Source organism: Natator depressus, chromosome 6 (genome assembly GCF_965152275.1).
Source record: "Natator depressus isolate rNatDep1 chromosome 6, rNatDep2.hap1, whole genome shotgun sequence".
Lineage (NCBI taxonomy): Eukaryota > Metazoa > Chordata > Testudines > Cheloniidae > Natator > Natator depressus.
Genome location: NC_134239.1, coordinates 61,349,450 through 62,421,618, shown reverse-complemented (window position 1 = coordinate 62,421,618; position 1,072,169 = coordinate 61,349,450). Strand labels below are relative to the sequence as shown.

At 42.9% G+C, this 1,072,169-nt stretch overlaps 9 protein-coding genes across 24 annotated transcripts; 2 read left to right on the top strand and 7 right to left on the bottom strand.

Moving 5' to 3' along the window:
* The first annotated feature begins 3,514 nt into the window (after positions 1-3,514).
* LOC141989139 (galectin-related protein A-like) lies at positions 3,515-10,838 on the top strand. Of its 2 annotated transcripts, XM_074955507.1 has the most exons (4): positions 3,515-3,834; positions 7,118-7,206; positions 9,411-9,585; positions 10,005-10,838. In XM_074955507.1, the coding sequence occupies exons 1-4, from the start codon at positions 3,676-3,678 to the stop codon at positions 10,146-10,148; spliced, it is 567 nt and encodes a 188-aa protein (XP_074811608.1). In that variant the 5' UTR covers positions 3,515-3,675; the 3' UTR covers positions 10,149-10,838. The 2 variants fall into 2 exon arrangements, with proteins under 2 accessions (XP_074811608.1, XP_074811609.1); XM_074955508.1 differs by lacking the exon at positions 7,118-7,206 and having other exon boundaries at positions 3,740-3,834.
* Positions 10,839-12,419: 1,581 nt separating this feature from the next.
* On the bottom strand, positions 12,420-24,604 carry PLEK2 (pleckstrin 2). Its single transcript, XM_074957033.1, has 9 exons — positions 24,474-24,604; positions 20,208-20,372; positions 19,046-19,227; positions 18,660-18,751; positions 18,093-18,280; positions 17,409-17,510; positions 15,976-16,059; positions 14,766-14,844; positions 12,420-13,258 (listed from the first exon to the last, which is right to left on the bottom strand). The coding sequence occupies exons 1-9, from the start codon at positions 24,519-24,521 to the stop codon at positions 13,131-13,133; spliced, it is 1,068 nt and encodes a 355-aa protein (XP_074813134.1). The 5' UTR covers positions 24,522-24,604; the 3' UTR covers positions 12,420-13,130.
* A 15,447-nt stretch (positions 24,605-40,051) lies between these two features.
* Positions 40,052-53,991, bottom strand: EIF2S1 (eukaryotic translation initiation factor 2 subunit alpha). The gene is made up of 8 exons (XM_074955501.1): positions 53,860-53,991; positions 51,713-51,954; positions 49,367-49,446; positions 48,605-48,756; positions 44,331-44,437; positions 42,290-42,387; positions 41,328-41,471; positions 40,052-40,751 (listed from the first exon to the last, which is right to left on the bottom strand). Exons 2-8 carry the CDS (start codon positions 51,951-51,953, stop codon positions 40,626-40,628), a joined length of 948 nt encoding a protein of 315 aa, XP_074811602.1. The 5' UTR covers position 51,954; positions 53,860-53,991; the 3' UTR covers positions 40,052-40,625.
* A 455-nt stretch (positions 53,992-54,446) lies between these two features.
* Positions 54,447-74,988, top strand: ATP6V1D (ATPase H+ transporting V1 subunit D). The gene is made up of 9 exons (XM_074955502.1): positions 54,447-54,603; positions 61,121-61,238; positions 62,467-62,546; positions 63,633-63,700; positions 66,014-66,058; positions 66,528-66,631; positions 67,283-67,349; positions 71,401-71,479; positions 73,441-74,988. The coding sequence occupies exons 1-9, from the start codon at positions 54,563-54,565 to the stop codon at positions 73,580-73,582; spliced, it is 744 nt and encodes a 247-aa protein (XP_074811603.1). The 5' UTR covers positions 54,447-54,562; the 3' UTR covers positions 73,583-74,988.
* PALS1 (protein associated with LIN7 1, MAGUK p55 family member) lies at positions 74,871-217,585 on the bottom strand. 3 transcript variants are annotated; one of them, XM_074955497.1, is made up of 14 exons: positions 217,452-217,585; positions 139,303-139,815; positions 127,522-127,730; positions 116,761-116,838; positions 113,797-113,943; positions 112,820-112,981; positions 108,815-108,892; positions 103,516-103,699; positions 100,995-101,066; positions 91,071-91,142; positions 89,058-89,225; positions 87,013-87,215; positions 83,600-83,710; positions 74,871-77,875 (listed from the first exon to the last, which is right to left on the bottom strand). In XM_074955497.1, the coding sequence occupies exons 2-14, from the start codon at positions 139,667-139,669 to the stop codon at positions 77,699-77,701; spliced, it is 2,028 nt and encodes a 675-aa protein (XP_074811598.1). In that variant the 5' UTR covers positions 139,670-139,815; positions 217,452-217,585; the 3' UTR covers positions 74,871-77,698. The 3 variants fall into 3 exon arrangements, with proteins under 3 accessions (XP_074811598.1, XP_074811599.1, XP_074811600.1); XM_074955498.1 differs by lacking the exon at positions 217,452-217,585 and adding an exon at positions 217,337-217,418; XM_074955499.1 differs by lacking the exon at positions 217,452-217,585 and adding an exon at positions 208,120-208,140.
* Positions 217,586-235,761: 18,176 nt separating this feature from the next.
* Positions 235,762-237,812, bottom strand: LOC141989754 (uncharacterized). Its single transcript, XM_074956677.1, has 2 exons — positions 237,257-237,812; positions 235,762-236,675 (listed from the first exon to the last, which is right to left on the bottom strand). The coding sequence occupies exons 1-2, from the start codon at positions 237,810-237,812 to the stop codon at positions 236,524-236,526; spliced, it is 708 nt and encodes a 235-aa protein (XP_074812778.1). The 3' UTR covers positions 235,762-236,523.
* Positions 237,813-248,333: 10,521 nt separating this feature from the next.
* Positions 248,334-268,285, bottom strand: GARIN2 (golgi associated RAB2 interactor family member 2). Its single transcript, XM_074955496.1, has 6 exons — positions 268,202-268,285; positions 266,275-266,477; positions 258,560-258,830; positions 255,797-256,071; positions 251,627-251,673; positions 248,334-248,380 (listed from the first exon to the last, which is right to left on the bottom strand). The coding sequence occupies exons 1-6, from the start codon at positions 268,283-268,285 to the stop codon at positions 248,334-248,336; spliced, it is 927 nt and encodes a 308-aa protein (XP_074811597.1).
* A 21,525-nt stretch (positions 268,286-289,810) lies between these two features.
* On the bottom strand, positions 289,811-869,424 carry GPHN (gephyrin). 13 transcript variants are annotated; one of them, XM_074955482.1, is made up of 27 exons: positions 869,327-869,424; positions 713,927-714,005; positions 622,293-622,350; positions 576,388-576,480; positions 520,630-520,724; positions 507,669-507,735; positions 499,883-500,155; positions 498,391-498,498; positions 483,258-483,392; positions 453,316-453,372; positions 451,163-451,234; positions 444,249-444,290; positions 417,633-417,675; positions 401,588-401,725; positions 380,226-380,318; positions 370,752-370,807; positions 360,765-360,884; positions 345,753-345,811; positions 345,377-345,530; positions 343,070-343,191; positions 329,798-329,869; positions 307,971-308,058; positions 301,038-301,111; positions 297,919-297,983; positions 294,876-294,979; positions 292,471-292,567; positions 289,811-290,660 (listed from the first exon to the last, which is right to left on the bottom strand). In XM_074955482.1, the coding sequence occupies exons 1-27, from the start codon at positions 869,388-869,390 to the stop codon at positions 290,527-290,529; spliced, it is 2,562 nt and encodes an 853-aa protein (XP_074811583.1). In that variant the 5' UTR covers positions 869,391-869,424; the 3' UTR covers positions 289,811-290,526. The 13 variants fall into 13 exon arrangements, with proteins under 13 accessions (XP_074811583.1, XP_074811584.1, XP_074811585.1 ...); XM_074955483.1 differs by lacking the exon at positions 329,798-329,869; XM_074955484.1 differs by lacking the exon at positions 451,163-451,234.
* An 81,370-nt stretch (positions 869,425-950,794) lies between these two features.
* LOC141990071 (uncharacterized) lies at positions 950,795-952,369 on the bottom strand. Its single transcript, XM_074957032.1, has 2 exons — positions 951,814-952,369; positions 950,795-951,225 (listed from the first exon to the last, which is right to left on the bottom strand). The coding sequence occupies exons 1-2, from the start codon at positions 952,367-952,369 to the stop codon at positions 950,795-950,797; spliced, it is 987 nt and encodes a 328-aa protein (XP_074813133.1).
* Positions 952,370-1,072,169: the final 119,800 nt, after the last annotated feature.

Below are 1,072,169 nucleotides of genomic sequence, written 5' to 3'. Positions count from 1 at the left end.
AATCTCTCTCTAAGTGTTATCAGTACTAGATGGAACAGAACACCACACCCAGGTGGTGTGTGGGTTACATAGGAAGGCTAAAAAAGAATTTGAAAAGCAACTACCCAAAGACTCAAAAACTAATAGGCACCCCCCAAAAAAGTACATCAGAAGCAGTAAGCCTGCCAAACAATCAGTGGGGTCACTGGACAATCAAGGAGCTAAAGAAGCACTTGAGGATAAGGCTATTGTGAGAAACTAAATGAATTCTTTGCATTGCTCTTCACTGCAGAAGATGTAAGGGATATTCCCACACCTAAGCCATTCTTTTTAGGTGACAAATCTGAGGAACTGGCTCATATTGAAGTGTCAATAAAGGAGGTTTTGGAACAAATTGATAAACAGTTATAAGTCGCCAGGACCAGATGGTATTCACCCAAAGAGTTTTGAAGGAACTCAAATACGAAATTGCAGAACTATTACCTGTGGTATGTGTTGTCAGTAGCTACCGGTGTGGTGCTCTGCTCTTGTTCGATGATAACAGTCGGCTGCATGCATGTTCCCTCTGTGTGCTGTCCCAGCTCTGCACAGATAGCTAACACAGCAGACCCTGAGAGAACCCCCAATGACCACAAACTCTAGTAAGGTACGAAGGCATGTTGGCGAGGTTTATTGTCGAAGAGAAACACAATCTCTAGCCCCCCAGTTCATATAACTTATATAACGTATATACGGTTTGTTGCTAATCCCTATGTGCTCCCTGGCAATGGACTCAGCTCAGTCAGTGGCGGGACTTTCCACTGCCCCCTAGGCTGGAAAAAGACATCCACTCAGGGATGCATTCCTAAACACAGGTACAAACAAGTTACATAACACTCTTGACGTATTGAGGTGCAACCCTTTTATGTAACAATGCACCACCCTTCTACGCAGTAAGGTGCCGCCTTTCACCTTGTACATGTTGGTTCGAACAAAACAACTCTATCCATCATACTGGCCTTTTGCCCCTGTCCTTGTTATCTATGTGGATGGTATAAGAATGTTCTTGTACCATTTGTGTATGGCTCTGGTATCTAATACACTTTAGATATATGTTTATGCAACAGCATATCTTTATGCAACATCAGCCCTTTCCTTGCCAGCTTCTGTGAGCAGGGCGTGCCTCTGGCTCGCAGCTTAACTTTGCTTTATGTTAGCAAAGTCTTGACCATTACTTTAGCTCAGGCCTTAGGTCTCATACCAGGCCTCTGATACCAAAACGTTTATGTTTCAGGGCCTCATCTTACTACAGTATGTAAGCTATCACTTAAATCAGCTTCTGTACCAGATGACTAGACGAGGATAGCTAACGTGACCGATTTTTAAAAAAGGCTCCAGAGGCAATCTTGGCAATTACAGGCTGGTAAACCTGACTTCAACACCAGGGAAATTGGCTGAAACTATAGTAAAGAACAGAATTATCAGACACATAGATGAAAACGATTTGTTGGGGAAGAGTCAACACGGCTTTTGTAAAGGCAAATCATGCCTCATCAAACAGAATTCTTGGAGGGGGCAGGGGTCAACGAAGGACCAGGATGATCCAGTGGATATAATGTACTTGGACTTTCAGAAAGCCTTTGAAAAGGTCCCTCACCAAAGGCTCTTAACCAAAGTAAGCAATCATGGGATAAGAGTGAAGGTCGCCTCATGGATCAGTAACTGGTTAAAAGACAGGAAACAAAGGGTAGGAATAAATGGTCAGTTTTCAGAATGGAGAGAGGTAAATAGTGGTGTCTCCCAGGGGTCTGTACAGGGACCAGTGCTGTTCACCATATTCATAAATGATCTGAAAAAAGGGTTAAGCAGTGAGGGGGCAAAATTTGCAGATGATACAAAATTATTTGAAATAGTTGAGTCCAAAGCAAAATCCAAAGAGTTACAAAGGGATCTCACAAAACTGGGTGACTGGGCAACAAAATGGCAGATGAAATTCAATATTGATAAATGCAAAGCAATGCACATTGGAAAACATAATCCTAACTATACATACAAAATGATGGGGTCTAAATTAGTTGTTACCATACTAGAAAGAGAACTTGGAGTCATTGTGGATAGTTCTCTGAAAACATCCACTGAATGAGCAGCAGCAGCCAAAAAAGCTAACAGAATGTCAGGAACCATTAGGAAAGGGATGGATAAGACAGAAAAGATCATAATGCTATGATATAAATCCATGGTATGCCCACACGTTGAATACCGCATGCAGTTTTGGTCACCTGATCTCAAAAAAGATATAGTAGAATTGGAAAAAGTACATAGAAGGGCAACAAAAATGATTAAGGGTATGGAACAGATTCCGTATGAGGAAAGATTAAAAAGACTGGGACTTTCCAGCTTCGAAAGAGACGACTGAGAGAGGGTATATGATAGAGATCTATAGAATTGTGAATGGTGTTGAGAAAGTGAATAAAGAAGTGTTATTTACTGCTTCACATAATACAAACACCAGGGTCACCCAATGAAATTAATAGACAGCAGGTTTAAAACAAACAAAAGCAAGTATTTCTTTGCACAACACACAGTCAACCTGTGGAACTCATTGCCAGTGGATGTTGTGAAGGCCAAAACTATAGCAGGGTTACAAAAAAATGAGATAAATTCAAGGAGGGTAGGTCCATCAATGGTCATTAGCCACGATAGTCTGGGATGCAACCCCATTAGGGTGACCAGATGTTCTAATTTCATAGGGACAGTCCCAATATTTGGGGCTTTTTTTTATATGGGCTCCTATTACCCCCCACCCCCGTCCCGATTTTTCACACTTATCTGGTCACCCTAAATCCTTTGCTTTGGGTGTCCCTAGCCTCTGATTGCCAGAAGCTGGGAGTGGACGATGAGATGGTTCACTCTGTGATTGCCTGTTCTGTTCATTCCCTCTGAAGCACCTGGCATTGGCCACTGCAGCAAGACAGGATGTTGGGCTAGATGGACCATTAGTTTGACCCAATATAGCTGGTCTTACAGTTTTTAAAAATATGTTAATTCAGTGCTTTGTCAGAGGCATTATATTGAAAGCCCTGGGGAATTAAATCTTTTGCATATCCACTGAAAAGGTACAGCATGGGCAGTGACAGTTCATGCTGCCCCTCAACTTTGCTCTGTAGGGACCACTTAGCATACAAGAGTGAGAGGTGTAGGCCAAGTTCCACAAAGGTATTTAGGCTCCATTGCCTTAGTGTCCACAGGCATCTGGTCTTGTTTCTTCTACAACAAGGAGTCCAGCTAGGGCCATCTTTGATGGTATTTTTGTGATATGGACGCTTGTCCAAAGAGGAACTGGACTGGGACCACCAATACCTTTCCCTTAGGCTAGCTAGCCGCCATTAGATAATGATTTTCAGTCACTGCCAGTTTAGGGTTGATTCTGCACTGGGTTCTGCATGGGTAGACTCTTGTGCCTGCATGGAACCCCACCAAAGTCAATGGGGTCCACATGAGTGCCAGGGTTCACTTGCCTGGAGTTAATTGCATTATCATGACCTAGACTAGTACTAGAACGATTACTAGTTCCCAGCTGTTTTTATACCTATGAGCTATCAAGTTCCTCACTGTTTCTCTATCGCCTTTTGCCACTGTGTGATGGAAGATGAAGAGTAGGCTCTTGTGACTCAGCTATTTGAGAGGGTGGTGTCTAACCAGTGTTTGACTGAGATAATGCTCCCCCTTACATCCTCCCTTTATTCTGGGGTTTTTGTATATTTTTTCTACACACACACACACACACACACACACAAAGAAAAGAAAAGAAAAGAAAAGAAAACTTTGCTGCGAGGCTGCTACAGAGAGATGACAGAAAATGACAGGGGCACAAATGTAAGTGAATAAATCCACTGGTAGGGTTTTTTTTTTAATAGAAAATATGTTTTTATATACATAAATGTATTAAAAAGATACAACTGCTAGAGGTGCATGGGTCTTCCTGTAACCAAATTAAGACCCATTCAGGATCTCTTCCTGCTACCTCATGCTGGATCCCTGAGTAGGTTTCAGGCATACCATGTGTTCCGTCTCAGCTAGGGAATCACCTGTGAATGATCAGACCTCAGCCTGTATTCAGGGTACCATGGAAGAATTTGTAAGTGCAAAAACCGCATGGAAGCCAGGGGTACACTTACATTTATTCGTTATGTAGTATCATACATACATATAATAGTATTTACGGTATGGGGCTTTCCAAAATTAAGTAGTTAATCTTCACAGCCCACCTTTCAGATTGTAAAGTGTTATTATTTCATTTTATTGTCTCTCACTTAAGAAAGCAATGAGTGTTGGTGGGGAGGAGGAGACATATTCTCCACTAGTTTGTCTAGTCTAATTTTAAATATCTCAAGGGAGTCTGCCACTTCCCTTGGGGTACTCCACAGTCTAATACATCTCACCCTTTGACACTTTTCTTCTGATGAGTATCCTAAATTTTCCTGCCTGGGGTTCTGTTCCGTTCCCCCAAGGAATAATTGTACATTTTCTAAAAGTGTTAGATTCTCTAGTTGTTTCTCTCTATTTTTTAAAATTATTAAAAAAATAAGCAGGGTTCTATAACTGTCTGTGGGATTAGAAAGTATTTGGTTGTAAATGCCACTCTCAGGGGGGATCTAACTAGTTGTTATATTGAAACTGAAAGAAGGACAGGAAATTACATACATTGAAATGAAGAAGGAAAATTTAGGCAGACTATTAGGAGAAATTTTCTAACCATGATATCTATTAGCATCTGGAATAGTCTTCGGATGGGACTCATAGGGAATGGTCCACATGCTGTCGTTTGGGACATTTTAAACCAAAGTAACCTAGAAAAAGCGTTGGAGTAATAGTAAACAATTTTTTTTGTACTTATAGTAACCCCGCCCCAACACCATAGTGCCTCACAATCTTTAATGTATTTAGGCTTACCACCACCTTGTGAGGTAGGGAAGTACTGTTATTCCTATTTTTACACATGGACAAATGAGGTACAGAAAAACTAAGCAACTTGCCCAAGGACACATAAGAAGCCTGTGGCATAGCAGAGCGTTGAACCCAGCTCTTTCCCATTCTAAGCCAGCATCCTAATCATTGAGCCATCCTTCCTCTGAACAGTCCTCCACTAGCCCCACAGGAATGTGCTAGAGTAGTGATACTCAGACCTCAGCATTGCCCAAAAGAACCACAGTAGTGTGAATTCATTGTTTCATTTACTATATTATTTTCACAGCAAAATGAGTGACCAAGTATTATTATTATTATATCAACTACAGTAGGTTAATAACATAGTAAAAGCATCCTGATTGGTTAACAACTTAGATTAATAATTAAATCACACAGTGTTTTGATATCATGTCCTACAAAGAACTGCAGGATACACATTAAAGAGCCACTTGTGGCTCACAATCCTCAGTCTGAGTATCACTATGTGAGAGAAATCTGTTATCTCTAGTTTGTATGCTCATGAAAATCAGCAACCATTTGATGAATTGCAGATTTGCTCTTTTTTTAAGGTTTAATCATCCAACAGATCTAATTTTTCAGATCAACCAGATCTATTAAAAAAAAACCATCCAAACAGATCTATTTAAAAAATCATGTGATATACAGTAGAATCTCAGAGTTATGAACACCAGAGTTTCAAATTGACCAATCAACATACACCTCATTTGGAAACTGAAGTTCACAATCAGGCACCAGCAGAGACAAAAAAAAAAAAAAAAAGGAAATACAGTACACTACTGTGTTAAACATAAACTAAAAAAAATAAAGGGAAAGCAGCATTTTTCTTCTGCACAGTAAAGTTTCAAAGCTGTATTAAGTCAATGTTCAGTTATAAACTTTTGAAAGAACAACCATAATGTTGTGTTCAGAGTTACGAACATTTCAGAGTTACAAACAACCTCCGTTCCTGAGGTGTTCATAACTCTGAAGTTCAACTGTAGCAAATTACATTTGAATGGAAGCTGCTTCATTATGAACAAAAGATCATGCAAACTGCCACAAAGGTCTGATTTTTATTAAGCTTAATCCTATGTCAGTAGAGATACCAAGTCAGTAATATTAGAACCTGTAGAACTCATTGCCAGGGGATGTTGTGAAGGCCAAAGGAATAACTGGGTTCAAAAAAGAATTTGATAAATTCATGAAAGATAGGTCCATCAATTACTACTAACCCGGATGATCAAGGATTGACACAATCCCATGCTCTGGGTGTCCCTAAATCTCTGACTGCCAGAAGCTGGGACTGGACAACAGGGGATGAATCACTTGTTAATTGCCCTGTTCTGTTCATTCCCTCTGAAGCATCTGGCACTGACCACTGTCAGAAGACAGGATACTGGGCTAGAACATTGGTCTGACCCAGTATGGCAGTTCTTAGGTTCTTATATTTTATTATCAACTCTCTTAGCTCTTTTCAGCCCTCTCTCCTTGGACTAAAGCCTGCTAAATCCTAAATGCTTATTTGTACAGAGCTCCTGGTGACTTTAATTGCAGTTTTGACTGATAAGGCTTGCAAGATTTAGTCCTTTGACTCTGTCGTTAGTTTTACCTGTGCACTGAGCTTGAAAAATAAAGCAAATGATGAAAATTGCTAATAACATAACACTTAGCTCTTTTATCGCATCTTCTATCTGAGGTTTCTCAAAAATTTTTACACAGGTAAATGAGTACAACTATATACTACTTATGTATTTATAGCACTTTATATTTTCAAAATATTTTATAACCATTAACTCGCAAAACATCCCTGTGAGATAGAGAAGTACTATCCCAATTCTAATCCTCTGCATTAGTCACTTATTCTATTAAAATTGTCACTAACCCCTAAAACAGATCAGGGAGCTGTTTGGGGTTAGTAAAGGTAGAATTGTTTTGCAGCTAATTCATTTTCAAGTATATTTGTAGACAGGATAAAGAAAGAATTTTTATAGTTATTTTTAAAAAATGGCAGTGGTTTAAAGGTACTTAGTGGCTTGCATTGTTAGAATAAGTCCCAGGGGAAATTGATTGGTGAACAGAAGGCCGGTGAGATGACAGAAGTGTGTAATAAATGCAGTTTATCACATGGTTCTGCAGTTTACCATGCAGGCTGCAAATCTAGAGATCAATAACAGTTATTTTTTCCCACTAGGTGGAGCAATATATTGGTGAAATTAAAGGAGGACTGAAACCAGCCATGAAAATCACTATTATTGGGGTCATATGTTCCAACCCCAAGAGGTAGGGTGGGGAGCTGTTGTTCAGTTGCTTATTTCACGTATAGGAGTATCTGCCATCTAGGCTGGCCATAAGCACAAGAGGTTCCTTGAGGGCCTGCATTCTTTTGAGTTTGGAAGGGAAGCTGTACAGACTCATAATCATGGGCCACAACCTAATCTCTTTCTTTTTGCAGTGAGATTGAAGTGGGGGAGACAACTGATAGCCCAGTCTCTCTAAAAATGTGGTAAAGTGATTGTGCAAGCAACAAACCTTCTTCTGCTTGTTTCTGTGATATAAACTACCTGGTGTGTATGTGCAGTCTTTCCCTCTGTTGGACAGCATCAGACCCAATCCAGGATCTGGGATTATAATGCCCACTAGTGGTTGGAGGCCTACAAAGACAGCATCATCATCTAATTTTGCACAAGTGGTAGAATCCAGTAGTTTCAAGCATAAAAAGCTCTGGTCTGTAGCTGTGTGCAGTTTAGATGGCAGCTATAGTCATTTACAGCTATGGATCCTGATATAGCCCAGGGACTGCCCAAATAGTGGCCAGTGCAGCTGGCCCCGGGGACTGCCCAAGCAGTAGCGGTCCCGGGGGCCACCGGAGCAGCGGGCCACCAGGGGCAGTCAAACTCCAATGCTGAAGCAGGGCCCCCCCAAAGCTGCGGGGCTCAGGAGATTAAATATAGTAATGGGTATTTATAGTAAAAGTCATGGGCCGTGAATTTTTGTTTATTGCCATGACTTGTCCTTGACTTTTACTAAAAATACCCATGACTAAATCTTAGCTTTATCCATGGGGTATGTCCTTGAACAGAGTTAGCAGTAGATGTCTGCTCAGCCACAGCCACCAGCTGAGGGGAAATATTCAGCAAAATCCTGAGGGCTGCTAGGACGCAGCTGGGAACAGGGCAAGGGGAAGTATGAAACAACTTGCTCCCTCTCCCTCCTCCTGGAGCCACAGCCCTGTTCCCCCGCTGCTCCAGATTCATAGATTTTTCAGGTTTCAGAGTGGTAGCCATGTTAGTCTGTATCAGCAAAAAGAACGAGGAGTACTTGTGGCACCTTAGAGACTAGGTTTTGTTAGAGACTAACAAAACCGCTGGGGAGGTTTGTATATTCTGAATCAAACTGGGTTTTCCTGAGGCCAACAGACAAAGAAAGGGCTTTTGATATGAAAAGGCTGGGTTTAAACTGACTCTAGGCCAGTAAATGGACACGTCCTTCTGTCTAAGAGGGGGGTCCAAACATTGTGGAAGGGTTAGAAAGACTTTAGCCTACTAGGGCCCCCTTAGACTAATGGGTGAATGTGTGTAGAAACTTTTCTTTAAATGTTTTCTCTGTAATACTTAAGAATAAATGTGCTTGAGCTGTGTGGGAACTTGCAACCACTGGTAATGTTCATAGCCCTGGGCGAGAAAGCATTGCACAGGAGCTAGCCATTGGATGGACTTACTGGGGATTTCACAGTGTGTGAGAGGGAGCTGTGCAGCTTTAAAACCGCAGGCAGGAGGGAGAGGGATGGGGGTATCCCAAGAGAGATAATAGATGGAAGCCTGAAACCTTAAGTTGGTGCCCTCCAGGAAGCACCTAGGGGGAATACAGGTGCAGTTAACTCTGAAACTGTGACAAACTACCTAGTATACACACTCCAGTTATTCCTTTTGTTGTTATATGATTTGCAATCCATGTAAAGGAAAGGGATCCTGATACCAATCTGACACTAAAGAGCTCACTCCTTTCTTCCCTTCTCAAATCAAAATAAAACAGAAAAACAATCTCCATTGATCACATAGTAGAAGTATTTATAGGGTGCCATTACATTGGACATAACTGCAGTACCACTGTCACATCCTAAGACAAGTCACTAGTTAATACCTTACGACTCAGTGTTAAGGTAAACAACTACAGTAACCAGCATTGCTGAATGTGTCTAGATTGGTTTGAGGTCTGCATAAAACTGGCTAAGCACTCCCAAAATGAAAAACCTGAAATGGATTCTTTCAGGGCGGGTCTGCTTTAGTTATTCCAAAGAACTGCTCATGAATATGGGGGACATCATTTCAGGATATTACAACCACCAGACCATTAAAACATGGCCATATGCCACACTAAGTGGTTTGGGATGGATGCTCTATGTCCTTATGTGCATCTGTCACTCCAACCATGTTCTGGTAGTTTGCTGAAAGTCCTGTTCATGATCACTGACTTGGTCCTTACAGCTTTGCAGTGACTCTGCTCTGTGACCCCATGGATGCAAGCAAGGATATTGGGCTGTTACTTACAGTCAACTTCAGTGAGAAATCCATCACCCGGAATGCACAGATTGCTGGGAAATGGGGAAGAGAGGAGAAGAACATTCCCTACTTCCCATTCACAGCAGGGGACACGTTTAAGGTATTCTTGTTAGTTATCATGGGTGTAGGGGGGAGACAGTAGAGCAAGGGACCAGCTGAGTACAACACAGTGAATTTTATACAGTTGAAAGATGCCAGATTGACAGTCCTGAAGAGTTAAGTCTTATTTTGCCATCAAACTAGTACAGCATGGGGAGCGGCCGTGCAAGCTTCCCCCAACACCTCCTGAGGTGGAGGAACCATCTCTATGTGCAAATTCTTTTTCCCTTTCACTGAGGATAATTTGCTGTAAGAGCTTTTCAGCAGAGATAAGATGTTACTTACAGGAGACGTAGAGAATCTAGACAGACCTTACACTCCACTTCATAGAGCACTTGGGGTTCCAAAGTCCAGGCTAGTGAAATAGACAGCCCCTGGTGCTGGCCTCTAATTCCCCCCTTTGCCCTTGCTCCTTTGCAGATGGAGCTCTTCTGTGAGCACCAGCAGATCCGTGTCCTGCTCGATGGACGGCAGCTCTGTTATTTCACTCACCGTGTTCAGCCTCTGCACTTGGTAACAGCTTTACAAATCTCAGGGGACATCAGACTTACCAAGGTGGCTTGAAAAATGGACCCCACATCACCAATGAACTAAGACAAATGTACTTTCCCATGTACATAGAAGTGTTTTCTTTTTCCTTCTTGGTACTTCTTGAGATTTTAAATGTGGACTTTGATTGGGTTTGTTTGCTAACAAGTTTGAAATGTCTGCTTTTTCTCACAGAGCCTGAAGAGCTGCAATGACAGGGTTGGTTCAAGCACATGAGGCTCTTTGCAAAGCCATTCTGTTGGGCCTTCCAGACTGCAAACCTGTGATTCAGACAGTGTGCAGCCTTCTCTACCCTCATTGGCTCTAAATTGTTCTGCCATGCCACCTGGAGGGGCTCAGTCACCTGAGGATGGGTGGGGTTATTAGGTCACATATCTAGAAGTAGAGAGTGGGATTTAGCATGTAGTGGAAGGCAATCTGTTAAATAGGTGAGGAAACCTGTGGTGTACCCCAGCAAGGTCCATGTTAGAGGACGAGACACCCTATTACCCCAAGCTATGATCACAATGCTCAGCAGTCAGCACAAAGCACTTCGTGCCTCACACCGTGGAGCAGTGAATGGCCCACTAGCATTTCCAACTGTCTCTAGTGGGTGGAGCCCTCATGAACTGGGAGCTCTGTAGAGCTGCAGGTTTGGCAGTCTTGTCTTAACTGGCCCTGTGCAACAACATCTGTACCTAAATCTGCATCATCTGTTCCTATATCCAGCCATATCTGCCCATTTACCGGCAAACCTCTTTACCTGCTTTAAGAAATAAACATTTGATCCATCTTAATGTTGTGCTAATCATTTGCCCTGGTAGGTTTAGAGAAGCGGTTGTTATTATTAAACATATATACACTATACTGTGTACTTGATGTTTTGCAAACAGTGAAAAAAATACATTCCTTTCCAATGAGTTTCAATCTACATGTCTCAGGCTTCCGTCCTTTTCCTGTGAAACTCTCCCTTAAAGACAATGGGTCAGATTCTGATCTGAATTACCGTGGTATGAATCTGGAGTAACTCCTAAAGCTAGTGGCCCGAAGACACAAGTAGCAGGACACAAGACACCTCAGCACACGATTGGTGGTGATGGTGCTGACACTGCTCCTGCCTTGGGTCTTCTTCCCTGGCTCCTGTTCCCATTCCATCCACACATCCTCATGCACATTACCAACCAAAGGCCTTTGCCTCTCTGCGGGCCCTGTTGTGTACTGCAGTCCCAAAATGTGCATCTAGATAAAGTTCAGATAATTTATGAATGGCTGTAATCGGGGCTGGTTCTAGGTGTGGGTGAGCAAGGCAGTTGCCCTGGGCCCCAACTTTCAGGGATTGCAAACTGCTGTGCTGCTCGGTTTTTGTTTGTTTTCTCCCCTCTCTCTCTGCCCCTGATTGGCCAGCTTTCCACACACTTGGGCACATGGGGTTAGAGGTGGCGGGGGGGGGACAAAAACCATTTTTCTCCCAGCAAAATGGCTAGGGCCACTAATGGTTGTAACAGAGGAAAAAGGGGAAATCCTCTCTGAAGAGAGCATTTTTTCAGTATATAGCTTGGTGGACAGAAAACTTCAACTCAAGGAGGGATGGGCCTGTGGGTAAAGTACTGCAATGAAACTTAAGAGACATGGGCTCCATTTCTGGCTCTGCCATCACACTTCCTCTGAGAGTTAGTGGAAGGCATGTACTACAGTATTTTCAAAGGGCTTCTTTTGGGCACTGCAGAAAATATGGCTGTCAGCTACTGGTGTTCAGAAAACAAGGAGAATTTTCTAAAATAATGTGAGCAGTCTATGTTATTTGAAAATACGCTTCAAGTATTAAGCATGCTCCTAAATTTGGGGTTCTCAGCACCTGGGTGATGGGGTGGTCCCAGTAGGGAAAATGAGGTGCTGGTATGCCCTGAGGGGGAAATGTTCAGAAGGCACAAAATGGCTGTTAGGCACTTGTCATTAGGACTCAGGAGCCTATTTTCTATTCGTGCCTTTGAAAACCTCCCTGTAAATCAACAAGCCAGCTTTTTTACTTTAACTGAATCTTTCCATGTGAAGGCTTTTGTGAATTAGGTTGGGAAAATTATTCCATAACAATGCTATTCTGGCACAGTGGGAGATGTTTAGGATTGTGGGTGAAATTTGGGTAAAATTTTTATTTGTTCCTTGGGTGAAGTACCATTATTTCCTCACCTCTCGATCTGACCTCTGGGAAAGATCATGTGAAAAGGGTAAAGCTGTTTCAAGTACCCCATTACTAGATTTAATATGATTAGGGGGTCAAGTTTACTAGAAAAGTGCAAAATTTATTGGTTTGAAGTAGAAACAACAGTAACTAGGATTAAATGATTAGTTATCAGTCCTTTGGTGCAACTCAAACTGAGGTCCAGCTGGGTTCACGGAGAAAAGCTCCCCCTTACCATGTATTGTTACACAGCTGCCCAGGTGGATTGTGGGGTTCTCTTCTTCTTCTGATATATACAGCATTGGCCACTGTCAGAGATCAGATACTGGAGTAGATGGGCCATGGGTATGATCAGGTATGACAAATCCTGTGTTCCTACAGCACCATGGGTTTTTCCAGCATAGAAGGAGGCTGGATCCTGGAGTAGGTGGATGGACAGACCGCTGTTTTGTCTCAGTGTGGTATTCCCTGAGGCAATCAGAGTGCAACTAAGCAAAAGACTCTGTGGTGTTATGTCAAGGGAGGTGGCCTCAGAAACCCGTGCTTATGCTGGCCCAACCCACAGTCCTTGGTTCAGTCACTGTGACTGCAGTAGACATGGGCTACTGGAATGTACGAGTCTCATAGCAAAGGGGGACCAGTAAGGCTTTTCTGCTAAAGGGTGAAGCATGATATGGATCTGTCAGAAGTAGATTGGACACCTGGATGTACAGACTTGCTCTTCCATCTCATGATCAGCCATCCCAGAGTCAATACTCCCAGCAAAGACAGCAGCAAGCTTGCTCATGAATGTCAGTTATTCACCCTGATCCCTGATTTGGGTACAGAGTCCATTTTGCTCATGTCAGCCGCTTGATGGCCTCAATCCACTGTGCTCGCTCTGCCTTGGAGCTGGCCTGGATGTAGTAATGAATGTCGTTTTTAGTGATGATTTTGAAGAGGTTGCCTTGTACATTCCCCTTCACCCCTGCAGAGGAAGAGTGCAATAGGTTAGTGGAGCATGTAGAGAACTGGTTTGTGGGAGATGTATGTCTCAATGAGGGTGGAATTTGAGTTTAGCATAACTAAAGTTAGTAGTAGATCTTGCTGTGTGATTCTGGACAAGTCCTTTAATTCTTCTGTGCCTCAGTTTCTCTTGGGAATAATAATACAAATCTACCTCACAGGGGTGTTTTGTGGAATAACCAGGCAATGTTACACACTGTGAAGACAAAAAGCACTATCTAAATAGTGAATATTATTATTATTGGTTTTAGATACTATGGTGGTGGGTTTCTTAGAAAACCCTACAATAAATTAGATTTAATCTCCTGTCTGCTCCTGGCCATCATCAAGCTTCCTTTACATGGGGTTATATTCCCCATTCCCACCCTCATGGTTTTCTTTTAAAGGCTTTCTCATTGCATCACTTATTATTAAGGCCGCGTGTCTGCCATTAAGGTTGCTGAAGTCATGGATTCCATGACCTTCTGCAACCTCTGTGACTTCTGCAGCGGCCAGTGTGGTTGATCCCAGGGCTGCCCAAGCAGCTGGCCCCGGAGACTGCCTGAGCAGTGGCTGGTGCGGTTGGCTTTGGGGAGCCCCCCACAGCAGCGGCTGGCCCCAGGGGGGGCGGGGGGAGCTAAGATTTAGTCAGGGGGTATTTATAGTAAAGGTCTTGGACAGGTCACGGCCATGAATTTTTGTTTATTGCCCGTGACCTGTCCATGACTTTTACTAAAAATACCCATGACTAAAACTTAGTCCTACTTATTATTCAGGATGGGGAAAGGAGGGAGGGAAGGAACCTCTCAAGTATGTCTCATCAGGAAGGGTCTCCCCATTTGAGACCCACATTTGCTGTCCCACACTAATCTTGTGCTCATTTGCTTTCATACTATAAATTATTTTGACAGCAGGAACATTGAATCACAAAGCTGAGATTCCAGGCAATGTTGTTTAAGCTAAACAAATTCACCCTTCAGTTACAGCTTCTTCCACTGTTATATTTAGTGTCCACTAGATTTGGACCATGGCAGGTACAGAGGAAAAAGATGGTGTCAGTAGGGAGCATGGAAAAGAGGGGATGAGGGATGCCTCTGAATAAAGAGCTTCCATATCCCAGCAAAAAGGAATTGCCCCCTTTACTATTAATTTTCCGGAGTATCAGCCAATGCCCTATTCCCTTCCCGTGATTCATGTGGAGACCTGACTGACAAGCCCAAGCAAAAAGCAAAAGGGGAAAGAGGCAACTCTTGGTGTATCCAAAAGTAGATCTAAACAGTCCCCCTGACCCAGCTCAATGGTATTGGGACAGGTATGTCATCTTCAGTCCCCTACCCCTTTTCTCACAGGAGACTCAGGACTGGTCTACCCACAGATTTGCACCACAATAACAAAGGCGTGAATTAAACTGATTCAATTATTTCAGGGCAAATTTGGGAGTAAACCAGCCCTCAGTAACCAAAGCAGGCAGCCTAAAGTTTCATGCTTACCAGTTGGGACTCCATTATCCTCCAGAGCTGAGACAAGGCAGCCACGGAGAGAAAACCCACCAACTGGTCTGTTTTCTTCCTGCAGTGAGAAAGGAAAATGGGGCCCAGTTGGAAGAGGTAAGAATTAGAACCCTTCCCTGAGGCAGACATACTGGATAGCGGTGAAGACACAAGATCACACTGAACATTTGGATCTAAAACAAGTGCGTCCATGTCTCGGGAAAGCCCTCCCAGCACATTGATTCAATTGCTTTCTCAGCCAGAGCTGTTTTCCATAGTAAGTTGTGGGAGGTTAGTTATTTAAAGGGACAGCGCTAGGATAACAATCATATTTAAAACCTATTCTCTGTTTTACCAACAACATCCGACAACTTTTAAAAATCCATTTAACTTTCCCCTGTTGATGCTATTTGTTCACTTTATACTCTTCACTCAGCCAGGACAGTGAGACTTGATCAGTTTTGCTTCCATTCTCTCTCCGTTTGCTCTCTTGTGTTATCCCAGGGCTGTGCAGTTTGGGTTTACAGCACTTGTGGGGAAGATTTCAGTAAAATAAAGTTCATTGTCTGGTCTCTTTAAATATCACTAAAACATTTCTAGCCACATGCCATTTTGTATTGTACTGGGCTTCACTGCATCGTAACTCAGTGGCAGCATTGTATATCCATATACATAAGCTCTGCTATTCATTATACACATTTAGAACTGAGTAGCAGAAATTCCCATTAGCACTCTGTGATCAGGCCCCATTCAAGGTTACAATAAGGAGGACAAGAGAGCAGAAAAATCACAGAGGTGATGCAGCCTCAGGATGGGAAAGAGTCAGCCCAGAGAGGACACAGCCCCAGAGCAAAAAGAATCCCAGAAGAGGCATAGCACCAGAGTGGGGTGTGTGAGAGAGAGGAATCCCAGAGGGGAGATGGCTCTAGGGGCAGACAGAGGAATCCCAAAAGAGCTAAGGCATGAGGGAGAATGTGGGAGTAAAAAAAAAAACAAAAAACCACACAAGGGATGTGGCCCCAGGAAATCCCCGAGGGGTCCCAAGGGGAAAGAGTGGAGGAATTCAGGGGGCACATGGCCCTGGAGAAGAAGTGGAGAGGGCAGTCCTAGAGCCCAATTTCCTGTGTAGTTGACTGTATTACTATTACAGTTTGTAAGAGATATGTACATAGATGTAGTGTCTGAGGTCAGCAGTTCACTGCTCACTCACCTTTGTTGGGTCGTAGTAGTGCAGGAAAGCAGGGTCAGCCCTCAGAACAAAGCGCCTCACCTTCCAGTTTTTCCTCTTGTGTCCCTGAGAAGTGAGAGAGACGAACAATCAACCCTCTCATTGTCAGTGTGGTTGCCCTGTATTGGAGGCACCTCCCCGTGTAACTATGACACTTCCCATGAAGAGCCTAAGCTGTGGCTTTCAAGTACAGTCAAAGACAATGGTGGTAACAGACCTAGGATAGAGGTCTTCCCTGAAATCTTGCCTCTCTGTTGAACCACAGTATGAACTTCCTTCCCCGGGGCAGTACACACGGCACACATCCACCTGTATTTAGCAATTTTACACCTATAGGGATATGCACAGATTTCTTTTTCTGTCAGGGTCGACACTACTACAGAATAATTTTAAAGGAAAAGAAGGGAAGAATCTAGGTGAAATTACTTGACTCCTCTCCCTTATCTTGGAGCCCTCAAACAAATCTATTCACTCTGAGTGCTCTGAGAATTCACGGGATCCCAGGCCCTTTTGGATTGCTTCACCCCGTCTTTTACAGTGTCAGTAAAAACACTTCAACCCTGGAGAAAGGAAGGTGCATCTAGTACCCCATCACCCACACTGGCCAACGCTTCACATACAACTCCAGAAAGACATCTAAGAGGAACACATGTAGTGGGATTCCCTGCACCCAACCCAATGAGTGATCAGTTTATGCCATCAAACCTGAGGATTAACAGCAAACTTGTTCCTAGCAAGTATCATAAACTATGTTTTACAAACTAAGGACATGAGCCTGCAAACAGTTATTCATTCACACATAATTACTCACATTTGAAGTCAATGGGAGCAACTATATGGACATGAATAACTGCTTGCACGAGTAGGTTCTACTCATACATGAGTTAGATGCATTTCAATGCTGAGTAAAGTATCTCAGTGAGGGGACACAACCGCTCCTTAACAGCACCACATGACAGGTTAGGGTAGGTAATGAGGAAGAACAGTGCATCCCCTTGAAAGTGAATGTAGTTACTCAGGATAGAATTTGGATTTTGGGCAGGACCCCTGTGCTCTTCTGGAAATTATTTTATAATCCTCAGTAACATCCCTCAGCAGTGAGTTCTACCGCTCACTTATTTATATCAACAAATAGACTCTCTTCTCATTTCCAAATTTAATTTCTCACTTATTTATATCAACAAATAGACTCTCTTGCTGTTTACTCTGCAGTATTGCTAACATGAAAGCTAATTCTGCTGGCCACCTGACAGGTTAGGACAGGTAATGAGGAAGAATAGTGTCTCCCTGAAAGTGAATGTAATTATCCAGCCTTGCTCTTGGCATTCAGCTTTACCCTCCATACAGCCCAGAGAACAACTAGAGTTGGTTTTCTCAATTCTTAATGAGAGGAGATGTTCAAATGTCATATTTACCTGTTTTACTAAATATCCTTGTTTTACAATTGTTCCACTTAATTCAAGGATGTGGAGGTGCAGTTCTTCCCTGGAGCTGAGTTTCCTCTTGTAGCTTTCAGCCTGCAGATGGAAAAAAATGGTAACTGGAAAAGTTTTGGTTAATCTGATGAACGCTAATTAAACAATATACAGAATAGCTTTGTACTGACCTCATAGTCTTCCACAAACCTGTCATTAACACATTATTTTTTCCCAAAGATATATATCCAATTCCATATGCCTATTGCATATCTCCTCAGTTGTCAGAGTGCAATGGACAAATGAATAACCACAAAAAACACACACTTACAATAGCCCTGATTTTTAGCAGAGCTTCAGCCTGGCCACCACTAATGTAAACAGAGCTAGCTCTAGGGACTACAGCTGTAACCAGTTAGATGCGTAACTCTCCTATTTGTAGGTGCCTCCATAACCAAAATTTAGTCATTCACTTCTGAGGGAAGTAAAAACCTTGGAAAGTATTAAAAAGCCCAAAGCTTCTCATTTTTAATTTGTCCTTCATATTTTTTTAACCTTTTATATATTTTGCCATTTGGTACATGCAGTGTGTCCCCCTCACCTCCACAACCTCTTTACCAGCTAAAAGCAAATCTGAGTCAGGAGGGATGGGGAGATCCTACTGCTAGAAGCCACATTACTTACAAACATGTACAGTGCTGTTGAGTCATCTAGGAACTGCTCAGCCAGATCACCATTGCGCATGGCTTCAGTGCTCCGGACTCCAACAGGCTTGGTGAAGTTTTCTTCCATCAGCATGGAGGCCAATGTCACAGCCTCAAATCGAGAGGCAACAAAATTACTGGAGATCAGCCAGTCCACCAGTGCAGAACCTACAAAGAGAAAGGCAGCTCTCAGACAGAGAGACACAACACGCTTGCTCATCACAGAGACACACAGACAGACAATCCCTGCCAGCTGGCCCATCCCGGCTTTATCATAATGGCAACGACATATTAATGTCAAGCATAGGCAAGATTCGCCAAAGGCACTGGGTTCTACATTTGCTTCTATATTTCTAAAGAAAGGGGGATAAATTTATAATTGAGGAACTTTTTGAGGCAGGGCATAAATGGGCCAGTACATTCTGTTTGCCACAATCTCTTCTTGTATAAAAATAATCTGTTCTTGTATAAAAACTCCACAGTGGCTCCCTTTTCTCTGCAGCAAAGTATCAGGCATTGGGAGGCTGGTTATCCAGAGCTTATGTACCTGTAAAGCTTTCTTTGTATGTATTGCCTTGTTCCGTGTTGTGAATCAGTTTAATTCCATTACTGTTATCATGCATTTTGTCCACTATGTGGCTGTAAAAGAGCAAAAGAGAGCAGTGTTATATGGATGGACAGACAGACAAGCAGGGAATGTTATATGACCTAAAGCCACAATTGATCAGAGCTGTTTTAAGGATAAGTAAATGAGTTGTGCCACAATGCAGGGCAACAGACACCTACTGAAATTTCCTTCTAAACAGTGTGTAGGGGAAATGGACTAATCATCCCACCTGAGGTCCCATGATGCAGAGCAATAGACTAGATGTGTCACTGAATACCTTCCATTTCAAAGTATCCTAGGACTGGGTGGGAAATGTTTATACTTACTTGAGGCTGATGTTTGAGGGCAGTTTGAAGGAATTTTTCATTCTGTGAAGCTGCTGAACCTGCACTGGGTGGCCAGCATGAATGGCTCCAGTAATGTCCAAAGCCCAAGAGTCCCGCTCTTCTCTGGAGCAAGATTCAAGGAAATATTCTGTGTTGGTTTTTGTCTTCAGCTTAATGACCAGCTATGGACAGAAAAGTACAAAAGCAATAAGAGCATTTATCTAACACGCATGGAATGCTCCCCTGATGCCCTGTCTCACGCAACAGAAGCTCCGTCAACCACTGCAGGGAATCCTGATCAGTTCATTGCCAGAAGGACACCAGTCACAGCTCAAGTCTGGGGGTCAATTAGCTCCAAGTAATAGCTGTATGCCCAGAGCCCAGTATACTCAAGAAAGCGGATTGGCCGGAGATTATCCGGATAACACAGGGATCTACAACTTGGAAATGGAGCTTTCACATCTACATTAATGGTTCAAATCTGCCCTACATTGGTAACAGCTGAAAGACATTGCTATACTCATTCTAACAACAGATTTGCTGAAATACAGACTCAGCAATATATAGTTACACGGATTCGTACCAGTCAGGGGAAGGTTGCATTGCTGCCGCTCACCTGTGGCTAGACATAGAGAGGACTTCACACTCCAGAAACTTTCAACAGCAGCAAATTCTCCCTGAGCTGGCTGCTAGCCCAGATGCACAGTTTAGGGAAGGCAAAGAATACAACTCGAGCATAGGTGCACCATTGGGGAAGGTGAGGAAAACATATTCCTTCCTCTTTCTCACCCTCCCTATTTACTATGCTGTTCATGTCCTTCTCAGTGTGACTGCAGGGCAGATGAATTTTCATCTATATCCAATTCTCCCCTCCACAGCCTTTTTTTTTTTTAGTATATGATTGCATCTCTGAGCTGGAGTGTTCAGAGAAAAACAACCAGAGTGGAAATCCTCAGAGACAGGATAAGGAAATCCAGGAGTAACACCTTGACCTGGCCTTCTCTGCTGAAAGGCTGATCAGCATCAACTGCTCCCAGTTCTAGAGAGGCATGCAGGGGCAATAGAGGAAGAAATTGAGGAAGTCAAGGGAATGAAGGGGAGAAAACAGAGAATAAAAAAGTCATTGCAAAGAAAAGAATGGTGATAATGTTTCAAGACATACCGGTCTGTTCTCATAGTCCAGGCACGGACAAGTGATAGTGCAACCATCCAAAATGATCCTGCCCTTAGGAGAAGGCTCCTTCCTGCCTCCGTCAAGTTTATAATACAGCAGCTTGTCCTGCAGCAGAACAAACCATCTTGCTTTCCAGTTATGGACAATATGTCCCTATGCCAAAAGAAATTTCCTTGGTTACTTTAAAGACAAGCTTAGAGGAGTATTTCTCTTTCCACCTACCTTTCTTTTGGGTAGGTGACATGGTAACACTCTTATTATCCTTATATGCAGACCTATTTTTAGAAGTCTCATTGGAATGGTTGTTATGTATATTGTGATAATACAACCAACAAATCTGGAGAGAGACTGCAATGGACTTCCTTCATGTGGACCATTACCCTGGAATTTTGATAAATGCCCAAAATTATTTAACCAAAGTCATGCTAAGGAGACCTTGATGCATGCTGGAACTTTGATTTCTAAACTGACTCTTGCTGATATCTTCTGAGAACGTGCAAGGTCATATTTCTTATGAGTTAGATTGTTTCGATTAAAAGACAAGTCTGGAAAGGACTGCTAGTGGCAGCTGGGGTAGTTTCCCCGTGGACTAAGAAAGTATAAATCCCAAAGTGATCTCAAAACAAGAGGGCTCCCCCCATCCCTTTTTGTCAGATTCATTGTTTGCCTTGTGTGCAGCTCTTTCTCCCACCAAGAGGAAAGAAACTGCAAATTTATCAATTTACCACCACTGGAAACTCACAAGTTGAGCTTTAACATGGCAAGTTTCCTCTGTCAATATCTCTCCTCTGTCTTTATAAAATCATTGGACAAAGAAGATGCAATTTTTATTCTTTCCCAAACATGGCCCTCATCTCTGATGGCAAGAATTTTTCTGGCAAAAGCTCAAAGCAGATGAGTGACTCAGAGGAATGACCAATCTGCAACATTGGGAACAGGGAGCTGGGTTTTGGGCAGGATTTACTGTATTGTAACTCTGAGTTGGAGTCAGTGGGAGTTCAGAGTGCTCAGCACCTCCAAGGATCCAGCCTGCTGTCAGCAGTAGCATGGCTGCTGTTTGATGAATAAATTTCATCAAACAGCAGCCATGTTTAATTCTCTATCAGTTTTGCATGTTGGTAGGTTCCATGGTTCCAGGCAGCCTTGAAAACTCTTGACTGAGCAGCTAGGTTTTTTCTTACATTCCCCTAATGCGAATTGCTGCTTAGTCATATCAGACCTGCTGCCCATCTCCTGTGACTAAACTGTTTCACTATGCTGCCATTTCCTGTGCGTTCCTTTCATCCCAACCAAGTGAAGGCTGCTAAACCGCCAAATGCCTCTTGTGCTATAGCGCTGGAATACAAGCAAAAACCTCTGTGATCCAGTAGTGTGATTAACTGGAGCTCTAAGGCTGGTTTTAAAGAAGAGCTTGCCCAGGGGAGTGGCACAGACATGCCTGGTCCTGTCTTTTGGCGGCAGTTCTGGCTTTATGGTGCAGTCGAGCTGACTTTACATATTTCACAGGAGATGGAGCTTTACAGTCAGTCAGTAAGGCACCAAGGTAGTGGAGGCTTCATCATGTTAAAAAAGGTGGGTAAGGCAGAGACTGGGGAACGTGCAAGGTCCAGTCACTGCAGGAATCGTGGATCATTAATGTGTTTGGGATTGGGAGGGAACATTAACGATTTCTGTGAAAACTGGTGTAATGTGGATCTCTCAAACCTGACTAAGTCTGAAGACATCTTGCCCTTGCTAAGCAAAAGTTAACTGGCTGGATCAGCCTTTGGTTTTGTTCCTTCTCTTCCTTCACTCCATTTTTTCTTTCCTTCTCTCTGTCTTTTTCCAGTGCCTGTGAATCCCCTCAGCTACTTTTCTTCCAGTTAACATTGTCTGTTTTAGCTGTTTTCTTCTTTCCCCATTTAGTGAGTCAGTCTCTCTCCTTCACTTATTTTTCCCCATCTTTTACATGGCCTTGCCTTGTGTTTATTTGTAGTCCTTCACTCTGGTTTTCCTCTCTTCACCTTAATGAACCTCTACCTCTTCTTTCCACTCCATTTCTCTCACTCAATTCCCCAATCTCTTCTCTCCGTTCCTCTCTCTCCTACTCTGTATTCCTTCCTCCTTTTCACCCCTTCCCGCCACCTCTCCAGCTGGTGCCCTTAGATCTTCCTGCCCCCCTCACTTCCACTGCTACAGTTGGACCAAGAGGTTCTCCATCCACTCTCCTGATAAGACCAAAATCACTGCTGCACCCATCCAGGCAGTGCTTAATTTACAATGAAAGAGGTGCTGGTGCTCAAGCAATAAGGTGCCGGGGCTCAAGTAATTTTTTTACACTCATAACTGATGTAGCAAGCCCAGAGATGCCAGGGCTATGAACTGCCAAGCCTAGGGGTGCTGGGGCTCGGCCCTGGCAAGCCCCGGCACAAATTAAGCACTGCGACCAGGGCAACCCCACAGCTGCTCTGGTGCATTTATGCCTCCTGGGTAGAGCTGAGTGAGAATTGGAATTTCCATTCAAGGGGAAATTCTGCTATTTCAATGTTTTTGTCCCACATAGGACAAAAAGGTGAAATATCAAGTTTTTTTGCAGAATGAAAAGTTCAAAAAAAAAATGTGATTAGGAAACAAAACATTTCACTTCAGCCTTTTCAATTGAAAGAAAACTTTTCAACAGTCCCAAAATCAAAGTGTTTAGCTTCAGTTTCTTGAACTGACCAGTTCAGCTTTCAAATGTATTTCCCTATCATGGCACATTGGGAGTTGTTGTTCAGTTCACCTGAGACCCCCATCCTCCCCTCTGGGCAAGGCTCCCTGGCTGGACAAACCCCATTATGCACCAGCAGTCACATCACTCCCATGAAACACCATACGGTTCAGAGGGAAGACTTCAGTGCCTGAGGCGAGAGGTAGACTGGCCAGGGACCCCAACTCATAGGAGAGAATGGGGGCCTGAAGTACAACTCCTATCAGGCAATGCACCATACTCAGGAAATTCATTTTTATGTTGAAATGACTCAAAACAAAAGGTTTTGGGGCCATTTTACAAACCAAAATATTCCAGTTCAGGCCAAACCCACCCTAAATGAAATATTTAATTTAAAATTTTCCAACAGAAAGGGAAGGAAAAAAGCAGCAAAAGCTCTGCTCCTGGGTGTTCTCAGTGAGGAGCAGCAGTCATCATCTTCCCTGGATGAGAATGGCTGGCTGGCAGACAATGGGGAGCTCTTACTACCTGAGCTGCCTTGGGAGCCCTGCTTGGTACACACCCTTCACATTAGCACCAGTGATGCTGCTGTGTAGTGCACAGAAGCATTTCCCAAGGTGGCTTAAACCTCACAAGCCCCTGGTCAGCATTGCCCTTTCTGTATTAAAATAAAGGCGATTAACAACAAGTAAGACAGACCCATAATAACAACAAGCTTCTGCTGCTGCTGCCCAGAAATAAGTTCCCCTCTCCGCTTCTGGTTGTGATCCAGCCCTGCAAGTGGGAGGGAAGACCTGCAACACAGATCTTCTTTCAGTTGCTTTCACCGTGGTTTTAGCTGAATGCATCTTACGTGCAGCTACGAGAGTGTGTCCTGTTTCATAATGGGCCTGTATTCATGCTCATGTTCTGATCTCCCATAAAGCTGATACTTCCTCTTTCTTTCTGAATTCTGCTTGCACAGGCTGTGGAACGCAATATGCCAATCTAGTTAGCCCCAGAGAGAAGGGGCTCTAAGCCTCTTCCAAGAGCAGAGACTGAAAGCTTCACTCCTCACCTCTATCCCGCTTCTACCACCAGCCTTCTGCTAGGTTCCTCTACCTGCAATTTGCTGAGGAATGTTCTGGTGAGTGTATAATGTTGCTTTTTTGATAACCAATGGCTCTTTCATCCTCTATGAAAACACTGGTGCAGGGAACCAGAGCCAGGGAGGTTAACTCTATAAATACATGCACCTTAGACAGAAGTTCTGTGGTTGCACTTAAAATGCATCCACCAATTTGAAAGATTTTACATATTTGAGAGGTTTCAGAGTAGTAGCCATGTTATTATAAATTTGTTAGTCTCTAAGGTGCCACAAGTACTCCTGTTCTTTTTACATATTTGAGAGAAATTCTCTTTGAAGAATGGGGAATAGCAGTAGAACCCATAACTACTTTCAAACACTTGCACTAGGCCTGGCTCCAGCAGACCCTCACTTCAGATGCAACAGTCAGTTATAAGAGTTAAGGCAGTCTAAATATGTCAGTTACAAAAGAAAGCCAATTCCTGTCTTGAGCTCTTACCCTTTTAACGAGGAATCCCTCCTTCAATATTCCACTCACATCCTGCATCCTGGCTGCCAAGTAAAGAAGGTTGAGCGTGTACTGCAAAGCGTTGAAGCAGTTGCCAACTGTCCCTCCGCGCAAGGTTTTTAAAGAGGACTGATTTCTCCAGGACCTTCCTCCTCTGTGACGTCTCTTTCCTGCCCTGCCTTTCCCTTCCCTTATCCTGCTTGTGAGACAGTAGTTAAACATTGAGCTGGCGCAACACCTGCCCTCAGGGAAATGCAGAGCAGTGAAAGTTCAACAGGATTGCAGTGCTGATTCCATAAAATTCAGTACGGTAGAAAAACACCCATCTGGTGACTCAGGACAAGCAGCTGCAAAATTATATGAATCAGGGAAGAGACAGGCATTCTGTAGGTGGAAAGTGGAGGAGGTGAGGAGTAGAGGCTCTAATATTCAGTCCATCAAGATTTCAGAGAGTTCAGTATGTGCTATGAAGTTTCTCTTCACAAATAAGTACAGGGATATGAGAGAGACAAGGTGAGGGAGGTAGTATCTTTTACTGGACTGACTTTAATAAAAGATATTTCCTCACGCACCTTGTCTCTCTCATATCCTGGGATCAATGCTGCAAATAATTGTAGGGATACTGAACTGCTGGACACCTTAAAGGACAAGATATTCTTGCCCATGAATTATTGTAAAGGTCTTGAAATAATTTATGTTGGGCTTTATAAGAGTTGTGTTTTTTTTTAAACAAAAAATCCATATTTTGGGCTTAGAGTGCCCTCTAAAGATGTGGGCCAAAATTATCCAAAGTGGCTGCCTAAAGTTAGGCTTCTAAATCTAATTTAGGCAACTAAATTAATGACCTGATAGTTAGAGATGCTGTGAATGAGCCCCCCCATCCTCTGCCCAAAAAGCATGACATCTACTGAAGCTTCAAGGTGCTCATCACTTCTGAAATTTAGGTCCTATATTTTGGTGCCTGAATATAGACTTAGACTAACTTTAGGCACTAATTTTAAATTTTTTTGGCCATGATACAGCCACTTATTTAGGCTTTGATCAAACAAACAAATATCAGCTAATAGAATTTGAATCAGAGAGGACAGCTGGTTTTTTTAAGTACTATCCTTTTCTGTATAGAAAAACTTGCCTTTTTCTAGATGACTGAGGAAATTAAAATCAGTCTTTGTACACTGACAATATAAAAAACAACCAAAGGAGTAGCAATGCCTTAGCTTTCCTGCTGCTGTCCCAGACAACAATCCAAGTGTGAGTCACAAGATGGGAAGTCTTAATCACTAACTGCTGTACATTTGTACAGATCAAATGGTCATGCTCACACACACACGCGGAGGAAAAGGAACAAGCAGGTAATTCTTTTATCTTTACAACATTGTTTTACTCTATCTGGCAAAGAAGGTAAAGACACTTCAAAGGTATTTGAACCTGACAAAGCAGCAGGAACTTTACTCAGGGAACAATCCTGCACTGACCACTGGGGAGAGTAGATGGGAAGTAATGGATTCCCCCCCTCCCGCCCCCCACAATGTAATTTTTGTTCTTCAAAGATAGAAAAATCAGTTACTATAAGTGTTAAAATATATAGGCAGGAATTTTGAAAGAAGCCTAAAGGAAACTTATGTGGAAATTCAATGGAAGTTGGGCACCTAACTCCCTTGAACTCAGCTGATTGTGAAGTTTGATTTTTGATCAAGAGATACCAAATGCAATAAATACTAACACATACATCTAAAGGCATGGAATGGGGAGAAAACTGATGGCTGCAAATGGAAAATACTGAAGTAGATAATGAGGCAAGAGAGATGTGTTTTCAGGTTTCTAAATGTCTTACACAATATAGTTGTAATCACATTTCTAAACTTCAAGATGGCATACAATTCCTTCCTAAGCTGGCCCACCACCATTAAGTTTTAGTGCAGAATTAACGTTTACAGACAATTTATAAGCCACTCACAAAAACAGGCTCACAAGGACACTGAATAAAGAAAAGCAGTGGGTGTAAGTTAACAGAATGTGTTATCTCATTACTGTTAGTTAACACAAGTCCAGACATGCACCCTTTAGATAAACAGCAGTTGGAGTCTAATATTCCACTGTAGGGCATTAAGGCTTGAGGCCTGAATTCCAGCATTGTTCAACTTGTTACCGCACACAGCTCGCAAACTGGTGGGTAACAACTTCATGCTAGGGAAGACAGGTAGAAGCCTGCATGGGTGTCTCTTACTCATACAGTGATCTCAAAATTACTCAAGAACTGATCTTTGTTGAAGACCTAAACAGTGAGCTGGTTCCTTTCTCTTCTGCACACAGACCACCCAGGGGAGTGAGCAGACACCCAGGGGCCACATTTTCTGTGAGAAAGTACCTGCAGCCCAGAAGAATTTTATTGTTAATCATGGTGAACCAAAATTTTCCCATGGTGGACAACAGATGGCTGTATATAATATTTCTCTCTGAAATATGATTAGCTGATGAAATGTGTGAACTAGTTTATAAAATGTAATCAACACAAAACAGTCTCAGGGGTACACATACAATTCGTACACAACACACTGTATTGAACAATCAGGACTAATAATAGACTGTCCACAAAGACTATTCCACAGAATGAACTCAATACTAACATCACTCAGGCAAAAGCATGAGATATGGGCCTTACGCCATAACCCGAAGGTCAATGGGGGGAGTGAGTTCTGGAGCGGAGGACCCTCCACCGGGGAAGTTCTACCTGCAGTCTCGAACCATACAAGTCTAGGGAGCACTAGCAAAAGCTATCAGGTCTCCAAGTGTTACACTAAAGTCTGTCCTCCTTCTAGCTACCCTACTTCAGAAGGAAAATAACTCTGCAGAACATCTTATTTCTTTTGTGGGAACAAGATGACGCTGAAATAGAGACTGAGAAAGAAGCTTTCCCCAAGACCATTTGTAAAGAGCATTTTAGTTTCCATAAGTCAGTATTGGGTTTTAATAACAGGACAGGGGTGCCTTACATTTTTATTACCAACTCTCACCCCAAAGGATCCCAAAGCACTTTATACACTGGAATTTACATAAAACATTACTGAAATGCAACTGTCTCTGAGATGAAAGGGGCATTGGAGGCTCCTCAGGGTAAGCAGTAGGTAGACATTACTCACCATTACAAAATGGTAGGATACAGATACAGTAGGATTTTTGGCTGCTGCTGTAACCTGACCCAGAGAACATCTTTACATCTCAGTTTAGCCCACTTGATTTCAGAAGTCACCAACAGCCACAGAGCACACGCTTCACTGCACGAGTCAGCGGAAAAGCAAATTTGAGCCAAAGTCACCAAAGAGGAACAAGGGATCTTTAGTGTCCACCAAGACCAGATGACATTTCCCCCTTTTTTAGGATTTGTCACTGTAGTGACTGCATGATCTGTTTGCCTACCTCAGAAAGATGAATGGCTGAGTGCACATTGCCAGCATGCAAACCTAGGGTTTCTGGGAACCTACATATTTGAAAGCTTTGAAAACTAGGCCTTCACCCTCCACTGTAGTACACCATTATACATTTAGCTCTAAAGCTAGTGATTATGAGGTGAGATACCTAAGATGGAAACAAACTACCAAAATAATAATTCAAAAGAATGTGATGAAAAACATCTAGATAATAGGACAAAAGTTGGTAAAAACCTTATCAACAGCAGCCATTTCAAAGCATTAAAAAAACTAAGTGCAGGTTGATAGGTTAGTGCTTCTTAGGAACAGTGTAGCTATCCAGATTCAGGGCTGGGTTTAGCATTCTATTATTGTGTAAAAATCTATGAGAAACAAAATTTCCCTGTCTCCTCAATGTGAAGATTCTGCTCCAAAGTCTATCTCTCTAGCCTTACTGCTATCCACAGTTCTTGTGTCTCAGAAACACCACAGCAAATCAGGCTAGAAAGGGTTAAACATCCTGCAAAATAATTAACCCACAGAAGACATGTGAGGAGGGTGGACAATGTAATCAACAGTCCCTGTCTATGCTGTATTCTGATAATTCAGAGGTCAAAAGAACATCCTATCATGTAAATGAATTGTAAACACGGGATATCTCAGTATTCATCTCTCTTTGGAGGAACAAGAAAATGGCCTTATGTTAATTTGTCTAGCTAAGTACCAGTGATGGATCTCCTTCAAAGTCATCCTAATTACCTTTTGTTCCCTGAGGAATTCCAACTTGTCAAAAGACATGAAATTGTATAAAAGATCCTTGGGTCCCGATTCTGTCATCTCAGATATGCTAAGGCTTCATCAGGGGAAGTTTGAGTCGCAAGACTAAGGTCCCAGTTGTGCTGGTATGCCCCGAATATGAGATTTGGACATTGGACTATAACCTATGAACTATTTCTAAAAGAACTCCTTGCAATTACAAAGTTTACCAGCTCTGCTATGAATCTTCACCTCAATGAATTGAACTCATGTCTGTATGTATATTGATCTTTTAACCATACTCTCTCTCTTTTGTTTTTTAATAAATTTTAGTTTAGTTAATAAGAACTGGCTGTAGCATGTATTTGGGTAAGATCTGAAACATTCATTAACCTGGGAGGTAATGCATCCGATCCTTTGGGATTGGTAGAACCTTTTCTTTTATATGATGGAATAAGATTTACAGAAATTTTCATCTTATTTGACTTGGGTACCTGGATGGAGGCCTGAGGCTGGATCACTTTAATGGAACTGTGTTGTTTGGACTTCTGAGTAGCCAGTAAGGTAATAAAGAAGCTGTTTTATGCTGGTTTAGTGAATCTAAGAATTGGAATATCCATCAGCTTTTTGGGGTTTGGCTGCCCCATTCTTTGCAGTTCACCCTAATTGAGTGACCTACCTGGCTCCCCACTAGGACCCCAGTCACAGTAGTATAGTTGGCAGGATACACATTACCACAGGTTAATTGGGTTTTTGGATCAGAACCACATGCTTGTCAAAAAATTAATTTTGATATTGGAGAGTTTAAGGGTTATAAATCAGCTACGATGAGTGTGCAACAATCATATGAAGAACTTGATAGAAAAAGCCTTGATGATTTGTGCTTACAGAGAGGGTTGTCTTTTAAGGAAAAAACCCAGATCAAGAACTGAAAAATCTGCTAATGGCAAATGATCAGGAAGCAGACCCAGTGAGAATGCTTGCAATAAGAAACAAACAAACAACTTGAATTTGAACAGAAGCATACGGATCTTTGTTTACTGGAGAAGCAAAAGATAGCTGATATGGAAAAGGAGGCTAAAGAAAGGATTGATAAGATGGCAAAAGAGGCTCACTTAAGGCATATAGAATGGCTAGCTGCTGAGGAGAAGGCTCACCAGATGCAACAGGAATCTGCCAGACTTCAGCTCCAAGTGTTAGAAGAGCAGAAAAAGCTGCCACAACCTGCAAATCCATCCGCTCTGGACAACAAAAATTGGGAAAGAACTTGCCCCATTTACAAAGATAATGAGGACACAGAGGAATTTCTTTCTATCTTTGAACGTCTATGTGAAATTCACCATATCCCAGATGCTCAACGTATGCCTGTCTTGCTGACCAGATTAACTGGGAAAGCCAGGGAAGTGTTCAATGAAATGGGTATGGATGAAGCCTTGAATTATGTAAAATATAAATATACTGTATTAAAACGTTTTAAGATTACCTCTGAAACTTACAGGTTGAAATTTAGAAATTTTAAAATGTCTAATGGTTTTTCTTATGTGGAATGTGCTCATAAACTGTTTATCAGTAAGTGAATTACTGGTGAGAAAGCTTGGGGTAATTTTGAACAGTTAATGCAATTAATTACACTTGAACAAATGTTAAATTTGGTGCCAGACAAGGTCCGGGATGCTATATGCGATGGAAAGCCCAATTGTGTTTTGCAGGCTGCTGAAATTGCACTGAAATTGTCATGAAAGAAGTAAGCCCCTGGGAAAGAATAATCACTATTCACCCCAGTTCAAAAGAAAGGAAGGGTCTAGGAGTAAACCTAACCCCAGCGTGGATAAAAAAGCTCATGGGAGCCTAGTGTTCAAAACCTCTTACCCTAAAGGGAGGCCGGTTACCTGTTACCAATGTGGAATGCCTGGGCACATAAAGCCAAACTGTCCAGAATTCCAAACCACCCCACCATCTTATACCCCTGTGAGTGCCAATGCCATAACTATGAGTGCAGATGCTAACCCTGTAAATGTTAATGTTATCTCCCTAGCCCCAAAGGAGAACGTAAGGGAAGGACAGGGTCTCGTGAATTATGTCAGAACTGAGTCTTGGAGGGGTAGTGATGAATTTATTAGAAATTCAAAGGTGAATGGTGTGGATTGTCATGGTTGGCATGACACAGCATCAGACATTACTTTGGTTAAGTGTTATGTCCGAGAGGAGGACGAACTGGCAGGCAAGAACATAACTGTTCTGGCTTTAGCCAGGTTTCCTGTAACTGTTCCTTTAACTAAGATCCACCTGGAGTGGGGCGGATTTTAGTGGTGAACTGATGGTAGGCATTCGAGATAAACTTCCGGCAGACGCTCTGATAGGGAATGACATTATGACTGAGTTTAATACCGTTCATGTCATAACAAGGTCTCAAGGGAAGTACGGTGCTGATGCCTTTAGCTTGACTGATGGCAGTGAAAAGAGCTGCGAAGGGGAGGAGATGGCCTCCAGCCCTTCAGCTATAGAGTCTGGCAGCCCCCAAGTGAAAAAATCTTCCTGATGTGTCAGAGATGGTTCTGAATTTAAGTGAAACCAAGAAGGAATTTATTGCGGCCCCGTAGAGCAATATTTCATTGGAACCGGCCAGGGTCAGTGCTCAGAGTAATGCCCCAACTGAGGAAGGAAGGGCTACAGTCTTGGTAATTGATGGATTGTTGGCAAGATTAGTGCAACATGAGTATCCCTATACGTTACCAGTTACCAGTGTGGAGAATTGTGACCGTGAAGGAAATGTTCCTGTGTCTGTTAGGGGTAATGACTTGCTACCCCAGTCTCCAAGCAGTTGTCTGTGAATAGCCATGTGTGCTGGGACAAAGGAAAGGATATCCCAAGCTGTCTGTCTGTTAAAGGGGAATGTTTCTCCTGCTCTTTTCTGTTTGTAGAGCAGACAGAAAAAGCCTGTCAGCCTATGATCGTTGAAAATTTAATCAGTAGACCCAGAGTTGATTCTGGATACAACTAAAGCCCAGGAAGGAAGTGGTCCTAAATTTGTGTCTGCTAGGGATGATGAGATTGCACTCGGTTGCATCCAGTTAATGTCATAAATAGCTCCCGGAGACCAAGCGATTAGGGTGCTTCTATTTTGCCTGTTGCTAGTGTGTTGATGGGTAAAGATATGACAACTTTGTCTGATCAGGGTGATATCATAGCCAGGGCACAAGAAAAGCATGAAGGTGATTTGACTATATTACCCACTGACCAGGGGTGGCTCTACCAATTTTGCCGCTCCAAGCAGTTGCTGCCGAATTGCCTCTGTGCCTGGAAGAGCGGCGGAGCTGCCACCCAAAAGCCACAGTGGCGGGAAATGCGGCGGAGCTGCCGCTGAATTGCTGCTGTGGAACACTGACTGCCGCCCCATTCTGAATACTGCCGCAAGCACCTGCTTGGAAAGCTGGTGCCTGGAGCCAGCCCTGCCACTGACAGTGAGGAAACTTGTAACAAGGAAGAGAATACTTTTCATCTTGTGATTATGAAGTCTAGCAGTTTACCTGAAAGGGGGTTTTGTAAAAATCCTCCTGATGGGACAGAGGTGATTGTGGATTTAAGTGAAACCCTGAAAGAGTCTGTTGTTGCTCAGGAAAATGTTTCTTTAGCGCCAGCTCTAGGTGAAAAGGGTAAGGGCAGAATTTCTGTGAAACATGGGTTGTTGCTTAGAAAGATTCCTGAAGAGAAAAATCTTAAGGGTAATTTTTGCAAGCAGTTTGCTGCAACTGATGGGTGTGGAAGTGATTTGAGTTAACTCAGGGTGAATCACTGTATAGAGAAAGCAACAGTTTGTTTGGGAGACTTGTTCCAATTCCTAACTGCCAGAGTCTTTCTGAGGTGTACAGATCCACTGACTTTGCTTTAGAAAGACCCAGTGTGGATAGCTTTGAAAAGGTTTCAAATGAAATAAAAATTGTTAGGGAATTTAAACAGCCCTACTAGCTTAACCAGCTTGTTGGGGAGACAATGTTGTTGGAACATGAATGTCTCCATGTTGATTCTTTAAGTAAACTCTGTGACTCAGGTAGTGAGGAAAGATTGGGTTATTGGGTTACAAGAATGCAGGGGAGAACAGGCAAACTCTCATCTCTAGATATTTTGGATATGACTTGTAGTCTCTTAGTGGACTTGACATCTGATTCCATGTGGAAAGCAGAGGTTGGTAATGGAAGGACAAAGGAACCTGGAGTCTAACATGCTAGTGAAAATGGATGGTATCTCTTTAAGACAGAGTCCAGCCTTGGAGTTGGTAAAGCTTGAGGATTTGAAAACTAGTAAACAAGCTAGTGTCTGTATTGATGCAAATTACCTGACTGACTGGGGGGAGAAAGACTTGCCCAAAGCCATTAGCAAAGAGGACACACCCAGCCACCAATGGATTCTGTTACACAAAAGAGTTCAGATTTTGACCCTACTGGACAGGGAGGAAGGGAAGGATTAAACCTTGCAAATAAAAGCCACAGGTTAACCCTAAAATACCAAAACACCAAGGAAGTGGTTAACTGAAAGCCTATGTTAAGGAAGACCCTGAGGTCAAGAAAAAGCTAAAAAGATTCAAAAGGGATATTGAACGAGATGACCTAAAGAATGATTTGTCTAAACCAAAAGGCTTGGCATGACAAAAATGATTGTAAATGTACACTTATGATAAAACTGATGTTATTGCTAATGATTGTAACTAACTTGTTGCTGATACCAAGAACTGTACAAATGTACAATGTGCATGTTTTTTTTTTTGAAAAACCCTTGAACATGTTGGGGGTGATACATCAGAATTCATTATGTTGTAAAAGCCTTCATGGTTATACTGTTTCATTACAAGACAACACATACTATGTTAAAACGCCTGGTGATACTGATATTTCAGAGTTAGTGCCTGTATCTAATCTTGAAACTGTACACAGCAGAAAAACCATTACAAGCTTGAACTGCTGTTCACAAATGAAACTGAGGTAAAACATCTCACAGCCTTTATGGCTGAATGCCAGAGTAAGTGCTCTCTAATGAACATTAATGGCTATGTTAAGTTACCACACAGACCAAACCCTGGAATCACTAAAGTGTTTCACAAAGTATGGGCTAAGTTTTTGGCTGGGCCAAAGCATGCATCAATAATTTGGCCTTACAAAGAATTTAATGTAAACACAGCTCATATCAATGTTGGAAGGTACGTAAGGAGTATCCAGGAGGGGTTCCTCCCAGGGACCCTGGGGAGCTGAGAGAGCATAGGCCTATGAATCTGTGACCACTTGGGAACAGCATGAAGATGGCCTATAACCTTTCCCTTAAGAAGGACATTGTAGAGCTGTGCAGAGAGAGAGAGGGTTGCGCATTGGAAAGCTCACTAAGGCACAACTGATTGCTTAGTTGGAAGAGAAGGATCGCTCTAAGGAGCCGGTTCCTGACCCAGCTGGGGGCACAAGAGAGGCTGGGAGCAGCAAGGCAGCCCCAAGGCCTGCACTGGTTCCTGACCCAGCTAGGGCTGTGAGAGAGGCTGGGAGCAGCCAGGTGTCCTGGAGACCTGTTTCCCCAACCAGCAGGGGGTCTCCACCGTGTTTCCCCTCTGCGGATCTGAGATGGATGGAATTGGAGCTGAGATTGAAGGAGTCAGAGGACCATGAGAGACAGGGAAGGCATGAAGTAGAACAGCAGGAGAGACAGCTCAGCCATTGCCAGTTCATGCTGCTGCTGAGAGGCAGAAGGACCCATCCAGGGGATCCAGACCCTGCTCCTGTAACAGCCAAGGATTTGAATTTGAATCCAGGGAACCAATTGGCAGAGACTGAAGCAGTCAGGGAAAATGCAAATGACCTGGCTGGCAAGGGGGAGGAGCTGCCTGTATGTAACCAAAGCCCTGGAGCTGAGTGGGACAGAGATATTTCCTGCCCTCCTGCACACAGGGGTGGTGGCTCATGCTGGCTCTGATTCTGTGAGCAATGCAGTGGGCTCGCTGTCTGCCCTCACTGGGACAGCAGGGGCAAAGCTGAGCCCAGGGGAATTGGAGCCCCCTGCTGAGTGTGAAGAACCACTGCCAGGGAGGGACAGCTGCCAACCAGGGCTGGCTTGTCTAGAGGTACAAAAGGAGCCTTGAGACACCTGCCTGTCATAGAGAAGCCTTTTCAGAAGGTGGCCCTGGACTTGGTGAGGGATGAATGGGAGGGAAAGGCCTCCCCCCATGGAGAATCAGTGGTGGTGTATGTACTGACTTTCCAGGAAAAGCTCACTGAGCTCATGGGTCCAGCCAGGGAGAACCTAGCCAGGGCCTAAGGGAGGCAGAAGGTCTGGTATGACCACTTAGCCTATGGCACCGGGGACCAGGTGAGGGTTCTCATCCTGGTGAGGAAGAATAAGCAGCAAGCTGCCTGGGACAGGCCCTTCAAGGTCATCAAGCAGGTGAATGAGGAAAACGATGTAATGGAACTGCCCAACCGGGCTCACAGGCACTGAGGGTACCAGGTCAACATGATGGAGCTGTACTGTGACAGGGAGAGGCTGGTACTGGCTGCATGTGGCCAGGGGGAGAAGGAGGAAGATCCTCTGGTTGATCTCTTCCCTGAGACAAGAGCCAGCCCCTTGCTGGAATCAATTCCCCTCTCTGACCAGCTACCCCTTGTCCAACAGGCAGAGATCGGAGAGGTGCTGCATTCATACCAACAGCTGCTTTCCAACTGGCCTGGGCTCACTAACCAAGCTGTCCACTGTGGGGAGCCAGGAGCCAGCACTCCCATCAGGTGTTCCCCATTCAGAGTAACTGGGAACACAGCCCAGGCCCTGGAGGGAGAGGTAAGAGGACCATGCTAGCTTTAGGGGTGATCCAGCCATCCACAAGCCCCAGGGCCTCTCCCGTGGTGCTGGTCCCCAGGAAAGGTGGGTCGATCCGATTCTATGTGGCTTATCAGAAACTCAATGCCATCACCATGTCTAGTGCCCGCCCTATGCCTGATGAGATCCTAGACAAGTTGGGGGAGAACCAGTTCCCCCACGACCAGGGATCTCACTAAAGGCTACTGGCAGGTGCCTTTGGCTCCAGATGCCAGGTTGAAACTTGCTTTTGTCACCCCTTTGGGGCTGTACAAATCCCTGGTCCTACCTTTCAGCCTCAAGGAGGCACCGGTCACCTGCCAGCACCAGGGGGATCAGTTACTTTGAGAGGCATGGAGAATTTTACCCTAACGGACATTGATGATATTTGTGTCATTAGCCAGACCTGGTAGGACCATGTGTCCCAGGTGAAGAGTGGGCTGGGTCACCTCCAGGATGCAGGGCTGACTGTAAAAGCTGGCACGTGCAAGGTGTGGATGGCAGAGGTGTTGTACCTGAGCCACAAGGTGGGGAGAGGTTGCCTAAAGCCAGAGCTGGCCAAGGTGGAGGCAATCAGAAACTGGTCTGCTCCCCAGACTAAGAAACAGGCCCAGGCCTTTATTGGGATGGCAGGGCACTACTGGATGTTTGTGCCCCACTTTAGCTCTGTGTCAGCTCCCATCACTGAGCTGTGCAATAAGTGTAAGCCAGACAAGCTGGCCTGGATCAGGCAGTGCCAGAGGGCTCTCTGCATGCTGAAGGAGGATCTGGTCAAGGGCCTGGTGCTGGGAAACCCAGACTTTGACAAGCCCTTTATGGTGTTCACCGATGCCTCACACACAGAGCTAGGTGTGGTGCCAATGCACATTGATGCAAAGGGGAAGAAACACCCCATCATGTACCCGAGCAGGAAGCTACTGTCCTGGGAGCAGAGCTATGCAGCCATAGAGAAGGAATGCCTGGCCATGGGGTGAGCTCTTAAAAGGCTGCAGCCAGATCTATTTGGGTGCCACCTCACTGTGTGCACTGACCACTCGCCTGGCTGTGGCTGCACCGGAGACAAGGGGCCAATGTCAAGCTCCTGAGGTGGACTCTGTCCCTACTGGAGTATGAGATAGAGGTGGTCCATGTTAAGGGGAGTGCAAATGTTATAGCTGAGGCTTTGTCCGGGAGACGGGGCCTGAACTTCCCCAGGCCACTGGCTAAAGTGACCCCCGTCAGTTTGGTCTCAAAGGGGGGGAGAGATGTGACAAAGCAGGGATTTTCCGTTATATTGAGCCTATGTGAGTTTTACTGTTTTGCATGAATACTGTGTGCCTCAGTTTCCCTGTGTGCTGCACCAATACCTCGGTGGTGGGAATAGGGGTGTGAGACTTTGGCTGAGACCTCTGGGGCAGGTGAAGCTGCTTCAGCTGCCTGCACATATGCTATGACCGGTGCCTTTCGTAACCTGAGACCCAAGAGGGGGATGCAACCAACCAGGCGAGCGCCTGGGAAGCGAGACAAAGAGGAGGAGGAGCAATGGGGATGTCTGAGGTTGGGTCAATGGAAGCTGGCAGTCTGCTTAGGGGGACTGGAAGGAGGAGTAGTCTAGGCCACCTGGCCCAGAACACCGAAAGATGGACTTGGCTGAAAGTCACTGATTTCTGTGCTAACAAGATCTTTTCTATGCTGTGATCCTGCTGACTAATAAACCTTCCGTTTTTTCGCTGGCCAAGAGTCACATCTGACTGCAGAGTTGGGGTGCAGGGTCTTCTGGCTTCCCCAGGAGTCCTTCCCGGGCAGACTCGCTACAGGAAGCTCAGAGTGTGGAAGGCGATGCTGAATGCTCTGAGGTCAGACCCAGGAAGGTTGAAGCTGTGTAAGCGTCTTGCCCTGGAGCTACTATGCTCAGAGACAGGAGGCATGCTCCCCCGGCGTCCTGGCTGGCTTCATTCAGAGTAGTTCCAGATCATCGCCCCAGTGACTCTGTGACACAGCCATTGACATAATGAAAACCAGTGTAACCAAGGCCAGCAGTGTACTGCATGCTGCAAAAATCCCATACCATGAGACACGACTAGCTGACAAACCTCTAAACATAATCAATACCTTGCTCTAGCTAGTGCCTTCACTACAAATGAAAAAGAGCTCCGTTTTTTTTCTTGTATTCAAAATTCTTAGCTAGGATTTGTTCAAGCAACAACAGCAGAGCTTTACTCCATCTGTCGGGGCTGTGGGGGGGAGGGGTAAGTGGTTGAAATGCAATCATCGTAGGTTGCTCTGATATTGGCCTCATCAGCTCAGGAAGGTGCCAGTCATTGAATCTCAGCTCTCTCTAAAGGAGCAGCAGATAATATCAAAGAATTAGGTACATGAGTATACTGAGCCTCTCTGTTTAGAGAATGATCTGAAATTACTCAAGATTTAGGTAGCTTTAGACTGGACTATAAGAGATGGAAACAAAGCTTACATCATTAACCTATCTACACAGCCCTTTGAGCGAATACAGATTGTAGCCTTTTGGCAGACAGAAATAGCTCTAACACTTCCTTAAGTCTCATTTAAGCTAGAATTACAGTAGCCAGCTTGCTTGCTCCCGAGTGCCTCAGTTTAGTATATTAATTTGATTCACAGATCAGGACAGAAGGAAAATACTTTAAACAATGTATACAATTCTTTTGTCGGTATACAGATATATTCCAAGCTCAGGAAGTCAATTCACTATTTTTGGGTGTGGTTTTCTTTTAAACCACCCTCTGTGGGGCAGGCTTGGAACAGAGTTCTAATGACCTGATAATCTAAATACCCTTTTTATCAGAGAGGGGGAGCCTGTTACACATACACAGGACTTCATGTCTTGACGTGACTGTCACTAACTTTCTAGAAGACAACCCAAGTGACTTACAGGTATAGAAGAAGAAACTACCTGCAAATTCACTTTGTTGTACATTTTAATGAAGGTATGCACCCTTCTAACTTTTTTTAAATTAACACTTCTGCAAAGCTTGATCATTGGACTTGATATTTTTCCAAAAAAAACCAGGAATCAGGGTTGTGTGCGCCAACTTCCCCTATCGGTACTCAAGCGTGGACTGCAACACACCTGTTCACCATATGAATCCCTTCTGCATTCTTTTCCCTCCCATGTTGCAATGGCACTTATTTGTAGTTTGGATTGTCACAAGAGTAGCAGCAGTAGAAGCAGAGAAGCTAGGTCTAAAGATATCACATGAAAAAGAAAGTAAATGGTGACATTTAAGTCTGTTGAAAAGGCAAAAGATATTTCCACCCTAATCTGAGGTGGCATTGGAGTGCATTGAGCACTTCACATATCTGAGTAGTATGACGATCAGGGTCACTAAACATCTTTTAGAGATCGGACATAGAACTGGACTTGCAATTGCTGCTCTAGCGACATTCACCCGATTTGAAGGAGGAAAGGTATTAATGAAGTTAAAATGAAACTGCTGCAGTCACTTATCTTCAGCATCTTGCTCAATGCATGCAAGACATGGATGCTAAAAAACAAGGACATGAAGAGGTTTTCTGCCTTTAAACTGAAAGGCTATAGGTGATTGCTGTACATTAGCTACACCTCCCAATGAGTAATGAGGAGGTAATTTCCCAAGTTAAAAGCATAACTGGAGTGATACCAGATATCAAGACAATCAGACAAAGAAAACTTGAGTTTGCAGGTCATGTGGGTTGGAGAGCATGTTTTGTAGGGTCTGGTGCCAGGTGCACGGCCCCATGGCAAGTGTGGTTAGATGATGAGCCTTTCAGGATGGGATACGGAATGGCACACTTCTCAAGGCGGTGAGAAGACTGTGAAACATGGAGGAAGATTGCTGGCCAAGTCCTGTGTCTTGTGTTCACTGTGCTCTATGGTGATTTACACTAAGAGAGAATGTTTGTAAATAGTACCTATAAGGCCCAATCAAGAATCATGGCCCCATTCTGCTAGGCACTGTACATGCACATAATGAGCGAGGACAGTCTGTTTCAAACAGCTTGTAAGACAAAAAATAATAGGCGAATACAACAGACAAGGGGTGCATAAGGTATAACAGACAGTGGTCACAGCACACTAGCCACCTAAACATTGTTAAGCATTTTGTAGGCATCACGGCCAAAGTGGGTTCTATAGAGAGATTTAAAAGGAAGATAACATAGCCATCTTGCAGATTGCTTGGCGTGAGAATCTTGTTTCTCCATCATCCACCTCCAAGAATCTAAAATGGTCACTTCTAGTGTTCACCAGATTTGGGGCTCACATTTCAGTAATCACTGCAAAGTCCCTCTCAGCTCAAGGTTTTTATGTGGCAGCGTCCACTCAGGGACAACCAAGTAAATCTTAGTTTTAAAGTATGAGCAAAGGAAGATGCCAGCAGCTATGTGTTGTGTCATTCTAGTATGCACACCTCTAGGAGCAAAGTGCAACTATGTATCTTTTCTTCATTAACTGTATTTATTGAAATGGTAACAAGCTCTGTTCAAAGTGTCCCTTCTGTAAAACAACCCATACAGACAAAAGCAAAGGAAACATCATCCATTGAGTCAAGTTTGCATTTATAAAATGTATTAAGAAAAATATTTGGATTTCTTTTAAACTAAGGAGATTATACTTCATATATATAACAAACTGCTTCCATTCCAAAAGAAAACTGAAGTCTCACTGCATCCTTCAACGCCACATTCATAATACTATAGAACATGTGACAAGAAAAAAGAAGCCTGGAGTTAAATATCCCAGAAATTTATTGAATATTTGCTTGAATACATTCTGTGTAGAAATGTTAGGCTTGCTCGGTTTTGGTGCTCCCAGGAAACCTCACTGACAGAGGCACTGACCTGAAACAGTTGCCAATCTGGAGTTGTTAGATATGAAAATGTTAAGCAAAGGTCTATGGTCCCTCCCTGGCCCACTGGATTTGAGTCTACAGTGAAAGTAGGTACCTTCCTTTTGAAGAACTCAATTTGCGCAAGCTGCTATATAAGAGCAAATGATGTTTAAGAGAGGGTTCCACATCTTGGTCTGTTTAAAACATTCAAATACTTTAAGAAAGTATCTGCTTTTGGAGTTTTTGATACTGGAAACTTTCAGTCCAGGGTGTTTGTATCTGGGTGTCTAATTTATCATATATTCTCCTTAACTGTACTCATCCCAGGAAATTTAGTCTTCAGCTTTAGCTTCCATTTCCTCAGCATCATCATCTCCATCCACTTCAGCGTTTTCCCTCTCCAGCCTTTCCAGTTGCCTTGCAAGCTCAGTCTCATCTGTGTCAGTAACCACCTTGGGCTGAAAGGCAGGACACATACATACCATTAACATTTGGTTTTCTTTAACCTCTTTTATATTTTGTGTAAAATATCACCGATAGGAAAGAAAATAAACCAAATTATTCTGCTGGTACTCATCCTAAATGTACAGCAAGAGATCAAACTGATTCAAATTTACACTATGAAAAACAAAAATACTGCTACTTAATATGATTTTGTGACTTTTTATGGTTTCAATATTCTCTGCAGTACTGGAAACAAACACTAGCGTGTTAGTGCCAAAAAAAAAAAAAAAAAAAAAAAAAAAACCCTGGCAGAGAATCTGACTGGAAATGCAAAAAAATTAAACAAACCACTTCTACCTAGCATTTAAAAATCTGAGTTTTTATAAACAAAGTTTATCAGGAACACAGGGAAGTATTTTTGGTAAATAAACTTTGTTACTGACAGTTTTGTTTAATCAGGAACAATATTTGTTCAATACAAAGCAGGTACCACTTATTTTTTGGTAACGGTAGTTTTCCACTGAGATTTTGTCTTCTGCTCTAAAATAATTAGGAAAAAAGGAGCATTTTAATACAGAAACAGTTCTCACCTCCATCTGCACATTGAAGACTCCTCTCTTCTCCTCAATCTTTTCTTTAATGACAGCCATGGCTTGGTTGAGAACAGAGAGGCCTTCAGTTCTCTCCAACGTTGTGGTGGTCATCACATAACGAGGAGGAGCTATCAGATTAATCTATAAAAATTGAAGAAAAAAGGCAGATTCAATCATAAAGAAACAGACCACAACAAAAATGGAAGCGACCAATACTGCCCTTTTAAAAATGGATTTGACATATACCACAGTGCAAAGAACATGTACCCATTATTTCTCAAGCAGCATGAACCACTTATGATAAAACAATTAAGCTTTTGGTTTTAGACGCTTACAGGAGAATGTACAATTTACTTCTCTATATTCATCATTAGTAATTCTTATATAGTGCCTCCAGTGGGAGCTATGATCCACTGAACCTGCGGACGCAGCAGGTAAACAAACCGCCCCAGCCCACCAGGGGGCTTACCCTGGTAGGCTGTGTGCCAAAGGTTGCCAATCCCTGTTCTAGCTGCTCCCAGAAGATAAAAGGTGATTCAGGGTCTTTGGAAAATGATTATCCATTAATGTACCCAGTATACTAAAACTGTTTGGACAGAAGACTATGTGATTGACTGGGTGCAGTGACCCCTCTGAAATTCAGCATGAGAACCCAAACCCACTGGGGCTAAAAGATCCCCTCATTTCCCAAGCTGGTCCTTAGAAATAAATACTGCAGGAATATATCCAGGAACAACAGGTGTTAAGAAACAGGGTTTATCTACAACATGGCCTGCCTTGGTTATCCCTGTCAGCTAATTTAACAGAATGGACTCTGTGAGATCCCTTCAGAGACAAAGGAATGACTTGCCCACCTAGCTGGGAAGAGGGTGAGAAATGCACATGATAAATAGGCACCCTGATAAGACACTAAACTACTTCCTGGCACCAGTCACCTGACACAGGTCAGAGTCACTTACTTTAATTGGCATGTTCTCCGTGGAACAGTTCAAACCAGCTCTCAGAGCTTCTTTCACTGCATCAATGCCCTCATAACCATAACAAGCAACTTCAATGTCTAAGACAAAGACAACCCAATTAATGCAAAGAATAATACAATATTCAAAAATCCAATTATAGAACACTGTACAATTATTTCAAGGAAAATTATTTTTAAAAAAATTAATCACTACCAGTCAGCTCTCAGGACCGCTTCGGTACCCTTTGAAAATGGGATGCCCAGGAATGTTGCAGTTTCCCTATCTATAAAACGATGAAAATACTTACATAATTCAGAAGAGTTCTCTGATGATTAACAGTCTTATAGAGTGCTTTGAAATTGTAAGATACTGAATAATTAATAAAAGAATCGACCGAATTAAGTCAGTGACCATGTAATTTCATTTCATAAAGTGGAAAGAGACTTAGATGCAACTTCAAAATATAAAATATAAAAATATAGAAAAGTGATAACAGAAGACTGCAAAATGAAAGCACTGTCAAAAAAGCTCAAATTAAAGGAAATGCCACCTAAAACCCAAGAAATTCTACCAACATTAAAGTTTGAGGCCTGCATCACTGGGAATTTTCATACTATCGTATTAGTTTACAGTAGAAATGATTACCATGTTTTGTTTTGTTTTTTGTCTGTTTGAGGAGGACTCAGAACCATGAAGCTTGCATTTGTTAATTATTACCTGATTAGTCACCAGACGAAGGTTTTTGTATGTCTATATCCATATATAATTGCTGCACAAAGCAGTCATTTGTTGACTACTCTCCCACACAGGTGATTCACAACACCCCACCATTTTTAGTGGTTGCAATTAAATGTGGATAACTAAGTAAACATCTTAGTCAGACTCAGACTGATATCTAAAAGCCCACAGGAAAATTCCTTATTTTCTTACAAGACAGAGTTCAAATCCAACTTAGCCTGTCAAAATAACACAACAGTCTATCGAAACTAAATGAGGGAACATTTATTCTAAGTAATTTTATGAGACTCCAGTCAAAGAGCTCTTGTTCTGGGGATTTAATTCAGTATATAAACAGGATTTGGAAATCAAAATCTATGCATCTATGTAAAATCTTAATTTTAATTCATATGGTGCAATGAAGTAACAGCCTTAGGTATTAGCACAAACAGTTTCACTCCCCTGCACTTTGAGCCACCTCCTTCACTTCCCTAAACCCAGATATGGCTTATTCTCGCCACCCCAACCAAAACAATAAAAACATAATACTGATTGCCCTAAAATGCTTTACTAGAGGCATTTTCTACCCCTTTGTGACAGCCTGACATTTGTAACTATCCATTATATTTCGTTGGTAACTGTGCTTGTGGCTTGTTCAATTATTTGGCTGAACAGCCAGATTAATGCTTTTAGCAAAGCACACTGGGCTCAATCATCCTGTCAGGGAAGACATAACAAGCAGCAGTGAGCTTAACACGCAGACAGAGAAACTAACATTTTGAGTAATAGGAGAAGCTGTCAAGGGAGGTTGTAAATCATCATCACTAGACAGGTTCAAAGGTGTAATCAACAACAACTGATGAATATTTTAATCAGTCTTTGTGCCAGTTCAAGGGGACGGACTGGATTACTCATCAAGAAGCTGCTTTCAGAGAAGAGGATTCTGTGATTAGCCATACAAACATCAGAAAGAAGCCTATGGAATACTTAAGGAAGGACAGCAATGTTTCTTTGACTGCGCTAGTAGGTCCACTGTTACAGTGTCATTTCAGCATGCCTTAGCCACAGTCTCTCTCCTCCAAAAAAATATACAAAAGTACCATGGGATTTAGAGGTAGGAGGACATGGACAGTAATCTGAAAGGCATTTTATTCAAGGATAGCCAATTCTGAAACAGCAATTTCATTCAAATATTGTCACTGAGAGGTAGTAATTGTTTTAATTGGGTTTATAATTTTACATTGTGCTTAGTAACTTGATTTCAGTGACTGTGTGTTGTGTATAGGGACTCTGGTCTTAAACTTATTGTCCATTTAGGACTCACCAGCTCGGATTTTGACCGCCTGTGGTGTCAGACGTCTATTTATGTTGTCAATCAGCACACGTCTCTCATCTTCTGTCAAATCTAGTCCATCCAGAATTGCAGGGTCTCTGAGTCAAACAAAGCAATGTTAAACATGTTAGTGATCTATAAACAAGATGAGACACAAGCAGCAATATTAACATGTAGTACTACTCCTATAGTGTTATGTATGACAAAGTGATATGCTGTGCAAAGAGAAAGGGGAAGCTTTGTTAAGAAAACTTTTAAACAATGGAGAGAAATAAAGGCATCCACTTAAAAATACCTTTGCTGTGGACATATTTCTCGATAAGGGAGGAGCACAGTTGCCTCAGCCTTTCATTCAAGTTACGTGGAGGAAATAAAACTGCATGACAAACTGATTTTAATCAAAAGGAGGGAATAACTTCTGTTTGGCATCAACTCTACATTATATTTGCAGTGAAAAATGCAGCCAGGTATATGGAGCTTATACTCCATCCCTTATGCAGAGGAGGCTATGCTATGTGAAAGAGAAACCCTGACACAGAGATTTAAAGTAATGGCTTATTCAAATACCTTAATGTTTTGGTCAGGGGCAAATACTACCCTATAAATGAAAGAGAAAATAAGACTACATAGCCCACACCCACTCAGTATGGCGCTTTGACTCCCTCTTGTGGTAGATGTACCACACGTGGCTAACAGACATACGTCTTTCTAGCTCAGACAGCAGAGGTTGATGCTTTAAGATCCAGAGCTCCGGGGTACAATTGCTGCTGCTGCTGACCTAGTCAGGGGTGAGGTGTAACAAGTGGTAGCATTTCCTTTTAGTGCTGCTTTGCTCCATTCAGCAAACTACTAAAACAAACAAGCATAGCCCACTTAGATTGTAACCTCCTTGGGGCAGCAATAGTCTTTTTGTACAGCACCTAGCACAATAGGGGCCTGCTCCATGACTAAGGCAATAATAAAAATACATAATCATGTAACTAGTAACAATGGATAAGCTCCTCACAAACAAGTTTTCCCCATTAGACCTCCCCTTGTTATTTCACTGCTGCATAAGAGCAATCTGCTGAGCAAGTCATCCTCTATTGCCTAGGGAGCCTACATCCTGATAGTTCCATTTGCAAGCCCTGATTAGTCACACCAAAAACAAATCGAAGTTCTCTGAAATGCAACACAAGCCCCACCTGTAACACCACTAGCTAGAACGTATTAACTAGAATGCTTTGCACAACAGACTTAATTTTGGACATCATGCTCTGCTATCTTATGATTATCTTTATTGATTTTACATGTAGAAATATAGCATAAGGGCATACATGGTCAAACTATAACCAACAGATTTTATGTCATACTGTTTATATCCTGAAAAATATGAATTTATAAAGGGTGAATATGGTGCCCTTGTTAAGTCTGAATATCCAGTCTCCTAATTTACAGCCTGATCCTGCATGTACTCCAATTAAGACTTCCACAAAATTCAACAGGCCCTTAATGAGCAGACACTTGGGGGAAGATTTAAGTTATTTTGATGTTTAAAGATACAGATAGGCACCTACTGGGATTTTCAAAAGCACCTAGGCACCAATCCGCATCTTTAGGTGCCTAAATACCTTTAAAAATCTGGCCCTGGGTATGCTATTATGTAAACGGTATATTTGTTTTGAGGGTTAATTTGTCCTTGTACACACCAAGAAACACATGGTGCCACAACCAATCACTTTTCAGTAATCAGAATCACATCGATTATATGTTCAGCCCTTGAAAATGTAAACCAAAATTTGAGTTTATACATGCGAACAGTGCAAAGGTTAAGATTTAAGACTACAGTTGATGAGAATGCTTTCTGTACCTAGTGCATAGCGATGCCAATAACTGTTGTTCCTTCTTTTGTTTTTTTTAAATGTAGTTTGTTTGGAATATATATTCAATTATGCATTTTGGTTGCACAGTTAAACTCTCAAAAAATCACAAAGCGTCAAGTTTGCCTGTGGAATCTTAACTCTGGCCTTTCCACATATGTATTAAGATAAATTACATGATTACATACTGACTTCTTAGATACATTTTTTTCTTGTAACTCTTTAAAAAGTAGGGTTGGGGAACCCACCCCACAAATTCTGAAAATTAGATTTGAGTAATGAGTTTTCCAGGTTTAATCCTCAAAACAGCCCTAGTTATATAAAGGACTCCAGGTCAATACCACAGTGTTTGTCTCACAGTATGACAGTGAGCTTTGGGGTCCCTTTTGGAGCAATGTGCCCTGATGTGCCATTAATCAGTGAGCATCCCTTCATTAAACTAAAACTCTTTCTCCATGAGAGACATATGTTAAATACCACCCAAAAGCCTTGTTAACTTCAAGTATTGTCAGTTGGATTATCTCAAAACACAATATACAGATACAATTTAAGGAGCATTAAAAACCAGTAATAAAAGCCTTGAATCTCCAGGTGGATATAAGAAAACATGCACAGATTGAAATAACCAGTCACAGACACCTAGAGGCAGACTGAAGTTACACTTTTCTAGATTTTGTATTTTAGAATGGGAAGAAAGAAGAGGGGGAAGAATTTTCTGAGAAATCCAATTTTGGTTTGCCAATTGAGCCTTTTATGAAGGCACCATTAAGAGGAACTGTATGTCTTAACAGATCAGTCTTTAAGTGAATGGTCTGTATCTCAATACAAACTATTTCAACTGATGCACAGTTTCTGCTTCCAGTCCCTTAGATCAGTGTTTCTCAACAACCGGCCCATGGACGAGTGCCGGTCCTGGAGATATCCCTGATACAGTTTAGGAAGGCAGAAAGCTGGTCCCTGGTATCAAAAAAGGCTGAGAAACACTGCCTTAGAGGAATGACAAGCCAACCTCATTGATACATTTGAAAAGAAGGTCTAATCTAACAAACCTCTGGGATTACAGGTAATCTATCTACTTCAAACAGATTAGTCTCAATACATTTGTATTTCTGTATTACAGGCATATACTTGGGAACATATAATTGGGAGACAAGTGAAATGAGATCCAGTTGATGCATTAGGGAACCATCTGGCATATATAGTTCCTGAAAGTCATTAATACAAAAAAAAAAAAAAAAAAGATTTGCAAGGACTATAGGGCCCTACCAAATTCACATTGCATTTTGGTCAATTTCACTGTCATACGATTTTAAAAATTGTAAATTCATGATTTCAGCTATCTATATCTGAAATTTCACATTGCTGTAATTGTAGGGGTCCCGACACAAAAAGTAGTTGGGGGTGGGAGGGAGTGTGTCACAAGGTTATTGGATAGGGGGGTTTGCGGTACTGCTACCCTTATTTCTGCACTGCTGCTGGTGGTGGCGCTGCCTTCAGAGTGGAGCAGCTGGAGCGGCGGCTGCTGGCTGAGAGCCCAGCTCTGAAGGCAGAGCCGCCATCACCGGTAGTGCAGAAGTAAGGATGGCATGGTATGGTATTGCCACCCTTACTTCTCCACTGCTGCCTGCAGAGCTGGTCGCCCGGCCAATAGCCACTGGGTGCTCTGGCCACCCAGCTCTGAAGGCAGCGCAGAAGTAAGGGTAGCAGTACTGTGAACTCCCCACATAGCAACTCCCTTTTGGGTCAGGACCCCCAATTTGAGAAACGTTGGTCTCCCCTGTGAAATCTGTATAGAATATGATAAAAGCACCCAAGACCAGATTTCACAGTCTGATGCATTTTTCATGGCTGTGAATTTGGTAGGGCCCTAGCAATGACCACAGAAGAAAACAAGTTAAGGAGGAGCTCAATTTAAGTGAGCTGGAAATTGACAGACACAAAGGCTAAACCCTTTACTTTTTTTTTTTTTTCAAAAAGTATTGTAAGGCTCCTTAATGATGCCATGTTTCCTCCAGACTGGCAGCACTTATAAACCCATTCTTCTGTGTTCAAACACCTTACTCAGAGTTCCTCAATAATTCTCCATACCAAAGCAAATTACTTTTAAAAACAGGCCTGTGCAAAGTGACATGCTTGTGGGAGAATACGGCAGAATCCTTGGAATCTAGTTCCCAGTGTTAAAGAGCTCCAATGAGAGCACCACATTGGTGCTGCCCGAAACAGATGTTATCTAAAACAAGTGTTGGGCAGACAAAAATTGGGAATAGTGAGACTTATTTGACCAGTGTGTGACAAACGCTGCCCGTTGTCCAATGGGCTACGAGGAAAATTTTGATGGCTCTATTCCGAGAAACACTGGTCTACAGCTATGGAACTAAAACAATAAGAGTAAAAAGGTGCCCTTACGAGACTGCATGCTTGAATGCATCATAAGCACCATATCCTGGTCTTTTGTACTTGTCATCAAATACCCAGGCAGTTCTCTGGAACAGACTCTCCAGCTGCTCATCCTTGGTGTATTCCAACACCTCAGCAACATGGCGAAGGATACTGTAAACCTAGGACAAACAACAAACAACAACAACAACAAAAAAAAGGAGGGGATGAAGGACCTCAGTGAAGATTATTATTTAAATTGTAATCCCCCCCACTATGTGTTTGTACAGTGCACAATAGAGCTTGCTCTTTGTTGGAGCCTTCAGGTGCTACTGTAATACAAATAGTAAGAGTAAAGAATATTCATATAAGAGGCAGCAATTATAAAGGAGTTATAAACTGAAAGCTTTAGGGTGCTGACACCGTATGATTTTCCCTACCTGGCATTGCATAGGGCAATTATATGCTATACCCTATACAATTATTCAGTATCTTAAAGTGCTTTATCAACATTAACCTATATTGCACGTGCGTGAGGATGATATTATTTATACCCATTTGAGGAGTGTTATACTGAACAACATGAGTCAGTGAGAGGTGGAAACAGAACCCAGGAGTCCCAGCTCCCAGTCTAAACCCCAGCCATATATTTCAAAGTATGTTAATGGAACTAGAACGGCATTTCATTTTCACAACAGTTCAGCTCTCTGTGGTTTTCTTGGCATGGAGCTAGTTGGAAATGTACGTGGTTGGAAGGCAGCAAAGTAATGTAAAGCACAGACACGAACTTACAGTTTTTGATTTGGTGAATTTGTCTTCACATTTGATTGCCTCCTCTGGGGAAACTCTTCTTTTTGACAAGTCAATGTAACCTAACAGGAAGCAAAACATTTTGAAAGATTCAGTTTCAGTGTACAGAGTACAAACACTTCGCTTACATTAGTGACAAATGCTCCGAGCCTTACACATCAGGCACTGAGATCAGTTACAAGCTAAGCAGAACTTCCAGAATAATTTAATCAGAGATGAATAACAAAGACTGAACCTGTTTTAGCAGATTAAAATTTGTTCTTTGGACTGTAAATCAACTTAAAACAGCTACCTTTCACGTCACCAACATTTTTTAAATACTGCTTCCATTTAAGAGCATTTGCCCCAAAATTCAGTACAATTTTCTCCTTATGCTCTACTTCAGCGATTAACTAGCCACTACTATTCCAAGAACTGTGCACATTCTTAGCGACAATGACGCCGGCACACAGAAAAGTAAATAAAAGGGATATTTTTGGTAGCATTTCACAAGAAACCATTTCAAGTTGGCATTCTTGGTAGTTTAGATGGGTATGACTCTACAGCAGTGGTTCTTAACCGGGGGTGCAAGATGGCCTTTCTGGGGGTGCGAAACATGCTGATTTTTTTTAGAAGATAAGTCATCGAAATCACAAATTAAGTACAGGCATGTAAGTACAACTACTTTGTTTCATCAAACCTAAGTATTAACTAACATTATACATTTAACGATTACTATAATATACAAACAGGTTTAAAGAACTGACCTACTTCAACGATTTTTGGTAATGGGTGCAAGAACATATTTTGAGAACCAAAGGGGTGCAGGCTGCAGTAAACGTTAAGAATCACTGTCTACAGTGTCATAGCCAAGATCTGGGCTCAATTTCTGCTGCAGTTCCTTGATCACATCTATGTAAGAAATGAGAGCACAGCATGCTCAGATACTACAGGTAGGCAGGTCTTCCAATGCTTAATCCTGTCTGATTAAGCAGCAGCACTGATGGGTTCCAAATGGCATCCCAACTAGTCCATCTCAGGAGTTCCTCTCAGGGTTCAATAAGAGAGGCAGATGACCCCAAGAGAGCTTTTTTAAAAGGAGGATGAAATCTGTAAAGGTAAAAAGTATCCTTCAGTGCAGCTTCTTTCATCTGGAACAGACTTTCTGCATCTCTCCAACTCATTTCAAATCTCATCTGAAAATGTTTCCTCTCCCTTATTAACCCTCTCAATTTCTCTCTCTGCTGTTATCTGTGATTCAATTCTGATAAATATTTTAGGAATACATTTTATATGTAAGACTATACTGGGGTGGCCAAACTATGCCTCACGAGCCACATGCAGCTCTTTTACAGTTCAAGTGCGGCTTGTGAAGCCCCCCCGCCCCTTCTCCACCTACCAGACTTGGGGGCGGGGGAAATGGAGGAGAGTGGGGAGAAGAGAACATGGGACCTCTGCTTTACAGTGAGGTGGTGGGGTAGGGACTGAAGCCCCAAGCCTTGGCAAGTGTGCCCCAACTCTCAAACTTCTGAAGATTGTCCTATATGGTTCAGAGCGTCAGTAAGTTTGGCCACCCTTGGACTATACAAATGAAACAACTGTATTTTCCGGTTTCTAAAAGAGGATGCTTGTGTGTTTCATTAACTACTGAGACAGGTCAGAACACAGATGTGGCACTGTTATCTGCGAATACCGAGGGGACTGCTTGTATGCTGTATCCTATACCAAATGCATTAAAAGAACTTTCAACTTGTAATGCTAATTATTCAAAAGTCAGGAAATACCAAAGTTAAGGGTGCCTATGCAACCTTACCTCTACCCATGTGTGTATGCATTATATGATGCAGGACAGTTACATGATCATATAATATTGTGTACACATTGCCTCTGCCTTATTTGGTGCACAGGATGGACTGTGTGGTGTGAATGAGGAAACTGTTCATTATTTATGTTTATTCTCACTGCACCAGTAGTATCGATGGTCACCGTTTTCCTCACTCAATATCAACAAGCAGAAGCACTACTGAACTTTCAAAAGAAAATGCCACTTCACTATGGTTTATTGACCAAGCATAAACTTTAGAAGTCTTAAGGCCTGATCCTGCAGATCCTCCTTGATATGACTTCTCCTCTCTCCTACAAGCAGTCCCTCTGAAGCCAACAGGACTACTTGCCTGAGTAAGGATAACACACAATGACAGCAGCTTGCAGCATCAGGCCTTACTTTGTGCCACTATATATTTAAAAAACCAATTACAAATTCAAAGAGTAGCTAGGGTCCCAGGTTTTACAGCATTGCTTTTTACAGTTACAATCGGAAGTGTCATTCCACCTACTTTCCCAACATACCTTTCTCTTTGTCGACCCTGATGACCACAACACACTCATTCCTGCCTATGCGGATGAGTTTGTTTATGGAGCGGATACGTCTCCTGGATAGTTCACTAAGAAGAATCATGCCTTCAATGTTGTTGTATTCCAGTAGGCTGACATAAGCTCCCATTTCAGCAATGGATCGAACATTGACCATCACTACATCTTCCACCTCTGGAAATTTATGCTGGTAGAATCTACAGCTTAGTCCAGGCATACTGTGATTTGAGTAAAAAAAGCAGAGATTATTATTCATCTCACTGCACTGGCCACCACTAATCCACTATTGTGGCAAATACTGAGATTTCAACTGCAGGTGGAGGACGAAGAAAAATGTTTCCCTGTTTGTCCACAATTTGAAATTGTGCACCAACTAGCTCATGATTTCATAAACTTTGGCATGTAGAACTTACCCTTAAGTACTACTAACACTCATTAAGCCTTACAAATTAACAACAACTTTATTATTAAACTGTATCAAGCCCTTTACCTATCTGGTCACCAATTGCCAAGAAATGTCCAACCAAAAGGGTTTTGGCCATTCCATTAAAAATTGATACCTATGTTAGGAGAATAATATGAAAAACAAAACCATTAAATACCAGTTAAGGTTGCTTCAGGGCACAACCTGTCCAATCACCCAAAACCTTGAAAGTAAGGAAATACCATGTTGAAGAGAGACGTCTGCTCTGAGCTTGTCATTCAGGCATCACATTATCTATGAAACACAATACCTCACCACAGATAAGGAACTTCAAAAAGGATAGAGATACAAACTACTCTCTCTGCATTCACCTGACTCTCAGAGTAACACAAAAATCATAACTCAGACTTTAACAACATTAGCATATATGCAGGAAAACATCTGGAGTCCAGCTTACTGGGCAACACATAAAATGGTGTAGAGAAAGTAAGAGGCTGGAATTTAGGTTTTGGATTACAAGTCAAGGAGGAGGATACTGGACAATGTAATGCATCTCTGGATCCCACAGGGGAACATTCCAGGCTCAGTGCAGAGTCCTTGGAAAGACCCTCTAAAAACACCTCAAAATGGGCACTTTTTGGGGGTCAGAGCACAAGGATCCAAAGGAGATGTCAATGCAGAGGATGACACTAACTGGCCAAGATCTGATGATGCCCTAGAGAAAGAACAGCTGGTGCAAAGAAAGCCTAAGTAAGGCACGGTGATGCTGATTGGAGAGGGAAATACCAAGAACCAGCTGGGACTCTTTCATCTTCTTCCCTTGAAGGCAATCAGCAGCAAGACAGCACCAAGACCCCATTAGAATCCTCACTAAAACAAAATGATCGGCATCACTGGAAAAGAAAATGCTTTCTACTACCTCTAGCTTGCTAGGAAACTTTGCTTCTTCTTCCTGTATGAAGAGCCACACGTTTGTCACCTCTAAGCTTAATTACTATAACTCAGTGTATAGGCCTGAATATTTAATGCCATGCAGAATGCAGCGGGCCAAGCCTCTGTGAGGACACCAGGCCTGGGTTTGTAGCCACTAGCTCTCATTCTGTTTCAATTGTCAGTTCAAAGCTTTGGTCCTGACCCTGAAAGCTATCCATGGGTCAGGACCCAGCTCTATCAGGCTTCCACTCACGACCTCCCTTGAGGAAGGCGGCAACACGAGAACAGGAACAAGCCAGCAGAGGGTCAACGGGCAAGACGACCCAGCGACAGGAGAAAGGCAGAAAGGCTAAAGCTGGCGAGACATTGTCATTCGGCAAAACACTTAGTCTCAACGCACTCGTGAGCCTCGCTAGCCTGTGCGGAGACAGCGCCAACGCTTCCCGCAGCAGCGGCGCACAGAAACCGAGGGCCGGACTCCCGGCGCTGCCGGATGTCCCGCACCGGTGGGCCCTGGTGACCCGCCGCCAGCCCCTACACCGGCCTACCGAGGAGCCAGCGCCGCCCGCAGGCTCGGGACAGAGGCCGGCCGCAGCGGGCTCCCGGCAGCCGCTTCCCCCGTCACTGCGCCCCGCACGCAGCCTCTGGCGCGGCCGCCCCCGGCCTGCTCGTCTCGGACGACGCAGTGTCGCCGCCAGCCCCACGGGCCGGGCCCGGGCACCGGGGATACGCTCCGAGGAGAGGGGGACTCCGGCGACCGCGTTACCTGCTCGGTAGCCGGGTCCCGCTCTCTGCTCCGGGGGTCTCGCTTTAGTTCCTCCCTATCCGCCGCAGCGTGCACCCAGCCTCCACCTCACTGCGCAGCCGCGAACCCGCCCCTTCCCACCTCACACAGCGCGTGGGAGCTGCAGTGCTCGCGCGAGATTTCATACTCCTCATCATAGAGTCTCCGCGACCGCCGGGCGAGATAGAGGGACCCTGGAGGACCCATCATAGAGTGCGAGGTCTTCGGGAAGCACAGACCGGCTCAGGAACTTCCAAACCCGGTGGAGGGTGGGGGTTCTGAAAGGGACGCACGCGCGCAAGAACTTGCAGAAACCATAGAGTCGAGGACCTCCTGGCGGTACAAACCGGCCTAGGAACAAGTCATGCATTTTCCTTTCTGTCACACGGTGGCGCTGCAGCGAGTGAAGGGCACGTGACTACCACTGCCTGACAGCCGCGCGTTGTTTTGCGTCAATGCGCGACATATGCAAAGGAGGCGGAAAGGCCCAACATCCGGGTCTTAGTTCCGTCATGTTCTTTGCGCCTGGCGTCTCTGCGCTGGGGGTGGAGCCAGCGGCGGGAAGCGGAAGGGGAAGGAAGCGGAGTCGGTCCTCCCTTGATTACCGGTCGTGCTGTCACACGTGACTGAGCCGGGTGGCAGCGGAGGCAGCAGCGGGTCGCGAGCGCCCTTCGCCGCGGTCAGGATGTCGGGCAAGGACCGGATCGAGATTTTCCCCTCGCGGATGTGAGTGACTCGCCCGGGCGGCGGCATCTGCCGGGGACCCTCCCTTGCCGGAGCCGGGCTCCCCTCCTGGGCCCGGGGGCTCTGGCGCGGCGGCCCGGGCAGAGGCGGCTCCGGGGCTAGCGCAGTGACCGGGGAGCGGGCGGGCGGCGTCACGGTGGTAGCTAGGGGCCAGTCAGGGAGCAGCAGGCCGCCCTGCTCGGAGCCGCGCAGCAGACAGGAGCCGGGGGGAGCCCGCCCGCTTCGCCCAGTGGCCCTGCCCGTCGCTGCTTTGCCGATGGGATTCCGGGGTGTGGGAGCCACGTCGGCCCCAGCGAGTCGCTGTTCCCGGACCCCTACCCCAGCCCGCCCATCACGCTCCCCCGGGGAACGGCCCAGGCTCTGAAACGGCCCAGGCTCAGGGTTGGGGATTCTACAAATTTCGGGTTTTGCTGTTTAGGTGCAAGGTCTGCAACGCGCTGCGTGTGACTCGTCCCAGCTTTTTCACTGTCCGGTTCCAAGGTCGGAAGAGACCGTTGTGATCATCTGCCCTGACCTCCTGTGTAATCCGGGCCTAGGACTTCCCTGTGTCAATTCCTGTTTGAACTAGAGCGTGTCTTTTAGAAAAACATCTAGTCTTGATTACATCTGACTTGGGTCGTACAGGGCAGCTGGAAGCTGGGGTCGCTGTGTATATTAGGAAAAGTGTACAGCGAGGAAGGGGTTTGACAACCATGATAGCTTGTAACATTTGACTTGGTTGGTGAGCCACTTACTCCATACTGAGTAAAACCTCAGCCTTGCTGAGGTATGTCTGAACAGCTGTAAGGGATTGATTTCCTGCAGAAATTGCAACTCACAAATACCTGTGCTAAGGGTTTTTAACTGAAATCCTGCCTACTCCTGTGGATGTCAAATTCTGCTAGTTTGTGCCAGAACCTCCAGGCGTCTAACACATTGCTGTAGTTCTCAGTCCAATACTGAAACCTCTCATTCTTAGCAGTTCTATCAATATAAATTTCTATTAAGTCTGCTCCATGTCAGTAGCACTCCCTCCAAGTATCTTCAATGCGTTTGCAATGTTTTTAATGAATCCATTCAACTGAGTATCACTAAGGAATTTACAAGCGAATTGGACTCTGTCTTGTACTGCTACATTAGTCTCCTACAAAACTCCATCATTAAGGCCAATATTATAACTGGGTTAAAAAATGGTCCAGCGTGCAACCCCAATACATGGGTTGTCCTTGAGCCTCTGGGTGCCAGAAGCTAGGACTGGATGCAGGATGGATCACTTGATAATTGCCCAGTTCTGTTCATTCTTTCTGAAGCATCTGGCGCTAGTCACTATCAGCATCCAGGATACTGGACTAGATGGACCATGGGTCTGACCCAGTGTGGTGATTCTTATGATTTAAAAATTGCCAGTGATGGAGAATCTTATATTCTCTTTATGAAAACTTTTTCCAGAGATGATCATATGGCCAGTGCAGATGACTGTAGTTCCCTTGCTCTTGCAGAGGCGGTTTGCAATGTCATAATTCACTTAACTTCCCTTTGTCTCCTTATAACCAGAGATCCAAGTAGCTTACTTTTTTGTAGTGTTTTTATTGAGCAGTACAAATTCCACTGAATACTACAAACGTAAATAAAGGGGATCCTCAGAACCAGCAGTTTTCTGGGTGTGTAAAGCTTGGGCCACCTTAAGATATTTTCCATTGTATTCCCTTTTTTTATGGCAATCGCTTTTAAAATATAAACAAAATCTTTAAATTTAAAGAAAAACATAATATACTGGGTTGCTCTGCACACACTTTTCTGTTAAACACACAACAAAAAATACAGACTTCATAAACAGAGGTCACATTTTAAGCTTCCTGATTTTGCCCATGCTCTATTTGTATTTGTGGACACTGGGGAGAATGAGCATGAAGACTGAGCTGTGAAACTAGATCAGTTCTTCCTGGAGAAACCATTTCAGGATTGAGACTGGTAATGAGGCAATCAAGACACCTCAGAAATTCAGTGACTATATAACTGCAGATTGAGGCCAGGTCTATGCTAGGAGTGCTTTGCCTGGCATAGGCAAAATAAGCTATTCCGGACAAAAGCATAGTTTTTCCAGTATAACTGTATTTACACTAAGGACTCTTGCCTGCAGAGCTATGTGTGTCACAAATCACAGCTTATCAGAGACTGTAGTGTAGAGCCGGCTTAAGCTTTTATACATAAAACTGATAAAGAATGGGACGTGGGACAGGAGAAGAATGTATTGGTTTTTGCTTTTACTTGAAAGAGAATAGCTTTATGTAAGCTGGAAAATGAGACCTGTGTTGGGAGGCAAACTCTATGCTTGGTGTTAAGGAAAACCATATATGAAGGCAGAACTTGACATTTACAGTCTTTGATGTATAGCTGAGAATGGGGACATTCACTGAAATGCGCTTTTCCTTTAATTTCAGATAGAAATTATTAACTTCCCAGATATTGTAACTACTGCAAGTGGGATATGTAGGGTTCATAGCTAATTGTGTTGACAAAGGAAGTCAACTAAATGGAGTATAATCCGTATTCTCCGTAATTTTCCAGGTGCTGATTTGTCATGTAGTCAGATGTCTTTGACAAAGCATGGAATATGGCCATCATTACAGCAGAACACAAGACACTTGAAAGTTTGAGTTATGAAACTGCAGTCTTGTAATGTTTCTACTCAAAAACTGTTCAGATTTCCAGGGTAGGAGCAACCAAACTTGACCATGAGCAGGAGAGGGTCATTCTTAGTCTTGTATAAAATTGTGCTGATGGCTGCTGCTGTCAGCTTTAATACGTAGTTGGGTCCCGGCACGTTATACCTCCGCTTGATCTAAGTGGTCAGTTTGCAGTCTCTGCCTACAGCTCCTTGTTGAGAATAGCTGTGTGGTATATGTGGTCCTGAAACGTTCATTGACTGTTTGACTAGATAGCTCCATTTTCTATCGCTTGTCACTCCTGAAGCACAGATCACTAAACATTCTGCAAATGTGGATTCAGGGACTCCTCAAGTTTAGAATTGGTGTGTATCTTCAACATATTTCCAGAAGAATACGACCAATTCTGAACGAGGGATATTTTGATAAAATTTGTTTTTTCTTTTGAAATTCCATTATGCAAAGTAAAACATGACTAATCCCTAGGGGCCAGAGAGCAGAACGCAAGATCTTTCCATGTAGTGTTCTGAGTACAAATCGCTCTGGGAAGAAGGGTTAATGCTATGGGAAGGCATTTGAGAGTCTAAAGTTCTGGATTCCCTTCTTGACTCTGCTGCGTGAACGTAACTTCTCTGATTCAGTTTACCCTTATGTAAAACAGGGATAACATTTATCTTCCTCACAGTAGAATTGCCTTTTAAAAAGCACTTCTGAGATCCTTATTCAAATTAATGTGCAATGTTAATGTACGGCAACCGAGGCATAACTGACCTTTTAAAATTTTGAATAATAGCTGTTGTATTCCAGATCTTCTTCTCATCTTAAGATTAAAAAATGCATCCCATGTAGAAAGATTATTAAACTTACAAAGCAGAGCTTGAATTCATAGCTTCATTCGTTCAAGCTTCATTCATAGAAATGCAGAATCATAGATGCTGGACACAAAGATAATCTATTAGCTTATCTGCCTTGTCTGGTTACTGCTACTGAATTGTCCTCTTCACTTTGTTCACTACTGCTCTTGTTCAGTTAAATTTTAAATGTCTCAAGTGATGGATCTTCCATGACTTTTGCAGGGAGCCTGTTATGTAGGTGTATTTCTTTTTTTTCACTGTTGTGAGCATTTTTGTAGTCTTCACAGTTGTCTAGAATATTTCATCCTGAGAATTATGCCTTAGTTTGAGAGCACTCTTTCTCTAAAAACGATGACAGGTGACTTGACTTAGGGTCTCAGCAGAGAAGTAAACTCATAGCAAGTTCTGTTAATAATCTGTCTGTCTTCTCCTCAATTGAACAGAATTTCTTACTCCATCTTGTTGTTAGTAAAGTTTCTTATTGGCATAAATCTTTTCTACTTCAAAGATGCTTGGTGAAGTCTTTTGTTCTAGCTGTTCTGGCTTGATGGTAAACAGGACTGTGTTTAATGCACACATGGAGTCTGTTAAATCTTGCTTGGACTAGAAAATGAGCCAGCCATTGATAGTTATATCTTGGAAAAAGCCAGCTGGTGCATGGCTGTGAAATCGCTGAACCTGTTTGAAATTCCAGGCATTGATTTCTTCTAAAAAGCAGGCTTCATTTTTATTCCCTGAAAGACAATCTACTGTGAACATTCAGAAGTTTCAGTGCGAATTGAGTTCTTGTCTGTTTAGGAATTTATATGGCCTGTGTTGCTGTGGTATGTCAGTGTTTCAGTGACATGAATGAATTTATTGCCTCAACATGCCTGTGAGGTAGACAAGTGTTGTTTCTTACTTTATAGATGTAGAACTGAGGTAAATGGAAATTAAGGCCATGTCTACACTACCACTATTGTCGGCAAAACTTGTGTCGCTCGGGGGTGTGAAAAAACACCCTCTGAGCAACATAAGTTTTGCTGGTATAAGGGGTAGTGGACACAGCGCTATGTTGGCGGGAGAACTACTCCCACCAACATAGCTACTGCTGCTTGTTGGGGTTGGTTTAATTATGTCGACGGGTGAGTTCTCTCCCGTCAGCACAGAGCCACTACACAAGCGATCTTACAGCAGTGGAACTGTAAGGTCTCTAGTGTAGACATGGCCTAAGTGTTTTTCCAAGGTCACACAGGAAGTCTCTGGCCTTGCCTTCACTGCAAACCTAACTCAAGTGTTAACTCTAGCATGTATGCTATGCTCTCTCTCTCTGTATCTAGACTAGATCAGAGGTTCTCAGGACAAATTTTTGGTGGCCTCAGAGTGTGGCCACCAACTCTTGCTGGTGGCCACTCATGCTTTTTTCTAAAATGCTTAATTGGCTTTAGGAAAAACAAATAAATATGCACATATACAGGTCCGAATCATTGTAATTTATTTATTGCTAGCTAGTAAGTCTGCTGTGAACAGTGATACTTGCAGGTTTGTTAATATCACTGTTCACAGCAGACTTACTAGTTAGCAGTAAACAAACCTGCAAATATCACTGTTCACAGCAGACTTACCCAGACCCAGCAAGCCTGGGGACAAATTAAACCCTGGATGCGGGGTCAGGGTAGGCAGTAGGGGCCTGGGGTGATGGAATTGGGGCAGGGGGAGAAGCTCTGTAGCTGGGGACAGAGCCCGAAGCTGCATGGCCTGGGGCCCACTGCCCTGCAGCCAGAGCCTGATGCCCTGCCACCCCAGGGTTGAAGGCCAAAGCCTGAGCCCCACCGCTTCTGGGAAGGTGGGGAACTCACCATTTGCCTGCTCCTCCAGCGTTGTGTCCAGCTGTCCCCTGCCCCTGCTTGCAGCCCCAGCCCCTGCCCCTGCTTGCAGCCCCAGCAGCCAACATCAAGGTGGTGCATCCAGGAACAACGGGGAAGGGAAGGGGCTGCTGCTTTGTTTCCTCCCTCCCGCAAAAGCCCCTGGTGGCCGCATTTGAGAAATGCTGGGCTACGCTATAACCAAAGTTAGCAGAACTCATCAACTGCTAACGCAACCGTTCTGAGCAACTCAAGCGTTTCACAGTGCGGCCTCTCTTGCTTCAGCAAGGCTAACTCAAGAGGTGCAAACTCTCCAGTGAAGAGACAGCTTATGGCAGTGATGGAAACAGAACCTGTGACCTTGGTTTCAGTTCTCAAATCTTCCTCAGGACTGAGTTTAATACTCAGTCCGGACCATTCAGAGGGTAGTACTTGCAAATTAGGATCACTTCCACTTGTCTCCACTGACTTGGAAATCTCCCACAGGATTTCTGAGGGTAGGGAATAACCCCACTTTCTGGACAGTGTTTGCTCTTTTCCAAGGGAGAGTGTGAGCTGTTGCTGAAAGTTTGGCTGCTGTTTTGTCTTGCCTGTTGCTGTTTGTTTTTTTTTTTTTTTTTTTAAGACTTGACTCTTTAGAAAAGCCAATTCTTGTTGGTTTCAATAGACAGACTAAAGTCTCATGAAGAATTGGTTGCCTTTATGGTATTTGAGAAGTGTAAAAAACAAGAATATTAGAAAGTAGAACAAATGTCCTCAGGATGACAATGGGCTAGTTTTGGTTCCTATTGAATGGCTCTAGAGAAGTTGCATTCCAAAGAATTTTGATTGTGTATTGTGTGGCTTTCTATAATGGAATGGCTGAGCAATGATTTGAAATACAGTGCCCGTATGTAGCACTTGTCAGCCTGTTGAGATCTTCAGCTTTACAAACACTAACCCACCTTTTGAGATGGGTAAGTAGAATTCCCATTTTTACAAATGAGAAAATGAGCCACACCAAGTGGTTGCTCGTGGTCAAGGAGACCAAGACGACTAACATGTTTTCAAATGCTTCCTAATGTCTGTCATTTTCCATGTCAGAAATTATTTTGCTTTCTTCTGATCCTTCTGAGTGATAGAAAAAAACATCTCTCTCTCTTTCCCTGCTTAATAGGGCTCAGACCATCATGAAGGCTCGTTTGAAAGGGGCCCAGACAGGTCGCAACCTCTTAAAGAAAAAATCTGATGCTCTGACTCTTCGATTCCGACAGATACTAAAGAAAATCATTGAGGTAGGTGAATTCAGTTTCTACCATGTCTGCCTTGCTCTGTTAGGAAATTGTCTGTCTGTGTTCTGTAAACCATGCATTTCCATAGTGCTTCCATTGATATCACTTTCACATAGGTTAGAATTTGGTGCAATTTTGCAGGTAACCTGCAGTCTGGTAAATAATACTGAAGTGATTTTAGTTTTTCTATCTCAAGAAGCTGTGCAAGAGGCCTAAGACTCTGTTTAGGAATTTAAACCCCTCTTCTTCCTTCTCCAATCAGCCATAAACCCTGCTTCCTTCTGTACCCAGAGCTGCCTACAGGCTTTCCTGAATTTTAGAAAACTGGCCAGTCCTGGTGGTGTTAAGCATCATGAGAGTGACTTTAACCTGCTTCCTTCACTCTCTGGCTTGGGGAGGATGCTGTGGACCATCAGTGTCAGCTGCATGATTAAACAAACTAAGTAGAGACAGCAAACTCTATCCAGCTCGATCTTATCCCTTTTTCTGTAAAGGTACAGTGTTAATATGGGTTTGTGTGCACTCTGCGGCAGTAGCAGCAAACCCAAGATTTAACCATGGTCAGGTGAAATGATGCTGAACATGAATTAGGTTTGTCTACTCTTATAACTGAACTGTGTTTAGCATTGCATTAGCTACAATTGCTGCTGACATCCATGGTTAGCAATGTTTCCATTTCATGGTGTAGATAAGGCCTCAGAAGTGTTGTATCTGGTTTCCTGCAGACTCAGTAAGGCAGCAGTGCACTGGCTTATACTCAAATTTTTGGCTTCAATATTTTTTTTAACTGTATGGGCTAGAAATGCTTAAATCTTATCTGTGCTGAGAAGACTTGGAAAAAACAGATTTCCCAGTAGTTCAGCTGAATCACTGTAAGAAGCTGTTGGAGCCCTCTTGTGCTGTGCCCGTTTTTACTACCATGTTAAATCCTGGGATTCTCAATTCACAATAATATGGTGGCCTTACAGGGGCATGCCATAAGCAGTCTTACATTGTGTATCCATCCTAAAGATATAAAAAGTCACCTTTATATTTTAGTTTTTTGTGCTGCCTCCTTGGTGGGTGTGACCCACTGTTGGGGAAACCTCAGGACACAGGATTCTTTTGTCTTTGACTAGGTACAGCAAACAGCTGTCAACGATTAATGTCGCATCCTGAGGTGACTGCTTTTCAGCTCTAGGTCGAGTTATTTTTGTTAAGTTTTAAAATTGCTTCTCTGTTCTCTTTATAGACTAAGATGTTAATGGGTGAGGTGATGAGAGAAGCTGCATTCTCACTTGCTGAGGCAAAATTCACGGCTGGAGACTTCAGGTGAGGATCACTGATTTGTACTGTACTGCTACCTGGGGAATCCCCAGCTTTCCTTTCCCAGGAAGAGAGGACAACCAGCAGGCTGTTGGTTCCACTCTTAGGAGAAAAGTGGAAGAAAGGAAAGTTCTGTAGTAGATGCTGGGAAAGGGAAAGGCAGCCTCATGATAAATTGGGTACCATCAGTCAAGGGTGGGAGTAGAAGGTGGGTAAAGGAGAGAAAGTTTGTGTTGAGGAAATATTCATCACTTTGGAAGTCAAACAAGCACATCAGCTGGTAGAAGCAGCTTTCAACTAAGTGTAAATGTAAACCCCTCAGGTGAGCCAGTGGTTGCTTCTGCAGCTTGGAATTTAAAGTGTAGGGAAATGGGAAAGTAACAGAAGGCTGGTCTAGTTTTCCCTTTTACTCTGTATTGCTGAGTTGTCCGTCACCCCCCAACTGTCAGGGTGGTTAAGCACTGGAATTAATTGCCTAGGGAGGTTGTGGAATCGATCACTGGAGATTTTTAAGATCAGGTTAGACAAACACCTCTCAGGAATGGTCTAGATAATACTTGTCCTGCCATGAGTGCAGGGGACTGGACTAGATGACCTCTCAAAGTCCCGTCCAGTCCTATGATTCTATGCACAGTCACACAAAATCCAACTTAATGCTGGAACCTTGGCCCAGATTTCAGGTTTTCTGGGTTCTTGTGTAAATTAGAGCCATAATATTACTAAAATATTCTTGTGTGGTTTTCTGCCAGATAAATAACTCCTTTTCAGGCATTGATTTGAGGTTGGAAGGAGCCTTGACGGGCCAGGTGTGCAATGTGCATTCTAGATACTCAGCCTCTTTACATTTACTAACAGATGCAGTCTCTTCACTTAGTTTCATAGCTCTTTTGTGTTAGCTTTTGATTTCTATGTAAAAGCTTTCTTCATTGAACTGCTAGTGTGGGTGAGCTAATCTTCAGAAAACTCAGTGCCAGAGCTGGAGACTTGTTCCATGAATCCTCGAAGCAGTTTGACTGCTGCTTAACCATTGCACACAACTGATGAATTCATGACTTGATTTTACCCATTTAAGGTGCATTTTCTTCTCTTCAGTACCACTGTGATCCAGAATGTGAACAAAGCTCAAGTCAAGATCAGAGCTAAGAAAGACAACGTAGCAGGTGACTATCTCCCCACCTTTGCGAAGTACAAATATGTCAGAGGCCCATTTATGTTTCCTGGAAAATACACAGATGGTTTGTAAACAGAATGTATGTCTCCTCTTCTGCATTTCTCTTCTCCACTCCTCCTTTTATTACTAGGGACACTTGCATATGAAAATAAGAACTTTGTGGACTAGATTCATTTGGTCTCCATAATTGTTACAATAAGAAATTTTGCAGTCAGGGAAACAGGGGAGGATGGCCTCGGATTAAGTCATTTAGTCCACTTTTGCAGGTGCCAGGTATGGTTTTCCACTGCAGCCTATTCTTCAGAGCTTTGTCGAGTCCAGTTTGTGTCCCGAGCAGTGGGGCTTCCACTGCTTCCCTCAGGCCAGCTACACCATGTTCTAGTAGATATCTCCTGTGTGGAAGTTTTTTAGTATATGCAGCTCTAACTTTTGTTTGATTTCATCCCGTTATTCCTAGTTGTACAACCTAGATCACATTGAACAGTTCCTTTCAAATACTTGTGCAAATATATTCCCCTCAGACGTCACGTAACCCAGCTACACATATTACGTAGGATCTTTTGATGTTTCCTCAGATCATTTTCTCAAACCACTTAATTTTTGTTCCTCTTCTCTATGCTTCCTTTAACTTATGAACATATTTTTAGTATCTCATCAGCTGTATGAAGGACTTATCACCAGCTTGTTTTGTAACATGCTTCTGTACACAACCTTAAAATGTCATTGGCTGTTTTTGCTGCTGTATTCCTTTACGAACATAAGAATGGCCATACTGGGTCAGACCAATGGTCCACGTCGCCCAATATCCTGGGTTTTGACAGGGGCTAGTACAGATGGGGAATGAACAAACCAGGGTAATTTCGAGTGATCCGTTCCTTGTCATCCAATCCCAACTTCTGGCATTTGGAGGTTGAGGGACGCCCAGAGGATGGGGTTGTGTCCCTTACTATCTTAGCCATTGGTGGACCTATTAGCCATCTTCCATGAACTTATCTAATTCTTTTTGAACCAGAATATTAGTTTTGGCCTTCACATCATCCCATGCAATGAGTTCCATGGGTTAACTGTGCACTATGTGAAGAAATACTTTGTTTATTTAAACCTGCTCCCTGTTAATTTCATTGGGGGACCCCGGTTCTTGTGTTAGGCGAAGGAGTAAACAACACTTTCCTATTCACAAACTTGTATTTTATCCCTCCTAAATCTCTTTAAGCATCATTGCTTCCATGTGTCTCGGAACATCTTCAGTTATGCTGTGTGTGCATGTGCACCACTTCACAACAACCAGCTGCACCCCAAATGCAGGATTCTGCCTTCAGAAAGGAAAGAAGGATCTATAAATCCAGTCCCTCATCTTGCCTAAATGAAGTGAGAGTACATACATTGCTATCTGGTCAATTTTTGACAATCAGACAATGCATAACTATTGAGGTGGGGTGTGTGTATGTCCTGGACTCTAAAGATACATGGTTATGCCAGAAAATTCCATGCAAAGTGCTAACACAATACATTATTTAACTGAAAAATTGCCAGTCAGAGTCAGGAAACATTATAAAGTTGAATGCTCAGCGCATACCTTAAAACATGGCTCACTTGTTATCAACAAAATAACCAAATACTATCAAACTGAGTCTCCATACCTGAATTTCTAATGCAATTTCTGGGACTTGTGTTTAAGACACATTCTACAGTGATGTGCTATGGACACTGCTTATAATCTCAGTGTTGTGTTCACCCATTGTTTAATTTGTACTTCTTGTCAGCTCTTTAGGTCAGAAATCATTTTATGTTTGTGTGGTGCCTAGCACAATGGATTGTCTGGGACCTCTGGAGGCTACTGTAAGACAAATAAAGCATATTACAACCCCAAATTCTTAAATGTAAATGCTTGCCTTTAGAACTACTAGATTGATTTTCTTTAAACATAGCTATATGTTTGGGTCTCAATGAGATCTAAAAAACAGGTTTGCAATTTCTGTTTTCGGTTATTTGAGTTCTCTTTGCTTACAATTTCTGACTGGAAGATAAAGAAGAAAATAATGGTTTTGAATATGCAAGTGTCTAAGCCAAGTTGGTTCAAACTTTAAAAAAAAAAAATTGACTTCTAGCTGAGGGAGCATGGAGACCTTCAGCTCCCAAAGAATTTAATGTTAGGAGCAATTATGGGAGAAGGAAGAGACTAGAATTGAAGTTGAACTAACATTAGCTACAGCGTGTTCTGCCTTTGTAAAAAATACTGTAGTCTGAGTACCAAATAAAACATTCAGTGATTCTTACATACACTCTTGTGTGTCTTTAACAGGTGTAACCTTACCAGTGTTTGAGCATTACCAAGAAGGAGGGGACAGTAAGTACAAAATGAATGTTTTTTGTCTTCAGGTGCTTGCGAAAAATACTTGGGTGTCCTGGAAACCCTTTATCATTGAAACCCTGACAACACAGGAACTGGTAATGCAAGCTTTCTCCATGTTGCTCTGCCAACGCTGACCGGCAGGGGGTTGCCCTTGGGGCCAGAGGGGAGAGTAGCTTTGGTCTGTATGCTGAAATTGCTAATAAGAGGTCACTCCCGAGGTGCAGACACCTGTCTGCGAGCGACTAAGTGGGATTAGCAGACTTCATAGACCACTGAACAGTCATCCAACAGTAGTGATGGTCAGTAACTACTAATGTTTTCAATATTAGAACTGCTCACTGAGAGGTGAAGGATTCAGCATTCCATTAGCAGTCCCATAAGCGTCCCTGTACTTGTGCTCTGGCAGTTTTGTTGAGAGGCTTCATTCTTGCTAATGCCACTACTGTTTGATGTGTTATTTCAGGTTATGAGTTGACTGGCTTAGCTAGAGGTGGAGAGCAGCTGGCAAAATTGAAGAGGAATTATGCCAAAGCAGTGGAGCTGCTTGTAGAACTGGCCTCGCTCCAGGTAGGTGGGAGCAGAAGATGAGCTAAAGGGGTTCCGGTTTTTCTGTTGTTCGATGGACAATCTTGGTGGCTAAGGATATAGTAACCCCTTGATCTCTGAGCGTTGTGTGTGGAGATCGAAGGGCTGCAGTGTTCCCACAATACTGCAGTTCTTTTTCAGTTTGTCTTCTCTCATCAGAGTCTTGAGCTTCTTTCCTTTTTCTACCCTACCTCTCCCACACCTGCAACTGTTGCTGGCAGGCATAGACACTGCATGTTAATTACTCCTCTGGATCCTCTTGGTCCTCTGCAGCCTCTCCTCCTGAAAATGTGTGAGAGACTGAATGGCTGCTTTAGTTACTCACAAGTATAGCTCTGCAGGGCCTTTCGTGGCCAGTTTTCTTACTGTTATTTTGAACTCTTAAGATGCCTGGCTAGTAAACGCCCCCCTTTGGGTTACTGGCATATGTAACAGTAGGTTAGTTACAGCAAGTATTTAGTCACAGCATACAAACCTGATGTCCATGAGAATGTACCTGTTTGCACAAGGGCAGGGCAGAATTTAGCCTTTAAAGCAAGCATGCTTGGCTCCCTGAAGCCATCTACGCTTGTTGGATGGTAAAAATACTGTGTCTCATTTGGTTTTGTATTATTTAATCTCACTTTGTCATAGACTTCGTTTGTTACACTGGATGAAGCCATTAAGATAACAAACCGGCGTGTGAATGCTATTGAACATGGTGAGTGAGTTGGAGCCTTTCCCCTTTAAGACACTTAACTGACTTTTGAGCTTCCTTAGGAGATGAAGAGCAGCATAGTGTCCTGGCAACTGTCACTCTTCATTGGTCTGCTTTGCTGTTAAGGGGATTTCTGCCCTGATCAGGAGTTGCTATGACAATATTACGTAGGTGGAGAATAAACCAGGAACTATATTGTAAATAAAAATGCCAATGTGCATTAGACACAGGTTGCAAATCTTGCAAGGACTAGATGAAAGAGAGCTGTACTGTGGTCCATAGAGCATTTGCTGATGCTCCATGGATACCTGTCTAGCCACACGATGCCAACTCTGCCCTTTGTTTTCAGACATTATCTTGCATTGACATCTACTAATATTACCTTTGTCATTTTTCCATGTAAGTGATTGCTTTTGTTGTCATAGGGATGTTAAGAGATTTTGAATGGGGTGGGGATGGGAGGTGGTCAGTTGTAGATCCTAGTGAGATCCCTTTTGTAGCCCCCACTGAGACTTCAGTGAGCGGAATCCAAGCATCTGGACCCTGAATGGATCCTGGGGTCCCTGGGTGCATATCTTCTGTTTAGCATCACCCTTCTGAGTGTTGGAATCTGCTCTCTGGCCACCTTGCCCTGCTGGGCACAGCTCTGACCCTTCAGACTCCCAGTACGCAAACCCCCTCCAGAACTCCACTCAACAGGTGCAAAGCTTCTGGTTTACAATATAACTCTCTCCAGGGTACACCATAGTTGTGAAGCAGTCAACACACACTCACTCTTTGTTCAGTCTGTCAACTTTATGCTCTTTATATTTAATCCATGTAAAGCACGGGAGAGTACAGATTACATAAAACAATAAAATCTCCTTAATGTCCTCACTTGCTCACCCTTCCCTTGGGAGATTATCTGTGTTCTATCTGTCAGCAGGCAGGGTCTTTCACCCCCTTGCCTACCCTGTGCCCCTGTAGCCCCTTAAGTAACTCTGGTGCAAAATGGCTCTCTCCCCCATTCCCCTCTGATATATCCTTCAGACTCCTGCTGGGATCACCTGTTTCCTTTGTTCTGCCTATTAGTGATTTTCTATTACTGCCAACTTCTTTTCAAACAAGAAGGGTCCTTGCCTGGTCCTCATTGTTGAGATACCGTGCTCTGCATAGCTCAAGTAGTTAATTTTTCACCAGCTGTTCAGAATTCATTTCCCCCTGTCTCTCTTCACTATTCCTTTCCTGAAAAATCTGAGGCTTTTCCCTTTACTGTTGTGGCACTTATAGCAACTCTCACTATCCTAGATAGGTCACAATCAGCACAATTGTCCCATGGAAGTTTTCCCTCCCATTACCAATTACTTTCTTAATTGGGCCTGCAGAACCCTGCCTTGTTGAGCCAGACATGCTAGTCTGCTCCAACACAGACTCAGGGTCTGAACCATGTGCCCCAAAGCTGCAGACTTAACTGAAAACAGCTTAAGAAGTGCTCCTGTTTCTAGCGCCCAGCTCCCAATGGGATCCAAACCCCATTTTACTCTGTAAAAAGCTTATACAGAGTAAACTCAAATTGTCCACCCTCTATAACACAGAGAGAGATATGCACAGTTGTTTGCTCCCCCAGGTATTAATTACTTACTCTGGGTAAATTAATAAGCAAAAGTGATTTTATTAAATATAAAAAGGATTTAAGTGGTTCAAAGTAATAACAGACAGAACAAAGTAAGTTACCAAGTAAAATAAAACAAAACACACAAGTCTAAGCTTAATACATTTAAGAAACTAAGTACAGGTAAATCTCACGCTCAGAGATGTTCCAATATGCTTCTTTCAGGGACTAGACTCCTTTCTAGTCTGGGTCCAGTCCTTTCCCCAGTACAGTCCTTGTTCCAGCTCAGGTGGTAGCTAGGGGATTTCTTAGGACTGAAGCCCCCTTTGTTCTGTTCCACTCCCTTTTATAGCTTTGGCACAAGGCAGGAATCTTTTGTCTGTCTGGGTCCCCACCCCTCCTTCTACATGGAAAAGCACCAAATTTAAGATGGATTCTAATACCAGGTGACATGGTCACGTGTCCTATGAGATCCCAAGCCTTCATTCTTCCTGGCCTGACTCACAGGAAGGCTTAAGAGTAAACAGAGCCATTGTCATAGTTGGTGGGAGCCATCAAGATTCCAAACCACCATTAATGGCCCACACTTTGCATAATTACAATAGGACCTCAGAGTTCTATTTCATATGTCTAGTTTCAGATACAAGAATGATACATTCATACAAATAGGATGACCACACTCAGTAGATTATAAGATTTGTAATACCACCTTACAAAAGACCTTTTGGATGAAGCATATTCCACTTATATTCAACACGTTAGCATATTTTCATAAAATTATATGGAGTGCAACATCACACAGGGTAATGAGGGCTCTAGAAACGCTTATGGTAGATTGTGCTTCTCCTAGGAAAGCATGTCTTCAAACACAATTTCATATCCTCCATGCCAATGCGTAACTCCTATCTCTCATTTGCCTTTGGTGTCATCTCTGGGCCTGAACTCCTTGTCCCTCCTGTTCCTGATGGTGGAATCTGTCTTTTGCCACTCTGCTGTGTTGCTTGTGTACAACCCTGCTGCAGGTCCCTCTACTAAGCCATCCAGTTTTAATCTCCTGCCACTTAGATTATTTCAATGGCCTCCTCAAGACCCAGCTCTCCAGACTTCTTTTTGCCTTTTCAGATATACAAAGAAGCATGACATTGAACTCTATCTTCAACTCCTTTACACTGCTTACTTCAGGATTCAAGTCTAAATTGTCCCCCTTGTTAAGCAATGCAGCTTTCCATGGACTTGCTCCATCAAACTTACAGGTCTTGTCTTTTCTTCCCCTCACTGCTCACACACTTCACTCATTTAGCAGTGACCTCCACCCTGGTCTTCCAAACAAGCTTGACACTGTTTGTGAGAGAGCCTTCTCCTTCGCAGATCCTATTGTTGGCAGTAGTCTTTCACAATTGACTAGCTCTCATGTCAAAGCTGTGCTGAAAATGTCATCTCCTGCTCTTGTCCTTATGACTGAATTTAATTTGCCATACTGACATGCCATACATACCATGCTGCTGCACCACATGCTGTCTGACGACATTGTCTCCATTGGCATACAATTTGTATGACAGATATTGCACAACACTTAAATTTATAGCACCCTTCATCCAGAAAGAGCCCAAAGCATTTTATAAATTAGGGATCTTATCATGCACAACTTAAACATGGCACTGCAAAGTTTAACTTTGCACAGCAGTGCTGTGCAACCATTCAGGATAGGAAGTAGTGGGTAAAAAAGTCACACCCAAACTGCTGAAAGAACCAGTGGTAGAAGAACATAGGCAGAAGAATGCAGTTTCTGAAATAGAAATTTGGCCAATACACTGTGGTTAAGACCTTCATTGTTATGGAAATGGCCTGGGACCTTGACCTTCAAGAGTTCAGGATGTTAGTGGTCAAAGATCTTGTTACACCTTATCCAAGAGAGAGCACCTATTTCAGCACAGTACTCCACTCTCTGGGATATTGGTTCTGTACCTACAGAATTGGGTTTGCCTTGCAGGCCTCCCATGTCAGGCCTGGCCCTTTTCAGCCTCATCTGAGGAGATCACTGTGTAAGCTTATATGGATGCAGAAAGAAAGCAAATCATTGAGTCTCATTATTGTAGGACAAGGACCTGAAGCTGTGGAATGAAAAGTTTTAAGTTGGACATGGGGGGAAAAAAATGTCCACAGAAAAATAAATTACTGATTTCACTACTTAGTTCTCCCCATTCAACCTCCATTGGAAGCCAGTGCAAGCTGGCTCCATTGATTATTGGCGCAGGTTATGAAATGCTGAGCCCTGTTAAAGAAAAGTGTGGTGTTGGTTACTCACTCTTAATGAAACACTGCAGTTCTTTGTCAGAATAAGGGAGGCATTTACACTCCGTCAGACAAGCAGATCACTGGGCTGACTTTGAATGTATGCAATCTCTCCTCACTGTACATTGTGTTTGCATGAATAATATGGTAGTGATTCTTCCTATGTCTTAGTGATTATTCCCAGGATTGAGCGCACACTGTCCTATATCATCACGGAGCTGGATGAGAGAGAGCGAGAGGAGTTCTACAGGTAAGTGATGTGAATGGAGGGGGTCGTGCTGGCCCCTCTTTCTTCTCACAAATTCTTTTGAGAGAGAGAGAGAGAGAGAGAAATGGTAGTGATGGGGTAGAGAAGGAGAACTGTGCAGTAGGCTTGACTATTGACATCCTGCTTTTAGAAACTACCCAGTGCTTATTGCACGTGCAGGTCACCAGTACTGCCTAAGCACCAGTTCACAGCCACTTCCCTCCTAGATGGGAGTAAACCTCTGCTGCTATGCTGTGTGGTCCTTGACACCCTGTGCCGAGGCCTTGGGAGGGAATGGTGGAGCACTGCAGTGCATACTGAATGTCCTGCTTTAAGGACCTATTCTGTAGATCTAGTTGCCCTCTCCTCTCAGATTCCATGGGAGTTTGCTCTGGGCCACCTTCCCTAGCTGGTGTGGCTGCTCCTGTGTATGCTGTTTCCAGAGCCTTGAGAAGAGAAGTGATGGAGCCACTAAAACCAAACCTTAAGCAAAATGGGGCTTTCCTTGCTTCCAGCTGACAGAAACAGAGCAGGTGGGGGTGTGATTCTTTCAAAAAGACAGTCTAGTGAAGACTTCAGAAAACACTTCCTAACATTTGCCCTTGAGAGTAATTGCTGTAGGTGCCACAAGGATGTGATGTAATCACAATGGGGGCTGGGGGGGGAGAAATGGTCTGTGCAATTGTGAATGGGGAGGTGGAGGTTGATCCGCACTCCGCTCTCATGCTATTACGATGTGTTCACCACTCAAAAGTTTGAAAACCCTCTTGTTTAAGGGATCAAGAGGCAAACTAGAAAAATACCGGTCCAGAGTGTTTTTGATGGATAAATCTGCAAACTTTCAAGGGCTGTGATGAGAGAATCTTGGGAAGGTCAAGCTTAATGTGATAGGACTAGGGGAAAGACGTTAGTACCAGGTTAAAGGAGGCAGGGCTAAACATCTTTCTGTCCTATGTGAAATTCATATTGAAGGAAGCTGGCTCATCCATCTGTTGTACCCCTTTCTATTTACTTACATTGTTTAGCATTAAGCTTTCTCAATTAATGAACTTCTAAAAAGGCTCCCTACCTGTCTTTGTTCCTTTGCACCTTTATTCTTTCCTTGTGCTGATTCATTCTCCCATGAATCCTACCAGGTGTCTTGGATAGATTTTCTTCAGTCACTGTGGGAGGCTTCAGAGGTTCTCCTACCATTCCTACAAGCTGGAGAGGACTAAGTTAGGAGACAGGGTGTGGCATTGATTGGCCAGCTCACCAGGGTGAACAGCTCATTGCACAGAGAGGGCCACTCAGTCTTAATCTAGTTTCAAATCAAGCAGAGGGAGTTAAACACTAATCAGCCACTCAGCCTACCCTTTTGGTGGCAGAGGGATGGCCTACTCTTTGTGGGTGTAGTCCTGGGCTTTGTGCCACTGAAAGGAAATTATTGCCCATTAGAGGCAGGCAACCTGGTGCCAAGAAGCTGAAGTTTGAGGAAAGGTTAAAAGAAACTGGCCTTTTTCTTGCTGGGGGGGAACCATTAAGAGGTTTTAAGGTTGTAATTGTGGCTAAAAAAATTGGAGGGTAGCTGAAGCCAGTTGCTCAGTTCAGATCTAAGGTTCAAGCTAAGAATAGGAAAGCGAGGAGTAAACTGCATGCAGGTCAAACTAGGTCACTCCACAGTAACATGCCTATAGAATGCCAAGTGTATACAGGTTAGGTGCCTCTCTTGCTGGAGTAGGAATTGAGGGATCTTCAGACAAGATAGATTTAGTATGTTTTACAGGTCAGCATATTGGGGCCCGGAGAGCATCTTGCTGTACCTACCTGTAAGCTATCATGTCAAATGTATTGCATCAGCTGTCTTTCCTGGGGCTCCCCAGAGGACTGATGGAAAAGCTGAACTGTTGGAGCACATCTTAATTTCTTAGGAAGAGGCACCATCAATGCAGGCATTAATTATCACCCCAATTCTCTCACTACAGGTTAAAGAAGATTCAGGAGAAGAAAAAAATATTGAAAGAGAAGAATGAGAGAGAGCGGGCGTTACGGAAAGCTGCTGGGGGGGAACATGAACCTGCCAATCTCCTAGCAGAAGAGAAGGATGAAGACCTCCTCTTTGAGTAGCTCTGTTGGATGGGGAGACCCAGACAGCAGGGTGTTAACTGATGTAATTATGGACATGCTTTCTGGATATTTATGTGGCTCTTCATTTGGTGTATTAGCCTGTGAGCTCCATTGATTGTGGTTTTTCCCCAAGATGAGAACTCTGGGAGCTTTTTTTTAGTGGGGTGTAGAAGCAGAAAAGACTAGCAGGAGTCTGGTCTCTGGCAGTAGCAAGAACCTCTCCCTTACACTAATCTACCACCACCTGTTTTGCTTCTTAATGGCTACTGAATCTTGACTGCTGTTGATTAAGGATGTATTTATAGCAATCATACCCTCCTTTCTCTCCTTCCTACCTTTAAAACATAAGGAGTGTTTTCCACTAAGGGAGGGGAAAAAACCCTGTGTGCATGTTAACAGGTGAAAGTAGGTGTTGCTACAATTAACTTGCAAAGTATTAATGATAGAAAAGCTAGATTGTTCAGGCCAGCCTTGTTGCTGGAAGACATCTTCCATTTTGTGTAACTGTAGGAGAAAATTCACGTGTCTAGTAAAATAATTTTAAATGTTACTGTCTGGTGTCCACCCTAAGTAGGAGACAAAGTTGCTACTTTCATGACCCTGGAAACTGTGGCATAGCAGGCTCAGTAACAGTGCAAGCTTTTCCCTTGCTTTGTAGCAACTGTACCTTAATCTTGAACCAGAGGGGCCCACTTCCAGTGCTGTCTCCATGCCCACTGGACCCTTTGTGTCTCTCCTGAAGTGATGATGAAGGGGGATAAGTGCTATGGATCACATTCTAGTGTAACCTTGACTGAAATGGCAAAGCCATTTTCTGTAGGCCACTGAGCAGCTTTATATAGGACTCTAAAATCCCTGTTGATAAACAAGGCCCTTCTTCTTCTGCTGAGGGGTTAAACACAGCAGTACAATACATGCACAGAGGCATTATTTATGGCATGTCTTACGTTTGGAATGCATGAGTTTGAAGGCTGAGTACATTCCTGCTAGAGCTGTGGTGGGGGTGGTGCTGGGCTTCAGTTCCCACTTGACTATGAGCTCAGCCCTAATTTGTAGTCTTCCCTATCAACTACATGCATGCCCCTGAGCTGTGTCCACACTGTTAAGATACTTATGGTATTTATTTTGAGCTTAAGGGGCACTTAGTGCTTTTTAAAAAAAATTACAGAAGAATGGAACTCTTCAATTGAAATACTTAAGCACTTATGTTCAACCAAGCCCAAAGCAGCCTTTGAGTGATGGCAGAAAAAGACTTCAAAAGTAGCTACATCAGGTAAAAATTGTAGTTTATTTTGTCTAGAAATATTTTACATTTTTTACATAGTGTGCAGTTCATGAGGTCTCAAAATACAGAGTGCAGATACATTGGGGCTAACCACAGGTCAGTGAAATTATTAGTTGTCAAGTCCACATCTTATACAATTATTCATAATCCTTCAATGTTTAATTCAGATGATGAAACAGTTTTTTTCAATAAATCTGGATTGGTAAAAATGAAGATACCTTCCCCTTTCAGCTGGCTATTAAACAGGTGACCATGCCTAGTGTTTTCTTCCAGCAATCAAGTGTTTTCCCCCCCCCCCCCCCCCAAAGGGACTGAAAAAACACTCTTCCTTCATGACAAAATGGTAGAAAATGCTTTCCTACTTACTCCAAGTTCAGGCAATTTGGGATCAAACTCTGAAACTGGTGCCAGATACTGATATCCCTGTGAGTTCAGTGAGCCTGGTCTGTTCCTCAATACTGCTCCAGCATGCTCACATAATTAGATACAAAGCCAACACTGCCTCCTATAGTCTTGATCATTTCACTTCCATAAATGGATCTCTGTGAAATATCACAACACCCCCCCCCCCATACTTCAAAAACAAACAGGGTACAGCTGAACATCTCTCAACCTACTGCATTCAAAGTCTTAAGGATAGGAGAGAAAAGGGGATGAGATTTACCAGCATTCACAGCATTATTTAATAACAATGTAACATTGAATCTGTCAGGGTTCAGTAAGAGTGAAATTTTGATAATTCACCTGTGACATCTTTAAAGATGCCTCTCTAAAGATTGCACTTCAACTTTTCACTTTCTCAACTGACTGTAAAAAAAAGTTGCTAATCTAAGAGATGTAAACTTTGAAGGGCAGAATTGATGGATAATGCTGTTGCCCCCCAGCACCTGAATTTTGTAGTGTCTCACACCAGACTAAAGAGTTAGTGGCTTGCTGCCTCACACTGCAGGTGCATTTACTTTGAATACTTGACTTGGAGCTAATTTAGTAACATGCTAGCTGTTGACCCAAACATGATATGCAGTTAATTTGTGTCATTTAAGGCTTCCAACACCTGCCTCGCTGTAGGTATGTTAGTGAATGGACCTTATGATTCTTCTCTCAGCCATAGCATGTTCACCAAGATAATATGTACCATGGTTCTCAAACCCAAGTGAACAGCTTATAACTTCTCTCCATAGGCAACCAACTTGCTGGGCCTCGTCTAGGTTTACTGCAGACAGAGATTGTACTATCTTTCACCCTGCAATACTGGAACGTCACTTTACTAAAAGTGATTTAAAACAACCTTTTCACACTATACTCATTCTCTGTGTAGCCTAGAGCTCTTCATTCAGCTATAGACACACAGAAGGCAAGAGGTTTGCCTGGATTTGTTCTTTGAAGAAAGTATATACACAAAACAAGACTGTGAAAAACAAACTCACTCTTCATTTCTCACTGTTACACTGAATCAACTACACATTGACATAACTCCAGTGTTTAAATGTGGGAACAAGGAAAGACTGTGGCTAAACAAGGAGAATCAACATTCACATTCAAGATTGTTCATGCTACCCCCAGAACAAAGAAAAGCTAAAGGTAACATTTCATTTCAATGCTTGGAATAGCCCTGCTGCAGATTTGACAGCTGCACAACTTTCACAGCTCAGGCTAGTCTGTAGGGACATGCTGAACTTAGACAGCAGAACATGCTAGGATACAGACCGTGCAATACATGTGTTTCCATATCTGAGGTTCTTTCCTTAAGGTGACTGGTTTACTTACAGTAGTTACATTCAGCGGTTTTAATTCCAGTTAATTACCTGTAGGACCATTAGCCACAATATACACCAGGGCCAAAATAAAAAAAGACACTCATTACAACTGCCCATTCAGTCAGTATCCTTTATGTTATAAACATAAGAACTGTTTACATTATCAGGAAGAATATTTTTTAAAATCCGCATGTTTTATAAGAATGTCTTTTTTTTTTTTTTAATAAAAATATAACCTCTGCCTTCTAAACATCTCTACAAATCTGTGGGGAGCAATGGCTCCCAAATCAACCGATAAGCTTTAAAGAAAAACACAATTCCATAAAAATATCACATCTAAAAGATCAGTACATATTCCTCTCTCATTGGACCTAAGGTTAATGTGCAGTCAAATCTGATTTATAAAGTCTGACTAAAAAGACACAAAGGGTTGAAATATTTACATTATACACATTTTGCAAATTACAGTGCTCTCAGAAAGTGGAATGTAAATAATTAAAAAAATAAATTCAAGCCTAACCAGGCAGCTCCAGACCAAAGCACACCTTATTCTGTGTATTTTTAAAAGGGGAGAATTTCTCATAAACCTTAGTGTCTCATGTAGATTATTTCTCTGCCCGATGTTTTCGTAAAAGGTATATTCACAAACTACTGTCATGTCCCACAAGGTCATTAAGTTAACAGTGTTAAATAATATTTATAACTATGTGACAACATGGACTGTATATATACATACATTTAAAATCTTTAGTTTTTAAAGAAAGGTGATTCTAGATAGAAAAGGTAAAGCAGCTGTTAGAAAGGCTATTTAAACTATTAAAAATTGTACTGGCTTGTTCAGAGCTTCCATTTCTAGTCCAAAGATGAGAAGAAAACCCAGACAATCTTTAATCAGTATATCATTCTGTTCATGAACTGCCTAATAGATTTTCTTCACTAATACACCAACTATCAAGGGGTGCACCCACAGAGGTCTAGAGCTCACACTGCCACCTAATATTTAAGTTTGATGTGCAATCTCCCTTTGACAGACTGCTGGATACAAGTCTGCTTGTCCCTTAGAACTGTTCTTTTTCACCGTAACCAGGTGGATGGCACCCACTGAGGTTCTGTGTCAAGTTTGTTTATTAAACGAAGTAGCTCCTGATATGCCTTATCAAGATCAGAATTCACAATTGCTGTGTCAAAGTAGTGGCCATTGTTTTGTTCCATCTCTCTGGTCTTCTCTATGATTTCTCTTAGCTCTTCTGGCTGTAATGAAAACATAGGAGGAATTAATTTATATCGTATAATTATATGAACATTCTGAATGTTCATTTTGAAAAAATGAACAAAACTACTCATCAGGGGATTGTAAGGTCTTGTACAAAATTTTCATGGCACAGGCAAGTTTGGCTTGGAAACTGCTACAGTGGGCTAGAAAAATGTAATTCCACACACAATGGCTGAAAATGTATGAAGCTGTACAACTACAACAAATATTTTTACAGCAGGTATGTATTTTAATAAGGGCAGGACATGAGACATTTCTATGCATTTTAATAACTATCCAAAATGTGGTAGTTTTGTTTTGTGTGTTCTAAAAGACTTAAGTCTTTAGCAGTAGTTGGTCAGGAAATTCCACTGATCGTGCCCAGTCTTATTCCATCACTAGATGATGATGCAGTATTGAGTGAAAAAACTTTTAAAGACACGAAAGGAAAATGATAGAATGATTATTGCAATTAACTGCCCAGCAAATAAGTGCCCTCGAAGGAACCAAATAAGAGAAAAAAAGAAAATGATTAAAAAAAAAAAGGCTAAGAGTTTCAAAAGTGCCAAAGTGATGTATGAGTCAAATTCTCATTAATTTAAACAAAAAAACCCAAACCAGTGATGTGAAAGAAACAGTGCTGAGATACTTTATTTAGATTAAAATTTAGATTGCGTTACAGAAATAGGAACCATGACTTTGAACATGTAACAACACAATTACAAGAATCAAAACAAAGTTTAGGAAAACGTATTTAAAATATGCTCATTTTTTAAAAAAAAAAAACCTACAGGAAAAGGGACAAAGATAAGAGTTACCATAAAAAACTACACCAGGATAATGAGGAAATGTTAAGAACCACACAATGCAAGTTGCTGAAACCAGTTCACCATTCAGTGAATGTTGCAGAAGAGGAGTTTCAGGGGAGTGAAAGGGCAAGTGGCAGAAAAGCAGGAAAATTGCAGATGGGCTGGAAATGAATGTCCAGATAAGAGAGGCAGAGGGAGAACTGGGAAAGAAGTTAGCAGTGGAATGGGATCATTCTACTTCAGGATTTTTATCAGTGTAAACAGATTACAGAAGCATGTCAGATTTCTCAAAGCTTCCTGTGCTTATTCCACTGCAGCATTAACTAAGGCAAAAAATATTGTTTCCCTATGATACATGAGATAAGAAGTAAGGTAGGTATTTTCAAACGGACGTAAAAGATTTTAGGATTAAACCTGATTTTTGTTAGGTTTTAATTTAAAAAAAATCCCAAACAAGATATTTTTGGGGAAAGGATAGAATAGAATAGAAGCTTCCACAAAGGAGTGGGTTACTCACCCTGTGCAGTAACTGAGATTCTTCAAAATGTGACCCCCTATGGGTGCTCCACTGTAGGTGTGGCAGCACCCTGTGCGCCTGGGATCAGAGATCTTCATCAGCAGTGCCCGTCAGATTGCACATACACACCTCCCTTCTCGCGCCATGAGTGGGATGTATATATAGTGCTGTGCAGTTTGACTGCCCCCAGTTCCTTCTCTGCGGCAGAGCTAATGTTTCAGCTTTGACACAGAGGGGAGGAGAGCAGATAATGAAGCACCCACAGGGACACATCTCGAAGAACGTCAGTTATTGCATAGGGTGAGTAACCTGCTCTTCTTCCTCAATTGATGTCCCTCTGGGTGCTCCACTGTAAGTGATTAGAAAGCAGGGCCCCTAATTGGAAGGCTCTGGCTTGGGAGTGGTATTTGCTGCAGATGATAGGACAATCTGCTGAGGCATCCTGAGTAATGGTATAGTGATGGGCAAAAGTGTCTGATGATGGCCATGTGGCCGCTTTGCAAATGTCAATAATCAGGACATTACTGAGGAAAACAATAGAGATGAAGAGTGACCAGGTTGAATGTGCTCTAGTTCCAGGAGGAGGCTGTCGATTATGTAGTTGGGTAGGACTGATGTATATACTGAGAGATCTATTTTGAAAGGTCTTGCTTAGAGATGGCTGCACCTTTGGATCTTTTGGCCATTGAGAGGAAGTAGCATGATGATTTTTGGAAGGGTTTAGTGTCCAAGTAGAAAGCTAATGCTCATGTGACATGGAGGGTATGCAATCATGTTGGTTACTGTGAGGCTTTGGGAAGAAGTAAGGAAGGTGGATAGGTTGATTGAGATGGAAAGAGGATGGTATCTTGGGTAAAAATTTAGGATGTAGACACAGCGTAACCTTGTCTTTGTGAAAAATTGTGTACAGGGGGTATATACCCCCTGTACACATGGAACCATAAGGGCTCCAATTTCACTGACCCATTGGGCAGAAGTGATTGTGACAAGAAATGCCCTTTTCACAGATAAGTGAACGTAGGAACACATTGCTATTGGTTTGAATGGAGGTCTTGTAAGAGAGCGCAGAATGAGGCAGGCATCCCAAGCAAGGGTTGGATCTTGTATATGAGGGTAAAGATTTTGGAGGCCCTTTAGGAAACACCGCTCTAGGTCTGCCTGGTTAGGATCTTTAGACTGTTGTTTAATTCATGTACTTGGAAGGGCCCTGGAGCTATGTCCCCTGTCTGAGAACGTTGAGTCGGCTGACCTCGCAGGGGATGATTTTCTCGTAGGTGATGTCTCAGGGACTGATGAGGGATCCCATTTCTTTCGTCAAAGTGAGAGAAAGACTACTTTCTCTTAGAAAGGGATGTGGGAGATGAGGATCAGCAGATGAATTTGCAGAGCGGGGAAAGCTGCACAGGGGGAGAGTCCAGGCCCAGATCTGATTCTTGACCCAGTGCTTTCTCCATGAGAAGAAGTCGTAACCACATGTCCCAGTCTTTTCTGGTTCTGGCAGTCAAATTGTGGCAGTGGGAACACTTTTGTGGGATGCGTCCCTGCACTGTGGGGGCCATCTATTATCGGGAAGTTGACCCAGCAAGACACTCACCTCTTGAACCCAGGAGATCCAGGCATAAGGGTGAGGGAAAAAGCTTCCTGGTCAGAAAGCAGAGAAATGAAAACCTAAGCTATGAAGTAATGAGTAGGGTAAAGTGAAAAGTGGGGGGGGGATACAGAGGAAAGAAGAAATTACTAAACTAAACTAAACCTAACCTAACAGGTAAGGCACTATCTAAAGGTCAAAAAGGAGAAGCAGACTCTGCTGCAGATTCCATCCCAGACCAAAGGCGGTAGTGAAGGAATTGGGGGGCGGTGGGACCACACCACGCTGTATATACACGTCCCGCTCACAGCACGAGATGGGGAGGTGTGCAGATACAGTCCAACGGGCACTGCTGATGAAGATCTCCGATCCCTGGCATAGGGGGAGCTGCTGCACCTACAGTGGAGCACTCATTCTTCAGTGGAGCACCCAGAGGAACACTTGAAGAAGAACTAAAATATTCTGTCCTGTAACTCCAGTGAGAATAAGCAGAAAGAAAACAGAGATGGTTTGCAAGAAGAAAATATTTTTATTTATTTTTCCTATCACCAACAGCCAGAGTGGATAAAAACTGATACTGATTTTTAAAAAAAAAAAGTTTTTAATTTAAATTATAAGCTTTTCTTTTTAAAAATAAACCTGTTTAAAATTAACTCTGAATTTAAAACTAAATATCATTCTTATAGCTCTTTCTGTACCCGTTCCAAATTTTTAACATCTTGTTTGAGGCGTGGACACCAAGACCTGAACATAGAACTCCAATAAGGGTCTCACAAATGAGGTCTGAAGAGATAATACCATCTCCCTATTCATATTTGATATTCCACTACTTATGTATCCCACAGTCATGTTTGCCATCTTAACTACAGCAAAGCACAGCCAGCTCACTGTCAGCTGGTCATCGACCATGACCACAAAGTCCTTTTTAGTATTGCTGCATTCCAGGATATAGTTGCCCACATTGTGCAACCTTTGGCTTTATTTCTAGATGTGCAACCTTGCATTTGGCTCATTAAAATACTTGTTCAAATGAGTCCACCTGTGAACTGAAATCCTGTACCCTGAAAATGTACAGCAAATGGAGAGTCCAACCAGAAGACAAGCCATCTTGGATAACTATTTGAACTAGTCGTAGAATTCTTCCCAATCCACTTCAAATGTTTAACACAGATAGTGTCTGAAATCCCACACATACAGAATACTCTTAATTGAAATCAGTTTATTATTTTTATTTTTTGTACAACTAAAACAGATATTAACATGAATTAATGGGGCTTGGAGCTTTGGGTTTCTCCCATAATCTTAATTTTACCGAGCTTCCAAAACAATAAACTGCCAATAAAACACTTAGTTTGTGCTCTAATTTTAATTCAGGAATGTCATGCAATTGGTTTGCCACACACTGATCCCTTTGTTCAGTGGCATGTGCTGGGTGTTTTCTATTGCAGCTTGGATTCTGAATTAATACATTAAGATCTCTCTCAGTGACTGGTATATTATAGTAGTAAAATTACTGAACAGTCTTTGCTTAAAGACTCAAAAGTATTTTTGTCTTAACACAAACTACAAATGCTTTAAAATGTGTTTATATTCTAAAAAATAGCATCCAGTCTGCATATCTGTTCAGCAAACTACTTCTGCAGTTCAGATATGATTTGACATTTGAGCTATGTTTGAATATGTGCGGCCAGAAAATTAAAAAAAACAAAACCAAAAACCAAAAAACACCTTAGGAAGCTAAGATTAGGTTTGTAATAAAAAAGGATTTCAAACTCAAAACATCTAAGGCATTTTTAACCAATAGGATTGAGGCACACAAATCACACAAGTTAATTGCACTTTAAGACTGGTCAAATTACTTTCAATGTCATGAGTCCATCACTGTAGTGTTCAACTCCATGCTAGTTGCTCTTGGGAAATGTCTGGTTCCAGTAATGTTTACTCATGACCCTGGTCTACACTGACCAAAATACTGTCTTTAAAACTGTATTAGATAAAACAACTGCTTGAGGTTGTCTTCTAACACAAGCTGGTTTTCTAGGGAAGACAAACCCACAGAGAAAAGCGGCAGGCGAAGAGCGAACAGTGGCATGAAAAAAGGAGAAGGGTATAGAGGTGGATAGAATTGAAGCACCGATGTACACTTGTCCTGTATTAGTCATTGTCATATTTTAAATCTTTGCTTGTTTTTGCACACTTTTGCTAGTTTTTTATTCTTTAAATTTTAAGTATTAACTTGAAGCCTGGTTGCTGGCCCCATTCAAGTATTTTTAACTGGTGGCTCACCCATAGCTCTGGAGTTAAGCACTTCAAAGCTTGACCCATGACTCTTTGGCATGCATGGAGTAAAAGCACTAAAGCAGCAACTGATCCCAGGTTACAAAGCAGATCTTCAAGCCCAAAAGAACGTCACTGTCAGTTGCTCAAAGCCACCAACCGTTGCAGGCTGGGCAGTATGCAGTAAATGAGACATGTTGTAACAATTAAAAAAAACACTAATAAATGTCTTGTTTTGATTTAGATTTTTGTTTTTAAAGGAAAATGACAGGAAAGAGAAATATACTATAGAACTTCTTGCTAGACCAGCACTAGAATGCTCTCTTCCCACATAATGCACACTCAATGAGGCATGGCTTCATAAAGTTAAATATTTAAATATAATTGTCTGGGTCTAACATTTTTCATATTACATATTTTCACTTGCATTAATAATGCTTAATATTTTTATGCCAAATTCTTCGGAGTTGTCTTTGTCAATGGAGCTCCAGACTTGTAAACAAAACCCACTTATTAAGAAATGTTAAATTACCTTTGGATTTTTACCCTCTTTGGCCAATAAAGCACGTAGCCGCTCTTGCGAAGGTGGTGCAATGAAGATAATATATGGTTTCAAGTCTGAATTGCGTAGGGTCTTCAATGACTGAAGAAAAAAATGTTCCATTTATTATTTCAATCTCATTAATGTTTGTAAAGGACAAGTATAGATGCACTGTTCACATAATGTTCTCAAATGCTAAGGTAACTCAGTATAAATTTCAAGAGTTTATTAAAAGTTGTGACATTCCTTAATAGCAGCATGATTGTCTGGCTACGTGACATTGTTAATCATCATTAACTCTGGTGCCATTCACCTTTTCCTGTGCAATTGGTATTACCACCTTTTTTTTCTTGCTTATGGAACCTCAACATTTGCTCTTGCTCAAGAGTTCTTCATAGAAAAGTAGGTCAACTGTTCCCCAAACTTGGCTTGGCAGAAACTAAATATATGAACTCAGACTAATTGCACTTCTTTCAGTGTTTGAAAGTACAAATAGCCTTAAACTACATTTTCAATTTCTCCATATACAACTGAGAACCAGTATATAATGTGTTTTGTTACACACTGTCAAAAATTCCATACACAGCATTAACCTTAAAATTAGAAAAACAAACCAGTTATCCCCTCACAGTTTATCTTACCAAGAGACACCAAGTGCATTAATGATGTGCAAAGCATCCATTTTGCATAGTTTTGTGGTAAGATCACAGGATAGGGAGTCAGGAGAACTAGATTCCATTTCTGGCCCTTCAAGAACTTCCTTCTTTGTGACCTTGGACAAGTCATCACCTCTCTGTGACTCAGCTTCCTCATTTTCAAAATAAGATTACTTACCAGTCTCACAGTGTGTGTTAAGAAATTTAATTAACTATTTTTTGTTATGTGCTTTGAGAGTCTCTCATGGACCATTCTAGAGAAACGTGAAGTATTATACTACACAGATTGGAATGCACGGTCAGTGTAAATGTGACTCTTTAAACTTCTGAAATAGGGTTAAAGTTCTCCAAATGTATATATTTAAAAACAAACAATGGAAATCATTTAAATAATTCTTTTGTAACTACACCAATGTGATTTTTCACTGTTTGTATTTGATTATCTCATTGCTATTTTACACCACAGGCTTAACAAATACAGGGCAATTATACGTGATACTGTAGCTGGCATAACAAGACTATAAAAATGCACTGGCAAATCCTTTTGGTTTTACTAAAAGTTAAATTCTAATGTGCAGTTTTACCTGTTATTAAATAAGTACGTGCTCTGGTTACTGTACATAGAGCTGACCAAAAATGGGATTTCTGATTTGCGGGAAGTTTTGCTTTTTCTAAATTTGGTTTTGTTCCACATTGGAATGAATTCAAGTTGTTTCAAGGTTTCCAGTGAATTAGAAATCCCCAAAATATTTCATGAATCAGAAAGACCAATATATGGTGTTCTCTAAATGAAATCTGCTCCCCAGTACCCTGACAGTGGTTGAGTGAAACCAACAAGAATGTCAATTTCACTTAGCAGCTGTTAGGGTAGTGGGGTCTGTGCTTCTGGGGCAGCCCTGCCATGTGGACCTTCCCAACCTGGGGCAGCCCGCATGGTGGGGCAGCCCCAGAGCTGCACATCCTGGGAGCGCATCCCAGGTCTTTCAGGTTCTGCAACAGGGAGATTGGAAGGCCTGAGAGCCCCAGCGTTAATAGGTGTTCTAAGGTCTTCCAGGCTTCCTGCAGTAGAGCTGGGAGTCAAGCCCTGGTTAGAGCTGGAGCTCCTATGGGTTTCAGGCTCCCAGCTTCAACGAAGTGAGCATGGAAGTTCTGGCATGTCTGCCTGCACCAGAGCCATGGAACCTGCAAGACCAGGTCCTCAAGCTCATGGCAGCCCACAGGCTGGAGCTGTCCCAGAGCCACTGGACTTGTAATACTCTGGCTCCCTAGCAGACCGGCAAGCCAGCAGGTTTCCCATGGCTCCATCAGAACCCTGCCTTTGATTTGCCAACAACTTACTGAACCTGAGAGGTTTTCACAAAATATTTTGGGGTTGACAAATTGGCATTTTACAATGAAACTGTTTCACTGGAAAATTTCCAACCAGTTCTTATTTTATACCACCTTAAATATCCCTTGGTAGAGTCTTGAAAAATAAATGTTATTTCTTCAAGTAGCTAATTACTAGACAAGTGAAGTAAGTACTTTGCTAATCAGAACCCCTCCATTATTGCAAGTTAATTTCCCCCTGAAGCAAACCAGCACAAAATATTTAGTCACATTACAGATTATTCTACTCTATATAAGTTCTTATACTGTACTCATCACCGTAGCGAGCACCTACCCATGTTTGTTTCTCTGAAATAAATCCCACCAGCATATGAGTTTGAGTGAAAAAAATTCTGAATTTCAAAACCACTAGATTTTTGTTTTAAAGTTTTTCTTTTAAAGTTATTTTCATTTAATTGGAGGAAACCCCACCCCCACTTTTCCAAGCATTTGATGAAAGTTTCCCCTCTAAACTGCATGCTGAGTTTCAACTTGAGCTGAAGTTTAACCATATGTTTCAAAATATGTTTAGAATGAAAAAAGGTTGATCCCGCAAAGTTCAGAACACCCTTCCTTCAACTTCCACTTAAGTCAAGGGTCTCTCAACTACACAGATTAATTACATATGTAATTAAAGCACTAGCACTGGCCCATGTTTAGATGGTATGTTATTGAGCATTCACGCTATTAATCCTATTTCACCTATATTTATCCCTGTGTCAACACACACATACAGTGAAGTGGTGCAAACTCACTGCCCTCTGTGGAACAGTGGCAGTAGGGCTCATTATAACATGTTTTACAGCCTTTGCTGTAATTTACAAGGTAGCAAAGGCTAAAAAGAGGTCATATCAGTAACTGGAGTTGTTTAAAAGTATTGGTGTATATTCCACCTGCTAGAGCTGTTCCTTTTGGGGACTGCATAAGCGCTCCCTTGAAAATCAGTGCCTTAGGTTGAAGAGAGAGGTACCTTCCCCAAACTATTCCACCCTCTACAAGATTTCAGAGTCCAGACAGTAAGAGAATTCCAAGGCAGTGGGGGAAGGTGGGCATTATCAACACTCCTAAAAAAAGTTAAAAGTACATAGGGCTTCAGTTTCCAGAGCATTTTTCACAAGTACTATTTATCTAGAGAACAGATATGGATCAGGCTGTAGATATACCTATTCCTTTTCCTTGTCTGCCAGGATGCCTGAACAATATATAAAAGGGGCTGCCCTAGGGACTGAATAGGCTGCATACAGATCGACTAGCAGAAAATGGATTGTTACCAGGTGTTCGTTTCACACAGGTCACCAGTGTCGTTTTACTAATACCAGATATTGTTTCTTCAGTAACATGTTCAGTTTTCATAACAACTGCTGCAATGAAATGTAATACCTGTGTATGGAGATTTAAAAGGCATATCTTGCCAGAGTTGATTACTTGCCGCACAGAGTCTATGCTGGTACCATACAGATTCTTCTCAAACTCGCCATGCTCAATAAATTTCCCTGCAGATATGTCAGTCTCAAATGTCTGCCGTGAGATGAAATGGTAATCTCTGCCAGCTACTTCATTCTCTCGCCTACTCCGAGTTGTATCTGAAATTAATAACCACCAAACAGAAGTTGAGAAAAAATGATGTACTTCTCAAATTCCAAGTGTTTCAGGAGTAATACACCTTTTTAGGCTATAGTACTATGCAATATCCAATTAGACAAAACGGCAGCTATTCTCTTTTCAAAAATAAATATCTCTAAACAGATTAGTCTGTGTCAATTGTATCGTACTGATCTTGCATTTAGTGTTTTTCACGCAGAATGATCTGGAAACTCTTTACCAACTAGAAAAGAAATCCCTTCACTATACAGCCACTTTGGATGGAAAGCTCCAGCTGTTTAATAACACACAGCAACATAATTCAGGACACACAGTGGAGAATATCATATTCAATGGAAACTGCAGGGGGAATTTAGGAAAGCACAGCATAATCATCCCAAATTTGAATTTACCAGGACTCCCATGTTAAAATCACTTACTATTGTGAAGAGTTCAATGGAATTTTTAACTAGTGTAAGTGTCCCAATTTTATATCCCATCTGGGAGAAGAAAAAAAAAAAACACTTCCAGCAGCACCCAACACCATGCTAGGGCACTGTTCCAGTACTGACTTATCAAAGCCACTTTCTGCACACAAAGGTTATCTTTACTGATCCTCCTACCCAGAACTGATCTTACCCTGCTTAGCTTGCAATATTCACGAAGATCATAGCCTGAGGTGATCTGGTTGCAGGTTATAGTTAGGATAGTGGTTATACTGTCTGACAGAACACACCCCTGTATTCACACCCTACAAACTACTGTAATAATCTTTGTACAAGGTATGCCATGTAAGGCATCTTTTGAAAACTCAATTCACTGGTCAGTAGTGTCCTGATAAAATATATATAGCAACACTGTATGTGAAGCTTTAAGACTTTTCTGTATGATATTATTAACGTATGTTCCAAATCACACAGCTCTGCCCAAGCACAAGTTGGCAACCAGGTCCGTCCTAAATGAAGGAATGTGTGCTTGCCTTTATTTGCATTTTAGCAGTAAACAGAGTCATCAAGCAGGAGGGGAAAACAAAGGAAGTTCAAACAGGAAAGAAAAAAAAAAAAACCCAGCAGGGAATATTCTTCCATACAGACACTGTCTCCTAGTTCTCAGCTGGAAATAGGTTTCAATAGGGGGACTGGAACTATGAAAAGCAGGGACAAACACCCCAAGGGACCCCTCTCCCTGCACATCTCTTTCTTTGCACCTGAGAAGACAAAAGGAAACAGCTGTTGGACTTTGGGGAGGGATCCTGACCTGAAAATATGGTCAGTAATCTATTGGAGCATGTGGTGAGAAAGTTTGCTTTGCGACCAAGATAGCTTCTTACTAGTAAGCATTTTCATCTTTATTTTTCTTGTAACCATTTCTGACTTTTATGCATTATTACTTATACTCACTTAAAATCTCTCTTTGTAGTTAGTAAACTTGTTTTATTATTTTATCTAATACAGTGTATTTAAACTGAAGTGTCTGGGTAACTATTTAAGGTAATAAAATGGCATATTATTCCCTTAAAGGAATAATGGACTTAATGTATTTGTACTGTCCAGGAGAAGGCCAGGCAGTACAGGACGTACATTTCTGGGGAAAATCCATGACTGGAAGTGTGTTGGGGTCAGTATAACAGAGACTGCTGAGAGCCAGGGTGTAACTGGAAGACTGCAGTTCCACACTGACACTCAGGGTGTGGCTTGCATGCTTGAGGGCTGTTTATGAGGAGCCCAGGTGGGAACCACTTCAGCAATGCATTGTAAGACATCCAAGGTTGCAGGGCAGGGGTGACAGCCCCCCCACTAGTCTGAATTGTACCCTGGTGTGTCACATCCTCCCCTTAAACTTACGAGGAACTGCAGCTGCAAAGCGATCTACTTCATTATTCATTAGCCTCTGACGTAGTTCATTCTGGCCACAGTTCTGTGGGCCAATCAGGACAATAGGCCTTTTCCTATTTGCTGGCTGGTGATACAGTGACATTTCCTCATAGGTTAAAATTTCTTCATTGTCATAATCTTCAGAGATAAAACAAAAACAAAAAAACCCCTGAAAAATATTATTTAAAACAAAGACGACAACCAGATATAAAACATGACTGATGTTATTACTACATGAGAAAGACAAGGTGGGTGAGATACTATCTTTTATTGAACCAACTCTCACAGACCCCTTCTTCAGGTGTGGAAAAGGTAACCAGAGTGTCAGAGCTAAATACAAGATGGGACAGACTGTTAAGCATAAGGGGTTAACTCATTTTAAGTGGTCTCCTGCAATGTAACAAGAAACCCATGGATCACCACACTTATCTCCACAGATCCAATAACCATCACAGATACTAGGAGGAATCTTATCTACAGCCAGGCACAGATACTACAGAATATGCTCAAGAGAACCTCCTTCAGTACAGGAAAACAAACAACCCACCCCCCCGCACCTCTACTCCATATGGGGTACCATCAAAAAATTACAACTCATACTGGATGGAGACCACTCCTGAAATAAATCTTTCCTGAATCTCTTCTGGCCTTCAAACAACCCCCCAGCCTTCCCAAGCTCATCATCAGAAGAAAGCTTTCCACAGACCAGGATACACTAACTCAAAGCAGCACCAGACCCTCCCAGACCAACAGATGCAAAACCTGCAGACCTATTTCTATGGTTACAATGATTAATACCCTCCACAACACACCACTCAAGATCTATGGGTCCTAATATGCCGATCACAACATGCGGTGTACCTCATCGGTGCATCAAATGCCCCAGCAACAACTATGTGCGTGAAACCAGACAATCTCTATTCTCTCAAATAAACTCTCACAGAAATATGATAAAAAGACAAACATTCTATTACCTGCGGGTGAAAACTTTTCACAAAGCAACCACTCTATCACTGATCTCTCAGTCCTCATCCTTCAAGGAAATCTACATAACCCCTTCAAAAAAGAGGAGGTTGGGAATTTGAATTCACAACTCTGCTAGACACTAAAAATCATGGACTCAATGGAGACACTGGTTTTATGGCTCACTACAACAATTTGTAACCTAACAACCCTCGTTTGTCCTATGACTGCAGAGATGTTAATTGCCCACTTCATTTTAAGTGGTCTCTGTAGCATTTAAAAGCTTCTCTTTTCCACCAACACAAGTTGGTCCAATAAAAGATATTACCTCACCCATCTTGTCTCTCTCATATCCTGGGACCAACATGGGTATAACAACACTATTACTATATGGCAGTATTAACTGCAATGTGAGCCTGATACATAATGTAAGGAGCTTAGGGAAACCCTTATCTCTTCCTTTCTCACTGTGCACCTCTCACTCGAGTCCCTCTGATGGGTATATCAGCCTTTCGGCTGAGAATTGGAGAGATCTCATTGTCTCTGTTTATTTCTCCAGGATTGCGCTATTCAGCAATGAAATACATTCCTCTTCCTGTCAGAAGAAAGTGTGCTGCCAGGCCCTATTGGCACTGATTTGGGGAATAAATTTGCTGATATGTTTATAAATTAGGTTTCTAATAAAGAAACAGTAATTCAGCAATTATTTCTTGGTATTTATATTTATAACCAAAATTCAATTTTTTTTAGATTTTGTCATACAATTTGCATTTACCATAAATCCCAAAGGTACTTTTGTATATAGAACTCTACTGGAAGGAACCTTCTGGGGACACAGTTTCAGTCTCATATCGAATATGCATACAACATTCAATAAGAAATAGCAGGGACAAGCTTTATTTAGCACATAAGAAGAAATGGATTTGTCATTGTTATAGCAAGGTAAAGAACGTTCAGGACATTTTAACTAGATAATTCTAAAACTGACATACAGTTCACATCAGGGTTATTACTACTTACCATCGTTTTTATTGGCATTGTACAAAACTTTTTTCCGTTTCTTTTTATTTTTCTTTGCACACCAAAGTTTTCCTGGAAGTCAAATTAAAAATCACTAGAATCAGAAATGCTTGGACACAAAAACAAAGCTTCTTTTTCCTGGCTGTGTACTTAAAGATGGTAGGATACAGTTTGTCTTTCTAAATATTTTACATGTATTTAAGTAAATTAAGAAATATAAATTTCTATAGATTATAGCTATGTAGTATTAGATTAATATAACTCCTACAACACAATACCCACTGCCTCCTGCATTGCTCAGACTCATAATGTGAGGTCATCTAACTCTTCTTGTTCTCTTACCTAATACATCCAGTAGAGTTCAAATACTCCCACTTTTCTTCCACATTTCCAAGGGCCATCCTTTCTGTTAGGTCTTTACTGCTAAAAACTCTTGACCATACACTCTTATTTTGTGTCTTGACTATTATAAACTCTTATTCTCTGACTGCCTTAATATCCCTTATCTCCCTGCCAATTCACACAAGACACTTCCTAAGAACCTCCTCTTTGTTGCTTTGACCAGACTTTGAGACCACCTTAACTAGACAAGGGTGGATAGAGTACACAGATCTTTAGAAGTTTTCTTCTAACCCACCTCTGTCACTATAGTAACAAGTGAGGGGTGGTGGATGAAATTCCTCTCAGAGAGAATGTGAGGCTCATCTCCTTGAATTACTCCAATGAGATTTGCATGTGCTATGAGAACATCATTTGAGTACTAACAAGCTCCTACACAAACTTCTTGCCTACACTAAGAATTTCAGAGAATTATCCCATCCGGGCTAGATCTACAGGTGGGAGAATTCCCTAAAATTCTGTATGTAGACAAGGCTCCAGAGACACTGACAATCAGAGTCCAGACACTCCAAGGAAAGAACGGAAGGTTTAAACCCCAAAAATGAGCAGTTGAACCAACTGACTGCATACTGTATTATGGTACTGTAAAAGTGTATCGAGTAAGGTCTTTTATGAAACCCTGAACTTAATGGTCATTAGGACATATCTACAAACTGTGGTTATGAATCTACATATTTATGTACATAGAAAACTGTATTCATGACCTTACTACAACTTCAACTACACCCAGGGCAGGCCTTAGGGAAAATGGCACCCTGGGTAAACTTGTATTTTGACGCCTCGCACCCATCATCCCTGGCTCCCACAGGCTCCCTGGGCTTCCCCCCTTCCATCATTTCTGGACCCTGCTGCCTCCCCCAGTGTTTAATTTGTACTGAAAGAGACGACAGAGTTCAGCCCTGGCCCAATTTAAACACTGGGAGGGCAGCCTGATACTGGTGGGTGTTGGCTGCGTGCCCAGCTCTGATAGCAATGCCACAGTCAGCAGCAAAGTAGAATTAAGGGTGGCATCTTGCCAGAGCCCACAACCCTCCTGCAGCCCTCTGGCCACTCCTGGCTCATCAGGGCACCATTTCAGATTTTGGGGGGTGGGAGGAAACTTTAACCATGACTCCAGCGACTACTTAGGCATCTGAAAACTCTAGGTTTGTTTTTGGTTTTTTTGTTTGTTTTGCAGATAACTTAGGAGTTAGCTGACAGGAGCATTATATGTAATTGCTATATAAAGAAATAAAAAATAAATATGGCTTTAATTGGAGTTTGTATATAAAAGTTTATATGTAAATTTAGAACAATCAGGAGATAATACAGCAAAATATTCCCAATCCCAAACCCTGAGGTATCAGTTCTGGAGCTTTCACACATATCAGAAACACATGGTTGATACTTCGTACACTATCTCTACTAAAATAAAAATAAATAAAATCTGCTTACTTTCTCTAACAGACACTCCGTGTTACTGCCATTATCTACTCTATTTTAGTCAACTGTTTTTCATTCCACTAAAAACATAATTTTAACATACGTGATTAAGGTTTTCCCCCCTCTTTTATTAAGGAAGGGAATATGTTTTTCTAATGATTTTGGCATTTATGTTTACTGATCATAACAACATGTGACTCACTAACACTTGAATCCATCATTGCTAATTGGTATGATAGTTGGAACTGCATTTATTTTCATGCACATTTGAAGTTATTTTACAGATACAACTAAAAATACAATTAGAAAATAAGCAATCTTCAACTGCCCAGTCTTTAAAGTTATGTGTTTAGCTAATGTTTTTTAAACTGGCACTGCTAAGGTTAGTACAAGCTAAAGTTACATTCTAGAAGGATATGATTATTTGATTGTACCATTTCAAATAATGAATGACAAAGCACAATATGATAATAAAAATAATGATAATTACTCCAGCCAGGACAGGTTAGGCATTTTAGAACTCACTACTCAAAGAACTAAATGTAAACATGAGAGAAATAAAATTATGAAATGCATAGACCTGTCAAAAAACTGAAAGAATAGCACTCTAATCCTTAGCAACTCCGAAAGAATAAAATTACAGAGACTCTACGTCCATTGCAGGAAGTACCAAGAAGTAATAAGAACAATAATACAAGTATGTGTTAGGGGGTGGGTGAGTGTGTGAGAGAGAGACACTGTGTGTGTGTGAGACACACAAACACAGTGTGGGTGTACTGGGGGAAGTGTATGAGAGACACCATGCTGTCCCTTTAAGCAGAGCGGCACTCACCAGTCTGAAGGCTTGTTCAGACAGCAGCACCTCCAGCAGCGCCATCTCACTCCTAAGCCCTGTCCCCCCCCTCCTCCACTCTGAGGATATGGGGTACATGGGCAGGGGTGGGAGGGACATCCTGACATCAGCATTTTCCCTTCCCCCGCAGACAGGAAAGCTCCCGGGAGCAGCTGGCCAGGGCTGGCTCTAAGGCAGGGAGCAGGAGCAGCATGACAGCGGGGGGGGGGGGGGGGGGGTGGATATCCCTGCTCCAGAGGCACCCTGCTTATAACGGCACCCAAGGTTTTCACTCCATTCGCCCGCAGGGTCGGCCTTTGACCAGGGCAATGGTACTGCAGGGAGCGCCTTTGATACCTCCCACCTCACCTGACCTGCTGACCAAGAGCCACCTGGGCTTATGGCAGCAGCCAGCCAGCCAGCGAGAGAGAGACACACACATCGCTGGAGAGGGCAGCCCCAAGCTGCAGTTTGACTCAGCACTCAGTCAGGTAACTCCTCCAGTGGGAGCAGCAGAGGTGGGTGCCCAGGGCTCCTCACTCTCCCCAGACAGAGTGCTCCCTGCGTTAGAAGCTCTGGGGAGTGGGGCTGGGCTTGAAGAGGCTCCTGATGGGATCTCTGGGATGGGTGGCTGAGGTTGATGGGAGGGGGAGGAAGAGGGATGTGTATGCCAGCAGCTTGCCTCTGTGCACCAGCTGGAGGCTTGTATCAGCCTCTCTGCTATCTAGGTTGTGGTGGGGGTGTGCCTGCTGTAATAATGTCCCCTGAGAGCCTGCCCCTCTTGTCCAAGAAAGGGCTTGCTCTTTCCACCAGCACTGTCAGCAGGAGCGCACACTTCACTCCATACAGGTGAGCACCAGGCTAACCAGGGGCGTTGCAGCCTGCTCCCATCCCAGCCCATCACTTCCCTGCAGAGTGGGGCATGCAGGGCCACATCTCCCCCCCCCTCCATTTTCTGCCAGGGTTTGCCTGCTGAGCCCTCCCCCACCTTCACTGAGGAGCGGCAAACAAATAGCGGGGAGCTGTAGGGAGGGGCTGCTGCTTCAGCTCTGTAAGGAGAGGTAGTGGAGGAACAACTGCTTTCCCACAGGGGAACTGAGGGTAAGGGGGAGGAGTCACTCAAGCTGTTGTGGGGGGGGGGGGGGACCTTTAAATTGTGCCCCCTCCCCCCGTCAGCAGGTAAGAGTCCTCCCTGCTCCCCTGGCTCAGAAGCTTCACTTGTTTGGTTCCAGGGGCTGCCTCTCAAAAGTCAGGCAGGAGGGTGCACAGGAGATAAATGGGTGAGAGATCAGCTCCCCCATGTGCCTCCCCCTGATCTGAACAGAAGGGGGAATTGGGGCAACAGAGGATAGGGGAGTAGCATGCAAACTCACTGCGCGCTCTGCCCTGTCCTAGAGATGTTCCCAACGCAGTGGTATTGTAGTTTTAATGGCAGATTAACCATTAAGTAGGCATTGCCTGCCTGCCTGCTGTGACCTCCTTGAAATCCATCTCCCTTTCTTTCAATTCCTGATAGTCTGAGGGTGGGGATAGGTTTTGTGTTTGTAACTGTTTCTGTTTTCACTAGTTTACTCCTGAGGGCATTCTGCACAAAAAATAAAAATTCTGCACACAATATTGCAAAATTCTGCAAGTTTTATTTGTCAAACAAATGTGGAGGCTCCAGCATGGCAGTGAGGAGGACAAGCCACTGGCTGCACAGAAGTGGGAGATCACTGTGCAGCTCCTCCCCCCATCCCCCCACGTGAAACCAATTCAGCAATGAGGCTGCACCCAGCCCTGACAGCACAAGGACTGAGCCTGCCCCCCGAAACCCTGCGGCCCTACCTCTCTGTGTGGGCAGGCAGGCTCAGCAAGGCAGGATCCAAGTGTGGAGGGGCTTAGCGTGGAGGAATCCAAGTGTGGGGCAATCTGGGTGCAGGCAGCTCAGTAGGGGAGCTGGGTGCGGGGGGGACCTGGATTCACAGGGGCTTGTTGGGGGATTCTGGGTCCAGTGGTAATGGGACTCTGAAGGGGGTCCAAGTGAAGGTGGTTGGGGCTCAGTGGGGGGGATAGAGCTTGGCAGGGGCGTCCGGGTATGGGGGGCTCAGTTAGGGGTCCAGATGCTGGCAGGGTGGGGCTCAGTGGGGTGGGGATCCAGGTGCAGGATGCTCACTGGGGTGGTCCAGGTGCAGGGAAAGTGGGGCTCATCGAGGGGGGGGGAGTTTCAGAGTGCTGGGGGGGTGAGGCTCAGGGGAAGGGTCTGGATATGAGGGGGTCTGGATGCATGGGGGTTGGGCAAATGGGGGTGTAGCTCCTGTACAGGGATCCCTCTCTGTGCAGCTGAGGAGCGATGGATGCAGGAAGTGGGGAGAGGGAATTTGCAGAGCTTCCTGCAGCCAGGGGAGAAATCTGGGGGTGAGTCTGACCTAGCTCCAGATGCTGTGCGGGGAAGAGGAAGTCCCATCCTCCCCAGCCCAGCTGGGACTAGCAGCTGAGCCCGACGCAGGATAGGAGCCACCAGCCGAGTCTTCCCCTGTCCCGCCTCCTGCTCCATAATGATTTACCTCTCTGCCAGCTGCCCTGGGGGCCCAAAACATACTGCTGAGGAGAGTCGCATGACCGTTCTTGTGGCTTCCCTTTGCTTCCCTTCAGAAAGTCATTTTTTTGGAGGAAAGCAAAGAAATCTGAGGGGGACATAAATTCTGCACACGCACAGTGGCGAAGAATTCCCTCAGGAGTAACTAATTGTACTTAACAGTATACTGAAATTCCCTGGGGTGGGGCCTTGTCTAAGCTGTTGGGCAAAGTGCTCTACACATTTCTATACTGCAAGAAGAATAAACAAACTCCTTTCTTTACTCCTATCTTTGACTTAATCCCATATCCTGCAAAGCTTGGAAGTCAATGGGGTTCTTGCTGTTAGTGTGAGGACAATGTGAGACTAATTTACAGTTTCAGGCCCTTAAACTGGGACAAACTAGTGGGGATAGGATCTGCGCTCTCACCACCCCCCCGCTTCATCCCTGCTGCTCTGGTCGCTTATAAATAGGCTTGGTAGAATGCAATTTTTATTACTTTGATGCGTAATATCAATTGTTTATTTTTAAGCTTTTTTGTATTTTTATAATTTTTAATTTTCACAGTTGTGGGAAATTATGGGGGGAGGTCAGATAATTTTTTAATATCAGTAGAAGTTGAGGTTCAAAGAGTTCAAGCTTTAAAAGCTGTTAAAACACAAATGGAGAGACAAGATGGGTGAGGTAATATCTTTGTATGGGCCAATTTTGGTTGGTGAAAGAAGTTTTTAGCTCCAGAAACCTGGAGAAGAGCTCTGTGGGGTTTGAAAGCTTGTCTCTTTCACCAACCAAAGTTGGTCCAATTATGGATATTACCTCACCCACCTTGTGGCTCTCATATTCTGGTACCAACATGACTACAACAATACTGCAAAAACCACTAAGTGTCAATATCACATGTCAAGATATACAAAATAAATATCCTAAAACCAGAAATGATTTGTTGATTTAACTATTCGTTCAGTAGTCCATTTGTAACGATCCTAATCCAGAAGTTTATATCACTGAATTTTGACTAACAAATTCTCAAGCAGCATTTTTCTTGCTTTCCCTATCAGTAAATTTCAATTATTACTGATGAAAATATGTTCGTGGATGTGTGTGTGTATGGTGAAATCAACAGCTAATTTCTAAGTTATCTGAAGAAAGAAAAAAAAACAACCCCTAGAGTTTTCAGGTGCTTAAGTATCCCCTGGTATGCCTCTCTTCTCCCCCTCCCCCGCCAGGAGTTGCCAGAGGGCTGCAGGAGGGCCATGGGTTCTGGCAAGAAGCAGTCCCCGTGTGACAGCACAAAGCCCGTCTTGAGCCACATGCTGAGCACCAGGCACCACAAGCCACAGCAGAAGCGTAGAAGTAAGGGTGTCAATACACCATATACCATGCCACCCTTACTTCTGTGCTGCTGCTGGCGGTGACATTGCCTTCAGAGCTGGGCACCTGGCCAGCACCCACCTGTATCAGGCCAACCTGCCAGTGCTTAATTGTTCCAGGGCTGAGCTCTGGCATCTCTTTCAATACAAATTAAACACTGAGGGAGGCAGTGGGGCCCACTGGTAATGGGATGGGGGGAGGGGCCCAAAATACAAGTTCCAGGGTGCCATTTTCCTTAAATTGGGCCCTATTTGCCCGTATCAAAGGCCAGCCCCAACCATACCTCATAGCAGGGAGGGGCACACCTCCTAAGCCATGTATTTACACAAAACTGGCTCCAAGTAACCATCTATTTTCCAGCCCAGGAAAAGAGAAAATACTAGACCATCAGAGTTAATGGGAAGATATTGAAACATCCCTGTTATCACTGCAGGAGTTGCACCTCAATATCAGCAAATTGAGGAACTCAATATCAGTGAATTCCAAACACTTGCTAAACAGATTCTAATGGATTTAAAAGTGAGGGAGCAAAGTACAAGATTATGGTTTATTGTTTTCTTTTGTTTATTTCAGGTTAAGAGAAATACAACAAGGAAAGGAGAAAATGAGCCAGTTAGAGTCACTGGAAAAAATGGATAAAAACAGCTTGCGAGTTTGTGTGCACAATATAGTTTAACTCACAAGGGGAAATCAGCAGAGGATCTGAGAACCTGACTATTATAAGCAGAAGGAGGATGGTACAAGTGGAGATGACCCAGGCTTGGGACACCAGCCAGACCTCAATTCCTTGTAGGAGGTGGCTGCTCAGGCAGAGCTGACCAAACTGCAGCTCTGCAGAGACCAAGAGGCACATGACCACCAGGTACCGATGGCAGAGCTGAGAAGGCAGCCAATGAGGCAGCAGGGGAGTGAGACCACCAGTGATGAATGGAGGTAATGGAAGCAGAGGGGAGAGCAGGTAAGTGGCAAATGGAGATACATGAAATGCAGGAAGGAGTACTGGAGCAGCAGAAAGGCATTCCCCAGCCTGTGGGGAATCCCCCCTAGAACTCAACCAGCTGTGACAGACTGCATAGAAGAATATTTAACAGCTTTTGAAAGAATATGCCAGGCCTATGGCAACCCTAACCAAAAAGTCTGTACTGGTCCCCAAAATGTCAGATAAACCTTTCTGAGCTGCCATATGAGAGAAGTCTCCTGAAGCAGTACAGGTGGCCACTCAGGCTGCTGATTTGCATGTGCAGGCCAGAATGGATATTGAGAAAAAAGCCCCAAACAAATAGGCAGAGATCTGGTCCCAGATTTGTTCACAAGAGGATGGAGGTGAGGCCAAATTTACCCTAAACAGGTATCCTCCAAGTAGCTCCAATTACAAACCCCTCACCCATGATGAGGGCACAAGAAAATGTTTTGTGTGTGACTCTGAGCACATAAAGAGGTACTGCCTCAAGTTCAAGCCCCATCCTGTCCAGGTTAACACAGAGGTTCCCTGATGGGGTATTAGTAAACTTTGTATGGTCTGAACCCATCCAGGTAGACAAGATATTCATCGAAGATGCCAAAGTAAATGGTAAAAAGAATCTGACATGCTCCCTGGGGAAAATGTAAAGCTCTTTGCTTCATGAACTTTTGAAATCACAGCACCCATAGCCCACATACAGCTGGAGTGGGAGGATGAAATATAATTTAAGAGTGGGAACTTGGGATGGTATTCCAGCGGACATTTTGGTTGGAAGTGATATAATATCTGTGTCTAAAGTTCTTACTGTGGTAACTGGCAGTGGGAAAGCGTGCACCCCAGAAACCTTTGCTTAACTTAGGTGAGGGACAGAGGAAACAGGGAAAGACACTGTGCCTGCACTGCAGGGTGGAGATACATTCCAGGGAGTGGGTGTCAGTATAGGAGCTGACTTATTTTTCCCTGTGAGTGCTCCACCCCTGCTCTGTCCCAAGACCCTGTCCCTCCCCTCAAGCCCCCTGCCTGCCCGCTACTCTCCGCCCTCCCACAAGCACCTCCCTCCAACTGCTGAACAGCTGTGGCTGGTGGGTGCTGAGCACTCACTATTTTTTTTTTCCAATGGGTGCTTGAGCCTCTAAGCACCCACGCAGTCAGTGCCTATGGGTGTCAGCTCCTCTCACTGAGGCAGCCTCCAAATCAGCCAGAGGCAAGCAGCCTTTGTTAAAGATCAGGACACAGACCCTTCCCCAGAGCACTAGGGAAGCAGTTTATAGCAATGCCCCTACAGAGGAGAATAGGAGGGAAAAATCTTTTTTTTTTTTTTTTTAAAATGAAAAAAGGAAGAGGGTAGGATATAAAGGAAAGCCCCACTGGGAACAAACAAGGGCCATGGGGAACCCCACAAGCAGCTCCTAGTGCCAAATAAGCACAGGGCAGTGTTGTTATGTTTACCCCATGACTGTCAATGTGCTGGATGTCTAGGAGCAGAGAGGACATTTGAAAAACTTCAGAGAAGTTTTTATTGGCCTGGTATAAACCTAGCAGTAAAGGAATACTAATACTGTAAGTCCTGTGACTTGTGCAAAAGTGGAAAGAGACTACAGGTCTCTGCAAAGCCACAATGCAACCATTACTGGTAAAGGGAGAAGCAATCCATAGGGTTGCCACGAACATTACTGGTCCATTCCCTAAGCTGTCCAAAAATGGGAAGAAATATATATTGATGGTAGCTGACTTTGCTACCCCAGATACTCAGAGGCAGTGGCCCTATCTAAGGCAGAAAAAGTGGCAACTGCACTCATTTTCACAGTTGTTAGAGTGGGTTTTTCCAAAAGAAATATCGTCAGTTTGTGGGTCAAATTTCACATCCCACATTCTCTCACTGTGTAAAAGATGTGGGCTAAAACAATTAAAGTCTACCCCATAACACTCAAAAGAAACAAATGGGTTAGCTGAAAGATTTAATGGGACACTCAAATTCATGCTAACAGTGTATACACATAGAAAGGCAAGGGACTGGGACATGCTATTGCATTATCTATTGTTTGCTTACAGAGAAGTACCTCAAGAATTGACAGGGTTTGCCCCTTCAATTTCCTATACAGAAAAAAGGTCAGAGGGCCCACTAGATCTGGTCAGATTCGTGGGAAGGGAACAATGACTCAGAAGGGCAACCTGTAACTGAACTGGTATCTAATTTCAGGGCAAAGTTAAAATCCATTATGGAGCTGGTAGAGCGTAACCTTGAAAGAAGCCATGTTGTACAAAAAAGCATGCATGTGAAAAAGCATGTGAAAGAGCCTTTGATACCAAAACTTCAGACACCACTTGAATTAACATTGGTATGACAACTGCAGAAATTTTCTTTAGAATATATATCCAACCTGATTTCTCTGGCTCCTTGTCTTCTTCTATGGTTTGCTTCATTGCTTCTCTTTGCTGTTGAAAGCTCTTTCCTTAACGTATAAAAAAGGTACATAAAAGCAGTTAGCACTGGGAAACAATTCTTATTTCCTTTTACAAGCAAGATGCCAGTTTTCTTTAACTAATTTCTCAGAATTACACAACTACACTATTATCATACCTCTCAACCTGCTACGGCCCAAGTGGTACACACTGTGTGACAAAGATCCAAAACGAGGGACAATGTGTTATACATGAAACTTAAATTTCATGGAATTCATTCTTTTAGGGTAAATAACTTTCTATAATCTCAGTTTCATGACTACAGTTAATGTATATAATTTTAAACAACGAAAGTAAGGAGATGGTGAATTTGTGTGGAATGTAGGTAACTGACTAAAGTGTAATCCTTCAAAATAAGGGATATTTGGAGGTACAACTAATTTATATTTCTGCATTTGAAAAACAGAGGGTTCTATTTGCAGTTTGGTTGTAGTGACCTAATTAAGCAAATGGACATTTATGGTTAACTTTTCACAACGGTGCATGGGACCAAGCTGTATGACTTTTGCAAGCAACTTTTAAAAAACATACATTCCTTTTAAAATCTAGTTTTGTGCTCAAATATACCAGTATTGTCACATCCGTGGAAACATCAGTAAGTGCACCTATGCATACATACTTAGGGCAAGTGGTGGTGTAATACAGTAACTCCCCACTTAACATCCTCTCGCTTAACGTTGTTTCGATGTTATGTCCCTGCTCCATTACAGAACAGGCTCGTTTAAAGTTGTGCAATGCTCCCCTATAACGTCGTTTGGCTGCCTGCTTTGTCCACGGCTGGCAGCCCCCCCCCCCCCCCCCCAGTACCTCCCGCCTGCCAAGGGACCCTGCGGATTAGTGCCTTCCCTCTGTTCCCCCTGCCTCCTGCTCGCAGCAATCAGCGATCTTGCAGCGTTCAGGAGGCTGCGGGGAGGAGCGAGGACACGGCGCACAGCCTCCACGCTCCCTCCCCTGCCTCCTGAACTCTGCAAACCAGCTGACTGCCGTGGGCAGGAGCCAGGGGGGAGGCTGCATGCCACATCCTCGCTCCTCCCCCCAGCCTCCTGAACATCGCAAGTCAGCTGATTGCCACCGGCAGGAGGAGTGGGGGAAGGCACTGATCCGCGGGGTCCGCTGGTGGACGGGAGGCACTGGAGGGGGGGATGGGGGGGCGGCGTGTAGAGGAGCTGCCAACCTGTTTAATACCTGTATTAAATTGCTTGTTTATAATGCCTTTTGTCTGGCAAAAAAAATTTCCCTGGAACCTAACCCCCCACATTTACATTAATTCTTATGGAGAAATTGGATTGGCTTAACATTGTTTCGCTTAAAGTCACATTTTTCAGGAACATAACTACAACATTAAGTGAGGAGTTACTGTATAGGGAACAATCCAGTATTGTTAAGGACAGGGACTGGATGATCCAATAAGATATTTCCATCTTTAACGTCTATGATTCTTAAATGGAAGGATTCAGCTCTTTGAGAAATACCATGCAAACACTTATAAAAGGAGAAAGTTATTTAGAAAACTGTAGTTCACTGCAGCATTCCCAACATACACCTCTCAAGGAAGAGGAGTGTATCCTTAGTATTACTCTGAGCAATTCTGCTTTGAAGAGTGATTATAAAAGAATGGCATTGTTTCGCAATGATTTTCATATTAAATATGCTCAGTTTGCAAGTAAAAAATGTGGATGTTGTGTGTTTTTTTCTGCTATAAATTCCAGCCCTGCAAAATCAGCCTGGATTTACAGAATCAAACTGGGCTCCTTTTCATCTCATCCAAACATCACAAGTAATGAAGTCACACTTGTGAAACACCTGTCTTCAAATTATTTCTTGTTCACCATATTGCTGCCAATGGATTTGCATTGCATGGGTGTAACAGATAAGATCTTAATAAATAACTCTCTTGCTGATGCTCCACAATAGAAGGTAAACACTGGTTCCAATGACTGAAAATCCAATTAATCTGAAGCTCCCAGCAGTTTGAAAGAGCAATTTCTCTACCTACTGCTCTCTGTACTTACTGAGCCTAAATTTGCTTTCTCAGAGGGCGGTAGAGTAAATTGGGGTTAAAGTGCAGTGTTGCTGCAGCAAGCAGCAGAGGAAATGTGAACTCAAAGGGAAAAAAGCAGAAACTAGTGGAATGATCAGGTCTAATCTGTGATTGGCAGACATACCAGTGGATGCCTGTGTATGAGAAAATTAACACCTGCTTGCTAAGAAATAGGTAACTATTTTTGAACATGTAAATTAATTTCTATATCACAAAACCATCATAGTGGTTCTTTTTGCTCAAAAGAGGTTCAAGCAAGAGATGGACATTTAACGAGCCAAACTCCAGGATATAAAAGTCTCTTTCAAGACTTTTCACTTGCTGTAGTAGCTTGTATTCCAAACAATGGCACCTCAAAATTTCTGCACATCTGTGTTTTTGGTTACATTGCACTGTACCTGGGATAAGGCCTGCCAAAGGCTGATTGTCTTCATCTCCATCTCGGTAGGCTTGCCACCAGTTTGGATCATCTTGGCTGATCACATGGAGTATATCTCCCTTTTGAAAAGACAGACCTAATTCTCGGCAAGGTACATAAGGATCATCAGAAGGATCATAGTCAAAATGTGCTTTCACGTGTATCTAGGAAACAAGAGATATAAAAATAAAAGGGAAAATATATTTAGTAATTCCAAGGATTCATATCCCCTAAAACATTCTCTCCCTTTGGCTGTGAAACAAAATCTGTGACAAGTTGCAATTTCAATATTTGAGTCAGTCTCTTGTATGCAGGTATGGACGGCACTACTAACATATGTAAAATGGTGGGGAAAATATAGCTGTACCAATTTGGGGGAAGGTTAGAAACTGAAGATGAAGGCATGAAAATCCTTTCATACAAATGACTATGCGCCAAAAACACTGAGGTGAAATAGTTCAATCCAGTTAATGAAGTTAATGGAGACACACATAGGGGTTTTGGTGGTACTTTTAAATGCAAATTCCTAGTTTTGCTACTTAATTTTGGCTAAAAGGGATGACTACTTATCTGTAGTTCTGCTTCTCTGAAGACATCATTACACTGGACTCTGATTCTTGTGTTAGCACTCTTTATCACAAAGCCTATACAACTCCCTTAGCTCAGATTTTTTTCTCTGACCAGATACTGATTTAATTCCTTGAGATCCTGGAAGGGTCAGGGTCCTCCTGGCTTTTTTGCTCATCAGGAAGTACCTAGCATAAAATCCATTTCCTTTTTCACGAAGTGGCACAAACTGATGACTGTCTTTGCCAGGAGGGACTGGATTTCCTGCAGCATTTTTTCCTGACACTGAGAAGAGAGAGAGAATTCTTGGGCACTGACAATCTGGAAGTATTTCTGAAATCCTGATTTAGTTGCTTCACCGAACTGAGTTTGCACCATGTGTCCAAGGTGGCCAGGGCTGACTAGGTGTAAAAAGCTTTTAAGTTTGCTCCAAGCAGGGATATCCTGGCAGGATACTGAAAGTAGCACATATGGTACACATTCTGGAACCCTACAGCTTTTGCTGCTTGTACGAACTGGGCTTAGAACCAGTCAGCTTCTGCAGCTGATGAGACTGACCACCCTGGAGCTGGGATCCTTTGAAATCAGTTGTAGATGGCTTATAAGAAGAAAAACTTTTCTTTTGCATCTTTTAAATTAGGGCCATGAAACAGGTCCAAGACACTAGTATGCATGTTATTTTTCCCCTCTGTAAAGAGGCTTGCATCTGCTTCCCAAACAGGTTCCCTTTGGCATATAGCAGGTCCTTGAATTTCTTCTGCTGGAAATTAGATGTCTGCAGCCAAGCTGAAGGAATCCACTCAAAGTAGCAGCCTTTGCAGCCATATCCTGCATTACAGGATGCTCACACCTGACATAAGGCAAACTCTACACCATAATGGATAATTTCTCTGAGTTCCTGGTAATTCTCTTTGGAGGAAAATCAACCAGGGCAAAGGCCTTCTACAGCTGCCACTGGCCACACAGGCCTGGTTGAGCCAGGTGCATCAGTAACATAAGGAATATGTGATAAGGCAAAGTAGGCTAAAGCATGGATGAGTAAAATCCAGGATACGCAAGGTGGTAGAGAACTGAAATTAAGTGTGCTGAAAAGGTGTGCCAAGAATAAATGCACCAAATCACTAATATTACAGCAACCGAACACCAAGGCCCCCTAAGCAGACAGCCCGAAGCACTGGAAAATGTACTGCAGTACAGAGCTAGGTGTCACAGAGCACAAAACCCAAATTAATAAGGAATTTGGGTAACAAGTATAAAAGATATGCCTGATCCTCTAATAGCCACACAAGACTAATCACAGCAGGAAGTTTCTTCTCTAGGTGTGCTCAAGAAGGAACTGGCACAGGCAGAGGTATATGTAGTCCGTCATGGGTAGTGCTATTCCTCTCTAGTGCCAAAACCTACTGTGCTATGGGAATTCTGTTAGATTTGTGCTAAGGAGCACTAAACTTGTGAAAAGCCTAGATCCTGCCTACAGATAAGGCAAAACTCCCCACCAAGAGAGCTGAAGATGGATACGAGAGGCACACATTTCTGATTCCCCACCATGCTGCATTCTATATAGGTAAACGGGGGTTCCAACTGCTATAGTATCTTTGGGAAGGAAGGAATCTATTCCCTTTGCCAAAAAGAGGTAATTCTGGAATACAATTTGAGAATTTGTAGCCAAATTAGTTCCTTAAACAGGAAAAAAGTCTTTTTAAAAAAAGGTCTGAAAACAGGGAGGCCTGGAACCATGCACCCGCTTCTGTGAAGGCAAAAATTAAACTAGCTGGCTTGTCAGAGGTGGGGCATAGTCACTGGCAGGAAGGTTGACGGGTCTGACCTTGTCTCCAAGCTGCAACAGTTTGAAAGTTCACTGTGATAGACTATGGACTTTAGAAAATACTAACTCTATCTAAACTCTATCTAATTAAGGGAGTTTACCAAAGTGCTATTAGTCACAGGTATGTGGCAAAACAAAAAAATCTCACTTCACACTGCAGAAGCCATCTTCCATTATACAACTGTTTTTCACTACGTAATAATTTAAATAGGAATTATAGTCACAGAACACACACAGTAGTTCCATACATGCTGAAAAGGTTGGTGAGGAGAACTGAGAACACACACTCCTTTTAAAGAATGTGAAAATGCAGTCAATTGCCTATTTTTATGATGGTAAAGAAAATCCTTAGAGGCAGTATTGTATGTGCAGTGGAATTTGCTTATAGTCAAATAATGTTTCTGGGGAAGAGATCACTTCATTAGTACCAGAGTTTTATTACTGTCTGAATTACAGTTTTCAACACAATGGTGGCTATATGTAAGAAACAAATTGACAGATTATAAATTATAAAGCCAGAAGGGACCACTGTGATCATCTAGTTTCCTGCATACCACAGGACATAGGACTTCTGTGAATTAATTCCTTTTTGAAAAACATCCAACTTGATTTAAAAATTGCCAGTGATGGAGAATCCACCACAATCCTTGGTAAATTGTGCCAATGGTTGATAAGTGTTAATTTTTTTTTTTTACCTTGTTTCCTGTCTGAATTTATCTAGCCTCAACTTCTAGCCATTGTGTCTTCTTATACTTTTTTCTGCTAGATTGAACAGCCCACTATCCAATTTTTGTTCCCCCTCCTGGTACTTATATGATTAAGTCACCCCTTAACCTTCTCTTTGTAAAGCTAAATAGACTGAGCTCACTGAGTCTCTCACTGTCAGTTTATAGCATGTTTTCTAATCTTTTAGTAATTCTTGTGGCTCTTGTCTGAACCCTCTCCAGTTTATCGACATCCTTCTTGATTTGTGGACACAGTAGTCCAGTAGTGGTCACATCAGTGCCAAATTTACAGATTAATAATCATTTATTTATGATTTCACAAGCTCTCTCTGATCTTTTAAAAAAAACACCACCACCTTTTTATTCTTTGTCATTTTTCTGCTCAGCCCCCAGAAAATATTTTTATTCTATATATTCTAATATTTTGGAAATTTAAACTGGATTAAGGAGATAATTACAGGTCTCAGGTTACTTTTACTGACCTTCAATGACAGCAAAAAACCTACAGGCACATAAAAAGTAGTGAATGCAGTATTAACTATTCTGATTGGTCAGCGTCAGATGACCAAAATTCCTTGTATCTAGATCTGTGTTTCATTATAAAAGTAGTACAACTCCATAGGAATGCATTAAAGGTAACAGAGATTTCATTTTTACTGAAAGAAAAGGAGTACTTGTGGCACCTTAGAGACTAACAAATTTATTTGAGCATAAGCTTTCGTGAGCTACAGCTCACTGCATCTGATGAAGTGAGCTATAGCTCACGAAAGCTTATGCTCAAATAAATTTGTTAGTCTCTAAGGTGCCACAAGTAATCCTTTTCTTTTTGCGGCTACAGACTAACACGGCTGCTACTCTGAAACCCATTTTTACTGAATTATAGATGAGGTTTCATTATAAGTGATGCTTGCTTATCAGTCTCCCACCATGTTACTGTAATTTAAAGGTTTTGTTCATCTTTGAATAAATGTTGCATAACGCTTTACGTAAACTGCTATAATCCAAGTTAAAGATAACTCAAGACACTGTTAGCTAGAAACAAACATTTTAGAAAGATCTTCAATTTACTGCTTTTTTTTCCCAGATAAGTTTTGCAAGTTAAGGCACAACCCACCACTTTTTAATTCCACCCCCTATCTGTAATGGAGAAATGGATATTCTCAAAAGAAAAAAAAAATAGAACTTCAGAACATTTCAGAAGTGCAAGCAGCTCTAGATTTAGCATTTCTTACTTGTACATGTTTAGTGACTGACAGTAAGCAATGCTATATAGGGTAGGTCAACATTTGCAGCAGCAGCATGTAGAGTACAGACACTGGATGCCCAGCTAGCACACGTATAAACAGCAGTGTAGATGGTGAGACACTGCTTATGTGAGTAAAGCACAGACATGCCAGAACTCTAGTGAATATAGCCTGCATAGCTCTCTACATGCCCAAGCAGGGCCTCCCATGTCTACACTGTTTTTAGCAGTGAAGGGTCCTGCTGCCTCCCTGTTGCAGTAAAAGACTCCAGCAACAGAGAGCTGCTGGAGCCTTTTGCTGCCTCAATGAAAGACTCCACTGACTCCCCCACACTAAAGTCTTTCACTGTGGCGTGTAGTCACATGTACTCTACACATTGCTGCAAGCACAGACAAGGCCATAAACTGAGCACAAATGATCACATTTTGGTGGAATTGCCAAGGCCAATGGTTCTCAACCTTTCCAGACAACTTTTCAGGAGTCTGATTTGTCTTGCGTACCCCCAAGTTTCACCTCACTCAAAAACTACTTGCTTACAAAATCAGACATAAAAATACAAAAGTGTCACAGCGCACTTATTTACTGAAAAATTACTTACTTTCTCATTTTGTCTATATGAAATTTTAGTTTGTACTGACTTTGCTAGTGCTTTTTATGTAGCCTGTTATAAAACTAGGCAAATATCCAGATGAGTTGATGTACTCCCTGGAAGATCTCTGTGTACCTGCAGGGGTACAAGGACCCCTGCTTGAGAACCACTGCTCCAGGCAGTCACCTGTGATTATTTTCAGCAGTTACTCAAATCTTTGAGGTCTAAATCAATTTCTTTTGTTTCGTCCTGTAAAATGACCCACAAAAGACCTTTGTAAGCACTGGGTGAAAAACAACGGTTGTAAGATTAACATAAATTTCACTTACAACTGTCTCCTTGGCAGGAGGCGGCTTGCTCTGTTGACTGGGTATCAGCACAAATGTCAGAGTGCCATGCATGTCAGCCTGTAACAAAAAACAAGATTCCAGTAATCTACAGCATAAATACTTGACTATTTGAATTAGGGATTTCAATAAACAACATTTACTGTTTTCAAAATGCAATACAAATTCCAAGAAAATCCAGACCCTATAATCAAATGCATCGTTATATCACTATGTGGGTTAAGATTTATAATAATCCCAATATACATACATTCCTAGAGAAAAGTGACACAGTAGGAAAGACTAAAGAGCTTGATGCTGATCTCCAGATGATGGAAGCCTAGAAAGCTTGGTTGTACAAATTATTTTCTCTATACAACTTTACTGAGAAAAGATGGGGAAATTAGAGAACTACAAGGATTACAATTCTGCCACTCTCTTCTGAGTTGTTAATAAGTCAGTCAATACTGGAAAAGAAATATAGGAGCTAAAACAAAGATGAAAATGTTCATTGTGAACTCAAATTTCTTTCAGTTATAAAACAGTGTTTCTAATTACAAGTGTAAAGAGAGTGCTTGCTTATACTGAAACATTGCCAAAATGTACATAAACAAATTTACAGTATTTTCCTCACGTCAAGGCACAAAATCATCATCCATAGAAATTACATCACTAACAGCTAAAATATTTAATTGTTAACCACAGATATTGTGCTCAGTCCTATAAAGAAAGTCAGCGAAGTCCTTGCCCTAAAGAGCTCACATACTTAAAATCCCAATCCTGTAAAGACTTACACATACACTTCAATTTACACACCCCATGTAGTTCTCCTGACTGACAAGTCAACTCACAGTGCTTAAAATAAAGTGTGTGTGTAAATGATTGCACAATGGGGTTCTTAGAACCTGATTTATATGGTGCAGCAAGCACTACACAATTATGTTTGCACAATCAGGTCTTATGAAAGCAGTGCATGGAGTGTGTACAGCTCATTTATACAGAAAGAGGTCAGCTGACCCTTCCATGGGACTTAGAACCAGGAATTCCTGAATTCTATCCTAAATTACATTGATTTGTTGTATGGCCTTTTGTAAAACAAGGATAACAAATTTATCTTCTGTTGCATGGATTAGCTGCTGAATGATTGTAAAGCATTTTAGAGTTAAAAACACCAGAAAATTATTATACATAAGATTATGTTAAAAGGATGCGAAGTCAAGCACTCAAAAATTAAGAAATCCTAGCATTAAGGTTGCCCATATAACCCTAACTTGAGCCGTGTGTGTGTGTGTGTGTGTGTGTGTGTAATACTATATAGTCTTTAGTTACACAATACTACATTCCATCTTCCATTATATGATTCTACCTGGTAGGAGCTATGTCAGTATGGAGTAAGTCAGGGGTGGGCAAACTATGGCCAGTGGGCTGGATCCTGCCCATCAGGGCTTTGGATCCGGCATGCAGGATTGCCGCCCCACGCTGCTGCTGTAAGAAGCTGGCACCAAGTCCCTGCGGCCCCTGGGGGAGGGGTGGCAGAGGGCTCCGTGCACTGCCCTCGCCAGCAGGCATCGCCTCCCCCGCAGCTCCCATTGGCCAGGAACAGGGAACCGCGGCCAATGGGAGCTTTGGGGGGGAGGTACCCGCAGGCAAGGGCAGTGCATGGAGCCCTCTGCCTCCTCCTCCAGGGGTTGCAGGGATGTGGTGCCAGCCATCTCCAGGAGCAGCGCGGGGCCAGGGCAGGCAGGGAGCCTGTCTTAGCCCTGCTGCGTGCCGCTGCCACCTCGGAGCCGCTCCAGGTAAGTGGCGCTGGGCCGAGCCCACACCCCGCACCCCAGCCCCCTCCCGCACCCCGACCCCCTGCCATATCCTGCACCCCAAACCCCTGCCCTGAGCCCCCTTGTACACCCCGCACCCCTCCTGCGCCCCAATCCCTTGCCCTGAGCCCCTTCCTGCACCCCGCACTCCCTCCCCCAGGCCTACATTCATGGCCCTGCACGGAATTTCCCCACCCAGATGTGGCCCTCGGGCCAGAAAGTTTGCCCACTCCTGGAGTAAGTTCTTCGCAGACAATCTTCAGAACACAATACTGCCAAAGTCTTATAAACCTCTATTAAGCACATACAAACTGATTTTTCAGAGGCTCATAACTTGGCTAAATGTGGACAGATTTTGCAGGGAGGGCAAATTACATCCCTAGCTTGAGCCCCACCCCCAACAAATTTCAAGTCCCTGCTACAAAAGTATGGATGTTTAAGATATTTTGAATCAAATGGTTGTAAGATTTTTTTTAAACTTGGACAAATTCCCTAAATTCTCTCTCAAAGAGCTGAACAGTTTTAGCTGAAACTTTCGGAAAAAAAAGATTCAGGTAGAGGCAGACAAGGTTCAGGCTGAAAGTTACAGCCTAAACAGTTATAACAGGGACTTAAGATTGCCTAACAGTGTCCATTGTAACTATAGACATAGTTACCAGCTCCATCTATAACTGAAGCAGTCTTCTCTTGTAGGGGAAGCTAGAATCCTTCACTCCGATACTGGCAGGTGTGATGATTTTGGAGTTTTGTCTATACATCTCACGAAATGATATTATGAAATGTATCATTAAATTGCTGTCTCCAGGAAAACCTCTGTATGTGTATCACCATGAACTGGCAAGATTGTACCATGTCTTCCCCAGACCAGGGACAATGGGGAATATTTAATGTTAATGATGTTGCTTTGAAATACACAGGAAGTTGGAGCAGGAGGAAGAAAAAGAACAGTTGGACCAAGGTCAGAGGAGGTGAGATTAGGAAGTAAGTACCCATGTTTCAGGAACCCAAGGAATGCCCTGCAGCAGATGGATTTGATAGTTCTGAACCCTGCTCAAATGATGCCCTGGGATGGTAAGGAAACTGCACCTACCGCAGGGCCCCTGACAGAGTAAACAGTAACCCAACTCAGAAGGCTCAAAATCTTTGGTGGGATTCTGGGAGAGGGTGTGTTTAAGTTTCAGGAGAATCTGATGGGCCATTATTTGTTCAGGGGGATAGGCAGCTAGACAATAGGTTCCAGCTCTCAGGAGGGGGTACCAGACCGAAGGTCTGTGCTCTGGAATGTGCCTGAGGACCCCACACACTGGGGCATGGCTCGGATTCATTCAGGCTCCACAGGCTTAAAGCACCTAGGGCCATGGTTTTGGGTCCCTTCACAGCAGCCTAGTGAATGGCTGAGAGGGGCACATTTGATCGGCTTCTGTGCCAGTATGCAAATAAATTCTAAGTGGACTTTTAATTTATCCCAAGTTACTAATGTGATTATCCTCCAGTTTCAAAAATCTTTTCAGCTGCCATATTAATAAAAGTGATATTGAACATTTTTACCACCTTGAATGAAGTTAAGAGGATACCAATCAGCTTCAAAATCACACTTCCATCTAATTGATCTATTGAATTTTCTCATATCATTACAAGACACTTCTGAGATTGCTGTGACAAAGAAATTAGAAATATCATTGCTGACAAAAACTGAAACAAAATGATCCTTGAAGGAAGGAAGGACACAAAAGACTGGTCTTAATCAGGTCTAGTATGGCATGCTATCACACCCCTTCAAATTTGCTGCTTAGAGGCAGAACCATTTGAGGCTGAAGTGGGTAATGCTGAAGAGAAAGACCACAGACTCCTCTTATGTAGGTGAGCCTGGTTTACTGAGCGCTTGGACTTCTGAGAATAGAAACCTAATGAAGATGACCATCAAGATCTGGAGAATTTGAAGGACTACTTTCTTCAGACAACTATTTTCATACCTCTTAAAACACTGCTTTGTCAGACTTGCCAAAAGACCAGATGTGAAAAAATTCTCTAGGTCTAACAACATTATCAAAAACAAAATACATTTCTTAAAGTTAACTAATTAAAATTATAATTATGATGTTTGGATCCAACTCGTTTAAAAAAAGAGTGGCAACTTGAAAAGCTCGGACAGCAAATATTCCTGGGGAGGGCGGGGAAAGAAGGAACCACTTACCAGCAAATCAAAAACTTCATTAACATCTTTTCCACGAATCTCAATGCCATTAATTTCCAGAACTTCATCCCCTTCATGTAATAACCCACTCTTCTCTGCAGCACCCCCTTTCACTATTCGACTAATGATGACAGAATCCATTTCATTGCGCACTGTAGCACCCTATACAATTGCAAATAGATAATCTGAATGCAAAACAAATATGAAACTCAGGGATATATACTGCATATATTTTAAACCAGTGGATAAAATTTCATATACTACAAATGAAAAACAAACTTAGATGAACACATCCAAAGCTTTGACTTAAAAATAGATATTCAGTTCTTAAAGCAGAAACAGGAACTTCTAATCTGCTCAACAGTGATTAAATTTGAGTTGTACATTATGACAGAAATGTTTTAAACAACTTTTTTCCAAATATGTTTATGTAGAACGTGAAAAACAGAATATAAGAGAGGTAAAAAATGCAGTTGTTGGCACAGTAAGGATTAAAACTCAGTTTCAGCAAGCCCTGAGATACTGCCTTCTTTAGGAAGGCCTTCTTTCAAACCCATTGACTTTTCAACAGATGTACTACTGACTTTGCTCTAAATGGCAGCAACTTAGGTTTCAGTATTAGAATAAATTAATATAGCCTCAGTATAAGAAATATGCATCAGCCATAAACATTTTTTATTTCATGAACCAAAATTACTATTAGCTCTCAAAGTTTAAACTGCATACCGATGATAAAATTCCAAAACAAAATAACGACCTGCAAAAGGAAAAAAAAAATTGTGTCCCCTACTTCACCTATAAAGAGAACACCTCTCTCTCAATAATTAAAAAAAAAAAAAAAGGGGGGGGGGTTTTGAACACTACTATTAGGACAACTTCCCCCACCAGGGAGTCTGGAAGAATAAAAGTAAATTGGACAGTTCAAGCCTCATTTTCTTCCAGAGCAAGGGATCTGCTGTCAGAGTAACAATACTTACCAATGGAATATCTCGAGCCTTCTCAATGCGAACTATTTTAACTGTCTCCCCTCCATACAGGCCAAAGTTCTCATAAACCTTTTCATTTGTCACTGGCTCTGGCTGCATTTCTTGCTCTGCAACCTTATCATGAGCTAATAGAAGTGCCTGGTGTTAAACAAAACAGACAATACAGTTTAAGGAAATCATGCCTTTCATACCTACATGAAGCACAACAGAAATTCACTAATTTGTACTAACTAGGATAGCCATTGCAAGTTAGAGAATTGTGCAAATTATCTAGTAAACAAATTAAAAAATCCTAAAGATCTCTATCACAATAGCATGGTTAAGTTTTAATTATACTAATTCATAGTGAGAGCCAGATATATTCCACAGCTGCAGAATTCACCCTTGCTGCGAAAGTGTGCTTCAGAATCTTAGTTTTTAAAAAGCTAATATTCTAGTCTTTATGATTAAGAACATAAGAAGGGCCATACTGGGTCAGACCAATGGTCCATCTAGCCCAGTATCCTGTCTTCTGACAGTGGCCAATGCCAGGTGCTTCAGAGGGAATGAACAGAACAGTGATTCATGTCCTGTTGCCCATTCCCAACTTCTGGAAGACATAAGCTATGGACACGTAAGAGCATGGTTTTGCATCCCAGCCCATCCTGGCTAATAGCCATTGATGGACCTATCCTCCATGAACTTATCTAGCTCTTTTTTCAAGCCTTTTACAATCTTGGCCTTCACACACCTTTGGGCAAAGAGTTCCACAGGTTGACTGTGCACTGTGTGAAGAAATACTTCCTTTTTTGTTTGTTTTAAACCTGCTGACTATTACTTTTATTTTTAGTTCTTGTGTTATGAGGTGTAAATAACACTTCCTTATTTACTTTCTCTACACCAGCCATGGTTTTATAGACCTCTATCATATCCCCCCAGTTGTCTCTTTTCCAAGCTGTAAAGTCCCAGTTTTATTAATCTCTCCTCAGATGGAACCTGTTCCATACCCCTAATAATTTTTGTTGCCCTTTTCTGAACCTTTTCCAATATATCTTTTTTTGAGATGGTGCGACCACATCTGCACGCAGTATTCAAGATGTGGGCATACCATGGATTTATATAGAGGCAATATGGTATTTTCTGTCTTCTTATTGATTCCCTTTCCTAATAATTCTCAACATTCTGTTAGCTTTTTTAACTGCCACCACACACTAAGTGGATGTTTTCAGAGAACTATCCATGACGACTCCAAGATCTCTTTCTTGCGTGGTAACAGCTAATTTATATGTATAGTTGGGATTATGTTTTCCAGCGTGCATTACTTTGCATTTATCTACATTGAATTTCATCTGCCATTTTGTTGCCCAGTCACCCAGTTTTGAGAGACGATTGCAACGATAACCTGGAAAACATGAAGTGAATGTAAACTAATCTAGTGTTGTCCTCCTGAGTTTGCTGACAGTCTGAATCAATGGCTCTGAGGGGTCTCAATACCCCATTTTACTTCACGTTAACTCTGAAACCTAAAGATGACAACCTTGTCAATCTGTAGCTTACTGAACATACACGGATAAAATCTAATGACAAAATCAGTTTAACAAACACAGGGGCCACTGTACTGCTTATATTCATTTTCATATATAATTAAATACAAAACCTCCAGTTTTAATATTTGAAGCTGTCACTGTATTTTGATTATTTCCATTAAAGCACTGCAGAAATTAGTGGACTCTGCCACAAAATTTAAGTGCAGCTTGTCAGAGTAAACAGGGCCTTGTTCAGAGTATATTATTAAATATATATTTTTTTAAATGTAATGAAGTTTTAGTAAAAAGAGACCTCACCGTAGCACTCAGCTATTATATCTTTGCCAAGAAATGTAGTAGAAGCTATTCTACTTATAAGTTGCAAGCAATGCATATTAATCACATTCTTCTGTAACCGACAACTGTAAATTTCACTAGCTGTCAATTCTTGTTTGTACAGTAGTGATATATGCTGGAATTTATACCTATGGTTTCAGACTCCTCCACACTCCCAGAACACTTTTTTTTAGGGGGAGGGAGGGAAGAGTTGGGAAGGAAAAAGAATACTTTCCCAATAAAAAGACCCCACTCCAGAGCCTCCAAGCTCCAGCAGTCAGCCCAAAGGAACAGCAAATATCCCCCCAAAACAGCCAGAAGCGGCAGGGCACGATTACACTCAGCCAGGGCCCCCCATCCAGTTAATACTTCCACAGCACCTCAACGCCACCAATAGCAGCAAACCACCCGCCCCCCCCCCCCCTTTTTTAAATCCATCTGAACTCTGGTCATTATCAGGCATTTGATGAATGCCTGTTTGCCCATAACTTATCTTAGCTATTTCCCATCACAGGTCCTCTGTCAGTCTCACTCCCCCTCCCCCATAAGCCTTTATCTCCCTGTTCACTTTGTATGCCACACCTTTTTTCCCTTCCCTTGTTTGGATAGCAAGCTGTATGGGGCAAAAGTCTGTCTTCCTATGTGTTTATACAGTGCCTAGCACCATGGAGCCCCAATTCTGATTGAGTTTTCGGGCAACAATGTAGAGGAAAATACTGTATTATATACCCATGCACCCAGTGCAGCTTCACTCTTCCAATGGTTATGTTTAAAGTCAATCTTCTGCCTTTTGCATAAACATTGAAGGTTGGCTTATTAGGTATGCAACTAAGTACACCTGAAGACTGGTGGCTGGCACTGAACCCCAAGTGCGCATTTCAATAGTAAATGTCATTAGTAGCAGGAAGTTACAATTTTGTCACCCGTGAAACACATTAAGTTTTCATTTTTCAATCACGTGGAGATTTTCCATATATTCGAGGAACACTCAGTTCCTCAAGAAACAAGTTTCAAACCGGTGTTTTTACGGTGTTTGCAAGAAATAAAATACATAAAAACATTTTAAAAATCTACATAGTATAGATTGCACAGTACCAGCTTTGTCTAGTTTTACCTGAATGTGAGGGGCATTCAGCAAAGCGCTAAGCTCCTGCCCATCTTTCTGGTGACTGGGTTTCAAAACACACTGTACCTAAAAGACACCAAACAGTGAAAATCTGCTTTTTACAGTTGGCTAATTTAGCTCTGACTAAAGGTATCTTGAAGAAAGAAAACTAAATGTAATTAGCTATTTTACTGAGAGAAACAAAGCAAATCTGTATATTTATTACTCTGCCTCAATATATTTATAAAAAACTCTTAAGAAATAAGACATTTATGCAATGAGAATACATGAACTATTCTAATATGTCAAATCAGAACTGTGCTTCTCTATCTAGGCTGTTATCCAGTACATTAGAGTGACATGAGCGGAGACTACTGATGGACTAGGCTACTATAGGGAATGAATAAAAGATAAAGATCTGTAAAAAGAGGGCAGTCATTAAAAAACTATAAATGAACACATCCCCACAAAAGGTAGCCTATTTACCAAACAACAGCATACCATTACAGACATTTCTAAAATGTCATCTGGGTGACTCATAAGTTACAGATAATTCCAGATTATTAATGTATTAAACTGCTTAGACTTCTTTTTCCTAGGAGTGGAAGATGGTCTCACTTTTTTCAAATTGCTGTTTCCACCGGGAGCAGAAAGACAGTGATTCTGATGCAGGGTTTCAACAGACCATGTCAAAACCTTCCCTCAGACCCTGATAGAGTCATCAGACTTCCTTGTCTGGCTCTGAAAAATCCCTCTTGACAGGGAGGGGTGCCCTTTTCTTCTGCAACTCAGGATGTCAAAAAGCTTACAGGATTTACTTGGGAAAGCTGTCAAAAGAAGATGTAAATCTCATGCCATCCTGACTACCAGGTCCTGACCTGCCATTGCTCAAAGGGAAAGACAAAGCAGAAAGGACGCCCTTATCTGGGGAGGAGGCTGAAGGGGGTTCCATCCATGGCTCTTATTCCTAGTCTCATCCTCCTCTGAGAAAATAAAAATATATGGGTTCAGAAGCACTGATGACCTTGAAAAGTCAAGCGAAAGTGACTGAAATGTCATTACAAGAGCCTTCCCCCTTTTTAGGATCAAAAGACTGCTCTCTTTCAACTTTTGGGATATTCTTTCATCCTCCACTCTTGCTGATGACTTATCAGAAGGTGGTGGTAGAGGGTCTGATATCCAGAAGTGCTAAGAAAAGGGAAAAGAGAGAGATGATTGGTCCAGCAAAACAACTGAAGGTCCCAGGAAGTTCTAGTGCAATATTTGATTATGAAGAGCACCTGCAGCAGTGCTAGGAGCTCCTCTCTCATATCTGGTCCCATGGTAAGGGCCACATGGCTGCGCCCTTGGAGCTTTGATCAGCCTCACTGTTTAAAGTCTCCAAGTAGTTAATTCTCCATGGTAGTGAGAGGCAGAGCTGAGCTAAGCAGGGTACTTGGTATAAAAAGTAATTTGTTAGGTGTACATGAGAGCTGCTAACAGAATTACTTAAGAGGAGAGTTTCAGAGAGAGTTTAGACAGGGCATGAAAGAGGCTTTCCTTCCTGGTTCAGCTCTGTGCGATTTCAAGATGGCCAGCGATGGAACAGTAGTGGTGACCTGCAATGGATGTGCCATGTTTTCTTTCCTGCCTGAAGCCAGAACAGATTTCCTGTGCATGAAGTGCAAGTTGGTCACCATGCTGGAGGAAAAGATTACTGATTGGAGAGGCAAGTAAAGACACTACTGAGAATCAGAGAAGGTGAGGAGTTCCTAGATAGCAAGGTTCAGGGAACATCTGTGCCCCAGCTTCAAGGAAGAAAGGAAGAGGAAGTCGGAGAGGCCTTGCTGTTCTTAATCACCAGAGACAAGAGGTCAGGGTGGCATTCCAACATCTAGAGACAGGCGAGAGTGGGCACAGCGTGGCCACCAGAAAAATGCGGAGGTATGACTCACATGACTGGAATGTTAAAAAAATGGTTATAACCTATTCAGGAAGGATCAAGTAGACAAAAGAGAAGAGGGAGTGACATGATGTCAAAAATGGCATTACCTGTTTCCCAGTCACTGATAACTCGGAAGAAAATGATCCTGAATGCTTATGGATCAATGTCCTAACAAAAACACCAGATGGGGTATTGGTTGGTATCTGCTACAGAGCACCAAATCACACTTTGGAACAGGATGACTGGCTCCTTATTTACCTATCTTTAATGTGTGTGTCGGGGCGAAATGCTGTGTGATCATGGGGGACTTCAATTTGAGTGATGTGCTGGAGGTCTGATGTTGCCAATGCTAAAACATCCTGGGAATGTCTAAATATTACTGAGGACAATTTCCTAACTCCAAGTGTTGCAGTCAACATGGGGGAATTCTATATTAGACATCTTGTCAGAAAGAGGAACTGATCACAGAACTAAAAATTAATGGTAGCTTACATACAAGACCTGATCCCATTTATAACGTGCAAACAGAATAAAGTACAGATCAGTAATTTTATTTATATATAGAGAGAAAGAGACTCTACTTTGAAAGGGATAATTTCACAAAACTGATTAAGATTATGAGCCAAATCAGCTGGGAGGAAGAATTTAATCAGAAAAATGTAAATGATCATTTGGAATGGTTTATAAACACTTTCCTAGATCTCCAAAAAGCCATAAGCCTACAAATCAAGGAAGAAAGCCATCTTGGTTAAAAAACTGACCTAGTTTAGAAGGAAAGTGAAGGCAGCTATAAAGAAACAATAAAATAGTATATAACAAAAGGAAGAAATTGATAGTAATGAATATAAATCAGAAGCCTGGAATTGCAAAAAATTGGTAAGGGAAGCCAAGGGCCACAAGGAGAACTCTATGGTCATCAGGGTTAAGGACAATAAGGAGGAGTTTTTTCAAGAATAGGCTCAAAAAGAATCCCTACAATGATATTGGTTCATTACTACATGGAAATGGCAGAATTGCAGAAATGTTCAATTAATATTTCTGTTCTGTATTTGAGGGGAAAAATAGATGATGTAGTAATATCATATGATAACACTTTCCATTCTACTAGTATATCAGAAGAATATTGAACAGCATCTACTGAAGTTAGAAATTTTAAAATCAGCAGGTCCAAATAGCTTCCATCCAAGTTTTAAAAGAGCTGGCTGAGGAGTTCGCTGAACAGTGAATGTTGATTTCCAGTGAGTCTTGGAACACCGGAAGTTATTGGTGCGTCAATATTTTAAAAGGGTAAACAGGATGACCTGAGTAATTACAGGCCTGTCAGTCATCATTCCAGGGCAAGGTAATACAGCAGCTGATATGGGACTTGAATAACAAAGAATTAAAGGAGTAGAATATAATTAATGCTAATCAACATAGATTTATGGAAAATAGATCCTTATTTTATGAGATTACAAGTTTGTTTGATAAAGGTTACAGTGTTGATTGGAAATATTATTGGAATAATTTACCTATGATCATGATGGCGTTTCCATTACTGGCAATTTTTAAATCCAGATTGGATGTTTTCTAAAATATATGCTCTAGGAATTATTTTGGGGAAGTTCTATGGCCTGTTATACAGAAGGTCAAACTAGATGATCACAACGGTCCCTACTGACTTTGGAATCTATGAAGCTGACATCCCCATAGTAGAATAAAAAAATGCATTAGCACCAAAGCAGAAGCCCCTAGACAGAGATTCCCACAGCTCCTAGCTGCCAAGGAGACACTGAGTCCAAAAGGAAGTAATCGCAGTTTGGTACTGAGAACACTGGTGAACCCTCACAGCATCTCCACTGAGGTGTTTTGGGGAGATCAAGCCAAGGGGATCTAACAAAGATCTCAAGAAGGATGGAAATGACCCAGCTAAGAGCTGAATATATATTTTTTTTCTTCTTTGCAGCGCCCTGAGGTTTGAGGTAGCTCAGCTGCACCATGGCCTGGTGACATCCATCAGTTGATGTACTATGATACTCCTTCCTGTCAGTGCCATACGATTTCTTAGAGCTGCCAGAAACCAGAAGAACTTCTGCCAGCTTTGTCTGATGAGCTTGAATCTTCAAAAGTCTGTTGCCATGAGGAACCTTCTTTACAGGATGTATTCTCCAGAGAGCAACCCTTCTCCATCCGTTTTGACTCGACAGATTTTTGCACCCAAACAACTTCACAGAACCCGTACTTGTTTGAGATCTCCATTTCTTCCTTGCCTGATGAAGGTTTTTGCATTAAGAAATTCTGCAGCCTCATCTGTCAATCCTTTTGGACCCCTTTGGAGAAGGACGAGCACACAAATCAATTCCTTGCCTCAGCAGTGCCTGACAACATTCTGAATGCTTGTCAGAGGCTGGAGATTTAGTGAGGCAAAAGGTGCACCTCTTGAAACCATGTTTCTTTGTCATCAAATCCATTGTAAGAGTTGGATCCGACATCTCCTCTAAATCTAAGGAATTTATAAAAAAACAAAAAATACCTAATACAAAGAACTACCTACAATTATATACTTTTTTGTTTGGTTTATTTAAGAATGAGACTTCTTCCTAAGCTACTGCATGATGCATAAATGGAATGGACAGGTTTCTATACTGCTACATCTGGCAGAAATCAGAAATGGGGACCATTAGTTGGGGCAAGCTATTTATTCTGTTGCCCCATATGAAGACCCACAGACATTACTGCTTCAAAAAGGATTTATGGCCATGATTCCTACACAGTGGTTTTATGGAAGCAATGTCAGAAATTAAATTTCTTCCTCCCGCCCCCCTTTTTCTTTTTTGAAGTATCCATGCCTGCCAACCTGGCCCATTGAGACATTTTTCGTGCATTGTGTTTTTCTTCATTCAAATTGGATTGCTATTTGGAATAGTTTCATAGTTCTTTAAATGCTTTCATTATATGTATTCAGGTGAAATACTACATTTCTCCTCTCTATATATTTAGTACCTTTATTACATCTGTGGGAAGATTTAATTCTGGCAGATATAATAGCATGTAGAACATGTGTATCTTACAGTGTGTCAGATTACTATGCTATGGTCTGTAATAACTTCTGCAGATGTGAACAACTGTTCACAAATGGGGTAACTGTGATTCAGCATCAGAGTTGACTTGCCAAAAATGAGAGACCAAGTCAATGGCAGAGCTAGAATTAAAACAAAAGGCACTAGTCTGCACTGCCTCTTATTTTTAAATTGGTAAAGCCACAGGAGTCTCCACCAGTTCTGAAGTAATCTTTTCTGTGTATAGCTTTATTCTCTATCTTGTTTAGTGATCTATTGTGCGCACATGGCAACAGTAACTTTACACTGGCCTCTTTGTTGCAGTGGGTTAGTTTTGTAGTTAATAAATCCACACCATCTGCTACATTATTCTTCTACCCCGTAAATGCTTTGCAAAAAGTCTGCCATATTAAAAAAAATTCTACCAAATTCTACCAAAAAGATTAAGTTTTGTTTATAAGATATTAATTTGAAAATGTAAAATACCAAAACATCTAATTTTAGCTCAAATAGTTGCATCAGAGCCATGAATGTGCATGCCAAATTACATACCACAATTTGAGAGTCATCTGAAGAACAGTTTATAACGGACAGTGAAATCTGGTCTTTTGTGTGCTTCCACCCTATACTACACAAATTTTACAGGGGAGACCAGTGTTTCTCAAATTGCAGGTCCTGACCCAAAAAGGAGTTGCAGGGGGATTGCAAGGTCATATTAAGGGGTCACAAGATTGCCACCCTTACTTCTGCTCTTCCTTCAGAGCTGGGCAGCCGGGGCTGTTGGCTGGATGCCCAGCTCTGAAGGCAGCACTTCTGCACTGCTGCTAGTAGGGTAAGAGTGGCAATACAACACCATGCCACCCTTACTTCTCCACTGCTGCCTTAAGAACTGGGCGGCCAGAGAGTGGTGACTGCTGACCTAGGGCCCAGCTCTGAAGGCAGCAACGCAGAAGTAAAGGTGGCAATAACATACCATGCCATCCTTACTTCTGCGCTGCTGCTGGCAGCAGCTCTGTCTTCAGAGCTGGACTCCTGGCCAGGAGCAGCCACTCTGCGGCCACCCAGCTCTGATGGCAGCTCCGTCGCCAGTAGCAGCGCAAAGGACAGCAGTACCGCAACCCCACCTACAAGAACCTTGCAAACCATGCCGGCCCAACTCCTTTTTGGGTCAGGACCCCTACAATTACAACACTGAAATTTCAGATTTAAACAGCTGAAATGAAATTTTTAAAATCCTATGATTGTGAAATTGACCAAAACAGACCATGAATTTGATAGGGCCCTATTTATAACAGAACCAGCAACTCAGTTTTAATATTAACTTCTATATTAATGTAATCTTATTTAATATAGGATGTGTGCATTTTTATATTACTTAAGTAAGGCTATGATTTAGTTACCAGTATTTTTAGTAAAAGTCATGGACAGGTCATGGGCAATAAACAAAAATTCACAGCCCATGACCTGTCCAGGACATAATATAAATATGCTTAACTAAATCTTAATGGGGTCACTGCCCGGGCACCACCACCACCAGGGGCCACCCGGGGAAGTGGCTACTCCGGGCACCCGGAAACCACTGCTGGGGGCCAATGGCAGCGGACACACCAGCCACCCTGGGACAACTGCTCAGATGATTCCCAGGGCCAGCTGCCTGGGGCCGCCCCAGCAGCGGCCAGTGTGGCTGTCCCTGGGGCCACCTGAACAGGTGGTCCCAGACACAGCTGCTTGGGCGGCCCTGGAGTCAGCCACACTCGCCCCCGCAGAAGTCACAAAGATAGCGGAAAGTCATAGAATCTGACTTCTGCGACCTCCATGACAAACAAGGAGCCCTATACATAAGTACAGTAGTAAGTGTTCAGTTAAGCCCATTAAAAATGGTCTAATTTCATTATTTACATACATCTGGTCTTGCAAAAAAAATTAAAACTTTTCAGTCTGAAGCATTTAGAATTCATTCCGTGTAAGCAGGATCAAATTAAGTTTAACTAGTCCAGGTTTAGAGAGACAGTTCTTGCTAATGTGCTTTTAGATGCTCTTCTATGCCAAAAATTATAAACTGTATTGAATGCTGTATCAAACGCTGTTACAGCATCAACATTTAGATCATGTTCCTCTAATCCTGGCCCCCATTTTTGTCAAGTTTAACTGACTTTTAAACCAATGTAATGACATTTGATGTTTAACACTATTTTTATTCAAGAGTCAGAGTGCACCAAATTAGTTTAGGGAGTTAATCTCCAGATAAATTCCTTAAGCCTGTATGCTTTACTCAGCCTTTTAATTAAATTAAAGTGCCTAAAAAAAATAGATAAATCACAAGTTTTTGCTGACTGCTTATCAGTTACACATTTTCTCCCACAAACACTCCAGCTGAATTGCTAAACTAGCATAGTACAGTTATGTAAAAAATTCTAAAATGTTTTAAAAGATAAAGCCAATAATTCATTAGAACTCTTTAAGGATTGCAAATTTAAAATACAGATGAAGAAGCACGAACAAAGTTCGTACAGCAATTTTAGTTCACCCATATTGTCTATACTGTATGTTAAAATATACATTCAACTGCTTGAAGAGTAATCCAAAATATGTACAACGTGGCAGATGAAATCGGAGTGCCAGAGCAATTTCTTGATTTTTTTCCATTTAAAATTTCTAACTTTAACAATGAATTAATAAGTTTTGTTTTTTTACTTGCCTGTGCATGTTTTTTTTAATAAAAAAATGCACATTCACACACAGCTGCTACAATTCGAAGTTGTGCAGCTAGAACTCTATAAATTGCAACCTCCTTCTGTTATACAAAAACCTAACCCTCCAGAACAATGGAGTTGCACATTTATGTTCTTCTCCCACTCCAAAAAGAATCAGAACTGGCTCTGCCCAGTTTTTTTTGGTCCTGAAAGGTTTCAAGTTGGATTTAAAACAGGGAAGGAGGGAAGTGGGAGAATGGCATTTGAAGGGTGAGCCTACACAAGTTTTCCTGCATTAAGAGGGCTCTGTGACTTTCTTATTAAGGATGTGGAAGAAGGTTTTGGCTTGCAGGACAGTAAAACAAGAACTGGAAAGGAGGTTTTCTTCCCAGAAACTGCACTAAGGGCTGAATAAAGAATATCTACAAACAGTCTGGATTCCTTGAAAGGAAGAACAGGAAACTCAATTTGAGGACAGGTTTCTTGCCTATGGACAAATCCACAGGCTGTTGCATATCACCACAAATACTGGCTTCTATGTGGCTGCTTAGTTGGAATTGCAGGCATATTTGTCCTGCAATTAATATTTGGAAGAGATCCCCAAAGTCAGGCACCTTCTCCACTTTCTTCTGGAAAATGGTTTTCCACTCATCTTCTAGCACTGTCTCCCACAGCTTATGATGCTTAGGCCTATTTGGTGGTGCTTATGGATAAGGATATTTAGCTTTCCCTCAACAACCCAGGCTCTTACAGAGAAAGGGGGGGACCTGGATGCTAAAGCTGCTTGTACCCAGTTATCAGGCAGTGAAGACACAGACATTAAAGGAGGGAGATCAAACCAGCATCCATGCTGTAAAGCTAAGTCAAAGGGTGGGGAAGAGAAAGAAAATTACTAAACAGCTCCTAAAAGACTAGCCATATCTTTATGACTAAAATGGTTTAAAGTTTGTGTTCAAATTATGTGTGAACAAAAAAATATGAATGTCCTATATTCTTCCTCATACTCTCAAAAAATGCAAGTAATTCACCTGCGGCCAAGAGGGAAAGATTCACACCCAAAAGTTGTAGTTAATTGCATTAACGGGGGGGGAAGAAGAGAAGGAATGAAAATCTGCATTTTTCCAGTCTGCTGGGTCTATCTGACCTTTAACAAATCCTGCTAGCAGGGGACTGAACTAGATGACCTCTCAAGGTCCCTTCCAGTCCTACAATTCTATGATTATATGATTTCTAAAACTAGAAAACGTCTAAAAAAAATTACACTAGACTCCTGTTCAAGTGCAGTTTGAGAGTCACTTTAAAAAAATCCCAAAGAAATATATCAGGTGCTCACTTGTTCCTAAATGGCATGACTCAGTGAAAATGGCTCTCAAAATTTAAATTACTTTAGTGTGATTTGAATTGGAAGTTTCTTGCACTCAATTGCAGTATTCATTTATTGGCTAAATATGCATTTTTCCAGTCTGTTGGTTCTGACCTTTAACAAATCCTGCTAGCAAAAATCATTTCTGCTCAATGAGGCCCCTTAATGACAGCCAAAAATATTTCATTAAATGCAAGGACTTCTAACAAATGAATGTAATATATTCTATTCTCTCAAAGCACAATAAATTCAATCTTACTTATTTTGTACAATATTTCTTTTGTCCTTTGCCCAGAACAGGAGGTCGCAGAATTGGCAAAGACCCTGGCACGGAGTCTTTTGGGACACCTGGGGGGTATTCCAGGAATGGGAAGGGATATGACCAGTAAAGTTTTATGTCTTGACTATTCCCTGATCACTACAGGATCAGAAGGTGAGGGAGGGGAACAACCTGCTCTAACCAGCGCTTGGGGCTGAACTGGTCCCTGGCAACCCCAAGATCTAAAGGAGAAGTGGGGAACAAGTATACATACCATCCCTTTTAAATTTATGTACTGGGCTTTTAGCATAGGGATAATTCAACTCTCTCCTACATTCTTAAACTAGATTAGGAGTCTAAGCAGTTTTCAACTGAGTTTTCAGGAAGCCTCTCTTTCTGACCATGCCTTGAAATGAAAGCTATTTGGTGACTGATAGCCATAGGAACTCTGCAAATCCATTTCTCCTGTGTCACCTGGGATCCATTAGGATAAAATAATCGGTCTGATCTTAAGCGACACTTTTAAATCAGTAGTTAAGGTAGGCATAGACCAGTGGTTCCCAAACTTGTTCTGCTGCTTGTGCAGGGAAAGCCCCTGGCGGGCCGGGACGGTTTGTTTACCTGCCGCGCCTGCAGGTTCAGCCGATCGCGACTCCCAGTGGCTGCGGTTTGCTGCTCCAGGCCAAAGGGAGCTGCTGGAAGTGGTGCGGGCCAAGGGACATACTGGCTGCCGCTTCCAGCAGCTCCCATTGGCCTGGAACAGCAAACTTCAGCCACTGGGAGCTGCGATTGGCCAAACCTGCGGACATGGTAGGTAAACAAACCGGCCCAGCCCGCCAGGGGCTTTCCCTGCATAAGCGGCAGAACACGTTTGGGAACCACTGGCATAGACGATATCACCAATCCAGATGGCCAAGCAACACTGAACTACTGAGTTATATACAACAGAATCTTTAGTCCCAAGATGCAAAGACCTAAAGATTCAAACAGTTGAAGAACTTTAAATATGGTTAAGTTTACTTCCTTCATGGATTTCATTTCGATTCATTTTCAGGGGTATCCCTGAAGTACTGTTCAAAACTCAGAAGAATGCCAAATCCATTGCAAGTGAACAATATCTACAGATACTGGATATGAAGAGCTATGAAAAATGTTCCCATTATTACTGTAGCACCCTTTCTTTCATTGCACTTAAATGGTGTAATATTTTGCACTTAAGTACTGTACTTTTTTTTGCTGTTAAATTTCTTACTACGAAAAACTGAGCTATTAACCCAAAATTGAAAGTTATTTCATTCCTGGATATAATGCTTAATTCTGGAAAAAGTGGATGCAGTAATCAGTGACTATTCATATAGTAAGATCCATTTTAATTCAACTTTGATTATTAATAACTCAGACAAGCTTGATATACACAGATAAAACTGAATATATTTCTAATTATACAAATTACAAGTTACAAAATATAGCATTGAGATGTATACTATACATACCTCTTGTGCTAGCTCCTGTGCATTGGAGATAAGAGGATATGGAGGGCTGGCTTTGTTCATGTGCACTGTGACAGCATTGTGTATCTTAAATGCATTCTGAAAATCAGTATTTTGGACAAGTTGTAAAATGAGTGAGATATCCTCTTGGCTCTGGGGGTCTACCAAAGTGTGTTGGATATACCTAAGAGAAGCTAACAGCTCCTCCACTTCTGGACGGGGGAGGGGGGGGAAAAAAAAAAGATGAGAGTTAGGTTAAGCTTATTTTGTTATGCACATTCTAAACTTTTAAGATTTGTACAAAAGATAGCAGTTCAACCTTGACTGAATGAGCAATGATGCATGCACAACTGTTCATTATTTAGTCCACTAATAATAAACCTCACACTGAAGAGCAGATCATAACTAAAGAAAAGGAAAAAAATCAATGTAATTAGGAGCAATAAAAAAGCTGATTAAAATCTTTGCAGATAAGTTCCAGATCGCAGCAGCAATTCATTCCTCACATTCTTTAGCTTCTCCAAAATAATGGGTTGCTATGAAAGGGTTTGATAATCAAAACCCATTAATAACAGATTGTAAAATATTCCCTCTTTTATGATATGAAAAAGTTAGCAGCTTTGCTAAAGTAATCTAGATGCTTTATTGAATATTTATAAATAGAGAACCCTATTTCAAATACAATCTTCTTCACACATTTACAATATTTGCATTAAAAGCTTTATTTTTGTATTAGGTACATTTGTGCCATTTCCTCTTTACAGAGTGTTTCTGACAGGAGCAAAATTAAAAATTATATGGAGCAATTCTGAACTTAAAGGTTTGAAGACAAGGGGAAGAGGAAGCAGCACAAAATAATCCTCTTACCATACTGAATTCTGTACGTTTTTAGTGTGTCAGAATAGGAAAATTCAGACTACAAATTGCTTTACCTATTAGGTTGTGAATTCTACTTGGGACATACATTTTAATAGGGTCTAATAAATTTTAGCATTGCATTTTTATACTTTACTAAATTTGCTTTTTGGGGAGAGTTTAAAAGGCTTAGATTTCTTAGCAGAAAGTAGAATTTTAGGACTGTTGCAAGAGTGTGGTATTTCAATATACAGTATTTAAAACTAATCTTAATGTTTTCATTTTGAGTGACTATAAGAAGTTAATTAGCTGTGTTACAAAAGAAAATGGAACCAATCCAGTAGAACAACTTTCTCTAGCAGGCAGCTGAGGACTGAAGCTGGAAGAAGGATAAATAAGAAGGTGACAATGCAGTATTCTATATTGAACACAAATTAAACTACGGGTGATCTGAACAGCATTTGAACCACATGAAGGCAGATTAAGACTATAAAAGCCTCTGTGGGAGAAGCCTTCCCTCTTTTCAGATTGAGGATCAGGGAATTTCTGACTATTCCCCATTGGTCATCTTCTGCCTCATGCATTTCTTCATTCTTGGGGTTTTCTAACTTCACATCTCTTGGTGCTCCTGGTAAATCTTTGAAGGGCAGATCCCAGTCTGGTAAGTAGGGTCTTGGGCATCAATGTGTGCATGCATATATATTTTTTTGCTTGTAAGATGTGCCCATTGCTCAATCATCTTTCTAAAGCGGTAGTTTCTGCTCTCTCTAAATGCTTTAAAGGCCCCTTTCATCATAAATTCTGATGAGGATTCTGGGTTCAAGTCTCTCTTGTAGGCTATAGAAAGCATCTGGCACTGTGTGCTGCTTAGAGTGTTTATCCATCACAGAACCAGAGTGGACCTGTTGGGCTTCCTGGGAAAGCTGGGTTTAGAAACAAGGTAAGACATTTTTGGGAGAGACGGGGTGAGTTATTCTAGCATTAGAGGAAGACAGAACAGGGAAATGCCTTGCATAAGGGTTGGAATTAAGTTTGTGGCTTTTCTAAAGCTCTTCTGAAGTCTTGTAGAGCTGCAATGATATTTTGTTTAGCCAGACCACTGAGGAAGGAGATGGAGTGACACTGAGTATGGAATGGAGACAGTAGACCTGGATGAAGGTGTTTTGGGGGAGATGTAGGCAACTGTCCTCTGTGTGAAACTGAGGCACGCTTTTGTACCTTTGGACCTTGAGGAGCAGTGTCTAGGATTAGGCAAAGGCAGATCCCTGGAGGAAGGGGCACTTCTTTTTGCAAAGCACAGATCGAAGACTCCCTGATTGTACAGTCACCATTTTATCCCTTTTCACGACCTTAGTGTCCCCTTTACCATCAGGGAAATGGGGGAAAGGGTATGCTGCAGCAGCTGCACTGGAGTCCAGCACCAGCTGTCCAGTCTCATCCCGTGAGACATACCATGGAGTATAGTCAGGTTACAGTAATACTGGGTATTTCATACACAAGGCCAAATGTATATTGGAATAAGGTATCCTAAGGTAATCAGTGTCTCAGCAGAAAGCTATAGATGCAGCTATGTAAAAAACCATGCTCCTGATCCCCATTCCCACAGTGGTATCTAAAGTTTGTTCTTTACTTTTCCATCCAGATCAGCTGGCAAGAATATTCACTAACAGAGCACTATCAGATGGCAAACCCCTTGTAAAACAAGTGATGTAGATCACCAAAATGATGACTGGTTCTGATGAACTAAAACATTTGGACTCTCACAGAAAAGTGAAAAATTCAGGTGCTCCAGCATGCAATTTTTTAGAAATACCTGTCCAATTAACCTGGTTACACACCTAATTACATTCAGCAATCTGACTCACATTCTGCCAGTGGGATACTAACCAGAAAAACACAATAAATGTAACTAAACACTGTATAGTTTTCTCTTTCAAGTTTACTTCGTTCCACCACTCTCCATTCACTCTCTTTGTCTATTATGTACTTTTCCTCCCACTTCTATTTATTCTCTCTAAATGTTCCTTTTCTCTTTACAAACCTAAAAATTCTCCCTCTATACAGAGCACAGCTGTACCCCCATCTGCCCACTTCCTGGCTACTTCTACATTCCCCCACCCAATCCACCAACAGTTGACTGTTTCCATCTCCCGTTTTCTTCCTAACCCCCTACAAAGTCTTGCACCCCATGTGTCCATCACACTGTCCTCCTTCGGCAGTTATTTTGCCCTGATCGTGCATATGTGTTAAAGGCCAGAGTTCTATACTGTCTATGAGACACTTGAAAGTAACAGGGAACAATCAAGGAAATGGGGAGAGACTTCATTAAGATAAAAGAGGAATGGGAGTGGAATTAGGTATTCCTACAGGGCAGGGACTTTTAAAAGATAGATGCCTGTACATCCCAATTTACCCAATTAATAAGTATTTCAGTCATATACATAAAAATCTATAATGAGCTCACTGGAAACTAATATTTTCCCAGACTCATATTTCTGAATCCTAGATTAAGGGATACATCTGTGTACAGTATACCTAATAAGCTCCAGTTCATTACCCCACCTTTCGCCAATGAGAGATCAGTCTATTACATCCACTCCCACCTTTGAACATTTTTCAATTATAAATATTTTCTTAAGACAAAAAAAAGTTAAGAAATACTACTTAAAGAAAGGTAAACCATCTCTACTCACAGAGAAAGTGAGGCTTCTTTTGGATACTGCAGGTCCATTATATATCAAAGACTATTTCTGAACCCAAATACTCCTTGTTTTATTCCCCGTTTATGAGAAAAGTTGCAGCCTTTCCTGCTAGTTTAAGAAATGGCAGGGAAGAGGTCTGAGCACTATGTAACATGTGTATTAATCAAAAATCTGGCAGGAGAAAAGAAATATGCAACTGCAGGGGAGGATTCCTGTTGCAGTTTGACATGTTAGCAGATTAGAAAAGGAGGGAAAGGAAATAATAGCGGTCATTTGTTATATTAAATACAGGTTACATACTGCATATACCTCAAAAGTGCAATATGGATAGGAGCGACAATATTAACTGAGACATGTATTGCTAATCTATGCAAATCATCTATGTCAATAGATTAATTTATTTCGTATTATTTTGGGACCTCAAGTTCTCATTAATCCTCTGCAGTACCTAGACATCTGGGTTAAGAAATAGCTATGGAGCTTTCTAATCAGAGTGTTAAAATCCAAATATATTCCTTTGCTTAAATCTCTGTATGTCACCTGGCACTTAAAAGGCATTAGAGTATAAAACAAATTATTTTCAACAATGGAAAATGAGGACAGTTTATATTAATTGGGCCAGCATTGCTATTTGTGCCTAGCACTTGTTCAGAGTTTCATTAGGGTTTTTAAAAAGCCTGTAAAATACTGATCCACTGTTCCTGTAGATTTTTAGTCACTGAGTGATAACAGTTTAATATTTTCTTCTATATTAACCCTGATGAAAAACAGCCATAATGATCATTTAAGGATTTTGGTAATACTTCTTTAAGAATTACATGATAGTGACCGGTTTCAGAGTAACAGCCATGTTAGTCTGTATTCGCAAAAAGAAAAGGAGTACTTGTGGCACCTTAGAGACTAGCCAATTTATTTGAGCATGAGCTTTCGTGAGCTACAGCTCACTTCATCGGATGTGAAGTGAAGTGAGCTGTAGCTCAAAAGCTCATGCTCAAATAAATTGGTTAGTCTCTAAGGTGCCACAAGTACTCCTTTTCTTTTTATGATAGTGACCCACTCCTGGACAACAAGGGTTGAGACAGGAAGAAGCCAAGCAGCATAACGTAGCATTCTTAGCAGATTACCAGATATGAAGTAATACTGTCGTTCAGCGTTTCTCAAACTGGGATCTGCAGACCCCTGATCAACTCCTTCCCCTCCCTCTCAGTGCCTTTTGCATGCGGGGGAGCAGCTGTTCAGCAGCATGCAGGAGGCAATGGGAAGGAGGGGGAGCAGCGGGGACAGGGTGCGCTTGAGGGAGGGAAGAGGTGGGGCAGGGGTGGAGCGGGGCGAGGGGGAAAGAGTGAAGTGGGTGTGGGGCCTGGGGGTGAGTGGGCAGCTTGGGGGGCCGTGAAAAAATTTAAATAAAAATGGGGGTCCTCAGGTTGCTCAAAGTTTGAGAACTGTTGCTGTAGTTTTAAACACATCTAATTCCTTTTTTAAAAAATCATTGATTATGAACCTCATGGCAACTGAAGCTGTTTATTATTAAAATTAGCATGATGGCCTCTGAAAGGAAGGCATTCAATATGTTTTCAACAAAAGAGCTGAACTGCTCATAATGGACTCCCACACTCCCCCATCATATTTGATTTTTTTTTTAAATGTATTCTTAAACTAGCTTTTTCTTCACTCACTAAGCTAAACAGGGGAGACAGCTTTCAGAATGACACAGTCTTATTTTGAAGTTCAGCAAAACTGTCAGTTCTTAGATGAATCCAGAATGTGGGGGAAAAGGACATGCATACAAGTTAAAGCCCTAGGAAAGGACAGCATAATTGTTGTAGAGCCTTTTTGTGGGTTACTTTCTTGTCTTCTCCATTATATTACAACTTGGAGATTCTAGCTGTATTAGTGGTTCCTCTGACTATTACAGAGTTAAAGGTCACACAATTTAATCTGAAATGCAGTTTTCCTTAGATTTGCAGTACATAAAAACATAAGAATGGCCATACTGGGTCAGACCAAAGGTCCATCCAACCCAGTATCCTGTCTACCAACAGTAGCCAATGCCAGGTGCCCCAGAGGGAGTGAATCTAACAGGTAATGATCAAGTGATCTCTCTCCTGCCATCCATCTCCACCCTCTGACAAACAGAGGCTAGGGACACCATTCCTACCCAGCCTGGCTGATAGCCATTCATGGACTTAACCTCCATGAATTTATCCAGTTCTCTTTTAAACCCTGTTATAGTCCTAGTCTTCACAACCTTCTCAGGCAAGGAGTTCCACAGGTTTACTGTGCACTGAGTGAAGAAGAACTTCCTTTTTACTTGTTTTAAACTTGCTGCCCATTAATTTCATTTGGTAGCCCCTAGTTCTTATATTATGGGAACAAGTAAATAACTTTTCCTTATTCACTTTCTCCACACCATTCATGATTTTATATACCTCTATCATATCCCCCCCCTTAGTCGCCTCTTTTCCAAGCTGAAAAGTCCTAGCCTCTTTAATCTCTCCTCATATGAGACCCGTTCCAAACCCCTAATCATTTTAGTTGCCCTTTTCTGAAACCTTTTTCAATGCCAGTGTATCTTTTTTTGAGATGAGGGGACCACATCTGTACGCAGTATTCAAGATGTGGGCGTACCATGTATTTATATAAGGGCAATAAGATATTCTCCATCTTATTCTCTATCCCTTTTTTAATGATTCCTAACATCCCATTTGCTTTTTTGACTGCCGCTGCACACTAAGTGGATGTCTTCAGAGAACTATCCACGATGACTCCAAGATCTTTCTCCTGATTAGTTGTAGCTAAATTAGCCCCCATCATATTGTATGTATAGTTGAGGTTATTTTTTCCAATGTGCATTACTTTACATTTATCCACATTAAATTTCATTTGCCATTTTGTTGCCCAATCACTTAGCTTTGTGAGATCTTTTTGAAGTTCTTCACAGTCTGCTTTGGTCCTAACTATTCTGAGCAGTTTAGTATCCTCTGCAAACTTTGCCACCTCACTGTTTACCCCTTTCTCCAGATCATTTATGAATAAGTTGAATCGGATTTGTCCTAGGACTGAGCCTTGGGGAACACCACTAGTTACCCCTCTCCATTCTGAAAATTTACCATTTATTCCGACCCTTTGTTCCCGTAGAAGAACAGTAGTAATAGCAGTAGTAGTAGTTCCACTAGCACCTCAGATTTGACCCGTGACCTCAATGTCATCCTACACTGGGTATTAACCATATGCAGCTACTAACATGTTGTCATTCCTTCAGATCAGGATGAAACAGTTGCCTGTGCAACCTTGATTCAGCCCCTTTGTATGTGTGCACTCTGATAGTCTTTAATGATATGATCACACTATTTTCCACAAGACCCCACCTCTTTCAGTGCACAAGATTGTGCTCAATTAATGAGCAACTAATCAATATTTTCTTTTATTCTGTTCAATGTCTGGTCCTAGGCCTTATTTACTGAACACTATTCAAACCCTGCTTTTCTAGAGCACTTATCACTATGATATCCTAGTGCTCTAGTGAGTATCTCAACCTTTTTGATACCAGGGACTGGCTTGCTGCCTCCGCTGGTCCATGGACTGGTCTTTGAGAAACACTGCTCCAGTGGACAAGCGCTAGAATGAGATGAGACACTTAACCAGAGGATTTCACAAACATTTGATGACAGCAGAAGAAAGTGAGACTTAGGATACTTGGGCTCCATTCCAGCCACTGGAAGCAAGTGTGCTCTTGTGGGCACAAACTCTTCTGCCTGTTTCCTCCAACCCTGACCCCTCTGCTCCATTTCCTCTAATGGGTCCTAGTTCTCTCTCTTTTCCTCCCCAGATCCTTGTCCCAGTCCCAATCGCCACTCCTCCACAGGTTCATCATAGTCCCAGTACCCCTAGCCCAGACAGACAGTTTATTCCCCCTCCAGCCTAGCTGTCGAAGTCCAAATTCCCCTGGCTCCCAGTCCCCTCCCTCCCACTCCAACTTCTTGTCCCCCCCGTCTCCTTGCCCCCAGATTCCTCCTCCTAGAGCCTCATCTGATCTCTCCCCCCCTCCCCCCACTGGTTGGTTTCCAGTCCCTCTCCCTTCACTGGGCTCCTCATCCAATCTCAGTCCTTCACGCCTTCCTGTCCCAGTCTCTCTGCCCACTGAATACCAGTTCTATCCCAACTCTTCATCCAATCTTAGTATGACCCTTCCCATTTCTCTCACCAGCTACCAGCCTATTGCTCAACCTCAGTCCGAGCTTCCCCTTTCCCCCAAGCTCCCAGTTCTAGTCTCCTAGCCCAATGAGTTGCAATCTGCCTTCAACTACCACCCAGCTCTCAGTCTCCTTCCTAGCCAGTCCCAGTCTCTCCCTTGCAACTCAGTTACTGTATCTCTTCTCCTCCCTGTCCCCCCAATTCCAGTTGCAGTCTACTTTTCCTTTCCTTTCCTGCTGGTCCTGCTCTTGTCCCCGCTGCATTATAATCAGAGAGTCTTCCTCCTCCACGATACAGCTGTGCTAGCTGGGGTGGGGAGGAGGGCGGGGGAAGGCTGCATGCCGAGTCCTCGCTCCTCCCCACTCCTTCCTGCCCCTGAACATCGCAAGCCAGCTGACTGCCGTGGGCAGGAGCAAGGACGCAGCATGCCCACCCCTCCCGCCCCCGCCTCCTGCCCACAGCAATCAGCTGGCTTGTGGTGTTCAGGAGGCAGGGGGAGCCTGCCGGCCATGTCCTTGCTCCTCCCCCCTCCGTCCTGAACGCCGCAAGCCAGCTGATTGCTGCGGGTAGGAGGCGGGGGGGGGGGGAAAGAGGAGTGAGGACGTGGCGTGTGGAGTAAAGGGGGAGGAGGGGAGGAAGAAGAAGGGGGTTAAAGGTGGGGGCTTGGGGGAAGGAGTGGAGTGGGCGGGCCGAGGGTTGAGCCCCCCATCCCTGGTGCTTGCAGAGTAGGGGAAGCTGCTGCTGTGCAACGTGCTTCTCCTAGCCTGAAGCACCTTCAGCCTCCTTGCCTGCCTCATTGTCTCCAGTGCCAGTGGGCTGTGCCTGTGTGGGGTAAGGCGGGGTACTTCCCAACTACAGTACTGTAGTAAAGTGTATGGCAAAATTTTTTTTCCCTGGAACCTAACACCCCCCCCCCCCGCCCCATTTACATTCATTCTTATGGGGAAGCTGGATTCGCTTAACATAGTTTCACTTAGTGTCGCATTTTTCAGGAACACAACTACAACGATAAGTGAGGAGTTACTGTACTACGTGGGACTGTCACTTTCCTAACAGAAACTATAGGCCTCTTCCTATTATATGTGGTTACTGACTGGCAGATATTCAAATTGCCATTGTATTGCAATAAAGAAATGCTTCCAAATCCATAGCACATTACATAAGGGATAACTTCCAATGGATGTGCATTTCTGACAAAAACATCCAAATAGCTTAAAGCTAATTTCCCTTTCTCCAAGCAGAAACTGCAAATTGCTACACCAGTCTAAAATCACTACAATTAAATCCTGTCTGCATCTCAAAGAAATAGCAATTTCTGCTCTTGATATCCAATTGAATGAACAATTGATCTTCTGTCTCCTTATACTGTTCAATAGCAACCTCTGCATCTAATTAAGAATAAACTTGTTCTGAAAGGAATCTCTTGACCAGAATGATGGCTGCAGTGCAGAGTTTGGAAGATGTGAATGAGTTAGACTGGTATCCTATGGATCCCCCACTTTACAGTTCATAAGGGATTATAAAATTGCCAGAGATGGACATATCCTGAATATCTAGCCAGACTACTCTGAGGACCTAACCAGAGATCCAGGTAGCACTTGATATGCAAGGCGGCAACATCCCTTTTGGCTTTGCTGTTTGAGTTGGTGGGAAATAGCTCAGTTGTAGATGTTCAGGATTATTTTCTTTTCTCTGTTCATAAATATGAGCAAAGAGGGAAAGAGTGGTACTGTACACCATGTAAGAGAATCTCTGCACCTGATTTAAAGGGACAAGAGTCTATTATATTGGTCCCAGAAGCATTTTTTCTTTAAACACAAGGTTAATCTTTACCAACTAGATTGCCACAAACTCCTAATTACCTTTCTGGCTGGGAAAACGCCTACAACTAATAGAACTAGCGGACAAACCCTTTAATGCAAACAAAAACTTTCTGCCCAACAGAAGAAAGACAGGGAATAGTTATATAAAAAAGTTTAACTGTTTAGTTCTGGAATTAAATTTATTTTTACTTATCACTTGTTAACTATGTTTGCACTGTTTAGTTTAAAAGCTAATAAAATATTTCAGCAATCTACAAAAAGTAACTTTTTTCATCCACTAATTTAAAAAGACAACTTTCATTAGAAAGTTACACAGACAAGAGTTAAAAAATTTACTTATGCAGAGCCTACGAAAGCTCAGCACATCAGCATTTGAACCAGAGGTATCTGGCTGCACATAAGTGACCACATGTCGTGGGCTAGAAAGGGTTCAGTAAGAACGCAGGACGCTTGGGAGTGGTGATGACGAGAGAAAAACAAAAGGATACCAGTTTTTGCTAACCTTATTGGGAGACAGGGGGAGGGCCTCTAACAACCAAGATATGGTCACTTTAATCAAAGTCAGCTTTTTGGGGGTGTAGTGTTTTCTCTGAATACAATAAAGAGTTAAGGAGCTGTTGCGGTAAAGAATCAATTCGACTAATAATTTTGCATTGTCAATGAGCAGATACTACTTCCTTTTCCACATTCATCTTATTTTATGTTCACCGTGGCTCTCCTTTTGAAAATGAAAGATTCTGAACAATCTGAAAGAAATTTATAACTGAAACAACTGAAAGTGAGCATTAGCTGCACAGTTATATTAATTCAGCATACTATTTACACGTCTTCCTGTCCAGTTGTAACAGTGTGACTCTCAAACTATAGAATTATGTGAATTAAGAATACAGATTACCAACAGGATTATGCTTGAAATGTTAAAATAAAATGATTTACTGTCATGAAATATGACCCTGTCTGCATTAACAACATACTTTGATGTGTCTAAAATGGAATTTGTGTGTTTGACTTCTAAGGCTATATGCTAGACTAACAAAGGAGGCTGAAGGAATCTCATATAGTTTTCAACACTGTCACCACAGGGGAGAGTGTTATAAATTCAATGATTACAACCCAATGAGTCTCCATGAGTCCAACTGCCCAAACAATGGGGCAGCTATCAAAGATGTATTCTCCTGGATAGGCATTGTAGATGCCCAGGTTGACTGGAAAAAACCAGTCTGAGGCACCAGGAAACATATTGGATGGACCCTGAACACAGACACTATTGAGCAGTATGGTATTTGGGCTCAAACACCTACATGGAAAGTGAGATCTTCCCTAAAACACAGTTTGTGTGAGAGAGAGGGGACATACAGAAAGAAAAGGGGAAGATCAAGAACAGCAGGGCATGCTGTTAGCTGTGACTTCTTGGCCTTCAAGGAGAATGAGAGTTGGGTCACTTCTGTTACTGTCATTTAAGAGGGTAACAATTTTTTTTTGTAATGAAACATAACTGATAAGACTAAATATGCATGTAGACTGTTGCTTTAAAACATTTGTTTTCTAATGCTTTGATCCAACTGCTAAATAAAACTTAAGAAGGCTGTTGGGTCAATATAATTGGTCACAGATTGCTGAAGTGAACAAACACAGGGGCCTAAAACCCATTCAGGCCTGCAGGGTGACAAGCGATCATGGGGTAGTATACCTGAGCCCAACAGAAGAGTGAAAGAATCACGAGATTCCACTCTGAGAAAGAGGAGGCGGTCCTGTAACTGGAATACTACCCAGACATTAAAAATTGGTTTGGAATGTGTGTCTAATTAATGGTCATGAATGTATACTCCAGCAATCAATTGTTTACTACAACTCCATTAGGAGCTGTAACTTAAATATACATTTGAAGGTAGTCAGACACGGACAAATCCAAAATATTTTCCAGCAGGCCTTAAATGAGGAGGACAAAAAAAAAGTAAAATTAAAATGTATAATTTATACTATCGATTAAATTTCCATCACTAACAGAATTTTGTTGGATCTGTACTATCTTCAACTTTTACTGGAAACTGCAGGCTGGAATTTAAGTGTTTCTTTCCACCAACAGAGGTTGAAAACTGTGTCTTATTGCTGTAACTCTCTCATAAGCCTAACCAGCTAATGTTTTCTGGCCTAAAACAGCATTTGCAGATAAACAAGTATTTTTCCTCTAGCTTATACTTTTTACCTACCTAGTATTTTCACAGCATAATGAGGACTCTCCAGAATGACTCCTTCTTCTGTGTCAAACATAGGATTATCTATTCCAGTTTTGGGAGGAATCTGTGCTAGTTTCTTAAGCCTCATTGAAGCAGTAAGGTCTAGTTCTTGTTTCTTTCCTTCTTCTTCTCGCCTGCGCCTCATGTCCTCCTGTTGCTGGCGAATCCGCTCAAGTTGAGCACTTCGTCGTACTGGCATCATCCTGGAGCCCAAATCCCCAGGGCAATCAACAGCCATCTCTCTGTGCTTCTGAGGTTCCTCAGGAGATGCAAGCTCCACATTTTTTGTTTCATTGTCAGAATCTTCTGTAACATGTCCATTCATATGAGAAGTTGTCATGGCTATTTATAGTAATCTGTACCACCGCTCACATACAAATTCTGTTACAAAGCCAGTTTTCTTCATGCTCCCACTTAAAAGCCATTATAATTTCAAAGGATATTGCATCAGAAGACCAAGGTTGAAGAAATAGCCAGCAAAGAAATCTAGTGAAAAAATGAATAATTGAGTTACTAAACAAGAAAAACAGTAAGACTTTTATAACTTCCTGACCCTGACATTTTTCTCTATGTTTATATAGCGCACTTTTCCCCAACTCAAGCATTGTTTAATGTAGCAGCCACACAATTAACAGTTTAGTAGCCTTCGCACACTGTTTATAAAAATTAGAAGACTGTTCTGTTAAACAAAGTTCATAATATTTCCAGATGAAATTTCCAGTAAAGATTTTGCACTTAATGTACAAGATTACAAACTGGCAGTTTTCTGAAACTTGCCTTTCACAGTTCTTACATTTTTCCTTTCATTCTGAAGGACTGCAAGACATTTCTCAAGCTATTCCACCAATCCTACAAATACTTATATATGAATGTGGTCACAGAGTTTAATGAGGCTATGCACATGTGTAAAGATATTCACATGTGTAAGTGTTCCCAGGACTGGGGCGTTTCCATACAAGAATTACTTCACCTACCACTAAAGGCAACGTAGAAGACAGCTGCTGTTTGAAAGGGAACAGCATAAACTTCACAACAGTTTTGAACACATAGTAAAAGATACTGTATCCAGCTGAAATGGAAAGGGGAATTAAGTGGACTGAATGAAATTCACTAGGACTGGCGTTTGACCATTACTGATAATCCTGTTTTCATCAAAAGTGTCTTGAGGATGTTGTCAGGACCCATTTTCACACTTCATGTAAAATTTTATGTCTATCCTATAAAGGTTTTTATACCACACTCAGCACTGTGACATCTGAATCCCTCACACTAGTGTATTAAGTGATACTATTAACATCTGTCATGTGTGGATTGTTTTCTCTGTCATCTCCCTACAGGGAGAATTATCTGTTCAGTGTAGTGATTTGGTATGACTTGTTGTCTCTTATATTTCATTTAGTTTTTCCTTTGTTATGTCTATTGGAGAAGGCAGGTCAAAGTGCACATATCAGTTGGAACAAAAGTTATTAGGGCTGGGTGAATAAATGAATATTTTGGTTCTCTGGCAATTACAGAAAGTTTCTGAACCAAAACCAAAACTTTTTGGTGAATCAAAAAGTCAGAAATATTTGGGTCGGGTTGAAACAAAGTTTCATTTTGACCTAACTCAATTTTTCATTTTGGTAGTGGGCATTTTAACAAAAGCAAAGGAAAACTGGATTCACAAAACTGCTGGAAGAGGAAAAAGAGGTGTATGATGCTCTCCTTTAACTTTTAACTGGGTGGCTAGGGCACTCAGAGGGGATGTGGGAAACCCAAATTCAACTCCCCCTTCTGATGATGTGAATTTGGGTCTCCAACATTGAAGGAGAGTGGGCTGTCATGGGATATTCTGTTATGCAGCTTTCTCCATTTCACCTGTTGAAGTCATTCCACTTTGTATAAATAAATAGTCATTAATGCAGAGACTTGAACTTGGGTCTTCTATATACTTGTTGAGTGAGCTAACCACCAGACTGCAGAATCATTTTTACTCTTTCCTTGATCCAGTGATGAACAGTGAACTCGCCAAGGATGTAGGAGACCCAAGATAAAAACCTGCTCCAATGATTACTTATTTATACGAAGTGTAATTGCTTCACCAGGCAAAATGGAGAAAACTCCATTACAGAATATCCCATCATAGCCCAGGAGACAGGGCACTCTCCTGCAACATGGGAGACCCAAGCTCAAATTCTCTCTCACAAAGAAGGGAATTGAATCTGGGTCTCCCACACTCCAGGTGAGTGCCCTAACCACTGGGCTAAAAGGCATAAGGAGGACACCTCTTCCAGATATTTTGTGAAATTTAGTCCTCGTTTGCTTTTGTTAAAAATGCCTGAAATCCAAATGAAAAGTTTTGAGTTGTGTCAAACTGAAGTGTTTGGTTTGGACATTTCCAAAACATTTTGATTTTTTTGGTTTGGTTGAAACTATTCAGCAAGCTTGACAAAAATTTGCAGTTTCAGGTTGACTGAAACTGCATTTTTCAGATACTTCTAGCTGTGATAGTCCTGAGTTTTAAGAACGTAAGAACAGCCATACTGTGTCAGACCAAAGGTCCATCAAGCCCAGTATACTGTCCTCTGACAGCGGCCAATGGCAGGTGCCCCAAAGGGAATGAACAGACGGGTTATCATCAAGTGATCCATGCCTTGTCACCCAATCCCAGCTTATGGCTAACAGAGGCTAGGGACACCAATGGCTAATAGCCACTGATGGACCTATCTTCCATGAATCTATCTAGCTCCCTTTTGAACGCTGTTATAGTATTGGCCTTCACAACACCCTCTGGCAAGGAGTTCCACAGGTTGACAGTGCGTTGCATGAAAAAATACTTTCTTGTGTTTGTTTTAAACCTGCTACCTATTAATTTCATGCTGTGGCCCCTTGTTCTTGTATTATGAGTAAATAACACTTCCTTATTTACTTTCTCTATACCACTCATGATTTTATAGACCTCTATCATATTCTCCCTTAGTCATCTCTTTAAATATTAGTTTGTTCCACAGTCCCAGACTAGTTCCCAAGAAAGCTGTCATGTTTTACCTCATGGTAGGAAGTTCCAATCCCTGAGGAATGGAGTTGTCGGCAACGGTCCTACTGCTAGAGCTTTAAGTCATTTTTAGACATCCTGACCTAAACACCTAGAAGATAAGGACTGACAATTCGAATTTCATTGTGCTGCTGGATCAGTGATATGATTAATACATTTCATCATATATATTGGTTGGTTGCAAAGTAAAATCATGTTGACTATGACTGGCTAAGTACTACTAATGAGAAGCGAGATGGAGACAATTCTTCCTCTGAAGCCAAGGCTACTTTCTCTGAAGTGCACAAAAGCAGCCAACAATCTTCCATTTTCCCTCACTTACACTGTATGAGCAGTCACTATGGTGCAAGTCCTGGTTCTATTGAGCTCCATAGTCCAGCCTGTCTCTGTGATCTACAAGTGTAACAAAGTTCTTAAGGGGAACTTCCCAGGGAAGGTGGCTGAGGTAGGGGCAGCACACTGACAAGTGGACACGTGAAACAGGGACAGCTGGGAGGTAATGACAACAGTAAGCTTTCAGAGATATAGCTTCCACATAGTGGTTCTGTGCACTGCTTTCAACAGAGACTCTCACTGTTAATTCTTTCCTCACGAGCACCTGGTCTCTTTTACATAATCCCTCTCATTCTCCACAAGGAATTTTATCTCGCCCTACCTCCAGGCTGGGGAGAGGAGGATGGAGCCCAAGATTCTCTCCCCCATCTCCTCCAGCTGGTGTGGGCTCATCTGGGCTTCCTGAGAGGCTGACGGGAGGGCTTTTCTTTCTGGAGCCCTGGAGAGAGGGACCTAGAAGGTCAACTGGCTGCCATGCAACTAGACATGCAAAACTCTACAGTGCACTTCCTGCATATCTCCAACCAGCCCTGAGCTGGGAGGGAGAAGGAAGGACAGCAAGACCCCAAAAAGCCAGTGTGACAAAGTTCCTGCTCCACCTTGGTGGGTCTTGCGCTTATTGGCGGATTTGCTTGCCTTGGAGATTCACGGCAGCCCTCAGCTTGGCCGTGTTTCTGAATTCACAGTCCAGGTCGACTCCTCCTATGTCTGACCAGGAGTTGGGAGGATTTGGGGGGAATCCAGGCCCGCCCTCTACTCCAGGTTCCAGCCCAGGGCCCTGTGGAATGCAGCTGTCTACAGTGCCTCCTGGAACAGCTGTGCGACAGCTACAACTCCCTGGGCTACTTCCCTATGGCCTCCTCCCAACACCTTCTTTATTCTCACCATAGGACCTTCCTCCTGGTGTCTGATAATGCTTGTACACCTCAGTCCTCCAACAATCCGCGTTCTCACTCTCAGCTCCTAGTGCCTCTTGCTCCCAGTTCCTCACACGCACACCACAAACTGAAGTGAGCTCCTTTTTAAAACCCAGGTGCCCTGATTAACCTGTCTTAATTGATTCTAGCAGCTTCTTGATTGGCTGCAGGTGTTCTAATCAGCCTGTCTTAATTGTTTCCAGAAGGTTCCTGATTGTTCTGAAACCTTCCCTGTTACCTTACCCAGGGAAAAGGGACCTACTTAGCCTGGGGCTAATATATCTGCCTTCTATTACTCTCCTATAGCCATCTGGCCGACCCTGTCACACCAGACACGTACATTGAGAAGCCAGGTTGGAAGAGAAGCTATGTACATCCTGCTACTGCTCCTGTCATTTTACCGAAGCATCTTAAAAACTGACCAGGAAGCTCAGCAGCAATCCTATGCCAGTTCCAAGCCCAGGCCTCATCCAACATTCCCATCTGTACCATTTCTATGTGTTCAGAGAGTTGCAACTTTAACCTAACATATAACAGCTACACAAAATATCATGTGTTTAATGGCCAATGTTTATCATAGGTGGAGCTAGTACCACCATCACCACCACCTCAGGTTGCCCAATAACTTCCCATTATACAGCCCTGTTTTCAGTTGCTCATAATCTCTGCCAAACTATCTGGGCTGAAATTTTCCATGCCAGGCTGAGGTGTATTTTTTGTTTTGTTTTGATTTGGTTTTGAATGAAATGATTCAGCCAAAACATCTGACTGTTTCTGAGAATGAGGTTAGGGGAAAATGCATTTTGTCCAGTTAAAAAATATTCTTAGGAAGGTTTAAGCAGCTTTAATCCCTGAACATTTTGGAACAGGGACTTGAAATTTGGCAAGGAGTGGGCTTTAGTGCCATGGACGTGCCTTTTGCTGTTCCAGCAAAAATCTGTCACATTTGGCCAAGTTACAACCTTTGATAAATCTTAAGTAGCATGTGGTCATTAGAGTTAGCAACTAAAATCTCCATATGCTTTGAACATACTCCATTCCCATACTGCTCCTACAAGTGACCAAACTGTGTATATGCCATCCCCACAGATGGAATGAGCCTGTTCCAACCCAGGGCAATAGGGGCTCACTATCACTAGGACATTCCCTGAAACTTCTGGTCACTGTGGGCTAGGGCCAGGTGAGGCACCAAAACTGAAAACAGTAGAACTGTCTCTTCTGTGCTCTGGATGACCCTCCCACCCTCCCCTTGCTGGTGCCAAGGAAACATGGAAGAGGGAGCTGCCTGACAACTGCAAAGTGGTCAAGAGGGCTAAGCAGAAGGACACTGACTGGAACACGGAAGGAGGGAGAGTGAAACTGGTAATGGCTGGACAAGGAGACAGTTCCAGCCTTGCTCTCCCCACTTCCCAGTTTCCTTGCCCAACTAATTCTCAGTGTTCCCTCCCAATCCCAGCTTCTGCTCTAATTCTTTTCCTGGTCTCCCTACCCTACCCATCTAGAACATGGGGGGGAGACTGGTACAAACATCCAGAGTAGGAAGACTGGGAAAGGAGAGTGGGAAATAAGCTGGGGATGGGAGGGAACACAGAGTGGCTGCGTAAAGAGACTGGGATGACAAGCGGCGATTGGGACTGGCTAGGTGAGAATAGGAATGGAATGTGGAATCACAGAAGAGGTGAGGACGAAGCAGGACAGTTTGGAGGGGACAGCAGAAGGGAAGGATCAACCTTGAGGGGGCGGGGGGAAGGGCAGAAGAGCCTGTGCATACCAGAGAGCACTTCCCTAGAAAGACTGGAATGTAACTCAAGACTCTAGAGTCTCCCCCTCCTTCTGCAGTCAGGAAGTGAATTTAAAACCCACTTGCAAAACATGATTCCCCTCTATTTCAGGTCCACAGAAGATGACAACTTTTTACTGCTATCAGTAACTTCATTAGTTCAAGTGGCAGATACATAGTAGATCTAAAAGGTTCAAACCCTGATGATCAGCTATGCAGGTGTCTCAATATTATGTTACAGAGATGGAATTTCACGTTTTCCAGTTTGCTTTTTTAAAACCGAGAAAATTATACATAAAAATCTACATTAAAAGAACACTGAGGTTGCAAAGTCAAGCATCCAAAAGTTAGGAAATGCCAGAATTAAGAGTTCCTGTGCTATCTAGGCTTTAATTACTTGATCACAAGATGTAAGCATATGGCTACCAAATTAAGACAACCTTATTTCTGACATTTCTTAACCTTCAAGTGCTTGACTTTGCAACCTCAGTGTTCTATTAATGTAGTTTTTGTGTGTGGTTGATTAAATGTCATATCAATAAGATTTACTTTTCTGAACATTTAGTTAGTTATTAGTAAACTTCTCAATCCAACTTGACAAATGCTATCTACTTTTGCTAATGTAATTTGCATGCTAAAATTACTTGATAAATTCCTGCTGCTGAAACAATACTTTATATTCAACTTTTCATGTTTATGCAGAGTAAAATGCCCTTTTTTTAAAAAAAAATAAAGAGGTCTGATGGAACAAAAGGAGTTAATTTATGTGAGGAAAAATGACTGTCTCAGAACTCCATATTACAGACAGACAATGATAGCTATTTCTCAAAGCCAATACACCACATTTATGAAGCATAGCAATGAAATATCTGCATGAAACAGTAACAAAGTGTTTGAGAAAAAGGTGGATATAACATGAACTTACTCTGTGCACACTGAAGGTCTGAGGACACGGTGCCAGCACAATTCCCTGTCATTTGTGGCACTTTCTTAGCTCAAGACCACAGCTCTACCTGAGCTTCCTTTTATTGATTTATGGGCATATGGAAACCAATGAATTCCACAAAATGTATGAGCAAAGGATACGATGGCACACTGGAGAAGTTTCCTTGTGTTTCCATCCACCCCATCCAGAGAGAGGCAGAGCATTTGTGCAATTAAGAGCAGAGACACCAAATGCACTGCAACTCCAGAAAGAGCCACGTTGCCAAACTAGGACAACCACAACCACAGGGCTGAAACTTGGTTGGACTGATAAGATTCAGATGCCACAAATTGTCACTTTCAAGTGAGGGCTGCATTTACAGAAACCCATAAGGTGTAACTAGATTTTCCTGGGCCTATTCCCTCCGCACAGTTTTACTAGGAAGTGAACAACACAGTCCCATAGGTACCATTGTACCATTTGGGAAGGCTCTTGCAGATGTCCTGGTGAGCTCAACAAATTGCAATTCTTTAGCAATGAGAAAAGGCAGCCTAACCTATTTCTTTCAGCTGCCAACATCTGTTGTTCTGCATTCTGATTAAGTCAGGAAAAGTATTTTTTGAGTTCTGATCTTCCTAAAAGGACAACTTGATGAACAGCCACCCCAGTGAAGAACTCAAATTTCTCACTTTCTTTAAAAAATGTTTTAAGGAAATTTGCAGCAATTATACTTTATACAGATAAAAATTAAAAATATATGTTGAGTAATAAAAGTTAAAAACTGTTTTATGAGTAATTGTTTCAGTATCTGCATAACGGAACATTTAGTAACGTTTTCCTGATACTTCCCTAGTAGAAGGTCCAGCTGCTTATGGAAAGTAGGACACTGGAAAGTCAGAATACCTTTAAAAAATTCTATTTGCAGTTAAAAGTCAATTTTAAGACTTGATGACAACTCTGAAAATCCTTTATGGCCCACACATTCAAATAGAAGACATTCTCCCTCGTCAAGTCCCATTCTATATCAGACTGTCAGGGTGGCAGCTTCTTATTTGAATTAATTTATTCAGATTTTGAATTCCTAAAGAATTAACAACGTATCATACTTACAATATTAGTGATTCATTCTTTTCTGTCATTAAATGTAGTAATTAAAAACATCTTTGATATCACACTGCAGTTTTCTTCAACTTCCTTTATTGCTAGGCTAATGGGCCAGATACAACATTACTAACAAATCTGAGGAGGGAAAAAAAAATAGTAGAAAAGTGACCACGGCAATGCCAATTAAGCTTTTTTCCCTTCTTTTTTAAATTTTAAAAACCCTCTGGTTTTTAAAGTCAATTCCCTTTGTTCTTAAATAGTTAAATATCAGTAATTGAATCTCAGTGTGTTTTTTTTAAATATAGTATGTGTTCAGACTAAAACCCTAGCTTGTTTTTTGTTTTTAGGGAATGTTATGAATTTGGAGGAGGCTACTTATGTTCTAAATAATGCTGAAAACTAAATGTAAGTGGTACAATAATGGAGCAGTGGCAGTAAAGCCTACACAAGTTTCTGGCAGCTTTCACTTGCAAATCTGAAGTGCTGCGTTTCATTTTAATGAAAAGCAATGTACAAACACTCCTGGAAAAATTCATCTCTTTAGCTTTTGTTGTCAGAGTAGTTACTAAAACCACTCAAGTAGTAAATATTTTGGCACTTGAATAGCAATGAAGATTCATTATTTCCCTTCAATATTGGGCAACTCTCTTTCAATAAGTACCAGTGCTGTCGATTAACTGCAGTTAACTCACACGATTAACTCAAAAAAATTAACTGCAATTAAAAAATGAATTGTGATTAATCGCACTGTTAAACAATAGAATACCAACTGAAATTTCTGAAATAGTTTTGGATGTTTTTCTACATTTTCAAATATATTGATTTCTATTACAACACAGAATACAAAGTATACAGTATTCACTTTATATTATTTTTATTACAAATATTTGCACTGTAAAAAACAAAAGAAATAGTATATTTCAATTCACCTCATACAAGTACTGTAGTGCAATCTCTTTATCGTGAAAGTGTAACTTACAAATGTAGATTTTTTTGTTGTTACATAACTGCACTCAAACAAAGCCATGTAAAATTTTAGCGCCTACAAGTCCACTCAGTCCTACTTCTTGTTTAGTAAATTGCTAAGACAAACAAGTTTGTAGCCGGCATTTTTGTAGCCGGCATTGCAAGGTATTTACGTGCCAGATATGCAAAACATTCATATGCCCCTTCGTGCTTCAGCCACCATTCCAGAGAACATGCTTCCATGCTGATGATGTTTGTGTCATAAATATAAAGGGAAGGGTAACCACCTTTCTGCATACAGTGCTATAAAATCCCTCCTGGCTAAAGGCAATATCTTGTTACCTGTAAAGGATTAAGAAGCTTATTAACCTGGCAGGCACCTGACCCAAAGGACCAATAAGGGAACAACATACTTTCAAATCTGGGGGGGGGGGGGTTCTCTCTTGGGACTGAGAGAGGCCAGACAGAAATCCATAGTCTCCAACCCATCCTAATCCAAGTCTCCAATATTGCAACCAGTATAGGTAAGCCAGGCGAGACAGATTAGTTCATCTTTTGTTTTATGTGAATTTTCCCTGTGTTAAGAGGGAGGGTTTATTCCTGTTTTCTGTAAGTTTAAGGTTTTGCCCAGAAGGGGATCCTCTGTGTTTTGAATCTGAATATCCTGTAAAGTATTTTCCGTCCTGGTTTTACAGAGATGATTACCTTTTTTTTTTTTTTTAAATAAAATCCTTCTTTTAAGAACCTGACTGATTTTTCCATTGTTCCAAGATCCAGGGGTTTGGGTCTTTGATGATTTTGTAACAAATTGGTTAGGACATTATTCTCAAGCCTCCCTAGGAAAGGGGGTGTGTACGGCTTGGGGGGATATTTTGGGGGAAGACGTCTCCAAGTGGTCTCTTTCCCTATTCTTTCTTTAAAACACTTGGTGGTGGCAGCATACTGTTTAAGGACAAGGCAAAATTTGTATCTTGGGGAAGTTTTTAACCTAAGCTGGTAAGAATAAGCTTAGGGGGTCTTTCATGCGGTCCCCACATCTGTACCCTAGAGTTCAGAGTGGGGAAGAAACACCCTGACAGTTCGTTAAAAAAATAATGTGTTAATTACATTTGTGACTGAACTCCCTGGGGGAAAATTGTATGTCTTCTGTTCTGTTTTACCCGCATTCTGCCATATATTTCATGTTACAGCAGTCTCAGATGATGACCCAGTACATGTTCATTTTAAGAACACTTTCACAGCAGATTTGACAAAAAGCAAAGAAGGTACAAATGTGAGATTTCTAAGCATAGATATAGCACTCGACCCAAGGTTTAAGAATCTGAAGTGCCTTCCAAAATCTGAGAGGGACAACGTGTGGAAAATGCTTTCAGATGTCTTAAAAGAGCAACACTTCAATGTGGAAACTACAGAACTCAAACCACCAAAAAATAAAAATCAACCTTCTGCTGGTGGCATCTGACTCAGATGATGAAAATGAACATGCGTCAGTCTGCTCTGGATCGTTATTAAGCAGAACCAGTCATCAGCATGGACGCATTTATTCTGGAATGGTAGTTGAAGCATGATGGGACATATGAATCTTTAGCACATCTGGCACATAAATATCTTGTGAGGCCGGCTACAACAGTGCCATGTGAACGCCTGTTCTCACTTTCAGGTGACACTGTAAACAAGACATGGGCAGCATTATTTCCTGCAAATTGTAACCCAACTTGTTTGTCTGAGCGATTGGCTGAAGTAGGACTGAGTGGACTTGAAGGTTTAAAGTTTTACGTTGTTTTTATTTTTTAATGTAGAATTATGAACAAAAAATAACTGCATTTGTTAGTTCAACTTTCATTATAAAGAGACTGCACTACAGTACTTGTATTAGGTGAATTGAAATATACTATTTCTTTTGTTTTTTAAAGTGCAAATATTAGTAATAAAATATAAGTGAGCACTGTACACTTTGTAGTCTGTGTTGTAACTGAAATGAATATATTTGAAAATGTAGAAAACATCCAAAAATATTTAAATAAATGGTATTCTATTATTGTTTAAACGCGCGGTAAATTTTTTTAAGCACTTGACAGCCCTAATAAGTACTGAATTTAAAAGATGTGGGGATTTTGAGCCCAAGACAAAAATAGTAAGGAAGAGGGCACAGACTTAGCCACTACTCTAGGTACTTTTCTTTCAGTGCCTGAGTCATCAGGAAGAATAAAACTAATAGGAATAAATAATAAGAATAAAACTAATGACCTACAAAGAAGCCAATGCCTCAGAAAGGAATACTAAAGACAAAATCAACAAAGGCTTTCTTCAGAATTAGCGGAAGACCTTCAAAGAAGTAGAATTACACAGTAAATTTCCCCCTTGTCTAAAGGCATAATTTGCACAGGACTGCCATGCCAAAAGAGGAAGTAGCACAAGAACCGTATCAAAGTAGTAAAAACTGCAAAAGGCAGCAAGAACAAAGACACTGACAATGTGATTAAGAAGGGAAAATTACTTTGAAATTCTACAATTTTGAAGATATCACACAGGACTTTTAATCTTGATCTCAAACATCTAGTGCAAACTAGCCAGAATTCTCATCATTAAATGTTTCGGAGGGCTACACTCATCTACTCCCACCTCACCTACCATTCCCCACAAACTGGTGAAATAATTCATATCCTACAGCCTGAACGGTCCGATCCACTGGTGCTCTCAATAGGCATGCAGCAATTCTCCAAAAAGGGACATACTTTTGGAGTTTAATGTACCCATCCTACACACCCACATCATTTGAAAGCTTATTTTATGTACATTTATATGAGGTATGCTATGGAGTTGTCAAGTAGTGCTGTAAGCTTGTAGACAAGATGAAACAGCAGCATCCAAAATGAGAAAGTGTCAGTTTTTGCACAATTTCCAGAAACACGGCAACATGACTATTACTACAAGTTTTACTGTTAAAATTAACGTAAACACTTTAATGTGGTGTTCATTTGTATTAAGAGATTTTTATTGTTTTTTTCCCAGAAATGAAGCTGTTTAGCACGTGACAAATGTGGCAAATAACATTTTGCAATATACTAACATGAAATGTTTTCACATCACATATTCTTAATTGTAAAAGCACCTCACAAGTGATAAGTTTCCTATATTTTCAATTTAAATTTGCTGACCAGATCAGTCACACTGAAGGTTTTGCACAAAAAGCAGTAGATTGCATGCCGATTGTTTTTAATGCATAGTGAGTAGACATGAATCCTTAATGTAATGCTTCTCCACTTGTAAGCTTTTGCGCATACAAATTAAAACCTTCTACTAGGCAGGCTAATTGTAATTGCCTACATATGTAGAACTAGCCTTTAAAATATTTTCGAAACTAGCTTTTTAGTTCAGTGGCACTAATGCACAGGTCAGAAATAGTATTAGAGATGACAATACACTGCTTCATATTGGGTTTCAATCAGAAGTGCTCACTAAGCAAAAATGGCAATGTTGTTATGAATATATAGATCTAATTTATATCTAATTTAGCACAAGTCTATTAATGGGACAAAATGAAAAGTGGTGGCAATGCTAACAATATACTTTGCAAATTTTACTTCTACAGGAAAGTAACAGTATATGAAGATATGGAGGATACAAGCCTCTTAAAGCTTACACTACTCTCTACAAAAACTTTGAAAAGTGTTATTTGTCAAGAAAATCAAAAGAATGCAAAACTGCCAAAAGCCACTAGTGTTGGAGAGAATTCTGTGATGCTGGAAGCAGCAGCCAGGAGAGATGAATTGTATTGGAGACTACTGGATGAGTTTTCTAGTTTAGACAATGTTCCACCAATACCCCATCACAGGGACTGATTTCAGAAATACACAACCAAATTGAATTTGGCACATGTTGGAGTTGTATTGAACCCAGCAAAGAAAACAGACAATTTGATCAGAGAGTAACATGTTCCCTGCTTCTACAGCCACTAGAACTAACAGTCCTCCAGCGATCGGTCCTGTTGCATTGTTCGCTTGAGAAAAATACACAAGACAGACAAGAAACGTCATAAATAGAAACAGCTGAGAGAGCAACCAATCTAAGGAAGGCAGCACTTCAAAAAGGAGATTACACGTTGTGAAGAAAACACAGTTACCTTTTCCGTAACTGGTGTTCTTCGAGATGCTCATGTCCATTCCATATTAGGTGTGTGTGTGCTCGTCACATGCATCGGTGCCGGAAGTTTTTCCCTCAGCAGTATCCATAGGGGACTGGTTTTGGCGCCCTCTGGAGCGGCACCCACATGGCATGGTATAAGGGGTGCCGCCGGTTCCCTGCACCCTCAGTACCTTCTTGCCAGAAACTCCAAAAGAGGGGAAGGAGGGCGGGTTGTCGAATGGACATGAGCAACACCAGTTACGGAAAAAGTAACTGTCTTTTCTTCTTCGAGTGCTTGCTCATGTCCATTCCATATTAGGTGACTCAAAAGCAGTACCCCTGAAGATGGGTAGGAGTTCACGGACGTGTAGATTGCAACACAGCTCTGCCAAACCCAGCATCGTCCCTGGCCTGCTGAGTGATGGCATAATGAGCCGTAAACATGTGGACAGAGGACCACATTGCAGCTCTACAAACGTCCTGAATAGGGATGTGCGCCAGGAAGACCGCTGAAGACACTTCTGCTCTCATCGAGTGGGCTCTGACAATCGGCTGTGGAACCCCCACCAGGCTGTAACAGGTCCTTACGCATGAGGTAATCCAATTGGAAATAGTCTGCAAGGACACCAGAAGATCCTTCGTCCTATCTGCTGTAGTGATGAAGAGCTGAGTTGATTTACAGAAAGGCGTGGTACATTCTAAGTAAAAAACCAAGGCCCTTCGGACATCCAGGGCGTGAAGACGCCTCTCTTCACTGGTCTTGTGCGGTTTGGGACAGAACACCAGGAGGAAGATGTCCTGGTTCATATGGAAGGTGGATACCACCTTCGGCAGGAAGTCCGGGTGGGGCTATAGCTGAATCTTGTCTTTGTAGAAGACGGTATACCACGGTTCTGAGGTCAAGGCTTTAATTTCAGAGACCCATCTCGCAAAGTCACCACCACCAGAAACCTTCCAGGTCAGGTGGGAAAAGGAGCAGGAACCAGCGGCTCAAAGGGCGGGCCAGTGAGCCTAGAGAGGACCAACTTAAGATCTCACCGTGGGACAGGAGCCTGTACCTGCAGAAAGAGTCTCTCGAGCCCTCTCAAGCATCTAACCATCATGTCATGGGAAAACACCGTCTGTCCTTGGACCAGCGGGTGAAAAGCGGAGATGGCTGTGAGATGCACTCAAATGTAAGCGTGTGCCAGGCTCTGGTTCCTCAGATGGAGCACGTAGTCCAAGGACAGCCTGTATGGAAGAACGCAAGGGAGAGATGCCATGTTCAGGTGCTCAGCGGGAAAATCTCACCCCTAGACTTGGCCAGGTAAGTCAGTCTAGTTGAGGGCTTCCTACTCCCCAGGAGGACCTGTTGGACTCCTTCTGAACAGGTCCGTTCCTCCAGGTTCAGCCACACAGCAGCCATGCCAAGAGGTGGAAGGATTCAAGGCTGTGATGTAAGAGCCAACTGTCGTCCTGTGACAGCAGGTCCGGTTGGTTGGACAGGGGCCAGGGAGGGGAAGCTGACACGTTCATGAGCATGCCGAACCAACGCTGGTGAGGCCACGCTGGGGCAATCATGACAATCTGTGCCTTGCCTCTCTTGATCTTTGCCAGGACCCTGCTGATGAGTGGAATCGGAGGGAACACGTACATCAGGCTCCCTGACCATAACAGGAGGAAGGCATTAGAGAGGGAGCCCTTGCTCAGACCTTGCCGAGAAGAAAACTGGTGGCATATCCTGTTCCGTTTGGTAGCGAACAGGTCCACTTGGGGAATTCCCCACCTTTAGAAGATCATGCTGGCTATCTCTGGATGGAGTGACCACTCATTGCGAGCAAAGAAGTCCCTGCTGAGCTGGTCCACCAACATATTCTTGATGCCGGGAAGGTGACAAGCTTCCAGGTGGGATTTCATGGCAGATGCAGAAGTCCCATAGATGGGAGTGCCTCCTGACAAGGAGGCAATGAGCACGCTCCCCCTTGCCTGTTGATGTAGAATAGAGAGGCTGTGTTGTCCGTCAGGTCTCGTACCACCTGCCCTGACAAGTGGGGCAGCAAGACTCTGCACGCCAGCCAGGCTGCTCGGAGCTCTGTGACGTTTATGTGCAACTTTGCCTCCTCCAGGGACCACATGCCCTGTGTCTGGAGGTCGCCAAGATGCGCACCCCAGCCGAGGCATCCAACACCAACTCGATGGAGTGAGGTGGGGTTGTCAAACTGAACCCCCTCCAGGACTGTCCTGCAGTCGACCCACCGTCGCAGCAAGGTAAGTATCACCTGGGGAATGGTAACAATCTTTTCCAGGGGGTCTCTGGACTGGGAATAGACCGTCCCCAGCCACTGTTGCAGGGGCCGGAACTCCTTCTTGGAAGCCTCAGGGAGCAACCCTTCGAACTTGGCCATAGCTTGCCACATATTAAGGTCATATTGGCCAAGGAGGACTTGGTGGTTGGCCACGTTTAGCTGAAGGCTGGAAGACTAATAAATCTTACGTCCAAAGAGATCCAGCCTCCTCGAGTCTTTATTTTTTGGGGTGGCCTTGGATTGTCCTCGCCTCTCTTTGTGGTTAACCGCGTCTACCACAAGGGAGTTGGGGGCAGAGTGGGAGTATAAGTACTCATGCCCCTTGGTTGGCACAAAGTACTTGCATTTGGCCATTTTAGAGATAGCCAGGGAAGAGGGGGTCTGCCACAGGGCATTAGTGATTTTGGAAATGCCTTCATGAAGGGGTAGGGCTACGCTGGCAGGAGCAGAGGACGTCAAACAGAGTCTGAGGGCTCTTCCAGTTCCTCTGCCTGAAGTCCCAGGTTGGAAGCGACCCTCTTTAAAAGTTCCTGGTGCAGTTTGGCGTCATCCTGAGAAACTGGGTGAGGGGACCCTGTGATAACATTTTCTGGCAATGAGGACGACGATGCCAGTGCTGTGGCAACCTCCACTTCCATTGGTGATCCAGCAGCTTGCTCCCCTGGGTCTTCCTGGACCTGTGGGGTCTTACCCCCTGAAGCCTAAAGCACTGGAGATGGATGGGATACCAAGGCTGCTGGCCTCTCCGAAGCTCCCAGTGCCAACTGGGCAGCCTGGGAAGGTTGGGTGAACCCCCAAGGGTTCCACGGGTACTATGGGTCAGGTGGTGGTGATGGTGATAGTATAGACGACACTGCAGGTACCAGGGCTTGTCCCGCAGTCAGGGAACCTCGCTCCATGCTGGAGGTATAAACGGAGCGGTCAGTACCGGGCGACCAGGATCGGGCGGAGAGGTGGCTCTTGTCTGACAGGTGCTGGTGACTGCATCCTGAAGCCAATCTGTCAGAGTGAGACGGGCGTCTTGGTCAGGATCTCGGGGACAGACAGCACTCAGCAGATCTGCATTGGACACCAGGCGATCCACGCTTCTCTCTACTTGAACAGTACCAGGATGCTGAACGGGACCAGAAGCTAATATGGGCCGGTTGCTGGGAGGATCTTCCTGAGTAGGGCGAACTACTGCTTGCAGACGAGTGATGATGGTCCGGCAATCTGCGATCCTTGATCGGTCCCGGGCCCTTGGAGACGGTCGGGCCCAGTCCAGGAGTTCTTGCCTGGTGGTGCATGCCTCAGAGGGTCTATGCCAATCTACCGGTGAGGTACGCCTCAACTCCCTCGATCGGTGGTCCATGTGGAGACCAAAGAGGGCTCCCTTGAGCCTGCCTCTCTAATCCTGAGACGTGATGGCTTCGAGTGGGCAAGCGATGGCGGGACGTCCCTCTCGATGGGGAATGATGCTGCTGTGGTGGAGATACATGCATAGATCCCAAGGTGGGTATTCCCCAAGACGGGGGTACCGCTGGAGCCGGTGTGGGCTGCACCAGGAGCATCAGGATCTCCTGAGCTGCTTGTAGGACTTTGGGTGTTGATGGCACCAGAAGCTGGCCAGGGCCTGCACTGCTATCCGGAGTCGCAGGCGAAGCATGTGATGGGCTGCACCACTCAACTTGAGCTGGGGCCAGACTTCCCGAAAGGGTCGTTGAGCTGCCCAGCATGGGTTGTGGCTCACCCCCAGCCCTCTCCTTTCCCTTACGGGAGGTAGGAGATCTTCCTTGCACAGTCTTTCTTGGCTTCTTGACCAGAGCCGTGGAGGGGGACTGGTGCTGGCTCATGATGGCGCTGGTGAAGCACTGCACACGGAGGCCACGATGCTCAGTGTGGAGTCGGACTGCTGCTCCGGTGCAGGAGTGAGTGCCAACTCCATCAGGAGTGCTTTCAGACGGATATTGCGCTCCTTCTTCGTCCTAGGTTTAAAGGACTTGCATATACGGCACTTGTCACTTATGTGCCCTTCGCCTAAGCACCTTAGGCAGCTGGTATGTGGATTACTGATGGGCATAGGCCATTTGCAGCGATCTCAGGGCTTAAAGCCTGGGGACCGGGGCATGCCCCACCCCCTGGCTGAGCCCCGTTCGGGACTAAAAGTTTGAGAACTACTACTAAGGGGAATTAAAACTACTGACTATATACAACTATATTACAGGTTTTCAAAATTCGCAAGAACAAAGAATGAAACAATGCTAGCTGAAGCAGCAGACATTCCAGCACCATCACTGGCAGCAAGAAGGAACTGAGGGAGGAGGAAGCCGGTGGCACGCCTTATACCGTGCCATGCGGGCGCCACTCAGACAGCGCCAGAGCTGGTCCCCTAGGGATACTGCTGAGGGAAAAGCTTCCGGCACCGGTGCATATGGCAAACACACACACCTAATATGGAATGGACATGAGCAAGCCCTCAAAGAAGAATATCTGTTTCCGGAAGAATTGATTGCTAAGGAGACAGTTCTTCACTCAACAGGTCTTTCTTCCTACTTGAGTAAAATGAATCTTAAAGCAACACCATCTAGTTATTCACCCTCTGTGGTAACTAGTTTTTCCAACGTGTCCCCCCATGGGTGCTCCATTTCAGATGTGGAAGCGCTCCATGCGTCTTTGCTTGGAGATTTTAGGGAGCAGTGCTCATTCAACCCTTGCATGTACTCTACTTTGACTTGTGCTCTACATTGTGGCTATATAGAGATGTGTGGGTGAACCACCCTCAGTTCCTTATCTACTGCAGTGATCCAAAGCATAGAACTACAAATCAGACGGGAAGGAGGACAGGTAGTAGAGCACCCATAAGGACCCACATCTCAAAGAACTACAGTTACTGCACAGGAGCAGTAAACTCTCCTCCTTCTTTGAATTGTGTCCCTATGGGTATTCCACTTTTGGTGACTACTGAGCAGTACCCTCTATGGAGGGGATATGTGGCTTCAGAGTTGAGTCCAAGATTGAAGACAGCACAGTAGAGCCAAAAACAGCGTCAGAAGCTGAGTAATGAATTACTGCATAACATTCAGAAAAGGTGTGTATGGAAGTCCAAGTTGTGGCTCTACACATCTCAGCAATGGGAACATTCTTAAGAAAGGAAATAGAAAGTTCGTGCTGAATGGATTAGTACTTTAAAAGGAGGTTGGAGATCATTAGCCTAATAACAAAAGGTAATACAGTCAGCTATCCATCTAGAGAGTCTGCTTGGAAACTGGAGATCCCTTAGATCAGTCTGCAGCAGACACAGACAACTCAGAAGATTTTCTAAATGGTTTAGTTCTGTCCAAGTAAAAGGCTAATGCCCTCCAGACATCAAGTTTATGTAATACCACATCCTCCTTATTCAGGTTTGGTTTAGGAAACAAACACTGAAAGATGAATTGACTGGTTAGTGTGGAAGTCAGATAAGGCCTTTGGTAAGAATTTGGGATGTGACTACAATGTGACCTAGTCCTTGAAGAATACTGTGAAGGGGGGATTTGCCACCAGAACCTGTCTCTTCCCAACTTTCTGAGCAAAAGTAATGGCTATCAGGAAGGCTGTCTTCACAAAAAAGTCAAGAGAACGGGCCACCATTGGCTCAAAGGGAGGTCTCCTAAGGCATCTAAGCACCTACTTGAAGTCCCAAACAGGGGCAGAACATTTGACTCATGGAAAGATTCCCCAAACCACTGAGAAACCTCACTGTCATCGGATGTGCAAACACTGAAAAGCCCTCCACAAGGAAATGGAAGGTCATAATGGCTGCCAAATGTACCTTAATGGAATTCAAAGACAAACCTGTCTTCTTCAGTTTTAGGATGTAATCTATTATATCCGACAGTGAAGAGGATAAAGGTGAAATGCATCTTAGGTCACACCAGTGACTGAATCTTGTCCACTTTTGTTGGTTGTTACAGCTAGATTGCTTCCTACTAAATAACAATACTCTTCTCACTTCCGTGGAACAGGCTGTTTCTAACCTCATGAACCATAGATCAGCCATGCTTTGAAGCAAAGAACCCTGAGGTTGGGGTGAAGAATTTGACTGGCATCCTGAGATAGAAGATGAGAGATGGTCTAGAGCAGAGGTGGGGAACCTTTTTCTACCAGGAGCCACTGACCCATAGAAAAAAAAAAAAATCAGTTGCGGGCCACACACAGCCCCGCAGGTGCAGGGCGGAGGGCATGGAGGCTTAGGGCTTCCCACTGCAGCAGGGCAAGCTGGCACTCTCAGCTCCAGCCCTGCAGGGGGAGTGTAGAGGCTCCCCATAGACGCCAGGGTGGGGCCAGAAATGAGGGGTTCAGGATGCAGGAGGGGGCTCCAGCCTGGGGCCGGGGGTTGAGGACTCTGGCTGGGGGTTCGAGCTCTAGAGTGGGGATGAGGGATTTGGGGTGCAGGAGGGGGCTTCGAGCTGGAGCATGGCAGGAGGTTTGAGGTGTGGGCTCCAGGAGGGAGTTTGGGTACAGGAGGGGGTTCCGACCTGGGTCATGGGGTTGGGGTGCAGGTGGGGGTGCATGAGTGTGTTCCGACTTGGGGCTGGGGGTTTGGGGCAGCAGCTCCGGCCGGCCAGCACCTACCTCAGACAGTTCCTGGTGGGCGATGCAGCAGGACTAAGGCAGGCTCCCTTCCTATCCTGGCTTCCCAGAAGCAGCTGCCATGTCCTGCCCATAGGCGGAGGAGTCAGGGGGCGCTGCACAGTGCGCACTGCCTGTGCTGCCCCCGCAGCTCCCATTAGCTGCAGAGCTGGTGCTTGGGCAGCATGCAGAGCGCTTCCCTGATCGCTCCTGCTTCTAGGGGCCGCAGGGACATGCTAGTCGCTTCCGGGAGCTGCTCAGAGCCGACCGGACTTTTAACGTCCAGGCAACCCCAGCTTCCCCACACAGCGGGGCGAGCCAGTGCTCATGGTTCCAGCCCTAGGGGGTGGGGCAAGGCTCGGGGCTTCTGGCCTGCGGTGCGGAGACTTGCCAAGGGCCGGATTAAATGAAGCAGCAAGCTGGGTCCAGCCCACAGGTTCCCCACCCTGGTCTAGATGGTGATTGGTTAACAAACAGCCAACTGGATAAAGTAAGGAAACCATGTCTGTCTTGGCCATGTCAGAACCACTAGAATAACTCTGTTCTCTTCTCCACTGCCCGGAGCCCTAACATACCCTACCCTACCCAACCCCTCCATGGCTGTAGCCCTGGGGCTCAGTGCTAAAGCCCCTAAGAAGTACAGTATTTGCTGTTGGTTTTGGGGTCTTTCCTGCTGCCTCATTGATTACTTCTGGTTGCACAAAGTGTCTGGTTGACTGGTAAGTCCGTAACTCTGGTGTTCGTATCTTTGAGGTTCTACTGTACTATACATTGCATCACATGGATTGGGTTGATTGCATTGCAAGAACCAATCCCTGTGCAGCATGCTATGTCCATACTCAACCTACTCTACCTCCTCATCTCTACATTCCTTACTTATCTTGTCCATAGTTATTTTATTCAAAGTAAATGGTTCCTTGGGTGTTCTACCTCTTATCTCAGCCGGTGCAGACATTCTATTTTTTTAGCCTACTGATCTATTTACTTATCTTATTTAGCACAAACATTCTGTTTTCAGCCTAATGATCTGTTTACCTCCCTAATTCTACCCTCCAAGAAGTGATGCTTCCCTCCATGTGTTAATTGCTCATGTCACTTCAGGCCTCAGCTACACCAAGGAGTGGCAGTCCAGTCCCCGACTCAGGCACAAGTAGAAGACTTCCTGTTTCTGGTCATGGTGAACAGGTCTATTTGTGGGAAACCCCAATAATGAAATATGCAATGGAGTACAATGGGCTCTATCCCCCATTCATGATCCTGAGAGAAGCATCTGCTGAGGGTATCTACAGCGATGTTTCAGAAACCCAGAAGGTAAGCTCCTGAGATGCTGATCTAAGTTCCCTCTAAGGTGTATGGCCGGGCGGCCACCCAGCAAGCTATCAAGTGCCGCTCACTTCAGGTGTCTCTCTGCCCACTGCTCCTGCCCTCTGCCTTGGAGCTGCTCCCGGGAGCCTCCTGCTTACTATGCAGAGCTGAGAGGAAGGGGGGCGCTGATGTCAGGCTGTTCCCTTCCCCCCAGCCCTGTACCCCATCTGTACAGATTGCAGGGGGAAGGGGACAGGATGCAACAAGGTTCAGGTGTGGGATGAAGGGAGCTTGCTGGTGGCTGCTCCTGCGTCTTATTTAAGTGCCGATATACTTAAAAGGGCAATGTACAGCAGCAAATCATAGGACTGAAAAGCAATAGTAGCTCTCAGGATTTTAGTGAGGCTCCACCATTTGGAGTGATAGTGAGCAGGGGAGCCCTGAACAAAAATTTGAGGAACGAGAAATCAGCATCACCACCATTTTCAACATCACTTTGTAAAAGTGGAGCAGTGGTAGAAAAAGGTGGCGACTCTACAGGTATCAGGTGAATGTCTGCCTAAAGGTCCTTGGTACCAAGGATGGATTATTACTGAACAAGGGGGAGTCAGGCATCTGGCAGCATGAGGTCTTGTAAATCCTGAACTCTTGCAGTACCAACATGGTGGTCGGTACCGAGGTAGCAGCCTCAGCAGAGGTGATTGTGGCAGAGGGAGTAGATGATACCATAGGCTTTATGTGCTCTGAGAACGGTCTGCTAGATGATAGTCTAGTCTTCTCCTGTACTGAAATGGTAGGTACTGAGAGCCTGGCTGATTCTATCAATACTGACTTAACAAGGGGTTGCCTTCTCCTTGTTGCCTTGATCCCCTGATGGTACTGATGATCTTCTGGAGCTGGAACCCTTAGATTATTTGGGTATAGTGGTGCTCAGAGTACCTGAGGAACCTGCAGACTTATGGGTACTGAGTCGAGAACCAGTGGGTGCCGAGGTAGTTGTCTCAATCGGTGACTGGGGTTTCTTTGAATTAGATACCTTAGCTGGGGAACTCAAAACTCTGTTTCCTACATTCTTTGAGAGAATTCTTGAGTTTTCCTCTTAGGGTATGTCTACACTGGCAAGTTTCTGCCCAACAAGTTACACCACTTTTATTAAAGGGCTGGAATTAAACAGCTGTTGCATGTCCACACTGCTCCTTGTAACGGTGGAGACTATCCACAGTAGGAGCTCTTGCAACGGCAAAGAGAGGAGTGCATTGTGGTAGCTATCCCACTGTGAAACTGACTGCAGGGTGCTTTGGAAAGGGTTTGCAATGCCTCATGGGCTAGGCGTCACATAATGCAGGTTTCCCAAACCCATTGTTCCATGGACATCCTACTATATTTGCCAGCTGCTTTTCAACTGAAAGGGGTGGGGCAGAATGTAAAGGGGGGGGGGGGAGGGAGGAGAGACCATGTGTTTTGGGGGACAAAAAGCGTGTCAGCATGCTGTCTTGTAAGTTCAGACAGCAGAAAGCAACCAGTCCTGAGGCAGGAGGAGGGGGAAACCCCAACATCAGTCCCTGCCCTCCCCACAGCAGTCTCTCTCTCTCTCACACACACAATCTCTGTGTTCAATAGCATGAGCATTCCACAATAATGGTTTGCTGTGTGTCCTGGAGCAGATCAGCACAGCATGAAAGGGCTGTCAGAAACAGCTTTGAAAGGGGAGGGGTGCATGTCTTCAGTGCACCCAGCCGAGTTCAAAACAATGAGCAGAACTGCCACTTGAGGAATTATGGGACACTTACAGAGGCCAACTGATTGCTTTCTGTGCTGCAATGTGTTTATACTGCAAATACACAGCTGGATGCTCTGCGCTGTAAGGCTTATGACTCTTGTCGAGGTGTTTTTTTTTGCAATGCTGCAACTGAGGAGTTTCTGCGCACTAAGTGGCTTGGCAGTGTACACACCTTGGAAGTTACACAGCAGAAAGCTACTTTACTATGCAGAAACTTGCCAGTGTACTCAAGGCCTTAGAAACTCTAGGGGAATGTTGTGCTGAAACAGTTGAGGCACTCGATTTGCTCGGTGACTGGTATACAGGGAGGGTCTCTTGGCCTGGGACAGAAGCCAGACATCAGGAGCTCTTCATCATGATGAGGTACAATTTCATCTTCCGGTTCTTTATGGCTCTCAATTTTAATGCCAGGCAAAAATTACACTTTTGGGGGATGTGTGACGCCCCAAGGCAATGGACGCACCGGGAACGCCTGTCACTCACCGAGATAGCCTCCTAGCACAATAGGCAACACTGAAAGCCCTGACAGCCAGGCATACTCTCCAGCAATCTAAAGTTCTGAACAAGACAGAAAGGACAACAGTCCTTACTATTACTCACTAATAGCACTACTGTATCTAAGGTAAGTGAAACTGCATTTGAAGTAATCTCAACTCAGACACTGCTGAGGCTCTGTCTCGAAACAAGGCAGTTGAGAAGGAAATGAGGGCAGTTCACCCATGCAGATTTATATGGTGCAGAGCACGAGGCAGAGTACAGTGCATGTACAGGCCAAATGGGCACTTCAGTTGGAGATTTTAGGTCGAAGGTGCATACATACCTGGAATGGAGCACCCATAGGGACATTACTCGATAAGAAGGATGCTTCTGCATGCTGTACATGCCAATATGGCTCTTGGGTCTCCTGGTGTCAAAGGAACCTTAGTAATTAGGTCATCTGATACAGAGGTTTAGGTCCTTGCTATTCACTACTTTATAAAAATGGAACACGTGGATTCAAACAAGCACAACTACAAACTATCCTGATGCAAAGCAAAGACAGGAAGAACAGTAGGCGGCCAATATGGCTCCATCAGGAGCTCTTTAATGACCTGAAAATTAAAAAGAAATCCTACAAAAAGTGGACAAATTGCTAAGGAGGAGTACAGAAGAACATTACAAGCATGTAGGAACAAAATCAGAACAGTTAAGGCACAAAATGAGTTACACATAGCAAGGGACATAAAAACCAATACAAAAAGAGATTCTTTAAATACATTAGGAACAAGAGAAAGATGAAGGAAAATGTAGGTCCTCTACTTAGCAGGGCTAACAATGACATCATGGAGTCTGAGGTGTTTAATGTCTATTTTGCTTCAATCTTCACTAAAGGGGATAATGGTGACCAGATGCTCACCAATTCATATTAATAAAGGGAGAACGAATTAAAGCCAAAATAGGGAGAACAGGTTAAAGGCTATTTAGAAATGACAGATATGTTCACGTCAGCAGGGCCTGATGAACTTCCTCCTAGGGTACTTAAGGAACTAGCTGAAGCAATCTTGGAACCATGAGCAATTATCTTTGAGAATTCTTGGAAGAAGAAAAAACCACAGTACCTATCTTTAAAAAGGAGAACAAAGAGGAACCAGGGAATTATAGACTAGTTAGCCTAACTTCAATCCCTGGAAAGATACTGGAACAAATGATTAAACAACCAATTTGTAAGCACCTGGAGGATATTAGGGTTATAAGGAATAGCTAGTACAGATGTGTCAAGAACAAATGATGCCAAACCAACCTAATTTCCTTCTTTGACAGAGATATTGGCCTAGTGGATAGGGAGGAGGCTGTAGATGTGCTTACCTTTATTTTAGTAAGGCTTTTTACATAGTCCCACATGACATTCTCAAGCAAACTAGGGAAATACGGTCTAAATGAAATAACTAAAAGGTGGCTGCACAGCAAGTAGAAAGACTGTACTCAAAGAGCTATCAATGGTCTGCTGTCAGGCTGGGAGAGCACATATACCGAGGTCTCACAAGGGTCAGCCCTGGGTCCAGAACTATTCAATATTTTCATTAATGATTTGGATAATGGACTGTGGAGTATGGTTATAAAATGTACAGATGATACCTACAGCTGGTAGGAGTTACAAGCACTTTAGAGGACCGGATTAGAATTCAAAACAACCTTGATAAATTGGAGAATTGGTCTGAATTCAACAAGATTCAATTTAATAAATCTGAATGTGAAGTACCTTATGCAGGAAGGAAAAATCAAATGCACAGCTACAAAACGGGGAATGCATACAAAATCACAGGATCTTAAATTAGCTGTTACCACTCAAGAAAGATCTTGGATTCATTGTGGATAGTTCTCTGAAAACATCCACTCAATGTGCAGCAGCAATCAAAAAAAGCTAACAATGTTAAGAACCATTAGGAAAGAGATAGATAATAAAACAGAAAATATTATAATGCCTCTATATAAATCTATGGTGTGCCCACATCTTAAATACTGGGTGCCAATCTGGTGGCCCCAGCTCAAAGACACATTAGAATTGGAAAAGGGCAACAATAACGATTAGAGGTATGGAACAGCTTCTGTATGAGGAGAGATTAAAAAGACTGACTTTTCAGCTTGGAAAAGAGATGACTAAGGGGGGAAACGACAGAGGTCTAGAAAATCATGACTGGTGTGAAGAAAGTAAATAAGGAAGTGTTATTTACTCCTCATAAAACAAGAACTAGGGGACATGCAATGAAATTAATAGGCAGCAGGTTTAAAACAAACATAGTGCCAATCTATAAAAAGGGAAATAAGGACAACCTGGGGAATTACAGATCAGTCAGCTTAACTTCTTTACCTGGAGAGACAATGGAGTAAATAATTAAGCAATCAATTTGAAAACATTTAGAAGATAATAAGGTGATAAGTTAATTAAAGTTAATTAATGATCTGGATGATGGGATGGATTGCACCCTCAGCAAGTTCCCGGAGGACACTAAACTGCGGGGAGAGGTAAATACTCTGTAGGGATAGAGTCCAGAGTGACCTAGACAAATTGGAGGATTGGGCCAAAAGAAATCTGATGAGGTTCAACAAGGACAAGTGCAGAGTCCTGCACTTAGGACAGAAGAATCCCATGCACTGCTGCAGGCTGGGGACTGAATGGCTAAGCAGCAGTTCTGCAGAAAAGGACCTGGAGATCACAGTGGATGAGAAACTGGATCTGAGTCAACAGAGTACCCTTGTTGCCAAGAGGGCTAATGGCATATTGGGCTACATTAGTAGGAGCATTGCCAGCAGATCAAGGGAAGTGATTATTCCCCTCTATTCTACACTGGTGAAGCCACATCTGGAGTATTGTGTCCAGTTTTGGGCCGCCCACTACAGAAAGGATGTAGACAAATTGGAGAGAGTCTAGTGGAGGGCAATGAAAATTCGTAGGGGACTGGGTCACATGATTTACAAGGAGAGGCTGAGGGAACTGGGGTTATTTAGTCTGCAGAAGAGAAGAGTGAGGGAGGATTTGATAGCAGCCTTCAACTACCTAAAGGGGGGTGGTTCCAAAAAGGATGGAGCTAGGCTGTTCTCAGTGGTGGCAGATGACAGAACAAGTCTCAAGTTGCAGTGGGGGAGGTCTAGGTTGGATGTTAGGAAAAAGTATTTCACTAGGAGGGTGGTGAAGCACTGGAATGGGTTACCTAGGGTCCTAGTGGAATCTCCATCCTTAGAGGTTTTTAAGGCCCGGCTTGACAAAGCCCTGGCTGGGATGATTTAGTTCAGTTTGGTCCTGCTTCGAGCAGGGGGTTAGACTAGATGACCTCCTGAGGTCTCTTCCAACCCTAAGCTTCGATGATTCTAAATAGCGGTCAGCATGGATTTGTCAAGAACAAATCGTGTCAAACCAACCTGATAGCTTTCTTTGACAGGGTAACAAGCCTTGTCAGGCATAACGAGTGGGGTGCTGCAGGGATCAGTTCTGGGTCTGGTTCTGTTGAATATCTTCATCAGTGATTTACGTAATGGCATAGAGAGTATACTTATAAAGTTTCCGGACCATATCAAGCTGGGAGGGGTTGCAAGTGCTTTGGAGGATAGCATTATAATTCAAAATGATCTGGACAAACTGGAGAAATGGTCTGAAGTAAACAGGATGAAATTCAATAAGGACAAATACAAGGTCTCCACTTAGGAAGGAACAATCGGTTGCATGCATACAAAATGGGAAATGACTGCCTAAGAAGGAGTACTGCGGGAAGGGATCTGGGGGTCATAGTGGACCACAAGCTAAATATGAATCAACAGTGTAACACTGTTGCAAAAACAAAAAACCGAACATCATTCTGGGATGTATTAGCAGGAGTGTTGTAAGGAAGACACAAGTAGTAGTTGTTCCGCTCTACTTCACGTTGATTAGGCCTCAGCTGGAGTAGCGTGTCTAGTTCTGGGTGCCACATTTCAGGAAAGATGTGGACAAACTGGAGAAAGTCCAGAAGAAGAGCAACAAAAATGATTAAAAGTCTAGAAAACATGACCTATGAAGGTTTCAGAGTAACAGCCGTGTTAGTCTGTATTCGCAAAAAGAAAAGGAGTACTTGTGGCACCTTAGAGACTAACCAATTTATTTGAGCATGAGCTTTCGTGAGCTACAGCTCACTTCATCGGATGCAACATCGGATCCGATGAAGTGAGCTGTAGCTCACGAAAGCTCATGCTCAAATAAATTGGTTAGTCTCTAAGGTGCCACAAGTACTCCTTTTCTTTTTATGACCTATGAAGGAAGTTTGAAAAAAACTGGGACAGGAAAATGGGATTAAATTGCAGCAAGGGAAGTTTAGGCTGGACATTAGGAAAAACTTCCTGTGAGGGTGGCTTAACACTGGAATAAATTGCCTAGGGAGATTGTGGAATCTCCATCACTGGAGATTTTTAAGAGCAGGTTAGACAAACACCTGTCAGGAATGGTCTAGATAATACTAAGTCCTGCCATGAGTGCAGGGGACTGGGCTAGATGACCTCTTCAGGTCCCTTCCAGTCCTATGATTCTATATTAACTAAAGGTAGGGCAAGAAGTAATCAGATTAATCTGCAGCAAGGGAGATTGAAGTTAGATACTGAGAAAAAAAATTCTAAATGTAAGGGAAGTTAAGTTTTTGAATAGGCTTCCAAGGTTTACTAGGTCCTGCCACAGCGCAGAGGGTTGGACTTGACTTCTCGGGACCCCTTCCAATCCTATGTTTCTATAATTTTACGGTTCTGTAAGGCTGGAATTTTTAAAGAGTACTAAAGGAGGTAGGCACCCAAAACCCCACTGAATTTCAACAGGATTTAGGCCCCTTTGCATTCTTTTGAAAATCCCATTCTACATCAGTACTTACATAAGCATAAGTAGAAACTTATTTACATCAGATGAAATAGCATAAAGGATTCTACCATGAAATAAGAGCAATGTATTCAAATCTATGAATAGATAAACAATGCAGTAGGTATTTGTAAGTATTGATAAAACTATTAGGAAAGGAAGATTAGGTCTTGAGTTGCTGAAATGATTTAAAAATTATTAAAAAGATCACCTACAAAATTAACACTGCCTTCCTTTCATTTCTTGATATCTTAATTATTGGAAAAACACGGTATAGAAGGGATGTCCCACAAGGGGTTTTCAGAAGCCCTACTAGTACACCCCTCACTCCCATGTAAAAGTGGTTCAGCATGTACTAGCTTTTCTGGCATTTGTCCGTTTGTATTTCTAAACAAGAGATGCTTATATCCTGCCCTCTGGACACCTCTTATGTATTTAATCATCAATCAGGGTACAATACACAAAACAGCAACCCTAAAAGTTGTGATTAAACATCCAAGCAGTACAAAAAATTAATTCCCAACTTTGACTATACAGATCACCTCTCAAACAGTATTCATTTTCTCAACAGCAGAAATTAGCATTAAGGTCAATAAATTTGGGCACCCACAATTACATTAGACAGGACAAAGTGGAAGGGATATAAATTCTCATTCATCAAGTGCATGAAACTAACTCTAATCCAAAGGGGTTAAGAAGAAACTTCTAGTATGACTTTGGTTATTCCAGAAATGTCCACATGGAGTTTCTTGAACCTTCCTCTGAAGCATCTGGTACAGACTGCTGTCAGAGAATGAATACTGGGAGTAGATGGACCATGGCTGTCCCTATGTCTCTGTTAGAACTTTCAATACAAAAACAGTCCTTTCAACCTACCCACATTATATCCAAATTTAAGTTGGCAGCTTTCAGTTTGATTTTTTAATTATCTTTGTATCAATTATTTGTTTTAGAGCCCTGCCGTGGGACTGGGATCCTGCAGGTCCTACTGCCATAATAGCAGAACGGGTAAAATGTACTTTGTTGCGGGTGGGACTGGGTGAGCAAAAATTAAAAACAGACTGCAGTAATTTGCAAGAAAATAAAATGCAAGTTTAGGAACATCTGCTGTTTAAGTTAACTTTACTATCCACTTACTTTAAGCCTCTTAAAAATTTATTTATATCAAAAACCTAGTGCTGTGAGCAGCTTTTCTATTAAATGCTTTTTAAAAAGCAGTAATACTTCTGAGATATAAATAACTTGAATGGTATGTTTAAAAGTTCTACAAATGGTGCTTAAGAGGTTTAAAAAATTCCATTTTTAAAAAAAAATTTACTTTTTATCATTAAGAAAATCTGCACCTTTTAAGGCAAAATTATGGTGCAATTTATTAACATTCTGTGTAATATATAAAAGACAGCAGTTTTTTATTAATAGAATTTCAGCAACGTAAAGCAGGTTTTAATACTTAAATTTACAAGAGGGATAGAAAGATTTGAGGTCTATTATAACAGGAGTTAAAGTATTTTTTTTACATGGTTTAAGCAAGATTTGTTTTATTCTTTTTGTGGTAAAAATGGTGTCTGAATTCCATTTTTATATATAAACAGATTTTTTGTGTGTGCACTTTTTTTTAGTAACATGAATGAATCTGCCTCTCTTGCAGGATTTGCGGGATGTAAGGTTTTTGCGGATGGGAGAGGAATAAAAATGCAAGAAACAATGCAGGAGCAGGTGGGAATGGGTATTGCAGGTTGGGACAGGACCAAAAAAAAAAAAGTCCCGAGCATGACTAATTTGTTCCTTGTAATTAGAATATCTTTGATATTGAACTGAATTTTTTTTCTTGAATATCCAGTTGACTCAGTTTAAATGAGTAAATATCTCACGGAACTTTTAGACATACCAAAAGGTTTTAACATTCTGCAGATCTTGCAAATTTTACTGAGAATGGACCTAAATTAAAACAAAGAAGGGTTAACTTGTAAGGAAAGGAAGAAAGGAATTATGAGTGCTGCTGCGTTCCAAGAAATATCTGTATAAAGAGAAATCGAAGAATTGTAACAAACAGTGTAACAAATTTCACTAGTCTCCATGCAAACTGGAGACATTTTAAATCTTTGCAATGACTATGGCTAGACTGGATATTAGCTCGGTGCAAAAACTGAGGCCAACTGTGCAAGATGTATAGCAACAGGCACTCCCAGGATCACAGATCAGAATAGAATCCAGATTCCTCTGGAATGTTAGAGTTTAGTGGAAATCACTAAGCTGTCAAGGTTTAAGAATCATGAACTACTTGATGTAAACAAGCCAAACAAAACTCCAAATGCTTATCTGGAGGTTCAGTGATAGTAGCTAAAAAAGTGCAGGCAAAATGTTGTCAAGTCTTCACTGTCAATCTGAAAAGACCCAAAGAGCTACAGTTTACTTCCCTAGTGGAAAAAACTGTAACCAAGACATTTAATATGGGAAGGATGGCCCCATTAAGACCTATCAAGCCATGGCCAGGTCATTTGGACGAATATGAAGCAATTTGTGGTTGTGACCTGTCTCCATGGGCTGTCTCTGTAGTGAGGATGGACAGAGGACACCTTTTAGTTACAGGCTAAATTTGGCTCGTGGCCAACATTTTGTGGATCCAGATCTATTTTATTGTAGATCTGGAAGCATAAGAAGTTGCCTTATGAAACAGTTTTAATTAAAAGTTAATTTTATTTTGATCAAGTAATTTTCACTTTAATACCACACTATGCATCCATTTTGGTAATTAGTGTAACTTAACATAACTTACTTTTTATTAAATGAATTTTTTAAATAGAGGGCATTGTCAAAGGCTGATAAGATGGCATGCCGTTTTTTCTTAACCTTAGTTCCCCAACATGACAAAGACAATAGTTTGGCTAAGACATTTTCAGTGCCTTGAAGTAGTGATGGAAGATTTCCAATTACTATTAACATCTGTAACAATAGGATCTCATTTCCAGTTATGTATTTGTCAAGTATCCAAAATTATGACACTAGCACAGATCAGACACACTCATCTAGAACACTGGGATGTTATTTCCTCTTCTTGTTACTCCCTCTTACAACTGCCTTTGGACAGCAGCTGCAACTCCTCATATCAGATTAGCATTCCATTTCCATTCTCTGGAGCTGGACTATTTGTTTCTATAGCAACAGCTTTGTCAGCTAGCATGAAATTCATGCAAAGAGTTGAGGAAAGAACTTGCATCATACAATCAGAAATGTCTTTCCTCAGTCTGCTCACTCAGCTGCCCCTGTTTTTTAGACAATACTGGTTAGTCTTCTAAACTTGTTACACAGAAAATTAGACCATTACTCAAATGCAGAGCCATAAAACTCCTTTCTGCTACCTATCAAGCTCAGTTGGCAGATGGCTAAAGACTCCCAGTAAGCAGCAGTAATTATACAATACCAATAAAACCTCTAAAGAGCAAAAAGAAAGGGAGTACTTGTGGCACCTTAGAGACTAACAAATTTATTTGAACATAAGCTTTCATGAGCTACAGCTCACGTCATCGGATGCATTCAGTGGAAGTAGGCTGTAGCTCACGAAAGCCTATGCTCAAATAAATTTGTTAGCCTCTAAGGTGCCACAAGTACTCCTTTTCTTTTTGCGAATACAGACCAACACGGCTGCTACTCTGAAACCTCTAAAGAGCAGCGCTTAAACTATCTGCTCTACTTATGTCAATCATTTGAGACCACTTAAAGCCTGAATGATTCAAGTGAGTGAAATCAGTTTAAGAGATATGTAAGATACACAACAGTAGATTACTTTTAAGAATACACTTCAATTCCATTAAATTCAGCAATCCTTATTAGCATTTTTGAAAACCTGAAAAAACTGGATACTTTGGGGTTCCCCTCATAAAATAGAATAAAATTACAGCTCATTCACACAATAAGGCAAGACCACCACTAAGCTCTATATTCACTTTATATATAATCAGTCCTTACCATGGTTTTTGTAAAGGATGGGGCAAGCAATGGTATGCATTAAACTAGGAAATTGAACCTTCTCTGACAATTGTCAGCAATGGGTCCCCTTGAACTGATGTGGAGCAGGGTGGATAAAAATAAACGTTTTTTTAGAAAAATCAGTTTTTTTATTTAAATCCGATTTTTTTGATAAAATGCTTTTTGAGCAAAACCTATCTAATTTGACTTAAGATACATTATAGCTCAAAGATATCTCATCATGGAATAGGGATTATAAATTCTAATTCTATAGTATGAGACAATATAGTCATGTAATGTTTAAGAAAAGTTTTGTAAATAAATTCCAGTAGTTCATGGATTAGGGACCCAATCTTGTGGGGCTCCAGGGGCTTCTGTATAGATTATTTAGGTTAATCTTTCTATCTACCCAATGGGACTCAGTGCTCAATCTAGAAGACACCATCAGAGATGCTTAGTTTTGCAGTTCTCAAACTGTGGATTTGTGTCTCCAAAGATAACATGCTTGTTAACAGCAAAAATGTTTTAAAATAAATAATATAGAGAGGTGAGCAATAACAGACCTCAACCCTATTGTCCCTCTGCAAATTTGTGTACACAGATTACCTTACTTCTCTCTAAAAGTGTGACGTTTCAAAAAGTCCAATGAATAGAAAGATGGTTGGGGGCGGAACAGATCTGGACAAGGAAAAGAAGTCTGGAGATAAATATGAGAAGGGAGCGATAGGCAGTAGAAACAAAAGTGAAACTGTTTGAGCAGCATATTCCAGAAGTCTTGAGGTCTTTCTGAGTGTAGCCCTCCCTGATTTGATATCTACCATACCATTCTCTCACTAGAAGGGAAAACCCAGTATGGGAATATTTTAATGAAGTTCCTCTACCTGTGAAGAATATGTATTAATGTTATACCAACCAACAAGAACGCACTTTTATGTAGAAATCCATGATTAAATCGAGTCTTCCTGACTAGTAATTTAAATCGAATCCATCCTGATGTGGAGGTTAGTTTAAATGGTATACAGATAAGACAAGACTGCTGTACACGATTACAGGAAGCACGAGCCTTAGCAACTAAACTGTTTTCAAACCAGGTTCAGGGGGAATAGCTGCTGATCATGTCAGCAAAGAACTCCCTCTCTAAATATTTTAAAAATAGATCTTAAAATCCTTAGACAAAATAAAAAAGGTGAGAGAGAAAGAATATCCTGACAACAGAATTTCAGTAGAGCTGCCTACCATTATAGCTTTAAAAGAAAGCTCTGCAATTTCTCAATAGTTATTGACAATATTCTTGAACTTTAGCTTTTAAAATTCACCATTTTGATATTGAAAATAAAGACTTGTGTTCATGTAATTAAGGCAAATTAGGAATTTAACATTGTGCCTTTTGACCTCTGTTTGCATTTTATCATCCTCTGTTTCCACCAACAAAGTTCGTCCCTAGCTTAACCCCTTTAGTGTGGCTTCCACACCTTACTAACGATAATGCAGCTAGTGCTCATAAGAGCTAATCTCTGTATTAAGTGAACAAACAGTACAGCAGAGGGCAGTCTCCACAGTAATTAAAAGAAAGGGACTGGAAAGGACAAGAGATGGAGATGAACATGAAGGGCAAAGAAAAGTCTGTTCAGAGCAAAAGTTTTTATATTAACTAAAAGGAGCCCATATAAATGAACAATTATAAAGCTTATTAAGTGTCAGAAACACCCCCCCCCCCCCCGCCATGTAGTTCATATATATTCATTACCTTGGGCTGCTTTGCTAGCTTGCACCATGGTACAGTAACAGGATGAAAATGTGTGCACATACAACTAAACATCTAGTTTCACCATTGAACTCTCTGCCATACCAGCCCCTTGCTCTACCATCAATATATTGTAGATTGCAGTGGAGAACAAGTGCCATTCTAACAATCCAAATTAAAAGAAAAATGCTCAACTGAATTTTCGCTTTTCCTTCATTCTTATTAGCACATATCCCAATTTGGAAAGCCTCAGAGCAGAAGGGCACTATATAAACAGTAAAGAAATTCTTAGAATTCCCACTGGATGTTAACAGATCTCAGAGGAAAACTAGCAGCTTGAAAACAGTCAAGTTATTTTCTTATCACTTTACACAGATAGTTAAGACTTCAAATTTCATTGACTGAAAAGTAAACATGTCTGTTCCAGTTTCAAACTGTGGTTGCATTCTCTCAGAAAGATTAAAATTAAATAGTGTTGCTGTTCTGGTTATCTAAAGGTATTTCTCTGCATTCTGCTTGTCCTGTTCTGGACTATTTTGCCAGGGTCTTATTTTTATTCCCTTGTTTTTAATGTCTGACTCTCACTTATCTTATGTAAAGTTTTGTCCATTCATACAATTTAAAATGTTGTCGGTACACCAAAGAGATTGTGAGTTGGAACTAAGACTATGCACATTTATTATAAGTTCAAATCAAAATATAATATGAATATCTAATTTGAAATCTAGAACTAATACAGAAGGGCACTAGTCTAGTCCTTGACTAGTATTGTTTACTGTTGAGTGCTGTGATACTGTGCACAAACAGGTTATGTTCCTTCAAACTGGTAGATGAATCTGGTAAAACAGCTATATTTGGGCCATTTACTCATATCTACATCAAGTCTTGGGAATGTGCTTTGCTGAATGTGTGTGCATGGGCTTATTTTAAAGTTTGTCATGGAAATCCACACTTCTACAAGACAGTAAGAACAACATTTCCACTGAAAGCAATACAGTATATCCTGAATGAGAAGAGGTTTGGTGTTTTGTTAAACATATTAATCATCATTTGTTGTGGATATGACGCAATTTAAGTGTAATATTAGAGATTACCACTGACATACAACACTCTTCTCATTCAATGCCTGTGTAAAACTGACTAGAAGATTGAGGGACGTCAAGGCACTGAAAACCTGTAAATGGTGGTTGCTGTTATCTGGTGAGTCTGGCATCCATATCTTTAAGGGCAGCTTCAGGCATATAAATCCGATTTTCCTGCAGCTTTGCCTCCAAAGACCCTGACGTGTTTACTACTTCAAATCTGCCAGCCCACATGAGGAAGAGACAAAAAGAGCTAATGTTTTATTTAACTGCTGCAAGTTTCAGCAGCTTTTAACAATAATCCTCGAAAGACATTTGACTCATAATGAAAAGGAGTACTTGTGGCACCTTAGACTAACAAATTTATTTGAGCATAAGCTTTCGTGAGCTACAGCTCACTTCATCGGATGCATGTAGCTCACGAAAGCTTATGCTCAAATAAATTTGTTAGTCTCTAAGGTGCCACAAGTACTCCTTTTCTTTTTGTGGATACAGACTAATGCGGCTGCTACTCTGAAACTTGACTCACAATGGTTATTAGGTAAATCATGAAACACTATCATGCCCTGATCAAACTGAAAATGCCCCTATCTTGGAATACATCTCCCGACTTAGTTTCTGCAATATGTTCTAAAGGTGTGACAGCCAAGTGATCCACGTTTTTTATCCTTATTTTCAGTGCTCTGGCCTAGCTAATAATTACACCTGTCTCCATATAACTCAGTTTTCCTCAAAAGTCATGAGCAAAGCTTTCAAATGGCCACTGTCTTTTGGGACTTAAATAATAAAATTTGAAGATACCTTTCAGAATAGATTAAAACTCTTTAAAGCCATAAATCTTTGAAATCCAAAACAGAAAACTCAAGGTTGCATGATTTACCCCTGGGGGAATTCTGTGCCACTGCATGCACTAAGAAAACATGTCATGTCTCCCCTGCCCAAGATTTCTCTGCAGAAAGTGACAGGGAAGCAAAGGGAAGCCATGCAGTTGGGGGGGGGGGTAGGGGGGGGACACGACCCAGACTGGAGATGCCCATGGGGATAGTTGGGGGGGGGGGCACTGACCTCCCAAACAGAGGCAAGGTGGGGGGTACAGAGGGTCACGTGCCACTGCCCCCCCTCCCCATTTCTGCAAGCACAGAGCTGCCCAGATGAAGGAGGATGCCGCTTGGCTCTGCCGTTGCTGATTCTGCAACTGGACACCGCCTACTGGGTCCTAGTGCCAGTTGTGCTCCCCTTCTGTGTGCTGGGAGCCATCCTGTTTTCTGTGTAACAGTGACTGCCCATGGTGGGGTAGGGCATGTGGGGAGGGGGGATGGCGAGGAGGAGGAAATGGGAGAAGGAGCGTGGGGTGGGAGGAAGAGGCAGTGGGGAAGGGAAGGGAGATGGGGTAGGGAAGGGAGTAAGGGAATCGGGGGGAGAGTGGGAGCTTGGCTGCAGCTGGGACTCCCCTGTTAAACCGTCCCATCAAGCACCCACCCCAACGAGCCCCACCTCCCCTGCACCTGGACCACCCCAATGAGCCCCCTCGCATCCAGAACCCTGAGACCCTGTGCATCCAGATCTCTCACTTAGCTGTCCACACCCAGATTGCCCCACACAGAACCCTGTAACCCCACTCCTGATCCTCCCACACTAAGCTCCTCTACACTTGGATCCTACTGGGTTAAGCCTGCCTGCCCACACCTGGTGCTCCTGGCGCAGAGGGGCGGGGGTGGGGGTGGGGGCTGCAGGGTGATCTCCCACCTCCATGCAACCAGTGGCCTGTGCTCCCACTGCCATGCTGGTGCCTCTACATTTATTTATTAATAAAATTTGCAGAATTTTAAAATATGTGCAGAATTTTTATTTTTTGGCACAGAATTCCCTTAGGAGTAATGATTGGTATAGTACACAAAATGTGAGTATCTTGTCTAAACATGGCCTTTTAAATACTTTATACAGACCATATTCACTTCTGCACCATCTACATTCTGACCAGAACTTTATTTAAGCTCTTTTGTTTTGATGCCCACAACTATTATTTCCTGTAAAATACCATCAATTCCAAGTCTACTATGTCACAGATATAAGTTTTCCCTCCTGCACAAATCTGATGTAAACTGAGAACTTGTCTACACTAACAACACTGCACTGGTGCAGCTGTGCTGCTGTACAGCTTAGTGAAGATGCTACCTACTGTGATGGGAGAGCTTCTTCCATCAGCATAGGTACTCCACCTTTCCAACGGGTGGTAGCTATGTTGATGGGAGAAGCCCCCTTGTTGACACAGCGCCATCTACATAGAGGATTAGGTTGGTGTAATTATGTTGCTATGGGGTGTAGATTTTCCACACTCCTGAGCGACAGTTATACTGACATAAGTTGGTAGTATATTCCAAGCCTGACTTTTGCTCTAGTACAGATCTGCAAGTGGATGCATCAACAAGTAAAAAAAATCACAAATCTAACTTTAAAGTCATTCATTTCATGGATATAAATAGATTCTGATCCACAATTAATGCTATCTTGTAAATTCCAGAGTATATTAGAATTTTTATAAGTGAAATGTTTAGCTACTGCACAAATAGCACTAACGTGGCAAACATTTGGATCTCCCCAGATCCCATTTTGTGGAACAATCGAGTGCTAGAAGCTTCTTTTAAGTGAAAGAGGGAGATTCTGTGCTGCATCTTACATCCAAGAGTTCTGAAGGCCCTTAGAATAAGGTTGTTGAGTAGCGATCAGAAATGTGCACTCATGAAAATCCAGGTGGATTGACTTAAATCAAAATTATTTACATTACCAATTTTAAGCATGATTTATAATCAGCAAGCAGGAAACTATGATTGAAATAATTAATCTTGTTTTGCATTTCTACTTTTTATTTTCCAAAAGATTTATTTTCTCACTGATTGGGATAACCATTAAAACAAGCTGATTTGCAAATAAATGTAGCCTCTACACTAAATTTGGTACTTTTCCTAACCAGGAGGATACACTCTATCTATAAAAATTTATTTAAGCTATTTGCACAAAATCATCATTTTGAAGTCTTTTTTTGTTAGATAAGTAAAAACCATCTTAAATGTATTGGATACGCAAGAAGAAAAGTAAGTTTATCAAAACAGGTTTTGAATTTAAAAACTGATTTATCAAATAAAGGAAGTACATTAACTGTAGTTAGCAAATTGACAAATTGTTTCTGGTCACCATTGGATGATTTTCAAAGAATTTAGTTGCTGAAAGATGTAGACAGATCCCACCTAGAGGGATTTTTAAAAGTACCTAAAGATGCAGATAGGTGCCTTCTTGAGTGCCTGAAACACCTTTAAAAAACTGGCTCATGTCCTTCATGTTTTTTCAACTAATAGCTCTCTCCCTCATCTACTTTTTATTGATTAAAAAAAAAGGAAAACAAGGTTTCTTGCTTTTTCAACTTCCAGTTTCACAACTTTGAATGATCTAATCCAAGCGAAGAAAATATTTTCTCTGCATCTGATACACTGAAACCAAAAGTAATAAAGGCAAAAACTTTTCTGGGCAACAGAAATGGAAAGTACACATTTGGACAAATGTAAAATACCAGCACTTGCTCTACTGTAATGACTGAAAATAAACACTTAAGTAAGCTTGAGATAACCTCTAAAGTTAAAGTATTCCCCAATTCCACATATCCAATTAAAAAGCATCACAAACACATCCAAATTTGAGGAGTGCTCATTAATGCTGCTTTTTTAAAAATTTAAATGATTAAGATATTATAATAAATTTAGTCCTCAACACAGCTTGTCATGATTTCAAATTTAGTTTTAAAACTTTTTAAAAAAAGAAAAATGTATATAATTTAAATACAAAAATCAAACTTAAAAACACACTGATTTTTTTTAAAGCAATTTTTATTCACCCTGATTAAAATAAACTAATATACAGGAGGTTATCAAGTGCTGTACCTACAATTCTGGGAAGGCACTGGGGCAACCAGAGAATTACAGATTAATAAACTTTCATTCTGTACCTATTAAATTTATTGAAACAATAATTAGAATACCAAAGATCTAGAAGATCATGATATGACAGGGTCTGACTAACATAGCTAATCTCTAGGAAAATATTAGCATATGAGAATGCCTCTAGATAACCATGACAGCAAGGAACAGAGTCAAAATACCTACAATTAATATTGTGACTTCTGAAGAAAAAGATACATATTATTATACAACCAATGTTTTACATCATCAGACATATGGACAAAAACTAGAAAATCAAATGTTTATTAACTATACACCCCCATATCCTCCTTTAGTGCATCCTCATGCTTTTGTCCAATAGGTTTAGGCCAAGAGAAAATATTCTACTAGATGGTTTATCATCATTTAGTATAGAGGGAATTTTATAGGTTTAGACACAAGCTAAACCAGGACTGGCAACATTCCCATTATATTTGTATTTCCAGCTTCATAACTAAGCTAAGCTATATGGTTAAAAAAGCAGACAGAAACTCAACTTACAAAGATATTATCCTTCCAAATATCCAAACAGGAAGACATTATGGGACACATTTTACATCCAATTTTGAACAATGCTCTATACTAGGGATAGTGAACAGGTGGACTGCATGCCAAATCCGGACCACTAGACTCTTTTGAATGGACCCCAAAATCTTTTATTTACTTATCATCATCAACATTTTCTCTGGCGTCTGGACATTGACTATACCTTGACGAAGAAATTTGAATCTTTACAAAAAATAATCGATTACCCCAGCTCTATACAAGGATTAGCTGCTTCTGATGTCAAGACAGAAGAACGGTCAGAGGCTTGTGTCTATACTAGTGCTCGTTCTATGACATTATATAATACTATATATGGATATCTTATTCCAGTCAGTTGGATATCTAAAACTGAGCTCAACTGATAAGTACTGGAGAAACTGGGCAAGTAGAACCTCTAGAACATATTGAATGGCATTTCCCAAAAATAATGGGATAAAATTAAGGTGGTTCAATAGCTCACCAATATGAAGGTTATACTGCAACCTGAAGAAATTTTGGAACTATGTAACCAAAAATTAGAAGGGCAAAAAAAAGGTATTTATTTTTAACCACAAAGTATATAACTAAACGTATGGAAGAGCCCAATGACTCATCTTATAATCAACTGCTGGAGATGGAAGAAGAGTAACTTATGCTTTTAAAGACGACAAAATATTTTTAAGTACAGATGTATTTTTTTTTGACTACCTGTCCAAACATTCTTACCAGAAAGTTGCACAGAAGAGACATCCAGAACAAGAGAAGAAGTCTGATGAATAGCTATTTATACTTCATCAGGTTTCTTGGAACACTTTTAATGGTTCTGAACTAGCGTACATTGATTCTACTGACCTACTGAACATTGTAAAAAATTAAGGAGTACGGTGACTGCCTCAGAACTCAACATGTGCTACTACTGCTGCTTTGGAGGTGGTGGGGGCACAGTCTAAGACTATTCAGTTATTTTGGCATGCTGCCAAATTTTTCCTGAGAAATGCAAGTAACAGAAGGGAAATGGTGATTGTCGAAAGCTTCTCTCAGCAAAAACCAAACAGCATTTCATGGAACAAAGAAAGGGCATGTCTGCATCCTGAGGGCTTTCATCCCAAGTTTAAAAGTCCTGCTGCAAACAATGGAGATGTTAGAGTTTCTCCCACCCTCCCTTCCCAGCAAAAAAAAAAAAAAGTCTGCATGACTTTTATAATGCAAAACATTAGGCAATCTAAGCATAGGGGTTTAATTACTTCCCTATAACAGAAATTGGTCCAATAAAAAGTATTCTCACCCACCTTATCTTCCCTATAATAAAGGAGGCCTGAAAGTCACCACATAATCCATTCAAACCAATTTTTTTTTCCTCCCTGGGAAATGAATGACCAATTACATCTTTAGCCTACAGACACTCATTAACATACAAATAAAAAACAAAACAAGGAAAATATCTACCTGCTTCATAGACTCAAAAAACCCTTTAACACAATCTGGCCCTGAGAATTGGACCTTAAAAATTTGCTGCAAAACAGAAGTGGTGGAAAACAGGGTTGGCAATTTCTTGGGAAAAACTAGTTTAGGACAGGGCATTGGTAAATACTGGATTAAACTGGGAAAAAATAATTGCATCAGGGTCCAGCAAGTTCAGCAAGCATAGAACAAATCTTTACAAAAAAAAAAAAACTTTGGAAGCCGCCATTCAAAACTCAGGAATAGGCTTGGTCTATCCACTACACTAAAGATGGTTTTCTGCTACAAACTGCTGCATGGCCAATCGAACCTGGATTGGTAGTCTGCAACCCCACATGCTTCTGACTGCTTAATGCTCCAAGCCCACAACTCAGGCATTATTGTCGTTTTCACATAATCAAATGCTTTCAACTTTTGTTTATATAATATTGAAAACTGAAATGTATCATGACATGTATAACTTTCTTGGAGAAAATACTGCAGACAGACACTCTGATGTTCACTATTACAATTACATATATTGATATTACGCCCACTGCAGTTTTACTTCTTATTTGTACAGTGCTAAAAAAATTCTACTGCCTTATGTAACTATGTAACTAAAATTAAGTGTAATGTAGTGTGCATTAATGAAGCAGTTTTTAAAATAAAAAATGCCTAAAACTGGGACTAATTAGTTTTTCCTGGGATAGTTAAAACCATTATTTTTTTACCTCGTAAAAACTACCTCTGGTAAATACCATGCCATCACTGATGGAAAACCAGCTCCATTAAACTCCTGCACAGATCCATCAAATGCAGGATTAAAAAAAAAAAGCACACCATAGACCTTCAAGCAAGACAGGGAGCAAACCAGGGATGTAACCTTAGCCCAAACTTCAACATTTACATCAATTACCTACCTATCGTACAGGAATAATTCCCAAACCAATGACTCCCCAAAAATGACAAAAATAATGTGTGCCGTCTACTGATTTAGTCATACTATCACCTATATAAGATCACCAAAGAAATATACACCTTCTAGAAACTTACTCTCCGAGTAAAACAGTTTAATTCTACTTACTCTACTACATGGGAGTAAAGTCTGGGGCCTAACTTCAACTAATTACACTGACAAGAATAAAACCCTGATAGAAACCCTATATATTCCGGTCTGCAAACAAAACACCCCATGTGCAGAAGGAACTCCAACAACGACTGCTGAGCAGAAGACCTGGGCTAATTCCCTTTGCTAATCAACATACAGCAAGAAACATTAAACTTCTAGTGTCATCTCCTCCAAAGCAGCAAATATTATTTCCACTGCAAAGCACTAGAAGATCAAAAACAAACCAAATGAGATCATCCACTTTTATATCATTGTTCATCAGCCATAAATTTTTTTACCTGCAGTTCAGTGGAACATACAACCCCGCTCAAAGCCAAAAAATGGTCAAGATGCTAGACCCAGCACCAAAAACATCAATACAGAAGTCACTGGGAAGAGCAAGTTTAAAAAAAAAAAAAAAAGCAATAAGCTAGACTGCTGCAGATCCTTACACAGGACTCAATACAATGAGATATACAAATTAGGCAGACTCTCACCAAATACAGAATCAGTGAACAGAAGCTAGAAGTTGAGAGGCCACAAAAGCAGCAGTCTACACAAAGGCTATGTCTATACTTACCCTGCTACAGTGGCAGCGCTGCACCTGCACCACTGCAGACACTCACTAGAGCAAATGGAAGGGTTCTCCCGTCACTGTAGTTAATCCACCTCCGTAAGAAGCAGTAACTAGGGCAGTGGTCACCAACCGGTCAATCCCAGTCGATCGCGATGTCCAGCAGTGCAGCATGGCTGCCACTAAGGCAGACCCCTGCCTACCCCGACTCCATGACGCCCCCAGAAGCGGCCAGAGCAGCCCTACGACCAGGGGTCTCCCTCTGCATGCTGTTCCTGCCTGCAAGCACTGTCCCTGCAGCTCCCATTGGCTGGGAGAGCTGCGGGGGTGATGCTTGCAGAGAGGGGCAGCATGAAGGGCTGCAGGGGTGCATTGGCCCCTTTCGGGACCAGCGTTGGGCCAGGGTAGGCAGGGAGCCTGCCTTAGCCTCACTGCACCCGCCGCCAACTGGGAGCTGCCGTAGGTATGTGCTGCCGAACGAGAGGCTGCACCCCAACCCCCATCCTTAAACTCCCTCCCTGAGCCAGCACCCCATACACCCTCCTACACCCCAAACCTCCTCCTGCATCCCAAATCCCTAGCCCTGAGCCCCCTCACAGAGCCAGCACCCCATAGCCCTCCTGCACCTGGAAACCCCTCCTGCACCCCAATCTCCAGCCCTGACCCCCTTCCCAGAGCCAGCATCCCCAACACTCTGCCCCAGCCTGGAGCCCTCTCCCAGAGCCCACACCCTGCACCCCAACACACTGTCCCAGGTCAGAGCCTCCTCCAGGACCCAAACTCCCTCCTAGAGCTTGCACTCCTCACCACCTCCTGCACCCCAACCCCCTGCCCCAGGCTCAGCCCAGAGCCGCCTCTCACACTGCAAACCCCTCGGCCCCAGCCCATAGCCCACCCCCCACCCCCTTGCCCCAGCCCGGTGAAAGTGACTGAGGGTGGGGGAGAGTGAACAATGGAGAGGGGGAGCAATGGAGTGAGTGGAGTAGAGCTTTGGGGAAGGGGCAGGGCAGATCCTGGGTTTCCCTAAGATTCAAAAAGTCATCTTGGGCGTAAAATGTTTGGAGGCCACTGTGCTAGGGTGATGGAAAAATTCTTCTGTCAACCTAGCACTGGCTTCATTGGGGGTTAGGCTAGCTTAACCACTTTTCCTTGGGCGTGGTTTTTTTCATACCCCTGAGCAACATAGCTGGGTTGACCTAAATTTTTAGTGTAGACCTGGCCAAGAGAGGACTCTCTGATCAGCCAGTATAACAGAGAGACTTCCTACTCCAGTTTCCAAAAAAAGGAGGAAGAGGAATATTTCCTCAAATTATCAGGAATCACAGAAGATAACTCCTTAGACAGTGATAATAGAAAAAATATGATTTAACCAAGTCTTTTCCCTACACTTTAGCAAGGCTCTTGTAGCTTATATACTAATTAAATCTTAGTGATTTAAAGTTGGAAGTTTTAAATATTGCTTGATTTTTGTTATAAAAATTTAAGTCCTTTTCTCACAGATCCTATGATGGCTGGAGAACCAGTGAAATGAACATCACTATAAAGAGCAAAAGGGATTTTTAGCCAGACTGCTTAAAACTTGTTAACAATATTTAATTTCAATGAATAATTGGGCAAAAAGTAGCATTTGTTAATGACTCACCACCACCAAACCTTAAATTAATGAATGAAAACTAATATACAATTTCTGGAACTCTTGACATGTTCTGCAGAAAGATCAAAATATTCCCCAATAGGTCTAAAAACAAGAAAAAAATCCCTTTTCCACGAATAAGTAATGGAAACGCAAAAGACCTGCTTGTGGGGATACTGAAACTCTGATCCTTGTACCTTCTGCCTCATGTAAGAATGGTAGAGGTCTTATATGTTCCCCAACAGATTTTCAAGTAGGAACTCTATTCACCCATCTAAAACATGCAACAGTCCAACTGGCACTAAAGAAATTTTATTCCAGCAACTTTATAAGCCGCAACATAGCTTCCAACTCATTCCTCTCATCAAGCTGATTGAAAACCTAGCTAAAAATAGTCTTCAATGCCACCTCTCTGGTGGATTCCCGAGACAGCATTGGTCACTCTGATGGATGACTTCTTTTTCGTAGAAGAAAATGTCCATACTTATCTGGCTGAACCCCACTGTTGCTCTTAATGCTATTGGCCAAACTCTGTCCCACCTCCTGGAGGCAGCAGAGGTGAATGGAAATGCCTGCAAACAGTGAGATCTTTCTTCCTAGACCAAACCTAAATGGGTTTATTAGAAGTAACTGCAACTATGGATTTTTAGCCTCTATTCTTGGCTACTGCAACTGTCTATATCTAGGAATGAAATCACATACACCTCTATCCTGATATAATGCGGTTCACGGGAGCCAAAAAATCTTACCGTGTTATAGGTGAAACCGCATTATATCAAACTTGCTTTGTCCTCGGGAATTTCCATTATTAATACAGTATTTGACATAAGTTTTCTTCTTGGTATTGTTTTAGAAAGGGCGCATCTGATGTTGTCCTTCACATCAAGCCCGGGGTCGGGGCTCGCAGCCCAGCGCACCGGGGTCGGGGCTCGCAGCCACGTGTCCCCGTTGGGGCTCTCAGCCCAGAGCAGGGGTCGGGGTCAGGGCTCACAGCTGCACGCTGGGGCTCAGGCTCGTAGTCCCGCAACTCCACACAGGGGTCGGGGCTCGCAGCCATGCGTCGCAGTCGGGTCTCACAGCCCGGTGCAGGGGTTGGGACTTGCAACTTGCAGCCATACGCTGGGGTCGGGGCTCGCGACCCCCACAGAACAAGGTCGCAACCCCCCCCAGTTTGAAAACCAATGTTGTAGACGAGACAGAAAACCATTTTTGCTTTACTGCGTTATATCTGAATGCGTGTTATATCAGGGTAGAGGTGTATCTTGAGAACGCTCCAGTTGGTTCAGAATGCAGCACTCCTCCTGCTCAACACAGGTTACTCAAATACCCCAACTCTTTGGACTCACTCCTCAGTGAGCGCAGAGTCCAGTTTAAGGTTGTTGTTCCAATTGTCAAAGCCTTGTATGGTCCTAACCATCAGAGACTCTTTTCACAACCGTACCTGCTACCTACTTTCCACTACAACGTCAACCAATAGTGGGGAAACTTGTGACTGCAAGAGAAAGAATCAGGAGTACAGAACTCACTGACAGGGAAAATAAAAACGACTGACTAACCAACCCTTATCAATTTCTGTAAAAGTGCACAACTCACTTCTTCAGTCAAGTTTTCTCCTCAAGAGTACCCCTATTCCAACATATCTAATTAAAAAAAACGTCAACAAATCTGCCTTTTGCCAGAAGGGAAGGAAGAAATTGATAAGAAAGGTACGAGGTACTCAGAAGCCAGTCCTGCTTCTTGAGAGAAAGCTGGTATCGTTGATCAAATTCAATGAAGTTGGAACTGAAAGAATGGGAGATAACTATGGCTATGTCTATATTACAGCCAATGTCTACATAACTTACGTTGCTCAGGGGTGTGAATAAACCACCCCCTTGAGTGACATAAGTTACCCTGACATAAGTGCTCATGTGCACAGCTTCTGCCATTTGCAGAGGTGATTTTATTATGCCAACGGGAGAGTTCTTTCCCATCAGCATAGTGTGTCTTCACCAGACGTGCTGAAGCAGCAGCCCTGTACGTGTAGACATGTCCTATGTCACCTAATTATACCATAGAGGCCTATCCTGCCCCTCCAGTAACAGCATGCGATAGATTTGAACTGCTCTTTTTTGTATTTTTTCATTACATATAATGAGACAGGGAAAAATTTCTTGAATTGGTGAATGTAGGATAAATTTGCATTTTAATAGCTCAGTGAAGTAAACAGGATAGATATTTATACCAAGCAGAGGTAATCATAACAATTCCAAAAACTGTTTTACTGAGCAACACTTCAAACAAGACTCGTGTATATATACACACACACACTTCAAAAAGAAATACCTAACGTAGGAATAAGTTTGTACAAGTCCCACATGACAGGGATACTAGATGTAAACAAGTTTATTTTCATTAAACAAATGTTTAAATCTCAATGTTTCCTTAAACAGAACAGTTTCTTTCTTTCTTTCTTTCTACAACTTCCACCAATACTTTAAACTCAATCCCACATATTTCAGAGTTGGGAAGGGGGAATTCCAAAAATAAACCTTATGACATAAACCTAAAACAATGTCACCATAAGGCAACACCCACTTGAGGTAGGAGTACCTTCATTAATCATCTTTTTAGTTTCATGCCGAAAGAATCAACATAGTACTGTAGAAGTTTAAGCCTCATAAGAACAATGATGCCATCCATTTGAAGATAAACAGCTATTAAATTCAAAAACCTTAGAGCCAGAATTCCTTCAATTACGCTAATCTAATAATATAAGCTGGATATTTGGCAGTTGTATGTTGGGTTACTGAGTAATGCCTTCAGTAAATGGGACTTTAACAAGTTTTACTACATTAATCCTTTGAATGAAAAGGGCCAAAGAACTCTGGACATGTCTCCTTTAAAAAAAGTTAATTTTATGTGTGTCTACAGCTCTGGATAGATGTATTTTATATACCAAAGCCAAAAAAAAAAAAAAGGGGGGGGGAGGATTATTTACTTACCTTGTAATCCTGCTTCTTTGAAGGCATCATTTTACTAGATTCTCCCTTCTTGGGTCTCACATCTCCAGCATTAATCATGCAGACTGATGTGCTTTGCACTAGAATTGAGGCCCAAGAGTGGAAATGTTATGACTGTTCAGTGTTGTCATTTTATATTAGTTGTCCTGCATTATGTTATGGATAGTACTAAAATATTCTATTAAACTGTAGCATGCTGTCCCCTGGAAGCTTGATTAGAACATTTACATCCCATGAAGCTATTTCAATGAATGGAAATTTGTAATATTAACCAAATATCCTGTGGCTCTACACATTTGTAATCCTGGTAAATATTGCTGTGGACACAGCAAAGGGTCCAATTTTAATGAAAAGAAAGCCACATGAGCGCCAAGCCAGTTATCGCCTATTTGTATTTGTGCATTTGGTTTTTCTTCCCTAAGACTAACACCTTATATTTGTCTTTGTTGAATTTCACTGTTGTCATCTATAGTCCAGTTCTCCAGTTTATCAAGATCCCTCTGAACTTTAGCTCTATCCTTCAAAGTGCTGGCAGGCCTCTCGCCCCAGGTTTGTGTCATCTGCAAATTTGATGAGTGCGCTCTATTCCTACATCCAGGTCATTAAAGATGTTAATACCTGACCAAGAACAGATTCCTGTGGAACCTCGCTTGAGACCGCCCCTCCAATCAGACATCATTTCATTAATAATTACTCTTTGTTTGTGGTTGTTTAACCAATTATGTATCCACTTAATGACAGTTCTGTTGAGTCTGCATTTCTCCAGGTTACTCATCAAAATGTCATGTGGGACTGTGTCAAAAGCCTTGCTGAAGTCCAGGTATATTATGTCCACCACATTCTTCTTATCCACCAAACCAGATCCCTGTCAAAGAAGGAAATCAAGCTGGTTCGACATGGATTTGTTTTTGGTAAACCCATGCTGGCTGCTAGTGATTATCCCTTCACGTTCCAGGTATTTGCAAATTGAATGTTTTATACATTGCTCTAGTACAGAGGTGGGCAAACTACAGCCAGCGGGACCCTCCTGCCCGGCCCCCGAGCTCCTGGCCTGCAAGACTAGGCCCTGGCCCCTCCCCCGCAGCCTCAGCTCACTGAGCCACTGGCGCAATGTTCTGGGCAGCGGGGCTGGGTGCTCCTGGGACAGCGCAGCTGCAGAGCCCAGCCTGAGCCAGTGCTCTGTGCTGTGCGGTGGCACGGCTGTAGTGCCGCCAGCCACCTGTTCACCAGGCAGCACAGTGAGGGGGCAGGGGGGGTTGGACAGAGGGCAGGGAAGTTCGGGGGGGGGAGTGGTGGTCGGGGCAGGAGTGTGGATAGGGGTCGGTATGGTAAGAGGGCAGGGAACTGGGGGGTTGAATGGGGGCAGGGGTCCTGTGGTGGGGCAGTCAGGAAGAAGGGGGGGGTTGGATGGGGTGGTGAGGGGCAGGGGTTCCAGGGGCGGTCAGGGAGAAGGGGTGGTTGATGGGGCAGGGGTCGGGGGGGGGGGAGTCAGGAATGAGAGGAGGGGTTAGATGGGGCGGTGGAGGATCCTGGGTGGTCAGGGGACAGGGAGAAGGGGGTGGAAAGCAGGGGGGGTCAGATAGGGGTCGGGAGCTGGGCCACACCTGGCCTAACTGGCCCTCCATACAATTTTGGAAACCTGATGTGGCCCTCAGGCCAAAAAGTTTGCCTGCCCCTGCTCGAGTAGTTTCCCCAAGTAACGAAGTCAGGCTGACTGGTCTATAGTTCCCCAGTTCCTCCTTCCCCCCCTTTTAAAGGTGGGCACTATGTTAGTCCTTCTCCAGTCTTCCGGCCATCCATTAAATTTGCAAATATTCTTTCCAGTGGCTCCGAGATTTTTTTCAGTTAATTCCTTCAGTAATCTCGGGTAAACAGCATGAGACCCCACTGTTTTGAATTCAAATTGGTCAGAAGATCTCTGACATTTTCTTTAGTTATCCCGAGCTGCATCCCTTCCCCTTTATTGTCTATGGTAACTTGGCTAGTTGTCCCATCACATGTTATTTTTTAAGAGAAAACTGAAGCAAAGTAGGCATTGATCAGTGGACCCTCATTGTCCTCAATCTTCCTTTTTTTTTGTCTGACCTATTTGAAGACCCCTTCTTGTCGTCTCTAATATTCCTTGCCAGCTGAAACTCATTCTTTGCCTTGGCTTTCCTGATTTTGTCCCTACATGCTCACGCTTTTCCCATGTATACATCATTGGTCACATGCCCCTCCTTCCATTTCCTGTATGTATCCCTTTTGGTTTTTAGATACCTAAAAAGCTCCTTATGCAGCCACACTGGCCTCCTGTGGCTCTTCTTATCTTTCCTCTGCAATGGAATATCTTTACGTTGAGCCTCTAGTATTACATCTTTTAGAAAATGCCAGCCCCTTTAAACTCCTTTTCTTCCTAATTGGTCTTTCCATGGGACTTTGCCTACTATTTCTCTGAGTTAGTTGAAATCTTCCTTTCTGAAGTCCAGTGTCCTTGTTTTGGTAGTCTCATGGTCTTCCTTTCCATAGGATCTTGAATTCTATCAGATTATGATCACTTTCTCCCAAGTTCTGACCACCTTCACATTTGCCACTAATTCACCCCTGTTGGTCAAAACCAGATCCAAAATTGGTGACCCCATAGTTGTTTCCTCAACTTTTTAAATCAGAAAGTTGTCCCCTACACATGCTAAGAATTTGCAGGACATATGTTTTGCTGTAAGAGTCTTCCAACAGATATCAGGGAAGTTAAAATCCCCCAATAGTACTAGCTCATGTGTGTTAGCTAATCTTGTTACCTGCTTGCAGAATGATTAATTCACTTCCTCTTCCTCATTCGTTGGTCTATAATAGACCCACACCAAAACATCGCTACTGCTCCCTTTTTATCTTCACCCAGACTCTCACAGTAGGTCTGTCGCTCACTTCCTCTTGGTCCGCAGAGCAAGTGTATACATTCTTGATGTACAGCGCTACACCACCTCCCTTTTCCCCCATATCTTTTTTGGAACAAGCTATGTCCCTCAACACTGGTACTCCAATCATGGGAGTTGTCCCACCAACTTTCTGTAATCTCAGTTAAGTCATAATTTTCTTCATATACAATGACTTCCTGATTGTTCCCCATACTCATTGTATTTGTATACAGGCATTGAAGATATTTTGCACACTGCCTGCCCTGCTGCTTTTCTTCTTGCCTTTCTAATACAGGTGTGATTTCTAGTTCCTTCTCCAGAAATTATCCCCTTCTCCTCGTCTTCAAGCCTAGATGTGCATTGGCCAGATTTGTCTCACCATCCCCCATAGGACCTAGTTTACAGCTCTCCTTATCAGGTTAGCTGGATGATGTCCAAAGATGCTCTTCCCAGTATTTGATAGATGGAGCCCATCCCAGCACAATAATCCTCTTTCCTGGAACATTAGCTTGTCGTCAAAAAAGCAAAAGCCCTCTCGTTGACACCACCTGCATAGCCACGCATTTACTTCAATGATTCAATGGTCCCTGTCAGGGCCTTTTCCTTCAACAGGGAGGATGGACGAGACCACCACTTGCGCCCCAAACTTTACCCTCCTTCCCAGAGCCACGTAGTCTGTAGTGAGCTCCTTGAAGTCAGTCAGTCGTTACAGTAACTGTAGTTGAGATGTCTGCACATGTGGATCCCACTCAGAGTGTGTGCAGCAGTTCAAATGTTTTCACCAGCAGTTTCCAGTAGGGGTCACATGTGCTCCTCATGTCCTCATTCTCTCCTCCCTCCACCCCAATGGCATACAGAGCACAACGATCCCAACAGCCACTAAGTTCCTTCAACTGTTAGAACCTCATATATAGAAATCCAAGCTGTGGGGAGGAAGGCAGGTCCTAGGATCCACACACGCAGACATCTTTAAGGTCTAGTTACTGTAAAATAAATAACTGTTCTTTCTGCTTCGAGTGCTGCGCATGTGGACCCCATTCTTGTAGTCATCTTCAACAGAGGTGGAAGCTAGGAGTTTTTTGAAAAGAGACTGTAGAACTGCTCTCCAAAATGGATGTCTTAACACTGAACAGTCACTAGAGAAAAATGTTTTGTAAACAGGAAGACCATAAATTGCCACCCTACCCAAACATGCTATCAATGTCATCAATTGTTTAGACACAGGTAAACATGTGGCCCCTGTCTGCACAGATAAGTCATTACTACTGATAGATCATTACCCTCGACCTACAGGGTGATTTCTAAATACAGAATCTAGAGCGGGAATAATTGAAGCAAGAGCTACCATACAAATTTTGGTGCATCAAGTGTATCTGTTTAAATTCCTGAGCTCTAGGATCTGATGTCGATCCCCCTTCTTCAGTATAAGAAAGTAAGGGGAACAGAAACTCTTTCCTATAAATTCTTGAGCAAATCAGTTCTCTTGCTCCTAGATCAACAAGATAGTCTATCTCTTGACACACTGCATTCTCATGAGAGTGGTCCCTGAAGAGAGACTGGGACTGGAAATGGGTGGGAAGCAAAGTTTGAAATTGAATGACATAACCATCCTCAATAACTTGAAGGACTGACTGATCTGTGGTGGCTGCCATCCAAGCTTCCTGGGGTGGGCAGGGGGGAAAAGAGTTCAGAACAAAGGAAAGAAGGAAAATGGTATAGATCCTTGTAGATTAGTCCCAAGATGCTTGACTGTCACATCAAATCTGATGCCTCTGTGTCTGTCCCAGTGCAAGGTTACTGAAGAGGATGATGGGCCTAATCTCCTCTTTTGATATCCCAATCTCTCTATTGATAAAAATGGGGAAGGAGTAGTGTTCTTATATGTAGGAGATTTACAACAAGACTGCTTCCTCTTGAAAGCAGAAGTGCGTAAGCCTTTCTTGGATCCTTTAAAGAATGAAGAAATAAATTTAGTCTATTGAACTGCAAATCTTCAATGGTTGTCTGTACTTCCCTTGGCAACCCTCATGCACACAACCATGACGCACATCTCATAACACTAGCTGTAGCCATCAAACGGACAACCATATCAGGTGCATCTAGTGCAGTGTGAAACAAAGTTTTAGCAATTTAGCAGATCTTCCTTAAAGATTCATTTAAACTCATCTCTAAATTCTAAAGGTAACTTGTTTTTAAACTCAGATGATTTATTCCACTGATGGTAATCATATTTAGATAGCATGGCTCAATAGTTAGCTATACTCACACAAAGACGCAGGAAAAATTATTCCTCAGCCTAAGAGTTCTAATCTCTTTGGAAGTTGACTTTCCTATTTGTTTTGATTTTTCATCTGCAGCAGTAAAAAGTAACGATTATGGAGTTGGAGGAGTATAAAAATACTCAAAGCCTTTTGACAGTACCTGATATCCATGATCCACACATTTTGAAGTCGATGAAATCAAAGCCGGAATAGCCCAGAGATCCTTTGACGGATCTAAAATTCCCACATTAATAGGTAGAGCAATTCTACTTTGAGAAGCTGACTGAAGAACATCAAACAGCTATTCACTTTCCCCTATACAACTGCTAAAGATGCTTCCAAAATCTGCTCCGTGTGTTTCAATAATGTCTGAAGGATTTAAAATCATCCATTGACGCAGGCATAGGAGATGACATCCTCAATAGGAGAGGAAGGAGAACAAGGTGGTACTCAGGCCATGGAGTCAATAGCACGAAGCTTGCAACCCGAAGAGATAAGATGTATTTATTCAATTTGGCAGAAACCAAGGAGATTAGTTTCCTTAAAGTTCTCTTTTGTATTTTCTTTCCTTTTTGTTGACTTGTTCGCCTCTTAGATGTAGAGCTCCTGACAGAGTCTGATGAAAAGCCAGTCAGAAAAGGAAAACCCCTATGTAGATCATGAAATCGCTGGTAATTTTTAAACTTAAGAGCTTTTATTCCCACCCCATCTGATCGTCCTCAGATTCTTCCCCCTCTCCCTCCCCCCCAGCATTCATCGAAGAGGGTGGGATTTCTCACAAGACAGGTTTGCTTATACTCCCTCCTTGATAGGTGGACCACACGGTACCTTCACTGTGTTGTGAAGCCTGATTAGAACACTGTGGAAGGGTGAAGTCCTTATGAAGTGGGAGAGACAAACTGCCCTTAGTTCCAAGATGCTGGCATGAAGTTTGCATTCCCACTGTGATCAGTGCCCCGAACTAATTCCATAGTAGAATGGGGCTCCCTCCTGAGCAGGCTGGCATTTGTGGCCACCTGAATCCTAGGACAAACTTGAAAAGGGGAACCTTATTAGACAGTTGGTGTTTTCCAACCACAAATGCAGTGATTCTTGATCTTTTGGGGAAGCAAACAGCCATTCAGCTCCCTCCATAGAGTGGAGAGATATTCTTGGGTACTATTGAAGGCCCTGGATATGAAACTGCACCCACAGGACCAAATCCTGGAAGGACAGCAGGAGCCCCCAGGAAGAGCATGCTGTCAATACAGACATACAACTTGACGTGAAACTGCCCAAAGATTCCAGTTTCAGGATCCTGCTGGGAAAAGGGAAATCTCCATTCTGTGTTGCTAACAGTTCCATCAAGGAGGGAGACTGATTTTTATGCAAGTTCACTACCAGGCTCAAGTCCCTGATCAGTTGCAGAAATTCCATCAACCACTGTAGATACCATCTGGCTAGTGTTGACTTAGACCAGCCAGTTACTAAGAGCTAGTCTACAATGGCAGCGCTTTAACGTGCCTTGTGAGGTCGCAGCGCAGCACTGGGAGAGAGCTCTCCCAGTGCTCTAAAAAACCACCTCAACGAGTGGCGTAGCTCCCAGTGCTGGAGCACTGTTTACACTGGTGCTTCGCAGTGCTGCAACTTGCTGCGCTCAGGGGTTGTTTTTTCACACCCCTGAGTGAGAAAGTTGCAGCGCTGTTAATTGCCAGTGTAGACAAGCCCTAAGGGACTACAGAGACCTTCTTTTCTAAAGCTGCTATGATGATTACATATTGATGACTGTCCAAGGAACCAACACCACACAGGGAACTGACCTGGAAGTGTCTGAAAATCTCAGGAATCATATGTATGTGGTAGAAGTGGTTGTCAAGGTAAGCATTCTTATATCAACTCACAAAGGGACCGTGACCTCCTTGCAGATTGAGTCCCACCTGGATCAATCTTTGCCTAGGTCTTTAAGGTGGTCTGGCTGAATATTTAGTTTCTGTCCGTCACTGGCAATCTTATGCCACTGAAGCTCTTGGCACCCATGCGATTGCTGGCTATGTAGTGACATTCCTTGGTACACACTTTGGAATTTGTTGGGCTGCCATTCTAATGTCCATATCTAGAAAGATGCTGAAACCGAATTAGTGCTGATACAGGTGGTTGCTGGGATTGGCTTCAAATATCCTGAACAATGCAGTAGGCAGACCCAAGTCCAACCAATCGTATCAGACTCCCTAGAGCCCTCCCAAGACATGGCCTTTGTTCATGGTGCAGTGTGGGAAAACTTGACTATCCAGAGAACAAAGAAAACCGGTCTATGGGAGAGAGACTTTTGGCGGACTCCCAGAACATGAGTCCAGTAGGACTGCATCTACAGTACAAAGCAATAGGGCTTGACCCCTGGGTACCAGCTTGACACAGGCTCAGCCCCTTCACATCTCCCCTGGGGTCCTGGGACCAAGCCAGTTGTGTGTAGATGGAGGGGAGGGAGAGGGTTACACTTGAGCCTGAGTTCAAACCCTGGGCTTACCCCATGCAGTGTTTTAAGATACAAGTTCAAAAAACTCCAAAATTACATTGTCACAAGTAAAATATTTTCAAATTGTATCTTCCTTCAAATTGTTAAAATACTTAATTTTCTTAACCCTGAAGTGTTTTCTTCAAGTTTCAATCCAAATGAATTTCCACAGTACAATATAAAACCCTTAATAGTAGTTAAGGGAGTATACTCAAGAGCATAATTACTTTTGCTACGTACTTTACTTGGCTGACGTATTGTAATTAACTTATTAATTCTTTCTATGGAATATGTTCATATAGAAATATAATTCCAAGTATTTTTGGTCAATATTATAGCATTATATCAATAAAGCTTACTAGGCTATTCTTGGAGACAGATGAGCTAGATTAATACCAATTAAAAAAATACAGTAATTACAAAAAATGGTAGCAGAATAGGGAATTTACAGGACAAGTGCTAGAAATTGTATGCTTATAGCCTTACTAAGAGTCCTGTCAACCTTTTCCAAATATCGAGTTCACACACAAACCAAAAAGAGTAGAATCACTGGAGTTACCAAGAGTCACACTAAATCCTGCCATTTCCCACCAGCTAGCCAAAGTGACTAATACCAATTTTAACCACCATACAAGCAAGTTCTATTTCGTAGTTTAAATATCCAGTAAAGGTTGGGATTACCAATACCATTTTAACCAATTCTGAGTAATTTTCTTTTTTAGCTGAAGATATAATGAATGTGTAAAGATCGATAATGATAATAAAATAATAATAAAGAAAAATTTCTTTGGTGGCTACTCATTTCACAAACATTGTTGATGGAATCTTGAGAGATTTTTCTGTACAACAGAACGCTAAGTTTTAAGAAAAACGTATTAACATTTTTACTTTTACAATACTTGGTCAAAAACATTTTTAATTGCACACAAAAGTCAGTTACTATACAGGCCTGCCGGTTCAACCCAGAGAGCTTCAAGGAAAACAAATCATTAACAGGGCTGTAGAGTCTGTTTTAGCATGGACATGTCAAATAAAAACTTGAGGCATCAACTTTTGAAGTTCTTAGTAAGCATAGGTGATAGAACAATATATCCACAAAAATTCTAAATACCATTAGCTGAAAGGGACTACATTATCAAAGTAAATCAGAGACAACACCCTTCATATCACCCAAATCAAGAGCAAGTCTTGTATTCACAAAGCATCAAGAGATAAACTCTTAATCACTTACAAGCGAAACAAGTTGAGTGTACTGCAACAAATATAGCACAACCCTAACTGATTAAGGGTATTGAACAGCTTCCATATGATGAGAGATTAAAAAGACTGGGACTTTTCAGCTTGGAAAAGAGATGACAGACGTCTAGAAGACCATGAATGGTATGGAGAAAGTGAATAGAGAAGTGGTATTTGCCCCTTCATATAACACAAGAACTAGGGGTCACCCAATGAAACTAACAGGTACAAGGTTCATAGAACAAAAAATTGCAGAACTGTAATAAAAAATTAAGGTCATGGTCAAGAAAGGTAAAGGTAACCCACAAAGGTAAAAAAATTAGTTTCATTTTTTTCTTTTAAATGATGCATAAAGTTGGCCTGAACATTTCCTTGGGGAAGGCATTCCACTCTTTTCCTACCTTACATATATTAAGAATTTCAAATCTGGTCTTCACTCTTGATGCTGAAGACATCTTCAGAAGATATGAAAATGAAGCAGCAGCTTTTTCAGCTCTTACCTGAGGGCCAGGGTATTGAATTTTAAAATATTTGGGACAGAAGGTCTTTGTTGGCAAAGTATTTGACTTAGACAGGTGTTAGTGTTAACAGACTGAATAAGACTACTTAGCCTCCCAGGGTATGTTTACACGGTAGCTGGGAGCGTGTCTCTCAGTCCAGTTAGAGAGACTTACACTAACTGTGCTCAAATTACTGCAATAAAAATAGAAGTGTGGACTTTGTGGCATGGGCAGCAGTATGGGCTAACCACTCACGTATAAGCCTACCTGACTCCCCAGGTCCATGATCAGGGGATTAGCTCAGGCCACCATCTGTGTGCTGCAATGTCCTCACTGCTATTTTTAGTGCACTTCATCAAGTTGAGCTAGCATGTGTGTCTACCTGGGCTGGGAGGCACACTCCCAGCTACAGTGTAGACATACCCTCAACCAGATTTTATTTTGTTGTGTGATAATTCCTACTAGTTCCGCAGATGTCCACCGATCTTCCAGGAAAAACAGGGTATAACAAGACCTTAAATTTCTAATGTAAAGAAATTAAAAAAAAAAAAAAATCCTTTCAGGCCAATTTTATAAATCATCAGCAAAAGAAGTCTTTTTTAGGTTGTTTTTATAAGCAGATTAATTTCCCAGTATCCTTTGGTCACCACACATTTAGTTTTGCAAGAGAACATACTCCTCACAAGCCAGATAAATTTATCAAAAAGGTCAAGCATTTGAAGACAACATCCCGTATTAATTGAACTCCCTTAAGATTAAAATTTGAACTTAAAAAGCTACTTAGGACCTTGTTTAATGTGAGCTTAAAAACAGAATTACAGTAACTCCTCATTTAACGTTGTAGTTATGTTCCTGAAAAATGCAACTTTAAGTGAAACGATGTTAAACTAATCCAATTTTCCCATAAGAATGAATGTAAATGGGGGTGGGTGGGGTGGTTAGGTTCCAGGGAAATTTTTTTGCCATACAGTACAGTACTATAGTTGGGAGGTACCCCTGCCTTACCCCACAAAGGCACAGCCCATGGGCACTGGAGACAATGAGGCAGGCAAGGAGGCTGAAGGTGCTGTAGGCTAGGAGAAACATGTTGCGCAGCAGCAGCTTCCCCTACTCTGCAAGCACCAGGGGCGGGGGGCTCAACCCTCGGCCCACCCACTCCACCCAAACCCCCACCCTTAACCTGCCTCTTCTTTCCCCCCTTCCTCCCCCTTTACTCCACATCCTCACTCCTCCCCTCTCCCTCCCCTACCTCCTGCCAGTGGCAATCAGCTGGCTTGCGGCATTCAGGAGGGAGAGGGGAGGAGTGAGGACATGGTGCGCGGGCTCCCCCTCCCTCCTGAACACAAGCCAGCTGATTGCCGTGGGCAGGAGGCAGGGGAGGGAGGGGCGGGAGGCATAGGGGAGTTGATAAGGGGGGCTGCCAGCTGTAGACAAAGCAGGCAGCCAAACAACATTATAGCGAAGCACTGCACAACTTTAAATGGAGCATGTTCTGTAACTGAGCAGGGACGTAAGATCGAAACAACGTTAAGCGAGAGGATGTTAAGTGGGGAGTTACTGTACCACCATCTTGAAAAAAAGAATAAAACTGACCTTTATACCTGAAATAAGGACTGTCTATAATATTTTACCAGCCATTCAGAATGAGAATTGACACCACTTATGGTGCAAGCTTCTAAATGTAAACCTGATGGAGAGAAGAACTTGCACAGCAATATGTTCATGAACTAGATTCAAAATAAAAATTAGGAACCACCACTAGAAGATACAAAAAGAAAAGGAGTACTAGTGGCACCTTAGAGACTAACCAATTTATTTGAGCATAAGCTTTCGTGAGCTACAGCTCACTTCATCGGATGCATTCAGTGGAAAATACAGTGAGGAAATCTGTAGCTCACGAAAGCTTATGCTCAAATAAACTGGTTAGTCTCTAAGGTGCCACTAGTACTCCTTTTCTTTTTGCGAATACAGACTAACACGGCTGCTACTCTGAAACCTGTCACTAGAAGATATGTTTTCTATGTTTTTACTTTGGTGAACAAAGAAAAATACCTATTACGTGCAATCGTAATGCTTGCGAACACTTTGACATTAAAGCTTGCTTCTCAAATTGTTATGCGAATCTTCATAAATCAACTTATTAGTAGACAAATGAAGACTCCCTGTCCTACACTAAATCCTACACCTTTTGTAGGAATCTACAAAAATAGCTACTGTACTGTTATTCTGAGGGTTGTGTGAAACTTCACTGAAGCTGCTGGGCATAATAGCTGCTCTTCATTCAGGATAAATGCAAGAAGCAGTTAAGCCTCTTTTGGAGTAAGCTAGCCAACATAATAGAAGCTACCGCCCAAAATACAGGCCACGAACTAGGCCAGACAGCACTGAATCATGTGGGCAGAGGTATTGTTTGATAAAGCTGTGTGTGAGAGAAGCAGCCAGAAACATAACAGAAGCAGACAGAAAAGACACCAGAAAGCCAAGGATAGCTAGAAAAAAAGCACTTATTAATATGAACCTGAGAAAAAGCTAAAAGGTTTTTGGGTAGACTACTGGCTGGTTTAGAATGGGAGCAAAAAAAAAAACCTGCCTCCTGTTTGATTCCTACTACGTTGAAGGACTTTATGTACATTCTTTGTAAATAAACAGGACTGCATCAAAGAAACACCTGACTCCATTGTCAATTTCTCCTACTGGAAATGGAAACAATCTGCAAGTAGTGTTCCCTCTAATTTTTCCCACCCATGTGCGGAATGAAATGTTGTTATGTGCACCAATATGGAGGTGATGTGTCACATATCACCTCCATATTGGTGCACATAAAATTCATGTGGTGAGGTGGGGCTGAGGAGTTCAGAGTGTGGGAGGGGGCTCAGGGCTGGGGCAGAGGGTTGGGGGACAGGGGAAGGTGAGGGCTTTGGCTGGGGATGCGGGGTGCAGTGGGGCTCCCCAGGACTATGGTGGGGAGAGAGGACTCCCCCCCCAGCCCACTCTTCCTGTAGCAGCACTTGGGGGGGGGGGGGCGGCGGCAAAGGAGGGAGAAGTGCCTGTCCCCCAGCCACAGCAGGTTCAGGGCTGGGGAAGGGGCGCTGCAGCAGGTCCAGGACTTGGGGAGAGGCATCTCTCCCCACCCCAGCCCTGAGCACAACAGGCAGCTGCATGGCTGTGCAGCTTAGAGAGAACTTAGCCTGCAAGACCTCAGATACTGGCTAACCACTCAAGTGAAAAACGGTAACTGTATGAAATATGATTAATTGCATCAGTGATGGCGTAATCTATACAGAGAAGTGTATTTATAAGCACCAGTTGCATGATAAGTACAGTATAATTAATAGTTCATTTGTGCAATATGATTCTATATTAGTACTGACACTTTTCAACTATTAAAAGGTAGCATAAAATGACTTCTGCAAATTCTAACAAAATCATTGTTATAAAAGCAGATGGACCTACACTTTTAATATAAATCACACGACCTTGAGGCAATCAGGCCCACTATTTTTGGAGCTACTTATAGTAGTAAGCTTATTTGTCTTGCCTCCACGAAGATGGGTCAGGGAACAGTCATGTCATCTTGTTAACCAGATCCTCTCTGGATCTTGTTCCAGAATACCATCTGCTACTCAAAGACAGACTGAAGCTCTTCTAATAAATACTAATTAAGAACAGGAATAATATTTTAGAGACTCTACCTTATTTTGTATTATGTAATAATTGAGAAAAGTCAATTCTGCTCTAATTTAAGAACATTTACTGGTCTCTAAAAAGTTTGACCATACCTTTGTTAGCAGCTTACAAAACTCAAGCCACAGGAAGAAAAGGAGACAGGGCTACCTAAAAATGTAAACTCCTCTATTGTAAATAGTTCATTTAAAAAAAAAAAAGAACAAAAAAACCACAAACTACACACGAACCTAGAAGACAAAGCACCAACTTTCAGTAAATACCAGACTTTTCTTGGTTCATGTGAGAATTCAGAGAAGAGTAAGGATTCCCAAGATCTTATTATTTCTAATACACAAAGATTTTTGTATCTTTTCAATTAGACTCTGAAAGTGAATTTCAGACTGAATCAGATATTTACCTAATGGACAGTTTCCCCTTCTGGACTCAGACTATTTTGTCCTTTTCTTTTACCATCTCTGGATTCTTGGAGAGAGCGGGTGGGGAGCTGGCCAAGGTGGCACAAAATTTAGATGTTGGATAGGCATCTTCCCTTCTGAACCTGATAGTAGTCTGTCATAACAAGAGTCATATTGGGTCAAACCAATGCTTCATCTAGCCCAGTCCATCGGTCTTCCAAGAATGGCCAGTGCCAGATACTTCAGAGGAAATGAACAGAACAGGGCAATTATCAAGTGATCCATCCTGTCATCCAATCCCAGTTTCTGGGAGTCAGAGGTTTAGGGAAACCCATAGCATGGGTTGATAGACCTATCCTCCATGAAGCTAATTCCTTTTTTTAATCCAGTTATACTTTTGGCCTTCACAACATCCACTGGCAATGAGTTACACAGGTTAACTGTGCACTGTGTGAAGTATTTCCTTATGTTTCTTTTAAACCTGCTGCCTACTAATTTCACTGGGTGACCCCTGGTTCTTGTGTTATGCAAGGGGTACATAATACTTCCTTATTTACTTTCTCCACACCATTCATGATTTTGTAGAACTCTATCATATCCACTCTTAGTCATCTCTTTTCTAAGATGAACAGTCCCAGTTCTTTCAATTTTTCCTGACTGGGAAGCTGTTCCATACCCCTAATCATTTATGTTGTCCTTCCCTGTACTTTTCCCAATTCTAATGTATCATTTTTGAGATGGGGTGACCAGAACTGCATTCAGTATTCAAAGTGGTTCTAGATTGATGAGATTGGGTGAAGAGGCTGGGCCCTAAGGAAAGATAAAAGTCCTTTCTGCATGGGTCTTCAATACAAGAGCTGGCTGAGAACTAAGTCTGAGTAGGACAGTGGCCTGTATACCTAGGGATAAATAGACTCAGTTCAAGACCATTCTGGAGCGTAACAGGAGTTACTAAAATATGCCATTGTATCAGTCAGTGACACATTCTCTCCTGGAATACAAAATAAAATTCTGCTCATCCTGTCTCAAGAGAGATAAGATAAGGGATCCAGAAACTTACAATGAAAATCATTAGAGATATGGTAAGACTCCCAAGTGAAAAGATTGGAAATATTGGGACTGTTAATTTAAAAAGAGGAGACAAAGAAAAGGTTACATAAGTATATAAAACAACAAGGGGTATGGAGAAGTTAAATCAGGCAATTCTAAATACAAAAGCAAAGGACATTCAATTAAACTGAAAGGCAACAAAGCGCTTTGTATATTATTGAGGCCAGTAGCTCAGACAGATTCAAAAATACATATATAGATAATGGGTACAATCACGTTTAATTTAAAATAGAAAAACATACGGATATAAACCCTCATGCTTCAGGAGATAAGTTAACACCCAGCTAATAGGTTTAGGAAGAAATATCCCCTAGAAACAGATTTCATAATTCTTTCACTTTTCTCTGAAAGATCTTATACTGACTAATGTTAACCAAGACAATAAGGGCACCTCTTCACTAGCAACATTAAAGCACGGCTCCCAGCACTGGTGCACTGACTACCTTGGGACTTTACAGCGCTGAAACTTGCAGCGCTCAGGGGGGTGTTTTTTCACACCCCTGAGCGAGACAGTTGCAGTGCTGTAAAGTGCCAGTATAGACAAGTCCTAACCTAGATGGTCTGTTCAGGAGAGAAAACTACAGAAAAGCAGAAATACAATGAAAGTAATTTTCTCTTTTCCAACAATATCACCTATACTGGATTCTCACTCCTGGAGAGTAACAGATGTCCCAAGGGAAAATACCAGCAACTGTTACTAAAGTTTGGCATAAGATGAAGTCAAACCGGCAAAGACCTGGGAAGAGTTTCTACATTTGACCAACTGAAATGAGATATTGTGAACCCCTCACCCTCTCCTGCCCAAAAAAACAAAGTTCTCCAGGGAAGGCAAAGTTTTGGCGCTATGCCTCTGATGCAAACTCAAAGCTGCGAGAACAAGACTGAAACATAGCCAGGAAATGTAATACAAGCAGTAGAGATTAAAGAATACATTGGACATGGCCATGTAGTCAGTCAGTCTCTATGTACGTATGTAAAGATGCATGGTATGCCACTGCCATCCTGCTATAGGGGTTGCCAACCCTCCAGGATTGGCCTGGAGTCTCCTGGAATCGGCATCAATCTCCTAGTGACTATTGAAAGCAATCCAGGAGATTTTAATAGGATATTTTAAGAAAATGACACTACGTCATGTTGGGGAGAAAAAAAAATCTCCCAGAATAGCTTCAGTCAGAGTTGGCAACCCGATCCTGCTGGCTGGCAGTACTGGTCACCTCCCCTGGCACCATACAAATCTTGACATGATCCTCTACTTTTAGACTAGCATAGCCAAAGTAGACAGAGCAGATGTAAGAATTAGACTCCAAAAGTGAAGACATACAATCCAGGTGTGGGATAATTCCCAACCACTGAACCCTTCCAAAAATAAAATAAATAAATAAATAAATTCCAGTTAGCTCATCTACTCATATATACCATGCATAGTTGCTGGAACTAGGGGTGCTGCCACACCCCCGGGCTTGAAGTGGTTGCCACTGTATACAGGGTTTACAGTTTGGTTCAATGGCTCTCAGCACCTCCACTATAAAAACTGTTCCAGCATCCAATATCATGCTTATGGAGCTCCACCCCCATCAAGAACTGATATGCCAGGGAAAAGAACCTTGTGTTCTTGAGTTTATACTGATCAACAATCCAAACTGAGGTCTTCACCTGACAGAAAATACCCTCACTGGCCATCTAGAGGAGACGAGACAAAACTTTCCTTACAAGGCCAGCATGGATTCATTAAAATACCAGAACTTTTGTCCAAGTTCTGCCAGAAGAACTTGCTACCAAAAAGGCTGGTAAGCTGGTATACTGGAGTGTCTACCGTGAATGAGGAAAGAATGTCTCACTAATCAGGTCAATACTCCCAGACAGAGAGATTACTTTTTAAAAGAAGCTTTCAGTCTGTGTGATGAGCAAATATCTGGCAAGGAATTCACAGGTTCCAAGGCCAAAAGAGGCCACTGTGATCATCTAGTCTGAACTCCTGTATAATACAGGCCATAGAACTTCTCCAAAATTTTTCTTAGCACATATCTTTTAGAAAAAACATCCAATCTTGATCTAAAAACCTGTCAGTGATGTAGAATCCACCACAACTCTTGGTAAGCTGTTCCAAACATTAATTCCTCTGTTAAAAAATTTAGTCTTATTTACAGTCTGAATTTGTTTATTTTCAACTTCCAACCTTTGGATTTTGTTATACCATTCTCTGCTATACTGAAGACCCCATTATTAAATATTTGTTCCTCATGTAGGTACTTACAGACTATAATCAAGTTACCCCTTAACCTTCTCTTTGTTAATCTAAGTAGACTGAGCTCCTTGAGTCTATCAGGCATGTTTTCTAATCCTTTATTATTTCTTCTGGTTCTTCTTTGAATCTTCTCCAATTTATCAACATTCCTCCTGAATTGTGGACACCAGAACAGGACACAGTATTCCAGCAGCAGTCACACCAGTGCCAAATAGGGAGGTAAAATAACCTCTCTACTCCCCCTATTGGAGATTCCCCTGTTTATTCATCCCAGGATCGTATTAGCTCTTCTGGCAACAGCATCACACTTGGAGCTCTCACACAGCTAGTTATCTGACATGACCCCCATATCATTTTCCTGCCCCCAAGGACACAGGTGCTGCTTCCCCACCCCTCCCCATTCTGTAAGTATGACATATATTCTTTGTTTTTAGGAGGATACATTTAGCCATATCAAAATGAATACTGTTTGTTTATGCCAAGTTTACCAAGTAATCCAGATCACTATCTGTGACCCATTCGCTTTATTATTTACCATTCCACCCATCTGTATGTGATCTGCAAATTTTATTAGAATGATTTTATGTTTTCTTCCAGGTCATTTATAAAAACGTTAAGTAGCATAAGGCCAAGCACTGATCCCTGTGGAACCCTTCTTGAAACACACCCATTCAATGATTTTTCCCTCTTACAATTACATTTTGAGAGCTATCAGAGCCACCTTTTAACCCAGGTAATGTGTGCATTTTAGTTTTAGATCTTTTTCATTTTGGGGTTTTTTTTTTAGAATCAAAATATCATATGGTACCAAATCAAATTCCTTCCAGAAGTCTAAGTATATTAGATCAAAACTATTACTTTTGTCAACTAAACATGTAAGGTCATTAAAAAAAAAGGATCCCAAGTTAGCTTGACAGGATCTATTTTCCCTAAACCTGTGTTGATTGGCATTAGTGATATTACCCTCCTTTAATTCTGTGTTAACTGAGTCCCATATCATCCACTCTATTTTCTTGTCTGAGATCTATATCAGACTGACAGACATGTAATTCCAAGTCCTTCTGAAGTTTTAACCCACTCTACAGTTTTTTAGTTGACTGACCTTGCAAAGGCCTTACACTGAACTTGATGGCATTTCTGGGTTAGTTTGTCTGTATATAATGTGATAATCTTTAAATGCCAGGTCTGATCATTTTCAAAATTTCCAGAAATATGCTAGACATCAATGGCAAAAACCCTACTGATTTTTGGGGGAAAAAAATCAAAAAAACAAAAGGGGAAAATAGGGGACACACGGAGCCCTGCCACAGCTTTAAGAACCTCTGCAATTGTCTTTAGATCAAACTGGTTGATGGCACCGATTAATGCCTTCCAGCCTAACAATCAATACCTCTGTCATCCTCCCAGTAGAGTTTAACATGTTGACAACCCGAATGACTTATCTCCCAGACAAATAATGGGAGAAAAGGAGAATGGTAGTGCATATAGAGCCTGTGGAGGGGGAGGGGGAAGGAATGGGTGAACACAAAGAACCCCTGGTCAGAGGAGACTGGGGGTAGAGCACCTGGCATGGGGGGGGGGAGGGTATAAGGGTGCAAATGAAGCCCCTGGCATTTGGGCAATAACAGGAGGCACACAGAACTCATGGCAGGAGGGGAACAGGGGAGCTGCAGGGAGTCCCTGAAATAGATCAAGATGAAGAGATGCACATAGGAAGCTTGTGAGGTGGAACGGAGTAATACAGGGAGCCTCTAATGTGTACAATAAACTTAGCCTTCAGAAGCTATCAAGTGCGAGACCCCCTTTCATGCAACATTTATTTTAGAATGTTATTGCCTCAATAATATTTTCCACGATGCTGTTCCTAAATTTTTATTGTATAGGAGAGTTCTTACTCTAGAAGTGGGCATTGAAGTTGTTTAAAGTGAAATTAGTTTTGTATTATATTTTAAAGACAAAAAAAATCAGGAAATTCCAGATTGAAACCAACAGGTCACTTGTAACAAACCTTTTGAGTTAGGGAGACAGTGTCAGCACTGGCTTTACATTACTATAAAATGACAAAACCTAGGAAAATATTTAAGGTACAGGCCCAAAGTATAACTTATTCCAAAAGCATACCAAATAATGTTTCAGCTGTTAAATATACACTCAATCATGAAAAATATGAGTCTCCTAAACAAGAACTACAACATTGTTCACATGCCAATTACTCTGAGCAATCAGCTGACAACCCAGGTCACTGAGTTTGATTGCCAAGTATCAGCCAACTTCACATATGAGGCAAATCAAAGATGGTAAACCTAACTTTCAGCCTTGATATTTCTAAAGTTTAGCACCATTTCTTACCATCTATACCTCACCAGCAGGTTGCAACAGTTTTTTGGTTTTTTTCGGATGCAGGCCTTCCTATTGTGTATGATTGCTGCTTTTGTCACCTCCAGAATGAATTACTGCGAACACATTCTATCTACATGGGGTTACACCTTAAAACAATCTGGAAATTTAAGATAGAAGCATCGTTTAAGGGCTGCTGTGCATTAAGTGGCAGCAAATGACAATCAGTAGGTATTTAATTTTCTATACTGTTTGCTGTTTTCCAGAATGAATTTGTTTTAAGGGTATGTCTTCACTGCAGACGTAGCCTGGGTATTGCTCCAGCCCCCTTCTATCTACACAGAAAAAAAACTCTAACTTGTGGGATTAAGGGTGCTTTAAACCAGAGCTAGCAGACATGGCTGAGGGCATGGGCTGGAGCTCAGATTTCAATAACAACCCACTTATTTTGCAGTGAGAATGCAGACTAATCAACCACAGATGCAGTCAGCCCCCCAATCCTATCCCAAAATTTTTTATCTGGGCTGTACTTTGTCTCAGTCCTCTTTTTCTACACCGTGCTTTAGCTCTGCATTTGCCTTTTCCATGTTTGTTTCACTTCCATAGCATTCAAACAGAGATGCCACCCAAGAAATCCTTCTCACATGTTGCTAGCTGGCTAGTAGCTGACACCAGCCTTATAGTAGAGCAGAGAAATAATCATCAGAAAGACCCACAAGAGCACTTTCACAAAAGAAACTAAAGAAGGACAACTAAGTTTAAAGCACCACTAAAAACTTTGGATATGCTGCTAGAGATCCATTCCAGCACATGAGCTAGTACAGCACCATTGTGGACACAGTCACACAGGTCTGGCAAGGGTAGGGTTCTGCGTGGGAACACCCCACCCATTCTGAGTTAAGTCAAACTAACACTGCAGTGAAGACATACCCTAAGCCAAATATCCTCAAACTGTGGGACACTCCCAGCCAGGGAGGCATGGCAGGGCATGGGCCAGCCCCCAAGGGGGGGGGGGAGGGAGCACCACCCAGTCTCTGGCTCCTGTCTCCATCCCCAGCCTCGGCACAGCTCGACTCCAAGGCCCATGCCAGCCCCTAGCCTCAGCCCTGTTCCTGGCTGGGGTAGAGGCTGGAGACGAGGCTGGGAGCAGAGCCGCATCTGGCCACAGGCCCGGCTGCCAGCCCCCACCGCAGCCCAGCTCAGCTCTGCTCCAGCCCCCACTCCCAGACTCTTGGCCCCTTTACCCCTGTCCACATCCTGTTTCCTCCCTGCCGCCCCTGGAGCCATGGCCCCGCTCCCAGCCGTGGCTCCGGGGGGGGGGGCGGGCAGACACAGGTCATGGGGGGGCATGACCCTCAGAAGTTTGGGGACCACTGCCCTAAGGTTATGCCTACACTGCAGCTGGGAGCATGCTTCCCAGTGCAGATAGACGGACACATGATAGCTCTATCTGACCTAGTGGATTAAGAACAGCAGAGTGGCCACAGAGTACCATAAACTGATTAAAGGCTTTTTCCCCCACCCTTCAGTTTAAACATATATGTTTCAGAACCAAAAGTCCACCACAATCCCACTTACTCAACAAGTTTTAAAGTCATGAAAATGGAATTTGTGATGTGAAGTCAGTTAATGAGATTTTTGTAGATCACATTTCATTTTCTAAAAGTATTGTCCCAGGTACATCAGTAGTTCCTGAAGTAGAACAAGCGTACTCTCCATGGACTGTCAAAACCAAGTCTAAAACTTGGAATGTGTCAAAAAGCATCATAAGTGATGGGGGTTACTTTTTGTAAATTGAAACCATGAACCTCTGAAGTATGTTCCCTGGTCAACAACAGTGTAAACAGCTGAGTAATAGTTCCATGGTTCAACATCCTGGGGAACTGTCATTTTCCTTAAAGAATCCTTAAGAGTAGAGAGGCTCTCTAGTCCCCGATCATTTCGGTAGCCCTTCTCTGCACCTGTTCCAGTTTGAATTATTCTTTCAAGAACACAGGTGAACAGAACTCTACACAGAATATCAGATGAGTTTTTACCAGTGCCTTGTACAATAGCATTAATATTTTCCCCTCACCTCTAGATTTGTCTTTTCCATGGCTACACCACGCTGGTGGCTCATAGTCGATCATGGGATGACTAATACACCCAGGTCTTCCTCCTCTTCCTGTTGCTTCCATCTGATGAACTCCCAGTTTATAGTAGAAACTCTTGTTATTAGTCCCTGAATGCATAACATTGCACTCTGTATTATTAAATTTCATCCCATTTCTATTACTCCAGCCTCCAGGTCATCCAATTCTTCCTGTATAATATTCTGATCCTCCTCTGTATTGACAATGCCTCCCAACTTTATGTCATCAACAAATTTCATTAGCACACCTACCTTTTGTGCCAAGGTCATTAATGAAAATATTAAATAAAATCAGTTCCAAGACTGATCCTTGAAGAACTCCAATAATAACTTCTTTCTAGCCCAACAGTTCTCCTTTCAGCTCAACACACTATTGTCTTCCCATTAACCAATTCCTTACCCATCTTTCAATTCCTGTACCAATCACCCATTTCTCCAGTTTGATGAATAATTTCCCATGTGGTCCTGCAGCCAATGCTTTACTGAAGTACCGATAGATTAGATCTAAGGCATTGCCTTTGTCTTAAAAAAAATTAGTTATCTTATAAAAGATTGATATTTATTAGTCTGGCACGATCTACCTTCAATAAACCCCCACTGTATTTTATTCATTTTGCCTTTATCTCGGTCTTCAGTAATTCTTTCCTTCCAAATTTGTTATAAAGACTTCCATACTACTGAGGTCAGATCAATGGGTTTGTAGTTGCCCAGATCACTTCCCCCATCCCACCCTTTCTTAAATATAGGTAGTACGTTTACTTTTCTCCAGCTACATGGCACTGCACTAGGTCTGATAGATTTATTAAAAATCCTTGCTATCAGACTTGCAAGTTCATGTACCAGTTCAATCAGTATTCTGGGATGGAGACTATCCAGTCCATGAGACTTCAGCTCTTGAAGTTTTGCTTCCACAATGGATGCGGTAATTACCATTTCTGTACACTCATTCCCATTACCCATCCTACTTTGCCCCCCTGTTCCATTAGCATCCTTACTGAAAACTGAGGAAAAGAATTCATTTAGTTTTGGGATCATACCTAGATTATCCTTAATATCTACCCTGTCCTTTTACCACACTTTCCTTATTTTTCTTGTTCTCTTTATTTATAAGGTTTAAACTAAGGTCCCTGTAAGCTGCGCTGCTGTGCAGCAGCCTATTTAGCACCGCACAGGCACTCAGGGAACCCGCCTTGTGGGGACATACCACGACCGGTGGAGGGGTGACCCCCCCCAACTGAGCCCGGACCTGCCAAGGCCAGGGGAAGGACGCCTATCCCGTGACCCCAGCCCCAGAGCTGCCGCAACGGAGAGAGGTACCTCCCACCCCCAGCCAGTGTGCTGCTGTGGGGAGAGAGAGCTGGGGGGAGTCCTCTCTCCCCGCTGTAGCCCCAGAGCACCCTCCTGCACCCCAACCCCCTCATCTCTGGCCCTACCCCAGAGCCCTCACCCCCTGCATCCCAACCCTCTGCCCCAGCCCTGAGCCCCTCATCCCTGACCCCACCCCAGAGCGTGCACCCCCAGCCGGAGTCCTCACTTCCCACACACACCCCAACTCTGACCCCCTCATCCCCAGCCCCACCCCAGCTGGAGCCCTCACACCTGCACCCCAACTCTCTGCCCCAGCCCTGAGCCCCCTCCCACACTCCGGACCCCTCAGCCTCACCACATGAATTTTGTTATGTGCACCAACATGGAGGTGATGTGTGACACATCACCTCCATGTTGGTGCACATAAAATTAATTCTGGTCATGTGTGGGAAAAATTAGAGGGAACACTGGGCTTAGAACCTTACTATTTGTTTTAAAATTTCCTTTGCAAGATCTAACAGCTTGACTTTTTTGACAATTCTCACTTTATGACCTCCAAGATGTAGCTTTCTCTACTGATCAATCCCCCTCTTTCCATTCCTTGTATGCTCTCTGCTTACTTCCAATATTCTTTTTGAGATGATTATTCATCCAATTTTATCTGGAGCCCTCTCTTACAAGATTTTCCCTGCTGGCTTAGGGTACAAATTCCAGATAAATCCAAGGGATGAAAGCTAAAGAAATTTCAAGCCTCCTCTGCATTTCCCTGAGCTCTTCAGTCCAGTCAACTTCACTACCTAGTTCCTTTAATTTTTCAAAATCTACCCTTCTGAAATTAAAAATCTTAAATTTATTCAAGTGTTTTATTATTCCATTCAATTTAAACAGTATCAATTCATGATCACTCAATCCAAGATTATTTTCTACAACCTCTTCACTACTTACCAAAAGCAAGTCTAAAATAGCATCACCTCGTGGTGGTGAAGTGACTAACTGGTGAAGAAAGCTATTGTTATATCCAGGAATAACTCAGCTTTACAATTATCTGTAGCATTTATTCTCCAATTATATCTGGTAAATTAATGTCTTCCATAATGACTATTTCCAGTATTCTTTATCTTTCTAATAATATTGGAGAGATCTCTCTCCATATCCAAAACCAAATCTGGAGGCCCACAGGAAACACCTAACACTCCCTAACAGAACCTCTTATAATTCTTACCCAAAGTGATTTTGACCTAGACTGTTTTAGCCAATCGCTGCTTATTTCTTTACAGCTTACCACATTATTGATATGCAAATGTTACCCCACCATTTTTACCTTTATTTCTTTCTCTCCTAGAAAGCTCATACCCTTCAATATCTGTATTCCAGTCATCACTGCTATCCACCATGCTGCTGTTAATCCTTATAAATACCCAGTTTCACATCCTGCATCAGTAGTTCTAAAGTTACTCACATTATAACTTTTAGCACTTTATCTGGCTCATTCAATAGATTTCTTGACATACCTGAGCATCAATTTCAAAATTAACATTTTTAGGTGTTTGCATATCTATTCCACCACAAAACACTTAACTTTAGTTACGGCTGCTAGATTCTATATCCCACCACTGCAGTTTGTAAAAGTTTGTTAATGACTTCATTGGTTATTTCCTTGTCTATCTTCACTTTCCTTCCATCTCCCAGAATCCTCCCTTTCCTGAAGATTTCAATTATTTCTACATGAAGATTATCAAATTTATAAGTCACTAGTAGAGATCACTCATTCATATAATTTTTCCTGAACACTGCAGAAAGACATTTCACATCTAACATACCTTACTTACACACACAGGCCAGTACAAAACCACATACAGAACTACAGATAATGAAATTTATGAAAGACAGGCGGTCCGTAAATCAATGAATCAACAAAAGCATGGTCAGAGTCATGGCTGAATGTTGGTTGGTGTATTTTCCTGTGCTCTCTCACTCTAAGAATGTACTTTTAGTTATGGCTTAAAAGAAGTGTTCCTAAGCCAGTGATTCCCAAACTTTAACACTGAAATCTTGTGAACCCCCTCCTAAAAATGAGTATTTCCAGGGATTTAAGTTTAAATTTCCTCGCACTCTGCGGGGCTCCTGCTGCTGGACCCCGTTGACCGCCTCGGTCAACTGAACTCGGGCTGCAGGTCCAGCTGACCGCCGGGGCTCGGGCTGCCAGCCCCAACTGCCCGACCCACTCTCTCTGGGGCTTGGGGTACCAGCCCCGTCTGGAGTGCTGGGGTTCGGGCTGCCAGCCCCCCCGCTCACGGGGGGCAGGGCTCGGGCTGCCAGCCCCAAGTGCCCTGCCCCGCCCTCCCTAGGGCTTGGGCTGTCTGCCCTGCAACTGGGTCCCACCTGCTGCCTCTAATGCTTGTGGCCCGCTGGCCACCATCAGTGAAATTTTTCTGGCGAACCCACTGTAACGTTCTGCAAACCCCAGTTTGGGAACCACTGTCCTAAGCATTCAATTTCCATTGCAGAATTACAATCTTACCATTTCAAGAACCACAAAAACTGGACATTTTTAAAGAAGTTTGTAATTTGTATTACAGTAAATATACAGAGGAAGAGTTTAACATCAAGCTTCACTTCTTGTACTTCAGTGGAAATCAAACCTGAAGCTCCAGGAGACCATCTATGGTTCCAAATAGGAAAGTCTGCATATTTAGAAATTTAGTTGGTCTAGTTTGTAACAAGATGTTAATAAATTGTAACTGGAATTTAGCCTGTTAGACTGCAGGCTCTCCACAGCAAGACTATTTTCCTATGTGTGGATACCACCCATCACTTTGCGGGTGCTGCCAGAACACAAATACAAGTCTTCTTTAGATAGACAACATGAAGATTAAAGAATCTGATCCAAATCCTAATGCAGTTAATGGGGAGCTTCTCCACCAACTCCAACTGAAGTTGAATTGGCTCTAAGGAGTCAATACAGAGTTGTTAATACCTGCATATGGAAATAAATACCCACATATTGAATATATCACTATCTAGAAGAAAGGGATATTAAAAGGCACATACCACCATGATATCTAAGCACACCTGCTAGAGAAGAAAGATCCTGAAGAAATTAATGTCAAAGAACATTAGAGGTATAACTATGGACACTTTAATAGTCATTTGTATACCGTATATACTCGATCATAAGCCGAATATTTTTGGAAAAAAAGTGACGCATCAAAGAGTGGGGGTCAGCTTATAAACGGGTCTACACAAAAAATTTGATGATTTTAAACTCTATGAAATCATTGAATTGAATATCTAATACATTGTTGTGTTTACCTGGAGAGTCTGCAGGTGTGCAGCCCCTCAGTTCCCTGTGGCCGCGGTTTGCCATTCCCAGCCAATGGGAGCTGCGGGAAGTACTGCCACTTCCCACAGCTCCCATTTGCTGGGAATGGCAAACCAGGGCCACTGGGAGCTGAGGGGCTCTGTGCCTGCGAACGCTTCAGGTAAACAAAATGTCCCGACCTGCCAGTGGCTTACCCTGACGGGCCGGGAGCCAAAGTTTGCCAACCCCTGAAATACAGGGTCAGCTTATGAAAGGGTCACACAGTTTTTACCATTTTTACTTATCCATCTTGGTGCGGTCAGCTTATAAACGAACCAGCTTATGATCAAGTATATACATACTTGACTAATTTACAGTGATCAAAAGCTACACATACTAAAGAGTAGATTTTCAGAAAGAAAAACATTTCATATTTTGAGAATCACAGTAGTAACGTGAGCAGTAGCAGTGATGTCCATACAGGAATAAACATCATCAGGAAAGAACATGTGTATTGGTTCAAGAGGAGACTGGATATTAGGATTCTGTTTTTGTTTATAACTCTGCTTCAGAATTTAGGCCTGGTCTACGCATAAAAGTAGCGCCAACATAGCTACATCACACAACTCAACATAAAATTGACTTTTATTGAACAAAACCTTAAATATTTTGAATACATAATTTTTTCTTATCAAAAGATGTTTCATGTTTACAGCTAAAGTATTTATTAAACAGAGGGATTAACTATAGTTAATTAATTAAACTGATTATTTCATGTAAGCCTGGGAAAATTTTCAAATATGCCTTAGTGAAAGTTACCAGAACTTAAGTTCCTATTGCAGAGGTGGGCGCACTTTGGCCCGCGGGACCGTCCTGCCCAGCCCCTGAGCTCCTGGCCGGGGAGGCTAGCCCCTGGCCCCTCCCCTTCTGTCGCCCCTCCCCCGCAGCCTCAGCGCGCTACACCGCCAGCACTCTGGCCTGCTGCTCCTGCTGTGCAACAGGCCTGCGAGCTCCTGCTGCTCTGAGCAGCATGGTAAGGGGGAGGGGAGAGGGCGGTTGGATAAGGGGCAGGGGGTCCTGGGGGCAGTCAGGGAGCGGTTGGATATGTGTGGGAGTCCCGGGGGGGGAGGGGGGCTGTCAGTGGGTGGGGATGTGGATAGGGGTCGGGGCAGTCAGGGGACAAGGAGCAGGGGAGGTTGGATGGGGCGGAGGTTTGGGGGAGGGGTCAGGGGACGGGGAACAGGGGGGGTTGAATAGCTATGGGAGTCCCAGGGGGCCTGTCTGGGGGCGGGGGTGTGGACAGGGAGCAGGGGGGGTTGGATAGGGGGTGGAGTCCCAGGAGGTGGTTAGGGGCGGGGGTCCCAAGAAGGGGCGGTCAGGGGACAAGGAGCGGGGGGGTTGGATGGGTCAGGGGCCAGGTTGTTTGGGGAGGCACATCCGTCCCTACCTGGCCCTTCATACAGTTTTGCAACGCTGATGTGACCCTTGGGCCAAAAAGTTTACCCACCCCGTCCTATTGACGATGACAATGCGACAGTCTCCTAAGTTACTTTGGCTGAGCTGCTGTGCCATATTTATGAAGCCTGACCTCAAAAGTTAAAATAAGGGGAAAAACATCTTTTTTTATACAGAAAATCAGCCTTTAACTCAAAGTTTTTGATACAGGCTCATGGATTTAACACATTTTTATCTAAATGTTTTAAGAGATTATAATAAAGTTAGGCCTTTATGTATTTTGCATTAAATTCAGATTTCATTTTAAAACAGATTTTAAAAAAGAAAAATTATAATTTAAACAATCAAAATATCCAATTTAAATTAAAAAACATTTTTTAAAATCAATTATATTTATCCACCTTGATTTCAGGTGTGCAGCATGATACACCTGAAAGAGATCTGATTTTTAGAAAGGGTGGCGGACTCACCCTCTGAAAAAATCAGACCCCTATAAGGTGTCTGAAGTTGCATACACTACAATTGAGGCACTGAAAAATTACTAGCCACTTTTGAAAACCCTGGTTGATGTTGCCAATGCAGGAGTAACCAAGATGTAATTAGCATCATCACTGGAAACTCATCTATCAAATACTAGAACTGTACGTAAGTTAACTATGAAGGATTGTAGTTATCACATTGAAAACATTTTCATTTCTCAACATAAAAAGACTCCCATGTCCAAGTCTCTACGTAATCCTTCTCAAGAAGCAGGCCAATAAGAACGGTGTTCCGGGAAGATATTATTTTACTATTTTGAAAAAAAAAATTTCCAATTGGATCATCTATGTGTGAGATACATCCAATTATCAGAGTTCAGAACAAATTCACACCAAAGAAGTTACAGTACGTAACAAAGGCCAAAAATTAGACTCACCTAGCTACTTTGCTCAGGACTGTGAAAAATTTCAAGCCCTGTGCAATGTAGTGAGCTAGACCTAACCACCAGCGTAGACGCTGCTAGGTCCACAAAAGAAAGAATTCTTCCATCAACCTAGCTACAATCAACAGACCATGGTCATCAGCAGCAGAGATGCAGCACTGTAGCTGTGCCATTGTAGTACAGACATACCCTAATCAAGACCACTAAGAACACGCAGTTGCAATGCATTTATGAAGACCTTTGACTACCACCCAGACTCTTATCATTCCAGAAGTGCTTTACAAGACTCTAAACAAAAGATTGCCTACGACAACATTACATAACAAGGCAATAAACACGGAAGTATGCTTTTATTTCAGAGTTCAAATTAAAAGATAAATAGACTCAAAACATGTTGCTTTTAACAGCAAGATCCTCAAGATTTTGATTAAATATCTTCAGTGGCCCTACAACAAACTGATTTTTAAATTTACAATAAAAATATATTACATTTCTAAACTACAGATTCTTTTATTTCTTGTACATTTAGTAGAACTTAAGGGTTTACCTATAATCTTTGTTTAATTCTATGCCTCTGCAACAACTTGAAAAATTCATATAAACATGCACAAAACATTGTCAGTGGGACCTGGTTCAGCGATCAGAAAATATATTTAGAGACACACTGCTCATCACTGGGACAGTATTTTTAAACAGAACATTATAGAAGTCCCCCTATTTCAAGGGCACCATTAGATATGAAATCCAACATTTGCTTCTATCACAGAATTCAAAACTACTTTAACTCACACTTTGAAACAGACATTTTAATGTCCTATTTTAAAATTAAATTGGATTTTACAATTCCTCTCACATCACTATCATCTTCTGTTTTTATAACCAGACTGTCCTATTTTTGAAAATTGTTACTCTTGTTTGAGTGAAAACCCACACAGAGAAAACTAGACAAAAAATACAAAATGCCACAAATAAAACTGAATAGTGTCATCCCTCACTCCAATCTCTTTCAGCTACAGTAATTTTAATAATTTCGTAAAAAAAAAACAAAAAAAATCTATATACCCAACACAGTAAGGACACTTTGTAAGAGATTGTTTTGGGTAGATCTTTTACTTACAGTCAGCTTTCTAATGCTCAAATAAATTGGTTAGTCTCTAAGATGCCACAAGTACTCCTTTTCTTTCTAATAAAGTCAGCAAGATATATCTTATCACTCTTTCTAAAGTAAGCTCTCTGGGATAAAAAGGAGTACTTGTGGCACCTTAGAGACTAACAAATTTATTTGAGCATAAGTTTTCGAAAGCTTAAGCTCAAATAAATTTGTTAGTCTCTAAGATGCCACAAGTGCTCCTTTTCTTTTTGCGAATACAGCCTAACACGGCTGCTACTCTGAAACCTCTCTGGGATAGACACTGTCTTTCTTGTTGCTTGTGTATACAGTGCCTACCCAATTCCTCGATTAGAGTTCCTAAACATTACCATAACACTCATCTGTGTATTTTATTGAATATTTAATCAATAGCCTGACCAATACCTATTACCTATTGTCGAACACTGAGTGTGCTGGTTTCCAAGCCACTTTAACTTAATCCTGCAAAGCCCCATAAATCACTACAGGGCAATCTCTTTATAGGAACACCATTTCCAAACGCTGGCTTGCCAATAGATGGTTAAGAAGAGTAGGATTAAGTGCAGTCCATTATTAAAATAAATATATTCAAAAAGTAAAAGACAACACTCAACAGGAGTCCTTACTAATACAACTTTAAGGCCCAAACTTGCAACATTTGCACCAGAGACTAAGCCCCAGGTAGGGTCATGTAGGCAAAGGCTGCAGGATCAGGGATCCCTAGTTCGGACAGGGAGGGGACGGATATACAACCTGCAAGGCCACCACCCCACAAAATCACACACACGCCCCCGACAGCACAGACACGGGCGGGGAGCGGGTCACCCCGCGGGGCCCCTGCCAGACAAAGTTCACGCCGAAGGGGCAGTGGGAAAGCAAAGCCCGCACCGCGCCTGCGTCCCTCCCGCAGGAAGCCAGAGGCACAGCAGCAGCAACAGGAGCTGGAGCCAGAGCGCCCCGGGGAACTCGCCGCACCCCGCCCCGCCCCGCCCCGCCCCAGCCTCCCTCCCCCGATCACACGGGGGGGGGGAAGGGGCGGACTCACCTTCCTACTGCTACCACCCCCCTTCCTCCTCGGCACGGACGCGCCCAGCAGCTCCTTCTTCTAAGCCCCTCGCGCACGGCCCGGAGACACCGGAGACCCCCGCCGGCTCACTCACCCCCCGGAGCTGCGCAGCCACCACGGGCACAGACCAGGAGACAAACACCTCACACCGCTGCGCCCGCTCCGCCTCCCAGCGGCGGCCCTGCCCCCAACGGCCGCACGCACGCACGCGCTCCACCCGCCTTCCACAGCCGCACGCCCTCATTGGCTGGAGGGCGGTAGTTTGGGATGCGCACGCCCCGCTCGCTGCCTGCGGGGGGGGGGGGGGGTGCTCGCTGCGCAGGGAGAAAGTGGGGGGGCATGTGGAGCGTGAGTGTGGGGAATGAGGAGGTCGAAGGGGCTCGGGGAATGAGGGGCTCCCTTGCTGTCCCCCACCCACAGTAATGGCCCCTGTGGCCCGTCGCATCTCTCATGACCAGCCAAGGCTCCCACTCACCGAAACGGCAGCTCTCTCAAAACGCCCTTGTCTTGGCTAAGCTCCGCTCCCGCCCTGCTCTCGTAGCGTCTGAGCCCTTCTCTTCCACCACCAACTCCTTCAGGCTGGACTGGTCACCGGTTAGAGCCTCCTCCGCGCCGCCCCTCACTCCTGGTGCATCTACCTCCGTTACGCCTCGGCTGCTCTCAGCCCCGCTGCTGCCTGTAGCCTCATCAGTGGAACTGGAGTCAGAGGGCCAGAGTAACCCCAAGATAGTTTTCACAGCTGATTCTGAGACTGTTGCACAAGGCTATTTTCGGGCTCAGAACTCTTGTTAGCATTTTTGACAGAGAGGCATACCCCATCATGGTTGTAAAACAGTCCAGCCCAAGCAGTGATGGGACAAAAGATCAAAGCACTGATACCAGTTAGGAGTGACCTTTGGCAGCCAGAAGGATGGGGATACTCCCAAGAGGAGATGGTCATCAGAGAAAGCAGGCATTAGATTATAGGCCAGCCAAGGACCTACCAGCTTTGCAGATAGGCACTACTTTGAGGATCCAGCTATTAGACCCCAAAAGGAAGGGACTAAGAGTTGTGAAGGATACAGTGGTACCCAGGTCATACAAGTCATTATGCAAGAGGGAGAAGTGATTCATAAAAATTCATGACACTTATGAGCCAGTAGACATAACACCCAGATCATCACAGAACAGAAAGAGAACCATCCAGAGGTCATAGGGAGGAAGGAGACTCCACTAAGAGAGAGTTTGCTACAGTCAGAGACAAGTGACAAGGAGACAGAGATAGGTCACTCTTGGTATGGTCACCTGTTGAGACCAGATTATCTCAAAGACTGCATAACCAGTAAAGACAAGGCTTCAACTTGGCTATGTGCAGCAATCTCTGGCCAAAAGGGCACAGGGTGAGTGTCTGGGCATCAATTATTTGTTTTTAATGTTTATATTAAAATATTTGCAAAATAGGAAAGATGTATCATGATCAATAGAACTGGAGTAAGAGGGCCCATGTTCTCTGGAGAGACTGTTCTTTGTAGACACAGTACCAGGGACCCAGGTAGCAAATGAGCCACACAGACAAAGCAGTCCACAGGGTTAAATCCATGTGTTCAGTTTAACATGCATTCAGCTTCACTCTTTGCTCATGAAACACTCCTCTTTTCTCCTCCACTAACTATTGGACAGTTTAACTCGTCCACTTTCAACGAAGGGATCAGTATGTAAACAAGATTTGGGACTCCAGGGTGACATCTTATAGTCTTCATATTTTGAAGGGCAGGATAGTGATTAGGTAGGAGGTGCTGGAGTAGAGGGTGACTAAGGGCACAATGTCAGCAAGTGTTTCTTGGACCACCAAAAAGTCAGCAAACAGCTGCCTCTTTAAATCTTTTCCCCTCTGGTACAGGTTCACCAAATGCTTCATGTAGTTTGTCATATAGGTGTCCAGCCACTTTTTATCCTCTTGCCTATACTTAACCTGTCTGCCCATATTTATCTTGTATCTCTTTTTTCTGAAACCTATATACTCCAATGCTCTTTCAAATTCAAACAGATCCTCTTTGGTTTTTCTTTTCTTGGCATGTAAACTGGCCAGCTAATCCTCCATTACTGTGGACCATGCCAAGCTGTGTGCTTGCCTTTCCACAGAAGCATTAAAAAGCTCCAGTTTCTAGCCTTTTTACATTGTAGATGTTGTGTGCCTTTTAAGGCTTCCTTCCCCATTTGTATTCCATTTTTTGTGCAACCATGTGTTATAGCTGCATGCCAAACCAAGCATTTCCACTCTGATTAGTAACAGGGGTCCATGTTTCAAATGAATGGGATGGGAAAGACACTTGGGGAATAATGGAATCCAAATTCAGGCAGATTGCAGAACTATCATGCCTTCTGTAGAGGCACAGAGAGGGGGAGTGGCAGAGTGAGGGTGGTCAGTTATGGCAGAATAGGAAGAGAGGTGGACACTTCTGCTGGCCTTATGTGACCTAGATCCATGTTTTTATGAGCACTAATGGCAGCGATCGTAAGAATCCACAAATGACTTCCTCAAACCCTGGTGGTTGCATGAAAGTGGCACAATGGCTAACTGGATGCTTTTAGCAATAAAATGCTGCTTAGTGGATGTAGAAACTCCATCCTCCCTTGAGTCGTCCTCATCCAGCTTGATCACCAGCTCTGTATCCAAGATTTACCCAGAGAGGTCCTATGAGCACACAAGCTTTCAGTTCAGGCTTCTGTGTGTGTAGTTCTCCTAGATGGCAGGGACCTTCCTCTCCTTCATGGGGAATCTTGGTGCCTGGGGTTTGCTTGCTGTCCAAGAGCAGGTTCAGCTGAGTGGAGGAACTTTTTCAGTATCTTGTACAACTTTTCATTGAGAAGACAAATGTAGACACCAGCCTTCGACTTTGTTTCTGTCTGTTGCCTTCTTTAAATTATATTTGATGGTTTTGATCTTCTGCCAGTACAGGTTGGCAGACCAGGTTCATGCTGAGATCTCTAAGTCTCCAGAATATCTAGTTGAAGACCTGTTTGTTTCTTTGGTAACCATCCAGCTTCTTTTGGATCTCATCCTTGCTCCATAACGCTAAGAAAGCATTAATGTTGGCCTTTAGCCAGCTAGCAGCACATTAATAAGATGCTTGGCTGAGACATACTTTTTAGTTAAATGATGAAAAGATGAAAAAGTTTTAGCAGAAGAAGGTGTTCCCTACATAAATGCCTCACAGCAGAGCACATTGTTAGCAACATTATTTGTATAGGTAGGTGGGTCATAGGCAAGTCAGCCCCTAGGTATTGTACTGCAAAAAGATGACCAGAGAGGCTACTGCTGCAATGAGCTACTTCTGCAGGATATATCTAGGCAGCAGTGAGAGGACTATTTGCACTTACTGTATTAGCATGATAGGAAACTTGACCACACTGGCATTAAAAAAAGATACGGGATGTAGACCTGAGGTTGAAAAGGATCCTAAAGGGAGCAGGAAAGAATCCCCTAATTATCCTTCATGTGGGAACAAATGATACGGCTAGATTCTTGCTGGAAAGTATTAAGGGAGACTATGCTAGGCTGGGGAAGACACTTAAGGAAATCGAGGCTCAGGTAGTCTTTAGTGGAATTCTGCCTGTTCCTAGAGAAGGGCAACAAAGGTGTGACAAGATTATGACTATCAACAGATGGCTTAGGCAGTGGTGCTATAAGGAGGGCTTTGGGATGTATGGCCACTGGGAGGCATTCATGGACAGAGGACAGTTCTCTCAGGATGGACTTCATCTGAGTAGGGAAGGAAATAGACTTCTAGGATGGAGGCTGGCACAACTGATTAAGAGAGCTTTAAACTAGGAATTTGCGGGAGATGGTTGGGAGATGTCCAGGTAATCTCCACTCCAGATTTTAGCATTGAGAGGGAAGAAAACGAAGTAAGAAAGGATACAGCCGTGGGTAGGAGAATGTATATAAGGAGGAAGGGCAGTGTGGATACCAGTCTAATAGGTTATACTGGCTGTAGAATGACCGTGCCTAATAGGGTACAGAATGTGAGTGAGGCCAAACAGCAAACATTAAGATGTTTGTACACTAATGTGAGGAGCCTAGGTTACAAAATGGAGGAACTAGAGCTACTGGTGCAGGAAGTGAAACCAGATATTATAGGGATAACAGAAACATGGTGGAATAGTAGTCATGACTGGACTATAGGTATTGAAGGGTATGTGCTGTTTAGGAAAGACCGAAATAAAGGTAAAGGTGGTGATGTAGCATTGTATATCAATGATGAGGTAGAATGTAAAGAAATAAGAAGCGATGGAATAGATAAGACAGAGTCCGTCTGGGAAAAAATTACATTGGGGAAGAAAACTATTAGAGCCTCCTCTGGGATAGTGCTTGGGGTGTGCTATAGACCGCCGTGATCTAATTTGGATATGGATAGAGCCCTTTTTAATGTTTTTAATAAAGTAAATACTAATGGAAACTGTGTGATCATGGGAGACTTTTACTTCCCAGATATAGACTGGAGGACGAGTGCTAATAATAGGGCTCAGATTTTCCTCGATGCAATAGCTGATGGATTCCTTCATCAAGTAGTTGCTGAACCGACTAGAGGGGATGCCATTTTAGATTTGGTTTTGGTGAGCAGTGAGGACCTCATAGAAGAAATGGTTGTAGGGGATAATCTTGGTTCAAGTGATCATGAGCTAATTCAGTTCAAACTGAACGGAAGGATTAACAAAAATAAATCTGCAACTAGGGTTTTTTATTTCAAAAGGTTTCAGAGTAGCAGCCATGTTAGTCTGTATTTGCAAAAAGAAAAGGAGTACTTTTGGCACCTTAGAGACTAACCAATTTATTTGAGCGTAAGCTTTCGTGAGCTACAGCTCACTTCATCGGATGCATAAAGTGGAAAGTACAGTGAGGAGATTTTACGTACACACAGACCATCCTTTTCATGCTTATGCTCAAATAATTGGTTAGTCTCTAAGGTGCCACAAGTACTCCTTTTGATTTCAAAAGGGCTGACTTTCAAAAATTAAGGAAATTAGTTAGGGAAGTGGATTGGACTGAAGAATTTATGGATCTAAAGGTAGAGGAGGCCTGGGATTATTTTAAATCAAAGCTGCTGAAGCTATCGGAAGCCTGCATCCCAAGAAAGGGGAAAAAATTCATAGGCAGGAGTTGTAGACCAAGCTGGACGAGCAAGCATCTCAGAGAGGTGATTAAGAAAAAGCAGAAAGCATACAGGGAGTGGAAGATGGGAGGGATCAGCAAGGAAAGCTACCTTATTGAGGTCAGAACATGGAGGGATAAAGTGAGACAGGCTAAAAGTCAAGTAGAGTTGGACCTTGCAAAGGGAATTAAAACCAATAGTAAAAGGTTCTATAGCCATATAAATAAGAAGAAAACCAAAGAAAGAAGAAGTGGGACAGTTAAACACTGAGGATGGAGTGGAGGTCAAGGATAATCTAGGCATGGCCCAATATCTAAACAAATACTTTGCCTCAGTCTTTAATAAGGCTAAAGAGGATCTTAGGGATAATGGTAGCATGACAAATGGGAATGAGGATATGGAGGTAGATATTACCATATCTGAGGTAGAAGCAAAACTCAAACAGCTTAATGGGACTAAATTGGGGGGGCCCGGATAATCTTCACCCAAGAATATTAAAGGAATTGGCACATGAAATTGCAAGCCCATTAGCAAGAATTTTTAATGACTCTGTAAACTCAGGGGTTGTACCGTATGATGGGAGAATTGCTAACATAGTTCCTATTTTTAAGAAAGGGGAAAAAAGTGATCCGGGTAACTATAGGCCTGTTAGTTTGACATCTGTAGTATGCAAGATCTTGGAAAAAAATTTGAAGGAGAAGGTAGTTAAGGACATTGAAGTCAATGGTAAATGGGACAAAATACAACATGGTTTTACAAAAGGTAGATAGTGCCAAACCAACCTGATCTCCTTCTTTGAGAAAGTAACAGATTTTTAGACAAAGGAAACGCAGTGGATCTAATTTACCTAGATTTCAGTAAGGCGTTTGATACCGTGCCACATGGGGAATTATTAGTTAAATTGGAAAAGATGGGGATCAATATGAAAATTGAAAGGTGGATAAGGAATTGGTTAAAGGGGAGACTACAACGGGTCCTACTGAAAGGTGAACTGTCAGGCTGGAGGGAGATTACCAGTGGAGTTCCTCAAGGATCGGTTTTGGGACCAATCTTATTTAATCTTTTTATTACTGACCTCGGCACAAAAAGTGGGAGTGTGCTAATAAAGTCTGCAGATGATACAAAGCTGGGAGGTATTGCCAATTTAAAGAAGGACAGGGATATCATACAGGAGGATCTGGATGACCTTGTAAACTGGAGTAATAGTAATAGGATGAAATTTAATAGTGAAAAGTGTAAGGTCATGCATTTAGGGATTAATACCAAGAATTTTAGTTATAAGCTGAGGACGCATCAATTAGAAGTAACGGAGGAGGAGAAGGACCTTGGAGTATTGGTTGATCATAGGATGACTATGAGCTGCCAATGTGATATGGCTGTGAAAAAAGCTAATGCGGTCTTGGGATGCATCAGGAGAGGTTTTAGTACCGTTATACAAGGCACTGGTGAGACCTCACTTGGAATACTGTGTGCAGTTCTGGTCTCCCATGTTTAAGAAGGATGAATTCAAACTGGAACAGGTACAGAGAAGGGCTGCTAGGATGATCCGAGGAATGGAAAACTTGTCTTATGAAAGGAGACTCAAGGAGCTTGGCTTGTTTAGCCTAACTAAAAGAAGGTTGAGGGGAGATATGATTGCTCTCTATAAATATATCAGAGGGATAAATACCGGAGAGGGAGAGGACTTATTTAAGCTCAGTACCAATGTGGACACAAGAACAAATGGATAAAAACTGGTCATTGGGAAGTTTAGACTTGAAATTAGACGAAGGTTTCTAACCATCAGAGAAGTGAAGTTTTGGAATAGCCTTCCAAGGGAAGCAGTGGGGGCAAAAGATCTATCTGGCTTTAAGATTAAACTCAATAAGTTTATGGAGGAGATGGTATGATGGGATAACATGGTTTTGGTAATTAAATATTGATGGTAAATAGGCCCAATGGCCTGTGATGGGATATTAGATGGGGTGGGATCTGAGTTACCCAGGAAAGAATTTTCTGTAGTATCTGGCTGGTGAACCTTGCCCACATGCTCAGGGTTTAGCTGATCACCATATTTGGGGTCGGGAAGGAATTTTCCTCCAGGGCAGATTGGAAGAGGCCCTGGAGGTTTTTCGCCTTCCTCTGTAGCATGGGGCACAGGTCACTTGCTGGAGGATTCTCTGCTCCTTGAAGTCTTTAAACCACAATTTGAGGACTTCAATAGCTCAGACATAGGTGAGAGGTTTTTCGCAGGAGTGGATGGGTGAAATTCTGTGGCCTGCGTTGTGCAGGAGGTCAGACTAGATGATCATAATGGTCCCTTCTGACCTTAGTATCTATGAATCTATAAAAGAACTGAGGCAGGAATGACTGGGACTCAGTTGTGCTTTAGTTCCCACAAAAACAGTAGTCTGAAACATTTAACTCCATTAATAATTGATCAGGGTTTTTTTGTGTAAGAATTCAAGATGTATATCAGCCTATATAGGAAGAAAAAATGTTACCTTAACTATTGTAAACACATCCATAGACATCCAGGAGGCAATGCAGCTACAATATTTGAATCAAGTCTGCCTGTGGACACAGGACAGAATTGCTCCTGAAACAGGATGGCTGGTGATGGCACTGCACCACTGGAGTGTGTGCCAATGCAATTATACAAGTTTAATTAGCATTGGTATAATTCTATTGTGTCAACAAGGCTCTTGGAATCTGTTGGAAAAGAATTGACTGCCTAGCATTTCATAGACATATATTGTGATACATACATGATTTAGCATGATCCCATCAACTCCTGTTATGATATGTAGTCATAGGACATTTCTCTTCTGATCTATAAGGGACAAATACAAGGAAGTAAAATCCTGTATTGTTTTACAAACACTACATTGTAGCTATTAGTTTAAAAATATCTTCCTATTTGAAATTAGAGAAATTTTAAAAAGGTAATTTTTTTTTTCTTCCTGGTACCACAATACATATTGTCTAGTGATTAGAATACATTCTCCATAATAAATTGTTAAAAATTTCCAGTTATATTTTCTTTTGTTCCCTTCAAATTGGTAAACATATTAACCCTCTTTGTAGCACTTTTTCAAGCCCTTATCTTGATTACTGCAGCCTTTTGCTGGCCTTGTTTAGTGAAGCCTTGGACTGTGCAGGTCAATTCAAATTGCTACTGTTACAATAATCTTCCCAGCCTGTGGTTCTGACCAGCCACCTGTTTGGGTCCCTTCATTGGCTCTCCCTTCTCCACATCAAATACAATCTTCTCATTCTTATGGTTGTGGCCCTATCTGCTTTATTATTGTCACTTGTCACCTCCAACACTCTGCCAGCAATACCAGACTTTACCATCCATTTATCTGCTTCTCCGAGCGAGTACCTATGTGCATCCATCCATGCTGCCCCTTATATATACAAAATGCCCTCCCTGTAAAATCTGTTACCTTAATCATTACCTTACCTTTCTCCTTCACATCCTTTCTTAAAACAGATTTCTATTCTGGTGCCTAGTAAACACTGCCAACTGCTAATGACTAAGGAAGTGTCAAACTGAGATTTCTGCTACTGATCTGCTTATTTGTCTCCATTAATAAACCAAAAATATATACCTACAAACAGGGTGGATAAAAATTAATGATTTAAAAAAAAATTTAAAAAGCGGATTTTTTTTATTTAAATCAGCTTTTTTTTGAAAAAATGCTTTTTGAGGAAAAAACCTATCTAAAGATCGTTTTAATTAAGATACATTATAGCTCAAAGATATCACATAATGGAATAGGGATTATACATTCTAATTCTATAGTATGAGACAATATATTCATGTAATGTTCAAGAAAAGTTTTGTAAATGAGTTTTAAAAGTTCATGGATTAGGGAACCAATCTTATGAGGTTCTAGGGGCTTCTGTATAGGTTATTTAGGTTAATCTTTCTATCTACCCAATGGGACTCAGTGCTCAGTCTAGAAGATACCATCAGAGATGCTTAGTTTTGCAGTTCTCAAACTGTGGGTTTGTGTCTTCAGAGATAACATGCTTGTTAACAGCAAAAATGTTTTAAAATAAATAAATAATATATAGAGGTGAGAAATAACAGACCTCAACCCTATTGTCCTTCTGCAAACTTGTGTACACGGAGTCAATCGCTTACCTCTCTCTAAGCCCTGGTCTACACTATGAGGTTAGGTCGAATTTAGTCGCGTTAGGTCGATTTTATAAGCAGTGCAGCTACACAACCAACCCCATTCCATCAACCTAAAGGGCTCTTAAAATTGACTGATGTACTCCTCCCCGATGAGGGGAGTAGCGCTAAAATCTACCTTCTTGGGTCAAATTTGGGGTAGTGCAGACGCACCATTGTGCAATTTGACGGTATTGGCTTCCAGGAGCTATCCCAAGTGCTCCAATGTGACCACTCTGGACAGCACTTTTAACTCCAATGCACTAGCCAGGTACACAGGAAAAGCCCTGGGAACTTCTGAAGTTCATTTCCTGTTCGGTCAGCATGGCGAGCTCAGCAGCACAGGTGATCATGCAGTCCCAGAATTACAAACGAGCTCCAGCATGGACTGAACGGGAGACACTGGATCTCATTGCTGTATGGGGAGAAGAATCTGTGCAGGCAGAACTCCGATCAAAAGAAGAAATGCTAATATGTATGCCAAAATCGCACAGCGCATGGTGGAGAGAGGCTACACCAGGGACACACAGCAGTGCCGCCTGAAAGTTAAGGAGCTCAGGCAAGCCTACTACAAAACAAAGGAGGCAAACATTCGCTTCGGGTCAGAGCCCCATACATGCCGCTTCTATGATCAGCTGCATGCCGTTCTAGGGGAGGACCCTACCAGTACCCCACCACTGTCCATGGACACCTGCAAGGAGGGATTCTCAAGCAACAGGGAGGAGGATTTTGTGGATAAGGAAGATGTGGAGGAGGAGGAGAATGTGCAGCAGGCAAGCAGAGAATCCATTCTCCCCGGCAGCTAGGACCTTCCCATCACCCTGGAGCCAATACCCTCCCAAGGCAGGTTCCCAGACCCTGAAGGCAGAGAAGGCACCTCTGGTGAGTGCACATTTGTAACTACAGTACAGGCAGCCGCATAGTCAGGTGGAGGGAGCAGGGGGAGTGATCCAAAAAAAAGGCACCATCCGCTGCAGCACTTTTACTCACCCGGCAGCGCTCCGGTGGTGGGCCCTCATTCGCTCCGTGTGTCTTCGGTGGCACTGAAGGTCCTGCCTCTGAGGTGCCGCCGAAGACCCAGAGTGAGTGAAGGTCCTGCCGCCGAGGTGCCGCCGAAGACCCGGAGCACCTTTTTTTTGGATCGCTCCCCCTGTTCCCTCAACAGGGGAAAATTTAAAAGGCGCCAAGACATTGACAAGGCACCACTTGTGCTCAGTGGGGGAGCGGCCACTGCTCCGCTCCCCCCACCCTGCTACACCACTGACTGCAGGGGTTAAAAGCAATTGTGTTTAATGTTTGATTTGCCCTGAAGAATTGGCATTCGCGGCCAGTACAGCTACTGGAAAAGTCTGTTCACATGTCTGGGGATGGAGCAGGAATCCTCCAGGGACATCTCCATGAAGCTCTCCTGGAGGTACTCTGAAAGCCTTTGCAGAAGGCTTCTGGGGAGGGCTGCCATATTTCGTCCTCCACGGTGGGACACTTGACCACGCCAAGCCAGTAGTCTGGAATCATTGTATCACAAAGCATGGCAGCGAGTGGTCCTGGGTTTTGGTTGCATTCATGCAACATTTGGTCTTTATCTTTCTGTGTCAGCCTCAGGAGAGTGGTGATATCATTCATGGTCACCTGTTTGAAATAGGGGAATTTTTGTAAGGGAACAGTAAAAGGACCCTGTTCATGCTGGGTTGTTTGCGCTTGGCTAAAAGGGATCATCCCGGAGAATAGCCACGCGGTGTGGGGAGCGGTGTGCTGCACATCCAACCCAAAACCGCAGCCCCTCCTTTTAAACAGCAAACCCAACCGGCATTGCTTGCTATGGGAAAGGAGGGCACTGCAGTTTGAAACCATTCCCACATGTTATGAGGGCGGAAGAAGCCAACTCCACATACCCTTTGGCTTACCATGGCTGCCTGGAAACTGAATTCTGTTGCCCACCTGTGTGTGATGTGTCACCATACTGGCAGGCGCTCAATATATAAGGCAAAATGCGACCTTGTAGCTAAAGCACATGTGCTGTCTACTGTGAATTGCTTGATTCACTGTGAAAGAGTCTCCCTTTTGTTCTCAGAAATGTATCTTCTTAAATTTTACTCTCCCTTTTTATCCCCCCTGCAGGTGCAAATGTTTCTATGCTCCCCCGATCAGCTCTGTCCCTGAGGTTATGGCAGATTAGAAAGCAAAAAAACCGCACTCGCGATGACATGTTTTCCGAGTTCATGCAGTCCTTCTGCACTGATAGGGCACAGCTGAATGCATGGAGGCATTCGGTGGCAGCGGCCAGGAAAGCATTCAGTGAGCATGATCAGAACACGCAGGAGGAGATGCTGAGGCTAATGGGGGAGCAAACGGACATGATCAGGCATCTGGTGGAGCTGCAGGAAAGGCAACAAGAGCACAGACTGCTGCTGCATCCATTGTATAACCTCCTGCCCTCCTCACCAAGTTCCATATCCTCCTCACCCAGATGCCCAAGAACGCGAGGGGCGGGGGGAGGCTCCGGGCACCCAGCCACTCCACTCCAGAGAAAGCCCAAGCAACAGAAGGCTGTCATTCAAACAGCTTTGATTTGTAGTGTGCCTAAAATAAGCAATGTGGCCTTGTCCTTCCCTCCTCCCCCACCCCACCCAGGCTACCTTGTCAGTGATCTCCCTTTTTTTTTAATAAATAAAGATTGCATGGATTCAAAACAATAAGGACTTTATTTCCTTTGCCAGCTGTGGTCAAAGGGGGGAGGCGGATTGGCTTACAGGGAAGTAAAGTCAACAAAGGGGGCAGTTTTTTCTCAAGGAGAAACACACAACTGTCACACCGAAGCCTGGCCAGTCATGAAACTGTTTTTCAAAGCCTCTCTGATGTGCAGCGCACCTAGCTGTGCTCTTCTAATCGCCCTGGTGTCTGGCTGTTCAAAACTGGCCACCAGGCGATTTGCCTCAACCTCCCACCCCGACATAAATGTCTCCCCCTTACTCTCACAGATATTATGGAGCACACAGCAAGCAGCAATAACAATGGGAATATTGGTTGCGCTGAGGTCTAACCTAGTCAACAAACAGTGCCAGCGAGCTTTTAAACGTCCAAAGGCACATTCTACCACCATTCTGCATGTGCTCAGCCTATAGTTGAACTGCTTCTTACTACTGTCCAGGCTGCCTGTGTACGGCTTCATGAGCCATGGGAGCAAGGGGTAGGCTGGGTCCCTAAGGATAACTATTGGCATTTCAACATCCGCAGTGGTAATTTTCTGGTCTGGGAAGTAGTCCCATCTTGCAACTGTTTGAGCAGCCCGAAGTTCCTAAAGATGCGAGCGTCATGCACCTTTCCCAGCCATTCCACATTGATGTTGGTGAAACGTCCCTTGTGATCCACCAGTGCTTGCAGCACCATTGAGAAGTACCCCTTGTGGTTTATGTACTTGTTGGCAAGGTGGTCCGGTGCCAAGATAGGGATATGCGTTCCGTCTATCGTCCCACCACAGTTAGGGAACTCCATTGCAGCAAAGCCATCCACTATGACCTGCACATTTCCCAGAGTCGCTACCCTTGTTAGCAGAAGATCACTGATTGCCTTGGCTACTTGGATCACAGCAACCCCCACAGTAGATTTGCCCATTCCGAATTTATTCTCGACTGACTGGTAGCAGTCAGGCATTGCAAGCTTCCACAGGGCTATCGCCACTTGCTTCTCAACTGTCAGGGCAGGTCTCATCTTGGTATTCCTGCGCTTCAGGGCGGGGGAAAGCAACTCACAAAGTTCCATGAAAGTGGCCTTACGCATGCGAAAGTTTTGCAGCCACTGGGAATCATCCCATACCTGCAACACTGTGCGGTCCCACCAGTCTGTGCTCGTTTGCCGGGCCCAGAATCGGCGTTCCACTGTATCAACTTGCCCCACTGCCGCCATGATGTCCCAATTGCCATATCCCATGCTTTTAGGAATGTCTGTGTCCATGTCCTTCTCACAATCGTCCTCATGCTGGTATCTCCTAGCCAGGTTCTGCACATACTGCAGGATAATGCGCGAGGTGTTTACAATGTTCACAACAGCAGCACTGAGCTGAGCAGGCTCTATACGTGCCGTGCTATGGCATCTGCATGGGTAACCCGGGAAAAAAGACGCAAAACGATTGTTTGCCGTTGCTTTCAAGGAGGGAGGGATGAAGGGAGGGGAGATTGTACTCAAAACCACCCGCGACGATGTTTTTGCCCCATCAGGCATTGGGAGCTTAACCCAGAATTCCAATGGGCAGCAGGGACTGTGGGATAGCTACCCACAGTGCACCACTCCGTGAGTCGATGCTAGCCACAGTATTGAGGACGCACTCTGCTGACCTACTGTGTTTTGTGGGGACATATAAAATCACTTTCTAAAGAATATGTATTAGGTTATAACAACCAAGAAGAATGCACTTTTATGTAGAAATCCATGATTAAATCGAGTCTTCCTGACTAGTGATTTAAATCATGATTTAAATCAATTTGATTTAAATCAAATCCACCCTGCCTACAAATTGTGCATATAGCTAATCTGTGCAAAAACATATATTTATATTACTGTTACCCCATCTCCATTTTCTGTGCCTCTATTTTTTTTTTTTTTTGTTTCAGCCACCCATCTGTGAACACCCATCTTAAACTAAGGCAGGAATGCTGAGTTACACTAAGACCCCTTTAAACCTTTCTAGCAGTGTAAAGTGGCCTAAAAGTCAATGTAAATTACACATTGTATATTTACACGTTTTAAGTATTCTTTACCCTGTCAGACCCGTGTAAGAATAAAGCTCTCAGATTGTAAAGTCATTGGGGCAGGGACTGTCTTTTATTAAATGTCTGTACAAAGTCTAACACAAGGGGGCATCAACCAGAATAGGATCTGTAGGTCAGAGGTGGGCAACCTGCGGCCCATCAGGGTAATTTGATTGCGGGCCACGAGACATTTTGCTGACGTTGACCATCCACAGGCACAGCCCCCCCACAGCTTCCAGTGGCCACAGTTCACCATTCCCGGCCAATGGGAGATGCGGGCTGCAGGGACATGCTGGCTGCCGCTTCCCACAGCTCCCATTGGCCGGGAACGGTGACCCGCAGCCACTGGGAGCTGCGGGGGGCTGTTCCTGCAGACGGTCCATGTCAGCAAAATGTCTCATGGCCCGCAATCAGATAACCCTGATGGGCCACATACGGGCCGCAGAGTGTCCACCACTGCTCTAGGCATTATTGTCACACAAATTGTCACAGTTCAGGGCAACTTCACCTGTATTTCCCCTCACTGGTTCAGCAAGGGCACCCACTCTCAGATTCCAGCTCCCCAGCCATCGTCTTTCTAGGTGGAGATCTGTAGCTCTCTCCCTTCTGACTGGGGTATTCCCAGGCTTCATAGTTCCCTGCCTTCACTGTGTATTTCCCATCACAGAAAGGTTGCCCAAGGACACCTGTTTGCTTTCTTTTCAGAGACTAATAACAGAGGGATTGTCAACAGCTGTAAGTTACCACACAGCACTTCCTGTGCAAGCCTAATTTATTCTTAAAGTGTGGTGTGACATTGTTCCCCAATAGGTCAGTTGCTTCAATTCTGGATAGAGGTTCCCCACCTTCCTCCTATTACAAGCAGCCATTCTTCAGACAAAAGGGAGAAATATGTCAGGGCTGCTTCCCTGTGCAGTGGCTCTCCACCATGCATGCTTTTAACAGAATAAGAGAATTTCTGTCTCTGTCTCACCTCCCCTGAGGTCAGGACCTGGGGACTCCAGTGGCCGCACCTCTGCTACTTTGGGCGTGGGGGAAGGAGTATTGATCCCCCACCCCACTGGTGTAGCCTTTTGTTCCCCACATACTGAGTTAAGGTGAGCAGAATTTCCTTTCCCACCTGGCTCAGGATCCTGTGAGTGTCATCTCTCAAGTAGCTGTCCCTCTATTTGGGCATTTCTCACTCAGGGGTCCGGGGGGGGGGGGGGTGCTATAGATATGACAGAGCACCACAGCTGCTTCAATGGCCCTACTTCTGGCTGCAGACACTGCCAACACCATGCTTTTTTCTGCTTTGGTTTCCCCTTTAAGGGTTGGCAGATAGCTTACTTCCCTGATCTGGGCTTTAGGACCCAGCAAATTTTCTGTCAAGTCAGTAGGTCCTGTCCTTTCTCCAGAAAAGTAGCCTATCTGACCCCTCTCTTGCCTCAGGTATTTATCTGCATATACTGTGGATGTAACCTGATTGGATGTAACTCCTCTTGGAGTCTGACCAGGGAATGTGACCTATTCTATTTGCATTTTGATTGACACCATTCCTTGCCAGTTTGAAGCCACCTGATGATGGCTGATCCAGCCCTTCTATATTCAATTCCCATAAATTTTTCCATAAGCAAAGAATGTGAACTATAATCTGACAACACACCTAAAACCAGCACCCAGTCCTTCCTGGGTCTGTGTATATATCTGTGCTGTATGTAGATCAAAGGCTTTTACACCAGGAACCTTAATTGTCATTTCACACATTAGGAACATTTGTTGGGGTTTCATGACATGTGGCTTAACTATGGTCTTAGCATATGGTCAAAGCTTTCCAGCCAGTAAATGTCTCCCCATTAAACACCAATCTTCTGCTTCCACTGGCAATGGGATAGATCTTTACCCAGGAGGGTGCAGCATGACATGTACACAGTGGTATGAGGTGTGAATTGTACAGCATGCATATTATGTGCCATTGGCAAACTGATTGTGTGACTCTCTGCCTCCTGACTGTTGAGTCACAGAGTTAACTTTATGAGTTTGGAGTGCAACTGGTCTTTCCAGCACTGCACTAGGACTCAGTGGGCATCAGGCAAAGTGACCCCACTGGCTACATATGGCTCACCTCTTCTCCCAACTCATCCGAGGGCTCCTGAGAGGTGGTTCCCTCCCCACTTGGTGTGGGTCTCGGCTTGGGCCCTATCCCTGTCCTCTGATCCCAAACCCTTCTTATTAGATTTCCTATCCAACTCAGGCTGACTATCTGCATATTGGTCGGCCCACTTCCCAGCTATGGTTACATTTCTGGGTTTTTTTTCTATTACCCATGGTTTGAGGTAAGGGTGGCAGAGTTCATAGAATTGTTCTATATCCATTAACTCATAGGCCGCTTCGATCATGGTAACCCCCCCAACCAGTTCCCCAGTTCCTTACAGAATCCCTGAGTTGAGACCTCAGCATAGGCCATGACTCCTTTTTTTCTGAACTCCCCGAAATCTTCTGTTATACACTTCAGGGATTAGCTTAAATGTTTGTGTAAGTGGGGAACTTTCCTGGCTTATACGCTACTCCAGTGAAATAGGCTAGTGAAATGATCTGAGTCCTTGCTCCCACTTCCTTTACCCGTAGGCCTGCCTGACCTCGAGGGCTCCCCTTCTACTCTTCTGTGTGGCAGAGTCCTTATTACCCCAACAAGGCTGGGCCCAGGATTCCCCAATCTTGTGGTCAGTTAAGGCAAGGGCTATGGTGTCCCCACTCTGGGGTGCTCTCTCCGCAGTGGACGCTGCCCTGACCCACTGATCATTACATACAGTTCAAAGCAAATACAATTTATTAAACAGCAATCAGTTTTAAAAAGAGGAGAAAAAAAAGAGAAAGGTTAAAGGAAAACACATAACCCTGCTCTGTGGCATGGAAACATCACAAACAGCCGTCTCTGGGATGTAGGGGGGAGTTCAAAGTCTGTTCCTCACACGTCCCAGGCCTCCTTCTCTTGGACACTTGCTCTGGTGGTGGCCACACGCCTTCAGGCTCTAGGCGGCAGGACCCTTCTTACCAGTGTCAGCCCCCCCGCCCCTGGCCCTGTCAGGGTTACGATCCCATTCCAAGTCTAGCCTGCAAGGTCTTTTGGCTGGGGTCGTTTCCGTGCACTGAGCCCTCCCTCGCTCTCTCCAGCTGCTCACCGCACCTGGCTCTGGCCTGCTCCAGCTCCACTCTGCCTCAGCGCTGCTGCTATGTCTACAGCCCCCTGGGCTGCTTTTACTGGCTCCTCTAGCTCTGGTTGCTGCAGTTCTCCTCCCAGCACAGGTCTGCTCTCTGGGGTGCTTCTGTGGCTTTTGTTGCTGCAGCTCTGCCCGCAGCACGGATCTGCTCCCTGCTTCTCGGGTTCTCTCTGGCTGGCACAGCTCTACTCCCCAGCTCAGCTCAGGCCCCTGGCTCTCTCCTTAGCTCGGCCGCACTCTGTCTGACCCAGGCGACGGGACCCCCCAGCCTCCTGACTCCCTCATTAGCCTGCCTGCCCTGTCAAACAGGCTGACCTGGAGCACTGGCCTCTCCCCATTGCCCCTGGGGACTATCAATCTCAGGGTCCTGATTTTGCATCGACCCTTCCCCTTTCTTTTGGTACTGGGAGCTAGCCAACCAAAAAACCCCCGCTGAGTTTTAGTAAGGGGCCAACAGTCCCCTTAAATTTGCAACAAAACTTGTTTACAACCATCATAATCTTTATAGTCTTCACTTTCCATAAGGGTAAAATGTCCAAGGCCTTTATCCCAGACAGTAGTGGAGTCAGGTACCTTATCACATCCCCTTTTCCCACTTTATTAAAATCACATCCCATTTCAGAAGCATGTAGGAACACATCCATGTATGTCTACACCAGTGGTTCTCAGCCAGGGGTCCAGGGCCCCCTGGGATGCCATGAGCAGGTTTCAGGGGGTCCACCAGGCATGGCCAGCATAAAACTCACTCGGGCCTAGGGCAGAAAGCCGAAGCCCTGCTGTGCAGGTCTGCAGCCTGGGGCCCCAAATCCCAACACCTGCGGCTGAAGCTGAAGCCTGAGCAACTTAGTTTCGTGGTGCCCCCTGTGGTGTGGTACCCCAGCCAACTGCCCTGCTTGCTACACCTTAACGCCGGCCCTGGCTTTTATATGGAGAAAAACAGTTGTTGTGGCACAGGTGAGCTGTGGAGTTTTTATAGCACGTTGGGTGGGCCTCCAAAAGAAAAAGGATGAGAACCCCTGGTCTACACCAACAACTGGGACAGATAGCTGGGGACTAGCTCCACCTCCCGGACTATGGTTCTGCTGGTGCGGTCTATTCGTCACGAGCTGATATTGATGCTCGGTGTCGTCTCGATCCCCCTGCCCTCCCACACCCTAGTGCTGCCACTGGTTTTCCTTCTCTTCTCTCTTGTACTGATGCTGCCTTTCCTGAGCTGCTCTCTGGGGGATTTCCAGATGCATTCTGTCCCTCTCCAGCTGCAGCTTTTCCTTCTCCAACTGTTGAACGGTTCACCACTCCTGTTGCATTAGCGTGCTTGGTCTGGACAGAACATAGTTACTGCCCCTGTCAGCCTCATCCCTTCAGGGCATTGGCTTCAAGAGCGTTGCTGAACCCTTTGCCAGCAGGCTGGAGGTTGTCTGATCCTGAACCATCACTCCACTACTGGTCATTAGACTATAGTAAATTTACTACCTGTGATTTTGTTCTATCCTCTGGGCTGATCTGCCTTTCTCTGCATAGTTCACCCAACTGATGTTTCTTCAGCTGTTCATAAATAATTTTCCTGTTCTCTCTTTTCACATTCCATTTCCCAAAAAGGCTATTGAGACTTTTTTTTTTCTTTTTTGAGCATTTAAATGAGTGGATCCCAAGGAAATGCCATTAGTGTTCTGGTGAATACAGTTCACTGGTATACTGAAGAACACAGAACTGTCAATCAGGTAGATACCAATACTTTGATAAATACATTTGTATGGAAATCAGTAAGGGATCCTTTGGCTCCTAGTAAATTGCCAGTATAGTCTTTAATGTCTCTAAGGGTATGTCTACACTACGAAATCAGGTCGAATTTATAGAAGTCGCCACTTACTCTCTTCAGCCCGCCACCTCTCCTCCCAGTCATTTTGTGCTTTCCTGCACTCTGACATTATTTGCCTCCACGCATTCGTCTGTGCTCTGTCAGTGTGGGAGGACAGCATGAGCTCAGAGAACATTTCATCACGAGTGCGTTTTTTTTCTTTCTAATCTTCACTAGCCTCTGGGAAGGAGAAGATCCTGTGATCATTGAAACACATGCAGCTGGTGGAGAAAAAAAAAGGGACAGCGGTATTTAAAAAGACACATTTTATAAAACAGTGGCTACAGTCTTTCAGAGTAAACCTTGCTGTTAACATTACATACATAGCACTTGTGCTTTCGTTACAAGGTCTCATTTTGCCTCCCCCTACCGCGTGGCTACCCCCTCAACCCTCCCCGTGGCTAACAGCGGGGAACATTTCTGTTCAGCCACAGGTAAACAGCCCCGCAGGAATGGGCTCCTCTGAGTGTCCCCTGAAGAAAAGCACCCTATTTCAACCAGGTGACCATGAGTGATATCTCACTCTCCTGAGGATAACACAGAGAGATAAAGAATGGATGTTGTTTGAACACCAGCAAACATACACTGCAATGCTTTGTTGTACAATGATTCCCGAGTACATGTTACTGGCCTGGAGTGGTAAAGTGTCCTACCATGAAGGACGCAATAAGGCTGCCCTCCCCAGAAACCTTTTGCAAAGGCTTTGGGAGTACATCCAGGAGAGCCGCGAATGCCAGGGCAAAGTAATCCTTTCACATGCTTGCTTTTAAACCATGTATAGTATTTTAAAAGGTACACTCACCGGAGGTCCTTTCTCCGCCTGCCGGGTCCAGGAAGCAGCCTTGGGTGGGTTTGGGGGGTACTGGCTCCAGGTCCAGGGTGAGAAACAGTTCCTGGCTGTCGGGAAAACCAGTTTCTCCACTTGCTTGCTGTGAGCTATCTACAACCTCATCATCATCATCATCTTCTTCGTCCCCAAAACCTGCTTCCGTGTTGCCTCCATCTCCATTGAAGGAGTCAAACAACACGACTGGGGTACTGGTGGCTGAACCCCCTAAAATGGCATGCAGCTCATCATAGAAGCGGCATGTTTGGGGCTCTGACCTGGAGCGGCTGTTCGCCTCTCCGGTTTTCTGGTAGGCTTGCCTCAGCTCCTTAAGTTTCACGCGGCACTGCTTCGGGTCTCTGTTATGGCCTCTGTCCTTCATGCCCTGGGAGATTTTGACAAAGGTTTTGGCATTTCGAAAACTGGAACGGAGTTCTGATAGCACGGATTCCTCTCCCCATACAGCGATCAGATCCCGTACCTCCCGTTCAGTCCATGCTGGAGCTCTTTTGCGATTCTGGGACTCCATCATGGTCACCTCTGCTGATGAGCTCTGCATGGTCACCTGCAGCTTGCCACGCTGGCCAAACAGGAAATGAGATTCAAAAGTTTGCGATTCTTTTCCTGTCTACCTGGCCAGTGCATCTGAGTTGAGAATGCTGTCCAGAGCGGTCACAATGGAGCACTCTGGGATAGCTCCCGGAGGCCAATACCGTCGAATTGTGTCCACAGTACCCCAAATTCGACCCAGCAAGGCCAATTTAAGCGCTAATCCACTTGTCAGGGGTGGAGTAAGGAAATCGATTTTAAGAGCCCTTTAAGTCGAAATAAAGGGCTTCATCGTGTGGACGGGTGCAGGTTTACATCGATTTAACGCTGCTAAATTCGACCTAAAGTCCTAGTGTAGACCAGGGCTTAATCCAGTTGACCCTAATCTCCACAAAAGGGAAACGGTGTCTGCAAAACCCATTCTGTGACAAGATCAAGAATTTTCTGTGAAACTGCTGCCCTCTAGAGAGGAAATTAAAAATTACAAAATGATTAAAGTAAAATGAATTTATATCTTTCATGTATGATTCCTTTAAAATGGTTATAGCAAGGGTTCATCCCAGGACACAGTTTGATCTGTAGAGGCCCTTATGATGGAGGAGAGACAGGACCCAAGTCTTCTAAATGCCACTATTCTGTATCTGTTGAGAGTGTAGCAGAATTGTCATTTTCTAGACATGTGCAATTTGGGAATTGGCTCATGACACATGGTAGAACGGGTATACTGGGACACCCAGAATCACAATGGAGATGCTGGGAATGTCAATATTGTTTGGTAGGGGATTAATTCCCATCTGTCTGCCCCATTAGCCTCTTCACCTTTATCTCTAAACTCACTGAATCATTCAATCTGCAACAAGAAAAGGAGTACTTGTGGCACCTTACAGACTAACAAATTTATTTGAGAATAAGCTTTCGTGAGCTACAGCTCACTTCATTGTTTCGTGTTCTCTGTGTATATAATCTCCCCACTGTATTTTCCACTGCATGCATCCGATGAAGTGAGCTGTAGCTCACGAAAGCTTATGCTCAAATAAATTTGTTAGTCTCTAAGGTGCCACAAGTCCTCCTTTTCTTTTTGCGAATATAGACTAACACGGCTGCTACTCTGAAACCTGTCAATCTGCAACAGATGCACTTTCTCCTCCAACTTCATCTTTGATCCCTTCCAATCTGGCTTCAGCCCTCTCATCTGCTGACATTTGTCATAAATATAAAGGGAAGGGTAAACCCCTTTAAAATCCCTCCTGGCCAGAGGAAAAATCCTCTCACCTGTAAAGGGTTAAGAAGCTAAAGCTAACCTCGCTGGCACCTGACCAAAATGACCAATGAGGAGACAAGATACTTTCAAAAGCTGGGAGGAGGGAGAGAAACAAAGGGTCTGTGTCTGTCGGTACGCTGCTTTTGCCGGGGATAGAACAGGAATGGAGTCTTAGAACTTTTAGTAAGTAATCTAGCTAGGTATGCGTTAGATTATGATTTCTTTAAATGGCTGAGAAAAGAACTGTGTTGAATAGAATGACTATTTCTGTCTGTGTGTCTTTTTTGTAACTTTAGGTTTTGCCTAGAGGGATTCTCTATGTTTTGAATCTAATTACCCTGTAAGGTACCTACCATCCTGATTTTACAGGGGTGATTCCTTTACTTCTATTTACTTCTATTTCTATTAAAAGTCTTCTTGTAAGAAAACTGAATGCTTTTTCATTGTTCTCAGATCCAAGGGTTTGGGTCTGTGGTCACCTATGCAAATTGGTGAGGATTTTTACCAAACCTTTCCCAGGATGTGGGGTGCAAGGGTTGGGAGGATTTTGGGGGGAAAGACGTGTCCAAACTACGTTTCCCAGTAAACCCAGTTAGAGTTTGGTGGTGGCAGTGGATATTCCAAGGACAAAGGATAAAATTAATTTGTACCTTGGGGAAGTTTTAACCTAAGCTGGTAAAAGTAAGCTTAGGAGGTTTTCATGCAGGTCCCCACATCTGTACCCTAGAGTTCAGAGTGGGGGAGGAACCTTGACAACATTGCTTTCACTAAGGTTTCTAATTACTTCCTTTTCACCATATCACAATGTCTCTATTCCACCTGCCCCCTCCTCAACCTTTCTGCTGCTTCTGACAATGTCCATCATCATCTTCTTGTTCTCATTTTGACTTGGTTTTTGAGATTGTTCTCTCCTTGTCTTTCTTTTACCTCTGACCACTCAGTTAGCATCTTTGTAGGTGGGTCCTTCTCCCACTGTCCTTGGGGCTTCCCTGGGGCTCTGTTCTTGGCCCTTTGATATTGGCCATTTGCACCCCATCTTTGGGCAATCTCACCTAATTGTTATCTTAAACTAAGTGTGAACAATAGTGAACTTCTGATCTTCTATCCAACTTTTCTCTACATCCGCCTTTCTCTGTCACTGGTGACAACACCAGCTGCAACCCCTTAACTCTCAGATTAAGAGCCTCAGCTATTTTTTTTTACTCCTGCTTTTCCTTTGCGTCCCCTCCCCGCCCCCCATCTCCAAGCCATGTTCAAATTCTGTAATTTTTTTCTTACTCAACAGCAAATGATAGGATTGGAGTATGGTCTGGAGATGTGTGAGGCAAAGGAGAGAAAGGAGTCCAAAATAATTCCCAAATTAAGGGGCATCTCTGACTTCCCTTGCTCTCCTGGACCCAGCCACACTTGTCAGAGGTACACTTTCTGGTTGCCCATACAGGCCTGTAAACCAACACTGTCTTTGAACCACTCATGGTGAAAAGTTCTTCCCATTATCCTTGGATAGGTTGTGCAATGCACAGCACACCCCTCTAACATGAATGGCATTGGGCATACTGGCATCCTAAGAGGTTTGTGGCAGCATCGTCTTGCCTTCGTTTGGCCAAATGCTCATACCACCACTGTCCTCCTTTTTTTAGGTGCTCTGAAATCCGGTTATGGCTTCATGAGACAGGGTCAATGAGAATCAACTTAAGTCCCCTTTGATATCCATATTACTGGGAGAGAGTCCTTCCTTGTCGAAATAGGTAAACACCAGGTTTCTGGAGTACCCTGGCATCATGCACCCTATCAGCACAGGCCACATTGATGTTCATGAACTTCCTGCAATTATCAGCCCAGGCTTGTATAATGAGCAAGTAGCATTTTTCTGGTTGACATATTCATATGCATCTTGTAAGGAGCAGACAGTGAGCATGTATCTGTCATCCATAGCCCCAGCACTGTTCAGGAACCCCTTTCTCTCAAAACCAGCTACTATTTCAGGAACATTAGCAATTTTCAACACCTGTGGGCAAACCACATCAATAATTGCCTCACAAATCCCCATCACCACATCACCAACTGTTGACTTGCTAACACCACACTGGCTAGACTGTGACCTCCTCGGGGCACCTATCCCTTCTTGAATGCCTGGAAAGTCCAAATGAACTAAAAAATAAAGTCTCATCTGCTCAGACTCCAGCTGGACTCATCCTCTTCTCCCTGGGGGACTCTCTCTTTCTGCTCACTGAGCAGTTGGAGGAGATGCAAGGCCTACCAGGCCTTCTTTGCTGTCTCGCTTCTCTTTCCTCCAGTCTCTGGCTCCCACTCACGTGCCTCACTCTCGTCTCTCCTTGAGCCAGGGTCCCCAGCCCTCCATTTTCAGAGCTTGGGTCAGTCCAGTCTCTCCCATTAAATCAGGGGCTCCTAGTCTTCCTTCCCAGAGCTGGATTATAATGAAAATGACCCTTCTACTTACCCCACAATCCAATCTCGCTCCCCATAGCTGCCTGCAGTTTCCTAATCTTCTGGCATTCCTAGAACTGTCAAGGCTCCTAATTGGAATATTAGCCTCCCATTCAAGCTTCTCCAATCCCAGGGACTACTCCAGGTGCCTGTCCCATCCGCCTTTACCTCTCCAGGCCTAGCCTGAGTTAATCACATGACTTCACTACCTCATTTATTATTACCCACTTGAGGAGGTGAGCTGATCTTGTCACAGATGGGCCTGAGGCTTCATTTCCCCTTAAAGGGGCCAACCAACTTGTCACAGGCCAGCACCAGATGCTTCAGAGAAAGGTTCAAGTAATCCTATTATTGAAGAAACAAGATTAAGGAATAGCCTGATCATAGGAAAAGTTTCTGCTTTAACCCCATCAGTCAGAGCTGTAGTTGTGGTAGACCCCAAAGTGATGCTCCATCCGATGAGCACATCTTCAAGTGCTACATAGAGCCCTTTAATCCATTTATAAAGAAATAATGGTTTTACACCACTTAATGAGAATATAAATGTTTTTATGTTTTTTTTAAAGTTGAAAGTTGTTGCAATTAAACAGTTGCCTGCAGAGTTGTGAATTGTGCTGATGCATGAGTACTAGGAAATTATACTATTCAGTCTAATTTTACTTTCTAAGCTGAGTGAAATGCAAACATGAAACAAGCAGTGCCAAGGGTATAAAGTAAATTTGAGTTTAAAAATTCTTCCAATTTTAAAGAACAGAGGTATTATTTTATGAGTTTTATGCTGACAACAGCCCATTCAGTGTTATAGCTTTCAGATGAGATTTAAAGAGATGGAGAACTGTTGAGATGGAGATATACAAGAAGGCTGTTTCAAATGGTAGGTGCTGCAGGGAAGGCTCTTGCACCGAGTGAGATTGTAGGATGTGTGAGAGAGCTTGTGGCTGCTAGACAAACATAGGAAGGAGGATGGGAAGTAGAGAATGAAGGACCATGAGGTAAGGTGGAGCAGGTCCATTGTGGGTTTTAAAAACAGGGCAAAATCCATTAGATTCTCAAATGAGTGGAGAGATTGTAGCATGAACATCACTCATATCTTGAAGTATAAGTCTGTTCCGGGTATGTCTACACTATGAAATTAGGTCGAATTTATAGAAGTCGGTTTTTTAGAAATCGGTTTTATATATTCGAGTGTGTGTGTCCCCACAGAAAATGCTTTAAGTGCATTAAGTGAATTAACTCGGCGGAGCGCTTCCACAGTACCGAGGCTAGAGTCGACTTCCGGAGTGTTGCACTGTGGGTAGCTATCCCACAGTTCCCGCAGTCTCCGCTGCCCATTGGAATTCTGGGTTGAGATCCCAATGCCTGATGGGGCTAAAACATTGCCGCGGGTGGTTCTGGGTACATATCGTCAGGCCCCCGTTCCCTCCCTCCCTCCGTGAAAGCAAGGGCAGACAATCATTTCGCGCCTTTTTTCCTGAGTTACCTGTGCAGACGCCATACAACGGCAAGCATGGAGCCCGCTCAGGTAACCGTCACCGTATGTCTCCTGGGTGCTGGCAGACACGGTACTGCATTGCTACACAGTAGCAGCAACCCATTGCCTTGTGGCAGCAGACGGTGCAATAGGACTGGTAGCCGTCATCGTCATGTCCGAGGTGCTCCTGGCCACGTCGGCCGGGAGCGCCTGGACAGACATGGGCGCAGGGACTAAATTTGGAGTGACTTGATCAAGTCATTCTCTTTAGTCCTGCAGTCAGTCCTATTGAACCATCTTATGGTGAGCAGGCAGGCGATATGGATTGCTAGCAGTCGTATTGTACCATCTTCTGCCGAGCAGCCCTGAGATGTGGATGGTATGCAGTCCTTCTGCACCGTCTGCTGCCAGCCAAAGATGTAAAAGATAGATGGAGTGTACCAAAACAAGAAATAGACCAGATTTGTTTTGTACTCATTTGCTTCCCCCACCTCCCCCGTCTAGGGGACTCATTGCTCTAGGTCACACTGCAGTCACTCACAGGGAAGGTGCAGCGAAGTAAATCTAGCCACGTATCAATCAGAGGCCAGACTAACCTCCTTGTTCCAATAAGAACAATAACTTGGGTGCACCATTTCTTATTGGAACCCTCTGTGAAATCCTGCCTTAAATACTCCTTGATGTAAAGCCACCCCCTTTGTTGATTTTAGCTCCCTGAAGCCAACCCTGTAAGCCGTGTCGTCAGTCGCCCCTCCCTCCATCAGAGCAAAGGCAGACAATCGTTCCGTGCCTTTTTTCTGAGCGGACGCTGTACCACGGCAAGCATGGAGCCTGCTCAGATCACTTTGGCAATTAGGAGCACATTAAACACCACACACATTATCCAGCAGTATATGCAGCACCAGAACCTGGCAGAGCGATACCGGGCGAGTAGGCGACGTCAGCGCAGTCGCGTGAGTGATCAGGACATGGACACAGATTTCTCTGAAAGCGTGGGCCCTGCCAATGCATGCATCATGGTGCTAATGGGGCAGGTTCATGCTGTGGAACGCCGATTCTGGGCTCGGGAAACAAGCACAGACTGGTGGGACCGCATAGTGTTGCAGGTCTGGGACGATTCTCAGTGGCTGCAAAACTTTCGCATGCGTAAGGGCACTTTCATGGAACTTTGTGACTTGCTTTCCCCTGCCCTGAAGCGTATGAATACCAAGATGAGATCAGCCCTCACAATTGAGAAGCGAGTGGCGATAGCCCTATGGAAGCTTGCAACGCCAGACAGCTACCGGTCAGTTGGGAATCAATTTGGAGTGGGCAAATCTACTGTGGGGGCTGCTGTGATGCAAGTAGCCCACGCAATCAAAGATCTGCTGATATCAAGGGTAGTGACCCTGGGAAATGTGCAGGTCATAGTGGATGGCTTTGCTGCAATGGGATTCCCTAACTGTGGTGGGGCCATAGACGGAACCCATATCCCTATCTTGGCACCGGAGCACCAAGCCGGCGAGTACATAAACCTCAATACTTTTGAGGTTTTCAATAGTGGGTACTTTTCAATAGTGCTGCAAGCTCTGGTGGATCACAAGGGACGTTTCACCAACATCAACGTGGGATGGCCGGGAAAGGTACATGACGCTCGCATCTTCAGGAACTCTGGTCTGTTTCAAAAGCTGCAGGAAGGGACTTTATTCCCAGACCAGAAAATAACTGTTGGGGATGTTGAAATGCCTATAGTTATCCTTGGGGACCTAGCCTTCCCCTTAATGCCATGGCTCATGAAGCCGTACACAGGCAGCCTGGACAGTAGTCAGGAGCTGTTCAACTACAGGCTGAGCAAGTGCAGAATGGTGGTAGAATGTGCATTTGGACGTTTAAAGGCGCGCTGGCGCAGTTTACTGACTCGCTTAGACCTCAGCGCAACCAATATTCCCATTGTTATTACTGCTTGCTGTGTGCTCCACAATATCTGTGAGAGTAAGGGGGAGACATTTATGGTGGGGTGGGAGGCTGAGGCAAATCGCCTGGCTGCTGGTTACGCGCAGCCAGACACCAGGGCGGTTAGAAGAGCACAGGAGGGCGCGGTACGCATCAGAGAAGCTTTGAAAACCAGTTTCATGACTGGCCAGGCTACGGTGTGAAAGTTCTCTTTGTTTCTCCTTGATGAAACCCCCCGCCCCTTGGTTCACTCTACTTCCCTGTAAGCTAACCACCCTCCCCTCTTCCCTTTGATCACCGCTTGCAGAGGCAATAAAGTCATTGTTGCTTCACATTCATGCATTCTTTATTCATTCATTACACAAATAGGGGGATGACTACCAAGGTAGCCCAGGAGGGGTGGTGGAGGAGGGAAGGAAAATGCCACACAGCACTTTAAGCACAGCACTTTAAAAGTTTACAACTTTAAAATTTATTGAATGCCAGCCTTCTTTTTTGGGGGCAATCCTCTGTGGTGGAGTGGCTGGTTGGCCAGTGGCCCCCCCACCGCGTTCTTGGGTGTCTGGGTGTGGAGGTTATGGAACTTGGGGAGGAGGGCGGTTGGTTACACAGGGGCTGTAGTGGCAGTCTGTGCTCCAGCTGCCTTTGCTGCAGCTCAACCATACACTGGAGCATACTGGTTTGATCCTCCAGCAGCCTCAGCATTGAATCCTGCCTCCTCTCATCACGCTGCCGCCACATTTGAGCTTCAGCCCTGTCTTCAGCCCGCCACTTACGCTCTTCAGCCCGCCACCTCTCCTCCCGGTCATTCTGTGCTTTCCTGCACTCTGACATTATTTGCCTTCACGCATTCGTCTGTGCTCTGTCAGTGTGGGAGGACAGCATGAGCTCAGAGAACATTTCATCACGAGGGCGTTTTTTTTCTTTCTAATCTTCACTAGCCTCTGGGAAGGAGAAGATCCTGTGATCATTGAAACACATGCAGCTGGTGGAGAAAAAAAAAGGGACAGCGGTATTTTAAGACACATTTTATAAAACAGTGGCTACAGTCTTTCAGGGTAAACCTTGCTGTTAACATTACATACATAGCACATGTGCTTTCGTTACAAGGTCGCATTTTGCCTCCCCCCACCGCGTGGCTACCCCCTCAACCCTCCCCTCTCCCCGTGGCTAACAGCGGGGAACATTTCTGTTCAGCCGCAGGCAAACAGCCCAGCAGGAACGGGCTCCTCTGAGTGTCCCCTGAAGAAAAGCACTCTTTTTCAACCAGGTGACCATGAATGATATCTCACTCTCCTGAGGATAACACAGAGAGATAAAGAACGGATGTTGTTTGAACACCAGCAAACATACACTGCAATGCTTTGTTGTACAATGATTCCCGAGTACGTGTTACTGGCCTGGAGTGGTAAAGTGTCCTACCATGAAGGACGCAATAAGGCTGCCCTCCCCAGAAACCTTTTGCAAAGGCTTTGGGAGTACATCCAGGAGAGCCGCGAATGCCAGGGCAAAGTAATCCTTTCACATGCTTGCTTTTAAACCATGTATAGTATTTTAAAAGGTACATTCACCGGAGGTCCCTTCTCCACCTGCCAGGTCCAGGAAGCAGCCTTGGGTGGGTTTGGGGGGTACTGGCTCCAGGTCCAGGGTGAGAAACAGTTCCTGGCTGTCGGGAAAACCGGTTTCTCCGCTTGCTTGCTGTGAGCTATCTACAACATCATCATCATCATCATCTTCTTCTTCTTCTTCGTCCCCAAAACCTGCTTCCGTGTTGCCTCCATCTCCATTGAAGGAGTCAAACAACACGACTGGTACTGGTGGCTGAACCCCCTAAAATGGCATGCAGCTCATCATAGAAGCGGCATGTTTGGGGCTCTGACCCGGAGCAGCCGTTCGCCTCTCTGGTTTTCTGGTAGGCTTGCCTCAGCTCCTTAAGTTTCATGCGGACTGCTTTGGATCCCTGTTATGGCCTCTGTCCTTCATGCCCTGGGAGATTTTGACAAAGGTTTTGGCATTTCGAAAACTGGAACGGAGTTCTGATAGCACGGATTCCTCTCCCCATACAGCGATCAGATCCCGTACCTCCCGTTCAGTCCATGCTGGAGCTCTTTTGCGATTCTGGGACTCCATCATGGTCACCTCTGCTGATGAGCTCTGCATGGTCACCTGCAGCTTGCCACGCTGGCCAAACAGGAAATGAGATTCAAAAGTTCGTGGTTCTTTTCCTGTCTACCTGGCCAGTGCATCTGAGTTGAGAGTGCTGTCCAGAGCGGTCACAATGGAGCACTCTGGGATAGCTCCCGGAGGCCAATACCATCGAATTGTGTCCACAGTACCCCAAATTCGACCTGGCAAGGCCGATTTAAGCGCTAATCCACTTGTCAGGGGTGGAGTACGGAAATCGATTTTAAGAGCCCTTTAAGTCGAAATAAAGGGCTTCATCGTGTGGACGGGTGCAGGTTTACATCGATTTAACGCTGCTAAATTCGACCTAAAGTCCTAGTGTAGACCAGGGCTTAGATAGCATATGCTTAGTGGTTCTTGGCCTGTTTATTACATTAATGGGACATATCCTGGTAACCATTAGGTGCTGTAAGAAATGGTGTTTTTGATGCAGTCAATGGCACTCTTCTCCTTGAGTCAATATTGAATTAAAGCCCTGACCTAGAGAGAATGATCACCGTGTTGCTGGAGGGGTCCATTCACTACTACTGCTCTTTGCCATCCTGCTAACAATGGAATATTGGTACTGTTACGAGCTGGATGAAAACATGTTATAGGTTGGGTTAAAATCCCTTTGAGGTTGGTAGGTGTGAACTCACCCTTCACAGAACACAGCTGTAAACATAAGCCCTATCTAACACAAAAAGTGTGTGTGAGAGAGTCCTAGCGCTTTTGGGCTAAATAGTGTTTTGGGTAGGTGTATGTGTGTGTGAGAGAGGGAGAACACTCAGAAACTGAGGACACAGACAAGAACAGAGAGAGAGGCAGAGGAAAAAAACAAGAAAGCACAGGAGTAGCCACGGAGCACAGTATGACCCTGGAAAAAGCTAGAGAGAGCAAGTGTGACATATATTTTGGCATAAGTACTTAAAATTAAAACGGCCATTTCACTGAAAAATGATCTCTTATATCTCACTGGGAATCTAGAGCCCACTGTCAGGGACCAAAACTAATATCTCTTTGGTTGTTCATATTGGATTAGAAAAATAAAGAGGTAGTGTTAGTGTTTCAACAATGTTTAATTTCATAATATTAAAAAGTAGGAGACAGTTTTGATGTTTTTAGAGTAATTTTTCTTCTATCTCTTTCCTGCTCCAATTGTATCTCATCTTCAGACTGCTTTGCCTTGTTTTTTTAATTCTTTCCTGTTGATCAGCCCCTTTGAAATACTACTTGCAACAGATTACTCCAGATTTACTGCCACTCTTTTCATTTCCTGTAAAGAAACAGCATGAGCATGAGGAAAATAAAGCCCAGGAAAGCAGGGAATCAAAAGAGAGAGAGAGAGAGAACACACATAAAGATATATATACACACACACACAATTCAGGGCTATGACATTTCTCTTTTCGTCACCACCTCTTAAGAGGTCACAGCATTGAGTTTACCAGAATCACTGCTTTGTGTTCCATAGTAGGGTGTCCCTACAGCTATTACCCCTCACTTGCGCCCACAAGCCACTTCTCAGCTGTTAACCTTACACCAGAAGTAAGTGAGGTTCATTCTCTATGGAACAGCTGAGAGATGTAAAAAGTCTGTGCATACCTGACACCAGCTGACACCCCCTGCAGGGTGCTGTCACATTTTTCAGCTGTTAGGCAGGGTTTGAAGATCATTTCTGTTCCTGCTAAAAGCTGACCAGTAATAGAGAGATGTGCACAGTCTGCAGGCCACAGCTGGCCCAGGATGAGGAGATACTTCCTCTGCCTGAGAGTGGCCTTAGGAAGGAGAGATGGAAGAATCACAGAACAAATGAAATGAGAGAGGAACAAGGAAGGAAGAAAAGAAAAATGGAAGAGGGGGCAACATAGAGAAGGAAAAAAACGTTTGGAGGAGGAAACATGGAGGGGGATTGAAAGAATATGGAAGGGAAGAGAGAGACTATGAAAGGATAAAAGATTTAGAGAGGTGAAGGGGGGAACAAAATGTTAATTAGAGAAAAAGCTGAAAAACTGTAAATTACTGAGGAAAAGAAGCAATTAGACACAGGAGGAAAAACAATGATGTGAAAGAAGAGAAAGGGAAGAACCAGGGGAGATAAAGTCAGTCATTCTTTATTGTTTATAAAAAGGTTATGCAAAACACACTACCACAAAATATATATAATGATTGGTTTTATATATCAGGAAATGGAGACATGACTGTCGAGGAGGGATGCTCAGGAAATCTGGTAGTGAAGAGGCAGGTGGACCATTGTTTCAAAATAAAATCTGCTTTGGTTTTACATGGCTTTTTGCAACATTGATGCTTTTGTGTGTGCAATATTGATACTGTTTTCTGAATGCTTTAATGTTGGTTGGTTGTGTGTGTGTGTGTGTGTGTGTGATGGGGAGATATGCAAAGGTATTTTGGTTCTGGTGGCTTTGATACATGTTTGTTAGGTATGGTTAAGGCTACGATTTTGACCTGGAGGTCATGGAATCCGTGACTTCCACCATGATGGCTGGGAGCTGCAGGGTCCCGCCGCCTCCCACAGCATCAGGGAGCAGTGAGGTACCCCCACTGCCTGAGGCAGCAGGCCCCCAAGCTCCCAGCCGCCATGGGCAGGGTGGGTACCCTGCGGCTCCCGGATGCTGCAGGGAACAGGGGGATCCCCACAGCTCCCCGCCAGCTGTGGTGGCAGGGGGGACCTCTGTAGTTACCCAGCCACTGTTATGGGGCAGGGGGATCCTGGCAGCTCCCTGCCATCACCATGGGGCAAGGGGACCACCGCAGCTCCCTGGCCACTGCCGCAGGGCAGGGGGACCCCTGCAGCTCCCCACCATGGTGGTGGCAGGGGGATCCCCAAAGCTCCCCACCGCGGTGGTGGGACAGGGGGAGCCCCACAGCTCCTCTCCACTGCAGGGGGGCAGGCAGACCCCCACAGCCTCCGGCCACCATGGGGGACAGGGGGATTCCTGCAGCTCCCTGCCGCTGGGGAGGGAGACCCTGAAGCTCCCCTCTGCCGCAGGGGGCAGGGGGACCCTGGAGCTCTGAGCCTCCATGGATTCAGCTGCCCAGCCCTTCCCATTTTATCATGGATATTTTTAGTAAAAGTCAGGGACAGGTCACAGGCTTCCATGAATTTTTCTTTATTGCCCGTGACCTGTCTGTGACTTTTACTGAAAATATCCATGACAAAATCTTAGCCTTAGGTATGGTATCTTACCAGAATATAGTTTACTATAGACACAGTATTCAAGGATTGAATTCTAGTTGCTGCACAATGTATGTCAAAGTTAACATTTTCTGCACAATTTATGTGTGATTGTCTTAAAATCTTCTAAAATGTGGGGAATTGCACTGAAATTAAACAATTTCTAAGAAAGGGTAATCCCAGACCCCTTTCAATTTAATACTTTTCACATAAATGTTAATGTTGGAGAAATGTAAATGTTGTACATGTATATATGGTGGAAGGATTGAGATAGTGTGCTGAATTTGTGCTAATTCACATCTGCCCATAGTCCTTGCCCCAAGTGGGCTTTAATGGCTATTGTGGGAGAAGGAGGAAAGAGAATCATAGGTGAGACAGTCACAAAGATTCATATACTGTACATAACCACAAGCAAACCGAGACATGCAGCAAGACTCTTAGCCAGCCAGATTAATGGACAGGAACTAACACATTAAATGAGTTAAGGAAAAAGAGATTTGTGCAGGTAGACAATGTTTTGAGATTATTATAATTTTAAAAAAATTAAATGTGGGTGCATAATAAAACACAATAGGATCCTGAGAGCCATCCACGCCAGGTCAGCCATTGCAAGGTCACCACATAGCAGGTAGGAAAAGGAGTGGCCCATAACCAAAAAGCCAAGTAGAAAGAGGTGGAGAAAGTAACAGCATAAAATATGCAGAGTGACTTCCACTCATTCCAATTTCTGTGGCTTGGCTGGAGGAGGAGGTTCATGGGGGAGGATCGCAAAAACTCTGGTTCAAGTCTCTGCTTTACTAGTATGCAGGATGCGCACACAGCAAATTCAGCCGTGGGGTGAGGGAGTTCAATAATGTATTAAATCCACTCTCAGTGTCTTGCTATCATTTGGCAGGCAAAGACAGCACCACTTATCCACTGAAAATATAGGAGAAAATATTAACATAGGGAGTTGTACAGGACTAAAGACTATGAGACAGCTTATTGTCCAGTTGCCAGCTTCTTCCAGAAGGAGGCATTGTTGGGAAGGTTGTAGAAGTACAGGTGGTCAGGAAGTTCCCAGTGACTAGATATCCAACTTCACTCTGCACGAGACACTGTATGGCATGGGCTAAGAATCCTGACTATGGGGAACTCCTAGGTGCTCTAGTCCTAGCTTCTCCCAGCAGTAATCACTATAGGCCGTGGTGTAGAAATCCTGGCTGTAGGGACTCCCAGGTACTCAAGTTTCAGCCTCTCCTGTGCACAGTCATTGTAGGAAACAGTGTAGGAACACTGTCTGTGGGGCTGAAGAAGGGAATAAATATTAAAACATTTAATTCATACCTGAAGCCTGCAAATTGTTTTCTGTTTTATACTCTGCTACATTTTCCCTGGAAATAGAAAGTTAAGATAAAATCTTGCTCAGTTCTGTCACAAACACTCACAAGAGGATTACATAATATGTTCTGTTATTTTAAACTCTCTCTGCCAGCAGCTGAAACATGCCTTGCTAACTCTGTGTAACAGAGCTGCCCTTGAAATGGAGGTGTGATAGAATATACAGGAAATTTAGATGCTATGGACTGCACTTACATAAAATGCATCTGAACTATTTAATGCTATTAATGTGTGGTTATGGCTTGAAATACATAAAAATCTCCTTGTCACTCCATATATAGGACTAGATTGTCTTTGGCCCTTGCATGGGTGCCTAGGTGAATGTCACAGTAAGTTTTCACTTCTCTTCCACTTGCCTCCATGCATTCAGGAGTGCAAAGAATCTGCTCCTTCCCTATATCCCTATGGGTGCAATAGCCCTGAAGAGGGTAGGAAGGTGGTGGGGCTCCTACACCAGATCACAGAGCTGGCCAAGCAGAGAGAGGATGCAGGCTACACCTACGTAGGATGGTGCATCTTGTATGATTCCGTTGTGTACTTGGAAGGTACAATCCCTCTTAGTACTGACACCATACTGCCTGCCCTCAACACAGGCTTGAGTCTTAAAGCACAGTAGGGCCCATAGTATCTGCTCCCTGGGTAACTTTGACTTAGATCTGCTAGCTTTACTGACACAAACAAGTTTTCACTTCTGTTAGTCCCGCAGAATGAATATAGCTACAGCAGCTTAAACTTGATTCTCTGTGTATCATAAATTCATAGAATATACATTTAGAAAACACCTGTTAGGTCATGCAGGTCATCTTCCTGCCACTGCCAAATTATTCTCTGTATTACATTTATTTATTATTTTTTCCCAGTTTTGTTTTAAAACTCCCAAATAACAAGGCATGTGCAACTCTCCTCCGGAGTCTGTTCCAGAGCCTAACAGATCTCACTGAATATCTTACAGATCTTAAATATTCCCTTTCTTAATTTCATCGAATTACTCATACTTCTGTATACCACTCTAAATAACTATTCTTTGTTCTTGGGACTAAGGCCTGGTTTTTATGGCTAGGGCCCTACCAAATTCACGGTCCATTTTGGTCAATTTCTTGGTTATTAGGATTTTAAAAACCATAAATTTAATGATTTCAATTATTTAAATCTGAAAATTCACAGTGTTGTAAATGTAGGAGTCCTGACCCAAAAAGGATTTGTGTGTGGGGGTTGCAAGGTTATGGTGTGTGTGTGTGGTGGGAGGAGGGTTTGTGGTACTGCTACCCTTACTTCTGTGGTGCCTTTAGAGCTGGGCAGCTGGAGAGTAGCGGCTGCTGGCCAGGAGCCCAGCTCCGAAGGTGGAGCCGCTGTCAACAGCAGCGCAAAAGTAAGGATGGCATGGTATGGTATTGCCACCCTTACTTCTGCACTGCTTCTTGCAGAGCTGGGCCCTCAGTCAGCAGCCGCCACGTTCCAGCCACCCAGATCTGAAGGCAGCAGCACAGAAGTAAGGGTGGCATGGCATGGTATTGCCATCCTTACTTCTGCACTACTACTGGCAGGGCACTTCTTTCAGAGCTGGGTGCCCAGCCAACAGCTGCCACTCTCCAGCCACCCAGCGCTGAAGGCAGCACAGAAGTAAGGGTGGCAATACCGTAATCCCCCTAAAATAACCTTGCGACCCCACCCCCTTACCTCCCTTTTGAGTTAGGACCACCAATTTGAGAACTGCTGGTCTCCCCTGTGAAATCTGTGTAGTATAGGGTAAAAGACCAGCTTTCACAATGGGGAGACAAGAGTTCACAGTCTGTGATGTGTTTTTCATTGCTGTGAATTTGGTAGGGCCTTAGTTATGGTCTACACCTAAAACTTAGGTCAACCTACCTATGTTGCTTAGGGCTGTGAAAAATTCACACTCCTTTAGTTAAGTTGACCTAAGCCCTTGTATAGACACTGTTAGGTGGATGGAAGAATTCTTCCATCAACTTAGCTACTGCCTCTTGAGGGGGTGGATTTACTACAGCAACAGAAAAACCCCTTCCATCACTGTAGCAAGTGTGTACATTAAGCACTACAGTGGCATAACTGCGGTGCTTCAGCTGTGCTGCTGTAGTCCTTGTAAAGTGTAGACATAGCCTAAATCTGAAGAGGTATTCAGCACTTGCAACTCCCATTGAAGTTATGAGAATCTGGCCTTTGGAATGTGCACCTTTTATGTATATTAGTGCTTCTCAGACCTGAATGCAACATTGCAGGTGCAGGTATACTGGGGCAGTATAGAAAGGGTGGTTACTTTCCTGGTCCATGTTGTTGCACATCACCAACCCAGCCATCAGCTTAGCTTTGCTTAAAGAATTATTATTACCATTGTTGTTGGAGACAAAATGACAGATAGATATTAAGATAATACATTGGGTTTGTGATTCTGTCAGTTAGAAAGATGTCTTTTTACCCATAAACTGAGCATGCGTGATGTGGAGTAATTGAAAGACAAACATGGAACCCCACAATGCCACGTTTACAAAGTTACTTTTTTTGCTTGTAATCACACCATGAAGAGTAAGGTGTGGGCTAAGCCCAATTGGCAGAAATGCCAGTGGGACCCTACCCTTGCCTTATATGCTATATAAATGTGCTAATGAGCTGGAAACCATTGTATATAAAATTAAAAACTATCCATTACAATAATATTGTTAAAATATTTATATTTGATTATTAAAGTGTGTATTTGTGTCTGAATTTAGTGTTAGTGAAAAGTGCCAGACTGACATTCTCAGAAACTGAAGTCTTCTGTTCATCCACAGGTGCAGCATGAACAGTAGCAATGCAATCTTCTCCCCCACTGCCGTGACATTTCATCTAATTCCTGACCTAGAGAGATCATCTCTTGGGGTAAGAGGGAAAGTTAATTTCCCTAACTTTATAAATCCTTGGTCTCTGCACTGAAACTACACTCTTGGGAGCTAATCATGGTGGTGGTTTTATGATCTGAACACCTCGCTGCCAGAAATTGGACAAAGACCCAACTCATTTTCGAGAACCAGACTAAATGTGAGGTTTGCAGCATGCTCTTTTGAACATATACATTCAGATAGAGTGATGTGCGCAAAGCCCTCCACCCCTACCCCAGGTGATGAGTTCTGAATGTTCTGAAAATATGGTGCATGTGCTCATGGCTTTCCATGTACAATTAGATAGTGCTTCATTCTCTACAAATAGAGTCTGCTACAGCACCAAGATCTCCTCCCTTCTTTATGTGCATTGTATCTGTGTTTGGATAATTGTATAGCTAATAATGGGTGGAAATTTCAAGGGCACAAATGTAAAGTCAGTGGGAGCTGGATACCTAATTATTTTTTGTGTGCCTTTGTAAACCTCTCCCAACACTTGTAACTGTCAACACTTAGGTAAAGATAAAGGTAATCAGATTTCACACTTCTGGATGTAAAGCCACCTGCGGGGTATAGGCTGGGGATGGGAAGAGGATGGAATTTCCCCAATCCCTTCTTGCAATATGGCACAATTAGGTGCAGTATGGGTGCATGGGGGTTTGTCTTGCTCTGAACCATAAGTCAGTGGGCACTGCTAGAGGCAGGAAATTAGTTAGACCTGCTCCAGCACAGAAGGAGGCAGGATACTGAACTCCATAGGCCAGTATGTAGTTCAGGACACAAGATACTGGACCAACTGGACCTCTGGTTTGATCTAGTATGGCAAATAGTATGGTCAAAAATTTCAAACATGGGTCTCTAAAGTTAGGCACCTAAATCGAAGTAGCCTGATTTTCTGATATGCTGAGCATTTGCAGCTCTTTCTGCAGTCAGGGTAAGCAGTGGGTGCTCAGAATCTTTGACAATCAGGTCACTTTCATTTAGGTCCTAATTACGGATTTATGGATGGGATTTCCAAAAGTGCCTGTATGACTGAGGAGCCCACGTCTAGGTGCTTTTGAAAATCCCTCTCTATATTCCTAAGCAGCTCAACCTAATACAGCAGCAGAAATATCACAGTAATTCTAAAGTGTTGCTGAAAGAATAACCTCCCTAATGACAGGAACATGCCACTTTTCATTCTCTAAAGTTCAGCTGTGGAGACCCTCTGTCTTAGCATCAATATATCCCCAACCACACATACCTGGATTTCTTCTTCTCTGTGCTTTTGCTCTTCTTTACCTCCAGGTGATCTTTTCTTTGTTGTTTCTCTGACTGCATGCTGGGATCTCTTTTTATCTCTTTTATTATGGAGCTGCGTGAGGCAACTGCCAGCCCTCTCTTGCTGCTGCCACACTCTTCGATAGGACCCACTATGCCAGAGATGGTGACTCGCTTGGAGGATGCTCGCTTAGCAACTTCCTCCTTCTCTGATTCTGGGATATCAATAGAATTCAGAGTCTCTAGATGGGTGTCTCTCTGTAGGTAATAAGGAAGACACCCAACAAATAAGACAATAGGAATGGGCACAAAGTAAAGGCTCAGGGTGGAGCTGATCAGCACCACTGGGGCTTTGAGTGGCGATCAGAAAATAATGTCATATTTATCAATTCTTTATTTATATTGAATTTTCTGTTGGTTAGGAGTGTCAGACTGACAGTCCTGAGAAATGGGACTACTTACCCATAGGACCAATACAGCAGGGACCATGGCAGTGAAAACTTCCCCATCCTGGCTATCACGTACAGCCCCCAGCTAAAACCTCTCCAGCACATCATCAACCTATCCTGGAAAACGATCCCTCACTCTCACAGACCTTGGGAGGCAAGCCAGTCCTCACTTACAGACAGCCCTCAAACCTGAAGCAAATACTCACCAGCAACCACACACCACACCACAGAAACTCTAACCCAGGAACCAATCCCTGTAACAAACCCCGTTGCCTACTCTGTCCCCATATCTATGCAAGGGACACCATCAGAGGACCCAACCACACAAGCCACATCATCAGGGGCTCATTCACCTGCACATTTACTAATGTGATATATGCCATCATGTGCCAGCAATGCCCCTTTGCCATGTACATAGGCCAAACCGGACAGTCTTATGTAAAAGAATAAATGGACACAAATCAGACATCAGGAATGGTAACATACAAAAGCCAGTAGGAGAACACTTCAATCTCCCTGGACATTCTATAACAGATTTAAAAGTAGCCATACTTCAACAAAAAAACTTCAAAAACAGACTTCAAAGAGAAACTGCAGAGCTAAAATTCATTTGCAAATTTAACATAATTAATTTGGGCTTGGATAGGGATTGGGAGCGGCTGGCTCACTACAAAAGCAATGTTCCTTCTCTTGGTATTGACACCTCCTCATCAATTATTGCGAGTGGACCACATCCACCCTGATTGAATTGGCCCTGTCAACACTGGTTCTCCACTTGTAAGGTAATTCCCTTCTCTTCATGTGTCAGTATATTTATGTCTGCATCTGTAATTTTCACTCCATGCACCTGAAGAAGTGAGTTTTTTTACCCACAAAAGCTTATGCCCAAATAAATCTGTTAGTCTTTAAGGTGCCACTGGACTCCTCGTTGTTTTTGTGTATACAGACTAACAAGGCTACCCCTCTGATACTTCCCCACCCTGTCCCTTTGCCACTGACTATTGACCTATTGACCAATATGGCAGGCCTGGTCCAATACCCTGCCACTTGGTAGGGTCACACTCTGAAAAAGTTATTAAAATAGAAATAGATAAAGATAACGCATGTCGACAATTGCTTTTAGCTTCACCTGGAAGTTTCCTTTTCTTTGACTTGTCAGGTTGGCATATCTACTCTCCTCAGTGCCATTTTCCCTCATCCGGACAAGTACCAGCAACCATCAGACCCACACCTCTCCAGCGCCTCTTAAATGCAATCAAGTGGTTCTACCCTTGTGCACGAGGTTTTGCTGGATTGCTGCACCAGAGTCTGGACTATGGGGGTGTGATTTGTAGAAAGCACCAGTTGCTCCAACTCCCCTATGTGGACCCTACTGGTGTGCCCTAACTGTTCCTTAGTGCACATTAATGTAGTCCTGTTTGAAAGAAGACTGCATTAATGCACACTAGCAGAGTCTACATGGTGAATTAGAGTGCAGCACACTGGAACACGGTATAAATCACCCCCCCAAAGTGTGGACTGACTTTGGGGTCATGAAGACAAGCCTGAAGATTCATGGGAAATCCACAGAGCAGATCCAGCCCATGGGTCATACATTTGACACCCCTGAAACCTCTTCTGGACACAAGTGAGGAGTTCATTCTCCATGGGATCATGGAAGTCAGTGCTGACCAAAATTAACCTCTGAGCACTGTTTAATAACCTACATTGCAAGTTTTCTTTTCCCTTTCTTCATCCCATCCATATCCAACAATCCTTACCCTGGGTTTTCCTCTGTCTTTGCTCTGATCTGGGAGCAGAGACCTGGTTTTGTGCTGCCTGATGGCTAAGGTTTAAGGGCTCTGGTTACTTCTCAAGGAGATGATATAAAAGTCACAACTGCAAACTATCCCAATGCAAAGAAAGTATAGGAAAATCAGCTATGTTATGCCTCTTCTGCTCTGCCCTTTGCCCCTACATCAGAGGGGAAATTCAGAAGGGAAGTGCCATTAAAGGCCACAGCAACCCATCCCCCAAAATATCAGGAAAATGAAATCCAGAACAATGGTGTCAGTTACCCACTTCTTGACATCCAAATAACCAAGCAGGGCTGCACTACTGGCTGCCACCTGGCTGCCACCACCCTCAGATTCTGTAGGGAGCTTCTGGCAGGCCAGTTATTTTTATATAAACTCCTTATAAACAGAACTGTAACTCCTTTGAATTCTTATCTATTGCACAAGCTCTGACTTGTGCAATAATAAGGAATGGTGGAACAAGCATGTGAATTTTTTTACGAACCAGTGCCAAAGACTCACTTTGTCTGACTGGTTCCTTGTGCCTTGCGTTCTCTCAGCTTGCTGCCCATTAAAATTCTCATACACTATATTGACTTGAGTATTGTTGTAGTCATCTCGGGGAAGTTTCAAGAGAGAAATGAGCTGCAACCATTGACAGAAGAGCAGGCACTGCTTGTCTGGTGGGGCACAGAGCTCCAGGTAGAAGGAGCGGCCACTTGCCAGCTTCAGCTTGAGGCGACGCTTCTCAGCATTGTGAACGGTGATCTCCACAAACTTCAAGGGGAAGAACCTACAAGAAAACTCAGGTGTGAGACCAGCTAGAGTCTCTGCTTACAGGAGGCACTATATCCATTGCAACAGGTTTCAGAGTAGCAGCCATGTTACTCTGTATCCGCAAAAAGAAAAGGAGTACTTGTGGCACCTTAGAGACTAACAAATTTATTTGAGCATAAACTTTCGTGAGCTACAGCTCACTTCATCGGATGCATGCAGTAGAAAATACAGTGGGGAGATTTTATATACACAGAGAACATGAAACAATGGGTGTTACCATACACACTGTAACGAGAGTGATCAGGTAAGGTGAGCTATTACCAGCAAGGGGGGGAAATAACCTTTTGTAGAGATAATCAAGGTGGGCCATTTCCAGCAGTTGACAAGAACGTGTGAGGAACAGTGAAGGGCGGCCGGGGGGGAGGGTGGAATAAACACGGGGAAATAGTTTTACTTTGTGTAATGACACATCCACTCCCAGTTTTTATTCAAGCCTAAGTTAGTGGTGTCCAGTTTGCAAATTAATTCCAATTCAGCAGTCTCTCGTTGGAGTCTGTTTTTGAAGTTTTTTTGTTGAAGAATTGCCACTTTTAGGTCTGTAATCGAGTGACCAAAGAGATTGAAGTGTCCGACTGGTTTTTGAATGTTGTAACTCTTGACGTCTGATTTGTGTCCATTTATTCTTTTACGTAGAGACTGTCTGGTTTGGCCAATGTACATGGCAGAGGGGCATTGCTGGCACATGATGGCATATATCACATTGGTAGATGTGCAGGTGAACAAGCCTCCGATAGTGTGGCTGATGTGATTAGGCCCTGTGATGGTATCCCCTGAATAGATATGTGGGCACAGTTGGCAACGGGCTTTGTTGCAAGGATAGGTTCCTGGGTTAGTGTTTTTGTTGTGTGGTGTGTGGTTGCTGTGAGTATTTGCTTCAGGTTGGGGGGCTGTCTATAAGCAAGGACTGGCCTGTCTCCCAAGATCTGTTTTACTTTGTGTAATGACCGGAAACCTACTGACCGCTATGCAGACCTACATGCCTCCAGCTTTCATCCAGACCATACCACATGATCCAACGTCTACAGCCAAGCTCTGCGATACAACCGCATTTGCGCCAGCCCCTCAGACAGAGACAAACACTTACAAGATCTCTGTCAAGCGTTCTTATAACTACAATACCCACCTGCTGAAGTGAAGAAACAGATTGACAGAGCCAGAAGAATACCCAGAAGTTACTTACTACAAGATAGGCCCAACAAAGAAAATAACAGAATTTCACTAGCCATCACCTTCAGCCCCCAACTAAAACCTCTCCAACGCATCATCAAGGATCTACAACCTATCCTGAAGGACGACCCATCACTCTCACAGATCTTGGGAGACAGGCCAGTCCTTGCTTACAGACAGCCCCCCCAACCTGAAGCAAATACTCACCAGCAACCACATACCACACAACAAAAACACTAACCCAGGAACCTATCCTTGCAACAAAGCCTGTTGCCAACTGTGTCCACATATCTATTCAGGGGACACCATCATAGGACCTAATCACATCAGCCACACTATCAGAGGCTCGTTCACCTACACATCTACCAATTGTGATAGATGCCATCGTGTGCCAGCAATGCCCCTCTGCCATGTACATTGGCCAAACCGGACAGTCTCTACGTAAAAGAATAAATGGACACATATCAGACATCAAGAATTATAACATTCAAAAACCAGTCAGAGAACACTTCAGTCTCTTTGGTCACTCGATTACAGACCTAAAAGTGGCAATTCTTCAACAAAAAAACTTCAAAAACAGACTCCAACGAGAGACTGCTGAATTGGAATTAATTTGCAAACTGGACACAATTAACTTAGGGTTGAATAAAGACTGGGATTGGATGTGTCATTACACAAAGTAAAACTATTTCCCCATGTTTATTCCACCCCCCCGGCCGCCCCCCACTGTTCCTCACACGTTCTTGTCAACTGCTGGAAATGGCCCATCTTGATTATCACTAAAAAAGGTTATTCCCCCCCCCCCACTTGCTGATAATAGCTCATCTTACCTGATCACTCTCGTTACAGTGTGTATGGTAACAACCATTGTTTCATGTTCTCTGTGTACATAAAATCTCCCCACTGTATTTTCTACTGCATGCATCCAATGAAGTGAGCTGTAGCTCACGAAAGCTTATGCTCAAATAAATTTGTTAGTCTCTAAGGTGCCACAAGTACTCCTTTTCTATATCCATTGCGTGATTCAGGAAATGGGATGCAGGGGGAGTAGTCTGAAGGGAAATGCATGCAGACTCTTCTCAAAGAAGGCATTGTGTCTGTCTTCTCTGGGGGCACATCCTGACTGCAGGGGAGAAGTTTGTTGGGAAAAGCATGGTGAGTGTACCCGGAGACTCTCTTTTCAGATGCCACTATGCCCTTTGTGGGAGAGGTGCTCTGCAATAGCTCACAGCACCTGTGACATTAAAGCCTGATTTTTGAGAAAGGGCACAGTAGATTGACTAGGACACTACAATTAACCCCTCTTCTTTCTGAAAAGTGCCCTTGAGCCTTTAATTTCCAGGTATGACAATTCCTATGTTCCTATGATCAACCAGTTGTCTATCTATTCACTATTATATCCTATCCCATCCTTTCTGTGTACTAACATTTTGTTTGACTTCTTGATTGCTACTTCACATTGAACAGAGGTTTTATTGTGCTGCACACAATGATGTCCAGACAGTACCGGATTTACCCAATAGCTCCATAGCGCCGGACCCGAGCTCAGAAGGAGCTGTATAACACTCACTTCCTCCCCTCTCACAGCGCTGCAGAAGCAGAGGCCCTGAGAGCAGCCTCGGAGAGGCAGGGATACAGCATGGGAGCTGAGAACCTAAGGGGCCCTGGGAGCTGTAGTTCCTTGGCCAGCTCCCTGCCTATGGAGCCGGCCCTGGAGCAGGGAAGGAACTGTTTCCCAGCATTCCCTTGGCAGCTATCAACAGGAAAGGGAGTGGGAGGGAGTAGGGAAGCTGAGACCCCATGCGTTACAGTTTCCTGTGAATGGAGAGCTGGCTGCTAGAAGGGGATGTGAATGGGGAACAAGTATGCCCCAGGAGTAGAAGGCTTTGGCCCAGATATCACCCTCAGATGACTTCCCCAGACTGGATTAGGGATGCTGGTGTGACCTCGCCTGGCAGCCCCCAAAGAAGGAATTGGGTGGACTAAATGGACAGTGCACCTCTTTATCTGAAGCCTAGCAAGGGAGGTATGTAGATCCCACCAGAAGTTAAAATGATAAGTAAGGGAGGGAAGGCTCTATTAGTGGACCTGGGCAGCTTTAGATACAGTACCAGGCACATAGGAGGATTTCCACATCTGAGCCATGGAAGCAGAAATTGGCTTTTCCTTTCCAGATTTATCTAATATTCAGAAAGGGAATTTAGCCCCTGCCTTCCAGATCTGAACACTCTCAAAATTCAGGAGTGCTCAAGCTCAATTTAGGCTGCTGTTACTTCATTTCTCCCAAATCAGATATGCTGATCCACTGTAACTTGCTGTAGAAAAAGTAGGATAAAATTGAGCAACAAATGCTGGCATGTCCCCAGTGCTAACTAGGACTGGAATTGCTATTTTCAACAGCCATTACCATTTTTTTCAGTTTTGTTTGTTTAAAAGGAAGACAGTAATATTGCATTGGCAAATTCCCCATAGAAACGAAGAGTGGAACAAAAGAATAACAAAGGCACCTCAACTTTTCCTCATTTATGTAGGACAGTTTAATAATATGGATCCAGATATCGTCCAATCACACAACCTGAAAATTGTTCCACTTTACTGCAGTTCTGTAATCATGCGGGAACCAGACCTGTCTGTGTTCTGTGCACATCCAAAATTTCTACTGAATTCAGAAGTGCCTTGCTTTTGTGACCATACTACCTGATATTTTCAGCCCTTGTAAGCAAAGCAGGTTTACATTTAGTAATTGGGTGGGAAGCCTCTCAGAAAAAGTTAGATGCTGTAGGAGGTGTTGCTTATTCACTAAGTCAGTGTTTCCCAAACTTGGGATGCTGCTTGTTCAGGGAAAGCCCCTGGAGGGCTGGGCCGGTTTGTTTGCCTGCTGCGTCTGCAGGTTTGGCCAATCGCGGCTCCCACTGGCTGTGGTTTGCCGCTGCAGGCCAATGGGGGCTGCAGGAAGCGGCGGACGGTATGTCCCTCAGCCCGCGCTGCTGCCTGCAGCGGCAAACCACGGCCAGGGGGAGCCGCGATCAGCCGAACCTGCGGACGCGGCAGGTAAAGAAACTGTTTGTTTGTTTCCCTGAACAAGCAGCGTCCCAAGTTTGGGAAACACTGCACTAAGTAATGTGAGACCTTCCTGTCACAATAGTAAACCAGTGCAGCATAGAATGCGCTTTGCTTCTAGAGTCTAGAATTGGGTCCTTTGCTTCTATACACAGCCCATTAAAGATCATGAAAAGACTCCCATTCACTTCAACAGGCATTGGACAGAAGTGGTTATACACAGGGTAACTACGTGGTCTTCACAGGCTCCTGGTCCCATAGCGGAGGGGGGCCATGTGAGCTTGTTGCAGAGCTGCTGCTCAGGGATGGGAACCTCCTGGCATCCCAGCCTCCAAAATCATTGAGGCTGCACTTTCTTCACGACTATGTACTAGCTGAGGGGTGCGTGGGAACTTGTGGCCACTGCTGCAAGTGATGGGCATCTCAGGTACTTAAAGCCATGGCCTAGAGGAGGGAAGCATTTAGGGCCAGCGCTGAGGATTTAGAGTCCCTAGTGCTGCTGTTGCAAGGTTCAAACATGCTCAGCCTTGGAATTGCCACCCCTCCCTTGACTAGTAGCTACAGCTATCTAAGGCTGGCCTCTGGCAATTGGCCCCGTAGCTATAGCCAGAGAAGCTGCAGGTGGCTCTGTGACTACTGGGGGCCATTAAGCTAGAGCAGATAAAGAAACTGGAATTAACCTCAAGGAACAGAGGTCACCAGTAGGAAAGGAATGTCAAGGGAAGCAGGGAAAGAGGAAGCAGGTCAGGCTTGCAGCGGGAGAATAGCCCCAGCTGGTTGGGGAGCATGTCCAAAGTAGAAAGGAAACAAGCACGGGGAGAGGTGGTGGTGATCAAGTAGTAGACTAGCATGTAGATGGGAGCAGAGGGAGAAAGGCTGGTGTCTTCAGATTCCCAAGGGCTAAGTCCTCACTTTGGGGAAACGGTGTTTGCAAGTGGCTTGCTCAAATGGCAGGATGGGTGCTGAGGGAGGGATTTGTCAGAACTGATCAGGTATCTGCTGGCTTTGGAACTTTGAGCTGAGACTAGGACCACATACCGTGACTGGTGATATAGGGTGGTACTGGAGACATGGCTATAGAAGGTCTGAATGAGGAAGGAGATAAATCTGTGGGAAGTTTCCCTGATCGCTATGAAAGTTCTACTCACTGTGGACATTGGTAAACTCACATGAGTGTACAGCTCAATGAGAAAAACTGAGGGCTGAGGGAGCTGTGTATGGCAATGCATGTGGTCATGTAGAGGTGTGTGATCAAAATGAAAAATGTCTCTGAAATTCAGTACCGGGTGTACTATGGCACTGCCACACCAGGCCCACACTCAGAGCCCACAATGACTACATAGGGGCCCACAAAAGGTTAATCCTTCCCTGTGTCCAGATCATTTTTCTAAGTGGTTACAATTAATATATAACCTAGCAATTTGTTTCAGAGTGAGTAGTTCAAATTATTCCTTCCAACAATGAATTTCATCTCTCATCAGATTGCCCGTTTATCTCCTTTTGTTAGGTTCCTGTGGAGTTTCTCACAGTCTTCTCTGGTTTTAAGTAACCCAAATTATTTTGTGTCATCTGCAAATTTTGCCACTTTATTGTTCACTCTTTTACAGATAATCAATCAATATATTAAACAACACTAGTCCGAGTATGAAAACTTAGAGCACCCCAATGTTAGCCTTTGGCCATGTTGAAAATTAACTAATTTATTCCTACTTTGTTTTTTGTATTTCAGCCTGTTTCAAAAGCAAGATAATAGTTCACCTCCTGCTCCATAACTATTTAGCTTCTTGTGAGAAAATTTGGTAGAGGCTTTTTGAAATCTAAATGAATTCTATCAACCAGTTTTCCTTTATCCACAATTTTGCTGACATGCTCAAAAAATTTGAACAATTTAAAGAAGCATGATCATGTGTTTAGTAATTCTATTTTTCATTATTGTTTCAACCAGTTTTCCTAGTACTAAAGTTACAATATCTCTTAATTACCATCCATAAGGCCTTTACTGAACAGATAGTAACAACATTTGTTACCCTCTGGTCTTTCGGTATGGTTACGGATTTTAAAGAGATTGTATATTTTGTTATCAGCTCAACCACTTAATTCTTACAGAGTCCACAGAAACTACCATTGTGATCATCTAGTCTTACCTCCTATATAACACAGGCCATAGAACTTCTCCAAAAATAATTCCTAGAACATTTCTTTTAGAAAAACATCCAGTCTTGATTTAAGAATTGCCAGTGATGGAGAATCCACATGACCCTTGGTAAATTGTTCCAGTGGTTAATTACTGCCACTGATAAAAATTTATACCTAATTTCCAGTATCAATTTGTCTAGCTTCAACTTCCAATCCTTGCATTGTGTTATACCTGTCTCTGCTTGATTGAAGAACCCATTATTAAATATTTGTTCCCCATGTAGATACTTATAGATAGCAATTAAATCACCCCTTAATCTTCTGTTTGTTAAAATAAACAGATTGAGCTCTTTGAGTCTTTCACTATACAGCATGTTTTCTAATCCTTTAATCATTCTTGTGGCTCTTCTCTGAACCCTCTCCAATTTACCAGAACTCTTGGATGTATGCCATCCATTCCTGGTGACCTGTTGCTCTTTATCATTTTGTCCCAACACCTCGTCTGCTGACATTTCATTTTTATTACCTGAAAAAAGTATATTTTGAGTAGGTGTCTCCCCAGCATCCTTTACAGTAAAAACTCATGCAAACAACATTAGCTTCTCTGATATGCCCTATTCCCCTTGATTGCTCCCTGGTGACCCAGCAAGTCCACCAATTCTCTTACAGGCTGTCTTGCTTTTAATATTATTCATTATTATTTGTATTCTGGCTGCACCTAGGAGCCTAGACATGGACCAGGAGGCCATTGTGTTAGGCACTGTACAACCACAGAGCAATCTGCGTATGAGAGACAATTTCTTTGATATATTTATAGATTTATTTAAGTGTTTTTTATGCATTTGGCTTGGAATGGCCACTGGAGATTGGCCAAAGGATGCATGTTTTAGCTAATGTTTCATCCAAAGGACAGCATTACTAAATGGACACTAGTGGAGAGACACCTGGTTACAAACCTGTCCAAGATATGACCAAGATCCACAAAAAGCCTTTGTGGAAAGCATGCTCTGTGAACTGACTTAACCCCTTCTTAGTACCTGCTGAGTACTAGCTGCTCCATGGAGGATGGCTGCTTTGAGGCCTTCCAGGGCTTTGACACAGCTTCCTGGGAAGATGTAGGCACTGTGTGTGCTAGCAGCATCACATTGGGCAGTGATAGGCTGGGGCTGGATGCACAGATGCCTACAGTCACACAGTTGGGGCGATTATGAGCATAAATTGGTTCACCTCTCCTATTAACCTGCATACAAAAACAAAGTCACTGCAGTATGTCATGGAGCCATCACAATGATAATACACTACACAGACCTATTGTGGTACCACTTGCCTGGGACTCTCACAACTCAGGTCGTGAGAAGATAAGGGAATGTAAAAGTATGAGAGGGGTGTGTGTATGAAGAAAGGGAAAGGGAGGAGAAGGAAGTGAGTAAGAATGAAGAGAGGTTGGAAAGCTGGCATGATCAGCTAGATGGAGATATATTCAGCTATTAGTTCTTATGTTGTGCCCATCATTGTGGTATCTGAGTACCTAATATCCTTGGATGGCACAGAGCCATCTCTGCATTACCACTTCTCATGGCCCCTGGTGAAAGGGGCATGGCAAGAGAGCTGCAATGCTCTGGTGATCCATTATTATTATTAATAATTATTATTTATTCGTTGATTTGTATTACTGTAGCACCTAAGCGCTCTAGTCATGCATCAAGACCTCACTGTTCTAGGTGCTTTACAAACAAAACAAAAAGACGGTCTCTGCCCCAATGAATTACAATCTAAGTATACAGACAAGAGACAACAAATAGAGACAGATGGACCGGCTAGGTAGTAAAAGGAATATATGACACAATATTGGTCAGCATGATAGGCAATGGTTTCAGCATTCTTGATATTTGTGGGGAACACCTCGCAAAGATAAATGGGCAGCATGGGAGAAAACACTAAGATGTTTGTTTGAAAATGTAACCAGAGGGTGATAGAGGCTGGTATCATGGGCTGATTGGGGGCAGAAGTCAACATCTTGATAGCAAATAAGCGATGCAAGATAGGGAGGGGATCGATTGTGAAGACAAGCAGCTTATGTTTGATGTGGGAAAGGGAAGGAAGTGGAGGGATGTAAAGAGATGGGTGACTTGGTTAAAATGATGGGCTAGGAAAATGGTCTTTGCAACAGCATTCTGAATTAATACGAGCAGAGCAAGATTGCATTTGTCGAAGCCAAAGAAAAGGTTGATGCAGTTACTGAGATGCGAGATAAGGCGAGCCTGGGTAGGAGTTTCAGCAGTGCTGATGGATAGGAACGGCTGTATTTTAGGGGGTCTTTTGGAGAAAGAATTGGCAAGATTTAGACAGCCTGGATGCGAGGACCACAGAAAGAGGGCAGAGTTGAAGATGACACTCAGGTTATGGATCTGAGTGACAGGTAGGATGGTGATGTTGGCCACAGTGATTGAGAAAGGAGGGCGTGGGGAAGGTTTTTGGTTGGGGAAGTTTAGGAGGTCTGTTTTTCCCATGTTGATCTTGAGCTGATGGTTAGATATTTATGAGGAGATATCAGGGACACAGGCCAAGATTTGCTAGAATGACCACTTAGGAGCTGTTGCAATTGGGTGCAACCTTAAGGCTGCTCTAAGTTGCACAGGAGGTTGAATCAGCACCCAGTTATTCCCAGAATAAGGGTGTGGAAGAGAGGAAAGGGCTCACAAAGCCACCTTTGCTCTCCCCTCCAGATGAGCTGCGTGCAGCAGTAGCATAGCTGGGTATCTGGCCCAATGTATGTGAGGGGAGAGTAGGATAAGTGTGTATGAGAAGGGAAATATACACGTGTTAGAGTGAGACAGAGAATGAGAATAGTAGAAATGAACAAAGGAGTGGGCAGCAACCACACTGGGGAATAAAAATGGAAATTCTCTATGTAAGGTATGTCAAACCATCAGTGCCAAACAATTTCATATAAATGCTGTTTACCTGGACAAAGTTGCTTTCAAACATAGGAGCGGATGTGAAGGGGGCATATTCTCCTTTGCTGAGAACTCTCTGAAGATCTCCCATAATGGAGATCTGGCTTCTGGAGGCTGCACACACACTGAAGCTCCTAAAAGAGAAGTAGCTTCTAATGTTGCCTACGCACAAAACAGGAAAAAATTAGCAAGTCAAGAGGGGCTGTTCCAGAAAAACACAAATAATCAACGGATGGGGAAATAGCAGAAGATAGAAAAGCCTGTGTCTGTTCCATTTCCTATCACAGGCTGCATCAGGTTATTCAAGAGCAAAAACCCACACAAATATAGAATCATAGAAGAATCATAGAATCATAGAAGATTAGGGTTGGAAGAGACCTCAAGAGGTCATCTAGTCCAATCCCCTGCTCAAAGCAGGACCAACAGCAACTAAATCATCCCAGCCAGGGCTTTGTCAAGCTGGGCCTCAAAAACCTCTACGGATGGAGATTCCACCACCTCCCTAGGCAACCCATGGCAGTTCCACTGCTTCCCCAGTCTCCTAGTGAAATAGTGTTTCCTAATATCCAACCTAGACCTCCTCCACTGCAACTTGAGACTATTGCTTCTTGTTCTATCATCTGCCACCACAGAGAACAGCTGAGCTCCATCCTCTTTGGAACTCCCCTTCAGGTAGTTGAAGGCTGCTATCAAATCCTCCCTCACTCTTCTCTTCTGCAGACTAAATAACCCCAGTTCCCTCAGCCTCTTCTCGTAAGTCATGTGCCCCAGCTCCCTAATTATTTTTGTTGCCCTCCGCTAGACTCTCTCCAATTTGTCCGCATCCCTTCTGTAGTGGGGGGACCAAAACTGGACACAATACTCCAGGTGTGGCCTCACCAGTGCCGAATAGAGGGGAATAATCACTTCCCTCTATTTGCTGGCAATGCTCCTAATAATATAGCCCAATATGCCGTTGGCCTTCTTGGCAACGAGGGCACACTGCTGACTCATACCCAGCTTCTCGTCCACTGTAATCCCCGGGTCCTTTTCTGCAGAACTGCTGCTTAGCCAGTCGGTCCCCAATCTGTAGCAGTGCATGGGATTCTTCCTTCCTAAGTGGAGGACTCTGCACTTATCCTTGTTGAACCTCATCAGATTTCTTTTGGCCCAGTCCTCCAATTTGTCGAGGTCACTCTGGACCCTATCCCTACCCTGCAGCATATCTACCTCTCCCCCCAGCTTAGTGTCATCTGCGAACTTGCTGAGGGTGCAATTAATCCCATCATCCAGATCATTGATAAAGATATTGAACAAAACGGGCCCCAGGACCGACCCCTGGGGCACTCCATTTGATACCGGCTGCCAACTAGACATCGAGCCGTTGATCACTACCTGTTGAGCCCGACAATCTAGCCAGCTTTCTTTCCACCTTATAGTCCATTCATCCAATCCATACTTTTTTAACTTGCTAGCAAGAATACTGTGGGAGACTGTATCGAAAGCTTTGCTAAAGTCAAGATATATCACATCCACCGCTTTCCCCATATCCACAGAGCCAGTTATCTCATCATGGAAGGCAATCAGGTTGGTCAGGCATGCCCTTGGTGAATCCATGTTGACTGTTCCTGATCACCTTCCTCTCCTCCAAGTTCTTCAAAATGGATTCCTTGAGGACCTGCTCCATGATTTTGCCAGGGACTGAAGTGATGCTGACCGGTCTGTAGTTCCCTGGGTTCTCTTTCTTTCCTTTTAAAAATATGGGCACTATATTTGCCTTTTTCCAATCATCCAGGACCTCCCCCGATCGCCACGAATTTTCAGAGATAATGGCCAATGGCTCTGCAATCACATCAGCCAACTCCCTCAGCACCCTTGGATGCATTAGATCTGGACCCATGGACTTGTGCACATCCAGCTTTTCTAAATAGTCCTTAACCTCTTCTTTCACCACTGAGGGCTGCTCACCTCCTTCCCATACTGTGTTGCCCAGTGCAGCAGTCTGGGAGCTGACCTTGTCTGTGAAGACTGAGGCAAAAAAAGCATTGAGTACTTCAGCTTTTTCCACATCATCTGTCACTGTGTTGCCTCCCCCATTCAGTAAGGGTCCCACACTTTCCCTGACCTTCTTCTTGTTGCTAACATACCTGTAGAAATCCTTCTTGTTACCCTTCACATCCCTTACTAGCTGCAACTCCACTTGTGCCTTGGCCTTCCTGATTACACTCCTGCATGCTCTAGCAATACTTTTATACTCCCCCCTAGTCATCTGTCCAAATTTCCACTTCTTGTATGCTTCCTTTTTGAGTTTAAGCTCACCGAAGATTTCACTGTTAAGCCAAACAGGTCACCTGCCATATTTGCTATTCTTTCTGCACTTTGGGATGGTTTGTTCCTGTGCACTCAATAAGACTTCTTTAAAAAAACATGCACATGCCTTCAAGGTATGAACTTTCAAAGGCACTTCAGAAGCTGGACAGGATTTGATGATCGAGAGGGGATCAGCTTGGGGAGCTGATCAGACTTAGGGGAGGGCATATAGGCCAGAAAAAAGGAACTATTTTTACAAAGTAACATCTTGCCAAAACCCACCTTGAGTGCCTTTGTTATTCTGTTTCTCTTACACAACCTACTCTATTGGCTTCATGCTTTCCTCCTCTTCATCATCAAATCTCACATAGCATAATTCTACGAATAAATATAGATAGTTCACAAATGAAACTTGCACAAATATAGTTGAAACACAAACTAGTTCACATGTGCTATGCTGTATTTCAGATTGTTCCTCTTGCTTATAATTAAGTGAAGACTCTTAATATAATGGTAGGGTTGATCAAAGTACTGTTTGCCATTTTTAGGGTGATGAGGATACCAACAACATTTTACCCTTTCATGTGAGCATACCAATGTATCTTTCAAATAATGGGTTAGATCCTCGGATCTGCTCAGCACAGCTCAAGAGGGACGGGGGCAAGATGACTTGCACAATCTTAGTGCCCCCTTTTCATGTTGCTCCCAGGTGCTGGTCTCGTCTTGAGATGCAATTTAGAGCAGCCGTAGTACTGCTCTAAATTGAGTCAGTTGTCTAAAACTCAAAAGGGATATTCCAGCAGTCAGGAATCCTTGGGGCAAAGGAACACCCCAACCATGTCTATTAACCTGTGGACATGCCTCCTGTGCTTGGAGTGGGAAGAGGGTGTCCTCTACCAGCTGGCTAAATTGACTTTAAGGCACAAACAGAAGATGGAGCAACATAAAGTGGTCACGCTTCAGGAGAGGATCAGGGCTAATAATTAATTGAACTTCATAAACACAGTGCCCCCCCATGTTTGGTAGGTAAACATCATTATTCCCATTTATGCTTGTGAATACAGAAGTTAAATGACTTTTCCAAGGCCAAGTAGTAAGTCAGTGGCAAGGCCATGAAGAGAATCAAGATGTCTTGTCTTGCCTTTTTTAAATACTGTGTACACTCCCTAAGTAGACTCCTATTTCTAGGAATTCATGCCTCATTTTACTGAAACAAGCGCATTTCTTACGTGGAGGAGTCTACCAAAGTAAGAAAAAGATACAAATGCTCTAGCTTTTTCTGAAGAGCTCTCTAGAAGTCTGCTGCACTAGGAACCCATGACTGGCATATTCAAGTAGATTTTTGAATAGAAGTTCCCCCTCTTGAATTTCCTTAAACAGTGGTGATATGTCAATGCCTATAGGTGAGGCAGCAAGTCATGTCATAATAGGAAGGCAGAGTTGGGCAGGGGCTGCTTGGATCATAATCCACTGGTATGGCCTGTGTGCTCCCAGAGGATACAGAGACCAATTAAATTGCTTGACTAAATCAGGGAAGAGTGTGGGTGATATGAATTTACGCAGTCCAGACATGTTGCATGTATACAGGCTACTCTATATTAAGGATTTTTGCAGAAACCAAAACCACATTTTGAAACCTCTACATTTCTTGGAAATCAGAATTGTTGTCTTCTAGCCTGCCCTAGTCATCAGCCCTTAGGAAACTCTAACTAGCATGAACACAGCAGTGCATTTTCTCAGCAATACAAGCTGCCATGAGCATATCAAACCTGTCCTTCACTCTCTACTCTGGCTCCCTATAAAATATTGAGTCAAATCAATTGAACTTGGCCAGTGAGCACAAGTTTCAAAGGGGCCATTATGGAGAACACTCTGCCAGCTCCCCGCTTTCTCTTAGGTGACCTGAGGTGCCACTGCACATACACAGAGGGTCTGTCTGATAAGTAGGTCACAACCAACGTCTTAAATTTTACCAATAGCTAACAGCTAGCCAGTGGAGACCCAAAAGCACTGGTATCATGTGCACCAGAAATGCACCCTATAACAAACAAGCTGCCAAATTCTTCAATTTGCTCTACTATAATTGAGTACCACTGTGCTTATCCTCTTGGGATGCACCAATTTTTCACCTACCAGACGGCTATTAAATGCTGTATTTCCAAGGGGTTCCCACCAGCCCTTACCATGAAACTGCCCGAGCCAGGAGCTCATCCACAAACATGGAATGTACAGAAAAAGATAAGCCTGAACTTTTTCTTCCGTGTTTTTCCATGTGCGCATTTTGCCTAGGCTACCACCTTACTGGACTGCTGGCAGTTCAGAGTAATGCAACAGCAGCTCATATCATTAGGCTGCCAGTGGACAATCCAAATGTATGTAACACTGCAATAAGAAGTTGGTATTAAGAGAATACCAATAATATCAATGTAGCATAGCTGTAAAGAGGGCCTTTCTGCACAGGGCAGGACAGATCCTCAGCTGATGTAAATCATTGTTGTTCCACTGACTGAAAAGTTGGCGTAATGCATTTCAGAGTAAGAGAAGGTTCCCAAATACCAGGGGTCTTGCCAAGCTTTGATAGTCTACCATGATTTCAATCTCCACTTCAGCAGATGACATTCCTGTGTTCCTTCAGGGTAGTTATAGTCTGGGTCAGCAGTCAGTAGCTGCCAGTGTGGCAAAGATTTCAACTCCACTCCAGCAATGCCTTCTGAGTGGTGAGGTAATAATACCTCAGTAGAATGCTGGAGTTAACAAGGATGTGGGGAATGATTTACCATTTTTCTGGCATCCTCTTCTATCCTTGGGGCAGGACAAGTAGGAATTTTGCACAGATTTCTCATGTCTCCCACAAGAGAAGTCAGAAATTTTCTTCTAAGGGAAACATCCAGGCCAAGAGGCCTGCTTCAGGGTAACTGTGGAGAAAAATAGGTAACCCTAAGGAGAAGGAAACTGTTAAATGTATTTCTGAATGATCCATTATTTTCATAATCATCCTTCAAAAGACAGTACAGGTACACATTAATATTTGGAATGAAGTCGTTTAAGATCATGGACATTTTCCTTTGCCGTCAAAAGTGATCCTTCCCTTTTAGCCCAGACCACCAAAAGTTTCTGGGTTCTTTTAGCAACACAGGGTACCTCTAAATCCACTTACACTGGCAATTAAGATGGGTTTATGGCTGTTTTGGGTCATCAGAGTAACGTGAAGCAGCTAGAGCATACCAGTGAGTCTGGCCCTTTAATTCTATACATGAAGCAGGTGTCTCCAATATTTTTTAGAAATATAATTAGATTGAGATTTTCAAAGGAGATTTAGGGTATGTCTGCACTACGAAATTAGGTCGAATTTATAGAAGTCGATTTTTTAGAAAGCGATTTTATATAATCGATTGTGTGTGTCCCCACTTAAGACCATTAAGTCGGCGGAGTGCGTCCACAGTACCGAGGCTAGTGTCGACTTCCGGAGTGTTGCACTGTGGGTAGCTATCCCACAGTTCCTGCAGTCTCCGCCGCCCATTGGAATTCTGGGTTGAGATCCCAATGCCTGATGGGGCAAAAAACATTGTCGCAGGTGGTTCTGGGTACATGTCGTCAGGCCTCCTCCCACCCCCCATGAAAGCAATGGCAGACAATCGTTTCGCACCTTTCTTCCTGGGTTACCTGTGCAGATGCCATACCCCGGCAAGCATGGAGCCTGCTCAGCTCACCGTCACCGTACGTCTCCTGGGTGCTGGCAGACGTGGGACACAGCAGCAGCTCATTGCCTTGTGGCAGCAGATGGTGCATTATGACTGCTGTCCTCGTCGTCTCCTCGGTGCTCCTGGCAGATCTCGGTGAGGTCTGCCAGGGGCGCCTGGACATAAATGGGAGTGACTCAGGTCATTCCCTCCCTCCGTGAAAGCAATGGCCGACAATCGTTTCGCGCCTTTTTCCATGCGGGCACCATATTGCTGTCAGCATTGTCATCCACCCGCCGCTGCCACTCTGCTCTCCTGCTCACGCCATACCACGGCAAGCATGGAGCCCGCTCCGATAACCGCAGCAGTTGTGACCGCTCTAAACACCACGCACATTATCCAGCAGTATATGCAGAACCAGAACCTGCAAAAGCAGGCGAATAGGCGACGGCAGCGCGGTGAGGAAAGTGATGAGGACATGGACACAGACTTCTCTCAAAGTACGGGCCCCAGCAGTTTGGCCATCCTGGTGGCAATGGGGCAGGCTCATGCCGTGGAACGCCAATTCTGGGCCCAGGAAACAAGCACAGACTGGTGGAACCGCATAGTGTTGCAGGTCTGGGACAATTCCCAGTGGCTGCGAAACTTTCGCATGCGTAAGGTCACTTTCATAGAACTTTGTGACTTGCTTTCCCCTGTCCTGAAGCGCAAGAATACCAAGATGAGAGCAGCCCTCACAGTTCACAAATGAGTGGCGATAGCCCTGTGGAAGCTTGCAACGCCAGACAGCTACCGGTCAGTCGGGAATCAATTTGGAGTGGGCAAATCTACTGTGGGGGCTGCTGCGATCCAAGTAGCCAACGCGATCACTGACCTGCTGCTATCAAGGGTAGTGACTCTGGGAAATGTGCAGAGCATAGTGGATGGCTTTGCTGCAATGGGATTCCCTAACTGTGGTGGGGCAATAGATGGAACGCATATCCCTATCTTGGGACCAGACCACCAAGGCAGCCTGTACATAAACCGCAAGGGGTACTTTTCAATGGTGCTGCAAGCACTGGTGGATCACAAGGGATGTTTCACCAACATCAACATGGGATGGCCGGGAAAGGTACATGACGCTCGCATCTTTAGAAACTCTTGTCTGTGGGAACGGCTGCAGCAAGGGACTTACTTTCCAGACCAGAAAATCACCGTTGGGGATTGTCATAAATATAAAGGGAAGGGTAAACACCTTTAAAATCCCTCCTGGCCAGAGGAAAAACCCTTTCACCTGTAAAGGGTTAAGAAGCTAGGATAACCTCGCTGGCACCTGACCAAAATGACCAATGAGGAGACAAGAAACTTTCAAAGCTGGAGGGGGAGGAGAAACAAAGGCTCTCTCTGTCTGTGTCTCTGGGACTGGATCCACTACTGCTGTTGCAGACACTGGCCTGGGGTCCAGGTCCATCACCTCTGACCGGGTCCTGGTAGAAGTTTCTGGAACAGAGCTAGGCGTGATGGCTTGTTTAGCCTGGCTGCGGGTGACCATTCCCACCCTCTTGGCTAGCTTCACATGATTGGCCAAGTCTTCCCCCAACAGCATGGGGATGGGATAATCATCATAGACTGCAAAAGTCCACATTCCTGACCAGCCCTTGTACTGGACAGGCAACTTGGCTGTAGGCAAATTGAAAGAGTTTGACCTGAAGGGTTGAATCGTCACTTGGATCTCTGGGTTGATTAAATTGGGGTCCACTAAGGAAGCATGGACTATCCATTAAGGAAGCATGGACTAAACAAGCTGTCACGCCTAGCTCTGTTCCAGAAACTTCTACCAGGACCCGGTCAGAGGTGATGGATCCGGACCCCAGGCCAATGTCTGCAACAGCAGTAGTAGATCCAGTCCCAGAGACACAGACAGAGAGAGCCTTTGTTTCTCCCCCCTTCCAGCTTTGAAAGTATCTTGTCTCCTCATTGGTCATTTTGGTCAGGTGCCAGCGAGGTTATCCTAGCTTCTTAACCCTTTACAGGTGAGAGGAGATTTCCTCTGGCCAGGAGGGATTTTAAAGGTGTTTACCCTTCCCTTTATATTTATGACAGGGATGTTGAAATGCCTTGGCGACCCAGCCTACCCCTTAATGCTATGGCTCATGAAGCCATACACAGGCACCCTGGACAGTAGTAAGGAGCTGTTCAACTGTAGGCTGAGCAAGTGCAGAATGGTGGTAGAATGTGCATTTGGACGTTTAAAAGCACACTGGTGCAGTTTACTGACACGGTTAGACCTCAGCGAAACCAATATTCCCATCGTTATTACTGCTTGCTGTGTGCTCCACAATATCTGTGAGAGTAAGGGGGAGACGTTTATGGCACGGGTGGGAGGTTGAGGCAAATTGCCTGGCTGCTGACTATGCACAGCCAGACACCAGGGTGGTTAGAATAGCACAGCAGGGCGCGCTGTGCACCAGAGAAGCTTTGAAAACCAGTTTCATGACCAAGCTACGGTGTGACAGTTCTGTTTGTTTCTCCTTGATGAAAACCCGCCCCCTTGGTTCACTCTAATTCCCTGTAAGCCAACCGCCCTCCCCCTTTCGATCATTGCTTGCAGAGGCAATAAAGTCATTGTTGTTTGAAAATCATGCATTCTTTATTAGTTCATCACACAAATAGGGGGATAACTGCCAAGGTAGCCCAGGAGGGGTGGTGGATGAGGGAAGGACAAGGCCACACTGCACTTCAAAACTTATTGAATGCCAGCTTTCTGTTGCTTGGGCAGTCCTCTGGGGTGGAGTGGTTGGGTGCCCGGAGGACCCCCCACCGCGTTCTTGGGCATCTGGGTGAGGAGGCTATGGAACGTGGGGAGGAGGGCAGGCGGTTACACAGGGGCTGCAGCGGTGGTCTGTGCTCTTTCCCGCACCTCAACCATATGCCGGAGCATATCGGTTTGATCCTCCAGTAGCCTCAGCATTGCATCCTGCCTCCTCTCATCATGCTGATGCCATCTCTCCTCTCGCTCGTCCCTCCTGTCCTCGCGTTCACTTTGTGCTTTCCTGGACTCTGACATTGTCACCCTCCACGCATTGTGCTGGGCTTTTTCACCGTGGGAGGCCTGCATGAGCTCAGAGAACATTTCATCGCGAGTGCGTTTTTTTCGGCTTCTAATCTTTGATAGCCTCTGGGATGGAGATGATACGTGGAGCGATAAAACATTTGCAGCTGCAGGAGGGAAAAAAGGGAGATTAGTCTTTAAAAAGAGACATTTTAGAGAACAATGGGTAGACTCTTTCAGAGTGAACCAAGCTGTTAACATTACATAGCATGTGTGCTTTCTTTACAAGGTTACATTTTGCCTCTTACATCGAGGGCCTGCCGGTATGGTGTGAGAGATCACACATGCAGGGCCGGCAGGCAACAGAATTCGGCTTGCAGGCAGACATGGTAAGCCACAGTCTTTTGGCTTTAACCTTCCTAACATGTGGGAATGGTTTCAAACAGAGGCGCCCCCATTGCACATAGCAAGCACCCGTTGGGTTGGCCCTTTAAAATGGGTTGGCCATTTAAAAGGAGGGCCTGCGGTTTTCGGGGTAACATGCAGCACAAACCCAACTAACCCCCCCACACACACACCGCCAAACACACACAAAATTATCTGGAATGATTGCTTCACCCCTCCCCCAACCATGTGGCTAACAGCGGGGATGATTTCTGTTCAGCCACAGGCAAACAGCCCAGCAGGAACGGCCACCTCTGAATGTCCCCTTAACAAAATTCCCCTGTTTCAACCAGGTGACCATGAATGATATTACTTTCCTGAGGATACCACAGAGAGATAAAGAACGGATGTTGCTTGAATGCCAGCAAACACCAGGACCATACGCTGCCATGCTTTGTTATTCAATGATACCAGACTACGTGCTGCTGGCTTGCTGTGGTAAAGTGTCCTACCATGGAGGATGGAATAAGGCTGCCCCCCCCCAGAAACCTTTTGCAAAGGCTTTGGGAGTACATCCAGGAGAGCTTCATGGAGATGTCCCTGGAGGATGTCCGCTCCATCCCCATACACTTTAACAGACTTTTCCAGTAGCTGTACTGGCCACGAATGCATCCCAAGTCTTCAGGGAAAATTAATCATTAAACATGCTTGCTTTTAAACCGTGAATTATATTTACAAAGGTACACTCACCAGAGGTCCCTTCTCTGCCTTCTAGGTCCAGGAGCCCGCCTTTGGTGGGTTGGGACGGTACTAGATCCAGGGTGAAAAACAGTTCCTGGCTGTTGGGAAAAATGGTTTCTCCACTTGCTTGCTGTGCTTCAACCTCCTCCTCGTCCCCAAAATCTGCATCCATGTTGTGTGAGAGTCCATTGATGGAGTCCATGCACAGGGCTGGGGTAGTTGTAGGGGCACGCCCTAGAATGACATTCAGCTCTTCATAGAAGTGGCATGTCTGGGGCTCTGACCCGGAGCAGCCGTTTGCCTCTCTGGTTCTTTGGTAGGCTTGCCTGAGCTCTTTAAGTTTCACGTGGCACTGCTGTGGGTTCCTGTTATAGCCTCTGTCCTTCATGCCCTTGGAGATTTTTTCAAATATTTTGGCATTTCGTCTTTCGAACGGAGTTCTGATAGCATGGATTCGTCTCCCCACACAGCGATCAGATCCAGTACCTCCTGTTCAGTCCATGCTGGAGTTCTTTTGTGATTCTGGGGCTGCATGGTCACCTCTGCTGATCAGCTCGCCACGCTGGCCAAACAGGAAATGAAATTCAAAAGTTCGCAGGGCTTTTCCTGTCTACCTGGCCAGTGCATCTGAGTTGAGAGTGCTGTCCAGAGCGGTCACAATGGAGCACTCTGGGATAGCTCCTGGAAGCCAATACTGTCGAATTGCATCCACAGTATCCCAAATTGGATCCAGCAAGGTCGATTTCAGCACTAATCCACTCGTCGGGGAGGAGTACAGAAACCAGTTTTAAGAGCCCTTAAAGTCAGTTAAAACGGCTTCGTAGTGTGGACGGGTGCAGGGCTAAACTGATCTAATGCTGCTAAATCCGACCTAATCTCGTAGTGTAGACCAAGGCTTAGTGTTAGGCACTCTTATTGATTAACTCTTTTAGGCTCTGTAGAAAAATCCCAGCCTTGATAAATAATATTTTAAATACGTATTAACTCCTTAAGTAAAGGAGAAGTTTTGGTTTCAGGGGCAATTGACTACAGGTGGGCATTTCCGTTTTAAACTCTGTATTGTGTAATGCTGCTTAGAGCAGGCTACACACAGTGCTTAAAACACTGGTAGCTGATGGTACCTTGTCTACACTAGCATTCTCACTTTTGGTACCATCAGTGGAACAAGTGGTAGCAATGATGGGCAATTTTAGTGGTGTAAATTTAATGTAGACAAGGTCTTAGAAGGGCCAGGATCAGTGTGAATGGACTTTGAAGCCTTCAATAGTACTCCATCTATCCAGAAGAATTGAAAGCTCATTCTGTTTTGTGATAGTTATTTCATCTCCTTGTATGTATTAAAATTTGTAAAGCTGCAATATGCAGTTTACTTCACACCTTTATGACGTATTACTTGCTCAACTCTGGAGCTAGATCAGATGTGCCAGTTTGGGTGGGGGCAGTATTTCAATCTCTCTTCAGGGACCAGCTCTGCTCTCATTTACATAGGTATAAATCCAAAGTAGTTTCATAGATTTCAGTAGAATTACTCCAGAATTACACAGGTGCCAGTGAGAAGAGAATTTGGTCTTTAAAATTTCTCACGCACCCTCTTAGAATGGCATCACCTTCTTAACTTTCTACTATGGAGATCTGTGCTGTAGGATTAAGTGCCCATGTGCCAAACTACTCAGCCTTCTTCAGCCTTTGCCTACCCCATCTCGACACTGGTCCTTGGTATCCTCAGACTTCATCGTAAAGCTACCCTACTCCCACGGTTGCACTGTCATCCTTGTTGCCGTCAATCTCCTCACTAAGGTGGCATACTTTATTTACGTTCACTCCCTCCCAACTGTCCAGGAAAACGGTCCACCTTTTTCTAGATCATATTTTTCGGCTCCATGAACTGCCAACCAGAGTAGTCTCAGATCAAGGTTCACAATTCACTTCCCATTATTGGCACAAACTCTGCAAGCTCTTAGAAATGAAATTTCTTACCTCCTCAGCCTATCACCCACAGACCAAAAGGTAGACAAAACAAGTGAACCAGGTCCTTGAGCAACACCTCTGTTGCTTTCTTATTGTCAAGGCAACTGGGTTGTCCTCCTGCCATATGCAGAGTTTGCATATAATAGCTGCACTCATGCATCCACCCAACATAGGTTTTTCTATACAAACTACGGTTTCCACCCTAAACTTAATTTGGCTGCACTTCCAGATTCCCAAGTCCCTTCCACAGCAGATCTAGTTGCCCGCCTTCACTGGGTCCAACGAGAGCTTAGTGAACACCTTGAAGTCTCCAAGGAGACACATAAACATCATGCTGACCAAAAACACCAAGCCACACTGACTCTGTCTGTTGGAGACAAGGTCTGGTTGTCTTTCAAACATCTAAAATCCACCTGTCCCTCTGCCAAATTGGATCATCAGTACCTGGGCCCATTTAAGATAGCAGGACCAATTAACCCTGTAGCATTTAAGCTTCAGTTGCTAGATGGTCCACCCAGTTTTCCATGTGTCTCTTCTGAAATCCTATATGGAGAATTCCTTTCCTGTTCACTCCAATCCACCACCACCTCTAGTAGATATCCAAGGCCAACAGGAGTGTGAGGTCCAGGAAATTCTAGAGTCCAAGTGGTAAACACTAATATCTGATGGACTGGGTGTGCTATGGATCAGAAGCACAATCATGGGAGCTGATAGAAAATGTCCATGCTCTAGAACTCATACATGCGTTCCTTCAGAAATACCTCCTGAAGTTAGGTCCTGTGGCGCACTAGCAGGCACCCACGAAGGGGAATTATTTTTAGTGTCAGTACTCAACCATGGCCACCAGAAATTCTACAGCCTTGAGTCTGGGCTGTCTCTCTGGGGTATAAAAGCACCTTTTGCCATACAACAGACCATCCTTCAAGTGAAATCTTGGGTGGGGCAGAATGTTAGGACCATCTAGAGCAGAGGTAGGCAAACTACGGCCTGTAGGCCACATCCGGCCTGCGGGACCCTCCTGCCCGGCCCTTGAGCTCCCGGCTGGGGAGGCTAGCTCCCGGCCCCTCCCCTGCTGTCCCCCCTCCCCCTCAGCCTCAGCTTGCCATGCCACCAGCGCTCTGCTGGGCAGCATGGCTGCAAGAGCCGCCGGCCTGCCCATGTGCTCTAGACTGCATGGCGGCGTGGCTGGCTCCGGCCAAGCGGCGCGGCTGCCAGTCCTGGTGCTCTGAGTGGCATGGTAAGGGGGCAGGGAGTGAGGGGGTTGGATAAGGGGCAGGGGACAGGGAGCAGTGGGTGGTTGGATAGGTGTGGGAGTCCCAGGGGGGTTGTCAGGGGGCAGGGTTGTGGATGGGGGCGGGGCAGTCAGGAGACAGGGAGCAGGGGGGTTGGATAGGGGGTGGGGTCCCAGGGGGACGGTTAGGGGCGGGGGGTCCTGGGAGGGGGTGGGGAGGTGACTAGGAGCGGGGGGGGTGGATGGGTCAGGGGTTCTGAGGGGGGCAGTCAGGGGGCAGGAAGTGGGAGGGGGCGGATGGGGGCAGGGGCCAGGCTATTTGGGGAGGCACAGCCTTCCCTACCCAGCCCTCCATACAGTTTCAGAACCCTGATGTGGCCCTCAGGCCAAAAAGTTGCCCACCCCTGATCTAGAGTCTGATAGTTCTTAGTAGCATGGAGGTCTTGGGGAAGCAGGGACCAGAAGAGGGGTATCAGGTTCCTGTTTGCTGTCCCTTGGAGAAAACTGGATGGGTGTAAAATGGTACCCAAGGGAGCTATGTCTGACTCAGCATATATGTGGTCAGTAAGGATCTGGACCAGGAACAAAGCTCCTTCTGGAAGGTGTCACCAATTCTTCAAAATCTGCCTTTATGGCAAGTAACTCTTTGCCCTAGATATCATAACTCTTCTGAGCAGGGATTGGAGGCACAGGGATGGAATTAGTTATGTGAGCCAGTACATTGTCAGAATGGCTCAGATGGCAAAGTTAAAAGGATTTGCCTCAATGGTGAAGGGCTGGGCAGGATCCAGGTACACAAGAATGGGAGCTGAGGTAAAAGATCTTTTTAGCTGATCAAATGTGAAGTGTGCTTCTGGTAACCAGATGAAATGAACTCCCTTTCAAAGAAACACAGTTACTGAGGCAACTAGGTGAGAGAATCCTTTGACAAAATGCTTATAGAAATTGGCAAACCAAAGAAACTACTGAATGCCTCTTATGTCCTTTAGGGTATTCCATCCAGAGATGGCAAATACTTTCCATTGATCCATTGTTAGCCCTTCGGGGAAAACAGTATACCCGAGGAACTTGACTGTGTCTCTGTCAAACTCATATTTCTCCAGTTTGGAGTACAGATGGTTTTGGTGGAGTCTGTTAAGCGTGTGGAGCACATGTTGATCATGCAGTACCTGGTTTTCAGAAAAAGCAAGAATGTCATCCAAATAAATAACCACAAACTGGTCCAATATGTCACAAAAGATATTATTGATGAAATGTTGAAACGTTGCCGGAGTGCTACACAACCTAAAAGGCACAACTAACTCTTCAAAATGTCCATATTGGGTGTGGAACAGTCTTCCATTCATCACCTTCTCTAATTCAGACCAGGTTGTAGACCCCATGTAGGTCTGACTTAGTAAAAAATCTTGGCTGAGTAGAGCCTCTCAAAGAGTTCATTAATAAATGGCAAGGGGAGCAGTTTCAGACTATCACCTTGTTCAGAGCTCGATAGTCAACACAAGGGTATAAGGAGCCATCCTTCTTTGCCACAAAGAAGATTGGAGCCCCCACTTGAGATGTGTGTGTGTGCGGGCAAATGAATCCCCTTCTCTAAGGTGTCACGGAGGTACTCCCAGAGCATCTGGAGTTCAGATTCTGAGAGGGACTGTATGCGGCCAACAGGAATCTTGGCTCTGGGTTGCAGGTCAATTGGACAATCATAATTATGATGGGGTGGCAAAGCATCTGCCCTCTTTTCATGGAGTTGCAGGGATGGCGGCAGTCCCCTTCAGTGTACCTCCTTTGGTCTCTGAATTCTCAGGTAGCTGGCAAAGATTGCAGGGGGCTTCTCGTCCAGCACACGTTTTTGGGACGCAAAATTGATGGTGGAGTCTTGATGTGAAGTGTGCTGTGCCTGGCCCCCAGCGGATGCATAGATTATGGGTGATGAGCCAAGGAATGCAGAAGATGATGGAGGAGTGAGGTGCATGGATCAGAATGAATGATAGAATATCCCAGTGACGCTGGAGCATTGTAACCATCAAGGGTGCTGTTTGATGAGTAACCAGGCCAGAGGAGAGGAGGGATCTGTCAATAGACTCCATCAAATTGGGGATGGTTTCCTGCAGAGTTGTAACGTTGTGAACCTGGGTGAAATTGTTGGAAGCCCCTGGGCCTGTGCATGCCCTCAGCTTGAGCTCTGTTATGGTAGGATGTTGTAGCCAAAGGCAGAGTTGGAGGGTACTGGCATGGAATCCATCCATAGTCAGGATGCTGATAGACAAGGAGCAATTCAAGGTCCTGTTGTGAGGGAGAGAACACAGGCTCAGCCCAGACCTCTCTTTATTGGAGCTGAGGCCAGGAGTCTTTCTGGTGAAAACATGGCTTGATTCTTAGTGGGGCATGCAACAGTATAGCATCCAAATTCCCCACAATACAGGCATAAGCCCAAAGCATGATGCCAGCCCTTCTCTGCATTAGAGAGGCAAGGCTAGACCCAGCTGATCTTACTGGGCCCTTGTGATGAGAACAGGAAGGGGAGCAATGCCTCGACTCTCTCTCCAGCCGGTGTTTGGTCAGGCGGTCATCAATACTGATACACAACTTGACCAAGGCATCCAGGTTGGGTGGCAGCTCCACCTGTGCCAGCTCATTCTTTATTTCCTTGCTTAGGGCACATTGGATATGGTAGCAGTTTGTCACCTTGTTCCATTTAGTGTCTGCTGCCAGGTGCTGGGACTCTGTGGCAAACTTAGTGACTGATCTGTTTCCCTGTCACTGCCTCTGAAGTGCATTCTTGGTAGATCGTGTGCGATTCGGATCACCAAACACAATTGCCATAGTTTGGATGAACTCTTTGAACTGCTTCAGCAGAGGGCTAAAAGTCTCCAGGAGGGGAGATGGCCAGGCCAAGGCATCCTCAGTTAGCAGTCTAGTAATAAGTCCTACTCGGGTCTGGTCAGTGGAGAATGACTGGGGCCAAAGCATGAACAGGACCCAGCAATGGTTCCTGAAACTGCAGACGTTGTTATGGTCCCCATCAAACTTCTCTCTCATTGGAATCCCTGGCTCCCTAGAAGCCAGGGCAGCAGCTATGGGCAGGATGGTTTGAGCATGTAGGGCTGCAGTTTGTACCTGCAAGGCCATAACCTGGGCCTATAAGGTCTGCAGAATTGCCATGATGTCCAACAGAGACACAACTGCCTCTGCAGAATCCATCTGAAGGGCAGTCCAGCCGTTACCCGCACTTGTTCAATCTTTTGAGTTGCTCAAACTATAAGTGACTTAGCTGTGAGTGGTCTGGCTTAGTGTCTGGAGCAAGAGTCTGGCCTACCAGTTAGAGCTGAATCCCAATGTGGCAGGTCCAGGAGTCATAACCAAGAGTCAAAGATCAAAGCCTAAGATGAAGGAATCGTAATCAGAAGGTGGAGCTGAAGATCTGAGCCGAAGATCTGAGCCGGAAGTCAGAGATCAGGAAGGAACTGGGGGCTGGAGCAGGAGCAGGTACAGGCTGTGGCTAGAGCAGGAGCAGGGCTAGAAACAGTGGAGGCAGAGACAGGACCAACCACAGTTGCAGGGGAGAATGTGAGGAGGGGGGCCTTTAGATGAGGGCAGGCCCATTCTTTCCCATCCCCAGTGCTTCAGTAAGTGCAGGCTAGAATGTGTTGAATAGCCATTGGACTGGTACTGCTACTGAGCATAAGTGTCAGCCTGTAGCCAATCAGGTGGCGAGGTTAATTAGATAGCTTCTATCAGGACCAGGTTTCATTGGGTTGCCAGGAGACTGTCTCTGCTGCTGGCTGGCCGCAGACACCAAGTGCTTGAAGATATTCCAGGCAGTGCTGCAGCTCACAGACCAGCATGGAGCGGCGGCTGTAACTTAGATAGGCTCTTAGGGTTGGCAAAGGTATGCTGGGGGCCTCTCTAGCCTCTGGAACAGCCAAGGATCAGGAGGGAGCAAAGGTAACTTAAAGCTCCCTTAGCCCTCTCTCTCCCTGGGTTGAGAGTTCCCAGGGTTCATTCTTATGTTCTAAGGCATAGTATCTCAAAACTCACATCATCATATAAATCTTTCATTCTATGAACTTAAGAGGAAAGGAGAATTATAAATTAAAAAAAAAACAAACAAACAACAAACCCCTCCCCTCCCCAAAAACAGTTTTCTTAAATGATGGTCACATTAACTTCTTTATTCACAACGCACAAAAATCAGTCTCCCCAAAGACAAACAAGTACAAAAAGAAGCGCAAAAAAGGAGGGGGACAGGGAAAAAATGCTCTTTTACAGTCAGATGTGGGTTGAAGCTAGTATCTCCTTATTCTTGTCTCAGTTCCTGGTTCATCTGAGATCAGGATGGAAGACTGATGTAAAGATGAGGTCTGGCTGTTCCACTAAGTTTCTTCCTCTTTCCTGTGGCCAAAAGCCAGCTGAGCCAGTGTCAGATGAGCAGGCTGATACTAATCCAGGACTGGCTAGGGTTAACATTCTTAAAAGGAACAGTTTTGACCTGATGTTCAATAAGCTTCATACCACATTCTTAAAACACAAGGAACAGTTTTGATCTGATGTACAGTAAGCTTCATACCGTAAATAAGGATAGGAAAGAAAAAAAAGATATTGAAATGCCAATAGACCAAAGTTGGCAAAAATGCTCCCTTAACTTCAGAGTCCTTTAGCTTTTTATAACTGTATAGTCCTTGGAAAGCTTCTCAGTCCTTGAAAAACTCTGGAAAGAATTTCTGTAATCAGTCTTTTAACCCAAATAATTGTAACCCAGAAATATATCAACAACAGTCCCATTCTCAAAAAAAAAAAAAAAAAAAAGGCTCAAAACAAAGGTCCCAGTATGTATTAGGTTCTTCTTAGCATGACTTTTGTTAGGTGGTGCATAGTCCAAAGACCTTAAATCTATTACAGCATCTCTCTTGGAGATAGGCCTTGTCAGTTGGCCTCATTGTCACATCAGGTTATGAGGAGGATTGGGCACTACATGGCAGATTCAGAAGGGCATTGTGTGTGTGAGATGTGGAAGACAGCATAGGAGAAGTGAACCAGTGAGTAGTCAAGGTGGGCACTATTGGGGGAGTGGAAGAAACTGGGGTGGAGAAAGAAATTGAAATTGCTGGTGATGGTTAGAGAGGGAAAATGTGGTTACACAAAGAGGAATTTGGTCAGGACATGGGGGCTATGATCCCAACTCATGATAAAGGACATGGAAATATTTAGTAATCGTAAGTGTTGAGAACCTTGGTTTGAACCCCCACCTCCCAAAACCAACCGACCCAAACCTACTATCTGCAACAGCTTGGCATCATACTGGATTCAGTACTGACTCAGAGTGAAAAGCTCACCTACTCACCAAAATCTCATTGTTTTCTGGCAGAAAGGTTCAGTCCCATCTATCCTCCAGGCATCTCTTCCTTCCATCTCTGCCTTTATTGTCTAAATACCATGCATCCTAGCCTCCAACTACACATAAAGTAACAAGTCCCCCTCTGGACTCTAACTCATCACTGAAATTCAGTCACTCCTTGGCCAATCACTGTGGAGGGAAAACGGACAGTTTCGGGTCCTGGGCTGTGCTGAAGCAAATATGAAAATAACAGGAAAGAAATATCATGGAAGGGAAAGTAAATGCAGGGATACTGTAACTGCTGGGATACTACAATTTTTAAAAGTTACTGTATGGCTAGTGAAAGAAGCTAAGCTGACATCTCTGATTTATCTGTGCAAGAACTACATCATAGACAGCAGCAGTACAAGCTTCTTCACACCACTGCATGTAGTGGCTCCATCTCTCCCCATAAAAGAAGAGTTAAGTCCTTGGCTTGTATGCTCATCCTGTCAGTAATGCAGTCAATTAAACTGTTGTTTCTGTGTTGCTGAAATCTGCCCTTTGGGAACTGAGAAGACCCTTCCTCCAATACAGTTCATATAGACCACCTAGGAGCCTTCAGATGATAACTTTCAGTTACAAACACTTCAGGCCAGATTTGAACTAGTCACAGAAAGGTTAAAGATTAATTTTCCACTAACAGTCCTCTGAGTCATCCACTTCCCTAAAGGCAGTTGATCTCCTCCATGTAACATGAGAGTTGATGTAGTTGAATATCACTCTACAGTATAGAATGAAGGTTGCAATTGTACTTAGAATCTTAGAGATTAGTACTGGAAAAGCTCTATTAGGTCATCTTATCCTTCCAGTTGTCCAATTCAGTGCAGCAAATTTCTATACGTGATATTACCCATAGTCCCAGTAAAGGTTCTGGTATCAGGATGCCAGTAAGCACATAAGTCACTGTAGGATTAGCCCAATTGGATGAATATGACTTAGAAAGACTCTTGCATAAGCTTCTACTCCTGTGCATTGCCTTGTATACAGTGCTGAAGAAATCTCCAGACTACAAGACAAGTGGGGAACGAAGTCAAAAGAGAAAAACAGAAAAGCCAAAATACAAGCCCTACCTTCTGTCACTTTTTATATTTTCTAGTATTATATTGAGTTATGATGAACGTTACCCTGTTGATAGTTCTGGGTCTGAAATACTCTGATTATCCGCCGGAGAGGTAAAATTAGTGCAAGTACCCCTCAAATTGACCTACCACTTTCTCATTCCTGAGCCTGTGTGAGAGGATTGAGACCCATCATTCCTTGACTTCTTTTTCGAAGCTGCCAACAAGACTGTAAATTATTATGTGAACATCTGTCTACTAGGAACTGTTCTGAGTTTATCAATCTATTTTACACAGGCCAAGAAATATTGTTCAGATAGTAATGCTGTTCGGTCACTAACAATCTAGGCTTGGTAGAAAGTGATTTAAAAGGCTCCACAGCCTATTACCAACTTCCTGAGCCACCTACACAACACACCCTGTTGCCCTGGATACTAATCCACATGTGAGGGGATTCTCAGAAACTTTGACAGAATAGGGTCTGGCCAAACATGAATAATGTGCCAAACCAGTTACTGTAGCTGCGACATGACTGTTCCCTGGCATTTTTACCTTTAAATGTTTTAGTTATACACAATGATGGTTAGCTGGTTGTTGAGATGAGTTGGCTTGTTCTACACTGACTGATACATAATGTTCAACATTGTGTTAGTTAACATGCTTGTTCACAGCCATATTCAGACAGAGTGAAATTTTGTAACAAAGACCAGGCCTAAGATGGCTACTTGTACATTTTCTTGAGTCTTGCTACCTTTCTCTAACAAAACATTCCAACACTATGAACAACCTGCCATCAGATTGTTCTTAGTAATGTGGTTAATAAATCATATTTTTATTTTCTATGCTGTCTGATATTTGCCTTGTAACTGATGTAATAATAATTTGTCTGCATCATATTTAAGAGTCTCACCTTCCAGCGCATTTTGCAAAGGCTTGTTACTTTAGATCTCTCTCACTAGGTATTTCTATGGTCCCCATCATTGCAGAACCAGTATCTGAGCATCTCATAAATGTTAAAGTATTTATCCTAGCACCCCTGTGCAGATAAATATTATCTCCATTTACAGAGGGGGAACTGTGGCACAGAGCAATTAAGTGTGCCCAAAGTCACACAGTGGCAGAGTCTGTGGCAGTCAGGAACTGAAACCAGATCTTCTGAGTTCCCCTCCAGCACCTTAACTACAAAACTACTACAGCCAGAATTGGTCTGACTTCATTAATGGAGCAGGCATGATAGCAGAGACTCCACAGTGTAGGATCATTCTAAAGGGATGTAATTTATGGACTCTGCAGCTATACATGGAACACCAGAGCACACAATTTGGGCAAGATGTGAATGGACAAGGTATTAATCAAAGATTCATGAAAAGGAGAGAAAGAACCTATAGTACTCGGTCATGCCACCTCTAGTACATCTCAGGGATTAGTGCAGAATTGTCATGAAATTCAACAAAAGCACAGCACATTCTTCAGTGCCTTTTCTAGTTTAGTTTTAAATTACCCAGTCATAGGTTCTTCCACCTCTTCAACTGGGAGACTATTCCACAGATCTTACACTTAGAACATTCTAAATGTCCTTTTGGTCTAATTTCAGTTCACTCATTATATCACCCTAGACAATTCCTTTTATCCCAGCCATTCCCCCCAAAATTGAAAGAAACATTATTCCCTATTTTCAAACAACAAGGCTAAAATGGTGAAATTTTAAATAATGATCAAGGAATTTTTTTTATTCATTTAAGTTTCAATATCATTACAGAAAATGTTATGGTACAGAGTTGTTTAACATTAGTTTTATTTCTTTGCTCATTTGATTTCCACATGAATGCTGGTAACATTAATATCTGTACAAGATCAGTCTTTGATTTTTTTTTTTTAGTTTTTAGTTCTGTACATTTTAAATGTATTGGTTAAAAAGGCTGTCAGCACTTAAGGAAGCAATTTTTTTTGTTTGTTCAAATAAAAGGTATCCAGTTACTGCCCAAGAGTACTGAGCTGGGTGGCTGCTGGGCCGAGAGATATCCTGAACGCGCAGCGAGGGGGGAAACCTCGGGGCTTGATCGGGTTCCCAGTGCAGCCACTCTGCTTTTGGCACTGTGCACATCAACACGAGATACACGATAAAGAACAAGCAGAAGCTCTCTGTGAAGCAGTTATGAAGCATACTAATAAGGGAAATCCAAGTGTTGTCTACGCTAGTATAAATAAGCAGACAGCCTTGTTTTAAGAGCATTAGTTGTATCTTAAAGATGAGAAAAAACACAAGTTCTGCAGGCACCTACTGCTGTCTACTAAAAGCTACTGCTATCAGAACTAGCATTGAACACACAAAGCAATTGCAAGAAAGGAAAAAGTTGCTTTGATATAATCAGAATAAATTTCTTTGTTAAGATTTGTTTTTTTAAAGTTTTTTTTAAAAGGTATTTATTTAAATTCCATTTGAAATATAGTTCAAGATGTTGACTATACTGATCAACTTTTATCCAAATCAGAAAAACTAGCTGTGCCGTTGCATATTACAGGATACAGTCAATGATATGTGGACATGCATCAAAGCTTCACTCTTGCTGGTGACATCATAGCCTTCCAATGACCATAACGTCCACCACCTCGCCCTTGTGAAGCTCCACGTACTGCTCTGTCTTTGGAGGTAGCATCAACAGTCCATTGGCACTACGCATACTCATCAGACGACTGCTCATCTGATTCCCTAGAGCAGAATGAGAGAAATACTGTGGTTAACATTACTACTCCCACAATATATGAAGATGGAAAAAAGGGCTATTCTTAGGAGGAGAATCATGGAGCTAATTTAGTCATGGAGCATGGGGTCTGGATACTCAATGGACACATGGCAAATACCTACAGAATACCCAGGAGAGAGAATTTCTCAGCCTACTTTTTCCAGGTTCTCCAAACTTCCATTCACTCACTTGTCCTCCTTGCCATCCAAGCTCCCACATTTCTCCCCCTTACTACCCCACATAGAATCATAGAATCTCAGGGTTGGAAGGGACCTCAGGAGGTCATCTAGTCCAACCCCCTGCTCAAAGCAGGACCGATCCCCAACTAAATCATCCCAGCCAGGGCTTTGTCAAGCCTGACCTTAACAACTTCTAAGGAAGGAGATTCCACCACCTCCCTAGGTAACCCATCCCAGTGCTTCACCACCCTCCTAGTGAAAAAGTTTTTCCTAATATCCAACCTAAACCTCCCCCACCTTTCCATCTGTGTTCTCAAATCTTCCCATTTTCAGATTGCCTTCCCACCAGTTTCCACTGACACCATAGTTATCTTACAATTTGTAAGAGTATCTAATCCATTTCATACAATAACTAAAAACCTAGCACAATCTATATAATTCATCCGCTCAAAAGAACTCAGAACTCCCACTCCCATTTGAAAGGCCCAGCCTTGCAATATGTTGTGAAAGTGAACAATTTCAGCTCTGCTGGACCAATTGTGAAGCAAAATACAGAGGCAAAAGTCCCAACAGAGAATACCCTGCCTTTGGCTTCTTGGTGTTCAAACCTAGGGACTGACAGTGAGAGCATTCCAGTTGGTATCAACTGTCTGCCTGGAAGATGAGAAAAGAGGTAGTGCATAAAATAATGAGGAACTAAAGCATGTAAAGCTTTACAGATAAAAATCAACATCTTGAATTGCACCTGTAAAAGTGCCTGTTCAGTCTTTGGAATCAATGGTGTAGAGCTCCGTGTGTGAAATCTACCTATGTAAGCAGTGAGACACAATCAATACTAACAAGTCTCCAGGTAGTTTCCAAGGAAAACTTCATGTAGGATGTATTGTTTTAAACCAATCTGGAGGTGACAAAAGCATGGGTAACTGCAGCATGATCTACATCCATCTGAGAGATAGGCCAGGTCAACCTACTAGCCACATGCCGATGGAAAAACTACTCAAGTACTTCTTCTACCTAGAAATCTAGGAGCAGAGCAGCTGAGGATCGAACAGCATTCCCAGATTGCAAATCTTGTGTAAAAAGTGGCATATCTTCTTGATTGAGAGAATAGATACCACCCTCAGCTATCTCGACTAGATGTTTCTTCCATTCAGCTAGCAATATCTCTGTTTATTTGGAATGAAATTCAATCAGCCAGCTCCCATCAATGCCCCTACTTGTATTTAGTCAATGTATGAGTGTGGAAGTGAGCATGTGAGGAAGTGCATGTCTGTGAGCGAGCATAAACAAGTGTGAGTGAATGTTTTTGCAAAAGAACATGTGTAAATGGGCAGGCTGTGTGTATGCAAATGAATGTGTGTCAGGGAGCATGAAGGCAAGCGATCGTGTAAAAAATTGGAGTAGGCTAGCAAGCGTGTGTTCTACAGCACCAGTGAACTTGCATGTAAGTATGTGCAGGTATATGTGTGTGCATGTGTCTGTTGGCAAATGTGCAGTTACAGGCATAAGTGTGTAATATGTGTATGTGTTTGATTGTTTGTATGGTGGGTGTTTGGGAGCCTGTATGTGGTTGTGTCAGCCTACATAAATGGCTAACCTGTACTCTGTGCCCAAGGCAGTGGTTCTTGGTGATGCCAAGTCAGTATGCACCGATGGTATTCTGGGCGAGGATCCAATTTTACATCACATGATAACTGCAGGAGAAGCAAAGAGAGGAAGAAGAAACAGACTGTCATTCACATTTCATTAGACAAGCTAGACTTTATTCTGCCTCAGTCATCAGCAACAGGATTGTCAGCTCAGTTCTGACTGGAGAATATTTACTACTGGTGAAGGTTGGGTAAACTCACACTCACACAGCTAGTACATTTTATTCCAAGTACCTATCCACCTCTGGAGTGGAACATAACAGATTTTTTAATTGCAGAGCAGCATTATATAACTGTTTAGGACTAGGAGTGTAGAGTAAGTTATGCAATTGAAATAGTAGGGAAAATTAAGATTAGCAGGAAGTAATTATCTCAACCAGAGTCTGTCTAAAACCCAAGAGCTAATATTCCCTACTACTGTCAAAAATTCCATGGACAAGTCAAGTGGTCAGGACCTCAGGCTTATATCTTATTCGAAAGATGGTGCTTCGAACAGTGCAGCTCCCACTAATGACAGTCTGTGGTATCAGTTGGGTATTGACTTCGAGGGAAGAGTGACATCTATTTAATCACCATCAGCACTTCCTACAGCCCAATCCTTGTGAAATCTGATAGGATCACTGGACAGAGTGGCATGACTGGTTGAGAGACAGAAAGAATAGAGCTTGTTGTTGAGATTGCAGGTAGAGTTTGCAGCACTGACAGTTTACAAGTCCATAGAGTTTTTCTAAACTGAGCAAATTTAAAACAGACATCATTAAGAGGAGAGAAACATGGACACAACAGTGATTTTATAGACACTATCTCAGAACCTTCCTATTTTCATTCAACATTCTGATGTGAACAGAGAGCATTCTGATAGGTTAAGTAAGTTGGGTTGACTATATGTTTCCTGCATCTCTAGGTAATCCTTCTATACAAACTTAACAGCTGAGAAAAGCTTAACAGAAATCTCCTTTGCTTTCCCTCTTTTTCTTTTCATAATTTCAGTCCACGTGCTTAAACTCACAACATCCTGTGCCCTCCCACAGGCAGCCCTTCCTGCAATTGTCTGAGCTACTCTTTCAGGCACTGCGTTTCTTATGCTCTTATACTATGTCTCTGACCTTCCTAGATCCTACGTGCTCAAAATTCTGGTAAAAAAAAGCCCCTGCCCCGTCATAGTTCTGGGCTTTGGACAGTCAGTTCTTTTAAATGTAACAGCAATATGGCTCAGCATAACATTTCTTGATATCAGTGACCTTTAAACATTTTAGTACATTATGTCAGCTGCAAGCTTACGAGTGTCAGCTTGGAACACCACCACTTCTTGCTGAACTGCTAGGATTGCTTTTCTTATCCTTCTTGGATTAGACATCAATGCAGTACTTTTTGACTTGCTTCATTATTGCTTAGTGGACCATGTACATCTTTAGTGGTACCCTATGCACAGCTGGTACATCCAATGAAATGGCAGCACTTCATAGAAACATTGCCATGTTCTACAATGGCACAGTACCTACAGAAAATTCCAGCCCGGAAAAGTTTAGCCCCCTCCCAAATCCAGAAAATGGCTGGAGGAATGAGCTAGCGGGAAACCCAGCTGCTTATGAAATGCATAAGTGTTAAATGGCCTCCATTGCTCGGTGAATTGCAACCTGCACTGGCAGAAACATGCATGAATGAGATTGATATTACCCATCATTCAAAGTAAAAGGTCTGGGAAAAATGGAACAGAGATGCAGCAATGTGTAAGTGAAAAACATGGATCCATCTTGTAGTGATTTCAGGAGCTAAAATGATCATTAAATGAAGCTAGGAATTATGTTAAATGAGCAAATTTGCAAGTTTGTGGATGGGCTGGTTTGATAGGCCTAACAGGACTCTCTGGACTGTTATGCAGGAAACTGGGATTTGCTTGATTCCTTGATCCAGTCTCCCCTTTCCCTGGGCTGACAGTAGCTTGGAAGAGGCATGGTGGAAATTTTACACTCAGCCCTGGGGTTGGGAAGGAGAATGGAGAAAGGGCCTCCAATAGCAACCTCTAAGCCAACCCTAAACTATTCCTGTCCCTTCTCAGTGTAAACACCCATTACATCTTTTCATGCAATTGTCTTATGACCGTTAGTTGTTGTTTAACCAAATTCAATGTATATTTAGCTTTTTAAAATCTTTCCAAATCATTCTCCTTTAGTCATCTGATCTATTCTCTGCTGTGAATTCCCTTCAATTTATCGTCATATCTCTAGTGCTGAGATATCCAAAGTTAGATAGAGTATTGGGGGGGGCTCACTGCGCCTGTCAGACAGCAGGATCTCAACATGATATAAGAAGCTATATATTTTAAATATAGCCTATATTTGAAAGTCCTTACCCTGGCTTTGATAATGGTGGGCCGAGGATCCAGGATGCCTTGCATTTTCCTCAGTGCTGGGACAACAAAGAGATTGCAGGTGACAACAGCTGATACAGGATTTCCTAGAGAGCAAAATACAACAGTAGTTCACATGTGAGTAATTTTGAGTTAAAATGTGAAATGATGAAATAATCTCACATTTCCATAGCAGCTTTCATCCTGAAAGATTCCAAAGAGTTTTTTACACTATGTACACAGGAAAAACTTCACTTAAATCTGGAGTGGCATATGGCAGTTGTTAAGCAGTACACAGCTATACTACTAAGGAGTTTAGGACAAGAAGTGAAGCAGAGTACTGTATCCAACTGAAATTGAAAGGGAAATTTAGGGCCGCAGAATATAATTTATCAGATTATAATACAGACTAGACATTGGGCTAATACCTGTTCTCTTGCAAAAAGTTTCCTGGGATCTTTAATGACTGCACATGCTCAGATTCTTTATTTATTCATTGGGAAGTTGGTCTCTGGCAATATAATGCCCCCTAACATCATGCCAGCAAATTGTTTTAGCACTAATACAGAGGGACTAGCACCAGCTACTGAGATTTAGTATTGACAGAGAGAAGAGTGCCACCTACTTTTTGCCAGTCACACTTCTTGCCAACACCTGGGCTGGCCTTGGTGACAACTCTAGTAATCTACATTATACAATCAAGTAAATGTTCCACTCATCTCCCTCCTGAAAACAATCAATACAGTAGAGAAAGAAACCCTAAGCACATATCTAAAAAAATAAAATAAAAAATCATGATCTCATGAAGAAGTGCAGTTCTTCTGTGGTCACAAACGCATGCAAGGTAAACGGAGTAAAGCAAGTTCTTCCTAGCTTCAGAATATGCAGCTTCCTGTCCACACTGCTAATGCAACACTGAGGGTAGGTCTACACTACCGCTTAAGTCGATGTAACTTACATCTCTCAGGGGGTATGAAAAAGACACACCACAGCGATGCAGGATATATCAACCTGAGCACTGTCCACACCGGCACTATGGCAGCGCATGCAGCTGCACCGATGTAGTGCTTCTAGTGTAGACCAGCCCTCATTCTGTGCATATTGGTTTTCAAAGAGATACAGCAAAGTGAGGCAATACTGCCCTCTTTTGGTTCATACAGCTTGAGCATGCAGTGTTGTTGTAGCCGTGTTGGTCCCAGAATATTTACTCCTGGAGGAATTCTGTGCCACTGCGCATGTGCAGAATTTATGTCCCCCACAGATTTCTTTGCTTCCCCGCAGAAAAATGACTTTCTGATGGGAAAGCAAAGGGAAGCCACAAGAGCGGTCATGCGACCTTCCCCAGCAGTGTGTTTTGGGTGCCCACAGCAGCTGGCAGAGAGGTAAATCACTGTGGGGCAAGGGTTGGGACTGGAGAAGACCTGGATGGTGCTCCTACTGTGCGCTGGGCTCAGCTGCCAGTATCTGGGCTGGGGAGGACGGGACCTCCTCTTCCCCTGCATGGCATCCGGGGCCATGTCAGACCCATCCCCAGATTTCTCCCCTGGCTGTAGGAAGCTCTGCAAACTCCTCCCCCCATGCTTCCTGCATCCATCACTTCTCAGCTGCAGGGGGCGGGACACTGTACAGGGAGCTGCTCCCCCATCCACCCAACCCCTGTGCATCCAGACCCCCTGACGAGCCCCACTCCCCCTGCACCTGGATCACCCCAACGAGCTACTCGCGTCTGGATCCCCACCCTACCGAGCCCCAACCAGCTGTACCTGGATCCCCATCCCACTGAGCCCCACTCTCCCACCATCTGGACCCTCACACACCCACACCCCCCTGTCGAGTTCTATCCCCAGATCTAGACCCCCCACCCCCGCTGAGCACCAACCACCTTCACCTGGACCCCCTGCAGAGTCCCATTACCGTTGCACCCAGAACCCCCCCCAACAAGCCCCTGTGCATCCAGATCCCCCCGCACCCAGATCCCCCACTGAGCCCCCACACCCAGACTGCCCCACACAGAACCCTCTCAACCCACACCTGGATCACCCACACTAAGCCCCTTCACACTTGGATCCTGCCTTGCTGAGGCTGCCCACCTGCACCTGGCACAGAGGGGCAGGGCCCTGGGGTGCTTACGGGGCAGGCTCGGTCCTTGCGCTATGTCTGGGTTGGGTGCAGCCTCACGGCTGAGTCTGTGTCTCAGGAGGGAGCTGCATAATGATCTCTCACCTCTGTGCTGCCAGTGGCCTGTGCTCCCCAATGCTATGCTGGAGCTTCCAAATTTATTTGACAAATAAAATTTGCAGAATTTTGAAGTATTGTGCGTAGAATTTTTATTTTTTTGGTCCAGAATGCCTTCAGGAGTAGATATTAGAGAGACAAGGTGGGTCCAATAAAAGACATTACCTCACGCACCTTGTCACAGCTTGAGGATGACAAATAAGACTACAGTTCTGTGACATATTCTGGGAATGTCTAGTTTTTGTCTATATTAGTGGTACGTCAGATTCTGTGATTTAACTAACACAGATATTCCTGCAGAGAATATCTATTGGGAGGGTGGGGAAATAGGAGGAAAGGACAACTGCACAATATTCTTTAAAAAGACAAAGGAAGTCTCTGGATAGAAGAACTGTAGGTCCTGTGCGCCATCACATGTTAGACAGAGGTAAGAACTCTCTAGCATACCCTCAAATAAACCCTTTCCTGAATAAAAATTGGTGGTTTCAGAGTAGCAGCCGTGTTAGTCTGTATCCGTAAAAAGAACAGGAATACTTGTGGCACCTCAGACACTAACAAATTTATTAGCGCATAAGCTTTCGTCCGATGAAGTGAGCTGTAGCTCACGAAAGCTTATGCTCTAATAAATTTGTTAGTCTCTAAGGTGCCACAAGTCCTCCTTTTCTTTTTAAAAACTGGTGGGAAAATCTCAAGTGTTTTGTGCTTAGGAGAGCAAGTGCCAGGCCTCTGACCTTCATGAGGCATCCTGGTTTTATTTTATGGATCTCTGTACCTGTGGAGAGCAAGAAAAATAATTACAAAAATATCTTACCTGGCAGTGCAAAGATTATTTTTCGTACACCATCAATATCCAAAGTTGCAAATGTTGTTGGCAGGCTAGGGAAAAAGAAAGTTGTTTAATAAATACATTGAGCTCATATCTAACGTGGCTGTGCTATTATAATGTATAGATTACCTTCCATTCCTTTCATAATCTGAAATTTTCCTTCTCTTCTTTATTGTCACTGCCTTTTTAACCCTTAGAGCACTGTGAGCATAATCATCCTAATTAAATTGTGTTGAAGAACTTAAGCTGATTAAATTCATCTCCTTGTCCTCATCCTTCGCTCTCTCCCAGCAATCACCTTAACCTGCTCATCAAATGCTGATCATTCTCCCTAGTAACCAAATCTCCTCCCAGCTTCCTGACCACATGCTAATACCCTTTCCTCCTAAATTGCTCTAGTATTATTAATACTTATTCATATTGTAGTAGCCCATAGAATCCCAATAAAGGACTGATTACTCTAACCATACAACTCCCACTCTCATGGATCTCTCTCTTCTTGCTGACTCTTGTCTCAATTCCTTGAGCCTTTGGGCAGCCACTCTCAAATAACCCAGTCCCTTGAGTACTAACTCAAACACAATTTCACTCCCATACTATTAAAACACCGAGTTTCCAGGTGTCATCCACCTGGAACCTGCTTAGTGTTCCAAGGGTTAAGGACTTGCCAAATACCGTCATTCTATTTAAAAAGAGTCCTGCTGCTACAACAGGTATTTTCTGTTTTTCATACCTGTTCTTTAGTATTAAGAACATTTGCCCAAAAAAAAAAAAAAACAACCCTACCCAGGATCTCTTTCTTTCTTAGCAGTTCATTAGTGGCTGCTGTTTATTCCCACCTGGAACCACAGTCTCTGTCTGTGATGACAGAATAATTTTTCAGTGGCATCCAGCTATTAAGTCACAGGCAGAACATTCTTCTTCAGGTAAGGAAGCATCAACAAGAGAAGATAAACTTCTAATCAACAGAAATCCAGATTCTGTCTTCATGCAAATAGCCCAAGAAACCAAGAATGAGAGTGGAAGTGCACAGATTCTACAGTATAGAGCTAGAATTGTTTTTAAATATAAGGCTTTCCAAAGATTTCTATAGTGCATCAGTGTCTCCTTAGAGTCCCTTTCCTCCTGTGATTACAGCGGTAGTGACTCAGACAAGCAGAACTGTAGTCAGTTGGGACTGAGGTCTGTTAAGTAAAGAGCACCCTTTCCTCTTTTCCTCAGCTACTCCAGAATGTTCCTTCATTACTCAGGTTTCAGACAGTTATCACAAATAATCAGCGCAATGGAGTAATGGGAGATAGTTCAAGCAATCTGACTGGCTAACTTAAGAGGCACTGATTCTCTAGGAATGTGCTCTTTGTACCAGTTGAAATAGTATCACCCATTCAAAAGACATCTATTCCGTACAACTATGTTTATTCATTTTATAAAATACCAGTGCAGGGCATTTTCATGGGAATAACGAATAAGGTCCCTCAGCTGCATTTTGGGCTATCAGTTCCCAGCCAGTCATTAATATCCAAGAAATGACCCACAATTTGAAATTAATTCATTGTCAGATTACAGATTAATTCATTGTCAACGAAGACTCATGAACAGATGCACCTCACAAGGAAAGGCTGGTACTTAAAATTTTCCTTCTTTCCTATCTAATCCCACGGGAGCCACGTCTACCCCAAATTACACAGTCTAAAGTATCTTACCTTCCATACACACAGCAGCTGTAACAGCTTTAAATGCTAATATACAGATGGTCACCAGAAAGCTTCTAATAGTGTGACATGTATTATTCTGTAAATAACATTCTGGTTGAGGCTTTCCAGTATTATTCCTCTCATACTGTTCCCTGATGGCACCCACCTATGTTAGTCCAGCAGCATCAGAGGCCAAATGGGGAATATTTTACTCCAGGAGTCGCACTATATTATCCTGAAACCTCAAAATATAACCCAAGGTCTAGTCTTTTCTGGCTCTGTTTGTCTAGGTCCAGGGGATTTTTCCAAATCTAGGTCAGCATAGAATAGTGGTAATTCAATCTTAATGTCTTCGCAGATAGAACTGATGAAATATAAGGCTGTACATTTGATCTTTTACCAGGGTCAGTGAAGATGTGTGACTGTTTAAAAGTCTCAGGAGTCTGAGAGGCCCATGTGCTTTGCTAATGATAGTGAGTCTCTTTCTATGGCCTAAAATGAAAATGGGAGAATTGGCAAAAACAATGGATTTCCTAACACCTTTTTGGTAATATATATTAGATATGTATTATATGAGGCTACAGAGGCTTTATTACAAACAAACTAACCAACCAACCAGCCCGGCACAAGCTTTAACCACAATCAGAATTTAGAATTCTGAACTACCTAGTTTGTAAACAAACCACACTCAATAGTTATTGAGACAAGGAGCTGAGAAAAGACTCCATAGTCTTGGATTCGCAGAAAAGAATTCTCTGCTCCCAGAAGACCCACATTTTTCAGTGTCTCCACAGAGCACAGTACCAGCACTACAGTGAAGTAGTGGTGAGGCAGAAGCAGTACAGTCTGTGTGTTTATATATAAAACAAGCATATAAAACATCCTGCATCACTTCAGAATTCCTATATGCAACATTTAGACAACAAGGAGCATTACAACCTAGATCCTACTCCACCCTTCTCTTATTTAAAAGCTCCTTGTTGTACCAATATGGGTCACATATGGGTCACGTGAATTCTGAAGTGAAGTGAAATGCTTAATGAGCATATCAACAGCCAGAATGTCTGTCCATTTCCCAGCTGCTTCATAGCAAAGCTGGTGTCTGAGCTCTGGCAACATATTTAGGGCTCTGCACGTTTTTGAATGCATTGATTTTTTTCCTGTGATTTCCAGCATAGAAATATCTGTTGCTAATCAGCAGTAAGCTTTCAATTCTGGTTAAATTCAGTAGCAATGGTAAGCACTGATTTAATTAGGGTTGATACTACTTCTTTTCCCATATCCAACTATTCAATGGTTTATATTAGGTTTTAAAATAGCATCTCTACCAAAACAGAACAAAAACCACGTGTAGCATATTTGGCACAAGGTAAATTCCATCAGGGCCACAAAATTTAAAATATTTCTTACCCTGGTTTCATAAAAACTCTGCCAAAGTGAATCTGTGCATGAAGGTCAATGTCCAGCACCTGTTTAAGATAGTCCTGTTTACATTAAAAAAAGAAAAAAATATTAAATTAAAATCAAAGTTGTTTACAGTATCAAAGATGTCATGTACATGGAGGGCCTGTTTAAAGTGTTATAAACCAGTAGGGAATTTCCAGTACTAGAAAGGAGCAACTTGCAGAAAGATGGGTGAGGAAGGGGGAGCTATAATTCTTTTAGACTCTGAACATGCAATTGACTCAGGGTATGTCTACACTATGAAATTAGGTCGATTTTAATAGAAGTTGATTTTTAGAAACCGATTTTATACAGTCGATTGCGTATGTCCACACTAAGTGCATTAAGTCGGTGGAGTGCGTCCTTACTACCGTGGCTAGCATCGATTTACAGAGCAGTGCACTGTAGGTAGCTATCCCACAGTTCCCGCAGTCTCCGCTGACCACTGGAATTCTGGGTTAAGCTCCCAATACTTGATGGGGCAAAAACATTGTCGCGGGTGGTTTTGGGTACATGTCGTCATGCCCTCCTCCCTCCCTCCGTGAAAGCAATGGCAGACAATTGTTTCGTGCCTTTTTTCCTGGGTTACCCATGCAGACGCCATACCACGGCAAGCATGGAGCCTGGTCAGCTCACCGTCACCGTACGTCTCCTGGGTGCTGCTGGCAGACATGGTACTGCATTGCTACACAGCAGCAGCTCCTTGCCTTCACGGCAGACGGTGCAGTAGGACTGATAGCCGTCATACATCTCCTGGGTGCTCCTGGCAGACCTCGGTGAGGTCGATCAGGGGCGCCTGGACAGACATGGCTATCCTCCTCTTAGAGCACCGAATGGGAGCCAGAGACTCCAGGTCGTTCTCTTCTTTAAGTTTCGTCTCATGGAAATTCAGTCCTGCCTGGAATATCATGCGAGCTGGAGGCTTCTGCCTCAGGCTGCTCTCCCAGCTGGCAGCACCGCGTGGTCACACCTACCCCAGCCCACCCCTTGCTCCCACGGCTCATGAAGCCTGGACAGTAGTAAGGAGCGGTACAACTATAGGCTGAGCAAGTGCAGAATGGTGGTAGAATGTGCCTTTGGACGTTTAAAAGCTCACTGGTGCTGTTTGCTGACGAGGTCAGACCTCAGCGCAATCAACATTCCCATTGTTATTGCTGCTTGCTGTGTGCTCCATAATATCTGTGAGAGTAAAGGGAAGATGTTTATGGGGGGGTGGGAGGTTGAGGCAAATCACCTGGGGGCCAATTTTGAGCAGCCAGACACCAGGGCGATTAGAAGAGCACAGCAAGGCGCGCTGCGCATCAGAGAGGCTTTGCAAACCAGTTTCATGACTGGCCAGGCTTCGGTGTGACAGTTGTGTGTGTTTCTCCTTGATGCAAACCTGCCCCCTTTGTTGATTTTAATTCCCTGTAAGCCAACCACCCTCCCCCCTTTGAAATAAAGTAACTATTGTTTTGAAACCATGCATTCTTTCTTTATTAATTAAAACAAAAAATTAGATAATGGACAAGGTAACCCGGGTGGGATGGGGGAGGAGGGAAGGACAAGGCCACATTGCTTATTGTAGCCACACTAAAAATCAAACTGTTTGAATGATAGCCTTCTGTTGCTTGGACCATCCTCTGGAGTGCAGTGACTGGGTGCCTGGAGCATCCCCCACCGTGTTCTTGGGTGTCTGGGTGAGGAGGCTATGGAACATGGGAAGGAGGGTAGGCAGTAATACAGTGGATGCAGCGGGGGTCTGTGCTCTTGTTGGCTTTCCTGCAGCTCCAACAGACGCTTCATCATGTCCGTTTGCTCCCCCAACAGATGCTTCATCATGTCCGTTTGCTCCCCCATTAGCCTCAGCATTACATCCTTCCTCCGCTCTTCACGCTCACTTAATTCTTTCCTGGCCTCTGCCACTGAATGCCTGCATGCATTAAGCTGTGCCCTTTCAGTGCGGGAGGACTGCATGAGCTCGGAAAACATGTCATCGCAAGTGCGTTTTTTTCGCCTTCTAATCTGCAATAACCTCAGGGACGGAGATGATAGGGGGAGCGTAGAAACATTCTGTGCTCTACTGTTCTCAGGGGACTGCATGGTCACCTGTGCTGCTGAGTGTTGCTGAGTTCACCATGCTGACCAAACAGGAAATGAAATTCAAAAGTTCCCGGGGCTTTTCCTGTGTACCTGGCTAGTGCATCAGAGTTCAAAGTGCTGTCCAGAGCAGTCACAATGCACTCTGGGATAGCTCCCGGAGGCCAATACTGCCGATTGGTGTCCGCACTACCCCAAATTCGATTTTAGCGCTACTCCCCTTGTCAGCGAGGAGTACAGAAGTCGATTTTAAGAGCCCTTTAGGTCGACGGAATGGGGTTGGTTGTGTGGACGCAGTCATTTTTATATCGACCTAATGTGGCTAAATTCAACCTAACTCCGTAGTGTAGACCAGGCCTCAGTGTGGATACAGGAATCCTTGCACAGTCAACTGCAGTACTGGCATCTTTAAAGTGTCCAAAGATATTCACTACAGGAAATTTTTAATGCCAGCTTGTGAAATCTTGTGCATACGTTCCAAAGACAAAAACATTTTTCTTTATAAGTCAGGGCTAAGACTCAAACCCAATAAAACTACTTTTCTTTGGAGACTGGAAATTAGCTACTAGTGGAATTCAGTGATCAGCAGTACCTTTCAGAACTAGGATGCATTGTAGACCTCAAAGTCTCTCAAAAAGTCACTGTAGTTCTTTGCAGTGTTATTGTAGCCATGTTGGTCCCAGGATATCAGAGAGAAAAAGTGGGTGAGGTAGTATCTTTTATTGGACCAACTTCTGCTGGTGAGAGAGACAAGCTTTCAAGCTTAAAGCTTGTCTCTCTCACCAACAGAAGTTGGTCCAATAAAAGATATTACCTCACGCACCTTGTTACTATAGTTTTTGTAATTTCTTGGGGACATATAATTCACAGCTATAGGTTATTTAACTAAAGTTTCTCTAGAGGGAAATTAGTGAGCCTCCACTTCTTGTGTGTTGGTTCAAGTTAAATTATTTTGGATCAACACAATCAATCCATTAGTTCAAGAAGTCCAGAATTCCTTATGCTGTCTCTCTGTTGATAATAGCTGTGCTCACAGATGTGTAGATGATCTTGTAGTGAGATGTCAAATGCTCATCCTAGAAGAACTTACACTGCTATCAAAAAAAGCCCACATGAGAAAATTGAGTATCATAATTGAAAATAACAAGCCTATATAAGTTTGTTTCTACTAGACTCCATGCATCTTAAATTAGGTTATCACCTGCTAGAATTGTCAGTAAAGAGAGGCTTTAGAAGCAATGAACCTGAAGTCCCTACACAGATTTCTGACTTTTTCTTAAATCTATTTTGTCCAAAGCTGCGACCCTTTTTCTACCATGACACAAATTCTTGATTGTTGACTCCATTCATAGATTCATAGATATTAAGGTCAGAAGGGACCATTATGATCATCTAGTCCGACCTTCTGCACAACGCAGGCCACAGAATCTCACCCACCCACTCCTGCGAAAAACCTCTCACCTATGTCTGAGCTACTGAAGTCCTCAAATCATGGTTTAAAGACTTCAAGGAGCAGAGAATCCTCCAGCAAGTGACCCGTGCCCCATGCTACAGAGGAAGGCGAAAAACCTCCAGGGCCTCTTCCAATCTGCCCTGGAGGAAAATTCCTTCCTGACCCCAAATATGGCGATCAGCTAACCCTGAGCATGTGGGCAAGATTCACCAACCAGATACCCAGGAAAGAATTTTCTGTAGTAACTCAGATCCCACTCCATCTAACATCCCATTACAGGCCATTGGGCCTATTTACCATGAATATTTAAAGATCAGTTAATTGCCAAAATCATGTTATCCCATCATACCATCTCCTCCATAAACTTATCGAGTCTAGTCTTAAAGCCAGATAGGTCTTTTGTCCCCACTGCTTCCCTTGGAAGGCTATTCCAAAACTTCACTCCTCTGATGGTTAGAAACCTTCGTCTAATTTCAAGTCTAAACTTCCCAATGACCAGTTTATATCCATTTGTTCTTGTGTCCACATTGGTACTGAGCTTAAATAAGTCCTCTCCCTCTCCGGTATTTATCCTTCTGATATATTTATAGAGAGCAATCATATCTCCCCTCAACCTTCTTTTAGTTAGGCTAAACAAACCAAGCTCCTTGTCTTCTTTCATAAGACAGGTTTTCCATTCCTCGGATCATCTTAGTAGCCCTTCTCTGTACCTGTTCCAGTTTGAATTCATCCTTCTTAAACATGGGAGACCAGAACTGCACACAGTATTCCAGGTGAGATCTCACCAGTGCCTTGTATAACAGTACTAAAACCTCCTTATCTCTACTGGAAATACCTCGCCTGATGCATCCCAAGACTGCATTAGCTTTTTTTCACGGCCATATCACACTGGCGGCTCATAGTCATCCTATGATCAACCAATACTCCAAGGTCCTTCTCTTCCTCCGTTATTCTAATTGATGCGTCCCCAGCTTATAACTAAAATTCTTGTTATTAATCCCTAAATGCATAACCTTACACTTCTCACTATTAAATTTCATCCTATTACTATTACTCCAGTTTACAAGGTCATCCAAATCTTCCTGTATGATATCCCGGTCTCTCTCTAAATTGGCAATACCTCCCAGCTTTGTATCATCCGCAAACTTTATTAGCACACTCCCACTTTTTGTGCCGAGGTCAGTAATAAAAAGATTAAATAAGATTGGTCCCAAAACTGATCCCCAAGGAACTCCACTGGTATCCTCCCTCCAGCCTGACAGTTCACCTTTCAATATTAGTTGCTGTAGTCTCCCTGTGAACCAATTCCTTATCCACCTTTCAATTTTCATATTGATCCCCATCTTTTCCAATTTAACTAATAATTCCCCATGTGGCACGGTATCAAATGCCTTACTGAAATCTAGGTAGATTAGATCCACTGCGTTTCCTTTGTCCAAAAAATCTGTTACTTTCTCAAAGAAGGAGATCAGGTTGGTTTGGCACAATCTACCTTTTGTAAAACCATGTTGTATTTTGTCCCATTTACCATTGACCTCAATGTCCTTAACTACTTTCTCCTTCAAAATTTTTTCCAAGACCTTGCATACTACAGATGTCAAAGTAACAGGCCTGTAGTTACCCGGATTGCTTTTTTTACCTTTCTTAAAAATAGGAACAATGTTAGCAATTTTCCAATCAAACGGTACAACCCCTGAGTTTACAGATTCATTAAAAATTTTTGCTAATGGACTTTCAGTTTCATATGCCAATTCCTTTAATATTATTGGATGAAGATTATCTGGGTCCCCCAATTTAGTCCCATTAAGCTGACTGAGATTCGCTTCTACCTCAGATATGGTAATATCTACCTCCATATTCTCATTCCCATTTGTCATGCTACCATTATCCCTAAGATCCTCTTTAGCCTTATTAAAGACTGAGGCAAAATATTTGTTTAGCTATTGGGCCATGCCTAGATTATCCTTGACCTCCACTCCATCCTCAGTGTTTAGCGGTCCCACTTCTTCTTTCTTTTTTTTCTGCTTATTTATATGGCTATAGAACCTTTTACTATTGCTTTTAATTCCCTTTGCAAGGTCCAACTCTACTTGACTTTTAGGTACATTAAGTCCTTGTCTTTAATTTTCCATCTAAATTCTCCTTAAGATGTCCTCAGATATTTCATGTACACTACCAAGAGTCCAATAAAAAAGGATGGGATGCCTCAAGGAACTGGTAATGAGATACGGAACCTTTCAGCTTTAGATTGCTGTCTCAAATCCAGTCTCGATGAGGAGTGACCAGAAATTGCTGGCATCCAAAGGCTGTTCAGATGCCTTTGTGAAAAGAGGTGGTGGTCTCAATTCAGTTCTTCGTGGCCATGTGTCTGCATGACACCACTGTTCTAAAAATTTATGGATCGATCAACACTTTTCTTTCTGATCACTGTTCCAGGGCCAGTGACTGTGGACTTTAAAGGGCCTGAAAGTAATTTTTATTGGTCCAACAAAATGCTTCTAGTTCTCCCTTTATGCAAGATACTAGACCTTTGAAGTGAGGATCTGCTCAGAAAACTGACTCTAAAAATGGAACCATTGAGCTTACTGTTTATCATCTGTCAGTGACTCCATATAAAATCTGCTCTGTTACACCTCGATAAATGTTTATTTTAACTGCCATTCCTGCAAAAACAACCTGGGATAAAAAAGTCATTTTGAGTTTTTTTCCTTCTCCTATGTCACCAGAAGTTTTAAAGGTTCTGCAGGCCCATTTATGCCCTTTGTGACACCTGTCTTCACTGATTTTGCACAGGTACTACCAACTGCAACTTAGCAAACAATTCTGTTGATGATTCTCAAGCAGACAAAGAATCTAGTTCACTGTCTTTTATGTGTGCTGTCTCTGCAGAGGTAAGAGGAATAAAACACAACAAAAACTATTTTAAGGTCAGCAGATATAGGAGCCAGTTTTACACATTCACTTGCAGAGTAGCTTTCACTGCTGCTACCCACGTTTTACCTACTCTACGGATAAAAAGAAGTCTTCAGTCTTCAGATGCTGTCAATTCAGCACCTTTCACCAGCACTAAATTTATACGATCACTCCTTAAATGAAAACTAGATACAACAAGATTTTGGAAAGTGCTGATTCCAACAACACTTAGAATCTTCCCAGAAATATCATACACCCAATATAGTATTGAAACAAAAGCATAAAAAAAAGGACAGTATTAAAAAATATTTTTTTAATTAATCTAGCAGCGCTGGGTCTAGGGACCTGGGATGTCCTGGAAATAATCATGAATACATTTGCAGTTGCCATCAGGAACTCCTGACCGCATGCCTGGTATTCTTATTGCAATGTAGCAACCATGCTTCAGCTTATACCTTTTCACCCATGGACACGCCTCCTGATGTGATGATAACATCCGCACGGCTGATACCCTCATTCAGTGCATTCAGTAAATCATCTGGGCTGCAAGAAAATCAAAGCAAAGAGATTAATGGCCAGAGAAATATTTTTAGGTACTGCATAAAATAAAACATAAATAGATCTTTGCACACATAAAATATGAGGTAATCATAAAATCGTAGGACTGGAAGGGACCTGAAATGGTCATCTAGTCCAGCAGTTCTCAACCTTTCCAGACTACTGTACTCCTTTCAGGAGTCCGATTTGTCTTGCATACACCAAGTTTCACCTCACTTAAAAACCACTTGCTTACAAAATCAGACATAAAAATACAAAACTGTCACAGCGCACTATTACTGAAAAATTGCTTACTTTCTCATTTTGTCTGTATGAAATTTTAGTTTCTACTGAAGTTCCTAGTGCTTTTTATGTAGCCTGTTGTAAAACTAGGCAAATACCTAGATGAGTTGATGTATCCCCTGGAAGACCTCTGCATACCCCCAGGGGTACGCGTAACCCTGGTTAAGAACCACTGATATAGTCCAGTTCCCTGCATTCATGGCTGGACTAAGTATTATCAGACTAGGGGTGGGCAAACTTTCTGGGCCACATCGGGGTGCAAAACTGTATGGAGGGCTGGGTAGGAAAGGCTGTGCCTCCCCAAACAGCCTGGCCCCTGCCCCCTATCCGACACCTCCCACTTCCTGCCCCCTGACTGCCCCCCTCAGAATCCCCAACCCATCCAACCCCGCCTGCTCCTTGTCCCCTGACCGCCCCCTCCCGAGAACCCCTGCCCCTAACCACGCCCCGGGACCCCACCCCCTATCTAACCACCCCCCATTCCCCATCTCCTGCCCCCTCCCCTCCCCAAACCTCTGCCCTATCCAACCGCCCCCTGTTCCCCATAGTAGTTTGTTCTCCTCTGATCTACACCATCTCTGATAGGTGTTTGTCTAACCTGCTCTTAAAAATCTCCAATGACGGAGATTCCACAATCTCCCTAGGCAATTTATTCCAATGCTTAATCACCCTGACAGTTAGGAAGTTTTTCCTAATGTGAAACCTAAATCGCCATTGCTGTAATTTAAGACCATTGCTTCTTGTCCTATATTGAGGTTAAGGAGAACAATTTTTGTCATGCCTCCTTGTAACAACCTTTTATGTTTTTGAAGACTATTGTCATGCCCCTCTCAGTCTTCTCTTCTCCAGACTAAACAAATCCAGTTTTTTCAATCTTCCCTCATAGGTCATGTTTTCTAGACCTTTAATCATTTCTGGTACTCTTCTCTGGACTTTCTACAATTTGTCCACATCATTCCTGAAATGTGGCACTCAGAAGTGGACACAATACTACAATTGAGGCCTAATCAGCGCAGAGTAGAGCAGAACAATTACTTCTTGTGTCTTGCTTACAATATTCCTGCTAATACATCCCAAAATTATGTTTGCTTTTTTTTGCAGTAGAGTTACACCATTCTCTGTTTTCTTTCATAAGACTGCACACCCTTCTTAAGTAGATTAGCCACTTTTACTCATGAGCAAGTGATCTAATCAAACACCACGTAATTTGATACAGTTCTGGCCAAGAGGTCTATTGATACAGTTCTGGCCAAGAGGTCTATAGGATCATTGGTAGAGGTATATAAATGTGCAGGACTAGAGCAATAGGGGGCACTACAGGTTAGGACTGAGGTGTACTGGCAGAGCAGCATAAGGGGATCTAGCACTGGAAAAGCAAAATTACCTTCAGGTTAGGATTTAGGTGCATTGGAACAGTTGTTTGTGGGAAGTTTGCAAAGTGCCTGACTACACTTTGCCAGGCTCTAGTCCATGCTATTAGTCTCCCATTGTCATGAGCAATAAATCCATTAATAAAGATAAAAAAAGGTGAGAGTGATCCCTTTGCTTGGTCCTCAGCACATTGTCTAAAGTCAATCCCAATTTCCAAGCTTTTTTGCTAGTTTTATTCCACAGTCAACCAAGGGAAAGTCGGGCTGTCTCCCAACATAACATACACTAGAATAGACACAGATTCACACACCGAGCCCTTCAAACAGATAAATACTTTGCATCCTATGTCGAAGTAGAGATCCAAACTGATGCAGAATCAGGAATACACTGTATTTAATGGTGAAAATACTGTAAATGGGGCTAAGTAATGGAAGGCCCCTTAATAACATATCTAACCAATCCGTTCTTCACTATCATGCTGACATCTTATTTTTTGAAAAATAAACATTTATTGTTAAGTTTCAGAGTAGCAGCCGTGTTAGTTTGTATCCGCAAAAAGAAAAGGAGTACTTGTGGCACCTTAGAGACTAACAAATTTATTTGAGCATAAGCTTTCATGAGCTACAGCTCACTTGATGAAGCTTATGCTCAAATAAATTTGTTAGTCTCTAAGGTGCCACAAATACTCCTATTTATTGTTAAGTATCCAAACTTTCATCTTCAAATCTGAGTGACATGGATTAAAATAACTTTCAAGTTCCAAACCATCTATACTTTCTTCTGTTTATATAGTTGTACATCAGAGATGCTAGGATGCTGTTGCAAACTGCCGGAGAGCCACAATGACCTACTACCCACCAGTCATTACATACAACTAAAGGGTAGACCCATACACTGACTAGGAAAGTTCACAGGCAATACTGTTTGGTGTGGGTGGAGGTTGGGTGTGCAGGAAAATGGTTAGGGGCTGATAAATAACAGACATTGGTAATAAAGAGTTGTACTTTGCCAATATAGGGGGAACATTAACTGAAATAACCAGCCCTTCCAGTATATGGCTGACTCCGATTATGAGCAAATTAGTGTATCTTCCAGTACATGGTATTACGTCAATTGCCCCTTATAGTACATAGTAGATAAAACACAGTGGCACTGACCAACCCCCCCCTACAAAGTTTACATAAAATAAACACTAGAATAATTTTTCTCCAATATATTACATTCAAACTCTTTCCCCTTAAACTTCTGCAGACAGATGATACTACCCACTCCATTTTTCTGGTGTTTTGTTTATGTAGGATTTCCATTCAACACTCCATAACAAACTGTAGTGTTTAGCAATCTTCAGCATCAGATTTTTCATCTGTTCTGTCCTCATGTTCAAAAGCATAAATTTAGAGCAGGTGTTCCCAAACAGTTTCTGTTTCTGACCCCCCAAAACTACCCACATTTTCCTCCCAAGGCCATGTTTCCCAGAATTCATTGAATGTTACACAGAAAAGACCAGAAATGCAGTTCTCTTGCTCTTCTGTACCCACAACTTTGGCTGCTTTCCCCTTTCAACAAAGGTCTCTGTTGCTGCTCACCTTCGCATTCCTCCCAAAGTCATGAGGGGCTGCTGATCTCTTACTGCCCCAAATGTCTTTGGGGCTAATGATGGAGCTCACAGTAGACCTTCAGCCTCAGACCTCCTCCTTCTCCCTGCAAACCATGGCTGGAGCAGCTCCCCAGTTTTAGTGCTTACAGTGTGGACACTTACTGAGCCTGCTCACTGCACAGACCTCATAGGTGGACACATGGGATATGACTATACTACAGCTGGGAGGTATAGGAATTTAAGGTGCTTTGCTCAAGGAAAGACAAACCAGCTGGGATGAAAAAACCCCACAAAAAGACAAAATCTCTTTCTTTTAGTTAAATAGAATCTGTACGATTTAAGAATTGTGAGTGGAGGATTTTGATCTCCGTATAAACCCCTCTTACTATTTCAATTTCACATGGTGGCCAAGATTTCAAAAAATAGGAGCCTAAAGTTAGTCTCCAAAATCCATATTTAAGTGCCTAAATAAGAGGCCTGAATTGCAAAAGTGTTCAGCTTCCAGCAGCACTCGTTGAGATTAATGGAAGTTGCTGAGTTGTCAGAACTTTTGAAAGTCAGGTCACATATTTAAGTACTTTAATATGGAACTGGGAGTCTAAATTAAAGTTCCTATTTTTGAAAATCTTGGTCAGAATGTCTATACTGCTCTCTAATGGATATTGTGCTTTGTCTTGACTTATGAATTGAAATATTAATTGTGAAATCACACCAAGATTATTTAGCCTGAGTTATCTGCAAACCAGCTAATGAAATTTGTCTATCACAGTTATGAAGTCTTTATCTGTGTAGAATCCAGCCCGGGGTGGGGGCAAACTTTTTGGCCCAAGGGCCACATCGGGGTTGCAAAAGTGTATGGAGGGCTGGGTATGGAAGACTGTGCCTCCCCAAACAGCCTGGCCCCTGCCCCCATCCGACCCTTCCCACTTCCCACCCCCTCGCTGCCCCGCTCAGAACTCCTGACTCATCAACTCCTTGTCCCCTGACCAGCCCCACCCGAGACCCCCCCTGACGCTAACCACTCCCCCGGGACCCCACCCCCTATCCACCCCCCCCGCTCCCTGTCCCCTGACTGCCCCGACCCCATCTACACCCCCATCCCCTGACACGCCTATCCAACTGCCCCTGTTCCCCATCCCCTACCTGCCCCCCATAACCTTCACCTCATCCAACTGCCCCCGTCCCCTGCCCGCCCCCCGGGACCCCCTGCCCCTTATCCAACACCTTGGGCCCAGCCCCCTTACCATGCCGCTCAGAGCAGCACGTCTAGCTGCTGCGCCACTCGGCCGGAGTCAGACACACTGCCGTGCTGCCCTGCAGAAGCGCGCAGCCCCGCCACCCATAGTGCTGCCTGTGCAGCGGCATAGTTGCGGGGGGGAGGGAGGGAGGGCTAGCCTCCCTGGCCGGGAGCTCAAGGGCCAGGCACGACGGTCCCGTGGGCCAGATGTGGCCCGCGGGCCATAGTTTGCCCACATCTGATCTAGCCTCTGAATTCAGAATTCCTATTAACATCAATTTTAGGCCATAACAGACCCTGCTCTTGCCATCTTTCTGAGTTAAACCTCTGAATCTTTCCCTCCTTTCTTTGCCCTGCACTCCCCACCCCCAGCAATATATTATCATTGTAAGAAGGCTTCTGCAAAAAAGGCAGGTTTTTAAGTAAGCTTAAAAGTGGTCATCCCTGAGCTCATTCTGATTTCCTCTGGTAATGAGTTTCACATATGAAAATCTGCTAAAAATGCCCTACCTTTTACTTAGAATCATAGCCCTGGTCTACACTAGGACTTTAGGTCGAATTTAGCAGCGTTAAATCGATGTAAACCTGCACCCGTCCACATGATGAAGCCCTTTATTTCGACTTAAAGGGCTCTTAAAATCGATTTCCTTACTCCACCCCTAACAAGTGGATTAGCGCTTAAATCGGCCTTGCCGGGTCAAATTTGGGGTACTGTGGACACAATTCGACGGTATTGGCCTCCGGGAGCTATCCCAGAGTGCTCCATTGTGACTGCTCTGGACAGCACTCTCAACTCAGATGCACGATTGTCTGCCGTTGCTCTGACGCAGGGAGGGGCGACTGACGACATGGCTTACGGGGTTGGCTTACAGGGAGTTAAAATCAACAAAGGGGGTGGCTTTACATCAAGGAGTATTTCAGGCAGGACTTCACAGAGGGTTCCAATAAGAAATGGTGCACCTAAGTTACTGTTCTTATTGGAACAAGCAGGTTGGTCTGGCCTCTGATTGATACATGGCTAGATTTACCTCGCTGCACCTTCTCTGTGAGTGACTGCAGAGTGACCTAGAGGAATGAGTCCCCTAGACGGGGGTGGGGGGGGTTTGCAAATGAGTACAAAACAAATCTGGTCTATTTCTTGTTTTGATACACTCCATCTATCTTTTACATCTTTGGCTGGCAGCAGACGGTGCAGAAGGACTGCATGCCATCCACATCTCATGGCTGCTCGGCAGAAGATGGTACAATAGGACTGCTAGCAATCCGTATCGCCTGCCTGCTCACCATAAGATGGTTCAATAGGACTGACTGCAGGACTAAAGAGAATGACCTGATCAAGTCACTCCAAATTTAGTCCCTGCGCCCATGTCTGCCCAGGCGCTCCTGATCGACCTCACAGAGGCGACCAGGAGCACCTTGGACATGACGATGACGGCTACCAGTCCTACTGTACCGTCTGCTGCCATAAGGCAATGGGTTGCTGCTGCTGTGTAGCAATGCAGTACCACGTCTGCCAGCACCCAGGAGACATACGGTGAGCTGAGCGGGCTCCATGCTTGCCGTGGTATGGCGTCTGCACGGGTAACCTAGGAAAAAAGGCGCAAAACGATTGTCTGCCCTTTCTTTCACGGAGGGAGGGAGGGAAGGGGGGCCTGACGACATGTACCCAGAACCACCTGCGACAATGTTTTAGCCCCATCAGGCATTGGGATCTCAACCCAGAATTTCAATGGGCAGCGGAGACTGCGGGAACTGTGGGATAGCTACCCACAGTGCAACACTCCGGAAGTCGACGCTTGCCTTGGTACTGTGGAAGCACTCCGCCGAGTTAATGCACTTAGAGCATTTTCTGTGGGGACACACACACTCGAATATATAAAACCGATTTCTAAAAAAACGACTTCTATAAATTCGACCTAATTTCGTAGTGTAGACATACCCATAGAATCATAGAATATTAGGGTTGGAAGGGACCTCAGGAGGTCATCTAGTCCAACCCCCTGCTCAAAGCAGGACCAATCCCCAACTAAATCATCTCAGCCAGGACTTTGTCAAGCCTGACCTTAAAAACTTCAAAAGGAGTTTCAGCCTGGACACTGATAAAACTGATAACGGAACAAAATCCCATCTGCAAATACTCATTTCCAGGAGCCTGTGAAGAATAATGGGCCATTATGGTGGAACTAAGGAATTGCCATACTTCATTATACACATGGTCCATCTAGGTTAGTAGCCTGTCTCTAACAGTGACCACTACCAGAAGCTTGAGAAAAAAGTATCAAAACCTTGCAGGAGGCAGATGTGAGAAAATATGCCCCCACATTGCATCTCATTCTGATTTCTAATAGTCAGAGATTGTCTTAAGCCCTGAAACATGAGATTTAATATCCCTTCCAAAATATTTATCATCATGAAGGAGAGGTTACTTTCCTTGTACAGTAACTGGAGTTCTCTGACATGTTTTGTCCCTATGAGTGGTCCACTTCAAGATTTGCGTGCATCCATGCTCTCCTGATTGGAGATTTTGTCGCCAGCGTCCATGAGTCTGTGCCTGAGCCCTACATATCCTCATGCCCTTGTAAGAGGATATATAGGGATAGGTGAACCTGCTGCCGCTCCAGTTCCTTTTCAACCATGAAGTCCACAAAAAATGACTCAAAAGTAGAGGGGAAGGCAGGCAGGTAGTGGAGCATCTGTAGGGATAAACATCTCAAAGAACGCCAGTTTCTGAACAAGTTAAGTAACCTCTTTTCTTTTTATTTGAGTAATTGTTCCTATAAGTGTGCCACATCAGGAGATTCCCAAGTAGTACCTCAATTATGAAGAAGGATGCTGAAGAGACAGATTCAGTACAGATTGTAGAATAACCTCACCAAAGGCCATGGCAGCTCTAGAAGCATGCACAATTGTATAGTGCTCGGAAAATGTGTGCACTGAAGACTAGGTGGTGGATTTTGAAAATGTCCAAGATGGATCTGGTCTTCAATAAGGCCACAGAGGTAGACTGAGCCGTGGTGGAACAGGCAGTCACCCTAAATGAAGGATGTGTATCTGCGGCATTGTGACAGGTCAAGATGCATCTCGAAGCACATTTTCACAATCTTAGGGTTGACATTGGGTGTCCTTTCACTCTTTCCATGATGGAAGTAAAGAGTCTGGGAAAAGCCCTGAAAGGCTTAGTCCTATCAAGGTAAAAGGTGAGAGCTCTTCTTACATCCAGCGTGTAGAGACTGGTTTCTCTCTCTGGTGGAGTGAGGTTTGGGTCAAAACACTGGTAGATGAATGTCCTAATTAACGTGAAATTATGATGAAACTTTTGATAGAAAGGGAGGGTAGGGATGTATTGTCACCTTGTTGCCATAAAACACCCTGTACAGTGGGTCAACCAAAAGAGTCCTACCCAACTCTTCTGGCGATGGGGATGGCTATGAGGATTTAAAAGAAAAATGAAGGAGAGAACAACTCCCCATAGGTTCAAATGGCAGTTTTCTCTTTGAGGTCACATTGTGGAGGAGGTTTTTTGATGGGAGGAAAAGGTTAAATAGACCCTTAATGAATCTCACAGTGGTCGTCTGAGCAAAGACTGAAAACGCCTTGATGGGGGGAGGTGAAAGGCTGCAGTGGCAGCCAGGTGAACCTTAACTGAGCTCAGAAGTAAACCCATGGTTTTTAAATTTTGCAGGAAATCTAGAATGTGTGTGAGGAAACACTTGAGAGAAGATATGGATCATTGGGCACACCACACTTGAAAACATTTCAATTTCTGAAGGTAAGTTGTCCTTGTGGCGGGTTTTCTACTATTCAGCAGAACTATCTGAACCTCTGCAGAGCAAGCCTGTTCTATGCCAGAGAGCATACGGAGCCAGGCTTTGAGGTGCAATGATGGGAGGTTGGGGTGGGTCATGGTGCTGAACTCTTGAGTCAGAAGGTTCACTGTCAGAGGAAGACAAACAGGTAGCTTCAGGGATAGGTGAAGTAGATCTGGGAACCAAACAAGTGTTGGCCATTATGGTGCTATAAGAATGGACATCAATCTCTCTTGTTTCAGTTTCTGCAGGAATTTGAGGAGCAATGGCATTGCGGGGTAAGCATAAAATAGGACACACGGCCTCAGGAGAAGGAGGGCATCTCCGAGCAAGTTGCGACCATGTTGCCTCCTTGAGCAGAAGTGCTGGCACTTCACATTAAATGGTGTTACAAAGAGATGGAAATGGCTGCTCAGGCAGTCTGCTATGGCATTCTGTAGCCCTGATAGATCATAGAATCATAGAATATCAGGGTTGAAAGAGACCTCAGGAGGTCATCTAGTCCAGCCTCCTGCTCAAAGCAGGACCAATCCCCAACTAAATCATCCCAGCCAGGACTTTGTCAAGCCTGACCGTAAAAACCTCAAAGGAAGGAGATTCCACCACCTCCCTAGGTAACGCATTCCAGTGCTTCACCACCCTCCTAGTGAAAAAGTTTTTCCTAATATCCAACCTAAACCTCCCCCACTGCAACTTGAGACCATAACTCCTTGTCCTGTCATCTGCTACCACTGAGAACAGTCTAGATCCATCCTCTTTGGAACTCCCTTTCAGGTATTTGAAAGCAGCTATCAAATCCCCCCTCATTCTTCTCTTCCGCAGACTAAACAATCCCAGTTACCTCAGCCTCTCCTCATAAGTCATGTGCTCCAGTCCCCTAATCATTTTTGTTGCCCTCTGCTGGACTCTTTCCAATTTTTCCACATCCTTCTTGTAGTGTGGGGCCCAAAACTGGACACAGTACTGCAGATGAGGCCTCACCAATGTCGAATAGAGCGGAACGATCATGTCCCTTGATCTGCTGGCAGTGCCCCTACTTATACAGCCCAAAATGCCATTAGCCTTCTTGGCAACAAGGGCACACTGTTGACTCATATCCAGCTTCTCGTCCACTGTAACCCCTAGGTCCTTTTCTGCAGAACCGCTGCCTAGCCATTCGGTCCCTAGTCTGTAGCAATGCATTGGCTTCTTCCGTCCTAAGTGCAGGACTCTGCACTTGTCCTTGTTGAACCTCATCAGATTTCTTTTGGCCCAATCCTCTAATTTGTCTAGATCCCTCTGTATCCTATCCCTCCCCTCCAGCGTATCTACCACTCCTCCCAGTTTAGTGTCATTTGCAAACTTGCTGAGGGTGCAGTCCACGCCATCCTCCAGATCATTAATAATCATCATTAATCTCTGAGATCTCTATGCAGTAGGATATGCAGCAATTCCGTAATTTTATGGACTCTGCATATAAAGCCTGGGATCTTGCACCTCCTTGGTGATTTATATAATACATTGCAACCCTGTTGTCTAGCATTACTCTGAGTGGCTCCTGATGCTGGTTAGGAAGTTGCTGCAAGCATAAAGGACTGCTTTGAGTCTGAGAATGCTGATATGGAAAGACATTTTTTGGGGGGTCCATTTGCCTTGGGCTGTGAAATCCTGGAATGAGCATCTCACCCTAGAAGGGAGGCAGTGCTTTTGATGATCTTTGTGGTGGAAGTATGTACGAATGGAATTCCCACACAAACCTTCAGGGGATCCTTCCACTAGCTGAGGCAGTCAAGGACCCTCACAGGTATTGACACCTGCTTGGACACGTTGTGCTTGTTGTGGGTGTAGGCAGACCTGAGCTAGGTGTGGAGACATCACAAGTGTAGTCTTGCCAGGGGTGATACAAACGTACATGCTGCCACCTGGCCCAGGCATTGAAGACAAATAAGACAGAAGAGTAACAAGCTGGGTCAGCTAGTAAGCTGACACTGACTTTCCATCTCAAGACACAGGTGATGGAGAAGGAACTGGAGTGGTGGTGCAGGTCCACCCCTCCCTGTATATCCTTGCGTCAGAGTATGAGGGTGTTGGGCACAGGCTGGACCTGTGGACACGACTGACAAAATCTCAGATTAGGAGTGCACAGGCGCATGCACAGCCTGACATGGAGCACCCGTAGGGACAATAACTTGAAGAAGAATTACGTGTCTGGATATTCTTGAGATCCATATGAATATACAATCACGTTAGAATCTTGCTAAATTCTTGTGGCAATGAATTCCAGAGTCTAGTTATGCATTATTGAAAAAGTATTTCCTCTGATCAGTTGTGGATTTGCCACCTTTTAATTTCACTGAAAGTCTTCTTGCTCTTCTCTGTACAAGACAGGGAGAATAGACGTTCCTGGTCTACCTTCTCTCTACCATTCATTATATACTTTTAGCATGTCCCCTCTTATTTGTCTCCATGCTGGTGGGAATATTCTCTCTGGGAGACTGGATGGCTCCAATGGAGGGTAATAGGCTACGGTCACTCATTTTTATTCAATTTAGGTTAGTAATAATCAAAAGTCACCAGTATCTGACGGCTAGTCCAGGCTATAGAAAATTAGCTATGTTAGTTTTGTGCCTCATGGATAGATAGCCACATCACAATACCCACTACATTAGGCACTAATTGGCCACCTTGCTGGCGGTCTCAGCAGACAGACCAAAGAAATCAGATGACAGGCTTCATAATTAGTGATTCACTTACTGTGTTTATGATCTTTAGTATTTTTTTAAACATGACATTTCTTTAATTTCAGTATTATTTTCCAGAGACTCACTGTAGTAGGAAGGACCTCTGTGGTTCACAAAGAAAACCCATTGATTAAAATATTACATATTATAATCCTGTTCATCACCAGTCCAATTTATTCAATATGTACAACAATGGAACCAAAACACGACATAAATAGGCATAAAAAAACCTTCAACTTTATATTGTCTGAAACTTGCTTCTCATCTCCACTACAGGACTCTGATAAAAGCCATTCACATATCTGCATTCTCTAGAACATACACACTTTTTCACATTCTGCTATACACATTACAAGCCTCTCTGTACTTTTCATGGGAAACAGTGTGGTGGTGGGAAAACATGTTGGTATAAAGACTCTCCATATTTGAGGAGTCTGATGTGATGCAACTAAAAGACAGATACTGAAAAATAAAAACAAACTCAATTCCTAATTCTGTCTCTAATACACCAGCAATGTTTTTCTTATACACACATTGCAGTTTTCATTTTTGAAATGTTGATCAACTATCTGAGGATAATGACTAACATTAGTACTGATGCTACTATGTGAATTGGGAGCGTGGAGGGGTGAAGCTTCCGACTAATACAGACTAAACACAGCAGAGCAGAAGGAACCATACAGAACTTCCAAAATATTGAAGTTAGCTAATTTATAATCAGTTTACATTTACAGCATTTACATGTGAGTTCCTTTAACATAAACTAGTGCCCCCACCCCTTGACACACATACACAGTGTATGGAACAATCCTGAACCAACGGAAGATTGATTAATTTCTGTGATTGTGTGCTTGGCTTCTCTGCCACAATACTTCTTATTCAGTATGCTACTAACCGCAAAGTAACTGCTGGTTTTTGGGTTGGGATTGGATATAGGGGATTTGGAAATTCATGTCATGGACCAACCACTACTTCGATTCAATATGAGGAATACCTCCTCATCTGGATGAGGGGCCTGTTCCAAGAGTCTGCCTTCAGAAACTACTGAAACCTGAATATTTCCGGAAGGCTTGGGAGAAAAAAGTTCCTCCGATAGACCATTCTCTATCAGTGGCCCTCATTTTCACCCTCTCCCCTGGCTTTGACCTTAAAGGTCACCTTGGTTTATAGATGGTTTGTAACAAAGTGAAGCAGGAGGAAAGACAGAGAGTGCTGATGGTGCCATGGAGGCCACAGTCAATCGACTGCAATAAAAATTTTTTTTAAGGTGGCTGCATGGGCGGCGGTGAACCACCCGTTGGGGGAGGCTAGCCCCTGGCCCCTCCCCTTCTGCCCAAGGCCTCCCTCCTCCCCCACTCTTTCTGCCCCCTCTCCCCTGCTGGAGCCCAGAGCACTCCCACCATGGCCACCGGCACCCCCGCCCCAGGCCACCCGAGCGTCCCCAGCCCGCCTGAGTGTCCCCAGCCCTAGAGACCCGGGTGACGCAAGCACCGGCCCCACCTGCTCCGAGTCCTGGCAGCAGGCCAGCCCGCTCCAGCCCCAGCCTGGGCCACAGGGGAAGAGTGGGAACTGGGAGCTGCCAGGAGAGGGCCTGGGGAGAAGCATGGGTGGGGCCATGCCGGGCTGTTTGGGGAGGCTCAGCCTCCCCTGGCCTGTGATACACACTGCCCTGGGGTGGCTATGTGCGAGGCACGTGACTCCATGACAGCATCTGCAAAACATTGATAAGCAGGTTTGTTTTTAATACTGGGCTGCTTGATTAATTCAAGCTGCCTACACTTGGTGGCTAATTTAAGTTCCACTTGTGAGGAAATTTATTTTTAATTTGCATTTAAAATTGCTGAGATTCAAGCAAAACTGTTTCCCTCTGTGTGAAAGTGTGTGTTCTTGAGAAGACAAATGAAAAGGCTTCTCTGATGGGAGTTTTGGCCAGTGTCACCCTCTAGAGTCTAAGGTACTAGGATCACTTTATTCAACAACCTGTGCTTGAGACTCAGGTCTTTCCTGGTTTCTGGAGGCCAATGGGGAAGAACTGTTGATGGAAAATATCAGTGAATCCTTGAAGATGAGTTGAATGCCAGCTTCCCGTGAAAAAGCACATGTGCAGCTGCTGTTCATAAAACAATCGCTTGATTTTGGTGATGTGGCCAATTATCACTCTATATCTAATCTTCCAATTTTGATTAAGATAACTCTCCCAATATCTAGTTGTCCCAGTTCTCCTTGACCCTTGTCCGCTTGGGTACATACTGAGATACAGATACAGCATGGAGGCTGTGTGGGTTGCATTGTTGGATGGATCTCCTCCTGGCAACAGATAACTGTCAGGTGTCCCTGCTGATATTTTCCAGTTTAGGAGTTGCCTTCACCTACAGACCCAAGTGAGAGTATATGGGACTATTTTGGGTGGCTTTATTCTTATCTTGCTTAATTTCTCAAAGGCTGGTAGTGGACAATTACTCCTGCTGTTGAGGGTATTCTAATTTGGGGTTCTGTAGAATTTTATTTTGTCACCCCATTTGTTTAATGTGGCTATATGGCTGTTGGAAGAGTTAATGAGAAGACATGGATCGCTGGGCCTTCTATGTGCTGATGATACCTAGCTCTGAAAACCAGTCATATCAGACCCAACCAGAGAAGTGAATCGCCTTACCCAAGGTCTGGATGATAGAGGAATGGGAGAGGTCTAGCTGGCTGAAACTAGGTCTGGGTAAGACTGGGTTGTTGGTTGAGGTGACCAGAAGATATGGTAAAGCTAGTATCTGCCCCATAGTTTGAGGGTTCATGTCCTGTTTTTGTTGTTTATGTCCATGATCTAAGGATTGGGCTAGATTACCAGCTGCTACTAGGTGGTCAGGTAGTAGCAACAGCAAGGACAGCTTTTTTTATTTATATATGGCCAGGATATTGTGAAGGTTTCTTTTTTATATCCACGTCTCTCCCTATGCTATACCATTGCAGCTGTGGTCAACAGAGGCTTGAGCTAGAGCCCTCTTTTTATAAAAGAGAGTGAGTTTCTAGCAGGGTATTCTCATCACGGGCTCATTCATTTGGAACCCACTTTCACCCTCAGTCTAAAACAGCCCAAATCTATTCTTAAGGGAATGCTGCAAAGCCCATCTATTCTGACTGGCTTTTGGGAAGGGGTAAGGAATTGTAAGCATAGCAAGGAGTGTGGGTTAATAGGAATTCGGTATTTATCAGTTATTGTTGGACGGAGTTGTAAAAAATGTGTAAATGCATATTTAGTTGTTGTCAAAGTCACTTAGAGCAATAGAACAGGAACTCTTTTAGCTATTTTTATGTATAAATCAAAATAAATACGTAAAATAACAATGATGAAGGAAGATGAAAAATAACCCCCATTGACAGTTCAATTCACCACTCTTACTTCAGTTTTATGATGGCATAATGCCACTAATTTCAATGGCATTATGCCATCTTAAAACTAGAGTAATTCAGGGGTAAATTAAACTTTTCTGAAAATTTGGACGTTTTTCTTTAACATGAGTCATATAAAAAGTCCTTGATTGTTTGATTTGTGTAAGGGTTTTATTACAATTCTTTTGGGATGACCTGCATAACTCACCCTTGGCTTCACCAGTTGAGTAATATAGGGCATCCACAGCTCATACCTTATAAAATCTTTAAAACCACACCATTCCACATTCCTTTTAGCTATGTTTACAAAATACTTTACAATCCTTGAGGATGAAAAACACTACATAACTATTATATTATATTAATTTATTATTATTTATTATTATTATAAACTGAAGGAGTTTGCTGGCTGAGTTGTCATTATGAAGGCAAAGTTTTAACATTTGAATGGCATTTAAAAAATATTTAAATCACAGCCAGACAACAGCTGTTAATTTTGTCTCTTGCTTCATCTGCTGTACAAACAATGAACAGCTTCATACTGGATAGATGGGGAAAGAAAAAGTATTTGGAAAGTACTTGAATTCTAAAATAAAAGGCAAAATAACATTTTTAAGTGGACATGTTAAGAACAGGGTCAACAACATTCTTCAGGGCATAATACAGTTTATGAGAAGTGTGGGATAAAAACCCTGTTTACACCACTGCTTAATTGGGCAGGTACAGATTGGAGATTTTGGGCTTACTCTGAAAACACCAACTATTGCTAGAGTCAGGATACTGGATTTGATGGACTAATGATCTGATCTGGCATGGCAAATCATTTCATATGTTTGGTTGAAAATGCCATTCCTGGACATTTCCTTCACTGAGAAATTATGACACGTACTAAGATATTATGGTGAAGAAGAGCAGATAAGTAACTTACACCTAAATGAGTTTTCCATGGGAAAGACTCACACGAGAAAATAATCCAGCTTTTTTGACACAAAAGAACACTACATTGGTAATACAGATTCACAAATCATAATCTTTGTATCTTATTGCTACTTACAACTTTGTATGTACTGGAGATAGAGCTGATGAGAATATTTTCTCTGTAAGGAAAATATGAAATTTATGAAGCTGTGCATGTAGCTAATTAAGCAGAGATCCAAACTTCCCTGGATAATTAGAAATCGCCACTTTCAGCAGATTACTTCTGCACTAAGAAGCAGGGATGTGCTTTGTTTACATATTTTGGAAACTGCAGACACTGCGCTTTGCTTAAAGAGTCAGTGTGCTGTTAAGTCGATTTTAATATTCTCTGCTAACTGTGCCAATTTAACAAGCACATCACCAGTTTTGCTGTGTGTTTTATTGCCCCTCCTCTCTCTCTTCTGTAGAGCAGACTGCACAATACATTCTGGTATGGAGGCTGAGATTAGGCTTTGTAAATTGGCAGCAGCAGCATGCAATACAAATCTAACAAGCTGATGTAGAAGTGCAACTTGATTTAATCAGATTGGAAAAGGCTCGGACGATGGCATTTTTCCAGAAGGGGAATCCTTTCTACAATCATGGAAATCTTCCAGCCCTCCAGGCCAGTATGTAGAAAGCATATATCAATGACTACTGAGCTGTCTTTAAGCTGACCTAGAAAAGTACAAAGGAACTCAATAGCTTGAACCAGCAGCCTGACTGGAAAGCGATGCAAACATCAGCAAAACATACACCAACTTGCAAAAGGTTTTATTTTATCTTGATGAATAAAACTGCTCCAAAGAATCCTTCAATAAACAATTCAGTGTCTAAAAGCACCACTTTAAAGTATCCCCAAATTTATAGTACAGTTTTGTTTGACCTTCAAATAGAGACCAATGTCTGCTAGACAGCTCATTTTTGCTGATCCTGTTGTTGATTTTTAATGAGATTTTACTGTAACTTGTTTTTTAAAGCAGGTAACCCCTTCTGTGACACAACCCATTTATCAGCAGTTTGAAACTCATGCAGTTAGATCATTCAGTTATGCTACTTAATCTGGAAAACAAGTAACAACACAGACAGCATGCAGCATCACCTACCATTCTGCAACACGATCAGCAGAGTTTGCAAAACTGAACTGGAGCATTTAGCAGGGACTGAATTATCAAGGTGCTGTCATGCTACAACTTCCAGAGCTCATTACCGATTTCCTGGACCATCTCCACAGAGTTCTCTTTTGTACTGGTCTCATTCACTCAAATGAAGCTTTCAATATCTGTTGGTCATTTACCACTTTGAATTTATTGTGATGGGTGCTTTGCAAATTCATGAGAGAGAGTGAGAGACAGAAGGAGATTTGCATGCAACATAGGTACTGTAGATGTATGCCTGTGTAGACGAAGGCAGAATTGGGTCATCTTTCTTGGCCTCCAGCTATCGTACTTAAAAACGAGAAAGTTACAGGTTTAAAGAATTAAACTTTTTTTCATAAGATCATAGAAGGTAGAGCTCTAGGGATGGGTACAACCTGGGGGCCGTGAGGGAGCTGGTTGCAGTGATGCTGGAGCTGGTTCTATATCAACTTCACCATAGATCAGAGTAGCCGGAGGGCTATTCTAAACTTCACCAGCTGGCTATGAGCCCCAATTTGGGGATAGCCGGAGTGTTGTATACTCCAGCCACAACCCTTTTGCACCCCTCCTCACCTCCTGTACTGAGGATTGCAGGGGGTTGGAGAAGTTAAGAATTGGCTATGTGAGTCTACACTTCCTGGAGACTTCCCCATGCTAAGGGAATTCCCAATATGGGAGATGGCTTGTAAAAAGCTGTTAAGTCCTGTTAGGAATTCCCTCAGTCACCTTAAGACTTCCTTCCCTTTGTATAATCACAGCAAACTCCCAGTTTTGACTGAGATAAATTAAGGAACATCTCCTTTCCATAAAGATAAGGATGGAAGTGTGTGCTGGAGGAAAACTTCAGTTAGGGAAAGGTTATTAATTTCATGGGGCCAAGTTCTGAAGAACTTATTTTTTACTCAGACAAAACTCTCATTGAGATCAATTAAATTTTTTTCTGAGGAAGGGCTGAAAAAGGACTTGGCCCATGGTGATTAACATTTATTTGTCTTCTCATGTTCATTCAGTAGAGGTGGCAGATTGCAAAATCATGGATGCAGCTGGGCATAAAGGCAAGATATGTCACCCATTTTAGGACTATGCTGTCATGGGTCAGAAGAATGTTTTGCATATCAGTAATCTTCCAGATGTAGAATAATGACCAGATACCATATCTAGTTCGGCCAAAGAAAGAGCTACTCCCCTTGCAGAGTGTACTTTTGAATGTAAAGGGGTTTGTTTTGGCTCATATGTTTTCCTCAGACAACCGTATCCATTTTGGTGGTGGATATAGAAGCATATGGAGGCCTTAAAAATAATTTCAGCAGATTAACTGAGTTTCAGAATTCTCCAGTGTGCTCTATAATGTTCTGACAGCATTCCATTCCTCTCACCTTCTTTGTTATTTCCTTTTTGCCTGTGTTCAAAATTGTGCTTTTTGTCTCGGTCACTTTCAGGGTAAAGCTGGAATAATGATACTAACTTAGGCTACTTAGATAAAAAGGGGTTCTGTATAAATTCCATCCTTTGTCAGATATCAGCTAAAAGGCTCAGGCATTAACTTCTACTACCCTCCTAACTGATGTTACTGCTAATAGGAATAGTATTTCCTAGAGAAAAATTTTCCTTCATGCTTCCATCCGTGGGCTAAAGATGTCAGAGCTCTCAGAATGACATGAATGTATCTGTGAGATCTTCCGAATTCCTTTAAAACATTTCTCTACATTTGAATAGTAATTTATTTTATTCCAGTGTATTTATGAACTGTTTTGGCAGCTACCCATTAGACTGACACAGAATGACAGAGAGACAATGAAGGGGGAGACAAAGGAGGTGGTGATGGTAGAGGTTTCTTTACTGTGGTGGCATCATCCTGTAGGAAGTCATCATACTGTTGATACCTGGATTCAGATCTGGTTGCGTGTCATCAGCATTTTAGTCTTCTGCTTGTGTACTTCCATCCACTGGAGTTTACCTGTGAACTATTGTGATCTTCTTGGTGACCTGGGAAACTCAGGGCCAAGGCTTTGACAGTAGTGATTGTCAGGTAGTGACATACCAACTTGTGATTCTTAGCTTTGTAGCTGAGTGGCTTGCTCTCCCAGGGCAAGTTGAAAGTGTAAAGGGTTCAAGAATTATTGAGGGCAAACCAGCTTTGATTTTCCCTGGCAGGATGGATGCAAGGATCTGACCTTTGCCTGGATGGGGATAGTGGATAGTGGTCTGACCAGGGAGGTTGGGTGTTTGTGGTGTCTCCAAAGGCCCATCCTAGGCAGCAGGTCAGGTCCAGTGTGAGAATCCAGAGACAGCCGGACAAAATCTCATGGTTTCGATATGAACCAGGAGATTAAATACTAAATTATTCCTGGCCTGTGAACTGAAGCTGAGATCAGCGACCCTTGAGGATTCCAACATAATACTTACCAGCAGGTCCCTTAATTCTTCCAAAAAGTTAGGAGGGTTTTCACCTATGAGTCTGGAGACCATTAAGACTGTTAAGTTCTTTTTTGTCCTTTTCCTCACAGATAATATGGATGCACTCAAATGTTTTCATTTCTGAGGTGGAACATTTTCAGCTGTGGTTGGAAGGGAATGTTACTGATGATTGTTACTACACAAAGTAATAATACCAAAAAGGTTGCTGGCACTAAGAAAGATGACAGTGCACAGGTGGGTCTAAGACTAGACATGGTGCCAAAGTTGATATTTTTCCAGAGCCCTCATGCAAGATGGGATAGATGCCATACATTGAGAGATGGCTGCAGGACAAAAATGGGGCTCATAATTTAACCAGTGCCAAGTTCTTCAAAACAACAGAGAATGGCACAGAGATCTCCTCATAGTCTAATACATGGCAACCGGACATAGTTTCTTATAACTATTTCTTACTTTATAATCATTTTTGTAAGGATTAAGATTTGAGTATGAATACAAAGATAGAGGGCCAAATTCATCCCTGGTGTGAGTGGGTACAATTCCCATTGAAGTACATGGAAGATATATCTGGTTATGCCAGCAATGAATTTGGTCCTTAGAGACTGTCAGATCACAGAAGCTGGAATGACGAATTTGAGACCATTTACACTGGACCCAAAGCCTCAGTGTTAAGGGTTTCTCCTGTAAGAGAACATCAAAACACCTCTCTTGATTAACTTGAGTTCAGGGTGTTTAAAACAAAGAAAAAAACATACACACAAGACTACACACTCCTCTTCAAGGCAAAACTGATATGAACAGTGTTGCTCAGATACAGACATTTTGTATGTACAAACATGATACTTTTGAAACCTCTCCTTGTCAGCAGCCATGTCTTAAACAGATGTTTACATATGAAGAGAAGTCATAGGAAAAGTTACAGGGTTTTTTTTGTACATAACATAATATGACATTATACAAGTAAGCTTAATAATTACAGTTTACTAAAAATAAGTAGGGAAAAGGGGGCGAAAGAGAAACTAGATTTTGCCTGAGGCCACCTGTTCAGAGTTTCACTGACAGGCATCAAATCAACACAGGGAGCTGGAGATGCTTTATAATTTCTAGGCCACATTCTCTTGTGTGCCAAGATCTGCTTAAAGAAGAGTGCGTGTGTAGTGGGGGAGAAATGAGGAGGCTTTTCTCATGGCTCTCCTTAGAAGCTAACTGTTTATAAGGGTTCTGTAGGCTGGTGAACCTGATCAAATAATCGGCCACACCCAGTTCAGTTTATATTTCTTACCTCGGGGCTCTGTTTATTCTTTAACTTGGGAAAACTGAACAATAAGAAAAAGCAACAGTCCTGTTCTTAACTGAGATGGTGAGGCCGTCTGGCCTGTGATAGCTTAATGGGCCGGACCTTCCCCATAGTGGGTGTTTAGGGCTTGTCTGCCTTCGTGCAGCCTTCTGCTGCAGCCACAAGAGAGTGCACACCCAGCCCTCTCCTGGTTCCAGGCAACCTCATGTAGCTGAGGCCTTTCTTTATATCCCCTATCTGGGAATCATCAAATCTAATCACTAGATGTTGTCCAGCTCCATCAAATGAATACCAGCAACTGCTTGTTGGGCTCCTCTATAGAACAGGATTGACTGCTCCCTGGGCCCCTGACCCTTAAAGGGGAAGACCATGCTGCTACAGTTCAGAGATATGCACAACATAGTGAGAGATTCTGATACGGTTTATCTGTTCTGGTAATTTTATGAGGAGAACCCAGAGCTATGATAATCTTGCCTTAGCAACTGCAGATACAAGAACAGTGGGTTGCTGAATTCATCCACATCATCTAAGGGCTAAGGATATTATTCTTGAGTCAATGATGGATGCAGAGAAGATGTGTCTTTTCTGTGAGATTTTTCATATGTTGTGCAGATACCTTGTAATCAGAAGGAATGGCTACTAGCGAATTAAGCCCCTCGCCCTGCAGCTGGGCCCTTAAAAGTAGTCCCCTTATAAAAGTAGTCCCCTTAACTTTCATGAGGATACTCACAATTAATGGTTTCAGGCTGGAGTTTTAGTGCTTTTCATGAGTTTTCTAATTATTTCTGGTTTGTTGGCTCTATAAGTAGAATTTAAAATTATGCTAAAGGTTCTCGTTTGTTAACAGAAGCTATGATAGGTTGCTCTTGCCCTCTTTTATCACTATCTATTGTAAACCCTGTATATGACAAGAATATAATCATCGTTCACCTTACATTATTTCCTAATCCAGACTCCAAATAAGATCCAATATATGACGGTATATGTATTTCAGGGCAGAAACCACCCTAGATAGTTCCATGGACTCCATGAGATCTAAAGTTGACCTACTGGAGTAATTATCAGCATGGGCATGATAATGAGTGGCATGATATGGATGTGATTATGACTAAAGAGTTGTAATAATGACTTCAGTGAAGTAGCACCTCTCTGGAATGCCTCTATAACACAATTTATTCCTAACTTGCGCTATCTTTAAGAGGCAAACTCCTGAAGGATAAAGTTGTTTCCTGGTATGGGTGAATAATATCAGCATTCTCAGTACTAGCAGAATGTGAAACAGTTGCAGTACCATTAACTTTATCAAAGTCTCGGGTGCCATATGGGCCAGTGCACTGGTGCAAAAACATTCAATTTGGTGCTAGCAGTCCTCAACCAGCGAGGATAAAGTGTTATTTAGTATAACAATAACTGGTATTTTCCATGATCAAAGCTTTGCACAAATAGCCTCTAGTTTTCCCTGCCTGTGCTGGCATGCATGTGCCTGAATGTTTCAAGTGTTTTTAAAAATGGTGCTCACCAATCTGGAAGGCCTGTCTCCGCTGTGTTCTGGAAGCTCTGTGTCCCTTCTTCTTTAAAAGCATCTGGCTTCCTGAGGGTAAAGGAAGCAGAAGGGAAGTAAAGAGCCTGGGAAGAGGAGAGGCTCCTGGGGAGAAAGGAATGGTCTACGCCCAGCCACATTCCCCTGAGTGGCCCAGAATGTTCAAAGGGTTGCTCACATGGATGAAATGTGAAGAAGTCGTGGAAGCATTTGAGGACATTGAGCATGCCCATCTGCTAGCAACAGTGCTGCTGAGCATAGTGAGCATGTTTTGTTTTCTTCCAGAGTCTAGGAAGAAACTTCTTCACTCTTGACTTCAAGAGAAATCAAAATGAAGGGTGCTAAGCACACAGATTTTTGTGAAGGACTTCAGAAAATGGACAATCTTTGGAGAAGGCCTCCAACTAAATATTTAACTCTCACATGCCTAGTGGAGGCATACAAAGGTAAAGTAAGAGGAAGGGGAAAGCAAACTTTGGGTCAGACCTAAAGTTTTGTGGTTCGTGCATTGAACTGCCATGCAGGAAACCTAACTTGTTCCTCAGGAAATGGGTTCAAAGGCATGTTAAATGTCATGTTCTTGATTGCAAGGAAGAAAGGTGCAGTATCCATCCTGCTTCTCTACCTTACTGATTGATTACAGCACCACTTCATTCTCATAGGAGTCTGTCTGATCCCCTCTACTCAACTATAGGATACAACTGCTGTTATGAGGGAGAAGGACTAATAGAGACAAAAGTATTCAGAATGAAAGGTAGCTGGTTTTAGGACCCAACTTGTACCAGCTGATGTCTTACTTTAAATTACTACCTTATGGAGGTGGTGTTCCTATTAGCATGTACTCTGGTCAAGTCAATTTGGCTGGGGAGACCCTGTTTTCAGATGCTTGGGGCCCTCTGTGCTACAAATATAAAACAAACCAAAGTCCATTTTTTACTCTGTGGTATCAGATGACAGATGAGTACATTTCATTTCCCTCACAAAGAAAAGTACTTTTAATCTCTCTCTCTCCTCCCCCTCTTCTTTTTTAAGACAATTAACTTGCTATGAAATCTTTAGAATGCATCTTTTGGAATATTAAAATAAGATGTTTGAAACCAAAATGGACACAGCAACCGTGAGAAATTGCTTTGCAACTCTTGAACAACAAGAAGTTTAATACTTTTCAGGGGCCAAGGGATGCCGCAGAAGAATATGGCAGATATAATCCATCTTCTTAAAGATTTTTTCAGGTATATTGACTTAATAATATGTAGCTTGTCCTCATTAGCCATTCCAGCAAAAATTTCCATTATATATGATCAGATACTTGCTAAACAATGTCAGCATGCATGAAAAAAAATCCTGAAACTAAGCTGTTCTGAAAAATTAGTAGTTTATACATCTAGACTTCAGTTTCTCTTCGATGGGCTTCCTTGGACAGCCATCCTTGAAGAAGGCTTTAGTCTTAGTGTTTTATTTCTTATTCCATTGCTTTTGTCTGTACCTTCATTTCTAGATATAGTCTCAATGCAGCTCAGGAGGTGGGGAAGAAATGCTGTAATAAGCCACCTTCAAAGTTCCCACCTGATCCTGGTCACTGCTCCAGTCTCCAGCATTAAAGAGAGCAGCGTCAAGAACCAAATTTATTTTTTTCAGTGGGGTTGCTAAATTGTCTATAGAATATTCTGTTTGCAGCGTTGTTGTAGCTGTGTTGGTCCCAGGATATGTTGTAGCTGTCTTGTTCTCAAAGCAACCATTCTATGCCTGATCTTTCAATACTTGTCCTTAAGGGAAACCTGCACAACACCTTCAAAAGGTGAACCTGGGAACTTAAATTCGTAACTGTGCTAAACACCAAAAATCATGGACTTAACAGGGACACTGGTTTTATGGCTCATTACAATTTGTAGCACACCACACTGCCTGCTAACCTTAATTGCCCACTTCAAACCCTTTATGCATAACAATCTAACCCCCAACTGCTCACATCATTTCAAATGACTGTCCCTTCCGCTTAACAAGCTGCCCCAACTTGTATTTAGCTTAGACAGCCTGATTCCTTCTCCAGACATGAAGAAGAGCTCTTTGTAGCGCAAAAACTTGTACCTTCCACCAACAGAAGTTGGTCTAATAAAAGATAGTACCCCAACTACCTTGTCTCTCATAGAATATTCTGTCACCCAGTATTTTCTGCTACAAGAAGACTGTATGGGACTATGGACATGTCTAAATCATACAAGGGGTCCTCAAACTGTGGGTTGTGACCCTTAGAGGGTCAAGCGGTTATTACATAAGAGGAGCGCGAGCTGTCAGCCTCCACCCCCAAGCCCTGTTTCACCTCCAGCATTTATAATAGTGTTCAATATATATAAAAAGCATTTTTAATTTATAAGGTGGGGTCACACTCAGAGCCTTGCTATGTGAAAGGCGTCACCAGTACAAAAGTTTGAGAACCACAAAATTGGTTATAAGGGAATCCAAAGCATCTTTTCATAGGCCAAGAAGTTCTAAATTCATTTGAAACAGAGCATGTCAAAAGAACCAAAGTCTAATTTCCAGTATTCTATCCTTCTAAATCATTGCCATATTATTCATCAACTGTTAACCCTCTCAGTGCTGGTCTTCTGTACCTGGTGTACTACTACCTATTATCCATTAACATATAATTGAAATCAATGGAATGTTAGTACATATAGGTACTATATTCCATAATGCAGCAGAAGCATTCTGCCTGGTAGATACAGAAGCAGTCAAATGGTTAAAGAAGGACGTTATTTGCTGTTAAAATATCCTGGAGTGATCATTTTAAAAAAATTAAACTTACATTCAAAGCAATGTTGCAGTAACATTTTTCAATGAGAAGCAATTAAAGGGCTTTGAATTATGCTACACAATTTAAATACGTCAAGATTAGAAAAGCTTGACAGAAGTTTCTGGAAACTGATCATTACAGTCTCAGGAAAGAGCGAGAGAGAGAGAAAAAAAGAGGAATTTTACTCTGCGTTTAGCCCTATCATCTTTCACCTCATAATCTAAATATAACTGCTTTTTTAATGCAATAGCTGACCCTTGCATAATAGCTAGTAGAAGAAAAGAATGTTATTGATTCTCAGATCCTGGAATGAATTTGCAGGACTGACAGTTAGAAAAACAGCTTTATATGTAAACAGAACAAATCTGATCTGGTGTCATTGAAAGGGAAAAAACACTGATCCTCACCATACCATTTGGGCAGTCACTTTTTGTCAAGGACAAGGCTGTGGGCAGGGAGGCTAGCCTAGTGGTTGGAGCAGAAGTCACCAAGCTTAGTGGTCAGCACCTGAATCAGGAGCCAAGTTATCAAGCGCAGGGAATGAGCTATGGCTGAGAGCCAGGAATCAGGAACCAAGTGTCAGAGCTGAGGTCAGAAGCCAAATACCAAGTCCAGGGAGAAAGCCAGAGGCAAGAACCAGGAATCAGGAGCCAAAGCTTAGAGCCAGACTATCATCCAGAACAGGGACAGGAGTAGAAACCAGGAGCCAGGGGAAGAAACCAGGACTGCGAGCCAGGAACAAGGAGCATGGGACAGGAGCAAGGAAGGCACTGACAGGAGGATCAGAAACACAGCTGAAGGCATGGAATACTGTTGAACAGCCAGAGACCCAGACGTGCTGCAGTATTTGAGAATGTGCCTGCTAGAGTTTTCTGCCAATTAGAAGACCAGATTCGTTAGCTCAATCAGCTAAGGACCACAAGCTGGGTCTGGGTTCAGCTGTGGGTCCCTGACACTTTTCATGGGAGAACTTCACTTTCAGTTTTTTAAAGATGTGAGACAGCATGCTCTGGAGTATAGGAGTGGAAATCAAGAAGTCTTCAAAGTTCTAGTTGTGAGATGTCACTGACTTTGTTGAGTGAGGAAGAGAGGTAAAGTGGCTTGTTTAATTCAAATTTCTACATCTGTGAAATAGGGATAATATTTAGCTACCTCACAGGTTTTAGTCAATATCAATACAGGGCTTTGAAGATGTAAGAGCAATAGATAAATTAAGCAATTTTTATTATTTTATAGGGGAATTGTAACCATTGAAAAGCAGAGATCTTGGATTTCTCCAGAACTCCCTGACACATAAACTTTAAGTTATATGAGTGTTATTCTTTTCCTTTTATTTAGTAACTGCTGCAGAATCCTTTTCCCCTCCTGCCACTGGGAATTCATCTAATATGATTTTATTAGCTCAGGAGAAAGCAGAGAATGCACCACAGTCAGATAGATCCTTAGATTATTTCTGCCAGAGAGGGAGTGGGTGTTATTTTGTTTTACGTGGTAAATTCACAATCTTGGACATTAGAAATACTACACTAAAACTGGAAAACCTTGTTATGCTAATTAATTAATTTGTTTTGTTTTTTACTTGAACCATCAGCATACGTTTTTAACATTTCAGTGTAGGCTAATCGAGCTTTTGGTAATTTCTCAGCAGGCTGCTTTTTCATATTTCTTCTCTGCTCCTTTTTGCCTGGTTTTTCAAATTAACCTTTTCTTCTCTGCAAGAAGGAAACGATAATCTCAAGTAATCTTTTCTACTTCAGATGGTTTTGCACCTTCATTCTTGTGAGAAAACCTTTTAACTGCCCCATCAAATTCCTACTTAACTACTTTGTTCCATCTAATGGACACTATACATAAACATTTTAAAAGTGCCTAAATTATTTAGGAGTTTGTCTCATTTTCAAAAGTGAAAGCCAATGGAACATAGGCTTCTAAGTCCCTAAGTCACTTTTGAAAATGGGAATTAGGCTCCTAAGTAATTTGGTGGCTTATGAAAATTTTACCCCATGCCTCAGAAGCAGATTGGAGTTGTGGTTTTTTTCCCACCGTGGAGGTGTAACAGCTAAAATTATAAAGATTCATGGTACCATCAAATATAGCAAGAGTGGTACCTTCCTCACTATTCACTTGCTTTTTGATGCTGTGCTGTGCTCCTCAGAAACAGTTTTCCGGAAATGCTAATTCAAGGAGAAATTCATGCCTGCGTGAGGACCATCAAAATGACTGGTCCACTTTAGAAATGAAAATTTCACCCTCAGGTTGTGCCACATTGGATAGTTTGTTACCTGCTATAGAAGATAACCTGTTGCACAGTTTTAGAAGCTCTTTTATTTCTCACCTTTAGATGTTGCTCTGTGCTTTCAGGTTCAAGTACACACATTAAAACAAGATGGGTTGTCACATAAACAGAGAGGAAGGGATGACATCAGAGTGACATTTGCAATAAAGTTTGGTCTAATGATCATGAAAAAGTTGTGTTGTCTACAAAACATTTACACTTGGAAAGGAGAATGTTCTGGTTGACGGGGCTTAATGGAAGAGGGAGCCTCCATGTCTCATAGAATCATAAAATGTAGAGTTGGAAGGTACCTCAAGAGGTCATCTAGTCCAGCCCTTGCACTGAGGCAGGACCAAGTATACCTAGACCACCCTTACAGGTGTTCCTCTAACGTATTGTTAAAAACCTCCAATGACAAGGATTTCACAAACTCCCTTAGAAGCCTGTTCCAGCACTTAACTATTCTTATAGTTAGAAAGATTTTCCTGATATCCAATCTAAATCTCCCTTGCTGCAGATTAAACTGATTATTTCTTGTCCTATCTTCAGCAGATATGGAGAACAACTGATCATCATCCTCTTTGTAACAGCCTTTGTAAACAGCCTTGAACCCTCAAATTTTTTCAAACCATTACTGGGTTTGGGTATCCCTGGATGCTTTAACTTATGATTGAAATCTATAAAAACAATGTTGTTTGCACGAGGAGTACTTGTGGCACCTTAGAGACTAACAAATATATTTGGGCATAAGCTTTCGTGGGATAAAACCCATTTCATCAGATGCATGGAGTGGAAAATACAGCAGGAAGATATTATATATATATATACACACACAGAGAACATGAAAAGATGGGGGTTGTCATACCAACTGTAATGAGACAAATCAATTAAGATGAGCTATCATCAGCAGGAGAAAAAAAAACTTTTGTAGTGATAATCAGAATGGCCCATTTCAAACAGTTGACAAGAAGGTGTGAGTAAGAGTAGGGAGAAAATTAGCATGGGGAAATAGTTTTTAGTTTGTGTAATGACCCATCCACTCCCAGTCTTTATTCAAGCTTAATTTAATGGTGTCCAGTTTGCAAATTAATTCCAGTTCTGCAGTTTCTCGTTGCAGACTGTTTTTGAAGGTTTTTTGTTGAAGAATTGCCACTTTTAGGTCAGTAATTGAGTGTCCAGGGAGGTTGAAGTGTTCTCCAACTGGTTTTTGAATGTTATCATTCTTGACGTCTGATTTGTGTCCATTTACTCTTTTGCATAGAGACTGTCCGGTTTGGCCAATGCACATGGCAAAGGGGCATTGCTGGCACATGATGGCATATATCACATTGGTAGATGTGTAGGTGAACGAGCCCCTGATGGGGTGGCTGATGTGATTAGGTCCTGTGATGGTGTCCCTTGAATAGATATGTGGACAGAGTTGGCAACGGGCTTTGTTGCAAGGGTAGGTTCCTGGGTTAGTGTTTTTGTTGTGTGGTGTGTGGTTACTGGTGAGTATTTGCTTCAGGCTGGAACAACGCTTCCTCAGCTCTCATCTCCTAACGCCCCTACTCGCACTACACTGATGACATCTTCATCATCTGGACCCATGGAAAAGAAGCCCTTGAGGAATTCCACCAGGATTTCAACAATTTCCATCCCACCATCAACCTCAGCCTGGACCAGTCCACACAAGAGATCCACTTCCTGGACACTACGGTGCTAATAAGCAATGGTCACATAAACACCACCCTATACCAGAAACCTACTGACCGCTATACTTACCTACATGCCTCCAGCTTTCATCCAGACCACATCACACAATCCATTGTCTACAGCCAAGCTCTAAGATACAACCGCATTTGCTCCAATCCCTCAGACAAACACCTACAGGATTTCTATCCAGCATTCTTAAAACTACAATACCCACCTGCTGAAGTGAAGAAACAGATTGACAAAGCCAGAAGAGTACCCAGAAGTCACCTACTAAAGGACAGGCCCAACAAAGAAAGTAACAGAACGCCACTAGCCGTCACCTTCAGCCCCCAACTAAAACCTCTCCAGTGCATCATCAAGGATCTACAACCTATCCTGAAGGACGATCCCTCTCTCTCAGAGACCTTCGGAGACAGGCCAGCCCTCGCTTACAGACAGCCCCCCAACCTGTCAGCTGTTTGAAATGGGCCACTTTCATTACAACTGCAAAAGTGATTTTTCCTCCCTTGGTATCCTACTGTTAATTGAATTGTCTCGTTAGACTGACCTCACACTTGGTAAGGCAACTTCCATCTTTTCATGTGCTGTGTGTGTATTTATACCTACTACTGTATTTTCCACTCCATGCATCTGATGAAGTGGGTTCTAGCCCATGAAAGCTTGTGCCCAAATAAATTTGTTAGTCTGTAAGGTGCCACAAGAACTCCTCCTTGTTTTTGCTGATACAGACTAACACAGCTACCACTCTGAAACCTGCATGTTGCTTGAGCAGATCTAGAAGTGAAGACACTTCTGTAGAAACTAACAACTCAGCACTTGAATTCCTGCCTCCCCACTAAGTCTAACAGATGGTAGTAGCCCTTGTTTAATCATACTCATAAATATCATACTAGTTGGAATACCTATTTAATTTTGTCTTATGTGGACATCAGACTAATATTTAGTGCAGACAAGATCCTACAGTTCTGCTGCCACATTCTGTATGTATGCTTAACCCCAGCGGGATATATATTCCAAAGTGACAGGTGCCTTAAAATATCCCACACACCCCTGAGTGATCTTCACGGTCTGTGAATTAAAATTTGGTAATTATATGCATCAGACACAGCTACAAAAGGTTTAGACCTCCTGGATGGCAAGCGTAACATTCAAGTATTCTAAAATCCTAATATGAGTCAGGCCTTGGTATCCTTTTTAAAACACAGAAGGAGGTTTTTCAAAGCTTTTGTTCTGGCAATATCATAAAGTGATGCTGTCATAATAGCAAGGATGATTTTTAAGATTTAGATGTCCCTTGGGAGCTTTATGTCAAACGATGTGTCACTATAGAACTATATCATCAGTCTGGAAATAATTACTTCTGACACAAAAAAAACTATATGCTGATTCTTCACACAAAGTAAAAGAAAGACAGGCTGCCTGTGAATTTATGACTATTCTGATAAGAAATATGTGCAATACTTTTTAGCAACTCAACAAGGCGCATTTAATGTAAAGTTTATGAAGTGTCTGGTCAAATTCTGTAGCAATTCCCTCTCTCTCCATTATGAACCTTCATGATTGCAGGATAAAATACAGATGAAAGCAATTAACATTACACAGCTGCTACAGTGTAAAACGATCAGGGGAAACAACAGAGTTTGGAAAAGAACCCATAGAGGGGGCAAATTTACTCATGTAAACAAGAGAGGTAAACAACAGGAAAGGAAATTAAAACTCACCAGGCACAGAGGCTAAGATTCAGAGGTCCATCAGTAAACTATTTTAAAGGGGCTCCCCCAGAAGAACTTCCAAAAATGGAGCGTGGTTATGTTAAAAAACCCCTTTGCAACACTGACCTAATTTATTGCACATTTCCCCAGAGCTAAGCCATACAACTTTTACAGAAAGTAAATACAAGGAAGGCCTATGAACAAAACTTTTAAAAACAGCAAACACACACAAAAATTCCATGATAAATAATTAATGGAGATCAGCTACTCAAAACAAAGATGCACATATTTTTAATAATAGTTTCCCACAGAATCAGATTACAATTTCATAGATTATGAGCAAATGAAATGCAACTATAAGCCTGTTTTGACCCTGTTCATGCAGAAGAAAATAGTCAAAAATAACATTTGTGTATCACCTTCAGCATGAAGGTCACCCTTAGACTATGTTAGCAAGAAGTGGATCTGGGAAACCAGAGGACTGGAGATGTAGGAAACCAGGTCAAGAACTAAACATAAAGAATTCGAGGCTTCTGGGCTTTGTTGCTGTGTGGGTCTGTGTTTGGGTTTGTCTTGCAGGAATTTCTTTCCATTCTGCCTCACCTCTCAGAATAACTTTTGAAATGTCTGCTCCTCAAACAGTATGGTTTCATGTATTGGGAGGGAGGCTTAGCTTTTAACCTAGGTTCAGCCCCACTTCATTCTCCAGGCTGGTCCTTCTTCTCTTGTATTCCAGACTTCCTGGACTTTCACTGTAGGTAGACATGTTTTGTGAACTGATATTTTGAATTTTTGCATACCGAGCCTTATATGTAGGCCAAGAGAATGGACACAAGCAATGGAGAGAAGCTCAGAAATTGTTTTAACAATAACATTGAAATAAATAATGAAATAATGAAAATAAATAAAATGTAGGTATAGATTTAAAGTCAAAAGATAGAGTAAGTGGCAAAGTACTCTGTGTGGCTTTACGTCCAATTCTGAGTGGACCACTGAAAACTGCACATGTGATAAGAATGATTTTAAAGTGCTCCTAAGTGCTCTACAGTGACTATCATGATGTTCAAGTGTCTCCTGATCCTTTCAAATATTTGACTGGAATGTGCATATGTGCACCATACAGTATTGGGCTATGAAGTAGCTGCCACCAGGAATATCCTTAACCTGGATGAGCTATTTTGTTAAATTAACACCTGTGAATGGTTCAGAGAATTGAGATGAAAGAGAAAAATACTTACCCGTAAAACTGTTTCTCTGCAGATATCATTCTAAAAGGATTCTCACACTTGATTTTTAGCTCCTTAGTATGAGGTTGGTAGAACTTCTACAGCCCTTAAAGAATTCTGATTTTGGAGAGCACCATTAACGAGTTACATTAGGATCTATGCCCCCTACTGCATGTTATATGCCACACCCTGCAGTACATAAATGTTGCCCTCTAAACCTTCCAATCAGTTCCTTCAGTTGCATAGGAAGTGAAGCTCCCATGATGATAAGATAATTCAAAAATTATTCAAGTTAAAAAAGTTTGCCCCAGAAAAAGAAAAAAAAATAGTAATTAGGTGTAAGCAGGGAAACACTAAAAGAATATAATTACCAAAACATGAAGGGAGAATTGTGTCACAATAATCTCTTCAAAGAAGCAGATGGAATTTCCCCTCTCTAAAGATATCTCCCAGGATTTTATTATGTGATATACATATAAACCCTTGTACTTTAGATATGAGGGAACCTAGGCTTTAACTAGACCAACTAAATACATTAGAGGCATATTTGCCTTGTCTACATTAGGCTATTAACATGTGTTAGCTAACACATCAAAATCCTGCTCTAAACAAGGCCTCTGAAACAGACAGTAGTGACAATCTTGCCTGGGACCAAATGTGCCTTGACATGGCCTTCCAGGGTTAAGTCAGACCATGTCATTACAAAAGGAAACACACTCAAATACCCATGTAGACACGGTCTTCTTGGTAACAGCACTGCATTATGAATTAGCATAAAATGTTTAAAAAAAAACAGTTGAGTCAATTGTTTGACCCCAGTAGAACCCCAAGGACATTTTGACAAATATACAGAAAAAGCCTCCCCAAGGATGGGCATTTGGTGTGGAAATAATGTTATAAGGACGATAGGCTCATTTAAGTGGAATTCTAACATTACCTGGTGAGGACTCTCAGATGAGTCCACAGCAACAAATAATAAAAATAAGTTCAGTAGTCACACTCTAGATCTGGAAGCTCATTAATTCTTTAGGCTGTACAAACTGCCTCCAGGGCTGATCAGAGTGGAGAAAAGGGGGAACAATTGTACTGGGGTCCTGCACTCAGGGGCCCACTCAAAATGCCTGTAAGTAGGTTGAAGTGGGAGGAGGTGGGGGGGACACAGCAAACATGATGTACTGGGGCCCCAAATTTCTCTTGATGGGCCTGACTGCCTCCAGAAAAATGACTGTCCAAGTATCAAACTCAGTGGTTGAAACAGATCTTCATCAGCTTAGTCAGGATCATATTATTATCCCAAGATGCAAGGGGCTTTTTAATGGGGAGAATTCAAATGTGTCAAGCCTTTCATGAACTTGAGAGTAACGGGCTGCAGAGACACTTGTTTACCTTTGACTGAGAGGCCTAAATAGCTGTGAGACATACCTGGATAGAGTTTACTTTGTTTTAACCTAGGTTCTGACAAACAACTTTTGTGCTTGAAAAGTAAAGAGGTTCCCCAGGGCCAAATTATATCACATTGCAAATTTTTTTTCTATTTGGAATCATAGGTCCTTGCAAAAGGTTTCCATGATGGCAGCAGGACATGAATCACCTGCTCAGACACACTGTGCATATGAAGCTCTATCCTGACAGGACAAGGGCTTCCTGATTGGGACTGAGTGAGGCGCAATGATTTTGCATGATGATCTGAGGTCAGAATCTCAGTTTGATGGAATCTCCTTTAGCCAATGGGAAAAGATTTTAGAATCATACCTGTCTGGGACAGTATGGGGCTAAAAGAAAAATTAAGCGACACCTGGGTTTTAAAGTGGAGACTTTCCGTTTCCTCCCTTGAACAAGGGACCGAAAGGAGAAGACACAGGTCCAAGAGAACCCAATACAGCCATTGTTTTCTTTGTCTTCTGCAGTGAGGTTCCATTTGATCCCCAAAACAAATTCTCTCTAGTGTATGATAGATCCTTGGGCTCTCTCTGGAACTCTTGCTGGCATTCAGACGTCTGCGGCAAAGCAAACTTGTGGGCATCCACCTCTAGGCAGTAGTCTCTGAAATCATATCACTCACATCAAAAGCTGCCCAAGCTAAATCTTCACCTTTCTGGATTAGACTGCAGGAAGGATGAAGAAAACTGACCAGAGTAAAGTCTTTCTTTGATAATTTCATCTGACTGTTGACTATGAAGTCTTGGCAGTACGTGATCTGAAGGGTTGTAATTACAGACCGGTAAACATTTATTTTGAATGAATCCAAAGGCACAGCATTGGATTCTGGGGCGCAGTACTGTAATTAAACTAAAAATCATCCATCTTGGATTTATGTCGGAAAAACTCGGGAAAGGTGGTATTATCCCATGAAGAGTTACCTTCTTGGTGCTCCTCCATACAGAATATGTATTTGGCATCAGATGAATCCTCCCATGCATTTGATTTCAGACAGCTTTTTACTGAAATCTCCAGATTCTCTCACTCCCCCTCCCACATACATATTCATGTCCAGAGACAGGGCTGATGATTCCAGAGACTTAGTATATACTCAGCCACCATGATCAGTCATAATCTTCTATGAGGCTGCCACAAAGTACTGTGTACCAGCTGAGCATTCCTCTTGTCCTGTATCAGTGGTCCTCTTGGCACAGCTGGACCACTTTTTGTACTGAGGCACAAGCTTGCATCCTGAGAATTGGTGCTCCTGACAAGGAAGCTCTGGATTTCACATTGGCACATCGAGCACCTTTTGCACCAAAGGCTGCAAACATTTCTGCTAGAGCTCTCAAAAGCAGAACTCATTTTCACTCCTAGTTAGAACCAAGGAGAAATTATTGTCAGATGAATAAAATGACTTGATCACAGAAGTATAACAAGAGTCAAAACAGAGAGGACAACTTGAGGACAACACTGAAAAACTCTGTGCATCCTCGAATGCATTTCTGGAATTCTGTTTTAGCAATACCCCACAGTCAAGAGTGGGGCCTTGTCCAAAAGATAGTGATTCAAGAAAATCTGACAAACAGTTAACCTCTAAATTAATCTTAATATGGAAAATAAACTGTGTGACAGACACCTTCTTAAAGATCAGGAACTGGCATTTCTGTAGAATATATTCCCCAGATGCAGGTTCTTGCCTTATTAAATACAGTGAGTTTCAATCCAGGATGAGGCTGCATGAATAGATACCAAAACACTTCACCATTCAAGTGCTGGTGTTATTATCCTGTCCCAATTTATACTCAGCCCATACTGCAGGGAGTAGAGGCAATGCTAGAATTGTACAACAGGAGGAAAACTAAACAAGACAAACATCTCTCATTAAAAACATCCTTATCTGACTATTCCTCTTACTACTAGGATGTGGCTTACTAAACTCTATACTGGGAAGAAAAATAACAGAATACTCCTCTTCCAAAATGAGCACCCTCACAATGCTGTGGCACTTGAAGTGAGCTAGCGAATGCAGCTTCTGCAATGTTTTCTTTCCCCACTGCTATGTTAAACTGCACCACATGAACATGAAGTGACAACAGATGGCAATCTTTATTAACATGTGCTACTTACTTATCTCCCACAATTCCCAAGTTGATTGTTGGGTAGCCGTGTTCTTGAATTGTAGCTAGGAGAGTTGAACGGTTACTATCTCGGATCTTTCCTGGTAAGAGGTCATCCTCAGGATTCAACAACTATAAAACAGAGCCACATTACCAATCAGTCTCCTCAGAGTGTTATGTGCCTTTGCTCATGGGAAACTTCTTGCTTTTGAAATTGGATATGGTTCCTGCTGACAGACACCTATGACAAGTCAGTCAGTGTGTGTCTGTAAATAGGTTCTGTGAATTCAGACTATGCAGCAATTTAAGCCAAAAAGACATGTGGCTGAGACACTGGTAGAGCAAAATAATTTTTTTTTCTAGGATTCTCTCTCTTAAATTGTTTCAATGCATCCATGCCTGCAAACCCTCTTTTCATGGGGTACCAGGCTTCCAACCTCATACAGTATAAATCAAATCACAAACTCTAAATTTGTAACTATTTCCAGGTTGATGGATAGATCTGCTTGTTCTGATCTTACTGAAACTTTAAGGATCTGTGTTGATGCGGCAGCGACCAAGAATAATAAAGTCTAGTGTCTACTCACTTTGAAAGATACATTTTAAATGTGGAAACATACAGTAGCCTAACAGATGAAAACTTAAGCACAGCTTCAAATGCCGACCATGTAATTCATAACATAACATCCATTTTAGATGAAAAATGGTGTTATTTTTAAGGGGTAGAAAACTGGCAATGATGATAATGATGATCTTACATTTACATAGCATCTTTCATCTTGAAGGATGCCAAAGTATCTAACAAACATACAGACACATTTTACAACAGGAATCCTTTCATCCAGGTCTGAAACACCTTGGCCTTTGGGATGGACCGTAGTGCTGATTAACAGCATGCAGCAACACAGCTGCTGAGGACAGGAGATGAAGGAAATGGCAGTGAGGATGTTAGGTAGTAAGAATATAATAACTCAGGTTGGAACTTGGCTAGGTCACAAGACTGTGACTAGCACCCGTTCTTGTGAAAAGTTTCACAGGAAGTTTAATGAACACAAGTGGGCAGGATCTAGGTTTAAAATGTTATATAAAAGATGCTCACAGGGAAGAGTCTCACTTATTAACTCATCACCACCACTCCTTGGGGCACCCTGGGCTTTCTCTGGAGGTATCTACTGTCCAGCTTACTCCTGTCTATCTTAGGATAGCTGTTCAGATTGCAGGCTAAGGTGGGTTGGCATTCTGAAGTCACAGAATAACTTTCATTGGGGTTGTGTAAGCATTAAGTATTTCAACAGGGTGCATCAATCAGAAATGGTTTGGACAAATGTGAACAGAGCTTTATTTTTATGGCTCTATTTTACACATCAAAGATTTAAAACTTAAACACATCAAAGGCTTCCAATAGGATGAGAATACTGCCAGGGGGTTATATTAGTGTTTAGACTTCAAAAGGTTTGCCTCAGAAGAGCACAGTCAAGATGTTAGGTCAAAATGCACGTTTGAGGTAACTGGATTTTTTAAATACAGCACAGTTGCTACAATAATAAAAGTGATTTTCTAGTTGGTAAAGATGAGGACTTTTAATTCAATTAAAGATATAAGTTGTCTTTTATAGAAATTGGTCCAAATGCCTCATCTTCCACACAGGGCTATTGCCCACAAGTACCTAAACCAGCTGTTTAAAAATTCCCCTGGTATTAGTGTAAATCCTTTGAATGCTGTGTTGTTGTAGCCATGTTGGTCCCAGGATATTAGAGAGACAAGATGGGTGAGGTAATATCTTTTATTGAACCAACTAAGATATTACCTTACCCACCTTGTCTTTCATAAATCCTTTAACATTCATGTTTCTAATTTTGAAAATTTTGCAAAGAATATTAGAAATAAGAGAACAATTACAGGCCAGTTGGGTGCTGTTTATATTTCTGTGAACATACTAGAAGAAATAACATCTAGTTTTACTGAGGATTTGGGTTTTATAGTGCATTTGAAGCCTCTGCAAAGAAAACGTGTAGGACTACAGTTTTGCATCATATGCTAAAGAAGATATTCTGGCAGAGACCAGTCTCATGCACAGCTCCTTCCTACAATATATACCTGCTAAGAGTAGGCATCATCTCTTTTGGGACCTGTGTGTAGAGGGTTAAGGAGCTTTTATGCATAGACATGTGAACTGCTTCCCTGATCCTTAGGTGCTCAGCACCACTTAAACAGGCCCAACTGGAATTAGGATGGGAATTACCATCCAAAGTACTATTCCTGTGCCTGCAGAAGAAAGAAATTTAAAAAGTCTTGAGTTTAAAGATATTTTTCTTACCTCATTCCCTGTTGACATGACTGCAACGACTGGAAACTTGTTAACTTCTACTTCCGTTACCCCAACAGTTGCTAAGAGACCAATTTCCGATGGACCCATGTGGGTTCCCTTAGCCAGCACACATTCACCTCTTTTAATGTCGTGTCCTATAGGTCTGAAAACCATATCATAAAAAAAGAAAAAAGAAAAATAGAATAAAATTCAAAATGACTCTTGTTACCTGGTCAAGCTCCAAGTGAGGAGTGTGCATCTGTGCCCTGGTCATAAATTCAAAATTTCAGTGCTGTTTATGGTAAAACAATGACTATAAAATGCACTATCCATTATATTCTCTAAAGAGATATTAGAGTATTTTAAAACTAGGTTATTTACAGACCTGATATCTTGGCCTGGTCGAGCCTGCACCAGAATTCGTACTTCTAGCTCTTCAGTGCCCTGTTTTTTAAAAACAAACAACAAAAAAAAACAAACCAAAAAAACCAAAAAAAGTCACACAATTCCAGATGTGTTAACCAAACAAAATTAATCAGCTTTTATTTCTCACCAGTATGCACTGTTTCTTAATGGTTCACAAAATGGCCATGCTATAGTCTGATCTCATCACAGCAGCGATTACTCTGTCATATTATGGTTCAAGCATCCTCTCGTTTCTCTTGATCTGCTGATCATGAGTGCATTACAATGTGTGCTCTAATTTAAAGAGTTTATAATAATTACTTTCCAGCTGAGCTTACTAAGAAGGGACCTGCACTGAATACATAGTTTTGCCTTGCTTTTTTTTGACTGCTTTGTTTATGTGTCTTCCCCATACAATATCCTTGGGGTGTGTGTTGATCTTATTTACCACAGGGATTCTTTCCCCTTTTCTCAGTCAACTTGCTGTGTTCGCGCAATATTTCAGAAGTAGCCTCTCCAGGGAGAAAATCAAGCAGCATCGTAAAGCATATGGCACTACGCCAACAGATAAGTAATAAGAAAAAACCCACCCTAGCAACCACTCGTGTGCCCAAATTTCGGTGGGGTTATTTAGAATTTCTGTAGTGCAAGAACCTTTACTCCTCTTCAGAACATCAGCGAGCGATTAATATGTCATGTTTATGTACTGTGAATAAGACAGTGGTAGGAAAGCCTGAGCTCTGCTTTCTGATAGAATTTTTATGTTCACATACACAGGATTTCAATGCTCTGGTGATTTGCTTGATGCCAATAAATCCACTGGGGCAGTTTAATTTATAGACTACACGATATGTATAAATATTTAATTTTATAAGCTTTTCAAGTGGGCGGATGATAAAAATGCTCAGCTGTGAGAAAGTGGTAGGTTGTCAGCATTGAATTTGTACTGTGCTGAGAATGGAGAAGAATTTTATTTTTGTATTAGCACCTTTTGTACTTGAGGCACCCCAATGCCATGAGTTAGACACTTGTTTTACAATGCAGGCAAACATGGCAAGCCATTATGTGTTCAGAAATACCTACCTTGCCATGTGGAACATTAGAACCTGTTTTGTAGAGTAAGGCAATGTTGGACAGCACACTGTGATTACCCTTTACTTTTCTAAAAAAGTGCCAGAAAATTGGGCATTTTCATCAGGACAGACATCAAAGAGAAGCAGAAAGGATTTTGGTTTAAATTAAACACCCAAAAACACTGTTGCAGAGTTAAGGTTTCCCTGTGATGTCCTGTACTCTTCCAAAATATGGAGATTGGCTATATGTAAACTTCTGAGAACCAATAAATTAAGAGTTATGATAATGCAATCTTAATCTGCTGCCAATGGATAATTACTTACCTCATAGTAACTGTGGTTCTTCAAGATGTATTGTCCACATGGATTGCACTTCTGGTGTGCATGTGCCCCATGTTTGTGAGATTGGGTTCTTTTGTCTAGCAGTATTCATTGGGATCATGCTTGCATCCTGGGTGCCCTCAAGTTCCCCCCCAACCTGAAGGCATGAAGGGTGGAGTGAGCTACACTGTCCCTCCATTCTTTTGACAACACAGAATGCCAGCTGGGATAAGACTCCATAGTAGTTGGAAAAGATAACAGATCATGGAAATCCAAATGGACAACATATCTCGAAGAACCAGTGATTGTAAAATAAGTAGTTGTTCTTTCTTCGAGTGATTGTTCATATATATTTCACTTCAGGTGACTTGCACACAGTGACTCATAAACAGGACACGGGTGCTAAGAGTCCTATTTAAACATTGATTGCAGGACACCTCTGCCAAAGTGAGCATCTGCTCTTAAGTCCTCAAATAATGAATAATACTAGGTGAAAGACTGACCCCATGTTGCTTCCTTGCAAATTTATGAAACTGCTATGCTTCTCAGAGGAGCTGTTGAAGCTTCCTAGCCCTGATGGAGTGAGCTGTAACCTGCATGGGTGGATCTACTCTAGCTAACTCATAACGTGATCTAATATAATTAGATAGACATTTCAGCAGTTACTTTGTCTTTACAGAACATTGTTTAAGGTGGATTAGCCATGACAGCCTGAATCTCCCCTACCCTTAGAGCTGATGGTATAGCTACTACAAAGGCTATTTTCATAGATAGATGGTATAGATAGAACATGAGAATGGCCATAATGGGTCAGACCAATGGTCCATGTAGGCCAGTATCCTGTCTTCCGACAGTGGCTGGTGCCAGATGCTTCAGAGGGTGTGAACAGAACAGGGCAATTTATCCATCCCCTGTTGTCCAGTCCCAGCAATCAAAGGTTCAGGAACACCCAGAACATGGGGCTGCATCCCTGACTGTCTTGGCTAACAGCTATTGATGGACCTATCCTCCATGAATTTATCTAATTCTTTTTTTCATTCAGTTATACTTTTGGCCTTCACAACATCTCCCGGCAATGAATTCAACAAGTTTATTGTGTGTTCTGTGAAGAAGTACTTACTTATGTTTGTTTTAAACCTGCTGCCTATTAAATTTCATTGGGTGACCCCTGGTTCTTGAGAAGGGGTAAATAACATTTTCTCCACACCATTCATGATTTTATAGACCTCTACCATATCCCCCCTTAGTCGTCTCTTTTCCAAGCTGAACAGTCCCAGTCTTTTTAATCTTTCCTCATATGAAAGCTGTTCCATACCCCAATCATTTTTGTTCCCCTTCTCTGTACTTTTTCCAATTCTAATATATCTTTTTTGAGATGGGGAAACCAGAACTGCAGAATACACACAGTATTCAAGGTGTGGGCACACCATGGATTTATATGATATTTACTGTTTTATTATAAATCCTTTTCCTAATGGTTCCTAACATTCTCGGTAGGCAGAGTAGGAGAAAACAGCACTCCTTTGCATACCTGGAGACAGTCCTTCTATCAATATAGCAATTAGAGGACTTCTTGGGGCGATCTGCATTCTCATGTCCACATGCTACCTTGCATGGAGCATAGGTGAAGTCAGTCCTTCTGTATTACATAAGTGCATGAGGTCCTATGACCCAGAAGGAGAGGTTACTCATCCTGTGCTGTAACTGTAGTTCTTCAAGATGTTGTCCCCATGGGTGCCCCCACACCCCATGTGCCTTTGATAAGAGATGTCAGGTAGCAGTGCCCGTTCAGGCCACGGATATTCTCTATTCCACTTCGTGTTCTGCACCATGGCTATATAGAGCTGCACAGATGAACTGCCCTAAGTTCCTTCACTACCTCAAAGCTCCACAGCAGAGAACTCCAAGGCAGAGGGGAAGGAGGGAAGGTAGTGAAGTACCCATAGGGGGGCACATGTCGAAAAACTACAGTTACTGCACAGGGTCAGTAAGCTCTCTTCCTTCTTTGAGTAGTGTCCCTATGGGTGCTCAAGCAGGTTCAAGCAGAACCCTCTAAGTGGGGGGCACTTTGGAGTCAAGTCCAAGATCAAAGACAGCACAGCATCAGAAGCTGAGTCACGAATTACTGCATAATATTCAGAAAAGGTGTGTATGGAGGTCCAAGTTGCGGCTCTACATACCTCAGCAATGGGAAATTCATAAGAAAGGCTACTGAAGTAGCAAAAGAGTTGAATGGGTTAGTACTCTAGAACAGCGGCAGCCAGAGGACCCCGGGCATTGGAGGCTGCAGGTGGGACCCAGTTGCAGGGCAGACAGCCCGAGCCCCAGGGAGAGTAGGGCAGGGCAATTGGGGCTGGCAGCCTGAGCCCTGCCCCCGTTAGCGGGGGAGCCGGCCGCCCAAATCCCAGCGCTCTGCACGGGGCTGGCAGCCTGAGCCCCAGGAAGAGTGGGACTGGGCAGTTGGGGCTGACAGCCCAAGTCCCAGCGGTCAGTGGGACCTGCAGCCTGAGCTCAGTGGAGCTCAGTTGACCGGGGCGGTCAATGGGATCCAGCAGCAGGAGCCTCACGGAGTGTGAAGGAAATTTAAGCTTAAATCCCTGGAAATATTCATTTTTAGGATGGGGTTCACGAGATTTCACAATTTAGTGAAAGGGGTTCGCGGGCTGTTAAAGTTTGGGAACCACTGCTCTAGAAGGAGGTTGGAGATCATTAGATTGATAACAAAAAGTAATATAGCCAGATATCTATCTAAAGAGTCTTTGCTTGGAAACTGGAGATCTGTCCACCATAGACACAAAGAATCAGGGAGATTTTCTAAACGACTTAGTCCTGTCCAAGTAAAAGGCTAATACACTTCTGACATTGAGTGTATGTAATATCACATCCTCCTTGTTCAGGTGTGGTTTAGGAAAGAACACTGGAAGATGAATAGACTGGTTAATGTGGAAGTTAGGTGACACCTTCAGTAAAAATTTGGGATGTGGTCATGATGTGATCTTGTCCTTGAAGAATACTCTGAAGGGGGGATATGCCATCACAGCCCCTATCTCCCCAACTCTTTGTGCAGAAGTAATGGCTACCACGAAGGCCGTTTTCATAGATCAGTTGATAGGTTGCCACTGGATCAAAGGGAGGCCTCATAAAGCATATAATCACCATGTTAAGGTCCCAAACCCAGGCAGGATGTTTCTCTCTTGGAAAGAGATTCCCCAACCCCTTGAGAAATCTCATCATCATCAGATGTCTGAACACTGAAAAGCCCTCCACTGGGAAATGGAAGGCTGTAATAGCTGCCAAATGTATCCTAATTGAACTCAAAGACAAAACTGGCTTCTTTAGTTCTAGGATGTAATCTAGTATATCTGACAGTGAAGCGGATGCAGGTAGAAGGTTTCTTAGGTCAAATCAGTGGCTGAGTCTCATCCACTTTTGTAGCTATGACAGATAGACTGCTTCCTATTATGTAACAATACTCTTCTCACTTCCTCCCGCGAACCACTAATCAGCCATGCCCTGAGGTGAAGAATCTTGAGGTTGGGTGAAGAATTTGACTGGCATCCTAAGAGAGAAGATGGGGGATGATCGGAAGGTGATCAGTTGATAAGCAGCCAACTGGATGAGGTAAGAAAACCATGCTTGTCTTGGCCATGTTGGAAACACCAGAAAAACTCTGGCTTTGTCTTTCCTCATCTTGATCAGCAGCTTGGATATTAGAGGATTGGAGGAAACACACACAAGAGACTCAACATCCAGTGAAGGAGAAATGCAGCTCCCAAGGAGTGGCGACTCAGTCCCCCTCTCAAGCAGAACTGGAAGCGCTTCCTGTTTATGATCATGGTGAACAGGTCTATCTGTAGGATGCCCCAACACTGAAATACGTGGTGGGGCATAAAGGGATCTATCTCCCACTTATGATCCTGAGAGAAGCATCTGCTAAGGGTATCTGTGGTGATGTTTCAAACACCCAGTAGGTAAGCTGCTGAGATGCTGAGGTGATTTCATATGCACCAATTCCAGAGTCTCATTGCTTCAGTGCAGAGGGAGGGTGAACTAGCTCCCCCTTGACAACAGATATAAACCATGCATGACTCTTTGTCTGTCATGATCTTAACAAATTTGCCCCTGATCAATGGCATAAAATGGAGACAGGTATTCCTGACTGCCCTGAGTTCCACCAACTTGATGTGTAGAGTGAGTTTGTAAGATGACCATCCGCTCTGAGAAGTATGTGTTGAGATGTGCTCCTCCCATCCCAAGAAATGGTTACTCACCTTCTTGTAACTGTTGTTCTTCGAGATGTATTGCTCATATCCGTTCCAATTAGGTGTGTGCATGCCACATGCACAGTTTACCGGAAGGTTTTTCCCCTAGCAGCATCCGTCGGGTCGGCTCTGGAGCCCCCTGGAGTCGCACCTTCATGGTACCGCATATAGGGCCCTGCCGACCCACCACCTCCCCAGTTCCTTCTTGCCAGATACTCCAAAAGAGGGGAAGGCGGGTGGGTTTAGAATGGATATGAACAACACATCTCAAAGAACAACAGTTACAGGAAGGTGAGTAACCGTTTCTTCTTCTTCGAGTGCTTGCTCATATCGATTCCAATTACGTGACTCCCAAGCCTTACCTAGGAGGTGGGGTCAGGGTTCATGGAATCACTGATTGAAGCATAGTCCTGCCGAATACTGCATTGTAAGGGGCCCCTTACTGAATGAGGGAGGCAACCTAGTGACAGAGGATGTGGAAAAAGCTAATGTATTCAATGCTTTTTTTGCCTCTGTCTTCACGCCAGACTACTGCACTGGGCAGCACAGCATGGGGAGGAGGTGACCAGCCCTCTGTGGAGAATGAAGTGGTTCAGGACTATTTAGAAAAGCTGGATGAGCACAAGACCATGGGTCTGGATGAGCTGCATCTGAGGGTGCTAAAGGAGTTGGCGGATGTGATTGCAGAGCCATTGGCCATTATCTTTGAAAACTCATGGCGATCAGGGGAGGTCCCGGATGACTGGAAAAAGGCTAATGCAGTGCCCATCTTTAAAAGGGAAGGAGGAGGATCCGGGGAACTACAGGCCTCACCTCAGTCCCTGGAAAAATCATGGAGCAAGTCCTCAAGGAATCAATTTTGAAGCACTTAGAGGAGAGGAAAGTGATCAGGAACAGTAAGCATGGATTCACCAAGGGCAAGTCATGCCTGACTAATCTAATTGCCTTCTATGATGAGATAACTGGCTCTGTGGATGAGGGGAAAGCAGTGGACGTGTTGTTCCTGGACTTTAGCAAAGCTTTTGACACTGTCTCCCACAGTATTCTTGCCAGCAAGTTAAAGAAGTATGGGCTGGATGAATGGACTATAAGGTGGATAGAAAGCTGGCTAGATCGTCGGGCTCAACGGGTAGCGATCAATGGCTCCATGTCTAGTTAGCAGCCGGTATCAGGCGGAGTGCCCCAAGGTTCAGTCCTAGGGCCGGTTTTCTTCAACATCTTCATTAATGATCTGGAGGATGGTGTGGACTGCACCCTCAGCAAGTTTGCAAATGACACTAAACTGGGAGGAGTGGTAGATACGCTGGAGGGGAGGGACAGGATACAGAGGGATCTAGACAAATTAGAGGATTGGGCCAAAAAAAATCTGATGAGGTTCAACAAGGACAAATGCAGAGTCCTTCACTTAGGAAGGAAGAATCCCATGCACTGCTACAGACTAGGGACCAAGTGGCTAGGCAGCAGTTGTGCAGAAAAGGACCTAGGGGTTACAGTGGACGAGAAGCTGGATATGAGTCAACAGTGTGCCCTTGTTGCCAAGAAGGCTAATGGCATTTTGGGCTGTATAAGTAGGGGCATTGCCAGCAGATCGAGGGACATGATAGTTCCCCTCTATTCGACATTGGTGAGGCCTCATCTGGAGTACTGTGTCCAGTTTTGGGCCCCACACTACAAGAAGAATGTGGAAAAATTGGAAAGCATCCAGCAGAGGGCAACAAAAATGATTAGGGGACTGGAACACATGACTTATGAGGAGAGGCTGAGGGAACTGGGATTGTTTAGTCTGCAGAAGGGAAGAATGAGGGGGGATTTGATAGCTGCTTTCAACTACCTGAAAGTAGTTCCAAAGAGGATGGATCTAGACTGTTCTCAGTGGTAGCAGATGACAGGACAAGGAGTAATGGTCTCAAGTTGCAGTTGAGGAGGTTTAGGTTGGATATTAGGAAAAACTTTTTCACTAGGAGGGTGGTGAAGCATTGGAATGCGTTACCTAGGGAGGTGGTGGAATCTCCTTCCTTTGAGGTTTTAAGGTTAGGCTTGACAAAGCCCTGGTTGGGATGATTTAGTTGGGGATTGGTCCTGCTTTGAGCAGGGGGTTGGACTAGATGACTTCCTGAGGTCCCTTCCAACCCTGATATTCTATGATTGTCCCTGGTGTGCTGGGCGATGGCGTAATGTGAAGGGAAGGTGTGGACCGAAGACCATGTTGCCGCTCTACATATCTCCTGGATCAGTATCTAGGCCAGGAAGGCCACCGAGGATGCCTGGGCTCTGGTGGAGTACACAGTCAGAGCGGGGGAAGGGACCTTTGCCAGGTCGTAACAAGTCCGCATACAGGATGTGATCCACGATGATATCCTTTGCGTGGACACTGGGAGGCCTTTCATCCTGTCTGCTACCGCAACAAACAGCTGGTTCGACTTGCAGAACGGCTTAGTTCATTTAATGTAAAATGCCAGTGCATGCCGCACTTCCAGGGAGTGGAGCCTCTGCTTGCAGCTATTGGCATGAGGTTTCGGGAAAAAGACCTTGTGAATCAGCGGTATAGGAGGGAATGGGTAGAAAAGGCATTCCTTCCATGGAAGCAGAAAAGCATTTGCCAATGAACCTGGGCTGTGGTTCAGGAAGGGGCAGAATTGTAGGCACTTCCTGTTGGTCCTTGTGGCAAACAGATCGATCTGGGGAACTCCCCACAGTTGGAAGATATTGCTTATTACATCCAAGTGGATAGACCACTCGTGATTGTGAAAAGACCTGCTGAGTTAGTCTGCTAGTTCATTCTGCGACTATGGAAGATAGGACGCTTCCAAAAATATGGAGTCTGCTATGCAGAACTCCCAGAGCTTGAGGGCTTCCTGACACAGGGGAGAGGCACATGCTCCCCCGTCTGTTGATATAAAACATCACTGTTTTATTGTCTGTCAGGACCGATATGCACTTGCCCTCCAGGAGAGGCCAAAATGCCTGACATGCCAGCTGGACTGCCTTGAGCTCCCTCACATTTGATATAAAGCATCAGTTCCTTCGGAGACCAGAGACCCTGAGTTCTGTGCTCTCCAAAGTGCGCCTTCCACCCCATGGCCGAGGAGTCTGTGGTCAGGAACAGGGTTTGGAGAATGCAAACCCTGCACACACCAAGTGTGGGTCAAGCCACCAGTAAACAGACCTGAGAACACCCAGTGGAAGGGTAACCACCTTGTCTAAGCTGTGCCTTCTCAGTTGATACACCGATGCTAGCCAAGCTTGGAGAGGTCTGAGTCTGAGCCTCACATGTTGCACTACATACGTGCAAGATGCCATGTGACCTAGGAGTTTTAAGCAACTTCTTACTGTGGTTATAGGGAATCGTTTGAGGTCCTGTATGATGTCATGAATGGTCTGGAAGCGGGATTGAGGTAGGAACGCTCTGGCCTGTCTTTAGTCTAGCACTGCCCCTATGAACTCTATTCTCTGAATAGGGATGAGCGTTGACTTTTGAGTGTTTAGGACGAGGCCTCATGCGCTGAAAGTGGATCTTATGAGGCAGACACATTGATCCACAGTCTGTTGGACTGGCCCTTGACTAGCCAGTCGTCTAGGAAAGGAAATACCTGAACCCGCCTCTTCCGCAGAAAAGCGGCATGACCGATATACATTTGGCGAACACCCGAGGTGCTGATGATAGGCTGAATGGTAGTACTGTGAATTGGTAGTGGGAACTCCCGACTACAAACCTTAAGAAGCACCTGTGTGGCGGGATTATGGAAATGTGGAAGTATGCATCCTTCAACTAAAGGACAGCATACCAATCTGCAGGATCCAGGGACAGGAAGATAGTGGCCAAAGACACCATAAGAAACTTTAGTTTCTTCATTAACTTGTTGAGATTGCGCAGGTCCAAGATGGGTCTGAGGCCCCCTTTGTTTTGGTATTAGGAAATAACGGGAGTAAAACCTTTTCTGCTGAGCTCCAGCGGAACCTCCTCCACAGCCCCCGCTGATAGGAGGATTCGTACCTCCTGGATGAGTGAAGGGGGGTGAGGGGGGAGAGAGAAAAATTGGAGAGAATATCCCATTTCTACCGTGTGGAGGACCCAACGGTCTGAGGTGATTTGGGACCACACTCGGTAGAAATGGCACAGATGTGCCAAAAACAGGAAACAAGGATCCAGTTGGGAGGTTGATATAATGTCCTCAAGCGCATCCTCAAAAGGTCTGCCTAGGGCCTGGTGGTTGCCTGTTCGACCCAGAGCCCCTGTTGTTTGGGGGCTGGGGTTGGCGACAGCGATTCAGATTTCTAGGTCGCCTACGGTTCTGGTCCTGCTTAGACTGCCCCTGGTATAGTCATGTCATGGGATGAGGCCTAAATTGTCTATGCTGGGTGGCAGGAGTCCCAGCGATCTCAGAGTGGCTCGGGAGTCTTTCAAACTGTGGAGTCTCAAGTCCGTTTTCTCTGAAAATAATGTGGCCCCCTCAAACAGGAGATCCTGAATTGCCTGTTGGACCTCCCTGGGGAGGCCTCAGGCCTGCAGCCATGAGCAATGGCACATTGCGATGCCCAAGGACATCGCTTGCATTGTAGAGACTGCCGAGTCTAATGCCACTTGCAGCGACATCCAGGTGACTGTCTTGCCCTCATCCATGAGAGCCAAGGATTCTCGCTTAGAGTCTGGTGGGACAAGGTCTGAAAATTTTGACATTGTGTCCCATCATTAAAGTTAAAATGGCTAAGGATCGATGGCTGGTTTGCAATTTGAAGCTAGAGCCCACTGGTGGAGTTTATCTTCCTCCCGAAGAGGTCCAGCTTCTTTGCAACCTTAGCTTGAGGAGTAGGCCCTTGTTGCCTTTGACTCTCCCTCTCATTGACAGCCGCCACCACCAATGAGTCTGGTGGGGGGTGGACCTTGGAGGGCACAAAGTACTTTCTCTCGACTCCTTTAGCTGTAGGAGCCAGAGAGGATGGTGTTTGCCAGAGAGTTTTTATGTTCTTCTGAATGGTTTTAATCAGGGAAAGGGCCACCCTGATGATAAAATGCCAGGGATAAAACGTCCACCATTAGGTCTGACACCTCAGTGACCTCTTCCATCTGTATCCCAAGGTTTTGAACGACCCACCTGAGAAGTTCAAGGTGGGCTCTGCTGTTGGGAAGGCAAAGCCCCAAGGATGTTCCTGCCACTGCCTCATCTGGAGACAATAATCAGGAGCCCCAAACAAGGGAGGGCCCCTCCTGCCCGTCTGGCTCCTCAAAACACTGTGATTCCACCCCCAAATCGGAGTCCGCCTTGGTGCCAGCCATAGCACCGGTCGCGGCACCAGCTGTGGTACCTTCCGTGGAACTGATCATAGCTGCGGTGCCGGATACGGTGCTGCCGGGTGCGGTGCTGGCTCTGTTGTCCATGTCAGTGCTGGTCCTGCTGTCAGTGCCGGCACCGGTTCTGCGGTCGGTGATGGGTGCAGTACCAATTGTGGTGCTAGTAGTGGCTAATGCTTGGGAGAGCTCCCTGGCCCTAGACACAGTCCTTCTCTTGGAAGTGACCAAAAAGGAGCATGCCGAGGCGGACCCCTGGGACTGGTAGTAAGCCTATGGTGTCCAGAAGGGCCACTAAGTTGGCATCTGAGCTGGTACTTGCCATTGTGTTGGCCACAGTACGGGGGGAAGGTTTGAGTCATCCCTGCTGTCTGGGAGTGCCGGTGGCTATAGTGCCAGCTTCTCTGGGACACACATGAGTCCGTGTCTGATTCGGACTCCAATGAGTCCGTGCGCAGAGACCATGGTGGCACCGTGCACCAGGATGATGGAGACTGTTGCTGAGTCATAGCCGGCTTGCCCCTGGACTGCACTGGTGTCATTTGGGGCCTCAGGGCTGGTGCAGTGGCACCGTGGTCAGGAGAGTGCGGACCCATCAGAGTTATCAGATCCCGCACTGCCTCATAAGTTTCAGGTGTGGAAGGAAGGTCCAAATCTTCCACCTGGGTCTCCTCCACTGGCACTGGATTCAATGGTCCCTCCCATAGGCCTGGAGTCGACGGTGCTGGCTGTTGAGTTGGAGGGGAGGTGCGGTCTTGCACCATTTGCCCTCCCTTGGGTGGTTCCCGTTCCCTTGCATGGGAAGGGGAGCGCCCTCTATCAGTCTTCCTGTGCTTCTTCTTTGGGACAGGAGACTGTGAGCGGTGCCGAGATTGATCCTGTGCCATGCTTGGTAACGGGGAGTGCTGATCCCAGAGTCCTTCCTTGGCATCTCCCGGACTGAAGCTGGCACACTGCGCACCGATGCTGAAAAGCCCGGTGTCATGTCCATGGGGCTCAACTCAGACTGAGGGCACAGAGCTGCTTCCATTAGCAGTAACTTTAATCTGTGGTCCCTCTCTTTCTTCATGTGGGGGCAAAAACTCTGACAAATCTTACACCTGTCCATTCGATGGGACTCCCCCAAGCACTTTAGACAAGCCAAGTGTGGGTTGCCCTTGGGCATAGACTTCTGGCAAACCTCAAACGGCTTAAACCCCTGGGTCCAAGGAATGCCATGGGCCCGGGAGAGGGAAACGGGGGAGGGAAAACACACCCCAGTACCCCGATTCCAAATATCTAACTAACTACAAACAATTTTTTAAAAATGGTCTTTATTTACAGAAATAGTACGCTAGAGAATTCCTTGTTGAACACGAGAGACGAAATGCTCCAATGACTGTCACTGGCGGTAAGAAGGGCCTCATATATGGTGCCATGAAGACGCGACTCCAGGGGGCTCTAGAGCCGACCCAATGGATGCTGCTAGGAAGAAAACCTTCCAGAGACTGTGCACGTGGTGCACACACACCTAATTGGAATCGATACGAACAAGCACTCAAAGAAGAACAGGAATGCATCTGTTGTTGTTATGACCACTGGAGACAGCTGAGCAAAGGGGGCTCCTGTGAAAGCATTGTGAGGGTCTTTCCACCAGTCGAGGAACTTCTTCACAACTATAGGCACTGAGAGTAGTTTCTTCAAGCTGTGTTTGCGTGGTGAATAAACAGTTCTGAGCCAACGGTGGAGGCAACACATGTGCAACCTCACTGGCTTATCACAAAAGTACAAGCTGCCATATGCCCCAACAACCGGATCCATTTTTTTGACTGATGTCTAGGGACTGATGTCTATAGTGACTAAATTTGCTATGGTTGTAAACCTGCGAATTGGGAGGTAGTCTTCGGCTGCTCCCACATCGAGTTATGAATTCCAATCTTTGCACCAGGGTCAAGGTGAACTTCTGAATATTTAACTGCTGTCCCAGGCTGAGAAATAGTGTTAATTGCGACTGAGATCTTGCTGCAGAAGCACTTCTTTAGCATCCAATCATCAAAATATGCGAATAATAGGATTCCTTTTTCTGCAAACATAAGCTGCTACGACTGACAGAACCTTCAAAACCACTCTGGGAGCAGAAGGGAGACTGAATGGAAGCACTTTATTGAAAGTGGTCTTGAGCTAGAGTGGAACACAGGAACCTTCTGTGGGAAGGGTGAATCACTATATAGAAATATGCATCTTGTAGGTTGAGGGCCAAGAACCAATCTCTTAGGTCCACTGATGGTATTATTGCTGTAAGTGTTATTTTGAATTTCTATATCTTCATGAACCTGTTGAGAAGCCTTAGATCTAGAATGGGTCTCCACCCGCCGTTCTTTTTTGGAACCAGGAAGTACCTGGAATAAAACCTCTTCCCTCTATCTTTTACAGGGACTGTTTCTATAGCACCTAAGTTCAGGAGGAAGTCTATTTCCTGTTCTAGAAGATGCTCACAAGAGGGGTCCTTGAAGAGGGAGAGAGAAGGGGTATAGGGAGGAAAGTAAAGTGGAGTACCCTGCTGATATGATCTCCAAAACTCACCTGTATATAGTGATATGCTTCCAAGCTTGTCGGAAGTGAGAAAGGTCGTCCCTGAAGCAAGGAAGGCATGTGAACCATTGCAGTTAGTAAGGGGAAGGTAACTCAGAACCTTGACCACCCCATCAAAATGGTTTTTTTGATGAGGAGGGTTGTGAGGTCAATGCCTGTGCAGCAGACGGCCTGTTTTTCTGGAACCTCTGCCTCTTTCATTGGGGTTCACAAGGTCTCTGGAAGCTGGAGAATTGAACAGGATGAGATCTCTGCACTGTCTGGGATTTACTAAATTTCCTTTCATGCACAGTTGTGTAAATTAAGCTGTCAAAGGCAAGGTCCTTTACTGTGTTCCAGACCTTCCTCAGAAATCCTGAGTGCTGAAGCCAGGAGGCCCTTCTCATGACTACCACTGTAGAAACAGAGAAAGCAGCTATGTCAGTGGCATCCAAAGAGGCCTGCAGGGATGTTCTGGCAAGAAGATGACCCTCTGTAATGATTGGTTGAAACTGGTCCCTCTGTTCTGGTGGTAAATGCTCAATAAATAAATTGAACTTTGAGTAGTTGGTGTGATTATATTTTGCCATCAAGTGTCTGATAGTTTATGATTCTAAACTGCAGAATTGCAAACGAATATGATTTGTGACCAAACAAATTGAGATGCTTCTGATCTTTGACGTATGGTGTTGAGTTAGTGGTGGTGTTGCCTTCCACGTTCATTTAAAGCTTCAACAACCAGGGAGTTGGGAGAGGGATGAGAAACCAGAAACTCCTGATCTTTAGATGGAACATAATATTTATCAGCCCTTTTACAGGTGGGCAGTATTGTTGCTGGAGTATGCTAGTTTACTTTTGCAGGATGTAGCAGAGCCTGATTACTAGGTAGCACAATTTGGGGAGATGATGCAGATTCTAACTGAGAGATGCTAACCTGAGATTTCCTTCTGATGAACATGTTACACCTCCTCTGAGGATGTGCTAACAGGTGGGATATTTGGATCAGTATTATCTTCCTTGTGCAAAGAATACTGAGGCAGGCCCTCAGTACCAAACCTGTTATTACCTGCCGCTAATAGAAATGTATATCAATGCAATAAGTGATTGAGGCTTCCAGTGGGCATGCAACTAATATAGATTCTCAAGTTCTCAGTGCATAAAGAGTTTGCAGCATCTCAAAGCCCAAATCAAGATACTAGAAGAGACTAAATAAGCCTTCAACAGGACTGCATGGACTAGGATACTACGTGAAGCAGGAATATTGAGAGGTTTATGAGATTCCAGGAAGAGGAGTCAGGTATAGTGTATTTGACTCCTTCTGGATTTGGTACTCTAATCTTAATAAACAGGGCAAAAAACCCCAAAAACGAATGGCATGGACGCTAGGACACAATGTCCCCTTGGAGGCTACTGGATTGCACAATGAATCTTTGCAATCCCTGGTGCCATGCTACTGCACACAGAATTACTAGCATGATGAATTTTTAATTATGACTCACATCATCTGATTCCCTGATGAGTTCTGTGTCTTCTACTTGCACCACAGCATCAGCACCACAAGGGATTGGAGCACCTGTTGTAACCCGCATTACCTGACCAGGCATCACAGTCTGAGTTGGCTGAAAAAAATAAACAAACAAGCAAATGATGACAACTAATTTACTTTTAACAAGGGAATGGGAAAACCTGAAAACATTTGAACACTGCAGAAATAAACTGGAGAGTAATAAATCCTTTTCATAGTATGGCTTATTTTTTTCTTGATATGTGTTAGTGGAATTAATATGGGTAAATCCCTTAGGTAATTAAAGAATAACACAGGTTCAAATCTGACTCAGCTCATTAGTAATTGAGAGCCGTTATTATCTGATGGCAGTATGAAATAAACTGGTAGTTATTTTTTGTGATGTGGACACCTATCTTCTGGGAAAATGACTGAAACTATCACAACGGGTAATATATTGGTGCCCTTGCTGGTAAAGAAGCCAAAGAATGATTAGATCAGGAGAATTAACTCCCTGTCACAAAAAGAGGTGGTCATTCTGAGTTGGGGATGAAGCACACAGGCAAAGAGCCACTGTGCTATATGGTCTTTGGAAAGAGGACTGTGGTCTCCAGGGCTACAGACTTTTACTAGCACTAAAATGCATTTTTGAAAATGAAAGAACTAACAAAGCTGGTTAGGAAAAACTCTTCCTGAAAAAACATGTCCCAGTGCTTTACTTCTGAGCAGGTTTCTCCATTACTGTGAAGTAGATCAACTCCAAACATTGAGGTTTGCATGGGGCATCGCTCTCGTGCAGATCTATTTGCTGAGGCCTAAAATTTGTAAATTTGAAGTTGCTCTATAGTAATCTCACAAAACCGTGGTACAAAACAAAGTCCTAGCAGAAACAATCTAACTTCATAAGAAGCATGCATTATGTATTACAGAAAAAATAACCAGTAGCAACATGAAAAAATAAACAATGTGAAACAAAAGTGTGTTTTTTTAGTTTGTCACTAAGACATTTTTTATAATATACATTTTCCAAAATCCATAGTAAAATCATCATTTGACCCGAATCATTTGAGAAAAGAATAAATAAAGAAAAAAACCTCGCTAATAAAAATCAACTGGAAGCTAATGGGGATGGATGTGCAAGTTTCCTTGTTTTGTGCAGAGCTCCTCATTTGCTCTGTCCATCCTTCTGCTGTAGTCTCTTGTGGTGATATTCCCTAAAGTGCCAACAGAAAATTGGAATATCAGTAAGACAAAAGTTGATGTACCTTGTTCATTGGGGCAGTACTGAGGGAGGAGGTGAGATTGACCTGATTTATCAGGCAGCATCAAAGTGATTAAAGTATCAACCAAGATAAAATTGAGAGTTGAGGCTGTATTTAATTTTGCCTATTCTAAGGACAAAGGAGATCAAATGTCTTTCAACAGGACATAAATAAAATGGTAACGAGAACTAAAAATGGCACAGTTATCATGTACCATATCTGGAATTCCACTAACCACAGAATCATAGAAATGTAGGGCTGAACAGTCATTTAGTCCAGTGATTCTCAGCCTTTTTCCATTTGCGGACCCCTAAAAAATTTCAAATGAAGGTGTGAATCCCTTTGGAAATATTAGACGTAGTCTGCGGACTCTTATGGGTCCACGGACCACATGTTGAAAACCACTGTTCTATGGTAACAACAACCTTTTGCTGACCCCTTAGACATAGTCTGCGGACCCCCAGGGTTGAGAACCACTGATCTAGTCCATCTCTCCCTGCCGAGACAGGATCAAATAAACCTAGACCATCCCTGACCTAAGGGGCAGAACTGGAGTCAGAAGCCAGTAATTGGAGCCAATTGTCAAAGCAGGGTTCAGAAGCTCAGCAAGGGAGCAGAGCTGGGAAAGACTGGAGCAGAACTGGAACAGGGCAGGAGCAGACTGGAACAGGACAGGAACAAGTCAGGTACAGGAGCAATTGTAGCTGCTGGTGTCAGCATTGAGCAGCTAGTGACCCCGCTAGTGAGCTTAAATGCAGACCTGTTGGCTCCTTTCAGCCACTCAGGTGGGCTGGCCAATCAGGCAAGTCTGCTGCAGCCACTGGGTTCATTAACCAGCCTAAAAGCTGAACTGGCTAGCTGCAGGCTTAGCTGAGGGTACTCAACCCCCTGGTTTCTGACACTCTGTATTGAATTTCATCGTGCTAGTTTCAGACCAATTCTCCAATTTATCAAGGTCCTTTTGAATTCTAATCCTGTCTTCCATAGTGCTTGCAATTCCTCCCAGTTTGTTAACATCTGCAAATTTTATAAGCATACTCTCCACTCCATTATCCAAATCATTAACAAAAAGATAGAGTAGTACTAGACCCAGGAAAGGCCCCTTCAGGACCCCACTAGATATACCTTCCCAGTTTGATAGCGAACCATTAATAACTACTCTTTGAGTTTGTTTTTTCAACCAGTTGTGCATCCACTTTATAGTAATTTCATCTAGACCACATTCCTAAAATCAAGCTATATCAAGTCTGCAGCTTTCCCTTACTCAGGAGCCATCAGATTCAATCAGTATAGTAATCTTAAGGTTTTAAGTTATTCAAGATTTGAATCCAGATCATTGCTATGCATCTTACAAATTTAGCAAATTCACAGGTGGCTCAGATTAAGACATTTTATAGGTCCCTCATAAAACTCTTCAGTTTTAAGAGACCTTCAGGGAAATAAACTGACCCAGGAACATAGGAATTGCCACATATGCTTTATTTGTTAGTAAATTTTATCTGAGAGTCTTTTAAATCCTTAAAAAAGGATTTGCCTTCTCCAAGCAGACAAATGGTCCATCTAATCTAGTAGCCCAGAGGTTCTCAAACTGTGGTCCGCGGACCACCAGTGGTCCACGAACTCCATTCAGGTGGTCTGCAGATAGTTCCCTCTAAGGTGTGCACCTGGGCGGCCGCACACGAGAGAAGGGCCATCCACCTAATTAGTGGAGTTGCGCAGGCGTGGCTCCACTAATTAGGTGCCTGGACCCTGGAGAAGACGCACATGTAAGGTGAGGTGGTTGCCTTGGGGGGAATAGGGGGTACGTGGGAGAGGGTAATGGGGCGAGAAGAGGGAATGGGGGGAATTTGGGATGTGCAGGGCTGTGGCGGCCAGAGAAAGAGGTGACTTTCCCCAACGCCTGGGCGGTGGCTGCCATGGAGAGACGGCCCTCCTTCCTAGCTTCAGCTCTGTGGCTGCTGTGGTGGGGGAGATACTCCCCTCCTTTGCAGCCACAGCTCAGGGGCTGCTGCGGTGGGGGGAGAGGGAGAGACCCCCCCTCCTTTCCAGTCCCAGCTCAGAGGCTGCCATGGCAGGGGAGAGAGGGAGAGACCCCCTCTTTCCCAGCCCAGCTCGGTGGCTGCCGTGGCGGGGGAGACCCCCCTCCTTCCCAGCCCCAGCTTGGGGGCTGCCACGGTGGGGGAGAGAGGGCACATCCATCGCATTAGAAAGGTAAGACTACTGATATTAAAATATGAGTTGTGTGCTTTTATTTGTAGAATAAAAAACCAAGTATTATTACGTTTTTTTTTATATAGCACTTTTATCCAAAGTGCTTTACAATAGTTAGCTAATGATACAAACAACATTTGGAAAGATCATTAAATGGTCTGCTGAGATCCTCAACAATTTTCAAGTGGTCCACAAAAAAAAAAGTTTGAGAACCACTGTAGTAGCCTTTTTCTGTTTTTCACTCAGAACAGATGCTTCAGAACGCTAAACCATTATTTTATGTCTGGAATCATTACACCCTGTATAATTTTTGTCCTAGCTATAGTGTAAAAGTATACACTATTTTTGTTCATATAAATGTCTAATAGTGTTTTAAACTTATTAAGCTATTTGTCTCCTATAGCAGCGACTTACACAGGTTAATTGTATATTGCATAAAACAGAATTTAAATTTCCTCCCATTTTAAACTTATTGCCTTTTGGCCTCATAAGGAACATGGTCAATTGTTGTAAAATGTGCTCCATTTTCAGCTGATTGCCCAGTGAATTAGCATAATTACTCTTTTCTGATTTATAAACTTCCAATGATTTAAAACATCCAAACACACCTGTGAATGTGACTGGGTGTTTTTTTTTTACAGTAAGCACTGTTGCCTGTATATTTATTACCTTCCCTTTCTTTCCTTTTTAAAATTGAACATATTCATTTGTTTTTACGTATTTGTATTTGTATTTGTATTTGAGAGAGTGGTATTCTATTATGTTTTATTACATTAGTTTGCTGTTATTCTTTTCTACACCACCCCAAGTGCACTGGCACTGTAAAACAGAATGAATAAAGCTATTGGTGCTACACAACATATTATTAATATTATTTATTATATTTTTGTTTTAATGTTGTCTTCACCCTCAGGTAATAGCCCAGATTCTGCAATCATCAATATGAAATATACAACTAAGAAAATGGCAATTAAGATGAAAGACGTTGCTTTGATACAGTGAAGTTGTAAAATACATAGTAATAATAATAGTTGCACTTCTATAATGCCTTTCATTTTAGAACCTCAAAATGGTTTACAAACATCAAATCCCATTTTACAGATGTAGAGAAACTGAGGCACATAGAGGCTGTGTCTTACCTATGTCACAAAGTGATTCTGTGGCAGAGATGAAAACAAAACCCAGGAGTCCTGACCATGTATTCCCTGCTCTTGCCATTAGAGAACATAAACTATTAATAATTATTCTAATTAAAATCCTCAGTTGTCTTAGACCAGGGGTCTCAAACTCAAATGACCACGAGGGCCACATGAGGACTAGTACATTGGCCCGAGGGCCGTACCCTGACCCCTCCCCCCTGCTGCCCTGGCCCTACTCCTGCCCACCCCTTCCCTGCCCCCATTCCAACCCCTTCTCTGAAATCCCCACCCCAACTCCGCCCCCTCCCTGCCCCCAGGGGATGCAGGAGGAGTGCAGGGTGCGGCAGGAGGCTCAGGGCAGGGGGTTGAGGTGCAGGAGGGGTGCGGGGTGCAGCGGGGCTCAGGGCAGGGGGTTGGGGTGCAGGAGGTGTGCGGGGAGTGGCAGGGGGCTCAGGGCAGGGGGTCGGGGTGCGGGGTGCAGCAGGGGGCTCAGGGAAGGGGGTCGGGTGCAGGAGGTGTGCAGGGTGTGGGGTGCAGCAGGAGGCTCAGGGCAGGGGGTTTGGCTGCAGGAGGGGTTTGGGGAAGCGGCCAGGAGCATCGGGGGAGGGGGCACAGGGGTCTGTGTGTTGCCCTGGCCGCTCCTCCAGGTACCTCCCCCAAAGCTCCCATTGGCTGGGAAATGGGGAACCGTGGCCAAGGGAGCTTTGGGGGCGGTGCCTGGAGGTGCGGCCAGGGCAACACACAGACCCCTGTGCCCCCCCTCCCCGAGGTCCTGGCCGCTTCCCGGAGTGACGCTGGGGGCAGGGAGGGAGACTGCGCTGCCCCCGGTGCAAGCCAGGCTGGACTGCTCTAGGTAAATGTTGGGGGCAGGGGGGGCCGCGGGGAGCTGGCGGGCCGCAGAAAATAACCCCATGGGCCACATGTTTGAGACCCCTGTCTTAGACTATTACAGTAATCAGATCAAGCTAATGTTGAGCTTAGAATGTACCCCACTTGCATTGGATCCTGGGGCATTCTCAAAGGCCTTTTAAAATATCATAAGGACCACACCCTTTATTCCCTCCAACCAAACTTCCAATTGTGATAAATGTACTTCCACTCAAAGGGAAACAGATACAAATCCTTTCATAACTTAGCTGTTTTTCTCCTGAACCAAACAAAGGGAGTCAGTACAGAATGATATGATGTACTCTTGCTCCTCACTCAGACTATATGTGCTATTTCCTTAGCAGCCCTTTGTTTGTCTAGCAGCAAGGGATCTAACCAAGTTTTGAAAATAGACACATATTTCTGCTCCTGCCAGAACTAGGGTAGCTTGCACCACATGCTGTCTTTCACAACCTGTCTGAGTCTGTGGACGGACACCAGTATGTTATGAGTGGACCCAATCACTGGATCCCACATGCTCCTAAGACAGCAGGGTCTGGATAGAGCCAGGTCACTATTCCTAGCTTTGGGTCTCTAAGACATACACCCAGGTGCAGACCTCGTACCTGCCACCCTTCTTTGAGACATGAGATTCTGCAGCCCCACTGTCTTAGATTCCAAAACCACTGCCTCAGCCCACCAGAGCCCCCAGTGGCTTATGCACCTTCCCTCAAAGTTCCACTTCACTGTGGATGCTCTGAGCTTCTTGATTAACCCCTTCAGGAACAACATGGCAGGCAAACAAGGAACACAGGCTTAGTCAAGGAACCTCTTACCCACAGTCATTTTACCCTCAAGAAAGCACTAGAGAGTTACAAATCTTTGCAATATAACAAATGGTCCTAAGATGCTGTGATGTGATATGATTGAAATATGGCCATGTATATCAATAATTTTGCCACCGTTAAGACAATTGCAACAAATCGTATACCAAGTATATCATGTAAGGTGTCAATGGAAAAGTTATAATTTGCTAAATAAGATTATCCTGTTTAAATCCATGTATCACCACTGTATCTGAAATTATGAATATTGGCTACATAACTGTGTCTCAAATGTGTCTGTTCCTGGGGTAACACTCACAAAGTAGTTTACATCCAGTCTAGCCAGCACATTGTGACTGGACTATCAAGTTTGATGGCCCATTAAGGACACTTCACTCTAACAGCGGGTCATAGAAGAAATTCATTCTGCCCAGATGGATCTTCCTGTGGATGCCTCAGCACAGATATGGGCAATGGCTGCCTCTGAGAGTCATCAAAGCATGTGAGGACATGTGATTTGCTCATGTGACCCTGGACTCAGAGCAGTAACTTTCCACAAACTAGGCTGTGAGCTTTGTTTGGAACAGAACATTTCCAGACACATGGCAAAGGATATAAAAGACCCCCGGGATTACTCCATTTTGCCTCTTTCCTGCCCTGATTCTCTGGACTGTGGATTTACAACTAAAAGGAACATACTGAACTATGGAGTGAGGACCTTCCAATCTTTTGGAAGTTACCAGAGAGACTTTACAAATCAGAAGTCTATAATATCACTGCTATAAACCTGATATAAGGACATTGCAATTATTGTAGGTATATGATCTATTAACCATTTTAACTCTCTTCTTCTTTTCTTTTATTAATAAACCTTTAGATTTTAGTTACTAAAGGATTGGCAGCAGTATGATTATTGGGTAAGAGCCGAGTTATATATTGACCTGGCTAAATGGCTGGTCTCTTGAGATTAGAAGGATCCTATATGTGTTGAAATTGGTTTCAGTAACCACTCATCATTGAGTCCAGTGTTTGGGGGGTCAGATAAGGGCTGGAATGCCTAAGGAGATCGCATTTTTGACTTCTTGTTAACCAATGTGGGGAGACAGAAGTTTACTTTTGTTACTGGCTTGGTGGTATATCTAATGATAGAATAACCACCAGTTTGGGGTGAGTCTGATCTATTTCTCAGCAGTTTGTCCTGAATCTGGTGAATAGTCTCAGCTGGGCCCCACTGAGGCACCGTGACAGAAGCACCCCTTTAGTCTGATTTCACTCCCCACCCCCATGTGAGTCTGAGGCTTGGTCTACACTAGGAACTTATGTCAGTATAACTATGTTGCTCAGGGGCCTGGAAAATCCACACCTCCATACCAACCTAATCCCCAGTGTAGACAGCACTGTTTTGAACGGAAGGCTTTGCCCATTGACATAGCTACTGCCTCTCAGGGAGGTGGAGTACCTACACCGATGGGAGAAGCTCTCCCGTCAGGTAGATAGTGTCTTCACTAAGCGCCATAGCTCAAGCGCTGTAAGTGTAGAAAAGCCCTGAAGTCTGGTCAGCATTTTAGGCTATGTGTAGAGTCCTTCCTGTCTTCTCTTTCTTTCCAGCCAGGGGACAGCACCCCTCCTTAATACCATCTCTGACTCTATTTTGCCATGTCCCAAGGCTGGGAAATTCTAACCCCCAGCCACGCGAATCCCATATGCAGAAAACCATTGTCTCCTGAGGTGAACCAGTTGTTGAGAGTCATACAAAGTTGCATTCCAAAATAAAACAATGTAAAACTTTAGACCCTACAAGTCCAATCAGTCCTACATCTTGTTCAGCCAATCGCTCAGACAAACAAGTTTGTTTACATTTACGGGAGAAACTGCTGATTCATATGTCTCTTCATGCTTCAGCCATCGTTCCAGAGGACATGTTTCCATGCTGATGATGCTTGTTAAAAAAATAATGTGTTAATTAAATTTATGAGTGAACTCCTTGGGGAAGAATTGTATGTCTCCTGTTCTGTTTTATCTGCATTCTGCCATATATTTCATGTTATAGCAGTCTCGGATGATGACCCAGCACATGTTGTTCATTTTAAGAACACTTTCACTGCAAATTTAACAAAATGCAAAGAAGATACCAATGTGAAATTTCTAAAGATAGCTACAGCACTCGACCAATGATTTAAGAATCTGAAGTGCCTTCCAAAATCTGAGAGGGATGAGGTGTGGAGCATGCTTTCAGAAGTCTTAAAAGAGCAACACTCCAATGCAGAAACTACAGAACCCAAACTACCAAAAAAGAAAATCAACCTTCTGCAAGTGGCATCTGACTCAGATGATGAAAATGAACATGCGTCAGTCCGCACTGCTTTGGATCATTATTGAGCAGAACCTGTCATCAGTATGGATGCATTTCCTCTGGAATGGTGGTTGAAGCATCAAGGGACATATGAATCTTTATCGCATCTGCCATGTAAATCTCTTGCAACGCTGGCCACCATAGTGCCATGCAAACGCCTGTTCTCACTTTCAGGTGACATTATAAACAAGACGTGGGCAGCATTATCTCCTGCAAATGTAAACAAACTTGTTTGTCTGAGCAATTGGCTGAACAAGAAGTAGGACTGATTGGACTTGTAGGTTCTAAAGTTTTACATTGTTTTATTTTTGAATGCAGTTTTTTTGTACATAATTCTACATTTGTAAGTTCAACTTTCATGATAAAGAGATTGCACTACAGTACTTGTATGAGGTGAACTGAAAAATACTATTTCTTTTGTTTCTTACAGTGCAAATATTTGTAATAAAAAATAATATAAAGTGAGCACTGTACACTTTGTATTCTGTGTTGTAATTGAAATCAATATATTTGAAAAAGTAGAAAACATCCAAAAATATTTAAATAAATGGTATTCTATTATTGTTTAACAGCATGATTAATCACGATAAATTTTTTTAATCGCTTGACTGCCCTAGTAAAGAGTCATCTACTTCAGGCAGTCAGAAGAAGGGAAAATCACTTACATGTAATTCTGCATATTTTAAGATTTCTTAGACAATTTTCATTTCTTGGTTTCAGAGTAACAGCCGTGTTAGTCTGTATTCGCAAAAAGAAAAGGAGTACTTGTGGCAGCTTAGAGCCTAACCAATTTATTTGAGCATAAGCTTTCTTGGTTGTGCATGTACAAATAGATGCTGGTTAGAGGTCCCTTTGAAAATTTCTTAAGGACAAGTGGTTAGGACTTTGGTTTTCTATCTTTTCTGTAAAATTACACCATCAACAGCACAGCATCTCCTAACGCCATCCTAAGGCACTGGATTATTGCTTATTCATACATAAGACCACCATCTACTAAATCACCAACACTACCCCCTAAGGTCTTCTGGGGTTTCCCTCTGAGTCTCTTATGCAAGTACTGACCTGATCTTACACTACTTAGCATTTGAAATCATGTCCCAAGTTGTATGGCTGCAGGCTAGACAGTGCACACAACTTCGTAATTATTTAGTGTCAACTTCAATAACAAATACAATCTTTGGAGCACTTGTGAGGATTCCAGAGCACAAATGCAAGGCATACGTTTAAAAGAAAAAAAAAAGAAGTCAGATCCTTAGTTTTACAAGAGAAGAAAAACAACTTACATAAAAAGAGAAAAAAGAAGAGGAGAAAAGAAATTGCACTCACCTGCTCACCAGCTTGGGATTCCCCAATGATGAATCGATCCCCAGGGCCATCAGCAGCTGTAAGACAATACAGAAGAAAGAAGATGATAAAAATATTGAACCATTGCAAATGGGAAAATTAGAAACCAAGAATGGGAGAATCTTAGAATAATCCAAGATTTAGTTTAGAGTTGCTTCTTTAGAACCTGTATGAAAGGATATGAATATTTTACAAAACATTTTGAACTTTTAGGTCTATTTTAAGATGTATTTATGAATTTGCTAATCACAAGTTATATAATAATATTTCTATCACAAAATTTCTCAGATATACTCATTGTTCCTAGTTCTTCCAAGGGTATGCAGAAGTCTGGGAGAACGTAAAAGGAAACCATTGGATATTATCTTAATATCAAAGATTTCCAGTTGTACATAATATTCTTAAGATAAAAGCCTCAACTTCATGAGGCAGAGGTAACAGCAAGAGTTGGTTATCCTCTCTGTGAAACTGCCACCAGACAGGGGGCCGTGATATATATATTTTGCCAGCATGTTACATAACTGTTTGGAAGACAACAGCAGAATTTTGGATATCTAGATTTCTGGGTTCCCTTCCTAGCTCTGGGAGGAATGTGATTTAATTATTAGTGCAGTGGTTACAGACAATACAGACAAGCGTGTACATCTGACGCATTTGCTCTGAAAGACAGTGGGCTAAGTAGATGTGACTCGTACATGCCATGTTAGAGACTTGGGTTCTGTTCCTAGCTGTCAGTATCAGAGGTGATATTTGAACTCATCATTTCCTCAGTCCCAGCCCAGTGCACCTTCATTTAGACAAAAGGGAATTTTGATGGGGGAGAGCAGGTGGGCAAAGGTTTATGAGTGCTGCAGTTTTACTGTGTATGTCCAAATGGCAATTTCCCAGGGCTGCTCATTTGTCCTTATCTGGACAGATTTTCAAGGGGACAGCAAAGATAATTCTGCTGACAAATGCTGAGTTTCTGCTTTGGAGGCACTAGAAAGGTTCGAAGAAACAACTGAGAATAACGACCATATTTTCCCTACTCTTATTCTCAGAAACACTTAAACTGTTTTTGCTGAAACTGAATATATAATTCTGAGGCAGAGACCAAACACAGAAATTATCAGTGTAAACAGCTGAAGTTTGAAGCAACTGAAATCCTGGGAAGTATTAAGTGTTAGGAGGTGTATAGGTGTCGCTATGTGTTCTGCCTGTAAGAACTGTATTTATGCTTTTATAGCACCTTTCATTTGAGGATCTCTAAGTGCTTAACAATTGCTAATTAATTAAACCTCCCAACAACCTTCTGAGGTAGGTGTTATCAATATTTTACAGAAGAAGAATGTGAGGTACAGGAAGAGTAAGTGACTTGCTCAAGGTCTCATAGCTAGAGTCAGGAACAGAATCTAGGAGTGCTGACACTTAGTTACCTGCTCTAACCATTTGATCATGCCACACCCAAAAGTGACTCCTCTATATATAGAGGCAATGTTGTCCTAGGGGAAGAGTACAGGATTGGAAGTCAGGAGACTTGGGATCTAATCTTCCACCCTCAACGCTGGCTTCTCACAGAATATCAAGTCATGTTCAAGGTTTATTTCTCCTTATTTTCAAGGCACTCAGTGCTTTGGGGCTTGGGCCCAACATAGCTAGAAGATTGCCTAAAGCTCTGATGTGAAGACCAGGGTCAATAACACCACTCCTCAGGCACAATGAAGCTTTCTACCATTAAGGTAAAGTTCATCTGTGCAGGAGATAGAATTTTCTTGGGGACTGGTCTGAGACTTGTGGAATGAACTCCCACAGGAACTAAGAATTGTCACAAACCTTACCACCTTCCACTCCAAGTGCCAGGGGCATTTCTTTGACCTGCTGCAATGGGGCAGATAGGCCCCCCACTGTCAGGGAGGGGATTAATAAGAGCCTGTGGACACGACTGGCCCAGCCCCACTACTCTTGCAGCAGTTCTTGGGAATCGAGAAGGGTCCTAAAGGAAGAGGCTCAGCTTAGTTAGGGAACAGACCAGGAAGAACAGAGAGCAGCACTGTGAGTCTTCCTTGATGAGGAAGCCTGGTTCTAGACAAGATCCTGAGACAGTTTGCTGCCTGGATGAGACTCCCAGTGGATGGGATGACTGGACCCAGGAAGACGGATAAAAGAGACTGGCCACATGGAGACAAGCCCTGAGTAGAAGGGCAGGGTCTTGCTGACAAATCCTTGGACGACCTTGCGTTTGAGTTGTTTTCCCTTTATTCTGGACTCTAATGCCCTGGAAGGGGTGTGACTCAAGTGTGCCATGGCCAGAGGGCTAAGACACCAAGGCACTGGATCCATGAAGTGTGACACCCGACTGTCAGGGAAACACAGCTGATTGAGTTGTGCCTTGATGGGCCACAAAGGGGTGTCTTGATGTAGACAACCTGGTTGCACCTGCCTTCTCTATTCAAAACAAAACAAAAAACCTAGCCCAAACAGAAAACTTACCAAAACAAAACAGTACGCTGCATGCAAAAATTCTCCCCCTAGGGAGAGGATAAGAGAGAGAACAAACCACTGTGACAGATGTTAGTCATGTCACTAAATGCACTACTGGAAGGGGCTCCGAAACTACAGTGATGGGGGCAGCATAAGAACCTATCTAGACTAGACTAGAAATCCTGCTCTCACTGAAATCAGAATTTTATCATTGACGTTAATTGGAACAAAATCGAGTCCTTGGGTTCTAATTTGAGCTCTCAATGACTTAATCTCTCTTACTCTCAGAGACGCCATCTGGAAAATGGAAGTATTTACCATACCTATGTCCCCAAGGTGTTGTGATGTTTACTCAACTGTGGTCAATGTCTCTCTCTCTCTCACTGAGTAGTATCTTACTTCACAAGTAGCCTCACTGATTTCACTGAAATTTCACATGGAGTAAAGTACTACTCATCACAAGTAAGGGCCGCAGAATCAAGTCTTTCACAATGCCACCAACTCACGAGAATCTATCACGAGTCTCACAATGTTTAGTATTCGTCTTAAAATCCTATTGGGTTAAGAAATTTGCTTTAACCCTTAAAAGCTATTGGAATCAAGAGATTACATGAAAATCTCAGCTCTCATTAAAGAAAAAAAGTAAGTTTCTAGCCCTCCTGATGTTAGAAAAGCTTGAAAATGTGAAATAAGTGCATCCTAAGACTCAGAAATCAGGAAGCAAATAAAAAGAATCTCAGATTTATAGTTTTTTAAAAAATCTCATGATTTTTGAATATTTGAGGCTGGCAAATATTTTTTTTTTTGAGATCCTTAGATGAGTTTTTGAGATCCTTAGATGGAAAGTACTAAGTATTATTATTATTATTACTACTGTAAGTACCTATTGACCCCAATAAGGAGTGTTGGAAGTGCTTTCTGCCAAATCTATAGTCTGTTGCAGTGGTGAGTTAATTTCACGAGTCTAGCTGTATCTGCTATTTCAGACAAACCTCTTGGGCCTGCATTACATAACAACACTGCACAGTAAAAACTTCATTTAATTTTAAATGAGTTGTGTTGGCTATTTTCTTAGCCAAATAAAATCATATTAAAAATGTAATCTCAAAATCAAACCATGTTTTTCGTTAACTGACTCCTTTCCTTAAAGAGCAGTACTCAGCTGTTAAATAAATAGCTTTGCCTACCTCTCAGATCTTCTGTATATATATTGTCTTGTTCTCCAGGAAAACAGACAGTTTGTTTCATAGTTGTTCATCTGCTTCTACTGCTCATTACCTACCTAATACCACAAGTGGTTGCTTTGGGACGGACTGATTATGATGTATCTAATGAAGGGTTATAACATAAGATGAGCTGAGGAAAAGATAACAGGAGCAGATGAACTACTAAGAAATAAAAATCTTGTTTTCATGCCAATGTTGCTAGCAGGGAAACATGAGGTGGGGAAAGAAAGGCCGACAATATATGATATAAGTAGATCTGTTTCTAAATAAATTATGTTTCAGAGTTTTCCATGTGCCACCAATTGCTATTCAGAAGTCAAGTAATGGATGAGCTCAAAAGTGCACTAGGGTAGGGCCGGATTTCCAAGTAAGCACAGAAGGCATGTCTAGAGGCACTGGCACTAGTTGCCAAACGTGTGATTTTCTAGCCCAATTGGGCTATTTTTAGCTGTCAGTTGGCAGGGTTTTTTAGCTGCTGCAAGTTGGGTTATTTTGCTGCCCTGCTGCTGCTGGCCACACTGCTCAGGAGTTCTCGAGAGGGAGGGAGCTTCCTGATTTGTCCCACTCCCTGCTGAGATGCCCCACACACCACTTGGCTCACATCATGCCCCCTCCCCTTAGGTGACATTTGCAGCATGCGCAGAATTCTTGTCCAAGGGAGGCAGAATTTTTTTTCCCTTGAAGAAAATATTCTGCAGTTCTGCCTTTTGCCCACCAGAGGCCACTGTGGCACCAGAACAGCCTGAGCTGGCTGAGGCTGACTGGTCTGGCGGGTGGCAACAAACAGCTAGCAGGTGGGTGGTGGGTGCATTTTTCCCTCAAGTAAAAAGTCACAGCAGCCTTCTTCAAGCCAGGTTAGGAAACAGAGTGGGCCACACAGGGCTGCTGTGTGTGTGTGTGTGTGTGTGTGTGTGTGTCAGGGCCACATGAGAACGCAGGAGGGGGCTCCAGGCAGGGCCACATGGGGAGTGCGGGGCTCATAAGGTGTAAATCCGGCTCTGCACAAGGGTTTATTGATGAACTGAGAACCATGAGGTGCATTTCATTACTTTGCTGCCAATATGCTAGTAAATGATTTCAAGTTAGCTTGAATCAAGATGCCGTGCACTTCAAAAGTAGATTTAACTTTTATTCAAACTGAGTGAGTAGCCTTGGTTGATGTGAAACACACTGTGCTGCTGAAGTGCATTTCTTCATTATCTCCTCAACAACACAGGGTTCATAGGCACATAGAGATTGCCACATTGAAACAGACTATCTATATACAGTAGTCTGGAAATCCATCTTTGACAAGCAGTCAATGCTAGATATTTCAGAAAAAATGCAAAGAAACCATAATGCATCAAATTCTACAGTACTATATACCATAAAAGGAAATTTCATTGGACCCCAATGGATAGTTCACGCTCTGGAGCATAAAAATTTATAATCTTTGTAATTAGTTAGACATGATTCTTATCTGTATAAATATCTAATCTTTAGGGAAAACTTTATGAGCTGTTTACTTCCAGAGTTTCCTGTGGAAGTGAGCTGCATAGTTTAATTATACATTGCATTGAAAATATGTCCTTTTATCCGTTTTAAATCTGTTCAGTTTCAAAATATTCCTGGTAGTGAAGACCAATCAATGATGACCTTATCCAGTAACCTTTGTTTCATTTCAATACCCCAAACAGTCCTCTAGAAAGAGACATCTAGATTCCCTTACCACTCTGAGAAGAATTGCTTTCAGGAAGAATGGCTACTTTGCATGGTTGGCTACATTTGTAATGGTTTATTGAGTTCACATTCTGAAACCAGTCTACAAATCTGCAGATGGAAGCCTACCCAATTTACTAATTTTTGAAGGAAAGATTAATTTCACTTGAAAAAAAAGTCCAACTAAGTCCCTTAACCCTTGAGTTCAAACTCTCAAATAGCAAAGGGTGAAAATAACTCACAAAGTTGAGCCAAAACTTTCCCCACCTTTATGCCTAAGAACAGTAACTGATGGCAAGTGGTCCTGGGGCTAAGATATGCAGCTCTGAACAGGTGTTCTCATGTTTTACAGAATATTATATAACTGTACATGTTTCCTTAAACTTTCAATATTAGATTTTATTTTATTTTTTGGAAATAGTTTTCATTTTCTGAAATAATTAAAAAAAAAGTTAAACTACAACATATGGAATGTGACACTTGGTCTCATACATAAGCCTATTTTTAAACAGTCTTACAATAGTGAGGACACATTAGTGAGGCCCATATGTGCTCATCATATGGGTTAGATTGGTACTAGTAGCTAGCAGCCACACAGGCAGAGAGAGGGTGTCAGTTTGATCAACGTGTACTGCACACTGAAAGCAGATTTAACTTTTAAGGAGCTTTATCACCCATGTAAATGCTGTCCAGAATTGCATTCCCCATGTTTTGGGACTGCAAGAGCAGCTACTGAATTGCTCTCCCTCTCTCTGGAAGAAACTTACTGGAAAGGGGTCAGAGAGTGCTGGAGAATAGCAAGAGCCATGGTTCTGTTAACTAGCCATCTGTGCAGGAGGGAATTAGTTGCCATGTTTAATGAACTAGTTCTCTGCCCCATGTTACCGTAGAGCTAACCAAAGACATTGTGCCTCCCTGAGGCAGGATGCCTATTGATGCCCCCCTGCAGCTTTTCACAATACCAACTACAGGGCTATGCCTAAATGCCAAAATTTAACTCTTTTTATCTGGGAACAAGAAAAAGCTCAATGCATTGCACCTCCAGTTTAAATAGCTGCTGTCTCATGGGAAACTCTATCCTGTTCCTTTACCTTGAACTCTCGTCTCAGGACTGAGATCTGCAAATCAACCTACCATTTTATCACCTCTGCAACAATGCCTTTAAGTTTCACTGCCTGGAATCTACCTCTGATGAAATCTTCATCCATTCCTTTATCTCCTCTTGTCTCCACTACTGCAACTCTCTTCACTATAGCTTCCTAAATTTTCAACTCTCCAGAGTTGAGCATGCACAGAATGCTATTGCCCACCTTCTTTTACATGTAAAACAGTGCAAACATATCACTCCCATTCTCAAATATCGCCATCTTTTTCTGAAATGGAATGTGAAAAACATTTTACAAATATTAATAATAATACCAATATCTGTATGGCTTTTAACCTGAACAGTTCACCAACATTCTGTGTCTTGCAGGTTTGTATCTGTTAGGAGGAAAAACTGAAGAAGAAGTCAGGTATTATTTTGATGCAATCCTGTTTATTTACAAATAATGTACACAATAGTACTGTTTTCTTGGACAAAATAGGAACCAAGCAGCAAGAGATAGTTTTTGTTCACAAATCAAAGCCTCTTTTGTGCCAGCACTCTATCAAAAAGCTCCCTCTTTTAATTTTTTTTCAGGGTCACACTACAAGTGTTTTTCTGGCTGCATCTGGGGCTTTCCTGCTGCCTTCTCTGTGTGCTTCTGTCCAGTGGAAGGAACATCCAGTGCTCTATATTAACTGCAAACTATTTCCCTGGGAATTGGCCTATTCTGTTATTGAAAAAAAAGGCCTGACTGTAAAATGGGGAGTGGATGCATTTCATTATTACCTCCTCGGGAACCCAGTCATCCTGGTTATGGATCATGTTCCCTAAAATGGCTGAATGAGACGAAAGACCCAAAAAGCTGATTGATGAGTTGATACCTGTCCCTTCAGTCATATGCCTCCAGGTTCAGCAATGAGCAGGGAAGGGACACCTGAATGCCAACTTCTTCTCTTGGGAAGGGACGTGGGAGTTGGAATCTACATCCAGTCCCCTAAGATCTGACTTGAGGGGGAGGGTATGTGTTGGAGTATACTAACGCCGCACTAAGTCAGCAAGGGATAATGTGCTGCTATAAGCCCACTCAACAAGGACTGTTGCTTGAGAATTGGACTTTTTAGTCACTTGCAATGCTGCAGCAGGATACAATAACTGAACTGCTTTGGCACCTACACCATTGCCTTTTGAGATAGATCGCTGCCATTCAATACATAAAGACGACTGTGCTGCCTGGGACAGGCCTGTGGGTCCTAATGAGACTGTTCCATGGAACCCCTGCCCAGGGGACATTTGGGGAACTGTCTCAGTCAACTCAGTGGATTTTTGCCCTTTACTGAAGTCTGCCCTATAGTTTGTCTTGGATCATAAAGAGCGCAGTCACAATGTTGGAAATTAGCCTCCCAGAAAGCATCAGCATTACCATACTTGTGCCCAGGCCTGCATGCAACTATGAAATCATAGCTCTGCACCTGGGAACTAGCCCCTCAGGATTCCTGAATCTAAACAGCCATTGCAGGGACGCATGGTCTGTCCTGGCCACAAATTTCCTCCCATATAAAGAGTGATGAAAATGTACTATAGATTTAACCACTGCTCGGGGTTCCTTTAGGGTGATGGAATAATTTCTTTCAGGAGAACTTAGATATTTGTTGTAATACCCTCCAACATAAAAGGGGTTTTAAAATAATGGGTAGGCTAAGACAAAAGCAGTCTCAAGAGCCTTTTTCAACTCCAAAAATGCTACATCACACTCTGCTGACCTCTGAAATGGTTTCCCTTTCTCACCAAGCCTATGCAATTGTTTTGCATATTGGCAAATTCACAAATAAACCTTCTGTAATAGGAGCAAAGCCCTGCAAAACTCTGCACATCTGTGAGTGTCTGGGAAGTTGGCCAGTTCTGCGCAGCCTCAGTTTTCTCTTTTTGAAACAACTCAAAATTTCTTTGGGTTTACTTTCAGATTAGCAGACTTAAGTTTATCACAGACCATTTTTAAATATATCATTTCCTGTTCAAATGTTTTAGCATGCACTAAGATATCATTATCCCCATTTTACAGATGGGAAAACAGAGGCACAGAGGTGAAGTGACTTGCCCAAGGCCACTCAGTAGGCCAATGGCACAGCCAGATCTTCTAAGTCCCAGATCAGTGCTCTGTTCTCTAGGTTATACTCCCTAAGGAGTCTTTACAGGAAAGGTTCCTAGGAAAACTTTCAGTGTAATAAAAAAAATATTTTAATCGCTACATCTAATTACTCAGAATTGTGCATTCCCATACACAATTTTGAAAATTATCAACTGTAACAATAAAGAATAATTAATAAACATACAGTAAAATGGAATTGTAACAGTCTGATAAAATATTTGATGCATAGGAAACACTCTGAATAATAAAAATTATATATATATAAAAAAAGTAAACCTTTGAAATTCTCATGTCTGTCTCATACAAGAACTCCATTTCCTGGGTCTCAACTATATCATGAGGCCAGACTTCCTGCTGGGAAGTGGCAGCAAAATGGCAACTTTCATTGAAAGGTTTACCAGACCCAAGCACAGATATAGAGAGTAAAACATTGAAAGATTTTACTAAACATGGCTCTGTAAATATGCATTTTCACTCCCCCTCACCCTGCGCCTCTCATTTAAAGAATTAGAACTAATCACTGCAGTCTTCCTTTAAAGTGGCTGAATTTTACACAGTCATGATTTCAGTAATGATCTAGATATCTACAAATAAAATGTATAACCAGGGCTTTGGAGCAGTGCTCCGGTTCCGCTCCAGCTCCAGGCAAAAACCTGCAGATTCACTGTTCTGGAGCTGCTCAGTGCTCCAGCTCTGGGCTCCGCTGCAAAGCCCTGTGTATAACAATAGTTATATCCAAGAAAGAAGTGCTTTGGACTGTGATGGAACAAGCAGGTGCGATAACAATCTGGGGTAATGCTGCAAAAGATGCACTGCATGCCTAGAGTTAAAGCATTTACCTCTGACAGCGTATCCATCTTTTACTGATGCTGGGAAGGGGGGTAGGTTGTCTTTTGCATAAACATCTTGAGCAAGAACTCGGCCCATTCCATCTAAAAGGGAAGAAAGAAAAAAAAAGACCATGTTCCATGTCAGTGAACGTATTCAAAGGGAATAGAAGGTGACAGCAGTGTGCTCCCATGGATGAAATTCATGGGTATGTGACACATCTCGTAATCAGGTCTGTCAAGCTTTTGATTTCTCTCCAAACCAATAGGGAAATAAATGGAGAGATGCAGCCTGGAAGCAGGGATGAAAGATGTGGTTCAGTGAACCTGCATTTCTGGTTAGGACAAGCTTGTTGGCATTGGATTTGGATGTACAGTATCCAGAACCAGAGCAGTCAGCTGAGATACAGGCTATGGCCTGTTCTACACCACAAAGTTAGGTTGACATAAGCTGCCTTGCATCGACCTAGCTGTGCATATGTCTACACTTAAATTTGTCTCCCACTGACGTAAGTGCCCCATTACAGCAGTAACACCAACCTTCCGAAGTGGCAGTGAGCCACATTGATGTACTGAGATCACTGCAGCATGAATGTAGATACTATGTTACTTATGTCGACTCCATGAGTCCTCCATCCACTGCCCCACGATGCCCAACACTGACTGCTCTGCCTGGGGATCATGGAGACGAGAAGACCCCCTACCCCTTTAAAGCCCCATACATTTTTGAAATGCCTTTTGCTGATTGTCCAGCTTGGCGAGCATACCTAGCTGCTTCGCCCCTTGGCCCTGACTGCCCCTAGTGGGATCCTGATGCAATGTAATAATCATAAATGTAAAGCAAGCAACACAATATTGATAGGCGCATCGATAATGTTATTCACAGATGTACAGCAAACACCACACAATTCCTAGCAGACCCCAAATCAGCAGGACCAGGTACAGTGCAGTATACCACAATGCATTACTGTGACTCACTGTTAAAGTGATCTTTCAAAGCCTCCCTGAGCCATATAGCTGTGCACTCAGCTCTTCTAAGAGTCCTTGTGTCTGGCTGTTCAAACTCAGAAGACAGCTGTTCCACCTCTGTGGAAACTTTTCCCCCTTTGCTTCACAGATATTTTGCAGGACACAGCAGGCAGCTGTAACCATCGGGTATATTTTTTCCACTGATATCCAATTTTGTGAGTAAATAACACTAGTGTCCCTTCAATCTACCAAAAGTGAATTCAACTGTCATTCTGCACCTGCTGAGCCAGTAGTTGAATCTTTCCGTAGGCTGCTGAGGTGGCTAGTGTACACTTTCATGAGCCAGAGGAGCCAGGAGTAGCCTAGGTCCCCCAGGATCACTACAGGCATTTCAACATTGCCAGTGATAATAGAGGTTGGGAATAGAGTAGTTGCCTGTAGCTTTCTGAACAGTCCTATGTTCTTAAAGATGTGAGCGTCATGCACCTTCCCTGACCAGTCAACACTGATGTCGATGAAGCACCTCTGGTGCGCCAATAGCGCTTGCGTAACCATAGGAAATTAGTTCTTTCTGTTGATGTACACTGTGGCCATGTGCCAAAATAGGGTCTGGGGTCATCTACCACTCCACTTCAGTTGAGGAACTTCATTGCTGCAAATCCAACCATTATGTCCTGCACATTGCTGAGAGTCAGTCCTGCGTAGCAGGAGACAATTAATGGCTCTGCACACTTGCATAACAATGGCCCCCGGCAGTGGATTTTCCAACTCCAAAATCATTTCCAACTGACTACTAGCATTTTGGCATTGTAAGTTTCCATCAGTGCAATTGTCACAATTCTCCACTGTCATTGCAGCTCTCATTTTGGTGTTCCTGCACTGGCGGGCTAGGGTAAGCTCAGCTCACAGATCTACGAATGTGGCTTTGGGCATCCAACAGTTCTGCAACCACTGCTCATCATCCCAAGCCTCCACTATGATGCAATCCCACCAGTCAGTGCTTGTTTCTTGAGCCCAGAAGTGGCACTCCACCATCTGCAGCTGCTCTGTGAACACCACCAACAAACTTGAATTTGTTCTTGCTATGTCCCACAGCAATCTGTCCTCCAAGAAATCATCATGTTCCTCCCAATTTGATTCTTTTTACAACTCTACAAATACCGGAGGATCGTGTATCCTGTACTTGCAATGTTTATCACACTAATGTAGAGCTGTGCAGGCTCCTTGCTTCTGTCAGCGATGGCAGACAGTGAGGACGGCTGCTTAGATTTGTGGGATTTTTTTAAAAGGTGTGAAAATTCTGGGATATAAATGACATTATGGGATGGAGACAATTGCATGCTGGGAAGTTGACTCCTTGCTCCCAGTCACCCCTGTGTGGCTCATTTCTGTCCCACCATGCATTGCCAGAACTTCCCAAAAGATAGTGCACTGGATGGTGGCAGGCTGCACACTGGGATACCTTCCCATGGTGTACCATGCTGTGCATCAACACAAGCATTCCTGGTGCGTATGCACAGCGCTGATGCAAGGAGCCATGTATGCAGGTGCACAAGTGATACACTAACTGCGGCAGCTTTATGCCAGTATAACTTGCATCAACCAAAGTTAGACATGGCCCATGAAACTAAAACAAATGTTTGCATACATTGAGACTTCCTAAAGAAACATTTACAATCTTTTTTGTATTTGTAAAGGAAAAATCTTTAACCTTTTTTAAATAGCATTTTTTAAAGAGAATTCTGCATTGGCGAAAGGTGCTGGATTGAGCCCTGAAGACAAACATGACACATTTCTGAACATATTTTTATGAATTAGTGTAAAAGTCATGCTATAAAGTAGCTTTACCTCCAATAATATTTGTCTTATTAGAGGTAGATGGAATTGTTTTGCTCAGTAAGAAAATATGGTTGTTTGGATGTCCGTATACTATGTTCATGGGCATTTTAAGAAACTCTAGCTGAATGGAGGGACAGACAGATTTTTCAGGTACTCTTGAATTGCTAATTGAATTTTGTTACAAGGACACAGTTAAAATTGCTTAGGTGCTAGTTTTGTGTGTGTGTGTGAGATAGAGAAGATTGGTGTCAGGGTTGTTTATGTAAACTTAGCTTGTGATCTTGACATAATTTTTAATATTTTTTTTAATGGATGTGTTCGGCAGCACATCTTTTCTTCAACTGGACTTCGCAAACATAACCAACCTATTGTTGTTTTTGAATATATTAGGTAAGGTTACTGATATGTACTTCCAAATTCAGAAAATATTTATAAAGATAACAATTACATTAAAACAGAGTTAAAAGAGTATGCATCAGTAATTTAGGGGTAGAAAATAATTACAGGAATGTTCTGATTATACAAAAATCAAACATTACAAACTCAGGAAATTCAGAGTTAGGCTTACACTTAAAAGAAATCCAAACACGTTAAGGTATGGAAATGCATAATTAAGGCACTCAAAACAATTTTAACTCTGGCCCTAGTGAGACCATGGAATAATCATACAGTTACGATTAGTGCATTTTAGCGTTTGTGATTCCAGTTTAGAATAAACTAATTTTTAAAGATGGATTAGGGTTGTTTTCATATTTTTCCCTCCCCATGTTGGCAGTAGAGGTGATAGTATTGTTTCATCCTTTCTTTGTGATCTCCCTTCTGTTGTATCCAGTCTTAAACTTAGATTGTAAACTCTTCAGGGCAGGGAATACCTCTGCTCCAGTTAGCTATGTGAAAAGGGCAGAAGACCCTGCCACCTCTCTTGAGGAGGGGATCCTTTGAGAGGAGGTGACCCAGAAGGAGGAAGGAGTGAGGAGGACCCAAGTGCTCTCCATTTGGTGCTTTGGAAACAAGGATGACGGGAACCACAGACACTGCCATACTTCTTAGCAGCCAGGGGAACAGAAGCCCCAGTTTCTACCACCTTAAATGGGGAGGGAGGCACAGCCATAATGTAGAGGGATGGGGCCAGAGTACAGGAAGTCCCCCATGTGGGATATGCTTAAGACCCTGAATAGCCTTAATTCAGCCTGACGTGTCCCCCAGCCTAAACTAGTTAGCCCCCAACCCTGGCTCATGTTCTGTGTCTGCTTTTGCAAAAGCAGCAGAGGAGAAAGAAGCTCTAGCTTCTGAAAAGCTTATTCTTCTGCTGCTGGAGGCAATGTGGACAATTGGGGAGGCTGCTTAGAGCTACTCCACAGTCAGGTAACTCTGAAAAAAGAGTGGGAGAGGGAGAGACAGGAAGGAGGTTCAACGTATGTGAGAGTGGGGGGAGTATGCGGTGAGGAGTTACCGAGAGGGTGGGGGATTGGGTGCTAGTAGTCTGAGTTGGGGAGGGGAAGACTCATCTAAGGATGGAGGCCGTGTGTGTTTGTGTGTGTGTTAAATTGCAGAGGGTGCTGTCCTGTACGCGAGGGGGAATCTTAGCATGTGTGTGATTTTGTTGGGAAAAACTTTGGCAATGTGGGTAGTTGTAGATGTGTGAATTTAGTGGGGGAACCAAGTGAGAGCCACGGAGAAGACTGTGTGTATGTATGTGTATTTCTTTTTAAGGAAGACAGGAGTATGCGTGTGATTTTGGGTTAAGAGGAGAAAGAGAAAGAGAGATACTGTGTGTGAGATATTTGAAGGGGAAATGGGAAAGTGCATGTGAAGTTAGTTTTGCACAGCAACAGGCCAAGCTTTTCAAACTTATAAGTTAACTAAACCTTGATGTGTGTGAATACTGGTGAACTGGACTTCAGTTAAATGGAGTTGTATTGTAAATATATATAACTTATGTATTTGCTCCCATAGTGATACCCAACACATCAATTTTCAGCCTGGAGTGAATATTTATGGTGCATTTTAGAACTTCTGCTTTTATAGTAGGAATTAGCATGTAAATGCTGACATATTCTTCACTATAGCAGCTAGAAAGGCACCGTTGATACCCATTAATAGTCTCCACATTGTCTTATGTGGAAGTAACTTCTTTTTATTAGAAAGCTTACTCACAAGCTTGAGTAATTGCAGTGCAGGGGAGAATACAACACACAACATTTTAATTATAGCTGAGAAATCAGCTTTCAGAGAAATAGTGAATGCCCCCTCTCTTCATACACGCACAAATCCAATGCAAATGTAATGCTTCTAATTTTAGCAGGTAAGCTGTCTTCATTTTATTTCTTGCCTGCATGCAAAAATCACACCAATTAGAGAGAGATGGTGGACAGTATGTTCCTGGCATCCTGCCATGTGCTATTTGGGGTGAACAAATGGACATCCAGCAGCTAGAAAGAATTTCATTAAGGAAAGAGAAACAGTCAGTGTTTGGTGAAGCTTTGGGTATTGGATTCAAAAAAATAAGGACACTCTCAAATACAATTTTTTACTTTCTTTTGTTTGCACTTTCATCTTGGAAGTCTAAAAATCTTTTTCACCCTATTGTTTATGACTAATTTTGATTTTTAAAAACAAAAGTTCTGAAATGTCTTGTGCGTCTTCAGGCTCCCCTTCCTTATGATAACAGCTTTTTGGTGTTAACAGAAAAGGCCTGTAAATTTTGTTTCTTTGAAAATATCACTGTAATAGGAGTCTTAGTTTTGTGTCTTATTTTAGCCCTGGTCTACACTAGGACTTTAGGTCGAATTTAGCAGCATTAAATCGATGTAAACCTGCACCCGTCCACACGATGAAGCCCTTTATTTCGACTTAAAGGGCTCTTAAAATCGATTTCCTTACTCCACCCCTGACAAGTGGATTAGCGCTTAAATCGGCCTTGCCGGGTCGAATTTGGGGTACTGTGGACACAATTCGACGGTATTGGCCTCCGGGAGCTATCCCAGAGTGCTCCATTTTGACCGCTCTGGACAGCACTCTCAACTCAGATGCACTGGCCAGGTAGACAGGAAAAGAACCGCGAACTTTTGAATCTCATTTCCTGTTTGGCCAGCGTGGCAAGCTGCAGGTGACCATGCAGAGCTCATCAGCAGAGGTGACCATGATGGAGTCTCAGAATCGCAAAAGAGCTCCAGCATGGACCGAACGGGAGGTACGGGATCTGATCACTGTATGGGGAGAGGAATCCGTGCTATCAGAACTCCGTTCCAGTTTTCGAAATGCCAAAACCTTTGTCAAAATCTCCCAGGGCATGAAGGACAGAGGCCATAACAGGGACCCGAAGCAGTGCCGCGTGAAACTGAAGGAGCTGAGGCAAGCCTACCAGAAAACCAGAGAGGCGAACGGCCGCTCCGGGTCAGAGCCCCAAACATGCCGCTTCTATGATGAGCTGCATGCCTTTTAGGGGGTTCAGCCACCACTACCCCAGCCGTGTTGTTTGACTCCTTCAATGGAGATGGAGGCAATACGGAAGCAGGTTTTGGGGACGAAGAAGATGATGATGATGACGAGGTTGTAGATAGCTCACAGCAAGGAAGCGGAGAAACCGGTTTTCCTGACAGCCAGGAACTATTTCTCACCCTGGACCTGGAGCCAGTACCCCCTGAACCCACCCAAGGCTGCCTCCTGGACCCAGCAGGCGGAGAAGGGACCTCCGGTGAGTGTACCTTTTAAAATACTATACATGGTTTAAAAGCAAGCTTGTGAAAGGAGTACTTTGCCCTGGCATTCGCGGCTCTCCTGGATATACTCCCAAAGCCTTTGCAAAAGGTTTCTGGGGAGGGCAGACTTATTGCGTCCTTCATGGTAGGACACTTTACCACTCCAGGCCAGTAACACGTACTCGGGAATCATTGTACAACAAAGCATTGCAGTGTATGTTTGCTGGCATTCAAGCAACATCCGTTCTTTATCTCTCTGTGTTATCCTCAGGAGAGTGAGATATAATCCATGGTCACCTGGTTGAAATAGGGTGCTTTTCTTCAGGGGACACTCAGAGGAGCCCATTCCTGCTGGGCTGTTTGCCTGCGGCTGAACAGAAATGTTCCCCGCTGTTAGCCACAGGGAGGGGGGAGGGTTGAGGGGGTAGCCACGCGGTGGGGGGAGGCAAAATGCGACCTTGTAACGAAAGCACATGTGCTATGTATGTAATGTTAACAGCAAGGTTTACCCTGAAAGAGTGTAGCCAGTGTTTTATAAAATATGTCTTTTTAAATACCGCTGTCCCTTTTTTTTTTCTCCACCAGCTGCATGTGTTTCAATGATCACAGGATCTTCTCCTTCCCAGAGGCTAGTGAAGATTAGAAAGAAAAAAAAACGCACTCGAGATGAAATGTTCTCCGAGCTCATGCTGTCCTCCCACACTGACAGAGCACAGACGAATGCGTGGAGGCAAATAATGTCAGACTGCAGGAAAGCACAAAATGACCAGGAGGAGAGGTGGCGGGCTGAAGAGAGTAAATGGCGGGCTGAAGAGAGGGCTGAAGCTCGAATGTGGCGGCAGCGTGATGAGAGGAGGCAGGATTCAATGCTGAGGCTGCTGGAGGACCAAACCAGTATGCTCCAGTGTATGGTTGAGCTGCAGCAAAGGCAGCTGGAGCACAGACTGCCACTACAGCCCCTGTGTAACCAACCGCCCTCCTCCCCAAGTTCCATAGCCTCCACACCCAGACGCCCAAGAACGCGGTGGGGGGGCCTCCGGCCAACCAGCCACTCCAACACAGAGGATTGCCCCAAAAAAAGAAGGCTGTCATTCAATAAATTTTAAAGTTGTAAACTTTTAAAGTGCTGTGTGGCATTTTCCTTCCCTCCTCCACCACCCCTCCTGGGCTACCTTGGTAGTCATCCCCCTATTTGTGTGATGAATGAATAAAGAATGCATGAATGTGAAGCAACAATGACTTTATTGCCTCTGCAAGCGGTGATCAAAGGGAGGAGGGGAGGGTGGTTAGCTTACAGGGAAGTAGAGTGAACCAAGCGGCGGGGGGTTTCATCAAGGAGGAACAAACAGAACTTTCACACCGTAGCCTGGCCAGTCATGAAACTGGTTTTCAAAGCGTCTCTGATGCGTACCGCGCCCTCCTGTGCTCTTCTAACCGCCCTGGTGTCTGGCTGCGCGTAACCAGCAGCCAGGCGATTTGCCTCAGCCTCCCACCCCACCATAAACGTCTCCCCCTTACTCTCACAGATATTGTGGAGCACACAGCAAGCAGTAATAACAATGGGAATATTGGTTGCGCTGAGGTCTAAGCGAGTCAGTAAACTGCGCCAGCGCGCCTTTAAACGTCCAAATGCACATTCTACCACCATTCTGCACTTGCTCAGCCTGTAGTTGAACAGCTCCTGACTACTGTCCAGGCTGCCTGTGTACGGCTTCATGAGCCATGGCATTAAGGGGAAGGCTAGGTCCCCAAGGATAACTATAGGCATTTCAACATCCCCAACAGTTATTTTCTGGTCTGGGAATAAAGTCCCTTCCTGCAGCTTTTGAAACAGACCAGAGTTCCTGAAGATGCGAGCGTCATGTACCTTTCCCGGCCATCCCACGTTGATGTTGGTGAAACGTCCCTTGTGATCCACCAGAGCTTGCAGCACTATTGAAAAGTACCCACTATTGAAAACCTCAAAAGTATTGAGGTTTATGTACTCGCCGGCTTGGTGCTCCGGTGCCAAGATAGGGATATGGGTTCCGTCTATGGCCCCACCACAGTTAGGGAATCCCATTGCAGCAAAGCCATCCACTATGACCTGCACATTTCCCAGGGTCACTACCCTTGATATCAGCAGATCTTTGATTGCGTGGGCTACTTGCACCACAGCAGCCCCCACAGTAGATTTGCCCACTCCAAATTGATTCCCAACTGACCGGTAGCTGTCTGGCGTTGCAAGCTTCCACAGGGCTATCGCCACTCGCTTCTCAATTGTGAGGGCTGCTCTCATCTTGGTATTCATGCGCTTCAGGGCAGGGGAAAGCAAGTCACAAAGTTCCATGAATGTGCCCTTACGCATGCGAAAGTTTTGCAGCCACTGGGAATCGTCCCAGACCTGCAACACTATGCGGTCCCACCAGTCTGTGCTTGTTTCCCGAGCCCAGAATCGGCGTTCCACAGCATGAACCTGCCCCATTAGCACCATGATGCATGCATTGGCAGGGCCCATGCTTTCAGAGAAATCTGTGTCCATGTCCTGATCACTCACGTGACCGCGCTGACGTCGCCTCCTCGCCCGGTAGCGCTTTGCCAGGTTCTGGTGCTGCATATACTGCTGGATAATGCGTGTGGTGTTTAATGTGCTCCTAATTGCCAAAGTGAGCTGAGCGGCCTCCATGCTTGCCTTGGTATGGCGTCCGCACAGAAAAAAGGCGCGGAACGATTGTCTGCCGTTGCTCTGACGGAGGGAGGGGCGACTGACGACACGGCTTACAGGGTTGGCTTCAGGGGGCTAAAATCCACAAAGGGGGTGGCTTTACATCAAGGAGTCGTTCAGGCAGGACTTCACGGAGGGTTCCAATAAGAAATGGTGCACCTAAGTTATTGTTCTTATTGGAACAAGGAGGTTAGCCTGGCCTCTGATTGATACATGGCTAGATCTACCTCGCTGCACCTTCTTTGTGAGTGACTACAGTGTGACCTAGAGGAATGAGTCCCCTAGACAGGGGAGAAGGCAAATGAGTACAAAACAAATCTGGTCTATTTCTTGTTTTGATCCACTCCATCTATCTTTTACATCTTTGGCTGGCAGCAGACGGTGCAGAAGGACTGCAAGCCATCCACATCTCATGGCTGCTCGGCAGATGATGGTACAGTACGACTGCTAGCCATCCTCATCTCTTGCCTGCCCGGCAGAAGATGGTACAGTACGATTGCTAGCCATCCTCATCTCTTGCCTGCCCGGCAGAAGATGGTACAATACGATTGCTAGCCATCGTCATCTCTTGCCTGCCCGGCAGAAGATGGTACAATACGACTGCTAGCAATCCGTATTGCCTGCCTGCTCACCATTAGACGGTTCAATACAACTGACTGCAGGACTAAAGAGAATGACCTGGTCAAGTCACCAAAAATTTAGTCCCTGCGCCCATGTCTGCCCAGGCGCTCCCAGCCGACGTGGCCAGGAGCACCTTGGACATGACGAGGACAGCTATCAGTCATACTGCACCGTCTGCTGCCAGAAGGCAATGGGTTGCTGCTACTGTGTAGCAATGCCGTACCGCGTCTGCCAGCACCCAGGAGACATACGGTGACGGTTACCTGAGCGGGCTCCATGCTTGCGGTGGTATGGCGTCCGCACAGGTAACTCAGGAAAAAAGGCGCGAAACGATTGTCTGCCCTTGCCTTCACGGACGGAGGGAGGGAACGGGGGCCGGACAATATGTACCCAGAACCACCCGCGACAATGTTTTAGCCCAATCAGAGTGCTCCATTGTGACTGCTCTGGACAGCACTCTCAACTCAGATGCACGATTGTTTGCCGTTGCTCTGACGCAGGGAGGGGCGACTGAGGACACGGCTTACAGGGTTGACTTCACGGAGGGTTCCAATAAGAAATGGTGCACCTAAGTCCTGGGGCCGATTTTGTTCAATATCTTCATAAATGATCTGGAGGATGGTGTGGATTGCACTCTTAGCAAATTTGCGGATGATACTAAACTGGGAGGAGTGGTAGATACGTTGGAGGGCAGAGATAGGATACAGAGGGACCTGGACAAATTGGAGGATTGGGCCAAAAGAAACCTGATGAGGTTCAATAAGGATAAATGCAGGGTCCTGCACTTAGGACGGAAGAACCCAATGCACAGCTACAGACTAGGGACCGAATGGCTAGGCAGCAGTTCTGCGGAAAAGGACCTAGGGGTTACAGTGGACGAGAAGCTGGATATGAGTCAGCAGTGTGCCCTTGTTGCCAAGAAGGCCAATGGCATTTTGGGATGTATAAGTAGGGGCATAGCGAGCAGATCGAGGGACGTGATCGTTCCCCTCTATTCGACATTGGTGAGGCCTCATCTGGAGTACTGTGTCCAGTTTTGGGCCCCACACTACAAGAAGGATGTGGATAAATTGGAGAGAGTCCAGCGAAGGGCAACAAAAATGATTAGGGGTCTGGAACACATGACTTATGAGGAGAGGCTGAGGGAACTGGGATTGTTTAGTCTGCAGAAGAGAAGAATGAGGGGGGATTTGAGAGCTGCTTTCAACTACCTGAGAGGTGGTTCCAAAGAGGATGGTTCTAGACTATTCTCAGTGGTAGAAGATGACAGGACAAGGAGTAATGGTCTCAAGTTGCAGTGGGGGAGGTTTAGGTTGGATATTAGGAAAAACTTTTTCACTAGGAGGGTGGTGAAACACTGGAATGCGTTACCTAGGGAGGTGGTGGAATCTCCTTCCTTAGAAGTTTTTAAGGTCAGGCTTGACAAAGCCCTGGCTGGGATGATTTAATTGGGGATTGGACCTGCTTTGAGCAGGGGGTTGGACTAGATGACCTCCTGAGGTCCCTTCCAACCCTGATATTCTATGATTCTAAGTTATTGTTCTTATTGGAACAAGGAGGTTAGCCTGGCCTCTGATTGATACATGGCTAGATTTACCTCGCTGCACCTTCTCTGTGAGTGACTGCAGTGTGACCTAGAGGAATGAGTCCCCTAGACAGGGGAGGAGGCAAATGAGTAGAAAACAAATCTGGTCTATTTCTTGTTTTGATCCACTCCATCCATCTTTTACATCTTTGGCTGGCAGCAGACAGTGCAGAAGGACATATTGCCTACCTGCTCACCATAAGACGGTTCAATAGGACTGACTGCCGGACTTAAGAGAATGACCTGGTCAAGTCACTAAAAATTTAGTCCCTGCGCCCATGTCTGCCCAGGCGCTCCTGATCGACCTCACACAGGCGACCAGGAGTACCTCGGACATGACGAGGACGGCTACCAGTCGTATTGTACCGTCTGCTGCCACAAGGCAATGGGTTGCTGCTACTGTGTAGCAATGCCGTACCGCGTCTGCCAGCACCCAGGAGACATACGGTGACGGTTACCTGAGCGGGCTCCATGCTTGCGGTGGTATGGCGTCCGCACAGGTAACTCAGGAAAAAAGGCGTGAAACGATTGTCTGCCCTTGCTTTCACGGAGGGAGGGAGGGAGGGAAGGGGGGACTGACGATATGTACCCAGAACCACCCGCGACAATGTTTCAGCCCCATCAGGCATTGGGATCTCAACCCAGAATTCCAATGGGCAGCGGAGACTGCGGGAACTGTGGGATAGCTACCCACAGTGCAACGCTCTGGAAGTCGACTCTAGCCTCGGTACTGTGGAAGCACTCCGCCGAGTTAATGCACTTAATGCACTTCTGTGGGGACACACACACTCGAATATAAAACCGATTTCTAAAAAACCGACTTCTATAAATTCGACCTTATTCCGTAGTGTAGACATACCCTTATTTTCTTAGTGCAAGTGAAACTTGCACAGGTGTTAAGAATTTTGATGCCCCAGGGCAGTGTTAGTGGGATAAAGTTGTGAGCCAGGTCCCCTAATGGACAGCATGCACTATCCCTTCCGATGGTTATAAACAGTTTCCCTCCTCAACAGTTCAGTGTTTTTCTGCAGTTATGCAGAAGGTAAAGCTAAAATAAGCTAATTAAAAATGATTAAAACATTAGAAAATATGCCTGAGTAATAAATAAATTAGGTGTGAACAAACACTAAAAATATATAATTCTCCAACCGTGAAGGTAGGTGGCTGGGTTAGTGAACACTATAGCAATGATCTTCTTCAAAGAAGCAGAATTACAGTTAATTTCCCCATCTCTAAGCAAACTGTCTGTCAGGATTCCAACTCATGTGGAATAAAAAGTTTGAGGGAAGTCCCCAAAGCAAAAACAGTTAAAGCTGCAATGAGCATCAACAGCAAGGTCATTGCCAACAGTGAGAAGAAAAAGGGAGACTAAGAAGGGAGAAGAAGACTAAGATACCTCCTAAATGTCCAAGCAGACCAAAATGCTCATGCTTGCAAAAGGAAGCAGAGATGTTGGGGGAAAATTTTTTTCACACGAAAACAGGCCAACTTAAAATAAAGGGACAATCTGAAATAAGACTTCATTGAGGTGGGAATGTTTGGCTTTCTTTACCTTGAAAACAACTTCTGGATAATGAAGAGTCTGAAACGGATTTTCCTGTCAATAATGCTTAGTGTGGAGAGAAAAGGCCCAGGTCACTGTTTTACAGATGTCTGCTATGGACACATCTCTGGAATAAGCAGCAGAGATAGCTTTTTTTCCCACTGACTGAGCCTTAACATGGCTTTCTAGCTACTGGTCAGCCAGATCATCACAAAAAGAAATCCACTTGAATATCCATTTAGACACAATCCTCTTGGTAATAGTATAGCTCAGAGATCTAGTTCCAACAGAAACAAAGAGTTGGATGGATTTTCAAAGGGTTTCAGTCTACTCCACTTCAGAGAAACCCCTAAGAACTTTTTGTTGAGAAGGGTGTGATGTGGACATGAGATAAAGGTTTGTCTTATTTATATGGAACCACAATGTTGTCCTGGGGAGAGAACTTGGTTGAATCCACAGCACTGCCTTATTTTCATGAAGCTTGGTATAGGGTCGATCAGTCACTGTGGCCTGAAGCTCTCACATATTGAGTTAAAGTAATTGACAAAAGGAAAATAAACTTCCATGTATGAAATTTCAGATCCCAGGAACTAAGTGGTTCAAAATGAGATTTCTTCAGCTTTGTCAGAATGAAATCTATATCCCACACCACAGGGGGTATTTTAATATTATTGTTTTTTGAAATCACAACATGGACCTAACTGACAAGGGACTGCATACAGAGTAGTTCACCTTCACTTAGTTTGTGATAGGCTAGAATAGCTGAAAAATGTAGTCTTTATGTAAATTTAGGTGGTTGAAGAAAATAGTCAAGGAGTTTTGGAGGGGATCAAGTGAAGGGGTCACTCTGGGCTTGACTGAACCAATTTGCAACCCTTTTCCATTTTTGGTCTGTCTGGGATGTCAAGATAAAAGAACACAAGACACCGGCTCAGACAGAAGTTACAGGGCTCCTGTACTGGATGGAGCAAAGGGCCCTGGTTCTGAGGTTGAAGCCATCCTCTCAACTTGGGTGGACTGGCTTTGGCCATCCACTACCGAGTTGTGAACCAAATCTATCTGAGTGAGTCTGAGGATATTAGGATCATCAAACCTTTGTTTCTCCTTAGCATTGACAGGACCTTTGCTACCTGGCTTCCTGAAAACCTGATCTTATATCCCCATTGAACAATGCTCAGGAACTACGTATCCAAGGTATCAGAGGCCATTGGGGTAAAAGGCTGCCAATTGGCCTCTACCATGAAGAACCATGCAAAATATTGGTAGCGACAGGCTATCCTATATGCTAAGGATCTACATTCCCTCTAAGCTGTGCAGGCATTCAGCAGGCTATCAAGGTGCCTCTCCCCCGGCCCCAGCCCTGGAGCAGCAGCAGCCAGGGAAAGGTGCCTCTCCCCCATGGCCCCAGAGCTGCCCTGGCAGGGAGAGGTGCTCTCCCCCGGCCCCGGGCTGCTGTGGCGAGTCCTCTCTCCCTGCCGCAGCCCCATGGCAACCTGTACTCCAAACCCCTCATCCCTGGCCCCACCCTGTAGCCTGCACCCCCAGCTGGAGCCCTCACCCCCCCGCACCCTAACCCTCTGCCCCAGCCCTGAGCCCCCTCCTGCACCCTGAACCCTTCATCCCCGGCTCCACCCCAGAGTCCTCACCCCCAGCTGGAGCCCTCACCCCCTGCACCCTAACCCTCTCCCTAGCCCTAAGCTCCCTCATGCAGCCCAAACCCCTCATTCCTGGCCCCACCCCAGAGCCCTCACCCCCCCACAATCCAACCCTCTGCCCCAGCTCTGAGCCCTCTCCCACACTCCGAACCCCTCAGCCCCACCCCCGCGACACATCACCTCCATATTGGTGCACATAAAATTCATTCCACACATGGATGTAAAAAATTAGAGGGAACATTGCTAAAGATCTCTTTGTTTTCTGGTTGGTGAAAGAGGGCTTAGGATCATTTCGGTTTTGATGTTGTTGAGGCCAAGTGACCTGTGCAGGAAGGTACTGAGTAATCTTGAAATCACTCATCAATTTGAAAGCCATCTTTTGAAGTAGAGATTTATCCTTCCCTCCCTTGAAGGAGAGGCCCATGGTATGCGGTCTGAGAGAATATAGCATGGACTTTTTCCCCATTTCCTTTCTGTAAAAAGGCATTTACTTGCTCCCCAAACGAGTGCTCTCTACTGTAAAACAGATTCTTGATCTCTAACTAGACCTCTTGGTTGCACCTGGATGCCTGCAACCAGGCTGACCTGCGGCAATGCAACCCTAAGGCAGCAGTCCTTGTCACTGAATCTGCACATAACAGGACCTGAGCTTGATGCTGAACTGTGTCTACCCAATTGTGGATTATCTTTTTGAAGCTTTCTGCATTTCTCTTGGAGAAGAGAATTGACCAGATTGGAGGGTTTCTTCCATTTCTTCCTGACACTTGGTCATGAAGACTCAGTAGTCCACAATGCAAAGGGCTGCAGCCATGGACTAGTTAGGCCTTTCCAGAATTAATCCTAATATGGCAGCTCAGGATTCTGGGACACAGTACATGAGTATCGCCCCATCATAGGGGAGCCAATGTTTTGGTTTCAAACTATCCTCATTTCAGCTTTTCAGGGCTTTGCACTATACATGGCTGAGTCAGCTCAAGCTGGAACCACTCAGTAATACATCGCATGAACAGTTTTACTTCAGCTTCAACTCAGACATCATGATATTCCATAAATTCAGTTATAGATGTCCAGTTTCTTTCTAAGCCATGTTCTTTTTTTGGTCTCTATCTTGGATGAACGCTTCATAGCTGAAATCTGTGTACAATGATCATTACTGAGCAAAGGGAAACAATTTAGTCAAGAATAAAGTTAGGGTTGAAATGCTTGAAAAGGGGAACACAATGGAGAGATATGTGGATTTCAAGCTGGTCTTCAGAATAAGGGCAAGAGCCCGACTGATGCCAAATGTCTGTATGTAGCAACACACTTAGCACCATTACTGTGTATACTGAGATATATTTAGGAATGCAAATCAATTAGATTTGTTTTCTCCTCTTTTGCTTTGATGTTTGTACGAGTGTATGCACTTTATTTATAAAATCAACTATAGTCCTTGAACTTTAAAAATTCCACTTGTCTGACTTGCAAGGTGAATTCCAAGAGCTCAGTAGTATTACATTTTAAAAGAGACACTCCCTTACTGCGGAACAGGTCAGAATTCAAAGCTCTAGGACTACAGTTGAACTCCCGTCCTGAAGAACGGGTATATCAGCCTAAATAAATGAAGATTTAAATATTAATTAATGTAAACAGAAAGCATTCTTATAAATTAATCTAATTCTAGCAAATATACAGGAAAATTATATGTATGTTTGATTTTGTAGTCTTGTTATGGAAATCATTAAACACTTGTGACATAGAGGTCACACCGAGAGATCAAAGTCTAAGATCTTGTTGCATATCTTGGGGAAATAATATTGCCAGTGAGACTAACATCAACTCCCATTATGTACAGAAGAACTCTAGTACAATAATGAGAATCTTCAAATGATGTACTGTATATGATAAGAAAATAGTGATCAAGAAGCAACCAGATAAAGGAAATCAAGGACCAGTATTAACATGAATCCTGGGCAATGTACATCAAATGTGAAAACTGAAAGGTAATTAAAATCTTGAAAAGGCTGTACTCTAAAATGATTTGTTAGATTCTTTCTAACGTTTTCAAGCAGGCCACCATTATTCTACTATGCCATAAAGCATCCATGGCCAGTTCTAGGGACAGCCAAGCAGGGCAGGCCGCTGTAGGTTTGGGGTTTTTTTGCTCCAGTCTCATTGTCAGCTTTGCTAATTGGCTGGCCTTTTTTCCTTCTGCCTTGGTCAGCAAAATGGCTAGGGCTGCTCCTGACAGTGGTCCAGTTGGTTACAAGGCAATAGCTCAAAAGAGCTTATGGGCGCCAAAATGTGTTCCTGGGATGTTATAATGAATGTATGTTCCCAAAGTACAAGGAAGATAGCAGACTTTCCATTCTACAGCAGTAAAGAAGTGGTGTGAGCAGCAGCTCCATAACATAAAACTGAGAAATACATTATTTACCACACTAGTAATTTTTTAACAGAAAAATCAGGAAGGTGAAGCAGAAAGGAGTGAGGCTGATGAGAGGACCTCAAACCACACTGCACAGGCCTACAACCTTGGAGGAAAGGGTCTGAAGCCCTAATCTGCACTCAGAAACAGTAGAGGTATTCTCTAAGGTGTCAGTAGGAACTTGGGAGCCTTTACCAGTGAAAAAGCAGCACATCTGAAGTCTTCATGGTTAGAGAAAGATAGACAACTGAGTCCTGTTCAGTTCAAATATCAAATAGATGATAGGAATGAGAACTCGTATGTGGGTATACAATCATGTAACAAGTGGAATAAGCTCACTGATGTATAGATAAGTAAACAGGATAGAAAGTTTCCATCTAGTGAGAAAGTCCATGAAGATTTTCAACAGCAGTCACTACCTGGTAGGTGAATGTGCCAACAAAAAAGCAATGAATTCCAATACTTTACCAGGCTGGTACCTTTGAAGGAAAAAGGATAGTTTTTACACACAGCTGATCTACTTTATTTGTAAGTAGACAACCATTACAATTAGGGCTGACGATTAATCACAGTTAACTCACACGATTAACTAAAAAAAAATTAATCGTGATTAAAAAATTAATCATGATTAATCACAGTTTTAATCACACTGTTAAACAGAATACCAATTAAAATTTATTAAATATTTTGGATATTTTTCTACATTTTCATATATATTGTATTCTGTGTTGTATTTGAAATCAAAGTGTATATATTTTTTACAAATATTTGCACTGTAAATATGATAAACAAAAGAAATAATATTTTTCAGTTCACCTCAGACAAGTACTGTAATGCAATCTTTGTCGTGAAAGTGCAACGTACAAATGTAGATTTTTTTGTTACATAACTGCAGTCAAAAACAAAACAACGTAAAGCCTCAGAGCCTACAAGTCCACTCAATCCTACTTCTTGTTCAGCCAATCGCTAAGACAAGTTTGTTTACATTCACAGGAGATAATGCTTCCCTCTTCTTGTTTACAATGTCACCAGAAAGTGAAAACAGACATTTGCATGGCACTTTTGTAGCCAGCATTGTAAGGTATTTATGTGCCAGATATGCTAAACATTTGTATGCCCCTTCATGCTTTGGCCACCATTCTATAGGACATGCTTCCATGCTGATGACGCTTGTTAATAATGCATTAATTAAATTTGTGACTGAACTCCTTGGGGGGAGAATTGTATGTCCCCTGCTCTGTTTTACCTGTATTCTGCCATATATTTCATGTTATAGCAGTCTCAGATGATGACCCAGCACATGTTGTTTATTTTAAGAACACTTTCACTGCAGATTTTGACAAAATGCAAAGAAGATATAAATGTGAGATTTCTAAAGATAGCTACAGCACTCGACCCAAGGTTTAAGAATCTGAAGTGCCTTCCAAAATCTGAGAGGGATAAGGTGTGGAGCATGCTTTCAGAAGTCTTAAAAGAGCAACACTCCAATGCAGAAATTACAGAACCCAAACCACCAAAAAAGAAAATCAACCTTCTGCTGGTGGCATCTGAGTCAGATGATGATAATGAACATGCATCGGTCCGCACTGGTTTGGATTGTTGTCAAGCAGAACCCATCATCAGCATGGGTGCATGTCCCCTGGAATGATGTTTGAAGCATGAAGGGACATATGAATCTTTAGTGCATCTGGCATGTAAATAGCTTGCAATGCCAGCTACAACAGTGCCATGAGAACACCTGTTCTCACTTTCAGGTGACATTGTAAACAAGAAGTAGGACTGAGTGGAGTTGCAGGCTCTAAAATTTTACGTTGTTTTATTTTTGAATGCAAACTTTTTTTAACATAATTCTACATTTGTAAGCTCAACTTTCATGATAAAGAGATTTCACTACAGTACTTGTATTAGGTGAATTGAAAAATACTATTTCTTTTGGGGGGTTTTCAGTGCAAATAACTGTAATCAAAATTAAATATAAAGTAAGCACTGTACACTTTGTATTCTGTGTTGTAACTGAAATCAATATATTTGAAAAGGTAGAAAGCATCCAAAAGTATTTGAATAAATCATATACTATTATTAACAGTGTGATTAATCATGCAATTAATTGCAATTAATTTTTTAATTGCTTGACAGTCCTAATTATAATACTGTAAGAAAGGAGACAATGTAGTTTCTCAAAACAAGACAGTTGTGATCACTGAAAAGTCTTTAGATTTATTCAGTTAATGCTCCAACGATATAAAAGATGAATGATTTACTATCACATGAAAATGTGGGAAAGTTTATCTATGAATTATGATGAGCTAGTACCTGTTTTAAAAGGCAGGTTGAGCAAAACATGATAATGAAGTCTAGGTATTGCTATCTCAGAGTAGGCCAGGATGACACTTTGCAATACAAAGGTGTGCAACACCAAGAAATCAGCTATGCACAGTCAGAGCTTAAGGATGAAAGGCTTCACTAATCTATGACTCCGTTCCTGATTTGTTTGGTGGACAAGAATCCAGGACTATGTACTCACCCTGGCAGAAGCCTGGTGCCTTGGACTTTTAGTAACAATGAGAGGCTTTTAGTGAATGCCATGTATTTGAGACCAATTGAAGATCTGTGTTGATATAACTCAGTATGAGACTGTCCTTCACTGATCAAGTCACAGTTTTTGACAAACTACACCTTTCAATGTGTGCTTAAATTTCTTGGCTCAACACCTACAAGTCTAGGTTGGAAATGTTTTCTGTGATCTCTCCATGAACAACGTGCACTGGTTAATACTTCATTCAAACTTGACTTATTGGTTCACTGCTATTGTGCTACAAGGGGTAGCTCTGTGTCCAGACCACATACTTGAAGCATGTCAATCCACTGAAGCTGTTTACCTTATATGAAGGAGTAACAAGATGACTCCCCTAAGCCAGAATTTCTCAAACATTTCTAAGCTGATCGGCCCTTCTAGAAAATAAAACCAATCAAACTCGCCTCCATCCCCACCTTATTACAAGGGCAGCTTAGGGGAAATCTACACAGTCACTGTTCCATGGCTCTGGCTAGTCCTTTAAAACCTCAAAGTGATCATGCCCATATCCAGGGAACTGCTGCCCTAAGCTATGGAGCATTGATTTGACCATGAAACACCAAAGGGTAATCCATGGTTGACACTCCTTGGTTCAAATTCTTCCAAATACCAATAGCCTTATTTGGGTAAGTGCAATTGTTCCCATATGGGAACAAAACATTGACTCGACTTGCAACTGCTATTTGAGGTGGCATGTATCAAAGGGGAAATGACTACCTAGGAAGGAGTACTGCTGAAAGGGATCTGGGGGTCATGGCGGACCACAAGCTAAATATGAGTCAACAGCGTAAAGCTGTTGCAAAAAAAGTGAACAGGAGCCAAACAGGAGCTGGAGAGGTAGGCTGAGAGGAGGAGCTGGAGACATGGGTGTAGAAAAGAGCAGGTTAGAACAAATAATTGCAGTGACTGAACCTCTGCAACCCCTTGAGCTTTTAGATTGGAAAAGGTTTTATGAGTCCCACAAGGTGAGAGCAGAGGCCAAAATGATTTAACAGAGAGAAGGTCCAGTTGCCCCCTGTTAAATCCACCCCTGCTCCCTTAGACAACTGACATTTTAAAAATTTTCCTGTTGCTCTTTCCAACAGAAGATTTATTTTTTTACTTCACTGGAATTGTTCAGATAAGACCTAGAAGCTGTAATCTATTCTCAGCAATTTTTTTTATACTGTGTCTAGGACTATCTGTCACTTTTCACAAGTACTGATTTCATTTTAAGAAAAATTTCTATGAGAAAAAAATAAAGCCCTGAATTCAAGTAGGTAAAATGTGGACAACCAGCTCTTATGAAGGGAACAGCATCAATTGTGTTGAACGCTCTTCAGTAGTTGAACCCATCTCTGTGAATTAAATGTTTAGGTCCTGACATCAATTCTAGTTCAAACCTGCAACAGAAATGTTCCTATTATCCTTCGCAGATGGGGTATATTATTCTTTTCTTTCATGGACAGAAACAGAATTCAATCATTTTAAACAGGTGTTCTGAAACTAGGACTCTTTGTTATCAATGGATTCCAGTCATAGGAAGATCATAGTTCCTTCAGGAAGAAGCACTGAGCCCAATGCACACCCTTCCAATTTGGTAAAGAGAGGCCTGATCTTCGCACTTCACTTTCTAAAACTAACTCCACTGGAGGAGGATAGAGTGTTGTCCCTGTCCCAAGCACCTCCCAAAAATTACTAGAAGTCCCTTTATTTTAATCAATTTAAGCAAATGGGAAGTAATATTCTCTAGTCCTAATTTAAAAGAAAAAAGAGTCCAACTAAATGTAAAGTACCTCGGTAATTGATGATTTCTGTTCCGAGCACTGGGGTCATCTCCAGAACTGTGATGAAGGCTTTGTCCATAGATGTCAATGGGAATGGTGACATGCGATGTCTTCTGGCCACCTTGGTAATGTCGACGGCACTGTGACCTGCAGAGAGGGAGAGCATCCAGTTTAGAAAATATTCCATGGCACTGCCTTGGAATGCTGACAGGATGACTTACATATATTCAACAACTTTCATTCAGAAGAATAACATAGTGTTTTACAAACTACATAGAGGAATAGCTTCAAGTTCACAGCATTTATGGCTAAGAAGTGAAAGCTGTATTCATAAAGTCACAGAGTTAAGGCCAGCAGGGACCACCAGATCATCTAGTTGGACCTCCTGTATATCACAGCCACCAATACACTATCCAGCATCCAATATCCAGCTGTGGCCATCTCTAATGCTTCAGAGAAAGGAGACTAAAAAACCCTCCAGAGTACACTGAGGGACAAACAAAAATCCCTTCAGATATCCAGTGGAAGTCTTGAAGCATAAGCTCTGAAATTAACTAAAATTGCAGGGGAAATTTAGGGAAACAAAATATAATTTTCAAAACTGAAAATGATTACAATGGTTAATATCCCTGCTCTTATGAAAAATGCTTTGGGAGATGTAATGATGACAAGAGAACAGTACATCGCTATTACGTATCTTCAAAAGATGGTGCTATATTTGACACCATGGATCATGATGTGAGGCTGATTCACCTCTGGGAGCAAGGTAGGGGCAGTGGCAACCCCCTCAGATGGTTCTATTTCTCCTGAACAGACTTCCCCCAGAATGTTGTGATGGGTAACTGCTCTTCGGGAGTCAGGGCCTTCATCTGTGGAGGAGTTCTACATGTTTCTTTTCCTTCCTCCTCTCTCATTCTATATGTTAAAATCCTTGGAGAGATTGTCATAAACTATAGCTTTAAATGCCAATATGCAGATGATACTGAAGTATACATCTACTTGATCTTAAATTCAAATCACACCTCTTTCCAAGTGATCCTAATGCTTAAATGAGATCAGTGGCTGAATGAGGAACAGCTGGCTAAATTAAATCCAGGGATGACACAGGTGATGCTAATGGGTAGAGGGAGATACTCTGAAGCACCAGTCAATACTGTTCCCTCATCCTCAAAAGAAGGTGTCTGTCCCACCATCATTAAAATGGTATGCAACCAAGAAGTCCTCCTGGACTCTTTTTAATTCTAGACAGCAAGTAACAACAGCAGCAAAAACACTTTCTTCCACCTTTGGCTTGCCAGATGATTACTTCTCATCCTGTCAGACACAGACCAGGCCACAGTGATCCACACATTTGTGACTTCCAGGTTTAATTACTGTAATACAAAGTGTGACGGGTCCCCCAAAGAACTTATGAATGAATCCATAGTCACTAAAGAGAGAGACTCCTCTTCACAGTAGGAATTAGAGGCAGCAATGGCTGCAGGAGTGGGGCAGTGGTGTATGGCCCCGTTAGGGCTCCTCTGCTGCCTCCAGGCTTGGACCTAAATGTGGAGAAAACTGGAGGCATCCTCTGCTACAGGGGCACCAGAGCTCAAGTGCAACCTTCCTCTTCAGGCGGAAGGGAAAAATAGGAGGAAAAAAAGAAGGCACACTCTGAAGACTCGCCTGGGAGTACTGTTGGCAGCACAGTGGTAGGGAGAGAGGCCCACCTGGGGCTCTCATGCCCCCCCCTCCCAAACTCCTACTTGCCGATGATGAGTGATCTTACCAGACTCTGTTTTTTTCCACTCAGAACTGTCTTACTTTTTGCCGGGTGGCCATTTGCTCCATCTCCCTGTTGCCCCAGTCCCTCAGTCACTCTGTTGTCAGCTTCAATCTCCTTGCCCTCTATGCTCCTCTCCATCCTTTCCTCCCTCCTTCCTCTCCCATCTCACTTTCCCTCCTCAATGTCTCCCATCCACTCCCTTCCTCCTATTAACTCGCTCCCACTTGCCTTCTCTTCATTCCATACTTCCTAAAATAGGTTTAAAAACCAAAAGCTGTAGCAAAGATACTGAAAAGTAAATTTGATTTTTAAAACAATTTCCCTTGCAATAATGTGTTATCAGTAACACAGATTAGGTATTTTTAAAAATGCCTTATTTTATCTCTGGTGTCTCTCTGGCTACCAAGCTCCCTATTTGTTGCTTTACGTATCTTCAGTTCTTTTAAAAAGGTTATTTTAAACAAGAGAGGATGTTTCCATTGTGGTCTGCTGTAAAAATACTTTATAAGCACACTGCCAAAAACTGCTGTTGCTCTAAGGAGGATGACGCTGAGTCAGTACAGTAATGACTGAGTGCACAAAACTTCCTTCAATGTCAACACATCCTCACTCACATGAGTTATGTAGGTCATTATTTATGAACTAATTTCTATCGCTGATGATTACCTAGTGGCATAGCAGCCTCTCAAAAGCTACACAGAAGCAATCAAATCTTATTACTAAACCAAAATCAATGTCATTTTTTATAAACAGGCAAAAGCCCGCAATTCCTTCTGACTCCTTATGTGCTTGGCTCAGAATAGCATAGGAATCTACATTTTCCAATTTACCTTTTGTCTTCTTTTCAAAGGGATATCTATTATTTACCACCCCCAAGAGGCTGACAACTCTGAAAGGGAAGGAGTTTAAAGAGAGAAAGACTACTTCAGATTCAGAAAATCCTTTAGTGTGTAATTGCCATTAAAAGAAACATTGGTTAAAAGGATGACAGAGCTCCTGCAGCCCTGGGGGATGCCATACTGCACATGCTAACAGGTTTAAGTGGACTGTATAAGACTGCACTCTTTTGCAAAGGAAAACTGAGAAATGTGACTGGGAACACTAAGAAAGAACTGTCCTGGCAGTGACATCAAAAGGGAAATGCAATGCAGCAGTTTCCCTCTATTCCACTACCATTAGGCTGCTGGAACACCAGCTGCTACTGCATCACTAAATAGAAATTCATTAAAAGAGAACATCAACTGGCTAGTCAAAAGTTGCTCCAAGACATGCATATAAATCTTTATGAGGACATTGCCTGGAACTACTCAACCTTTTTACTGTGGTTCACACCAATATGCCCAGGATTAAAAACAACAACAACAACCAGGAGCAGTAAAATATTTTCACAGCTACTTTAATTTTTTAAAAATTATTTTAAATGAATACAGGTCTCCTGTTGATGATGTCAGGCTGTGACTATCAGGAACTTTCAGTATACTTTTGACTTTTCAACTTGCTGCTCCAGCGTTACTCATAAACTTTTTGGAATGTCTGGGAGTAGCTTGTGCTTAAGCTGTTTTTCCTAGAAAATCCAGCATTTGATAGCTCACCCATACAAAATAAATTTTATAAGCAGAATGACTTTGCAATCTTGTGTAAAGAGTTTCCAGATCTAGTTGCATATATGTCTTTGGACTTCATGTCTCCTAGTATACCTACCACTGGGGACACACTGGCTTTTCATTGTGTGTGTGTTTTTTAAGGGGTCATGATTTCAATGTTTCTATTTACATATTGCACATATGATAACAGAACAGAAATGTCATATGATTAAACATTTCAAACAAGATGTAGCATGATGACATTATGTACCGTATCATAGTGAAATCTCTATCCCAGTCATGTGTGTACAGTCGGAAGAATATAAGAATGCCCATACTGGATCAGACCAATGATGCTTGTAGCCTGACAGGGGCCGGTGCCAGATGCTTCAGAGGGAATGAACAGAACAGGGCAGCTACTGAGTGATCCATCCTCTGTTGTCCAGTCCCAGCTTCTGGCAGTCAGAGGCTTAGGGACACCTAGGGCATGGGGTTGCATCCCTGACAATCTTGGCTATTAGCCTTTGATAGACCGATCCTCCATGAACATACCTAATTCTTTTTTGAACACAGTTACACCTTTGGCCTTAACAACATCCCTTAGTAATGAGTTCCACAGATTGACTTTGCATTGTGTGAAGAGTACTTCCTTTTGTTTGTTTTAAACCTGCTGCGTATTAATTTCACTGGGTAATCCCTAGTTTCTGCATTATGTGAAGGAGTAAATAACACTTCCTTATTCACTTTCTCCACACCAGTCATGATTTTATAGACTTCGATCATATCCCCCTCTTATTCATCTCTTTTCCAAGCTGAACAGTCCCACTCTTTTTAATTCCTCCTCACATGGAAGCTGTTCCATATCCCTAATCATTTTTGTTGCCCTTCTCTGTACCTTTTCCAGTTCTAATATATCTTTTTTGACATGGAGTGACCAGAACTGCAGGCAGTTTTTAAGGTGTGGGCATACCAGGGATTGGTACAGTGACATGATGATATTTTCTGTCTTACTATCTATCCCCTTCTTAATTGTTCCTAATATTGTTAGCTTTTTGACTGCTGATGCACATTGAGCAGATGTTTTCAGAGAACTATCTACAATGACTCTAAGATCTTTTTCTTGAATGGTAACAGCTAATTTAGACCCCATCATTTTGTATGTTGTGCTGGGATTATGTTTTCCAATGTACATCACTTTGTATTTATCTACATTGAATTTCATCTGCCATTTTCTTGCCTAGTCAGCCAGTTTTGTGAGATCCCTTTGTAACTCTTTGCTGTCTTCTTTGTAATTAACTATCCTGAGTAATTTTATATTGTCTGCAATCTTTTCCACCTCACTGTTTACCCCTTTTTCCAGATCATTTATGAATTTGTTGAACAGCACTGGTCTCAGTACAGATCCTTGGGGGACCCAGCTATCCACCACTCTCCATTCTGAAAACTGAACATTTATTCATCCCCTTTGTTTCCTGTCTTTTAACCAATTACTGATAGAGAGGATCTTTTCTCTTATTCCATGACAGCTTACTTTGCTTAAGAGCCTTTGATGAGGGACCTTGTCAAAGGCCTTCTGAAAATCCAAGTACGCTATATCCACTGGATCACCCTTGTCCACATGTTTTTTGACAACCCCCCCCAAAGAATTTTAACAAGTTGGTGAGGCATGATTTCCCTTTCTTAAAGCAGTGTTGGCTCTCTCCCCAAAAAATTGTGTTCATTTATGTGTCTGATAAGTCCTTTTTTCACTATAGATTCAACTAAATTACCTAGTACTGAAGTTAGGCTTATTGGCCTGTAACTGCCAGAATCATCTCTGCAACCTTTTAAAAAAATTGGCATTACATTAGCTATCCTCAAGTCATCTGGTATAGAGGATAATTTAAGTGACAGTTTACATACCAGTGTTAGTAGTTCTGCAATTTCTTATTTGAGTTCCTTCAGAACATCTTGTTCTGGTGACTTATTACTATTTAATGTACTGATTTGTTCAAAAACCTCCTATGTTAATACCTCAATCTGGGACAGTTCCTCAGATGTGTCACCTAAAAAGACTGGATTTGGTGTGGGATTCTCCCTCACATCCTCTGCAGTGAAGACTGACGCAAAGAATTAATTTAGCTTCTCTGCAACGGCCTTGTCTTCCTTGAGTGCTCCTTTACCACCTCGACCATCAGTGGCCCCACTGATAGTTTGGCTGGCTTCCCGCTTCAGATGTACTTAAAAAAATGTTGCTATTTTGTATATCTTTTGCGAGTTGCTCTTAAAATTCTTTTTTGACCTGCTTAAATCTATTATTACTCTTGACTTGCCAGAGTTCATGTTCCTGTCCATTTTCCTCAGTAAGATTTGACTTCCAATTTTTAAAAGATGCCTTTTTGCCTTTAATCGCCTCTCTTACTCTGTTCACCTATTGTGGCATATTTTTTGGCCCTCTTAATGTTTTTTTATTTGGAGTTGTGACAGGTTTCAATCGGTCCACCGAGCCTCTAGGGGGCGATGGAGAGCTACTGTCCCACTGGCAGGCCTTAGTCACCCCTTTCGGTCACTGGGGAATTAGCGGAGAAAGTGTGCCGGCCAGAGTCCGTAGCGCGCCCCTGAGGCAGGGGAGCGCTGGCACGAGTCAGTGGCATTCGGGATTTTGCTACCCAAGGCGGGTTGGCCGGGGTAGGGGAACGCAGGCCCACCCAACTCCACTGCGTTCCAACCCAGGGCCCTGACAGTGGCGGGACGAGAGGGTCCCGCTGCTGGGTCAGCGGGGAACCATCTGCGCCACGCTGACCAAATACACCCACCATACTGTGCAGTTCTGCCCCTGGGCTACTTCCTACCCGGTCTCTCAAGCGGGCCTCTCCGGTCCCTCCAGCTCGTCCGGGTATTCAGCTGCTGGCAGCTCCAGCTCCCGCTCTGTGTCAGGCTCACGCTGGCCTGGGTTACAGCCTGGCCCCTCCAGGTCCTCCGGGTACTCGGCAGCTGGCAGTCCTGGTCGCCTCAGTCCTTCCTCCAGGTCAGCTTTCTCCTGGCCCAGGGCCTCCCCTGGGTCGGCAGCAGGGTCTGGAGGGAACAGCCAGCAGCCTGTGTCTGTCTCCCTCTCTGGTGCTGCCCTCACTGGGCAAAGGGGCCTGCCCTTTGCACTTCTTGTTCTACCCCTCCCCTTCTGGGGATTCGAGTACGCTTGGTCTGGCCCCGCCTACTCAGGCTGAGAGGGTGGCTCTTTACCCTATCGTTCAGAGGGAAGTCACCCTGGCTCCCTACATACCCCATCCCTCAAATCCAGCTCCCGACCATCGGAGCTGGCGTCCTCACCCTCTCCGAGGCGGGATAGAAAGTCCGCATTGGCGTTTTCCCTTCCTGCCCGATGGTGAATCGTGAAGGCATAGGGCTGCAGAGCTAGATACCACCGCATCAGTCTGGCATTACTGTCCTCCTTATTAAGCCACTTCAGGGGTGCATGGTCTGTAACCAGTGTAAAGGGGGCTCCGAGGACGTAGTAGCGGAGGGCATCGACTGCCCACTTAACCGCTAGGGCCTCTTTCTCCATGATGGAGTAGTTCCGTTCTCTGGGGAACAGCTTCCGACTGAGGTAAAGAATAGGGTCTTCCTCCCTGTCCGCCTTCTGTGAGAGGACTGCCCCGAGCCCTACTCCTGAGGCATCAGTCTGAACGATGAAGTCACGATGAAAGTCAGGGCTGAAGAGTACTGGATCGCTACACAGCCGTTTTTTGATAGTTCGAAAGGCCATCTCACATTCGTTGGATCAATGCACCCGGCGGGGGCTGTCCTTGGTCAAGAGCTCCATCAGTGGGGCAGTAATGCTTGCGAAGTGAGGTACAAACCACCGGTAATAACCAGCTAAGCCCAAGAATTGACGCACCTGCCTCTTCGTGGTCGGCGCCGGATATTCCTGGAGTGCTTGGACTTTCCCGATGAGGGGGCGTACCTGTCCCCGGCCCAAGGTGTACCCCAGGTAAGTGATTTCCTCCCGCCCGATTCGGCATTTTTTTGGATTGGCCGTAAGCCCGGCTGTGCGGAGGTCCCGGAAGACAGCTCCTACTTGGTTAAGATGTTCCTCCCAGTTATTGCCATAGATGACCACATCGTCCAAGTAGGCCGCAGCGTATTTTGTGTATGGTTGCAAAATCCGATCCATCAAACGCTGAAAGGTTGCCGGGGCCCCATGGAGGCCGAAAGGTATCTGGGTGAAATGGTACAACCCTGAAGGGGTGGCAAACGCTGTCTTCTTGGACCTGGGATCCAAGGGGATCTGCCAGTACCCCTTTGTGAGATCAAAAGTGGTGATATAACAGGCCTCCCCGAGCCGGTCGAGGAGCTCATCGATGCGGGGCATCGGATAGGCATCAAATTTTGAAATGGCGTTTACCCTCCGGAAGTCAATGCAAAACCTCCGGCTCCCATCCGGCTTTGGTATGAGGACGACGGGGCTCCGCCACTCGCTCTGGGAGCGCTCAATAACACCCAGATACAACATGGCCTGGACTTCCACCTCTATGGCCTCCCGCATTCACCTAGGCAATGGCCGGATTGTCTCTCGGACCACCACCCCGGGTTCAATCTGGATCACATGGTAGGCGAGCATAGTCCGCCCGGGTTTCGTGGTGAATGTCTTGGGGAATGCCCTTACTAAGCAGAAGGCCTGTTCTTGCTGCTCGACTGTGAGTGTCTCTGCTAGCTGGGGCTCACCATTATCTGACTCCTCTGGCGGTTGGGGCCCCAGGTCCGGTTCGGGGAGGTACGGGGCAACTAGTAGTCCTTCCCGTTCCTGCCAGGGTTTTAAGAGGTTTACATGGTAAATCTGTTTTTCCTTACCGCGACCAGGTTGCTGGATTTCGTAGGTGACAGGCCCTACCCGGCGGAGGACCTCATATGGACCCTGCCAGCGGGCAAAAAGCTTTGATTCCGCCGAGGGGAGCAGGAGGAGTACTTGGTTCCCTGGCCCAAATGATCGAGCCCCGGCGCCCCGATTGTAGTGCTGCTCCTGGGCTCTTTGGGCTGTGTTTAAGTTCTCCTTCGCGAGGTCGCCCACCCGCCCACACCAGCCGCCCCTGCAGCTGTAAGACATATTGTAAGAGACCCTGCGTTGCAGATGGGTTGTGTTCCCAAGTCTCCCTCAAGAGGTCCAACACCCCGCGGGGTCGCCACCCATAGAGGAGCTCAAACGGGGAGAACTTCATGGACGCCTGTGGGACTTCTCGAATTGCCATTAGTAAAGGAGGGAGCAGTTGGTCCCACTGGCGGAGGTCCTGGGTGGGGAAACGCCGCAACATTCCCTTCAGGGTCTGGTTAAAACGTTTGACCAATCTGTCAGTCTGGGGATGGTAGACCGAGGTCTGCAGTTTCTTAATCCCTAATAGGGCACATACCTGACGGAACAGCTTAGAAGTGAAGTTGGTCCCTTGATCAGTGAGTATCTCCCGTGGGAGGCCCACCCTTGCGAAGATCTTCACGAGCTCCGCAGCAATAGTGCAGGCGGTGATACTTCTTAAGGGGACGGCCTTGGGGAAGCGGGTGGCGTAGTCCAATAGGACAAGGATGTATTGATGGCCCGCCTTACTTTTTGGAAAAGGCCCCACCAGGTCCATCACTACCCGCTCAAATGGTACACCTACGACTGGTAAAGGGACCGGGGGGGCCTTCCGTACCCCTGCCGGGGCTGCATGTTGGCAGGCCGGGCACGACACACAGTAATCTTTCACCTCATGGTGGACGCTGGGCCAGAAGAACCTGGCCAGGACCCTAGCCACTGTTTTTTCCTGGCCTAAATGGCCTGCAGCCGGGATGTCATGTGCAAGCTTCAGGACAGCCCGACGATGAATGCGGGGAACCACGAGTTGGGTCCGGACCTCTTGGGTCTGGGGGTCTCGATCAATGTGGTAGAGCTGCTCATGACTGAGTTCAAACCTAGGCCTCCACGACCTCACCATCCACCCGGGCCAGCTACACATAGGCAAACCGGAGCGTAGGGTCCTCCCTTTGATCTCGGCTAAAGTCCACCAGGTCAGGAGGGGGGCCAGCTGTTTCCAGGCCGTCCTGCCCGGGTGTGGGAACTGGGGCAACTCCGGGATCGGACCTCGAGTCGGGGCCTGTCTTCATCTCAGGCGGAGCTCCCTCGAACGCCTCTTCGGTCGGTAGGGATCGAAGCACCTCGATGAAGTCTGGCCAGTCGTGGCCCAGAATAACTGGATAGGCGAGGGATGACGCCACTGCCACGCTCATTAACTGAGTTGCTCCGTTCACCATGGTGGGGACCTGAACCGTGGGGTACGATTTCACGTCTCCGTGTATGCACTGAATCCGTACTTCCCCAATGGGCCGCTTGGTGTCCGGGAAGAGCGCCTGGCGGACAAGGGTCTGCCCACAGCCCAAATCAACTAGACCAACAACGTGGGTCCCGGCGACTTCCATGGGGGCTGTCAGTTTGGCCAAGGAGGGTGGACGGGCCCGTTGCTCCCCAGTGCACACCAGGCCAAAGTTGCAGTCCATTGCAGGACAGCCCCGTTACAGATGCCCGTACTCGCCACACCGAAAGCAAGGTCCTACCTCTGGGCGCCCCAGCCACGTGGGTGCACTGGTGGGGCTGCAGGGTTGGCTGGGACCCGGTGCTCGGGTTAAGCATCCAGAGGTGGAGCGCGGTGTGGACTCGGGGCGTCGGGGAAAATCGGTCCTGCCGCCATCTAGTCGTAGGATACGGTGTGGTGCGTCGGCTTGGGAGGTGGACCTCCTTTCAAGTTTCTGTGCACTGGGTCCAGAGTTTGGGGGGCGGGCTGCCAGTCCTATCGGGGCCTCTGCCTCTAGAAAGTCCTCCATAAGCACGATGACCGTGCTCAGACTTTGTGGCCGGTACCGCAACACCCATACCCTCCCCTGGGTCGGGAGGATGTGCACGAATTGTTTGAGGACGACCTGTTCAGTCACCTCAGCCGCTGTTCAATGCTCGGGTTGTAGCCGTCGGCCACCTGCGTCCTTTAATTCCTGGGCCACAGCCCGGGGTCTGGCGCCCAGTGGGTAGACCTTTTCCCGAAACCGTCGCCGAAATGTCTCCGGCGTAATGTCGAAGGCATCCAAGATAGCCATTTTCACTTGAGCGTAAATGCGGGCCTCATCATCTGGGAGTCCATGGTAAGCCTTCTGGGCAGGCCCCGTCAGATATGGGGCGAGGAGGGTCACCCATTGGTCAGATGCCCAACTGGCCACTGAGGCAACCCGCTCGAAGGTCACCAAATAGGCCTCCGGATCATCCTCAGGCCCCATCTTGGCCAGATGGATCGGTGGGGCAGGAGGGGTCGGCGTGGCCGCCCTCTCTGGTTGAGCCCCGCTGTGGCTCGGCGACAGGGTTGCAAGCTGCTGGAACACTGGGTTTGTTGTTCGTGGTGCGGGGCCCCCAAGGTTTGAAGCAACTGCTGCTGGTGGGCACCCAGCTGCTGTACGAGTTGGTGCTGCTGCTATTGCTGGCTCTCAGCAAGGAACTGGATAAGCCTTTCCATCTCCATCTTTCAATTAGGGGAGCTTCAGAGGCCTCCTCGCTCTAGTCCCTTCCTGCAGGGATAGGCATTGGTGCCTGCATTCTCCAACACTCGTGACAGGTTTCAATCAGTCCAGCGAGCCTCTAGGGGGCGATGGACAGCTACTGTCCCACTGGCAGGCCTTAGTCACCCCTTTCGGTCACTGGGGAATTAGCAGAGAAGGTGTGCTGGCCAGAGTCTGCGGCGCACCCCTCAGGCAGGGGAGCGCCAGCACAAGTCTGCAGCGCGCCCCTGAGGCAGGGGAGCACTGGCCAGAGTCTGTAGCGCGCCCCTCAGGCAGGGGAGTGCTGGCACGAGTCTGCGGCGTGCCCCCTGAGGCAGGGGAGCGCTGGCACGAGTCAGTGGCGTTCGGGATTCTGCTACCCAAGGCAGGTTGGCCAGGGTCAGGGAACGCAGGCCCACCCAACTCCACTGCGTTCCAGCCCAGGGCCCTGACAGTGGCGGGGCGAGAGGGTCCCGCCGCTGGGTCACCGGGGAACCATCCGCGCCACGCTGACCAAATACACCCACCACACTGTGTAGTTCTGCCCCTGGGCTACTTCCAACCCAGTCTCTCAAGCGGGCCTCTCCGGTCCCTCCAGCTTATCCGGGTATTCAGCTGCTGGCAGCTCCAGCTCCCCCTCTGTGTCAGGCTCACGCTGGCCTGGGTTACAGCCTGGCCCCTCCAGGTCCTCCGGGTACTCGGCAGCTGGCAGTCCTGGTTGCCTCAGTCCTTCCTCCAGGTCAGGTTTCTCCTGGCCCAGGGCCTCCCCTAGGTCGGCAGCAGGGTCTGGAGGGAACAGCCAGCAGCCTGTGTCTGTCTCCCTCCCTGATGCTGCCCTCACTTGGCAAAGGGCCCCGCCCTTTGTACTTCCTGTTCCACCCCTCCCCTTCCGGGGATTGGGGTAAACTTGGTCTGGCCCCGCCCACTCAGGCTGAGAGGGTGGCTCTTTACCCTCTGGTTCGGAGGGAAGCCACCCTGGCTCCCTACAAGAGTATACATTTAATTTGAGCCTCTATTATGGTGTTTTTAAGAAGTTTCCATGCAGCTTGTAGGCATTTCAGTTCTGTGACTGTTCCTTTTAATTTCTGTTTAAGTAGCTTCCTCATTTTTGTGTCATTCTCCCTTTTGAAGTTAAATGCTACGGTGGTGGGCTTCTTTGGTATTTCTCATCCTCCAAATGAATGTTAAATTTAATTACATTGTGGTCGCTATTACCGAGCAGTTCAGCTATATTCACCTTAGGTTAGGGTTAGGTTTCCTGACCCTTCCCCTCACGCTCATCTACTTGCTGATCTTTACAATTAAATGCAAGCTGCAGGCATGTGATCGGTCCCAAGAGGAAAAGGTAACATGTTGTCCACTGATTGGATCCAATTCCTGTATCTGCCGGATTCCAACACACCGAGAACACCAGATATCTGGCAAATAGTGCATGGTTTTAATGCAATGTACAGTGTGCTTCACTTTCATGTTACATATTCCACAAAAATAAAATATATGATTTTTTAAAGTGTGTTTATATTCTGAAATACAACTGTATATATATTCTAATATACTCTCTCGTAGTGATTTTAGATCAAATATGTTTAACGTGAAAGTCAAAAAATGATTTTTCTAACTATCTGCACCACAAACTACTCCTGGGATCTGAGAATCCAGCTGGGCTCTTTCCACCTCTGAAACCATCACTAGGAATAAAGATTAGTAATTCTGCAAGCTGAATTTAGCTGACAGTTTTTTGATGGTGTGCAAAGCAAAATAGAATCCAGCTTGCTCTTCTATAGCTGTATTAACTGCAGGGTTAACAGGAGTAAAACATTTTTCCTCATGGTGATGGGGCAGATAGGTCCCACTGACAGGGTTAATGAGAGCCTGTGGACCTAGTTAGCACTGCCCTGCATTTCACCCGCAGCAATGTTAGGCATGGAGAGGGGAAGTTAAAAGGAGGAGATCTACTCCATTTCAGCCCTGCCCAGGCTCCCAATGTGAGAGAAGCCTGTCTGCAGCTTGGAGACTGCTCGGAGGAGCTCCTGTTAGAAGGGATGAACAGCTCCTGTGAGATCATGGGAACCATGGACTATTTGAAGGCAAATCCTGAAAAGAAGGGGTGGGTCCCATCGAACCTTCATTGGATGACTGTGTTTTGAGTTGTGATTTTCTGTTCCTTTTTTCTTTTAAACTATAAAATAAGGGTAAGATTAAAATGTGCCTCTAAACAAGGATAACTACTTAACAGAGAGAGACAATACAAGCACACCATGTATTTTCTAGTCATTCTAGTAAACATGTTTTCAGGGTTTCTGAGGTTTTCTGTTTTATAAAAGTTATTGATAAATACTTTAGATGCCACAATTTCACTTCCTAGAACCCCTGGAGTGCCACACTTAATGTAGGTTTCAGAGTAACAGCCGTGTTAGTTTGTATTCGCAAAAAGAAAAGGAGTACTTGTGGCACCTTAGAGACTAACCAATTTATTTGAGCATAAGCTTTCGTGAGCTACAGCTCACTTCATCGGATGCATACTGTGGAAACTGCAGAAGACATTATATACACAGAGACCATGAAACAATACCTCCTCCCACCCCATTCTCCTGCTGGTAATAGCTTATCTAAAGTGATCACTCTCCTTACAATGTGTATGCTAATCAAGTTGGGCCATCTCCAGCACAAATCCAGGTTTTCTCACCCTCCACCCCCCCACACACAAACTCACTCTCCTGCTGGTAATAGCCCATCCAAAGTGACCACTCTCTTTACAATGTGTATGATAATCAAGTTGGGCCATTTCCAGCACAAATCCAGGTTTTCTCACCCTCCGCCCCCCCCCCCCCACAAACTCACTCTCCTGCTGGTAATAGCCCATCCAAAGTGACCACTCTCTTTACAATGTGTATGATAATCAAGTTGGGCCATTTCCAGCACAAATCCAGGTTTTCTCACCCCCCCACCCTCATACACACACATGGGGGTGGGGGGATGAGAAAACCTGGATTTGTGCTGGAAATGGCCCACCTTGATTATCATGCACATTGTAGGGAGAGTGGTCACTTTGGATAAGCTATTACCAGCAGGAGAGTGAGTTTGTGTGTGTGTGTTTTGGGGGGGTGTGAGAAAACCTGGATTTGTGCTGGAAAGGGCCCACCTTGATTTTCATACACATTGTAAGGAGAGTGGTCACTTTGGATAAGCTATTACCAGCAGGAGAGTGAGTTTGTGTGTGTGGTTTTTGGAAAAAAGGGGGGGGGTGAGAAAACCTGGATTTGTGCTGGAAATGGCCCAACTTGATTATCATACACATTGTAAAGAGAGTGGTCACTTTGGATGGGCTATTACCAGCAGGAGAGTGAGTTTGTGTGTGGGGGGGGGGTGGAGGGTGAGAAAACCTGGATTTGTGCTGGAAATGGCCCAACTTGATTATCATACACATTGTAAGGAGAGTGATCACTTTAGATAAGCTATTACCAGCAGGAGAGTGGGGTGGGAGGAGGTATTGTTTCATGGTCTCTGTGTATATAATGTCTTCTGCAGTTTCCACAGTATGCATCCGATGAAGTGAGCTGTAGCTCACGAAAGCTTATGCTCAAATAAATTGGTTAGTCTCTAAGGTGCCACAAGTACTCCTTTTCTTTTTACACTTAATGTATACTCAGTGTCCAAATTTTTGAATGGCACCCACATAACTGTGAGAATTCTCTGGAATTGAAGATATACATAATTCTATGGAATTCAAACCATGGTGTCAGATAGCTGTCAATTTGCTTTTTTATGTCAAATGTCCAAAATGATCTGTTAAAAATCTAGAGGGGAAATGTCTCTAAATTACAAATATTCTTTTTTTTTAAAGCGGGAGGGAGGAAATCCACCCATCTTGCAAATTTTTAAACATCACAGATGAAACAGCAGTCCCTAATTTTGCAACCCCCCCCCCCCAAAGACACAAACCAAAACAAAAAATTACCTCTTCTGGGTCTACAGTAACCTTTCATAATGCTAAGGCATAAAAGAGGAAGGAAACATACAGAGCTATCATTTTTTAATCCGTATTTCTTCCTAGCACTGATTTTTCTTTTTCTTTCAGATATGTCAGATATTTAAAAGCAGAAATCTTAAATTCCCGTTATGTCCATGGACAAGACCAACTTATAAAGATTTTGTTTTTTAATTCTCAGGTATGGAATAGTAGATTTCTTTTTTTTACAAAACCTAGATGATGATAACAAATAAAAAAATAACAAGCTTCAGCCTTCACAATCATCTTCCATTTTGAGTATCTCAAAGTGCTTTTAAAGACAGCTATTTACATCCCACAACATCCTACATGATAAAATAATGCTGTACTCATTCCAGAAATGAATACTTTGAGTAAGAGAAGTCAAGTGATTTGCCTAAGGCCACTCAGCTAATCAGGTGGAGAGCTGGCAACAGAACTCAGGAGACCTGACTACCCATCTCCTGTTTTGACCACTAAACCAACTTCCTATGCAGAGTGTAATACGTTTAAGGTAGGTTAAATTTTCGGGGCACATGAAGAGAGAGGTCTTTAACCTGGAAGGTTACAAACTCTAATTGTAGAAAGAGTTCATTTGTGTAAATCCTCTTTTTTGAATCTGACACCTAATTTTTTCCCCTCATCTAGCTCAGCATTTCTTAAAATACTTCAAGCTCAAAAGTGAAAATCATGGATATTTACCTTCCCATTATCTTTGTGTGTTGATTCTTTGCTCCTGTGAAATGCATACCTGCACCATTAAATGCACGTACATCCCCCAAGGTGCAGTGATCAACAGGTGGGCTGGTGACTCCAAAGAAAGGGGATAAAAGCCCAGGCAGGAACTGCACTATGATGGGGTGTATATCATTTATCACACTATACATAGCTTAGACTCTAATGTCACTAAGAGAAATATCCGGGGGGAAAGAATTAAGAGGAAAATACCTATTAACACAGACTCTAACTGCTATTTTAGAAAGGTGAAAGCTGCTAATGTTTTCTCTTTTTTTTTTCTTTTCGGATTGAATTTCATTGTCCTATTTTTTTCTATTCCTGCTGTAAAGTCATATGAACCCTCCCTTGTTCTTCACTTTCCACACCACCAAAATATTATTCTAACTTGTTCTCCCACTTCCGAACTAAAATGGGAGTCATGGTTCAAGAGTACATCAAGGAGGCAGCAATACTTACTGGCTCTGAGGATGTTCTCCTTGCTGCTGCACCTGGACTGGACCTGCAAAGAGAGCACAGACTCTATGAGCTACCGTAGTTAACAGGCACAGCAAGATGTGGCGATTTAATGGGCAAGCTCCTGGGATCTAGAGTCAGAGGCTCTACATATTTGACACCTTAACAATTTTATATAATGTATATATAGGATACATATATTCAAGCAGAAACTTACTGGTTGACAGTCTGAATCTGATATAAGCAATTAAAAAACGCAAACAAGCCAGCCTAAAGGACAGATTTGTAGGTTAAGAAATGAATATACAGCTTTCAAAGATACATATTAAACTTCAATTTTACATTAAATTCCAAGTTCATTGTATATAATTGTGACCACAGTGATCCTGAACCTAAGTCCTTGTGTTTTACGTGCAGATCAGAACAACAATATGCCTGTATTAATATAATCTGCTTGAAGACTTGATTATTGCTGCTGTCAGTGGAGCTGCTGAGGTTTCGTAGAGAGAAATTCAAAATGCTAACAAGTTAGAATGTGGTGATTGCGAAAACATTTAGCAATTCTGCTTCACAGCTGCACAAACATCTTCTGGCTGGAGACAGATGAATTTGTTCAGCTGTTTAAGTCTAGTTTAGAAAAGTACTATGCCTAATATGCTTTAGGGTTTAGCTGATCGCCATATTTGGGGTTGGGAAGGAATTTTCCTCCAGCGCAGATTGGAAGAGGCCCTGGAGGTTTTTCGCCTTCCTCTGTAGCATGGGGCACGGGTCACTTGCTGGAGGATTCTCTGCTCCTTGAAGTCTTTAAACCACGATTTGAGGACTTCAACAGCTCAGACAGAGGTGAGAGGTTTTTCGCAGGCGTGGGTGGGTGAAATTCTGTGGCCTGCGTTGTGCAGGAGGTCAGACTAGATGATCATAATGGTCCCTTCTGACTTTAGTATCTATGAACCTATGAATATGCTTTTTAGTGTAGATCTACTTTGGAAAGTGATTGTGTAAAAACAGCATCTTCTTACTCAAGAGATCTACTCCTTGTGTACCTGATTCCCACTGTGTTACTCCAGTTTTATCCTGGTGTGACTCCAGTAAAGTCAATAGACTCAAACTGGTGTAATATTGAAGTAACAGTGGTGAATCATGTCTGAGTAGAGTCATATCTGCTTACTATGGAGACTAACAGAAAGTTTTGGTTTTCAACTATTGTTAGCCCTGCAAAGCCAATGCAATATAGGATATATCTTCACTGCAGAGTTAACTTGAGCGTAGATAACTTGAGTTAACTTTTCTCAGTCTTGCTTGAGTCAGAGAGTCACACTGTGAAATGACACTTGAGCTGCACAGAGTAATTGGATTAGTAGTTGATGAGTTGTCTTAACTCGAGCTGTGGCCTATACCCCCAGGCCAGCCAGCTGTTAAAAGTTAAAAAGCACCATCAAACTTTAGTTCAAGGTTTTTGTGTGTGGATGGGACTCAAGTTAGAGACAATACTAGTTATAACTCAAATTAACTTTGAAGGGAAGACAAGCCCTATGAAAGTGTGAGAAGTGTGAGTTGGATCCTTTTCCTTCATGTGCTTCTTCAACAGAATTGTTCACTAAGACTTCAAGTACAAGCCAATAAATTACACCCATGCAAACCTATTTACAGCAATAGGGTTGCATAGGTGTCATTGAGGGCATCATAATCCTTGTAAAACCTTTTTTAGTGTTGAAGAAGGAAGGATAGGAAGGAAAGAGACCAGCTTAACTTTCAGATCTGAGGTTGAGTTTGTGGGGGTGGGAACTAGACAAATATCTGCCTGCAAACTGAGCACACATGATCTGGAAATTATTTATGAGTGATAAATGTGGAACCCCAAAGTGCCATTTTTCAGTCTCTTTTCAGACTAGAGCCATCTTTTAAGTCTGAAACTAATCCTTCCTTGTTTTCTAAACCTCTTTCTTTCATTCCACAGCAGCTTGCCCCAAACGCACATTCACACAACAAGTTGGATTCTACAGCATAACACAGTCTACTCATTGTAATGAAAAAACTTATGACGGTAATGTTGCAACTTAGAGTGGATTATGGTTGTTCTTCCCTGAAAAAAACTGTTATGTTTAAAAATTAAAACCACCCTCCTTCCCGTCAAAAATACTACACAGGTAAACTCCAAAATGTCAGTGATGCCCTGATTTGGTCCAAAGTTGTTCTTCCATTTTTCAGGTACATGATAAAGTAAAATCTCATTGGAAGAGGAAAATGTTTCTCTTCGAAGAGCAATTCTGGACCAAAAAGGAAGGTATAATGGTATATATGAGAGCAAGAGAGGGAGGGCTGGATGGGTGAGTGGGTCACAGTTGGGGAAAATGCAAAATGTACTATGCAAAAGGAGAGATGGGCCTATCTGCATAGGATATTATTTAAAATTGAAGAGGCTATGCTATTTCTCATTGAAAACCATATGCAAAGAGAGAACAAAGAATGGGCCTGTTGCAAAATAATCAAGAAATTCAGCAAACTTTGGAATGAAACCTAGTGAAACAACAACACAGTCCTACAGAAAAAAACAAACAAAAAAACCCACACAAACACTATAGAAACAATCTAATAAAACAAACTAAGTAAAAATATGACTCAAAGGACACAGATAAAAGCTACTAGAGAGGAAAAATGTTAGTGGACAAGTCAAGAGATAGTCTTCAACAAAGTGTGGGAACAGAAGGAGCCGAAACCCATAGCGCAAAGCAATGTTTGCGAATGGAAAGCAACTCCTTTGAGCAATAATAGTTACTCTCGAGTCGTAGCCTCTATTCCTCCTGAGTTCATCTTTAAGCCCTTCCAATCTATAGTGGAGCTAGTGTATGAACAAAAACAAGAAATTTATAATGCAAAGAGCAGCTGAGACTTGCAGATCTAATATAAAAAATGTGCTGACAGAATACCACTCTTACAACATCCAGATGACAATGGCAACAAAAGACAGCTGGCTTCAAACATAGCTCTTGGAGGTATTTTTTTTATTCTATGAGCACAGAGGACTTCAAATGACAAAGCTAAACTGTGCTTTGCAGTGTCTCATGGTGATCTAATGTTTATCCTTTATCACTCACCTGATTAGCAAAATATGCACTGTGGGAAATAATTTGTTTTCCACAAATTTTAAAAGCAGATGTAGAAGAGGAATCCATAACTGTGAAAAAAACACTCAACTAGACTTGATCATTTCCAATCCTAGGCTCACAGCTGCTGAATACAAACTGTGCTTCAACACAGCTGAAGGATTAATCAGATAGCCAATTCTTCAATATACTGTATATTGCACATTCATAGGCTGTTTTATTTTTTGAATATTGTTCTATTAAAAATTATTTTACTTGTCAAAAAAGTGTTTGATAGCCCAAACCTACTTTAGAGCTTTGTGTAAATTGTCTTTTTCATATTTTATCATTTGTATATGTTTTGTACCTGTGATATTTTTTAAATCTGTATGTAAATCAGGGTTACATGATTTTTAAAATCATATAACCCTGAAGTAAATATTCTAGTGTACCATCATACACCATATCATGACTTGCTGGGACAGATGGTTTTGGGACAACTGTAATTCTTCCCTCACTCACAGGCTGCTCCAGAGATAGTAACCTGTGCCTGTCTCCCATATCACAGGAATTCTGATTTTTCTTCTGTCTACATTCCCCTAGCTGCCAATATATTTTGGCAGAGAAGCTCTGAATAAATTGGGATCTCATCCAATATCATTCCCCAGGGTGGCTCAGGAGGAAACAATCAGAAAGCAGAGCATCCACATTCCACTGCCCTGACCTTTACGTCCACAGGATTTTATTATATTTAAATTATAATTGTATTGCCTTGTAATGCAGAGTAAGCCTTGTTCCCATGGGCATAAGCACCAAACGCTATGTGAAACAAAGCATTTTAAATTAAAATAAACAGAGAAAATGGTAAAAACAAGAAACCTGCTGACAATCTCTATCTATCAATCATGACTGGTCTGAGACATGAAATCACTTGTTGCAAATCTTAGCATCTATAAGGGTAAAATAGAAAATGAAATGAAGAAAAGCTCATGCTACAAATGAAGTAAAAGTAAAATAAATAAAAGAGGAAAGAGAAGCCTTTACTACATGACCACAATCTTTAGGAATGGTTAGAGAAATTACTTACCTTTTATACGTCATAACAAGATTTAGCACAGAGTATTAAATCAGCTCTTCATTATGGGAGGTACAGTTAAAAGCCATAGATTATCGTAAAACGAATGGCTACACAAACATGAAGAGTTTCCAGCCAAATATGAAAAGCTAAGTCTTATGGGGAAACATTTCAACTGAGGTTTATTGCAACATGAAGAATTCGTAACATCAAAACACATGATTTTACCACCAGCACTAGAAAGAACCGATTTCTCAAGAAATCAGAGGAGCATAGGAGGCTAACCGATAATCTAGTTACGGGAAAGCATATTCCACTATTAAGACAGCATGCAGAATGTGGAACCACCAGCAGAAACCCAACAGGGAAGGGAATGGGTTAGCCAAGTTGCAATGAAGGAAGCAGGACATGTGAAGCACAGCAGCAGTTATGAATTTGAGAACTGTCTTCCTTTAACTGCCCTATAAATGTCAGACTCATTTAAGAAGTAAGGAAAAGATTATTTTCAGTGTGTTCTACAAGTACTACGAGTCATGGCTATAGGTTAGTGTGGAACTCTTATCACCTTTCCCTGAGACTTCAACAGTTGTGTAGAAACCAGCTGTACTCTGTGAGAGATCTGGTGCAGTATACTGTTGCTGCCTTTTTCCATCTGTTTCATGAAATAGGCAGAGTGGATAAATTGCGTATAATCCACTCTTGGAATACAAAACCTCCAATACATTCAAATCGCTTTTCAGTATCAGACTGTCAGCAGCACATGAGTGGCAAGAAGAACCTTAGCACCACTCAAGCTTTAGTACATACTACTGCTTGGCTGTTCAAATTCTGCTAACTTTCAAATTTTTCTCCTCATACTTACCTACAATTAGTAATTATATGATTGCAGTTCCACACAATTTACTGTGTGGATATTTTGGATGATCCCTCCAATATTGAAAACCTGTCTACTTTGCATTGGTATTAAAGATATCATTATCCTATTTTTAGGAGCTCTGAAGTATACTCTGGTATCCCTTCGCAAAAAATTTCTCCTTGCCCCACAATGTATACATATTTATAATTAAACATCATAAAATCACAGCATTTTATAACAAATATCACAGCACTATGTTATAACTTTGTAAACCATAATGGTTTTGGACTATTATTGTAGGATATTATGCATAAGGTCACGGAACATAAAATCAAATAAAGAAAGTATCAGAGTAATATACTAGGATTTGACGGTTTTAGAAAATATTTTGTTTTTTATTTTAAACCTATTCAAAATAACAGAGAAAACGAAAATTGTTTTGCTTGAATTAAAATAAAATATAAAAGAATTTTGTCTAAATAGGTTACCCATACACACAGCAAATATATATATAAAATGGTAACATTTTGGTAACATGGTAACATTACATAATGTGGATAAGAGATGCAAAGGCCTTGATATTTAGGAAAGCATCCCCATTCAGGACAGCACTTAATTGGAGCCAAAGTCAGTACAAAACTAAAGAAAATCCTTTATCTGTATAATGGAAATACATTTAAAAGAGACAAAAGAAAAGTGACTTCAAGGAAATAAGGTTGGGGCAAATCTATTATTCTCTAACAAACCTTAAAAAGAGGAATATGCTCTTTCCCAAACACTGTACATTTCTAATAATAGATCAAATTACAATTATTGATTATAGATTTATTATCCTCAAAGGAGATTTAAATGACAAAAAAGTTACAATCAGCTTGGTATATCCCAAAAGCAAAAAGATTTTAAAAAGAAATTCTTTAGGCTTCTAGATTCCTTCCAAGAAGGAGAAATAATTTTAGGATATTATTTTAACATTGAATGCTAGATTAGAAAGAGCAGACACTAAACAAAAGAGAGATACAAATCTAGATCTTTATAAACAGATGATAGTTTTATATGTTCTCATTTTATTCTCATCCACATAAACTTTATATGATGATAGACTGAATTTTGATCACTAACATTGTCTTCCAACAAACTATAAACATAGAATTACATGGTCAGCTCTTGTTCCAACCAAACTAACATTTAATTTGAAGGGTAGGGAAGAAATCATTCTCCAAACAGATTGGCAGACTGAATTGTTTCCTGTTTCAAGATCCAGACAGAGCAGTCATTTAAAAAAACTTCTCATATTTTGAACATAACAACAAAGATTACATACTAAGGGGGCTTTCTTTGCAAATAAAGCAGTTATGAGAGGTCATTTTATTAATAGTTTCTCCATTGAAAAAGTGAGACTACAAGATAGATTGCAACTGGTACACGAGATGCAAAACCAAAAATCATATCATTAAAAAAATAGTTCAAACAAAATCCTACAAAAATGCATCAACTTAAGTTGCAAGCTAAACACCTTGCTAAACGATAAAACAGAAAAAGCTCTTCAGATATACAAAACAATTATTCTGTGAAAAGAGGGACAAAAGGGAATAAAGGGGATAAACTGTTAGGCAGAAAGCTAAAAGAAAAGCAAACTACCAACATAATCCTCCACGCATGGTTAGGAATGAAGAGAGGTAAAAAAATGGGAGATGTTTTTTCATATTATAAAAATATTTACAAGAGTTATTTTTGTATTAGAAAAATAAAAATTATGAGCTAGATTGTGCCTTGAGGTAAAGTCCGGAGTATGGGACAGCGAATAGATGTGCTGCCCCAAGAGGAGCACTGGGAAGGCATAGTTCTCAGAGACACTTGTTAGGGACCGGAGAGGGAGTACTGGGCAAGCAATCCTTGTGCTTCCCCTGTATGTTCTGTGCTCTCAGTCACAAACTGTAAGATCCATATGGTTGCTTGGGGTTACTGGGAGGGGATTGGGCAGCCTTATTACTTCTTGTACTCCCATATAGCCACAAAGGATGACAGATTTTAGTGCTAAACAATGTGAACCTCCTCATATTTCATTTAGACATAGTTCTGCTTGAATAATTCATCAGAGAGGAAAAAAATTAGTATTTATAAATAATATGAAAAATGGTAAAGTCCTAGATCGAGATGGGTTACCAATAAAAATATTATAAACATTTATAGGGAAATTGGTAAGTCCTCTTCCAACTACAACAGCTGTTATTCCCAAACCTGGAAAGAACCTTACATCATATAATCCAATTTCTTTATTGAACTGAGATGTAAGATTCTCACCAACATATTGGTGAACAAACTACCTCTTAGAGATAATATTAAGTTATCAGAGACCAAACAGGTTTTATAAACAATACAGATAATCTTATATGGGTACTAGGAACATTACGCTCACCAAGATAAAAAAAACTCCTCTACTACTCTTTTAGTTAACTGCTGAAAAGGTCTTTGATAGGGTTGAATGAAGTTACTTTTATAAAACTGAATGCCTTGGGAATAAGTTCCCAGTTTAAGAAATGGATAATATAAATGGAAGCAGATCTAATATCTTTTCTTTCCAAAGAGACACAGGAAAAAGATGTACCATTGTTATTCACCATTAGCAATGGATCTATTTGCCTAATATATATGCAATAATACAAGGATAAAAGGTGTTGCTGAAGGACAAGAAGAAGTTAATCACCTTGTGCAGTAATGATGATTCTTCAAGATGTGTGTCCCTATGGGTACTCCACTCTAGGGGTATCTGCATCCCTGCCCTGCTGATCGGAGAACTTTAGTAGTAGTATCCATTCAGCCCATGCATTTGCTGCCCCGTCATCCTCTGCCCCGAGGCTACCCAGCGCTGCACGGGCGAACCCTCCTCAATTCCTTTTCTAGCGCAGAGTCACTGACAAGAACTCAGTGGTCGAGGGGAGGAGGGTGGGTCATGAAGCACCCATAAAAACACACATCTCGAAGGCTGGGGATTCAGAGTCGAGTCTGTTATGGATGATACTACTGGGGCACCGAATATGGTGTCTAAAGCAGAGTCCACCAAGATGGCATAGTGCTTTGCAAAGGTATGTGCAGATGCCCAGGGAGCTGCTCTGCAGATTTCTGATATAGGGATACCCTTGGAGAAGGCGACAGACGAGGGGCTGATCTTATACAGTGTGTGCGTATTGAAGATGGGGGTGTTACACTGCAAATCTGGTAACAGAGTTTGATACAGTTCAAGACCCATTGGAGAGCTTTGAGCAGCAATTGCTGTGCCTTTTGACCTATCAGCAAGGAAGAGGAAGAGTCTCAGAGATTTTCTAAAAACTCTTGTCCTGTCCAAATAGAAGGCCAAGGCTCTCCTCATATTGAACATATGGAGGATGGCTTCCTGATTATCCTGATGAAGTTTGGAAGGTGGAAGGTGAATGAGTTGGTTCATGTGAAATCCAGAAGTCACCTTGGGAGTGAACTTAGGATGTGGTCTAAGCGTGACTTTGTCAGGGAAGAACACTGTGCAGGGGGAATGCGCCCTCAGAGCCACTATCTCTCCTATCCTTCTTGCTGAGGTGATGGCGATCAGGAATGCTGTCTTCATGGAGAGGTGAGTTAAAGGACAAGTGGCCATAGGTTCAAATGGTGGTGTCCTTTTCGTACTAGATTAAGATCCCATTGTTAGAGCCATGCATGGATACAAAATTTATATCTGCAGATGTGGATATCTGTGGAGTTGCATGGCTCTAGCGACAACGAGTGAGATCAGCCGGGGCACGACCAGCGACCGGGAACCACAGTGGCAAAAGCACCCAGCTGTCCCTTCCACACAGCAATGTGCATCTCCTGTCTGGGAGAGTGTGAGCCGCTTGCACAAACTAGGGTGACCAGGGACAGTTACTTGTGAGCCTGGGGCCTGCTCCAGTAGGAAGGGCTGTGAGTGGTACAGCCATGCTGGAGGAGCTGCCCAGGCTGGACGCTGGCTCCTGCGAGCAATGGCCCAACATGCTGATGCTTTTGCCACTGCGGTTCTTGATCCGGTAGCTGGCCATGGCCCTGCTGATCTCGCTTGTTGTCACTAGAGCCCGGCAATATCCACTTTATATCCAGGGATATCTACATCCATGGATATAAATTTTGTATCCGTACGGGGCTCTACTCACTGTGGGGTAGGAAGTCTGGATTGAGGAAAGAGGAAACCTATTTGTAGTTAGGTGGGAGAAAACGGAGTACCCTTCTACCTGCTGGTGGAAGCTTGCAATTGCTGCCAAGTGGACTTTTAGCAAGTGTGACGGGGCAAGGCCAGATGGCTGTAGTAAAGTAATGGGAGACAGATATATTAGCCACAGGCTAAACAAATCCCTGTTACTAGAATAAGCAAATGGCAGCTGCTCCAGGTCAATTAAGACACCTGGGGCCAATTAAGATCTTTCCAGAAGGCAGGGAGAACAGCTAGGTTGATTGGGACACCTGAAGCCAATCAGGGGCTGGCTGAAACTAGTTAACAGCCTCCCAGCCAGTGAGGTGGGCACACATGTCACGAGCTGCAGGAGGAAGTTGCGCTGTTGGAGAGACTGAACGGTACACATCATATCAGGCATAAGGAAGAAGGCCCTGAGGTAAGGGTGAAGTGGAACTTGAGGAAGTGGGGGCTGCTATGGGGAAGCAGCTCAGGGAATTGTACGCATCCTGTTTCTAAAAAGTCATCCACTATAGCTGGTACTATTAGGGTCCCTGGGCTGGAGCCTGGAGTAGAGGGTGGGCCTGGGCTCCCTCCTTTGCCCCCTGATGAATCACTGAGACTGGGAGACGAGAGAGACTGTGCAAGGGAGGATAGCTTCTCCTCACCTCCCTCGCTGGCTTATGATGAAAATGGCTCAGAAGGCTGTGACCCTTGCCTCTAGAGAGAGAAGGGCTATGTGGAGGGTCACAGTGAATCTCTGAGGCTAGCGAAATCCGCCAGGAAATGTGGGACCCACAGAGATAAGGACAAAGCTTTGTCACACAAGCTAATACAGAATCCCGATTTCTTGAGAGTGAACAGATAGTCCAGGATTACAGGTAGAGTGGCTTTATCCGGGGTGATGCCTTTGGGCTGGCACCAGATCTGAAATCTAGTCTACATTTGTAGGTAGGTATGACAGGCAGTCTGTAAACCGAACCGAACTGAATGCTTGGGGGCATCTCATGCACAGTTTGGCATGAGCTATAACCTATGTGTCTGTAGTCATAAGCCCCAGAAGCTGGAGGCAGTGTCTGGCTGAAATTTGGGGGCTGGATTGCACTGTCTCATGAAGCATGGAGAGGTTTAGGAATCTGTGATGTGGGAGGAGCACCCTCGCCCAGATGGAGTTGATGTCAGCTCCTGTGAATTCTAACCTCTATACCGGCATCAATGTCACATTTTTGTGCATTGATTTATAGGCCCAGACTCTGGAATAGATTCAGTGTGGTATGGGTGATTTGTTCGGCTTCAATGAAGGAATGTGTCCCGAAGAGAGAATTGTCCATTAAGGATAAATCATGATGCCCTGGGAGGGTAAGTGGGCCGCCACTACTGAGAGGACCTTGGAGAATACTCTGGGGGCCGATGAGAGGCCAAAAGAGAGTACTCTGTACTGGTAGTGGTCTTGGTCTAAGGTAAACCTGAAGCATCATCTGTGACTCGGTATGATTGAGACGTGGAAATATGGATCTTGAAGGTCGAGGGCCGAGAACCAGTCTCCTTCTACTAATGCTGGAATAATTGTTATGAACGTGACCATCTTGAACTTCTGAGCCTTGACAAATTTTTTGATCACTCTGAGGTCTAGTATGGGTCTCCATCCTCCCTCTTCTTTGGTATTAGGAAGTAGTGAGAATAGAAGCCTTTGCCTTTTAGATGTGTGAGCACTGGCTCTATGACTCTTATGCTGTGGAAATGGTTTATCTCCTGTTGTAGCAGGCTCTCGTGAGAAGAGTCAACTGATAATTATAGTGCATTTGTTGTATGGTGTTCATTAGATAAAGGAAGTCTAATATGCTCCCTTAATTATCTCATACAGAAAGCCTGGGGTGGGGACAAGGGAGTTCTGCATCCTGTGTAACCAGTATGCTACCACACAGTCTTATTTTCACACTACCTTACTCCCTGGCAAGTAGACTGATGAATCACTTGGTTTAAGGACTGTCTTGTTTGTTGTCCTGTCTGACCACTATTAAGACATTTCCAAATCCTTTGCCTGTTCTAGTTCAATTGCTTTTTAACTTGGTGTCTGTCAGGAAAGCTGAAACTCCAATAGTGATGTAAATGAACTCTTATCTTTTGACACAGAATGAATTGCTCTCTGACCTTAGCACATATTAACAGGATTAACATTTTTAATAGTGCTCCAGTCATCTTACTTTCCTACTCCTTTGTTTTAAATGAGGCTTTCCACTAGAATCAAGGAATATCAGGGTTGGAAAGGACTTCAGGAGGTCATCTAGTCCAACCCCCTGCTCAAAGCAGGACCAATCCCCAACTAAATCATCACTACTTTCACAGTTCTCTGCCTTGTCCACAGTAATAGCCAAAGCAATTGTAATACCACAACAACCCAATTCAGACAATATTGCTAGAAATGGAAACTATTTCCTCACCTGTTTTAAAGGGATGACAGTGAAGTATATGTTTTAAAAGGGTTTATCAAATTTAATATAAATTCCCTTCAAGAATATATAAAAGAAACATTATTAAGGTTGCAAAGTCAAGCACTCAAAAGTTAGGCAATACCAGAATTCAAGTTATCTGTGCAATCCTATTTTTTCCCCATAATGTGTGTATGGATTATGGTAAATAAATTATATGATAACATACAATTTTTCCCACAGGAGAGCTGCCAGACATGGATGATGATAAATGTAGGGCTGGCCAAAAGGCAAGAATTCTGTTTTGTGAAAAATTCTGAGATTTGAGAATTTTGTTTCATTTTGCATTGGAACAAAACTGAAATCTGATTTTTTTCAGTTTTGTTCCAATGCAAAACTGTACCCATCAGAGGTATCAAGAGTACCCATTAATTAGCTTGAGACACCTAGGGCTGGATTTAATTTCAAGATATTGAGCACCCCCAGAGCTTCCCTTGACTTCAGTTGTTTTTGTGAATGCTCCGCTCGTGAAAATCAACCACTATGTGTCTTAGGAAAGACACCCAGAAAACGTTGGTTAAGTGACTTGCTTGGCATCACATAGGAAATCTGTACCATAGTGGACACAGGGATAGAACCCAGTACTCCTTGGAACCAATCCAGTGTCTTAAACTACATTATCATCTTTTCTCTTGCTGAAGCCCATTACGCATTTGAACCTTCTAACTTCTGCAATGAAGTCCTCTGACAACAGCGTCATTCCCCATCCATCTTGTGTGCTACCTGCCAATTTTGCAATCTCAATCTAAGATTTTGCCCTGTAACAAATTAATAAAAATTGCAGAAAAATCTGCTTTTTGTTTAGTTAACACTTATTTGTTGTCAATGTCTGAATAAACAGTTGACAGGGAATGGGAGAGATCTCTTTATTAAAAAAACATTGTTCCAACCACTTCTATTGGGGTCTGATAAAAGGCCTATAGAAGTCAATAGGAATCTATCTTTTCATTGACTTTAGTGGGTTTGAATCTGATCCCTCATGTCTGAGAAAGCTCACAACCCGCATCTTACATCTCCAACTAGTCCTGTAGTAAAGTTAGCAGAGACTAGATGTGACATTCCTGACACTTCTGAGGTAAGAGGGGAAAAAACCTTTAAACCTGAACAACGAACCTTGCAGGCCTTTGTTTTATAAGAAAACAATAAAAGATGCACAACCCTTCTTTTTTTTCTTTGCAGGTCACCTTTAAGGGCAAATTCCAACTTCCATTCTAAGCCTTCTTTTCAGAATGCTTTCTCGAACAATTTTGGAAAGAAATTTTGTGTGCTTGGTGACAGTCCAAATGGGATTTGGAGAGCTTTAGGAAAACTAGTTGGACTATTTTTGAGTTATTTGAGAATGAAAAAACACACCTTCTCCATATATTCCAATCAGAAATTTTGAACTCAGATAACTTTAAAATAGTTGAAACTACAAGTCTTGAATTTATCTTGTTTTTGCACCTTTCCAAGAGACTTTAAAAACAGCAAAAGAGCTAAGGAATGCTGATATTTGAAATCCTTAATTAATGCTAGACTTTACTGTTTTTCAAAATATCTTTGTCATACATTTATACATATCTGTGGCAGTATATAAACACACGTACATAAATGTGCATGCATACAGAGGGAGACCCAGTTGGCCCTTATGTCATTCCCAATGGGAAAAGGGTAGCAGGAACTGTTTAAAAGTAGCTCTTCTGTACCATCCCACTGCAACCATGACTTCCTGGCACTTCTGCCGTCTGCTGCACAGTTCAGTACAATACACGGGTACACACTACCTGTAGAGTCCCCCTCCATCCAGTGTCCCTTATGCAATAGAGCAGGGTCAATTCTGCAGCCTTAGGGGACCTCTATGGCCATGGAAGAGGAGGTTAAAGTTGGCCCTTATGAAGTTTATAAGCTCTGCAAGAGTAGAGTTTGTAATCTGTTAAATTTATAATCACAGAGCTGGGACAAAGCATCATTTATAGGCTGCACAAATTCAACAAAGAAAGACCTGAACATCTTTCCTCTATTGAAATCTAATTTCTCTCCTGCCATCTGAATCTTTAAAAATATTTCTGTATCAAAAACTCTGTGTTGAAGTTTTTCTGTACTGAATTCTTAATGAATTATATTATCACTGCATTGCACCTGTGATGCATATATGCCCATCATATCTTTTCCCAGGGGAATATTTCTAAATAGACATTAATTACAACGGAATCTTAGTGATAGGAAATTTCCTACAACCTATGCACGAAACTCAGTTTCCAATCACTTATAACTTCACTATTAAAAAAGAAAGTAGCCTGGAGATCAGTCTTTAGTGAGAACAGGACATAAAAAAAAGTTTTTAAACATTCACCTGTTCTGAGTTATAAGTCATCAAAAAAGCATTAACCAAGATATTTGCAATGCAAAAAAGCACATTTTTCAACCTTCTGTAACTTATTGGATGAATGGATTTTGCTTAGACTTTCTCAACAATATTCTCATTTGGGCTGGGAGGTCTAAGTGTGGGAAATTTCAGGCTAAAAAGAAAAAAAATTGAGAAAGTTATGAGTGAGTAAAAATAGGATATGAAAATCCCAACTTAATTATAACTATAGTGGTCATGACAATGATTGATATATGTAGTACTCTTAAGAGACAAACACACAGTACATGTACACTGTTAAATATAAGGATGAATAAAACTCCTTTCACAGGGGGTAAATAGATTAAACAGAGTAAAGTATATGAATCATCAAGAACTGTAGAGAAAGTAAAAATACATTATGTGAATCTGCTTGGTGGCCAGTCTAAAGTATAGTGAATTTTGCTTTATGAAGAGGCAATTATTCATAGAGAGTACAACAATGCCCGTATTACCTTGGGGGATGCTTAAAGAGAAATCAGGATCATCATGGCTGAATAGCTGGTTTATTTCATAGAGTTTATAACAGGTACAGGAGGAACAGAGGCTGAAATGGAGCAAATGCTGCTCTAAGAACTATATTGTCAAGTGTAAGTTACAATAGCTTTCTAAAAACAATCATTAATAACAATTGCAGGTAACAGGATTTACATTAGAAATCTGCCAAAACAAAAGACCCATAGGCAATTTGCCAGGAACTAGAAATCTGAAGGCTTTGCATAACATTGATCAGATTCCTCCATGACCATCTTGAATATAGCAGTACAGCCTGCAAAAATCACAAGGCCCAGCATAGATTGTTACAACTTGAGCCAACAGGTGTTCAAACCTGTAGCTAAAGTTAAAGGTGATGGCAACCATAAACTGCACTGAAAAAATCAGTGGGCTGACTGGTAGACTAAACTGAGAACAGAATATACACTTGGCTGGGTTTCAGGAAACACTAAATCCTAGAACTGATTACAGAAAAAGACATATGAAAGACAGGAGTTAACATGCCAGGATTAAGCACATTCCTTTTTTCTTTACATGCATTTTTCATGAAATCACACATATACAGACAGAGAGGCTTGGGGAAAAATCTTTTTTCCATGTCAGAAAAAAAGTTTACTTTTTTAAACTGCAAAACTGGATGTTAGTGTAAACACTGATGAGGATAGACTGACTTCTGAATTATAAATTACTGACATGGATAAAGTTGTACAATATTGAAGCTGACAATATGATTTATTAGAAATACTTTCTATCTGCTACAGACATGAGTAAATTAGGTCACATTTGATGTCATTTTAAATTGGATGATTATGTCAAGAAATCTTACAGCAATACAATTAAAGTTGGTTTTAATTTGGTTTAATTATTTGTATTTCAGAGATGGAGCCAACTTTTCAAGGATGCTGCTCTTGAGGCTGACAAGAGTTGCAGTTTAATATATCTTTTTCCTGGATTCATTATGGTTTTGGTGTCTGGCCCCTCACTTTTCCTCCTCCATTATCCCCAGAACATGTGTCCAATGTCAGGTGAAGACACCCGGAGCTATAGGTACAGACGCAGGGGCTTAAGAATACTGGTCACAGATCCAGCAACATCTGTTTGCTTGAAGTGCCAAGGTCATTATGATTTCCTTCTCCTCCCATTCTCAGGGGAAATCCCTTTGCTTTGCCAAGCTCTGAGAGAGATCTGGAAGTTCATGGCTGATTACTGCAGCTGCAAACCTAAATCTAACTAGTTAAATTGCTGTAGGGAACTGAACATTCATTACAGCTGCATAAACCATTGTTCCTGGACAACTGTGCAGAAGCTGGAGCCATGCTTTTCAAACAGAACATATAAGTAGAGCAGCCCAAACAAAATCACTGGCAACTGTTGTATGCTGGACAGTAGCAAGGTGCTCAATAAAGAGAAGTTAGTGGCTGGCTAGACTAGAAACCCAGTATACCTGCTTGACAAGGATTGTTCTGCCCTGCGTGGTGCAAGGTAGGGTAAAGCATAGGGAAATCCTATGAAAATATATCATTTAACTGGATGCAATTATGAGCAAATGGAAATTATTTCAATTATTTCTAATATAGAAACTAGTTGTGCAATCTCCATCATTGGAGATTTTTAAGAGCAGGTTAGACAAACACCTGTCAGGTATGGTCTAGATCAGGGGTCGGCAACCTTTCAGAACTGGTGTGCCGAGTCTTCATTTATTCATGCTAATTTAAGGTTTCGTGTGCCAGTAATACATTTTAATGTTTTTAGAAGGTCTCTTTCAATAAGTCTTTAATATATAACTAAACTATTGTTGAATGTAAAGTAAAAAAGGTTTTTAAAATGTTTAAGAAGCTTCATTTAAAATTAAATTAAAATGCAGAGCCCCCTGGATGGTTGGCCAGGACCCGGGCAGTGTGAGTGCCACTGAAAATCAGCTCATGTGCCACCTTTGGCACACATGACATAGGTTGCTACCCCTGGCCTAATAATACTTAGTCCTGCCATGAGTGCAGGGGACTGGATTAGATAACCTCTCGAGGTCCCTTCCAGTCTTATGATTCTATGACTAGGAAATGTGTAGCTAAATCACACCTGGGTCTAAACCATATCCACTGAATCAAAAGAAAAGACAAAAAGGTCATTTTAGATCTTCTAGTTCACCTCTCAGGCAAAGTCAGTTCCCTATGGGGATTACTAAGAGACACTAGTCTCAACCACAGTTAAGGATGAAATGTCTTCCTGCTCCAAGGAAGGAGAAAAGAGGGAGAAATGTACGGATGGACAATTTTAGTTTAATGATTTGAAAACAACAGAGAACCTGAGAGTGCCAAGTGTCCATTGAGTAGAGAGGAGAATTCTTCCTCAGTTAAATTATTTTTTGATAATGTAGAATATCAATATTAAGTATTATGGTATGATATGATATATATTTGTCATTATATCATGTAATTTTTTAGTATTGGTGCTTTCTTATTGAATATTCTGAGTTTTTATTTCAGCTCTGTTTGATAAATACAGAGCTGGGGCATTATGACAAAAATTATAATTATATTATCACTTTGATTTGTGTAAAATGAAAAGATATGACTTCAACAAAAATCTAGATTATGAAGATAGACTTCCTTTATAAAGCCAGTTTTTACTATCTCCCTAAATCTAAAATTGATCCATACGAATTATCATAGACATTTTATACAAGGATAGAATTTATTACTCAAGTCAGAGGCAAAATGAACAAGGCATCTGTAAGATGGGGTAATTGAAAAAAAAATTGGTGTTTTCATTTTTGGGAATTTTCCTAACTTTCTGGAGCATCCACCCAGGAAAACAGTCTAGTCCAGAGAGATTTGTTTTAATTGGTTGTACCTGGCTAGTACCGCTTCCTTAGACAGAAGTCACAGTAGCTCTCTGAGCAGAGCAGCAGTAGGATTAGGCCCATATTTTCTTTCTGTCTTGAATGTGAGTTATGCCAATGGGTCGAATTAGGGCTAAAGCAGTGGGCACACTGAAGGGACCTGTCATAAATATAAAGGGAAGGGTAAACCCCTTTAAAATCCCTCCTGGCCAGAGGAAAAATCCTCTCACCTGTAAAGGGTTAAGAAGCTAAAGGTAACCTCGCTGGCACCTGACCAAAATGACCAATGAGGAGACAAGATACTTTCAAAAGCTGGGAGGAGGGAGAGAAACAAAGGGTGTGTGTCAGTCTATACGCTGCTTTTGCTGGGGATAGAACAGGAATGGAGTCTTAGAACTTTTAGTAAGTAATCTAGCTAGGTATGTGTTAGATTATGATTTCTTTAAATGGCTGAGAAAAGAACTGTGCTGAATAGAATGACTATTCCTGTCTGTGTGTCTTTTTTGTAACTTAAGGTTTTGCCTAGAGGGATTCTCTATGTTTTGAATCTAATTACCCTGTAAGGTATCTACCATCCTGATTTTACAGAGGTGATTCCTTTACTTCTATTTCTATTAAAAGTCTTCTTGTAAGAAAACTGAATGCTTTTTCATTGTTCTCAGATCCAAGGGTTTGGGTCTGTGGTCACCTATGCAAATTGGTGAGGATTTTTACCAAACCTTTCCCAGGAAGTGGGGTGCAAGGGTTGGGAGGATTTGGGGGGGAAAGATGTGTCCAAACTACGTTTCCCAGTAAACCCAGTTAGAGTTTGGTGGTGGCAGTGGATATTCCAAGGACAAAGGATAAAATTAATTTGTACCTTGGGGAAGTTTTAACCTAAGCTGGTAAAAGTAAGCTTAGGAGGTTTTCAAGCAGGTCCCCACATCTGTACCCTAGAGTTCAGAGTGGGGGAGGAACCTTGACAGGACCATATTAAGTTGAAAAGATATACAAGTACAAACATAAATGCAGGTGTTTTTTAAAATGAATTTTATGGTCCATATCAAATAGATTGCACAAAAATCTGTAATGTCAGTAATAATACAATCATTTTCTCTTTCAATTTAACATAGGAGAATTTAGATAAATCTCCATGCATGAGATGAAGTCAATGCCCTATTTTGCAATATAACTAGTTCTTATATCAAGAAAGGCTCTCTATTTGGGTATGCTGAAGTGAATTCCACATGTAGGATTTTCCCTGAGACTATTAATCCTAACATGAAAGTGAAGGTGATAATGTTAAGATGTTCTAGTCATTATTCTAGTCTGTACATTCTCCTGGGTAGGCTGACTGGATCCTAGGTGTCATAAACTTTTGTATTTTAGCATGCCATGAAGGGAAATACAAACTTGTCTACAGGTTACAACTTTGATTTACTTTTTCTCTTAAGCTTCCAAAATAAAACACGTAATTTCAAGAGCAAAATAAAACATACCAAAAGAAAACAAACCAAAGGAAAAAAAATCAAGGAAAATATAATATAAATCACTATAAAGTGAAACTGTCAAGTAGCTGAGACCCAAACTTGACTTACTGTTTGAAATGGAAAGAGAAATTCTTATGAATTCTAATTTTACTTAAAAATACTGTATTCTATCAAAAGGTATTTAAAAAACAAACCAACGAAACAAGAGCAGCGAGCATTCACATAATTTCAGGCATAACATGTAGTCTCCTTTGGAACTCTCACCCCTCATTGCTGAGTCACTGAGGTAACAGGTGTATAAAAACAGGTGTGATTCTTATTTGCCCTTTTACAAGTTGAAGATGTTGTCAAAGGACAAAATTAGCATGTACATTATATTACACTGAGCTCAAAAACAAAGGAAAAAAAAAGCAATATTCAGCCAAATGAAAAAAGCACTAGCTTGGAGAAAATAAATGTTATTTTCAAGCTTTGAAGAGCATTTTTACAAAGAGTAAGTATTCACAGGGCACTCTGGGTAGGCAATGCTGATTTAATGTACCATGTCCAATGATGGATTAGTAGTTCTGTGATGGGGCTTAAACCCCATCACCTGTAAGGCAACAGAAAGAACCTGATTAGTTATGCTCTACACCTGGGAGATGATTGATTAATTTTCTCTTGGCTAGAAGAGGTGGAGCTAGGCTGAATAAGAAGCTGAGGGAACTCAGATAAGGGGAGATCTAGAAGAGAGGAGCTAGGGGAAGTACCCTATCCCATGGAAGGTCCTGGAGGCAGGTCTGCTGGTTTGGGCCTGGCTCTGGCCAGGATGCAGCACTACAGGAGTAGGTTTATCTCCTGTGGGGCATTCTAAAGTGGAGATGAGCCCCAAGCTAGGATCTGTGAGGACTAGAGAATGAGGTAGGAGGCTGTGAAGGGTGGAAAGCCAGTTTAAGTGGTACTTGGGTTCCCAGCAGGAAAACCCTGGGATGTCAGTATCCTGACAAGGGGAGTATGCTAGAGGCAAGGATGTACATCTACAAGCTCTAGTCATGTTCATAGAATCATAGGGTTAGAAGGGACTGCAAAGGTCATGTAATCTAACCCCTTGCCAAGATGTAGGATTATGGGTGGCACTTATAAGAGGTTGGGGGAGGCTAAGCATTCCCGAAAAAGGCTGGCCATGCAGGAGGGCAAATGTCGTGGATGTGGCATCGGTCACCTCCCTTTGGAAGTGTGCCAGCCTGCCGCTTTGCAGCGCTGGAAGCCAAGCTCACTAGAAGTGTGTGTGGGGCTACTGGGGCCTGGATTGTAGCTCTGCCTGTGCTCCATCCCAAGGCTCTACCCCTGTTTGGCCTCTTCTCCCCCCAAGGCCCTGCCCTCACTCTGCCTCTTCCCTATAGGCCCCCTTGCTGCCTGCTTGCTCCTTTCCACCATGGGGGAAGAGGCAGAGAGGAGCAGGGAGGGGGCGGAGTGGGGACAGGAAGAGGCAGAGTTGGAGTGGGGCCTTGGGAGAAAGAGGTGGAGTGGGAGGAGGGGCCATGGTTCAGGCACCAGTGGCCCCCCCACTTCTAGGGAGCTTCAGGCGCTTGCGTGTAAGCCTCCCCCAAACAGAAGACTCATGTGCAGGGTGTTAAACATTTAGGACTAGATTCTCCACCCCAGCTGAGCTCTGCTTGGGTGCAGCAGAGAAGAGGAACTTCAAAGGAGCTTTTGTCTCACTGATCCTGGGCCACTTAGCACAGGCCTATGATAGAGCTTCTGAAGAGCACTGGACTGGTGTATGGTCCCTCAGTGCTCTTAAGCAACAGAGGATCAGGTGTAGCTCTGCTCTGTCATGCCACTGAAACACTCCTTCCCTTCCCCAGTGCCAACACGGCAGGGGGCAGTTGGCAAAGGAGGTGGCTACACTACCAGCTTTCTGCCAGAGAAGAGCTCATCTAGGCACAGGGAATCCTCTGCTGGCTATAAAGACTGAAAAGTTAAAAGCAAATAAATGAATAAAGAAAAACTGCTAAAACAAATTACTTCCCTTTTACGTGTGACTAATTTTTTGTTTGCACTTTTCCTTTCGTCACAGTCAAAATAATTTCTGTTTGCTTAAAGATTTATTATGTGCCAATCACCATGACAAGTTGGCATGTTACATCATTTAAAAACAATGCATTAATCAACACAGTCTGCAACAGAGTGCAAAAATTGCCATTCTTTGATTAAAATCCCACCCAAAATAGAAACATATAATTTCTTCATTACACATGAAAGCAAAAGACTATGCACATTTTACATTACAGACCCAGTGGAATACTGGGAATGAAGTCCTGTTTTCCCATTAGATAGTTTGCTGGTTTTGAAATAGAGCACTAAAAACATATCTACAGTAACATGCAATTCAACTTTTAGATTTTATTTTTTTAATGGCTATTAATTTAGTCTTTGCCTTTACACTTAAAAATATTTTCATGATTTAAAAAACTAATGACTTCATCGATCATACATTTCCTGACAACTAATAACTGGCTGAGGCCTCATCTCCTCCAGTCACCCATTAATTGCCCTAACAATTATCCATTGCTTCTAATATCTGGCAAACATTCATTGAAAAGTTCTACATAATTATAATATCAAAAGGAACCACCACCAACATTAATTAGCCTCCTTGTTGGCAGTATCCTCAAAGAGGGCAAGGACTAAATGAGCTATGACGATGAACTCTGCCTTAACTTCTAGATATGGGTCCTTTAGGTCATACCGAAAGCATATTGACATGTAGGGACAAGATACATGAAGCTTGCACTATACTGCTCATGCTGTATCGTCTTCTGTTGATAAACAAAGGACATTAATGCGGTAGTAGTATCCAGGACCGTTAATCTGGCACCTTTCATTGATGTTAAAAATTCACATGAAAGCCACTTCGCCTAGGAGAAACAGCAAATACCATCGAGTATAGGAATTCCATAGGGGAATGTAGGGGCAAATTTTCACAGGGCAGAGGCCCAACCTTCTTTTTCTGTGCAGACTACCGGACCTGTAATCAGAGGTGCAAGTACAATCACTTGTGACCACAATTCAACAAAAGGTGGAGAATGTGGGTACAAATTTTACCACCACAGATTGTGCCTGCAAAAACTGAGGTCACCCTTTTAATAATTTGGCCCATAGTTATATGAGCAGTTCCTTATTAACCTGTCAATCTTTTGTCTTCAGGCATTTCTCCTCTGGGAAGAGGACATGCTCACTCCATTCAGAAGCAAATTTGCTAACTGTGTAGTCTATAGTGACATGCAGAGACTAGCACAATCACTTTATTAATGACAGAATCAATGCCTCTCTCCCACCATAAATTAAAAACATTTATGATAAATTATGGGGTTCAAAGATCAAAAATATATCTCCTGCTCTATAGATATTTCATTTGTCCACTCATAGAGCAAGATTAGCAGAGTCTGTTTACCATGTCTGGATACAGCTTCCCACATTTTCAGTCACAAGAACATGTTACTTTATGGCAGCAGAACGAACACTGGTTCATCAATTTCAATATCCTGCTTTAGAAACTGGCCAATATCTGATACTTCAGAGGAAAGGGGAAAAACATAATGTGCCTAGCCAGCTGTACAATGCTACATTTGTAGGAGAAACATTCACTTCTACCCCAGCTTAGTTCTAAAGCATGAGATTCAATTATTTACAACTTGGCACATAGAACTATAAATGTAATTAAGGGCTATAACTTTATCCAGCCCTTTTAAAAAACCACACACTGTATTTGACTGAATGACCTTCTGACACAGGAATTCCATAGATTGATTGCATATTCTATGAAATAGTTATTTTTCATTCTGCTAATCTTACTGGCTCTTAATTCCATCAAATAGTGCCTTTGTTCTTGTTTTGTTAGAAAAGGATAACCTATAGTATATTACTATAAAGGGTAAGCAGACAACCAAATCTAATTTGTTAGTTCCACAATCAATATATATTCCGTAACTAGCCTTGTCTTGGGGAGAGGAAGAGCTATACATACCCTTACTGCAGAATTCCCATAACACAGATAGTCTTGTCTCTCATCTATGGGACATACCTAACAATACAGAGGACACCTGAGAGCAACGGTGCACACTTTAGTTCCTCCCTCTTTGTAACTAGTTTTTCATGCGCCACAGTTTTTGGAAACTGGGGGATGACATTATGATGAGTATTTGGTTGCTGCCACACTTTCAACAAACATATTGAAAGACTTCCTTCATTACTTTCAGCACACATAGCACATGCAGAAGCCAGAGCGAGAGCGAGAGCAAGAGAGAATGACAGTGATAGTAAAATGGCTGAGATACAAAGAAAGATAAAATAATGGGGCCATTGAAAAACTAAGCGTTGTTTTATAAATTTAGCAGGCTTAGTTTTATACTTTGGGTACAGTATTTTTAAGGCACAAAACTAAAGGCCAAGTACTTTTAAACATGGAAGTGCAGCCAATCTTGTCTAATTCTTGAAGTGAAAAATTATTACAATTTTAAAAAATAAAATGTTGCTTGTTACATTTTGTAATGACTGTCTAATGAGTCAATGACAGGCAAAGTTATACTGGATAACTGCTCAGTCAGTACCACTGCTAGCTAATATAATTCCATCTTTCATACATAACCATCAAAAAACCCCAGTTAACATTAATAAGAGCTAAAGGCATGAAGCTTGAGGATTTTCACCAATGGGAAAAAACTTTAACAGCAACAAATAAAACACACATTAACATAGTTTGTCATAATATAGACTTAGGGCATTAAAACTCCACTTCTCCTAAAACAAAGAAATCTCTTTTTTCAAGGAACTAGAAAACAGAAAAGCCCCACTAGCTTATGTGTATGTGTACCATTGCCCTACAATGTCTAGAGACTAACAGACTCTAAAAACCTAGATATGGCTAAGAGTAAACAGACATTCTGATGAACTGTTCTTTCTATCGTATGCAACAGATTCTTAGGTTGGCCATGCTTATAGACACTCATAGAGGCAAGTCACTGGCGAATAGTTTTTGACACTGAGGAACTGGGTCATATGTTCAGTTTTCCACCTGCATCTGGCAGAAGCAGCTTGCTGAGCTGTCTTCACTTGGGAATGGCCACAGACTCTGAGATTTGCAGTTTCTCACTTGTCTTTTTTTCTCTCTCCCTCCCTCGTGTGACACCCTCAACTGACACACCTTAGAGGGCGAGTGGTAAGAACAGGCAAATGCAACTAGTCCTCTATCCACCTCTATACGTCTCCTCCAGCTGTGAGGGATTGGCTTTGCCCTTGACAACCAAGAGGGACAGACCTATCCTGGCCCCTCTTAGGAAGCAGTGTGGTGCATTTTAGGAGATAAAGGAACAAACACCTTCAACATGGTCTCTGGGGAGAAAGCTGTTTCAGACAGCTCTTTGTATCTTCTACTGGGTGGAGAAGCAAAGCCTAACAGTCTCAGTCTCCTGAATACAGGGAAAACTTAACATTCAGGACACGTGGCTGAATCACAAGGGTTTTTTTTCCAGCAGAGTGGGAATTGAACAATACTGTATTTCAGTGAGTCTCCTACAGTGGCAGATTCTGTATATTGACTTATTTGTAACGGACATCAACAAAAAGTTGGTTTCCCTCTGCTCCAGATATTGGGAGATAAGTATATGTATTCAAATTCAGCTGATCACACCTTCAGACCTTTTCCTGTCTTAAATTGGGTGGTCAGGAAAATCAAATTAGACAAGGCATATTCCTAATATCCTTATATTGGCCTTGCAAGCCCTGCTTCTCCCATCTGTGGGAAAATCAATTGTCCCTGTCTCTCAATTATTTCTCATCAAAGATCTTGTAACGTATGTAAAATTCATTCTGTTGTCAAGACACAGACAAGATCAAACTGGTGGTCTGTAACTTGAAAGGATGGACCAATGAGATTTGGGTTACTCTGATCAATTAGAAGATATCTTGCTTCAGTCCACTAACAATGCCACTTCTGTCATATTTTAACATTAAGGTGTCCTTGATCATGATCTCACCTTTAAGTCCACATCATTATAAACTGATCTTTCTGTTACATGGATTCAGTAAAGGATCCATGTGGCTAAGTTGGGAGTCATTGGGTATCCTCTCGTATCGCACCATGATATTTAATTAAAGCAATGGCAAATTTTATCCTTTTAATCAAAACACCTGTCTCCAGATATAAGCTGAATTTGATGAGACAATTGATAGAGCAAAAACTAGGCTACTACTTCATTGTTTTCCTGCTGAATAGACAGTGACTTTACCTCTGCAAGAAGGAACAGTAAACTGAAAGCCTTGGCAATCAAGAAATCTTTTGTGCAGTGTTTTCTTTGAGTGGACCTACAAACTACATTCTGATTTTACACCCACATATGCTTCTTCTTAACTCAGATTATTATTCATGTTCATTCTGCCCCAACCCTTCTCACCCTTAGGAAGCTGGGTGTCTATTTGGCTATAAAATTTTATTTAACAAATCAGATTTTCATCACACAAGAGGAGTGATGGTTTGTCCAGAGGTTAGGTTGTTAGCCTGGGACATGTGAAATACAGGTTCATTTCCCTGTTCCATCACACACTTCCTGTGTTATCTTGGGAAAAACTAAGCTAGTGACTAAGGCTTTCGTACTGTAATGAGCTTTATGTGGGCACAATGGCCCACTCATGTGGAGCTCACAGAACTATTGGGGCCTGTGCTTCTACTAATTATGACTTTGCAACATGACATAGAGTTAATTCTCTTCTTAGGAATTCCTAAAGGCTCTTTGTAAAATATATAATGATGGCTGCTTTGGCTCTAGATTAACTGTGAAGTAAAAGGAGCCAATTTTATATCATCACTTTTCTGACTGTAACTTCAATTTAAAGTATCTTCCTTTTCAGGTTTTATTAAATTGATAGGATCCCTTTAAAGTATACATACCCTGAAGCAGATGTAAAAAGTAGTTAAAAATAAAGTGTGTTTTGGGGATAAGATGACCTCCACCAGTTTTTGGGGAAATAAGCAGGGCTCTTTTAATGTAAAGATAAACATAAAAGTTTTTTTAAAAAAATGCATTTCATTAGAGGAACCCGACTCAGGACTTTGCATTACTGGACATTTCTTGTTAGGGGGAAACTTGTTTAACTGATAGAAAACAGAAGAATTAACTGTATAAGGAGCAAGGAAAGAGATATGTTTAATGAAACAGTCAGTGGTTCTGACACCTGCTTGAAAATCTCATGAAAAGATAAAGACTAAAATGTAGTGTAACGGTACATTTTAGCCTCCATTACTATAAATGAACTTTAGAAATCCATAAAGTAATTCATATGTAAAGAGGCAATTATTAATCAGAGTGAAACAGCCATTTCTGAATAGCCTTACTATTACTCAGGTTTCAGCTATACCACTGAGCACAGGGTAAAATGGTCAGAAAGCCTGAAAAAAAGTGTCTTGCAGTCTGGGCATTTCTGTGTCCATCATGTGAACAGTCTCATAAATTAATAGGTAATTAAAGAAATTTTCTTTATATAAGCTCAGATCATATGTAAGTAATAGTTGCTTGGTTTCACTTTACACTGTGGTGGTCCCAGACTGACATAGTGATACTGAAACCATGCTAGACGTGGTTGCAGAGTGAGCATGCAGAATCAATCCCCAAAGTGTTTTTTCCTCATTTGTGCACAGTACAAGGCAATATAAAAAAAAATCTCAAACAAGGGTGATGGGCGAGCATGTTGACTGTGATAAAATGCGTGCAAAGTATACCTCAGAAACACTATAGGTGGATGAGCACGAAGGGAGCCGAGCCTGGTTGTGCAGCGGGGAAAAGAAAACATTGTTAAAAAGGAAATGGTGGCACAGTAAGGGTCTCGGAAGGTTTCTGAATAGGTGGTTCCAGCACTGAGACATTAGCAGGGGGTTCATTTAGTTTCTGAGACCAGATACTTCTGTGTAAGAATATCCCATAATTTAGTTATTTAAGGCGGAAGCTTCTTTAAAAAAATTGTAAAATAATGGTTATAAACAGGAAATTTGAAGTAAGGATTCAATCTTTTCTCCCCCAGAGAGGTGGTAATGTGATAATACCCTATTAGGATATTCTGGAATGAGGTTTTCTAAATATCTCTCATTTAATCCTATAGGTTTTATTCTAGCTCTGCAAAGTTCACAATGTGGAACACATTAGAGACTCTCTCCTTTACTGTATAGCCTACTGATGTCATCTGGTTAGGCGCACAGTGTCAGTTTTTTGATACTGGAATGATCTCTCTTCCATCCACTCCTCCAAAGAATGGGAAATCACTACCATTCGCAAAAGCTATGTCAGTAAAAATAAAATGCAGAAACAGTCTCAGTTTATTCATGGGAAACTTGGTTTTCCCAGTAATTTGAATCTCAAACCCCTCTCCCGGATGGTAAGTATTTTATTTTTCATATACAGCATAAGAATTCCAAGGGCTACGTTCTGTTCTTCCTTACACACCACGTCTTTCTTTGGTCATCAGTTAATCTGAATTTCAAGAAGTGTTGCAATGTGGTTTTCCCATCAAGTTATGCCAAGAACTAGATGTAAAGATCCAAAACAGTCAAATAAATAAAAAAAAAAAATCAAAGAAAAAAGAGAAGGTGGCTTCTACAAGTGAGTTAAAAATACCCTGTTTTGACTTTTATGAAAATCTGGATAAATGAGTGGCCTGATTTTCAGAAGAGCAGAGCATCCAAAACGCCAACTGATTTCAGTAGAATCAGTAAGTGTTCAGCACCTGTTAAAAATCAGACCAGATACATTAAAGATGATCCCAAGGAGAGCTTCTGTGTATGCTACTTGTTCTCATGGAGCACTTGCTGACTTAGGTAGCTTGATGGAATGAACTGGGAATACCACTCCAATGTGTAAGTAACACGTTGGCTTTCTTCAATATTAGGCATGTAGATCTCATGATTCCATCTACTTTTTTCTTCATCAAAATGATAAAATATCCAATTCCAGAAAAATTCCCCCCTTCACGCTTAGCCATGTTCCATTATGCCTTGATTACAGAATTCTACAGAGCTGCTCATGCATCACCAGAAATATTTTAAAATTCTGTCCAAAAACAATTTTGCTCCTCTCTAGCATTCTGCATATCATGAATTTCCCTTGTTCTTCCTACATTCTATTACTAAGGAAATCCGTATGAATAGGGAATATTTTAAGTGTGCATGTCTGCCTGACACTTATTACCTCCACCTGATGTAATAATTATTTGTGACAACACGGAGCAGCATGTTGTTTTGGAAAATGATTATGTCACAAAAAGAAAATAATGACTTCAGATAAATACAAACAGCAGAAGATGCACTCTGAAGAAGCAAAACATTCTTTTCCTATATCCTCTTTTTGCAAAAGGATTAGTCAAGAAACAAGTAAAAACAGGATACAAAGCAAGATTGTTTCTAAAAGGATTATTTTTCAAAGTTTTCCAAGAGATGTTGAGTGTCTTTTCATTTAATTATACAGCATGGTATTTTGTTATTCATACAGATTTTGATGAGCCACAATCAAGATTTCAGTGTATATTTTTTTAGTCATAGTTTCCGTATTTTGTTTTTGGAGGGTAGGAAGAAAGAAGATCCATTAGCTTCAGCTTAGTAAGTGAAGATCCAGAGAATGCAGTACTAAAAAGTAACTTCATAGCAGTGGCTTTTCAAACATCAGAAATTAAATAAACAGGAATAGCAGAATGAGGGGTTTTGGAAGTTTACTCATCCGGGCTGGAAAAGATCTCCTGGGTCATCCTATCTATTCTATTCCCCACACAACTGCAGGAGTTATAGTTGCATAGAGTCCAAGGCCAGAAGGGACCATTGTGATCATCCAGTTTGACTTCCTGTATAACACAGGCCATAGAAATTCCCCTCTTATCTCTATACTAAACCAGTGTGTGCTTTATTTAATCTCTTCTTAAACATCTCTTGTGAGGTGGCCTCCCTTGTCAAATTATCCTATGGCTTAATTGTCCTCACTTAGATATTTTTTCATCAATATATAATTTAAATTTATGCCTTAGCTTCAGGCTCTTATTCCGCCTGACATTTAACCATATTAAAACATACTTATTCTTGTGTTATAACTTTTAAAATATTTACAGGCAGCCAGTAATATTCCCTGTTCTAAAATGTATATGTTAACTTCCCTTCATCTCATTTTATGCATAATTTTTTCATCATTTTATTCAACCATGTTTAGATTCCCTTTAATTTAGCCATGTCATTTTCTTACAGTGATAAGCTCTAAATTGCACAAAGTGCTCCAAGTGTGGCCTTACCATGGCTTTAAGGAAAAGAACTATTATCTCCCTGCTCTCACATGATCCTCCATATACACATTCCAGTATAATTTGTGCTTTTTTTTGGAACAGGATCACACTGTGAGCTCATGTTTAACTTGCTGCACACTGATAAATTCCTGGATCCTTTCTGCATCACTGCTCTCTGACTAACCACATCCCATTTTGAATTTATGACTTGTACTAGTATACCCTAAGGGCATTACTCTTGCATTATCTAAATGATATTTCAACCCATTTCTCCATTATTCTTTAAACTCTCTTGACCATTCAGTAATTTCTCTCTAAAATCAATTGTGTTTCCATTCCCCTCCTAATTTGGTGTCATCTGTAAATTTGAATGGTGGACCTTTATGCATCTCCTTCCAGCTAAAAGGAGGAACTTTCCTCATTTCACATGACACCAAACAGCCCCTGCACATTACTTGAGGTGAAGCTACTCAAAGTGTACTAAGAGTTGAGCTGTTTGTTATATCACAGACACTCAAATAAGGGGCTAAATCCTCAGTTGCTGAAAACTGGCATAATTTCAAACTTTAACTGAGCTGTGCCCACTTACAGCAGCTAAGAACGTGACTTAGTAACTTGCCATGAACCTGATGCATAATATACATATTGCATCTGCTCTAGTCTTTATTAATGAGACAAGGTCAAAAGGGACTGAATGGCCCATAAATATAATCCTTCATCATAATCAAAGAAGGCAGCTTACTCAGATCAAGATGGAACACTGCATGTTGTGCCCCAAGCCCTTATGGGGTACCATTCTATAGGAAAGATTTTGACAGCAGCCCAGGCTTAATTATAGAACATCCCTGGGCGATATTTGGCGTCCATGCTGCATTTGGGCAAGTCCTACCTTGATCCTAAAAAAGGGAGTCTTTGATATGAAATCCATGTTTGTCTAACCTGCACACAGAGGCTGATGGACACATTGTTTCAGGAAACTGTGTATGCAGAATTTCCATGTATTTTCAGATTTAGTATCTCCTTACGGAATTTAAATGTTCTCAGTATTTTTCTGAGGAATTTAAACAAATAAAAATAAAAATCCTAGCCTGTGTTACAAAGAAAATCTAAATACAAATTGATGCAGTGCTCTTTCTGAGTCTGCATGAATTGTCTCAGCCACCTCAGGTTATCAATTCTGAAAATGAATTATGAGCTTTAAAATATCACTGCTGTTAACTATTTCACTGTTGATCATTTGAGCAGTCAATGTGCTTTTATCCAGTGTAGCTGGATTCATCTGAAAGAACAAAAATAAGGCTGAAAATTCCAAAGTTGGAAATGATTAACTGTTCTATGAAATATTTAATTTTATTTAAAGAGAAAAGAGATTTAAAGGTAACTGGAACAGCTCCAGATGAAGAGAAATCGGAAGATATCGGATTGATGATCTCAAGGGGGAAAAGAAAGATCTCAATTCAGGATAACTTTTTTTTTGAAGAAAAGATATGACTGATTATATAAAATGTCATTTTAAAATTAAAACTAACCAACAAATATACAAATGTGTTTAATTTTCTAGTATTTGCATATATGTTTTGAGTTGATGTGCTTTAAAAAAATCTGGCAGATTTCCAAACAATTTCAGCAGAAACTGGAGGAAAAAATTCCACAGAATCTGGCAAAGTTTACTACAGATTTGCAGTGGATCTATTAATTAATGTGAAAGACATGTATTTGAAAATCATTATTAAATCAAAGGTTCCACCTTAATAGAGTATAGAATTGTACAATAGCAAGCCCTCTTAGTGAGAAATTAATGCTAACAGCTACTACCTATTCCCTGTCCCATACCAGTCAATACAGTTGCTGCATCATAGTCATGTGAGCAACTTTTATTTAAATCCCTTTCCAAAAACAGTGTGGAAAATATGAAAATTAATTTGAAAGTGCACTTATAAACTATTCCCTCACAATTTTCTTTCCAGATGCACAGCATTTACTGAAGATTTATGCCATTATTTGGTCTAAGCACTGACACTGATCTCTTCTCCCTCAGAAAGTTGCCTCATTCAAAGCATCCATTATGGCACTCATCAGCATATATAATTAAGGTGGGGAAACTGGCTGCAGATTTTGCCCATTTAATATCTTTCTTGCCAATGATCAGAGTCATCAGAGGAAATTTAGGGGCATCTGTGGCATCTACAGTACATATCTGGGATCAGACTCTGCCCTACCTACTCATCTAAAATAACTGCCCTTCATATGGTACAGATCATGATGTGACAGGTAATATGGCATGGAAGAAGAGGGCAACTTTATATTAATCAGTCTCCCAATCTTGAGTTGTCTACTCAATCAGTTCTCGAGATAGCTAAGATTACTGCAGATACATATTTTCACTTTGCACTTGTCTTTGTATGACATTTTGTGGGAGGATGTGTAGTCAAGTACAACTTTTGGTAGTATTCATTTTCAATATGCACTTTTTGCTAGCTATATGTTCACCCACTAATACTGTGGACTTGGGGTTGAGAATCCTAAAATAAAATACCCATCCTCTGCCCTTATCAAACCTAAGAAGCTCAATGTTTCACCAAATGAAAAAAAAAAAAAAAAGGCATGCGCACAATTAGACCGTCTGCTTAGAAATGTATGCCAGTGAAATGACATGAGATCCAAAGTGCTCATCAAACTGATTTTACAGAAAGCTGCTGCCAACCAGCAGCTCAACATCCTTGTATCTCACTTGCAAGAGATTATGAGCTCTGGGATTGGATAATGAGCAGGGATTATCTTTATGTCTGATATTTAGCTGAAAATTGAAATGTTCAGATACACCAAAAGTAATAGGTAAAATGATCAGTCTCAAGCTCTCCCTTCTCTTTCACAGCACCATATTGGATTTTGCATCAAAATGGTGATAATTGTAAAGCCAGCTGCCTCAGTGTATGGGAGACACAAACCAGGAGAAGGAGCTACATATGATGTTTTGTGAAGAAGACTCATGCAACTGGTCTTTTTACATAAACAAAGACATAATTTGCTATGCCTATCATGTTCATGTTCTTTCCTTATTTTCATATCATATTGCATGGTGCAATTTGCCCTTCAAATTCTATCATAAACTCAAGAGGCGGGTCTGCAAAAGTCAAGACGACTTCTCTTTTAGGAATGAGGTACTGTCTGTAATGCTCTACTGGATACTTTGTTATAGTTTTCTTTGGCTCTGTTAACACCGAACACTCTTATAGAGGTGTCATGAATTATATGCTGGACACTAATCCTTATTTCACATGATTTTTTGCATTCTGAATGAGAATGTTTCAATTAGAACACAAATATGATAAAAATCTCAGAAGGTGCTGAATGTTTATTAAACGGATTCTACTAACTCCAAAGAAGCTGTGAAATTTGATTAGCTGTGCATTCAACATGAAAATTTCTATTTTTTTTCTTTAGATCAAATGAGGGCCCAAAGAGTCTCAACAACAGAATTATATCTGAACCAAGATTGCATCTGGATTACCTTAAACCAGCCCATAGTTTTCAGTTCAACTACAGCTTTTATTAGATATATGGCTGCCCTTCAAACCAGGGATACTTACTGGATTTACCGTATATACTCGTTCATTAGCCCATTCATTTATAAGCTGACCCCCCAAGATGGATAGGTAAAATAGTAAAAACTGTATAACCCTTTCACAAGCCGACCCTATGTTTCAGGGGTTGGCAAACTTTGGCTCCCGGCAGGTCAGGGTAAGCCGCTGGTGGGTTGGGACGTTTTGTTTACCTGGAGTGTTCACAGGCACGGAGCCCCTCAGCTCCCAGTGGCTGCGGTTTGCCGGAACAGGGAACCGCGGCCACAGGGAATTGAGGCGCTCCATGCCTGCAGACGCTCCAGGTAAACAAAATGACAATGTATTAGATATTTAATTCAATGATTTCATAGAGTTTAAAATCATCAAATTTTGGTGTAGACCCGTTTATAAGCCGATGCTCGCTCTTTGATGTGTCGCTTTTTTACCAAAAATATTTGGCTTATGAACGAGTATATACAGTAATTTAACTATAATGTTCAGGAATGACCTACAAATACAATTTTGATTTTGGAAAGGGAGTTTTTATGGTTGTGTAATCATTTGCTGCCATTAAAACCTGCCATAATATGGTCAAAATTAATTAAAAAGGCACTAGGGTTTTCTTTTAAACAAACCCACTAGGTCCGTTAGAATTCTCTCATACATTACAATGAAACCCCAGCTAGAAAAGAAAGAAACACGTAGGGAGAAAGAGAGAGAAAGGAAAAGATGGAGATGAGAGGACAAAACCAATCAGATTTGGTGTTACCAACCAGCGGAAATTTAAAAATAAATAAATCACCGAGTGAAATCGTACATTTACTCGGAGAGAGCATCCTTTGACATTGCCTTCTAGGTGATCCCTGAGCTCCTCCAGCTTTCGATGGAGCTACATATAAACATCAGAAAATGAATTGAAAAAACAACCTGTTCTCTTTTCACTTTTTTTCTTTTTTCTTTCTTTCTTTTTATCTTTTTTAAAAAAATAAGATCATAGCATAACACATTTCTCACTGCCTTTGGCAAAACATTTGAAAAGGTCAAAGTTCTTTGCACAACAGAAATATACATGCTCAGTAAACTCTGAAGTTGGAAACCAGCTATTTTTCTTGATTAACAATACTCTTTTTTTAGTATGGGAAAAATAAATACAAGTAAATGGACACATCATTCTAAAGATATTTGCTTTCAGCAAGATTGTTTACATGTTTTATTTTTGGCAAGATAGTCTGTCGAAAATTGTCTAATCATAGAAAACTTCTTTGGGGTGAATGTTCAAACTTGGGGATCTCAGGTACAGTGTCCAACTCTATATTTAGATGTTCATATTGGACTCTTGTGCCTAAATTAGCATTTTAGGTGGCTAAGTTCAAATTCGAGCAGTCAGATACAGAACTGGAACTCTAAATTAGGTGTTCACATTTGAAAATTGAGCCCCATGTTTTTTTTTTTTAAACTGACATTTGAGCAACACTCATTAAAATAAAATGGAGTCCCAACCCTAAAAGGCTTTCTTTTACTTAAATGATACATACATACATGTTACACATATGTATATGTATTAAGCATATACAGTTATAATGCAGGGTTCCACTCAAAAGCAGAAATCAGAGGTAGTTATATACATATGCAATTCCCACAACACAGTAGAAACTGTGTTGCTCTCATTTTTTCCCTTCTGTGAATTCATATTGTGTTGCATTGTCTACAACTGAAACAACAGCGCATCACTAATGTAGTGTTTCCCTCATTTGCACTGTAACTGTAACCTCCTCCCAAAACTAAAGAAGAAACACTAAAACCTCACAGAGATTGACAATGAGGAATGCTACAGATGCCTCTAGGTATCACTGGTGTTAAACAGAAACTGGTTTCTTTTTCTACACTGAAATCAATTTAAAAGGTGTCATTACCGGAAATAGATGCATAATTAAACCTTCCCTTCCCCCTCTTTATGCTCAGTGAAATAACATTTTCACAATGAGCAGCTGTATAGCAGTGTTAGAGAACAGAGAGGATGGCTTGTCCTGGAACAAAGGCAACACACAGACATATAAAAATAAAATAAAAACCAAAAACCAAAAAGGCCAGAGAGGTGAGGAGAGTGCAGAAGGAAAAAAAAAAAGCGTGCTTCATAAAGTGCTGAAAAGGAAATAAAGTGGAAAAAAGTGAAATATTAAAATGATTTTAAAAAAGCTATTGTTGGAGCTGAATCTTAACAGGGTAGCCTATAGTATGTGCCTTCAGCATTTTGGTAATTTTGGATTATTTAGATATGTCTTTTAAATACAATAGCATTAGCAAGAATGTACAATTAAAGAAACTTTAATGTGACACACTGTACAAGAGCGGGCACTGATTTAGATGCTCTTTATATTTACAAAGGTAGAGAAATGGCCTAATACTATTAGCTAAATGGTGGCTCCATTCGTATTAGGAACAGATGGATGGATCTCTCTCTCTCTCGCACACCTTTCTGATTTTCAAGCATATAAATACTAAATAAATTAATCAATTCTCATAACAATGAGCTTTTCTGGAATTAATTTCAAACAGTGAGAGCACTAAAACAACAATTTAATTACTCTTTAAAGGGGGAAACTGTATTCTGAAAATGAGTAAGTCTTTTTTATACATAACAGGCACTTAACACTCACTGAATGACATCAATCAGAGAAGCCGTGTAATCATGACCCCAAATTATAGGCACCTTAAGGAGGCTGTTGTTATCTCCTAGTTGGGGTGACATTCAAAGCTAACTACTTGGCAGCTTGCTTTCAGATGGTTCTTCTATGTGTAGCACAGAAACAAACAAAATGTGACCCACAGTGATAAAAATACTGAAATAAAAATGATGGGATGGTGAGAAATGGAAAAGCCCCCTCACTCCCTCCCCTCCCCTCCCCTCCAAAAGGAAAAGTGAAGGCTATAGAAGGAAACTTGCAAAATAAATGTTAGAAACATATTTACTTTGAGGGATCCAACTCTACTAGCAACTCCTTTGCTTTCATCCGGCCGTCTAATTTGCTACAATGGGGGAAAATGGGTAAAAAGACAGAAGAATAAAGAAAAAGTGAACTTAAAAAAATTTCCACACAATCAATTAGCAGTACATGCAAGACATTAATTTGACTCTCTGAGACATCTCTAGAGGACAAGGACACAGACTCTAGTTTCTGGAATAAGTGATGCTTTATCAAGTCATCGTAAACTTGTTTTTGTTGAGATTTTTTTTCTTTATATTACCAATTTTGCACCAAAACTTTGCATGCTGAAATCACTATCTTCTTCTTCTTCTTCTTCTTCTTCGAGGATAAATATTACTTAGTATTTTGTGATTGTCTGGATTTGATTCATAGAGAAAGTAAGGTCCTTACACATTGATAGAAAAAAATCCTGTATTTTTCACTCCAGTTAATGTTTTAACTTTGTGGTATAAACTGAAGTTAGAAGGTGTCAACCATATGATTAGAAACACAGATGTGCTGTAAATGGAACTATCAATCCTGACAAGTATCATTGCTGATACCTGACAGAATAAAATACAAGCTGCCCATGACACAGGCATAGAAGTTTTAGCCACTGCCATTAAGATTCCCAATTAAACAATTGTGCTGCCCAACCAGAAAATTTTAATGCCAGACCAACATTAGATTTACTGTAGTACATATATTTTAACTCCATTCCCAACACCTCCTCCTGCCTTGATCTTTTTCTGTAATTATAGCAATCCTTTTCTAGATTAGGTAGAGGATGGAAGAAACAAATGAAGTTGCTGCTCCAACCTTTCACACTGCTATTAACATGTAAACACAATTTTCAAATGCCAGATGAACTATGTCCTGAAAAAATCCATTTACAGTAAAAGTTTAATCCAGAACTGTTGAATCCACTAAAGAACTCTTTCTTTCTGAACTGAAATTAAAACTAAGCTAAATCATTTGAGGAGAGGCGAGAGGGAAGAGGAGAGAGAGTTGGATAGCACAGGGGATACAGAGTTTTTCACCTCTTAGTGGCTGATCTGAATCTAGCCTGGGTTGGCAGTTGTTGCCGCTTGATGGCTGTTCCATGTAAAATAAATTGTATCCGCTACAAACTGGAATGAGACACACCACAAATGGCATTAACTGGCATCCCTTTTAGTAATCTCAGAAGAGAAGCCAAAAACTGAATACGCCATGGAAACTCAATTTCCTGCTCTGTGTTTGAGGTGATATTTCCAGGTCTGGGCTAAGGCACAATGGCAGGAATGCTGATGATGTGTGAACATGGCAGCTGGTCTACACTGAAAAGTTACACTGGCATAGCTACATCTCTCAGAGGTGTGAAGAATCCAAACCCGAGGGACATAGGGCATGGCTACACTTGCAGATGTAGAGCGCTTTGAGTTAAACCAGCCTTTGTAGAGCGCAGTAGGGAAAGTGCTGCAATCTGTCCACACTGACAGCTACAACTACACTGGCGTGGCCACATTAGCAGCTCTTGCGATGGCCACAGAAAGCAGTGCATTGTGGTAGCTATCCCAGCATGCAAGTGGCTGCAATGTGCCTTTCAAATGGAGGTGGGGTGGAGTGTGACAGGGAGTGTGTTGTGTGTATGTGGGGGGAGAAAGAGTGGGTTTTGGGGAGGGGGTGGGCTAAGAGCGCATCAGCATGCTGTCTTGTAAGTTCAGACAGCAGCAGACCCCCCCACCCCTCCGCCTCTCTCTCTCTCACACACAGCATTCCACTGTAATGGTTGCTTTGTCTCGGAGCAGATAAGCCTGCCGGCTGTCAGAAACGAAGCTTTCAAAGGGCATATCAGCATTCCTACAGCGAATTCAAAACAATGAGTGGCCACTTGACTGAAGGGGATTATGGGACATTTCCAGAAGCTGATCAGAGTGCAGTAATGCGACACCTCGTTCACACTGACGCCCAGGCATTTCAGCCAAGGTGCAACAAGCGTTAATCTTCTTGCCGAGGTGGAGTATTAGGAGCGCTCTAGCCATGGAGTCAGAGTGCTCTACATGCCTTGCCACTGTGGATGGGTAGTGAGCTAGGGCGCCCGGGGCTGCTTTAATGCGCTCTAACTCGCAAGTGTAGCCAAGCGCAGAGTTAACCTGACCTAACTCTGGTTTAGACAACACTAGGATGATGGAAGAATTCTTCTATTGACCTAGCTACTGCCCCTCAGGGAGGTGGATTACCTACAGCGATGGCAGAACTCTTCCTGTTGCTATAGTAAGTGTCTACTCAGTGATACTCAATTAGATCTACCTGCAGGCTGATTTGAGAATTTTAACAAGAGGCGGGCCATTTGCACAGAAGGCTGACAAAAAACAAACACACACCTCATCTGCCAATAAACAAAGACCTTGACTGCAACATAAATATTACCGTTTCTATCTTTTAACAAAGTTTATAAATCAAAATTGTTACCCGTATTTGTGGCAATCTCTAATGGGAGAGGTGACAGCAATGATCTCTGGCGAGGTTTGTGAAGAGTGGTTTGTAGGAGGTCAGGGCAGGATGCATGCCCTGGTGAAGATGCTCATTTGTCAGGTGATTGCGGTGCTGGTTTTTTATAATGTTCATGGTGGAAAACCTAGATTTGCAGAGGTACATTGATCCAAACATTTTTAAAAGATAGACGGTTAGATTCTGGTTATTCTGAAACTGGTCAGCATATTGAGTCCAGGAACCACAAAGTCCCATTTCTCTGAATTTTGCCTTCAAGATATCTGAGCTCTGGAGCCTTACAATTTCTAATTGAAAGACACCTTCGTAAATTGAATCAAGAATGTTCTTTGCTTCAGAAGGGCAAGGTCTATCAGCATAGACAACGAACAGATTACAAATAAATAAAAGCAAATCCTTTGGAATTTTAATATTCTTAAATTGCATTTTAAAATTTTCGATCAGATTGTTTAGGAATTCTTGCATCATTGTCAACAAGGTTTCATCTGTAGCAACAACACATAATGTGGAAAGTGCAACACTCTTCCTGTTAAGTCTGTGTGAAAGATTTCAAGATTCTTCTGAAAGGCACACATTTTTTCAAAAAGATTCCCTAGACTGCTTGCACTGCCTTGGAGCTGCATGTTGAGGGGATTCAAGTGACCAGTAATATTGCACAGAAAAGCTACCTGTGACATAAAGGGGACATCATTAATATTGTTGGTATTGTGGTTTGAAATAAATTATATTATTTCTCTCTGAAGCGCACAAAACCTTTCTAACACACATACCCTAATTAACCAGTGAACATCATTATGCTGCAACATGTCACTGCATTTGGCTGAAACGTCTTGAAAGAAAGCTTTAAAAAGACAATGTTGCAAGCTAGAAGTAGAGTGTATGTAGTTCACTAATCTCATCACAATACCCATTATTTTTTCCAAGTCCCCAGACAACTTACCACACAGTGTCCTAGTGAATGATCCGGTGAAGTGTATTTAATGAAAGGTGTATCACTGCCAAACGCAAAGCAATGCCCTTCTCTTTCCCTGTCATGGAGGAACTTCTGTCTGTAACAAGCAAGTTTACTTTCTGCAGATCTAAACCCTTTCTTTCAAAAAAACCTTTTGCCTTTGCAAAAATGATCACTCCTGTGGTGTAGGTTTCTAATGGTATTAAGCACAAAAATTCTTCCTTGAAAATTTCACCATTATAAAATCTAACAAACAGTGATACCTGGGCAATGTCACTTAAATCACTTCATTTGTCCACTGCAAGAGACATTTGGCATTTTTAAAGTTGGAAAGCAGTGCTGACAGACAATCCTTGTAAATTACCTCCAATTTTCACACTGCCATGGAATCAGACACGGGAATTGGCTTTACACGGTTTACAATGTCATGTTCGTTTTTATTTCCAGAAAAAAGCTCCTCCAGCATGTCCAATGTGCACTTCTTCAGAAGCTTAGCATCCAGGAAAGGTTTTTTCTTTTTAGCTAGTACCCATATTATTCGAAGAGAAGCAGCTGTTGCTTTTTCCTGTACAGCTGCTGATGTTGTGAGAATGACACTTGAAGTGTGATACGAAGACTTCAGATTTTCAATTTTGTCACATCTTGCAACACTGCCAGGAGGATAGGCTGCGTTGAAGTTACTGTGCTTTGATTCAAAATGACGCCTCATGTTGATGACCTCACAGAAGATACAGTGGTTTGGCATATTAAACACAAAGATTTTGCATTTAAACGATGTGGCATATTAAAAATAAACTCCTCTGTCCAGCTTGGGTTAAAAGTTCAGTTTTTGCTGTTGACTTTGTGACACTTACTCCCACTCATATTCATTTTCTGCTCCATTTCCATCACTAATGAAAAAATGGGTGATGTCCTAGCTCAATCAGAGATGATGCTATCACGAGAACTTAGATCCAGTAAGTTACTTACTGAGGAAGTAAAAAGAACACGAGGACTTGTGGCACCTTAGAGACTAACAAATTTATTAGAGCATAAGCTTTCGTGGGCTACAACCCACTTCACTGGATGCTCTAATAAATTTGTTAGTCTCTAAGGTGCCACAAGAACTCCTGTTCTTTTTGCGGATACAGACTAACACGGTTGCTACTCTGAAATCAAAGGAAGTAAAGTGACTGAAGAAAAAAACTGCAAAGCCCTTTAAAATGGAAGGGTTTTGAAGTGAAATCCATCCAGAAACTGAGGCCAGCCTCTAGGTGGGAGGCTATCTGTGAAATGCTGGATCCGCCCTATAAGGGGTACATTGAGAAACTGTAATAAGGCAATAGATAGCTCGGTTGAAAAAGATATTTTATCCAATACAGAAGTGTAAAGCCTGAGGTTGCCTCTATATGTTTATATGTTTATTTTCTATGTAACTTGTATATGTTTGCTCTCCCTTACTATTTAATCTTTGAATCTGTGTTTTTTCTATTTGTAGCTGGGTGGTCACCTGCTCTTGCCCTGAAGGGCTTAAAACTGCCCGGGGAGGGCTGTGGCTGGCGCAAGCAGCCCAGGCTGATTGGGAAAAAAGGCCCAGCTGGAGCCAAGCCCCAATCAGGGCCCCGCTGGCCCTTATAAGAGGGCAGTGGGCCAGGAGCATAGAGACACTCTCTTTAGCCTTTTGAGAGGGAGGGACCTGGCTGCTGCGAGCCGAGTAGAGTACATAGACTGGAGCAGGGCTGGGGGAAGGCCAGAGGAGCTGGAGAGCTCCGGCCTGGAAACCCCCCAGGCTGCAGGCCTAGTCTAAGGCCAAACAGGTACAAGGGTAGGCGGAGGCAGCAGGTCCAAACCCCCTTGCCTGTGATGAGTGGCTTGTACACTGCAGTCAGCCCCAGTGAACGGGGGCTAGGTGGTGACGGACAGTAGCCATATACTGAGGCGAGGTGGGGATAGGGGGTTGGGGGTTCCTTGGGGAGGGGAGACCCAGAGACTGTGGGGATACTGCCAGGGGGAACGACCCAAGGGAAAGGGGCACTGGGGTCCAAGAGAGACACGGGGGGCCAGCGACAGGCGAGACACCGGCTGACAGAAGGTGCTCCAGAGGCTGGCGAGCTAATTCCCTGGACGACCAGCAGGAGCTGCCGCCAGGTGAGTCTCGTGTCAATACACTATTAAATAAACCTTTTGTTTATTTTTACTCCAGGCAGGTCTCTGCAGTGCTACTATATAGAGAGTGGGTGCCAAATGCAGCTGATAAGTAGTGGGGTGGTTTCATGCTGTCAGGGGCAATGAACCAAAGGGGAAAAGTCCAAGTGTCTGGTAGTTAAGATATCAGGAAGTAGATTTAGGGAGACTTGGATCTGGAAGGACTGTTGGAATTACTCTGCAAGGAATGGGCTGGTGAAAGCTAGAATGAGACCTTCTGCTTGTGGGCAGGCTATTGATATCAGGGATCTGAACCAAAGATGTACAGCATTAAGTCACCACACGGTTACAGGCAGGCAGCGACAGAATCCAGTGGATGAGCTCCATAATGTCACAGTAAGTTGATTTAGGTTGACTTAACTTTGTAACATAGACCAGTCCTGGTTTACTGTATGTCATAAACTTGCTTCTAATCATATGCCTGTGACTACAGCTCTTAGTTTTAAGGGGCCCAGACCTTAACATGTGCACTGGGATATGCGCATGCATCCCCAAACCAGTGCCCTGTTCCAAGGCCTCTTACAAAATACCGGCTAATTCACAAACAGTTCATCCACCCAAAGAAAGCTCTTTGCAATAGTGAATGCATAAAGATTTTAACCATTTTTCATGGCTAGTGCAGGCAGCCTTAGAGAATAAGAACATGGCAATCAAGAAGCAAGTGTATACTGCACATCAGCTGAGCTGTTTTTAGGGCACATGAGAGAAAGGTGATCCTGTAATACTTGACTTCCATAGGCTTTGGATGAGCTGCTCAGAAAGTATTTGTCAAAGTTCCACTGTATAGGACAAACTGAAACTGGGCTAAGGACTGAGCACTAAAAATGGGTCAGAAACAGTCAGGCTTTTGAAGCTGGCAAGAAGTTGTTTTAGTTAGCGGAGTAATTGCATAATGCCTGTTAATACATTCATCTTGGGGGATTCTGACTGCCAACATCTAGACAACATAAGGAAAATTATTCAAGTAAGCTCTCATCTCCTGCATCCTTGCTTGACTGAGAAACAACAACAAATACTTGTAGAGGAGCTGAAATGCACAGACACTGAGAATATAGTTTGTACTCACAATCCTCTTTGAAAAACGCCTCATACCAATAAATACTTTTTTAGTATATTTAGTGATTAGTATATTATGGCAAATCCATTCCTTTTTTAATTAAAAGCTAAAAATATTACATTAATTGTTATAACTTTTCCATTGACCTATAATAAAAGCAAACTTGTTCCTGAAAAAGCTTTTATTTATACTACATACTACATTTATTTAGACCACATAAACACCAATTAGGTGGTGTTTCCTAAATAAACAGTAAGGGTTTTCAAGTAAAAGGGGTTGAAAATTCCCGTAACAAACGTATACACACATACCCATGATGGTGTGGCATAGCATAAAGGTTTTATTGTCATGAGTTTGGAACTGCTGTATTACAAGTGGTTTACAATTTACATGTTTTGTAAATTAACCCAACTAAGTGCCAATAAACCACTATCACATCATCATATATTTTCTTCTTTACGCCATCTATGTTTTTAAACTGTTTTAGAGCTGTTTTATTTTAAAAGTTGGTAATATTTTTCTTATCACTTTGCCTGTGGCCTCAGGCTTTACTAGTAACATGAGTCCAACACTATAATAGGTCTTCTTGGGGAAAAAAGGAATAACTAATATATCTTTTTTTTCCACTGAATGCATCCGATGAAGTGAGCTGTAGCTCACAAAAGCTTATGCTCAAATAAATTTGTTAGTCTCTAAGGTGCCACAAGTACTCCTTTTCTTTTTGAGAATACAGATTAACATGGCTGCTACTCTGAAACCTAATATAGCTTAGTAACTTCTAAAAACTTACCTATAATAGACTCTTTCTTTAAAAATAATCAGTATTGTAATTTTAAGGTGTGCTATTTTACAATCTACCAGGACTAGAAACAAGTGCTGTATATTTCATAGGAAAGGGGGAGGCGTGTAACAATAAAAATCAAACATTTCTTCTTTTCATGATAGTCCATGAAATATGGGGCCTTAAACTTTTCATTAGTCCATACCTGAATATGTTTCATCATATACTCAAACCACTGTAAATTTTAGGGAAATGGAGTTTGAAAGACAAAAATTTTTGTAGTAAGATTTTAAATTTTTTTTAAAAGGTGCCTATTTGAAGAAGTTTGGAAAAAAAAGTTATTGTGGAGGCGGAGTAGTATGCAGACTGCAGGTGAGGCAATTAAAGGTACAAGATAATGTAATTGATCACACAGCTCAGCAATTTATCATGTGAATATTACCACCAGATATATCCCCTGTTAATATGTAAAACAGAAAACAAAATATAAATATGTCCCTATAAATCAGATTATTGGCATTGGTAGTTTACACCTGTTGTGCAGTAAACTGTTTTCTTACATCTATCTATTGACTTCCATAGATCAATCAAGCTTAACTGTCACTCAAGTTCATTAAAGTGCAAAGCGCTAATTAAACCAGGGAAAAGTTAACTCACATGGCTGACAGCTTTCTATACTAATCCTTCATTTACATTTTCAAAGCCTGTTCCTCTGCTGCTGTTAGTAATATTTAGTTTGCTCATTTTTAAAAAATATTGTTTTCACCTTTTAATAACTTTTGCAGGTGCTTTCTGAAAGTTTTGTTAATTCAAAACTGTTTTCATTTTAGAAGTTCAAAATTGGCAGTTACAGTATGTAGTCAAAAAGGTTAAGAAATAAATGAGTTATAAAAATAAAAAGTCACACACTATGTCACTGTTGCTAAAAATTTAAGGGCCTAATTTTTGTTTGCACCAGGCCTTATTGGAAATGAAAATCAGGCCCTCATTGTACACAGTGTAGTAAATTGGACCTATTTGTTTTATGCAGAAATCTGAAGAAGATATAAACAATAAGTAGCAGAACTAGAGGAGGGTTTTTGGAAACATGACATGAAACCTGATCAGGTCTACTGAAATGAAATGAAGCAGTCCCATTGACTTCAAGGAATATTGGAGTTGGCCCAAACTTTACTGTGGAACAGGAAGATACTGTACAATTCAAGCAGTTTTATGGCATAGTCCCATCTTGTGGACACTGCATGTATGCAACAGGAAGAGCAGGAGGAGGATAAAACAGGTTAGAGACACATGGACAATTTACAGGTCAAGATTTTCAAATATGCTTAGAGTATTTGGATATCTACTTACCATTATAATTAAGTCTGCAAGTTTGTCACGGGGGTCATGGAAGTCACGGATTCCGTGATTTTTTTGGGATCTCCATGACTTCTGTAGTGGCCGGTGTGGCTGGCTGAGGGGCTGCCTGAGTAGCTCAGGCAGACCCCGGGCTAGCCGCACCAGCTGTTGCTGGGGCAATCTCAGGCCAACATGCCATCCTCCACCACCAGCAGCGGGAGTTTGGGTGTGGGAGAGAGCTCAGGGCTAGGGGTTGGGATGCAGGAGAGAGTGAGGGCTCTGGGCAGCGCTTACTTTGGGGGACTCCCTGGAAGCAGCAACATTCCTAGGCAGAGGTGCAGCCTGGCGCTGTCTCCACCTGCAGACACCGTCCCCGCAGCTCCCATTGGCTACGGTTCCTGGCCAATGGGAACTGAGGAGCCGGTGCTTGGAGTGGAGGCAGCGTTTAGAGCTGTCTGGCTGCCCCTCTGCTTAGAAGCTGAGGGAGGGAGATGTTGCTGCTTCCGGGGAGGCATGGAGCCCGGTAGGGAGCTTGCCAGCCCCACCAACCGCCCCCCCAGCACCAGTAGCAGTCCTGGGCCACATGCCACCACTGCTGCCTGCCCGTCCCCCCCTCCGCTCCAGCACCTGCGGTGCCCCCGGCTGCTCCCCTGAGCACCTGTGGCATCCCTGCCCCTCCCTGCCTCAAGATTTAGTCAGGGGTATATTATACAGGTCATAGGCTGTGAATTTTTGTTTACTGCCCGTGACCTATCTGACTTTTACTAAAAATACCAAGATTAAAATATAGTCTTAATTATAATTAAAAGGAATTGAGCATCCAAATCCCTTAAGTAGCTCTGAAAATCTGAGTTTAGAGATTGAGTGAGAGACTGAATTTGGTTTCATCCATTATGTTGTTGATAGTAATAGTTAAATTAACATACTATACTGAAACCTCAGATCCCTGCTTCTCTGAAAATACAATTTGGTAACGAGACAGTAGTTTGGTGAGGATATTTGAGAAAGCTGGAAAGCCATAATATACTATTACTCGAGTCTTTCAACTTGAATGCAACCAATTTGCATGCAGTATATAAGATGCAGATAGTCTCATCAAAGGAGTCCATCAGTGGACTACATGAAGCAGATGATGAACTGAAACGAACAACATTAGTATAATGCATGGTAGTCCCTACCATTTTACTCCATCTATAAATATAATATCTGAATGGCGGAAATTCAAATTGAGTATACAAATGGCTTATGAATCCACTGGCTTATATGTAAATACATTAAGGGAATTAGCTAAGTCTTGTGATTTTGGATAACTGAATCAGACATGATTTGAGATCAACTTGTGGAGAACCAAGCTCACTAAACATGCATGACAGAATTTTGTAAACAGAATGGTTTAACTCTCAAAAGAGCAGTTACAATGACATGATTGTATTAGTTAGCATGGGCGGATCTAGATTTATTTCCGTTGTGCCTGCAGAAATGAGCATTTACACAGTTGTCTCACCTACAGCTAACAGTCATTTCAATCAAAAAGATGATGTTTTAGCATAAGAACAAAATAAGAATTCTACCACTGCACATGACAATAGTACCTTTTATCACAAACAAAATGTAATGAAAAATCTCAGATGTAATTAAGGAAAGTTTTTCCCACAGTGAGTTAGGTCTAAATGAAAGAGGAAGCTATAAAGTGAAAAGGAAAAAAAATAGAAAAAGTATAAGAAAATACAGATGGAATATAAATTTAAAAAACCCAACCCAACATTGTTGTCTTGACAGCCACTAATGACTTGGACATTAAAAAAAAAAAAAAAAAAGGAACTTACACCTTTGATTCTCCCCATCCTTAAAGATTTCTTGTTCTTAATGTTTAAAAATTTTGTGACACATTACTATTTATAATATATATTGCAATAGCACCTAGGAGCGTCTATTAGGGACCGAATCCCCATTGTGGCAGGCATTGTATGCATAGCAAAAAGAAAATCCATGCACCAAAGGGTTTAAAATCTCAAAAATCATCTATTCCTGCTGCTGTTCTTAAATACCTATTTCCCACATCAGTTTGCTAAGTAGAAATAAAAGAAGAAAAAAAAAACTATTCATTTATCTGTCCTGCAAAGTTAATTCCTGTACCCACATGAGCTTAATGTATTGCCATTCAAAATTCAGGTTTTGATATTTTTTATAAAATTTTTGGCTAAACATGTCAAAAAATTGTGAAAAACAAAAAAAATTGAAATACACAAGTTTTTCACAAAAATGTCATTAAAAAAGGCTATTAACCTAGAAAAAATGAGCTGGGTTCAGATCTTGAGCCTTCCTTCTGGGAAACTCAGTTGCCCTTTATTAGGAAAGAAAGGGTTCTAAATTTGGATCTCCTGGGTGGCACAATTTTTAATAGACTGAGAACTGTTAGTGTCACAATTAGTGCCTGAAATAGAGAAATTCTTGTCATGAAATATTGTAATCGGATCAGAAACAGATAAATAAGCCTTTATTTTTTCTTCCAAACAGACAGACTTGTGTACTGCTGAAGTGCACCATTGAGTAAATGTGATTTCATCTTATTCAAACCAGGGGTTTCAGGAACAACTAGTCTGAGGGGATAATCTTCATTTTTGATGTTTAAAAATTAAATAAATATAAATTACATACATTTGGTTTAATACCACCTCACCCCAAACAACCAACACTATAACAAAGTTAACTTCAGACAGTTAAGAGCACATTTTCAAGGTATATACAAGGTGATTTAGCCATCTCATTTACATTAACATTAATGTAATATGCTAAATACATAATCATGCCCATATTTACCCTGTGGTACCTGTGAATGAGATAATGCCCTCATCGCTGTACATTTTTGGAATTACATCCGTATTAATACATGGCTGACATAACAGCATCAGAGTTATCTCATGGTTCATTTGGTTTCGGTCAAGTTTGAAGGAACAAAATGTCGGTGAACTCAAATAGCTATTTTCTTAGAAAATGTCTTCTAGGATCAGTCATATAAAGCTGGTTAGACTGACAGCTGGTGTTCAGAACAGGTCAATTCTCTGTAGCTCTAGCACAGGGGTAGGCAACCTATGGCATGTGTGCCAAAGGCAGCACGTGAGCTGATTTTCAGGGGCACTTCCACTGCCTGCGTCCTGGCCACCGGTTCTGGGGGCTCTGCTGCTAGCCTGAGGTACCAGTCGCTGGCCCCCTGCCAGCTGGGGTTCCATCTGCCAGTCCCACTCAGCCTGCTGCCAGGTCCCGGCCACCAGTCCTGGGGGCTCCATTGCTGGCCTGAGGTACTGGCCACCGGCCCCCTGCCAGCCAGGGTTCCATCTGCCAGCCCTGGCCACCTGTCTGGGGGACTCTGCTGCAGGCCTGGGGTCCCGGCCACTGTCCCAGGGCTCTGCAGCAGCCCCCAGCTGAGGCCCACTGGGGCAGTGAGGGGTGCAGACAGGGGCAAGAAGGGGCACAGCTCAGAACCCCCACATTAAAAATTGTTCCAGCGCCACTGTACTAGGATTTTTAAGTCCTGATTTGCTGCTTACATCACTATCATGCCACATGGAACAGCGCACTGCGTTTGACTTTGAGATTAGAATGTACATGCAAGAACTGGAATCAGAATTTTCTGACAGATTTCAAGCGATTTGGCACAATGCTTTCTTTTCTAATTAAACCTGAAAAGTTCAATGAAAGCAACTTGGATATGTCTGTATTTCAGTGGATGGGTGCTGAAGATTTCAAAATGCAGCTCATTCAGTTAAAAAGCTCAGAATTGTGGGCATCAAAGTTTGGAGATCTGAGGAGTGCACTTGAAGTTACCGAGAGAGATCATGGAGATTATTCTGACCTGCTGGACATCCCTGCCAGTGAAATTTAACTGTTTGAAGAAAATTGCGTTTGCAATGCTTTCAGCATTTGGATCCACATATCTGTGTGAACAGGTATTTTCACACATGAAATCTGTCCTCTGTCCCTCTGAGAGTCGGTTAACAACTGATCACTCAGAAGCCTGCATGCAGCTTAAAGTATCCAAATACGTGCCAGACATTGGAAAACTCAGTAAGGAAAGGCAAGGGCAAGGATCACACTAAACAGATAAGATCTGCATTTTAATTTAATTGAAGCTTCTTAAACATTTTAAAAATCTTATTTACTTTACATACAACAACAGTTTAGTTATATATTACAGACTTATAGAAAGAGACCTTCTAAAAACGTTAAAATGTATTACTGGCACGCAAAACCTTAAATTAGAGTGAATAAATGAAGACTCGGCACACCACTTCTGAAAGGTTGCCGACCCCTGCTCTATCTAGCACATAACTACAGTGGGGACCTAGTATGGGAGCAGTGTTTAACAGAAAGTGGCAACTCTAAATAAGGATGTCTTTAGATGCAGTCATATCACTTCACACAGATAATGTCAAACAGCCATTGCTTGCCTGCAATACAAAGAGTTGGAGAAATGTTACGCACATGTTAAGTGAATGAAAAAGTGGTCGGTTTGTCACTGAAGTGGGGAAAACCAGAAGGGGACTAGAAGAGTGGGAAAATTTCTATGTAGGAGCTATATTTAATTGAGTGGAGAACTTTATTTAGAAAGCAAACAGTCATTTATAAGTAAGGCAGACTAGAGAACCTTAAACTGTTTGTTATGATTCCAGACAACCTAGTAGCCCTTTCCATTACCTTAGTTTTCTGCTTTGCCAGTTAATGAAAGACAGTGCTTATTGTTCATTATGATTTAATAATACAAGTGAGCTCTGGTATGTCATGGACTACAATAGTGTCTCCCAACCTTTTTTGGGTGAATGTACCAGTTTACCGGATTAGGTATTAGTCTCTATCAGTGTCCCTGGTTCCCAATTACCCAGAGTAGCCAAAACCTCCATGATGGGTGTGTGGAGTGCACACAGCTGACAAAAGGGCAGCAGTGAGGAATCATGGCTGAGTATGTAAGATCATTGTTAAGGTGATGAGGGGATTCTAGGTATCAGACATGAAAACCTAAAGTGTAATGGGAATCACTTCCTAAAACATATATGCACAGACCCATAAAAATAGCAGTATGAAAGACGTTACATTGTAGTTTAAATCATCCCTATTGTGGACATTGCTGCTATTTCACAGAATTTTTGTTTGTTTCCATAAAAGTTCTCCCTTCCCCAATGCTGTCACTTATTATATTTGGCATAATTACAAGATACTGTGGAAGGATGAGACTTCAGATTACTAGCATTTCCTGAGGATATCATAGGCTTCTGGTTAATGCTAGCTGGCATAAGGTAGTATATAAGTTGAAAGCCAAAAAAGACCCTTTATGTATTGCTTACTAAAAAGGATAATTCACATTTAAGTAAATAATGCACTCAAGACAGTTTCTGCCTTTTTTAAAATTAAAAGCTCTGTTACAATTACAGATAATTTTGGCTCAGCATGTCTTGTCAGTAAAGCTATTTTTACAAATGGAATTTGATATGTAGAAAATCAGACTTCAGATTGGCAATTAGGTTTTTCAAAACACAAACTATGTTTGTATGGTGAGCTTGAAGTTCTGAGTATTCAATGACTTACTTCAGGAAGGATAGACGTTAGCTTGCAGTAGGAAGGAAGTGGGGAACAGAGAAAATTGCATCCTTTTATTGTATGTCAGCACAGAGGAACCACACCAGAGGAATAAATGAACCAGTACAGATACAGCAGAACATTTGTTCTCCTCCCTTCTTCCAACCAATAACTAATGGATAGAAATTTGATAGCAGAATGTAATTTCTCTTATAGCAAAAGAGAAAACATTCAGTGACTTTGTAAATTCCTTCTCAAAACCTGTCAAGGAAGGAGGAGAATGGTATCTCTCGAGATAAATCCTGAAAGCACTGGAAATATTTGGGTGATGCAGTCTGTCTTCTTTAGATGGGCAAAAAGATGTTATGGCTATGCCCCGGTTTAGATGAATCATGGAGTTGACCTTTAGCAGAAAAGTATGGTATGATTCTGAGCCCTAACTTACTGAAGTGGAGAGAGTTCTCAAGCTTGTCTGAGCTACGAAGAACAAAACTTTGATAGAAAGGAATCATACTTCCTAGAAAGGAGTCAGAATTGATTTGAATGATAGTCTGTGAGGGTATTCAGCACTAGGTTGAAGTCTCCAAGTGGTCCATTTTCTGTTATCAGGTGTCTCAGTTGCTCAATGACCATGAAGAAGCTAGAGCTGTCTAGATGTACACGGGGAGGTATAGGGTTTATATAAACTCTGAATTCTGCAACTGCCACTGTTTAAACATTCCAACAAATTATTCTCATAAGCAGGCATCCATTTCCAGGTTCAGCTTTCTTTTAGTTACTTCAGGATAGCCAGTATGACTACCATGGATTTGGTTGTTTCTGATGTCACACCAGACTGAGAATGTTTTCTATATTTTCATATACATATTAAAGTAGACCAATTTTTTCACTACAAAAGGGTAGATTTCATCTTGTCTGAGAGGTACTTTTAATAGGCATGCCACAAGATTGAAGTAAGAAGGATCCTCATTCATGTGCAATAGGCTCTTGGATCATAAGCTAGCCCCATCTTGATAGACTGGCATTTGTAGCCAGGTTAACCATTGATAGGGTGTAAGAGGCATTCTTTCAATAGACTCCTGTTGCAGTGCCATTCTGATCAGCAGCAAGTTGATAGCTGAAACAGTTTCTTGAAGTCCTTTCACTCTAGTTTTCACTGCAGTGAAGAAAGCGCTGCAATGGCCTCAAGTGGAAGTAGACCCAGAAGACTACTGCTATACTTGCCACAGAGCCTAGAATTTGTACATAATCCTACATCCAGACCAGTGATAAGTAAAGCAGTGGCTGTGTTTGATATTGTTGCTTTTCCTCATCTGTCCTGCATCAAGTAGATGCTGTCTGCTACTTTACTGAATTAGTCTTCTAGGTACATGCGCTTCTGCAGTGGAACCAATGAAAAATTAGCTATATATCTCTAGGAACATGCCCACCTGGGAAAAGGCTTACTTTATCTGAATTTCAGTTTTGGCGCTCTCAAACAAAAATCTGCTGCTGCTAGGACAACCATCACTTTTGAGAATGTTCTGGGTGCTCTGCACACCAAATGAGGTATTGTTTCAGTATTGTGAATTAACGGATGTCAGAACTGGGATGTGTATCAATATTAGAGAGACCCAGTGAATACTCTCTCAAGTACACTGCCTGAATAATCAATTTAAATAGCTCCATCTTGAAAGCCAGGACTGAACACACAACTCTATTTTTGAAGGCCGTGAAGCAGATGGTGCGTATTCCCTATCCACTATGATCCTCTGGTAACTGGGATGATGGGTTATTTATAAGATGGTTGAGAGTATCCTGAACCCCTTGATGCTTAAAGAGCTCCAGATTGAACTAAGACTCTGCTGTAGGGTTTGGAAAACAATTCTATCTAGAAAGGATGCTATGTAGTCCAGAACTCAGCAATTCAAGGCTATGTTGACCCATGCAGTGAAGAAATGGAGGCATCCTCTTTTTGTTTATGAATAGATAGGTGTGCCTATAGGTAGGTGCTCTGGTCTCTCAAGGACTTTCTTATCAGATTATTGTCTCAGCCAGGAAGGAGGATATCTAGGCTCTCTAAACTTGCCTTTAGATGACTGGAATAAAGAATGTCTTCTATGTCATCTAGCCTGCATTATTCCTGAATTCCATTTGCCTGCAAAGGACTTCTCCTTTTTGAAGAATAACTTCAAAAATTACCGTAAATCCTTAAAAGGGGGTTATTACTGAAGGACTTGTCAATGTTACTTCAGTGAGGTATGGTTAATATGGTGTATTACAGGTTCGGTACCTTTGCAGCCTGACATCTCAAGAACACTGGGCCAAATTAATTCTTGTTCACATCCCTTAATATCACTTTGGCAGTATAAATACACTTTAAAATGGATGCAAACATCATTTACACCTGCTTTACAACTATTTCACATTGCTAGACCAGTGTACATGAGAATCAGGTGCATTGTGTAGACTGGAGAAGAAAATGAAGGCAACACTGACTGAAGTCATGCAGTTTCCCAGCAGCAGGTGATGTGGAGGATTCTTGTATCACTGATGAGCCAAAACCACAGCCAAATGAACCACATGCTTGTACTGATGACTAAGATTAGATCAGGGTCAGGGTAGCTGCTGTTACATGCCATGATTTATAGCTACTGAGGGCTAAGAATATGAAGCACATCAGGAAGGACAGGCCTCTTGTAGAGGGCATGTGGACTTACTATAATTCAGCAGGCAGAGGCAAAATGTTGGGTTTTTTGGTGTTTTTTCTAGAAACCATCATTCATGAATAAACAAAAATAATCCAGGAGAACCAAGGGAAGAATACAATGATGCTCTGAGTTCTCCTTAGTAACAAATATTTTGAGTGTGTGTGCAGGTTTACAAATATCTTAATTTTACTATAGCATGATACTGATTTTTGATGCTTTTTCATTCTTCCTTCTCTTGGCAACACCTAACTTCTCACATTCTTAGTGGCACTTTCTGAAAATGTCACCAGCATAAAATAAAAGTGCAATGTTGGTACAAACTGGCCACAATGTTCTTGTTAGTTGTGAATATTACCTACTAGGGACCATATTCAAGAAACAAAGCCATAATTTAGCTGTTGCACTTTGGAAGTCTCAGCAAGGCTGAGCATCTTCCAAAGCACTCATCATTTTCACAAGGAATTCAGTTCATATTTCTTTGTGCTTTTACTTTACACTATTCACTCTCTGCAGTCAGAAAACCCTTTTGTTTTTTTACATAGCCATCAAAGCGAGTATTGACAGGAAAGGTTGAGTTTTTATATGAGAAAATTATTCAGCAGCACTTCTTTTTGATGTAGTTCTCTTCTCCCTCTTACTACAGAGACATTACAAACCATAGTGTTAATGGCTTAATCTACCAGAAAGCAAGATGACAATATATTTGTGAAGAGGGGCCTATGACAAATAAAATTGTCAATTAATTCTTAGTCATACTTCCCTTCTTCCCATATCCTATCTTGGACACAGTAGGATGGTCAGTGAATGTAATAAGAAATACCCAGGGAAGAAGGGCTTATATTATTTTGCCACTTAAGGAATGTAAGACCTAAGGAAGTATCCCAAGATGCAGTGAAATCAAGTTAGTATAGTAATGCCATATAAACTTGTGAGGGGAAAAATAAGTTGCTGCCTTGCACACTTCAAATATGAATGACTAAGCCCTTACTGCCCAGAAAGTGGAGACTCCTCTGGAGAAGTGGCATGACTGACTGAGCTGCTACTGAAATAAATTCTCTGGCCCATTGTGGCAGCTTTGCCCTTGTGAACATAACTGTGTGGCTCAAACTCTTGTGAAAGAGGTACATAACATTTCAGAACACATGTAAACATCTAACATCCAACATGTCCTGGGAGAAAACCAGATTAACACAATGGGTGGAAAAACAATGAGCTAACTGATATGAAATTCCGTATTTACCATTGGGATGAAGTCTGGTGGAAGATCAAAAACTATCTTCTTGGGGGAGGAGGGAGAAACCTGAAGCAGAGGGGAGAAAAACTGAGTTCTCTCATTACTGATCTACTCATTTAGCAGAAGTGTTAGCAACTAAAAATACTACATTAGAAGACAGCAATTTCAAGGTGTTCTCAAACTCAAAGCATAGCCCTGTTCACACCTGTGAAACAAAGGACTAACCCTAGTGAAGGCTAAAATGATGACTAAAAGGTCTTTGCAAGAATAAAAAAAAATTCCAACCAGAATCCCGCTCTCTTATTGTTGCATGATTGCAGAAATGGGAAAGCAAAGATTTTAAGGCTGGTCTTGAACATTTTAGAAGAAAAGCCAAAACATTCAACAAGGGAAATTAAGGAGTCACCACTGAGGACAGCTAGTCTATTGCAAGATACCTTAAATTGCGGCAAATGCTTGTGAAAACTTGAAGGATGAGATTCCTCTCCCATGGAGTCAACTGCCTGGAGCTGATCCAATCTGTCAGAGTTGCTCATTCCCTGTAGGTACTGAAAACATGGTAATGAGGGAAGTACAAATAGAATAAAATAGAATGAAACCTGGAGGGATACAAAGCAGGACTTCTCCCAGGAGCTTAGTTAAGAACCTCCAAAAAGAAACTTCTAGTACTGCCCTGCTGCCTAGTTGTTGCATTGTGTGACGGGGTGTAGCAGCCCCGCACTGGTTCTGCAAGGGTTAATTCTTCTCTTTGGGCTGAGGAGGCCCCGCCCCCACAGCTCTGCTGGGCATGCTCCAGCTGCAACCAGGCTATAAAAGGAAACAGCTCAGCTCAGTCTGGGCTGACTGCTGTGGAGGAAGGAGGTATGCTGCATGCTCCTTTGGAAAGTCTGCCTGCACTCCGGATGTGGAGGCCAGCCAGACGGTGATGACCCAGGACCCCCAGGCTTGGGAAACCACAGAGTGAAGAGAAACTGAGAACTCTGAGATGGCAAGCCCCGGAGAAACAGGTAGGAAGTGACCCTGGGAAACTCTGTGGGGAGTTGGTTGTATAACTGGAGACTAGCTTGGCATGTTTCGGCAGGATCCCTGCCAAGCTGGTGACGGGTACCCCTACTAGCAACAGGGCCCTGGGTTGGGACTGAAAACAATCACAATTGGTTTAATTTAAAACTCATGTCACTATAAGGAATAACTGACATTAAGGGCCAGATTGTAACTTAAGTACTATCATTAATGATCTGGAGGATGGTGTGGATTGCACCCTCAGCAAGTTTGTAGATATGCTGGAGGGTAGGGATAGGATACAGAGGGACCGAGACAAATTAGAGGATTGGGCCAAAAGAAATCTGATAAGGTTCAACAAGGACAAGTGCAGAGTCCTGCACTTAGGACCACTGTTCCCTCTAAGCTGTGCGCACACAGATCCTAAACCCTGTGCACATGGCAAAACACCATGCGCACAAAAATTTGCACAGAAGCAAAACAATTTGCACACAAGAAATTTTTTGCGCACACGGCCTGTCAAAAATTAGAGGGAACATTGCTTAGGACGGAAGAATCCCATGCACTGCTACAGACTAGGGACCAAATGGCTAGGCAGCAGTTCTGCAGAAAAGGACGTAGGGGTTACAGTGGATGAGAAGCTGGATATGAGTCAACAGTGTGCCCTTGGTGCCAAGAAGGCCAATAAGTAGGGGCATTGCCATCTGACTGAGGGACATGATCATTCCCCTGTATTTATTCGACATTGGTGAGGCCTCATCTGGAGTACTGTGGCCAGTTTTGGGCCCCACACTACAAGAAGGATGTGGAAAAATTGGAAAGTGTCCAGAGGAGGGCAACAAAAATGATTAGGGGGCTGGAGCACATGACTTATGAGGAGAGGCTGAGGGAACTGGGATTGTTTAGTCTGCGGAAGAGAAGAATGAGGGAGGATTTGATAGCTGCTTTCAACTACCTGAAAGGGGGTTCCAAAGAGGATGGATCTAGACTGTTCTCAGTGGTATCAGATGATAGAACAAGGAGTAATGGTCTCAAGTTGCAGTGGGGGAGGTTTAGGTTGGATGTTAAGAAAACTTTTTCACTAGGAGGGTGGTGAAACACTGGAATGCGTTACCTAGGGAGGTGGTGGAATCTCCTTCCTTAGAGGTTTTCAAGGTCAGGCTTGACAAAGCCCTGGCTGGGATGATTTAGTTGGGGATTGGTCCTGCTTTGAGCAGGGGGTTGGACTAGATGACCTCCTGAGGTCCCTTCCAACCCTGATATTCTATGATTCTATAATCTCACTTTATTTGGTGTTCACATGACCATATTGCAGAGGAAGCAATGAGTCGTCATGGTTGAAAAACCCAAAACAGAATTTTTATTCCAGAAATAAACCACGCTGGTGTTTTTTTTTGTTTTGTTTTTTTAGTGAGGGTGGGTAAGAGTTTTCCATTTTTTCTGAAGCATTTACACAAACATTACATACTGTGACAGAGTGCTGGGAAAAGGGTTGCTGTTTCACCCCTCTGTCATGCCAGCTCCCATTTAGGGGGATAGATTAGAGCTGGCTGGAGATAACCTGGCCATAATTGGGGAGGCAGAGACAGCTACTGCCTAATTAGCCTTGGGCTGTATAAAAGCCTCAGGAGAAGGAAGCTGAGGAAGAGCAGAAAGAAAGGGAAAAGGCAGGGAGTGGAAGCTGGGAGGTAGCTCTTCCCTCCCTCCCGCCTGCAGATGGTGAAACGGTGGTGGGAACAAGGCTGTGAATAATCTGCACCTGTGGTTACTAACCCCAGAGTCTCCGAGTGACTTCATGGACCTAGCAGAGACAGGAGCCAACGGGGTCCTGCCGCAGTCTGCTGCACATACATATTTGAAATTTTTTTACACTGGAAATATGGTCTCTCTACCTTTACTCAGGGAATATAAACTTTAATTATCCTGAAAAGTGACAGAAAAGAAAAGTGATAAGGAAAACAATTCTTATTAAGCCTACTAAAAGTCAATAAAGTTACAGAACCGTCTAGAAACCTTGAGAGGAAGGGGAATGGGTAGCGATGATGTAGTTAGTTGGCAGAAGCAATTGTCCTTAGATGCTAAAGAGAGGGAATGGGTGAAGCTGTGAACTGTGTACAGACTGGATTATCTGGAATCTAAACACTTCTGGAAGATTAACAGGGCATGATAATGGGGCTCCATCCAAAGCTGGCTTCCTCATCTTACCTTTCAAAGTGGTGAATTCACTGATTTGTTCTTTCTTGTTATACCTAGTAAAAGTGAAAGTTGCTGCTGACTACTCCAAACTGGAGTGAACACATTACCTAACATCAGCATACAAATATATCTGATTCAAGGTCCTAAAGATGAAGGACAGGGTAAGCAACAAGAAAAGAAGGGAGCGAAGTAAAGAAAACAGATACATTTTTAAAAAATAAAATGTAAAAATTGTCAAGAGGGAAGCAAGATAGCAAAAATGTACTCATCTCAAAAAGTGCAGAAAACTGGGTTCTTTGGATTTTTAATGACTATATGTGCCATTGAATGAAACTTTTTTTATTGACGTGCAAGAGCAAAAAATTGATGAATTTGACGATCCCGTAAGTAAGATGTTTGATACCATTGTTGTTGCTGGAATGCATTCATGATAATAATTTAAAACCCTGTCCCTAGTCGTCTTGCAGTTCTTCAACATCTACTTTGTGTCTCTGACATATAAAAATGGCAAAAAATGAAATACTGATTGTGCCATTAGAAAAAATGAAAGGGAAAGATTTGAACTTGAAAAGAAAAGTTGCAATTTTCTTTACTGGTAACAGCATAAAACTCTGTGCTATAAAATTAGCAGTTTAAGGAAATGATTTAAGCATTTGCCCTTGATATGCTCTTTGAGATAGTAGATGGCAAATTAGAATCTACGAGATGCTGCAGATGAAGAAACAGAGGAAAAACCCAACATTAACCAATCATCTTGAATTAAATGTCAAACAAAAGAAATTACTTAATAAAGGCTACAAGCAGTCTCATAGGGAAAAATGCATTCGTACTTAATGGTATTGCTTCTTTATATGAAAAGGATATTGCATCTAAATTGGTCAAAATGCCATCCAAGAATATAGAGATTATTATAAGGAGATCTTGTGATTTGCTCAGCCAGTGAAAGTGATATGGAAAACTTAAAAGAACTGCTTAGGTATTATCGTTAACTTTTAAGATATGGATATTCAGAACACAATTTAAACCTCATGAACTAAGAAGTAATACTTAACACAGGCTTAAAGCACACACTGAAACAGTTCAAAAATTCTTCTGCACCACAATGAGGTTTCTGGTTGGCTGACTGAAAAAAGAGGATTGGTACCTCAGTTTGCCAATGTTTTTTTGGTGAAACTCTTAGAAATGTCTCCACATCTGCAACCAACTACTATAAATACGTTGACATTTGCACTGAGCCCAAAGAGGGCTTTGTTCAAAACACAGTTTGCATTTTACACAAGGGATTCTACAGAGACACACTAAAACCTTATCAGAGCAACCAAAGGAGCTTTTGGGGGGACTTGACTGATTACAGGCTGATCACCCTACTCCTGCAGTCTCAGTGAAAATCCAGCTTCATTAACCACCAAGAACTAGACTAACACAGGGCCAAAACTTAGGGATAACTTAGGGAAGCAATGGAGCTTTTGATGACTGATTCTAAATACATATGTGGAGCAGGGCTGGCCTTACCATGAGGTGAGCTGAGGAGGCTGCCTCAGGTGCCAGACTGTGGGGGCGGGGGGAGGTGACACTAGGACCCAGAGTGTAGAAAATTGTCTGCTGGTGGTGCGTATATATTCTCTCTGATCTAGATGCACGGAGATCGTGGAGTGCTGTGCTGGAGGAAGGAGGGCACAACAGACATAACTGGCAGGCAGGAGAAAAGGTGAGAAGGAATAACAGAAAGCTGCAGGGAGAGAGAGGAGGAGCAGCCTCTTATGTACCTCTCTAGCACCCCCAGGAGCCTGGACTCATTAACACCAGCTTCTCAGGGAGCTTCCTGTTTCCTGTTGCTTCCCTGAACCCACTTGAGGAGAACAGGCAGTCAACTGAAGTAGTAGGAGCCAGTTAGGACCCTAAGACGCTGATATCTTCCCTCACTCAGGCCCTGCTATCAGTCTGCTTATCTGTCCCCTTCAACTGAGTGAGAGCCACTATAGCTGGCACAGAACAGGAGTCATGAGTGGAAGAAGAAAACACCCCTCTGGGGCAGCATTCAGAAAAAGAAAGAAAAGCTTCCTTTGCTTTCTATCTAAGCAGGAAGGAGCTCTCCTGAGATACATAGACACAAATGTTCACGGTGAGCCTTCCAGCCCCAGTGAGGATGTGAGGGGTGAGGAGATGCCTGATATTCCAGTTAGTCAGAGTGCAGGTGACCTGGCAGCTACTGCAGCATCCATATCTCCATCTCAAATGGATGTAACCATGCACATTCCTGAAGAAAAGTGTAGATCAGAGAAGAGTGTGGTGGAGGAGCAAGAAACAGCTACTGCTGAGTTTAGTTCCTTAAGTCTAGATGATCCAGGACTGTGGACCCACTTGAGCAGTATCCTGAGGGACTTCCTTGTACTGCATGGGCCACAGCAAGTGAAAAACTTCATGTTCCCCAAAGACAATGAAAATAGAAGTGTCCATCCAACACATTACTGGCGTGAAATCCCCAATGGTGACAAAGTAGAGAGGCCATGGCTTATGTACTCAAAAACCCAGAATGCTGCATACTGTTTTTGTTGCAAACTCTTCCAGTCTAATGTTCCAGCCACATTGGGTTCTACAGGAACAAAGGACTGGAAAAATCTGGCTAGAAATCTGGCATGCCATGAGAAGGCAGCAAATCACTAGAGAGCATTCCATAGGTGGAAAGAGCTTGAGATGAGACTAAGGTTAAAGGGCACCATAGATGATCAGCATCAAGAGAAGATTACATCAGAGTCTCTTTATTGGCAAAATGTTCTGAAAAGGCTCATTGCCATTGTGAGAATGCTTGCAACCCAAAACCTAGCACTGCGTGGCACTTCAAATCAGCTGTATGTGCCAAACAATGGAAACTTCCTTAAAATTGTGGCGCTGATGGCTGAGTTTGATGCTGTACTCTAGGAGCATCTAAGAAGAGTCACCACCCAAGAAATGTACACACACCACTACCTTGGAAAAACAATTCAAAATGAGATCATACAGTTACTGGCAACAAAAGTCAAACAGCAGATTGTGGCAGATCTGTAATCAGCAAGATATTCCTCTGTTAGTCTGGACTGCACACCTGACATCAGCCATACGGAACAAATGACTTGAATGGTGCATTTTGTAACAACAATAGAACCTAGTGCAAATGTCCCTGCAATGGTGACTGTCAGAGAGCATTTTCTAGAATTTATTGACATTAATGATACTACAGGAGCTGGTATGACAAATGTGCTTCTTAAAAAGCTGGAAGACACGGCAATTGCGATAGCTGACATGAGAGGTCAGGGCTATGATAATGGTGCCAACATGAGAGGAAAGAACAGAGGAGTGCAGACACGGATCCGAGAGAAACCCTCAAGCTTTTTTTGTCCCATGCAGTTCTTAATCATTGAACTTGGTGGTCAGTGATGCAGCATCAGCTTCTAGTGAGGCTGCTGAATTTTTAAATGTAATTCAAAGCATCTATGCATTTTTCTCTGCATCAACTCATCGATGGCAAATTTTGAAGCAACATCTGGGAACATCCTCTCTGACACTGAAACCACTGAGTGCCACACGATGGGAAAGTCATAGGCTTTATCGCCTCCACTCGAAACACCAAATTGGGAAGATAGATGATGCCATAGTTGCCATTATGGAGGATAATGCTATGACTGCCACTGTTCTCCCACAAACAGTTCCTGAGGGAAATGGAATCACCAGAAACATACATAACTTCAAATTTCTGTGTGGCTTAGTGTTGTGGCACGACATACTATTTGAAATGTTGTAAGCAAGAGATGCCAAGGTGTTGACCTTGACATAGCTGGAGCAATGGAACAACTGGACAAAGCAAAGTCATACCTAGCCTTACCAGTGTGACAAAGTTCCTCCTCTGCCTTGGTGGGTCCTGCGCTTATTGGAGGATTTGCTCGTCTCAGAGGTTCACAGCAGCCCTCAGTTTGGCCACTTTTGTGGCTCAAATCTGCTGTTCACTCCGTTAGTCTCATTGCTGGCCACCATGGGGAAAAGGAAGAACAATCCCCACAGTCTCTGCTGATCCACCTAGTGGATCGGGGAACAGGTCAGAGACCTTCCCCTCTGGTGGAACCCACAGTCCAGGTCAACTCCTCCGGTATCAAGTAGGGAGTTGGGGGATGGAGGGAACCGAGGCCCGCCCTCTACTCTGGGTTCCAGCCCACGGCCCTGTGGATTGCAGCTGTCTACAGTGGCTCCTGTAACAGCTGTGTGACAGCTACAACTCCCTGGGCTACTTCCCCATGGCCTCCTCCTAACACTTTCTTTATTCTCACCACAGGACCTTCCTCCTGATGTCTGATAATGCTTGTACTTCTCAGTTTTCCAGTAGTATGCCTTCTCACTCTCAGCTTCTTGCCCCTCTTGCTCCCAGCTCCTTGCACGCACACCACAAACTGAAGTGAGCTCCTTTTTAAACCCAGGTGCCCTCATTAGCCTGCTTGTCTTAATTGATTCTAGCAGCTTCTTGATTGGCTGCAGATGTTCTAATCAGCCTGACTGCCTTAATTATTTCCAGAAAGTTCCTGATACCTTACCCAGGGAAAAGGGACCTACTTAACCTGGGGCTAATATATCTGCCTTCTATCACTCTCCTGTAGCCATCTGGCCCGACCATGTCACACTGGTTAGATGAGGGATTTCAAAACGTTCTGAAGAGTGCACAGAAGTTGGCAGAGGAACTTCACACTGAAGCTATTTTCCCACCCATTCAAGAATACAAGAGTCAGACATTTTGATTACAAAGCACGGGATAATCCCATAAGAGACTCCAAACAATTCAAAGTTGAATTCTTTACCAGGTGCTAGATTGTGCAATACAGTCAGTTGAATGTTTCATGCAGCTCAAGGAACACAGCAGTATATTTGGAATGTTGTATAATATTCCAAAACTCCTCACTGAAAAAGACCTACACCAGCAATGCAGGGCACTAGAGACAGTGCTGACACATGATGACATGCACAATATTGATGCAAGTGATTTAGGTGAGGAACTGAAAGCCCTTTCAAGGTACATTTCAGCAGGCTCAACTCCAAAGGCTGTTCTGGAATATACGTTCACAAATAAGATGACGGCCCTCTTTCCAAATGCTTTTGTTGCTCTGCACATACGTCTAACACTTCCTGTAACAGTTGCCAGTGGAGAACGCAGCTTCTCCAAGCTGAAGTTAATAAAAACACATCTACGCTCCACAATGACATAGGAGAGGCTGGTCGGCTTGCAACCATCTCAGAGCATGAGCTGGCCCACACTGTGGACCTTCAGGAAGCAGTTCAAATCTTTGCAAGCAAGAAGGCACGGAAAGCACCACTTCGATTATTCAAACAGATAAATGCCAGTGTTTACTATGCAGACAAGAAAAGTTTGAAAGTTAAGTGTTAAAATTTTTGAACAAGGCATTTTAAGTTGTTAGTTCTCCTTTATTGGGGTAGGTAGCAGAGCAGTACCATGAGAGGAGTAGAACAGGAAGAAAGCAGAATTGAGACCTTTCAACGTTTTGGCCCAAGAGAGGAGGCATGGGGGTGTCATTTGAGCCCCCTGCCTCAGGTGCCAAAATGTTGTGGGTTGGCCTTGATGTGGGTCTATAGTTAGTGCTGCATTAGAGGTAAATTTTCAGAAAATGTGGGAGAAACTGCAAAAACTGAGAAACTTAATTTTTAAAATATGTATTTTGATTTTTAAAATGTCTGACCATATGCTATACATGCATATACAATTTACAGAATTTTTCAAAATAAATTTTTCCTTACCCACCTAACCAACCAAGACTATCAACATCCCTACCCCATAATCCTAACATACCTTTCATAACCCATCACTTCTGAGTCTGCACAAATATTAATCCAGCATAGTTGCTACTATAATTGCTGAAGCTTGGCTCTTGACTGAGAGGGTCACGTGATCTTTTGCTAAACAGCAGATTCAGTAAAGAGTTACTGAGGCTGTGGTACATAAAGAAATCTATTGCCCCATACCCTTGGGGAAACAGTTTTCTATGTTAAATCACAACTCCCATCAACATGTTATTGTATAATTATGTGGATTGTGAGTTGCTTTCTGCTAAGTCTTCTCTTTTTTTACACTACAATCCCTGTATGTGTGTTTATAATTCTCCATAATCTAAAGTGAACTTCAAAAACAGGAATATGAAATGATACATATGTTAAACGCTTGCAGATTAAAATAAACAGATTCTAACAAATTAGAATTTATAGTTAACCCCATTACCTGGGTGAGTCAAGAGCTCTCACATCAGCTCCAGCGAAATTTGCATGCATGTTGCATGATTAGAAATCCAGGCTCCAAAAGGAAAAAATAATGAAAATAGTAGAGACACCAAGAAACATGAGTATTCCCTAAGGAAGAGGAAAGAACCATATACTCGATTATATTTGGTAGCTATCCGTTTCTTGAAAATTTAGCAGGATTCAAAAGATGACTGGACATTTATATGGATAACAAGAATCTGAATTTTTACAGTAAGGAATAAAAAAAACCCCAAGAGCTTTGTATGGGAAATAAAAGATCAAGCTTTTAAACCAACCTTTAAATATTGGGGATTAAGATTTCCCTGGGGGCAAATTATTCCCAAACTGTCTATTGCTGGGTTTTCTTGAATCTTCCTCTGAAGCAGCTTCTACTGGCTACTGCTGGAAGTACAATACTGGAATAATTGAACCAGTGGTCTGATCTGGCACAGCAATTCCTATGTTTTAGGAGGTGCTCAGTGATTTAGCCTGTCTTGAAAATACACTTGAGTTTCTGATAAGAAATGACAATTAAACATGGGCTAAATTAAGTTTACAAAGTGGTGGTCCTTGTTTGGTGGGGACTTATTCCAACCAACTTCATATGGAAAATCCTCAGTCACACCATGTGCTTTGCATTTCCCTCTAGCTTCCTTGTATAACCCCTTATCTCATGAAGACTGTCCAATAGTGTGGATTCTGTTTGAGTTGGCACACTGTGCTCCTTCCCTTTGCCATATATTGCTTTAACTACTTCAGTTTCATTGGGAGTCTCTTTATAGTATAATGAATATTGTTTAGACCTCTGATTGGCCTCCTGTGTGTGTGTGTGTGTGTGTATACATTCCTGCTTCACAATCTTTTGAAAAGGCTCGAACTCTGAGTATAGGGCCCACAGTTTCCCTCTCCTGGCTTGTGCATTCCTCCTCCTGTCCTGGGTATTCCTATTTAATACCTTTCCAGGCTGTATTTTAATGAGACCATTCTGTAAGTGACAATTTATTTCGGAAAGCAAATGCAAGAAACAAAATCAAGCAAAGATGAAGGCTTCACTGAATCTTTTTTTAAGAGCAATGAACTGCTTAGTGAATTCCACCACATGCTGCCACCAAAATTCTATTATAGTCAAGGCGTGCAGTTCATAAAATTGTCAAACGTTAAATGGAGACAGCTCCCTGGGTGACTACAGGTTAATCTAAATTGCTGACAGAAAAGAAATGAGATTGCAGATGTCTGCCAATTCATTTTTCTTGCTATCATTTTAGCAAGCAGAATAATCTCTAAGGTCATGATCAATTAGACGAGAAGGAATGTTACTGTTTGTCATTTGCTACAAGTCTATTAACATGTTGGTATCACGTACATGAAAAAGAGGATTTTGTGATATAAACAACACTAGCTGAACGCAAATGGAGAACTCTCCAGCTGAAAGTAATCGTGATCATTACTGGTCTTGCAACTAGTTCATTTCCTTAGCTTCCAATTTACAGTCTTGAAGGTCTGATATAAAATCCATATAAATGGAGTTCACCTGAATCAATTAAATCAGCATGGAATAATCTGCAAGAATTGAATAATAATCCCAAAAGGTTGGCATTAAAACTTTCTTTCTAGTCAATTTAGAGTTGTTTTCAAATATCAGGCAGCAAGTATCCAAGATAAAGCAAAACAAGTTGGCTTGAAAGTGTTTTAAATTCATCAGTATTATATTGGGGCAAAGAGCTGCCCCAGCCCAGGCTATAGATATGCACACATCCTTTGGGTGAAAGTACTCTATTAGTTTAATCCTGTTATTCAGTGGCAGGGTTATCTGTTCTATTCAGGGAATGAATAGAGAATTTCAAAGGTTTAACATTCTCAGACTCATGATCAATATTGCAATAGATAACAGACAAGTGCTTTCATATGTGTAATATGTTTCACTGTTGGCAAATAGGAGCTACAGCAATGGTTCAATACAGGAGCCGCAAAATTACACAAGACCTTGCGTAATCTATTGCTGGCCCCACCCTGTAATTTGTGTAACAATACATGTAGGAATGTACAACACTATTTTTCATTCATTTGTCATTTTCAACAGCGTAATCTTGCATGCGATCCTACCTTCACCAGCAGAAGGGAACTATCAATCAGATTATACATCCGAACACTAGGAGATAAGCAAGGCATTGTACTTACTTTTGGTGTTGGGCAGGACGCAGTGGAGAGACGAGAGGTGGCCTGGGCACGAGGAGATTCTGAAGGGGTAGTGCTGAGGGAGGCTGTGTCTCGTGGGAGCACCTGAACACCACGAGAAATGATGGAGTCTGGAATCTGAACAGGACGAGATGCAGTTAACAGTCCAAAATATATCGTACTTAAAAATGACTCAGAATCTTACATCTGAATCCAAAACTGCTTACAATACCCCATCTCTCTCTGCCCAGCCTTCTTCAGAATCCTGTTCTGGTAGCAAGAATGCCACCTTTGGTAATTCCAAAACAATCCATCAGCAAATATAAGGTCAGATTCTAACCGCAGATGCACAGAACATACCACAATTTGTCTTGAAAAATTCACGACTGCATTCAGACACACCACAATATAAACAACCAATCAACCAATTCAATGTGGGAGGGGACTAAAAGGGTCAGGGGATTGACAACAACATATGGAACTTTTTGCCTCTAAGACTAAGGTTCAAATCCAACATAAGCCAATAACGACCAAAAGATTACCACCACACAATAGTTCTTTCATGGCCTGTCTAAAAGGAGTTAGACTCCCAATCCAGTTCCTAGTGGACTGGTGTCCAAATCACAAGACCAATACCACACATAGCATTAATTGATCCCTCTGACAATCTAAGAACAGAGGTCAAGAACTGAATACATTTTCCTTTTTATTCCATGTAGTGAAGTTGTTGTTCTAAAAAAAATTAAGTGAATTTGGTGCTGATGAAGGGTGCTGCGTTTATAGCTCTGGAACCTGAAGTCTTATATTTATCCAGAGAGAAAGACAGAGCAAGGGCAGCAGCACAACCACCGTTATCTTTACCAACCCACTGCTGTGCCTTGGTCTTTTGTTTTCCATACGTCATTTGTTTTCAAATGTCTGGCCTGCCATTTTTTAACTGCAATTTAAGGGCCAGATCCTTAGCTGGTGTAAATCAGTGTACTTCCTTTGAAATAAATGGAACTATGCTCATTTATACCAGTTTACGAGCAAACCTAACTATTTAATTGTGTATGCTGGGTTATGAAAGTAAATCTAGCCTTTAGTTTTCTTTCTAGCTCTTTTGCTCAGTTTTCTGTCCAATGCCAAGGAAAAGAGGAAACACGGTGGATTTAAGAGACAGATTTTCTTGCTTCTAAAATATTAAGTTTCAGAAAGCTTCTATCTTCCTATCACTGTAATACTTATATACAACCAACCAGAGATACAAAATTGTCTATTATAATTGGACTGCCAGTTCAAATTATTCATTCACTTTTTCATGTTTTTATAATCTTGTAAGACCTAAAACATGACTTTTGAGTTCCAGAAGTCAGAGAAGTGAGTTCTAAGGGCTGTGAGGGCTGGTTCTACAATATATATATTTTTCTCCCTATACTGTGTAATGTTTTCCATACAGCTGTCTTCAAAGTCACACTCCATTATTTTAATCTCCTACTTTTTCTGAGACAGCCTGGCTATTTGGCCAAGTTGTCCTTATTTAGTGGTATTTACTCCCCAATCACAACTGACTGTATGGTGTAGAGTTGATCATGAAATACCAGCTCCAATACATTAGAGCTTTAAAATAATTTTTGCATTTCTCTCCTCAATGAGAGTTTCACAGTCTAATAGATCAATACAGTATCCTGTTTCAATTTCCAATGACTAGCCAAAGGCCAACATGAAACATGTTTCGGTAGTGGGCACAAGTGAGAACAAGGGGCAAAGCCAGAAGTCAGGTGCTGTGAAAGAGGTGGGCTTGTCAGGGTGCTGCAATCTGGATCCTACTCAGACATCTTTTTAATGAGCTTCTGGCTACTAGGGGCTGCAGTGTAACCAACTAATACACCCTTCACAGCATTTCTTGACATAAAGGGCATCTGAATTTGGAGAAGTGGAAGCAGAGCAGGGATAGGCCAGGGGAAGAAGCAGGTAGACTGGGGACAACAAGTGGCCTGGCCAGGGTATTCTTACTGTCCTGGTGGTTTTTGCACCTGAAATGGAATATAAGGGCCACTGAAATGGGGGTGCAATTTGGGTAGCCTTGATGCCTGTCCTAGCCTGAACAACGGACCTTAATAGGGGAGGCATAAGCTGCCTCCCCGCTTAGTCCCTGTGCTGGCACATACCCCACAGCAAGAATGAATTTAGCCCTGGGTGTCTGATAACTATGAAGCTTCCCTTCCCACTCCTACCCTCCACTGCTGGAAAGTAGAAGGATCTCTTTTCCTCAGGCTCACCATGTTCTTGACAATCTTCTTGACTATCACAAGGGTAGGGAGTTCTTCATGAATGTGTTCCTCCTCACCTTTCCTGCCTTCTGCACAGGAATAGTTTTCTCCTACTCTACCCTTCCACCAGCCACTTTGCGGCTGCAAGGATGAGTTGTTTATGGATCTCTACCATTCTCCTCCTTTCCCAGTATCCTGGGTGTTAGGTATATGAGTTTGTGTGTTTGAACTCATAGTCCCCCAGCTGTCCCCATTTGTATGCTCTAATGATTAGCTTGAGTGCTGTCTTTTCTGTTGCTCGCAACTTTCCCAGTCAGCAGGGTGACATGGAGATAATTCTGGCCCGTTTCACTACTGAACACAGGATTATGAATTGGTGACATGGACATTCTGCTGGCACTTGAGAAAGCTATAGGCAGCTAAAGACGCATTGGAACCCTCTGTCTGTAGATTGAGAGAGACACTTCTGCATCTGCTCACATTCAGAAGATCACTGTCACAGCCCATATGGCAAGAAACCTAACTAAAATACCAAATAAAACAGATTCTCTGGAAATAGATGTCTGAGGACCCACTGGTCAGGGGAAGCTTTTCTACTGCCAAAAATGAAGTAGTGGGTTTTTCAAACCCTGAGTCAGGATAAGGGCTAGTGGGCCCAGGAACTACCTTTCATTATCCTAAAAACTTTTTCTTAAGACCTTGTGTCTATAACACATGCTTTTTGGAAATACATTTTATTCTTAATTAAAAATCAGATTGTCATAAATGTGCACATAGTACATACAGCAACCATATGGACATTAAGGTGATAAGTAACAGTCAGCATGCATTTGTCAAACAAATCATCTCAAATCAACCCGAGAGCTTTCTTTGACAGGGTAACAAGCCTTGTGGATAGGGGGGAAGTGGTAGATGTGGTATATCTTGACTTTACTAAAAGCTTTTGATACTGTCTCGTATGACCTTCTCATAGACAAACTAAGGAAATGCAACCTAGATGGAGCTACTATAAGGTGAGTGCAAAACTGGTTGGAAAACCGTTCCCAGAGTTATCAGTGGTTCACAATCATGCTGGAAAGGCATAATGAGTGGGGTCCCACAGGGATCAGTTCTGGGTCCAGTTCCGTTCAGTATCTGTGTTAATGAGTTGGATAATGGCAGAGAGTACACTTAAAAAGTGTGTGGACAATACCACACTGGGAGGGGTTGCAAGTGCTTTGGAGGATAGGATTAAAATTCAAAATGATCTGGACAAACTGGAAAAATGGTTGAAGTAAACAGGATGAAATTCAATAAGAACAAATGCAAAGTACTCCACTTAAGAAGAAACAATCAGTTGCACACACAAAAAATGGGAAATGACCGCCTAGGGAAGGAGTACTGCAGAAAGGGATCTGGGGGTCATAGTGGACTACAAGCTAAGTATGAATCAATAGTGTAATACTGTTGCAAAAAAAGCAAACATAACTCTGGGATGTATTAGCAGGAGTGTTATAAGCAAGACACGAGAAGTAATTCTTCCGCTCTACTCCACACTGATTGGGCCTCAACTGGAGTATTGTGTCCACTGCTGGGTGCCACATTTCAGGAAAGATGTGGAAAATTGTAGAAAGCCCAGAGAAGAGCAACAAAAACAATTAAAGGTCTAGAAAACATGACCTATGATGGTAGATTGGAAAAATTGGGTTTGTTTAGTCTGGAAAAGAGAAGACAGAGGGACATGATAACCATTTTCAAGTACATAAAAGGTTGTTACAAGGAGGAGGGAGAAAAATTGTTGTTGTTAACCTCTGAAGATAGGACAAGAAGCAATGGGCTTAAACTGCAGCAAGGGAGGTTTAGGAAACCTATGGAAATGAATGGAAAACAAAGAAGTATTACATTGATGACTCAGAATCAAATGAAATATTAACACACCCATCCCAATTCCCAAAACTTCAACGTTTCTCAAGTAGATATTTAAGAATTTTCAGTTGGAACCATTGGCAACATGAAAACATTCGTCACAGAAATTACAGCAGAAGTTATACCAATTCCATAATGAAGGGCCCAATCATGCAAACTTTATTCAAATGAGTAATCCTTACTCACAAGTGTAGTTTACAAAAGTCATGCCCCGTGAGGGCTTTCAGGGTCAGGCCCTAAAATTACAACTATCTTTTCTTTATAATCCCACTTGTGACCCTTCTATCACTAATCTTATCAAAACAAAATCTCTCCACATGAAATTTCTCATGTGTGAACTCTTGCCAAAGGAGAATTTGGGGGAAAGTTTGAGATTAATTAAGCAAGATATTTGTGAAATATGAGAGTTTGAAAAATAAAGGTATTCCAGTTTTACATACGGAATATAATGGGAAGATGTAAATTAGCAGCTACTAAAGCCATACATTTTTAAAATCAGCAAGTCTGGATAATTTGCATCCAAGAGTTTTAAAAGAGCTGGCTTCTGAGAGCGCTGATTTTCAATAAGTCTTGGAACACTGGGGAAGTCCCAAAATTCTGGAAAAAAGCTAATGTGCCAATTTTCAAAAATGGTAAATGAGATGACCCAAGTCGTTATAGTGCTATCAGCCTGACATTGATCCCAGACAAGATAATGGAACAGCTGGTACGGGATTTGATTGATTAATGTCAATCAACATGGGTTTATAGAAAACAGATCTTGTCAAACTAACGATATCTTGTTTTGCTGTGATTCCAAATTTGGCTGATATAGGTAGAAGTGTTGTTGTAATATACTTAGACTTCTGTAAGACATTTGACTTGGTACCACATGACATTTTGATTAAAACACTAGAAAGTAGGGCTGTCGATTAATTGCAGTTAACTCACGCGATTAACTAAAAACAATTAACTGCGATTAAAAAAATTAATCGTGATTAATCGCACTGTTAAACAATAGACTATCAATTGAAATTTATAAAATATTTTTGGATGTTTTTCTACATTTTAAAATATATTGATTTCCATTACAACACAGAATACAAAGTGTACAGTGCTCACTTTATATTTTTTATTACAAATATTTGCACTTTAAAAATGATAAAAGAAATAGTATTTTTCAATTCTCCCCATACAAGTACTGTAGTGCAATCTCTTTATTGTGAAAGTGTAACTTACAAATATAGATGTTTGCAGTTACATAACTGCACTCAAAAACAAAACCATGTAAAACTAGAGCCTACAAGTCCATTCAGTCCTACTTCTTGTTCAGCCTATTGCTAAGACAAACAAGTTTGTTTACATTTACGGGAGATACTGCTGACTGCTTCTTCTTTACAATGTCACCTGAAAGTGAGAACAGGCGTTCGCATGGCACTTTTGTAGCCGGTGTTGCAAGGTATTTACATGCCAGATATGCTAAACATTCATTTGTCCCTTGATGCTTCGGCCACCATTCCAGAGGACATGCTTCCATGCTGATGATGCTCGTTAAAATAATGCATTAATTAAATCTGTGACTGAACTTGGGGGAGAACTGTATGTCTCCTGTTCTGTTTTACCCACATTCTGCCATATATTTCATGTTATAGCAGTCTCGGATGATGACCCACCACATGTTCGTTTTAAGAACACTTTCACAGCAGATTTGACAAAACACAAAGAAGGTACCAATGTGAGATTTCTAAGGATAGATACAGCACTCGACCCAAGGTTTAAGAATCTCAACAGTGCCATGCAAATGCCTGTTCTCACTTTCAGGTGACATTGTAAACAAGACATGGGCAGCATTATCTCTTGCAAATTGTAACCAAACTTGTTTGTCTGAGCGATTGGCTGAAGTAGGACTGAGTGGACTTGTAGGTTCTAAAGTTTTAAGTTTTATTTTTGAATGCAGTTTTTTTGTACATAATTCTACATTTGTAAGTTCAACTTTCATGATAAAGAGATTGCACTACAGTACTTGTATTAGGTGAATTGAAATATACTATTTCTTTTTGTTTTTTACAGTGCAAATATTTGTAATTAAAAATATAAAGTGCGCACTGTACACTTCGTATTCTGTGTTGTAACTGAAATAAATATTTGAAAATTTAGAAAAAATCCAAAAATATTTAAATAAATGGTATTCTATTATTGTTAACAGTGCGATTAATCACGCTTAATTTTTTTTAATCAATTAATTTTTTAAATTTCTTGACAGCTCTAGTATAAATTGTTTGGTATTCATTTAAATATTGATATATAGGGCATAAGTGTGTGGTTTTTAAAGGGTCTTTGTTTTAAATTCTCCAGAGAGGTGTGCAGTTATTTAATATTATACTGAATATTCATTAAGTGGAACAGAAGAATCCAAACGGGGTTGTGACAGTCTTATGAATATTCCCCTTTGGTTCAAAGCTCGGCCTCAAAGAAACCTTAAGAGGGAAGGTTAAAGTCTGGGACGAGTCATGATAGGGACTGAAAGGCTGCCATAAGGACTTTAACATAAGGAGATAAGGACTTTCCCTCTCTGCATAAATCTTGTCAGTTTCTACAAAGAAAAAAAACCCAGACACAGAAGCCCCCTTCTCCTTTTTATATCCGTCTCCCCATCACTCTTTCATCCTTTGCCTCAGTCACAGACACTGGGACTGCTTCACAGGTTTTTTCTCTAAACCCTGCACCTGCTTCAGTGACTCCATCCCCTTCCATCTCTTGAGTTCCCTCACCCCCACTCTCACTCCTACCTTTACCCTTCTCAACTTTTCATTCTCCTCAGGGTTCTTCCCCTTACAACATAAAACATACCTGGTCTCTTCCATCTTAAAGTCCAGCCTTGACCCCTTATCTCCCATAAATTGTTTCATCCCCTTTTACCACTTCATCTCTAAGCTACTGCTAAGATAATCCTCCTTGCATGCTTCTTTATTTCAATTGCCTCCATTGGCTCTCCCTCTTCCATAGCACCAAACATGAACTTCTTGTCCTAACTTTTCTAGCTCTTGATAATCTAATTCTGTCCTACTTGTTCAACTTTTATCTTATCTCAAGGTAAATTTATGTCTTTTCTCTGCCAGTGATATCAGCCATGATTGCCCATTTCTCTGAAAAGCACTTTCACGCTTTCTCCCATGCTGCCTCTGACAAGTGGGAAAAGCTCCCAGAAAAATCTGAAAAACCATCACCTTATCTTTCTTTATTCCATCCTTAAAACTCACCTGTTCCATGGTGCACACAGTAAACTGCAATCTGAAAATACTTAGAGGTGGCAAGTTGTGATTATTGACTTGATTAATTAAGAATTGTGCACAAAAGAGCAGTGGCACAGGAGCCAGCAAACAGAGCTTGACTGGAAGGAAGATTGGGGAATGGGCTATGCATTGGTCTGCTTTTGGTTTTTGCATTTGTAGGGTGTTTTTGGTTTTTTGACAGGAGCTTAGGAGGGAAGGCTATGACAGCTGCAGAAGTATCAGTGGTAGGGCCCTGAAGAAGGGAAGAGACAATGAAGTTACTGGATGTGGCACTTGTGGGATGTACATTATTCTGGAGAGGGTGTGATACAGCGTGGCCAGAGGGCAGCAGGAGAGTGTTAGAAGGGAGCCTTATTCCCTGTAGAGGGAAGAAAGTTTGCTATCGATTAATGAAAGCACCTGAAGCCAATTAGAGCACCTGAAGCCAGTCACCTGATAAAACCCCCCTGCTTCAATCAGACAAGGGAAGGAGTTGAAGCAGAGTGGATTGGTGTTGGAGTAGAGAGCAGTTTGGAGGGAAGCAGAGGAGAGTTTGAGAAGTGCTGCAGTGGACTAAGAAGACCAAGACCCTAGGTAAAGGGACACCTGGTTTGTGCAGAGGGAGGGCAGGAAGCCCCACAAGCTGAAGGGCAGGAGAGGGAAGTAGTCCAGGGGAAGGAACCGCTAGTTCAAGCGGTTTACTGCTATCCCTAGGGCCCCTGGGGGGACCCGGAGTAGAGGGCAGGCCTGGGTCCCTCCCTCTCCACTCCCCTCCTCTAGGACACTAGTGGGGCAGTTAATACCCCAGTTCAGGGGTGAGAAATGGTGCCCTGAACCCTCCCCAAGAAGAGAGAGCGCGAGACCCATCAAAGTAGTGCCAGAAATTTGCCCCAGGGTACCTGAAAGTTGCTTCATTTGCATAAAGTGCCACTTGATAGATCTGATGGAAGAGAAAATGGAGATGTAGCTAGAAACTAGAGTTTCAAAGGGGAGTGGGGCAGATGATGGAGAGAAGAAGAGAGAAGGCTGAAAGGAAAACTCAAGACTTGCAGATGCCAGCTGGACCAGAGGACTCTGAGAGCAGACTGCTGGATTAGGAAAGTGACCAGTGGAAACATGACTATGAGAACAAGGCAGAGGAAAAGACTGGCTAGCAAAGGAGAAATAGAGCTGAGGAGCAGGTTTGCTGAGTTGGAAAAGGAAGGGGAAAGGCAGGCAGTACCAGAAGATGAGAGTAAAAAAGAAGAGAAGAGCAGCTAGTCTTACAAGAAGAGAGGAAGAGCCAGTGGAGATCACCAGAGTTTGGAGCCCCAGGAGGATAGAGGATGAATTGCAGAAGATTGCAAATGACAACAGAAAAAAAGACTTGCAGCCAGAAAGAACAGAAGGGGGAAGGCTGGAAAATTGTACCAACAGGCAGGGGTAGGTCTATGCTACTGGAGACTCCCTACTAGGAAGAACAGACAGGCCTGTCACCAGATAGGCTGGATCACAGAAGGGTGTACTGTCTGCTAGGATCTAAGATACAGGGTGTGGACCAGAAGTCGAAGAGGATCCTAATTGTCCTTCATATGGGAACAAATGACACTGCTAGATTCCTGCTGGAATGCATCAAGGAAGAATACACCAGGTTGGGGAAGACGCTTAAAGAAATGATCTTCCGGTGATCTGCAGTGGGATTCTACCTGTCCATAGAGGAGAGCGAATGCAAGATAAGATTATAATCAACAGATGGCTCAGGCAATGGTGTAAATGACAGCTTTGGGATGATCAACTGCTGGGAGGCATTCATGGACAGAGAACTGTTCTTAGGTGATGGACTCCACCTGAGTAGGGAGGGAAATTAGACATCTGGGCTGGGAGATGGCCCATCTGATTAAAAGAGCTTTAAACTTGGAATTTGGGGTGATGGCTGGAAGATGCTCCATGTAATCTTCCCACCTGATTCGAATACTGAGCGGGAGGAAAATCAAGTAGGAGAGGACACAGTAATGGAGAAAGGAACAATAGAAGGTAGTAGCAAGGACAACGTGAGGAACGAAAATGTGAGTACCACTGATAGTAACTAAGTTAGGCAATACTGGCAGTAAAATGTACCTGAAGTAAGGAATCTGGGCAAAGCCAAGCAGAAACAACTAAGATGTCTGTACACCAATGCAGGGAGCCTGAGTACCAAAATGGATGAACTAGAATTACTGGTGCAGGAAGTAAAACTAGGTATTAAAGAGATAATAGAAACACAGTGGAATAGTAGTCATGACAGGAATATAGATATTGAAGGATATGTGCTGTTCAGGAAAGACAGAAATAGAGGTAAAGGTGGTGGAGTAGCATTGTATGTTAATGATGAGGTAGATTATAAGGAAATTAGAAGCGATAGAAAGGATAAAATAGAAACTTGGTCAAAATCACTTGGGGAAAGAAAGGTAACAGAGGCTCCACTGCGACAGTACTTGGGGGCTGCTACAGACTTCCAAGATTTGATTTGGATATGGATAGTGACATCTTTATTATTTTTAATGAAAAATATTATTGGAAATTTTGTGATTATGGGAGACTTTAATATCCCAGATATTGATTGGAGAATAAGTACTACTAATAATGGTAGGGCCCAGATATTTCTGGATGTGGTAGCTCATAAACTTCTTCACCAAATAGTCCTAAAATGAACAAGAGGTGGTGCCATTTTAGATTTAGTTTTGGTAAGTAGCAAGGAACTCATAGAAGAACTGGTTGTAGAGGACACCTTTGGTTTGAGTGATCATGAGTTAATTCAGTTTAAACTAAATGGAAGGATAACCAAAAATAGATCTGAAACTAGGGCCCTTGATTTCAAAAGGGAAAACTTAAATATTAAAGGAATTAGTTAGGGAAGTGGACTAGAACTCAAGATCTGAATGTGGAGGAGGCTTGGAATTAGTTTCTGCAACTTTGACTTAAAGTATTTCAAACCTGCATCCCAAACAAGGGGAAAAAAATTGTAGGAAAGGGTTGCAGACCAAATTAGATGAACAAGCATCTCAAAACAGGTTAACAGAAAGCAGAAAGCCTGCAAGGAATGGAAGAAGGGATGGATCAGCAAAGAAAGCTACCTCTTGCAGGTCAGAAAGTGTAGAGAAAAAATGAGAACTGCCAAAAGCCAAGCAGAGCTGGACCTTGCAGAGGAAATTAAAACCAATAGTAAAAGTTTCTTTAGCCAAATAAATAAAAAGAAAACAAGGAAAGAAGAAGTAGAACTGCTAACCACTGAGGATGGGGTGGAGAGTAAAGATAATCTAGGCATGTCCCAACACATAAACAAATATCTTGCCTCACTTTTTCATAAGAGTAATGAGGAGCTTGGGGGCTGTGGCAGGGTAGCTAATGGGAATGAGGATATGGAAGTAGAAATGACCACATCTGCAGTGGAAGAGAAACTCAAAGAAACTTAATGGGACCAAATTGGGGGGACCGGATAATCTCCATCCAAGAATATTAAACTTGGCACATGAAATTACAAACCAAATAGCAAGAATTTTTAATGAATCCATAAACTCAGAGGTCGCACCCTATGACTGGAGAATTGCAAATATAGTACCTATATTTAAGAAAGGGGGGAAAAAAGGGATCTGAGAAACGACAGGCCTGTTAGTTTGACCTCAATTGTCTGCAACATCTTAGAACAAATTTTGAAAGAGAGAAAGTAGTTAAGGACACAGAGGTAAACAGTAATTGGGATAAAATACAAATGATTTTATAAAAGGTAGAACTGTGCCAGACCAACTTGATCTTTTTTATTTGATAAGTGAGTTTCTAGACAAAGAGAATGCAGTAGATCTAATCAATCTGGATTTCAGTAAGGCATTTGATACAATTCTACATGAGAAATTATTAGTTAAATTGGAAAACACGGTGATTAATATGATATTTGAAAGGTGGCTCAGCACCCTGGTTAAAGGGGAGACTACAACGGGTCGTACTGAAAGATGAACTGTCAGGCTGGAGGAAGGTTACTAGTGGAGTTCCTCAGGGACTGGGATTGGTCTTGGGACCATTCTTATCTAACATTTTTATTCACTACCTTGGCACAAAAAATGAGAGTATGCTACTGAAATTTGCAGATGACACGAAGTTGGGAGGCACTGCCAATACAGAAGAGGGCTGGAATATCATACAAGAAGATTTGGATGCCCTTGAAAACTGGAATAATAAAAATGGGATGAAATTTAATAGTGTAAAGTCAGGGACTAAAACCAAGAATTTTTGGTATAAACTGGGGGCACATCACTTGGAAGCAACAGAGGAGGAGAAAGACCTGGTGTATTGATCAGTCACAGAATGACTATGAGCTGCAAATGTGATGCAGCCATGAAAAAGGCCTAATGTGATCCTATGATGGATCAGGCGGGGTATTTCCAGTAGAGATAGGGAAGTCTTATTACCATTATACAACTCACAGCTCAGACCTCATTTGGAATACTGTGTGCAATTCTGGTCTCTCATGTTTAAAAAAGATGAATTCAAACTGGAACAGGTGCAGAAGAGGGCTACTATGATTGCTCTCTAAATACATCAGAGGGAGAGCAGTTATTAAGTTAAGGGCCAATGTTGGCACAAGAACAAATGGATACAAACTGGCCATCAATAAGTTTAGGCTTGAAATCTGATGAACTATCAGAAGTGAAGTTCTGGAACAGCCTTCTATGGGGAATAGTGAGGGCAAGAAACCTAACATGTTTCAGGACTGGGTTTGATAAATTTATGGCAGGGATGGTAAATGAGATTGCCTACAATGGCCCATCTGCAACTGATGTTAGCAAATATCTCCAACAGCTGGAGATGGGACACTATTTGGGGAAGGCTCTCAGTTACAACAGAGAATTATTTCACGAGTGGCTGGCTGGTAGGTCTTGCACATATGCTTAGGGTCTAACTGACCACCACGTGTGGTGTCTGGAAGGATTCTCCCACAACTGAAATTGGCAGAGACCCTGGGAGGTTTTTGCCTTCCTCTGAAGTGTTGGGCATGGGTCACTTGCTGGTTTGAGCTACAGTAAATGGAAGATTCTCTGAAACTTGAAATCTTTAAATCAATATTTGAAGACTTCAGTAACTCAGCCAGAGGTTATGGGTCTATTACAGGAGCGGGTGGGTGAGATTCTGTGGCTTGAGATGTGTAGGAGGTCAGCCTAGATGATCATGATGGTCCCTTCTGCCCTTAAAGTTTATGAATGTATGAGTCTACATGATATTATTTTTGTTACTCTGTCTCCTCCACCCTGACCCACGTGTTTGTCTCATCTACCTACTTTGTCTTGTCTTTAGACTATAAGCTCATTGAATCTTATGTTTGCACAGCACCTAGTACAATAGGATTCTGATCTCGTTGGCCTCTAGGCACTACCACAACATAATGTTAAATTATTAATTATTATTTACATGGCATCCAAATTGTGCTAGATACTTTACAGATGTAGAATAAGGCCCCTGCCCTGAAATACATATAATTAACTGAAAACATTCCACCAAAATACAGTCTAAGGAGTAGGCGAAGGAAGCAAACAATTGACAAAGGAATGCGAGGGAAAGAAGGAATATATGGAGTATCAAAAATTAAATACTTGAGTACAAAGATATGAGGAAAGTATAGAAAAAACACTTGGGTAAGGGGATGTGTGGGGTGTACAAAATTAAACAGCAGTGGTGCAGGTGAGTAGAAAATGAGATGCTGAACAGTGGGAAGGATTTTAAATGGTGGTAGAGTGACATCAAGCTCACTGAAGAAGAAATGTTTTGAGGGAAGGGAAATAAATTCAATTGGAATGGCATGCAGAGCAAAAATTGATTAATTGTGAAAGAGTAGAACAGTTGAAATGAAGGGGCAGTGAACTGATTAATTGGGGAGTGGTTCTCCCCCTGGCTAGGGGAGAACTCCTACCCCTTTCCCTTATCCTTTCTTGCTTTCATTCCTCTCCTTTCCATCCATCTCACTATCCATCATTTTATTACACACATTTATTCTGATTCTGAAGGACATCTGTCTGACACCACCTTTTCTGGAAGTGGTTTTATACCTATCTTCTTAAAATTTCTCTTGTTAATTTTGAGATCAAAGAACCAAATGATGACAAGAGAGGGGAAAAAAGGCAAAAGCTCCTTATTCTCTTTCCTCCAAGAGGATCTGAAGAGAGATTGACAGTACTAGCAAGGTGTTAGTCAAGTGTATAAACTGCTGATTGCAATTGTCATGACTGTCCAAAAATGAATAAGAAGAGCAGAAGCATCTTGTAGACACAAGACGAAAGGCATATACACTAAAAAAAGTTCTTATAAATTAGCCATGAAGATCCTGACCTATGAAGATCAAATTAAGGGGGGGATGACAATGGTATCATGAGAGTTTAAAACAAGCTAGCCAAAAACCCTGGAACTACGTTTAGATGACAATTTGTTAGTGTATTGCTGAGAGACATTGAATTCATTATTTTAATAATAATGAAGAGTGTACACTGGAGATAATAATGATATAGATGCTTATTACAGTAGCTTCAAGCAGAGTGTCAGTACCTGTAAAAGTTCATATATTGGACATGGATTCATCATCTGCTGTGCTAACTCCAAAAGAGTCCTTTCCTCATTTCGTAAATTACATTTTTAACATGTCATGTCTGAAATACAGACACATTAGACTATTTGATCAATGGTTTGGATTATCATTTGTCTGAGGAGGCACACAAATGTGAAAAACTAAGAGCAACACTGTGCAGCCTCTGCCAACAAGACTAATGTTACAATGTCCAGAGAATTTTTACCAATAATAAATAAGAAAGCAGCTTGCTGTTTGATGAGATCAGATAGTCCAAGTCTCTCCAAACCAATTGGTTTTCTTTGGGCTCACTAATCTGTAGCTATAAACATGATAAATTACAATTTTCTGATGACATCTTAGCTCATTCTTTTACCTTGGAATCTAGTCTGAATTTTTTTGGGGTAACAACAACAGCAAATGATATTGCCAGACTCTTAACTATGGCCCTCCTACCTAAATTGTCAGAGCAGCTGACTATCCTAAATGTGGCCTTCTCATGTCATGTCCTTCCTCGCTTTTGCCTGTTGTTCACTGAAATTCAACAATATCTACAATAAAAGTCCTTTTTATTCTGCATCCTCAATTTTTGCCCCTACACTGTGGGAAATCCTGACTCTAAACACAAAACATTAGAATTTAGTAGAATCTATAAATGATTAAAGCATAAACAAGCAAAATATGAATGGCTAATTCAAATGAGACACTAATTTGATACACTCACCAATGAAAAAAGTATTTAAAGAGGCAATGCAACTTGATGGGGGAAAAAGCCACCAAGATTCCAAGACTCCAAAGCAATAATTTTAAGGGATTATTTTAATGAGGTTGGATAATTTATTAAATATATGAGATGATGAAACAGACACGAGTTTCATAGCAATGAACATTTTGGCATCCAAATGAGGATACTCACTGACACAACCCACAATATCTTAATCCTCAACCAAATATTTTGGCTATAGGATAGATCTTATTAAACTCTGTGTCCTTAACAGAATAGGCTCAGTGGCTTTTCATATATTTATTTTTTTTTTTAAAGCACCACTGTATGTCTGCTAGAATAAAACAAATAACATGTCCTCTTTACACGCTAGGAGAGGAGGCAGGCAGTATACTTGCAGATACTATTAATGCAAAAGCCTCTTGTAGGTGTGTCTTACCGGTTCTCCTGCACTGCCTGCTGCGTGATGGGAATAACAGATGAGACCCGGGATGGGCTGTTCACCTTTTGCCATGATAACAGCAGAACTGGTGTAGGATGGATGCTTCTAATGTACAATACATAACAGCTATGAATACAGTGACAGGAAAACATGAAACTATACAAGCAAAATGACTGAGAGGGAACAAGGGTGAATACAGGTGGGACACTGAAATGCCAAGTGCTTAGAAATTTATATGAGCACAAACAGTTTAGATCTCAGGTATTTTCTGCCCATAAAAAATTGCACTAAATATGTAAGTCTTTGGCCATTTCAAAAGAACTATTTGACTTAATTAGACATAACATTTAAATTAATATTAACAAAAATTGCAACTTGCAGTTGATAATTTACATCACCTTTTGCTTCTATTCCTGCAAACCTATATGTAATCAGGATTTTTTTGTTCATGAGAAAATGATGTTAGGTTGGCAGCATCATGGAAACATGATGGCTCATTCCTGAGCTTCATCTTTTGGGAGCAGGAATGCTGCTATTATGTTTTAAATAAAAAGTGGCATACTGTCTTTTTGATTTACTTACAATGAATTCCTTATCTGGATATGGTGATCAACAGCAACTGAAAAACAGCAGCTTAGCCAACTGTAGGGTAGATGAACTTAAATAACCTTTCACAAGCATCTAGCAACACACAAACCTTAAATAGTATAAACTGAATGCATGAAACAAAGGTAAAAGATACAGTGCTGCAACTAAAACAATACTATTGATTTGGAAAAACAAAATTATAGAGAAAATAGTATTTTAACTGTTTTTGACACATTGAAATCATAAATTTTTCCAAGCACTATTTTAACAAATTATTGCAAGTCATTTTTCTTTTATACGCCAAAATTTCTAATCCTAGTCTTAGTAACATTTGCCTAATCAAACTGGCTAAAGTAATGAAATTTAAATAGTCATGAGACCTATTTGTTGTAGCAGAATTCCACATCACTAGGCTCCCAGAACACAGATGTATATGGGGGAATACCAGTAGCCTGGATAGATTATTAGCTATTCTACAACCTACTTGTCATATTTTTTTTCCATTTTAGCTTCGGGAAATCAATACTGTCCTTTTAAACAGAACACTGTGATAGCAGGAAATGAAGTACCACCTACTGGAGGTAATACAGTCAGGCAGGGCAGGTCTTTTAAGTAAAAATAAAAAATTCTAGCACTTCAGAAAATGGTATTGTAAAGTCCACAAAAGCATTAAGATAATAGCAGGATATGTGTGGTACCTTACAAAGTTTGTGATAACTACCAAAACAGGGCTCGCATATTGTTGTGGAGCTGGATGGTACTGATTTTTAGACAATGTATTTAAAATCCATCAGTTTGTAAAACCAAAAAACAAACATGTTCCTAAAATGCAATTGGATGTTGGTGGAAAGTACCTGAGATAGAAACCTAAGTGCCTCTTATGCATATGACTTAGACTCACCTTAGCTGCAATGGCTGCAGCAGTTATATGTGAAGAAGAACTGTCCTCTGTTGAGGCAACTCCACTATCCTTCTTCTCTTCCTCCTCTTCCTCGCACTGTACACCTTTGTCTTCTGTCTGTTTGTGTGGGCTGGTGGTTGGAGGAGGAGAAAGAGGAGGTGGCGGTGAAGGTAGGTCTTCAAGTTCGTCATGTACTTCCTTTACTTTTACAATGGCATCCCGCAAAAGGTCAATGGCATGAGGTAGAGCTGGCAGTATAAACTGAAAACATTCCTATGTACAACAAGAAGAGAAATGACAGTGAAGAGTTACCTGCAGACGAAAATAGGGATTTGACTTCTCTGTCAGTAAGGAGTAATTGGGGTTTAGATCAGATTTGACATCTGATAAAAACATTAACATCCAATTGCTGATGGGAGGAGAATCAAGTGAAAATCTAATAGCTTAATCAAAGGTGAATTGGGCGCTATACAGTATTATTATTCATACACAAGAACACTACGTTGTGCAACAGCTAAAATTAACCAACCAATATTACAAACATAAAAATCTAGGATGTCAACAGTTAAGTGCCACTGTACACACCATCCAGTAACCAATCCACAACAGTTTATAAAATGAACAATCATTAGCCAAACCACAGAACACATATCACAAATATCATGTTTAAACAGACATTCAACACATAAACAACCTTTATTCTACCCCTATAGTGATCCTAGACTCAAACTGTCCCCATTTTGTTCCTTTCATACCTAGAGAAAGATTCTTCAAATCCTTATTCACACCATTAGGGGTTTCTATAATCATGCTTTCATATGGTAAGATACATTACTTTTTATTCTTGGACTTTTCCTATGGGCTGTAGAATGACAGACTATCATTAATATCATCATAATTTCTTATAACTCAGGATAATTTAACAGTGACCATATAAAATCTATCCTCTAAACCTCCCTTTGTCCTATGTTTTTCTAAAAGATTGTAAGAAGTTTCCATCCTATGGTTGGAGAAATTGAATAACTGCAGAGACCCTGTAACTGTACCCCTTGTACCTATAATACCAGTCATAAGTGTGATGCATTCCCACAACACATATACACAAACTACCTATGTATTTAGGAATATTTTAACAAAATTAAAACAATCTAGTTGTCTCAGATCCACAGGATTGGTGCTATGGACCAAGCTTTGGTACAGTCTGTAGGAGGAACCCCTTCAGTGTTCCAGGCCGTCACTTGTCCTCCAGGCTAAGCCACATGGCTTCACGGCCTCCTTAGACTGGACCTCTTGGCCTTCAGCACTCCTGCTTTACACCGTAAGCTCTGTTCAGCAAGTCCAACTGAGATAGACTCCTGGTAGAGACTTGTATGCTCTTCAGGGATTAATGGACCTCAGCAAGCAATTGCAGTGACACTCAAACAGCTTTGTCAAAACAGTAGGGTTTGTTAGTCAACTGGACCACAGCATAGGAAGTCTTTAGGTTAGCACAGAGAACTGAAGGTTAAAGCATAGCCCATTCTGGTTAGCCCAGCAAAGCTACACCAATGCAGCTGTGCTGATGTAAATCTGTAGTACTGCCCTGCCCTTAATCTGACCTCCTTGGTCAGACTCCAGGTGAGAGCCCTGACTCTTTCCAACAGCCAGCTCCTATCGCCTGCCTCGCACCTCCCAGCCCTTTGTTTTCAAGCTGGGGAATGTTGCTCAACTTCCTTGCTGAGAAGTGGGGAAATCTGTATCCCTCTGGATCATTGGTTGCTAGGTGTCAATGTTCTGATATTGTCTTCTCAGAAGTTCCATTGATATGGGGACTAAGGGCCAGACAGCTACATGACATCCATACCCATGTCTCTTAGGCTTTGTCTACACTACAAAATTAAATCAACTTAAGTTACAGTGATGTACAGCCACTACAGTAATTAAACTGCTGCTGCATGTCCACACTACGCTCCTCGTGTTGCCGGTGCGCAATCACAGTAGCAGCACTTGCATCGATGCAGAGAGCAGTGCATCATGGGTAGTTATCCCACTATGTACCTTGCCACCATCTAGCACGGGGTGTTTTGTGAATGGTTCCAATGCCTCATGGGCGCAAACGAGTTGCATTCTCAGCACCCAACGTTCCGAGGTGATGAGGGACCACAAAGGGCTGAAGTAGGAGAGTCAGTCTGAAAACAAAAGGGGGACAGAATCCAGTATGGGAACTGATATAACACCCTCGGGTGCCCCTTCAAAAGTTCTGCTTGGGGCCTCCCAGATATCTCTGTGGGCCTAGTAGTAGGGCTGATGCAGAAGAGGGCAGTTGCCTGTACTTATAACCCCAGATTCGTTTCTTAAACAGGTCTTGGCGCAGTGGCGGAGCCGAGAAGTAGACCGGTTATTGAGGTCTGAAGTACTTCCTCAAAGGTGCTGGGGCATAGAGGCCCAGGGACTTGAGAGTGGCCTTAGAATCATTCAGGCCATGGAATTTTGTGTCCATCTGTTCTGAGAAGAGAGAAGTTCCCTCAAATGGAAGGCTCTGAATGGACTGCTGAACCTCTGTGGAAGGCCCGAAGATTGGAGCCAAGAGCACCTTTGCATGAATACTGCCAATGCCATTGTTCTAGTAGCTGTGTCAGCTGCATCCAGGGCAGACTGGAGGGAGGTCTTGGCTATAGTTTTTTATTCTTCCACTTGAGCAGAGAATTCCTGTCTGGACTTCTGAGAGCAGCGACTGCTTGAATATAGACACAAGGTCTCAGATGTTATAATCATACTGCCCAAGCAAGGCCTGCTGGTTGGAGATGTGGAGCTGTAATCCACCAGTAGAATACATTTTTCTACCAAATAGGTCCAGCTTCTTTGAGTCCATCACCTTGGGGGGTCACACCCTGCAGCCTTTGTTTGTCTCTTTTGTGGGTTGCTGCATCCACAAGGAACCCGGGAGGGGGATGGGAATAAAGGTATTCATACCCATTGTTGAGGACAAAGTACTTTTTCTCTGCTCTTTTTGAAGTGGGGGGCAGGGAGGACAGAATCTGCTATAGGGATCTGACTGGACCCATAACAACCTGGTTGAGGGGTAGGGCCACCTTTGAGAGGGCTGCCGAGGCCAAGATGTCAATCAGGCTGTGGGAGGATTTTTTAAGCATCTTCACTTCCAGCTGTAGGTTAGAACCTATCCTTTTCGGTAGCTCCTGGTGAGCTGTAAGGTCATCCTGAGGCGCCGAGCCACTCAACACAGCCTCGTCTGGGGATGAAGAGGAAGCCTGAACCAGCAGGAGAGCTTCCTCCTTTTCTTCTGCACCAACCATAACATGTAGCCCCAAATCCTGAGTATCGGTACTGTGTTTGGTACTAGAGTCCAGGTTGGGTGCCAGACGGTGCAGCGGAGAGGGCCTTCTCTTGGACCCCAACGAGTATGAACAGCTGGAAGATGTCCCAGTACTTCGGGAAAACCCCATGGATTCCAAAAAGACCACTGGACCTGCATAGGTCACTGCCCACTGGACCAAGTACTTTGAGGGGCACCTGCACCGGGATCCAACAGAACATAGGCCAGGTACTGGTATCGGCCCCTTGGCTGGGTGCATGGCTCCACCTCCAACGACAAGTCGGCTTGCGGGGATCATGGTTGGAGATACCCCTTGCTTCCACTGGCCGATGCCGAAGGTCTGGGGAATGGTGCCAGAGAGGGGAAGACTTCGCCGACATCAGTAGAGTCTGTTTCCCTCTGGTCAGTACCCAGTCAGAGGGCCCAGTGTGATGGGATGGCCACAGAGGACAGCAGCCATGTGGCAGGAGGGCCATAGGAGCAGGGTGTGGAGGGGAGAAGACAACGCTGCATTTGTTATACTTGGTGCTCATTTTCAAGTTTTCTTTGCAACCAGAAATACAGAAGCAAATCTTTTTAAAATGAAATCTCCAATTCTGAAGCATCCATTCAACAACAAATCGTTGCCAATAATGAACAGTGTGTTGTAGATAGAAATAGTTATAATAAATATTGCCAGGAAATAAAAAATGATCACATTAACAAAATAAAAAGTAGCCTATCCTTTAGATGCTAGACTCTACACATGAATCAATTTGCCAGAAAGATTAAAAAAAGTTTCAAAGGGTGCATTTGAATTACAATTCAAGCTAATTAACAGGTTTACTTCTAAATTCTTTGAAAATTAATTCTGTACTCAGTATAAGTGCTGTAAGTTAGGTGAGAATACAGATACACTACATTAAACATAAAAATAATCTTTAAGTGCAAAACTCTTGCTACTGTTTCTCCAAAACTATTATTTTTTATAAAACAGCCTTAGAAATACCAAAGCACACAACTCTCTTTATTTAAATAAACTCTAAACCTCAAAAAGCAAAACAGAAGTTAAGTGGTGGACAAGGACAGAAAGTTGTAAGCTGACTGAAAATGAAAAGCAGTGAATCTTTGAGGAAGTACCCATAGAATTACTAACACATTAGAAAAGTAAACAGGTTGCTTTGGGGAAAACAAAGCAAGCAAACAACCAAACAAAACCCGGTTTGGTTTGAGTACTGACAAATAGGTTCCAAAAGAGAGTTCTAAATCCCACATTATTTGTAGTATTCAGAACTTTTACTGGCAAACGTTAAAACACTAGGGATCATAATCTCTGCTAGTGTAAATTGTCATAGGCCTGATGACATCAGTGGGCCTATGACAATTTACACAAGTGTGTACCTCAGGGTGATCTGCCCCTCTGTAGCCTATACAATGGTTTAGGTTAAGAAATAAGCTGAAATTAGCTTTTGGGCCTAAGTGTAGAGGAGTATGGGAAATTGAATTTGCTAGTGTGAGAAAGTTAAAGATAAGTTAGACACAGAATATAATGGGAAAGTAAGAGTTAGCAAGGACATGACCCAGGGTTATTTTACTCATTGCATTTAGGCTATAACTGGTTTAAAGCAAGGTTTTAATGAATGTTTTTAAGAATTGTGAATGTTTATTAAAATGCTATCTATATTGATAATATGGGACGATGTTATTTTAAATACTGTGTAATGTAAAGAGCCAATAAGAAGGTGGTAGAAATACAATTATGGGAAAGATCAGTTTAATGTTAATTAATATTATAAATTGCTTATAAAAGGAGTAGTTTTGCTAAATTGCCAGTGAACTCCAATTAATATCAAAAGGATACTATTAGGTTCTAAGATTATAAGGCTGTACTTCATTTGGTGTCAGTGGACTGATCTTTGAGCATAAGTGTGATTGTAGTACCGTGTAAGTAGCAACTGCATGACTTTAATAGTTTGGTTGTATCATTCGAAGTGTCACTGCATGGTCCTCTACTAAATACATTTTCTGAAACCAACCTAGAGGCTCGAACTTGAAAACTAAGCTGGGTTTTATTGCATCCTTATCTTTAACAACTTAATGCTGAGAACATTTCAACATAAAGGTTATAAAATATTGTATTTCTTTCTTTTGTTGAGGCAAAAAGTAGGAGAAATCTCCCACAAATCTTGATTCTGAGGCACACTGTACAAAAGTTCTCTGAACAGCACATCCCAGCACCACTTATATCTTTCCTTTTGCTCCCAGACCTTACACAAGCACTGCAGAGAAGAATGTGCTGGTTTTGGCATTCAATCAAACACACTGAATGCTCTCTGAAGCCAAGTGGAATATTTAGTGTGCCTATCATTACAGCCACAGCCACAACCCAAAGTACTTGGTAAAGTACAGCTTCTTGTGGGTACAAGGGTTTGTTTCTTCCCCACTATATTGCTAAGGCAAACATAGGGTTGCCAATTTTGGTTGGACATATTCCTGGAAGTTTCATCACATGACATAATCTTTAATTCCTGGAAACTCCAGGACAATCCTGCAGGTTTGGCAACCCTGGTACAATCTAGAGTTTACCAAACAAATTGCTCCTCTTAAAAGATGACTAGAGCCATTTTATTATACTAACAGTTTAATCTCTTAAAAAAATTATCTTTTGAAACATCACACTTCTTTTCATTTATCTACCAAAAAGTAACAATCAGTATAGTCAGAAAAGTGAATATAAAATACCATGGGACGTCTGCTATTTATTTTCTCTTCATGATTTATTCTCCTTCCATGATAAATAAGCAGAGTTTAAAAGTAAAAAATTGATTTTATCTAATTGTCAGGGATATAAACTAAACAGGATCTAAAAATCCAGCTGGGTACTTTTTCTGACTCATGTCATTACCAGTAATAAAGATTCTGCATTTGGAATTTAGCTGCTGTTTCTGTTGATAGTGAGACTTAAATTCACAGCTCTTTATATTGGTGTCCTGGTCAGAGCTAAGTACATTGTCAGCGCTTAAATAATTTATTAGTTAAACTCCAGGTTAATTTATTAAAATAGACTCCAGGGTCCTCTCCTGTAGCTGTGCTACAAAGCTAAGAGGAATAAACACTTCCTTGCACAAGAAGTTGGCAGTTGTGAATCATAAAATATGAAGGAAACATATACAGAGTAAGAAGGAATAATTTTTACACATTTACCTTTTTGACCATGATGGCATTTTAACTTTTCTCATTATTAGGGAAATTGCAGTCTTGCATGTTTTCCAGCTCTGAATGTTAACATCCACATACCCTCTTTTTACCTTCCAGTGACATTTAATAAGATTATTTTAATGAAATTAAAAGGGAAGTAACAGTTCATAAAAAAGAGTAAATCCTCATTTGATACTTCTGTAACTAACTCATTCAATTCAGTTCATGAGATTCCTCCATCTCATAAGTCTACCTCTCTATCATGGGTCTTAATAACCTTTGCTGAAATCTAGAGATTAGAATTAGAGATCTTGCCTTCTTAAACTACACTAATTGAGGGGGGGTGGAACGGGACAGAAAGACAAAGAAAGCACATCAGGTTACAAAAACACCTCCTTTATGAAATTTCACTACATATTTTTTCCTTTATTTTTCAGCAGAGTGATCTCATTCTTTATCATTTGCACATATTTCATATATTCATTAAAATAACTGTTTCTCAACATGTTGTACAGCTTTTCATCATCCTTTGTCTATTTATTTGCCTATCTTTACATTATGAGTAACTCAGGGCAGAGACCGTGCCTTCTTATTGTTTGGATAACACCTAGCACATTGTGGGTCTACTGGAAATAGTAAATAAAAATTAACAGAAAAACAATGCCACTATCTCCCCCATAGTTTAACACATGGGACATCAATCTTTAGAAGCTAAAAAAGGGGCAATATAATGTATTGAAATAATGTCTCTTTGGGATTACCACCTATACATTGTCAAAACTTTTTCAAGCTTATTAATATTCATTTTTTATTTTTGCTTAAACAATAGTAAATATGGGGTAAAATTCTTATTTTCATGTGAATCTTTCACTGCTGTGATGGAAACTCTAAAATGTAACATAATTGGGGTAGTGTATTAGAATCAGGAAATGAAAACAACTTAAAATAGAAAACTGACCAGCTAGTTTCACTGTCCAAGCTGAGTGAAAGATCTTCACCCTACACCGTTTTTTCCCCCCCCTTTCCTGACCAAAACTGGTAGTAAGAAATAAATGAATTCCTCATACACCAGACTGAGCTGGATCTCTTATTTCTCCCTGAGAATCAGAATGCGGAGTCTTGTGGTTGCAGACAGTAATGCAGTTGATCCTGCTTTTGGCTATATTAATACATATATACATGGATTTTTGTAAAATAGGTTGTGTAGCTAATTTTCTGCCATGTCAAGCAATGTGAAGTCCTTCTTACAGGATGACAGCAAGCTCTAAAGGTAGACTCAATATAAACACTTCTTACCTGTGACCCTTTTTTGCTGCCTGGCAGGTTAATGATGAGAGTTTTTCCTCTGATTCCACATACAGGTCTGAAAAGAAAGAGAAACAGGGTGAAATGTATGCAAGTGCCATCTTTCATGGGAAAAGCCCAACATGAAAGGGCAATTATAACTAGTCACCACTGCCTGCCAGTTCAGTTTGCACGCTCTCAAAATGCCTGGTGGTCACATTCCAATCAAGAGTTGAATTAGGACAGGGGGGTGAGATGTGCTCAGAAGAAACAGGACCAGAAGCAGCATTAGGTAAGGCAGACAATCAGATTTCCACATTTGATTAAGTGTAATATAAAGACATTGATTGGGTCAGAGCCCCATTTGGCATAAATCTGTATAGTGCCATTAACTTCTTTGTTTAGCTACATCAAATAAGGATCTGGCTTATTTGCTATTTTCTCAAATTCTTTGGTTTGTGTACAACTTGAGTAATGGTTCCAGAAAATTATTTTGACTAGGAACTAAAAATAACAATAGGTCACTCAAAGTTCCATTTGTTCTATTTTATGTTTTTTAATTACAGCAAAAGGAAATAATAATAATTCTCATATATAAAAATTTAAACAGGAGGACTGTTAGTACAGCAACCTGAATAGAATGGTGGTATATTCACTTCAAACCTAAAGGGCAATTTTCAAATCTTATTCTCCCTATGAGTCTGCTTTGCACTTCCAAGAGGCACATTCAGCAGTGAAAAAGCCAAGATGAAGAGGTTACTTGAAGCAGAAAATTTGAGATTAGAGCCTATCTCATCAGCATGGAAGATCAAAAATGAATAATAATACTATTGCTAAGCAGTTATGTAGATGACTTAACAGTTTCAAAGAGCTTCACAACTTTAGCCATTTATTTCTTTGGCACCCCAGACTACACCTCCATTTTAAAGATGGGGCGGGGGGAGGAAAAGAGATAAATGATTTGCAAAAAGACAAAGCAGAAGTTGGTTTCAAGACCTCAGAATCAGCCCGGATCAGGTTCTCAATCCTGTACTCATACAACATCTCTACCATACAATATGAAATATGGTACATATAATAAATATTACTTTTATATTTCAATACCACATAGGGTATGTCTACACTGCATTGTAATCCTGGGTCTGTGGGACCAGTGCTTGTGGACCTGGTGTTTCCAAGCCCATGCTTGAGCATCCACACTGCATTGTAAACCTGGGTTTACAATTGCTGGACCTGGGTCTCACAACTGTACTAATGCATCCATATTGCACTATGCAGACGTTCTGACTTGGATTTGTGGATTGAGCTGTGTCCACACTGCAAAATGACAGAGCTCGGATGTGAGTCTCAGCAGGACTCAGGATCCAACCCCCAGGTGGGTCCTGGGACCAGGGTCCTGAGTGCTTGCTGACCCCAGGAAGACAGATTGTGTGTGGACAGTAGGGGGAGTTGGGCTCAAAACTGAGTCTAAGCCTGGGTTTACAATGCAGTGTACACATACCTCTAGATGCCTGAAGTCAGGATTGAGGCCCTGTAGTGTACCTCTTTGCAGAAAGAGGTAGACAGAGTACCTGCCCCTAAGAAAACAAGTGATATATAAAGGGAAGGAGAGATGAATACATCAAAATATGTACAGGTAATTATATACAATGTATAATTCCTTTTTAAAAAACATATTCTGCATTATATTTATATCTATTCATTAGATATTCCTAACTGTCCCAAACCCTAACTATCATTTTACAGGTGAACATTTGTAGGCATTTATGTCAAAAGTGGGTTCTGAGAAGTATTTGAAGAAGGAGGCTAGTGGCCTTAAGGATCAGTTCAGGGAGCATGTTCTATGTTTAAGTGGTGTCATGGAAGAAAGTGAGAAGGTGTTTGGGGCAGTAGGTAAGTGGGTGGTCAATGATGACATTATTAGCAGAGCAAGGGAACTACTCACATGAGTAGTCACTCATGTTTGTACCTATTTACAGGATCAGCCCCTAAATTCAAAATTTTACCCACAGGTATCTATGAGTGGAAACAGTAAATACATCATAGGATGGAGTTTGCCTTGACAGTGAAAGTAAAGAAACACTGTGAGCCTTGTCACAAATGATACCCCAGATGTACATCTGTAGCCCACACCAAAGTCCATTAGCATCACCAGAGTGTACTACAACCTATGGGACCATGAAGCTTTATCAGGGCAGATTTTTTCCCCAGAACTCAGGTAAAGAACATTTAGTCAAAACCAAGAGAAGAGAGAGCAAAGTTGCAAGTCCTAGAAGGTACCTGCCCTTCACCAGGCAACCCCAACATTGCGCAGATCAGTCTACTAGCAATTTAGATGCAGTGATGTTACGTATTTGTGGCACAATTTGTCCTTATTTACGTATTAGGGAATCCCATCAGATATGGACAGATGCATGTTTTCCTCATGACTTCATTTCAATATAATAAGGTGCCAGGGGGTATCCTGAGAGTCCTTTCCAACTTCAGTCACTGACCACAACTGCTCCAGGTCTTTTAATCACCACTGTGCTTTATTATATATTACATTTACAATCATTGCCAGATTCCCGACTAGCTCTGAGGAAGGGTACAGTAGCAGCAGCCACTTCTGTTTACTTTTGTCTTCCTCTCCTCCCAGCACTTCCTTCCTGTTTGCTTATATAGTCCTAGCCGCTGGATACTTCCACCCAACTAGCCTCTCAACTGAACCTTCTCTCACTTAATTGGTCACCTCTACCAACCACCTGTCTTTCAATCAGTGCTCAAATAATATAAACTGGTGGGGAGTTGAGTGACAGGGTGCTGAGTCAGCTCCTGACAGCACACTTTGTTTCATGAGAATTCTTTGCAAGAGTTCCTACATAATTTTGCTAGACTTTGTAAATCCTGCTTTGTTGCAAGTCAATTAATAATTTGCAAAGAATTTATGCCACAAGTTTTTCTTTTTTCTATTTGTTAAATATTTGAGAAGAGATTGAAAATTTTTCGTAATTTTAGATTACATTGTTTACAAATTACATTTATTCTATGGCTTGATATGCAACATCTTAAATTTTCAGCTACACAGCTGGGTTGTGATTGGCCACATAAGCCATATAGCATTGTTTCTCTTCTCTGACTGAAGGACTGAATCTTGGTATAAATGCTTTCAAAAAGTAAATCTGAGTACTCAACGGTATGAACTTAAAATTCACTTCCTACAGACATTCATACTAATAAAACTGTTTTGCAGGAATGTCTGCAGAAAACAAAGTCAAAAGGGGAATGAAAATAGCAAAAGCCAACTCGTGTAAAAAAAGTAGGTGAATTGTATTGACTGCCTGATTGCAGCACTTACCCAGCTCTGCACATTCTTCATTAAAAATGTCAGAGATTGGACACATGATGTTTGCTTTTTACAATTTAGTTGTCTAAAATATTAGAGTGTAGCTAAAGGGCAAGAGTGAAGCCACCGTGAAAACTGCAGACTGTAAATGCACATCTCCAAAATGAAAGCATAGTGAACCAATATGTGGGTAGTTTTAATTGTTGCTGTCATTAAGGAATCACTGCCGTAGGGCCTGAGTCAGGACAGCCCTTACATGTTGTTTTCAATAGGGATGCTTTTTTGAATCAGCACCATAGGGAGGAGTTTGCCTGCTCTTCTTTTTAGTAAAACATTTTTTAAAAGAATACAATTATTATATGTTGCCATGGAGTCATAAGAGTACCTCCCAATTTTATACAGAGAACTGAACAAATTTTTCGTGAAAATCCTAGGGTGTTGTGGGAGGGAGCAAAAACCAAACTCACACATCCAAGTTTAAGCATCAGTCTGGGAAAAATAAGGTGTCACAATTTTTTAGCAAATGAAAAGGTAAGCCACAGAAAACGAGAGGAGGAAGGGGAAAATATATTTCTTGCTGGGATGTTACTGAATGTTTAGAGCCAAGGACCATAGCTGATTTATGAGGGAGAGAAGTTCCCTGGCTTTCTTCCTACACAAATAATTCAGTGTCTTAATGGCACTTAGAGGCTGTACTGCATTTTTCTGGCAGGGTTACAAATTTCCTAGTGACAGGTGTCAAAATGTTCAGCATGAAAGGGCACAGTAGCTTTTCAGAGCCTCAGAATGAGCCTTTCATGTCACTGCTAACTTGACCCACAGAGAACACAAGTCTTGCCTTCAACTGTGCAGTTCAAATATGTTCTGTCTTACAGTCTCTGTACTGCCTCTTGTATTAGCATATTTCAGGTGTAATATTACTCAGTTTAGAAATTTCTTCCAGGGGAACGGAGTAACAGCTTAAGGTTACTAGGTAACTTGCAAAGATTCAAGTGGCAATTTGTCCACTTGACAACGTGAACTGCATGTTTAACAAGAGATGACAGTATTTCCTTCCTTGTCCCTTTTCCCTCCCTAGTCTGTCACAGGAAATGGCATGGCATGAAAAAAGAAGATTACATTTTGCATGTAAAATTCAGCATTGTCAACTCTTGCATTTTTTCACGAATGACAGCATTTTGGGTGGGGGTGAAGCCAGTCTTACAATGAGTGAGACAACCCAGCCCTCCTTAAGCAGCAGTTTCCAACCTGCAGCCTAATCACCACACAGCTGCTGCTGCTTGTGCAGGGAAAGCCCCTGGCAGGCCGGGCCGGTTTGTTTACCTGCCACGTCCACAGGTTCAGCTGATGGCCTGCGCCGCTTCCAGCAGCTCCCTTTGGCCTGGAGCAGCAAACCGTGGCCACTGGGAGCCGCGATCGGGCGAACCTGCGGACGCGGCAGGTAAACAAACTGGCCCGGCCCGCCAGGGGCTTTCCCTCCACAAGCAGCGGAACAAGTTTGGGAACCACTGCTCTAGAGAATATGAATCCTCTGATCGGTTGTCTGTGCCACTTGCCCATCTCTGGGGCAGAACAACCAATTAGACCAGCTATAGGAAGAGTGTGTTCTCTCTCTCTCTTCTCCCCCCGCCATTCCTCCTCCCTTCCTCTTCCTCCCCCTGAGCAGCCTAAAGCCATTTTCACAGGAGGAGTGAGGGGATGAGGGAGCTAAAGAGCCCTGCAGCTCAGAGAGGCTCTGTTCCCTCCTCTCCCCACTCCCTCCTACAACCAATTGGGCCAGGACAGTGCCCCTGCTCCTCTCCTGCAGCATCCAGCCTTGGAAGGGGCAGAGAGGGCAGAAGAGCCCTTGGAGATGCCCCTCCAGCCTGGAAGGGGGAGAAGGGAACCCCTACTGCAGACCCTCCAGGGTGAAGAGACCCATGAGGAACAGGGGGGAGGGGCAGGGTTTGAACTGATGCAGAGCAGCATAAATCACAGCTTTTTCACCTGCAAGGGACATGCCCTTGTATGTGGTTTGGAAAGTTTGCATATGTGAAAAATATGCAAATTAAACAGTTCAATCCTATTACTGCTACTACTTAAATTTCATGCTGTGTGTGGAGCCAGAAGTTTCTGTTTCAATATACTCATTGAGTGTCAAGAAAGAAAAAAAGAAAGAAAGTCGATGCAGCAGCAACCGCTACATTTTGGTTAAAGCTGGACCTTTACAACAGAATTCTCTGTATTTATCTCCTATGCAGTATCTATCCTCACTGTTAGGAAAGAAGATTTCCAGGTATCCTACAACACTACAAATATGAAGAGCTTAATTTAATAAATACTGTGCCTGGCTTTGTATGCCACAGCAGTAGATTTTAGATTTCCAAACAATAAGCAATACATCTCCACCTGGCAAGGCCTAGGTGGGATACAATGTATAACAAAACTCCACATCACTCAGGAAATTTAAATTGTTGTGGACTCATTCCTTTCGTGCACATAACTCTTTCTACAACCTCAATTTCATGATTCTTTAATATCTAAATAATTTCAACAATAAAAGTAAGATGACCAACACAGCCAACCTTGCAAATTCAAAAGCAGACTAAAGCAGCAAGCAGCAAGAACTGCAGTGGCCTCTACTGGTGACAAATGGAACAGCAACCCAAAGCTTAAAGTTTAGGTTGCCAAGTGCGGCTTCTAGCCGGTGAAGCCAGAACTGGACATCAATTCCAGCTCAGCCTGAAGTCCTGAGCTGCCCATAACTTCTAGTGAGATCACTCAATGCAAATAAAGGTGCTCCAAAATTTCAGGACCAAAAAAATACTGTGGTAGTTGGCAACTCTAAAGCATACCAAATTTCTATGGATTCTTGGTCGTTTTGGGGATAAATGAGTGATATCCCTCAATGAGGCAAACTTGAAAGATATGCAGTGGGCTACATGCTACCTTCAGCTGCATGAAGAGGATAGCAAATTGTTGCAAAAAAGGAGACACACTGAGGAGGGGATGTCCTGATACTGGGACTAGAATCTAGTGGTGGAGCCAGGGTGGGCGAGTGGGTGAGAAGAAACAGCAATACCGAGGATTGATTGGAAGCTGTAGGAAAGGGAGAGACAAATCATATTAGAGCCATGATGTCTGAGACTAGCTGGAGAAGGAGAATGGGAACAAAAAAATCAGGGTGGGGAGAATTGTGACTGCTTGGGCAAGGAGACTGGGACTGGGATGAGAAGTCTGAGTAATGGAGACTGTGACTGTGTATGTATCTAGCCAATAATACTTGGTGATTGGCTATACAAAATTGTAACCCAGATGTTGGGTACACCTTTTCCCCAACTAAATCAAGTTTTTTAGTGTCCCTATGTTTGGGTGTTGGCCATTTTATATGGCCCTGGTTTAGGGTGACCATACATCCCGTTTTGGCCAGGAGAAGTCCCCTCTTTCAGCTCTGTCCCAGCTAGTCCTACTTTTTCACCAAAACTGGATGTTTGGCCCAGCTGCAAGGCAGAGTGGAGAGTGGCAGCTGCTGCCCAGGGGTCAGCTGAAGGCAGCACTGCCCACCAACAGCAGTGGAGAAATTTGCTGCTGGCGGGCAGCACTGCCTTCAGAAATGATGCTACTGATGCCCCAGCTGCAAACGGTGTGGGAGGGTTGTTCTGGTGAGCCTTGTGCACGGTGGATGGTGGGGGGAAGGGGATGCATGATATCCACTGGATTGGTACGAGGTAAAACTGTGTCCCTACTAAGTGATCTGTATCTCAGAGGGTTGGGGGAAAGTGATTTAGAGACAGGAGGGATGCCCCAGGAATTCCAATAAGGCACTGCAGTAACAGATAAGGCATTGGGCTCCAATTATGCTGACTCCACTGGGTTCTCTCTCTTGACCCAGTTCTGTACCCATTTGCATGGCAAGTTTCCGAGGATGTCCCCAAAAAAGGAAGGTGAGAGACTTGAGACCTTCTATACATTGAAGGTGAGGCATAAAATTAAACCTCTGATTACAAAGATAAGAAGGAATAATCCATCAGTCATGATGGTATGGTACCAGGGGAAATTGCAGGAGACAGAGAGCCACTACTTATGGAGGGACTGGAGGCTTGCAGACAATAGGTACCAAGTGCTTGAATGAGGTGATACTGGTAATCTCTTCATTGACGGTGTCAAGGTAAATACTGCCAGGGCCAATTGTACCAAAGGTCGTATTGTGTCCAGTGTAACGTATGCCTCACGGGTAGGACCAGTGTGGAAACCTCCATATCATACATCTGGAAGAGTGGAGAATCTAACACTGACAAGCACAGGAGATCCATAGCCGCAACACATGCTTCTGGCATCGTTGGTACCGACAATGGTGACTGACCCTCAATGTGTGGTGGTACCGAGGTGGAGGCAGATTCTCAGCGCAGAACAGCAGATGACATCAGTCTCCGTGGTTGTGTTGACAGTACCAGAGTTGATGGTACCAGGGAACTTCAATCCAGGGCTCAAGCTCTATCTTTGGCACCCAAGCAATTCTGAGAAGGCTTTGATAAGGGTTGACAATGGTCTGAGACCTTGCTGTAAGGGGAGCTCTTTTTAGCTGTATTGCTCTGCACCAACCTTCCAAGTTCAGAGGCAGGTCTCAAAGCACACTCCATAAGAAAGTCCCACAGCCTCATCTCTCTAGATTTTTCAATTCTTTTTTTGAAGGATCTCACATCTGGCACTTTTCTCTCTCCCAGACACTTTAAGAACTAAGAAGAGGGCTGCTAACAGGCATTGTTACTCTGAAGATGGAACAGTGCTTAAAACTAGGTGACTTCAGCATGCTGAAGCCCTGGTACCAAGCTACTGCCCAGAACAGAAACCAAGACAAAGTTTAAGTAAATGATTCTAAATGGGACAACAATAGTACTACTAGCTAACTAACAATTATATACAACTAACTAACTATACACAACTAGAAAAATAATTCTTGATAGAGGTAAAAACTGTGAGCAAGAGCACATGTAAGGCTCCGACTACCATCCATGGGTGGTGAGAAGGACTGAAAGTGACTCCCTCTTTATAACCTTGGCTGGGGGTGCAAGGAGAATCAGAGTGAACACACTGCTCCAGTGGGCATTACTACGGTTTCAGTGTACAAAGTATGCATTTAATGTGGAATAGACATGTAATCACTCAAAGAAGAATGGGCTTTTGGTATAAAGGTGGAGGCTGAACTGACTCAGGGACACTCTGTTGATCCACAAATTAACATAAGACTGTTACTAAGATGGAAAAACCCTGCTGGAAGAGTTGAAGGACTGGAGACATACCAGGGTCTCGATGTGGAAGACAGTGACACCTGGTAAGCTTAGCATGTGTGCAGACTGTATATTGTTTTATTGTATGTTTTCTCTGTAAGGCTTTTGTAAATAAATGTACTGTGCTTTTGAAAGCTGGCTGGTCATCAGTAAAGACTGTCATAGACCTTTGAAGACAGCAGAATGGGAGGTTCCGCTAAAACACAATGGGATGAGCACAATGAATGGCAGGGGGACTGCAAGACTAAATCCTTGGCCTGGAGGGAGAGGGACATGGGTTCTGACCCACACAGAGGTGATGGCTGGGATGCCCTTGAGCAAATCACAGAGGGGACCAGTAGTGCAGTTAACCCTCGAACTGACAAGAGGCATCGTAAATTGGGCACCGAGAATTAGTGTATATCTTTGAACTTCATCTCAATATGCCTCAATTCCCCATCTGTAAAATGAGGATAATAATACCCCTTTACCTCACAAGTGTTGTGAAAATAAATTCATTATTTGTGGAAAAACTCAGATACAATAGCAATGAACACCCCTAAAAAGCCCAGGAAGAAATGAATAATTTTGTATTCAGAGCAGGGTTTGAATAGTGTGCAGTACATCCTGGGGCCATATACTGAATAAGGAGAAAACAAAAAATTAAATAGTTGTTCATTAGGTGATCATCCTCCATTGTGTGCACTGAATAAAGCTGGGTCAGCTGGAAAAAACAGTTTGTGATCATGTAATTAATGACTGTATCATCATAATGCATACACATAGGGGAGCCACATTAAGGTTGCATACACAACCTTAATTCTGGCAGCTCCTAACTTCTGAGTGCTTGATTTTGCAACCTTTATGTTCTTTTAACATAGTTTTTTTCTGTGTAGTAATATTAAAGGAAAACTGCAGATGAGTTTTAGGGGGGAAACAGTTTGCAAAACCTAATATGACTGCAAGTAATGTGATCTCAGTGTAAAACATTTTGATAAAAAAAACTATTTTAGGATTTCAACATTCCCTATACAGTGCTGGAGATCCAAACCCAATTAATGCTAGTGCATGAGAATCAGAGTGTGAAACTGACTAGACCCAAAGTGAAATTAAACAGTCTAGTTTCACAATCCAAGTGGAGTTAAAGAGAGAATACATTACACTGTAAAAATTAACCTTGATTTTTAAAATTATCCATCTTAATAATCCCATGTATCATTAGTAACTCAAAGAAATATTTTTAAACAAAGAGTATAATTCTTATATTGACTAGTCCAGGGGCTTGTAAAATTCAGTGCACAATTTCAAAGCTTCTCTATATTAATGTGAACCACTGCATGCTTTTTAGATTCTGCCTTAGTTTATGTTCTTTCACTGAGCAAGATACTTTGTACAGAGAAACTTTATAAATTATTCTAAATTATTCCTGAAATGTATTCATATTACAGCTTTGCCAACCCCAAGACTTCAAAAATCCTCCGTCAGGCCCCCAAAAATCATGAGAATGACTAAAAAAAAAATAATTCTTTTTATTTGCCTTCTGGTTTTTGAGCCTTTAGAGTACACATTGCCAAACTTTTCTCTGCAACCAGGAAGGCTAGAAACTTTCATTTTTAAAAATGAAAGCTCAGATTCTGACATAATCATATGATTTCAGGAGGAGATTCAAGAAAAACAAAAAATATTGCAAGACCTGGCAACAGTTTATTTGAATAGACAATTGAACACATTGGGGGCAGGACTGTAAATGGGAAAATACAGTGATAGACTATCACAGAGGAACAGCAAGCTACCCAATGGAGCTCCTGCTTGGCAATCTACTAGGTTCCTCATTTATAGACATGGAAAAAAAAGACTTAAAACTCTGCTAATCTTCTTTTCCATGAGACAACTACACCATAATAATCATACCTTACATTTATATAGCATCACAAAGGATCCCAAGTAGGAATCACTTTTTACATGCTACTTAAACACAGCCAAGTCTAGAGTGGAATTCAGTAGCCAATTAACAGTACATGGAACCATTACACTACAGTTTGTAAGAGAACATGAAAAATAATACCATACCCAGTTGGAATGAGAAAAAATTATTTAGAATTGGCCAGAACATGATGTTAAACATTTGCTATTATACAAAATAGTGCCATGCAATTCTTTACAAAAATGGTAAGCATCTTGACTTCATGTCTTATTCAAAAGATGGATGGCATCTTCAACAACACAGTACTTCCTAGCATAATGATGGAGCATTTGTGCAGCACTAACACATAAGAAAATGACCTACTGAGTCACTAATACAATTTTCTGCAGCACCTGTGGTTTTCCTGAGATTTGATGGTGTACATGGCCTGGAGTTTATCTAGCTGGGAACTAGAGGGGCTAAAAGAAGCCATTTGCTGCCTCAAAAGGTTGGTGTGTCTTTTGGCAGACCTGGGGCATCAGTGCCTGTAACCAGTATCACCAACCAAGCCAAACGTAAGAGAAAGGGAAAGTAAAGGAGAGTACCAGCTACATAGACATTCTATGTTTTGGAAAAGGTCTAATTTCAAAGGCCTGTATAATAAATCTCTGTTTCTCAAGATAATTTGAAAGATTTGAAAGATAAATGTCCCAGCCAGTTTCCTGCTTGTCTGCTAATTTCTGTATTTAGTGCTTGAATTGAGGGCGGCGGGCGGGAATTGGTATCTTTTTTGAAACAATGAAGTACAATAATTATATCTGAGACACCTAGGGATGCGTTAGTATGGAAGGGGCATTCCACCCTTCTGCCCCACAACACTTGGGAATGGCTGAAGTTAAGGGACATTTTCTCCTCTTCCACTCCTTGCACACAGGAGAAAGGACAGCATGATGCATTCTCTCTGATCAACAATAAACATTATATCCCTGCTTTTAGCCATGTTGTCCATGTGACTCACCAAAGCCTGACCAGCTATGCAAGTCCAGGGGCTTGCAAAGTCAGCCCCACTGTAATCCCCACTTTACTAGTCAGAGCTGACAACAAAGAAGCTAAATTATCCCCTTCCTCTGCTGAAATCCGTGTGTACCCAAAAAAAGAAAATTCTTTCTCCCAACAATATATAACGGCATATCAGATATGGAAATGAAAACACTGGGTGCAGTGGACAGAATCTAATGATGCTAACATGGTGTTGCCTTTTCAGATACCCACAAAGGGACAAAGGTTTAAATGGAAACTCTCAGATCACTTGGGCCCTCACAATTGCACGCATCTGAGTAAGAATTATCCTCAGATTTTAAAATCCCTTTATTATTCATGATTACAATACTCGTTTTATCCATCACTGAAATTGCAAAATAAATAAAATTAAAACCATTGCAGTCATTGTTTCTGAGTTACCCTGAAATATTTTTGCTTTGCTGTTTCAGAGACATATAAACAGCAATCACGTTAACTAAGGCTTTGTCTACATCACGCAGCTTTTACAACAAGGCTGTGCTGCTACAGCCATACTGCTAAAAGCTGTGCAGTGTAGCTGCTATTTGTCGGCAGGAGAAAGCTCTCCTGCAGACAAAAAACTTTCACCCGCCACGAGTGGCAGCAGCTTTGTCAGCAGGAGAGCACTCCTGCTGACAAAGTGCTGTTCACACCGGTGCATTTTGTTCGTAAAACTTTTGTCACTCAGGTCTGTGTGTGTTTTTTTTGACTCCAGAATGACAAAAGTTTTGCCAACAAAGTTCCAGTGTAGACAAAGCCTAACAAAAACTTGTTGATTCTACTAAAGCTCTGCCATTATAGAAAGATCAATCATGATACTGAGAACCTCAAGAGAATAAATGGGAAAACCCATGTTTCTTTTATGGTACACGTGCAAACATAGGATTGTGGGAGAAGTTGTTGTTTGAAGGAAAACACGAATAGGGAAAGAAAAATTATCATCAAGCATCAGATAGTAAATTCCAAAATTTAATAGTTAAATGACTAAACTAAGCACATGTGACAGTGCCACTTTTAACTTTCTATATTTTCATACAGATGTTCTTTGCTTATTCTGGAACATACTGGAGCGTCAAAATAATACCCTTATATTTATCGTACTAAAGGAAGCGCTTTGGTGCTTTATAAGCTATATATACAGGAATTACTTCACTCATCACTGAAATGCAACTGCACTGGGTTGGAATCAAGCAGCTGTTAACACTATACAGTTTGGGACAGGATGTACAGGAGGATACATTATCCAGCAGAAACTGCAGGGGGAATTTAAGGAGGCAGAATGCAACTACCAGAGTTGGAATTTGGCCACCTATCTGGGGTTCAGACCCCCTATTCTTAAGATATGTGCCAAGCACCAGTTCTTTTCTGTGCAGTCATTCCACCACCTTGAATATTTCTAGGGAAATAGTTCACTTTGTATTTTGTTGGTAACATTCTTACCTAGAGAGCATGCCCAGAGGAGTAACATTAAGTGATCCCATCAGCATTGCCAGGGCCATCCCTGGGGCCTCTCGCTCTATTACTTCTTTAGTGGCCTGTAATCAAAGATTAAACAGCAGACTGAGTGAAAACAACAAAAAGAAATGAAAAGAAATGTGAAACTAACTAAAGTTTGTATAAGAACATTCCCCATTTTTCTTAAATGTGATCAGCATGAAAGTTTCAGCTGTGAGTGTTACAAACTCAGAGCGGAGACAGTCAGCTTTCCTGAGGTCCAACCCTCTTGCGATATAGAAGATGCCCATGACAAAGACTGGATTCTGAAATTCATCCCCTAAAGAATATTTTCTTTCTTGTGTAAAGAAAATAAACATAACATGGAAAATATAAAATCACTGTTAGATTTAGTGTAACAAATTACTGAGAGAATACTGAAAGCCTTGTGCTCTGGGACCTTTATGTTTGCAGGGACTATTAAGTTCCACTGCATGAATAATGATAACTTCCTCTATCAGGAATGAAATAGCATTTGGCAACTAGGCAAGAAGACTAATTGTAAATGCCCCCTTATTATCATCATGTGAATCTTCCTGTTGGCTTTTTTCAGGGGAAAAGGAGGGGGAAGTATAAAGCAATCTGAGTAGGAGCAGGGAAAAGAACCTCCTAAATGAAGCCCATGTAGCAGACAGACAGGAAAAATAGTGAAAATGAAAATGATAATGGCCAGGGGATGGCAGAAAGCTGCAGCCTTCCCTATCAATTACATTGGCAAAGTGGTGGTTCCAAACAAGCCAGTGGCATTTGTTCACAGGCAGCCCATATGCAGGAGGATGGTGGTAAAGTCACCGAATTTTCACAATTTTTTGCATGTAAGGAAATGGGTGAGAAATTATTTTTAAGGGACATGCATACTCTTCTGCTGCCACTTCATAACACAGGATTTGTCATATAGGATTAAATTTACCTATTCTAGTCTCTAACATCTAGCACTGGCCAATACCTGATACTTCCAAAAAGTTAAACTCCTTTCTCCCATTCCTTATAATGCACGTAACCAACAGTGAAAATGTTGTACGTGGGGGATAAAAACCTCCTGACTCTTGCAGAGACCAGTTTATGCTCTGAACCATGATATTGGATTACCCTTTTCTTACCACAAATAGCTATGAAAGTTACTAATTCTCATAAAATGATCAAACCCATTTTTTAAAAATGCAACCAAACTTCTTTGTGCAGTGATCAGTAGAAGGGACAGGGAAGCAAGAAACTCCTTGTTAGGAAGGTCACTGTCAATATACTAAATAGTCTTTGCATAATATTTTGCAATTTGACACACTGAAAGAATTAAAATAAAAAATAATATGTAAAGGATTCCATGGAAAAGTAATATATTACAAATCAATTACATTTACCCAGCATGTTTCATTTAGAAGCAGCAGACCCCAAATGGCTTTGCAGGTGGTCGGCTCAATTGTTGCATACAATATGCCCCAAGAAGATACTATGTCTCAGTGTGCCAACCCTTGTGATATTTATTCTTGAAGCCCTGCTCTTGGAGTCACATGATTTTTCAAAAAAAAAAAAAAAAAAAAAAAAAATTCTAGCTCTCATGGTTCCAGATGAAAGCTTGAAAATGTGAGCCCTAAAGGCTCAAAAACCCCAAAGGCAAAAAAACCCCTCAGATGTACTATTTTGAAATTTGCACACTTTTTAAGCCTACCTCATGAGTTCTGAGGGCCTGACTGAAACAGTAGAGCTTGGCAATATTGATGTCTCCACATCCAGAAGGGTGCAGAGACACTACATCACTCCTGAAGTGGGTGCAACAGGGAAACACAAGGTCTGCTGCATTGCGTCTAACCCTTGAGCTGGTGTGTAAAAGGGATGTGAAATAAATGCCGCAACTATAATCCCTTCAGCAAGTATAAAAGTAAAGATTCAAATTCTTACAGTTACAGCTACTAGATTCCACATAGAGTTCACCAGTCAGAAAAGAAAACAGGAATTGGTGGGAACATTGCTGGTATTAAGAACACTTTGTACTTATTTTGCACTTCTCATCAAAGGATCTCAAAGCATGTTGCAAACATTAATTATTTCTCTCTTACATTATCCAGGAGAGGTAAGTATATCCCCTATTTTACATATGGGAAAACTGAACTTCAGGTTAAATGACTTGCCTAAGGTCACTAAGTGAGTCAGTGGCATAGCCAGGAATTGAATGTCTCTTTAAGTCCCTAAGAGAGCATGTTACAGGGCAAACCCTAAAAAAAAAAGAATATGCCTATTGCATATTGCTTAAGCAAAGGCATTACCACTAGCAACATCTTCCAAAGGTAAATATAATACCAACAGACGTAACATAAAACCACAAAGAAAAGACTCCAATCTTTCATCAAGATGCAAACTGGTATGTGCACTCAGTCCTGGAAACTAGAAGCTTAGGCTTATGCTAAACCAAAGAATTTGAATGCAGTAATAGAAACTACATTTCCCTTTAGTTCATGCATATAGTGTGTGTTGTACAATATCTGCCATCTTCCCTTCAGAAACAGAAAAGGCATAAAAATGCAGCTTCATGTTTTCATTGCTGCAAAAAGGAAATGGGAAGACATGACTTGGAAACAATAGAAACAAAGCTCAGATCTCTATGTTGAATAAGGTGTTCTGCCAAAAAATATACCTGGTTTGATATAAAATTATCAATCACCCACTGAAAATCTAAGAGATTTGGTGTGTTTTTCAGTATAGAAGAAATATACATTACAGTATTGGGACAAGTTACTGAAAGTGCATCTTACTAAGAATGAAGAAAGTAGGCACGCTACTGAATTGTGTATGGGTGTGTATATAAAATCACATACACCTGTATGTATTATACACACATATGCCTTTCACCTTCAAGTAATAGATATTTTCTAAGTTATTAAAAATTATTTTTAAACATAATTTATATATTGAGATCCCTTTTCTTTGCCCTTGAGCAGAGTGACACTTTGAAGATGTCATTTGTTAATGTTTGAAAGAGGCTTCAAAGATAGTGCAAGATATAAAAGAGTGCCACAAACAACGACCTTGCAGTCCAGGGAGTCCTTCAGTGAAATTCAAGCACATTCTTTAACTTCATAAGAAAAATTATCTTGATAAAAAGTCATTGCTAGCAGGCAGATTGATTATTAAATATGTATCGTCTATACAACGGCAAAATTTGAAAGGGCAACAAGTCCAGATAAACAGTCTGACCCTTCGTATAAGCCAATAAATATACTGCATTCTTAGTATGTATGCCTTCATCTATTATTACAGGCATACTTCTGCTAACAGGAGAACATTGCCTGTTCTCACAGCATGGCTAGATGGATTTAATGAAAATGGCTGCTACTAACATTCTCGCAGTTCCATCTGCTGTTTAAATCAGCCACCTGAGACTCCACTCTTGGGATGTCTTTAAATAACACATAGATACAGTATGTACAAATCAGTGAGCAAGAAGAATTGCAGTCTTTCTGAGACAGACGCATGCAAGTTAAGTAGTTGTACATATGGCTGAAATAACTGGGCCTGTCATAGTTTGCAGACCGTTTTGTGATCATCTGTAACACTCTCTTTGTTATTTTCAACTAGTTTTTTATTACAGAGCTTTTAGCCACCTTTCTTAACCCCTCCTCCGTGGACTGGGGCAGGAGGAGGAATGTCAATATAACATTTGCATCTGTGTCCAGCTCAAGAGCTAACAGGCAGATATATTTACTCTCCTGCATACAAATCATTAACAAAATAAGGTGACTCAGCATCTTGATATTGCACCGATACTCTGGGAGTTGCAGTGAGGCAGTAAAACTCTGTTTGATAAACCACTTTAGATAATTTCCTGAAAAGATCAGCAACCAAATATTAGGCCTAATGAAGCCCATCTCCTTATTTTACATCACAATTCATCATTTCCCTTCTTAACGTGACAGGATTGAAGGGCACTGGCTTTGGGACAATCTGCTGGAGACAGAACATGAAGACATATTTACACTAGAAAAATTAGTATACATAGTACAGCAACAGCCAGAAATAGTGCAGTTGCACTGGCACTAAGCCACTAATATAGATGGACCTTTGGTGTTTTTACAATGTCAGAATTGTCAACTATCATGGTTTTAGTGTGTGTCTCGCAATATTTACTTTCTGAAATTTTAGTATCACATTTTCTCATGATTGCAGGCATTAAATTTAAATTAAATTTGTGAATTTTACTTCATTCAGAAGGCCAATGTCTCTCATTACTTTCATTGGGGCTGAACCTCAGTCAAGGCAGCTACCGTTCCCTTCGTTCTCTCTCCATGGAAGTGAGCATGTTTGTTATGTTCACAGTTGGGCTTCTGCGGTTCCAGCAGTACCAGGGGCACTCACTGCGAGGAAGACGGGGGGTTGGAGGTGCTCACTGGAGCAGACAGGCACCACTCCAGCAGATCCGCTGGTGCCTGCATCCGACTGCGCATGTGGACGCATAGACTTCTCCTCAGATACTTGCAGAGGCGAAGTTCTCTAGCTTCCCAAGTCTGAGGCGGGAACAAGTGGCAGATGGAGCAGCGGGCGATGATGTGGGCTTTGCTGAGGCAGTAGAGAATGTTGGTGCTCATCACTCACAGAAAAGCTCACAGCTTTTGAAGCTGGCTTGTTAGGGCATAATTCCCGGGAGCTTTGGTCTGGGAGCGGTGTTTCCCCACCAGGGGATCAAGTCCTACAGGGGAGCCTAACTAAGTATGTAACAAAGCCAACTATATATAACTAACACACAAGTAAACTATACACAATAAGTAGGAATGGACAAGAGTTCTATTAGCAAGCTAAGAGCACCGAGGAACAGGGGTTCTGACTCTGGCCATGTAGCAGTAAGAGGGAACTGGAACAGCATTGACCCGCATAGCCTCAGATGCAACATATGGACTATGCATGACACATGTGTGGGTCAACGGACACTACTACAAACAGTTCCAGCTCCGGTGCATGGCATGCATGCACACCCACGTCTGGAATACATATAGGGACCATCACTCGAAGAAGAACTGAGAGGAGACTGTAGAATGTGGGCTGCAGGTAAGATTGCCACCTGTCTTGAACTTTACAGAACAGTTTCAAAATTGTAGTGACTGTCACACATCCCACAAGGTTGTTAATCAGGAATGTTAAAGTTCCAATTTTGTGTGACAGCAGCCTTACAGGGTTTCAGACCCTGCTAGACCAGCATGGAGCTGGCAGAAGGCCTGGGATGAGTTAAAATAAAGGAATACATAGGGGGCCTAAACATTGAGTGAAAGAGGAGGCTCTGGGTGGCCTTACCTTCAGACAGGTCTGCCTGCCACAGCTGCCACTGATTGAAAATGTGTCAGGAATTGAGTTTGTTCATCCCCAACTGCCAACACAGTAATGACAACAAGGAGTCCTTGTGGCACCTTAGAGACTAACAAATGTATTTGGGCATAAGCTTTCGTGGGCTAGAACCCACTTGATCAGATGCATGGAGTGGAAAATACAGGAGCAGGTATAAATACATGAAAGGATGGGAGTTGCCTTACCAAGTGTGAGGTCAGTCTAACGAGACAATTCACTTAACAACAGGATACTAAGGGTGGAAAAATAACTTTTGAAGTGGTAATGAAAGTGGCCCATTTCAGACAGTTGACCTTCTTGTCTCGTTAGACTGACCTCACACTTGGTAAGGCAACTCCCATCCTTTCATGTATTTATACCTGCTCCTGTATTTTACACTCCATGCATCTGATGAAGTGGATTCTAGCCCACAAAAGCTTATGACCAAATAAGTTTGGTAGTCTCTAAGGTGCCACAAGGACTCCTCGTTGTTTTTGCTGATTCAGACTAACATGGCTACCACTCTGAAACACAGTAATGGTGGCATTCCCTTGGGGACACAGAGTGGCAGGATGAGGGGAACATAATAAGGAATGCAGAATGGTATAGGGACTTCATTCATAGAAATATCAAATTGAGCTGTTCAGTAGCATTACATCTATACTTCTTTTTAAAGTATTGAAAATCACTGGCAAATACAAAATTTAGTCAATTTGCATAAAATGCTCATACAATAGGATCGTATGTCTCCCTAATCCCCCCCCCCCCCCCAAAAAAAGGTGGCAATGCTAGGTGAACAGGAGAAACAAAGGGAATGCAAGATGCAGGCAGGAGACAGAAAGGCAAAGGGAAGGGGTTGTTTGCAGGCTAATGTAGGGTTCAGGGGAGAGACTGATGGGCACAGGAATGTGGAGTGCAGGGAGGGAAACTTAGAGGTTACAGTGGAATGTGGGGGCTGCAGACTAAGAGGGATGGCAATATGAGCAGGATGGAGACTGAAGAGGTGCAGGGGAATGGAGAGTGGCAGAGGGGAAACAAGGACTAAGATACCGTAAAGGGAAAAGGATGGAATATGTGAATGAAGGGTTTGGGCTGGGAACAGGACACTATGAGGGAGCATGGAGGTGAATTGGGAGTGGGACGGAGACTGGGCGGAATAGGGAGGGAAATGAAGAAGGAGACAGAGAGGATATTGATAGGGAAGGAGGGAATGGACATGGATAAAATGGTAGCTTCTCCTACCTCGGGGACTAGGAGGAGATAAGTGGAGGCCAGTAATGTTTATTTATTTCAGAAAATGGATTCCCTAAAATCAGGGGTGCCATTTAGGGAAAGTGTGGGGGGCTCTAGAGCCCCCCGAGTTTCGTACAGGAGGTCTACTCACCCTAGCCCCAGACGGAGCTTTTAACTGCAACACAGCTTGAGTGTAATATGTGATGAGTTCGGAAGCTGGGAGCAGCGCAGCCTTTGGGGCAGGAAGTTTGTTTAGAAACAGAGGAAGGGCGATTAATGACAAGCCTTTTGCTATTTTAAAGTAAATTAAGGATCCTTAGATGATCCTGAAAGCATTGGCAGACACTCAAGTTAAAAGACAGGAAACAAAGGGTAGGAATAAATGGTGAGAATGGAGAGAGGTAAATAGTGGTGTTCTCCAGGGGTCTGTACTGGGATCAGTGCTGTTCAACATATTCATAAATGATCTGGAAAAAGGGATATGCAGTGAGGTGGCAAAATTTGCAGATGATACAAAACTACTAAAGATAGTTAAGTCCAAAGCAGACTGCAAAGAGTTACAAAGTGATCTCAGAAAACTGGATGACAGCGCAACACAATGGCAGATGAAATTCAATGGTGATAAATGCAAAGTAATGCACATGACAAAATATAATCCCAACTATATATACAAAATGATGGGGTCCAAATTAGCTGAACCCATCCAGAAAGAGATCTTAGAGTCATTGTGGATAGTTCTCTGAAAACATCTGCTCAATCAAAAAAGCTTACAGAATGTTGGGAATCATTAGGAAAGGGATAGATAATAAGACAGAAAATATCATATTGCCTCTATATAAATCCATGGAATGCCCACATATTGAATACTGCGTGCAGATCTGGTCACCCCATCTCAAAAAAGCTACATTGGATTTGGAAAAGGTACCGAGAAGGGCAACAGAAATGATTAGTGCTATGGAACACCTTCCATATGAAGAGAGAGTAAAAAGACTGGGACTTCTCAGCTTGGAAAAGAGATGACTAAGGGGGGATATGATAGAGGTCTATAAAGTCATGAATGGTGTGGAAAAATTGAATAACAAAATGTTATTTACTCCTTCACATAACAAAAGAACCAGGGTTACCCAATGAAATTAATAGGCAGCAGATTTAAAACAAACAAAAGAAAGTATTTCTTCACAGTCAACCTGTGGAACTCTTTTCCAGGAGATGTTGTGAAGGCCAAAACTATAACAGTTCCCATAAGAACTAGATGAGTTCATGGAGGATAGGTCCATCAATGGCTGTTAGCCAGGGTGGACAGGGACCCAACACCATTATTCTGCATGTCCCTCGCCTCTATTTGCCAGAAGATGGGAATGGGCGAGAGGGGGTGGATCACTTGATGATTGCCTGTTCTGTACATTCCCTCTGAAACACTTGGTATTGGCCACTGCTGGAAGACAGGTTACTGGACTAGACAGACCATTGGTCTTACCTGTATGGCCATTCTGATGTTCTTATATAGAACCCAAATGTATCTGCCCCCACTGCAACCCACGAGACCCCACTCCCCTCCAAGAGTTGAGATAAAACCCAGAAGTCCTGACACGGTCGGTCTCTCTCCACAAATTTAGTAACAAAGTAAGAATATACATTGAAATTTTAAACCTAACCATTGTCCCTTAAGTGACTTGCTACAAGATGTCAGAACATGTTATTATTAGAGCAGAGTGGGTCCAATATATATTTAATTTTCTTTCTTTTATATAGGAATTAGATACAGGGCTTCTGTCAGCTAACTGCTAAGTTATCTGCCAAAAAACTAGAGTTTTCAAGTGCCTAAGTAGCCTGCCTGGAATCACAGTTAAAGTTGTCACTCCCTACCAAAATCTGAAATGGAGCCCCTGCCTAAAAGAGAATGTTTCTCCTACATTTCATTTTTATAAGTAAAAATGTAATAGCAAAGAAATGTTTCCATCCAGCTTGAGGTCCCTTTTTGTTTGAAGAGGCTAATATGCTGTCAACCAAACTGATCTATTTTTAGGCACCTTTGATGTAGCTGTGCTTGCTTAGCAGATGGCTTACTGCCAACTAGCTTCACAGAGCTCTCCACTTGCTTGCTTCCCTTCTTTTACTCCATGTAAATGAGATACTAGATTCCCTGAGCTGTAGAAGGCCTCATGGCAGCTTCTGTGGCAAGCACTGACTGCAAACTGATTTAATCAAAAGGCCAAAGATTCCTCTTTAGACTTATAAATGGTCATCTCAGATAGTGTCAGGAGCAGGTCTCTGGACTTAGCTGTGCTGTGGATAGGATGACCATAAACAAACAGCCAAGAAAAAAAACTTGCCAGTATCTCAAAAGTTGCTTCTAGAGAAGACAGAAGAGGTGCTACAGCCAGGAGATAGTCATGTACCAGTCTTAAAATTCTCTTAGTTTCAGTTCATCCCATTGCATTACACTGTTGTCTTTAATTACATGATCACATACTAGTTTTTTTTCTACATGGGTCGTCAGCAAAAGGGTTTGAACCCCAAAGCTTTAAAACAGCACACACCTCATCCACTTGAGCAATACCTGTAATTTGGTGGAAATAAGCTGCTATCCCCTATATGGACAAGCCCACGTAGTGGGTCAGTGACACACACTTGGCAGTGGGTTACATTGCTATTTAGGAGAAAGCACTGAGCTATTGAGTATTAGGATTCCTGGATTCTGTTCTTGACTCCGGGAGCTGAGTGAGGTCTAATGGTTGGAGACAGCCTAGCCAACAAAGGTGCTAGAACTAGGGCTGCTAGGGGCGCAGCCCTGGCTTGAAGAGGTTTCCATCATATACAGGGTTTACAGTTTGGTTCAATGGCTCCCGGCCTCTCGCCCCATACAAATTGTTCTAGCACCCCTGCTAGCCAACAAGTAATTTGGCACATTCATTCTGAAAGGCAGCAGTGTGGAAACAATAGATAAGACTTGGCTTTGTCATATTAGAAACCTGTGCTCTGACTGGAGTGGCCTTGTGCAAACAGTTATTTTACCTTTAAAATAACTGAATGGTACTTTGTTTCATCACAAGGTATGAACTGGGATTCAGTCTCTTGCTTGGAGTTCAGTTAATTTTCCCCAAGGTTAATGGGTGAGGATCTCTCTCTTGTCCTTCTACCTCCTCAAAAACACAAGGTATTTTACAGAGCTGTCATATGAGTGAGTATCACACAAGATATGTGACACCTGGCAGGCCTTTCCAGCAGCCTGAAAGATTTAGGGCACCTGATTTATCCAAAGATTTTCAGCAGATATTTCTTCCCCTATTGAGAAATCCTGGGCACTGAAGAAAGTAGATAGTTTAATCTGGCCTGAGCGGTCTCATTAGTTCATTTCAAAATGAGCAGATCTGGTACGTAAAATAATCTCATTTATGGTGTTTTTCCTCACACTCCTTTTAATATGAAGAGATAATCTATAGGCCTATAAATTACTCATATTCACAGGTCAACCATTTTAGCTGGTCAAGTCCTACTAGCAACAAATTCATTGGCTACTTCCCTACAATTGGTGTGGCACTGAGAAATTAGAGTTTAGAGGGATCTAGATTGTCTGAAAATTCTGGACTGCAAACCCACTCACCTATTTTTTCTGTTGGCCACCTGGAGACAGGGATCAAGGATGCAGAAGATACTGTCTTGTATCGAAGTTGTTTTGTATCAAAGTTTGTATTAAAGTTTATATCAGTGTTGTTGTGTATCACCACAAAGTTTCCATAATTTGTACCATGTAGAAGCCTTTTGAGAAACATCAGATCAGGGCCCACAAAGGCCATTACATGTTGAGACGTGTCATGGGTACTATGGCCATGAGACTCTCTTCGTTGTCATCTCCTGGCTCTTGCTTACTCTTTCTACTAGAATGATGAGGTCCTGTATCTGTCCTAGGGGAGGAAGGCTTTGATTTCAGTAGGGTATAGCAGGACTCCTTCATACCCCAGTAGTCTGCTGAGACAAATCTTTTGATAGTTTTTCATGAACCCTAGTGATACCAACACTCGGATGGTGAAAAAGACCTATAGTCAGATGTACTCAAAAGTGGTGTCCTTTATAAACCAACTGTCCAACTGTCAAAACACTCTAAGCCTGCATAGGCAGGCCACAACTACTGGCAGGCATTTCATGCAAACATCAGGCACCAATATCAACCCAAAAGGCACAACATGAAATTGATAGTGCTGTTCCTGTACAATAAATCTGAGATACTCCCCAAGCACCAGAAGTATTCCTACGTATGTACAAGCATCTTCAAAACCCAGAGAACAACAGCTAGTCACTTTCCCCTGAAGAGGCATGACGAATCCCAAAAAAAGCCACTTTGAACTTTTTTTTAACCAAATATTAATTCCAAAAGCGCTTGAGATCCCGGGTAGGCCAGAGACTGCTAGATTATCAGGAAGTATCTAGGATACTTTTTAATCCAATGGCATTGAATGATGACCCTCTTTGCCAGGAGCATCTGGATTTTCTACAACATCTCTGTGATCAGAATGTGTCTGAAATCATTTTCAAGCCAGGAGTAGCAGAGAGAAGCAATGTGGAGGGGTCTTTGAAATGTTCAGAACTCCTTACTACTATCCCAGTGTGATACAAGCAGTCTAGCATTTTAACATTTTCATCTGCATGAACTAGTCTCTCCTAGGAAAGCCCTCAGCTCAAAGGCCTCGCTACATCGGTTTTACTATTACTGAGAGAACCCTGTTCACTGTTATATCAAGATCAGAAATAGCTGGGTTTTCAGTTCCAGTGCAGTAAGGAAGAAGTTCATTCAGCAGTTTGATCTCAGGGAACTGGGACTTGGGGATCTAAATTTGAATGACCTAGTACTTTTAGTGTGTTGGACTGACATTTACCAATTAAAGTAGAACTAAGAATAAGAGGAGGTTGTACAAGGTAGTTTGAAGAAGACAGGTTTGGGAAAATAATATCACATTTTAAAGAAATTAAGTTATATTTTAGCCCAGTTACCATTCTCTCAGATTATTTAAATTTTCGTTAAAATCAGTAAATGGAAAAGCCAGCTAAGAATGCTGTTCTTGCAAAAAAAGAATTGCAATTAATCGCACTGTTAAACAATAATAGAATACCATTTATATAAATATTTTTGGATATTTTCTACATTTTCAAATATATTGATTTCAATTACAACACAGAATACAAAGTGTACAGTGCACAATTTGTATTAATTTTTTATTACAAATATTTGCACTGTAAAAAACAAAAGAAATTGTATATTTCAATTCACCTAATACAAGTACTGTAGTGCAATCTCTTTATCATGAAAGTTGAATTTACAAATGTAGAATTATGTTCAAAAAATAACTGCACTGAAAAATAAAAAAATGTAAAACTTTAGAACCTATAAGTCCACTCAGTCCTACTTCAGCCAATCGCTCAGACAAATAAGTTTGGTTACAATTTGCAGGAGCTAATGCTGCCCACATCTTGTTTACAATGTCACCTGAAAGTGAGAACAGGTGTTTGCATGGCACTGCTGTAGCCGGCATTGCAAGATATTTACGTGCCAGATATGCTAAAGATTCATATATCCCTTCATGCTTCAACCACCATTCCAGAAGACATGCGTCCATGCTGATGACAGTTTCTGCTCGATAATGATCCAAACCAGAGCAGACCAACACATGTTCATTTTCATCATCTGACTCAGATGCCACCAGCAGAAGGTTGATTTTCTTCTTTGGTGGTTCGGGTTCTGTAGTTTCCACGTTGGAGTGTTGCTCTTTTAAGACATCTGAAAGCATGCTCCACGCCTCAGCTCTCTCAGATTTTGGAAGGCACTTCAGATTCTTAAACCTTGAGTCGAATCCTTAGAAATCTCACATTGGTACCTTCTTTGTGTTTTGTCAAATCTGCTGTGAAAGTGTTCTTGAAATGAACAACATGCGCTGGGTCATCATCCAAGACTGCTATAACGTGAAATATATGGCAGAATGTGGGTGAAACAGAACAGGAGACATACAATTCTCCCCCAAGTTCAGTCACAAATTTAATTAATGTATTATTTTTTAACAAGCATCATCAGCATGGAAGCATATCCTCTGGAATGGTGGCTGAAGCATGAAGGGGCATATGAATGGTTAGCCTAGCTGGCATGTATATACCTTGCAAGGCCTGTTCCCACTTTCAGGTGACACTGTAAATAAGAAGCAGTCAGCAGTATCTCCCGTAAATGTAAACAAACTTGTTTGTCTTAGCAATTGGCTGAACAAGAAGTAGGACTGAATGGACTTGTAGGCTCTAAAGTTTTCATTGTTTTGTTTTTGAGTGCAGTTACGTAACCAAAAAAAAAAAATCTATATTTGTAAGTTACACTTTCACAATAAAGAGACTGCACTACAATACTTGTATGGGCTGAATTGAAACATACTATTTCTTTTGTTTATCATTTTTACAGTGCAAATATTTGTAATAAAAATAATATAAAGTGAGCACTGTACACTTTGTATTATGTGTTGTAATAGAAATCAATATATTATAAAATGTAGAAAAACATCCAAAAATATTTAATAAATTTCAGTTGGTATTCTATTGCTTAACAGTGCGATTAAACACGGGATGCCTCAGGGGAATGAAAATAAACAGCTTAATAAAAATGAAAGGAAAACAAAGAAGTATTAAATTGATGACTCAGAATCAAATGAAATAATAACACACACACACACCCCAATTCCCAAAATTTCAACATTTCTCAAATAGATATTTAAGAATTTTCAGTTGGAACCATTGCCAACATGCAAACATTCGTCCCAGAAATTACAGCAGATTGCCAACCACCACTTCTCAGCTATATTACAAGGCATTTAATATTCTGCTGAATTTACTGACTGTAGTCTGTCAAAGTGGGTGGAAAAAGGTGATAATAAGTCTGAGATTAGAGGGAAAAGATGTTTACAACAGCCATGGAAAAAAAAATCACATGTATTCTGTAATTTAGAGGGCAAAACAAGCTATTAGAAAGATCCCTCTGTTTCTCCTTATTAATTTAATGTCTTAGTATCTGTGTTAGATTTTAGTACAGACTTCTATTTCAGGAACCATTGAGAGGTGAAAGCATTATATTGGTGAATAGCTTGACAAGTAATTTAAAAAGAAATTGTGTCACTAGGCATGGTTTTATATTTATTTAGCCGCACTATACAGTAAAGAGCTCAGCCTGACACTGGTTATGTGTCATCCTGATCCTTATAGAAATGCCTTTGTTCCTATTAACACTAAATATTTCTCTCTGTGAATTCTGCTTAAAGAAACAACTATTGAGAGCTTGCTCTAGTCTATATATACACTCAAGGAAATTCACAGACTGGTATGTCAGTTCAGCACCAACACCATGTTCCCACTGTCACAAATTATTGCACATCTGAATGTAGTTGGGAGTTTCTCATGTCCCTGACATGTGCAAACTGAAGACCAGATTTCCATTGTTGAAAGTGGTGTTCAGACCACATTAATATCAGGGCTCCCTATTGATCCATGTAGGGAACAAAAGTATCATAGCAGTGACCATTGTTTGATAAATTGGAATGTGGGGAAAAATGCACTAGTACTCTTCTGCCTTCTCTTTCTCTTCCTGCATCTGTCACCCCCTGCTCCCCTGACAAGCATCCCCATAATCCTCCTCACTTTGCCATATCTATTCATCACCCCATATACCCCTCCCTTAGGCCTGGTGCATCAGATCCAAGAGCAGGGAGCCAATCCAATGTCCTTCTTGTTTGTGAACTGAGAACTTTTGACATACGAGTACAATTCCCCTCACTTTGTCTACTAATTTCAATCAAATTACAACATGCAAATTAACTGGAGAAGAAATGCAATGACTTGTTGAGTTACCACTGGTGTCATAATGACAATACTGGAGAACGACTTGAGCTCTGACCCAGCTCTGACTATAATCATAACAGTTAGAAGCAATTATTAATAACTTTTCTTACTTAACCCTAATTTCTCCAAATGTATCCTATTAATAAGTTTTTAATTAGTATTAACTAAATGGAAAGTGTGAAGGATTTATGGGGAATTAAAGGGAAGAAATAAGACTCAGAGCAACATTTTTAAAGAGCCTGTTTTTAAAACTAATTATTGACTTGATAATCTTCAAAAAAAGAAAAACAATCTTTACTCTTAGATTAAGATCACATGCTATGAATATGAAGAAGATACACTGTATTCTTCATACAAAAGAAGGAGGCTGAATACTTGTTTTATGGGACAATGTCAAAAGAAGTTTAACTATGACATTGTGACAAGATTCTCTGATTCTCATCAACAAGTTTCTGTTTAAATTCTTAGGTAGCCATGCTTGTGGATATTTGATAACAAACAGATCAAACAAAATATTATTTTCATAGTCATATTTTCCCGCTCACAAATTGCTGTGCTTCCCAAGTCAGCCCCATTTTATGGCAGACTGAATCAACAAGCCCTTAACTTTTTAAATAACTTATTCCAATTAAGGGAGGATGAAAGATAAAGGCAGCGGTGCAACTGCAATATGGTATAAACTCATCTTTAAAATGTTATTTTATATTTACTTTCTTACCCTCTCCATCTTTCCACAATAACTTTATACTGATCACAATTTTATCTAAAATGTTTATTCATGTCAACTTTTAAAAGATTCTTTTCAGTCTTTCTTTTAATGTCTGAATTGTTAAAGAGCAAATATAATTCACTTTAGGGAAACTTCCCTACCAATTTAGTAGAGGAGGGAGAGAAGCTGGTAAAAATCATAGAGACTCTCTGTTCCCAAGCATGTATCCTGCTTTCCCTTAAAGCATATTGTTAACTGTGATAAATACAGATTGGGGAGGAGAAATAGGACAGTGCAATTTACAGGGTTCAAAAATTTAAAGTTTTTTTTTTTTTAAGAGGAAGAAAAGAACATATGAACAGCCATACTGGGTCAGACCAAAGGTCCATGTAGCCCAGTATCCTGTCTTATGACAGTGGCCAATGCCAGATGCTTCAGAGGGAATAAACAGAACAGGTAATCATCAACTGATCCATCCCCTGTCGCCCATTCTCAGCTTCTGACAAACAGAGGCTAGGGACACCATCCCTGTCCATCCTGCCTAATAGCCATTGATGGACCTATCCTCCATGAATTTATCCAGTTCATTGTTGAACCCTGTTATTATAGTCTTGGCCTTCACAACATCCTCTGGTAAAAAGTTCCACAGGTTGACTGTGCATTGTGTGAAGAAATACTTCCTTTTGTTTGTTTTAAACCTGCTGCCTATTAATTTCATTTGGTGACCCCGAGTTGTTGTGTTTTGAGAAGGAGTAAATAACACTTCTTTATTTACTTGCTCCACACCAGTCATGATTTTATAGACCTATATCATATCCCACCTTAGCTGTCTCTTTTCCAAACTGAAAATCCCAATCTTATTAATCTCTCCTCATACAGAAGCTGTTCCATACCCCTAATAATTTTGTTGCCCTTTTCTGAACTTTTTCCAATTCCAATGTATCTTTTTTGAGATGGGGAGACCACATCTGCATGCAGTATTGAAGATGTGGGCATACCATGGATTTCTATAGGGGCAACATGATATTTTCTGTTTTATTATCTATCCGTTTCTTAATGATTCCCAAGATTTTGTTTGCTTTTTTCATTGCCGCTGCACATTGAATGGATGTTATCAGAGAACTATCCACAATGACAGGTTTCAGAGTAGCAGCCATGTTAGTCTGTATCTGCAAAAAGAACAGGAGTACTTGTGGCACCTTAGAGACTAACAAATTTATTAGAGCATAAACTTTCGTGGGCTACAGCCCACTTCATCGGATGCATAAAATGGAAGATATAGTAAAATATATATATATATATATACACACACACACACATATGGGATAAGTTGGAAGTTACTATACAAACTGTGAGAGGCTAATTAGTTAAGATGAGCTATTATCAGCAGGAGAAAAAAACTTTTGTAGTGATAACCAAGAACTTGATTATCCGAGTGCGTGTTTGCTGAGTGAGTATCCGAGTGTGTGTTTGCTGGGATGGCAGTTTGAAAGCCTGAGCGAGTGCCTGAATGGGTGGTAGCCTGCAGGGGGCGGGTATTCGGGGTGTCTGTCTGTTTCAGGGAAGCCTGGCTGTTTAAAAATAGCCAGAGCTCCGCGAACCAGCTGAGCGGCGGCGAACCAGCTGAGCAGCGGGGAACAGCAGAGCAGCACACAGCAGGAGTTTGCCCGGGAGTTCGCCTGGGGTGAGGCCAGTGAGGCTTACATCTTGCCAGCTTCTCTGAGGAAGCTCATAGTAGGAAGGTGATATGGAGGGCGGGGGGTTCAGCTGTTGTTACCTGCACAGGATGTGCCATGTTTGTCTTTCTTCCACAGGACAGAAGCGACTTTGTCTGTACAAAGTGCAAGCTAGTATCCATATTGGAAGAGAAGATCGAAGGTCTGGAGCAGCAGATATCGACCCTGCGTTGCATACGAGAATCTGAGGATTTTCTGGACAAAAGTCAGGCTATGCTTCTATGGGTACAAAGCTCTAAAGATTTAGAGCAGGTTGCACAGCGGAGCCAAGGGGCCAGTGAAGAAGCTTGGCAACATGTGACCTCCAGAAGAAGAAGGGGGAATGTCCAGGTACCAGCAACGCAGACACAGGTAAGTAACCGTTTTCATGTTCTCTCCGCAGGTACCATTGCGGAGAGTGGACCAGATGATACGTCTGGGGGGAGAAAGCAGAAGGAGACTCTGCTGGTTGGAAGGCATGAGATGCACTGTCCTGAGGTTGGGGGTTCCATGACCACCACTCCCAAGAGAAGGAGGCGGGTGGTGGTGGTCGGGGACTCTCTCCTCAGGGGGACTGAGTCATCTATCTGCCGCCCTGACCGGAAAAACAGAGAAGTCTGCTGCTTACCAGGGGCTAAGATTCGCGATGTGACGGAGAGACTGCCAAGACTCATCAAGCCCTCGGATCGCTACCCCTTCCTGCTTCTCCACGTGGGCACCAGTGATACTGCCAAGAATGACCTTGAGCGGATCACTGCGGACTATGTGGCTCTGGGAAGAAGGATAAAGGAGTTTGAGGAGCAAGTGGTGTTCTCGTCCATCCTCTCCGTGGAAGGAAAAGACCGGGGTAGGGACCGTCGAATCGTGGAAGTCAACGAATGGCTACACAGGTGGTGTCAGAGAGAAGGCTTTGGATTCTTTGACCATGGGATGGTGTTCCATGAAGGAGGAGTGCCGGGCAGAGACGGGCTCCACCTAACGAAGAGAGGGAAGAGCATCTTTGCGAGCAGGCTAGCTAACCTAGTGAGGAGGGCTTTAAACTAGGTTCACTGGGGGAAGGAGACCAAAGCCCTGAGGTAAGTGGGCAAGCGGGATACCGGGAGGAAGCACAGGCAGGAACGTCTGTGAGGGGAGGGCTCCTACCTCATACTGAGAATGAGGGGCGATCAGCAGGTTACCTCAAGTGCCTATATACAAATGCACAAAGCCTTGGAAACAAGCAGGGAGAACTGGAGGTCCTGGTGATGTCAAGGAATTATGACGTGATTGGAATAACAGAGACTTGGTGGGATAACTCACATGACTGGAGTACTGTCGTGGATGGTTATAAACTGTTCAGGAAGGACAGGCAGGGCAGAAAAGGTGGGGGAGTAGCACTGTATGAAAGGGACCAGTATGACTGCTCAGAGCTCCGGTATGAAACTGCAGAAAAACCTGAGTGTCGCTGGATTAAGGTTAGAAGTGTGAGCAACAAGAGTGATGTAGTAGTGGGAGTCTGCTATAGACCACCGGACCAGGGGAATGAGGTGGATGAGGCTTTCTTCCGGCAACTCGCAGAAGCTACTAGACCGCACGCCCTGGTTCTCATGGGCGACTTTAATCATCCTGATATCTGCTGGGAGAGCACTACGGCGGTGCATAGACAATCCAGGAAGTTTTTGGAAAATGTAGGGGACAATTTCCTGGTGCAAGTGCTGGAGGAGCCAACTGGGGGGGGAGCTTTTCTTGACCTGCTGCTCACAAACCGGGAAGAATTAGCAGGGGAAGCAAAAGTGGATGGGAATCTGGGAGGCAGTGACCATGAGCTGGTCGAGTTCAGGATCCTGACACAGGGAAGAAAGGAGAGCAGCAGAATACGGACCCTGGACTTCAGGAAAGCAGACTTCGACTCCCTCAGGGAACTGATGGGTAGGATCCCCTGGGGGAATAACACGAGGGGGAAAGGAGTCCAGGAGAGCTGGCTGTATTTCAAGGAATCCCTATTGAGGTTACAGGGACAAACCATCCCAATGTTTCGAAAGAATAGTAAATATGGCAGACAACCAGCTTGGCTTAACGGTGAAATCCTTGCGGATCTTAAACATAAAAAAGAAGCTTACAAGAAGTGGAAGATTGGACAAATGACCAAGGAAGAGTATAAAAATATTGCTCAGGCATGTAGGAATGAAATCAGGAGGGCCAAATCACACCTGGAGGTGCAGCTAGCAAGAGATGTTAAGAGTAACAAGAAGGGTTTCTTCAGGTATGTCAGCAACAAGAAGAAAGCCAAGGAAAGTGTGGGCCCCTTACTGAATGAGGGAGGCAACCTAGTGACAGAGGATGTGGAAAAAGCTAATGTACTCAATGCTTTCTTTGCCTCTGTCTTCACGAACAAGGTCAGCTCCCAGACTGCTGCGCTGGGCAACACAGCATGGGGAGTAGGTGGCCAGCCCTCTGTGGAGAAAGAGGTGGTTAGGGACTATTTAGAAAAGCTGGACATGCACAAGTCCATGGGGCCGGATGCGTTGCATCCGAGAGTGCTAAAGGAACTGGCGGCTGTGATTGCAGAGCCATTGGCCATTATCTTTGAAAACTCGTGGCGAATGGGGGAAGTCCCAGATGACTGGAAAAAGGCTAATGTAGTACCAATCTTTAAAAAAGGGAAGGAGGAGGATCCTGGGAACTACAGGCCAGTCAGCCTCACCTCAGTCCCCGGAAAAATCATGAGCAGGTCCTCAAGGAATCTATCCTGAAGCATTTACACGAGAGGAAAGTGATCAGGAGCAGTCAGCATGGATTCACCAAGGGAAGGTCATGCCTGACTAATCTAATCGCCTTCTATGATGAGATTACTGGTTCTGTGGATGAAGGGAAAGCAGTGGATGTATTGTTTCTTGACTTTAGCAAAGCTTTTGACACGGTCTCCCACAGTATTCTTGTCAGCAAGTTAAAGAAGTATGGGCTGGATGATTGCACTACAAGGTGGGTGGAAAGTTGGCTAGATTGTCGGGCTCAATGGGTAGTGATCAATGGCTCCATGTCTAGTTGGCAGCCGGTATCAAGTGGAGTGCCCCAAGGGTCAGTCCTGGGGCCGGTTTTGTTCAATATCTTCATAAATGATCTGGAGGATGGTGTGGATTGCACTCTCAGCAAATTTGCGGATGATACTAAACTAGGAGGAGTGGTAGATACGGTGGCAGGTAGGGATAGGATACAGAGGGACCTAGACAAATTGGAGGATTGGGCCAAAAGAAATCTGATGAGGTTCAAGGACAATGATAAGTGCAGGGTCCTGCACTTAGGATGGAAGAATCCAATGCACTGCTACAGACTAGGGACCAAATGGCTAGGCAGCAGTTCTGCGGAAAAGGACCTAGGGGTGACAGTGGACGAGAAGCTGGATATGAGTCAACAGTGTGCCCTTGTTGCCAAGAAGGCCAATGGCATTTTGGGATGTATAAGTAGGGGCATAGCCAGCAGATTGAGGGACGTGATCGTTCCCCTCTATTCGACATTGGTGAGGCCTCATCTGGAGTACTGTGTCCAGTTTTGGGCCCCACACTACAAGAAGGATGTGGATAAATTGGAGAGAGTCCAGCGGAGGGCAACAAAAATGATTGGGGTCTGGAACACATGTCTTATGAGGAGAGGCTGTGGGAACTTGGATTGTTTAGTCTGCAGAAGAGAAGAATGAGGGGAGATTTGAGAGCTGCTTTCAACTACCTGAGAGGTGGTTCCGAAGAGGATGGTTCTAGACTATTCTCAGTGGTAGAAGATGACAGGACAAGGAGTAATGGTCTCAAGTTGCAGTGGGGGAGGTTTAGGTTGGATATTAGGAAAAACTTTTTCACTAGGAGGATGGTGAAACACTGGAATGGGTTACCTAGGGAGGTGGTGGAATCTCCTTCCTTAGAAGTTTTTAAGGTCAGGCTTGACAAAGCCCTGGCTGGGATGATTTAATTGGGGATTGGTCCTGCTTTGAGCAGCGGGTTGGACTGGATGACCTCCTGAGGTCCCTTCCAACCCTGATATTCTATGATTCTATGTATCTATCTATCTATCTATATCTCTATATATCTTACTATATGTTCCATTCTATGCATCCGATGAAGTGGGCTGTAGCCCACGAAAGCTTATGCTCTAATAAATTTGCCGCCAAGATCTCTTTCTTGAGTTGTAACAGCTAATTTAGACCCCATCATTTTATATTTATAGTTGGGATTATGTTTTCCAGTGTGCATTACTTTGCATTTATCAACATTGAATTTCATTTGCCATTTTGCTGCCCAGTCACCCAGTTTTGTGAGATCCCTTTGTAGCTCTTCGCTGTACAAAAAGCAACCAGATGGCATGTAAACAACTGTGTGGAATGAGCATAGATCAGATTCTTGCAGGAGAGGAAACGAAGAGAGAAAGGGAGAAGAGAGCAACTCAAGATTAACAGGTATTTATTTTTTCCTTTGCAGTGTTACAAAGAAATACAGTGAAATCATACATTGGAAATTAGATACAACAATACACCATTTTAGTGAAGTTGAATGAAAGTCCCAAATTCTTTCAAACATGTGCAATTTATAGTTTAATTCGGATGAAACTTCTCTTACCCAAGGTTTTCAGAGATAGTAACGCTATGTAAATTGGGTGAAATAGTGGCTCCATTGAGGTTCATGGCAATATCCTGACTGACTTCAGTGGAGCCTGGATTTCATTCATTGTGTTTATTAGTTGTTTTTCTTACTGGAGTTGTTAAATGATAATCACAGACTATCAGTGGATTGTTTCTTTTTTGTTTTTTCCCTTTGGAAATAACTGCAAGTTCAGCAACTCCTAACAACTCACTACTATCTCTGAAAACCTTGGGTAAGAGAATCAGCTCTTCACTAGGTGTTAAATTGATGTTATAAGTGATGTTTCACAGCATGATCTACACCATACTGACTTTCTTTCACTGTTGTGTAACAGAGGTGAAATATACAGTATACATTCAAGAGGCACTGCCAAATTTGAGAACAAAAAACAGTAGAAGTCTATTTAGTTTTTTTTTTTTTTAACCTTCTGTAGTGTTACTATTTCATGGAATCTTATGATAGGTTTAAAGATGTAGGGGCTAAATAAAGTCCTTCTGAAACGTGTCACTCACAATTCTACAATGACTGTGACTGGCTTAATAATTAATAAGGAGTTGTAGCTCTGAAAAAATACACACCCTAGTATGGGGAGCTCAGTCTTAATTTGGTGAGTTTATAGTTTCTTCAGACTATATTTGCATATTAGAGATAAGTCTGGCTAGTTTGCTTCATTTTATACAAAGTAAGTCCCACTCTTGGGCTCCTGGATAATTACCAAAAGGGACCTCAGGTAGGTAAAAAGTGGAGACCCTGAGCCACATACTCCAGCCCCCTCCACAAGAAACAAGACTGTCATTTTTGCTCAGCGGTGGCCTTAATTCTCATGAAAGGAAAGGACCTTGCTTTTTTAGGAGCCTCATCCCTACATCCACACAAATAACCCACCAGTCAAGAGCGCTGTACCCAAATATCCTTTCATGGTGGACACAACAAAAATTAAAAATCTTTACCTGTAATTATTCCTCTCTGAAGATATCTTGCGGGATTCTTACTCCTGGGCATTAGCTCCTTAATTTCAATTATAAGTCCCTTAGTTCATAATGTTTTTCTAACTTTTAAGGGCAGCAGTAGCATGGTCGATAGCAAGCTTGGTACCCTACTGCCTGTTGTTTGCTATCCTCTGCCAAGTATAAATGTTGCCTATGAATGTTCCAGTCAGTTCCTTCCATTACATTGGTAGGGAAGCTCCCTCAAAGAAAAGGGCATTCAAAATTTCAAGATGACCAATAAGATGAAAAATATGGCCAGGGGAGTGGAAGCATTCAAAAAAATTAATTTCCAAACTCTGAGGGGATGTGGGCAGGTGAGAGAGTACTCTGCAAGATAATATCTTCAGAGAAACAGAATCATACGTAAGTAATTTTCTCTTCTCTAGAGATTCTACCTGTGTAGGATTCTCACTCCTGGGATCAAGAAGTATCTAATAATAATGGCTTTATAGTAATAATGGTAATAGACAACTTTGCCTCTCCCTGCAACCCTTTAGCCACCATTCCTCAGACAGATACAAGGATCTGATCTATTTGCTAAGGGATTAAAGAGCTTGTCCCCTTTATCTCTGAGGGTATGTCTACACTACGAAATTAGGTCGATATTAAAGAAGTCGATTTTTAGAAATCGATTTTATACAGTAGATTGTGTATGTCCACACTAAGCGCATTAAGTCGGCGGAGTGCGTCCTCACTACCGTGGCTAGCATCGACTTACGGAGCGGTGCACTGTAGGTAGCTATCCCACAGTTCCCGCAGTCTCCACTGCCCATTGGAATCCTGGGTTAAGCTCCCAATGCCTGATGGGGAAAAAACATTGTCACGGGTGGTTTTGGGTAGATGTCGTCAGTCGCCCTTCCCTCCGTGAAAGCAACAGCAGACAATCATTTTGCGCCTTTTTTCCCGCGCAGACGCCATACTACGGCAAGCGTGCAGCCCGCTCAGCTCAGCTCACCGACACTGCCGCTGTTGTGTCCTGGGTGCTGCTGGCAGCAGACGGTGCACAGTAGGACTGCTAACTGTCGTCATACACTGCTTCAGCTAAAACTCTGCTCTGCTGCTATTGTCTCAATAGTGAATTTCTCCATGTTGTCTGTCATGGGCTCCCAGGTACATGTGTTCTTCCTCGGGAAATGTGCACGGTGCTAACTGTCGTCCTCCTCTGCTTCCGCTGCAACTCTGCTCTCATGAATCCACCTCGCAGGTCCTCTCGTTGTTCTCTATAAATATCTATTCTCTTGGCATCTGTCTTTAACCACTGATTCCACTGCAACTCTGCTCTCCTGCAGACGCCATACCACGGCAAGCATGGAGCCTGCTCAGATCACCACAGCAGTTATGAGCATTGTAAGGAGCTGTTCAACTATAGGCTGAGCAAGTGCAGAATGGTGGTAGAATGTGCATCTGGACGTTTAAAAGAGCGCTGGCACAGTTTACTGACTCTGTTGGACCTCAGCGAAACCAATATTCCCATTGTTATTGCTGCTTGCTGTGTGCTTCACAATATCTGTGAGAGTAAGGGGGAGACGTTTATGGCGGGGTGGGAGGTTGAGGCAAATCGCCTGGCCACTGATTATGCACAGCCAGACACCAGGGCGGTTAGAAGAGCACAGCAGGGTGCGGTGCGCATCAGAGAAGCTTTGAAAACCAGTTTCAAGACTGGCCAGGCTACAGTGTGACAGCTCTGTTTGTTTCTCCTTGATGAGAACCCGCCCCCTTGGTTCACTCTACTTCCGTGTAAGCCAACCGCCCTCCCCACTTCGATCATTGCTTGCAGAGGCAATAAAGTCATTGTTGTTTCAAAATCATGCATTCTTTATTAATTCATCACACAAATAGGGGGATAACTGCCAAGGTAGCCCGGGAGGGGTGGTGGATGAGGGAAGGACAAGGCCACACTGCACTTCAAAACTTATTGAATACCAGCCTTCTGTTGCTTGGGCAGTCCTCTGGGGTGGAGTGTTTGGGTGCCCAGAGCACCCCCACTGCGTTCTTGGGCGTCTGGGTTAGGAGGCTATGGAACTTGAGGAGGGCGGGTGGATACACAGGGGCTGCAGTGGCGGTCTGTGCTCCTGCTGCCTTTTCTGCAGCTCAACCAGAAGCCAGAGCATATCAGTTTGATCCCCCAGTAGCCTCAGCATTGCATCCTGCCTCCTTTCATCACACTGCCGCCACCTCTCATCTCACTTGTCCCTCCTGTCCTCGCGTTCGTTTTCTGCTTTCCTGGACTCTGACATTGTTTGCCTCCACGCATTCTGCTGAGCACTTTCAATGCGGGAGGACTGCATGAGCTCAGAGAATATTTCATTGCAAGTGCATTTTTTTCGCCTTCTTATCTGAGCTAGCCCCTGGGGCGGAGATGATAGGGGGAGTGTTGAAACATTTGCAACTGCAGGAGGAAAAAAAGGGAGAGTAGTATTCAAAAAGACACATTTTAGAAAACAACGGGTAGACTCTTTCATGGTGAACCAAGCTGTTAACATTACATAGCACATGTGCTTTCGGTACAAGATCGCATTTTGCCTCTCATATTGAGGGCCTGCTGGTTTGGTGTGAGAGATCACACACGCAGGGCAGGGCAGCAGAATTCGGCTTGCAGGCAGCCATGGTAAGCCACAGTGTTTCAGCTTCTTCAACCTTCATAGCATATGGGAATGGTTTCAAACAGCAGCACCCTCCTTTCCCATACCAAGCACCCATTGGGTTGGCCATTTAAAAGGAGGGGCTGTACTGGCCGTGAATGCATCCCAAGTCTTCAGGGTAAATTAATCATTAAACACGCTTGCTTTTAAACCATGTATTACATTTACAAAGATACACTCACCAGAACTGCCTTCTCCGGCTTCATGGTCCGGGAGCCTGCCTTGGGAGGGTTGGGAAGATACTGGCTCCAGGGTGATAAAGAGTTCCTGGCTGTTGGGGAGAATGGTTTCTCTGCTTGCCTGCTGTGCACTATCCTCCTCCTCGTCTCCCAAATCCTCATGCCTGTTGCATGAGGCTATCCCCTTGCAGGTGTCCACGGACAGGGGTGGGGTAGTAATTGGGCCCCCCGTAGAACTGCATGCAGCTCATCATAGAAGCAGCATGTATGGGGCTCTGACCCGGAGCAGCCGTTTGCCTCTTTGATTTTTTGGTAGGCTTGCCTGAGCTCCTTAATTTTCACGCACCACTGCTGCGGGTCCCTGTTGTAGCCTCTGTCCATCATGCCCTTGGAGATTTTTACAAATATTTTGCCATTTCGTCTTTTGGAACTGAGTTCTGATAGCACGGATTCGTCTCCCCATACAGTGATCAGATCCAGTACCTCCCATTTGGTCCATGCTGGATCTCTTTTGCGATTCTGGGACTGCATGGTCACCTGTGCTGATGAGCTCGCCATGCTGGCCAAACAGGAAATGAAATTCAAAAGTTCCCAGGACTTTTCCTGTGTACCTGGCTAGTGCATCTGAATTGAAAGTGCTGTCCAGAGCGGTCAAAATGGCGCATTCTGGGATAGCTCCCAGAGGCCAGTACCATTGAATTGTATCCACATTACCCCAAATTCGACCAGGCAATGTCGATTTCAGCGCTAATCCCCTCGTCGGGGAGGAGTACAGAAATCGATTTTAAGAGCCCTTTAAGTTGACAAAAATGGTGTTGTCATGTGGATGGGTGCAGGGTTAAATGGATCTAACGCTGCTAAATTCGACCTAAACTTGTAGTGTAGACCAGGGCTAAGAGGAGTTACAATGCCTTTTATATCCTGGGGCTTGTCTACACTACCAAGTTTTGTTGACAAAACTTATGTCAACACCCAAAAGTTGACAAAACAAAAATCACCAAAGGGTGTTCACACTTGCTCCCTCTGTCAACAGATCATGTCCACACTGGGGACATGATCATTGACAGGGTGAGCAATGCATCATGGGTATCCCACAGTGTAGTGTTGTGGGAAGGAAGAGCTGATCGCTGCGCATCTTGGGATTCTCTCCCAGTTCTCCCACAGCTCCCTCAGCTGCTGAGAGCAGCATCATGAGCAGCTCTGTGAGCTCTCCATGCTGAGGAATGGCAAAGCAGCAGAGCAGTCTGTCCTGCTCCCCCTGCAGCAGCAGTCTGCCTGCTGCTGTGTTCCTAGTGCAGGGCAGAACAGGAGCATCCCAATTATTTGCTCTTAGTTTGTTCCCCAAAGGGAGCAGCACACAGATACTTCCTGTAGCTTTGAAAGGGGAGGGGCGCATGCCTGCAGGGCAGCAGAGATCAAAACACTGAGCAGAGAAATCAGGGGTGTTTGGGCTGAGCAGAACTTAAGAAAATTTGTGAGAAAAAGACCCAGGTGGATAGGCCTTTTGTCATTTCAAACCTCTTCTCTGAGTGCTTTGTACCCTGGGGTGAATAAATAATACTTTATTTTGAAGAAGCTGTTTTGAGTCACTCTATTCAGCTGCTGGTCACATGTTCCCACAGAAAAGGTCTTGGAGGTGCCAAATACCTGGGCCTGTTGTTTTTTCCTGGGTAGTAAACAGAGGGGCTGCAGCCCAGAGACTCAGACTAAGAATGGTAGGACTGTGTGGTTCCATCCAGAACGGCTAAAGGTAGCAAAACCTGCCACCAGAGGCATGCACTCGAGAGGGACTGCAAAGGGGTCTGTAACTGAGAATTCATCTAAGCAACCATTAAAGGAAAACATAACAATATTTACAAATATTTGAAGAGTATATAAAACAAGCATGGAGAGGATTATTTAAGGTGGCTATAAAGCACTATAACTAGCAGTAAAAAGATTAAATTAAGCAAAAATTCAGGTAGAATATCAGATAAATCTTCCTGACCATGAAATCTATTAGGCTGTTTTCAGTTTTTCAAGAAAAATGGTAGAAGCCCCATCAAATTGAAAATTTAAAATTTGACTGGACAAGACAACTGAAAAATGTTATGTAAAGAACAATCCTATATTGGCCACCGGAGGTTAGACTAAATGACTATTTGGTCTTCTTCATTTCTGACTTCTCTAAATCTGTTGTTTTAATTATCTGAGGCATCTCACCTAACTGAAGCTACAGGTTTTATTTCGGGGGCAGGGAGTCAACTCAAGACTGTACTATGATTATACCTCTATCACATTTGCAAATTAGAAAAGTAAGTGAAATTTTTTTCAATCTACACTCAAAGAAGAGACATTTTTTATGAAAGGGAGACAGTGTGTGTAAGGTTTTTGATTTTTTAAAATCCTAATGTAAGGTATATGTAATAGCTAAAAAGTAAAAGAAACAGTTGGTGATAAAATGTGATGATGATCAGAAAAGTAGTCATGTAAATATGGCACCTTCTTACTCAACAGATCTGTCCGCTGTCTGTATTAAGATGTATTTGCTCATTTTTTCAGACAAAAATAGATTTGTATTCCTTTTTATTCCTTTTAGTCCCACAGAGTCAACAGAGGTGACAGAGAGAGAACTAGAGTCTATTTTGCCTGGTAGATCAGCAACAGAATTGTTAAATAAATTCTGACTGAAAAAAAAAACTACTACTGGTGATAATACATGAGTTATAGTTAATATTTTAGGTGGAGACTGAGGCACCAGCATTTAGAAAAAAACATCTCTCAAATTTGATCTGGAAGCCATTGAGACATGGAATTCCACAATGCAACTTTTACAGAGTCAGTTTGCAGAGTATACAGTGACTTCTCTTTAAAAAAGGAGAGCTTCTACTGAGATTGAAAACAGTGAATTTCCATCAAGGGGATCAGGAGAGCGTTGTGCTTTCATTTCGGGTTCAGGAGGCAACACAAGTGACAAATAGTTACTTTATTTAGAGAGAAACAGCGTGCTGGTCTGCATTAGTCTGGAATCAGTTTTGCAGGAATGACAGTTAAAGAAGCCAGGTGTTCAGATATTACAATGATGAGTGCAGTATAAATGCCTAGATACCTATGATTCCCTTAAAATAGATAAAGCACAGGAGATTACAGGAAATGACCAAAGCAACCGGAAATGTAATATAAATGTAATATAAAATTTTTGCTAGCTTTGGGAAAGATTGTGGAGTACTGCAAAGTAACAAGGGACCCTGTATTTAAAATGATGGAAGTAAGAGACAAAGAAGAAAGCTGCCAATCCAAAAAGTTTAAAATCTTTTACTGTATGGAAACTCTCTGAGGATGCGTGGTATGAGAACACATGGAAAAAACCTTGCTGACGACTGATAGTCAGAAGTACTCAGGCATGCAAAGGACATTTCAGTGGATGATGTACACTAGATATTAAAAAATCATTTGACAAGATTCCATTTCAGAAATAAGTGGTGAAGGCAAAGTGTTCATTAACAGGAAATAAAACAGGGAGAAAAGTTGACTGAGTTAGGAAACACAGAAGTGCCACATAGGGAAAGTTTACAAGTTTGAAAGAGAGTGAGCTGAGCAACTCAAAAATTAATTTTAAGACCCTTCTTGTTGCAAAGGGTACAGCTGCACTAAAGAAGCTAACACATATAGGGGTAACTTTATCAGAAGGGCAGAATGCCAAAGAGAAAAGATGATGATAGGACTTGATAAATACGATTTCTGCTTTAGTGCTTTCCATGGCTTTTGATATTTTTATTGGTTCTTTAATCAAATTATAACTCAACTGTAGATGTGAAAATGACTGGATAAATATTTTTCTGAAATGAACACAAAAATCTTTTAAAATAAATTGGTTAGAATTTTTGTTAATTTGAACATCACACCTGTAAGACTGACTTGGTTTGATAGCTTGTTGAGAAGCTGCCTGAGGCAGTTTTGACCTGGTTTTCTTGCCAATTAAAATTTTCAATTGAAAAAACATATAAAGCTCTTAACACTGAAAAAAATAGCAAATTCTGTGGCCTCTCAGTCAGTTGCTTTGGTGGCATTCTATTGGTTTTAAACTTAGAAAATCTGAATAACATTTGAGAGACAGCTATTTTTGAATGGATAATGGAGAGATTTCTGGTGTATCAGATAGGAAATGAGCTCTAGATGCATCCAACAGTCCCTCTACTTTGTTGGAGGAAACCATTCCTCCACCCTCCTAATGTAATGTCTCCTTTTGATACCCGTTCCCAAACACCAGGCTGGGAACCAGCAAAGGGAGAAATGTCATATTGAGAGCTGAGGCTGGGAGTTGGGGAAGAACTGGAATGAAACTGGCATTGAGATCAGACAGACCTGTTGCTAGGACCTCCAGCAATGCAAGGTTGTTGGGGAATGAGATGACATCAGCCTTCTACAATTGTGAGCTTGCCGAGTATGTTTGGGTACTTGATAAAAGAGGTGGAAGGACTCTTGTGTTTGGAGAAGGGAGAGCAGGTGGAAGGACAGAGAGGAGAGGAGGAGCAAGATTATTGTGTCGGAGTGGAAGTAATAGTAATAGTAGTGGTCAGTTTCTCAGTGTAGAACAAAAAATACAAGAATTCTCAGTTTTCTCAGGGTTAAAGTGGAAACCAGAAAATTCACAGGGAAAGTCCTGGTTTGACATTATCTGAAATATTGTTTGTAATGTTGGGAACTATCCTACAAAGGGGAAGTGAATGTCTTGAATAATCTGATATTATAAAAATTGTTTGCTTGATCCCATACTGTGCTGGCCTCTATCCCAGAGGAAAGAGATTGTTGCCTTGAGGAATGTTATTCTCTTACATTATAAAGCAATTGTTAGACCTTTTCTATAATAATTAGGCACCCTTCAAAACAGCACATGTCAACACAGGTAACATCAAATCTGAATAATCTAAGTTCTCAGGAAAAGTTGAGAGATCAGTTTGTTTTAATTGTAAGAAGGAAGAGTTTAACGTAACATAATTCTTTTCTATGAAATTATGACAGAGATGAAAGCAGTCTGTAGAGACAGAATGTTCATTATGGTACTGGGTTCAAAAGCATGGTCCAAAACCAAGAAAATTAGGAGTTACTGAGAACTCCAGCATGTCTTAGGAGAGGTGTGGGCTAGTAGTTTGAGTCCAGGAGAAGAAAGCAGGAAATCCTTATTTCTATTTTAGGCTCTGACAATGACTTGTCTCATTGAGCAAATCACACAGGGTCAGATCCTGGCCCATGCTCCATACAAATAGGCCAAAAAGCTGCCGTAAGTGGGCAGCTGAAGATTCTCTCAGCATTGAGGATGTGTTAGGGGCACGCCTGAGTGAGAGGGTGTATGTCTGGAATATGCTGCACTCTGGCAATTTCCCTCTGCTACAAAGGAATCTTTGGGCCAGTTGCAAGCCAGTGTTGTTTAGAGCATCAACCTCAGAATCAGGGATCTGTAAAAGAATCTTTTTTTAGCATCTTTCCTCAACTGTAAATGGGGAATCATTGAGTGGGGGTCTTTCTAGTGGGGTCCCACATGGATCAGCTCTTGGCCCCACACTATATAACATTTTTACGAATTACCTGGAAGAAAACTTAAAATCATCACAGATAAAATTTGGAGATGACACAAAAACTGGGAAAGTAATAAATAATTAAGAGGACAGGTCATTGATACTAGGTGATCTAGATTGCTTGCTAAATTGGGTGCAAGCAAACAATATGTGTTTTAATATGGCTAAATGTATACATCTAGGAACAAAAAAATATAGGCCATACTTACAGGATGGGGACCTCTATCCTGGGAAGCAGTGACTGGACATGAGCTCCCAATGTGACACAGTGGTCAAAAGGGCTAATGCGATCCTTGGATAAACAGGGGAATCTCAAGTAGGAGTAGAGAAGTTTTTTACCTTTGCGTTTGGCATTAGTGTGACTGCGTTCTGGTATCCATCATTCAAGAAGAATTTTGATAAACTGGAGAAGGTTCAGAGATGAGCCACGAGACTGATTAAAGGATTAGAAAACATGCCTTATAGTGATGAGTCAAGGAGCTCAATCTATTTAACTTAACAAAGAGAGGGCTTGGGGTGACTTGATTACAGTTTATAGGTACCTGCCTGGGGGAAAAGCACCTTTGATAATAGGCTGTTCAATCTAGGTTTGACATGATCCAATGGTTGGAAGCTGAACCTAAACAAATTCAGATTGGAAATTAGGTGTAAATTTTTAACAGTGAGAGTAACTAATCATTGGAACAATTTACCAAGGGTCTTGGTGGATTCTCCGTTGTTGGCAATTTTAAAATCAAGATTGGATGCTTTTTTTTCTAAAAGATATAGTGTAGGAATTATTGTGGGGGAAGTTCTACAGCCTGTGTTTTGCAGGAAGTCAGACTAGATTATCACAAGGATCCCTCCTACCTTTGGAATCCAAAAACTATGCCAAGTGCCTACAGGGCACAGCTGAGCATTCAGCCCTTAATGTCTCTGAGCCTCAGCAATACGTGGCTAATAGTTAATTACCTACCTTATAGTACTGCAAGGATTTCTGTAGATAATGTTGGTAAAATGATTTTATACTGAATAGCATTGTATAAATGCTAGGTCCTGCAAACTGTAATATACCTATAGAATAAATTCAGATGAGGAGATTGCAGCAAAGAGTTTAAATGAGATTACTGCATCTCTCAATCTTTTCTAAGAGGAGAAGGGATTGAGTAATCCTATGACAAAGCATGATGAAGATACAAAGATCAATATTAAAGTGCTGGTATGTTGGGTTGAAGCAGGGCTCACTGGAACCAGATAATAGTCTTTTCCTGTTCCTCACATTTCCTATGATTTTTTTTTCAAATTGTGCTAATTTGAAAGTGAAATCTAAGCAGGTAGGCAGGACAGCAGGAAATAAATGCCAAGAAAATAAGCAAGTGGACAGCGCAGCAAAAGGGCAATGCCAGTGTATAATCAGACTCAAAGGGCAGCAAGGGTATAATGTAAGCTAGAAAGCAGGTGGAAAAGCAGAAGGGAAATGCTAGACACTCAGCAAGTCAATAAAGCAGTATCAAGCAATCAGCAGATGCACAAAGCAGCAGGACAGCAATTCCAGGAAGTCAACAGCTGCACACAACAGAAGGAGGACAATATCAAGCACTCAAGAAAGGAGGCAGGACAGCAGGAAGTCAATGCCCACGTGCAATCTGATGTAAAGAGCAGTAAGAAATCAATGCAAGCCACTCAACGGATGGATAGGGCAAAATATGTCAATGCCAGGCAATCAGGTGGTCAAGAGGGGAAAGCCATACAATCAAGCAAAAGGCCAGGGCCTCAGGGGGGCAATGCTGAGCTGCCAGTAGGTAGACATAGCATAAAGAGAGCAATGAATGCCAGGCAATCCCTAGGTGGACAGGGGTAGCAAGAGGACAATGTCCATTAATAATCAAATACTACTGCCGGCATGGAGAAAATGGAAGCCCGATAATAGGTTGGCAGCAGGATGACAATGCTTTTCAGGTACTGAAGGATAGTGTGAGAAAAACACTCTCTAATAACACCATTAGATTAACATAGTAAACCATGAAAATCCAATAGAGAACAGTACATAAATGGAAACAGCAGATGAATCTGAGCCCTAGTGCCTGGGGAGGCCACAGGACCCTCCTATTAACAGAACTATGCGAATCCACAAGGAAATCAAACAAATGGGAAAAATGAGCCTGAAAGCTGTTTCTGATGATTAAAACAAAAAACAAAAAACCAGCAAAGAATTAGTTTGGAAATGATTGGCTGGAATTGAAGATGTTGCTTACCCCTCTCTGGAGCCCACAAAATGGGAATGTTGGGAATTTCTGCAGCAGAAAAACAGAAGAGAAAAGGGATTTCTGACTCCCCATCTGAGGAAAAGCAGGTCAATTTAGGGCTTGGTGAATTGTTTTGGGCAAAATAAGAACTGGTCTGAATCTCTGCCTCTCTCTGGAACCAAGCCTTTATTGAGGTCTGAGAAAGGTTTAAGAAGTCCACACCACTTTCATCTCATGATATCCCACCTCTACTTCCAAGAACCACACTTACCTCTAGTGCAGGCTGTACAAGTGGAGATAGGAGACAGCATCAAGAGCTCACTCCCATATCCACTGCAAGACAGCTAGTGAGGACAGACACCAGTGCACAAGGCTGATGCAGTTCATTTTATGGGATACATTAAAGAGGTTCATTAACCCCAACTCACCTCTAGCAAAGGCTGGTATTTGAAGTTGTCCAGATAATCACTTCCCATCCTAGGAAGCATCAGTCTTTGTGGGAATGGCCCTTTTCTTCTCCAAAAGCAGCTGCTGTGTTTGGGGAGATTCAGCAACGCCTTCACTGTACCTTGATGAGGCTATTCTCTTGCAACTCAGGGGCTCTCTGGGGCATCACTTATATTTGCATCTCAAAGTATGTTTCAGATATTTCACCAGCTGTTTGGTTTCAAAAACACACTTTAAAAATCTGAGACGTAAGTGCTAAGAAAGTCACAGAAGCAACCAGACCCAGTGGAAATACAACTGCATCTTTTCATCTCGTTGCTGTAGCTGCTTGCCGGATTGGCGTGGGGATTTGACTGAGAATTATGAGGACCTGCCTGGGGACGGATGAAGGGGACCACAGACTGATCTACAGTTCAGCAGGACACCTACATCCCTCTCCTCAGCCCTCCAAATTACATCCCCTTAAGATAAGGGTGAGCAGGCAAATTTGGGTGAGGGAGAGGCTATACCTGAGGGGACATAGGAAAATTCTCACTATAGGCTTGAAGGTTCAAAGAAGTATCCAAACTTTCATATATTTATCCAAACCTCCAAAATAGACAGTTACCTTTTCCGTAACTGGTGTTCTTCGAGATGTGTTGCTCATGTTCATTCCACATTAGGTGTGTGTGCTCGCCACATGCACTGGTGCCGGAAGTTTTTCCCTCAGCAGTATCCTTAATGGAGTTACTCTGGTGCTTTCTGGAGTGACGCCCGTATGGCGTGGTATAAGGGGCACTGCTGGCTCCCCGCACTCTCAGTTCCGTCTTGCCAGAAACTCCAACAGTGGGGAAGGAGGGCGGGTCGTGGAATGGACTTGAGCAATACATCTCGAGGAACAGCAGTTACGGAAAAGGTAACTGACTGTTCTTCTTAGAGTATTTGCTTATGTCCATTCCACATTAGGTGACTCCCAGCAGTTCCCGTGGAGGCGGGTAGGAGTTCACGGCTGCGCAGATTGTAATACAGCTCTGCCAAACCCAGAGTTCTCTCTGGCTTGCTGAGTGATGGCATACTGAGACGTGAACGTGTGGACTGAGACGTGAACGTGTGGACTGAGGACCACACCGCGGCTCTACAGTTGTCCTGGATTGGGATGTGCGCCAGGAAGGGCTTGAGATGAGACTAAGGTTAAAGGGCACCATAGATGATCAGCATTGAGAGAAGATTGCATCAGAGTCTCTTTACTGGCAAAACGCTCTGAAAAAGCTCATTGCCGTTGTGAGAATGCTTGCTACCCAAAACCTAGCACTGCGTGGCACTTCAAATCAGCAGTATGTGCCAAACAATGGAAACTTCCTTAAAATTGTGAAACTGATGGCTTTGAGTTTGATGCTATACTCTAGGAGCATCTAAGAAGAGTCACCACCCAAGAAATGTTTCAGAGTAGCAGCCGTGTTAGTCTGTATTTGCAAAAAGAAAAGGAGTACTTGTGGCACCTTAGAGACTAACAAATTTATTTGAGCATAAGCTTTCGTGAGCTACAGAATGCATCCGATGAAGCGAGCTGTAGCTCATGAAAGCTGATGCTCACCCAAGAAATGTACACACACCACTACCTTGGAAAAACAATTCAAAATGAGATCATACAGTTCCTGGCAACAAAAGTCAAACAGAAGATTATGGCAGATCTGTAATCAGCAAGATATTCCTCTGTTAGTCTGGACTGCACACCTGACATCAGCCATACGGAACAAATGACTTGAATGGTGCATTTTGTAACAACAATAGAACCTAGTGAAAATGTCCCTGCAATGGTGACTGTCAGAGAGCATTTTCTAGAATATATTGACATTGATGATACTACAGGAGTTGGTATGACAAATGTGCTTCTTAAAAAGCTGGAAGATACGAGAATTGCGATAGCTGACATGAGAGGTCAGGGCTATGATAATGGTGCCAACATGAGAGGAAAGAACAGAGGAGTGCAGACACAGATCAGAGAGTTAAACCGTCAAGCTTTTTTTGTCCCATGCAGTTCTCATTCATTGAACTTGGTGGTCAGTGATGCAGCATCAGCTTCTAGTGAGGCTGCTGAATTTTTTAATGTAATTCAAAGCATCTATATATTTTTCTCTGCATCAATTCAACGATGGCAAATTTTGAAGCAACATCTGGGAACATCCTCTCTGACACTGAAACCACTGAGTGCCACACAATGGGAAAGTCGAGTGGAGGCGATAAAGCCTATCAAACATCAAATTGGGAAGATAGATGATGCCATAGTTGCCATTATGGAGGACAATGCTATGACAGGAACTGTTTGTGGGAGAACAGTGGCAGAAGGAAATGGAATCACCAGAAACATACATAACTTCAAATTTCTGTGTGGCTTAGTGTTGTGGCATGACATACTGTTTGAAATAAATGTTGTAAGCAAGAGATGCCAAGGTGTTGACCTTGATCTATCTGGAGCAATGGAACAACTAGAGAAAGCAAAGTCATACCTACAGTCGTACCGGTCAGATGAGGGATTTCAAAACGTTCTGAAGAGTGCACAGAAGTTGGCAGAGGAACTTCACACTGAAGCTATTTTCCCACCCATTCAAGAATACAAGAGTCAGACATTTTGATTACAAAGCACGGGATAATCCCATAAGAGACCCCAAACAACAATTCAAAGTTGAATTCTTTAACCAGGTGCTAGATTGTGCAATACAGTCAGTTGAAGAACGTTTCATGCAGCTCAAGGAACACAGCAGTATATTTGGAATGTTGTATGATATTCCAAAACTCCTCACTATACCTGAAGAAGACCTATACCAGCAATGCAGGGCACTAGAGACAGTGTTGACACATGATGACATGCACGATATTGATACAAGTGATTTAGGTGATGAACTGAAAGCCCTTTCAAGATACATTTCAGCAGGATCAACTCCAAAGGCTGTTCTGGAATATACGTGCACAAATAAGATGACGGCCCTCTTTCCAAATGCTTTTGTTGCTCTGCACATACGTCTAACACTTCCTGTAACAGTTGCCAGTGGAGAAAGCAGCTTCTCCAAGCTGAAGTTAATAAAAACACATCTACGCTCCATAATGACATAGGAGAGGCTGGTTGGCCCTGCAACCATCTCAGTAGAGCATGAGCTGGCCCACACCGTGGACCTTCAGGAAGCAGTTCAAATCTTTGCAACCAAGAAGGCACGGAAAGCACCACTTTGATTATGCAAACAGATAAAAATGCCAGTGTTTACTATGCAGACAAGAAAAGTTACATTTGCTGTTCAGGCATTTGAAAGTTAAGCGTTACTTAAAACTTTTGAACAAGGCATTTTAAGTTGTTAGTTCTCCTTTATTGGGGTAGGTAGCAGAGCAGTACCATGAGAGGAGTAGAACAGGAAGAAGGCAGAATTGAGACCTTTCAAAGTTTTGGCCCAAGCGAGGTGTCATTTGAGCTCCCCGCCTCAGGAGCCAAAATGTTGTGGGCTGGCCCTGCCTCTCTCACACAGGGGGGATGACCGACCAACCCTACCCTCCCTGCCGGGCACTCTTTCCCCTCCATGCCTGGCTGGGACCCACCTCTCCTGGTAGCTGGAACTGCATCTTCCTGAGGCAACACATGGGGTGGGGGCATGCAGGGTCACATGTTCCCCCTGCCCCCAAGATTCATGCCAGGATTCACACCAGAATGTGGCCAGCAGCAGCCTTTCCGCACTGCGTGGGAGGGAAGGGACAGGAGCTGCTTCCAGCCGAAGGGGATGAGGATGGGGTAAAGGGATGACCTGGCCCATGTCTTCGCAGAGCTCTAGGCTGCTGCTGGCCACAGACATAACCCAGTTGCCTCTGGCCCCTGGGTAGAGCAAAGGTAGGAAAGGGTTAAACCCTAAGAATGCATTGTGCACCAGGGAACCTGACTGCAGGGCTTCAGCATGGCTCAGCAGGGGAGGGTGCCTAAGGGACGGAGTAGTCCCCCGATCCCGGGGGCAGGACCCAGGGCCGGGTGAAGAAGGTGCTAAGCCCCTGCCTGGGGAGTTTCTGTGGAGCCTGCAGGTTTGAGATGTGAACAGGCTAGAAATCACTTCCCCTCCACACCATTCCACAGGTTAGCTGAGGGGCAGAGATGCTTCTCTGTGCCAGTGCGGTGTGGAGTTTTGGCACATGCAGGGCTCAGTGCCTCCTGGCCAGAGTCCCGGTCCTGGCCAGCGTCCCGGTCTGGCTTTCCTGGGGTGTCGGCAGTGGGGGAAGGAAGGAGCCTGCTGGCCAGGCTGTTGGTGAGCTGAGCGCACCGACCAGGGGCTGGTTCTCTGCACAGCGCTGAGAGTGGGACATGCCCCACTGGGGGGGAATATGGAGGAGCAGTGGGGCTGGATTGGGGGGGAAGGGGCAAAGCAGGGAAAGGACACGGAGAGGAGGAGCATGTAAAAGGCTGATCGGTGGGCAGCAGAGGCAACACGTAACTGGCCGCTGCCTGGTGCCTGCCTCCACTTACCAACCATCACAGCTCACAGCACGCAGCCAGTGCCGGATGGAAATGGGATCGGGGGACAGGGCCCTGCTGGCCAAGAGCCAGCACGCAGCAGGGTCTGCGCTGACAGACCAGCGGGGGAGCGGCTGGCCCCATGCGCTGCATCTTTCCCCCACCTCCAGCCTCGCACCACCCCTCCCCCCCCATTGTCGGCAACTGGACCACCCCACTCACCACTGGTGGGCAGGCGGCTGGCGAGCAGGGATCTGGCCAGCAGCAGGACCCACCAGTACTGGGGGTGGGAGGGAAGACAGAAAATATGGGACACGGGACACCTGCAGGAGGGCTTAAATATGGGACTGTCCCTTTAAAAACGGGACATCTGGTCACCCTTAGTATGTCTCCCTCCACATTTGATTGCAGGAAAAGAAAGAACCCTTGGCAGCAAGACCCTGTAACCCAGCCGTTTGATTCAAACTCTCCTGCACAATAGAACATCCACTAGTTTTGATGCTCCAGAAAGCACTGCCGGGATTTCAGAAGCACAGAGCACTCTTAGGGCTTGGCTACACTTACATTTTATAGCGCTCTAACTTGCTGGCTCAAGAGTGTGAAAAATCACCCCCCTGAGCACAGCACGTCAGAGCGCTTTAAAGCGCTAGTGTAAACAGGCTCCCTGTGCTCGGAGCTAATCCCCTCGTGGAGGTGGATTACCAGGAGTGCTGGAAGAGCTCTCTTTTAGCGCTCTTGAGGGACCACACTCGCACTTCAAAGCGCTGCTGCGGGAGCGCTCCCGCGACAATGCTTTCAAGTTTCCAGTGTAGCCATGCACAAATACCAGGATAGTCTCAGATAGCAAGTAAGTATGAATGGAGGCAAAACTTACCCAAAAGGACTCCTTCCAGACAACAGTGGCCATTTTAGTTATTCTTTTATTCATGTATGTGAATACCTCAGAATAAATACTATAAATACCTATAAATACTTCAGAATTTCAGGCTTTCACATAAGAAACAAATACAAGCAAAATGGCCCTGATTCTCCATTGCACTGCATCTTGTGTAGTCGTTTACACCTGTGCCATGTGACCACAAAGAGGGAGTGAGACACAACCAAATAAAATAGTAGCATTTTACACCCACTTTGCATTCCTGCAAGAGGCTGCACAAGGTGTAAACCAGTGAAAAATCAAGCCCAATATTTGTAATCTCCTTAATTCCAAAACAGCATCACCACTTAAAGAATGTGGCTAATCACCAGTGATTTGCACTGCAAGGGCTGAAGGTTTCAACAAGCACACTGAATCCCGTGCTAACCTACACATTTTATAAGTGAGCAATGCAAGATCCTACCCCTTTTCCTATAATGTGCAAGCTTTTACGCAGCGTTTTACTCCCACATCCTCCTCCCAACTCAATTATTTTTATTCTAATCCCTAAACATTCAGAGTTATGTGGAGATTTTCGCTTGACAACTGACACTGACTTTTGCAGTACACAAAATTTGCAGAGTACATGTTGATTAGACTCCCATCCAGCACTGTGTTTCCCTGTAGGCTCACAATCTCTTTGTGGAGAAACAAAGAACTCACCTAGGGTCCCCCTTTTGTCCTTGCTATTTCAGTAAAATGCAATCATTAACATATCTCTGTGTTGGATCATATTAAAGAAGTTCTGTATTAAAATCACAAATGAGTTTGATTCCCCATAGTTTAAATTCCAGGGTATTACTAATTAAGAGGTCTCTTGGGTTTTGGTACTGTTTCTCTCCCTCTATGTGTGAAACTTGCAAGCTGCTAATTGTGTTAGTACATTCTAAGACAGAGTCTGTTCTCAAAGCAATACTCTAACAACAGAAACAGCACCCAGAGACTCCCCGCCCTTTTGTTGTATTAACAATTGTGATTAAAATAGAGATAGAGGATGTATGTGGACGGATGCTTGGTGTGGATAACAACTGAATGATCAGGGAGGTGCCAGCCTAAGAATCCAGTGTCCATCGGCTGAAGAAGGCGTCAAGTGGAAATAACCAGAGGACCCCCGGAGGGCAGACTGGAATCCACCCAACAGCCTCAAGAATGGGAGAACCAAAGAACAAGATAACTTCTTGGAGCCGTCAGGAATGTGCTATCTGCTGATTGATTCAGCAACAGCATGATGAAGCAATTCCCATAGACTGGCATAGGAAGAAATTCCTATAAAAATAGACTCTTAAAAAGTGAGAACTTTGGGGTCTGATTCTGCAAACCAACTTCCAGGAGCATCAGATGAGCATCTGACAAGGCCCTGCTCCCTCCTCATGTCCAGGCCACCTGGCCAGTGGCTTGGCATGAGCAACTCTAAGGCTGGTAACTATGATGACAACCTTGCAGAACCTCTGTGTGTGTGTGTGTGTGTGTGTGTGTGTGTGAATGTGTGAATAAATATGAGATTGAATGGAATGTTATAGCTATAACTAACTGCTTACTATGATAACAACCTTGCAGAACCTGTGTGTGTGTGTGTGTGTGTGTGTGTGTTTGTATGAATGAATGAGTGAATAAAGATGAGATTGAATGGAATGTTACAGCTGTAACTAACTGCTTACTATGATTCTTTCTGTATTCACAATAAATGTGGTATTTTGCCTTTTTCCCTTTAATAAGATCCTGCTGGTTTTTAATTTATTGGTACAACATTTTGGTGGAGAATTGCGAAAGGGGGAATATTGGTAAAAAACCTCAGTTATTGTAAATATTGGTGTGCACACCGCCAGCTCTAGTGAGCTAGGCATTTCTATTAGGTTAACCAGACCTGCTGGCCTCCGAGAAGGTAGCAGGGGACCTGCTGGCCTCCGAGAAGGTAGCAGGAAAAACAGATTAAACCAGACCTGCTGGCCTCCGAGAAGGTAGCAGGGGACCTGCTGGCCTCCGAGAAGGTAGCAGGAAAAACAGATTAAACCAGACCTGCTGGCCTCCGAGAAGGTAGCAGGGGACCTGCTGGCCTCCGAGAAGGTAGCAGGAAAAACAGATTAAACCAGACCTGCTGGCCTCCGAGAAGGTAGCAGGGGACCTGCTGGCCTCCGAGAAGGTAGCAGGGAAGAACAGATTAAACTAGACCTGCTGGCCTCCGAGAAGGTAGCAGGGAAAACAGATTAAACCAGACCTGCTGGCCTCCGAGAAGGTAGCAGGGGACCTGCTGGCCTCCGAGAAGGTAGCAGGGAAGAACAGGTTAACCGGACCAGCTGGCCTCCGAGAAGGTAGCAGGGAGAAATAGGTTAACCAGACCTGCTGGCCTCCGGGAAGGTAGCAGGGGACCTGCTGGCCTCCGGGAAGGTAGCAGGGGAAAAACGCATAGATTAAGCTATGATTTCAGAATCTAGGCTGTGTCACTTGCTAAGTAATACCAGCAGTGACAAAGAGATTGAAATATCCATGTTAAGATGTTTAAAAGAAAACAGGGTAAGCCAGTACCAGAGGGAGGAATGGAGTCAGAAGGAACTCCAACCTCACCTTTTGTTAAAGAAATTACACCTTTTAAACAAAACCTTCAAAAATTTGGGCACAGTCCTTGGACTAAACAAGCCCTAGCTGATCTCTGCACTATTTCGGACCTAGAGGATAGATTGGCTCAGTATATCCTCATATACAAACCTTCTAGTGCTGCCAAAAGAGATGCAGCAGCAATTTGGTTGTTGTGGGAGGCATGTAAGGATTCTTCCCTCCGCTTGTCTTCATGTAAAGAGGAAAAGGCACAAACGGAAAAGGGAGCAGACAATTGGAAGGTGCTGGCTACAAATACCCAAAGCCAGCTGAAAATAGTGAAAGAGGCACTCCAGGAATACAAAAAGAGTGAAAAAGTTAACTCTGCAGAGGCTGGAGGGAGGCAGGTAAAGGGGGAGAAGGTCCTATGTATGGCACCCCCAGGCATAATTACAAAGAGAAAGAGTAAAAAAAAAAAGTTAACTCTGCAGAGGCTGGAGGGAATTAAGCAGCTAAACTTTGTGAAAATGTTAAAAAGGAAAAAAAAGTGTTAGAGAAAGAGCATTCTTGGTTTCTTTGCAGCCATTCTGAGGGAAAAATGGGCCCTTTTCCAAAGGAATGTCTGTAAATTAGCCAGGCAAAAGAAACTGATTAAAATCATTTGACTGGACAATTTAGTCAAATTTGCTAAAAGAACATAAGGGGGTTCTATTGGAACTTAACTGCCTCAAATGTATAAAGGGAATGTAAGATGTAAAAAAAAAACAGAGCAACGTGGAAGGGATGTTAAAGAAAAGAAAATGTGTATGTATCTATCTGTGTGTGTGTAAATATGTAAAGTTCTAAGGACCAGTTGGTTTTGTTTTTGTTTTAAATAATGCCACTAAAAATCCATTTGACTCTTTAATTCAAAGTTGCAAAACTGACAGACCTTTTTGCTAGACACAGGTAATTAGTGCTGTTTGGCTTTGGGATTTGGCATTTAACCCTTAAAAGGTAACTCAATGCTTTACAAAATTTAAAATGTTTTTAAGTTGTGGCTGCAGCAGGGCAGTCAAAATCTGGAGAATAGAAAAAAAATTGGATTATTTTTGTTTGGTTGGTTGGTTTTTGTTTGTTTGTTTGATTTTGTAACAAAATAGCAGATGAGAGCTGTAGTAAAAAAAAATAAATAAATACGAAATTTAAAAAAGACAGTGGCCCTCTGAAGCAACAGCAGGGGTGAGGTGCACAAAACAAAAAGAAGCAATGTTAGAAACACTGAGTCTTAAAATGGCTCTGAGTAATCAGACTGTCACTTTGATAAAGGTACATGAAAACTCTGTAAGCAAAAAAAAAAAGAAATAGTTACACCTTATGTAAAAATTGATATGGATAATGTTATAGAAGTTAAACTATGGAAGGAATGTGCATTTGCCCCAGAACATGTGCAGGGTATATTGTAGAAGGGGCAAAAGAAATGCAAACATACCATGCTACTTAATTAAAATGCTATTAGGGCTCCAAAGGGAGCCACAATAGGTTGGGTTTTCTTTTTCAGATTGCTGTGTGTTTTGGAAGCAGAAGTTAAAAGTAATCAAAACTCTGGTGAAAGTTGATGGTGTCCCTTTTAGTGAGCTGCTGATGGCTTTAAATCCAAAAGCAGGAAGCTTCTGTGAAAATGCAAATTACCTAAATGATAAAGGAAGGAAAGAATTAGCAGCACAAAGGAGCTGCAGATAAAGGACATACCTGGTCAGCAAACAAATTGTCTAAATAAAAGGCATGGGATAACAAGATAATTTTAATAAATTTAATGATAATAAGTATCCCTGTAACAATGTATAGTGTGTATGATTTTTGGAAAAACCCTTTAACGTCGTATGGTAATGATGCTTCTCAGTTATTACCTGTAAATAAAACTTAAAGCTTAACACAGCAGGAAAAACATTATTAACTTGGTCTGCAGTATAAGAAGGAAAACTCAGGGATTTAATGACTAAACAGTGGGATAATTTCCCCATAACCCTTAAAAGATAAAAGCCATTGAAACCTGGCCTGCCTATAGAACAAAAACAGGAAAATGTGGGGGCAATTCCTCTGTTTTGCCTGCAATCAGCAAGGGTATTTGTAAAAGAAATATTTTAAGCAATAATCTGCCACCCCAAAAGGGGTAGAAACATGTTCTTTTTGTCTTTCAGAAAATCAGGAAAAGCTAATGCCAGCTGAAAAGCAACCCAAAACCATGAATCTACTGTCACAATAGAAATTGTGTTTTGTGTTCTATGTTTTGTCTTGTGTTTTGTCTTGTTGCTAGCACTGTTGTGTGTTTAAAAAAAAAAAAAATACTGAAGACCTGCAGGAACTTAAAAATAAATTAAGCTTTCTGTCCCAGCTACAGGACAGCCTGATACAAAAACAAGTACATGCCAACGTAGACTTGGTCCAAATTGGTCTGGGTAACCTAAAAGCCCGATGGAATCTTTGGCAATGGCTTAATACTACCACATGGCTTATGCATAAGAAAAAAAAAAAATTAGAAATAGGAAACTACACAGCCATAGCTATGGGATGCACTGAAATGCAGAAACTTGCACTAGCTACTTTGGAACACAAAATGTTCTGGGTCATATTGGGAAATATTAAGGGTTTGATGCATTTGTTAAAACAAAGAAAGAGATCATTGTTTGACACTTATCAATATGAATGGATGCAGTATGTTTCCAGTATTGTAAAACCAGGCTTGTTAATGGGAGAAATTGTTGTCAAAATTGCACACCAACAGTCCCTGGAGGCAAAGGTATTGAAGGTTAGCCCACTCCCCATATTACACATGGGATCCTTCTGGCTACCCTGGACCTCGAGCCAGTGGGCTGGGGAGGGAGGGAAGCTATTGCACACTAGAGGTTGTATCGAATGGACTCCTCAAAAGTGGGTGTGCCTCACCTTGCCTGTTGCCCCAGAACCTTGTAGTAAAGATACATCACTAGGATCATGTATGTGGCATGAATTGGAATCACAAACTCAAATTGCCTCACAGTACCTTCTCTTGAATAGGCTACATAGAAAGTGACACTGACGATTATAAATCTTAGTGTCAAAAGGGGGATTATGTTGGATCATATTAAAGAAGTTCTGTATTAAAATCACAAATGAGTTTGATTCCCCATAGTTTAAATTCCAGGGTATTACTAATTAAGAGGTCTCTTGGGTTTTGGTACTGTTTCTCTCCCTCTATGTGTGAAACTTGCAAGCTGCTAATTGTGTTAGTACATTCTAAGACAGAGTCTGTTCTCAAAGCAATACTCTAACAACAGAAACAGCACCCAGAGACTCCCCGCCCTTTTGTTGTATTAACAATTGTGATTAAAATAGAGATAGAGGATGTATGTGGACGGATGCTTGGTGTGGATAACAACTGAATGATCAGGGAGGTGCCAGCCTAAGAATCCAGTGTCCATCGGCTGAAGAAGGCGTCAAGTGGAAATAACCAGAGGACCCCCGGAGGGCAGACTGGAATCCACCCAACAGCCTCAAGAATGGGAGAACCAAAGAACAAGATAACTTCTTGGAGCCGTCAGGAATGTGCTATCTGCTGATTGATTCAGCAACAGCATGATGAAGCAATTCCCATAGACTGGCATAGGAAGAAATTCCTATAAAAATAGACTCTTAAAAAGTGAGAACTTTGGGGTCTGATTCTGCAAACCAACTTCCAGGAGCATCAGATGAGCATCTGACAAGGCCCTGCTCCCTCCTCATGTCCAGGCCACCTGGCCAGTGGCTTGGCATGAGCAACTCTAAGGCTGGTAACTATGATGACAACCTTGCAGAACCTCTGTGTGTGTGTGTGTGAATGTGTGAATAAATATGAGATTGAATGGAATGTTATAGCTATAACTAACTGCTTACTATGATAACAACCTTGCAGAACCTGTGTGTGTGTGTGTGTGTGTGTGTGTTTGTATGAATGAATGAGTGAATAAAGATGAGATTGAATGGAATGTTACAGCTGTAACTAACTGCTTACTATGATTCTTTCTGTATTCACAATAAATGTGGTATTTTGCCTTTTTCCCTTTAATAAGATCCTGCTGGTTTTTAATTTATTGGTACAACATCTGAAGTGCACACTGAACTCAGTTTTACGTTTTTCCTTTATTCATGTCATAGTTATGAACGTTATATCATGAAAGTATCAATATATATTGATATGTACAAGTGTTCTTTTCCCATTGCATTGAAGCGTATCATTTCCATTTTTAAGAAGTTGTTTTCTCATATTTCTTGATTTTCCATAGTAGTTATAGTAGTAGTCCCTCCATGCATTCATTTTTCCTCTCTCTGCAAAAATTATCATTTGAAGATGCGACTGGAAGAGTCAGATGACCTTGGAAGCTTGTGTATATACATCCATTTCTGTCAAATCCCATACATATTAATGGCTGGCATCTTATTATGCTAATAGTTCCTAATCTTTTTCCAGTCAGCAGCATGGGTAACTTTTCTAAATACATTTTTTTCTCACGTTTTAAACCTTTCATGCCAAAGATGTATTCAGAAATTCTGGAGATAGGAACTTTAAACACTATTCATGTTATAAAAAGAAAAAAATATTCCTAAGGTCAGACCACCGGATGGTTCAAGAGATTGGTAGTGGGCTGTATGGCTTTTCACTGCTAAATTGCTAGTTCAGATCCCAGGCAGATCAATAATGACTGAAAGATACTAACACCGCCTGACTATTTGATGGACTATTAGCAATAAGCTCAGTATTTATATGCAAGAATCATATACGTATTTATTTCCACATAGAGAGACTGCAGAATTTTCAGCATTGCATTTTGGTACTAATGGGGACCACCACATTCTGTGGAGCAGCAGCAGAGACAGGAATGCTAGGGCGGTGGCGAGAATCTCATGGCAGTTGGCCTCTGCGGTCAGCGCCAGTCAGAGCCAGGCTCCTTTAGGGGAGAGGAAAGAGTGTGTCGGGGTTTGGAGCTGTGCCGCCTGCCCTGCCTGGGGAGCACCCAGCAATACAGAGGTAGCCCAGCTCGGCTTGAGGACCAGGGCAGGGAGGGCTGCAGAAAAGCCAGCCAGCGCCCCAGCTCCCACAGCTCAGAGAGCCAGGGGACCAAGCGGGTCGGGCAGTTCTCACCAGCTTCTGATCTGCTGGCTCCTGGCAGGAGGCAACGGTTTTCAAACTATAGGGTGCGCCCCCTTCTGGGTCACACCCGACAGTTTGAACACTTCTCTGCTAAATGGAAGGCAGAAATCTGGGGAGGCACATGGACATATGCTGAGAAGCAAAATGTTAAAATTTTATAATCATTAAAACACAAATTGTCAACATCACATGTGAAAATACAAAGTATCCTTACATCAAACACTAATAAGTTTTCAAGCAGCATTTTTCTTACTTTGCCTATCTTTGGGGAAAGGAATGTGACACATGCATAATATTTGAAAGGGGCCTCATCCCAGAGAGCAAAAGTACAGAATGGGATCTGGCTCCAACACTAATTAAAATACAAGGGAAGGTTTTTTGTTCTCACATGTAGTTTTTAAAAAAATTCCAGGGCACACCTGTTCGAGCTTGATGGCACACCAGTGTGCTCCATTATACCAATTGGGAAACACTGAGTTAACTCATATTTCAAGGGATCATTCAAGGTGAAGTGGACCATTCACACCCCTCCAGTCATAGGGAGGAAAGGAAGGGGGGGGGGAAGCAGCTTGGAGGGTTTCTTAATGAGTTACAGATTATTGTTATAGCGGGTTCTATATTTTAACACACTACAACCTTGCCAGCTGTTTCCCCTCTCCCCTTCCCAGACCTGAAGAAGAGCTCTGTGTAAGCCTGAAAGCTTGTCTTTCTCACTACCAAAAGTAGGTCCAATAAAAGATATTATGTCTCTCACCTTGTTTCTCTAATATCCTGGGACTGACACGGCTAAAACGACACTGCATATATTAATCCATGATTGTCAATTAAGCCAACAGCAGCAACAACACAGGTAACTTTTGTGTAGAATTAAGTCAATTATAACCACATTACTCTTTCAGTATTAGCCTGGAAATGACCAATTATCTACTCATGGGATATGCAGAGTCTTCTTCCCGCTTCCATTTTCTGGTGTTACCATGGAATAAAAATCTGATTATAGAAGTCAAATTAAATCTATCACAGGCCAGAAAATAGGATATCTCATCTTTTATCTTTCAATGTACATGAAACATTCAAATCTTTGTAGTTTTTTTCTAATTTGAGCAGAGGATTGTGAATATCTTAAATACAATGGGAAGACAGAGGTGGGAATTATTAGCCTGCTTTTTAATGTACCAGGGAAAGTTGTGGTGAAGCAAACAAAACTATTTATTAAAGGGGCAAAAATAAAATAAGCAATCGGACTGGTTGAGGATTCTAACCTAGGTACTATGAATATTCAGAATCTGGTATTCTGTATCTTTCAATCTCATATTACCAGGTTCACAGAACTGATTAAAGATTTGAAAGATATTTTCATCATCACATCCAGTGCAGACATTACCAGCTTTCTCACATATCCAAAGAGAAAAGATCTGTGACCATATCAACCTCTCACCCTCAAACAACTCCACTGGCTATCCAAAAGTCAGGATGCAGTTAAAAATTGCCCCTGTGGATTTGCTCCAACTGACCTCATAGATTTTGATTAATAGATGGATATGAGTTTAAGGCCAGAAAGGACCATTATATCATCTAGTCTGACATGTAAATTTCATTAAATTTCACCCACTTATTTCTGCATTGATCCCAATTACTTCTGTTTGGTTAGAGCATATCTTCCTGAAAGGCATCCAGTCATGATATGAAGACACTAAGACATGGAGATTCCACCAGTCCTGCTGGCAGTTTACTTCAATGATTAATAATCGCCTTCACTGTTAATTTGAATTTGTCTGGCTTCACTTTTTAGCTACTGGTTCTTGTTATGTCATTCTCTGCTAGATTAAAGAGCACTTCAGTACCCAGTATTTTCTTTCTGTGGAGGCACTAATACACTGTACCTAAGTCACTTCTCAATCTTCTTTTGGCTAAGCTAAACAGATTGAGCTTTTTAAGTTTGTCTTTACAACTTATTTTCTCCAGCCTTGGAATCATTTTTGTGGCTCTCTTCTGCACCCTCTCCAAATTTTCAACATCCTTTTTAAAACATGGACACCACAACTCTACATGGTATTCCAGTATCTGTCTCATCAATGCTGTATACAGAGGTAAAATCACTTCAGTACTCTTACTTACTACGCCCTTGTTTATTTGTCATATTCAGATTTGTCCACGCCTGGAAATCTGTAGAGAAGCAACTTGGAGTCATATGCACACCTTTATATAGTGTTACTCTCTCAACCTGGCCTCTCAGTCAGATATTCAGTTTGGGAGGGCAGTTTTACAATTGCTATTTAACTGTAAGTTTTCAGCTTGCCTTCCTGGGGTTGTACTCCTTGCTAAATTCCCAGCAGCAAGAATACGTAAGCCCATCTTGAAGAAGAAAGGTTATTTACCAATAACTGGAGTTCTTCAAGAGTGTTGTCTCTGCATATTTATATTACCCTCAGACCTTTCCCTCTTCCTCAGAGTTCTGCCACTCTCTGGTCAATGTCATTTCAGTAAATGGAACTGAGGCAGAATCTCCCTCCCCAATCCCATATCCTGCTACAGCTGCTTTGGAGCTCATAGGTGTCCCCAGTGCAGTGTCTGCTGCTGCTCTCATGGCAGCAGGGCAAGGTTTTTTAGATGTTCAGTGATTCTGGCATGCTGCCAAAATTCTCCTGAGGAACACAAATAAGAGATGGGAAATTGTGATTTTTAAGCTTTACAATTTAGCTAAATCTGACTGGAATTTCACAGGACAAAGAAAAGGCACTTCTTTAGCCTGAGGAAATACCTCCTGCCAAACAGCAAAGGTTTGCTACAAAGAATGGAGCAAAACGCATTGGCAAGAATTCTTTATCACAAAAAGTAGTAGGTAACCTAAATATAGGGGGTCACTATCAGTTCCCCATAAAAAAATCTTGCCTTACAATTTTTTAAAAAAGAATTACAAAATTGGTGGACTAAACGAACACAGTATACATATCATATTTGGATTTTTGATACAGTATATATAAAGTTTTTGATCAAGTATCTCAAACTCCTAATTGAATTTAACAAAAAAAATCCCAGAAAATTAGCTTGGATAAAAATCTATTCATATGGATTGAAAACTGTCTACCAGTACCGAGAAATTACAAAGCATCAAATTACTAACGGGCTATAACAGGGTACTGTAGGGATTAGGATTAGTCTTTGTAACAGGACTGTCTGTGCCCTTTAAGGTAGTAATCATCTGCGGCAAAGTGACCGTGTTTGCAGGCTTTGGCCCTTTAAGGGCAGGCATGAGTGGGATGTAATTTGTTGGGGGATCTGGGGAACTGTAGCTCCCTAAGGGCCAAGTGACAGTCATGTGACCAGCTGTGGTATACAAGGGTAACCCTTGGATCAATCACAAGAGGGACATTCAAAGAGAGTGAAATAGTTGGCTACAGCGAGTGAGAAATTTTGGAGAGAGGCAGGAGAATTTTGTGTTTTTTTTAAGGGATGCAGGAACATATGTTTGCTATTTTAGGTGTATTTTGCAAGATAGTGTATAACAAAGAATGTGCATGGAGGTGGGGGGAGGACATAGAGGATATGTCTATACTAGCACTTTTTACCTCAAGTTATTTGATTGCCATAAGCAAAATATGTTTTTATATCAGAATGAAATATAATGATCTACAACAAATTATCACGTCAATGTTTTAAAATAATTTCTAAAAAGTGTAAGGCAAAATATCATTAACTTTCTGTTAAGATTCTATCTGTACATCAATTAAATAAAAACATTGTTATCTTGCAGTTCTAGAAAAAAAGGATTACAAAGCTGGAAATGTAAAACTGAGGTTCCACAAATAAGCTTAACTCTCAACAACCTCATTACACCAAGCCACCATAAAGCCAAACAACATTTCACACCACATTTCTAATACGCAGCCAAACCCTAGTATCCCAATGAACAGAGTAAAGGTATCAACAACCAGAGTTATATGATTACCTCAGCAATCGCAATTCCTGGCTTTTGGCTCCAGTTCATACTGGAAACATCATCAACTACCATACTATAGATACAGAGCTACCAACCTCACCACCACCATTCAGGATCACCTACAAAGACAGACTGCTTCAAATTTAACCACCCAGTGACAGTAAGAAACACCTAACCTCTGATCTCTTCATATACAGTCCATAATTACAGTCTCATAGCCATCATTCTTTATAAGGCAATGAGCACAATCTTCATCCTTCAAAATATATATTGATTAGGTTACCTCTGATAATTGCAATGACCTGATGTGATTAAGATACTGCTCCAAAAACAAGTGGACCATAGGTGGGATACAATGTCAGAGTAAAGGTTGTTTGTGAACCTTCATTATGAATTTCCTACATCACAAACTTTTATTTTTAATAACTCCAATATTCGAGTAAAGTTATTTTAATTTAGTTGATATTTATTTATAAAATTAAATACATCTTAACTACTGGTTTTTCTATTACGTATTTGCCTTCCTGTTATCTTCAAAGGAAAATAATTCATTCTGGGGCTAAAGTGCTCTTTTTTTTTTTAAACACGCTGATATCACTTAAATGCAAACAGACAGGGTTTTTTCCTTCAACATTTGCTCAGAAGAACCTTAGAAATGACAATATTATGGAGGTGATGGCCACAATTCTATAGTTAAGGCAGTTTCATTTTGCAATTAAAGCAGGGATTCAGCCTTTTTGTTATATATGAAAAATACAATATATCCTTCCCAAATTTACAGCTCTTACTCTTTGAGTATAGAATTTTCTGAGACTGTATAAGTAAACATTAGTTTGAGTTAAAATTAATTAAAAACTGGGCCCTCTGAGAAATTTAAATCAGTCTTTTCTTTTTTCATAGAATCGTAGGAAAGGAAGGGACCTCGAGAGGTCATCTAGTCCAGTCCCCTGCACTCATGGGCAGGGCTAAGTATTATCTAGACCAGGGATTGGCAACTGTTGGCATGTGGCCCGCCAGGGTAAGCCCCCTGGTGGGCCAGGCCGGTTTGTTTACCTGCCGCATCTGCAGGTTTGGCTGATTGCAGCTCCCACTGGCCGCGGTTCGCCATTCCAGGCCAATGGGGGCTGCGGGAAGTGGTGCAGGTCAAGAAATGTGCTGGCCGCCGCTTCCCGCAGCCCCCATTGGCCTGGAATGGCGAACCGCGGCCAGTGGGAGCTGCGATCAGCCAAACCTGCGGACGCGGCAGGTAAACAAACCGGCCCGGCCCGCCATGGGGCTTACCCTGGTGGGCCGCGTGCCAAAGGCTGCCAATCCCTGATCGAGACCATCCCTCATAGAGGTATGTCTAACCTTCTCTTAAAAATCTCCAATGATGGAGATTCCACAACCCCCACATGGCAACTTCTTCCAGTGCTTAACCACTCTGACATTAATTAGTTTTTCCTAATTGTTAGGGGGCTTATTCCTTCGCCCGCTTCCTTCCCTGGTCCTTCTCGCATGAACAGAGAGCAACAATACCCGAAGTCCAAAGGTGCAAACAATTCGATGTTTATTGGGGTGAACTTCCAGCAAGCATGATTCCAGTTTCCTTCCTTAGTGTCCTCCTTCCCAGCTCTGACACCACAGAGCCTTACACCTGTGTCCTTGTTCCCATTCCTGCCCTTAGCCAAACATGATTCCAATTTCCTTACCCACATTCCCTGTTCCCATTTCCCCCTTTAGCAAAACATGATTCCAATTTCCTTACCCCCATTCCCTGTTCCCATTTCCCCTACCCGCATGCCCACCCTACCCCCCTACTTCCTGATTGACTGCAGACTATATAGTAAAACTTGAGTTCTGCTTTGCTATACCTTAACCAATCATGTTCCTGAAATTTAACTAACCAATTCGAACATATTGTAACATGATTATGTAACCAATTATATCCCACCACCTTAATTAGTTTACACCCAGCAAAATTAATTATACAGCAGACAGAAACAATCACAGAACCAGACAGAGATTATATAGACAAACAATAGCAAAGTGGGAACTATAATGACAAAACAATACAGAAGTGAGGATTTCACATCCCAGCTATTGATAAGTGAGTTCTTGCCAGACAGGATGCTATCAAACTAAGTTTCCTTTTACATTTTCTAGGCACTTCCCTTTCTCTGGAGGCGATAGGCATTATCAGGACAGGATTGTATTCCTAACAGCCCAATAGCACCTTATTTCAATGTGACTAGTTTGGAATGTGAGGATGTGACCGTTCGCTTCGTAGCTTATGGCTGCCTCTGTTGCTTAGCCAAAGGCCTTAGCCTAAGAACAGGGCCTCAGACTGTCACAGTAAGAGAAGGACCTTACACCGGCAGACATTGATTTTGATTCTTTCTTTTATAGCTCTATAACTAGCCAAGTGATAAGAATACACCTAAATTCTTAAAGTACAGGCCTTTGCAGACAGGCCTGAATATCTATATCCTAACACTGATGTCCAACCTAAACAGCCCTTGCAGCAATTTAAGTCCATTGCTTCTTGTCCTATCCTCAGAGGTTCAGGAGAACAATTTTTCTCCCTCCTCCTTGTAACAACCTTTTATGTACTTGAATCCTGTGATCATGTCCCCTCTCAATCTTCTCGTCTCTAGATTAAGTAAACCCAGTTTTTTTGATCTTCCCTCCTGGGTCATGTTTTCTAGACCTTTAACCATTTTTGCTGCTCTTCTCTGGGCTTTCTTCAGTTTCTCCACATCTTTCCTGAAATGAAGCGCCCAGAACTGGACACAATACTCAAGTTGAGGGCTAATCAGTACGGAGTAGAGCAGAAGAATTACTTTTCGTGTCTTACTTACAACACTCCTGCTAACACATCCCAGAATGTTTGCTTTTATTTGCAACACTGTTACCCTGTTGACTCTTATTTACCTTGTGATCCATTATGACCCCCAGATCCCTTTCTGCAGTACTCCTTCCTAGGCAGTCATTTCCATTTTGTATGTGTGCAACTGATTGTATTTATCCTTATTGATTTTTTCCCATGTGATTTTTAATAACAGAATAATGGAGACACTTAAAACTTTCCATATAGTTATAATCAATTGAAATCTTGTGAATAAGTTATGTTAGAAGAAATTAGGTTGCAATCATTCTAAGTTGTTAATGCTTTTTGTATCTAGTTGTCATGATTATATAGGATCAGGGAAAGTCAGTTCAACATCTCAGATAAAGGGCCACTGTTGCCTCAGCGATAACTCAATCAATCATCACTGCCATTCTGTAACTAATTTAAATGTAATAATTCTTTTGGTTTTAATGCCTCTGTGGTATGAAGGAGACATTTGTGTGAAGAGTTTTCATTGGTAGATTACTTGGCACAACTGCCATTGCCCTTTGTGGCTCCCTAGCTCATTGTGGGCAGCATTGCTTGAAAGGCTCCATGTGACTCTGCTGCCTCTACTCCACTGTGCACCAAGGCAGTATTGCCAAGGCAACTAGCCAGGAGCAGAGGTTAAGCCCTTAAAGTTCAGCAATATCAGAACTTGGGAATTGGGCTCTCCCCTGCCCATCCTTTCACAAAGAGTTGTTATCTGTAATACAGTCCTCTAAACCAATAAGTCAATTGCAAAACGATGGCCAGATTCACCTGTACATTTTGGCTACTTTGTGGTGCTCTGGCAATGCAAAGCAGGTGTAACTGGCCAGTATGCTCTCGTTGCTTTGCAGTGCTCTCATGTCCCAGTGAATCTGCCTTAAAAGTTTAAAGAAAATATTTAAGTTGATACTACATATCTTTGAATCATCAGAAATATCACATAACAACATTCTCTTTGGGTTTCTCGTTTAGTTTTCATTCTTGACATTTTTAATGACCTTCACAAAAAAAAAAAAAAAAAAGGAAATTTCCAGACAAACAACTATGTTAAGATGGAGTTGAGGTTGAGAGTACTTAACATCTATTGAAGAGTAAAAAGCATTATGGAGAGGTTATAATCAATACAAAATCAAGTGCTACAAACCCAGGAAATTCAGAGTTAAGTTAGCACTTAAAAGAAATCCAAACATGCTAAATTATAAAAATACACATTTAAGGCACCTAAGCAACCTTAACTCTGTTCTCTAGTGATACCATGAAGGGAAAAAAGTGTAACCTCTCCTCCCTCCCCTCCCGCAGCCGGTGATTTAAAATATCAGGTTAATTTAACTCTAACACTAAAATACCTTAATCATAATCATACAGTTATTTCATGGTGTCACAAGAATGCAGAGTTAAAAGTTTTTTTTGTTGCCTTTATTGTGACTTTCTTACCTTAACGTATTTGGATGTCTTTTAAAAGTAACCTTAACTCTGAATTTCTTGGGTTTGTAATGTTTGGTCTTGAGTCAATTACCACTTCTCTGTAATGTTTTTCCCTTTAAGATACTGAAATATACTCTCAACCCTAACTCTATTTTAATCTCCATATCTGTCTGGGAATTATATTGTATGGTTCAAAACAGTGGAGTAGACTGTGGTTTTACCATAAGCCCCAAGCAAGAGCCAGTATGTAGCTGCGCTCTCCTGGGAGTAGAAGAGAAATCACATCGTGATCCATGAATGTCACAGTATAGTTCCTGATTTCCTACTTGCTCCAGGAGAGAAGGAAACTGTACCAGCCTTTTACCTAGTGCAGATTCCTTCCACCCCTGCCTTATCAACACTGCAGAGCAGGCATAGTGTCAAAGTTCTTGCTGCCAGTGTAGGAAGGGCAGTACCAGCCTTGCAGAGGCTTCTCTTCCCTCCCTACCACACATACTGTGACCTGTAATGTGTATACCCAACATTGGAGAATAAAAGGGATGTCTTATATCTCCTTTCTCCCTTTTGCAAGCACATAGTGCAGGTCACATTGTGCCCTCTATTAGCACTAGGGTAACTGTATAGTAGAATAATTAAACGTAGTGTTTAGGAACATTACTCCTGAATACTATAGTATTTTTTATTTTTGTATGCAGGATGGAACTCTATTCTGTCCAATGGCAAGTTTTAGTCAAAAAGCCTTTTTTTTTGGTCCTCTGAAGACAGGAGTTCACAATGTAAGCTATGAGAAATATTCATCTGTACTTGTTCCCTACTGCTGCTACTGCTCCTTTGCTGTGTATCACCCAATCTGTCCAGAGATACTGCAGAATCAGGGCAATGAAGGAAATTTCTAACAGCCAGGAAGTTTATGTGCTGAAGGGCAGACTGCTGTGAATCCAGGATATCTCACCTCTGGAGTGACGTCTCGTGGTGCAAACCCTGTTCCTCCAGTTGTCAAAATCAAGTTAAGTTCCTTTTCATCACACCAGTCTATCAGTGTCTCCTGAAAGAGAATATCACCACTATCAGATTTGGCATATAATGTTAATACAGAAATCTGAAAAATGCCTAAGGCTTAAAAATCTTCAAGTACCAATAATTAAACTTGGATTCATATATTCAATGAAGAGAATTTTTAAGACATTCCACATGACAATTTATACGGCTACTTTTCTCTCTCTCTCTCTTTTTGTCTTTATGACCAATAAATATATGACAAAGTAATTTGGGCACCAATACCAATGTGTTTTGGAAATTGATATTGATATATAATGAAAATTGATATTGATTCTCAATGGAAATTGAGAATCCTTCCCGAGTCCCAAACGAAAAATAAAAAAATTGTAATTTTAACACTTTAATAACTTTTTATTATAATACTGAACTACACACACACACACACATATATTCCAACATAGGTCTGAATACAAATATAGACTCATATCCTCAAAGGTATTTACAGGTTCTTAACTTCCATTCGTTTCAATAGAAGTTAGGAATCTAGATGGCTTTGAGGATCTGGGCCTAAATTCCCCAGCATATGTCAATACACTACATATATATTTCTCGTGGTGACTGTGGTTTCCATGCTCTAATTTCAACTGGAATGGCCTGATGATTATGAGAGCAACACTCTGTAAGCTTCTCGGTGGAAAGATTCGAGAATACAAATTAAGTGAATGCTGTATGTCTAAAACAGCAGCAGAAAGGTGATTACTGCTTCTTGCTCACCTTTTCTCTGCTCCCTACTACACATCAGCACTTTCAAGGACCCAGTAGAGCAGGGGCAGGCAAACTTTTTGGCCTGAGGGCCACATCGGGTTTCCGAAATTGTATGGAAGGCTGTGCTTCCCCAAACAGCCAGGCGTGTCCCCATCCCCGCCGCCTATCTGACCCACCCCCTGCTTCTTGCCCCCTGACGGCCCCCACAGGACCCCTGCCCCATCCACCTCACCCTGTCCCCTGACCGCCCTGGACCCCCCACCCCTGACTGCCCCCCACCGCCCCATCCAACCGCTCCTCTCATTCCTGACTGCCCCCCTGGGACCCCTGCCCCATCCAACCACCCCTTCTCCCTGACCGCCCTGGAACCCTTGCCCCCGACTGCCCCCCCCGGCCCCATCCAACCCCCCCCCTTCCTGACTGCCCCCAGAGGGCCCCTGCCCCCATTCAACCCCCTTGTTCCCTGCCCTCTGACCGCCCCGACCCCTATCCACACCACCGCCCCCTGACCATCACCCCGAACTGCCCTGCCCTCTATCCAACACCCCCTGCTCCCTGCCCCCTTACCGCACTGCCTGGAGCACCGGTGGCTGGCGGCGCTATAGTCGCACTGCCCAGAGCACCAGGACAGGCAGTCGTGCCACCCGGCTGGAGCCAACCACACAACTGCGCAGCACAGAACACCAGGTCAGGCTGCGGCTCTACAGCTGCACTGCCTGGCAAGAGCTTGCAGCCCTGTCGCCCAGAGCATTGTGCCAGCGGTGCAGTGAGCTGAGGCTGTGGGTGATGGGGGACAGCAGGGGAGGGGCCGGGGGACTAGCCTCCCAGGCCAGGAGCTCAGGGGCCAGGCAGGAGGGTCCAGTGGGCCGGATGTGGCCCGTGGGCAGTAGTTTGCCCACCTCTGCAGTAGAGTATGGTTCCAAGACTGGACTGAGAAAACTCATAGCTCCATGATGAAAATTTCATTCAAATAAAACAGAATTTGTATTTTCTATCAAAACTGCATTTTAAACCAACACATGGACTGTACCACAAACTCAATATAGGCAGGAAATGCACATAGTTCAGGCATGATCATACTGTATGTCCTTCAAAACCTACAATAGGGAGCAAACTGAAGCCATTAATATGGTGTCTTCTTAGAACTAGGTATTACATGACATGTTTCATGGGGTGTTGCCATCTAAACTGGTCTTTATAGGTTTGCATTGTCCCTTTAATAAAACTTGTTAGTGTAGTTTTTTAAAGTGAATTTCTAGGCCAGCAGAGATGGTTTTATTTGTTAACAAATATTATTCAGATATTTCTTCTCAAATTAAGTTGGATTGGGGGGCCAGTACTTACTAATGAATCCAGATGCTGCTACTGCAATCATACCAGACTTCTATGCAAGAAGTGGCAAAATATCTTTCCCCTCTCATAAATAACACTATGCATCTATTTATCTTCAGCATTTCTAATGTGCCCATCATCATAGTATCTAGAAACCATTAGACTAGCATTTCATTTAGTCAGAGATCCCTACCCTAGCAGTTGGACTTGATTCCTCAGAAAAAGGTGAACGCACTGTCATTTTTCTATAATGTTATATAGGGAAAGGAAGAACTATTTTTTGTGACTGTTGGAGACAGATAAGGTGATGATCTGAAACATGAGATTAGATGTGAATATGGTCTTGAGTTTCAAAAAGGCTAAAATAGTATTGATGGTCATGAAACGAACGATAATGTTTTGAAAGAATGCCATCAATTTAGCTTACACCCCAGATGTAGGTTTAATATAATTTTATTTAAAAAGAATTTTACAAATCCTATGGTAAATTTTTCATGAAACTTCTTTTCCCCCAATTAAATGAAAATAGTTTTATTTAAACCTTTCCCTGTAATACTGGAAACCCAAATACAACATTGCTATTAGAGCTGACTGGAAAAGTTCATCAAAACATTTTCTCATCAAAATTTGCCTATTTGTCAAAATTGAAAAAAACTGCCAAGACGTTTGGATTTCACTAGAGTTCCAGCAGAATCCAGGTAAGGGTCCAATGGAATCCCACCTGCCCAGCAGGTTTTAAAACCTACCTGGTTTTCTGCCAGATCACCTGACCTGTGCAGTTCCTCAGCAGCCATGCAGACTGCCGCAAAGTTGGTGATTCTACAGTTTCCAGGGTCTGAGGTAGTCTGCCATATGGACTGCCTCTGATACCATTCCAAATCAGAAGGAAACCAAATTACAAAAGAATTAAATCCTCCATAAAATGGAATTATCTTTCTCTTCACATCTCTAATTGTCATGGATTTGCCTGAAAATCAGAGAGTGAAAGTGAACAATCTAGTTTCAGACCTGCCAAGTGTCATGCCCCATGCATGATCCTTGCATTTGGCAGATCTGTCAAGCCTGCCCACATCTCAGGTAAGATATACACAGAGAGAGACTTACACAACACCCTTTGGACTGTAGGAAGGTACATTAGATTGGCAGCTAGGAGACCATGGATTCTGATCTCATCTCTTTGACTAAGTGCTGTTAACATTTCTGTGCAGCTCACAACCTGTATTACTGATCTAGGCCAGGAGGCAGGCAACTATGATTTCTCCTGTTTTACAACCAAGGTAATTGGGAGGTTGTGCAAGGCTACTTCACCCCCATACTGAAAACGTCTTCTATTTTGGAGAATAAATGTGTCTGTTAGAATCCTTTTTGCTGCGCATGAGAATGTTTTTAACCTCTGAGGAACATATTCTTTCTGATTAAATCAGTTAGCTAGCGTTCATGCCGTGAGATGAAGAGCGTATGGATCAGGATGCAGGACTTGGCCACAATTCTGATGTACCAGGTCTTGTTTTAGAGATAAGTGTATCAGAGATTGAATGGAGAGACTTCAGAGATACAGGTACCAAAATTGCCTTGGACAAGCTGGGGCTACCACGATCATTTTGTCGGATTCCTGCTTGAGCTTTCTGAGAATCCTGGGTATTAATGGAATCAGAGAACATGCCTAACAGAAGGCCTAAGGACCATGCGATCAGGAATGCATTGAAAACAGATGGCTCTGATCCTTTCTGAAGCAGAAGCGAAGACACTTCCAGTTCTCTCTGGTAGCAAACAGGTCTATGGTCAGGAGACTCCATTGGTGGAATATAGTTTACAGAATCACTGTCATTTATGGACCACTTGTGGTCATCTACAATTTGTCTGCCAAAGTGATCTACCAGTATGTTCTGTATTCCTGGTAGATGAACTTCCCTCAGTTGCCCTCATGGTGGATGCAGAAGTTCCAAAGTCATACAGCCTCTTGACATAGTGGAGTAGATCTTGCGCCATCCTGATTATTTATATAAAACACGATCATAGTGCTATTCGTCATGATTTGTATAGTAAGACCCTTGATGGCTGGGAGGAAAACTGAGCATGTTTAATAAATGGCTTTTAAATCCAGGACATTTATGTGAAGCTTTTCCTCGAGGAGTCCATAACCCTGGTATTTGCATTCAAATGGCATTCATCTCCAGTTTTAGATGGAAGTGTGCGTACAGGAATGGAATCTATTGCAAACTTTTGTGGGGTCCAACCACCACTTTAATGATAAGATTCATGGTGGAACGTGAACTAGCATTTCCAGTTGATGTCTGCTGATATACAGCCTTCAACCACCCTTCCACGCAGCACATATAAGGTTTGGCATGCTGAGGCATGGAGGTGCATGACGTCATGTGGCCTAGCAGTCTGTGGCACATTCTAATTGATGTTCTGGAGTCTGGGAAGGGGTACATAGATCCAGAATGGCTTGAAATCTTTCTGAAGATAGAGAAGACATCACTATCTTGGAGTCCAGAATCGGTCCTGTGAATTCTTCTTTTTAAGTTGGAGTCAGTGTTGACTTGTCTTTGTTTACTTTCAGGCCTACCTGTTAAACAGGTTCAGAGGCTGCTGAATGAAGTCTGCTACTTAATGGTGCAATTTCCTGTGAATGAGCCAATTCTGCAAGTATGAGAATTCTGAGGAAGCTGCCACTACTGCGAGGCATTTCGTGAAAACCCTGGATGGTAATACTCTGTACTGGTAATGGCAACTGTCCATTTGGAACCTGAGATATCTCCTGTGAGCCTGGAAAATAGTGGTATGGAAACAGGCATCCCAGAGATAAGAGTGTGGCATACCAATCATTTGGATTTAGGGATGGAATAATAGAAGCTAGGGACACTATCCTGAAGTTGAGCTTTCTCATTAATGTATTTAGCTGTCTTAGGCTCAAAATAAGTCTTCACACGCCCATCTTTTTGGGAATGAGAAAATAAGAGAACAACATTTCCTTGCCCTGTGCTATTGAGGAACAACTTCTACTGCTCTGACAGTCAGAAGTTATTGCACCTTTTGATGTAGCACGCTCTCCTGAGAAGGATCCCTGAAGGGTCTGAAAGTGGATGGTCTAGCCCACCTCTACTTTTTCTAAAACCTGTCAGTAGTAATGGTATTCCAGAACTCATAGAAATGATATAAATGGTTCCCAAAAGAATGGGATATGATGGGATCTGAACAGTGCTCTTGACCAAGCAGACAAAGCTGCTATCTAGATGTAGATGGAGGCTGGTGAGTTGATATGGTGGTGGACACAGATTTTCTTCTAGGAAATTTCTAACATTTTCTAGGCATTTCCATCTGTTTATAGGGAATGGAAGACTGTTGCTATTGAGGTTGTTGTCTGTAATGCTTCTGCTTGGAAGCAGGGGTTTAGACCCTGAAAAAATCTCAACATTGTAGAAGAGTCTTTCAGGGTATGTAATGCCTCAAATGCCTTAATTTTAGAATTAAAATGTTCACACCCCTAAAATGGGAGAGCCTCAATTGTTAAATGAACTTCTTTAGGGAGCCCTAAGGAATGGAGCCTGGAGACTCTTCATTGCGAATGAGATCACCATCGATCTGCAAGCTGTTTCTGCTGTATTTAACCTTCTCCTTATTGCCCTGAGGGATCTTTTATGTAATTTTGACCCTGAGTCAATTAATAAAATTGTATTTTGCTAACAAGACATGGTAGCTGGCAATTCTCATTTGGAGGCTAGAAGTAGAACAATTCTCCCATCCAAATAAGTTCAACTGTTTGGGGCATCTATTTTTAGGAATGGCCCTTTCTTGACCCTGACACCCTGGTGTGTTCATTGGCTGTGGCAATCATCAGTGAACCAGGTGTTGAACGAGTGTAAAACTTCAAATCCCTGTGAAGAAACTTGGCTGTGGAGGTCTGCTCTCTCTTATGTTGCAGGTTCAGAAGCAGGCATTTGCCAGAGTAGCTTGGCAGGATCTGATAATCCATCACTGATAGGTAAAGCAAGATGTCCAGGAACCGAGGTATGGATGATGTTGAGAAATTTGTAGCATTTTTCTTAACTATCTTGCCCAGAATCTCTAATGTGGTAGCAATTCTCCTTAATAGGTTCTGGAATGTCATATAGCCATCTGGAGTGGAAGCCACAATCTAGGCATGATTGCCTCATCTGGGGAAGATACATATACAGGAGTTGGATGGTCATCTGCTTGTGATCTCTTTTCCAAGGCATGAATAGATAGTTCTAGAGTGGTTGCATAAAATGAGGTGGAGATATATCCCTCTTCTGAGGTTGAGAAGGGGACCTGACTCTGGAATGAGATGCTGATGCAGAGGATTTCCTTCACTAAGGCTACCAAGCTGATGCCTTTAATCTTCGGGAGGCTCTCTGTGACTTTGTGGCTGCTTCCCTTGACCTTACACATGCAGACGTTTGGGCACAGTTTGACTAGGTAGCATTCACTGGCTCCCTCAACAGCTTGAGGGAGTAGAGGGCACTGCCCACGATTCTGGGCTTGGTGTCCCCTTCTCGCACCATTACTGCAGCTTTGACATTACTCCCAGCTCTGCCCCTCTTGAGCTGTCCCTTGTAAGTAGTTGACACAAATTCTTTTGTCCCCTCCTCCTCTCTAGGGATGGTCATTTTCATTGGGGCAAGAAACCTCCCCATCTGCACTGGTGGTTAGATAGACTGACCTTTTTTTAAGCAGACGTTTATAGTTATATGCAATTTATTTCAATATACGAATATTAAATAATGTGCATAAAATATCACACATGGAGGAACACAACTCAGCAGTTACGAAATTTGATCTTCCAAACTGAGTGAAATGTTCCCCCTCCCAAAATCAGTAGTAAAAAGCAGATTATACTTTAAAATTCCTTCAATTTTAATAATCTAAGGTGTTAATCAGCAAAACAGATAGGAACAATTTGTTTTTTTTTAAATAGATAACATTTTGTCAGAGCTTCTTTATCATCTAGCAACAGTATTTGTCTCAAGGACTTTCAATAACAGTAAGTCTCAAATGATAACTCAACAGGACTTCAGTGGAGTAATTTTTTTTTTTTTTGCAAAGTTTTGTATTGCACAGTTTCAAAAAAACTCATTATCACTGAGCAAAATCTGTCAGTATCAGAATAGGAGGAAGGGGGATTTGTATTAGTTTTCTTAACACAGTATCTCCATTTCATAATCTTATTTAGACAAAAGAAAACCTGCCAACTACAATCAGCTTTATAGAATACGTATTTCATGAGCTTCAGTTTTGCCATAGTTCAGTGACATATTAGCTATGTCTATACTTGGAGCTGGAGATGTGATTCTCAGTTTAAGTAAACATATGCTACTTGAATGACAGCAAGGGTGCTAAAAATAATAGTATACCCATGGCAGCATATACAGAGGTGAGCAGCAGCAGTAGGTAGCCACCCACGTATGTACCCACAGGGTCTAGTTAGGTTTGTAATCAAGGTAGCCACCCACGTATGTACCCACAGGGTCTAGTTAGGTTTGTAATCAAGGTGGCTAGCCCATACCAGTACTTTACTGGTACCATTTGCCACTGCCCATTGCTACAGTGATTACACTTCTATTTTTAGCCTGTTAGCTCGATGAGATCTAGTGTGTGTATCTCTATTCAAGCTGAGAATTACATCTCCAGTTCCAAGGGCAGACGTAGCCACTGACCACATTTTAAGGCATTGCTAAAAAAGAAAAGAATAAATTTAATGTGACATCATACAATGCAGCCAAAGAGAAATAATTTTTTTTAAAACTGTTCTTTATATAAACTAAACAGTGAGTAACTAGATATTATAGCTGTTCCATAAATATGCTGAGGTACAATTATAATTCTTAACTATTGCCTACACTAAAGAAAAATCAGTTCCTTTATAACAGGCAGTAAACCAGAGCTTCATTCTACTTCAGAAGCTTTAATTGAGGACCACATAGATCTTTAAAACCACAAAGAAATTTATCCTATGTTGATCTTAAATGTATTTATTTTCTGATTTCCAAAATACTGAGAGAAATGATAACAGGTTGTAATTATGTGTTCATCCAAATTACAGTAAAAACACTTCATCTTTATACACTCACAGAACACTAGGGTTTAGCCAGTTAACCCTGGAACACTAAGAACTGGAAATTCTCATCCATTCCTCTCCACACAAGAAGCACTTTAACCCTTCCTCCCTAACTGTTGATTTTACTGGTACTACTTTTCATATCCCTCTGCCTGTAAATGTAGGCTCCTTTAGTACCAAATCCCACTGCTGAGACATTAGAGAGGGAGAAAAACAAGAATAGTATTTCCAACTTAAAAGTACAGCCCCCCTCAATAATATTTTAAAAAAGTTGTAATCACCTGAAAACAAGAGTCTCAATCTGCACTGCAACTAAGGGCAGGAGAGACAAAGGGGCTTACAGCCTCCTTTTTGTGTGCCTTGCATAGAATTGTACTTGTTGTGTTTTCAGACTGCGGTCCCTCCAGGTCAGGAACATGCTATTTGGCAGAACTCTTTAGTGGTGCTACAAAAACAATTTTATAAACCTCAAACAAACAAGACTCTTTGGAATAATATTTGTACATCTCTCCTTTATATTGTGTGACTTTGCTTACAATTCAGATGTTCCATACAAACTAAAATTGAGGGGTAAATTCACAGATTATGTAAATCAATGTTGTTCCATAGAAGTCAATGCAATCATTATATTTCATACCAGTGGAGGATCTTGCTCTGGAAACATATTTGTAAAAATGACAATTACATTCAGAAACTGCAGCACATGTAGAAAAATGAATCCAATAAAAATCTTTGTCCTTTGTAACAATTATGAAAAACAAATATATTTTTAATACTCAGCTCTCCCCTGCTTCTGTGGTGAAAGGGTCAGGCAAAGAAAAATGTGCTTTATTTTTGGTTCTTCTAGACTAATTTTTACTCCAGAAAATCAAATCACAATTGTGCTTCTGACCTATTTAGTACTTCACTGACGTGCTTGAATCAATAATGGTTTCTATATTTTTGTGATACACAGAAATAAAGCATCTACCCAGTTGACCTTTGACACTTAAGCTCAGAACTGGTGTACAATTTTATTAGTCCATTTCTTAGGGCTGCTTCCTCCACTTCAGTAGCTACGTTGTGTGTCTTAGGTTTACCGCTCCATTTTATTTCCACTTCACCTCTTACTCCTTTTGAACATCCTGCTTGATTTCTTTGATTTCTCCTTCATCTAGAGAACAGGTCTTTTTTCTCTTTTTTCAATGGCATTCAAGAATCTTTGCTGATACTTTTCTAAAGCTCAGTTTTGATCAATGGCAAATGGAACTCCTGTGAGCATCGCTGCTAAGTGTATTCTACTTTTTGAGATAATTCCCTATTCCAAGGGCTCTTGATGTATATGCATGATATAGATCAGTTTAATACTTACTTGGCACATGTTCATTAGTCATGCGTTCTGGATCTTTTACATAATTTTCTCTTTGTGCTTAGCCATCAGATAACAATTCACTTTGCTCTCTTCATAACCTCAAATTACTTGCTGGGCTTCCTGTCTATGCACTGCCCAGAGCTGAACTGATTTCAGTTTCATATTGGTTACTTAGGACGTTGCAACTCATCTATGGTAGAATTTTCTCATGATCAAATTGCTGAATTCACCAATGCAAAGATATCTTCCTACATTCTTTGCTTCTCTTCTTCCTGATTATAAGTCCCCAACCTGCTTTCACAGCTATATTTACATTAATAGATTCACAGATTTTAAGGCAGAAAGGATCAGTAGGTCATCTAATCTGACCTCCTGTATAATACAGACTACAGATTTAACTCAGTTTCCTCTGTATTGAGCCCAGTAACTTGTGTTTAACTACTGCAGAATTAGATGATGGGTGTGTATGAAAATATGAAAATTCTTCTTGATACAGTTTGTCCACTTTTTTGGATACAGGTTGGACTGGAACAAGGATTTTCCCAGATTGATCTTTCAGGTTATAGAAGTCACCCAAGAATGGTAATGATATTAAGCCTGAAGACTGATTACCCAAGATGTCAAAAATTGGGTGGGCTGTTACCTCCTCAGTGGAAGTAAGTAGCTTCAAAGTAGCAGCCATTCTCTGCATTAACTCTCAGAAAGCTACGGTATCCTGCGAAAGTCAAGTGGCTGAATAAATCCTCACATTCCTGTCTGGTGACCTTTACACATCCATTTCAGGATCTAACTCTGGGAATTCCGGAATGACTACTTGCTCTTCAACATCTGAAAATGATTATTGGTGAATTGCCAGAGATTTTTCACTTTGTCTGGTTAATAACATCAGATCACTGATCGTGGATTTAAAGAATCCAGTTCCAATGGTGCTGGAGGCTGCATAAGCCTGATGACTTGCATTTGTTGTGGATCTGTGCAAAGAGGTTGGGTCTGCCAGGAAGGTAGTCTATATCATAGTGGGATTTTCCATTCAGACCAATATCCCAGATGAGGATCTGGTTTGTAGTAATCATAGTAAGGTTTCTCAGGAACTGGCTGAGAGCCTGAAAGTTCATTTGGGGGGAAGGTTGGAACTGAGATTGTCCATGATCTGACTCCGCTTCTGATTACTGTTCTGATCTTGGATACAAGAAGGAACCAATGGGAGATATTAATGCTCCTGCAACTATGGAGAAACATAGTTTCAGAGATTATAAGGCCAGAAGGAACCACTGTGATCATCTAGTCTGACATCCTGTATAACACAGACCACAAAACTTCCCCAAAATATTTCCTAGAGCACATATTTTAGAAAAAAAATCCAATCTTTATTTAAAAATTGACAGGGATGGAGAATCCACCAAGACGCTTGGTAAATTATTCCAATGGTTGATTATTCTCACCATTAAAAATGTACACCTTATTTCCAGTCTAAATTTGTCTAGCTTCAACTTCCAGCCATTGGATCGTGTTATACCTTTATCTGGTAGATTAATGACTCCATTATTAAATATTTGTTCCTTGTGTAGGTACTTACAGACTATAATCAAGTCACCCCTTTACCTTCTCTTTGTTAAGTTAAATAGATTGAGCTCCTTTAGTCTATCACTATGAGGCAGGTTTTCTAATTTTTAATCATTCTCATGGCTCTTCTCTGAACCTCCTCCAATTTATCAACATCCTTCTTGAATTGCTGACACCAGATATAGACACAGTACCCAGCAGCAGTCAAACTAGTGCCACATACAGAGGTAAAATAATCTCTTTACTAAAACGAAAAGGAGTACTTGTGGCACCTTAGAGACTAACCAATTTATTTGAGCATAAGCTTTCGTGAGCTACAGCTCACTTCATCAGATGCATGCAGTGGAAAATACAGTGGGGAGATTTATATACACAGAGAACATGAAACAATGGGTGCTACCATACACACTGTAACAAGAGTGATCAGGAAAGGTGAGCTATTACAAGCAGGAGAGTGGGGGGGTGGAGGGGGAAAACATAGAGAAAACCCCTAGAACCCCGACCAGGGGTATTCTCTCTGCTACCCAAGATCCATAAACCTGGAAATCCTGGAGGCCCCATCATCTCAGGCATTGGCACCCTGACAGCAGGATTGTCTGGCTATGTAGACTCCCTCCTCAGGCCCTACGCTACCAGCACTCCCAGCTACCTTCGAGACAACATTGACTTCCTGAGGAAACTACAATCCATCAGTGATCTTCCTGAAAACACCATCCTGGCCACTGTGGATGTAGAAGTCCTCTACACCAACATTCCACACAAAGATGGACTACAAGCCGTCAGGAACAGTATCCCCGATAATGTCATGGCAAACCTGGTGGCTGAACTTCATGACTTTGTCCTCACCCATAACTATTTCACATTTGGGGACAATGTATACCTTCAAATCAGCAGCACTACCTTGGGTACCCACATGGCCCCACAGCATGCCAATATTTTTATGGCTGACTTAGAACAACGCTTCCTCAGCTCTCGTCCCCGAATGCCCCTACTCTACTTGCGCTACATTGATGACATCTTCATCATCTGGACCCATGGAAAAGAAGCCCTTGAGGAATTCCACCATGATTTCAACAATTTCCATCCCACTATCAACCTCAGGCTGGACCAGTCCACACAAGAGATCCACTTCCTGGACACTACGGTGCTAATAAGCGATGGTCACATAAACACCACCATATACCAGAAACCTACTGACTGCTATGTCTACCTACATGCCTCCAGCTTTCATCCAGACCACACCACATGATCCATTGTCTACAGCCAAGCTCTATGATACAACCGAATTTGCTCCAACCACTCAGACAGAGACAAACACCTACAAGATCTCTATCAAGCGTTCTTACAACTACAGTACCCACCTGCTGAAGTGAAGAAACAGATTGACAGAGCCAGAAGAGTACCCAGAAGTTACCTACTACAGGACAGGCCCAACAAAGAAAATAACAGAACGCCACTCGCCATCACCTTCAGCCCCCAATTAAAATCTCTCCAACACATCATCAAGGATCTACAACCTATACTGAAGGACAACCCATCACTCTCACAGATCTTGGGAGACAGGCCAGTCCTTGCTTACAGACAGCCCCCCAACCTGAAGCAAATACTCACCAGCAACCACACACCACACAACAAAACACTAACCCAGGAACCTATCCTTGCAACAAAGCCCGTTGCCAACTGTGCCCACATATCTATTCAGGGGACACCATCATAGGGCCTAATCACATCAGCCACACTATCAGAGGCTCGTTCACCTGCACATCTACCAATGTGATATATGCCATCATGTGCCAGCAATGACCCTCTGCCATGTACATTGGCCAAACTGGACAGTCTCTACATAAAAGAATAAATGGACACAAATCAGATGTCAAGAATTATAACATTTAAAAATCAGTCGGAGAACACTTCAATCTCTTCGGTCATTCGATTACAGACCTAAAAGTGGCAATTCTTCAATAAAAAAAACTTCAAAAACAGACTCCAATGAGAGACTGCTGAATTGGAATTAATTGGCAAACTGGATACAGTTAACTTCGGCTTGAATAAAGACTGGGAGTGGATGTGTCATTACACAAAGTAAAACTATTTCCCCATGTTTATTTCCCCCCCTCCCGTCACTGTTCCTCAGACGTTCTTGTCAACTCCTGGAAATGGCCCACCTTGATTATCACTACAAAAGGTTCCCCACCCCCAACCCCCGCTCTCCTGCTGGTAATAGCTCACTTTACCTGATCACTCTTGTTACAGTGTGTATGGTAACACCCATTGTTTCATGTTCTCTGTGTATATAAATCTCCCCACTGTATTTTCCACTGCATGCATCTGATGAAGTGAGCTGTAGCTCACGAAAGCTTATGCTCAAATAAATTTGATAGTCTCTAAGGTGCCATAAGTTAGACTGAGAGGCTCTATTTTCCATAAACCTATGTTGAGTTGCATTAATTACATTATCTCCCTTTAGTTCTTTATTAACTGAATCCTCATAGACTCAGACTTTAAGGTCAGAAGGGACCATTATGACCATCTAGTCTGACCTCCTGCACCACACAGGCCACAGAATCTCACCCACCCACTCCTGCAATAAACCTCTCACCTATGCCTGAGCTATTAAAGTCCTCAGATCATGGTTTAAAGACTTCAAGGTGCAGAGAATCCTCCAGCAAGTGACCTGTGCCTTACGCTGCAGAGGAAGGCGAAAACCCCCCAGGGCCTCTTCCAATCTGCCCTGGAGGAAAATTCCTTCCTGACCCCAAATATGGCGATCAGCTGAACCCTCAGCATGTGGGCAAGACTCACCAGCCAGATACCCAGGAAAGAATTCTCTGTAGTAACTCAGATCCCATCCCATCTAACATCCCATCACAGGCCATTGGGCCTATTTACCACGAATAGTCAAAGGTCAATTAATTGCCAAAATCATGTTATCCCATCATACCATCTCCTCCATAAACTTATCGCGCTTAATCTTGAAGCCATATCAGTCTTTTGCCCCCACTGCCTCCCTTGGAAGGCTGTTCCAGAACTTCACTCCTCTGATGGTTAGAAACCTTCATCTAATTTCTTGTCTAAATTTCCTGGTGGCCAGTTTATATCCATTTGTTCTTGTGTCCACATTGGTACTGAGCTTAAATAATTCCTCTCCCTCTCCGGTATTTATCCCTCTGATATATTTATAGAGAGCAATCATATCTCCCCTCAGCCTTCTTTTGGATAGGCTAAACAAACCAAGCTCCTTGAGTCTCCTTTCATAAGACAGGTTTTCCATTCCTCGGATCATCCTAGTAGCCCTTCTCTGTACCTGTTCCAGTTTGAATTCATCCTTCTTAAACATGGGAGACCAGAACTGCACACACTATTCCAGGTGAGGTCTCACCAGTGCCTTGTATAACGTACTAAAACCTCCTTATTTCTACTGGAAATACCTCACCTGGTCATCCCAAGACCGCATTAGCTTTTTTCACGGCCATATCACACTGGCGGCTCATAGTCATCCTGTGGTCAACCAATACTCCAAGGTCCTTCTTCTCCTTTGTTACTTCCAATTGATGCGTCCCCATTTTATAACTGAAGTTCTTGTTACTAATCCCTAAATGAATGACCTTACACTTCTCACTATTAAATTTCATCCTATTACTATTACTCCAGTTTACAAGGTCATCCAGCTATTCCTGTATGATATCCCGGTCCTTCTCTGAACTGGCAATGGTCCCAAAACCGATCCCCGAGGAACTCCACTGGTAACCTCCCTCCAGCCTGACAGTTCACCTTTCAGTACGACCTACTGTAGTCTCCCCTTTAACCAATTCCTTATCCACCTTTCAATTTTCATATTGATCCCCATCTTTTCTAATCCCCAATTTAACTAATAATTCCCCACGTGGCACTGTATCAAAAGCCTTACTGAAATCTAGGTAAATTAGATCCACTGCATTTACTTTGTCTAAAAAATCTGTTACTTTCCCAAAGAAGGAGATCAGGTTGGTTTGGCACGATCTACCTTTTGTAAAACCATATTGTATTTTGTCCCATTTACCATTGACCTCAATGTCCTTAACTACTTTCTCCTTCAAAATTTTTTCCAAGACCTTGCATACTACAGATGTCAAACTAATAGGCCTGTAGTTACCCGGATCACTTTCCCCCCCCTTTCTTAAAAATAGGAACTATGTTAGCAATTCTCCAGTCATACGATACAACCCCTGAATTTACAGATTCATTAAAAATTCTTGCTAATGGGCTTGCAATTTCATGTGCCAATTCCTTTAATATTCTTGGATGAAGGTTATCTGGGCCCCCCGATTTAGTCCCATTAAGCTGTTTGAGTTTCACTTCTACCTTGGATATGGTGATATCTACCTCCATATCCTCATTCTCATTTGTCATGCCACCATTATCCCTAAGATCCTCATTAGCCTCATTAAAGACTGAGGCAAAGTATTTGTTTAGATATTGGGCCATACCTAGATTATCCTTAACCTCCACTCCATCCTCAGTGTTTAGCGGTCCCACTTCTTCTTTCTTTATTTTCTTCTTATTTATATGACTATAGAACCTTTTACTATTGGTTGTAATTCCCTTTGCAAGGTCCAACTCTACTTGACTTTTAGCCTGTCTCACTTTATCCCTACATGTTCTGACCTCAATAAGGTAGATTTCCTTGCTGATCCCTCCCATCTTCCACTCCCTGTATGCTTTCTGTTTTTTCTTAATCACTTCTCTGAGATACTTGCTCATCCAGCTTGGTCTACAACTCCTGTCTATGAATTTTTTCCCCTTTCTTGGGATGCAGGCTTCCAACAGCTTCTGCAGCTTTGACTTGAAGTAATCCCAGACCTCCTCCGCCTTTAGATCCATAAATTCTTCAGTCCAATCCACTTCCCTAACTAATTTCCTTAATTTCTGAAAGTTAGCCCTTTAGAAATCAAAAACCCTCATCGCAGATTTATTTTTGTTTATCCTTCCATTTAGTTTGAACTGAATTAGCTCATGATCACTCGAACCAAGGTTGTCCCCTTCAACCATTTCTTCAAGGAGGTCCTCACTACTCATCAAAAACCAAATCTAAAATGGCATCCCCTCTTGTTGGTTCAGTAACTACTTGATGAAGGAATTGATCAGCTATCGCATCTAGGAAAATCTGAGCCCTATTATTATTACTAGCATTTGTCCTCCAGTCTATATCTGGGAAGTTAAAGTCTCCCATGATCACGCAATTCCCATTAGTATTTACTTCATTAAAAACATTAAAGAGGTCTCTATCGATATACAAATCGGATCCCGGCGGTCTATAGCACACCCCAAGCACTATCACAGGGGAGGCTCTAGTAGTTTTCTTCCCCAGTGTGATTTTTGCCCAGATGGACTCTGTCTTATCCATTCCATTGCTTCTTATTTCTTTACATTCTACCTCATCATTGATATACAATGCTACTCCACCACCTTTACCTTTATTTTTGTCTTTGCTAAACAGCACATACCCTTCAATACTTGTAGTCCAGTCATGACTACTATTCCACCATGTTTCTGTTATCCCTATAATATCTGGTTTCACTTCCTGCACCAGTAGCTCTAGTTCCTCCATTTTGTTACCTAGGCTCCTCACATTAGTGTACAAACATCTTAATTTTTGCTGTTTGACCTTGCTCACATTCTTTACCCAATTAGGCATGGAAATTCTACTGCCAGTATGACCTATCAGACTGGTATCCACATTGCCCTTCCTCCTTATGTCCATTCTCCTGCCCTCAGCTGTATCCTTTCTTACTTCGTTTTCTTCCCTCTCAATGTTAAAATCCAGCGTGGAGATTACCTGGACATCTCCCAACCATCTCCCCCAAATTCCTAGTTTAAAGCTCTCTTAATCAGCTGTGCCAGCCTCCATCCTAGAAGTCTATGTCCTTCCCTACTCAGATGAAGTCCATCCTGAGAGAACAGTCCTCTGTTCATGAATGTCTCCCAGCAGCCATACATCCAAAAGCCCTCCTCATAGCACCACTGCCTGAGCCATCTGTTGACAGTCATAATCTTTTCACACCTTTGTTGCCCTTCTCTAGGAACAGGCAGAATCCCACTGAAGATCACCTGAGCCTCGATTTCCTTAAGCATCTTCCCCAGCCTGGCATAGTCTCCCTTGATACGTTCCAGTGAGAATCTATCGGTATCATTTATTCCCACATGAAAGAGAATCAGTGGATTCTTTCCCGGTCCCTTTAGGATCCTTTTCAACCTCAGGTCCACATCCCATATCTTAGCACCTGGAAGACAGCACACCCTTTTCCTGGTGATGGTGCGATTCTCTGGTCTATCCCCTGTTCCCTCTGGCTGCAAATTCTTTCCATTCCTATTCTCCCTTGTAATCCTCTTCTTCCCATCCTGTATCCTCCTGGGGCTCATATTTGGTGTAGTCTCCATTGACTCTTCCCCTTTTCCTATAGAACTAGCTGCTCTTCTCTTCTTCCTTGCCCTTTCACCTTCAGTGACTACCTGCTGAGTCCCTTCTTCATTTTCCAACTCTGAAAACCTGTTCTTGAGCTCTATTTCTCCTTCACTAGCCCATCTTTTCCTCTGCCTGGTTCTCTTAGTCACATGCTTCCACTGTCCATTTTCTTCACCCAGCAGTCTCCTCTCAGAGTTCTTTGGTCTTGCTTCCATCCTGTAAGTCTGAGCTTTTCCCTTCAGCCACCTCATGTCTTTGCTCCATAATCTGTTCGAATCCCCTTCTAAACTCAACCAGACTTTCCACCTGCATCTCCAATCCTCGGATCTTTTCTTCTATCAGCTCTATCAGGCGGCACTTCATGCAGACAAAACTCTTTCCAGGTACACCCTCCAGTATCATGTACATACCGCAGCTTCCACATCCAGTCATCTTCATTGTGTCCTCCACTGCTTGGGTCATTACCACTGCTGCCTCTGTATCTGTCATAGCCTTCCCACCTAAATTCTGTTAGTCCGGGAAACACAAACCACACCAAAACACCACCACCCACAGCAAGAACAAACCCCAAACGAGCACCGCAATACAAACTCCCCTTATGAACTCCCACTCAAAGTCCCTTGTTTACAGCTCTGTTTGCTGGCTCCTGTGCCACTGCAGCTGTCTGTGCTGCTGCCTGACTGGCTGGCTACCTTTATAGGACCCCTCCTCAGAGAAGCCCCGCCCCCAAATCAGGGCTCAGCTTCTCTCCCAGCAAAAGGCCCCTACAAGCCTCTACACATACAAATAATACAAATACACTGATGGCATAACTAGGCTTCCAGAATCTTTATTACTGGTGCTGATACAGAAGAACAAAAGAACCTACTTAACTCTAAGATCCCAGGTTGAATTTGAATGGCTCAACATTAGAAAAACAAATCTTTTAATTTATAAATTGACCCACACATGCTACTTTCAGTCTCTTGTAATTTTCAAAGACTCAACTTTCAGGATGAAATTTTCCAGACCTGGTCTTTGCTTTAAGGTGAATATTTACAGAGGAATTAATCTTTGCCTCATTCATCTTTGTAATGGTGCATGGTGAGGATCTTCATAAGGCACCCTTCACTCATTCACTTTGCTTATTGTATATGTTTAAAAAATGACTTGATAATTCTTTCTGGTGTTCAAAGATACTATAAATAGTATATTTGTAACAGAGGTTGTAGAAAAGTGTATGAGATTATACTGTATTTTTTAAATAGTTTGTGATCATGTAATTAAAGTTCATATAACAATTATTATGCACAAAAGATCAGACTGTGCATGCAACCATTATATTTGTATTTCCTGACTTTTGAGTACTTAATCATACTCCTTAAAATTTTCTTAGCATAGGTTTTGACTGACTATAGCAATCATTGAGGGTGAAAATCCTGGCCCCACTGAAGTCAATGAGATTTCATCTTAAGAGAAAAACGGAACTTGATAATGTCATTTTTAGGTGGGTGAGGTAATAACGCTATTTTTAGTCCCTTTTCAGAGTAATATCACATTAAATTGTAAATGATAAAAATATCTGCAAAAGTCACTGACGTCTGTGAAGAACCAGGGTCCTCAAGTTCCATCCACACCCCGCTTCAGGTTCTTATATTTCTTTCTCTTCCCCACCTCATACCCCAGTGGATGCCCAAGGGAGTTCTTGAAGCAGACAAACAAAAGAGAAGTCCTCTCCCCTCTTTCTTCCCTTATGAAAGAGCGGAGTCCATAGGAAAATAAGAGAGATAAGGGTGACCTGGATCTCAGGCAGTCTTCCTGGGTCAGCCCTTTGGGCTTAGTTAAATGGGATCTACCTCCAGCCCCTCCTCATGGGGCATACAGATCTGAGCCTGGGTCTTGCAGCTTCAGGAGCGGTGAGGCTTGCTGCTGTCTCTCTCTCAGTGAACTTGTCTTGGCTGTCTGAGGTGGAGCCAGTTCACCACCCCTTTCTGTGACAGGTTTTCCCTTAAGCTCCCATCCCCACTACCCAGGCAGAACAAGCCTTACGGGTGCACAGTGTTGGGGCTGAGCAGGCACAACGGAGCTCATTAGTGTCCTCTCCACTAGTGAGAGGATGTGCTTTAAACTGGACAGGCCATCCTGGGGTGGTTTGTCACCATTCCTAATTTCCTGAGAAAAGAAATCAGTGTTAGCATGCTTCTTTTCTGCCCAATGTGGTATTCTGAAACTGCAGGGCTGTAATGCAAGGTACCATCCCTTTATGCATGGCTTTGTGAATCCAGAAGAGAGGAGTGTGATGTGTGTCCAGGAAGAAGGGGCTTCTCAACAGGTAATACCTGAGGGAATCCATAGCGTATTTAAATTGCTAATGCTTCCTTTTCAATAACTGAGTAAGCCTTTTCTCTAGGAAAGGATATCCTACTCAGGTAGAAGAATGGGTGTTCTCTCCCGAAGTCTTGTGAGAATATGGTGCCAAGTTGGATGTCCGAGGCATCTATGTGCAGTATGAACTCCCGGAAAAAAATAGGGTTGAAAAGCACAGGTGCCCAGCATAGTCCTGTTTTCAGTTCATTAAAAGCATCTTCATTTTCTCATCCCACTAGATCTTCTTAGAGTTGTTGTCTTTTATGAGGTCTGTAAGAGGGGCTGCGACTGAGGCAAAAACAGGGATAAATCTCTGGTAATATCCTGCCAGGCCGAGAAAACGTTTTACTTGCCTCTTTGTCTGGGGAATGTGACACGATGTTAGGACTTGTACCTTGTTGACCACTAGCTTCACCAGGCTGCCTCTTATGTGGTACCCCATGCAGGTTACTTCACCTACGGCTAAGTTACACTTTGCAGGGTTGGTGTAAGTCCCACATCCTGTAGGGCTTTCAATATTGCCTTTAAGTGCTATAGGTAGTCTTCTGAGGGAGGACTATGGTTGACAGTGTTGTCTATGTAGGCCACAGAATATTCATGGGGGAGGCTGAGGATCCTATTCACAAGCTGTTGGAAAGTCATGGCAGCTCCGTGGAGGTCGAAAAGTATATCCTTGAATAGGACGTGTTTTGCAGGTCCCAGCCATTCTAGTAATTCGTCTATCCCTGGCATTGGATAGGCATAGAATTTTGAGATGGCATTAACCTTTCTAAAGTTGATGCAGAACTGAACAGAATCATCTGGTTTGGGAACGAGAACTATGGGGCTTCTCCATTCTCTTTCGGATTCCAGAATTACCCCCATATCCAACACTGATCACACTTCTCAGACTGTATTTCACATCCGCTGTGGCAATGGCCTAGTGCTGTCCCTGACCAGCTGGCCCAGGGTGGTCTCCATATCGTGTTGGATCAACTATGTTCTCTCTGAGTGGGTGGAGAATACCGTTGCGAAGTCCTTGATCAACTGGAGGACCTGCTTCCTTTGTGCAGGGCAGAGCCCTTCCAGGTATACTGTTGTTGGTTCTTGGCTGCTGGATACTTGGGAGTCCTAACTCAGGTTCTGGCAGAGAGGGTGTTATCATCAGGACCTCGTGCATCTTCTAAGGCTTGAGAAGATTCATATAATAGATCTTAGTTTCTTTTCTTCTCCCTTGTAGTCTTATTTCATAGTCTACTGGCCCGATCTGCAACACCACTTCAAACAGATCCTGCCATCGGACCATTAATTTAGACTTGGCAGAGGGTAGGAGCAGCAGGCCACAGTCAACCAGGAGGAAAGTCTGTAGTTGTGCCCCTCATTTATAATTTCTTTCCTGTGTGTGTTGGGCCATTCTCAAATTTTCTCTATGTTTCTGAGTTGTTCCCTTAATTGCAAGACATACTGGGTCATGCTTAAGAACCCTACATCTTGTTCCTCTCAATCTGTGCATAGCAAGTCCAACATTTCCCCTGGTCGATGACCATAAAGCAATTCTAATAGAGAGAACCACATAGAGGCTTGCAGAACCTCCCTTATGGCAAACGGGAGTAGCCGGTCCAACTGTTTGGGGTTGTCACTGACAACGTTTTTCAGCATTTTATTAAATTGCTCAATCTGTGGGTGGTATGCCAAGGTTATCAGCGACATGGCCTTCAGATGGGAGCATAGTTCACATATCACCTGGGGGGTGAAGTTGGTCCCTTGATCTGCTAATATTCCACAGGGAAGTCCCACATATTAGAAGAGCTTCAAGAGTTCCAGAGCTATCACCGTAGCTTTCACTCAGTGCAGAGGAACAGCCTCTGGGTACCTGGTTGCATAGTTGATCATTAATACATATTAATACCCTGAGGCAGTTTTTTCTAGGGGTCTGACCATTTCCACACTGACTCTCTCAAAGGATGTCTTGATCAAGGGCAGAGGGTCCAAACGTAACTTAGGGGCCGCTTTGATGCTGGCTAGCTGACATTCTGGGCAGGAGGAATAGTATTCTCTTATCTCATTATGCACACCTGGCCAGTAGAACAGACTAATACCCGAGACAATGTCTCCTCCCTTCCCGGGTGTCTAGCACACGGGATATAGTGTGCAAGTAGCAATGCCATCCTGTTTTACCTGAGTAGCACAGCAACTGGGCCCTCACCACCTCAATTTGTTGATCCTTTTCAATTCGATACAAGCATTCCTTGAGCACAAAGTGTGGATACTGCTCACCCTGCTGAGGCTCTGTTACCTCACTTTTTATAATTGTTCATATACATGGCTCACTATAGGGTCGTTCTTCTGTTCTTGCATGAAATTCCTGCTCTGTAGGATGGTTTCCAGGTCCCGACTAATTACCTCTTCTTTCCCTAAGGGTGTTGGCAGCCGAGTTGCTCGGGATGTTTGTTTTCCAGGGTCGTTGGCTTCCCCAAGGCTCATCAAGCTCCAGGGAACTGGTTGTAGCCTTGACCCTCACCTGCTATCCACGCTTATGCACTAATGACTTGCCAGAAAAAGGGCCAGTCTCGGCCTACGATTATGGGGTAGATCAATTTTCAGCTAAGGCTACTGTTACCACTGCAGTATGGGCTCCCAGTTGTAGTTGCTGTCTGGGATATGTTTTGACATCATCCTGTATACACTGCAGGTGGATTGTATGTTAGAGGAGTCATGGCATCCCACTACAGAGGCCTGAACCAGCGTCTGACTGCAACTGGAGTCCAAGAGTCCTTGAACCATCTTCCCTTGGACCACCACCAGGACCATCAGCTTAGGGGGGAGTCTTTTTTCCATGCTGGGGTTTCTGCTGTCCAGTCCTGGGCATATTTGCATTCCATAAGAGGACAGTTCCTCTTTATGTGTCCAGTCTGCCCACAGCACTTTAACGGGCTGGCACTACCAGCATCTTTCCTAGATGAGGATGGGCCCGGTTATGGGGTGGCAGCTGGATCCTGGTCTGTGAGTTCTGCTCCTGTTGTCTGAAGTGCCTGGCAGTCCCACTGATGGTGTTTTATCTGCACCCGACCACCTTGCCTCCCTGGGACTGTCCCTGGTCCAAGGGGTGGTCTGACCATCTGGAAGGACCCCTTCACAGCCAGGCCTCTCAGGGAGATTGTTGCTGATTCTGCCCCTAGTGATCTGTTCGCTCCTACAAAGTCGTTCATTAACTTTACCGCTTCTGGTAACATCCCTGGGCAGTGCCATAGCATCCACTCCTTGCCTTTCATGAATATCATCTTTATGAATTGTTCTGTCACAATGGCCTCAGACACCTTTGCTCCTGATCGCTCCTCCAGATGGAGCCACTTCCAACAGTGTTGTCTCAACCTTTGTGCTACTATCCAGGGTCTTGCCCCCTGGGGGTAGCTCTCAGTTCTAAACTGTTGATAGAGGGTCTTCTCAGAAATATTCAAGTAATCCAAAATGTTGGACTTTACTTGTTTGTAGTCTTTTGCCCTCTCCAAGTCCAGCTATGATAGGTCACGTGGGCCAAACTTTTAAAGTATGGGGCCAGGATCAAAGCCCACTATCCTGGGGGCCACTGGGCTGCTAGTGCCACCCTCTCAAATATAACTCAAATATAGGAAGGCTTCAGGGTCATCGTGCAGACCCATCTCAATTAGCTTTACTGATACTGGCAGAGGAATTCCCTTGACAGACGCATGACCTCCTGGGACTTCCAGGGGGCATAGAACTGGTACTATCTGCTGCCTCATCTCCTTTTGAAATGCCTGCTGCTGGGCCATCAGTTCCTTCAGTCGCTGTTGTTGTGGTCTGAACTTGTTTCTGGGTAGTCCGCTGCTGCAGCAATTTGCTGTTAGAATTGCTGTTGCTGAGTAGCTTGCTGCTGCTGTATCTCTGCTAACCACTTATACCACCACTCTGGTTCCATCTTGCATGGAGCATCTGAACTCTATTCCCTCTAATGCTTTTTTTTTTTAACCCCTTGTATCAGGTATGGTTATGTCTGCATTCTCCACCATTTCTGGAGGGCAGCGTTCCCCACAAGTCCCATCCACACCCTGCTTCAGGTCCTTATACTGTCTTTCTCCCCATTCCACCCCCCAAGCAGATGCCTAAGGAGGTTCTTGGAGCAAACAAACAAAAGAAAAGTCCTCTCTCCCTTTTCTTCCCTTATGAGAGTGTTGAGTCCATAGGAAAATAGAGAGAAGTAAGGGTCACCTGGATCTCAGGCTGTCTTCCTAAGTCAGCCCTTTGGGCTTAGTCTAAATGGGGTCTATCTCAAGCCCCCCCTCATGGGGTATACTGCTCTGAGGCTTAGTCTTGCAGCTGCTGGAGTGGTGAGGCTTGTTGTTGTCTCCTCTCAGTGAGCCTACGTCAGCTGAGCTGGAGCAGCCCTCTTCCTGTTGCAGGCGTAGGTGCTGGAACTAGAGGTGTGGGGGGTAGGGGGGTGCTGGCACACCCCCCGTCTTGAAGTGGTTTCCATTATATACAGGGTTTACAGTTTGGTTCAATGGCTCTCAGCACCCCCAGTATAAAAACTGTTTCAGAATCCCTGGTGGCAGGTTTTCCTTTTTAAGCTCCCCTCCCCCCAGGTAGAATGAGTCTTGCAGGTGCGCCTCTTTGCTGTTCAACTGGCTCAGAGAAGCTTGTTAGTCTTTGTGAGGCCATGCCCCTTCACAGTCTCATAACTTCTTGCCAGCAGGTATGTCTAGTATTTTGACATTTCGTGACCAAAATGGATTTTCAAACTGCTCTAGAGTATATTCAGGGGTCAATTTTGTAAAATCAGTAATGGGTTATGTGTCTTGGTTACAATATACGTTAGCTATAAGTCTCAAGAGAATTCTTTTTTGGTATGTTTCACACACTTATCTAGCTTGTTAATTTTAACAAATATTTTCCAGCATAATCAATACATTATGCAAATGTTCTGTTCTGAGTAGTGTTTCAGAGATCATTTCTTAAATGTTTCTTAATCCTGCCTTGATTTCTTTTACCTGGGATTCCTATGGAGCCTTTGTACCTATTTGGGAAGTAATTTGCATCCCACAGTAAATTAAGATATATGTATTGCTTTTATTCATCACAGTCAGAAGTTCATACCTCCTTTTTTCCACAGAAAGAGAGAATCTATGGATTAACATCTTACTGCCCTTTGAAGATTTCTGAAGAGGGCTAAGCAGGGAGTATGACAGGATCCCTGGGGTGCAGTCTGGGACTGTGAGACCGCTGTGCCCCCTTTACTCTCCAGCCTGGGCTGTCTCTCACAATGCTTTGCTAGTGACAAGCAGTAAAGCCCTGCAGCACTGTTATGACTCAGCACAACCTCATGTGGGGCCCCACACCCCGCTAGATTGCATGAATGCTCTCAGAGCCACTTATGAATCACACAGAAAAAGCCATGAGACCAATACGCCCCGCTCCGAGCACTGTACCTCAGGAATATACCATCAAGATGAGCAGTGCAAACTTATTAATTGGTTCACCAATTCCTCAATGGAAAGTGGATATACATCAGCCTTTGCAAACCTTGAGCAGATTTACCACATGCTTCAGGCAAACCTACTGGTAAAGATAAACAATAAAATAAGTTGATTGACTACAAAAGATAGATTTTAAGTGATAGGTAAAAAATCAGAGTTAGTTCCCAAAAGAAAAGAAAATATAAGCACACAGTCTAAACTCTCAACCCTATTAGACTGGGCAACATCTAGATTAAGCAGTTTTTCTCACGCCACTGGATATTGCAGTCTTTAATATACAGGTTTGTCCCTTAAACCTTGGCCAGTCTCCTCTGTTGGAGTCTTCAGTCTTCTGAGTGTCTTTGTTGCTTGCAGCATAGGTGGGCACAGGAGAAAGGCCAACCCTGGGCCCTCTGTGTTCTGTTTTATACCCTCAGTCTATCTGCTTGGAGAACACAAGTCCAGGCATGTCTGGTGGGCATTGTTGAGTCCCCAGGCAAGGTTGAGCAATTCCCCTGGTTTGGGCATATGCAGGTGAGTCACTGAATTGTATCTCCCTTGCTGGACAATGACTGTTGATAGTTGTTTGACACCCCGCCCAGGCGTTAGTTACTTTCTTTGCTGTTGTCTCTGGGGAGCTAATATCTGGTAGATCCCCCAGTTTACAGCATGTTTTAGTGACAACCATATAACACAATCTCATAACTTCATCTGCACTATAGATATACATATTTAGATAGAACAGTGACTTTCAGCTGATCATAAGCTTTTCCCTGATACCCCAACATGGCATGCTTTATACGCAATATCACAATTATATACAGATGAGGAATATGGGGGTTACAAGATGCTCCCTCAAGGTATAGTATGTCACAGGGCAGCTCAGTAGCTTTAGCACTATGCAGGTTAAAATGAACAGTAAGTCATAGGTACATAGGTTCCAGCCAAAACAAGCATCTTCCTATTGTTGTTGCTGTGTTTGAATCAGAGAGTAAAGTTGAGCTTGTGTGTCTGAAATTTCTGATGCCTCACAAGAACAGAAAGCTCCCTGCTCAAGCATGAGTTAGTTTGAGAGATGTGAAACCATGGCAAGCCCTCTGGGCTTGGAAGTGGTCTTTCTTTCTCTCTGTCTTTAAGAGAAAAATACACGGTAACCTTTAAAATAATCCTAAACTATTTATATACCTTAAATAACACCAGTTTTAGAAGTGGTGAGGCCTTTTCACTGTATGTCATGCCATCTAATTTTCTATTATTACCTCTCATTTGCAGTCTGTTAGGTGAAGGTGTTCACCTATGTAAGTATCTCTAAAACTGGTAGCAAAAACTCCCTTACTAAATATATTACAATCTCATTATTTTTATATATATCTGAAAAATCACGTGTTCATGTGGTTCAGAAGAAATACATCTTGGTAATAATTAAAAATATTATCTTATAAGTTGTATAATGCCTTTCATCCCAAAGCACTTAATGTATTATATAGCATATATCAAGTATTACTTCACTCTCTAGTGAAATGCAACATTTTGGGGTGGAAGAGATTCTTGTAGTTTTGCGGCTATTGGGTAAAATCACAATGTTCAATACAGCCATCAAAAAAGTATACATTATTCCTATTGGGAAGGTGGTCTACTGACTGCATCTTTAAACTAGTAAGGATATAGAGTAAACAATAATGAAAGGACCATGCAACAACAATGTAGAGAGGAATGGGAAGTGCTAATGTACCTTTGCTATCGCAAGTGAGTGTAAGACTTTGTTTTTTTATTTAAATGCATCCACCATTTCAAAATTTAGAAGTATGTTACCTTTCAGATAAGATGCAAAACTGAGGTCCTTACCATCTTTTGTCATTAACAATCCCATGGTACTTTTTGTAAGACTAAGGTATTAGCTCCAGTGTCCTACACAACTTCCAACTTGTCTTCTTTAAACATGGCCTCTCCCCCTGCACAGCTTCATCTGCAGTACAGTATTCTTAACTTCCTACTCTAAACTGTTGTGTAGTGTTGCTTTGCTTTCCTATGAACGAGAGCTAAGATTTTAAAAATTGGTGGCTTGTGTCCTCTTTTGTAACCTATTCAAAAATTATAAGTATCCAACTGCTCCCATTGACTTCAACTCATATCCTTACTTGTTCAATACATAACCAACAGACCACCATCATCAATGGGAAGAAGCCAGAAGAAGTCTTTGATGGTGTATTGAACATTACAAATTATTCCAGTGGAATGGTACAGAGGAAGTAAGGATAATTGCTTCTGTCACTGTAAAATATTTGAGGAACACAGTGAAGCTGTTACAATATTTGATAGTCTACAAATTCAAGGCAACCCAAAGCAGTTATGGACAAAGAGGTTATGGACAAACAGCAATAAAACAGAAAAAACAACCCTAGAAGTGTCAGTCTAAGTGTAAATCGTAAAAGCAAATATATAAATATCACCTTTACAGAGTTACTAACAAAGTCGAAGACATTTCATCTACCCTTATTATCAATGAAGCCAGAGTGGGCACCTGAGACTGAATGCAAAAGTTTCTGATGGAACAAGCCTAAATATCCCTCTATACCCCGTGAGTCAACTATTTAAAAAGTAAAACTCAGCCACCACTGCACCTTTATGGATATCGGATGACTCACTGGCATTTTCTCCTTATTTCTCCAAGGATGATTAAGCCAAATCATTTCTGAAGTCCTACTGGTAATTCAAAGGTACAAATAAAAACACAGCCACAAAAAATCAAATAAAAAATCTATTTTTTTTACCATTTTATCACCAAGATAGTTTGTCTCAGTATCCAGAAAAAAATGTACAGAATGCACAAATATCGGAATGCTGAATATTAGGAGCATTGTATTCTAATCCAGTATTGTTGCTCCATATGAAAGGAGGCTGTGATGGAGTATACAAACCCTGTACTGGAAAGCAAGGGATTAAGGAACAGCTCTAGGCCCAGGCAGCCCCATCCAGTCCCACCTGCAAAGCCTGCACAAGCTGGAGGCAGGGGTTTAAAAAGGGGAGCAGAGGAGTTCAGAGGCAGGTGGTACAAGGGAGCTGATTGTTGCTCTGAGGGGTAAGTACTGCCTAGGAACTCACTGCCTGAGGCTGACACCACAAACCCGTGCAAACCCACAAAGGAGAGGTACATGACTAAGTGTGCATGTCAGAGACTTGATTGGAGTGATTTACTCCGGGAAGCTAAAGGAGACTGTGGGAGGAAGTGCCCGGGGGGGGGGGGCGGTGCAGCAGCTTAGCACTGCAAGGTGTCAAGTGTAGCTGCCCACCATTGGACCCTGGACCACAGCCTGATGGAGAGGGTGGTCCTGGGCTCTGCTAACTGCTCCAGAAGGATGTTACGACTATAACAGCCTCCAACTAGGATGAGAGGCCAATTGGAAGACCGCAACTATTTAAGGGCTCAGTCCCCACAAATCCCTGTGCCAGAGGGGAAAACTGGAAACCATTGAGGTGGGGGTGCTGAAGGACGAGACTGTGTTTCAACAGGAAGATGACCTGCCAATTCCTGCCTGACCACTACGTGGCACTGTCAATGATTGTGCATCTTATATAGAGCCATATTGGGAAGAGAGGCTTCCCCTAACTGGATAATTCCATACATACCAGGAATTACTTTTTCGGGTTCAAAGTTATTCCAGAAGTGCACATATTTTGCCTTTGTCTGTACCATATTTCAACAAATGTCATCTAAGTTCTCCCAGGTGAGAGTACCTTGAATACTTGCGGTCTTCATGTCTGCAAATTATTCAAATCTGATTATGGTCCAAGAGTGAATTATTGCCTTATTCCAAATAATGTGGAAAGACCGGTTACTTACCTTACAGTAACTGTGGTTTTTTGAGATATTTTGTCCATGTTGATCCCACTTACGGTGCTCATGGGCCAGTGTTTCTTAGAGCAACACCTAAGCCCTGCATGTCCACATGCCCCCACACTCAAGGGCATAAGGAGCAGAGCAGCCCCAAGTGCCTCTCAATTGCCTCACCAATTCACAATCCCAGTAAAGATGGACTCTGAGATATGGAATATGGGTTGTGAGACTCTCAAAGAAAAAACAATTCAAAGAATCAGAGTTAAGTAATCATTTTTTCTTCTTCAAGTCTTTATCTGTACAGGTCCCATTTATGGTGACTAGCTAGTAATTCCTAGATTAATATATGGAGGAACTGAGGAATCCTAGCTGCAGCTAGTTAAATAGATGGCAGAACTGCTCTCACAAATGTGGCATCTGATGTAGTCACCAAATCCAGGCTGTAACATTTGGTAAAGGTATGGGTTCAGATCCAAGTGACTGCCCTGCAGATCTTTGGTATAGGTATATTTCTTAGGCAAGCAGAAGAGTTTGCTTTGGCTCTAGCTAAGCGGACCGTAATACCTGGGGGAAAGGGACATCTGTTTGTTGGTAACAGATTGTACTGCACTGTGACAAAGTTCCTCCTCTACCTTGGTGGGTCTTGCACTTATTGGCGGATTTGCTCACATCGGAGATTCACGGCAGCCCTCAGTTTGGCCGTTTTTGTGAACCTACAGTCCAGGTCAACTTCTCCTGTGTCTGACAGGAGTTGGGAGGTTTGGGGGGAACCTGGGCCCGCCCCCTACTCTGGGTTCCAGCCCAGGGCCCTGTGGAATGCAGCTGTCTAAAGGTGCCTCCTGGAACAGCTGTGCGACAGCTACAACTCCCTGGGCTACTTCCCCATGGCCTCCTCCCAACACCTTTATCCTCACCATAGGACCTTCCTCCTGGTGTCTGATAATGCTTGTACTTCTCAGTCCTCCAACAGTACGCATTCCACTCTCAGCTCCTAGTGCCGCTTGCTCCCAGCTCCTCACATGCGCACCACAAACTGAAGTAAGCTCCTTTTTAAACCCAGGTGCCCTGATTAGCCTGCCTTAATTGATTCTAGCAGCTTCTTGATTGGCTGCAGGTGTTCTAATCAGCCTGTCTGTCTTAATTGTTTCCAGAAGGTTCCCGATTGTTCTGGAACCTTCCCTGTTACCTTACCCAGGGAAAAGGGACCTACTTAACCTGGGGCTAATATATCTGCCTTCTATCACTCTCCTGTAGCCATCTGGCCCGACCCTGTCACAGCACTTAATGATCTACATGAATAATCTCTGGGAAGACATGATCTGACCTCCCAGTCTTCTGCAATGCCACAAATAAACACAGTGATTTCCTAAATGATTTTTCCCCGACTAAATAATAAATAAGAGCTTTGGAAATATCTAAAATATGGAGCATAGTTTATTCTGGTTTTGACTGTGGTTTGGTGAAGAAAATGGGGAGGCTGATAGTTTCATTTAAGTGAAAATCAGACACCATCTAAGTGAGGAACTTAGAATGGGGTCTCAGCACCACCTTATCCCTGCAGAAGAAAGCATAAGGAGGATCTGTGATTAGTGTTGTAGCAGGAAGAGAGCCTGAGACATAAGCCCTTGTAACAGAGGCCTGGCATGAGGCCTGGGTTAAGGTAGTAGTCAAAACTTTCCAGAAGGATGGTACCAGAACACCTCTATACCAGTACATTCCCTAAAAAGAACAGGATAACGCTGACCCATCCTAAAAGTAAGGTCAGGATGGCAGTGTAATGGATAAAGATGTACAAGGTGATGGGTTACTGGCTACGTCAGAGGGTCAGTACGTAACTACGTCAACTAACTATGTCAGAGGGACAGTACATAACTTGTTTGTATTAATGTATAAAATGGAGTCTCAGACGGAGTGTCTTTGTCTAGCCTAGGGAGGAATGGAAAGTCCCGCCATTCACTGAGCTGGTCCATTGTTACAGGCATATACATATTAGTGGTCCGGTAGAGTCTGTGGGATACTAATACCATGCTTCGTCGACAATAAACCTGGCCTGGTGCCTTCATTCCTTGATGAATCTTGTGGTCATTGGGTGGTTTGCTCAAGGTCTGCTGTTCTGTCTGTCTGCACAGAGCTGGGGCAGCACACAGGAAAAATACACACATGCAGCCCAACATCTAACCACAAGTGCCTGAATCGAGTTTATTCTCCCAGCTAGGGTGATAGCTATCAGCAAGGTGAGATGGTGAAGAGAGCATTTGGATAAGGGTTCAAAGAGGAGTTCCATAAGGCTCATAGGAACTACATAAAAGTTTCAGGACACTGATGCTCCTGAATGGGAGATAGGCATGAACCAGACTTTTTCTAAAAAGTCCTTTGAAGGGGCTGTTCATTTGTATTTCTCTGGGAATCCTACAGGATTGCAACCTGGGTGCTCTTCTCATGATGATAGCTGTGGCTATGGAAGAGGATAATGTATCTGAAGTACCCAGGGCTGCTTGGAGGGAAGTCTTGGTTACTAGTTATCTCTCCAGGCGAGGTAAAGAATTGGCCCTGCTAGCCTGTCCAGAATGATCAGGTCTCCAGGATCATGGTTTAGAAAAGTAAAGAGGGCTCTGACTCTTAAAATTTCTTTGATATTTCCTTTTCCAAGGAAGAGGATCAATTTTGTGAGTTGCCCTTAGAGGGGAGCTCAGTGCCTTGAGGTGGTGAAGGCAGTCCTGGCCTTGGAACTAAACTCCCAGCCAGTGCTGAATTCTGTTTGGAGGATCAAGGATGGCTGAATAAAGGGGTTGCAGACTCCTTTTCATTACTAGTAACAGGAATCTTCAAGGCAAATTCCCTATTTACAGGGGAGCTGAACAAGTGGGGTCTTTGGAAGGAGAGTCCTTTTCAGAGTTGAAAGAACGTTTTTCTGAATCTGATACACCCCTCAGATTACCATTCCCCTGGTAAACTTGGAGGAGCCAACGGGGGAGGGGAGAATAGGTGGTGGGGCTGTGAAAGTGCATACACCCAGATGCAATCTGGGCCTCTGGTACAGGGAAGAGACTCTACACACAACAGTCTACACAGCACAAGAGGCTCTGAGGTGTGAAGTGGTCCATTCATTTCCAAGAGATGTTCTCAGCTGAATGAGAACACTGCAAGAAGATGACTACAGTTTAAAATAATAGCTTTGAGATGTGTGAACTATTTCATTAATCTCACTGGGTGTTCTCATCCCGTCTTCCTTAGACATTTAGTATCTTGGTTCTCACATGGATGGCAAGGAGAGTGCCTTGGACCCCTCAAGAGGGCAAGGCCCCCAGCGTACACACATGGGAGGGCAGGGAGAAAAGCTCAGATCCTCCCATGCCCACAACCATAACCCATAAGGCTAGTCTGCCTTTACTATATTCACTGTCTTGTCTTCATTACATTTTGCTGCTTTCATTATATTCAGCCGTAATGCAAAGAACTTACAGGCCTGTATTCTGTAACTATTAGCTGAAGCATAAATTAGCATGTGTGTGGTTAAGTAGGCCGTAACCCTTGGCATAGATTAATGCTTACCTTTAGATTTTGGGAACTAAGAAGAGCTTGCTCAATGGTAAAAGACTGAATGTTCCAGTAAGTGCTACTGCAAAAAACATGGAAATAATAACCACAAATCCGCTTAAGCAAGGGGTGCTGGGTATGATCATCAGCTGAAATGGTGGCAGTACATATTCATATATTAACCTACAGAAGGAGGACACCTCAATATTAGTAGGATGAGGAAATACAAATAAGGAAAAGTGGGAAAACCCCTACTAAATATGCATTAGATACAGTGGTGTCAGCATAACATATTATAAAATTTGCATCCCAGCCTGTGGGCAGTATGAGAGAGAGAGAGAGAGATGTAGCCCTTGGAAGGTGCCAGAATCATGGCTACTGGTGATGAGGACGAAGGTGATGGTGATGAGGAAGATAAATGCTAACATTTCAGGTTGTTCTGTAAGGGATGGTGTGAGTATATGGATGTGCAAATGTACATTCAGTAGTCTATTTACCTTACTGAGTTATCAACCCTCAAAGTAATAACTGGGAATTCTTAAGTAATCAATATAATTAGTAGTCTATAAATCAGGCTACCCCACTCAGAGAAAGAAGACCCCCAGATCACGGTTCACATATGGGGGCAGGGAGAGGGCCTCACACACCCCAAAAAGGGGAGGCCCCCCAGATCCCAGTTCAAAAATAGGAAGTACCCACCCTTCCAGGAACTAGATGTCACTGCTCATTCCCCACTTTGTGTGAGGCGCTTCCTCCCTCTGGCCCACAGCCATTACCGGAATGTGAAAAATCCATATCTATGAGAGATGTCATTAAGCAGATGTAACCCCCAGTGTAAACTGCACTAGGTTGATGGAAGAATTCTTCCATCCAACTAGCTACCACCTCTCGGGAAGGTGATTTACTTAATGTAATTGGAGAAACCATCCTTAAACTGCAGTAAGGGCAATGCTACAAACTTTTGCTGATGCAAGTTACTTCAGCATTAAGCCGCTGCAGTTAGCATATCGCGTGTGCATGCATACTTAGCTCCTTGCATTGGCACTACGTGAGCTCATCAGGAATGCTTCTTTCGATGCACAGTGTGGTGCATCATGGGTAAGTATCCCAGTGTGCAACTCAACACCATCCAGCGCATTGTCTTCTGGGAAGTTTTGGCAATGCATGTTGGGGCAGAAATGAGTTGCGCGGGGTGACTGGAACTGCAGGGTCAAGTTCCCATCATGCTACTTTCTCCACCCCATAATGTCATCTCTATCTCATAATTTTCACACCTATTTTAAAAATCCCACAACCCATGCAGGAATTGTCATTGTCCACTCTCTCTGATAGAAGCACAAAGCCTGCACAGCTCTTATTGTCATGAGTGTTGCAAGCACAGGATGCATAATCCACCAATATTTGCAGACCCACAAGAAGAGGCACAGGGAACATGATTTTTTTTGGAGATTGCTGTGGGACATAGCGAGATTGGTCTATGATTATTGCTGGTGTTCACAGAGTAGCTGCAAATGATGGGGTACTACTTCTGGACCTGAGAAATGAGCACTGACTGGTGGGCTCACATCTTAATGCAGGTTTGGGATGAGCATTGGCTGCAGAACTTTCGGATGCACAAGACCACATTCTTGGATTTGTGAGCAGACCTTGCCCCAGCCCTCCAACACAGGGACACCAAAATGAGAGCTGCACTGACAATGGAGAAGCGAGTGGTGATCACACTGTCAAACTTGCAATGCCAGACTGCTACCAGTTAGTGGGTATAATTTTGGAGTAGGAAAATCCACTGTAGGGGCCATTGTCATGTAAGTGTGCAGGGTCATTAATCACCTATTGCTACTCAGAATTGTGACTCGTGGCAACGTGCTGGGCATAATGAATGGATCTGCAGCAGTGAGGTTCCTGAACTGTGGTGGAGGCACTCATCCCTATTTTGGCACCAGACCACATGGCAACAGAGTACATCAACAGAAAGGCCTATTTTTATATGGTTATGCAAGTGCTAGTGATCACTGGATACGCTTCACCAACATCAGAGTTGGCTGGTCAGGGAAGGGGCATGGCACTTGCATCTTTAGGAACATAGAACTGTTCAGAAAGCTACAGGTAGGGACTTACTTTCCCAACTAGCGAATTACCATTCATGATGCCATTACTGATCTTGGAGGACCCAGTCCACCCCTGACTCCCCTGGCTCATGAAGCCATACACTGGCCACCTCAACATCACCAAGGAAAGACTCAAGTACCAGCTCAGCAGGTGCAGAATGACAACTGAATGTGCTTTTGGTAGCCTGAAGGGACACCAACATTGTTCACTCACAAAATTGGATCTCAGTGAGAAAAACACTTCCTTATTTACTTTCTCCACACTAGTCATGATTTTATAGACCTGTATCATATCCCACCTCAGTCGTCTCTTTTCCAAGCTGAAAAGTCCCAGTCTTATTAATCGCTCCTCACATGGAAGCCATTCCATACCCCTAATCACTTTTGTTGCCATTTTCTGAACCTTTTCCAGTTCCAATATATCATTTTTGAGATGGGGAGATCACATCTGCACACATTATTCAAGATGTGGGCGTACTATGGATTTACATAGAGGCAATGTGATATTTTCTGTCTTCTTATCTATCCCTTTCTTAATGATTCCCAACATTTTGTTCACTTTTTTGACTGCTGCTCCAGATTGAGTGGACGTTTGCAGAGAATTATCCACAATTACTCCAAGATCTCTTTCTTGAGTGGTAACAGCTTATTTAGACCCCATAGTTTTATAGTATAGATGGGATTGTGTTTTCCAATGTGCATTACTTTGCATTTATCAACATTGAATTTCATCTGCCATTTTGTTGCTCTTTGCAGTCTGCTTGGGACTTAACTATCTTGAGTAGTTTTGTATCATCTGCAAATGTTTCCCCCTCAGTATTTACCCTTTTTTCCAGATCATTTATGAATATGTTGAATAGGACTGATCCCAGTTCAGAACCCTAGGGGACACCACTATTTACCTCTCTCCATTCTAAAAACTGAGCATTTATTCCTACTCTTTGTTTCCTATCTTTTAACCAGTTACCAATCCACGAGAGGACCTTCCCTCTTATCCCATGACAGCTTACTTTGCTTAAGAACCTTTGGTGAGGGACCTTGTCAAAGGCTTTCTGAAAATCTAAATATCCACTGGATCCCCCTCATCCACATGCCCAGGATTGCCTCTGGAGCCTTTCTTTAAAATTGGCTTCATATTAGTTATCCTCAAGTCATTTCATACAGAACCTGATTTAAATGATAGGTTACAAACTACAGTTAGTAATTCTGCAATTTCACTTTGGAGCTCCTTCAGAACTCTTGGGTGAATACCATCTGGTCCTGGTGACTTATTACTGTTTAGTTTATCAATTTGTTCCAAAACCTCCTCTAATGACACCTCAATCTGCGACAGTTTCTCAGATTTGTCACCTAAAAAGAATGGCTTAGGTTTGGGAATTTCCCTCACATCCTCAGCTGTGAAGACCAATGTTAGGAATTCATTTAGTTTCTCCGCAATGTCCTTATTGTCCTTGAGTGCTCCTTTAGCATCTCAATCGCCCAGTGGCCACACTGGTTGTTTAGCAGGCTTCCTGCTTCTGAGGTACTTAAACATTTTTTTGCTCTTAAACTTTGAGTCTTTGGCTAACTGTTCTTCAAATTCTCTTTTGGCGTTCCTCTATGGACTTACTACCTTGCCCAAAATCTCTTGTATGCAGCTTTATTACCAAACTTAAACCAACAAACAGTTATCCATTCACCCATTGTATCTCAGGCTTTCACTGCCTCCACTCCCAGGTCTTTGGCAGTCCTGCCTCTCTCTGGTTCACTCTCAACCAGTTCCTTCTTGCAGCCTGTTCTCCCTCACTCAAATGCCACCTAATGTTTTATAGCCTCAGGTCTAGCCCTGCCCTCTTAACTGGCCCAAGTGGGAGCACAGAGGAGGTGTAGTTCCTTAAGTTTTTGACCTGCTCCATTTCTGACCTGGGCTGGTTCATCCCTTCTTAGGCAACCTGGTGACCCCAATGTTCCCAGGGATCACCATATTGATGCTGGACTTAGTGCGGACACCCGATCAGAATAGCCCACTGCAGCCCAGAACTCCTGAGCTCAAGTGATCCACCAGTCTCAGCCTCCCAAGGGGCCAGCCACCCTGTGACAGAATTGTAAATATATTGTTGCTAAAACTGATTCTACAACACAGAACAAACCAACAACCTTGTCGACTTAGAATGTAAATAGTGCACACCACTTGAATAATTTTTTTCACTTTCAAAAGGAAAATACAAAACTTTTTTTTTGGCGGGGGGAGGGTTGAGTGGATATTTAAATACATATATACACATAAAAAGGGAAAAACCTAAGACCAGTAAACATTAGCCAATGAAACTAAAGCAATTTTAATGAATTAATCCATCACAAACTTCATTTCAGGAGATATGAGAGTCAAATCTTATATCATCACTGTCTCTTCTTGTGGATCATGATCCAATGAAAATCTGCTAAAACTGATATTTTTTATTAATTTTTATTTAGTCTTGAGAAGTCAAAGGCTAATCCTGTTCTGCAGAAGGGGTTACTCATTTTTTTATTCTAACTGCTGGACAAACAGGTAAATAATCTTTGCTGGTAGAAAAAATTGGGGTTTGAGAGAAGCTAGCACATTTTAAATAAAATATTATGGTCTTTTTTTTATCTACCTTGGAGAAAATTGCATAATACATTTTTTTCATACTGCTGCTGGCAAAGTAAAATTAACTGAACCATGTTTGATTGTATTATGGTTGAAATCTGGTAACTGACAGTCAACTAAAGTTATAAATGTGTTTCCAAACAGAACCATCAAAGTTTATTGAAAAACTGATGATTTCAGGGAAGGACTCAGCACATGTTCTCTCCGAGGAATACTAAAAGGACTTTAAAAAGGAGCATTTTCATGCTATCATTCCATTACATACTGAATGAGGTAGGCCTTCATAAAATGATACATGCAGCTACCCTGTGGCTAAACAATAAGCTAGTTCCTTAATAAGTCTGCTCCTTCCTATGGTCACACATAGCATTTAGCATGCAGCAAACTGAATTTGCACAACCTATTTAATGGATTGATAATCATGTGCACACTTCCACTGATATGGTGAGCAGATTTTATTCTTTTAACAGGTTTGTATATTATATATATAAAACATTACTCGTACATGTTTAATAGGTACTTGTCAGACATGTTTCACGTGAATACCTTTCCCAGACCTGAAGAAGAGCTCTGTGTAGCTCAAAAGCTTGTCTCTCTCCTCAACAGAGGGTGGTCCAATCAAATATATTACCTCACCCACCTTGTCTGTCTAATATCCTGGGACCAACATGCCTACAACAACACTGCAAACAATAAATCACCTATCATGTTCAAGTTCTTTCCTCTACCAATACAGTAGGAAGCAGACGTTAGAGATTTTGGTTCTCTCTAGTTGAGGGTATCAACTGCCATGGCCTTGAGGTTCCTCCTCCTAGAGAAGAAATTTGGAGTTTTATTGCTGTTGAACCTCAAAATTAACAGATTAGTTATGGTCTGCCCTGAGATTTCAACAGCAAATCAAATACCTCAACACATAGGTCCCACTTGCCTGATTTTATTGACTGCTTACCTTGTGTACTTAGACTTACAACTTTCCATTTACACTGCGAACATGCAGGGATGACATCTTGCTCTCTGATCAAGAGAGCAGAAGGCTGGAATCCCACTGTTGTGTCAGTGACCTGGTTCTTTCCTGACCAATAATGTAGGCTGTGACTACAGTATTATCAATCACCACCAACATATTCCTGTAGTGTATCGATGCAGTCAGCTCTCTGAGGGCCATACTAATGATTTATACTGTCTGCTTTCTAATTTGACCGGATCCCTTGAACCTAAGCTCCCTTCTGTGTAGGTTCTCCAGCCAGACTGATATATGTTGTAAACTCAATTCTCTCTGAGTCAGCTCTTGGGACCAGATATACAGATTTTTAACCAATGTACATAGTTAGGCTGGTATCAGCTTGCTCTTATCCTGATTTATGACAAAGTGGTGCTTTTGCAGAAGTTGGGCTGTTTGCTCAGTAGTGTCTTCTGTTTTTTCCTGTGAGGATGCTCTGATTAGAGGATCATCTAGGAAGAGATACACCTCTCTGCCTGAGAGGTGGTAGAAGAGTCACTAGTCATTTCACCAAAAACCCTCTGGACTTCTGCTAACTCAAAAGGTAAAGAACGGGCTGGAAATGGCCACTGTAGAAGGAGTGCAGAAATCTCCTGTAAGAAGATCTTATCAGGATATATCAATGGCTGATCTGTAAAAGGCCTGAATATAAACAATCCTCTTGGGATGTTGCAGCCAAAGTAGATATGAGCATCTCCACCCTATATTTTGGCTAATGGATCTATTCAGGAACTTTCAATCTAGCCTAGCTCTTTATCCTTCTGAGTACTGAGTAGCAAGAAGAGGATGGAGGATAGTTTAAGGTCCCCCTCTCCACTCTGGGAACTTGTTCTATCCTACTCACCTGGAGAAAGTGATATATATCTGCAACCACACTTTGCTTTTTTCCAAGTTTGGGAGCTGTAAATCTGTTTCTGAGAGCCAGTTACGTTGCACAATCCTGGTGGACTACTTCCAATACTCAACTGACTGTTGTGGTTGATATTTTTATTTTATTTTTTAAGAGTGCAAAGTGTTGCCTAGAGAAGAATATCAATAACAGGAAGCCATTCCTCGTAAAAACATCAGGGTCTGGACTCTGAGGTCCCTAAAAACGGATAAACTAATGGATTGAGCCCATTAGTCCCTCCAAACACACTGTGGATTCTAGTATCTATCCCTAGATGTATGCAAAGTCCAACCTATGAAGGGCTCCACTTTGAACTAGAATTAGTTGAAGGCATGCTCACTGCTTGGAGAAGGTCAACGGTTGCCCTGGGAAATCCCAGACTCCCTTGACCTCCATTTGCCTCTACCAGCTTGGCTGTCTCTCCTATTATATCTTGAAGGCATATGAACAAAAAGGAATCTGAGCAAAAAGGTTGCTTCATTTTATAGTGGAGTTTATAATCCCTCTTGTTACTGCTAATGACGGTCAAGGTCATCTTTGATATCCAAGAGGACTCTGTGATGACATTAATATCAGCTCTCTGAAGAGTGTACTACTTATATACTGGAAGGTTGCCAGGATCTGGTTGACCTGTGTGTCAGCACTCCACAATCATACCCATATTTGACAATGGGAAACTGTGTTATAGTCTATTTCTCCTGTTGAATTGTGAAGATCATCGTATGAGGTTCCTTAAATAAATGCTGCTATGAGGGTTTTTTTGTAGGTTTAAACAATGAAACTTCCAGATCATATGACTTCTGGATCTTAACAGGAGAGTGCTCTAACAATGAATATATCCTGGCCACAGAGACCAGGATTAAGTTGGTGAGGTCTGCTTCTCAGCAAGAAGTCAACCTTGGATCCTTGGGCAGGAAGCCTCCCTACACAGGGATGGTGGTCTCTTTAGTGACAACAAGGCTATGTTGACTTTATGTCGCTTAATAAATAAGGCCTTCACTGACGCAGGCTATAACAGTGGTTATTAATTTGTTCAGTAAGTGTTGATGTTTGAGATGTGTTGCACATGTCCACTCTAGGTGTTTGTGTGCCCAGTGCAAAGTCATCAGAATTTTTTTCCCTCAGCGGTACCCATTGGGCAGCCCAAACTCATTCTGCTATTGCATGCCACTACATCCAGGTATAAAGGGCAGAGCTTCTCCTAGGCCCCTCAGGTCCATCTTGCCAGAACTACAATGTAGAGGTGTAGGAGGACAGGTCATGGAATGGACATGTACAGCACACCTTGAACAACAGTTATTGAATAGATTAGTAACCGTTTTTTCTTCGAGTGATTGAACACATGCATTCCACTCTTGGTGACTCACAAGTCATAAGAACAGGAGGTGGGATTGGAGTCTATTTCAATAATGTTTGGAAAACAACATGATCAACTCTGTCTCTGGAGTCTTGAGCCACTGCACAGGAGGAGGCAAAAGTGTGGACCAAGGAACCTGTGCCAGAAAAGCTGCCAAGGCCGACTGCAACCTCGTTGAATGAGCTCTGACTCTGCTAGATGGAGTGACATTACCCAGGTCATGGCACATGCATACACAGGAGGCAACCCAAGAAGAAATTCTCTGGATGGAGACTGATTATCCTCTTAATCTGTCCACCACTGCTACAAACAGCTGGGAGGACTTATAGAAAGTGCCTGGTTCTGTCCAGATAGAATGCTAGAGCTCTTCTGATGTCCAAGGTACTCAAACACTTTTCTTCCCTGCTCAAATGCAGCTTGAGGTAGAATGCAGGGAAATAAATTGGCTGGTTGACGTGGAAAGATGATACCACCTTTGATAAAAACTTCAGATGAGGACACAGGTAAACCTTGTCCTTAAAAAAGATCATACAGGGAGGTCCAGATATTAAGACATATAGCTCTCTTACTCTTGTAGCTGAGATAACGACCACCAAAAATGTCATCTTCACTGATTGACAGATGCAGCAGAGAGCAAGTAGCCAATGGCTCAAACAGGGGACCCATAAGTCTTGACAATACTAAGTTTAGATCCCACTGGAGAACAGGGTCTTACACTGGAGGATACAATTTGACTAAGACTTTCAAAAACCATATGGACATATCATTAGAGAAAATGGAGAGACTGTCCACTTTAGGTTGGAACATTAAAATAGCTGCCAGATGTACTTTGATCAAACTAACAGCTAACCTTTGGTGTTTCAGGTACAATAAGTAGTCCAGGATATGTTGAACTGAAGAATCAGACAGCAATACACCATACTGGTGAGACCAGATAAAAAACTGTCTCCATTTGGGGATGTATGTAGTTCTTGTAGAAGGCTTTCTACTATTTAGCAGGATCTCTTGAACTCTTTCAAGCAAGACTACTCTCTAGTATCTAGCTATGGAACATCTATGCAGATAAGTGAAGGGTTTGTATGCTTGATTGGAGTAGGTGGCCATGATCTTGGGAGATTAGTCCTAATGAAAGTGAAATTGCAGGTTTCACTGACAGCACTAGGAGAGTGGAGAACTAGTATTGATGGGCCCATGTTGGGCTATAAGTATTACTTTGGCCTGGTACTGTCTTATCTTTAGTAATACCCTGTGAATGAGTGGAATTGGTGGAAAAGTGTAAAGAAGCCTGCCTGACGATGGCAGTAAAAATGTGTCTGCCAGGGAATCCAGGCTGTGATCCTGTAGGGAACAGAACTGCTGACACCTTCTGTTGGTCCTTGTCACAAACAGGTCTATTTGGGGAAATCCCCACTGCTGGAAGATGTACCTGGCCACATCTGGACAAAGAGACCACTTGTGGTGACTCAAACGATCTGCTCAGGTGGTCTGTTAGGTCATTTTGGAACCCCAGCAGGTTAGAGGCTTCTAGATCTGTAGAGTTGGAAATACAGAGCTCCGAGAGCAGAGTCACCTCTTGATAAAGTGGAAAAGAGCGGACTCCCCACTGCCTGTAGAGATAGAACATTGCTGTATTGTCTATGAGGCTGTTTCCCCTGATCTGCGATAAAAATACCTGGCACGCCAGTCAGATTCTTTCTGTTCTCTGACACTGATGTGTAAAGCTAAATTTGTCCCCAATTTTCTTCTTCATTTTTCATAATTAGTATTGTTACTGAGAAACCCCACTTCTTTTGCCCATCAGGGAGCAGGGATCACTCTATAAGGCTAGTAAAGGGCAATCTGATTATTCTTTACCCTGTGGATTTAGTTCAGCAACATGTCAAGATAAATCATATATTTAAAACTATAGTTATTTTCCTTACCCCTAAAAGTCTGGGCTTTAATTTCACATTTAGGCAGGGAAAAGGGAGGATGAGAAGTGGAATTTCTCCTCTGCACTACTGTGCATGAGAGGAGATTCCATTTCTTACCCTTGTGACACAGAGACTTATGGGTGCCAACTAGAAAAAGGTTCACTGTTCTTTCCGAACAACTCTTGTCTCAGACCTGACAAACTCACTACATCTAATATACCACTTTCATGGTATTTATCCACAGAGTGTAGCTTGCGAGGTCTTTACTGAAAGCTTGTAATGATTGTCAGATTTGTGTATGGGGAACAGTTAAGGCACAATATATGTAACTATATTGAAAATTATTCTCTTATGGTCTTGGAGTAAAAGTTAGTCACCGGAGACTGTTATGTCTGGAATGCATGCGATGAAGTGAGCTGTAGCTCACGAAAGCTTATGCTCAAATAAATTTGTTAGTCTCTAAGGTGCCACAAGTCCTCCTTTTCTTTTTGCGGATACAGACTAACAGGGCTGCTACTCTGAAACCTGTTATGTCTTCATGATGACCCATTCAAGCAGAAGGGAGTTATCACCCCCCCCCCCCCCGCCGGCTTACCAATTATGTAATGTATTGTTCAATTGCCTAGCCTTCCCCCATCCCAGAACAGTCAATGGAAAACCATCAAAACACCTGCAAACAATCAAAACCACTTGGAGGTAAAAAAAAAAAAAAAAGGAACATTAGAGCAGACTAGGGATCACCCAATCTATGAATAAAGACAAAGGGCTGTTTCAGCATAACACAAAGCAGAGGGAGGGACTTTGGATCTATTCACTGACAGACAGCCTACTGAGCAGGGATGTTTTTTCATGAAAGACTGGAGCCTGGTTTCTCTGAAGCCAGCCAGCTGTGAACTTTGGGGGGAAAGCTACTTTATTAGGTAGGAAAGGTAAAAATTAATAAGTGTAGCCCTAGTTCATGTCTTCTTATTTTGTTTTGTATTGTAATCACTTGTTTCCATCACTCTCTCTTGTTTCTAGTGGAATCTCTACTCTTTCTTAAATAAACCTTCTTTTGTTTCTTTACAATTGCTGTGCGTTATACAGGAGCAGTGATTTAAGGTAAATCTGGTAAAATGGGGTTACACTGCTTTTAGGATTTCTGTGAGTATTCAGTTTCAGGGGCTGGAAATCACAGGGTACTGATTCGAGGGGACTTGGGGACTGGGTCCACCTCTTGTTAACCTGCAAGGCAAAGAAAGGGCTGGCATAGCCCAGAAAAGACTGCTTGAGTGGCTGAAAAGCTGGTGGTTTTAGGGAACCTACATCCAGTTACCTCAAGCAGGACTTCCTCATGCTGGAGGCAGGGGTAACAAGGGGTGTCACAGACCCAGGTACCCTGAGAACCATCAAAACCCTTTGTATGTTTAATCATTTCTGGTTTTCTGTTCATCCTCTCTTCTTTCTCCTGTTTTCTCCTCCCATTACCCTCTGTTCTCTGTCTCCTTTTACAGGAGGACTTCAGACAGAATAAACTCCCTCTCTTTACTGCAAGAACACTCTGGCTATGTCTACACTTGCAGAGTTTTTCTGCTGTCAGTTTCAATGGTGATAGTGAACCAGTGAAAGAAAAGCGCTGGTGTGTGTACTCACTCACTTTCACAGGCATCAGAGGGCGTTTACATTTGCAGCACTTCCATCACCGATGAGACCAGCTCACTGAGTATAGCTATCTCACAGTGCAGCCCTCTCCATTTTGACGATAGGTCTTGTGGGAAGGGGGCAGGGGGAGGGGAGGTGATTGCCGGGCATCCTGGGTCCCTGCACAGCCTCCTCTCCCCAAACACTGATCAGCTCCAATAGCTCAGCATTGCTGTAAACTGGGGACTCTTTGCTCCGTGGAGCAGGCATCGTCACCTGGCCAGATGTCACCTGGCACTTGCCAAGAAAACAGGAAGGGGATTTTCAAAGTTCCCAGGGCTTTACAAGGGGAGGGGTGGATGTCTGTTTACCTGGCCTTAGAGCAGCAGAGCTCTGATGGAAGGATAAAAGGACAATATGTCTTGAGCTGGATAGGCTTTTGATCGCCAAAAGAAAATAAAAAAGTTTATATGTTTCTAGGCTTGACAGAATTCATTTTTTAAATAATTTTTAACCATTTTTAAAGATTTTTATTTATTTACATTTTCATAGTTTTGCAAAATTATAGGTTTTCAACTTTTTTTAGCAATTTAAATTTTCACAGTTGCAGGAAAAAATGGGGGGGTCAGACAATAATTTGATGGCAGTAGATGTCAAGATTCAAAATTAAAGCTTTATAACCATTAAAACACAAACTGTCAACATCACATGTCAAGTTATACAAAATATACAAAAGAAATATCCTTAAATCAAACTCTAATAAGTTCTCAAGCTGCATTTTTCTCACCTTTCCAATCTGTAAATTTTGATTAGCAATGGAAATTTTTTTTTTGTTTGTTTGGGTGTGTACATTGAAATCAATGCTTACCAACATTTACTGATAAAAATCTAATCCTTCCAAGCCTACATATTTCTAAAAAGTTAAAAAAATTAAGCCAACATTTTCAGAGTCAGATGTCAAAAGTTAGGCTCCAGAATCTGTAAACATAAATGGCGTGAATTATACAGGTGCTATTGCTCAGCATCAACACATCCTGCTAAAGTCAATGAGAGCTGAAAGTGCTCAGCACCTTTCAAAATCAGATCAGTTCTATTAAGGTGCCTAAATAGGGATTTAGGAACCTAACTTTAGGCAGTCATGTTTTAAAATTCTGGCCACAAACTATAAAGCCTGATTAAAACTGTTGTACAATAAAATACCCCAATCAGTTTAAATAAAGGTACCAAGTCAGAAATTAGAAGGGAAAAGCCTTATTGAGTCTTTTAGATTCTGTCAGGCTGATTAAAACCTTGTTTTTGCCCTGTGAAGCTATAGCTAGATGAATATAGCAAATAGCAAATATAATCTGTCATGCTCAGTGACAAAAAAGGACTTTAAAATGTATAAAAAGGACAAAAATTCATTTTTATTTGCATGCTGTTTTTAATTTTAGAGACTGCTCCAGATGGTAGTCAGGTCATCTATTCAATATCTAAAATTATTTTTTTACCATTTCCAGTATTTATCAGGTGGGGTATTAAGAGAAGGCCATACACACTCTGTGCATTCCAAAGCACAAAAGAAGGGAGGAGGGCTTTTTCATGTAACACCTTAAGAATGCTCCCCAGCAAAACACTGTCCACTTTCCAGTGTTGAAAGACAGTAGTAATACTGTACCTTGATTTCTTCAATTTCGTCTGGTACTATCTTGTATGCAGATATAGTCCCACCCAACCTGAAATTGGGAGAAGAAAATATTCTCATAACCAGTATCACAAAGCATGGAATGTTGTTCATGTTGTCACTGTTATTTCTTAGTATATTAGTTTTGAGTGTTAACTTGGTATTTGAGCAGTTCAGAAAATGTTTCTTTCATTAACCAAATAAAAACCTTTAAGTAGTTAAAATGAGCATCAGAAGCAAGATGTGCTTGGCCAGCCTGAGAGATAAGATCAATAGGAATATGCAGTTATTCAGCAAAGGGAAGTGCACATCATCATGGAGCAGATGCTTTGGGGGATAAAAATAGCTAAACAGAATGGACAAGTAGAAGATCTAAGGCTATGTTTTAGTCACGGATAATTTTAGCAAAAGTCATGGACAGGTCATGGGCAGTAAACAAAAATTCACGGCTCGTGACCTGTCCATGACTTTTACTATATACCCCAGACTAAAACATGGGGGAAAAGGGGACAGCTGGGAAGGGACGGGACATGCCATGGGTGCTCGGGGGGGGGGGGGGGGGGGGGGCTGAGGGGCACCTGCAACCTCCAACTCCTAGCTCCATGTGCTGCCTCTGCTCCACCCCAAACCCCCGTTCTGCAGCTTCTATTGGCTGGGAACTGCGGCCAATGGGAGTGGCGGGGCGGTGTCTGTAGGCAGAGGCAACACGTGGAGCTAGGAGCTGAGGGAGGGGAGATCCTGTCATCCTTCTGGGGAGCCCCTGCCCCCACGTAAGCACTGCCCCGCACCCGAATCCCCAGTCCTGAGCCTCCCCACACCGAAACTCCTGCTGCTGGGGGGTGGAGGGGCTTGAGACTGCCCCAGCAGCAGCCAGTGTGACTGGCCCAGGGGCTGCCTGAGCCGCTCAGGCGGTCCCTTGGCTAGGCGCACCGGCTGCTGCAGAAGTCATGGAAAGTCATGGAATCCGTGACCTCTATGACAAACACGGAGCCTTACTAATTAGTAAGTTTCTTATAGGTATTGTGGAAGACATGGATCTTCAGTAGAAGTCAACCATTGGAAAGACTTGGACTTTGGATGGTATCCTATACAAAGAGAGAGGGTAGCGGCTTTATGGACCAACTCCGGAAGGGCATTCCATATACAGGGACCAACATGGAAGAAAGTGCAGCGATAATTGTGGAAGAAAGAGACAAACAGAACTACTCATTTCTCATAGACCATCAAGAACTATTGGATTGTAAAGCCTACAGAAGGTAAAAACTTCTGGCTGCTACAACTCTTGAGTTAGATTTGAAATAGCAAACAAATATTGAACATGCCGCAAAAAAAAGCCCCTCAGCCATACACTCCTAAGGTAGCATTGTTCGATGATGGCACTTCCATGTTGATGTATATTACCAAATATGTAACGCGGCAGTAGAGATTCATTTTGATCCACATACCTAGCATACAATTCAGCAGTAAAGGCGTTATAGAAATTAATTTCATTTAAATTCCATGGTCACATAGTTATGTTTTTTTAATAGTTCACATTTTTAAAAATCCTCCAGAGTTTGAAATCTCCACTTAGAAAATTGGAAATTAAATTTCATCTCCTTAATGATTCTGTGATTTTTTATATAACAACTTATTTGTGAAGTTTTACTAGATATACAAGTCATTGCCATGTAAATATTAAAAATGAAAAAATGAATAATTAAAAGACTGAACTTATCATTTTGTTTAGAGAAATATCATACAGTTATATAATCATAACATTTCTCTATTTAGCAGGGCCTTCCAATATTACAGAGTAACCCTCTTTATACCACCTGGCACATGTTGTTTTTGGTTATTTTATTAAACGGAATGAAACTATTGACTCTACACATATTTATCAAATCAGGGGTATCTATCAAATGTTAATATTCAAAAAAAATGTACAGGTGTGCTGTTTTTCAGAAGAAGATATTTTGAGTATTGAATAAATGGTAACCGAAGACCTGAGTATCTATTTGTCCTTTATTTTGTTAGGTACGTAATTGTTGTGGTATTTTTTTAAAACATGTCCACCACATATGCATAAAATCTTTTTATCAACACAATTTCTCCAATATTTATCCTCATTCAGTCTCTATTTTTTAACTAGACTGGTGTGAGGTACCACTGAAAAAATATCTTAAAGAAATTTTATTTTATTATATTATACTACAAACTAAGGTTGATGGTCCTCATTTCCAGATCAAAGCCCATTCCTCTGGCATTATTTGCCTATCCTAATTCTTTCCCACCATATCATGCATTGACTATTTTTTTAAAAAAAGAAAGTTGTCTGCAAAGATTAATATGTTGGTTTTAACTTGTGTGTTTCTTAATCAAAGCTTCTATTAAAAATATCATTCTGTATAAAAGATACTTTTTTAAAAAGTTGAGAAACATCATGCCTAAGTAGAAGGTACTGGTACAAGGGGAGAGCGAGCCAGTTATAGCTTTAGTTTCTAAATAAATTAGAAAAGTTTCTTTGTTAAACAGCTGGCCAACTGTGTGTATTCTATGGCTCTCCCTACCCAAAACCCCTCGAGTAGCCTTTGTAAAGGATGTGTATTTTAAGACTGTATACTGCAAGACCTTACTGTCATTTACTGCTCCTGTTGAAGCAAGGGGACTAAGACTCTCAATAATAAGTACTGCGGTTGGTAGTATGCATTTGCAGGATTAGGTGTCTATTTTACAGGCACTGATATTCTCCCCCAAGGACATGCTACCATGGTTCTGTTCATATCATGAAGCACTATCACTGATAATGACAGTACAGCTCTGGGAATATAATTAATTAATATTCGCCCTGCTGGCTCTGCTGCAGAACAGAACTAATTATTTTGCAGGTCCTACAGAAGTGAAACCCATTTAGAAAAAAATTTAATGACAAAGCACTGGAGAATTATCAAATATTTATACAGTTAAATTCTCACTCTCTTACTTGGCAGGGATGGTTTTTTTCTTTCAGCTAGAAAGATATACATCCAGTTAGAATATAATGAAATACAGCTTTAATTTATTATACATTTTGCTTTTTTAATAAAAAAAATTTTTTTAAACCAAACAAGATTTGGCTTATGTGTTCTGGCTTATACATCTCTCTACAAGCAGGTCACCTTTAAAACTGATATGTTGCATGTGGAGTGAAACTGCTTTGTGAAAAAGATGTAGGCTATGTCTACAGTAGGAAAAATTATCCCTATAATTGACCACCGGTGCACGTTCACTGATGGTAGCAACAGTGGATACTGAGGCATAGACAGGACACAGGAATTTTCACCATCGTGGTATTTAACTTATGAGCAGTTAGATGACACAGGGTATGTCTACACTGCAAAAAAAAAAAAAAAAAAAAAAAAAAAAAAAAAAAAAAAGAAAAGAAAAAGAAGAAAAAGCCCCATGGCAGTGAGTCTCAGAGCCTAGAACAACCAATTTGGGCTCATGGGCCTTGCATTGAGGGGCTAAAAATAGCAGTGTAGACATTTGGGCTCAAGCTGGAGCCTGGGCTCTGAAACCCAGTGAGTGGGGAGGGTTTCAGAGCTTGGGCTCCAGCCCGAGTGGGAACATCTACACTATTATTTTTAGTTCCGTAACAGGATCCCAAGTCAGTTTACCTAGGCTCTGAGACTCGCTGCTGGAGGTCTTATTTTGCAAGGTAGATACAAGGATAGTTGTAGAAATGCATCAGCCCTGTCTATGCTGCAGCTTCCACCATTGCTATCATCAGCAGAGCTTCACTGGTGGTGAATTGTGTCTGATTTTTGCCAATGACAATACAGTACACCGAGGGCTCTGATTCTCCACTATGCCTGAGCTTTGCTCAAATATAGTTGAGGGAAAGTTGCAGGGAGTTGGCTGCCACATGATTAAGAACAACTCTGCCTTGGTATAAGTTAGAGCTGCACACAAAATGCCCTAATGTTACTTGGAGTAAAGTCCATGAGGGACTTTATGCCAGTTGAGGTGAGGTGTAGCAGAGCTCCATTCTGCCATGCTCCCTCCTCTCCATGTCCTACCCATGCCCTATCCCTGGAACCTCCCAATATATCCCCCCTCCTTCTCCTTACACCAGTGGTGATGGGAAGAGGAGGAAACAGAGCCACTACTGTGAGATTTACATGAGTGGAAAGTTCCTCTGCACAGGGTGAAATCTTCACTATCCACCCCCTGAAACAAAGTGGCCTTAGCAGACCAGAGATTCCAGCCCTGAAACTTTCCTTCACCATTCTCCCAGATCAAGTCAATAAATAACTCAGAATAATTGAATCAGTAGACTCAGGTGGATGAATTAAACTCTACCACTTTTATGTTAATGAATGTAACATGTTTTAAATAGAAATATTTTGATTTGTGTGGTGCAGTTTTGCAACTGGACTGTAAGTGTGTGCCTGGAACCACATAGTGTGGTGGAGACTGACTGACAGAGAACAAGGATGAGTAGTTTTTATCATAATTCTGACTGGTGTATCTGAAATGGTTCCCAGAGAGAAAATGTGGAATTTCTCAACTAGATATGAGAGTGGTTTCACTGCTAAACTGGTTTAGTTTTCTTCCTGTGCAATGAAAACTTTACAGACCCTGTAGATTTAATCCATTTTCCAAAGGACTGATCTGTGTTAATCAAACCTATATGTGTCAAGGGCTAATCATTTTATCTTGGGCTATATGTGATAGGAAAATTAAATGCAAGACAGACCAAATGTGAAAGGTGACAGTGATCCAAAGTTAGGATGACGATAGCAATTACTGTCAATTAGTTACCTCAGGAAAAAATACTGAATCATGAGACTGATCATGGACAACATTATTCATATTAAACAAAATGAAACCTCACACGCTTTTACGGTGTTCTTCCTTTTAGATAATTATCATACTTGGACCTTGCTAAGTTCAGAGTTCTGGACTGGTTTTCATTTTTTCCAGTGCCATTATAATGGATGGATTGACTGAATCACAAACATATCAATGCCTTCAATTATCAACATAAAGCACTTCCTCTTAGAGCTTGGAGCCTGCCAAGGCGCAGATATGTCACAATGAACCAAAAAAAGGGCAAAACTGGGAAGAGTGAAGGGGATCATTTTGCTTAATATACATATATATTAAAACAGTGTCCTTGACAACAGAGCACTTTCATGCATGCAGAGTCATGAATGTAGGGCTGGGGTAGGGGGTTGGTGTGTGGGAGGGAGTGCAGGGTGTGGGAGGGGGTGCGGTGTGCAGGAAGGGGCTCAGGGCAAAGGATTGGGGTACAGGAGGGGGCTCAGGGCAGGGGGTTGGGGTGCGGAGTGCAGGAGGGGCTCAGGGCAGGGGGCTGGGGTGCAGGAAGGGGTGTGGAGTGTGGAAGAGGGCTCAGGACAGGGGTTTGGCATGCAGGAGGGGTGCAGGAGGGTATGCAGAGTGCGGGAGGGGGCTCAGGGCAGGGGTTTGGGGTGCAGGGAGGGGTGCGGGGTGCAGCTGGGGGTTGGGGTGCAGGGAGGGGGCTCGGGGCAGGGGATTGGGGTGCAGGAGGAATGTAGAGTACAGGAGCACAGAGTACGGCTCAGGGCAGGGGGCTGGGGTGCAGGGAGGGATGCAGAGTGCAGGAGGAGGCTCAGGGCAGGGTGGGTTGGGGTGCAAGAGGGGTGCGGGGTGCAGCAGGGGCTTAGGGTGCGGGCTCCAGCCAGGCACCACTTACCTTGAGCAGCTCCAGGGTGGCAGTGGGGCTAAGGCAGACTCTCTGCCTGCCCTGGCCCCGTGCTGCTCCTGGAAGCCGCCGGCACCACAGGGGCAGAGGGCTCCGTGCGCTGCCTTTGCCTGCGGGTACCTCCCCTGAAGCTCCCATTGGGCGTGGTTCCCCGTTCCCTGCCAATGGGAGCTGCGGAGCTGGGGTGGTGCCTGCAACGCTCCCCCCTCCCGGTCCCACAGGCTTCCATTAGCAGCACGGGGCCAGGGCAGGCAGGGAACCTTTGTCTTAGCCCCACTGCACCACGGGGCTGGCAATCCTGCGGGCTGTAGTTTGCCCACACCTGGCATACACTATCACAAGCCAATTTATTTCCCAATCCCACAGTGCCATCCTTGGCTCGACCTACCTGACACCACAATTAAACAGTTTTAAATTAAGTCGGAAGAAGAACCCCAGCATCACAAACAAACAAAGATACTTGATCCTATAAACGACTTGCAGCTCAGCCACAGAAGTCAAGCTATTCTGCACCTCATTCAGTTCAAAATGCTCCACCTTATGTACTGCTCCCCCATTCATCTATATCAGTGAGGCTTGATGGAAAACAATTATGATTTAGAATTCTATGGGACAAATATAATAGCAAAGCAATACAATTGATATGCTTACACCTACAACCATTATGGAATCAAATCATATAATGAAACACCAATGTCCCAGGGAGCCAAATTATTCTTACACAACTTAGAGTAAAAGAACTCAAAATCTGTCCTTCTCCTGAAATAATTGGGGGAAAGGAAGAAAAAGCAAAACACACAGAAACAAAATGGATGCAGTTAGAGAAGGAAAGGGGAGAAACATGAAAAGATTCATAGAGTACTATGTAAGAAAAAAGAGAAAAAAGGAAAGAAGAAAAAGGAGAGAAAGAAAGCATTTCCTCATGCATGTCTATCTGCCAACTCAAGCTAAACATGCCCAAAACAGAGCTTCTAATGTTCCCTCCTCAACCCTTCCTGGTACCTTCTTTCTTGATCATATCACCACCACCTAGGCCTCTCAACTGGGCATCATCTTTGACTCAGACCTCTCTCTCTAGGTCTTCACATGCAGGCGATAGCTAAACATTACCAATTCTTTCTGCAAAACATCTCTAAGATATGACCTTTCCTATCCATCCACACAGCTAACACTCTGTCACACCTCTTGGATAGTGCAACATCTTTCTCTCTGTGCCAAATACAAACTTGCTCTGCTCTTTTCTATTCAGAATGGTGCTGCAAAGATAATTTTCCTGGTCTGTTGCTTCAACCATAACCCCTCTATTTTAATCCCTCCACTGGGTCCCCTTTCTCTACTGCATCAAACATAAACTGCTTGTATTTACTTTCAAGGCCTTTCATAGTCTGCCTTTCCTGGAGGTGACTTTCTCCAGGTCTTCAGTAAGTCACATTGGGGGGTGGAGAATAGTGGAGGGATTTACTCTTTTACTGTACTGTAATGTATCTGTTACACAAATACAGAAAGGATTTTGGTTTCCAGGAGTGTCTACTTGGCACCTTTCATCAGGGTAAAATTCACATATACAGAAAATTAAAACAGTATCACTAGCTACTCGCCCTTTCTTGAGTCCACTTTCACATAGAGTATGATTCAGTACTGGGCAAAACGCAGTACACAAATCTGTGACCACGCTGACTTTGCTGCAAATGGGCAGAACCAATCATTAAAATTGCTGTGCACTTCACACAAAAGACAAAACCTGTCTATTCTGATCTGATAAGTGCTCCGAACAGCACGTTAAAGCAGAACTGAAATTGTTCACTTTTATTGGTGTCAGTTTAGCTGTCCCAAACAGACAGCCCCACCATGTGAGAATTGGGGGGGGGGGAAGAGGGCTACACAATGTCACACGCATAGATGAGGATGATTAACATGTCAAGATTAGTGATAAGAAAACAGCATGTCTGAAGAACATGAAAAGCAAACCAAGACTGCACGTCAGCCCAAGAATCTGTGCATCTGATCTGAGGGAAACTGAAATATATGATTTTAAGATTTCTCTGAAGTACCTTCTACTGACACTGCCAGCACAACCTCTGTCTGGCAGTGTATTTATATTTTTTAAAACACTAATATTCTGAAAATAAGCCAAAACATGTCAGGATCTCTTTGTATACATCAAATTCTTTTCTGTGTAGTTTGCAAGTTAGAATTGTGATGGGTTTTCCCTGTCATTATCATCCTTTTCAAATATCATTTAGAAATACATTTATTCTTCTATGAAATACATATGCATTTTTAAACTTCTTAGGTGGCCTTGGACTGAGGCAGTGTTGTTTTGCTTTCATAATCTTAGCTCTGACCAAATATGTCCTTTTATGCAGTTCTATGTTTAGGGAGTGTCATGAGAAGCTGAGCTATTGATTCATCTGTTAAACCTTAATAAATGAGTAATGCTGAATGCAATGTAGTGTTAAAATAACTGCATCCAGCTTGGCTGCTGTCATTTGCAGAAGTTTTCAGATGCCACTTTAATTAACATTAATCTTTTCTCAGGCAGATCATGCTGTCTAAATGATGCTAAGGCTTTCACTGCTATCAGAAAGCTACATGTCATCAGTGAAATTGTGCTTTCCTCTTTTATTTAAAAAAAAAAAAAATCACTCTGCTCATGTTTTTCCAGACCTATTTTACAATTACATTCATGCTATTTACCAAAAGGGAACTCTCTCTTTTGATGTATTAATAAACTATGCAGGCTATTAAAGACCTGAAATGTTATTGGAGAATGAACATGTGCTTGTAAACAAATCAGAGGACTGGGAATCAGCATTCTTAGGCTTTATTTCCAACTCTAACACTGGCTTGTGCAACCTTAGGCAAACTTCCTTAGCCAAATCTTCAAGTCTAGCTGAACCACATACAACACAGGACTGAAGGGGGTTAGGCAGCAAAGGTACCCTAAAGAAAGGAAACTGTGCTCTTCCCCAATCCTGGGGGCATAGATTAAAGCAGACTCAGCCTGATTTAATTTATGCAATCTTGTAAAGGCCACCTAGTAGCTGTTAAACCTTCCAGGAATTATCATAGTAAATTGTTTTGGCCATGCCGCCTGAATGTTGGACGGTAGAGAGGTTGGTATAGAGCTCATATAGATGGCTATATGCCAAGCCGGAATTTCCCTATGCAAAGGGAATGAGCAGCTGCCCTGGGGTAAGGCAGCATTGCATCCATTTTCAGTTGCAGGATGTATCAGATGCCAAGGATCTGTCCCTTAGCTTCACTCTAAGATGACTATAATAATTAGGGATATGACAATTTTTTTTTCTAATTTTGAGTCCACATGAACATTTGGGGATCTAAAGTAGGTTAAGAAATCAAATGATTTGAAGTTCATGTTTTATCAGTTCCTGTCTGTTGCTGACAATAGCAGATAGAGTTAGCTAGAAAATATGATTTTTCCCTCATGAATTTTCATGGGAAAAATCATAATTCAAAAGTTTCCTGTTGAAAAAAATGGTTTTCCTTTGAAAGCAACTGAAAATTAAGAAAGTGAGGAAAAACCTATATTTTCTCCCACCTTCCTACTGTTTTTCAACTTTTGATCATGGTAAAACAGTAACAAAGTGTGAAAATGGGTTCCCCCTCACTTTCTGACAGTTTTCCAACCGGAAAAAAATGCCAATATTACTTTCTCTCACTTAAAGAGAAAGTTAAAAGTAAAAGATTCCCCACTTTTCTAAGGGAAAAAGAAAAAAAAGTTAAAAACAGAAGAGATAGGTGTTTTCCCAAAATTTCAAAATGGAATAGCTTAAAAGTACTGAAAAGTGATGTTCTCCCTCCCTTCAGAAGGGGAAAGGAGCGTTTGATATCCTGCTCTTCCTTCCTCCCATAGGGAGAGGTCATAGAGACACCACCAACTCCATTTAGTTTCCTCTAACCCTAGAAACCTGTCCATTATACGTCTTTGACATCTTCTGCAGTGGTGGGGGGAGGCTGATGGCCAACCCTTCCCAACTTTGGGGTAAGGGGCTGCTCCCTCCCTAATCCTGCGTCCTTGGTAAAGATGTCAAGGAGGCCCATTGCCCTCCTCCTAATGCAAATAACAATGTATAGGGGGCAGGTCACCTTTGCTGCCCTGAATTTGGCAGCACCAGGACTAGGAATAACTCTTTCATGTATTCCTGCAATGACCCTTTAAGCACATGGATCAGGGAGGACCCAAACTGCACTAAGATAAAAGACACCTCTATCTGGCTAAGGGAAACCCCACTTCTGTATAGGCCTGAGAGTGGTTTTCCTACATATGGGTGATACCAGAGCAGAGTTCTCCTTATGAAAGGGTTACTCACCTTGTGCAGTAACCGAGGTTCTTCGAGATGTGTCCCCCATGGGTGCACCATTTTGGTGCAGCACCTTTGTGTCTGGAGTCAGAGATCTTCAATAGCACTGCCCATCGGACTGCACATGCGCAGCTCCCCTCCTTCGCACTGTGCACAGGACGTACAATATAGCGCTATGTGGTCCGACTGCCCTCAGTTCCTGCTCTACCACAGAGCTTCATGTTACGCTCTGAAGCTGTGGGAACGAGAGCGGGTACTGGAGCACCCATGGGGACACAGATCTCAAAAGAACCTCACTTACTGCACAAGGTGAGTAATCCTCTCCTTCTTCGAGTGGTGTCCCGATGGGGGCTCCACTGTAGGTGACTACAAAGCAGTGCCCCTAGCTGAAAGGTTGGGGCTTCAGAGTTGCTGGTCTGACTGAGGACGGGACCTTACATCCAAGGACGGTATCCGTGGAGGAATCTTGCATGATGGCATAGTGTTGGGCGAATGTAACTGAGGATGCCCAGGTGGCAGCCTTACATACATCTATGATGGGAACATTATTGAAGAATGCAATGGAGGTGGAAAGAGCTTGTGTGGAGTGTGTCCTGATAGAGGTGGGTGGTTGTTTATTGTGAAGTTCATAAGCTAGATACATGCACTGTGAGATCCATTTAGAGAGGCATTGTTTTGATAAAGCCATACCCTTAGACCATTTGGCGGTGGATATAAAGAGATGCAGAGATTTTCGAAATGGCTTGGTTCTATCCCAACAGAATGATAATACATGTCTAAGGTGTGGAGAGCCACTTCCTGTTGATTTTTGTGCGGTTTGGGAAAAAGGGAGGGGAGATTTATGGGTTGATTCAGATGGAAAGATGTTATAACTTTTGGCAAAAATTTAGGCTGTGGACGAAGAGTTACTTTGTCTCTATAAAACACCATATACGGTGGGTATGCCATAAGGGCTGAGATTTCTCCCACACGTTGCGCCAATGTGATGGCTATGAGAAAGGCCATTTTCATTGCTAGAAGGAGATGTGAACATGTTGCCATTGGTTCGAACAGAGGTCTAGTCAAAGAGCGGAGAACTAGGTTAGGGTTCCAGGGCGGAATAGGGAAATGTATGCATGGGTATAGATTTTGAACACCCTTTAAAAAATGCTTAACTAGAGGGTGTACGAAAACTGAGTATCCTTCCACTGAGAAGTGGAATGCAGTAATTGTAGCCAGGTGTATGCACAGAGAACTATTAGCTAATCCATTCTGTTTCAGCTGAAGGAGATAGTCCAGTATGAAAGTCAATGGGGCATGAGCCGTGTTGACCTGCCTTGCAACAAACTAAAGGTGGAATCTGGTCCACTTATGCACATAGGGTCACCTGGTAGTGTTGTGCCTGCTATTTATTAGTATCAGTCTTACTGACTCTGAACAAGCTATTTCCAGACCCCGGAGCCATGAAGGAGCCACACTTTCAGGTGGAGCAGTTGCAGATTGGGGTGGCGAATGTGCCGCATGTCTTGTGAGAAGAGCCATGATGTTGGATCAAGGTTGATAGGCCAGCATAGTGTCATGCGAAGCAGGTAAGTGTATCAGACTTGTCATGGCCATGTTGGGGTTATTAGTATAATCCGAGCACGGTTTTCATGTATCTTGTGTAAGACTCTGAACAGAAGAGGAAAAGGAGGGAAAGCACAGAGAAGTGGGGCATTCCAGGTTATGAGAAATGCATCCCTTAGTGAGCTGCGTCCCAGGCCCACTCTGGAGAAAAACTGAGGGCGACGGGTATTGCACTGAGTGGCAAAAAGGTCTATAGCAGGGTGACCCCATTGATGGAATATGGGTTGGAGCACTCTCATATCTAGCCCCTATTCATGCTTGTGTGAAAAAGTCCTGCTCAGGGTGTCCGCGGTAATGTTTGGGGAGATATGCAGCCAACATGGAGATGTTGTTGTGTTGGGTCGCCCTCACAGTTATATAGGTATGATAGAATTATAATTATGTAGTAGTAGAAATAAAGATAGACAAAAGAGTATATAGGTATTGTAAAAAGGTATGAACATCAGTTCCATGCTGTTGAATGTCACTCTGTAACAAATGCAAGGCCAAAGTGCTAATTATTTCAGGCCGGTACAGGATAAAGAGTCTGTGCTGGAAAGTGATAAGAACTCTGAGGAAACAATGCTGTTCTTTAAAACAACACCCTAATACTCTTCCCCCGCGGGGGCCCCTTGTCATGTCTATGTAAATCTTGGTATCCAAAGATGGAAAAATAGATAGTGGGATAAAACTTGTTAAATGAATCAAGAGTCATAGATTGTGTTGTTAAGTAAAAGAATGAATGATGAGTGCATGGAATTGAGAGCCTGCAGGAGGGAAATAATTGGTTAGTAAATGGTGCCAGCTTAATCCTAAGAATTTCAACCTTGATATCCATGGGCCAAAGAATATGCAAAGTGGAGATAACTGGATGACCCCCGGAGGGCGAACCGGAATCCACCCAAAATGCATCAAGGAAGAACAAGAAGGTAACACCTAGCCAGCATGGAGCCGTCATGGATGTACCACCTGCTGATTGAGCTGATTGATGGTCATCTCAATTGTAAATTCAGCATGATGAAGCAACTTCAATAGACTTGTACTGAACCAGAGACCTATAAAAATTGGGTCCAGGGACTGTGTTCTTTGAGTCTGGTTCTACGACCACCCTCCAGAGCATCGGATGCGCATCTGACAATGACTCGGCTCCACTCTCGTGTCCAGGCCACCTGGCCAGTGACCTGGCACGAGCAACATCTAGGCTGGTAACTATAACAACCTTTATGTAGAACCTGTGTGTGAATGTCTGTGTGTGTGAATGGATCTATATAGAAATTGCATATAGGAATATTTTGTTGTATTTAAAATACACATGGCAATTTGCCTTGTCCCTCTTACAAGATCCTGTTGGTATCATTTTTATTAGCGTAACCGTTGCAGATACACCAATTCCATAATTTGATTGCTTCTGAGCATAGGGAATGGGATCTCACTCCACCCTGCCTGTTGATGTAGTACATGCAGCGAGATTTTAAGAGTGGTAAGAAATGACAGCCATCATTTTGTACCGCCCTCATTTCTAAGAGGTTGATGTGCAGGGTGTATTCGGTGGGTGTCCATCTGCCCAGTATGGTGTATTTGCCGAGGTGTGCTCCCCAGCCAATGAGGGAGGCATCAGTGGTTAGCATCATGGTACTTGAGGGTTGGAGAAAGGGGAATCCGGCACAAACGTTTTTGGGATGTGTCCACCACAGCAGAGAGTCCTTGACCTGACTTAGCATGGACAGAAGTTTTAGCATGCTGTGTTTTGGGGGGGAGATATACAGTACGAAGCCAGCCCTGAAGTCACCTCATATGGAGCCTTACATGCTTGACAACAAACATAGCTGCAGCCATATATCCCAGAAGGTGGAGGCATATGCATGCTGAGATCTGGGGGCATATTCGAGCACTGGATATCAGGTCTGTTCTGGCTGTGACCCTGTGCGGTGGGAGAAAAGCCCTTGCTTGTAATGGCATCGAGTAGATCGCCAATGAACTCTAGCTTCTGCACTGGTGTTAGTGGGGATTTTTCCAAGGTTGATGAGGAGACCTAATCTTGTAAAGAGAGTCATTGTCGTATGGACCGCTTAGAGCACTTCGGCCTCTGAAGGAGCTTTGAGAAGGCAATCGTCCAGGTACAAAAAGATGGTGACGCCTTTTTTCCTTAAGAAGGATGTGGCCACTCCAAGTACCTTGGAAAAAACTTGCAGTGCTGTGGATAGTCCAAAGGGTAGCACCCGGTATTGATAATGGCCATTGCTGACGACAAATCATAGGAAGCGGTCTCTGGGTGGGATGCATGGCGATGTGAAAATAAGCATCCTGCAGATCGAGGGCCGAGAACCACAGTTCCAGTGCTGGGATTATGGTGGAGAGAGTGACCATCTTGAATCGCTGCAGTTTGACAAACTTGTTCAGATAGTGAAGGTCCAGGATAGGATGCTAACTGCCAGATTTCTTGTGAATGAGGAAGTAGTGGGAGTAGAAACCATGTCCCATGTTGTAAGGGATAGGTTCTATGGCTCCCAGTTGAAGAAAATGTTTCACCTTCCCACCAAGGATGGAGTCGTGAGAGTGGTCCCTGAAGGGGGGGGGGTGTAGCTAGGAAGGGGATGGAATATCCCTGCTGGACTATTTCCAGGATCCATCTGTCCAAAGTGATGAGCATCCAAGATGGCAAAAATGGAGCTAGTAGGTTGATGTGCTGTTGATGTGCTAGAGATGTTACAGATGGTGGGGATGGTAGGTCTGACTGGAGCAGGTGAGAGGTTCTTGGGACCTCAACCACACCTTCAAAATTGTTGTTTAGTGGAAGATGTATGAGATGGTGCTCCTTATGTGGGCGGTTGTCTGCACCTGTTTGCGGGGGGGTCTCTGGTGACAACGTTGGTTATCAAACTGTTGTTGTGGATCGTATGGCTGGGGTTGCGATTGTGGGGGAAGCTGGTATTTCCCTGATTTCTGTTTTGGCGGGGGGTGTATATGCCAAGAAATCTTAAGGTGGCGCAGGAGTCCTTTAAGTAATGTAAGGCATTGTCAGTACGTTTGGAGAAGAGTTTTTGTCCCTCAAATGGCACCTCCTTAGGGAATCCTGAAAGTTGTACCAGGATACGCATCTCATTACTACCAAGGTAGCCATGGATCGGCCGGCCATGTCTGCTGAATCTAGGGAGGTCTGCATAGCTGTGTGGGTTATTAAGTGGCCTTCAGCTATTAGGGCAAGGAATTGCTCTTCTTTTTGCCTCTGGTAGGTCTTGACAAAGCTCCTCCAGTTCTTATAGTTGTACTTGGCCATGAGGGCCTCATAATTAGAAATTCAAAATTGGAGGGTAGTGGATGAATAAGTCTTCCTGACAAATAAATCCAACTGCTTCCACTCACAGTCGAGATGAACGGCTCAGGATTGGTACTGTCCTCCCTTCTCCAGCACTGCATTTACCACAAGGGATTTCAGGGTAGAATGCGAAAAGAGAAACAGCTCATTTTGCTGGCACATAAAATTTTCTGTCTGCCCACTTGCAGGTGGGTGGGATAGAGGCTAGAATCTGCCAAAGGAGGTTAGCAAGTTCAAGTAGGGCCCCACTGAGGGGCAGTGCGATCTTTAATGTCAAGGAGGTATGGAGGATGTCAATAAATTCATGTTGCTGTTCCTTGACCTCCGCGAGGGGGATGTTCAGTGAATCAGCCACTCTACAGAATAAGTCCTGGAAGTTTCTGAAATCATCAGCTGCTGCCGGAGGTGGCAGCATAATTGCTTCTTCGGGTGAAGATGCAGGGAAGTGCAGGGCTGGAGATAACTCTTCGTCCTGCCCCTCTTTCTGTTCCTCCTCCTCCGGCAGTATTTGCGGAGGTTGTGGTTCTGGAGGTCAGGAGGCCACTGCGGAGCAAATGGAAGGAGGCCTCTGAATCTCTTGTGCTGAAGGGTTGCCAAATTGTGCTCTGTCTGTGACATAGGGATCCCAATATGGCCAGTTAGGTGGGAGGGGGATATGCGGAGGGCCTGAAAAGATTGAGTACCCTGCATTGTGGGAGGATAAGCCTAGCAGGTTGGTTCCATTTGCCCTGATGTGGAACAGGCAATAGATTCTTCATACTCTTCCTTGGGCTCACTAGGAAAGGAGGCACTGTTCCTGGTGGAAAGAGTGAAGAGTGTCTGGACTGTGAGGATGGAGAGACTTGTGGTAGGTTCCGTCCAAGGAGTCTGGAGTGTCTGAAACTGCCAGATCTGATATGTGTCTAAATTCCTGAGGTGGGTAGGTCATAGTCGGTGCCGTGCAGACCATGGTGCCAAGCTGTGAGATTTAGAAAAGTCAGCAGGTGGCGCCAGAGAGGTTTTTGGAGCTATTGATTTAGTCAGTGCCAATGTCGGTACTGGTGGCTTCCTCAGTGCCGAGGGCTTCTGTGTACAGGGCTTCAGTGCCACAGATGTCGTCGGAGCCGACAGTTTCACCGGAGCCAGCGGTTTTACAGGAGCTGGCAGTTTTACTGCTACTGATATCAGTGCCAATGGCTTCTTTGGTGCCACAAAGTCTTGGGGCCACAGATGAAGTAAAGGGCTCGCTTCAGTTGTCAATGACAGAAGGTGGCACTGATAGCCGGTGCTGTGCTCTAGTAGAGTCTTTAGACCATTTCTTGGAGACTGAGTACTCGGTCCAACAGCAGAGTTATGCCCCTTATTAGAAGCTGTTGATGCCACAGATCTAGCCAGGGATGGCATTCTCGCAGCTTCTGCCTCAGGAGCCAAGGAAGGGACCACTCTTTTCTTACCCTCTGCCGTCAGAAGATGTCTTTTTCTTACTCGTGCATGGGGAGTGAGGGTTGGTAGATGACCGCGTGGAGCATGAGGGTCTCTCCGGGAAGGTGTAGGAACTCGGGTCTAAAGCTGGTGGAAGGGACTTTTCCATTAGGATTAATTTTAGTTTAATGTCCCTGTCCTTGAATGCTGTCGGCTTTAAGCCCAGGCAGTGGGAACACTTCTCGGGAACACGTCCCTCTCTAAGGCAACGGATACACTGTCCATGACTGACTGTTACGGAAAAGGCGGCCCCAAATGACACACACCGCTTAAATCCAGGAGAGCCAGGCATAAGGGTGAGGCAATAGCTTCTCTGACGGGAAGGGAGAGAGGCAAACGAAGACTACAGTAACCTAAGAGTATAGAGTTGTAAGGGAAGTAAAATAATAATTATTTTTATTTTTTTTAGTGAAAGAGAAAGAAAAAAAGGAGGAACTAGCTAACTACAAGAGAAAAAACGGAGAAAGGCACAATCTGAAGGGAAACCAGGCTCTGCTAAGGGTTCCATTCCAGACCACAGCAGTAGAGAAGGAACTGAGGGTGGTCAGACTGCACAGTGCTATATATACATCCCGCACACAACACGAGGGAGGGAAGTTGCGCATGTGTGGTCCAACGGGCACTGCTATGAAGATCTCTGATTCCAGACATAAAAGCACTGCTGCACCTACTGTGGAGCACCTGTGGGGATACCACTTGAAGAAGAACCTAGTGCACTATGGGGCACCTCTACCTAACAGTGCTTAAAGGCATAGTACAGTGGGATAGGGGGCTTCCTGATCCTGCTGCTGCCTGTGATAGGTGGGTAAACTGTCTTCCCTTTGAAGATCATTCTCTTTGAACTTGTATTTCATGAGCCTCCTTGGTGCCTTACTGAAGATGTGGGAGTCTGTAACCCCAGAAAACAATGGAGGGGGAACAGTTGGCCCTGAGAAGACACAAAAGGTAATAAAAGAAATCTGAAGAAATTTGAGAGGGATGAAATGCAGCATCTTTATTACTCCTCCCCATGGAATGAAGGAGTGGGCAGGGATCACAAATTTCACCACTGTCTCCAGGGCCGGCTTCAGCGTTTTTGCCACCCCAAGCGGCAAAAAAAAACCCCAAAACTTGCCGCCGAACACGGAGGCGGAGTGATGGTGTGGCCGAAGAAGAGTCGCGTCCACGCCGCCGAATTGCCGCTGAGCACAAAAAGCGCTGTGACGGAGCGGCCGCCAAATTCCTGCCACCGCCATGGGCGGATTGCCGCCCCAGCGCCCGACGTCCTGCCGCCCCTTTACATTTGCCGCCCCAGGCACCTGCTTGATTCGCTGGTGCCTGGAGCCGGCCCTGACTGTCTCCTTCCAGCAGAAGCCAAGTATATGGAGGCATTAGAATTGGGGAAAGGAAGAAAGATGGAAATTTTATGAGCAACTCCAACAATTTTTTTAGGTTTTTGTTTTCACTTAACAAATTCATTGAAAATTGTTCAAAAAGCCTCATAAAACTTCTAATTCAAAGGATGCATCCACCATTAATAAAATCTACACATTTTACTATGAGATTGTGAGGCTTCATTGACTGTAAAGTGCGTTGAGACCCTTGAATGAAAAGAAACTATATATGTACAAACAATACAGAAATTATTTATTGTAATACATAGGTTTAAAACTTTTTCTTTTTTTTAAACTCTAGCAGACGGTCTGGCATCCAGAATACTGTATAACGTACTGCCACATGAAACACCATCTGAAAATATGTCATTTTAGGATAAGAATAGCATACATAAACTGCTCTTCAAATGTTTTCTTAGAAGGAAGATCAGTACTTCATTGTTTCTAGTGCCATGGTTCCAGTAGATTACAAGAAGAGAGAGTGGTACTGCATCTGAACTGGGCTGAAAAACTAGCTCTTTGCTCAGAATTTCCAGTTTCTAAACAAAATATTTTAACCTGCTTTCAAATGCAGAGAGAATCTTAAAAATGTACTGCCATGTAGAAGAAGAAACAATTTGTGTGTTGGATGACTACATGGTTACAGAACCGAGGAATGATTTTAGACTGTTCCATCTGATTGGTAATTTAACTATGGAAGTCATACATTAAATCAAACAGACAAGAATGTCAACTAGGTTTAAGGAAAAATGTGCTCAGTGACTTTAAAAGTTCCTACTAGGGCATCAGATACTTGACCGGCCAGCTCATTAAACAACATGAGCAGGATTTGAAGCTTCATGAGAGAAAAAATATGCAGAAACAGATAAATCACCCTCATAAAAAGAGCCATAAATTCACATGGTTTAGACAAAGGAGAAAAAAGCCTTTCAAAAGCCATTGGAGATTTAGGCCATGTCCACATAAAAAAAACTGGAATAAAAAAAACTGGCCTGGGTCAGCTGACTTGGGCTCATGGGGCTCCAGCTCCAGGGCTAGAAAACTGCTGTGCAGACATTTGGGTTTGGGCTGGAGCCTATGCTCTGGGACCCTGCAAGGGTGAAGGGTCTATACAGCAATTTTTAGCCCAGAAGCCTGTGCCCGCGAGCCTAAGACAGCTGACCTAGGCCAACCACAGCTGTGCTGCAGGGTTTTTTAATCCCTGTATAGACGTACCCTTAGTTTGTAGGCTGAAGACTCCAGAAAGCACAGTAGACTATTACAATAGGGGCGAAGATAATACATTCTTCTTTCTTACTTTGCCCTACAGGAGGCACTTTTTCAATGGGATGGGTATTTTTAAAGTAAGTACACTTCTATGAGGGGCACAGAGAATCTGCAGCAGTACAGTCAGCAGTGGATCATCATGGGGCAGTCACACATTGCCCAAGTGAAGGGAATTTGTTGCGTGTCTGAGAATAAAACCTAATTTACATAATATGAAGCAGATATGGAAATAAAATCTGCAGATACTGCAGGTTACAGTATCCATATAATAGAGCTGAGGTTTCTAATCCTATGCGTGGGAATGCAGGGCTCTTCCGCTGAATTACCCGGACATCAGGTTTTAGAACACTGTATAGAGAGGTAGAGTTACTTTTGCTGACTCGCTCTATGGGTACATCTACACTGCAGCTGAGAGCGTGCTTCCTGGCTCTGGTAGACAGACACGCACTAGCTCTGATTGAGCTAGCATACTAAAAATACCAGTGTAGTGAGGGGTAGCATGGGCAGCAGCTTGGACTAGCCGCTTGAGTACAAACCCACCAGTGCTAGCCCTGGCTACACTACTATTTTTAGTATGCTAGATCGAGGAAGAGGGTAAATTTTATTCAAAGAAAGGTAAAAAAATAAAGGGGGGAGGGATGGTATACTGGAAGTACAGGCTTCTGAGATAAAATCACAGGTACTGTTGGTGTTGGAGGACAATTTGAAATGAATCATAATATTTAGATGGAAAAGATGTAGTCTATTCCTCATTCATGCCAGGCAGGTTTGCGCCCAATAAATCTATCAATGCAACAAAATGTCAATGATAGTAAGATGACAGAACATCATGACTAACACAGTAGAGTGTGTGGAGGGCATGTGCAAACAGTTTAGGGTCCAGATCCACAGTGAATAAGACACAAGTTTCATAAGGTACTCTATATGACTAACTGTTTAAGGGTATGTCTTCACTACCAACGTTAAAGCGTTTCCGTGGCAGCGCTTTAACGTGGCTGTGTAGTCGCGGCTCCCAGCTCTGTAGCACTGTCTACACTGCCACTTTACAGTGCTGAAACTTGCATCGCTCAGGGGTGTTTTTTTTCCCTGAGCGAGAAAGTTTCAGCACTGTAAAGTGGCAGTGTAGACAAGGCCTTAGGTAATTCCTCTTTAAAACACTTCCACACAACAGTAATTACAAGAAGGATCTTGGACTCTCTTAGAGATGGGCAGCATAGCAATGATTTGGGGGATTTCACCCCTGGATGCTAATCCCAGCTCTGAGACTGACTTGCTGTGTGCTCTTGAGAAAGTTAGGTTCACATCTGGCTGCCCTCTTTATTCTCTGCTCTCCCTCTCCAGCCAAAAGTCAATCATCTGGAGTGTACTCACACACAATCCAAAACTATATGTGTACTTAACATGCAAAGTTAGTTTTCCTGCCTTGTCACTTCAACCACATAATCTCCCTTTTCTCTTTGCATCCTTCTACTGATTCCTCCTTTCCCACTGCATCAAATAAAAACAACTTATCTTCATTTTTAAGGCTCTTCATAGTCTATGTTCACCCTACCTGTCACTTCTTTGTACATGGTTGAAATGTTGACTCCCACCTCCATACTGCCAACAGTGCTAGTCTTCATTATCTATCTGTAAATTTTCTAACCATTGCACTGTCTCCCCTGCCTCTCTTCTGCACAGGAAGAGCTCCCCATAAAACTCTACAAAGCCACCACATTGTCCTCCTTCAAATCCTTCCTTAAAACACATTTCTGCCACAATGATCACCAAAAGCTTAACACCACGCAATTCTGTGATCCTCCCTAAGAGAAACTCCATTAAATGAAAAAAGAAAAGGAGTACTTGTGGCACCTTAGAGACTAACAAATTTATTTGAGCATAAGCTTTCGTGAGCTACAGCTCACTTCATCGGATTCATTAAATGAAGATTTGTTCAGTTTGTTTCACACAGGTGTTGAAAGATGTAACTGTGACAGACTGACTATCCTGAATAAACTTTACTGAATTAAGTTAAGCATTAGTGAATGGAGTTTGTCCTTGATAGCCACTGTAATTGAAAATGCAAGAGTTTCTGTGTTATTGTAGGATTGTATGTGACTCTTTAAAGGACTTGACTAACTTAAAAGTCAAAAAGAAAAGGAGTACTTGTGGCACCTTAGAGACTAACAAATTTATTTGAGCATAAGCTTTCGTGAACTACAGTCAAAAACTTCAAAAGACTTTTTGGGACAATGCATGTAAAGTGGATTCTATAGGAAATACCTGGGGAGTGAGGGGAATGCAAATAAACCACTTCAAACCCACACTTTTAAAGCTATGCCCTGGGGAGGAAAACCCATTGTCTACTAATTACCTCCTTCTGGAGGCTCCACATCAAAGATCCCTGCATTGTATAAAGCAGGGGTCTCCAAACTTTATGAGATGAGGGCTATATTAGATTTTTGAAGGGGCTTCGCGGGCCGAAGCGACTGTGAAAGAAATTAAATATATGCAAAATATATGCAAAATCATTAAAAAAAAACAACACTACTCTACTCGTTTGGGACTGTTTGGTTCTATTAGTGCTGTAGTTAAAATTTAACCATTATGAAATTGTTAATTTCCATCTTCTTTACTCCATTTATTGGAGATGTAATTAAGCATCTGGCTTATATTTTTACTCTAAGGCAGGGGACTGTGCCTGCTCAGCTGCAGCAACGACTCTCCCCCAAGCTGGTTCCCCTTTTAGGGGGACACTGGCTCCCAGAGGCACTCACCCCTCTGCACAGCTCAGCTGTGCTGCTGCCCCGTGTGAGCTGCTGCCGGCGGCCCCTCCCCCTGCCTGCTTGGCATGCCTACTCAGCTGTTCGCTTCTCCCCTGTTGGTTGGAGGGCCGGACAAATGGAAGCCCCGGGCCAGATCCGGCATGCGGGCGGTAGTTTGGAGACCCCTGGTATAAAGCATGGACTAAACATGTTATGAGTCTGCGTGTTCTGAGCTGAAGCTGGGAATAGCTTGTGACTATATAGGAAACCCTAAAGATGGGGTGTTGAAGGGCTGCTTTTGCTAGAGCCCATGTTAGGATTGGGGAGGTTCTCTGGTAAGTTTATTAGTATGTGTCAAGGTTCCTCCCCCACTCTGAACTCTAGGGTATAGATGTGGGGACCTGCATGAAAACCTCCTAAGTTTACTTTTACCAACTTAGGTTAAAACTTCCCCAAGGTATAAATTAATTTTATCCTTTGTCCTTGGAATATCCACTGCCACCACCAAACTCTAACTGGGTTTACTGGGAAACGCAGTTTGGACACGTCTTTCCCCCCCAAATCCTCCCAACCCTTGCACCCCACTTCCTGGGAAAGGTTTGGTAAAAATCCTCACCAATTTGCATAGGTGACCACAGACCCAAACCCTTGGATCCGAGAACAGTGAAAAAGCATTCCGTTTTCTTACAAGAAGACTTTTAATAGAAATAGAAGTAGATAGAAGTAAAGGAATCACCCCTGTAAAATCAGGATGGTAGATATCTTACAGGGTAATTAGATTCAAAACATAGAGAATCCCTCTAGGCAAAACCTTAAGTTACAAAAAAGACACACAGACAGAAATAGTCATTCTATTCAGCACAATTCTTTTCTCAGCCATTTAAAGAAATCATAATCTAACACATACCTAGCTAGATTACTTACTAAAGTTCTAAGACTCCATTCCCGTTCCGTCCCCAGCAAAAGCAGCATATAGACAGACACACTTGTTTCTCTCCCTCCTCCCAGCTTTTGAAAGTATCTTGTCTCCTCATTGGTCATTCTGGTCAGGTGCCAGCGAGGTTACCTTTAGCTTCTTAACCCTTTACAGGTGAGAGGATTTTTCCTCTGGCCAGGAGGGATTTTAAAGGGGTTTACCCTTCCCTTTATATTTATGACAGTATGTGTGTAGATTCTTTTATTGTTTTTAATCTGTTTTCTCTATAGTGTTTTTTCCTTAAGAATAAAATATGTTTGCATAAGAAGTTCTGTGTGGGTAACTTATAACTGTAGCAATGATATCCGTTAGCCATCTCTAAGAAAAAGCAAGCAAGTGTGCTGAGGCAGACTGTCTCTGCTGGGAACAACACAGTGAAGGGAAGGAACTGTGCAGCCTGGGAATATCCTGGTCAGAAGGGAGTGAAATGTGGGTTTCCATTCAAGAAAGCCAATGAGAGGGGAGCTAGAAGTTTGAGAGAGTGTGCCCTTGCTGGTCCACTAAGGGGAAACACAGGTGCAGTTGCCCTGAACTGAGATAGTAACTACTTCCCATTTGTAAGTAATGTGGATTTTGTTTGAACAGTGTCAGAAAGAAAACAAGATACTTATTAAACTTTATTTATTTAAAAAAAAACAAGCTGCACTATGTCAAGTTTAATTCTTGCAAGTACAATGGTGTGTTTCACTGCAAAGTAACCTAGCAACATACACACAGTCCACCATTTACAACTATAAAGAAGGGTAAGGAGTATTTCAATCTGACGTGGATTGATTTAGTTTTAGAAAAAAAAGAAGGGCGCACTGGTGGAGAAGATAATGAAAGTCCCAGACCATCTACAGCTACACAAAATGAGCCAGTAAGAAAATATGACACATACTTGAAGTTTGGATTCCCCTTTACCGGATGATTACCTGTTGCCTAAGTGTGTTAAAAATGTAAAACAACAGTTAGATTGTATTTGCAATGTTTTATTCTTTTCTAATTAGTAGAGAGTAGGATTAGGTCTTTACTTACATAGCACAGAAATTCAGATTTGATATTTCATTAAAAAATGAAAACACAATAAAGTGTTAAAAATTGGACAACTGTTTTGTTTTAAAAATCAGTGAACAACACAATTTTTTAAACAATTCTGTTAACATTGTTGTGTTGCTTATTGTTCAGTTTTGTACATTGTACATTTATATAGTGCGTTTTCCCTGTCTGAACACCACATTTTGCTCTTAACATTTTTTTAAAGTGTAGTTTTACTAAAACTGTTTGGTTTCAAAGCATTGATGCATTTATTTGAGCGCACATTGCTAGGGATTTCTATCATTATAATTGTTTACATTAAAATGAAAAAGAACATACATTGCTTATTTACAGTATTATAGTTTATAGCTATGTAATCATTAAAATTAATAACTTTCCTCAAGAAGTGTTAATAGTGGTTCACACTGCCTATTGCAGCTGCACAGGTGGGCCTCAGGGAAAAAGTTTGGGAACCCCTGCTGTAAGGTATGTAACCATTTTTCCTTGTTTGAGTGATTGTCCACATGGATTCCACTTTGGTGACTAACCAGCAGTTGTCTGCATGGAGATTGGTACTAGGAATACTCTTTAAAATAATGACTAGAAGACAGCCCTACTAAAATGGACATCTGATCTGGAAGCCCCTCTGAAAAAACAATGTCTTGTAAATGTGTGAACCAAGCTCAGCACATCTCCCCTACAAATTTCAGAAATAGGGGCATTTTTCAAAAACATAGTAGAGGCTGCCTGAGCTCTATGGGATGAGCTCTAATGTGGCTGGGTAGATCTAACCTGGCTAGCTTGTAACATGTTCTCATACAAATGCAGACCCCTTTTGATAATTTCTGACCCATATCCTACCAGCAAAGGCCATGAACAGTCTGTGTGTGTTCCTAAAGGATTTTGTCTTGTTAAGATAGTATGACAATAACCTTACTACATCAAGTGCTTGATGTTTAGATTCCCCAGGATTGAGTGAGGCTTGGGGGAAAAAACTGGGAGATTAATTTATTTGTTCATGTGAAACTCTGAAACAACTTTGGGCAGGAACTTGGGATGAGGCCTAAGAGCAACCCTGTTCTTATCAAACAGTATATAAGGGGAATCCACTTTGAGGGTCTCAATCTCCCCTACCATTCAAACGGATGTAATGGCTACTAAAAAGGCATTCTTCACCGATAGATGTTATAGGGAAGAGGTTGCTAAGGGCTCAAAGGGTATTAACCCTGTTTACACTGGAGGTTCTGGAGGCAGAAGGCTCCTCAACTGGGGGGGGCGGGAATGAATTAGGTCCCTAAGGAATCCAGCCACTCTAAAGTGAGAACATATCATGTGGCCCTGGCTTGGAGGAGGACGTGCAGATATTGTTGCTAGATGGACCGTTATAGAATTAACAAAGTCCATATTGTTTCAGGATTAGTAAACAGTCCAGGATAAATGAAATGGGCATTGTCAAGGGAGATAGTTAGTGCTAAGATGCACAAATAGAAAACATCTTCCATTTAGCTTTTGAAGTCAGTCAATGTAGTTGATGTTTTCCTGCTTTGGAGCAGAATGATCTGAACTTCAACTGAACAGCTTCTTTTCTAGGTCAGCCAGTCATCATCCAAGCTGTCAGATGTAATGATGCTGTGTTTGGGTATAGGACTGGATTGTTATTCTGCAAGGCTATGTTGCGTATAGCAGACAAAAATGATTGGTGGTTGCATTGAGAGGTTTACCAGATCTGAATACCAGAAGTGCCAGGGCTATCATACCAGCATCTTGTCTCAATTTCCTCAGTATTATGAGGATGGGGGGAAAGATATGCATTAGTCCTGGCGTCAAGAGGATGAGAAAAGCATCTAACAGAGAGCCTAGGCTGGAGCTCCCTCTGCAGCAGAGCATCTTTGGATTTTTTGTTCCACTCTGTGGCAAATAGATCTATTGCTGGGCATCTGCACTTGTGAAAGATGCTGTGTAATATGTGTGGTCCTTGCTTACACACCTGAATAATATTTTTCTACCAGTTTAACAAGGAGAGGGCTTCTTTCAGGATCATGACCAACATGTCCATGTGGTGCTTGCTGAGTAGATACATTGATTTCAATCACCCTTGTATGGAACGTAGGTGAAGTCTGGTAAACTGTGGCACATAGGTGCATAAAGTCATGTATCCCAAAAGTCTGACACATGCTCTTATCGATGTCTTGGGTGAACATGGAGTTGGTTGATGAGGTTCACTATAGTTTGAAACTTTTATTGTGAAAAGTAAACTCTCGGTGAGCTGGAATCTAACATGGTTCCCATCTATCCTTTGAGTCAGAGTAAGTGTATATTTTTTTTCTTCTGCTGACTTTTAGACCCAGTGTGGCAAAATATCACTTGAACTGAGTTGGTCACCTGCTGTGGTGATCTTTCTTGGATCAGCCAGTCATTGACAAATGCATAGACTAGCAACCCCCATCTCCTTAGATGACTTGCCATAATGGCCAAACATTTAGTGAATGCTCTCAGTGCTGTGGAAAGATCAAAGAGCAGGGCCATGTACTGGTAGTGACATGTTCCTAGTAGGCATCTGAGGTATTTCCTGTGGACTGGATGAATGGATATATGAAGGTAGGCATCCTGAATGTTGAGAGCCGCAAATTAGTCTTAAGAATCTAGAGAAGAATTATGAAGGCCGGACTCATTCTGAACTTGAAATGATGGATGAATTTGTTAAGATGTCAAAGGTCCAGAATGGGAGACCAACCCACTTTCTTCTTTGGGAGGACGAAATATTTGGAATAACTTCCCTCCCGCCCCGAACTCTAAAGGCATCTCTTCCACAGCTCCCAGACATAGGATGTCCATTTGTTGTTTCAACAGTATCTCATGGGACAGGTCTCTGAAAATGGATAAGAAAGGACTGGAATTGGATAGAATATTTCTTGCTGATAATTTCTAGGACCCTCTGGTCCTAGATGATACAAGTCGGTTCCTGGAAATGAAAGACACAATTGTCAAACGGGATGCTGGTGGAAGGGAAGTGATCCTTTAGAGGTTCTGTCTATTTCTTGACACTATCATCAAATATGCTCCCTGTTGGAAGATGCAGATTGTGCAGCATCAGAGAAAGTGACGGAAAGTAGTCAGTGGAACTTTTGCTTCTCTCTCAGTGGCTCCAACATCCTCTGAGACTGACAGTAGTAATGGTCAGGGGGATGCTCCCAGAAGGAAGACTGTGATCTTCCTTCCTTCCATTTTGTGGTTGATATGTACAGTCCCAAACAACGTAGAGAAGCCCTGGAGTTCTTCAATGAATGGAGGACTTCATCCGTTTTGGAATGAAAAATCTCATTACCACCAAAGGGCTCAGTTGTGGTCTGGACTTCCCTGAGAATCCCTCCGGATTAGAGCCAGGAGGATGTTCTCATTACCACATAACATACCTCACTGTGTCAGATGTGCCCATTGGAGCCTGAGGGGAAGCACTGGCTATCAGTTGTCCCTTAATTGTGGTGCCTTTAAATTCCTCTCTGTGTTCCTCTGGAAACTTGTCCACAGACTGAGACAGTTTGTTCCAAATTCAGAATGTCGTATTTAGAGAGGAGGGCTTAGTGGTTATCCATGTGTATCTGAAGGTTGGTGGACGAGTAGACTGCATCCAAACAGGTCCAGCTTTTTAGTCTTTTTTTTTCATAGGAGTTGCTTTGGGAGGCACTGGCTGATTAGATTTCTCCTGGACAGCTGCTACATCCAGAGAGCTTGGTACTGGATGATAGTAAAAGTACTCAGCACCTTGGAAGGGACCTGGAACCTTCTGTTTGCAAGCTTACATATGGCTGGAATCAATGCTGGAGTCTGTCACAGGTCTTTTGTAGTCTTCAACAATATCTCATTTATCAGCATGGTGAGCCTTCCAGGTATAGACGAATATACAATAGTCAAGAACTTGTGAGTTTTCTCTTGCACCATTTCCAGAGGTATCGCCAGAGTTTCTGCCATGTACTTGATGAGGTCCTAGAACACCTTGAAGCTGCCAGCTGCGGAAAATTACAAGGAATTTATGGTGTCATCATGGGTGGATGAGGTGGCTGTAGTGGATATAAGTTGTTCCTCCCCATTATAGATATTACTCCTCCATCATTTCCTAGGAGCTGAGGCTGCACTAGTTGACTTGGTGGGGTTGGTCTATACTGCCCCGTTGGGGAGGGGATCAAACTGTAGATGGGCAGAAGATGCAGGCTTACAAGAATACGGCTGCAACCCCAAAGCACGTGTTAGGGACCAGGCTGATGAAAGATATGTATTGGGATGGGGGGTACCAAGAGGGATCTTCTCTGTGAGCTCCAGATAGTTTCCTGATGACACAGCCCTTCTTAGAGGTCCTTCCTGCCTTCCATTGTGCCACCTAAATGGGGGAGGGAATGTAGGAGATGACTCCCTACTGTATCTTGATGGGGAGGTAGAAAAAGAATACACTTCTTCCAAATGTAGCGTTGTCCTGTCAGGAGTGCCATGGCTTTGCTGTATTTTCCCCATTTGGGTCCTCAGCTGCCACACTGATGATTTGGAATTTGGTAGCTCAACTATCAATCATCCTCAACCTGTAGAGGCTCAGGGTATTGGTGTTGCTGGAAGGGCAGTCCATGAGTTTAGTGGGTACTGCAGGCATGTTTAGCAGCCAGCACAAAGTCATCAGATTGACCTATGCCAGACATTGGATATCCTTTGACTTGTGAGCTCAAGATTAGTCAGATACTACTGACTCTTGTGTCTTGATTTGGTAAGTACTAGAAAGGGCGACTTATGCCCCATCTCATTTCTTGAGCAGTGCTCCTTCCTACCCACCTGAGATCATTGACCCAGAATGGAGGTAGACGCCTGGGGCTTCTTGGTCAATGTAGCATGGGAACTTGGGGTGGAATCTCAATTCACTGTGGTTCTCATAGACAGGGACCAACCAAAGGACTACGGTTTCATTATGCTCTTCCTTTAGGCATCAGTGGACACTTGAACAGAATGCTACACAAGGAACAATTTTAGGTGGGCATCTCTAGTTTTTTTCTGTCCACTTAGAGAGGAAGCAATATATGGAACATTGCTCAGGAATATGTCCCTTTCCTAGGAAGGGAAAAAAAAAAAGGCACTTGGAGTGCCTGTTAAGCAGCACTGAGGTTTCACATAAGGGACAGGTTTTAAACACCAGGGAGTTTGCTTCCAGCACACACACACACAAAGCGCCAACAGGCAAAAGACTAAAACTACTAACAATTAACTAATTAGCAACATTATTGCAGTGTTCAGAGAAGCAAATGGACACTGCAGGGTTCTGTCTTGCTGCCATGGGCAGTAAGGCGAAATTGAGAGACTGCTGGGCCCGCTCCACCCTTTATGTCCTTTTATGGAGGGGTATGAGAATATCTAGGAAACAGGTGTGGCCTCAGCAGACACTATTGGCTAAAAGAATCCAATCTCATACGCGTGAGTGCATTTGCACCAAGAGTGGAATCCATGTAGACTCAAAGAAGAACTAGGATTTTACAGACCAGACCAGACCAGACCACACCAATTAATCTCCATGGGTCCAGAAAGCCCATAGTATTCAAGATGTGGGTGTACCATGGACTTATATAGAGGCAATATGATATTTTATGTCTTACTATCTATCCCTTTCTTAATGATTCCTAACATTCTATTCGCTTTTTTGACTGCCGCTGCACATTCTGTGGATGTTTTCAGAGAACTATAAACAATGTCTCCAAGATCTCTTTCTTGAGTAATAATAGCTAATTTAGACCCCATCATTTTATATGTGTAGTTGGGATTATGTTTTCCAATGTGCATTACTTTGCATTTATCAACACTGAATTTCATCTGCCATTTTGTTGCCCAGTCACCCAGTTTTGAGAGATCCCTTTGTAGCTCTTTGCAGTCTGCCTGGGATTTAACTATCTTGAGAGTTTTGTATCATCTGTAAATTTTGCCACCTCACTGTTTACCCCTTTTTCCAGATCGTTTATGAATATGTTGAATAGGACTGGTTCCAATACAGACCCCTAGGGGACACCACTATTTACTTCTCTCTGTTCTGAAAATTTACCATTTATTCCTACCCTTTGTTTCCTATCTTTTAACCAGTTACAAATCCATGAGAGGATCTTCCCTCCTATCCCATGACAGCTTACTTTGCTTAAGAGCTTTTGTTGAGGGACATTGTCAAAGGCTTTCTGAAAATCTAAATATCCACTGGATTCCCCCTTGTCCACATGCTTGTTGACCCCCTCAAAGAATTCTAGTAGATTGGAGAGGTTTGCCAGGTACTGAAGTCAGGCTTACAGGCCTGTAACTGCCGGGATCACCTCTGGAGCCCTTTTAAAAAAATTGGCTCACATTAGCTATCCTCCAGTCATTTGGTACAGAAGCTAATTTAAATGATAGGTTACAGACCAGAGATAGTAATTCTGCAATTTCACATTTGAGTTCCTTCAGAACTCTTGGGTGAATATCATCTGATCCTGATGACTCATTACTGCTTAATCAATTTGTTCCAAAACTTCCTCTAATGACACCTCAATCTGGGACAGTTCCTCAGATTTGTCACCTAAAAAGACTGGCTCAAGTTTGGGAATCTCCCTCTCATCCTCAGCCGTGAAGACCGATGCAAAGAATTCATTTAGTTTCTCCGCAATGGCCTTATCGTCCTTGAGTGCTCCTTTAGCATCTCGATCATCCAGTGGCCCCACTGATTGTTTAATAGGCTTCCTGCTTCTGATGTACTTAATTTTTTGCTATTACTTTCTGAGTCTTTTGATAGCTGTCCTTCAAATTCTTTTTTGGCCTTCCTAATTATATTTTTACACTTCATTTGCCAGAGTTTATGCTCCTTTCAATTTTCCTCAATAGGATTTAACTGCCACTTTTTAAAGGATACCTTTTTAAAGCCTCTCACTGCTTCTTTTACTTTGTTGTTTAGCCACAGTGGCACATTTTTGGTTCTCTATGTTTTTTTAATTTGGGGGTCTATATTTAAGGTGAGCCTCTATTATGGTGTCTTTAAAAGTTTCCAGGCAGCTTGCAGGGATTTCACTTTTTGCACTGTACCTTTTAATTTCTGTTCCATTTAGCTTTTGAAGTCAGTCAATGTAGTTGATGTTTTCCTGCTTTGGAGCAGAATGATCTGAACTTCAACTGAACAGCTTCTTTTCTAGGTCAGCCAGTTAATTTCTGTTTAATTAACTTTCTCATTTTTGTGTAGTCCCCCTTTCTGAAATTAAGTGTTAGGCTGCTGTGGTGCCCTTAATGTAGATGAGTATGTGGCCCACTGTCTCCCAATGACTAGATATCAAACTTGCTCAGTTTACAGTACAATAAAAATAGGGTTTTTTCAATCAGACAGCCCTGCTAATGTAGCCTAGGATCTGAAAGTCAAGTTGTGTTCTTTTTGGCTTTTTAGAGTGCAAATATTTTAAATCAAAATAAATATAAAGTGAGCACTGTACACTTTGTATTCTGTGTTGTAACTGAAATAAAAATATTTGAAAATGTAGAAAACATCCAAAAATATTTGAATAAACAGTATTTTATTAACAGTGTGATTAATCGTGATTCATTTTTTTAAATCGCTTGACAGCCCTAATTTTAAGTGATTATAAGTGATAGCAAATAGATCAAAGCCAGTTACTTAGGACAGCATCTCTAAAACTGGGATCCATGGACCCCGGTACTCCAGATAACTTTGTCCTGTGGAAGTATATTGGCACATGATCTTCCACTGTGTATTCCCAGACTTCAAGTTCATCATTAACATTCAAACCTTAAGTAATATAAATTAGCTTACAGTTGTCAACATTTCATCTGAATTGCATTGAGTGGTTGTGCAGAAAAATACCTTAAAATGTGTTTCTGCTCAGAAAAGTAACTATGTAAAGATCACACCCTCCTACTATACAAAATTGTTACCTGTGTGATCATAGTGATATCCTATTACTCCTGTGGAAAACCCCCCCAAGTTTTTATTATCTCTTATTCTGAGTAGTCTTGAGTTAATCGCGTAAGTTCACTGTGATTAATCAACAACCCTACTTAAAATCTATCTTTCTGTAGTTAATAAACTTGTGTGTGTCTTTGAGTGAACAGTTTAGAAATCTTAGCTCTGGTAACAAAGGGTGCTGCATATCTTCCCCACATCGAGGGGGAAGTGGACTAATTTAATGAGTTTGCACCATGCAGACTCCTGTGTAGTGCAAGATGGTATCATTTGGGGTTTATACTCCAGTATAGGTGCAAGGCTGGGGAGCTGGGAAATTGGCTGGTGCCTCTATTGTTGGTCCATGAGTGGCTTAGGTAAAGCACTCAGATGACTCAGTTGGGTATGTGGCACCACCTGCTGTCATGTTGGGTGATAACAGCCCCTGGAGGGGCTGTCTGTGAGTCACCAGTAGAGCAGGCGGAGAGGCCAACCCAGCTGAATTGTCAGGGGGCACAGCAGTTCCAACAGCTTCCAGGCTTTACCCTGGGGATGACAACCCGTCACAGATTCTTCACTCAGAATGCCATGTCTTCAAGCCTCAGACATATTAATCTAGGTATTGTTACCTTGTGCACGCCAGCTGATCTTCATTATTGCAGTGTAACATGAAGAAAAGAGCAGTCTCTCATATTCACAAGGCCCATATCTCAATGGGTATTATATAGTAGGTTAAAATGATTTTAAGGATTGGTTTTTGAAGTGCAAAAGTAGTTTTGAAGTGTAAAGTATTAATGGTCAAAGTCATTTTCATAGCTACTAGATGCATGATTTGCCTACTTTTAAAACCACTGTCACTATGCAGTCAACCAGAAGACCCTAAGATTGTGAAATCTGGTTTTAAAAGTAGGCAAATCATGCATTTGACCATTAATACTTTACACTTCAAAACTACTTTTGCACTTCAAAAACCAATCCTTAAAATCTATTGGTTCAACACAAAAGAGAACTGGAACAAGTTCAAACCATTTCCCAACCTCATCTGGCACTTCGTCACAATTTTTTTTTCCATTTTAAGAGAAAATAAACATGCAAATTATATTTTGTGAATTACTGTACTTTTTGGCTATTATATAAACCTGAAAATTGACATAATAAATTAAAGCTTCTACTAAAAAAAATTGACTGAGATCATAATAAATCCTCTACTGAGGACCCAACCTTCATTAGGTATCCCAATATCTTTAGCAACCACCTTAAAGTACCTCCCAGGTACTCAGTATAATTCTGTCCACCCTTTAATGACTAACCCTTGACTGGGGAACTGAATTTAGCTGGTCCCTTCAATTCTTACAACTGATTTAACTGTATTATAGTTTTATCTGTTCAGCCTCCCTATTTCCCAGAAAGTAACTAATCTAGTTGATTGCTGCTCCCACTTAAATCAGTGACATTTGCCATTCATTTCAGTAGGAGTAGAACTGGGACCATAGTTAGCAACAACTGACTGCACAGTGAAAACAGTGTGCTAAGCCATTTAGGGATGGGGAAGAAAATACTCATTATTCATTACCCTTGCTGATTAAAATAGAATAATGTATGGACTACAGGTTACTCAAGGGGGTTTACAGCTGCATAAGTGGGGATCCTGAGGACAGAGATGCAGGTGACCCACTCCAGGTAGCTGGACACTCAATAATATCATTAACCATCAACCAGACTGCCTACTCCTGTGGTAAAACCCAAAGGATGTGGTCTAGGGTGGGGAGTGAGAGGAGTATTTCAAGCAAAAAGTATATTTTATATTTTCTGAATTTTTTATGAATTATTTTTAGGTACAGTACCTTTGACTAGAGATTTTAATACAAATTACGTTAATGACATATTTCAGAGTAGCAGCTGTATTAGTCTGTATCCACAAAAAGAAAAAGGAGTACTTGTGGCACCTCAGAGACTAACAAATTTATTTGCGTATAAGCTTTCGTGAGCTACAGCTCACTTCATCAGATGCATTCAGTGGAAAATACAGTGGGGAGATTTATATACACAGAGAACACGAAACAACACTCTGTAACGAGAGTGATCAGGTAAGGTTTATGGAGGAGATGGTATGATGGGATAACATGATTTTGGCAATTAATTGATCTTTAAATATTCATGGTAAATAGGCCTAATGGCCTGCGATGGGATGTTAGATGGGGTCGGATCTGAGTTAACCAGGAAAGAATTTTCTGTAGTATCTGGCTGGTGAATCTTGCCCATATGCTCAGGGTTTAGCTGATCGCCTTATTTGGGGTCGGGAAGGAATTTTCCTCCAGGGCAGATTGGAAGAGGCCCTGGAAGTTTTTTGCCTTCCTCTGTAGCATGGGGCACGGGTCACTTGCTGGAGGATTCTCTGCTCCTTGAAGTCTTTAAACCACGATTTGACGACTTCAATAGCTCAGATATAGGTGAGGTTTTTCGCAGGAGCGGATGGGTGAGATTCTGTGGCCTGCATGGTGCAGGTCAGACTAGATGATCATAATGGGCTTTGTTGCAAGGATAGGTTCCTGGGTTAGTGGTTCTGTTGTATGGTGTGTGGTTGCTGGTGAGTATTTGCTTCAGGTTGGGGGGCTGTTTCTTCACTTCAGCAGGTGGGTATTGTAGTTGTAAGAACGCTTGATAGATTGACAGAGCCAGAAGAGTACCCAGAAGTTACCTACTACAGGACAGGCCCAACAAAGAAAATAACAAAACGCCACTAGCCATCACCTCCAGCCCCCAACTAAAACCTCTCCAATGCATCATCAAGGATCTACAACTTATCCTGAAGGACGACCCATCACTCTCACAGATCTTGGGAGACAGGCCAGTCCTTGCTTACAGACAGCCCCCCAACCTGAAGCAAATACTCACCAGCAACCACACACCACACAACAAAAACACTAACCCAGGAACCTATCCTTGCAACAAAGCCCGTTGCCAACTGTGTCCACATATCTATTCAGGGGACACCATCACTAGGCATAATCACGTCAGCCACATGATCAGAGGCTCGTTCACCTGCACATCTACCAATGTGATATGCCATCATGTGCCAGCAATGCCCTTCTGCCATATACATTGGCCAAACTGGACAGTCTCTACGTAAAAAAGTAAATGGACACAAATCAGACGTCAAGAATTATAACAAAATTGAATTATATTCAAAAACCAGTCAGAGAACACTTCAATCTCTTTGGTCACATGATTACAGACCTAAAAGTGGTAATTCTTCAACAAAAAAACTTCAAAAACAGACTCCAATGAGAGACTGCTGAATTGGAATTAATTTGCAAACTGGGTACAATTAACTTAGGCTTGAATAAAGACTGGGAGTGGATGGGTCATTACACAAAGTAAAACTATTTCCCCATGTTTATTCTCCCCCTTCCCCCCCCCCACACCCCACCCCGGTTCCTCAGACGTTCTTGTCAACTGCTGGAAATGGCCCACCTTGATTATCACTACAAAAGGTTCCCCACGTCTCCGCTCTCCTGCTGGTAATAACTCACCTTACCTGATCATTCTCGTTACAGTGTGTATGGTAACACTCATTGTTTCATGTTCTCTGTGTATATAAATCTCCCCACTGTATTCTCCACTGAATGCATCCGATGAAGTGAGCTGTAGCTCACGAAAGCTTATGCTCAAATAAATTGGTTAGTCTCTAAGGTGCCACAAGTACTCCTTTTCTTTTTGAGAAACAGACAGCTGTATTTTAATCTAAGATATTTTATGCAGGCCATAAACAGTAATGCTATCACCTTGTAGCACCAATCAAAGCCTAAGCGGCTATTTCTTTAAGGCCTCGCCTACAGTACGTGGTTATTTTGGAATTAGCTGAGTTACCTCGAAATAAAACTGGTTCTGTCCACACGACCAAACCAGTTTTTTCGATTTAAAGGGCTCTTTACTCTGATTTCTGTACTCCACCTCGGCAAGTGGAGTAGCACTAAAATAGAGATCGCAGTTCCCGGTTACAGGTACTGTGGACGCAATTTGACGATATTGGCCTCCGGGAGCTATCCCAGAATGCTCCCTTGTGACCGCTCTGGACAACACTCTAAACTCCGATGCACTAGCCAGGTAGGCAGTAAAAACCCCGGGAACTTTTGAATTTCCTGTTTGGTCACCAACAGCACAGGTGACCATCAGCACAATACACCATCACAGGGGACCACGCAGTCCCAGATTCGCAGACAAGCTCCAGCATGGTCCGAACGGGAGGTACTGGATGTCATTGCATGTTGGGGAGACGAATCTGTTATGGCAGAACTACATTTCGAAAAAAGGAACGCAAATACGTATGCTAAAGTCTCCAGGGCCATGATGGAAAGAGGCTACTCCAGGGATACAGAACAGTGTCGTACAAAAATCAAGGAGCTCAGGCAAGCGTACCAAAAAGCCAGGGAGGCGAACAGGCACTCTGGGTCACAGCCCCATACATGCCGCTTCTACCGTGAGCTGCATGAAATTATGGAGGGTGACGACACCACTACCCCACCACTCTCCGCGGTCACCTGCAAGGGGGGAGAAGCATGGAGCGAGGAGGATGAATTTTTGGAGGACGAAGAGGAGGAGGAGGAGGAGGAGATTGCACAGGTGGCAAGTGGGGAATCTGTTTTCCCCCCTAGCCTGGAACTATTCTTAACGCTGGAGCCAATAGCCTGCCCCTACTCCCAAAGCATGCTCCCAGACCATGACCCTGGAGAAGGCACTTCTGGTGAGTGAGAGCTTGATCGGAGCCACGCAGTAGGGGGTGGGGGGAAACCCAGCCGCGCTGGGCTGTTCGCATTTAGTTTAAAGGGCTCATCCCTTCTCAGAGCCTCATCAGAGCCACGCTGGGCTGTTCGCGTTTAGTTTAAAGGGCTCATCCCTGCTCAGAGCCTCATCAGAGCGCCGTGGTGTGTGTGTGTGTGTGTTGGGAGGGGGGCGGGGGGAAAGAGTGTTGTGTGAAGCCATCATCCCAGAGAGCCCGCAGGCTGCCTGCAAGCTGAATTCTGTTGCCGGGCTGCATGTGATGGCTTACTCACACCAAAGTGGCAGGCACTTCAGTAAAGGAGGCAAAATGAGACATTGTACAGAAAGAATATGTGCTGTGTACTATGAATTGCCTGTTTCACTGAGAAACAGTGTCCCCTTTGTTCTCTAAAATGTATCTTTTAAAATACTACCCTCCCTTTTTCTCCTCCGGCAGCAGGTACAAATGTTTCAATGCAGCCCATATCTACGCCATCCCAGAGGCTGGTCCAGATTAGAAGGCGGAAAAAACGAACTCGGGATGACATGTTTGCCGAACTCATGCAGTCCTCCTGCACTGATAGGGCCCAGTTGAATGCATGGAGGCAAACAATTGCAGAGTCGCGTAAAGCACTACATGAATACGAAGAGAAGAGGGACGCACACGATGAGAGCAGGAAGGATGCTATGGTCAAGCTCATGGAGGAGCAAACTGACATGCTTCCCTGTATGGTGGATCTAATGTGGGAAAGGCAGCAAGACCACAGACTGCCGCTGCAGCCCCTGAATAACCACCCTCCCTCTTCCCCAAGTTCCATAGCCTCCTCACCCAGACGCCCAAGAATACGGGGGGGGGGGGGGGAAGGCTACGGGGACCCACACAGTCAACCCCAGAGGATTGCACAAGCAGCAGAAAGCTGGCATATCCTACATTTTGATTTGGTTTCTGGACTTGTCCTTCCCTCCTCCTCCACCACCCTAACCCCTGCCTCCCTCCCCCCCCCGGCCCCCCCGTCTAGCTTCTGATTTCTTTCAATGCTTTGTGCAACAAATAATAAAGAACGTTTTTTAAACAATTGTGACTTTATTTCCTTTAATATATATATAGGGGGTGGATAACTTTAAGAGAAACAAACAACTCTCACACCGTACCCTGGCCAGTCATGAAACTGGCTTTCAAAGCTTATCTGATGTGCAGCGCACCCTGCTGTGCTTTCTAATCGCCCTAGGGTCTGGCTGTGCGAAACCAGCAGCCAGGCGATTTGCCTCAACCTCCCACCCCACCATAAACGTCTCCCCCTCACTCTCACAGATATTGTGGAGCACACAGCAAGCAGCAAAAACCATGGGAATATTGGTTTTGCTGAGGTCTAACCGAGTCAGTAAACTGTGCCAGCGCGCTTTTAAATGTCCAAATGCACATTCTACCACCATTCTGCACTTGCTCAGCCTATAGTTGAACAGTTCCTTACTACAGTCCAGGGTGCCTGTGTATGGCTTCATGAGCCATGGCATTAAGGGGTAGGCTGGGTCCCCAAAGATAACTATAGGCATTTCAACATCCCCAACAGTAATTTTCTGGTCTGGGAAGTAAGTTCCTTCCTGCAGCTGTTCAAACAGACCAGAGATCCTAAAGATGCAAGTGTCATGCACCTTTCCCGGGCATCCTACGTTGATGTCGGTGAAACGTCCCTTGTGATCCACCAGTGCTTGCAGCACCATGGAAAAGTACCCCTTGTGGTTTATGTACTGGCCGCCCCGGTGTTCCGGGGCCAAGATAGGGATATGCGTTCTGTCTGTCACCCCGCCGCAGTTAGGGAATCCCAGCGCATTAAAGCCATCCACAATGATCTGCACATTTTCCAAAGTCACTACCCTTGATAGCAGCTGGTCAATGATTGTGTTGGCTACTTGCAGCACAGCAGCCCCCACAGTAGATTTCCCCCTCCAAACTGATTCCTGACTGACCGGTAGCTGTTGGGCATTGCAAGCTTCCACAGGGCTATGGCCACTCGCTTCTCAACTGTGAGGGCTGCTCTCATTTTGGTGTCTTAGCACTTCAGGGCAGGGGACAGCAAGTCACAAAGTTCCATGAAAGTGGCCCTACACATACGAAAGTTTCTCAGCCACTGGGAATCATCCCATACCCGCAATACTATGCGGTCCCACCAGTCTGTGCTTGTTTCCCGGGCCCAGAATCGGCGTTCCACAGCATGAACCTGGCCCAACAGCACCATGATCTCCCAATTGCCACATGACGTGCTTCTAGGAACGTCTGCATCCATGTCCTCATCAGTATAGTAATCGCGCTGTCATCACTTCCTTGCCCAGTTTTGCAGGTACTGCACATACTGCTGGATAATGCGCGAGGTATTTACAATGGTCAAAACTGCAGCGGAGATCTGATCAGGCTCCACAGCTATGGTGCCTGCACGGGTAATCCTGGAAAAAGGGTGCGAAATGTAGGAGAGCAGAATGGCAGTGGAAGGTGTGCTGTTCGGTTCACGGTAGCCGAAGAATGGTGGAAAATGGTTGTCTTCTGTGGCTTTCACAGAGGTGGGAGCCCAGGACAGACAACATGGAGAAGCTTGGAAGTGTGGCAATAGTGGGAGAGCCAAGTTGGCGGCGGAAGCTGTGCTGCTCGGTTCACGATGGCCGAGCACAGCTGAGTTGGAGAGGTGGATTCATAGTAGCAGGAGAGCAGCAGTGCACTGTCTACTGAAAGCAGTATGGCGTCTGCACGCCAAAAAGGCGTGAAACAATTGTCTGCTGTAGCTTTCTGACGACACACACCCAGAAACACCCGCAAGAATGTTTTTGCCCCATCATACACTGGGAGCTTAACCCAGAATTCCAATGGGCGGCGGGGACTGTGGGAACGGTGGGATAGCTACCCACAGTGCACCGCTCTGACATTCGATGCTAGCCTTGGTACTGTGGACACAATCTGCCGAATTCACACGCTTTAGTGGGGACACAGAAGACCAAATGTATAAAATAGGTTCAGAAAATTTGAATAGAATAATTTCGAAATAATTTCATACTGTAGACGTACCTTAAGCCACCTCACCCTACCTGAAATGCTCTCTGGTGCATAGTACTATCCTGGATAAATGTCAAGATATGTTTCAAAGCTGTAATGTTTCCAACCTGCTAAAAGTTCATGTTTCACCAAACTCAGTATGGCTCTTCAAAGATGGCAAAAATGGTTATCAAGACAGATTCATTGGTCTGTGTAAACCAGAGGACGCAATTACAATATGTCTTAGCAAAAAACGCAAAAAACAAAAAAAACAACACCCCCCTCACACATTTGGAGGTTGTATTCCAGATGTTCTAGTCTTATGGACAGAATGTTCCCCCTCCCCTTTTTTGTCTTAATTAACAAAAATTATACAATACTACGCATTCAGTGGAAAAAATATGCTCTCAGTTTCCTTCATCTTTACAGAGCTATAATTTATTAAAAACAAATTCTAGCCAATTCAGAGCTATTTGTGACAAATTAAAAGGTATGTGAAATATCAGTGGCAAAAGCCGATCATGTGTGTAAGATGCAGTGGTAGTCAACACAGTTGCATACAGCATACCTGACATATGCCTTCCACAGTCTACTGAATAAACCAAACCACATTTTTACTCTCGTTAACTGTACAGGAGCCAATTCACCCATGAAGGAGTAAAACGGATTCTGTTTTGTCTCATCCATAAAAAATAATTGCCAGTTTAATTCTCATTGCAGAATCTATAGTACTGACTATGATGTCAGAGGCTGAAACACAACAGATAGACTTTCAAATCCAGGTTGAGTTTACAATGGTGGCAGCTAGAGAATTTGTATTTTGATTTGTAAAATCAGCAAAATGACTGTGTATGAGAATATAAGGATTAGGAAATTGAATGAATCAGTCTCTCTCTCTCTTGAATGTACTGTGACATGGAGCCTTTCCCATTCAGGCTGCCTAAATTTGTCCCAGTGGTGGCAGTGACTAAGGGTTTGTCTACATGAATAATTAGTTCACGACAAGCCAGAGAGTGAATCTACCCTGAGCTAGCCGGCCTGGACAAACTATCCCTGTGGACTCTGCTGATGCGCATTAACAGTTTGTTAATGTGTTTTGACCTAGTCCCGTTTCTTTTATTACTGAGTTTGGTAAGATTCTCTGAGCTTCTGTAATCACTGATCAGTTAAGTGTACTGTACTATAGGGTATTTTGTGAATTGAGTGGAAGATATTTGAGTCAGAACAGAATTAACAATGTATATATTCAGCTACTGATCAAAGAGTTTTACATTTCAAAGGTACAAAAACATGCTCCATGCCCCAGCAGTTAAAACTGAGTCATTGGAGGCAGTAGGCTAAATTGTCTTCTGGCAGAACTTCCAGTGAAGCCAATGGAGTGTTGGCAGTTTGAGATCCCCTGTATATGGAAATCCTATGGAGTTGGATTATTATGCTAGATACAAATCTACTACCTTTACCCTTTAGCCCCTCTGCATTACTAAACACATTTTAATGGGGAAAACCTGGGAGAATGCTACAAAGAACAGGACGAAGAACATATGCCATATAGTATTGGGCTCTAGAAGATCTCTTGGATACAAACTCAATTCCTGTTTTGCACTTGGGCAAACCTCACCTACACACACAGAATAATCCTCCTATAGCAGTTTCCCTTCCCCTTGACATCTGTCCTGGGGTTTTTACACAAGAGAGGGCAATTTGACTTATAGTTAATGATACTGATCCTTCAGCCACATCACCAGCTGATTATCATCACAATCCTAAAAATCAGAAGTGAAAAGACCATTCAAATAAAATCTACATCATTGTCCGTGGGCAGTGCAGGATTATTCCCTACAGTATATTTTAGGGATAGTATATTTTATTTTAGTATATTTTATTCAGCCTAAATGTCCGAGTTGTGGAGTTCTCTCTCATTAAGGAGTAGGGAACTAATTTAAATGACACTGACTCTTTGTCTCAAATCAAAACACAAACTTTTTGAAGATTATAAAAGCTGATTAGGTGTTTTATTGTTTCTTCTTTTTCATATACCTCTTTATTGTTCCTATGGTATTTCCAGTCCTAATAGAAACATTAAGTACCAGAAATATTGCAAGAAAGCTTGTTCTTATTAGTTTTCCAGCCCAATTAATCTTGGCCCAAAAAGTCTAGAAAATTCGGATATGCATCCTGATCATTCCAAAGTACTCAGACCTTGTTTACTGTGTCAGGCACTAAACTCCTACAGAAATTTTGGGGGAAAACCCCTAAATTTAAAAGAAAACTGTTCCAAAGGGCATATGTCATGCTATTTTACACCAGTTCATGCAGCTTTTAAGCTCCTGTAGCAGATGGTTTCTAGGAAAACATCATCTTCAGAAGAGCTGAGCACTCTCATGATTCAAGCTATATAATGCAAATATGGATGGGTAGTCAGAAAAGTTCAGGATTCTTAACACACATGATGTAAAGTATTATTGGTACTTCCAACTGGCATCTATAACACTCAGAGGTATTCATCTCATCTCAACAGATGGCTTGTTTAGCTGAACAGTTGTAGCTGTATACTTTAAACAGAATGCCTCTGCAACAGAATGGTTTCTGTGACAACAGAGTAGTCTACTATTTTGGTGGATGGGAATGATTTGGTGCTTTTTATATGCAAAATTTAAAAAGTTCTGCCACTATTCCCCATTATGCTCCCCATCCTTTTCTTGGCTCTTTCAGGTCCCTAACCATTATGTCTCCCCGTCAGCCATTGTCCATCTCTCCATTAGCCTATGTACTGTGTCCCACACCACACTCCTGCTGGGGAAGCACTGAAGCAGCTAGCTGCTATTATTATTTGTATTACAGTAGTGTCTAGAGACCCCACCTGAAATCAGGACAGTATAGTGCAGGGCACTATATATACACACAAGAGACAGTCCCTGTCCTAAAGAGCTTACATTGTAAATACATGAAACAGATAAAGGGCAAGAAGGAAAATGGAGGCACAGAGAGGTGAAGTGTAGCCAACCGGACTGTCAGTAGTCAGGCCTGGTAGTTGAAACGAATGTCCAGGAACAAGCCAAGGTTCAGTACCAGAGGGACAGAAACCAAATGCCAGAGCCAGAGAGTAAACCTGAGTCATAGGACAGAGGTAGGATTGCCAGGTGTCCAGTTTTTGACTGGAACACCCAGTTGAAAAGGGACCCCAGCAGCTCCAGTCAGCACTGCTGACTGGACGGTTAAAAGTCCGGTTGGCAGGTCTCCCAGAAGTGGTGACCTGTCCCTCGGCTCCTAGGTGTAGGGGCAGCCAGGGGGGCTACATGCCACGGCCACTGGGAGCTGTGGGGGCAGCGTCTGCAGGCAGAGGCAGCACGCAGAGTTGCCCAGCCGCCCCGTGCCTAGGAGCCAAGGGACATGTCACCACTTCCGGGGAGCCCCCCGAGGTAAGCCCTGCCTGGAGCCCGCTCCCCACACCCCCTTCCACACCCCAACCCCCTACCCCAGCCCTGAGCCCCCTCCCGCACCCAAACTCCCTCCCAGAGCCCACACACTGCATCCCCTCCCACATCCTTGTCCCAACCCTGAGCCTCCTCCTGCACCCAAACTTCATTCCTGAGGAACCCCCGCCGCACCACAAACACCTGCTCCAGCCCGGAGCCCCCTCCTGCACCCTGAACCCCTCATTTCTGGCCCCACCCTGGAACCCATAACCCCCATCCCAGAGCCTGTATCCCCTCCCACGCCCCAACCCCCTGCCTCAGCCCAGAGCCCCCTCCCATACACCAAACCCCTCGGCTCCACCCCCCCATCCCAGAGCCCCCTCCTGCACCCCAAACCCCTCATCCCAGTCCTCACTGCAGTGCCTGCACCCCAATCCCCTTCCCCAGTCTGGAGCCCCCTCCCACATCCTGAACCCCTAATTTCTGGCCCTGTCCTGGAGCCTGCACTCACAGCCAGAGCCCTTACCTTCACCTGCACCCTAACCCCCTCCCCCAACCCAGTGAAAATGAGTGAGTGAGAGTAGGGGAGAGTGAGCGACAAAGGGAGGGGAGCTGGAGTGAGCAGGGGCAGGGCAAGGGTGTTCGGTTTTGTGTGATTTGAAAGTTGGCAACCCTAGCCAGGGCAGAGCTAAGGATCAGTAGTGGAGAGACAGAAGCCAAATGCCAGAGCCAGAGGATCAACCAGAGTCATAAACCAGAGGTGGAGTCAGGGATTGAAGCCAGAAGCCAGTGGGGAACACCAGCTGAAGCAGAGCTAGAGCAGGGACTGGAAGGAGGCTGGAACATAGCAGGAGCAGGGACTGGAACAAGGGCAAGTCCAACCGTAGGCAAAGTACATCTTGAGCCACCGCTGATCTGCTGAGGGAGCCAGACTTATAAGCAGGGCTGCTAAACCAGCAGCCAATCAGGGACTGTAGCTACTCTGTCAGTTCCAAGGCAGTTCAGCTGGGCTCATAAAGTTTCTTAGAAGCGAAGTTAGTCAGAGACCAGGCCAGCAGCTGGTCCTAGCTGGTCGGGCCCCTGACGTGAAGTGACTTGCCCAAGTTGCCAAAACAGGTCAGTGGCTAAGTCACGCTGTACTTTTAAGAAACAATCCGGTGTCCTAGCTACTATCCTCTTCCAAAGTCTACTCTCCAGTTCTGGCTGTCTTCTCTCCCATGCTAGCTTGGGATCAACTGGGGGGGAAACTGTGAGAACAAGAGACAAGCAGCCTGGCTGCATGAAATCTGGTCACATAGCAACACTCAGGGACCAAGAGGAAGAACTGCAGGGTAATCACTGCTGTTGTTCAACAGGCCTGCTGGATGTATCAGAATGCAAGAATGCATGACAGAGCTGAACAACCTCCACGATTCTATGAGGGACTTCCCATGCAACTAGCACTCAGCTCTGGCCCCACAGCAAGACTCATGAAGCCATTTCCTTAAAAACAATTTATATAAAATTTTGGTTTTTGCAACTCCAGTATTTACACTGCAGGAAGGCAAAAATAATATGATAAACTATACAAATAGAGAGAGTAGAGAGGGAGGAGAGGCATTCTGAAGTGCTAATATTCATAAACAGTTTCACAGGTTGAAACTTTTTTTCTAAACAGAAATTTGTCTACACAGCGTTTGACAATTTATAGGAAGATTTCAAGGTGACAATCAGAAGTAACTGAGATCTGAATTTTGGAAAATTAGTTGTTGTAATGGAAATACTGGCAGAGCCTTAGCTCTAGGAACACATAATTCAATAACTTCTAGAAACCAACTCAACAGGGCAGCTGAATGACTGGATGACCATTCCCCACATTCAAGATCACTGGATATGATATTGCATGCATAGGTGAGCAGCATAACTACATTAGACTGGGAATTTGCATAGTCTAGCTACACTCACTTCGCATTTGTATTGTAATTGTCAAAACTCTTGAAGATTATAATAATTGAGATTAGTGTTGTCAAGGTTCCTCCCCCACTCTGAACTCTAGGGTATAGATGTGGGGACCTGCATGAAAACCTCCTAAGCTTACTTTTACCAGCTTAGGTTAAAACTTCCCCAAGGTACAAATTAATTTTATCTTTTGTCCTTGGCATAACCACTGCCACCACCAAACTCTAACTGGGTTTACTGGGAAACGTAGTTTGGACACGTCTTTCCCCCCCAAATCCTCCCAACCCTTGCACCCCACTTCCTGGGAAAGGTTTGGTAAAAATCCTCACCAATTTGCATAGGTGACCACAGCCCAAACCCTTGGATCTGAGAACAATGAAAAAGCATTCCGTTTTCTTACAAGACGACTTTTAATAGAAATAGAAGTAAATAGGAGTAAAGGAATCACCCCTGTAAAATCAGGATGGTAGGTACCTTACAGGGTAATTAGATTCAAAACATAGAGAATCCCTCTAGGCAAAACCTTAAGTTACAAAAAGGACATACAGACAGGAACAGTCATTCTATTCAGCACAGTTCTTTTCTCAGCCATTTAAAGAAATCATAATCTAACACATACCTAGCTAGATTACTTACTAAAGTTCTAAGACTCCATTCCTATTCTATCCCCGGCAAAGCAGCATACCGACAGAGAGAGACCCTTTGTTTCTCTCCCTCCTCCCAGCTTTTGAAAGTATCTTGTCTCCTCATTGGTCATTCTGGTCAGGTGCCAGCGAGGTTACCTTTAGCTTTTTAACCTTTTACAGGTGAGAGGATTTTTCCTCTGGCCAGGAAGGATTTTAAAGGGGTTTACCCTTCCCTGTATGCTTATGACAAGTGTCAAGATTCCTTATTTTATTTTGTTGTCTGTTGTAGTTTGTGTTATTTACAAAATAGGCAAATGAAAGAAATATTCACCTTTTAAAGTCAGTCCCAGTCTGTTTTGCAATTGAACCCTCACAAAAGCATGCCAAATTTTTTATATGCAAGTTAATGGTATTTTTAAACGAAGGGCTGGGAGAAAGCCAAAAGATGCAGAAGAGCACAGGGATCAGACAGAGACATCCCGTAGAAGAGGATTTATTATAGAGGATACTCTTTATCCTAGTAAAGAGGAGAGGATAAAAGTTGCTAAAGTACAGGTAGGAACTGAAGAGAAACGGTCAAACAGAAAAGAGTTCCATTCAATTACATCACATGAAGACAGTCAGCTAAATACTGGCAAATTTTATGAGTGCTTGTGTGCAAATGCTAGAAGTCTAAATACTAAGATGGGTGAACTTGAGTGCCTGGTATTAAATGGTGATACTGATATAATAGGCATCACAGAAACTTGGTGGAATGATGATATTCAATGGGACACTAAGACTAGGGTATAAAATATACAGGAATGACAGAGTAGGTCGTGCTGATCAGGGAGCAGCAATACAATAAAAATCTTAAATGAATCAAACTGTACCATAGAATTTCTATGGTAGAAAGTCCATGCTTGAATAATAAGAGCATAGCAGTAGGACTATATGACCATCTGACCTGAATGGTAACAGTGATTGTGAACCGCTTAGGAAGATTAGAGAGACTACAAAACTAGAAAACCAAAGTATAATGGGGGATTTCAATTATCCTCACATTGACTAGGTGTATGCCACCTCAGGGCAGGATGCAGAGATAAAATTTCTAGACACCATAAACGACTGCTTTTTGGAGCAGCTAGTCCTGGAACCCACAAGGGGAGAGGCAACTCTAAATTGAGTCAGACGTGGAGCACAGAGGTGAATATAGCTGAACCGCTCGGTACTAGCAACCATAATTAAATGTAATTAAATTTAACATCCTTTTAGGGAGGAAAATTCCAAAGAAACTGACCACAGTGGCATTTAACTTCAAAAAGGGGAACTACACAAAAATGAGGAAGCTAGTTAAATGGAAATGAAAAGGAACAGCCACAAGAGTGAAATGTCTGTAAGCTGCATGGAAACTATTTAAGACCACCGTAACAGAGGCTCAAAGTAAATATACACCTCAAATTACTTAAAAAAAACAAACAAACAAAAAAAACAGTAAGACGACCAAAAAAATGCCACAATGGCTAAACAGCAGAGTAAAAGAGGCAGTTAGAGGCTAACAGACATCTTTTAAAAACTGGAAGTCAAATCCTACTCAGGAAAATAGAAAGAAACAAACTCTGGCAAGGCAAATGCACAGCCAGTGATGGGACATTAGATGGGGAGGGCTCTGAGTTACTACAGAGAATTCTTTTCCAGGTGTCTGGCTGGTGAGTCTTGCTCACATGCTCTGAGTCTAACTGATCAACATATTTGGGGTCTAGAAAGAATTTATCCCTGGCTCAGATTGGCAGAGGCCCTGCGGGTTTTTCACCTTCCTCAGCAGAATGGGGTACAGTTCACTTGCAAGTTTAAACTGGTGTAAAGGATGGATTCTCTGTAACTTGACGTCTTTAAATCCTGATTTGAGGACTTCAGTAACTCAACTCAAGAGTTCAGAGTAGCAGCCATTTTAGTCTGTATCCGTAAAAAGAAAAGGAGGACTTGTGGCACTTTAGAGACTAACAAATTTGAGCATAAGCTTTCGTGAGCTACAGCTCACTTCATTGGATGCATTCAGTGGAAAATACAGTGGGGAGATTTATATACACAGAGAACATGAAACAATGGGTGTTACCATACACACTGTAACGAGAGTGATTAGGTAAGGTGAGCTATTACCAGCAGGAGAGTGGGGGGAAAAAACCTTTTGTAGTGATAATCAAGGTGGGCCATTTCCAGCAGTTGACAAGAACATCTGAGGAACAGTGGGGGGGGGAGGGGAGGAATAAACATGGGGAAATAGTGGTTAGGGGTCTATTATTGGAGTGGGTGGATGAGGTTCTATGACCTGCAATGTGCAGGAGGTCAGACTGGATGATCATGATGGTCTCGTCTGACCTTAAAGCCTATGAGTCTAAAAGTATAATTAGACAAGCCAAAAAATAATTTGAAAAGCAACAAGCAAAAGGCCCAAACACTAACAGCAATTTTAAAAAATACATCACCAGCAGAAAGCTCCCAATCGATCAGCTGGGCCACTGGACGATCGAGGTACTAAAGGAGCACTCAAGGAAGAAATGTTGTTGCGAGAAGCTAAATGAATTATTTCATAGAATCATAGACTTTAAGGTCAGAAGGTACCATTATGATCGTCTAGTCTGACCTCCTGCACAACGCAGGCCACAGAATCTCACCCACCCACTCCTGCGAAAAACCCCTAACTTATGTCTGAGCTAACAAAGTCCTCAAATCATTGTTTAAAGACTTCAAGGTGCAGAGAATCCTCCAGCAAGTGACCCATGCCCCACCCTGCAGAGGAAGGCGGAAACCCCCCCAGGGCCTCTGCCAATCTGCCCTGGAGGAAAATTCCTTCCCAACTCCAAATATGGCAATCAGCTAAACCCTGAGCATGGAGGCAAGATGCACCAGCCAGACACCCAGGAAAGAATTCTCTGTAGGAACTCAGATCCCACCCCATCTAACATCCCATCACAGGCCATTAGGCCTATTTACCATGAATATTTAAAGATCAATTAATTGCCAAAATTAGGCTATCCCATCATATCATCCCCTCCATAAACTTATCAAGCTTAGTCTTGAAGCCAGATATGTCTTTTGCCCCCACTGCTTCCCTTGGAAGGCTGCTCCAGAACTTCACTCCTCTGATGGTTAGAAACCTTCGTCTAATTTCAAGACTAAACTTCCTGATGGCCAGTTTATATCCATTTGTTCTTGTGTCCACATTGGTACTGAGCTTAAATAATTCTTCTCCTTCCGTGGTATTTATCCCTCTGATATATTTATAGAGAACAATCATATCTCCTCTCAGCCTTCTTTTGGCTAGGCTAAACAAGCCAAGCTCCTTCAGTCTCCTTTCATAAGACAGGTTTTCCATTCCTCGGATCATCCTCGTAGCCCTTCTCTGTACCTGTTCCAGTTTTAATTCATCTTTCTTAAACATGGGAGACCAGAACTGCACACAATATTCCAGATGCGGTCTCACCAGTGCCTTGTATAACAGTACTAAAACCTCCTTATCTCTACTGGAAATACCTTGCCGGATGCGTCCCAAGACAGCATTAGCTTTTTTCACAGCCATATCACATTGGCGGGTCAGAGTCATCCTGTGATCAACCAATACTCCAAGGTCCTTCTCCTCCTCTGTTACTTCCAAGTGATGCATCCCCGGTTTATAACAAAAATTCTTGTTATTAATCCCTAAATGCATCACCTTGCACTTTTCACTATTAAATTTTATCCTATTACTATTACTCCAGTTTACAAGGTCATCCAGATCTTCCTCTATGATATTCCGGTCCTTCTCTGTATTGGCAATACTTCCCAGCTTTGTATCATCCGCAAACTTTATTAGCACACTCCCGCTTTTTGCGCCAAGGTCAGTAATATAAAGATTAAATAAGACTGGTCCCCAAACCGATCCCTAAGGAACTCCACTAGTAACCTCCTTCCAGTCTGACAGTTCACCTTTCAGTGTGACCCATTGTAGTCTCCCCTTTAACCAATTCCTTATCCACCTTTCAATTTTCATATTGATCCCCATCTTCTCCGATTTAACTAATAATTCCCCATGTGGCATTGTATCAAATGCCTTACTGAAATCCAGGTAGATTAGATCCACTGCATTTCCTTTGTCTAAAAAATCTGTTACTTTCTCAAAGAAGGAGATCAGGTTGGTTTGGCACAATCTACCTTTTGTAAAACCATGTTGTATTTTGTCCCATTTACCATTGACCTCAATGTCCTTAACTACTTTCTCCTTCAAAATTTTTTCCAAGACCTTGCACACTACAGATGTCAAACTAATAGGCCTGTAGTTACCGAGATCACGTTATTCCCCTTTCTTAAAAATACAAACTGTGTTAACAATTCTCCAGCCATATGGTACAACCCCTGAGTTTACAGAGTCATTAAAAAATTTTGCTAATGGGCTTGCAATTTCATGTGCCAGTTCCTTTAATATTCTTGGATGAAGATTTTCTTGGCCCCCCGATTTAGTCCCATTAAGCTGTTCAAGTTTGGCTTCTACCTCAGATATGGTAGTATCTACTTCCATATCCTCTTTCTCATTTGTCGTCCTACCATTATCCTTAAGCTCCTCATTAAAGACTGAGGCAAAGTATTTGTTTAGATATTGGGCTATGCCTAGATTATTCTTAACCTCCACTCCATCCTCAGTGTTTAGCGGTCCCACTTCTTCTTTCTTTGTTTTCTTCTTATTTATATGGCTATAGAACCTTTTACTATTGGTTGTAATTCCCTTTGCAAGGTCCAACTCTACATGGTGTGACAAAGCTCTGTCCTTGTCTCCGTGGGTCCAGCATTTCCTGGTGGATTTCACTAGCCTCAGAGGCTCACTGTGACCCTCCACTCTCTAGAGACAAGGGTCATAGTCTACTGAGCCATTTTCATCATAAGCCAGCGAGGGAGGTGAGGAGAAGCTTTCCTCCCTTGCACAGTCTCTGTTGTCTCCCAGTCTCAGTGATTCATCGGGGGGAGGGCAAAGGGGGGAGCCTGGGCCCACCCTCTACTCCAGGCTCCAGCGCAGGGACCCTAGTAGTATCAGCTATGGTAGCTGACCTTTTAGAAACATGACACGTAAAATTCCCTGGGCTACTTCCCCACAGCAACCCCCACTTCCTCAAGCTCCCCTTCACCCTTACCTCAGGGTCTCCTTCCTTGTGCCTGATATGGTGTGTACTGCTCAGTCTCTCCAACAGCGCAACTTCCTCCCACAGCTCCTGACATCCACACCCACCTGACTAACTGGGAGGCTTTTAACTAGTTTCAGCCAGCCCTTGATTGGCTTCAGGTGTCCCAATCAACCTAGCATTCTCCCTGCCTTCTGGAAAGTTCTTAATTGGCCCCAGGTGTCTTAACTGACCTGGAACAGCTGCCATTTAACTTATCCTGGTACCAGGGATTTGTTTAGCCTGGAGCTAATATATCTATCTCCCACTACTTTTCTATAGCCATCTGGCCTTGCCCCGTCACAATGGCTTTTGGCCTTTCTCACTTGATCCCTACATGTTCTGACCTCAATAAGATAGCTTTCCTTGCTAATCCCTCCCATCTTCCACTCCTTGTGGGCTTTCTGCTTTTTCTTAATCATCTCTCTGAGATGCTTGCTCATCCACCTTGGTCTACAACCTGCCTATGAATTTTTTCCCCTTTCTTGGGATGCAGGCTTCTGATAGTTTCTGCAACTTTGACTTGAAGTAATTCCAGGCCTCCTCCGCCTTTATATCCACAAGTTCTTCAGTCCAGCGCACTTCCCTAACTAATTTCCTTAATTTTTTAAAGTTAGCCCTTTTGAAATAAAAAATCTTAGTTACAGATCTATTATTTTTTATCCTTCCATTTAGTTTGAACTGAATTAGCTCATTATTGCTTGAACCAAGGTTGTACCCTACAACCATTTCTTCTATGAGGTTCTCACTACTCACCAAAACCAAATCTAAAATGGCATCCCCTCTTGTTGGTTCAGCAACTATTTGGTGAAGGAATCTTCAGCTATCGCATCCAGGAAAATCTGAGCCCTATTATTATTATTATTATTATTACTAGCACTTGTCCTCCAGTCTATATCTGGGAAGTTAAAGTTTCCCATGATCACACAATTCCCATTAGTATTTACTTCATTAAAAACATTAAAGAGGTCTCTATCCATATCCAAATCGGATCTTGGCAGTCTATAGCATACCCCAAGCACTATTCCAGGGGAGGCTCTAGTAGCTTTCTTCCCCCAATTCGATTTTTGCCCAGACAGACTCTGGACTCCATTCCATCACTTCTTATTTCTTTACAGTCTACCTCATCACTGATATACAATGCTACTCCACCACCTTTGCATTTGTTTCCGTCTTTCTAAAACCCTTCAACACCTGTAGTCCAGTCATGACTACTATTCCACCATGTTTCTGTTATCCCTATAATATCTGGTTTCACTTCCTGCACCAGTAGCTCTAGTTCCTCCATTTTGTAACCTAGGCTCCTCACATTAGTGTACAAACATCATAATTTTTGCTGTTTGGCCTCACTCACATTCTTTACCCGATTAGGCACAGACACTCTACTACCAGTATCACCTATTAGACTGGTATGTACACTACCCTTTCTCCTTATGTCCATTCTCCTTCCCATGGCTGTATCCTCTCTTACTTTGTTTTCTTCCCTCTCAACGTTAAAATCTGGTGTGGAGATTACCTGGATGTCTCCCAACCATCTCCCCCATATTCCTAGTTTAAAGCTCTCTTAATCAGCTGTGCCAGCCTCCATCCTAGAAGTCTAGTTCCCTCCTTACTCAGGTGAAGTCCATCCCGAGAGAACAGTCCTCTGTCCATGAATGCTTCCCAGTGGCCATACATCCCAAAGCCCTCCTTATAGCACCAGTGCCTGAGCCATCTCTTGAGCATCATAATCTTGTCACTCCTTTGTTGCCCTTCTCTAGGAACAGGCAGAATCCCACTGAAGATTACCTGAGCCTTGATTTCCTTCAGCGTCTTCCCCAGCCTGGCATAGTCTCCCTTGATACATTCCAGCGAGAATCTAGCTGTATCATTTGCTCCCACAGGAAGGACAATCAGTGGATTCTTTCCTGCTCCCGTTAGGATCCTCTTCAGCCTCAGGTCCACATCCCGTATCTTAGCATCCGGCAGACAGCACACCCTTCTGTTCTCTGGGTCAGCTCTTGTTACAGGCCTGTCTATTGTTCTCAGTAAGGAGTCCCCAATCACGTAGACCTGCCTTTTCCTGGTGATGGTGTGATTCTCCGGTCTATCCCCTGTTCCCTCTGGCTGCAAGTCCTCTCGATTCCTATTGTCCCTTGCAATCCATCCCGTATCCTCCTGGGGCTCATATTTGGTGTTGTTATCTCCACTGACGCTTGCCCTGTTCCTATAGGACTAGCTGCTCTTCTCTTCTTCCTCGCCCTCTCACCTTCAGTGACCACCTGCTCTGCCCCTTCTTAATTTTCCAACGCCGCAAAATCTGTTCCTGAGCTCTGTTTCTCCTTCACTAGCCTGTCTTTTCCTCTGCCTTGTTCTGTTAGTCACATGCTTCCACTGTCCACTTTCCTCACTCAGCAGTATCCCCTCAGAGTTCTTTGGTCTTGCTTCCAGCTGCAAGTCTGAGCTTTTCCCTTCAGCCTCCACCTGTCTTTCCTCCATCATCCACTCAAACCCCCTTCTAAATTCAGCCAGAGTTTCCACCTGCATCTCCAAGCCTCAGATTTTTTCTTCCATCAGCTCTATCAGGCAGCACTTCATGCAGACGAAACTCTTTTCAGGTACCCCCTCCAGGTTCATGTACATGCCACAGCTTCTACATCTAGTCATCTTCATTGTGTCTTCCACTACTTGGGTCACTACCACTGCTGCCTCTGTATCTGTCATAGCCTTCTCACCTAAGTCCTGTTAGTCTGAGAAACACAAACCAAACCAAAACACCACCACCCACAGCAAAACAAACCCCTAACGAGCACCAAAACACAGCCAGACCACCACACACTCCCTTCACTAGCCTGTCTGTTCCTTTGTCTGGCTATTTTAATCTTTCCCCACCAAACTCCCCTTACAAACTAATCTCTCCCAGCACACTGCCCCTACCAGCCTCTATAAATACCAGTGCAAATACAAATACCTACAAATACCTTCTCCTCCAGCAGAATACCTTCTCCTCCAACAGAACTCCCACTCAAACACCCATTTACAGCTCTGTTTGCTGGCTCCTGTGCTGCTGCAGCTGTCTGTGCATCAGTCTTCACTGAAGAGGATGTGAGGGAGATTCCCACACCTGAGACATTCTTTTTACTTGACAAATCTGAGAGACTGTCCCAGACTGAGATGTTTATAAAGAAGGTTTTGGAACAAATGGATAAGTAATAACAGTAATAAGTCACCAGGACCAGATGGTCTTTACCAATGTTCCCTCTAATTTTTTCCATCCATGTGCGGAATAAATTTTATGTGCACTGAGGTATATGCAGCTGTGTGCCGTCAGTAGAAACAAAAACCTAGATATAATATATATTTTTAAAAAGTTACCATAGGGATAATTACTCCAGCCAAGACAGGTGAGGCATTTTAGAACTCACAACTGAAAGAATTAAATTTAAGTGTAAGAGAGAAATAAAAATTATGAAATGCATAGACCAGTCAAAAAACTAAAATAACACTTTGAAAGAATAGAATTACAGAGAACATATGTGCTTTACAGGAAGAACCAAGAAGTAATAACAACAACAACACAAGTATGTGTTGAGAGGTGAGTGTGAAAGACTCGTGTGTGAGTGTATGAGTGTGAGTGACAGACGCGCACACACACACACAAATAGTGTGTGTGCTGGCTGCTGGGGAAGTTCCTGAGAGATGCCATGCGCTGTCTCTTTGTCACTCACTCACTGGGAAGGGAAGGCTGGTTCAGACCTGAGAAGCTCTCTCCTGCTCTGAGTCCTGAGCCAGGCTGTCTCCTCTCCCCTGCTCTGTGGAGATGGGGTACAGAGGCGGGGGAAGGGGGACACCCAGACATCAGCACCTCCCTCCTTCCTCCCGCTCTGCACAGCCAGCAGGAGGGTCTCAGGAGCAGCTGAAGGAGCAACATGGCTGCAAAGTGGGGTGGGGTGTGGGGCACCTGATCACACACTGCCGGCTGTGCGCGGTTCTGCTAATCAAGTACGTGGCACTTGAATCACTGGGTGCCTGCCCAACCGTGCAGTTTAGAGGGAACACAGGTCTTCATCCAAGAGTTATGAAGGAACTCAAATGTGAAACTGCAGAACTACTAACTGTGGTACGTAATGTACTGCTTAAATCAGCCTCTGTGCCATATGACTGGAGGGTGGCTAATTTTACTGCTATTTTTTAAAAAGGCTTCAGAGGCAGTCCTGGTAATTACAGGCCAGTAAGCCTAATTTCAGTACCAGGCAAATTGGTTGAAACTATAGTAAAAAACAGAATTATCAAACACATAGATGAACACAATATGTTGGCCAAGAGTCAATATGGCTTTTATAAAGGAAAATCATGATTCACCAATCTATTAGAATTCCCTGGGAGTATTAACAACAAGCATGTGGACAAGGTGGAACACATTTGTCCAGAGTGGTACAAATTCAGGAGGAGAGCAAGTCCTTCAGCCTTCTTCCAGGAGGGATGGGCGCCCTAGCCAGCAGAACATTTTTGCTTGCAAGTATGACTGAACCACCCTGGTGGTATTTGGAAAGAAGTTTCTTGCCATGAAGGAGTGAAAGTGCATAAAGGACTGATTCTGGTGCAGTTGAAAGTTTTGTAGAGTCATAAAGTTTAAGGCCAGAAGGAACCACTAGATCATCTAGTCTGACCTCTTGTATATCACAGGCCACCAACATCACCAAACACCCCGGATCTCGGGGGATTGGAAGGCCTGAGGTTTTGGGCCCTATATATAGCCCATGGATCCCAGTATGGCCAATTTGGTGGAAGAGTAATAGGAGGCAGTAGCCAATGTTGAGTCTGCCAGCCTCGCACTTCCGCATGTGGTTGGTGATGAGAGGGTCCTGGTTTAGTGGAGGAGTGGCGAGGGGTGTATATGTCTGCCTCATCTTCCTCCTGATCATCACTGGAGAGGGGAGGTGCTGAGCCACTGGGAGTAGTCATTCTGCTTGGTCCCGGCCTTGCTGAGGTACCACTGGTACTGAACAGAGGAGTTCCCGGTGTCAAAGTAACTGTCAGATCTGGCTGTCTTATGAACTGGTGTGGCACCATGAAGCCCAGTGCTGGGGACAGCACCATTCTCTGACTAGGAATCAGGGCCAGAGCTGTTGCTTCCGATGACTCTGGCTCCGTTGGCTCTGTTGTGCAGGTACAGCAGCTGGCACCATTGCAATACTTCGTGACAAGGTTTTCTTCGGCTCTGTCGGTGCCAAGCTGGGAGGTTTGGCTTTAGGGCGCATACCTCCAAGAGAGCTTGCCTGCACTGGGTCCTTAACTCCTTGGGAAGTCTCGGTACTGAACATTCCCGGTGCCTCGCAGTCCGACACTCTCAGTGCGTTGGTACCGGGGCAGATTTTTCACTCGGAAATTGCTTTCTTTTGGGCAAATCTTGTTGTGGGGAAGAGTGAGACCACTTTTTACTAGCATTTTTGGGAGCAGGCTCTTTAGCAGCCGTTTATGAGGTAGAACCCGTCAGATGCTGGTGACCACTGGCCAGGAGACATCCTGGACTCGGGGTCGGAGGCTGGCCTGAGGGATTTCTCCATCATCTGGAGTTTCAACTGAAGATCCCTGGCCTTCCTTCTCCGAGCAGTTAATTTTTTGCAGTGTGGACACTTTTAAGCAATGTGTGTCTCACCGAGGCAGCGGAAACACTATGCGTGGCCATCTGAGATAGGTATCTAAAGTCTGCAAGTCAGGCAGCGTTTAAAGCCTGGAGACCTGGGCATGCCTGAGAGGATACTTGTTTTGGAGAATGAAACGGGAGAAGCCCATTTATATTTCTTTCATTGTTATTTTTCGTGGCGGGTGGAGGGAAAGGTAAAAATGAAGAAAAAGGGATTTTTGGGGGGGAAAACTTTAAGTAAATATAAAATATAGGATCTATAAAGAACAAAATGGATAGGCTATCACTATCAGGAAAAACAGCTTAATATTTTCTATCTAAAGTTAGAGAGGCACTGATGTCACTGCAACTCAAGCCAAAGGCAGTAGAGAAGGAACTGGGGGATGGTTGGCTGCGCACACCAAGTAGCCACTTGGTGCGGTGTGAGACGGCTGCCGTGCATGCACAGCCAACCAGGGCACTGCTACTACAAATCTCTGATAACGAGCACAGGACGCCAAGACACCTAAAGTGGAGCGCCCACAGGGATACTCCTTGAAGAAGAACTATTAAATTTAGTGCTTTAACTATTATCTCAAATTTTCTCTTTGAATAACAATTATCATTAAATATCCCATCAACAAATTGTCATCACACTTTCACATGATTACACTGCTTCAAGTAGAAAATGAGGAAAGATCCACAAACTGGCAAATATAATTGTTAGCATCCTTAACTTAACTTGATTTCTTTGCTACATTATTTACTTCAGTCACTATATGTTAACATTTTCACAACACCAACATGTTGGGTATTGTGAAACCTCTGACTTCATTTTGGAGGTTTTTTCCCATATTTTGCTTCCCCCTACAATTCTCAGTGGAAGGTAACATGTTGTCCACTCTCTGTTTCTGTTAAAAATACACTGAGTGAAATCTTGGACCCATTCAAGTCAGTGAGTTTTGCCAGGATTTTATTCACTAATTGTTGCTAAAAAAGTGGGAGCAGTAGTGCATATATTTCTTTGATATATGGAAATTACTGCAAGTCTATACATTAATATTAATTGCCTCCACTAAAGTACACTATTAAGAGCTTTTACCACTATCAAATTCTGAGGTTCAATCCAGACCAATGGGGGTTTTTCTAACAGCCTGTCCAGTCAGCTTGGGTGACTTAAATGCTCTGCTGCTGTGGCTCACAGTCTGCACACCAACAACCAGCAGATGAACAACACTGAGCGTCTGTGCATTAAATAGCTCTGGTTCAGCAATTCTGATTCCAGCAGTCTGCTTGTTGTTCCAGCCACACTCTAGTATCCACCAGCTTTGGTTACACGTGGCAAGATGACCCCAACACTCTCCAGTCTCAAACTTTCGCACAACCATGTGCTCTGCAATATCCACTCCTTTCCTGGACCATTCAGAGGAATAATAAAGTTAGTTTTCTGCTCCAAAAAGATAAAAATGCACAGCTTATCACTTTAATTTATGTTAACAATGACTTCAATTCAAACAGAGCACTGGATTGGTTTAGATGAAAAGTTGAACATGTTTATTAAGAAAAAGAGATAAAATTTTCAGTGATACCAAGTAGAAGGAATAAAGTTAGAAAGAGTTGCAAAGAAAAGTAAAAATACACTTTCTAATGCTAAGACTTTAACAAGCTATTGTACAGATATTGGGTAATGTTCTTACCACACACTTCTTCGAGAAGATGGCTGACCACCCCTCTAGTCAGGATCTCTCTCCAAAGACAAAATGCTTTCTTTGTCTTCTTAGGTGACAAGATAACTTGAGGTTCTTTGCCCCTCTCTTTTATTGTCCACTGAACCTTTGAAATGGATTCTTCTGAAGGCTACTTCCCTCCCCAAATAAAGTTTATTCAAGCTGGGGGGGGGGAGCAGACATGGCATCTGGTGGTGAATGAAGTTCCATTCTGGTTTCTTCCTCCACTGGTGTTTGCTAAAATGCAAAGTGATCTGTTCCTGCCTTCACCAATGCAAATGAATGGGCTCTTGACATGTGAATACTAATCGATTCTGACACGTGCTTGGAGGCAATGGCTTGTCCTTTGTCTAGGAGTAACCTGTTTATCCTCTCCCCAGACTTTTTCTTCATATTTGTTTGGTCCCTTGGGCATTTATCATAAATATAATGCAAAAATATTAATGATCAATCTGTTATTAGTTTTCCAGGCAGCCGGGTTAGTCTGTATCAGCAAAAACAACGAGGAGTCCTTGTTAGAGGACCTTAGAGACGAACAAATTCATAAGTTTTCATGGACTAGAACCAGTGATGAGCTGTCAAAATGTTAACAACCGGTTCCCTATAAAAAGTTCTGATTTAAGGGATGTGCCCCAGTATGTATTTTTTGTACCAACAGGGTTACCATACGTCCGTATTTTCCTTTTTAAATTTTAAAAATTCCTCCCGGACGGCGATTTAAGAACCAAAAAGCCTGACCTGTCCGGGAAAATACAGATGTATGTTAACCCTGCCTAAAGTTCTTTTTTAAAAAGATGGGCCTGAACTAGAAATGAGCTCCGTTTCACATGTGTGGGTCCCCGCCACTCCCTGGGGGTGTGCTAGTGTGACCAGATGTCCCAATTTTACAGGGACAGTCCCGATTTTGGGGTCTTTTTCTTATATAGGCTCCTATTACCCCCCACCCCCTGTCCTGATTTTTCACACTTGCGGTCTGGTCACCCTAGGGTGTGGACATGTGTGGGTCCCAGCTGCTCCCTGCCCCCCTCATTGAAGCAGGTGTGCAGGGTTACTGCCCTGGGAACTGCAGGGCACCAGTGGACATGGGGCCAGCTGCAGACAGGGGTGTGGGGCAGGGCTAGCTAGAGGCAGGGCGTGTGGGGCTGGCTGCGGACAGGGCAGGGGGTGCGGAGCTGGCTGGAGACAGGAGGGTGTGAGGTTGGCTGGAGGCAAGGAGGTGCGGGGCTGGCTGCAGACAGGGCAGGTGCTGACTGGAGGTAGGGGCTGGCTGCAGGCAGGGCAGGGGGTGCAGGGCTGGCTGGAGACAGGGGCTGGCTGTGGGCAAGGCAGGGGTGTGGCAGGGGCTGGCTGCAGGCAGGGCGTGCAGGGGCGGCTGGAGACGGGGGCTGGCTGCGGGCAGGGGGTGCAGGGGTGGCTGGAGGCAGGAGGGTGTGAGGTTGGCTGGAGGCAAGGAGGTGCGGGGCTGGCTGCAGGTAGGGGCTGGCTGCAGGCAGGGCAGGGGGTGCAGGGCTGGCTGGAGACAGGGGCTGGCTGTGGGCAAGGCAGGGGTGTGGCAGGGGCTGGCTGCAGGCAGGGCGTGCAGGGGCGGCTGGAGACGGGGGCTGGCTGCGGGCAGGGGGTGCAGGGGTGGCTGGAGGCAGGGGGTGCAGGGGTGACTAGAGACAGGGGCTGGCTGGATACAGGACAGGTGGTGCGGGAGGGGCTGGCTGCAGGCAGGGGCTGGCTGCGGGCAGGGTGATGGGTGCGGGGAGTGGCTGCAGGCAGGGGCTGGTGCAGGCAGAGCAGGGGGTGCCTACTACAAAATCAGATTAACAGAAACTATGATTATACTCTTATGTCTGCACACATGCATGTGTGGATTCAATTATTTATATCTAAGAAATGACTTAGCATAGCACAATTTACTTAGAAATTAAGAGCAGACAAATGAGAAATAACTTGAGTTTAAGTAGGTCTTACAAATCCAGCCTTAAAATTCAGGAAAATCCAACACACAATCCTCATATGACAAATCACTGAGACAAACTTGCAGCGAAGTCATATGCAAAGAAGCACCCTGGCAAGCTTCAGGGGTTGATGCAGACCTAAAATTAGCCCTCAACAATGTAACAGGTTTGGCAAAAGAATTCTAATTTGGTCCTCAATGGTTATCCCATCTATAACTAAGAAAGACTGTTGCACCAGGAAATCATTTTAAGGTTCTCTATGCACCTAAGTAGAAAGGTAACTTGTTGATGTAGAGCCAATAAGGCTGAATGATTTTTAGAAGACTATTTCTTCCACCTTGCAAAAAAAACCTGTGCATATTTTAAATTATTAGCTTAAAGACATAAAGATGGAATGTTCTGCAAGTAACTTATATCTACAGTATTTCATCTACATCTATTCATCTTTCTGTTCTAAGATGACTGCCATTAAAATATACAATAATTCACAAAAATACAACTATAGTCAAGGTCACCAATTAGCCCTTGCTAAGGATCCAACTTTTACAAGATAAATAGCTTCCTTTTAGTAAGATGAAATGCTTTATTCATTTTATAACTGCAGTACGTCACTTAATATGAACTAAACCAAAAGAAATAAAAATCCACAAATGCAACTTAATGAGCTTAAGTAGGTAAAAAGTCCTTCAAGAGCTTCGGTAGCACCTCTGCCCAAATGGAAACACTCATCTTAAAAATGTGACTTTTCCTTTCATTTACACACACAGAGAAAGGATAACTGCTCATTTTAATTGAGCAGTTCTGTACATTTAAATGTTTGACTTTTTACAAAGTATTACACTAACTCTGAATTTCCTGGGTTTCTAATGTTTGGTTTTTTTATTACAACATTCTTATAAGGAGTTTTACCCTTATGACAGTCATATATACTCCCATCTTAATGAATTTTTGTGTGTGGCGATTTCCTTACTTTTTTAAAAGTTTGAAATATTTATATGGAACAGAACACCTTACCCTAAGGCACAGATTGCAATGGGGCAAGTGAGCTTCGTAACACACTACAAACTATGCAGAACCAGAGAGAAAGAAAGTATATGGAACTTAGGAGCCCCACATAATTATGGATCCGTTGCCCATTTCTGCAAGTCTGAAAAGAAAAGACTCTCAGCTTCCTACTACTCCCCATTCCTAGTGTCATGCTGTCTGGAGTGACTCACAACTGTGAGTGCCTACCTCAGGACAGACTGTCATAAAACAGGGCAGATACCTCCAGCTTGTGGTGTATTCTATAATTAGATTTCACCAAGCCAGTAACAAATTTGCACTCTTGGATCACTATACCAGTCTTACCATGGAGTCACAGACAGTCCTCTTAGACTCTCCAGCCTACCTTGTCACCCAGACAAATTAGACTTTGTGATAAAAGGTCACTTAAACCAAAAAAATCACACCACATCAGGTTGCTCCCAGTCCCAAGAGACCAGTTATTTACCCCAGATCAATTGGTACTTCAGATCTTAACACCAAAGACAACGCTGGTAGCCAATTCTATAGTAAAGTAACTAAAGAATTATTAGCTAAGAAAAGGAAATGAGAGTTGTTGAGAGGTTAAAGCAAGTTAAGCTTATGCACAGGTGAGTCACAGTTTGTAATTCCAAAAGGACCTTGGAGTATTGGTTGATCATAGGATGACTGTGAGCCGCCAATGTGATATGGCTGTGAAAAAAGCTAATGCGGTCTTGGGACGCATCAGGCAAGGTATTTCCAGTAAAGATAAGGAGGTTTTAGTACTGTTATACAAGGCACTGGTGAGACCGCATCTGCAATATTGTGTGCAGTTCTGGTCTCCCATGTTTAAGAAAGATGAATTCAAACTGGAACAGGTACAGAGAAGGGCTACGAGGATGATCCGAGGAATGGAAAACCTGTCTTATGAAAGGAGACTGAAGGAGCTTGGCTTGTTTAGCCTAGCCAAAAGAAGGCTGAGAGGAGATATGATTGTTCTCTATAAATATATCAGAGGGATAAATACCACGGAAGGAGAAGAATTATTTAAGCTCAGTACCAATGTGGACACAAGAACAAATGGATAAAAACTGGTCATCAGGAAGTTTAGATTTGAAATTAGATGAAGGTTTCTAACCATCAGAGGAGTGAAGTTTTGGAATAGCCTTCCAAGGGAAGCAGTGGGGGCAAAAGACCTATCTGGCTTTAAGATTAAATTCGATAAGTTTGTGGAGGAGATGGTATGATGGGATAACATGATTTTGGTAATTAATTGATCTTTAAATATTCATGGTAAATAGGCCTAATGGCCTGTGATGGGATGTTAGATGGGGTGGGATCTGAGTTACTACAGAAAATTCTTTCCTGGGTATCTGGCTGGTGAATCTTTCCCATATGCTCAGGGTTTAGCTGATCGCCATATTTGGGGTTGGGAAGGAATTTTCCTCCAGGGCAGATTGGAAGAGGCCCTAGAGGTTTTTCGCCTTCCTCTGTAGCATGGGGCATGGGTCAATTGCTGGAGGACTCTCTGCTCCTTGACATCTTTAAACCACGATTTGAGGACTTCAATAGCTCAGACACAGGTGAGAGGTTTTTCGCAGCAGTGGGTGGGTGAGATTCTGTGGCCTGCATTGTGCAGGAGGTCGGAGTAGATGATCATAATGGTCCCTTCTGATCTTAGTATCTATGAATCTATGGTGGCAGTGATGTAATAAACTGCCAGCTTCCCAAAAGTCTTTTCAGGGTACCCAGATTGTCTCTGTTGATCTCCGTTTTGCATCTGGTACACTTCCCTGTAACAGTCCAGAGATCAAGAGTCTTTTACCTTGAATCCATACTTATAACATCTTCTGACAGAAAACAAGTTGATAGTGTCTCTACCCAGATGGGCTTTTTCTCTGATGACAGTGAATGAGGAATGCACTTTTAATCTTTGACCTCCAGTCATCACACACAATGGCCACTTGCTTTGAAATTAGCACTGTTTTGTTAAAATCCTTCATTAGCATCCCACAATGCTTCTATGATGGGTTATTTAGTAACATGGCTATACACAATGTAAAAGTTTGCTGTTGCATTGTAACAGGATTCAGATAAGTGAAAACAATGCAAGTAACATCCCATTAGTTTTATGAAGTCTAAACACCAAATACACTCTTATACCTTCAACAATCACTTTGATTTACACTAATACACAAGTGAATTAGCCTGAATACACTCTGCCATGACCTGGTCTGCCAGTGTCACATCCAGCTTTGCATTCTTCTGAAGTCTGCAAGACTTTCTGTAGACCTTATTCAGTTAACAGGAACAACAAGCACAATGTACACTCTACTAAAGAAGTCTGTGTTAGGTTTTGCTGATGCACTACTGATGCCTCTCACCAATTCAATTGTACACATAGTGGCACATTGTAATGATGCTTACGGAAGTAATAAATGTAATGATTCACCATCTTTAGCCTCATTATTTTCCCTTTCCCCCAATTAAATCAAAGTGGTTCCATTACTATGGGGTAAGATGCCACCATATGTACCACTGCGGTTTTCAGTGTGTGAGAGAGAAGATTCCGCAACATATCGCCCTGGATAGGAGAGATATGGAAAGATTTTACTGCAACCTGTTTCTCTTATACAGGATGCTGAAGACTACACAATCACATGCTCTCTGCATGAAAGAAGCTGAAGACTCTACCACTGGAAAAATACAGTTGCATCTGTATGCGGTTGCCTCTCAAGTGACTGACTTGAGACAAGACTGCAGTTAAGAAGCAAATATGGGCTCAGCATTTCTAAAAATCAGAAACATCTTTAGAATGTCTTGAATTGAGAACCCAAAAACTGAAACAAGCAAAATCTGTTAGGCACTTAACTCCCAGTAATATCACTGGGAGTTAGACACTTAAACATATGGTATACAGTGACATTGAAAAGGACTTAAGAGTCATGGTAGACAATCAACTGACCATGAACTTCCAGTGCAATGGTGTAGGTAAGAGGGCGAATGCAATCCTTGGATAAATAAGCAGGGATATATCAGCTAGAAGTTGGGAGGTGGAATTCTGTATTCAGCCAAGACTATTACTGAAGTATTGTGTCTAGTTCTGATAGCCATTCTTCAAAGAGTATGATGAAAAATTGGAAAGGATTTTGCAAAGAGCTACGAGAATAAACTGAGGTCTGGGAAACAGGCCTTAAAACGAGAAACAAAAGAAGTTCAGTCTATGTAGTTTAAGTTTATCCAAGAGAAGGTTAAGAATTGACTTGAACACTGTCTACAAGAGACCTTCAACAGTATACTGCTCTTTAATTTAGCAGAAAACACACAAGAATGATAGTTGGAAGCTGAAACTAGACAAATTCATACTAGAAATAAGATGCAAATTTTTAATAGTGATGGTAACTCACCATCTTTAAACTCTAAGGACATGAATAACTCCATCTTTAAGAAAGCATTACTAAAAAAATTGAAATAAACTATGTCAACACTACAAACACCCAAACCTAAAAGAACTAACACCCTTTCCACTCAACCTGTCCCTCAGAGAAAACGTAGATAAATATATAGACCTTACAATATACCCTAACAGTCAAATGAGAACTCTGTCAGAACAAGTTAAGGAGGTAATAAGTTCCAATGAAGAGGGTCCTCCACTGAAAATGCCCTTTCTCAACACATCTAAGCTAGGGAAAACAGATGGTTCTGTGGTCAAGGCAGTAGAATGGGACACAGGAACTCTAGGTCCAGCCCTGTGCTCTGTACAACACTTCCTGTATGAATTCGGGCAATTCACTTTATCTCTTTGTGCCTCAGCTTCTCATCAGTTATATGGGCATTAATGTTAGTGAGGTGCTCAGATATTATCATAATGGGGGAAATTTCTAGATAAACATCTAGATAAATAGCAGGAGTGTGCCAGCTGTTATCAATAGACAGGTTAAAATCAGAGGAGAAAGGCAGACTTCAATATTTTCTGTAAGTTACAGAGCTTTGCCTACTTTTGTTTAGAAGGACAGAAACAAAGGGAACTGTACAACTCTTCTTGGGAAATTATTCTGCAGTCTAAGAGAGCTTACCACTAGGAAAACATTTTCTGGATAATCAACTTCATTTTTCCATTTCTTAATGCAGGAAACCTAAGTCTTTTTGCTTCCATGATCACAATTCAACTGAACAATATTAGAATTACAGAGCCAAGTTTTTAATTTTATTAAAGTGCCCATAAACCACTGATGCATAAGAGATACTCACTCCTGGCTTAGAAAGAGAGTCTGTCTCTGGAAAAATCACACAGAACAAATATATAGAAACACTGACCCCAATGCACACTGTTCTTTAGCAAAGTCTGGCGGCTCGTAGTAAAGGTGTCTTGATCCCACAAGTGAGAAATGGCAGAGCCAACCAAAGAATAATTATGATGACCCTTTTAGCAGATTTAATCCCAGCAGAAGTGTCATACACTATGGCTTTGGGCCAGGCCCTGTTAAACTGTGGATCTCTGGGCAACCAGTCTCACATAAGTAAATTCTCTGGAAGATATAGGTGGAAATCTACTCTTTATTGTACCTACTTCTTTGCCCCTATATGCATGGGATCCCTTCCAAAGGGTAAAAGTCTCATCCAAAAAGGGTAAAATTGTAGGACAAAGCTTCCACCTTCTTATATTTTACTATCTTAATACTCAAAGCATATAATTTTGTTCTTTGGAATTAATTCTACTGTGCAATGAAGCTACAAGTTCCCAGCACAGAGAGTCATATTTCTTTTATTTATTATCTCATACAGTACTTATAATAAAAGTAACTAATTCCAGTAGAGTGAACCATAATCAATTGAAAATGACTATGCCACACCTTTACAAAAGCTCATTCAACACAATGCATCCAATAAACACAAAAGAAAAATATTTTTGGATAAAGTTTGAACACAGTAAATCTTTACCGTAAATTCAACCAAAACGTGTAAAGGTTCACAAGATTTTGGGAGAGACAAAACTTCAAAACAACAAGAGTATTTTAGTAACATTCAGAGTGACTTAGATAATTTACTTTTAAAAGAGTTTCATTTTCTAATTATGGATGCAAATTGGTTTTTGGGTTTGTTTTTTTTTAAATACAATTTCATCTGTTGAACTGGGAACTGCAAGGACAATTGTAAATGGATTGACGATTTTTAAAATCTGCTTTCACTATAGTTAACTATGAGAGCCTTTCTATTCTCTGCTGAAATGGAGTTTAACTTCCTATAAATGGGCTGGCTGGATGCACTACAAGGTGGGTAGAAAGTTGGCTAGATTGTTGGCCTCAACGGGTAGTGATCAATGGCTCCATGTCTAGTTGGCAGCTGGTATCTAGCAGAGTGCCCCAAGGGTCAGTCCTGGGGCCGGTTTTGTTCAATATCTTCATTAATGATCTGGAGGATGGTGTGGATTGCACCCTCAGCAAGTCTGCGGATGACACTAAACTGGGAGGAGTGGTAGATACGCTGGAGGGGAGGGATAGGATACAGAGGGACCTAGACAAATTGGAGGATTGGGCCAAAAGAAATCTGATGAGGTTCAACAAGGACAAGTGCAGAGTCCTGCAATTAGGGCGGAAGAATCTCATGCACCGCTACAGACTAGGGTCCGAATGGCTAGGCAGCAGTTCTGCAGAGAAGGACCTAGGGGTGACAGTGGACGAGAAGCTGGATATGAGTCAACAGTGTGCCCTTGTTGCCAAGAAGGCCAATGGCATTTTGGGGTGTATAAGTAGGGGCATTGCCAGCAGACTGAGGGACGTGATCGTTCCCCTCTATTCGACATTGGTGAGGCCTCATCTGGAGTACTGTGTCCAGTTTTGGGCCCCACACTACAAGAAGGATGTGGAAAAATTGGAGAGAGTCCAGCGAAGGGCAACAAAAATGATTAGGGGTCTGGAACACATGACTTATGAGGAGAGGCTGAGGGAACTGGGATTGTTTAGTCTACGGAAGAGAAGAATGAGGGGGGATTTGATAGTTGCTTTTAACTACCTGAAAGGTGGATCCAAAGAGGATGGACCTAGACTATTCTCAGTGATAGCAGATGACAGGACAAGGAGTAATGGTCTCAAGTTGCAGTGGGGGAGGTTTAGGTTGGATATTAGGAAAAACTTTTTCACTAGGAGGGTGGTGAAACACTGGAATGCGTTACCTAGGGAGGTGGTGGAATCCCCTTCCTTAGACGTTTTTAATGTCAGGCTTGAGAAAGCCCTGGCTGGGATGATTTAGTTGGGATTGGTCCTGCTCTGGGCAGGGGGTTGGACTAGATGACCTCCAGAGGTCCCTTCCAACTCTGATATTCTATGATTCTAAATGACACTGTTGAGTGTACACCTCTTACAGTAACAAGACTGTCACAGGGTGACTGGCTCTCTGAGATGGACCCAACCCCACCTGTGACACCCTTACCTTGCCTCCCCAGATGGAGAAAATGAGCAAAGCCATATGACAGGCAGGTTATATGGCTAAAGCAGGCCTTTGGGGGCGAGTATAAGATAGAAGCCTGTGGAAAACCGAAAAGACGAGGAGAGAGACACTGGGTAGGAAGCCCAGGGAGCTGGTGCTTGGTGGAGCCTCAAAGGAGCCCAGAAGGGTTCGAGAAGAGAAGAAGGACCTTCAGGAAGGAGAGACTGGGCCCATCTTGAGACTAGGGCTGAAGATGGTTTGAAGTCTGAAAAGAAAACAGACCCTCAAGAAGTAGGGGCTGATCCCCACCTGAGACTGGGGTGGAAGTCCCTTATGTTTGTTCTAGACACCCTGGAATTTGAGGATATTTGCATCAATCATTTAGTTAGATAGCCAAGACACTGCAAAAGTCCCTGCAGCATGTTAACCGGGCTGGGAGGTCAGAAGCTCCAACTTGAGTGAAAACTGAGGCATCAGCTAGCCTGAAGCCAGATCAGGTAGGCAGTGCTGAAACAAGGAGACTAGAGTTCACAATTTTCCCTCTGCCTCCAGTAGTGAAATAACAGTATTCCTGTAGCACTTGTGCTCAGTTGGGTCACTATCTCTCTGTAAATAGATACAAAGAGGTCCTGCACTTGAAGTTCAGACTTACAAAGGCAAACACAATACTTGACATTTCAGCCTCTCGAAAGTCTAGTTTTTTCCTTGATAAAGGCTATAATTCACTTCTTAGATACTTCATGACAAATCTTCTCTGAGAGAAGATCCTTAGTGAAAATGATAGGATTCTTGAAAAACTTTAAAGGTAAAAGGGTTGAAGCAATTACAATTTATTTGGAAAGGCACTGGTAAAAATGAACTACAAAACAAACCTCATTTGCACTTTTGGACCTTGCTACAACTAAAGGTGATTCAAAGTAAAGTCAGACTGAAATTGAAACTGAAAGCTAGGAACTGTTGGTGCCAGGGAAAAATATGAATTCTTCAAGAATATTTTACTTGTGGAAATCCCTGACCCTTGTTTCTCGCTTTCCAGTGCTATATATACATATTTCAGTATGCACTTTTGTCCCTTTTGTCTTTCTGGTTTATTTTTAACAGTTTGTTTAGTACAATGCATAATGTTATATAACACACACAGGGAGAGCACTCATGACAATTTTTAACAAGTCAAGGTACAATATATTTGGAGACTAATCTTGGTTAATGCATGGAAGAAGGCCTCTGGTTCATACTTCCAAAGCTAGAAATCAAGGGCTTGTCTATACCTGGAAGCTTACCAGCAAAACTACAGCAGAATAATTATACCACTATAGCTATAACAGTATAACTTCCCAGCTGGATACTCTATTCTGGAATAAATGTGATTCTATTCCAGTATAATTACTCCAATTTAGATGCAGTTAGGAAGATCTAGGTTCCATTCCTGACATTGCCATAGTCTTGCTCTGATACTTTTGCAAGTCATTTAGCACCTCTCTATCTTAGACACTGTCTACACTTAAACCACTAAAGTGGCACAGCTCTAGCTGTGCTGCTGAACTGCTTCAGTGTAGAAGACACTCATTACAGCGATGGGAGGCATTTTCCCATCACTGTAGTTAATCCACATCCCTGAAAGGTGGTAGCTAGGTCACCAAAAAATTCTTCTATCAACCTAGTGCTGTCTACAAACTTGTCTAAACTAAAGGTTACTTCAGTATAATTTATGTCACTCAGGGCTGTGAATAATCCACACCCCTGAGCAATGTAAATTACACTAACCTAAACGCTGGTCTAGACAGCACTATGTCATAAGGAGAGATTCTCTTATCGCCTCTTGCAGAGGCAGGAGTTATTAAGCCAACAAGACAGCTCTCACTAAGAGCTCCTGTCAACTTAGAACATCGTCACCAGAAGTGCTGCAGGGCCACTGTAAGTGCTGTAGTGTAGATGTAGCCTATGTGGAGGGTTAAGTCATTTTAACTATGTCAGTAAGGGATTTTTCACACCCCTGAGCAACAGAGCTAGATCAATTTAACTTTTTAGTGTAGACCTGGCCTTAGTGCCTCCATGTGTAAAATGAGGAGGATAATAATAATAATGTTATACTGAAAAAGTGCTAATGGCTATAATCAGGGGGTCTTGGATCCAAAAATAATTTCAGAGCTCATTCAGGCCAATAGTGTGCTAAGCCCTCTTTCAGGATCAACAGAAAGAGTAATCAAGCCCCTTTATATAGTAGAAACAGTTGCATACAAATAGGGGCTACAGCTCAAGAAACTAGGTTACATGACCAAGGCAGAGCTGAATTAACAATGGAGTCTGTGGTTGTGAACATACGGGCTAGAATGTTGGTTGTAGGCTGTGTGTGTTGGAAGGACAGGCCAACAGGGGTTATGAACATGACCCTGAAAGGAAGTGAAGATACAGAGCTTCTTGGGCACAGAGCTTGCGAGAGGGGTGCATTTGAGATCTCTGAGCAAGGAAATTGCTTGCTGTTTGTTTCTACTGTTTTCAAGGAAACAGGATTTTATGTAAATTTTTTGTGAACAAAAAGATTACACTAAGACTATATCTGACTCTTTTCACTGATTTCTTATCCATAAGGAAACAACCCTTTACAAAACATAGCCTAAACAAAGCTTTAGCAAAGCTTTTGATACAGTCTCCCACAGTATTCCTGCCAGCAAGCTAAAGTATGGATTGTATGAATGGACTATAAGATGGATAGAAAGCTGGCTAGATCATCAGGCTCAACAGGTAGTGATCAACAGCTCGATGTCTAGCTGGCAGCTGGTATCATGAGGTTTGCCCCAGGGTCTGTCCTGGGGCCGGTTTTGTTCAACATCTTCATTAATGATCTGGATGATGGGATGGATTGTACCCTCAGCAAGTTCTATTTCATCGTCACCGTAACAATTTTATATTCAACCATCACTTTGTCCAAACAATAGGAACAGCTATGGGTACGAGGATGGTTCCCCAATATGCCAATCACTTCATGGGCCACCTTGAAGAATTTCTGGACAAATGCACCATAAAACCAATGATATACTTCAGATACTTCAATGATACTTTCATCCTCTGGACGGACGACTTCAACTACCTCATAGATTTCCACCACAACTTCAACAACCACCACCCATACATTGACAGGTTTCAGAGTAACAGCCGTGTTAGTCTGTATTCGCAAAAAGAGGAGGAGTACTTGTGGCACCTTAGAGACTAACCAATTTATTTGAGCATAAGCTTTTGTGAGCTACAGCTCACTTCACTGGATGCATACTGTGGAAAGTGTAGAAGATCTTTTTATACACACAAAGCATGAAAAAATACCTCCCCCCACCCCACTCTCCTGCTGGTAATAGCTTATCTAAAGTGACCACTCTCCTTACAATGTGTATGATAACCAAGGTGGGCTATTTCCAGCACAAATCCAGGGTTATAAAAAGATCTTCTACACTTTCCACAGTATGCATCCGATGAAGTGAGCTGTAGCTCACGAAAGCTTATGCTCATATAAATTGGTTAGTCTCTAAGGTGCCACAAGTACTCTTTTTCTTTTTGCGAATACAGACTAACACGGCTGTTACTCTGAAACCTGTCATTATGCAAGGCACTGCATTTAGCCGTATGGAGTGGAAATCTATCAACTGCATGAAAAAACTTGTACAGATACAGACAGACATCATCTTCCTTTTCAAATGCAAACAAATGGACATCGTACCAAAAGGACTGAAGGTAAAAAATCCATTACAATCTACATACCACACAGACTATGCTGACAGCTTGTGCCACATGCTCTCAAAGAAACTGCAGAACCACCTGATCAACATCCTCTACAGCAAACAGGGAAAGATTAAGAATGAGCTCTCAAAAATGGATACTCTCATAAAAAACCAACCTTCCACACAAACTTCCTCGTGGCTGGACTTTACTAAAACGAGACAAGCCATTTACAACACACACTTTGCTTCTCTACAAAAGAAAAAGGACACTAAACTTTCTAAACTACTACATGCCACAAGGGGCCACAGCAATGGTTCCCTCAACCCACCCAGCAATATTGTTAACCTATCCAACTATACTCTCAGCCCAGCAGAAGCAGCTGTCCTATCTCGGGGCCTCTCCTTCTGCTCCTCCACCCCCACAAACATGATACAGTTCTGTGGTGACCAAGAATCCTATTTTCGACGTCTCCGACTCAAGGAATATTTCCAACATACCTCTGAACAACATACTAATCCACAGAGACCTCCCTACCGACACTACAAGAAGAAGGATTCCAGGTGGACTCCTCCTGAAGGTCAAAACAGCAGACTGGACTTTACATAGAGTGCTTCCGCCGACGTGCACGGGGTGAAATTGTGGAAAAGCAGCATCACTTGCCCCATAACCTCAGCCGTGCGGAACACAATGCCATCCACAGCCTCAGAAACAACTCTGACATCATAATCAAAAAGGCTGACAAAGGAGGTGCTGTTGTCATCATGAATAGGTCGGAATATGAACAAGAGGCTGCTCGGCAGCTCTCCAACACCACTTTCTACAAGCCATTACCCTCTGATCCCACTGAGAGTTACCAAAAGAAACTACAGCATTTGCTCAAGAAACTCCCTAAAAAAGCACAACATCAAATCCGCACAGACACACCCCTGGAACACTGACCTGGGATATTCTATGTACTACCCAACATCCATAAACCTGGAAATCCTGGGCGCCCCATCATCTCAGGCATTAGCACCCTGACAGCAGGATTGTCTGGCTATGTAGACTCCCTCCTCAGGCCCTACGCTACCAGCACTCACAGCTACCTTCGAGACACCACTGACTTCCAGAGGAAACTACAATCCATCGGTGATCTTCCTGATAATACCATCCTGGCCACTATGGATGTAGAAGCCCTCTACACCAACATTCCACACAAAGATGGACTACAAGCCGTCAAGAACACTATCCCCGATAATGTCACGGCTAACCTGGTGGCTGAACTTTGTGACTTTGTCCTTACCCATAGCTATTTTACATTTGGGGACAATGTATACCTTCAAATCAGCGGCACTGCTATGGGTACCCGCATGGCCCCACAGTATGACAACATTTTTATGGCTGACTTAGGGGACGAGAGCTGAGGAAGCGTTGTTCTAATGCCCCTACTCTACTTGCGCTACACTGATGACATCTTCATCATCTGGACCCATGGAAAAGAAGCCCTTGAGGAATTCCACCATGATTTCAACAATTTCCATCCCACCATCAACCTCAGCCTGGTCCAGTCCACACAAGAGATCCACTTCCTGGACACTACAGTGCTAATAAACGATGGTCACATAAACACCACCCTATACCGGAAACCTACTGACCGCTATTCCTACCTACATGCCTCCAGCTTTCACCCTGACCACACCACACGATCCACTGTCTACAGCCAAGCTCTGCGATACAACCGCATTTGCTCCAACCCCTCAGACAGAAACAAACACCTACAAGATCTCTATCAAGCATTCTTACAACTACAATACCCACCTGCGGAAGTGAAGAAACAGATTGATAGAGCCAGAAGAGTTCCCAGAAGTCACCTACTACAGGACAGGCCTAACAAAGAAAATAACAGAACACCACTAGCCGTCACCTTCAGCCCCCAACTAAAACCCCTCCAATGCATTATTAAGGATCTACAACCTATCCTGAAGGATTACCCAACACTCTCACAAATCTTGGGAAACAGGCCAGTCCTTGCCTACAGACAGCCCCCCAACCTGAAGCAAATACTCACCAGCAACCACATACCACACAACAGAACCACTAACCCAGGAACCTATCCTTGCAACAAAGCCCGTTGCCAACTGTGCCCACATATCTATTCAGGGGACACCATCACAGGGCCTAATCACATCAGCCACACTATCAGAGGCTCGTTCACCTGCACATCCACCAATGTGATATATGCCATCATGTGCCAGCAATGCCCCTCTGCCATGTATATTGGTCAAACTGGACAGTCTCTACGTAAAAGAATAAATGGACACAAATCAGATGTCAAGAATTATAACATTCAAAAACCAGTCAGAGAACACTTCAATCTCTCTGGTCACGCGATTACAGACATGAAAGTTGCGATATTACAACAAAAAAAACTTCAAATCCAGACTCCAGCGAGAAACTGTTGAATTGGAATTCATTTGCAAATTGGATACAATTAACTTAGGCTTGAATAGAGACTGGGAGTGGCTAAGTCATTATGCAAGGTAACCTATTTCCCCTTGTTTTTTCCTACCCCCCCCCCCCAGACGTTCTTGTTAAACCCTGGATTTGTGCTGGAAATGGCCCAACTTGATTACACATTGTAAGGAGAGTGATCACTTTAGATAAGCTATTACCAACAGGAGGGTGGGGTGGGGGGAGGTATTTTTTCATGCTTTGTGTGTATAAAAAGATCTTCTACACTTTCCACAGTATGCATCCGATGAAGTGAGCTGTAGCTCACGAAAGCTTATGCTCAAATAAACTGGTTAGTGTCTAAGGTGCCACAAGTACTCCTTTTCTTTTCACCCATACATTAACTCACTTGGGAGCACTCCCACACTAGCACCATTTCCCTGGACATCATGATCAGCTTCAACAATGGAACCCTACAGACAACTATATACAAGAAACCCTCGGATCACCTACCGTCATAGATCCAGTAACCACCCCAAACACACCAAGAAATCTGTTGTCTACAGCCAGACACTCAGATACCACAGAATATGTTCCACACTCAAAACCACCTTTACCAAACAAAGACACTCTACCAGAGAAGTAGATCGCATCATGGAATGGTCTACCAAAATGTTTCAATATAGAAATAAACCCTCCTGCAACCACATACCCCTTCTTGATACCTAGCACCCCACATGGGAACCCATACACAGTATCATGAAACAACTATGACCCATACTCAATGCGGACCCCATCTTGAAAGAAGTCTTTCCTGAACCCATTCTTTTGGACTTCAAACAACCCCCCGAGCTCTCCAAGCTCATCGTCTGAAGCAAGCTCCCCACAGACCAAGACACACCAGCCCCTGCCAAAACCACAGATGCAAAATCTGCAAACATATTTCCATAGCTACAATGATCAACACCCCCTACAATACACCTTTGAAGATCCATGGGTTCTACACATGCCTATCACAACATGTTATAAACCTCACTGAATGCACTTAAATGCCCACAATAACAATTATATGGGTGAAACCAGACAATCACTACACTCTTGAATGAACTCACACAGGAAAATGATGACAAAACCACTATCACCTGCTGGTGAACACTTTTGACAAAGCAATCACAACACATCCGAACTCTCAGTTCTCATCCTCAAAGGACACCTGCACAACTTTTTCAAAAGACGAGCCTGGGAGCTTAAATTCATAACTTCATTAGACACTAAAAAGCATGGTCTGAATAAAGACACTGGATTTACAATGTATTACAATTATCTGTAACCCACTAATCCCCCCTTTTAGTCCTATGACTGCAGGTGCGTTAACAGGTCACTTCACCTTAAATGGTCCCTTAGAATACATGCTCAATTCTTATGCTAAACTGTCTGTTTGATCTTGTATTTAGTTGTGACACTCTAAGTACCTTTCTCAGACCTGAGGAAGAGCTGTGTGTGGCTGGAAAGCTTGCCTTTCTCAACAGAAGTTGGTCCAATAAAAGATATTACCTCACCCACCTTGTCTCTCTAAGATCCTGGTAATGACAAGGTTACAACAATACTGCATATTCAGCTGTAGAAACAATCCCATCAGAAAATTATTAATGTACAACAGCAATTCCCAAATTTTGCTGTTGGCTCTGCCCACTTGATTCGGCTCCAGCCAGGAGCTCCGTGGAAGGGAAGAGCTGTCACTATTAAAAGCTGCTGTTTGATAAAACAGATGGTAGTTGGGCCAGAAGCTACAGAGCATGGAGCTGGGGACCAGACTGGGAGCCAAGAGTGCTGAACTGGTCCAGAAGGCAACAGTGTAGTCTATGAGAAAGCAAGGAGTTAGGGGACAGAGTCAAAAGGCAGGAGTGGGAAGCTAATAGAGAATATGAGCTGAGGAGACAGCAAGTGGGAGTGAAGAAGGAACAAATAATAGAAGTGTAGAACTAGAAGGGACATCAATAGGTCATCTAATCCAGTCCCCTTCAAACAAGGCCTTGGAAGAACGGGATCAGGCAAGAGGCAATCCAGGAAAATTAAAGAGGACAACAAATCAGGAAAAGGGAATGGTTTAGGAGTGTCTGAAGTTAAACTGGTTGTCTATCTGACTATTGGGTGAGGTGGAAACAGACTTTTTTTCTTTTTTTGTGTCGGCTCCTGTGCCCCCCTGGAGTTGCGCACTCATGTCGCGGCATATAGGGGCCTGCTGACCCCCCTGCCACTGAAGTTCCCTCTTGCCGGCAACTCCAACAGAGGGGTAGGTGGGCAGGTTTTGGAATGGACATGAGCAACACATCTCAAAGAATATCAGTTACAGAAAGGTTAGTAACCATTTTTTTCTTCTTCGAGTGCTTGCCCCTGTCCATTTAAAATATAGGTGATTCCCAAGCAGTTACTTTGCAGGAGGGCTCGGAGTTCATTTGCATGCTGACTGAAGCACTGCTCTGCCAAAGCCCGCATCATCTCTGGCTTGTTGAGTTGGTATAGCACGTAACAAACTTGTGGACCAATGACCATGTCACTACACTGCAGATGTCCTGTATGGGGGCCTGTGCCACAAACGCAGCTGATGACGCTTTTGCTCTTGTAGAGTGAGCCGTTAGTTTAGGAGCTGGGACTCCTGCCAAGTCATAGCAAGTAAGGATACTGGCCGTGATCCATCACAAGATTTTCTGTGTCAAGACTGGACTGCCTTTCAGTCTGTCTGCGATGGGCACAGAGAGTTGTGTGGTCTTCCTAAAGGGCTTGGTCCTCTCTAAATAGAAAGGGAGCACCTGTCAGACGTCCAGTGAGTGAAGCCACTGTTCCTCCTTGCTAGCATGGTGCTTTGGATAGAAGACTGGGAGGAATATGTCTTGATTACTATGGAATTGAGAGACGACCTTTGGCAGTAAGGATGGTTGGGGTCGTAGCTGCACCTTTTCCTTGAAAAAGACTGTATATGCTGGTTCAGAGGTAAGTGCCTGAATCTTCAAGACCCTTCCAGCTGAGGTGACAACCACCAGGAATGCAACCTTCTATGACAGATAAAGTAAAAAGAAGGAAAGACAGCAGTGGCTCGAACAAAGGGCCTGTCAGTCTTGCCAGTACCGGATTAAGGTCCCAAAGAGGCAGGGGTTGGCGAACTTGTGGGTACATTCACTCCAGTCCTTTGAGGAACCAGCCACAAATCTGGTTTGAGAATATTGAGCGGCTGTTCACCCAGGGGTGAAACACGGAGATCGCTGCCAGGTGGATTCTTACAGGTGATATCGCTAAACCTCCATGTTTCAGATGGAGCAGGTAATCCAAGATAAGGGACAGAGAGGCCTCAGTGAGAAAGACCCCTTTAGAAGCAACCAGATGGAGAATCTTTCCATTTAGCTAAGTACATGGCTCTAGTGGATGGTTTTCTGCTCCCGAAGACCATCTCCTGCTCTCATTCCAAACACAATCATTCCATATTGGCAGGTGAAGGGATTCGAGATTTGGGCAGAGCAGGCGACTGTGGTTTTGTGAGATCAAGTCCAGGAGCAGTGGTAAGCTGATAGGTCTGTCCACTTAGAGGTCCGGTAAGGTTGTGAACCAATGTTGGTGCGGCCAAGCTGGTGCTATGAGGATCAGCTCTGCTTGGTCCTTCTTGACTTTGAATAGGACCTTGTGGATCAGAGGAGTAGGAGGGAATGTGTACAGAAGCCTTCCCAGCCAGGGGAGGAGAAAGGCATCTGTGAGAGAGCCTGGGCTGTGTCCCCGAAAAGCAGAGTTGGGGGCATCTCCTGTTGAGTCTCGTCGCAAACAAATCCACCAAAGGAAACCCCCATTTCTGGAAAATCGTGTTTAAGTGTGAGTGAATGGACCACTTGAGAGGGTTGGTATAGGATCTGCTGAGATGTCTGCCAACTCATTCTGCAATCCTGGCAGTTAGGATGCTTCGAGGTGAATAGAATGGGTTATACAAAAGTCCCACAAACTCAGAGCCTCCTGACATAGGGGAGAGGAGCGAGCTCCCCATTGTCTGTTTATGTAGTACATCGCTGTTGTGATGTCCATGAGGACTGATATCTGGTTTCCCTCCAAATGGGTTCTGAAAGCCAGACAGGCCAACCACACCACCCTTAGCTCCCACACATTGATGTGCAAAGCCAGTTCCTCCAGTGACCAAAGGCCTTGGGTCCTGAGGGTACCCAGATCATCCATGACTAGGGACAGCATGGGAGTGGGTCTTGAGAAGGAAACCTGCGCACACGTTCTCCAGGTTCTGCCATCACTAAAGCGTTGAAATTACCAATGGGGGAAGGGAGACCACCCTGTCCAGATGATGGCGTCCTGGTGTGTATACTAACGTGAGCCACGATTGGAGTGGCCTTAGTCTCAGCTGTGCATGCTGCACCACATAAGTGCATGATGCCATGTGGCCCAGCAGTTTCAAGCAGGTCCTTGATGTAGTAATGGTGTGTTCTGTTACACTTTCTATGAGCCCCCCATCACTCAAAAGCAACTCTCCAGAAGAAAAGCCCTGGCTCGGGCTTTCTCTGGGCTGGTGCAAATATAGATTTCTGTGTGTTTATAAATAGCCCCAAGTCTTGAAAGGTCGACCATATCAGTTTTACGTGAGCTTCGACTTGCTCCCTGAACCAGCCTCTGATCAGCCAGTCGTCCAGATAGGGGTATACGTGCACCCCTCTCCTCTCAGGAAGGCTGCCACAACTGACATGCCATTTGTGAATACCCTCGGAGTGCTGACAAGCCAAAGGATAGCACTGTGAACTGATAATGGCTGTGGTCCACCACAAATCATAGACACCTTCCTGTGTCCTTGGAATATTGTGATTTGAAAATACACGTCCTTTAGGTTGAGGGCATTGTACCAGTCCCCTGGATCCAGACAGGATAATTGAGGCCAGGGAGACCATGCGGAACCTCAGCTTCTTTATGAATCCGTTGAGGTTTCGCAGATCCAAGATGGGTCTGAGGTCGCTATTAGCCTTTGGGATCCGGAAATAATGGGAGTAGAACCCTCTGCACCTTAGACACAGAAGAACCTCCTCCACTGCTCCTGCCCTTAGGAGCGACTGCATCTTCTGAGCCAGAAATCTCTCATGAGAAGGGTCCCTGAAGAAGGATGGGGAGGGAGGTTGGGAAGGAGAGGAAAAACTGAACTGTAGGATATATCCCACTTCTACTGTGTGCAACACCCAATGGTCAATAGTAATGCAAGATGACAGCCAGTCCACAAACAAAGGGGAGGTAGGATCCAGGTAACGTTCCAGTATACTGTCCTCGGGCATACCCTCACAAAGTCTGCTTTGAGCCTGCCGTGCGTCTCGCCGAGGTGGATGTCTGGGCTGATGTCGAGTGAGGAGGAGGAGGGCACCTCCTATAGTCCTTATTTCTCCTCCTACTGAAGTCTTGCTTCTGATGTTGTTGATGTGCAGGATAGAACCTGCCCAATTGCCATGGTTTAAAATACCTCCTTGTAGGGTCTGGTGTATGTAGGTCCAATGACTTCAAGGTGGCCCAGGAGTCTCAAACTATGGAGCTTTGAGTCCGTTTGCTCTGAGAAGAGGAAGCCCCCTGCAAATGGCAGGTACTGGATGGTTTTCTGGACCTCAGATGGATGTCTGAAGGCCTGTAGCCAGGAGCACTGTCTCATCATGACCACTGCGCTGAGAGCCACCTGAAAGGATGCCTTGGCTACTGCCTTCCCTTCCTCCACTGAGGCTATGAACGGACCCTCGATCCTAGAGGCAGGAGTTCCTTGAACTTCTATAAGGCAGACTCGGAATTAAACCCACAGCAGCCTAAGAGGGCCTGATGGTTAGCTTTCCTCAGCTGGAGGTCCCCCATGGAATACACTTTCCTGCCAAATAAGTCCAATTTTTTTGCATCCTTGGCATTCCTGCTGTCCCTGTTTCTCTTTAATTCACCTCAGAAACAACCAGTGAGCCCACTGGTGGGTGAGTACATAGGAACTTGTAACCCTTTTGAGGAACAAAATTCTCTCTCTCCATTCTCTTAGCCATTGGCTGTATTGACACGGGGGTTTGCCAAAGGGTTTTTATCGGCTCCAGAATAGCCCAATTCAGGGGCAAGGCAACTCAGACGGCCCGGAGGGTGCCAATATGTCCACAAGAGAGTGAGCAGACTCAGTGATTTCTTCTGCCTGAATGCCCATGTTTTGGACCATCCTGAGCAAAAGCTCCTGATTCACCCTTAATCATCCTGAGTGTGTGCCACGGTGCTCCCTGGCAGTGCCTCATCCAGGGAGGAGGAGGATGAAGCCTGTACAGGGACTGTACCTCTTCTGTAGACAGGCCCTGTGAAGGGGTGTCTCGTTTCTCGGTACCAGCATCAGCACCAACCTCTGTACTGACCTGTTCTGAGGGAGATGGTGGAAGAGCTCACCCTTCAGAAGTCGCCGAGTATGAGTATCCTGACTGGTGCCCTTGGAGCTACTGTAACGCCCAAGGGTTCCACACTGGTCATGACATAGGCATCTGCTATTGAATTCATGACCACGGCATCAAAGCCATCCCTTGCACCATGTCCAGCACTTGGTGCCTGTAACGCGATCAGTGTTTGTTCCCTCATGAGGCATAGGATTCAGCCTCTGAGTCTGATTCATGGAAGTCACTTCTGGGCGATCACGGTGGCGTGGTGCCGGTTGCCATCAGTAAGCGGTGTTGTGCAGGAGATGAGCAGTGCAGTCCTGAAATGGGGTAGTGCTGGGAAGTAGAGCGGTGCTGCAGGGGAGAGCAGTGACGAAATGTAGATCAGTGCCATGAGGTGGAGCGATGCCACATGGGTGAAGAGCTATGCCGTTGCATCATTGCCAGCTTGCCCTTGATAGGCACTTGCTTTCCTGCATAGAGTCTTGTGGTGCGTGTTGCTAACTGTTCACAACTTGCTGGGGCATTGAGAGGGAGAGTAGTTCCCTCTCTGCTTGGAATGCCTCTGGCATGGATGGTAAAGCCAGGCCTGAGTTTTCTCGGTGGCTCTCCCTCGGCAGGTAGAGCATTTGTGTCGGACTCGGCTGTGCCCTTCCCAGCCCCGAAGTCAATGACACTGTGCACTCTGCTGCTATCTCAGAGTAGCCTAGCATGGGCTGCACACTCTCTGAGCCCCTATGGTCTGCTGGCTTTGGGGTCAGCTAGCGCCCCCAGTCCGTCTTACGCTGCTTCTTCTTCAGCACCGGTGACAGTGAGTGATGCCAAGAAGTCGGTGCTGGGATTGTCTTCTTGTGCACCAGTGGAAAATGACGGGGCCAGGAGTCCTCTGTAGAGCCTTTCCTCGGAGCCAAGGCACTTGAGGCAACTGTCATGCGGCATCGGCTTGTGACACGCAGCACATGGCTTAAAACCTTAAACCTGCGTGCGGGGAACTCGACCTACACTAACTCGTAAACTATTGTTCTAACTACCAACTAATGTAATAACTATATACAATTTTCTATTTACAGAGGTCAACTGAAGAAAGGCATTGCAAGAGCAAGAAACCAGTAATGTTGCAGTGACTGTCAAGGGCAGTAAAAAGGAACTGAAGGGGCAGGGATTGGCAAGCCCCTATATACCGCCCCATGAAGGCGCCTCTCTAGTCGGCACAGGAGCCAACCCGACAGATACCACTGAGGGAAAAACTTCCAGAGACTGTGCACATGTACTGACGGGCACACCTATATTGGAATGGACATGAGCAAGCACTCGAAGAACAAGCCCATGACTCTTCTTCCAAGTAGTAGCTTCCCTCAGAGTTCAGCCAGAATTCTGCCTGTAGAAACTGAGAATCTGGCAACCTAGAAACCTAGTCCTGTAGCTCCTGCAGTAGCTGGCCATGTTGTATTTCTGTAAGGACTGGCCTGCAATATGTAGGATAATGGGCTCCAAGACTGTTGGTAGCTTCAAAAACAGCTTCATACCAGCGTGTGGCTGGAAAACCTCTCACACTTCTGAGACTTATTCCATTCTCTACTTATTCAAGATTCTCAGTTGACAAAAGTACCAAAGTCCCACTTGGTGAAACGAGAAATTACTGAGTTCCGATATGATCAAGGAAGCTCCTAATATGTTGAAAGCTGACAATATCTAGAAAACCAATAATTCTGTATCCATCTAGTGGCTGGTGGATTCTCTACCCAAGCTTCTGGACTGGTATGATTGAACAGAAGAACTGGATTTTAAAATGATTCATCTTTGATTCTACAGAAATTGATTACACTCACCTGGAAAAGATTCCTTCTTACTATAGGTGAGTGATTTTTCAAGCCCTGCTACTACACACAGAGGCTTTAACAGTTGCATCAGAATACTGTACACTAATTTCTGAGGAAGAAAATATAATGCACATACTTATGTGTCACTAAAATATGCACCAATTTTAAAAAATATAGATAATGGAACTTGTTTGCTCTAAACTGTGCTACAGACCAACCCTTTCCTGCTTCTCCAGGTGGGCACCAATGATACTGCCAAGAATGACCTTGAGCGGATCACTGCAGACTACGTGGCTCTGGGAAGAAGGATAAAAGGAGTTTGAGGAGCAAGTGGTGTTCTCGTCCATCCTCCCTGCGGAAGGAAAAGGCCCGGGTAGAGACCATCGAATCCTGGAAGTCAACGAATGGCTACGCAGGTGATGTCGGAGAGAAGGCTTTGGACTCTTTGACCATGGGATGGTGTTCCAAGAAGGTGGAGTGCTAGGCAGAGATGGGCTCCACCTAATGAAGAGAGGGAAGAGCATCTTCGCAAGCAGGCTGGCTAACCTAGTGAGGAGGGCTTTAAACTAGGTTCACCGGGGGAAGGAGACCACAGCCCTGAGAGAAGTGGGATACCGGGAGGAAGCACGAGCAGGAGAGCACAAGAGGGGAGGGCTCCTGCCTCATACTGAGAAAGCGGGATGATCAGCAAGTTATCTTAAGTGCCTATACACAAATGCAAAAAGCCTGGGAAACAAGCAGGGAGAAGTGGAAGTCCTGGCACAGTCAAGGAATTATGATGTGATTGGAATAACAGAGACTTGGTGGGATAACTCAAATGACTGGAGTACTGTCATGGAAGGATATAAACTGTTCAGGAAGGACAGGCAGGGCAGAAAAGGTGGGGGAGTTGCATTGTACGTAAGAGAGCAGTCAGTACGATTGCTCAGAGTGCCGGTATGAAACTGCAGAAAAACCTGAGAGTCTCTGGATTAAGTTTAGAAGTGTGAGCAACAAGGGTGATGTTGTGGTGGGAGTCTGCTATAGACCACCAGACCAGGGGGATGAGGTGGACGAGGCTTTCTTCCGGCAACTCCCGGAAGTTACTAGATCGAAGGCCCTGGTTCTCATGGGAGACTTCAATCACCCGGATATCTGCTGGGAGAGCAATACAGTGGTGCACAGACAATCCAAGAAGTTTTTGGAAAGTGTAGGGGACAATTTCCTGGTGCAAGTGCTCGAGGAACCAACTAGGGTCAGAGCTCTTCTTGACCTGCTGTTCACAAACCGGAAAGAATTAGTTGGGGAAGCAAAAGTGGATGGGAACCTGGAAGGCAGTGATCATGAGACAGTCGAGTTCAGGATCCTGACACAGGGAAGAAAGGAGAGCAGCAGAATACGGACCCTGGACTTCAGAAAAGCAGACTTTGACTCCCTCAGGGAACTGATGGGCAGGATCCCCTGGGGGAATAAATTGAGGGGAAAAGGAGTCCAGGAGAGCTGGCTATATTTCAAAGAATCCTTATTGAGGTTCCAGGAACAAACCATCCCGATGTGTAGAAATAATAGTAAATATGGCAGGCGACCAGCTTGGCTTAACAGTGAAATCCTTGCTGATCTTAAACACAAAAAAGAAGCTTACAAGAAGTGGAAGATTGGACAAATGACCAGGGAGGAGTACAAAAATATTGCTCAGGCATGCAGGAATGAAATCAGGAAGGCCAAATCACACCTGGAGGTGCAGCTAGCAAGAGAAGTTAAGAGGAACAAGAAGGGTTTCTTCAGGTATGTTAGCAACAAGAAGATAGTCAAGGAAAGTGTGGGCCCCTTACTGAATGAGGGAGGCAACCTAGTGAGAGAGGATGTGGAAAAAGCTAATGTACTCAGTGCTTTTTTTGCCTCTGTCTTCACGAACAAGATCAGCTCCCAGACTACTGCACTGGGCAGCACAGCATGGGGAGGAGGTGACCAGCCCTCTGTGGAGAATGCAGCGGTTCGGGACTATTTAGAAAAGCTGGATGGGCACAGTCCATGGGGCCGGATGAGCTGCATCTGAGAGTGCTAAAGGAGTTGGCGGATGTGATTGCAGAGCCATTGGCCATTATCTTTGAAAACTCATGGCAATCGGGGGAGGTCCCGGATAACTGGAAAAAGGCTAATGCACTGCCCATCTTTAAAAAAGGGAAGAAGGCGAATCCGGGGAACTACAGGCCAGTCAGCCTCACCTCAGTCCCTGGAAAAATCATGGAGCAGGTCCTCAAGGAATCAATTCTGAAGCACTTAGAGGAGAAGAAAGTGATCAGGACAAGTCAGCATGAATTCACCAAGGGCAAGTCATGCCTGACTAATCTAATTGCCTTCTATGATGAGATAACTGGCTCTGTGGATGAGGGGAAAGCAGTGAACGTGTTATTCCTTGACTTTAGCAAAGCTTTTGATATAGTCTCCCACAGTATGCTTGCCAGCAAGTTAAAGAAGTATGGGCTGAATGAATGGACTATAAGGTGGATAGAAAGCTGGCTAGATCATCGGGCTCAACGGGTAGTGATCAATGGCTCCATTTCTAGTTGGCAGCCGGTATCAAGCACAGTGCCCCAAGGGTCAGTCCTGGGGCCGGTTTTGTTCAATATCTTCATAAATGATCTGGAGGATGGTGTGGATTGCACCCTCAGCAAGTTTGCAGATGACACTAAACTGGGAGGAGAGGTAGATACGCTGGAGGGTAGGGATAGGATACAGAGAGACCTAGACAAATTAGAGGCCAAAAGAAATCTGATGAGGTTCAACAAGGACAAGTGCAGAGTCCTGCACTTAGGATGGAAGAATCCCATACACCGCTACAGACTAGGGACCGAATGGCTAGGCAGTAGTTCTGCAGAAAAGGACCTAGGGGGTTACAGTGGATAAGAAGCTGGATATGAGTCATCAGTGTGCCCTTGGTCCCACGAAGGCTAACGGCATTTTGGGCTGTATAAGTAGGGGCATTGCCAGCAGATCGAGGGACGTGATTGTTCCTCTCTATTCGACATTGGTGAGCCCTCATCTGGAGAACTGTGTCCAGTTTTGGGCCCCACACTACAAGAAGGATGTGGAAAAATTGGAAAGAGTCCAGCGGAGGGCAACAAAAAATTATTAGGGGACTGGAACACATGACTTATGAGGAGAGGCTGAGATAACTGGGATTGTTTAGTCTACGGAAGAGAAGAATGAGGGGGGATTTGATAGCTGCTTTCAACTACCTGAAAGGGGAAAGGTTCCAAAGAGGATGGATCTAGACAGTTCTCAGTGATAGCAGACAACAGAACAAGGAGTAATGGTCTCAAGTGGCAGTGCGGGAGGTTTAGATTGGATATTAGGAAAAACTTTTTCTCTAGGAGGATGGTGAAGCATTGGAATGTGCTACCTAGGGAGGTGGTGGAATCTCCTTCCTTTGAGGTTTTTAAGGTCAGGCTTGACAAAACCCTGGCTGGGATGATTTAATTGGGGATCGGTCCTGCTTTGAGCAGGGGGTTGGACTAGATGACCTCCTGAGGTCCCTTCCAACCCTGATATTCTATGATTCTCTTTTCTGGAAGAAACCCAGAGAGCTTAAAATGCAATCACTTGAAGCCTTAAGGACTGAGGCTCAGTCCTCCAAAGCAGCCATTGAGCAGAAGGTGAAGACAATCTTGATCAATACTGATTTTTCATTGAGACCATGTCATCCCAGGGTTTGAAAACATGACATATGCAGTAGTAACCCTTTGGATGCAGAATCTTGTAGAATCCTTTCTGGCCGGAAGGAGGTCATTCATTAACTGGTCAGGATACCTGAAGTCACAATGGTTCACCCTTTTCTGTTTCTGCCTGCCAATTGAAAGGTGGCAGCATGTCCTGGTTCCTTGACAGATTACCAGCCTATGATGTTGCAGCAGCTGGATTGCTCTTTGGGTGATCCAAATAACTTTTTTTCTGTATTAGAACCTAATCAGGAGGTTTCCTAAATAGTGGAATACATTAACTCCCTCCTTTCTCGGGCACACTTTTAGCACCACCAGAATTGTGACAGTTACTGTATTGGAAAAGGTGCTTCCCAAGCACTTGGTTGTACTCCCACTCTCTTTAGAAAACAATCTCCAAGAGTAGGATCCATAAGTAGGATATCAATCCTGTGGGGAAATGGCTCCAATGTCCAGGAGATGTTGAGCAGTGTTTGACATAGCTTTCTGTGACAGGGCATGATCAGAAGCACCTGGATCATGGAGATTACTGCAGAAGGAAGCACAGAGAGTTAGTCTGGGTTGAGGAGTGAAGGTTGCGAGGAAGCCTCCCCTTGCTGTAAGCCTGCTTTACACTGTGTAACTTTGTAAGAAAAGAATAAATACTCACCTTGGTGAAAGATAACAAGCTGGTGTGTGTTTGTGATTGTGAGACCACACAAACTGGCCAGGCAGTGGAGTTCACTGGTTAATGATAGAGGCACCTTGTGACACTGTCCATTTCGAAGGGTTAAAGCAAAGCGATTTAGTGACAAGAAATTTGGTAGGAGGGTAAGAAATTTCTGAGAGGTAGTTGTGCTGAATGATGTCTAATACCCATTTGTCCCAGTGGTTTGGAACCCAGAACTGGAAAAAAAAATTCCTTGAACATGCCGCTGAGTTGTGGGTGATGTGAGCTGGCCAGCCTTCATTCCTTACTGGAGCAGGGGCTTGAGAAGCTTTGCCTTCCTCCAGAGCCTCAAGGAACTCCTGAGAATTCCTCTTCAGTATCAGCAAGGACATCTTGCTAACATCTATGTCTGCTCTAACTTACAGCAGCCCATTTGGTTACAGCAGCGAACAGAATTCCGGAATTTCTATAGCATTGTGTGCTATGGGTCTGCTCCCAGTCTGGTCCCTCCCACATCCAGACCATCTCTGGAACCCCTTATGCCATTGTTTGCAAGGGGGTTGTGTGGAGCCACTAACAGAAAGACCACCTATGATGTGCCTACACCAGGGGAATTCTTCCCTGGTCTGATGCAATGCTTTCAGTGGCTCCTATAAGCTATTGGAATGATGTACAGAGCTAGGCCAGAGGCAGAATCTGCATCTAGATGTGTTTTCTTTGTGTATTACTAGCCATGTTAGGTAACTGTAGCAACTAAAATAAGTTTTTATTGCTTTTTACTCCTATTAGCTCTGCTGATTGCAATGCTAAGAGAGTGAGCTGGAGTCTACATCATTTTGTGTCCCATCTAGGGTGACCAGAGGTCCCGATTTTATAGGGACAGACCTGATTTTTGGGTCTTTTTCTTATATAGGCTCCTATTACCCCCCACCCCCATCCCGAATTTTCACATTTGCTGTCTGGTCATCCTAATCCCATCGGTATTTTTTACCAACTTCCATTTACAAGGCCATTCAGTTAGACATAAGCAAAGACCATGAGAAAGTACAGTTGTGACTGAAGGCCTGATCTGGCCAGTAAATCCTTAATACTGGTGATGACGTGTGAGAAGGAAAAAATAGTTTGCTTGTCAGAGCCCACACTGAGTTTGCAGGGCTGTCAGAAAAAAAAATCTATTATTGGTAACTCAGCACAACTGATATGATGTCACTCAGATACTAAACATAGAACCCTACTGTCAGGATTCCCTCCCCACTCTGAACTCTGGGGTACAGATGTGGGGACCTGCATGAAAGACCCCTAAGCTTATTTCTACCAACTTAGGTTAAAAACTTCCCCAAGGCACAAATCCTTCCCTGTCCTTGGATGAGTACTGCTGCCACCACCAAGTAAGTTAGACAAAGATTCAGGAAAAGGACCACTTGGAGTTCCTGTTTCCCCAAAATACGCCCCCCCCAAGCCCCTTCACCCCCTTTCCTGGGGAGGCTTGAGAATAATCTAACAACCAGATAGGTAAACAAGGTGAGCACAGACCAGACCCTTGGGTTTTTAGGACACTAAAAACCAATTAGATTCTTAAAAAACAGAACTTATTATAAAGAAAAAAAAGTAAAAGAAGCACCTCTGTAAAATCAGGATGGAAGGTAATTTTACAGGGTAATAAGATTTAAAACACAGAGGATTCCCCTCTAGGCAAAACTTCAAAGTTACAGAAAACCAGGATAAACCTCCCTCTTAGCACAGGGAAAATCCACAAGCTAAAACAAAAGATAAACTAATGCATTATCTTGCTATACTTACAATTTGTAATCTTAGAGGCTTATTTCAGGTATGGTTTTAGGAGAGGGGGTTTTTTTTTTTTCTGCCTTGTCCCTCTCTTTGTCCCGAGAGAACAACAACAAAGCACAAAACAAAAAACCTCCCCCCACAGATCTGAAAGGATCTTCTTCTCTTATTGGTCCTTTTGGTCAGGTGCCAACCAGGCTTTTTGAGCTTCTTAACCCCTTACAGGTAAAGGAGAGATTTTATGCTAACCTTTAGCTATATGGTTATGACACCTACAATGACATATTTAAAGTGTTCCTTTTCAGCATATAATCACACTTAAAACCTTGCAGAATAGGCTTTTATCTGACAACTCTTTGCAAAGACACAATGAAACATTTGTGACGACACTAGATTTCTGACAGAAGCTAAACATGACAAAAGACTATACAGACACCAGTACAGTTGAGAAAAATATATAAAAACTAAACCTAATGCAAAAGAGAGAAGCCATTTGTAATTAAGCTTTTGTATCATACAGGTTTGATGCAAGAGAAACATTTATAATAAATTGCTGTAGCTGCGTTGATCCCAGGATATTAGAGATATAAGCTGCGTGAGGTAATATCTTTTATTGGACCAGCTTCTGTTGGTGAGGGAGACAAGCTTTCAAGCTTACACAGAGCTCTTCATCAGGTCATCTCTCATCAACAGATGTTGGTGCAATAAAACATTTTTAATGTCAGACTGTAAGAGTAATACTGTATTTCTACCACCTCTGACCATAGTCCACATCACTTGCTGATAATGTGAATTTAGACATTAATATTATACACAAAGTATCAGTATTAATATATATTAATAAACCTACATTCTTTTGAATTCCAGCTCTCTTAAACTGTTTTATTTGAATCAGGACATGCTATTTGTAGTAGAGAGAGAGAGAGAGTCTGGAGCATGAGGTGTAGTACAAGGCCCGAGGCCTGAACCAAAGTCAGCAAAAGTTATGCCCTGTCAAATGCAGATGCTTACCTGCAAGTTCACTATCCTGTACATGAACTTGGCACTGGTATTGCTAGCATTGCTAAAATACACTGAATATGTAAATATATTCCAGTAGCCGAGGACAAGAACACTCCAATTTAGCACACGATAAGATGGTTTGACAGAAGTGATGAATAGTGATGTTTTGTCTGAACCATCAGGAGAAAGGTACAAAGGGAGGTAACAAACATGTCATGAAACAGATAAGGTGATACGTAAGTTGTTTATCCCAGATTGTTTGTCTCAGTATATAAATGTTGGGATGCCTCGCCTTAACCCTTTGTCTGGCCTCGGGGGGGGGGGGGGTGGCGGAAAGTCCCGCCACTCACTGAGCTGGTCCACTCAAACAGGTATACATGTGCTAGTGTAACTGTAGACATTGATCTGGGGAGCTAGGGCCATGCTTCGTTGACAATAAATCTGGCCATGTGCCTTCCCCACTAAACCGAATTGGTGGTCTCTTCGGACAGTTCGACGGAGGTCTGACGGGCTGGCTATCTGCGCAGAGCTGGCACGGTACAAAGAGAATGAACTCTCACACAGCCAGCAACTGAAACACTATTCAGTACAACAATTATACAAGATAATTTCAGCCGATTGCTCCTCAGAATGTAATTCAGCTTTACCCTTCTCCCATAAAAATGCTGATATATCACCTTTATTGACGTTGTAGGCCCAATCATTGGCCCTGCTTTGTCCCCTTTGCACTGTTCTGGTGGCGGAAGGAGACAAAAAAGGTCTCTAACAGCCAGGTGGGTTTCCTCTGGCAAAGCACTAGACCCAATAATGTGGCATTGTGTGTCAAATCACTTCAGTCATTTTCCATACTGGCCATTCCCTCACACAACTGCACATTTTATAAGAACTGTTCTTAAACAGTTACTCATTATTAAATCCCTACCTCATAAGAATGTCCATCAGGAAAGTCATAGAAAGAGAGAGCACAACACATTCACATCATCAGGAGGAAAGATAAAAATACTATTTCTTTCTTGTATTATACTTTGTTGTACAATATACTTATTATGATCACTATTCTTGAAAAAGTAATTGGTTGTGAGGCTGAGTAAATATCCCAAACTTGCCTCACCTTTTAATCAATCTGAGCAGCCACTTACTACCACTTATGCTACAAACAATAGTCACAATTTATTTTTGATTTTCCTAGTTTAAACTAATTAATGGATTACAATCTATCTCATACAAGTTATGGGCTGGGGGGAAGGAGTTAGAGGATTTCATTACTTTGAGGTGGTGGAAAGAAAAAACAATACTCCACAACAAACACCGTTCACCATCTCTGCAGTGAATCTCTGTAACAGGACTACAGCTGTACAGGACTCCTAAGTCACTGTTGTACACTATGTACAGCTCTTGAAATCACATTTGCATCTCACTACAACAGACACAATTCTCAAGAATAAAAAAAACCCCACGAAAGGAAGTGCAGCTGAAAACGAGGCCCCTTGAAATAGTCTCAAATTGGACACCCAAAACCGAGGCACTGAAAATCTCTAGTCATTTTTGAAAATTTAGCCTCCCGTTTCTAACCATTCAATAACTTCTCAGGAAATGAATGTACATCTCCCCTCCTCTTCTTTATATTTGTCTGTGGTATGAATTATCATATACTAATACATTATGAGCTAGTTCCCTCAGTTTGAAACTTCAGGACCTTGATGTCGCGTTTTTGCTCTAGCAATGTGACAAATTAATTGGTGTGCTTGCATCTATCAGTAAAAATCTTCCATGTTTGAAATAAGGTTTCAAACATGGCCTCTTCTCTGCTGCTTCTCAAACAATATTGAAAACTTTTTACCTGTTTATATTGACAGGGCCAATCATGTTCAATACTCATTATTAGAAAGGCACAATCAACTCTGCTAGAAAGAGACAGGACCACATTTTCTTACAACAGGTGATACACTTAGGTGTTTATCTATAGCAATGGGAAAAGCATTTTTAATATTACTTCAGAGGAACCTGGGAAAAGACATGTTTGACACAATACTAAACATGGCTTCACTTCCTAGTGATAGGGCTTATAAGGGGGAAATACGATTTATAGAAACAGACAGACAGTCCTATACTGGACTACTGCTGAGTGGGAGGATGTGTGCATTGTCCTGGTCACTAAACAAGATAGATTAGAAAGGATGGCCACATAGTTTTTTGGCCTCTTGCCTTAGACTTTCAAAGGCTGTGCCTGTGTTATGGGATGAACAAGGGACTGTAACTGACCTGTTCTCCTAGTATGAAGTGAAGTTGCCAAAAATTTGTTTGGCATAAATAAAAAGTACTGAAAGAAACAGGAGTTTTTAAAAAATCAGCTGGAAGAAAATCAGATCAGATATGAAGAAAACCAAGACTTCCAAAGTAAAGAAAACTCAAGAGTAAATTCAAAATCAGGAGATTAAAATCTAGTTATATGTTTTGTGCCTATAAAAAACGAAGGAAGAGGTCATGGGTACAATGTGTATTCCTTTACAACAATAACCCTGCTGCTGACAAAGTGTTCCATTTATTATCTGTGCTCTTTGGGAGTTAAATCAATGATGCCATTCCTTTTCCTCTGTCTCCTCAGAGAAAGACACAATGTGGTTCCAGTCACATCTGTCTGTATTATAGACTCAGCACATGGTACACAGACTCCTACAAAAGCACAGCGTGCTTCATCATAGCTAAATCTGTCCCTAATTACAATTACACACACAGGATATAACAACATAGCTTTTCTATGCTCAGCTGTAGCAGCCAGATACTCACAAAGATGGGTCTTGGACCAGATCTTTAAGGTTTATCCCACTGCGATCTTCAGCAAGGTTCCTAAAACAACTGTCGCTCACTAAAAAAGAGAAACACAAGAAATGAAAATTTGAGAACTGTGTACAGTTTTTGTCAGCCAAGTAATAATATTTGTTTGGTTGGCAGGTTGTTTATTTAAAGGAAGGCTCAGAGCTCATCCATTAAATTACTTTTCAGTGAAGTTTCACCTAATTTAGATATGTTGACTAAGCACAAAGAGGTCAGAAAACCTGTCATGAGGAGGATCATTAAGTGCCTCAGCCAGGGCCCTCAACACTCCTAAATCCCTTGCTCTCACAAGCCAACCACACAATCTCATCAAACATGACATTAGAGGCATAAATATACACAAATATGAAAAATTATAGTGTAATTGTGTCAATCACACACAATTCAATACTCTAAAGGGTTGAAAATATTGAGAATTGCTATATTTTAACATTTCATTTTAAGTTTTCAATAGTTTATAGTATGGTATAAATTGTTTACTTGAATTGAAGTAAACATACAATAATTTAGATGGTTTAATTATTAATACAACTTATAAATTATATTAAAATTGTGTTTAAAACAGTTTCAGTGGAATAATCCACCTAGGAGATTTACCATAATAATTCAAGACACAATGAATTACATAGGCAATTAAGTTTAAAAGAACATTATCCATGTATTTTTGTTTTGTTTTCCAAAAAACATATTTATTGTTTGACCCTGGAGCCCAAAAGCTACTTTTTGCATAATTCCCTCCTCATACACACACCCTTAGTACTCTTTGCAGCATTGTTATAGTGTAGTACTTTACATTTGTCCTTACTGAATTTCATCCCATATATTTCAGACCATTTCTCCAATTTGTCAAGAAAGATTATTTTGAATTCTAATCCTGTCCTCCAAAATGCTCCCAGCTTGGTATCATCCACAAACTTTATAACTGTACTCTCTGTGCCATTATCTAAATAATTTATGAATATGTTAAACGGAACTGGACATAGGACAGATCCCTGCAGGACCCCACTTAATATGCTCTTCCTGCAGTTGTGCACCCCCCCTTATAGTAACTTTGTCTAGGCTATATTTCCCTAGTTTGCTTATGAGGGGATCATGTGAGACAGCATCAAAAGCCTTACTAAAGTCAAGATATATCTACTGCTTCCCCACCAAGTGTTGTTACCCTGTCAAAGAAGGAGATTAGGTTGGTTTGACACGAGTTGTTCTTGACAAATCCAAGGTGTTACTTATTATCTTCTAGATGCTTACAAACTGATTGATTATTTATTCATTAACTTTCTGGGTTCCAAAGTTAAACTAACTGGTCCATAATTCCCTGGGTTAGCCTTATTCCCCTTTTTATAGATAGGCAGTATATTTGCCCTTTTCCAGTCCACCAGGATCTCTTCTGCCCTTTATGAATTCTCAAAGATAATCACGAATGGTTCAGAGATTTCTTCAGTTTCTTAAGCACACCTCTACCCCGATATAACGCTGTCCTTGGGAGCCAAAAAATCTTACTGCGTTACAGGTGAAACTGCGTTATATTGAACTTGCTTTGATCCACTGGAGCGCGCAGCCCCGCCCCCCCAGAGCGCTGCTTTACCGCGTTATATCCGAATTCATGTTATATCGGGTCGCTTATATCAGGGTAGAGGTGTACTCGAGGTTGTATTTCAGCAGGCCCTGCTTACTTGGAATCATCTAACTTGTCTAAATAATTCTTAGCTTGCTCTTTCCCTATGTTGGCCTCAGACACTACACCACTTACACTGATGTTCAGTATGTTAGTCATCCATTCACTGCTAACATTTTTGGCGAAAACTGAAACAAAAGAGGCATTTAACCTTTAAGCCATTGTTGCATTTCCTGTTATTGTCTTTCCCTACTCTTGAATAATGGCCTACTCTGTCCTTGATCTTCCTCTTGCTTCTCATGTATTTGTAAAATCTTTTTTTTTTTTTTTTTTTTTTTTTAACTTGAATGCCCTAGCAAGTTTAATCTTGTTTTGTCCCTTGGCCTTTCTAATTTTATCCCTATATGCTTGGAGTTTTTTTTTCTAATTCAAAACCAGTTTATTGTGCTAGAAATTATTAAGTGAACTTATATGGTCTGTGTTATGCAGGAGGCCAGACTAGATGATCATCACAGTCCTTTCTATCCTGAAAAAAATCTATAACTATCATATTGGTCTCTTAGGGCTATTGGTAGCCAATGCAAGTTAGAGCAATCCTCAATGCAGCCAGCCAGCCTAAGATCCTTGTGTCTAGAGTCAAGTTCTCAGAGACTTTGAACAGGACATTTATGGGAATGCATTCCCCAGGAGAATATTTGCCATCTTGATTCAAAATGTAATGCTTATTGAAAGATGCCAATTTTTGTTACAAATGCATGTAGCGTTTTAACTAAGTGTTCTACAATGCATGTTTTATGGAGTATCACAGGATTATTAAATTGCATCTCTCAAATCACTAATACAGTAATTAGCTAGGCTTCTGATTTGAACACAGCATAAAAGAACACTTCCTTGTGCACTTTGGGAAAGCAAAACAAAGATAGATAATTAAAATGTACTTGCGCCACTGAATATTGCACACACATTAACCAATCAAAAGATGCTATAGACTATAAAAACAAAATAAATGCATAAAAATAAACATGCAAAAATGAAATACCTACATAAATATTGTGAGCATAGATTAAACCCATTACTGAGAGCTTTACTGTTAATCTTGACTAGGAAGGAATTAAATAAAAACTTCACATTCATATATAGATCATCAGCCAAGGGTTTATATGCTTACAAATCCTATCAAACGAAGCAATGAAACCTGAAAAGCTGAAATGACACCACACAACAAGGCACCTGGAGTATAAAGATAAATCTAGAGACTTTTTTCAATGAAAGAAGAATACAACTGACAAAACTCAAATCGCCTTATAACAACACAGTTAGTAGGATAATTAAAGAGCTTTCAAATGATGTAAAATACCAACTAACTGAAAGTCTATGTACATGTGAAGAGTTTGCAATTCAGCTTCATAAGAAAACCAATGTTGGTAATGCAGCACAATTATTAGTTTTTGTTCGTTAGGTTTGGCTGGGGAAAAATTTTAGAAGATTTTAATTTTTGTCAGGAATTACTGGAACAGACAACAGGTCAGGAAATAGTCAAATTATTGGATATTTCATGAAAACTGAATTGCTAAATTTGGAGAAGTGTGGTGCTGTTTGCACGGACGGTGGTGCTGCTATGGTAGGCAATAAGAGTGGTGCTGTTGCAAGAATATGAGCCATAAACCCATGGGTAATTGTAACACACTATATGTTGCATCACCAGGCCCTTGCATCAAAGAAAAGGGACCCCAAATTAAATGATGTGCTAAATGAAGCGGTGACAGTTGTGAATTTTGTAAAGTCCTGGCCTTTGAATTCATGCCTTTTTCCAAAGCTGTGTTTAGAAATGGGTGCAGGACATGACAAATTATTGTTTCATACAGAAGTGTGTTGGCTATCTCACAGCAGAGTGTTGGAAAGAGTTTTTGAGCTCCACAAAGAGCTGCTGGGTTTTCTTTCTGTGCACAATCCCAAGATCACTGCAAACTTTTCTGACCTGATATGTGGATCGTGAAGCTTGCTTACCTCACAGACATTTTTAACTTGTTGAATGCACTAAACCTGTCCACACAAGAGGGCGATACAACCGTACTTGAGGTGAGTGACAAGACTGCAGCTTTTCAGAAGAAAATATAGATTTGGAAAACTAGACTGAGCAGTGGAATCTCAGAGATGTTTCCACTATTGACAGAATTTCTGAATACTAACAGCATCACAACTGACTGTATGAGAGAGAGAATCGCTGCTCAACTTTCAATAATATAAACATGGAGGAATATAACTGAGTTCTGGATCCGTTCTCAACTTTTGCTATGTCATCCTGCCACTGGAGTGGAAAAGCAGGACAGGAGCTGCTTGAACTATCCTGTTTCTGCACACTGAAAATTAAAAGCGGCAAAGAGTCCTGTGGCACCTTATAGACTAACAGACGTATTGGAGCATAAGCTTTCATGGGTGAATACCCACTTCATTGAAGCATGCATCCGACAAAGCGGGTATTCACCCATGAAAGCTTATGCTCCAATACGTCTGTTAGACTATAAGGTGCCACAGGGCTCTTTGCCACTTTTACAGATCCAGACTAACACAGCTACCCCTCTGATACTGAAAATTAAGTTTCAGAAACAGACACCTTGACAGTTTTGGCCAACTGTTGCACTGAAGTACCCAATTTTAGTTACAGAAGCAATGAAAGTGTCACTACCTTTCCCAATAACACACACATACATACACATACACACACACACACACATATATATAAAGCATCATTCTCTGCCATGACAGCTAAGAAGACAAAGTTCAGGTCCCGACTGGAAATGGAGAATGATTTACGAGTTTACTTGTCAATCATCACACCAAGAATAGACAGACTGCAGTAAGACATAGGCACACCCATCTCACTGATTATCGATAAGTACTCACACTCTTTTTCTTAAAGCATTACAAATAGAACGCGTTTATATGAAGTAAACATATACTTTTGTCAATCAGTTTCTCATTTGGGGGGTCCATGATTAACATTGCATTGGAAAAGGGGTATGACTACAAAAAAGGTATGAGAACTTTGGCCTTTGTATGAAGAGTTTCTTTACTATACAGTATTTTATGATGATTAAATTTTTCTTATAAATTATTTCTTTTTTGTTTTGTTTTTTTAAAATGTCAAGTACCTTAGAATTTCCTAAAAAGAATATGATTTATCTTAAGAAAATGTCTTGATCTTCTTTGACCTAGCTCTGTCTATGGTGTTCTTCTGCGAACAGTCCATAGCAGAATTTGATTTCTTTCGCCTTTATATAGAATTTTCCCTTAGAATCATCATTTGTATTATAGTGTTGCTCAGAAGTCCCAATTCAGACTCAGGTCCCATTGTTCTGGGCACTGTTTGCATATACAGTGAGACACAGTCCCTGACCAAATAAGCTTACAATCTAAAGTCCTGATTCAGTAAATGCTTGGGTACATGAGCGGCTCCTCTCTAACTTAAAGATGCATCCTTTTGTAACAAGAAGTAACGGCTTTTGGAACTCAGATCTTAGGCCCTACACAGAGATAGCAGTAGGTTTCTTTTCCAAATTACAAAATGCCTCTTCCAGAAAGGCTACTCTTCATCACCAACAGCATTCCTTGTCTAATAGGTATGTCTTTACAAAAGAATAGCCTGGGACAGGACAGTATGGGCAGCTGAGGACTCCTTCACCAGCCTTAAAGGATCAGTATATCCCATTAGAGCAGCTTTAAATGAACTTTGCTGACATATTTGTGTGACCAGTGGATGCCAATCTGTCACCTGAAGGCTGCTTCTACACCAGATCAGCTAACTGCCCCACAGTCAGTTTTGTCAGCCAGAGTTCATGCCCTGCCTATGTTCCCTTTCCTGTGGCATATATAGGAGTCATTATGCAAGCCTTATCCCATAGAGAGACAGAGAATCGTTGCTCAACTTTGCAAGCCTTATCCCATTATGCAAGCCTTATCCCATATGAGAGAGAGAGAAGTCCTGATATCCTTCACTGAATGTGGTCCACGGACATTAAAGTCAGCAAAACCTGTTTTGAAAATTGCGCTTAACTACCTGTACAAGCAATCACAGTGCATCTCTTTATGTATGCTCTTAGGATGGGGTCCATGGAGGGATGTAAGAATTACAATGCTGAGCATCATGGTACCTAACTTTTAGGTGCCTAGAAAGTCACAGAAACAACACTGCGATCCACAAAGTTTAAGTTAGACACCTAGGCTCCCTAATACTATGAATAGGTAGAGGTAAACACCTAAGAATGCTATCAACAAAGCCAGCCAGCTGGGTGCTGTCTAAACTAGCCAATGGGAGACACTGGGCAGAGGGGTGTGTGCTGGTCAGAGGGATGTGTGCCAAAACCCTCTCTTGGTGACATGTGCATAAATCCAGACTGTGGGGGGGGGGGGGGGGGGAAGAGGCACCTAGCTTCCCTAGTGATCCGTGAACCAGGGGAAGATAGGTGTTCAGCCACCTAAGTTACATATGGGGACTAAAACAAAACAGAAGGGGGATGGGTGCAGCGAAACAAAACCAGGGGGAAGGAGGAAGAGCAACAGCTCCCTTATGACAGGTTTCAGAGTAACAGCCGTGTTAGTCTGTATTCGCAAAAAGAAAAGGAGTACTTGTGGCACCTTAGAGACTAACCAATTTATTTGAGCATAAGCTTTCGTGAGCTACAGCTCACTTCATCGGATGCATACTGTGGAAAGTGTAGAAGATCTTTTTATACACACAAAGCATGAAAAAATACCTCCCCCCACCCCACCCTCCTGCTGGTAATAGCTTATCTAAAGTGATCACTCTCCTTACAATGTGTATGATAATCAAGTTGGGCCATTTCCAGCACAAATCCAGGTTTCCCTCCCCTCCCGCCCCCCCCACAAACCCACTCTCCTGTTGGTAATAGCTTAACTAAAGTGACCACTCTCCTTACAATGTGTATGATAATCAAGGTGGGCCATTTCCAGCACAAATCCAGGGTTTAACAAGAACATCTGAGGAGGGGGTGGGGGGGTAGGAAAAAACAAGGGGAAATAGGTTACCTTGCATAATGACTTAGCCACTCCCAGTCTCTATTCAAGCCTAAGTTAATTGTATCCAATTTGCAAATGAATTCCAATTCAACAGTCTCTCACTGGAGTCTGGATTTGAAGTTTTTTTGTTGTAATACTGCAACTTTCATGTCTGTAATCGCGTGATCAGAGAAATTGATCACTTTAGATAAGCTATTACCAGCAGGAGAGTGGGGTGGGGGGAGGTATTTTTTCATGCTTTGTGTGTATAAAAAGATCTTCTACACTTTCCACAGTATGCATCCGATGAAGTGAGCTGTTGCTCACGAAAGCTTATGCTCAAATAAATTGGTTAGTCTCTAAGCTCCCTTATAACTTTTAGCCTAATAGACAGGATACTCACCAATCCCACTTGAATCCCCAATTCAAGTTCTCTCTCCTCCTGAGGGGGAGAAGAGATTTGAACAGGGGCCTGACACCTCTCAGGTGCATACCCTAGCCACTGGGTTATGGGATATTCTCATATGGGGTTCCCTCAATTTCTCCTATTGAAGTTGTTCCACTTTAAACAACTGAATAATTAAATATAAATTGGGCCACAGAAAGAGTTAGCAAAAAGAAAAGGAGTACTTGTGGCACCTTAGAGATGAACAAATTTATTTGAGCATAAGCTTTCGTGAGCTACAGCTCATTTATGCTCAAATAAATTTGTTCGTCTCTAAGGTCCCACAAGTACTCTTTTTCTTTTTGCGAATACAGACTAACATGGCTGCTACTCAGAAACAGTTAAAATGACTCTAGCGTAATGGCTAGGGCACTCACCTGAGAGATGGCAGATCCCTGGTTAAGATCCCTTCCCCCACTCAGATGAGGGATGACTTGAATCAGGGGTCTCCTGCATCCTGGCTGAGTACCCTATCCATTAGGCTAAACATTATAAGGGAAGTCCTCCACCTCCCCGCCCTGCATACAACTTAGCTGATCAAATGCCTATCTTTTCCAGTTTGTGAATTGCTCTTGGGCTTTGGTGGAAGATAGACATCTCCAGATGCCTATCATGAGGCAGTAGTGCACATGCTCATGCAGGAGACTGGCACCTCAGCACCTAGAGTGAGGCTGCAGTGCACACGTCTATAGAGAAAAAAAACAACAACAAAAATACATCCTTAGGCACCAAGTGAGTTTAAGTGCCTACCAGGTTAGGAAGCAGCTGAGTAGGGGTTTAAGGGATCACAGTGGTGCCTAAAAACAGGACATAGGTGCTAAAGTACTTTTGTGGATCCCACCCTGACGGACTTAATCCGAGAAATGTAGGGCTGGAAGGGCTCTCGAGAGGTCATCAAGTTCAGCCCTCTGCACTGAGACAGGACCAAATATTCCTGGACCATTCCTGACAGGTGTCCAACTGCTCTTAAAAACCTGAAAATGTGCATGATCGGCATGCAATTTTCAAATGTTCAGAATGGTTAAAAAACAACTATTATTTTCAAACAAATGCTCAAATTATTTACTTTTGCTACAGGCCTGTCTAAAAAAGTTTGGCTCACATTTTTCAAATGGGAAAAAGCAATTTATTTTAATCTCACGCTACTAAAAATTGCTGTGTGAAAACATGGAATTAAAGTGGAAACTTTTGCATCTTGAGGATACCAAACACCTGTCATAACAGAATTTGTCATATCATCTCAAAATATATTAACTAAATAGGCACTGTCTGTAATATCTGATGAAAAACATTTCATACCATAACGCAGCCAATTCAGAAAAACAGTTTAGTAACAGAAAGGTGTGATAGCTATAGTAATTAATCAGGCATGTTATAAAAGCTGTTTAGGTGTGCACACAGTCAATTATAGAAGACATAGTACTATCTTGACTTCTTCCAAGGGTTTACATATTCTGACGTGGAAGCTATACGAAACAGGACCAACTAAGGATCAAGCAACAAAGATAAATGTTCAGAAATGTTAATGGATTTTTTTCAACTGAAAAGAAATAATGTTTAAAATTCAAATGATACAATACGGTGCTATTAATAGGACAATATTGTGATATTAAGTCAAAATATTATAGTTTCTATTCAGATATTCACTTCATCTTGACTGTCAGAACATGTACAGTGAGCAGCAGTAATTCCAGGAAATTGAAAGCCTATGGGGAATTTTCTTGGTGAGTTTTCATTTGCCCATAGCTGGCAACAGGCCACTGGGCATGGTTTTCTTCCAGAATTAGCATTTTCAAGTCCATACTGATCTCAGAAGCACTACTGCCTTTGCCAAATTGAGCAGAAATTTAGTACTCATTTTTCATTTCATCTTTGAAAAGTTCATCATGTGAGAGATCTAGAGCCTAAAGTTTGTGCAAGAAGGTGGAACAAAGACTAGCATAATCTCGCATTGCTAGAGTTTTGTAAATAACTGATCCATAGTGCAACCTCTAAAGAGATCAAGTATTAGCAATACCTCATTTTCCTCAGGAATGTACTGCTTAATATTTATAAAAGAAAAATACTCGTACTCCATAGAACCATAGTTTTAATGTCAAAAGCAACACTATGATCTTCTAGTCTGACTTCCTACAAAACAGAGAGCATAGAATTTCATCCAGTAATTTTTGTAATTGAGGGGCAATTTTCATCCCTAAATATAATTGAAAAATAAATCAACACAACTATTTTACCCAAACGGTTTGTGTTATTTAAAAGTCTGATGGACCTACACAAAGTAAGGAAGAGAAATCACTGTTCTGCCTCTGTAAACTACCTGAGGACCAAATTAGCTCCCAGCAAGTGTGCAGGGAAGGATGAGGGGCACTTGTCATTTAACATTAACCCAATAACTTCCACTTGCTTAGTCTTGCTTATTTTCATTGATCATTCTGAACACATGATATTGAGAAGAGGTTTGTTTTAATATTTTTTTCAATGAACTCTGAGCTGAAAATAACATTCAGATTCAAAAACTTCATCCTCAGCAATGGAAATTTTGGTTCCCTTTCTTTTAGATTGGTGCATTTGTCTTAAAAATATCTAACCCCATTGTATAGAAAGAAATATACTGTACTATCAATAGCTCTACTGACAGTGAGCCTTGCTCAGATCAAGAGCCTCAACAAGAACTCAGATACTAACAGTTCTTTAAGATCACAAATTGCACATAATTTTCTTCAATTCAAAATATACCTCCCCCATAAATATTACTGGATATCACCTTTACTGGGAGAAGTGTGCAGTGAGTGGCGTTTGGGGGCTAATTAGTGAGGTTAGGAGTAATCTTGTACCTTGTTTAGGATGGTCCACTTTAAATTTGCTAACAATAAATACATTAATGTTTCATAGCACAACATAACCCATCTCAAACCTAAGTTCAGCTGAATATTTATGGCCTGACTTTCAAAGGTCCTGAGTACCCTTATGCCACTGAAGTCAATGAGAACTGAAGGTGTTCAACATCTTTGAAAAAATTAGTGTATTCCCTTCTGTATTTCTTCTTGGTAATGGAGGTGGAGGGAGTAGTAGATTATAGTTTATTTACAGAAGACTCAACTACTTAAACAGAAATGGCAGATGTATAAGAAAAATTACTGAGATTCACATCTTCTACAAATGAACTTCCTGATTGAAGCTAATGCAATCACTTCAGAAGAGACATTTCTGAACAGCAGCAAGGTGATTGAAATTAACTCATCTCAAACACCAGCCTCTCCTCCTCCTCCACCCAGTGCGAGTGTTTCAGTGTTGCTACTGACATTTCAGTGTCAGATCAGGGTATGCGTGCTACCGTAATGAGAGTAGACATTACTACCTGTGGGTCATCAAACCCACTGCCTTATGGGTAGCCCAGGAGGATTTAAGGCTAAGGGAGCAACCCCTGACAGAAAAGCCCCACTGCCTTGTGGGTGAGTTCGGGAGAATGTAAGGCTATGAGAGTAAACTCAGACAGAAAATCTGGAACGGAGCCCCAAAGGCGGTCAGATACTAAGATCTTAGTATCTTTCCAGCAACTCTTGCAGCGGATCAAGTACCAGATGTATTGGTTCTTCCTCTCTTCTGGATTTTACCAGTGACACCGAGAGGGGGGTCCTGATGCATGGGTAACTCAGGGCCTCCATATCATCTGCCTAGGCTTGCGCCCTGGAGAGGTACTCCAGCTTCCCCTCGACAAGACACAGGAGGCAGCAGTCACCAGTTCTAAGCTCTTACTCAATTGGTGTAGAGATGGGCACCGGGCGCTGTCTCCCACAGTGGGATAGATCATATCTCACTGAACAACCATCGCCCGCCATAAAACTGGGCAGCCCCCAGATAATAGAGTGTTGTCCCGCCACGGACTGCCTGCTTCAATGGGTGCTCAGAGCTTGGAGTTTTATAACTTGACAAGCGGACTGTAACCAATGCACCCAGCAAATCAAGTAAAAGAAAGAAAACACCCTTAAGGACAGGGTGCTGGAATGTTTGCACCGTGACAACCGGATTATCTGAGGACCTTCAAGAAATCAACGATGCATGTACAACTGCCGTGATCAATAACAAGCTGAAATGACTCAATGGGGATATTGCATCCCTCCAAGAAACACAGCTAGCATCAAGTGGATCTGTCAGGGGAAAAGACTACACATATTTCTGGCAGGGAAAAAGCACTGAAGAAACGTGAGAGCACCGAATGAGATTTGCCATCAAGAACTCACTTCTGGGGATGACTGAGCCACCTATAAATGGATCTGAGAGAATTTTGGCACTACACTTGTTCACATCTGATTGCCTGATCAACCTTGTGAGTGTTTATGTCCCAACACTCTCCTCATCTTGTGACATCAAGGACCAGTTCTATGACCAGTTGAACACCACCATCAGCAGGATTCCGAAACACGAATGTGTTTTCCTGCTAGGAGACATCAATGAAAGGGTGGAAACTGATCATGAAGCATGGAACAAGTATCTTCGTCAACATGGAACTGGTAAGATGAATGGAAGCCATCAGAAACTGCTAGAACTTTGTTCCTATTACGACCTCTGTGTAACAAACTCATTCTTCCAGATAAAGCCGCAATGCAAAGTGTCTTGGAAACATCCCAGATCTGACCACTGGCATCAACTGGATCTTATCATCACAAGGCATACCAACCTTAACACTGTTCTCATTACCTGCAGCTATCAAAGTGAGACATAGATCACTCTCTGGTATGCAGCAAGGTCAGACTTAAACCAAAGAAAATACACAGATCTAAAGTAAAAGGATGTCCTTGTATTAACATCAGTGCCTTCGCAAACCAAGAAAAGTCACAGCAGTACAAGAACATACTACAACAAGCCCTTGACTCCAGTAATTGTGCCACAAGCGCCCAGCTGAAGTGGGAGCAACTGAAGAACACAAGCTACGACGCAGCTGTCTATCTTTGGGAAGAAGGAAAACAAGACCAACAACTGGTTTGACACACATCCCAGTATGTTGACACCAGTCAGAGACCAAATGCACAGCCCAAACCAACTACAAGAGAGACCCAAATGAAAAAACCTTACAAGCATTGAGAGTGGCAAAAACCAAGATACAACAAACTGCTCGATGCTGTGCCAATGACTATTGGTTGCACTTATGCGAAAGCATACAAGTAGCAGCTGATGCAGGCAACATCAGAAACATGTATGACATGATCAAGAAAGCTTTGAGTCCAATTTCAAAGAAGACAGCCCCACTGAAATCAACAGGGAAAACAGTCAACAACTGCACCAAGCAGATGGATCACTGGGTAGAACACTACTCTAAGCTTTACTGTCGTGAAAATATTGTTACAGACACAGCAATCAACGTCATCGAAAGCCTGCCTGTTATGAACTAACTCAACAATGAACCAACTGTCAAGGAGCTTAGCCTTGCCAGAGATGGCCTCCCTAGTGGAAGGGCCCCCAGAAAAGGCTGCATAGCGTCAGAGATCATAACATGTGGAAAACCTATTCTACTGCAACATCTTCATGAGTTGCTCTGCCAGTGCTGGAAAGAAGGCGAAGTACCACAAGAAATGAGAGATGGCAACATCATCACTCTCTATAAAAACAAGGGTGACAGGAGAGACTAACAACTATCATGGCATTTCCCTTCTTAGCATTATGGGAAAAGCCTTGCCTGAGTTGTCCTTACCAGGCTTCAGACCCTTGCAGACAGAATCTATCCTGAATCACAGTGCGGCTTCAGAGCTCAAAGGTCTACTATCGACATTATCTTCTCAATGAGACAACTACAAGACAAATGTGGAGAACAAAAAAAGCCCCTTTACATAGCCTTCATCAATCTCACACGAGCTTTTGACCTTGTCAGTAAAAGTGTACTATTTGCACTTCTAGAAAAGACTGGCTGTCCCCACAAGCTCTTAAGCATGATTCGATCCTTCCATGAAAACATGCACAGCACGGTTTAATACAACGGCACAGTCTCTGAGGCTTTCCAGATTTGTCGCCAAGTTAAGAACGGCTGTGTACTTGCCCTATGTTTGGGATCTTCTTCTCCTTGCTACTGAAACAAGCTTTTGGTTCCTCAACTGAGGGAATCTACTTGCATATAAGACCTGATGGAAAGCTGTTCAATCTTGCAAGACTCAGATCTAGAACCAAGACTCAGGAAGCCCTTATCCAATGCCTCCTCTTTGCTGATGACACATCAGTGATAACCCACACAGAAGCTCATCTCCAAAACCTTAGGGACTGTTTTCCCAAAGCCTGTCTGTATTCATTTTCTGAATATCATGCATATCTCTGTTTATGTGATTGTTGTGTTTCAGTATGGTGGGGACACAGATAAAGTGTCTGCAGGGTAGCAGAATGAAAACTTTGTTCTGAAGGGACTGCTTTGAGTCACTGCATTAACCTATTAGACATAGCTCCCAAAAGGAAGTCTCTTGCAGGTGCCAAACCCAACTGGACCTGCTGACAAAATATTGTTGGTAAAGAGGGATACTGTAGACCAAGAATCCAGGTCTGTCAGTGCGAGAATCACAAGATTCCAGTAGGGTTGCCAACTTTCTAATCACACAAAACTGAATACCCTTGCCCCGCCCCTTCTCTGAGCCCCCGCCCCTTCTCTGAGGCCCTGCCCCCGCTCACTCCATCCCCCACTCTGTTGCTTGCTCTCCCCGACCCTCACTCACTTGCTCGTTTTTTCTGGGCTAGGGCAGGGATATAGGAGGGGCTGAGGGCCCCAACTAGGGGTGTGGGCTCTAGCATGAGGCCAGAAATCAGGGGTTCAGGGTGTGGGAGGGAGCTCAGGGCTGAGGGGTTGCACAGTACAGGCTCCAGGAGGGAGTTTGGGTGTGGGAGGGGGCTCAAGGCTGGGGCACAGGGTTGGGAGGGGATGTGGGCTCCAGGAGGGAATTTGGGTGCAGGAGGGGCTCAGGGCTGCCAGCCCCACCAACCGGACTTTTAATAGCCAGCATTGCTGACCAGAGCCACCAGGGCCCCTTTTGTTCGGGTCAAAAATCGGACATCTGGCAACCCTATATTCCATCCTGAGAGGAGTGAAGGCCCAGGGCCTGTCACTGCTAAGGGTAAATTTGGAAAGACTGAAGAGAGTTCAGAGGTGCAGCTTACCCTGTAACTATGACAGTTTCATTCATGATTCTGCTTCTAGAGCTATAAGTTAGAGAAATAAAACTGAGGGACTCTATTCTGTACAAAATTAAGATTATCCATTATTACAGAGGAGCCCTCAGGTCATCATACAGATTTTGTACAAAATACTTAAAACAAGAACAAAAATAACTTATGAAATAACTTTTATTGAAATTTAGATATCTCCCTCAGTGTAACCTGAAAATGGAAAAAAACCCAACTGTTATCATGGGACAGATGCAAAATAGATAGCTGCCCAATGAGAGACAACTTTTAGATGCAAAAGTCTCAAAAAATTCTGAACGTTCACACAGTTTTATTTACCACACAATCCCCTAAATGCTGTTGAATGTAATTAGAAAGAGATAGTCTGCAGATTCTGAAACTCTTAAAAAAATACTCCCAGACTTCTTACATTCTCAAACATTAATTAAATGAGACATTTATCCTTTATATCACTGACCCCAGAGATTACAACTGTTTCTAATGATGTATGTCAAACCTTATAATGTTTATGTGGTCCAGGGCCACTGAACTTATTTGGTATTTCAAAACTCATATTCATATAATGCATAACTCTCATTTGTGCTTCAATTCAACTGTACTATCCTCTTAATAGTGGTCAGGCTAGAGTTTGAAAGGATAATTCAAGGCTATGAAGAACATCCAAACCTTAAAGAGATTTAATAGTAATGACACTTATAACAGTTTGCATGCTACTGTAAATTCCCAATGCTTTGAAGCTAATCATATTAAATCCTCTAAGAGATACATTCCTATTGGACTCTGTCAGTTTTAAAGAAATATTCATTATTCTTATTTCAACACATATTTCCATTAAAAAGTCTCCTTTGTTACAGATACCTGGAGACCTAAAAGAGAAAGGTTGAGCATCACTCAAGCATTCCCTAAGTTATCAATATAACAGATCAATACATTTGTTTTTAAATGAGTAATTCATCACTCACCAGGAAAACTCATCTTAAGGAGATCTTATACATTTCTCCCCATTCTGCCTCACAACACACACACACAGGGCAAACATGCATTTATTATGACTTAAAGTCAGGGTGTGCTGTATTTCAATTTGTTTACATACCCCCAGATCTCCAGAGTTTCAACTACACAATATCTCTTTCCCCCTCCCTCCAATAAAAATGTGTATTTCATCTTTTTTTAGATATAAAGTAAACCATTCACTTTACTTTGTCTCTGCCTTCTCTTCCTGTGTAATGTAACTTACTGAAGTATTTCCTTCAGACAGCATGAATAAAATTTATTTGATTCAAATGTAAGAACCAAATGTGTTGTGGATTTCAGCAAAAGAAACACTTTAATGAGAAAAAAAGTTGGGGAGCTGTTAATCAGAGGAGATGACAAGTAAGGCATGAATAGCTTGCAGATATGAATGCTGAAATACCAAGCAAGTACCGGGGGCGGGGGGACCAACAAAACCAACAAAGCATGACGACTCCTGCATTTTTACACTTAATAATAAGTGTAAAAATAATAAAATGTTCTGGACAAGACAAAAGACCATCTCTTTCACACTTGTTTCAATGAACAGTGCAACAGCTATAATATTCTTAATGAGAACTTAAGTAAAATTGAACCTAAGGGGTTTCTATGGTTCAGTTGGGATAAACACCTAGGGTAAACTTCTGGCCTCATTGAATTTAAAAGCAAAACTCCTGGTGACTATAATGGAGAAAGGATTTCGCCTCTAAACCTGCCAAATTGGGATGGAAATCACACAAGAACAGTTTTCCGTTCTTCCTTCTCAACAGGCTGGAAGTTCTCTGAGAATAGCTTGAGGTAGTTTGCAACTTTCACTTTTGGGAAGACACAGAAGAGCTGTGGAATTCAGAAACAAAAACAGATGTAATAAAGTTAGTGGTTTTGTTGATTGGTAGTAGTTTTTAAGACACGATCAAGTTTGGAATCCTTGCATGGAGAGAGAAAATACAGCAAAAAAGCCAAGGTTTATTTTCAGGTCCAATACCTTGGACAATGTCTCTTAAATCACCACCTCATTTGTTTTGTTTATATGTAATAATTCTACCTTTAAACTGCACAGCTTTATGTCACGTTAATACTTAATTACTAACTACTGTTTTGTTAACTATTGAATACTGTTTTGTCAATTAAGAAAACTGCCCATTTTTAACCCCTCACTTTTTCTCATAATTACCATTTAGTAGCTTGAAATAGATTCCTGTTTCCTTATTGAAATGCTTTTCCACCCTGATTTCCATGCACCCATTTTTACAGAGCTCTTCCTAAGCATTGAGTAGCTGACTTTAAAAAAAAAAAAAAAAAAAGAGTGAAGTTGCCCCATACCAAGCAAAATGGCACTCTGTAGACAAGAAAGGGGAGAGACAGAGCTCAAGTGTTGGCATTCCGACCTAAATTGTGTCTATGTTAATAGTTACAATTGTTAGACAAGAAATCATGTCAAACTGGCATATTCACGTGATCCTTATCTCTCCGAGTCACAGCTACTGACTTCACTAATACAAATAAGTTTCTAATCCTGTCAGCCTTGCAAGTCAACAAAGGTGTGGAAGAATGAGCTGGAGTCTATTCTGCTCATTTATTATCTACAGAATTATCAGTTAATTCAAATTGTAGGATCTTCATTACGGGAGATTATATAAGAAACAGAAAGAGCCTCCTAACTTGACCAATTGTGATGCAGACACTATTTTAGGGTATATAAATAAGAACCCACAATGTCATTTACAGAATCAAGTTTCTGAGTATAATATTTTAAAGTTATTTTATTATGATGAGAAAGATATAAAAATATTAACTAAATATTAATCTTGTATTTTTAGTTTTATTATCTAATTATATCATGAAAAACAAATACACATATATAGAAAATTATGTATATTGCAGTAAAAAAATTAAGTTACAAGAATGTTTAGGTTGCAAAGTGAAGCACTCAGCAGTTAGAAACTGTCAGAATTAAAGTTGCCCACCTGTTTATGCATTATTATGATACAGTCTTTAATTATACAATAAGGTGGGTTGTTTTTTTTTGTTTTTTGTTTTTTTTGCAAAGGACCCTTATCTCATTCAGTGCTCAAGCAATAAGGCACACGTTCAATATTTTTTATATTGCTCATTCAATGTGTAGACCTATCCTTTATTTACTGCACACCATCCAAAGCCTGCTCTGAATACAAAATTATTCCTTTCCTCATGTTTTCTTCTATCACACTTATCACTGTGGTATATGAGCCTAACAAAAAATTAATCTTCACCATACCCCTGTGAAGTAGGGATGATTTTTCATAGCTGGAGAACTGAGACACAAGGAGATTAAGGCTGAAATTTGCAAAAAATTCTTAATTTTTGATCCCTCGATGATCAGACATTCAATCTGAGACACACAGGGCCTGCTTTTTCTGAGTACTTAAAGGGGACACTCTACCTTGTCACAGCGACTTTGCTCAATAGTAAGGATTGTGAATTATTAACAGTCACGAGAAATAGTGAGTTTTTGAATTCATTGTATCCTCGTTCAAAGCAAGAGGATCCATTTTGTCTATGTTCCATTTGGATGTCCTGTGTGCACAGCATACTAAAGTGAGGCAGTGCATGCACAGTGTGTGACATACTATACCGTGGGGGAGCATCTTGTAACCCCCATATTCCTCATCTGAATATAAATTGTGATATTACATATAAAGCATGCCTTGTAAGGTATCAGTGGAAAGGTAATGATCTAATGAAAGTCATTTAGCTGTATTTTATCATTTAGTATGTATATCATTAATGCATATGAAGTTATGAGAATTGTGTTGTATGGTTTTAACTAAAACATGCTGTAAATTGGGGAATCAGCCAGATATTAGCTCCCCAGAGGCAACAGCAAGGAAAGTAACCAACGTCCGGGTGCACTGTCAATCAACCCATCAACAGCTATTGTCCAGCAAGGGAGCTACAATGCAATGACTCACCTACATGAGGCCACACCAAGGAATTGCTCATCCTTGCCTGGAGACTCAAAAATGCCGCCCAGACATGCCTGGACTTGCGTTCCTCAAGCACATGGGATTAAGGGTATAAAACAGAACACAGGGGCCCCATGCTTGGCCTTTTCCCGTTCCCCCACCTACACTCTGAAGACTCCAACAGAAGGGACTGGCCCAGGTTTCAAGGGTGAAACTATGAACTGCAATATCCAGTGGCATGAGAAAAACTGCTTAATCTAGTAGAGTTGAGAGTTTAGACTGCGTGCTTATATTTTATTTTATTTTGGTAACTAACTCTGACATTTTGCCTGTCATTTAATATCACTCAAAATCTATCTTTTGTAGTCAATAAATTTGTTTTACTGTTTATCTTTACCAGTGAGTTTGCCTGAAGTGTTTGGTAATCTGCTCAAGTTGCAAAGGCTAGTGTATATCCACGTTCCATTGATGACGTGGTGAACCAGTTAATAAATCTGCACTGCCCATCTCGAGCAGTGCAAGACAGTATATTCCGGAGCTACGTGCTGGGAGGATTTGGCTCTGGTGCCTTTCTGTGTGAGATTTATGAATGGCTCTGGGAGCATTCATGCAATCTAGCTGGGTATTGGATCTCCACATGCAGTTGTTCTAAGTGATAACATCACCTGGAGGGGTTTGCTGCTGGTCACTAGCAAGGCACTGTGAGAAACGGCCCAGGCTGGAGAGAGTTAAGGGGGCACAGCAGTTCCACAGTCCCAGGCTACACCCCGGGGATCCCACCACATAGTGCTAAACTCAATATTCAGAGTTTCAGCAGCTATTTTGGAACAAACTGTAGTAAGCAAAACACCTATGGAAAACTGTATCATCAGCTCATGAACCAGCCAAATCTGACTGAATTTACACAAATTTACACAGCGAAAGGCTGTTCATGGACCCCGGGACTATCCCTCCGTAAACTCTGAATTCCTCCTTGTAGCGAAGCATAAGCTGGTCCCCTCTGGTTTCTGCCCTGCCTCCCTCGCAAATCAGTCAGGGACACCTCAGGTTGATGCAAACACCAGTGCTCTTTATTTACAGCTGTTCCCCACCACCACCATCTTACTATCTATGTACAGGTTTTTCACAGCCAAACTTTGCCAGCAGCTGACTAGAGGGCCGGGCCAGGCCCCACACTGCTTGTGCCTGGCCTTTCTTTTCCCCCATCCTCCTCTGGCTTCCTTCCTGCCAGCCTTTATAGCCTCTGGCTGATTAGGCTGGCAGCTGTTTCTCATTGCCAGGCCAGCACAGGGCTGTTCAACCAGCCCCAATCTATTCCCCTTGATTGGGGCTGGAGTGGCAGGGGTCTGATTAAGTCCTCCTTACTCAGCACCCTGTCACACTCCTGCAAAGAATGAAGTGCTAGAGCTGTGAAAAAAAGTGTGAATAATGTTCACAATAGAATATGCTAGGTAACCTAAATATAGGGGCTGCAGCTGCTTCCTCTATACTAGATAAGCAACATATGATGTTGTGGCGTAGCACGAAGGCCATAAATGCATGACTTTGGTATGGCCATATTACTCACAAGTGGTAACGCCATGAGTGAATTATACAAGTCATCCTATAAAAGTACAAATAAAACTTTTATACCATACCATACTGTCACAGTCCATGGCTAGCTGTATCTCTGGCCCTTCTCAGTCTCTCGTTAACTGTAAGCCCCTTAGGTGACAGGCCTCTTGCCTTCACCTCCATAGGGTGGAATCTTGTGATTCTCCCACTCTCAGAACAGGATACTAGTCCACCACTTCCTGTATACAAACTGTTTGCTCAGGAGGCTCAAGTAGATTCAGCTACCCTTCAAGCCTTCCCTTTGGGAGTTGACACCAGAGTGTACACAGTGACCCCAAACAGCCTTTTCAAACCAGAGTATAGTTTAATCCAAGTAGAAGGAATGAAAACATAACAAGAAAAGATGTTTTTAGCACAAATACTGTACAAGCATAACTGTCTTACCTGAAGTTTAAATAAGTTTAGCTTATCCCAACACGCCCACACCTGGGTTTGGGAGGACAATCTGCTCCCCAGACACATACTCATGGGAGGACAATCTGCTCCCCAGACACATACTCAGTGAGAAACACGGCTACATTGTCTTAAGTATTGGGGGGGATGAAGGGGCAAGACGCCTCTGTCTGCCTACTTGTCTATCTGACAGTCAGCACATGGCTGAATTGACCCTCGGTAATCATACAGCAACCAACACAAAAATAATCAAGCCAACATTTGAACACACAGTATTCATAAAATAATACAGGCATCTATCACATCCTTCACACATACAATTGGGGCCGCTCCAACATGGCCGTAGCCAGGGTTCTGCCTGCCAACCGTGGCTGGGGCTGCTCCAGTCCACCCAGCCTGGCCCAGCCATGGGTGGGGTCCTGCCGGCCAGGCCCAGCCCAAGCTGAGGTCTCTCTGGCCCGCCCAGATGGGGCTGGGGCCGCTTCAGCCCACCCAGCCTGCCACGTCCGGGTCCCGTCTGCCTGCCGTGGCCCCGCCTACCTGCCCACCGGCCAGCCAGGGATGGGGTCCCCCTGGCTGGCCAGCCCAATGCGGCCGGCTGCTGGAGTTAACGGTTAAATTCCAGTTAACGGCAACCCTAATGCTTACTGGTTAATCGGTTAACCTTTTATATCCCTAGAAGCAAGTGCTACATCCCATTGAAAAGCTTGGAATCTCTGCTACTCAAGTTAAAAAAGCTTCTTCTAATTCCTGTCACTCAAGGTTTCTGAGACATTAAACCTGTCACTTATCCAAGAGTGAATACTACCGATCCTAGGCCTTAGGTTGATATAAAGAATGGGTGGGGGGAAAAGGAAACATTTCTCTATCAAACTATTTTTTTTAAATAGTGATTGTTTAAAGCTATTTCAGATTTGGATTATTAATAGTGGTCTTTCTGGAAATGCATTAGTGAGCAGAGTATAGGTTGAGTGTATTACACGTGGTCCTGCTATTTTCACACTGATACCACCATCAGATGTGTGTATGTTATATACACATATGTATATATACACAAATATAACGTACACATAATGTATATCAAATATGCATACATATATAATATGAACTGAAGTAATTTATTCAGCTAGTGATTTTTGTATTCTATTAAAACACCATCAGATATGTTCTGAATTAATTCTGCTGCACTTTCCATTAATTATGCCCATTCTCCTTAAAGGGAGTCATGCAGGTTAAACCCCAGACAGATAGGAGTTATAGAGTATACGAGGAGTGGAATATATTTCAGCTTGGAAAATATGACATTTGATATTTTAGGAATTATTCATGAAAAGACAGGTAGTGGTTTGTCATCAGTAGAGAATGTGTACATTTTCCATTAAATATGGTTTTCATATTGTAGATAGAACAAAGCCCAAAATTAGCAATTAAGTTTCAATTATATTAATTACAATTTAACCTTTATCTTACACAACCACAAAAGCACACTTTTCCCTGAAATAAAATATATTAACTTTGTATTGTATTTTTTTCTTTTCAAAATTATAAAAAGGTTTCTGTTTCATACACGGCTTTAGTATTAATCTGAAAATTTTACTTCCAAACAAGAAAAAAGTGAGGCCATTCAAGCTACATAGGATAATCAAACCTCAAATTACAGTGCTCTAGAAAAGAAGGAAGCAGAAAAATTCAGTTATATTCATTCAATAGAATCTTCTTATAGAAGATTTGTTAAAATCTATCTTGCTTTTATGATTGACAACTTTTCATCAACACCAAATGCTGGTTTTTGCCTGCAGCCACACTAATTGGTGCTGTGATTTTTTTAAGATAACATAAGATAACATAAGAAAGGCCATACTGGGTCAGACCAAAGGTCCACCTAGCTCAGTATCCTGTCTTCAGACAGTGGCCAATGCTATGTGCCCCACAGGGAATGAATAGAACAGATATCATCAAGTGATCCATCCCCTGTTGCCCATTCCCAGTTTCTGGCAAACAGAGGCTAGAGACACCATCCCTGCCCATCCTGGCTAATAGCCATTGATGGACCTATCCTCCATGAACTTATCTAATTATTTTTTGAACCCTGTTATAGTCTTGGCCTTCACAACATCCTGTGGCAATGACTTTCACATGTTGAAAGTATGTTGTGTGAAGAAATACTTCCTTTTGTTTGTTCTAAACCTGTCTATTAATTTAATTTGATGACCCCCTAATTCTTGTTTTCTGAGAAGTAATTTTTACTTATTTACTTTCTCCACACCCGTCATGATTTTATAAGCCTCTATCATATTCCTCCATAGTTGTCTCTTTTCCAAGCTGAAAATCACAGAATCATAGAATATCAGGGTTGGAAGGGACCTCAGGAGGTCATCTAGTCCAACCCCCTGCTCAAAGCAGGACCAATCCCCAATTAAATCATCCCAGCCAGGGCTTTGTCAAGCCTGACCTTAAAAACTTCTAAGGAAGGAGATTCCACCACCTCCCTAGGTAACGCATTCCAGTGTTTCACCACCCTCCTAGTGAAAAAGTTTTTCCTAATATCCAACCTAAACCTCCCCCACTGCAACTTGAGACCATTACTCCTTGTCCTGTCATCTTCTACCACTGAGAATAGTCTAGAACCATCCTCTTTGGAACCACCTCTCAGGTAGTTGAAAGCAGCTATCAAATCCCCCCTCATTCTTCTCTTCTGCAGACTAAACAATCCCAGTTCCCTCAGCCTCTCCTCATAAGTCATGTGTTCCAGACCCCTAATCATTTTTGTTGCCCTTCGCTGGACTCTCTCCAATTTATCCACATCCTTCTTGTAGTGTGGGGCCCAAAACTGGACACAGTACTCCAGATGAGGCCTCACCAATGTCGAATAGAGGGGAACGATCACGTCCCTCGATCTGCTCGCTATGCCCCAGTCTTATTAAAAGTCCCAGTCTTATTAATCTCTCCTCATACGAAAGCTGTTCCACACACCTAATCATTTTGTTGCCCTTTTCTGAACCTTTTCCAATTCCAATACATCTTTTTTGAGATGGGGAAACCACATCTGAACACAGTATTCAAGATGTGGGCATACCACAGATTTATATAGAGGCAATATGATATTTTCTGTCTTATTATCTGTCCCTTTCTTAATGGTTCCCAACATTGTTAGCTCTTTTGACTGCTACTGCACATTGAGTGGATGTTTTCAGAGAACTATCCACAATGACTCCAAGATCTCTTTCTTGAGTGGTAATAGCTAATTTAGACCCCCATAATTTTATATGTATAGTTGGGATTATGTTTTCCAATGTACACTACTTTGCATTTATCAACATAGAATTTCATTTGCCATTTTATTGCCCTAAAGGATGTGAAATCAAAGAAAATATGGACTATGTTCACTAGATTTAAAGTTGTCAGAGAGTAGGATGTGGACAGTCTGGCCTAATGACTAGAGCAGTAATTGGTAGCCACGAATAGGAGCCAAGAGTCAGATCCAGAGGCCAAAAACCAGCACCAAGGATCAGAGCTGTAGTCACAGGCAGGAATGGGAGCTGACGGTCAAAACCAGGTTATCTGGAGTGAGGCAAGGCTGGAGCAGGACTTGAAGCTAGGCTAGAGCATGAGCTATCACAACCATGGCCAATATTTGGAACAGCTGACAAACAGAGGCTTGTGCTGCTGGGTTTAAGAGATGATCTGCTGACTCTTTCCACCAGTTAGACAGTGTAGCCACTAAGGCAGCCTACTAAAGGCCAACTGCGCTTGTCAGGTTGCCCAGAGACGGCCTCTGCTGCAGGCCCTGACAGCTGACAAAAAGACTATGGGGGATTTTGCTAGTTTTCTTTCTAAAACAACTGTTGCACTACAGAAGTTGTATGAGTCATATGACACAAGGAAAAAGAATACTGAAAGATATAATTACCTAACCAGAGTTTAACTGAATTATTAAAAGAAATTGCTTAAAAAGAGGGGCATTCCAATTAAGAGTTTGGCTAATACACAAATACAGTCCTTGAAATAAATCAAACATAAAAGCCCTCTTATAAGAGAAGGATTGACAAAAACGTATTTACCACCACCATCTACTGGTACTGATGAAAGCAGAAGAAAAACTGAGAGCTGAAATCTGAGTACTCAGTTGGCCAGGGTCTAATAGAAAAGAGGATTGCCTTCCTCCAGTAGCCTCTGAAACAGGGTATATAAACCTGATGTCACAGTGTGGTACCCCAAAGCTTTGCTGAACCCCTGTGGACAGCCTCTCCCATCCCCCAGTGTTACTGGACAAAGCACAGTTAAGTGAATGCACAAAAAAGCAGCAGAATCCTGAAGTGCTACTAATGCTCATGCCAGTCATGTGAAAAGACTCTTCCCTATTCCAGAGTTAACAGGGCTGTGAAAAAGGAGTGAGATTTCATTTCAAAGTCTATTTCTCTTTCTGTTCTTTAAATATAAATAACAAAGTTATCTTGTTGAGTTCTACTCTTTATAACAAGGCTTCAAGTAAATATATTTTTTATTTTAACTAACTCATGCTATATGCATGCTCTCCTTTGTACACCCAAGCAAACTGGCCTAAGAGAGGTTTAAACAATAGCTTTAAGCAGTTGCTTTTGATAGTTTAAACTTGTCCCTTTCATACCACACTATTCAAATAGCAGGGACCATATACTTCAGAGTGCTTTTAAAACAAGTACATCCTTACTCCTTGGACAAGTACTAGAAGTGCAATAAACATATTAAAAGTACTAAAGAATTGATAACTGATTATTATAATTAAATGTAAGGAGAAATCTTGGTAATTTGTATTGTTATATGGCGTAACTTCTGAGCCTCAGCCCTAGTCTATGACAACTGCTTGCACGGCTGAATTTGCTTATTCAGTTACATGCCTAGAACCTTTGTTCCATATACACTTGATTGATGAACAGTTGATTGCATACTCATGAGGTCCTAATCTTGTACCTTAACCATTAAATCATCCTTTCACAGACAGAACCAGAAAACCATGAGCTTAACTTGCCTTTTACTTAACTATTATATCTAGGAATTTTGTTCCATGATTTGCAAGAAGAACATGCTACACTTTTCAGATGGTAACTTCCTAGGTCTACAAGACTGTCAGAGTGCTTGATACCCTCTCAATATCCCTCATGCTGACAAGTTACTTATGAATAATTAACAACAACAACAAAAACAACTTTGGTAAATAATGAGATTTTTTTTTCTGTGGGAAGGCCATTAAGTCAAACATTACGTGTAACATACTGTTTCCTTGTTTGGTTGTTGTTATTTTGTGAATTTAATTTAAATTGTGATTTAAGTACAATTATTAAATTTAGCAAGTCCAAAATTTAACTTAGTTACTTTGTAACTCTACATTCTGAGCACATTTGTTTTTACAGCATTTTAAATAATTTAAAAAGAACATACGGACCAAGACAATACATAGAGAAAATTTTTAAACAGACCAGATGTTGAGCCTATGATGTTATCCCTATAACTAAGGCTAAGATTTTGTCATGGTTATTTTTAGCCAAAGTCAGGGGCAGGTCACGAGCAATAATCAAAGATTCACAGAAGCCTGTGAACTGTCACTGACTTTTATTAAAAATAACTATGACAAAATGGGTTGGAAGGAGGGTCCAGCACCCACCGCTGCTGGGGCTCCAGGGTTCCCCTCACCCACGGTGTCTGAGAGCCGGCAGCAGCTTGGAGATACGAGATCTGCCCATGGTGGCTGGGAGGTGCAGGGTCCTGCCTGCCCATGGTGGCAGTGGCTTGGGGCTAACAGGGAAGCTCAGTACCCACGGTGGCTGGAAGTTGCAAGGGGGCCCCGTCGAATGACAGCTCCAGCACCACTACCCTAGGGCTGAAGTGAAAATGTCACTGAGGTCTCTGGAAGTCACGGATTCCGTGACTTCCATGACTGCCGTGACAAAATCTTAGCTTTACCTATAACTAACATTAAGGATCTGGAAAGTTCATGAAAGCTAGAAAATTCAAACATGAGTCTGAAACAACTCTTATTCTAGATGTTTAGGTACAGGAAAGTCCTTAGTGATATATCAGATATAAATCTTATATGGCACTACCATATTAAAAACAAACAAGCAGTACAAGTCTATATAAACATTATTCAGATAAGACAACTTGACTCCTATTTCATCTCTTTTCCCAATAGTTGAATAGAATCACCAACCGCAGTAGAGCAGCTGTATTCTCTCAAACAATATTCATGAAATCCACACTCTCATTAATGTCCTTTGGCTCTTTTTGATGTTGTCTTGGATTATTTGCCATATTGGGATTTCACCCAAAGGGCAGTAAGACTCTCCTCTTTTATTTATTACCTATAAAGGCAAAGTCTCACTGAAATGTCAGGACCAAAAGCAGGCAATGTATCATCCAGAGCATTAAGCTTTAAATTTAACCAACGACTTAATCTTGTGAAAGCAATCATGCTATTTCCTGATACAGCTGTTAGAACATACCTTTTCTAAACCTTACAAGATCTGAACAAGGTAAAGCTTGATAACATTAGCAATAATTCACAGCAATGTCAATGTAAAATAATGATCATCATTTTGAATTCCTAGAATTTAATTTGAAATCCACCCCAACAAGTTACAAAGACAGACAACTGCTCTTACAGGTGTTCATTGTGATAGGAGAAAGAGCTGCTTGCCAGATCTCTAGAAATTACATTCCTTGTCAATTCAGAGGATTGGATTGAGAAACGGACATTTGCAAGAAAAAATATATATAAATACAGTCTGAGTATGTAGAAAGAAGGAAGGGTTCTTTTGTAGACTTCCTATTTTCTCCTGGTTACTTACTTCCCCCCTCTTTCAAAAGATACCATGTCACAGAAATCTTCCCTTTTCCTTTGGCCAAGGACAGGACAAAATTTCCATCAGAGCCAGTCTACTGCTCAAAGGGTGGGTCAAAGTGACCTGCAGAACACCCCCAAAGACGGCGTGCACAGCCTAATAAGTTTCTAAGACACAAACAAAATTTTTCAACACAGGCTTTGATGTTTATCAAGTTTCCATTTAAAAGTGATTTTCTTTTTCTTTTTATATAATCCATGATGCAAGCTGGCAAAACAGATGTATGTGTTTCTCAAAATCTCATTAAAGTGACTCATAAGAAAATCGCAGTGATTTAGGAAACCTATTCACTGAAACACTCCAAGCATGCTCAACATCTCTGAAAGTCAAGCCACTTATTTAGGTGGCTAAGGTCTTTTGGTCCTTAACTTTAGGCTCGTAGGTTTGAAAATACTGGCCTTAATACATACTGCCCAAGGTCAGTAGCCACAAGATTACCCTACAGGCATAAAAAGAAAAACTACAAAAGGAATGAATTGTGCTTGAAGCAATAGAGATTAAGAGCCCAGAAGAGAGTTCAAAAGTAACAACTGAGTTTAATAACAATTTAATTAAAATTGAGTTAGTTCTTGACTTTCATAGAATTCCATAGAACTCTGCATAATATACAGTGATAACAAATGCAATCAGTGAAGAACCCGTTTGAAGTATTATATCAGCAGAATGAATTCTCATTGCCTGATCATATACTGAGGGCAGAACACTGTCTGAAAGCTGTCTTTCCCAAATTATTAACAATTTACTGGATGTTACATAAGAGAAAAAGTTTTAATTTCCCCCATAACATCACTGCTGAAGTATTATGTAAAAATGTGCACATCCAAGGGTGCACTTAAGAAGCTTAAATATTGCATCTTGAAATTTACACTGATGTGCCCTGCAATTCTGAAAGCTTTCTGAAAGAATCAAACACGTTTCTTTAGTGAAAAAGAAGGACAGACTTACCTTTACAAACAAGATGACAATTCAAAACAGCAGAATTGATACAGATCTGCCTATCTTTCAGAATCTTGAATCAAGCGTGTTGAGTTGCAATTTTATAAAATGTGTACACTGCAAATCTGGTTTTTAGGCTAAGCAACATGGGAGAAATTATAGTTATGCAGCATTGGATTATTCATATATTTTTAATTATGTTTACAGAAGTTACACAGGGAGCTCATAAGTGGCAAAATTGATGAGAAAAGAAACAGTGTAATAGCTTTCAGTTGGGGCACACCAAAACAGGGAATGACTGGTATTTTGGAGCTATTTGAAGAGACTGTCAAATACTATAGCCTCAACATTTATAGTGTTTTTTTAAATAAAGTGTTCTGCCAAATCTACCTGAATGTGAATAGAACAAGATACTTTTTCCCCTAATAAATTTCCTCCTATGGGCAACCATTCCAACAATGGGATTCCCGCTGCTTTGTACAAGCAAATACTTTTCTCTTCCTACAGTTAGGCCTTGCTCCCAGGTATACCAGTTTTGGGGATGGAGTGAAGAGCTCTTCTCTTTGCTTATTATTAACCTATACACTTCCCGGAAGTTACAGACTTTCTCATTGTCAGCCTAACTGCTTGCTCTTATTTGGCTGTAACTAGGCAAGTATAAGTGGACATACATCGCCTTTTCCCTCAGTGCAGCTACAGGTATCACCATTATTTTATTGGTCCTTGGTGCTCTCGTCAGCCTAAAGGGGCATCCTGACTCAACACAGTTAATCACATGCATATCTGATACAACCAGAGGATGGGTACACTGGGGGAGAAGCATTTCAGAAATTCACAACAATGGAAGAAGTACAACAATTCACCAAAGTTCACTCCCTGAATGACTGACTATAAAGACTCCATCCTAAGGGCATGGCTACACTTGCAGATGTAGAGCACCAGGAGTTAAACCAGCCCTTGGAGACCGCAGCAGGGAAAGCGCTGACATGTGTTCACACTGTCAGCTGCAAGCGCAGTGGCGTGGCCACATTAGCAGTTCTTGCAACACCACAGAAAGCAGTGCATTGTGGTAGCTATCCCAGTGTGCAAGTGGCTGTAGCATGCTTTTCAAATGGGGTGTGTGTGGAGTGTGACAGGGAGCATATGTAGGGGGAGAGACAGTGTCTTTTGGGGGGCAGAGAGTTTGTCAGCATGCTGTCTTGTAAGTTCAGAGAGAGTGGCGGGGGAAGGGGGAAACCCTGACATCAGCCCCCGCCCCCACCCCCACCTCTCTCTCTCTCACACACACACACAAACGCCTGCCTCTGCAGCAGGAGCATTCCACAGTAATGGTTTGCTTTGTCCCGGAGCAGATAAGCATGCCGGCTGTCAGAAACGGAGCTTTGAAAGGGGATATAAGTATGCCTGCAGCCGAGTTCAATTCAATGACCAGAATGGCCACTTGACTTCAAGGGATTATGGGACATTTCCAGAGGCCAATCACAGAGCAGTAATGCAACACATCGTCCACACTGACACCCCAGTGTTTCAGCCAAGGCACAGCAAGCTCTATGCTTCTCGTGGAGGTGCATTACCAGGAGCGCTCCAGCTTCAGAGTCCAGGCGCTCTAAGTGCCTTGCCATTGTGGACATCTCAGGAGTTAGGGCGCCTGTGGCTGATTTAATGCGCTCTAACTTGGAAGTGTAGCCAAGGCCTAAGGCTTGGGAACCTGAGAAAAGCACTGACCATTTTCAGTACAAGTTACAGCTCTCCTGGTGAAACAAAAAGATATTCTTGGGCTCCTCCAACACATTATGTTGAAGACCTAATTGCCTGACATTTTCTGGGCCCAAATACAGTCTTACCATGACTATTATACTTATTTATGGTGTGTTTTAATAAAGCCCCATTAACTAGAAGCCCTAGTCATGTACCAGGACTCCACTGTGCTAGAAGCTGTATGAACAAAAACAATTTGCAATTTAAGTATAAGACAAAAGACAACACATAGAAACAGACAGACAGATAGATAGAATAGTACAAGGAAACAATGAGATAATATTGGTCAGCATAACAGGTTGTGGTATCAGCACTCCAGCAGCCTAACCGTTGACAAGTTTTTCATAGGCATCATCAAAAAGGAGAGTTTTAAGGAGAGATTTGAAGGAGAATAATAAGATGTTTGTGAGGAGCTTCTCCCAGGTCTGAAGAGCAGCAAGGGAAAAAGCACAAAGGTGCTTGTTTGAAAATTTAACCAGTATCATTAGCTGATCAGAGACATGTGTCAACAGCTTGGTAATGAACAAGATGATAGATGGGGATAGCATATGAAGGGCCTTGAAAATAAGACAAGCAGCTTATGGGACTTAACCAACAGGCATGTATGTCTTCAATCCAATTGTTTCAAGTTTTCAGGCATTCCCTGTGTTTTGTTACCTCTTCTTTGGTGGAGAAAGGAACTAACGCTGTGGAACCCTCCTAATGCTTATTTTGAGCCCCTCTGCCTGATCAGTAGAAACCTATATCTCTGAATCTCCTCTTAGAAAACTGTGCTTTGAGGTTCACTTCACAGGCCTGTTCTGCATTAGGCATGCATTCTTGGAACTAGACAGCAACTGTTGGATCTTTTCTAGCTCCTCTTCAAACAAGGATTGAAGGGTAGAGCAGGTAGCCTAGAGGAGTTATCTGATGCCTATTGCTTCACCCACATGGACTTCTTAGGTGAGTCCAATGAGGCAATGCAGTGGAACATCGATCTAAACATTACAAAAGTGGCACAGAAGATTAAGTAAGTTCAGATTACTCATCTGTAATTTATGTGAGCATTCACTCTAGAGTTCTCAGTCAGAACACCCATTTATGCAAGTCTGAGAAGGTACAAGGCCCTTAGAAGGAATCTTTGGGAAGAGGGGTTATGAAACTATTTTAAACACAGCCAAAGATTACTATTTCTGTTACTAATCAGTCTGAAGAAGTGACAGTCCACTGGCCTGAAAACTGAAGGAGACTGCCCTCTAAAGACCTATGCTCCTCAAAGAGATGGAAGCCAGATGTTCTTGATGGAGGTCATGATGCAAGATTACCATAAATTGTTTCTGGCTCCTCTTCCCTGGGATCTATTCCCTCATCCTCTTGAGGAGTTCATCTACAGAAACTGGTATACAAATAGCCTTAAAAAGACAGCTGAGATTTTGATGAAAGACTTCAGTCCTTCCCTCTGTTGTACTGATGATGGCAGGTTTTTTGGACTTATTCCTTGCCTTAAGTATTTTTTTGTCCAGGAGCTCTCCAAACATAATTTGGGACATTACTTGGACTAGAAGTTGGACTAGAGCCCAGGAGGCTCAGGGATAATCTTTACTTTCAAAATCCCACGGATAGAGATTTGGAAATATGTTTTAAGAGGAAAAATGAAGGGAGCAGAGGATCCAAATGAAAAGGGCTTCTGTATCAGGGTCTCCATTTGGTTGGTATAATTATAAAAGGACCACTAGTGGCACTATGAGGTACTCTGCAGACATGGCTGAGAATGGGTCCATGGAGAGACTGACCACAGTTCACAGGGTTTCAGGAGATGAAGAAAGTTGCAATGCTCCATTGTCTTGCACTCAGATCTAGACACAGAGAATCGGGGGCTGCTGGTCCTGGTGGAAGTCACTGGATCAGGCCTAGGGCTGGTTGAAGAGGCACTGAGCCAGAGCCTGTGGTGCTGAGGCTAGAAGTACAGTGAGACTGGTGATAAGAGCCTGGCTGAATGACACAGGCTTTAAATGGCAACTGGGGCCTCCAGGAGCTATCCCAATCCCTTCTCCTAGAGCCACGTTTCCTCCCTCTTCCCTTTGGAGCTGCTGTGCTTCCTAGCGCTGAGGGCAAAAGGGAAGCTGTGCTGCTTATGGATGAAGCAGCTGCTACCACTGTCAGTGGCGGCTCTTAGGGAGCTCCTAGGCTCACTATCACAACATCAATGGCTGGTGAAGCAGCAGCTAGCAGGAACTATCTAGTAAAGATCGACCTCAGTGAAGGCACACTAGTCTAGAAGTAGAAACAGCATAATTTTCACTCCAAACAAAGCTAAAAGAGACCGCTTCTGACTTTCCCTCTATGTCCCCCTCTGTTTTTTGTTGGGGTTTTTGTGTGTTTTTGGGGGGTTTTTTTGGAAGGCTCCTCTGTCTTCACTGGGCCCAGGGCAAGGTGATTAGAGTATTGTTTTGCAAACACCCACCACTGAAATCATTAAAAAAAAAATCCCTCAAAAGGAGACTGGGGAAAAGAGCGGGAAGAGGAAGATTAAGATAAAGAAGTTCTTAGTCAAAATGGAAAGATTTCCATATTTTATTCTGATTCTTATACCTACCTCTTCAACATAGTATATGAAAACCTTCTAGAAGTGAATTAAGTCAGTAGTTTTCAACCAAGGCATGGGGGTTGAGAGAGGGTACGGAGAGGTCTTACAGGGGGCACATCAACTCATCTATATATTTGCCTAGCTTTACAACAGGCTACATAAAAAGTACTAGCGAAGCCAGTACAAAGTAAAATTTCACACAGACAACAACTTATTTATACTGCTCTATATACTACACACTTGAATGTAAGCACAACATTTATATTCCAATTGATTTTATATTTTATAGTTATATAGTAAAAATGAGAAAGTAAGCATTTTTTCAGAAATAGCATGCTGTGACACTTTTGTATTTTTATGTTTGATTTTGTAAGCAAGTAGCTTTTAAGTGAGGGGAAACAAATTAGACGCCGGAAACGGGTACAGTAGTCTAGAAAGGTTGACAGCCACTGAATTAAGTAACATGTTTATCATTTGTCCTGTGTCATTCTCTCCCCCCCCCCCCCCGCCGCCTTTTCTCTCCAATGAGAAAGTTGTGTGTTCCATTTATGTATTTTTAATTATTTCATTTTGTCTTCTACGCTAAGTGCATTTGTTATTGAATTGCTGTGGACTGCTCCATTGTGGCTCTGGAGCAGAGCTGTTGACCACAGTCCTTCTGTCAGAGCCTCAGGCAATCTTTTAGATATGCTGCACCCAGACCATTGAGCATTCTGGAGATAAGGACAGAGATCTTGAATTTGAATAGAAATTCTATAAGAACCCACTGTAGACAGCAGACCATAGTATATGAGGTGCTCCACAATAGCCTCTGTTTCTGCGGAGAAATGGTGCAGCATTCTGAACCACCTGAAGTTTTCCAAGGGCAGAAGACTTCATGCCCAGGTAGATTGCATTGCTGTAGTTCGGCAGCGAGGTGATAAAAGCATTAGTGAAACCAAGTCATAATTTGCCAGAATGGGACACCATCTGCTTCACAACTAGACATGGTAAAAAGCATTAGCGGCAGATACTGCAAGTGCTAAGTGACCACTTACGAACATTAAGGAATTCAGAAGCACTCCTAAACTGTGGACTGACAACCAACTGGGGGTATGTATTCTCAACCAAAATGTTTTGTTACTTTTTGTTTGAGTAAATGTCATATTTCCCAGTTTGCTTAAGGGAAGCAGGTTACAGCTGTCCCTAGGAACCAGAAAGTGAAATGGACTATAAACAAGACACAAATCAAGCCAGTGGGCCAGGTTGCGCTGAGTCAGTGACCTGGCACTGTTTCTTCTTCATGTTTGGTTTTGTCTTGTTTTGCGTGTTTGAGGCTGCCAACTTGTTCTAGAGAATCTCAGCTGGTTTGGGTTTATTAATTAATTATTAATTATTATTATTACTATGAAGTCTATAACCCTTAGGGATGTGGGGAAAACCTTGAAAATGTGACCCAAGTGCAAACCAATGCAAAGATGTCTGCCACTATCTGCAGAAGCTTGAAACAAAAGCTCTGACAAGTCTGAGCTGCCCCATTCATAATACAGCCTGTCCAATGATGTATCTGAACCCCACTGAGAGGAAGCCAAGCCTAAGGAGCCCAGTAGAGTCCATATAATCATATTTTAGACATCTACACAATCTACTTGTAATCATTTCTCAGTATGGCAGCTCAAGAGGGTGAAGCTTGGCTTATGCGCTGTGGGATACTATACCCAAGTTTCTGAGTAGTACAGAAGATACTGAAAAAAGGAAATTCCTAATTAAGGAAAAATTATCTGCATATAATTACTGTGATCTTAAAAGTGAAGATGCAACTCTTCAAATACACAAACATAATACTGTGACTTTCTATACCTTGGGGAAGTGACCTGGAACCCCCATACTCCTCATTTTTATATAATCATGATCTTACATATAAAGCATGCCTTGTAAGGTATCAGGGGAAAGGTTATGATCTAATGAAAGTCATTTCTCTATCCATATATGTATATCTTAATGCATATGAAGTTATGAGAATTATGTTGTATGGTTTTAACTAAAACATGCTGTAAATTGGGGGAATCAATCAGAAATTAGCTCCCCAGAGGCAACAGCAACGAAAGTAACCAACACGCGGGCGGCGTGTCAATCAACCTATCAGCACCCATTGTCCAGCAAGGGAGCTAAATGCAAATGACTCACCTGCATGAGGCAACACTAGGGGAATTGCTCAACCTTGCCTGGAGATTCAGCGATGCCAGACATGCCTGGACTTGTGATCCCCAAGCACATGGGACTGAGGTCATAAAACAACACAGTGGCCACATGCTGGGCCTTTCTTCTTCACCCACCCATGCTGCAAGCAACAAGGATACACTGAAGCTCCTACTGAGGGGACTGGCCCAGATTTCAAGAGTGAAATCTGTGTACTATGAACTGCAATATCGAGTGGGGTGAGAAAAACGTAGTCTAGTTGTTGCCCAGTCTAATAGAGTTGAGAGTTTAGACTGCATGCTTATATTATATTTTATTTTATTTTGGTAACTAACTCTGACTTTTTGCCTATCATTTAGTATCACTTAAAATCTATCTTTTGTAGTCAATAAATTTGTTTTACTGTGTATTTTTACCAGTAAGTTTGTATGAAGTGTGGCAAATCTGCTCAGGTTTTGCAAAGGTTGGTGTATATCCACTTTCCATTGATGAAGTGGTGAACCAATTAATAAATCTGCATTGCTTGTCTTGAGCAGTACAAGACGGGTATATTCCAGAGGTACAGTGCTGGGAGATGGGGGGATATGGCTGATGCCTTTCCCTGTGTGATTCCTGAGTGGCTCTGGGAGCATTCATGCAATCTAGCTGGGTGTGGGGTTTCCACATGTGGTTGTGCTGAGTGATAACAGCACCTGGAGGGGTTTGCTGCTGGTCACTAGCAAGGCATTGTGAGAGAAAGCCCAGGATGGAGAGTGTTCAGGGGGCACAGCAGTCCCACGGTCCCAGGCTGCACCCTGGGTATCCCGTCACAGATACAACATTTTTTTTTAAATTCTGCTACTACTACTATTAGTTATTATTATAACAGCATATAGAGGCCCCATCTGAGCTGAAGGCACTTTTGTGCTAGGTGCAATATGGTAACTATTAATTCTTGCCAAAGAGCTTATAATCTAAATAGATAAAACATGTGAAGTGTGGGATGGAGATCAGAAATCACCACAGATACCATATATGGACATAGCTGGACAAATGGAATAAAGGTAGATTACTTTGTGAAAACTTTCACAAGGCATGTAGGTGGTAAACTGAGAAATCATAACTACAAGAGAACTACATCTCATGCTGTGGGGAAGGTGAGATCAAGTCACCCCTTATCCTTCTCTTCTATATGTTACATAGATTGAGCTTCTTTTATCTCTCAGTATAGGTTTAATGTTGAGATTTTCAAGAACTCAGATAATTTTTGTAGCTTCTTTTCTGAACCCTTCCCAATTTTTGGACATCCTTTTTAAACTGTGGACACCACTTCTAGACACAGGACTCCAGTAATGGTCTCACTAACACTATATTCAGAATTCATACCACTTCTTTACTCATACTTGATATTGCCATGCTTATTCATCTCATGATTATGTTCATCCTCTTAACTACAGCATCACATGTTCATCTGGTTATCTATCATGACCCTCAAGCCCTTTTCAGTGTTACTACATGCCAGGATACAGTCCCCTATCTTATAAATATGACCTCCATTCTTTGTTCATACATGTCTGACCTTGCATTTGGCTTTGTTAAAAACAAATTGTTCAGATGAGTCCATCTTACCAAGTGATCCAGGTTGGTCTGTCATCATTATATATTGTACTGTACCAATTTTTGTGTCATCTACAAACTTTACTAGCAATAATTTAATATTTTATTCTAGATTATTGCTAAAGATATTGAACAGCATTGGGCCAAGAACAGAGCCTTGTGAGACACCTCCTCTCCTCCCCTCCCCCAGATGACTATTACGCATTTACAATTACTTTCTATGATTCATCAGTTAACCAGTTTTTAATCCATTTAATATGGGCTAAAATGATATTTTGTGTGTGTGTATATAATCAAAATGTCATGTAGGACTAAGGGTAGTCCTACATTGCAATTAGAGGTGGGACTACAGCATCTGTACACATACCAGAGTTAGGCTGTGTCTACACTGTAACTTCATTGGCAAAATTTGTGTCATTCAGAGATGTTAAAAAAAACCAAACTGCCGAATGACTAAAGTTTTATCGACGAAAAGCACCAGTGTGAAGAGTGCTTTGTCGACAGGAGCACTCTCCTGCCGACAAAGCCACTGTCTCTTGTGTGGGGTGGAAAGTTTTTGTCGGGAGGAGAGCTCTCTCCTGCCAACAAACAACAGCTACACTGCACACCTCTTAGCAGCATGGCTGTGGTGGCACAGCCGTGTCGCTAAAAGTGAGGTAGTGCAGACAAAGCCATAGTGTTGATCTAGCTACTTTGAACAACAAAAGCAGTGAAGCTGTTGCAGCATAGGCTGTACAACCCTGCCCAGCACTCTTGGTATATACTTAAGCGGCTAGCCCATACTGCTGTAGTTTCACTGCTATTGTTATTTTATCTAGCTACATCAAAGCTAGCTCAGGTGTGTCTACATGTGCTGCAGTTACACCTGACTGCAGTGTACACATACCCTAAGTCAAATGCCTTAAAGAAGTCAGAGTATATTATGTCAACACTTTATCAGCCAAACTACTGAAGCCACTTATTGTGAAAGCAGGCTTTTGAAGCAGAGCCTTTCTTTTCCCTCCGTTGAAAGAAAGGATGAAAGATGAAACCCAGGAGAGCAAAATTAACATGGCCTACGTCCCCTTCTCACTTTGTAAAGAGGATTCTACCTACTCCTCCAAAAATGCATCTCTCCTGTTAGGCAGCTCCTTGAGCTTCTTCTGGCCCTCTTTTTGGAATCTGGATGTCTGAAGCTTAGTAGACTTGTAGACATCCACCTCTGGCACAGCATCTCTCACCACAGTATCAACACCACCGAAGACACTTGAACCTGATACCAGATCAGACCAATGAACCTGTAGTCTGGCTTCCAAAACTTCATAAGCACCTGTCATTTCTCTTGGGGAAGGGGATTGATCAAGGTGTCTCCCTCTTTTGCTTAAAAGCTTCTCTCTCTCTCACCAACAGAAGTTAGTCCAATAAATCTTCACCCACCTTGTCTCTCTTTTGCCATAAAATCTGGTAATCCAGGATTTAACAGGTTCTGGCAATAAAGTGGGTAATCTCTTTTTCCAAATGAATCCTATTGCCACAGCTCAGAATTCGAGGATGTAGTACCATAGATATGGCCAGTCTTCCCTTTAGCCATTGCTACTTTCACCTTTATGCTCTCCTGATGAGGTGTAATCTCTTACAGGGAGATCCTTTGCTGACCAGTGAAAAAGGAACTACTAGGCAGTGGTGCTATAAGGAGGGCTTTGGGATGTATGGCCACTGAGAGGCATTCATGGACAGAGGACAGTTCTCTCAGGATGGACTTCATCTGAGTAGGGAAGGAAATAGACTTCTAGGATGGAGGCTGGCACAACTAATGAAGAGAGCTTTAAACTAGGAATTTGGGGGAGATGGTTGGGAGATGTCCAGGTAATCTCCACACTGGATTTTAGCATTAAGAAGGAAGAAAACAAAGTAAGAAAGGATACAGCCATGGGTACGAGAATGGACATAAGGAGGAAGGGCAGTGAGGATACCAGTCTGATAGGTCACACTGCCTGTAGAATGACCGTGCCTAATTGGGTAAAGAATGTGAGCGAGGCCAAAGAGCAAAAATTAAGATGTTTGTACACCAATGCGAGGAGCCTAGGTAACAAAATGGAGGAACTAGAGCTACTGGTGCAGGAAGTGAAACCGGATATTATAGGAATAACAGAAACATGGTGGAATAGTAGCCATGACTGGACTACAAGTATTGAAGGGTATGTGCTGTTTAGGAAAGACAGAAATAAAGCTACAAGCGGTAGAGTAGCATTGTATGTCAATGATGAGGTAGAATGTAAAGAAATAAGCGATGGAATGGATAAGACAGATTCCGTCTGGGCAAAAATCACATTGGGGAAGAAAACTACTAGAGCCTCCCCTGTGATAGTGCTTGGGGTGTCCTATAGACCGCCAGGATCTAATCTGGATATGGATAGAGCCCTTTTTAATGTTTTTAATGAAGTAAATACTAATGGCAACTGCATGATCATGGGAGACTTTAACTTCCCAGATATAGACTGGAGGACAAATGCTAGTAATAATAATAGGGCTCAGATTTTCCTAGATGTGATAGCTGATTGATTCCTTCATCAAGTAGTTGCTGAACCGACTAGAGGGGATGCCATTTTAGATTTGGTTTTGGTGAGTAGTGAGGACCTCATAGAAGAAATGGTTGTAGGGGACAATCTTGGTTCAAGTGATCATGAGCTAATTCAGTTCAAACTGAACGGAAGGATAAACACAAATAAATCTGTGACTAGGGTTTTTTATTTCAAAAGGGCTGACTTTCAAAAATTAAGGAAATTAGTTAGGAAAGTGGATTGGACTGAAGAACTTATGGATCTAAAGGCAGAGGCGGCCTGGGATTACTTTAAATCAAAGCTGCAGAAGCTATCGGAAGCCTGCATCCCAAGAAAGGGGAAAAAATTCATAGACAGGAGTTGTAGACCAAGCTGAATGAGCAAGCATCTCAGAGAGGTGATTAAGAAAAAGCAGAAAGCACACAGGGAGTGGAAGATGGGAGGCATCAGCAAGGAAAGCTACCTTATTGAGGTCAGAACATGGAGGGATAAAGTGAGACAGGCTAAAAGTCAAGTAGAGTTGGACCTTGCAAAGGGAATTACAACCAATAGTAAAAGGTTCTATAGCCATATAAATAAGAAGAAAACAAAGAAAGAAGAAGTGGGACCGCTAAACACTGAGGATGGAGTGGAGGTTAAGAATAATCTAGGCATAGCCCAATATCTAAACAAATACTTTGCCTCAGTCTTTAATGAGGAGCTTAAGGATAATGGTAGGACGACAAATGAGAAAGAGGATATGGAAGTAGATACTACCATATCTGAGGTAGAAGCCAAACTTGAACAGCTTAATGGGATTAAATCGGGGGGCCCAGAAAATCTTCATCCAAGAATATTAAAGGAATTGGCACATGAAATTGCAAGCCCATTAGCAAGAATTTTTAATGAATCTGTAAACTCAGGAGTTGTACCGGATGATTGGAGAATTGCTAACATAGTTCCTATTTTTAAGAAAGGTAAAAAAAGCAATCCGGGTAACTACAGGCCTGTTAGTTTGACATCTGTAGTATGCAAGGTCTTGGAAAAAATTTTGAAGGAGAAAGTAGTTAAGGACATTGAGGTCAATGGTAAATGGGACAAAATACAACATGGTTTTACAAAAGGTAGATCGTGCCAAACCAACCTGATCTCCTTCTTTGGGAAAGTAACAGATTTTTTAGACAAAGGAAGCGCAGTGGATCTAATTTACCTAGATTTCAGTAAGGCGTTTGATACAATGTCACATGGGGAATTATTAAATTGGAAAAGATAGGGATCAATATGAAAACTGAAAGGTGGATAAGGAACTGGTTGAAGGGGAGACTACAGCAGGTCATACTGAAAGATGAACTGTCAGGCTGGAGGGAGGGTACCAGTAGAGTTCCTTAGGGATCGGTTTGGGGACCAAATATTATTTAATCTTTTTATTACTGACCTCAGCACAAAAAGTGGGAGTGTGCTAATAAAGTTTGCAGATGATACAAAGCTGGGAGGTATTGCCAATTTAGAGAGAGACCGGGATATCATACAGGAAGATCTGGATGACCTTGTAAACTGGAGTAATAATAATAGGATGAAATTTAATAGTGAGAAGTGTAAGGTGATGCATTTAGGGATTAATAACAAGAATTTTTGTTATAAACCGGGGATGCATCACTTGGAAGTAACAGAGGAGGAGAAGGACCTCGGAGTATTGGTTGATCACAGGATGACTCTGACCCGCCAATGTGATATGGCCGTGAAAAAAGCTAATGTGGTCTTGGGATGCATCAGGAGAGGTATTTCCAGTAGAGATAAGGAGGTTTTAGTACCGTTATACAAGGCACTGGTGAGACCTCACCTGGAATACTGTGTGCAGTTCTGGTCTCCCATGTTTAAGAAGGATGAATTCAAACTGGAACAGGTACAGAAAAGGGCTACTAGGATGATCCGAGGAATGGAAAACCTGTCTTATGAAAGGAGACTCAAGGAGCTTGCTTGTTTAGCCTAACCAAAAGAAGGCTGAGAGGAGATATGACTCCTCTCTATAAATATATCAGAGGGATAAATACCACGGAGGGAGAAGAATTATTTAAGCTCAGTACCAATGTGGACACAAGAACAAATGGATATAAACTGGCCACCAGGAAATTTAGACAAGAAATTAGATGAAGGTTTCTAACCATCAGAGGAGTGAAGTTCTGGAACAGCCTTCCAAGGGAGGCAGTGGGGGCAAAAGACCGATATGGCTTCAAGATTAAGCGCGATAAGTTTATGGAGGAGATGGTATGATGGGATAACATGATTTTGGCAATTAATTGATCTTTGACTATTCGTGGTAAATAGGCCCAATGGCCTGTGATGGGATGTTAGATGGGATGGGATCTAAGTTACTACAGAGAATTCTTTCCTGGGTATCTGGCTGGTGAGTCTTGCCCACATGCTGAGGGTTCAGCTGATCGCCATATTTGGGGTCAGGAAGGAATTTTCCTCCAGGGCAGATTGGAAGAGGCCCTGGGGGGTTTTCGCCTTCCTCTGCAGCGTGGGGCACGGGTCACTTGCTGGAGGATTCTCTGCACCTTGAAGTCTTTAAACCATGATCTGAGGACTTTAATAGCTCAGGCATAGGTGAGAGGTTTATTGCAGGAGTGGGTGGGTGAGATTCTGTGGCATGTGTGGTGCAGGAGGTCAGACTAGATGATCATAATGGTCCCTTCTGACCTTAATATCTATGAATCTGCTTGGAAAATTCAGAACACAGCATCTTTGGCAGCAGGTTGCACATGAAGACCAGCAGCATATCTTGTATACATTCTACCATACCACCACTGCCAGTGATATAAAAACCATAAAATCAAGAGGAGTTCTACCAGTCTCACTCTAAGAATCCAAGAACCAGAGGTAAAAAGCCTGCACAAATGGTATCTTTATAGAACTATTTTTGTTAATTTGTTCGATTTTGAAAATGTCCTGGTATTTCATCCAGCATTGTTCTCAGACTTTGTTAACAGTTCAGGGTGTTTTAAAATTCAATGACAAACTTAAAGCATGGACTGATTTGAAATGAAGTATGTGATCTACAGATAGCATGTTAATTTTTAATTACTTTTGTCAGGGGTCAACTTTCTTTTCCTAAGTGGCAATGAGATGATGTTACCTTAGTCTATATAGCAATACTGTGAAAAGGAAGAACAAGTTATCATTTAAGTAAGCACATCCCTCAGATGTGCTGTAGGATCACAAGTCAAAACAAAGTCTGAACAGAAACAAATGCATTGCTAATATTATGACAAAGTAATGAATGGAGGGGTTTTTGTGGCAAGCTGATAGTGCATCTAAATCTCATCTCTAAAAAGTGGTTCCACAACTGCTTGAAAAAAATATACTAAAGACTATGCATCAATAGTTTGCTGTCAAACTGAAGGATATATCTAGTGCAATCCTAGTACTATTCATTATTTTTATTAATAACTTGGATAATGGTGTGAAGAGTATGCTTATAAAATTTGCAAATGATACCAAACTGGGTGAGGGTTCACTTTGCAGGAAAGGATTAGAATTCAAAAGGACCTTACAGAATTGGCCTGAAATCAACATGATGAAATTCAGTACAAATAAGTGCAAAGTACTACAGTTAGGAACGAAAAATCAAATGCACTATTATCAAATGGAGAATAACTGGCTATGTTGTAGAACTGCAGAAAAGAATCTCGGGGAATATAGTCCATCACAAGCTGAATATGAATTAACAATGTGATGCAACTGCAAAAAAGGCTGATGTCATTCTGGGGCACATTAACAGGAGTGCCATATGTAAGCCCCAGGAGGTAACTGTCTCACTCTACTCCGCATTGGGTGAGGCCTCAGCTGGAGTACTATGTTCAGTTTTGGATGCCACGCTTTAAGAAAGATGTGGAAAAAATGGAGAGAGTCCTGAGGAGAGCAACAAAAATGATAACAGGTTTAGATCTGACCTACGAAGACAGATTTAAAAAAATTGGGCAAGTTTAGTCTTGAGAAAAGTAGACTGAAGGTGGACCTGCTAACAGTCTTCAAGTATCTTAAGGTCTGTTATAAAAAGGATAGTGATCAATTGTTCTCCATGTTCACTGATGGTAGGACAAGTAGAAATCAACTTAACCTGCAGCAAGGAAGATTTAGGTTGCGTATTAGGAAAACCTTTCTAAGTAAGGATAGTTAAGCAATGGAACAGGTTAGTTACAAAGGGACTTGGTGGAATCCTCATAATTGGAGGTTTCAAAGAACAGGTTAGACAGACACCTGTCAGGGATGGTCCTGCCTCAAGGTGGGGGTTTAGACAAGACAACCTTTTGAGGTCCCTTCCAACCCAACGTTTCTATGATTCTGTTATCTCCTTCTTCGGGGGTAACAAAAAGGGGGAAATGGTCTGAGATTCGCAAAAGCCACAATGTACTGAAATATTTAGGCACAACAGCACAAGCTAAAGAGAGGGGTAGCAAATCAACAAAAATTTTCTTTTAAATTTCTAATTCCCGTCCTTTCACTTTTTAATAACCTTACAGATGATCCTTGTGAACTTTGGTGGCTCTAGTCATATATGAATAATGTCATTTAATTTTGTTTTTATAACTAGTTTTTTTTTAATCTAAATATTTCCAATTTGAGAAATTCAGATTTATTATTTGGCCCATAAAGGACTAACATGTAAATGATCTAATTCTGGGGTTTTTTTTTTAAACATTTTTATTATGATGAATCAGACTGGCAGGTAATTATATAATCAGACATAATGCTCAAATTCACATAGTATTCCAGCAAATTTCTACAAAAGCCATGCTAGTCTGTTGGCTTTAGAAAACAAACAAAACCTCTTTTTCTCACATCCAGGCTCTGTTTAAATCTTAGTGCCAGTATCCAGGAAGCAGCAGCAAGGTCTGGCCTTTCCACGCCATCACATAACTAAAACTCTTATCCATGCCCTCATCATCTTAATAAACCTCATCTTGCCACACTTACATCTATTCAAAACACTGCTGCAAAGATCACTTTCCTGGCTCCTCTCTCTTTGTTTCCCTCCACTGGCCGCTCCTTCTCCACCATATCAAATTCAAATTACTTTTCTTCATTTTCAGTGCTCTTCACAGCCTGCTGTACTCTTACCTATCATCTCTTATATGCTGACTCCCATCTCAGCTCTTCCAACACTGCCACCTGTTTTTATCACTTATTTGTTAAATTTGTCAAACAAGCTCCTTCACTCTTCTTTCCCATGATGCTCCTTATGCACGGGAAAAGCTTCCTATGAATATCCACAAAGCCACCTCACTTTCCTACCTCAAATCCCTCCTTAGCAGTAATGTCAATAAATATTCAACAGCTGGTGTGCTGTGACCACTGCTTGTAGTTTTTCTGTTTCACCGTCCCCCTAATGATTAATAATCTGTGTTATAGCTACTACTCTTCCAGATCAAAGGATGGGAACTGTCTTAAAAGCTTAACACTGGTGCTCCTTATATAAGCTACTGGTATCTTGACAAAGTGAAACATTTTCTCTCATTTTGGGAGCTAAGTCACCAAAGCTCTAATGATCATTCACCAAAGCCCTAATGATGCTTGTCAAAAAGCCCAATAAAAAAACCCAGGAGCAGGAATCTGATTAAAAACAACCAACCACAGAAGTCAACAGAGACCACAATTCCTGTGCTTCTTCAAAAAAAGAAAACCCTTTTCTCCTACATCCATCTAGTGCAACGAACTCTAAACAGAACTGAGCTGCTATTTTGAGCCTAGGCAGGAGTCTGTAATCCCTGGCATGTTTACACTACAATAATCCTTACGTTACCTTAATCTAGCACAAATTTGAGGTGGACTATTCTTTTGAGGTGGACACCACCACTCTGTCAATGGCCTACTTTTCTCTCAATTAATCTAAAAAAGCTGCGGTGTATTAGAGAAAAGTAGTAGTAGACTTCCACCATGTGTCACCAGATTTTTTTTCCTGAGACTTCTGGGGAAACACAAATTGGAAATTAAACAGAAAATGTCCTAAAGTTTTCCTTGTGATTTTAAACACACTCAAAAACAACTATTACAGCAAAGTTAAGACTGCAGGTGCATATCAGTGATACCACACAGTAAGGAGATGCAAGGCAGGTCACAGTACAGTGAATGGAGGGCAGGAGGAGGAGAGTAGCCTGTGTGAGGCTCTTTCTTTACAGATGGGTGGGGAGGGTGCAGAAAGAGGTGGGTAATACATGGAGTTTTGACGCCAGCAGACTATAGACTGGTACAGACTAACAGCAGATTACTTCCCCACTGGAACAAGGTGGGAAATGAGGGAGGGGAATGTGACTCAACATAATTCCCTCCCCAGTGTGAACCTGGAGTAGTACAGCTACATTCCAGCCTCGCTCTGTCTAGATTGTGACATTTCAATCTAGCCCTCAACAAAGAGATTATACTTTATATGCCACTATTGTTCTTATAGAATGTTGCAAAGATAAGCACTCAAAAAGTCAAGAAATTTCTACATTAAGGGGGCATGCATAACTTTTGTATTAACTGTTGTCAGCAATGGATCAATTTACCAACATAGATAATGCCAGAGAGTCAGGAAGGCTTCAGAGTGAAAATTCCTTTCAGATTAAGGGAGGCAATTCAAACCTTTCTTTGCTGGAACAGTGGCAGCAGAGTAGCTCCACTGCTGCAAGCCTCAGGTATTTATAAGGATTTCTTCCCCACTTTTAGACCCCCCCCCCCAAAAAAAAAAACCTCCCTGCCATAGAGTCAAAATGTTTTAGCTATGGACTGGGTCCAGCATGTGGGCCTTAAACACTTCACACCTCCATTGCTCCAGGCAGATTCAAGAAAATTACAGTGGGTCAGGTCACATTTGGAAACTTATCTTCAAAAGTGCAAGAGCTAGAATATATTTTTTCCTCAAATTAAAGTTTATATTTTGCAGATGCTAATGGTGAAGCCAGCTACTTGCCTGGAAAAGGTTCAACATGCCATCGTGGAGTAATATTTTTCAAGCCCTAATTTACTGCAAAGTATTTGTAGCACTGTCTCAGTTTTCATCGCAAATATGCATATGAATAGCCTTCAACAGTTAGTATACATGATATGATACTCATAACGCATAGGAACGTACTTAAACAATTTGCACGCCAAGAAATCATTAGCCTAATATTAGGTGTGTATGTATATGGAAGAGAAAATGGTATGGCAATATTGCTAAAAAAAAGCACAGTAGGTTAAAATAGTTTATCGATTGTGTGTGTGTGTGCGCGCGCGCAAAATCAGCACTTTCCTTACTCAGCCATCCAATGTTCATTATGAAGGAGAGTTTTCACACTTCGGTTTTGTGTAATTAGGAAGCAAGTAACCTAACACCCTAGCCCCGCCACTCCCCTGAGGCCGCACCCTCCACTCACTGCATTCCCCCTCCCTCGGTGGCTTGCTCTCCCCCACCCTCACTCACTTTCACTAGGCTGGGGCAGGGGGTTGGGTTGTAGGCTCTGGGGTGCAGGAGAAGGTACAGGCTCTGGGCTGGGGATGCAGGCTCTGGGGTGGGGATGAGGGGTTTGGGGTACAGTCGGGGACTCTGGGTTGGGGGGCCCAGGGCTGGGGCAGGGGGTTGGGGCTCGGGGTTGGGGCACAGGCTTACCTCGGGTGGCTCCCAGTCAGCTGTGAAGTGGAGCTAAGGCAGGCTCCCCACCAGTCCTGGCTCCGCGCTGCGCCCCGGAAGCAGCTAGCAGGTCCAGCTCCTAGGCGGGGGGTCCAGGAGGCTCTGCACTCTGCTCTCGCCCGAAGGCCCCGCCCTGTCCCAGCTCGCACTGGTTGCAGTTCTCGGCCAATCGGAGTATGGAGCTGGTGCTCAAGGCGGGGACAGCGGCGCAGAGCCCCGTGACCCTCCCGCCTAGGAGCCAGACCTGCTGGCCACTTTTGAGGCACAGAGCAGTGCCAGAACAGGTAGGGACTAGCCTACCTTAGCCCTGCAGCACCGTCGGCTGGACTTTTAACGGCCCAGTCTACAGTGTTGACCAGAGCCTCCAGGGTCCCTTTTCAACTGGGCGTTCCGGTCGAAAACTGGACACCTGGCAACCCTGCCTTCCCCCACACAAAAAAAAAAATAACAGGCTGACTTCTACACCAGCACTGACTTTACAAGATTTTTACAGTTCATGTGAAAGAAAGTGAAATTAATGATTCAGGACATAAGCAAGTGTCAATTTTTATAGAATATTTTAAAAGCTGAATCAATAAAAGCAGAAATATAATACCTGACCCATGTATCTCTAGGTAGAAGAATTCTAGGCTGTTTCATTCACTTTAAAAAAAATATGGTAAAAAATTATACTAAAAGAATACTAAATTTACATGAGTTTCTACCAGAGCACTGCAGAATCTAAGGACCCTAATTATGTCTTAATTGTATTTTTATTTAGGTTGCAAAATCAAGTACTCGAAAATTAGAAAATGCCAAAATTTGGTTGCCTGTGCAATATTAATTCCATCCCTTTTATGCATCTCCATTACGATACTATCATTAATGTTCAATATACTTTTTTTCTACCACACCCCTGCCTCATTCAGTGCATTAATTGGATGTTGCTCATTGAGTGTGTAGCAGTATTTATTTTATGCTCATTTAATGTGAGGCTCGAAGCTTAATTTACCAGCCCAACCATTCATTAAATACACAGTTATTAATTTCCTCATGGGCTTTTCAGAGGCAGTCATCACTCTAGCATCTAACTGCTTCACAAACAGCAATGAATTTTCTTTTCCATGAAGTAAGCAGTTTCCCAATTTACTGATGGGAAACTGAGGCACAGGGCGATCGAGGCCTCAGATGTCAAAAGCATCCGCTCATGTTGGATGCCTAATTTGAGACACCTAGGTTTTCAGACTTGTGACACTCTATACCTCAAAAGCAGCATACGGGAACCCCCATATTCACCACTGTCATGTAATTATATGTTTTGTACAAAGTATGCCTTCTGAGGTACCACTGAACATTATGTTGACCATTAATATCCTGTTGGATTGTATGTGCTATTGTTGTATGTGAGGTTATGAAGTATTGCTGTATATGTTACTGAAATATGTTGTGAGGTTGGGAACACCCACAACCAGCCTTTCAGGTACAACAACAGAGTAGCCAGACAACATTAATGGCTCATCAACACCGATCACGGAAAGAATTCACTATCCTATAGACTATATGCAGTGGAGACTGCTTGACCAATCAGGCAATCCCCATGTCACAGCAAATATCTTTCCAGCAAGCCTGGCCTCTCTTCTCTCTCCCCCTGCCCCCCAACTCAACACCTGAAGTAATGTATGGAAGACAAAGACTTTGAACTCTATGCCTGCTACTTATAATCACTTAAAATCTATCTTTTTGTGGTTAATAAACCTGGTTTATATTTTATCAGTGCAAGACAGTATAATTCTGGGGTGCAAGGCTGGAGGAATTGTCTTAAGCCTCTCTATTGTTGGTTCATGAGTGGGTGGGAGAGCATTCATGTAACTGAGTTGGATATGTCCCTGCCTGTGGATGGCTGTGTAACTGCAGTACCTACCAGAGGTTTGTTGCTGGACCACAGCATCACAGTGTGAGGGCCAGCCCAGGTCGGTGGGTTCAGGGGACTCAGTGGTCCCACAATCCAGGCTTCACCCCGGGGACCCCATCACAAGAGTACTTAATATTTTATATCACTACATATTCAATTGTTGTGTGGTCAACAATGTAGTGACAACAGGAGAATAAATCATTTGCACAGGCTCAGACCATCATATGTTGCACTCAAAACTATGCGTTGACAATGCCTACAAAGACCGTGTCAAGAGTAACCAGAAACTGAAGGGAAAATGGCACTTCAAAAAAGAGGCATTTGCACAGGAAGTGAGTGGAATGGACCTCAAGCATAAGGTCAACAAGGACATCAATGAAGACTACAAGGAGTTTATCTCACAGATAATCTCAGGAGCTAAGAAGGCAAAGGCATTGAAAATGCTGAGACGCAGACAGAGGATCAGTGAGGAATTTGTGAATCTGATAGCAAGGAGGGCGCACATGAAATTAGAAGGAAAAATGGGCAAAGAACATAGAACACTGTAAAAAGAAATTTGCGTGAAGATCAAAGAAGACTACGAAGACTTCAGAAAGAAGAAATTCAGAAGCAGCTGAAAAGAACAAGAGTCTGAAGAAGGTAGAAAGAGATGTTAGGCTGAAACAGGTTATCCCAGCAGCACTGAAAGATGATAATGGTGAAAGGACATCAGAAAGGAGCAAGATATATGAAATCTGTACAAAATTCTACAACGATCTCTACTCCTTGCATGTCAATGTCCAGTGTACACCATCAAGGCAGCAGGCTACAGAAGAAGTTCCCAACGTTATGTGGGAAGAAATCGAATACACGGTTCGTAACATAAAGAGAGCAAAGAGCCCAGCAGTGGAAAATATTTGGCCGGAATATCTCAAAGCAGGGGAAGATACTCTCTTCAAAGTGCTGGCGCAATGGTTCACCATCTACATCAATGGCAAGCGTATTTTAGATACATGGAAAAAATCTAAAAAAGTACTATTGATGATGAAAGGCAACCCAGAAGAATTGAGCAACTACCGTCCGATCACACTCTTCTCACAAGTGTATAAAGTCTTCACCCGCGTCATACTCAACTGGAGTAAGAAGAATCTTGGAATGCACGAAAGCAGAGAACACACCGGTTTCTGCTCAGGGTATTCGACAATTGATCATATCCACTCAGTTCAGCAGCTCATCAAAAAATGCAAGGAATACAGAGCACCATTGTGTCTTGCATTTGTCGCCTACAAAAAGGCATTTGACTTGGTGGACATTAAAATGGGTTGCTCAGTCACAGTTGCAGCTGCCAAGTTGCACGCCTGCCTCCATCCAAAAAGACCATCTGACAGCCGCCGCTGCAAGCTGGTCCACAACTAGAGGCTTCCGGTCACCTCTGTTCTGCTCCTGTCACCACTTGTCGATCTGCACAGGACTTGAACATCTATATGGAAAACACATATACATGATTTCATTTTAACATGAAGATACCATTACACACCAGTGTCCACACAGTGCTTGACATAATGAGGATCATAATCCAACGTCAAGGAAACCAAGACAATTGGAGACATTCATCCTGCTGCATCCTTCATCTGGCTTCACAGCCGTTGAGACAAATTGTCTCTTTGTCTGCCTCCTCTTCTGTTGAGGACCTGAGGTGGGTAATTAGATTTTTTGGTCTGGTATCTCACTTTGCCACCTTGGATGACTCTACCAGGAGTGCGCGATTCCGAACGGCATAACTCCCCCGCCCGCCCCCACATACACACAAAAACAAGGAATTCACAGTGGCCAGATGTGAAAAAATTTGGTTTAAGTCACAGCTTCTCAACTTTTTTCTCTCTTTTCTTTCACCCCTCGACATGCTATAAAAACTCCAGGGCCCAGAGGGGGCCTCAGGGCAGAGGCGTAGTTTGACTTCTATTTTGGGGGAACAGGGGCCAGCGGGGCTCGAGCCACCTCCGCATGGCAGGGTCCAGGGAGGGAGTGCCACCTCCACCCCCTGACTCACCTCAGCAGGCCACCCAGCCTGTCTGGGCTGGCGGGGGGGGGGGTGCAACCAAAATTATAACTCAAAGGTGGGGGGCTTAGCTCAAAAAGTTTGAAAACAGCTTAGGGTGCAGGGAGGGAATAGCTAGGGGCTGTGTGCACACAGTAAGGTAGCTTAGGGTGCAGGCAGGGGGTAGCTAGAAGCTGTGTGCAGGCAGGGGGGTAGTTTGGGGTTCAGGGAGGGGAATATCTGGGGCTGTGTGCAGGTCGGGGGTAGCTCAGGGTGCAGGGAGGGGTAGCTGGGGCTGTGTGCACGCAGGGGGTAGCTCAGGGTGCAGGGAGAGGGACAGCTGGGGCTGTGTGCTGGTAGGGGGTAGCTCAGGGTGTAGGGAGGGCATAACTCAGGGTGCAGAGAGAGGGCTATTAGGGGCTGTGTGCTGGGAGGACTTCCCTGTGGTCCCTGTTCCCAGAAGGGTCTGCCAGCCATGGAGCTGGGACTCCCCACCTGGGCGGCTCTTACTAGCTGCCTCTGCGGGAGCAAAGAGGGCTGGGAGCTGAGAAGCAGCTTCAACTGGGTTGGGGGGGGCACCAGCCAGAGCAGCAGCTCCCCTGCACTGCCAGGTGTAATGGCAAAAACAGCAGCCAGCACATTTTCCCACCAATAACAGTTACCTACTGAGCCTGTTCAGTTCGGGTGAGCATGCTCAGTACAACCTAGATAGGAAATTCTTCTGCCAGGGAGCTATTTGTGCCACTACACCAGCGGGGACTGTGCCTTCGGCCCCACGCCTCCTGGCGCAATCAGGGACCGGGGCTTCAGATGTGGGGCCCCACGGCCCCTTGGAAAGGGTTCGCAGATCCCCAAGGGGCAACAGACCCCCAGTTGAGAACCATTGGTTTAAGTGTTTGTCCAGCATCACACAGAGAGTCTGCTGCAGGGATAGAATCAAATTCTCTAGAGTTGCACTCAACTTTCTTCACCATGAACACACCCTTTCTTTTCCTACGGCCTCATTCACTACATACATCATCTGTAACACAAAATGATGCACGCGTCCGGTGGAAAAAACAGTATGTGATCATGTAATTAAAGACTGTCACAGTCCACAGGCACACAGGAGTTGAACTAAGATTGCTTGGTCAACCTTAATTCTGGCATTTCCTAGCTTTTGAATGCTTAATTTTGAATCTTAAATTTTCATTTAATATAGCTTTAAAAAATAACTAGGAAATTATATACAAAAAATTAACTGAAACTGTAGAAATTCTGTCATGTGAAACCATAATGACCCCCATATGGGTCATATGCAGAACTGGAACCTTTAGATTTATTGCACAGGCCTCCACCTCTCGAACTAGCAGATGTGACAGGGTCGGGCCAGATGGCTACAGGAGAGTGATAGAAGGCAGATATATTAGCCCCAGGTTAAGCAGGTCCCTTTTTCCCTGGGTAAGGTAACGGGGCAGTTCCAGAACAATCAGGAACTTGCTGGAACCAATTAATGCAGGCAGGCTAATTAGGACACCTGGAGCCAATTAAGAAGCTGCTAGAATCAATTAAGACAGGCAGGCTAATCAGGGCACCTGGTTTAAAAAGGACCTCACTTCAGTCAGTGAGGGGCGTGCAAGGAGCTGAGAGTGAGAGGGCGTGCTGCTGGAGGACTGAGGAGTACAAATGCTATCTGGCATCAGGAGGAAGGTCCTGTGGTGAGGATACAGAAGGTGTTGGGAGGAGGCCATGGGGAAGTAGCCCAGGGAGTTGTAGCTGTCACACAGGTGTTACATGAAACACTGTAGACAGCTTTGATCCACAAGTCCCTGGGCTGGAACCTGGAGTAGAGGGCGGACCCGGGCTCCCCCCCTCTAACCAACTCCCTATTGGATACAGGAGGAGTTGACCTGGACTGTGGGTCCCATCAGAGGGGAAGGTCCCTGGCCTGTGCCCCAACCCACTAGGTGAACCAGCAGAGACTGTGGGAATCGTTCTCCTTCCTTTTCCCCATGCTGGCCAGTGATGAGGTTAACTGAGTGAAGGGCAGGCTTGAGCCACTAGCAAAAGTGGCCAAACTGAGAGCTGCTGTGACTCTCTGAGGTGAGCAAATCCCCCAATAAGCGCAGGACCCACCAAGGCAGAGGAGGAACTTTGTCACACAGAGTAACTGGTCGTAATAATACTAGTCTGCAGGTTAGACAGGTTAGAGGGGGATGAAACAGAGTGGGTTTGCCAGTGGATTTCACAGATATTTGCTGACAGCAGAGGAACATTTGGACTCCGAGATCCTGGGTTCTAGTCCAGGTGGTATAGGGGAGTGTTTTCTAGTGGTGTGTAGACCTTTCTGCTCCTGATCCCTTCTGTCCCTGTCCCCTCTGCTGTCTGTCCAAGCCTATCCTATTCCCCCCGTTTCTGACATTCCAACTTCCAGACTGTCCCATTCTCCACTTGCTCATGTACCTCCTCACCAGCTTGTCCCATTCTCCCAGTGCTCTAGCTCCAGTCAATCCCATTCCCCCTTCTCATATTTATTCTAATCAGCCTGCTCATGCCTACTCTTCATCCTGGCCCCTATAAATCTGAATTTGGCTGCTTCCTCCTTTTCCTTCAAGCCATCTGGGTGCCAACAGGGAGAGAAAAAAAGTCTCCCTGCTCCCAGTTATGGTGCTTGATGCCACAAATGTCAATTACAGAGACAGGGTGGATGAGGTAATAACTTTTATTGGACCAACTTCTGTTGGTGAGAGAGACAAGCTTTTGAGCTTACACCTGAAGGAACAGAACAGTCTCAGAACAGTCTGAGGTTCCAATTCCGAGTGGCGGAGAGGGCAAGAACAGTGCTGAGAGCGGGATCTGTGCCATAGCTCAACTGACGGTGCCAACGGGTGAATCAGGGCTGGCTTTCCCAGAGACGCTGCTGTACAACAGATGCACCAGGGCCTTGACATGTAGCTGAGGGGATGCCGATGCCGTCATGGCAATAAGGTCCCTCGCAGCTGCAAAGGTGTCTGGAGTAGACAGCAGCTGGAGTTCTACCACACTGCAGGTCGGGGAGTCCCGCAGTACCAGACTCAACGGCTCCCCTCTCAGGGCCAGAGTCAACAGTCCCGGGGCTGTAGCCTTTGCTCCGGGCGCTCCCCTCTGGGACGCACCACCACAGGCAGCTCCAGGGAAGCTGATCTCTGCGTAGGAGAGCCTCCCTTTTCCAGCTTCCGTTGCCACTTCTGACCAGGAGAGTGGGAGCGGTGCTGGGCCAATGTCGCCGGTTGCGGTACCGGGGAGCATTGGTGCTGCGGGTCTCAGTCAGAGTCCAACCACGGTGCAGCCCCTGCCGCCCCGGGGCATTTCACACCGAGGTGCTCGGTGCCGGGTCTTGCCACACCGCAGGAGGCTGAGGGCTAAGAGCTGCCTCCATGAAGAGCTACTTTAAACAAAAGTCCCGCTCCTTTTTAGTCTGAGGACAAAACCCTTTGCAGATCCTGCACTTCTCAGTTTGATGGGCCTTCCCCAGACACTTCAAGCTTTTTTTCCTTTCTTGTTCCTATCTAAAACAAACAACCCACCCTTCCCCCCCCCCCCCCCCAAAATCACTAGAGGGATGATTGTTTACAAAATGCCATCAAATGGTCAAAGTAAGCAAACTGATAAAGTTACATTTTGTTTGAGAGTGGGATGATTTAATTCAAATAAATTTAAATTAATGGTTTTAATAATGATTTAAATCAGGAAGCAGGAAACCTCGATTTAAATAATTGATTTTAATCTCATTTTGCATTTGTACTTTTTAGTTATTTTCCTAAAGAAAGGTTGACTCCCATTGGTCAGTAATCATTAAAACATGTTGATTTTCAACAAAATATAGCTTTCACACTAAATTTAGTGCGTCTTTTTGCTAATCAAATAGTTGGACTACGCACATACATTTAAACAATTGTACACTTTAACTTACATTTTATTCAGATTCTTACTTTTTAGCTTTTTATTATGTTAGAAAATGGTAAATGGTGAATGATGCATTCTTTATTTTCATTAGTTGATTACTTTTTTACTTGTGATTTGTGTCAAGGTCTAACTGGATGGAAATTCAAATTTAATTAAAAATGCACAAAAACAGCCTTAAATTTTTTTGTTAAATAAAACTACCTTAAACATGTTTGATACATATAAAAAAGTTTCCCGAAACAAGTTTTGTACGTAAAACTAACTGATTTATTAAACATAGGAAATATTACCTTCAGAGAAATGAACTGATCGCTTCTGGTCATCATGTCCTTCAAGATTTGAAAAGTACTGGAACTCATCCTGTCACATCTAGTTCTTATTAATGCATTGGAAGAGAAAAACAAGCCTTCTTGGTTTTTCAACTCTCGGTTGGTTTCTTAACTTTGAATGAATTAAGAAATTGAACTGAACTAGTTTCTCTGCACCTGATCTCAAAAGTTGGTTTAGTACTTCAACAGACTGTTACTGTGAGCTGGCCGGTGTACCAACTCCAGCTCTCACTGTTCAATCCACTAGGGCCCAGGCCTCGGCGTCCACATTCCTGGCCCAGGTGCCGATCCAGGAGAACTGTAGAGCGGTGACTTGGTGCTCAGTGCATACTTTCGTCTTGCACTATGCCATTGTCCGGCATGCCAGAGTTGATGTGGTGTTTGGCAGAGCAGTGCTGCAGTCCACGTTACTTCACTCCGACCCCACCACCTAGGTAAGGCTTGGGAGTCACCTAATTGGAATCAATATGAACAGGCACTCAAAGAAGAAAAAATGGTTACTCACCTTTGTAACTGTTGTTCTTCGAGATGTGTTGCTCATATCCATTTCAAACCCCCCCCCCCCCCCGTCGGAGTAGCCGACAAGAAGGAACTGAGGAGGCGCCGGGTCGGCTGGGGTATATATCGAGCGCCATGAAGGCGCCACTCCAGGGGGCTCCACAGCTGACATCTGGGTGTTGCTAGGGTAAAACTTTCTGACGGCCATGCACATGGTGCGCACATACCTAATTGGAATGAATATGAGCAGCACATCTTGAAGAACAAAAGTTACAAAGGTGAATAACCATTTTTTTCAAGTAGACAGTGTCCTTTTAAAGGCAACACAGTCCAGCACTGACAACTGAAAATAAGAACTGACCCAGGGAAGTGCAGGTTTAACACTCTCTTCTCACCCAACTATCATATCAATTCATGTTGTGAGTGGAGGAAGGAAAGAGGCCAGCTGAACAGCAACCCTTAGCCTGCACTACCCACCAGTTTGATTTACTCAAATTAACAAAGAAGTATTTAAATATTCACAATTAGTAATGATAGTGCAAGAAAAATGTATATACATTGTACTTATTCATAGTTTGTGTCTTGTAAGTGTAGATTCTATTTCTGTCAATTTTGAAGGGATTTTCTGTTTGGTATTTTTGTCAGTAAAGCCTTCCACTGAGGGTGATTAACAAGCAGTACCTAGCTAGGAGGAGGGTGAGAGGAAGATGATGGAACTGTGGAATGAAGAACAGCCACACTGAACGAGGCATCCATTGCAGAGTCTCGCACCAAGGAGTAATGGGAAGAGAAGGTACATACCGAACTCGACCTGACCACCCAACATATGTCCGTAAGTGGTATGTCATGAAGCACAGCCATAGTCAATGCTTGCACTCTTGTGGAGTGGGCTCATACACCAATGGGTGGAGATAAGAGATAACAGTTTAACACACCCCAAAACCCACTTAGAAATGCTCTGAGTGGAGTTTGCTTGCCCTTTAATACTTTCCACTATAGCAATAAAAAGTCTCAGGGGCTTTCTAAATGATTTCATCCTTGGCAAGTAAAAAGCCAGGGCTGAGCAGATGTCAAGGGGATGAAGGTGCCATTCTTTTGGAAAGAAATCAGGCAAGTGTATGGATTGTTTGAGATGAAATCAGGATACAACCGTTGGCAGAAACTTGGGGTGCAAGCACAGGGAAACTTTGTCTTTATGGAATAGGGTAAAGTGGGGGGCATCTGCCATCATGGCTCCCAGTTCGCCAACCCTTCTTGCAGAAGTAATAGCTATCCAGAAGGCGATCTTCATGGAGAGGAGAGACATGGAGCAGGAGGCCAGAGGTTCAAAGGGCGAGGTCATCAACGCCATGAGGCCAAGGTTGAGGTCCCCTTGGGGAGTGAAGGATTGAATGGGAGGGTAAGTCCATAGGAGACCTGCCCTTCCAAAACCTGATAGTCAAGGGATGAGTAAAAAGGAGAGGAGATAGTCCAAAAGAGGAGGGATGTCCACATCTTCAAGGGCAAGACCCCTCTTTTGGGCCCATGTGGTGAAACACTTCCACTTGGCTCTATAGGACCACCTTGTGGTCTCTTTTCTGCTACTCGAGACAATGTCTTGTACTGCTCACGAACAGTCCCACTCACAAACATTCTCATCCAAAAACCAAACTCTGAGGTGAAGAGTCTGTGGATTGGGATGCCAGATCCTGCCACTGTGTTGCATAAGGAGTTCCGAGAAAGCTGGCAGTGGAAGCAGACGACATGCTGACATGCAGAGAAGAAGGGAAAACTGGAACTGGCAAGACTAGAATGGGGTGATCAGAATGACCATTGCTCTCTCCCATCTGATCTTCGATAGGACATGCAGCAGGAACAGTAGGGAGGAAAGGTGTAATTGATCTGGTTTGACCAGCGGATGACTAGGGGTTCAAGTTGGGAAAGGGCACCGAGCCTCCCTTCTTCCCAAAGCGGTACTGGATGCATTTGCTGTGGGCATGGGAGGAGAAGAGGTCCCTGGCTGGAGTCCCCCAGTGTTTGAAAATGTTGGCGAGCACAGTGTCATGGAGTTCTGATTTGTGGTCAGTCATGAATTTCCTACTGAGAGAGTCTGAAATTACAGTCTGAGGGCCAGGAAGGTATGCTACCAACAACAGGATCTTGTGGGCAATGCACCAATCCCAAAGATGAACTGTCTCCACACAAAGTGCAACGGACCTCATGCACCTTTATTGGGGGATGTAGTAAACAGTGGTGACATTATGAGACCATGTCAGGACTGAAGGGATGGGAAAAATGCGTGACATGCTCTCTGCACCACCCGAAGTTCCAAGTTGTTGATGGGCATCCGGGATTCCCAACCCGTCCAAGTCCCTTAAGTCATGTGCTTGCCCATGTGGGTGCCCCATCCTACAAGCAATGAGTCTGATGATCATTATACTTGGAAAGGATAGAAGGAATGGTATCCCGGTGAGACCTGACCTGGGTCCACCCACCACTGGAGGGAGGAGCGAACCTTGTGGGGAACCGTTAAGGGGGGGAGGGATAGCTCAGTGGTTTGAGCATTGGCCTGCTAAACCCAGGGTGGAGAGTTCAATCCTTGAGGGGGCCATTTAGGGATCAGGGCAAAAATTGGGGATTGGTCCTGCTTTGAGCAGGGGGGGTTGGACTAGATGACCTGTTGAGGTCCCTTCCAACCCTGATATTCTATGATTCTAAGTAGAAAGTCCACGGTGCGACATGTGGAAGAATAGGTCCCCTGGAGTCACAGCAGCGAAAGCAGAGATGAGAAAAGGCAGTAATGTAGGTGTAAGCCATCATGTGGCCAAGAGCAGAAAGGCAAGTCCTGGCCAGAACAGGAGGACTAGAAATCCTCTTGAAAATCAGCTCTTGTAGGATCTGGAACTGTCCTCTGGTTCCAGAGAACATGGATGAAGTAACGTCATGAACTCAATCATATAGCCATGTCAAATGACATCCAGGACCCATTTCTCCATTGTTATCAAACTCTAAGCTGGTAAAAAAAAAAGAGTGCTAGATGCCCTCAAAGATGTTGGATGTACAGCATGATCCAGGATGGATGGCAGCTCTCTAGGTGCACTCAGAAATACCCCTTCTGCAAAGGCTGAGTATGAGATGCTGAACTTTGTGACAATGAACCCAGAGAGCAGGGTTGTTGGGTCTTCTGCCACTTGCAAGGAGGATCATAGGACCACTGATAGAAGAATTGGAGAACTCTAAAACATTGTGCCAGTAGTGAGCAGTAAAACTTGCACTTGAGCGCTGATGTGTAAATACCCAGTGACTGCAGAGTGGCTCTTTGAGAGGGTGGAAGGAATCGTCAGTCTTCTAATTGAAGAAATAAAACTCATTGAAAGGGACATTCTCTATGGTATTCTGGACTTCCCTTGGAAAACCTGACGAATGCAGCCATAACTCCCTCCACAAGACGATCCCCATAGCCATTGTGTGCGAAGAAGTGTGCCACATCCACTGTGGCCTAGAGTGTTGTCCTCGCAACTAGTTTCACCTCCTGTAGCATAGCCTGGAAGCAGGCTTGATCCTTCTGGGGAAGTTTGTCTGCAAAGTTCACCAACTTGCCATAGGTAAAGAAGTCGTATTTAGCAAATAGAGCCAAGTAATTGGAGATGCAAAATTGGAGGCTGGCAGAGAATATCTTGCGACCCAGAAGAGCCAGTTGCTTGCCCTCTTTGTCTGCCAGGGTGGAGAATGAGTGTTGTTGTCGGGCCTGCTCTGTCATTGCCTGTATGACGAGAGAATTGGGTGGAGGGGGGTGAGAGAACAGAAACTAGACCCCTTTGCAAGTACACAGTATCTCTTCTCCTCCCCCTTAGGGGTGGGGTGTGCAAGTGGCTGGAGTGTCCAAGACAGTCCGGGCCAATTGAAGAATGGCATTGCTGATTGATAGAGTGACTCCGGCCGGTACTGAGGTGTGTAAGGTATCAAGCAGCTGGTGCTGTTTGTCCTGGACTTCCCCCAGAGGAATGTGGAGGGCATCAGCCACCCTACATAAGAGTCCCTGGACCTGATGGTAGTCATCCAGGGGCAAGGAGAGAGTCAAAGACACTGCAATCTGTAGGCAACAAAGAGAACTGCTCCGGTTACAGCAGTACCATCAGAGTTGGACTAAGTGAAATACTCTCCAACATTGGTTCAGAATGCCTACTTGATGACAGTCGAAAAGGCGAGATCGGGGACTCCTCAAGGGGAGCCAGAAGGTTATGAAGGCAGATACTGCGGCCACAACCCCGAGTACAGCCAACCAGGCAGATCCAGCGGTTGCTGTGGAGGGCCCTAAGGAGTGGGGTACCATGGCTCCATTGCTGGGGAAAGGGAGGGTACTGCCACTGAGTCGGCGGAACCTTAGGGTAGTCATATCATACAGAAGGGGCGAACTCTATGTGCCATCCGAGTCCTCCAATGCCAAAAAATCAGAGTCCAGTTTGAATGGCGGTGCCATTGCAACTGGCAGAACCGCAGGAACTTGCCAGCAAGTTAAAGTAGTATGGGCTGGATGAATGGACTATTCGATGGATAGAAAGTTGGTTAGATTGTCGGGCTCAATGGGTAGTAATCAATGGCTCCATGTCTAGTTGGCAGCCGGTATCAAGAGGAGTGTCCCAAGGGTCGGTCCTCGGGCCGGTTCAATATCTTCATAAATGATCTGGAGGATGGTGTGGATTGCACCCTCAGCAAGTTTGCAGATTACCTCTCCTCCCAGTTTAGTGTCGATACGCTAGAGGGTAGGGATAGGATACAGAGGACCTAGACAAATTGGAGGATTGGGCCAAAAGAAATCTGATGAGGTTCAACAAGGACAAGTGCAGAGTCCTGCACTTAGGACAGAAGAATCCCATGCACCGCTACAGACTAGGGACCGAATGGCTCGGCAGCAGTTCTGCAGAAAAGGACCTAGGGGTTACAGTGGATGAGAAGCTGGATATGAGTCAACAGTGTGCCCTTGTTGCCAAGAAGGCCAATTGCTTTTTGGGATGTATAGGTAGGGGCATTGCCAGCAGATCGAGGGACGTGATTGTTCCCCTCTATTCGACATTGGTGAGGCCTCATCTGGAGTACTGTGTCCAGTTTTGGGCCCCACACTACAAGAAGGATGTGGATAAATTGGAAAGCGTCCAGCGGAGGGCAACAAAAATGATTAGGGGACTGGAACACATGACTTATGAGGAGAGGCTGAGGGAACTGGGATTGTTTATAGTCTGCAGAAGAGAAGAATGAGGGGGGATTTGATAGCTGCTTTCAACTACCTGAAAGAGGAAAGGTTCCAAAGAGGATGGATCTAGACTGTTCTCAGTGGTAGCTGATGACAGAACAAGGACTAATGGTCTCAAGTTGCAGTGGGGGAGGTTTAGGTTAGATATTAGGAAAAACTTTTTCACTAGGAGGGTGGTGAAACACTGGAATGCGTTACCTAGGGAGGTGGTGGAATCCCCTTCCTTAGATATTTTTAAGGTCAGGCTTGACAAAGCCCTGGCTGGGATGATTTAGTTGGGGATTGGTCCTGCTTTGAGCAGGGGGTTGGACTAGATGACCTCCTGAGGTCCCTTCCAACCCTGATATTCTATGATTCTATGATAGGAGCCAGAGGGGAACAGGTGGGAACATGAACGGAAGGAGGCAAATCTCAGGTAGGAGAACGTACCCCCCTAAGAGGTGATGGCACTTGAAGACACAGAGACCTCACCTTTGGCTCAGGGGATGACTCGAGTCTCCCCAGTGTCAATAATTCGTACTCCACAGTTGGTACTGGAGCTAGAACGCAGGACTGCCTCAGAACCGAAGGTTCCCTTGAATTTGGTGGTGCTGACCTGGAAGGAGTACACAGCTCGGTGGATGGAACCGATGGATCAGACGGCCTGTGCGGCTTCTTACGGAACTTGTGAGCCTTGGAATGCGTTGCTTCTCTGTGGCTGGAACTATGGATGAAGCAGTATCCTTCTCGGGTCTGGACGAAGACTTACTGCATGCTTCCTTGCTTCATGACAAGACCCTGGCACAACATCCATAGCACTGGTACCAGCAGAACTGGACTGGAGCTCCGCAGTGGAAGGTATGCTCCTTGATTACTCAGGTAAATGTAAAGGGGAGGATTCCCCAGCCTGGATCTGATTGCGGCCTCTTGGCAACCTTCATGAGGTGCTTCTTGAGGCAGAGAGACCAGCCTTCCTGGGTTTGGCTTGGGAAGAAGAGGCAGATACTACACCTGGATGCAATGTGGGCTTCCCCCAAACAGTAAAGGCAGTGTTGGTGCTCATCGCTAACCAAGAACAAGCAAGGGCAGGAAGCGCAGATCTTGCTTTTTCAGCATAATCTAATATTCAGGTGTGGAATTCAGGAGGGAAGTGGGAGACTGGCAAAATGGCATCCCGAAGTCCTTAAAAGCCTAAAAACTACTACTAACACTAAAAACACTACAAAAAACAACAAAAATACTATTTACAAGAATATAAGTCTTTTTTTCTGTATTTTAGAAAGTACATCACAAGACTTAAGCTAGATTCCCCCGATCAAAACAGCAGAGGCTCCGACTCACACCATATGGAGGTGAGAAGGAACTGAGGGTACTGTTGGTTCACCCCGCAATTTATCACTTCGGACAAAACCATGAGGTAGAGCAAGGGTGCAAAATCTCTGGCTCTGGACACATGGCACATGCATATAACCTTCAGTGGAATACTAGAGGACCATCACTCAAAGAAGAACCTGACCTATGAGGAAAGGTTAAAAAAACTGGGCATGTTTAGTCTTGAGAAAAGATGACGGGGGGAGGGGGGACCTGATAATCTTCAAATATATTACGGTCTATTATAAAAACAATGGAGAACAGTTGATCACTGAATTGAACAAATGTCCACTGAAGGAAGGACAAGAAGTAAATAGATTTTATCTGCAGTAAGGGAGATTTAGATTAGATATTAGGAAAATATTTTTAACTATAAGGGAAGTTAAGATATGGAACAGGCTTCCACGGGAGGTTATGGAATCCCCATCATCGGATGTTTTTAAGAACAGACTGAGGAGGTGTTGTCAATTCTCTATCAAACTTCATAGTAGGAAACAGTTTGTTCTAAAGAAAATCTGCAAGTATTGCAAGGGCTTTGCACTGTTACTTCTAGGTCACACTTTTAGCCTCTGAACACTATTCTAGCCTCTTCTTTTTACATATTCTGGGATACAGCAAGCAGAGGTTATTGTTAAAATACAACTCATTCACCCAGAAAATGCTGTATATAAAAAGTGCTGCCAGATATGCTTGAATATAGCAGTCTGCTATACACTAACATCCACTGAACATCCGTTCATGTTCCTGTTGTATGATTTCCAACAGCAGTTCCATTAGCAAATTTGTCACATGCCTGGAACAGATGCAGGTTGTGAAGACTAATTTACTAGCTGTAATTAAGGCTTTGTCTATGTTAGTGAGGCTTCAGCGTTAAGCATTACAAACCTCCAGTTACATCACCCTTAGGATAAACAAACAAACCCTTTTCTAGTCAATTTTGAATATTATGCTATAATAACCAATGTCTGTAGATAATGGTAGCACACGAAAAAAAGCCGATCAGAATAAAGCACAATAGATTTAGCTGCCAAAAGTTACAGCATGCCCAAGACAATATTGGATTTTGAACACCTGCCTTAGGACTCTGGCACTAGGCAAGCAACTCAACCTCTGCTCTCCCATACCAGAAAATGTCCTAACCCACCACTCCCAGCTCCAGTGGACCTCACATCCAGTGTTGTTTCTGTCCTCACTTAACACATGAATCTTTTAAATGTGAGGGAAATGGGCCACAGGAAGCAGAGCAGACCATCCACCACTAACTTGTTTAGAAGGGGAGAGAGCAAAACATCTGGAACTGCTGAACTTTCTGCAGTAGAGGTGAAAGAACATGGAGACTTAGAGGGCCCATCTACAGAAAGACGAGCAACACGGGTGGCTGCAGCAGAAACAGAATAATCCCGCAAAGAGGTAGGGAGTAAAAATGAGTGACCAAATTGATAGATTTGACTGTTTGGTTGTGGGGGAAGGAGAATAGGAAAATGCATCTGTGTTTACCTGAAAACGTTCTTTCTTGTGGTACGAAGGTCTACAAATCTTTAACTGTGGGACTTCAGCCTGTGTCCTGCTAAGGAAACAGAACCAGACTTGTCAATAGCTGTTAGGAAGGGATTCATCTGACCTTTGAAGACTGGCAATTCAAAATAACTTCCATAGCTGTTCTCAGGTAACTAGCTGATTTAACAAGTTGTACTCTATAATCAGCTTAGTCCTGTCAACCTAATTTACTGAAGAACGTCTACTCCTCTTTGCCAGAAGACCAGGGCCCCCACAAAAAGAAATCTCAAGACTTGTCCATGGTGGGGCTGAATCTGTGGACTTTCCCATTGGAAGAAAGGAAATTTTCAGGTAAGCTAAAATGTTATTTTTCTCTAATGCAGGAAAGCACACAGTTCTTTAACAGCAGGATTTAAGCAGTAGTGTGAAGCAATGAAGAAAGATTCAACAGATATTACTACATATTCATAAAAGAGTACCCCTCTGGCTGATCATTAACAAGCCACTGTATCTAGGATCTTCTGCTGGAGGTGGAATTACATAACTAGTACAATTTGGTAAATGGACTGACAAGTGACCACCTTATTGATTGTATATTTCTTCATATGAAAGATATTAGCTCCCTTCTGTCCATGTAAACTTCATGACTTTTAGGGAGAGAGTCCTGCACCACAAAAAAGGAGTAAAGTATGTCTCTCAAATGCTTCTCTTTATCCTTCTGTAAATAAACGCCTTTGAGACTTTCTTGTCCTTAGCTGCCAGGTGGTAGAACATGGATAAAAGAGAGGGAACATCTGAAAGCTATAGTCTGGTCCATGAAAATCTTGAGGAAGCTTCTCACATCAAAGTATGCCACTGTTTTTCTGATGGGTGCTTTGGATAAAGACACACAGTAGGCAACATTATGTGCCATGACTATAGGAACATGGAGTTCACACTTTGGGAAACAGATGCAGAGTTTGTTCTTAATACTACTAAATCCTTGTTCCACAGTATTTTACTTTCCACAACAGGCACTCTTCCAAGTTCTACAATTTTTCGTGCAAAAGTAATTGCAACTATGAAGACTATCAGCGATAAAAAGTACACCCATCCAACTATTCAAGGGGATGTTTAAATTAATGCTTTAAAGCTCAAATTAAGCTTATATATTTGCATCCTACAGCATGGTGGAGGACTGACTAGCGAATACCTTCCCATATCCAAGTGAACTGCAGCCAATGGGAGCTGGGCGGAGGCAGTGCACAAAGCTGCCTGGCTACGCCTCCACCTAGCAGCTGAGCAAGGGGGATGTTGCCGCTTCTGGAGAACCACCCAGGTAAGTGCCGCCCAAAGCCCGCCTCACCCCATCCCGTGCCCCAACCCCCTCCCACTTCCCACATCGAAACTCTGCTGCTGATGGGGTGGGGAGGCGAGGAGCCAGGTAGGGATCCTGCCGGCCCCCCCCAACACCAGCAGGCGTCCCAGGCTGCACGCTTCTGCCTGCCCCCACCCCCAAGCAGCTGGGCTGCCCTCCCACAGCACCCGCACGACTATGTTCAGGATCTAGTTCAGCTGTCTTCCTTTGAGCACCTGGGAATCAAGGAAAAGATGGAGTATAAAACCCTATCTGCTGTGTGAACGCCGATCTGAGTAAGGTATAACTGTTTTCATGGGCTTTCTGATTTCATTTTGTGTTTTTTATTGTTCAGGGGAAGAGGAAGTGAGGGTGAGATATTGTCTGAAGTTGGGAATGTTACACACTTGCATCTCAGAGCCAAGACTACTTGAAACAATACTGTCATGTAGCTTTGGCATCACAGGCACAACACCCATCTGTCCATCATTGTAAAAATCAATTTTCTTGTTGTACTCTTTAATCTGCCTCCTATGAGAAGCTCCATTTTGGACTAGTCTGAGCTAGAATTATGTTGTCTGCCTAGTTAAGGTCAAGATTCTCCCCAAACTGTCCTCTATTCTACCAGCCCCTAACAAACTTTTTTGTCTCACTTTGTAGTGTAGACATACCCTTAGATGCCTTAGGAGAACAAGTAGAACAGTGTAGGCACTGCCTTATTGTAAATCAAGGTGTTACATTCCCTTTTAACTCCTGATAGTGGTCAAGGTTGTCTTCGATTTTTCCAAAGATTCTCCTATGACCTTACCCTTAGGATTCAGGTTCTTTCATCCATGGCTAGTTGATGGAGAAAAATGCTGGAGTCGTTAAGTGGTAAACTATGGCATTCCAGAGAGGCTGAAAGAACCAACCTCTGCAATATATGACCACATATACTACATCCCATTTCCCAAGAACAGCACACAAGCAGTACTTTCCCACAGCAATGAGACAAGCAAATTTTGATAACAGAAACTTGCTCCATGGCTGCTAAACACAAGTGCTAGGAATCCCCCAAGCAGAGTAAGTCATAAGTCATGAATGCAAATCATAAGTTAGAGAGCCCCCAGTAAGAAGTGGAGTGGAGAGAGCACAGGATCAGGTGACAGAAAACTGCCACTCCCAGAATGTGAGAAATGAGTGCCTTATACTAGAAGCCTCTTTCCTCAAAACTGATGCCTCAGAAGCAATGAAATGTGCAACCTTCTAGTCAGCTCAATCAGAAAAATGGTATTAAAGACCCTGTGTGAAATCTTGGCCCCTTTCAAATCAATGGTAAAATTTCCATTGACTTGAATGAAGCCAGGATTTAACCCTGTCCGCTGCTACTGCAGTGGATAACAGACAGTCTTGTACCTGCTCTACAAAACTTTGTAAAAATACAATATTAAAAATGTATATTTATATGCATAGAGTATTCTCTCCTTTACAAACATAAATTGCTGCATAAATTATATATATAAAAAGCTGCTGTGATCCATCACTATAAGTGAACAGAACTGGAGATCAAAAGATGGAAAATAGAGGAAGGGAAGAAAAGAAAAAGTGTGGGAAAACCAGAGACATTTCCAATCCTCCCTGCTCTATAGTCTCATTTATTGAAATGGAACTTTATTACAGGCTGCCAAATTTCAGATCTATAAGCACCATCAGTCTTTCCTCTTACAACATTCACAAAGCCCTGGCTGGCCCTCTCTAATACTTAATTGACCTTAGAATTACTTCTTTTTAAACGTCTATCTTCTAGGCAGGGCATGGTGGAGGAAATGACACTAGTTCATAAAGTGCAGAAGAGCAACTTGACATATTTAGAAAAGGCTTTCTACTGTTTATGGCAGACAGTAATGAAAATGGTGCCTGGTGTTTTCTGAAAATAATGCCAGTTTGCTTACATAGAATCATAGACTTTAAGGTCAGAAGGGACCATTATGATCATCTAGTCTGACCTCCTGCACAACGCAGGCCACAGAATCTCACCTACCCACTCCTGTAACAAACCTCTAACCTATGTCTGAGCTACTGAAGTCCTCAAATCGTGGTTTAAAGACTTGCTTGCAAGCAACTTAGAGGCAAATATTATTTTTACTGCTCAGAATGTTAACAACTGTAGTTATTATTTATATTACATTAACATCAAGAGGCCCCATCAGGGTCTGGGCAATACTGTGTTAAAGTAAAACCACAAGGCAGATAAGGTCCCCAACTTGATCTTGAAATCTAATTTTAAAAAGTGTATAGTTCTGTCTCAAATAAGCGTAAGGAAATTATACAAGTGGAAACAACACATTTCATACAATTTATCAAACTACCATTTATGTTTTTTAAAAACCAGTGTTTGTTATTTGAAGTTTAATATTAATGTCCTGTCAAGTTTGTTCAAGCTGCTTTAGAAATATTTCATATTTTAAGAAAAGACCTTGCAAGATGACTAGACACTTACAAAGAATAGTTTTCCAAAAGTCAAGTGGTTCAAGAAGTTCAAATATAACAAAGTAAAGGTGTGCACACTAGCATAAGAAAAAATTACATATTGCATGCATGCAGGTGGTCTTAGGTTGCCTTTAAATATCAGTTTCTTGGGTCAATTATGAAATATTTCAACATAACACCAACCTGCCAGCAGACCACAGTGATTCGTAACCAACACCATTATTATCTGCAGTACAAAGCATATCATAAAACTTAGAAATCTCTGTGATATAGGTACATGCTTCCACAATTAGGATTCATTTGTGTTCTACAGTGGTTGTTAACTGGAAAAAAAGAAACTGTAGTGACAGCTTCAACTTTTATCTTTTTAAAAATGTATGTCATTAAGATATCTAAAGAGCCACTTTGCAGATTTTTAAAAGGACAGAGAGGGTTGCAACTCAGAGGAAATTAAATACTATGTATTTGAGAGAATGTCCTTAAAGTGAAGATTTACTCTGAAAAATTACTGTAAAAATAGCACCTTCTCACTCAGCAAATCTGCTCAGTGTGTATTCATGGACTATTTACTTTCATAACAAGGTATGAAATTTTCAAAGGAGCCTAAGAAAGTTAGGACCCCAACTCTGAAATTCTTTGGGAGCTGGATTCCTAACTTCCTCAGGCTCCTCTGAAAGTCTTAGCTAACAGTAATATTTTTCCACAGTCAGCCCTGCAAAATATCAATACAGTTTTAGGAGAGTGAACAGGATTCTTTTCCAGCGTGTGCATCATCCTTAAAATTGTTAAGTACGAACCAACTGCAGAGGCATCAGAGCAATCCCATTGTCTTCAAATGATGCCCTAATAAGACCTGTGCAACCTCAAGTGTAATTAAGGGGAGAAGATAAAGATTACTGTTGCCTTTTAAGAGAGCAACTTCAGAGTCACTTTTCTACCTGAGAGTTTAGGAGTGTGAGAATTACTTGCTACTAAATATTAGGAATGCTAAATAAACTGGATTTTCAAATCGTTTCACAGTATTGACCTTTTTTGATTAAATGTTTTCCTCTGTAAGTAAGAGGGGGAAGACATACAATTGCAATCAGATAAGAAAACTATATATCTACTATAAAGCCATATTAATCATGTCTAAGATAATATTTCACATCTGTTCAGGGCTTTAGGTTATAAGAAATTTCAGGAAAAAAACAGCAAAGAGTACAGCAAAAAAGTGGTAGGAAATTAGGGAAAGAACACATTTGGACATCATTCTAGTTGGATGAAATACCACGCAATCAAATGGTCGTCATACAACAATGACATCAATCTAGCAACAGCTGTCTGCACTGTTTCACCAAATCTATTAATAGAACTTCCCACACAATCATTCTATAAGTATCTAGCCCTAAAAGCAGAAAGATTAAATGGCAAATCTGTGGAGTTTTTCCATTCTACTCTGCTACTCTTAAGAACTGCCATGTCACTTTATTCACTGTGCCAGTATTCTATCCTAGGAGATGATGGTGATTTCCAGTGCTGTAGCAGTCTAAGAATCCTGGATTCTGAGTGTGTGTGGGCAAACAAATTTAATTGTTCATAGTTCTAATACATAGATGTTTTCATCCACAATGAAAGACCTAGTTTGAGAAAATGTATATAATGTGTGTGTGTGCACCCAGTCCAGTGTAGTATTTTACCTCACCAATCGCTTGCTTCCCTCAGCAAATGGCAGAGCAGTTAACCACTACCTTCAGCCTGTCAGATGAAGCTCATCTTCCAAGTTGTTGGAAACATTTAGGGAAAGGTGAGATCTGGGATCCACTAGTCTGAATTCCTCCAGTGTTATTCCTCCTTACTCCAAGTGGACACACGAGTGACATAGCCTATCCCATCACCTTATAGTATTTGTTGCAACATAGCAATGTAAAAGAGTGGTGTTGAAGACCACTGACAAACAAGTGGCTGTACTGCTACAGAAAAAGATCAGTACTAACACTTTCACTGTTAGCAACAAGAATTGCGAATGCAGCCAAACGGAGAAATACTGTATAGCCATCATCAGAAAACTAGATGACAAGACCTAAGAAGCATTGGTGTTAGAAATAACTAATTACAGAAAAAAAAAACCTCATCTGAAACTAAAGGTACACTTTATCAATCATTTGTTGAACAAATCCAAAGCCAAGATTACTTAGGAGCTGTGACTTTTTAAAAAAAAAAAAGTCACAATCATTGCTGAGTCCATGACAAACCAAGAAAGTATGACATAAAATCTGCCCTAAAAATTATACGTTTACATACCCATACCCACACACACTCTGTGTTTTCAAAATAAAAAAAATAAAATGTTTGTATTTCTCAACCAATGATTAAGAGCAGATGTGATCTGATAGCTTCAGTCATAGTTGCTTTATCTTGGTCCAAATCAGGTACCCATCCTAAAAGGATAAAGAAAAAAGTGAAAGTACTGTAAGAAAGCTGGAAACCTATCAGATCCAGAGGAAACCTCATTCAAGCCCTTTTAAAAACAGGATTAAGTTTAGAGAATCCCTCAGAGTCTTAAGGACTCATCCAAACTGAAAAAATGGTAACCTACCTCTCGTAACTGCTGTTCTTCGAGATGTGTTGCTCATGTCCATTCCAATAGGTGTTTGCGCATGCCACATGCATGATCGTCGGAAGGATTTTTCCCATAGCAGTAAATGTCGGGTCGGCCATGGAGCCCCCTGGAGTGGCACCGTCATGGCGGTGTATATAGAACACTGCCGACCCACCCCCTGCTCAGTTCCTTCTTGCCAGAAGATTCCAACGGAGGGGAGGTGGGTGGGATTGGGAATGGACATGAGCAACACATCTTGAAGAACAGTTACAAGAGGTAGATAACCATTTTTTCTTCTTCGAGTGCTTGCTCATGTCCATTCCAATAGGTGACTCCCAAGCAGTTTCTCTGGAGGAGGGGTCGGAGTTCACCTGGTTGATGATTGTAGGACTGCCCTGCCAAATGCTGTGTCATCTCTTGCTTGTTGGGTGATGGCGTAGTGTGACGTGAAGGCATGGATGGAAGACCACATTGCCACCTTGCATATGCCTTGAACAGGGACGTGCGCAAGGAAAGCTGTGGACGAAGCCTGAGCTCTTGTGGAGTGCGCAGTCAATGGCGGGAATGGAATTTTGGCCAGGTCGTAGCACGTTCTAATGCAGGACGTGATCCACGATGAAATGCGCTGGGATGAGATGGGAAGCCCTCTCATCCTTTTGGCGATTGCAATAAAGGGCTGTGGTGACTTACAAAATGGCTTTTTGCATTCAATGTAGAAGGCTAGAGCACACCTGACACCAAGGGAATGGAGCATCTGCTCTCTTCCAGTGGCATCAGGCTTAGGGAAAAAGAACAGTAAAAATATGTCCTGATTCACATGAAACTGGGAGACCACCTTGGGCAGAAATGCAGGGTGAGGACACAGCTGAACCTTGTCTTTGTAAAAGACAGTATGGGGGTCTCGGACGTAAGCACTTTGAGCTCAGAGACCATTCTGGCCAATGTTATAGCCACCAGAAAGGCAACCTTCCAAAAGAGATAGGAGATACTGCAGATGGCTATGGGCTCAAATGGAGGGCCCATGAGCCTGGACAAGACTAGGCTGAGGTACCACTAAGGAATGGGCTGCCGCACGTGGGGGTAAAGCCTGTCCAAGCCCTTGAGGAATCGGCCCACCATGGGATTTCCAAAGACTGATCTACTTGCTGCCTGGGTGAAAGGCAGAGACGGCGGCCAGGGGCACTTTTATAGATGATATTGCCAGCCCTTGTTGCTTCAGGTCCAGTAAGTAGTCCAAAACTAGGGGAATTGGAGCTTGCTGCGGTGGGACCTTCTGCAAGAACCAAACAGAAAACTGCTTCCACTTTACCAGATATGTGGCTTGGGTGGAAGGTTTCCTACTTCCCAGGAGAACTTCTCTCACTGAGTCCGAACACTGGCGCTCCAACGAGCTCAACCAAGGACTTTCCACACCATGAGGTGGAGGGACTCCGGGTTGGGGTGCGGGAGCTTGCTGTGGTCCTGAGTGATGAGGTCCGGGCATAAAGGGAAGGGTTACTGGTCTGTTGACCGATAGGCTTAACAGCATGGTGAACTCTGCCGGCAGGGCCACGCCAGCACTATGAAGATCAACGAAGCCCTGTCCTGGGGGACACCGAGGAGAACTCTGTGCATGAGAGGGAAGGACGGGAATGCATAAAGCATGTGACTCATCCACATGAGGTGAAAAGCGTGCGCGATGGAGCCCAGGCTGTGGTTCAGAAAGGCGCAGAACCGCTGGCACTTCCTGTTGCTCCATGTCGCGAACAAGTCTATGTGGGGAAAGCTCCACTTCTGGAAAACTGAAAGGGCGATGTCCAGCCTGAGGGACCATTTGTGACTGAGGACAGAGTGGCTGAGTCAGTCTGCGAGCTTGTTCTGCACCCCTGGGAGGTATGACGCTTGTATGTGTATCGAGTTGGCAATGCAAAATTCCCAGAGCTCTAGGGCTTCCTGGCACAGGGGAGAGGAGCGAGCACCACCCTGTTTGTTTATATAAAACATCACCATGGTGTTGTCTGTGAGCACTGACACACATCTGCCTCCAAGGTGGTTCTGGAAAGTCTGGCATGCCAGACGGACCGTCCTCAACTCCCACACGTTGATGTGCAGCGATAGTTCTGCCTGCAACCATAGGCCTTGAATTCTGATACTGCCTATATGCGCTCCCCACCCCAGCGCTGAGGTGTCCATGACCAGCGACATGGTAGGATGCGGTTTGGCAAAGGGAACTCTCGCACAGACCACCTGCAGCCATAGCCACCAGTGTAGAGACTCAAGAATGGGAGGAGGAAGGGTAACTATCCTGTCCAGTGGGTCTCGGCTGGGTCTGTACAGTTGAGCTAACCACGCCTGGAGGGGTCTGAGATGTAGTCTGGCATGCTGGACCATGTATATGCCCAGCAGCTTCATACCGTTTCTGGACATCGTTGTGGGGAACTGGCGAAGGTTCTCAATAATGGCCCTGAAGGCTTGGAAGCATGGCTAGGGCAGGGATGCCATGGCTTGCACAGAGTCCAGGAGAGCCCTTATGAACTCTATTCTCTGTGTAGGGACCAGTGTGGATTTGGGCACGTTTAGTATGAGGCCCAGCCTGAGGAACACTGATTTCTCATGTAAAAAAAACTCAAAACAACAATCCCCTTCCATTCCCCCCACCCGACCTATTTAGGTTCCTTGATGGGACATTCAGGAACTAAACCAACCTGAAAAAATAATCCTGATTTTTGTTTGAACATTTCCAGTTAAAAGTTCAATTTTATATGCACTACCAAAAACATGAAATTCTGCCCTGGCTGCTTGGAAAGGTACTTCTTTCCTGAGCCCTGAGGTAGGGAAACAATCTTTCTATCCCTCTCCCTTCTGCTAACCTATGAGAATCCTGTTCTCTCCTGATCCCCCATGCTTCTTTCTTTGCCATCAAATCCAGTGTTCTGCCCCAGTCACATTCTCCCTCCATGCGTTCTCAGCCTTCAGTATTCCATCTGCATGCTAATATTTACCCTCTCTTTCCCCTCAGTCTCACGTCCCTCACACTTTCTCCTGCCCCTCTCCTTCCTCCTTGTGCCCTTCTCCCCCAGGTTCTTCCCTTTCCTCCACATTCCTTAAGAATCAGTGTGGATTTCCTGTCTGTTATACCACAGGAGGTTCAGACACAGAATATTTTGTTGTGAAGGCGCAAGCTTCATTTAAGATGGATATAAACAACACTGAAATTAAATTAAATTATATTTGGTTTCCAATAAGCCTTTATCAGCACAAGCATTCCAGCATATTCAAAAACCTACACTTCACTGCTATCCCTACTTTTAGGTTTTGCTCCTTACGCCTCTAGATCAGGAAACAATTCAGACACCTGACAGTTTACAGTCAATTATTTATCAAACACCTTTAAACTGAAGCGTTTCTTCTTTTAAACTGATTACTGTGGTATAAAGAACTTTAAATTATTTAATTAATTGTACAGTAAAGCTAGACACTGTATGACATATACCAACTACAATGCAAAAAATACTGACGCTATAGAGATTTCGTTAACATCACAGGAACTCCAAATCACAAGGCCTGAAAATCTAGAAGTTCAGCAAAATAGCAGGTATGAATTCACATTCCACTAATTGTCCTCAGCAATTTGTTTCATAGAGATTAATCATTAGCATTTTTTCCCTTTCTAAACTTGTTAGAACATTTTAGCACCCAGTCACATACCACAATTCTAGCACAGAAGCAGTTGATTATAATACTTAGAACAATGCTTAGAACAGCAACTTTCAAGACTATGCTGGAATATTTTTCTTAATAAATTGGAAATGCCTTGCATTAAAATGAAACAAACTATTTTTTTCTAATAGAAAGGACTTCTTGGAGCATCCTATCACAACTAACATACTCTGCTAATTTCATGCAGTGGAGAAAGTGGAACACAATAATGTAGGTGTCATGGTCAGAATTTCCAAAGCCAAAATTGATAGCTTGGACAGCTAACTTCTTCCTTTTTTGGCGTTCGGGAGGGGACTCTCCTGGTATGCATAGTATTTTCAAAATATAGTACACCCTTGCTATAACACCCTTCACTATTACGAACCTTTGGCTATAACGAACCCGAGTCCCTGGGTCCCAAGTACATGTACTGTACAGCCTGGAGCTCCGCCTGGGGCTGACAGACCCCAGGCAGCGGGATTGGGTCTCGGGGTGCAGGAAAAGGAGAGGGATATGCAGCAGGAGAGGTTTGCGCTTCTCAGACAGCAAACTGAGATGCTGCAGACTCTGGTAGACCTGCAAGTTTAACAGTTTCATGCTCGCCTCCCTCTCCATCCCATAGAGAACTCAATATCAGGACCTCCTATACAGCCCCCCCCCCCCCACATACACATTCCACGTGGCATCAATACCCTTACCACTCCACTCAGTGGGACATTAAGGACAATCACAGCTTCATATACGCTGACCTGTGAAAGTTATGGTTGGTGTACATGTACCTGAAATGCAGAGTTCTTCCCCCTTCATAAATTCTGTTCCATTAATTTATTAAGTTTTAAATGGTTTGTTGTCTTTTTTTGGTTGCCTGGTTCACGTTTCAGATTAAAATTCTATTTTTTGGAACAAAACTCATCTTTATTAGATCATAACATATGCTATCTGTTGCTGAGCAGGTCTGATGCTCACCAATTTCCTATTACTTCACTTTGTCACAGAATGGATAACATCATTCACAGACAATATTGATAGGTGCACTGACAATGTTATATTCCTACCTACAGAGCAATCACTACAAGATTCATGCCAGCCTGCAAAAGAGCAAGGCCAGGTAGAACACACTGCAGCAACACACACTACTCTGGCTCATGATTAAAATAGTCTTCAAAGCCTCCCTGAGCCTTATAGCTCCCCATTCAGCTCTTCTAATAGCCCCTGTATCTTGCAGTTCAAAATTCAGCAGATAGTCACTCTACCTCCACCCTGGTGGAAATTTTCCCCGCTTTGCTTCACAGATATTATGCAGGACACAGAAAGCAGCTATACCATTGGGATATTTTTTCTCATGGAGGGGCAATCTTGTAAGTGAACAATGCCAGCTTCATGAGCCATGGAAGCAATGTGTTGGCTGGATCTCCCAGGATCACTACTGGCACTTCAACATCCCAAATGGTAATCCGCTGGTCTGGAAAGAAAGTCTGTACTTGCAGCTTTCTGAACAGTCCCGTGTTCTTAATGATGTGTGCGGCATTTACCTTCCCTGAGCAGCCAACATTGATGTTGGTAAAGCTCCCCAAGTGATCCACCAGTGCTTGCATTACCATAGAAAAGCAGACCTTTCTCTTGACGTGCTCTGTGGCAAGGTGGTCTGGTGCTAAAATAGGGATATTTGTGCCATCAGTCATCACACTGCAGTTTGGGAAGTCCATTGCTCCAAACCATCCACTATGTCCTGCACATTGCCCAGAGTCACAGTCCTCTGTAGCAGGAGAAAATTAATGGCATCATTTTGTAATGTAGACATGGACTTGCAGAGAGAGTGGACAGACACTCTAGGAAAAGATGTGCAACTGATAAGTCACCCAGTAATGGCTCCAAGTGCCATGCAGTGATTGTAATCTATGAAAAGGTTTGTTTCAGCAAGTCACTAGATCAAGCATACTATCAACTATTTTTATGCTTTTTTTCTTTTTTGTACACATGTAACAGCCCCTACTCCCACTCTGAAAAGAGGACTGAGTAAAGAAAATAGGAAGTCAGTAGGAACCATTTTGTTTAGATAGAATCTTTATTCCCTTGGGTAATTATCTTGTGTCAGTGAATTGCAAATTAAATACAGGCATAAGGGCTGGAATGGTAAACATATAACCAGGGTAACGCCTCTTCCTGTCTTCTGTTCTCCCTATATTTGTTAAACAAATGACTGTCTGAAAAAATAAAACAACACCCCATCATAACATTAGTTCAAACCCAGAGATGTATGATATGACACATCAATAGAAGAGCAAATACTGAAAAGATTAGCAATGATTTTACAAATGCTGTCTGCAGTGGTGTATATGCCCACATAATACTGTAAAACAGCTGTGATTTGTATTTTATAGATAGACTGGGGGAACAGAGAAACCACTTAGGGTATGTCTGCACTACGAAATTAGGTCGATCTTATAGAAGTCGATTTTTAGAAATCAATTTTGTACAGTCGATTGCGTATGTCTACACTAAGCGCATTAAGTAGGCGGAGTGGGTCCACAGAACCGTGGCTAGCATCAACTTTCGGAGCGGTGCACTGTCGGTAGCTATCCCACAGATCCCGCAGTCTCCGCCGCCCACTGGAATTCTGCGTTGAGCTCCCAATGCCTGATGGGGCAAAAACATTGTCGCGGGTGGTTTTGGATACATGTCATCAGTTGCCCCCCCTCCCATAAAAGCAATGGCAGACAATTGTTTCGTGCCCTTTTTCCTTGCAGACGCAATACTGCTGTCAGCAGACAGTGCGGTAGGACTGCTAACCGTCGTCGTCATCCACCGCTTCCGCTGCAACTCTGTTCTGTTTCTCTTGTCTCAATAGCGAATTTCTCCATGTTGTCTGTCATGTGCTCCCGGGTACTTGTGTTCTTCCTCGGGAAATGTGCGCGGTGCTAACCGTCATCCTCCACCACTTCCACTGCACTTCCACTTCCACTGCTCTCCTGCTGCCATGAATCCACCTCACAGGTCCTCTCGTTGTTCTGTATAAATATCTATTCTCATGGCATCTGTCATCATCCACTGCAACTCTGCTCTCCTGCTCACACCGTACCACGGCAAGCATGGAGCCCGCTCAGCTCACCGCTACTGTTATGAGCATTGCAAACACCTCGCACATTATCCTGCAGTATGTGCAGAACCTGCAAAAGCAGGTGAGGAAGCGATGACAGCGCGATCACGATAGTGATGAGGACATGGACACAGACTTCTCTCAAAGCACAGTCCCTGGAAATTTGGACATTTGGAGGTAATGGGGCAGGTTCATGCCTTGGAACACCGATTCTGGGCCCGGGAAACACGCACAGACTGGTGGGACAGCATAGTGTTACAGGTCTGAGATGATTCCCAGTGGCTGCAAAACTTTCGCATGCATAAGGGCACTTTCATGGAACTTTGTGACTTGCTTTCCCCTGCCCTGAAGCGCAAGAATACCAAGATGAGAGCAGCCCTCACAGTTGAGAAGCGAGTGGTGATAGCCCTGTGGAAGCTTGCAACGCCAGGCAGCTACCGGTCAGTCAGGAATCAGTTTGGAGTGGGCGAATCTACTGTGGGGGCTGCTGTGATCCAAGTAGCCAACGCAATCACTGAGCTGCTGCTATCAAGGGTAGTGACTCTGGGAAATGTGCAGGTCATAGTGGATGGCATTGATGCAATGGTGTTCCATAACTGTGGTGGCGCGACAGACAGAACGCATATCCCTATCTTGGGACCGGACCACCTTGGCAGCCATTACGTAAACTGCAAGGAGTACTTTTCAATGGTGCTGCAAGCACTGGTGGATCATAAGGGATGTTTCACTGACATCAACATGGGATGGTTGGGAAAGGTGCATGACGCTCGCATCTTCAGGAACTCTGGTCTGTTTGAACAGCTGCAGGAAGGGACTTTCTTCCCAGACCAGAAAATTACTGTTGGAGATGTTGAAATGCCTATACTTATCCTTGGGGACCCAGCCTACCCCTTAATGCCATGGCTCATGAAGCCATACACAGGCACCCTGGACTGTAGTAAGGAACTGTTCAACTATAGGCTGAGCAAGTGCAGAATGGTGGTAGAATGTGCATCTGGACGTTTAAAAGCGCGCTGGCGCAGTTTACTGACTCGGTTAGACCTCAGCGAAACCAATATTCCCATGGTTATTGCTGCTTGCTGTGTGCTCCACAATATCTGTGAGAGTAAGGGGGAGACGTTTATGGCAGGGTGGGAGGTTGAGGCAAATCGCCTGGCGGCCGATTACGGGCAGCCAGACACCAGGGCGATTAGAAGAGCACAGCTGGGTGCCCTGCGCATCAGAGAAGCTTTGAAAACCAGTTTCATGACTGGCCAGGCTACAGTATGACAGTTCTGTTTGTTTCTCCTTGATGAAAACCCACCCCCTTGGTTGACTCTACTTCCCTGTAGGCCAACCGATCTCCCTCCCTTGAATCACCGCTTTCAGAGGCAATAAAGTCATTATTGTTTCAAAATCTTGCATTTTTTATTAATCCATCACACAAATAGTGGGAAAACTCGCAAGGTAGCCCGGGAGGGGTGGGTGAGGAGGGAAGCACCAGGTGGGGTGGTGGAGAAGGGAGGAGGGAAGGACAAGGCCACACTACAGTTCAAAACTTATTGAATGGCAGCCTTCTGTTGCTTGGGCAATCCTCTGGAATGGAGTAGCTGGGTCCCCGTAGGGGCCCCCCCCCCATGTTCTTGAGCATCTGGGTGAGGAGGATATGGAACTTGGGGAGGAGGGTTATACAGGGGCTGCAGTGGCGGTCTGTGCTCCTGCTGCCTTTCCTACAGCTCCACCAGACATCTGAGCATGTCAGTTTGCTCCCCCATTAGACTCAGCATTGCATCCTCCCTTCTCTCATCGTGTTCATTTAACGCTTTCCTGGTCTCTGCCATTGTTTGCCTCCACGCATTCTGCTGAGCTCTTTCAGTGCAGGAGGACTGCATGAGCTCTGAGAACATTTCATCGCGAGTGCATTTTTTTTGCCTTCTAATCTGCGCTAGCCTCTGAGATGGAAATGACAGGGGGAGTGTAGAAACATTTGCAGCTTTGGGAGGAAAAAAAGGGAGAGCAGTATTTAAAAAGATACATTTTAGAGAACAAAACGAAGACTATTTCACAGGGAATCAAGCGATTCACATTACATAGCACATGTCCTTTTGGTACAAGGTCGCATTTTCTCTCGTATATTGAGTGCCTGCTGGTTTGGTTTGAGACATCACACACGCTCGGCTGGGCAACAGAACTTGGCTTGCAGGCAGCCACGGTAAGGCAAAGGGTTTCGGCTTCTTCAACCTTCATAACATGTGGGAACGGTTTCAAACAACAGTGCCCTCCTTTCCCATACCAAGCAAAGCCCGTTGCGTTGGCCATTTAAAAGGAGGGGCTGCGGTTTTAGGGTGAATGTGCAGCACAACCCAACCCCCCCACAATTCTCTCAGATGATCGCTTCACACACACACCCCTATCAGGGAAGATCCCTGTCAGCCAAACGCAAACAGCTCAGCATGAACGGGCCCCCCCCCACCACGTGGCTAACAGCGGGGATGATTTCTTTTCAGTCAAAGGCAAACAGCCCAGCAGGAACGGGCACCTCTGAATGTCCCCTTAAGCAAATTTTCCATATTTGAACCAGGTGACCATGAATGATATCACTCTCCTTAGGTTAACACAAAGAGATAAAGAACGGATGTTGCTTGAATGCCACCAAAGCCCGGGCCAATTCGTTGCAATGCTTTGTTCTGCAATGATTCCAGACTACTTGCTACTGGCTTGGCGTGGTAAAAGTGTCCTACCACAGAGGATGGAATAAGGCTGACCTCCCCAGAAACCTTCTGTAAAGGCTTTCAGAGTACCTCCAGGAGAGGAAACCCTGGAGGATTTCCGCTCCATCCCCAGACACGTTAACAGACTTTTCCAGTAGCTGTACTGGCCGCGAATGCATCCCAAGTCTTCAGGGCAAATTAATCATTAAACATGCTTGCTTTAAACCATGTATTATATTTACAAAAGGTACACTCACCAGAGGTGCCTTCTCCGGCTTCACAGTCCGGGAGCCAGCCTTGGGAGTGCTGGGAGGGTATTGGCTCCAGGGTGATGAACAGTTCCTGGCTGCCGGGGAGAACGGATTCTCCACTTGCCTGCTGTGTGCTATCCTCAACCACTCCTCCACATCTTCCTCATCCACAAAATCCTCCTCTCTGTTGCGTGAGACTCCCCTCTTCCAGGTGTCCACGGACAGTGGTGGGGTAGTGGTAGGAGCGCTCCCTAGAATTGCATGCTGCTCATCATAGAAGCAGCATGTATGGGGCTCTGACCCGGAGCGACTGTTTGCATCCTTTGGTTTTTGGTAGGCTTGCCTCAGCTCCTTAATTTTCACGTGGCACTGCTGTGTGTTCCTTTTGTAGCCTCTGCCCGTCATGTCCTTGGAGATTTTGGTTAATATATTGGCATTTCATCTTTTGAAATGGAGTTCTGCCTGCACGGATTCTTCTCCCCATACAGCGATCAGATCCAGTGTCTCCCATTAGATCCATGCTGGACCTCTTTTGCAATTCTGGGACTCCATGGTCACCTGTGCTGATCAGCTCGCCACGCTGGCCAAACAGGAAATGAAATTCAAAAGTTCCCGGGGCTTTTCCTGTCTACCTGGCCAGTGTATCTGAGTTGAGAGTACTGTCCAGAGCGGTCACAGTGGAGCACTCTGGGATATCTCCCAGAGGCCAATACCATCGAACTGCGTCCAAACTACCCCAAATTTGACCCAGCGAGGTCGATTTTAGCACTACTCCCCTCACCGGGGAGGAGTACAGAAATCAATTTTAAGAGCCCTTTAAGTCGACAGACAGGTTTGGTCGTGTGAACGGGTGCAGGGTTAAATTGACCTAACACTGCTAAATTTGACCTAAACTCGTAGTGACAGGTTTCAGAGTAGCAGCCGTGTTAGTCTGTATTTGCAAAAAGAAAAGGAGTACTTGTGGCACCTTACAGACTACCAAATTTATTTGTTAGTCTCTAAGGTGCCACAAGTACTCTTTTTCTTTTTGTAAACTCGTAGCGTAGACCAGGGCTTAGAGACCCTAATATGTCCCAGTGAATTAGAAAGAAGTTACATGAATATATTGACACTGAAGAAGGACTCAGCCTCCTCTTCAGGAATATACAACTGGTGAAACACATGGACCCCTTCCTGTCTGAGAACTGCCAGTAACACCAACAGCATTTTGTAAATATTTGCAGTGATGTTACTATACTAATTGGCAAGGGCTTGTACTGGTAGTGTCATGATCTGAAAACAAAGCTTAGCAAGCACCTGTGTCAAACTGGGATACGTAGACAGATAACCTAAAATCTACTGATGACACGGAGTTTGTTGTTTTGATAGCAACTAGTATGGATTTTAATGTCTCCATCTTGAATTTTGATTTTTTCATGTACCTATTCAGGTACTTGAAGCAGAGAACTGCTCTGTAGCCTTCTGATCTTTTTTTAAAAACTCGATACAATATGAAGTAAAGACCTTGTTTGCTCTGTAGAAGAGGGACAGATTCTATTGCTCCCATTTGTAAATCTAGGACAGCTGTCTGCATGCTTTGATTCTTCTTACTCAGGGAGAAGCCCTTACGCCATGTGATTTTTCATTTTTGGTAGGATGAGGGACCATACTTGCAATACTGTCCACCTATAACAGCACTACTTGTGAAAGCATATGGAGCATTTAGCGTGACAGATAGCTCATATTTGTTGGTTTGTTTACTCTTGTTGGCCTAATGCCCCCCAGTAGTTTTCATGACCAACGGACGGAATAAGACCATGCCTGCCTATGAAGGACCTGTGTAATGAGGAAGCCACTCTTTCTAACTAGGAGAGATTTTTATATGAAACAACTAGTCCTTGACTATCAGGAAAACATGCACAATTATCTTTGTTTAATGATATAAAGATAAATTTGGATTGGTGCATGCTGAAATACCTTCTGGCCTTATAAAACAGAGGCCTGGGGTAGGGTGGGAGGGAGTAAAAGGAAGAAATGATGGGCCAAGAAGCCTCTTACTGCCTGCCAATTCTTCCATTTCTGGACCGCTATCCCTCTTATCACTCCATAGCCATCTGCTGGGGGCAGGAGATGGTGGCGAGACATGTGAACCTGCAACAGAGCTGGGAGCAATAATCTGGATATGAGGGCATGGTGATCCACAGCAACAGCAGGAAACGACAGCCTGATACTTTCTCAGTCTTTTAGGTGAGGCAAGAAAATGCCTATCCCATTATACTCCCAGGGTGCTTGACGAGGAATAATTAGCTATAGTTTGTCTAGGAAATCTGCAGACATAATAATAGTTTCCAATACTCAATACACTCTCTATCCTCTATATCATGTTTTGTTTTTTTGTTTAATATATTTTACTATTTGATTTTCTAACTCTGATTTGGAATGCTGGCTTTACTCTTCTAAAAGGGAAGAATTCACTGGGGGGGGGGGGGGGGGGGAGAGAATATGTACACCCATAAGAATCAACACATGTCCATGGCCTGGGTTTGTGTGTTTTGTTTGGGGTTTTTTTGCATTGATTTTCCATGCTGCATTCCAGGAAGGTGAACAGGTGAACCAAGCACTGAGGATTATCTGCCCTGCTGCACTCTGCAGATTCATGCAGATTCAGAAAAACAGATTTCACTTTATGCCTCTTTAGAGAGGCTCCTAGAGGAATTGCCTTAAACAGAGTAGTCTGAAGATGAAGGGAATCGGGGCTCTTTTTCTTTCCTCAGTGTTTTTGTCCAGGCAACTAGATAGATCAGAACATCTGTGGGACCTCTTCTTATGCGTCCCTGGATCTTCCTCCTCCTCAGAAAGGAAGACAGAAATTTTAGACTAAGTTCTCTTGGGAGGGGGAAACCTTATGATTACTCTTCTGGGAAGCTATCTAGCCCTAAGAGTAGGTTCAGGCTGGAGATTTGTGCTGGACTGGATTCAGGAGGGGATTTCTCAGTATCCCACTCTTTGTTCAGGGGAGATTCATGAACGTGGCCTGGAACTAGGCTGACCCAACACTTGGGGCGCCATGCTCCAAGACAGGAAGTTCAAAGGTGTTCCTTTGCCCACCTGCTGTGCTGGAAGACAGAGTGACAGGCTGACATTGGTGCCAGAGAGCAGTCCTGAGCCACTGAAAGACAGAGTGGGAGAGGCATGCTAAGGAATGGAAGGTCCCTTACCAGGTTCTCCCTGCTCTGTCTACTGTGGATCCCTGTCAGTGACAGTACTGAGTACATCTCCACTGCACGATGGAAGGCTGTTATAGCTGCTAGGTGGATTCTGAGATCTTAGAGACAGTTCCAATCTTTTTAGGGCCAGAGTATAATCTAAGATGTGTCGAAGAGTCACAGATGATGGGGAGATTTGTTGGGAAGTATACCAAATTCAAAACCTGAACAATTTTTGCAGGTAAGTACATCATGTTGAAGACTTTCTACCGTGTAACAATACCCTCTCACATGTACTTTGAACAGGTGCTTTCTAGGTGTTTGAACCAAGAAGGAGCTATGCCTTGAGGCAGAGAACCGCCAACTTGGCATGTAGGGTATCTTGAATATTAGGAAATAATGAGAGAAGAACCCTTTGCCTTGTAAATACTGAGGTACTGGTTCTATAGCTCGTAATTGGAGATGATCTACCTCTTCTAGTAAACTCTCATGATATGGCCATGAAAAAAGCTAATGCGGTCTTGGGATGCATCAGGAGATGTATTTCCAGTAGAAATAAGGAGGTTTTAGTACCGTTATACAAGGCACTGGCGAGATCTCACCTGGAATACTGTGTGCAGTTCTGGTCTCCCATGTTTAAGAAGGATGAATTCAAACTGGAACAGGTACAGAGAAGGGCTACGAGGATGATCTGAGGAATGGAAAACTTGTCTTATGAAAGGAGACTCAAGGAGCTTGGCTTGTTTAGCCGAACTAAAAGAAGGTTGAGGGGAGATATGATTGCTCTCTATAAATATATCAGAGGGATAAATACCAGAGAGGGAGAGGAATTATTTAAGCTCAGTACCAATGTGGACACAAGAACAAATGGATATAAACTGGCCACCAGGAAATTTAGACTAGAAATTAGACGAAGGTTTCTAACCATCAGAGGAGTGAAGTTTTGGAATAGCCTTCCAAGGGAAGCAGTGGGGGCAAAAGATCTATCTGGCTTTAAGATTAAATTTGATAAGTTTATGGAGGAGATGGTATGATGGGATAACATGGTTTTGGTAATTAAATATTCATGGTAAATAGGCCCAATGGCCTGTGATGGGATATTAGATGGGGTGGGATCCGAGTTACCCAGGAAAGAATTTTCTGTAGTATCTGGCTGATGAGTCTTACCCATACACTCAGGGTTTAGCTGATCGCCATATTTGGGGTCGGAAAGGAATTTTCCTCCAGGGCAGATTGGAAGAGGCCCTGGAGGTTTTTCGCCTTCCTCTGTAGCATGGGGCACGGGTCACTTGCTGGAGGATTCTCTGCTCCTTGAAGTCTTTAAACTACAATTTAAGGACTTCAATAGCACAGATATAGGTGTGAGGTTTTTTGCAGGAGTGGTGGGTGAAATTCTGTGGCCTGAGTTGTGCAGGAGGCCAGACTAGATGATCATAATGGTCCCTTCTGACCTAAATATCTATGAATGGTCCCTGAAGACGGACAAAGAAGGGTGTTGTGGAGGGGGGTAGGGAGGTAAAATGGACAGAGTACTCATTAACAATCTCTAGGTCCAATCAGTCCAATGTTATGCATTCCCAGGTGATGCAGAACGCTGCAAACTGGTGGCCAAATGGGTAGGTAGCGGTGGTCAGATGTAGCAGTTGGGGGGAAATGGTCTATCAGCACCTCAACCAACACATCAAAACTGGTGCTTGGAAGTGGATGGCTATGATGAGGAAAATTGCGAGCCAGATGGTTTATGCCTCAAAAATTTAGATCTCTTCCTCTGTGGCATGTAGTAGCATTGAGCTGGGTATTGGGAGGTGCGTGGCTTATGCTGGGGCTACGAACAAAATTTTCTCTTCTGTCCTGGCATGTAGATGCCCAGCAAATGGAGAGTGGCCTGAGAATCCTTCAGGGTGTGAAGAGAGACATCAGGCTTTTCTGCAAAGAGCTTAGCGCCCTCAAAGGAAAGATCTTCAATGGTTGAGTGTACCTCCTTCGGAAAACCTGACAGATGGAGCCAAGATGCATGTCACATCACCACTGCCATGGAGTTGGACCTGGCCACAATGTCAGCTGCATCAAGGGCAGATTGTAGTATTGTCTTTGCTACTAACTGTCCCTCCTAAACGATGGCCTTAAATTGGTCGTGATGTGACTTGGGCAGCTGTTCAATAAAATCATTTAGCTTTGAATAATTTACGTAGTCTTCTCGCTGTCTTTTTTGATGATTTGTAGGAAGGGTCAGTGACTTGTTTCTTCAATTCACAACCTTTAGATGTTGAAGACTGTGGGGAAGACTCACATGTGCCAGGTGACTCGTGGCGCAAGTCTGGAGAGGGTCGGAAAACCTTCTCCATGAAGATAATTTTCTGCCTGAGCTCTCTATCCTTATGAGACATGGGCCTGAGTTTCAGCCAAAGACCACACTTTTGCTGAATGTGGCCTTCCTGAGGCAGCAAAAGCACTGTGAGTGCTTCTCTGTAACAGGGATTGCCTCTTTGCAAGAGAGGCACTATTTGAAGCCCGGTGCGCCAGGCATACTCTGTTGGGGGAAGGGTCCCCAACGAGCAAAGAAGCAGGAAAAGAAACTAAAGGATATTTATTTTAAGCGAAAAAATAAGAACAAAAAACCCTACAATTAGGACTACAACAAATACTCCTGCGGGAATTCTGCATGACCACGCATGCACAGAATTTATGTCCCCCGCAGATTTCATTGCTTCCCCACAAAAAAAGGACCTTCTGACAGGGAAGCAAAGGGAAGCCCAGAGCGGTCATATGACCCTCCCCAGCAGTATTTTTCGGATGCCCAAGGCAGCCGTAAGAGAGGTAAATCACTGTGGGGCAGAGGGGGGGACTTGGGGAAGACCTAACTGGTGGCTCCTACACTGCGCTGGGCTCAACTGCTAGTCCCAGCTGGGCTGGGGAGAATGGGACTTCCTTTTCCCCTGCATGGCATCCAGGGCTGGGTCAAACCCTCCCCCAAATTTCCCCCCAGCTGCAGGAAGCTCTGCAATCTCCCCCTGCTCCCCGGGCACTTCCTGTACTCATCGCTCCTCAGTTGCAAGGGAAGAGATTACTGTACAGGGAGCTGCTCCCCCATCCGCCTAACCCCCGTGCACCCAAGACCTCCTCATACCCAGACCGTCCCACTGAGCATCACCCCTGTACCCAGAACCTCCTCCCCCCGACTGAGCCCCATTCCCCCTGAACCTGGACTACCCCGACGAGCCACCCACACACAGATCCTGACCCCACCAAGCCTCACTCTCCCAGCATCTGGACCCCACCACACCAGACCCTCCCCCGATGAGCCCCATCCACCTTCACCAGGACCCCCCTGCAGAGTCCCATTACTGTTGCACCCAGAAGCCCCCAACAAGCCCCTGTACATCCAGATCCTCCCTGCACCCAGATCCCCCACTAAGCCACCCACACCCAGATTGTCCCACACAGAACCCTCTTAACCCACACCTGTATCTCCCCACACTAAGCCCTTCCTGCCTTGCTGAGCCTGCCTGCTCACCCACACCTGGTGCACTTAGCATGGAGGGCCAGGGCCCTCGGGTGCTTCTGGGGCAGGCCCAATCCTTGGCATTGTGTTAGCGTTGGTTGCAGCCTCATCACTGAGTCCGTGTCCAAGTGGGGAAATGCACAGTGATCTCCCACCTCTGTGCAGCCAGTGGCCTGTGCTCCCCAGTGCCATGCTGAAGCCTCCACATTTATTTGGCAAATAACATTTGCAAAATTTTGCAAGATTGTGTGCAGAAATTTTATTTTTTTGCCACAGAATGCCCTCGGGAGTAAACAAAGAACTAGGCGGCTAACTGAATGCAAACTGAAGCAATGATCCTAACGGACTGTGAATACCTCTATCTCTAGCCAGGGGCAGTTGAGAAGGAACTGAGCAGCGTTAGCCCATGCACACTGACTAACCTTGTGGTACAGCACAAGGAGAGACAGCGCACATGCGGGTCTAATGGTCACTGCTACCACAGTTCTCCTATCAGCAGCGCAGGGACTCAAGCACAACTACAGTGGAGTACCAATAGGGACAGTACTTGAAGAAGAAACAAATTCACTGTTGATAAAATTTGTGGCTGACACAAAGATTGATGGAGTGGTACATAATGATAAGGATACGGCAGTTACACAGAGCAAACTGGTTCGCTTGTTATGGTGGGCCCATTCAAACCTAATGTGTTCCTAATACAGCCAAATGCAAGGTCCTTCATCTTGGAACAAGGAATGATGACCTTATTTATGGAATTGGATTCTGTATCCTGGAAAACAGTGATTCTGAAAAGGATTTATGGATCACAGTGGATAAGCAACTAAACATAAGCTCCTAGAGAGGTGCGGTGGCAAGAAGGGCCAATGTGATCTTTGGATGTATAAACAGAGCAGAGAAGAATAATGGAGATAATTTTACTTCTGCATTTAACACCGGTGACACAGGTACTGGAATATTCTGTACAGTTCTGATGTGCACATTTTTAAAAGAAGTTTAAAAAATTGCAGAAAAGAGCCACAAAAATAATTTGAGGGCTGGAGAAAATACCTTACAGTGAGAGACTTGGAGAGCTCAATCTGTTTATCTTATCAAAAAGAAAATTCAGAGGTGACTTGATCAGAATCTATCAGTACCTTTTGTGATACTGTATGATTGACCATGTATATCATTGATATTGCCACTGCTGGACAATTGCAACAAGTCTTGTACGAAGTATATCATGTAAGGTGTCCATGGAAATGCTATGATTTGCTAATTAAGATTATCCTTTTTAAATCCATGTATCATTACTGTATCTCAAGTTATGAATATTGGCTACATACCTGTGTCTCAAATAGGGTTGCCAGGTATAGGTTTTTGACCAGAATGCCTGGTCGAAAAATGAGGCTCTGGTCAGCACCGCTGACTGGGCCATAAAAGTCCAGTTGGCAGCACAGCGGGGCTAAGGCAGGCTCTCTTCCTATCATGGCTCTGCACGGCTCCCAAAAGCGGCATGTCCCCCTCCAGCTCCTATGCATAGGGGCAGACGGGGGGCTCCGCGTGCTGCCCCCATCCCAAGCGCCACTCCGCAGCTCCCATTTGCTGGGAACAGTGACCAGTGGGAACTGCGGCGGCGCCTGGTAATGGGGTGGTGCCTGGGGACGGGGCGGAGCGCAGAGCCATCTAGCCGCACCTCTGCGTGGAGCCAGAGGGGGGACATGCTGCTGCTTCCGGGAGCTTCTTGAGGTAAGCACCACCTGGAGCCTCCACCCCGACCCTCTCCCGTGCTCCAACCCCCTGCCCCAGCCCTGATCCCGCTCCTGCCCTCCAAACCTCTTCGTCCCACCCCGGTGCCCTTCCTACACCCCAAACCCCTCATCCCCAGCCCTGCCCCAGAGTCTGCACCCCCCGCCGGAGCTCTCGCACACTCCCGCACCCTAGCCCCCTGCCCCAGCCCAGAGCCCCCCCTCACACTCCAAATCCCTCAGTCCCAGCCCAGAGCCCCCCCTCACACTCCAAATCCCTCAGCCCCAGCCCAGAGCCCCCCTCCTGCATCCCAAATCCCTCATCCCTGGCCCTATACTGGAGCCCTCCCCCCCCCAGAACCCCAACCCACTGCCCCAGGCCGGAGCCCCCTCCAACACCCTGAACCCCTCATTTCTGGCCCAACCCTGGACCCCACACCCCCAGCCTAGAGCCCATACCCCCTCCCACACCCCTGCCTCAGCCCAGAGCCTCCTCCCATACTCCAAACCCTTCGCTCCACCCCCCCAGTCCGGAGCCCCCTCCTGCACTCCAAACCGTTCATGCCTGGCCCCAACCCAGAGCCCACACCCCGATCCAGAGCCCTCACCACCCCCACACCTCAACTCCCTGAGCCAGCCTGGTGAAAATGAGTGAGCAAGGGAGGGTGGTGAGAGCAAGCAAGGGAGGGAGGTGTGGGGCCAGGGCTTCGGAGTAGGGGCAGGGTAAGGGTGTTCAGTTTTGTGCGAGTAGAAAGTTGGCAACCCTAATCTCAAATGTGTTTGTTCTTGGGGTATCACCCACAAGATAGTTTACTTCCAGTCTAGCAAGCCATTGTGCATGGATTAATCAAGCTTTATGGAAACTCATTCCACCCAGATATCAATTCCTGCGGACACCTCAGCCTCCAAGCAGCCAGTGGCAACCCCTGTGAGGCATCAAGCCTTGTAAGGACATGTTATATGTTCCTGTGACCGGACTCCATCTTGTGCCAGTAACTTTCCCCAAACTGGACTGTGAACTTTATATGAAACAGAAAATTTCCAGACACATGGCAAAGGGTATAAAAGACCCCTGGAACGATTCCATTTTGCCTCTTTCCTGCCCTGATTTTCTGGACTGCGGATTTACAACTAAAAGGAATATATTGAACTACGCACTGAGGACCTTCCAATCACAGAGACTTTACAACTCAGCACTCTATAAAATCACTGCTATAAACCTGATATATGGACACTGCAATTATTGTAGGTAAATGATCTATTAACCATTTTAACTCCCTTCTTTTCTTTTAACAACAAACCTTCAGATTTTATCAGCAGGTAGCCTGTATCCACAAGAACAACAAGGAGTCCAGTGCCACCGAACTCCTTGTTGTTCTTTAGATTTTAGTTACTAAAGGACCGGCAGCAGCGTGATTACTGAGTAAGATGAGGGTTATATATTGACCTGGCTAAGTGGCTGGTCCCTTGGGATTAGAAGGACCCTATATTTGATTAAATTGGTTTTCAATAATCACTTATCATAAGTATAGTGTCTACATGGTGAGATAAGAGCTGGAATGCCTAATGAGACTGCATTTTTGACTTCTTAATAACCACTGTGGTGAGACAGTTTATTTTGGTACTGGCTTAGTATAACCTAATGATGGAATAACAACCAGTTTGGGATGAGTCTGCTCTATTTCTCAGCAGTTTGTCTTGAATCTGGTATTCTCAGCTCTGACCCACTGAGGCACGTTGACACCCCCCGCCGGAGCTTCATGGAGAAAAAAGACCAGGTACTAAAGGGCTCTTCAATCTAGAGAAAGGTATAACAAGAACCACTGACTGGAACATGAAGCCAGACAAATTCAAATTGGAAATAAGACACACTTAACAGTGACAGTGATTAACCATTTGAACTACCAAGGGAAGTGATGGATTCTCCATAACTTGATGTCTTCAAACAAAGACTGGATGACCTTCTGGAGTCATGCTTTAGTCAAACAGTCCTTTATTGCACCCAATAACTAACAGTGTAAAATGTAATGGCCTGTGATGTACAGAAAGCCAGACTAGATAATCTAATGGTCCCTTCTTGTATTAAAGTCTGTGAATGGACACTGCTTTTCAAGGTATTTCTGCAGCTCAACACCAGGGGCACCATATCCCACAAGAGGGAATGAACAGAGACCCTTAAAGAATATATTATTACAATATTAAAACTAGATCCTAGTAAAAATAAAAATACAAAAACAGAGAAAAGGTTACAAACACTTTTTCTCCACTGTTTTTATTAAATTCCCCTAATTCCCTTTCAACTCAAACACATAATAGGTTTACAGTTTTTACTGTTAAAATGTTATAGCCTTTTGCTGCAAAAGTTGCCAGGCTTGTAGGGTCCCTCCACGATCATATCTGCTTCCTTTGCCAGCTCCTCTATTTTCCCCACCTCATCCTCTCTCCGATTCTTAATAAACTGGATGAAGTTTACCCCCTAAACCATTTCCCACTCAATTCCATAGCCTAATCTTTAGCATAATATTCAGGTGCTTCTAGAGAATGGTGGCTGGGATGGGAGAGGAGGAGAAGTGGCATCTCAACCACTTGATCTTCCACAACAGGAGTTTTGAACAATATATTTAACTACAGGATTAGGGACAAACTATGAAGAAAATTCTGGAAAAAAAAAATAGGTGATATCACTGCCAAAGTAGTAAAGACAGAGTAAAGAGAATATACTGAAGCCTACTTCCATTGCCTAAGTTAAACTACAAACAGATAGCTCTGACACTGTTTACATTTTGAATAAATTTCATGAAACACTGCAGAAGTTTATTTTAGGATAAGGTTAAATTGCAGGCACTGAAGAAACAGATTAAATGAAATTATTCTCTCTTTACCTGCAGAAGAGGTTAATGCCATTAAAAACTTCTTTAACACTTCAATAAACTCTAGTTCCAGGTGCATAGCCAGTGACATCCACCAGTTCTGTGGATTGACTTTCTTTAAAACTTTGACTGCAAACATGTACTGCTTCAATATTATTTTTTATGGAATCTAAATTATTTGACAGTTGAGAAATGAATAGGTAGTTTAAAAAGAGGAAAAAAATGTTTTCCATCCTATTAATAAAAGCTAGGTGTGACACGGTAAGATCTACCAGTTCCAAAATCTTGAAGGATATGGTGACCAGAAACAATCAGTTCAAAATACTTTGTTAATAAATCAGTCATTTTTAAATAAAAACTATTTTGATAAGAAATAAACTTATGTACCCAATGCCTTTAAGATTGTTTTATTTAACTAATAAAACTATTGTAAAATGGTGTGTTTTTAATTCAATTCCAATTTCCAGCTCAATGCAGTGTGACTCAAATCATGAGTAAAAAATTATTTTGGCATTCCCCATTTTCTAACATAATAAAAGTTTTAAAACAAAGAATCCAAATAAATGTATGTTAAGATACATAATTATTTAAATAAGAGTATAGATATAGTGTATCCCCTTGGCTAGCAAAAAGTACAATTAAATTATATGAAACAAAATGAGAATCAACTTTTCTGTGGGAAACTAACTAAAAAAGTACAAATGCAAAACAATATTAAAATCAATTTAAATAAAGGTTCTCTCTTTGCTGATATAAGCATGACCATAAGTCATGACTGAGATAAGTGATTTAAGTCACTCTGATTTAAATCAATCTACATCCTGCCTCCCCCACAAAATTACACCGGTCCAGGGATAAGACTTGGTGCTTCTTTTTGCTAACCAGGCAGATACACGATATCTATACACATTTATTTAAACAATATATAGCTTAAATATTAAAAATCAAAATAAATGTAAGTCATCTTGTTTATGTTAGAAAATGGTAAATGATGCATTTCTCATTTAATAGATGCTAAAAAATTTTAAACTTGTGATTTTCAAACTGATGAAAATTAAAATTCAGTTAAAATGCAAGAAATTTTATTTTTTTAAGTGAAATACTACTTTAAATGTTCTGAATACATACAAAAGTTGATCAAAACACGTTTTGTATTTAAAACTAATGGATTTATTAAACAAAAGAAGTATCTGTAGTTAGTGAACTGAACTGACTTTCTGGTCATTGTGTTATTCAGGGTTTTAGAATTAGTAGATTTCATCCTGCCACACGTAGCTGTCATTCATCGATCAGAAGAGGAAAACAAGCGTTTCCTGCTTTTTCAACTCCCAATTTTCTTAACTCTGAACGAACTAGTCACTGACTTAAACTATAATGAAGAGAATGTTCTCTAAACCTGCAAAAAAAGCCATTACATTCAATCAAAATCTGGTGTAGCACACCAACAAACTCTGGTTTCAGGTGCTTAGCCAGTGACTTCCACCAGTTCAGTAGTTTGACCTTCTTTAAAACTTGGCAACAACTTAATAATATTTTTTAATTTAAATGAGTTTAATAGATTAAAGGTGAATTTATCAGCAAATTTACCTCAAAGTGCTAACAGTCATTCCCATGTTTTGAAGGTATTCCAGCTATGGTGGAAAACATCTGCAACACCAGTGAGAAAATGCTGTCCTGATCCTTGTATCTGGGGTGGATATGGACAGCTTGCAGGAGTACATCATGTAATTACCTTTCCCAAAGACCTTTCTTTTAGTGACTTTCCTTTTTCAATTATTATGCCTTAAGCCTGAAGTAAATCATGATAAGCTGGGCCCTGTGTCAATAGATCACCTGTTAATAGATGAACTGGATGTTCTACTATTCTAAAGGACTGCATTATAAAGATCTGCTCTACATGCTGCCATTTGTAACAATCAGGTCTACACTTAATGGCATTTGTACCATTTAAAAGAATAAACCTATAACAAGCTTTTACTTAACAAAAAGTTCACATTCCATGGCACAGAATATATTAAAGACTTCTTGAAAGAAACAAGTCTGTTACATGGAACAAAACTATATATAAGTATGATCAGTATCATTGTCTCAATGAGAGATAGTGAAATGGTATTGTTTTCCTTCTCTCTTTGACACCTTGTCTCTCAATGTACAGATTAGAGAACTTCACAGAAAAATTAATTCTATTTTTGAACTCCAGAGACTGTTGGTTTCTTTGTATATTTTCCTTGCTACATTCCAGTACTTTTTGTGCAAAAGATTAATTATAACAAGGTGTTTTTGTCATTTCTGAAAATAAATTCCAAGTGGAAATACTTGCCATCATGATGCTGTAGCTCACCAGAAAGACGTGAAATATTCTAATAGCACCCACTAGCCTAGCTATTGTCAAGGATATATCAGCATCTCTATGGAATACCCTTTGTAATTTCAGAGCTATCTTACTCTTAGCTACAAAATTCCACTCAGGTTTCTGATTTAGTCTACATAGTCTCAGTTTGGAAATAATTTTCTTAAATAGTGCTAGTTGGTGGGTTTTTTTTTTTTTTTAATAAAAGTATCAAAATACTTATCACCTACATAGCACCTTTCAAATTTTTAATCTCGTATAGCAGTCTCACTGTCAAGATTAAGATACAAATTAAGTTCCATGCAAAATTTAGGTGGAACTACTTATAAAGATACAAAGAACTATTCACCATACAAATATGAGGGTAAGGGGAAAAAGTGAACTACAAGAGGGAAGTGAAAGTGGCTTTTTACCCATTTTTGCTTGTTTGTATCATTATAAGAAGGCTTTAAAGAGATTGTTGTGTTTTTGTTTGTTTAGTTAGGGGTGCAGGGCAGGATTTTATCCAGATTCCAAAGGCTCATAGATATCTTCGTAGCAAACTTTCAGGAACATCCTGCCTAGCGTACCTGGTGATATAATGATAGGCCAAACCTTTGAAGAACACCTGAAGAAACTGAAATTGGTACTCAAGAAGTAGAATGGTGACAATTTGAAAGTTAAGCCTGCTAAGTGTCAGTTTTTCTGCAGGGAGGTGAAATATTTGGGGCATGTGATTTCTACAGTGGAAGTAGGCCCAGATCCAGAAAAGGTAGAGGCCATAAGTGCATGGCTAGTACCTTCACAGATGACTGAAGTACGCAGTTTCTTGGGTTTGGCCTCTTACTACAAAAGATTCACAGAATACTTTGCTACCCCTTTACACAGGATTTTGGACAAGGTAAAGTTCCTCTGGATTTAGGAGTGTCAAGACGCCTTCATAGAGCAGAAGCAATGGCTGATGTCATCTTCCATCCCAGTGTATCTAAATCCTCAAGTGCCTTTCTTGCTGGATACTGACGTAAGTGAGGTTGGTATTGGGGCAGTTCTGTCACAAGTGGAAGATGGCCAATAGAATGTGATAGCCTATGGTAGCCAAGCCCAAAGTAGAGCACAACTCAAGTATGTGATGATAAAGAAGGAGCTACTCACTGTGGTCACCTTTATCAAACAAACGTTTTCAGTATTTTCTTCTAGGGAGAACAGATCACAGTTCTCTCCTGCACAATTTCCATTAACCTGGAGGGCAGTTAGCCAGAGAGTTGGAACAACTGGCTCAGTTTGACTATCAGATTATATACTGCCCAGGGAAGCAACACCCGAATGCCGATGCCTTTTCCCGGAACCCTGATTTGGAAGAAGCTGACCAAAAAACTAAGGTGGCAGAGATGCTGCTATTCTCTACGTGTGTGTCAACCAAGGTTGTAGCACTCAGAGATTCAGAAAAGATCAGTGGGTCAATAAATTGGCATAGGAGCCAGCCGGAAGATACTGGTATAAAAAAAGTTAAAATTATTAAAAAGAAATAGTAGCGGGGAGCTCCCAGAGGAAATTCAGCATCCTCCTCACCTGAAAAGGTATCAGACTTTGTGGCCTGAGCTAAGAGTTAGACAAAGGATACTGGTGTGGACACTGTCAAGATCTAGGCAAAGGTCAGAACTTGTTCAAGTAGTGATGCCAAAGGAGAAAGTGCCAGGAATTTTGAGGACTCTTCATAATGTAAATATGGGGGGGGGGGACATTTGGATATTAAAAAAAGGTTACTCGTAAGTTCCTGTCCCAGTATTTCTGGCTGGGGTGGAGGAAGTCCATGAGGAATTGGTGTAGCTTGTGCAAGGTGTTGGGGTCTCAAAAAGAAACAGGAAGTAAACAGGGTTCTTATGACCTCCACTCAGGCCAGGCAGCCCCTTGAATGGGTGCATAGGATATCCTGAGTCCTCTGCCCATTACACCTCAAGGAAACAAATATGTGCTAGTAGTGGATGACAGTTTTTCAAAGTACCCCATTCCTGATCATGAAGTTCAGACAGTAGCAAGGGCATTTGTCAACAGGTTTGTGTGCTACCATGGGGTGCCTCAGTCCTTGCATACTGATGAAGGAGAAAAATCCTAAATCCCGATTGTTCTAACAGTTGCATAACCTTTTGGAGATCCAAAAAAAAAAAAAAAAAAAAATCCACACTACTCCTTATCACCACCAATCAAATGGGTTCATCAGGTGATTCAACCGCACACTTGTTAATGTGTCTTCTCTGATCAGACAATCAAAGAAAGCAGGATAAAGTTACCCCCCTGCATTATGATTACATATCGGAGCAGTGTCCAGTCTTCTGTGGAATATATACCCTATAATACTGTGTTATTTGGGCAGAACTGCCTACCTGTTAAGCTTATATCTGGGATAGATATATCAGAAAAGTTCAGCAATCTGAGAATGTCACATGGGTAGCAGGGTAACTGCCTACCATGACACAGACTGTTAAGAGGCAGCAGGCTAGAGCCACACACAAAAAGGAATACTATGACCTCAAGGTTGCCAGGAGGTGTACAAGCCAGAAAAGTTGGTGTTGGTACAGGACCAGACTAGAAGAAAGGGGCAATGTAAAAAATTTACACAAAATGTTTAATGGTCCCTATATAGTCCTCGGGAAATTGTCCAGAGTGGTGTATGAGCTGTAAGTTGAGCCAGGTGGACAATCTTCTTGATTAGATGTTTGTCTAAAAGATATGCTCTAGGAATTATTTGAGGAAAGTTCTATAGTCTGTGCTATACAAGAGGTCAGACTACATTATCACAATGGTCCCTTCTGGCCTTGGAATCTATCAGTCTTAGAATCTATGAGAAGGATAGGGGCCAAGATCTGAGGACTGATCTGAAGATGACAAAACATGACTGCTCGTGTCCTGAATTCCCAGCGATAACAAGAAATCCTGTTACAGATCCAGGACCAAATGTGTGGTGATACTGACCACAGAATCTAAATAGTCATCCCTCCCTTCTCCAAAAAGCCCATAAGCACCATATATAAATACCTATACAAATCTCTTACCTTTTAACCCACTGCACAATTAATTCCATGTGCCTGTGAAGATTCTCAGCACCCAGAGCCAATAGGCACAAATCTAAGATTTTCTACTTTATTCCACTACATTAGGATCAGAGAAGTGTACTTTTTTTAGACCTGAACTTGATTTTCTTCAGTGCTGATGGGCACACCAAATAAGGTCTGCTTCAGGATGATTACTGTCAGCCTACTATTTTTACTAAAAGCAAGTCCTTGCATTCGGTGAACATGATAGATGAATAAATGCCAGGGAGAACACCAGCCTTTGCCCAGGAAGTTGAGACAAGGACGCGTTGATCATGATAAGTCCTTTTTATTCATAATAGCTTTTTGATACCAGAGCACTTTTTAAATATGTAAATATTAACTCTGTTAAAGATGGAACTGTACAATCCAAATCAAAATGTTACGTTTGTGATACACAGGAACTAAGTACAGACAATACTGTTTTTGTCACCAAAGTATTTCTTTGAATTAGCTCACATGAATAGGCTGATGAATGGGCATAAACCGTGCTGCAATAAACTATAAAATTTACCTATAACTAATTTGGAATCAGAAATAGAGAAAACTAATAAAAATGCTAAAAAAATCCAATAGTATGAGAATCTGCTGTGATGATACTATATAAACCGTGTTGTAATTTAGTTAAGGATGGACTGTGTATAACATACAAAATTGAAATCAAGAAAATGAGAACTTAATACAACCAACAATAGATTCATTCTACTCTTCCCCCTCCCACAACATCCATTATTACCAGCACTAAAGACACCAGAAAAAACACCACAACCTTAACTCTGTATCAGTATGTATGCCAAGATTCCAACATCCCCTTCCACAAATTAACCATCCCCACCACTACAGACAGACTTCTTCCCATCCTCTCCAAATCCCCTCTGCAGTTATGTGAAACTGCATGCACTAAGGCCCAAGAGGTGAAAAAGGAACAGGAAAAGTGAAATCTAGCAGAGAAGTGCCTGAAGTAAAGAATGTCTTGGCCTTTAAAAAAAAAAAAAAAGTGTACATGTAAAATGTTTTGGATTAAAGTTAGCATTTCTTAGTAAGGTAAATCTTCCACTTATTATTTATCCTAATTTCTATATCTGCGATTGAGGCATACATGTATATTTCTCTCTTTATGAGTTTAATATGGAATTGGTGTGTTTTTCTCTCCCTTTTAACTGACCCTTGCTTTTTTTTTTTTTTTTTTTAAAAAACAAAGATTCATAGTGACTTACAGCTCAAATCTTGGTTTATTTTTAGGTCTTCTCAAATTCTCTCAATTTTCTTATTTTCTTCCTTGATCTAGAAAGCTGACGTATCACCATCTGTTAAAATTCTTCTAATAGGGACAGTCCTGTAATATGCAGAGTACCTGCACCTTACCAGACCTCAATTTGAGAGTGTTTCAAACTATACATGAAACACTTAGCAGTGTCAGGAGCAGTATCAACAGCAGGGGAAAGTAAACTTTCTGCTGCTGGTAAAAGAAGAAAGGTGGTCACCTCAAAAAGCACAACCAGACCAAGGGAGCAGTGACAGTTCCAAGGTTCAATAACTCACAAACTACAAGGGGTAAAAATGCCATTTGTGACTCGAAGACTAGGATTCCCAGAAGCGTTAAAGTATGTTACACTGGAATTAGGAAACATTTGCTCTTCAGACCAAATGTATTTCATGCTGGTTATCGTACTTTCCCCTCCACTTCAATTCTACCCAGTTTTATCAACTCTCTGTGGTCAGTTCTGAGTTTAGCTGTTTTATACCAGCTGGGCATGAAAGACGGACAGATGTATCTAGTGCTGTTGGTTTGCAAAAGACTATCTTATCACTTGCCCCTCAGATTACCCACGCTTTCTAAAGCAGCAGCCTCTCTTCTTTCAACTGCACTGCCTTTCCCTGTTGATGGCATCAGAGACTCAGCAGGAAATTATAGCCATTAGAAAAAAGAAAATGAGAAGGATTAGGCCAGGAGGGATGGGGTGCAAAATGAGCTAAAATTCAAAATGGGAGGGAGGGAGGAGAGACACCAAGATTCATCAGTAACCCTTTTTATTTAAAAAGAACAGTACTCTGAACCCTTTTATTTAAGTTCACAACTTCATCCATTTTCAAAGAAGCTGTCTATGGTGATGAGGTCAGTGACTCATATACACACATGCAACCTGAATATAGTGACTGAGGCTACGTCTACACTGTGCACCTTACAACGGCGCAGCTGTGCCATTGCAAGCACACCACTGAAAGGTACACTGTGTGGCCGCTCTTTATCGCTGGGAAAGCGCTCTCCTAGCGACAAAATAAAACCACCCCCCAACGAGGAGCGGTAGTTTCGTTGACTGGAGCACAGCTCCCACCGATGAAGCGCTGTACACACCGGCACTTTTCATCACTAAAACTTTTGTCATTCAGGGGTGTGTTTTTTCACACCCCTGAACGACATGTTTTAGTGACAAAAGTGCCAGTGTAGACATAGCCTGAATAACTGGGATCTAAGTCACTATGGATGGTAACAACTCCTTTGTCAGATCATTAGCAATTATTGGTTTTGCTGTTCCTCCTAGGTTTTATCGCTTGGGTGCAGAGCAAATATATACTGCTCTTGTCCTATGCACCATCTCAATTTTTGAAAGGAAATAAAACAGCAGCTTTTTGCATGTATGGCTGAGGACAGTATAATTATGTTGTTGTTTCAATAGTTGCAAGTCTAAAATATACTGATAAACACGGTCAGATTTAATTTTTTAAAGCAGGGGTTTTTTTTAATTATTTTGACTGATTCTGTGAAAAACTCTTAATTTGTCCTATATATTTTAATGTTCAGGTCAGAACTGCTTTATGAACACTGGATTACATGAATATATAACTAGGCTTTGGCCTGATATTTGTATATGTTGCTCAGTTATATTTTAACTGAAAGGGACCCAAGGTAGGTATTTAATATTTAAAGAAATTGGAAAGTAATCTTCCAGAACTAGTAGTCCTATTAGTACTGCACCTGATTTTCCTGAGTAAAAGTTTCCAGCTGTAACCCTACCAACCTTCACACTACCACCACTTTACACCCTCCCCACTATGTTTAATCCCAGATAGCTAGAAAAAATACTCTTCCTCTTCCACGCACAAAGATATTCTCTGTGTTAAAACTCCAGGGTACTTGGATTAGGGTGAACTGCCTTACACAAAATTGACCAACGATGTATAAAGAACCTTTTGGTCAGACACATCAGCCAAACTAAGAGGCAATCTGATGTCTGGATGCTTGTATTGTGGCAATACTGTTACAGAGAACGGATAGTCCCTTTTAATACCATATTAGTGAGGCCATTCCAGGAATGCTATGTACACTTCTTGGCACCTCGATACCAGCAATGAGTCAATTAATTAGATGGAGATCAGAGAATGTAGGAAAAGGTACCTCTGAAGTGAGCACCTAGTGCTTTTGATCCATTATCACTGGGTGCTTCACCCAGCTCTTCAATGTCATGTCAGCAAGGGGAACTGCTGATAATTGTAGCAAGATTAGAGTTGCCCAAAAAGCAATCTGCAGGCCAAATTCAGCCCATGGATTTTGAAAATGTGACGTACCGCTATCCTTGTATTTTGTTGTTTTTAATATGGAGATGTGGCCCACAGAGAATTGTAAGTCCCAGCATGCACTGTTCTATCTTGATCTGAACTGCCCACCAAGATAGAACAGTATACACTGTGGCCCCGTAGCCTCCACAGATCATACTACTGTGTTAAAGGAAAGTGGCTGCAAACTGATCAACTTTATGAAAATTACGTGGTTACTGGGCAAGTTGCTTATATGGATTTCAGTTATGCAAAAGTCTGATTCTCCCTATATTAGAGCAAAACAAGAGAGGGTTACTCACCTTATGCAGTAACTGAGGTTCTTTGAGATGTGAGTCCCTATGGGTGCTCCACTTCAGGTGATTACATGCCCCTGCGCCTCTACTTGGAGAATTTTGACAGCAGTACCTGGCTGGGCTGCACATGCGCTCTCCCTGTCTCGCACCTGCAGCGGCAATTAACAAGAGCTGTGTGCCTCCCCTGTCTGCCCCCTCAGTTTCTTCTCTACCACAGAGGACTAAATTAGAACTCCGAAGTAGAGGAGAGGAGAGCGGGTAGTGGAGCACCCTCAGGGACTCACATCTCGAAGAACCTCAGTTACTCCACAGGGTGAGTAACCCTCTCCTCTTCTTCAAGTGGAGTCCTTGTAAATGCTCCACTTTAGGTGACTGTAGAGCAGTGCCTCTCAGGGAAAGGAGGGGCTTCAGAGTTAGGTCTGAATGGACTATAAGACTGCGTCCCAACGGAGCATCAGAGGCTGAATCCTGATCAATGATGTAGTGTTGTATGAACATGTGACAGGATGTCCAAGTGGCTGCTTTACATATATTGGTAATAGGCACGCCATTCGAAAAGGCTACCAATGTGGCTACGGATCTTGTGGAGTGTGTTCTGATCCATGATGGAGGTTGCAGTTCATGTTGGCGGGGTAGCAAAGCTGGATGCAGCCGGAAATCCATTTGGAATGTCTCTGCTTAGATATGGATTTGCTTTAGTCCGTTCTGTCGTGGAGAGAAATAATTTAGGAGTCTTTCTGAACACTTTGGTCCATTCTAGATAAAACGCTAGTGCCCTTTTGACGTCCAGGATGTGGAATGCTGCGTTATTTGTTTGAGAGGTTTCTCCTGAGGGCATTCTATGTTAAAAAATTAAAAATTCTGCACACAATATTTTAAAATTCTGCAAAATTCTGCAAATTTTATTTGTCAAATAAATGTGGAGGCTCCAGCATGGCACTGGGGAGCACAGGCCACTGGCTGCACGGACGTGGGAGATCACTGTGCAGCTCCTCCCCCCCCACCCCTGGACACGGACTCAGCAGTGAGGCTGCACCCAACTCTGACACAGTACAAGGATCATGCCTGCCCCAGAAACACCCCAGGGCCCAGCACCTCTATGCCAGGTGCACCAGGTATGGGCAGGCAGGCTCAGCAAGGAAGGATCCAAGTGTGGGGAGATCCAGGTGTGGGTTGAGAGGGCTCTATGTGGGGCAATGTGGTTGTGGGCACCTCAGTAGGATATGTGGGTGCAGAGGGGATCTGTATGCATAGGGGCTTGTTGGGGGTTTTTGGGTGCAATGGTAATGAGACTCTGCAGGCGGGTCCAGGTGAAGGTGGTTGGGGCTCAGTGGGGGGGGGGTCTGGGTGTGGGGGGGATAGGGCTCGGCAGGGGGCTCAGTGGGGGTTCCAGATGCTGGGCAAGTGGGACTCAGTGGGGTGGGGGATCCAGGTGCAGGTGGCTCATTGGGGTGGTCCAGGTGCAGGGGGCGTGGGACTCAGCAGGGGGATTTTGAGTGTGCGGGGATGGGGGTGAGGCTTAGCAGGTATGAGGTGGGTCTGGATACACAGGGGTTGGGCAGATGGCGGAGCAGCTCCCTGTACAGGGATCCCTCCCCCTGCAGGTGAGGAGTGATGGCTGCAGGAAATAGGGGGAGGGGTTTGCAGAGCTTCCCGCAGCTGGGGGAGAAATCTGGGGGTAGGTCTGACGTGGACCCAGATGCTGTGCAGGAGAAGAGGAAGTCCCATCCTACCCAGCCCAGTCTGGACTACCAACTGAGCCCGGCGCAGGGTAGGAGCCACCAGCCAGGTATTCCCCAGTCCCGCCTCCTGCCCAACAGCGATTTACCTCTCTGCCGGCTGCCCGAAACATACTGCTGGGGAGGGTCGCATGACAGCTCTTCTGGCTTCCCTTCGCTTCCCCAACAAAAAGTCATTTTTCTGCAGGGAAGCAAATAAATCTGTGGGGGGAGTAAATTCTGTGCACGTGCAGTGATGGAGAATTCCCCCAGGCGTAAACATTTTAGGAAAGAAATGTGGGGGAGATGAATGGGTTGGTTAATGCGGAACGAAAAAGGGACTTTAAGGCCACACCCAAAGTTTCTACCTAGAGTGACCTTATTCTTAAGGAAGATTGTATATGGGAGGTGTGCCAAAGGGCCCCGAGTTCTCCTACACACCTTGCGGATGTGATGGCAACGAGACAAGCAACTTTCATGGACAGGTGTAGTAGTGAGCAGGTAGCCAAAGGTTCGAAAGGGGCACTTGTGAGGGACTGAAGCTCTAAAGTGAAGTCCCATGGAGGAGTTGGGACTCTGGGTTCTGGGTAGAGTCCCTGTAGGAATCTTTTGGTAACTAGATGTGGAAAGATTGAGACCGCATCTACTTTGTTATGGAAGGTTGTGATCGCTGTCAGGTGAACTTGTATCGAGCTCACTGACAGACCTCATTTCTTAAATTGGAGTAAGTAATCCAGGACTTATGGCAGGGTAGAGGTAATGGCTTCTATTTGTTTGTTTAGACAGTATATGTGGAATCTCTTCCATTTGTGGAGGTATGTTGAGCGTATAGTTGACCGTCTGCTGTTTAACAAGGTGTCTTTAACTTCCTCAGAACAGATCATCTCCTAGCCTTGGAACCATTGAGGAGGCAACCTCTCAGGGGGTGTCTCCATGTTCAGGTATGACCTGTATCCTGTGACAAGCGGTTTGGAAAAAGTGGGAGGACATGAGGTGGGCATGCAGACATCTGTTGTAGGTTAGGATACTAGGTTTGCCTGGGCCAGGCTGGGGCTATCAGGATGACTTTGGTGTGTTCAGTTCTGATCTTGTGGATAACCCTGGCTAATAACAGGGTACGGGGAAAGGCATACAGGTGTTGTACCAATAAATTAAAAACCAGCAGGATCTTATTAAAGGGAAAAAGGCAAAATACCACATTTATTGTGAATACAGAAAGAATCATAGTAAGCAGTTAGTTACAGCTGTAACATTCCATTCAATCTCATCTTTATTCACTCATTCATTCATACAAACACACACACACACACACACAGGTTCTGCAAGGTTGTTATCATAGTAAGCAGTTAGTTATAGCTGTAACATTCCATTCAATCTCATCTTTATTCACTCATTCATTCATACAAACACACACACACACACACACAGGTTCTGCAAGGTTGTTATTATAGTAAGCAGTTAGTTATAGCTGTAACATTCCATTCAATCTCATCTTTATTCACTCATTCATTCATACAAACACACACACACACACACAGAGGTTCTGCAAGGTTGTCATCATAGTTACCAGCCTTAGAGTTGCTCATGCCAAGCCACTGGCCAGGTGGCCTGGACATGAGGAGGGAGCAGGGCCTTGTCAGATGCTCATCTGATGCTCCTGGAAGTTGGTTTGCAGAATCAGACCCCAAAGTTCTCACTTTTTAGAGTCTCTTTTTATAGGAATTTCTTCCTAGGCCAGTCTGTGGGAATTGCTTCATCATGCTGTTGCTGAATCAATCAGCAGATGGCACATTCCTGACGGCTCCGTGCTGCTAGATGTTATCTTGTTCTTTGGTTCTCCCATTCTTGAGGCTGTTGGGTGGATTCCAGTCTGCCCTCCGGGGGTCCTCTGGTTATTTCCACTTGACGCCTTCTTCAGCCGATGGACACTGGATTCTTAGGCTGGCACCTCCCTGATCATTCAGTTATTATCCACACCAAGCATCCATCCACATACATCCTCTATCTCTATTTTAATCACAATTGTTAATACAACAAAAGGGCGAGGAGTCTCTGGGTGCTGTTTCTGTTGTTAGAGTATTGCTTTGAGTCTCTGTGAATTGCTTTGAGAACAGACTCTGTCTTAGAATGTACTAACACAATTAGCAGCTTGCAAGTTTCACACACAGAGGGAGAGAAACAGTACCAAAACCCAAGAGACCTCTTAATTAGTAATACCCTGGAATTTAAACTATGGGGAATCAAACTCATTTGTGATTTTAATACAGAACTTCTTTAATATGATCCAACATAATCCCCCTTTTGACACTAAGATTTATAATCGTCAGTGTCACTTTCTATGTAGCCTATTCAAGAGAAGGTACTGTGAGGCAATTTGAGTTTGTGATTCCAATTCATGCCACATACACGATCCTAGTGATGTATCTTTACTACAAGGTTCTGGGGCAACAGGCAAGGTGAGGCACACCCACTTTTGAGGAGTCCATTCGATACAACCTCTAGTGTCCAATAGCTTCCCTCCCTCCCCAGCCCACTGGCTCAAGGTCCAGGGTAGCCAGAAGGATCCCATGTGTAATATGGGGAGTGGGTTAACCTTCAATACCTTTGCCTCCAGGGACTGTTGGTGTGCAATTTTGACAACAATTTCTCCCATTAACAAGTCTGGTTTCACAATACTGGAAACATATTGCATCCATTCATGTTGATAAGTGTCAAACAATGATCTCTTTCTTTGTTTTAACAAATGCATCAAACCCTTAATATTTCCCAATATGACGCAGAACATTTTGTGTTCCAAAGTAGCTCGTGCAAGTATCTGCATTTCAGTGCATCCCAGAGCTATGGCTGTGTAGTTTCCTATTTCTAATATATATTTTTTTTTTAATGGATAAGCCATGTGGTAGTATTAAGCCATTACTAAAGATTCCATCGGCCTTTTAGGTTACCCAGACCAATTTGGACCAAGTCTACGTTGGCATGTACTTGTTTTTGTATCAGGCTGTCCTGTAGCTGGGACAGAGAGCTTAATTTATTTTTAAGTTCCTGCAGGTCTTCAGTATCTTCTTTTTTTTTTTTTTTAAACACACAACAGTGCTAGCAACAAGACAAAACACAAGACAAAACATAGAACACAAAACACAATTTCTATTGTGACAGTAGATTCATGGTATTGGGTTACTTTTCAGCTGGCATCAGCTTTTCCTGATTTTTCTGAAAGACAAAAAGAACATGTTTCTACCCCTTTTGGGGTGGCAGATTATTGCTTAAAATATTTCTTTTACAAATACCCTTGCTGATTGCAGGCAAAACAGAGGAATTGCCCCCACATTTTCCTGTTTTTGTTCTATAGGTGGGCCAGGTTTCAATGGCTTTTATCTTTTAAGGGTTATGGGGAAATTATCCCACTGTTTAGTCATTAAATCCCTGAGTTTTCCTTCTTATACAGCAGACCAAGTTTATAATGTTTTTCCTGCTGTGTTAAGCTTTAAGTTTTATTTACAGGTAATAACTGAGAAGCATCATTACCATACGACCTTAAAGGGTTTTTCCAAAAATCATACACACTATACGTTGTTACAGGGATACTTATTATCATTAAATTTATTAAAATTATCTTGTTATCCCATGCCTTTTATTTAGGCAATTTGTTTGCTGACCAGGTGTGTCCTTTATCTGCAGCTCCTTTGTGCTGCTAGTTCTTTCCTTCCTTTATCATTTAGGTAATTTGCATTTTCACAGAAGCTTCCTGCTTTTGGATTTAAAGCCATCAGCAGCTCACTAAAAGGGACACCATCAACTTTCACCAGAGTTTTGATTACTTTTAACTTCTGCTTCCAAAACACACAGCAATCTGAAAAAGAAAACCCAACCTATTGTGGCTCCCTTTGGAGCCCTAATAGCATTTTAATTAAGTAGCATGGTATGTTTGCATTTCTTTTGCCCCTTCTACAATATACCCTGCACATGTTCTGGGGCAAATGCACATTCCTTCCATAGTTTAACTTCTATAACATTATCCAGATCCATTTTTACATAAGGTGTCACTATTTCTTTTTTTGCTTACAGAGGTTTCATGTACCTTTATCAAAGTGACAGTCTGATTACTCAGAGCCATTTTAAGACTCAGTGTTTCTAACATTGCTTCTTTTTGTTTTGTGCACCTCACCCCTGCTGTTGCTTCAGAGAGGCACTGTTTTTTTTTAATTTTTTTTTTCTACAACTCTCATCTGTTATTTTGTTACAAAAACAAACAAACAAACAAAAAGAATCGAGAAAATTTTTTTTTTATATTCTCCTGATTTTGACTGCCCAGCTGCAGCCACAACTTAAAAACATTTTAAATTTTGTAAAGCATTGAGTTACCTTTTAAGGGTTAAATGCCAAATCCCAAAGCCAAACAACACTAATTACCTGTGTCTAGCAAAAAGGTCTGTCAGTTTTGCAACTTTGAATTAAAGAGTCAAATGGATTTTTAGTGGCATTATTTAAAACAAAACCAACTGGTCCTTAGAACTTTACATATTTACACACACAGAGATAGATACATACACATTTTCTTTTCTTTAACATCCCTTCCACGTTGCTCTGTTTTTTTACATCTTACATTCCCTTTATACATTTGAGGCAGTTAAGTTCCAATAGAACCCCCTTATGTTCTTTTAGCAAATTTGACTAAATTGTCCAGTCAAATGATTTTAATCAGTTTCTTTTGCCTGGCTAATTTACAGACATTCCTTTGGAAAAGGGCCCATTTTTCCCTCAGAATGGCTGCAAAGAAACCAAGAATGCTCTTTCTCTAACACTTTTCCTTTTTAACATTTTCACAAAGTTTAGCTGCTTAATTCCCTCCAGCCTCTGCAGAGTTAACTTTTTTTTTTTTTACTCTTTCTCTTTGTAATTATGCCTGGGGGTGCCATACATAGGACCTTCTCCCCCTTTACCTGCCTCCCTCCAGCCTCTGCAGAGTTAACTTTTTCACTCTTTTTGTATTCCTGGAGTGCCTCTTTCACTATTTTCAGCTGGCTTTGGGTATTTGTAGCCAGCACCTTCCAATTGTCTGCTCCCTTTTCCGTTTGTGCCTTTTCCTCTTTACATGAAGACAAGCGGAGGGAAGAATCCTTACATGCCTCCCACAACAACCAAATTGCTGCTGCATCTCTTTTGGCAGCACTAGAAGGTTTGTATATGAGGATATACTGAGCCAATCTATCCTCTAGGTCCGAAATAGTGCAGAGATCAGCTAGGGCTTGTTTAGTCCAAGGACTGTGCCCAAATTTTTGAAGGTTTTGTTTAAAAGCTGTAATTTCTTTAACAAAAGGTGAGGTTGGAGTTCCTTCTGACTCCATTCCTCCCTCTGGTACTGGCTTACCCTGTTTTCTTTTAAACATCTTAACATGGATATTTCAATCTCTTTGTCACTGCTGGTATTACTTAGCAAGTGACACAGCCTAGATTCTGAAATCATAGCTTAATCTATGCGTTTTTCCCCTGCTACCTTCCCGGAGGCCAGCAGGTCCCCTGCTACCTTCCCGGAGGCCAGCAGGTCTGGTTAACCTATTTCTCCCTGCTACCTTCTCGGAGGCCAGCCGGTCCGGTTAACCTGTTCTTCCCTGCTACCTTCTCGGAGGCCAGCAGGTCCCCTGCTACCTTCTCGGAGGCCAGCAGGTCTGGTTTAATCTGTTTTCCCTGCTACCTTCTCGGAGGCCAGCAGGTCTAGTTTAATCTGTTCTTCCCTGCTACCTTCTCGGAGGCCAGCAGGTCCCCTGCTACCTTCTCGGAGGCCAGCAGGTCTAGTTTAATCTGTTCTTCCCTGCTACCTTCTCGGAGGCCAGCAGGTCCCCTGCTACCTTCTCGGAGGCCAGCAGGTCTGGTTTAATCTGTTTTTCCTGCTACCTTCTCGGAGGCCAGCAGGTCCCCTGCTACCTTCTCGGAGGCCAGCAGGTCTGGTTAACCTAATAGAAATGCCTAGCTCACTAGAGCTGGCGGTGTGCACACCAATATTTACAATAACTGAGGTTTTTTACCAATATTCCCCCTTTCGCAATTCTCCACCAAAATGTTGTACCAATAAATTAAAAACCAGCAGGATCTTATTAAAGGGAAAAAGGCAAAATACCACATTTATTGTGAATACAGAAAGAATCATAGTAAGCAGTTAGTTACAGCTGTAACATTCCATTCAATCTCATCTTTATTCACTCATTCATTCATACAAACACACACACACACACACACACAGGTTCTGCAAGGTTGTTATCATAGTAAGCAGTTAGTTATAGCTGTAACATTCCATTCAATCTCATCTTTATTCACTCATTCATTCATACAAACACACACACACACACACACAGGTTCTGCAAGGTTGTTATTATAGTAAGCAGTTAGTTATAGCTGTAACATTCCATTCAATCTCATCTTTATTCACTCATTCATTCATACAAACACACACACACACACACAGAGGTTCTGCAAGGTTGTCATCATAGTTACCAGCCTTAGAGTTGCTCATGCCAAGCCACTGGCCAGGTGGCCTGGACATGAGGAGGGAGCAGGGCCTTGTCAGATGCTCATCTGATGCTCCTGGAAGTTGGTTTGCAGAATCAGACCCCAAAGTTCTCACTTTTTAGAGTCTCTTTTTATAGGAATTTCTTCCTAGGCCAGTCTGTGGGAATTGCTTCATCATGCTGTTGCTGAATCAATCAGCAGATGGCACATTCCTGACGGCTCCGTGCTGCTAGATGTTATCTTGTTCTTTGGTTCTCCCATTCTTGAGGCTGTTGGGTGGATTCCAGTCTGCCCTCCGGGGGTCCTCTGGTTATTTCCACTTGACGCCTTCTTCAGCCGATGGACACTGGATTCTTAGGCTGGCACCTCCCTGATCATTCAGTTATTATCCACACCAAGCATCCATCCACATACATCCTCTATCTCTATTTTAATCACAATTGTTAATACAACAAAAGGGCGAGGAGTCTCTGGGTGCTGTTTCTGTTGTTAGAGTATTGCTTTGAGTCTCTGTGAATTGCTTTGAGAACAGACTCTGTCTTAGAATGTACTAACACAATTAGCAGCTTGCAAGTTTCACACACAGAGGGAGAGAAACAGTACCAAAACCCAAGAGACCTCTTAATTAGTAATACCCTGGAATTTAAACTATGGGGAATCAAACTCATTTGTGATTTTAATACAGAACTTCTTTAATATGATCCAACACAGGAGAGGCACATCCCATCGGATGAAGAAGGCATCACCCCTGGATCTTGGTCCCAGGCCTGCTCTGGAACAGAACATTGGACATTTGCTGTTCCAACTCGTGGCAAATAGATCTATTAGAGGGAAGACCCACTGTTGGAATATGCTGTGAATCACTGAGGTGTTTATTTCCCACTCATGGTCACGGGAGAAATTTCAGCTTAACATGTCCACAGTGATGTTATGAGATCCTGGTAAGTAAGTGGCTGATATGGAGCTGTTGTGTTGAATACACCACGTCCACAGCCTTATGGCGTCCATACATAGGGAGCGTGACCTCGCTCCTACTGGTTTGTTCATCATGATCTGTATGGCCTTGTTTTTGATCAGAGGTGGGAAATGTGCTCAAGCATTGCAAACTGCTCACAGTTCTAGAACATTTATGTGCAGAGTTGATTCCGAAGAAGACCATCTGCCCTGGACGGTGAGATTGTCTAAGTGGGCGTCCCACCCCAGTAGGGAGGTGTCTGTTGTGATTATCAGTTCAGAGGGAGTCTGCAGAAAAAGGCACACCTGTACACACCCTGTGTGAGCGGGTCCACCACTGAAGGGAGACCTTGACTTTTGTTGGCATGTTTAAAAGTTTTTTTAGGCTGTGTTTGTGTGGGAGGTACACTATCCTGAGCCATCCTTGCAGGCAGCACATGCGCAGTTTGGCTTGTCAGACGATGTAAGTGGTCGCCACCACGTATCCCAGTAGTCGGAGGCAAATCCTGGCAGATGTTTGTGGGCTGCTCACAGTGGTATTGATCAGGTTCACTAGCATGACAAATCTGTGAAATGGTAAAGAGGATTTTGCTTCTAGCGAGTTTAGATGAGCCCCAGTGAATTCCAGTTCTTCAACTGGTATTAACGTTGACTTTTGAAGGTTTATTTGCAGGCTGAGGTTTGTGAAGAGTGACATGGTGGCTTTGATGGCTTCTTTCTGAGTGGGAGCCTTGAGGAGACAGTCATCTAAATAGGGATATATCATGACCCCTTGCTTGTGTAGGTGGGCTGCTGCCACTGCTAGACCTTTGGAAAAAACTGTGGAGAGGCCAAAGAGCAGTACAGTGTATTGATAGAGATCCTGCCCAAGGACAAATCTGAGGAATTGTCTGCGTGCCGGATGAATGGTGATGTGAAAATAAGCATCTTGCACATCGAGGGCTGCAAACCAATCCCTTCATTCCAGAGCTCGAATGATTTTTGCCAAATTAACCGTCTGGAATCATTGTGTTTTGACAAATCTGTTTAGGTTCCTGAGATCGAGAATACCCGTTCCCTCTGTGTTGTAGTGCCACTAGTTCTACTGCACTGAGTTGCAGAAGGTGCTCTACTTCCTGTCTCAAGAGGAGCTTATGAGAGAGGTCCCTAAGGAGGGAAGGTAGGTAGAGGGGATGGAGAAGAACTGGATGGGGTATCCCGTTTTGATGATTTCCAATACCCATTTGGCAGAAGAGATGGTTTGCCATATTAGGTAGAATGGTATTAGACGATCTGTAAATGGATGGTTGAAGGAGAGTAGTTTCAGCACTGGTAATTGGGGGGAGGTCTGCCAAGCCCTTGACCAAACCTTCAAATTTTGATGTTTAGGCGTAGGTTGTTGTGGTACAGGGGGTTGAGAAGAGTTTGTTCTATGCTTGGGTGGCCTTTGTCTGCACCTCTGGGGATCGTATTGTCTCTGGGTCTGCATATAGGGAGCTGTCTAGGACAGGCAAGGTGTAATACCCGCCCTGTTAACGTTTTGTTGCCTGTATATATATGCCAAGAGATCTGAGAGTGGCTCTCGAATCCTTTAGTGAGTGGAGGGATTCAGTTTTACCCGCAAACAGTTTTTGACCCTCGAAGGGGAGGCCCTCTACTGTGGATTGCACCTCCCTTGGAAATCCTGACAGGTGAAGCCAGGAGGCTTGGCCCATTACAGTGGTGGTAGTGATGGACCTAATTGCCATGTCAGCGGAATCCAAATATGCCTGATGGGCCATATGGGCCAAGAGGTGTTCTTCTGAGATGAGTGATATAAATTGTTTTTTTTCCTTCAGGTATGCAGTCAGTAAATTCAGATACTTTGGAATAATTCATGTGGTCCTATTTCACCATTAGGGCTTCGTAATTGGCGATTCTAAATTGTAATCTCGCTGATGAATAGGCCTTGCAGGCGAGTAGATCCAGTCTCTTCCACTCTTTCTTATACGGGCTGGTCCTGGAATAATGTTGCCTGCCCCCGTCATTTACTGTGTCTACCACCAGAGAGTTTGGCTGGGGTGAGAGAATAAAAAGTCCAGCCCTTTCAAAGGGACATAGTATTTATCATCTGTCCTCTTACATGTAGGTGGGATTGTGGCTGGGGGGGGGGGGAGGGGGAAGGGGGTGCCTGCCAAATGATTGTGGCGGGCTCCATGGTTGCAAAATTTATCGGCAGGGTGATCTTGGAGGAGGTCTGCGTGTGGAGTATGTTCAAGAGCTTGTGCTATGATTCAGTGACTTCCTCGAGGGGTATTTGGAGCGTGTCAGCTATCCTTTTAAACAGATCTTGAAACTGTTTGAAGTCATCTCCAGTAGTAGGTGGAGGAGGCATGATGGTCTCGTCAGAGGAGGGAAGAGGGTTGGTGGCAGGAATAGCCTCCTGGTGCACAGCCTCCTCTGTTTCCTCGAAAGATTGTGCATGGGAAACGTTGGGAAAAGAACTAGTGGAGGTCCCCACGGATATCTGGTCTGGAGTGATGCCTAAACTTTACTTGTGGCTCAGATCTGAGACTGACTTGCAGAGGTGAGGAGTGTTGGGATTAAGAAACTTCCCTTTCCTTATCCTCCTCACAGTAGAAGGGAGGGGCAGATGCAGCCAGTCACGAGCATGGTGGCGAAAACACCAAGGCACTGTCGGCACCAAGGAGAGGCAATTCAGGTGCCAGGGCCACTGTCAGGTCCATAGGTGTAAGGAACTGTTGAAAGTTTGGTACTGGCAGAGACGCCTGCATTTCTGCAGTGCCAAGAGTTGATGCCGTACCGGGAGGTATTGCGGCACCTGGGGAATAGGTGCCAACATCAACTGCACAGAGGAGGACACAGCAAGCTTCAGTGCCGATGCATCCTTGCTATGAGGCAAGAAGACAGGAGGTGACATCAGTACCTTAGAAACTGCAGAGGCACTTGGCACCAAGTATTTAGTTGTTGCTGCCAGTGTCATGGTGGAATGGGCAGTCTTTTCTCTGCCTTCCTTTTTAGAGCCTGCCTGCTTAGAGTCTGTGGCTTTAACGGTACAGAGAGTACCGGAAGTCCTTGCCGACGTGTAGGTTCTTTGCTGCACCACGGTCAGTACCGATGCTGAAGCCCAAGTCAGGGAACACTGCCTCTTAGACATGGACTTGGTAAGAGAGGTGGTACTCCTCTTTGCATGTTCTTTAGGAGACAGGTCCTTCCCGTACAGGGTTGAGGAGGAGGGAGCTCCGTCAGAAGCAGTATTCGGCAATCAGCCACTGGGACAAGCTTGAGGCCCTTGGTCCAAGGCTGGACGGAGGGACTTCTCTATAAGAATACGTTTTAATTTAAGGTCCCTGGCCTTTCTTGTGCAAGCCTTGAAGTTGTAGCAATGGGTGCATTTTTGGGGTATAGGTTTCCCTGAGGCACTGGACTCATTGTGAGTATCCATCCGAAAGTGGAATTGCCTCACAGCAGGAGAGGCAATGTTTAAAGCCTGGAGATCCTGGCATTTTGAAGAAAATATGCCAAGTGGGATGAAATGATAAAGAAAAGGTTTTGTTTGGTTTTTTAAATGGGGAAGAAAAACAGAGAAAGGATTTTATTAAACTAACCTATTATAGACTAACACTACTCTAGCTGTTATGTACTGCTAACATTAAGGTCTGAGGTTAATCGAGTGACGCACTGCCGGAGCTCCAACTTGGACCAACAGCGGTTGAGAAAGAACTGAGGGGAGGGGGCATGGCTGCACAACGCTAATTAATCACCACTGCAGGCACGAGATGGGGAGAGTGCATGTGCAGCCCAGCTAGGTACCACTGTTGAAATTCTCCAACTAGCGGCACAGGTGCGCGCAATCACCTAAAGTGGAGAATACGTGGACTCCACGTGAAGAAGATAAGCTTCCACTTACTTCAACTAGTACAGCATAAGTTTCAGAAACCTTGGTGTGACATACCAGGATACAATCCAGACTACTAAGTAGCTGTGTCCCTCTGGCCCTGTAACTGAAGTGCCCTTTACAATGCCTTGCTGCTGTATTTTTCAACCTGGACTGCTCACACGCAGCCTCCAGCATGTAAGTCACTCCCAGCTATGTCTGTGTGTGTGTTGTAGCCAGTCAGCCGCACCTTCGCTCTTACCAGCCTTAAAAATTACCAAAGGGTGATCCCAACACACTCCGAGTCCCAGATTTTCCCTCAGAAATATATGTCCTGTACTGCCTAGCCCTCTCCTGGACAGTATAAATATACTGAGTCCGTTATTCCTTTAAAGGGGAAATGCACACAACTTGTTACCCGAAATGGAGTTACCCAGACACTTCAGCTTGAACACACTGGATTAGATAAAACAATAAAACAAGTTTATTAACTACAAGGAGATAGATTTTAAGTGAGTACAAGCAATGAGACATAAAAGTCAGAACTGGTTACAAGAGGGGGAAAAAAAAAAGATAATACGTTTACTAATGCCTAACAAACTATAGCAGATTCAAGCAAAGTTTCTCACCACATGCTTTCAGCAGTCTTACTGATCAAACTTTTTAGTTCAGTACATCTCTCTCAGAGTGTAACAGCTGCTTTCTTTGTCTCTTCAGGTGCAGAGAATGTGATGGGTGAGAGGAGGGTTCTTTCCGCTGTTTGTCCCTCCTTTTTAGTTTCAGTCCCCCTCTTGAGAAATATTTCCAGCTGAGACCCAGGAGACAAAAAGTCCATGAGGAAGGATATTCCCTGTATGTTTTTAATTTCTGCTTGATAACTCTGTTTATTGCTTAAATGCAAATTAAGGTAAGCACACATTCCTTCCTTGGCTTAGGATTAACCTGACTTCTGCCTGGGCAGGGCTGTGGGGTATGGAACATGTGTAAACATCATCATACAGGGGAATCTTATAACTTCATACACAATGTTGCCACACATATTTTACCAGGAGAATACTGACCAGTAAATTATACCTTACAAGGCATGCTTTGGACAAAGATTATTACAATAGTGTGTAGGATGTGAATACAGGGGTGTATTATATCACACTTGGCGTCAATTAAATCTTGATAGCAAACGTAGTAAAAGTAGCATAAGTGCTAGATGGATAATTTAATAAGTTACCTCATCAAAACATCTCCACTAATATGTAGTTTAAAGCAGTGCAAATTAAAAGACAACAACTCGCTCTGACAACTGTTAATTCTAACTTTTTATCCTATGATTCTGTATCTTTGTAGAACTTGCTTATCAAGAGCTGGTTGACTACAAGAGGTATTTATATATTTTGATTTCTAGGAAGTGATGCAATTTCATACTGCAGCAATCCTGAAGTAATTCTTTTATTCAAATTCCCCCATTGTTTCATTTTTGTCCTGGAAAGTTGGAGAGTTCATCTTACCTTACATTATTGGATGTATTATCAATACCCCATATCTGTATTTAACCTGATATTAAGAAAATAGTTACACACAATTCCCCTGCAGCAAAGGGGAAAAGTGTATCCAACTCTGTATTTCTAAATAGTTTATCAAAAGATTGTAAAATGTTTCACTATATAATTAGAATGGTAATATAAACATGAAATGAGTACAATACCTCTTATCCAGATTAGTTCATTCCAAATAAAAAAGACCCTTAAAATTTAGATGCTTTGATGTTAGCATCTCAGACTTCCTTTCACAGTCCTAAGGAGATTGTAACAATTTTTCCTGCTTTTTGCAGACAATTCTGAAGGCCTGCTTCACAGCTGACAACCCTCTGGCCAAGGACTCCTACTGTTCCTTTAGTGTAAATGTAACAGGGTGAAACCCACCTCTTGCAAGAGCCCCCTGCTGGTCAGGTGTGTCTGAGGTCTTTAAAGACCTCCTTTGGCCAGCCAGGAGGACCATCTGTACTCCTCTGGCTCTAGCAAGGACCTGCCTGTCTTTGGCTCTGCAGCTCCTTTTTATATGGCCCTTCCTGGCCCTGACAGGCTGCTCTCTGCAGCCTCTCTAGACCACTCAGAGTACATAGTCCACTGCTCCTTTTCCTGGGATAGGTGTGGCAGGACCTTGAGGCCTTGAGCAGGGAGCCTCTGGGCCTAGTCCACCCCATCTCAGTAATACACTAATTCATTTATCTTTTTTTGGCCCCTTGTGATGTTGTATGATTGAACAGGACCATTTATATCATTGTAGCTACCACTGTCATACAATTGCAACAAATCTTGTACAAAGTATGTCATGTCAGGTATCAATGGAAAAGTTATGATTTTCTAAGTATGATTATCCTGTTTATATGCATATATCATCTTTGTATCTGAAGTTATAAATATTGGCTATGCACTGGTATCTTACATGTGTTGTATTCCTGGGTAATACCACCAGATGGAATTTGCATTAAGGCCAGACAGCAACGTATTGATGGCTCATCAAGGACACTTAGCTTTCACAGTGGGCCACAGAAGAAACTCATTCTGTCCAGACAGCTCTTCCTGTGGACGCCTTAGCAAAAATATGGACAATGGCTGCCCCTATGATTCATCAAAGCATGTAAGGACATGGGATATGCTCATGTGACCCTGAACTCCATCTTGGGCCAGTAACTTTCCACAAACTAAGGCCGTGAGCTTTGCTTGGAACAGTAAAATTCCATGCACTTGGCAGAGGATATAAAAGACCCCTGAAACATCTCCATCTTGCCTTCATTTCCTGCTTCATTTCTCTGGACTGGATTTCTATCAAGGAAGCTTTGAACAAGGACGGATGACCCCCAATATGATTGGGTAACTTCCAGTGAGACTTTTGCAAGCTAGCAGTTTATTCCAACACTGCTATGAACCTGACCTATGAACACTGAAAAATCACTTTATGTATAGGTTTCAGAGTAACAGCCGTGTTAGTCTGTATTCGCAAAAAGAAAAGGAGTACTTGTGGCACCTTAAAGACTAACCAATTTATTTGAGCATAAGCTTTCATGAGCTACAGCTCACTTCATTGGATGCATACTGTGGAAAGTACAGAAGATCTTTTTATACACACAAACCATGAAAAAATGGGTGTTTACCACTACAAAAGGTTTTCTCTCCCGCCACCCCACTCTCCTGCTGGTAATAGCTTATCTAAAGTGATCACTCTCCTTACAATGTGTATGATAATCAAGGTGGGCCATTTCCAGCACAAATCCAGGGTTTAACAAGAACGTCTGAGGGGGAGGGGAGTAGGAAAAAACAAGGGGAAATAGATTACCTTGCATAATGACTTAGCCACTCCCAGTCTCTATTCAAGCCTAAGTTAATTGTATCCAACTTTATGTATATGATCTATTAACAATTATTAACAGCTCCTCTTCTTCTATTTTATTATTAAACCCTTAGTTTTACTTACTAAAGGATTGGCAGCAGCATGATTATTGGGTAAGATCAGAGTTATAAACTGACCTGGCTAAATGGTTGATCTCTTGGGATTAGACTGACCCTATACTTGATTAAATTGGTTTTCAGTAATTACTCATCATAAAGTCCTGTGTCTGGATGGTGAACCAGGGATAGAATGCCTAAGGAGACTGCACTTTTGCTTTCTTGTTAACTAGTGTGGTGATACAGAAGTATACATTTGTTATTGGCTTGGTATAACCTAATGATAGAATCATCACCAGTTTGGGGTGAATCTGCCTATTTCTCAGCAGTGTGTTCTGAATTTGGCATTCTCAGCCATGACCCACTGAGGCCCGGTGACACCTCTATACCTGAATATCTTTAGGAGCCTTAAAATATATATAAATACAATTTAGCTTGAGGTATCATTATTATACAATATGAGAAAATTCCCAAACCCAAAGGATTGAGCAGACTCTATATAGAATTTAGTACGGTTCTTCAGTATAGCAACCCCCTGACAAACAGCTCACTCTGACAGAATTTAAAACAAAAAAAAAGAAAAACATTTAATTTAGGGGCTGATCCTGCTTTCAGCGGAGTCAACAAGCAAAGTTCAATTAAATTCAATAGAAGCAAGAGTAAACCCTAAATTAAAGAGCAATTATCTTTCAAAAATAAAATAACTGTGCAGCTATGTGAAGAATGCTCCAGAAAGCAAGATAAAGACGACAACTGATTTGAAAGAATGGCTGCCTAGATCTTTTCCCCCAATTCTTATTTTGAAAAAATACTTTTAAAATATTGTTTCAATAGAAGGTGCAGGTGCTCAGCATTTCTGAATCAAGCCAGTTACATGTCAGAATGTACAAAGTCCAAGTAACTCGGCTTTATATGTTAATGACCTGTGCAGGAGCTAACAGGAAAGAAATCCAATTCCAACCCTCAAGTAGACCATGCAGCTATGACACAGTTACTCCTATATTTGCTACTCCAAGCCCACTGTCCCTCCACAGCTCCTATGTTGGAATTCCCACCCACTGGTTCCACATAAGCAAAGATCCATTAGCTCTTTCCGACTGCAGGGGCTTGTCTACACTTGAAAATTGTTTTGGATTAATGAGTTTTTTGGGGATCAACCGCATTTGCATCCACACAAAAGTTTTTGTTTCAAACCATCTGGTGTCTCAACCCATGTTAATTAACCCAAACTGTAAGTGATTTGTTTTCCCAAAACAAGATAGGTGTGGGATGCATTCCCACTCCAGATCTACTGTTCTGTCTCTGGCAGTCCTCCCACTGCTATCCCTCACTGCTTTGCTGCCCACCTGAATCAGACTGTCTATTTAATTGTGTGACTGCTACTTCTTTGAGGTCATCTTGAGAAGATGTTACCTCCCTGTTTAAACGCTGGCGCACATCCAGGTGAGACTCTTTGTGAGAGATTGGACAGGGACTGTCAAGAGATATGCAGGCACAGCTGCTTGGGATGGTAGGGAAGCATACAGCCCTACTGGAGAACACAGTGGCGCTTTGTTTACGGACACCACCCCAACCTAGCCATATCCCGTGCAGCAATCTAAGAATGCTGCATAGTGGGAGATACCCTTCACTTCCCCTATTCCTCACCAGCCCACAACACAGATTTCTTTGAGGGTGTCAACAAGCACGTGGATAAAGGTGATCGTGAATAAGGGTAATAGTAGAGCCCTGCTATTATGGCAGTGAGTCCACTTCGATGTTCAGAAAGCCTTTGCCAAGGAGCTGTTACCACTCAGGAAAGAGATCTTGGAGTTGTTGTGGATAATTCTCTAAAAACTTCAGATCAATGCATAGCAGCAGTCGAAGACTAACAGAATGCTAGGAACTATTAGAAAAGGGGTAGAAAATAAGACTGAAACTATCATAGTGCCACTGGATAAAACTATGGCGCTCCCACCCCTTGAATAATGTGTCCAGTTCTGGTCACCCTGTCTCTAAGGATAACTCAATAAGTGTAACTGGAAAAGGTACAGAGAAGGACAACAAAGATGATCAAGGGTATGGAACAGCTTCCATACAAGGAGAGACTAAAAAAAAAATGAAGTCTTTTCAGCTTAGAAAAGAGACTATTAATAAAGGATATAATAGAGGTCTATAAAATCATGAATGGTGTGGAGAAAGTGAATAAAGAAGTGTTATTTACCCTTTGCCATAATACAAAAACCAGTGGTCACCTGATGAAATTAATAGGCAGCTGGTATAATACAAACAAGAGGAAATACTTTTTCACACAACACACAGTTAACCCATGGAACTTATTGCCCACATCCCTAACCAGTTGCAGCTGTTCATAAAGTCTGTCTACCTGTCTACCTCCTGCACCCACCTGTCAATAAGGTTCTCTCCTTTGCTTTCACAGGGGTTGTGAAAAACATAGCAGGCAGCTATCACACAGGGCAGATATTGCTGCACAGGCTCTAGACTTGCCATGAGGTATCTCTATCGACCCTTCAGCCTTCCAAGTCCACATTCTACTGTCATTCTGCAGCTGCTCAGGAGTACAGTTAAACAGCTCCTTTCTCCTATCCAACTGTTCAGTAAAAGTCTTTATAAACCAAGTAAGCAGAGGGCAAACTAAGTTTCCTAAAATGATAGGGACAACTTCCCTTTACAAAAGCTGTATTGACTCTTCCTCAAAAACTGTGTTCATCTATGTATCTGATAATTCTGTTCTTTACTATAGTTTCTACCAATTTTCCCGGTACTAAATTATAGGCCAGTGAGCCTAACAGAAGTAATTTAACCTGGGATAACAATGCAATGTGAATGCACTGCTTTCAGAATAGTTATTCCCAATTACTTAATGCAGAAAAATGTAACCTGAAACAACTTTCAAGAGTAAAGATATCACCCTCTTCTATACTGTACTTTAAGATCCTCAGAGAAAAGGCAGCAAATATTTGTCTTCTAGTAGTGTGTCTCATCCACTTGTTAATATCTGGTCTTTTAGATTTTAAGCTTTTAGGGGCAGAAAGTATTATTGATTGTATGTCTGTACAGTGCCTAACATAATGCGGCCTAAACTGGCTGTCACCTCTAAGGGTCTGCAATGTAAACATTAAATAATACATTTATAAATTATTCTCAAATACCCAGCAACTGTGTATAGTATTATTTGTACTATTAATTAATAAACCATGTGTTTTAAAATCATGCTGGAGTAGTAGAGGCTTGTTATCATCAACAATTCAAACTAATTATAAGGATTCAAGGACCTTACCTTATTACCAGATATTACCTTAATAGTCTAGTCCCAGTGGACTTAGAAAGCACCTGTCCATCAGTGATCTAAGGCAGATAAGCACAAAGAGAACAACAGGGCTCACCCCAACAAAGGCAAACCTCATGGAAAGCACAGGGAATAGTATTCTCAGTAGAAAGCCCTTAACTGTGGAACATCATGGTGTAGGAGCAGGATTTTATATTTGTACTATAAGAATTAATGTATGATTTGATCATCCTGCTAGCTACCCTTTTCGAATAGCAAAAAGGAATGACTCTCTGAGACATTAGTAGAAATGCATCTGAGAGACTACCGGTGTCTGTACTGATGTTAAGGCACGGACGGACCAGAACAATCCTTATGACTGATTATGGTCACCCTTTTGTTTTAGGATAAGATTTCATTACAATAATTTGCTGTAAGGTCTTGCTTCTTGTATGCATTGCAAACTAAATTGTGTAAGGTTCTTTTGTAATCCCTTTAGTAACCATAAAATCCTTTCCAAAATGTTATCCTGTCTGAAGGTCTCTGTAAAAGACTGTTTGTGTGAATGAGGAATGTATGCATCAGGACAAGATAAGGTGTGAAGGCCATTGTTATAGCCAGATGGTCAAGGAAGAAGGAGTGAAGAAACTTAAGGACACCAGAGAACCATCAACATGCATCCATAAGTGAGGAAGGGCAGACTGACGACCCTGAGGTGGAGGCTGGCACCCCCAAAGACAAGACAATTGATTACATCGAAACCAGGACAGGATGACCCTCTCAGAGGTGTTTTGGAACGTTAACATCAAAAGATGACACCAATTAAGGAGTAACCGGTCGCAAACCGACACAGCAAAATCCATAGACTTCAACAGAGGGAAAAAAAAGACTATAAGAACACGGTGCTTGGCCATGGGACTTTGGGTTCGTTGTGCCACAACTCCAGGAGCATCGGACAGAGCCTGACTCCCCTCTGCGACCAATCTGGCTGGCCACTAGATTGATCCAGACTCTGGACTGGTAACTATAAATATCGACTGGCAGGTAGGGGTGTGGGTGTGTGTGTGTGTGTGTGTGACTGAAAAGCATATGCTAACTGCTGTACTCTCAATAAATGCGGTGTGTTGCCTTTTCCCCTGAAAAAGATCCCGTGTGCTTCTTATAAGCATGGAATGGAACATCTAAACAAAAAGAATTAGAATAAGCTTGATCCTGACTTTTCTCAAAAGACTACCGGCAGCAACACAGCCCAAAGATAAGTGAGGGGGAAAAGCAAAAAAGGCTGAACAACAAAGACTGGTGAATAACTTTGTGAACAACTTTAATGCAACTCTTACCTTTGGTGTCAAGATTCTCTGGTGGTAAGAGCATTAGCAATACAGTACCTATAAGAGAGGTGGTGGCTTGCAACACTTTGTTTTGCTACATCTTCACTTGCACCAGTAATTCCCTTTTGGGAACCAAGCAATGAAGTGGGCAGTATTAAGTGGGCGGATTGAAACCCTTTAAAATCCCAGAAGTACACAAAGTATGCTCAGCCTAAGGGCTTGTCTACACTGGCAATTTACAGCGCTACAACTTTCTCGCTCAGGGCTGTGAAAAAACACCCCCCTGAGTGCAGCAAGTTTCAGCGCTGTAAAGCGCCAGTATAGACAGTGCACCAGCGCTGGGAGCTGCACTCCCAATGCTAGTAGCTACACCCCTCGTGGAGGTGGTTTTTTTAAGAGCCTAGGTCAGAATCTGGTGGAGTAGGGTCCCTCTACCCCACCACTCATGAACTAAACCTACTAGGCAGGGTTGCCACCAAGAACTGTGCCTATTAGTGGAGCTGCCACCTGGGGTCCTAACCACTAGGCAGGAGACCTACAGAGGGAAAAATAGTCAAAGCTTCTTGTTGAAGAAGCTGTGAGGAACTAACTAGATTCCTCTCTCTCTCTTCAATAAGAAGACAATATACTAGGAATAAAAAGCATGGGTGAAGTATTTTTAATTTGCCAGCAGAGGAAGTTACCTGGATTATAAAAAAAATTCTGAAGAGAAATCTTGGTGTTACTTCCATGAATGGGACTAATTTGTATAAAACTATCATGTTGAGAATAAATGAGCAGCAGGAAAAAAGAACTGAAAAAACTCTGGAAAAAGGGCAATTAAGGGATGGAGCTACAACTTATTTGTTTTTTTCTTGATAATGAAATGTTAAATTTAAGAAGTCTATTTTTGCACACTTTCTATCGTGGTATATATAGATGCCAAATGTGCCCTAAATGGAGTGGTACTTCATAACTACTATTAATAAAGTGGGGGCCCCACGTCTCTCAGAACAAGCACCTATAACCCTTTTCATCTATTCCCATCACACTGATGCAGCAAAACATGTAGCTATCCAACTCTAGATATCCCCAAAAAAGTGCTTATTCAAGTTTCACCCTAAACTTGGGACAATAGGAAAAGATACCTTGATGTCCAGAAACCAAGGTAACGTAACTGCCAGAATCATGTCCCTTTCAAATGAGTCAAAACATATTTCTCCAAGACATGGGCAATACAGAATCTTTGATATGTAACCAAACTTCCTCAAAATATTGATATTTTAAAAGCTTTCTTAAACTGTTGGTCAGATCAAGAATGAAAAAAACATCTTAAACTTTGTCTACACACAAACTTGCACAGGTTTTGTTAAACTAGGGCCAAGCCCCATGTGGATACTCTTATTTTGGTTTGAGAGTGGCTTATTTGGTCTATCTTAAGCCTGTTCCTAACTGACTTTAACTAAACCACAATAAAGTCACTCTCAAACTGAAATAAAAGTGTCCATGTGTGGGTTTGCACTGGTTTTACTTCACATCTTTAGTTGAATAAGTGCAACTCTCCATGTAGTCAAACACTTTATAAGTAAGTTTTATTAATCAATTTTCCTTCTCTTGGGGGGGGGGGTTAGTCCACATTAACTTAAGTTGGTCTGATCTGAAAATGCCTGTGTACACAATGCAACTTGTTAGAATGCACTAACTCTGCCCTTTTTGTGCACTCTTGAGTTGTCTTTCAAGGTGTACTAACTTTGATGTGAAATTGAGTTAGTGCAATCTGTTTGTTGGCATGCAATGCTGCCATGCTCTACTCCAGCTGTCTTCCAACTGCTATCCCACACTGTTTTGTGGGTATCTATGACCAACCTACCCACCTGTGTGCCCTCCACTGCTCAGGAGTCAAGCTGAATCCTCCCATTCAAAAGCTGGTGCAGTGCCAGAATCGGCTCATTTGTTCCCAGATTCCAACATACTGGCATTACAGCAATATTATTCCAGTCATCAGAGGAGGAACACAAGGAGGGGAGTGAAGACATCTACTCAGAAACTCAGGATCACTTTGGAACTCAGGACCCTGAGAGTGGCCACATAGAAATCCAGCCCAGGACTCTGGAGGCAGATCCTATCAAGGGAACCTCAGAATATTAGTATTTATTTTTTAAAATTATTATACTATACTGATGTGCTTAAGTTTTCCAGCCACAGACATTTCTGACAGATGTGAGTAGGAGCCTTTCCAAGTCTCCAGCCCCCACCTCCCTTCTTATCTCCCTCTCCCCACACTATCCCCTTTTGTTTGTTCCCTCCATCATGTGTTTAAAATGATGTCTGGACTGGCCAGGCAATCAGCTTCTGTCTCAAGCTAAAGCCACAATGACCACAGACTGTTTACAAGCCCATGACACAGAGGACACCTATTTTCATTTTCTTTACCCACCTCTATTCTGCCCAGTGAATACCCCTCTCCCACTTAAAACCCCATTTGCCTGCTCAAAATGGCAGCCAGCAGGATGGCGCAGCTCCAACCTCAGCCCCACCTCCTGTCCCGAGCATAGTGAAACAATGAAAATATTCAGTTGTGCAAAATTTACTGGGACAGTGGTTACAAGAAAAAAGCTTTGGTTGGTAGTCTCAGTTTATGTGATGTAGACAGGGGCACTGAATGCCATTAAGGTAATAAGACTACAGCTCCCTACAGCTTACATAAAAAAAAGACTGTTTGAAACCTTAACTGCTTCCAATTAGTGCAAAACCAAATCTATTTTTCTCTACACTTTCAGAATGTCAACAGCTGAGTGGCTGGCTAACCTGAGGGGGGAGGGTGGGAGAAAACAGAAATCAAAATGAGATGTTTTCAGAAACCACAGTGAAGACTCAAAAAAACCTCACCAAAATCAACATACAGCTAGAGGTTGTTTTTGAAGTCAGAGAGGGAAAAAGACAGGCAGATATCCAGAGAGAGAGCACTGAAGTGTCCAGAGACAGCTCAGTCATGACCAAAGACACTAGAGAAAGACAAGGACATGAAGAGGCAACTACTGAATGCAATACAGAAGCAGATGCTCTTTTGGAGTGCTTGCTGCAAGCTGGCCTACAGACTATCCTGTCCTCTTAAATGAGACCCAGCCATATTCTGCAACAGCAGATGTCCCCCAGATGTATCCCACAACTGTGTTCCCACATGCCATTTCCCTCCTTGGCCCCAACTCAGGGCAGCAAGAAGAACCACACCTGAAAACTTAGCTCTTTTGAGCTATCAAAAGCCCCTGGTAACATTGAGCCTTGACACTCAACACCAGAAGGCAGAAGAAGAAACGCAGAGACAAGACACATACTTGCCTATAAATTGGAGCCTTCTCTCCCACTATTGTTGTGTGCTGCCATCCACTGCACTGTTTCACTTTACACCTGTTTTTCATTGTTGTTTTAATCAAAGATTTACTTCTGGTTGATTTATTTAAAAAAAAATGTAAAGACAAAAGCCATTAGAATACATTCATAGAGAATCTGCAATACATGGTGTGACAGGTTCCCCTCAGGGTGCCACTTGGAACTGGGGTACCACTGAGCCCCGCAACCCACCAGCCCGGGCTCTCTATACACTGTACTGCTGTGACCAGCCTGCCAAACCCTCTCCCAGACTCCAGCGCACACATAAAGGTAACCCAGCTGCAGTTACATACACACAGCCCTTGCATGGGAAGGCACAGCTAAGGCACCTCCCAGTTCCTAAGGCCCCCCACAACCCTCGGAGTGTAAACCCAAAATTATACCATCTTGCACTGCACAGAGATCTGTACAGCATAACCTCATGAAATTCGCCCCCTCCCTCAATGTAGAGAGGAAATATACCACAGCTTTTTGCCCTAAGTTATGACTCCCACACACTGGTTTGTGATGAAGCAAAAACAAATTTATAAACTACAAGATAGATTTTAAGTGATTATAAGGAATAGAAAACAGATCAAAGCAGATTACCTAGCAAACGAGCAAAACACACAAACTAATCTTAATATACTAAAGATATTGCATATGAGTAGCAAATTCTCACCTTAAACAATGATTCGAGCAGCTGCAAAAATTCTTAAGGGGCCAGCGGCACTTACAGCTTAAAAACCCCAGGTGTTCCTTTCGCAGGCTAAAAATCCCTTCAGCCTGAGTCCAGCACTTCTCCCCAGTTCAGTCCTTGTTCCTCAGGTGTTTTCAGGAGTCTTCTTTGGGAGGGGAGTCAGTGAAGAATTTCGATGATGTCACTCCCTTGCCTTAAATAGCTTTTGCATATGGCAGGAACCCTTTGTCTCCAAGCTTCGTTCCCACGCCAGTCAGTGGAAAAACACTGGTATTCCAAGACAGAGTCCAGTACCAGGTGACCTGGTCACCTGCCTCTATAGGGTCCTAGCAGCCATAAATCAGAGGTTGTTTACAGCTTCGTCAGGAAGGCTCCCGGGTGGGAGATTAGCTTCTTCTAAAACCTACTGTTTTCTCCTAATGGCCCTGTAATCCGAATGGGCCCTTCCCAGCCAACCATCTAGACTGATAGTCTTTTGCTTAGTGGGCATTCCCCAGGTGTAAACACATTTGTGATACAGATACATAGTCAACATTCCTAACTTCAGATACAAAAATGATGCATACATACAAATAGAATAATCATTTCAGTAAATCATAACCTTTCCAATGATATCTCACATGAACTATCTTGCATGAAATACATTATGGTTATGTCATAATCATATCATGATATTACTGTGAAGCATATGGGTTGCAGTGTCACGCATAGTACACAAAAAATATGAATTTTGCATAAATCAGATTTCTACAAAGAAAAAAAACACACACACACAACAAAATAAGGACTCCCATAACATGCCACTTCTACGGTCCACAAAAAAAATCCTGCAGTGTTCACAGTCTGTCCCCCTCCCCTTCATTTTCACACCCCAGACTCAAAATGAGGACAATTAGGCATCCCTGATGGTACTGCCCTGGTCATTTATATTTTCTAGCGGACACCTTACTGGCTTCTCAAATGGCTGGGCAAATCTCAACATCACACCCTCCAACCTATGATTAAAACTTTCTTCCTTACTCTCACAAATATTGTGGAAAATATAACAATCAGCTATCATCTTAGGAAATTATTTTTCTGTGGCTTCCAACTTAGCTCGTAAAACACCAACTTCCATTAAGATGTCCAAAGGCACACTCCACTGTCATTCTGCAACTATTGATGCAACAGTTAAACAGTTCCTTCTTTTTATTCAAGTGGCCTGTGAACAGCTTCATTAGCCAAGGAAGCAGAGGATAAGCCAGGTCTCCCAGGATAACTGGACTATCTCCACAACATTAATGTCCATAGTGATCCTGAGGGCAAAGTCTCCTTTATTCGTTAAGGTAAACTGAGCTGAGTTCCAAAAAAATCCTAGTATCATGGGCCTTTCAAGACCACTCTGTATTTATGTTTGTGAAATCTGCTATAGCAGTCTGCGAGGCCTTGGAGAACCAGGGAGAAACACCTTTCTGTTTACAAACTCCAAGCCCGGTGCAGGAAGTACACCGTAGGCACACAGGTTCCATTAACTCCCCCCATACAGTTTTGGAATCCCGCATGTGCAAAGCCATCAATAACCTACCTCCAAAGCATTACCAAGCTTTATAAACCTCCAGTGACAATGGCACCTCCATGACAATGGCATCAACAATCCATTTCCCTATGCCAAACTGGTTGGCTATGGATTTCTAACATTAAGGAGTGGACAGATTTCAGATGGCAATGGTGACTGGCTTCTCAACGGTTACAGGACACCACATGTTGGTATGCTGCCACTGCAGCTCTCGGGCTAGTTCAGAACAGATCTCAAAAAAGGTTGTCTTCACCATCCTGAAACTCTGTTGCCACTTCTGTCATCCTAGGTCTGCCAAACAGTCCTTTCCCCCAATCAGCACTGGTTTCCTAAGCCCAGAAATGACACTGCATTGTATAAAGATGCTCCACGAACAACTCGTTTAGTAGCAGTTGCTTGATGTTGCCCTCCTCTTCCTTGTCCTCCCACCTCTGCTGCTGCTGCAGGAGCCACTACTACAACCACGTCATTTGCTACAGAGTGAAGTCCAAAACCAAAGCCACCTGGCTCAGAAAGCTCAAATAAAATGCAAACGGCCTCTGCATATTCATGGTTGCCAACAAAGTGGTGCACAGAATTGTTGGATCCATGCTGGTCAACAACAGTTCAAAAATGGCACTAACCTGCCAAGATAGAGAGGATCCATGGGGCAGAGGGAGTGAAATCATGGGATTTTTGGACCCCAAATTCCAGAATTAAGATGGTTTCCTCCTGGCTTCTATTATGCATCCCACAATACGCAGCTCAACAGCAAAGGACCATGGGATACCCTCCCACAAAGCAAATCGCTTACTGTGCGCCAAGCCCCCGCCGTGTGTATACAATGAGGAGAAGTGAAAGATGGCACAGCCGTCCTGTGTGCAGCTTGCACATGGTGCACCAACTAGTACACGTCAACTCAGTGCAGACTAAACCCCCTGTATAGACAGGGCCTATATCTAGCAAACTCACTCTTATTATCACCTCAAAAAAATAAAACTAATAGGTTTTCATTCCAAGCTAGAAAGTAGTTCTATCTGTTGTTACAAATCAGATAGTTGGTCTTTCTGTACCAATACATTCTATTTCAATTTGGGTAATTCTATGTATTTTATTCTAATGGAAACATCAAAAGTTATTAATTAAATATATTAGATGTAATTTAACTCAGAGAATGTATGGAACACTGCCACCAAACATGAGAACTATAAGATTTTGAAAAGTTGTTGCATTTTGGAAATAATAATCTTCTAATAATGCGAACTGCATTATATAGAGACAGAAGGAAATATTGTAAGATATAAACACCCAACCTTGATGCAGCTTTAGGACATTAAAAAGAATTGAGTAAAGAATTCTTTATTAATATGGGTTAAAGAAAACACTCTTGAAATGCATAAAACCTAAAATCATCTGGAAAAAGAAAAATCAAACAAGATTTTAGATATACTGACACTATCTAACGGACACCAACAGAAGCAGAACAAAAACCTGAGGATCAGAAATCTGAGAGTCAATATCCAATAGAAACAGGGGTAAGTCCCTGCTCCAGCCTCTCCCCCAAAAAGGCTATAAAAGTTCAGATGTCAAGAAAGAGCCTCCAGAGATGCTGCATCCACCAAGAGCAACAAAATCTATGCAAAACTTAAGACTACATTGAGAGCAGCCTCACCCCTTATCCACTGACTACCAGGAACCAGAAAAAGTTGTGAGATTTCACTTAAATAAAAGATTGGCTCTCTTTTTGTTTTATTAATTATCTCAAAGTTACCTTGCTGGAGTTTCACTCCTTCCAGCAAGATCCTAAGGAACTGAATGTTGGGTTTTACTAAGGCTTTGTCTACACTACAGACCTTACAGAAGCACACTGTACCACTGCAGCTGCGCCACTGTTAAGGTCTCCCACGTAGTCGCTCTCTGCCAGAGGGAGAGAGCTCTCCCACTGGCAGAACTGAATGACCCCTAACGAGCAGCAGTCTCACGCCAACATAGCGCTATCCACACTAGTGTTTTTGTCACTAAAACTTTTGTAGATCGAGGGATTTTTTTCACACCCCTGACCAACAAAAGTTTTACTGACAAAAGTACTAGTGCAGACAAAGCCCAAGTAATTTAATATACAAGTTTCCTCTTTATAAATCCAAGCAAGGTAGCTTAAGAAAAACACTAAAAATATATATCAGAGGATAGCTGGCCCTCCAAAGGGGTGAGGGGTTCCGCCTACCTGACAGGCTCCATGGGGTGGAGGGGGATGAGGCAACTCAGGTTCACCTGGGACGAATTAACTCATGGAGTAACTGGGAGGCAGTAAATTATGCAGGGAAACACACAGACATGATCAAAGGCTGTTACTCCCCGGGAGGGGTGGGGGGTGTTGGCTAGAGAACAGAGGTTCCTAAGGAGAGGAACAGTTTTCAGAACAAAGAAACAGAAAGTTTCCAAGGGGAGGTCTTCTCAGGGGGAATCTGGTGAGGGAGTTCACCAGGAAAGGAAACCAAGGAAAATGCTCCTAGGTGGGAGGGGCACTAAAAGGGAAGAGAAAAGACTGCCAAGTCTCAGTGGAACCTAGGCCCCCACGGAAGGACTTCACCTGGTAGCAGTAGAAGCCCCAGATCAGAGGAATTATATGCTGTTCCAAGGAAGGGCTGTTGTGGTTTGACTGTTGTGAGCATCTTGACACAGGAGGAGAGACCCTTCCTCATCTGATGACAAGAGACCCTGGCTCCAGAAGAGGGTTCTGGGTCAAGAGAGCCTTGCTAGGCATAAGTGGAGTTTATGAACTACGGTTAACTCAGCCCTCTCCCACTCCAGATAGAGATGGTGAAGTGGAGGCCTATTGTATGATATTCCACATCGGAACATTAGAATGGCCATACTGGTCCAATGGTCCATCTAGCCTAGTACCCTGTCTTCTAACAGTGGCCAATGCCAGGTACTTCAGAAGGAATAAACAGAACAGGCAACAAATCAAGTGATCCATCCCCTGTCACCCACTCCCAGCTTCTGGCAATCAGAGGCTAGAGACATCTAGAGCATGAGGTTGCATCCCTGACCATTTGGCTAATACCCATTGATACTCCTATCTTCCATGAACTTATCTACTTCTTTGTTGAACCCTGTTATAGTTTTGGCCTTCACAACATTTCCGGGTTGACTGCGTTGTGTGAAGAAGTACTTGTTTTTGTTTGTTTTAAACCTGCTGCCTATTAATTTCATTGGATTTAACCTTTGGGTTAAATAAACCAGACTTCTGAAGAGGTACTGTTCAATATACATCAGCCTCACCGGGCATACTGAAAGTTCACTAGGGAAAACTGAGGCACAGATGTAATGGCCACCAAAGAACATTCCTCACAGCAAGTTCTTTTGCTATTATAAAACTAGTGCCTTCTAAAAAACAGTAATAGAAAATCTCAGGAACAACATTTATATAATACAGTCAGTCAAAATGTAACCTTTTCTCCTTTGAGAGTTATTTTGGTGTGTGTTCAGAGTATTTAAAATACTCTAGAAATTTAGGTTTCAGAGTAGCAGCCGTGTTAGTCTGTATTCGCAAAAAGAAAAGGAGTACTTGTGGCACCTTAGAGACTAACAAAATTTAATTTTCTCTATACGGCTAAATTCAGTGCCTTGCATAATGACAGGTTTCAGAGTAGCAGCCGTGTTACTCTGTATTCGCAAAAAGAAAAGGAGTACTAAGGTGCCACAAGTACTCCTTTTCTTTTTGCGAATACAGAGTAACACGGCTGCTACTCTGAAACCTGTCATTATGCAAGGCACTGAATTTAGCCGTATGGAGAAAATCAAAGCTTATGCTCAAATAAATTTGTTCGTCTCTAAGGTGCCACAAGTACTCATTTTCTTTCTAGAAATTTAGTAACTCATTTTATAAATTTTATAAGAAATTAGTAGCGATTAAAGTTAGTAAACTAATGCTCCATAAACTCACACCGAAACAAGGTTATAATATTGCCAGACAATATTGGATATTAGTATTCCTCAAACTCGTTAAATCTTTTTCATGAAAATCTTGTTTCTGAAATTTGAGCTAAATTAACAGGCATAGTGGCAAACAGATAATTTGAACCCATTCATGCTTACACTATGGAAGAAAGGTAAAATGTCCTATTTTCTGACACTACCTACTATTTTGGTAAAGTAAAGCACGCTGGCATTGATATACAGTATATGTTACAAAAAGAGGAGACTATCTCCATCATGAATCTGTACAAATGGTTAGCATATATCCAGAGAATACACCAATTTTTTTTTCCATTTTATAGCATAAAATCTATAACACTACATGCCATTTCTAAATTTAAATTTATAATTGGCAGCATGACTTACAGTTCTATAGTTTAAATCATGATCAAACTGATTATTATAGGTTTTGATATTCCTAGAGAGTTATCAATTAGCATTACAGTAAAATCCCTGGCTACAGTCTGGTCCTGCTTTGCCAAGCAGTCTAACATTCACAAAGTACTGTTACTGAAAATAAGTGAGACAGCAGACTGAGTTGCCTACACACCACTTGTTTCAGAGAACTTTGAGAAATTTTCTGACACATTAGCAACTCAAAAAAAATTGTTTTGAAATTTTAAATGATTGATTGCTTTTATTAATGGCTAGCAGAAGCCAGTCTCCCAACGATTATTAATATTGTTTCATTCTAATTGAACGTTTACTAAGGGGAATTAGTATTGAAAGAAGACACCATGAAAGCATCTGAACAGCCAAATCAAGTTTTAGGTTATAAATATTCCATATCTATGTACTCCCAAACACAGATAAGGTTCAAAATGTTTTGTTTTCTGAGTTGGGGCAGGGGCAAGACCTGTACATGTGTTTCTTGCTGTTACTTGAATTTATAGCCAAAAAAATAAAAATCCTCACTTTAAGTTTGCTTCTTAGTGACCCCCACTATATCCTCCATCTCCCATCATATTTTCTCTGGTCCACTACACACATTTTGCACATTTTCTTTGCTGTCCCACAATCCTACTTGACCTCTCCCCACTCATAGCCACTAGAATGGGTTTTCTAACAATGAAAGGAAGAACGTGGTCTCTCTTAAGGCACTCAGTTAGCACTCCAGAGATCAGACAGCTGTTCCCAGCTGCGCCACATACTTCCTGTATGACATCTCTGTTTTTCAGTTCCCCATCTGTAAGCAATGACTCTCCTTCCTCACAGGGGTGTCCTGACATGCCTTAAAGACAGGGACAAATAGCTTGAATTCGATACAGTGGAAAACAAAAAGACAATAGATGCAGAGCTATGTAAAATCCTCATCGCACAGCTTGTCTAGCCAAAATAACTCCAGATAACCTCTTGCACACAATTTTGAACTCACTCTCTCTCAGGTATTCTGTACCGTTTTGAAGATGGCACATTTGAAAGGTTAAAACAACTAGAAGAACCATTAGGCTTATGGCTGATTAAAAAAAATTCAAAACTTTTTATGAAAGTTTTCACAGAAAATATTTCAATTTTTCAACCACCAGTTCTTATTAGGTTATCCTTTAACTTACCTAAAAAGTTTAGAAGGATGCAATAAGAACATCAAGGTTATGCCTCTTACAAAACAAGAAGAAATGTACATAGGCCTAATGTTCAGAAGTGACCAGTGACTTTGTATGGCTCAATATCTGGGTACCCAACTTGAGATACTTTAAAAGGTGCTAAATTTTTAGAGAGTAGGTATACTTTCTGAACATTTGGTCCTTTTTAAAGTTCTCACAATGGGCACCGAAAAAGGTGAGCTACCCAAAATCTCTAGTCACTATTAAAAATCTAGGTAATAAAATGGTCTGTATGCCTAAATGGAAAAGGAAGAGTTAGTGGTGACTGGAGAGAGAGAGAGGTGTAATTAGTGACTGGAATCAACTGTCATTGGATGACTAAAAGAAGGGAGTGGATGGAATTGTGAACAAGTGGGCTTGGTTTGCTCAAATCTAGCAGATGCTCTAGCTAAAGGAGGCTACTTCATCTTATCTTTATCTTCACAATGTTAAGTTCCATTAGTTAGTAAATGTCTATGATCAATATTACAAACAGGCAATTGGTGTTTGAGTATCAAACATCAGTATTAATTTATCTGACTCAACATGATAAAGCTGAAGGAAGTGGAAGGAGCAAGCAATTTAAATAATGAAAATGGATAATTCTTCTAAATTAAGAAGTAAACAGCAAGAAAAATTAAAGTAGCAAGACTGAATAGGTTACTATTAATCTCCAGAAATGCAGAAAGTCAGTTTCTTCAGCCTTCAAAAACAACTATGCCATTAAATGAACCTTTATCTACTGATGTAGAAAAATCAGGACATTGATGAGTTTGATAATTCTGCTGATCCTGCAAGAGACATTATTTAAGTCGATGTTCCAAGCTTTCCAGCAGCTCATTCACCATCAGATTCATTCAGGAACAAACTCTATTTTTGACTCCCAAAAAATGGCAGAGATCAATTGGTGATTATACTATTACGAAAAAGTGAAAGGCAAAGACTTGAACTTGATAAGACAGTTATAACCTTCTTTTATGCCAAAATCTCCTTCGAACATTTCTTTCAATTTCTCATTTTGTTCTACATTAAAGCACTTCTCTCTGTAGATAACCAGTAGATAACCTGTAAGTCCACTAGTAGATGCTGCAAAATGAAGAAACAAAAGGACAAACTGAAGAAATATTTAGAAGAACCAAAACTGACAACATGGTCAAACACAATAATGCTTTAAAGCAGCCATATTGGGAAAAATATATTCTTTTTTTAATGCTACTGAGTCTATGCCTGAAAAGAAAAAAAAGTCACAGAATATTCTATCCAAGTTGCTGATGATGCCATTCAAGAATGCACAGAAAAATATGACAAGGAGGTCTTGTCATCTGCTCAGAAAAGAAAAACAAAACGAAGTAAGAACACTTCAAAAGTGCAGCCTTCTCAAGCTTCTGACATATGGATGTTCAGTACATTAATCAAACCTCATTCAGTAAGAGCCAACACTAAAAAACAGTCCTAAAGCAACCATGGAAGTTTAAAAGTTCCATAACCACTATCAGCCTCAAAGTTAGTTGACTGAAAAAAGGATTGATGCCCTAGTTTCCCAATGATATCCAGCAGGAACTCTGAAAGAAAAATGTCATACCTGTTTGCATCCAGTATTGTTGTAATTTTCACTGAGCACAACTCCTCTTCGATCAAAACACAACATGCATTTCACACAACAAGGCACAAAAAAGTTAGAAAAGCAAATGAAGACTACAGGCTCATGACACTCATGTCATAGTTTCAATGTACATCTGGCTTGATCTAATTAAAAAAGAACTGGAATTGCACAATGAAAAGAAATTGAGAAGGTATGGAACCTTTCCAATATTTAACCAACATGGGAGAGCCTGAATGCAAAGATGTTAAACTGAGCCTAGAACAAGAAAGAGAGACTCAAGTGTGGCTAATGGAAGGTAATCCCAAAATTTTGTTTATTCTTTTCTACTATTTAGAATGGGAGAACCAGATTTCTATCCCCAAATTTACAATTGTGAAAGCATTTTTCTCTCAGTTCACTGTGTAAAATTGTGGAAGTAAAATGCATGGAAGAGAAAATAATTTAATTCAGAATTTTGCCAGTTTTTATGATGTCCATAACTCTCTTCCTGCCAATTCAACATCTGTTAATTATTTGTTTTTAACTGCATTTATATTTGTTTGATCAAAAAGCAAGGCACTGAAAAAAAAATAGGTTGGCAAAATTATATCGGTAGCTAAAGATAGATAAGAGTGGCAGATCTAACTTATTAGTAGACTGATGCATTCAACTATAGATTTGTGATTTACTTAAGAATTGCAAGCTTTTCATTTTTGACAATATCTCTCCCTTTTTACGTTTCGGGAATAAATATACTTACAAAGCGAAGTATACTGTACACATTTTATGATTCACTTTGTAAACCTGTGAGTATTTTCCAGGTTTTTTTCCCCTGGAGGTAAGGGTTCTCAAGTGTGGAGAAAAAAATCTCAGTCACTCTAAACAATGTGATCCAAAGGAACAAAATAAGTAGCTATTTTACTCCCTTAAGCTAGAGATTGTTAGAAGCTCCACTTAGTGGGACTCCAGCCACAAAATCTGTTGATGTAGATTTGGGGGAGTTAAAAACAATAGCCACACATGCTTGATCCCAATGCTTCTTTTTTAAAATCTGATATGCAGAATTCAACATAGTACTCCAAATGAGGTCTAATTAATCTGCAGCAAGATCGACTAGTTCTTCTGTTAAAACAACTCAATATAGCATTTGACTATTTGAGATAGTGTTGCATTACTGATTCACTCAACTTGTCTATCACAAAGTCCATTTTTGTACTTGTAACAAACATTCTTACCTAACCCAGTGTTGCTTCTATTTTAATATTCTACAGACCACTTTTCAAGAAATCCTCTATGAATTCACCTCTCCTTCCAACACATGCTTGGCTCTCAAAAAGTTTAATTTTTAGACCACCAGTACACACAGATCAGTTAGAGGTATACAGAATCTAGCCACTATTCCTCTAGTCTGTATTTGTACTTTTGATTATTCCTTCTATAAAAGAATTATTTACTCATTGAAGTTTTAGTAAATTATTTTGGTTTCATCCCGGTATTCTCAGTTCATCAATGCTGACTTGAATTTTAAATAAAATCTTTTAAGAATGTGATTTCTCTCAGGTTTATATTATATTAAAATTTCATTTGCAATTTCACATAATCTCCCCTACTCCCTCCTGTAAGTCATTCGCTAATAGTGAAACTCATCAATAATCTTTAAGTAACGCTGGATCCAGAATAGACCCTACAGGACTCGACTCAACATAAAATCTTGATTAATCACTTTGTGTCAGACTTTTGAGGCCAACTGTATGAAGTTTTAGCTAATCCCCATTACCTGTTTCCCCTATGAAAGGGTTGTGCAGAACCTTATCAGTGATCTTACTAAAGTCAAGATACACCGAGACTACTGCATTTCCTTTATCAACCAAACTTGTTATCCCAACCAAAGAAAAAAATTAAGTTTGGCATGAAGAACTCAAAAATGTCAGTTTGACATTCTACGTTTTTGATAAATCCGTGTTGCCTATTATTTAGTACCTTATTTTCTTCTAGATGCTTACAGTTACTGAAAAAGTTAGTCAGTTTGTTCCAGCATTTTACCACACACTGAAGATTAAAAAAAAAAATATTGGCCCTTGGGTAGAGAATTAAAAAAAGGACTCCCTAATTATGATATGTGATGTGTATTCTTGACAAATATTCTGGAATTTCACTTGTCCTCCAACAGTTATAAAAAACAAACAGTTAATGGTTCTGATCAGGCAACATGGTCAATGGACTGAGCAAAACTGGAATTCAGGCACTGCTACTTTTCCTTAAAGCAGCTGACAGTTTTTGCACACCTTAGGATATGTCTACATTTCAAGCTGAGAGGGTGATTCTCAGCTTCAGAAGATACACTCGCACTAGCTTTCACAGAGCTAGTGAGCTAAAAGTAGAACATGGCTCAGCCCATCTGAGACACAAGCGGTGTACTCAGGGTGGCTAGCCCTTTCCATTGTTCATGTTACCATGGCTACCGTCTATTTTTAGCACCAGTAACATTTAGCACCAGTCTGTCTCCTGGACCTGAGATCCACACTCCAAGTTCGAAGAGTAGACATACCCTTAATTTCATCATCTGCAAAATATTTACCACAGAGAGTTGTCAGGTTCAGTGTTCATAAAGCATTTGGAAGATGAAAAGCTCACCGTAAATACTAAGGAGAGTTGACTACGACCAGTTGCTTTTACTACATTCAGTTTACTTCAACTTTTCTTTAACCTGCTCTTTCCTCATTTTGTCCTTTTGGTTACTTAGTGCATCACATTAACTATCCTACTACTAGACTTTCTAGTGAAGGCTGTGTAAACACTAAGCACATGAACCTCCTTTTCATTTTCAGCAAATCTGTACTTTCTAGTATCATCCTCTTGCTTCATTTTTATAACTTGTGTCCTTTTATATCCTTTGTTAAAACTGTACTTTATGCTACATCTTTCTACCTACATAGCATTACTATAAGCCTAGACTCCTGTAATTTCTCCATTTCATTTTCTATGATTCCCTTTTATTTATCTTAAAAAGTCCCTGTGCAATAACACTAATCTTTTACATTTCCTATTTTTCATTTGCATTATTGCTTTATTCTGTGACTATTACGTGCATCAAAATTCCAAATATTCCGAACTGCATTTTCTCCTAACTTTTGCTACATGCTGGGCCTTCATAACGAAGATTCCACTTTCACTACACCTTTTAACATTCATTTTAAACCAGGTCATGACCTGGTTACCTCCATACACTGTTTGTGTCCACACACAAAGATGGTTAATACATAATTAGAAACCATTGAAGCTAACTGTGTACCACATTTGTCTGCAGCCTATGATGGCACACAGCTGTCTTCTGGTAAATGCATCTAACATTTTGCTTGGAAGACAGGACCCTATAACTGTGCCAGTGTAACCAAGCTGCCACTGATCCTTACCCCTACCTTTTTTTCCAGGTCACCTCAGGCATACCAGTGTTCAATTTACCTGATTCGGGGAAGCCTGCGGCTGGGTGTGCCATCCACATCGATCTCAAAGGGATAACCCTAGAGCGTATCCAGAGAGAGATCAGGACACTGCTCAGTATCAACAGTGAGGAAAGGATGTTGCAAAATTAAAAATTGGAAAAAAAAGTCCAAACAATTTGCTAACATGATGCTAACTATGACTTTCTGGTCAGTGCATACAAGGACAAATAAAAGTTCAATATAGCATGTCAGCTAGCATTTACTAGAAGACAACTGTATGCCGGCCTAGTTTCCAAGAGGTTACTCATTCTCTTCTATGCAGACCAAAAACTCAGTCAACATCATGCTAGCTAATTTGATTGATAAAAATCGTGTTTCAACACAATTAACAATTCCCAGTTTAAACAAGGCCACAGAGTGTGTGACTGGCATATGGTCTGTAGAAAGAGTGAAAACAAGGGAGACCAGAGCTGGTAGTGGTAAGTAACAGAAGAGGAAAGAGCACTTCTTCCCCAGTATCCCTTAAAAAAGAAAGAAAAAAGAAAGACAGAAAGAAAGAGACAGAAAGATCACAACAGAATCAGTTTTTGTGATAGCATAAGTTTCCTGACATCATCTTCAGTCCATTCCACTACCTCTATTAGCCACATTTTCAGAGACACATAATCCCAAATGTGGTGAAACAGGTTTCCTGACCTTGATGTTCAAACTATAAGTTCCTAGGCCAAATTTCCCATCCCCAACAAATGTGCATTTTGGTTTGTACCATAAACCTTTCTTAAGGCAGAAGCAGTTGCCATTTTGAGCAACTCTGACAATATACCCTGAAGCAAACCTATTTAGTTCCCAGAGTGGCACCTGAACACTGAAGGTTTCTAAAATTCTAAGAACAGAAACAATAATCAAGCAAATCACTGGGCTAGAGCAGATGTCCCCACTATAAGCAATTAGTACTGCATATCTGTTCTTTATCATGCTTCAATTTAGCTAAAGTGAGAGAGATTGTCTTAATCTAGATCCTTTTATGCTTATTCTATTTAAATTGACAAACACTGAATTGTGGTATACAAATCTACAAAACCCATTCCTGCTTCTCTACAAATGCTAGATCCAGTACTCACTTCTCCCCATTCCAAGACAGTTTACGTAGCCAGACCAAGTATTTTTATCTCAGTTTTTAGCATAAATTTAAATATTTCTATAACCGTATCATGCAGCTTTTCCAGCTGCTTACACCTAAATAAGATCCTGGATGCTCAGCTCTATGTTGGGCACAAACATCTGGAACAGAATATATGCTGACCTAGCTATTATGCATGTGAATCAGAAAATACACACTTGATAACTGGAAAATGTATCTTGAATTATTCAGAAAATGTATTTTCTTCTAGCAGTAAAGTCTGTAGAAACTTTACAGCGGGTTTCCCCTTCTTGCAATTCACTGAAAGCAGAGCCCTAACTTCTCAATCACAGCAGGCTGAAAATGGCCACATCCTGGGGTACCCCGCCAGTTTGAGATTCTTCCAAAGCTGCTACATAGAGTTCAATTCTCCTAAAACTCCATTAACAGGTAATTAACATAGCAAAAACAATCACAGAAAAAATGTACTGTAATTTTAAATCTGCTTCAAGCATCAGCAGAGTATAGAAAGAAATTGCACTTAAGAAGAAAAAAATACCAACAAAGGCAAAACCCATCCCTCTAAACTGCAAACTTGCATCATATGGGGACAGTTCGCAGATCCATCCCACGAGAAGAAAGGAAGTTTTCAGATAGGTTAAGACACATTATCCTATTCTGTACAAGAAATTCTACAGATCCCTTAGAATGGCATTTCCAATAAAAGTGTATAGCTGGGGAGGGAACCAAAAGTGCATAAAATAAATATATATAAACTTAGCTTTATTTACATGGCTAACAAGTGACAAAAGTATGCAGAAACCTTCAAATGTAATCTCAGCTGAGGCTAAAACATCTAACCTATACCAATTAATGTGTGTGGATGGACAACCAGGCAGCCAACTTACATATCTTTCAGCACAGGATGCTTCTGAGGAAGTATGCACAAATGTTTGAGGGGGGAAAGGCAGGCTTCTGGTCTTATACATCTCAGCAATACACCCTTTTATACCTTTAGAAATGAAAGCCTTAAAAGCTTTTTTTCCCCTTAACTCCTTGATGGGTGGTACAGAATGATCAGGGCCAAAAACTTTTTGAAGGGCTTAGTGCATGCAATAAAGGTCTTTAACATTCTCCTGATGTTCAAGGGGTACCATAGTTTCCCAAGGAATGTTTCAAATGAGAGCAGAAAGATATTTTCCTGTGACCTGACTGAACTTACTTTACGTATGAAGGCCACATTAATTCTCAGCACAAACTTTATCTTTATGAAAGGTACAGTACTGCAGTTCTATTGATAAAGCCCCAAGCTCTAAAACCGTTCTATGATGGAGAGTACTAACTCCACACTGGCGCAGAAGGGGTTAGTGAGAGCCTGGGGGCTTGCCCTGCTACACCTGCGGTAGGTGTCAAGCCTGGAAGGAGGAGTTAAAAAGACTGAACTGGGCTCAGTTGGGGGCTGCTCAGGAGGGAGAGCAGATTTCTGGCTCTTTCTCAGTGAAAGATGCCCTTCTGGAGTCTGGAAGTTGAGCTGGACTGCTGGCAGAAGTAAGGTCTCTCTGCAACAGGAAGCCCAAGATAGTTGTGAAGGAAAGCAACAGGAAACAAGTAGGCTCCAGAATCTCTATGCTGGTGGAGGGGCCTGCAGGGAATAGGAAGACTCCAACGAAGTTAGGGACTGCCCTGCTAGGAGAGTAGAGAAAACTCTCCAGTAGCAGAACTAGCTGGATGGCAGAAAGCGCTAGAAAGCCCTGCAGCAAGCCCGTGGAAGAAGTTTAGAAAGCGAAAAGTCAATATACTGTGAACCTGCTATGACAAAAAGGCCCAAGACAGGGCAAGGTAGGATGTGATCCAGGGAACTGGCAAGGGGTCTGTTTCAAGAGGCCTTGACTGCTTAATAAAAGGGTCCTTGGACCAGAATCCAGTGGAGAGGGAGGGTCTGGGTTCCCCTACTGGCTCATTGAAAAAAGTGGAGTGGAACCCCTCTGGCAAGGCATAAAGACTGAGTCCAAAGTTGGACAGAAGGCCCAATGTGAGGGAGATGGACTGTTATTTGCTGGAATATTGATTTACCTCAGAAGGTCCAGGACTACATGTGACCTGGCCCACCAGGAGAGGCTGTCAGCAGGTGGTGCTAAAGGAGAAAAGCCTGCTATGCAATACTGTGCCACAAGGGGCACACTGGTCACTTAGTCACATGCTTCACCTTCCTAGTTGGATGATTCATAGAATCATAGAAGTGTAGGTCTGGAAGGGACCATGTAGTCCATCTCTGGATGTTGAGCCAAGATTAAATATATCTAGACTAGAGCTGTCAATTAATTGCAGTTAACTCATGAGATTAACTCAAAAAAATTTAATCGTGATTAATCGCACTTATAATTATAGAATACCAATTGAAATGTATTAAATATTTTGGATGTTTTTCTATATTTTCCATATTGATTTCAATTACAACACAGAATATAAAGTACACAGTACTCACTTTATATTATTATTTTTATTACAAATATATGCACTGTAAAAATGATAAAAAATAGTATTTTCAATTCACCTCATACAGTTACTGAAGTGCAATCTCTTTATCATGAAAGTGCAACTTACAAATGCAGATTTTTTTTTGGTTACGTAACTGCACCCAAAAACAAAACCGTGCAAAACTTTATAGCCTGCAAGTCCACTCAGTCCTACTTCTTATTCTGCCAACTGCTAAGACAAACAAGTTTGTTTACATTGACGGAAGATACTGTTGACTGCTTCTTATTTACAATGTCACCTGAAAGTGAGAACAGGTGTTCACATGGCACTTTTGTAGCCAGCGTTACAAGGTATTTGTGTGCCACATATGCTAAACATTCATATGCCCCTTCATGCTTCAGCCACCATTCCAAAGGACATGCTTCCATGCTGATGATGCTTGTTAAAAAAATGTGTCAATTAAAATTTGTGACTGTACTCCTTGGGGAGAGAATTGTATGTCTCCTGCTCTGTTTTACCCGCATTCTGCATATATTTCATGTTATAGCAGTCTCTGATGATGACCCAGCACATGTTCGTTTTAAGAACACTTTCACTGCAGATTTGACAAAAACGCAAAAAAGATAACAATGTGAGATTTCTAAAAATAGCTACAGCACTAGACCCAAGGTTTAAGAATCCGAAATCTGAGAGGGACAAGGTGTGGGGTATGCTTTCAGAAGTCTTAAAAGAGCAACACTCTGATGCAGAAACTACAGAACCCAAACCACCAAAAAAGAAAATCAACCTTCTGCAGGTGTCATCTGACTCAGATGATGAAAATGAACATGTGTCAGTCCGCACTGGTTTGGATCGTTATCATGTAGAACCCATCATCAGCATGAATGGTGGTTGAAGCATGAAGGGACATATGAATCTTTAGCACATCTGGCATGTAAATATCTTGCAACGCCAGCTACAACAGTGCCATGTGAACGCCTGTTCTCACTTTCAGGTGACACTGTAAACAAGAAGCAGGCAGCATTATCTCCTGCAAATTGTAACCAACCTTGTTTGTCTGAGTGATTAGCTGACCAAGAAGTAGGACTGAGTGGACTTGTAGGTTCTAAAGTTTTACATTGTTTTATTTTTGAATGCAGTTTTTTTTTAAACTTAATTCTACATTTGTAAGTCAACTGTCATGATAAAGAGATTGCACTACAGTACTTGTATGAGGTGAATTGAAACACTGGTTTTTTACAAAGCAAATATTTGTAATAAAAAATAAATATAAAGTGAGCACTGTACACTCTGTATTCTGTGTTTTAATTGAAATTAATGTATTTGAAAATGTAGTAAACATCCAAAAATATTTAAAATAAATGGTATTCTATTGTTGTTTAACAGCATGATTAATCACAAATAATTTTTTAATAGCATGATTAATCGCAAATAATTTTTTTTATTGCTTGACAGCCCTAATCTAAACCATTCCTGACAGATATTTGTCTAATCCAGCGGTTCTTAAACTGTGGGTTGCAACCCCATTTTAATGAGGTTGCCTGGGCTGGCTTTGACTTGCTGGGGCTCGGGGCTGAAGCCCAAGCCCCACCGCCCGGGGCCAAAGCCAAAGCCTGAGGGATTCAGCCTTGGGTGGTGGGGCTCAGGTTACAGGTCCACCGGCTGGGGCTGAAGCCCTTGGGCTTCGGCTTTGACCACTACGCCACCCAGAGCAGTGGGGCTCAGGCTTCAGCTCCCCAATCCGGGGTAGTGGGAATCAGACATACTTAGGCTTTGGTCCCCCATCCTGGGGTTGTGTACTAATTTTTGTTGTCAGAAGGTGGTCACGGTGCAATGAAGTTTGAGAAACCCTGGTCTAATCCATTCTTTAAAACCTCCAATGACAGAGTGACCACAACATCCCTAGATAACCTGTTTCAGTGCTTAACTACCCTTATATGTAGAAAGTTTTTCCAAATAGTTAATCTAAATATCCCTTGCTGCAAACTAAGCCAATTATTTCTTGTCCTACCCTCGCTGGGCATGAAAAACAACTGATTACCATCATCGTTATAATGACCTTTTACATATTTGAAGACTTATGTCCCCCCTTTGCCCTCTCATCTCTAGACTGAACATGTCAATTCTTTCCTTGTAGGTCGCATTTTCTAAACTTCTTATTTTTGTTGCTCTCTTTTGCACTCTTCCCAATTTGCTCACCTCTTTCTTAAAGTGTGTGCCCAAAAACAATTAACTCCTATGTCTTAGATGATACTCCTATTAATACATCCCAGAATCACTTTTACATTTTTGTAACAGCTTCACACTGTTGACTCATTCAATTTGTGATCCACTATAACACTCAGAGCCTTTTCTGCAGTACTGCTGCCTAGCCAGTTATTCCCCATCTTGTATTGGTGTGCTGGATTTTTCCTTTTGAGATGTAGTACTTTGCTCTTGCCTTACTGATGATCAGATCTAAAATAGGCATACATGAACCCCTTGCTGTCTAAGGAATGGCAAAACAATGATCAGCAGTTCAGGGTAAAGCCACGTAGAGGTAACGATAGTCATGTGCAAACTGGAGATACCTCCTCTAGAAAGATTGAATAGGAACACACAGGTAGGCATCTCTTCAAGTCTATCAATGACAGGAAGTCCTTTTCATCAGTCACTGCTAAGGTGGACTTTAAGTCCTCTTCCTGATCTTTGGCTTCCATAGAAAAGTTTTTGAGAATTTCAGGTTGAGAACTGTCCTGCCTTCCCCAGAACACTAGGGTACTAGGAAAAGCATGGAGTCACTGAGCTTCTTGCTCCAAGCAGACGTAGGTGATCTATAGCCATCTTCATACTCTGGGGTTCCAATGGATTGGACAATGCTGAAGATATTAAAAAAAAATCTCAAATTTCAGAACTGCATTTAATTCTAAGGTGAAACCCAGAATAAACTACATATAAGACCCATCTGTCAAACATGGGCATACCCAACCTTCTAGAAGTCCTGCAGCTTGCTCTCTTTCCAAGGACGCACACTGTACGGGGTTGCCTTGTAAGTATGCTTGCTTGGAGGAGGCAAAGTTTCCTCTGTGGAGTCTCACTGACCTCTCAAAGCCTCTTGGCTTGTTCTAACTACCTCTTGCTGGTTGGTTATCCTTCCTGTACTGTTTTGCTGAATAGCAGCAAAAGGAGTTCCAGGATCTACAGTATGCATCCGATGAAGTGAGCTGTAGCTCACGAAAGCTTATGCTCAAATAAATTGGTTAGTCTCTAAGGTGCCACAAGTACTCCTTTTCTTTTTGCATAATAATATGGATTCCCTTCTGGAGGTTTTTGTGGCTAACAAACTCTTTTTCTGCTTTACCAGAGGACTCAGTTGCTGCTTGATCTATAGGCTCACCAAAGAGTCTAACTTTCAGTGTAGTCCACTGACTCACATTTATTTTTCTTTAAGGTCTGCTTTCCATAGTCTTAAAGCCGAAGCTAGTGACATGGTGCTGAGTTACACCCACTGCTCCTGCACTGTATCTGTCAGTCAATCAACTGGAGTGTCTGTCACGAAGGCCACTGCTGAGTAAATCTCTCAATATGGCTCCCAGATCAAAAGATATTGTAATCTTGAGAGTGATGGTATCAGAGAGAAAATCCATCCAAGCCATGATGGCCCTAGTAAAAGAGGTGGAGGTAACAGCTGTAGGAAAACTGAGGTGTCCTCAAAATTTCTCCTCTGATATGTTCCTGACTGCCATGTTCCACAGGAGAAATTCACCTTCTACTGGCATTGCCATATCTTAATCAGAGTAGAGAAGGCGATGTCCATTTTAGGGAGAGTAACCAGCCAGATTTAGATTTGTGTATATTATATTGTTTCTTAGCTACATTTTCTAGATGCTTTGCTTCTGCAGAATTTTCCCAAATGCGTGTTCTCCAGAAGAGGACATAGACAGATATATGGATCTGATTTTGATCCTGAGCAGAAATACATATTTGACCATGGCCCTGCTACACACCTTCTCCACCTCCTCCAATGTTTCCTTTTTTGGGTGAAATCATCCAGCAGAATACGTAGTCCCTCGACTAGCTTCTTAAGAATAATTTCAAAATACTCCTCCTTGAGACACTTATTTTGGGGCTCATCTTCCTATGAAACAGATTTTGAAAAACCTTAACAGTTTCTTAGACTCTTTTTGTCCCTTTTGGAACTGTTATGCTTATGTGACTTGCAAACAAGGGAATCAGAGATGGAGAAAAGAAAGGAAAGGAAAATGAGAAGTGTCTACACCTCTTGCTCCTTGTTTTTCTGGAGACTAGTTTTAGGAACACCCTTGGTAGAAGAAGGGATATAGGTATAGATATAGATATAGGTATATATCTCTCTCTCTCTCTCTCTCTCACACACACACAAACACCCATTTCCTCCTCTTATTAGATATAGATGCAGATGAAATCTTTTTCTTTCCTGAAATGTTTTTGCTCTTATTTCCTGATTTGTCAAATTCAGAGAGGGAGAGATGTCCCTCTGAAGGCTCCAATGGGTAGCATACAGAGACCCTAGAGTTTTTTCACCCTTTATACTATGTCCAAGATCCCTGAATCATCACGCATGCCCATGATGAACTGGGCAGGGAAAAAACTAAGCTCCAGCTGAAGCTGTCTAACTGTGTTGTGTGAACACCTTCGACTTGCGTTGTTTCATCCTAGCTGATTCTCTAAGTAAGGAAGTGATGTAGCCTTTCGGGGAGGCAAAAGCAATCATCCTGACAAGTCCTGAGGCACCCCAGTTACAGGTAACTAAGCAGCCCAGAGCACGGAGAAGACCAGGTAACCCACGGGGGGGGTGGGGGGGAAGAGTGAACGGGGGATGGGAAAGAGGAAAGGAATGGACAATATGGGCCTTTTGGTCTGTTAGCAACAGCCTGGCTTTTGGGGTCTGGTCTGGCTCTCTGTTCTCACAGCAGAAATCCTGTGAAGGGATGAAGAGAACATTGAGTTGTATAGGTAGAAAGGGACTTGTTTTCCACAGCCTCAGCTACAGCCATTTATCCAGGTGATTTGATGCCCTTTCAAGAGGCTATGCAGGGAGACTTCTTACCCTTGTGGGACTTGTCCTTGTGCCTTGCCTCAATCCACTCCTGTGCAGCCTAGCTGAGGAGCCACCTGTTCCACCTGGCCCCTGTCCACTCCCCAACTTGCTCCTGTGTCATTCTGGGGACCTCCCTGGGTCAGTTCTGCAGCAGGAGATAGAATGTGATCCTCAAAGATGCACAGCTCTTCATCCATACACTCCCCTAAAGGTGTGCAGCACTGCAAGTAGAGCATTCCTCCTATCTCCAACAGTAACAGAATTAAGCTGATCCAGTTCTAGTTGGACACCACTGCTCCTACTAAGCCACAGAAGCAGCAGTATATCTAGGAAACAGCAGTCACACAGCTGTGATCCTCTGCTGCCACATGGGCACAATACGGGAAGAACGCAGGGAGGGACAGTGAAGGTCACTTCGCCATCCTTCTACCAACAAAGTATCACGCCCAGTGATACACGAACCAATAAGACCTCTGGGCACAGTCAAATTAACCAGAATGACTTTATGGCTATTGCTGACAAATGGGGAAGCCCTGTAAGGACAAGAAAGTAGTAATACTGTAATTCTACTTGCTTATATAACCTGGTTGCCTATTGTTCAATAAAATATCTCCAAAATGGTAACTTTAGGGCTAACTTTTTTAATGTTTTTAACTTAAATTAGTATGTTTGCTTGACATGACCCTACTACTAGCAAATTACTTAGTGGTACAAGCAGGTCAGTCATTCAAGTGTTTTTCCACCCTCCCATTTCATAATGTTACTATTTAAAATATGGCAATTTAAGATGCTGCTTAATATACATGCACACTATTGTCTGTATTGCATAATATATACTGAAACAGTAATCTTTAATCAGTGGACCAAACACAGACCCCAAGTGAATCACCCTGAAATGATACCTTATGGTTCTATTTCCCTTGCCTTTTGTGATCAGCTACATTTGTACATCTGTTTAATTTAGTCACATTCTAGTCTCGTCAAAATAAGATCACAAGTAAAATTGTAAAAAACCTTTATTTCCAAGTAATGTATAGTTTTCAAAATTCTAAAAATATACAACCATTATTTAAAAAAATATTAGAATATTAAGATCATGCAGTTAAGTACCTAAAAGTCAAGGAAATGCCAAAGTTAAGGATTCATGTGCCTCCTTGCCACTGCCCTCTTCTGCATAATCATGATACACTCTAAAAAAAAAAATCTAAACAATCACATCCTATTTCTGAAATATACAATTTTTCTTCAATCTAAGATACATATACAGCATGCTGTAGTAGTGTACTACGTTTGCCAAACACTTCAATGTCATTTGTATAAGAAATACACATTAAAATATATTTACACATTTTGTAGAACACTAGAGAGCAACACTGAAGTTTGTTGGCATATATAGGCCACTTACATTTACAGCTATATTAGGTTTGTAGTTAGTCACTCCAACCCCTGGACTGCAATTACAAACGTCTTGCTGCTGCTCTTTGAAAATAAATTTTACAGTACGTAACTGCTGACTAAGCCTATCTCTACACAAGGGATCAGCAACCTTTGGCACGTGGCCCATCAGGGAAATTGGCTGACCAGCCGGGACAGTTTACCTGCAGCGTCCGCAGGTTCAGCCGATTGCAGCTTCCACTGGCCGCAGTTCGCCGTTCCAGGCCAATGGGGGCTGTAGGAAGCAGCGCGGGCCGAGGGATGTGCTGGCCGCTGCTTCCCACAGGCCCCATTGGCTTGGAACAACGAACCGTGGCCAGTGGGAGCTGTGATCGGCCGGAGCTGCAGTCGCTGCAGGTAAACAAACCGTCCTGGCCTGCCAGCGGATTTCCCTGATGGGCTGTGTGCCAAAGGTTGCCAATCCCTGGTCTACACTATGCTACAGTGCAGATTATGAGTATGTGAACTGCAGAGTGCACCGAAGTATTGCACTACAACTAGCCCACGTGGATGTTGCTGGCACGAACTTAAAGGTATCTAGTTCACATTAACATAGTCCCCTTTCAAACAGGATTATGTTAACATGAATTAGGTATCTTTTCATTCATGCCAGCAGCATTCACACAGGGCAGATAGAGTACAACACTTTGGTGCACTCTGCAATTAATATCCCCACAGTCCGCACTATAGCGCAGTGCTGACAAGACCTATGAGTTACCAATGAAGTCCATGGAAGTTTTTCCCTTTATCCCAATAGCAGTAGAAACAGGCCCTAAAACACATACCTTTAAGAGAAGAGAACTTTAGTCTAAATCAATCATAATAAACCATTATGACAATAAAATTAACACATTTTTTCACTTACATTACTTGGACTTTTCAGTGATTAATCATGAGACCTAAGACTCCATGTATGGGAGGGGCAAAGTGAGAGGAGTTATATGAAAGTATTTCACTACTTGAGAGATACCATGGCATCACTTAAACCTCACTCTTCACAAGTTCCATAGGAGGGAGCACTTCTTTTGCAAGCCTTTGAATATGTTCAGCTTTTAACTTGCAAAATGCATAGTGAAGGAGGCAAGGCCTACAGGCTTTTCTTAACTTTCTCACTTCACAACTGCACTTAGCAGTACATTCCATGAATTTAGCAAGACCCCCTCTGCAAAAATGAAGAAGGGCCTAAACTCTACTCTTTTAGCTGAAAAGATGGTTACAAGGAGCATTCTTTTAAAGATCCGTAAATCCATGGGAATCTAGGCAATTAGTTCGGGGGAGAACCAAGCACTCTTGAGACTTATCTGAGGCTCCTGGGAGGAGCCACTGATTTGAATCTAGGTTTCAGATAAGTGGCTGCTCAAATGCATCTTTTTGCTAAGAAGAGGGACCATAATGAGCAGCCACCAATTTTACCTTTGACAGTACCTAAGGCTGCAACTTGAAACTGAAGAGAAGACTGGAGAGACAACCCAGAGTCAAGGTGTGATCGTTTTGCCAGAAATATTTCTAAGAGAAAAATCAATGTGAAAGAAGTTTACCATACCATAAACTGCTGAAATGAAGGTGAACCTGTCTTTAAGAGAAGGAGGGACTCAATGAGTTAGTCAGAACAACTGTTTCTCAATCTTTAGGTTTCCAGGGATAGTATTCCAGGGTGGTAATGAGGATTTGGCCACTATAGTAAAAAAGATGGGTACAGAGGCAGCTGAATCTTTAGTGCCAAAACCAGTAGCATGAAATTTATGTCAGAAACAGCTGCAAAATTTGGAGATGTTCTGGTTGGCAAAGATATTAGACAACTCCAGTGTCTGTGTTACCCATTTGCTGCACAGAGGTTGAAATGCAGCTTGATTTAAATAGCACTTACTTCAGTGAAGCTGACTCTTGAGCAGAATCCCATCTCTTCACTTGGTGCGGGAGCCCTCAACCTTCAAGCAGGCTGCCTGAGCATTGGCTAAGGATTCCTACTTCAAAGTAATAGCCCCAGCCATGGTACCACTTTTGGTTAGGGCACAGGATATGACTACCATCGTCAAATACAATACAGAATGGGCTAATACTGATTAGAGACTTCAGGACATGATCACATTCTCTCTAGGCACTGTGTGTATGTCAAGGTTCCTTCCCCACTCTGAACTCTAGGGTACAGATGTGGGGACCTGCATGAAAACCCCCTAAGCTTATTTTTACCAGCTTAGGTTAAAACTTCCCCAAGGTACAAACTATTTTACCTTTTGCCCTTGGACTTTATTGCTGCCACCACCAAGCGTCTAACAAATACATAACAGGGAAAGAGCCCGCCTGGAAACGTCTTTCCCCCCAAAATCCTCCCAAACCCTACACCCCCTTTCCTGGGGAAGACTTGATAAAAATCCTCACCAATTTGCATAAGTGAACACAGACCCAAACCCTTGGATCTTAAGAACAATGAAAAAGCAATCAGATTCTTAAAAGAAGAATTTTAATAGAAGAAAAAGTAAAAGAATCACCTCTGTAAAATCAGGATGGTAAATACCTTACAGGGTAATCAGATTCAAAACATAGAGAATCCCTCTAGGCAAAACCTTAAGTTACAAAAAGACACAAAAACAGGAATATACATTCCATTCAGCACAGCTTATTTTATCAGCCATTTAAACAAAACAGAATCTAACGCATACCTAGCTAGATTACTTACTAAGTTCTAAGACTCCATTCCTTTTCTGTTCCTGGCAAAACAACACACAGACAGAGAGAACCTTTGTCTCTCCCCCCTCCAGCTTTGAAAGTATCTTGTCTCCTCATTGGTCATTTTGGTCAGGTGCCAATGAGGTTATCCTAACTTAACCCTTTACAGGTGAAAGGGTTTTTCCTCTGGCCAGGAGGGATTTTAAAGGTGTTTACCCTTTCCTTTATATTTATGACAGTGTATTATTTTCTTTCCTTTTTCAATCAAGATCCTTGCATTCAAAAATTTTCCTAAGATTGATGCCCAGAATGATATTCTGGCACCAGTGGTAACCGATCTACTACTTATATCAGGTATGTAGATCAGGAAGATGAATGTGAAAACTTTGGTCTATTCTGATATTTTGGGGGGTGGGGTGGCAAAAGGAGTACAGTTTCAGATAAGTAGTTCTATTAAAAATATATAAATGCAATCTTTGACTAAAACTGATCAATTTCACAGCATCTCTCCCACATATTATTTTTCCAAGGGAAGCCACCTGGCACGCTGAATGTTAGTGAAGCCAAAGCTCATGCTCAACAGAGCTATACTAGTCCCTTCTCCCTGAAAGGGATTCTCCTGCTTGGACAAAGTCAGAATCATTCCAGAAGACTGGAAAAGGGAAAATATAGTGCACATCTATAAAAAGGGAATTAAGGACAACCCGGGAAATTATAGACCAGTCAGCTTAACTTCTGCACTCGGAAAGATAATGGAGCAAATAATTAAGAAATCAATTTGCAAACACCTAGAAGATAATAAGGTGATAAATAACAGTCAGCATGGATTTATTAAGAACAAATCGTGTCAAACCAACCTGATAGCTTTCTTTGACAGGGTAACAAGCCTTGTGGATGGGGGGTGGGAGAGGAAAACGGTAGATGTGGTATATCTTGACTTTAGTAAGGCTTTTGATACAATCTCGCATGACCTTCTCATAAACAAACTAGTGAAATACAACCTAGATGGAACTATTATAAGGTGGGTGCATAACCAGTTGGAAAATTGTTCCCAGAGAGTAATTATCAGTGGTTCACAGTCATACTGGAAGGGCATAACGAGTGGGGTCCAGCAGGGATCAGTTCTGGGTCCGGTTCTGTTCAATATCAATGATTTAAATAATGGCATAGAGAGTACACTTATAAAGTTTGCGGACAATACCAAGCTGGGAAGGGTTGCAAGTGCATTGCAGGATAGGATTAAAATTCAAAATTATCTCAACAAACTGGAGAAATGGTTTGAAGTAAATAGGATGAACTTCAATAAGGACAAATGCAAAGTACTCCATTTAGGAAGGAACAATCAGTTGCACAATACAAAACGGGAAATGACTGCCTAGAAAGGAATACTGCGGAAAGGGATCTGGGGGTCATAGGGGATCACAAGCTCAATATGAGTCAACAGTGTAACACTGCTGCAAAAAAAGCAAACATCATTCTGGAATGTATTAGCAGGAGTATTGTAAACAAGACACGAGAAGTAATTTTCTGCTCTACTCCGCACTGATTAGACCTCAACTGGAGTATTGTGTCCAGTTCTGGGCGCCACATCTCAGGAGAGATGTGCACAAATTGGAGAAAGTCCAGAGAAGAGCAACAAAAATTATTAAAGGTCTAGAAAACATGGCATATGAGAGAAGATTAAAAAAATTGGGTTTGTTTAGTCTGGAGAAGAGAAGACTGAGAGGGGACATGGCCACAGTTCTCAAGTACATAAAAGGTTGTTACAAGGAGGATGGAGAAAAATTGTTCTTCTTAACCTCTGAGGATAGGACAGGAAGCAATGGGTTTTAATTGCAGCAATGGTGGTTTAGGTTGGACATTAGGAAAAAATTCCTGTCAGAGTGGTTGAGCACTGGAATAAATTGCCTAGGGAGGTTGTAAAATCTCCATCATCAGGGATTTTTAAGACCAGGTTGGACAAACACCTGTCAGGGATGGTCTAGACAATACTTAGTCCTGGCTTGAGTGCAGGGGACTGGACTAGATGACCTCTCGAGGTCCTTCCAATTCTATATTTCTATGATTCTATGAGGACATTTTAATTGCTGTATTATCCCCATGAGAACACAGCAAATATAAAGACTTATCGTTCAATGTATACCATAAATACACAGATCAAGTAGGAAACTGAAATTTTGAAATTAATCTGTGTGATCACTTTCTTTAACTTCAACACTGCATTAACAATGGCACGTTATTTGATATTTCTGAGGTTGCATACTTTTAACACTGAGCAATGTCTTGGAATGCACACTATACAAAAACTAGAAAGCAATTATCTATCCATTAGCTAAAGAGGTTTTCTGTCCATATAGGAAATACTGTCCTAGTTTATTAGTTCTGTATTTTATCAACAGTGTTTAGACTTGTCCATATTTCTGTGAGTAGGGTCAAGGCTGTAGCTTTTTGAATAAAGACATAGCAGTAAATGTGAATGAAAGTGTGAAAGTCAGCTTTCGAATGCTGTATAATGCACAATACGCTTCTACATTTCAAAGAGACTCTTCCTGGATTTTGAGACAGTGGCTTCTGTATACACCCACTTCTTATTGACCCCTAGCCAACAAAAAGTTTGACAACTATGGTATATGCTGCATTTATTGCAATAAATAAAACTACGATATCAAGACATCATTTTCTGTATATTTTTGAATGTCAATGTCAAATATGCTTTCACATATACAGACAGCAGAATCTTTTTACATTCTAAATTTCTATCGTAATAAATTTTTGCAGTAAGAATAGAGAGGTGAAAAGTAACATTTATTTTTAAATATCAAACTGTTAAAAGTAGCAATACACACTCTTGAAGATATACAAACCATGATCACTTTCAGAAGGTATTCTAAAAGCCTATTTGAACATAACTGATTCAAGTTACAAAGGTAGAAAATATTCACTTGACATTAATAATTTATTATTATTGAACAACCTTCAATATCTACAATAAGCAAAACACATGTAAAATACATCTATTAGTAACTACTACATAAAAAAAAAAAATCACTGAAGTAGATGTAACCTTTTTTCCTGACAAATCAATATAAACCAGTTACTTTTTACAGTACATTTAAATTCTATTTGAATACCATTTTAAAGGAGTGATAATGATTTATTCTACATGCAATATAGCATTTCTAAATGTACAGTTCAAAGTGTGACAGGAATAGAAGTGTTTATGCCTCTACTGATAAAACATACACATATGTACTTTTACTACTTCACTGATAATGAAACAAATATATAGATATAATCTTAATTAGAAAGCTAAAAAGCCCATGCTAAGTTAATTATCTGATTTCTAATTCCTGAATGAATCTGAAAGACTAAACCAGAAAAATACTGCTTATGTTTAATGTTTCTCTTCCTACTCTTATTCTTTCAGAAATTAGCCAACATACAATTATTAGTTCATTTTTATGAGAAATTTCAATAGACCGCATACTATATTTGCTGAATTCACAGCTGGAGAGAAGATAACAAAAACATCCAGAGGACAAAAACCCTCAAAGTGCAAATATTAGCTTTCAACGGATAAACAGAAACACCACAGAGAAGAGAATGAAGCTCAGCCAATGATATTATTTTCAAATAATATATTTGTATAAATTCTGACTGGAAGTCTGTAAAAAGTCCACTGGCTAAACTACAAAGGGCTATTAAAAATTATTCAGTACATAAACCATCTCTTATCACTGGAAAGAACACTTTAGTGCAACCCTGAATATTTTAATTCAAAATCATGGATTTAAGGAACAAGGACAGGTGTGTTTGCTTTTTAAAGACAGGCCCTGTACCCTTCTCAATGGAACCACAATTTATGGTAACAAGTACAAGAATTTAATAGTCAGACAGGAATTATAATCACAGATATGTAACAGAGAACAGATCTTTGTGATATCATATGGTTATTTCAAGCCACTGAACCAATTGTTTAAGAAATTGTTGCATCACTTATGATTTATATTGCATTTCCTTAAAATGTACAAGAACTAAAACTTTTAGACTTTTAGTTTCTAAAAGAAATATGCAAGCTACCAGAAATCACCAGTCAACATGGAGAAAAATCCAAGCTACATAAAAATGTACAAAACATGCAATTAATATTCTATAATTGCCATACTCCTTCCCCCATACTTTAAGTTTTATAAAATTAAATTGTGTTTATGTACCCTAGGGCACAAACAGAAAGGTATAAACTCCTGCAATTTGACTTTCACACTTTGTCAAACCACTTATGTCATTATGAACGAGCTGATTGTTTAAACTGTGAAACCAATACTACAGATTTACTTTTCTATTACTATTACAGTGGAGTTTTCTAGAGGTTTATATTCTGCCACAATAATCTTGCAGTAATGCTTGAAATTCCTGTCCCTGTTCTAACCCTTTAATTCTATTGGTGGGTACTGCTGGTGAAAGTCAGTGGGCTGACAATTTCAGCACCAGGAGGAAAGAACAGCGTACCATCAGACTCGGGGGTTTCCCTCTACATGTCACATTCAGACTCGCTGCCCTACCCAAGGGAGCTTCCAGTAGGACATTCATAGGCAGAACACACCCTCATCCAATATCTGGGACCGACAAGAACACAGACAAATACATACCATTTTTAAAAAGAGAAGAGGCAGGGTTGTTCTTATTTAACATCACCAAGCTCAATAAATAACTCTCTGATTAGCTCTTCGCTCCCCCTTCTGCTAATTTATCCCTTTCCATCCCGAACACCTATAGACTCGTAAATGTGTTCATAAAACAGCTTTTCATTAACATCTATCCCTTCTCGAACTTCTGCTAAAAGCTATCTGAACTGGACATGATATAAATATCTCTAGTATCTATGCACCCACAAATTCAGATTTATTCTCCGTAAAAAGGCATACCCTCATGGGCTTTAGGCGTGTGGCTCTCAATCAGGAGCCTGAATCTCCACACTACATCAGGCCATACAACCTCAAAAGCCAAATAAACCCCGAAGCTGAAACACACACTATGGATCTAGAAGTCATTCTTTACAGGAATAGCATGTAATGTACCATGAGATTATGAAAGGATCAACCGTGCGCTATAAGTAGCAGCACCATACATGCCCACACACAGGCGCGCTCCACCTTCCTGGAAATAAAGGACACAGGAGGGAAGGGAGAGAGTCACTGCAAAGGTGCCTCCTGCGCCGTGCGTGCCACGCTCAGAGGCATTTCCCCGGGGGCTCGCCTCCCGCCCGGGTGAGAACTGCCGGTCCACTTCCCCTGAGCTCGGCTTGGCCGAAGAGACACTTATCCCAGGCACCGCTACACCTGTAATAATCCCGGGGCCCGGCCATCTCCCCTCCCCCACCCCACGGCTCAGGTTATTTACGGGCCAGTCCCCAGTGCAGCGCGGAGCAGCCCGCCCGCATGCGGCAGCGGCGCCCAAACCATTCCCCCCGGCCTCACGCGTACGGCCCCGGCAGCCGGGGCCGCCTCTGGCCGGAGCCCCCAAACCCAGGCCTGGGCCCAGAAACACTGGCGAGCGGCTATGGCGCCCCGCGCGGCGGCGCCGTCACGGGAGGCGACAGCCGTTGGGACGCCCCGCGGGGCGGCCTAACAGGGAGCACCGACCCTCTACCGGCTCTTCCCCGCCCCGTGCCCGGCCGCGGCCCGTTACCTGTGAGGACCCCGACGCGGATTTGATGGTCGTGGTTGGTTAAAATCATCCCCTCCGACGCCATGTTTCCCAGCGCAGCCACCGCACTGACTGGGGGGGGGGAGGGGGAAAGGGAGCGCGAGAGCGGCGCGAGCGCGAGGTGGGGGGGGGAGGGAAGGAGCGCGAGGCAGAGCCCGCGCGGCGGAGGGGCGGAGCTCGCCTGAGGGAGGACCCTGGAGGAGGAGGGAGCCAGCGTGAAAGGGGGGGGCGAAGCGAGCGTGGGGCGGAGCCAACAACGCGGACGAATGAGCTCGAGACAACCAACCCGCAGTCCCGGACTCAAGCAGCATCAATCTACCGCCGAGGCATAGATTTGCAGCGAGGTGTTGTGAGCGGACTGGCTAGAGACAGATTTCATGCGTGTGCCTGTGCCGTCACTCAGAGCAGCCAGAAAGCACCGCTGTTTACATGTTTGCAGATCATCAGTGTACATTAGCTGACCTGTGCAAATAATATACTTACAGCACTCGTTTGTATTGCACTCACCGGCATTCCACTACATACACCTGCGCTGCCGCTGCCCGTGCAATGCTAACCATAATGCACCACGCTCATCAGCATTCCACTGCCACACACAAGCTGCACCGAGCTGTGCTGCCCTCACCTGCATTGCACCCATTCAAATTCAGTTCAGGTTAATTCACTGAGATTTTATTTGCATGTCAACCGATATGGGTATTTCCAAACGGTAAAAAAAGAGAGACTCCCGTGTCTGTTTGCTTCCTTTGACCTAGCTGCATCTGCATCAGGGGCTAGATCAAAGTAACTCCAGCACTTGGCTTTAAATTTTTTACAGTCCCAAGCAATGTAACTAGGTTGATCTAATTTTTAAATGTAGACCAGGTCTTCGAAAGCAATACCTCACCAACCAGGGCTGACAAAAAGAAGACACAGCTATGTATAATCCACAGCCAAAATTGTCTCACTGTCTCCCCTAGCATACACGCAGAACAGCACACAATTAACTTTATAAATAAAACTAAACTTTATTTTTATAACATTCAGTCTGTTTGCATAAGGAAAGACACTAACATCCATATGCAGCTGAAATGTGGCACACCATATACTTTGACTAGTGACTTGACTAGAATGCCAAATCCTTTAGATCTTTTTCCAGATTCTTATCTAAATCTGAATGCTGAGATCACCAGTTTCAGTTCCATGGCCAGAAGAAGGTCAAGCTACAATCATGTAAATTAATAATGATGTAATATTAATATGGTCATAACTATCCTTATGCCTGTATTAAAGCTCTGAATCTATTCAGGGTTTCCAGAAGCTTGACCCCGATAGACTGAGCTGTGTACTCATGCCGTTAATAAAATGTGTTTTACCTACCTTCCTGACAAACCTGAATCCAGAGTGTACATTAAGCCTTTCTGTTTTGTTACCTCCAATTCTTTTTCTATATGTAAGCCAGTTTTATGTGAACATTTCCCAGAATGCTAGGCTGCCATTTTCTCATGCCTCCTCCTCCACCTCTTCTGCTTCCAATGCCACTCCAGAAGGAGAGATGGTGGTTCAGTGGGGACATGGGTGGTAATAAAAAGGAAGGAAAAGGAAAACCCCATATATGCATGTGCCTCTCGGAATGCAATGCATTCATAAGGTGGGATCCCACCAATCTCTGCTACCTGACAGGTAACCTAGGCCCCCTCCTTAGGAAAATTATTTTTGCCCCCTTGGGTATGAATATTCTATCCATTAATCTTGAAACACTGCAACTGCTCCACACAAGAGAAGGCACCCTCTTGAAGTGGAAGAACCCAAAAGGTATCGAGAAGGCTGATTTTTCTTGTGACACAGGCAACAAGGGGCCAGCCAAGACCCTTTTGTAAGATCTAAAGTACTGATACATACCTAAAAGATCCTAAATGTTCCAATATCTTGTCCCCTGCAACTGGGTACATGTCAAGCTGCATATGTAACACCAACAGACCCTGGTCTCCAGCGAGCAGGAACGAACCTGGGACCTCTAGAACTAAATGCATGAGCCTCTACTGCATGAGCTAAAAGCCATGTAGCAGTTAGCTAAGTTGTAGCAGACTCATTAATCTCTCTTTAAGTCAGTGGTTCTCAAACTTTTGTACTGGTGACCCCTTTCACATATCAAGTCTCTGAGTACAACACCCCTTATAAATTAAAAACACTTTTTTATTTATCTAACACCATTATAAATGCTGGAAGCAAAGCAGGGTTTGGGGTGGAGGCTGAAAGCTCACGACCCCCCATGTAATATCCTCGTGAATCCCTCTAGGGTCCCGACCTCCAGTTTGAGAATCCCTGCTCTAAGTGGTCTTGGTGCCACTAGATGGGACAGAGCACCACACCCAGGAGGTGTGTGGATTACACATAGACTTCTAAAAATTTAATGCAATCTCACAGAAGCACATTGAACTATCGGGTTTTCAGACAAGACTGATGGGACTTCAGCAGCATAGGCGCCGGCTCCGTGGGTGCTCCGGGGCTGGAGCACCCACAGGGAAAAAATAGTGGGTGCGGAGCACCCACCGGCAGCCCCCCTATCAGCACCTCCTCCTCTCCCCCAGTGCCTCCCACCCGCCGGGGGGGCCCTGCCGATCAGCACCTTCCCCTTCTTCCCAGCACCTAGTGCTTGCCATGGATCAGCTGTTTCACAGTATCAGGAGGCGCTTGTGGGGTGGGGGAAGGAGCAAGGCCACAGGGTGCTCGAGGGAGGGGGCAGAACTGGGTGGGCGTGGGAAGCGGCGGGGGCGGAGCAGGAGTAGGAAGAAGCAGGGCAGGGGTGGGGCATTGAGGGAAGGGGTGGAGTGGGGCAGGTGGACTTTGGAGTCTACTCGGCTAACCTGGCAATCACTTCAAAATGCCCTTGTCCGCTGGCTAGCAATCTGTATTTCATGCTGGAGAAGAGTAACAATATTTGACCACTGGGTTGGAAGGTCTGTAGGTGTGCACCTTGGCTGCATGGTTGTTCTTGTGCCTGCTGAACCCTAAAAAAGCTTTCAAGAGCAAAATACCCTAGCATCTTCAGGTGCTCCCTTAGTTGGAGAACATATGGAGCTGTGTTGGATACCTTCAGCTCTTGCCTTTCCCAGTCCTCACACAGGAGGTCTAATATTCCTTGAAACTGGTGCCTTATAACAGTTGGAAGGGAGAGACCCTGGTGAAGTCTTGTGGTACCACCCTTATGGTGAACAAAAGGGGAGGAAGTAGCTGGTCCCAATGCTTGGGACCAGAGGCCCCATCTTCTTAGTATCACCTTCAGCGTTTTGTTCTCTCAACTAATCCATCCATTTGTGGATGATAGACGGCGGTCCTCAGTGACTTGATCTTCAGTAGAGAGCATAGCTCCTGCATAACTTTGGATGTAAAGTTGGTCCCCTGATCCACCAGTATTTCTCCAAAGTTAGGCACTTCAGTCCCTGTGTGTGGCACCACTCCAATCCATGAACTTTCTGATAGGTTAACTTTCCACTGTAAAAGTTCCCTAGGTGCCATTTAGACGCTGGGGGCATGCACACTGCTGCATCTCTCTAGGAGTCTAGATGCCTATATACCACCTAAACCCCAGAGCAATTCACAAACGAGAGGGTGATATAGGTTTGGACTCCTAAGCTGATGCAGGACCCAATCCAGTAAGCAGCCTCAGAGCGTGCCTCCTGGATTGGTCCCCATTCTGGCCAGAGAAGTGGTGGTGCCCATCTTATAACTTTTAGACAGGTGGTTTGAGTACTCACCTGGGATATGGGAAGTAGCACTGTTGTTCATCATAATTTTCAAGGATCTGCCAAAGAAGACAGAGCAAAGCAAGTTTAGTGCTATACCACCCACTTCTGCTAGATCTTATATCCATGATCTTCCTGTCACTGCACTAGTGATTGTCAGCATTCTAGGCAAAGATAGGCATACAATGCCTTCCTCCTTGATGTCAAATACTTAATTACTAAGGGAAACTCATCAGTCATGCTAGTGAAACAGAGACCCAAGAGTGCCAATGCCATAATTTGTACACCTTCTGAGAACAAGAATGACAAGAATATAATTTTTTGTAGATAGAAATAGTGTACAATGGAACAGCTTCTTCAGGAAGTGAATTTTTAATTATTATTCTTTATCTAAGCCAGCATATGTCATGGTGCTTCTTTTTATTTGGTTTCATTACTACACCAGTGCACAACCATATCATCATATATATAGATCAGTGAAGAAACATAAGGGATACTTCTGAGTTTTTGCCTGTAATTTAAAGAGAAAAAAGAAATTTTGAAGAAGACTGAAAGCAAAAGAAAGCCTCTGATTTTTTAACCTGATAATAACCACATTTAGCAATTCCTCAAGTACTTTTTAGTCAATAAGGGTGGCACTTTTTTGATCTACATAACATGTCAACTTATAATAGTGCGTGATCCATCTGATTGAGTCATAAAGCTCACCTGAGTCACAATTCAAACAGAACTGGAACAAAGAACCCAGTGTGCTCCACATCTGATTGCTATGGGTATGTCTACTTTGCAATGTAAGCTCAGGGTTCAAACTCAGATTCAAGTCTAACTCTGTGCTTACTCAGGGTACCAGTATCCCCCTGGGGGGGTGGAGGGTCCGAGCCTGAATCAAGCTCGGACCCAGGTTTCAAGCCCTATTGTTTTGCAGTATAGGCACAGCCCTACTGAACTCATCCTTTATAAGTCCACCAGAAATATCCCAATCCCATGACCTGACTTTCTTTGTCCTCTGGATAGTTGAGTTTGGTTACTCCTGGGGGAATTCTGTGCCAAAAAATTAAAAGTTCCGCAACAAAAAGTTAAAATTCTGTGCACAATATTTTAAAATTCTGCAAAATTCTGACTATTTTATTTGTCAAAATAACACAGTATAATCATACCAGTTTCCATTATTTCTGATCATTTATTTCAAAATACCTGTCAGCAAATCTGTCTGTAACAATACAGACAACAAAAAAGATTCAGGAAATGTTTTTTACAAACAGATTCCATATTAGGCATATTAATACACAACTCTGAGTTATAATTCATTTAAACTACAATTCAGAACTGTATTTCCCACACCCCTCAGAAGCAGAGCAAAGGCTTGGGGAAGTCGGGGTAACAGAGGAGCTGAGGAGAGGGAAGTAAATTGCTGGGAAGGAGCCTGGGTGTGAACTTGGAGGGTTGTTGGGTATGGGTGGGAAAAGTATGGAACAGTTTTTTTGTTGGTTTGGGAGGGACTGTTAGCGAGCTTCCCCCATGCAGACCCTGGCTGACTCCTAGCCTCTCCCATTCAGTCAGGCACATCTGCCACTGTCCCCATGTGTTCCTGCACCCCTGTGTGTCTTTGCACCCCCCTGTCCATTTGTCCCTCCGTGCTCACTCAGATGCCCACTCCCCCTCATCCCCATGTGGCCCTGCACCCCGTCCCCCTGTCCCTGTGTGGCTCTGTACCCCCTCCCCATCCCCTTGTGTCTCTGTGCCTCACCCAGCCACTCCCCTGTCCCTATGTGTCCCTGCACCACCACCCCCTGCATCCCTATGTGGCTCTGTACCCTCTCCCCCATCAATTCCCCAGCTATTCCCCCGTCCCTATGTGTCTCTCTACCCACTCCACTGCCCCCATGTGTCTCTATCCCTGACCCAGCCACTGTTTCTATATGTTCCTGCAGCCCTCCCTCTGTGGCTCCGTACCCCTTCCCCCATCCCCATGTGTCTCTGTGCCCCCACCTAGCCACTCCCCTGTCCGTATGTGTCCCTGTACCCCCTCCCCCTGTATTCCCTCCCTCTGTCCCCATGTGGCCCTGCATCTCCCTGCCCCCATGGCCCTGTGCCTCCACTCCCATTCGGCCTCTGCCCAGTCCGTCCTCCCCCACTAGCCATTATAAGCCCCTGTCTGACCCCCCCACCCAGCATCCCATGCTGTCTGTCTCCCCATAGCCCATCTCCTGACCTGGCCTGCTGCAAAGAAGGCAGGCCTCTGTCTCTTCCCTCACTTGCAGGGAGCTGCTGCTGTTCTTTCACCACAGCACCCTCTGGTGGGCAAAAACAGAACTACATCAATATTTCAGCAGTTTTTTTCTACCCAAAAAAAAAATATGTGGGGCTCACTAATTATGCACATGCACAGTAGTGCAGAATTCCCCCCAGGAGTAAATTTCGTGCACAGGCAAGTTTTCCCATACTGCACCATAAACAAATTGCTAGAGCAGCCACATTTATGGAGGGTGCTAGGAAGTCTAGGACTAGTCTAGGTGTTTGGACTCAGTCCTGTATAATGCAATTTAGACAATGGAGCCCCACACTGAGAACCAGGGTTCAACAATTCCTAACCTGGGATTACAAATGAGTGTGGACACTCAAGCCCTGCTAACGCAAGTTCTACTAAACCTGGGTTTACATTGCAGTGTAGACATACCCTGCAAGATGGTAAAAATAAATTCCATAGCATCTGGATGGTTATTTTTCCTCATTTATGAAAGATCTCAAAGAGTTATACAAACATTAATTAATTAATCCCCACACATCGTTGTGTGGTATGCATGCCTAGTGAAAAATGGGGGAAATTATGCAGATTTCCCCCCCCTTTTTTTTTGAATTTTTGAAATGTTCAGATTCACCAACCAACTGTAGAGTAAGGTAAGCATTATTACTCCCATTTTACTGATGAGGAAAACTGAGGCATAGAGGAATCAAGTGACTGTGCAAGATCACAGAATGAGGGCATGTCAGAACTGGGTATACACCATCAAAATCTTGATGGCTAATGCCCTATTCTCACCATAAGACCACTGTAACAGGAAATTATCCTAGCTAATAATATTTGGGGTATGCTTATACACAGTTACAAGGAGAAAGAAAGGTCTATAGGATCAGAGCTTGAACTGGGGGGAAAATGTGATGATGTGCCCCACAAACCCATAGTATACCCATCCTCCCTTGTACCCCTCCATAAAAAAAGAAAAAAAAAGTTACAACATATTCCAGCTATTTCTAAACACAGTTTTTACCTATTTTCCCCCATCAGTAGCAGTGAAAAATGGTGGTGTGGCACAACCACTTGTTTTCCCGTCAATTTAAGCACAGTATAGCACTCCATAGAGTACCAAAACTATCTCCAAGAGCTTCTATACTTTTGTGTGTAATTTGATTTTCCAGATATTGTAGTCTTTCTTCTGAAGTCACATTCCCTTTTTGGTTTTATTCTGAATAAGGTTATTTGATTCACCATTTTAAACTCTCAAGTGCTGGTTTTCAGAATTATCTTCTAATATTATCAGTCTATTTTCTTGAGTGCTTCATGAGTTCCCAGCGCTGAGAAAGAGTCCACTAAATGCCAACGTGTTCCAGCCTCCATGAAATTTCCCAGTATAGGTGAATGTGCCTGCCGCTCCTGCCAAAATTGTGGAGGATGGTGTACTCCACCCACACACTGATCAGCACCCAGGCCAAGTGGCTGCTCTTGGAGCTGGATCCATTTTCACTTGTAAGGAGTGCAGCAAAAAGCTCTTCTGCTGTGATCAGTCAGTGCATTTTGCTACTATTGAATATACAGTGGCAGAGAGACCTAGAATGTGTAGGAAGAAAAGAGTTCAGTGCATTGTGGGAATGGGAATGGAGGACTAATAAAACTCAAGGCCTGGTATGCACCCCAACCCCCATTCACTTTGAAAACTAGCACAGGTATGGGGGTGTGCCACACCTAAGGTGTGTACTTACTCACAGGTGTGCTAGCTTACTCACCTCTACTTGCCTGGAGACGTGCTTCAAGGTTTTAAGCATGAACAATGGCGGGTTATGGCAGAAGCTTGCCTATGGACACATGCAGTCACTAGCGTAGACATACCCTAAATCAGGCGTGGGCAAACTTTTTGGCCCGAGGGCAACATCAAGGTTGCGAAACTGTATGGAGGGCAGGGTAGGGAAGGCTGTGGCTCCCCAAACAGCCTGGCACCCCGCCCCCTCCTACTTCCCACCCCCTGACTGCCCCCCTCAGAACTCCCGACCCATCCAACCCGCCCCCGCTCCTTGTCCCCTGACCACACCCTCCCGGGACCCCCCACCATAACTGCCTCCCCAGGACCCCACCCCTCATCCAACCCCCCACTGCTCCCTGTCCCCTAACTGCGCCAACCCCTATCCACACCTCCGCCCCACGACAGGCCCCCCAGGACTCCCATGCCTATCCAACCGCTCCCTGTCCCCTGACTGCCCCTGGGACTCCGTGCCCCTTATCCAACCCCCCCTGCTCCCCGTCCCCTGATTGCCACCTGGAACCCCCTGCCCCCTATCCAACCCCCCCACTCCCCTCCCCCTTACTATGCCACTGAGAGCAGCAGGAGCTCGTAGCCCTGCTGCCCGGCGGAGCCAGCCACGCTGCCACGCTGCCTGGCAGGAGTGGCAGGCCAGAGCGCTGGCGGTGCAGCGCGCTGAGGCTTCAGGGGAGGGGGGACAGTAGGGGAGGGGCCGGGGGCTAGCCTCCCCAGCTGAGAGCTCAAGGACCGGGCAGGATGGTCCTGTGGGCCGGATGTGGCCCGCGGGCCGTAGTTTGCCCACCTCTGCCCGAAATTGTGCTGGGTAGCAGGTTCTCCCAGATACCATGACAGCAACTAAGGGTTGGGAAGAGTGCTATGTGCTTTAGTCCCACTCCTGGTTGGTTCTCTCCCTGTCTTCAATATGCCCCCTATGCTGAGGTGGGCATAAAAGGGTAAAACTAATTTTATTTTGTTGGCATTTAAAAAAGTTGTGTGAATTTGTGCTCATGTGGGTTGAGAACTAGCAGCACTGGTGATGCACCTCAAGCCAGGCCTGCAACACCCTCTGCTCTTCCTAGCATACATGCCCTTCCACGGTTCAGCTAATGCATGTATAAGGCTGCACATAGCTTATCACTAATCCCTTGAGCCACAGTTCCTTGTTTTGCAAGGTTAACTTGAAACCTTGTCTTCCACGGCAGGACTGAAATACATTGGGTGTGTGTGGGAAGCTTAAACTGCTACTGTTCCTGTTCTGGGAATGAGCAGAATGCTTCAGTGTCCATGGCAGTTAGTTCAGTCATCTTTCAATCTGGTATCTTTCACCAAAAGATGAAAGGGTTATTTATATGAGATCAATTGTTAACAACCAGAAAATAAATGAAGTTCTTGTGAAGGGGCAGGAAATGAAAGGGGTTGGGAGTTGTTGCCTGAAAATACTTTGACAGTGTCTTTGCTTGCTCTGACAGTGGTCTGCCCAGAATTGCTAAGGACCATTTCTTGCATCAATCAGAATATGCCAGAGATCATAGGGTTCTCTGAGGTACAGGAAGGGGGCACAGACTGAGAAGCAGAAAAGGCAAGGGCAAAGCACTGAGGCATACCAGCAAGGAGTGAGGAGAAGATGGAGGCACCAAGGGAGACCATGAAGGAGTAGTTTGAGAGTGGGAAAGAGAATCTGTCAACATGGACTCAAAAATGTCCAGAGAGGGGAGAACATTTGGAAGGACAGTGTGGTCAACAGTGTCAAAAGCAATGGAAAGGATGAAGGGAACAAGACTGGAAAGGAGCCTTCCCAACTGATCTAGGGAGAGGTCACTTGTGATGACAGTGAAGCCAGTCTCAATAGAAAAGATGTGATAAAAGCCAGAATGTAAAGGGTCAAGGAGCGTTCAAGGTGAGACACTTTAGTTGATGGGAATGGACTACATGCCAAAGGATCTTAGATACGAAAGGGAGCAGGAATATGCGGTGGCACCTGGAAAGGTAGGAGAAATAAGAAAGGTTATCTATGGATTCTGAGAGTGTGATCATGTCTTCTCCTAAAGATTGGCATACAGCAGCAATAAGGGATCTACTTCTACCATTATTACTGAGGTGTATGCACCATTGCTATAAAAAGGAGGCCTTCGGGTTTTCTGCATACTGAATATTTTTAATCTTTTAGGACTCTGCAGCTACAGGCAGCCATTTTGAATGGCAAGGGTCAATGCAGACTATTAAAAAGTATCAGACATGACATGGGTGGTCATACCTAGTGGTTAGAGCAGGGGTTGGTAGCCAGGAATAGGAGCCCAGGGTAAGAGCTGGAGTCAGATGTCAGGAACTGGAGCAGAGGGTCAGAGCTGGGTTACCTTTCATGGGGCGGGGGCAGGGCTGGGAATAAGCAGGCATAGAAGCTATTGCTGCCATGGACAAATGGTTTCAGCAGTTGGTCTGCTGACTCTTCCCACCAATCGGGTGGTTGCCCAGAGACTGGCTCTGCTGTAGGCCCTGAGCTCTGACTAGGAGGAATATACACACGTTGTGTTCTGTCATGGATTTCTTGATGGTTGTTTTAAACTTTTACTCTAAAATAAGTAATTTTAGGTGAAAAAGGAGGTTACTTACCTGTAACTGGAGGTTCTTTGAGATGTGTGGTCCCTATCAGTATTCCACTGAGCCATGTGTCTGAAGCCAGAGATTTTGAAAGTAGTAGTACCCATTGGTCTGTATAGCTGCCCTTGCTCTGCCTCATGGTTTCATCCAAGGTGATAAAGGGCAAGGCGGACTGACCCACCCTCATTTCCTTCTCCACCACAGAGGGGAAGGAGGGCAGAATTGGAATACAGATAGGGACCACTCAAAGAACCTCCAGTTACAGGTAAGTAACCGCCTCTTCTTCTTCAAGTGATGGTCCCTATTGTATTCCACTGACGGTGATTAACAAGTAGTACCTGGTTAGGAGAAGGGTGCGAGGAAGATGATGGAACTGTGGAATGGAGAACAGCTGTGCCGAATGAGGCATCTCTTGCAGAGTCTTGCACCAAGGCATAATGGAAGAGAAGGTATGTACCGAATTCCATGTAGCTGTCTTACATATGTCCGTAAGTGGCACATTGTGAAGTGTGGCTGTAGTTGATGCTTGCGCTCTCATGGACTGGGCTTATACCTCAAGGGGTGGAGATAGTCCCGATAGAGCGTAATGCACCTCAAAACCCACATAGAAAGCCTCTGAGTGGAGATCACTTGCCCCTTAATCCTTTCTGCTATGGTGATAAACAGTCATGGGGACTTCCTGAATGATCTAATTCTCTGCCAGTAGAAGACTAGGGCCCTGTGGATATCAAGGGAGTGGAGGCGCCATTCCTCTGCTGAGGCACGAGGCTTCAGAAAGAAAGCAGGTAAGTGTATGGGTTGGCTGAGATGAAAATTGGGATGCAAAATGCAGGGAAACTTTGCCCTTATGGAACGTGGTGAAGGGGGTCTGCCATCATGGTCCCCAGTTCGCCTATCCTTCTTGTGGAAGTAATAGCTACCATGAAGGTGACTTCCATGGAGAGGCTAGACAGAGAGCATGAGGTCAGAGGTTCAAAGGGTGACTTTGTCAATGCTGTGAGGACAAGGTTGAGGTCGCATTGGGGAGCAAAGGATTGGATAGGGTGATAGGTTGATAGGAGGCCCTTACAAAACCTGGTAGTCAAGGAGTGAGTTAAGACAGAGTGTCCATCCACAGGGGGTTGGAAGGTACTGATAGCAGCTATGTGCACCTTGATGGAGTTGAGAGTAGGGTCTGGTGTCTTCAGTGAGAGGAGATAGACCAAAAGAAGAGGAATGTCCAATTCCCAGGGGCAAGACCCCTCCGTTGCACCCATGAGGAGAAACGCTTTCACTTGGCCCTATAAGAAAACCTTGTGGATTCTTTTAGGCTACTCAAGAGGATGTCTCGAACTGCTGATGAACATTCTCACTCTAGTGAATATGCCCATCCAAAAATCATGCTCTAAAGTGAAGGTTCTGTGGATTGGGATGTCGGGTCCAGCTGCTTTGTTGCATGAGGAGTTCTGGAAGAAGTGGCAGCAGAAGTGGGGAGCATGCTGACATACGGAGAAGAAGGGGAAACCAGAAACCACTCCCATCTGATTTTGTGCAGGAAGTACAGCAGAAGTGGTAGAGGAGGAAAGGCGTAATTGACATGGTCCGACCAGCAGAGGACCAGAACATTGCATTGGAAAAGGGTGCTGAGTCCCCCTCATCCCCAGAGCAGTATTGAGTACATTTGGTGTTGGGGTGGGAGGTGAAAAGGTCTCTGGTCAGAGTCTTCCCAGTGGTCAAAGATGCTGGCGACTTCAGTGTCATGGAGCTCCCACTGGCTGTCGGTCACAAATTTTCTGCTGAGAGAGTCTGCAAATATATTTCTGAGTCCCAGAATGGTGTGCCACTGACAGCAGGATCTGGTGTGCAATGCACCAGTCCCAAAGGCAAATAGTCTCCATACAAAGCACAGGCAACCTCCTGCCCCATTGTTTGCTGATGTAGTAAACTGTGGTGGTGTTGTCTGACATGACAAGAACATGACTGGAATGGATGGATGAGAGGAACGCCTGACACACTTTCTGCACTGCTCGGAGTTCCAGGATGTTGATGTGCATCTGGGATTTCTGAGCAATCCAAGTCCCCATAGTCATGCACTCGCCCATGTTGTGTATGGCTTGTGTATGAAGCGGTTGAGATGGCGGAAGCCTAAAATTGGCCTCTGACTGCCCTTGTTCTTGGGGACCAGGAAATAGGTGGAATAGAACCCTGTGCCCTAATATGTCATAGGACCAGGTTTTATCACTCCTCTTTGTAGTAGGAGTCGACTTCATGGGCAAGGATACTGTTGTGAGAGTGGTCCCTGAGGCGGGGCTGTGGCAAGGGTCGTGGGTGAGTTAGCATCGTGAAGTTGATCATATAGCCATGTCTAATGACACCTAGCACCTATTTGCCTGTTATCACACTCCAAGCTGGTAAAAAGAGTTCTAGATGCCCCCCAAAGGAAGTGGGTCAGATGCACAGTGTGAGGGAGGGTTGTTGGCAGCTCTCTGGTTCACTCAGAAATAAGGCTTCTGCAAAGACTGAGTATGAGACACTGAAGGTTGTGATGAAGAAACTACACTATCGCAGATTTAGATTAAATCTCAGGAAAATCTTCCTTACTGTAAGAACAGGAGAACAATGAAACAGACTGGCTAGGGAGATTGTGGAAGCACCTTCACTGGAAGTTTTCAAAAGGAGGCTGGATAGTCATCTATGTTGGATGATTTAGAAACAACAAAGCCTGCATCTTGGCAGGGGGCTAGATTAAGATGACCCTTCCAGCCCCTTCTAACCCTATGATTCTATGATGAACCCAGAGGATGGGGCTGTTGGGTTTTCTGCTGCTTGCGAGGAGGCTCATAAGACCATTGGTGGAAGAATTCGGGAACTCTAAATCTTTACATTGGAGGCAGCAGGTAGAATTGCATTTGGTTACTCATTTGTAGATACCCAGCAATCACAGAGTGGACCTGGAGTCTTTGAGGGAGTGAAGGGATGAGACTCATTGAAAAGGAGGTCCTCTGTGGTGGTCTGAACTTCCCACGGGAAATCTGATGAATGTAGCCATGAGTCCCTTTGCATGACAATCCCCACAGCCATTATGTGTGAAGAAGTATCCGCTGCATCCACTGTGCCCTGGCGTGTTGTCCTTGTAACCAACTTCCCCTCCCCTAGGATAGCCTGAAAGTGGGCTTGATCCTGCTGGAGCAGTTTGTCTGTGAAGTCCACCAACTTGCTGCTGGTAAGGAAGCTGTATCTGGTGAATAGAGTCAAGTACTTGCAAATGTGAAACTGGATGCTGGCAGAAGAGACCTTGTTACCCAGAATGCCCAGTCCCTTGCCCTCCTTGTCTGCCGGGGTGGAGTGCGGGTGTTGCTGCTGGGCCCATCCCATCACTGCCTAAATGATGAGGGAATTAGGTGGGGGTGAGAGAAGAGAAACTCAGACCCCTTGAGGGGCACATAATATCTCTTCTCTGCCCCCGGGGGTAGGGGGTGTCTGCAGGTAGCTGGTGTGTGCTGTACTGTCCATGCCAGTTGAAGAATAGCATTGTTGATCAGTAGAGACACTCTGGCTGGTACCAAGGCATGTAAGATGTCAAGGAGCTGGTGCAGTTTGTCTTGTACTTCCTTCAGTGGAATGTGGAGGTCATCAGCCACCCTACATAGCAGTTTTGAAATTGGCAGTGGTCATCTAGGGGCGAAGAGGGAGTCAAAGACACCGTGGCATCAGGGAATGATGAGGGGAATTGCTCTGCTTCTGCCAGTACTGTCAGAGTTGAACTAAGTGGCTCATCCTCCAACAGCAATTCTAAATGCCTACTCGACGACAATTGAAGGGGCAAGTTTGGAGACTCCTCACAAGAGGAGTGGGAGGGATCTGACAGCGGATACTGCGGCCACAACTCCCAGTTTGGCCAACCAGGCAGATCCGGTGGTTACTGTGGAGGGCCCCAAGGAGCAGGAAGGTTATTGCCATTGAGTCAATGGGACCTTAGGATAGTCATATTGATGGTACAAAATTGGGGGGATCCTGCATTCCATCCAAGTCCTCCGATGCTGAGAATCAATTCAAATGATGGGAGCTTTTGGGGACCGAGCAGGAACATGGCCTGAAAGAGGCGAGTCTAATATATGTTTACAGGTGTGGAGACCTCACCTTTGCCAAGGCAGAGTTCATGAAAGTCGGGGGCTGATTCAAATTTCCTTGGCATCAGCAGTACATGCTCCACAGTCAGAACCGGAGCAGGAATGGGAGCCGGAACAGAGGACTGCCTCGGTACTGAAGGTTGCCTTGACTTCGGTGGTGCCGACCTGGAAGGAGTTCACAGCTCAGTGGGTGGAACTGAGGATCTGCCAGTCTGTGTGACTTCTTTATAGTGCTTGTGAGCCTTGGAATGTATCATTTCTTTGTGGCTGGAACTGGTGGATGGAGCAGTATCCTTCTTCAGTCAGGAGGAAGACTTACTGCCATCTTTATGGATCTGCTTCCTTGCCTCACGATAAGGCCCCAGCACGGGGTCCATAGCACTGGTACCAGCAAAACCGTCCTGGTGCTCCATGGTAGGAGGTGTGCTCCTTGATTGCTCAGGCCAATGTACAGGTGGGGTGGGAAGACTGCAGTCTCATGGCGACCTCCACAAGATTCTTCTTGAGGAAGACAGCCCGGCATTCCTGGGTATGGCTTGGGAAGAATAGGCAGATACTGCACCTAGATGCAATGTGGGCTTCCCTCAAGCAGTAAAGACAGTGCTGGTGCTCATCGCTGACAGAGAATGAATGAGGGCAGGAGGCACAGATCTTGAACCCTGGCGTCTTCAGCACAAACCTGTACTGAGGTGGGGGGGGGGGAGCGACCAGTAAAATGGTGTCACAAAGTCCTTAAAATCCTAAAAACTACTACTTCACAAGAACAAATGGATATAAACTGGCCATCGGGAAGTTTAGACTTGAAATTAGACGAAGGTTTCTAACCATCAGAGCAGTGAAGTTCTGGAATAGCCTTCCAAGGGAAGCAGTGGGGGGCAAAAGGCCTATCTGGCTTCAAGATTAAACTTGAAACACAAAAGCTTATGCTCTAATAAATTTGTTAGTCTCTAAGGTGCCACAAGTACTCGTGTTCTTTTTTTGATAATAGGGATCATCACTCAAAGAACTATATGGTTATTTTTTGTATATGGGAAACTTTAACAACTTTCAGCTAAGGAAGACCTCCTTTAGCTGGTGTGATAGAGGCCTGTGTTTTTGGCACTGAAAGGTAAGGTTCTAACTGCAGCTCTTCAGGTTTACAGATAGACCAAGCCCCACATCCTTTCAGCCTAGTAGTTCTGTATCATCTGCAGTACAGGGACTTGTACCGGCTCGTGGGGCACTCCACTTGATACCAGCTGCCAACTAGACATCGAGCTGTTGATCACTACCCCTTGAGCCCGACAATCTAGCCAGCTTTCTATCCATCTTATATAATGGGATAGGGGAGTCTCTTCCACAGGAAAGAGTAAATACAGACAGCCTGGGGTGAGGGATTCCCAGATTCAGGATGGAGCAATTCCAGAAAGTGCCTGGGTTGGTGAGCCTTACCAAAAGAATTATTTTTGACATGTATATCAAGCTGTTTGAAGCTGAAAAGTTTTAATCTCTAGAAGACCCTTGTTCTCTCACTGAGCTCCAGAATTGTTATGTAATGATGTATTCAATATTCTATATTTAGTAACCAGGGGACTTGATCAATCTGATGGCCTCAATGCAGCATGCATACTGTCCAAGCCTAAGTGAGACAAAGCTGTCCATGGCAGAGATGAGGTTCCTACTCCCTCTAGTGCAGCAACTGTGCATGCAGGCATTTCATCGGAGACACAGTTTAAATAGGAACTCAGTGGTCAATCACTTGGTGAATAACATTTATTCGAGAATAACACAGTTTATAAAAAGATATCAGAGTGCATCTGTGTGCTGTGTTAGCAACTGTGTTCAAACAGGAACTGAAAGAACCAGACCTTTGAATGAGATGTAAAACAAAGATATTAAGCACATACATGTGGTCACTAAGAATACCATGGCACTTCTCTAACGAATGTGTTAACCCTACTACCCTAGTTAAATTACTATTTATAACATTCTCCTTCGATTTGGTGGGACAGATGAGCCCCCCGCCCTTCCCAACACCAAGCCAGGCAAGGATTAAAGAACTGTGGTCGCAATCAGCGGTAAACCACTGCACCCATGGGGTTTGTCAGGCTAGGAGGTGGGCTCTTAAAAGGGAAGATCTCAGTGCAGTAGGGGTGACACTCAAAATCAAGCAGAGCCAGGGCCCAGAGCCCCCAGACTGGGGGTCCTGTGGCACTAACTGACCTATGACTTGTTTGAGCCCTCAAAGGAAGATGATGGGCTAGTTTTCTTTGTTGAAATTCTCCCTTGATTAAGCCTGACTTTTACTTGCACTGAGTAGTGGGAAATGAGACTTGCTTGTGAGGCCTGAGAGGCTGCTTCCCTCTCTCTTGCACAAGGAACGGGATGAGGGAAGGATTTTCCTTTTGTTTGGACTGTGTTATATCACTAAAAGGGGGCGGACTCACTAAAAAGCACAGTTGGAGGGCTTTACTCCATGACTCAGAACTAGACCACAGGGTTGTGGCTGCCTGGAGAATGATATAGGGTTAAAAGGGAAGTGAGAGACCTGCTCTCACCCCAAAGGAGTAACCTAGAAATTCTAACCTTCAACAGTCCCTAAAAATCCACCATTCAGTTTCAAGTGAATATTGCTTCCTCTTTCACTTTCTGAAGGAAACTCTAAGTAACTGTCCTGTTCCACGCCAAAGACGGCTGCAGTACTTCAGTATAGGGTGAAGTGATTCTACATCCCTTACCCATACTGAGTAGTATTTATTCATGCAAGTAATCCATAGAACTGGGCCCAAAATTTATATATCACTTTGAAGTTATTTGAATATTTTGGAATCACTGGAAGAAAAAGTGCTATAAAAACACCAATTACTACTATTAACTTTAAGTTTCATATGGAGTTGTGAGTTCCTGGCTGTAGTTATATTGCAATTGCAAAAACTCGCTTTGTTTGCAATACCAAGGCAAGTTTTTATGGAATGAATAGGCTATTTTTCCAATGATGCATAAAAAAATGCAACGCATGGGTGCAACCATCTACCCAGTTAGTACTCATTGCAGGATTGAGACTTTTCAAGGGTGAGTATCCTTAGGGAATGAAGATGGTTGGGAGGAAGTGGCTGAAATCTCATATCAATCACCCCCACATCAAATGGACAGTATCACCAGAATTTTCAAAAGTTTGTGTGTGATAGTTTGAGACGTTAAAACATTTTCTAAAGGAGGGCATTAGTGTCTACCAACAGAGCTGAGCACCCGTTTCCCCCCCACTTTGAAAATACTGGTTTCTACCTGTAATTCTTTATGAACAGCAGTGCCTTCAATTTTTACAGTGTCCATCATCCTGAAAGAAGGAAAGTGTTTTCTGGAAGAGACTCTCAAACTTCATTTTCATGGTGTGGATCATATCGTAGCAGAGAGATCATTTTATGGATCAGTTCCCTTCCCAATATTCCAGTCATACAGCATATTTGCGGCAACTACAGCAATTATTTATATGGAAAAGTAATATTAGAAAGTCACATTAACTTTCACAGTGAAAAACATTTTGGCCTTTTAGGTAAAAATTAGTCATCTCATCTTGCTCCTCATTTTATTTCCTCCTACCATCTTGTCTGTTCCTTTCCCACACTCCCTAGCACACATTTTCCTCCAACCAGGTCCTTCTTTTTCTGCTTGCCTTCACATTTCTCTCCCATTTGAATTTCCTCATAGTAACCGGCAGTTGCAGTCATGCTGGTGTTTGGTAGCTCTGATCTTGCTGGTGGCTCTGGTCTCCAAGCGTGGCTACTCTCTCTTTTTCTCTCTGTTCCTTTAGTAACAATCACTTAATGAAGGTAATTAGCCTGGCTCCTCCTCCTCATTTCCAGTTGGTTTTGCAGGCATCCAGGCTTGTCTTTTCAAAGAAGTGCCTGGACACCTGTGGAAGCAACTGGAAATGAGGAGACGCTATCACTCTGTGACCCATCATATCTCTGCTGAGCATTAGTAATTGAAACATGTACTATAATAATTTGCAAGCCACAGTTTTATGGTAGATATAGGGCACTTCACCCACCACTGAAATTCAAATACTTTTGGGGTGGCACAGGACAGCCAATATAAAGGAAAGAGAAGTGGAGGGAAAGTAAAAACTACTTTAATTTATCCAACTGAAACTGCACAGCGAATTTTGGTGGGTAGAATTTTTCATCTGAGATGGCAAGTAAATTCTTTATCTCCTGAGTCACCTGAAAATTGCACATTTTCATATCTGATGATTGCCATGATTTCTTTTAATCACTTGAACAGCCATTTAGGGAAAAAAAAGATTAGCCCTTTGAATAATTAACTAAGAACACCAATACCATCCATGATTAATCTAAAAATCCCTCTGATTAGCCGCAGATTCCACAGCACAGAACTGGACCCTTAATAACCTGGACTTTAAGAGCATTATACTTAGTTTAGATATTAATCTGTTTATCGCATTTTTTTGTCAAAACAGGAAAGGGCAGTGTTGTTTTTAATTAGGGCTGTTGATTAATGACATTTAACTCACACAATTAACTCAAAAATTAATCTCAATTTAAAAAATTAATCAAGCTTAATTGCAGTTTTAATTGCACTGTTAAACAATAGAATACCTACTGAAATTTATTAAATATTTTGGATGTTTTTCTACATTTTCAAATGTACTGATTTCAATTATAAATAGACTACAAAGTGTACATTGCTCACTTTATATTATTTTTATAACAAATATTTGCACTGTAAAATGATAAATGAAATAGTATTTTTCAGTTTACCTCATGCAAGTACTGTAGTGCAATCTCTTTATCATGAAAGTTTAGCTTACAAATGTAGATTTTTTTGTTACATAACTGCACTCAAAAACAAAATGCAAAACTTTGGAAACAAGTCCACTCAGTCCTACTTCTTGTTCAGCCAATCGCTAAAACAAGTTTGTTTACATTTATGGGAGATAATGCTGCCTGCTCCTTATTTACAATGTCACCTGAAAGTGGGAATAGGTGTTTGCATGGCACTTTTGTAGCTGGCATTGCAAGGTATTTATGTACCAGGTATGTTAAACATTTGTATGCCCCTTCATGCTTTGGCCACCATTCCAGAGGACTCGCTTACATGCTGCTGACATTCATTAAAAAAAGATGCCTTAATTAAATTTGTGACTGAACTCCTTGGGGGAGAATTGTACGTCTCCTGCTCTGTTTTACACACATTCTGCCATATATTTCATGTTATAGCAGTCTCAGATGATGACCCAGAACATGTTGTTCCTTTTAAGAATATTTTCACTGCAGATTTGACAAAATGCAAAGAAGGTAACAATGTGAGATTTCTAAAGATAGCTACAGCACTCGACCCAAGGTTTAAGAATCTGAAGTGCCTCCCAAAATCTGAGAGGGATGAGGTGTGGAGCATGCTTTCAGAAGTCTTAAAAGAGCAACACTCCGATGCGGAAACTACAGAACCTGAACCACCAAAAATGAAAATCAACTTTCTGCTGGTGGCATCTGACTCAGATGATGAAAATAAACATGCGTCAGTTCACACTGCTTTGGATCATTATCGAGCAGAATCCATCATCAGCATGGATGCACGTCCTATAGAATAGTGGTTAAAGCATGAAGGGACATATGAATCTTTAGTGCATCTGGCACTTAAATATCTTGCGATGCTGGCTACAACAGTGCCATGTGAATGCCTGTTCTCACTTTCAGGTGACAAGAAGCGGGCAGCATTATCTCCTGCAAATGTAAACAAACTTGTTTGTCTGAGTGATTGGCTGAACAAGAAGTAGGACTCAGTAGACTTGTAGGCTCTAAAGTTTTACATTCAAAATAAAACAATGCATTTTTTTTGTACATACTTCTACATTTGTAAGTTCAACTTTCATGATAAAGAAATTGCACTACAATACTTGTATTAGGTGAACTGAAAAATGCTTTTTTTTTTTACTGTGCAAATATTTTTAATCAAAAATAAATATAAAGTGAGCACTGTACACTTTGTATTCTGTGTTGTAAATGAAATCAATATATTTGAAAATGTAGAAAGCATCCACAAATATTTAAAATAAATGATATTCTATTGTTTAATAGTGTGATTAATTACAATTAATTTTTTTTAATCGCTTGACAGCTCTATTTTTAGTTAAAACAGCTAAGGCCAAATTGTGACTTGGCCAGCACAGGTCTGGAAAGTCAAGATGTTGCCCACCATTTCCTCTACTAATGGACCCCTGGCTGGCTAGAGCAGGAGTGCACAGAGACAGCTGGGAAGATGTGCTGCTCTCTTTTAACAGTATCAGAGTGCCACTAGCTAGCTCTCACTAACTACAATATATCTGCAGAGGGGCCAGACACATCCCTCCAATCTACAGACTAAGATATACAGTACAGCTTTGATTTGTAGAGCGTGACTTGCTGTGTCCTATATGAATCTTAGTCTTTCTGTACAAATTACCATTTCCACATGCTCAGAGCTTAAGCAACTGTCTTCCTGACCATCTGGAATCACCTTTTTCACCTTGCACGTTCTAATCTAGCTGTGTGGCTGCTCCTTCTTTATTGTAGCTAATAGGTCAGAAGTAACCATGGAAATATCACTCCATGAACTGGATAACAGTTGGTGTCCTGAGAAGGACATGGCTTGAATGAGTTTTCTCCTGTCAGATAAAAACAATCACCCAGACACCCTTATGACTATATTCAATCTAGGCTTTAATGTCACATGAATCACCACCGAATGCGTGCTTTCCAGAGTAGAAAAATAAGACTGAATGGCATACTCTTGATATGGGGCCTCAGCAGCCTGAGTAGTCAGGTGAACTTATCTTCTGAGAGATGTGAACATAAAAATTCATCTTGTGAAACTAAAGAAGACCTGTGGCATTGGGTCTGACACACTTTTAAGGGAACAAATCAATAGGCACTTTAAAAGACAAACTTTATCAGCATCACAGCAGTATTGTCAGAGGGCAAAGTGGTATTTAATGTTCATCAGGTGTGCCTCACCTGATTCATCCAAAGACTTGGTGGCAGGTGAGTGAGTTCATTTCCACCTGCTAAGGTAGTCAGCTCCCTGACACAATCAGGGCACTAATACTGGGTGGACATGTGGGCAGACTTTGCACCCTTGTGAAAAATCAGTGTGAACTCTCTGGCTCCACCACCCATCCAACCCACTCATTACCCAGCACTTTTAGGGGATCTGCCTTATCATCCATTTCTGGAAATGCCATTTGTTCCTCCTGTGTTTTCTTTGTGTATCAATATTGTTTGTAAACAAGTGTGCAGTTAATTATAATTGACAGGAGGAGATTGACACAAACTTAGATCCTCTGTCCCCATGGAGAGATACTATTTGCTTGTGAGAATAAGAGTTTAAGGACAGAAGGAACCACCAGATCACTTTGTCTGACCTCCTGTGTATCACAGGCCACCTGGACACTAAACCCAACAACCAAAATTACACTGAAATACTATAGCCCACAGGAAGATCATGTGCCACACAGAGAGACTAGGAGGGACGGAGGTGCACCCATGCCTGAGAGCCCTGCAATGGCAGGAAAATGATTAAATGAGATATACCCAGATAATCCTGCCAAGTGACCTGCACCCACATCCTGCACAGGAAAGCAAAACCCGCCCCTAGGTCACTGCCAATCTGACCTAAGGGGAAACTGCTTCCTGACCCCACATATGGCGGTCAGCCCCTGAGCATGTGACCAAGAATCAGCCAGCTAAACATATGAGAGAGAATGTTCAGTTACTACCATAAAGTACTGGCCCACCCCATCCAATGTCTCATCTCCACCTGTGGCTATCTCTGAAGCTTCAGAGGAAGGAGACAAAAAACCCAAAACCCCCCAGAAAACCCAGAATATGCTGGAGGGGTAATCCCTTCTTACCCCTGCAAGTAACCAGCTGAAGCTCCAAAGCATGAACTTTCGGAACATAAGACACAAGCCAGAAGAGACCTCCAGGGCTGCCAAGCTCCCCGCTCCCCCCACCATTGGAAGCAACCCCCATCAAACAATCCCACTCATAAATTTGTCCAGCTCCCTCTTAAAATTAATTAAGTTGTTTCCCCTCACAGTTCTATTGGGAGGCTGGTAAAGAACCTAGTTCCTCTGATGGTTAGAAACCTTCTAATTTCTAACTTGTATTTGCTCATTTACTCTTGTGCCAATATTGTTCTTTAGCTTAAATAGCTCTTCACCCTCCCTGATGTTCTGCAACCCCACCCTGCCCCTGCATTTAATCACAGACAAATCTTAGTCCTGGATTGTTTACCTGCTGAATCAACAGGGCTGTCTCCAACTCCTTATTTATAAACTTTTCCCCACTGAGCTCTGCTTGATTCAGCTCTCAGATGATGAATGTGCAGAACTCACTAGGCTGTTTTGCCCTTAATTGGAACCCTGTGCTTAGCTTCAGTGAGAGCTACTGGGCATATGTCTAGTAACTTACCACCCCCACCCCTTTTAGATTTCTGTGGGCCTTTCTAACTAGGTGCCCTCTATATGTGTGATGAGACACACAGGATTCAAGAAAGAAATGCATGTCTCTTCCCCACTGCTTCTCTCCCACAGAACTAACAGAAGAAACAGTCCCTGCCCTGAGGAAACTGATTGTTAGGATTTGTCAGTGCTTAGATAATAATGACAGACAATAGAAGGGTAAGGAAATGGAAATGATAATCATATGCTGGGTTAATTATGCATGTTTCATGGTTACTCTCCCACCTTCTTGTCCATACTTTGGATCCTCTCTTCCTTCCTTGGCATTTTATTCATTAATCAGAAAGAGCCTTTTGCAAAATCTCAGATTTTCCCCAACTCTTTCTTTGATTCATTTCTTTAGTTTCCTTGCTATCAATTTCCAGGTTACCTTCGAAAGATTGCTCTATATTCATTAATTGTGGATGCACTATAAATAGTTCCTTCTTATTCAAGTTCTCTGTATGTCAAGTAAAGTCACAAATTCCGAATTTGCTGATGCAAACAATTTTTGTTGTTAGCCCTGCAGAGCCAATATAGTTACAGTGTTTCAGGTGTCCTGCACTGGACAATAACAAGAAAGGGCTCCAATGGCTCTTTTATTAAGAGAACTATTTACAGAGATGCTGCAACGGCAGCTAGCATTCCAGTCACATGCACACAGATCTACTTACTGGCACCTGCTCCAAACTCTTCCCTTTTGCAACCTGAGTTCCTCCCTCCAAGTTCCATGCATGTTGCTACAGCTTTCTTTTTAACAATGTCTGTTGTTGTGTCTTTTGTGAAAGTGTTTGCTGGCTTGTAATGGCCAGAGGTTACTGGTACGCAGTTCACCCCAGGGACATGGCCTTTACCACTGGCCCATTGCAGCCTGTTAGGCCTCATAGTGTTTCAGCATGCTAGTCTTCAAATCAGTCTCCTATTTAATGGTTGTGTTTTCACTGGTGGTGCAGGACTTGCTTCCATCTGTTGCTGCTTTTTGTCTGTTGGGGGGTATCCTGTTCACCCGCAGTATTGCTTATACACCTTGTTTCTGACAGCTCTTCTACGTGAAGCCAACTAATAACAGAGGCTCTTCCTAAGTTCTCCTGGTCCTGGCTTTGGTCCTGTTTGTCCATGTGTGCTGGTTCTCGGTTGCATCTCCACTGCTGTCCCGAGTCTGCAGTTACCTCACATGACCTGTGTTCCACTGCAGCTTGGATTGTTGCCTTATGCCATGGTTTTGTATAGCTATTTGAGGGTTGGACCCAGACCTGGTCAGCCATGAGCAGTGACCTTAGATCCTTGGCTCCATTGTTCTAGCGGGCTGCCTAGCTTGGTGTTCTATTAATTGCTTCTGTGTCCAGTCCACTGTTCTTCTGCTGGGCAGTTGCAGACTGCCCCTCATGGGAAGCGGTCTTAATTCTCTGGCCAATCACTCTGTGTGCTGGGTTTCTACGTCATCCCTAGGAGGGCGTATTGCTATGGTCCAACCTTGCCAGTAGTGATCACTTCCTGTCTGTTTTACTGTTGCCATCAGTCTCTTGGCTGTCTTAACTGCTGACTCTGCCTTCCTATTGCTTTGTGGGTACCCATGGGAAGATGTCTTGTGCTCATTTGGCACGGAATCATTTGAATTGTGCTGCACTGTGCTGTGGTCCATTGACTGAGCATAGCATATCAGGTATACCATACCTTGCAAAATGCATCTTCAATTTCCTGAACATAGATCTTGCCGGAGTATCCACCTCCTAGAAAATTGGAGCAGTAATCTACTGCGACCTTGTAGTTCCTGTCATTAAAAGTGAATTAGAACTTTTCCTAGGGCTAGGCTGAGATTTCAGGAGGCTCTAGAGTCTCCTATTTTCAATCACTATATTTTTTGCTCACCTCACACTGTTCCATTTACCCGCTCACAGTTGGGCATTCATGCTTGGCTGTTTCTTGATTTCAGCTTTTAAGTCTACTGGAATTATTGCTTGGTCCCTTTAAACAAAATCCCATCTTGCACACACAGCTCATCCCTCACCTGGCAGTAGGGTATAACCTCATGTGGCACTTGCTCCTGGCAGTTTGGCCAACCCTGGAGTAGGAATAATTTTACTGCTTGTAACACTCCATCCTGTTTGGTGCTTTGTTGGATTGCCTGGAGCCTCCTATCAGAGATATGAAGGCATTGTAACATGTTGATAGACTATCTGCATTGTACTGAGGATGGCCTGCCAAGTGTATGGCACCAATAGTGACTTTCTTGGGCAGTACCTTATCCTCATATCATTGTGCTGGAGTCTCAGTAACATGTTGTAGTCACAGCAGTGGCTTCTTCATGCTGCTCTCTTATAGCTTGTGATCGGACTGCAAGTCCACCTTGTGGCCAACCGTTAACAGATGGAATTGTTCTTTCCAAAGAGCACAGCCAGTAGCTCCTATTATCTGAGCATGTCCCCTTTCTCTGTCTGTCAGGGTTGTCCTAGCAAGTCCTATGGACTGCTAGTCATAGGCCTCCTTCTGAAACCTTATACTGTAGCTCTAGCTGCTCCGCAGGGTTGTAATACTTTAGGATTAGTGACATCAATGCCTGTGCAAGGTTTTTCAACTGCCTGTTCTTGGGTCTCTGACCACTTCCATGCTGCATCATTCAGAATCTTCTGACAGGTGTGCATAGAATCTGGAAAGATAGTTGGCCATCTCTATAAATCTCTGGACTCCTTTCACATCCTTTGTTCTGGGCATTTCCTTAATGGCTCTCAGTTTCCTAGGGTCTGGCTGGAGTGTTTCAGAAGTCAACAGATATCCCGCCTAGGGGACCACAGTTCTCAGCTTCACTTTGTTTGCATTCAGCCTAATATTCCACTCCCAGCAACCAGGAGCTGTTGTTGCTTCATATCATGGTTCTGTATCACTTCTTCCTTGTCCTCTCTTCATACAATAAGAATGTCATCAGCTACAATCTTGTTGTCTTGGAGTCCCTTTAGTGCCTGGTTCAGTTTACACTGGCACACCTCTGGGGTCTGGCTGATGCATTTTGGTAATCTCATGGCGTGCACATGGGAGTCTATTTCTAACTTTGACATCCAGAAGGCAAGCTATCTCTTTGAAATATATCCTTTCACTGTTAGATTGCTGGACAGAGCCCATTGTGACTATTCACCCTCCTCTTTCATGGAGAAGATGTTCTGGTCTTGTATGGCAACCAAATCCATGGCTTGCACTGCCTTCTTGACCAGCAATGGGTGGTACTCCAGTGTGTCAACTACTATAAACTCCAAGTGACAACATCTCATTTCACGGGTTTCTTATTGACAGCCTGCATTTGCCCACTGGCCTCAGAATGGATCTATTATACATCACCAGAACTTGGTCACATTTTTCTGGTCCAATATTGCTGCTTAATCAGTGTTGCTGGGATTACCATGCAGCTGGCTCTACAGTTGGAATAGAATTAGTCAATGATCTAATAGCATAGTTGGAAATATGGCAGTTGAAAGGCTGGAAGCTTTCGTCTGCAGTGCATGTAGATTGAAGGTGTTTGAATCTGCTAAAATCACACTGCAGATATGCTCCTCTTTATTAAAAGTCTCTGTGTCCTCCAAACAGTGCATGCACAGCTGCTCTTTTTCTTCCTAGGGTAGTTGCAGGATTGGGACATAAAGTGGTTCTGTTTCCTGTGCTCCTTGCACCAGTGCTTATAGGCTGGACATTTTTCTTTCTGCCTTTCATGTTGCTTTCCAAGGTACATAGCCTGGACAATGATGTCTGCATTTTCAGTCCATCTGTCTTCATCCTTTTTCCTGGATTCCTTTAGGTTGAGACTGTAACTGATATTGTTTTGATCCTTTCCCTGGACAGTTCAGCTGTCCTTGCTCTTTGGAGGCATTTCTCTAGGGTTAGATCTGTTTCTGTCAACAATCTCTCCCATAAACTGGAATCATGTGTCCACCAACAATTAATTAGGGAATTTTTAATCTCTCCAAAGTTAGATGTGGATGCCAGAGTTCTCATTTCTGTGATGTAAGAATCTATTCCCTCTTCTACTTCTTGGTTTCAGGTAAATAAACTGTCTCATTCTGTCTGGAAGTTGAGGTACTCATCAAACACTTATCAGCTGTTCCAGTATTTCAGGCATTATCAGGGAACAGTGCTTCTCTGACTTCTCATCCTTTCGCCTCAATCAATTGGTAAAAACTTTACCTTCATTTTCTCATCTTTATCCCTTGATTAGCTCTGTATACAGACTCAGTTCTTTCTTCCATGCTTGTGCAAGGCTTTTTTTGTCTGGAACTGCAGAATTCCTGATTACCTCAGTACCTCCATGCTGCTTACTTTGCTCTGTTTCTAGGTGCTGCTTTGTTTGCCTGTTAATCACACCCTCTTCCTTTTTGTGGGTCTCTCACTAGGTTGTCTGCTACCACCATGTTTCATGTGCTGTGTGCTGGATAATAATATGAGAGGACTCAATGCCTACAGAACTAAACACACTTTTTATTAAGAGAACTATTTACACAGATACTGCCAGGGCAGTATCTGTGTAAATACTTACATATTTAGTCCTTCATCTAAATTCTGAATACAGAATATTTGAGACTGATCACCCAGTTCTCACTCATGTTACACTGACAAATCAAAGAATCTACTGTGATAAATTAGACTACTTATGTAAGTAAGGGCTGCAGGATCAGCTTCTTTATTGCTGGTGATATAAAAGTACCAGAAAGGACATATCTAGGTTCTCTAGTGCCAGGTAGAATTTGTGCAATGGGCAATTAAAAAAAAATCTTTTGACATGTAAACTGTGATTCTGAACTGGAATCTGTGAAAGAATAAAAATGGGCCTCACAGTGACATTTTTACAAAAAGTTATTTTTCTGATTTCTGCATTTTAAACTTTCATTTCCATTCTACGTAACTGTCCTGCTTTGGATTTGGCAATCCCCCAGAAGCCTGAGTTTTGGGATTAGTAACAAGGGCCCATAAAACATGATACTTTGGACTCTCAGAATAGCTAGTGTCTTCAAAGAGCAATGTGAAACTCATTTCAATCAGACTCCTGCACTTCTAAATCACACACAACCGGATTCTCCACGGCCTTGTATGGTCATTTACGTCTGTGCAATGTGCATGTGAATGCTGATATTCGGATTTGCTAGCACTTTACACACACAAGGTCAAGGCCGTGGAGAATCAGGCATACAGAATTGTACACTTATGATTATAGAGCTTAGGGGAGGCCAGGTAGTTGGTGGACTTTTACCTTTAGAAATGTGATTTCAAAACCTAAAGTTTTATTACACTGTCAGGATTGTGCTGCAGGACTATAATAAAAAAGAGATGCTGCAAGACAAAGGAGGTTTAGCTGCAGAGGCATAGGTCTGTGGGAGTCCAAGTTAGGGTACTGCAAGTCAGGGTTGAGATTCATTGGCAAGACTGAGTGGAAGTCCACGATTGTAAAGAGTAGGGGTACCATAGATAAGGATTGAAGAGCATGGGCACTGAGGTATGGAACGATGAAAATTGTAATCGCAAGTGGGGAGGGCGCAGCCGAGGACTGAAGTTCTTTGGCAGAGAAGTACAAGAAGTAGTACTGGAATACCTGGGTTGCTAGTACTGGCACAACAGGACTGAGGTGCTTTGAGAGCCTAGGATTGACATATCGGGGTTGCTGCAAGTTCTGAGTGAGACGCACTGGTAAAGCCATATAGAAAGCCCCAAAGTGAAAAATCATGGATGCAACAGGCTAGACCCAGATTTTCAAACTTAGGTTCTTAAAACCATATTTAGCCCTGGTCTATAATATGGGGTTAGGTCGAATTTAGCTGCATTAGGTTGATTTTAAAATGGATGCGTCCACACAACCAACCCCATTCCATCAACTTAAAGGGCTCTTAAAATCGATTCTGTACTCCTCCCTAGTGAGGGGAGTAGCGCTAAAATCGACCTTGCTGGGTCAAATTTGGAGTAGTGAAGACACAAATAGACGGTATTGGCCTCCGGGAGCTATCCCAGAGTGCTCCAATGTGACCGCTCTGGACAGCACTTTGAACTCTGATGCACTAGCCAGGTACACAGGAAAAGCCCTGGGAACTTTTGAATTTCATTTCCTGTTTGGTCAGTGTGGCGAGCTCAGCAGCACAGGTGACCATGCAGTCCCAGAATCACAAACGAGCTCCAGCATGGACCGAACGGGAGACACTGGATCTCATTGCTGTATGGGGAGAAGAATCTGTGCAGGCCAAACTCTGATCAAAAAGAAGAAATGCTAATATATTTGCCAAAGTTGCACAGGGCATGTTGGAGAGAGGCTACAACAGGGACACACAGTAGTGCCGCGTGAAAGTTAAGGAGCTCAGGCAAGCCTACCAAAAGACAAAGGAGGCAAATGGGCGCTCCGGCTCGGACCCCCATACATGCCGCTTCTGTGATCAGCTGCATGGCATTCTAGGGGGGGACCCTACCACTACCCCACCACTGTCCGTGAACACCTGCAAGGGGGGAGTCTCACGCAACAGGGAGGAGGATTTTGTGGATGAGGAAGAGGAGGAGGAGAATGCACAGCAGGCAAGCGGTGAATCTGTTCTCCCTGGCAGCCAGGACCTTTTCATCATCCTGGACCCAATACCCTCCCAAGGCGGGATCCCCGACCCTGAAGCCGGAGAAGGCAGCTCTGGTGAGTGCACATTTGTAGCTACACTACAGGGTTTAAAAGCAATAGTGTTTAATGTTTGATTTACCCCATTCATGCTGGGCTGTTTGCGCTTGGCTAAAAGGGGTCATCCCGGAGAATAGCCATGCGATGGGGGGACGGGATCATCCCAGAGAATAGCCACGCGGTGGGGTGGGGGGAGGTGTGTGCTTCACATCCACTCGAAAACCACAGCCCCTCCTTTTAAATGTGAAACCCAACCCATTGCTTGCTATGGGAAAGGATGGTGCTGCAGTTTTGAAACCATTCCACATTTTATGTGTAAGAAGCCAACCCCGCGTACCCTGTGCCTTACCATGGCTGCCTGGAAACCGAATTCTGTTGCCCTGCCATGTGTGATGTGTCACCATACCGGTAGGTGCTCAATATAAAAGGCAAAATGCCACCTTGTACCTAAAGCACATGTGCTGTCTGCTGTGAATTGCCTAATTCACTGTGAAAGAGTCTCCATTTTGTTCTCAGAAATGTATCATCTTAAATTTTACTCTCCCTTTTTATCTCCCCCCACAGGTGCAAATGTTTCTAAGCTCCCCCATCATCTCTGTCCCTGAGGTTATCACAGATTAGAAGGCGAAAAAAGCGCACTCACGATGACATGTTTTATGAGCTCGTGCAGTCCTCCCACACTGATAGGGCACAGCTTAATGCATGGAGGCATTCAGTGTTAGAGGCTAGGAAAGCATTAAGTGAGCACGAAGAGCAGAGGCAGGAGCATGAAGAGCGGAGGCAGGAGGCGATGCTTAGGCTAATGGGGGAGCAAACGGACATGATGAAGCATCTGGTGGAGCTGCAGGAAAGCCAACTGGAGCACAGACCCGCGCTGCATCCATTGTACAACCGCCTGACATCCTCCCCAAGTTCCATAACCTCCTCATCCAGATGCCCAAGAATGCAGCCAGGGAGGCTCCAGGCACCCAGCCACTGCGCTCCAGAGGATGGCCCAAGCAACAGAAGGCTGTCATTCAAACAGTTTGATTTGTAGTGTGGCTACAAAAAGGAATGTGGCCTTGTCCTTCCCTCCTCCCCCACCCAGGCTACCTTGTCAGTTATCTCCCTTTATTTTTAATTAATAAAGAAAGAATGGATGGTTTCAAAACAATATAGTTACTTTATTTTGAAGGTGGGAACGAGAGTGGTTTGGTTACAGGGAATTAAAATCAACCAAGGGGGGCGGGTTTGCATCAAGGAGAAACACACACAATGGTCACACCGTAGCCTGGTCAGTCATGAAACTGGTTTTCAAATCCTCTCTGATGCGCAGCGCACCTTGCTGTGCTCTTCTAATCACCCTGGTGTCTGGCTGCTCAAAATTGGATGCCAGGCGATTTGCCTCAACCTCCCACCCCGCCATAAACGTCTCCCACTTACTCTCCCAAATATTATGGAGCACACAGAAAGCAGCAATAACAATGGGAATGTTGGTTGCGCTGAGGTCTGACCTAGTCAGTAAACAGCGCCAGTGAGCTTTTAAACATCCAAAGGCATATTCTGCACTTGCTCAGCCTATAGTTGAATTGTTCCTTACTACTGTCCAGGCTGCCTGTGTACGGCTTCATGAGTCATGGGAGCAAGCAGTAGGTTGGGTCCTCAAGGATAACTATTGGCATTTCAACATTCCCAATGATAATTTTGTGGTCTGGGAAGTAAGTCCCTTTTTGCAGCTGCTCGATCAGCCTGGAGTTCCTAAATATGTGCGCGTCATGCACCTTTCCCTGCCATCTCACGTTGATGTTGGTGAAACATCCCTTGTGATCCACCAGTGCTTGCAGCACCATTGAGAAGTACCCCTTGTAGTTTATGTACTGGTTGGCAAGGTGGTCCAGTGCCAAGATTGGGATATGCGTTCTGTCTATTGCCCCACCACAGTTAGGGAACCCCATTGCAGCAAAGCCATCCACTGTGACCTGCAGTCACTACCCTTGATAACAGAATGTCAATGATTGCATTGGCTACTTGGATCACAGCAGCCCCCACAGTAGACTTGCCCACTCCGAAGTGATTCCCGACTGACCGGTAGCAGTCAGGCGTTGCAAGCTTCCACAGGGCTATCGCCACTCGCTTCTCAACTGTCAGGGCAGCTCTCATCTTGGTATTCCTGCGCTTCAGGATGGGAGAAAGCAACTCACAGAGTTCCAGGAAAGTGGCCTTATGCATGCAAAAGTTTTGCAGCCACTGTGAATCATCCCATACCTGCAACACTATGCGGTCCCACCAATCTGTGCTTGTTTGCCTGGCCCAGAATCAGCGTTCCACTGTATCAACCAGCCCCACTGCTGCCGTGATGTCACTGTTGCCAGAGCCCTTGCTTTCAGGAATGTCTGTGTCCATGTCCTCATCAAAATCCTCCTCGTGCGGGTGTCTCTTAGCCCGGTTCTGCATATACTCCAGGATAATGTGCGAGGTGTTTACAATGCTCACAACAGCAGTGGTGACGGTGAGCTGAGTGGGCTCCATTCTTGCCATGGTATGGCATCTGCAGGAGAGCAGAGTTGCAGCAGAAGTGGTGGATGACGATGGTTAGCCGCACCCAGGAAGACCAGAACGGATTCCCCGAGCTGCAGGAGAGCAGAGTTGCAGCAGAAGCAATGGATGATGATGGTTAGCAGTCCTACTGCACCGTTTGCTGCCAGCAGCACCCAGGACACAGCCACAGTGTCGGTGAGCTGAGCTGACCGGGCTGAACGTTTGCCGTGTTATGGTGTCTGCACAGAAAAAAGGTGCAAAACTATTGTCTTCCGTTGCTTTCACGGAGGGAGGGGCGACTGATGACAGGTACCCAAAACCACACGCGACAATGCTTTTGCCCCATCAGGCATTGGGAACTTAACCCAGAATTCCAATGGGTGGTGGAGACTGCGGGAACTGTGGGATAGCTACCCACAGTGCACCGCTCCATAAGTTGATGCTAGCCACCGTAGTGAGGATGCACTCCACCGACTTAATGCGCTTAGTATGGACATACGCAATCGACTGTATAAAATCGATTTCTAAAAATCGACTTCTATAAAATCGACCTAATTTCATACTGTAGACATACCCTTAGACACCTACCAAGACGGGGTGGGCAAACTTTTTGGCCCAAGGGCCACATCTGGGTATGAAAATTGTATGGTGGGCCATGAATGCTCACAAAATTGGGGGTTGGGGTGTGGGAGGGAGTGAGGGTGGGACGGGGATCAGGGCTGGGGCAGGGGGTTGGGGGCATGGGAAGAGGTCAGGGGTGCAGGCTCCAGGCAGCACATACCTCAAGCAGCTCCCAAAAGCAGCAGCATGTTCACCGTCTGGCTCCCACACATAGATGCAGCCAGGCGGCACTGCGTGCTGCCCCATCCACAGGCACCGCCCCTGCAGCTCCCATTGGTTGCCGGCCAATGGGAGCTGTGGGAGCGGCGTGGAGCCATGGCATGCGCAGAGCGGGGCAAGCCCCATACCCCACTCCCCGGCAGGAGCTCGAGGGCCTGATTAAAATATCTGAAGGGTCAGATGTGGCCCCTGAGCCATAGTTTGCCCACTCCTGTACTAAGAGGTGGCCTGATTTTCAAAATTGTTAAACAGTTGCGGCTCCCACTGAGTTGAATAGGAACTGGAGTTGCTTAGAACCTCTGCAAATCAGTCCCTTTTCATTTAGTTGTCAAAAATGGATTTAGAAACCCTACCTTTAGGTACCTAGGTCTGAAGATTTTGGCTGAAGGCCCTAGACAGAACTTCATGAGGGGCCCCAAATTAGAACAGCTATAGATCAGAATGTACTTCTATTGACAAAGCTTAAACAGTTCCTTTCTGTACTATATCTGGCTTATCTCAGTGTTGGCTTTCATCAACAGTAAAATCAGCCATAACATTTTATTTTTAAAACAAAATTAGCCACTTTTTAAATTTAATCTATTTTAAAATATGCCCCCTTTAAAAAACAATAAAACAACTGGCAAGATATTTTGGCAGTTTTTTTACACTAACTGTATCTAATTTGATAATATGCAGGGCTCCTCTTTGACTTGCTTGCAAAAAAGGACATATGAAAGGGATTTTTTGTTGTGGTGTTTTTTGTTTTTTAGCAAAAAATTCACAATTATCATGAACCCGGAATTCCTAATTTTCTTTTTTTCTTTTTTTAAGAAAGCAATAAATAGATCTCAACAGATGGGCAGGAACTCTAGTCAAAAGCATTCCTAAGGCTGTTACTGCTTATAAAGTTTCTTATAGATATCCATGGTAAGTAAAATACTTACAAATAAGAAGTACCCTACATACTCCACAGAAATTCATATATAACACTATACTTGTATTGTATTAATGGGATTCATTTGTAATATATTATCTGAATCAAACAACAATATTGAAATGTTTTTTAATTAAAGTAAAATAAAGCACCCTACTAACACTGGTTGTCAGTGGTGGCATGTGTGTGTGTCCTCTCTGTGTGCTGTCCCAGCTCTGAACAGGTAGCTGGTTCAGCAAACCTTGAGAGAACTGCCAAGAAAGACCGCAAACTTGGTTCAGTGGCAAAGGCGCTCAACCAGGTTTATTGCCGACAAAGCATGGTACTAGCACTCCATAGATTCTCCAGGTACACTAATACATGTATGCCTATGACAATGGGATTAGCAGCAAGGACTTCCCACTGCCCCCTAAGCCAGACAAAGGGTTAAGGCGAGGTATCCCAACATTTATAGACTGAGACAAACAATATGGGATAAACAACTTACACATCTCCTTATACATTTCATTGACAGGTTTGTTACCTCCTCTTGTACCTTTCCCCCGATGTTATAGACAAAACATTTCCCCTGATGTTCGTCTTATCTTGTGCTAGGTTGGGGTGTACTTGTGTTAGCCTGCAGGAATGTGTTTACATATTCAGTGTATTTTAGCAATGCTAGAGGTACCTATGCCAAATTCATGTACCAGACATTGAACTTATAGGCATTTGCTTTAATGCATGGCCTGACTTTGGTTTACAGTCTCTGGTTCAGGCCTCAGGTCTTGCACCAGACCTAATGGTCTAGGCTCTCTCTACTACAGCTTGATACTAAATTTTATTGTGTACTCTAAATATTGCAATATTATTCCAAAAGCAGTTGTTTTACACAACCAAATATTAAATAAAAATGTTTTATATTTTGACTAGTTATAAAGATTGAAATTGGCTTCCATTTCTATCAGTCTATTTTAGCTTGACCTCATACATTAAAGGAAGGAGAGGTGTGATCAATATTTCAATTGTAGCAAGCATGTGTTATCACCCAAAATATGCCAGGAACTGACAAAACACAGCAGAAGACATCCCCTGCCCTGAAGAACATACAATCTAAGAAGGTTAAACATTTTACATCAGTACTGTCCCAGTGTAAAGGGTAATATTTGTTTAGGTCAATACTGTCCCAGTGCAGTGGTAGGGGTGCTATTCAATTAATTAAATGAGGCTGGGGTGCTGTACTGTGCTGATTTTTGGATTAACTGATATTTCAGTTTGTCAAGGCTGAATCCCCACTCTGTCACTCCGAGTGCAGGAAGTGGGGGCCCGCAAGGATTTTAAAAATTAATACTTGTCACTCCAGACTTGTATTATACTCCCAAGGTTACAGCTTCTCTCTGACGTTGGCTTGGTAAACGCTGCCACCACCTAAATGCAAAAAAAACCAGAACAACCCTTTGAACCCAGGAAGGAGCACTTGGGAATTCCTCCCTGTGGGGTATCCTCAAGCCCTCCCCCACCGCCCTCCAGGGAAGAGCTGAGAAAGAAAACAAAGGAAATTAGCTGTGGCTAGCAGCTAACCAAACAACATGCACAAACCTCTTAGGACACCAAAAATCCAAACCTGTTCTTAAAAAAGGTAAATTTTATTAAAAACAAAAAGGAAAAAAAATATATCTGGAATTTAGGCTTTTTGCCAGATCTTAAAAGAAACAATTACAAAAATTAAGCACCCAAAATAGCTTTCTTGGGGGTTCAGCTTAAAGGTTACAAGCAAACAAAAGCATCAGGGGTTAACACAGAGGAGATCCACAAGCCTTAAAAAATAAACGGAAATAAACCTGATTGCATCTAGCTAAACATTCTGATCTACTTATACATTTGGAGTTCAGATAAGTAGTTCTAGGTATGATCTGATGATTTATGATCATACGTGGCTTAAAGCTGCTTACAGCATTGTTGCTCTGTCCCTCCAGTCCAGAGAACAACAGACAAAGGGAAAGTTTCTTTCCCAAATTTAAAAGTTCTAGCCTTCCCACTGGCTCTTTTGGTCAGGTGCCCACTCCTTTTCTTTTACCTGTGGGCTTGTTAACCCTTTACAGGTAAAGCAAGCAGAGAACAGACACCAAGAGAGATTTTACTGCTAACTTGCTGGCTGGGTGTTCATAAACAGGGGCTACCCCGCTCTTCATTTATCATACAGTTCAAAACAATTACAGAAGTGAGATGCTAATATTTGTGGTTAAAGATCCCATGATGTTTTCTACAAGAAAAAGGTTTTTATCCCATGTATTCTAGCTAGTTTCAAGGTTGTATAATCAGAAGATAAAAATGAACTAACTATTCCTAATAGGTAATTGATGAAATACATTCCTTCCCTTTTTCTGTTCACAAAATGTCCAGAATAATTCTTATTTTGATGTGAAATTTGTGAATTTATTTGGAAAATGTTTTCATTATATGTAGCTCATCAGCAGTTTGTTGTGAATATTCATTATTTGTATTTTTAAATTCATTCTGTGTTAGTTAATTACATAAGTGGTAAAGTTTCTGTATCATGACTGGGTGACTTATGTAACTAACCAACACACTGCAAGTTTCAAACATTACATGTGAATATACAATTTCAAATATATTTGTTGACCATTTAAGCTTTCATATTTAAAAAACACTTTTTGCAAGTATCAGTAAAGCTTGATTGTTTTTGACTTTGAATTAATATCAGTGGAAAATTTTTCCACTGCTCACTCAGCTCTAGTAATTACATTCTGCTGACCTAGATTCTCCGTGCAGTTTAAGTTGAATACAATATTCTTCACTTCATTTTCAAAACTGTTTTGTAGTGTTGTTGTGAGGTGTGAAACAGCTGTCACAGTCCACCCCAGAGATGGCTTCATTTCAGTGCTTGGTGAAGTGATTGTACAGCTTATAAAGTACTTTGGGATCTTTGATGAAAGGTGCTGCTGAAATGTATGATTTTCATATTCCTTCTAATGCTAAACAAAAGTCAGTCAGAGTTAAGCCAAAATTGTCAACATTCAGGGTTCAAAGTTAGGCATCTATGTTTATATTCATGTACCAAAACATAAGTGATTTGATTTTTCAAAAATACAGAGACTCTGCTGACTCCCATTGAAGTTAGTGAAATTTCAGCACATTTAAAAATCAGGCCACTTATTTAGGTGCCTAAATATGTATTCAGATTCCCAACTTTAGGCACCCATTTGGCAATTTTGACCCTGGCTTCTCGGTGCCCAGGTGTTTTTTTATTTTTTTTTATTTGTAAAATTTGCATCCTCTTCCTTATGGGATTTTACGAGGTTTAATAGTGGCTTATAAGGTCCTCTGAGATAGATGAAAGGCATTTATAAAGGCAATGTAGTTTAGCATGATTTCTGTAAACATTGATATGTATAACCTTGAGCAGACATATTGGTCCAGAATTACTTTGAAATAATAGTTTTCCACAATGAGTTTTAAAAAGCCTTAGTGACCTAGCTGGATTCCTAGAAAGACAGATAGCACCTAGTAACTGGGAATTCCTATGAGTATAGGCAGGAAAGGCTGGATGAGCAGTAGGTAGCAAGAACTCAGGGATGTTCTCCATCACAGCAGTGGTGGGACAAGGTAGGACTCTAGTGATGAACCAACCTGCATCCCAACTAACTGAAACCTTCATTGATCTCTGATTTAACATGTTTTCCTGCAATTAGGAAACCCAAGTCTTGGGACAAGGTGTGTTTGGAGCATGTCTCCTGCAAGTGGAGAAGGAACCAATATAAGCCCAAGTAGTCAGTACAAGACAAGTGGGCAGCAATGGGTGGTTGGGTCAGAGAAAGGAAGAAATTCATGGGAAAAAAGAAAGAGTCTGGTCATCATATTTTAAAGAGAGGAATGCTGTGGAAGTACCAGGGAAGAGGATAGTGGTCTGGAGTGTTGTTGTGGGGGAGAAGACAGCTTTGGGAATTAAGGGAAGGTCTGAAGTACCTTAGAGGGGAGAGAAAAGGCTAAGGAACTATGATTAATTTAATAGTATCACCTGGATTCATTGATTACCTTATTGGAAATGTTGTCAGTAAAAACACTGGAGTGTGTATATTGTCAGCCTCACTTTTGAGAATAGGGAGTAAGTGTTTTGCATCCCTTCATCTGCCATTTCTGTTTTATGTATTTACTGCCTCTTCTTGTTTTAGAGGATTATATAATTTTGATGAAATATCCCTTTATGAATCAATCTGCATCTCACATATCTGCTGGAGACCAGGGTATTTCACCAAGCTTTTTTCCACATGAATGTGTGATTTCATTCCTTTGAGTTGGCTTAGTATTTATTTTTCAACTTCAGCAGTGATTTCTGTCTCTAATTCATTCTGCCTACACAGCAGGTATATATTCTCCTCTTGGCCTCCATTGCCAGCAATTTGCTGATGACACCCAGCTGTATACTTCTTTTTCCAGAGACACAACCAACATCATCACCGGATGCCACAATGCCTGCAGGAGGTCAACACCAGGATGAAGACCAGCTGGCTCAAACATAACTTACACAAGACAGAAAAGATGCTAATCATTAACCTCACCTCCCATCAAAGGTATTTGTCTCCCATTTGTCAAAGTAATGCAAAGGTGTGGAGGGATCCTGTTCAACTTGGACCTTTGCAATTATCCTGTGAGACCAGGTAGCACGAGTTCATGGATTTTGTCTTCTTCCCCCTTCAAGTTGCTCTAAAAAACTTCTCTCTTCCCTCCCAGATAAAGATCAGTCCATGGTGATCCAGAGTCTGATTGCCGAATAAACAAACAACCTCCTTGCTTGTTTACACGTACATATTCTAAGCACCATCTCTTCTGCCAGGGCAGAGGGCAAAGCAGGAGACTCTCAAAATCTACCATAGACCTTATCAGAGTAACCTTATCTGGGAAATGCTTAGATACTACAGTGATGGAAGCTACAGAAGTCCGTAAGATGGTCCCCTATCTAATTTGCCTATGTAACTATCAATTATGTTAATACCAAAAGAACTCTTCTGCTTGCTTATTGGATGGGCATCCATTATCCTTTAAGAGAAGCTATTCAAGGGGCTAGTTTTTACTTGGTAGCACATGCAAAATAATTTTGCAGAGTTCCTTACAGGTGAAGTTTTTGAGCATTGAGGTTCTCAGCCTGTATCCTTTTATGATTCTAGTCTTCCATTCACAACTCCTCCTCACATGTTGTCCAGAATCCATTGGTTTAGGTCCCAGTGCTCTTTGTAAGATCCACATGGAAGGTGGTGTAAAGGTTTATAAGGAACTCTTGACATCTAAGAGACTAATAAATCTGAGGATATCACCTTAATTGCTAGTGTACAGTGCATCTATGTCTCAGATAGATACTCACGTTATATGAATCGATTTTCATGATTGGAATGCCTGAGACTTACTGAGTGTAGAGATTAGGTCAATTCTTAGTCTTGAAATTGGTGACTCCTAACATGACCAAGAGGATAGAGGCTGCACCGTGGACAATGGAACCATATTTGACTCACAGGTTAATATCTGAAGGGAGCTTTATCTTAGTTTTTCACCGTACATTTTCCCAGAGATTTTAGTCTATGGGCATAACTTGGGCATTGTGCATGGTTTTATGTTGGGACTGTAATGGTTTTTATTTCTTACCCTCTAGTTTCAGTAAAAATTCATCCAAATACTGGTCATTGCTTTGCTGACAGAGACTGATTCAAACTGGAGATTCTGTTTCTCACATGGCTGAATCTGTTTCCTGTTATGTACCAACTGTAAACTCTTCTTAGATCATACTAACTTGTAGGCCAATGGTGAACTGATAAATAGTCTAACAACAGAGGTTTGGATCTACAAAACATTTCCATGATCTGAACAGAATTTTACTGTGTCTAACTTTTGAGAATGTGTCTGAGCCAGACCTCAAGCAACAAATGACACATGCTCACCCATGATTTGATCGTTGGAAAGCTTTCTATAATATCAAGCCTGAAAGCCAGAATATCATTCTACTAAGTATATAGAATGTGATAGAAATTAGCAATGGTAAAGTCTTATTTAGTCGTTAGAGAAAGGCCAGGTCTTGTATTCTGTACACAGCACTTTCTTGGCTCTGATATTAACTTCTGTTACCTTCCCTGCCTTCATTTCCTCTTCTGCAAAATGGGAATAAAATAATTCCCTACCTCACAGCTGTTGTTAGTCTTAGGGCTTGTCTACACTAGACTTAAAATGCTACAGTGGTGCTTCAGTGTAGACACTACCTATGTTGATAGGAGGGATTCTCCTGTTGGCATAGGTAATCCACCTCCCTGAGAGGCAGTGGCTAGGTCAATGGAAGAATTCTTCCATTGACTTAGCGCTGTCTACACAGGGACTTTGGTTGCCTTAACTATGCTGCTCAGGGCTGTGGATTTTTCACATCCCTGACTGATGTAGCTAAACCAACCTAATTTTCCAGTGTAGACCAGGCTTAAGTGTTTGTAGAACACCATGAAAATTAGAAGCATGATACAGTTCATCCCTTTTAGGAGGCAGATATAGGATTGTTTGCTCCAGCATATTCTCCAGTGCTTTCTCAAGTCCAGTTTTGAATGTCTCTGTTATGAAGTGTTCATCATTTCCTTTGAGAAACTATTCCAAAACCAAGTAGTTTTCTCCATTTGAAAGGTTTTTCTGATACTTAAACTAAATTTTCCTTTTCTTAATTTCATTCTTTTATTCCTGTGCATATCTTCCTCCCCGCTGCCCTTTGCTTTCCCAAATAAAGAAAACCGAAGGCCCAGAATGAGGGCTCAAGGAGTTTCCTGCTTCATTTTGTCCTGAGGCAATCCCATCCTGATGCCTGACTTCACAGGGCAAGTTGGCTCTGTGGAATTCGAGAGCAACCCTCTGATTTCTTAAGAGGCTGGAGAAAAGATTCTAGACTTTCCCATCTGTCTTTGTTTAGGAAATAAATTGAGGTCTAAATGAGAGAGGTTGCAGCTGATTAGCATGTATCTTGTTAGCAATTATGAGAGCTGGATGAATAATTGATTTTTAGGTTTGCTGGCCAAACAAAAAATCCCTCTACAAAATATTTGGTTTGGTTCCAAAAATCTTTGGGTTTTATCAGCAAATTGAGAAAGTCCATTTTGCACCAGTGTAAGTTTTGTCTTTATCTGTCCCATTTAGAACATTTAGCCAAGAGGTTAGGGTGCTTGCCTGAGATGTAGGAGACCTAGATTTGAACCCCACTCTGGAGCAGGGATTCAAACCCAGATATTCCATATCCCTGGACTGATAGCTGCACACAGTTTGCTGACCTGAAACTATTGGGTCAGCTGAAACTTCATTTTTTGGCGAATAAGCTATTCATCTGAAAATTTCATCCAGCTCTAGCAGTTACCGCTGTGGGAACTGACAGATGATCCATGGTGTACAGGGAAATAAGCTGCTCAACAATTAAATGTACAAAAGACAACACGTAAAATGTAAGACGACTTTCCTTATTTATGTTTAACCTCTTGACCCTCCTTGTTCATTTTTCTCAATCTAGTTCCTGGCAGGGCAGATTTAGCATATTTTGAAATAGTTAATCTTACAAATATTCAATCAATAAAAAACTAAGTCAGGAAAAGTCAGTGGGGCAAGCCAAGAAACAATAAAAATTGTGACAGTTAACAAAACGGAAAAAAAAGATGGAGATAACGTAACGTGGGCCACTCACCTCTGTTTTGTACCTTGTATCATTTTTTCTCCCCTCTCTTTTCCTCTTTCTTTGTCTTTATAGTGTGTCACCTCATCAGGGCAGGGACTGTGTTGTCTTTTGTCTTTGGAAACTGCTGTAATAAATAACAACATCATCATCAATACTGCACAAAGTGTAAAATTAAGACCATCTTTGCCCCAAAGGTCCTACAGCTTAAATTCCTGCCATTTTTACTGAGATACAGGAACATTGTTTCACAGAGTTTTAATGATTATTTTTTAATGATTATTTTAGTTATTGACGCTTGGCATCATCTGTGCAGTTCCCATTGGTGTTATGGGAATTGCACATATTCATCAAGGGGAAGAACGGACTTCAAGCTACTGGCCATGAAACAAACAAAGAGTTCCTTTCAGGTTGTTAACTTTACAGATTGCATCCATTCATTCGTTACACCTTAATTATTGCCCCTAGGCCTGTAGCAGCACAAGTCCAGCAAAGGGCAAAGAGACCCTCGTTTCATCTTATGGAAGCTCTGCACGTTGTACAGCTCCCTGCTCAATGGAAGGGAAAGCAGAGGCTATTTATAGGTGTGGTCTAGGGCACACACAGAGGGCTGCACGCAAGCACAGTGATGCTAATCAGAAGCCAAATAAAGCTGCTGTCTGAGTGAATCAGTTGGTGAGTCAGCAAAGCATCTGCAGAAGCAGCAGCAGACACAGCTGTTGCTAGGATACAATGGTTGCAATACAGAAATGTAGCCCACTTTGGTTTTTCCTAATTGACAAATTTTTGTTGCATTTTTATCAGGTCTAAAAAAAGTGAAGAAATTATACATTTAGATTGCTTGATAAAGTGAATTTATATTCTACCAGGTGGGAAATCTTCGAGGACTTAAAAAAAAATCCTTATTAAAATATTATAGCACAACTAGTGCCTGAGCAGTCACTGTGATTTTTTTTTTTAAATAAAGGAAGATGATGAGAGATCAACACAATTTATTCAGAACTTGAGCTTGATAATGAGACATTTGAACAAGCTTAAGAGTTTATAATGTCAGAGGGACTAGATCTTTGAAACTAGTGACAACAAGGTGTGGGAAGAATTAAAAGCTGGGAGGGATGGATTGGGAGTGTGTGTAACTTCAAAAACCAGTAGGAGAGCACTTCAATTTCCCTGGACACTCAATAACAGACTTAAAAGTGGCAATTCTTCAACAAAAAAACTGTTTGGCAGTGGCAAGTGCTGGGAGGTAGGCGGAGGAGTGGGGATGCAGCATGCTCAGGGGAGGAGGCAGAGGAGGAGGTGAGGTGAGCTTGGCTGCTGGTGGGTGCAGAGCACCCACTAATTTTTCCCTGTGGGTGCTCCAGCCCCGGAGCACCCACAGAGTCGGCGCCTATGGCTGCCAGCAAGCATGTCTTTGTTTTATGGGCAATCACAGACCTTGCTGAAGCTGGTGGGTGTACTAGCCATCTTTCATCCAGGCTAAATGAGGGATCAATTAAATGCCCCTTTGTTTAGTGATTGTTTAGCTGAAACAATACAAGCCACCACCCAAGGCACAGACCAGCATGGGAAGGCCTAAGTGAAAACCCATGGGGTTTCCTTGGAGACTGATAGCAAACATAGGGCCTAGGGCATTGATTGGTGGAGCTTTGTGTGTCTGACAGAAGCAGACAGAAAGCCAGGAGAAAGCAATAGAAGCTGGTAGGCTGGCGATGGGAGAAAGCCAAGAGAGTGAGCTTTTTTAGGGCAAAGTACTGTGTGGAAGGCTGGCTTGTATTTTTGAACAAGGAGACTGCCTCCTATTGTTAGTTCCTATTGTGTTCAAGGAAACAAAACTTTGTGTACATTCTTTGTAAATAAACAGGCCTGCACCCAAGAAATACCTGACTCTATCATAAATTTCTCTTCCTAATGGAAATAACCTAACAAGGTCTCAAACACTGGCTAACTGCTCTGGCCAAAGGGCAACAATACTTTGATACCTGTTCTCAGTTCAGACAGACATACTTACATGTTATTTAAAGTCCACAGGAGCAGTTATGGAACCCATGCTCCAGACCTAAAAGAAAAAAAAGTGCTAGAAGGCACTTCCAGGACTTGTGGTAAGTAATAGTAAATAAAAAAGATAGAGTGCTGGAAAGGCATTCTGGAGCATTCCAGCACCACTTGACCCCTGTGTGGAACTTAATGAGAGTCTACATTAAGCTTACTATCTCTAATGACTTGCTAAATCCACAGCAGGTTATGTGGACTGTAGATCAACAGAGAGGCACAGCTGGGAGGGGAAGCAGAAATCAAGGTATGGAACCTGACATAGTAGAGAGGGCTGGAGCATACTAAGGATCTGAGGAGCTAGGAACCATGCAGAGCTCCTAAGCCCCCCACATGTTCCCTGCTTCTTCACACCTTGTGCTCTGTACAGCTCATTGCTCCCTGGCTCACCTGCTCCCAGTGCCATGGGGAGCTTAAGAGCTCCACAGGATATCTTGCTTCCTTGGCTCCCATTTAATTTAATAAACATTTAAAATGAAACAGACAAAAGTGTTCCTAATCTGGAGTTCAGGCTGAAAATGTATATCAATTACTTAAGGGTAAAAAGCCTTGCCAGACTTATAATTTAATAAATAAAACAAAACCCAAGCATTAGAAATCCAGGAAATTTGAGTTAAGTTTAAATTTAAACTAACCCTAAATGCTCTGTAGTTATGAAAATGCACGGTTAAGGCAGGGAAGCACCCTTAACTCTGCCTCCATAGTGTCAATCGGAGTCAAAAATAGAACCTTATTTGTCTCACTGGTTGTGTCTAGTGCTCAAAACATGGTAAAAAGTAGGACTAAGGGTACCAGAGCCACCCCACATCTCCCTCCCTATTTCTCATTTCTCCTAACCCCCCATTCACTTAACCAGACTTTCAAAGCAAAAGCCTGGTCGCACTGTGGTAGATGCCACTGGATGGGGGTTTAGGGGAACTAGTATCCCCAATCCCAGACTCCTGCAACTCTCAACCTTCCTCTTTCAATCATTTCCAGAGCCCTCCAGGTTATTTTTCACACACAGGAAAACACAAAGTTAGAGCCTTAGATTACTTTTAGTTTAGTTTAAAGAGTACAAGCAAAGAACAAGAGAGAATTTTCACAGTGGGAACATTAGGATAAACAAAGTATTTAGATGCGAAACTTCCAAGGAAGCCCAAAGGTCCTACTGGAAATAGTTTTAGTTGCTCAACAGAGGTCACTCATCCCTTTGAGTCAGGACAGAACTAATGTCCCAACCTAAGTCTATAGAGCAGTGTACTGCTCAATGTGAGAGACTGTGCATCTTTTAGATGAGATATAAAACTGAGATCCTGATTCCTGACTGCATGTGATCATTAAAGATTCTCACTTTTTTTGTAATAGGGGGTTCTGATATTCTTGCCTAACTCTGATGTGGATACTTATATTTTGTCTATCTAAATTCCCCAGTATTGTTCACCATTTGCCCTAAACTATTATGCACTGTACCAGCACTACCACCATCCATCCAAGAACTGTTGCACTTCAGTGATGGTCATCATTTCTATTTGGCACTGTCGACGGGGCAAGTGCGCCCCATTCACTTTTGGAGTTGGCTAAGGGTTGTTTTAGCCCCATGGCTAAGTGTGCCCGATCACCTTTAGTCTCTGGATAGTGTGGCCAAGGGGCCAAAATCAAGATGGCTGCCCTCTCCCTCAGGGGTGTGTGGCATAGTGGCCAGTCGGGGAAGTGGGTTGTCACCTAGGTGTAGGTTGTGGCTGGGGTAGGGGGATCTGAATCCTTCTTGCTCCACCAGGTCCCAGCCCAGGGTCCTAGCAGTGGCAAGTGTGGTTGCCACTGAGTCAGCGGTGATCTGACCAAAACACGCTAATGCCACCTGGCACAATGGCTAGTCCCCCTGGTTTACTTCCTTCTGTGTACACGATGCAGTGGTCCAGGCATCTCTGGGCTCTTTGGCCTATGCAGTTCCCAGCAGTTCCAACCTTCCTTGGGTGACCACAGGTGCTTGGATGTCTGCCAGGGTCTTGGCCACCTCTGGCTTACGCAGTTCTTGAGCTGGAGCCTGCAGCATGCATCCTCCCTCTTCAGCAATCAGCCCCAACTGAGCTGAGCTGCTCACTTTTATACCTGGTTTTCAGCTGGAGCATGCCCAGCAAGACCAAGGGGGCGTGGCCTCCTTGGCCCATAGGGTGGAGTTAACCCCTGCAGGACCAGTGAAGGCAAGCATTGTCTAATCGCAGCACTTCCAGTAGGAGTTGAGCACACAGAATGATTGCAGGATCAGGATATATACAATGTACAGGCCTAATTCTTCAGAAACATCCTCCACTATTCTGAGTGCTATCTCAAACTACCTGTCTGCACCTGGAAATCAGGTAGATAGGCATCTAACTGGATGCAGTAGCAAGCACAAATAATTGTACCCTCAGGCTCGTGCCCACATTTCATTGTTGGAGCAAAATTGGGTCTGCACTATTTGAGGCCCAGGTAAAAGATCATAGAATCATAGAATATCAGGGTTGGAAGGGACCTCAGGAGGTCATCTAGTCCAACCCCCTGCTCAAAGCAGGACCAATCCTCAACTAAATCATCCCAGCCAGGGCTTTGTCAAGCCTGACCTTAAAAATCTCTAAGGAAGGAGATTCCACCACCTCCCTAGGGAACGCATTCCAGTGCTTCACCACCCCCTTAGTGAAAAAGTTTTTACTAACATCCAACCTAAACCTCCCCTACTGCAACTTGAGACCATTACTCCTTGTTCTGTCATCTGCTACCATTCAGAACAGTCTAGATCCATCCTCTTTGGAACTCCCTTTCAGGTAGTTGAAAGCAGCTATCAAATCTCTTCCCCCCCCCCATTCTTCTCTTCTGCAGACTAAATAATCCCTGTTCCCTCAGCCTCTCCTCATAAATCATGTGCTCCAGCCCCCAATCATTTTTGTTGCCCTCCGCTGGACTTTTTCCAATTTTTCCACATCCTTGTAGTGTGGGGCCCAAAACTGGACACAGTACTCCAGATGAGGCCTCACCAATGCCGAATAGAGGGGAATGATCACGTCTCTTGATCTGCTGGCAATGCTCCTACTTATACAGCCCAAAATGCTGTTAGCCTTCTTGGCAACAAGGGCACACTGTTGACTCATATCCAGCTTCTCATCCACTGTAACCCCTAGGTTCTTTTCTGCAGAACTGCTGCCTGGCCACTCGGTCCCTAGTCTGTAGCAGTGCATGGGATTCTTCCTTCCTAAGCACAGGACTCTGCACTAGTCCTTGTTGAACCTCATCAGATTTCTTTTGGCCCAATCCTCTAATTTGTCTAGGGCCCTCTGTATTCTATCCCTACCCTCCAGCGTATCTCTCGCTCCTCCCAGTTTAGTGTCATCTGCAAACTTGCTGAGGGTGCAGTCCACACCATCCTCCAGATCATTTATGAAGATATTGAACAAAACCGGCCCCAGGACCGACCCTTGGGACACTCCGCTTGATACCGGCTGCCAACTAGACATGGAGCCATTGATCGCTACCCTTTGAGCCCGATGATCTAGCCAGCTTTCTATCCACCTTATAGTCCATTCATCCAGCCCATACTCCTTTAACTTGCTGGCAAGATAGAAAAACGGTTTGTAAAGCATTTGGGCATCCTTTAGGATGAAGACACAAAAACATTGCTGTGCTTATTTCACATCACTTAAGAGCTTTACCTGCCTCATTCCCATTAAAATCAGGAGAATAAGTTTGAGGAAGGATTCTGAGATTTGCTAAAACTCCAGTTTTACTCAGAGAATTCAAAGCTACAGTGGCTTATGACTATATCTCAAAAATATAAAGCTGGAAATTATATTTTAACACTAATTTCTTATCCTGTTTGTTTTCAAATCCTACTTACTGACAAAGTCTGCCAGTCACAAATTGCTGTTATTTATAAAATTAGGCTACTTTCAAATAAGAGGCAAAACACAGTTACAGAATAACACAAATTTGGGAGTGATAATTGCTTTGTAGTCTTGGCATCAGTTCATTTAAAGGAAAATCTTTTTCCATCCATCTTAAATATTTAATTTCCTCAGATGCAAGAATGCTTTTGCACTCTGTACACAACGGAGAGAGAAACCTGCCAAAATCATTACAAAAGGAGACAAAATGACCAGAAACTGAACTCTCTAAGTGAGACAGAAATACATCTGTTAGATGCCAAAGATAAGTCAGTATCTAGGGAGAGTCACCAGTTAATTTGTCTGGATTCCTTTTATTCTGTAGGACAGAAAAGGTGAATAAAATTGAAGAATATAGGTAGAATTCTTTTCATTCAGTCTCTACAAAGGCAATGTGACTGTTATCTCCATACCTTTCACCCCACTCACAAAATACATATATAGTGCGGTCATGCCTGAAACTCTCACACCCTGGGATTTGCCTTCGTTATTTTTAATTTCAGTAACAAAGGCCTAGAATAGCTCTGACAAACAAATCTTCCTGAGTGGGGTAGTCCCAGGGTTTCTCCCATCAGGATTTCCTTTTTTTCCCTCAAGTTATCTTGTTTCAGAACTACTCTGACCCTTTTATATCATAGCTAATGAGACCCGCCTGGTCTGGCGGCCTGGGTGAGTCAGCAGAATAGGTTTGTACTTTACCCTAGAGTCCTAAAGCTTGACACCTTGTTACAGGGCTCCATTTATGCATAAAGCATTCTGTCCAGCCTTAAGTGTCCACCATCCTCTTTCCCCTCTTTTTTCTATTACCTTTTCCTCTCTGTTCCATGTGCCTTATGTACCCATCCAGCCCCACCTCACTCCTTGGGTCCTTACAAGATCACAACTCCCTGTGGCTCCAGTCTTGGGCCAATGTGACCCACCTGGTTGTACAGTAATCAATAGTGATCACATCTGGTCCCATGCATCCTCAGTGTGTACCCTCATATTAACAGGGTGGACCCATACACTCTTATACCAGGCCTACATGCCCCCTTGAAATGCACCCTATATGCCACGTCCAACACTTCTCCCTCCCCCATCCTGAATTAATTCCTACTTTATTCATTATCTGATGTATTCTTTATAAAATACAAGTTTGGCATATAGGCACCTGAGCATTTATAAGGTCAATATTGAACGGGAGTGTAGGATGTTCCCATGCTGTGAAGCAATCACACATCTTATTGTATAGTAGAAGTTCAAACAAATTTAATTCTGGATCAGATTTACAAAACATGTACTTTGGGCTAATTTGATCTTGTTTTGTAATACTAGAATTATGCTAGCAGAAGGTGCATAAACTATCAAGAGGCAATTGTTAGCCAGGGTGCATTGTTAGTGCTGATCGCACAGACTATGCTATACTGTCCAGGAATATGTATTTTCAGCTTGATCTTACAAAGTGCTAAGTAGTCTGGCCCTGATCCAGTAAAGTCTGTGAGTAATGCCCTTACCTTCAAGGGAATGATTCTGAAAAGGATCTGGGGTTATAGGGGATCACAAATTGAATACAAGTCAACAATGTGATGCAGTTGCCAAGAAGACTAATATTATGGGGTAAGACATAGGAGGTAATTTTTCTGCTCTACTAGGTACTGGTGAGGCCTCAGCTGGAGTACTGTGTCCAATTCTGAGTGCCACAATTTAAGAAAGATGTGGACAAACTGGACGGAGTCCACAGCAAAGCAACAAAAATGATAAAAAGTTTAGAAAACCTGACACATGGAGGAAACATTAAAAAAAAGGAGCATGTTTAGTCTTGAGAAAAGAAGGCTGAGGAGGGACCTGCTAACAGTCTTCACATTTGCTAAGGGCTGTTATAAAGAGAATCGTGATCGATTAGTCTTCATGTCCATTTAAAGTAGGGTAAGAAGTAATCATCTTAAGCAAGGGAGATTTAGGTTAGATATTAGGAAAACTTTCTAACTATAAGGGTAGTTAAGTTATGAAATAGGCTTTCAGGGGAAGTTGTGAAATCCCCATCACTGGAGGTTTTTAAGTACAGTTTGGACAAACACCTGTCAGGGATAGTCTAGGTTTACTTGGTCCTGTCTCATTGCAGAGGGCTGGACTACATGACCTCTCAAGGTCCCTTCCAGCCTTACATTTCTACGATTCTCGTGAAATTGCCATATATTGTGCCAAATCCATCCCTGATGCTATTCCATTGACTTCAGTGGAGTTACACCATGTACGAGTTTGTCCTGTTGGGTCCATATGTAGATGACACATTTGAAAATGCCATTACAGACCCTGACACTTTGTGATTTCTGATGCATAAGTTACAGATGTGTTTCCTGCTCTCTACAAGCTCAGCAATAAAGCATGAAAATGACATTAAGATGAGGCCCTGCAGATGGCAGCAGTACTTTAAATTTCAGCAGCGCAGCACAGGAGTTTGTATTAACTGAGCCAGAATCCCACAGTAAAGATAAAAGAAAAGGAGTACTAGTGGCACCTTAGAGACTAACCAATGAAGTGAGCTGTAGCTCACGAAAGCTTATGCTCAAATAAATGTGTTAGTCTCTAAGGTGCCACTAGTACTTCTTTTCTTTTTGCGAATACAGACTAACACGGCTGCTATTCTGAAACAGTAAAGATACTACTGATTACCAAAGACTTTAAAAGTGGCATGTTTTTAGCTATTGACCCAAATGTAGTCTAACCAGATAACCAGTCGGATCCACACTTTGTCACTGAGCCTTTTCCAATTTAAAGTTAAGAGAAAAGTTTAAGTGTTTTGTTTAAGCCTAAATGCCTCCTAAGCATCTTACCATGTAGCAGGATGATGGCTTTGAACCTTGTGGAATCCCACTCAGTTCCTGGAGTATCCTACTCCCTCCTGCTCTGTTTCTAATACCATAAGTGCTATTTTTCAAAACACTGCTCATTCACCATGTCTAAAGCGGGGATTGGGTTTGTGGCAGTATGATACAGCAACAATTCTACAATAGCAAAGTCAGTTGCTGCAAAATTTTAATGGTCCTTTAAAAAAGTTTCTATTCCTTTTTGAATAAGGCTCGGTGTAGAGCTGACTCTGTGAGCAAATGACCCTAATGCTTCCTCTGCCTGAGTGGACAAGAAAAGGCTCTCAATGATGCATACCGATAAAGGTACCTCTTGCTACTATGATCCAGTCTGCAGCAAGCACAGAGGGGAGCAAGCCTTCACAGCATCAGGTGACTCCTGAAGGAATTGGTCCCAATTCTGTGCACCTTAGATTTTGCTAAATTTACTATTTATCTTGTTGGTAGTGCAGAACTGCTTACCACACCTGCTTCCAACTCTGTTGCTCTGCTGAGGTCTGCCCTGCCTACCATGCCTCACGCCCTCCTGCTTAGCCTCATGACTCTCCCTGCTTTCCCCTCTTAAACCCCCAGGAATCCCACTTCTTCCTGTTATCCAATATATTACCTTTAACTCTCTAACATCCCTACCTTGTCCAGCCCCAAACAAATACATAACCCACATCTGTTATGTATAGATGCATGTGAACCAAAAGAAAAATTAATCAGAACCATCATGACTCAGAAAACCTACCCAATACAGCCTCCATTTCTACTATGGTAACTTGGATGGACTTCAAACAGGGATTAGGACCCCATATGCCAGGAACTGTATCATGATCTTTTTGGCTGTATCTCTTGTCTGGCCTTCCTCTCCCCACTGTCTTCACTAGTATTGTGATGTAGATGGGTATATTATAGTGGCACAGCAGTGCCACTGAAGTTAAGGGTACATCATGCCTTCTGTTTAATGGTCAACCTTTATAAAAAAAAAACAAGTTTTCAAAGAAATCTGACTACATATATTGGTGTGCCTCATGTAAGGCTATTGACCCAAATATGGGATAATTTCAACTAGAAGTTGAGGAGCTATTAGACTGGAAAATAAATAGCCATTTTTTCAAAAAATGTCTACGTTGTTTTTGTTTTTTCGCACAGAGCTAGAGATTAAATTATTAATGTGGTGCAGGTCAAAATGGTCTCAATCTGTTAAGTTTTACCCAAGGTAGTGCAGGACACCTACTAAATCCTTGGGGGACCCAAACTGAGAATGGTATTTAAGCACCTTTTGCCATTGATAAAATTCACTCAAATAAACAAACACCTACATTCCAGTTTAGTTTGAATATTGGATTCTTTGTGTTCCATTTCCTGTCCTATACTCTTCTGTAATGTTACTATCTATTTTTTCAAGAATTCTATATTTCATTAGTAGGGGAAATTATTCCCATATTCATGTAGCTTGTAAAGCATTTTGGGATCTGTTAGAAAGATAGGATATAAAACAAACCTTCGATAAGTAGCTGCTTAACTGATTACCTCTACCACCTTTCTTAGGGTTCTTTTATTTTCTATTGTTTAACTAAAGAAAAAGGATCAGAGAGTTGAAATGAGTTTTATAGAGTTTACTAAAAATATCCTTAACAATAGGTACACACAGTACAAGATATAAGAAGGCAAAAGATGTTATTGGACTATGATTTGGCTACATAAATTAAAAAATTTGTTGATATAACCAATCAGGTCCGCAGAATCAAATCATACAACCACAATAGGAAGTAATACTTATACTCAATTACTATTTTAGGAAGGTGACTTTGTTTACACTTTTGACTAAGAGTCCCTCAGACTAGGGCCTCACTAGTGCCAACTGGTTATCAATTGCAGTGTTGCTAACACAACAGAAGAAAAACAATCCAAAGCTAGATCACAAGACAATTTGGTCAATTAGTTACATGCCAGTTTACCAAGGTCTTCTTTCCAATGTATCTATAGTAGTCAATCCTTTTTACCTATTTCCCAAGAAATGATATTAGCCCCAGGATCTGACTGATACTCCTAACTATCTAACATAAATGCCTATGTTTATGACAGACTGAGTGCAAAAACCTTGCACGCTTAGTCTACGTACATCTTGAACTTGAAAGGCAGGTTGAAAACTATTAACTATGGTAGACACACATACATGTAGTATCCTATAATCCTAGTTAACAAGAGCAGCTGGATCAGTTTAAAGCTACTTTACAGCAATCTTGATTGGAACCTGTTACCAAAAAAAAAAAAAAAAAAAAGACATACTAACTGTGACAATCTTTAAAGTACTACACAGACGTACATTTCCTTACTAATTAGGTAACCAGTTTCAGGAAGTGGTCAATTGATTGATTTGGGTAGTTACCCAGGAGAAAGTCTGTGTTACTTATTACCAGATCTTTGCTCAGCTGTCAGCTTTCAGCTCCATTACTGTTCACAGCAGGAGTCAACACTGCAAACACATTACTGGAAAATAGATAGTTAAAAGTTGCCTATCTAAATTAGGTACTTGATGTCACCAGAGGGCTCCAAGGTGGCCAGCCCTGGACTTCAGTTTTCTCCCTTCCAGGTGTCTTTGGCTATCAGGAAGCAATGTGCTGAAGGAGACAGTCTGTTTTATCCTATTTCTGCCCGGTGATCCAACTTAGTTCATTTTCTTGCTGGTGTGGGCTAATCAGATGGTAACTCATACTTCTTCTGAAGATTCAAAATGTCCAACCAAAATGAAAGTTGTTCTCTCTCACCATCCAACCGGGGAATGAGACATCAGCTTTTGCATTCTTGCCACTGAGACTGGAATTTACTAGTCTCTTTGTGCAACACATCTTGTTACACCAGCTTGTGTAAGACCTGTTAGGCCATAACTGTTGGTGCAACCATCTTGGTACTAAGATGAGCAGATGTCCTGATTTTATAGGGACAGTCCCGATATTTGGGGCTTTTTTTAATATGGCCTCCTATTACCCCCTACCCCCGTCCCGATTTTTCACACTTGCTGTCCGGTCACCCTACTTGGTACACATCTTTAAGAACAGCTGGTTTGTTCCAGTCAATAGCTTATCTCTGTAAATCACTTTCCACGGGCCCCTTCATGGTGGATCCCTTGGCTTATTTTACAGTTATACTTGCTCAATTTGTAGTTTCTCCATGAACACTCTGCTAGCTGCTGAAATGTCCAGTTTAAAGTTCCTATAATTTATACAAAGTCTCTCCATATTGTTTGTTGCTCTTTAAACTTGTTTTAACAGTCCATTATACAATGCAAAGTCATTTCAAGAACTATTGTTCTCCAGGAGAACAGCCATTATAAATCTTCTATTTCTGTTCCCCTTGTTTTAACAACAGTGGTGGGACCTTGGTATGTATGGCTGAGCTGAGTCTGTGCATTATTAACCAGTCACATTTCTGATTATGCCACTCTGTGGTCAGGTGTCCTTATAAACACATTATTTAGGTTCAGTTCCTTTTATTTATTGCCTCTTTCAGCACAGGTGTATTTCACTAACTAGATAGCATGCACATGCTTAATTGCAAACATTAACCTTCTTCACTTTATCTCAAACCAAAAGAAATCAATGTGAATGCAATCTCTTTCTTTTCCAAGGGTATATCTACACTACGGTCGATATTATAGAAGTCAATTTTTAGAAATTGATTTTATACAGTCGATTGTGTATGTCCACACTAAGTGCATTAAGTCGGTGGAGTGTGTCCTCACTACCATGGCTAGCATTGACTTACAGAGCAGTGCACTGTGGGTAGCTATCCCACAGTTCCCGCAGTCTCCGCCGCCCACTGGAATTCTGGGTTACGCTTCCAAAACCTAATGGGGGCAAAAACATTGTCATGGGTGGTTTTGGGTACATATCGTCAGTCGCCCCTCCCTCCGTGAAAGCAACGGCAGACAATTGTTTTGTGCCTTTTATCCACGCAGACACCATACCATGGCAAGCGTGCAGCCCACTCAGCTCAGCTCACTGACACCGCTGTTGTTGTGTCCTGGGTGCTGCTGGCAGCAGACGGTGCAGTAGGACTGCTAACCGTCGTCATCCACTGCTTCCGCTGCAACTCTGCTCTGCTGCTATTGTCTCAATAGCGAATTTCTCCATGTTGTCTGTCATGGGCTCCCGGGTATGTATGTTCTTCCTCGGGAAATGTGCACGGTGCTAAACGTTGTCCTCCACCACTTCCGCTGCAACTCTGCTCTCCTGCTCTCATGAATCCACCTCACAGGTCCTCTCGTCGTTCTCTATAAATATCTATTCTTGTGGCATCCGTTGTCACACTGCTTCCGCTGCAACTCTGCTCTCCTGCAGATGCCATACCATGGCAAGCATGGAGCCCGCTCAGATCACCGCAGCAGTTATGAGCATTGTAAACACCTCACGCATTATCCTGCAGTACGTGCAGAACCAGAACCTGCAAAAGCAGGAGAGGAGGTGACGGCAGCGCGGTGACGAGAGTGATGAGGACATGGACACAGACTTCTCTCAGAGCACGGGCCCCGGCAATTTGGACATCCTGGTGGCAACGGGGAAGGCTCATCCTGTGGAATGCCAATTCTGGGCCCGGGAAACAAGCACAGACTAGTGGGACCGCATAGTGTTGCAGGACTGGGATGATTCCTAGTGACTGCGAAACTTTCGCATGCATAAGGGCACTTTCATGGAGCTTTGACTTGCTTTCCCCTGCCCTGAAGCACAAGAATACCAAGATGAGAGCAGCCCTCACAGTTCACAAGCGAGTGGCGATAGCCCTCTGGAAGCTTGCAATGCCAGACAGCTACCGGACAGTCGGGAATCAATTTGGAGTGGGGAAATCTACTGTGGGGGTTGCTGTGATCCAAGTAGCCAACGCAATCACTGAGCTGCTGCTATCAAGGGTAGTGACTCTGGGAAATGTGCAGGTCATAGTGGATGGCTTTGCTGCAATGGTGTTCCCTAACTGTGGGGGGTGATAGGTGGAACACATATCCCTATCTTGGGACCGGACCACCTTAGAATGATAGAATCATAGAATATCAGGGTTGGAAGGGACCTCAGGAGGTCATCTAATCCAAACCCCTGCTCAAAGCAGGACCAATCCCCAACTAAATCATCCCAGCCAGAGCTTAGTCAAGCCTGACCTTAAAAACCTCAAAGGAAGGAGATTCCAGCACCTCCCGAGGTAATGCATTCCAGTGCTTGGCAGCCAGTACATAAACCGCAAGGGGTACTTTTCAATGGTGCTGCAAGCACTGGTGAATCACAAGGGACATTTCACTGACATCAACATGGGATGGCTGGGAAAGGTCCATGACGCTCGCATCTTCAGGAACTGTGGTCTGTTTGAACAGCTGCAGGAAGGGACTTACTTCCCAGACCAGAAAATTACTGTTGGGGATGTTGAAATGCCTATAGTTATCTTTGGGGACCCAGCCTACCCCTTAATGCCATGGCTCATGAAGCCATACACAGGCACCCTGGACTGTAGTAAGGAACTGTTCAACTATAGGCTGAGCAAGTGCAGAATGGTGGTAGAATGTGCATTTGGACATTTAAAAGCGCGCTGGCGCAGTTTACTGACTCGGTTAGACCTCAGCGAAACCAATATTCCCATTGTTATTACTGCTTGCTGTGTGCTCCACTATATCTGTGAGGGTAAGGGGGAGATGTTTATGGCGGGGTGGGAGGTTGAGGCAAATCGCCTGGCCACTGATTATGCGCAGCCAGACACCAGGGTGATTAGAAGAGCACAGCAGTGCACTCTACGCATCAGATAAGCTTTGAAAACCAGTTTCATGACTGGCCAGGCTACGGTGTGACAGTTCTGTTTGTTTCTCCTTGATGAAAACCCACCCCCTTGGTTCACTCTACTTTCCTGTAAGCCAACTGCCCGCCCCCTTTGATCACCGCTTGCAGAGGCAATAAAGTCATTGCTGTTTCAAAATCATGCATTCTTTATTAATTCATCACACAAATAGGGGGATAACTGCCAAGGTAGCCCAGGAGGGGTGGGGGAGGAGGGAAGCACCAGGTGGGGTGGTGGATGAGAGGAGGAGGGAAGGACAAGGCCACACTGCACTTCAAAACTTATTACATAGCACATGTGCTTTCGGTACAAGGTCACATTTTGCCTCTTATATTGCGGGCCTGCCAGTTTGGTGTGAGAGATCACACACGCAGGGCCGGGCAACAGAATTTGGCTTGCAGGCAGCCATGGTAAGCCACAGTCTTTTGGCTTCTTCAATCTTCATAATATGTGGGAATGGTTTCAAAGAGCAGCACCCTCCTTTCCCACACCAAGCACCCGTTGGGTTGGCCATTTAAAAGGAGGGGCTGCAGTTTTCGGGTTAACATGCAGCACAAACCCAACTAAACCCCCCCCACACCCAATTCTCTGGGATGATCACTCTCCTGAGGATAACACAGAGAGATAAAGAATGGATGTTGCTTGAATGCCAGCAAACACCAGGACCATATGCTGTCATGCTTTGTTATGCAATGATTTCAGACTACATGCTACTGGCCTGGAGTGGTAAAGTGTCCTACCATGGAGGACGGAATAAGGCTGCCCTCCCCAGAAACCTTTTGCAAAGGCTTTGGGAGTATCTCCAGGAGAGCTTCATGGAGATGTCCCTGGAGGATTTCTGCTCCATCCCCAGACACGTTAACAGACTTTTCCAGTAGCTGTACTGGCCGCGAATGCATCCCAAGTCTTCAGGGCAAATTAATCATTAAACAAGCTTGCTTTTAAACCATGTATTATATTTACAAAGATACACTCACCAGAGGTGCCTTCTCCGGCTTCACGGTCCTGGAGCCCGCCTTGGGAGGGTTGGGATGGTATTGGCTCCAGGGTGATAAACAGTTCCTGGGTGGTTGGGGAGAACTGTTTCTCTGCTTGCCTGCTGTGCACTGTTCTCCTCCTCATCTTCCTCATCCTCAAAATCCTCATCCCTATTGCATGAGACTCCCCCCTTGCAGGTGTCCACAGACAGGGGTGAGGTAGTGGTAGGGCCCCCTCCTAGAATTGCATGCTGCTCATCATAGAAGCGGCATGTCTGGGGCTCTGACCCGCAGCGGCTGTTTGACTCTTTGGTTTTTTGGTAGGCTTGCCTGAGCTCCTTAATTTTCATGCAGCACTGCTGCGGGTCCCTGCTGTAGCCTCTGTCCATCATGCCCTTGGAGATTTTTGCAAATATTTTGGCATTTTCTCTTTTGGAACGGAGTTCTGATAGCATGGATTCATCTCCCCATAAAGCGATCAGATCCAGTACCTCCCATTCGGTCCATGCTAGAGCTCTTTTGCAATTCTGGGACTGCATGGTCACCTGTGCCGATGAGCTTGCCACGCTGGCCAAACAGGAAATGAAATTAAAAAGTTCCCGGGGCTTTTCCTGTGTACTTGGCTAGTGCATCTGAGTTGAAAGTGCTGTCTAGAGTGGTCACAATGGAGCCTCTGGGATAGCTCCTGGAGGCCAATACCATCGAATTGCATCCACACGACCCCAAATTCGAGCCGGTGATGTCAATTTCAACACTAATCCTCTCGTCAGGGAGGAGTACAGAAATCGATTTTAAGAGCCTTTTAAGTCAACAAAAATGGCTTCGTTACGTGGACAGGTGCAGGGTTAAATCGATCTAACGCTGCTAAATTCAACCTAAACTCGTAGTGTAGACCAGGGCTAACAGGATTACCATAAGGTAAATCCTGTCATTAAAGTTTGCAATGTCTTGCCCAAAGCTATATCACTTATAGTTGATTTTCCTTTTATACACATTTTAATTATGATTAGATTCCATCAAGATCCCTATTTTACTGCTGTATGTGGCACCTCATATAATATCAATATTTGTTATTAATTTAATATTATTTTAAATTCATTTACTTTTTCATAGACAGGGAAGTTTCTTTAGCTGCCCAAGCAGTATACTCTTGTGAAAGGCTGCAGCAACTCTGCGGTTCTTCAGACTATTGAACAAAACTAGTCATTAGACTTTCGGTTTTTAATCTCTCAGCCCTCTCTTTTGTTTTTGCCTGGGCACGTGTTTATGCCTGGGCAAGTTTTTATGCCTGGGCAAATTTTAAATATTAACAACTCATAATTGTGGGGTTTTAGTTACTGTAGATCCTTCAGGATGATAGGTGCTATGTAAATGTAAATTATTACTTATTTTACTATTTAATCTACTGTGAATTGGTGCTGGAAAGCAGAGGAGCAGCAGTTATGTCTCAACACAATATAAAATTTGCCATAAATGGAAACACCATTTACTGAACACTCCATTCTCTCCCAGTGGAAAACCCATGATGGCAGTTTTTATTTTCATAACAAACTGAAGAGAATGTTCTGACTGACAGATTGGTTATACCCTGATGGCTAAGTAATCAAGGAGAAGTAATGTGAGAAGCAAGTCTGCTGAAAATAACTCCAGCCATCATCACTGAAGCGTATGGATTTGTTCCTGCTATAGAGGTCTATTCCCCCTTCAGCAACTTCACCTTTCCTCACATCCCACAGTGGTGGAATTCAGCCCAAGCTCTCTTGTGCACTCCTGGGATGTTTTTGTATGTGTTTTATTTCATGTTTTCCCCCTCCACCAGATGGGTAAATGGGGGAGAGAGAAGGCAGGAGGAAAGGGGCGGGGGTTGAAAAACATGACCAAAACAGCCTCCAGTTCTGTGACTGAGCTGCTTTTTAACTGGGATGGTAATAAGGAAAAATCAGAAATCAGGATCCTGGAATGCTTGAGTTCTGGGATTCAAAGCCTATGAGAACTGTTTATAGTTTGTTACATCAGTGTGCGAGAGCGAGAGAGAGAGAGAGAGAGAGAGAGAGAGAGAGAGAGAGAGATCCTGACCTTGGAAAATAAAAATCTCATGATTTTAAACTTTTTTAAAGCTCTAAAGTGTTTGCTTTATATAATTTAAAAGGAAATCCACAATTTTCCTGGGTTCATCCACTGTCCTTTTGAAACTATGCACAGGGTTAGCCTTTGCTAACTGTTCTCCATTCAAAATTCACTATTGTGGCATTCCAGGGACCCCACATGGAATCAGGTAAATTACAGATGAAAAGATGCTACAATAGGACACATGTAGTCCATTCTCAACCCTTCTGGAGACAGTGCAAGATAGTTCCCACCAGTGATCCCCGCCCCCCATGCTTTATCCAGGCCAATTTTAAGTGTTGCAAGTGATGGGTCTCAGCTGCTTCCTTTATACGAAATTGGAGATGTCAGGATGAGTAACTGGTATGCTTGGAAGGGAAGGAACTGTGTTTTACCAGGTATATTTGGTCAATGTTTCATGCTGATTAGGAACCATAGGTCTTGCTGGCTCAATTGGCAGGGAGGGAAGGGCGGAGCTTTTTCTTTTAGCCAGTCATCAGCTGCCTGTAAAATCTGCAAAGGACAACTACTAGCTGAGATGAGAGCACAGCACCTACTAGCTCATCCAGAGAAGGGACCCTTTTGGATTATCAACATCCTCTACAGCAAACAGGGAAAGATAAAGAATGAGCTCTCAAAAATGGATATTCTCATAAAAAACCAACCTTCCACACAAACTTCCTCGTGGCTGGACTTTACTAAAACTAGACAAGCCATTTACAACACACACTTTGCTTCTCTACAAAAGAAAAAGGACACTAAACTTTCTAAACTACTACATGCCACAAGGGGCCACAGCAATGGTTCCCTTAACCCACCCAGCAATATTGTTAACCTATCCAACTATACTCTTAGCCCAGCAGAAGCAGCTGTCCTATCTCGGGGCCTCTCCTTCTGCCCCTCCATCCCCACAAACATAATACAGTTCTGTGGTGACCTAGAATCCTATTTTCAATGTCTCCGACTCAAGGAATATTTCCAACATACCTCTGAACAACATACTAATCCACAGAGACCTCCCTACCAACACTACAAAAAGAAGGATTCTAGGTGGACTCCTCCTGAAGGTCGAGACAGCAGACTGGACTTCTACATAGAGTGCTTCCGCCGACGTGCACGGCCTGAAATTGTGGAAAAGCAGCATCACTTGCCCCATAACCTCAGCCATGTGGAACACAATGCCATCCACAGCCTCAGAAACAACTCTGACATCATAATCAAAAAGGCTGACAAAGGAGGTGCTGTTGTCATCATGAATAGGTCGGAATATGAACAAGAGGCTGCTCGGCAGCTCTCCAACACCACTTTCTACAAGCCATTACCCTCTGATCCCACTGAGAGTTACCAAAAGAAACTACAGCATTTGCTCAAGAAACTCCCTGAAAAAGCACAAGATCAAATCCGCACAGACACACCCCTGGAACCCCGACCTGGGATATTCTATGTACTACCCAAGATCCATAAACCTGGAAATCCTGGGCGCCCTATCATCTCAGGCATTAGCACCCTGACAGCAGGATTGTCTGGCTATGTAGACTCCCTCCTCAGGCCCTACGCTACCAGCCCTCACAGCTACCTTCGAGACACCACTGACTTCCAGAGGAAACTACAATCCATCGGTGATCTTCCTGATAACACCATCCTGGCCACTATGGATGTAGAAGCCCTCTACACCAACATTCCACACAAAGATGGACTACAAGCCGTCAAGAACACTATCCCCGATAATGTCACGGCTAACCTGGTGGCTGAACTTTGTGACTTTGTCCTTACCCATAACTATTTTACATTTGGGGACAATGTATACCTTCAAATCAGCGGCACTGCTATGGGTACCCGCATGGCCCCACAGTATGACAACATTTTTATGGCTGATTTAGAACAACGCTTCCTCAGCTCTCGTCCCCTAACGCCCCTACTCTACTTGCGCTACACTGATGACATCTTCATCATCTGGACCCATGGAAAAGAAGCCCTTGAGGAATTCCACCATGATTTCAACAATTTCCATCCCACCATCAACCTCAGCCTGGTCCAGTCCACACAAGAGATCCACTTCCTGGACACTACAGTGCTAATAAACGATGGTCACATAAATACCACCATATACCGGAAACCTACTGACCGCTATTCCTACCTACATGCCTCCAGCTTTCACCCTGACCACACCACACGATCCACTGTCTACAGCCAAGCTCTGCAATACAACCACGTTTGCTCCAACCCCTCAGACAGAGACAAACACCTACAAGATCTCTATCAAGCATTCTTACAACTCCAATACCCACCTGCGGAAGTGAAGAAACAGATTGATAGAGCCAGAAGAGTTCCCAGAAGTCACCTACTACAGGACAGGCCTAACAAAGAAAATAACAGAACACCACTAGCCGTCACCTTCAGCCCCCAACTAAAACCCCTCCAACGCATTATTAAGGATCTACAACCTATCCTGAAGGATGACCCAACACTCTCACAAATCTTGGGAGACAGGCCAGTCCTTGCCTACAGACAGCCCCCCAACCTGAAGCAAATACTCACCAGCAACCACATACCACACAACAGAATCACTAACCCAGGAACCTATCCTTGCAACAAAGCCCGTTGCCAACTGTGCCCACATATCTATTCAGGGGACACCATCACAGGGCCTAATCACATCAGCCACACTATCAGAGGCTCGTTCACCTGCACATCCACCAATGTGATATATGCCATCATGTGCCAGCAATGCCCCTCTGCCATGTACATTGGTCAAACTGGACAGTCTCTACATAAAAGAATAAATGGACATAAATCAGATGTCAAGAATTATAACATTCATAAACCAGTCGGAGAACACTTCAATCTCTCTGGTCACGCGATTACAGACATGAAAGTTGCGATATTACAACAAAAAAACTTCAGATCCAGACTCCAGCGAGAGACTGCTGAATTGGAATTCATTTGCAAATTGGATACAATTAACTTAGGCTTGAATAGAGACTGGGAGTGGCTAAGTCATTATGCAAGGTAACCTATATCCCCTTGTTTTTTCCTACCCCCCCCCCCCCCGACGTTCTTGTTAAACCCTGGATTTGTGCTGGAAATGGCCCACCTTGATTATCATACACATTGTAAGGAGAGTGGTCACTTTAGATAAGCTATCACCAACAGGAGAGTGGTTTTGTGTGTGTGTGTGGGCAGGGAGCGGGGGAAGAGAAAACCTGGATTTGTGCTGGAAATGGCCCAACTTGATTATCATACACATTGTAAGGAGAGTGATCACTTTAGATAAGCTATTACCAGCAGGAGAGTGGGGTGGGGGGAGGTATTTTTTCATGCTTTGTGTGTATAAAAAGATCTTCTACACTTTCCACAGTATGCATCCGATGAAGTAAGCTGTAGCTCTGAAAGCTTATGCTCAAATAAATTGGTTAGTCTCTAAGGTGCCACAAGTACTCCTTTTCTTTTTGCGAATACAGACTAACACGGCTGTTACTCTGAAACCTAATGGAGCTGCTGCTTAAGGAATCCATCAGGCTCTGGGTTTGATTCTTGGCTTGAGTAACACGCAGGATGCACAGAGTGAGTGAGTCCAGGCACGGGGTGGGTGCTTCAGTTGTGAGAATGTTACAAGAATCGTATTATTATCCAGTGTGTGGAGCCACCAGTGGGCATTACAGATTACAGTGTTTATTTCAGTTCCATATTCAGAGTTTTTGTTTGAAAAGATCTGCTGAAATATGTTGCCAGAAGTGCTGTGTGGACTTTTGAATATTTAAACCACAGAATCACACTCCCACCCAGTAAAAACTGATCAGCTTTTGGGCCTGAAGATTCAGTAAAGGCGAAGAGAGGTTGAACTTGCTGTATGAAAGCTTGAGTGAGAGTTGGGGTAGTGGTGGTGGGAAGTGGGAAAATGGCTACTAACAACTTTCCAAACTGCTCTCTCTCCCCTCCCACCCCAGCTGGAATGCAAGTGAGATCGGACTAACTAGTTTTGTATATCAAAACAAGCAGACTACAAAGCTGCAACTGAGCTGAAATAGAAATATCCTAAAGTATGGATAGCTTCCTTACATTCAGTAGTGGGAACAGACTGCTGCCAGTATCTCTCACGACCTGAGGCAGAATAAACAGGATGTTACAAGGACCCATGAAGAATTGGAGAAACACTTCAGCTGTCCACACTTTACTAGCACTGAGTTTGCAGAGTTGGTAATCAATGGGAGTTTGAGTAGCTACCCTTATCACTATAACACAGTCAATCTGACAAATACTGAGCCAGCATTCAAAGTAGCAAAACAATTGAAAGGTAAGAACAGTGGGAAAGATCTCTAAAAAGCAATAGTTGACTGGCAGAATTGCCCACCGCAAGGAACCATCATCAGCTCTGTACAACAGCTAAGGTCCAGGAAAACCTGAACATTGCTCCAGACAGCCAGTAAACTACATCTGAAGTCATAAACCACAATTCAATATCATTGCAAATCCAAAGCATATTGTGATCAAGGAACCAAAGAACTGCCAGAGTGGAAAACAGGTCAGAGAAAGAGTAAAGGCATTTCCAACTGAAAGAGATGGAAAGCAGAGAAAGGGAACCTGCTTGGATCAGGTAGCTCCATATTCATTCATGCACTGTGGAGCCGGATAAACAGAGGTTCCTAAGGTAACAGACAATTCCTGAGATGTATCAAAGAAACAGGCCACAGTTATGCCACAGAAAACAACAATAGCTCCCACTGTATCAACAGCTAATCCTGAGCCAATGGAAAAAACTGGCAAGTGGGCTGAACAAAGATGCAACATCTGAAGACATACACATGCACTGCAAGGTGGTTTGATGAGTAAGAGTGATTAAAACACCAACAAGATTTGAGACAAACTTTTCAATAGCTTACCTAGTCATATTTGGCATATTGGTGGCTAAATGTGTGCCATTGTCTGTTGGCATTCATGGTATTTTTGAAAAGTAGCCTTAAGTAGCCACAAAGGGCCCTGAGCTATCTGTTGAGATCAGCGAATAGAGAGGCAGGACAAGAGCATGGTTTAGCTGCTTACATGGCAGTTTCAAAATCCCTAATAGGGCACTCATATGCCCAAATAGGGGTTGCTTTTCGAGAAACCCAGCTCAGCAGGCACATGTTAATGCATTTATTTCACATACACGGATTTTTTTAAATGTGCGCATTTGGGGGAGGGGAGTGTTATTACATTTGTTTAAAATGTGTTTGTGTGTATTTAAAATTGATTTTTAATTGGCTGGGAAACTGTATGTGGAGTCAATTTTTGTTTTGTGAGGTGGCCTACATGAGTAAGAGTGGGAATCCCTGGCCTAAACTGCCTCCAGGGTGTATCACAAACTGAGAGACAACAGAGACTCGGAAGACTAGACCTTATTTAGAATGCTGCAGGTTCTGTAAATATAAAAAAGGGCAATGGTGGGTCTGAATAGCAGTTCTGCAGGGTCATGTGACTTCTCTCTAAGTGCAGAATTTTACCAATTATACGTTTTACCAACTGGTTGGAAGGAGAGAAGCCCAAGTCACACTGCTGGAATTGGAACCTGATCATTTGAATTTTTCAAAGTTTGAGGTGTGGGGTCCAGGGTTTTGGTAGGTGCTATGTAAATGTAAATTATTACTACTGAGATGGAAGCATCTGTAAAGTCTGGATTCAAACTCCCTCAAAGTTTGTGGGTGCTCAGATTTGGAGTTTTGGTTTAGGGCCAATCTGTATGTAGAGGCTAATACCTACGACTTGTGAAACAGCAAGATTTGTCCAAACCACACAGTTGAACTGCTTCCTTATTGCCATTATGGCAGTTTGCATCCTGTACATCTTCCTTGACATTCCAGCCCTCCTGGGCCTTCACAGGGTATCTTAAATATCAACTAGAGAAAGCAATAAAGCTGCTGTCCTCTCTGGAGGAAAATATGGGGAGGGCAGGTAGAATAAAGTGAACAGATTGGGAAATAATTTCTGCTCAGTCATTCATTTTATTTAAATTAACTCAAAGAAAACGCATTCAGGATATCAAAGTGACAGTTAATACCAAGTTAGCCTGAAAATTATTTAAGAGAAATCTGGTGGGAGGAAAAAGGCTGAAATACCTGGAAAGCCAAGTCTGATACAGAAATATTCAGATACAGAAATATTTGAAGATGAAAAAAACTAGGCCTGATTGCCCATTGTCACTGCCTTGTACCTTGTGGAGTCATTTATGCTAGTGCAATGAGGGCATAAAATGTTACCAAATCAGAATAGTTTGTTAGACCCGCAATAGAGGTCTCCCTACGGGATGGGGAGCAAGCAGATGCCGGACACAGTGTTGGTATATAATACTCTAAACGCTCTTTATTGATTACAAAACAAACCTTACTCACTCCACATTCACACCCCAAACATACTATACCAGAGTCCAAAGGTCAGAATGGTCCTGATGGCCAGTCGAGATTCCTTCCATCGGGATAAGTTCATAAGATTGGGGAGCTGGCAAAAACCACATCTATAGCTACACGGGACTCTGGATCAATAAACGACTCTGATGTGCAGAAATCATAGGCAACCATTTATAGTTCATTCCATCGCATCATTGGTTCTTTGCCTTTATTTACTAGGCCTTCTACCCACACAATTCTAAAGAGACAATCCTGCGCAGGCTGCTATGATCACAGGTGTGCCATTTCCTCCAAGTCTTATACAATTTTAAATCAGTCCAGCTGGTGTTATTTCCTTGTCTGATGATTTTCTGTATATTTTTCAGAACATAAGATTGTTTTTGCACAAATAGTTCTAATAGTCCTTGACCCTAAGTTCTTGCTTCTGTTGCTAACTTGCAACACACGCATTCATGTCAAGCGTGCGTCATTCATACCAGGCCTCAATGACCTATAACATATTACATGGATATATGAATCACAATGTGTGTGTATATATATCCCAACAAGTTGTGTTTTACATCAACTTCATACTCACTTTGTACAGGTTAAAGTGACTATATGGTGCAATGCAGTGAAGAATTTTTTTATGCAAAACTGTACAATGCCTATTAAGTACAAGAAATCCTTATATATGGGGCCAGAGGCGTTGCTGATCCCTGCATGTGTGCACAAGAGGGGATTCGGGGGAAGGTGGAGAGCAACCATAGGGAACAAGAAGACATCTCCTTGTGCATCTTCACAGCCATCAGCCAAAATACCAGTCTTCTGACTCCCAAAGTACAACCCCCATCGAAGTCTAGTGCCTCTGGATGTGATAGACTTCACACACAGCAGAGCCACAGGCTGTCCCCCAGCTGCCTCTCTTCTCCACCAGTCAGCCAAAAGAAACCAGTGCAGTAGGGAGCAGGCAGCTGTAATTTCCAGAATTTGACAACTTCACTTTTCAACCTTAATGTTCCTTTAATGTGGCTTTTTGGGTGTGGAATTATAATAGATCCTCTACCAAGTCTCAGTTTCAGCTGTGACACTATCTCAGAACTGTATATAAAGCTGCTTTCGCACAGAACAAACTGGGGAATTTGTCTCTGTCAGCTTTATGAAAGCACTGACACTCTGACTTTATGCCAGGAAATGCTGGCATTTTGTCACCTCTATTAAATGAGTTAGTCCCTCCAATGGGTGATAGCCGTTCAGTTAATTAAAATGTTATGTTTCATAATAATAGACACTACAGCAAATCCTTGGACAAAGATGCATCCTTTCTGATGGCATATTTTATTCTCACTGACATGTTCATAGAAAAATCCAGAGAACAGCTAATTACACGTCTCAGTGCTCTCTCATTTTCAGGGGCATAGCCACCAGAGGGACTTGTACGGAATCTTTTATTCTCCTTAGTTGAACAGGACTTTGGAACAATCATAAGAAACAGCCCGATGAAGAATTAATACCAGGTTTACAATAAGTCCAGTGCAGGCCTAGACAAGACACTGAGTTATAGTTAGTTTATGGAGCTCTCCAGTAAAGCTGCATTTGTAAAGAACTAGCAGTTTTATCTCATGTTTGAGTCTTAGTATTTAATTTGAGCAGAAGGTGTGATATGCCCCCTCAATTCCTTATTCACAGACAAACAAGCAGCACAGGGTTGCTTTGTGTAGTGAGGGAAACAAGCAGGGAGAACTGGAAGTCCTGGCACAGTCAAGGAATTATGATGTGATTGGAATAACAGAGACTTGGTGGGATAACTCACATGACTGGAGTACTGTCATGGAGGGATATAAACTGTTCAGGAAGGACAGGCAGGGCAGAAAAGGTGGGGGAGTTGCACTGTATGTAAGGGAGCAGTATGACTGCTCAGAGTTCAAGTATGAAACTGCAGAAAAACCTGAGTGTCTCTGGATTAAGTTTAGAAGTGTGAGCAACAAGGGTGATGTCATGGTAGGAGTCTGCTATAGACCACCAGACCAGGGGGATGAGGTGGATGAGGCTTTCTTCCAGCAACTCCCGGAAGTTACTAGATCGCAGGCCCTGGTTCTCATGGGAGACTTCAATCACCCGGATATCTGCTGGGAGAGAAATACAGCGGTGCACAGACAATCCAGGAAGTTTTTGGAAAGTGTATATGGACAATTTCCTGGTGCAAGTGCTGGAGGAAACAACTAGGGTCAGAGCTCTTCTTGACCTGCTGCTCACAAACCGGGAAGAATTAGTAGGGGAAGCTAAAATGGATGGGAACCTGGGAGGCAGTGACCATGAGATGGTCGAGTTCAGGATCCTGGCACAGGAAAGAAAGGAGAGCAGCAGAATACGGACCCTGGACTTCAGAAAAGCAGACTTTGACTCCTTCAGGGAACTGATGGGCAGGATCCCCTGGGAGAATAACATGAGGGGGAAAGGAATCCAGGAGAGCTGGCTGTAGTTTAAAGAATCCTTATTGAGGTTACAGGGACAAACCATCCCGATGTGTAGAAATAATAGTAAATATGGCAGGCGACTAGCTTGGCTTAACAGTGAAATCCTTGCTGATCTTAAACACAAAAAAGAAGCTTACAAGAAGTGGAAGATTGGACAAATGACCAGGGAAGAGTATAAAAATATTGCTCGGGCATGCAGGAGTGAAATCAGGAAGGCCAAATCATACTTGGAGTTGCAGCTAGCAAGAGATGCTAAGAGTAACAAGAAGGATTTCTTCAGGTATGTTAGCAACAAGAAGAAAATCAAAGAAAGTGTGGGCCCCTTACTGAATGAGGGAGGCAACCTAGTGACAGAGGATGTGGAAAAAGCTAATGTACTCAAAGCTTTTTTTGCCTCTGTCTTCACGAACGAGGTCAGCTCCCAGACTACTGCACTGGGCAGCACAGCATGGAGAGGAGGTGACCAGCCCTCTGTGGAGAAAGAAGTGGTTCGGGACTATTTAGAAAAGCTGGACGAGCACAAGTCCATGGGGCCGGATGAGCTGCATCTGAGAGTGCTAAAGGAGTTGGCGGATGTGATTGCAGAGCCATTGGCCATTATCTTTGAAAACTCATGGCGATCAGGGGAAGTCCCGGACGACTGGAAAAAGGCTACTGTAGTGCCCATCTTTAAAAAACGGAAGAAGAAGGATCCTGGGAACTACAGGCCAGTCAGCCTCACCTCAGTCCCTGGAAAAATCATGGAGCAGGTCCTCAAGGAATCAATTCTGAAGCACTTAGAGGAGAGGAAAGTGATCAGGAACAGTCAGCATGGATTCACCAAGGGCAAGTCATGCCTGACTAATCTAATTGCTTTCTATGACGAGATAACTGGCTCTGTGGATGAGGGGAAAGCAGTTGACATCTTGTTCCTTGATTTTAGCAAAGCTTTTGACATGGTCTCCCATAGTATTCTTGCCAGCAAGTTAAAGAAGTATACGGGATGAATGGACTATAAGGTGGATAGAAAGTTGGCTAGATTGTCGGGCTCAACGGGTAGTGAATAGTGGCTCCATGTGTAGCTGGCAGCCGGTATCAAGTGGAGTGCCCCAAGGGTCGGTCCTCGGGCCGGTTTTGTTAAATAAATGATCTGGAGGATGGTGTGGATTGCACCTTCAGCAAGTTTGCAGATGACACTAAACTGGGAGGAGAGGTAGATACGCTGGAGGGTAGGGATAGGATACAGAGGGCCCTAGACAAATTAGAGGACTGGGCCAAAAGAAATCTGATGAGGTTCAACAAGGATAAGTGCAGAGTCCTGCACTTAGGACAGAAGAATCCCATGCACTGGTACAGACTAGGGACCGAATGGCTCGGCAGCAGTTCTGCAGAAAAGGACCTAGGGGTTACAGTGGATGAGAAGCTGGATATGAGTCAACAGTGTGCCCTTGTTGCCAAGAAGGCCAATTGCTTTTTGGGATGTATATGTAGGGGCATTGCCAGCAGATCGAGGGACGTGATCGTTCCCCTGTATTCAACATTGGTGAGGCCTCATCTGGAGTACTGTGTCCAGTTTTGGGCCCCACTACGAGAAGGATATGGAAAAATTGGAAAGAGTCCAGCGGAGGGCAACAAAAATTATTAGGGGACTGGAACACATGACTTATGAGGAGAGGCTGAGGGAACTGGGATTGTTTAGTCTGCGGAAGAGAAGAAGAGGGGGGGGGATTTGATAGCTGCTTTCAACTACCTGAAAGGGGGTTCCAAAGAGGATGGATCTAGACTGTTCTCAGTGGTAGCAGATGACAGAACAAGGAGTAATGGTCTCAAGTTGCAGTGGGGGAGGTTTAGGTTGGATATTAGGAAAAACTTTTCCACTAGGAGGGTGGTGAAACACTGGAATGGGTTACCTAGGGAGGTGGTGGAATCTCCGTCCTTAGATATTTTTAAGGTCAGGCTTGACAAAGCCCTGGCTGGGATGATTTAGTTGGGGATTGGTCCTGCTTTGAGCCGGGGGTTGGACTAGATGACCTCCTGAGGTCCCTTCCAACCCTGATATTCTATGATTCTGAATATATTTTGCCCTGCCAGGTTTGCTTTTCCTTGTTTATGTCCCATTAGAAATCATTTAGCTGCAAAGATTTCTCTCCATTTCTAGTACTTCAGGCTCAGTTATGTTCAGTGAAATAGAAATTGTGCCTAACTAAAATATGAAAGTGAGTCACCTCAGGCACAGTGCAAATTTAAGCTCAATGATTTCATTGTATGAGAAACCAGTTAACCCTGAAAAGGTGGTTAATCAATGTGCTTTCACCTCCCTCAGTTGGCACTTTGCATGATTCAAACAAAAGCCACAACCCCATCCCCAGCCTGAGGTCTGAAAGCAGAGTTTAGGCTTTTCTATACTTACAGTGCTGCAGCGGCACCACTGTCGTGCTTTGTGAAGACACTACCTATGCTGACTGGAGAGCTTCTCCCACTGGTGCAGGCACTCTGCCTCCCCGAGAGGTGGTAGCTCTGTTGATGGGAGAAGGTCATCCATCAACATTGTGCTGTCTACACTGGGGATTAGGTCGATTATAACTGCACCATTCAGGAGTGTAGATTTTCCACACCCCCGAGTGACATAGTTAGACCAGCATAACTTGGTAGTGTAGATCAAGTGTAGGTCTAAGGCAAGTTACTGCTCCCCATAAGTGGCATTTATTTCACAGGATTATTTACAGAAAGCCCTCTGGTGGCACAAAAGAGCCCTAAAGCCTGTATCCCTCTGTAAGATCTAAGCAGTGAGTTAATGACTTGCTTGTTAGAAACTAGGGAGGCCCCTATAACTAGGCACAGTTCTGTGTAATGATAAACACTCTGTTGGTGCTCCAGAAATTATAATTGTACACACACACACACAGAGACAGTGTTCATCCACGTTTTACATAATCTTCAACAGTAAAAACACTTCAAAAGATTAAATGTTTATGCTGCAGAGGCCTTGTCTACACTAGGAAATGTTTGCTAAATCTTTTCACTACTGTTCTGGGCTTGTCTATGCCTGGAATTCTATGAAAATAATTATTCTAGATTAGTTATTCTGGAATAACTCCCCATGTGGACAACCTTATTTCTGAATAAAAGTATTCCTGGGGAGGGTTATACTGTAATAATTATTCTGGAATAGCTATGTTAGTAAATTTCGTGGGACTTAAACTCAGCTCTGGAAGGCTACAGTCAGGTGGTACTTCCATGCTGCCACCAGGCAGCCATGGCAGAGCCATGGTCAACACACCATACATCCTGGGAGACCAGTCACTGCAGGAAGTGCTGCCCATAGTAGAGATGACTGGCAGCTCCTCCCTTAACCTCTGACTGGCACAGGCCTACTATATAAGCCTGAAGAGAGCATCAGGTAGTTGTCTGTGCAATGAGGCAGATCACTAATCTGCTGCTGAAACCGACCCTGCCTTGTTCCTGTTCCCTTGTCTCACTCATGGTTCCTACTTCCTTGGCTGGCCCCCAGGTCCTGGCTTTTGACTTCATCTCGACCCTTGGCTCTGGTTCCTGGTTCTTGACTCCTGGTTCTGGACCCTGGTTATCATCTCTGGCTTGATCCCCTCTGACCTAACAGTCTACAGCTCTAACCACTGAGCATGCCTGCCCAAGTCCCAGTTGCTTAAACAGCGGAGTGCTGGCTATGGAATTCAGTGGTGAATTCTACAGCCACATCAACATTTCTGTAGAAGATTCAAGTAAATTCAAAACCAGAAGTTTATAATTTAATATGAAAATGAACAATCCAGTGTAATATAACTTGTCATTTATTTTAATATTAAATGTAATACCTGTCTGGGGAAATCTGAAGCTCTGGCAGTTGAGCAGGGGGAATTTGGGGCTTTTGGCACCCAGGAACATGCAAAAGATGGCTTGGGGTTTAGATAGTCAGGAAGCTGTTCAGGTTTTTGGCACTTGGGGGAAATCAGAGAATTTCAGCCCCACCCGCCATGGTCTCCAAAATACCACCTGTCCTATGGGGTTGAATGTCTCATGGCAGAAGATCAAGATCCAGAACCTCAGAGCTAGGCCACCAGAACCTGTGGTGCAGGTGTGGTTGAGTACTGTGGAGAGTGCCGACAAGTTCATCTACCTAGGTTGCAAGCAGAGTTCAAACAGTCCCAGCAAACTGGACGTTCTTCAACAAATAGGTCTCATTATCTCCTGTAATAAGTTCATGTCTTACTTGTGGATGCAAAAATGTCTTTGCACTGAGACAAAGTTCAGGATCTATCAAACCTATGTACTGCCTGTATTGCTATATGCGTCAGAAACCTGGACCCTCCTGTAGGCAGACTTGGAGCAACTAGAGACATTCCATATATGCTGTCAGTGCCAAATCCAGAGCATAAAGTGATCTGACTTTGAGTGAAATGTCAAAATCTCACAGAGATCTAGTCTTCCTTCTTTCACTCATTATATTTGAAAAAGGGGTTATGTGCTCTTTGGCCATGTCACCAGGATGGACAAAAATACCCCAGCACACTGTACTCTGAAAATCTCCAAAGACGGACAAAAGGGTGCATGCCCTGACCCCACCTGGTGCTGCTTATGGGCTGTCCCAGAGATTTGTGGATTTGCAGGATGGAGCCAGACCTGGGAACCTCATTACATAATGCCTGGCGCAATGCCATCGATCAATGTACCTTGGGAGACTATTCATGTTTGAGGAGGAATGGGGTGTATTTCTTATTACTTACCCTGGAATTGGGAAGGACTAAAGTGATTCCAAATTTTTGTGAGGGCTTGAGTTCTTAATTCCCACTCCAGCAATCACTGACAACATTCAGTTACTCCCTCCAACCTCCCAATATCTGCCACTGCATGCAACAGCAATAAGCGCATTCACTACATGATTTTGCTTTGATTATCATCAATGAAATACTTAACAACAAAATTATCAGGATTAGAAGAGCTCTGTGTAGCTTGAAAGCTTGTCACTCGCACCAACAGAAGTTGGTCCAATAAAAGAAATTACCTCACCCACCTTGTCTCTCTAATATCTTGGGACCGACATGGCTACAACAACACTGTCTACAGTATTAGGTTTGACTGTTAACCCTCCCATTGAGATTGATTGGAAACAGTTCATGCCTCTCTTACAGCTGTTGTTTCAGGCTGCCTAAAGAGTGGAAAAAACAACAATTATTGGTTTACTTTCAGCTCACAGTTGGAAGCAAACTGTTTTAAACCAAATCAATACTAGCCACTCTATACTAATTTAAGAGAGCTCACGCAAGGGGGATTGCATCAAACCAACTAAATCAATTAAGAAAATAATTTAGTTATTCACAGAAATTGCACTGGATTTACAATGGCCTAATTAGATGTGAGGCAAAAAGGGGGAAGAGGGTAACAGAAGAAAAAAGGACTGAGGAAACATCCATGTGATTCTGCCGTCATTCAGTAAATGCTGGCCCAGAGAAAGAGGTGACTCGATCATGGTGTATAAGCACCTTGTGGGGAGAAGATTTCTGATGATAGAGGGCTCTTCACTGTAACAGACAGAGGTCCAACGCCTAGAAGCTGAAGCTAGACACATTCAGACTAGAAATAAGGTTTTAGCAGTGAAGGTAAAAAACATTAGAACAATTTACCTAGGCATGTGATGGATTCTCTGTCGCTTGAAATCTTTAAACCAGGACTGGATGTCTTTTTAAAAGATGCTCTAGCTCAATTAGAATTTATGGGTTTGATGCAGGAACCACTTGGTGAAATTCAATGGCATGTTATCCAGGAAGTCTGACTACATTATCATGGTCCCTCTGAAAACAAATCAAATTTGCTGTATCTTTGTAAGGTATTATGATCTCAGAACCTGTATTTAAATTCATTTTGCTTAAAAACAGTCATACTGGGTCAGAACAATGACCTATCTAGCCCAGTATCCAGTCTTCTGACACTGGCCCATGCCAGATGCTTCATAGGGAATGAACAGAACAAGTCATTTTCAGTGATCCATCCTCCATAGTCCAGGCCCAGGCTGTGTCAGCCAGAGATTTAGGGTCTCCCCAAGCATGGGGTTGCATCCCTGACCATCTTGGCTAATAGTCATTGATGGTCCTATCTATCCATTAATTTATCTATTTTTGAACCGAGTTATATTTTTGGCCTGTACAATATCCCATGGCAGTGAGTTCTATAGGTTGACTGTGTATTGTGTGAAGCAGTACTTCCTTTTGCTTTAAACCTGCTGCCTATTAATTTCATTGGGTGACCGTAGTCCTGTGTTATGTGAAGCGGTTAATAACACTTCCTTATTCTCCTTCTCCATAGAATTCATTATTTTATAGACCTCTATCATATCTCCACTTTGCCGTCTCTTTTCTAAGATGACCAGTCCTAGTTTTTTTAATCTCTCCTCATATGGAAGCTGGTCCATATCATACCCTAGTCCTCTTTGTTGTCCTTCTTTGTACCTTTTCCAATTTAATACATCTTTTTTTGAGATGGGGTGATCAGATCTGCACGTAGTATTAAAGGTGTGGGCATACCATGGATTTATATAGTGGCATTATATTTTCTATTTTATTATCTATCCCTTTCCTAATGGTTCCTAACATTGTTAGCTTTTTTGACTGCTGCTGCACACTGAGCAGATGTTTTCAGAGAACTATCTACAATAACTCCAAGATCTCTTTCCTGAGTGGTTACTACTAATTTAGATCTCCATTATTTTCTATATGTTGTTGGGATTATTTTTCCCAATGTGCATTACTTTGTACTTACCAACACCGAATTTCATCTGCCATTTTGTTGCCCAGTCATCTAGTTTAGTGAGATCCCTTTGTAACTCTTCACATTCATCTTAGGACTTAACTATCTTAAGTAACTTTGTAGTCTTCACATTTCCCCCCTCACTCTTCACCCACTTTTCCAGATCATGTATTAATATGTTGAACAACACTGGTCCCAGCACACATCCTTGGTGGACCCTGCTATTTACTTCTCTCCATTATGAAAATGGACCAATTATTCCTACCATTTATTTCCTATCTTTTAACCAGTTACTGATCCATGAGAGGACCTTCCCTCTTATCCCATGACTGCTTACTTTGCTTAAGAGCCTTTGAAGAGGGCCCTTGTCAAAGGCTTTCTGAAAGTTCAAGTACGCTATATCCACTGGATCACCCTTGCCCCCATGCTTGTTGACTCTCTCAAAGAACTGCAGCAGATTGGTGAGGCATGATTTCCCTTTACACAAGCTGTATTGACTCTTCAGCAAGATATCATGTTCCTCTGTGTGTCTGATAATTCTGATATTTCCTATAGTTTCAACCAAATTGCCTGGGACTGAAATTAGATTTACTGGTTTGTAATTGCCAGGATTGCCTCTGGACTCTTTTTTTAAAAAAAATCAGCATTACATTAGCTACCCTCCAGTCATCTAGTACAGAGGATGATTAAGTGATAAGTTACATACTACAGTTTCATATTTGAGTTACTTCAGAACTCTTGGGTGAAGACCATCTGGTCCTGGTGACTTATTATTGTTTAATTTATCAATTTGTTTCAAAACCTCCTCAATTGACCCCTCAATCTGGGACAGTTCCTCAAATTTGTCACCTAAAAAGAATGGCTTAGGTATGGGAAATCTCCCCCACATCCTCTGCAGTGAAGAGTAATGCAAAGAATTCATTTAGGTTTTCTGGAACACCCTTGTCTCCCTCGAAAGTTCCTTTGGCCCCACTGACTGTTTGGCAGGCTTCCTGCATCTGATGGACTTAATTTTTTTGCTGTTAGAATTTGAAGAGCAACTAGCTAAAGACACACACAATTTCTTGGCCTGCCTTATTATACTTTTACACTTGACTTACCAGAGTTTATGCTCCTTTCTATTTTTGTCACTAGGATTTGACTTCCAATTTTTACAGGATGCCTTTTTGCCTTTATCAGTCTCTTTTACTCTGCTATTTAGCCATGGTGGCACAGTTGTCAGGCAGCTGCTTATTTCAGTTATGTTTTATATACACCATGTGCTCAAGTCAAAACTATAAACCATGGTTTTCACTCAAAAATTATTTGTTCTGAGTAAAATGTAGCCTCGTTCTTTCAGTTTTGTGTAGGAGGTTTATGCCTTTGTTTCTATAATAAGCTTTGTGTTTTATTACAGCAGAGTGAGAGAGACTCCTAGAAATCAACTTGTGTAGATCTCTCAAAACGAAATACTGGGACTAAATTTTTGATGTGGTAACAGGGAAAGAAATAGGATCATCATACTTAGTTATGATTTAACTACAAGATAATGAGAAACTATAGTAACAAAAAGTAAACAGAACAAAGATGTTGAAATGAAGTATATTAGTAAATGGCACAAACCTGAGTTATATACTATACTGTATCCAGTTCTCCAAAAATGAACACAATAATTTGAAACTACTAATTTTTTTATGACTATGCTTCACTGGGAAATCACAGAAAAGACCCAGAAACTTAGATTTGTGTAGTCTATCCAACTTGATGCCTTCTTCCATGATATTACCCATCCATTGTTAGAAAAACACAAAATATCTGCCACATCACTGTAGGAACAGAGAATAGAATCTAACAAACTTTAGCAAAGATCAAAAGCATAAATTGTAATGAATTGACTTAAGATAAAGAAGTTGTCCAATTTGGTAACAAATCACATAAACAGACATTCTGGCCTTCAGCTAACTGTATACAGTACCAAAAGGGGACTGAGTGGCCCAAGAGATCAGTAATAGAATACTGGATGCTTTAATCTCTAGGATATTGATTTCAACCCATTTCAGCTCAGTAGTATTATGTATAAATAAAAGATGATGACCCTACGGCCTGCCTGAGGTATCTACAATGTACAACACTCAGATATCCCCCCCCAAACACATCGCTAAACTCATCCATTTCATCCTCACCCATAACAATTTTACTTTCAACAACAAACACTTTGTTAAAACCATGGGAACAGCCTGGGTACTAGGATGGCTCCCCAACATGCCAACCTCTACATAGGCCACCCTGAGGAAGATTTTTCTGGACAAATGCACCACAAACCAAGGATGTACCTGAGATACATTGATATTTTCACCCTCTGGTCAGATGACCTGAATTCCTGCATAGATTTGCACCACAACTTCAACCACTACACCCATCTAGCCAACTCTCTAGAACACTCCTGCACTAGCATCGGCTTGCTGGACACCACAATCAGCTTCAACAATAGACCCCTACAGACAACTATATACAAGATACCTATGGATCACCACACTTACCTCCACAGATCCAGTAACACCCCAAACACACCAAGAAATCTAATCTATAGCCAGATCTTTAGATACCACAGAATATGCTCCAAGGAGAAAGCCTGGGATACATGTCTTAACACAGTCAAAACCACCCTCACCAAGCATGGACACTCCACCAGAGAAGTCGATCGCATCATGGAACAGGCCACCCAAATAACCTGAGAGAATCTGCTTCAATACAGGGGGAAAAAAACCCTCTGTCTGCACACCTTTAGTTGTCATCTACCACCCCACAGTGGAACACTTAGGGGATATCATTAAACAATTACAACCCATAATCAATGGTGACCACATCATGAAAAATCTTTCCTGAACCCCCTCTTCTGGCCTTCAAACAATCCTGCAACCTCTCAAAGCTCATCATTGGAAGCACGCTCACCCCAGACCAGGACTCACCAACTCAAAGTGGCACCAGCCCTTGCCAGATGCAAAATTGGCAGACATATCTCCATTGCTACAATGATCAATATCCCCCACAACACACCTTTCAAGATCCATGGATCCTATATATGCCTGTCACAGCATGTAGTGTATCTCATCTAGTGCATCAAATGCCCCCACAACAACTATGTGGGTGAAACCACACAATAACTGTGCTCCCGAATGAACTTATGCAGAAAAATTATAAAAAGACAAAAACTCCATATCACATGTGTCAAGGTTCCTTCCCCACTCTGAACTCTAGGGTACAGATGTGGGGACCTGCATGAAAACCTCCTAAGCTTACCTTTACCAGCTTAGGTTAAAACTTCCCCAAGGTACAAACTATTTTACCTTTTGCCCTTGGACTTTATCACTGCCACCACCAAGCGTGTAACAGATATATAACCGGGAAAGAGCCCGCCTGGAAACGTCTTTCCCCCCAAAATCCTCCCCAAACCCTACACCCCCTTTCCTGGGGAAGGCTTGATAAAAATCCTCACCAATTTACATAGGTGAACACAGACCCAAACCCTTGGATCTTAAGAACAATGAAAAATCAATCAGATTCTTAAAAGAAGAATTTTAATAGAAGAAAAAGTGAAAAGAATCACCTCTGTAAAATCAGGATGGTAAATACCTTACAGGGTAATTAGATTCATAACATAGAGAATCCCTCTAGGCAAAACCTTAAGTTACAAAAAGACACAAAAACAGGAATCTAAATCCCATTCAGCACAGATTATTTTCTCAGCCATTTAAAGGAATCAGAATCTAACGCCTATCTAGCTAGATTACTTACTAAGGGTATGTCTACACTACGGAATAAGGTCGAATTTATAGAAGTCGGTTTTTTAGAAATTGGTTTTATATATTCGAGTGTGTGTGTCCCCACAGAAGTGCATTAAGTGCATTAACTCGGCGGAGTGCTTCCACAGTACCGAGGCTAGAGTCGACTTCCGGAGCGTTACACTGTGGGTAGCTATCCCACAGTTCCCGCAGTCTCCGCTGCCCATTGGAATTCTGGGTTGAGATCCCAATGCCTGATGGGGCTGAAACATTGTCGCGGGTGGTTCTGGGTACATATCGTCAGTCCCCCCTTCCCTCCCTCCCTCCCTCCGTGAAAGCAAGGGCAGACAATCGTTTCGCTCCTTTTTTCCTGAGTTACCTGTGCGGACGCCATACCACTGCAAGCATGGAGCCCGCTCAGGTAACCGTCACCGTATGTCTCCTGGGTGCTGGCAGACGCGGTACGGCATTGCTACACAGTAGCAGCAACCCATTGCCTTCTGGCAGCAGACGGTGCAGTATGACTGATAGCCGTCCTCGTCATGTCCGAGGTGCTCCTGGCCACGTCGGCTGGGAGCGCCTGGGCAGACATGGGCGCAGGGACTAAATTTTTGGTGACTTGATCAGGTCATTCTCTTTAGGACTGACTGCAGGACTATTGAACCATCTTATGGTGAGCAGGTAGGTGATACGGATTGCTAGCAGTCCTATTGCATCATCTTCTGCCGGGCAGGCAAGAGATGACGATGGCTAGCAATCGTATTGTACCATCTTCTGCCAGGCAGGCAAGAGATGAGGATGGCTAGCAGTCGTACTGTACCATCTTCTGCCGAGCAGCCATGAGATGTGGATGGCATGCAGTCCTTCTGCACCGTCTGCTGCCAGCCAAAGATGTAAAAGATAGATGGAGTGGATCAAAACAAGAAATAGACCAGATTTGTTTTGTACTCATTTGCCTCCTCCCCTGTCTAGGGGACTCATTCCTCTAGGTCACACTGCAGTCACTCACAGAGAAGGTGCAGCGAGGTAAATCTAGCCATGTATCAATCAGAGGCCAGGCTAACCTCCTTGTTCCAATAAGAACAATAACTTAGGTGCACCATTTCTTATTGGAACTCTCCGTGAAGTCCTGCATGAAATACTCCTTGATGTAAAGCCACCCCCTTTGTTGATTTTAGCTCCCTGAAGCCAACCCTGTAAGCCGTGTCGTCAGTCGCCCCTCCCTCCGTCAGAGCAACGGCAGACAATCGTTCCGCGCCTTTTTTCTGTGCGGACGCCATACCAAGGCAAGCATGGAGGCCGCTCAGCTCACTTTGGCAATTAGGAGCACATTAAACACCACACGCATTATCCAGCAGTATATGCAGCACCAGAACCTGGCAAAGCAATACCGGGCGAGGAGGCGATGTCAGCGCGGTCACGTGAGTGATCAGGACATGGACACAGATTTCTCTGAAAGCATGGGCCCTGCCAATGCATGCATCATGGTGCTAATGGGGCAGGTTCATGCTGTGGAACGCCGATTCTGGGCTCGGGAAACAAGCACAGACTGGTGGGACCGCATAGTGTTGCAGGTCTGGGACGATTCCCAGTGGCTGCAAAACTTTCGCATGCGTAAGGGCACTTTCATGGAACTTTGTGACTTGCTTTCCCCTGCCCTGAAGCGCATGAATACCAAGATGAGAGCAGCCCTCACAGTTGAGAAGCGAGTGGCGATAGCCCTGTGGAAGCTTGCAACGCCAGACAGCTACCGGTCAGTTGGGAATCAATTTGGAGTGGGCAAATCTACTGTTGGGGCTGCTGTGATGCAAGTAGCCCACGCAATCAAAGATCTGCTGATATCAAGGGTAGTGACCCTGGGAAATGTGCAGGTCATAGTGGATGGCTTTGCTGCAATGGGATTCCCTAACTGTGGTGGGGCCATAGACGGAACCCATATCCCTATCTTGGCACCGGAGCACCAAGCCGGCGAGTACATAAACCGCAAGGGGTACTTTTCAATAGTGCTGCAAGCTCTGGTGGATCACAAGGGACGTTTCACCAACATCAACGTGGGATGGCCGGGAAAGATACATGACGCTCGCATCTTCAGGAACTCTGGTCTGTTTCAAAAGCTGCAAGAAGGGACTTTATTCCCAGACCAGAAAATAACTGTTGGGGATGTTGAAATGCCTATATGTATCCTTGGGGACCCAGCCTACCCCTTAATGCCATGGCTCATGAAGCCGTACACAGGCAGCCTGGACAGTAGTCAGGAGCTGTTCAACTACAGGCTGAGCAAGTGCAGAATGGTGGTAGAATGTGCATTTGGACGTTTAAAGGTGCGCTGGCGCAGTTTACTGACTCGCTTAGACCTCAGCGAAACCAATATTCCCACTGTTATTACTGCTTGCTGTGTGCTCCACAATATCTGTGGAGTAAGGGGGAGATGTTTATGGCGGGGTGGGAGGTTGAGGCAAATCGCCTGGCTGCTGGTTACACGCAGCCAGACACCAGGGTGGTTAGAAGAGCACAGGAGGGCGCGGTACGCATCAGAGAGGCTTTGAAAACCAGTTTCATGACTGGCCAGGCTACGGTGTTAAAGTTCTGTTTGTTTCTCCTTGATGAAACCCCCCGCCCCTTGGTTCACTCTACTTCCCTGTAAGCTAACCACCCTCTCCTCCTCCCTTCGATCACCGCTTGCAGAGGCAATAAAGTCATTGTTGCTTCACATTCATGCATTCTTTATTCATTCATCACACAAATAGGGGGATGACTACCAAGGTAGCCCAGGAGGGGTGGTGGAGGAGGGAAGGAAAATGCCACACAGCACTTTAAAAGTTTACAACTTTAAAATTTATTGAATGACAGCCTTCTTTTTTTTGGGCAATCCTCTGTGGCGGAGTGGCTGGTTGGCCGGTGGCCCCCCCACCGCGTTCTTGGGCGTCTGGGTGTGGAGGCTATGGAACTTGGGGAGGAGGGCGGTTGGTTACACAGGGGTGTAGTGGCAGTCTGTGCTCCAGCTGCCTTTGCTGCAGCTCAACCATACACTGGAGCATACTGGTTTGATCCTCCAGCAGCCTCAGCATTGAATCCTGCCTCCTCTCATCACGCTGCCGCCACCTTTCAGCTTCAGCCCTCTCTTCAGCCCACCACTTATTCTCTTCAGCCCGCCACTTACTCTCTTCAGCCCGCCACCTCTCCTCCCGGTCATTTTGTGCTTTCCTGCACTCTGACATTATTTGCCTCCACGCATTCGTCTGTGCTCTGTCAGTGTGGGAGGACAGCATGAGCTCGGAGAACATTTCATCTCGAGTGCGTTTTTTTTTCTTTCTAATCTTCACTAGCCTCTGGGAAGGAGAAGATCCTGTGATCATTGAAACACATGCAGCTGGTGGAGAAAAAAAAAGGGACAGCGGTATTTAAAAAGACACATTTTATAAAACACTGGCTACACTCTTTCAGGGTAAACCTTGCTGTTAACATTACATACATAGCACATGTGCTTTTGTTACAAGGTCGCATTTTGCCTCCCCCCACCGCGTGGCTACCCCCTCAACCCTTCCCCCTCCCTGTGGCTAACAGCGGGGAACATTTCTGTTCAGCCGTAGGCAAACAGCCCAGCAGGAATGGGCTCCTCTGAGTGTCCCCTGAAGAAAAGCACCCTATTTCAACCAGGTGACCATGGATTATATCTCACTCTCCTGAGGATAACACAGAGAGATAAAGAACGGATGTTGTTTGAACGCCAGCAAACATACACTGCAATGCTTTGTTGTACAATGATTCCCGAGTACGTGTTACTGGCCTGGAGTGGTAAAGTGTCCTACCATGAAGGACGCAATAAGTCTGCCCTCCCCAGAAACCTTTTGCAAAGGCTTTGGGAGTATATCCAGGAGAGCTGCGAATGCCAGGGCAAATTAATCCTTTCACATGCTTGCTTTTAAACCATGTATAGTATTTTAAAAGATACACTCACCGGAGGTCCCTTCTCCGCCTGCTGGGTCCAGGAGGCAGCCTTGGGTGGGTTCAGGGGGTACTGGCTCCAGGTCCAGGGTGAGAAACAGTTCCTGGCTGTCGGGAAAACCGGTTTCTCCGCTTGCTTGCTGTGAGCTATCTACAACCTCATCATCATCATCATCTTCTTCGTCCCCAAAACCTGCTTCCGTATTGCCTCCATCTCCATTGAAGGAGTCAAACAACACGGCTGGGGTAGTGGTGGCTGAACCCCCTAAAATGGCATGCAGCTCATCATAGAAGCGGCATGTTTGGGGCTCTGACCCGGAGCGGCCGTTCACCTCTCTGGTTTTCTGGTAGGCTTGCCGCAGCTCCTTCAGTTTCACGTGGCACTGCTTCGGGTCCCTGTTATGGCCTCTGTCCTTCATGCCCTGGGAGATTTTGACAAATGTTTTGGCATTTCGAAAACTGGAACGGAGTTCTGATAGCACGGATTTCTCTCCCCATACAGCGATCAGATCCCGTACCTCCCGTTCGGTCCATGCTGGAGCTCTTTTGCGATTCTGGGACTCCATCATGGTCACCTCTGCTGATGAGCTCTGCATGGTCACCTGCAGCTTGCCACGCTGGCCAAACAGGAAATGAGATTCAAAAGTTCGCGGTTCTTTTCCTGTCTACCTGGCCAGTGCATCTGAGTTGAGAGTGCTGTCCAGAGCGGTCAAAATGGAGCACTCTGGGATAGCTCCCGGAGGCCAATACCGTCGAATTGTGTCCACAGTACCCCAAATTTGACCTGGCAAGGCCGATTTAAGCGCTAATCCACTTGTCAGGGGTGGAGTAAGGAAATCGATTTTTAAGAGCCCTTTAAGTCGAAATAAAGGGCTTCATCGTGTGGACGGGTGCAGGTTTACATCGATTTAATGCTGCTAAATTCGACCTAAAGTCCTAGTGTAGACCAGGGCTAAGTTCTAAGACTCCATTCCTGTTCTGTCCCCGGCAAAAGGATCACACAGGCAGAGAGAGAGAGGCTTTGTTTCTCCCTCCCCCCAGCTTTTGAAAGTATCTTGTCTCCTCATTGGTCATTTTGGTCAGGTGCCAGCGAGGTTATTCTAGCTTCTTAACCCTTTACAGGTGAAAGGGTTTTTCCTCTGGCCAGGAGGGATTTTAAAGGTGTTTACCCTTCCCTTTATATTTATGACAACCTGTTAGAGAACACTTTTCACAAAACGATCACTCTCAGTCCTCGTCCTCAAAGGAAACTTCAAAAGTCAAACCTGGGCGCTTAAATTAATAACTTTGCTAGACACTAAAAATCATGGTTTTAATCAAGATATTGGATTTATGGCTTATTACAACAATTTGTAACCTACTAACCCCCCTTTTTTTGTCCTATGACTGCAGGGGTATTAATGGGCAACTTCACCTTAAATGGTCCCTTAGAATGTGTTAACTACTAATGCTAAAAATCGGTTCCACCTTGTATTTAGCTGTGACACTGAGTATCTTTCCCAGACCTGAAGAAGAGCTCTGTGTAGCTTGAAAGCTTATGTCTTTCACCAACAGAAGTTGGTCCAATAAAAGATATTACCTCACCCACATTGTCTCTCTAGTCGGTCATATAGTCCACTAGCGGGAACCATTTTCCATACCGTTTGATCATAATCCCCTTTAATTTTCTCCCTTACTTTGTTCCTGTGGACTGTGTTGTATGAAACAAGGCTATAACCTATTAAGTCCCTGAGGTTTGTAATTATTTTGAGGTTTCCCTACTTTAAAAAAAAACAACCAAAACTTTTCTGCTGGATTCTGCTGGTGCACTGAAGCTCTAAGGTGAGGAAACTAAGAATTGAACACAAATCTTTGAGCACTGAAAAAATTTTGGCAATTTTTTTCTTGTTGATTTTGGTTTTGATGTACATGCTTCCAGGTTACAGCCCGGCACAGGAAATACTATGTGCTGTCAGAAAAGCTCTTCTCTTGACTTCTGTTCCACTGCTGAGGAATGTGAAGTTTGGAGAAGCATCCAGACAGCTAGATGTTTATATCTGATCAGACTCCTCAAACCTTTTAACATTCATCCATCTCTAACATGCACATACGCAGGTGCAAGTACAGCATCCAACAGGTGACTCTGCACATTAAATGTTTGACCATTGGTTTGGAGAAAAAAAAAGAGACAGACTCTAGTTATGTGTACACTGGGAACACTTTATCAGTATATAAATACCAGTATACTGTACTAGCAAAGCACTTCTAATGTGGATGCAGTTTATGTCAGCAAAGCTGCACTTTGTACCAGTATAGTAAAAATACCCCTCACAAGCAAAAGAAGTTATGCCAGTAAGTGTAGTTTTGCCAGTATAATTGCATCCCCAATAGAAACTTCTACCAGCACTGCCAAGTCAGTCAGGGAGCAGTCTTCTTTACACCGCTGACCATCTTAGCTATGCCAGCAAGAGTCTGTAGTGTTAACATAGTTTTTTCTATGTCCTGTTTTGTCTGCTTAATCTTTCCTTGGATGGCGAGTAATTTAGTTGACTGTTAGGTAAGGGGTTGTGCTTGAGGAAAACTGCTTGGAGTCCAGGTCTATACGAGGAACACTGTGCCAATATACTGTACCAGCAAAGTACTCCTAGTGTGGACACAGCTTATGCTGGCAAAAAAAGTGTATTTTTTCTCAGTATAGCGTATTCCAGCTCCCCACGAGCCAAATAAGCTATACCAGTAAAAGTGTGTTTTTGCCACTATGAACTGCATCTATACTAAGGGCATATGTCAGTCAAAGATTACACCTTCCTATATCCCTGCCTGTCACAGTGGTGCTGGCAAAAGTTTATAGTATAGACCTGGCCATTGTTTCACTTAATGAAGGTTTTTAATAAACTGAAAATTGGGTTGTGCTAGAATATCAAATCACGGATTCAGTCACTTTTCTCACCAAGGTTTTACACACTCCATAGTCATTTCAATGTCATTTGGATTGGAGTTAGTGGAAGGCTTTTTTTTTTTCTTCAGTAACTCTTTAAAAAAAAAACCAAAACGACAATTTTGTACATGCCTTATAAATTGCTTGCAGGCCTGACACACTTAGTTTTCTGTTTATACAAGAGCTTGAATCTGTCAGAGGAGGACTTACTGGTTTTAAGCATTGCAAATTTGAACCATTAAGGACCAGTCTCCCCTGTGAATGCATTACTCCTCTTTGGAAACTTGACCTGAAATATCTCACATATCCCACTGTTCCTTCCACGGCATTTGCCCCATCTGTTGCCAAAACTATCCATACTCACTGTGGTGGAATGTGTAGAAGATGACTGTCATTTTCAACCACAGAGGTAGCTGCATTTCTCTGGCACAGTATAGCATGTGTTGTAGTATGTCAAGTAATTTGGAAATTTGAGAGGAAAAGTGATACATAAATATCAAATCCTTTAATTCAGGCCTGATAAAAATATGCAGCATCTGAAAATTGTATATAAATAACTGATCAATGTTTTATATTTAGCTTGTGTCTTGATTTGTTAGTGACAATTTTTTTTACTAGCTACTTCAGGTGTTTTCAAGTGATACAGATTTGGAGAAAAGGGTACAGATTCTTCATTATGTTATGTTTACTTTATGCTTCTCTATTGGCATAAACGTAGTGCAAAGCTAGCAGATACAGTCATCGGGGATTCCCTAGGTTGTGTACATCTGGAGTAATGGTTCTACCATAATGCTTTGCATCCCATTGTACAGAGGGTTCATGGAGGTGTGACTGGGAATGAAACTGGAGCACTACTGTGTTCTGATGATTCTCTTCTGCTTGGGGCCACAGGTAGGTGAGAGTAAGTTACATGTAAGGATGCTCTGATTTATATGCGGTTGGGCCAAAAATATCAGATGCACAAAGGTGACTTTAAGGCACCATTGCTCCGACCCTTCTGTTTCTGTGCTGCACATAGTTTGGCTGGAACAGAATCAGAGCCAAGAACTCTCCTCTTGCTGCATTATATCAAAATCTCTATCCTGAATACGTTTCATCCCTCACCGTCACTGCTCAAGGATCTCAGATACTCCATGGAGAAGAGAATTCTTAGCCAGGAGGCAAGAAGGAGCCGTAAGATTCTTCATAATGAGAAATATTTCCCTTCTTGTAGGATACTTTCCCTACAATCTTCTACATAACCCAATGGTTGTGTATAAGGGTAAATGGCAGACTCGTGGCAACAGGTAGCATGAGACCTGGGTTAAAGAGGTTTCAGTGAAAGCTGAGAGTCTGGCAGGGAAGATGGCTGGTGCTGGCCGGGAGCCAACAGTAGCAGCATCAGGATACAGGCAAAGGATGAAGCAGGAGGAGACTGCACACGTGACTGACAGAAGGACAGCATAGACTGCTGGTGAGGTTGTTTTTACATTAGCATGCCCAGATAACTTGCACCCAGGAGTTGGCCAAGGAGCTCTCCAGTCCATTTGTTAACCCTGAATAAATAATGGAAAATTGGGGAAGTTCCTGAGGGCTTGAAGAAAGCCCAATATCATGTCAATATTTAAAAGGCGCAAATGGATGATCTAGGTAATTATAGGACAGTTAGCCTAAAGCTGATTCTGGGAAAGATAATAGAATAGCTGATACAGGATATCAATAAAGGACGCAAATATAATTAATGCCAGTCAACATAGTTTTATAGGAAACAGGTCTTCTTAAATGAACCGTATTTCATTATTTGAGATCACAAGCTGGTTAATAAAGGTAACTATGTTGATATGATATATTTAGGACCTGATTTTCATTTACACCAAGGCTCCTTTTACATAGCCAGAGTGGTGTAATAGGGCCTTACTCAGAGTGAAAATCAGGCCTTTAGACCTCCATGAGGCTTTTGACTTACCTCCTGATAGCGTGATTAAAAATTAGCAATATAAACAAAAGCCAATACAGCACATATTAAACAAATGAAAAACTGGGTAACTGATGGATCTTAGAAGGTAAATATTCCTGAGGAAGCATCAGCTAGTGGGACCACTCCTCAATATTTTTAGCAATGATCTGGAAGAAAATATAAAATCATTGCTGATAAGTTTTTAGATGACACACATATGTGGTGTGGTGAATATTGATGAGAACAGGACACTGACAGAAAATGATCTGGATCGCTTGGTAAGCTGGATAAAAATGCAAATAGAAACAGACTATATCCTATATTTATGGGATGCTATTAGCTGATCACAAAGCTATTGGCTATTCTGTGGTGGGTGTCTCTCAATTTCTCCTGTTGAAGCTGTTCCACTTTGAATAAGTAATTAAAATATCCAGTAGAGCAGGGACTAGAACCCCAGTCTCTGAGCAGATTGTGCTAACCATTAGGCCAGTGGTTCCCAAACTTGTTCCGCCGCTTGTGTAGGAAAAGCCCCTGGCGGGCCGGGCCGGTTTGTTTACCTGCCGCTACCGCAGGTTCCGCCAATCGCAGCTCCCAGTGGCCGCGGTTTCGCTGCTCCAGGCCAATGGGAGCTGCTGGAAGTGGCGCAGGCCGAGGGACGTACTGGCCGATGCAGAAGGTAAATAAACCGGCCCAGCCCAGCAGGGGCTTTCCCTGCAGAAGCGGTGGAACAAGTTTGGGAACCACTGCATTAGGCTGTAGAATCATTTTCACTTCCCCTTTGGCCCAGTGACTAGCTATCTGCTACATAGTAGAACAGCTTCAACAGGAGAGACTGAGGCAGGCCCCACCCCAGAATAGCCAATACCCCAGCAGTTAAGGTAGTTACCTGGGAAGGGGACACCTGGGTTCCAGTCCCTGTTCCAATGACTATTTAATTATTTATACAAAATGGAACAGCTGCAACAGGAGAGAGATTGAGAAAGACGTAAACCAGAATACCTGTAGCCTGGTGGTCAGGATACTCACCTAGGAGAAGGAGACATGGGTTCAAATCTCTGCTCCAAAGCAGGGACTCAAATAAGGGTTTCCCACCTCCCAGGTGAGCATCTCACCACGGACTAAAGTAATAATGGGCTCCTCCATTTTTATGAATCTAGCCCTTTATTTCTTTTGCTTTTATTAAAAATACGCTAAACACATTTACTTTCACCCACACAGGTGTTTTTTTAAAATTATTATTTATTATTTTTGGAACTGCCAGTGAATCAAAAAATCAGTTATTTGCACAGCTCTACTCATGGATCATGGTAGATAACAAATGAACATGAGGTCCCAGTGCAATGCTGTGGCTAAAAGGGTTGACACAGCCTTTGCACATATAAACAAGGGAATAGCAAAAGGAGCAGGAAAGTGATTATTTACCTCTGTATATGGCTGTTGGTGAGTTCTCTTCTGGAATACTGTGTGCAGTTTTGGTGTCAACAATTTAAAAAGAATGTTTTTAAAAAAAGGGCGGGGATTCAGAGAAGAGCAACAAGAATGATTTAAAGCCTGGAAAATATACCGTAGAGAGAGAGAGAGACTTAAAGGAGATCATTTGTTAGTTTGCTGAAGAAAGGCTAAGAGACAACTTAAAGTCTAAGCACCTACACAAGAAGAATATATCTGACACTATATAATCCAGCAGACAATGGCATAATAAGACCCAGTGTGGGAAGCTGAAACTAGAAAAATTCAAACTGGAAATAAGGTGTAAATTTTTAACTGAGTGTGTTTAACCGCTGGAATAGCTTTCTAAGGATTCTCCATCACTTGGAGTCTTTAAATCAAGATTGGACATCTTTCCAAAAGATCAGTCAATAGTTCATTGTTTTAAAATGTATGGTTTTTATAAATTGTACCAATATAACTATCTTCTGAATAAACTATATATGTAGAATAATTAACCCACTCTCTGAAACTGTCTCCTCCAGCATTTTCCTTGTAAAAAAGAGGTGACAAAATTGCAAGAGACTCCAGAACAAAGCCTGTTGGACTAAGTATTATTGAAACTGTCAGGAAAGAATGACAAGTCTAACAAACTGTAGTGTCCTGGAAGCAGCAAGAAATGCCGTATGTTGCTGAGTCATTGACTCTATTTCAGGTATTGACTGCCAGAAAGTGAATTGGCTTTTGACAGCTTCCCTTCATCTGAACATATGATGGCCTGGATTTCACAGAAGCACAGATTGCTTTCTAATTGACCATTGAGAATGCTGGCCCAGAAATCTGAAATACCTCTCTGTATCAGCAATAAAATAATTGTCCAGAACTGAAGTTTCGTGGCTTTAACTTTGAAGTGAGTTATGTACAAGTGACAGAACCTTGAAATAGCAGTTTCTCAGATTTAGAAGCCAAGGGAGCATGGGTGGCAAATTTTGTTCCTAATAAACCACCCACGTTATAAAGACAGGGTTGCACAAATAATGAGCAGCAGTTATTAAATGTTTATATTACAGTAGCACAAAGAAGCCTCACTTAAGATCAGGACCACATTACATTAGGTTCTCTACAAACATATACTAAATCCTTGTCCAGAAGAGTTTATAATCTAAGCCATGAGTGTCAAATGCTTGGCCCCTGGGCGCAATCTTGCCCACTTGATATATTTATGTCACTGACATGACATTCAGAACTAAACTTTCATTTAAAGAGATTGGGGGGGGGGGAGCTAAAATTTCTCATCCTTGTCATTGGAAGGACAACCGTTTAAATGTTAATTAAGTGTAAATTGATGCAGTGTTTTCTTCCTGAATCTGCAGTCTGCTTGAAATGATGACTGAGAGCTGTGAATCCCCTCAGTCCCCTAATTATATAATTGGAATGTTAATGCTAAAGCCTAGTGATAACATGTTAACATTACATAAAAACAAACAAGACCCCACTTATGTTAAAAGAACGTTACAGTTACAAAGTGAAGTACTCAGAAGTTAGGAAATCAAGAATTAAGGTTGCCTAATTCAGTCCCCTTCTGCATATGCATTATGATATAGTCATTAATTACATGACCACATTTTTTTTCCACTGCCTCATTCAGGGCACAGGATAGACAGGAAGAAAATGAAGAAGGAGGAAAAAAGGGTGGAGAGAGAGAGAGAGAGAGGAAAGGGGATGAGGTGGGACAACAGGAAGCAGAAGGGAGAGAAACAGAAATATTGTTGGTCCTAAAGGGAAGCTCATTTCCCCACTGAGTGATGCTGAGTTTGAGAATAAGGGCATGTCTACACTAGAGAGCTTACAGCAGCACAGCCTCACCACTATAAGATCGCCCGTGTAGCCGCTCTATGCGGACGGGAGAGAGCTCTCCTGTCGACATAATTAAACCACCCCCAACAAGCGGTGGTAGCTATGTTGGTGTGAGAGCATCTCCCGCCCACAGAGCGCTGTCAACACTGGTGCTTCTGTTGCAGTCACTTACGTTGCCGGGATGTGTTTTTTCATACCCCTGAGCGACATAAATTATACTGACAAAAGTGCTAGTGTAGACATAGCCTTAGGCACTGATTAAAACAAGTATCTAAAAGTTTCACTTTCATATGAAGACCCAGATTCACTCTTGAACTCTATAGATCTCCCACTGACATCAGTGGGAGATATCCTGTGGATTCAGGGCCCTAAATTTATGCCACCTCCAACAGATCATAATTAAAAATGGAATTTGACATACCTGGTGTAAGGGCTAGATTCTGCTCTAAGGCAGTGCCCTGAGTAAAGGGCATTACATCACTGTCAAAGGAAGTGGGAAGCACAATTCACTAGCTGCTTCCCCCTTTTTAGTGATTTGCTACTGCAAAATGCAATGCCCCAGCCAAGATCACACAAAACAATCATTGCCCACTGGATCAAATTCCTACTCAGAGACCAGCAAATTACATGCCTCTGACCAGCTTCAGCAACCAAATCTTGGAGCTATTAAGGTCAATTCCCATCTATTAAGGAGACAGAAAAGAATCCCTGGATCAGCATCGTTTACATGCTAAAGTGAGACTACAGACAGGCTGACTGGCTGCCCTGATTTTACTTCTGCACATAGGATCACACAGTGCCCTTAATTTGCATTCATAACTCCTACTGATGTCAGCAACAGCAGTGATCATTTTATTTATAAAGCACTAAAACACCTCCTCTCCATCACTGTGCAAGGGCACTGCACGCCATCATAAAAACACAACTAAAATAACAACTAATACCTAGCTGCTCTTATATAATGCTTTTCATCCACAGATCTCAAACTACTTTAAAAAAAGATCGGTATCATCCAAATGAAACCAAACAAGGTACAAAATAATGGGGAAAATGAAATAAGCAGGGGGTAAGAGAGGATAAAATAAAAGATTTCTGGAAAAACAAATCCTAAAGTTGTTATTAGTGGAGAGAGGTGGACATAGATGGATGTCAGCAAGGAGTGAGTCATACCCTGGGGCCACCACAGCAAGTGCTCAATCACCTGTCTCAGCACCTTCACGAAAAATACCCCTCCTTTTCCCCTTCCCCCCCAAAAATAAAAATAAAAAATAAAAAACATTGCAGGTGTGGGGGATGTTTTACATTAGCCAAATGTATTTGAGACCTCAGCATGTTTACTCTACTCCATTGTTATGGCCTCTGGCAATCTAAAAATGTGTACAATAGCTTAGGGGGAAATATCAGCATTGCAGCCATATTAAGATTGCCCTAATGCCCTTATATAATTCATCTGCAAGCTTGTCTGACTCTGATGGAATGAAAGGGCTTTGCAGTTTCCCCTCTTTGATATAATTAAATACTAATTTTTAAGATGAGAATTTAAGCTCAAAATACATTACCTTTTTCCTGCTTTTCAATATTTTGTTTTACATTCTGAACATGCTGCTCCATTTTCACTTTATTCCATTGATACTTCTCTCCCCCGCTCCCCCTTACTTATTCCTTTCCATAATCTCGCCTAAATGGAATGCAAACCCAATAATATTCACCCTGATGTTCATCTTTAATTTATATCCTTTGTTTGTTTATTTTAGTCTGGGTATTAGATAATTCAGTCACTACCCATAAAAAGATGCCATTTAATTAACAGGGATGGGGATAAAATTCCAGCTGATACAGAAGGCAAGGAAAGAAAGTCCATGATGGTAAAAAGATTACCATAGAGCAGAGTAGCATTGGTCAGACATTACCACCACTGCTTGGTGGGGTGATCTATAAATAGTGAAATGCCCATAACGGTCATATCAATAACAATATCACTACAATCAGGAAGGTGGCACTTAAATGCCTAAATGCTGGGCAGCGGGAGAAGGGGCATGCTTTACTTCGAAATGTGTTTTAAAGACCAAATAATGTAAAGCCCCCAGAAGGGCAGATTATGTCTTATTAGTGATATAGAAAGTGCTTTAATTCCACATACACAGAATTCTGAGATCTTACTGCCCTGTTTACCCTTGTATCCTTCGTTATGTTCTAGTGCGATGGGCCCTGTTCACACTGCTCAGAGGATTCTCTGTTCTATAGAAATACATGCACTGAGTGGATCATGCAGGCTAATGTCAGGCAAATGATTTATTAGCTAAGACAGGAGTTTAAATTATAAAATAACCAAACATGACAAGCTATTAGGAAATTATTCTTCCTAAACTGAACACATGACAAACAAAATCAGCCTTGTGTGTGTTTTTGTCTGTTCTCTTATTATGTACCAGACTGAGCATTATTAATCTGGGCAGATATCCTCAGAAAGCCCACCTACAGTTTAAGCAAACTCTGGCCTTGCCAGGAAGTCTCCTACAGTGAAGCTTAATGCCTTCTTTAAGAGGTTAAAGTCTGCCATCTAGTGACCACCATCTGCATCTTAATTATACTTAGGGCCCTTTGTTTTCAGTTTTATTTTATTTAAGTTTTACTGGGAATTTATGAGTGTTTATTACCACAACAACAAGAACAGGTGAAAATCAGTGCAAAAACTATTAATAATAATAACATCAGGGTTTATTTTGGTGGATGGAAAGACGGGGGAAAAAGTATTCAGTAGATTAATGCTTTGAATTCCCTTCATCATCGTGGTTTGCTGCAGAACTAAAACAGAACTCAAAACACAATGCCACCTCTGAGTTTAAGAAAACAATACATCTCTAATCCCCAAATAAAACTGTTAATTTGAATAAACAGTTTACTGTTGTAGACTGAGAACTATTAGCCTATAAATATTTACATTTAATAATTGGGCCACACCATTTGCAGCGCATACACTGAACTTCATCCTCTTCTCTTGTTTTTGTTTTAAACTTTTGAATACTTCCTCGTGTTCTGAAACATATTCTGATACAGATTTTTGTTTTCTTCCCATTTTAATGGGTCAAATTTTTAACTATTACCTGCTAACAGCTTAAAATCTGTACGTGGCGGGCGTTAGATTAATCAGTACATTCAGATGTGCACGCACTTCAGAGCTTGTGTGCATGCCTGTTTGTTTATTGTGTGTATCTGACTAATACATAGCCTTACTTCAACAGGCAGCTTTGCGTATACACACAGACTACTGTATTGTAATACATCTCTCTCAGACAACATATTGTATTTTCCTAATAAAACAAGTTATATTTTTATATATTTGAATGATATAAAAGTAGGGTGAAAATCAGAAAAAAACTGAATAATACTTTTTATAAAACCCAGGAATTTTTCAGTAAAACTTGGTTTAAACTGAAAACAAAGGGGCTTAATTATACTGAAGCAGAGACAGTCTTGTACAGTTACCATAGCAGACTTGAGATCTGCAAGGATTTGGCATAGAATCTTCTTAAGGAAAGAGTTATATATTGTTATGTGGTGGTTCCTTCCTATAGCCCTAGGTAAATAAATGATCTGTTGTTTCTGATTAGTTTCAAGTTTGAAAATCTAGGGGAAAAGAAATACAACTACAGCAAACCCTACTGTTTCATCCAGGGCTGATCTGTGCTTTGAAACAAAACCTCTGGCAGCCATTTGGCTTCAAGGCAAGCTGATGTTGCCAGTGCCTTTGAGAATATATGATTGTATTGCTGCTATTCTCAAAGCTCTGTCAGTATTTCCCATTGTGTGTGGCCCCAGGCTGAGTCCACCCTAAACATTTGCAAACACAGTGGCTCAGAGGCCTCGCTCAGCCTCAGAGCACAATTGGATTTAACAGAATATGCGAGGCAGCACCACTGGGGGAATCATACATTTGGCGGACACTTCAGATCAATTGTAGAAAACTTTTCTGTAGCTACTCAGATTGTAATGTGTCTAGTTTTGTTTGAGAAAATTAGAAAACTTGCAGCAACTGCAGTAGGTGGTGGTTTTCTTCTGCTTCAAATGGCTAGACATAGCGGGTAGGTACAAGTGATAGGAAAAGTTGAACAAGATGTAAACAAAGCAAAAAGATAGATAACGAAGCAAATGAATAAGATATAATGAAACCAACACCCTTATTGCATAGTCAACAGAATTTAATCAACGAGAACATAATAGTCTTTGGTGGGTTTATTGGAGGCTTTTTGTTAGGCCTTGCATCCTAAGGACATGAATTTTGTTTTCCTACTAACATCAATCACAGCAAAGCACAGTAGTAGTGATGCCCTATCTTAAAGTTGAACAGAATGGGTAAAAAAATCAGTCCAGAGCAAGGAGAATGGACCAGACAGACACATTTTGCACGTTTGCCTCCTGAAGCTGAAAAAAACCTCAGATTTGATGAATAACTGTGCAGCATACTTAGAACATTTCTAGACAAAACTAGTTAATTCTCACTGTGACTCTAGTCTATGACTATTCACAACTTATCATTTTTAAAATGTAATTCTAGAGATATGAATTTTGGTTAACTTTTTCTATTCTATTATTATTATTATTAATATTATTTTATTTTGGCAGTTGCTTCTGCATTTCCTGTATTTGGAACGGTTGGGAGTGCCAAAATACCAGCAAGGTGTGGCAAGCTGCTCTCATGGAGCTTCCACTTAGTCTGGAACCAGAAAATACCAAAGATCTCATTCATTTGAGCAATGCAACACTGTTCCCTACAGAACATTCTCCAGTGCTGTGTCAAGTTCACTTTTCAATGTCTTGCACAAAGGGGTTTCCAACACTTCCCTTGACAGTCCAGTAATTTCACTGTCAGGAAATTTTTTCCTCACCTGTAACCAAAATTTTCTCTTGTAATATCATACCATCTCCTTCTTGGTGTTTAAACTAGTCAAATACTTGAAGAAGGAGAGGAGGCAGAAAAGATGTAGAGATAGAGAAAAAGAAAAAAGGGAGGAAATTATTAGGAGAGAAATAGTTAATATATCCATTTAGGCTAGTTTAGGTGGAAATAATGGGAAGATGGAAAAGTAGGAAAACTTGAAAAAAACATGGAAGAAAGTACAAGAGGAACAGAAGGTGAGAAAGGGGAGCAATCTTTGGGTTAATTTTAAACTGGCTTCAGATTAAATCTCACAGTATTAATTTTTTTAAACTGTATTAAAAGCAGAACATGTGATGCAGGAGGTGGGGGAGATGTCAGCTTCATGTTAAGCAGCACTGTTCTTGCTCCCAGTGTTTTACACAATAAAAGTTGACCCACTTTTCTTTGTAAGCAACAAGATTTTCACTTGAACCACTTTCCTCACAAAGGTTTTATTTGTGACTTTGTGTCTGTTGCACCAGGCTGACACTAAAAATGTCTCCACCTGGCTGCTCCACCTAAGGGCAGGAATTAAAAAAAAAAAGTTCTTTCCCCATCTCCTAGAAGCTGCCTAAGGGATGAATATGGGAAACAGACAGAACTTGAAACACATGAAAGGATCCGTTGGACAACGTTGCAATTCCATAGGCTGCAGCCATCATGATTGCCAGTGAAGATAAGGCCGTAGGACCTTCACCCCCCAAATGTAGGTCTGTGCTATTTTTGCTCAAAGAGAATCTTCCTCCCATGTGAGTAGTAGAAGGGCCCGTACCTTCTGGGGACTGCAGCTACAACAGGGCAACATACATTTATGGCGAGAGTGTGAGATTTAGCCACTGTCTCCCACAGGGAATGGTATGGAGTCACACCACGTCAGGTGGAACTCAGGATGTACCATCCTTCCCTGTAGGCAGGAGATGCACAAAAGGAGCACTATCCCTTTGAATGGTGCATCCTCCTCATTCTCATGGCTTGACCAGCTCTGTAAGTGGATAGAGAACCCAGCCACCCCCACACCTCCTCTGGAGCAGTTTGAACTCCTGGGGCTGTGAGGTGGAGCAGCTGCACAGGCTCCTTCCATTCACCCCACATTCTGGCTCTGGTTTACACAATAGGTTTTTCTATCTAGATTTTACACCTGGGAGAGCTTCAAATACTGTGCTGATGGGAGACAAACAATAGCAGTGGGGTTTCTTCCCTTCCTGCCAGCGGGTCTGTTTCCCCCCCGCACTCTTTTAAAAAAAAATCTTAATTTTGCACTTTGGAGGGCACATAACATTAAATCTGGACATTAAAAAAGCGTGGGTCAGGGTAGGACTTCAGATTGTTGGGTCAATGTCTTTTGACTGTACTGGACTGCCTTCAGTAGAGCCCTTAAGCTAAAATTTGCAGCAAAAATAGATGTCTATGGACCTCCTGTCAGTAGTTTAGATTAAGAAAAGGAAACTGTTGGGGCTATTTAGCGCTCAGGCCAAACAAATGAATGCATGTAGCCTCAAGGGTTTATCTGTTGTGCTTATGAAATATAATGCCATTCTGCCATACAAAACTGAATATATTTGTTTATATAGCACTGTAAATGTACATGGCACGGTACAGTACATAAACTGTACAAAATAGATTCTTCTCAAAAGATCTTACAGCACAGTATATCTAACTTCTAACTCCAGCTATTTCAAGTTCAGCAGAGCACATCCTTCGTATAGCATATTACTGGATTAACTAATTTGCCACAACTGGCCCAGCCCCACTAATTTGATAATCCCTGCATGCAGGTTATGCAGCTGTGATCTTGCATAGATTTAGGGAGGGTAGGTGAGAGGAGGACATTTTTTTCCTTCCAGTCTCTAGATGGGAGGGCTGAAGTATGTGTTGTTGCAAGACCACTAGAGAGAGGCCTGGGTTATGAGGGGCCTATATTTCAGTTTAAACCAACTCAATTTAAAAAGGTGTCAATATACCAGATGGCATCAGTCATAATGAAATAGGACAAATTTCTTGTGGGAGTTTAGGTGCAGGGTTCATCATGCTGTTCATTTAATTATTTCAATTCCCCATTTTGTTAGCTACATTTATTTTGATAAGTGAAAAAAATCTCAGGATTATGGGGCCACCAATGAGAAAAAGAGCCTGGCTCCAACCCTCCCCCCTTTCAAATCAGGGGACTTAACTAGAAGGACATTACAGATTGTCTTAACTGTTGTGGTGACACACAAAGAGAGAGGGGATGGGGTGTAGGCAGATTTTCAGTTGGTGCAGCTCATTTGAAGTCAATGGAGCTATTCTAACTTCATGCCATCTGAGAATCTGTCCTGCAGTCTCTATGCTCACCAGGACCCAAATCAGAAAGCTTTACAGAATTACAAACAATAAGGAACCACATATAGGGATTTGCGGGGTTAACATAGGAGATCTTTTTCTCCCAGCTTTTCAGTTTCTGGATGGTGGAAATACTAGCAGAAGGGAAGCTCCTGTTGCTTTAGGCCCATCAATGGTTCCCTAGAGAAAGATAATAAAAATCCATAAATATAAATGTCAAGGTATTTGGAGTTTAGTTAATTTACCTAAATGCTGAGATTAAGAATTTATTCGGATGCCTGTGGATCTTAAATGTGTTGTGTTACTGCAGGACATACCTTAGGCCCCAATTCTATATTAGCTCCTCTAGGCATGAACAGTATGTCCTCGTAAATCTTTCCTAGCCTCTTGAATCTCTATGAATCCAAACCAGGTCCCACTGGGTAGTGGAGCACTGCCCTAGTTCTACCAAAGAGTGGACAGATTTGAATGAGTTTCCTAGGCTTTCCTGCCACCAACCCTTTTGGAAGAGTATCGTTCTGTACTTAGATACCAATACTTTCCTGGGTAATGAGGCACCACACGGGAGCCTCCAGGTGACGGCTAGTAGGAAACCTCCCTGCCCCCTTTGTTAAAAAACAACCTATCTTTTGCCTTACCCTTCCGTCCATGGGGCAAGTGAGGATAAAGAATTGCATTGCTCTTTACTATACTCTCTGTAGCTCCGGTGTCGCTTCAGATCTCTTTTCATTGAACATCCCTAAGAAGTTTTAGATTTAAGTGTTCCACGCAAGCATTTTATTTCACTATGACGAGGTAGTTCAAGTATATTAATTTGCCATCCACCGGGCTCTTCAAAGAGCTCAGCATGACGGTTAAGTACAGAAGACATACCTCAAGCTGCTATATAATTAACTCAGAAATTATAAAGGCAAATGCATGATTGCTCTTTTTATTAACACATTTAAAAGAAGATGTGCAATTGGCATTTTAACGAGTTGGCAGAAGCAAATTACATATTAACATGATTATGAAATGACAATTACTGTTGGCAATTAATTGGTGTCACCTTTCTGAAGGCCCATTCACTGGACTTTTTGAGAGCCTTATATCAATGGCAATGTAATTAGTTTTTAAATGTTTGGAAATTGAAGTTATTCATAAAATACTGTATAGTAGCTCTTTATCTTCCGAACAATGCACTTGGGTGTTTTTATTAAGTAACAATTAATATCCTACATTGCTACAGCACCTTTCATCTTAAAAGATCCCAAAGAGCTTCCTTTGCAGCCAGTCATTGTTCTGCTGCTCTAGGGCCAGGTGGTTCTCCTTACTCCTGTAACCAGGCTTTTATCCTCTGGATCCAACTGACCACCCCACCCACCAACTTCCCTGCAGAGAAAGGAAGGAATTCCTCAGGTGACCCCTGCCTCCCTGCCCTGCAGGGGCCAGGCTGTAGCCTCTGTGGGGTAGGGAGAGCAAGGGGTGCTCCTTCTCTGCAGCAACTTCCTTGGATGGGGGAGGGACTTTGATCTTGGGGTTCCCTGGGGCTGCAGATTTTTCCAGGCACTCTGAAGCAACCCTGTATGCATGTATCTTCTTGGAATGAGAGGCGCTCTGGTGCAGCGATATGGAACTTTGTGATTCCTTCAGTGTTCAAGCTGTGCAGCTTGGGCCAGGTTGCAGGCTAGGCCTAGCATAGATCCAGCCAGCTGTGTACCAGCTGAGAGTACAGTGCCCATCGACACAGCCACAGTGCATAACACACCACTAGGTAAAACGACTGTGCCACCATGACTGAGGGGCGTTATTCATCATTATAGCTGACAGTGGCCAGAAAAGTGCATCTTGGTTCTTGGACATTTTATGGTGCGCTGCTATGAACATAACCGTTCATTTGAAACTGAATTTTTTTTGGCACGACCACTTCCAACAAGCTCACGTGCCACCAGTGGCACATGTCCCACAAGTTGAGAACCCTTGCTTTAGCTGCAGCAGCCACCTCCAACCATACTGATGAAGAATCTGCTACCCCCCAGGAACTGTCTAATGCTTCTATCTAGCTCTGACTAAAGCAAAGCCAAAAACCTTGAATAAACTGTCTCTTCTCATTATATTTCTAGTATGTCCTACTTCTGATTTTTTTTCCTATTGAAGCCCAGACAAAAATAGTGTTCAACAAAAGTTGAGATGAAAAGCTTCCGTATTGCACAGAACAATTGGTGACAGCCAGGATGAAACATGCTCTCAGCGTTTAAAGTATTTGCACTACAGTTAATTACTTACTGTGCTATTCACTTTGCATGAAACTCTTGTCTCAGTAATTGGACACATCACTGGGTGAGTTGAAGTTGTAATTTGCTGCTGCTGACTATATTTGCTATGTGTAGTCTGTGAAACTCAGTCTATGACTCATTTGGATCCAGATTGGTTTTTTCTAGTCAGAGAATTTCCTCTGCCTTTGTCCCTTCTCAGCATGGATGTCTCTGATTTTGCACCCTGTATTTTTAGTTTGAATACTTTGCTCTTACTCTGTAGCTTCATTACCTCTTTAAATGACTATGGGCAGGGTTCAGAGAGATTTTGATGGTTTAACAATTCTGGGGTCTAGCCTGCTGTTGATGTGTGTGTAACTGATGTTACTGTTAATAATGAAAGTGAGCTTACATTTCTAGAGCACCTTTCATCCTGAAGGATCCCAGAGCACCTTAGAAATTATGGACCAGATCTTCAGCAGGGGCAGACCAGCACTGATCTGTTGAATTCAATAGAGCTACACCAATTTACACCAGAAGAGGACCAAGCCCTATATGATGTAGATAGGAATAATTTCACCCACCATTATAATACAACCACCCTGTAGCAAAATGCAGAAGCTGTTTGACAGCACACAGCAACATTACATAATAATTTAGGACAGAAAGGGAAGAGGACGCCCATATGTAATTAAGGGGAAATCTAGAGATGCATGATGATTGTTTGGCCCATATGAAATGAGGTGATGGTCTCAGTCAGAGGCATTTTGGCAGAAGGCAGTGTAGGGGAAAGTTGCATAGCTGCAGCTCATGCTGGACCTGCTCTGTGATTAGATAGAGAACTTCATTCTTCAGGGCTGACTAGCTGGCACACTTGATGAGCAGTAAAGTTTCTTCAGAAATAAAAAAGCTGCCTAGTTCAGTTTTATTCTTCCTGGAATAATCAGGCAGTGCCATATTTTGGGGCATGTTGGATTTAATCCATAATTTATCTTTAAGAAGTCCCTTTGTGGATGGCAGGCTAGTACAGTAGGATTTTTTCTGGGTCAAGAAATAAAATTTGAATAGTTTAAAAAAAAATTAAAAAAAGAGAGAAAGTGTACTGCAGCAGAAATATAATCAGGCTTCCAGCCAAATGGCTTAGAAGACTTGAAATGCTTATACCACATATGCATAATTATTCCTCAACTCCTGTTAACAGTAAATGGAACAGTTGCTACTGATCATTTTTTGTTTGCACGAGATTAGCGGTGAATATTTGTACTCTAGAAAAGGCAAACAGCTGAGAGGGCTTTGGGGTTTCAGGATCCTTTTGCCATTCTAGATATAGACAGATTGCCCTCTTGTAGGGGTTACAGACGATCTTCTGGACACTTGTCCCCTGATTTTGCAAAATCAACCTGATTTTGTGTTGAGTGATGCTTCCACCTGGAGGGTAGTTCCCTACCTAGACACTTGTTAAGCAGGGACTGCCCACTGTGCCAGGCTAGAAACAGAAAACATCTAAATATTAAGGTCTACCAATGCCCCTTCCCCTTAGAAGCTTAGCAGGTGTGCTAAATCCACCTAATCTTAACAGATAATCTCTTGTAAAAGCTCCAGAGGAAGAAGAAAACACTCAGAATCCTTGCCAGCATAATCTGAAAAATGAAGTGCTGCTTGCCCTCATATCTGCTAATCAGTTTAGCCTATTGATTCTGAATATCAATCACCAGAATTAAAGCACCAAATCCAATGTATGCCACAGATACAGATACTGGTTTTATTATAAAAGCCAAACTCTTTTATCCTTTTTTGGGGGTAAAAATTAAATTAGTGTCCTAAAATGAAAGTGATTAAGGAACACAGTTGGTGTTCAGCCTTGCATGGGTAAGCAAGAGAGAGAGCGAGCGAGCACAAGGAACCTTCCCAATAAGCCCTGACTAAGAGGTCATGGACTCACAGTCCTTCCTGAGTGCAAGGACTGCTGAAAACCTATCTTCAATACCCCTCCTCTTCTAGCCAACACTTCCAGTTTGGAGAACTTCACTGGCAGAGGGTAGGTCCTCTCTTCCCCCCATCCCCCCACAACTGAGGGTTTCAGGGTGCCTTGTGTTGCCACAATGCCCTATGAGAAGACCTTTTGCCACCACAAGCTGTGGGCCAATCATTGTTATAATCCAAAACCAAATCTAGCCAAAGAACTTCTTTCATGTCATTCTCCCATTAATCTTCTTCACTTGTCCCAGGTATCTCAAGTATAGTTTATTATTTAGAGAGCATACACAGGAGGAAAATTTTCATTGGTTCCAAGTCTGCAATTCTGAGTGGTGTTGTAAGCTACTTTTGATATCAACATCTGATGCTTCTCCCTCAAAGAAAACTGCCTACAAGTTTGTGTAGGGTATAAATGCCAAAGAGGAATTGCTGAGGTTGTCTTAAAGGAGAGCTCTAAAGAGCAGGGAGAGGAAAATGATCAAATGAAAATTTAGGAATTTTATCCTGATATGCAGCCTAACAAGGAGGTCTGCGAGCCTATGGAATAACCTTTGAAAGAGGACTTGTGGAAGTCCCTTCATTTGGGTCATTTAAAATTGCACTGCATAAAATAAATGCAGCGGTCAAGCCTTCACTAGGCTTCAGTGCAGTGAAATGACTGATTCCATAGATATTTTCCACCATTAACATCTACAGACAAGGCTTGGAAACAGCCAGTATGCACATGTATGTCAGAGTGGCACTTCTCTAAACAGCAGTGTTTTGCACCACCCCTTTTTTGCTCCTTTTCATACAACTGACCAATCAGCCACTGGTGTATTCAGAAATGCAGCTTCCTGAGACTGGCATAAGAGCCCAAGCTTTGACGGAGCTCCTTCCCCACCAGCTGGCAGAGGGAACACACCCAGAGATGGAGCTGCAACCACAGGAGAGCTGCTGTGGGTGCCATTCCCTTCTGAGTACCTGGGAATAGCAGCAGCTGCCCAAGAAGGGTAGTCCACCCTATTGCATGACTCTAGACCCCAGCAAGGGATGCTAGCATGTCTCAGTGACAGCCTAGTAAGAGACCCCTGACCTCAGTGCACATCACTGCATGGAATCCCAGAGCGGGATATGAAGCCCAGTGAGTGACCCCAGTACATGGTCACTGGTATTGATGAGTTTTGGCGTTCCTTTTCCATTTTGTCTAGATGCTGTGCCCACAATGGTATCTGCCCACTGCTACAGCATCTTGTGCATGCTGGTGATGAGTGGGCAGAACACCATCACCTATTTTTTTCATTAACTTGGTCTCTGACAAGGTGACTATCTCATGATAGTTAGTCAGACTGAAAGTACTCTAGCAAAGAGGATGAGAAATAGCTATTCCAGAGACATAGGAAATTAGTTTCCTGCAATAAAGAAAGCAGAACACAAAATGCTTTTGCTAGACCAGTGAGAAAGTGCACACATCCTCAGAAGCTTTAACTTTAGGGTCACACGCTGGGTTGCTTCCATAAGAGGAGCACATTACACACCAGGGGCTCCCCGTATCCCTCTCTCAAGCTCCCTATGTGCCACCCGCCCATCCCCTCTATTTCAGGTATTCTCTGAAACTTAGAATCATAGAATATCAGGGTTGGAAGGGACCTCAGGAGGTCATCTAGTCCAACCCCCGGCTCAAAGCAGAACCAATCCCCAACTAAATCATCCCAGCCAGGGCTTTGTCAAGCCTGACCTTAAAAACTTCTAAGGATGGAGATTCCACCACCTCCCTAGGTAACGCATTCCAGTGTTTCACCACCCTCCTAGTGAGAAAGTTTTTCCTAATATCCAACCTAAACCTCCCCCACTGCAACTTGAGACCATTACTCCCTGTTCTATCATCTGCTAGCACTGAGAACAGTCTAGATCCATCCTCTTTGGAACTACTTTCAGGTAGTTGAAAGCAGCTATCAAATCCCCGCCCTCCCCCATTCTTCTCTTCCGCAGACTAAACAATCCCAGTTCCCTCAGCCTCTCCTAATAAGTCATGTGTTCCAGTCCCCTAATAATTTTTGTTGCCCTCCGCTGGACTCTTTCCAATTTTTCCACATCCTTCTTGTAGTGTGGGGCCCAAAACTGGACACAGTACTCCAGATGAGGCCTCACCAATGTCGAATAGAGGGGAACGATCACGTCCCTCCATCTGCTGGCAATGCCCCTACTTATACAGCCCAAAATGCCATTGGCCTTCTTGGCAACAAGGGCACACTGTTGACTCATATCCAGCTTCTCATCCACTGTAAACCCTAGGTCCTTTTCTGCAGAACTGCTGCCGAGCCATTCGGTCCCTAGTCTGTACCGGTGCATGGGATTCTTCTGTCCTAAGTGCAGGACTCTGCACTTGTCCTTGTTGAACCTCATCAGATTTCTTTTGGCCCAATCCTCTAATTTGTCTAGGTCCCTCTGTATCCTATCCCTACCCTCCAGCGTATCTACCTCTCCTCCCAGTTTAGTGTCATCTGCAAACTTGCTGAGGGTGCAATCCACACCATCCTCCAGATCATTTATGAAGATATTGAACAAAACCGGCCCGAGGACCGACCCTTGGGGCACTCCACTTGATACCGGCTGCCAACTAGACACAGAGCCATTGATCACTACCCGTTGAGCCCGACAATCTAGCCAACTTTCTATCCACCTTATAGTCCATTCATCCCGTATACTTCTTTAACTTGCTGGCAAGAATACAGTGGGAGACCGTGTCAAAAGCTTTGCAAAAGTCAAGGAACAACACGTCCACTGCTTTCCCCTCATCCACAGAGCCAGTTAGCTCATCACAGAAGGCAATTAGATTAGTCAGGCATGACTTGCCCTTGGTGAATCCATGCTGACTGTTCCTGATCACTTTCCTCTCCTCTAAGAGCTTCAGAATTGATTCCTTGAGGACCTGCTCCATGATTTTTCCAGGGACTGAGGTGAGGCTGACTGGCCTGTAGTTCCCAGGATCCTCCTCCTTCCGTTTTTTAAAGATGGGCACTACATTAGCCTTTTTCCAGTCGTTCGGGACTTCCCCCAATCGCCATGAGTTTTCAAAGATAATGGCCAATGGCTCTGCAATCACATCCGCCAACTCCTTTAGCACTCTTGGATGCAGCGCATCCGGCCCCATGGACTTATGCTCGTCCAGCTTTTCTAAATAGTCCCGAACCACTTCTTTCTCCACAGAGGGCTGGTCACCTCCTCCCCATGTTGTGCTGCCCAGTGCAGTAGTCTGGGAGCTGACCTTGTTCGTGAAGACAGAGGCAAAAAAAGCATTGAGTACATTAGCTTTTTCCACATCCTCTGTCACTTGGTTGCCTCCCTCGTTCAGTAAGGGGCCCACACTTTCCTTGACTTTCTTCTTGTTGCTAACATACCTGAAGAAACCCTTCTTGTTACTCTTAACATCTCTTGCTAGCTGCAACTCCAAGTATGATTTGGCCTTCCTGATTTCACTCCTGCATGCCCGAGCAATATTTTTATACTCTTCCCTGGTCATTTGTCCAATCTTCCACTTCTTGTAAGCTTCTTTTTTGTGTTTAAGATCAGCAAGTATTTCACTGTTAAGCTAAGCTGGTCGCCTGCCATATTAACTATTCTTTCTACACATCGGGATGGTTTGTCCCTGTAACCTCAATAAGGATTCTTTAAAATACAGCCAACTCTCCTGGACTCCTTTCCCCCTCATGTTATTCTCCCAGGGGATCCTGCCAATCAGTTCCCTGAGGGAATCAAAGTCTGCTTTTCTGAAGTCCAGGGTCCGTATTCTGCTGCTCTCCTTTCTTCCCTGTGTCAGGATTCTGAACTCGACCATCTCATGGTCACTGCCTCCCAGGTTCCCATCTACTTTTGCTTCCCCTACTAATTCTTCCTGCTTTGTGAACAGCAGGTCAAGAAGAGCTCTGACCCTAGTTGGTTCCTCCAGCACTTGCACCAGGAAATTGTCCCCTACACTTTCCAAAAACTTCCTGGATTGTCTGTGCAACTTCCCCCACTGTCTCCATTGAGTGGATCGGGGCTTAAGTTTTGCTGCTTTCAGCATATTGTGTTCTGGGATAAGTGAAAGAGTCTTTTTATTTAAATGCATATTTTAAGAGATTATCAAGGATGCCCACAGGTAGGAGAAGAACTCATTTTAGTAGCAGTATAAATCTAAATAAGTATGAGGTTGGAGACAGTGAACGCTTCTGCAGAGTCAGCTGCTGTTGTCACTTGGCAAGTCTAAAGCAGTGGTGTTAAATGCCTGTGCTGTGGGCTAGATCCAGCATGCCTGATCAAGACTTCCTTCCAGTAGGATTTTAGCCTACATTTTTGTAAAGAAAACCTTCCCCACATGAACGGAGTGTGAATTAATGGCATGGTGGCATCTGTCACAAGCAGACAGCCTGAAACAGCAGCTCAGGACTGTTAATTTCCCTTCCTCTCCATTTCTTTCTTTGGGGTATCATCACTAATTGTGACACTTTACATTTAAACAGTAACAATTTGGTTGCCAAAAACTTCAGAAGATGGAGAAGGGAACTGGGAGTTGCTGCCAGGAATTCTGGAATGATCTGCTTTGGTTGAAGAGTTTGTCTCCTGTTGCTTTCCAAGCAGCTCCCACTGATAGAAAATACTAAAGGACTTTGGCATTTCACTTGGACTGGGAGTCTTTAATGATAGTTGTAGTCTCATGCCTCACACGGCTCACTACAAGGTCAAGAAGTGCCCCGTGGAAACATAGCCTATGTGACTGTTATACTCTGAGTGCTAAGCACCATGGATGCCAGAAAAGATATCATTTGTCAGTGCCCACAGTCAGAAATTAAGGATTGTTTTCCTGATTATAATCCAGGCCAAAGAGTCTTTCTACACTGCAGCAGTTTAGTGCAAACATGTAAATTAAAATGGGAGGGAAAGGGAGAGATTGTCTGAGTTCAAATCTTCTGTAAACAAGACAGGGTGAGCTCATTTTAACATTCAAAGGATTAACATGTTCAGTTTTGTGTGTAGTGATGTTGTGTCACACTCATACCATACAAGTATCCCATCATATCAAGCAGAGACTCAGGCACTTCCCCATGTACAGCTTGGGGACCTTGTCTCCAGAGACTAGATAAGAGAAGAAAGCCAGTTGCTGGTAAGTTTATGGTCAATAACACAACCCTAGCTTCCCCAGGCTAATGCATCTGTACTTCAGAATTAAGGGAGAACCAGCTACATTCTCTGCATAGCTGAGGATTACTGAAAACTGGCTCCACTGATGTACTGAAGGCAAAAACTGCAATGCACAACTGCTTGAAAGTAATTACTTGGACATTTTTAGAAATGTTTGATCATTTCCCTGAAGGTGATCTCCATAGCTGTATTGGAAGTGAAGAAGTACATAAAAGAACATGAGAATGGTACTTAGGGGACTTCTATAGATAAGTTTATTGAGGGGGAAAGAAAAGGCAGTGTCTCATTTATTGAGCTTCTCTGCCGCAGACTGACTTGTTGGATTTCACAAAGCGTGCAGCTGGGTAGGGCCTGGTCAGTGCTTGGCTGGGACTCTCCAAGGAAATCCAATTGTCCTGCAAAAGGTGGTGCTGGGGAGTCAGTAATGGGACCTCTCTACTAGGGCTTCAGTCAGGATTTACAGAACCTGGAGAATAAATAGAAGCAGGGCCCCTGTAACTTCAAAGTTGCATGTGCCATTTTGCACCTGTAATCATTTGCGAGCTAAAGTAACGAAACAGCATTCAGACACCTAACTACCTGTAATTCATTGTGGGTGCAAAACTGAAGGTCTTGTTAAGATTCTGGCCTTACATATCTAGCCTCTCAGTGTGAGGGAGAATCAGTAGGGGGCATTACAAGTGAACAGTAAGAAAATTTAAATAGGGAATCCCGTAAGACTTCTCTCCCACTACCCTCTTACCCTAAATTCCTATCCAGAGCAGGAAAGTAAAGGGAAAGTCTGCCAACCAAGTATTTCCAGGAGTGGAGTAAACTGATCAAAATGCTAACTCCCTTGATGTGGGTCTCAAGCCTTGCAGATTACAAGTCACAGAAGGATGGACAGACGGAATAATGCTTATTCTGAATGCTTCACTGGTCTGATGCCTTCAGCTAAATCCCCAGGAAGTCAGAAATACCTGACTTAATAATTCAACTTAAATGACTTACCATGCTAAAAAGGGAACTGCAGATGCTTTGGGGAACAGGGAACAGGTGCTTTGTAAAAATGCACTTCCCTCTTACTGTTTGACTTTGTTCTTGATAACAGTAAATGCAGTGCACAAATGCAGGCTTAGCCTGTGTAACAGGGTGCCTGATTGAAGCATAACATGCTAGTACAGGAATAGGGAAGCCAGAGGGCGAAATAGAATGACTCTTATTTTACTCAGTGTAGTGGTCTGGAAAATCAACATAATTAGTTTTCTTTAGGAAGCCCTAGTCATTTGGGGTCACCTTGATAGGACGACAGTTTGTGTGGTATGTTTTTTCCTTGATAGCAGTTTAGGCACAGCTAGAGACCCTAAGAATGGAAGAGGCAAAGACGACTACACATGAAAGCTGCAGAATGTACATTTATTTTGGAGAGGGTATCTGAAAGGTGTGTTGTTTGTATGATGTGTCATCTGATAGATCTCTTCCATAAGGAGATTGCAGGTTTGGAGATGCAGCTAGAAAACTATAGTTGGATTTAGAAAAAAGGGGATTTGAGCAGATGGAGGGAAGGAGAGTGAAGACTGAAGGAAAATCAAGACATGCAGATGCATGCTGGGAAGGAGAGCTGGGAGGGTAGGTTTCTGGATGAAGAAAGGGGTCCATAGAACCATGTGACTACGAGAACAAAGGTGTGTGTGGGGGGAACCACACAACACTTGCTAGCAGAGGAGAAATAAGAGCTGAGGAACAGGTTTGCTGAGGTGGAAAATGAAGATGAGAGGCAGGCAGTAAGAAGAAGAGATGATGGAGATAGCCAGAGTTCAGAGCCTTAGGAGGATAGAGGGTAACTCACAGGACATTGCAAGTGACAACAGAAGACAAGACAACTTACAGCCAGAAAATACAGAAGGTGGAAGGCCAGAGAATCATACCAACACCAGGAAGAGGTGGTCTATGTGATTGGGGATTCTGTTAAGAAGAAAAGCACACAGACCTGTCACCAGAGTGGATTCGGAAAAATAGAAGGGGATGTTGTCTGCTGGGAGCTAAGATATGGAATGTGGACCAGAGGCTGAAGAGGATCCTAATGGGAGCAGGAAAGAATCCACTGATTAAGAAATGGAGGCTCATGTGATCTTCAGTGGGATTCTACTTGTCCTTAGAGAAGGACCGCAAAGACAAAACAAGAATAGGCTGATCAACGGATGGCTCAGGCAATGGGTGTAAAGGAGAGCTTTGGGATGTTTGACCACTGGGAGGCATTCACAGATGGACTGTTCTCATGGGATGGACTCCATCTGGGTAGGGAGGGAGGTTGGTACAACAGATTAAAACAGCTTTAAACTAGGAATTCAGGGATGATGGTTGGGAGATTCTCATGTAGTCTCCATGCCTAATTCTAATATTGAGCAGGAGCAAAAACAAACAAACAAAAACACCAAGTAAAAAAGTATATAGTCCTATAGGCCTGTTAATTTGACCTCAGTTGTATACAAGATCTTGCGACAAATTTTGAAAAGAGTAATTAAAAGCAGAGGTAAACAGTAAAGAGGATAAAATGTAACATGGTTTTACTAAAGATAGATCTAAGACTTAATTGATTTTCTAGACAAGGGAAATACAGTAGATCTAGTCTACCTGGATTTCAATAAAACATTGCTACAGTTCCCCCAACATGATCCATGGGCCACTGAGCATTAGATTAATAATGAGGTGCAATTTAGAACAGCCTCTGTGCACTGAAGAATAGAATGGACCCCTGGAAACAAGCCTTTTCTCCATGGTAGTTCAGTGTAGTCCCTTTTACAGATGGCTAATTATGCAAAATAGTTTTCAACAAAGAAGAGACAATAGCTGGTCATTCATTCTGTGACTGAGATACCTACCTACTTCATGTACCTTCTCCTGGCAACTTGGTTTCAATGGTCACTGCCAGGCCAGAATGCAGACAGACTGGAAAAGGAGAATTCTAATCCTTGTGCATACACACACGTTAGCTTGCAGATTGACTTTAAGAGGAAGAATTGCTCCCCATGAAATTGGAGGAATAATGCACATCATCATGCCAGCACAGCATCATAGTGATATAACTGCCTCCTGGTGTTCCTCACTTCCAGGAGAGCGGGTCAATTCCTTCTGATCTGAAGGCTCTTAAAGAGCAGAGGCACACATGAGATCACAGCGGCGCAACTGATGAAAAGCTGAAGTATAGGGCCTTACCGGATCCACCATCTGTGCCTCCACAACTCAGGTTTCCCTGTTTCCCCTCAGACTCTTTCCATGACCCCACTACCATCACTTTGTGGCCTCTGCCACCTGTGTTTCATGTATCCCGCACTCTGTTCCTCATTTCTCCCACCCACCCAAATGCTCTCTGTGCATCTCCAGGGCTCAGCCTGCCTGGAGAGCCCTGTACCACCAACCCTCTCCATGTCTATTGCACTTGCCATGCCCCCTGCATTTCTGGCATCCACAGCACAGTCACACACACATTTTCAACTCCATGATTCATATGTTGCTAAGTTCAAAAGTACAAAGTAAAGTCAGTGATGGATAAAATCCCTGAAGAGGTCCGGGTGGGATTAATAAAGAGCTGTTACTAGAATTTTTGGCAACCCTGCATAAGAAATAAATGACAGTCTAAACACCAGCATGAGTACCTCTGATCTTACATTCCTTAGACCAGAATCACACAACTCATGGTCTCATAACGAGAAATACAAGTAGTACAGGGCTCTTGGTTTCATTTCTCCTGGCATACAAATCACTTTTCTCCTGCTCCTGAAGTCAGTGAGTAGTAACTGCTTCCTGTCTTTGTTTCCATCTACATACCAGATGCTTAGACATTCTGTAGCATAGATGCCCCCCTTCTTTTTATGTGCCTGTCTCTTTTCTACCTTGCTTATTGGTGTCTCTCCAGATCTCCTGCCCCATCTTCTTTCTTCTGTCTCTCAGTTTGTCTGTCTCACTCTCTCTTTGTCTGCTGCATTCTGTTTCTATCTCATCTCTTAGGGCTCATCTACATATGGAGTTACTCCACAACACGTATTGTGCTTTAAAATTCATACGGCATCTTATTCTGAACCATCTATAAAGTGCAGACAAGTCTGTTTCTCCCTAAAGGTATTACAGAGCACAATGACTTACTTGCATGACTTGAAACAGCGTCATACAAACATTCTCGTGCTCTCTATCTGTGCTGTGAAAAGCAATGAGATGGATTGGTTTGGGTTGAAGCATTTCCCCCACCCTCTTCTTGCTTCATGATTGAAAGTGGGACATAACCCACTACACATCTCTCAAAGCAGAAGCAGACAGCTTCATCTGTGCAGCAGTAATTCTGTTTTCTTTTGTTCACCATCAAAGCAAGGCCAAGGAAAATGTAGGGTGCTGCAGGCAGTGGTGTGATGCAACAGAGCACTCTCTCCTCAGGGGTTGCCTACACAGGGAAGTTACTGCTCAGCAAGCTACAGCGTGCTAGCTACTCTGCAATGACACTGTACATGAGTAAACTCAAGTGCACAAAGGCACTCTTAGCGCACAGTATGTGTCCCCATAGAAGAGTCAATGCAGAATAGTTAGCACACTGTAGCTTGCTGAACTCTCATCTGTGATCCCTCAATTTGAGGATGATCTCTACCACAGATTTACATACAGGTCCCAAGATGACTCAGGAGTCTGATCCTGGAACCACAGATCCGCCCACATTAGGTACAGATAGTTCCTGGTGGATCAGCTGCCTGCTGGAGAAAGTTCTCTCTTTTCAGCTTCAAGGGCTTCCTTTGGGAAACTACTCCAATGCATTTTCATGGACTGTGACCTATGGAAGGACACCAAGATCCAGGTCTATAAGACAATTGTTATTCTCACACTCCTTTATGGATGCAAAACCTGGGTGACCTATTGACAGCACCTGAAGAGTCTGGAGAGGTACCAGCAATGCTGCCTCTGGAAGATCCTTTGCATCAAGTGGGAAGATTGCTGCTCTAATGCCAGCATCCTCATTAAAGCCAGTGTCTGGCACATTAAGAAATAAAAAATAAGGGATCACCACCCTTCTCACTCCCTAGAAGACAAATGGGAAAAGGTGGTAAGTTCAGATCCCAGCAGGTCTGAGTTAATGGAGGCACGTGAAAGCTTCCCAGGTATGACTGTGAGCATACCCATCCTGGTTGATCTAAAGGGGGGAGATGGCAGATTTGGAGCTGCCCAGTGATAATTTTCAAATCCTGTATGCTGGCCTGGGTATTTGTATTTTCTGTATGACTGTTAGAAGTGTAATTCAACCAGAGTTTGTCTGGAAAAAAAAGACAGGCAGGAAGAAAAGGAATGGCTCAAGATAGTCACTCCTCGTCAAACACTTACGAGTTTTTAAGAGGACAATGCCAGAACAATTAGCTTGGATGATTTCAGCTCTGTCTTGAGCCAACCTGCAAAGTGGTTTGGACCAGGAGGTATCAAAGCTTAGGAACAAGAGCAGAGTTTAAAAGGGGGACACACTCTCAAGGCAGTTGTTTGGGGAAGTTACAGGTTTCTGGAGAAGCTAGGCCTGCCTAGCTCACCAAAGGATGGTAGGGCTTCATGTAGGTTTACATTACCTAAATACTGATTTAAAATCCTTTTCCTCTAAAAGCTTTGTTCCTATGCTAAAAATAAAAACAAACAAAGCAATAAGAAGGCTGTCTAGTCACTATATACCTCTGATCATAAACGCCCAAAGGGAAGAACAGCAGGTGTCCAAACTCTGTTGGACCTGCAAGGTAAAAGTGGTTGATACACAGGGTGCTGTAGCCCAGGTCCTGCTCTAGGAGTGAGGGAAGTGGAGAATTCCACTCTAAGGGTATGTCTACACTACGAAATTAGGTCGTATTTATAGAAGTCGGTTTTTTAGAAATCGGTTTTATATATTCGAGTGTGTGTGTCCCCACAGAAAATGCTCTAAGTGCATTAAGTGCATTAACTCAGCGGAGTGCTTCCACAGTATCGAGGCTAGAGTCGACTTCTGGAGTGTTGCACTGTGGGTAGCTATCCCACAGTTCCCGCAGTCTCCGCTGCCCATTGGAATTCTGGGTTGAGATCCCAATGCCTGATGGGGCTAAAATATTGTCGTAGGTGGTTCTGGGTACATATCGTCAGGCCCCCGTTCCCTCCCTCCCTCCCTCCATGAAAGCAAGGGCAGACAATCGTTTCGCGCCTTTTTTCCTGAGTTACCTGTGCAGACGCCATACCACGGCAAGCATGGAGCCTGCTCAGCTCACTGTCACCGTATGTCTCCTGGGTGCTGGCAGACGCGGTACTGCATTGCTACACAGCAGCAGCAACCCATTGCCTTGTGGCAGCAGACAGTACAGTAGGACTGGTAGCCGTCATCATGATGTCCGAGGTGCTTCTGGTCACCTCTGTGAGGTCGATCAGGAGCGCCTGGGCAGACATGGGCGCAGGGACTAAATTTGGAGTGACTTGATCAGGTCATTCTCTTTAGGACTGACTGCAGGACTATTGAACCATCTTATGGTGAGCAGGTAGGTGATACGGATTGCTAGCAGTCCTATTGCATCATCTTCTGCCGGGCAGGCAAGAGATGAGGATGGCATGCAGTCCTTCTGCACCGTCTGCTGCCAGCCAAAGATGTAAAAGATAGATGGAGTGTATCAAAACAAGAAATAGACCAGATTTGTTTTGTACTCATTTGCAAACCCCCCTCCGGCCCCCCGTCTAGGGGATTCATTCCTCTAGGTCACACTGCAGTCAGTCACAGAAAAGGTGCAGCGAGGTAAATCTAGCCATGTATCAATCAGAGGTCAGACTAACCTCCTTGTTCCAATAAGAACAATAACTTAGGTGCACCATTTCTTATTGGAACCCTCCGTGAAGTCCTGCCTGAAATACTCTTTGATGTAAAGCCACCCCCTTTGTTCATTTTAACTCCCTGTAAGCCAACCCTGTAAGCCGTGTCGTCAGTCGCCCCTCTCTGCATCAGAGCAACGGCAAACAATCGTGCATCTGAGTTGAGAGTGCTGTCCAGAGCAGTCACAATGGAGCACTCTGGGGTAGCTCCCGGAGGCCAATACCGTCGAATTGTGTCCACAGTACCCCAAATTCGACCCGGCAAGGCCGATTTAAGCGCTAATCCACTTGTCAGGGGTGGAGTAAGGAAATCAATTTTAAGAGCCCTTTAAGTCGAAATAAAGGGCTTCATCGTGTGGACGGATGCAGGTTTACATCGATTTAACGCTGCTAAATTCGACCTAAAGTCCTAGTGTAGACCAGGGCTAAGCTAGGTAAATGCATGAGGCTTGGCATCTGAGGGGTTCCACTAAGGACAACCAGAAAGGGGGTAGAGGTGCAACTAGCCCTGTAATGAGGACACTTCCTCTTGTGAAGGGGCCTTCTGACTCAGACGTACATATATGGTTGAAGTGGACTTGAGGCAGACAAGACTACAGTCTTTGCTAGTGGCAGCGTATTTATAGACTGTGGTCTTGCACCTTCCGTTATCATTTATACCAATGCAAAGTGGGTGTAGAATGGAGAATCTGACTTTCCATTTTCAACCCACACAGTAAGTTTTACTGTTTTAATAGGGACAAGAACCCTTACTCCCCCCCCCCTTCCAAACAATGACTTGTTACACGTATTTGCACCGACCTTCTCTCACAGATGGATCCTGGCATTCTATCAATTTTAATTCCTCATGATCTTCCTGTAACTTTCTGATACTGCCAACTGTAGGATTTTTCTGCTGCAATGCTTGAAGCACGTCATGGCCTTTCAGACATTGCTCTCTGCTGCATTTTTACTCCTTGCTGTCTCAACAATGTCAGGTTGTCACCACGAATAAGGCTTTTGTAACACCTCACTGAGGAGGTGGTTTCTGTCTTTTAAGTTTCAGTTTTTAAAAAGTTTGCTGGAGGTTAAATTGGGTAACAACTTCAATAGGAAAACAATTTAACAAATGGTTACACAACTGTTTTTCCAGCATGCTTGCAAGATGTCAACTGGCTCCATACCGTTCTTTTAATTGATCTCAGTACATATAGTCACCCCAGAGCAGCTGGAAAAGATACTGCACTTTGCATATGATTTGGTTCTATGACTTTTTGCCTTCAAATAAAGCCATTCGAATTGCAGAGGCACCAGAGTTCCTTTCTGTGCACTAAACTAAAGCAGTTGCAGCATTCCTGTTAACTTGTGAAGAATATTTTGATGAGACTATATGTGAGATTCTCATTAAATTACACCCTAACTCTTCTTATCTCCCTTTACCAGATGAACAACAACTCCATTACCTCTCCCAGCTTTAGGCCAGCTGGATACTGGCTCTCCAATTAGAGACACTTGTCAAAGGCAGGTCTTCCTTTTATTCTCACCTCAGTTTATATAACATGGGCCTGGATCTAATTCATGGCTCTTCTGATCTTCAATTCTCTTGTCAAACTGGTTACACAATAGATCCTAATCTAGCACAGGCACCAAGAGGAGGTGGCTTGTGACCTTGCTATTCTGGGACTGCCAGAAGCCACCCTCACAGCCTTCCAGACTGCCCTATCTTGCACTCTTATTGCAATGACTTCCATGGATCATTGCAGCAGCACAGAAATCAGGGTACACAGGACTGTCCTGACCAGTCCCCGAATCATCCCCAACACACACCTGGCTATCCCAAAATGCTCCCTGTGCCAGGGCCTCCTGCAGAAGCAGGGACATAGAGCCAGCTCTGGCAATGCTAAAAGGCCTGCTGTAGAGACATCTTGCAGTCTCTTTGCAATGGCTTAGCCCTGCATGGCTTGTTTCTGCTGCAGCTGCAAGGCAGAGGCCATCTCTTTCTCTGTCACATAGTCAAGTTGGGAGAAGTCTCTCACATTTGTTCTCCAAAGTCTTTTCTACACTAGTGTGCCATATCACTCTACCCAGTGTGGACTGCCTAGCATATTTGAAACACACATACTCTATCACAGAGGTGGGCAAACTACGGCCTGTGGGCCACATCCAGCCCACGGGACCCTCCTGCCCAGCCCCGATGGGTGGATGGAGCAGGGGTCCCGGGGGAGCTGTCAGGGGGCAAGAACCGGGGGGGAGGTGTCAGCTAGAGAGCAGGGCCCAGGCCACACCTGGCTATTTAGGGAGGCACAGCCTCCCGTAACTGGCCCTCCATACAATTTTGGAAACCTGATGTGGCCCTCAAGCCAAAAAGTTTTCCCCCCTCTGCTCTATCATTTGCAGTAAGTTTTGCAGCAGCTAGGCAGAGTTTTAAGAAAAAGACTTTTATTAAATATAGTCAAAGGCCAGTGTTACAGTACTGCCAACCCCAAATATTCAGGAGTCAGACCGCCCCACCACCAAACATGCAATTTGGCTTTAAAAGCTTATATTGTGCTTTTGATCTTTTTAACTGCCCCTTCCAAGCATGTGAGAGAAATTATTGTTGCCAACTCTTACAAATATATTTAATAGGCTTGCTTTTTAATCGTACCAAATGGAACACCTTTGCCCCACCCCATCCACGAGGCCCCACCCCTGCTCCACCCCTTCTAAAAGGGCCTCACCCCCGCTCACTCCATCCCCCCTCCCTTCATTGCTCACTCTCCCCCACCCTCACTCACTTTCACCAGGCTGGGGCAGGGAGTTGGGGTGTAGGAAGGGGTGAGGGCTCCAGCTCAGGGTGGAGGCTCTGGGCTGGGGCAGGAGTGCATGAAGGGGCTCAGGGCTGGGGAAGGGGCGCGAGCTCTGGGTTGGGACAGGGGGTTGGGACTCCAGTGGGCAGCGCTTACCTCAGGCGGCTCCCAGAAGTGGACGGCATGTCCGGCTCTTAGGTGGAGGTGCGACCAGGCAGCTCTGTGCACTGCCCGCACCCGCAGGCGCCACCCTTGCGGCTCCCATTGGTCATAATTCCCAGCCAGTGGGCGCTGTAGAGCCGGCACTGGGGGGACAGGCAGCATGTGGAGACCCCATAGTCACCCCTGCGCCTAGGAGCTGGACATGCCAGCCGTTTCTGAGAGCTGTGCAGAGCCAGGGAGCCTGCCTTAGCCCTGCTGCACCGTGGACCAGACTTTTAAAACCAGATGCCTGGCAATCCTATTAAATGAGGTTATTTTGGTGCTAGCTGCCTGAGGGAGAAGAGCTGCTCTTTCCCAGGAGGCAGGACAGTGCAGCAGCCTGTCACAGGACAGGGCTGAAATGCAGGAGAGAACTGTCACCGGGTGAACTCCAGCCCCAGCCAAAATCCTGTCACTCTTGAAGAGGTTGAGTGAAGTGCCAAGAACCCTTCAGGCTCTGCTGTTTGTCTCCATCCCACACCAAAGAGCAATAAGTGGGTTTCTAGCCCCATATGAATATATGCCCCTCCTGAAACCAGGTTCAATTTTTCCAGTTCCACACTCAACATGTGTCATAAACATACAGCTAAGGGTAACCTAGAATCCCTCCTTACCTGTAAGGGATTAAGAAGCTCAAATAACCTGGTTGGCACCTGACCAAAAGGACCAATGGGGAAAGAAGATACTTTCAAATGCTGCGGGGGGCGGGTGGAGAGAAGAAGAGAAGGCTTTGTTTGTGCTCGGTGTTGTATGTTCTCTGGGGAAGCAGAGAAGTATCAGGTCAGAAAACTCCATCTCCTAAAATGATTCTCAATATTGCAAAAAGAGTATGTAAATAAGGCAAGGCACGTTGATTATCTTTTGTTTTTAGCTTGTGAATTTTCCTTTGCTAAGAGGGAGGTTTATCCCTGTTTATTTTGTAACTTTAAAGGTTTGCCTAGAGGGGAATCCTCTGTGTATTGTATCTGATTACCCTGTAAAGTTACCTTCCATCCTTATTTTACAGAGGTGCTTCTTTTACTTTTTTTTTCTTTATAATAAAGTTCTGGTTTTTAAGAATCTGATTGGTTTTAGTGTCCTAAAAACCCCAGGGATTTCATAGAATCATAGAATCATAGAATATCAGGGTTGGAAGGGACCTCAGGAGGTCATCTAGTCCAACCCCCTGCTCAAAGCAGGACCAATCCCCAATTAAATCATCCCAGCCAGGGCTTTGTCAAGCCTGACCTTAAAAACTTCTAAGGAAGGAGATTCTACCACCCCCCTAGGTAATACATTCCAGTGTTTCACCACCCTCCTAGTGAAAAAGTTTTTCCTAATATCCAACCGAAATCTCCCCAACTGCAACTTGAGACCATTACTCCTTGTCCTGTCATCTTCTACCACTGAGAATAGTCTAGAACCATCCTCTTTGGAACCACCTCTCAGGTAGTTGAAAGCAGCTATCAAATCCCCCCTCATTCTTCTCTTCCGCAGACTAAACAATCCCAGTTCCCTCAGCCTCTCCTCATAAGTCATGTGTTCCAGACCCCTAATCATTTTTGTTGCCCTTCGCTGGACTCTCTCCAATTTATCCACATCCTTCTTGTAGTGTGGGGCCCAAAACTGGACACAGTACTCCAGATGAGGCCTCACCAATGTCAAATAGAGGGGAACGATCACGTCCCTCGATCTGCTCGCTATGCCCCTACTTATACATCCCAAAATGCCATTGGCCTTCTTGGCAACAAGGGCACACTGCTGGCTCATATCCAGCTTCTCGTCCACTGTAACCCCTAGGTCCTTTTCCGCAGAACTGCTGCCTAGCCATTCGGTCCCTAGTCTGTAGCTGTGCATTGGGTTCTTCCGTCCTAAGTGCAGGACCCTGCATTTATCCTTATTGAACCTCATCAGGTTTCTTTTGGCCCAATCCTCCAATTTGTCCAGGTCCCTCTGTATCCTATCTCTGCCCTCCAACGTATCTACCACTCCTCCCAGTTTAGTATCATCCGCAAATTTGCTAAGAGTGCAATCCACACCATCCTCCAGATCATTTATGAAGATATTGAACAAAACCGGCCCCAGGACCGACCCCTGGGGCACTCCACTTGACACCGGCTGCCAACTAGACATGGAGCCATTGATCACTACCCGTTGAGCCCGACAATCTAGCCAACTTTCTACCCACCTTATAGTACATTCATCCAGCCCATACTTCTTTAACTTGCTGACAAGAATACTGTGGGAGACTGTGTCAAAAGCTTTGCTAAAGTCAAGAAACAATACATCCACTGCTTTCCCTTCATCCACAGAATCAGTAATCTCATCATAGAAGGCGATTAGATTAGTCAGGCATGACCTTCCCTTGGTGAATCCATGCTGGCTGTTCCTGATCACTTTACTCTCGTCTAAGTGCTTCAGGATTGATTCCTTGAGGACCTGCTCCATGATTTTTCCGGGGACTGAGGTGAGGCTGACCGGCCTGTAGTTCCCAGGATCCTCCTTCTTCCCTTTTTTAAAGATTGGCACTACATTAGCCTTTTTCCAGTCATCTGGGACTTCCCCCGATCGCCACGAGTTTTCAAAGATAATGGCCAATGGCTCTGCAATCACATCCGCCAATTCCTTTAGCACTCTCGGATGCAACTCGTCCGGCCCCATGGACTTGTGCACGTCCAGCTTTTCTAAATAGTCCCTAACCACCTCTTTCTCCACAGAGGGCTGGCCATCTACTCCCCATGTTGTGATGCCCAGCACAGCAGTCTGGGAGCTGTCCTTGTTAGTGAAGACAGAGGCAAAAAAAGCATTGAGCACATTAGCTTTTTCCACATCCTCTGTCACTAGGTTGCCTCCCTCATTCAGTAAGGGGCCCACACTTTCCTTGGCTTTCTTCTTGTTGCCAACATACCTGAAGAAACCCTTCTTGTTACTCTTGACATCTCTTGCTAGCTGCAGCTCCAGGTGCGATCTGTGCTCACCTTGTTAACCTATTTGGTTGGCAGATTATTCTCAAGCCTCCCCGGTGAAGGGGTTTGGGGGGATATTTTAGGGAAACAGGAACTCCAAGTGGTCCTTTTCCTGAATCTTTGTCTAACTCACTTGGTAGTGGCAGCAGTACCCATCCAAGGACAAGGAAGGATTTGTGCCTTGGGGAAGTTTTAACCTAAACTGGTAGAAATAAGTTTAGGGTGTCTTTCATGGGGGTCCCCACATCTGTACCCTAGAGTTCAGAGTGGGGAGGGAACCTTGACACCATGCTATGCAAGAGTGCTCCCAACAGCACACAAGCATTGTACTTGGTCTGAGAAAGACCAACTATTGTTTGTTCCTTCACCAGGCCAGTCTCCACCAATTCAGTGCTGGTGTAGACAGCAAGTGATGGAGTATCAGCTAGGGTTGTACAATTAATCCTCCCACTACCAAGTGACAGTGCATTACTCACTTCCTATGGGACATCTGGGCCTGAGTTTCTGTATTATTGGACCAAGGTCAAGTTTTCAGGAAGCCTAGGGTGAACATATTTTCCCAAACGGAAAATTAGACATGGCTCAGTCCCAGCCCAAGGCCCCACTCTCTCTCCCACAAGCAGGACCGTCCCAAGCCCCTCTGCCCCCCGCCTGCTTGGAGCCAGCCCATATCCACCCCCCCAATCCCCTATATGCGGGGCCAGCCCAAGTTTTCCTGCTGTCTGCCTGTGCGGGGTTGATCATCAGTTGGCAACAGCAAAAGGGACAAATACCCAGTTTTGCCAAAAAGGTCATGGTGGCCAGACAGGGCTTAAAAAAAGGGATTGTCCCAGCCAAAACGGGAGATATGGTCACCCTAAGGAAGTCCCTCACCAACTATGCTGCACACACTTTAGATATCACAGTGTTTCACCAGCATCCAACTCCCTTGAAACTGTGGTATAATCAAATTACTTTTGGAACACGTCTCAGAAGAAGTCCCCTTATGAACATGTTACAAGCTAGTTTAAGGTACAGATCAGAGTGATTATGAACTTCTGGAATTACCAGAAAATAGAGCCACAGCTGACTTCCAGTTTGGAATACCCTGTAGTATGTCCAATATTCAAGTGTCTTGAAAACTAGGCAATCACCTGCGCCAAGAAACACTACTAGGAAAAGATAAAAGGATCTGAAGGTCTGCAGTGGGGTGAGCCACCTATCAAGCCCCTCTGCCCTGGCAGGGGGAACGGGGAGGGCTCTGTAGAACTTTATATCGATTTCCTTTTTTCAGGGCCCCTTAAAACGCCACACAGGTTTTCTTGTAACTAACCTTACCCCTTCCTGGGGCTGTTTAATAACAGAAATCATTCCTCAAGGATCCAAAATAAAGTCTATCACCACAACTCTAAAGTTCATACTTAGCTCTGGCATCTTCTATCACACCTGGAGCACTTCTCCTATCCGAATCTGCTCATCCCAAATCTGCCACGACTCCCAGTCCTTCCTAGCTAAAGCTCAGCCTTCTTGCTCTGGTTTCTAGGCCCCAACCTTTCTCCCACTCAAGATCTTCTGCAGGAACCTTCAGCTTATTACACTCCCTTTTACTACAGCTTTCTCTTTCCTGTTCCTCTCTAGCTCTTCATAGGGAACACTTATCTTCTACAGGGCCCCATTAAGGCTGTTAATGAGGCACAAGTGGGATGGAGCAGTTCCCTCTTAAAGGGCCTACTCCCCTTTGTGAAAAGGTCCCATACCACAGAACCCAGAATCACAACAGCTGCTCCAGTCCAGAAAGAAAAACCTGCCCTTTTATGATGAACTTGACTGCATTCTACAGAGCTAGAATTCATTTTGGATTGTAATAAGACACCCTGCAATATAGAAAGACAAAAAAATAAAAAAGGAGAGAACAGTATTATTGGGTTCCATCCCAGAATCAGCATGAGAACCAGGATAAAACTACATCTATGCTGGAATCCCAAAGCCCCATTATAGAGGTAGAAAGTCTAGAGCAGTGGTTTTCAACCTGCGGGCCGCTTGTGGCCCAATCAGCACACAGCTGCAGCTCATGAGACATCTTCAGGGCAATACGGGTAGTGTATATATTGTGTAGGTGTGGCCAACATAGCATATAGAGTGCTATATATGTGGCCCACAACGGTAAATAGGTTGAGAATTATTGGTCTAAAAATGGCCCACATCTGATTTTTGGATGAATCAGACTCAGGAAATGAGGGGTTTGTAAGGAATATTGTGTTTTTTGTGAACAAGTTAGCTGTAGCCTTTCAGGAGGGCAAAAGACCCCTTCCCCCAGTTACATTTTTGTAAGAGAAGTAGCATCTCCCTACTCCATAGGTCAATACCTACTATGGCTCCTCAGATGTCACTAGGTTTGGTAGCCACTTCCATAACCAACCCTGTCTGTCTGTGTGTGTCTCTCTCTCTCCATAGTCAGCTAAATGGACCATGGTTTCAAGTAAAGGTGAAGTACCCATCAAACAGATGCCATGTGACCAGATTCAAAATAGCAGCAAAAGCACAGAAAAGTTAAGAAGTTTATTTTAAAAATGACAAAACAGAGATATTGAAAATGGTCAAGTAGGATGCATGTGTTGCAGTAAGCTGCATAGTCAGCAATATCACCTGAGTATATAGTATACATAAGATAAGAAGTATATCATCATCAGCTGATTACTCTGATTGGGTAAAACTCCAACAGAAACTCTACATCTGCACTTCTGCAGACAAATCCATGTTTACAGGAATTCCAGCAACAAGAACTGCAGAACAGAAGTGGGCTGGTTCCCTCTGCTAATCAACATACAGAAAAATATATTCTACTCCTGGAGCTGTCTCACCTTCCAGAATGAGCCCCTATATATATGCAAGCTTTTGAGAATTTAGTTTGCAATGCAAACTTAACTGTTAATGCATGAATGCACAGTCCATTGATCCTTAGGCATGCACTTAACCTTAGCAAAAATCTCTATTATATGTGCTCAGTGGGCAATTTTTAAAATGCTCATGACTTAGTCAAATCAAAACCAATTTGAGCTCATTCTGTACCTCACTGGGGACTATTTCCATGCCATATTGCAGCTTTGAACTACAGCTATTTTGGCTAAAGCCCTATTTTTTTTAGTAAAAAGTCACAGGAACACTTATGTTATGAGCATCTGAAAACAGGAGTTATAACAAACTGTTTTGAAGCCTTTAAGGGAATACTGTCCAATTTATTTTTGGCCTGAAATTTAAATTTTGAGAAGTAAGCTTATTTCTCAGTAGAAAACTTTGGATAAATTTAAAATAAATATCCAATGAAAATAAACAAATAAGCACTCCGCTACAGCGCTCTTAAATCCAAACATTGCAGCCAGAAGAATCTTAAAGTGAAAATGGCTTTTAACAGACATGAAACTGAGTGATTGAATTTCATTGTCCATGCGGAAAGAAATGAAAAATGTAAACAAAGGGCATAAATAATGATGAGTTATATTGGATTTTTTAAAAATCTAGTCACTTTTAATAATTACAGGTGTTGTTAGTAACACAGATAAAGGCAATTTGTTTTTACAATATGATTTTTGAATTGACAATATCACTATAAATATAGCAGTTAGCTTATTTCTCCACTTATTTGCACTGCTGTAAATCTGGAGTAAACCAGAAAAGAGACAGGACTCACACTGTTGTATGTATACCAAGAGGAGAATAAAGATGAAATTGTCGAAAGCATTGGTGTAGATTGTGTTCTGCTGCACACAACCTGATTTAAGATTGTACTATATTGGCTCTTTCCTGTACTTAGAAAGAGCCTTCCTTTTCAAAGCATACAGAGCATTTTGTTTTAACGTACAAGAAAAATCAACCTTTCTGAGAAGCATCATTGGGCAGAAAAAACAAATAAATAAAAATTCAATACCAACTGAAGTTTGCTTGCACAAGTCCTAGAGATTCCTCCTCTATATTTTATTTTATTTACAAACTTGGTTTCCAGGCAAGATAGAAAGCCCATTCATTTCTATCTTTACTGGTATGTAAAAATTGCTGCAGCACCTCACATTGCCAAATAAATTTACTCTTGAAATTGAAAGGTAATTGGTACTTCAGGCAGATCACAAATCTATGCTGGCAGCAGTGTATCACTCATAGTACGTTGATTGTAAAAATTAGTTAATTCAGGATGAATATTATATTCCTTGAATCCTGGCATAAATCTCTCCAAATCTTGCATGCATTACCGCCATCCAGCTAAAAGATAAGATATCTATCTGCCTTGTTGACTCTGTGTTTCTGATTTAGATGCTAGTCATTCCAGAGCCTCCAATAAAATGGATATGTATTGCCTAGTAAACCTGTCAAAAGATACTCTAAATGGCAGCATTCAATAATATTGGGGTAATCTGTTGCTTTTATTTACTGATCCTCTTCTTAGGGTCATAAATCCTCAATTACATGGTTTTGCCTACTTCATTATCTATGTGAATGAAAACTAATGAGGATGCAAAGGAGGCTATCTATTGGTGATATTCTATCTAGGTACTTATAGTACCTTCATTGTGGTGGTTCCTGTTAGGGAGGTGAAATTAGAAACTTTTTTTCTAATAGAGAACTCCTGCCATCTCAGGGAGTGAGGGATGCTCTTTGAAGCTGGTATCAGATCTCCTGATGGACTGGCCCTATCAGATTGTGTAATAGATATTGCCAACTTTTTGCACTGCAAGCATCACTGCAAGCGCCCATGCTTGTAACACACCTCATATTAAGACAAAAATTCTTGCAGGATGCACAGGTATCCCCAGTGCTAATGCAATTTCAATTTGGGGTTGCGGAGTCCAGGCAGATTGCTGTTGAGGTGGTGATGTATAAGCCAATACATGGTTTTGCAGGGGTGTTATTCTGGGAGCACAGGAGTTTAGAAAGCCAGCTCCTAAGTGACCATTCGAATTAGCAAACAGGAGCAGCTAATGTTGCAAGGGAGTCTTTATAGAGGGAATGGAAGAGCTAGATACACCTGATTAACATTCTCTAAACTTAAGGCAGTAAACACCCTCTACCCCAATAAACAAAACAGAAAAACAAAACAAAACACAACACAACAGCAACAAAAGATGCAGGGTTTTAAAGAGAATGCAGACAGAAGTCCAGCAACAGAGTGGGGGCTATCCAGTTTATTGCACTGAATGCAGAATGTATGAGTACCTACCTTATGGGCAGGTGGCATGTGTGTGCATTCATGGCCCTCAGAGACCAACTACCTGCTCTGGAGAGTAGCTGAACTGGAGGAGCTAAGGGAGACAGAGAGGTACATAGATAAGATTTTGCAGGACACAGTAGAATTGAAAAACATAGTAACAGGACCAAAAGAGTGCCACTGTGGCTAAACAACAAAGTAAAATAGGAGTTAGATGCAAAAAGGCATCCTTTAATAATTGGAAGTTAAATCCTACTGTGGAAAATAGAAAGGAGCATAAGCTCTGACAAGTCAAATGTAAAAGAATAGTTAGGCAGGCCAAAAAAGAATTTGAAGAGCAATTAGCTAAAGACTCAAAAACTAATAGCAATTTTTTTTAAGTCCATCAGAAGCAGGAAGCCGGCTAAACAGTCAGTGGGGCCCCTGGATGATTGAGGTGCTGAAAGAGCACTCAAGAAAGATAAGGCCATTGAGGAGAAAGTAAATGAATCCTTTGCAGAGAATGTGAAGGAGATTCCCACACCTGAGCAATTCTTTTTAGGTGACAAATCTGAGGAATTTACTGTCCCAGACTGAGGTGTCATTAGAAGAGGTTCTGGAACAAATTGAAAAATTAGACAATAATAAGTCAAAAGGACCAGATGCTATTCACCCCAGAGTTCTGAAGGAACTCAAATAGGAAATTGCAGAACTACTAACTGTGGTATGTAACTTATCACTTCAATCAGCTTCTGTACCAGATGACTGGAGGATAGTTAATGTGACGCCAATTTTTAAGAAAGGCTCCAGAGGGGATCTTGGTAATTACAGGTCGGTAAGCCTAACTTCAGCACCAGGCAAACTAGTTGAAACTAGAATAAAGAATAGAATGATCAGATACATAGAGGAGCACAATTTGTTGGGGAAGAGTCAACATGGCTTTTGTAAAGGGAAATCATGCCTCACCAATCTATTAGAATTCTTTGAGAGGGTTGATGAATATGTGAGCAAGGGTGATCCACTGGATATACTGTACTTGGACTTTCAGAAAGCCTTTGACAAGGTCCCTCACTAAAGGTTCATAAGCAAAGTAAGCAGTCATGGGATAAGAGGGAAGGTCCTCTCATGGATCAGTAACTGGTTAAAAGACAGGAAACAAAGAGTAGGAATAAATGGTCAGTTTTCAGAATGGAGAGAGGTAAATAGTGGTGTCCCGCCAGGGGTCTGTACTGGGACCAGTGTTGTTCAACGTATTAATAAATGATTTGGAAAAAGGGGTAAACATTGAGGTGGCAAAATTTGCAGACGATACAAAATTATTCAAGATAGTTAAGTCCAAAGCAGACTGCGAAGGGATCTCACAGAACTGTGCAACTGGGCTACAAAATGGCAGATGAAATTCAATGTTGATAAGACAAAGTAATGCACATTGGAAAACATAATCCTAACTATATGTACAAAATGATCACTCCACCTGCAAGTGGAGTGGTGTGTCTTGAGGAAGACTGAGAGCACAATGGGGTTTATTTAAATACATGGTTGTGAGCCCAAATGGGAGGGAGCAGCAGCTGTGATTTTGCTTTGCAACAACTGGTGTTGGAACTCCCTGTGGAGCGCAGAAAGGAGACCGGACAGGCCTACTTGGCAGTGAGTAGTGCACTGTGAAATAGCAGTGAGAAGACTATTAGCACCATTTGTGCCAACATGCCATTAGCCTCCATACACACTGGCACCAAAACAATTGAGGCTCACTCTATATTACACCCTGAATAATAATAAGACTGAAGAGATTTTTGTGCAGCGCAAGTGTCTTTTACAACAGTGCTAGAGGCAGCAAATGTTGTTTAACATTGTAAATTTTATCAGATATTAAGATTCTTAATCATAGAAGTTAGAGACTGGAAAGGTCTATTAGGTCACAAAGCCAGTCCATCCATCCAGGGACCAGTGAATGATTGTTTGCTACAGTACAATTTCTAGTGCTATGGTTGGTTCAGTTTTTAATGGTCCATGTGACCCAGTCTTAGTTTCACCATTTGAAATAGTTTTCTGATAACCAGCCTAAACTTCATCCCCTTAATTCCAGTTCTACCCCTCTGGAATGCCCTAATGTTCAGTTTCCTGAAGTTTGGCAGATGTTCTTTGAATTCCTCCTTTCTGTAACCTGTTCAGACAGTGCAAATATCATGTACGCACCCAGCATGAAGTAACAGTCTCTGTGATCCTGTAGACAGATCCTGTTCACACATGTAAACTCCTCAGGGCAGTTGAGGAATGGCTGACAGACCTGTGTGAAATTGGATTGGTACATGCCTCTGTCTCTTTACTCTCAGATCTGTCTTGTTGTGTGGACTGTGGCTCAGTGGAGTGAGAGGAATGCTCTTGTGACTGGCTTTCTACAGCACACAGAGTTTTCCTGTGGCTCAGATTAAGCCAGTGAGCAAACATATACTTCAGGGTAAACAGCATCTCAGCAAAGATATGTCAGGTTTTTCTCTTTCATTTGCAGAAACCAGAATTAAGTGACAGATTAGCTAGACATTCAAAATGCACTGAATTTCTCAGCAACCTGAAACAGCAGGGTCAGGCAGAAGGAAGAGAGGAGTCAGTCACATAGGTCCATCATGTGTCTCCATTAGGACTATGTCATGTTATTTTTCAACATACACCCCTCAATAATGTAATAACGAATCAATAGTATTGTACACTTCACTAGTGCTTTTCATCCCTAAAGGGCCCATAACACCCTTTACATTCAGGAACCACTTTACCAAATGCCAGAATACAACGTTCTCTGGAGTGGAAAATAGCTGTTTATGGCAAGTGGAAAGTGCTGTATCTAACTGAAACTGTAGGGGATATTTAGTACTTATAAACAACCCTACAATAACAAATGTGTGTTTGTATGAAGGAGAAAAATAGTAGAAAAATACATTTTACTTTCAAGAAACTATCATCAACAATGAGGGAATTATGCTTAGACAGATATGAGGATTTTGGTGAGAGAGGCCTTTTCCAGCAGACACTTCAGAGGAATTTTGCTTGGGTTTTGGTAGATCCAGGGTTATTTCCCACCACTTGTAACTTATCAAGACTGGGAGAGTCTGGATGATCTGGACAAGGGGAGTAAATAGTGGGGGATAAAAATGTACAGACAATACAAAATTATTCAAGATAGATAGTTAAGTCCAAAGCTGACTGTGAAGAGTTACAAAGGGATCTCACTAAACTGTGTGACTGGGTGACAAAATGGCAGATGAAATTCAGTGCCGAGACGTGTGAAATGACGCACGTTAGAAAACAATCCCAATTATACACACAAAATGATGGGGTCCAAGTAAGCAGTTTCCACGCAGGAAAGAGATCTTGGAGTCATTGTGGATAGTTCTCTGAAAACATCTGGTTAATGAGCAACAGCAGTCAAAAAAGCTAACAATGTTAGGAACCATTGGGAAAGGGATAGACAATAAAACAGAAAATATAATGCCACTATCTAAATCCATGGTACACCCACACCTTAATAACTGCATGCAGTTCTGGTTGCCCCATCTAAAAAAAGATATATTAGAATTATAAAAGGTGCAAGAGAAGGGCAATGAAAATGATTAGGCTTATGGAACTACTTCCATATCAGAAGAGATTAAAGAGAGTGAGACTGCTCAGCTTAGAAAAGAGACAACTAAGGGGGTATGACAGAGGACTATAAATTTTGAATGGTATAGAGAAAGTGAATAGGAAGTGTTATTTACTCCTTCACATAACATAAGAACTTAGGGTCACCTGATGAAATTAATAGGGAATCAATATAACACAAATAAAAGGAAATACTTTTTCGCACAACGAAGAGTGAACTTGTGGAACTCATTGCCGTGGGACATTATGAAGGCCAAAAGTATAAATGGGTTTAAAAAAGAATTAGATAGTTTCATGGAGGATAGTTCTGTCAATGGCTATTAGCCAAGATGATCAGAGAAGTAACCCTATACTCCAGGTGTCCCTAATCCTCCAACTGCCAAAAGCAACAAACACTAGTCACTGTCAGAGACAGGGTACTGGGGCAAATGGACCATTGGTCTGATCCAGTATGGCCATTCTTATGTTCTTAGTCACACCTAATTATCCTAAAGAAACTGATGAGAAGAAGCACAAAGAAATAAGTCCATAAGCTAATTAACCTCTAGCTACTACAGCTTTCCTAAGAGTTAAATTAAAGAGACAAAAATGCAATTAAAGTCCTCCCCATAAACTGGAAAATTAAACTATTTTCCTGAACTCTTCAGTTAATTTCGTTATGCTGTATATGCTGTTATGAGCTGGGTGAAACCCTGTTATGGGTAGAGTTAAAACCTCAGTCAAAAAGATGCGTGAACTTCACTTAAGATAGTTGCAAGAAACACTTAAGGGTTCACACTTAAACCAAGGCCTAATATAGTCTGCCCAGAAACTAGTACCATGTGGGCAGTGGAGATCCACTGGGTATTGTGACCAGGTGTGTGTCAGGGGAACACAAAAACTCTGAGAGACAGAAAAAAAGAAGTTCAGAGCCACAGAATGTTGTATGTTCTTTGTAAATAAAGAAAACTGCATCAAAGAAATATCAGTCACCCATTTCTTCTCCCATTGGGAACATCCCCCGGGTCCCAAATTTGACTAGTTGCTTGGGTTGAAAAGAGTCAAATATATCACATTAAGAAGCTAGTTAATCACCTGAGAGACAGTTAACTTCCAAGGGTTTGGAAGTCACTATAAGGTGCTGTTAGATGAGGACAGGAACTTTTTGGCTGCGGGGAGGTGGGACAACTTTAGGATTCTTGCCTGCAGTGAGTGATGACTGGCTCGACCTCACTGAAGCATCTGAAGAAGTGGTTTTTTACCTACGAAAGCTTATGCCCAAATAAATGTTAGTCTTTAAGGTGCCACTGGACTCCTCGTTGTTGTTGTGGATACAGACTAACACAGCTACCCCTCTGATACTCACCTCCTTATTGTTGACTGTTCATGCAGGCCATAAATGGGCTGATGGGTGGAGGTCAGGCTGGGTTTGCGAAGAACTGGCTTGGAGCCTAAAGTGCCTCATTTTGGGGGATGTAGCGGCATCAATGCTTTTCAGTGGACTGAGGACATGAGGCTTTCTGCTTCACCCCAACCTTGTCTAAAAAGCACGTGTGCACACACCCATTTTTCCTAGTTAGCAACTTGCATAGACAATGTTTAACATTGTTATGATCTGGGTGAAACCTTGTTATGTATTGAGTTAAAACCCCATTGAGATGGACAGGCATGAACTCACCCTTCAATTAGCACAACTGTAAGCATACCCCCCCACCTAAGACAAAAGGAGTGTGTGAAGCTGCCCAGGAACTTTTGCTGAGTACTGTGTTGTGTAGAGGTGTGTGTATAGGAAGAGAGATCTCACAGAAATTGAGGTCAGACAAAAACAGAACCGACGGAGTGAGAGAGACTGCCTGGAGGACCAGCTAAAAGCATGCGGCTGACTCTGGAAGAAACCTAGGAGAGGTTTTTTGGTCAGACATGCAGGCTGAGAGGAGTGCTCTTGCTGCTGTGAGCAAAAGGAGCTGTTTTCTGCTATTTGATTCCTTCTGTGTTCAGAGACACAAGACTATACATTCTTTGTAAATAAACAAAACTGCATCAAAGAAATACTTGACTACCACCAATTTCTACTCCCAACTGGAAGACCCACAGGACTTCAAACGTTGACAAGCTGCGTGTGTTGAAAAGTGATAACAACACTTTTATACACATGCGAGCTAGTCACAATCAGCTCTGGGCTCCTCCAGTAAGAGCCACTTGTGGAAGCTGAGCTCTTTAAAGAAGTGATTTTTAGTCACTGTTTAAATATTTTGCATTGGAGTTCTTTAAAACAACAAGTTATTTAATTTCAATAATTGTAGCAAGGGGGCGTGGTCTCCCTCCCTGATGGATGGGGAGAGAGCCGCAACCGCCTCCTGGTGGGCAGAGCTGGAACACCCACAATTGCCTCACTGGAAGCAGAGGGGCAGGACAGGAACCAGAAATATAAAAGGCAGGCCCTCCAGCTTAGTTGGAGGACAGCTGTCAGAGGATCAGGATGTCTCCCACCTGCTACGAGAGCTTGGACCTGACGGAGGCCGCTACAGTGCCAGAGACCTGGAGGGATTGCTGGCACTGCCGGGCAGTGGGGACACCGAGGAGCTGTTGGGGTTGTCACTAGCCGTTTACACTGATGAGATGAACGATGACCCCAGAACCCAAGTACCCCTTGAATGGGAGTGTAGAAAGGAGCCCAGGGAAGCCGAGTGGGGTTCGGCTGCATTACTGACTGCAAGCCAGCTAGTGTGTTGTGGCTGGATTCCCCGCTGACCCAGTGGCGGACCACTCTGCTACTGTTAGAGCCCTTGGCTAGGATGCAGTGGAGTCAGATGGGCCTGCATCCCTGTACCCCCTGGCACCCTACCCCTAAGGTGGCAGACTCCCCAAATTTAGGCCAAGAGACCTGCATTGGTCTGTCATCCACCTGAGCTAGGATGCCAGATGGTTTTGCTGTCTGCCCTTCCAGAGAGCTGATTCCCTAGACTGCTGTGTTGCTCGGCCCGACTGCAGGCCAGCGCCATTAACTGTTTGCTGCCCCACCCTGATTGAGGTCTGTGGCTCATAGGCTCAGTTGTTGTCCAGTCTGGACTGCAGGCTTGGGCCTACTAACTGCCGGTCGCTCCAAAGGCATTGTAGCGAGGCGGTGTGGTCTCCCTCCCTGACGGACGGGGAGAGAGCCGCAACCACCTTACAATAATGAACATTTTATATACAAGAAGCTTTTGTTAAAGACTCAACAGCCCCACTTCTGAGGCCCCCAAATGGTCCTTTAGGAAAACCTCATTAGATATTCTGATATCTCTATGGTAAAACAGACAGGGGAAAAAAACAAACATTTTCATAGCTCCTTCCTCCATTATAAAGAAGCACAGAAACCACACCAGCCACGTTTAACAATCTGTCAGTGAATGGAGCTGCACAAATTAATAACAGCATGACAACCTGGCATTGTGTTGCAATACTGACATCACAGCGTCTCACAATGAAAGCTCAATATACTAACATTGTTCATGCATATCACAAAGAAAACACTGCTACTAAATATCAAGCTCTTCCTCTGCAGATCCATTTGACCACCTCCTTGTTCCCCCTTCTACTCCATACCTTCTTGGTTTTCTGGTGGGATGAAGGTGGATCCTGGTGGGATGAAGGTGGGATGAAAACAGCTCCTTGGTTTTCTGGTGGGATGAAGGTGGGATGAATGTGCCCATAGCACATTCTCATTGTGACTCCCGCTACCTGCTAGGTAGCATGGCAAGCATTCCCATGATCGCCACTCCACTAAAACCAAGCAGAGCATTTAGAGCTCCACACAGATGGCTAGAATCCAGTTGAGCTCCATTTGGCTGTAGAACTATGAGCTGAGTTATAACTGAAGTTAGGTATTATTAAAGGCATTGATGGCTAAGAGTGATTAATGGTTGGGGTTTTGTAATGGCCTGGGGTTCCTCTTCCAAGCTTTAAAGATATCTAATTATGATTACATTCTATTGCCACCTAACTCCGTGCAAGTGGAAACATTCTACTCTCTTGTGGGATCTGGGTTTCAGTTAATGGAAACCCCTAATGGTGCTCTCTTACTCATTTCCCCAGGCCCAACTCTTGTCTAGTCTGTGGTCTTCATCACTGTGTCTTGGTTATACAAATACATTCATAGCCAGATTATATTCAGATTAAATATACAGTACAGATTAAAAAACCACACACACACACATCCGTGCTAGCTGAAATGGGCTCACGGGGCTCGGCTGAGTGGCTGTTTCATTGCTGTGTAGACTTCCTGACTTGGGCTGGAGCCTGAGCTCTGAGACCCTCCAACCCTGCAAGGTCCTAGAGTCTGGGCTCCAGCCCGAGCCTGAAGTCTACACAGCAAAGAAGCAACCCTGAAGCCTGAGTCCCTGCAGGCCTGAGTTGGCTGACACAGGCCAGCAGTGGGCTTTTCTTTGCTGAGTAGACATAGTCTTAGAGGCCAAGATGCAATCTGAGCTGCAAAGAGTAGCAGGCAATGTAAAATTATTAACAGAATAATATTTACAGAACAGAAAATAAGGGAAATAAATAAGAAGTGAAAGGCTAGTTGTTAGTTGCTTCCAGAGAAGAACCTTTTACAGCCTGAGACTCTCAACATCTTCAGTCTTCTATAATCAATCTGAGAAAGACTCTGGCGGTAGGAGTCATATCAACTCATAGATGACTCCTCCGAGTGACTGGGACAAGGGTCACAGCTGTGTCCTTCACTACCATTCTTTGAATGGCTTTTGGGTGCTTTATAAGTGAACCATCAAGGGAATAATTTAGCCAGTATTTATTTAGTTGTCTCTCCTATTTCTTGTCTCTGGTCTTTGCAGAGATGGATTTGCTCTGTCACTTAGAAGTGTTCCTCTTTAGATGCTAGAAAAACCCTATAAAACATTGGTTTGATTCCCATTGTACTGGCTGTGAAGCACTGTGTTATGTGGTGCAAAGGATTATGGGGCATGTCTGAAGAGGACTGAATCTGAGGTGTTAAATATAGGTCACATTGGGAAGGAGGTTGAAAAACCTCAGATAAACAATCTCAGTTAGAAATGGCAAGGATGTGTTAGATCACTGAGCCCAACCCTTGAAAGCGCAATAGTCGCATCAACAGAGGACCTAACAGATATTAATCTGGTGCTACAGGTGGATTTAGCCAAAAAGCTGAGAAGAAACCATCACTGGCATTGCAGAAAGGGGGCATTCTTGAATGTTGTTTTCTTATAGCTGTGAAGTTTTATTAATATGCAGCCCCATGAATACACTATAGAATCACAGGCACTAGAGTAGGAAGAGATTACAGGATTGATTCTATGTATCATCCTTTGCATTGTCTAGGCACTTGAGCTGTTTAAATCTGGAAATCACTTCTCTTGAGGGCTATTTCACAGCCAAAAGCTTTCACAGTCAAGATACTTTTTCTCAATATTCAATCTCAATTTTCCTTTGTTTTAAAATAGAGGGGTTTGAATAAATTTTAATCTGGAGAAAAACAATTGGAAGAGTCTAATTACTTGATTCCAAATCATTTGCTAATTGAGCTAACCTTTTGAAGAAACCTTTAAAAATCTATTATTTCTGTATTTTTACTTGTGCTAAAACAATTAAGTACTTAGCAATAAATTGCAGGAGAGACATAAGTTTTTCTTAGAATAAATTGTTTATCACATTTCCCGCCTTAGCATGTACACCTTAGTCATTCATGTGCTCCAAATCATGTTTACCTTGCCAAAACCTTTTGCAGTACAAAGAGAGCACTCAGATGAAATGGCTTAATTAGTCAAAGTATTCAAGGTAAAGCCATTACAAAAGAGCTAACTGCTCTGTGGGTGAGGGGGATGAAAGCTGCTACTCTGACTGCTGGGATTCAGTTTATTTGTCTTTTGTCTCTGCTGCCATATCACACGACACACAGCTGCTGAAAGTTCCATTTGAGTCAAGGTTGAGAATAATGGAATAGCATTTTTTTGCATTTGGCACACACAATGTCATTAAGACAGTTACCTCACATAGCTGTGTGCAGGAGACCCCAAAATGCTTGGAGTTCCAGCAAAGAATCTGGGGTGACTGGCCTTAACATGCAACACGCTTCTAATCTGAAACAGGCAAAATCCCCCTACCTTGAGGTTTCATCACAAAACTGGAATGTGGGTCAGGTCCATAGAACTAGTTCAGATAATATTGTTAAATCTGTTAGCATAAGAGAGTCACTAGGCCACCTGGGATAGGTGAAAATACTAGTGTGGTGTTTACTGCTTATGCTCCTGACATGGTGACATATGAGCTGTCCTGTGGTGATAACTTGAGCAGAGGAGAATCAAAATGTCTGCCTTCTTATTGCAGCCCATGATGAGGCACAGTGCAGTCCAGGTTCCTTCTTCCTCCTGTTTAACAGGAAATCTCCTTTCACAATCTCTAACTTCCTCTGCAAACATATACTCCAGTTTGGGGTACAGTGCGTACTCAGCTACGCACCTCTGAGGCAATGAACATCTGACAGGAGTTTCTGTGAAGGGGGGGAAGGTGCACACTGAATCTTGGGCCCTAGTGTTTGGGGAGACGAGATGTCCCAGTGAATGAATTCACTGGGGACTCAGATTTCCTTGATCTGTTCAGTTAGTTTTATCAGTGTTTGTGAACTTTCTGGGCAAATCTGAGCTGAGTCTCATGTGAACCTGGGATAAGTTGTAGTTTATGATAGAACCCACATGAACAAAAAATAATAAAATGAAACTTAACAGATGAAGTGCAACCCCCATCCTGCCCATTCCCAGATGAAACTGTTTTGCAGGAATCCCTGTGACCAAAAATTATGGCTTTATTTAGCATTTAGCAAATGCCACTATTCCTGGATAAGGCATTCTCTGTGAGGGCCCCCTAACTCTGGAATTCTCCCCCTCCCCATATCCTTACTCTGAAATAGATTTCTAGGACATATTGCAAAACCATCTATTTGACAAACTTCTGAAGAGGGCTGAGGGTATGGGGCTTTGGATTGATTAGAATGGGGGAGTGTTTGTCTGCTGCATTTGCTGGCAGTATATTGATTTTTATTATGTTTCACTACAGGGTGATCTCTGTGGGGATATGATTTTAATTGCTGCCAGCTAATGTAGAACTCTATATAGGTATTTTATTTTATATTAAATCTAAATGAATGCACAACAAATATTCCTCAGCAAATACCAGTGTTTCAGGGGGCACATGCACACACATGTGCAGGTCTGATTTACATCAAACAGGAGACAATACTGATAAGATTTAAATTTCAATAGAGGAACAGGTATAATTCTATCCAGTTAAAGGCAGTGGTGACACAGAGAGGACTAGTGTGATGTTCTGTACCTTGGGGGAACACCCAACACCCCCATGTTCATCCTTATAATATGATTGTGTGGTATCTAATGCAAAGTTTGTCATGTCAGGTGTCTTCGGAAGTCTCATGATGCACTGAGCATTGTTGTTGGGGTAATTTTATGGTAATCATTGTTATAGTAATGTTATAAGTTGTAATTCATGTATAAAGTTATGAGGCTGAAAATGTGTCCTCATGGTTTAAAGCAAGCCCAGGCAAAAACTCTCCAGAAGCAGAGGGGCAGTTCACACTTCAGCAGGGCATGTATGGGACAAACCCAGCCCAGCCTCACAGGAACAAAGATCACTGGTCTAGGCAACAACAAAGGATCTGTTTGACTCTTGAGTGATTCACCCCCCTTCCTTTGGTCAGTTTGGGACTGCGATGAGGTAATGCTCACCTGACTCTGAAGTGGGGGGCGGGGGGGCAAAGCCAAGAGGGAAGAAAGGAAATGATAAAAGAGAGAGACGTTTGACATGCTCTTCCTCTCTCTTCCACCTCCATCTACAGATGTCACCACCAAGCGACTGAAACACTGATCAAAGGGGAGAGCCTGGCTGAAGGGCAACCAGCTAGCTTGTGGTGAGAAGCATCTAAGTTTGTAAGGGCATTGAAAGTGTTAAGATCAGCTGAGAATGCATTTTGCTTTTTTTTTATTTGACCAAATCTGACTTGTTATGCTTTGATTTATAATCACTTAAAATCTATCTTTGTAGTTAATAAATTCATTTGTTTATTCTACCTGAAGCAGTGTGTTTGGTTTAAAGCATGTCAGAGACTCCCCTTGGGATAACAAGCCTGGTACATATAAATTTCTTTGTTAAATTGACGAACTCATAAAAGCTTGCAGTGTCCAGCGGGCATAACTGGACATTGTAAGATTCCTAGGGTTGTGTCTGGCTGTGCGTGAACAGCCCAGGAGTGGGGGGGTTCTCACAGCAGAGCTGGATAAGGTTGGGTCCCAGAGTCAAGGATTGGAGTGACCTAGCAGATTACCGGTCTGGATAACACCAGAGGAATGTCACAACTAGGTCTGATTCCATCCATATCAGGTCATACTTGACATATATGGCTGAACATTCTGATAGATTCTTATGAGCCGGGGGTAAATGGTGCTGCAAGAATATTTAAATGAAAGAGCCTGAAGCCCAGCCGTAGAATTGTTTAGCTTAGAAAAGAGATGACTAAGGGGGGATATGATATATGTCTATTAAATCACAAATAGTGTGGAGAAAGTGAATAAGGAAGTGTTATTTACCCCTTCACATAACACAAGAAAACAAGAATTGAACCCAATAAAATTCATGGGCCGCAAGTTTAAAAACAAACAGAAGTACTTCTTCACAGAACGTACAGTCAACCTGTGGAAATTGTTGCCAAAGGATGTTCAGAATAAAAGTATAACTTAGTTCAAAAAAGAATGGGATAAGTTTATGGAGGATGGGTCCATCTATGGCTATTAGCCAAGATGGTTAGGGATGCAACCCCATGCTCTGGGTGTTCCTAGACTGTGATTACCAGAAGCTGGGAGTGGATAATAGGGGGTGGATCACTCTGTGATTGCCTGTTTTGTTCATTCCCTCTGAAGCACCTGGTGTTGGCCGCTGTCAGAAGACAGAATACTGGGCTAGCTGGACCAGAATGGCTGTTCTTATGTCCAGACACCTAGCTCTTGCTTAAGCCCCAGAACAAGTCACAAACCAGCAGAAGACAGGCATTCTGCCCCCTAAGTTGCGTGCAGGGCCTGACCCAGTAAGCATGCTCAGAAGCTGCCTACTGGTTTGGAGTCTGTTCTAAATCTGTCCGAAGGAGGGGGTGGGGCTTATCTTATAACTTTTAACCCAATAGATAGAGCACTCAACTATAATGTGGGAGACCCAGGTTCAGAAGGGAGAGAGGATTTGATACCTTTGAGTGTCCTAACCACTGCGCTATTCTGATGTGGGCCTTCCTTAATCTCTCCTGTTGAAGCTGCCCCAATTGGGGACCATAGCCAGCTGGTAAGGTTACCAATTTTTGTTGGATGTATTCCTGGAGATTTCATCACATAACATAATCTTTAATTAAAGACCAATCTTTAATTCCTGGAGACTCCAGGCCAATCCTGGAGGGTTGGTAACCCTACCAGCTGGCACAAATTAGAGTGCACCCCAGGCTGAGTATACACCTAAAAGAACATCTCATGCCCACAACACTACCCAATAAGTCAGGCTACAGAATAGCATTAGGCCTACATGAAGAAAAGTGGCATGTCTGTCTGACTATTTTTCTAGATTTGCAGAAATACTTCTTATTAAACCCATGTGTCATCAGGTCACAGAAAACTTGAAGACAACTTTGCTTGTTTTGGAAGAAATATATACCGGCAACAGGCTGCAGTTTGCCACCCACAAATACTGAAATTTTGCAATACAATATGAGTTTAAGCATCTTACTTCCAGTGCCCAGCACACATGAGAGAATGGAATGATGAACCGAGCATTACAGATGGCCCAGAGAATTTTACAACAAATAGATTCCATATTAGCTCTGGTGAGCTATAGGGCAACCCATACATCAGTCACCAAAGACAACCTATCTCAGCTATGTATATGTCCACTCATTTGAAGAACACTCCTATCCTTAGAAATGTTTTCATCCTAAGTAGCCCTGCTTTTGAAAAACGCATCTGAGAAGTGACAAATTCAGAGAGAGATGCTTTTATTCTTTAACCAGTAAAACATAGTCCAAAGCTTCCCTAACCTTAAAACCAGGAGACCCAGGCCAAATAATTACTGGATGAGAAAAAATAGTGGACAACACCCACCTGTTGCTGAATGCAGCTACATTCCAAGACCCTACTTGGTTAGGACTGATCATGGTACTCATTGCAAAGAAAAGGTGGCATGATTCCTCTGATTCCACACATAGTTGTGTTGCTTTGTGACCCTAGTTGCAGTGGTTCTCATGCTATCCTATTGTGTTCTCAACCAGCTTTAATACCTGTGGGGTTTAATAATTCAAGTGAATTAACTGGACAAAACCTTCTGAAGGCCAGAAGAATTCCAAATCTTGATGAGTAGTGAAGATGGTGAATTGTATAAATCTACAGTTTGTTAAAGATTTATACAGAGCAAAGGGAGGGAACTGTTGGGATGAGTACCGTTTCTTTAAATCTGTAGCAGGCAGAAGTTCTGCAGTGAGGCACAGAGAGACAGTAGCTTTAGGGATAAGTACAAAGTACTATAAATAAGAAGGAAAAATCAAATGCCCCAATACAAAATGGGGAATAACTGGGTAGGCAGCAGTACTGCAGAAAAGGATCTGGGGATTGTAATGGATCACAAACTGAATATGTCGCATTGTATTCTGGTCTGGCGAGATCTCATAAGGAGTACTGTTGTCCAGTTTTGGGCACCGCACTTTAAGAAAGATGTGAACAAATTAGACGGAGTCCAGAGGACAGTAACAAAAATGACAAAAGGTTTAGAAAACCTGACCTCTGAGGTGAAAGAATTGGACATGTTTAGTCTTAAGAGAAGAAAGCTGAGGGGGTGACCTGACAACAGTCTTGAAACATGTGAAAGGTTGTTATAAAGATGATGGCTTAGTTTGCAGCAAGGGAGATTTAGATATTAGGAAAAGCTACAAGGCCAGTTAAGCCCTGGAACAGGGGTGATCTAGCGAGGAAGTAGAATCCTTGTCACAGGAGGTTTTTAAGAACAGGTTAGACAAACATCTGTTGGGGATGACCTAGCCATACTTAATCCTGCTTCAGCACAGAGGGATGGACTAGATGACCTCTTGCGGTCCTCTCTTGGCCTTCATTTCTATGACTCTGTGATTTTCTTTATTCTAATAAAGTCCCCTGTTCAGTATTAGAAGAAAGTGGCTCTTTCTGTGACTCTTTACTACCATCACGATTGAGAAAAGAGGCCAGAAGTGACAAGAAGGGGAGACTCAGACACGTCACAAACTGCAGACCCCTTCTCCTTCTCCCCACAGGGAAGGAGAAATGGATAGAGAGAACTTATGGAGAAGAAAGAAGAGTAGGGAAACGAGGTCTCAGGACACAGTGAGAGATAATGGATACCTGGGAGATATATGTTGGCAGATCAAAGCTTGATATCATGAAACAAGGGTTGGATCAAAGCAGAGTGATGAAAACCCGGGAGGGTTTGAACCTTGAACTGATAGAAGCTGCGCTGGAGGGTGGGGGAAGAGAGGAGACGAGAGCTCCTTCCCACCACCAACATGATTCTCCTTGGATTTGTAGCTGCTATAAAAAGAAGTGGGAACCAAACTAAATTACTTGCCCTGTCTTCTCTGACATGTAATAGACTGAGTAGTTTATATGTATGATTACTGCTTTCTATTTGAATCAAATGTCTCTTACCTGCTCAACACATTTTAATTGTCTCTCTCCAGTCGTTGGAGCTCACAGAGGCTATAAACCCCAAATAAAACTGACTGATAATGCAGATTTTTCCTTTGTTTCTCTGTCTGTTTTAGACCTCTGGCACCTTGGTATCTAAGGCACTGATCACAATTATGTGAAAAATATTAAGAATAAAAAAGATGTGTTCCTCTCACTGCCACCCCTTTACCTCAGTGCATAGTATACCATGGTTTTGGAACAGGAGGTCCTGGCTTCTCTTCCCCATACCATACATATGCATCAAAGATCTCTTTTTACACACCCACATGCCCCTTCACATGCCAATAGAAATTTTTCCATGGAACATAGACAAATGAAAGCTTTTTTAGTTAGCAGTGTGACAGCTAACTGGAGGAGACTCTGTTGGTTTGTGTCCTTCTGACAAAAAACAACAACAATGACCTAACATATCTCTCTGATGCTTCATTTATAACTGAATTTTTTTTCTTTCTTCCAAATTTCTCCCCCCCAAAACATGTATTATTGTTTGAAAGTGTTTAATATCTATTTATTTGAATTTTAGGTTTTACAGCATCTGACATTTCATCGGCATCTTTGTCACCCATTATTGTTTTTTCCCTGACAGTTTTTTCTTCTTTTAGAACAGTTTCCTTGGTACTTTCCCTGATCTTCAGGGGGTATCTCCTTTGATCAAGGATCTTTCTGAGAGCAACCATTAGATTTTCGACAGGCTCTATGCATATCTTTTAATTTACCAGCCAAGTAATGAGCTACCCTTCTTAATTATTTTTTTTTAAAAAGAAAACCCGAAGGGCGAAAAAATCCCTGAGGATTTCGGTTAAAATTTCTGCAGGATAAATTGGAAAACAAAATCTCTGTGGATGGTTGGGCAAAACTTATTAATCATAACTGCGGCAGTCTACAGATCTCTAATACAAATATTTGCACTTCTGTCACAGCTGCTTGTCTGATCTATGCCAAAAGCTGACAGATTTTAAAGACAATCACATTAAGTATTAATCAAGCTTGAAAGATGCAGCTGAGTAACAGCATACTAAACAGACATCCGTCTCCAAAGACAACTTCACACTCCAAATTCTCAGACTCCCGTCATCCTGAATCAATGCTTAAAATCTGTCCCAATCCCACACTGTTTTCTAGAATCTTTTTTTATTTTTCTTTCTAATTTATCCTCCCAAAGCTTTAGGTATCCTATGCTTTGTGACATGATTAGTTTCTCCAAGTGGGACTTCTGTTTCAGGGGTTCCACTTAGTTTACTATATCACTGTGTCCCTTAAATTAACTGGAAGTATTTTATTGAAACATCTCTCTGCCCCTGCCTATATCATTGATCTAATTTCCTCCTACACTCTTCCCCCAACCCCTTGATCCTATGTATCTTTTCTGCTTACTGCTCTCATGGTGTATTTCCCACTCGCAGCTTCCCGTTTTTCTTCTGAGCATCTCTTATGCTGGGAACAGCCTTCTATAACCTGTATACCTGCACCAATGCTCTCCTCTTTCAAATCCCTCCTTAAAACTATTTTTATGAAGCCTTCCTACATTGAGCTCCTCACCAATGATGTCTCTGAATTAATTTCCACCCAAACTGTTATCTTGGGTTTATTGTGAAAGTAAGACTGAACCTTTTTAGAGAAGTGATCCTGTATCTTCTTTGGGCCTGGCTTTGCCACTTTTACTCTCAGTGAGTAGTATCTTACTTTTCAAGTAGTCCATTGATTTCAATGAGATTACATGAGAAATTAAGTACTAAACATGAATAAGGGTGGCAGAATCTGGCCTATTTATTGTAATAGGGTTACGACTGTAGTAAGGAGTGTATGGGTAGGAGAAGTGAGTCTTTTTTTTGTTTAAGTAGCCTACATTGTTATGGCATAAATGAAATGATTAAAATATAGTTAACAGACCATTCTTAACAGGACTCTACAGATAATAAGAGAAAGTGTCCAGGGGTGTGGAATCACAACAGCTGGGAAGGAAGAGAGACCGTTAGTGACAATGTAAAGTCTAAAACAATCTTAAGAACAGCATACTAGACTTTGAGGGCCAAACGGAAAAAAGGGGTGCCATAGCGGCACACACAAACTATATACATGAATGTGTAAACAGGTTCGTACTTTTACAAAATGGATAACGGTGCACATGCAGGTATTTGCATGCTAGCCCCTATTTGCACACTAGTGCAAACTATTTTGCCTATGCAATTACCTGATTGTGTGCACGTGTGCATATCTCACAAGCAAAACTTTGGTAGCTACTATTCTTGAGATGGAGCAGTAGTGACATCTAGATTAGGACTGCCTAACATTTCCCAGGTTTCAGAGTGGTAGCCTTGTTGTTCTGTATCAGCAAAAAGAATGAGGAGTACTTGTGGCACCTTAGAGACTAACAAATTTATTTGGGCATAAGCTTTTGTGGGCTAAAACCCACTTCACTGGATGCATGCAGGGGAAAATACACTAGGAAGATATATATATATACACACACACAGAGAACATAAAGTCGCAATTATTCAACAAAAAAACTTCAAAAACAGACTCCAACGAGAAACTGCAGAACTGGAATTAATTTGCAAACTGGACACCATTAAATTAGGCTTGAATAAAAACTGGGAGTGGATGAGTCATTACACAAACTAAAAACTTTTTCCCCATGCTAATTTTCCCCCTACTGTTACTCACACCTTCTTGTCAACTGTTTGAAATGGGCCATCCTGATTATCACTACAAAATTTTTTTTCTCCTACTGATAAGAGCCCACCTTAATTGATTAGTCTTGTTAGAGTTGGTATGGCAACACCCATTTTTTTCATGTTCTCTGTGTGTATATATATATCTCCCCACTGTATTTTCCACTGAATGCATCTGATGAAGTGGCTTTTAGCCTACGAAAGCTTATGCCCAAATAAATTTGTTAGTCTCTAAGGTGCCACAAGTACTCCTCATTCTTTTAACATTTCCCAGTCTAACACCCTGCTTTCAATAGCATTTAACTATTCAAGATGAAACTTTCTGTTTAGTCTCTGCTTCAGGTTGATTTTCTTTAAAGTTTAAGCAGAGAATATTGCAACTGCTTTCAGTGAGATGGTTGGAGAAAATAGGTAGTTTTGACAACAGTAAATGCTTTTCTGGATTTGAATGTCTGAGTGGCTTGGAGCAAGAACTTGAAATTTATTGGACTCAGTTGTGGGGCCAGAAAAATGTGTGTCAGTTTAGTTGGGGGGCCAGAAAAGTACCTTTTGCTATATCTGTTAAAATCTGTCCAGAATAGGACAAATTATAGTCCTCTGAAATTGTGCATATGCACAGTTGACTGGAGAGGCTTGGTTTTTTTTAGTTATTTTAATGTTCCAACTGCATTGCACATATTTCCATTCCCTCTACATCATTTTAAAGCCAGGCAGAATTAAGCCTATGGATAGCTTAAAATTAAAAAACTCCTGATCTTACTTTTCCCCATCAATATAACCTTTGGTTTATGGGACAGTGTATTATGGGCTAGGAACCAGGAAACCCTGAGCTGTAGTCTTAACCCCCTGCTGACTGACATAATAATTCTATGTTCATCACAGTCTTTGCTATGCAGAAAGATCTACCACCCTATTCTAAAAAGTATGGGACAACTATCAGCCTGTCTCTTCATTTTACAGGAGTGACAGAGAGATTGCACAAAGTTACTTCTGTCAGAGCTGGGAAACCCAGGAAGATGCAAACCACTTTCTCTTATCGATAGTGCCTTTCAGAAATAATTGGTCAAACTATCTGCTTTGCTGAACTGTCCATAAGGTAGGGCTACTGCTGCATTTGTAACCCACTCTTTCACTATTCCTTTCTAGTGGCTGGTCCACAGAGGAGGACAACCTACTCTGCTGCCTGCTGATGGAGTTACTCCTTTAGCTCAAATGGTGGAGGTTTCTTGAACTGGACACCTTTTGAAAGGTCTCCCAAAATTACGAGGTGGGAAAGGCCTTTTTTGGTTTTAATACAAGTCTATTCTCCTTTCTAGAAGCAACTAATTTTCTAAACTAGAAATATCTCCTTACTGTTTAAAAAGCCTGCAAAAAGTATTTAGTATTTGCTTTTTCCTCTAGCATTCATCATCAAAACAGAGTTGTGAATTATTAATAGGTCTGGCATTAGCTGTTGATCCAATGGAAAGATCTGCTTGTAGTTCACATAAAATAGCCTCAAAATGACTGACTGTATCCAAATCACTGGAAGTCAAAAGGAGATTCCTTAAAAAATGAATGTGAGATGTTGCTAGTTTGTTAATAGAATTAACCAACTGTGAATTCCACTCAGTTCTTTCCCTAGACAGCAGCAGAAAGTTAGTCTGAGGGGAAACAGACAAAGGAGTTAGTCTGTTTAATTAATTTAATAACACTTCCTTATCTCTACTGGAAATATCATCCCAGGATTGCATCAGTCTTTTTTCATGACTGCATCACATTGGTAGCTCATAGTCATCCTGTGGTCGACCACTATACCCATGTCTTTCTCCTCCTCTGTCATTTCCAGCTGATAAGTTGCCAGTTAATAGCTAATATTCTTGTTGTTAGTCCCTAAATTCATGGCTTTGCATTTTGCAGTATTAAATTTCATCCCATTTTTATTGCTCCAGTTTTCAAGGTTGTCCAGATCTTCTTGTATGACATTCTTGTCCTCCTCCAGATTGGCAATACCTCCCTACTTCATGTCAAATTTTATTAACACAATCCCACTTTTTGTGCCAACATCATTCATGAAAATGTTAAATAAGATTGGTCCCAAAACCGATCCTTGAGGAACTCCACTAGTAACCTCCCTCCAGCCTCACAGTTAACCTTTCAGCATGACCAGTTGAAGTCTCCCATTTAACCAGTTTCTTACCCACCACTTGATTCTCGTATTAATCCCATATTTTTGTGTTTAACTGATAATTTCCCATGTGGACGTGTATCAAATGCTTTACTGAAATCCAGGTACATTAGATCTACTGCACTCCAAAGAAAGACCCACTAGAGCCTCACAAAGGCATGAATGTCATTTCCAGAAGGGGTGTGCTGATTAGGGTCTAGACAAATATTAAAATCACTAGCTATAATATAAATGTTAACAGAGATGGTAATTCACCATTAGAACAATTCACCAAGGGTCATGGGGGAATTCTCCATCACTAGCAATTTTTAAATCAATATTGGAGGTTTTTCTACAATCTGTGCTCTAGGAATTATTTTGGGGAAGTTCTATGTCTTGTATTATGTATAGGTCAGACTAGATGATCAAAATGGTTTCTTCGCGTGGCGTTGTTTGTCCAGAGGGGCAATTCCAGGACCCCTACCTGGGACTGGGAAGAAGATAGGGGAAGAGGGCTAGCTGGGAGAGGCCCATGGGGAGCTGAGGTGAATACCCAGCAGCGGGTCACAAATCACAAAATCCAGCACACAGAAATGAAGGGTAAAGAGTATTGATGGCAAATGTACTCTCACTGGCAGCTCTGGACCCTGTGCTCCCCTGCCAGGAGGCCCCTTTCCCTCCCCTCGAGGGCACCCTCTGACACCAGCCAGTGCCAGGAGTGAGACCTTTGTGAGGAAAGGGAAGGTTGAAACTATCACCCACAGCCAGGCGGTCACCTTCCTCCTCCTCATCTGCTTCATGGAGAAGAGTCCCTGCTAGAACCTAGCAGGATGAGGGAGGATGTGGAAAAGGACGCGTGGTGCATTTGGGGCCTGAAATCTCTGAAAACTGAGAAGCGCCAACAAACCAATCATGCGAGAGACTTTAGCCCAGTTTCTGGCTCCTGATGAAGACTGTTCCTTTCACTTGTACACAGTCCCTGTATTCATGAGATTTTCAGACCCCAGAAGTCTGGCTAAGACTAAACTTAAGCATTTTGTGGTTTTCCCAGTACTACCCTCATATATTGGATCCAGGCTAGCATGTCAAGGAGAATCTTGGGAACCCTTGGTAGAGCCTCCAGATTTAAAATATATAAAAAATTGTGGTGAGGAAATTGTACTAATGCTCACATTAAGTTGAAGGTAAATGCCCAGAATGATCGAACATCCCCCTTGGATACAATGAACTGCAATTGGAAACGAACTGTCTCAAAGACCAAACCTTTGTTTTTTGATATCAGATAAACTCATAGTAAATGGATTACTTATCTTACAGTTGCGATAGGTGCAGCAAGTGGGGCAATAAATATTAGTTTTACTTGCTGGATGTCAGACATGGAAAAAAGTTCATATGCAGCACCTTCCACCCCACTTTCTCCCCCCTACAAACAGACCAACCCAGAAACCCTCACCACTGTTGATCATCAGCCATTAGTAACATCAGAATGGTGTCCTCCCTGTTCAGTATGCCTCATTAAAATCCATGGTTGGTAGAGCAGCTGGTCACAAATCACAAAATCCAGCACACAGAAATGAAGGGTAAAGAGTATTGATGGCAAATGTACACAGCCTGTTAATGACATAATGAGAAGATGTGGCACCCTTCCCCCTGCCTTTTGAGAGCCGTGTGCTTTTGTTGCACATATGTTCCCTCTCAGAATATCATTTGACAGTTTGGAATCCTTTTTGGCTGACCCTCTTTGGGGGGTTTCTGAAGCAAGATGCACTTACCCCCTCTGATTAATTGTGCATTACTCTGAAAAATATATAATTTCACACTTAAATCATTTGCAATGTAGGTTTAAAAAGATGAATTTAGTTTCCAGTGTAGTTACACCTGCACTAAGTCTCATTTCTCCACAGAACAGATGCAGTGGAAATTCTAGCTTCTCCATTGTAACTTGCCTATTTGTTTCAGCCCTGACATGGCGGATTTCTAGTCTATATAGGTTCTTATCAATTCCACAAGTGCATTAATATCTCTCATCCTCTCCCGAGGAGGAGAACTCTGTTCAGTAGAGTGGTTTTGTTTTGGATTTTTTTATAGTATAAATTATATAGATGCATTGCTATGTGTTCATGTTAGAGAAGGCAGGTAAAGAAATGCACCTTGAGCTTAAAGCAGAAAGTAGTGAGGCTTGTGATGATTCTTTGTTCCTGTTGGTGTTCACTGCAGCCCTTGGACCAGCCCTGAGAAAGCTCTGCACAGAACAGCCTTATCCTTATTGTAACGAGTTCCTTTGTGCCAGAGGAGCAGAGTTGATGACCAGAATTTCTTCTCCGTGTTTTAGTCTGAGTGTTGCTCATCATTTGCCAGGATGGGACAGAGTCTCCTAGCCAACCAGAAATAGCAGAAAGCATTACTCATGAATGTTGCTAATGAGAGCTAAATATTGGCTTCTGTGGCTCCTCTTAGCCTCTGTGGTCTCTCTGCTAGACTGATAACAATGCTTCCAGATATATATGAATTACACCATTGTCTTTCAAGATGGACAGTTGCCAATGCCAAAGAAGTTCAGTTTCTGTGTGTCATGCTGCAGCATCGTAAGTGGCTAAAGAGTCCAATTCTTGAAGGACAGTTCTTGCCACAGATAATGCAGGCATAGGCACAGGAACAGAGGATGAAACTAGTGCACTAGTAGTATTTGAGGCCTCTTGCACTTTCCTCTTTGCTCTCTTTGCTCTCCTGTCTCTCCATCACCTCTCTTCAGCCAATCTGACTGCTTAATGCAGCACAGCCCTCCAGTGTATCCTATTGCTAGTTGCATCTTCCCAGCTTGTGGTGGAATGTTGAAAGTTTAAGTTCCTCTTGCAAGCATCCTTGAACCTGAGCATTGTTCGGCCCAAAGGCTTCGGAGCACCCGCAAGTTGTCCATACAGGAGATCCTTTTAGGAATGCATTCATCGTTCAGGTGGTACAGATGACCAAGCCATTGGAGACAGTTGTGCTTGAGAATAGTGCTTAGACTTGGTAATTTTGCTTTCTCAAGTACTTTGGTGTCAAGAACTTTGGTTTCCCACTAGGTGTTTAGAAAGTGGTGAAGACAGCAGGTATGGAAGGTGTTTAACCTTTCTTGTGCCTGCTGTAGGCATCCACGTCTCACCATCATGCAGCAGCATGCTCAGAATGCACATCTTGTAAACCTGTATCTTGGTGTTCATTGGTTGTTTCCTGTTATCCCACACACACTTGGTCAGTTGGCAGAATGTGGCAGCTGCTTTTCTGATGTGAGAATTAAGGTTTGCATCTAGACATAAATTATGCGATACAGCTGATGCACCAACTTCTAGTGAGGTACTAGCTATTAAAACTTCTGGTGAAGTCAACACAGCTTGTATCATAATCATTGTCTTCTTTAGGGGCTGGTTAGTCCAAATTCATCACAAGGTAGCACAAAGTTATTGCAAAGTTGCTGAAGTTCCTGTTCACTGTGTTCAATCAGCACTGTGTCACTGAGAGAAAGAAGTCCTCCTCTCAGCAGGTATTTGACTTTGCTTTTTGTTGTCAGGTGTACAATGTTGAAGACTTGTCTATCTGATTTTGTATGGCAATGGACATCTTCAGAGCTAGATGAGAAAGCAGTAGATACAAGCTACAAGATACAAGTAGATACAAAGAGTGCTGGTGCCAAAACACATCCCTGTTTGACACCACTCTGGATTTCAAAGCTGTCAGAGTGATCACCAACCTGCTGGATTGTAGCCTTCATGCCATCATGGAAGGATCGAATCAGATTGAGGAGGATGGGGGTGTGTGTGCAATCAAGTCTCTCTAGCAATTGGAAATATTCTGACCAAGTCAAAAGCCTTTGTAAGATCTATGAAGGCAGTGTAGAGAGATTTTCCTTGTTCTTGAAACTTTTCTTGCAGTTCCCTTAGTGTGAAGACCATATTGATAATTGATCTACCATTACAGAAACTGCACTGACTCTCTGCATATACATGGTCAGCAAGAACTTGCAATCTTTTGAGAATGAGCCATGCAAATGCCTTGCCAGCAATATCAAGGACAGAAATTCCTCTGTAGTTGTTGCAACCACTCCAGTCCCCTTTGTTTTGTTTTCTATGATGTGGCATCTTTCATGTCTTTGGATACCCCTTCTAGCCTCCAGAGGGCGAGGGAGACATTGTGCAGATGTTTAAGCATAACCTGCCCTTGTTTCAGTACGTCATCTGGAATTCCATCTTTTCCTGTAACCTTTCCTGGTGCTGGCGTGGTGATTGCCTTTTCAAGCTCATTTATGATTGGTTCTACATCAAACTCTTCAATAATCTGGAGCCTGAGAGTGACATTTAGCACTGTTTTCTGAAACAGTGGTTTCACATGAACAGAGCTTATTTTATAACTCAGTGTTGCATCTGTTTGCTGCATCATCAAGGATCTACAACCTATCCATCACTCTCACAGATCTTGGGAGACAGGCCAGTCCTTGCTTACAGACAGCCCCCCAACCTGAAGCAAATACTCACCAGCAACCACACACCACACAACAAAAACACTAACCCAGGAACCTATGCTTGCAACAAAGCCCGTTGCCAATTGTGTCCACCTATCTATTCAGGGGCACCATCATTGGGCCTAATCACATCAGCCACACTGTCAGAGGCTCATTCACCTGCACATCTACCAATGTGATCTATGCCATCATGTGCCAGCAATGCCCTTCTGCCATGTACATTGGCCAAACTGGACAGTCTCTATGCAAAAGAATAAATGGACATAAATGAGACGTCAAGAATTATAACATTCAAAAACCAGTTGGAGAACACTTCAATCTCTCTGGTAAATTGATTACAGATCTAAAAGTGGCAATTCTTCAACAAAAAGACTTCAAAAACAGACTCCAACGAGAGACTGCTGAATTGGAATTAATTTGCAAACTGAACACCATTAATTTAGGCTTGAATAAAGACTGGGAGTGGATGTGTCATTACACAAAGTAAAACTTTCCCCCCGTGTTTATTCCCCCCCACCCCTTGTTCCTCAGTCGTTCTTGTCAACTGCTGGAAATGGCCCACCTTGATTATCACTACAAAAGGTTTTTTTTCTCTCCGGCTGGTAATAGCTCACCTTACCTGATCACTCTCGTTACACTGTGTATGGTAACACCCATTGTTTCATGTTCTCTGTGTATATAAAATCTCCCCACTATATATTCCACTGCATGCATCTGTTGAAGTGAGCTGTAGCTCACGAAAGTTTATGCTCAAATAAATTTGTTAGTGTCTAAGGTGCCACAAGTACTCCTTTTCTGTTTGCTGCTGTCACTGATGATGTCTCCATTAAGAGATTTGAGTGAAGCAATCTTGTTGGCTGCAGGACATATGGCTTTCTTGATTCCATCATACATACCTCTTAGATCTCCATTCTCAAAGGACAATGTGCAATTGAGCACATTGCCTTGCTGTTTGTTGCAATGGACACTTGGCTTGGCCAATCTGAGGTTAAAGCTCATGGCTCAGGAGAGGGGTTCATGTTGTAGTGGAGACATGCGATGTGTTTTGCTTCATTAACTGGAAGCAGTTTTTCAGAACATGCTGCAAGCGAGTCTTTATCTTGTTCAGTCTTTTTACCAAATGCTAAGGTTGCAGATATATGGGTATTTATTCTGAGTGTGTTCCTTGTTCCATCAGCATTCAGGGAAAGTGCAATCGATGACACAGATTCCCTGAGATTTGTAATAAAATTGGAGGCTCTTTCCTTGGTCTTTTGTGTTGTTGATGTTAATGTGTGGGCAATAGCTTTGTTTGGCACCATAGAATTTCCATCGTGAAAGCCTTATTTTGAATCATACAAGCACATGGTCTGGGTCACAGTCTGCACTGTGAAAACTGTGAGTATGGGGAACATCCTGTAGGGTTAGGAGTACTAGTGGCACCTTAGAGACTAACCAATTTATTTGAGCATAAGCTTTCATGAGCTACAGCTCACTTCATCGGATTCATCACTTGCATCCGATGAAGTGAGCTGTAGCTCACGAAAGCTTATGCTCAAATAAATTGGTTAGTCTCAAAGGTGCCACTAGTACTCCTTTTCTTTTTGCGAATACAGACTAACACGGCTGCTACTCTGAAACCTGTCATCTGTAGGGTTGTTTTTTTGTGGATGACAATTAAATACACACTATATATTATCAAAAAGAACGAGGTGTACTTGTGGCACCTTGGAGACTAACAAATGTATTTGAGCATAAGCTTTTGTGGGCTAAAACCCACTTCATCGGATGTATTATATATTATAGTTCACTAGATTGAACCACCAATTCATGCCACATCTAACCTGGTACAGTTTAGAACTGGTACCTAGGAATGATAATGGGCTGCAGTGTCTTACTCTTCTGAAGCACCGATTCCACATCTGGGTAAAGCTGCCACATCCCTGCACTCCGGTGACATTTATCCCTGTAATTTCATAAAATAAGGGCTAAACCGTGCCATGTAGAGAGAGCTCTGAATAGAAAATGTGTGATACAACAGCTGAGGATCTTAGGGATAGACTGTGCCTCAGGAAGGAGTGCACAAGACTCAAGACTCACTAGTCTCACCATGCCTATAAAAATTGGACCAAATAGTCTCCAGAAAGAGGGATAAGAATAGAGGAAGACCGTAGGACAGGCTGTAGGTCCTATACCAAAACTCAGTAGACCAAAAGCTATCTGAGAAGAATGCCAGGTGGCTGAGAAAAATTTCCTAGCGCTGAGAAACTTTTTTGGTTTGAAAATATATTGAAGCAGCATAGGGTGGTAATATTGGTCTTTTTATAATGGATAGAGGACTTGTAACAGGGTGGCTTGCCCTTGAGCTGAGAGCCTGAGGCCAAGTCAACCCTGGTTACACAATGACCCCGACCTCAGGGGAATCATGCAATTTCCTAGAAAGAGTAGAAAGTGGCTGCAGTAAGGGGGAAGCTCAGGAGGCTGTAGTGAGGCTGCAGACAGCGAGGGATCATAGAATCATAGGACTGGAAGGGACCTTGAGAGGTCATCTAGTCCAGTCCCCCGCACTCATGGCAGGACTATATTATCTAGACCATTCCTGACAGGTGTTTGTCTCACCTGCTCTTAAAAATCTCCAATGATGGCGATTCCACAACCTCCCTAGGCAATTTATGCTCTTGCAGGCAAGACCCTGATACGTGGGTGTAGCGAGCGGGGGTGGCCTCCCTCCCTGATGGATGGGGAGAGAGCCGTGACCGCTCCCTGGTGGGCAGATCCAGGACACCCACAACCACCCTGCTGGAAGCAGAGGGGTGGGACAGGAACCAGAAATATAAAAGGCAGGCACTCCAGCTCAGCTGGAGAAAAGACATCCAGAGAAGCAGGATGTCTTTCCCCCTGCTGCTGGAGCTCAGACCTGATGGAGGCCACTACAGTGCCAGAGACCTGGAGAGGCTGCCAGGGATACCGAGGAGCTGTTGGGGCTGCCACTAGCCATTTACCCCAGCAAGACAAACTACAACCCCAAAACCCAGGTACCCCCTGAATGGGAGCGTAGGAGGAGCCCAGGGAAGCTGAATATGGTTTGGCTGTGTTACTGACTGCAAATGGGCCAGCATGTTGCAGCTGGATTCCCCGCTGACCCAGTGGCAGACCACTCTGCCACTGTTAGGGTCCTGGGCTGGAACGCAGTGGAGTCGAGTGGGCCTGTATTCCCCTACCTCCCCACCTTTAGGCCAAGAGGCCTATGTTGTCTATCGCCCACCTGAGCTGACAATTTTACTGTCTGCTCCATCAGAGAGCTGATCCCCCTAGACTGCTGTGTTGCTCTGCCTGACTGCAGGCCAGAACCGTTAACTATTTGCTGCCCTGCCCTGGCTGAGAGTCGGGACTCAGACCCAATTGCTGCCTGGCCTGGACTGCAGGCTGGGGCCTACTAACTGTCGGCTACTTTCTCCCTGAACTGAGTTACTCCAGAAGCATTGTAGTGAGGGGGCGTGGTCTCTGCAACAGCCTTACAGTGGAGAATTGCTCCAGCTGGGAGTAGCCTACTAAGGCAGGAAGGACTCTTATGAGACCAAGGGAGTTTAGACTGTACCCAGCTGAAGGCTGGAAGGGAGACTTTTGTATTTAGTTTTGAACTCAATGGCTGTTGTGACTAGATTGGAAAAACCTTCTGACGAATTTATTTGGGGATCCAAGGGAAACGGAAGTGAAGGGCTGAGAGCAGGCTGCTCTCAGGCTACCAGGAAGTGCCATGGGGCAGACTCTCTTCTCATGCTCACACTGACCAGCCCCAGAGAGTTGTTAATCTAGTAACTTTTGTGGATTTATAGATGCTAAGGCCAAGAGGGACCATCTCCTCTGGGGTATGCTCCCACCACAACAGGATTTAGTCCAGAGACTAGAAATAATATGTTGTAACCCATGGTACTTACATAACTAGGACCAAAGAAGAATATGTTTTTCAAACTGATCCAATCACTTTGACACCTTATCAGCACAAGAAGGTGGAAAAAAGCCTTTCCTGAACAGAACCCTTGGGTGCTGCTATGATTGGAGTGAGACGTTCCCTCCACAGCTATCTGGGAAAGGAAGTCTAATATTCTGTCCAGTGAGGAAACTAACAGGAGGCTTCCACAACTGAACAGTCTCAAGAAGTCCCTCATTAACCAGAAAGGTTACCTTCTCTCTTTCCTTTAGTTCCAGTATGTCAAACAACTTGTGTAACTTGGACTGGACAAAAGCTAAGGGAATTTGAACACAGATGCCATTCTGTCTACCATGTTGTGAAAGGCCCTGATGTCACCAGGAGAAAAGGAAGTCAGGAGGGAGTGGTCAGTATAGGAGGATGCTGAAAAATGGACCCCACCTTCTACTCGTCTCAGTCCCTCAACTTCCATGGATGTGATGATGATTTTGCCGGTCTAGGAGAATGAAACCTGGATCTTAAAACAACTGGGTGCTTTTTAACTCAGTAGGTTCTTCCCTGATAGAACCTAACCGGAGAGATTGAGGAGTGCAGGCCAATAGACCACCTTTCACAGGAGAACTCTAAGGCCTTAAATTCCCAAGGCCCGTTTTATTGAGAAGGATTTAAGCTTGTGGCTTTTTTCATGACAGGCCTTTGCAGAGAGAGCCAAATCTCTTAAACCTTGACTTCCTTTCCCCATATGCTACAGCAATGGCAACATAATAGTGTGACTTGAAGGACGACTAAATAATGAGACAAAAATTCTAATTGAGGGCCCAAACCCGACCCTTTTACTTATATTAAGCAATACCATACTCTGAACAGCTCCACTGAAATGAATGGGACTACTTTTGGAGTAAAGTACAGCTCATTAGAAGGGTGACAGAATTAGACTTGAAGCAAACAGAACATACAAAAAGCTAATCACATTTTTAAAAACAGGAACTAGTACTGAACTCCATTCTCAACACTAATGATGGTTGGGCTTTGAATCTTCTAGGTTAGCAGAAAGAGAGGAACTGAAGGATGGTTTGGAAGTATGAGCTTTTATTCCATTGGTTCTAAAATGCCAAATACAAGAGATGTGTGTGCATTCCTTAGCTGTTGAATGCTCCAAGAGGTTCAATGGTACATATCTCCTATGGGGGAGGGAGCTCTGCAAAGGTATTTTCGTAAAGAAGAAATACTACTTATTGCAATGCATCTTTATTTAATCATTTCTACTGTCTGTTTGTTTGTTCTCTTGATAATCTGTATTTGGCATCTCCTCTATTAAATGACCAGACCTTAGAATATCATGCTTAATTAATGCATACTTAGGTATTACAGAGTCACTTAACACTAACAATGTATTTTTCTCTTCTCCTTCCCTCCACTTAATACTCTTCCAATTAGACAGTGCCATTTACTGTCATTAGGCTAAATAGGTTCCATGGGAGACATCCCAATAAAGTGACTAGCCCAGTTAGGTGGCATAGACTGTACAAAGAAAGGAATGAATACTTCCATTTGACAGCTTCCTCTCATCTGAATTACTGTCCAGTATTTGGTGTACACTGGTTCATGACTTCCAATAGTATTTCTATTAAACTGTTCCTTTCATTAGAAAAATCATAAAAATTACTACTTACATTAAAAAAGTATACACAAGGGGGGGCTCTTACATCTGTATCCAAGATTTGAGGTCTTCCTTCCTCAGCAAGTCTATTATTATGATTACACAAATGTGCAACAGATGTTAATTCTCCAGCTCTGATTAGAGGAAACCCCTTAAAATGCAGCCATGCTTCAAAGACTCCCTATAGTTTTAAATGGTGTGTTCCTGAACCAATCACTTAGCTTTTCTGAATATTATCAGGAAAAAAATTCTTATGTATTCAGAACCACAAAAATAACCATGGCAGCAGAAATCCACCCAAAACAAAGTGGTACAAGAGAAAGATAAGAAAAAACCCCGAGACAACTAGAACACACACACACACACACGGCAAAGTCGTACTGTGGGGGTGAATAGGATACTGGACTAGAAGTTGGGAGATTTGGGCTCTGTTCCCTGCTCCGCCATTTAGTCACTGTGTGATCTTGTGGGATTCCCCTCACCTATCTCTGCTTCAGTTTCCCTTTCTGTAAAATGGAGATAATGAGACTCACCTTCCATTGTAAAGTGCTTTTAGATCTGATGAAAGTGCTTTATAAGAGCCAAGTACTATTATAATGGAAATAAACATGTCAACTGTACACTAATGCAGCACAAACACAAAGGAAATAAATACCAGAGTAATGCAGGCAAAGTAGTAGAGGCCAACAAATACCTAAATAGATAACATTCAACTCAAAACAGCTTAAAAAAAAAGGGCACTAAATGTATTGGCCCGATCCAGACCTGTTTCTGTTCCAAGGATCACCCTAGGCTATAGCTCCCATAGCTCTGCTTCTCCACATGAGGCAGTCATCTTGCCTCCCTGCTTGGTCCTATCGGGGGGCAAAGGAACAGTAGAGACTTCCCCAGCAGACTGTGTGAAGGGCTTCCAAGGAAAATAATGCAAACCCTATTGCAGGAGGCATTTAAAACAAGACTGAGCAAAGCACTGGAAGTAGACTGGTGGGAAGAATCTTGCACTGACCCCTGAGAGGAAGATGAGAAAGGCTGGCCAAATGACTAAGATTTTTTCCCTTCTGTAATTTCTATGAGTAACATCACTGATAAACCTGACATTCCTGTTGTCACATCTGAGATACCACACGTCACTTATAAGTACAATATGAAAGAGCAATGAGGCTTACTGAACAGTCCCCTTCAGGTCAATGTTTACCTCTCAGGCCTTAACAGTTTCATCAGTAGCAGTGGGTATTTTCTTATTATCCTCAGTTTATTCATGAATAAAGTAAGATATAAAGAAGTTAAATGACTTGTCCAAGGTCATACAGTGAGTTGGTGGTACAGCCAAGAACCCAGAAGTCTTATTGTGCAGTCCCCTGCTACAAATCACTAGACCATACATGCACATATATAAATATTTTTTTCTAAAAATATACAAAATTAAGGAAAACATGCACAAGGCATATTTCTTTGTGGGATTATGTTGATTATCTGTTTGAGTATTTTGTAATGGAGAAGTGTTGCTTAATATAATAGGTTGTAAAACTAAAGAAATCCCCTGGAGAGTGAGCTATTTCTGGCTAAATCCAGATTGACTAGAGTTTAGGAAATGATAATTTTGTACCCTTTCAGACATTGCTGTAACTCCTCACTTTCTTAACAAGTAAGCAATTACAGTGAAATTCTATGGAAGCAACATATACAGTGGATGTTAGTTGAACATGGCTAATGAATACCACATTGGCTCCACACAAAGAACACAGCACTGATGATTTGGAGGTTTGGTTCAGATAAGTACCAACACTTTAGGTCTTTATCCAAAGCTAGTCGAAGTCTGTATTCTTGATATTGGCAGATGGAAGTTAAAGGGAATAGTTCAAAAAAAAAAAAAAAAAAAAAAAAGGGAGAGACCGGTCTTGAAATTAGAAATGAATCTGAATTAAGGACTACATTTTGTCCTCATTTATGCCTAGACAACTAGAAGCAGAATTAGTCCCCAAATATTCTTTGGAGATTTTTTTTAATAGAACTGTTTTCATTATTTTTTGCAGCTGCACTTCCAGGTTCCAGCTAGAACTGGAGGTGGAATTGCTGAAATACTGCAAGAACAATTGATCTTGTCCAAGACACTCTGATCACATGCATTTTTCCAACTTAGGTTCTACAGATTCAGGGAAAAAAGTTTGAATAAGTATCCAAACTTTGACATACTTTTCCAAACCAAACATTATGGGGTTCAGCAATCACTGGAAACCCAGCCAGAAATCTCCTGTGAAAAGGGTGTCTTTCAAGAATTTCATTAATTTCTTGTTCTTCTGTGTGAAAAACTTCTGGACCTCGGTGTGATTACCTATGGTGGTATAAGTTACTATTTATTCAGTATGAGAAGAGACTCCAGTCTAGCGCTCTAGCTGGCCAGAAGTACTGTCAGCTGACTTGTTCTTTTTGATCTTTTTACCTCTGGTGCCAACTGAAAACAAAATATGGAAGGAAGAAAAAGTTTTTGTTAAAAATATCACTGACTTTTTATGAACTTCAGAATGAGTTCAGCATTTTAATTCAAGTTTTGAGCAAATATTTGGAAGAACTGTTCTTAGCTAAATTAGTTTACCCAGTTCTAGTTTTAATAATCAATCTTAATAATTCTCAGGATTCTTAGTGTAGTAATATTGTGCATGTCTATAGCACCTTTAATTCAAGTATCTGCTAGTTCTTTAAAATGTTAATTAATCTTCACAACTCTCCTGTGAGTTACTGTTTGTTTATGCATGTGCATGAATCAGGTTTTAAGGTTGCGGTTAAACCAATTTATGAAACTTTAGTTTGTGGTTTCCTTAGTTTTTAATGTTTGGAGCTTTTTTAGTTGTGTGTGTCATGGTTTATTTTATTTTTTTTTTTTTTGAATTGCACTTAACCTTAGCTAAAGTCAAAGTGGTTTGGTTTGGGGGGGGCATAGAAAAAATTTCCAAAGTTTTTAAAAAAGGAAACATAGGGAGTTGTTAAATGTTTAGCCAGGCTGTGCAATGAAAGAGAGGATAAGTGTGTGTGTTTGTATGTGTAAGTAAAAAAAACAAAAGAAAACCCAGCCCTCTGTAGGGTGGGAGAATGGGCAGATCTGTTTTAGCAGGGGATCTCCTGTCCTTGCCCATCCCATCCAGTCCCCTCTTATACGCTGCCCACAAGAAACTACAGAGGTCCTGAATTCTACACCGCATGGTGCCTGGTAGGCACACCCTACAATCCTTCCCCACATTTACCTCTGCTTGGGCAGTGGAATTACACAGAACAAGAATGGGCTGGGTTTTCCCTTAATGCTTGATGCTAGCCTATTGAAGTTAGTGGTAGATTTGCAATGGATTTAGTTAGGAACAGGATTGGGTCTAGAGGTTTTTTCCAAGGATTCGGGTGCACAGAGTTGTGCTACGGCACTCCTGCGTGCAGGAGAAGAGCTATAGCAAACATTGTGCAGTTTGACCTTCCAAAATTCAATTCTGAACATTATTCCTGTTAGAGAGAGAAGATGGGTGAGGTAATATTGTATACTGGACCAACTTCTGTTGGTGAGAGAGCGAGAGAGCCTCTTGAGCAATAAAGAGCTCTTCTTCAGGTCTGGGAAAGGTACTGAGGCCTGGTCAATGCTACAGAGTTAGGTCAACATAAGCTGCTTTATGTCAACCTAACTATGTAGGCATCTGCACTATAATGTTTCTCCCACCGATTTAACTCATGCACTAAGCTGACCTAATAACTCAAACACATACAGGTAGTCACAGTACTTGTTAGGAAGGCTGAGGTTCTGGCCTGGAGCCGCTCCTGTCTGCCACCCGTGGTTCCACTTCCGAGGGTCTCCTCCCATCCTGGGGCTCTGGGTCTGGGTCACTTGGGGTTTGGTTGCTTCATTGGAGGCTAGATTTCTGACAACATTCAGAGGGGAAGCTAATGCTCTTCTGCTGCCAGGAGATACATGGGTCATGCTGCACCAACTAAGGAAAGCCAAGAATCATCACATCAAAGCATATTGTTTATGGGTGCTCTTCCGTGATAGCCTCTAAGGGCATGGTCTCTTGCGTAACCAGTCCTGACGATAGGGGTGACCCATCAATCGTCTTCACCAGGTCTGGTGCAGGTTTTGGCTGAAGGGGAATCTGGAGGGTTTTGTCTGCTTCAACATCTGTGAAGTTGGCAGGAGCCTCAGAGTCTATCATTACTAGTTATGGTTGTGAGGGTGGGGTGGGTGGATCTGTTGTGCCTGCCCCAATACCTGCAACAACAACTGTAAATGCAGGGAGACATCATGGGTCTCGGGTCAGGTTCTGCTTGAGGCCAGGGGTGGTTCTGAAGCATGCAGCTCTAGTTGTGCGCAGACTGTATCCCCCTACTGGGCCTGGACTGGTTTATTTTCTGAGTTCTTCTGAGCTGGGCAGGAGGCAAGGAGATGACCCTCACAGTAAAAAGAGGTTCAGCTGTTGTTGGCACTCTATCCCCTCTGTTGGTCCTGGTTGGCCTGCATGGGTTCAGGACTTACTTCTACAGGCTGTGGTGCAGAGGTCATGCTACCTCTCCTTTCCTCCTTCTGCTCATAGAGCCAAAAGCAGATGTACAGGGTGAGGTCAACAAAGGCATCTGTGCAGGTGGGGTTTTCAGCATGGGCAAGCTCATATTTTACCTCATCATTGAGCCCCCACTGGAATTGGTGAAATTAGGCTGGCTCATTCCATTCAGCATCAGCCACAAGCCATCAGAAATGGACAGCGCAGGAGGTATCTGGCCCTTGTCCCAGTGAAGGTTTTGGAGGGCAGCTTCTGCAGAGTGGACGCGATGTGGGTCATCAAAGATGGTTGTGAAGGCTAGCAGGAAGGCATCCCAGTCGGAGATCACTGGGCTGTTTTGCTCCAACAGTGGGGAGGCCCAATTACGTGCTTCACCAGAGAGTAGGCTGATTACTAGCCCCACCTTAATTTGGTCTGTGGGGTACGCTTGGAGGCAGAGCAGCCTGCATTGGTTCAGGAAACCCTGGAATTTCTGACAATCTGCATTGAACCATTCGGACAGTGGCACTGTGGGGGCTGATTCAGGTGATGCGTGGTCTGGTCAGGCACAGAGTGCCACTTCTTCTTCCTGTAAGCGTATGAGCTGCTTGTGTAGGGTCTGTGCTTTGGCAGTGAGCTGTGCCACCTGAGCCTATGACTGGGTTAGTTGCTCATGCAGGGTCTGTGCTTTGAGTGTACACTGCATAGCATGGGCCTGTAGTGCAAGGTTCTCTGCCTTCAGACAGGTGCAGGTCCCAGGACCTAGAGAAACCACTAGTTGGAGGGTGTGGTGTCTCTCCCATTCCATCATTGGTGGAGAGATTGGAGGGATTGAGGGGGGGCCAGTGCAAAGGTGGTCTGAGGAAACTGTCATGATGAGGGCTATCAGAACTTGTGGTCAAAGCCAAGTTGGGTACTAGGAGGTCAGAGTCCAAGACACGCCAGACTGAGAGTCAGGCATCAAAGCAGGCAGGCAGGGTCAGGTTACCAGGAGGTTGGAGTCTGAGACTGGCTAGAGGAAAAATCGAGAATCATGTGTCAGGAAGCAGGCAGGGGCAGGTTACCAGGAGACTGGGGTCAGGCACCAGATTACAGACAGCAGTTGAAGAGCAAAGTCAAGGACACAAGTCAGGGTCAGAAGCGAGAGTCTAAGATCTATCACAAGCAGCGTGTGGACCAGAGACCAGCAGACAGTCTGTGTTGTTACTCAACTTCTTATCATGGCTTCCTGGTTTAAATACTGGTACCGACCAATCAATGGGCTGTGAGGGGTTGCCATTTAGGTCCTACTGGGTAGTACTTCCTGCCAAGCCTAGCCTCCCTGGGGAGCTTAACTTAGCTTCTCGTGGTGATATGGTGCATCAGCAGGCTTGAATCCCTGTGGTCCTAGATTCTAGCCCTGTAGGTTCTTACAGCACATGTCCAAGTCTTTTCAGGATTGGGGCCCAGAAAGTATTTATCAGCTGTTAATGAATAATCCATTATTTGACCCTCTCTGGCATAAACTGAAGCAGATATTAATAATAATAATATGTAGCTCTTCTATAGTGCTTGTCATCCATAGAGGTCAAAGCACTTTAGAAAAGAGGTCAGTATTGCTATCCCCATTCTAGAGTTGGGGAAATTTAAGCAATGAGAGGTGAAGAGACTTGTCCAAACTCAAGTCATTTTTTTGGTCAGATTATTGTATTAAAAAAAGTTGGAAGCCTTAGTCTTAAATTAAAAATCAACCAGCAAGTCAGCTCTCAGAATTCAGTTATTTCTTAGCTTGAGAGATTAAGAGAAAAAGGTAATTAAAAATATATCTAACTCCTGAATTAAATTATATACGTACTTTTAAATTTGAAAAAAATTGTTTACCTATGAATAAGTGCTGTAAGTTTGGGGAGGATATGGCCTGCTATGTTGAAAAAATAAATTGAATCCTTGCTTTAAATGACAATCTGAACACAACTGTAACTATGAAGCTACCACACTGCCTTCATGAGACTACCAGAACTCACTGGGCTGTGATGATTAGCTAGCTGATGTCATACAATGTGATACTCCGAGTACTTTTGAGTTCAAATATTGAACACAGTGAGTACAGCGTTTTCTAAGAAAACTGGGTAAGAGACCCTGTATCTTGTTGACAAGTGAGAAAAGTCTTTTACATCTAGGTCATGATAGAAATAATTTAAACTGGATATACATAATTAATATACACATACATAATATACTCTATTCACACATCTATTTCATCTTCCCTCTGGATAAAATATAGGAAAAATCAATGATACTGTTTAATCTAATTTTACTGATGTTGAAAGGCTCAAGTGACCTGCTTTTCCTCTGAAATGTTTGTCCTAAGGAGCATATTTGAATCTGCTTAAGATTCCCATGAAGTGCATGTGTATTTTAATTGTGTTGCTTTCCTGCATTTTTCACTCAAAAAGCAGTGGCATTTTGGCAGTGATTCCATTTCACTGTTTGTAGGAATGAATTTGAATGTAAAGGAGAAGAGTGAGAACTGAATAAGCAGATGAAATGAGCTGTAGCTCACGAAACCTTATGCTCAAATAAATGTTAGTCTCTAAGGTGCCACAAGTACTCCTGTTCTTTTTTTGAAGATGTAGAGCAAAATTCTCCCATATCCTAAAGGTTCATCTCCGATCAAACATCTACTCTCCTAAATTGGGAATTTTGGGATGTAGGGAGAGCGAAATATTATCTGTCATCTAAACCGTGGTCATCATCCTGGTATCTGAGTACCTACTAGATCTGGATTTTGCTCTGATTTTGGAAGCTAGATATGTGGGTCATATGCAGAAACACTGAATGTGCAGGTGTCTGGGGAGAATAGAAACCCTTTGCACCATCCATTCACTATCCTCAAGAATCTTTATAGAATTCTCTTTTACTTTTTCTGTAGGATTCAAGCAAAAAAAATATTGATGTTCTTCACAAGACTGATGGCCACTGCTGCACCACTGAGATGTTGACGATTGTAGGATGGGTCTCTCTCAGTCTGTCCTGTTGGAGCTGTTCCACTGTGTGTAATTAATTAAATATTTATTAGATGCGCTAAAGTGATTGACTGACTCTGTAGTCTGATTGTTAGAGGACTCATCTAGGCTGTGGAAGACCTGAGGTCAAGCCCCTTCTTCAGTGTGTAGAACTAGTTAAATATTCAGTGGAAAAGCTTTAACAGGAGACAGAGAGCTACACCCCTCCACCCCAATTGCCTGATGGTGAGGGCACTCACTTGAGAGGTGGAAGACCTACTTTTAAGGCTTTCCTCCCAATCCAGCAGAGCAAAGACTTGAACCTGCGTCTCCTACAGCCCTGAGGAGTCCTGCAACCACCAGGCTCTTGGCTGATCTGGGGTGGGGGTGTCTCTCTTGAAAACATTTTGGAAGGTTTCAGTTTCATCCTGGTACAGAACAGGAAAGCTTTAGAAATCACAACCATTTTTTTGCAGGATATGAAAGCCATTTCATACCCAGCTCTCACTGCAAGCAATAGTTGCTGCAGCCCCCCTTTTCTATGCTTTCTGCCCCTCTCCTGTCATCCACCTCTTGACTTGATTCTCCTCAAAGCCCAGTAACAAGTGATGGTTGTTTCCATCTTTGTCTCTTAAACCCTTGCTGTCTTGTGTGTTCATTAATTTAGGAGTATGAGTTCCTTATGTAATTTTTCAGACTCAACCAATGATGTGTCTAGTGGGTAAATCTATTAACTTGCACCTCCTGATTTCGTCATGCTGCTACCAGAACTAAAGGTGCAGCACCTAGATGAGTTTGGGAGCAGGGGCACTGAGCACTTCTGAAAATTCCAACAGAGAAACTGTTCCTTTGGCCATGCACTGGAGTTGTCCATTTAGGCCACTTGCTTCTGGGGCATTTGGCCATAACTAGCAAGCCTTTTCTGAAAATTCCTTCAGTGGCCAAAGAGATGCTGATGAGTCCCATTTGGGCTGCTACCTTGCCAGTTTCACCCATTCAAGCTTTCTGAAATTTTCAGCAACAGAGTCTGAATTGAAAGATTAAACTTTAGGAAAGTCTCAGTTAAGATTTGAACACCAGACTAAATTCAGCTTTCCACCCTCCCCCTGCCTTCCAGATCCAAGCTAGAGACCGTGTCACAGGGTACTCCTTAAGGCCGCGGCTGAGGATTAGCTCTGCCAGTCTGATACCTTTTCCTGCAAGTGCTCACTCCATCTTTCTCTCAGGACTTGATGGATCCCTCTTTGTGGCTTGGCCCTACTGCCAGGTCACTATAGCTTTCCCCTTCTGAGGGTGGTGTGTGTGTTGTGTACCATAGTCTCACTGTATAAACTGTCCTAGGCAGTCTTCCAGTTCATTGCCCCTCAGTTGGTGCCACTTCCCCAGTGGCTAGTATGGGAACCCAGGACCACACTCTATACTGGGGTTCCAGCACAGGAACCCTACAACCAGCTGCTAAGGTCTGCATGGTCCCACACCTTTCCCTTTCTGCTGTTTCCCTGGACTGCTTCTTACATTGCTTCTGCCAGGCTCCTTTTCCACCCTCTTTCGGGTATGCCCATCCCTCCAGGCCAAGCTCTCTTTTCTCCTCAACCTCAACCTCAGAGACTGTGACTGCAGATCTCCTCATTGTAGCCCCCTTCTTCCCTCAGCTACCTGGCTCAATACAAGCCCCTGTTCATGGAAGCTTCATCCTTTAATTAGTCCTCATTGCTTCCCGGCTCCTCTTCCAGGTGAAGCCTAGGCAGTTAATTGGCCCATTTAGCCACCTTAACCCCTTCAGGGGCTGGTGTGGGGTGAACACACCATCACAGACCACCACAAACCTTAACTGTGTCCCCATAACCCAGTCCACCCCCACCCAACAACTAGCCAGAGCACTTTTTGTATTCCAGCCTATTTATCTCATAACGACTAAAGATGATCTGATATGCCTGCTTATCCTCTACATATGAGTCAGAAATTCCCATCCCTACCTCTAGCCTCCCGATATGAAGTACTGGTCCCCACTCTTCCTAGCTGCATTCCCACTACCACCACTCTCATGTGCCCTCACTGAAGACTAAAGACCCACTCCCTCTTTATACCTTATACATACTATTCTGTTTTGAAATACATGTATTTGAAAGAAATACAGTATATGGAGAAGAGAAATTCTTCTTTGAAATGCCATGCAGGAGCCTAAAAATTTGTAAGAGAAAAAGGTTCACAGAATATTTTTGAATAAAATATAATAGTCAAATCATGTTTCTTCTATTTAAATGCAATGAGGATAAGATCTGTATAGGGAACTGGTGTGTGTATTTTCAATGCACCAGGAAAAGAGAGGGGGAAAAGAAGTTACAAATATTCCAAGTATCCCACTGCCCTTATTGTCCTCAACAATCATGGAACAGCTGGAGAACTATCCCATTAAAAACCAGAGGAGGACAATTTCCTGATCCAGCATGGGGCATAAATTGCCTGGCTGCCTGATTGTAGCAACCTCCTCATGTTAAACTGAAGGAGCTCTTGCTGGGGAGCTTGGATTGAAGCAAAAAGCCCTGCAAAACTCCTTCTCAAGCTGCACAGAGAAGAGAAAAACCCCTCTGCAGAGCCGTGGGATGGCAATTAAACTGTGGGAGGACAACTACTTGGCAAATGCTTTTTGTACAGCAAACACAGGACATGTCAGAGTCGGTGTTATACTGCCTGTCCTCCCTCACCTACTGCTCAAGGATACCTGTCAGTGTATTGGAGAAACAATGAACACATGATTTGTACAGTTAATGAGACTTTCTGGACCTTCTCACTGTAGGCGATAGTGTTCAGGCTTTATTGGTACTGTATCAGTAGGAAGTTCTTGGAACCTTAAACGTTGTGCAGGAGGTCAGACTAGGTGACCATAATGGTCCCTTCTGACCTTAAAGTCTATGATTCTATATATGCTGTGGACAATGAAATGGGACGACTCCCAGATATACTACATAGATATCTTTTATTGATGAGCAAAAAAAGTGTAATATTACAGGTGTGTATCACAGCTGGTGCCCTGTAAACTTATTCTAGAGAAAATATGGATTAGCCACAACTTTCACTAGCCCTGGCCAGGGGCAGAGGTGAAAGTGGGCGGGTATGGGCTGGTACAGCATACCGGTAAGAAGTGGCCACTGGTACGAGCCTATACACAGGCGACATTAAAGCGCTGCCATGGCAATGCTTTAGTGTCACTGCCCCTTTTGCCCCCCTGCCCCTCCCCATCGGTGGCCCTGTCAAAAGGGCAGCTGCCCCAGGACCCGGTGATTTAAAAGAGTCCAGGGCTCCCAGCCGCCGCCGCTGCTACCATGGCAGTAGCTGGAGCCCCAGGCCCTTTAAATCACCGCCGGAGCACCGGGTGCTGTGGGCCTGGCAGCGCTGAAGGGCTGGCTGGGGGAGGCTGACCCCCTGCCTGCCCCTTCTGCCTGAGGCCGGGCCCCCGTACTGGTAAGACTTTTAAGTTACTTTCACCCCTGGCCAGGGGTCACAAGAACCATAAGCTTTTATTAGTCCTCACCAGTCTCCAATGCTGTTCAGTCCTTGATCTCTCTTAGTGCCAATTGTAGTGGCATATTATTATGATATGGACACAAAGAATGGGGCTAAGATGACCAGCTACTTTACAACATGGCTATTCAGTGCCCTATGTAATAACTCTTACACTGCTGACATGGACTAGATTCAAACTAATAACCTAGCAATGACTTTTATAATGTCGACACTCAGCTATGCATATCTTTTGACACCTTTCATGATTTCTGGCTGTCCACCCTCTCTCTTGTTGTTTTGTTTCAGTCTCTTTCATCTATATGTCTCAAAGACAAAAGTGCTTCTCCTCGGAAAGAGGAGTACCCACCAGTACCACTCCGTCACATCTATTTCCCTTTTGCACCCAGATTTCCTGTTCGGCTGCCACTGTTTCTAATTTAGGTGTCAACCTAAATACTGAGCTCCGCTTATCCTCCCACATCTCCTGAATCCCTCACTCCAACTGCATAACAGTATTTGTGCATACTACTGCCTAGATTTCACCTCTGCTAAAATCCTTCTCCAGGCCTCCATCTCGTCTTCTATGTTGTATCTCTCCTCAATGGCTTCCCTGACTTCCAACTCTTCTGACTCCGGAATGTACAGACTTCTGCTGCTGGCCTTTTTCAAATTATAAAAAGTCACTACCCGAACCCCAAACAATTCCAGTAGCTCCCCATTAATTTTAGGATTTAGTTCAAAACAGGCACCTGTGTTTTATAACCCTTCATGAACTTGCTTCAGATGATTTCACTCCCTCCTTTCATCCAGTGCCTGCATCCTCTCTGACCCCTCATATAATATAATTTTTCCACTCTTGGTTCTCCCTTGCAGTTTCTGCCATTTGTTACACCCTTCTTATCTCTCTCTGCCTCATTGACTCGCTATCTCATTTTAAATCTCATCTCAGAACAAAGCCTTTCTCTCTTTCCTATGCCTCTTAATTTCTCTCTCCCATTGTTAATGAGCCTTTTGACTGAATATTTTAACTTCTGTCTTTATTCACCAGTGTCTTTAAACCATTGATTTCTATAATTTAAACCCTATACACAGTATTTTCTTGTATTTTTTAATTCTGTTAGGCATTTTGCAATAAAGATTATATGAAATACTTTTTTAGACCTTGTCTACACTTGTGGCAGTGTTCAGGGCACATGTAGCCACATGCCACAGTGAAAGGCAGGCTGCATCCACGCTCACTGTGGTGCGTAGCTACATGAGACAGTAAAAGGCCCTAACAAGGGGGAGGCAGCAGGGAAAGGTTCTGGCAGCAGGGAGGCAGTGGCACACTACACTGCTATTTTTAGTGGGAGCTATGGGAGGCATTGCTTGGGCATGTAGAGAGTTGTGTAGGACACATAGAATCATAGAATATCAGGGTTGGAAGGGACCTCAGGAGGTCATCTAGTCCAACTCCCTGCTCAAAGCAGGACCAATCCCCAATCAAATCATCCCAGCCAGGGCTTTGTCAAGCCTGACCTTAAAAACTTCCAAGGAAGGAGATTCTACCACCTCCCTAGGTAACGCATTCCAGTGTTTCACCACCCTCCTAGTGAAATTTTTTTTTTCTAATATCCAACCTAAACCTCCCCCACTGCAACTTGAGACCATTACTCCTTGTCCTGTCCTCTTCTACCACTGAGAATAGTCTAGAACCATCCTCTCTGGAACCACCTCTCAGGTAGCTGAAAGCAGCTATCAAATCCCCCCTCACTCTTCTCTTCTGCAGACTAAACAATCCCAGTTCCCTCAGCCTCTCCTCATAAGTCATGTGTTCCAGACCCCTAATCATTTTTGTTGCCCTTCGCTGGACTCTCTCCAATTTATCCACGTCCTTCTTGTAGTGTGGGGCCCAAAACTGGACACAGTACTCCAGATGAGGCCTCACCACTGTCGAATAGAGGGGAATGATCACGTCCCTCGATCTGCTCGCTATGCCCCTACTTATACATCCCAAAATGCCATTGGCCTTCTTGGCAACAAGGGCACACTGCTGACTCATATCCAGCTTCTTGTCCACTGTAACCCCTAGGTCCTTTTCCGCAGAACTGCTGCCTAGCCATTCGGTCCCTAGTCTGTAGCTGTGCATTGGGTTCTTCCGTCCTAAGTGCAGGACCCTGCACTTATCCTTATTGAACCTCATCAGGTTTCTTTTGGCCCAATCCTTCAATTTGTCTAGGTCCCTCTGTATCCTATCCCTGCCCTCCAGCGTATCTACCACTCCTCCCAGTTTAGTATCATCTGCAAATTTGCTGAGAGTGCAATCCACACCTTCCTCCAGATCATTTATGAAGATATTGAACAAAACCGGCCCCAGGACCGACCCCTGGGGCACTCCACTTGACACCGATTGCCAACTAGATATGGAGCCATTGATCACTACCCGTTGAGCCCGACAATCTAGCCAGCTTTCTACCCACCTTATAGTGCATTCATCTAGCCCATACTTCCTTAACTTGCTGACAAGAATACTGTGGGAGACCGTGTCAAAAGCTTTGCTAAAGTCAAGAAACAATACATCCACTGCTTTCCCTTCATCCACAGAACCAGTAATCTCATCATAGAAGGCGATTAGATTAGTCAGGCATGACCTACCCTTGGTGAATCCATGCTGACTGTTCCTGATCACTTTCCTCTCCTCTAAGTGCTTCAGGATTGATTCCTTGAGGACCTGCTCCATGATTTTTCCGGGGACTGAGATGAGGCTGACTGGCCTGTAGTTCCCAGGATCCTCCTCCTTCCCTTTTTTAAAGATTGGCACTACATTAGCCTTTTTCCAGTCATCTGGGACTTCCCCCGTTCGCCACGAGTTTTCAAAGATAATGGCCAATGGCTCTGCAATCACATCCGCCAATTCCTTTAACACTCTCGGATGCAACTCGTCCGGCCCCATGGACTTGTGCACGTCCACCTTTTCTAAATAGTCCCTAACCACCTCTTTCTCCACAGAGGGCTGGCCATCTACTCCCCATGTTGTGATGCCCAGCGCAGTAGTCTGGGAGCTGTCCTTGTTAGTGAAGACAGAGACAAAAAAGGCATTGAGCACATTAGCTTTTTCCACATCCTCTGTCACTAGGTTGCCTCCCTCATTCAGTAAGGGGCCCACATTTTCCTTGGCTTTCTTCTTGTTGCCAACATACCTGAAGAAACCCTTCTTGTTACTCTTGACATCTCTTGCTAGCTGCAGCTCCAGGTGCGATTTGGCCCTCCTGATTTCATTCCTACATGCCCGAGCAATATTTTTATACTCTTCCCTGGTCATATGTCCAACCTTCCACTTCTTGTAAGCTTCTTTTTTATGTTTAAGATCCGCTAGGATTTCACCGTTAAGCCAAGCTGGTTGCCTGCCACATTTACTATTCTTTCGACTCATCGGTATGGTTTGTCCCTGTAACCTCAACAGGGATTCCTTGAAATACAGCCAGCTCTCCTGGACTCCTTTCCCCTTCATGTTAGTCCCCCAGGGGATCCTACCCATCCGCTCCCTGAGGGAGTCGAAGTCTGCTTTCCTGAAGTCCAGGGTCCATATCCTGCTGCTTACCTTTCTTCCCTGTGTCAGGATCCTGAACTCAACCAACTCATGGTCACTGCCTCCCAGATTCCCGTCCACTTTTGCTTCCCCCACTAATTCTTCCCTGTTTGTGAGCAGCAGGTCAAGAAAAGCTCCCCCCTAGTTGGCTCGTCTAGCACTTGCACCAGGAAATTGTCCCCTACGCTTTCCAAAAACTTCCTGGATTGTCTATGCACCGCTGTATTGCTCTCCCAGCAGATATCAGGAAAATTAAAGTCACCCATGAGAACCAGGGCGTGCGATCTAGTAGCTTCTGCGAGTTGCCGGAAGAAAGCCTCATCCACCTCATCCCCCTGGTCCGGTGGTCTATAGCAGACTCCCACCACTACATCACTCTTGTTGCTCACACTTCTAAACTTAATCCAGAGACACTCAGGTTTTTCTGCAGTTTCATACCGGAGCTCTGAGCAGTCATACTGCTCCCTTACATACAGTGCAACTCCCCCACCTTTTCTGCCCTGCCTGTCCTTCCTGAACAGTTTATAACCATCCATGACAGTACTCCAGTCATGTGAGTTATCCCACCAAGTCTCTGTTATTCCAATCACGTCATAATTCCTTGACATCACCAGGACCTCCAGTTCTCCCTGCTTGTTTCCAAGGCTTTGTGCATTTGTATATAAGCACTTGAGATAACCTGCTGATCGCCCCTCATTCTCAGTATGAGGCAGGAGCCCTCCCCTCACAGACGTTCCTGCCTGTGTTTCCTCCCGGTATCCCGCTTTCCCACTTACCTCAGGGCTTTGGTCTCCTTCCCCCGGTGAACCTAGTTTAAAGCCCTCCTCACTAGGTTAGCCAGCCTGCTCGCAAAGATGCTCTTCCCTCTCTTCGTAAGATGGAGCCCGTCTCTGCCCAGCACTCCTCCTTCATGGAACACCATCCCATGGTCAAAGAATCCAAAGCCTTCTCTCCGACACCACCTGCGTAGCCATTCGTTGACTTCCACGAGTCGACGGTCCCTGCCCCGTCCTTTTCCTTCCACGGGGAGGATGGACGAGACCACCACTTGCGCCTCAAACTCCTTTATCCTTCTTCCCAGAGCCACGTAGTCTGCAGTGATCTGCTCAAGGTCATTCTTGGCAGTATCATTGGTGCCCACGTGGAGAAGCAGGAAGGGGTAGCAATCCGAGGGCTTGATGAGTCTCGGCAGTCTCTCCGTCACATCATGAATCTTAGCCCCTGGCAAGCAGCAGACTTCTCGGTTTTTCCCGGTCAGGGCGGCAGATAGATGACTCAGTCCCCCGGAGGAGAGAGTCCCCGACCACCACCACCCGCCTCCTTCTCTTGGGAGTGGTGGTCGTGGAACCCCCCATCTCAGGACAGTGCATCTCATGCCTTCCAACCAGCGGAGTCTCCTTCTGCTCCCTTCCCTCAGACGTATCATCTGGTCCACTCTCCGCATTAGTACCTGTGGAGAGAACATGAAAGCGGTTAGTTACCTGTGTCCGCGTTGCTGAAACCCGGACATTCCCCCTTCTTCTTCTGGAGGTCACATGTTGCCAAGCCTCTTCACTGGCCTCTTGGCTCCGCTGTGCAACCTGCTCTAAATCTTTAGAGTTTTGTGCCCATAGAAGCATATCCTGCCTTTTGTCCAGAAAATCCTCAGTTTCTCGTATGCAACACAGGGTCGTTATCTGTTGCTCCAGACCTTCAATCTTCTCTTCCAATATGGAGACCAGCTTGCACTTTGTACAGACAAAGTCGCTTCTGTCCTGTGGAAGAAAGACAAACATGGCACATCCAGTGCAGGTCACAATAGCTGAACCCCCCCCTTCCATATCACCTTCCTACTATGAGCTTCCTCAGAGAAGCTGGCAAGATGTAAGCCTCACTGGGCTCACCCCAGGCGAACTCCCAGGCAAACTCCTGCTGTGTGCTGCTTTGCTGTCCCCCGCTGCTCAGCTGGTTCGCTGCCGCTCAGCTGGTTCGCGAAGCTCTGGCTATTTTTAAACAGCCAGGCTTCCCTGAAACAAACAAACAGACACCCCGAATACCCGCCCCCTGCAGGCTACCAGCCAATCAGGCACTCACTCAGGCTCTCACACTGCCCTCCCAGCAAACACACACTCGGATACTTACTCAGCAAACACGCACTCGGATACTCACCAATCCCAGGCAAACTCCTGCTGTGTGCTGCTCTGCTGTCCCCCGCTGCTCAGCTGGTTTGCCGCCGCTCTTATATTATAACATCTTATATTATATGCTAGGGTTCAGGCATGTAGGGCACTCTAATCTACTCTGTGCACCTAAGCCATTCCTCACTGTGTATGCTGCTATTTGTACCCATGTTAGTTCGTTCAGTGTCTGTACTCTACATGCCACCCAAGTATAGACCTATCCTTATATAGGGCTGTATTGTAGTGTATTATTGTTTTGTAAGCTTCTTTATCCTAGTCCCAATTCCCAGAATCATCCATTCTGTCTTCCTCTTACATTTGATTTGGCATAGTATAACGAATCTCCACCGAGGAGTTCTTATATGTATTTATTTTGAAGTTAGGTTGATAAAGCTAATAGTGTTGATGTAATATACTTACATTTTTGGAAGGCATTTGACTTGGTACTGTATGACATTTTGATTAAAAAAACCTAGAAAGATATACAATTAATATGGCACACATTAAATGGATTAAAAATGGCTAACTGATTAAATCTAAAAATGTAATTCATTTTAAATGGGAAATCATTGAACAGGTGTGTTTCTAGTGGGGTCCCACAAGGATCAGTTCTTGGCCTTACGCGATTTAAAATTTTTCTTAATGATCTAGAAGAAAACGTAAAATCTGAATAATCACTGATAAAGTTTGCAGACAATCCGAAAACTGAGGGAGTGGTAAATGAGGAAGAGGATGTGTCACTGGTACAGAACAAGTGGGAATTTCACGTAGGAGTAGAAAGGTTATTTTCTACTGGAAATAACCACTGCTGGAACACTGTGTCCAGTTCTGGTGTCCACAATTCAAGAAGGATGTTGATAAATTGAAGAGAGTTCAGAGAAGAGCCACAAGAATGATTAAAGGATTGGAAAACATGTCTCACAGTGATTGATTGAGCTCATAGAGTCTATTTAACTTAACAAAGTGAAGGTTAAGGGGTGACTTGATTACAGTCTATAAAGTACCTGCCTGGGGAACAAACATTTTAATAATGGGCTCTTCAACCTGGTAGAGAAATGCATAACACAATCCAATGGCTGGAAGTTGAAACAAATTCAGACTGGAAATAAGGCATACATTTTTAACACTGAGAGTAATTAACCATTGGAACAACTTACCAGGGGTCATGGTGGATTTTCCATCACTGACCCTTTTTAAAATCAAGATTGGGTGTATTTCTAAAAGATATACTTTAGGAATTATTTTGGAGAAGTTCTCTGACCTGTGTTATACAGGAAGTCAGACTAGATGATCACAGTGGTCCCTTCTGGCCTTGAAATCAGTATTTTCAATATTCTGACTGCCCATTTGCACAAAAGCTAAAGGTGTCAAACAAAGAGTCAGACACAGCAGAATTGCTACAATGACTCATCTTTTTTACCCTCTCAAGGAAACTCCTTGCCCCTTTGCTAACAGTATAGACACTCCATATTGGGTCTAGTTCAGTTGATACCTGGTGAGGGAAACTACAGATTCCAAGTAATTAGTGAATACTCAACCTTTCTGCCCCCATCTCTAGCTCTTCCTCCTTCTCACTCCCCTCACCTGCTGTACTAATACCCTCTCTAAAAGGATAAAAACAAATCAGCTTCTCATCTATTTGCTCAACCATCAAACTTATGTGACCTGAGACAGCATCTGAACCCAGCCCTCCAGAAACAAGAGATCAGATAAAAAATTTGCTCTGCCATTCAGCCCCTCCATCCATTTACCTAATCTCCACAGGTACCTAACCTTTCTGAAATGGTTTTATCTGCTGGTAGCTGAGCTTCTCAGTGCTGACTCAATGAAGCGAGGCCCTGTCCTACACTCAGCTTGATGGCATTTTTTAGCCTGTCTGTTTGTGTGTATGTAGCTTGATAACTTTTCAACACCAGATCTGATCAATTCCAAAATTTCAGGCAATGCTCAAGGCATCAGTGGGCAGAATACTATTAATTAGGGTGAAGATCTGAAAACTGGAAAGGGGGAACAGGAAACAGAGGGAGCCCTTTGCAGGTGGTTAGCAGAGCCCGCAGCTTTAACTGGCTCTCCAATTGTCTATAGATCAAAAAAACTGGTTGAAGGCAGCCATTAACACCTGCAGCATAATATCCTCCCCCGTCTCAGCCCAGTCTTTTGTCCCAATTGAGTTTAAAATGTTGACACCTTGAACAACTTCTCTCCCAGGCTATTTCTACACTAGGAGTGCTTTACTGAGGGCTCGTCTACACTGGCAACGCTAAAGTGCTGCTGCGGCAGCGCTTTAATGTGACTTGTGTAGTCACGGCAGAGCGCTGGGAGACAGATCTCCCAGCGCTCTAAAAAACCCACCTCCACGAGAGGTGTAGCTACTGGTGCACTGTTTACACTGGCGCTTTACAGCGCTGAAACTTGCTGCGCTCGGGGGGGTGTTTTTTCCACACCCCTGAGCAAGAAAGTTGCAGCACCATAAATTGCCAGTGTAGACAAGCCCTTATATAGGAATACAAGTATACTCTACCAACCAAGTACTCCCAGTGTGGATGCAGTCATACTGGCAAAGCTGTACCACACCCCCACAAGCGAAACAAGCTATACTTATAAAAGCAGCCCAGTTTTGCTGATATAGTTGTATTTATACTATAGACTTCTGCTGGCATTTCTATGTGAGTCTGGGATCACACCTCTCACTCACATAGCTATGCCAGCAGAAGTCTGTAGCGCAGAGACACACCAAACCAAAAAAAAAATATTTTAACAAATTATACAAGCTTAACTATTATATAAGTTCCTGAAATAGACAGGGATGGGAGGGTGGGGGGACAGAGTTTGTGGGGGAATGGAGGAATTCTAGGAATCCATGGTGTGTGCAATGAGTTTGCCTACAAAAGCAATTAAAGTGTGTGGCCCTATAGTTATGTTTTCATTTAAAAAACACCATTCCATCTGTAACCCAGATCTTTACATGGTCTGACAACAAGACAGACCATTAAACACACATTCTTCATGCGCAGGGAGGTTAGTCTTCCAGTTAATGGAAAAACAATTAAATAAGTTTGTCATAGAATCGTCTCATAGAAAAACTGCACTTCACCCATTGGTGTAAACTCTCAGTATCTGGACAACGCAAAGGGAAGTGAATGGAAGATGAATAACGTAGTAGGGCAATCATTATTACAAGTATTTACAAAGTCAGGAGATCTGAGTTCTAGTCATGGGTCTATCACTGGCCTGCTGTGTGACTGGGTAAATCACTGCATTTCTCTGTGCCTCTCTCTTTCCATGCTTTCTCTGTGTTTTCTGTTTAAACTGTAAGCTCTTCCAGGCATAGACCACCTCTAACTGTTTGTACAGCACCTAGCGCAATGGAGCTTCAATCTCATTTGGGAACCTCTAAATAGAAAAATAAAATAAATTACAGTGACATGGCAATCCAATGTGTCGGGGTGGTGGGGCAGTGAATGAGTTTCATTTATAGTAGTGGGGAGGTATTAAATACTCTTGAAAACCGTGAAGGACATTACAAAATATAACAAGAGATACACTAGAAGGATTCCTAGAAGGATTCCTAGAATTTCCAGTTCTTGAATCCCAAGGTAAAGGAAAGATATTTAGGGGAGAGAGATTCCTAAAGTAAGGACTGAGAATTAAGTCAATAGCCTGTCATTTCAACTCTCATTAACTCTAGGGTAATCCCATAAGGTTTTTTTTTTTATTCTAATGTCTCCAGATAGCAGGAGTAAAATCCTGTAAATGTTTCATATTACCTCTTTAGATAAATGCACATTAGCTCTGTGCTTATTTAACTTTAATACTTGAAAACTGTGAGGAAGAAAATTACAGCTCAGAGAGCTTGGGAAAAAAACTACTTGATGAGCTAGTGCCCAGTCTCTTCCCACCCCTCCATGCCCTTTTTCTCTCTGTCTCCTCATCTTTCCTTTCTTTTTACCTCCCTTATGCTGGCTCACCAAATGCCAATCAGGATAGAGGTATGGGGAGAATGGATGCCTTGTGCCATGAGTATGTTGCTAAGACTCACCATGTGTTACTGAACAGTGGCTGTAAGATAATTATCTCCAATGGAAGAACAGACAATATGCATGTGACTGGTGCTCAGAAGCACCACCCGGGTCCAAAATTAACCAATATCACTCTGTATTTTTATAAGTAAAGCATCTGTGATATTTTTATCTTTATCCTTAGCATACCACGTTTAAAAAAAAGAAAAAAGGCCAGATTATATCTATGAACAGGAATTGCCATAATGGATCACACCAGTTAGTGATCTGTCTGGTATTCTGTCTTGGATAGTGGCCAGTACCAGATGTTTCAGAAGATGATGTAAGAAATCTGAAAGTGGACATTTATGGAATAACCTGCCCACATGGAAAGTTTCTTCCTAACTCTCATCAGTTAGTGATTGACTTGTCCCTGATGCATTAAAGTTTGTAAACCACCTAAACATTTTTCTTATTATGTAACTTTCGATATTTTCCATGTAAATGTGAAGTCCTTTTCTGCATTCTCCTAAGAGGTTGGCCTCAATAATTTCTTGTGGGAATGAGTTCCACAGTTAAATCATACATTGTGTAAAAACAAAAAAATACTGTTGTTACCTTTCAGTTTAATTGAATTAACTCTTGCTCTCATATTCTGAGAGATATTATTGGTAGTCCATCACTGACAATAGTGACGATATTGTCGCAGGTCTCATCTATGGCTACATATATCACTCTGAAGTCCGAACCCTGATGCACAGAGTCAGCTGCACTGAGGGTATGGGAAGTCCATATCTATGGTGTTTGATGATACAGCTCTGTGGCATCTTTTACATGCAGCCTAGAGAGGATTTTGTCAATCCTGCTCAAACCCGTTATGTGCTGATCTTGTCAGAGACCACCAGTGAGTCCTATTCTGAGCCATTTTCTTGAGTTCTTTGATATTGATGCCAGCTCATTGGAGACTCTTCAGATTATCTTTTGAAGCACTTATATGGACGACCCTTCTTTCTTTTGTCCTGACTCAGCTCCCCATACAAAATCTGTTTTGGGAGACGGTGGTCTTCCATTCTGAGGACATGTCCGGTCCACCTTAGTTGTGCTCTCAGTAGCATTTCCTCAATGCTGGTTTGTTTTACTCTCTCAAGGATCTTAATATTGGTCTCTGTCCTGCCAGTGATGAAGTGAGCTGCAGCTCACGAAAGCTTATGCTCAAATAAATTTGTTAGTCTCTAAGGTGCCACAAGTACTCCTTTTCTTTTTGCGGATACAGACTAACATGGCTGCTACTCTGAAACCTGTTATTGACCAGAGGGAGCACATGTGGAATTGCTCAAGCTGTTTAATGTGACATCTATAAAGAGTCCACATCTCAGATCCATTCAGGAGAGATGTTAGAACCACTGTATTGTAGATCTTCAATTTCGTGGAGACACGAATATTGTGTAGGTTCAGGACTTTTGTTCAGAGTTGGCCAAGGGCCTGGCTGGCTTTACTAATTCTGGAGGAAATTTCCTTATCAAGGAAATCATCACTCGAGATGATGCAGCCCAAATTCTTCAACTAATCCAAATTTTCCAGCTATGTGAGAGAGATTAAGAAAAATGTTATTGTATTAATTTTGATGGAAAAAATAGGCCCAGAGAGTCAAAGATGTTACTATGACCCTGTTACTGCACAACATTAACAGTTTTAAACAAAGTTTGGATTTGTGTGTACAGAGACCTTGGTCTACTTAGTATCATGGCAAACACACCCACCCCATTTTAACACCCCAGCTATTTAAACTTTTATTAAAGATACGGAAAAGAAATAAAATCAGCTAAAGCTTTTGAAATATAAAGTGGTAAGGCTTTTAGTTTAACAATATTCCTTAGTCTCTTTCCTTTAACTGTAGAGTTTTTAGAAGGGGAAAAAACGCAAACTCCTGTCTCACAGTTTCTTAGGCAGACACGGTGTGTGAGGTAATATCTTTTATTGGATCAACTTCTGTTAGTGAAAGAGACGAGCTTTCAAGCTACATACAGTTCCTGCGTAGTTCAAAAGCTTGTCTCTTTCACCTCTCTTTCAGCTCTGTGTAGCTCAAAAGCTTGTCTCTTTCACCAAGAGAAGTTGGTCCAATAAAAAAATATTTACTCATCCACTTTCCCTCTCTAATATCCTGGGACCAACATGACTACAACAACACTGCAAACAGTCATGTAGATGGTATTAAATATGGCAATAACTATCCTTTTCTGGGAAAAGAAAAAGTTAGTTGAGATGATCTGGAGCTGTTGTTAAAGTCCAATCCTGTTGTCTAGAAGGCAAAACAAGCTAAATGCACGCAAGGGGAGAGTGAAGAACAGTAAAGAAAGATGATGCAGCTTTTGTTTGTGGTATTAGCACTCACTTGCAACCTTACTGCTGGTACAGGCATAGCATAAGGTCCTACCAGCCACTCTGAGACCAGGCAAACTTGTACTAGTTTTGGACTGTTCAGGGTATTGCTTTTAGCTGCCTCACCAGTCAAAGGCTTGCAGCAGTGCTGCAAAAATGCCATCTTGACCAGCTAAGCCAGACCTTTATTAAACAGAAGGCATAAAAAGAGAGAGAGGAAAAAGGAAAAATAAGGTCAGGAAAGAAAAAAGGACATGTTAAAGAAGAGGTGACAGCATGACAGAGCCAGAAGAGTACCCAGAAGTCCCCTACTGCAGGACAGGTCCAACAAAGAAAACAACAGAACACCACTAGCCATCACCTTCAGCCCCCAACTAAAACCTCTCCAACGCATCATCAAGGATCTACAACCTATCCTGAAGGACGACCCATCACTCTCAAAGATCTTGGGAGACAGGTCAGTCCTTGCTTACAGACAGCCCCCCAACCTGAAGCAAATACTCACCAGTAACCACACACCACACAACAGAACCACTAACCCAGGAACCTATCCTTGCAACAAAGCCCGTTGCCAACTGTGTCCACATATCTATTCAGGGGACACCATCATAGGGCCTAATCACATCAGCCACACTATCAGAGGCTCGTTCACCTGCACATCTACCAATGTGATATGTGCCAGCAATGCCCCTCTGCCATGTATATTGGTCAAATTGGACAGTCTCTACGTAAAAGAGTAAATGGACACAAATCAGACATCAAGAATTATAACATTCAAAAACCAGTTGGAAAATACTTCAGTCTCTTTGGTCACTCGATTACAGACCTAAAAGTGGCAATTCTTCAACAAAAAGACTTCAAAAACAGACTCCAACGAGAGACTGCTGAATTGGAATTAATTTTCAAACTGGATACAATTAACTTAGGCTTGAATAGAGACTGGGAGTGGAGGGGTCATTACACAATGTAAAACTATTTCCCCATGTTTATTCCACCCCCCCACTGTTCCTCAGAGGTTCTTGTCAACTGCTGGAAATGACCCACCTTGATTATCACTACAAAAGGTTCCCTCCCCCTGCCCTCCTGCTGGTAATATCTCACCTTAAGTGATCACCCTCATTACAGTGTGTATGGTAACACCCATTGTTTCGTGTTCTCTGTGTATATAAATCTCTCCACTGTATTTTCCACTGAATGCATCCGATGAAGTGAGCTGTAGCTCACAAAAGCTTATGCTCAAATAGATGTGTTAGTCTCTAAGGTGCCACAAGTACTCCTTTTCTTTTAGCATGAACCAAAGTCTCACGTCCCAGGTGATATTCAGGAGTTAGCCAGAACCGCTGGGGGTGGTGGTGTCATCTGGGTCCCTCACTCTGGCCCAGTCTGGTCAAGACATTTCTCAGGATCAGGATGTCAAAGGCCCAGTGGTGTACTGGTGAATCCCAGGGTCCCAGGAAATGGTGGAGGTGGCAGCCGCAATGGTAAAGCTCACTCCTTCCAGTGGATCTATCTCTCAACCAGTCAGCAGCTGTCTCCCCAACCCCCGCTTTTTTTAAAGACTCCAAAAGGAAGTGATGGATGGAATATTATTTTGTTCACCAATTAGGGATAATTTTTGACAAACCGGTACTGGTCCTTTGGAAGTAAGACGCGGAATCCTGTTGAATCCTCAGACCTGCTCTTTCACCTGTAGACCATGCTTTTTCTCCCCCTCTAATACAAAATAATGTTACTGAAGTGTTTTGGATCATTACTGCAGTATCCCATTTTTAAAAAGAGGTTGGAAGTTAATTTTCATTTTAATTAAAATAGATACAAAGGTCAAAACTGCCAGTCCTGTTGAGCAGCTAGTCTGGAAACAATTTCCCTGCATGTAAGCAATGCTTAGGTCTCCTCTGTTCAATCATAGGATCCAGAGGAAAATATGAAGTTATATAATCCATCTAATGCAAGATTGTTAATTCATGTAGTTAGAAGTGCTTTGTCCAGTCTAGTTTTAAATGTGTGCCGTGATGGGACTTCCCTAGGGAGACTCTTCCATAGCCTAATTCGTCTCATTTAAAAAAAAAAAAAGTCTCTGCTATTCAACCTAAATTTTTCCTTTCTTATTTTCATCCCATTGCTTATAGTTGTACATTATACTAAGTATTTTTTCTTCATCGTTCCTATTTGCATAGCCCCCAGTTGTCACACTGAGGTTATTAATAGCGTTGGAGGAACTGAATACAGTCAAGCTAAATCCAAACCAGTTTTGAGGGTCACAAAAAAGTTTGATCAACTTCCATTTTTAAAATAATCCCAAGCCTTTTGCCTCTCAGTTCCTGTCTGGAATTCAGTCCAGTTTGGTTATAACCTGCAGTTGTTTCCACCCAAACTATGTCTTAGATTGGCCCTTGTGAGACTGGGTGGACATCAGAGAAATCGAATGTACAGGGGGTGTTCAAACATCTTCAGTTTTGCCTGAAAATGGTTCTCCCTCACAAAGCATAACAGTTCTTTTACAAGAACCCTGCCCCCAACCTCTGTTTCAGTCAGAATAAAAGGGCTGTGTGAGCTCCCCTTCCACTTCACGCTTTTTGCGGAGGCACTTCAGGTTTGGTCATGAGGGACATGTGAGCAACACTCAGCACTCTTGCTCCTTTCCTCACCCTATGAAATAAAGAATATAAAATAACATTGAAAGAACAGAAAGTATCTCTAAGCTCTCAGAAAACCCCCAGAACACACTATATCCAAAGATGGAGAATTTCTCACAAATCACCTGTGTTATTTTCATTGACAATATGGAGAAGTCATCCTGACGCCAGTGACACGCATGACACATAATAGTCTTATTTCTGCAGACTGCAATTTGTGACTTGTTAAAACAACAACAACAACAACAACAGCACTTTGTGAGGGTGGGGGTGAAGACAGGCAAATGGGTTTGTGAGGGGCTGCAGGAGGAAAACTGATTGTTTTAAACTGTCCCACCCTCTACGTGCCAGTCTGCAGCATGTAACCCTTTCCACCACTTAATTTTCTACTGCAAAAAGCTAAACTGGGAGCTCTTCAACAGTCCACATTTAAACATTGCTGAGTGCACCCATATTCTGCACAAAAGGACTAGATGCACAAAAGGACATAGCTCCCTAACTGCCACTTTATGTACCTAAATCCCAGAATCAGGCCCCATTGAGATTTGCAAAACTCTTGCTTGGCTGCCCCTGAACTCTGTACGTGCCTAAAATTGCTCAGTGGCTAAATTTTTGCAGTAAAAGTTCTCTGGGTGTTTATGTTTCTGGCTCTGGGCATGTACACAGCAGCCCCACACCAGGCATCTGGGCAGCTAAGCCCCAGCGCAATGCACAAATGGAGAGGAGACAAGCGTTTCTCCACCTAACTTGCTGTGGGGCCGAATCCAGTAATCATGCTCAGACCTCGCCTACTGGATTGGGCCCCTATAGACAAGCTTATGTGATGCTGCGTGTCACCACACATAGATTTCTTTGTAAATTTATCTCCAATACTCTACTCATACTCCAGTTAGCTGTCTGAGTGGTCAGTGATTGAATGGATCCTGTGGACTGAACTGCTCCGATTCCCAGAAATGACTCTGCCAGGCCTGGTTTGAGGGGATGACTACGATTGTGCCTTTCCATGGGTTTTGACAGTCTATTTGGGTATATGTACACTGTAAAAAAACAGCAACCCTGCAGGAGAGTCTTAGAACCTGGGCCAGTTGACTTGAGCTTGAAATGTGGGGCTAAAAATAGCAATGTAGATGTTCCCACCCACGCTGGAGCCTGGGCTCTGAAATCCATCAAGGGGGAAGGGTCTTGCAGCCTGGGCTCCAGCGTGAGTAGGAATGTCCACACTGCTATTTTTAACCCCGCAAGCCCAAGTCAGTTGGCCTGGGGTCTGAGACTCGGTGCCATAGATTTTTCTTGGCACCTGTCAGTAGCATTCAATTGACTAAACTCAGTTACGAGCACCAGAGAAAATTATGTTTCCATGTTCTTCCTAATACAGTGGCATTCTGGAAGAGCTGTTGCTCTAGCATTAAGTCTGAATGGGGTGAAAGAAGGAAGCACCAGAAGTCCTATGAGAGATGCAGCTTTCATGACACTTCCAGATACATTTTGCAAACTCTGGTGGTTCTGAGAGTATGAGTTAACTCCCATATCAGCTGGAACTTGCCAGTCCCATGTCTTGCTATTATCGAGCTTGTGCTGGAGGTCTATTCTGCTCAGTGCTATACTGAAACTGGTATTGATGCTACGCTAAGGGGCCTTAGTGGATCAGAGAACTTTTGCTGAATGCTTTACTACCTTGCCAATAAATCTAGCAACAATTCAGCTTTTCACATGTATCCATCTCTTAGCCTCATCTCTGTCCCATCGGGATAGATTACCCCTCTGATCCATCATTCAGACACAGAATCACAGCTGCATACATCACCAGGGCAAATTGGATCAAGCTGGAATCAAATTCATTGCACACATTAAGGAGAATTTTCACCTGATAAAATACATAACATGTCAAAGTTGACATAACATTCATGGAGACAAACACTCCAGCCTATCCATTTACTAAATGGAATAAATCAGCAGAGGGAAGAGAGAACCAAACAGGAACTTGCAGTATGTTTAAAGAACCAAAGTGCTCTAAATGTTAGGCCTCTGACAGACAGAAGAATGCCACCTCTCCTCCTGGCTGCTAGTGCAAGAGGTATGGACGGACTTTTCCCTTGGCCTTGGTGATCCCTGGCTGCTAGAACAGCCTCTTGTGCCAGCTGTTAGTGGCCCAAATTAGAGAAGTCTTTAGCCTGCTCTAACCACTGGCAGAAGAAGGGCAGAACGGCCCCAGAAGGAGATTCTTTGTTGTTCTCCAGGACCAGTGTTTCTTGTATGGAACAAACTACTATCTTCCTGTCTCCCTGAAGCAGGATAAGGAGTTAAGGGCATATGACTCTGTACTATGTTTCCACTTCTGCCACTGACATGATTCTACTCTTGCTTTGTAACTCTCACTGGAACTACATCTGATAACTTTCCTATTTGCACTGATTGCCCATGTCCACTGACTTTAAATGACAGTTTGACACTAAATCACATTGCTTCCTCAAACAATTGATTTATTCACTTAAATCACTTCCCCTACTGAGTATTAGATTACCTTGTCACTTTTGACTGACACCTGGTCCAAATGCCTAATTTACTAAATACCTATTCTCTAAATTCTTTAGATGTTTGATGGTATTTCACTTTGCCTAGTTGATTGAACTTTTGGATTATCCTGAACCATTTTATCTGTCTATCCACTCCTCTTCCCCCAGCACACCAGTTCTAGTCTCTCTCCCACATGACTGTCAGTTACCCCTCAGATATGGCTTACATTTACTCCTCTGCCCACCTCTTTGTATTATCATCTCCTCTCCCCTTTTCCATCCATTCCCCCTTCCTCCACATCCCCTTTCTTCTTACCTTCCTCACATCAGCTGTTCCCATTGACTGTTTGAGGGCCTGACCCTGTGAGTTGCTGAGCCTCCTCAACTCCTGCTTTAACGAGCCTCGAACACCTGGCAAGATGCTCAGCACCTTGCAGGATCAGTTCCTGGTGCGGGGACTGTCTCTTACTTCATATTTGAAAAGCTCCCAGCTCAATGGGGACCTGATCTTGATTGGAGCTTCTGGCAGCTATCATAACACAAATAATAATTAAGTCACTTTCGTACTCCCTCCCTTCAACTGAGCTGAACACTCCTTGGCTGTAGCTGAGGAACCGAGCCTATAACTCTATGCCCAGAATTGCTACAATGTACTTTAGGGGATGTAATTACAGCTGGTAGAATTAGTTCATGCAAATAAATTATCTGAAATCACTCCGTTTCTATTTGCGAACTGTTCATTAAAAGTGCCTGATTTCCACAAATGTGTTTGTTTTCAAGTATTCATCACATAATTTATGCAAACAAATTTCTGTTTCTGGAGTAGCCTCAAACTACTCACTTCAACGAATCATGGTGTACAACTGGGCATTTAAATCACATGGTATTGTTTCTGCTCCCTCATTAGAAGGCTGATACTTTATAAACAGGAAAAATTATAATGAATGACAATATCTAACAATGAATGCTCTTGTTTGTGCATGAATAATTCCCCTTCTAGTCCTCAAAACAGGCATTCCCCAAATAAAAAACATTTGCAAGGATGTTTCTTCTTTGAGTGATTGCTCATGTCTATTCCACAATAGGTGTGCGTGCTCATCATGTGCACTGGTGCCGGAAGTTTTTCCCCTAGCAGTACCTGTATGGCGGGAGCACCCTCCACGACCACTGGAGTGGCACCTGCCTGGCACGGTATAAGGGGAGCTGCACGCTCCCCCCACCCTCAGTTCCTTCTTGCCACCAGTGAAGGTGTGTCGGAACTACTCTGCTCCAGCTTTGCTGTAGCTCATCCCCAGAACTGTTCGTTCGTTCAGTGTTAGTACCTGTAGTTAGTTAACTGTTTAGTTAATTTAGTTAGTCAGTGAGCCCAGGCCGGGGCATGCCTCGTGCCCTGGGGTTTAAGTCGTGTGGCTCTTGTAGGCGTTCTATGCCAAGAAGTGACCCGCACGCAGACTGTTTGTGCTGTTTGAGAGAAACCCATATCAGCGAAAGGTGCAAGATCTGCAAGTCGTTTAAGCCTCAGACCAAAAGAGAAAGGGACATTATGCTCTGGGCCATCCCGAGGGAGTTGGCGCTGACCCTGACTTCAGCACGCCGCTCCGAATCAGTACCCGAACCGGTACCCTCCGGTGCCATTGACCAATCGGCACTGCTCCCTGTCCACGGGGCATGCCAAGAGGGCCAGGAAGACTCCCTTTTTGCAGTGGCACTGAGAGAAGTCTGGGACAGAGGGTAGGCCCCTCGATCCCCACCGGACCCCAGACCTCCGACTCACGTTGAGCGGAGTAGCCTGGCCCCTTCGGAACAGGTTTCTCCAGATGTCTGGATGCCATCCAGGCCTGAAGCCCTCCAGGTGACCCGGGACGTTATGTCCATGCCGGTGCCCGGAGCACTGCCGACGTCGGCCCCACACTCCCAAGGCAAGCTGCCGCTGGGATCTCCGCAGTTGCCTCCGACCTGGTACCGGTCTCAGTTGAGGGAACATTCCCAACGCCGATCAGCGCCCAGTGACCATTCGGGGCAGAGTCCATGTGGATCGCCCTCAACGGCGACCAGACTGTCTGTCTGGGTTCCGTCCGGCTGGGACCCTCGGCATCGCTCGTCCTCAAGAAGCGAATATTGACGGGACCGCAGCAGGCGTCGCCAATGGTCCTCATCTCGGAGGGGGTACCGCAGTCAGTCATGGCACGATCGTCAATGCTGTTCCCACTCTGACTCCCTCTCCAAGTCTCCGCCGAGACATCATAGCCCCGAGCGTCGATCGCCGGCGTCTCGCTGTTGTGGGTCCACCCATCAAGGCCGTTCGTGGAGCAGCTGTTACCATCAGTACCAGTCCTCCACGTCGAGATCACGATCCCATGGCTGACATAGACCCAGTCACCGCCGCTCCTCCCAGTCCAGAAACAGCAGCAGATCTTACACCAGCCCAGCCTCCATTCGTAGCCATCCTTCGATGGGCCAGGCCAGTCAACCCGAACAGCCGGCCCCGCCAGTGCCACAGCAGGTGCAGTTGCACTGAGTGTCGTGGCCGGCCCAATGGTACCAGTGGGCACTGTGGCCTCTGGCGTGGCCTCCAGCGCAGCCCCCAGTGGGAGCTTGCTCAGTGGCTGGAGCTTCGGAAGCACTGTTGGCCTCCCTCCCCAGACCCCCAAGAAAGGAGTTGGTGGGACGTACGTCCTTGGCACTGTGCCCGGAATCCGACCAGGTGGTGGACCCTCCTGTGCCGGCCGATACCCAGAGCGCCGCACTGGCCTCCTCGCCCTGCTCGGAGGAGGCGCTTGTGACCCCCCACCCCTCTGCCCTGCAGGAGGACTTCAGAGCCCATCAAGAACTCTTAAAGAGGGTGGCAGCAAGCCTCCACTCCAGGCAGAGGAGATGGAGGAGCCCTCAGACTCCCTGTTTAATGTGCTGTCCCCATCGGCACCGGGTAGGGTGGCCTTGCCTCTCCATGAAGGGGTGACTAAGATTTCAAATGCCCTGTGGCAAAGACCAGCCTTGTTGGCCCCCATCTCTAAGAAGACAGAACACAAGTACTTTGTACCCGCTAAGGGGCATGAGTACTTGTATACCCACCCGGTGCCCAACTCCCTGGTGGTCAAGTTGGTCAACCAAAGGGAATGGCAGGGTCAGCCAGCTCCGACCCCAAAGAACAAAGACTCTCGGAGACTGGATTCTTTCAGAAGGAAAATTTATTTGTCTTTGAGCTTCCAGTTACGAGTGGCAAACCATCAGGCTCTCCTGGGCTGGTACTAATTCAATCTGTGGGGCTCCCTGCCCAAGTTTGAGGACTCCCTCCAGGAGTGTGATAGGAAGGAGTTCAAGGTGCTAGTGGAGGAAGAGGCAGCAGCTGCTAGGCCATCCCTGCAGGCAGCCTCGGACGCTGTGGCTGTGGCCGCACGATCTATGGCCTCCGCAGTGTCCATGAGACGGGCGTCATGGCTCCTGCTCTCTGGGCTGTCCAGTGAGGTGCAATCTTCCATGCAGAATCTCCTGTTTGACAGGAAAGCTCTGTTTGCAGCGGAAACAGAGACAAGGCTGCATGGCATGAAAGAGTCCCGCACGACCCTCCAGACTCTGGGCCTCTATGTCCTGGCTCCGGCAAAACCTAAGTTCAAGCCGCAGCAGACTTCCGCCCAGGCCACCCTCCCAAAGTACGAGGCCGCCCATAAGAAGCAGCAGGACTATAAGAGATGCCCTCAGAGGCAGTCTCGGCCTGCCCCCCAGCCTGGATCCTCCAAGGGCAAGCAGGCAGGGAAAAGGCGCTTTTGACAGGACGCTTGGGGGCACCCCGATAGTCCTCATCAGGGATCCACCCCCAATAAAGCTCCCCTTCTCCAACTGGTCACGTGCTTTACTCCCAGAATGGTCGCGGCTAACCTTGGACCAATGGGTCCTCAACACCATCTCCCGGGGTTACACCCTCCAGTTTACTTCCTCCCCACCAAACCACCCTCTGCCCCCGTCCCTCTTGGGGGGACCCCTCACACGAAACTCTGCTCAAGCAGGAGGTGGGGCGGCTCCTAGGACTAGGAGCAATAGAGGCGGTGCCCGAGGAGTTCATGGGCAAGGGGTATTACTCCCGTTATTTCCTTATCCCGAAGGCCAAAGGGGGGCTTAGGCCCATCCTGGACCTGCGAGGTCTGAACCAGTACATGGTGAAACTCAAGTTCTGCATGGTTTCCCTGGCCTCCATCATCCCCTCCCTGGATCCTGGGGACTGGTACACTGCCCTTGATCTATAGGACGTGTACTTCCACATCCACATATTCGAGGGCATAGGCGCTTCCTCCGTTTCGTAGTGCGACAGAATCACTACCAATTCACGGTCCTCCTGTTTGGTCTGTCCATTGCCCCCAGGATGTTTACAAAATGCATGTCGGTGGTAGCGGCCTACCTCAGATGACGGAGGGGGTGGGGGGGGGGCGGGGTCCAGATATTTCCCTCTCTGGAGGATTGGCTTGTCAAGGGTACCTCCCAGTCGCAGGTGAGGGATCATGTGGTGCTCCTCCTGTCCACGTGCACTGCCTTGGGCCTGTTGGTAAACAACACCAAGTCCACATTAGTCCCGGTCCAATGCATAGAGTTTATTGGGGCGCTCCTGGACGCAGCGTCGGCCAGGGCCTCTCTCCCGCCATACAGATTCGAGACCCTGAAAGGTCTCATCGACTCGGTCACAAGGTTCCCGGTGATAACAGCCAGGGTTTGCCTGCAGCTCTAGGGTCACATGTTGGCGTGCATGTACGTGGTCCGTCACGCCAGACTCAGGATGAGGCCCCTCCAGCTCTGGTTGGCCTTGAAGTTCTCTCAGGCCACGGAGAGGATGAACAAGTTCCTCACTGTGCCGGATTTGGTGACCACCTCCCTACAGTGGTGGTCCACTCCAAACAACATGCTCCAAGGAGTCCCATTCAGGGACAGGGCTCCATCGCTGGGGGGAGGGATAGCTTAGTGGTTTGAGCATTGGCCTGCTAAACCCAGGGTTGTGAGTTCAAACCTTGAGGGGGCCGTTTAGGAATCTTGGCTAAAAATTGGGGATTGGTCCTGTTTTGAGCAGGGGGTTGGACTAGATGACCTCTGAGGTCCCTTCCAACCCTGAGATTCTATGATGACTCTATGATGCGTTGGACCTGGGTTGGGGTCAAGATCTGAACCTACATATACAAACATGAAGGAGCTCAGGGTGGTGCGGCTGGTGTGTATGGCCTTCTGCTCGCACCTGGAGGATAAGGTAGTCAGGGTCCTCACAGACAACACGGCCTCGATGTTCTATATCGACAGGCAAGGCGGGGCCTGATCCTCTGCCACCTAGCCCTCAGGCTGTGGGACCTCTGTTTCGCCCACGACATCCACCTGAAGGCCTTCCACCTACCAGGTGCCCGGAACAAGAGGGTAGATCGCTTGAGCAGGGACTTTTCTTCGCAACACGAGTGGTCCCTCCACCCAGAAGTGGCCCACCGGCTCTTCCAAAGGTGGGGAACTCCCCAGGTGGACCTATTCACAACTCGGCAGAATTGGCAATGCCCCCGGTTCTGCTCCAGGGGGGGCCTGGAGAGGGGCGCTATCTCCGATCCCTTTATCCTGTTCTGGTCAGGCCGGTTTCTCTACGCCTTTCCCCCGTTCCCTTGAATCAGCGGGATCCTGGAGAAGATAAAGATGGACAAGGCCCGGGTCCTCCTGATTGCCCTGGCGTGGCCCAGGAAGCGCTGGTATGGGACCCTCATGGGCCTGGCGGTAGCTCTGCCATGGCTGTTGCCACTCCACCTGCACCTGCTCTCTCAGGACCGGAGCCGCTTCCTCCATCCCAACCTAGCGGCTCTTCACCTCACAGTGTGGCTGCTCAGTGGTTAGGTGGAGAGGAAAGGACATGCTCAGAACAGGTTCAGTGCATCCTCCTCAAAAATAAACGGCCCTCCACTCGCCGCGCTTATTTGGCAAAGTGGTCCTGGTTCTCTAGGTGGGCGGCGGACCAGGGTGTCTCCCCTGGGCTGCCCCGATCCAGCTTATCCTTGATTACCTCCTCCATCTGAGGGCCCAGGGCCTGGTGCCCTTATCAGTCAAGGTGCACCTGGCAGCCATATGGGCCTTCCATCTGCTGGTGCAAAGGCACATGGTATTTTCCCATGCTATGACTGGCTGGTTCCTTAAGGGTTTGGACCATCTTCTTCCGTATTCTAGACCCCCGGTCCCACAGTGGGACCTAAACCTGGTGTTGACTCATCTCACGGGACCCCCATTTGAACCACTGGCCACATGCTCCTGGTCTCACCGCTTGTGGAAGGTGGCCTTCCTGGTTGCAATCATGTCGGCCAGGCGAACTTAGAGCTCAGGGCCCTGACCTCCGAGCCGCCGTACATGGTCTTTCATAAGAACAAGGTCCAGCTCCGCCCACACCCTGCATTCCTCCCGAAGGTGGTCTCCGCCTACCACATGGGTCAGGACATTTTTCTACGGGTCCTCTGCCCCAAGCCTCATGCGTCCAGTGAGGAGCGCCATCTCCACACTCTCGATGTGCGACGGGCTCTAGCTTTCTACCTCGAGCGGACCAAGCCATTCAGAAAGTCCTTGCAACTGTTCATCGCCTCAGCTGAGTGTGCGAGGGGCCAGCCGATTTCCACTCAGCAACTTTCCAATTGGATCACTTCATGCATCTTCTCCTATTATGGGCTGGCAGGTGTCCCCCCACCACCCATTCTGAGGGCACACTTGACTCGGGCGCAGGTCTCGTTGGCTGCCTTCGTGGCCCACATCCCCATCCAGGACATTTGTAGGGCCGCCACGTGGTCTTCGGTTCACACGTTTACCTTGCACTATGTGATCATCCCCCAAACCAGGGATGACGCCGGGTTCAGCAGAGCTGTCCTCCATCCTGAGAACTCCTACCCACCTCCAACAGATATAGCTTGGAATCACCTATTGTGGAAAACACATGAGCAATCATTTGAAAAAGGAAAGACAGTTACCTTTTCCCTAACTGGTGTTCTTCGAGATGTGTTGCTTATGTCTATTCCACACTACGCCCTCCTTCCCCTCTGTCGGAGTTGTCTGGCAAGAAGGAATTGAGGGTGGGGGGAGCGCGCAGCTCCTCTTCTACTGCCCCAGGCAGGCGCCATTCCTGGGGTCATGGGGGGTGCTCCCACCCTACGGGTACTGCTAGGGGAAAAATTTCCGGCACCGGTGCATGTTGTGAGTATGCACACCTATTGTGGAATAGACATGAACAACACATCTCGAAGAACACCAGTTACGGAAAAGGTAACTGTCTTTTGTGAATAGCAAATAAAAAGGGTACTGTTGAAAGGTGTGCTGACCCTTTACAAGCAGCCCAAATTTAGCACATTTTTGTTTCCAGCTCTGGCTCAGAAGAGAGAGATTCTGAAGAGTGTAGGCAAGAAGGGGTCTAGGAGCTGGAGCCTGGGTCAGCAAGGAATTCTGGGAAGTTTGACAGGGTATAAGAAACCGCTTTCCTTCATAACAGAGAGCTATGGAGGGAATAATAGAAGCTTCTGGGTTTCTCCAGGCAAAGGCCCTGGGAGGAGATTGTATTGAAAGATTCCTTGGAGAAGGCCCAGAAGAAGGCTATAGAAGGCCCCTGGGGATGGTACATTTCATTTGATCAAGACTTTGGGACCCCTGGATCAAGAGTGGTAAGCCCTGCATCAAAGGATAAAGGATTTTGTATAAAGCTCTCTGTTCTGTGGGACTCTTATTTGCCTCAGAGAGGTTTATAGCCTGGCAGACCCTCTAGAAAGACCTGCATTTTGGACTTGACATTTAAATGTTTGGTTTTCCTTGGGATTCTTATTATTTGGAAGGGGAGGATTTTGCGGAATTTGCTGGAGGGCTAAACTCTCTTAACATACCAACGGGGGAGGGAAATGGAGGCAGCAGTCACCCCTGATGATGGAGAGGTGAGATGCTAGCATAGGTATAGACATGGACAAAGCACCCAGTCAGAGTGTAGCTGTGTGCTCTGAATGGGGAGAGGAGGATGAAGAAAGATTCCTTCTTGTTTGATGGCACAGTGAGTTCATAAGCCCAAGAATCAGACTACTCTGAAAAGTTTGTGATTTGATTTCTGGGAATCATTCCGTATATTACATAGGTCTGCAGAATTTTGTGCAGGAAAAAGAGATAGTAAAGAAAGTAAGGAGGAACTAAATACTGCCCTTCTACTGTCCCAGTAAGGTCAGCATAAATGGATGTCACATAGCTCGGATGATTACCCATCCTGGGGAGCCATTATAGGCAGCAGCCTGGTTTAGTCTTTCAGCTGAGACACTACTTCTCAGAATGGGAAAATGAGGGATTATTTAGGTGAAAAGATTATGGCTGTGAATGCATTATGAAACCTAAGAGTGGGAGGAAAGAGACTAGGGCTAGAGAGAGGGAACTGAATAGATTAAAAGGAGAACTGGTAAAAAAAATTATAATAAAAAAATCCTTATCTGTTATTAAAAGCATATTAAACTATTTAAACTGAATGCATCTTAAAATATAATTTATTCTTTCATTCAGCTTGGATAGTTTAACTTTCTGTTTTTCAAGCAATAGAACAAGGTTCCTGTATTTCACTTCACAGAACGGGGGAACATATAAATATTTTCTTAAACTGCTTCCATTTAAACTTCCTAAAATTTTTAAAATATTTCCTTTAACACATTTAAAACATATTTTATGATCAGATCTAAAATCTATGCATCAATTAAACAGTGTTCCTTTAAACAAAAGCCTGTGCAGATAAATTGTGTGTGTATTGGAGGGCAGGAATTTGCATATGTCATTGGCACTGGAGATGGAAATGAGATGATGATTCCCTTCCTCCTTCTTGTGTGTTTGCTCCTTTTTCCGACTAGCTCATTAAGCGATTTTACAGAAGGGATTTTTAAAAATAATTTCTGCAAGATATAAAATATAAATTCTATTCTAAATGTACACTATAAGATTAAATTATTTTTCATGGCTAGCAGTGGTAAAAGAAGAAAGCTGAGTTGAAATTGAAGAGAGAGAGGTCATATCTAATCTCACACCAGGCAAAGACATTTTGTTCCAAGGCCTTCTCTCCTATATATAGGAACGGTACTTACTGAAACCAAAGGGAGTCACATCTGAATGTCTGAGGGCAAGACCAGGCTCCTTAGGAGTCAAAAGTGCTAGAGACAGGGAGGGATGGAAACATTAGATTTGCTCTCAGTTGTAATAATTTATAATAGTCCCATACATTTAATTTGTGTCATAGAAAAGAGCTCCCTGGCTCATCTTAAAATTTGCTCTTTTTGCACAAACTAATGAAGTTGCAAAATCATGTCTATTGGAATTTAAGGGGGGAGCATACAGGGCTTTGTGAGCTCTGTCTATCTCAATCTCATAGTCCTCTCTTAGCACCAAGAAGGTATATAGAGCCTGCTTTAGAAATTCCTTTCTCCACTCCTTCAGGGAGACCCCTGAGCCATAGGTTATTTCTCCTTTCACGATGCTTCATGTTTTCCACTTTCTCTTCTTATTCTAGGATTTGGATCCTATTCTGCAGTTTAGCCTCTGTCTCCACTCTCTCCCCCATGCCTGTTTCCAGACCAATCACTCTCACCCCCATTTTGCTGACATCAGCCTTAATTTCATCCAATTTGGAATCTAGGGAGGACTTTCGGGATCTAAACTTGTAAATTAGCTGACCAAAATCTTCTTTAGTGACAGGGATCCCTGTTTCCTGCTCCATTCCTCCCCTGAGGGACCTGAGCCCAGCTACTACCTTCTTGGATTTTTCAAGTACAGCCTGTTCTAAAATCCTACTGTTTTGTGAGTTCCTTTTCTGCAAATAATTCTTCAGATTCATCTCTGTGAAAAAGATAGAGTATATGCAAAAAGAAAAGGAGTACTTGTGACACCTTAGAGACTAACCAATTTATTTGACCATAAGTTTTCGTGAGCTACAGCTCACATATGGAGTACCTATTTAAGTATTAGGAGATGCTTTTTTGGGAACTCACAGAGGACTGGGGAGCAGCAATGTCCATGGATTGTGTCATGTTCAACACACAACTAAAGGCTCAAACAGCCATTCAGCTCTGGTGCTATCACTTCTCCCTGCAACACCTACCTTTTAGGTGTCCAGCTACCTAGTGCAATTCACAACCCCAAGTTAGGTGCCCAAGCTCCATATACAATGTATGGGGAGACTTAGATGCCTAATGAAGGTATTGACAGAGCCAGCACACTGAGCAGGGAGCTACCTAACCTAGCCAGTAGGAAATGCTGAGAAGAAGCCCCCTCAAAGGGACTTAGGCATTTAATTCTGGGCTGGAGGAAGGCACCTTTTCTCCACTTGGATTCACAACTGTGAGTCCTCTCCTTGAGTTAGGCACCTAATCCAGATCAGCCCTTTCACAATAGTCCAGTGGTTAGCAGTCACCCAGGATGTAGAAACCCGAGGTTCAAATCCTTACTCTTCCTCATTCAGAGTAGGGAAATGAACCGAGGTCTCCACATCCTAAGGGAGTTCCCTAACCCCCCAGAGCTACTGAATATTTAATTATTTCCTATGAAGTGGAACAGCTTTAACATGAGAAGGACCCACCCCAGACTATCATAGAATATCAGGGTTGGAAGGGACCTCAGGAGGTCATCTAGTCCAACCCCCTGCTCAAAGCAGGACCTAATCCCCAACTAAATCATCCCAGCCAGGGCTTTGTCAAGCCTGTCCTTAAAAACCTCTAAGGAAAAAGATTCCACCATCTCCCTAGGTAACCCATTCTAGTGCTTCACCATCCTCCTAGTGAAAAAGATTTTCCTAATATCCAACCTAAACCTCCCGCACTGCAACTTGAGACCATTACTCCTCGTTCTATCATCTGCTACCAGTGAGAACAGTCTAGATCCATCCTCTTTGGAACCCCCTTTCAGGTAGTTGAAAGCAGCTATCAAGTCTCCCCTCATTCTTCTCTTCTGCGGACTAAATAACTACCCAATATCCTTGCTGGAGCACTCTCCTGGGTGAAAGGAGGCTGGGTTCAAGTTGCTGATCCAAATCATGCCAAGGAGTATCCACAGATGGCCATTAGAGCCCCCAGGAGCCTCAAGTGTTTATGGATGCTTGCCTTTGCCCACATGCACATATGCTTGTTCACCTACATCGGTGTGCCCAGAAGCGTTAATCCAATTCCATCCAGCATGGAGCAGCGGTGATATTCGTGCCTAATTTATTCTATCTAGTAGGGGATGGTGAGCTGGACTGCAGAGGGCAAAACGACAGTATAAAGTGTATTCTTTGTCCCATGTAACATTTATTGGGTATCAGTGGTGCAGACGCATGAAAAATATCACCTTAGCCTTGGAAATGGTTTGTGGAGGGCAATGCAACTGACTCCACAGCAGAATGGGATTCTGTGACCTATGAAGAATCTTTATAGCCCAGAAAGGAGACAACAAAGAGGCAATTTCATTGAAGTATGTAGACTTAATGGCATCTCTATTGTCAGCCTGAGTTATTATGGCTATTCTGGCCCTGACGGCAGTACAGGAGTTAGTAGGGGAGCAGGGGGATAGGAATGTAAAATGAATTAAAAAACAGAGCTGGGGAGCCTATCCATCACAGAGTGGCAGACATGTATGGAAATGCCACTCTGGCACATGAACATTTGCCAGAGTCCTGAAAAAAACATAATTAGACAATTAAGAGCAAGAGGGAAATGGCATTTTGGAAACGGGCAAGACGCATTTAGGAGAATAGGAGTAATATTTCTCCCAAAGACGGCTGCCTGTTTGGCAGCCTTAGATTAAATACTGCTACTGTGCATGTTGGGATTCCTGGAGAAATGACTGGTAGGAAGTGTTACTCAGGTGCTCTTGGATAAATCATCTGTAAATCTGAGTACATGATCCGCAGATCCCTTGGGACTTATGAAGCTAAGTATTTCCATCTCCTTCCTACAGGTGAGGAAACAGAGGCACAGAATGGTGACATGACTTGTCCAAGATCCCATAGTAAGTCAGTGGTAGCACTGGGAATAGAAGTCAAGAGCTAGAACTAACAAACCTCTGCTATAACCACTGGATACCACTTCCATTCACAAATTAGAAATTACAACATTAAGTGCTGGAATGGAGGTATTAAAGAAGAGAGTCTTCCAGCATTTACCGTTCATTTGACATCTTTAAAGCTGCCAGGAAGGAGGAAAAAATTATGATGGTGATTTACATACACCAGCATTATTAGGAAACACGTTAGAATTTTTACTTGCACAGAGCTAGGAAGGACTTCTGCCCCATATCACATTGGAAGGGACATTGCAAGATTTTTTCCCTTTCTCTGGAGAACTGACCAGGAATGAATTAGTAAAATCAATTGGGCCTATCTTACATGTTCTATTTCTTGCAGTGGGTGATGGCAGGGACAATAGTAGTACTGGAAATTGGTCCTTCCTGTCATCCACTATATTTCTGCGATTAGATGCTATCTAGGTGATTGGATGGGGGCAACAATATGTTAAAAGTAAAAAATATAAAGGACTCATCTGCAGACTCAAAGTCAGATTGTATGCAGTGCTCCCTGAAACATCTTTCTGCTTTTGCCATGGAAGTGCAGGCTGTTGGATATTTCAGCAATATACCATAGGAATTAAGTTTTAAACAAAACATCCATGCCCAAAATGTTTAGAATAAATAGATTTCACCTAATCCCCAGTAGAAATATTTTGTATTAACAATAAAAGTTAATGTTTAGGGAGAGGTGAATCAGATAAGTATAAATCACAAAGGTACCCTAATGTTCTTACAAACTCTTTGTACTTTCCTTATATAATCCATGGTATCATAGTCACCATCCAATTGATTTATAGCTGGGTAATCAATCTGTCCTCAGTCATTACCATACAAAAACAATATGCTGAGAAACATTAATTACATGGATACAGAAATTCTATAAAAATGTTCCAAGCAATTTGATGTTACCTCAAAAAGCCTGGGAACTGGCCTCTTAATCTACTGCAGGTTCCAGGCCTATGGACAGGCCACTAACACTACTCTCACGGAAGAAGACATTCTATCATCTTAAATCTTAAACAAGACAAAACCGTTCACTGATGTCAGAAGAAACATCAAGAAGGAGGAAATCGCCAAGAAGGGTGTCCTGGGGGTTTTAGATGAAGTGTTATAGTAAGCAGAAAATGCCAGACTGGTCAAAGCAATGAGAGACCAGACCATTGCATGTAGGTTAGTTTGAATGCGATTCAAAGTAACATTTATCAAAGTTCGTGAGCTTTGACAATGAGGGCCTATATGTTTTATGTGAAGTGTGGGGAGAGTGGGCAGGGAAAATAACTGAAATATTTTTTTAAAATGTCAGTCTGTAAGACACTTCTATGGCATCTGTTCTTGCCTTAAATCAAGTTCTGACAAAGCCATGGCTATAGTGGACATGATTGGGAAGAGGGACCACAGTAAAATTACTGTAAAAGATCTCTGCTATAATGCCTACATCTGCTGTAGTTTTACAGAAGTTGCTGCTGAATAAACACCTGCACTTCTGAGAACCAAAAGGGAAAAATAAGTTTAAAATAATCAAAGGGCAGCTCTTGTGAGTACTGTATACTCATAGGAATCTACTGGGTCATCCATTAGAGTCATAGTATTTCTGTGAACTCTAAATTGGTAGGTCTCTTTCTTGTAATTTGGTGCCCAAATCTGAACATAATTTTCCAGGGATGGACTATTATCTCCTGGCTCAATGACCTTATGTGTATATGTATGTATAGCCCAGAATTGCCTTAGCCTGTTTTGCAGGTTACAAACCATTTGAACATTTTTGTTGAAAATGATAAAAGGTTTGAGTTTGAAGAAAGGGTTCACATCAGTTCTTATTTTCTCCAAATTAATTTCCCCCATTCTCTGCAATATACTAATCAATTTCATCTAAAGTTCTGGAGGAGGCTTACTGATATATAATGAATTTGTAACCATGGAAGAACTTCAGGGTTCTCTCTGGGGTGTACACAGTGCCCACTCAGAACTTCACAATTAACTCTGATCCCCTAACTCTAAAAGAACAAATTCCCAACACTTAAATTAAAGAAGAACCCTTTTATTCCATTATTTACTTAACTATCTATTAATAATACACCCAGGTATGAGTTTTATAACAAACAGTCTGAGTTGTTCTGATTTTATCCAGTAGAGGGCAATAGTACATATACAGTAGCCACCCTGAAGGGAGAGGTGAAGGAATTATGCAAACTACCAACAATAGAATGTCTAAAGTTGACTGAAACTGTTAAACTTAAAAAAAAAAAAAAAAAAAAAAAAAAAAAAAAGGCTTTCCAGCTCAAATAAATTTTCAGTTAGATAAAAATGTTCTGAACTTTCATCAACAACAACAAAAAGAAAACTATTCATTTTTTGGTTCAGTTTTCAGTAAAAAAAAATTGGTTGTGGGTTTTCCAAAATCATTTTTGGTAAATCTTCATAATTTTTTCACAGGGAATTTTTAAAAATAACTGGCATTTTTTCAACAGCTCTAATAGTTTATCAGATTATGCTGTTTGATACAAAAGGAAACATTGGCCTAATTTGTCAAAAGTGAGTAGTGATGTTGGTGCCTAATCTTTTAGGTGCTCAGCTTTGAATACCTTAGAGGGGGGCATCTTTCACAAAGTGCTCTGCACCGACTCTCTATAAATCAGACCTCCATACTATGTTAATTTGGGCACTCAGAAACGGAGGCACCCTAATCACCAGTCATTTTTAAGCATTTGATAATTAAATATTGAAGGAAAAAGGTTAGTGCCCTTTCACTCAAGTATATGAAAATCTTCTTTAGTGTTTATAACGCTAACTGATAGCTGGCACATAGAATATGCCTCTCAGGTGGCAACCAATGAGTTTAGAGAAAGCAAACACCTTTTGGTAGGTATGGTATATTGTACACCTCTGAGTTTTGGGGTAAGGAAAAACTTGTATAAGAGATTTACTGCCAAGAATCACTTTATTTTTGATGTCCAAAGAGATACACACTACTTCCTTCTACGGATTTTGGGCATTTCATGTGCTTAGTAATATAATTATGAATACTATGAGAGGGCATTCCTAGCAGTTAGCATACCTGATTTCCAGCCCTTTGCTTCCCTGGCATAGGTACCTAGTTCTTGACCTTAGGCCAGGAACCTTTTGGCCTGCAGTTGCATCGGGACCTCAGCCCTCAAGGGATGTGGCAGGGGGACACAGGCCCTCCCTCTCCACCAGGTCCCACTCCCAGCCCAGGGCCCTGTGTGAAGCAAAGCCATCAGGGTCCTCCCAGCAGAGAGTCTAAGTCCACTGCCCTGGGCTACTTTCTGCCTACGTCCCTTCAGTTTGGGGCATGACACCGAAAGTCCAAGCAGTTGGCAGTGTCTCACCTGGAGTAGTGCCCTCTTGTGGGCCTTTTGCAGCACCCTGCCAAGGCCTCAGGTGGGCAGGGATGGATGTCAGGTTGGAGGGGCCTAGTCCCACAATGTCCTTACAGTCAAATAGTAAAGTTCACTCGCTGCTGGGTATTCCCCAGTCTCCTCAGCAGTCTCTCTCTGTCAGGGACACCACACTTGTCCCCCAGTGGCTGTTCCAGCTGTCAGGCTTTTGGAGATGCTGCTTCCTCCCTCCACACACATAGAGAAGCACAGCTGCCTCTTCACCAGTCAGCCCTGCGCAGAGCCAGATTCTCTCCTTTTCTTCTCTCTCCAGGTCTGGCATTGGCTGCACGTGTAGTGGGGCAGGTCTAGCGGGCCCAAACATTCTCTTTAACTCCGCTCCTGCTGGTGTGAGGTTTCTCTGCGCTCTCTCTCTCTCTCTCTCTCTCTCTCTCACACACACACACACTATAGGTCATCAGGATTAAAGGAGTCATTAATGTGTAAAAGTTCAACAGGATCGACAATGTCCTAAAACAGGTCAAGTCCAAAATATGTTAATGATAGTGACAAAGATGTTAGTAGCAACAGCATTTGCAAGGGTATCATGGCGGTCACGGCAATGACAGAAATAATGTCTGAGGTAATGATTGTTATGCTGGTGATTTTGATTATAGATTATGGTGATGCTGTTTGCAGGAGTGAAATGGAGTCTGATGGTGGGAAGTTTTCTGTAGGGGATATTGTTTGTGGAAGTGATAAGAGTTATGATAGTAGGGAAGGTAGCTGTACCATCAGTGGTGGTTTTGAATGCAGTGGATGTTGGTTGTGGTGGCAATGGTGATCATGATGGATTCCAATAATGGGGCTGGTTACTGAGATTATGGCCAATTTGGGTGATTATGGCATAAATGCTGCAGCTGGTGGTACTGATGGTTGCCGTGGCAGTGATAGTGATCAGGATGCTGGTTGTGGTATTGATGGTTGCTTTGGCACTAATTGTGCTTAGGACAGTGCAGACTGTGATGTGAGGGCTACTCCTTCTTTTTCTCTCTTTTTTTTGTTTGTTTGCCGCACTCTCCTCCACCTGCCCCCTAATGTCACTGGAGGAGGTTCTCTTTACTTTTCTCATTAATCACCTCTGATGTGCATTTGGCTTCTTATCTGAGAGAATGGATTTCTTAGGGGACTTGCTGACTCCTGCCTGCAGTAGATTTCAAAGCATATTCACCAAATATCTCTTAGAGAAGAGGGAAATTTGACAGTCTAAAACTATAACCATTTTTCTTTGCCACTTGAAGCCTTTCATCTTTACAATGGGGAAAATGTTTTAAACATTTTAATTATCAGTGTGATCCTCCTTTTATCAGCTTCTCATTCCCATCCTGAATTTATACTACAGAGAGATGCCACTAAAATAAACCAGACTCTTCTCATATAGCATTATTTTTCCTTTAAGGATATTCGTTTAAAAAGATGATTCACCTTATTTGACTAATGCAAAACATTTCATTGCCTTCCTGTGTGTACTAGAATACCAAAATAACTAGCACTAGAAAACCATTACAACTGTGCTGGGTACTCACTTTCAAAATGGGTGTGCCTCAACCTTTCTTATTACAAGGGTTAGTTTTGGTTGTGTATATGGGACCAAATCAGATTAAGAAAAAGTTAAAACTTGATCTCAGAACTAAAGGCCCAATCTGAATTTTAAATATATCAATGGAATTTATTCTACCAACATATTTAACATTTAAATAAGTTTGTGTAATTTTGAAAAAGAAAACCAATACAACAACAATTATAACAGGGTTAGGTTTCCACAGTGTTTTGTAAGGGAGATCTTTGAGGAACCCACAAGCCCTGTAGAAGCTAATACAATGCTACAAGCTCTAGCAGTATTTGTCTTAAAGCTTTCATTAAAAAAAAAAAAAAAAAAGACGACGTTTTAGGTTCTCATTGTTGTGGAGAAAAGCTTAGCAATGTGTATCCTAAAGGCGCCCCCTCCTCCCCCAAAATAAACAAAAAAAATCAAATTTTTAAAATTTATTTTAAATCTCATGATTTTAAAGCAAACCTCATGATCTTTGGGGCCCGATTCATGATGCTTCCTGCAGTGGGGATATTTTGGTGTTTCTGAAATGAAATATGCTCCCTGGGTTCCTAGGCTGTTGGCAGCCTCTGCTGCACAGTAGTTTGCCTGATGGGCTGCCAGGGAGCTGCGAACCTGGGACCTGGCCACATGTGCTGCCAAGGAGCCAGGGAGTCTAGGAGCCTGGGGAGACAGGCAAGAAATGAGGCAGTTTCTGGTGGAAGTTTTGTATAGACATCCGGACAGAAGATACTGATTTAAATGAATCAGCAGTTTCCAACAGAAAAATATATTTGGAAAATTTCTGATCACCTCTAGTTCTGACCACTTGTGGTCATTAGCAATCCAGTGGTCATTCCCGTGAAAGCTGTCTGTCCTGGTCTCCTGACTGAATTCCAACATTCAGCCTCTGCTAAATCTCCCTGCTGACAGTTGGATACAGGAATCTTTTCTTCCTGTCCTAAACTATCTTGTATTAGAGTTGCTGTTAGCTGTTAAACACTAAAGCAGCCCATCTCTGTATTTAGATCCTTACTCACTTCACTGCAGAAGGGACCAGATCATGGAAGTTTATCAGAAATGAAAGAGAGATGAAAGGCAGTTGCAAAGAATGTGTCTCATCTGCACAGCTGCCACCAGCTAAAAACCCTGCACAGGAATAATGCTGTGCAGGAAAAGGTGACCTACCATTCCATAGGGGAAAATAAGCAAGGAGCTGTCTCTCTGGGCAGCATTCTCTCTCTTTCTAGTAACTTTCACATTAACAGAGGCTTAGTTAACATTGCTTGGAGCAGCATTAACTTCTGTGTCACCCTTATTGACAGTGTAGGTGGGGGATTGGTCCCGCAATTTGGGGGAACTTTCATGGCTTATACACTACTCTGGTGGAATTGGCTAGCGAAAGGATCTGAGTCCTTGCTCCCACTCCCTTTACGAAGAGGCCTGCCTGACCTCGAGGACTCCCAGTCCATTCTCTGTGTAGCAGAGTCCTCGTAACCCCAACAAAGCTGGGCCCGGGATTCCTGTGGGGCTTGACCCCCAATCTTGTCTTGATCACTTAGGACAGGGGCTAAGGCGTCCCCACTCTGGGGTACTCTCTCCACTCTGGATTCTTCCCTGACCCACTGATTATTGCATATAGTTCAAGCAAATACAATTGATTAAATAGCAACGAATTAAAAAAAATAAGGGAAAAAATGGAAAAGGTTAACAGAAAATACGTCACCCCACTCTGTGGCACAGGGACATCACAAACAGCTGTCTCTGGAACATAAGGGAAGTTCACAGTCTGTCCCTCACACATCCCAGGCCTCCTTCACAGGCCTTGGCTGTGCTGCAGGGGTGCCGTGGGTCAGACACTTGTTCTGGTAGTGGCCACACACCCTCAGGCTCTAGGTGGCAGGGCCCTTCTTCCCAGTTCCCCCTCCAAGTCTGGCCTCTTGACAGCAGATAGGGAACACATCTGAGTGGTTGAGCTGAACCCAGTACTTCCCACAAATCCCCAGCTTCTTATTCTTTCTCAGGTTACATTCTCTGTCCTTTATTGTACTGGCTGTAGCCTATGTACAGGAGATGGGAGGATGCAGTACAAGAAATGTGTGTTAACACCTAGAAGTAGTTTTGATTGATTTGTCCTTTTCCTTGCATTTTTATACAAGATGAGTCCCAAGACAGGTTGTTAATTGGTTTGCCCTTCACGTTGGGATAGCTGGATAAATGATGTTACATAAATGTCAGTCATTCAATATTTATCA

What these genes read in the sequence shown, in the direction of transcription:
- LOC141989139 (XM_074955507.1), top strand. Translation starts at nt 3,676, where the DNA reads ATGCTCCCCCTTACATCCTCCCTTTATTCTGGGGTTTTTGTATATTTT. An exon ending in AAAATGACAGGGGCACAAAT is followed by an intron (nt 3,835 to 7,117) that starts GTAAGTGAATAA and finishes TTTTCCCACTAG; the next exon opens with GTGGAGCAATATATTGGTGA. An exon ending in ATATGTTCCAACCCCAAGAG is followed by an intron (nt 7,207 to 9,410) that starts GTAGGGTGGGGA and finishes TGGTCCTTACAG; the next exon opens with CTTTGCAGTGACTCTGCTCT.
- PLEK2 (XM_074957033.1), bottom strand. Translation starts at nt 24,521, where the DNA reads ATGCAGGATGTGAGTGGAATATTGAAGGAGGGATTCCTCGTTAAAAGG. An exon ending in TGGACTATGAGAACAGACCG is followed by an intron (nt 19,228 to 20,207) that starts GTATGTCTTGAA and finishes TTCTGTCCATAG; the next exon opens with CTGGTCATTAAGCTGAAGAC. An exon ending in AAGGATATTTAGTAAAACAG is followed by an intron (nt 16,060 to 17,408) that starts GTAAATATGACA and finishes CTCACTTCTCAG; the next exon opens with GGACACAAGAGGAAAAACTG.
- EIF2S1 (XM_074955501.1), bottom strand. Translation starts at nt 51,953, where the DNA reads ATGCCTGGACTAAGCTGTAGATTCTACCAGCATAAATTTCCAGAGGTG. An exon ending in CAGGGTCGACAAAGAGAAAG is followed by an intron (nt 49,447 to 51,712) that starts GTATGTTGGGAA and finishes GCTTCCTGTTAG; the next exon opens with GTTACATTGACTTGTCAAAA. An exon ending in AATTCACCAAATCAAAAACT is followed by an intron (nt 48,757 to 49,366) that starts GTAAGTTCGTGT and finishes TGTTTGTCCTAG; the next exon opens with GTTTACAGTATCCTTCGCCA.
- ATP6V1D (XM_074955502.1), top strand. Translation starts at nt 54,563, where the DNA reads ATGTCGGGCAAGGACCGGATCGAGATTTTCCCCTCGCGGAT. An exon ending in GAGATTTTCCCCTCGCGGAT is followed by an intron (nt 54,604 to 61,120) that starts GTGAGTGACTCG and finishes CCTGCTTAATAG; the next exon opens with GGCTCAGACCATCATGAAGG. An exon ending in TGTGAATGCTATTGAACATG is followed by an intron (nt 67,350 to 71,400) that starts GTGAGTGAGTTG and finishes CCTATGTCTTAG; the next exon opens with TGATTATTCCCAGGATTGAG.
- PALS1 (XM_074955497.1), bottom strand. Translation starts at nt 139,669, where the DNA reads ATGACAACTTCTCATATGAATGGACATGTTACAGAAGATTCTGACAAT. An exon ending in CAAGGAGCCAGAGAAATCAG is followed by an intron (nt 91,143 to 100,994) that starts GTTGGATATATA and finishes TTTGACTTCCAG; the next exon opens with GAAAACTTTGGTGTGCAAAG. An exon ending in TTTTAAATCTCCATACACAG is followed by an intron (nt 83,711 to 87,012) that starts GTATTACATTTC and finishes TTTTTTCTTCAG; the next exon opens with TCATTGAAGACCCTACGCAA.
- LOC141989754 (XM_074956677.1), bottom strand. Translation starts at nt 237,812, where the DNA reads ATGATGGAGTCCCAGAATCGCAAAAGAGCTCCAGCATGGACTGAACGG. An exon ending in AGGCGGAGAAAGGACCTCCG is followed by an intron (nt 236,676 to 237,256) that starts GTGAGTGTACCT and finishes TTTCTCCACCAG; the next exon opens with CTGCATGTGTTTCAATGATC.
- GARIN2 (XM_074955496.1), bottom strand. Translation starts at nt 268,285, where the DNA reads ATGGGAGATCTTCAGAGAGTTCTCAGCAAAGGAGAATATGCCCCCTTC. An exon ending in CAAGGAACCAGTCAGACAAA is followed by an intron (nt 256,072 to 258,559) that starts GTGAGTCTTTGG and finishes TATTACCTACAG; the next exon opens with AGAGACACCCATCTAGAGAC. An exon ending in AAACAATTTGCAGGCTTCAG is followed by an intron (nt 248,381 to 251,626) that starts GTATGAATTAAA and finishes GTTTCTTTACAG; the next exon opens with GAAATGAAAAGAGTGGCAGT.
- GPHN (XM_074955482.1), bottom strand. Translation starts at nt 869,390, where the DNA reads ATGGCGTCGGAGGGGATGATTTTAACCAACCACGACCATCAAATCCGC. An exon ending in CTGGTCCAAGACCCATCTTT is followed by an intron (nt 622,351 to 713,926) that starts GTGAGTATCTGG and finishes TCCCAATTTCAG; the next exon opens with GTTGGGTGGGACTATATCTG. An exon ending in GAGACAGGCCTTCCAGATTG is followed by an intron (nt 308,059 to 329,797) that starts GTGAGCACCATT and finishes ATTTTCTTGCAG; the next exon opens with CCCAGATGATTTACTGAATG.
- LOC141990071 (XM_074957032.1), bottom strand. Translation starts at nt 952,369, where the DNA reads ATGATGGAGTCCCAGAATCGCAAAAGAGCTCCAGCATGGACCGAACGG. An exon ending in AGGCGGAGAAGGGACCTCCG is followed by an intron (nt 951,226 to 951,813) that starts GTGAGTGTATCT and finishes TTTCTCCACCAG; the next exon opens with CTGCATGTGTTTCAATGATC.